The sequence below is a fragment of the Candoia aspera genome, chromosome 3, assembly GCF_035149785.1.
Source record: "Candoia aspera isolate rCanAsp1 chromosome 3, rCanAsp1.hap2, whole genome shotgun sequence".
NCBI lineage: Eukaryota > Metazoa > Chordata > Lepidosauria > Squamata > Boidae > Candoia > Candoia aspera.
Window position 1 is genome coordinate 26,771,123 of NC_086155.1, and position 1,153,433 is coordinate 27,924,555.

Below are 1,153,433 nucleotides of genomic sequence, written 5' to 3' on the forward strand. Positions count from 1 at the left end.
TGGGCTCTGCTGTAAAAAGGGTTTTTAACTGATCAAAGGCAGCCTGACAGGCAGGAGTCCAATTGAGCACGGCCCCCGGTTTTTTCACTTTGCGCGTCTCTCCTACCCCTTTGGTGCGCAACAAATCAGGGGCAGAGCAATTTCTGCGAACCCCTGGACAAAGGATCTGTAAAAGTTAGCAAACCCCAAAAAACTTTGAAGTTGGCGATGGGTGCGCGGGCTCTCCCAGTTGAGAACTGCCTGAACCTTTACAGGATCCATTTCAATGCCTTGGTCAGAAACCCTGTAGCCCAAGTAATCTAAGCAAAACTTATGGAATTCACATTTAGAAAGTTTAGCGTACAGCTTAGCTTTCCTGAGCTTGGTGAGAACCTGTGTAAGGAGCTTTTCGTGCTCCTTCTCAGTTTTGGTATAGATGAGAACATCATCCAAATAAACCAAAACCCCCTTAAACAAATGGTCATGTAACACCTCATTGATGAGCTGCATGAAAACCCCTGGGGCTCCTGCAAGGCCAAAACCTTATATTGAAACGAGCCCAAGGGGCAATTAAAAGCCGTTTTCCATTCATCCCCCTCCTGAATGCAAATGTGATAGTATGCTTCGCGAAGGTCAAGCTTGGAAAAAATTCTACCAGTGGACAAATGAGCTAACATGTCTTTTACAAGAGGCAGAGGGTACTTGTTCGAGAGGGAGGCGGAATTTAACCCACGATAGTCCGTGCACAGTCTTAGGGTGCCATCCTTTTTCTCATGGAATAAAACGGGAGCCCCAACCGGGGAGTTTGCCGGTTCAATGAAACCCCTAGCCAGGTTTTTATCAATGAACTCCCGTAATGCCTCCAGTTCTTTCTTGGTCATAGGATAAATCTTTGGCTTGGGCAAGGAAATGTCTGGAAGAAGTTCAATGGCACAGTCAGTCTTGCGATGGGGGGGTAACTGGTCAGCCTCCTCCTCCCCGAAGACATCAGCAAAATCTGAGTACCTTGCTGGCAGTCCCTCCATGGGGGGAGCGGGAGCTCGAGAGTTGACAATTTCAGCCCTCCCCGCAGCCAAAGTGAGGGATCTCCCCACAATGGGAGCTTGGTAGAAACCATCCTCAAATGTTAGAGTACGGGTTTTCCAATTAACGTACGGGTTGTGCCCGGTTAGCCAGGTGATCCCTAAAACAACCAAAGGATTGCCCACTGGGGTAACTATGAACTGGATCAGTTCGATGTGTGTGCCCATTCGCAATGTAACCTCCCCAGTAAACTGGGTGGCCGGACCCCCTCCCGCCGTGGAACCATCGAGCTGCTGAAAAATCAGTGGTTTAGGGAGAGGGAAGCAGGGCAAGTCCAAAGCAGCGACCAGGTCAGGATGGATTAAACATCTGGAACACCCTGAATCAACCAAAGCCCACACGTCGACGGTCTTGGATCGATAGGCCGACTGGATTTTTACAGCTAGAATGGGGCAATCAGCACTCATTCTCCACCACCTGCCCAGCGGCGCTGTTTAAGGCAGGTGGAAGGCATTTCCCACTGGCTGCTCCAGGGCGGCCAAAGTGTCTCCTATAACGTATACATCATCCTCTTCGTCCGCGGTTGCCAGCGCCCCCGCCAGCCAGTGAGGGGGGTTAGGTGTCTTTTGTGGTATCTTTTGGGTTGGTTTAGAGGGGCAATCTGCTGCCTTAGCTTTTTGACATTCCGCTGCGCGGTGACCTGGTTTGCCACACTTGATGCACTGGCCCCGGGCGAAACGGCGTTGACTTTCCTCAGCCCAGCTGGAGTTGGACTGCATCCTTGGCCCCTTCCCACTGGAGGGGGGCTTGTCTCCTTTCGTAGCTTGCATAAAGGTGTGCTGGGCATGCTCAGCCTTCCCGGCCAGACAGATCCAATCATGCAGGGAGTCTGGATCATCTCTGCACAGTGCCCATCGCAACACCTCCCGATTGAGGCCATCCTTAAATCTATCAATCAAGGTAGCCTCCGACCATTCGGGAACTTTCCCTGCCAAAACTTTGAATTCTAGGGCATAATCAGCAACCAACTTTTGTCCCTGAACCAGTTCCTTCAGAGCATCCTTAGCCCTTTCCTTAGCCAGGGGATCCTCAAAATACCGTTTCAAAGCAGCTAGAAAGGTATTAAAGGCCCCCAGCGCTGGGGCTCTTCATTTGCATAACTGGACATACCAGTCAGCAGCTCTGCCCTTCAGTTTTGTGGCAATAGCTGTGATTTTAGCCCCTTCTGAGGTAAAACAATGTCCTTATTGTTGCATATAATTCATCACATTGGTAAGGAAGAATGACAAGTTTGTGGGGTCACCATCAAACTTCACTGAAAAGTCCTGAGCTACCCCGCTGCTCGGAGGCGCACCAACTGGTGGACGAGCTGGGGTAGCTACCACCAGAGTGGAACCACGGAGAGCCAGGGAAAAGTCCCGTGGCCGGCCCCTTCCCCTCAGAGCCGGTGATGGCATTGGTGGGATGCTGGGACCCCCTGCTGTCCCCGGACCGGCAACAACCTTTACCAGGTCACTCACTGCGGTTGAAAGTGAGCGTAGCATGTACTCCATGGATTCGATCTTGGATTCAAGGACCCTGATCCTATCTGGTGTGGTAGAGTCCTCCAGCCCCAGCACTTCAGGTTGTTGACTCCCCGACACTTTTGTGGACTCTCTTTCAGGAGTCTGTGGGCATCGCAGTTTCCATGTGGTGCGAGACGTCCCTGGCCGGGGGTCTGCCAGGGCATCCCACAGGAACTGTTGGTGTTCGGTGAGCCCTTCGTCCGTCAGTTCTCTCTCCTCCGGGCTGGAGCTTGGATCTCTAGAATGGGGTGTGGGGTGGGATGGGAGGGGGCTCGAGTCCCTGCTCGGGAACGCCGTCTCCAAAAGCTGTCTGGTCACCTCCCCAAATCCCATTGACTCCTTCCCCAATTCTGCCATCGCTAACTTCTTCTCTCTCAAGAAAATTTCTTGGTAGAGACTAGCGAGGTTTGTTCATGGAATGATTCTGAGCTTTATCTACTCAAATAAACTGCTCAGACTCCAAATCTAAGTTTAAGGTCTGGTTTTATTTAGAATAAGGTGCAAACAGAGAGAAAGCTGAGAATGAGAAAAGCGCGCCTAAACTCAAACTAAATAGCTCCATTTCCAACAACGACCCACCCCCCTTTGCATACAGAACAATCCCACATTCCCAGGTGCTCCTAATGAGCTCTGCTGATCGACGGGCAAAAAGACCTTGCCATTTAAGAGATAACCCAAACACATTCCTTCCTGGCACAGCCCTACACATCTCCCCATACAAGGTTTATCAGCAGCACCCTCCCAGCCAGGAACACACATCAACACTCTGGCATGCGAACCATTACAATGGAGCGAACATCGCAACAGTGATCATGACAGTTTAGCTCATGGCATGTCATGTTCCCCGTTGCAAGGCATAAGTGCATCACAACGGGGAACATGGACATCAGGAAAGAGGAAGGGAGAACCATAATCCCTTAAACACACACATCATCCCTTAAGCACACAAACCCACAAGTAAATCACCAGGACAATAGAAGGGCACCTCAGACCAGACCTGGAGACCATCAGCAGATCGGAGGAACTCCCACCCATTACCCCGGGGGATGCACCTGCACCGGATGAAGGCAAGAAGACAAAGAGGATCATTGAAGATCGCCCGAATCACCCATCACCGAACCCATTACCACGCTAATCCCCCATCTGGACCTGGCTTGGGGGGACAATAGGGGGTGGAGGGGGACAAGGTCCGCCACCGGGGTATAAACAGGATGCCCTGCCACCCTTCACGCATTCCCGTCTTTTTCTCTGCATGCATTCCATTTCAATAAAGCCGGAAATCCTTAGACCCTCTAAGTGAGTCCGTGTTTTATTCGAGGTGAGGCTGCCCTGACAAAAAGACGGGAATTCAATTTTTTTTTTTCCCACTAGCACCTGTCCAGGTCCATTCTGTGAGGGAACCAAACTAGCATGGAAGACATCAGCTCATGGCAAGGCGACTACCCAACGACCGGCAGCGGAACTCCCATCCCAACAAACGGAAGGTGCCCGAGGCCCCGACGGCGTGAGGTCCAGGTGAGCTCGGGATCGAGTTTGGAGGGAGAAGCAATGGCGAATGCCACCGGTGAGTCCCGTGGCACGTGGGCCACCATTGATGAGACAGGGAGATCCTCGCCAGGATCGCCCAGAACCCCGGAGGAGCTGCGGGACGTCCCATCATCCATGGCGTCAGGAAACGAAGGCGAGCGGAGGGACGACCACACCAAGAGGAGCTCTCGAATGGCAGCAAGGCTGAGTGCAGTCAAGGAGAAGCTGGAGGCGATGCAGCAGCTGCTCCAGAGGTTAGCAGTGGCGTACGAGTCCCACAGCCGGGGCGCGGAGGGGCTGGACACCAGATGCCCGACACCTCTTACCCCCCCCTTGGAGACACACCAGCCGGAGAGACGGAGGAGAGGTCCAGAGGATGATGCAGCGCCAGGCAGAGTCCATTTCCAGGAACCCGCCAGATGGGCTGCACCCCACCCTTCCACCCTGACGGCATGACGACCGGAGCGAAGCGAGAGCTGGCAAGAGAGGGCACTAACACCACCTGATGCCCAACAGAGGGAATCCCCATGGCAAGACTACGGAGCCCCGACTGCTGGAAGCACAACTAGGCGCCCAGATGCGGCTTGGAGCCCGAGAGCAGCGATCAAGGACTTCAGCATTAAGTTCGATGGGGACCCCACAAAACTCTCCTTTTTTCTCACCAATGCGAGAAACTACATGGAGGAATGGGGTCCCTACTTCTGAACAGAGAAAGGCAAGGTAAATGCCTTGGCAATAAAATTAAAAGGACGGGCCGCCGACTGGTATGTCCAGTTATGCCAGGCAGGTGCCCCGGAACTTGAGGACTGCAATGAGTTCCTATGGGCAGTGGAACTGCACTTTAGGGATCCCCTGGAAAGGGAGAGGGCGAAAAGAGCCCTGAAAGCCCTAAAACAAGGACAGCACTCCGTGGCAGACTATGCCATGTAGTTCCAAGCCCTGGCCGGTAAGGTCGAAGTATGGTCTCAATCCACCCTCATTGAGAAGTTCAAAGGGGCTCAACCTGAATGTACTCAGGTGGGCACTCTGCAGAAACAACCCCAACACTCTGGTAGAGTGGATCTGGCTGGCAGGGGAAGCAGAGGATGCCCAGGACACTTTCCTCCAAGCGAAGAGGGAAGCGCAGCACGCAGAGGCGGTGAGAGGACCCCACACAGCTGCAGGACTGGCGAAGTCAAGACCCCAGCTGTGGAAGGAAGAAAGAGACCGACGGTTTGCAAAGGGCCAGTGCCTTAGGTGCGAGAAGGAAGATCACAAGGCGGTGGTCTGCCTGAAAGTGAAGGCGAGGGACAGCTCGTGGAAGACACCAACCAAGCCAACCCCAGCACCCAGGAAAATGCCAGTCGCGATGGGCAAAACCGCAGCAAAGGACTTCCCTTACCTCACCGAGGAAGAGGAAAGCGGAAATGACGAACCGGCGGGAAACGCCAGCCACCTGCCCTAAGAAGCGCCAGAGGACAGGTGGAAGGAAGCAAGAGGTGCGACAATGGGGGGGTGAGTGAAAATTGTCCCACCCTATATGTAAAAGTCTCCCTAACGAATGGTGGGAAGATGGAAAAAGTTTGGGCACTAATTGACTCTGGCTGCTCGAAGTGCCTTATGCACCCGGACCTGGTGGCCGTGCTAAACCTCCGCTGCTATCCACTTCAGCACCATTTGGTGTTTACACAGTTGGATGGATCAGCAGCGGGAGGGGACCTGGTCACCCAATACACGAAGTTGCGCTGTGGCTTGGCAGCCACAAAGACTGCCCTTCATCGTGGCACCAGTGGGGCAACCCCTAATCATCCTAGGGATCCCGTGGCTGGTGCAACACAACCCACAAATTAACTGGACAACCAGGGAAATCACGTTTTTGGACGGGCGCTATCAAGCACCCACAGGGGATTGGGTTCCCCGTGCTGCAATGGGGAGGGCGGCGTCGACCTCGATGCATCTGCAGGCAGCGACCATGGAGGACCTGCCAGCCAGATATGCAGAGTTTGCCAATGTGTTTGGCGAGAAGGAGGCTGACAAACTCCCACCCCATAGAAAAACAGACTGCACCATAGAACTGGTCCCTGGTGCAACCCTACCAAAACCCAAAATCTATGCGATGACCCAGAAGGAGCTGGCAGCATTAAGAGAATTCGTTGATAAGAATTTAGCGCGGGGGTTTATTGAGCCCACGAACTCACCAGTTGGAGCCCCAGTCCTCTTCCGAGAGAAAAAGGACGGGTCACTGAGGCTCTGCACCAATTACCGCAGCTTGAATGCCACATCCATTTCAAATAAATACCCCTTACCCATAATAAAGGACATCCTAGCCCACCTGGCAAAGGGCAAAATATTCTCAAAGCTGGACCTAAGGGAAGCCTACTTCTGAATACGAATAAAGGAGGGGGACGAATGGAAAACGGCTTTCAACTGCCCGCTGGGGTCCTTTCAATATAAAGTTCTACTATTTGGGCTGGCGGGGGCACTGGGAGTGTTTATGCAGTTAATTAATGAGGTCTTGCATGGCCACTTATTTAAGGGGGTGCTTGTCTATCTCGATGACGTTTTAATTTATTCAGAGACCGAAGAAGAGCACGAATGCCTAGTGAAGCAAGTGCTCAGGAAACTCCGCAAGGCAGAGCTATACGCCAAGCTCTCCAAGTGTGAGTTTCACAAAGACCAAATTGACTATCTGGGCTATAGAATCTCGGCAAGGGGAATCGAGATGGACCCAAGCAAGGTCCAAACCATACTGGCGTGGGAGTGCCCATGAACGAGGAGACAACTCCAAAGTTTCCTCAGGTTCACTAATTTCTACAGGGGTTTTATCCAGGGGCTAGCGGAGATTGTGCTGCCCCTGACCAACCTACTCCGGACAAAGGGCCTGGGGGACACACGTAAATCACGGAACCCAGGGGCGTAACTGAACTGGACAGCTGATTGTCAAACGGCTTTCGAACGCCTCAAAAGCCTATTCACAGCAGAGCCAGTACTGCAACACCCCGACCCCACCAGACCCTTTGTCATGCAAGTCGACGCATCCGAATTCTCCATCGGTGCACTCCTGCTTCAGCGGGATTTTGACAATCAGCTGAAGCCCTTCACGTACCTTTCCCGCAAGTTCTCCAAAATGGAACGGAGATGGCACGTGTGGGAAAAGGAGGCGTTCGCAGTCAAGGCAGCCCTAGAAACATGGAGGCACCTCCTGGAAGGGGCCTCCTGCCCCTTCAAGGTCTGGACTGACCACAAAAACCTAGAGGCTCTCAGCACTCTGAAATGCCTCAGCTCAAAGCAAGTACGCTGGGCACAATTCTTCAGCAGGTTTAACTTCAAATTAAAATTCATACCGGGGAGAAAGAACTTCCTTTGCAGATGCTCTTTCCCGACAGCCACAGGATGCCAGCCAGGCATCAGACATTGTAGGGACTGTGTGGACTGACACACAGCTGGGCTGCCCTGCTGTCACGCGCAGCCAGACAAGAACCCAATGCACCCCAGCGCAAACACCCGCGAATGGAGGGAGACACAGGTCAATGTCACCAAACTGGCAACAAAGACTCGTTCAAACCCTCAAGACAGATACATGGTTGCAAACCAACCAACACCATGTATCTTTTACGAACGGTCTAGCCTGGAGAGAAAAAAAACCTGTATGTGCCAGAGACATTGCGAGCGGAAGTTTTAAACCGCTCCCACAATGACAAGACAGCCGGACACTTTGGTTTCGTTAAAACACTACACTTAATCAGGCAACAATTCTGGTGGCCCACTCTCAGAAAGGACGTTAAAGAATATGTCGCTGCCTGCCCCACATGTGCCACATCAAAATGAAAGGTGGGGAAGCCTCAAGGACTGCTGCAGCAAGTAGCAAGCCCCTCCCGCCCCTGGGAGGAAATTTCCATGGACTTCATTGTAGACCTACCACCCAGCCAAAGAAAAACGGTCATCTGGGTGGTAAAAGACTACTTTTCCAAGCAGGCACACTTCATACCCTGCGCGTCCATTCCCTCCGCACAACAGCTGGCACGCCTATTCCTTAACCACATATATAAACTCCACGGCGCCCCCTCTCGTTTGGTGACTGATAGGGGCACACAATTTACTTCCAGGTTCTGGAAAGAATTCTTAAAACTCACTGGCAACAAGCAGGCACTGTCCACAGCTTGGCACCCCCACACAGATGGCTCTATGGAGATCCTCAACTCCACCCTGGAGCAATTCCTACGATCATTTATCAACTATCAACAGGACAATTGGGTGGACCTGCTACCTTTTGCAGAGGTAGCCTACAACAATGCAGTGCACCAAAGCACAGGTCACACCCCATTCAAAATAGTCTATGGCAGAGACTTCGTGCCAATCCCGGAACTGCCCCAACCAGACACCCCACCCTGCTCCCCAGACGACTGGGCGGCACAACTGGCCACGGTTTGGCCCGTCATCCAGCTGGCTCTGGCAGACCGCCAAGCCATATACAAAAAATTTGCAGACAACCACAGGGCGGCGCAACCGAACTACAAAGTGGGAGATAGGGTCTACCTCTCCACTAAGTTCATCAAATCCCCACAACCATCAAAGAAATTGGCACCCAAATTCATCGGACCATTCCAGATCATAGAAATTACCAACCCGGTCACCTTCAAGTTGGAGCTACCCCACAATTTGCGGTGCATACACGCAGTATTCCACTGTGCCCTACTGAAACCAGCCACCCCCCCACCCCCACCCATCATGATAGATGGGCAACAACATTTTGAAATTAAGGAGGTACTAGACTCCAGGAGGCTAAGGGGCACCCTACAGTACCTCGTCAAGTGGAGGCATTTCCCGCACCCAGAGTGGGTCCAAGCGCAAAATGTTTCAGCAAAACGGCTGGTCAAAAGCTTCCACAAAGCATACCCAGAAAAACCAGCACCTTAGACTTCTCTTAGGCGGGCAGCATGTCATGTTCCCCGTTGCAAGGCATAAGTGCATCACAATGGGGAACATGCACATCAGGAAAGAGGAAGGGAGTGTTGGCAGATGCTGGGAAAGCCTTTAGCCCAGGAGAGGTCAAAAAAGTCACACACCAAGCATTTCTATAAAAATAATTTATTTACAGAAAGCAAAAACAAAAGCAAAACATTTAAAGGACTTAGCTCCCTTTGGAGCAAACCTTGCTTGCTACATATCGGCAGAGAGAGAAAAAAGGAAGTGAGAACAAGTCCGGCAGGTTTCCTCCCCCCAGGCTATTTGCATGAAGCACGTGAGAGGAGACAATCACTTGCAACCTTTTCACCCGGCCAAAATGACTAGGCACAATAATCTATTAGTAGGAAAACCTCAACACTCCCCTTTTTATACTATAGATTAAGATGCATAACCAATCTTCTCTGACAACTTTATATGTCTTTCCATTCACATTACTTTACCATTATCTCCCCTTTGGTTTAACAGAAAGTTACCATCCTTGTCTCTGTGTTTTTCCAAACCTAGGTAATTGGTCACAACTCCAAGGCTTTTTAATATGAAATGGCTTTTCATGCAGGCTTCAAAATCAAGCCTTTGTTTTTCTGTTGATGTGAATAGCAGCAAATCATCAACATAAATGCACAGATACATACAGCCTTGTTTGTCCTTCTTCATATATACACAGGGATCTGCTTTTCCTTTTTCAAAACCAAAATTCTGCAGTTTTTCATCTACTTTTTGGTTCCTGGATCTAGCAGCTTGTTTTAACCCATAGATTGACTTCTGCAGTTCACAGACTAGATTCTCCCCTTTTTCATAGCCAGGGGGTTGCTGCATGTATAATCTGTGGTCTAAATCACCATAGAGAAATGCAGTTTGATGTCTTAGTGGTGAACTGACATTCCCTTGAGTGCAGCAACTTTTAACAGTAATCTAATTGATTCACCTTTAGTAACTGGTGCAAAAGTCTTGTCAAAGTCTAAATCTTTCCTTTGAGTGAACCCTTTTGCAACCAACCTTGCTTTATATTTTTGGATTTTGCCATCAGCATCCCTTTTCAGTTTGAAAACCCACCTACAACCCAGACAGCGTTCATTGGGAGGTAGATTTACCAGTTTCCATGTTTTATTTTCTTTCAAGGATGCTAATTCCTGTTGCATGGCAGAATGCCAATTTTGTGCAATCTCAGGTGGTAAAGCATTCACTTGTTCTAAAGACTCAGGTTCTGTGAATATGTGAAAAGCCTTTACTGTTTCAGCCTGAAAACGTGATGGAGGAACGCCTTTATTACTCCTCTGAGATCTGCAAGGTAATACAGGGCTTAAATTTTGATTCCTATCACTTTCCTGAGAAGCATCTATCTCATCAGACAGATCTTCAGTTTGCTTTTCTGGTTTAATGTCCTCATCAGGCAAAAGATCACCATCAGCAAGTCCTTGCTGTTCTCTTGTGGTGGTCAGTTCAACTGGAGAGCTAGAATTTAATCTCCCCCAGTTTTGTTCAGCAAAAGAAGCGCTTTTGCTAATTATTAATTTCTCTCCCATTATGAACCTGTAGCTCCTCCGGCTTTGTTCATAGCCAACAAAGATGGCTTTCTTTGTTGTGGGGCCTCCTTTCCTTCTCTGTTGTTTTGGAATGTGAACCCATGCAGTGCTACCAAACACTCTAAGATGGCTTACCTTTGGTTTCACACCATAAAACAAATGGAATGGAGTGTCCTGAATCATAGAGTTATACAACCTGTTCTGAACATAAGTGGCAGTCGATATTGCCTCTCCCCAGTACTTAAAACATAGTCGTGAATCTTTTAACATGCATTCCATCGCATTTTGCAAGGTTCTGCCCTTTCTTTCAGCAACACCATTTTGCTGAGGGGTGTACGGGTTAGAAAGAATTTGTTCTATCCCTTTTTCCACTAGGAACCTTCTGAATTTGTGAGAAAGGTACTCTCCTCCTCTATCACATTGGAGTGCAGATACAGGCCTAGGGAATTTTCCATTTGCCCATGTCACAAAACTTTTAAATTTCTCAAATGCCTCATCTTTATGTTTTAAGATGTAGATAAATGTGTATCTTGAGAAATCATCAATGATGGTCATTGCATACCTTGCTTGTCCAAGACTTGGAGCAAAAGGACCAATAATGTCAGAGTGTACAATTTCCAAAGGTCTAGTTGTAACTGTCACTGTGCTTACTCACAGGAGCTTTTAGTGTTTTGCATTCTTTGCAAACTACACTATTTATCACAGGGTTTTATCTTTAGGTCAGCACACAGCTGTGGCATTTGTGCTATATATTTGAAATTAGCATGACCAAATCTCCTGTGCATCAGGTGTACACATTGGTCATGATATGGCGTGTTGCCAACTGCAGCCTTGCAGCTTGGCTTCCTTGCATTTTGCACAATGTACAAGGAGTCTTTTAACATACCAGTAGCACACAATTTCCCATTTTTTCGTATCTCACAACCATTTTTCTTAATGTTATGATATACCCTGTTGCAGCCAATTGTGCCACAGATAAAAGGTTTGATTGTAAATTTGGCACATACAACACACCTTTTACAGTTTCTCCCAAGCAGGATAAATACAAGTCACCTTGTCCCATAATTTTGGTCACAGACCCATCAGCCAAAGATACACTTTGTCTTTCAGTTTTAGACAGTGACACAAAAGAGCTTTTACAATTACATAAATGACAACTGGCCCCAGAATCTAACACCCATACATCAGAATTACCCTTCTCAGCAACCTGTGCAATTTGGGTTGTCTGAAGAGCCTTCTTCTGTGTTGCCCTTGTGTTCTTCTGCTCTGTCTTTCTACTCTTGGGTCTCATGGCACAGTCTCTTTGCAAATGTCCAGCTGAACCACAAGTGAAGCATCGCTGGCTGGCTAGTGCTGTGGCCTCAGGTTCCTTTCCCTTCTTTTCCCTCATTTTCTGGTCTTGCAGCTTTCCAGAAGAGATGGGGGGGGATCTTTCCTCTCTCTTCTCCCATTCAGCGAGTAAGCGCTGTGTAACATACGATGGGGTGAGGTCTGCTTCAGGCATAGCCTCCAGGGTACAAATCAGCGTGTCCCACGTTTCATTTAGTGAGGACAGGAGGATATAGGATTTTGTGAGAGGTGTAAATTCCATTCCTCTCTCCTGCAACTCAACAAACAGCTGCTGAATATAATGCAGGTGCTCAGGAAGGCTATCTCCTTCTGCAAGGTAGGCTCTGTACAGCTTTTTCATCAGAGTAACTTTACTCCCTGCTGTTGCCTTTACATATAAGTCTCTCAAAGCGTCCCAAAGTTGCTTTGCAGACTGCATGCCTCGCACGTGGACTAGCTGATTGTCCTCAACTCCCAAGATAATGGTGGCTCTAGCCCACTCATCCTGTCTCAGCCATTCAGCCCTGGGATTTTGGGGGGTTTGCTCACCAATTGGCAGCCAAAGATCCTCTCTGCAAAGATACATTTCCATCTTCAGGGCCCAATTCAAATAGTTGGTCTCTGATAGGCGCTCCAGAGGCATCGCTGAGGGCTGGGAGGTAGCCATGGCTTCTTCCTTCTTTTGCAAGTCACCTCAGCTAGCTTCTAAGTCCTGCAGACCGGCAGTTGCTGGAAAATCTCCAGGTGGCTCCAAAGAAAATCTTCACAGGTCTTTGCTACCTGCCTTTAAATTGTGCATGAGGTGTGGAGTTGATCTCTCTTTTCTCTCTGGGTTTTACTGGGCTTACTGGGCCCATAACCTGTTGGCAGATGCTGGGAAAGCCTTTAGCCCAGGAGAGGTCAAAAAAGTCACACACCAAGCATTTCTATAAAAATAATTTATTTACAGAAAGCAAAAACAAAAGCAAAACATTTAAAGGACTTAGCTCCCTTTGGAGCAAGCCTTGCTTGCTACATATCAGCAGAGAGAAAAAAAAGGAAGTGAGAACAAGTCCGGCAGGTTTCCTCCCCCCAGGCTAATTTGCATGAAGCACGTGAGAGGAGACAATCACTTGCAACCTTTTCACCCAGCCAAAATGACTAGGCACAATAATCTATTAGTAGGAAAACCTCAACAGGGAGAACCATAATCCCTTAAACACACACATCATCCCTGAAGCACACAAACCCACAAGTAAATCACCAGGACAATAGAAGGGCACCTCAGACCGGACCTGGAGACCATCAGCAGATCAGAGGGACTCCCACCCATTACCCTGGGGGGACGCACCTGCACCGGACGAAGGCAAGAAGACAAAGAGGATTGTCGGAGATCGCCCGAATCACCCATCACCGAACCCATTACCACATCCGGACCTGGCTTGGGGGGACAATAGGGGGTGGAGGGGGGCAAGGTCCGCCACCGGGGTATAAACAGGATGCCCTGCCACCCTTCACGCATTCCCGTCTTTTTCTCTGCATGCATTCTGTTTCAATAAAGCCGGAAATCCTTAGACCCTCTAAGTGAGTCCATGTTTTATTTGAGGCGAGGCTGCCCTGACATGGCATCATTGAGGTGCTCAAGCTCCAGCACCACGACAAGGTAACGATCCTTTGCTGAAGTATACCATATGTGGTGGACCTGTAAAAATGTGAAAAAAATTTGGTCATCTATACATAATATAATTTGTAAAATGTTGGCAGTAAACATTGATAAATCACCAGAATTCTACTTATTGGGCTTTATGAACAAAGATTTGGAAAAAAACTATGGAAAACTTCTACTGTATTTGATTACTTCGGCCCAAATTACTTATGCTGCAAAGTGGAAAGAAGAATTAATCCCATCTGCGGAAGAATTGATACTTAAATCCCTAAACTTGGCACAAATGGCAAAACTAATGGACCAACTAAATGATAAAAATATGGAAGACTTTCAAAAGGACTGGACACCCTTTTTTAAATATGTGGAATGGACTCAAAAAGTTAATATGAACATATAGTATGTAAATAGCAAATTATTTTAATTATATAATCTCTTACTAGAATTAATGAAGGCAATTTAGAGAATTAAGGAAAAAAATAATACGCTAGGATATTAAGCTGTACTGTCTAGAAAGTTGGAAACCCAAATCTTTCTATTTATTTATTTTTCATTTTTTCATTTTTTAAAATTTTTTATATATATATACACACATATCATTTTCTCTTTTCTTTTTCTCCTTTTTTTTCTTCTGTCTTTTTCTCTTTTTTGTATTGTAAGATATTATTGTTTGTATGTAATTGTATGTTTATTTAAATAAATTAATAAAGATTCGAACAAAAAAAAGCTTGCTCTTGTGATAACATATGTGTTGTCTTCATGTTTTCATAGACTCATAGGATTGCAAGGGGACTTTGAGGTCTTCTAGTCCAACCCCTTGCCCAATGCTGGAATCCTCATAGCATCCTGAACAAATGGCTGTCCATTTTTTTCTTGAAAATTTCCCATGATGGAACATGAATGACTTCAGAAGGCAGGCTATTCCACTGCTTAATTGTCAGACCCACTAAGTAGACTAGACCGTGAAATCAACTGCACAGGATGTCTAGAACTACTTTTATTGAGACTGGCTATAAAAACTCCAGGATTTCTCAAAGATTTCAGTCAGTGGTTCTGAGCTGACATCCACCAGTTCTTTTAATACCCTGAGATGTAGTCATCTGGTATATGGCACTTGAATTCGTTCAGAGCAACTTGAATTCATTTTAATTTGAAGTTTAGCAATGATAAGACTAACAATCCTATGCATGTCTATCCAGCAATAGATCCCACTGAATTTAATGAGAACTTCCTGGTGTGAATGAATAGGATCCCTGGCTACCATGTCACAGCATCTCACCAATGCTTAGCATTTGAACTACTTAGTTCCTGCTGTTCCATTCCCTTATCTTCATGGCTGTGCACTTGATGGTATTTACTTTTATATGGAAGAAAACAAATTTTGGGTTAGTGTTGCCATTGCTTTTTGTTTCTTGTTTCCCATTTGTTAAAGTCACTTGAAATGAGCATCCAATCCCTAGAGTGGACAGAGCTCCTTTCAGTTTTGAATTATCCAGTCACTTCTGCTCCAGCAGCTTGGGGACTTCTGTGAGACAGACAGACATGCATTCATTGTTGGCAGAAGTCCTTCCCTATAGTTCATTACTTGCTCAGGTCAAAATGCCAGATATTGTAATTCCTCATTTAAAAGTTTTATTTAGTGCACAAGGCAAAAGCATTTAGCATTGAGTGTGGCTGGCTGCGTGCAACGGGTACAACAAGGTTCTATAATCAGGCATAAACTAGTCTGCGCATGTCTAATTCTAGAATTTTCAAGTTTTACTTTCCTAATAAGGAATAGTCTGATCATTCTCTGTTCTAATTGGCATATCTCATCTCTATTGCTATGAGCGTAACATCTGTCCTTACATTCCTTTTTAATCTGTGTGTGTGATTCTCCTACTTCTGTGTAATGGCAAAGTACTAACTTCCCTTCTAAAATGGAGTTGGTTTAGCTTTTTAATAACTACTTTCTAGTACTTACTGTATATAATTCACATGACTGACGTGTTTCTCTTCTGATATGCACACCTTTCTCCCCCCTTCCGTGCTTTGTTCATCCTCTCTCGCTGCCTCTCAAAAACTAAACTGTGAAAAAGTTTTGTTTCACCGGACCTTCATACGGGAGAAGGATGAAGTGGTGATGAGTTACTCTTAATGCAACAGTGGTCCCTACTGGCTACGCAGGGAATAAAGTTGCTCCCCTTTCTTCCGAGGTGTGTGTGACGAGAGAGGCTCGGTTCGTCCGCTCGGGGGTGGAGTGTGGGAATAAGGAAGAGTGGCAGGACAGGGCAGTCTAAATAACAGGGGTTAAAATATCGCTCCGAGAACTGCAAGCGCTTTTCACTCGAAAGCAAGCCAAGGTTTTCATGGAGAGCCACAGAAAAGCGTCCCCAAAGTTCCGAGAGGCCAGTAGAAGTGCAGCTTCCGCCACAGGCGGGTCGGCGGCTTATGACATTCGTTGGGCTTTATCAACCCACGACTTGAGGACTGTCCCTAGCAATCGAGATGCTGCGAGCGCTGGAGAAGTGGGTGGCGGCGGATGTGTGCGCGCCACTAACAGTCTGACAACAACTCCTTTGTAACTGTCACCCATAAAGTGGGACTGGCCATCCGCTGCGCCACTCGGGCACTTTACCAGCTCGCTTTCGCTCGCGCACCCCTCGGCACTCCGTTTAAAACCTGGGCGCGCGGCGTGTTGCCTCCCGATCTCCGAGAGCGCGTGCTGAGCGTAGGTATTTAAGCAGCCAGCTCGATCCGAAGTTAAGTGAATAATGATGAAAATTACTATTTTCAGCTGGAAATGTCTGTTAGCGCTTTTAGAAAATTTGATTTAATAATGGCCCCCCTGGAAACCTTGCATTTTTGAGACTTTCATGCTCATAGCAGGGGGTTCATTTCTCTCCGTTGCGCAGTTTAACTACAATCCTTATTATTCTCCGGCTGAGGAAGGGTGAAGATTGTTTTTCTCCCTTCTTTTTATTTCTCTCCTGCCCTGCCCCCGACCACACGTAACCAGCAGCGCCTTAGCGCACGAGAAACGACTACCTTGGCTTGCAGTTCTTGTGTTGCCTCTTCCCGGGCTCCCGCTGGAGCGGAGAGCAGCGCTTACACATCCTTCAGGCGGTGGAATACACACAGCGGCACGCGCGCTGAGGGGGGAAACAAACCAGTCGTTCAATTGATCTTGCTTTGAGAACGTTCCAATTCCCTCTCTACGCGAGCTGGGCGTCCGGGATAGAAACGTCTTGTTAATGACTCGCATTTCCCCGCCCTCCAATCGCCTAGTGCCAAAACAAAAAGGAACGCAGAATGGGCTTTTTTCGATAGCGAAGCAGACAGCAAGTGGCGACCGATGCGTGGTGCTTTCCCTTGTTTATTGCCCTCTGCTCGCAGCCGTTTGAGTGGGAGAGGGAGAAAAGGCGAGCGTTAGGACTCGGGGGAAATCTCCCGCTTTTCGCTTCTTCAATCAGCGTGTCCTGCTCCTCAGATCAAGGATAGCTGAGGTTTCAGCCGTGTTCGGGAGATCTGCTCCAGTCCCAACTCTCCGGGTTTATCAATGCAAGGGATGTTTGCAGGACGCACGGAGAACCGGGTCTGCTGCTGCTGCTATTGCCGTGGGAAGGGCATGTGAACTCCCTCAAAGAATGACTAGGATTGCTACGTTTGCCATTCTCTTGCAGCTGTTGCAAAGAACCCGGGGACAAGTCTTTGCAGGTAAGCGGCTCCCGGCTCTTGCGGGGAGCGCGAGTAGAGCTTTTTTTTGTGTCAGAGCAGTGCTTTGCTTTGAAGTAAACCAGCACTTCTAAGGCGACGGGGATTGCATTGCGATGTCTCGTGTATCTTCTGCCTTCCGCCTCTCTCTCTCTCTCTCTCTCAATAAAAACTGGATCATGTCGCCATTCTCCCCATGGTTAAGTTCCTGGAGGTCCTTGGGTTGTGTTACCTGGCTGTGGTGTCTTAGGTGTCAGAGAGTTTAATTGCTAAGGTCAAGATAAAACCTTACCAGGGGTAGTTTGCTGAAATACTTTCCATTTTCCTTATCTTAAACAAAGACATCAAAAGCATCTGTTCACTGCAACCCTATGCTCATTCACCTGGGTTGGGATTAATTTCCATGGTGCCCAGCTGGAAACAAAGGTATCTGAAGGCTTTTGTTCCACATTAGAATTGGAATAGCCAAGTAAGTGTGCCCTCTTTCCATGTGGCCTTGGTCTGTTTGTCTGTCTTCCCTAGGAACCTTATAGATGTGCCATTATTTTTAGCCACAGGAAGCTTAACTGTTGTGCCTTATATGATACTGAAGGCATCTTCTCTTTAGAGACAAGACACTCAAGTCCTTTTTATAGCAAGCAGTTGGTCTCCATCAAAGGAAAAGGAGAAGCACCAAGCATTTAAAAAATGTACATCAGGATCCTTTAACTCAAAACTTGACCAACAGAGTTAGACTTTATTGGGTGATTTGCCTCTATAGCCCTCTCCATTAATTGGCTAACCACTTGGGATCTAGAGAGTTGGAAAAACTTGCACTGGATGGCTGACAACTTCCAGTTTCCATTTTCAGTTGCCAAAGACTGTCACTTTAATCTGGAAGGCATTTGTGTTTCTGAGGGCATGGAGCTGAGGAAAAGAAAAGATTCTGATAGCCTTTTGGAGTCTGCTTCCCTTTGTTCAATTGGATCCTCTCTGATAATTTTTGCTCTAATGATCCACACACCCCATGTAGGCCAACTATATGTGAATCTTGATTTATCCTACTAAGGAATGTGTCAATGTGTGTATTTTAACCATCATAATTTTTGTTTGGTGGGATTCGTATTTTTGTAATTCAGGAAATCTATATTTATATTAGAATGTCTCTGTGGCTGAAATTCCTTTATGCACACTATAGGCAACATATAGCTGTTTGCATTTTACACATTTCCAAGGCTGGTTCCTCCTGGGACTTTCAAGTTTGAGCAGTTAAAAGAACAGGCTGTTCTTTCAATATTTCCAGCTTTTCTAAATATACTCATGTGAGGATCCTAAGTAAGCAGGGAGTTCACAGTTCAAGTGCCTGAAACAACACTTCGTATTTTAATAGAAGCTTTTTTATCAAATACTTTTACATGGAGAAGTAATGAGCATAAAAGTGGTCTTATTAAACTCTGTAAAACACAGAATGGTATGGATAATGTTCTCTTTAATGTAATGGCATCTAGGTAATGCCATGTAGGATGACAGGGAATGGAATCTGAGATTTCATTTTTTTTTTTACAAAAAGTGGGGAAAAGATAGTTGATAACCACTTCCTATGAGGGGGAAGTCACTTACAGTGCTACATATGTCTACTAGGAAATAAGTCCATCCCAGGTAAATTTGTATAAGATTGCAGATTAAATATCTTCTTCATTGTTAGCAAATAGTATTCAATGAGTAGAGCATTTTATAAATGTGTGAATTTGAAACAAATTGAGTTCCATATCAACTTGAAAGTCATTAATGTGATTTGGTTTGTTCATCATGCCAAGCCATAGCTTATTTAACTATGGTTTATTGAATAAATGACAATTGGCTGGTTTGTACAACTGGCAAAGCTATAACTAGTGGTTCATCAACCGCCAGCTGCTGGGTGTACAGAACACAACAATCACAAACTAAAACATGGCTTAGTGTAATATGTGAGAACTCAAACTATATACTTACGATTGTTATATGAAACCTAAACATGCATGAAAACCTTGACCATGGTAGATGTTAGTCTCTGATTCTCAGCTTAAATTCTTAAGAGAGGCTTTGCATGAAGATGAACATAACAGACCTTTACTTCTTACTGTTGCACTAGAATCAACAACACTTCTATAACACTTATGCATTGCCACCATGAGTCTGTCTAGATGTTCTGCAGAAGGTGCAAGTGACAGTGGTCTAGTTTGAATAAATAGTGTAAAAGAAAGGAAAAAAAAGAAAGAAGCAAGCCTTTTAGGTAGGGGAAAGGTGTCTATTCAGGTTTCACTTTTAAACAGTAGCACTGTGATTTGATGCTCAAAATAAATTTCCCAACAGTGTATGGACAGACAGGAAAAGACAGGTATTATTGCAATTTTTAATTATAAACTAAAAGTGGATTGGGCAACAAAAATTAGCAAGTGAGTTAGGATCTTTCATTGTTTCTATTTGTTAAGGAGGAAGATGATGCGATTCAGAATGTCAACTTTTACCACTTTTGGTACTTACTTTGCTGCTGAAAAAGATAAAGAATATAGAAATAAACATGGCTTGGTGTCTAGTTTTGTAAATGAGGTTATAGAGAATGTTGCTTCTTTTACCTTCAAGATTACACTTAACTGCTGAAGATTTAATGCCTTGCAACCAACTTGCATGGCTAATACTCAGGTAATGAAAGAAAAGACAACACTGCACCTCTGATGGATTTTAATGTTACAAGTGCATGAAAGCTTCTTTTGCAACCTGTGCACTTCAACTGTTGTCCATCAGATGGTGCTGCCTTCACAGCTGTTACAATGTCATTATAGAATGGCACAGGACTTTGCCATTTGTCTATGTTTTCAGGACCTTTATGTGGCCAGTGTTTTTTCAAAATTTCCAGGGTATCCATTTGGGTGCAAGCTAGCTATTAATTGTTAGTTTCTTAAATAATGACCCAAGTGGCACGAACACACACAAGAACCGTCCTCCCATCCCTACACCTAGGATATTATTTGACCAAACAAACAAACAAACAAACAAAAACCCCTGACTGACAACCCACATATAAATATAATGGCTAGGCTTTTACATAAAGTTGTTTGGTTTGGCTTTAGTACAGCATGTGTACCCAACCACTGTCATTTGTATAACATAGTTTTGCATTTTGTTTGAACTGTGGGCATCCATGGGGGAAGGGGACGGAATATAGTAAGTGATATCACATTTGCCATCATGCAAATAATGTGATGATGATATAATTGTAGCTTGGATTCCTATAGTATGAATTCAACTACTGTGGCTTTGTCACAAATAATGATTAAAACAACTATGATTTTTCATGTGGTGTGAACCAGTGAGGTTATATGTAGTCTTCACAGAGGCTTTCAAATATTCCTCCTAATAACCACCTTTTCCAAACAAGCTTGGTTTCTAAAAGACTCCTGTGTAGTACTGAATGTTTTTTGCCATGAGTTTCATCTGATTGATAGAGTTTTTTGAACCACATATTTCATGGGAAAGATTGGTATGGTACTGTTAAGCAAATTGCCTTCTCCACCATAACTGGTCTTCTGTCATTGAGAAAACTTGCAGAACTGCTAAGATCAGTTCGTATCGTATCATACCATACCATGCCATAACATACCCATCTAGCCTAGCATCTTTTTTTCCATAGTGATTTGTTTCACAAACTATGTTTAACCACAGCACAGTGAATAAACCAAAATTGGCTGGGTTCATGCAGTGTCCTAAGCTGTAGAATGTTTACAGACCACAGTGGCTGACTTCCCACAGCATGCTAAACTGAAAGCAAACAAACCACATTTTGGCTTAGTGTGTTACTTGAATCGAACTGGAGATGTTTCTGGGAATGTGAGGGAAGTAGCTGTGTGTCCCTCCAAAGTTTATTGTTACTGGTATTGCTTTTAATAATGAAAAAAAAACCAGGATCCATCCATCCATCCATCCAAAGTTTCCATTTCTGTTTTTCAGTGGTTATTTGCAGTGATATGTATCCTTCATTTGCCTTTTAAAACCACCTAAGACAGGCATTATTATACTAGTTTCTGATGGTAAATTACATAAATTATATATTATATTTTAAGAATATTGTTGTTTCTCCTGTATTTATATCCAATGTTGATTATAATCCTCAGTTCTAGCATTAGCAATTCCCTGAAATATAGTCTGAATTTTTTTTTACTTGACTGCTTACATAAGAGGCGAAAACAGAAGCTTGTTCATATACAACAATTAACATGTACTTGCATAATAAGCATACCTGTATCTGACAGAATATTTTGGAGTGATGTTAAACACTTTAATGCTGGACAAGATAATTCAAGGGACACTGATGCATTATGGAGACTTTTAAGCTACTCAGTAAAAAATATTTAATTGATTGTTATAGTTCTATTTATTATTTATTGTTATTGTTAGAGTTATATTAGATATATAATCTAATCTCTGTATTCTCCATATTATTTATCTATGATCAGAGATATGTGTGATACCTTGGGCATTTTGTTTTATGTTATGAGCTTTCATTGCAGTGCAAGTAACAAAATGAAAGGGAGCAATTCATGTGTTGTTTATGATGCAGCCTATAGACCTGAGCAAAGATGTGTGAACTGAATACTCTTGAGATGGATTCAGCCTTTGTCACCTAAAGATAGGAATGCTTTTTCTGTCTACCTGCAGGATTCTGATGCAGCAAAGCATTTTTGCTGCCAGAATGCATGGAAATAGATGTTTAGTCAGGTCTTTCACATGGTTTGGGCTCCCACTGCAAAAAAAAGAGAGTCTGTTTTAATGTCTGGGGAGATCCCTAGAACAGTAACACTGAGGGATTGGATTCAGCTTGGATACCTTCTTCTCCCTTTTTCCACTATGGGAACAATTGCTTAAGAAATGTTGCTCCTGGCAAGATGAATTGCCAAATTCAACCCTGTGTGCCTTTGTGTGTCTCTCTCTGTGTTTAAACAACAGTTCAAGTGCCTACTTACTCATGATGTGAAATTGCAAGTTAACTTTTATCAGTTGCAATAATGCTGCTGTTCTCATTGTCATGTGCAATTTTCATTCATAAATGAGGCAATAATGGCAACAACAAAATCCAGCTACAGTGTTTTTGTCATTTGACATCAGTAGTATGCTGGTCACTCAATGAGAATACCTTGAAATATTGTGGAGTTGAATCAATAGGGTTAGATAATTCAGTGGCTGGGTTCACATGCTACGCTAAGCCATGATTTGTTTTAGCCTTGGTTTGAATAAACTACAGTGGCTGGGTTCAGATATGGCATGAATGCAAGAGTGCAAAAGTGCAGCCTAGGGATTGCATGCAGCCACTTCCTAAAGGGTATGGTACAAAAATGTCTTTTTGTTGTTTGCAGGAAGCTAAAATCGGCCATGCTCTGCCCAATTTTAGAATGTGGCCCTCCAGCCAATGGAATTTCATGTTCTTGCATTAAGCTGTAACTATGATTTGTAAGAATGTTGAGATTACACAATACATTAATATCTGGAACTTCTCTGTGTATAATGAAAAGTATAAGATAGGTCTTATAAATAAATAAAACAGCCCAATCATATTATTGCTTAATGCAATTTGTTAATTCAATGCCTTGTTATCAATTACCATGGACATTTATCTAGGGAGAAATTTATATGCTTTGAGGCTCATCTGGTTTTCCCACTGTTTCTTTTTCTGACCCTTGCATTTCAGGAAATGAACAGACTTTGAATGCATGGAATTCTGTTATGTCAAACACTGTAGAGTAGGATGGCAAATCATTTATGAGGATATTAAGCATTACCCCAGGCAAAAAGGAGATGGGGAGAAATCTGGGATATACAGTCTTTTATTCCTTTTGCTTGGTCAATAGTTTCAGTATGCTGGTAGTGTGTAAAATAAATATCTATAGGTCCTTTGTAAAAGACTGTCCATAGGCAAGTTAACTCCATAACTACTTTTTCATTCCTCTGGGAAGCTGTTAGCTGTACATTTCAGTGTTGTTTTCCTTCTTAGCTCACTTGACTTTTCTTCTTTTGTGAAAGAATAATTAATGCTAAAAATGTGCTTGGAAAAATTACCCTTTTCCTGCAGCTGTGGGCAATTGGTCTGTCTGGGTGAAGGGAATTTTTTTTTTTGTGCATTTCCAATCTATATTACATCTTCTGTTCCAAGTTTACTCAGGTTCACAGAGCTGTTGTAGACCCCTGGTTCTCAATCTTGCCCATCTTAAGTCTTACCAAACACATCAAAGAACCTGGGTCCCACAAGAAGGCCACTTTTTTCCCAGAGAAGAATGATGTTTATGATGTTACATTCTCTCATTACATTAATTATTTATAGCAAGTTTTTAAAAAAGTTTCAGTGATTTACCCTGTGCCCCAGATAGATGACTAGTGAGCCCCAGCTGTGTTTTGTGTACAGTTGAGAACCACTCTATTAAGCCATTACAGAATTCTGAAGTAGCCTTCCTTTAAAATAAGAGATCTCTTTTGGTTACCATGGAAACTACTGTGCTGCTAAAAAGGTAGATACTGTAAGAGTTTTGTGGAACTCTTGAAACAAGAATTGGGGCAAAGGTTATTTTTTTTTTCTAGCATCTGCTATTTGTGATGTTATTTAGACCTTTTCCTGTTAATGGACTAAATAAGATAAATTGGTTTTGCTTATTACAGCTTGTAGCAATCTCTGAACACATGGATAGATCAGGGAGTTTGTTTTTCACTTTTAGAATCTTCTTGTTGCCTCAGACAACTTTTCCTAGCAAGGTTGCACTGAAGTAAAAAGAGTTACACCAGAGAAAAATGGCATGTGAGCTGTGCAAAAGGATGTGACATCTGTCTCTTTTACTCTTTTGTTTCTGAGAGGTCCAAGTAACTAAAGAAGACAATAAGGTGGTGGCTGTAGCTTTGGATGGAGAAAGATTACATCTGATATACATTTTACTCCTGGACTACAGAATTGAGGTACTTCTCTCCTGCTTGTAGATATTTGGACAAAGATGTAATTTGAGTCAGGATTTTTCCACAACTGTACACCAATTTGAAAATTTGCCTTAGTGTCTTCAAACACGAATGAAATGCTGAACAAAAATCATATAGCTACCCTTCTCTGAATCCTGGAAAATTCTGATCCTTTTATGGTTATATCATACCTCTATTTAGCTAATGTTTGAATTGTAGGACTAAAACACCAATCTGTTTCCGCATTTGAGACATTCTAAAGAAGACTGAGTTCTTGTGGATTGTTAATAGTTTATTATGTGTATCTGCTGAGGACTTGTTCCAGAATTTTCTTTTGACAAAGGTGCCTTCTTCTAGTTTGTGAACAAAATCAGCAGTATGGGAGAGGACATAATTCACTGATAGAACTATGCATAGGAACTGAGAGTTATTTTTTTGTATAGGCAAAAGTTTAGTCTCTCAAACTGTAAGCAGAAGTAAATCTATCCTGAAACAGACAACCACTCTGTATCAGGATAGATGTTCTACATTACAAGAACTCTGTATAAAGTAACTTCACACATCAAAGTTGGGCAGCTTTTCAATTGCTGAAGGCCATTTTTATAGTTGCTTTAAAAAAACAACAATAGTGTGATAACTTATTGTTACCAAATAAGGCAGAATTTGGGCTAGAATTTGCCCTTCTTTTGGAGGGTAGGGCAAAAAACCCCACTTTGTTTAAAATACTCATTTTTCTTTGTACACTGTTTTTCTTTTGTGAAGTGGCTGAAATCCCCTGCCACCAAATTTCAGCATTATGATTTTGATAGACTCTAGGAGCCCCACAAAACTGCTTAAGGAACACATGCAGCTACAAGTCATTCACACTTGCTTTAGGTGAAAGAAACAATAATTCTCATTACATATAATATGTGGAGTATCCAGTGTTTAGGATAATTGTTTTCCATCTTCCCTGCCAATAGCATTTCAGGAATAGGGCAGCTAAAATTGTTAATTTTCTATCTCATAGTCTTATACAGGTGCCAGCTGAAAGCTTAAGACAGAGAAACACACACACATATCAATAAAGGTTCAGATTGAATGATTTGGGTGTTCAGTATTTGCCACTACCTCTAGATACTAGGAGGATTTGACAGAGAAGGCTGAAGTAAAGAGGATTGCAACTGTTTCTCCTGCCATTTTCCCCTCAGTGCTGTCATCCAGCCTTCTTGGCTGCTGGTGTGGGGCATATCCTATTTCAGGAAGGTGGAAAGAGTAGGTAGATGAAGGGACCTATTGAAGAGGGCATATTGAGGGAAGCCATACCTTATCCTTGGTCTGATGTTGCATTTAAGCATACAGGTAGATTTTCTCCTTTGAATAGCACTACAGTACCTGCATGGCAAATGCTGAAGGAAAATTATGTGGTTTTCTAGTCTCTCGTTCCCTTGCATTAGGAATGGAGTATTATGTGACTGTGTTATATTCAACTTCATAAAAGGGCTTCAATGCTATTCTGATAATTGGATATTAATGTAGACCACTTGCCTCTCTGCACTGTGTGATCTTATATGCATTTCTCCCCATCTTTTCTGGAATGTTCTCAAAACAGCTTCTGCTTCTCATCATGGGGCATCGTTTAGAGTGCCACATTGCCTCCTACTCCACTGCCTATTTCAGTAATGGCTCTGCCTTTTTTCTTAGAAAATTGCCTTCTTGCATATGGACTCTGTTTTGCCACTGTAGGAAGGTCATCACCATTAAGCACAGTGGCACTCTTATACAAATGAGTAATACTTTCCATCTAAACAATTACTTTTTCATGAGTCAGAGCTCAGTAGTCTGGCCCCATTGCTGCAGAATCTCCTGCTGCTACTAATAGAAAAAAAACAAGATCATATTTCCTTCATGGGAGAAAGAAAATTGTTATATCTAATCTGAACTAAGCATATCACATGTACCTTTTAATCACGGCTTCTTCTTTCTTTTTTCTTTTCTAATAGCAGATAAGTGCATATAATCTTATTATGTAGTAATTCTGAAATGCCAAAAATGCTGAGAACTCAGATCCTAGTGCATTAAATAATACCAGATGAGAGATTGTGATGATTTAATTGATACATAATGTAGCCTTTTGCTATAAAGTATGCAATTACTTATTTATTATGTATCATTACACAGGGAAAGTGTGGAGATTAGTTAGATTTTAGTTTTCTGCAGAAAAGGCTTTGTAAATGGGGAGGCAGAGATTTGGAAGGAGGCATCTTTTGCTCTTTTTTCTTCTACTGAATCATGAGGTTGTGTTGAAATAAGCAAAACCAAGTGTGTATATAGGGGGTAGGAACCAGTGATTTGGTTTAACATCCACACCCAAGCATATGCAGTATTTAATACGAAGGGTTGATTTGCTTTGGTAAATGAGCCAATACACGTCATAAGCAGGATACAGAAAATTGCCTCATTCCGATTCAGATCTTTGATCCAGCTCATTCCGTATGTTGAGATAGGCTCCAATGGTTTCTCCCAGGTTTTAGGCACAATTTTTTCCTGCTTGGAAATGACAAGGTTTGAACCAGGGACCTTCTGAAAAGCAAGCTCTCTACCCCTCTATCGTGTCCTGGCAGTGCACCACTGAGAAGACTACCCCCTACCCCCAAATAAGGTATTTTCTACTTCAAGTGTATTTCCAGTACAACATTACAAAAATATAGGTCTTACAGAAGCCGAGGGATTGTACTTTAGTTGAGAGTCGTTCCAACTGTTTTTTTTAAAAGTACCTCATCACGCCAGACTAGATGGAGACTACAATTCCTTTATTATTGATTATATTTATATCACATCTTTATTCTGCCTAAGGTGGCATTTTATTTATTTATCAAATTTGTCACCGCCCATCTCCTCCCACCGGAGGGACTCTGAGTGGTTTACAACAACATACTCTCTAAAACAATAAATATGTAAAAATGCCTTAAAAAATTACATATCATTAATAAATATAAATAAAAGTAAAGTCCAGATGGCTGGGATATCGTTCAGTCTTTGTGTCGAGGGGGTACTTCAAGGCACTAGCCAACCCCAGACATGACTGTTCTCCTCACTGCCCCAGGCCAGGTGGCAGAGCCAGGTTTTCAAGTTCCTTCGAAAGGCCAGGAGCGATGGGGCTAACCTCACCTCCGGGGGCAGCATGTTCCAGAGGGCGGGTGTTACTGCAGAGAAGGTAGGCCCCTCATGTTATCCCCACAGCAAATATTCTGTAAAATAGATTGGACTGAGAGAAAGTGATTGGCTCATAGTCATCCACTGAGCTCTACAGTCAAGTGGGAACTTGCACTTCCTAGGCCATCATTATGACACTACACCACACTGGCTCTGATCTGCCATTCAGCCTGCTGCTAACCCATGACATTTGTTCTGATTTCATACTCAAGTGGTAACTAACTGGTCTATCAGAAGTAAGACTTCTCTTGTGCAACCTTTCTAAATGGCTACCATAGATAAGCAATGGGGTTTAGATACTGAAGCACCAAACCTTCCGTTTCGAGCAGCTCAGTGTAGGAACAGCAATTGTCCCTTCTTTATGCTTGATACTCTGAATGCTCTAACCTTACATCGTGAAATCTTGGTATGTGACTTTTGGTCAGCAATTCTCACCTATTGGTTGGATTTGTGTTCTTGACTTTGGGATCTATTTGTACCTTGTGCTGAGAATGTACCCTTCTTGCCATGGAATGGCTCAGACATTCACAGAAACTCCCTAATAATCTATGAGGGAAAAGTGGTTTTTGTCATGTCCTGGAGATACCTCAGCCTCTTCTACAAATAGAATAGGTTTGCTTTTTTAAGAACAAAGCATAATTAAACAGAGGAGAAGCTGGCAGAGAGGCTGGACAAATGTAGTTCATTATCTCTATTACTATCTGATAAAGTGGAGTCACCCCAGAAAGCAGAAGTATGTCTAGATATGTGAAACAGAGGAACTCTTGTTTTGGAAATTATTCTCTATAGAGATAGGTGAAAGACTAGTTTGGAAAGTGTGCTATTTTTTCTTGCTGTTTAAATGTAGAACTACGTCAATTATAATTTTCTTATTTCTCTGTACAATTGAGATATTGAGTATGTACCTCAGCCTTGTGGTCTGCTGGGAACATTGCATGTACTTTTGTAAATTTCTTTTAAAGAAAAATAGGTTTCATATATTTTTATTGTCATCTACTCTTCTTCCTCTCTGTCCTACTCCTCCTCTTCTAGTAAAGCTTGATTTTGTTTATCTGTTGTGAGATTGGTCTGGTCTCCCAAGGAGGGGCTGAAACTTGCAGTCCCATGCCTCTAAACTACAGAGCCAAAGAGGTTATATTATAGCAAATTGGATTTTTTCTCTTTTTTTTTCAATCCCCCCTTCCCCATTTTTAACTTTTAAGCATCAGTAAGTCAGTAAAGGTTGTGATAGCCTCTCTCTCTTACATACTGGGGTTGGGGAGGATGCTAGGTGAGGCATGACCCAGAAAATAGGAAGCCACTACTCTAAAGCAGGTCTATGCTGTGAAGACTTAGAGGACCTCTGGGAGAGAAGGTTTGAGATCTTTAGTTTTTCACTCTGTGGGCTTAGCTAATCCTGATACATTTGCTATGCTAATCTGCAGGGCTCTAAGTTATCTTGCCAGTGCAGAAGCAAGACATCTTGCATTCATTAGCTTTGCATATATTTGGAATACTAAAAATGTTGGGGAAATTAGTAATTATATACTCTATAATTTCTTTCTAAGAAGGAGATACTGTAGAAAGAAGCAGAATCTGAGTATTGCATATTTTATCCCTGGCCACATGAATCATCATTCCTATTCTTCACTGCTCAGATGTTCACCCAGAAAACAGAGAGCAGCCTTCCACCACCTACATGCAGTCTGGATATGTGGAGTTAAATTCCTTGAATTCTTCAGGTGGGATGGTCATTTTTGACAATTCCAGGAGATGAACCCACATATTTGGAGGGCATCCAAGCTTGGGGAAGGTTAGAATAGAGCTTGTCAGACAAAACTGTACACATATATGGTTCTCTGTAACAACAAATATATAACTGAGAAATTTGTTTTTCCATAGTTAGTTCCTGGAAAACAGAGACTTTACCATTACTATTGGCTGGGTATGCACAGATAGGAGACACAACCTGCTTATCAGGAGTGTAAAGTGAAAGATACCAACTTACATTGTTAAGCCAATATTTTTAAAAATTGTTAGGAATCTGGATGGTAGCATTAGTATTATGTAAAATTCTGCTGGAGATTTTATTCAGTTAGTCCTTTATTATGGTCAATGACCAGAGTTCTATTGAAGAGAAGGTAGAAATTAAAACTTACAAATAAAATAAGATAAAAATAAATAACAATACCTAAATACCTAAATACCTAGATATGATTGGTTACAGCAAGTTTTACAATCAGTAACATACAATTTGTCTACATTCAAAGAGACTGAATCATATTAGTCAGCTAATAACAACTGTACATAAAATAAATCCAAATGACCTGGACATTTAGTTAAAAAAGGGATATAAAATTTAGCTGTGCGTTTTTATAAAATGGCAGTGTAACAATACATGAATTGTATTTTCAACCGCCCTTTGTCACAAGGACAGAGTCTTAAAGAGTAAGGGATTTTTCCTAAACTTTCCTTCAAGAACAACTGTTGGAGATGTGTTAAAACATGCTAAAGTTACTGCTCAATTTTGGGATGGATATTTGGTTTAAATATTTTGCTGGTCTATAAAAGAGAAACTGGTTAATAATAATAAAAAAAATCTCTAGGGAGGGCCAAGAAATCCAATTGCCTTTCTATGTCTCTAGCACATTGTTTAAGACTTGACACTGCCTGTTTATAGGCTATCATCAGTAATATATCCCGTGAAAAGCCATAGCTGCAATTTCTGATAAATTAATATTCTCCCCATTAATTCAAAGTTATCAGCTAGGATCAAGGGACCTAGGTCTCTCAGGAAACAAACAAACAAACAGTGATTGCAAGCAGAATGAAATTATACATAGACATATGCTGGTTTCCACTCAAATCTCACCAGTTTCACTACGAAGGACCACATTAGGCATACCTCACAGAACTTCGAAAATAAACAAATTTATTAGAACTTAGACAGTACTTAGAAATTTAGATTGTTAATCTCTTTAAAAAATGACAGATTAAATGTTTTCCACATAAACAATTACTGAAATTCTAATAATTCAAATTTATGTTAATAATACTTCAGAAACAGGGCTGTTACAGTGATTTCCCATCTACTTTAGGCTTATGCTGGTTATATAATTGCCCCTGAGTTCTAGCACTGGCTTCATGTTGAATAATCTTTGATTTATTTATTTTAAAGTATGTGTCACCTGCTTATTATTAAAATAATATTTCAGTATTGTACAAGACAAAAATGGCATTCTTAAATTGTTTTAATAAAACAATTGCCAATAAAAAGATCTATAGCTTAAATATTAATAAAATCAATGGAACATTCCATAGAAAGGGAAGCAATGAGCAAAGGGAGAAGGCTTCACAGCTCTGTTTTCTATGTAGTGGGGAAAAGCATCCCAGAGGATGTGGGCAGTGGCTGAAAATATTTTTTGCTGGGTCACCACTGCATGGCAGTTGGCAACATCTGATGTTTCTTTGGGGAAAAAAAAACCTTAATGACAGAATGTTCTAAAAGTTTGATAAAAGGAAAGACATCTCCTTAAAACCCTATTTTGAGTTGCTTAAGGCTTTGTAGATATGATGTCAAGTCTCTTTTGAGTCAAATCAGAGCTCATGGACGCATCTGCCCCATTTTCTTGATTATCTCCTGTCTAACCTACAGGCCTTTGATTCCCTGATGGATTCCCAGCCAAGTGTTAATCACAATTCATCCTACTTAGCCTCCAAGCCTAGGCAAGTTTGCAGAGATGCTGTTCCCTGTTAAATTTTATATGGGCCCATCTTTAAAAAAACCCCATCCCATTGTTCTCAGTTAACATGCATTGTAAATTCTGTTCTAATGCTGTGTTGAAAATGAATTTGTATAGTACGGGATTGTTCAAAAACTTAAGAAATGAAATCTGTGGAGCTTTCACCAAAGAAGATTAGTCTAAAAACCTAAGCTTCCTCTATTGGCATATTCACAATGAATTTAGGTGATCCTCCCTTTTTAAATAGAAGACTAGCAGCCTTGCTGCATCGGAATAACTAAATGATCCCTGTATGGCAGTGGTATTTGCATTAAATGTATGTTTTATATGTGCCCATCTGTGAGGTGACCCTTGTGCACAGATAACCAAATGTTCTATCTGCAATCCAGATTACATCACAGAAGGCATTTCACAGGATCTTTATTTACTTTGTACATGCTCTTTGGAATGGCTCATTCCCTAACTTTTCTAATACCAGATGAAAACCTTGCTTATTTTCCCCTATTTTCTGGATGTTATTAAGTTTCTGTGAATGTATATTATGCTAGAATATTTCTAACATTGTTTTTACTGTGCTATTTGTGATTTTATCTCAATACTAGATTTCTGAACAGTTTGCAAGGGCATTTTTTTTCATTTGTATTTTATGCCAAAATAAAATGGGAACACGAGTGAGTGTCACCCACAAAGGGGTGACAAGCTCAGAAATAAGCTTTTTTTTTTTTTTTCCTGGCATAGAATCAACCCCAAAGGCTGCCAGTTACCAGAGCTCGAGAAATTAGAAGTCAGCAAACCGCCTCTGAATAATTAGTTGTCCTTATATGAACTTGCTAAGTAAATAGATCTTTGCATAAGAATATTTCTATGATAGAAACATACAGTATGTGTGGTTGTTTTTTCCCCCTTTATTTTCTATGTAGCAATGAAGTAGATATTTTTTTAACAATGGAGTGTTGTATGAATGCTAGAAGATAAATGTTTTAAATAAAATTGTTCACAAAATCTAAATAGAAACATGCAACTTTTCTTTATTAATTAAGCTTGATATTTGAAGCCAAATGAACATCATCCATTTTAAAAACACCATTTTTTACCACTATAAAGATACAGTCTGCCAAAGGGGAAGCATTTCTCATGAATGCTTTCAGTGCCGTAAATACATTCCTGTTCCTGTAATGTTCAGTTGGACATTGGACAAAAGTGCTTATCCACTAAAAATGAGATCAGCATGGTTTAAATGTTTGCCTTCTGTGCATAGCTATATTCAGTGAGTTTTTCAGGCAAAAGTAAAAGATGCCACCGCTGATAGAGTAGATTTGAAGGGGAAAAGGTGCTTTGGAGTGTGAACAGGTGCTCACAGAGCACCTGTCAGCAACTCCATAAATGAAATGCATATTTTCCCGGGACTGTGCCTGCAGCTGTGGATGGTGGCCATATGATCCTGGGAAAAAACAGCCAGCTACTTAGAGCATTAAATATTTCCAAATATTTAGGCATCCTGGAAGATGGAAGCCAAAAAGATTATTCAGAACAAGAATTTCTAATGATATAGAAGACTTAATAGTGACTTCTCCTGCTGCTACTTTTGGCTTGGGCAGAGCCAGGCGTCACATTATTCCAAAATGTGATACCCTTGGAAATACTTAATGCTCTATTTTTGCTGTTGCCTATTAATATTATTTATAATTAAGGACTGCTTTGAGAAACAATATTATTGAGAAGCAGTGTGCAAATGTTTTCTTGGATCAAGAGTAAATGTTATTGAAATCAGTGGAAATAATCATTTGATTAAGTGAAGTCCCAGTGATTTCAATGGAAATTAAGTGAAATTAATTATTCTGGAATAAATACCACTGAATTCAAGTTCCAAGTTGATATATATATGTTAATTTGGATCTAACCTGCCATAAAATGATTTTGAAAAGAAAGTTATAAAATCTTAATCAGGACTGATAGAAGAAGTATAAGAAACTGTTAGGAGAAGCATCATATTATTTTCTAAGAAAGTTAGAATTGCTTTGATGAAGGTCCTTAAGTCTGTGTAGTCCAGTGTGTTTGTCTCCAGCATTAATCTCCTGGGGCATTTGCAAACAGATCTCAGATGGTGGAAAGCCATAGTGATAGTAAGTTCCAATAGCTAAAAATTATATGATTACAGTTTCTAAAAACATAGCAAATAAAAATTAACATTTTTAAATTGAGTGATGACAAAAATGTTTTCTCAAATGTAGTAAAATACTGTGTATATTCTTGGAAATAATTCATCCTATTTTTCCAAAATTAAGGGTGATATTTGCATGACAATGAAGTATTGCAATTATGATTCAGTAAAAATGTACTATCTGTAATATGTGTAAATATGTAAAGATGCTTAAAAAGAAATATATTCTAAAATGTTGTTGTTGTTTATTCGTTTAGTCGCTTCCGACTCTTCGTGACTTCATGGACCAGCCCACGCCAGAGCTTCCTGTCGGTCGTCAACATCCCCAGCTCCCCCAGGGACGAGTCCGTCACCTCTAGAATATCATCCATCCATCTTGCCCTTGGTCGGCCCCTCTTCCTTTTGCCTTCCACTCTCCCTAGCATCAGCATCTTCTCCAGGGTGTCCTGTCTTCTCATTATGTGGCCAAAATATTTCAGTTTTGCCTTTAATATCATTCCCTCAAGTGAGCAGTCTGGCTTTATTTCCTGGAGGATGGACTGGTTTGATCTTCTTGCAGTCCAAGGCACTCTCAGAATTTTCCTCCAACACCACAGTTCCAAAGCATCGATCTTCCTTCGCTCAGCCTTCCTTATGGTCCAGCTCTCGCAGCCATATGTTACTACAGGGAACACCATTGCTTTAACTATGCGGGCCTTTGTTGTCAGTGTGATGTCTCTGCTCTTAACTATTTTATCGAGATTTGTCATTGCTCTTCTCCCAAGGATTAAGCGTCTTCTGATTTCCTGACTGCAGTCAGCATCTGCAGTAATCTTTGCACCTAGGAATACAAAGTCTTTCACTGCTTCTACATTTTCTCCCTCTATTTGCCAGTTATCAATCAAGCTGGTTGCCATAATCTTGGTTTTTTTGAGGTTTAGCTGCAAGCCAGCTTTTGCACTTTCTTCTTTCACCTTCATCATAAGGCTCCTCAGTTCCTCTTCACTTTCAGCCATCAAAGTGGTATCATCTGCATATCTGAGATTGTTAATGTTTCTTCCAGAGATTTTAACTCCAGCCTTGGATTCCTCAAGACCAGCTTGTCGCATGATGTGTTCTGCATACAAGTTGAATAGGTAGGGTGAGAGTATACAGCCCTGCCGTACTCCTTTCCCAATCTTAAACCAGTCCGTTGTTCCGTGGTCTGTTCTTACTGTTGCTACTTGGTCGTTATACAGATTCTTCAGGAGGCATACAAGATGACTTGGTATCCCCATACCACTAAGAACTTGCCACAATTTGTTATGGTCCACACAGTCAAAGGCTTTAGAATAGTCAATAAAACAGAAATAGATGTTTTTCTGAAACTCCCTGGCTTTTTCCATTATCCAGCGGATATTGGCAATTTGGTCTCTAGTTCCTCTGCCTTTTCTAAACCCAGCCTGTACATCTGGCAATTCTCGCTCCATGAACTGCTGAAGTCTACCTTGCAGGATCTTGAGCATTACCTTACTGGCATGTGAAATGAGTGCCACTGTTCGATAGTTTGAACATTCTTTAGTGTTTCCCTTTTTTGGTATGGGGATATAAGTTGATTTTTTCCAATCTGATGGCCATTCTTGTGTTTTCCAAATTTGCTGGCATATAGCATGCATTACCTTGACAGCATCATCTTGCAAGATTTTGAACAGTTCAGCTGGGATGCCGTCTTCTCCTGCTGCCTTGTTATTAGCAATGCTTCTTAAGGCCCACTCAACCTCACTCTTCAGGATGTCTGGCTCTAGCTCACTGACCACACCGTCAAAGCTATCCCCGATATTGTTATCCTTCCTATACAGGTCTTCTGTATATTCTTGCCACCTTTTCTTGATCTCTTCTTCTTCTGTTAGGTCCTTGCCATCTTTGTTTTTGATCATACTCATTTTTGCCTGGAATTTACCTCCAATGTTTCTAATTTTCTGGAAGAGGTCTCTTGTCCTTCCTATTCTATTGTCTTCTTCCACTTCCGCGCATTGCTTGTTTAAAAATAATTCCTTATCTCTTCTGGCTAACCTCTGGAATTTTGCATTTAATTGGGCATATCTCCCCCTATCGCTGTTGCCTTTTGCTTTCCTTCTTTCTTGGGCTACTTCTAGTGCCTCAGCAGACAGCCATTTTGCCTTCTTGGTTTTCTCTTTCTTTGGGATGTATTTTGTTGCCGCCTCCTGAACAATGCTGCCAACTTCTGTCCAGAGTTCTTCCGGGACCCTATCTACTAAGTCCAGTCCCTTAAATCTATTCTTCACCTCCACTGCATATTCCTGAGGAATATTCGTGAGCTCATATCTAGCTGATCTGTGGGTCTTCCCTAATCTCTTTAGTCTGATCCTAAATTGTGCAAGAAGAAGTTCATGGTCTGAACTACAGTCAGCTCCAGGCCTAGTTTTTACCGACTGTACAGATGTCCGCCACCTTTGGCTGCAAAGGATGTAATCAATCTGATTTCGGTGTTGTCCATCTGGTGAAGTCCATGTGTAAAGCCGTCTCTTAGGTTGTTGGAAGAGAGTGTTTGTTATGCAGAGTGAATTGTCTTGGCAAAATTCTATCAGCCTATGTCCTGCTTCGTTTTGTTCTCCCAGGCCATACTTACCTGTAATTCGAGGTGTCATTTGACTGCCCACCTTAGCATTCCAGTCTCCTGTGATGAAAATAACATCTCTTTTAGGCGTGTTGTCCAGTAGGTGCTGCAGATCCTCATAGAACTGCTCTACTTCAGCTTCTTCAGCATTTGTGGTTGGGGCGTATATTTGGATCACTGTGATGTTAGATGGCTTGCCCTGAATTCGAATTGAGATCATTCTGTCGTTTTTGGGGTTGTATCCAAGCACTGCTTTAGCCACTTTACTATTAATTATGAAGGCTACTCCATTTCTTCTGTGGTCCTCTTGTCCACAGTAGTAGATCTGGTGGTCATTTGATGTGAAGTGGCCCATTCCAGTCCATTTCAGTTCACTGACGCCCAGAATGTCTATCTTTAATCTTGACATCTCACCAATAACTACATCCAATTTGCCCTGGCTCATAGATCTTACATTCCAGGTTCCAATGGTGTGTTGATCCTTAGAACATCGGATTCGCCGTTCACCACCAGCACCGTCGGCCGCTAACCGTCCTTTCGGCTTTGAGCTAGCTGCGTCATCACGACTGGGGCTAGTTGAGCTCATCCTCTGTTCCTCCCCAGTAGCATTTTGACCATCTTCCGACCTGGGGGTCTCATCTTCCGATGGTATACCGACATATCTCTGGTTGTACTGATCCATTTAGTTTTCACGGCAAGAATACTGGGGTGGGTTGCCATTACCTTCCCCAGGGATCGCATTTAGTCTGACCTCTCTGTCATGACCTTCCCGTCTTGGGTGGCCCTTCACGGTTTAGCTCATGGCATCATTGAGGTGCTCAAGCTCCAGCACCACGACAAGGTAACGATCCTTTGCGGAGATTCTAAAATATATGAATGGAAAATATTGCCCTTTGCTTTTCTTTGCAGCATTGCGTAATATTTACCATTAAAAGTCTCAAGAAAGTTGACATGTTCTATTTTATTTCCCAAAGAGAATCAGCATGTTTCTTTAGCAAAACAGTTTAACATTGTCATCTAAGAAGTAAAAGTAAACTTATTTTTTCTTTCAACATGAAATTTGTCTTTTGAGTACATATCAAAATATACTCTATCCAATTAGGGAACTAGTGTACATGCACCTACAAATGCATCACAAGTAGCTCCTCATGTTTGTCTTTCGTTGTTGTACAAATAAAGAATTTCCAAGTTCCGTATCTCTGGCTTCCACCACAGGATTAGTATGACGAGATTAAGCATTAAATGTAGATATAGATGATGCCTACCTGACCTAAAGTGTTCAACACCTGGAGTGACCATGATGTCTGTCAAGGGGTGGGGTGGGAATCAAAAAAATCAAGATGGTGGCCAAAACAGTATGATCAAAGCCCCACCCCTTTCTATGTATGTGACACATAAACAAAATGGACAGGGCTTTGATCATGGTGCCTGAGAGCCATCTTGACTTCTTTTGTCCCGCCCCCTCCCCGGATGTCATTGTGGAGTGAGGTGTTGCTCTTCAGAAAATTGCTGGCCAAATCACTACATTTAAAGGTATTTTAAAGGTTTGAGTCTCAAGTTGTTTTCCTTAAGGAGAAACTTTTAAGAAGCACATAAACAAATCGGTTTGCTCCTGCCTTTTTCAGTTATGGTGAATGGGTTCTTTATACACTGGGATGCCTAGGATGCAACACAGCAATATTATCAATATTTTATAACTCTCTTGTTAAATAGCTTTGTTTGCCAGTACAGCTTGGTCTCGGTTAGTGTGGATAACGAATCACATGAAGTGGTTGCATTATTTGAATTCCCACTATTCAAAGTTATAATTTCATGTAAAATATGTAATTGGTTCCAGCTCAATGGAAATAGGCAATGAAAAATTTAGTAATGAGACTCTTCTTTTTAGCACTTGTAGTGTTTTTATCTGAAGGAATCTTCCTTTTGTCCATTTTGTAAAGGACACTTCTTAAAGCGATGAGAACAAATCAAGAAAATGGCAGGCAGCAGCACATGCGCATGCAAGGATAAACAAGTACAGACTGAAGTAGCAACATCTGAAACCCTAACGGTAACCCAGTAACCTCAACTGTGTATGTGCTAGCCTCACATTAACTGAATTTTGGTTCGCATTAAACATGACCTGGTATTGTTGTACAATTCACACTAAACTGAATATTGCATTATTCGAACCTGCATTAATTGCAACCTAGTGACATGATACATAAAAAACTTCTGGTATTTCAGAAATGGAGTGGCAAGCAAGTAAATAAAATAAATATTTTTTATGCGACAGTATTTTTGAAGAAGTTACCTCCTAAGAGCCAGATGTCTTCAACCCAAATGGCTGTGAGTGCCGCATGAGGTTAGTTCAGTGTTGTGGCTCTTAGACACCTTTTGTACATTAATTCACAAAGTCTCTAGTAAAAATAGAGTGTTACAGTATTGAATTTAAACATTAATGCGGTGGTGCTGCGGGTTAAACCGCTGAGCTGCCGATCGGAAGGTCGGCGGTTCGAAACCGCGCAGCGGGGTGAGCTCCCGTTGCTCGTCCCAGCTCCTGCTCACCTAGCAGTTCGAAAACATGCAAATGTGAGTAGATCAATAGGTACCGCTTCGGCGGGAAGGTAACGGCGTTCCGAGTCGTCATGCCGGCCACATGACCCGGAAGTGTCTATGACAACGCCGGCTCCAAGGCTTAGAAACGGAGATGAGCACCGCCCCCTAGAGTCGGACACGACTGGACTTTACGTCAAGGGAAACCTTTACCTTTACCTTTTAAATTAAAAAATGTTATTACAAAACAGTCGTTTCACTTTGGCTACTTAGTTGGCAGTGCTTTTCATTAATATTTGGTTTTATTACTGGGTTGATATGTACTACTTTTTCAAAATTGCATCTCGGATAATACAATCTAAGAAACCCATCCCAAACCTGCCCAAATCCTGTTTTTCTTTTCCTTTTCTCTGCTGAGCAGAGAGGCCTTTCTTTCATTTGATTGTTTTCCTCATTTGCTTTCCCTTCTGCCCTCCCGCCCTCCCTCCCTCTCTTCCTGTAGGAGGGAGATCTTGCATGCTGTCTTTCCCATTCCTTGCCCAGCAGAGAGATCCTTATGGACAGGGCTGCCTAATCTTTTCCTTGCAGTATCAGCTTCCTGGCACATCTTCATTGGCCAAGCCTCACCTCACGTCCTCAGTGCCCATGCCTGGAGAGCTCATCTCATCTCAGAAGCAGTGCCTGCCATAGAGCATGACAGCAGGTGGAGGTTCCCCATGGGTGGCACTGTTTTGGTGTGAGAGGCCTTGGAGCATTGACTAGATAGCCAGCCTGCCAGACCTGCTGTTGTCCAGTGAGTTACTTTGTTGGGCTGAGGTGAGCTGTTGGGCTACCTATTCTTAGCGTATTTCCTGTGCCCCAGCCTGTATGCCTCTGTCGCTTAGCATCCTGGCTTTGCTAGATAGCATCTTCAGGATCTTGTGGTCTATAGAAAATAATGTTGGAGGGCTGTGGGTTTTGAGACCCCTGCTTTACAGAGATGATGAAACTGATGCTCAATACTTTCAAATTTGGAAACCAAATAATATTGCTTTAGAGTAGCTATGTTTCTATTATTTCTAGTATCTGCAGTCAATAAAACAGATTTGGATTGATATGTATATTTGATGACATCACCTGTATAGACCAGGAAAAAAAGAGTTGAATGAAGAGATGACAGATTACTTAATGGCCGTTCTCTCATCTTTATCACTTATTTATGAGGAAGGGCACTGTTTCTAATGCTTTCCTATCAACCAATATTGCATGCTAGAACATGATTCTGGTACATTGGGAAAAATCTGAAAAAATTGCTCATGGGTTTACATTGCATATTATAACTTGTTCACAAGTTGAGAACAGTCAGCTATAGTATCTTTTTGTGCAATTAGATTTTAATTTCTTTATAGCACCCAAGCTGTTACTTCAGCAGTTGTTCCAGGCTAATAAATAAATACAACAATTGTGAACTATTAGTAGCTACTGTTTTCGTTAGATGGTTCCAGTGATTGATTGAGAAATATCCTCACTAGATATTTATTTATATCCCATCTTTTACTGTTTTATAAATAACTCAAGGCAGCAAACATACCTAATACTCCTTTGTCCTCCTCTTTTCCCCACAACAACCCTGTGAGGTGAGTTGGGCTGAGAGAGAGTGACTGGCCCAAGGTCACTCAGCCAGCTTTCATGTCTAAGGAGAGACTAGAACTCACAGTCTCCTGGTTTCTAGCCTGGTGCCTTAACCACTAGACCAAACTGGTAACTTCATGGATGTATCCTTGCAGTTTCCTTGGCCACAATATGGCAGTAATGTGCCACTGCCTTATTCTGGGATGTTTTTGGTTTCTCAGTCCAGCCTACAATCCCGTTATTCCCTGGTAGTCTCCCATCCAAGTGCTAACAAGGCCCTACCTTGCTTAGCTTCTGAGCCTATTCAGGTTAGCCAAGGGCAGTCATTTACTGAGGGATCTTCATTATTAGATGACATTTAAAAAGGCCTAGCATATGTCACACAAAGGGGACTACTGTCTTTTTCTTGATTTGCCATGCCAGCTATTTATGAAGAGTAAAAGTCTGCTTAGAGATTGTAGACATCAGACCTTGGAGTTGCTTCAGTGATAGTAATGTTCACAAGATCCCTCATAAGGCCAGTAAGCTTGGAAGAATTAAAAAAAAAACCTCTTCTATTACATCAGGAAATAACCAGCTGCTATAATCTCAGCAATTTATTTTAGGAGATGATATTCAGGAGGTCATAACCATCCAATCAACTAATGGCTGGTAAGGCTCTTTTTTATTAAGGTATTTATAGAAACTTTTTCCCCAAGCTTCACAGTGCCAACCATAAAACAATTTTTTTAAATGTACCAATTAAGTTGGTCCTACTTTTCTTTGTTGGGCTGATTGCTTGTTAACGGCAGACATGGATGTTGATATTTCTTCAGTGGGGGCTAATTGGAGATCTGGAGGTCTCTTTTGTTGGCCATCAGAGCAGACAGAAAGCAAAGATAAGAGAGACTGATGTAGCAGCTCTGCATGAGTAGAAGAATGTGGCAAATGTTTGTTTATAAGGTGCTTCTCTGAGGGGATCTGCTCTCTGGTTGAACTGCACAGCAAGTATCTAAGCCCTGTATATCTCCGTGACATCCTTTCCTACCTTTCAGGGAATCAGAACACCTACATCAATGCCATGTGAAAAGTCAAAGCAGCAGAGTGCTTAAAATATTAAGCAGCAAAAAGAATAAAACAGAATGGCTACCAGCTCAGTTAAAAATCAAATGAAATGAAAATTTCTCACATCTGACTCTTTAAGGAACCTCAACAGGGATGAGGCTGCCTTACCTCTTCAAGCAGAGCATTCTGGTGCCTGCAACAGGAATGAGGGCTTATGTTTCCAGCTGCGATCATCCTAATCAGCTGAATACCCAGCAGAGCCAGTTGGCAAAACCACACTGTAAAACAAGGATAGCATCATCAAACAGAGTCACAAATACAGGTAGTTCATGCCTGGGTAGAAGCATATCAGCAATCCTGTGGCTTTTCAGAATGCAGTGAGCATAACTATAAAATATCATACACATGAAAAATGCATGGAGACTTGCTGCTTCTTTTTCCTATGTAAGCAAAGTTATGAAAAGAGTATTTTACCAGATGTTGATTATACAGTGAAATAAAGCTGGTTTGGGGATGGAACTTTAGTGGTTATCTCTGATGTAAATAATGAGAGGGCTGTTACCTTCTGTGGCTGGGGAGGGGATCATTCCTGGACAAATACAATGCTGTCTGAGTGACCCTGCAGGGTTGTGGTTGAAGCCCTCTAAAATTCTTTGCACAGACGCTAGTTTCATTCTTCCAGGAATAGCTTTCCATCTCATGAAGGGTGATCCTATTTGGAATATATGATGCCTGCTAAATGCAATATGCTGATATACTAGCAATTTGTTGTATGGTAATGCAAAGGTGCATTTATTGCATAGCATTTAGCTCTTAATCATGTTAAGCTGCAGCTGCATTTTAGTCCTAATCAGTGTTTTCTCATGTGCTGATCCATTCAGTCTTAAGAACAAAGAATCCTTTGATTAAAAAGCCACGAGGATGAAGCATATACGTGGCAGAAGCTCATGGGCAGCGATTAGGGTTTTTTTTGTGTGTGCAAAAACTCCTGTCATAATGCATTTCTTAGCCTTTAAGATGGCATGCCACAACACTTCTAACTGATTATGAAGTAATAGACTAATATGACAATTTGGGAATCAATAAGTTTTCTTTATTATTTAATTTGAGTACATGGTGGCTTTAAGAATATTGTGACCTGCACAACATTTCATTTTCTTGAATAAAAAATGTGGGATATTCCTATGAATGGATAGGTATAATGGCTGTTCATAAAATTCATTGGCTATAGGTAGGTGTACCTTCCATTTGGCATCAGTGAGGAAGTTTTTAATTTCTTCTTTAATTGAGTATAAATGGGAAATTCAAAACAGTGAGATGGTCTGTGAGGGAGTAATAATTTCACAGGAGATGATGGAAAATGTTCATTCCATGACTAGAAAGCAGGTAGGGATTCAGGGAAACTAGAGCTCTCCATTGTTTGTAGCTTTTTCTATTCTTTCTTCTGGTAAGAAAAAGGTTGTAAAACATGCAATCTTTTAAGGACAGTGTGCCATTTATATCTCACAAGGCTGTGATAAATGATGTCTTGTTTTGTTCTGGCAAAGTACCTTGAATTCTGTATAGAGACTGAACACATCTAACTCACTGATAGCAGGTCTCCCCTCCATCTTCAGCAAGGATATCGCACAGGGTCCCTGAACGATATCGCACAGGGTCCCTGAACATGACTAGAACTCACTGATAGCAGGTCTCCCCTCCATCTTCAGCAAGGATATCCCACAGGGTCCCTGAACAATATCGCACAGGGTCCCTGAACATGACCTCCGTCACAGAGCAGGCATCTCCCACATGCTTTGGAGGCTTAAGCTGCCTGGTCCAAGACCATCTTCACTTAAAAGAAAGGCATTGGAAAGCTACTCTTCAACTCCACATTGAATCACACAATATTGATTTGCCCCCTTTTCCACTGCAATTAACAGCAGGAGTCCAACTCTTCTTTCTCAGAACTTATAAAAACTGGCTCTGGGGATGAAAAGGAAAGAGCATTTAACCAAAGGTTAACTGCTTAGCCACAGTGATTCAACCTGGCTAACTGTAAATAAAGATAGCCACTGGACCTCAGGTGTCTAAAATTAGAAGGAAATAACTTCTAGCACATTACTTTGTATATGTGATTTAGATTTTTTCAGTTTTCCATTGACTTACGTTAAATACCTGCCTCTTTTCTGAGGAATGTGGGAGATAGAGTGTGAATTATGTCATCTCTTTACCAAGAAAGTATCCTGGAACTGGAAATTTGCTGCTGTAAGTATTTAAAATATTTATGCTGATCTTATAAATGTTAACTTTTAAGTATATCTAAAACTGTTGTTTCTGAGAATGAAGGTGATAACTAAGTATAAAATAAAAACAATCAACTGCTGGGCTAATCTGCTATTTCTGCAAGCCAGCTGTTCACATGACTGTACAACTCAGCCTTTCCCAATTTGGTGCCCTTCAGATATGTTGGAGCTATAGTACTACTCCTAGCATAATGCAAGGATATTTCTTTGTGTTAAGCACATACTGCTACCACCCATGGCCTTTGTACCTGCATTTGCATGCCTTAAAATGGGTCTCATCTTTCATAAACATTCTGTCAAGTGACATAAATCCATCTACTTGTTCTAGTTTGCTGCCTTTGTGTAGGGTTTGCAATTGTTCACTCCATTTCTCTGTCAGACATAACCACCTTGGCCTTTGATAAGATTATTTTTCAGATCCATGATTCTTGTTGCATCATACAATCCAACATTTGCTGCAAATTATTGAGGTCCCTAGCCAACTAGGTAGCATTGTCTGCATATAAAGGTACACAAGTATTCCCATCTTTGACCAACATATCACAACAGTTATTGGTATAATGGTTAAGATATTGGTTTAAGACCAGGAAGATCTAGATTCATATCCATTCTCAGCCATAGAAATTCACTGGGTGACTTTGAGACAGTCATTCTTGGCTCAACTTTCCATATATGGTTGTTAAGGATAAAATGATGAGAGATTTCCATATAAGCAACCATAGGTTTCTGAGGAAAAGTAGGACAAGGTATAAACTTAATAAGTGGTAAAAGTATAAATAAATAGACTTCATCAGAAGCACTTGTTTATCTGAATGGCCTCTGGGGTTTTTCTTCCACCAGTGCAAAGGAGAGGGGGGAACAAAACAAGAGAACGTATAAAAGATTGCACCTTGTATGTTTCCATTCATGAAAAAAAGTTCTGTCTAGTTCAGATGGACTCACTCCTAGATAAATGAGTACAGAATTATATCATGAGATAATTCTGAGATCTACATCCAAGTGATACTTGTATTTAGAATGTTTGTTTGGTCCCTTGCCCACAACTTTATGTTCTCCAGATATGTTGGCTGGAAATTCTGAAAGCTATAATTCCAATGTGTAGACACCAGTGATGGAAGATTGGGCTGAGGGAAGGTTAATTTGCAACTAAAAATCCATACAGTCTTTGCTATATGACCTTGGTACAATTGTTCATGCTTAGCCTAACCTCCATTGCAAGACTGATATGAGAATAAGGATGAAGAAGAATCTTACATTGTCCCAAACTTCCTGGATGGAGATTGAGTAAGGATGTAGTCAATGGTTACATTAAAAGAAAAAGCTGAAGTCCCTTGCTTTTTAGTTTGAAAAAGAATTCCTAGTGATGCTTTTTCAACTCAACTGTCTGCCATTTGTCTTTACTTGCTTGGTCTACTACTTTGAAAGGTGGGCGAGACATGCATTCTGAGGAAGGCAATTTAGTGATGCTAAGGAGTATTGATACAAGTTGATTTAGACAAATCAACAGAGTGTCCTTTTAAGACTGTAACAGCAAATATTGAACGCTAGTAAATAGTGTAGCATTTTGAGAGTGCTGTATAAAGAATGTTTCATGTCTGATATCAGCTCGATACATAGATATATATTTTATTAAGTGTTGGGGAAAGGTTAATGTATTTCTTCTGAATGATGGGACCACTTAATGGATGGGATTGTTCTTCATCCTAAGTTTATGTACTTGAGTTTTTATTATGTACTTGACTTTATTCAGAAAAGCTTCCTACTCTATCTGCAGAAGAAACCAAATGTAAGATTTCTTGAAAGCCTTAAGATTTAAGGCTTTCAGATTTAAGAAAAATCTGATTTATCAATTTAAAACTTCTTTGAATGCATCTGTTAGGCTTCTCCAAGTCCAATACTTGAAGTAGAAAGCTTGTAGCCAGAAATTCAATGGCACAGTTGTAATAAGAAATGTTTACGGCAGACGCTTTCTTAAATAACAAAGGAAATCTGCTACTGCAAATTGTAAGTTCCAAATCTTGTATATAGTAGTCCTGAGGTTCAAATTGTACATCTTTCTCCTGCCCTTACTATGGACTGAGAGCCATTAGTATTTCTGCAGAAATGGTTGACACCTATGCACTATTACTGTTACAGACCAGAAGCCTTTAGCTTCTTACTTTGCTTTATCTTGCTGAATCAGCATCTAAAAGATGTAGCAGAATCTACTGTCTATAACTATAGGTACTTATTAATATCTAAGGTTTCTATGTTAGATTGTAGAAATGTGAGTTAGTGTTAGCTATTTGAGGTCTCTATTTTTACTAGTATTGAAATACAAGTTTGATGTTTGTGTTACAGTCTGTAGGTACATGCAATCTTGACATGGACTGGATTTTTATTAATTTTTTTACTAATTTTTACTAATCCACATACTTCTAGTGATAACATAATCTTGTTACCTGAACAAAGGTGAATATTTGTGTATGGGTTTTTATTTTATTGTACCCTATCCAGTACTTTCTTCTTCATGTAATTCTCTTTCTAGGCAGGCCTTTTTTAGTTAGTTGCTTGACTGTCATGTTAAGTTGCTTGAAAATGGTCTTCCTGCTTTGAAATTTTGGGGCTAGGCTATTAAGTATTAGTTCTGTGTTGATTTTTTCCCTTGCATGTTTTCCAATCATCCTCAGTCAATTTGTTAGAAAGGAAACTGATCTGGTTGTCTCTCTCACCTTCCAAAAAATATGGAAGGAAAAGTCCAGCGAGATTCCTGCAGGTGGAATGCAGAGTCCTTGGCATTATAAGGTGGATGAAGGTACCGCATGAGTATCTCATCTTTCATTCTGCAGTCTCTAAAGTATCCTACAAATAAGGTACAGAAGCAGAAACTTCTTTCATATGAGAACAAAAAATAAAGAATTTGGAAGGCAAATTTCAGCCTAGGTTTGATAAAGCCTTGAAGGTCTGGTTTCTAGAATTTTTATGGGAAAACAAGTCCCATATCTGCATAAAGAACTGTCATTGACATCTGAAAGGATATAATCTGTCACTGTCCTGACATTTTCTCTATTGACTTGGGGAGTCAAATTATTTTTTAGAAGTTTATCTCAATCTCTAGTGCTTAACCTGTTAGAGAAATAGGCTGTTCCTTGATTGTCTGGTCAGTTTTAAGGGAGGGGGAACCGTATGGGCTTCTAGGGTATTTTCACTTCTTTTTTTAGAATTAGCTTATCTCTTCACCAGAAGGAAGTAGTTGAAGGTAGTATGTCATAACTGTAAATGAATGTGCTGTAAGTGGATTTATTATTATTTTTAATCAGTAAATGCAGTTCCATTTAAGAGATGTGAACCATTAAGTGATGGTTCCAATTTGATTTCTTCTTATAGCTCCTTTTTATTGTTAGGGCTGTGCTAGCAGTAGAAGTTATTTGCTACACATAAGCAGGAAAAGAGGCTTCCTGAAGACTGCTGGAGTTTGCACTTTTAAAACTTAGCCTTTCATTTATTCGTGACCTAGAAACAGTGCAAGTTTGTCCTAATGGTGTAAAGGAAAGTGCACTTTTGAGCTGTGAGATTTGGCATGAAGAGCAGTCAGCATGGGATTTCATGCAGAAGTTTCTACATTTAATGTCCTGACATAGAAGTAAAAGGATTTCTGATAGTAAAGATGAGGCAAAAAGCAGCTACTTGAGATGCTAGAGAGCTGCTAGCAAGTAGAACAGATGGTATTTGTTCAGAAGGACAAATTGTTGCATATAGAATAGGTTCATATTATCAATGGCATCTGTCAGACTGCAGTCCTTGTATTGTATGCCTACCTCTATTGCTTTGCCTCCACAATACCAGTTTTGACTGCTATTTCTTAGGAGAAGTATTAGTTGGTTTGAATGAATTCTGACTGCAGAAATGAAGTGGTGTCATTTAAATTAGGAGTATGTGAAAATGCAGTTTAGAGATTTGAATTGAAGGCCATTAGATCAAATCTCCCTACCCGATCATCAGATTGAACTTGTTGCCTCTGAATTGATTTAGACAATCTGGATAACTTCTACATATGTGCAACTTTTTTTTTCCTGAATTGATTTTAGAACATTGAATTAATTTGTTAAATCAGTTTGGATGCCCAAAACAAATTAGATCAATTTTCCAAATTGAAAGGCTGAGATGAATTGGATTATACATCAGAGACAATTATTTGGATTCTACTTGACTGACAATCTGTGGATCAAATGAGGGCCTATTACCCCTTCTGAATAGCATTTTCAAAATTTCAACTTTTAGAAAGCTGTTTTCTTGGTTAGAGTAGCAAGAGGAATGAAGAAGAAAGTATTGGTCAGTTATTGTTATTAGGGGATGCCCCTGCAAGTCAGAACCTAATCAAGTGTGCAATTGAATCCCAGCCTCATGCAGAATGCAATTCTTTTTATCATAATTCATTATTCATGGCTGTGGTCATTTTTACTCACTAACACTTGTTCTTTGTTTTCAGCAGCCCTTGTTCATTTCATTGCCAGTCTAGTCACATCTTGGTAATAATGTCTGAACTTTTATGTAAAAGACAAAGAATCTCTTAAGTTGAGCTCAGTTTCTAGTGGCTACATGGACATATTCAATATGGTTGTCTTAGCGCAATATGGAAGTAACTTGCCATTGCTTTCTTACGGAATTTTTAAAAAAAACTTTCCAGTCTAATCTATAGTCCTAGGATTTCCTGATGGTCCCCCCAGTGAAGTACAAACTAGGTCTGATGCGGCTTAGCTTTTTGGAGCTCAGCTAGGATAGCTAGGTGTTGCCACCCACTGTAAGCAAGTCCCTGCATATCCTTTGGGCTCAGCTGCTTGCTGCAGGAATACCCAATTCACTCAACAATACTCACCCATTTAATATCTGTTCATTACATATCTTTGTGCCACTTTCCTGTACAGTTCTGTTCTACCATATTTCTCTTGGTAGAATTTGTTTGCTCATTGCCTCAAAGAAATTGTTTGGTTATTCATTTATATGTATTCAACCAGTGATAACTGCTGCACTGAGGAAGAGCATCAACATTAAGGACTATGCAAATCCTTTGAAAGTGGTGCTTTGGATTGAGTGGGAGTGCATCCAGAGGATTTATTTTCAAAGCTTTAAAGCAGCTGTGTCTTTTTCCAGCCTTGCACAACTGTTTCAGAAGCTGCTTTCTGTGTCTCTGCATGTATGTGAATGCAAAGCTATTTAACTTCACAGTCTTACAACAAAATGTATATATGCTTGCTCTAAAAATGGAAGGAAAATTATGATTTCCCCTCTCTTCTTCAGCTTCCTAAGTTGTTGTTAACTTAGCCTAAAGGAAAGTTTTTCTCCTGGACAATCTGGTTGCTGCTACAGTGGGATAAGAGGCAGTTGAGACAATTCTTTAGAAACCATCCAATTCTGTCCCCAAAGATATAGCTACTTGCTTTAAAGCTGACAGCAGGAAACAGCTCATATACTCAGTATTCCTGCAGCAAGCAGCTGAGCCCAAAGCTTAGAATTGCTTTTCTTTCCTTTTATGATATTTGGATCAGCTGTGTTGACTTCCCTGTTTTGCTCACCTCTATTTATGACATTTCTCTTTCAATCTCCAGGCTTTTGACCACAAAGCAAAGATTACAAATTAGCTAAATAAGAAATGCTAGGCATTTCATGTTTTGTAGTGGAATATATATATGTATGCATGTTTGTATGTAATGTATGTATAGCAAGGGTGATACTTGTCCTTGATGAACTTGAAAGCCTAGTCTTGTCCTGCACTATGGCTTAGCTGGTAGCAGTAAAGACAAGCTCATTAATTTTTAAAAAAGCAAATCTGTTGAGTTGCAATCAATTCCTAGAGTTGAGGAAAGTTAGAGCTACCATGTCTGAGCTGCAAATCTGGATAACCATTAGATAGTTGCAAAGTGCTTTCTGTTTGCTACCATATGGAAGCAGCATTGGTGGCACTTGCTAATGACATCTGTCAGAGCTGGGATGGGGATGATGTGTCCATCCTTATGTTTTTTTTATCTCTCAGTGGTTTTTGATACTGCTGATTGCAATGTTCTCCTGGACTAGTTGGAAGGTTTCGGAGTTCGGGGCACCATGCCATGGTCTCCTCCTTTCTGGTTACAGTTGGTGTTGGCAAGGGCAGAGATTGTACCTTTGACACCTCATTTGTGTGGTACTTCAGAGCTCAATGTTTCCCTCTTGTTTAATATTTACCTCAAACTGCCAGGTGACGTCATCCATCAGTTCAGGTGATACCCAGTTGTACATGGCCAGTTGATACTGTCAATGTTGTGTTCTTTGTGCTCTCTGAGCTTGGTTGTTTGCTTGCAGGCATTCATTACCCAACTAGGTAACATCCTCAGTGCAAGTGAATGTGGGGTTTGCTGCCTGTTTATGTGCAATTTGCTTAAGATGTTTTGGAGGGCTTAAGTTGCTTTGTGTGCTCCAGTGATGCTGTGTGATTGTATCAGTCTGTTGGTTGTTTCTGAGATGTTTTTGAGGTATGGGAGTTTTATCTTTTTCATAGGTTGTAGTGGTTGTGCTGTAGTGAGTTGTGCGGTCAGGCACTTTTTGATAAAGTTATGTGGGTATTCATTTTGTTGGAAGATCAAACAATGCCATTTGTTGGGACCCAGGAAGCATACCTTTTCTGTCATTGTAGAGGGCTGAGAGTCATGGTACCTGCTCTCTGGAATGACATCCCCCCACCCAAGCTCTGTGTAGTCCCCTCCCATGATGACATTCTGGAAGTCTTTAAGAACTTAGCTCTTCTCTCATATCTTGGGGTAGGGTGTTTGTGGAGCCTTGTTGGATGTTTTCTGCTTGTAGGAGTGTGTTGTCCAGATGCATGGAATTTTCTTTCTATTGTTCCTTTTTACTGTTTCCTGTTGTAATGATTGCCTATCCTAAAACACCATCAGACTCATGAACAGGTTCATAAAGATATCTGATTTATTAAAGAATAGTATGCAGGATCACAAAGAAAGCTGAGAATGGAAAAAGCATGCCAAATGCAAACTAAAAAACCCTCAGTACAAATGAGATCCCTCCCCCCATAGAATCTTCCCAGGCTCACAATCCCAGGTGCTCCTAACGGCTCCTGAAGGTCCGCGGGAAAAGTCCTTGAGTAGACCACATAACCCAAACACATTCCACAGATACAGAGCTTGGCACAATGTTTCACAGCAGCTCCATCCCACCATAAATGTGCGTCAGCACCATGGCATGTGAAACGTTGCGATGTACAGTGCACATTGAAACAGTGAACATGACATACCACCCCCTCAAAAGAAAGAAAACTCTAAGCGGCAGGCTTCAAAGGGTAAGCTAAGTGGAAACAATTAACTAAATCAGGAGCATTAACGTGGCAAGCAGGCACCCATTCAGGATGAGGAAAGTGTTTCCAATGGATCAGGTACTGGAGGGTGCCTCCAAGCTTGCGAGAATCAACAATCTCCTTGACTTCAAAGTGTTGCTGCCCGTCAATCATGATTGGAGCAGGAGGAGGAGGTTGGGGATGCCAGTGGGAAGAGTGATGGACAGGCTTGAGAAGGCTGCAATGGAAAACAGGGTGCAAACGTTTCAGATTGTGAGGCAAGTCCAACTTAACAGTTACTGGATTGACAATACCAACAACAGGGAAAGGACCAATGAACGTGGGAGCAAGCTTTTTCGAGGGCTGTGGGGACTTTATGAATTTGGTAGAAAGATAAATTTGATCCCCAATTTTGAAATCGTGTTGCACAGAACGGCGCTTATTGGCTTGGAATTTGTAAGCAGACTGGGCATCAGCCAAAGCCTGCTGAATCACCGGCCAGGAATCAGCCAGCTGAACAGCCCAGTCAGAGGCAGAACAGGACTGGGGAGGGGTTTGTGGTAGCTCAGGGATGGGAACAAAGTCATGACCAGAAACCACCCGAAAAGAGGTATGCCCAGTGCTCTGATGGACAACATTGTTGTAAGCCACCTCAGCAAAGGGCAACAAGTCAACCCAGTTGTCCTGATGGTAATTTATGTATGCCCTTAGGAATTGTTCAAGGGTAGAGTTCAAAACCTCCATAGATCCATCAGTCTCAGGATGCGGCGAGGTGGACAGGGCCTATTTGGTGCCAATCAATTTTAAAAATGATTTCCAAAACTGGGAAGTGAACTGTGTCCCACACTCGGTGACCAAACGGGAGGGGCTACCGTGGAGACGGTAGATGTGGATGAGAAAGAGGCAGGCCAATTGCAGGGCCGACGGGATGGACGCACATGGAATGAAATGGGCTTGTTTGGAGAAAAAATCCTTCACAACCAAAATGACAGTTTTCTTCTGACTGGGAGGCAGGTCCACAATAAAATCCATAGAAATCTCCTCCCAGAGATGGGATGGGCTGGCCACTGGCTGCAGAAGCCCCTGTGGTTTACCCCCTTTCCTCTTTGACATGGCACAAACAGGACAGGAAGCAACATAGTCTTTTACATCACGTCTTAAGGTGGGCCACCAAAATTGACGGCGAACCAAATGCAAGGTTTTGACAAAACCAAAGTGTCCAGCAAGTTTGTCATGGGAACGCTGCAAAACATCAGCCCTCAAAGTTTCAGGCACATAAAGGCGGTGTTCCACCCACCCCAGACCATTTTCAAAAGAAACTTTGTCTCTATTAGCTAGCAACCAAGGGTCAGTTTTCAGTGCCTGGAGAAAGTCTTTTTGTAACTGACAAGGAACTTGCATTTTTCACCTCCCAGACGGGGCTGGGGGCGGGGTTGCCTGTGCACGGGTCTGGCTCTGGGTGATGGCAACCAAGCCCAGTTGTGGTTCAGTGAGAACAGTCCCCACTATATCTGCCACATGATCAGAGTCCTGATGCAAATGTGACAAAGCATTGGCCAGAAAGTTTGTCTTTCCCGGAATAAATTTTAACTGGAAGTTAAAGCTACTGAAAAATTGAGCCCAGCGAATTTGTTTAGGACTGAGATGCCAGGGGGTGCAGAGGGCTTCCAAATTCCTGTGATCAGTCCAAACCTCGAAAGGGCATTTAGTGCCTTCCAGGAGGTGACGCCAGGCTTCCAAAGCGGCTTTTACAGCAAAAGTCTCTTTTTCCCAAACATGCCACCGGCGTTCAGGTTCAGAAAATTTTCTGGACAGATAAGTGCAGGGTTTAAGTGATCTTCAGAATCTTTCTGTAACAATATAGCCCCAACTGAGAAGTTAGAAGCATCAACTTGGACCACAAAGGGGCGATCAGGATCGGGGTGCTGTAAAATGGGCTCAGCAGTGAAAAGGGTTTTTAACTTTTTGAACGCTGCCTGGCATTCAGGTGTCCAATTCAGCACTGCCCCAGGATTTTTCACCTTGCGTGTTTCTCCCAAACCCCTGGTATGTAGCAAGTCAGTAAGGGGCAAAGCAATCTCAGCAAATCCCTAGATAAACTGCTGATAGTAATTACTGAACCCTAAGAAACTTTGTAATTGCCTCCGGGTGTGGGGGCATTCCCAACTTAAAATCGCCTGAATTTTTTCAGGGTCCATCTCAATGCCTTTGTCAGATACCCTATAGCCTAGATAGTCAAGTTGGGCATTGTGAAATTCACATTTGGAAAGGTTGGCATAGAGTTTGGCATCTCTAAGCTTGTTTAATACCTGTTTGAGAAGGCATTCGTGTTCCTCCTCGGTTTCAGTGTAAATGAGAACATCGTCTAAATAAACCAGGACCCCTTTAAACAAATGATCGTGTAACACTTCATTAATCAATTGCATGAAGACCCTGGGCACCCCTGCTAACCCAAAAGGGAGGACTTTGTACTGAAATGAACCCAATGGGCAATTAAAAGCAGTTTTCCATTCGTCTCCAGCTTGTATGCGGATGTGAAAAGAGGCTTCCCGAAGGTCAAGCTTGGAAAAAATCTTTGTTGTTGTTTATTCGTTTAGTCGCTTCCGACTCTTCGTGACTTCATGGACCAGCCCACGCCAGAGCTCCCTGTAGGTTGTCAACACCCTCAGCTCCCACAGGGACGAGTCCGTCACCTCTAGAATATCATCCATCCATCTTGCCCTTGGTCGGCCCCTCTTCCTTTTGCCTTCCACTCTCCCTAGCATCAGCATCTTCTCCAGGGTGTCCTGTCTTCTCATTATGTGGCCAAAGTATTTCAGTTTTGCCTTTAATATCATTCCCTCAAGTGAGCAGTCTGGCTTTCTTTCCTGGAGGATGGACTGGTTTGATCTTCTTGCAGTCCAAGGCACTCTCAGAATTTTCCTCCAACACCACAGTTCAAAAGCATCAATCTTCCTTCTCTCAGCCTTCCTTATGATCCAGCTCTTGCAGCCATATGTTACTACGGGGAACACCATTGCTTTAACTATGCAGACATTTGTTGCCAGTGTGATGTCTCTGCTCTTAACTATTTTATCAACATTGGTCATTGCTCTTCTCCCAAGGATTAAGCGTCTTCTGATTTCCTGACTGCAGTCAGCATCTGCAGTAATCTTTGCACCTAGAAGTACAAAGTCTTTCACTGCTTCTACATTTTCTCCCTCTATTTGCCAGTTATCAATCAAGCTGGTTGCCATAATCTTGGTTTTTTTGAGGTTTAGCTGCAAGCCAGCTTTTGCACTTTCTTCTTTCACCTTCATCATAAGGCTCCTCAGTTCCTCTTCGCTTTCAGCCATCAAAGTGGTATCATCTGCATATCTGAGATTGTTAATGTTTCTTCCAGCGATTTTAACTCCAGCCTTGGATTCCTCAAGCCCAGCTTGTCGCATGATGTGTTCTGCGTACAAGTTGAATAGGTAGGGTGGGAGTATACAGCCCTGCCGTACTCCTTTCCCAATCTTAAACCAGTCCGTTGTTCCGTGGTCTGTTCTTACTGTTGCTACTTGGTCGTTATACAGATTCTTCAGGAGGCAGACAAGATGACTTGGTATCCGCATACCGCTAAGAACTTGCCACAATTCGTTATGGTCCACACAATCAAAGGCTTTAGAATAGTCAATAAAACAGAAATAGATGTTTTTCTGAAACTCCCTGGCTTTTTCCATTATCCAGCGGATATTGGCAATTTGGTCCCTAGTTCCTCTGCCTTTTCTAAACCCAGCTTGTACATCTGGCAATTTTCCCTCCATAAATTGCTGAAGTCTACCTTGCAGGATCTTGAGCATTACCTTACTGGCATGTGAAATGAGTGCCACTGTTTGATAGTTTGAACATTCTTTAGTGTTCCCCTTTTTTGGTATGGGGATATAAATTGATTTTTTCCAATCTGATGGCCATTCTTGTGTTTTCCAAATTTGCTGGCATATAGCATGCATTACCTTGACAGCATCATCTTGCAAGATTTTGAACAGTTCAGCTGGGATGCCGTCGTCTCCTGCTGCCTTGTTATTAGCAATGCTTCTTAAGGCCCACTCAACCTCACTCTTCAGCTCTAGCTCACTGACCACACCATCAAAACTATCCCCAATATTGTTGTCCTTCCTATACAGGTCTTCTGTATATTCTTGCCACCTTTTCTTGATCTCTTCTTCTTCTGTTAGGTCCTTGCCATCTTTGTTTTTGATCATACCCATTTTTGCCTGGAATTTACCTCCAATGTTTCTAATTTTCTGGAAGAGGTCTCTTGTCCTTCCTATTCTATTGTCTTCTTCCCCTTCTGTGCATTGCTTGTTTAAAAATAATTCCTTATCTCTTCTGGCTAACCTCTGGAATTTTGCATTTAATTGGGCATATCTCCCCCTATCGCTGTTGCCTTTTGCTTTCCTTCTTTCTTGGGCTACTTCTAGTGTCTCAGCAGACAGCCATTTTGCCTTCTTGGTTTTCTCTTTCTTTGGGATGTATTTTGTTGCCGCCTCCTGAACAATGCTGCGAACTTCTGTCCAGAGTTCTTCCGGGACCCTATCTACTAAGTCCAGTCCCATAAATCTATTCTTCACCTCCACTGCATATTCCTTAGGGATATTAGTGAGCTCATATCTAGCTGATCTGTGGGTCTTCCCTAATCTCTTTAGCGTGATCCTAAATTGTGCAATAAGAAGTTCGTGATTGGAACTACAGTCAGTTCCAGGTCTTGTTTTTACCGACTGTATAGATATCCACCACCTTTGGCTGCAAAGGATGTAGTCCATCTGATTTCGGTGTTGTCCATCTGGTGAAGTCCATGTATAAAGCCGTCTCTTAGGTTGTTGGAAGAGAGTGTTTGTTATGCAGAGTGAGTTGTCTTGGCAGAATTCCAACAGCCTCTGTCCTGCTTCGTTTTGTTCTCCCAGGCCATGCTTACCTGTAATTCCAGGTGTCATTTGACTGCCCACCTTAGCATTCCAGGAAAAAATCTTACCCTTGGACAAATGGGCTAACATGTCTTTCATTAGAGGCAGAAGATATTTGTTGCAGACCGAGATGGAATTTAACCCCCGATAGTCCGCACAAAGTCTAAGCGTGCCATCTTTCTTTTCCCGGAAGAGCATCGGTGCCCCAACTGGGGAATTTGCAGGTTCAATAAACCCCCTTGACAGATTTTTGTCGATGAAGTCCCGCAATGCCTCAAGCTCTTTCTGAGTCATTGGATAAATTTTCGGCTTGGGCAATTGAGCATTGGGAACCAACTCTATTGCACAGTCAGTTTTTCGATGGGTGGGGGGTAGCTGATCTGCTTCCATTTCCCCAAAAACGTCTGCCAAGTCTTGGTATCGATCTGGCAAGCCTTCTACATGTGCCAAGCTAAGGCACGGTGTGGCAATTGCAGCCCTTCCAACCCCCACCCGTGAAGCTCTCTCTGCTGTAGGGGCTTGGTAAAACCCATCCTTAAAAGTCAGAGTTCTGTGTTCCCAGTTTATATATGGGTTTCCATAGGTCAACCAGGGAATCCACAGAATTACCAAGGGATTTCCAACAGGTGCCACTACAAATTTTAAAGACTCACGGTGGCTGCCCATTTGCATCATGGCAGTTCCAGTGAAATGGGTCGCTGCCCCCCCCCCCGCCGTTGAACCATCCAACTGTGTGAAGATCAAAGGCTGCTGGAGGGGAAAGCTAGGCAGGTCCAAAGCAGCAACCAGATCAGGGTGAATCATACACCTGGAACACCCAGAGTCCACTAACGCCCAGACTTCTGTAGTCTTAGTGTGGGAGCCCAATTTCACTTTTACTGCTAGAGTTGGACAGTCAGCACTCACCATAGCATCTTCGCGCCCATCCTCCTCCACCTGCCCGCAGGTGCTTTTCAAGGCAGGTCGCTGGCATTTCCCACCGGTTCCTTAGAGTCATCTTCAACCTCTCCCGAGAAGTAGGGTACTTCTTCAGCATTAGCCACCCCCTTGGCTGCCGTCATTCTCTGCAATGAGGGCAGCGATTTGGCCGGCAGTTTGCCCGCTCGGTCTCCAGCCTTGACTTTTGGGCAGTCAGCTGCTCGGTGTCCTTCCTTTCCGCATCGGAGACACTGACCCTTTGCATAGCGCCGATCTCTCTCCTCTTCCCAGGCTCTGTAGCCTGGCTGGGCAGCAGTTGCAGCACTTCGGGGTCCCCTCATGGTGGCTGGTGGCTTTTCAGGTCGTTTGGTTTGCATGTAGGTATGCTGGGCATGCTCAGCCTTGCCAGCCAGCCAGATCCATTTGTACAATGTCTCTGGGTTGTCTCTGCACAATGCCCACCGCAGGCCATCCCTATTGAGTCCCTCTTTAAATCATTCTATTAAGGTAGACTGGGACCAGTCAGTAATTTTCCCAGCTAAAGCCTTAAACTCCAGGGCATAATCAGCTACAGACAGTTGGCCCTGGCTAAGATCCTTCAGTGCCCTTTTGGCCCTTACTTTGGCTAGCGGATCTTCAAAGTGCAGCTTTAACACCCACATAAATTCCTCGATATCCTCAAGCTCAGGGGAGCTAGCCTCGCTTAATTGAACATACCAATCAGCCGCTCGTCCCTTCAGCTTGGTGGCAATGGCAGTTATTTCAGCCTCTTTGGAAGGGAAGCAGGGTCCAAACTGTTTCATATAATTTTTTGCATTAGTGAAGAAGAAAGACAACTTAGTTGGATCCCCATCAAACTTGACAGAAAAGTCTTTCACCCCCGCTCCTGTCGGAGCTGAATTAGTGGCTGCTTGAGTGGTTGGGCCCCTGGTTACAGTAGTTCTCCTGTCTTGGGGTGGGGACACTGATGGGCTCTGCAGGGTGGAGATTCATCCCGGCTTCGTCTCTGGCCCCGCTCCGCCGGTGGTCCGGGTGAGGGGATGGAGGATGATTGCGTGGAGCTGGAACCTCCTTCGTGCCTTGGCTGCCCCCCCCCCCCAATGACAGAGACAAGGCTCTTAGCATGTACTCCATCGATTCTAATTTGGCCTCTACCACTCTTAGCCTTTCAGGGGTTTGAGATTCCTCTCCCTCCGGGCTGGAACTCGAATGCTGCTGTGAAGCTGAAGGTTCTGGGGTGAAGCTCCGTTCTTCGCTCCTGACCATTGACTCGGGCATCAAGCTAGTCAGCTCCTCAAATCTCCCAGTCATGGCTTTGGCTTTGGCCATTGTTAACTGTTTTCCCTCACAAGAAACTAATCTTGGCAAGAGCTAATGGTACAACTTTGGTGATTCTCAGCTTTATGTAAAGATTTCCGATTCTAAAACACCATCAAACTCATGAACAGGTTCATAAAGATATCTGATTTATTAAAGAATAGTATGCAGGATCACAAAGAAAGCTGAGAATGGGAAAAGCGTGCCAAATGCAAACTAAAAAACCCTCGGTACAAAGGAGATCCCTCCCCCTGCAGAATCTTCCCAGGCTCACAATCCCAGGTGCTCCTAACAGCTCCTGATGGTCTGCGGGAAAAGTCCTTGAGTAAACCACATAACCCAAACACATTCCACAGATACAGAGCTTGGCACAATGTTTCACAGCAGCTCCCTCCCACCATAAACGCGCATCAGCACCATGGCATGTGAAACGTTGCGATGTACAGTGCACATTGAAACAGTGAACATGACAACTGTTGGCAGATTCAGGATAATTTCTTCTTGGGTTCCGGATCCCTTCAGATAAAGCAAAGATAAATTTCATGTCTTAAAAATACAGTAATCAGCAACAGGAAGGCTGAGGACTTCACTGAAGGAAATAGATGGAGGTAAAAGGCCTCATCTGAATCAAAGGTGACTACAGCTTCTGCAATTTGAATTCATTCCACTTGCTGGAACTCACTCCCATGTTTATAAGAGGTTAGGGATAGACAGTCATAATTATGTTTGCCTCAAACTTGGCTGGGTTTTCTGAGTATTTGAAATACACTTGAATGCTTGCCTCCTCTGAAAAAATAACTTTACCTCCTCAAAGCAATGGGAAAGGTAAAGGGGGTTGCTCGGTGAGTTCTGAGCTTAAAAGCTCAAAACCTGGGTGTCCTCCTCAATTCTGCTTTCTGGAATTCAGACAAGGGTCATCTGGACAACCCTGCTTTGAATTCTTGATACTGCTGTAAAAGTGTACATTTATGAGAGTGTTGAATATAAATTAAGCTTTATGTTGTCCTTTTTCCATAAAATTGTTATGAAAGCCTGGAACCAATTCTTGATGTACTACATAAGAGATTTCAAAGCTTCTTCTCTAGAGATTTATTGCTTTAAGCAGCACTTTTATAGGCATGAAAGAAAACCCCTTTGATTGTGAAAGGGAGAAATGCAATTCCTAGCTTTTCACTTTTGTCTAAATGAATTCTGAAAGCTTGTCCTGATTCTGTTTCCCATTTGCAAACCTTATGTGAGTGGAAGGATGGATGTTTTCCATGGAGATAAATGGGCTCACTGAATGCATTTATAAAGCAGGGAATCCTAAACATTTCATGACTGCAGATGTTGCAGGCTATAGGTGCAGGAAAGTACCAAGATGTATTAAATAAAGTGGAAAAATAGCCATAGTGCAGGAGGAGTAGTTAGGATTATTGGGGAATTAAATGATTAGTTTACAGCCTTATTAAACATTCCTTCTAATCGTTTTACTGCTTGTAAATAGTATATCTTGCTGAACAGACCAGTGGCTAGCCAGTTACTTCTGGGAAGCTTACTGTATAACACATCAAGAGTGAAGTGCTGAGTAGCCAAACATTTTGCACTTGAATATGAAGATTCCATTTACTTATTGTTGGATACCAACTAGGTTATTGTTCTCTGTGCTGCTTATAAATAAAAGAGGTGTTACTTCACCAATGTAACATATTAGGGATTATCTTATGGTGAAGGGCTGTGAAATGTCAATATTTCTGTCATTGTTTCTGCTGATAGCTGTCTAGCAGCCCTTTTAGGGTGACTCGCTCCCTGCTGAGTAGGGTTGGGCCACAGAATCATCTGCAGGGCTTCTTCATCATCCCAGCATTTTCCCACAGGTGAAAGGTCCACTTTTTGGATCAGTGAACACCATTTCATGTGATTGAAAGCAGCACCTGGGTCCAACTGGATGATTTTCATGTCTGCGTTAATTATGTCCTGCCACCTTTGCTTCAGTCTTCCACACGGGCAGTGGTAGGTGGTGCAGGTGATGGTGTGGGGTTTTGTCGTTGACCTGGATGGTGGAGGTGCTCAGGCTAGTCTCTAAATACTTAGTCTTCTTGATATTGAGGGACTAACTGAATTGGCTAAGATGGTCATTCCATGTCTGGACACAGTGCTATAGTTCTTCCCTGGTGGTAGCTGTGAGCAGGACATCGTTGGCATAGAGCAGTGCCCTGGGGCACTGTAATGCAGGTCTTGCATGATGGTATCCATGATGAGAATGAACAGCAATGGTGATAATGCCAAGCCTTGGTGCATACCAACTTTCACAGGAAAGCTGTGAAGAACCATCTACAGGGCCACTGTGAGGAATATGCTGGTTATTTGGCAAATAGAATTGCTCAGATCCATGTCAAAATGGACTCTGACTGGGCAGGTATGGCTGAGGGCACAGTCTGGTGGTGTGATCTGGGATGTATGAGTCAGTCTCCAGGAAGTAGACAGGGTTCTCTGTGCTGTTAAGTGGACCGAGGGCCCTTTTGAAGCATTAAAGCAGCCAGGAAGGTGACCTGTAGTTGAGTCCATGCCATGGTGTTGGCTTCCTCGATGTACAGGTTGTGTTGGCAGATGCTGGGAAAGCCTTTAGCCCAGGAGAGGTCAAAAAAGTCACACACCAAGCATTTCTATAAAAATAATTTATTTACAGAAAGCAAAAACAAAAGCAAAACACATTTAAAGGACTTAGCTCCCTTTGGAGCAAGCCTTGCTCGGCTACATTGCCGGCAGAGAAAAAAAGAGGAAGTAAGAACAAGTCCGGGCAGGTTTCCTCCCCCCAGGCTATTTTGCATGAAGCACGTGAGAGGAGACAATCTAATACAACCTTTTAACCTGGCCAAAATGATTAGGCACAATAGCAGTCTTAATCGTTAGTAGGAAAACCTCAACACTCCCCTTTTTATACTATAGATTAAGATGCAAACCAATCTTCTCTGACTTTATATGTCTTTCCATTCACATTACTTTACCATTATCTCCCCTTTGGTTTAACAGAAAGCTACCATTCTTCTTCCTGTGTTTTTCCAAACCTAGGTTGTTATAATTCCAAGGCTTTTTAATGTGAAATGCCTTTTCATGCAGGCTTCAAAATCAAGCCTTTGTTTTTCTGTAGATGTGAACAGCAGCAAATCATCAACATAAATGCACAGATACATACAGCCTTGTTTGTCCTTCTTCATATATACACAGGGATCTGCTTTTCCTTTTTTCAAAACCAAAATTCTGCAGTTTTTCATCTACTTTTTGGTTCCAGGATCTAGCAGCTTGTTTTAACCCATAGATTGACTTCTGCAGTTCACAGACTAGATTCTCCCCTTTTTCATAGCCAGGGGGTTGCTGCATGTATAATCTGTGGTCTAAATCACCATAGAGAAATGCAGTCTGAATGTCATAGTGGTGAACTGACATTCCTTTGAGTGCAGCAATTTTTAACAGTAATCTAATTGATTCACCTTTAGTAACTGGTGCAAAAGTCTTGTCAAAGTCTAAATCTTTCCTTTGAGTGAACCCTTTTGCAACCAACCTTGCTTTATATTTTTGGATTTTGCCATCAGCATCCCTTTTCAGTTTGAAAACCCACCTACAACCCAGACAGCGTTCATTGGTAGGTAGATTTACCAGTTTCCATGTTTTATTTTCTTTCAAGGATGCTAATTCCTGTTGCATGGCAGAATGCCAATTTTGTGCAATCTCAGGTGGTAAAGCATTCACTTGTTCTAAAGACTCAGGTTCTGTGAATATGTGAAAAGCCTTTACTGTTTCAGCCTGAAAACGTGATGGAGGAACGCCTTTATTACTCCTCTGAGATCTGCGAGGTAATACAGGGCTTAAATTTTGATTCCTATCACTTTCCTGAGAAGCATCTGCCTCATCAGACAGATCTTCAGTTTGCTTTTCTGGTTTAATGTCCTCATCAGGCAAAAGATCACCATCAGCAAGTCCTTGCTGTTCTCTTGTGGTGGTCAGTTCAACTGGAGAGCTAGAATTTAATCTCCCCCAGTTTTGTTCAGCAAAAGAAGCGCTTTTGCTAATTATTAATTTCTCTCCCATTATGAACCTGTAGCTCCTCTGGCTTTGTTCATAGCCAACAAAGATGGCTTTCTTTGTTGTGGGGCCTCCTTTCCTTCTCTGTTGTTTTGGAATGTGAACCCATGCAGTGCTACCAAACACTCTAAGATGGCTTACCTTTGGTTTCACACCATAAAACAAATGGAATGGAGTGTCCTGAATCATAGAGTTATACAACCTGTTCTGAACATAAGTGGCAGTCGATATTGCCTCTCCGCAGTACCTAAAACATAATCGTGAATCTTTTAACATGCATTCCATCGCATTTTGCAAGGTTCTGCCCTTTCTTTCAGCAACACCATTTTGCTGAGGGGTGTAAGGGTTAGAAAGAATTTGTTCTATCCCCTTTTCCACTAGGAACCTTCTGAATTTGTGAGAAAGGTATTCTTCTCCTCTATCACATTGGAGTGCAGATACAGACCTAGGGAATTTTCCATTTGCCCATGTCACAAAAACTTTTAAATTTCTCAAATGCCTCATCTTTATGTTTTAAGATGTAGATAAATGTGTATCTTGAGAAATCATCAGTGATGGTCATTGCATACCTTGCTTGTCCAAGACTTGGAGCAAAAGGACCAATAATGTCAGAGTGTACAATTTCCAAAGGTCTAGTTGTAACTCTGTCACTGTGCTTACTCACAGGAGCTTTTAGTGTTTTGCATTCTTTGCAAACTACACAGTCTAAGTATTTATCACAGGGTTTTATCTTTAGGTCAGCACACAGCTGTGGCATTTGTGCTATATACTTGAAATTAGCATGACCAAATCTCCTGTGCATCAGGTGTACACATTGGTCATGATATGGAGTGTTGCCAACTGCAGCCTTGCAGCTTGGCTTCCTTGCATTTTGCACAATGTACAAGGAGTCTTTTAACATACCAGTAGCACACAATTTCCCATTTTTACGTATCTCACAACCATTTTTCTTAATGTTATGATATACCCTGTTGCAGCCAATTGTGCCACAGATAAAAGGTTTGATTGTAAATTTGGCACATACAACATACCTTTTACAGTTTCTCCTAAGCAGGATAAATACAAGTCACCTTGTCCCATAATTTTGGTGACAGACCCATCAGCCAAAGATACACTTTGTTTTTCAGTTGTAGACAGTGACACAAAAGAGCTTTTACAATTACATAAATGACAACTGGCCCCAGAATCTAACACCCATACATCAGAATTACCCTTCTCAGCAACCTGTGCAATCTGGGTTGTCTGAAGAGCCTTCTTCTGTGTTGCCCTTGTGTTCTTCTGCTCTGTCTTTCTACTCTTGGGTCTCATGGCACAGTCTCTTTGCAAATGTCCAGCTGAACCACAAGTGAAACATCGCTGGCTTGCTAGCGCTGTGGCCTCAGGTTCCTTTCCCTTCTTTTCCCTCATTTTCTGGTCTTGCAGCTTTCCAGAAGAGATGGGGGGGGGGAATCTTTCCTCTCTCTTCTCCCATTCAGCGAGTAAGCGCTGTGTAACATACGATGGGGTGAGGTCTGCTTCAGGCATAGCCTCCAGGGTACAAATCAGTGTGTCCCACGTTGCATTTAGTGAGGACAGGAGGATATAGGATTTTGTGAGAGGTGTAAATTCCATTCCTCTCTCCTGCAACTCAACAAACAGCTGCTGAATATAATGCAGGTGCTCAGGAAGGCTATCTCCTTCTGCAAGGTAGGCTCTGTACAGCTTTTTCATCAGAGTAACTTTACTCTCTGCTGTTGCCTTTACATATAAGTCTCTCAAAGCGTCCCAAAGTTGCTTTGCAGACTGCATGCCTCGCACGTGGACTAGCTGATTGTCCTCAACTCCCAAGATAATGGTGGCTCTAGCCCACTCATCCTGTCTCAGCCATTCAGCCCTGGGATTTTGGGGGGTTTGCTCACCAATTGGCAGCCAAAGATCCTCTCTGCAAAGATACATTTCCATCTTCAGGGCCCAATTCAAATAGTTGGTCTCTGATAGGCGCTCCAGAGGCATCGCTGAGGGCTGGGAGGTAGCCATGGCTTCTTCCTTCTTTTGCAAGTCACCTCAGCTAGCTTCTAAGTCCTGCAGACCGGCAGTTGCTGGAAAATCTCCAGGTGGCTCCAAAGAAAATCTTCACAGGTCTTTGCTACCTGCCTTTAAATTGTGCATGAGGTGTGGAGTTGATCTCTCTTTTCTCTCTGGGTTTTACTGGGCTTACTGGGCCCATAACCTGTTGGCAGATGCTGGGAAAGCCTTTAGCCCAGGAGAGGTCAAAAAAGTCACACACCAAGCATTTCTATAAAAATAATTTATTTACAGAAAGCAAAAACAAAAGCAAAACACATTTAAAGGACTTAGCTCCCTTTGGAGCAAGCCTTGTTTGGCTACATTGCCGGCAGAGAAAAAAAGAGGAAGTAAGAACAAGTCCGGGCAGGTTTCCTCCCCCCAGGCTATTTTGCATGAAGCATGTGAGAGGAGACAATCTAATACAACCTTTTAACCCGGCCAAAATGATTAGGCACAATAGCAGTCTTAATCGTTAGTAGGAAAACCTCAACAGGTTGTTCTGGTGGTCTTGACGGAGGTGGTAGTATGTCCCCTCCTTAAAAGGTGGTTCCTGGACCCGACAATTTTAGACAATTGCCATCCCTTTTTAAGGAAGGTTGGAGACAGGATGGTAATTGTTTGAAATAGTTGGGACCAGGGATGGCCTCTTTCTAGGGAAGGTTGTTAAGAAAGCAGTTGGGCTGCAGTTGTGGAGGACCCTGGAGAAAGCAGATTATCTAGACCCTTTCAGTCAGGTTTGAGGCTGGGTTTAATATGGAGACAAACTTGGTCATGCTTGTTGATGACCTGTGGCAGAACCAGGATGGAGATGATGCATACGTTCTTGTGCTCCTAGATCTCTCAGTGGATTTTTATACCATCAACCATAGTATCCTTCTGGACTGGCTCCAGGGGTTGGGTATTGGGGCTATGTATTATGGTGGTTCTCTTCCTTCCTTTGGGGCCAGTTCCAGTTGGTGATGGAAAGGGTAGGGAGAGGGTGCTCCCTAGGCCCTTCCTTTGCAGTGTGCCACAGCGCATGAGTCTCTCTCCCCTCTTATTATACATCTACATGAAACTGCTAGGTGAGGGCATCTGCCAGTTTGAGGTCCAATACCTTCAGCATGCTCATGATATCTAATTATACCCCAGGATGGCCAAGCAAGGCTGTTGAAGCCCGACTCCAACTCAGTGTTACTAAGACTGAGTGGTTGTGATTGTTGGGACTGCCTAGATCTGAGGATTTTCCATCAGGTTTACTTCCCCATTCAAGAGTGGTATGTAATCTGGGTGTCCTGTTGGACTTATAGTTCCTGCTCAAAGAGCAGGTAGAAGCTGTGATCAAAAGAGCCTTTGAACAACTCCATCTGGTATGTCAGTTGTGCCCCTTCTTGGACCAGGTCCTTCAGAAATCCACCCACATTCTTCTCACCTCACAGTTCTACTATTGCATTGTGTCCTACATGGGGCTGCCCTTGAAGATGACTTGGAAGCTTCAGTTGGTGCAGAATGCAGTAGTAGACTTGCCTTAGAATGCCCACTTGACACCCTGCTTTCTGCATGGCACTGGTTGCCATTGTGCTTCCAGGTGCAATACAAGGTACTGGTTATCACTTAAAAAGCATAGGGCCAGGTTATTTGAGGGGCTGCCTATTTTCCATGGTTTCTGCCTGGATGGTACAAGCCAACAGGATTGATGTGTTCCAGGCCCCTTTGATTAAACAATGCCATCTACTGGGACCCAGGAAGTTCACCTTCTCTGGTGCCTGCCCTTTGGAATGAACTTTCCCTAAGATCATGTGGTTCCCATCTTGATGATGTTTCAGAAGGCCTTAAAGACCTGGCTCTTCTCCCAGGCCTTGGGCTAGGGAGGATGGGCCCCTTTGTTAGTTGTGTTTTGTATATGTTTTCTGGTTTGTTTGGCTGGATTTCCCATCTTCTTCATTATTTATTATTTATTATGTATAATATGTTGTATATTCCATGTAGAAATGGAAGCCCATAGAGAGATTGAAGGAACTTCCTTTCCAGTTACTTTAGAGCCACACAACTTGCAGCCTCAGAGACTCTACAGAAGTTACTACTTGCAGCTGTAATATTGAATGTGATTGTAAGGGGAAAATTATCAAAGGCATAGAAAGTAATTATGTCAACAGTATTTAATTAAATTAATACATTTTTAAATTAACTGAAATTGTCTTGGCTACACTTGATTTAAATCATGACCAAGCCTACTCTCTGAACTACAGTATGGTCCCTGGCAAGTCATTGAAATGCCAAATATGGTGTTCAGACTGAAAATTATCTATCTATCTATCTATCTATCTATCTATCTATCTATCTATCTATCTATCTATCTATCTATCTATCTATCTCACAAGATCACCTCTTATTGTATGGATGAAGGAATCTTTTCTTATCTAATGGGGATGCTAATTTAGTAAAAGTACTTGTTGGATATAACAAGATTAGATTCGATAAAGTCAAAACTCTCTTAATAGATATTTTATCCTGATCTTCTTGTGTTAAGAAAATGTACACATTTGTTTGTAAAATTATAAAAAGAAACTTGATATATCCAGTTGTCTAATTTATTTATTTATTTATTAAATTTATGTCACCACCCATCTCCCCCAATGGGGGACTCTGGGCGGTTGACAATAAAATGACACTAGAAACATAACCACCTAAATTACCATTAAAATATAAATAAAAATGAATGAAAAATCCAAGTGGAGATGGAACACAATCACTAAGAGGTGCAATAGCACCAGCCATCCCCAGGTGGTGCTATCGCTCTCCCCCTCCCAAGCAAGGTGGCAGAACCAGGTCTTCAGTTTCTTCTGGAAGTCCGAGAGCAAGGAGACCCGTCTCAACTCCAGGGGCAAGATATTCCAAATGGCAGGCGCCACTGCAGAGAAGGCTTGCCTCCTAGACCCCGCTGGATGAAATTCCTTTACTGATGGGGTCCATAGCATGCCCTCCCTGCCTGACTGGCTGGGGCGGGTCGATGTTACGGGGATGAGATGGTCCCTCAGGTACCCTGGTCCCATGCCATGTAGGGCTTTAAAGATGATAACCAACACCTTGAATTGGACCCAGAAGCAAACTGGTACCCAATGCAGCTCACGTAACTGTGGTGTCACATGGGCTGATTTTACAGCACCGGTAGCTGTCTGTGCAGCCGCATTCTGGACCAGCTGAAGCTTCCGAATACTCTTCAAGGGTAGTCCAGTGTAGAGCGCATTGCAATAGTCTATGTGGGAGATGACAAGGGCATGAGTGACTGTTCGGAGGGCATCTCGGTCCAGGAATGGGCGTTGCTGGTGCACCACCTGAAGATGTGCAAAGGCCCTCCTGGCCGCAGCTGCCACCTGCTCTTTGAGCAGGAGTCACGAGTCCAGGAGGACCCCCAGGTTCCGCACTGGTTCTGAGTGGGGAAGTCCCACCCCATCCAGAACCAAAGAAGACAACTTCCTGGAACCCGAGGGGCCATCAATCCACAGCCACTCTGTCTTACCAAGGTTCAGTTGAAGCCTGTTGTTCCCCATCCAGACCCCCACAGCCCCCAGGCACTTGGAAATTCAATAATTCAAGTCAAAGTGCTGGGTATGAGAGATGTTTCTGTTGAGGTTTTCCTACTAACGATTAAGACTGCTATTGTACCTCATCATTTTGGCCGGGTGAAGAGGTTGTATTTGATTGTCTCCTTTCACGTGCTTGATGCAAATCGCCTGGGGGGAGGAACCTGCCCGGACTTGTTTCTTCTTCCTCTTTTTTCTCTCTGCCGGCATGTAGCAAGCCAGGTAGCTCTCAATGAGAGCTAAGTCCTTTAAATATGTTTTGCTTTTGTTTTGCTTTCTGTAAATAAATTATTTTTATAGAAATGCTTGGTGTGTGACTTTTCTGATCTCTCCTGGGCTAAAGGCTTTCCTAGCATTCTGCCAACAGTTTCATCGATATACAGGTATACATTGTTCTTTTCCTATTTTGTTTCTGCAGATTGTTGTACTAGTATAAAACTCTAATGGACCTGCACATCTTCTGTTATAAACAGACACTATATCTGTGCATCTGCATTCTTAGCAGTCTTCTCTCTTTAGGAACCTGGAAGAAGAATTTCATCTTGTCCATCAAGAACTCTGCAGCACTGCTTAACCATGCATCCTGTTGAGATGGAAGCTGCAAATCTGCAAATACCTTCTGGGTTTAGTCCTCTACTTCCTTTCCTGCATTTGTCAGATCCCATCTGAAGCAATATGTCCAATGATTCTGTGATAGGAGATAGAATTCTTTGGGAAATGCATAATATATCCTCTGATCATTCCTAGCCTGAATTTCCTACCTAGATAATCCAAATATCTCTGGAAGGCACCAAGCATGGTTAACATTGATACAACAGATGTCAGAATTCTACTTTCCTGATCTCTAGCTTCAAAGTAATGGGTGTATTAGAATACGGTACAGTTCAGAATCCATAGCCTGCCCATATTCCCTAACAAGTTCAAAAATATGTCCGTCCCTCCCTCCCTTCCTGAGCAACGGCAAAGTGTAGTAGCTAACATATACAAATAAAATTAGTCCCAAGATAACGGTACTTTATGATAAATTATTTCTTCTATGCACATTGTATATCAGTATGGGTTAGCTACGTATTTTTTTCTTCTTTCAGGAGTGTTAGTATGTCGTCATCTTTGCACACAGCTGTTCCTGAAAAGTGTATTCCTTCCAAGTTTTCCTAAATAATCCTTTCTACCATCTCATAAACTAATAAACGGATTGTATTCTAAAAGAACCTAAAGTGGATTTAAAAAAAAAACCCGTCTGGTCATGAGGTGGAAAGGACTATTTGTCATGCATGCAATTTATACGGATTGAATTCAGATTGATTCATCCATGCCTTGTAAATAAGTGAATCCAAAGCAGTGGCAAACTAAAATGCTGAATAGCATGGACAAAATTTGTAAATAACTACAGTACATGCACATTTATAGTTCCTTAATATAGGTTGAGCAAAGGGACCAGTTATCTTTTAAGATGTTCTTGAGAGAATCTCCAGTTAATATTTTGCTAATTCTTTAAAGGCCATTTAACTAAATTCAGTGGCTAGATTTTTCAGTGTGTTTTTCATTATTAAAACTGAATTAAGACTGTCAAAGAGAGCAAATAGGTTTCAATCTGACATACAAGCTATTTAAAGTTAATGAGAGTTAATAACTTAATGATATTGTAGGATTACAGTCATTGGTGTCAGGATGCCATGTGGGTGACTGGTCTCAAGCATCAAGATTTTATTAATAATAGAACACAACAATGTAGTCAGCCTCTAATTTAGAAGAGAGAATAGTATTTGAGACAGAACCCAGGATTCTACTGGGTTTAGGGTTCAGTACTGAATATGATACACATTCTCCTTATGAAGCATATTAGTAGAAAACTGTGGGATGATGTTGGAGTCCAGTTTGATTGTTGAACCTGGAGTGACTTCACAAAACATGCTGAGATTAACCTGCCAGGACAGGAATGGCCTAGGACTTTATCATCTCCATGGTAGTCATAGATATCAAGAGATACATGGTGCTAGCTACTTTTTCCTTTTCAGTACCATAATCTCCATATTGTTCCCAATTTACCCAGGTTCTTAAGAGTATTTGGTAGGAAAAGTAATCTTTCAGCCTAGATTTAGTCCTGCAATTGTTCTACAGTTAATATTCTAGTTTCTATTTTACAATTTGTATTAATATCAGCACTTGACAGGCATTGTGATATTGTTTTATATTTGGAATATAAATTTTGGTGTTCTGCACATTAATATCACAACTTTACTCCAAGCAGCACATTCTGTGGGTAGGTTTAGTATTCTTCAGTAGGTGATTGGATCTATAAATGATGGTTGGATGTTGTGTTACAAAGCTCAACCTACTGATTCTGGGTTCTGAAGCAAGGGTAAACCCATAGCCTGTAGATTACACAGAGATAGGGCCCTTCCTCGCTTACAACTAACTGCTGACAAAGAAAAAGTAAGTAGTTGGCTGACAGATTAATAACAAGTGATGGGGCAGAGCAAGGCTCCTCAACTCCTACTTTCTTTTGTGTGATATAATGAAGATCTGGCTTTGGAAATGAGTAAGGAATGAACATATTGTTAAGTGGGGAGGGGGCTTTCAGAAAAGAGTACTCAATCCATAGAGCAAAGCATGAGAAAGAAACTCACCCTGAGAAAGAAAAGAAAGGAAAGGAAAGGAAAGGAAAGGATCCTTGATTTTGTTTGGGATAATATGGGGCACAGAGAAACTGACAGGCATTTAAAATTCTGTTATTCTTTCCTACAATAATAAAGAACATTCCTGGAAACTCTGCCGTGCTTATTTCTTGACCTTGCCTACTTCAAGGAGCTGACACCTTGGTCTTCTCCCCAGAAGGGAACTGTTTTCAAATGGACCTAACAAAATAATTAACTCAAAGAGTGAGTTAAGTAATGAGATGGTCAAGGAATACTTTGTGACCAGGAACAAATCTGAATCTTCAGAACCAGACCAATTATACCTAAGTTCCTCAAGAAACTTGTGGATATCCAACCCTTGCATTCTATTATTCTATGCTCTGGCAACCTCTTTTTCTGTTAAGCCTTCATAGGATCCTCAGCTCATACCTGATGCAGTCTTAATTTATCACTGTACCGGTGTTAAAGTACTGTTTTCCATCTCATTCTAACACATGTTTGCCATGGATATTTTCTGACATGCTTCACTGAAGATTTTGTTGGTAGCACAGTCAGGTAACCTCAAGCAATTGGGATCAGGCCAACAAGGTGGCTGTGGGAGGGCTTTACAGAGAGGTAAGAGGTACCCAGTTCATGCTCTTGTTACTTAATGCACAGGTTGCTTGTACTTGTCAGCTCTTGTTTGGACTGCATCTGAACACAGGCTTAGCACTCTTCTTGAACAGTGCTAAACTCATGTCCCAGAAGAGCCCGGATTTTAACTGAAAGCAAAACACTTCCATAAAACCAAAGCTAGTTTTGATAGATGACCAAACCCATCAGTCCAGCCAACTGTGAACACTCACCTCCCTTCCAGACCCATCCTACATTAATGAGAATGATTCCTGCTGGCTAGTAATGTTTAATGGGAGGAAAGGAAAAGGAAATCAGGGAATTTCCCAATCTTTGTCCTTAACTTGCCCTGTTGGCAGCAGATGTTATGCTTGTAGCAGTTTTCTGCTGGACAGCACTTTAACTCAGCCATGAGGAAACTAATATATAAATAGATAAATTGTATCTAGGTTCTGTTCAGAAAAGTAAATCAAAAAGCAGATATGGTCCCTAAATGCATTATAGATGTGTTTTGTCTGAATATCATTTGATATCCCTCTCTTTGTTTTTGTTGGCATTTCCTTGTTTTTTGCAAGGAGCAAGCCATTAAGTTACTATGGTAACAAATCACTGGCAGAGTCAGAAGGTCAAACTTAAGTATCCTTAGTTTTGGGTGTGAAAAGGCATGACCATATAAGATAAAGCTCCTGATTTGCCTGGAGGGCAGCTTGCCTGGGCTTGTTACTAGTTTCAGTTTCCTTTCTACACAGCCTTCCTCCCAGTCCTCTCTGAGCACGTGTGAATGCACAAGCTTGTAAATATGTTTTTGTGCTTTCTGTAAATACATTTATTTTTTAATAGAAATGCCTGGTGTGTGATTTTTCTGATCTCCTGGGCTAAACGTTTTCCAGCATTCTGCCACAGTTTTGACCCGCTATTTTGCATTTTCATTTTGACAACTTTGAAAAGTTTGAAACTGAAAACCCTCAAGGCTGTGTAATGACCAGTTTTGCTAGCTCATATGCTGGGGTTCAGCTTCCTGAATGCCTTCTACTTACATCACACTTTTACAGTCATATTATCCTGATATTAATATACAGTATGATATTCTGATCCCTCTCCTCTCATGTTGATTTGATTAAATGAGCCAAAGAATCTTTTTTCAAGCATTCAATTGATGTGAGAAGGCATTGACTTTGAAAATGGGTTCATTAGATAGAAAATAATCTAAAGTTTTATCATCATTTTGATATTCCATGAATATAAAAATTAGAGTGTATCATCAGTCAACAATTTTAGTCTTGTAAAGATATTACATTGGACCTAGAGAGCCTTACTTCCTAAACAGGTTAGTCTTGGCTTTACTTAGGTTACTCTAAGCTTTACTAGAACTACCCTGCAAAGGAATTCAGTGACCCTCTGATGAAACCCAATGAACTTATCTATATATTTTGTGAACATAGGAATCTTATTTGAGGTCTTGTTTTATAGATCACTACTTAAAGCAATGCTTGTAAACATATATAGAATTGAATATAATTAACCTAGCACTTTTATTCTATTTTGTTTTTGTTTTTCTATTGATTTTTCATGAATTTAAATAAGGGGAGTTCAATGAGAATATAATGAGGTTTAAGGAATATGTTGGTTATTGAGCAGATTGGAAGTATTATAAATAAAATGAAATGAAAATTAAAAAAACATGTAGAAAGAGAAAACATAGTCCCTGCTTGTACAAAGCTTTGAAGAATATTACAATCTGTGCAGGAACAGTCCTTTGGCATGTTTGTGAATTATTACACTTTGGCCCAAGGAATTCGTTTGTTTATATCTGTAATTCAAAGTATGGTTAGTGTAGAGGAGCATGGAGATAGCCTTGAAGAAAATATGTTGGCTTAGCTGGAAAGACAGGAGGGGGTGAGGAAGAAACTCAGGATTGGCCTCCTCTTGGGTATAAGAAAGAGGGAAGGAGAAACCTTGTCAGTTCTTAGTTATTATAACCTATATTAATTTAATTCTACTCTTCCCTGTGATGTCTGTTTCTTGACTTGGTTTACCTCAAAGGGCTACCTGCTAGGAACCTGCACCTCTCATTAGTTATTTCCTTGTTTCTTCATTTGTCCATGAATCTTTTCTTTTATCCATTCTTGAGGCACTGCATATCCACATGGGGTGAGGTATCATCAATATGTGGATGATTCCCAATTATACATCTCCATCCCAGGTGAAGTAAGTGATGCCATGTCTGAGGGCTGTGTGGGCCTGGATGGGGAAAAACAGACTTCTGTTGAACCCTGGTAAGATGGAGTGGCTGTGGATTAATGACTCCTCGGTTTCTGGGAAATTGCCATCTTTAATTCTGGAGGGGGTTGCACTGCCCCAGACAGATCTGGTGCAAAACTTGGGGGTCCTCCTGGACTCACGACTCCTGCTTGAAGAGCAGGTGGCAGTTGTGGCCAAGAGGGCCTTTGTGCAACTCTGTGTTGTGTGCCAGTTATGCCCTTTCCTGGAACGAGAGGCCCTTTAAACAGTCACTCATGCCCTGGTTATCTCCCACATAGGCTACTGCAGTGCACTTTACATGGGGCTATCCTTGAAGAGTATCCGGAAGCTTCAATTGGTCCAGAACGCAGCTGCGTGGGTAATTCTTGGTGCCCCAGGGGTGGCATGCATAACACCTTTACTGCACAAGCTGCACTGGGTTCCAGTTTGCTTCTGGGTCCAGTTCCAGGTGTTGGTTATGACCTTTAAAGGCCTACACGGCATGGGACCAGGTTACTTGAGGGACTGTCTCTTCCCCATCACATTGACCTGTCCCACCCAGTCATGTAGAGAGGGCATGCTACAGGCCCTGTCTGCTAGAGAGTTCCATCTGGTGGGGTCATGGAAGCAGGCCTTCTCTGCAGCAGCTCCTGCCCTTTGAAACATTCCCCCCCAGAGTTCAGACAGGCTCTATCGCTCCTGGACTTCTGCAAAAACTTAAAAACCTGGTTTTGTCATCATGCCTGGGGCGGGAAGGAGAACAGCTCCTCCTGGGGATGGCTAAAAGGTAAAGGTAAAGGTTTCCCTTGACGTAAAGTCCAGTCGTGTCCGACTCTAGGGGGCGGTGCTCATCTCCGTTTCTAAGCCTTAGAGCCGGCGTTGTCATAGACACTTCCGGGTCATGTGGCCAGCATGACGACACGGAACGCCATTACCTTCCCGCCGAAGCGGTACCTATTGATCTACTCACATTTGCATGTTTTCGAACTGCTAGGTGAGCAGGAGCTGGGACGAGCAATGGGAGCTCACCCCGCCACGCGGTTTCGAACCGCCGACCTTCCGATCGACAGCTCAGCGGTTTAACCTGCAGCGCCACTGCATCCCATTTGGGGATGGCTAGCTCCCTAGAATTGCCCTGTTTTGCTTATGGACTGAGAAAGAACTTTGCCATCTGGATTCTATTGCATTTTAGTATATTTATATTTTATATTTTATTGTTGATTTATATTATATTATTGTATAGTATTTATATTACACTGTGGTTGTTTTTTTACTCTAAACCGCCTGGAATCACTCCTTGAGGGGAAGATGGGCGGTGAGAAATTTGACAAATAAATAAATAAATCCTGCTTACCCACAAAGGTAAATAATTTGTTGTGGAACTTTCTCATTTAGACTATAGTCCAAACTGATGCAAAGGGAGTTTCTCTTTTTGTATTGTTGTTTGTTATTGAGTCTGCCACTTACTTCCAACTTCTCATGACTTGAATGACACCTTTTTGCCAAGACTGTCTATCAGCAATTGCTTCTTTGAGTTCTTGTATTCTTCTGCTTCTGTCATCAGTGATAGCATCTAGCTACCTGGTCTTCTGTCAGCCTCTTTTTCAATTGCCTTCTATTTCTCTATACATTTTTTGTATTAGAGAATACAGTTTGGCATAAAATACCTAGGAGGACTGCATAGAGGTCTTTGGGTTCCAGATCAAATAAACAGCATGGTATTCGAGGACTACTGTTCTGTGATGTATCAGTCCATTCGGTTTCAAAACAAACCAGATTAGACTGAAACGAGTACTGTTGTAGAAAACCGTGGCATGCTTACAATTCTAGTTAAGAGCTAATGTATAACTATGCTTATGAGTATGAATTGACAAGTCTTATAGGAAACTCATCACCCTTGTGTAGATTTCATTAGTTACCACTTTAAGCAATTATTACAGTAACTGAAAATACAATCCTGCATATGGTAGGAAAGACCCATAGGGTGGACACAAGATTGGAGTCAGTTTCCTCTCCATAACAGAGAGGTTGATAATTGCATCCCTTAAAGCAGGAATGGGCAAACATAGAAGCTTAATATAATTACTGCAGCACTGTTTACAAAGGAAACTGCAGAATCAGAGACTATGTAGAACAACAAAACAACAACAACAAAATGAGCAGTTTAGTAATGGTGAGTTGCATTTACGATTCAAGCAGCTGCATAACATGTGTACAGCAGCAAAAATTATGTTCAGTGTACATGTTCCAAATAACAAAATAATGTGATAAGTCCTACTTGTGCTCAAAAGAGAAACATTTAGTCAGGGGAAAAAAATTATGCATGCTCTGAAAGTTATAAAGCATAAAAATTGGAATTGGACCTGGACAAAATACACAGACTACAAAGAAGATGTTTAAACTCAGAATGTTCCTCATCAGTCCAAATATGATTATATTCTTGGTTATGGTTTGCAAGAGCCTGGAATAACAGGATGAATAGCATTTCCTTCTTCCCAGGTTAGATGTCAGATTCAGACTCTGCTGTTAACTAGGCTCTCTAAACTTTATAAGGTTTTGAAAGTCTATTGTGACAAACTAGAATATCTACCAAAGAGGTGACCTGTCTTTCAATGCAGCCTGGTGTGTATTGTTGTTTTGATACAGATGTAACCCAGTGGGAATATTTCCAGTGCAAGTTTCAGTGACATAAAAGGGACTTTCACAGGAGCCCTTGAAAGAAGTTGTAGCTATGAATTGTTTCTCATCCCTTTTGATGAATATGTACCTACAATTTCAGCTCAGGGCTGAGTTTCTTTTACTTCCTAGTATAGGAAACATCATTGGTCATTAAACTATTTCTTAATCTCTGTCAGGACATCTGATTGTTGTGTATTTCAGAGCAAACATTAGAATCATTTTTTCCCTGCTGAAATTTGGTAATGGTATCTGTAAAAAGACCATTTGATTTGATTACTGAAGTATGAATTTCATGTACCATCCATTTGAATTTGACGATGCCTATTATCCAGTTGAAAATGTATTTATTGTTGGGTTTCAGAGAATAATAGATATATACACATCAAAGCTGATTTATCAGTTTTGACATTTTGGTAGAGTGTCACCCATAATTGCTGTTTTTCAGTGAATATTACAAGTTAGCATGGGCGAGCAGCTGCATTGTAGATTGTTGTTTATTGTTGTTTGCTTTTTAGTAAGACACATTATAAACAAATGACTATTGCTAGGATTAGAGAAGCAAAAGAATTCAGAAGTGTTATTTTAAGCAGGCTCAGATTGGAAGTAGAAAAACGAAGGTCAAACAGTGTGCTACTTGAGGGCTGCAATTGTATCTTTTCTTTTTTAACATTAATGGTCCAAGTTTGTTTTGGTATCCCTGATATATGGAGGGGAGATTTAATCTGTCCATCTCCTGTTGCAATTTTATCAACTGTTCCACATGCTTAGATTAGTCTCAGTGGTTTTTAGCCATATTAATTGGTGCCACATTAAATGCTGCATGCACATTAATTGTGCATCAAAACTGTTGTGGATAGGAAAGATTAAACTATCTTTCCTAATTAGACGGGGGCTTCCCAACTCTTTATATTTATTTTTATATGATAATATTTGTTTGCATATAAAATAGATTAATAACCTCCTTTTTAGGTTAGAATAGCATCACAATCAAATTAAACATGCAAAATATATAATCCAACCCATAACCCAATATTTAGTGCATAAATAATTAAAATAGCAAATGAGATATAATTAATTGTACCAGAAAAATCATTGATACATACAACATGGTTATACTTGGTTGTGTTTTGTACCACTTGTACATTATTGTCTTTAAAGACAGCCTTATAGGTAGCAAATACAATAATCATATCAGTGTTATAGGAAAGGAACTTCATATCCAAAATTGTCACCAGGATAGTAATCGTAGCTACTTCCATTTGTCTCTTTTCTGGTTGCATTATTGTGTGTGGCATCTGAGTCAACCTGTTTTCCTTTTTCCTCTTAAGTGGAAAACTTCTTACTTCTGATACATTACATTTCATAATCCATAATCAACCTTAGTTCTAAGCAAAACATAAATATAACTTAAAATCATTGGATTTCAAGAGCTGTACTTGGTTTTCTAATAGGTACCCAACTTGTTCAATATGCTGTTGGAACTTTGTCCCTTTACCCATTAATATATATACTTGCATTTCATTATTTTGTCAGCAGGCTTGGTTTTGTCAGCAGGCTTGGAATGGGAGGGGGAATAGTTATACCTGGGGATGGCTAGCGCCCTAAGTGATTTTGAGGGGCCTGTTACACTCACGGACTGATTAAAATCTTTTGCCACTTAGATTTTATTATATTTTTATTTTATTGTATTGTTGTATTGAAATGGTTTTAAATTTTAACTGCATTTTATTGTAAACTGCCCAGAGTCCCCCATGTGGTGGAGATGGGTGGTGAATAAATTTATAAATAAAAAATAAATTATTAGAGATTTCTGTGACCCAATTCTTATTTTACACACCCTCCACAATAATGTCTGCACACCTTTACATACACCCTGCTTACTTGTATTTGAGAGGGCAAAAAAATAAGGCTTTTTCCAGTTTAACCAGAAGAATCTGGTAAACAAGGACTGATGGCAGCACAAACACCCTGAAAGGATCTTGGATTTGGTTTAGGATCTGCCAATATTTAGTTCATAGGAAAGTGGTAATATGTGTCACACTGCTCATTTTCTTATGTTTTTTGCCTATTGTAGTAGACAAAAATGAACTTCATAAAATCTTAACACATCTGGAAGACTTTAGGCTGTTGATAGAACAACAACAACCACATTACTTCATCTACTCTCAAAGTAATGCCACTTGCTATAACACTCAATTAATTACACTCAATATAATATGTATTGTGTATCAGCGTTGTTTATTTATTTGATTTGTATCCTGCTTTTATTTTATACAACTCAAGGCAGAGTGCACAATGTTCCTTCCTTCTATTTTCCCCACAATAGCAACCCTGTGAGGTGGGTTGGGCTGAGAGAGAGTGACGGGCCCCAGGCAGTGTTGTAACAGTCAGAAATCACGCTGAGACGAGGAGTAGGTCTCTAGTGCTTTTTATTGCTACATAAGACAGAATCCTAACAAACTGAAGAAGCGTGGGAAAAACCCAGACAGATAAACCCCAAAAGTTAAGGCAGGTCTGATCTGTGTCTCTTTGAATGGCTGCTTAATTCCTCAGTACTACGCATGCGTTTTCCTCCCTGGATAGAGGCCCCTTCTTGCTGGCCATCAGTACTTATAACAGGCAGGCCCACAACTAGGGTCTGTGTCACCCGGGGCAAACATGGATTCCACTGGCCATTTTGGCACCCCCCCAGTGCTCATTTTGGCACCCCCCCCCCAGCACGGCACCTGGGGCACATGGCCTGCTTGCTCCCCCCTAGTTGCAGCCCTTGCCCCAAGAATATACTTCTGCCTAGTTACATGAAAAGTATTTTCTGAATGATGTCTGTATGCACAATTCAAACTGAAAAAGAAAGTGGTTTCCTAGAAGACGATATGCATAACTGTAAATCAGAATGTTTACCTGATTGAGACAATGCAGGAAGGGCATAAGTGTATATGCAATATGTATGTGGCCAAATTAAAATTCAGGCAGGTTGCATCATTAGCCATTATATAAATAACTTATTAAGAAAGACACAGATATGTTTCTCTTAGCAAATTTAAAATAATCACTAGACTCTTTCAACAGATTGCTGTTAATTGGGTTGGGAATTAAACAGCTTTGTATGAGTGCAGTTAATTAATAGCTCATTACTTTTTTAATAAGGCAAATTCACTTGTAAGTAAGGAAGATGGAATTTATCACAGACTTGAAATTAGACTGGGATTTACCATCATTTTATCCACTGAGAGAGTTAATCTTACATCTTGAAAGATGTGGACCACATCTAGAAAGACTTACATTAGCTCCTCTCCACTCCCTGGACATTCAGTTTCAAGGGTTTTTAATGTTATCAAGTGAATCTATCAAAGACAAGACATTATTTTTCTTTTTGCTTGTACATTTAATCTATATGAGGAAAGAAGTAAGAAATAGGGAGTGAATGGTAAAACAGGCCTTTAGAGACAAGCTCTTTCCTTAAAGAAAGATACATAAGTCAATATAGGAGAATATATTTATTGTTAAGTACCCAAATAAATGGGGGAGGGGGGTTGTTAAGTATTTATTTATTTACTTACCTATTTACTAAAAGCCTCTCCATTGCCACTCTAGTCAAGGACACTGTGTGGCTTACATTCCCCTCAGCAGTAAGAAAAGTTGAAACAAGAAGTTGTAATAGCAATATAAACAATATCATAAACAATTATATTAGCTGCTTGAAGGAATGATATGTACATATATGATTTAATTCTTTTTGGTACAAGAGTGCTTTTCTACTAAGAACATTATTACCCACCAATTTATATGAGTGTATGGATGTAATGTTAAAAATTTCATAAGAATCCATTATACAGATCTACGATCAGCATTCCTCAAATGATGAAATGATATCCAAATGAAATGCAGCCAACTATTAAAACCATTTAATCAAAGAGTTAAAAATAGAATTGTATTCCAAGAATAACCATAAACAAGAATAATGGAAATATCAGGATGCTTCTATGAAGCTTCTATGCAGCCATCAAAACACATATACACAAGGGGCAGGCTTGCATCATGACAACATGACACTGTTTTTGTCATTGTCCCCTTCCTGTGAACACTGCTGGAATGAATACATTACTGTATTGTTGCTTTTGTTTTTAACAGTATTTTATCTGAAGGATAATGTGCTAAATAATGTACTCCTTCAGTATGCTGTAACAGTGTATCCATTTTTATTAAGCAAGCACTATCTTTATTTCTTCCTTCCATAGTCCATTGGAGTTGGGCGGCTAATAAATTCAAATAAATAAATAAATAAATTTCCACTCTTTGTAGAAACCCCAGTGCTCATATTTTTAACGGAACAAAACCTACAAAATTAATACTTCTGAAGATTTCAAACTTCCTTTTTGTCACATGTTGTAATCAGTTTGTTAAGTCTTTAAGGTGATGCAAAAGGTCTCTCTCAGAAGAGTTCTTATTTGTTTGATTACAAAACTGAGAACTGCTTACGGCAGGGTTCCTGAACCTTGGCAACTCTAAGCTGTGTGGACTTCAACTCCCAGAATTCCCTAGCAAAGCTGGCTGTGCGGAATTCTGGGAGTCGAAGTCTGCACAGCATAGAGTTGCCAAGGTTCAGGAACCCTGGTTTATAGAATTTGTCTGTCTGAATAAGTGGAAATCCATGTTTTGATATCTATTTTCATTTCTATTCATGCTATATTTTATATTTATATTGATTATTATTTAAATTTGTATTGTTTTCTTACATATTTATTTGTATTGTTAATACGGCTGTGTTGTCCTTCAGATTTAATCTCCAAAGAGTGCTTCAAAACATGCAGGAGTTTGAACATAGCACCTATCTGCAATACTGTGAAGCAGCTGTATCTTTTCCTGGATCGCCCAGTTGCTTTAACACAGATAGGTGGTATGTGTTTCTGTAGACTCAAACATCTTTTGGATACTGAAGGTGAAATGCTTTTCTCAGAAGTTGGGCTCTGGATTGAATAACCATCTGCTTTTCATTTTCCTGACTTCTTTCCTCCCCTCTGTGTCCCTTCAGTAAAATGCAGTAGAGTACAAAACTTGACAAAGTAAAATCTTTAATACAAACACTGTAACTGAAATTCTATTAGTTGCTTGAGAACCTGAGCTATAGAAAATTTTCTTAATTCCTTGACAAAAAGGAAATTACCCTTGTGACATCCTATCAGTGAGCATTTTAGCATTTCGACTTGAAGGGGCTTAATTCACAAGGTCAAATCAGCTGTTTGACTGTAACAGTGCTGTTTACAATTATGTGCTGGAAATCAAGAATGTGAACAACTGGGAGTCATGTTTCAGGGTTGCTAATTATATATGAGGTTTTGGTCACTATGTATTGAAAAACCCTCAAACAGCGACCATATCAGCACAGTCCACATTTCTTTACACATTTATTTCTCTAGATGGGACAGTTTTTTGCATCAGTGATGTAGTCAGAACTGATGCACAGAATCATAGAGTTGCAAATTTTTTTTTATTTTTTAATTATTATATAGGATGCCCAATGCCCAAATAACTCTGGATGGCTTATAACCAAAACCCAACATATAAAAATACAATTGAGCAGAACAGCAAAATACCAAAAACCAAAATAAAACAAAACAAAACAAGGCAAAAAAAAAAAAAGCAGGTGCCATGATCATCCTGTTTCCTAAGTCTGGGAGGGCAATAGTTTTCTAAATGATATAAGGATGGGAGCCACCCAAATTTCTGGTGGGAGTTGATTCCAAAGGGTAGGAATCACAACAGAGTAAGTGTGCCTTTTGGGTCCTGCAAGATGACACCACCACGTGCATATTACCACATGGACCCAACCACAGGTTACCTCCCAGGCAGCTTTAACAATTTTCCTTGAGAGTCACAGAATCAAATAACTACGTACGGTCTTGCCCCGGGTACTCAGCTGGGCCCATCCAGCCAGAGGTTAACACTGAGTGAATCCAAGCAGCTGTAATGATTGCCTAATCCCAAATACTCAGTCTCACAAGCTCGGGCTTAAAGATAACTGATTTATTAAAGGAATAGTATGCAAATACAGAGAAAGCTGAGAATGAGCAAAAGCGCGCCAAATACAAACTTAAAAGCCTTGCTTGTGAGCAGGTCCCGCCCCGTCGCCCGTCAGGACGCTCCCTCTCCCAGGTGCTAGAAGCCGTTAGACGCGCCTGGGAAAGTAACCTTGAACAGGAGCGCAAACCCAAACATGCATTCCAAGCCCTCAAAACAATGGAGGGCGAAGGAATGGAAAAACCCCGGGTGAAGGAACACGGAACAGAAAAAGACATGTGAAACGTTACAATGTTAACCAGACATTAGAACGAGAACATGACATATTGCCCCCCCAAAAGAAACTAGGGAGATGGTTTGTCAGGATAGGCAGAGTGAAATTGGGTTACGAGACGAGGAGAATGTACGTCTGGAGCAGCAACCCATTCAGGATGAGGGAAATGTTTCCAGCGGACGAGGTACTGTAAAGCGGAGCGCTGGCGTCTGGAGTCGAGGATAGATGCTACCTCGAAGTGTTGCTGGTTGTCAATCATGAGGGGAGGTGGAGGAATGGGTTGCGGATGCCAACGGTCCGACGACAGGCAGGGTTTGAGTAAACTACAATGGAAAACAGGATGTAAACGTTTAAGGTTGTGAGGCAAATCAAGTTTAAACGTAACAGGGTTGAGCTGAGCAACAATTGGAAAAGGACCCACAAATTTAGGACCAAGTTTCTTAGAGGGTTGTGGGGTCTTGATAAACTTAGTGGATAAGTAGACTTTATCCCCGACAGCAAAGGATGGTTCTGGGGAACGCTTCGCATCGGCATGGCGTTTATAGGTAGCCTGGGCATGGCGGAGAGCGAGTAGAATATTAGACCATGAGTCTTTGAGAGAGTCTGCCCAGTCAGCAAGGGTGGCTGGTAGCGGTTGAGGATGAGGAAGTTCAGGAATCGGAACAAATTCACGTCCAAAAACTGTTTTAAAAGGAACTTGACCAGTGGTTTGATGAATGGCATTGTTGTAAGCGACCTCAGCAAATGGGAGTAAATCGACCCAGTTGTCTTGTTGGTAGTTAACAAAAGCTCTGAGGTATTGTTCCAATGTAGAATTAACCGCCTCTGTAGATCCGTCCGTTTCCGGATGCCAGGAGGTGGAAAGCGACTGTTTTGTACCCAGAAGTTTTAAAAATGCCCGCCAAAATTGTGACGTAAATTGTGTGCCTCTGTCACTCACCAAACGGGCGGGGATACCGTGGAGGCGGTACACGTGGATGAGGAAGAGGCGTGCCAGCTGTTGTGCGGTGGGGATAGAAGCGCATGGGATAAAGTGGGCTTGTTTGGAGAAAAAGTCTTTGACGACCCAAATGACAGTTTTGCGTTGACTAGGGGGTAGATCAACGATAAAGTCCATGGAGATATCCTGCCAAGGGACAGATGGAGTGGCAACGGGTTGAAGGAGACCTTGGGGTTTGCCTGGTTTGCGCTTTATCGCCGCACATACAGGGCACGCAGTGACATACTCCTTCAAGTCTTTGAGTAAAGTTGGCCACCAGAATTGGCGGCGAACGAGGTGCAAAGTTTTTACGTAGCCAAAATGTCCAGCTAGCTTGTCATCGTGGCAGCGCTGGAGTATGGTTTTCCGCATTGCCTCGGGTACATAGAGACGATCGTTGCGCCAGGCAAGATCATCGGTGAAAGTTAAAATGTGTCTATTGGTTTGCAACCAAGTATCTGTTTTAAGGTGGGAAAGCAACTGTTGTTGCAAATCGGAGGGAATTGACAAGGGCGCTGGGCGGCTGGAAGGCAGAGCGGCTGGAGGCGGAGTTGATTGCGCTCGGGTCTGGCTGCGAGTCACTGCTGCCAAACTTAATTGTTTGTCGGTCCAGACGGTGCCTTGGACCGTTGGCCCTGGGCCAGCATCTTGGGGTCTGCGCGAGAGTGCATCAGCTAAAAAATTTTTCTTGCCTGGTATAAATTTAAGAGTGAAGTCAAAGCGGCTGAAAAACTCAGCCCAGCGCAGCTGTTTGGGACTGAGTTTCCGACTAGTGCTTAAAGCTTCCAGGTTTTTATGGTCAGTCCAGACTTCAAAAGGGTTTGAAGTGCCTTCCAATAGGTGTCGCCATGTCTCTAAAGCCGTTTTTACAGCAAAAGCCTCTTTTTCCCAAACATGCCATCTTCTCTCTGTTTCTGTGAACTTGCGAGAGAGGTAGGCACAGGGTTTTAAAGCGCCAGATTGGTCAGATTGTAATAGAATTGCTCCTATGGAAAAATCAGAAGCATCGACTTGTACAACGAAGGGTTTAGAGGGGTTTGGATGCTGTAAAATTGGTTCTGTGGTAAAGATTTGTTTGAGCGCTTCGAACGCTTGCTGACAGGCTGGAGTCCATTTAAGGAGTGCGCCTGGGTTCTTTGAACGTCGCGTATCCCCCTGTCCTTTAGTTTTTAACAGTTCAGTAAGGGGGAGGGCGATTTCTGCAAAATTTTGGGCGAATGCTCGATAGAAATTAGAGAATCCAAGGAAACTTTGTAATTGTCTCCTGGTACGGGGAGGTTCCCATGCCACGATAGCTTCTACTTTTGCAGGGTCCATTTCAATGCCCTGAGCTGAAATCCGGTACCCTAGGTAATCAATTTGTGACTGATGAAACGCACATTTTGACAGTTTTGCGTACAACTCTGCTTTTTTCAATTTAGCCAGTACCTGACGCACCAAGTGGATATGTTCTGACATGGTTTCAGTATAAATCAATACATCATCCAGATATACCAGTACCCCCTTGAATAGGTGGTCATGCAAGACCTCATTGATTAGTTGCATAAAAACCCCAGGTGCCCCAGATAAACCGAATGGTAAGACTTTATATTGGAAAGCCCCAAGAGGACAGTTGAACGCTGTTTTCCACTCATCCCCTTCCCTTATGCGAATGCGAAAGTAAGCCTCTCTCAAATCCAGTTTTGAGAAAATTTTGCCTCTGGCCAGATGTGATAACATATCTTTGATCAGGGGCAAAGGATATTTATTTAATATTGAGACCGCATTGAGCCCGCGGAAATCGGTACAAAGCCTTAATGACCCATCCTTTTTTGGCCTGAATAGGACAGGAGCTCCTACCGGAGAATTTGCCGGCTCAATGAAACCCCTAGCCAGATTTTTGTCAATGAACTCCCTTAGCGTGGTAAGCTCTTTGGGAGACATGGGGTATATTTTTGGGTGAGGCAATTTTACATTTGGTAAAAACTCAATGGCACAGTCCGTTTTTCGGTGGGGTGGCAAGCGATCCGCTTCCTTTTCCCCAAATACTTCAGCAAAATCTTGGTACTGATTGGGTAGTCCCTCAAGAGGTTGAAGCGTTTGCACAGTGGTATACGCTACCCCTCCACCCTCCATGTCCTCCAGTAGGTCCTTTTCGGGTACTTTGTAAAATCCATCTGCAAACGTCACAGTTCTATGCAGCCAGTTGATGAAAGGGTTTTGTTGCACAAACCAAGGCATCCCCAAGATTACCAGAGGACCCCCCACTGGAGCTACCACAAATGGCAGCTTTTCCTGATGGGAGCCCATCTGCAAGGCGACCAGTCCCGTGGAAAGATTGACTGCTTTCCCTCCCGCCATAGTTCCATCCAATTGGGTGAAAATCATGGATCTTGGCAAAGGGAACGTGGGCAGTTCCAGAGCCGCTACGACATCAGGGTGCATTAGGGAACGGGAGCAACCCGAGTCTAGCATGGCCCACACTTCCACCGTTTTGGTTTTTGAGCTCAGTTTAACTTTAACAGTCAGTGTGGGGAAGTTTCCACTCACCGAATCATGGTTACGCCTGGTTTCTTCCACCTGCCCTAGGGCGCCCTTCAGGGCAGGTGGTAGGCTTTTCCCGCCGGTTGCTCGAATTGCAACTCTTCCTCCTCTTCTCCGAAGGGAAGGTCTGGGGGGTCCAGTTCCGCGAGGGCTGCCTTCAGTTTTCGCGGTGGAGCAGGAGCAGGCGTCTTTACCGTGGGTTTAGTCTGTCGTTCCTCTGGACGGCGTCTCGGGCACGACGTGGCTCGATGCCCTTCTTTCCCACATCGGAGGCACTGACCCTTGGAGAACCGTTGCTCCCTCTCTTCTTCCCAGGTTTTCGGTTTGGGGCGGCTGGCAAGTCCAGATGTGCGCGCTCCTCTAGCGAGACGTGTTTGTCTAAGCTCTTTGGTATGGGCATAGGTTCGTAGGGCATTTTCTGCGCTTCCCGCCAACTGAATCCACCCATATAGCGTTTTAGGATCATCTCTGCCCAGAGCCCATCGAAGGATTTCGGGTTCAAGCCCCTGCTTGAACAATTCGATGATTGTTGGCTCAGACCAGTCTTCCACTTTTCCTGCCAAAGCTTTAAACTCCAACGCATATTTGGCAACTGAGAGGGACCCTTGGTAGAGTTTCCGCAGGTCATTTTTGGCCGTTTCTTGAGCTAGGGGGTCTTCGAAATGCTCTTTAAGTGCCCACAAAAAGTCATCGAAGTCCTCTAACTCAGTTGCCTCAGCTTGGCATAGTTGCACATACCAATCCGCTGCCCTTCCTCTCAGCTTGTTGGCAATGAAATTGACCTTGCCATGTTCAGACCGAAAGTTTCGACCCCAATCTTCTATATAATGCTTGGCATTAGTAATAAAGAAGGAGAGCGTTGTGGGATCCCCATCGAACTTCACTCCAAATGGTGGGAAGGTTCTTGCCGGCTCAGCTGGCTGTGGCGGTGCCGCGAATGTCAGCGTGCGCCGAGCCCCCATGGGTGGTCGATCCCTAGGAGGTCTTGCCTCTCGCTCCCCCCCTTGACGGGCTGATCGAGTCTTGCTTCTCCCCCGGGTCGACATGGTACTGTGCCTGGGGTACTGTGACGGCTCTTCTTCCCAATCCTCCGGGGTGGGCTCTGCCTCTCTGGGTAGATCCTCTCTGGGTAGATCCTTGAGGATCGTCACTATTAAATCCATCTTATCTTCTAATGCCCTCATACGAGCCGGAGTGACCGGCTCCTCCGGGGGTTGGTTGGTTACCACTACCCTCGGTGACAAGGGGACTTCGTGCTCCCAGGACAATTGTGGAGACCCCCTCCCCGGTGCTCTTTCCATAACAGTTCTATGTTCACTCCTGAGACTCTCCTGCATGGATATCAGCAGCTCGTCCAATTGGATATCTCGCAACTCCCGACGTGCTGCTCTTTGCGCTCTCGAGGTTAGCGCTGGCCGGCTTTTGGCCGCCTCCCGCTCCTCTTCGCTTCCCTCACTTGCGCGAAGTTGAGGTTCTGTCATCGCTAGCGTACCCTCTTATCCAATGATTGGATGGGGCTAGCGGAAAATGGATAAAATGATTCTCAGCTTTATGTAATGATTGCCTAATCCCAAATACTCAGTCTCACAAGCTTGGGCTTAAAGATAACTGATTTATTAAAGGAATAGTATGCAAATACAGAGAAAGCTGAGAATGAGCAAAAGCGCGCCAAATACAAACTTAAAAGCCTTGCTTGTGAGCAGGTCCCGCCCCGTCGCCCGTCAGGACGCTCCCTCTCCCAGGTGCTAGAAGCCGTTAGACGCGCCTGGGAAAGTAACCTTGAACAGGAGCGCAAACCCAAACATGCATTCCAAGCCCTCAAAACAATGGAGGGCGAAGGAATGGAAAAACCCCGGGTGAAGGAACACGGAACAGAAAAAGACATGTGAAACGTTACAATGTTAACCAGACATTAGAACGAGAACATGACAGCAGCTTTATCTGTCAAATAGCAAGAACATTTCTCACAGCAACCTTGCAGGTTGTTCTGTGGCTGGTCCCTCCCCAGCAGGGACTGGATCTCCCTCAAAAGGGCTGCTGTTCTGCTATTGGCAGATGCAATAAGGGTGGAGGAATAAGAACATTTTGCCAAATTTATTGCCACAATGTAATCCCTAATACGGGTTCTTACTCAGATTTGCTCTTCATTTTCTTCCAACAATGCTCAGGCATCTCCTCTTGCACTTCATTTCCCAGAGTTCACAGAAGAACCAAGATAATGTCCCAGGATCTACCCAGGGAGAGAGGCCACATAATGGCAATTCAGTCTAAGGCTGAAGTCATGGGCCCATTCTGGGCTGCAACTAGGGCCTCAGCTGTAGTGTCCATCAGAACCTTGGGGAAACCTCAAGGTCCCCCTGAAAACCAGTCACATCCTTTTGACAGGCCCTGTCCCCCTGCCATGTCATAGTGTTGAGCTGAAAAGCAATCAGACAGTGGTCCTACCATGATATTGAGACCAAAACCAGAACTAACGTGAAACTCCTAATGGGGGAGGAGGGGCTAGGCCCCTGATGACCTGAGAAAGACCCATGGTTACCTTGGGGGCCATGAGTTCCTGAGCTGCCCCAGAGTCAATGTTGCTGGGCAGCAATTGAAATCTCCAAGAACAATGAGGTTTGGATACCAGCCCAGTGATGGAATCCAGCAGTTCAGGTTGGGAAGATGCTGTGCAGCAGGGAGGAAAGTGCAATAGCAACAATTCCATCTATTCCCTAGAGCCCAGCTTCAACCAGAAAGTCTCACATCTGCACAACAAGGCCTCTGGAAGCTGTCCCACCTCCTCTCTCCCAGAGTCGTGGCTTGTGTCAGACCGAAAACCCAGGCGCGCACATCTTCAAGAGGGAAACTCCCTCCTCCTGGCCCATGCAGATCTCAAAGATAGAAGCCAGGTCAGCTGCCTCATTACTGTGGTGGAGGATAGCTTTGTTATAGGCTGACCTGGCATTCAACAGCAACATCTGGAGTCTGGTTCCCTAAAGATCCAGAGAAATCCTGTAGGCTGGACATTGGGATCATTCTCAAACAGTAAGCCCTGTGTTCCCAAGAGTAGCCCACTCCCAAGATCCCATCATATTTCCCTCTGCCTGTCATAATAATTTATTAAACTTGTATGCCACTTAACTCCCAATGACTCTGGGTGGCTCACAATAATCAAACAAAGAGATTACAATAAAATTAATAAAAGATAAAAGAAAAGAAGGCAAGCATGATAGATCAAACAGAATGGAGTCATGGTCCTGGTGTTCCAGCCTGTACTCTCGTGTCTCCCGGATCCCTCCCACTCCTCGCTCTCCTTTCCCAGGGCAAGACATTCGTTCACCCCACACACTGACACTCACCCCAAATATTCTCACCCACCATACTCACCCCATACTCTCACAGCAGCACAACATCTCTACCACAGGCCATACCTGCCCTAGGCACTTGACAGCCCAAGGAAGGAAGTCATGCTACTATATCAGCTCCCTCAGACACCCCATTCACCTCAGTATCACTTCCATGCCTGATTGATGATCCAGATGAAACTGGATAGAGGGCCAAGGAGAGTCCAAAAGAGGGAGCCAGTGGGATGATGCCCAGCCTCAGTCCGGAAGATGGTCCTACAAGGTTCTGTGGGGGTGGCAGAAATTTCCTGATGGTAAACACACCATCCCCAATCCAAATCCCTCTGGGTGCTCTTCAGAGCAGCTCCCAAAGTGTTTCTCCTCTTGGCAAAAGCACCCCAACTGAAATACCCAAAGCTCCAATTCCAGTCAATCGTTCTCCCCTCAGCCTGCGGGGAGGCAGTGCTAGATGGACTAAGCCCAAGGAGTCCGTTGTGAGTAGTCTGCTGGCCTCACCAGGCCAACCTGTAGTCAGACATCCTTGCTCGGTTCTTCCAACCACAGCTGGCATCAGGGATGGCCACCAGAGCAACTGAGCTGCCTCTAGCTCCCACATCTTTCAGGTAACCTGGTTGCATGCCATGCTTCAGATGGCCTCCAGTGTACTTCCATGGTTCCAGTCCAGATTCAGGCTACCCATGGACTACTAGTGACAGGGCAGCTCTATGGCATCTGAGGCAGCTCTATGGCCTCCTCCTTCATTGAAGCCATCTTTGCCAAAGCTGCAGGTCCCCAGCTCACCTGTACCTTTGTCACTGCCTCTGCCTCCAAGCCAGCCTCCAACCACAGCACTACTTTGCAAGGCCTCCAGGTGGCCAGTGATGAGAGGCTCCAAGATACTTCCTTGTGCATTTATTTTAATGTAAAAGATATATATTTTCCAAAGGAACTAGGTTGCAAAATGTGGAGTCTTTCTTTCTGTCCAGAGCAAAAGATTTCTGAAGGTGATGAATTAGTTGATGGAATTTTCAATTTCTGTACCCTCACTACTGCTTGCCATACACCTCCAGCTGCATATAAATCTAAGGATATTTTCCTTTCTAAGAACTGCTTCAAGGCAGCCCTCTTTCTTACAGCAACTTCATTATATTCAGAATTGAAAGACATACCATAAAATATTTAATACCAAAGGAAATATTTAAAACATACTGGAAATTTCTTTCAAAACATCCTGGTTTGTTCTCAGTTTTAAGAACAACCTCTCAGTTTTAAGAACAACCTTCTTGAAAGGAAAGATTGTGTGTTGTGCATCATAGAAATAAAGGATCTGCTGGAGAAGTTAAGTAACAGTTTAACTGTTATTGCTACAATCTTAAATAATTAAATTATAAGCATAATTCTAACCTCAGGGTGGGTTTTTTGGGGTCCTCTAGATGCTGCTGACCTAAACTACCCAATAGCTCCCACTTGCAATTATTGCATGGCCCTCTTGTAATTATCTTTTTTTGTAATTATTTTCATTATATTCCTATTTACTTATTGCATTTTTATGTTGCTCTTTATTCTGTGAGCTGTCAAGAGTTGGTTGGGTGGCATCAAATTATTACTATTATTATTATTATTATTATTATTTAGTCCATAGTCTCCCCTCTCTGCTTTAACCCCCCTCCCACTTTTGCTATCCTGGGTTTTAAAATGAAGAGGAAGCAGGGAAAATGAATCTAATTTAGAACAGGAAGGACTTTTTACCACTGTATAATTGGAAGTAGGTGTATGTGTAGTAGTGTTGTGATCTTTACCATGACAGTGGTTTATGACCATAATGGCATTTCCCATATCCTTTTCCCTCCCAGTCATTCAGTGGAATGCTTGTCATTTCATTTTGCTAATGCCACCAAACTTATCATTTCACAGCTGTTGGCCTTTGGTTGTGTGTAGGTTTTTCAAGCTTACTGGGGACATCCTCCCCACATAATATACACACAGTTTTACCTTCTCCCATTTGGAAAAGGGGCTGTCTTCCTATTGTCTCTCTGAAATAAAATTCCCCATGAGTGAGCATGTACGCACATTAATACCTATTTAGTGCCACTGCCAAGCTGGATAAGCTTGTGTTTGATGGAGCTCGGGTGCTTCCTCCAACAGCAGCTTCTTCTCAAATATAGCCCTTTAGGGAGTTTAAGCTGTCCTGCCTCTGCAGCTGGTACAGTTCTGTTGCCATTCAGATGTCAGATTGTCAAGGTTCTTTTCTTACAAATGGGATCTAAAGAACAAGGTCTCACAAAAGAGATGATTTTAAATAAGGAACGGCAGGGTGGCAGTGCAGTGTGACTTCTTTTTTTCCCTAATGTCAACCTGTTACAGAAATGAGCTGCATTCAGTTCTACATATGCTTGGATTCTATTATCTCATTATAAGGTAATGTTTTGTTTTATTTTATTATCAGTAGTACTTAGCTTTTTATACCAATCTCCAAAGAAAAATTCTTGTGAAGTTTAAAAAACAAGCTCTTGAATTTGCCTTCAACAATGAAGTATTCATCACAGGCTTCATCAACAATGAAGTATTCTCCTTGGCAGGCAGCATACTGTCTTACCAAAAGAAAAGGAACAGTACTTATATATATCTGTATGTTGGCATTTCCATAGTGGTAGAAATATTAGTGTGTCCAATTATGCTTCCCTGACACAAAATTTTAACACCATTCCTTTCCATTTTATTATCCTAGAAGCAATCCTGACTTTTTCGAAATGCTATTCTCCTTTTGCCCTTTTATGGACTCTTGTTTATGTTCTGTTTGTTTGTTTGTTTGATTGATTGATTATGTGCCATCAAGTCTTTTTGACTCCTAGCGACCACATAGATAGATCTTCTCCATAATGATCTGTCCCTAACTGGGTCTTTCAGGTCTTCTAACAGTGCACTCATTGCTACTGTAACTAAGTCTATCCACCTTGCTGCTGGTCATCCTCTTCTTCTCTTTCCTTCCAACTTTCCTAGCATTAGAGCCTTCTCCAGAGAGCTGGGTCTTCACATAATACGTCCAAAGTAGGATAATTTGAGCCTGGTCATTTGTGCCTCGAGCGAGAACTCTGGATTGATTTGTTCAATGTTCCATCTTGTTCTTCTTTGGAGTCTTCTCCAACAACAAAGTTCAGAAGCATCAATACTCTTCCTATCTTGCTTCTTCAAAGTCCAACTTTCATTTCCATAGAGTGTCATAGGGAATACCATGGTTTGCACAATTCTGGTCTTTGTAGGTCCACACATCAGGGCATTTGAATATCTTTTCCAAAGCCTTCATGGCTGCTTTACCAAGTGCTAGTCTGCAGTGTATTTCTTGGCTGTATATTCCTTTACTGCTTGTTCCTTTAGGATGGTTGATCCTAAAAGGCAGAACCTATCTACCACTTTCATATCTTCATTGTCAATTCTAAGGCTGATTGTTCTACCTGTTGTCATTAGTTTGGTCTTCTTTATATTTAATTTAAGTCCCATTTTTTTCACTGTGCTTATTATTACTAGAGCTTGCAGATCCTTTGCATTTTTGTCTATCAGGATAGTGTCATCAGCATAGTGCAGGTCACTGAGGTTTCTTCCTTCACTTTTAAAACTACATTCATCTTCTTCCAATCAAGCTTCCCTTAGTATATAGTCAGCATATGCTGTAGGCTGAATTAATAAGGGGTGAGTGTATGGTCTTTGCCTACCTGGAACCAGTCTGTTTCACCATGTTCTGTCTGTCCTGTGGCTTCCTGACATGTATATAAGTTTCTCATGAGGACAATGAGATGTTCTGGGATTCCCATTTTTCTAAGCACATTCCATAGTTTGACATGATTGACATAATCAGAGGCCTTTCTGTAATCAATGAAGCACATATTGACTACTTTTTTGGTATTCTTTGGCTTTCTCAATTATCTAGTATGGATCAGCAATAATGTCTAGTGCTAGTGTTCCTTGGCCTTTTCTAAAGCCAGCTTGGACACCTGGCATCTCTTTTTTCTCATAAAGGTTGCTAATCTGCATTGGATGATTGCTAGCATGTGAAATTAAGGATATTGTATGATAGTTTGCACACCCTATTATATCTCCTTTTTGTGGTACTGGAATGTAGATTGACATCTTCTTTTGGCCACTGTGTTGTTCTCCAGATTTGCTGGTATAGCTTGTTTAGAACCTTGACTGATTCTTCTTCTGTTGCTTGCCATATTTCAGTGGGTATTCCATCAGTTCCTGTAGCCTTCTGACTTGGTAATGAGTGGAGTACTGATTTAACTTCATTTTCTAGTACTAATGGTTTTTGAAAGTAGGGAATATCTTCTAAAATATCTTGGATTATGATATCTCTACTGTATAGTGTTTCAGGATACTCATTTCATCTTAGTTTGATCTCCTTTGAATCGGTTATTATCTGTATATTGGCATCACTTAGCATATCAATTCGAGTTTGGAACCTCCTTCTGAGTTCAGAGAACTTTTGAAAGACTTTCCTTGTTTTTTCATGTTTGTTTCCATCTTCAGTGTCTATTTACAAATATTGTTGTAATACCGCTTCTTGCTCTTCTAACAACTCTCTGAAACTCTTAAGTTCTTTTCTGAGATTTTTGTCTTTCTTGGCCTTAGCTTCTCTTCTTGGTAATTTCCATGGTTTGTTCTGATATCTATTTTGCTTCCTTCTCTTTCTTCATTTTTGTCCTTTTCACATTCATCCTTAATGGCTTCTTTAAGTTCATTCCATAATTCCTCTGGTTCTCTATCAATGAGGTTCAGGACTTCAAAGCGATTCCTGATGTTCTCCTTGAAAATGGTGGGTATATATTCAAGGTCATATTGTGGAAACTGACTGGCTTTCTTCTTCTGTTTTAGCTTAACTTGAACTTGCACATGAGCAGTTCATGATCTGTTCCACAGTCAGCACCTGGTCATGTCTTTGATGCTATAATTGAGCTCCTCCACTTCCTTTTAGCAATAATATAGTCAGTTTGATTTCTGTATAGTCCATCTGGTAATGTCCATGTATAGAGACATTGTTTTGGTTGTTTTAAGACAGTGTAGCTATGAAGAATTCATTAGTGTGACAGAAATTGATGGCAGTCTCCTGTTTCATTTTGGTTTTCTAAGCCATACAATTCAACTACATTTTCTTCTTCCATGTTTCCAACTTTGGCATTCCAGTTTCCAATCACAGGCAGCATTCTGATTTCAAATTGAACTTGATCATAAATGTAATCAACCTCTTCTTCTTCTGAATCAGTGCTTGGAGCATAAACTTGAATATTACAGGGTTGTCCACGAAGTCCAATATTATTTGGTCATTCATTGCATGGTAGCCAAGTACTGTTCTTGCTATACCCTTCCTAAGTATAAAAGCAGTGCTGTTTTTTCTTTATTTTTCACGTCCTGAGTAATAAACAGTGTGATCTTCTAACTGAAAGTGTTCAATCCCAGTCCATCTGAATTCGCTGATGCCTAAGTTGTAAATTTGTAGTTGTTTCATTTCATCTTTCACTGTGTTGAGCTTTCCCATGGTTCATGCTTCTTATGTTCCATGTTCCTACAGTAATTCTATCTGCAGTGTTGGATCTTCTTTTTCTGTATGGCAACATCAGCAACTAGGTGTTCAGAAGGCTTTAATCTAGCCATATCATAAACACCATTAATACTCTGAAAGATCATCAGGTCTTTCTGGTTAAGGTTCTGGGCTAGAAACCAGGTGTCTGTGAGTTCTACTCCTGCCTTAGGCATGAAAGCCAGCTGGGTGACCTTGGGCCGGTCCCTCTCTCTCAGCCCAACTCGGTGCAATGTAGACTAGCCTCCTCATGGTGTACCCCGGGCAACATGACCAGAGTCTACACATCTGGCTGCTGGATCTCACAAGGATTTCCCAGCAAGAAAAAGCAGCATGAACACCAAAATGCTATGCCATATGATTTTTTTTTTTTTTTAAAGCTCTTTCTCATACATCCAACCTAAGGGCCCCATCATCTGGCACTGTTATCGTCAGTCATTTTATATTTTCTATCTATGTGGTTTTCTTGGTAAAAATACAGGAGTGGTTTACCATTGCTTTCTCCCACACAGTATGGATTGATGCTTTTGTCATTGTCACTAAAGTGATAATCTGCTTACAGCATCTTCCTATATTGTTGCTGCCCACCTTAGGTGCATGCTTGCTTTAGCTGGGCAGCACGATGACCCTGATGGGAATATATACTCTTTGCATACACTCCCAATGTTCTTTGCTCATCCCCTGCCAGGACCACCCCCCACTCCCCATGATGAGGCAGCACAGCAGGACATTGGGAGGTTATGTTCTGTACCTGTATTATAATGTACATTTACGGAGAGACTTTGCAATTAAGGGTATGTATATTATTTTGCGCAAGTATTTGTGCACAGGTATATTATTCAGGTCCAAGGCACATGGTTTCATACTGATTCTTATTTGGAAACTAGCCTTGGCTTTCCTGTGTATTGCAGAGATTGATGCCTAAATTATTTCTATGTTTGGGGATTGTAAATTCCATCAGCTTTATTGGCTTTTGGTTTCCTTGGAATCATGATATTACCATTTTATTATGTTGATCTCATATCTCTTGTTTTCAGTGGCTTGTTACAGTGTGTTGTTCCCTTTTGGGTCTACATAGGAAAAAATAATGATGTGCTTAGATTTTTACATATCGCAAACTGAATCAGACTGTTTTGGACAGATTTCTGAATGCCTTTAGTGGAGTGGGATTCTTCTGAAGCTAACCATATTTTGCTGGCTTTAAAAAAAATAATACATTTTTTCTTAAGCTGTCCATATTATAAAAACTGGTGAAGAGTTAAGGAAAAGGTATATGGCAGAGTGATGGACAGATCAAGCTGTACTCACTCTGGTGCTGGTTCATTGACACACACAACTGGCTAAGTGGAGGGGGTAATGAGGGTGGAGGGTTTAGTCCTGAATGGAATTGGTCTTACATAGAATTAAACTAACTCTCCCAGTCAGCCATCTCATGGGAACTGATGGCATTTCTAATCTCTCCTAACATTGAGCTGCTTATTCTATAGAGACTCTGCAAAAAAACATGCTTCTCTGAGCATTCCATCTCTATGGTGTGGCAGTCCATACTCTTGCTTAGACTACCACAGTGTTTTTATATTTTTGGTTATCCTTAAAAACAGTATTGGAACTTAAAGCACTGCAAAATATTATAGAACAAATAATGATCAGAGCTAGGTATTGTGAAAATATGCCAATTTTATTTCAGTCTTCACTGATTCTTAGATCATTTCTAAGAATCCATCTCAGGGTGCTTGCATTAGCCTATACAAGTCTTTAATGATTTGGGACCATCTTATATGAAGGGATGCTTCTTCCTGTTATGTTGCTATTTATTTTGTAAGGTCATTTTCTGGTTTAGGAATTATGCTATGGTTAGGGAAGGGGAAAAGAACAAGCCTTTTTTATGGTGACCCCTGGTTCTAACAAGCTATTTCTGGTGAGATTTGTCTGCTCCTAACTTTATTGCCTTTTCAGTGCCATGCAAAGATGTTTTTATTTTTCCAAATTCTCCTAGATATTTTCTCCAAGTCAGCATTTTTATTTCATTCAATTTATATTGCTGCTTAGAAACTTTTAGCTTCTTGTGCTGTTGCTGTGAGAAAACTCAGTATGCATACAAGTTTTAAAAACAAAACAAGCAGAATAAAAATTGATTCCCTCTCCTGTCATCACACAGTATTTGTGCATGGGAGATAGAAGGAGAGAAAGCAAAAATTATAGAGGCAAGTGAGACTAGCCCCTGCCTCCTTAATCAGTTCACAGTTGCACTCATCCAGATATTCTACCACAGAATTTCCTTTTTATATTCTCCTGCAACTTGAAAAGGAAGAAAGAAATAGGCAACTGAGCAGGAAGTGAGAGCCTCTAAGCCTTGTATTATCATTGCAAGCATGGCTACTGCAGCACAGTATTTGGATGTCTGGCAGGAGGGAGTGCTGAACAAGCATTTTCAGCCAGGATTCCCCTCTGATGGAACAACTTGGCTCCTTCCCTCACAATCTTCCAGAAGCTTTTAAAAAACGGGTAGTTCTGAAGTTAGAAGTGTCTGTGTGAGATGTGGTACTATGAATGTTGTTGTTGCTTGAGGTTATTGCAATTGATTGTTTTATTGTTACTGTATTATCTGTTATCATGTCTGTTGTTGACCATACACTGCTTAATGTCAGTTATGACTGATGCAGTATAACATCTAAGAAACAAAGAAAGAGGACAGGAAATGCAAATTTAGTGGTTTATAGCAAATGATATCATTTTTTTAGCACCCTACTTAGGTTCTTTGCAGAAAACTTAATTTTTAGTTTTGAATCCAGTAACTTAGTCCTTGAACATGCTTTTTTAAATAAGTGATTACCCAATCATTTATAATGACAGCCTAAAAGAATCAGTTGTAACTGAAAATGGACCACTTGCTCTGGAAAATGAGAGTATTTGGGGATATAAAGATTTGGACTAGGCAAATTAGTCTAGAAATAGATTTCTATAAATCAAGTGCCACTACAGTGAAAGTAATTTCAACTGTTTGCCATCTGTCTGTCCTCAGGAGGCAAGGAAGAAAGGACTTGAAAATAAACCTGTCTGGTAATTAAGGATTGTGGGAATAGAAAGCTTTACAGAGTTTGAAAAGTTAAAAATAGTGCTTTTATTTGAATATGTTCCACAGTACAGACTTTGTTTTCCAACAAGTAATGTAAGGCTAAACTTACATAACCCAAGCACTTTGGAGTATTATTCCAGTAGTTTAGAAAAGTGACAGTAACGATTAAATAAATAATTGTCAAATTATTTATTTAATAACAAATATTCTCAACATTATTGCAGTAATCTCACTTTATCCAATAACAGCTGTTTCTTTTTCTTGTGCAATGTCTGAAATAAGTAACAGAAGCACATTTGTATATATTTCACATGCAGTCATGAGTAAAGGTGGAATGAATTTTGACTGATACCTTCTTCAGCAGCTAAAATAAAAGGTTGCAAACTCCAAATTGAAAATTACATCTTCTGGCAACATTCAGAGTAAAATGCATAAAAAAACTATTACACCTCAGCATGTTCCTTCAGATAATGGCAATGAAAGCACATTCTTTAGCAGTATGCTATACGACTCTGAAAACCTCTTTTATGTATTTCTGATAGTTGTCTGTAAGATTATAAGGATGGGTTTGCTTTACATATTCCTGTTCTAGAAAGTTTCACTGGAGAACTGAGTTCATCTACTCTGGGCTACCAAAACTCAGGCCTACAACAGGCATGCAGAACCTTCTTTGGAATCCTGATAGGAATAAATATGTGATTATGCTTTTGGCAGATCCTGGAAAGGATAGATGCCAATGAGTGCTAATTCTGATTAATATTATCTTTCCCCAGAAAATATCCATGGTGGGGATAGATGGGACTTCACTAATTTTAGAAGCTTTCTAGGAGGTTCCTTTTAGGTTTTCTTTCACTAACGTTTAAAAAACCTGGTGTGCTTTTAGCAATGCTAGGCTGTCTGAAGTGTACAATTTCTTGCCCAGGTCTTCCTGGAAGGCCATGTGTCCATGTAAAAGATTTTTAAGTGTTAAAAGAAGAAAGGAGAAACTTTGTCAACTACCATCTAAAATCTAACATAAATCCAATTCATGTCCAACCCTGGGTCTGATGGGGTAAATTTGTGCAGGTTTTTAGTTCTAAAAATTGGAGTGGAAATTTTTAAATGGAGAAATGTGTCCCTAAAAGCAAACTATAAATTGGAGGATGTTTACACTGATTTGCAAATCTCTTACAGTGGCCACAAGATTGGATTCAGATTCAAGTAAAACCTGATACCTGTCCTGTTGGAATCAGAACTTTCATGGCTATTGTGAGAAAGTGAATGTTGTTGCTTTTTTCTTAATGAGTTAATTGGATACTTCCCGTAAACACCTCTAGCGGCAAGACTTTAACTTTTGAACAATCTCAGTCTCTAGTATTTTCTACTGACTTTAAGATTTGGTTGTATTGGCTAATTTTAACCACCAGAGGGAACTAATTATGAATTCTAGGAGACCACCTTGTGGTTCTGATGATAGGGAGATGATGAGAAATATGATTGATGAAATTTCTAATATCTTTAAACAATCTTTTGATGTCTTTGAGAAGAAAATGGAAAATAAATATTTTGAGAAAAAGATGGAAAGTAAATATTCTGACTTTGAGAAAAAGATTGAACATCAAATGGAAAAAACTGCTGGAGAGGTGAAACAAGTAATGGATTAAGTGGAGGTCTTAGAAACTAAGATGGATAATACTGAGCAAGAAAGAGAAAAAGAGCTTGATAAAATGACTGTATTAGAACTTAGGGACATGGATTTTTGTCTGAGACTAAGAGGAGTTCCTGAGGTGAAAGGGGGGAATATTGTTGATAATTCCTTATATCATTTCTATGAAGGGATGAGACAGACTTGCAAACAGCAGCCAATGTAAATGAAGCTTGGCTAACCCGTGTTCACACTCTATGACCCCCAAGGACTTGAATGTGGCTCCATACATTCATTCCAAAGGTTGCCGCCTTTGGGGATTGAAGGTTTGTTGTTTCACTGGAAATGATCTAATGCATATCACACACACAGCAAAATCTATTTCTTTTATTTTATTTGAGCATAAATGAAATGAGAAGCATTTCTTTCAAAAGTGCAGATTTTTAAAGTCAAATGGTATTATCTAAAGCATTTTACAACCGTCTTTCCTGGACTCTTCCCACTCTCCTGCCTTCCTGCAGTCCTTCTGAAAAGTGGCAGTAAAACAGAGCTTTGATTTATGCCTGGTCAGATGTTACTAGGTTAACTCTTTCTATACTGCCAAAGCTTTATGCTTCTGGAAAAGTCTACCTTGCTATGAGTGTAGCTGTTTTTATAACTGTCCCCACTTAGAGTTAAGCAAGGCATTAATTATTCTGGCTAGCAGTCTCTCTCAAGATATCAGGACAGAGTCTTCTACTATTAGCCACCTCATTGGGGCCATCTGCTCTGAGAATATATGTCACTTATTACCCATCTTCCTTCTTTGATATCTTTTGGACCCCACCCAACCTGCTTCCTCATCAAAACTTTGTAGCCAAAGCTGCTTAGAATCCATTTGGGGTTACCAGAGATTATACTTCCTTCTTCTCTCAACCATTCTCTTTATGTTTTTCCAGCTCTCTCTGATCAGCCCGTCAGCTTCCTTTTTCTCTGAGAAAGATTCTGTCTGTGAGAAAGGTGTGTTATCCCTTCTCCCAACTTATATTAATCAGTTAAAAGAACAGCATGTATGTCCTAACCTTACTTACTGGATTCTATTACACCACCAAAATTTTGGGTGTCTTTTAATGTGATGAAAAGGGAAGTTATTAACTTTACAGAAAATAATAATAGTAATTACATTGGATATAAACCAAATTATTTTTTTCCTGGACCCACTTTTTTCTGTATCTCTGGCTTTGTAGTATGACTCCTGGTATACCTCTTAAAAGCCAGGAGTTACCCTCAGGCCTGTAAGATCCCTGGCATGAAAAATGGATTAGAATAGAATAGGACTGGGATTTTGGAATGATGATGGTTGGAAGAATTAGCTGTCTGAAAGGATAACAAATCAGGAATGTATATAAGCCTTAAGGTACTACCTTCATGTCTGTGTCTGCTTGATATCTTGCAGGGATAATATCCTATTTCTTCCCTCCCTGCATGCACAGAACATGCAGATTCTGCCTGGAGAAGCAAGTCCCCAAGGTACTCTTGAGCCAAGACAAATAGTTCTTTATAATGCAAACCCAAAACTTTGATTTGGACATGAAAACCTACTGGCAATCAATACAGCAACAACAGAATTGGTTTAATATTACAAAAGCAACTCTTACCTGCTAACATTCTGGCTGTTGCATTTCGTACCAACTGCAGATGCGGGGTTGTTTTCAAAAATGGCCCCATGTTGAACATGTTGCACTAGTCTAAGTATGTAGTTATGAGGGCTTGAGTCATTATTACTAGGACTTCACTATCCAGGTAGAGATGCATCTGGTGCAGAAGCCTTGGTTAGGCAAAGATCCCCACCCCATACCCCTCACCATGGGTTAAGGTGCTATTCCAACAGGAGTTGTGAGTCCAAGACTCCTAAGTTGTGGACCTGCTTCTTCAGAATTCTCATCATGATCTCCTTAGAGCTAGAATGTTTCTGGACAGACAACAACTTTGTCTTGCTGAGATTAAGTCTGAGCTTGTTTCTACACACCCAGTGCCTCATACTGTCCAGCCACTAAGTCAGGACTTCTGTAGCATCTGTTGCTATCATGGCCCTGGGCCATGACAGTTGCTCATCCTAGGGTGACCATGTACAGCTGGATATCATCAGTGAACTGGTGGTACCTCCTTTTAGACTGATGGTAGACCTCTTAGTAGCTTCATATAGCATCATGGAGAGAACCAAGCCCTGCAGCACCTCAGTTTTGAGCAACCATTAGTTCAGCTGCTTCTCCTTAACTGGAAATGCCCACTAAGGTAAGAACAGTACCATTCCAGAAGTTACACATTAACATATGGTGGCTTTTTGTGGTATGTGTTTTTGAACTGCAGAATGGTGTAGAGGTTTGATGGAATAAAATAACAGTTGAATGCATTTCCTACTGGATATAAATTGATCTAGATACCGTAGGTGGCTATATATAAATTGAGAATATATTTAGGATGTTGCTTATTTAGAGGGACAACATTGGAAGTACGCAGACCAAAATCTATTATAGACAACCCATTTTCAAGTGGTGAGTAGGACTTCTGCATTTGATAGCTGCCTATTAATCCTGTGCACATAGCAATACAGTGGAACTTTGCCCATGATCTTCTCATACCATACGATATATATATATATATATATAAATATATATTGTGACTGTAAAGACTGATAATCTTTTACTCTTAAATTGAAGTATTTTCTTTTAATGCTGCTTATCACAGAGTTAGTGTTAGCCCCCCAAAATGCTGTGCAAAAATAAAAGCTTATGTTTGAAATTAATGATACTACTTATCTTTTTCTCCATTTATTACAGTAGAGTAAATGAATAATATGAGGTTTATTGGCTGGCACTTGGAAAACATCAATAGTATTTCTTTCGGCAAGAAAAATGGTGGCAGGACTCCATGTACCTGTGTGCATTTGTATTATAGATTTCAAAAAGCTCGTACATCTCTCAGACTGTAAAACTCCAGTTTTCTTCAGGAGTAAAGAAATATTTATGCCCTAGGGTAGCCTTATTGCTAGGAAAATATATGTATCAGAGAGAAAGCCAGCCCTTCAAAGTGTTTTTTTTTAAATTTTAATAAAGAGCAGAGAAATGTGATTGACCATTGCTGGATTTTGACTTTCACTTAAGGCATCTATTTTTCTTTTCTTTTACTCTTAGGCAAACAGAGAGTTGTTAATTCTTCCCTGCCACATTCCTGACACTGATCTCAAGAAACATCTGAGCAATGCCAATTCCTTTGTTTTTCTTCAGCTGCAGAGCTCAGTAAATTGGAGGCACCTGTATTGCTCTCTTGTGTTCTGACAGAGCTGCTGCTACAGCTGGACAAAAGTATAACTATAGAAATCCTTACAAGGAAATGCCTGGGTGAAGGCAGCAGGAGGGCGGGGGATGGGGACAGCGACAACCCTGTTTTCCTTTCTGGCTTTTCTGTTTCTGCCGTCACCAACTTAAATCACAGCTTTGTTGTTGTTACCTTTGACATATGATTGAAGAAGCTAGGAGAACCTGGCCCCCCCAAAAAGATACAATTCCTTATTTCCTGTCTAATTCGGTGAATGGCATTTGTTTAGGTACTGATGCACTTCTTCAGAGCTTTAGCATCCTTATTTTCCACAAAGGAAATCAGTTCCTGCTTATTCCTACCTGCCCAGCTTACTGAGTAACTTATTCCTTATTTTCTCCTGGAGTAATCCTTTGTTATGGGGAAAACTATGAGATTTGTCTCTTACTTAGAGAGATAGGTGAGGGGAGAAAAATACCATTCCTTCTTCCCTACCTTCTAATACTGATAGGTCCATCAGCCCTATATTTCTCTTTAAAAAAAAGAAATTTCATTATAAGCATATAGTCACTTTACATTCTTCAAGCTGTTTGTGAGAATAAAGAGTATAGATACAGAAAAGTGAGATACTGAAACAAAGTAAAAATTAAAAACACCATTAAGGAGGAACTTCTGATGGAACATTTTTCCTGCCTTTTCCACTTTCCCTAGGCACAAAAACAGCCCCATATTTTCAAAAAGGAATAAGTGCAGAAGGAAATGGTGGACAACAGAGCGGAGCAGGGAACAAAAGTTAGGATGTATTTAATCAAGGAAGGAAAGAAAAGAAGCTCTGCACAGTTCAGCTAAAAACACAGTTTAAGAGTCTAAGCTAAAAGTTTAAAAAAAAGACATGGAGTCTAAAAATATTCTTCACCCAGTGATGAATGGCTACAGTTTTTTGGAGCTCTCTCTGTTACATTCTGGGCAGGGATACAGTTATTCGTCTAGAGCCTGTGATGCTGTTTGGCTTTGGATAACCTGTGTGTGGCCAGAAGACTATTCTTTTCCTCACAATCATTACAAATTTCTCATCAGAATCTTCCCACAACTCTGATTCTCTAGGAAAAAAAAAGTCAGGATTACACCTCCTGAGGGCTGAAAAAAATAGGTTCTTACTGAGATTTTCCACAGTGGGCTATGCTGTTTGGGTTGCACATCACTATATGTGGTTGCTAACTCACTAGAAAGCACACATGCGCACACATGTGCGTGCGCATATACATACTCAGGCCTGTGTGTTTTTATTTACAAGGAGAGGAATATGTGAAATAATAGCAGCTACTAATGTTAAGTGTTACTGGTTTATATAGGCATCACCATGAAGTGACTTTTGCTGCAAAGGGAATGTCCATAGGATTTTATGTTGGGACTACAGCTTTGAGAATTCCCAGCCAGTACATCTAAAGGGCACCAAGCTGGGGCAAAACTCTTCTGTGCAATAATTGTTGCATATCTGAGAGATATTAACATACAAATGAAATCATCCCTTAGTTAGCCCTTAGTTAGCCCTTACTTATCCATGGTAAACTTTAGCTATGATTTTGATATGTTTTGTTGTGATGGTAAATCTGAAAAGAGTAAAGGACAGCTTCTGGATACAAATATGACTCAAGTTTTTGGTGACTTGTTAATCATCAAAGAGACTGATGATTGGATGCCTTTTATCATTTGAACCTCCTTCTCTGTAGTCTGCTTTAAACAAGCTGTCTTTACTACTAAGCTAAAAGAGCCTTTCCTATTCCTTTCTGACTCTGTGTCCTAATTCATAGTTTAGGTTGTGTGGCCTCCATTTAATAGCTAAACTTAGGTTAGAGGGCTGCAAGCTCCAGACTCAGGGACTAATTACATTCCTGGACTTGAATTGCTTCACAAACTCCACTTAGAAGATTTGTCTAATTGACTGAGGAAAGAATTTGAAGTGGAAGAACATTTCTTTTCATTAGTGCTCAAATGAAGTGCAAATTATAGAACATCAAAGCCTCCATATTTCCTAATGATAAAATGTAAGTAGAAGTAAGAAACAGAGTTTTGTTTTCAGATTTGGAAGAAATATATTTTGTGGGTGGAATAACACTTATTTTTTGCATGGATTATGTGAAAGAAGTTGATTTTAGTAAACATAGGCATGATTTCATTTGTGATTATTCGTCTAAGTATAGATTTCAAATTAAAGCTTGGACTCCTTATTGTGAGGAAGGCTTCACCAGAGACCATTTAGCAAATGTTCTAGTGAAAAGATGGATTGCCCCTTTCTGTTAGATCTTTACTTTAGCTATGATTTTGATTTGTTGTGATGGTAAATCTGAAAAGAGTAAAGGACAGCTTCTGGATACAAATATGACTCATATTTGTTTTTGGTAAACTTGAGTTTATATATGATGCCTATGTTTACTAAAATCAAGTTTATATATGATGCCTATGTTTACTAAAATCAACTTTTTTCACATAATCCATTAAAAAAAAAAAGTGTTATTCCACCCACAAAATTTATCTGTTGGATCTTTACTCTTCTCATGTTTCAGGAGTATATGTAGGACACAATCTTAATAGATACTAGTACTTGGTGAGAAGTTGCATACAATTATCCAACAATGAATTTGGTTGGAACAATTTCATATGAATGCTGCTATGAAAAACCAGGGTTAAGGGCAATATTACCTGGACAGTCCTAAAACATTGGTAAGAGGAATTGACTGAATTTGGAGAGTAAACCCACGTTAAGCAGTTCCTCCTGGTGTGTCAGAATTCAAAATTAATTTGAGAGATCAAATGTGACAGACAGAACCCATGGAGATTTTCTGGAATGGTGGTTGAAATGATTGGATCTTGATCTTGATCTTGATCTTAAAAAAACATGAAAGGTGAGGTGGATCTCAAAGAAGGCTTCTTACACAAAGCCTTCCTGAGCAGATAAGTTCAGACTACCAGCACAATTCAGTGTTTGTGAAGGTTCCCTGAATGGTTGAGACTATTATAGCTTAAATACTGGTATATATATTTTAAAAGTTCATCAGTATTACAATGAGTGTAATAAAGTATTATTAATGTGACTTGTAGCTTAAAGATTATTTGTGAATAGTATCATGAGTAAGCAGCATATAATGCAGCTGTAGTAGTGGTAGAATTTGAATTGAGACTGCTGCTTTTGGAAAATGGTTGGTTTGTATGCTGCCTCTTTGTTTTTTGCTATATAACAAATATCAGCTTTGAGGTCTCAATTTGTATTAGAATAAATAATGTGTGTCTTGAAACTTCTCCCAAATCCTAGCCCTGATCTGAGTTGGTTCCCACCTCCCAATAACTCTTTAAAATTAACCAAGAAAACCATTTTTTTTCGCTAATTGTGTCTCATGATGGCTGTCTTGAAGTTACAGTATACCATAGCGTGGCTGTAGAGGGTAAAAAAGCTTTATCCTCTCAAATATTTACCCTGTAGTAGTAGCCTTTTGATTTATTGAGGCAGCTTTTCTAGATGCTGTTGTGAGCTGCTCATCCTTCAACAAAGGTACTCAATTGTTTTGTGTTTCTCTTATCCTTGCATTTGTTGTAAAGAAAGGAAGATGGCCTATAAGACTTTATAAGATTTTGAAGGTGTTCAGAAATAATGCTTGCCCAAACTTGATTATTTGTCTGGCACTTACATTTTTCCGTTAAAGAGGGGCATGAGTTATACATGAATGTCTGATCTTCTTATATACAGTATCTAGGTAGTTCAGTGATAGAAGAGATTACATTACAACGCTCTCCCTCATAAGCTGACTTTCGGCCATCTGTTGATTTATGGAAACTTTAACACTTGTTATTGCCACCTGCAATTTGAAATAATATAGTCCTGGGGGGTCTGTAACATAATTTATATTATGTGAGAAGCAGCCAGTAAATATTTTTGGCTGCAATCAAATGGGTTTTTTTTTTGCTATTACAATGATACACATTCATTTGCATTAATCCCAAAGGCATTTATTTATTTATTCTAAATAGTAGAATACATTAGAACGCATCTGCCCATCCCATCAGATCAGGCAGGAGGGGACCCAGGAGATGAGCCTTTTCTGTCATAGCACCTGCCCTTTGGAACATCATACCCCAGAGGTGAGATTAGCCCTGACCCTTTTGGCCTTCCAGAAATTTCTTAGGACATGGTTTTTCCAGCAGGCCTGGGACTCCCCTGGAAACAGGGAGCCTGCAAGATGGCTTTATTATGTATGAGATTTTAAACACTCTCCTCTGGTCTTATTTATTTGTATGTTTCCCTTGTTTTTTAATAGTTAAGATGTGTTTTTATTGTTTGTTTTATTGTACACCGCCCAGTCACATTCATGAGGTGGGCAGCTATATAATTCTGATAAATAAGTAAATAAAGACTTGGTCTAATATCTATAACTGTTTGGGGGCTATTTTGAAAAAAAAACCCAAAGTAAATTTTAAAAATACAGCTGCTACAAATCTACAATAAAAATAATTGGACTCTGTTGTAACAACAACTCTGCTTTATGTCCAACAACATCTTGGAGATAACTAGATTTGAATGTAGCTAGTTCAACAGTATTGTGCAAAATTGAAAGTCCAGCTTGTACTAATGATCTTTTCATATCCCTTTGCTCAACTTGGTGCCTTCCAGATATGGTTACAATTCCTCAGAGGCATTGCTCAAACAGGCTGGAAATTCTGAGTTGTAAACCTAATAGCTTCTAGCAGACATAGGACATAGAGAGGGCACTAGATTGAGGAAGGCAGTATCTGAATGTAGGCTTATTGCTTGGATGGATAATATAAGGGCTGGCAGTCCTTATTCTGTGAATATAACAACTTGCTACATAGAAACTTAACCAAGGCCTGTGAAAAGGATGTCAAAGCATGCAAAGGCCCTACTGAATGTCAGTAGTATGATTAGATGGAATTTAAGTTAGCAGGGCATAATAGTATACATTGTTCTTTTTAAAAAAATTTTTTATTGGATAAAGAGTTTAGACATAAGCTTACCTATAAACACAATTACACAATACAATACTAATAGTTATAGGGAGAAGAAAGAAAAAAAGAGAAAAGAGAAAGAAAAAAAAGTTTGAAAAACAGAATTTCCAACTATCTAAATGGTGGATCTTTATCTCTTAACATATTATCATCTTTTCTTAATCCCATAATATAACATCTCTATTTCTATCTAAATTATATAATTAATATAATTAATATTTACATTTTATATATCCATTAGTACTTTTTGTGTCAATTCGATATATTTGAAAAAAGGTTTCCAATCATTTTTAAAATCGTCTGTATTTTTGTCATTTAATTGATCAGTAAGTCTTGGCATCTGTGCTAAATCCAAAGATTTGATTGTCCATTCTTCGACTGATGGAACATATTCTTCTTTCCATTTTGAAGCATAAATGATTTGGGCTGCAGTGATCAAATATAATAAAAGTTTTCCATTTTTTCCCTTAATTCTTTGTCCATAAAGCCCAGTAAATATAACTCTGGTGTTTTGACAATATCTACTGCCAACATTTTGCTAATAATATTATGTATAGATATCCAGAATTTCTTGGCTTTTACACAAGTCTACCACATGTGATATAGAGTTCCTATTTCCTTTTTGCATTTCCAGCAAATATTTGATATGTTTTTAAACATTTTGGATAATTTATCTGGAGTTATATACCACCTAAACATCATTTTATAAAATTTTTCTTTCAAATTATAATTAAGTGTAAATTTTAATCCTTTAATCCACATCTTTTCCCAATAATCATATTCAATATCATATCCAAAATTTTTCTCCCATTTAATCATACAATCCTTAGTCTGTACATTTGTCATTCTCATTTGTAATAATGTTTTATAAGTTTTCGAGATTGTATGGTCATTATTGGCACAAACTTGATTATCCCACCGAGATGGTTCTTTTGTAAATGTATAATTCTTCATATCTAATTTAAATTGTTCTTTTAATTGAATGTACATAAACCAATGACATAGATATCCATCTTTTTCCAGTTCTTCTCTAGTTTTCATTATATACTTAGTCCCCTCAAACTTTAATAAATCTGAATATTTTAACCATTTATGATTTTCTATCTTTTCTTGCCTTGCAAAGGCTTCTTGAGGGGAAATCCATAGTGGTAGACTCGATGTTAATATGGGCTTGTATTTTTCCCAAATTCTAAAAATAGACCATCTGATGCTATGATTGTTAAATGATTTATTTGCTTTAAGTTTGTTATACCATAAAAACCCATGCCATCCAAATTTTAAATCATGTCCTTCTAAGTTTAACAGTTTATAATTTTTTAAAGTAATCCATTCCTTTAACCGTAATAAACCGCATGCTTCATAATATAACCTAAGATCAGGTAGATCCAAACCTCCTCTTTCTTTAGCATCCTGTAGCAATTTAAGTTTTATTCTTGGTTTTCTTCCTTGCCAGATAAACTTTGAAAGACCTTTTTGCCATGTTTTGAAGGTTTTATCTGTTAGTAATATTGGAATGGTTTGAAATAAAAATAGTATTCTAGGCAGGATATTCATTTTGATTGTAGAAATTCATCCCATAAGTGATAAACTTAAATTTTCCCATCTCAATAGATCTTGTTTGATTTCATTCCATATTTTCACGTAATTATTTCGCAATAGGTCGCTAGTCTTTGCTGTAATTTCTATCCCTAAGTATCTACCTTTTTTTAACATTATTAAATCCTGATTTATTTTCTAACATAATCTGATTATTTTGTGACATGTTTAGATTTATCATTTTTGTTTTCTGTTTATTTTAAAACTGGCTAATTCTCCATATTCTTGTAATTTCTTTAATAGATAATCGATTGATGTTTGCGGATTCTGCAAAATAATAACTAGGTCATCCGCAAAGGCTCTTAGTTTGTATGTTTCTTGTTTTATCTTTATTCCTTCTATTTGATGGTCTTTTCTAATATCTTCTGTTAATACTTCGAGTACTAATATGAATAATAGGGGGGATAGCGGACAGCCTTGTCTCGTTCCTTTTTCTATTAAGCATTCTTGTGTTGTATCTTCATTTACTATGATTCTAGCTTTTTGGAATGTATAAACTGATTTTACTACATTTATAAATGTATCACCAAAATCCATAATTTCTAAAGACTTGAACATAAAGTTCCAATTTAGGTTGTCAAAAGCTTTTTCGGCGTCCAGGAATAACAACATAATCTGTTTTTTATTATGAATTTGAGCATACTGTATTATATTCAAAACAGTTCTTATATTATCTTTTATATATCTTTGAGGTAAACAGCCATTTTGATCATGATTAATTATTTCTTGAAGTATAATTTTTAATCTCTCAGAATTAATGTTAAATATTTTATAATCATTATTTAATAGAGAAATAGGTCTATAGTTTTTACATAATGTTGGGTCTTGTTTTTCTTTTGGAATTAGTATAATATTTGCCTCAGTCCAGGACATAGGTATTATATTTCCTGTCAGAATCTAGTTTAATATGTCTATGAATGGTAGTAAAATTTGGTCTTGAAAGCATTTATAATCGCCTGCTGAGAATCTATCTGGTCCTGGTACTTTACCTGTTTTCAATTTTTTAATCACATCTATGATTTCTTGAGTTGTAATGGGGTTGTTAACTATTGCTTTTTGATCTTTGGATAATTTCTTTAAATTATGTTTTAACAGATAATTTTCAATTTTATCAATTGGAACTTCTTGTTTCTTATATAAATTTGTAAAGAAATTAAGAAACACCTTTTTAATTTTTTCGTTATCAACTAGTTCTATCTCATTTTCTTGAATTTTGGTAATATATTTTTTTTCTCTATCTTTTCTTAGTTTATATGCTAGCCATTTACCAGCTTTATTGGCATGTTCAAAATTTCTTTATTTAATATATCTCAAATTCCTTTCAATTTCATTTGTTGTATTTTTACTTCTTGTTGTAAAATTTTTATTTGATGATTTATGCCCTCATCTGATGGTTTTTCTTTTATCTTAATTTGATCGAGAACTGTTTGGAGTTTTTGTTGTGATATTCTTTTTAAGTGTCTGTTTAAGTACATAAAATAACCTCGCATTGCTGGTATCCCATACTGTTCCAATATTTACTTCATTATTTAAGTTCCATTCAAAAAATTCATTTAGTTTCTTTTTGCAATCCTCCAAAAATTCTTTTTTTCTCAGCAAAGTTTCATTTAGTCTTCATCTGTAGTTTTTTGGATGAAGTTTTATAGCTAATTGAACTGGATTATGGTCAGAGAAAGTTCTTGGGAGAATTGTTACATCTAGAATTTTGTTTGCCAAATTTATCGATAGCCATATCATGTTGATCCTGGAGAAAGATTTAAATCTATCTGAATAAAATGTATAATCTCTTGCAGTGCCATTTTTATTTCTCCAGGCATTTACAATGGCCAAATTTTCTGTAATATCAAAAAAAGATTGGGGTAATTTTCCCTGGTTATTTTAAATTTGTTGTTCTGATTTCCTATCAATAGTGGGTAAAGTAACCCCATTCCAGTCACCCATCATAATCCAGTTATTGTATGGCAATTCTGAAAGTTTATTTAATAAATTTTTATAAAATTTCTTCTGATAATCATTAGGGGCATATACTCTGACCAATATTACTTTAGAATTTTGTAATTCTATTTCTATTATTATATATCTCCCATTCTTATCGGCAGTTATTAATTTAGGATTTAGATAGGGCTTCGCATATATTACAATTCCATTTATTATTATTTTTTTCATTTGCGGCTATATATTCATTTCCTAATTTTTTATTTTTCATGTATTTTTATGTCGTTTTTCCTGATATGAGTTTCTTGAATACATATAATATCTTGTTTTAATTTATATAAATAATGATTTTTTTTTTCCCCTTTTGGCTGGAGTGTTAGCTCCATTTATATGCCAAGAGAGACATTTTAATTCATTCATTAGAAAGAAGAGCTACCAATTCTTTGGAACTTGAAGCTATTTCCTCTATACTATGTTCTTCTGTATTTAAAAATTTCCCTTTACTTTCTTTACTTTCTGACCTATCTCTTATATCTTTGTCTTGTTCTAAATCTTTCTTGTACTTGTTAAGGTATTCTTGAGCTTTATTAAGTTTATATCCGTGTTGCTGAAATATAACACTAACTCCCTCTAGTGTTTCCCATCTGAAGGGAATTTTATTTCTTTTTAAAACCTCTATAAGAAAGGAATATTCTTTTCTTTTTTTCAGAGTTGTCAATGGTATTTCCTTCAGTATCATAATGTCTTCTTCAATATTAATTTTTTTTTTGTAGGAAGCCTGTATTATCAATTCTTTTGCCTTTTTTCTAGAGAATTCAATTATCATATCTCTTGATTTCTGGTGAGTTTTAGCATATTTCGAATTAACTCTGAACATTTTTTCTATATCTTCATCGAGCCTCTCCTCTTCCCATTCAATTAAGTTTGCAAGCATTTGTACTACTGTTTCTTGAATTTCTACCTCTTTCTTTTCAGTTACTCCTCTAAGTCTGATACAATATTCTTTTTCTTTTAACTCTAACAAAGCTAACCAATCTAACTCATTATCTTTCTCTGTTTCTAATTTCTCAACTCTTTCTCTTACATCTTGAATTTCTGCTTTCATTCTTTTATCCATCATCTCTAGCTTTTGATACAATCTTTTTTCAAAACCAGCTATTTTCTCCGCCAATAATTGTGTTAGATTTTGAGTAATATTTTGCATTCTTTTTTTTGTAAAATCCTCAAACATGGGTCTCAGCCATTCTCGTTCAGCCTCTGAACCTCTCCTATTCTGTCTCCTTGTATTCATTTTTAATATTATATAGTTCCTTATTTGATTGGCCCTGAAACTACCCCCAGTACAATCTCTTGCAGTGCCATTTTTATGTCTCCAGGCATTTACAATGATCAAATTTTCTGTAATATCAAAAAAAGATTGGGGTAATTTTCCCTGGTATTGCATACTTTGATATATATACTATATATTGATATATATATATATATATATATATATATATACACTATATATCTCAATATATAGTATATATATATCAAAGTATACAATTCAGAATAATCTCATATATAACTTCAGTACAGTGCAATACAATATGGCGATAGGAAATAATTAATTAAATAAGTTCCTTTTTTCAGTGAAGACTTGCAATAGAAATTTTCTCTCCAGAAGTATAGAATTTTTTTCCTCCATTTAGTTGGAAGTTAGTATTTCTTTTAGTAGAAATGAAGGGGCAGCAGAGATGCCTAGAGCACTAGGGTACACATGTGGTCTCTACCGATTTTACCTACTGCCTTCTCGGCTGTTTTCTTGCTGTGGTGAGAGTGAAAGTAATAAAGATGAAAGTAAAGCTTTCGCCTGCCGTTCCAAAGCCTCCGGAGCTCTTTGCCGGCAGCGCTCTTTCTCAGCGTCGCCTCCATGGTCTGCCCATCACTCCAACTCAGCAGGACCACCAATCGCTCCACGTTGTAGTTATTAAATCTCTCGAGCTCCTACAATGCCCAACCTGCTGCCATTCCCCTTCACTGGAAATCCCCAGCATACATTCTTCTTTTTGTGGCAGAGATTCAAATCCTGTAGAACCCATTTCCTTTCTGTGTCTGTACATGGTACAAACTTAGCTTGTGATTTCATTAAATATATAAATATCCTGTCCTAGAATAGTATTCCATAACACTAAGCAGCTTGTGTTATGAAGTCTACATGTAGTGGGATGGGTCAAGAAATATATCTTCTATCCTCTGTCTTGCTATTTATTTTATAGTAGTTTACATGTTGAAATAAGAAACCATCTGTTGTCCATATTCTTGGACGGAATTTAGTTCTTTTTCCCTGAAATTAAAATACATGCTATTTTAATACATGCTGGAATACAAATCTGGAGAAAGCTAAATTGGCTATGGCATTATTGTTTCTAGAAAAATTAGGGAAAGTTTTTATACATTTATGTTCTGCAGAAAGTCAGAAAGTTTCTAAGATGACAATATAAATAAGATTTTAGGGGATTAGACATTTAGCATTTTTATTATTATTGGGAATATACACTAATATTTTAAAAGAGCCAGCATATTGTACATTGTTTTCATCAAATGCTTATACCTCACATTGTTACTTTTCTTTTCCTTGATAGCATGATATAGGTGGCCAAATAATTCTAGCATAGAAGCTCATAATGAGTGGATTAATGAACTAATTAATCCACTCATTATGAGCTTATAGTATTATAGTAATATGTTCCATTGGTTGCTAAACATTAGAATCTATGAGATAATAATATTGAAAGGGCTCCAAATTATGAGTAATGTGGTATGGCTTTAGAGTAACCTGAAGTTGTTCATAAGACATATTAGATGTTAATTTTATATGTTAAGGTCCTTGGTACATCAAGGGTCTAACAGAATTGAAGTCATATAATTTTGTGGTTGAATGTTGAGCAGCCCTCCTGTCAGAACCATGCAAAATGCTTCTTAGGAAAATTAAGATTAGCTTCACATTGCTGCAAATCAATATCAACACAGTTGTGAGCTTTAGTAATCAACTACGGAAAAGACTCCATCAGCCTGTGGCAGAGACAGAAGTTTATCTTAATGACATTTTGTTTGCCTAATAATGGCATTTTATTGTATTTGATTGCTACATACAGTATTTCATGATGGCGTTGATAGCTCCACATTAATAGGCTTGTAGTAGCATGTGATAATAAGGACATTGGAGGCAAACATACAGTAGACAGCTGTAAGGCAGTTAGATTTATTTATATATGTGTGAGTGGTGGGAAGGAGAGAACCATTTCTCTCAGCTCAATTAATCTTGCTAGTCAGTGTTGATGGATCTGTTTTTCTGAAGTGGTTAGACATGCCTCCTGGATTGTTTCTTCTCACACATATTGAACTGGTAAAGCTTAAAGAGACTTTAACTAAACAAATCCGACAAAGTGAAAATCAATATTAGAAAGGTAGGCAGTCCCCAAAGTTTTAGTTTGTTGATGAAGCTTTAATGGACAACATCATCTTTTCACATCAATAGCAGATGGTTTTAAATAGCTGAACCAGCATTCCTTTATATTCTACAGAGCAGTGATAACCTACATTTTCTCAGCATAAAAATGGATGAATGGAAACTCTGGACACCAGAGTCATAAAAGTATATCAAAAGATTTCAAAAGATCTGTTCATTCTTACTGTTAGTGTTTTGACTCCTTAACATATTATATGGATTTTGTTTGTATCAGTAACATTACTTGGGGTAATCCTTTTAAGTATGGCATAAATATGCCATAGCAGAGATAGCCTTTAAATTTCTTACCCACAGTTGAACACAAGTCAACACCAACTCAAGCAGTAAGAGCAGAGTTAGATATACCCCCCATACAAAGCCACTCGGTAACAAAAGTATTTAATTATTGGCTGAAGATCTGTCCATGGACTCAGACAGATTAGCCAAGCTTTGTTTTGAAGAGCAGATGCATAATATGCCTTCTTGTGCCTGGGTGGCCTGACTAACCAATACCATCTCGCAGTATGAATTTTAAATTCATTTTCCAGTCCAGTTAGATTTGAAGGCCAAGAAAAGTTTCAAACAAAGGGTTTGGGATGTGGCTGCCCAAGAGGATATAGCATCCCATAACCATGTCAAGTCCTTGAAGTGGTTGGCCCAACACAAATCAGTCTTTCAATCAGAAAAGTATTTAACATTTTTTTTTTGCCCCAATATCTCAGAAGAGCTTTTACTAGAGTTTGTTTTGACCAATTAGACTCTATGGTACGATTTGGGAGGTTCCAAGGAGTTCCATATGAAGAAAGATTATGTATTTGTGGCACCCCAGCTGTTGAAAATACTGCACATATCTTATTTGACTGCAAATTATACTCTGTAGATAGGACTGACCACTTAGATTTATATTTAAAAAACAAAAAATACTGGAGCAGCCAGCAGAAACTTCCTTATTTTTTACAGGGTAAGAACCAGCTCATTACCAGGAAGACTACACTCTTCATATCAAAAGCAGTCTTAAAGAGGACAGATTACTTAGATCAGATTGGAGTTGACTGTAGGGGTGACGGACTGATACGAATTTGTATTACAGTTGTATTTGTATCTACTCGTTTTTACGTGTATGTTTATAATGGCTTTTATTTTATTTTATTTTATTTTATTTTATTTCATATTTGATATAGTCAAAAGACTAAATCAGTAAAGCATCTATCCATCACAGTCGAACACAGGAAAAGAAGAATTTTGTTATGAAATAAGCCATTGCTTTGAATATAAATTTCATTTTAGTAGTCACTTGGAATAATTAGATTTTCTTCCTTCCTTCAAATAACTATTAGGCATGAGACAGAAATGTGTTCTATTTGCATGTTAAACATTGGGATGCCAGTTTTTTGGTACAGGTAGACCTTGCTTACCAACCAGTTGTTCAGCAACCATTTGAAGTTACAACGGCACTGAAAAAGGAGACTTATGGCCATTCCTCAAAGTTGCAGCTGTCACAGCATCCCCATGGTCATGTGATCACAATTTGGGCACTTGGCAACTGGTATACATTTATGATGGTCACAGCATCCTGCAGTCATATGATCACCATTTGTAACCTTCACAGCTGGCTTCTGACAAATAAAGTCAATGGGGAAGCCAGCAGGAAATCACAAGTTGTGGTTACATGACATCATGCTTAATAACCCATGGTGATTCGCTTAATGACCATGGCTGGAACTGACAAACTGATGTAAGTTGGGTGTGGTCATGTGACATTTCACTTTATGACTGCATTGCTTAGTGAAGGAGTTGCCAGTCTCAATTGCGGTTGGTAAGTGAGGACTACCTGTAATAATAGATGGGTGAGATGTGGCTTCTTTCAGATTGAGGATGAGGACCATCAATCCACTTGGTTTCTGACATGTTTGTACACTTGATCAGAATTTGAGAGCTAGCTGCTCATAGATAATTATTCCCCTTCATTAACTAATGTAGTCTCAGATTCTGTAACACAAGCTATGTGTCAATTTAATACTTTTGTGATATTCTCTACAATCATAACTCCCTGCATTGTTTCTGTATTAAATGTTTCTTTATTTGCTGTAGTAGAATAGTATTATAGTTTGATCAACCATTTATCTTTTGATTTTTCTACAGCCATAGTATATTACAACTGCTTCTGTATCTGTTAGATAAATAATGAACACTTATATAGTACATATGAAAAAAATTAATGAAAATACCCATCCTCAAAATTTCTAAAACAGGATTCATCTACCACAACAAACTTCAGTGTTATAAGTGCCTATAAAATATATAAAATGTTATTTGTTTATTAATTTATTTATTAAACAGATTTATAAGGCTGCCCAACTTACACATGGTGACTCTGGGTGGCTTACAGAATTAAAAGCCATAAATACACAATAGACACCCGCAGCGGCAGCAAACACATTTATATCAGCCACTTGATTGGCTCCAAAGCAGCCTGGGGTTCCCAGGCCCATTGACAGAACCACATCTTCAGGGCCTTTGGAAAAAGGAGCAAGGAGGGGGCCAATCTTATATCTGGAGGAATGATGTTCCAAAGGGAGGGAGCCACTACTGAGAAGGCCATTTTCCTTGGCTCCACTAATTGTACCTCCCTAACTGAAGGGACCCACAACATACTCTCCCTCCTCATTCTGGTGGGCCAGGTGGATGTAACTGGGGAAAGGCAATCCTGCAAATAACCTGGCCCCACTGCATTTTAAACCAACTGAAGCTTCTGGATACTTTTCAAGGGCAGCCCCCTGTAGAGCTCATTACAGTAGTCCAAACAGGAGGTGACTAGGGCATGGGTGACCGTGAGAAGGGCCTGTGAAGGATTTAATTCAGGTGAATTTCTTTTAATACAGTTATTTAAAAGATGACAGAGACTGTTTTAAAGTTTCAGACTTGGCATTCAAACTACATTGTGAAGATAGTAATGAGGAAATTTTACAAATCTATACATTCATCTGCTCTTCTATGTCTAAAATAGTCCATATGTCTGTATTTTGAACTGAATACCCCAATTCTCAAAGGAGTGGAATTAATGTACTTAGTTATTATTTGGTCTTTTGAAAATAGCTTCCATATAAATACCTCCCCCCTTTTTAATCTCCCATTCCCATTGTTATTGGGAGTAATTGTTTTATGAGTGATCTATGAGAACTATATTTAACATCTGCCTCCCCCTCCCCGCACCACAGTGTTTCCATTTGTCCTCCTCATTCATTTAAAAACTATACCCTTTGGACTAATTTTACATTTTCTCACCAGACAAGACATATTTCAATAACATGTTTTAGTTTAATAAAATTAGCACCCTCCCTTCTCCTCAGCTGCTGACACAGGAGGATTCAGTGGGGAATGTGCATTGCATTCCAGAGTTTTAGACACTTCTTTCCCTCTCATCTGTTCATACAGATTTCCTCTTGCCCAAAGTAGCTCTAAGAATAGCAATATGCTCTCATCTATACATGCATATTGTTGATTCAGTACTGAGTCAATTGTCAATACTCTCAACAACTTCAATAACTCCACATAATATGTCAACTAATTCAGTTTATGTGAATTCTTTGATGGTCTTTGTGTTTTTCATCATTGGTCCATTTTTATGAGGAGAAATCAGGGTACATTTTGTTCCAGCTATAAGGATCTCATCCAGTGCTACTTGTAAGGTTTTGGCCAACCTCTGACTCAGAAAATGAAACTCTTTCTGAGTCAGAAGGGGAAACAGAAACTTACCAGGCAGAAACTGGGAAAGCAAAGCCCAGAAGTGACTCAGCAGCGCGGGAAAAGTCACAGACGCTGATTGGCCAGTCTTTGGAGGAGGATTTGAATCCTCCAATCAGCATGCATGAATGATGTGCAGAAAAGCGCATGAAGGAAAAGACAGCCTGATTGTCTGCAGAAGGGTATAGGCATGCAAAGGATTGGCATAAAAGGCAGATGGGTGAAGAGCAAGCTGCTGGAGACAACCGATCCTTCGAGCTCGCAGTTCCAGCAGAAGAGTCCTTACCCACGTTGGAAACCTCGTCAGTAGCTGGAGGGGAGTCAGCACCAATGTTTCATATTGGAAAGGATTTGAATCCTGCACCCGCTGCCACAGAGGATCTTCTCCCTGCTGAACCCAGAAACCTCAGCCTTGCGTCCAGCTTCGGACCTCTTCGTCATCATTATGCGCATTCCAGACATGCTTCCAGCCTTGCTTCAAGCTTCCAGCCATGTCAGAATCTTCAGCCCAGCTGAAGTTTCCAGTCATCAGCCTTGCCCAGGATCTCCAGTTCAGCCTTGTCATGTTTTTAGCTCCCAGCCTTGTTCAACGTCTCCAGTACAGTTTCATCGTGCTTGCAACCTCCAGTCTTGCCTAGGATCTCCAGTCCAGTCTAGCCACTTCCTGGTTGCCCAATGTTGTTCAGGAACTTCAGATCTATCTTGTTGTGAATTGGGTTTTCAACCTAGTCTAGAACCTGTGGTCCAGTCCAGCCATGTTTCAAGCTCTTCGCCTAGTCAAGAACCTCCAGTCCAGCCTAGTCATGAACCAAGCTTCCAGCCCAGCCCAGAATCTCCAGCTTCGAGTTATCAGCCTTGTTCCGAGTCTCCAGCCCAGTGTACCCAGTCTAGCCTGAGTCACCCAGTTTGGTCTGGTCGTGCCTCTAGACCCAAGCCTTGCCCAGTGGTTCCAGTTTGGTCTCACCCAGTGCCAGCCTAGTTTGAGTGGTGTTTCAGATCGTGGATGATCATCTCCAGTTCCAGTGGTGCCACGTGCCCTAGCTCCTTCCAGTTTTCCAGCTCCCATCAGCGAATCCCACTCTGCTGTTTTACCATAGTCTCCTTCTGCAATTTTGCCAGTCCCTCCATTGTTACCTGGGTGGTCTTGATTGGAACCAGCCTACCTCTTGATCATAAGGACTTATTTATTGTAAACAGTTATTTAATGAAGAGTGGTTTTGATAATAAGCCTGCCTGGCCACCTCATAGTCTGAACTACTCACAATTGCCCTCACAATAGTGATGATTTACTGTATTGTCAGCCCCACAAGGGAGACCAGGCCTGGAAATCATCTTCACAGGAAGGCTAAAACTGTTGGCATGTGGTGTTTTCTGCCAGAAATTTTGGCTGCAGAGGAATTAAGTTACTATGGTAACAAATCACTCTGGCAGGGTGAGAAGGTCAGACTTAATTGTCCTCAGGTTGGGGTGTGAAAAGGATGACCATATAAGCTAAAGCTGCTGATTGCCTGGAGGAAATTTGCCTAGACTTGCTATAAGCAGTTTCAGTTTCCTTTTTGCAGCCTCTCGTTCCAGCAGCCTCTCTCCCAGCGCTGCGTGTGTGAATGCATGAGCTTGTAAATATGTTTATGTAAGAAGCTTTTGAGCCTATCCAGTTCTGGATATGGAAACTGTTTATGTTTTATACTTTCTGTAAATACCCTTATTTTTATAGAAATGCCTGGTGTGTGTTTTTTCTGATCTCTCAGGCCAAACGCTTTCCAGCGCTCTGAACAAAAGCTACTTTTACTAAGTTTGGCTATAATAGCAATATCTTGCAAGTCTGATTGTGCTATACCTCCTCCCCCTTCTTATACTCCAGTGAATCAGGACATCACCTTCCTGAGCCACTTCCGAATGTTATCTCATTTCTCTGGACTTAAACAAATGTTTCAGCCCCTTTTGCATAGGTAGCAGTTCTTGCATATTTCTGTCAAGGTCATCTTCCTTACTTTCTGCAAGTATATTGATATGTTTCATTAATGAATGTGATTACATTGGTTAACATATTCTAATAGGATCTCCTTTTATTTAAAGTTAGAGGCAGATTTATTACTGTTGTCAAGAGGAAGTAGTAAAAGGTCAACTAGAGAAACACTGAGGCAATAATGAATTACAAATAATGGACAAAGACTTTTGCTTACATCTAATAACATATACATTTATGGCCTGTTGGAAAGAATTTTGAACTAGCAAAAAGTACACTCTGTCTAATAGACCAGAACAAGAAAATCTGAACTGTGAATAATTTATGGATACAATGAAATATTCCTAATGCAAATTTAGCAAACTTGGCATCAATCTTATGCATGCTTATTTTGGGATAAGGACCATTGGACTTGATGATTTGGAATTTCATATTTATTCTTGCAATCAGAGTTTTAGAAGGTCACTTTCATAATGTACATATGAAAGTATTTTGCAAACATCAGAAATGTTTTTTGCAGGTACTCAGATTGTGTGTTGGGGAGTGGAGAGGGAAAGGTATTGTACTGTATATTTTTATTTTTATACAGGATGTGTGCTGCTTATTTAGCTGATTGAATTTAGATAATATTGTTTGTCTCAGTATCAGAGATTCCAGCATCATAATCTAGTATTGGATGAAATAGCTACCTACTGAGATGACATTTTCATGCTGCAATTCTATACTCACTTATTGAAGAGTAAGCGCTATTAAACTCAGTGGTGTTTACATCTGAGCAGACGTATATAGGATTAAAGCTGTTGGTTATGTGTCCCATGTGGACTTCTTGGATTGTTTTTGTAATGTAACTGCCAATTTATGTTCCATCAGAATATATGTGAAATCTGGTAGGTTGCTGCTATCAGCAAAGTTGGTGACCCGGCTGAATTCCATATTATATTTATGTACATAATTTGAATAGCACTGGTTACATAATTGAGCAACTGTACTGCATCCTATGCTACTTTGTGAAAGCTATGCATTTAGTCTTGCCTCTCTGTTCTTTTTCTAAATCAATTCAACCCTTATAGAAGTATACTTTTTCCTTCAATGCTAAATTTTCTTTTGAGTCATTGGGCACTGGGACTTTGAAAAATATATTGGAATAACTATCTTTCACATTTGCTGATACTCTCAAAGAATTTTAAATGATTCTTTTTTAAGATAACATGCTTACTAGGCATGCTTATTCTTTTATATATTTTAAAATGTCATTCTATCCCAATGCTATCAGTTTATCTGGGACGCTAGTTTAGTTGACAGAAATATAAATTGCTAGAGCCCCCTTTATATTCCTTTTTTTAAAATGTTACATTTCTACTTTCTAATATACTGCTAAAGAGACTTATTTAACATAAATTACATTATAAACTCAAAAATAAGAAATTGAATAAAAATCAATTCATTTTTCCAGTTTATGCTGCAGCTTTATTATCATTGTGAGCATTTTAACTAACATATTTTCCTGTGAAAAAAAAATTATTGTTCTTCTCAAGTAAAAGGTAGATGCTTTTGATCAGATTCTTTCACATTTCTCCAAATTTAATATCCTTCCCTGCCACCCTTATTCTAAATGATAATGCTGCTGTTGCTAATGCAGAAGTGAAATATCATGCTAGTATAAATGAAAGACTAATCTTGGATCCTTTCTGCCACTCCTAACTTCTCTGGTCAATATCTCTGACTCTGATGGAAAAGTTAAAAAAGATCAAATGAAATTTAACTTATTATTGATGCATCTACAGTACCAGGAAAATAGATATACAGTATGTCATTCAATGCAAATATTCAGTAATTCAACAAGTTATTTGGCCTCTGCATTATTACTGTTGTCTTTTCAAAAATTATTAAACTTTTTAAAATAAAGGCAGTAGTGGTATATCCATATTAGCTTGGCAATATGAATATTTAATGAGCCAGTTTGGTGTATTGGTTAAGGCACCAGGCTAGAAACCAAGAGACCATGAGTTCTAGTTCTGCCTTAGGCACAAAATCAGCTTGGGCCAGTCACTCCCTCTCAGCCCTAAGAAGGCGGCAATAGCAACCACTTCCAAAAACATTGCCAAGAAAACTGCAGAGACTTGTCCAGGTGGTTGCCAGGAGTCAACACTGATTCGAAAGTGCTCACCCCCCCCCCCGAATATTTAACTGAAAGCTAAGAATGTAGATTATTTAAAAATTGCTATGTTTTCGGAGTTTCCATCACTGTATTTTATGAGAATGCTTGTACATATATTTAAACTCTCTCATATTGTGAGAATAAGATTCTGACTAATGAGCAAATATGTGGAGGAATGTTATCACTGAAGTTCATAACAATAATCCAATTAGGGTATGAATGTGGTACACTGGTAATGAATGTTTAAGTTGCGGATTGGCTTCTGGATCAGATTTTAATACAAATTAGAGAATACGTTTCTCCCATTCTTACCACATGTGTACATGTTTCTAACAGCGAGGTTTATCTGTCTCTATTGCAACTGGAATATTGCTATAGGTTCATCTCAGGAATCTTAGGAAGTATATTATTTCCAGGGTGCTTGAATTCAGTCAGGTACTGCAAAAGCTAGATATCCAAAGATCCCTGGGATGCTGCTTACATGCTACTGCTATCAATCATAATCATTCCCAGGAATAATAATTGGGAAAGGGGTTGTGAGTTAGGATTAAGGGTATGAGGGATCATACAGAGACTCCTAAGTAGGAACTATAAAGGTTATAAGCTTTGTGGCAGAGTTCCTCAAACTCCATCATACTATAGAAGTGCAGTGAGATTTATATTTAGCTGGGATTAAGCCATAGTATTTGGGGCAGGGCTGGCTTGTTTAGCTTTGTTTGTCAAACACAAATGTGAATACAGCTAGAGAAAATCCATCAGTAGTTTGAATCCCGTATTTTGATGTTGGAATGAATCTAATCAAAAACTTAGTGTCATACATCTCAATTTCTATCATGGATTTATTATTTATTCCAAAAGTTTTTAAATCTACCCCCCTGCCTCAATACTCTGGTGGGTTGCAGCATAAATTAATATATATATATTTATATAGAGCAGCACGGTAAACCAAACACTTACAATATCAGCCCAGATTATCATTATCTTTCAAAGGTCTCCCTAATTAAAATGGTTTTGACAATCTTGTGGAAAGCCAACAAGCAGCCCAGGTGTACCCCTGGGGGCCACATATCCAAAGCATTGGGGTTACCATAGATAAAGCCTGCCACTGGTCCAAGTCCCATTATCTGAAGGGGAGGTTGAAGCAGTGCCTCTCAGTCACCTCACAGGAAGGGAAGAATCATTTTGGAGGAAGGGGATAATCCTTTAAATAATCTGACACCATGCCATATGAGGCTCTACAGGTAATAACATTTTGAATTGGACTCAGAAGCTTATAGGAAACCAGCATAGTGTCAGAGGAATATTTATTTATTTCCATTTTTATGGCCTCCCATCTTGCAATACTGGCTCTGGATGGCTAACACAGCTTAAAACACCAAATACAAATAATAAGAATCAAAAAGAAAACATACATGAAAGTGCATGAAATGGCAATTGAGGATAAACCAATCAGAATAAATTAACAAACACTTCATGGACTCAACTAACCTCCTGACCCTCACGCCTGGAAAGCAGCTTAGTCTTAAGAGCTTTCCAAAAGGACAGCAGAATTGGGGCCAACCAAATGTTGAGAGCTATGGTGTTCTGAGGTGCAGGTGCTGTGACAGAAAAAGCCCACTTTTGGGGCCTTCTAACTTGACATTCTTTAACTGATGGGACCTGGAGCGTGCTCGTCCTGTTGGATATGACAGAGTATATAGAAGTAACTTGAACAAGGCAGTCCCTCAAATAACCCATTCTCATGCCATGTAAAGTTTTATATGACAACTGGCACCTTGAATTGCATCTGGAAGTATATTGGAAGCTAGTGCAGCTTGTGGAGTAGAGATGTGCCATGATGCACCCATAACTGATTGCGCTGCTGCATTCTGGATGAGTTACAGCTTCTACGTGTTCTTCAAGGGCAGACCCAGATAGAGAGTGCATTGTAGTAATCCATCTGGGAGAAGTCCAAAGCATGAGTGAGCACTGCCTCCCAATGTAGATAGGGGTACAGTTGGCACACAAAATAAAGTTATGCAAAAGCCCTGTCCTGTTCAGAGTATGAAATGGCCAGGCAGAATTATTATCAAAACACTCTTTTATTAAATAACTATTTAAAATAAATAAGTCCTTATGGACAAGAGGTAGACTGTTTCTGATCAAGACCAACTGGGTAATAACAAGGAAACTGGCAAGGTTGCAGGAAGAGGCTGTAGTAGAACAGTAGAGCAGGATTCACTGATGGAGACTGGAAGACTGGAAGAAACTAGGGTGCTTGGCAATGCTGAAACTGGAGACAAACGTCCACAGTCCGGAACACCATTGGAACTAGGCTGGCACCGGGAAGCTGGACGAGACTGAACTGGACCCAATGGATGAGTCTTTGCTACAACAGCAGGACTGGACTGGGCATGGTGACTCAGGCTAGGCTGGAGACTCTGGACTGGAGACTCGAAACGAGGCGGGGAACTTGAAGCCAGGCTAAATTTGGCTAGAGATGCTGGACTAGACTGGGTATTCTGGGCTGGAGGCGCGGACCAAGGCTGAGAACTCAAAGCAAGGCTGGACTTGGCTGAAGATTCCAGGCTGGGCTGGAAGCTAGGCACCCAACAAGGCTGGACTGGAAGTTTGGGACTAGGCAAGGGACTCAAAACACAACCAGACTGGACCACAGGTTCTAGACAAGGTTGCAAACCTGGTTTACAACAAGCTAGGTGTGAAACTCCTGAACAATGTTGTGCAACTGGGGCGTCGCTAGACTGGGCTGGAGATCCAAGGCAAGGCTGGAGATTGAAGGCACAACAAAGCTGTACTGGAGACTTTGGACAAGGCTGGGAGCTAGAAGCATGGCAAGGCTGAACTGGAGACTCGAGGCAAGGCTGAGGACTTGAAGCATGACGAGACTGGACTAGAGACTCTGGACACAGCTGGAAACTCGAAGCAAGGCTGGAAGCATGCCTGGAATGCACACAAGGAGGACACAGAGGTCCAAAGCTGCACGTGAGACTGAGGTTGCTGGGTCTGGTGAGGAGAAGATCCTCGGTGGCAGCGGATGCAGGATCCAAGTCCTCTTTGATAGGAAACACTGGTGCTGATTCCTCTTTGGTTACAGATGCTGTTTCCAATGTGGGTAAGAACTGTTCTGCTGGAACTGTGAGCTTGAAGTATCGGTTGTCTCTGACAGCTTGCTCTTCATGTGTCTACCTTTTATGCCGATCTTTTGTGTGCCTATTCCCTTCTGCAGCCAATTGGGCTGCCTTCTGCTTTGCACACTTTTCTGCCCATCGTTGGTGTGCATTGATTGGAGGATTCAAATCCTCCTCCGAAGACTGACCAATCAGCATCTGTGACTCTTCCCATGCTGCTGACTCATCTCTGGGTTTTGCTTTCCTGGTTTCAGCCTGGTAAGTTTCTATTTCCCCCTCTGACTCAGAAAGAGTTTCATTTTCTGAATTAGAGGCTGGCTGGAATCTCACAAGCCCTCCTGGCCATGGCTGCCAGCTGATCTTTGAACAGGTGCTGCAAGTCCAGGAGGACCTCCAAATTGTGCAGTGGTATTGCCCCGCCCCATCCAGAACTAAAGATGGAGAATCCAGGAGGCTCTAAAATCCAGAGCCACTCAGTTTTCTTATGGTTGAGCTGAAGCCTGTTCTTCCCCATCTAGTTCCCCACAACTTCATTTGGTAAGTGTGGGCAGAGATGTATAGTTGAGTATTGTCAGCATACTGATGATACCTCACCCTGTGCCATTGGATGATTTAACCCAGCAGTTTCATGTAGATGTTAAATAAGAGTGAAGAGAACATTGAGCCCTGAGGAACCCCATACAGAAGAAGACATGGGGGTGGACCTCTCCCTCCCTGTCAACACCCATTGGATCAGATCCTGGAGTAAGGAGGAGAACCATTGCAGAACTGTGCCTCCACTCTTAGCCTCCAGAGATGGTCCAGAAGGATACCAAGATCAATGGTATTGAAAGCCACTGAAAGATCAAGAGAATAAGGATGGACATACCACTCCTATCCTGCTCCTACCAGAAATCAAGCAGAAGCACAATCAATGCCATTTCAGTCCCATATCTGAAAGTGAACTGAAAGGGGTCCAGATAATCTGCTTCCTCAAGCAACCACCTTCTTAACAAGCTTCCCTAAAAAAAAAAGAAAGGATGAAACTTATCCTCTATGGTGAGGTCTAACAATGGCTTCTTGAGGAGGGGTTGGACCACTACCTCCTTAAACTTTGGCAGAACTACCTGCCAAGGATGAGTTCACCACTGCAGGATCCCACCATACATGTCTCTTGGGAAGCCTTAGCTAACCTGGATAGACATGGATCTAATACACAAGTGGTCGAGCTCCCAGCTCTGAGAATCCTGTCCACTCCCTATTCATCCCAAATAACCCAACAAGACTGAGCTTCAGTCATTTCTATGGAACCTGCCTCATGACCAGAGTCCAGTTTGGAGCAAATCTGAGTGATTTTATTCTAGATGCCTAGCATATTTCTCACAGTGGCTCTATAGGTTAATCTCTGGCTGTGCCAAGAGCTACACATGAGGATATACAGTATATCTTAATGATTTTCTACCTTGTCAGTATGATTCTTAATGAAGTTAATAAAAATATTGTTCTCTAGATCAATATCACATAAGCAGTCACCTATTTAAAGATGTGATTATTATTTTTATATAAAATGTTTGATATTTAATGTTACAAAATTGCCTTGACATGTGTTCATCATGCTAGATTTGTGAGGACTCTGATACCATTAACCTGATTCACTCTGTACTCATAGCTGATGTTTACAGTACAGTTCCTTTGGGACCAGTATATTGCACATGCTTATGATACTTTTCTGGATATATTATATTATCAGCATTTCCGTTGTTTCTTGAATGAAAGAGGATTCCTTTAGGCCCAGCAAGAGTCTTAAAAACATTCACTTGTGAGTATAAGTAAAGCACCAAATGCAGCTGGTGAGCATGCCAGTAATAAAGGGAGCTTTGAGAAACCTGTTTTTAGTTTGCGCTGAATCCCTACAGTCTCTCAGCACCTAACACTGGCTCTGTTGTAAGGTTTGATTTTTTTTTTTCCTTTCTTAGAAGCAGGACAGTTTCTTGCTTAGCCAAAGCTTCATGATGACAGATGTGATATAAACATGACTCAAAAGTTGGAATGTTTAAAAATCTCTTCCCGGTTATTGTCGTCACTGTAGAGGAAAGTGAACACTGCTAGCACATTCTAATATAACTATTACAGTATTCCAGGGGGTGCCTGAGTTATGATGACATCTCATGTGGCTTAAAATAACAAAACATTGTTTTAAAAGTTATGTAGGATGACAGTGGAAAACTGGTGCACATGCAAACAGTGCTATCTATGTCTTTGTTGGACATAAATTTTGTAGTTCATGAATGGCATTCAGTTTATTTCCCTTTAGCAGAAACCTAAAAGAACCCAATAAATGGAGGGTGGACCACCTCTCCCCAATCTCATCTACCTCTCCCATTAGGTCTGGCAGAAAGGGCATGTTGCAGGTCCTGTCCATGAAGGAATGTCATTTCATGGGACCCAGGAGGACAGCTTTTCTGCCATGGCACTCGCCCTTTGGAATATCATTTCCCCTGAGGTCAGATTGGCCCTGACTTTGCTGGCCTTCCAGAAGGGCGTGAAGATATGACATTGCCATCTGGCCTGGGATCAGGTAGTGTGGGTATGGAGCCTGCAAAATGGCTTTATTGCTAGGGAAATTGAGTATACTTTTCTGCAGATTATGTTTTTTTTAATGTTTTTATTGTTTTTTTATTTTTTTAATGATTTTTCGTTATGCTTTTGGTTTTTTTTTTAACTATGTACACCACTCAGATCATATATATGTAATGGGCAGCTATATAAATATAACAAAATAAATAAGTAAATAAATAAATAAATGTAATAACTGGATGCCTGAAATTGGTTCCTCCCAGTTCCCCTTCAGTTGGAAGTTCCATGTTGAAGGAAAAATGCCACTGACATGATTTTTAAAAGTGGGTTTTGCTTAGAACATTTTTCCTTTTACTGGGAAAAGAGAATCCTGTTATATAGTCCAAAGATTATATGTTTTCTATAGCAGTGAACTAGATTCCTATAGGAAGTCCAAAAAGAAGACAATGATAGATTTTCCATTGGTACTCCAGCAAATGTCTTGTGCTGCCTGCTGCCCCTGAATATAGAAATTCTATATAGAATTTTTATCTTAACTAACTTCTTAACTAACATCCATTTAGAATTATAACCTTTATGAAGTAATATAATCCCTCTTTAAAGCCATCTAAATGAAGAATCGCTACTGAAATAGTTTTATCTGTCTGCTTACTTTACTCAGTATGACAGGTATTCAGTCAGAATGGGGACTTAATTTATAAATGTGAATCCTTTTCCTTCACTTCATATATTATAAAAATTGTTAATAATAAATATCAATAAATCCCTAGAATAGAGAATTGTAATGATTTCAAGAATAGATTTTATGAAATACTGTATTAACTCATTCTTGAGAAAAAAAACTTTATTGCCCCTAGTAACATGGTCTCCATAAAAGAAGATAAGCAAAAACAGACCTCACTTTCCTTATCTTCTTTTATTCCCCCCTTTTTATATATATTAGAAGATTAGTTTGTCTCCCTCGTCTTCCAGCAACTAGGATTATCTTATTTTGGAATGCAAATTTTATGGTATGATAAAATGGAAACAGTTTCTTAAGGATTATTAGAGCTTAAGCTCAAGTTATTAGATAACATTGTGGCCTGGGACTGAATTGGCCCTCTCCAATCTTGTAAGTAGGTCCTGAAGGAAAGGAGATGAAAAAAAAAAAATGTGTAGGTCTTGGCACAATCATCAGTTCAGCATGGAGATTATTTCATTTCCATTTTTGAAATTTCTTATTGAGGCAGTGAGGTTATCAAACATCATTAGTTGGACTTTGGGCCCATGACCCTGTCATCTTACTTTGCAGCAACAAATTAGATATGTGTGCCTGTATTGTGTTAAATATTTGTGGACTATCTGTAGGGACCTTCTAAATGCAATGATGGCATCAGTCTGAAATTGGCAGTGCCATTGCATGTTCCTGTGACATTATGGCACTTCCAGCAATCCTCACATGCTGAGCTGATTAATTTAAGAAGCTAATCAGCTCAGCGATTTCAGCTATAGTAGAAAGGCAGCAAAAACAGATTAGCAGGCTTTCTCTGTAGGTGTAAGGTGGGTGACAGCTTCCTCACCCTGGCTCCTGGTGTTTCTCACCTGGTTCTGAAGTGAAGGTGCCATAGCATCTTGTTGCCGTTTGCACATTGCTTTCTGTCTGCTTTGACATATAGTTTTGCCATGCTTCTTTGCAGGTGCCTGTTCTTGTTCCTGGTTATTTTTTCTCTCAACATAAAAAGCAAACACAGGATGGGAAGAATAAGAAAAAAAGTCTGGAGCTGGCTATTAGTGCTTTTTTTATGCACCCCTGTTGGCTAACTGAAGAGTGTGCTGGCTGGCTCATGAAGGGGACATTGAGGACATTCATAGAATACTGCCCAGTGATGCAAAAATGCTTTTGCTGGGTGGGAGGATGAAGCCGATGGCTGTGTGGGTAGTGTCTGAATCACATTAACACAAGGTGGGCTATTTGATGTGTTGTTTATTCATTTAGTCACTTCCGACTCTTCGTGACTTCATGGACCAGCCCACGCCAGAACTTCCTGTCGGTCATCAACACCCCCAGCTCCTCCAGAGATGAGTCCGTCACCTCTGGAATATCATCTATCCATCTTGCCCTTGGTCGGCCCCTCTTCCTTTTGCCCTCCACTCTCCCCAGCATCAGCATCTTCTCCAGGGTGTCCTGTCTTCTCATTATGTGGCCAAAGTATTTCAGTTTGGCCTTTAATATCATTCCCTCAAGTGAGCAGTCTGGCTTTATTTCCTGGAGTATGGACTGGTTTGATCTTCTTGCAGTCCAAGGCACTCTCAGAATTTTCCTCCAACACCACAGTTCAAAACCATCTATCTTCCTTCTCTCAGCCTTCCTTATGGTCCAGCTCTCACAGCCATATGTTGCTACGGGGAACACCATTGCTTTAACTATGCGGGCCTTTGTTGTCAGTGTGATGTCTCTGCTCTTAACTATTTTATTCAGATTTGTCATTGTTCTTCTCCCAAGGATTAAGCGTCTTCTGATTTCCTGACTGCAGTCAGCATCTGCAGTAATCTTTGCACCTAGGAATACAAAGTCTTTCGCTGCCTCTACGTTTTCTCCCTCTATTTGCCAGTTATCAATCAAGCTGGTTGCCATAATCTTGGTTTTTTTAAGGTTTTTTTTAGGTTTTTTGATACCCTCCAAGTATTTTGAATGGTTATTTTCCCAATTTCTTTAGGAAAAGGTTAAAGATTTCCTTTTTTATCCATTCCTTTTGCAATTATTCCATTGTACATAAATACAACTGTGAGGTCAACAGGAACATAAAACCAAGAATGCTATGGACCACCAAAAAAAGCTTTCACTGCATGGCACTCAGAGTGATGGACTGAGATTAAAACTGCAAGAGAGTTACAGTGCTTGGATGCGATGGCACATGTCTCTAATCTATGCAGCTAAGGTAATTCAGTAGGGAAACTCTGGGAAGGAACATAGTTCTTCCAGCACCATTTGTCATTTAACATCAGCACTTGACATTTTGTTCTGGAAGCAGTGGGACAAGTATAAAATTGGCCTTATGCAGGGCTGCAACTGGGGGGGGGGCAACTTGGGCATATGCCCCAGGTGCCGCGCTGGTGGGGCACCAAAATGAGTGCTGGGAGGGCACCAAAATGGGTGCAGAATCCATGTTTGCCCCAGGTGACACAGACCCTAGTTGCAGCGCTGGCCTTATGTCTGTATAATGTGTATGCTAGGATGGAATGACCAGGGCTGGATTATTGTATTACTGTAACTATTTCTAACTTCATTCTCCCTATCATTTTTCAGTATTCCACAGTATTGTTAAGCCTTTTTCTCAGGTGTGACAAAAGTGTAAAGACAAGTATGGATGTACCTGTTGTCCAAGAAAAAATAGTTACAAAAGTATTTCCTTGGCTTAAGGAGTATTTCTTTTTCTGTCCCTTCAATTGATTCCGATTCATGGAGGCTGCCTGGACAAGTCCCTGCAGTTTTCCTGGCAAGGTTTTTCAGAAGTGGTTTGCCATCGCCTCCTTTCTGCAGCTGAGAGAGAGGGACTGGCCCAAGGTCACCCAGCTGGCTTTGTGCTTCAGGTGGGACTAGAACTCACAGTCTCCCAGTTTCTAGCCTGATGCCTTAACCACTAGACCAAACTAGCTCTCAAGGAGTATATATCTTGCAACTAAAAATCCATAGCAGGTTCCAACTGAGGATTATAAAACATGAGTTGAACCTATACAACACTATCCAGTTCTGAACTGATACTCTTAAGCATTGTAAATAATCTTATGTATAAATCATTACATAGATTAAAGGTAATAACATAAAAATTGGATGGGAGGCATACAGATGGGGTAATTAAAATCATTGGGCTGCCCTTGAACAGAGCACCTTGGTTGCACTGTTGTAGCTGATCTTCACCATCTATTATTTAAAAGGCATCTCATTCTGCTAGGCAGTGTTCTCTTAATATTCCATTGAGCAGGCAGAACTGTAGGGTCAACAAACTTGGGCATTTGCTGGTCTTCTTTGTGACACCCAAAACTTTTCAGGATAGGAAGAGCTGTAAATATTGCCAGTGTCCCACTTTAACAATAACATAATCTTTCCAGAATCTTGTAGAAGTTGCTGATAGGTCCATTCTACTGTGACCAATTCAATAAAACAGCCCATTTGTTTTGCAAAAGGGAGAGGGAGAAAAAACTGGGAGGAAGCAATCTTATAGCTTTTGTGTGCTTATGTTTATGTAAAATCAAGAAAGGCAAGTTAATCACTTTAGAGCAAATAGAAACGTATCAGGATGGGTGAGTCAGTTGTTTTATTTTTTAGTGATATATGGAGGGGTTGGGGATTAGTGGGGCAAATAAAAGTAGGCAGATGACTTGATATTTAGAGAACTTCAATTGAAGGGGGTCAGTTAAAACCCTATTTTTAGGATTTGCAAAGTAGTGGAACACATTGAATGAGAATTCATTACTGCTACATTTTTTGCTGGTTTTCATGGCTTCTACCACAGTTGAAAAGGAGGAGCTACTGATGGGGGCAGTAGAAAGTTGAGAGGATTTAATGAAATGGACAAGCTTGAGCTCCCACTCATTCCATCTCATTTTAGTCAGGTTTTAGCCAAGATTTCTGTGCCCCATTATAATTTGGACATTGGGTTTTGTGTTGACTGGGGTAATGTGGGAGGTGTCTTCCTTTAAGACAGAGCCTTGCAAAGTGTTTTTGATTGCTGTACTACAGTCCTGAGCAACCTGAGTCAAGGTGTGCTTCTGCTGATGTAAAATGTTTTTACTTGGAAGTAAAGAAGGCTGCCTCCTGAGCTTTTGGTTTCCAGAGGGTCAGGGTCCAATTCACCTTTGCATGTTTCACTTAGTACAGTAATATACTCAGGTAGGCTAGGCAGAGGGGAGAAGTCTCCCTTGGAGCTTGTTCAGAATTCACTGCAGAACTTCATATCTAAGAAAAAGTAAATAATAAGAATTATAAAAGGGAAGTCAGTTGTATTTTTAAATAAACATTGCAAAAACTGCCAATATGCTAAGGGAGATACAATATACTGCAGTCACTGTAAACATGCAGCTTCTTAGAAAGTCAGATGTGAAATAAGTTGGAAGAAGAATTCTTATATATATTTTCAAAAATTATATATATGGAATGGAATCAGGACTGAGTATCTTGCTGAATTTTGATGACCTCTAGATGTGATGGGACTGTAAAGCTAATCCTGACTTAATACCCTGAAAGTTCTAGTCCTAACATATTTGTAGTTAAAGAAAGCAGGCCTGATTATCACATTCAACCCAAAAATTCTACTTGGAAAAGACATCCCACTCATTAACTTTGGGGTACAAAATCCTCATTAAAAGGAATGCATGCTGCTGATTGAAAAAGAGAGAGCTTGTTAACCAGAAGATGGCTCTGGTTTCCTGTTTTGTAGAGCAGGAAAAATGTTTGGAGACTATGGAAGGCTATTGCAGCTATTCCTAAATTTTCTTCTTTTTAGGACAGCCTTAGAATGTTAGAGCTGCTCTGTGTGTCTGTGCATGCATGTGTGTGTGTAAATTTATATAATCTGCAGTGTAGAATATGCTTGGTGGCTCAGAAATTTCAGTGTTTAAAACAGGATCCTTTTTTACATTCCGAGGACAGAAATGTTTTGGGCACTAAGCCTGCCTTGGCCCTTAGATATCATCCTGCTGAGCATTAGTTCAAGTTCACAACTCATTCATTATTGCTTAGTCTTCAATTTGCATTGAAACTGCAGGAAACGGGTGAACCATTGGAATGCTTGAAAAGCTCTCATTGCTGATTCTCCTCCACCCGTCTAAGCAATAGATGAATTAATTATAAGCCATAGTGATGGAAGAAAAAAAATAGAGAGCAAGAATAAAACCCTGGAGTGGGGAGAAAGCTTTCAGGGGAAAAATCCTTTTAAAGAAGTAGAGAGTTATGTAGCTATAGAGGCCTACATTTTCAAACTGGGCTTGTGTAAAATATCAGGTTGGAGATTTTATAGCTTGGATGGATTTGTGATAATTCCATCTGACTTAGAAAACATCTGTACTGTTAGTTCACAGAGGGACACCCTAGGGATAACGATCACAGAGGAGTTGTTGTGTCCTGGTAATCACAGCCTCACAGAGTTGGAAGGGATTTCAGATGTCCTCTAGCTCAACTTCCTGCTTGCTATAAGATGTATTAAAGCATTTTGGACAGATGGTTGCCTAACCTTTGTTTGAAGGGGAACATGTCACTTCAGTGGTTGCCAGTTCTTACTTTTGGGAAATTTGTCTTAAAATCTAATCTGAATATACTTTCTGATGGTTTCAATCCATTGATTCTGACCATGCCCTTCTGGCAACAGAGAGTAAATTAATTTTCTCCTCTACATGGTATCTGAAGTCTTCTTCGGATCAAATTTACCCAGTTCCTTCAAAGATTCCTTTTAGGACTTGGTTTGTTATATCCTCACCATCTTTACTACCTTTCTCTCAACTCACCCTAGTTGTTGATGCTCTTTTTAGATTGTGCTGCCCAGAACCATAGTATTCCAAGTGGGACCTTGTCAAAACAGACTAACATAGAACAGTTACTTCCCATGATCTTGGCTAGAACTATGTCTGTCCTGGTTCCTCTGGGCACCTGGGTGGAGTGTGTGTGGCTAGATTGGGAAGTAGTTAATGCTTCTTTGGGGGAGAGTGTGATGCCACAGGTCCTCAGGCAATGATATGCCCCCTTTCTCCATCCAGCTGAATTTGACACCTTTTACCCAGTTTCCAACCTTCCCTTTTAAGGAAGGTGGTGGGGCTTCTGCTCCAGACAATCCTGGAGAAAACAAATTATCTAAATCTCTTTCAGCTGGGGTTGGCCTCACAGTAATTCATGTGATTTATCTGCAAGGACTGGGAGTAGGAGGCAATGTTTTATGATGCTTCCACTCCTGAGTAGGCGGTTTGAGTCAGTGGGGGTGGGGGTGGTGATAGTGGTGGTGATGGAGTAACCAGTCAAGCAACTGAATGCTCTATTGTAGGCTAATACCTTCAGCAAAGGATCGTTACCTTGCCGTGGTGCTGGAGCTTGAGCACCTCAATGATGCCATGAGCTAAACCGTGAAGGGCCACCCAAGGTGGGAAGGTCATGACAGAGAGGTCAGACTAAATGCGATCCCTGGTGAAGGTAATGTCAACCCACCCCAGTATTCTTGCCATGAAAACTAAATGGATCAGTACAACCAGAGATATGTCAGTATACCATCGGAAGATGAGACCCCCAGGTCGGAAGATGGTCAAAATGCTACTGGGGAGGAACAGAGGATGAGTTCAACTAGCCTCAAACGCAGCTAGCTCAAAGCCGAAAGGACGGCTAGTGGCCGACGGTGCTGGGGATGAACGGTGAATCCGATGTTCTAAGGATCAACAAACAATTGGAACCTGGAATGTAAGATCTATGAGCCAGGGCAAATTGGATGTGGTTATAAGATCTATGAGCCAGGGCAAATTGGATGTGGTTATTGGTGAGATGTCAAGATTAAAGATAGACATTTCGGGCGTCAGTGAACTCAAATGGACTGGAATGGGCCACTTCACGTCAAATGACCACCAGATCTACTACTGTGGACAAGAAGACCACAGAAGAAATGGAGTAGCCTTCATAATTAATAGTAAAGTGGCTAAAGCAGTGCTTGGATACAATCCAAAAAACGACAGAATGATCTCAGTTCGAATTCAGGGCAAGCCATCTAACATCACAGTGATCCAAATATACACCCCAACCACAGATGCTGAAGAAGCTGAAGTAGAGCAGTTCTATGAGGATCTGCAGCACCTACTGGACAACATGCCTAAAAGAGATGTTATTTTCATTGCAGGAGACTGGAATGCTAAGGTGGGTAGTCAAATGACACCTGGAATTACAGGTAAGCATGGCCTGAGAGAACAAAATGAAGCAGGACATAGGCTGATAGAATTTTGCCAAGACAACTCACTCTGCAGAACAAACACTCTCTTCCAACAAACTAAGAGACGGCTTTATACATGGACTTCCCCAGATGGACAACACTGAAATCAGATTGACTACATCCTTTGCAGCCAAAGGTGGTGGACATCTATACAGTCGGTAAAAACAAGACCTGGAACTGACTGTAGTTCCGATCATGAACTTCTTATTGCACAATTTAGGATCACACTAAAGAGATTAGGGAAGACCCACAGATCAGCTAGATATGAGCTCACTAATATCCCTAAGGAATATGCAGTGGAGGCGAAGGATAGATTTAAGGGACTGGACTTAATAGATAGGGTCCTGGAAGAACTATGGACAGAAGTTTGCAACATTGTTCAGGAGGCGGCAACAAAATACATCCCAAAGAAAGAGAAAACCAAGAAGGCAAAATGGCTGTCTGCTGAGACACTAGAAGTAGCCCAAGAAAGAAGGAAAGCAAAAGGCAACAGTGATAGGGGGAGATATGCCCAATTAAATGCAAAATTCCAGAGGTTAGCCAGAAGAGATAAGGAATTATTTTTAAACAAGCAATGCGCGGAAGTGGAAGAAGACAATAGAATAGGAAGGACAAGAGACCTCTTCCAGAAAATTAGAAACACTGGAGGTAAATTCCGGGCAAAAATGGGCATGATCAAAAACAAGATGGCAAGGACCTAACAGAAGAAGAAGAGATCAAGATAAGGTGACAAGTATATACAGAAGACCTGTATAGGAAGGATAACAATATCAGGGATAGCTTTGACAGTGTGGTCAGTGAGCTAGAGCCAGACATCCTGAAGAGTGAGGTTGAGTGGGCCTTAAGAAGCATTGCTAATAACAAGGCAGCAGGAGACGACGGCATCCCAGCTGAACTGTTCAAAATCTTGCAAGATGATGCTGTCAAGGTAATGCATGCTATATGCCAGCAAATTTGGAAAACACAAGAATGGCCATCAGATTGGAAAAAATCAACTTATATCCCCATAGCAAAAAAGGGAAACACTAAAGAATGTTCAAACTATCGAACAGTGGCACTCATTTCACATGCCAGTAAGGTAATGCTCAAGATCCTGCAAGGTAGACTTCAGCAATTCATGGAGCGAGCATTGCCAGATGTACAAGCTGGGTTTAGAAAAGGCAGAGGAACTAGAGACCAAATTGCCAATATCCGCTGGATAATGGAAAAAGCCAGGGAGTTTCAGAAAAACATCTATTTCTGTTTTATTGACTATTCTAAAGCCTTTGACTGTGTGGACCATAACAAATTGTGGCAAGTTCTTAGCAGTATGGGGGTACCAAGTCATCTTGTATGCCTCCTGAAGAATCTGTATAACGACCAAGTAGCAACAGTAAGAACAGACCACGGAACAACAGACTGGTTTAAGATTGGGAAAGGAGTACGGCAGGGCTGTATACTCTCACCCTACCTATTCAACTTGTATGCAGAACACATCATGCGACATGCTGGGCTTGAGGAATCCAAGGCTGGAGTTAAAATCTCTGGAAGAAACATTAACAATCTCAGATATGCAGATGATACCACTTTGATGGCTGAAAGCAAAGAGGAACTGAGGAGCCTTATGATGAAGGTGAAAGAAGAAAGTGCAAAAGCTGGCTTGCAGCTAAACCTCAAAAAAAACAAGATTATGGCAACCAGCTTGATTGATAACTGGCAAATAGAGGGAGAAATTGTAGAAGCAGTGAAAGACTTTGTATTTCTAGATGTGAAGATGTTGACTGCAGTCAGGAAATCAGAAGACGCTTAATCCTTGGAAGAAGAGCAATGACAAATCTCGATAAAATAGTTAAGATCAGAGACATCACACTGAAAACAAAGGTCTGAATAGTTAAAGCAATGGTATTCCCAGTAGTAACATATGGCTGCGAGAGCTGGACCATAAGAGAGAAGGAAGATAGATGGTTTTGAACTGTGGTGTTGGAGGAAAATTCTGAGAGTGCCTTGGACTGTAAGAAGATCAAACCAGTCCATCCTCCAGGAAATAAAGCCAGACTGCTCACCTGAGGGAATGATATTAAAGGCAAAACTGAAATACTTTGGCCACATAATGAGAAGACAGGACACCCTGGGGAAGATGCTGATGCTAGGGAGAGTGGAGGGCAAAAGGAAGAGGGGCCGACCAAGGGCCAGGTGGATGGATGATATTCTAGAGGTGACGGACTCATCCCTGGGGGAGCTGGGGGTGTTCACGACCGACAGGAAGCTCTGGCGTGGGCTGGTCCATGAAGTCACGAAGAGTCGGAAGCAACTGAACGAATAAACAACAAGGCTAATAGAGGGCTTGATCCTTTCCCCTATGTTATTTAACATTTATATGAAGCTGCTGGGAGAGTAATCTATTTCCTTGACCAGGCCTGACTTGGAGTACTGTGTTCACTTCTGTGCACCACAGTTGTAAAATGACATTGATAAATTGGAGCAAGTCCAGAGAAAGGCTACCAAAATGGTAGAAGGACTGGAAATCAAGTCCTATAAGGAAAGGTTAAAAGACCTAGTTATATTTAGCTTGCAGAACAGAAGGTTGAGGAGGGACATAATAGCTGTCTTCAGATATCTGAAGGGCAGTCACATTGTAGAGGGTTCATATTTATTGTCACTTGTTCCAGATGGTAAGACTAGAACTAATGGGATGAAACTTCAAGGATGTAGATACATCAGGAAGAACTTCTTGACAGTAAGACCAGGTTGCGGCATGGAGTGGTTTATTCCCTTTCACTGGATATTTTAAGACAAAGGCTGGATAGTCATCTATCAGGGATGGTGTAGGAAATCCTGCAGTATGCACAAAATTGGACTTGACCACTTAGGTCCCTTCCAACTTGATGGTTCTATGATTCTTCTGCCTCCAGCATCTTTCTATATTGGTACTGCCCAATATGGGTGCCTGATGGGATTATATACTTTTGGTATACACTTCTGGCATTCTTTACTTATCCCTCCCAGGAACACCCTTGCCACAATGGGACAGCACAGCAGGACTTGTGGGGTGGTGGGTATATGATGATACACTGGGATTTATCAGGGACCAACTTAAGGAAGCATGATTTTGCCAGTCTGGTCTAAATATTGAAGGGAGGCCTATTAATACTCCCATGACCACATTAGGTAAGAAGGGGGTTGGACAGAAGGCAGGTCTTCTAGGAAATAGCAGCACAGAATGGAACATGTTGCCCCCAGAACAGTCCTTGGCTCTAATCTGCCATGCAGTTTGGAAAGCCTTTAAAATGATTTTCTTTCAGTGAGCCTTTGACTCATAAGGAAGTTGTGTACAGCCATCTGATTCTAGTACTGTATTATTCATTATTTTATTAATTGATGTAACCTGCCTGAAGTCTTCTTGGAGTAGTTTATAAATATTGTTAAAATAATAGATAGATTGATTAATATCCTGATGTGTCACGATTTCTGCTATAGATCCAGATGCTGAGTAGAAACAGATTTTTTTTAAACATAACTGCCACTAGGGATATGCAGCTCATTAAAAATCAGCTTCATTTTTGAAAAGACTTGTTCATGTTTACAGGAGCTAGGCCTTTTATTTTGCTTTTTATTTTTTTGCCTGAGAATTGTTCCTTCTGCAGTACATGGTCACATGACTAGCTCAGGAAGTTCCAAAAATGTGTGCAGAACATTTTCAAGGGTAAGGGAAAAATGAAGAGAATTGTCAACTACTTTGTACAGTTACTGTAGAGAGTGCTATCTTATCATTGTCCTCTAGAGAGGGTTTTTGTTTGTTTTAAGAATAACGAATATTAGCCAGACTTCTTTTTTGCTAGTGAGTGTTCCACTTCGGATTTTTCTGGAGCAAACTGCTCAGATTAATAAGAACATGAAGAGGGTAATGTTGACTGTGAAGAAAACAGACTGTACAAAAGCGTGACTAAACGTGGACCACGAGATCTAGATCTCTATAGATATTGTAGCCATTCCTTCCATGGTTGTGTATATACAACCTCTCTGGTTGCCTCCAATCTGCCTTTGTGTCTTGGGAAATGGAAGACCATAGAAGAGATGGCAATTGGGAGGATTCATTGGCTAGAGGTGTGCTGATAGATGGGGCCCTTTTAGCATGTAACAAGGAAAAAAGTAAGTTCCCCGTAGTGAAAAGGAATGTCTTTCTCTGTAGAGAGCTATGTTTACTTCCCAGTGATACAGGCTCCCTCTCTCAGCATGGAAACAGAGGAAGACTTTTTGTACATGTATACTTAGGTATGTGTGTGCATGTTTTAGCTCCACCTATTGCTGATATGTACACCCAAACTCATTTCTCTTCAGAAAATCTAAATCTTTGTGAAGTAGAGTTCCATATTCCATGTTTAAAATGAACTGACCCAGCCCTTTGATTCTTATCCCTTTACCCATTTATTTTTATTTTATTTATCAAATTTCATCACCCAAAAGAGGGACTCTGGGTGGTGATGAAACTTGATAAATAAATTTATCAAATTTATCAAATAAATACCCGTAACCATACTTGCCAGGTGCTTTTTCCTGATTTACTCCTTTCCCCCAGTTCTTCAGTCATTCTGTAACTCTAAGTGGGTAAAAACAAACAGCACCCAAAAAATGCCTTTTCCCTGAGTCTTGGGGACACATCTCCCTCCCAATTATCCTAAGGAACTTCAGAGCTGTCATATGAGTATTTCCTATGTATCTTTTTTCCATTTGCTAATGGTAATGCTGTTCCACCCCCCTCCCTCCTCCCCCCCGAAAAGGAAAAGGAAAAGGAAACAAATACTGTACATATTGCACAAAAACAAGTCGGTGAGTGCTATGGAGTGAGGCTGTGTGTGGGGGTGCTGCGGTGCTGCATAAATGCAGGCAGGTGAGGGAGGGGGTGCTGCTGTGTCATGCAAGTGTGGCCAGGCATGCTTGCATGTGCTACGGAGTGTGGGTGGGGGTTGTTGTGAGTGGGTGTGCGCTATGAAGTATGAGATCCCTCGTACTCCGTAGCGGGCTCCTTGGGAGAAAAAGTGGCAGGCACGACTTACAGGAGTGACTTGCGACCTTCCATGCTGGCTTCCCAGTTGACTTTGCTTGTGGGAAGCTGGCATGGAAGGTTGCAAATGGCAATCACGTGACACAGGACGCTGCAACCGTTGTGTGAACCAGTTGCCAAGCACCCAAATCGCAATTACTTGACCACAGGGGTGCTGCAGCGACCAGAACTTCGAGGACCACTTGTTCAGTGCCATTGCAACTTCAAATGGTCGCTGAACCGAGTGATCATTAACTGAGGAGTACCTGAAGGTAGCATGTAAAATGTTTTGAAACATTGAGAACTTTGTTATCTGTCACAGTTCATAAAGCTTAAATTTTACAGCAACTTTGTCTGCTCTCTAATGGCAATTGGGTCAGTGAGACAATAAGCCCTTAGATCAAATCTCTATTTCAGAGAATCTAATTATCTGATGCTTTGTTGTTGTTTAACCACTGGTGATGACAGCCATAAATCCAGCTGTTCTTTAAGTAATGTGTTTTATTTATTTATTGTTTCAAGGTATATGACTATCCATCTCAAATTCATGACTCTTTACAGCTTTATCTTACTTCACTGATAGGGTGCCTGGATTAAATTCTATATACTGGACAAACAGAGAGCTTCTTAGCTCATGCCTCCATGCCAGCTTGCTAATATCATTCAGGGCTCCAGGTTTTCACCAGTTTCCAGATATCTGTTCATTTGCCTTTTGTACCTCACTATCCAAATGATTCCAGGGCTGCATCTGTCTTGTTAAAGTGATGAGCATCTGAGAGTTAGCATGCAGAGTCTGCTTATACTTCTTGCCTTCTAAGATTGGCAAAAGTGGAGAAGGAGTGTTCTCTCTGTGTGTTCTTTTCCTTTTCCTGAAAAGAGCCTGTAGTGGCTGATGGGCGCTAAAGAGTGGAATTCTTTCTTCTTGGCAAGAAAGAAAAGGGGGAGATTTTCCAAGGAAGACATGTAGCTGTTGAGGAAAGGACAAAGGGGAAAAACATCAAGTCTGGTTGGGAGAAGGAGGTTTTCAACCATGAGTCAAGGAATGGAAAAAATAGCAGAAATAATTTTGGAGGGGCCATATAAAGACAAGCTGTTTTTCTTTTTCTTTTAAAGACAATTCAGTTTGATCTCTAAGAATGTATTTGTTGCATGGTTTTTACAGTATGTATTAAATAATTATTTGTGTATATTTCATTGAACTGCTCATTGAGGACTACCTTTTGACTGCTCTGAGGACTAGCCTATCACATTTTGATAACATTTCGGCCATTAGGATTTTCTCTTAAATGTCTAGTCCAAAAGCAAACATGCAAAGGGATTTTCTCCCCCTGCCCATACACAAAAACATATGGTGGCAGCTCATCTGCATGAAAGTGGCATCTTTTGGAAGGATAACTAAGGGGAAACGACGGAGAATGAACTGGAGAGAAAAGGTTGCCCACAGGCTATGAAAAAGTGGAGGCAGACAGGGAGTCTCTTCTTCACCTTCATTTTCCCTGATGCCCATTGTCTATCCTCCATCCTTCTCTTAAAACTAAATGGTAGATAGGAATAACTTCTTAGGCTCTTTATAGCAGGGGATAAGGCAGCTTTGATGATATTAATTAATATCATTAATATTGTATTAGCTCATTATTTTTAATATTAAGCCTAAAGTAATAGTTAATGATGCTGCAAAGTACACTAATAAAATTGCTTGTACTGAAGTAATTAAGGGGAAAGTAAGGAAAATCTCATGAGTATTTAGTCATGTACAGTTACAAATGAATCCAGCTTAGTTCACAACTTTGGACTGCATTTATTATCTTCCTGCAATTTCCCCATTTATTTTTATTATAGGTCCTGAGTCTTAATTATATATCAGAATGCTACTCAGATTTTTACATTACCTGGGGGAAAAGGACACAGACATGTGTCCTGACTGAAAACAATCTGGCATACATTTGCAGCAAAACAGTCCTTGGAGGAAAAAGTCAAAGGATCAGAGCAGTGAATGCTGAAGGACAAGGACTTAATGGTTCAAAGGGGAAAAAACAACAACTGATGATGGAAAGTGATGGTGGAAGAAATTCTGTAAATAGACAGTCAAACAGAGGAGAAAGCAGAATAGGTAAAAGCAACAACTGGAAACAAGATGTAGAATATATTCTGCATTGCTGAAAGTGGGAGTGCTGCTGAAATGGGGCCTCTTAAATTACTCAGAGAAAAATCAGACCATTGCCTTATAAAGTTCACTGCTTTCGTTGTCTATATATTAATGTTCAGCTTGAGCTGTTACTACAGAAAGGCAAATAGGATTTAATTGATGCCAAGGAGATTTTGTAGGATGACTTTCATGACTGTTCAAAGAGGCATAAAAAATAGAACAGGAGAAAGAGTTGCCCAGTATGTTAAAACCATCCATTCCTCCTTAGTAATACAAATCAAGTTACTTACTTGGTAATGATTTAAAGATCATCCTGGTTATGGAGGAAGAAGTAAAAGAAATACTGTTGGTGTCTATTATTTACCAAACTGAAGAGAAGATGTGGATAATGCTTTTCAAAAGAAAATGCACATGTTTCAAAAAGTGATGGGAGATTTTAATGACCCCAAAATCTGTTAGGAAACCAATCTGCCAAGCATGGTACTTTGAGCCCATTCCTGACTTGTCTTGCCGAAAAATTTCTCCTTCAGAGGATGGAGGAAGGCAGAAAAGGATCTGATCCTTAATTTGATATGTAAATGTTAAATACATATAATTTAGCTGAAGAAGTTGAAATAGCAGGAAAACTGGGGGAAGTGAACATGTAATGGTGGATTTCTTGCTCTGAAAAGAAACTAAAATTGAGCATAGTTAAATGCTTATCTCATACTTTAAAAGTATTGGATTTTAATGAACTCAGTACAATGATAAGTAGGATTTTATGCCAGGAGAAATTAATAGGAAAAATGCTCAAGATGGACAGGAGTTCCTAAAGAAGGAGATACTAATAACACAATTGCAAAGAGTTCCAGTGAAGGAGAAAAAAAGATGGAGGACAGCAGAAAAAGCCAGTGTAATTATACAAAAATATTAGTGGACATCTGAAAACAGGAAGTAGCCTCAAACTGTAAAGTTTGTATCAGGAAAGTTAAAGTTCAGAATCTGTTGAGGTTAGGAAGGGATGCTAAAAATAGCAAAAAGAACTAAAAAATTAAAAAAAAAGTATACTAGTTTATCAGTATGCCAGATGTTCAGAAAGTTGACAAACTGTTCACAAGTAACACTGTAAAGGTAGAACTACTGAACTCTCCCTTTGATTCAAACTTCTGTATCAGAAAAATAAGCATTTCAACCAGGAAATTGTGAACAGCAGGATAAAGGGGCAGGATTAAACTTTGAAATTGATAAAAGTATGGTCAGGGAATACTTTAGTTTGAATGAATTTAAACCTTCAGGACAAGACTAATTGCTTCCTAGAATACAGAAGGGACCAGCTAATGGTCTGGCTGAATGCTTGTATATTACTTTTGAGAAATGCTGGTGAAGTGCCAGATGACTGGAAGAAAGCAAACCTTTTTTCCTATATTGAAAAAGAAGGAAAAAAGAGATCCAGCAAAGTACAGGCCAGTCAGTCTAACACCTAGGAAGATTCTATAAATGGTTCTTTAAACACCATGAAAATAATGTCATTACTAGAAGACAACATTGATTTGTCAAAAACAAACCTTGCCAGATTAACTTTGTGTCATTTTTTAACTGGGTAAGTTTCTTAATAGTTTGGCAGAATGCAGTAGACACAATATACCTTAACTGCAACAACACATTGAACAGACTACTCCATTACTGCTGACTAACAAGCTAGTTAAGAATGGACTGGATGTCATGGCAATTAAGTGTTTATGTTGCTGTGTGGCATATTATCCCCAATAGAGAGACGGTGAATGACTGACCACTTGCAGGTGCAGGAAGGTCAAGGATGGAGGGAGGAAGATGACTGATTCACACTTAAAACTCATTATTTGATCTTTCCACCAAATACAGCTTCCATTTTTTGAAATTTCATAGTTTCCGATATCAATCGAAGCAAATATTTGTAGCTCAGGGTTGAACTGTGGAGCCCTTGGTGCTCTCTGTTTCATTGCTAGGCTAGGCAACATCTTCAGTGTGCCATTTCCCATATCAATTTCAATAAACAATACAAGCTGACACCTTTTATTTGCTGCTCTCTGACAGGCAAATCCTGAATGTTTAGGCAGTCCTACCTTCTTGTTGGCATTCCTTAGAGTGATTTAAGAAAGAGAAATCAAATTCATAGGTATAAGATAGGGAGTACCTGGCTTGGTTATAGTATTTGTGATACAGGTCTTAGAATAATTGCTTATTGAAAACTAAATATGGGGCAATATTATGATGGGGCTGCAAAGAAGGCAAGTATAGTTTTGTATATTTTCTGAATCATGGGAACTAATCATGCAGTTTATTTTGCTTTGATCAGACTTCACATCAAGTATAGAATCTAATTCTGAGCACCCCACTTTTGAAGGATTCAGGGATATTGGAACAAGTTTAGATGAGGGTGATAAGGATGATCAGGGGACTAGAAATTTAGTTCTTTGAGGAAAGATTGAAGTTGCTGGGGAAGTTTAATGCTGAGAAAAGACCATTGGAAAGAAAAGAAGCAGTACATGATAGCCTGAAAGGATAACTCTAAGAAGGTCAGAACCTGTTCTCATTCCAGAGTTCAGGATACAGAATAATGCATTTATGTTACAGGAAGGTAATTGTGACTGAAAGTTAGAAAAAAAATTCCTAGCAGTAAAGCCAATTCAACTATGGAACCAATTACCCAGTGAAGTGGTCTCATATTGCCAACTGTGATAGAAGAATTTCAGGATTCAGCATAGAATGGGTTTATGTAAAGTGGTTAATTTATACATTTTCAACCTTATACATCATCAGAGATTGAAAGGAGAGCCCAATAGAAATTCTCTTCTCTGTGAATTTTACCACTCAGTCTTCCTTCTCTCCAAATGTCTTCCATTTTATCAGGTGACATTAAAACATTGACATCCTACAGCATCTCTTCTGATAAATGCATTTTCATATTATTTATTAACCTCAATTTGTATTGTTCCATTCACTTCAGAACTCTGAAGTGCCTCCTCCTATTTTTCCCCATAGCAATCCTGTGAGGTAATTAGGCTGACAGAGAGAGATTGGCCCAAAGATAATCTGTTGAGCTCCTATGGCTAAGGATAGATGAGAACCTAGGTCTTTCAGTGCCTAGTCCAACACCTTAACCATTACACACAGTGGCTCTCTTATTTAAGCGTAGATATAGTTCTTATATAATAAGTTTTTTAATGTTCTACTAGAGATGTCAATATTCATGGAAAGGACTTCTCAGAGTAGCCAACTAGTAGATTGGTACCTTACTGCTTCAGTTCAAGCAGCTGCAATTTAGCCATTTATAGGTTTAGATACAAAAGTGTCTCTCCAGAGTGATATTCATTTCAAAAATGCTCCATCCTTGCCCTGTTTTATTTACTTTACTTGGAAATGGTGGAAATGCTTGCATTAGGGCCTCTCTGATGCCCTGAACATTTTTTTTGGAAGCATACTGGATGCTGGGATGTTTGGACAATCTTCAGTTCCACAGCAGAAAAGCCATTTCCTATTTTATAATTTTTTGTTGTAATAGTGACTTCAAGGATCTAGAGAGTTTAATGCATTGAATGGAGTTAAAAATGGATATCACTGAGAGAAACAGCATTTGCTGCTCCTGAATATTCAAATGTTGTTTTAAAGCTTTGTTTAAGAATCACTTCTTGGGGTTTTATAGATTCAGCAGATGTCAATGCTGGCTGCTTTATAAAGGCAGGTTTTTAGGTGAAGGGCATGTTGTGTAACTGAGAATTTAATATTAAACAGAGTGTGTTTCGTTAATAACGAGGGCACAAATTTTCTAATCAGGCTTCTGAAGTACAGGTAAATTTAAAGAAAAGAATTTCCTTTTTTCTTTATTTGCTTTAAACTAATAAATAAATAAATATGATAAATAAAAATAAATATAAATATAAATAAGCTATAATGCTCCCAACTCTACTTTTTTGAGAGCAATGCTCCCAGGTTTACCACTAGAGAGTAAAGGCCATTGGATTTGGTAGACATTAGTATTAATTGCAGTTTTATCCAACTTTTTAGACAATGATAAATAAATACTTAAAAGAAGGAGAGAGGTCCTACTGTCAACCTTTCTGCAAAATGAACGGGGAGTAGAACAGGAAAGTTTAAGAGTTGCAGACCTTGGAAGTATAGTCAGCCTAAAGTAAGAATGAAATACTACTTCCCAGAACCTATCAGGAGTATCTAGATAATTATTGGGTTTATTGTACATCTGATTGATTGCTAAAAGTGGGAAAAAACCCCCCCCCCATTTTTATGTAAGTTGTGGGGGATATCAAAGGTCATTTTTTTCTCTCTGTTGCAGTTATGGGAAAATAATTTTTCTGTGGGTATGTTAGGATTTTACTCTTTATTCTGGGTTTATTATCAATCTATAACCCACTTTTTCTGAATTCAAAAGAACCATTAATATTAATTCTTCAACTAGAGGGCATGCAGTATTCAATAAATTTTTAAATTTATTTCCCACAATCTCATCCCTTCTTTCCACTCCAAATGCAATATTATTCTAAGCAGGAAAAAATCCTGAAGATTTGGGTACATGTTTGTGCCTACCTGTACTCAGTACTGAATTGAATTATCCATTCAGTTGTATCCGACCCTTGGCGATTCCATAAGCCAGCTCTCTCCACGATTTCTAATCTTGTACAGCTTCTTTCAGTTGCTTTATATTTTGGCCTGTGTCTGCTTTGATTACATCCAACTGGCACGTTCTTTGGCATCCTTGTTGTCTTTTGCCATTGACTGTTCCAAGCATAACGTCTTTCTCCAATGATGTTGATCTCGTGACATGACCGAAGTAACTAAGTCTAAGTTTTATTTTTCCTTTTAGTGACATGACCAGCTTTATGCACTTCAACACTTCTTTATTTGTTATCTTTGCCATCCAAGGGATGCACAAGAGCCTCCTCCAACACCATAGTTCAAAAGAATCAATTTTCCTTCTATCCAACTTTTTCATCGTCCAACTTTCACAGCCATATGTAGTTATGGGGAACACAATAGTGCAGACTAGTCTACACTTAGTTGTCAAGCTGTCATCCTTGTTTTTCCAAATTTGATTCATACTCATCATTGCTGCGTGACCCAGCATGATTCGGCGTTTAATTTCTTGGCTGCATTCACCATTTTGATTGACCAGTGATCCTAAAAAGGTGAATTCTTCCACGCATTCCACCTCCTCTCCATCAATTACTATTTTGATGTTTCCATTCTTTGCAGTTGTCATGAGTTTGGTCTTTTTGATATTCAGAAAGAGGCCAAACTTCTCGCTTTCTTCTTTGAGTCTCATGATTAGGTACTTTAGGCCTTCCTGGGTTTCTAAGGGGATCGTTGTATCATCCACATATTGAAGGTTATTTATGTTTCCTCTGCCAACTTTTACCCCAATTTTTGATTCGTCTAGCTGCAGTTTCTTGATGATCACTTTGGTGTACAAGTTGAATAAGAAAGGTGACAGAATGCAACCTTGTCGCACACCTTTCTCGATCTTGAACCAATCAGTGTCTCCATATTGAGTTTGTACAGTGGCTTCTTGATTTACATACAGCGATTTCACCAACTTCACCAAATGTAGTGGCACCCCAAGGTCTGCTAGGGCTCTCCATAGTTTGTCATGGTCAACACAATCAAAAGCTTTCCTGTAGTGGATGAAGTACATATAAATGTTCTTTTGAAATTCATGACATTTTTCCATTATCCATCAAATGTTTGCAATGTGATCATGGGTTCCATGACCCTGTTGGAAACCAGCTTGGACATCTGGCAGTTCCCTTTTGATGATTGGAGCCAGGCATTGTTGTATGATTTTCAATAGAATTTTGGTAGCATGAGATATGAGAGCAACAGTGCAGTAGTTGGAGCACTCCTTTGAATCCCCCTTTTTTTGGCAATGGAATAAACACTGATTGTTTCCAGTTATGTGGCCATGTGTTGGTTTCCCAAATTTCCCAAATTTTCTGGCACAAAGCTCTGATAATTGCCTTAGCAATTCTGCAGGGATGTTGTCAACTCCTGGGGCCTTGTTGTTTGGCAGTTGGTTCATTGCCCACTTGACTTCTTCATCAAGGATGGCTGATTCTAGTTCTGTTTCCTTATCCTCCTTTCCTTGAAGTTGCTCCTCTATACTAGTAGCATACAGCTCTTCCACATATTCTCACCATCTATTCTTGACACTTTGTTGGTCAGACAATTCTTTCCTTTGCTTATCCTTGATGATACCTTTGCGAGCCTTGAACAGTGCCCAAATCTTTTTGATTTGTGCAAATGCATTCCTAGTGTGTTCTTTTGTACATTCTTCCTCTAATTGTTTGCAACGCTTCTCCCAGTAAACATCACTATCATTCCTTGCTGCCCTTTGGAAATCAGCATTCATCTTCATACTTCTTCATGATTGCCCATTTAACTTGTTATACTCGGTATATGTATTCCTTTTTATCAATTTTGCAACATAACTTTAGGAGAAGTGTGAATTTTAACAAGCATATATATTCTGCTCTTCCATCAATTTGGGAGGTTTGATTGTACTAAAGTCATATAAATAATCAGATGGAAAAATTTCCCATCTACATTTAGCTAATCCACTTCTATGTTTTCCAGTGGCTGGTAAGATATTGAGGGAACCTGGAGAAATAGAATGGACCAAAGAGGACCCATGTCCTCCCTCAGAGTCTACAGTCCTAAGTGGCAAGTTATTGTAATGCTCCCTTCCCTCAGAAGTTCTACCTGGATTAGAACAGAACAGAAATTAACAAAGCTTCTGGGTACTAGAGTATATTCTTTGGCACGGTATAGAATTCTACAACACTGACAAGACAGAAAGGCAGAAGTGAATTTGAAATAGTTATAATGGTAATTATATGATTATCTAACGGTAATGGTTGTATCTTAGAGGGCAGGAGTGGGCACTGTGAGAGTGGAAGGTGATCCAGCATGAATCAGGGTAGGATTACATTGTATCTTAAATTCCGTCCTACTCTGATATCAACATGGCTTATATCAACTTGGCAAGTCACTATGTGCCCATCAGTGCTAGAGGATTAGAGAGGGACAAATGTTTTCCTAACTTCCGAAAGGGGAATAAAGAGGCCCCAGTCAGATTGACGTTAATACTGGCCAAAAATCTGAAATGGATTATTAAGCAATCAATTATTAAGCATTTAGGAAATAATTCATTGTTTGACAGGATCCAGCAAAGGTTTATCAAGAACAAGTAACAATAAAGCAACCTGAATTGACTGATTAGCTTCTCTATTCCAGAGATCTCACTATATTATAATATTCAACCTCATTGACACCATCTAAATTTATTTCTTAGAATTTAAGAAAAGGTGGTTCTGTTAAATGCCATCTCTCACACAGCATTTTTCTTTTGCTTAAGCCATGTTCAGACATTAACAAAGTACAGATGGTCAAACTGAAATGAAAGTTCTAATCACTGTGCATCTGTTGGGTTAGTCAATCAAAGCATGGTCGTTCATACCTGTTTCATTTAAATGGATATGCCAAGTATTAAATTGGGACTTTCTGCATGCAGCACTTGTGCTACACCACCACTGTCAGCCTTCCCAAGTAGACCAGACAGGAAACATGAGCTAATTCTACTTTATTGTAAGGCTACATAACAGAATCTTGCAAGTCTGAAAGTACAAATCTGCCGTCTCTTTTAGGGCCTGATGAATTAAGGAGGTTCCTTTCTAAATTTCTTTTTCTTTCCATTATGCAGCTGGGGACTCGCCCACACCCCACACTTATCTGAGCATTCCCTAGGCAGCATTTCATCCACCCTTCCGTCTCCCAACATCATTCCCACATACCATTACAACCACTGATTAACCCCTGTTGTGTACTTTTCATGTGTTTATTGTACATGCTTTGAGAATAACTGAAGAGGCTGTTCTGTATAAAAGAAAGAGATCACATACATAGGACTGTGACTTGTGCTTCTGTATCTTAAGAATTATTTCATATGCTGAAAGATTGTTCTTTTAATGGAATTGATAGGCGAGTCATAGGGATGTACAATTGGCAATTGTTTGTACAGTTCTGGATTCTTTTCAGCTTGTAATTATTGAGGGTATGGATGGGGTCAGGGAATCAGAGGATGTAAGGATTGGAAAGGACCTTGGAGATCATCAAATCCAGCCTCCTGTCCAGTGCAGGAGCCCATTATTTGAACATACCTGACATATGGACATTCTGTTTAAAAATCTTCAGCAAAGGAGAATCCACCTCCCAAGGCAGTCAGTTCTATAAAAGCTCTTGCAATTAGGAGATTTTTCCTGATATCCAACCAAAACCAGCTTGTCAAGATGCTCCTAAAACTTGATACTGTTCTCTGAGGTGTACACTATTCTGTTCTTTGTATTATCTGCAAATTTGATAAAGTTATTTAACCTCTCACTCCATGTTAAATATATCCATATACCACATCCATATTTTATGCCTTTTAGTATTAGAGGGGAGAGCCAGTTTGGTGTAGTAGTTAAGGCATCAGGCTAGAAACAAGGAGACTGTGAGTTCCAGTCCCACCTCGGGCACAAAGCCAGCTGGGTGACCTTGGGCCAGTCACTTTCTCTCAGCCCTAGGAAAGAGGCAATAGAAAACCAATTCTGAAAAACCTGCCAAGAAAACTGCAAGGACTTATCTAGGCAGTCTCCAAGAATTGGACATGATTGAACAGATTTTTAAAAAAATGTGGATGCTGTGTCTTGCATTGTCTGTCCTGCAGTTTAATATTTTCTTTTCCTTTTTAAAATATTACATGTGCTACATGTATTGAATTCTTAGGTTTGTTAATAAAAATCTAATGGAGATTACCTTCTGAATCCGCAATTTGTATATAGTATATATTTACATAACTTATCAGCATTATGCAATGACTCTGAATGTATGACTGATACTGCTCTGTACCTAGCTTGTGCCTTATTATCAGCAATAATCAGAGAATCACTTCCTGCATAGTTGGCTGTTTCTGACTTGAGCTGTGGTAGATGAGTTCCCTGGGAATCTCTGTTCCACAACAGTGAAGAAAAAGAAACATGTTAAAAGTAGCTAAACTTGTTGTAGAAGAATATAAGACAACTGAATTCACCTCCATTTTGAGCTGTAACAACAGCAGAGTTCATGTGGCTCTGATTTATGGGGCAGAAGGATGAGTAGCTTAAATGTTGGTGACTAATTAAATGCAACAAACTTAGCCAATGTAGCAATCTGAAATGAAAACGAAGCCTTATGGAATGAAGAGGATATAGAGGGAAGGAAAATGGGAGGTTGAGAAGGAAATATGATAATGCAGAGCACAAACACACTTTGATCTAAGGGATAATTCAGAACAGCCTAGTCCCTCTGCTAGTGGCATCAGATGAAAGTGTCATATTCCCTGGATGGATTTTACTGGCACTGCAAAGTAATTAGCTTTTGCCTGTTTGTAAAACAAACATGAACAGGTACTGGGAAAAAGAATAAAATTTCCCTTCTGAATTGGTTAAAGGCATGTCTGCCAAAGGAAGCACCAGTATTGAAGGTTGGTGGTGGTGGCGGTTCTCCTCCTCCTCTTCCTTCTCCTTGTTCACTTTTTCATTCATTTTTCTTCATTGTTTTTTTTACTATTATTACAAAAATAATACTAAAAATGAGATAAATGTTAATAGGGGCAAAGATCAAAATGGTCAACAAGTCACTACCAGTCAGGCATTTTCATACTCAAACTGTGACCCATATTGATCATGAAACACCATTCATAGTTCAATCCCACATCTGTATCTTCAGAAGGAAGCCCTTTTGAGTGACTTACTTACTTACTTACTTACTTACTTACTTACTTACTTACTTATTTATTTATTTATTTATTTATTTATTTATTTATTTATTTATTTAAAAGTCTATAGACTGGAATTTTATTCCAAAGATGTTCTCTGACCCAAAGTGATTAGAAACCACACTTTTAAGCAGTCTAAAAACCTAGTATTGATGTGAGCCTGGGAATTGGCTTTTTTGTAAGTAGAAGCTGATTTTTAAAAAAATAATCTCTGAAGTTTTTGGGATGTGCTGATGCATGGTGTGATCAGGGAACTTCTGAAAACTTCAGAAAACCTCTGGTGTAACTGGTTGAGGATAAAGTTAAGGTAGTTTCTTGAAAATGTTGGTGAGAATCGCTGAATTAGCTTAAGTGAAGATTTGCTCTGATAGAAATATGTACCGATCTTACTGAACAGCTTCTTTCTCCTTACCGAACAATGACGTTTGCAGCATATATTTTAATTTTTTTAACCAATAATTTATCTGGCCTGCCTAAACCCCCATTTGCAGGTTGTGGTTCAAACTTTGGATGTACTGTCACTGTTCTTCCAAAAATCATATAAACATTTTTGATTAGATATTAGATTGGGAATTGATCACTGCCTGTATTTCAGTTTTTATTACCATTCCCCTTCTGTATAAGAAGCAGTCTTGCTAGCTGGTAATTCAAAGAGTGTGTTTCATGAAAATCAGGTTCAAAGATAAATATCAATCCAGTAGAGGCATTGGTACTTTGCACTGTTATTGTGACTTATGGATTAGAAGATTTACTGCATCAGGAGAAATTAGTCAATTCTCTGTTCTGTATGCAGTTTTTTGCACATCACGATACCTGTACTTCTATCATTTGTGAGTTGAGGATTATTTCACTTGCAAAGATAAGTAACTGAACTTATTTAAACCTACAGGTAGTCCTCACTTAACAACCTTTCATTAAGTGACTGTTTGAAGTTATGATGGCACTGAACCAATAGTAGTTATGGCCGGTCCTTGAAATTACAGCCTGTGGTCAGGTGATCAAAATTTGGGCACTTGGTAGCACACCTGCATTTATGAATGTAGGGTGCACTTCAACTCCCCCCCCCCTATTTCCCCCATTTCTGCCCTTTTGGCTGCCCTGCATGCCACTGCCACCTACTCCTGCCTACTCCCCCACTGACATTTGCCACCTTCTTCACCTGCTGCAGATGAGGCATGCCAAAAACTATTTGTTTCCCAAACTGCCCAAAATTATATTTTTCTAATGTTATTTACAGAGGCAAAGGATGTATGCTTAACTGACCTTGCAACTTGCATCTCCTATTCTTTTTTCCCCTGTGTTGTTTATTCATTTAGTCGCTTCCGACGCTTTGTGACTTCATGGACCAGCCCACGCCAGAGCTTCCTGTCGGTCGTGAACACCCCCAGCTCCCCCAGGGACAAGTCCGTCACCTCTAGAATATCATCCATCCACCTTGCCCTTGGTCGGCCCCTCTTCCTTTTGCCTTCCACTCTCCCTAGCATCAAAATCTTCTCCAGGCTGTCCTGTCTTCTCATTATGTGGCCAAAGTATTTCAGTTTGGCCTTTAATATCGTTCCCTCAAGTGAGCAGTCTGGCTTAATTTCCTGGAGGATGGACTGGTTTGATCTTCTTGCAGTCCAAGGCACTCTCAGAATTTTCCTCCAACACCACAGTTCAAAAGCATCGATCTTCCTTCTCTCAGCCTTCCTTATGGTCCAGCTCTCGCAGCCATATGTTACTATGGGGAACACCATTGCTATAACTATGTGGGCCAGTGTGATGTCTCTGCTCTTAACTATTTTATTGAGATTTGTCATTGCTCTTCTCCCAAGGATTAAGCGTCTTCTGATTTCCTGACTGCAGTCAGCATCTGCAGTAATCTTTGCACCTAGGAATACAAAGTTTTTCACCGCTTCTACATTTTCTCCCTCTATTTGCCAGTTATCAATCAAGCTGGTTGCCATAATCTTGGTTTTTTTGAGGTTTAGCTGCTAGCCAGCTTTTGCACTTTCTTCTTTCACCTTCATTATAAGGCTCCTCAGTTCCTCTTCACTTTCAGCCATCAAAGTGGTATCATCTGCATACCTGAGATTGTTAATGTTTCTTCCAGAGATTTTAACTCCAGCCTTGGATTCCTCAAGCCCAGCATGTCACATGGTGTGTTCTGCATACAAGTTGAATAGGTAGGGTGAGAGTATACAGCCCTGCCGTACTCCTTTCCCAATCTTAAACCAGTCCGTTGTTCTGTGGTCTGTTCTTACTGTCGCTACCTGGTCGTTATACAGATTCTTCAGGAGGCATACAAGATGACTTGGTATCCCCATACCGCTAAGAACTTGCCACAATTTGTTATGATCCACACAGTCAAAGGCTTTAGAATAGTCAATAAAACAGAAATAGATGTTTTTCTGAAACTCCCTGGCTTTTTCCATTATCCAGCAGATATTGGCAATTTGGTCTCTAGTTCCTCTGCCTTTTCTAAACCCAGCTTGTGCATCTGGCAGTTCTTGCTCCATGAACTGCTGAAGTCTACCTTGCAGGATCTTGAGCATTACCTTACTGGCATGTGAAATGAGTGCCACTGTTCGATAGTTTGAACATTCTTTAGTGTTCCCCTTTTTTGGTATGGGGATATAAGTTGATTTTTTCCAATCTGATGGCCATTCTTGTGTTTTCCAAATTTGCTGGCATATAGCATGCATTACCTTGACAGCATCATCTTGCAAGATTTTGAACAGTTCAGCTGGGATGCCGTCGTCTCCTGCTGCCTTGTTATTAGCAATGCTTCTTAAGGCCCACTCAACCTCACTCTTCAGGATGTCTGGCTCTAGCTCACTGACCACACCATCAAAGCTATCCCCGATATTGTTATCCTTCCTATACAGGACTTCTGTATATTCTTGCCACCTTTTCTTGATCTCTTCTTCTTCTGTTAGGTCCTTGCCATATTTGTTTTTGATCATACCCATTTTGGCCTGGAATTTACCTCCGATGTTTCTAATTTTCTGGAAGAGGTCTCTTGTCCTTCCTATTCTATTGTCTTCTTCCACTTCTGCGCATTGCTTGTTTAAAAATAATTCCTTATCTCTTCTGGCTAACCTCTGGAATTTTGCATTTAATTGGGCATATCTCCCCCTATCACTGTTGCTTTTTGCTTTCCTTCTTTCTTGGGCTACTTCTAGTGTCTCAGCAGACAGCCATTTTGCCTTCTTGGTTTTCTCTTTCTTTGGGATGTATTTTGTTGCCGCCTCCTGAACAATGTTGCAAACTTCTGTCCAGAGTTCTTCCGGGACCCTATCTACTAAGTCCAGTCCCTTAAATCTATTCTTCACCTCCACTGCATATTCCTTAGGAATATTAGTGAGCTCATATCTAGCTGATCTGTGGGTCTTCCCTAATCTCTTTAGTGTGATCCTAAATTGTGCAAGAAGAAGTTCGTGATCGGAACTACAGTCAGCTCCAGGTCTTGTTTTTACCAACTGTACAGATGTCTTCCACCTTTGGCTGCAAAGGATGTAGTCAATCTGATTTCGGTGTTGTCCATCTGGTGAAGTCCATGTATAAAGCCGTCTCTTAGGTTGTTGGAAGAGAGTGTTTGTTATGCAGAGTGAATTGTCTTGGCAAAATTCTATCAGCCTATGTCCTGCTTCGTTTTGTTCTCCCAGGCCATACTTACCTGTAATTCCAGGTGTCATTTGACTGCCCACCTTAGCATTCCACTTTTTTCCCCTAATAACTATTTAAAATAGAGTGATTGAAAAGCACCTCCTGAGAACCTTGAGACACTTATAGACTTAGCCAACTACCAATTAATATCTCGGATGACCAATTTTTGTCACTCATTGACATGTTTCAAATACAATAACAAAATACATCTAAAACGCATTTAATATATTGATGTTAATGCATTTTAATGAACTTCAACACAAAATTCAGAAGAATGAAAAAATTGAATAACACTGTTTAGCTTGCACGTAAGTCTGCAAAGTGCCAACTAGGTAACTTCATATTTAAATATCTGAATACTTTAAATTATCAACCACAGAAATCATTTATTATTTATTTATTTATCAAGTTTTGCCACCACCCATCTCCCCCTGAAGAGGGACTCTGGGCGGTTTACAATAAAGCTATTAAATTGTTATACAAAACATGACAGCAATAACCCTCTCTCATAGTTGTAACTCATATTCAGTAATACATTTATTTCAAAATATTGGGGTCCCATATAGCCATTGTGCTACTAATGCAAATATAGAGCTATGATATCTGGGATGCAAAGTTCTGCACAACTGCTAGATGGCAGCAAAGAGTTAATATTTTCTATATCTCTTTGCTACCATTTAGTGGTAATCTGGATTTTGCAACTCAGATGTGGTAACCCTTGGTGTCAGTAGGCTTATTGTTCATGAGTGTGTCATATGTCATTTTAAAGCAGTCTCAGCTACAGTTATATCAGTGAGTTTTGTGCTTCTTTTGTTTGTCTGCCACCAATCAATTTGATATTCAGTCCCTTGAGAAGAGGGGAAAAACATATTGACCAGAGGTGGTCAGTGCAAGGAGTGGGCCTTTTGCAGTCTATTAAGACAACCTCAGCCACATAACTATAACAAGCTATTTTGCAACAACTCACAATAGTATGTAGTTCTGTATTTTTATTGTGTGACTTGCAGTATTTCAGTTTCTCTCTTTGTCACAAAAAATATAGTCCTAGCATGGTGATTTCCATCATGTATAGAAAGTAGTAGCCTTTTTACATCAACTGGAGTTCTGTGCTACTGGAGAAGGAAAAAACCATCAGTTTTTGCAAGCTAGTTGGCTATTTGCCGCTTCATAGTGTAATTGTGCATGACTGTCCCTCATTAGACAGCAGTATTTACCTCTGGGAAATGGGGCTCTGCAGAACAAGATGAATTAAATTGAAACTTTGGCAAATGGTTGCTGCATTTGGCAGCTCTGAAATAAATCAGTGCCCTTCTTACAGTATTGGAGGGGAGGGTAGGAAAGAGCAAGCAACACCTGGGCTTTCTCTCATAGGCCCAAGGATATATGTTACTGTGGATCACTTGGGAAGTTCACAAGCAGAAATAAATAAAAATAAAGGATTTGATTAAAAGAGGATTAGGGCATTTAACTTGTCTTAGTTGCAGTATACTGGAGAGGTACTCAGAAGACTTCTGTTTATGTCACTTTGCCTATAGAGGAATAGTAGAGATTGTCACTGTGTTTTAGAGAATCACATCTGTGACTTAGACACGCACTAATAGTTTAAAATTAGAATATGACCTTTTAATTTGAATATATGCCAGCTGTATCTGTTCTTCTCCCTTAAAAGCTATTGTTGTCATCTAATGAAACTGGACTCCTGTTCTGTACTCAGAATGTTGAAGATTTGAATGCAAGGAAGGCACTGTCTTAGGGTGGAATAGATACCATACTGAGATTGGTCTTTTGATTTCTTTCTTTGCAAAACACGCTTCTGTTTTTCTTCCTGATTGGCAGGGTACTTTTGAATTTTGTTTGAGGATATAATTGAGCTTACCATAATACTGTAAGAATGTTTAAGTTACAGATCTCTCTATTACTCTGCATCTTCCCTGGCTGCTCATTCTGATCTAAAAAAAGAATTTTCTCCTGATTTTCTTTGGGATTTAACTGAAGCATGGAAAACCATGGGGATTACAGAATTGGTTGTACCATGAAAGTCAGGATACTCTCATCAACCTTAACCCCACATGTCCTCTTGAGTATTTATATTTTATGAAATTTTAAGTATTAAAATTGTTCCAAACTTTCTTCTCCTTTGAAAAAACTTTGAAAATGATTATATCCCATCATGTTGAATGAAAATAGTGAAAAAAATACAAAATAAATTTTAGATAGGATATTAGGTGAAAAAGATACGATGGTATGAAAATCCACAATCCCATATTTAGTTTTCCCCTCTTTGTCTATATCAACATTGCACTATAAAAATCTGTGACCTGTCATCCTCACCCTGGCTGGATTAATACTTTGTACTATACCATGTTTCGTTAAAGAACTGATTTGTAGTTTATTCAATTGTGCCAAATAAACCTCAGCTGTTTGGGTTCCTATAACATGCTAAACCAAAAATTATGCTTTATAACACACCTTGCAAGACAAAGCCAAACACATGATATTAACACAGCCATAATGTGTTTTCTAAAACCTTACTCCATGTAACAGATTTGTGCCAATAAAAGTCAACCAAACGTATTATTCTGCATCATATGCTTCTATATCTGTTACAGAGGAAAAAGACAAAAAACTCAGCAAAAAAAAGGTTGGTCATTTTAATGACAATCCCATTTTTATTTTCAAACATGTCTCATGCCCACATATATTTATGACAGATTTGGCAAGTATGTAACAACAATAACAACAACAACAACAGGCTTATAAGACACTAAAATCACCAAAAACTTTTGCATACTTAAAATATACAGTAAGACACAGTAATTAAAATGCTGAAAGTATAAAAGCAATAGCCTTAGTATTTATTGATTTATTTTTATCCCACCTTTATTATTTTAATAAACTCACTGGTTTTGCTTTTGCACTTTTTGACAATCAAGGGAAACTAGTGAGATTTAAATTGCTAACAGTAAATGCGCAAATTTTGCGAATTTATTAAAACTAATTTAAATTCACTTTCTATCAGACAGAGATCTTCACTGACAATTTGTCCCCCCCACTGATTGTCACCAAATCATTTTCCTATTTTCTACACTCATTGCTGTTTTTGAGGGTTTCCCAGTCCTCTGGGAAGAAACCAGCAAAATTCTCCTCTTTCCCTTTTGACATTAGGGGGCTCTGAGTCATGAATGTTGTTAAGTGTGAGATTGTATAGCTTAATTTTTTTCAGGCAAATACAGTGTTAGTTTGGTTGTTCTCAAGCTAAAATGCCAGTCGTGGAACTCTTCTGTAGAACAATAGATTTGTGTTTGGTATTGAGTCTGATATCAGCCCATGTAGTCCTTCTGCTTTTATGTTTCACCTAGATGCGTGGTTTGCATGAATGAAAAAGTTGCAATGTCCACAGGCCAGGTCTCACTTGTGGAACATACATACATACATATATATACATATGCACATACAAATACATATGTAAATAGAAATACACAATTATGTCACATGTATAGTTTTCTGCATGCCTCAAGTAGAAGGAATGGAAACATTTTGGACAACAGCCTAAACCATTCTTGAATTTTTGGAACTCTTATAAGTCAGGATGCAAGTGTAGGCTTGCATATCCTATCTAGAAGCCAAACCTTTAGGAAAGTCTGTACTTTGCTTATAGACAGACTGCTTATAGCTTAAACAACAAGAAGGAACATTTTATCATGTTTGGTGGACATGTAAACAAGCTAGAAAATTCTGGATTCAAATGCATACCCTGATCCAGAGTAAGTATGTTTTAAAGGTTAATATATAATTGAAACTAGAGATTTTTCTTATGTGTTTGATGGACAAACAGTTGGAAAAAAAGTCATGGAATTTTGTTTTTATACATGATAACTGCAGCAAGATTATTGTATGCACAAAGATGAAAAGACTTGGCACTACCCACAATAGAGGAATGGTTGGTGAAGATGATAGAACTTGCTGAGATGGCTAAATTGGTTTCTTTGATCAGAGAAGAGACAAAATCTACATTTATTGCTGACTGGAAACCACTTATGGACCATTTGGGGAAAACAGAAAAAAAAATAAACATATGATTTATGGTTTTGATGATTAGGCAGAATAGATTATAGAAAGAAGAGAGGTATGTTGTAACTATAGAGTAAGACATAAATTTATAATTGTACTTATAACTGCTGTAAAGAAGTTTGGAAGCTACTTCTTTGTATCTTTTCTTTCTTTTCTATTTTTCTTTTACTTTTTTTCTTCTCTCGTACTTTTAGCTTTCTCTTTGATTTCTTTATTCTTTTCTTTTTTCTCACTTTATATTAGTTTGTATTAGTTTTTATCTTCTTTTTTTTTAAAAAAAACCCTTTAATAAAAGTATACAAAAAAAAAAAAGTCTGCTTTTAGGTGGGTACCTTTATATACACTCTCTCTTTTCTTTTCCTCGCCTCCTACATCCTTTGGGCCCCAGCCACAGAATTTAGGGATGACAAGTTAATGAACCATTTGAGCTGCAGAAAATGACCATCTTCATTTACGCTGAATAATGTGGGCTGCAGCTGCTGTGTTCCTTCCGTCAGCCCTGACAGAGACAAGAAAATAAGGGAGGAGAAGTCCAGTTTTAACAGAAAGAAAACCAGAATGGCTTATTGTGAGAAGCTTTTTAAGTCTGATTGATTTATATACTAGAGTGTGACTTATGTTTCTTACGCTTCGAGCTACTTACTCTAAGCTGCTGCTTGTAACCATCATGGAAAGCGCAGGGACCATGTGCCAGAAGGGGAAGAAGAGAGGGATATGAAGCAGAATGAAATCTGTTCTGCAGATTTGCTCTAAGTCGTTATTTTTATATTCAGTGCAACCAAATACGGTTTATCGAACAATACAATATGGAAGATATTTGGAGAAGTAAATGAATAAACTAGCACTGTTGACATAGTTTGGACTTGGGGCTATGTGTGGGATAGGAAATTCAGTGAGGTAAGCAGGAGTTCAGATAACTGAAATGGCTGTAAGGAGATTTGTTCAGTTGTTTGAACTGAGTCCTTCATGTTATTGGAAGTGTCACAGGCAACATTCCTCTTATCTCCCATATTGACTAAGCACTGTACCACTTGTATATGGGAAGCGATAGCTTATTACACCAACAGGATGGGACTGGCAGCATTACTGCAATCTTAGTGTGAGCTAAGGAACTTTGATCTGGTTCACCCACGTCATTAAGCCATAGCTTTGTTTAATGATGATTCATTGAATAAACGAAAAAGTGGATTTACATAATGTATTAAGACATCCAAATGACATTGGAGGAGTTTCTTTTCACTTAGGTGGATGACTTTCTCCAATTGATCTTTGGCTGGGCAGTATTGGGGGAGATTGTCCTTTAAGTAGTTGGATACTTATGTTTGGGTACAGTAATGGATGCTGCTTCTTATTAGGAAAAGAATAATCTTACAGCATTGTCAAAAAGAGTCTGTTAGCACCATTAAGCCTAACAAATTTTATTATAAAATCTCAGGCCTTATAATAAAATTTGTTAGGCTTAAAAAGGTACTACCATACACTAACATGCCTGTCCTTCTACAAGGACTAAAGCATTGTAAAATTGTCATAAAACAATTCTGAAGCCAAATCAGAAAACAAACAAAGGAACCATTAAAGAACAAATGTTAGAGCAATGTTTATCAACCTTAGCAACTCCATGTTATATATATTCATATACCACATCCATATTTTATGCCTTTTAGCATTAGGGGAGAGAGCCAGTTTGGTCTAGTGGTTAAGGCAATGGGCTAGAAACCAGGAGACTGTGAGTTCTAGTCCTGCCTTAGGCATGAAAGCCGGCTGGGTGACCTTGGGCCAGTCACTCTCTCTCAGCCCAACTCACCTCACAGGGTTGTTGTGGGGAAAATAGGAGGAAGACGGAGCATTAGGTATGTTCTCCGCCTATAATAAAGGTGGGATAGAAAATTAAATAATAATAATAATGATTACTGCTGTGAAAATAGTCTAAAATGGAAAAAAAAAGACAAGCCGGACAATATTTTATTTTAAGGCTGTGCCTGTCAGACTGAGGACATGAGGACAAAAGAGGAGGACATGTCCTCCCTTTGCAGGACATTTGGTAACCCTATCCTCTCCAGATCTTTTCTTGAAACTGCTATAAAACTAATTTTTAATATAATTGATAAGGGAAGCTTGTTAAACACAGGGGGAATATGCATATTCACTTAAAATTGAACTAAATCAAAATACATGTGTATTTTGTGCCCATTATGTTTGGGGATTGGCCCTCCACTAAAGATTAAAGGACATTCTTGGATGGATAAAAATTATGTACTCTGCGATAGTGGCCAAACACATATTTTGCACATAGAAACTGTTTTCACCAGCAGGGCTGGAAAAATCTTTCTGAATCCCTGGAGAGCCTATCTGGATAGTTCACAACGCTATGCTAGTTGGACCAAAGATTTTGTTTAGTATAAGGCTGCTTGGTGCATGCATATATCTTGTTTTGTAGCTGAATATCGTAGTAGTAATTTAAATACAATCTGCTTTGTTTTTAAAATGAGGTTGCCCCCCCCCCTTTTTAAAAAAAGCCCAGGTTTGAGATACCGATTTATTAATATTCACAAGCACTGCTTAGTTAAGCCTGCTTTAGTTTCGCTGTACATATTGTAAACAGGAATTACAGAGATTTTTGAATTTTGCATGCAAGATTTCTCTGTAAACTCTATTTATGTTCATACAAAAATAAGTGTGATATGTTGAGAACCTGTCTACTTTACTCTGAAATGCAAGATACTCTTATTTTTCTTTCCCTACTCTACTAATACTAGAATACTTAATTCAATATTAGGAGCTGAGCTCCCAAGATGTTCAGTGTGATTTAGAATCCCAAAGGCTGCAGAGGTTTTTGATCTGTGAAGTAAGCATGTTTGGCAGACACAGCATAGCATTAATGCTAAGAGAAAGAAGCTTTCACAGTTTGGAAAGAAAAGCCAGTCTTGGAGGAAAACACTGCTGCTGTTGAAAGTTGCATTCAACGGTAACAGTTGTATGCATTAGTCTGAAACCCCAGTAACACTGGCCAAATGAGCTGGAAAGAGTAGCAGCCTCTTCTAATTATGTTCCACTGTTGGAGGTCGCCTTGTAATGAAACTTCTGTAATTTTAGCTGGTGGCTGGGTACAGATGAAAGTAAGCCTGATAAAAAGTTTATCTTTGATTGCTTTTTTAATATTTTTTTTTAGCAAGAATGGTGTTTATCAATGTGCCATATTAATAGCAGGTTTTAATTTGAAGCATGCCTCCTTCTTGTTAGTATCTGGTCTCTTTTGTATGCCTTGGTTCTTTCTTAAACATACGACAGAAAGTTGAGCGTGTGAACAGTGAATAGCCCTGTCACTAGGAAATTGTGGTTGCTAATCCTCATATTTTGAGTTAACTGGTCAGAAGTGGGGGACACACTTGAGCCTACAGTGAATATGAAATTTATCTTGAAGATAAGTTGTTTTTTTACCCTTTGGGAAAGGAATATAAAAGAGATAGCAATCATGACGTCTTCAGAAAACTTTGCCATACAGAGGGAGTTATTAATCACATTTCGGAAGTTGGAAAAGGGCTGAAGGCAGGAAAATGGTTTTATAAAGCACAAAACACATAGCTCTAATACATAACAATATACAACTACAATATAATCTTGTGAGATGATGCTGTCAAGGTAATGCATGCTATATGCCAGCAAATTTGGAAAACACAAGAATGGCCATCAGACTGGAAAAAATCAACTTATATCCCCATACCAAAAAAGGGAAACACTAAAGAATGTTCAAACTATCGAACAGTGGCACTCATTTCACATGCCAGTAAGGTAATGCTCAAGATCCTGCAAGGTAGACTTCAGCAATTCATGCAGCGAGAATTGCCAGATGTACAAGCTGGGTTTAGAAAAGGCAGAGGAACTCGGGACCAAATTGCCAATATCCGCTGGATAATGGAAAAAGCCAGGGAGTTTCAGAAAAACATCTATTTCTGTTTTATTGACTATTCTAAAGCCTTTGACTGTGTGGACCATAACAATTGTGGCAAGTTCTTAGTGGTATGGGGATAGCAAGTCATCTTGTCTGCTTCCTGAGGAATCTGTATAACGATCAAGTAGCAACAGTAAGAACAGATCACGGAACAACGGACTGGTTTAAGATTGGGAAAGGAGTATGGCAGGGCTGTATACTCTCACCCTGCCTATTCAACTTGTATGCAGAACACATCATGTGACATGCTGGGCTTGAGGAATCCAAGGCTGGAGTTAAAATCACTGGAAGAAACATTAACAATCTCAGATATGCAGATGATACCACTTTGATGGCTGAAAGCGAAGAGGAACTGAGGAGCCTTATGATGGTGAAAGAAGAAAGTGCAAAAGCTGGCTTGCAGCTAAACCTCAAAAAAACCAAGATTATGGCAACCAGCTTGATTGATAACTGGCAAATAGAGGGAGAAAATGTAGAAGCAGTGAAAGACTTTGTATTTCTAGGTGCGAAGATTACTGCAGATGCTGACTGCAGTCAGGAAATCAGAAGACGTTTAATTCTTGGGAGAAGAGCAATGACAAATCTGAATAAAATAGTTAAGAGCAGAGACATCACACTGACAACAAAGGTCTGCATAGTTAAAGCAATGGTGTTCCCCGTAGTAACATATGGCTGCGAAAGCTGGACCATAAGGAAGGCTGAGAGAAGGAAGATCAATGCTTTTGAACTGTGGTGTTGGAGGAAAATTCTGAGAGTGCCTTGGACTGCAAGAAGATCAAACCAGTCCATCCTCCAGGAAATCAAGCCAGACCGCTCACTTGAGGGAATGATATTAAAGGCAAAACTGAAATACTTTGGCCACATAATGAGAAGACAGGACACCCTGGAGAAGATGCTGATGCTAGGGAGAGTGGAGGGCAAAAGGAAGAGGGGCCAACCAAGGGCAAGGTGGATGGATGATATTCTAGAGGTGACGGACTCGTCCCTGGGGGAGCTGGGGGTGTTGACGGCCGACAGGAAGCTCTGGCGTGGGCTGGTCCATGAAGTCACAAAGAGTCAGAAGCGACTGAATGAATAAACAACAACAAAAATACGTCTGCAGCATCTTTTTACTCATAGCACACTCATTCTCAGTACTGACCCTTTTATAACTAAAATGGTATCTGACTTTCATATGTGAAACCACACTATCAGTGGACTTGATGCAACCACAAGATTCACAGAAGTACCGAAAACTAAACTAAAAGATCTTTAGGAAAAGAAAAGTGTCCTAGGAGGAGTTTAAACACACAAAAGAGAGTATGAGTATTATTCTGTAATATTAAAATAGGCATGTTGATGGAAGTGAGTATGACGGAAATGGCTGAGTAGAACCTGAGAAGCAACCCTCTTATTTTATTTTCATTTTGCAGTTCTTGCATGTTCTTAAGAAGAGGGATTGGGGCTGGTGAAAGCCATTTGGGCTCTAGATTATTGTAATTTGGGGATTATTATTGAAGTAGAACCACTGATATAAAGTTTAACATTCCCATGATCTGCGTGTTCAGTTCCTAATTTGTCTCAACGTTACAGCATAATCCACTCTCATTCCTAAAGATATATCTATATTTAAGAGTGCATTTACTACGGCTGTTCAAAACTTTTGAAGAGTGAGTGGGGGGGATATGCGGGAGTACATACAAAGCACCTCTTTTCAGATCAATAAAGCATCTGCATTTTTTCCAGGCTCACTCGGCTGCTTTGGAAACTGTCCGCTTATCTCTGCATGTCTGTGAGAAGTGACTTTGAAGTATTGGAAGTGAACTGGCTACGCAGACTTAGTATGTCTATTCCTGAGATTTTTATTAGAATGTGATACGCTAGAGTTAGGCAAGGGATTGAGCATTAATGATAGAACTGATTTCAAATAGAGAAGGATTCCTGACTCCAGCAATAGGTGAAACAAAGTGGCTGCTTCTCTGAAATAAAACGAGCTAGGAAGGAGGAGGAGAAATCAAGAATGGGTTTTTGTAAAGAAGGATGATAAATTCAATTTAGTTCTGGTAGTTAACAAGCTCTTCTTCCTCTTCTCCAGGGCTAAACCAGCAAACATTAAAATATATGTACCAGTTTAAAAAATTCATGTATATAAATTACATATAAGCCAAAAGTAGTTAAAGCTGTGAGGAAGGGACCAGCTAATTCCTATAAGCTAAAGTTACAGCTGGAGTTGTGATCCTGAGAGCTGCAGCAGCCTTTACTATTTACCTATAAAACCATTCTAGGATCATTCAAATTTTGGTTCAGCTAAAACTGGAAAGAACCAACATGTTCTCTTTTTTTTTCTGTACTAAATTGCAACCTATCCAGAATGGTTCAGGAGTGCATCTGGGACCCAATGCTTTTTCTAAGTTTGAAATAAATCACATTTCTATTTTGTGCACACTTCACACGTATATGGGCTTGCAGTCTGCAATTCAAAATTGCTTTAAAAATGATTTATTCAAATAGGTTAGCGTAAGTAACATTTTTTTCCTGGAATATTATACATTCATGACTCTGGTGTACAGTAAACATACTTATTTAATTTAATATACTTTCAAAGCTTCCATTCTTAAGAGCACTGTATTTTCTGTACAAATCTATTATTTCAAGATTTGTTTATTCCACATCTGTTCCATTTCATAAACATTTATATTAATTTGACACAGCAGCTTTGGTAAATAAGCCACTTTTAGGCTTAACATGAGATTTACCCAAAGCTTATTGGAATCCATGGATGCTCTCCCGCTCCCTCTGTCTCGAAATTCATCCAAAACTCAGTGGTGTAAAAGTGAGTTTTGTGCCAAATTCATCACTGAATTCCAGGGAGCAGCAGCTGTGAAGTTGAAATAACACTGTTTCATGAACTTTCCCTCAAGTGTTCTAATATCTTTTAACATCTGTGGTCCACTCCAGGTTGCCAAGATGTTAAAAGTCCACAATGAGAGCATGTGTACATGATGGATGTCCCAGTTTTACACTACATTGCAAAAATTGTATAATGAAGAGCTGACTACAGGCCTTTTGTTTAGAATGAACCTGTAAGATTTTTCCTCCCCACTCCCCACTATACTCTCACCTTTCTCTTCCCATTTCTCCTGTACATGTTTTATATTTCACTTTTTATATATTGAAATTTTGCTGAATGAAATTGCGTAAGTCCACACAGGATTCTGTTAATGGAAGTAATTGTTTGAAGGTGTTATCTTTCTGAGACAATTTTCTTTTCTCCCTAGTCCCCATTTGGAGGGGCAGTGACAGAAGGTTAGATCAAAAGGTCTTCATATATTTCTGCTTATGTACCTGATTTTTTAAATAAGAATTTTATCAAGCAAAGATAAAAGCTACAGAAAAACAAAAAAACTACAAAGAAAAAGAAAAAAAAAATGGAAAAAGTGTGGAAACCCAAGAGAGAATTTTCAAAATTACAAAAAGAAGAGACTTCCGACTTTTAACAGCAAGGATATACAACAAATTTCTATAATCAATCCCTTACTCTATATTAAACAAAAATCACATTATTTCTATAAATCATTCCACTGGCACATTATAGAAATCACTAAATACAGTTGTTCCCTCCCCTTATATTAAAAGAGAAAAAAGAGAAAAAAATAAACCTCCTAATCAACTTCGCCCCCAAAGATAACATTTATTTTCTTCCTACTACTATTCTGTACATTCCTGTCTACTATAATAAAGATCAAACTAAAAATATATATATAAATTGTCTGCCATTATACCTGATAATACAACAATTTTAATAATCTTAATCATATTAAACCCAAAACCAGACATTTATTATTTTTTATTATGGTTGGGGATGTCGTGGATGAAACTGAGGTATTTAACCAACAGAAATGTCTCTTCTAAGAGTGAGATTGTGACTTCTGTTGAAATGCTGGATGAAGATTGGATAGTCGAGTTAAAGAAATTAAAGGGAGAGATCAAGTTGCAAGCCATGAGTGAAACTGATCTTCCAATGGAATGCCATGGAAAAGAAGGGGTTACTATGTATGGGAGGTCTCCTGAAGAGAAGTTGGAGTTTTTGAGGGGGGCAGTTGGGCTGTTTGATTTTTTTTAAGAAAAAACCTCTGTGTGCATTGTGGGGATATGTAATAATCTTAATCCAAATCGTTAAAGATAAATGAAGTCAGCCAAACCCTAAAAGCAATCCAGGTAAATATTCTTAAACCCTTATCCCACTTCAAAATAAACCAGAGCAGTTACATATTTACATCAGTTCAGATTCCATCGGAAGATTAATTTCACTCATGGCTTGCAACTTGATCTCTAATTTCTTTAACTCGACTATCCGATCTTCATCCAGAAGTCACAATCTCACTCTTAGAAGAGACATTTCTGTTGGCTAAATACCTCAGTTTCATCCACAACATCCCCAACCAGATGACATATTTTAGACCTCATATTTTCCACAATGTCCGGAATGCCTTGCATAAAAACCTGGTAGGAATCAGAAATAATCTGTTAAAAATCTCAGTGAAAGTTGGAGAAAGTCTGTTTAAAATCCCCCATGTCTCAAGCAGTAGATTATGGCACCCCTAGGAGCTTAACCAGTGAAAGTGAAAGATATGAAAGAATTCCAGAATGTGTTTACATAAGCGAAAGTGAGATATGCAGACAGTTCCCCAGGGAAAGTAGAAGCAGAAAACTGAAAGTTCAAAACAGCCAATTCAACATGTAGGAAAATGCTAATATCTTCAAATTTAGTACAAAAATAATGACAGGGAGACAATAATTTACTCTCAATCCTCCTTAATATTTGGATGGAAAACAAAGTCCAAAATTTAAAAATAATTTTTAAAAAAATGATCCCAAAAATAATGATAAGCACCAAGAGAACCCACTTCTCCTTGCTGTAAAAAGCCTCTCTTAGGGTACGCGTACTTAAAAGAAATATAAATTTGGTGATTTAGAAATGGGGTGGCTGGTCTTAGTGTCCCTTTAGGACTACAGCGCGGCTTGGAAATGATGTCCAAGCCGCCTGACTCCTCTTACTAGTCGAGTGCGAACACTGTTTGCGATCTTCTGGCTGCAAGCAGCCATCCGGAGGACAGATGGGGTGATTTCAGGTGTTTTCCCTTTTCCAGAAAAACACTCCTGGGCTTCAGGAAAAACCTGCCTGAGCCCGAAAAACTGCTGTGTTGTCAGTTCTGCCCACTGACCCCATGGGCACAGCTGTTCAGTCCGCCATGTCCCCACTGGAAGTCCCTTATGTACCTGATTTTTAATGGTCTTACCTTTTCTATAAGAAGAAAGCAGATAGACTGATTCCAACTTTAAAAGCATCTATTTTCCTGAGATGTTGAAGCATAATCTTTTCCTCCTGAACCAGCTAATAGCTTCTCCAAGGGAAAAGACAGGTATGTGTACAAAGATCACCCAACTTTCTCTAGAATGCTGATTTGTCTTCAGATATGTGAAGGGATTTTCTTTCCTGGAGAAAGGAAAATCACCCTTGGGGGAAATAAGGTGAATTGCCATTGTCTTTTTCCTCTACAGTACTGTTTGAAAAGTGACTGAGAACTCTGTGTCTGTGTGTGTGTTTAATCCACATAAGGCATCTATTTACCTGGAGTCATGAGACATATTTCTGAGATTTCTGTTTATGCATGTTTAGGATTTGTTTGCTCATGGCATGCCCAATGCCAGCTGTTGAAGAAAAATGGCTGGAAATGATAGTTGTTAAGGTTAGCTAATGAGTATACCTCCTCTGCAGTAGTGCCTGCCCTCTGGAACATTCTCCCCCTGGAGTTGAGGCAGGTCCCCTTGCTCCTGGGCTTCCCCAAAATATTTAAACCTGGCTTCGCAATCATTCCTGGGGCAGGAAAGAGAATAGTTCCTCTTGGGGATGGCTAGCTCCTTAGAACTGCTGTTTTGCTTGTGAAAAGAGAGAGAATTTTAGCCATCTGGACTCTATTCCATTTTAATATATTTATATTTTATTGCTTATTGATATTATTATAAAGTGCAAAAGCTGGCTTGCAGCTAAACCTGAAAAAAACCAAGATTATGGCAACCAGCTTGATTGATAACTGGCAAATAGAGGGAGAAAATGTAGAAGCAGTGAAAGACTTTGTATTTCTAGCTGCGAAGATTACTGCGGATGCTGACTGCAGTCAGGAAATCAGAAGACGCTTAATCCTTGGGAGAAGAGCAATGACAAATCTCGATAAAATAGTTAAGAGCAGAGACATCACACTGACAGCAAAGGTCCACATAGTTAAAGCAACAGTGTTCCCTGTAGTAACATATGGCTGCGAGAGCTGGACCATAAGGAAGGCTGAGCGAAGGAAGATAGATGCTTTGGAACTGTGGTGTTGGAGGAAAATTCTGAGAGTGCCTTGGACTGCAAGAAGATCAAACCAGTCCATCCTCCAGGAAATAAAGCCAGACTGCTCACTTGAGGGAATGATATTAAAGGCAAAACTGAAATACTTTGGCCACATAATGAGAAGATAGGATACCCTGGAGAAGATGTTGATGCTAGGGAGAGTGGAAGGCAAAAGGAAGAGGGGCTGACCAAGGGCAAGGTGGATGGATGATATTCTAGAGGTGACGGACTCGTCCCTGGGGGAGCTGGGGGTGTTGACGACCGACAGGAAGCTCTGGCGTGGGCTGGTCCATGAAGTCACGAAGAGTCAGAAGCGACTAAACAAATAAACAAGAATATAGTCTTTATATTGTGGTTGAATGTTTTTATTGTGAACCTCCCAGAATCCCTCCTTGTGGGGGAGATGGGCGGTGATAAATTTGATAAATAAATAAATCAATAAGATAAATAAACACCATCCCTGCAGGATGATTTACATCATACTAATTTCATTACAATGTATTGCAGTTCACAAAAACTATAGTCTAAAAGTGATATAATTGGGGACCAGGAATTTAACACTGAAGTCAGAGTTGGGAATTCTGAATCACTGAGAAACAGGGACAATAGAGGTTGTCTCCAGACTGATCATGAAAATATTACAGACTTTTATAGTGAGAAGATCCAATACGCAGCCTGAGTCATCCCAAAACTGAGGACATACTGCAAGCTGCATTCTCCGAAGGCTCACCAGATTCTCACAGTGTTGTAGATTTCTGATTCAAATCTCATCCTCTAACCTTGTGTTCAGATGGACTGAATGGCATAGCTTGTATTGGAAGAAGCTGCAAAACACTATTTTTGAAGTGGAACAGGAAAATATGGGTGGGACTGCCTTTCTGGTGAAGAAGAGGTCAGTTGGGGATGATCTTGTATGTTCATATTCTCAACACCTAGTGGGGCATCTTCATACAATGTCAAGCAAGATGTGCTGATATGCTCTTAGCTGTTCACAAGTTTATTTTGGATACTTTCGTATAAAAAGCCACTGTGGGGTGATTAGAATAAAGAATGCCACTCAGTACCTTTTTCTAACAGAAGTTGAAAGCCCTTTCCACTTTTCCATTAAATACAATTTCTATGAAATATAGCATAGATTTTAAAACGTTTCTAGTTGCTAGATAGCAGCCTACAATGTGTTTTTAGTTGATGCTGCATTGTTCAGTGAGTCTATCCTTTGTTTATATTTCACCTGCCAGTCAAATTAACATTTTTAATCTACTTGCCTGTAAGAGGCAGAAAAGGAAATTGAATTGTGAATGTGTGGGTAGCATGGACTTGATTGGCACATAAAATAGTAACAGACAGGTGCCTGTTTTTCATTAAAGGCATTTTGCCAAGTCAATTCTGGGTATAACATAAAACATGGTAATTCCTTATTTCAAGGAAAATGGTAGTTCAGAGTTATTTCAGTCAGAAAAGGTAGGAAAAGCCAACAGAGAAGCTATTCTTTAAAAAGAAACTTATTTTTCTTCATCTGACTTTCCAAATGCCATCTTGAATCCAATATTTGCATTTATTTTTAGTTTTATTGTAAACTGCCCAGAGTCGCTTTGTGCGAGATGGGCAGTGATGAAATCTGGAAAATAAATAAATAAATAAATAAGTCTTGGTCCTCTTTTTCCAGTAGAGGAAAACTAACAGACTTTTTTCCCATGATGTTGTTCTGGTTAAGGTGCATTTGAAAAAAAAAGATTACTTACGCTTACAAAATTGTACGATGTTTCTTTCCAAAAACCTTTATAGTGTGTGTGTGTGTGTGTTAATGTATATCAGTTTCTCTTTCATTTGTATCATGTCAGCCCTTCAAGGTCGCCTAGATCAGGAAACAGACTGCTCCGGAAGACTAGAACTAAGCTTTATTGAGATAGGCTATATTAACAGAATCTTGCAAGTCTGCATGTGTTTTTCCTCCCAATGAGTCAGGGAGGAGCCAGCCTGAGCCTTTTTCTATCTCCTTTCCTGGGGCTCAAGGGACATTTCTATCCTTTTTGTTTTTGTAATGGCTTCTGAGTATTTCCCTCAAGGCCATCTACATGGCTTCCTGCACAACTTCATATGAGTTATTTTGAGTAGCTTATTTGGGATGCAGCTGAAATGAAGGAATGCTGGAAAGTGTATTTTAGAAACCTGTATAGGAATGATAATGATATGTTGAAGAGTGGAGTTGATATGACTACTATAAATGCTAGTATCCAAGGGCGGAAAAATGGTAAAAGTGAAAATGGTAAAAAAAATGGTAAGGCTGCAAGCGCAAACAATATAACTGGAGAAATGTTGAAATGTAAATCTGGTTTGCTTATGGAGTAGCTATGTATCTTGTTTAAGATGTCTCTGAAGACTGCAACTCTGTCTGACAATCAGATAATGCCCTTATTGCTCTCTTATACCAAGGAAAGTAGAAAGAGTGAATGTAAAAATTTTGTTGTTTAGTCTTGGGTGGCCCTTCATGGTTTAGCTTATGGCATCATTGAGGTACTCAAGCTCCAGCACCACAACAAGGTAACGATCCTTTGCTGAAGATGTAAAAATTACTGGAGGGTCAATTGGTTAAGTGTTCCTGGGAAGGTGAGTGTCAGAATTCTGGTTGGAAATATGTAAAATTTGGGAAGTGATGTGGCTTCATGTTGGGGAAAGGATGTGTAGAAAAGATTTTTATTCTTTAGCTGATCATTGAGAAATGTATGAATGTGGCAAAGATGTTCTTAATTGAGAGAAAGTATATGATAAAGGGAATACCTTGATTTGTACTATGTTTTACGCAATACAGAGTAGAAGATTTGTTGCTTAATGTGATGAGTAGTAGATGATGGAAGTAAAGCATGAGTGAAAATAAATGAAATAGTTAATGCTTAGTTCTTTATTAATGCTTTAATACTGAGCAGGAAGTGATATTCCCTGATTTTTTTGGTACATTTATTGATACATATATCAGGCATCCTTGTGGTGATGGCAGAGATGTGTTGGTTGGTGAAGTGTACTTATTTGCTGAGAAACTGAATTATCTGAAGGAAATATTAGACTGCATGATGCAATGAGAAGTATGAATCTGAAAATTAATACACCAAGGTAGTTGTGTTTGATAGGGATAATGAAATGAACAATGCAAGTCATACATAAATGGTGAAAACTAAAGGAAGTAGATTAATTTGTGTCCCTTGACAGAGTGCTTACTAAAGATGGGACAGTGTATGGAAAATTTTAAGACATACAAATGCTAGTAGAAAGATGGGGGTTAGTATGTGAGGTGTAATGAGGAATAAATGTCAAAAGAAGCAAAGTTCAACCCAATACCTTTCTGATTTGTCATTTTGTGCTTGCTGATGTGCCCCATTTTTCCTGTGTCTATTAATTGATTTTTCTCCTTTTAAAGGTAGTCTTTTGCAAAGTTTTCAAGGGAACACAGCTCTGTCCTTTTTTGTTGCCTAGATAATTATCCTTAAAAGTACCTTCAAGTGCCTCTCTTTCAGTCTGCTATTCAGGTTTCACCCATTAATGACAATAATCTGCTTTATAAGCCCATGGTAAATGTAGCAATCTTAAATTGCTCGATTGTGCATATAGTTTTAGAACTACCTGCCTCATGCAAGGTAGGTGATAGTTAAAGTACAGCAAAGGGGGAACAGAAGATAAATGACAACCATTGTATTTCAAATCTAGGAAAGTTGTGATATAAATATCACATGATTTCTTGTAGCTCTGAATATGGGTCAAAGTAAACTCTCAATTTACCCTAAATATCTATCAATTCACCTTATTATGTGCTTTATGCCTTCTGGATAGTGCCATGCCAAGGTAATATGTATTATAGTATTGTTGATTTAGAAAGGATATCTAATGCAGGATGCAGCTACAGCATCCTTGCAAGATGATTTCCATCCCTTGGATAAATATTTCCAGTGAAGTAGAGCCCATTATCTCCCAAGGAAGCATCTCTTAATGTGTAGCTGAAATCTGCTTTCCCGCAGTTCCTATCTGATAGTTCTAATCCTGCCTTCTAAAACAACAGAGAACAAATGCTATCTTCTCTGTGAAAGTCCACTAGTTAAAAACAGCTATCAAGTCTCCTCTTGACTGTTTTCTCCTCCAGGCTAAAATTACCCAACTCTTTCAGCTGTTCTTTTCAAAGCCCTTAACTACCGCAATTGCCTTTCTCTGGATTCATTCTAGTTTGTCAATGTAGTGTCAAAAGTCTGCATTTTTAAAATTGGGATTCAGTAATAGAAATAGAGGTAATTATTAATCATCTTTTGTTTTCCCAGGATTTTTATTCTGTCCTCTTTTACCATCCTTTCCTTAGAAAATTCTTATTTTGTGGTCTTTGCTATCTTTGTAACCATGCTTTCTAGGACCAGAGCAAAGAATGCTTTTAGAGTGATATTGAATAATATCAGATAATTAATTAGATGGATTGGTCACTGGGTGTAAGTCTTTGTCCACCAATCCTCTTATCAGGATAATAGTATTTGGATAGGGTAAAGAGTATATTGAGCTAAACCAGCCAAGCAAATTTTTGTTCCCTCCTTTTTTAGTATTTTATTCATTTAGTCTTAGGAACATTGCCATTGTTTAGTCAAGGTACCAGAAAAACAGTGTTATTTCTCTGCAATTTCCATAACACCGAAGCAAACACATTTTGTACATAGCTGAGTGCAATGTTTTGATTTATTTTTAAAGCACTTATTTGGCACAAACCAGCCATGGTAAAGGAAGCATTGGTACTATTTCATTTCTTTCCTAGGGGGAAAAATCCTATTGACATGCACAGAGAGCACCCACAGATAGCTAACCTAGAGGCTTAGGAGCTCTCAGTCACAGCAGGTCTATGAAACTCCCCAATGACTGTATCACACAGTCATCAAAAAATATTTTCCATCTTCTGGCTGGATTTTTGTCACTTAGTCTTTGAATCAAGGGACCAAGTAATGTCTTTCCAAGGTTGCATCTGAAATTATTCCTTCTCTTTGAGTTTAATCAGATGGGTTTAGTTCTCTTCCCAATATGGGATTTTGGGGAAAGAACCAAGTGGCCTCCAGATCACTCCCAGTTTAGGATATATATAATTTTACTATTTCAGAGATGGAATGGGTTTTGATTAAAAACAAAAACAAATAGCTTTATATGTAATGCTAATTAATTTATTGGTACTATTTATCATTACTGTTTTAAAACAAATAGCTTTATATGTCATGCTAATTAATTTATTGGTACTATTTACCATTACTGTTTTAAAACAAATACCTCTATAAGTCATGCTAATTAATTTATTGGTACTATCATTGATTAATGTATTGGTAGGTTTTACTTAAAGCCAATGAGATTATTTCCTCATTGGACAGTAACTGCATGCTATAGCTCTGGATGTTAACTACTGGATCTGTGAAAAATTGCCTCAGATCAGGTAAAGAGCAGTGTCACAATACAATACAATGGAGGCTTTAGATTGCTAGGAAATATCTGATTGCAGAGGCTCGTTCTTGACAGACAAAAAGTAATTTAATGTGGTTTTATGTTAATCCTATTGTCTTAATTGGGGTACTGAAAGTGCTATTTCTAAATGCTTTATATGACCAGAGAAAATACTAAACTACTTCTTGAATTTTAATTACATAAGAATTATTCTACTTCATCTCCAAGTTGGAGATGCACTTTCTTTTGAAAGGTGACAAATTTCAGAATGTGCATGCTTGTAAGGTAAAAAACTTGGCTCTTCCTCTCAAAAGCTGGGGTCAGAATACTAGGTGAGCCTGACCTTTGTGGCTGAATGAGATACATTGTTTCTTGTGGCCTTTCACATATTGTATACTGTGCAGATGGTTCTGCTATAATTTTTGGTTTTTGGTTTTTTAATTTTTTTTAATGTACTGTAAGTCACCCAAAATGATGCAAATAAACTGGGTGGCCATATAAGTTGTATGTATGTATGTATAAATAAATAAATGGCATCCAGCTCTGCATCTATGAGTCATTTCATCCCTGTGGATGTGTGTGTGCGCTGTAGGTAGCATTTTTATCCCACATTTCAGCCAAAAACATTTCCAGAACATCCCACATTAGAGAGAAAAAGACAGCCAGTTTAGAATCTGCAAAACATGATACAGAGAGAAAAGGAGATTGGGAGGGAAGAAAGAAAGAAAGAAAGAAAGAAAGAAAGAAAGAAAGAAAGAAAGAAAGAAAGAAAGACATGTGCTTCTTCATCATGATCCCAGGATAGCACACCTCTTATCCCCACAACAGCTCTGAGTTAGTTAGTCTAAATGAAGAAGAATGTTCTGAGTTACGATTCTTTGCAGATCTACTAAGTGATTATGTCTCAAACATAGTATAGATGTAGAAAAAATTAGCATAAGCAAGCTCAGCTGCTAGATACACTGTTTTCCTTTCTCCTTTTTGGTGCTTATTCAGAATATCTTTAGTATCTTGTGCTGATTTAGAGTAAGACTTTTGCTAAATCAGATCAAATGCCCAGCATTTTGTATCCTATAATGGCTGACCAGAAGGAACCAGGAAGCTTGCAGAAGAGGGTAAAAGCCTTCTTTAATTATAGCTCCCAGAAGCTGGGGTTTAAGGTAAGCTTGCTTATAGTTCAGAAGTGTAAAGGCATTAAGACTAGTAACAATTGATAGTTCTATTTTCTTTATTTTTCACTTTTCCCTTTAAAAGCTGCATAACTGGTGCTCATCACCAGATCTGATGGCAGCAAATCCCATAACTTAAGTTTGCTAACTGACATTCAGATTATTTTGTAATTATGGTCTTCTGAACTACCTAAGGGAGCTTCTTTTTATCTCTCACCCAATAAAGAACCCAGAACAGGACCCAAGCGAGGGACTCTGATTCTTTATGTTAAGTTTCCTAGGACTGTGCAGTAGTTTGGATTCAATTCCAAATAGTTGGTTCAGATCAAAAGTAGTGCCTATCACTGACTCTTTGAAGAAGTGACATCTTTTCCTAGGATTCTACAACTGTTGAAGGATTGATCCTGCAGAGGAGGAAAAATGACTTCTTTAAAGAGTTGCTGACCAGTGCCATGTTCATACCCCTATATGCTCTGAAGCACCTTTTGGAATGAAATCCAAAGCACTACACAGCCCTAACTGATTACTACTATTCTGCAATAGTCTTCCAGCCCCTTAAGACTAAAATGTTTAAGTTTGAAAAATTATGCAATTAGAAATCCATGCAGAAATCTTGAAAGATTGCTGAAAAACAACTAGAAAAATAATAATATTCTATTCTAAAGGTTTTGAATTTTAAGAAAAAAATGGATTACCTCACAGTCCATAAGTGTATGACTTTTGATAGACAGCTTGAGAGAGTTTTTTTTTTCTCCTTCTAAAGAAAGGATTTCTCTAATTATTCATCACTATTGAGAAGTAAATGACCTTTTAGGGGAATGACTTGAAATATCAGACATAGAAACAGATGCATAATACAAAGTCATAGGCAATCTTCAAATGAACAAAATAAATCAATAATGTATAACATAAATTATTAGTAATACTAATTCAAATGGAAAATGTAGTGACTGTGAATTGAGTTTCACAGGAAAGATTAAAACTTGGTATTTATTCCTTGACATATTTTTTTTTTAAATCTTCTGGCTGAATTAAAATCACTGTTCAGAAACATACAAATTACTAATAAAATCACTGTTCAGAGAAATACAAATTACTGATTTCCTCATGAGAAGAATTGGTCCTTTCTAAAAAAAAACCCTATTTTTATTTTAGCTTAGGTAAAGGTTTCCCTTGACGTAAAGTCCAGTCGTGTCCGACTCTAGGGGGCGGTGCTCATCTCCGTTTCAAAGCCTTGGAGCCGGTGTTGTCATAGACACTTCCGGGTCATGTGGCCAGCATTTTAGCTTAGATGAGTCTTTAATCCAACTCCTGTAAATCTAATGCCTACAGTTTATACCTAAACTAATTATCTCTTCAGGATTTTCCTGGATCCTTATGCATCACTCTTCCTCAGCTTTCACCACTTCAGCTTCTTGGGAGGTGCTTTCTGAACTTCTTTCCCAGTAGAGAACTATACATTTATTTTCACCCCTACTCCTTAATCATGAGGTTAAACTGATGTATCACTATGAATTTAGTAAACTTTCCACTAGCTTGTACATATTCGGTGCTTATTTCCTATTTCTAAATTTATTCAAATTGATTTCAAATTGATATAAATGAGATCCATATGGCTAGATGTCTTAATTTACCAGGTTAAATACGTGTATTCTTGTCTTTCTTAAGACAAACCAAAAATAGCACGCTAGCTGATACGTTTTGATTTCACCCATTCTAGGGAAACTGGAAAAACACTATGTGAGAACAAGGACTTGGTTATGATAAATCTGTTATTGTGCATTTCTGTCCTGAATTATTGGGAAAGAGAAATATGTAAACAGAAGCAAATCAGAAAACCATTAGCAGCCTTAAACCTATCTTGGAACTGTCCAGAGTGCTGAAGTATCCACTTACAATATAACTGTAGTAAGGAATTCAATGAGGTCTTAGCGCTGATGTTTCATTAAGAGCTATTTTGATATATCAATAAGAATGATTCTGCAGTATCAGAAATTAAAATTGTAAAGTTACATGAATGAATATTGTTGGAAGAACATCCATCTGGCTTCTAAAACTATGATTTGATTTGAACCATTCCGTTGTGTCCGGCTCTTGGTGACTTCATGGATAAGAGTTCTCCATGCAGCCCTATCAAGCACGGCTTCTTTTAATTGCTGGTTGTTCATCTTGGTATCTGTTTTGATGGTATCAAGCCAGCATATTCTTGGCCTGCCACTTCTTCTTGTTCTGCTAACAATTCCTAGCATCACCGACTTCTTTAGTTTTGCACGTATGACATGACCAAAGGAAGTCAGCCGTAGTCTTACAATTTTGGCTTCTAATGATGTATCTGGTTTTATATGGTCCAGCAGTTCTCTGTTGGTTACTCTAGCTGTCTATGGTAAACATAACAACCTACTTCAGCACCACAATTCAAATGCCTCAATTCTTCTAAAACCATATTAAGTCTTTGTGTAACTAGTCCATGGGCACAATCCACCAATAGAGATTTAAGCATATGATTACTTCTCCTGCTGAAATTATTGGGACATAAAACTGCATAATTGTCAATGAATTATGTCCCATGTTGTCACAGCATGACTGAGAGTTCTTTTATAGTTGCATCTTTAAAGAGAACAATTGCTTCACAGAGACAGTGGAGGCTTTTTTTTGGTTCTTTTACTATGTACAGGTATATTTTCAGGAATTAAGGGGAAAAACCAGAACTATTTACAGCAGAGAGTCCAATCTTCTCAGTCTCTAACTTTCTCTACCTCTCTCACAGATCTCTTTGCTAGCAACCACCCACTCTGTTGCTTAGCTACCAACTCACCCCACTTTCTCCTCCTTCATTCCCCTCAGCATTTCACTAAGAGGGAGAAACAGGAAGGAAATTGGCTGAGTTATTTTAGTGTTTGCTTAAAGCCTTTCTTCATGCTTTTCTGGACTTTCACAACTGTCCCTCTGTGTAGATGTTGTGGGATGCACCTCCCTCTGGACTTTCTCCCCTGCCCTTCCTGGTCTCGGGCTTTCCTGAAGGCTCCAGGTTTCTGTCTGGAGGCCAGCTACCTCCCTCTGTCCCCTGTCTGCCTTGGGCCTGTCTGGGTCTTCTCTTCTTTTCTCTCAAGGAAGGCTCCAGCCAACATCTTCACTCCCTTGTCCCTCTGGGGCCAAAAATTGGCAACTGCACATTCCAGTGGCCCAGAAACTGAGGAGGAGAGTTTCCTTCCCTGGCTTTAGACCCCAACAGCTATATAGTAGGTTTGGCTAATCAGCATACTGCCTCCATCTGCCCCACAACAGTTCTGGCTAGCAGCCAAGGCAGCTCATTTGCCATTATGACAGCATAGCTGCACTCCAAGATCATACTTGAGCCTCATTTGTATGGCAAAGGAAAAAAAAAATTGTATGGCAAAGAAAAAAACTAGAGTTAGAAGACCACAATCTGAGATTTGGATGGCATGGATATTTATGACATGATAAAGTTAAAATTAATGTGGATTTTAAAAATCATTTTATTAGATGTGTCATATTGCAAACATGGAATAGATATAAACCCAGGTTGTTTTTACCATCAGAAGGATATAGTTGTCAATGGTTTTCCCATTTACAGTTATCAGAAGGATTCAAAATGGATAAAAAGACTTATGGTATGGAGCAAAGTAAGACAGAATTTGAAGTACAATTGTGCACTGTGCATTGCTAAAATGTACAAGCTTTTGTTGAAATTTTAACAGAGGAAGAACAGGTTAAAGAATGTATGATAAATTGGACTAAGAATTTTGGTTATTATATACAGATGGATCAATGGGAAAATATGTGGTTAAAAGGGGTCAGATTTACATTATGTTATGCTCTTAAAAATATTTTTTATAAAATGTTGTATCATTGGTACATGATACCAGAGTAATTATCTAGAATGTATAAAAGCATTTCAAATGAATGTTGGAAATGTGAACAACATAAAGGGACATTTTATCATGCTTGGTGGACATGTAAAAAAGCTTTAAAAAATTGGATTCAAATGCATATTTTGATACAAAGGATTTTAAAGATTAATATTCAACTGAAGCCAGAACTTTTCCTTTTAGAATTGGTGTATAAACAGAGAAAAGCCATGGAAGATTATTTCAATATATGATTACTGCAGTAAGATTATTATCTGCACAAAGATGAAGATATTTGGTATTACCCACCATGGAGGAACAGTTGGTGAAATTGACAGAACACCTGACCAACTGTTTCTGAACTTGGAAGCTGAGCAGGGTTAGGTCAGGATAGTACTGAGATGGGAGTTTCCCAAGGAACTCCAGGGCTGTAGGCTAAATGGGGAAGTCAAGAATAAAAATTTTACTCCTATTTATATTTATTTATTAGATAATTTTATATTTGTATATTTTATTTTATTGTATGGGTGTTATTTTAATTGATTATTGTAAACTGCCCAGAGTTCCCTGATGGGAGGAGATGGGCAGGGACAAACTGAATAAATAAATAAATAAAAATCTGGAAGAAGAAAATATCACATCACTTCCATACTGCTGCTAAGAAAACTGTATGAACATGAGCTTGATTTAAGTTGAGCTTGACTCAAGGGTGACTTTATTTTTTAAGCAGTGTTGCATTTGGTTGCTGATTAATTTGCACAACTTTCTTGAGTCATGTCTTAATAAAGTCAAGTGATAAAATGCACTTACATTAATTGACTGATATGTTTCAGCCAACCTTTGATATAACAACCTCTGTAAGCACTGAAGACTTCATTTGACCTAATTTTTCGTTACCTGTAATTAGGATAATAGTGCCGTATCTCCATTTCACTTTCAGTGGCCTGATGATACCAAGTAGTCAAGGCTTGAAATGTAAGTGCAATGGTCTCTCCTAGATAAGTTAATACTCTTCCTAAAAAAAGAATAGGGAGTAGGCATGTGGAGACCAACAGCTTGATAGCCCAACTCAGTGTAGTAATTACTACTAAAAGCAATGAGCCATGTGAAAATCATTCACTGCTGAAGAATATTTTTAGCAAGCCTGACTTATAGTTAGTGGTCAGTCAGATGCATTTGTACAAATTTAAAGCAAGGCAGGTTTTGACGCGTTTTTTCCTTTTGGTGTTGACAGAAGCATCTCTTAAAGAAACTAATAGTCTTCGATTACTATTGCTCTTTCAATTCTCACAGTTCCTTTGGAGTTGATTAATTTTTTTTTCTTGCTTGAGTCTGAAATGTATGTTAAAAACTATTTGATGTGCTGATTTTTCTAATCTGTTTCTTACAGATAATGATGGTGATGATGATGGTGATGCAACCCAGTGGTTATAGAAAAGACTGGAAAGGTTAAAGTTATTAAGCTGCATATCTAAATTGCAAAATGCAGGAAAAAGGATTTGCAGAGATTTTAAGATGGAAGGCAAAAGGAGAATGGGATGAAACAGAGATCTCTTCCTGCCTGTGAGAAGTGCTGGTTTGGGGGGGGGGGGTTAGTTTAATTAGCAGCAGCCTAATCATGGGCAGGGGGATAGAATTGAGGAAAGGAAGCTAATTTGGGAGGTGGGAGAGAGAGTGCTCAAGCTAGTTCAGAAACTTATGTAACACTCTCCCCACCCCCACGTTCACCCCCTTCATGGTTAGAAAAAATACAAATCAGCATGAGGTAATGGAGATAAGTCTGGATATGCAAAGATATCCAGAACACCCTTTGGCAGAAATAGAAATAGGGAAAACAAAACAAAAAACTGAATCAGTCCTTTTGTAAAACACACCCACCCACACCCTTATAAAGCTTTGTGAATATATGGTGGTCTTTTCAGTTTCTTTTCCTAGGAATCTTATCCTGGGTATGCATACAGTACATCGCAAGTGGGAACATGTCTTTTTTGCCACATTTTCACTCTTCGATAACACATTTGTAGTTTTTTCTATAATTTCTTATATGGCATGTGTTTATGGAACAAATTTCAGTATAGTGTTCGCTCAGTTGAGTGGCATATGATCAACAACCTACCAAAAGTTCTGTTTAAATGTGGAAGTACTTCTTGCAACATTACCACCAAATTCTGAATATTTTTAAAGTTCTGCCTTTATCCAATCCCATTTCCTATCTTTTTTTTTTTTTTTACTGGATGTGGGAGAGTGCATTGGAGAATAAGGACAGAATGAATGTTAGTTCCAGGTGCTGATTTCTGGAATTGGGTGATACCTCTGTTCTTCATGGTGCTGTACTCCCCCTTAAGGAATATGTTTGCACTCTGGAGGTCCATCTGGATCTGGCATTGATGATATATAGACAAACTGGTAGCTCCCTCTCTGTGGAACATCATTTCCCCGGAGATTAGAGTAGCCCCCACATTGATACTTTTCCAAAAGTCCCTGAAGATGTGGTTCTGTCAGTGGGCCTGGGGAACCCAGTTTGAGATGGAGCTACTCATGTGGCTGATCTGATTGTGCTCATAGCCACTGTGGGGGGTTGGGGGTTATGGTTTTTTTGTATTGTGGATTTTAATTTTGTAAGCCACCTGGAGTCACTGTGTGTGAGTTGGGTGACCATATAAATTTATTAAACAAACAAACAAACAAGCCTATATACATTGGTGGCAAGGAGGATGCTGTTTATCAGTGTAGTCTGATAAGCTAACTGTTTCTCTTCCTGGAGGAGAAAATGCAGCATCAAGTGATGGTAATCTTAAATTCAGATATTGCAATGTGCCATTTGTGAAGTGGACTTCAAGACTCTGAAAATGCTAGTTTCTCAAAAGAAGCCATGATACTGCTGTGTTGAAACAGTTGGACTCATTGCTGGCTGCCTTCTGGGACCAGTTCAAGAAGCTCAACTTGATGTGCAAAGTCTTATATGGCTTAAGCCCCTTATTTGCACAACTGCCTGTATACTTGTACAATCTGCACTATACTCTGTAGACTTCACTGGGGACCTTTAGCAGATCTTGTCTCAAATAACACCACAAATCAACTGTAACTTCTGCTTTTTCCATAGTGGAGCCTTTATATGAGTTGAAGCAGTTCCTGTCTTACTCCGTAGAAGGCAGTTTAAAGTGTATTTATTTACTGAAGATCTTTAATTTCTTTTAAATCATATTTTTGTAAACTGCCCAGAACCATTCAAGGAGCACATAAATGTTCTAATGAACAATTTTTCCCCTTTTAGTTCCTGCTTTAGCAGACTGGCTTTTTCCCCCCGCATTATTGCATCTTATTCTCCTACAATCAATTGGGTTATTCAATCAGTTGGGGATCACATTGTGAACAGGATTATGCAAGGCAGTTATGCCACTTACATGACTGAAGTTGAGTAAAATCAATTCACAGTAAGGGGTGTGTGTGTGTCATGCATAGTAACACCTTTAAATCAATCACAAAATTATCACTGAAAGGAGAGTAATTTTTATCACTGCTAAAAATGTCTAGCCGTAATTTGGCTGAAAAAGTGTATGATTCCAGTGGGAAACAAGGATTGAAGTTTTGAAGAATTGATACGTGCAGCATGTTACTTGCCACGTATCATACTTAAATAGTACTTGTTCAACTGCTTTGGGAAAAGTTTAGATAAAATGACATTCACTGAATCTACAAATATCAAAATAATACTTTGGAGCCATGTCAATCAAGGCAAAATATATGACTTCAAAAATCTTCTATTGGATTTCCTGACATTTATTTTTTGAAGCAATTGCTTCATATTTTATCGGAATAGTCATCAGGGTAAAGATGCTAAACCCTTTATCTCTACACCAGTTTCCTGTTCTACCTCTCCCTTCCCCCAGCCTTCTATTAACCCATTAGTATCAGTTCCAGAAATGTTTTACTTCTGCGAGAATTCATATATGATTTGTGCATTCATCTGAATTTAACAGAAGTCATTGTTTGCTCTAAAAACATTACTCACTTGAGACCAAACCATCACATTCCCTGCAGTTTGTTTTAGAATCTGAAAAATGCAAATAAAAATGTTATTTAACTTAGAACATGTGATAGCAGAGCTCTCAGAACTACATCATTTGATGATAGTTATCTCTTCCTTTTTCTGATAATTATTTTAAACATGGATATTTTTATGTGATGATTCCTGGTTAATATTTATGACCCATAGGTATCTTTTTTTATGTTGTCTCCTAATTAATGTCCAGTACTTTTCTGGAGAAAAACAATCCCCATTTCATGGCATATAGAAAGGTCTAGGTGAAGGGGTATATATGTGTTAAATAGCAGGTTATCTGCCATATCTTTTTTTTTAACTGTTTTGATTTCCAAATGATTTTTAATTCCTCTCACTGATCTCACTGGAAGGACAATGCATTTTGCAGAATGAAGGAACCGTGGAAGAACAAGATCCAAGGCTCATTTCACCATGGAATGACAACCTACCAATGATGGAAAGATGATTGGTAGTAGATCTGCATTTGCAGTACCTTCCCTCTACATATTAGGTTGCCAGGAGGGATGAGCAGCCTCCCTGTGGAGCTTCCTTTCCCCACCATAGAGGCATTTCAATTTAACCTGCCTACCCAATAGGGCTGGGATTGCTGTATAACTGAGAAGCTGCCCTAATAGTCAATGCAGAGCCAGTTTGGTGTAGTAGTTAAGGCATCAGGCTAGAAAGTAGGAGACTGTGAATTCTAGTCCCACCTTGGGCACAAAGCCAGCTGGGTGACCTTGGGCCATTTGTTTTCTCTCAGCCCTAGGAAGGAGGCAATGGCAAACCACTTCTGAAAAACCTGGCAAAGAAAACTGCAAGGATTTGTCCAGGTAGTCAGCAAGAATCAGACATGATTGGATGGATTAAAAAAAAATAGTTGATGTATCCTGGCCAAATGATAGTTTACAGTATATTTCTGTTGCAGTTCTGTAAATAAAGTTTTATTAAATGTTTCATGAGCATTCTTCAGCAAAGGATCGTTACCTTGTCGTAGTGTTGGAGCTTGAGCACCTCAGTGATGCCATGAGCTAAGCCGTGAAGGGCCACCCAAGATGGGAAGGTAATGACAGAGAGGTCAGACTAAATGCGATCCCTGGGGAAGGTAATGGCAACCCACCCCAGTATTCTTGCCGTGAAAACTAAATGGAGCAGTACAACCAGAGATATGTCAGTATACCATCGGAAGATGAGACTCCCAGTTCGGAAAATGGTCAAAATTCTACTGGGGAGGAACAGAAGATGAGTTCAACTAGCCCCAGATGTGATGACACAGCTAGCTCAAAGTTGACAGGAAGGCTAGCGGCCGACGGTGCTGGTGGTGAACGGCGAATCCGATGTTCTAAGGATCAACACACCATTGGAACCTGGAATGTAAGATCTATGAGCCAGGGCAAATTGGATGTGGTTATTGGTGAGATGTCAAGATTAAAGATAGACATTTTGGGCATCAGTGAACTGAAATGGACTGGAATGGGCCACTTCACATCAGATGACCACCAGATCTACTACTGTGGACAAGAGGACCACAGAAGAAATGGAGTAGCCTTCATAATTAATAGTAAAGTGGCTAAAGCAGTGCTTGGATACAATCAAAAAAACGACAGAATGATCTCAGTTCGAATTCAGGGCAAGCCATCTAACATCACAGTGATCCAAATATACGCCCCAACCACAGATGCTGAAGAAGCTGAAGTAGAGCAGTTCTATGAGGATCTGCAGCACCTACTGGACAACACGCCTAAAAGAGATGTTATTTTCATCACGGGAGACTGGAATGCTAAGGTGGGCAGTCAGATGACACCTGGAATTACAGGTAAGCATGGCCTGAGAGAACAAAATGAAGCAGGACATAGGCTGATAGAATTTTGCCAAGACAACTCACTCTGCATAACAAACACTCTCTTCCAACAACCTAAGAGACGGCTTTATACATGGACTTCACCAGATGGACAACACCGAAATCAGATTGACTGCATCCTTTGCAGCCAAAGGTGGCGGACATCTATACAGTCAGTAAAAACAAGACCTGGAGCTGACTGTAGTTCTGATCACGAACTTCTTCTTGCACAATTTAGGATCAGACTAAAGAGATTAGGGAAGACCCACAGATCAGCTAGATATGAGCTCACTAATATCCCTAAGGAATATGCAGTGGAGGTGAGGAATAGATTTAAGGGACTGGACTTAGTAGATAGGGTCCCGGAAGAACTATGGGCAGAAGTTCACAACATTGTTCAGGAGGCGGCAACAAAATGCATTCCAAAGAAAGAGAAAACCATGAAGGCAAAATAGCTGTCTGCTGAGACACTAGAAGTAGCCCGAGAAAGAAGGAAAGCAAAAGGCAACAGTGATAGGGGGAGATATGCCCAGTTAAATGCAAAATTCCAGAGGTGAGCCAGAAGATACAAGGATTTATTTTTAAACAAGCAATGCGTGGAAGTGGAAGAAGACAATAGAATAGGAAGGACAAGAGACCTCTTCCAAAAAATTAGAAACATTGGATGTAAATTCCAGACAAAAATGGGTAGGATCAAACAGGACCTAACCGAAGAAGAAGAGATCAAGAAAAGGTGGCAAGAATATACGGAAGACCTGTATAGGAAGGATAACAATATCGGGGATAGCTTTGATGGGGTGGTCAGGGAGCTAGAGCCAGACATCCTGAAGAGTGAGGTTGAATGGGCCTTAAGAAGCATTGCTAACAACAAGGCAGCAGGAGATGACGGTATCCCAGCTTAATTGTTCAAAGTCTTGTGAGATGATGCTGTCAAGGTAATGCATGCTATATGCCAGCAAATTTGGAAAACACAAGAATGGCCATCAGATTGGAAAAAATCAACTTATATCCCCATACCAAAAAAGGGGAACACTAAAGAATGTTCAAACTATCGAACAGTGGCACTCATTTCATATGCCACTAAGGTAATGCTCAAGATCCTACAAGGTAGACTTCAGCAATTCATGGAGCGAGAATTGCCAGATGTACAAGCTGGGTTTAGAAAAGGCAGAGGAACTAGGGACCAAATTGCCAATATCCGATGGATAATGGAAAAAGCCAGGGAGTTTCAGAAAAACATCTATTTCTGCTTTATTGACTATTCTAAAGCCTTTGACTGTGTGGACCATAACAAATTGTGGCAAGTTCTTAGTGGTATGGGGATACCAAGTCATCTTGTCTGCCTCCTGAAGAATCTGTATAACGACCAAGTAGCAACAGTAAGAACAGACCACGGAACAACGGACTGGTTTAAGATTGGGCAAGGAGTACGGCAGGGCTGTATCCTCTCACCGTACCTATTCAACTTGTACGCAGAACACATCATGTGACATGCTGGGCTTGAGGAATCCAAGGCTGGAGTTAAAATCGCTGGAAGAAACATTAACAATCTCAGATATGCAGATGATACCACTTTGATGGCTGAAAGCGAAGAGGAACTGAGGAGCCTTATGATGAAGGTGAAAGAAGAAAGTGCAAAAGCTGGCTTGCAGCTAAACCTCAAAAAAACCAAGATTATGGCAACCAGCTTGATTGATAACTGGCAAATAGAGGGAGAAAATGTAGAAGCAGTGAAAGACTTTGTATTTCTAGGTGCAAAGATTACTGCAGATGCTGACTGCAGTCAGGAAATCAGAAGACGCTTAATTCTTGGGAGAAGAGCAATGACAAATCTGAATAAAATAGTTAAAAGCAGAGACATCGCACTGACAACAAAGGTCTGCATAGTTAAAGCAATGGTATTCCCAGTAGTAACATGTGGGTGCAAAAGCTGGACCATAAGGAAGGCTGAGAGAAGGAAGATAGATGCTTTGGAACTGTGGTGTTGGAGGAAAATTCTGAGAGTGCCTTGGACTGCAAGAAGATCAAAGCAGTCCATCCTCCAGGAAATAAAGCCAGACTGCTCACTTGAGGGAATGATATTAAAGGCAAAACTGAAATAATTTGGCCATATAATGAGAAGACAGGACACCCTGGAGAAGAAGATGATGCTAGGGAAAGTGGAGGGCAAAAGGAAGAGGGGCGGACCAAGGGCAAGATGGACGGGTGATATTCTAGATTTGATGGACTCGTCCCTGGGGGAGCTGGGGGTGTTGACGACTGACAGGAAGCTCTGGTGTGGGCTGGTCCATGAAGTGATGAAGAGTCAGAAGTGACTGAATGAATAAACAACAACATGAGCATTATTTTGAATAATGTACCATTTGAGAGTTTAGAATTTACTACTGTACGTATGATTGAAGAAAACAGGGAACTGTTGTAACCATGATCAGAATTCCCTGGGATTCCCTATGGATATATACAAAGGTATATGTTCAGCAAATAAATGGGATCAGGAACTTGATGGTTTTAATACTAAGTTAAGAGTCAAAAGGACAGATATTCTTTTCTTTCTTGGCAGAAATTCTTCATGCATTAGTGCATTATCATATGAGTTTGGAATATGAATTTATTTTTATTAGTTTTTATTATTCCTGGATATACTAATTCTGTGGAACTGGCAGAAGTGATGGGAATATTGGTAATATCGTAAGCTGTTAGTCTCAAGTGTAGTCACAGTGTCAGGCTCTGAAGTACTGTGTATATATTGTTTATATTAAGAATTGAGATAAGACAGTTTCTAGAACTCCTAATAGGAGGTTCCTGCACTGACCTTGCTGGTGAGCATTTTTTCTTAGGGTAAAGGAATTTACAGCTGACCTTGGGGAAGTTGTGAGTCATTAATTCGGGGAGAGGAAGAAATGAGCCATTAAGGAGGGGGGCACTTGGAGACAAGATTACACAGTCCTGTGATAGAGGGGGGCATTAGAAACAAACTCAAAATTATCCCACTTTGATTTTGTTTACTAGTGAAAGATGGGGCAGAAAAAAATGGAGAGGCTTTCAATATTCCGTTATTCTACCTCACTATAATAAAGAACAGTTTTGGAATCCCTGCCATGTCTGTTTTTTGATCTGGCTTACTGTGAAGGGCAGATACTAATGTTGTTAACCACCAAATGTTTATGGTATCTTAACAAAGGTGATAACTTTCATGTCACCTGCCTGTGCTGAGAAGCATCTCCTCAGATTCTAGACTGTTTGAGACCATAATATTATCAACAGTATTGGGCCCATATCTCCCTTTCTGTACCCAAGTGCTACACCATTCAGAATTTAAAAATCTGATCTTTTGGGAAACTGAGCCAATTGCCATCCACCGAAATTGATAACATGCTTTTTAAACCAACATAACTAATGCCAGCTATGCACTGCACTTAGAGATGACAAGCTGCTGAAATGATTGAATGAGGCTTCACCACTTAAACTTATTCTAGCACTGAAATCATCCACCAAAACTGGCAGCTTTGGAATATTCCAGCCTAAGGTCTTCTGTATTCTCTTCAAGTTTATCTCAGCTATTACATACGTGGCATAGTTACTGTTGTGGGTGGAAATAAGCATTGACACACTTCTATATACATTATCACTGTTGCTTAGTATGTTGCATGGGATAACCAGAATGCTTAAAATCTGATGCTTATTAGCAAGGACTTCAACACTCAGCCTTATCCTAAACTTAAATGTGGCTTTAAGTGAAAGCATCGTGTTTCCAGAAACTTCGGCTCCCATATCTCCTGTAAGTGAATAATATCACATTTACCAATTAAATTTAGGGGAGAAAAAGGCTCATCACATTTGAAAGCCAACTGGTAATGTTACTGAATATCAATGATCTCTTATACTTAGGCTCTCCTTGAAATGGTCTAAGAGTTGACACAGAGACAGAGCCAGGAATTAATTATTGGCACGGGATATGTTTCATCTAGCAACTATCCTCTTGCTTTGTAGGTAATGACTGACCAAAAAATTCTAGTCAAGACAAAAGCTTCACAATACATCGGACTGCCCTTGAAGACCACCCAGAAGCTGCAGCTGGTCCAGAATGCAGTGGTGTGGGCAGTTAGGCTTCCAGATGTAAGTGAAGGTGCTTTATACCACTTACAAAGCCCTTCATGACATGGGGCTGGGATACTTGTGGGATTGCCTGTCAAGAATAATATTTGTCGCTGAGGGCTGAACTGTGGAGTCCTTGGTGCTCTCTGAGCCTTGTTGTTTTCTTGCAGACATTTCATTGTCAGGCTATTGACTATCTCTAATTCAGGCTTTCTCAACCTTTTGACCCTGGAGGAACCCTTGAAATATTTTTCAGGCCTCAGGGAACCCCTGCACATTCAGGCTCAAATATAGGCCAGAAGTTACAAAATTATTCTATTCGTTTCATGGATAGGCCTGTATCTATGCATTAACAGTGTTCTTAAACTAAAGATAAAGAATGAAACTTACCTGTTTAATGTGAAGTTTCCTGAATTTGAAATAATTTTTTAAATAAATTGTGATCTCCCAGGGAATCCCTAGTGACCACTTGTGGAACCCTAGGGTTCCATGATCCTGATTGAGAAACCCTGCTCTAATTGAATCTATGTCTCTCACAGGTTCCAACAGGGTACGTATGCTCTGGGTCTCCTCCATAAGGCAGTGACATTTGGTGGGACCCAGAAATTTGGTGGGACCAAGGAAGTGTGCCTTCTTCATCACGGTATCTGCCTCTTACCCCCTTGAGATTACGGTGGCCCAACCCTGCTGGCCTTTCATAAGGATCTGAAAACCTGTCTATTTCTCTGGGAACAGGGACAGTGTGATGGATGAGCCTGGCTGAAATGTGGAATGATTATGGGTTAGCCTCAACTGTGTCATTTCTTTGTTCTGTATTTTGTTTTTCCATTCATTTTTATCCTATGTTAGTTGCCCAGAATCAGAATTTGCGAGTTGGATGGGCATATGCATTTATTAAATAAATAATATATAGGTGGAATTGACAAGTGTTCTTAAATAGTTTGCACAGGGAAAGGCTCATCTCAGTTACTTTTCCATCTGTTTGGTGGGGCAATATTTGTAGCAGGAGGTTTTGCTTTGCTAAAGCACTCATTTGCTGTGAATGGTATTCTTTCTTGTTGTTAAATGCTTATATTGTAGTTTATGAAACACTTTCCACAATTCTTAATATTCGGATGCCTGGATTAATTACAGTTCTGCTTGGTTAATCCTAAACCAAAGTAGTTAAAACAGCAGACCGTACAGTAAAATCCAACCATGGTCAACCAGGATGATGTCAGGACCAAGCTAAATAGATTGAGGTATTTAAGCCTGTAGGGACACAAATTAGCCCTTCTCCCTAAGCCTCCTGTATGATTTAAAGAAAATTATATTAAATCCTAATAGAAAGAAGATGGAAACACAAGTATATGGCTGGCAAGGATTAATTCAGATAATTAAAATTAAATTCAGTGGCTTTTTAGCAATTTGTTGCTGAGTCCTCCTGGAGAAGGCTTCCTAGTGTAGAAGGACCAGTCCAATCAACTATCTGGGAGAAATGTAATTGAACTCTTTTTTGGCAATGACTGTGTTGAATTGAATCAAGAATGCATCTCTGACTAGTCATCGGAATCTGAAAACAGTAAGCAGATTAATTCCATCAAACTACTGACAAACTAAAATTGATGGATAGGCCCCAGCTTCTGTGACTCTTGTGATTCTACTTTAGTGTCAAAGGCTCCTCCATTCAAATAGCTGAGAACTGGGGCCAGCCTATCACTGTGCTTTTTTTTTTTAAGGAGACATTTCTGACTCATTCAGCCATCAGCCAGTCAGTTTCCTGAGTTGATCAATAAACTATACTATGTAAACTATGTATATTGGAAATTACTAGGCTGGTTAGTACAGGGTAATATTCTGACTGAGGAGCAGGTGATGTTTAAAGAGGGGAGATTCACATCCATACCAGCATTTCCCAGGGAACTTGCCTTTGTCATCTTTGACTCATGAGTCAGCATCATTGGGACAGGCTATTGTTAAGTTAAAACAATCCTTCATGGACTTGAGATACTCCTAATTAAAATTCTTTATGTTGGTATCTGGCACTAGTTCTGGGAATGTGACAGCCAAGATAACCCATTATTCTAGTGGTTTATTTTTATTTTTTCACCCTAAAAGATTTTAGTTTGTTTTTCAGTTGAATTGTACAGCTTATATGTTATATTACAGGTGGAAAAAAATCTGAAGTGATTTATCTTGGTCTGATTTTTTTACATCTCAAAAACCTGGCATTTTAACAGGGGTGTGTTGTAGTCTTTTTATATCCACTGTAGGTCTCAAGAAATAACATGATACTGTTAGGTAAAGGTAAAGGTTTCCCTTGACATTAAGTCCAGTCATGTCCGACTCTAGGGGGCGGTGCTCATCTCCGTCTCAAAGCTGAACATTTGTCTGTAGACACTTCCATGGTCATGTGGCCGGCATGACTGAACGGAATGCCGTTACCTGCCCACCGAAGCGGTACCTATTAATCTACTCATATTTGCATGTTTTCGAACTGCTAGGTTGGCAGGAGCTGGGACTAGCAGTGGGAGCTTACCCCGTCACACGGATTCAAACTGCCAACCTTCCGATTGGCCAGTTCAGCAGTTTAACCTGCAGTGCCACTGCATCCCTATGATACTGTTAACTCTAAAGAAAATCTGATTGATTCCTGAAACTGAGTCACAAGATAAATAAAAGAGAAGCCAAGAAAGAAATGACCATATACATTTCTTGCCCAATAATCTCTTGGCAAAAAAAAATATGCTGCTGTTTTGTTTTGTTTTTAATCAGTCAGTATTGATGAATGAGAGGTGCATAAAAGGCAACTTTAACATGCATTTACTAGAACAGCAGCTTTGTTTCTTATCAGAAACTATGAACAAATAAGTACATCTGAATGAAAGCAATGCTCTCCCTGACCTTGTGAAAAATAATCTGTCATATTACCATGTTGTGTAAGATAAAGAGAACATGACAATAATAATTTGTAATTATCATCTCATTTTTGTACTGCTGTTTCTACTAAAACAGCAGGGCACAGCAGTGCATAGGAAAAGAACAACAAAATAATTAAATTGAATTATGAACAAATGTCCAAAAACAATTGGAAAAACAGTCTTTCATCCTCTATGGGCTTCAGAATCCTCAGCAGAATATTTTATGTTTTCTGCTTGGGTGCCCAAACTATCTGCCTAAGCTGTGACAAACACCATTCACACATCAAATCAATCACTAAATAAATAAATATCACAGACCAGTAGAGAAACAATAAAGAATAAAAAGTGTTACCTGCCAGTATTCAGGAAATTCCTACTTGGCATTCCTCCCCCACTCCCCCCTTTTGCATATGGGAAAGTTTCAAGGCAAGGCAAAGGTCTTATGAAAGGGTAGCAAGGTGCTACATAGCTGAGAACACTGGATGCCATTTGAAGGGCTGGTTATCACCTTTAAAGCCCTTCATGGCATAGAGCCTGGCTATCTGAGGGACCCCTTGTCTCCAATTGTTTCTGCTCATCTGATACGGTCAAGCAGAGTGGATGCACTCTGGGTCCTATCAAATAAACAGTGCCATCTCCAGGAACCAGGAAGCACAAATTCTCTGTTGCAGCGCCTGCACTCTGGAACGATCCCCCACCCCCCCTGAGATTTATGTGGCTCCCACCCTTGTGATGTTTGGGCAACAGTTAAAAACTTGTTTGTTTTCCCAGGCCTTGGGATAGAGTGGTTGGGGGTGGGGTGGTTTCATTTTGTTATGTTTGTTATGTCTGCTGAATGTATTGGTATGCTTGGTATTTTTTTTTTTTTTATTTGTATCTACCTATGTTACTTTTCTTTTTTATTTGTAAACTGCCCAGAGTTGTCAAGGGGTCATACAGCCTCTAAATTTGGGAATGAATGAATGAACGAACGAACGAACTAATCAACATGCTGTTCTACTGGCCTCATGTTCTATCATAGAGATACTGAAAGCTGAAACTGAGGATGGGACTTTATAGAAAACAGTGAAAACTGAAATGGCAGGAGTGAGAAAAACAGGATGAAGGTTTAGCTCCATACCATTCCAAATGAACTCATTTATTTTATCCTGTAAAAGTGAATTGTCAGTATTATTCCTTTCATAGTAAATTTAAAGTCTGTCTAGATAGTGAAACTGAAGTTAGCCACACCGAAGTTTATTACTTTCTCTTGTAGTAGAAACCTATTTGTAATTGAGTCCTGGCTATTTCAATGATGACTTTCAGTTATTCTGGAATGAACTGTCTGGCTGGGTTGCACAACTCACCCATGATTAACTTACATATAGTTTAGTTTATGCCATTTTTTATTGCATAAACATAACAGCATCTCAAGTTGAGCTGAACTTTGGTGACACGTGTTCTTGGCGGTGTCCATATGTTGACTCTGATATGTCAGTATGTTTTGTTTGTTATTGTATTGCTTTAACCCAACCCGGAATATATACCACTGAGAGCTGGTTTGTGATTTGAGTGCCTCTAAATGCCAATAAATAAATAAGGTTTTCTCAGCAGCAATACAGACATTGTTTGCCATTGCTTTATTTTGGGTTGCTTGATCCATAAATTAATGGCACAGGTTTGATTCCCATCACACCCTACACCAAAATTTGATTGAATTGTTAGCAGTACAGTGTGTCACGCAGACATAGACTGTGATTGTTTAAACAGCAGGTTAAGAACATTTTATTTTCCAAGGCTTTTAATAAAAGTGCAGCCTGGGGAAAACAGCATGTGAAATGGCTCTGAAACAGGAAAGGCCTGAGGCAAATGGCATTCATAAAGATAAGTAATTCCAAATTGATTATGCTTTACTCTGCTTTAACACTTCCTGCATTTGATTAATGTAACCTTTAACCTCATTCCAGCTGTTATTTTATGGGATTCTGAACTGCAATAACCTCAAAGTCCCTTCCCTGGTTGCTGCAGCATTTGTTGCCACACTATGTTCGTTAGTGTTACCTTTTTCCTCTGCTTTGCAACCTCTGCCTCATCTCTTCAGTCCAGATATCAGGCCTGTGCACTCCTGCTCCAGTCAAGCTGCTACCTTCTGTTTCCCAGGCTTCAGCTCAGACATTCCTTCGTACTCCAACTTCAAACTTCCCTTTAAGATAGATTCAGTGCTTCCAGTTTCTACCCCATCTCCCTGAACCTGTTTCCACTTTTAAATAGTTTCTTGTTTTTGTGCTCACCCACCAGAATTGCACGTGGTTTGCTTCAGCATTTCCTGTTGAGTACCATGTTACTTTTGGACTTTTCATACAGCTAGCTCAGTTGCCAGTTTTTCTGCAGAATGCTTAGTTGTCATTGTGGTATTGCTTTGTGTGTGTTTTTAAAAAAGATCTCAACTTTGGAAATTTCCCTACTTGAGCATGTTCTAGGACAGTGTTTTTCAAACCTGACAATGTGCTGGCTGGGGAAGTCTGGGAGTGGAAGTCCACACACCTTAAAGTTGCCAACATTGAAAAAACTTTATTGTAGAATCTAGGCAGATCAATTGAAACTGAGGTTGTAGAATTGTCCAACCATTGTTATGCCAAAATACAGCTAATGAGGACAGGCTTCCTAACATTTCAGTGATGGTGGGGTGATCTGAAGACATTGTAAGCCTATATTTGTACTTTCATTGGACTAAAAATATGTCTAAATTAGAATACACCACTTTTTAAATACACTTTAAATTGCAATGCAATTTATCACTTTAAATCACATGTAGCTTTAAATTTCTATTTGCTCTACATAGATTAAAAGATAAGATAAACCTTGATAGTAGGCTGAAAGGCTAAAAGTCCTAATTTCTAAAAGTCTATGTAGTCCCAGGGCAATTGTCTACATAAAGTAAACATGAAAAATAAATAATAACGTACTTTAGTAAGTCTGTCTGTCTGTCTGTCTGTCTGTCTATCTAATTTATATAGCTGCCCATCTCACAAGAAGTGACTCTGGGCAGCATGCAAGAAAGATGTAAAACAATAAAACATTTCAAAAAACCAATCATTATTAAAAAGTTAAAGAAGCATATGGCAATGGCACACAAGTTGCTCATAATATTTTGTCAGCTTTTCTTTGCTGATAGGCATTGTGAAACATTGAAGCTCTCAGAAATTGTATATGCCAGCAGTTGTAGAGTTTGCTAAGCGATTACCCTTTATGGGGATAGATTCTCTTTGAATTATACTTTTTGATTAGCATATTCACTGAATATAAGATAGAAAGAATAGGTTCACCTTATATCACAGAGACAACAAAAGAAGCTAACAATAAGACAGGAGGAGAAAGTGGTGGAATTGCAGGGCTCATGAATAGTAGATGGAAATGACAGAGCAGGAACCAAGTGAGTGAGTAGCTTGGAGCCTTGGGTGTAAGCCCTCAGATAAGCAGCCACCTGCCTCAACCAAAACAATCTACATTGACTGAATACAATATTTTGTCCTCATGTTATTACAACACTTTTGTTTCTATGGAAACCAAAGATTTACAGACAGATAAAATCTCCTAAAGGGAGATGGAGAGAGGTCAGAACAGAGATTCAGCACAGTACATACATTTTGCATCTAACATTGGACCTACGTAAACCTAAGAACACCTTTGCTGTATCGTTTGAAATTCAGTATATATTGGCCAACCCAATATTACTGTGAAATTAAAAAATGTGACATGAAGGTTTAGTCCTTGTCACTATTGGCCCCCCAGCAACAAGACATTTGTGACAATGTAAAACCTACATGCTGCCTCTTTGCATGCAGGCTTTACATTGTCACAAATATCAAAAGTTCATAGACCTGTCCTCCATGAATTAATGTGATCTAAGTGAAGGTGCTCCCAGATACTATGACTAATGACACATGTGGGAGCTTTCAAGAATGTGAAGAAGCAGCTGGAGACAACAGTTCTGAAAAAAATGATGTCCATCATGTCACAAAGTGACTGAATGGATGAATAAGCTTTAGTTTGGCTATACAACTGGATTGAGGAAATGAAAAGGATGTTAGAGTAGTCAATGTTTCTTCAGGCTTAATTAAACGATTAGAAACTACCTCTTTAGTTTAGAATGCCTGTGAAATTGGCAAGAAAGTAAGGTGGGTTTTTTTTAAAAAATAAATGGCTTAGAGAGTAAGAAAGAGAAAATCAGAAGAGAGATTTTAATGTGATAAATGACGTCTAAGGAACAAATCTTGGTAAATGTGGCAAGAGACAAAAGGCTATGATGTGAGTTGAAAATGAAGAGAATGGTTTACTTCTGCTAAAGAACAAGAGTTTTATAGAGCAATTTGGAGTGATTTCTATATTTATGGCAATCATAGGTTAATGAAGGGGAGCACCAAAGCTATATAAAACTATGTTAGGTGAATGTTGACTTATAACCATATAGTACTGGTACCTTGTGTGAGAGTACCCTATATTTCCTTAGTGACTGAGAATTTGAAGTATTCCAGTATTATGGTCATAGTCGTCTCCTCCTCCTCCTCCTTCTTCTTCTTCTTTGTTATAAACAATTATTTTTCTGCTTGTACAAACTAAATTGAGCTTTTCTGTGTTAAATCATATTGATTGTTCCATCCAAAGTTAAGCAAATCATTTTGATTTCACAAGAAAAGATTATATATACAGTATGTATGTATGTATATATAAACAAACTATAGTTGGTCACATTGGCTCACTTGATACATGTATTCTAATTAATTTCCAAAATGTAATTGAATTATGATCAGTTTTAAATCTGGCACAAAACGTTTTTTTTTTTTTTTAAATTGAAATGGTGAATCCATTGACTGGGGTATTGTTGGCAGAACTACAGTGAAACAGAATATGAAATAATTAAGTGTGATAAAAATTGATTTAAGAATTTGGGGGGTTTGGTTTTTGAAACAGGTGAGGATGGAGGCCTTCTTATTTTATTTTTTAAAATTTTTCACTTTCAAACTCTTTAAAAGTCAAGATAATCTTTGCCTTTTGCTTTTTGACCTTCTGCTTGAGAGCCTGCTTTCCTGCAGATTGAAAATGATATGCCTTGACTTAAATAATAATAATAATATAAAGGCAAAACTGAAATACTTTGGCCACATAATGAGAAGACAGGACACCCTGGAGAAGATGCTGATGCTAGGGAGAGTAGAGGGCAAACAGAAGAGGGGCCGACCAAGGGCAAGGTGGATGGATGATATTCTAGAGGTGACGGACTCGTCCCTGGGGGAGCTGGGGGTGTTGATGACCGACAGGAAGCTCTGGCATGGGCTGGTCCATGAAGTCACAAAGAGTCAGAAGTGACTAAATGAATAAACAATAATAATGATAAAGTGTCTACTGTCTATGTGACTATAAATAGCTAGTTTGAGAAACCTCCATCGACAAAAATTCTTGAACAATATTCAGTTGCTTCCCTTTGTGCAAAAAGTACAGTATCCCTTGCATTTCTTTTTCTTGGCCATCATCAAACTGTTTCCTTGGGGGATATTTTGTCACCTTAGTTTTTAGGTGAAAGGAGCTAGTTCAATTATATAGAATCAAAGAAGAAATATATGTTCCAGCAGAAGAAAGAAATTTCATTCTACAGTTCAAGAAAGCAAAACTGGCAACATTCTCTGGAATCCATTCACTCATTAACCTACTGTCAAGCTCAGTACTCGAGTAAGACGGTCATAAGTTCTATGGTCATGGCGTTACTGTGGTATTTTTTAATAACTACATAAATAATACATTCACCTAATCTTCCATGTTTCATAGGCCAAATGCCATTTGAAAATGTATTGACCAGATTTGTTATCCTTGAAGGAAAGTTCACAAACTGACTTTTTAAAAAAAGAATGTATAGAAAACATTGTGGAATAAACTCAGATTAAATCTCCTCTCTCCTGAAGGCCCTATATACAAAACAATTTCAGAAGATATGTGTAATGAGAGGATGCAGAATTCAATTAGCATATTATCTTGCTTTTGTTTGCCTTTATTTTTTCAGTTGATATATATCTCACCTTTCAAAGAATGATTGCATGACTTGGTGTTTGCACAGGGGACCTTTCACATCATATATCACATCACATCACATCACATACACAACACACACACACACATACGTACATACATGCACCCAAACCTCCACATCTCTACAACCAAGACAACACAACTAATCTAGCCAAGCAGATTTTAGTTGGCTAGCTAGGTACCTGTCTCGTCAAAGCTGTAGCTTCCTGTGTGTTTATTTTAAGTCGCATCCACTAAATATTTAATTTCCATTTTCCTTGGAGTGAGTAATGCAAACTGACCATATGTATGAAGCAATATGGAAATATTGTAGGAGAAATTTCTCTCACAAATAACCCCAAGAGGTCATTTGAAATGGGAACTACTCCACAATTCATGGGAACCACAATTCCCAAGAAGCATGAATTGTTTATTATGGTACCAGATGCAGCAAAAGCAAACCTAAAGAGGGAAGGAATGCTTTTTTTTAAGATGTCAGGTGCCTTCGATGAAGTAATGGGGTGGAATTATAAAAAACAAGCTGTTTATAAGCAACAGTATTCTACAAACATAGTTACTTTCTAAGGAGTTACCTTTATGGATTTGTTGTACATATATGCCTTGCTTCCCTAAGTTTATGTTCACCTCCTAATATCTTCTCCCAGCTTTATTGACATTCCTGACATTTTCTAAATGTTTTATGCTTGGGTGGATAGGATCCATTGTTTTCCAAGCCCCTGGTAAGCAATGGAGGAAGGAGATGTTTGCTTATTCTAACCAATACTACAATTCTCCTACAATAGTCTATTAATTCCAGCATATTTGTTGACATAATTCTGGAGACTTTGAAAAGTTGATTGAACCATACACATAATACTGTTGCCCATTTACATAGTTTCACTGAACTCATAGTGGCCTCTATATGCAAACGCCCAAGGGTACACATGCACAAACATTTTAGTAACTTGTTTACTAAAACCTATGCTACAAAGGTTAATTTGTTAGAAAAATTAGTTCAGAAAGTAATATTATGTTGATGTTCATGCGAATCATAAATGTCAGGAGCCTTTTAATTATGCAGGTTAATGTGGCTAAAATAATGGGTAAAGCTGGATATTTAAGAGTTGAGATTGAGAAAGCAGTCTTAAGGGGCCTAGGTTTATCTAGCTAACCCTTGCTTCACTGTATATCAATATGGAAAGAAAGAGGAAAATGCTATTTTAATACCAGAACCCATATGGGTAACCCTTCTGTGAATTGCTAGAAGTCTGCACTCTTAAGTGTTTGCTCATTAAAGACATAATGTGTTCAAAACTCTTTTCAACTTTTCCTTCTGGTACTTGTTTATTAACATTTTATGTGTTAGCATTTAACCTTAGATGGAGTTGCCTCCCATACTAGGCTAGGCTATATATTCAAGCAGAGAAGAATAAAAAAACAAACCAAGAAAGGCCTCCAGGTGGCAAGAATTATGTTGGCATCTTCAGCAGAGTTCATTCTTCATGGATAATCTTGAACAAACATTTTCAATCTGGAATCTGCAATCATGTGCAGATACAGAAATTCTTTGTTCCAAGGAAGACGTACATAAACAATTTTTATGTATCCAGAAGGTCTCTTTCATTCTGTTTCCTCTGTAATTGATGCGTTCATGCTTTTCTTCCCTGAACACTACTCAAGAAAGACCAAAGGCAACCACACTGCCATTCATTTTCACTCTTCAATTCCTCCAGTTCAAGCAGTTTGCAGCTGATTCCTTTCCTAGTAAGGAGAAGGGGAAACTAACAAAATTGTCAATTTCACTCCTGCTGGTTCTCTCTAGGTTACAGAGGGACAGTTTACAACCCATCAGGCTAATAACATTTCTCTTATAAGATCTGAAGCTCAGGAATCCAAGGGAAAGATGAGGAAAACCTTCTTTCTAATGTGTAAATGGAGCCACAGAATCTTAAAATGAACATCCCCCCTCCCTCTGAGCTGAATTTCAGCTGAATTGCAGCTGAGCCAATAATAAATCATATCAGTACACCAATTCATAGAACACAGAAGGGCAGAGGTGCTTTTAGATTGGCTCAGAATCCTTCCATGGAAGGGCCCACAGCATTAGTTCTTCAGGATCTTGACCTATTTTGTAATGTGCAAAGAATCCCCCTCCTGATTTAGAGACCAGGTGAAAACCATTGTTTTGTTTTCCATTTGGCCTTTGGAGGCTAGTTTAGTAGTGGCGGTGGCTGCTATCCATTGCCTGTAGAGCTTATGTTGAATTATGTTGATAAGAATTCATTGTGTATTTTTTATATTTTATGGTTTGGTGTATTTTTTTTTACTGCTATGAGCCATCCAGAGTCTCAGATTGGGATGGCATGCAATAGATATGTAAAATAAATAAAATAAGTTAAAATTATAAATTCTCTATATTGCCATCATTATCTAAAAAGTAAAATGTGCAATCCTGAAATATGGGAAATGATTGGAATTAATGAAAATTTGAATGTTAAATATATATTTTATGATATTTAGAACTTCTATATGAGGTAGCTGCATTAAATGAAAATTAGAAATACTAACAAGAAATCTCTTTTAGTGAGTCCACCATTTGAATAACCTCTAGGTATCATTGTTATTGGGCTGCATATAAATCTGTGAATGAATGGATGGATGGATGGATGGATAAGTTGGAGAAAAGTTAAATATGTAACCGCTGTAAATACTATCTTGTTGTGAGCTACAGCATCAACTGAATTAGGCTTCCCTAACTTTGTACTGGGCTAGTCAAGATGATAGCTCCCCAAATTGACAGCTAGAACAGCTAATAATCTATCTGGGGATTCTGGCTATTGTAGTCCCACCACATCTGAAGAAAACTAGTTTGGGTAAACCTAGAATAGATAGATGCACATTTTGTAATGAAAGAGACACAGCTAATTTATTGCTTTTTAAGCAAAATAGCAATATCATCTGGTGTGCTTCAAGTGTGAATTTAGCTTCTGCAGAAAACAAGTAAATCTGCCAAAAAAAGTAAGCATGTCCCTGTCATTTCCATACAAACCCACCAATTCCTAGGCTTTGTGTTCTCCCTGATTCTTTCTGGTTAGTATTTGGCGTTGCAGATGCTGGCTGTTCAGTATGCTTGCTTAGGAACAATACCAGTTAGGAAGAGTACCAATGAAATTTTTAGTACTGCTCTGCTTCTTCTCATCCTTTTATTACACAGAAGAAATCCATCGAGCCACCGTGATGACAACCATATCTGGTTTAAATTTTTTATCAGGTCTTTAGTAACTAAAAGTAAAAAAAAAATCTATTAGGTTCTCCACAAATGAAGTAGCGGCTGTTTTGATGTGTGGTAGCTTGGAAGGGAAGGGAGCAAAAGGTAAACAAGCTAACACTGGGAGAACTGACAAGGGGAATCCTCCATCAGAAATGGGTATGTAGCTCATTTGTGAGAAGCATTCTTCTGCTGCAAATTTAATCATCTGTTTTGGTGGTAGATATTTCCTTCAAGATTGGGAAGGATTGTAACTCACTGGTAGAGTACATGTTTTACATATAAACAGTCTCAGGTTTTATCACTGCCATCATCGGGTAGAGCTGGGAAAGATTCCTTCTGAAATCCCAGAAACATGCTGTTAATCACTGCAGACACTGCTAAGCTTTATGAGCTAATGTTCTGATTTAGTATATGACTTCTTCCTAGGTTCATATTTGCCTTACAGGCATCTCAAAAACAGTGGTGAAGTTTATGGTATATAAAGAATAGCTGTCCTGGCATTTGTAATGTGTACCAAACTAGAATATAGATAGATAGAAACTTGTTATGAAAGACATGTGATGTAAAAAGAAGCCCGCAAGATAATATTCTCAGGAATTACAATATGGCTCAGATGGCCAATATAATTGTCACTGAGGTTTCCTACAAAGTGTATTTACAAGATCCTCCTCAAATAAAGTATGTCAAGAAAATTGAAGGAAAGCTGAAATAAGTGGTGACATTTCTCAGGAGCTTCTGCATATCCCTGAAACCAATATGACAAGAAGATCAGGTGGGAGGTAAGACATCTATACTATGTTGCAGAATGCTGGGAAAGCCTTTAGCCCAGGAGAGATCAGAAAAGTCACACACACCAGGCATTTCTATAAAAATAATTTATTTACAGAAAGCAAACCAAAAGCAAAAACATATTTAAAGGACTTAGCTCTCATTGAGAGCTACCTGGCTTGCTACATGCCGGCAGAGAGAAAAAAAAAGGAAGTGAGAAGACAAGTCCGGGCAGGTCCTCCCCCCAGGCTATTTTGCATGAAGCACGTGAGAGGAGACAATCACTTGCAACCTTTTCACCCAGCCAAATGATTAGGTATAAAAGTAGCTTAATCTGTTAGTAGGGAAAACCTCAACACTCCCCTTTTTACACTATAGATTAAGTTTCAAACCAATCTTCTCTGACTTTATATGTCTTTCCATTCTCATTACCATTATCTCCCCTTTGGTTTAACAGAAAGTTACCATTTTTCTTCCTGTTTTTTTTTTTTCAAACCTAGGTAATTGGTCACAACTCCAAGGCTTTTTAATATGAAATGGCTTTTTATGCAGGCTTCAAAATCAAGCCTTTGTTTTTCTGTTGATGTGAATAGCAGCAAATCATCAACATAAATGCACAGATACATACAGCCTTGTTTGTCCTTCTTCATATATACACAGGGATCTGCTTTTCCTTTTTCAAAACCAAAATTCTGCAGTTTTTCATCTACTTTTTGGTTCCAGGATCTAGCAGCTTGTTTTAACCCATAGACTGACTTCTGCAGTTCACAGACTAGATTCTCCCCTTTTTCATAGCCAGGGGGTTGCTGCATGTATAATCTGTGGTCTAAATCACCATAAAGAAATGCAGTTTGAATGTCATAGTGGTGAACTGACATTCCCTTGAGTGCAGCAACTTTTAACAGTAATCTAATTGATTCACCTTTAGTAACTGGTGCAAAAGTCTTGTCAAAGTCTAAATCTTTCCTTTGAGTGAACCCTTTTGCAACCAACCTTGCTTTATATTTTTGGATTTTGCCATCAGCATCCCTTTTCAGTTTGAAAACCCACCTACAACCCAGACAGCGTTCATTGGGAGGTAGATTTACCAGTTTCCATGTTTTATTTTCTTTCAAGGATGCTAATTCCTGTTGCATGGCAGAATGCCAATTTTGTGCAATCTCAGGTGGTAAAGCATTCACTTGTTCTAAAGACTCAGGTTCTGTGAATATGTGAAAAGCCTTTACTGTTTCAGCCTGAAAACGTGATGGAGGAACGCCTTTATTACTCCTCTGAGATCTGCGAGGTAATACAGGGCTTAAATTTTGACTCCTATCACTTTCCTGAGAAGCATCTGTCTCATCAGACAGATCTTCAGTTTGCTTTTCTGGTTTAATGTCCTCATCAGGCAAAAGATCACCATCAGCAAGTCCTTGCTGTTCTCTTGTGGTCAGTTCAACTGGAGAGCTAGAATTTAATCTCCCCCAGTTTTGTTCAGCAAAAGCAGCGCTTTTGCTAATTATCAATTTCTCCCCCATTATGAACCTGTAGCTCCTCTGGCTTTGTTCATAGCCAACAAAGATGGCTTTCTTTGTTGTGGGGCCTCCTTTCCTTCTCTGCTGTTTTGGAATGTGAACCCATGCAGTGCTACCAAACACTCTAAGATGGCTTACCTTTGGTTTCACACCATAAAACAAATGGAATGGAGTGTCCTGAATCATAGAGTTATACAACCTGTTCTGAACATAACAAGCAGTCGATAAAGCTTCTCCCCAGAACTTAAAACATAATCGTGAATCTTTTAACATGCATTCCATCGCATTTTGCAAGGTTCTGCCCTTTCTTTCAGCAACACCATTTTGCTGTGGGGTGTACGGGTTAGAAAGAATTTGTTCTATCCCTTTTTCCACTAGGAACCTTCTGAATTTGTGAGAAAGGTATTCTCCTCCTCTATCACATTGGAGTGCAGATACAGGCCTAGGGAATTTTCCATTTGCCCATGTCACAAAACTTTTAAATTTCTCAAATGCCTCATCTTTATGTTTTAAGATGTAGATAAATGTGTATCTTGAGAAATCATCAATGATGGTCATTGCATACCTTGCTTGTCCAAGACTTGGAGCAAAAGGACCAATAATATCAGAGTGTACAATTTCCAAAGGTCTAGTTGTAACTCTGTCACTGTGCTTACTCACAGGAGCTTTTAGTGTTTTGCATTCTTTGCAAACTACACAATCTAAGTATTTATCACAGGGTTTTATCTTTAGGTCAGCACACAGCTGTGGCATTTGTGCTATATACTTGTAATTAGCATGACCAAGTCTCCTGTGCATCAGGTGTACACATTGGTCATGATATGGTGTGTTGCCAACTGCAGCCTTGCAGCTTGGCTTCCTTGCATTTTGCACAATGTACAAGGAGTCTTTTAACATACCAGTAGCACACAATTTCCCATTTTTACGTATCTCACAACCATTTTTCTTAAATGTTATGATATACCCTGTTGCAGCCAATTGTGCCACAGATAAAAGGTTTGATTGTAAATTTGGCACATACAACACACCTTTTACAGTTTCTCCTAAGCAGGATAAATACAAGTCACCTTGTCCCATAATTTTGGTGACAGACCCATCAGCCAAAGATACACTTTGTCTTTCAGTTTTAGACAGTGACACAAAAGAGCTTTTACAATTACATAAATGACAACTGGCCCCAGAATCTAACACCCATACATCAGAATTACCCTTCTCAGCAACCTGTGCAATTTGGGTTGTCTGAAGAGCCTTCTTCTGTGTTGCCCTTGTGTTCTTCTGCTCTGTCTTTCTACTCTTGGGTCTCATGGCACAGTCTCTTTGCAAATGTCCAGCTGAACCACAAGTGAAGCATCGCTGGCTGGCTAGTGCTGTGGCCTCAGGTTCCTTTCCCTTCTTTTCCCTCATTTTCTGGTCTTGCAGCTTTCCAGAAGAGATGGGGGGGGATCTTTCCTCTCTCTTCTCCCATTCAGCGAGTAAGCGCTGTGTAACATACGATGGGGTGAGGTCTGCTTCAGGCATAGCCTCCAGGGTACAGATCAGCGTGTCCCACGTTGCATTTAGTGAGGACAGGAGGATATAGGATTTTGTGAGAGGTGTAAATTCCATTCCTCTCTCCTGCAACTCAACAAACAGCTGCTGAATATAATGCAGGTGCTCAGGAAAGCTTTCTCCTTCTGCAAGGTAGGCTCTGTACAGCTTTTTCGTCAGAGTAACTTTACTCCCTGCTGTTGCCTTTACATGTAAGTCTCTCAAAGCGTCCCAAAGTTGCTTTGCAGACTGCATGCCTCGCACGTGGACTAGCTGATTGTCCTCAACTCCCAAGATAATGGTGGCTCTAGCCCGCTCATCCTGTCTCAGCCATTCAGCACTGGGATTTTGGGGGGTTTGCTCACCAATTGGCAGCCAAAGATCCTCTCTGCGAAGATACATTTCCATCTTCAGGGCCCAATTCAAATAGTTGGTCTCTGATAGGCGCTCCAGAGGCATCGCTGAGGGCTGGGAGGCAGCCATGGCTTCTTCCTTCTTTTGCAAGTCACCTCAGCTAGCTTCTTTGTCCTGCAGACCGGCAGTTGCTGGAAAATCTCCAGGTGGCTCCAAAGAAAATCTTCACAGGTCTTTGCTACCTGCCTTTAAATTGTGCACGAGGTGTGGAGCTGACCTCTCTTTTCTCTCTGGGTTTTACTGCGTTGTTTACTGGGCACATAACCTGTTGCAGAATGCTGGGAAAGCCTTTAGCCCAGGAGAGATCAGAAAAGTCACACACACCAGGCATTTCTATAAAAATAATTTATTTACAGAAAGCAAACCAAAAGCAAAAACATATTTAAAGGACTTAGCTCTCATTGAGAGCTACCTGGCTTGCTACATGCCGGCAGAGAGAAAAAAAAAGGAAGTGAGAAGACAAGTCCGGGCAGGTCCTCCCCCCAGGCTATTTTGCATGAAGCACGTGAGAGGAGACAATCACTTGCAACCTTTTCACCCAGCCAAATGATTAGGTATAAAAGTAGCTTAATCTGTTAGTAGGGAAAACCTCAACATACTATTTATATTTGTTTAGTGGCTATTGAATATATAGCTTGGAAGAGATAACAAAACATTCTACTCACATTCCTTGTTTCCACAAAATTTACCAATTTGCCAGTTTAATCCTAAGATAAAAAAAAAATCTTTAAAATCTTGCTCAGTACATCTGTAATAAAGAGTAGCACTAAGTGCCATTACTATACAAACCAATTGTCTAGATTATATTGAAGTTGTTTAATAAAAAAAATTCAACCACCTTTATCTTAAAAAAAATCAGTACACAAAGAACAACACTAAGAATCAATATGACAATAAATAGATAGAATGTGATAATAATAATAAGCCACAATGAAACTGTAAACCCTAATGGCTGGGTTCAGACATGTGAAACCAATTCTCTTGGTGTGATGTATGCACCCAGCAGGCATAAGGCAATTGTCAGTCCCATAGGGTAGATCAGACTAAGAAACCAATGCTGTATAGGTCTAAAACTACTCTTATTAGAACAGCTATAGTAACAGAATCTCGCAAGTGAATGTGCTTCCCTTCTCCCTCACTTTATCTTCGTGTGAAATACAGATGAGCCTGTCTGACCTATTTTCTCAAATTAGTTTCTTGGAATGGACTTAAGCTATGCTTGTCTGATTGTTACCTTGGTAATGGATCGTCCCACTGTCCTTCAAGGCCATTCCTTATGTTATCTGCAGCAAATTCCTATATTCCTAATAAGAAAACATTGGAAGTCTGTGATAGTGGAATGTTTAGCCTGGCCAGATGCTGTTCATATAGAACAGTAAGCAGTCTTTTTCAGAGTTAAAAATCACATGAATCTTCATCTTCAGTACTGCACATAATCCCTATCTTAGGCATTCATGATACAACATAACCTTCTACATGGAGGATATTCCATGTAAAAGGCTATATATGGAGACACACTCACAGGAATACAAATCCTGATACTGCATTTATAGCTTCTGAATATTTAGTTGTGCACGTAGAAGCCCTGGTCCCATAAATATTTACACTGCATGCACAGAAAGAATGTGCTGAAAGAGGGCAAACTTATATTAATATGTAAATGTTTATGATTAACTTACATGCTTTGCAGAATATTGGCTTTCAGAATTTCTGGAATAAAAAGGTGACATTAAATGTGTATTATTTATCTTGTTATATATCAATAAAGCATGTTTAAACAGTCATTTTTTGTAAAGAGAATCATAATTTAACTTTGATCAAATCTTCACAGAATGATACCTCTTGACCATATGAATTTGTGCCTTGGGCTCTGCAAAAACAAAATGTTAATAACATGGAAAATAGACTACAGAATTTCATTATTTTCAAGACAATCCTTTGGAGCTCTATTAGTAAGTACTTAGGTTAGGATTTTTCTTTTCCAGAGAAAAGAAACTGTTATTAACCATTTTAATACGAATACTAGACTAAATAGTATTATATAAGGCACAGAAAGAATCAAGAAGAAAAAGTTTAAATGGATCAGATCCTAAGTTACCTGATTCCTGAACAGTTTGCTATCCACTTTGCAATGCCAGTGATACCTGATCCTAGTAAATGATGCTGTTCCCCAAGGCCAGGTGTAAGGCACTATATGTGGAATTAGGCCAACTGTACAAGCTGGGAATGCTGTGGCTGTACTGTTCTCCCAACTGCACAGCAACATTCCTCCCTGAGCTGCTTGACTTCATCTTGGGATCTGTGGTTGATATGCCTAGGGTGGTGGTAGTATCACGAGCAACCTGCCATGCCTAAAGGTGGATTCTGAAGTTGCTTGGCATTTCATGGCTGCCATGACAATCATTGGCTTGTCCCAAGACATTGCTGGCCCAACATGCAGAGGTAACCACATATTAGACCTGGTTTATACCTCAGAGCAGATGGAACATGATCTGGTAGTGGGCAGGTCACTTTCTGGTGACAGTGGGGTTGACTGGTGCCATAGATCTCTGGAGGTCCATGCCAAATGCTTGATGAATCCAGTAGATTTCCAAACAGCAGAACTTGGGGAGAGTGGTTTTGTGGGGAGCATAATCAACCTTTGAAATACAGAAGCAAGAAGGGCTCTTGAGAGGATTGTTCTCAAGTGGACTCTGCCTGTACACTGAAACCAGGAATCCCCATGGTTTCGAAAGAACTCAGGGAGATCAAGCATTAGAAGAGGTACCTGCAGCATTGCCTGTGTAAGATGAACAGAAGAATCTGTTTGGACACAGGTGGATGACCAGATTGGATGTATACTTGATGATTAAGCCAGAAAAGTAAAATTACTTCTCCACCATTATTGCATCTGGAAAGAGCTATCCAGCAGCTCTTTTTAAGGTAATCTGGACCTTAATCAGGTAGTGGGCCATCAACTTCAAAGATTTCTGGAAGAAATGGATTAGCTGGACTCTCTTCAGTGAGGGTTCAGGCCTGAATGTGGGACAGAAATGGTCTTGGTTGCTCTTGTTGATGAACTATGGCAAGACTTAGATGGGGGAGTGAAACCTTACCAATCTTGCAAGAACTTTGGGTGGCCTTCGATACCATTGACCATGGTATCCTTCTGGATTGTCTATGAGGATTGGGAGTTGGGGGCACCATTCTTCAGTGGTTCAATTCCTTCCTAAGTGGCCAGTTCCAGTTGTTGTGGGAGGAGAGAGAGAAGATCATTAAAAGTTAGAATATTGAGAATTTATGTTAAGCGAAATCAAATTTCGAATGTGGTACAAGCCCATCTTTGGATTTATAACCCAGAAATGGTTTCCAAATTGAATTTAATTCTGTGTCAGGTTTATATTTGAAACACAAAGCGATTTTGGACATCAAGGTGTACTCCCACAACTTATTGAACCATTCTTCTCTATAAGGAACTACACATAAAGTATCCTTGCAGCAGTTACTATGTTCAAAGCTAATTTGGTATACTTTGTGGGGATTATTAAACCTTCTGTATACTAAGGTTTAGTAATAATTAATTTTTTAAAATATCACATTGGAAAGGAAAATCAGCTTTTAGAGTTAGTTTCATTCTATTATAAATAATTTTCCAAAATTTTTGAGATTTGTAACATAGCCTCCTTTCTTCACTGAACAGATTTCTTTGTGCTTCCTTCTTCATGAATATAAATTCTTAATAATGAGCAAGAGGTGATGTTAATCCTCAGTCTTTTACTGCACCATATAAAGTTTTTTACCAAAAAACCTGTAGAATTCTCAATAATTATGACCTCTACACAAGAGGGGTGTTAAAATATTACTCTTGTTTTTGTTTTTGCGGTGCTTTGTTAAAATGTGCTCAGTGTAAGTCACCAACATTTCCATTTTTTCAAAATTCAGCTCTCATCCTTTGGAAGATCATTCAATGGATTGCATCATCTCTAGAGCACAGCCACGGACATGAAGCATTCTATATTAAACACATGAACATTAAGGCACCATGCAGTGGACAGCTTACCATTTTACATAGCATAGCAACTGAAATATATTCTGAATTGTTGCTAGATGTAGGTTTATATAGGTTAATAGCAAGAATTCCCTTGGTTTTTGTTATATTCGTAGATATCAAGTCTTGTTGATGGAATGTTAAAGGAATGTTATGGCAGAAAAATTCCAAACAGAATTTACTTCAAATCTCAAGTCTTCTTCTGTGAGTTATGTAAGACTTTCAAGATAATTGAAGAGATTCCCTTGATTTTAAATGTAGTACTGTAGATATTCATCACTCTCCATATGTTATTGGCTGCCATAAAGCCAATGAAGGAAGAATGGAATCTGAATCACATGAAACTAAATTGGAATGTGTAACAAAATACATTTGGTGGTTCAGTAACTTGATTATTGATGGGAACAAAGTCCCTAATTCTGTAGAATACCATCCTTTATTGAACACATTTAACATTGTGCTTAAAAAAAGGATGAGTGAGAAAGGGAAGAAGAAAGAGATAAAAAGCTAAATATTATTTCAACTTTTCAAGCATTTAAAGAAAGTTATAAATATAGATTTGAAAAAGTAGATAATAATAAATGTCAGGAAAGAATTGTATCACCCTAGCAAATAGGAAGTCCAGTGCTCACTGGGTAATACTTATTGAACATTATTTGAATTCCTAATGATAGAAATCAAATTGTCTTTATTGAAAAGTATCAGAATAACTTTTCAGAATTGTTATGTCAAACCTCCATCCATTGTGCTCTTGCTTATACTGTTAGTTTCAGAATTCATGTTACATTTTTCTTCAAGTACATTGAAATATTTGAGAAGTGTTTTCACACTTAGAAGGTAACTCCATTCTGATTTATACTTTAATTTCGGAGATACCTTTGCAGAGACTTTGGAAACTGCTCTCAGGAGACTGTATCTCCATATCTTCCTAAGTCTAGCAGATCCTCTTTTCTTCCCAGCTATTTATTGGAAGAGAGAAGCTCATCCAAATAGCAAGCCTGTATTTTTCACTGTCAGCCTTCTTATTAAGTCTGACAATATGTTATGGTAGCTTGATGGATTCCAAACAGACTATAAATGTTACAAATTGTTTCAGGCTTTATTTGAAATTCATCAGTTAGCACTAAAATATGAACAAACAAATGTGTATAAACAAACAGATACAGTAATAATAAGAGAGCAATACAGAACAAAGAAATTATAATAAATGTAGTTCAAAGCAGCACCTGAAGCACTAAGACGACTGGTAGCATTATACCCATCTCCAATCCTACTGCAAAATTTTAGACTTCTGTTTCAAGGACCGAAATTTAAGCTTTTATTAATGTATATATTGCAGGCAAAATGTATTCTTTTGAGGGTAGGAATACTGTATGGGTAGGAATACTGTCACTGCAATTGGTCCAGAACACAGCCCTGAGAATGCTAGCAAATCCTCATAGAGAAGACCATATTATTCTTGCCTTTCAAAGACAACTTTGGCTACCAGTAAGTTATCAGAACCAATTTAGAATGTTGTTCATGACCTTTTAAACCTTATATATTTAGACACAGGTTAATTTGGGGATTATCTTCTTCCATATCAGCCTACCTGAACTTTTAGTTATAATGGAAAGTTCTCTTCCTGTGGCACAGATATTGTTGATGCGAAGAAGAAAGAGTCTTCTTAATGGTTGCACATAATTGTGGAATTCCCTGCCTTGGGAAGCTAACTGCTGAAGATCTGATTTTAGACGACATTTCTTCCACAGGGAATATAAATCTCACCTATTGTGTTTCATTTAAACTACTATGTATGCCTACATATGTTATGAAAATATATATGTGTGTGTGTATGAGTGATGAAGTTTATCTTGTGAGGATTCTGAATATTGTTAGTTGTCCTGAATGTCACACAAGTAATAGAACAGTATGATAGAAATGAATATATAAACAAAATGTACACATAGTATAAGCTTCCCAGTATTTCAGCTCCTAGTTCAGTGCAACACTGCCCTATTAACATTATGTGGCATTTTTAAAAGATGGGCATCTCACAGATTGTTAACACGGTTTGAATGTTATCTGGGGCTCATACGAAGTCTCAATCAAGCCAGAGCTTCCCCTTGACACCCCACACGAAGTTAAGAGGGGAAAAAAAGGGCCAGTTGCTATTGAAGTTATATGTGTTCTTTATTCTTTCACCTGAAAGCTGAGATTAATTCACTGACATGTTTGCCACTTAACTGAATCCAAAACAAGTTGGGTTACTGACTATTTCTTCAACAGCAGTTTTAATTTTGTTTCCTTTTGTTTTTGTACTCCTGTTCCCTTATTTGGGTTTGAGTTTCCTGTTTGTCATTGCTAAGGGCAATGGAATACACAATACTTTACTAGTGTATTGGACAGTTTCATTTTCAAACAACAGTAAGAATTAAGTTTATTTCAGGTAGTTGCCTACATTCAGTTAGACTTAGAATTTACTTATTAGCTTAGATTTCTTCTGGTCTTCACATTAAAAACTTGATGTAACACTTATTTTGGGGTTCCAATCATGTAATTAAAGCAGTTAATATTTGAATATATTCCAACATTTAGGATATTCATAAACGGGGAGGTTTAGGAGACATCCCATGTAAATATGAGTCATGGAAGTAAAATAATTCATACTCTTATTTTTATTATGTTAAAAAAATACATTCCTACATTGCTTTAAATGGACTGATTGGAAGAAAATGTGATCAGCTATTAGCTGAAGATATTCAGTGATGGTTGTGACACAGCTGGTCAGATGCCAATGCATAGGCATTATGTAATTATGTTAATACATAGGCATCACAGAATTATGCAATTTGTATCATTTTGTCTGCCATCCCCTCCCCCACCCCCCAGTGTTAATAGTCAAACACATTTGATCACTTCTTAGCCCATTTCTCTCCTCAACCCTTGATTTTGTGAAACTGGCGTGATGTATGGGACATTTTACCCAACATTTCTTTTAGGAAGGAGTCTTTTCTCCTTTCCCACATTTTAGAGATAGGGCTCTAAGCAGTTTTCTGTACTTTGAGAGGGAAAACATACTTAGAATTTTAAGTACCAAATGCTATTTAATTTTAATTCTCAGCTTGCTAACTCTTTTTAGATGTGCAATGCTTTATTAGTGCAATGTTGAATCTTGCCCCCAGTTTTGAAAACATATTTGTTCCCTGCACAAGAAGCATGTTTTTGAACATTCTTCCATGTTCTGAAAGTGAATTTTTTTTTCCAGAAAAACACTCCTGGGCTTCAGGAAAAACCTGCCACCACTTTTGAAAACCTCTTTGTTCCCTGCAAAAGAAGTTTCCAGAAAAACTTTCATTTTCAGTACATGGAAAATGTAGTTGAAAATTAAGGGGGGGAGGGGGGCAGAGAAGAAAGAGAGTTTGTCTCATTAAGTGCATGAGGTAGCTGACGGGGTTCTCTCTTTTATACAAAGGTAGGATTGGTGCTGCGGGTTAAACCGCTGAGCTGCCGATTGGAAGGTCGGCGGTTCGAAACCGCGCGGCGGGGTGAGCTCCCGTTGCTTGTCCCAGCTCCTGCTCACCTAGCAGTTCGAAAACATGCAAATGTGAGTAGATCAATAGGTACCGCTTTGGCGGGAAGGTAACGGCGTTCCGTGAGTCATGCTGGCCACATGACCACGGAGGAAGTGTCTTCGGACAAACGCCGGCTCTAAAGGCTTAGAAACGGAGATGAGCACCGCCCCCTAGAGTCGGACACGACTGGACTTTACGTCAAGGGAAACCTTTACCTTTACCTAGGATTCTTACCATTTTAAAATAAACATATCCAAGAGTTCTGCAGAAAAGCAAGCTCATGAACATCTTCCTGATTGACTTAAAGGATGGAATAGAAGGGAGTCTTAGCATATACGCAGATGACACAAAGCTAGGGGCTGGGCTAATACCTTAGAAGATAAAATCAGGAAATGGAACTTTGCATGAATGATAACCATGTTATTACAAAGATGTATACGATGTTGTCACAGATGAATATGGAAGATGAACACGTCAAGGTCTGTATGATTAAATGGGCTAAGAGTTTTGGATATAATACCATGCTGGACCAATGGGAAAATATGTGGACCTTCAAATAAGGTTTGAAATTTACACTGAATTATAATCTGAAAGAAAATTTTTATAAGATGATGTACCATTGGTATTTATTTAACTTCTGTTAAGTTATCAGAAATGTATAATGGTGTGACTAATGTTTGTTGGAAATGTTTACAGGGTGAAGGAAACTTCTATCATCTGTGAGAAGGCTAAAACATTCTGGGATCAAATATGTATTACTATTCAAAAGATTCTGAAAGTAAATATACACAAAAAAAAGAATTTTTTCATTTGGGGTTGATGGAAAAGGAGTTAGAGAAACAACATGGAGTTTTGCTGTTATACATGATTACAGCTGCAAGACTTTTATATGCACAGTGATGGAAAGATCCACAAACACCCATGGTTGAAGATTGGATTGTTAAATTAATGGACTTGGCTCAAATGGCTAAATTAACAGTATTAATAAGAGAACATTCTGTTTCTGGATTTATATCTACTTGGCAACCGCTTTTAGAGTACTTGCTTGTAATAGAAAAAAATGAAGTTTTGACTTTGGGTTTTAGTGATTAAATGGTTTGTTTTAATAATGTTGCTATAGTTTAATGATAAGAGACTAGATTTGTAAATTTATCTATATCTGTATTGGAGAAAGTTGGAAGTCACTTTCTGTTTCTTTCTATTGATACTTTTATAGTTTTTTTTTCTTTAGTTCTGTTTTCTATCTATTTTATACTTTCTTTTTTGTATCTTAATTATACTTTGAAAAATAATAAAGTTTTATTTAAAAAAAGAAGATAAAATCAGAATTCAAAATGATCCAACAAGCCAGTAGGATGGTGTTCAGTTGTGACAAGCATAAAATCCAGCATCTGAGTACGAAAAATCAAAGATACAGGTACAGGACTAGAGAGACCTGCTTGAAGGCAGTGCATGTGAGAAGGATCTTGGAGTACTAGCAGACCAGCAGCTAACTTGAACAAACAATGGGTTCAGTTAAAAACTCAATGCAATCTTGGGGCTGCATTAACAGAACTACTGCTTCCAGATCGTGGGAAATAATTGTCCCATATAATGCCAACTGTTGGCCATCTGGGAGTCAATAGGTTCTTCAGGATTCAGAAACAATAGTCTCAAACCACAGTGAAATGCCAAAAAGGATTTTATTGAGTACATGTTAAGAGAGTTAACAGAGATAGAAAGATATACCAATCAACATCCCTTCAGCTTACCAAGAATGGCAGTAGATATATCCCCCGGATCCAGTAGTTGCATAGCACTGGCTTTCGGTCTACACTGAGGTTCAAACTGTTTGGCAGCTTTTGCTACTTTTTTATACTAGGAAGGGCCAGGGAGTATAAATAATAGCACCTGGAGATGGCTTGGTAGTACATCTTAACAGGAACTTGATCATAACTTTAGACAGTGAAATCTGCCAAGTATATTTTTAGGGAAGGCAGGGTCTCTAGCAGATAGTACCTGGGGATGCTCTGATGACATATCTGGTCAATAACTTGGGAACCCTGATAAGTGATCCTTTGCTAAGAATATATTTGAGAGAACAGTGCTTTGGGTAGGCAGCAATTGTTTCCCCTCCCCTTAGGAAATGTTAGATCAGGGAGTTGGTGTTGTCCTCTTTATCTTAATTATTTCAAGTGGGAATATAGATAAGAAGCAAGCAAGAGCAATTAACTCTACAATGATGGAATCTGCAGAGCTTGCCAAGTAACTTCTAAGCACACATTTGGAGGAATTTGCAATACAAAGCTTGCTAAGTTACACTGGCAAAATAACCCTTTCTGCATAGGTATAATTTGTGCAGAAGGAAAAAAAAAAGTGTCCATACCACTATTTCCTCAACAATCTTCTGTAGTGCCAATACATCCTGTTTTACTCTGCACTGGTCAGACAACCTCTGAAGTACAGATAACTGAGCACCAGGCTTAAAAGGGGCATGGAAAACCTGGAATGGGTTCAGATGGAATTATCCATTTGATAAAGGACTGGGAACCAGCCACTTTGAAGAAGAGTTAAGAAGTTTAACATATAAAAGAGAAAACTAAAAGGAGATGTGAACACATTCTATAAATACCTGAATGCTGTTATTGCATGGGGGATATATTCCTTCTATGCTGAAACTTGGGAACAGGACAAGGACTAGTGGATTGAAGGTCCCTTCCAAGTCATACGTTCTATTTGATGAACAAAAACCTAGTTTTTACATTCAGATGTCCTTCACCACAGTATTATTTCTTGAATGATTTCTTTAATTCTTAAAAATATAAAATAAAAACCACCATTAAATGTTCATGTATATCAAGCTTACATACATCCACAAACCTTTGAAGTGGGTGGAATTATTATTGCTTAAATAAAAAGTTCCTAATCCCCCTCTCCAACATAGTTACTTATTACTTCTCACAACACACTTGTTTATAATATGATGTAGTGCTACAGATTAATCTACAGTGTCACACTTTGGGGGAAAATAAAACTGGAAAGGCAACATGTGGTTCATCTTTGAATTTGTAGCCGTAGCATATACTGCAAGAAAACTTTATTAAGAATGTGCATTGTTTTGAATTTGAAGGCAAAACATGCATTAGCAGATACAGAGGCACAAGCATAGTACCACTGCAATTCCTTAAAACCAAATTAATCTATTTTCAGGATCATGTGGGAGCTATGAAGAGTTGCTGTATAATCCTGGGGAAAAGGGCAACTGCTGTAAAGAATTACAGAGAGGTGTTGTGCTTGCCCCACCATGTGTTCTGAATCACCTTTGGATCTGAACCCTTCACCATCCTAATTTATTCAGCTACAATGTTTATTCTTTCTCACCCAATAGAACCTTGGAAAGAAATTTTGTAAAGGGGTTTGGGATTCTGTCCATCTGTTTGTCTGTCACCAGAACAATTCTTTTAAAAAAAATGAACAGAAGAGAAATAAATTTGATGTGGCAGTCAGGGAGCAGCCAGCAAAGCTAAATGGGAAAGGAATGGAACTATTATTAAGGGATTGGAAAGAATTCCATAAGCCATGATCCGGAAGCTTTCCCTACATTTTTTTTTAATTGGGTAACCACACCCAGATGAGTTGCTGCTTAAATGCAGATTCCACTACAATCTGGTGGATTAATTTTCCTAGATGAGTCCAATGAATTGCAGTTGCAGTTTTTGTTTCATTGCCAAGTCAATTAGTAATATGTATGTGTGTAAAATATGCACAGCTTTTAATACTGCCAAGAAAATTGCATCAATGCATCCATGAGAACTCAGTTGGAGGGCACTATTACCCTTTTATCTGTGAAAACACAAATTATAAATTTGAGTCAAAGCTCAACCTGGATTTTTTAAGAATTAAGGGGGATGTGGTGTGGTGATAGCACACTGAAAGAAGAGTCTGCTCCACTCCAGGGTGTCTTAATAAATTTGGATATCCTTCTTGGTAAAGATAAATTAAGAGTTGTTAGGCTAATTAAAATATGGCACAAATGTTCCTGTCACCAATATAAACCTACAAGGCTAGAAGCTGCCATTAAATGTTCAATTACGTTTAATTTAATCTAGTATTCTTAAGGGGAAACATTAATACGGGGTAACTGTGCTTGTATGTATGATTCTGTTGCTCTATTTTTAGAAGCTTAAAGTCCAGTGGTGATAGATCACAGGTTATATGCATTTGCAAACAATCTCCCATAGTTTGACATCTCACAACGTAACTAAATTGGAAGGAAAAGGTCTGTGAACTTTTTATCTTCTGTAATTCCTAATGATCCACCAACTTGTATTTGAAACTGCGGTGTTACATCTTGCATTCCTATATTGGAAATGAAGCACTTATAATTGGATTCTCACTACATATCCTTGTTACTACACTTTTGCTATTAAATCACTTTCAAAAAAGTGTTTCAGTTTTTGCTAGCTTAACATGGACTTGCATATGAAGTTACATGTGGGAGAAAATTCTTTGCTGTGCCATGAGAAAAGATGTGTTTTCGTATTGCTGAATTCAATTTCCCAATTAAATAAGCACTTCAGGCAAGGCTGTATAGTGCAGAACTACTTGGTAATGTACAAAGTTTCCCCCTTATTTCTGTAGATGGTTCCACTTTGTTGAAAAATGACACCACACATTTAGCATGAAGATTTTCAGAAGCTGATATGCTAATTTTTCCCAAAGATTTCATTTTCAGAATTGTTGGTTTGCATGTTACATCAAATTATTTGGTATTACTGTGTATTTCTGCTAATCTGGAGGTTACACAGATATTTATTTATTTATTCACATTTCTATCACCGCCCATTTCCCCCTAAAGATATGATTTAATTGCCTGTGGTCACTGCTTTGGAGGCAAGTGAGCATCATTTTAATCTATTTTAATGGGTTGCTATTATATTTAGTGATGATTGTTACTTATCTTGTTCTTCATTCAGTTGTCTTGTTACTTACCATGCAAACTATTTTGTTGTTTTGTAAGACTGAGAGATTAGCAAGAGGTTCATGTTTTCCTACCTTTCTATAAGGCACATTAGTTTACTACATGAAGGTTGTGGAACTCTTGATCAACAGGAAATCGTCAGGCATCTTCTTGGCTGAATTTTAATTGAGGATGTGCATTTGATTTATTTGAATCCAAATTCTGTGGAGGAGTCTGGATAATTTGGAAGAGTTTTTCATTTGCTCAGGCCAGAGTACAAGACACTAAAGACATATTTGTACTATCTGGTTGCCCTGTCACCAGAATGGGACAGCAGTCATTTTTAGAGGTCAGGAATGTATATTATTCTGTATTCATACCCCACCCAGAACAAATGCAGCCTCTGAGTACATTGTTCTGCCAGTTTTAAATTACTTCCCCTCCTTTTTTCACCTTGAACACTCCCAATGTTTTGGCTGGTGAGTTCATTATAGGCTAACTCAGTAGTTCATTGGTGACTTTGCAGAGGAAAGAAACCCTTTGCAGAGGAAAGAAACCTTTCCCTTAGTCAGTGATTATCATGGTACCAATGGTAGTACTAATGGTGAAAACTCTTGCCTTTAAAATAGATGAATAGCAGAAATAATTTTTAATTACTATTTTTCTTTCACTGAGCTAGTTGCTTTTCCCATTTCATTTTTCCAGTCACGGTAGAAGGTGGAAAGAGAATGAAACACTAGACTTTAAAAAAAAAAAAAGCCCTGGAAAAAGTAGAAAAATAATAATTAGAAAAATTTCTGCTTAGTTTTGAACCTGCAACCTTCTATTTGCAAGGCAAGTGCAATAACCATTGTGCTATTATAGTATAAATGTAATTCTAACAACTATTAGAGACCAAAAGAGAAGTAAAAAAAGGAGTTTTTATTTTAAAGCTGGTTATTGTGTCTACATGTGTGTTTGTTTTGATGCTTTAGCTTTGCATATATAAGCTCACCTTAACTTATATATGCAGCATGTGTATGTATGCATAAGCATATATGCATAAGCATAAGATCTGACCTCAGGAAGAAAAGCAACTGGCAATTGCTTTCCTAGAAGAGAGAGGTGGGAGGTCTTATCAGCAGGGGAATTTTCCAGTGGCAGCCTGCAATATCTTGCTGTCCAGACTGAATACCTTGTGAGCTGTTGCCAGAGTACCTGAGTCTGGTCAGGATGTTCTTGAGATTGCAGAGTGGATATGCTCTGAGGCTTCTTGGTTTGGATTCTGACTCGCTATGAAGTGATTTCATCGCCATCTGCAAAGAGTGTCATCAAGGTAGTGGCAGTAAAAGGGAGAAGGGAAAGTATATTCGTCTTCTACATGAAAGCCATAGTGGGGTGCGGAAAAGGACATTAGGTTCAGTGCCCCTTGAAAGTTGACCCACATTGGTCAGCCTCAATCACAGCATTTTGAAGGGTAGAAAGATCATTGGCATAAAAATATAATGAGAGATCTTTGTTTTACCATTCAGTCCATGATGTTGCTCTGCCGCATTGACACCTCCATTCCAAGCATTTTGGAGCTGTGTTTGCTAGTTGATCTTGTGATTGATTCATGTTATAGAGACCTTTTTGCTCCTCTTCTATGTTTCTGCTTCTGCCTCCATCAGTTCCATTGCAGCATCCTAAGTCCTTATGCCTACTTTCCTTTTATTTTTATTTATTTATTTATCAAATTTTTATCACCCCCCATCTCCCCCAGAGCATAAAAACCTTCAGTTGGGACAGATGTCCTCCATAGAAGGATTGCTACTTTTTATTTTTTAAAGATTATTGCAATACAATAAAGCAGTAGTTGTTAAAAAAATACTTAAAGAGTAGTAGCTTGAAAATCCTGGCACACTTCACATTTATGTAAAAGCTGTAGCTTATCTGCAGATTTTATCAATTTTTTCCATATATTTTTCATTTTAATATACAGCTGTTTTTTCTTTCCTATACAAGACTATGGAAGAATAAATGTAAACTGTCCCACAAAGCAACCTAGACCAGATCAGCTTACTTTTAGATACCAGATCAGACTCAGAACTAGACTGTGTCATCTCTGCACACCGATATTTTTATTGCTCTCATTTAAGATTTTTTTTCCTCAACAAACATTTGGAAACGGAGAAAAGAATCTTTCCAATCTATGTTCCATATGTCTTCAGTCAGAAGTCTGGCTCAGTTCTGTTTCCTGTGTATGAAAATGAGATTTAAGTAGAATACATTTTCTCAAAATAGATATTTTGAATGCATTTCCCCCCAAATATCCATTTTCATCTGCAGTTTTCATATTGTATGATTGCTTTTTTGCTTTGCTTTAGCTAAGAATTCATATAATTAAGACAAAGCTGTTATTTTGGAATTAAATTAGTTCTGATCCAGATTTTCATCACGGGAAGCAGAAGTTAGATTGATTCACTTAAAAATGGAAATTGAATGATATTTTGTCCATTTTGTTGTTTTCTGCCAGCATGTTGTTTGTTTTAGGATATCTTTCTGACCCAGTTTCAATTTATTTTCTGGCTTATATAATTGGCTAGCTTTGGGGGAGAAAAGTGGAAGAGAAATATCAATAAAAATAATTTTGTTTAGACATAAATTGATGTTTATGTTTTTAGTCTCATAGTGGCTTTATTTTGCAAGTGAATCAATGTTCATCCTTCTTACCTGCAATTCCTATTGTTCCTCCACAGAGCTGAGTTAGTCTTTGTCTGTTTTACTTTATTTTATTTGCTTTCTTTTCAGGGATTATATACTGTAGATTGGAATATTTCAGATACTCAGTTTTATAATTTAAGGGTCCTGCTGACAGAAAATCTGAATGGGATGGTGGAATCATTGCAGATATAGAGGCCTAGTTACTGTTCTAAACGCTTAAGAGCAAGAATTCTTCTGAACAATGCAGTTGCATTATGTAACACTGAAACATGACCAGAACTAATCCGATGATTCTGGCTTTGCATTACTTGCAATTTGTCAGCAGCTGCTTTTGGCTAGGGCAATTTTGAAGAAAAAGCTCAGCACAACAATCTCTTGTGATGGATGAGGAGCAAGTACCCATTCAAAATCTTTCTACTTGTAAGGTTAAAAGATGTTGTTGTAGAGAAAATTAGAAGCATGTATTGGAAAGGGACGGGGAAAAACAGCTAAAGTGGTGGATAGGAGCATGTTTCTACTATAAGAGAATATGAGCCATTGCTTCTTACTCTGGCTGTCAACACTTATAGGTGCTTCCAACAAAGTTGTTACTACTGTTTTTATTTTTGCTTCCACTGCTGCTCTCCTCCTCCTCCTCCTCCTCCTCCTCCTTTTAAATGCCTGTATTGAGAGACTGTGTTGTTGCTGTTGTTAGTGTTGTAAGTATACAGTATTAATTTTTCTTTGTTCCACCTGTTGGTCTTGCTTTTAATAGCCAGATTTGGAGAACAGAACAGTTGGGACTTGATCTGTATGCCATGGATCAGATATTTTAAATGTGAGATATCCTGCTGTGTATTTGTAAATAGAAGAGTTGAGTACTCAGGAGGAACCTCTGTGGATTAGGAAGACGCCTCATCAAATGAGAACTGTTTCAGTTGACTGTAGTTACTTTGTACAGGAAGTGCAATGTAGACTTAAAATATAGACAAGCCCATAGACAAGCCCAATCATGTATTATGAGCAAATGTTTCTGGTGATATCTGTGAGGAGATAGATGAGTTGCTAAGTGAGATCCAAGAAATGTTATAATTTGGTCTTCTCTTTGTATTACGTTAAGCAAGAAATCCACATGGCATGCTCTGGGTAGTTCCAGTGAATTGTGTAGATGATAATTTGCTGTTTTTATAATTATATTATGAAATCTGGCACCTAAGACTCTTTCTGAACAGTAAACAATGCAAATGCAGACTTGGCCTTTTGGCAAAGGGACATACTTTGTGTCATAATTCAAAACACCATAATAAAAAGGAAATGTTGAAAGACGAAAACTGTGCAGGCCAGGATTCAAACACCAAAATTCAGCAAACCAAAACCAAAACTCCCTTCAGCTCTCTCTCACACTTAAGAAAAACTGAAAAAGTACCATTAGAACAGTATTACAAGGCTTGAACCATGCTGTGTAATTTTAATAGCAAACAATGAAATCAAAATTTGACAGGATGATGAGAAGTGACTTCCATAATTGCACAAGAGAAACTGAAGAAGTTGTTTATTATTTGGCAAAGATTGAGCCTTCTTAAAATTATTTCTCTGTGCCCTATGAAGTAGACTTGTGCTCATATTCACCTCATACTAGCTTGATGGCTTTCCTGATGACAGAGATATTAATCTGAATATATTTGTTCATCCTTTGACCTACTCAAGTTGAAAAGGAATTTTAGGAGAGAATACCTCAGTTCCTTTTGGGGAATTACATAGTGATGTTAAACTTTAAAATTCAGGTTTATGAAAAGAACAAGTTGAAGCAAGAAAAATGTCAGTTGGAAGACTCTTTTGACTCCAAGGCCAATTTAAGAAGAAAGAACCAAAACAAGGCAGAACATGGCCCTTGAGGTTTCCCATAACATTAGTATTTGGACAGCAGACTTAAGGTAACAATTAAGTCCTCTATTCATTAAGTCCTAAGTCCTCATAAGTCTTCTTCCCAACTATAATAGAACACTGTGTTATATTTCTATGTAAACTATACTCATAGCTCTATTCCATTCTAAATTTGTCTACCATAGGAAGTAACCTCCACCCCAAAAAAACTAAAAATAAAATAAGGTCCTTCAGACAATAGACAATCCCACCCACCCATTCCCCCCTAAATAGAGAAGAATGTACTAGAAGTAACTTGTTACCAGACACTGCTTCTCTGAGAAATAGCATTAAGCTCATAATATACTGTATTCAGATTTTTGAATTGTCTAGTAAATTCTCGGTTCTAACAATTTGATAATTCCCCTCTGGAAGTATTGTGGTGGCTCTTTGGTCATAGATTTGAATAGCTAATCTTTAAAACAGAAACAGATTCCAAAACTGCAAGTATTATGCTCCCCAAGGCCATTTCTTGCAGTCCCGTGTAAATAAACTTGTCTCATAAGTTATTTACTTATTTATTTATCCCTTTTTTTAACTGTACTTTTTAATTAACACCACTGAAGAAGTATGTAATAAGCAGTCAGGCTGACACACACGCACACACATGCACATACATACACAGACACACATGTACACATATACACAGTTTAGGAAGCAATCTCAAACACTATGAACTAGATTTACAGCCCAGTATGATCATTCCAACATACACTTTGCCTTTTCAGGTCCCACCCTGCTATATACCTATGACCTACTGTTCTAAGTATACCTAGTAGCATTTACTACTCTCAGTGCCCAGTAAGCAGTCTTCCAGCACAATATAATTGATTTCCATAACATCAGATGTAAATTGGCCATTTATGATCTAAAAGTATTTATAGGCTATTAGTTTTATTAACAGAGGAAGGCAGTACAATGTGCAAATTCCCTCGTTTTCTTATTAACTCTGATGACACAAACGATTCTGAAAATACAACAGCTGGCAAAACATAATGAGTTTCTTTACTCACTGAAATACGATCATAATTTTCTTGAAGCCATAATAAAAATGTGCCTTTTGATTATAAGTCAGCCTTGCCCAAGCTGGGTAGCTTCCATATGTATCTGCCTTAAGTACCAGTGTTCTCGGAGATGTCAATGCTGGGTAGGGAATTCCTTGATGTGAAGGCCATGCATTTCTAGGGCACCAGGCTGAGATAGATTAATAGAATCTTTAGTAAATACAGATTTAATTGGATGCATTTGATAAACACAAATAAGGATTCATAAATCTTTATAGACCATTAATGAGTCTGTAAGAAATATATATACCAACTTGCAGTTATAAAAGAGGCTCATTCTCATTAAATATATCACATGTCACCTCCCACTGGGGTTACTGCTTGATAACTTCCATATTTAAAAGGGAAAGGATGCCTGAATCTTGCATTTAATGGTATGCCATTAAAAAAGAAGTGTCTGCAATAAGTATTTTTGTTGAACTTTAACAATGTGCAAGGATATAGTTGACATTTATGGAGATTAGTGCTGGCTGGTTCTAAAATATATGTGCATGTTAGAGCTAATTAATCAGAGATTCTGGAAACTATTAGAAGAGGAATCATTAAAATTTATCTTAAAAGAGTGAAAATCCAAGAATATGTGTCCCTCTAATAGGGATATAGTGCAGATCCTTCCTTTGCCTAATCCATATAGTTTTCACATAAGAGCCAAGTCTCCCAACTGTAAAAATGCAGTTTGTAGTAAAAAACAACCATCTTTTTGATACAGTACCTTCAGATACTATATGGAGAGAGTAAGGAAAACTGTTTGCTTTTGATGTTTGTGTTCTCTCTATAAAAGAACAAAAGGCAAAGAGCATAGTCAGCTACTTAAAACTGTATCAGGGAAATTGGATAATGATGAATGAATTCACCAAATATATGTACAGAAATGCACAATAACAAATGATTTATTTATTGTTGCAAACACTCTTTATGTTTGGCAGATTTTTTAAAAAAAATATGTATTTGGAGAAATGGACACACACAAACACACACACATATAGACAAATTTGCCTAAAAGTGTAAGGGAAGGAAATTGAAATTGACGTGTATACCAATCTCTGGTTTCTATCAGACATTTCACAATGTCTGATAGAAACCATCTGAGAATAAACGTATATGCCAAACATGTTATTGTCCTATAGCTACTTTATTTCTCAGCCAATATGTGCATTGCTGTCCAACACACCTGGAGAGTGTCTGGTTGAGGAAGTCAGCTCCAAGTCAAGCCACATGGTTTTGTACTTTTCTTCACACTTACTGTAATTTGCACATGTTCGGCAGGGCTAAGATAAAACTAATTTTTTAACTAAATTAATTTTAATTTTGTTAATATGATTAATCCCCACGTATTGAAGAACCTTCCTCTTCAAATACAATTACAATTAGAATTCAGTGTCTACTTTTGGAAGCACAGGAGACTGCACCCAAGGTTATATGCAACCTGGGAGAAAGGAGGACATCCTGTAGATATTCTGAAGAGTGCTGTTGCCTAGTTATGGTGCAGACACTTCCCATGCCAAAGGCCTTAGGTGCAGGACTTCACATCACTAGGTAAAACAATCAAGTAAAATATACAAACACAAATAGTTGAGACCCTGGGTGGTCATTGCTAATCAGGGTGAAGAGTTTGGGCTACAAGGACACACAATCTATTTTTTATAGGAAATGTTAATCGAAACCAATTTCCTGATGACTGAACCTCCATGACATATAATCTCCAGCAAAGGAAGAGTGTGAGTTTCAGATTAAGGAATTCTGTTACACAGTGACGTTTAGGAGAGTATTTTAAGAGAGTACCTAAAACCTTTATTTTTAAACAAGATTTTGATGCTGAAGCCTAATTAATTTGATGCTAATTAGTTTTGATACTTGATTTTTGGTTGATGGTCATTTTATTCATATCTGCTATGGGGTTGTTGGCTGGGATATCAGTTATTTGGTACAATTTGTATGTCTAATTTGTTGTACACTGCCCAGAGTCATGTTGTTGGGTTGGTATAAAAGTGCTCTTAAAATAAATAAGATCAGCATTTTTTTTTTAATTTCAGAAATTGGACTTCTCTGGAAAACTTTATTGTGATTATATGTCCTAATGTGAAAAGGATAAAATACAAATTACTCCAAATAAGATTGCATTTCTTAACACTAAAAATCTTTGTTCTATAGGAAATAACCAATAACTTTGCCAGCATACTATCTTAAAGTTGTCAAGGTTGAGAAATACTGCCATAGGGAAATGAAATTCTATTTGGCATGGTGTATATTAGAATCTAGGTGTAATCTAGCCAAGACAGAAGTTTTCCTGGTCAGGAAATGGACTGCTCTGGGTACATGATTTTGGAAAGGCTAGTATCCCCTAAAGATTAGGGGTTACTTCTAGATTCATCTTTGTTGTTTGAAAGCTCAGGTAACAGTTTAAGCTTGGCAACTGCATTAACTCCAGATCTTACTATGATAGATAATTTACATACGACTAAATTACATCATTGCAATGCATACTACTTCAGTCTTCAGAAGACTGCACTTGGTCCAGAATGCAGAATTCTATTGGGTGCTTTCAGGCAGGTCCATTCTACTGCAGATTTGAAAGGACTTCATTGGTTACAGTTTTTTTCCAGGCTCAGTTCAAGGTGTTGGCGATGGTCTTCAAAGTCAAAGGCCTTTTTTTAATGTACCAGCTGTGGTTGATCCATGAGTGGTGGGGATGAGAAAATTAGCCTAATCTGAGGAATTTATTGCCTCAGGAAGCTAGGCTAGTACCCTCTCTGATCATCTTTTATCAGTTAATAAACCTTCCTATTTCAGAAGGCATGGGAGTTTGAATATGTTATCTGCCTACTTTTGTTAAGTAAAATTTTAGTAATTTTGATCTTATTTTTGTTTTCTTTTGAATGGCTTTAATTTTGCACTGGTTTTGGTTGTGGTTAGCCAATGTAAGTCATACATAAGCAGTAGAGGAGTTGGATATAATTTTTTATAAAGAAATATATTTGAGTCATAATGGAGTCAGGTAGCTTATAAATTTAATAAAATAAAATAAATATAATGTATATTTTATAATATAATAAAAATATAATTTATTAAATGCATATCCATTTTTACATTAAAAATTATGCTCAGGGCAGCTAACAATAATACAGTTAAATACAATTAGAATTAAACATAAATGAAAAAATTGAGAATTGAAAGGTAATTGAGTACATAAACAACAAGAAATCAATTAAAACTTAACTTGGGAGATAAATCAGATTAAATGTGAAATGCCTGGCTGAAAAATATTTCAGAAGAATAGTTTCCACTGGCAGTGAGTTCCAAAGCTGGGAACTACTATTAAGATTTTTTTCTGTTTTTCCATCAAATGAGTCTTATGATGGTATTGAAATAGGAACTTTTTGCAAGATCTTAAAGCCTGGCAGACCTGCAGAGGAGCATGTGATGGTTCATATCTTCTGGCTCCAAATCATATATAGCTTAATAGATCATAATTGTCAGGGCCAGCCTCGCTTCGCAATAAGACACAGACTCACTTAATGGATATTAAGGATTTCTGGTTTATTGGAATGATAGCTGACAGAACGAAAAACGGGAACGGGGTAGGTAGTGTGGGGGTGCCCCTTTTATACCCTCCTGTATTGCCCCGGGCTTCCCCACCCCTCAATGCCCCGATCCCTCTTGATGGGACCCTTGATGGCTGCTTGGGCGTTTTCCCCGGTGTCCTCTTTGTCTCCCTGCAACGGTTGTGTCCTCCGGGGCACCATGTGCTTCTTATCTTCACTCCTCTGACGTCTCTCCTTTCAGTTGTTTATGGGATCATGGGTGTGGGTGTCTTTGGGTGCTTGTGTTAATCCCTGGTTTGATTATCTTCTTCCCCTTTTCCTTAATGATCATGATCCACGTTGTGAGGCTCTTTGTGCCTTGCAACGAGGTCATGACAATAATCAGAACTTTGATTATTCTTATTCTGCCTGGAAATAGAACAGATGGCAGCAAAGGTACTGTATTGCAATAATATAATCACAAGCTTCTATAGTTGCCTCTGATAATAGACAGACATGAAATTAAGTTTTTGGATAGTCCACACAGAATCTGTTATCCATTAGATTAGTAATGTTTGCCTGGCACAATACTAACCATTAACATATATAATATGAAATATTGAACAGGAATAATACAAATTATTATGTTACCTACAGTTTTGGGTGATCAAAAGAGAACATTCACAGACAATCTGAACTTTTAAAGTGGAATATATGGAAGAGCAACACTGAATGGATTGGTACCTTTGTATTACAAATTAATTTTAAAATATGCTTGGAAAAAAATGAAAAATTATAACTTCATAATATTAGACTCTTGGGATGTTTCATTTCCTTAAATCTCTATTTTTAATTATAAAGATGTCCATAGATTAAAAGTTAGCAATATGGGTAAAATGGGAAAGATTTGGAGCCCAGAATAAAACAGCTTTCATCAAAATGTTCTACTGGAACATTCCAGATTGGCTGTGTTCTGCTGGAAAATTCTGAATTGGCTGAGTTCTGTTTGAACAAACTCCTGAGTATTTTTTTACAATTAAAAAAAGAGACAACTCTTTCAAAATACATATGCTTGGTTTCAGTTTCAGAATATATAATCTGGATGCTGCCACACAAAGGTTCCAGAATTGTAGTATTAGGTTGAAACAAGATCGCCTGTCCTGTTCAGACTATGAGACAGCCAGGCAGGATTACAAAAGGGAAATCTTGATTTACAACCAACTATTTACAACAGAAAAGAGTTCTTATTAACAGGCAATATCATTCAATCAAGTCCACCCAGGCAATGGAGGAAGACAGGGCAAGGATGCCAGATCAAGAGTAGCAGGAGATTGTGGCAACACAGCAAGACAGAACTCGGCTAACTGTCTCAATAAATCAGCAAGACCGAGCATGGCTAGAGTGCATGGCAAGAAGGTAGTTTGAGGTTTGATTGCAGGATGCAGCATGGAGGCAAGGCGAGGCTTGACCATGGAGACTAGGAAAGTGCTGGAGCGACAAGACAAGGCTCAGATCTGGAGACAAGGCTGAACTCGGCTGGATTGGCAAGACAAGTCTTAGAACTGGAGAAAAGGCTGGACTTGGCTGGATCTACAAGACAAGGCTTGGAACTGGAAGCAAGGCTGGACCTAGCTAGAGCGACAAGACAAGGCTTGGAACTAGAGGCAAGGCTGGGCATGGCTAGATTGGCAAGATAAGACTCAGAACTAGAGCCAAGGCTGGACATAGCTGGAGCAGTAAGGTTTGGCTTGGAACTGAAAGCAAGACTGGGCTTGGCTGGAACGACGAAACGAGGCTTGGAACTAAAGGCAAGACTGGACTTGGCTGGAATGGCAAGATGAGGCTTGGTACTGGAGTCTCATCTTGCCGTTCTAGCCAAGCCCAGACTTGCCTTTTGTTCCAAGCCTCCTTCTGGATTCTGCCCAATCAGCACCTCTGAATTCTCCCACTCTGCTGAGTCATTACTGGTTTCTATTTCCCCAGATCTTTCCCGATAAGTTTCGTTTTCCCCTTCTGGCTCAAGATAAGTTTCATTTTCAGAGTCAAAACCTCACATAACCTCAGGAATGCAGTTGGAAGCAGAACCCAACAAATTACATTGTAATTTGTACATTAAGGTACAAGTGTTATGTATGAAGCTACAGTAGAAAAAATAGGAATGCAAACATCACTGCATTATTTCTATTGAAGCAGCAGAAACTCTTTGTTCCAATAATTACTGTTACCTTTGCTTCATAGGTGCACATTTTTTTAATCAGTCCAGCTTTCCTTACTTAATTTCTTCTTCAGTTTAGAATTCTTTACTCTTTAGTCTATGAGTTTTTGACATTGGATGACTTTATAAAACATTCCACTAATTGAATGTGTTAAAATAAATAAATCAAAAGCTAATTGGGATGTGCCCTTCCATTATTTTGCTTACTGAGTTAGATATAATGGTGTGAAGTCCTTTTTATCATATTTGTGAACTTATTCAAACACCCCTCTGGCACACAGTTCTGCAAATTCAATTATATATTCAAAGGAAGCACTCAATTTATGCCAGACCAGTTTACATTTAATGCAGGGGCAAGACTCAATAACCGGTGATAGGTCTGTTCAAAATTAATTAAGTTATTTCAAAGAAGCAGTAGCATTGGTACTAGCCTGCAATGTAAAACCGGTTATTCCAGTCTTTGTCATGATAAGTGAATATTGCATGCTTGCAATGGGCCTGTGAGCTTTTGTGTTTCTCTTCTAATTCTGAGAGATAAGTTGTTCATTTACTTTGCCTCTTGGGAGACCAGATGGTTTGTTTCTTGTCTTGCTTAAAATTATTACAACAGTGAAGTTCTTCTTAGTATAAAATAAAAGGCATAGCTGATATCAAAGTAAAACAAGAAACTGTCAGGATTTGTTCTAACAGATAATAACAAAGAGTTATTATTAACAGAACACTTCCCAAATGTTGGATTCTTTGTCGAGTTATGGAGCAGAAAAAGTAAACAAATGGTGGACTGGGAAACCTATACCATTGCTGCTGAACTACTCTGCCCAGCCTGTCTCATCATTGCCCATGCTGATTAGATTTCCTGAGACTTGGGTTAGTGATTTACATCAGCACAGAGAGAATCAGCACAGAGAAAAATGTAATAAATGGCACTGGGGCTGAAGTAGAGGCCCAGGGATGGTGGCGGCTGGCTGAGACTGCTGAAGGCCCCAGGCCTCAACTTCAGACCCAGCAGCAACGTCAAGAAGTGGTGCTCTGCAGAGTGGCCAAAAGGGCAGAGATGCAAGGGGCAGGGGAGATAGGTGGGCGAGTTGAAGAGGAGGCAGTCCCTTACAAGGCTCAGGACTGGGAGGGACCAAGTCAGGAATGGTTTGGATTAGGGTGGGTCCTTGCCTAATGACCAGTCGGATTCAGTTAATGATGGCAACAGGGTCTGCCAAGATTGCGGTTGCTAAGTGATGTGGTCATGTGATGTCATGCTTTATGACCACATCACTCAATGATGGAAATTCCAGTCCCAATTGCCATCATAACCCAAAGACTACCTGTATAAAGCCTGCATCTCTATTGGACATTTGGAAGAATGTCATTATTGTTCCCCTATATAAAGGGGGAAAAATAGGAGTATGTCACTGGTAAACCAAAGAAACAAGAACCACACAGATTTCAGAAAAGAATTTTTGATGCTAATCTGAGATAAAAACATAATCTTGAAAACTAAATTTCCAGCCCAATTTAGTTAATATATTAATATATAATTAATATTATATATTAATATATATAATATATTAGTGCGTGTGTGTGTGTGTATATATATAAATTTATATATGTATGTATGTCTGTTAATATATATAATATATAATTAATATACAGTCACCTTGAACTGCTTTCTTTCCACAGCTGTCACATCTGGACTGGCTTGCCTCTTCTAATCTAAACTGCATTCCAACCCTGCTTCCTCCCCAGAGTTTCCTACAAAAAGGGAATGTAAAAATTAAAAAGTTTATTAAGTGCATCTAGGATGGTGTTTTACAGGAGTTTGATCAACAGTGTAAAAGAGGTGACAGCAAACATAATTATGAGAAGTGGAGTGTGGTTTTATGTCAGGATGGGGTGTACAGGTCAGATTTTTTTCTCTTTGGCAGGTTTTTGAGAAATGTATAAATGTGAGAAATGAAGTTTATTATGCACTTGTTGAATTAAAGAAAGTGTATGATTAAATGAATAGCCTTGAATGATTGAATGTTTTGCATAAGTATAGAGTTGAAGATTGGTGGTTTGATGTGATAAAATATATGATGAAAATAAAGCATGAGTGAGAGTAAATGGTTTGGGTAGCAAATAGTCCAACATTCAGCAGGGAGTAGAACAAAGATGTGTGATGTCCTCTTGGTTGCTTAATGAATTTATGGATAAATGTATAAGGAATAATTTTGGTGATGATAGAGGTATGTTGTTTTTAGACATGAATGTGTTATCTGTTTGTATGAAGATGATGCTATGTTGTTGGCAGAGACCTCAAATAATATGCATGTTGCATTCAAATATATGGAGAATGATAGTGTTGGCATAAACTAGATTGAGCCAGTTTAATGTATCTAAGACTAGGGTAGTTGTTAGTTGAAAACATTCCATGCAAGGACTGTTCTGTGCATGGACTGTTCTGTGCACAGAGCATCAGGGCCAGCTGGTATGTGCCCAAATCAAATCATGCACCCACCCACCGCAGGACTGGGACATGTGTTTTCTGGGCAACCATATTCCAGCATGGGAAATGCTGGGAAGGAACCAAATCTGGTTGCAGTGTGGGAAAGGATAACAGAAAGGAAGATGAATCCTAGGTCAATCCGGGGAAGGAGTGGATGGGCTTGCTGGGCTATTCCACATTTGAATGAAGTGTGGCATCAGCAGCAGTGAAGGGAAAGGTTGTGTCAAGACAATCATAGGAAGTGGACAGACTTGAATTTAAGTTCAGGAAGTGAAAGGAAGTGTGAGGAAGATGGTAGTCCTGGGACAAACAGTGGAAGGAATGGTTGGGCATAGCAATTGGTTTATGCTATACTTGAATTCAAGTGAGGCAGAGGTCATAGTAAAGGGAAAGATGAAGACCAAGATGATGCTGGGGTGATTGCAGAATGGAGTGTGAAGTTGTGGGCTTTTGGATTTTTTGTGTTGGAATTCAGACATGGCAAAGGCAGCAGTAAAAGGATTGGGGTGGTGTAGGAACTGGAGCAATTGGAGGAAGAGTTGGGGTGGGTGTGGATCATTGGGTTATGCTGCATATACTTGTTTTCAGAGGTGGCAAAAAAAGAAGGGAGTGAGGCATGCAAATGCTGGTAAAGAGTTAGTGAGTGAGTAGTATGTGATCTGTTGGGGGGAGCCAAAGTATGTCAAAAGAAATGAAAATGGCTATGCATACAAGTGTGTTTTGCTCACTTTGTTATTGGGAGGTGAGAGTTGTATATGTCAGGAGAAACAAAAATTAAAAGCAGTGGGAATGGGTTATTTCAGAACTGTGTGTGGTAAACCAGAAGAGTTAGATCAAGAATGTGGATTCAATACAATAGCAAGTGACCAGTATAAATGAACTATGTTGTGGTCATTTGGTCATATAAAGACAATTTATGAGGGTAGAATCATAATAAAGATATAAAGGCAGAATGAATGGCTAAAGAGGAAGGGGAGATCCAGAAAGTCATGATTAGATAGAATAGATGAGATCCTAAAAAAGAGAGAGGTGAGATGTTTAAAGAGCAAAAGGTAGTAGATGAAACAGTGTGTAGATACAGTGGAAGCAAGAATGCTTTTCAAGGATGAAAACATATGGAGAGGTATAATAAATTGTATTGGTGTGAACTAGATTTAATTATATTTCCTTGTCTTAGCTCATACTTTTAATTCCCTTGCCTTACCATTTCTTACTCCCTTTCTGTCCTTTGCCTAGCATTGCTTGTCCTGAAAGGGAATAGTGTGATGGATATGTATGCATATATTGTTTTTGTTCAACTAAAATATGGAACCAGCCTCCATACCAAATAACTGGAGAGTAGATACCAGGTGAACATGCATATAGGAATAGTTGAAGCTATGAGCATCCCTCTGAAAGGCTTAGGAGTTTAAATTGCACATTGCAAAGTTGTTTTCTAAAACTGTTTTCATCTGGCACACATTGCCAAAAATTAAACAGTAGTAGAAGAGTTGTGGACTGCCCAGTCACTGTTGTTCAGTGATTAAAATATCTAGAGATGACATGGGGATAAAATTGGAAGCGAAAGTACTGTATATGTAATAGTACTATATATGCTACTATATGGATCTCAAGGAAAGATGGAAGATGAATCTTAATAAAATCTACCTGGTCAGTATTGGATGGTGGACATAGTAATATTTCCTGTGTTACAACAAGCCCCTTCTTATGTTCACTAAACTACATATTTATCTTGGTATTACCAAGCAAGAATAATTTCCTCTTTTTTTAAGGGAGGAAACCTCATAAAACTCATCTGCTTCTTCTTCCCAAAAAGAACACTCCAACTGCTTGTATTTCATATTTCATTTAAAGCATATACCCACAGAGGAAAAAATTAACATGCCAGACCTCTTAGTGGTGCAGTGAATGGAACTTCTGTGATTGCCAGAAAAACAAAACAAAACCAAAAGTTGGTCATAATTTTCTGAACAAAGAATGTTCAGTTGTTGAATAAAAGAAAAAAAGCCTTTCCTAAAAGTGACAATTTTCCTATAATGTTTTCAGTTTCTATAGGATAAGGAAAGTTTTCCTATATACTTGTGTACCTATACTCTGGTTCTTTATTTAATTCTTTTAAAATCTGTTAATCTTTTGATTGTCCATAAATGAGATACCAATGTCATTTCTGATTAGCTGATATTACAAAGTAAGAGTTCTTCATATCCTGAGCAGTTATCTACTTCATGAGATGATTATGTCATTGTATTCTTTTTTATTTACTTGGCTTACATTATGATATTGACAAGCAATTAAATTCTGACCTCATGTAGATACATTTAATTACACTGTTAAAGCAATCTACGCTCCAGGGAATTTAGCAAGAGATTTCAACCTTAGAGGGAATATGGAGGGTTGGACATTGGGTGCAGTGAGTACTTGGAATCCAAACAAGAAATAATGTTACTACTACAATAGTAGATCACAAGTAATTGGGCAATGTGTCTGTGTATTTATACAGAATACACGCTGAGATGACAACTTCCAGCCATTGTTTAGAGATAATTTCCATCTTGAGATCTGACTTTTTGGTCATTGTAATGACAATCTACTAATTTAAATCTTCTAATGGTATCTCCCTTTCATACATATCAGCTTTGTTGATGGCTTTGCCATTCCTGATACTGATCTGGTAAAATTTCACACAATCACCTTGTGGATTTATTTCCTATTAATAGGTAGGCATTTGTCTGAATGCTTTGCCCAGACGTTTAACTGCTAGAAGCAAGAAGCCATCTTCTTATCAAATAGTGATCTGCATCAGTTCTTCTAGCAGAAGAGCATGTTATCCAATATTATTTATACTAATGACATTTAGATGGAGTCCCCCTTTTGGGGGGAGATGGGCGGTAATAGAAATGTGAATAATAAATAAATAAATAAAATAGGTAGGGACAAATGTACCTGTACTATTCAAGGAAACTAGCCATAAGCAATTTGACTTAAAAAAAAAAAATTCCTGGAAATGTCAGCCAGAAATAGTTTTAGTTCCCCAGATAGAGAAAAAAATGGGATGTGCATCAAGGAATCACAGTTTGAATACATCATAGGTATGAGTGTATGCTTTTGTTTCCTTACAAAGCTAGAAAATAAAGCAGATGGTGAATGCTGAACAGAGAGACCTCGAAGGGCCCTTCTGCTGACGCTCTGTTGTTGTCCAATAACAATGCACTGCCACTCTAGGCTACTTACATTGTGCATTATCAAGCATGAGGCTCTCAGCAAGAAATAAGAGGTCAAATCACATCTCTATTCAGCCCTGTTTCTTGGCACTGAGCACAGCAGAGCAAGTCAGTGGTTTCTTTCAGCAATACTGATTTGCCCTATGCATTTTCTGAAATTTACAGAGTGAAAAGAGTTTTATATTGAGTATCTTTTGGGAAGAGGAAGCAAATTCTATTATAATTACCATGTCAGATGATTAAACCCATTTTTTAGGGGGGAAAAAAGGAATTGGGATGGTGGATTGGATGCATTCTATTATGATTTTTTCTTATACACTTTAGGCTTATACAACAAAGGCAAAGACTTTAGTGATTTCCCTAAGGTAGCTTGTGGAGGTAATTGGTTGTATCCAAGCCTTCCCCTGTTTATTAAGACAGAAGGACTTATATCTCCTGGCAAACACTGTATTTTTTTCTACCCTGTTCAGGGAGATCTGCAACAGAGTGTTCTGGGAGGTTGAAATGCTCTGATAGTACTTTGTTCTGGTGCTGAGTCCTGATGACAAACTTGTGTCCATTAATTCTTTTGCACAAAGTCTGTCCCATTTGTCCTACATAGAATCCATTTGTTCTGCATAGAATTGCAGATCTCAAAGTATTTGTTTTGGAAAAATGCAGCTTTAACAACACCAGTGAGCAAGAGATTGCTAAACTGAACATGCATCCCAAAGTTTCAGGCTGTCTCAAAAGGTCTCAGCAAAAAAAAAAAAAAAGTTGCTTTACACATTATTATTGATCATTGGTAAGCTAATCTGCCTCCCATATAACCTGCATCTACATAACCAACCTGTCTCCCCCTTTCCTCCTTTCTCATACCAATGTAAATCCTACATCAGTAGCCATTCCATGCATCTGAGGAAGTGACCTGTAGATTATGAAGCAAGCTTGCTTGCTTATTTATTTATTTACTGAATTTGTAGGCTGCCTGACTCCCAAAAACTCTGGCTATGCCTTTTAATAAAATTGTATTAGTCTGAAAAGGTGCTATCAGATTCCTTCAGCTCCTACTGTAGACAAAGATGGCTCTCCTCCTACAGTTGTGGTAAGTGATTATGGAGGGACACTACTGCATTCAGATCTACTATAAGTTTCCTGGACACATCTGGTAGATCACTGTGTAAAATAGGATCTGACCAAAAAGTCCTATCTGGTCCCACAGTGGCCAGCTATATGCCAATCAGAAACCAGCAAAGGTTTCTGTTCATCATATAAGTTATATTCCCTAACACATGTATGGGTTGTTCTTGCTTGTGAAAAGTTCTGAACACATATAACTAGGTAAAATATATCTCATTACTGGATATCTACCTAGACAATGGAAGCTTTTCTTTTCCCCTGTATCTTCACAAATTTGTAAACAATGTTGGAGTTCATCTGGAACAGTTTCTGATAGTGTAAAGGAGGCTTACTCCACCAGTAAAAATTATTTCCACAGGTAGAAGCATGTCACTGACTTCCACCTTATAAATACAGCAATCCATGCCTAAGATTGTCCACAGAAAGGTACATAAACCTGGAGCATTTTGTAACTTTTAACATTCCTTTCTTTGTGCTTACAAACTGAAATGAAAGTGGTAGAAGAGTGTCAAACTTTAATGTACTGCTTATCTGAAGATGAAGCTGTCTCCTTCCACTGTACATGATCCTTTATGAACATTAGGTTTTACTGCACAATGCCTGGAGGACAGTTAACTGAGATGTGAACACAAATCTTCAGATTAATGCTTGGCATATGACACCACTGTCTGGATTGTAACGATTTAATGCTGTGACTCAAAAAGTGATCTAAGGAAAAAAAAAAAAAATTTAAAAGAGGTTAGTCCATATGTTCCAAGTATCTAGAGATCTTTGCTTTATTCTCTTAAGGCAACTGCAAGAATTTAATGCAGTAGAAATTCATTTTATTTTTGTCTTGCAGGGTTTTTTATAACAGGCAGTGATTTAAATGGAGTAACATGATGGGGTAGAAATAATTATGGCAGAAGTATTTATTCATTTCTTTTTTCCTTAGGTGGTTGTTCCTTTGATGAACATTACAGTAACTGTGGTTATAGTGTGGCACTGGGGACCAATGGATTTACTTGGGAACAGATTAATACCTGGGAGAAACCAACAATGGATCCAGCTGTCCCAACTGGTAAGTACAAAGCATAGTGGACAAAAAGCCTTTAAGCATTTCTGAAATTTCTAATGTTAGAAAAATACTGGTTAATGAGATTGCAAAAAGATACTGTAAGTTTGTCATGCAATTGTACAGTAAGTTATGAAAATTAGTACATCATATTTAGAATAATTTGCATTGTATGACAGAGAATATATATTTTCAGTTATTTCTCATAATTTTTTTTCTGCAGTGTGTTGATGGTGATTTCCAACTTTTCTCCATTCATGTAAAAAATGTACTGCCCTAAGGGAGTAATTCAGATTCCATTATTTTTATTGGTGACATTGGTGTCCTTGTTTGTTTGTTTTTTAAGTTTCAAATGTGAATTAGATTCTCAAAGTCAATCTAATTCAACTGATTGTCTTTCTGTTTCTGGACATAGTTCAAATTTCTGATTATAGAATTCTAAATGGCTTTGGATGAGTGTGCCTTGTTGTTGAGATCTGCTAGAAGGATTATTATTATTATTATTATTATTATTATTATTATTATTATTATTATTATTATTTTGCTGGTTTTGCCAGTAACCTGGTTCAGTTCATGACCAGAAGAAAATTATATTTTCACTGCTTTGGAACTCTTTCTTTTGAGAAGTATGTTTAGGGAATTTTTTTTTCTTGAAGGTAAGCTTTTGTAATGATATTCTAGAGGTGACGGATTCGTCCCTGGGGGAGCTGGGGGTGTTGACGACCGACAGGAAGCTCTGGCGTGGGCTGGTCCATGAAGTCACAAAGAGTTGGAAGTGACTGAACGAATAAACAACAACAAAACTTTTGTAAAGTCAAAATGAATAGTTTTTTTTTCTTTTTGTTTAATTGTTTTAACCAGGACATAGTGGTTCTTTTAATGTTGGTTTGGATTTTGTTCACTCTTTATATGATTTATTAGATTTTTAATACCTAGAGTTAATTGGGAACCATTAAGAATTGCTTAATTTATGACGACTGGCCAAATATTCCTGTTTTTTTGTTGTTCATATTTGTTTTAGTTGCTTAAATGACAGCTGTGAGCTGCTTGAATGTTATATGTATTGAATAAATACATTTTATTATTTAACCTTAATCAATTAGGATATTATAAAATTCAGTTCAAATATTTGTATAAAACTGAAGTGTATTATTGTTGGTAATTACTGCAGAAGCATTATACAAACCTGACAGAATAAAACAAGATTAAAGGTGAATATAATTATCTGCATGGTTTCTAAAAAACTGTACCTCCATTTCTGAATCCCCAAAGCAAATTTTACGATTAAGGAACTAACAAGCCTGGAAAACAAGTAAGTGACTTAAGAAACATCAATTGTATTGTTTAATTGATTTTTAATAGTGAAAGACAAACTACAGCATCAACAGAAAAAAAAGTAGACTAATAATATAGTCAAGAAAAAAATCTAGACATTATGGTGATTAAAATACACTAAATATGGGAGAAAAAGAAAACTATTTAACAGAAAAAAGAAAAGATCCATAAAGTAACTATCAATAGCAATATAAAATGTATTCAGTGCTTATCATTATAAGTAGAGCATATACTATAGAAACACATGGGTTAATCTTCTCATTATTAAACAGCGAGATTTTTCAAACAGAGATAACGGGCTCATATCCTGGTTCCAGTTCTTATACTCAGGAGAGTATGTTTCTTTTATTTTACATAAAATTATCCTCTTTGCCATCCTCCAGGCTCAACAGAGCCATAGCTCTTCATGAGATGGCAAATTAAGAAACATCCACAGTACTAACCAAATCAGATGATCATTTTTCAGAATGTAACAATGAAAAATGTTTTCAAGGAAGTGAGAACCAAAGATAGTTTTCATGAAAATCAAATTGTATGATAATTATCTTTCTTGGTATCAAGAGGGTACAATTTTGCTTTCATTCATACATACATACATTTGAACATTTTGTCATATGTCTGTATACAACACAAACAGGGAACAGCTGTAGTGCAAACAGTGTGAGTCATATTTGCTAGTCCGATAAGAATTAGAATTAGTGTTTTGGGGGAAAGCAACGTATTTGGATACACACTTGCAAAGTTGTAAGGTTAAGTTTCCACAGTAATGAAAGGCATCTGTGTTTGCTTTTCTTTGTCCTAGAGTCTTGTTAATATCAGTGCTAGCTTTTGGAGAATACATTAGTTAATGTGTATAATTTTCATTTAAGGTGATTTTAACTGAAAATATAATAAATTATAACTCGTCCTCAGCTAGAGACAGGAAAATAGCCAAGTGTTCTCTCTTTAGTTTGACAGTTGGGATAAAGGAAGGCAGACAGAGTAGTGATCACTGTTCATATTGTTGTTTAATAATACATTATCTGATGTCCTTGGTAGACCATATCCAAAGCACATTTATGCTGATAACTGCAGGAAGTATGACAGATCAGGCAGAATAAAAATGTGCATTGACTGCTTCCTTTCAGTTCATGAATAATATTTCATGGCTAGTTATTTGTATTATAAGTGGTACAATATATTCACTTATTCTGCTGTGAAGTGGAACATGTATCCCGATGGTTCTGTACATAAAATAAAATAAAATAAAAAACTTGTACCGAATTCCATGATTTTCTTACTCAGGTTACTCTCCCAGGCTCACCCCCATGAATATCATATATTGGGCATGTCCTAATACTCTTTATGTCACTGCCCCAGAAATAATATACCTGGACTGGGTCAGGGTAGCTCACAATAATTTGTTGCTAATAATCTTCTTTCTTGGCCAAGAACTTGTTCCTTTATGGAACTTTAAAAACAATGCAGTATAATATTATTGGCAGTTGATATGCAAAGAATCATAATGCAATAAAGTAGACACAAATTTTTATTGTAATTTTTCTGAAATATTTATTTTGCAATGAAGCATTGCTTTTAGGAAGAGATACAATTTGGAAAAATGTAGAAAACTAGGTGGGTCATGGGAAATACGTGGGCCAGGGCAAAAAAGAGTTTGCATTTACATTTCATTACATTATCACAACTACAACCTATACATTTCATAATTTCCCATTCTGTAACATTAAAAAGTATAATTTAATGGCACCTTTTGGAGTGGCTCAAGGGGATTCAGCCAGCATTTTGGAAGGGTGCAGGTATCTCTGGGGTATCAGATTGTATATTTCTGTTTTAAGGTGATCTAGACAAGTGTTTGTTCTAAAGAGGGACAGGCAACCTAGAAAATCCCGGGCTCTTTTAAGCAGAGCCCAGTGCGCCCTCCAGGAGCACAAATCCCCCAAATCAATTATTTGCTTGCCTTCCATTTTGAGGTGGGAATCATATATATATATATATATAGTAAATTCTAAAATAGGTTTATTACAGTTTAATAAATGAAAACTAAATGAAGAAATCTTCAGCCTTAAAAATAATATGAAAATTCTGTTCCTGCCCATAAATGTGACTTGGAACATCCACTTTGCATCACCACCCCATCCGTTGCAGACTTGGCCTCCCCTCCAAAACATTAAGTGTGGCCCTCAAAGTTCCTCCACGATGTTCAGCTCTCTGGACTGGAATACCTGCTATTTTGTCTTCCAGCACAAATAAACTCTTTTCGTCTTCAGTTTGATTCTTATTGTTAATCTGCTTCTAGAAATTCTGTGTGTGCCAAGAATCTCCTTTCTTCTGTCCTTTACAGTAATTGTCAGTTTAGAAATGTATCTGCCTTCCTACTAGCCTATATGACATGGCTTGTATGTCCTTTTAGATATTCTGCTGGGTAGCTTGTGGGATTCACTTATCTATAAACAGCTGCTGCATGGCTCGGGGAACATCAAAATGACTTAGCCACTTGGATGGAGGATCAATTGCTAGACCTTCGTAGTGGAATGAATTCCTGCTGATAAGGGGCTCCTCATTCCTGAAAAAAGGTTGAAAGAGCACCTTGGCATCTAAAGTTCCAGTATTAAATGCAATGCTGAAAAATAATCCTACGTTTTCTTAGCTTACGAGGAATAATGCATTAACTTAACTGTGAATAATAGTCCATTAAATGTTGATAAATCGTATTTGTTTAAAGCATAACATTTGAAACCAATAGTGTTCAGTTCCACCCTTGTATTTTTAACTTTTTGTCCATGGAAAATTAAAAACTGAGAAACAGGCTATGCTGAAGTACTGAATGTCACACTAGTTTCCATGGTACAGGTTTGCCTCTTCTTATTCTGTGTATTCAATAATAATATAATAATACCCTTCCATTTAATGTGATGTTTCCAATTCCATGTACGCTTCTTTCCAAAATTGAAATATAAGATACAAACTTTATAATTTGTGCTACATAAGCTGCAAAAACCTTGCCCAGAAACTTGTACCGTCTTGTACGCTATGATGATTTTCCAAGTGGAGATCCATAACTATTCAAATCAAGTTATGATAAGGAAAGAATTATATCAGCTGGAAAGAACTATATCCAGATAGATATTTAACAGGTACAGTTTCTCAGATCATTTCATGGAGATGCCCTTGGAGAATGGGTACCTGCTGTACCTCTATAGTGCTTTCCCAAACTTCTAAATACTCTTATATCTTGCCAGGCAGACACTGAACAGGTCCACAATCCATCCACAACTTGTAAAGCCATCATTACACGTAAGACTAGTTTGTTTTAGCCACAAAGACAGTTCCCAGATGATTGAAAAAGTTGACTTGCTTACTTTGAGCTTCCTAATTAGAAAAAAATTCAGAAATCATTTTTTTTTTCATTTTTGATGGTTTATGAGCAACTGAACTGTTTTATATTACATGATGGCAAGGTCTTCTAAGGACAACAGAGAGAGAAGAATTGCATTGTGTACATACAGCAGGATGCATAGGTAGCAGTGTAACCTTAAAGTCAGTGGATGATAGGCTGGGCTGTAGACGATTAAACGACAGAGGAAATAGTATCCATCCTTGTCTTACTCCTGTCTGGGGAAGGAATTGCTTCTGACTGCTGAGCTTAGACATAAGTCTCAGAAAGGTACTGTAATATTCAACTTTCAGCATTCAGTATCTATTGAATAAGCAACCACAAGCACCTACAGTATCTATAAAGGACTGCTTCAGTTTCCTCCATAGCTTGTCTCTAGATATGAAATCAAAAATGTTTTTAAAATCAATCAGACTTGGATTTATTGTCCACCTGGTGAGGCAGTGTATTTTTCAGCAAAATTCAGTCATTGGTCAAGAGTGGACCATCCTAAAGCTTACATTTTCTTTTGCTAAGATGTTCTTCCTATCAAATCATTCTAACAATTTCCAGTTAAGATAATAAAATCATAGCATTCTAGAATTGGAAGGGACCTTAGAAATCATCCAGCCCAATCGTTGCCCAACATAGGAATCACTACTATAGTATCCCTACAGATGGCCATCCAACCTGTTTAAACATCTCCAGTGAAGGAGAGTCCATCACCTCATGAGGGTTGCATATAGTCATTGTCAAAACAGTGCTTGGAGATAATTATTGAAACCCAGGACCTTCCTAAATAATCTCTAGAGAGCAGATCCTATAAATGCTAAATTAATATGTGATTTTGTTCTGAAGTTGATTCTGAGGAATTAGAAGATCTTACAGAAGTGTACAATTCTGTCAACTTACACCATTGATGATAAAATCTAGATTGTTCACCATTTGTATGCACAGGCCCCCAGAATTGCAATGCGTGTTCTTGAATTGTTATGGTGAGAGATATTTATTCTTAGTTTTAGTATCTGTGCTGTTTGGTTAGGCCAGTATTTCTGAACCTCAGCAACTTTAAGATGTGTGAACTTCAACTCCCAGAATTCTCCAGCCAGCATGCTAGTCCAAAGTACCCTTCCAAAAAACACTGGTACGTACTATGCTGAAGAATGTGGCTTTATTTATTTGTTTGGTTATGAGTTATAAATGCTGAGCCAGAATTAACTCTACTGTAAATACATTTAATACAAACCTTTTTAAAGAGAAATCCTTGAGCAAAGCATGTCATCCAGCTACATATTTGTGGCATTTTTCAATTGCTCTGAGCATTCAATATAATGATACAACTATATCAATGCAATGTATTTTCCTTTGTCACAGGTTACCTGAAGGGCTTTTAATACATTCAATTCTTTTCTTTATTCATTAAATCACAGAAAACCAAGAACCGATTAAGCAGTTTCATTGTCACCCCCAAAGAACTTATGGGATAATTTGTTTTTGATCATTACAAGTAAATAGTTTTTATAATAGGTTCCTGAGGGTTAGAAACCAAAGAATGACTTAATTAGAGGATTAAGAAACAAATATTGATTTCCTTGCAACACTTACCTTCCTTTTCAATGAATTTTCTATTAATGTTTCCCCCCCCCCCAAAAAAAAAACTAGTTCTTGGGCAGTCAAATAGAATTTTAGTCTGTCTTCCCTTGCTTTGTTCTTGATTGACTCATGTCAGTGCTCTATCACTGCCCACTTTTAATTGTGAGATATTAATGAACTTAGCCTTAAGCACTGTTTTCAAATCTAACAAGCCACTTCCTTCAAGTATTTGTTTTTGCATTTGAACCTCATGCATTCTCTCTATAAGACCAAACTGTAAGGATTGCCTATCCTAAAACACCATCAGACTCATGAACAGGTTCATAAAGATATCTGATTTATTAAAGAATAGTATGCAGGATCACAAAGAAAGCTGAGAATGGAAAAAGCGCACCAAATGCAAACTAAAAAACCCTCCGTGCAAACAAGATCCCTCCCCCTGTAGAATCTTCCCAGGCTCACAATCCCAGGTGCTCCTAACAGCTTCTGCTGGTCCGCGGGAAAAGTCCTTGAGCAGAGCACATAACCTAAACACATTCCATTGAAATGAACATAGATACAGAGCTTGGCACAAGGTTTCACAGCAGCTCCCTCCCAACAGAAACGTGCGTCAGCACCATGGCATGTGAAACGTTATGATGTACATTGCACATTGAAACAGTGAACATGACACAAACCATTTCATTGTATTTCTTTTATACTGGTCACTCACATTTCTACATAGTCTAAAATCATTCAGCACTATTCGTTCTTGACTATGTCTTCCCCATTCCTACTGTATTCAGCTTGCTTTAGGGTTTTCCTGTCATGACCAATTTTTCTTCTGTATAACAAGTGGGCAAAAGCATATTCTTCTACACATTTTTTTCCCAACAGACATTCAATCCTTGTACTGACCCATCCTATCCACTTTGTACCAGTTTTTGCACATATTTTAATATATTTTCCCATATTTAGTAAGTGTTCTAAAATAGGATATAAATTCAGTCTATTTGCTGTAGTTCTGACCATTTATGTAACACTTGCAATTGTTCACTCAGAGTTCTGTGACAAATACAACTACCTTGATCTTTGATATATTAATTTTCAGAACCATACTCCACAGCGCATCATACTATCTTACATTCACTACAAATCATTTGGATTATCATCTGTCATCAACATTGCACTGTCTGCATAACAAAGTACTTGCACATACATATCTCAAACCACTTACCTCTAATGTCACCATAATCATTCCATACACATTTATCCATATATAAATTGAACATGGCTTTTTTTGTTTTTCTAAGATTTGCATCAGCCAGTTTTTCTCTTTTCCTTGATTTACAGAAATATTGATGTGTGCAGTCTTAAGGTCTGTCTGAGGGACCACATTTCTCCCATTGTTTCTGTCCATCCAGTAATATTTGACACATGAGGCATGCTCCAAGCATATCTGATGGGACCCAGGCAGCATGCCTTCTCCATCGTACCATAGTATCCCCATGATACTATCTCCATAGTATCCCCATGGAGGTTTGAGTTTCCCCAACCCTGCCATCCTTTAAATGGGCCTTGAAGACCTGATGTTTCCCTCAGGTGCTAGGTTAGGAAACACATGTTGCTGCTAGGAAAGTTCATTACTGTGTTTGGTATTTTCATCCCCCATTACCATTTTCTTTTTGCAACTGTTTTGCATTGCTTTTAACTCTAACTCATAATTGCTGTGAGTGGGCAACCTGTCATGAGCACTGATGGTGAGCAGGAGGGGGCCCCTATCCAGTGGGGAAAATGCATGCGTAGTACTGAGGAGTTAAGCAGCCATTGAAAGAGACACAGAACAGACCCGCCTTAGCTTTTGGGGTTTATCTGTCTGGGTTTTCCCACGCTTCTTCAGTTTGTTAGGATTTTCTGTCTTATGTAGCAGTAATAAATACTAGAGACCTATTCCTCGTCTCAGCGTGGTTCCTGACTGTTAGGACACAACCTCTACGTTTGATTTATTGATACAGATATATATATAAATCAATAAGATATTAAGAACTTTTCATTGGGAAGGACAAGATTTTCTTTTATGGCTGTCATATGATGAACAGGGTTTAACTTTTGTGGCTTTCAGTTTTGTCATTGGGTATATATTTTGACTTCAGCCATGTCACTAATTGTACTCCCTGCATTAAAGGCTGCATGGCAGGTAGGGCATTAGTACTTTAGATTAGCTTATTGTTAATCATGCTTTTTAATCATTTGAGTTATTGCAACAGTAATATTACTGTCTAAAATTGTGAAACTGTGGTGTATTCATATAGAACATTTCTTGATTTCACTATTTGGTCCAGAAGCATTAACAGCATTTAAAACTCCAAAATTATTATCAGCTTTGGAATGCGTTTTAACTGTTTTTAAGTCTCTAATTTTTTAAAAATAAAGAATATTGTTTTAATATTTATACTGGAATTGGGTATGTACGCCATTTAGAATTGATTATGATTGAAGTAGTATATAAACCTAAAGACAGAGAGATGTGACCCCTTCAACATCAATAAGGGGGATAAAATTACTTAGCTATGGGACTGGCAAGCTGACTATCAATCCATTTGATCTTTATCTTTTAATAATTTCAAAGGAGTGTGATAGGCTAAGAATGATTGAATAAAAACTGGCCACTCCCTCTCTATTTATTTAGACTTTTATTCATTTATTATTTTTGTTAACTGTCCCAGTTGTAAGACAGGCATACCCTGGGTGATGAAATAATACAGCAATAGTATAAAATAATACAAATATAAGGCCATAATCAATTAAAAATACAATAGAAATGTGCATGTACAGTTGCTCCACACAGATAGATTGATACACTGGCCTTGGGAATGTGCCTATAGCCCTGCTCCCCAAATCTTTTCAGTTCTTCTGCCTGCATAATTATGGTTGACTTGATCCACCTAAATTCTGAAGTGAAGTGGGAAGTCACACTCACTTTAGAATCCCCTGCCTAGAAGAGGATCTAACTTAGGAGTAGAGACTCCTTTCAGTGCACCCTTACCCTGAATGCTGTTCCTTCTTGCTCTCAGTGCAGGTTCACTTGCTTTGTCTAAACTTTCCAGCAAGTTATAAGGGTGAAGAGATAAAGCTACATCCTTTCCATGCTTTGCCTTCATTCTCTGAGCATTTGTATGAATTGGGCCTAGAAAGGAGAAGGTAAGTCAATAAGACAGAAGGGCAGAATAGGAAGTAGATTCTATCAACGAGAGGCATTCTAAAACATCTTGCCTCAAGAACCTACCAAAATCTGGACCTGGCGCTGAAATGTACACAGGCATACTTTGTCCAGTTTTGTGATTTTACAGATTTAGAGGAGAACATTTGGAATGAAAGGGAAGTATTGTTTCAGAAGATATTGAGGGTGGTTTTTTTAAGCTGTTCTGGGTTAAGAGCAAGCCCTAGGTTGGAATAGTTTCTGCTGTTTAAAAAATGAAGGAAAAAATGCCACAACTACAGTACTTCCCCTCCTGCAAATTATTGCTCCCATCTTACCTCACAACATTCTACCTGCATGACAATAACGTAGCAAGGCTGTTATTTTTATAACACTACTTTATTGAAAAAGACAAAATCAAGGAGAATACTGCCAAATCCATCATGGTAAGTGCCACCAATTCTCTTAAAGAGCTCAAAACACCTCTAACATATTTTGTTGGTGTTATTGTTGTTGAAATGACTATTAATTCATGTCTAAGTGGCAAATGTTGGAAGCCATTTCAGTTCTCTTCACACCAGCCATTTTGCACAAATGCAATTTATCTGAATGTGTTTTGGTGATTGTATATGTTTCTCTGTAAATAAAGGTTTCAGTGTTGGGCTACCAGCATTTAATAGCACAAGCTATGAGTCCAGTGGGCTTTGGACTAAAGTTGCAATGGAACAATATACTACAAAGCTTAGATCTGTATCTGTGCAACATGTGACACCTTATATAGGTTGGGAAAGTATAGATAAAGAAAACACAGAGGAGAAGAAGTTTGCCTTCAATAACTTTTCAGCCAGCCATCACTGTCCCATGTTTATTCAAATATTTGGACAGATATTATACAAAGATGTAAGATTCTTTGAAGTCTTCAAATGAATTTATACTCAGGCAGAGCAATAGCAATATGCATTCACTGGATATATACAAGATCTAAAGAGTCTCTTGGAAATAGTGCAAGTCAATGAATTCAGCTAAAAAGTATTAAAGAAAAATATAGAAAAACAGCAGAAAGAAAGGCAGGTAGGTGGATAAGGACCATGGAGAGTTGAAATAGGTATAAGGTAGCAGGAAAAGAAAGGAATAAGAAAGTGGGGATATCCAGATAACAACCAAGCAACCCAGGACTTAGCTCAATGTACTTGCACTCCATCTAAGAGAACTGATGATATGATTTCAGGGGAGATCAGCTTCATGTTGTAATTTGGGAGAACAGTACATTGTCTTCTTCCTCTACTCCAGTGTGTATCAAACTTGGCAACTTTAAGATATGTGGACTTCAGCTCCTAGAATTCTTGGACTTCAGCCAGAAGTTGAAATCCACACATCTTAAAGTTGCCAAGTTTGAAAAAAACTCTTCCACTCTGCAGCCTTCAATGATTCAACACAAGAGGTACTGGAGGATAGAAGAACATAACATTACCTGAGCCATGGTTGACCCAGTCACATTAGGATAACTCTGCTAAACATAAAAATATATGTTGCATACAGGATGAAAAATATGATAAATGTTGCATATTAAAGGGTAACTTGAAACAAAATCTAAGTACATTAGTATGTGTCTCCCAAGAGCTGGTTATTAATACTTTAAAAACTCTCACATCATTTACTAATGACGAAGAAATTGTATTTACTAATGAAGAAGAAATTGAACAATCGGGGTTTTTTTTTCCTGGCAACTCAGATATTCCCCCATAGATATTTTCTTACTGTGGGATAAAAAACCCCAAAACAGCAACAAGGACATTTCATATCCACTGTGCATGCCAGAAGCACTTTTCTTCTGAAATCATACATCACCCACAGAGCTTCAGAGACAGTTCATCAATTGCCTGCAGATACCATCCCCCTAAGTACATGGAGGGAGGGGAGAGAACTATGTTATGAAAGTGAGATTCTCAAGGAGGCTTTTAATGGCTCAAAATGAATGGTTCTCCTTAGGATCCATAAAATCACGACACCCTGGCTGTGTTAAATGGTAGGCCTGAACTATTTTGAGTCTGCTTTCCCCTTCCTCCTCAGCAAAAGCAATCAAGAAGTGAACACTTCTGGCTGTGAATGTTAGCACCTTCCTATTATCACAATTATCAGGATAGTATCCGCATCAAAAACTCCAGGATGTGTCCTGACAGAGAAGGGGAGATATAAAGGGAATAATATATCTGGGCCTGTATTTTGAGACGCCTGTGCCATTTTTAAAAATATCCCATTTTTGGCATGTTTAGAAGTAGCATATTGGGCTAACGTACTCCACCTTCCTACCATCCTGCAGATCTCTGTTCAGCAGTTGGAGATGGAGTATATGGCTGAAGACTCCTTGGGAATGCAGGAATATGTCCCGATCATTGACTTACATCAGTTTTTTTAAAACTCTCTCCCTTCAGAGAACTGTTTCTATGCTATTCCCAATGGGCAAAACTTTTGCTATTTTAAAAGCTCCACCCTTACCTACAATATTAAAATCTGGTTCCCTTATCTCCCAATTTATGCAAAATTTTATGCAGCCAAAATAGTTGACCACTAGCTTCCTTTTCTGCATCTAAGAGATCACATCTTAGCATGGAAGATAGACAAGAGAGTAGGGAAAAGTTTTAGAATATGTGAGAAAGATATGAAAAGTGCTGATTGTCTCTGAGGGGTGGGTGCAGGGAGGCGCAAGTGGAGGGAAAAACCCATACACAACTACTTTAGTATTCCAGGGTGGCTAATATTAAACATCAGTGACCTATTGCAGCATTTTCTCGGTTGTATTTTAAAAGCTAAATGAATATGCAGATGCCATCCAAACAGAATACACACATCTTGTAATAATACTGTCCTGTCAGCCCATCCCACCCAATCGTGCAGAGAGGGCATGTTGCGGACCCTGTCTGCAAGAGAACTCCATCTAGCGGGGTCCAGGAGGCAGGCCTTCTCTGCAACAGCCCCCGCCCTTCGGAACATCCTTCCCCCAGAAGTGAGGTTAGCCCCCTCCCTCCTGGACTTCAGAAAACAGCTGAAGACCTGGTTTTGTTGGCTTGCCTGGAATAGGGAGAGGAAGAGCCATTCTTGGAGCTGGCTGATTCCCTAGTTCTGCGGGGACTGGTTTGATTCCCTTATGGTTTGAATTAGATCCGCTGTGGCTTGGACTTTATTGCATTTTATGCTGACTGATTATTGGTAGTATTTATGATTTTATTGAAATTTTAAATTGTTTTTATTGTGAATCACCCAGGGTCCCCCGTGTGGGGGAGATGGGCAGTGATAAAAATTTGATAAATAAAATAAAATAAATGAATGAATAATCCCATGAGGGTTAAATTGTAATATTGTAAATTAGTTCTTGTTTTGCATCCTTGATGGGAAAAATAACTTTGTTTGTTAGAAAATGTTGGAAAACGAAGTAATCTTCTGCATTTTGAGGACTTTTCAAATAAACAGTATTGCTCAGTGAATTTCAATTGTCTAGAATTCCTGCTTATGCTTTTTAAATAGAATTCTCACTGAATTATGGGAACAGATGCAATTCATGATAAAAATGATATGAGGTATGGAATTCAAAGACAAGAAAGTTTTTTTTTTAAAGCATTTGAACATTGGGATTTGATATCTCCCCCTGTCCTTTTTCTGTATAAAAGACATGGGGAAAAAGAAAACCTTAGTAACAACAGTTGTTAATCACCTCTTCATGTTTAGTTAGGTCACTTGAACCAGTTCTGATCTCTTATCTTTAATTGTGAAAATATTTAGCATTGTTTAGGAACAACCAATTTTATACTTAATTTTAAAAACTTGAAAGTATTTGTATGAATGTGTAAGTAATACATATACTGGCAATATAGAATTACAGTAAAATTTTAGTAATGTCAAAATACTCTTTAATTTCACTGAATTGGAATACTAATTTTTTTAAAGATACCAACATAATTCTGAGGAGCAAAGTCAAAAATGAGTTTAGAAACCTCTTAAAGTGTAACTCAACATGGAAGAAGCTTCAAAATTCTTTACATCCATAGACCGAAAATTAGTGAAAGAATTCATGGCAGCAGTACTACACAACACACCCAACCAGCCAAATATACTGAGACTGAAATACCAAGAATCATGGACCTCTTCACCCTCTGCCTCACTACCTACTTTCAGTTTGATGGACAAATATACCAACAAACCAGAGGAAAACCCATGGGATCACCACTGTAGGACAGACAGGCAGAAGGCTAGCAGAACACATCCATGAATACCAATCAGCAGTCAGAAGACATGTCAAAAACTCCTTAATCTCACAACACATGGACAGACTGTACCATAGTTTTAACTGGCAAACTGTGAGCATCCTAGACCATGCTAAATCCAAAAATGCTAGAGAATTCCTGGAAGCTTGGCATTCAGGCATATCATCCATCAATAGACACATGGAGATAAACCACATTTAAACACCATTCAAAAGAGGCAATGAAAAAACTAAGAAGGAAACAAAAAACATCTTCTCCAGCAGCCTACACCCAGATAAGCAGGGATTATCACCAGACAACCAAGCAGAAAACAATACCCCAATCAAGGAACTACCAAGGAGAAAACTACACCCCGACCGACACTGGCAGGGCAAGCTACTGTATGTAAACAGGGATCAAACCCCACACTCACTAGCACTGATGGTGTTACCTGACTAGGTAATGAAACATCTGCAAGCAAACAATCAAGCTCAGAGAGCACCAGGGACTCCACAGTTCAACCCTGAGCTATATATATATTCTCTTCTATTGAAACAGAACATAATATTAGAAATTTCTACTTCCATCTCCAAAATCTTCCTCTTCCCCTCTTCCTGAACCTGCCAGGAAAATGTCACAGACTTTTGCACTGAACTGGTCTCATGCTAAAGGCATTCCTCTTAGTCTTCAACTCTTATACTGTATATTTGATTGAATGTGTATTCCTGGAGTCAGCCAGCTTCTTTTTATAACAGTTTGAATTCTATTGTGATGGAAATGAGAATGCAGAAGAGGCAGCAAAATAAGTAAAGAAAGAAACAGGGCCACTCCAGATGTGATTCTTGAGTTCAGGGAATAGAGGAAGTGTGAGAAGGAGACTGAGAGTAGCTCTGCCTTACTTACACTAGGTATAAGTTGTGTGGGGGAATTTTCTTGCCAGGTTTTAAAGATTCTACTACATTACCCTACTAGCAATTAAGATCTTTTCAGAAATCCAAGTGGTTTTCGCTTCCTGAGTTTGCCAGCCTTGCAAAGCTTGATATCTAAAAAGGAAAACATAGAAAAGGAAGCATTTTCCTCTTCACCAAAAAAAAAAAAAAACAAGGAAAGGAAGGGAAGGAAAGGGAAGAAAAAAATAAAAATGAAAAAGAAGAAAGAATGAGAGAGGGACAGTACATGTATATTTGGTCAGCTGCTGTTCTGAGCACACATGGAGCATGAAGGGTATAAGATAAGCTTTGTACTTTATACTTACCGTTCTTGTGGTACTTGTTAATGAGTGCTGTTGGAAGACCTTTGAAACATCTTGCTTCCAATTTTATTAATTAATGTTCTGTTTCTAAACTGGCAAAACATTTTTGGATTGAACTGTAACTCCAAGCTAATCAGAACAAAGGTACATGGTGCTTTGGTTGGTCCTGCTGTTGTGTTGCATGTCAGGTGGATTGTAGACAATTTTAACATTGGGAATGTGGCCACTAAGGCTTAATTTGTTTCATGGGAGACCAGATACCCCACAAATTTTCAATGCTAGGTCTTAGTTTTTGGAACTGAAAAATAGCAATACAGAAGTATGCTTCCCTTTGCTTGTAGAGTGCCTTTCTTTCATTTTTGAGTAACCACATTTGATCTTCCAACATACATAGGATGATGAGGAAAGTCTTCCAGGACTGAAACTTAGGCAGGCAGGGAGATATGAGCTTCCATTTTTTTTCAGTCCTTTAATTTTCAGTCCTATAATTGGTAAACTGTTCAAGTGTTATAATTATTTGATTTACAGCACATGTATTGCTTTTCAATGAGTCAGAATTCTCATCTATTTTACTCAGTAATGTCTAACTGTTAATAGTTAACCCAGATCTGAAGCTAATGTATAAAGTGCTTAGTCTTAACTCTGCAACAGAAAACAGCTTTGATGACCTCAACTGTCTTCAAAGCATCAAGTTCTCAGTAAATATTGATGCAGGATTACAATAATTAGAAGGGTTTAAATTCCTTTTTTTCTAAATATTTCTCAGTAAATTTGCTTATGTGAAGTCATCTACAAACAAGGAACAATTTTCCACTAGACCAGCACTAGTAAAGGGCCTGGGTTATGAGAAAAGGGTTTCTATGTAGCACTCTCTTAATTCTCCTTCACTTGAGACTTACTTATCAGGATTGTTTGAATCACAAAGATACTGATGACTAACGGAGGTTTGCTGTTATGTACAATGCCTTCTCCCCAAACTAATTGAAAGAATATTTTTAACAGGATAGTGTTCCAAAAGGTACCAAGGGCTAAGGATCAGAAGGTTAGGGTAAGTCTGCTCCATTTACAATCCATTTTTAAGGATAGGAATATTATTTGGCAATTATAGGTCCTATTTCTTTTAATTAAAAATTGTGCACATTCATCAGGCATGGAAAGAGTGTGTATTTGCTTTATATGTTTTACAAAATGTTTGAGAGTCTTTCTTTCTTTCTTTCTTTCTTTTTCTTTCTTTCAGAAGGCCTGGCACCTGACACAGACTCCTTAAAGCATAAAGTTTATTTTCCAGCTTTCCCTGAAATTAAGAAAAAATGTCTATATGTGGGGTGGGATGTCTTTGCAGAAATGTCATGAGTTTTCAGGATAGATCAGACAAAATATAGTGTGATTGATTGATTGATTGATTATGCACCATCAAGTCTTTTTTGACTCCTAGCAGCCACATAGATTTATATTTTCTATCCTTTTGGTTTTCTTGATAAAAATACAGGACTGGTTTACCATTGCCTTCTCCTGCACAGTATGAGTTGATGCCTTTACCATTGTCACTAAAGTGATGATCTGCTTCCAGTATCTTTCTATATCACTGCTGCCCAATATAGGTGCTTGCTTGCTTTAGCTGGGCACCTGGGATGACCTTCATGCCTGGGTGACCATGTGACATGTGGGTATGAATTTCCATCTGTGATAAGAAGTGGTACAAGACAGATCTGAGCCTCAGTAAGAATGAGGTCCAAAGTATGGGAGGCAGAGCCACTTCCAAAACTAGCAACTTTTAATAATTTTAGATCTATACAAGTCAACCATATATAACCCACTAGATTCAAGTAAACACAATTCAAACTACATTTTATTGTCTTTCTAGCATAATGGTAAACAAAATGGATTGGTATATCTCCATGGGAGTTGCAGTGATTTTTAACGACAACAAAAAATCACCATCACCATCACAAATATGGAAGCAAATAGAAAGAAACCAAGGAAATGCTATTTGTGTGAAAGGATTTGCAACACTGAAAATAAATTATTTGAATGAGATATATTGAGATATGCCTGACCTACAATTGTGTGTAAGGTCTGAGGAACCAATAAACTGGAAGATGTTTGTCTCCAAGTCCCACAATTCCTGTTCATTGGCCATACTGGCCTTACTGAAGAGAACTGGTGTGTAACATCCAGAGAACTATGTATGCCCATTATCTGTTACGAACATGTCTATGCTGTCTTTCCAAATCATTTTTTCTGCCTTTAGGTTTAGCTAATGGATCTTGGATTTTTCTTTGGGAGTGATAAAATATATCCACAAGCTTGTGGTTCGTCTTATGCTGGCCATTTATAATAGATGTGAAGTTATGTTTGTTTCATGCTACACAAAAATGTTGCAATAGTGGCAGTCAATCAGAATTATAGTATGAACCAAAGTTTTGTCAGGGAGTATAATTTAGAGGGAAACACCTTAAAACCTTATTTTAATTGGATTTTTCTCCCAGGTACTGTCATGTTCATTTAGCAAGAATAAGCAGTCAAAGGGTGAGGGAAGAAAAGAGGCTTAAGATTTCATCAACAGTTGCAAAAAAAGATAGTAGTTTATTAATTGCCTTTTTGTCAATTTCTGACAGTTTGTGTCACTTATCATTGAACACAATCTGTCTCAAGGTAATAACAGTCAAGCAAGGGGAAAATACTACAACAGATTCCTCAGGTAAAACCCAGCATTTCTTATACTGACAAAAAAAGAAAAGACAAAAAGAAGCTTAAAGCATTTGTTTGGACTACAATAAAGTATTTTATTCTTACTGCTCTGCAAATTAAAAAAAAATGTCTAAAGAGGTTAAAGGCAACAAGAAAAAGAATCCATGATAGGGCTTTTCTTTACATTGAAAATGGTCTTGCAGATACATAGGAAAGCAGTACAAACTGAGAAACAGGCAACCACAATTGCCAAATCTTCACCTACTTTTTCCAAGGTATTTTAAAACTGCCACTTCATTCCATTAGGTTTAAGCAGGTGGTTGAGAAATCTACTAGAGTTTGGTACTTTTCTAATAATCTGTGTTTCCACATACAGTATATGTGCACTCCAGCAATATTTGCATCAGGTGAACCTTTGTTCATGTATTCTTTCATGGCTTGCTAGTATCCTGTCAGTTCCTCTTCCTTTTTCTTCTGCACCAAATTATCCCCCACCCCTTTCCAGCTGCAATTTCTCTTTATTTGATAGATATTTATTTATTGTAGTAGATTTTTGAGACTGTCCACTCATCAATGATTCTGGGTAGCTTCTTAAAGGCGGTAAAACAATAAAAAAACTTGACCATTGAATAAGCAACCATTCTGGGAAGAACTGTTCAACATCATAGTTTACAGTAGAAAAAAGTTGTTATGGACACATTGCTACTTTTTTCTGTTTACTTTTATAGTAAATGTATGTATTGGGTTCTCTTTTCTTGAACTGTATAGTTTTTGTATTTTTTTTCCTACAGGATTGTCTTGTATGTATAACATATACATTTTACCTTGTTTTCCTTTGATGCAGGGTTGGGCAGTCTGGGTCTGAAGGTTTGAAATAGTCAAGCTACTATTTTAACTTGAAAAAAATGTCTTAGGTGTATCTGGTGAATTTAATTCTAATAGCTCAATGTTCAGCTGAGGGGTTATTTTCAAAGCAATTCTACCTTTATTACAGTGAATTTTGCACGCTTTCCTTCTCTGCAGTAAAAGTGAGCACATAGTTCTGCCCTGAAGAAATACAGTAGTGTAAATATACATTTGATGTTCTATCACTATCTCTCAAATTCTAAATTTACAAACAAATTTATAAACAGAATGCCAAAAAAGGTGTTCTAACCTCATTGGTTAATAATAATCGTATTATTAAGTGAACTTTGCCCTTAGCCAGTATTCAAACCCTGGGCTCAGAGAGTTTTACCAGTTCCTCTTCTTTGAGACTGGTTTGTTAAATAATTCCTTTCAAATTATTCTGGAAGTTGTTGAATTATTATCAAATTAGGTTTCTTGCTTTATATAGTCTTTAATTCATTTAAATGTATTAATTAAATTCATTTAATTAACATTGAACAAGCTGCAGCATGTGTAAACTGCTGTTCTCCAGAGAGTTCCCTCTCTGATGTATGTCATTAAGAACAGCAGATGATTTAAAGAGCTTTCCTTACCTTCTAGAATGCTAAAACATTTTAAAGCTGGTTTGATGTACTGAATGTATGAATTGGCCACAGTTTGTAAAAAACCTGAACAGCATATAAGTTACTTTGTATGGCTATTTCTCAAAGAATTCTGGTAGCATATATGATGCTGATATTTAGCATTTATATAGGGGTTTTGATCACAATGACCCGTAAGTTAGACAGGATCATTATGCCCAATAGAGAGCTGATTCTAAGTTACTGTAAGGTTATTTGGTGACATGTGAACATGGAGATATAGCAGAACCACCTTCTGAGATCTAAAAATCTTGTTCCAAAGCTGCTTTTGAATCATCTAGGCATCGAATTATTCAGACCTGAATCAGGGATGAGTAAGTAATGCAAAAAGATTCCAAGGACAGCTATTTCACAAGCTATCTCAGTGTATTATGCAGAGGACTAATCCTATTTGTACTTTGATTTGGTGACTCAGAAAACAGCAGAAATGCTGGGGATTTAGTGCTGTTGAATAGATGCATATTCCCCTATAAAGTTCGAATTAGGGCTGAATAATAGTGGAGGTCAGTTTTCTAGAACAATGTGATCCATATCCTTCTATGTGGATCAACTATGCCATCACACAGTTTTTCTCTTGACTTCTTCCTTGCTAATTTGCATTTTTGTTTGAGATAAGCAGGCCTTCACTTATACAACCCCTTGTGATTCTCTTCAGGCATTCTTATATCATGCAACCCTCTGCAATCGAGAAGGAAGAACAAGAATCAGCACCATAGCTCTGCCCCCTCTAAAGTAGAGTTAAAACATTTCCTTTTTATGAAATCGATGCAATTCAGGATTCAAATTAGAGGCCTATTTTGGACTGAATGTTTGGTTTGGAGTCAGTTCTGAATAAAGTTGGGTCCTCATTTGAATTGATTGCTGTACTTACACTTAAGTGAATGCTCTCTTTCAAGATTCCTTCTGAATATGTGGAAGCTGGAAAAAGGCAGGAGGGGGTGCCTGTGGACCTCCATTTTCTCCTCATGTTATGTTCTCTATACATTCAGCAAGCACCTGTGTCCCTCTGAATTTCTGTTTTATTAAGAAATTCTGATTGGGGAGTTTCAGATTCTGTGTTGTTTACATAGGAGCAGCCCTGGTTTGATCTGAATATGTCCACAAATGAATCAAATGAATCTGATTTGGTTCTGGATTTGAGATTTTCTTGAATCCAGTGCATACCTGTATATTAATTCCTAATTAGCACCAAACTATCTATGATGTGTATGTGTGTATGAATGAATGTGTGTATATGTGTGTGTATTCTTGATGATTGTTGATTATGTTCTGTCAATTTGTTTTCTGCTCTTAGTGACCACATAGATACATTTCTCCATGATAATCTGTCCCTGGCCTGGTTTTTCAGCTCTTCCAACAGTGCACTCATTGCTACTGTAACTGAGTCCATCCACCTTGCTGCTGGTCATCTTCTTCTTCTCTTTCCCAGCATTAGAACCTTCTTCAGAGAGCTGGGTCTTCACATAATGTGTCTGAAATAGGATAATTTGAGCCTGATGATTTGTGCCTTGAGTGGGTTGATTTTTCAATGATCCATTTGTTTTCTTGGCTGTCCACGGTATTCTCAGCAGGTCTTTCTTCTTAGAGTAACAGACTTAATATTGAATAGGTTTGAAGGGATAAATGTATTTGACTATTTGCTTCATTCTAATCTGGACTAGTCTTGCTGTTTACATTGCCAGTAGAATTATTGTTGTTTATTCATTTAGTCGCTTCCGACTCTTCGTGACTTCATGGACCAGCCCACGCCAGAGCTTCCTGTCGGTCGTCAACACCCCGAGCTCCCCCAGGGACGAGTCCGTCACCTCTAGAATATCATCCATCCATCTTGCCCTTGGTCGGCCCCTCTTCCTTTTGCCTTCCACTCTCCCTAGCATCAGCATCTTCTCCAGGGTGTCCTGTCTTCTCATTATGTGGCCAAAGTATTTCAGTTTTGCCTTTAATATCATTCCCTCAAGTGAGCAGTCTGGCTTTATTTCCTGGAGGATGGACTGCTTTGATCTTCTTGCAGTCCAAGGCACTCTCAGAATTTTCCTCCAACACCACAGTTCCAAAGCATCTATCTTCCTTCTCTCAGCCTTCCTTATGGTCCAGCTCTCACAGCCATATGTTACTACGGGGAACACCATTGCTTTAACTATGTGGACCTTTGTTGTCAGCGTGATGTCTCTGCTCTTAACTATTTTATCGAGATTTGTCATTGCTCTTCTCCCAAGGATTAAGCGTCTTCTGATTTCCTGACTGCAGTCAGCATCTGTAGTAATCTTTGCACCTAGAAATACAAAGTCTGTCACTGCCTCTGTGTTTTCTCCCTCTATTTGCCAGTTATCAAGCTGGTTGCCATAATCTTGGTTTTTTTGAGGTTTAGCTGCAAGCCAGCTTTTGCACTTTCTTCTTTCACCTTCGTCATAAGGCTCCTCAGTAGCTCTTCGCTTTCACCCCTCAAAGTGGTATCATCTGCATATCTGAGACTGTTAATGTTTCTTCCAGCGATTTTAACTCCAGCCTTGGATTCCTCAAGCCCAGCATGTCGCATGATGTGTTCTGCATACAAGTTGAATAGGTAGGGTGAGAGTATACAGCCCTGCCGTACTCCTTTCCCAATCTTAAACCAGTCTGTTGTTCCATGGTCTGTTCTTACTGTTGCTACTTGGTCATTATACAGATTCCTCAGAAGGCAGATAATATGAGTTGGTATCCCCATACTGCTAAGAACTTGCCACAATTTGATATGGTCCACATAGTCAAAGGCTTTAGAATAGTCAATAAAACAGAAACAGATGTTTTTCTGAAACTCCCTGGCTTTTTCCATTATCCAGCGGATATTGGCAATTTGGTCCCTAGTTCCTCTGCCTTTTCTAAACCCAGCTTGTACATCTGGCAATTCTCGCTCCATGAATTGCTGAAGTCTACCTTGCAGGATCTTGAGCATTACCTTACTGGCATGTGAAATGAGTGCCGTTGTTTGATAGTTTGAACATTCTTTAGTGTTCCCCTTTTTTGGTATGGGGATATAAGTTGATTTTTTCCAATCTGATGGCCATTCTTGTGTTTTCCAAATTTGCTGGCATATAGCATGCATTACCTTGACAGCATCATCTCGCAAGATTTTGAACAGTTCAGCTGGGATGCTGTCATCTCCTGCTGCCTTGTTATTAGCAATGCTTCTTAAGGCCCATTCAACCTCACTCTTCAGGATGTCTGGCTCTAGCTCACTGACCACACCATAAAAGCTATCCCCGATATTGTTATACTTCCTATACAGGTCTTCTGTATATTCTTGCCACCTTTTCTTGATCTCTTCTTCTTCTGTTAGGCCCTTGCTATCTTCGTTTTTGATCATACCCATTTTTGCCTGGAATTTACCTCCAATGTTTCTAATTTTCTGGAAGAGGTCTCTTGTCCTTCCTATTCTGTTGTCTTCTTCCACTTCCGCGCATTGCTTGTTTAAAAATAATTCCTTTTCTCTTCTGGCTAACCTCTGGAATTTTGCATTTAATTGGCCATATCTCTCCCTACCACTGTTGCCTTTTGCTTTCCTTCTTTCTTGGGCTACTTCTAGTGTCTCAGCAGACAGCCATTTTGCCTTCTTGGTTTTCTCTTTCTTTGCGATGTATTTTGTTGCCGCCTCCTGAACAATGTTGGGAACTTCTGTCCATAGTTCTTCTGGGACCCTATCTACTAAGTCCAGTCCCTTAAATCGATTCTTCACCTCCACTGCATATTCCTTAGGAATATTAGTGAGCTCATATCTAGCTGATCTGTGGGTCTTCCCTAATCTCTTTAGTCTGATCCTAAATTGGGCAGTAAGAAGTTTGTGATCGGAACTACAGTCAGCTCCAGGTCTTGTTTTTACCGACTGTATAGATGTCCACCACCTTTGGCTGCAATGGATGTAGTCAATCTGATTTTGGTGTTGTCCATCTGGTGAAGTCCATGTATAAAGCTGTCTCTTAGGTTGTTGGAAGAGGGTGTTTGTTATGCAGAGTGAGTTGTCTTGGCAAAATTCTATCAGCCTATGTCCTGCTTCATTTTGTTCTCCCAGGCCATGCTTACCTGTAATTCCAGGTGTCATTTGACTGCCCACCTTAGCATTCCAGTCTCCTGTGATGAAAACGTCTCTTTTAAGCGTATTGTCCAGTAAGTGCTGCAGATCCTCATAGAACTGATCTACTTCAGCTTGTTCAGCATCTGTGGTTGGGGCATGTATTTGGATCACTGTGATGTTAGATGGCTTGCCCTGAATTCAAATTGAGATCATTCTATCGTTTTTTGAATTGTATCCAAGCACTGCTTTAGCCACTTTACTATTGTCATGTTCACTGTTTCAATGTGCACTGTACATCGTAATGTTTCACATGCCATGGTGCTGATGTGCGTTTTTGTTGGGAGGGAGCTGCTGTGAAACCTTGTGCCAAGCTCTGTATCTATGTTCCTTTCAATGTAATGTGTTTGGGTTATGTGCTCTGCTCAAGGACTTTTCCCGCAGACTATCAGAAACCATTAGGAGCACCTGGGATTGTGAGCCTGGGAAGATTCTACAGGGGGAGGGATCTCGTTTGTACTGAGGGTTTTTAGTTTGCATTTGGCGCGCTTTTTCCATTCTCAGCTTTCTTTGTGATCCTGCATGCTATTCTTTAATAAATCAGATATCTTTGTGATCCTGGTTATGAGTCTGATGGTGTTTTAGAATAGGCAATCCTTACAACTATTAATTATGAAGGCTACGCCATTTCTTCTGTGGTCCTGTTGTCCACAGTAGTAGATCTGGTGGTCGTCTTCCAACCTGGGAGTCTCATCTTCCAATGGTATACCGACATATCTCTGGTTGTACTGATCAATTTAGTTTTCATGGCAAGGATACTGGGGTGGGTTGCCACTACCTTCCCCAGGGATCGCATTTAGTCTGACCTCTCTGTCATGACCTTCCCGTCTTGGGTGGCCCTTCACGGTTTAGCTCATGGCATCATTGAGGTGCTCAAGCGCCAGCACCATGACAAGGTAACAATCCTTTGCTGAAGCCAGTAGAATTACCCACTAAAATAAATCAGTGCTTCTATGGATGAAAGAAACCTCTCACTTCTACATATAATATTGATAAATATAGAATGTACAGACACATTAGAACCCCCGTATGGGCTCTTTGAATTATATGCAGAGATACAAAAGGTGTGACCTTGCATCTGCTGTGGTTCAAGTTTCCCCTTTCCCCAAAAAGACAAGCCGTGAAGCTGAATAAGGCATTGCTAATGCTTAGGGGTGAGGCCAGTCATGACATTTACTCTGTCTTCTCACAGAGAACTTCTTTGACACTCTCTCTCTTACTGGAAGTTGTTCCAGAAGACCATCTTTTCTAGAAACCTTTGGCATAGCTCAAATGTTTCTGGGCCCTGGGGCAACTGAACTGGAACAAGGCAAAAACCGGACCCCAAACTTCAGTACATTTTTTCCATACTACAATGCTTATACCTATTACAAACAGGTGACTTTGAGGACATTCTTGTAGCAAAAATAGAAACATATTTTTGTGCTTGTGTTTCTCTTATGCTACATCAGAGAAGTATATAGACTCAGAAATAAACTCCACATATTGTATATACTTATTATTGAACCCTGCTGTGCAAATAGAAGTGGACTAAAGGATTGAATGATGATTTTTTTTGGTGAGTATTGCAGTAGAAACTGAATCCTCAGTCCCATTTTTCAAGCCTACCAATGGATGGTCTCTATTAAAATACTTTAAGTAGGACAGTATTTGCATAACTTTAACTACCAGCCAGAGCTTTTGAGGGCTGAGCCTAGCATGTGGTATAGCCATTTACATGTATAGTTTCTCTTTTTCACAAATCTCTCTCTCTCTCCCTCTGTCTCACTCACACACAAACATGAAGAATCCCTTCTAACTGAGTAGACAGGAATCTTTTATGCTAGTATGTGGAAAATGCTTTCTCAGAACTTGAAATTTAAAAATATCTTGACTTAAGAAATGTAATATATGTGAAGCCTGTAAGTTCTCACCGTCAGAGGCTTTGATCTCTCTTTCCTTCCAACAGGAGAACATTTTCTCCCTGCACATCTAAAGATACTGGGTACTTTTTCATTTCTACAGTTCCCAGAGTTTAAATGAATTTAATTTTAAGATTCTGGAAAAAAGAAAATGGGTTACTCTTTATGGCAATTAAAATGTTATAAACCAGCTGTTAGGGAAAATGAATACTTAATTCCAGTAAGAGACATATTTTTGCTGTGTTCTGTTGAAGACAGTAAGGGGAAACATTCAAATGCCCCAGAATGTTCACAATCTTGCAACTATTCTACAATTTTGAGATCTTCTTAATGCTATCTGTCTATCAGTTACTCAGCAGACTGAGGTAGAGATTCAGCATTGGTTAGTCCCCAACTGAGCAGCTTAGTAGCTGGCTGTATTGCCCTCTCATTGAGCAACTCTGAGAATAAGTTTGCTTTTATAGCCCTTTTGTCACCATGCATGTTGTCTATTTGCATCCCTCTGTTCATGCATCTCTTCTAACTTTCCTGAAGCATGCTTGTAGGTGACAGAGTTACTATTCTATTATGTATAAAGGTAGCACTTTCAGAAACAAAATTCATGAACTTCCCAGATATATTTTCCAAAGCAATAGCAGATTAAAAAGAAGACTGCAAGAAGGTGATAATCCAAATTACTGTGGTTGAGTATTTGTTTATAATTCAGGTTCTCGGGTTGAGAAAAACAAAACAGAAATCAATCACAATGTTTTTGTCTGGACACAAAAGGGAAGGAACAAAGACTAGGCCATTCTGGGTGAAGGCATATAATGGAATAAGTTGATAGCATCAAACAAAGCCCCAGAACAAACAGGGAGTTCTATTCTCAATACTTGTACAGTAGGAAAGATTAATAGGGGCAGATGGTGAAACTGTTGCCTTCCAGCACAATGCTGAAAGGCATTACAGAAACCCATTACAAAAAGCAAATACTTCTGGAATTAATAAAACTGGCAACACTAAATTGGAGATCCCATTCTAGCTCCATATTAAAGGGCTAGGGAGGTCATGTTTCTTGGGAACCAATTTTCCTGTCATAGGAACTATATTATAAAAGTAGAGTTGTTGCAAAAATAGGAACAGGTTTGTCTTTAGTTTGTTACAAACAAACTTTGAGCCAATCTAGAACTTGCTTTGAACTGCCATTACCTCCTAAGAATCATTTGGAAGCTTTGTTTATAATGGCATGTACAGTACAAGGACTGTCATTGTAAAATGGATGTTGCCCAAGTATCTTCCTTGTTTAGTATAATTTTACTGCCTCTTTTCTTAGAGTTTGCAATCACTCATATTATACCAGTTCATGTGAAAAAATATGGCCTGAGGCAGTTGCATGTTGACAGCAAGCTATAGATAACGAACTGCAAGAATTCTCATAATAGTCAGTGAAAAGCAATAAGACATCTGACCACTAAAGAAACAAAAGGCAGATCAAAACAGGACAACCTGCTGAAAAGGTAGGGCCAAGCACCCTGTCATATAGGGTGTCATGCGCTGCCTGCCGCCGAGTAAAACACAGACACTGATTTCAGGAAAGAGCAGGTTCCGGTTTATTACAGCGTAGTGCTAGACGCGAAAAAAGCTGAGAGTGAAGGGAGCGCGCCGGTGCGGGGTTTAAATAGCCCGCGCCGGTCAGCGCCCCTCCTACGTCAGTTTGCGTCATCCCCCCTTTGTCCTGCATGCTTCCGTGCCGGTAGGTGAAGGGTTGCGGGGCCCCTGCTGGTGCCCCGGGCTTGCCCATGATCGGTTCCTTTCTCCGGCCGGTGATTGCTGTCAGCTGGGCGATCTCCGTTGTGCTATGCTGACAGCTTCAGGTGTGCCTTGTGACCCGCCCTGTCTTTTGTCTTTCCTTCCTCTTCTTTTGTGACTCGATGGCTGGGTCGTCTGGCCGGGGACCTTCCCTTCTCCTCGGGGTCTGTGTCTTTTGTTGTGCGTGCTTTGCTTATCCTAAATTCCTTCCCCTGCTTGATAGGTATTGTCATGTGTGCCGTTGTGCTGATGCCTTCAGCTCAATGGCACTCATGACATACTGCCCCCCATTCGAATAGTGCCCCCCCCCCAGGCATTCCGGCTTTTGCCGGGAGAGCTGTCAAAAAAAAATTTTTTTTTGAATCTCCCGCCGGAGTGTTTGCGCCCCTCCCCTTGCTCCGCCCTCTGCCTCATGTCCATCTTTGCGGTGTGTGTCGAGTGCGCATGCCCCACCCACACCCTGGGAGTGCGCATGCCTCGACCACACCCTGCTGGTTTGGGCTCAGTCCATCGTAGGTAGAGGCGTGGCTGGTCGGGTGCTTCTCAGCTCCAGGTAGGACCCTTATCTTTTTGTGTTTGAGTCTGGATTTGTCATGCGTGCATCCTGGGCGTTTGCCCCCCGGCGATGCACTTGTGACTAAGCGCCTCTCCCTAGTGGGCCCGGGGCGGGGGGAGGGTGAGTCCCGGGGGGGAGGAGGTCTACTCAAGTGGCGGGCTTGGGAGGCCCTTTCCCCTGGGGGCGTGGTGGGTGGGTGGGGGAGGCCTGAGGGGAGAGGGTGTTCAAGGGCCCGGTTCGGCTTGGCGCCCCTGTGGCTTGTCGGGGTATGACCTGTGGAATGCCCGGGTCAGGTCTGGCGCCTTGACATGTTGTGCCGCCACCCATTCTGGGTGGGGGAAGTGTTTCCACCTCACCAGGTAGTGTAGCGTTCCCCGTTGACGGCGCGAGTCGAGTATTTCTCTTACTTCGAAGTGTTGTTGGCCGTCGATCATCACCGGGGAGGGCCGCGGCGTGCTTGGGTGCCATCGAGAGGTGGTTGCAGGTTTCAGGAGGCTCGTGTGAAATACCGGGTGGAGTCTCCTTAGGTTGTGCGGCAGGTCCAGGCGTACCGCCACTGGGTTCACCATCTGTTACTCGAAGCGGCCCGATATACTTAGGCCCCAGTTTCTTCGAGGGTTGAGGTGATTTCAGGAATTTGGTGGATAGGTAGACCATATCCCCTGCCTGGAACGTCGGTTGCTGGCGCCGGTGCTTGTCGGCCTGCTCTTTGTAGGCCGCCTGTGCTTCCTTCAGCGCTGCCGTGATTATTGGCCACGATTCCGCTATCTTCCGTCCCCAGTCACTAGCGTCCACTTGGGGTCCCGGGGGTTGCGGTAGCTCCGGTATAGGTACGAAGTCGCGGCCGGAGACTACTTCGAACGGGGTTTTCCCCGTGCTCGTGTGGACGGCGTTATTGTATGCGACTTCTGCAAATGGGAGCAGGTCGACCCAGTCATCTTGATGGTAGTTGGTGTATGAGCGTATGAATTGTTCCAGAGTGGCATTGAGGATCTCTGTGGCTCCGTCCGTCTGGGGATGCCAGGCCGTGGATAGGGCTTGTTGGGTCCCAGTCAGTTTTAGGAAGGCCCGCCAGAATTTCGAGGTGAATTGTGTGCCCCTGTCGGTCACCATGTGTGCAGGACATCCGTTTAACCTGTACACGTGCATAAGGAAGAGTTTGGCCAGTTGCTGGGCGGACAGGACCGATGAGCAGGGGATGAAGTGGGCCTGTTTCGAAAAGTAGTCTTTCACCACCCAAATGGTCGTTTTCTTCTGGCTGGGTGGGAGATCTACTATAAAATCCATGGAGATTTCCTCCCATGGGCGGGAGGGCTCCACCACCATTTGTAGGAGTCCCTGAGGCTTGCCTGGTGCCCGTTTGGCCGTGGCGCATGTCGGGCAGGACGCTACGTAGGCCTTCACGTCCCGTCTCAGCGCGGGCCACCAGAATTGTCGCCGAGTTAAATGCAGGGTCTTTAGGAACCCGAAGTGTCCCGCTTGCTTGCTGTCATGCGATCTACGCAAGATCGCCTGGCGTTGCGAGTCCGGGACATATATTCTGCCTTCCCCCCATGCTAGGTCCTGTGCCATCATCACCTTGTCGGGGTTTGCTCGTAGCCAGGGGTCGGTTTTGAGGGCGGCGGTGAGGTCCGCACGTATATCTCCTGGCAGTTGCGGGTGGCGCCGTCTGGTCGCTGGTTGCCCCGCCGTCGGTTGCGACGTGGGGTTGGGCTGCTTCTGTGCGCCGCTCCGGGTGGTCACAGCCATCCCCAGCTGGGAGGCGGATAGGACCGTCCCGATCATGTCTGGGACGGGTTCTTCATCTTGGGGCAGTCGGGAGAGGGCGTCAGCCAGGAAGTTCTTTTTGCCCGGCAGGAACTTCAGCTGAAAGTTAAAGTGGCTGAAGAATTAGGCCCATCTGACCTGTTTTGGGCTGAGGCGTCTGGGCGTCCGGAGGGCCTCGAGGTTCCGGTGGTCTGTCCAGACCTCGAATAGTTGGGTGGCTCCTTCTAGTAGATGCCTCCATGTTTCTAGCGCCGATTTTACGGCGAAGGCTTCCTTCTCCCACACATGCCAGCGCCTTTCCGTCTCAGAGAATTTCCTCGACAGGTAGGCGCATGGCTTCAGGAGTCCTGTGGGGTCCTTTTGGAGTAGTATGGCCCCCAGGGAGAAGTCTGAGGCGTCGGCTTGGACCACGAACGGCCATTCTGGGTCCAGGTGCGCGAGGATTGGCTCCGTGGTGAACAGCGCTTTCAGCTTGTTGAATGCAGTTTGACACGCGGGAGTCCAATTTAGTACCATCCCTGGGTTCTTGGCGCGCCGTGTGTCCCCCACTCCTTTCGTTTTGAGGAGGTCTGTTAGGGGGAGGGCTATCTCCGCAAACCCCCGTGCGAATGACCTGTAAAAATTTGCGAAGCCAAGGAAACTTTGGAGTTGGCGTCTGTTACGTGGGCGTTCCCAGTTCACCACCGCCTTGACTTTTGCAGGGTCCATTTCCACGCCTTCCCTGGAGATTCGGTACCCCAGGTAGTCTAGGCGTGCTTTGTGGAATTCGCACTTTGAGGGTTTGGCATATAGTTTCGCCCTTTTTAGCTTCTCGAGGACTTGTCTGACTAGGGTGACGTGTTCCTCGTGCGTCTGGGTGTAGATGAGGACGTCATCTATGTAGACCAGGACCCCTTTGAACAGGTGTTCATGCAGTACCTCATTGATGAGCTGCATGAACACTCCCGGGGCCCCTGCTAGTCCAAATGGCAGCACTTTGTACTGAAAGGCGCCTAGGGGGCAGTTGAACGCAGTTTTCCATTCGTCCCCCTCTCTGATCCGGATTCTGTAGTACGCCTCGCGAAGGTCCAGCTTGGAAAATACTCTACCCGTGGCCAGGTGGGTGAGCATGTCCTTCACGAGGGGCAAGGGGTATTTGTTGGATAGGGATGCTGCGTTGAGACCCCGGTAGTCTGTGCAGAGCCGCAGGGTGCCGTCTTTTTTCTCCCGGAATAAGACGGGCGCTCCGACCGGTGAGCATGCCGGCTCTATGAAGCCCCTTTCCAGGTTTTTATCAATGAACTCCCGGAGGGTTGTCATCTCCTTCGGGGTCATCGAGTAAATCTTCGGCCTGGGTAAGGGGACATCGGGAAGCAGGTCGATCCTACAGTCCATCTTGCGGTGGGGGGGTAGTTGATCCGCCTCCGCTTCCTCGAAGACCTCTGAGAAGTCAGCGTATTGCTCGGGTAGGTCTTCTGGGGTAGTTGAGTTGTCCTGGGCTGCCACCTCTGCCCGTCCCACTGTGGGGTTGATCCTGCCCGCCGTAACTGGCGCCCGGTACGAGCCGTCGTCGAATTGGAAGGTGCGGGTCTTCCAGTCGATGCGGGGGTTGTTCGTTGCGAGCCATGGTATTCCCAAGACTACGATGGGCCGCCCTATGTGGGTCACCACAAACGATGTTCATTCGGTGTGGGTGCCCATTTGGAGGGTGACCAGCTCGGTCTGCCTCGTGGCTGGTTTCCCTCCCGCTGTTGAGCCGTCCAGCTGGTGGAATGCCAGCGGCGTGGGGAGGGGGCAGCAAGGTAGGTCGAGCTTGGCGACTATGTCAGGGTGGATCAGGTTCTTTGAGCACCCCGAGTCCACTAGTGCCGCGGCCGTGGTGGCTCTGTTGCCCACGGAGAGCCTGATTGCCCCCATTAGTATGGGGCTTTCATCGCTCTGTCTGTGTGTTTCACGCCCCGGTCCCACCACCTGCCTTTCGGCGCGTTTTAACGCAGGTGGGGGGCGTTTCCCGCCGGCTGGTCTGGGCCTTCGGCGTCCTCTCCCCCCAGGTAGGCGTCCCAACCTTCGTCCAGTGTCGCTGTGGCTCCGGTCATCCGGCGGTGAGGGGGCGGCGGTGGGTTGGTTGGTTTGAGGGTTGGTCTCAGTGCGGGTTTGGGAGCGCTAGCTAGTGTTTGGTTGGCGAAGCAATCCGCCGTTTGGTGCCCCATTTTTCCGCACTTCCCACAGGGCCGATTAAACCTCCGCTTTTGATACGTGGGACCGGCCGGCCCCAAGTGAGGCGCGGGTACCTTTGGGCTAGTGTGTGTTACGTCCGCTGTCGTCGCCATTAGAAAAGTGCGGTGCGCGTGTTCCGCTCTCCCCGCGAGGTGGATCCAGCCTTGCAGAGTCTCCGGGTCATCCCGGTAGAGTGCCCATTGGAGTACCTCGCGGTTGAGGCCCCTTTTGAACATTTCTAGCAGGGTGGTCTCAGACCAATCGTTGATCTTCCCTGCAAGGGCTTTATATTCGAGGGCATAGTCCGGGACAGTTCGTGCGCCCTGTTTGAGGCCTTGGAGTGCGCTTTTAACCCTTTCTTTGGCTAGCGGGTCCTCGAAGTAGTGCTTCATCTCTGTGATGAAGGCGTGGAAGTCGGAGAGGGCGGGGGAGTTGGACTTGTACGCACGGCTGCGATCTTGTCCGCTTCACAGTTAAAGAAGTGTCCGTGCCGCCCCATGAACTCCCTGGCGTTCGTGATGAAGAACGACAGTTTCGCGGGGTCTCCGTTAAAGAAAATGGGGAAGTCCTTTGGGGCCCGGGCGTTCGGTGAGTCCCCTCTTCTCGCTTCCCGGCCTGTGGCTTCATCTGCCTGGGGCGCTTGCTGGTTAGCATTTGGCCTATGGGGGTACGACGACCCGCTCGGGGTGTGGATCGGGGTGTGTACCTGCACGGGAACGTCGTTGTGAGGCGTGGGGGACATTAGCGATTGCAGCATGGTCCTGAGGTCCCTTAGCTGGGCCTCCATGGCCGCGAGCCTGGCTTGCGTTTCCCCGTCCGGGATTTGCGCTGCGGCTGGGGTCGGATCTGTCGGTGTTTCCGCAGGGTTGAGCCGCCGGTGGGGTTCGGGCGTTCCCGTCCGCTGGTCCGCTTCCTTGATTTGGGGGTGCGTTGGCTGGGTTGCCTCTTCGTCCTCCACCGTGCTTGCTGCGGTTGGGCTGACGCTCCATGCCAGTGGCTGGGGTGCGATGTGGGGCGGGGAGGTCTCCGCGGGTCTCGGGAGGTCTGTTGCTCTCTCCCGTGGCCGGGCCGCCTCCGCCTCCGCCTTCCTCTCGGGTTGGAGCTGAGGCTCGGGGTGGGCCGGGAGGGTGTCCGTGGCTCCTGGGGTCCGCGGTGCCTCTGGCCTCAATCGGTCCTCCTCTGCCCCTCGCCGTGCGGTTCGCCCGCCTTGGTCGCGATGCGTCGGCCCCATCGCTCGTGGTCCTCTCGCCGTCTATTCCTCCCGCGGACTCGTTGTTGTCCGGTGGGGCTTGGCGAGGCTGAGTTTGTGACTCTCAACTTTATGTCATGCGCTGCCTGCCGCCGAGTAAAACACAGACACTGATTTCAGGAAAGAGCAGGTTCCGGTTTATTACAGCGTAGTGCTAGACGCGAAAAAAGCTGAGAGTGAAGGGAGCACGCCGGTGCGGGGTTTAAATAGCCCGCGCCGGTCAGCGCCCCTCCTACGTCAGTTTGCGTCATCCCCCCTTTGTCCTGCATGCTTCCGTGCCGGTAGGTGAAGGGTTGCGGGGCCCCTGCTGGTGCCCCGGGTTTGCCCATGATCGGTTCCTTTCTCCGGCCGGTGATTGCTGTCAGCTGGGCGATCTCCGTTGCGCTATGCTGACAGCTTCAGGTGTGCCTTGTGACCCGCCCTGTCTTTTGTCTTTCCTTCCTCTTCTTTTGTGACTCGATGGCTGGGTCGTCCGGCCGGGGACCTTCCCTTCTCCTTGGGGTCTGTGTCTTTTGTTGTGCGTGCTTTGCTTATCCTAAATTCCTTCCCCTGCTTGTTAGGTATTGTCATGTGTGCCGTTGTGCTGATGCCTTCAGCTCAACGGCACTCATGACATAGGGCTAGAAGAAGAAGGAGATGCAAGAGAGTTTGAACATTATTTCTCTATATCAAGCTTCTTCAGCAAAGGATCGTTACCTTGTCATGGTGCTGGAGCTTGAGCACCTCAATGATGCCATGAGCTAAACCATGAAGGGCCACCCAAGACAGGAAGGTCATGACAGAGAGGTTAGACTAAATGCGATCCCTGGGGAAGGTAATGGCAACCCACCCCAGTATTCTTGCCGTGAAAACTAAATGGATCAGTACAACCAGAGATATGTCGGTATACCATCGGAAGATGAGACCCCCAGGTCGAAGATGGTCAACATGCTACTGGGGGGGAACAGAGGATGAGTTCAACTAGCCCCAGACGTGATGATGCAGCTAGCTCAAAGCCGGAAGGACGGCTAGCAGCCGATGGTGCTGGTGAACGGTGAATCTGATGTTCTAAGGATCAACACACCATTGGAACCTGGAAGGGGAGATCTATGAGCCAGGGCAAATTGTATGTGGTTATTGGTGAGATGTCAAGATTAAAGATAGACATCTTGGGCGTCAGTGAACTGAAATGGACTGGAATGGGCCACTTCACATTAGATGACCACCAGATCTACTACTGTGGACAAGAGGACCACAGATGAAATGGAGTAGCCTTCATAATTAATAGTAAAGTGGCTAAAGCAAAGCTGGGATACAATCCAAAAAACGATAGAATGATCTCAATTTGAATTCAGGGCAAGCCATCTAACATCACAGTGATCCAAATATACGCCCCAACCACAGATGCTGAAGAAGCTGAAGTAGAGCAGTTCTATGAGGATCTGCAGAACCTACTGGACAACATGCCTAAAAGAGATGTTATTTTCATCACAGGAGACTGGAATGCTAAGGTGGGCAGTCAAATGACACCTGGAATTACAGGTAAGCATGGCCTGGGAGAACAAAACAAAACAGGACATAGGCTGATAGAATTTTGCCAGGACAACTCACTCTGCATAACAAACACTCTCTTCCAACAACCTAAGAGATGGCTTTATACATGGACTTCCCCAGATGGACAACACCGAAATCAGATTGACTACGTCCTTTGCAGCCAAAGGTGGCAGACATCTATACAGTCGGTGAAAACAAGACCTGGAGCTGACTGTAGTTCCGATCACGAACTTCTTCTTGCACAATTTAGGATCAGACTAAAGAGATTAGGGAAGACCCACAGATCAGCTAGATATGAGCTCACTAATATTCCTAAGGAATATGCAGTGGAGGTGAAGAATCGATTTAAGGGACTGGACTTAGTAGATAGGGTCCCAGAAGAACTATGGACAGAAGTTCCCAACATTGTTCAGGAGGCGGCAACAAAATACATCGCAAAGAAAGAGAAAACCAAGAAGGCAAAATGGCTCTCTGCTGAGACACTAGAAGTAGCCCAAGAAAGAAGGAAAGCAAAAGGCAACAGTGATAGGGGGAGATATGCCCAATTAAATGCAAAATTCCAGAGGTTAGCCAGAAGAGATAAGGAATTATTTTTAAACAAGCAATGCGCGGAAGTGGAAGAAGACAACTGAATAGGAAGGACAAGAGGCCTCTTCCAGAAATTAGGAACATCAGAGGTAAATTCCAGGCCAAAATGGGTATGATCAAAAACAAAGATGGCAAGGGCCTAACAGAAGAAGAAGAGATCAAGAAAAGGTGGCAAGAATATACAGAAGACCTGTATAGGAAGGATAACAATATTGGGGATAGCTTTAAGGTGTGATCAGTGAGCTAGAGCCAGACATCCTGAAGAGTGAGGTTGAGTGGGCCTTAAGAAGCATTGCTAATAAGAAGGCAGCAGGAGATGATGGCATCCCAGCTGAACTGTTCAAAATCTTGCGAGATGATGCTGTCTAGGTAATGCATGCTATATGCCAGCAAATTTGGAAAACACAAGAATGGCCATCAGATTGGAAAAAATCAACTTATATCCCCATACCAAAAAAGGGAAATACTAAAGAATGTTCAAACTATCGAACAGCGGCACTCATTTCACATGCCAGTCAGGTAATGCTCAAGATCCTGCAAGGTAGACTTCAGCAATTCATGGAGCGAGAATTGCCAGATGTACAGGCTGGGTTTAGAAAAGGCAGAGGAACTAGGGACCAAATTGCCAATATCCGCTGGATAATGGAAAAAGCCAGGGAGTTTCAGAAAAACATCTGTTTCTGTTTTATTGACTATTCTAAAGCCTTTGACTGTGTGGACCATATCAAACTGTGGCAAGGTCTTAGCAGTATGGGGATACCAACTCATATTATCTGCCTTCTGAGGAATCTGTATAATGACCAAGTAGCAATGGTAAGAACAAATCACGGAACAACAGACTGGTTTAAGATTTGGAAAGGAGTACGGCAGGGCTGTATACTCTCACCCTACCTATTCAACTTGTACGCAGATCACATCATGCGACGTGCTGGGCTTGAGGAATCCGAGGCTGGAGTTAAAATCGCTGGAAGAAACATTAACAGTCTCAGATATGCAGATGATACCACTTTGATGGCTGAAAGCGAAGAGGAACTGAGGAGCCTTATGACAAAGGTGAAAGAAGAAAGTGCAAAAGCTGGCTTGCAGCTAAACCTCAAAAAAACCAAGGTTATGGCAACCAGCTTGATTGATAACTGGCAAACAGAGGGAGAAAATGTAGAGGCAGCGAAAGACTTTGTATTTCTAGATGCGAAGATTACTGCAGATGCCGACTGCAGTCAGGAAATCAGAAGACGCTTAATCCTTGGGAGAAGAGCAATGACAAATCTGAATAAAATAGTTAAGAGCAGAGACATCACAGTGACACCAAGGTCCACATAGTTAAAGCAATGGTGTTCCCCGTAGTAACATATGGCTGCGAGAACTGGACCATAAGGAAGGCTGAGAGAAGGAAGATCAATGCTTTGGAACTGTGGTGTTGGAGGAAAATTCTGAGAGTGCCTTGGACTGCAAGAAGATCAAACCAGTCCATACTTCAGGTAGTAAAGCCAGACTGCTCACTTGAGGGAATGATATTAAAGGCAAAACTGAAATAATTTGGCCACATAATGAGAAGACAGGACACCCTGGAGAAGATGCTGATGCTAGGGAGAGTGGAGGGCAAAAGGAAGAGGGGCCGACCAAGGGCAAGATGGATGGATGATATTCTAGAGGTGACGGACTCGTCCCTGGGGGAGCTGGGGGTGTTGACGACTGACAGGAAGTTTTGGCGTGGGCTGGTCCATGAAGTCACGAAGAGTTGGAAGCGACTAAAGAAATAAACAACATATCAAGCTTGTCCTTGAAATATTTTCACATTTACTGAACAGGCAGTATTGGATCCAACTTGGTTAGGAATTTCTTGTGAGTCTGCTTGTTGATTCCGGTGCTGCCTGTTGAGTGAAGACTCTGATGAACTTTATGAAATCTCCCCTTTAAAGATGTCTCATCTACAGCCGATCATGCTTTCCAAGATAATGTTTCATCAGTTGTTTTCATCAGTCATAATGCTTGGATAGCATATATTGTAATCTTGGAGTTGCATCCTCTCTCCACCCTTCACCGTACAGACAAAGGATGGATGGATGGATGAGCATGATATCACTTCCCCTATTAACCTTGCCTAGAAACAGCAGCACAAAGAATCTAGTGGATGAGCTTTCAACCCTACTGTATTCATAATGGGATAGTGTTCATTCCTATTTTCTAGTCTTCTAACATAATTAAGTGTATTGAAAAATCTGAGGACAGCCCAAAGACAGATGGTGTATTTTATTTTGAGCCAATTTAACATGCTCATACATGGACTGGAAATTAACATGTCCACATTGCTCATAATACAGATTTCTACCTACCTTATGCTTGAGAATCTTCCCCAGTCCAGCTGGAATTAATTCAAGTTATGGAAATTCCATATGTGCTCTGGGCAATCATTGCACAATTTAAGGGGCATCATGTGCAGAGAATTTTGTGAGAGTAAAGATAAACAGTATCTTGCTCAGGTTCATCTTTTTCCTGTTCATTACATCTAATTAGAACTATTTATTTGCCATATGCAAAAAGTATATATTTCAAAGTTCTTATGAATATGTGGAATATCTTGATTGTACTTTTGTTTTTCCCTAATGTGCCTAAAAATATGGATTTGGAAAGCATGTACAGTACAGTATCTTGTTACCAGGCTTTAGCACCCTTGCATCCAGATGGGATAAGCAACACCTTATTTATTTGGAGCAGCAATTGCTATAAATTGTTCTATTTGCATCAGACAGAAAGCCTGGCCCTAATAGAAATCTTAGCTATTTTAGCTCCCATTTCTATTTAGATGCAAGATGAAATACAAGTGCCATTCAGATAGCTTACAATATTTTGTAAAGGTTAATTTGCTTAAAGGGTTTTTCTCTGTTTAATATACTGAGATCCTGGTAATTCTACCTGTGTGCTTGGAAAAGAAAATGTTTCAGTGAGTACCTGCTGGTGACTTATGCTAGATAGAAGATGCTTCAGTTTATTTATGTACAGAGGAAGGATAGCAGTTCAATTCTACATCATAGGAGCAGACAATATTTTTAGCTGGGAGCTGTTCTTTTTGTTTATTTACCTCAGAGAGTTGCAGGGCATGTGGCAGTAACATAGTGTCATCTGAAGAAAGCATAGGGCCAACTTTTTTACCCAGCTTTTCCAGAAGAGTTGGAGTGTTTGCTTTTAAGAAAATAAAAGGTGGTAAGGGCTAAAGAAGCTTTCTAAACCACTGCGAGTCTTATTGAAATTGGCAGTATGAAAATACTTATGGGAAAACAAAGAAAATGCCTTCGTTCCTTCCCTAAGAGAAGAAGAATGCTTTGAAATGGAATGGTCATAGTAACCAATCAGATTGGTCCAGAAGCAGGCCCTGTAGTGGAAAATCTTTCACCATTGTTTCTCCCCAATAACTGTTACCGCAAGCCACCATGAATTATAACTTCTGCCATTATGGCAAAGAATAATTCTCAGGAATACACTTTGAACCCATCTGCGAACTTTTCTATATACTTAACATAGTTCATATGGGGCTGCTCTTGCAACCATTAAGAAACTTGAGTTTGAGCTGAATGCTAAAATATTAGATAAAGTGCTGTGGTTATGTGAGACCATTACCTTATCAGCTGCATGTGTTGCTGGTTAATTTCAGAGTTTAATTTAATATGCTGTTTATTACTTTTAAAATCCTGCTGACATTGTCCCCTTTAAGTTCATCTACTACATTTCTCCTACATGTGCCATTGCTTTGGAGGTTTGGTGATAAGGTTTTATTTTGTTTTTCCCCGGTAAACAGTTGTCAGTATACAGCTGCTCCAGGTACTTGGTAATCTTCTTTTATGTGTATACTCTGTGGAGGACTAAATACATTTCTTCATAAACATAATTTTTTTTTTGTTGCTTAAGCTTATTTAGCTCCTTTTGGATTTTTACATACATATAGTATGTACATATTTCTCTTCATCTTTCTTCTAATCAGGTAATCTTGCTATTTTTTTTAACTTTGTAAATACACTTTGTCATCTGTTTAGCTACTGTATTTTAAAAGGGGAAAGATATATAGCAAATACATTTAATATATCCAATGGCAAAATATATTGCAGACATTCACATATATTGGCATTCCCTTGTTTGAATAATTAAGTATGTAGAACAAGACTTAACAAAACTCCTCAATGTAAGAGTTAGAAAACATGCCAGGAACTTGGGTCTCTACCTAGTGCATAACTGAATTGAGAAAAAAAAAAACATCCATATGCCTTTATTGATTAAATTTGGAGAAACTTTCTCAGAGTTTGAATCATGATCTCCACATTTGGTTAAAGGTCAGGCAGCAAGGTGTACAAAAACATTTATGATCAACCAGAAATCAGCATATCTAGTCCCCTCGACTGTGAAATGACTTAATTAAGGAAAGCTTCCATCTCTGCCCAGATCACAGAAATTCATGGAAAAAAAGTGAATACATGAAGGAATTCCAAAATATGGTTTATTTGTTTTTTCGGTCTAAGGCCTTCTGTTTTGGGATAAAAAAAAATTCAGAAGCATTTTCCACACTCTAGTTTCAAGTTTATTTAGCTTCAGGATGCAAATATATTGTAAAATCTCTCTCTCTCTCTGTTTTGTAAATGAAAATACAAGAATAAAACTTTGTGCAAATGTTCATGATATATTTTACATTTGCTGTTCAAGCCAGAGTTCCATTCCTCTCACTCAGTTGACCAGAAAATAAATAGTGAGCGATCATAATGAGAAGTCATTGTTTCATATTCAAGAACTTTACTGGGAAAAGATGCAAACTACAGTGCATGTAACAGATTAAGTGATACTTCTCAGACATAGCATTTTATCATATGCTATGCAAATTGAAATGAGATTTAAGTTAATCCTTGAGAAAATTGGTGCTGCTAGTATAGCTGATTTTTTAAAATTCCGTTTGTCTTTTAAATTTAGGTTGACTGCTGGAACAATCACGTAATGTCTGTCTGTCTGTCTATCTTACTTTTTTCTTTGTATTGTTTGTATAGTTTTCTGGTATAGTCAAACAATCAATAAACTATTCAGTTTGTTTTTTGAATTTACTGTTACCAATGGTTGATCTATAATCTATATTCTCTCTATAGGGAATTTATGTATTAGATTTTGTAGACTTGCCCAAATTACATATACAGATTTGTGCATGCTTACTAAAGAAGGGTGGAGGAGTTTCATCAGGTCCATATTTTAAAATGAAATGACCTTGTGTACATATCTTTGGCTAATAGCTGCCCTTTGGATTGTGAATTTCTCCCAAAATCATAATACACTATATATATTTTCTATGTCCTGTGTATTTATGTAATTCCTAGCTAATGTGCAAAATGAATGGAGGAAAATTATGGATAAATATATGTGGAACTGAAACAAAATAGAAATAATTTGATTTGTCTATGAACCTTGGGGTTTATGTTTGTTGGTGAAATATTTTTTTATTTTTTTAACCTTAATGTCTAAATAACTAATCTGAAAACAGTTAATCTGACACTAAAAGAATGCATTTCATTATCTGGATTTCAGCTGTCTCTGTTGCATTAGCAAGTAAGAGTTCAGGAACATAAGTGAGTTTCATATTGAATATTTCAGAGGATCACTGTCCCAGTAGAAATAGTTTTTGCTGCTTTCAGGTTCAAAACTGTGGCAGATGCAACACTGTTCTTTACTTCTTTGGATTCAGCCCACAACACCCATTCAACCTATTGAAGCAAAACTGACAGAAGCTGAATTTTAATTCCAGTCACAGAGCAAACACTCTTTAGGGGATTTTGGTTTATTGCACATGAGTACAATAAATTTTGTTTTGCTTGGACTGGACTTAGATAGATCTAATTTAACTGTGTTGCCGCTGGGGCTTTCTTATGCTGGGCTGTGTGCATCATATATTTATTGGTAAAAATGAAGGCATTAAACTGAGGGATAGGCAGCTATGTAGACAACAGTACAATTATCTACATAGCTGCCTATCCCTCAATTTTATTCCTTCTTTTTTTTTTTAACCAATAAATATATGATGCACAATTAACACAAAGTTTTTATACTATTCAACATTCTGGGTTGCATCCCAGATTTACATATTGAATACTTTGGAGGAAGAGAGCCATGTTAGGTTATGATAACCAAAAATTAGACTGGTAGCACCTTTTCAGACTAACACATTTTATTAAAAGGCAAAGGCTTTCAACAGCTTACTTAATCAGATGCATGGAATGGCTAAAGTGCTATGGGAAATAAATTGGGTTAGGCAGAGGGGGAAAGGGAAAGGAAGGCAGGGTGGTTATACAGATGCAGGTTGCATCAGAGATAGGTTAAAGTATCTTATCAATTAGCAGTTGTAATATATTAAAGCCTGTTGCTTTTATTAATACCTGAGATAGCCTAAAACATTTGACAGATGTGAATTCAGGATTCTCTCACCCAATTGTGCTGATAAAGTTTCTTTTCTCTAAAACGGCTACTTTGAGATCTGTAATGGAGTGTCTTGGTTGAAATGCTTCTCTCTCTCTCTTTCACCTCTGTCTACTACACAATGAACATATGAACACCTATGGTTTACAGTTCAGGCCACCCAAACACATTATTAATAAGCTGCAGCCCAAACTGGACAATGACACTGTACTTTCTCAGGCACCAGGTGGTAGACCCATACTTGCATATAGACAACTATCCAACCTAAAACAGATTCTCGTAAGAATCAAGAAACAGCAGGACAGTGGGAACCAGACCCTGCAGCAAACCCAAATGTCTACTTTGCCCCCACAGTTACATCAACAGCACCATCACAGGCCTCAACAACCTCACACACAAGATTAGAGGCACCTTCACTTGCTCTTCCTTCAATGTGATACAGTAGATACCATCATCTGCCAGGAGTGCCCCACTTGATTCTAAATTGGACAAACAAGCCAAATGTGTGCAAAAGAATTAATGGACACAAGTTGACATAAGGACTCAAAACAAGGGGAAAGTGATATCAAAGCATTCCAACCTCCCAGCATACTGTATTGCAAACTGTGTAAAGTGGCCTTTTTGGGAAAATGAAATTTTACTAGCACTTTGAGCAAGAGAATCCTGAATTTAAAGAAGATCAAAAGGCTATCTCAGAAGGTTTCAACAACACAATGGGTTTTAAAACTTTTTTTTTTTTGGTGCCTTTGAGTCAGTGTTGACTCAAAGCACCTGGCTGGACAAGTTCATGAAGTTTTCTTGGCAAGATTTTAGAAGTGGTTTGCCATTGCCTCATTCTTCCTAGGTCTGAGAAAGGGATTGACTGGCCCAAGGCCACCCAGTTGGCTTTGTGCCTAAGGTGGAACTAGAACTCACGGTCTTCCGGTTTCTAGCCTGGTGCCTTAACCGCTACACCAAACTGGCTCCCCTTAACACATTACAACTGTTAATTGATGATGCACTTGTAATCTGTCTCACATGCAACCTAACTAGCCTGTCTTCCACTTCCTCCCCCTCTTGCTACATCCCAGTTTATATCTTACATTAATTTAGCCACTCCATGCACCTGTTGAATGGCCTATATCTCACAAAAGCTTGTGCCTTTTAATAGAATTTCTTAGTCTGAAAAGATGTAACCAGACTTTTTAAAATTTTTGGCTACACATTAAATATTGTTTCTAGGAATTTCCAAGCTAAACTACATTCATCTAATGCAATCAGTTTTTTTTTTAAGTAAAAAATGACAAGCTGTAGATATGTGATGATTCATATGCCTATATGGGTGAAGAGAAACAATGGGAAAGCTACTGATTTTGTTTGGCAAACTGCTTGATTTGAATTTTTTGTCTTGCTATAGTCATAAGAGTGAGTCACATTTTATATGTTTCTGTGTTTGTTCATTTTAATGATGCATTTTGTTTAATACATCAGCTCGGGCCATACTTCAACTGGATTGAGCGTTTCTCTGCCAGCTTTATTTCAAGTAGTGGCATCTCATGACATTTGTCTGATCAATGGTGGTTCAAAATGGGCAAAAGGATTGAGAGAGACCCGAAATCAGTGCATTTGTTAGAAAATGCTACTTTTGCAGAGGCAAATGAAAATGGAATGTGAACTGATTTGTAATGAGAGGATATAAAGGTACATATCTATGTACTCCCATACCCATTATTATATTGTATTTTATGGTAAACAGCATTATCCAAAGTGTAAAAAAGGAATAAAAGAAAATAATAAGCCAAAGAAATTCAAGATGTGAGATAAGAAAAACAGGAATCAGAGCATGGAGATCCTGTTGAGAGTGCTTTGTAAAAAACAGAATGAGAAAGAAACAAATGTGATATCATTGTGGGAGATAATTAGAGACACATAGAAGATAGGGAAGAGGCTTTTTGGTGTCAGATAACCAAACTCTCAATAATACAAGGCACAATTTGCAAACAATTTGAATTAGAAAGAAAAAATGGAGACATCTAAACAGACCAGTGTGGATACCCGGAGAGCTGTCTAAAATGATGGAAATGAAATTGGTCTGAAATGCCAAGCACTGAATCTGTAAAGAAGCGTATGAAACATATACCCTACCACTGTACATGAGTTGGTCCTAATATCACCTGAAGGGAACAGACTAGTTTTGGAGGTACTCGCAAGGTTCATGGCATCCTTTGTGCCATCTTGCAAAAGAAGGAATGGCTGGGGACCTGTCCCTGCTGCTTGATGCAGGAACTGTATTCTTCCTAATGGTAGAGCTGGCCCTGGGAGCATCTATGTTACAACCCAGCGAGGTTAATTAATGTCAGTTCCTGTGATTATATAATCAATGTCACCCATCTTGATATGTCCTTAATAATAACCCAAAGGTTTTCCAAGGCCATTCCAATACTCTCTTTCTCCTATCCAACCACTTTAGCCACTATTATTTTTTTAAAGGGGGAAAGGAAAAAAAAAAAGGAAATCAGCAAAAGTAAAAACAACACTGATGCCTTTCTCATGCTGAATATGTGTTTTACCACTGGAGTATGGGAACATCTAAAGCAAATGCTAATTAAATAATCAGAAAACATCTTTAGCTGATGCTTTTGCCTCTTAATAGTCTCTAGCTACTTTTTTACTCTCAGAAATGCAATTTAAGAGCATGAATAGATAATGAAGCAGGAAATCTGTGACAAACTTTTGTTAGACTACTTAAAGTGCCTGATCTTTGCTTGTTCCTCTATAAAAAGTCCTAATTCACATCTCTGAATTGTACAGATCAGCATACAGCTGCCCAATATATTTGGTACCTCTTTAAATGCTGCAGTGCGGTTATTTGCAGTTCAAGGTGAATGTTGCAGTTTTACCCGGGGATTTAACACAGATATGCAAGAGAAAAAAAATATGGGGAAAAATGTCAGAGAAAAGCTTGCAAAAGTAACCTAGGCTGGACACTGAGAATATTATAACTGCCCAGAGTCATGCTCGAGTGAGATGGGCAGTGATGAAATTTGAAAAATAAATAAATAAATAATAAAAAATTCCATTCTGAGAGGCTTATGAAACCTCTGGAGAAGGGACAAAATTGAGTTCATGGTACTTGGTAGAATCAGGCTTACTCTTTCTGCCTTTTCTTAAGCATAATTCTGACATTTTATTTCTTGTACTTTTCATCTCATCTGCCTCAATGTACTTTTTATTTTATTCTTTTTAAAAAGGCCTGTGTTTTGTTTTGTTGCATCAGTGTGTGATGGAATTTGTTTAGGGAACCAAAAGGGTCTACTAAAAAACAGCAAGTCCATACATGGCTATTAATATATTCCTTGGATTCCAGCTAACTTAATTAACAAATGAAATAATTCTTAGCAATATAAGTTTATAAGTTTAATGTGCAACATTAAATAAGGAGTTGGCATATTTTATGCATAAGCAGTTCTTTTGGATCAATTTTTCTCTCTGGAGATTTTTTTTTCCCCAATTAAGTGATTCTACATGGCAGTAATCATTACAGAAGATTTTGATTACAATGTCATAAAATAAAGCTGGTGTTGGGGACTTGTAAACGTTTAAAGCCTTCGTACAGCTTCTGAGGCGTTGGTCTCCTTTGGAACATATCAGAAGTTACACTTGCTTTTTCAAAGAGGCAATACATTTCCTTATGCAAAATTGGCTCCTCTGAGCAGCTCACATTGAAAATACCCTGAAATTTACCATGGGGGAAAACACTTCCTCCTCTTCTTTTGTAAAAGGTAAAGGTAAAGGTTTCCCTTGACATTAAGTCCAGTCGTGTCTGACTCTAGGGGGCGGTGCTCATCTCCGTTTCAAAGCCGAAGAGCCGGCGTTTGTCCATAGACAGTTCCGTCGTCATGTGGCTGGCATGACTACATGGAACTCCGTTACCTGCCCGCCCAAGCAGTACCTATTAATCTACTCACATTTGCATGTTTTCGAACTGCTAGGTTGGCAGGACCTGGGACTAGCAATGGGAGCTCACCCCGTCACGGGGATTTGAACCGCCGACCTTCCGATCGGCAAGCTCAGCAGCTCAGCGGTTTAACCCGCAGCACCACCACGTCCTTTAAAGTACAAATAAAACAGACCATTACTAGAACCAGCATTTAGAATAGCAGTTCATTCAGTCACATTTAACTAAGCACTAAAACTCTTATGCAAAATGGTAGCTCTCACATAATCAAAGATACCTGCATTTACATTGAATTTAGTATCAATTGCCCAGAATTTCTGAAGCTTACTTCACAAACTAAATAGCAGGTACAGTATACAAAGGCTATTTTTCAAGAACTTGGTAACAGTCAAAGAAGATACTCTTTTCAGATAGGACATGCATGCCTGACCTGTAAGAAGTGGTAATGTCCTTGATAAGATGAAATAAATGGCTGAAGTGTTTCTGTGACTCTTGACCAATGCTAATTAACATAGCAGTTAACTTCTAAACCTGCCACTGCATATTTAAACTGCAAATCCCTCTATTTTGATTTCTAGGGAAAAGAAGCATATAGGCTTCAAACCGGTTTTTATGTGATATTGTTTTTTTTTAAAATAATTTGAATATACTTTACAAATAGCATTACAAAAAGGTGGGCATTCCTGTCTGGTACCCATATTTATGTGTGGAGGGGAACCTCCATATTTGATCCATGGATACTAAGTGGTGTTTTTGCAGACAATATAAACACATGTTACATTTAATTGATTATGCTAGATATACCAAAACCTCAACAGCTTGCTTTATCCAGATGTATCTAAAACTTTAGGCAGAGTGGAACATAACTTTCTTTAAAAAATTACTGGAATAGGATTTGGAAATAAATTCATTCTATTGTTAATTATTTAGAATTGCAACTGCATATTTCATGAAGGGCCAAGGTCTGTCAAATGGATTTCTGATTTGTTTCATGTTTACCACAAGGGCAGTTAATTTGAGCCAAGTTGTCCTTTGTGAAAACTGGATGGCCTCTTAGCACAAAACTAAATATGCAACTTAGGTTTAAGGTCCTCCAGTTCTGGGTTTTGGTTTGGCTCCTTTCCATAACATTTTTACTGAAGGTATTTAACAGTGGCTCCAGGTCAAATTGCGGAAGTCTGTAACAAGATTTTATATTCTTACAACCTGATTATATCTATGAATTTGGAACATGGTTACATGCTGTCATATTGCAAATGCCCTCTACAGAATGAACCAGTTAAGGCATTACTAATTGCAGCCTCAAATGTTTGCAGAAAAAGGAAGAGTTATGTTTGACATTCTGAAACATTTTAATTCTATTCTCTTTAAAAAAATCATAGTTTCATTTCTGAAGGCTTTTAAAGCCATTTTTAATTTGTGAATATGTTGAGGATAAAGCAAATAAAGTTTAACCATATACGGTATAGTAAGCAGTACTATATATTATATAACAGAGCCAGTTTGGTCTAGTGGTTAAGGCTCCAGGCTAGAAACCAGGAGTCTGTGAGCTCTAGTCCCACCTTAAGCATGGAAGCCAGCTGGGTGACTTTGGGCCAGTGACTCTCCCTCAGTCCACGATGTCAGGCTTGAGTGACAAGCCAGTCACAACCAATGGATCAACATTTGGTTGGTCCTTCCCTGCAAAATGCTACGAAGAAAAAAAAGTACTATATGTTATACAATTATATAATTATATAATTATATACACTTCAAGAAAATATCTACTAGAAGTAGTACTCAAAGTCTGATATCATTCCAAAATAACTTATTGTTTTTCAGAAAAAAAATCTATTATGGATTACATACATTTTACATTGTAGAATAATGTATAATTACTTGCTTCTTAAAAAACAGATATATGGATATACAGTACAGTACTAGGATATACCTCTGGATGTGTTTGGAGACAATGCAAAAAGAATGAGGGAATGAATTCTTAACATTATGCTTCCACAACTTATTGCCCTCAGTCATACTGATTTGGAAGCTGAGAATTTTAATCCCAGAATATTTGCAAGACTAATTTATGGGATCTTAATGTGAAAATTTTGAATTGCATGCTGCAGCTTTCAAAGTATCTTGGGAAAGACTAAACAGCTCTTTCCCCCTTCCTTCCAATATAATTCTGGAGAAAAGAATGACAGGACACATTTGTTATCTTTATTTATTTGTTTTTCTTATATAATTCAGAGTAGAACCTACAAGAGAGTTAGTGACAGAGGATGGATACTATGGCAAACTTTTAATCTTCTGTCCACAAAGTTCTCCCCAAAATCCAATCTATTTTTTCACCCATCCATGCACTCACCCACCCAATATTTTTTATTTACCTCTTCATTTTTAAGGAGCAAAATCACTAAATATTTACAGGATTTCTGTCCATGAGCTACTTTAAATCAAGTTTTTGTCTGTAGCATTATTTAATCCTGTAGAATTCTCCAATATTGATTTCTTAATTTCCATAGTATTACCATAGTATTAATACATAGTGCAAGAAATCCTACTTTCATTTTTTTTTCTTTATGATATGTATGATGATTTTTGCCCTTCCTACTGCGATCCTATTTTCTATCCCTTTTTATTTTCACAACTTTAAAACAACCCACTGTATAGAGAGAATTGTTCCAATTGTCTCTAGTATCTACTAGTTATGAAAATTATTTTTAGATCATTGGCTTCCTAAAGAAGATCAGCGTTTAAATGGAGCACAGAGATTTGTTCTAGAGAAGCAATATTTTATGCTATATTCCATCAGTTTTAATAGAAGATAAAAAAAAATGTTAGATGGAAGTGTAGGGACATTAGTCTGTTTGCAAGAAGCTGTTGTTTAAATTCTTCTGAAATTGCCTTGGGACTGTATTTAGACAAGTATTTCCCATTTTCTGGTTGCAGTCACTTCTGTAATCACTATGTAGTGGGAATCACATGAAACCAGAGATTAGTTGTGCAATCACTGCAGTATCTTGTCAGCATTCATCTTAATCAGTTCTATTAAGTTATACATTTTTTTCTTCAGTGACCAAAAACTGGAAGGAAAACAGATATTCATGATTTATTAGTAATGTGCACAGATAATCAGCAGGCATATGACCAACAAACTATGAGCTTTTATTCCCACAAATAGTATTGTTTATGGGTTCAAACTACATGTCATAATCAATTGCTTTCCTACTTAGCCCAAATGGTGCATTATACCACAATAATTTTTGAATCAAGGCACCTAAAATCTGCTAACTTAAAGAATGAGTAAGAAATCTGGGACCCATTACTCCAGTGGAATTAAAATTTCCAGGATGTTCAGACAAGTTTTATTTGCAAAGTATGGCCGTTGCAGCACCCCTGTGGTCACATGATCTTGATTTCTGGTTGTCCCTGCCAGCTTCCTCAAGCAAAGTCAGTGGTGAGGTTGGCAGGAAGTTGGAAGTCACTCCTGCTCCCACTGCTTTTTTACCTGCCTATGATCATTCAGGAAAATTAATGTTCATTCTGGTCACTGCACTACCTTTCTCTCAAAGGATGACCAAATGGGTCACAGGGTTGTCTAGTAATCCTTATAAGTTTAGGAAGCTTTCTCCCTTGAAAGTAATGTATATTGAACAGTATTATAGTTTGTTAATACAGATGTCATACCTGTGTTTTACAGTCAAATGTTGCTTTGTTTTACACTATTACTATTTATATTAATTTTTGCTTTATATACTTCTGATAGTTCCTGCTTTTGTTTCACAGCAATAACCCTACTGTTGTGAATAATAATGTTTTGTTGTTTATTCGTTTAGTCACTTCCAATTCTTTGTGACTTCATGGACCAGCCCATGCCAGAGCTTCCTGTCGGTCGTCAACACCCCCAGCTCCCCCAGGGACGAGTCCGTCACCTCTAGAATATCATCCATCCACCTTGCCCTTGGTCGGCCCCTCTTCCTTTTGCCCTCCACTCTCCCTAGCATCAGCATCTTCTCCGGGGTGTCCTGTCTTCTCATTATGTGGCCAAAGTATTTCCGTTTTGCCTTTAATATCATTCCCTCAAGTGAGCAGTCTGGCTTTATTTCCTGGAGGATGGACTGGTTTGATCTTCTTGCAGTCCAAGGCACTCTCAGAATTTTCCTCCAACAGAAATTCTTCTCCCAGTTGCTGTCATCAGTCGAGGACTACCTCGACTTATGACAGCATAAGTTTAGGAGCTGGACCGGGGAAAAAAAATCATACAATAAACAAACAATTTCTACAGAAATTTAGGGGCCATTGTTAAAGTAAAGAAAACAGGTTAGAAACATTACAAAGAAATTCTAGTCCCAAACTCTTGACTAGCAGCTTCCTTTAGTTTTTGGTCCTTTTATAAATAGCTTTTGATAGACTGGAGTGAAAGGAAGCCAATATTCTGTGACCAGAGATTTAAAAACTTCCAGCAGAAACTGCTTTGTCATCCTCAAGGCTTCTGTTGTGCAGCAGTTTAGAGTTCTCTTGGGCAAATGAAACACAGTGTTGATTTTCCAGTTTTCATGTTGTAATATGAGGAGTCCTTGCTTTACTGAAGAGAGGGGTGTGATAAATGCAGGTGCTGCAACCCACAAGTGTTATAAAAGGAGAAATATGCATTTTAAAGTGAAATGCCAGTATCTTGGAAGAAATGGATTCTTCCACAAATTTAGAGTAAATTGTCATAAAAGAAACTGATGTAGATTTCTTCCCTCAGGAAGCTTGTATTATAACATTCCATATGCCAACAGTTATAAAAGGCATGAAGTTCTGAGTATTTGGGTTCCAGATTTTACTTTTACACTTCAGCCACAAAAGAGTAGTCAACCATCTTGATTAAACACCCTGACCAATCCTTTGAAATGCACCTGTGTTTAAAAGCTGTTGGAATAGCATCATCAAAAACCATTTTCAAAGGTTTTAACATTTTTCTTAACACTGTAAGCCAAAGCAGATTCTCAAGATCTGTAATTGTAGCCCTGTGACTCTTAGAAGTTACCATACGTTCACATCAATTGATCACCTCAAGTATAAAGCAATGCAGCGGGTATTTCACATCTTGGCATTGCAAAACTCAGTCATTGATATTTATTTCCCTCTTACTACATTGTTTAGTTTGAATGTTAGGAAGTCAAAATTCTAGGATCAGCAAACACAATGCACTGTTTATTTATTAATTAAAATTTGTAAGGCCACCCATCTCTCTGACAAGACTCTGTGTGGCAAACATACAATATAAACCTTAGAAATAAAACAACAACAAAAACCTAGGTTGAGACCCTCACATTAAAAACACAAAACACCTATGACATACATTTCAAACTGACAGCCTGGCCTCAGTGCCCAGGGAAGAGCCAGTTCTTCATGGGCTTCAGAAAGGCCAATAAAGCTGGGGTTACCTGTATCTCTGGGGTGGAGGCTGTTTCATAGCAAGGTGTCATCACAGAGAAGGCCAACTTCCAAGGCTCCACCAGGTAACATTGACTCACTGAGGGGACCAGGAGCGTGCCCACTCTGCCAGATCTGGTTCGATGGGTACAAATCATTGGGGAGAGGAAGTCCTGCAAGTAACCTGGCCCCATGCCCTGTGGGGCTTTAAAAATGACAACTAGCACCTTGAATGGCACCCACTGGGCATGATCCTGGTCCCCTCAGTGAGGTATCCCCCCAGAGATACAGGCAATCCCAGCTTTATTGGCCTTTCTGAAGCCCATGAAGATCTGGCTCTTCCCTGGGCACTGGGGCCAGGCTGTTTTTATTGTATGTTTGCCACACAGAGTCTTGTCAGAGAGATGGGTGGCCTTACAAATTTTAATTAATAAATAAACAAACAGTGCATTGTGTTTGCTGATCCTAGAATTTTGACTTCCTAACATTCTGGACCAAGTGAAGCTTCCAAATGCTTTTCAAGGGCAATCCCATTTAGAGCACATTGCAGTAATCCAGTTGGCTGTGCTTTAGGCATGAGTGACCATGAGCAGTGCCACCCAATCTAGGACTGGGCACAACTGGGCACAACTGGTACAAAATATGTTTTTGTGCAAAGTCTGTCTTGGCCACAGCTGCCACCTGCTCCTTGAGTAGGAGCTGTGAGTCCAGAAGGACCTGCAGATTGTACACCAACTCTACCTGGGGAAATGTAACTCCATTCACAGTTAAAATGGAAAATCACCAGAACCTAAACTCACAGTCACTCAGTCTTGTCAGGGTTGAATCAAAGCTGGTTCCCCCACTTCTAGACCTACACAGTCTCCAGGCACTGAGAAAGCTCTTCATCAGCATCACTTGGATGGCCCAGGTCAGAGATGTACAACTAAGTGTCATCAGCATACTGTACCAATGGATAACCTCACCTAGTGGTGTCATGTACATGTTAAATAAAAGTGGGGAAAGAGTCAATCCCTGTGACACCTCACATAGAAGGCCTAGGGCTAGACCTCTCCTCCTCACAAATACTGACTGGAACCAGCCATGGAGAAAGGAGGAGAACCTCTGAAGGACAGTGCCTTCCACTCAGAACCCACTCATGTGGCCCAGAATGATACCATGACTGATGGTACTGAAAACCACTTAGAGATCAAGAATGGTCAAGATGGATATCCTCCCCCCATCCTGAGCCTACCAGAGGTTATCTTCTACTTCCCAGTAGAAGGAATTCTATCTCCAAAATTTTCTGAAGTCAACCATATTTTTAAGAGGACACCCTCTTTCAGCATCTTAAGAAAAATCTGATAGCTGTTTTATAAAATGCTGCCCTTCTTCAAACACATCCTAAAGGTTACTCTGAATAAATATTTCTATCACTGAGGATGAAAAATAACAAAATTGTAGCTTGCTTATTTATGGATTTCTAATCACTTCAAGTGTGAAAGAGGGTTAGAAGTGTTTAAATGCACCCTGTGGTCATCTTTAATATCTACCCTATATGTCTAATTCTTTATTCTACCTTTAATGTTTCAATTTGTTTCTATACAACATGTTTTGAATTTTTAGTTTTTATTCCTGATTACACATTAACATGCTTCATTAAATAATCATTCTCTAATCATGAATCAAATGGATAATCTACTACAGATGGTCTGTAATTACTTTTAAAGTACCATCAATTTTCATAAAGAAATGGATAAGAAAAAAAGTTACACATAGATGAATAGAAAAGCAAGATAGGGGTATGAAGGGCAAAAGTGATTCGGAACATTTGTGGGTGGGCACATAACATCTAGCAGAACAGCTTAAATCAGTATTTCTCAAACTTGGCAACTTTCAGATGTGTGGATTTCAACTCCCAGAATTTCCCTGCCAGCCATGCTAGCTGGGGAATTCTGGGAGTTGAAGTCCACACATCTGAAAGTTGCCAAGTTTGAGAAACACTGGCTTAAATGAAAAATATGCATCCTGAAAGGTATTACATGAATGCTCACACGTGTTCTGAATCACTTTTTAGTCTTTGAAGCTTGCACAACTGTTCAAAATTTTATTATAATGGTGATGCATTCATACAATGAGATAATGGGAAAGGGCCATTTAGATCCTTGAATCCAGCCCTTGGTCAATGCAGAAATCCAAATTAAGTGTCCCAAACAGATGGCTGCCTAGCCTCCACTTAAACACCATCAATGAAAGGGAGTCAACCTCCTTCTAGATAATCAGTTCTACTGTTGAACTGCTCTTCGGTTAGAATAAGATTCCCAATACTCAGTCAGAATCTGTCTTCCTGTGACTTATGTCTACTATCCAGTATCTTGCACTCTGGAACTAGACAGAAGAGGTAGATATCTTCTATGAGATAACCTTTCAGGTATTTGAAGAATGCTATAATACCCTTCCCAACCTCTTTTCTCAGGGCTAAAAGTTCTAAAATCTCTTCATATGTCTTAAGTTCTAGGTTCCTGGTCACCTTTGTTGCCCTTCTCTGAAACTGTTCCAGTTACTCTGACTCCTCCTTAAGTGTGATGCCTAGAACTGGGCACATTACTTGAAGTGATAGCTGACCGAAGCAGAATAAAATGGAACCATTAGGTCCCATTATTAGGAAACTACACTTCTGTTGGTTTATCCTAAAATCACAGTATCTGTTTGCATTCATCTGTTATTCCAAGAACTTTTTTGCAAGTACTATTATTAAGGCAGGTATCCCCAACACCCCATACTTGCACATCTGATTTTTGTTTGCTGTTATATTTTTCTCTGTTACTTTTCAGCTCATTTCTCCAACCTATCAACATTATTTAACTTTATTCAAATGTTCTACAATTGTTGCTATCTCACACAATTTTGTATCATCTGTAAATAGGATCTCCCTCTACCTGTTCATCCAAATCATTAATGAAAATATTGAAGAGTAGAAAACTTAGGACTGATCCTTATGGCACCACATTTAATACTTGACTCCAACCTGATTAGGAATCAGTGCTGGATACTTATGGGGTATGATTTTTGAGCCAGCTAAATATTCACTAACTTGTCATGTTGTCTAGCCCACACTTAACTAGCTTGCTAATCAGCATGTCATGAGATACCTTGTCAAATGCTTTTTTGAAGTCAAAGTTCATTCCACAGTCTATTAAGTAAGTTACCGAATCAAGAAATGAAATAAGATAGTCTGGGAAAATGTGTTCTTGACAAATCCATGCTGACAAGTGGTAATCACTACATTGATTTCAAGGATCAATCTCTTTATGATTTGCTGTTTTTGTATTTTGTGGAGTATTCCTTTTTTCCCCTTTGTAAAGTAGGACATTTGCTCTTCTCCAATGCTCTGACAAAGTAGTTGTCCACAATTTCTCAAATATAATACATAAAATTTCTACCAGACTATCAGCTGGTCCCTTCAATACCCTAGGATGCAATCATCTGGACCGGGTAACTTAAATTTATTCAAAGTTGAGAGGTATTACCTGACTCTGTTTCTATCACTCTTAAGTTTCAATCTTACCCTGTCATTCTGCCTTTCACAATTTATTGGTGAAACATACTGTTTTTGTTGAAAAGGATTAAACCAAAATAAGAATTGAGTAGCTCTAATTTACTTTGTTATCAGTTTGCATATTTCCTTCTACACTGAGCATCTAAAATATTCTTTTCATTTTATTTTAAACAAGCAAACACTTTTTGTTATTCTTAGCATCCTTCTCTCACCCCAGCTCATTCTAAGAATACCATTTTGTAACACCAGTACTTCAGTTCCAGGCTGCTTGTACTGTTCCTTTATGACCTGACCCTCTTTCCATTTCTTGTCCTTTTTGGTTTCAAGTCTTCATTAATCTTTCTGTATAGTCATATTGGGTTCTTTTTTGTCCTCCATTTTTTTCCTACTCATCAGAATAATTTGCAATTGTGTTTTTAATATTGTTTTGTTTAGAATTTTCTGTGCATTCTGAGTTCCTTTTCCCATTAGCTTCTTGTCTCCTGGGAACCAATTTATCATTGTGCTTAGTTTATTAAAGTCCTTTGACTTTACTCAGTTGTACTTGACTACAATCAGTTTTAATTTCCCATAACTCTAGCATTACATGGTCATTTCCCCTCAATGTTCCTGCTGTGAAAATTTGCTAAGGTTTCCCTTTTAAACTCTGTGGATGAACTTCTGTTAGTTCCACCTTTCAATTCACTATGTGAATTCACTTCCTGGAATCAGCTTGCCTTATATTCTTTTTACAGTCTCCGTTTACTCAGCTGGAACCACTCACAGTGGGCAATCAGGAGATCTCATGATATACTCTTTGCAATCAGCAGCTATAACTGAGATTGTTTTTTCCATGCATCACAGATCAGCGTTTGGTTCCTCAGAATAGAAAGCTGTTTGAGTTACTTTTATTTTTCCTCCTTTCTGCTCATATATCAGGGTTCACACCAGGGCTCAGCAGTAAATTACAGATCTCCAAACACTTTTTGCTCATTCACTTCTTGATTAGACTTGACAGAAGTCCCCTAGACCTGACTCGTTAAGAATACAAACTGTGTGGCAGACAAGAATGTAAAGTCTAATCCAAAAGTTGATCACCTATTATAGAGCAAAATCTTCAGAGACCTATATGTATCTGTGCTCCAACATTTAACCTTTTGGGTACTCTCTCTGAAGTAGCCCTAACAATGATTAATGCCCCAGGAAGGAGGGAGGGAAACATCCCTTTACAGGAAACAGACCATAAAGCAGGTCAGAAAAATTCCAAGTTTAGTGCCAATACCAAAATGTTTAACCAGACTAATAAGGAGAATTTAGTTTAAAAACCCACAAATGTTAAAAATCACTAAGTAATTTGGAACAAATGGCAGAATGGATTTTAAAAAGCTGTACAAACTAATTGAAAGATCTGAAACTGAAAAGTTGAAGAGAAATAAGAAAACTGCTGTAAAGCATCTTAAGAAAGGCAGGAATAAAAGAAGTAACTTGCCACAACAACTCTGAGATGGAAGAGTGGGCAGTACTTAAAGAAGGTATAGCCAACGAGAGACCAACCAGTGGAGTGGGCACAGTGCATCCTGTGGGATGTCATGCCCTCAAGGTCAGATTCAGCCACAACACAGGCTGCTTCAGGCACTCACTTGGACCCTGTGGCAATTCCTCTAGGAATCTCTGCACCCCAGCAAAGTGTGAGACTTTTGAGCAAGCAGCAAGATGCTGAACTAACCAGCAAGACTTAATGAAAGATGGCAACAGCTGTGCACACTTGGGGGATTGACGCCTCTCAGAAACAGCCTTCAGTTGCTAGAGCAACTTAGGCATCAGCTTTGCATACCTTGGCTCTTGTTTGGAATCCAGTTATATATAGCCCTGGCTTGTTAATTGACTAAGACCTCCTCTCCCCCTTGGTGTGGTTTCAGAAATCCTTGGCTTGACTTTGGACTGCTTGACCTGGAATTTTGTCTTTGCGCAGATAAGTTCTTATCTGTGGTTAATTGCTGTTTTCCTTCTTTTGCCTTTTTGCTCTACCACTTTCTGCTGCCTTGCTGCTGGAACTTGCATAAACAGGTCTCCCCCTTAACACTGTGTGTGCCTATGAACTCTATTTGGCTCACAAAGGGGTGCTAAGAAAGCCAGGACATGAAAGATAATTTGACCCAGATACAGTTGTAATTCCCAGAATCCCGAAATTAAATAGGAAATAGTTTGATAGATCTTGGCATATTTGCTTCATTCCTTTTAAACTGACAGGTATAAATTGCCTCAGACTTGAGGGCCTTCTAACACAGGAGGAATAGCAACTGGATTGCTTCCAGCCTGCACTTCAATCCAAGATAACCAAGGAAGATATACCACCGCCTGACGAAATATTTCTTTCACCTCTGCAATAATCATCTCACAGGTATATGAATTTAAGTACTGGCTTAAAGAGAGTAGTATCCAGATAACGAGATACTTCAAAGAACAACACTTATCTAATGATTGGTATGAGGACATTTAAAAAAAAACCCAACCACCTAAACCATTTAAGAATATCTACTCCTATAGTAAATGTATAGCAACTCTCATATTACCACCCATCTCTGGCCATGATGAAAATTCTGCCACTCATCAAAAAATCCCAGGCAAAAAGTAGAACCTATTCTTTGGGTGTTCGATACTGTCTGGCCATGAGATACCTAGAGAATGAGGAACTGGGTGACAAGATGAAAATGCTTCCAGTTCCTGTTTCACCACCATTTGACATACATAGACAAATGTGGTCAGATTACAAGAGTTCCCTTCTCAATTAAGCAAACACAATAAACATAACTTTGAAGATAGTCAGTGCCTAAATGGTGAAAACCTAGCACACCCAAACTTGCCAGTTGAGCAGCAAACAGAAGTGTACATCAATATAAAGGATGACATTCACTGCAGCCATCCTACAAGGTTTTATCAATCCTGGTTTGGAACACTGCTAGATGGTAAACACAGATTACAAATGCAGATTTTTCTAAGCTATTATATGGCCTTGACATTTTATGTCTACAAGAGGCATGGATCCCTAAGACTTAATATATTTGCTGGTATTCAAAATCTGGTCTATTCCAGCAGTCAAGACAACCTGATTGCTAGTTGGCTTGTCCATTCTAATAAATTGGAAATGGAATCTGGAATCCACACACATTAAGTTACACTTCTCCACTCATCTTGTAGTGGTGAAGCTTTGGTTTGAGAGCAGGTTTTCTCTAATAATTGTTAACAAGAATCATGAGGCCTTCACCCCCTGACTGGTAGTGTGAGCTTGATGTACTATAAAGTAATTTCCCAACTTCTACCATCATTTTAGTAAGAGGCTTTAATGCAAATATTGGAGGTTACAAAATAAGCTCAAAAACCATATAAATATTGAACCAAGAGAATTATTACTAAATTTTCATTGGAATAGAGGCATGAGAAGGTGATTCCATCAGATTTCCTCTATAAATGAAACTCTTAAATTTTGAGTTGTGTGGAAGAGCATTACACCTCTTTTCCTCTAAATGAGCTAACTCTAATCAACTATGTGTGTGTGTGTGATCCTCTCAAGGGGCTGTAGTAATCACCGACCTCTGACATTCCAGTACTTAGCCTTAAACATAGTGATTTGCTAAGAGAGCACAATGGATATCAAGTAGATATTGAATTAACTAATAATATGATAATTAAGTCAGTTAAAATCAAGAGGAATCCATTCCACTTTGTACTCAAGTACACTAACAACATTCCATGAAAAATTGTACAGGCAGATCCTCTTTCTTCTGACATCTTTGGATAGCAGAATTCTTGTAACCAAGACTGACACAAAATTGCAGAAAATTGAGCCATTCTGAGGTCAGCAACCCCTGATTTGATGCAGAGTGCAGAACTGTCTGCTAATGCAAGGTGATGTGCATGAAAGGCCAAAGGAAATTATTCACCCAGAATGATACCAGAGCTAATAAAAATCAAGGAAGACTATAAAGTCCTAATGAAAAAAGAAATAATTCCACCAAGGCTGTTCTGGCATAACTCAGAGTCTGCTATAAATTTAAAGGACTTTGGAGAATAATAAATAGGGCCTATATGTAGACAAATCCCATCTGAATGCAAGGGTCAAACAGAGAACTGTATTTCCATCCCTTACATACTTCCTTTCTTGACTGTACTAATACCAATCCAATCTTAGAGCTTAATGACATAGAACCATGGCCACCAGTCACAATAAAGAAATTGAGTCACTGATAAAGGCCATTCCCTCTAACAAAGCTTCAGGGGGAGAATTTCCTATTTGTAACTTCCAGTACACAACAGTGGAAGCCTATCTTACTCAAGATCATTAATTTTATCAGTTTCACAGTCCATCTCTCAGAAAGCTGACATTCAAAGGACTGTTACTCTAATCTTTAAGAAGGGCATTCAAAACTGTCCAGTGAATTATGCACCAGCTAGTCTTATTGACATGGCCAAGCTCTATGCCAAGCATCTCCTGCACACATTGGAAGACTGGGTTGTTAACAGCAATATCCTTGTTGAGAAACAGGCTGGGTTTCAACCCAGTTACTCTACGATAGAGTAGAGTAGACCATTCCTTCTTATTTACCCAACCCATTTGATTAAAAAGTATGTTAATATCACAAAGAAAAAAATTAATGGGCATTTATGGACTTCCATTCAGCTTTTGATCCCATTGACGGAAACAAGTTATAACTCAAACTGAAAGCTCTAAACATTGATAGCAGACTGCTGACTTTAATAGATGAACACCCATATGCAGGTTAGGTTTTTCCCAAAATGCTCTCTGACAGATAACATCACTAGACATACTGTAGAGGGGTCAGACAGGGCTGTGTCCTAGTCCTACTTCCATTGTATCTTTTAATAAATGATCTAGTATTGATCTTGAAGGGAAAAAAAAACTTCTTTCTAATTAAAACTGGTGATAAGAAACTACCTGTCCTTCTCTACACTGATGACTTGATCCTAATTTCCAGTACAGAATTGGGTTTTTGCAGGCTGTTGTTTTTAGATCAATACTACTGTCATTGGCCATTAATCATGAAAAAACAAGTTATGATCTTTGGGCAGAATTATCCTAGTCATATACAGAGTGAGGACATCTGTCCCATTGACCAAGTAACTTCTTATTGCTACCTTGGTCTCCTATTTACAACATCAAGAAGCTGGTTGTCTGCCCCTGCCCCCCCCCCCCATTAAGATTGAACAACTAAATGGACCACTGAAATGAAAGTCATCAAATTCTCCTAGCATTACATGTCTTCAGAATGAAGCTTGCAGTCTTTTATTTTTGTTATCTTTATGGAGCTCCATCATATCTTGAATTTTTAAAAAATAAATTCTTAAGAACCTTTTTTGGAATCTCAAAGGTACCCCCATAAACTTTCTCAGTACAGAGACTGGCATCCAGCCTATTAAAATAAGTATATTTAGAGCCTTTATGCCTGATTACCCAAACATTGCCTATTGCAGCAATGACTAAATCCTTACCAGTTCATGACACTGAGGGGTATCATTTGCACATGTGGATAGTTACTAGATTTTTTTTTTCTTTCTGCATCTAGGAATAACTTAGCTCCACAGCTTTTAAATAGGACGTTATTTAATATCTCTGCACTTGTTAGGTTCAATCACTAACAACAACATTGCCCCCTGATATGTGTCAATAAAAGTTAATGTTGAATTCAAACAATATTTGAAATATTGTCTATGCCTTACAATCTATGCCTATATACAGTCTAAATAAGTCTGCCTTACAGTCAGCATGAACAAGATTACATTGCAACAAGTGGAACTGATTATATGTGGCAATCTAGAAGACATCCCCAATGATTTATTTTAATGCCCAATCTTCTGTGCCACATGTACCAAATACTTAGAACCTCTTCTGAAAAGGAAGTATACTAGTCAGATTTCTGTAAGATTGAATTTTTCTTGAAATACAGAAGACGCCTATTTTCTGGAGATTGGTAGTTTTGCTTCAGCAGCAGTTGAACAAAGAGGTACTTGCTTCGCAGTGTAATTAAATGGAGATTTGTAACATTTTTAATGGCTATTAATCCAATTTTATATAATTTTAAAGTTTATTAATTGCCTTTCATTATCTTACTGAATAATCAATAAATGTATATTAAATTATAACCTATGGGTTGCGACACTCAGCTATAATTGATTGACCAGTTGGATTGTTAATGAGAATTGTAGTGGGGTGGGACATTTTTTCTTTGTAATGTCACTTTCTAATTTTCCTTTATGGTTGTCCATTGTTATTTCTCATCACTTTAATTATGTTATTATGATTCTTTGTTTATTGTAGTTCCCTTGACAGGGAAGGGAAGGAATCATTTTGTAATATCTTGGGGTGTTATCCTCAAGATATCCAGCATGTGGATTCTGATTCCTACTTTCATCTTTTTAGTGAAAGGTATGAATAGCCTAGACTAGGGATTTCAAACTGTGATCTGCAGAACCCTTGGGGTTGTTGGGGCTCTGTGAAAAACTAAAGGGGGAAAAAATCACTTGAACACAACAGTTCTCTATCACTAGAGCTTTGCCTTTTGATCAGAGGTTCTGGGTATTTTTTATTTTATTTATTTTATTTTTTAAGTAACAGGTTCCAGGGCCTGAAAAAAATTTGACAACCCCTGGACTAGACCATACGTGGGGGTTTATAAAGGAGGATCCCATTTGTTCTTTCGGAGCCATCCCACTTAGATTTTGTAGAAGAAGCTGAAGAAGCTGTGGTTGGGACTGGAGGTTAGCAGGTTGAAACCGATCTTTTTCCATCATATATTTGCTAAACACTACATTAAAAAAACAAGTACGTGCTCACATACACAGCCCATTTTATTCATTTATTATTTATTTACTGAGTCTTATATGCTGTTCCAATCAAAAAAGAACTGAGTGGCTTACAACTCGAGCTACAATAAAAAAAAAGCTTTTAAAAAGAGAAATACAACACAGTAATAAACAACCAAATATGTCAGCCATACAATCAGCAGTCGCAGTACATAACCTTTTCTTGAACAAAATAAAATTCCAATGATCCCCCAGGGGCCCTTTGGAAGATCCAAGTTTTAATGGCCTTCAGAAACCATAGCAGTTAATGAATATTAATTGAACAATCATCTTAAAGGTTGATCATATAAACTATATATAATATGTTATATATTTATAGGGTATATAGAGTGTAAAAATAATTTTGTAACTTATACTAAAGCATAAGTTATGTGGTTTATCCATTCATTTTCATGGTTGTATGGTTAGAAGGCTTTTTTGCGGGGGGGAGGTGTCAGGTAGCAGTTAATGTACTTTTTTTTTTCTGTTTTCCTTGAGTTATAGCAACAGAGGACTTTCCCCCATATATAACTAATCATAATTCATTCCCCCAACACAGATTTCTGGAACAGTCAAGTCTTGAGGCTACAAAAAAGTATAAATTTTCATGGTTAGACCTGAATCTGGGAGGAGGCTTTGCAACATTACTTTGATGCACAGAAATAGCAACCACTTCTCCTGCTGACTGTCTGATCCTCAAATTTGATTTGTTACCCACTGAGTTCTTAGGCACTGAGGGATTACTGTTATAATGCTGCAACAACATTGACTATAGTTTGCAAGTTAGAAATCCCTGTCTCTAAGAAACTTAAACTTAAAAGAATAAGGAAGGAAAGATAAACAGGGAAGAAATGAACTGTTGCTTCAAATGTTTAGTTACAGGTTGATTAGAATAGAACACGAGAACTAAGTAGTGGTGATTGGTGCTCAGAGGGATTGTAGAGGTGAAGAGCAGGGTCACTATCACAGAGCCAGGAAGTCTTCCTCAGCAAAGTCCATACCTGGGAGTATTAAAAGGCTGATTGTGGTCATCACAATCTCCCTTCATCCCACTAACATTTTTTTTTCACGCTCTTAATCAACTGATTGGGCCCAAGATTGAAAGCATACCCCAAAATATCTGAAAAGGCACTTCAGTAGTTTACCCTGGTCAAACATTATGAATATAGAAATATTGTCCCTTTAGTTTATTATTCCTCTTTGAGGAGGAAAATGATAATGGGTTGAAGGAGAGGAGCCTACATAAAGCCCATCTGAGTTTAGACCTGGACTTAGAAAGAGGGGGCTTGGCCATCTTGCTGAATAATGTGTACCAGGAAAGAGACAGGAAAGTGCATCCTGCTTGGTACTCCTGAATGGTTTGGAGGCTTTTGATACTATTTAAGCCTCCAAGGGGTTGGAAACGTACCCTGTGTGATTCCACTGCTATCTCTTTGGGTTCAGCCAGAAAGTAATATTGGGAGACTTTTACCCAACCACTTGGCACTTGTTGGAGTGGAGGAGGGCTGTCCTGTACAAACCCATCTGTTCTTTCCTGTTATTTAATATTCATATGGAACAGCTGCAGCAAATCATTCACAGGACTGAAAATCATTGTCATCATTATGGTGATTATACTCAGCTATACTTCTTCTTTCATTTCAACGTGGGATTGGACATCAGGAGTTTTTACAACCTGGAGACCACATTCAGCATAGAATGGGGAATAATGCTTATATTGCCCTCATGTTGAAACTGGTGGCCAGTTGCCTTGGGCAGCTTAAACCCAAGCTATTTGCAGGACTGTCCATTTATATTCAATCTGCCTCAACCTCTTCAATCATAATGACTGGAATGCTCATGCACTCGTTCAATTATGATTCATAAAGTTTTGCTTAGAAATCTATTTTAATGGTGTGAAGCTTCCAATACAGAGAAAAAGTTGTGAATGAAATTTTCCACGTGTTTCTACAATTAAAAAATCTTAGTGAGTTCAAATTCCCCCCACCACTGCCCCCTTAGATATGCACCCCTCCTTCTCATGCCAGCAGTTGTCTGTAACGGTTTTCTATGGATGACCTTGGTGCTAGGAGGTAGTAGTCTAAACAGGATGATTCACACTCCAAGCATGTTCCCCCTCCCTGCTGGTCGACTCGCAAGCTGACACGAATTGCACCAAAATGGATGCGAGCACGATAAGATGTTCTGGGAATATTTGATTGAGGAGCATGACAAATAAATTGACGAGTTTGTTACTATGGGGCATTAGGAGAGACTGAAAACATACTGATTTTCTCAGATTTTTAAATAGCACTGTTTTTGCTTTCATGTTTCTTTCTCTCTTTTTTTGCTTCCTCTTCCTCTTTCATTTGATTAGTACTTTAATAGAAGTTGGTAGTATTTTTACTATACTTTGTAAGCCACCCAGATTTGCTAAAGAAGTGGATGACATACAGTACATAGATTTTTCTAAATAAGAAATAAATAAATGTGATTTCTGGTGCCTGTAAAAGAAAAAAAAAATAATGGGACATGGGTAAGATCAACTTTCTCTCTTTCTCCTACTCCCTGTGAAGAGAGTATTATCTTAAAGCTTCAGATCATATTGGCAGAGAAAAGATGTCAATGCTGGGACCTCTTTAGTGAATAAAAAGTTTAGGTTCCAGTTGGGCCCAGTACCACTGCCATTGCATCTTAATCCCATATCCTGTTTTGGGACCTGACAGTTGCTACAGTTACAGTCCAATGACAATAGTTTTACATCCACTCAAGATATCAGGAGGCATTTAGTGCTGTAATGAGAGCAATTCAGATGGAATATGAATTCAAACAAGTATATAAATAATTTTTCCTAGATCTCTGCTAGGTAGATGGGATACAAATGCTTTAGATAAGTGAATAAATGCTACTATATTTTTGTTTTTTGACAACATTATCCACCAACAGGATATTTTTTTAAAAGATACAGTGCTAATATATTATGTAATCATATACATGTCAATCTAACATTATATAAACGTTATCGTAATACTGTATAAATGGCGTAAATAGATAAATTTTAATGTAAAGTAAAAAGAAAAAAGTGCACCAAAGAGATCTTGGGAAACCTTATGTTTGAAATTAGGAATGGTTTCACTCTAATAAATTGTGGGTTTTGAGGATTTTTCATCTGCTTTTTCAGCTCCTTTTTTAAAAAAAAATAATTTTATTAAATTTCAGAAAAAGATAAAAGATACAGAAAAACAAAAAAAAATACAAAAAAAAGTTTAAAAAGTGTGAAAACACAAGAGAATTTTTTTTTTTTTAAATAGATTACAAAAAGAAGTGAATTCCGACTTTAAACATCTAGGATATATAGCAATTTCCCATAATCAATCCCTTTGTCATGAGTAAGGATGGCGAGCAGGGGGCTCCCATCCAGACTGTCAAGCGCATGCGTAGCACTGATGAATTGTTCAGCCATTCAAAGAGACACAGATTGGGACCGCCTTAACCCTTGGGGGTTATATGGCTGGGTTTTCCCCACGCTTCTTCAGTTTGTTAGGATTCCTGTTAAGTACTAGCAATAAATATTAGAGACCAGTTCCTTGTCTCAGTGTGTTTCCTGGTTGTTAGGACACCCTTACTCTATATTAAACCAAAATCACATTATTTCTATAAGTCAACCCCTTAGCACATTATAAAAATCATTAAATACCATTGCTCTCTCATATTAAAAGAAAAAAAAAAGTATAAATCACCTAATCAACTCCTCCCCAAAATAACAATTACTTAATTATTCCCTTCCTACTACTATTCTATACATTCCTGTCTACTATAATAAAATTCAAAAATAAAAAAGCATGTAAATTGTCTGCCATTATAATTAATAATACAAGAAACATGAATTAATATTAATTAAAAAAAACAAACCTTAATAATCATAATCCCAGTCATTAACAATAAGTAAAATCATCCAAAGCCAAAAGACCATCCAGATAAATATTTTCAGTCCATTAACCCACTTCAAAATAGACCCAAACATTTACATATCCCCATAATAAACACAGAGCTATTTGTGGAGTCCTTGGTGCTCTCTGAGCCTTGTTGTTTTCTTGCAGACGTTTCATTGCCAGACTAGGCAACATCTTCAGTGCAAAGACTAGCAGAACGCATCCACGAACACCAACTAGCAGTCAGAAGACATGATGAGAACTCCCTAATCTCACAACACATGGACAGACTCAACCATAGTTTCAACTGGGAAACTGTGAGCATCCTAAACCAAGCCAAATCCAAAAACGCCAGAGAATTCCTGGAAGCCTGGCACTCAGACCAAGCAGCCATCAACAGACACATAGAGGTAAACAACATCTACATACCATTCAAAAGAGACAATAGAAAAGCCAAAAGACCAGTGCACTCCCTTGCCAGCAATCAACACCCAGATATGCAAAAATCAACACTAGGATTAACACCAGATGAACCATCAGACAGCACAATACACCCGAATCAAGGAACTATTAACTCAGGCAATCAACCAAGCAGCAAACAACAGCCCAATCAAAGAACTCCCAAGGAGAGAACAACACCCCTACCAACACAAGCAGGGCAAGCCACTGGATATAAACTGAGAGCAAGGCCCACTCCCTCTTTGCACTGAAGATGTTGCCTAGTCTGGCAATGAAACGTCTGCAAGAAAACAACAAGGCTCAGAGAGCACCAAGGACTCCACAGTTCAACCCTGAGCTACAAATATTCGCTTTGATTGGTACAGAGCTATTTTCTTAAAGAAATCAAACAGCCCAACTGCTCCCCTCACAAACACAGACTTCTCTTCACAAAACCTCCTATACCTCCTATAATAACCCCTTCTTTTCCATAACATTCCATCAGAAAGTCAAATTCACTCATATCTTGCAACTCAATTTCTCTGTTTAAGTTCTTCAGTTCAGCATTGTCAGTTGCAGCTGGCATTTGAACAGAAGCCTGAATCTCACTCTTAGAAGAGACATTTCCATTGCTGTTAGATTCTTCAGTTTCATCTACAACATCCCCAACCAGATGTCACATTTTAGGCCACATATTTTCCACAATGCTCTGAATGTCTTGCATAATAACTTGGCAGGAATCAGAAAAAAATCTGCTTAATATCTGCTTTATTTTCCCCAGAGAAAGTAGCAGCAGGAAAGTAAAAGTTCAGAACCCCAGATTCAACATGTAGGAAAAATGCTAAAATCTTCAAAATTAGCACAAAAATAATAACAGGGAGATGATAATATACTCTCAACCCTCCTTAGTATTGGATGGAAAGCAAAATCCAAAGCTTTAAAAACATTTTTTTAAAAAGTTAATCACAAAAATAACCATAAGCACCAAGAGGGATAGTTTCTCCTTAATGTAGAAAGCCTCTTTTAGGGTTGTTGTTTATTCGTTTAGTCGCTTCCGACTCTTCGTGACTTCATGGACCAGCCCACGCCAGAGTTTCCTGTCGGTCGTCAACACCCCCAGCTCCCCCAGGGACGAGTCCGTCACCTCTAGAATATCATCCATCCATCTTGCCCTTGGTCGGCCCCTCTTCCTTTTGCCTTCCACTCTCCCCAGCATCAGCATCTTCTCCAGGGTGTCCTGTCTTCTCATTATGTGGCCAAAGTATTTCAGTTTTGCCTTTAATATCATTCCCTCAAGTGAGCAGTCTGGCTTAATTCCCTGGAGGATGGACTGGTTTGATCTTCTGGCAGTCCAAGGCACTCTCAGAATTTTCCTCCAACACCACAGTTCAAAAGCATCGATCTTCCTTCTCTCAGCCTTCCTTATGGTCCAGCTCTCACAGCCATATGTTACTACAGGGAACACCATTGCTTTAACTATGCGGGCCTTTGTTGTCAGTTCTTTTAGGGTAAAAATACTTTAAAAAAATGGTGCTTTAGAAATGAGGTGGCTGGACTTAGTGTCCCTTTAAGGCTGCAGCACGGCTTGGAAATGGTGACATCCCAGCCACCTGGCGAAGTCCTACCCATCGACCGCGAATGCTGTTTACTATCTCCTGGCTGCAATTTGCCATCCAGATGACAAATGGGTCAATTCCAAGCATTTTCCTTGGTCCAGAAAAACACTCCTGGGCTTCAAGAGAAACCAGGCTGAGTCCGAAAAAACTGCCATGATGCCAGTTCTGCCCACAGAGCTCACAAACACAGCTGTTCAGTCTGTCATGTCCCCACCGGAGGTCTGATTAATCTGCTTTTTCAGCTCCTTGAGCACCTAACAGTCCTTATGTAGTCCAATGGCTTGCCTGATGCTCCTTGCTAAGAAAAGATGCTCCATGCTCTCATTGCTTCAGTCCTCTGCTGGGTGAGGTTCTCTGCTATCTATTGTTCCATTCTTTGTTCCTCTAAGTTAGTACTGTAATGTTGATTGATACTCAGATTCAAAGCTAGTCCTAAATCACTTAAAGAGAAACATACATTTTTTGAAATCTGAAGTTAATGAGCAAGCAAGAACAAAGGTAATTGCTTAATTAACTCACATTTGCTGAGTTACATAGTTTGTTGTGTTCAAGACAGACTATTTGGAGAATGTATTCTTTTGTATCTGAACTCTTTGAAAGCATTTTTTTTAATGAAGGTCTGTTGCTAGGGAGTTTTTGTGCTTTGTTTTGTTTTGTGACCATTGGGAACATGATTGATTGGTAAAACTTCCATTCACATCTTGGAACTCAGATACTAGAAAACATAATAATGGAGAACATTCACATATATTTTTCTTGTACTGGAAAGTACTGTATGTACAGTTCACTATGCTATTAAAATTACTATAAATATTTAAAATATCTGTATTTTTTCCATTCCAGCAAAAATGGAAAATGATGTGATACAGGTTTATATCTCAAATAAAGCAACTGATTTCTGAACAGTTATTGTGGAAGTGTAGCATAAAGGGGAAAATGATGAGTTGTGTGCAGGAAAATGTATTTCATAGAGTGAGGAAAAATGCAATAGCTCAGACTGCACTTTTGAATGGGAATCAATATGTAATTAAGTCATAACTCCCAACCTTATACTCAGAACAAAGGACATGATACATATAGAGGCAAGGGCAACTGTGTGTTTGTGTGTGTAGTATAATATGCAGTATAAGGCTACTTCCAAAGTTTGAATGATCCATCAATTCTCCATATTTTTAGTTAATTGCAATTGCATTTCAAGCTAATGACACCTTCAGGGTCTTTATTTCTAATAGAGAAACCTCTCACAAGCTTCTATACTTCGACTGGAGCTTGTTAATATACCTTCCCCCATAATTTACATATTTTAGACTATATTAATTTTAAGAGGGAGAAACACAAAAAGCTGGCATGATGAAAGCAAGCTGTAAAAAAAGAACATTTTAGGTTTATTCCACAGAAGCAATATTAAAGTGATGCTATTCAGTGAAAGAGCTGATGCAAAAGTATGCCTGATCACAAAGTTTGGACCACACTGTGGGCCCTTATTCTGGCTTGGCAACAAAGCAGAATAGGAGACTGTCCACACTGAGAACCTGGAAGTGCAGAAAGACAGTATAGGGAATGCCTTCTTTGGTGCCAGTAACTGGCAGGAGAAGACCCATAGATGAGATAGGAGAACTGGCACCAAAAGAGCCATTTTCTGCCTCTCTCTCCCCTTCCACTTCCCTTGCCTTGGGTAGCCAGCAAAGCTGATGAGAAAAGGAGGAAGCAAGAGAGTTGGTGGGGAAGTGATTTTCCCATCTGTCCCTGCAGGGATGTAAGCTGCAGACCCACTTCCGATGCTTCCCTTCCCTCGTGTGGTGTTGCTTTCTCTGTGGCTTTGATGCTACAGTGCCAAAGCTGGGAGGTGCACAGATGGGTGTCCCTGAAAGGCTGTCACAGCTTCGACGCACTGTTCTGAAATCACAGATGGCAGTCTTGATATGTTTCTGCAAATTCACTGTGGGTACAATGCAGCCTTGGGAGTTGGGCAAATCTGCCTGGGGGGAAATGCTTCTATAGGTGGCACAGGGGTAGTGAAATGGACCTTCCATGGTAGAATCAGGTCTTTTTCAGGGTGCTGGAAAAAGTGGCACCAAAAAAGACCTTCCCCATCTTCTTTTCCTCCCACTAGTCTTGCACCTAGGAAAAGAGAAGGGAAGAATGGCTCCTTAACTACTGGTTCTCTGACACCACAGATATCAGACTATCCGGTTCCTTCTTCCTCTTTTCCCTCCTCTGGCTTATTGGGACAGTGGCCAGCTCTGACTGTCCTGCTGCCAAAAGGCAAATACCTCTTAAAGTCATAGTAATGAACCACAGGGGTAGATGTGCCTGTTATGGGCAATAGCAGCCCCCACTCCTCAATTTAGGATTTACAACAGAATGACCACTTGGGATGGCCTAAATGCAGCAAGAGTAGAACAATACTCCTGAAGTGAAGCATGAAAAGATAAGAAGAGACTGCCTTCACAGTGGGCTGGAGACAGGAATAGGACAGTATCCTCAATCAGTGGTTAATGGGATGTTTTTCTGTCAAGTAAGCACTCTTTGGGGCCTGTAGTCTTTAGATGCTATCATGTGAGATGCATTTGAACCTCATCTTGGATTGTTTTCTGGCAGATGTTCTCCACTTCTATGGGTCTGAACAACAGGAAGAACTTGTGCCTTTATTGTCACTCTGTAATTGTGGTTCAGCAGGATGATTTTAAATGTAGATCCACTTTCAATTTGCTGCTTTATTTGTCTATCCAACTCATTTAAGTTAATTTTATTTCATGATGAAACAATATTAAAGAACTCCTTTTTGCATTTTAATTGAATTCAGATTTTTCTCCAAATGCAGCTTGACAAAAAGCATTAGTAAAAGTTAATTATCTAGTAAATAACAGAGATTTTCTAACATAATGAGAAATGTAGAAATTAATTACTGATTAAGCATTTGGTGTGCAAGAACATGCTCTCTATATGTGTGCATGAAGGCATGGGAAGGGAGGAACTGCAGATTCCAGGAGATAGGTGCATGTGGAATAAATAGACACATCTGTCAAATTATTTTTGATTTACAGATTGTACATATTACAACTTTAATATATTGGTTCTTGAGTGTCTGAATCCATTGAGAGAAAGAACTGCAGAAGCAAGCAGCTGTTCAAGGACTTTTTCTACATTATACAGTTGAATAAGGGAGAGAAATATGCACCCACCATGGTTTAGTATACTACTGTACTGAACAATTACACTTTTGTACAAGTTTGCAAATTTTAAATAATTGTAACTGACAGAGACTGAACTTCTAACTTCTGTGGGAGGAAGGGGAACACTTTAAATCATTAGCAGATAAAACAAAGAAAAAAAATCCAAGCATGTTATGTCCCCTGATTCCAGAAACATTCTAGAAATATGGAAATGCAATATGCAGGACAGAAGCCAGTTTAGACCCACACAATCTGTATTGGATGATGGTTGTCGCTAGATTTTAAATTAAAATTTCTGTAATCTAGAAAATAGCCTCCCAGCAAAATACTTGGCAGAGTTCTTAAATTTGAAACAACTTTATTGAGCTACACTTAGGGAACAGTCAGCAGCATTCTAATATATTTTCATGCATTTTAGATGTTATACAGTGGCTATTTCAGATGGCATTATCTTTTCCTTTCAGATGACAATTTAACTGCCTTTTCAAGAAAGTAAGGGAGACTTTTAAGATCTTAAAAATCAGTGTACCAGTCATCATAGACTGCATTTGGCTGGACTGTTGTTTATCATCTTGTACACACTTTATACATTTCTTGTGAGAAATTGTTCTATTTCTGTTTCAGCCATACTATGACACTGAGTTAGGCTCATTAGATTGTGACCAAATCCATCTGCTAATTAAGCAATCATCATGTAGTGTTTATAGCTAGTTTCAAGCAAGCATTCACACTGAAGAGAAAACTTTTGATTATCTGCAGAAACTTCATTCTGCCAGGACCTGTCCTCCAACAGTTACTAGCATGGAAAGCTGTTTTAAAGGGAACTCACAGTAGTCAACTCTAGAACATTTCTCTGTAAAAGAAGGAGTCAAATACTAGCTGTCAGATCTGGAGAATATGAGATACACCAGTGTATTTTATGAAAGTTATGGGCTGTATAACTTTGGTCAATGTTATTTTTACCATTCCTTTGCCATTGGTTATGCTGACTGGAGATAATGGGAACTAAACTCCAGATACTATGTGTTATGCCTTCAAGGACATAACATTTAGAAGCAACAAACTTGTAAGAAAGCAGAAAAAGGAGAAGGAAAGAAGTAAAGATGGCTCCCCACCCTTGAGGGTGGCTTTCAACAATATTATGCTAAAGCTCAATTTTTTCTTCTATGTGCAACATTTTAATTTCTAACTTTTTTCTGTTCTCTTTTGTCTTTTAACATATTGTTTTGATGGTATGGTGTCCTGAAATGAAACCCATGGGAGAAGAGGGGAACTAATTGATGCTGAATTTCAGTGGTATGGCTACTTCTCATACAGTATATCCTCTTTCTAGATAAAAAGAGATTGTGGGTGGGTGGGTGGGTGGATGTGTGGGTGTTTTGCTTATTCAGCATGCTTGCTTACTGCTGCTTTGCTTTTCCCACTGTGCAAGCAGCCCTCCTCTCTATGAAAAGGCATCCATTCTATAATTCCATCATAAATTATCAGTTGGTTAGTAGAGGCTAGTGAAAGATGCTGATGATTTAATTACACCATTATTTAGCTGTCGGAAGCCTTTAAAACCAGCATCTAGCTTGATAATACCTATAATTGACTGGTGACCAGGCATGGGAAGCCATTAAAAATGTCTGAAATCATCTGTTGCTCAATCTGGGGCCTCTCCAGAGAACATCAATTGCAATTATGAAGCTCTGGGAAAGTTCAAATTTTGTAGCTCAGGTATTTTGTAAGTTCTAGAGAATAATAGTCTATGAAGCTATAGATCAAAGGAATGTTACTGAGTATGCAAACTGCTGCAAAGTCAAACAATTTTGTTATTTCTTTATACTGTAATCACAGTTTTCTATTTTTTTAAAAAATGTAATTCTTCACCTCAGTTGGTCTTACCATGATTATTTATTGTCCCTCCCCACCCTTTTCCTCCCTAAAGATTCTGGAAAGGTTTTTGTACACAAGAAATAACAACATTGGTCCCATAATGTCTAATCTGTAGGATCTTACGATTTTATTTCATCAGGAAATGAACAATTACTTGTTTTGCCCACTTTCTTTATTGTATCTGCCCTCAGTGAGGTCTGCAGGATTAGTTTTAGCTGGTACGTTTTCACCCCATTTTTCCTCATGAAGCTTGTGGCTGAAGTAGCACAGATGACTCTGGCTGGTAACAAGGATCACACATTGTTGTAAGCCAGATTGTGATTTTAGTTTTGATTTAATGCAGTTTGTAATGTCAAGCCACTGTGCTTATAAACCATGGCTTATCGCCTATCCTTATGGTTGACCCCAGACAATTGCATCTCATTCAATAAATCATGGTTTTAAAAACCTGTTATGTTTCAGCTCAGTCTTTCTGCATACCAGAAATAAACCTTCTGATTGGTCATTGGCCTTCTATGATTTTGTTTTGTATTTGTGTTCCATAGTTGGAGGTGCAAGTTGCTTCTTTTAGTTTATCTAAGTAACTTATTTTGTTTAATTTGCTTTTAAATTATTCAACTTGTTATATGACAAAATCATAGTGAATTTGAGCACCTACAGATATACAAAACTGCCTGGTTGAAAATATGAAGGAGTACACTTCCAAAGCTGGACCAGTTGTTAAATAGAACTGTTCTTTTCTGGCACCAAATTTATTGTATAGCTATTATCTGGGGCTCTGCAGTGCTTTGGATTCTGTTTGGAAGAGGTGCTTCAGATACTTGTGGGAGCATGAATGCAGCCTTTGTCTGCAACTCATGATAACAGCCATGGCTCTTTCCAGAATCACCACATGACTGCGTTAGACTCACAGAGAAGTGCTGCATTCATGCTTTTGTGTGATCCAAAGCACCTTGCCTGAACTGATTCCCAGGACTTATGGATTAGACCTTTTTTAATCAATAAATATTGATAGCAATTTCATGGCATACTCTGTAAGAAATTAGTATTTATGTATACACTTTCTAGCCCACCTATGTGCAGTAGGTAGCCAACTTTGGCTGAGCTCTACTAAGCAGAATTAGATTTGGTGAGCACTGGTTCTTCTTCCCATTAAAAAGTGTCTTAGTAAAGATACACACTGGAATAGTTGGGAAATGTTCCTGTTCTTATCACTATCCTCTATATCCTCACCACTATCTAATATATAGAGGTGGGATTCTGGCATTCAGCAATTTGGGGAGACTAGAAAATACCAAGGCTGTGAACTAGACAGGAAATGGGGGGTGGACAGCAATAAACCATTCTTGTATTGTTGCCAAGAAAACTGCAGGAACTGAGCTCAATTCGAAGACTATTTTTAATGTTAGTTTTGTTCTGTTTTTATTGAGTTGTTAGCCACATCAGTTGCTCTGCTTAGATACATCAAATGCCAATCTATTAACTTGTTACTAATATCCTTCTATCCTTGCATTATTAAAGAAATAATCAGGAAATACTGTATTCAGCTGTGCAGTGCTTCAGATTTAGTTCCCCTCAAAGTGCTCTAGAGCACTGCTTTCTTTAAAGACTTGTAGGCTCTCCCTAGCACCACTGGAACTGAATCCAAAGTGCTGCAAATCCATACTGTCTGCATGTCCATTTACATAATGAATGAATTTGATTGATTGATTATTTAATTGATTGATTGATTCATTCATTCATTCATGTTCCTTTTGGTATTTAGCATAAGGTATAACACACACAATACAGAATTAATCACACAATTGTTGGGTGTTTCTATTATATAAAGACAATCTATAGTATTGAATGTTAGTAAAATATCTTTACTCTAAAATACCCATAGGACTGAAATCTCTAAAGCTAAGAACTTTACTTAAATGAGACTATGGCCTATTGATGTCAAAAGGGCTTAAGTATCTATAGAATCATGCTATATATTCAAACTGCCATTCATAATTACCAACATCATGTTGACCAACCTTCATATATGTGTTCAGATAGGTAAACATTTATAATTCCTCTTTGAGTTATTATATTAATGCAATTTCCAGTGTGTGTATTGCCACTAAATGTACTGTATGGCCCATTTTTACCTCAGAGGGTTTGGGATTCAGTGAAATGCCAAAATTTGGTAGAGATTCAAAATCCCATTTTGCAATATTCCTTTTTTCTTAAATGCCAGGTTTCTGGATAATTTACAGTACAATCCTATGTTTATTTACTCAGATCCAGGAAATAAACTTGATCTCACTGAAGTCTGCACAACTATTTTACTTTTGCAGTTCAGTTCCCATTCCCATTAAAAAAAAGTCTTAGTAAAGACAGACTTTGGAGTAATTTTTTTCAGAGCTGTGGGAAATGTTCCTGTTCTTACCACTATCCACCACAGTATATTGAGGTGGGATCTTGGCATTCAGCAGTTTGGGGAGTGGACAATGTAAATAGGAAGACTTTTCCTCTCTTTGTAGCAGAATATTATGCTGCAGCCTGCTCCTCCTTTCAATTTCTTCTTCTAGATAAAATCTATTCTTTGGCCTTCGCTATAATGGTGTCTGTCCTAAAGACAAATCGGAGTGAAGTTTAAGTAAGAAACATTGCTTCCTGCCTTCACCCCAAGGTCTTCTGGATGATATATCCATCATCTCAAATTGATACATGTCTAATCATGTGACCTCAGGAAGCCGTTCTCCTCTATTCACTCCTCTTATACTCAACCACTAGACATCTCCTAATGGAACCTACTATTGAGACTCTTTACAGTAGGCTTTTTCACGTTGCCATCACTCCAAATTAACTACTGTTGAAGGGACATATTTCCTAATGTTTGTTTATTGCTTTCATTTCCCATTCTCCTTTAATGTATTCTAGGGGCATGCATTGGATTCAGGGAAATCTAGAAACAAAACAGACTAATATGGATCTGCCTGAGTTGAAACAAGGCTTCTTCTCAAGTGGTCAGTCCAAATCTGAACAATCCTGAGGCTTTGTTGCTGGAGGGGGAGAGAATGGCTGAATTTAGACAACTTGCAGAATCAAAGGAAAAGGTGAATGATAAAGTAAAATATACTGTAGCTAATTTACTTCTGGTCACATAAAGCTTGTTAACTAAGGTATGAAGCCTATTAACCAAGGCTTTGTTAATAAGTCATACACAATTGGGGTTGGGATTTGTCAATTAACCTTTTGCTTTGGTGCAGTGTGCTGTATAAACCCAGTAAAAGGCCTGAAAAATTTAAAAGATTTCTCCATTTTAGATATGGATCAGGATGAGAAGAACAGTGAGGGACAGGATGTGCTTTTGTTTTGGGACTTACTGCTCTGACACTTGTCAGGTGTGAATAGTGTTGCCAAGGGACACTGAAGTAATACATACAAGGAATATTCAAGTGAACAGAGTTCTTTTTCCTGTTCTTTCTTCCAGACCAGGAGTACTAAATGAGTTTTGATGTACAGTGTAGCATCTGGCGGGGGACAACTCTGAGTGCTTACTTACATAATGTTGGTTGATAGAAACTGCTCAGCTTTGTTGCTATATTGATATACAGATATTTAGAATAATAGAGTTGGAAGGGATTGTTCAGGGCATTGAATCTAACCCACTGCTCAGCGCAGGAATCCAAATTAAAATGGCTAACTGGCCTCCAACTAAACATATCCAGTCTGGGACTTTGTGAGGATTCTTTCTTTTCCAAGAACTGGACATACCACAGTATAGAAGATAACTGAACACAATGCTTTATTGTAGTGCACACCTTCCGCAACAATAGGCTGTTGCTCTGGGTTAACTCCAGCCTCCTAAGCCTTGCAAGTTGATGTAGCCACATAAATGCATCTTTAATGCTCATTCCATAGTTTGTGGTCCTGGCAGTTGACTATACTTTCTTTAAATGGCACCATTCCATCAAGGCCATCTCCATGGCTGTCCACAGAAGAACTACTGATGAACACTTTTTGAGTACAATATTTAAGCCAACTATGCATCCTCTTAATTGTCATGCTATCCAGCCTACACTTAAACTTCTCATAATCTAATAAAAAAGTTACCTGATCAAAAATTGTGGTAAAATTAGTCTTGTGAGGCTTGCTGTTGACAAATCTATACTTTCTTTAAATGGCACTATTCCACAAAGGCCAACAATCATATAATGTAAATAAATACTTTTTAAAATATTAGTTGAAGGTAGTAACTGTGTTTTCCTGACATGGATCCATGGATTTTATATATGCATCTGAAAGAGGAAAAAAAGAGCACAATGGTTATTTATCTCCATTAATATTTATCCACAATGTTAAGCTGATGTAGATCATGCATTTAATTCCAGAGTTATTTAGCATGTCATATCTTGAGTTTATCTTTGCTCATCTGGTGTCTGCAATAATTTAGCTTTAAACTTGAGTAGCATCTGAAAAGTGATGTTGAGGCAGCCTTAACTGAGCACATTCTGAGCTGGTCACAAGGGTTTCTTCTTGGTGGCTCATTTCTTCAGCTGTCATCTGTAGAAACATCGTCATGTAATCTTAATGAACAATGTGCAAAGCCATTAAAAACTCAATTATGGCTTTCTTTTTTCACTGTAGATGTGAGAAAATGCAATCATAAAGTGATGATGTGTAAACACAATAGACACCATCTGCTACCAAGTACGATTTCAGCTCTGAAAAGAGGATATATGTTGCAGATGCATCAATAATAGGAGGCTTATCAAGGCATCATTATGCACCAAAGAGGAGGGGAAATGAAATTTATGTGTATCTAGAGAGCACTTCATGGTTTAATTCCCCAGTTTTATTTGTACGCTCAGTGCAAGCACCATTTTATGCTCCTTATCATTTTCAACTTTTTTAAAAATAATTCTTCTCTCTCTGTATTTAATCTGGACTGATCTGAGCATATAACATACATTTTTTAATCTTTGGGAAACTGGCAGCAACAGCAAGATATTAATTATGTTAACCTGTTGATCAAAGCTCATTTAATACAGCTGACCTGATACCCAATCTGTTTGCAAAACCATATGTCCCAGTGTCTGTATTGTTGTTGTTGTTTATTCATTTAGTCGCTTCCGACTCTTCGTGACTTCATGGACCAGCCCATGCCAGAGCTTCCTGTCGGTCGTCAACACCCCCAGCTCCCCCAGGGACGAGTCCGTCACCTCTAGAATATCATCCATCCACCTTGCCCTTGGTTGGCCCCTCTTCCTTTTGCCCTCCACTCTCCCTAGCATCAGCATCTTCTCCGGGGTGTCCTGTCTTCTCATTATGTGGCCAAATTATCTCATTATCGTTCTCATTATCGTTCCCTCAAGTGAGCAGTCTGGCTTTATTTCCTGGAGGATGGACTGGTTTGATCTTCTTGCAGTCCAAGGCACTCTCAGAATTTTCCTCCAACACCACAGTTCAAAAGCATTGATCTTCCTTCTCTCAGCCTTCCTTATGGTCCAGCTCTCGCAGCCATATGTTACTACGGGGAACACCATTGCTTTAACTATGCGGGCCTTTGTTGTCAGTGTGATGTCTCTGCTCTTAACTATTTTATCGAGATTTGTCATTGCTCTTCTCCCAAGGATTAAGCGTCTTCTGATTTCCTGACTGCAGTCAGCATCTGCAGTAATCTTCGCACCTAGAAATACAAAGTCTTTCACTGCCTCTACATTTTCTTCCTCTATTTGCTAGTTATCAGTCAAGCTGGTTGCCATAATCTTGGTTTTTTTTAGGTTTAGCTGCAAACCAGCGTTTGCACTTTCTTCTTTCACCTTCATCATAAGGCTCCTCAGTTCCTCTTCGCTTTCAGCCATCAAAGTGGTATCATCTACATATCTGAGATTGTTAATGTTTCTTCCAGCGACTAACTCCAGCCTTGGATTCCTCAAGCCCAGCATGTCGCATGATGTGTTCTGCGTACAAGTTGAATAGGCAGGGTGAGAGGATACAGCCCTGCTGTACTCCTTTCCCAATCTTAAACCAGTCCGTTGTTCCGTGATCTGTTCTTACTGTTGCTACTTGGTCGTTATACAGATTCTTCAGGAGGCATACAAGATGACTTGGTATCCCCATACCACTAAGAACTTGCCACAATTTGTTATGGTCCACACAGTCAAAGGCTTTAGAATAGTCAATAAAACAGAAATAGATGTTTTTCTGAAACTCCCTGGCTTTTCCCATTATCCAGCAGATATTGGCAATTTGGTCCCTAGTTCCTCTGCCTTTTCTAAACCCAGCTTGTACATCTGGCAATTCTCGCTCCATGAATTGCTGAAGTCTACCTTGCAGGATCTTGAGCATTACCTTACTGGCATGTGAAATGAGTGCCACTGTTCGATAGTTTGAACATTCTTTAGTGTTTCCCTTTTTTGGTATGGGGATATAAGTTGATTTTTTCCAATCTGATGGCCATTCTTGTGTTTTCCAAATTTGCTGTCATATAGCATGCATTACCTTGACAGCATCATCTCGCAAGATTTTCAACAGTTCAGCTGGGATGTCATTGTCTCCTGCTGCCTTGTTATTAGCAATGCTTCTTAAGGCCCATTCAACCTCACTCTTCAGGATGTCTGGCTCTAGCTCACTGACCACACCATCAAAGCTATCCCTGATATTGTTATCCTTCCTATACAGGTCTTCTGTATATTCTTGCCACCTTTTCTTGATCTCTTCTTGTTCTGTTAGGCCCTTGCCATCTTCGTTTTTGATCATACCCTTTTTTGCCTGGAATTTACCTGCGATGTTTCTAATTTTCTGGAAGAGGTCTCTTGTCCTTCCTATTCTGTTGTCTTCTTCCACTTCCATGCATTGCTTGTTTAAAAATAATTCCTTATCTCTTCTGGCTAACCTCTGGAATTTTGCATTTAATTGGGCATATCTCCCCCTATCACTGTTGCCTTTTGCTTTCCTTCTTTCTTGGGCTACTTCTAGTGTCTCAGCAGACAGCCATTTTGCCTTCTTGGTTTTCTCTTTCTTTGGGATGTATTTTGTTGCCGCCTCCTGAACAATGTTACAAACTTCTGCCCATAGTTCTTCCAGGACCCTATCTACTAAGTCCAGTCCCTTAAATCGATTCTTCACCTCCACTGCATATTCCTTAGGAATATTAGTGAGCTCATATCTAGTTTATCTGTGCGTCTTCCCTAATCTCTTTAGTCTGATCCTAAATTGTGGAATAAGAAGTTTGTGATCAGAACTACAGTCAGCTCCAGGTCTTGTTTTTACCGACTGTATAGATGTCCGCCACCTTTGGCGCAAAGGATGTAGTCAATCTGATTTTGGTGTTGTCCATCTGGTGAAGTCCATGTATAAAGCCATCTCTTAGGTTGTTGGAAGAGAGTGTTTGTCATGCAGAGTGAGTTGCCTTGGCAAAATTCTATCAACCTATGTCCTGCTTTGTTTTGTTCTCCCAGGCCATGCTTACCTGTAATTCCAGGTGTCATTTGACTGCCCACCTTAGCATTCCAGTCTCCTGTACAAAACCCTCAGCATTTCACAGCATGCAAAATATTTTTTTTCCTCTAAGAGTATATTGCCTGTGGTCTGTTTTCAAATGAAAATAGCAAATGGCAGTATGGATGGATGAATGCTTAATTTAGAGGGAATAATGATAAAATAAAATTGACTTATCATAAGCTTGCCAGTGTTTTATAAAATTACTAGCACTGGAAATATTGAGGAGAAATCATTCGATAGCTATTCTTTCATTCTTTTTCTCAATTAGATAAAACAACAATTTGATTTGTCATAGAAATAAAGTACAGGAATGCTCATAAATGAGTCAGATTGCCCTAGATCTGCCACTACTGACTTTCCCTTAAGAAAAAGATGGTCCTCCAAGGCCAATTATTTTCATTTAGCTTAATTGGTGGCTGAATTTGCCTACTGGTCTCTACTATCAATATTTTTAGTACCTTTCTTCCATGCTGTTATCTCAAGAAACATTATTTTCCTATCCATCTACAAGTCTCAAAACTGTCTCTGGTTTTGGTTTTCTAATCCAGGGTGTCTGTGTTTGACATATCTAATTGGTAATACACACACACAAACACACACAGACTTCTCTCTGTGTGTGTACGGTATAAGGTACATGCGTGTATATATGTATGTGTGTGTGTGTACTGTATGTATGTGCATTACCAATTAGATATATACAGTGCATTCAGAAAGTATTCAGACCCCCTTCACTTTTTTCACTTTTGTTATGTTATAGCCTACAATCGTTCAAATTCATTTTTTTCTCATTAATCTACACTCAGTACCCCATAATGACAAACTGAAAACAGAATTTTCGAAATGTCTGTAAATTTATTAAAAAGGAAAAACTGAAATATCACATGTACGTAAGCATTCAGACCCTTTGCAACAACACTTGAAATTTAGCTCAGGTGCCTCCCATTTCTCTTGATAGTTGCTGAGCTGTTTCTACAACTTAAATGGAGTCCACCTGTGGTAAATTAAATTGATTGGACATGATTTGGAAAGGCACACACCTCTCTATAGAAGGCCTCACAGCTGACAATGTATACTGTATCAGAGCAAAAGCTATGAGGTCAGAGGAACTGCCTGCAGAGCTCAGAGACAGGATTATTGCAAGGCACAGATCTGGAGAAGGCTACAAAAAAATTTCTGCTGCACTGAAGGTTCCCAAGAGCACAGTGGCCTCCATAATTCTCAAATGGAAGAAGTTTGGCACAACCAGGACTCTTCCAAGAGCTGGTCACCTGGCCAAACTGAGCAATCGGCGGAGAAGAGCCTTAATAAGAGAGGTGACCAAGAACCCAATGGTCACTCTGACTGAGCTCCAGAGATCCTGTGTGGAGATGGGACAAAGTTCCAGAAGGACAATTATCACTGCAGCCCTCCACTGATCTGGGCTTTATGGCAGAGTGGCTAGACCGAAGCCCCTCCTCAGTGCAAAACACATGAAGGCCCACTTGGAGTTTGCAAAAAAGCACCTGAAGACTGTGAGGAATAAGATTCTCTCATCTGATGAAACGATTCAACTGTTTGGCCTCAATTCTAAACGTTATGTCTGGAGGACACCAAGCACTGCTCATCACCTACCCAGTACCATCCCAACAGTGAAGCATGGTGGTGGCAGCATTATGCTGTGGGGGTGTTTTTCAGCAGCAGAGGCTGGGAGACTGGTCAGGGTTGAGGGAAAGCTGAATGGAGCAAAGTACAGATATATCCTCAATGAAAACCTGTTCCACAGTGCTCAGGACCTCAGACTGGGCCGAAGGTTCACCTTCCAACATGACAACAATCCTGAGCGCACAGCCAAGACAACACAGGAATGGCTTAAGGACAACTCTGTGAATGTCCTAGAGTGGCCCAGTCAGAGCCCTGACTTGAACCCTATTGAACATCTCTGGAGAGACCTGAAAATGGCTGTCCACCAACAGTCCCCATCCAACCTGATTGAGCTTGAGAGGATTTGCAAAGAATGGCAGAAAATCCCCCAATCCAGGTGTGCAAAGCTTGTTGCGTCATACCAAAAAAGATTCGAGGCTCTAATTGCTGCCAAAGGTGCTTCAACAAAGTACTGAGTAAAGGGTCTGAATACTTATGTACATGTGATCTTTCAGTTTTTCCTTTTTAACAAATTTACAGACATTTCTAAAATTCTGTTTTCACTTTGTCATTATGGGGTATTGAGTGTAGATTAATGAGGAAAAAATGAATTTGAACAATTGTAGTATCAGGCTGCAACATAACAAAATTGAAAAAAGTAAAGGGGGTCTGAATACTTTTCGAACGCACTGTATGTGTATGTATGTATGTATGTGTATGTCTGTGTGTGTATGTATGTATATGTATGTATGTATGTATATATATTTCTTCCTAGCATTTTTCCCATGTGTGCCTAAGGTGGGTCTGGAACTCAGTCTCCTAGTTTCTAGCCTGGAGCCTTAACCATTAGTCTAAACTGGCTGTTTGTGTTACCAATTAGATATGCCAAATACAAATACTTAAATATGTAGTATAAGACTGTTCAGTAGCAGGAAAGTTATTTAGGAAAATGCTGCCAAAGTCTCCCCCTCTAAATATAATGCATATGGGTGCACACTGGGCAGAATTGATCAGAATGTTTATCTGGCTTGCATGGATGTCTGTTGCACTACAATAACACAGCACATAAATTGAAAAAAGGGAAAAACCAACAAGTTAAAAATAAGGCAAGGCTTTCCAAACCCAATCTTCTGTGAATTGCAAGAAGGCCAGCAGAGAAATATATTTGTAAAATGACTTGGCAGCAGCCTCAGAATGGAGAATGTCAAGAGGGGTTGCATTTGATTAAAAATTACTATGCGCGACTGCTAAAATGGATATTTCCTTTTTCTCCTTCTCTCGTTCCCTTCCCCACAATCTGTGATTACTTGTTGCTTGTTTTCCTGAAGGCATGTTTGCACACATCCCTAAAGCAGATTATTTAAAGAGAATAAAACTAATTCTCATTATTTTTAATGTGTACACCATTTATAATGTTGGTAGCAAAGGGCAATGGACAGCTAGAAAGGATTCTCTGCTGATAAGCTGGATAAGCTGCTATGGGTTCCAGTGGTTTAATTTTATTATTATTTAGATACATATTGTGTGGCATAATGGTATTACAGCCCCATCCCACTGGGGAAAATATGTATGAATATTTTTTGCAGGAATGCCAATGGGTCTAATTTTCTCTCTGGCCCCAATGGTACTTCTCTAAATTCATGCATCTATTGTTTTTATTGCCCCTAGGTCAAATGTTCCTTTAGACCTTTCTCCTTCAGAAAAGTGCTTTCTGAATAGACAAAAAACAGTTGTATTACTCAAGATATGTAATATATGTCTGAATTCTCTGTAATTGGGGATTAAGCTGCTTGTGAACCCTGGGTACTTTAATGAACTTCATGTGACCCTTGATCTAATTTCAAAAGCTCTTTATAAGTGGTAAATTCAGATCCTGGTCAGGCATGATCTGTTCCTTCCTCTATAGCTCCCAGGATGGGGAGTATGAGAAAAGAAAAATGGGAGTCAGAAAATGAAACAGAAAAAAGTGTGATAAAAAGGAAAGAAAATAGAATCAGTATCCCAGCAAGTTTAGCCTGCAGCCCCACCCAATGCTTGCTTCATCCTGGCACATCAATAGCATATGATATGACACTCAACAGGAATTATAAAGAGCTGGTCTACTTGCTGGAGGAGTTTGAATTGGTCAAACTGAGGAAGTAGACAGGGTGTTCTCATGTGTTCTGGACCTGTGCCTCTCTTGCCTAGTTAAGGCCTCCCAGGAGGTGTCATGTTTTCAGGTCCAAGGGGAGGGTATTAATGCCTTTTTCTGGGAGCAGTTGGTTTCACCTGCCTTGAACAAAGTGGTGGTACTCCCCCTTCTCAAGAGGCCCTTTTTAGACCTGATTGTGTCAGGAAGAGGTCTAGGCTGCAATGGGGACTGCCTCGGGGCTTGGGTATCTCACTGCCCCACTTTGGCATCTACCAGCTGAGGTCATTCAATGGCATGGGGTGTTGTATCATCAGTATGCTGATATACAGTTCCACCCCTGGCTGGGCAGGTGACACCATTTCAATGCTAACCCAGTGCCTGGAGACTGAGGGTCTGCACGGGGAGGAATCAGCTCTGACTCAACCCTAGCAAAATGGAATGGCTTTGGGTCCTTCAATGTTATCTTTAACTCTTGGAGAAGTAATACATCCCTAGACAGAGTTAGTATGTAACTCGGGGGTCCTCTTGAACTCATGGCTCCTATTCAAGGAGCAGGTGGCAGCTGTGGCTAGGGGGACCTTTGCACAGATACATCTTGTGCACCAGTTGTACCCATTCCTGGAACTGGAGGCCTTGCTCATGGTCACTCATGCTTTCATCACTTTCCAGTTGCACTATTGCAATGGGGCTGCCCTTGAAGACCACCCAGAAGTTACAACTGGTCCAGAATATGGCAGCCTGCACAGAGCTGGGTACCCTTTGGTTTGCCCATGCTACACCATTAGCCCATGAGCTGCACTGGCTCCCAGTTTATTTTTGGAAGCACTTCAAAGTGCTGGTTATTATCTTTAAAGCCCTACATGGCGCAGGCCCAGGTTATTTGTGGGACTGCCTCTCCTTAAGGATATCTGCCTGCCCCACTAGGCTAGGTAGGGTGGGCACATTCCAGGTTCCATCCCTTGAGTGTTGCCATCTGGTGGGACCTAGGAATCCATTGGATTGATTGATTGATTGTCTGACACTGGTGAGCCAGGTGCCTGGCCACCCAGAGTTGTATTTTACAAGATGGGCAGCCATATAAATCAAATAAAGTATGCTACCTGATTTAACACTGAATAGTTTGGAGTCTCTGGATTTATTGAGTCTTAGGAAGAACTTCTACTATCAAACTGTGGAACTCTTTTTTTTTTTCCTTCCCCAAGGATAATTTAGCAGTGAAGATCCGGGCAATTGCTTAGATTGCTAATCTCAGGGTTAGCTGGTTATTTATTGAACTATCCAGTCAGTAGCTAAAGCAAATAGCACAAAAAGTCCACGATGCCTTCCATGCAAGTGATTTATAGCATCACCCAGCCATTGCTTTGGCAATACAAACCCTGCTCATATTAGTGTGCTATCAGCATAGTAATGTTGCCAGATGACAGTTTATATCACTGGCATAGATTAACTCCATATGTGAAGTAGACATGTGATCAGAATAAATTGACCTTACAAATCATGGCTCAAACTTGTAAAATGGGTTATGATGTAATACAGATTAGGTGTTCTGAAGTTGAACAAATGGTGGGTAAATATGTATGTGGGTGTGGGCATTTGTTTATTTTGGTATAGTTTATTCTTTGCTTAGAGTATGTGCAAATGTGCAATGTGTGTGTAGATTGTATGCATATCTGGATTTTTGTTTTGTTCTTTGTTATGCTTTTTCTATGACCAGGTGTTGTATTTGTGTGTTTCTGTGAGAAACCTTTTGAATGTATTGTCAGTTTTAAAAGATAACAATTTTTCTTGAGTTTATCTCAGTTCTACTAACTACATGAATACATCCATGCACTTTTCTTGCTAATGGTACAGAGGTGATTTGCCTATGCATTTAGTTATTCTTTGCTGGAATAAATGTGTGAACTGGCTTTTGGAGCTGACCCACTCTGAGTCAGCCTCCGAGTCGTATCAGTTTCTCTCTCAAAAGCTGTTGAAGCAGAAAAATGAAGATTCCAAAGAGTGGTTATAAATTTTGGACTTTAGTGATCACCTTGTAGTTAGGCTCTTTAGTAAGTATGATTCTTCTTTATTACCAGTTTTCTGTCTTATAGATGAATGCTGTGTGAACGGCCATGCCATTAAGGCAGTTATTTTGAAATCTCTGCCTAACACAGTTCAGTGGTTCTTCCAAAATTTTGACCCCCCAAATTGTAGGACTCTTGAACTATTGTAATCTGTAAATTTAGACATGTTACGAAAGCAGACAGCTTAATAGTGATTGTGTATGCAATCAAGAGTCTGGTAGCTTAACTTCAGTAGAGTGAAAAAGGAATATTATATGCTCTTCATGTCTGAAGTCAATATTTTGCTGTCAGCCAGTTTGAAATCCAAGGTGGAAAATCTGAAAATAATAATAAATGGCCCTCTTTAACTGATGGTGCAGGCAGTGGATACAAATGCATTTGTCATTCTTGAAATTTTTATGTCTTTCTTTTTCACAGAAAAGTGCTGATAAAAAATAATAGATTTGAGTTTCTTGAAATGAACACCTGTTTTGGTTTCTGACTGTTGGCTGGATTATTTAGAATTATTGACTCTTTAATTGATTTAATTTAGTTGTAATATGAGGGAAAGAAACCACTGATCTTCTCTCTTCTCTTCTCTTCTCTTCAGGCTCCTTCATGATGGTGAATAGTTCTGGGAGGGCATCTGGCCAAAAAGCCCACTTGCTTTTACCAACACTGAAGGAAAATGACACCCACTGCATTGATTTCCATTACTACCTGTCCAGCCGAGACCGATCCAGCCCTGGATCCTTGAATGTTTATGTGAAAGTGAATGGTGGACCTCAAGGCAACCCTATCTGGAATGTCTCTGGGCTTGTTACAGAAGGTTGGGTGAAAGCAGAGCTTGCTATCAGTACTTTCTGGCCACACTTTTACCAGGTACATTTGATATTTCTCTTTTTTTACTATTGTGGTGGGCATCCTAAAGCCTTTGGGCCACTATAGCTTTTCGAAGTCCCTTGAGCTCATGAGACTAGCAAATTGCTCATTTTCTACAGCTTGGTTTTTAATTTTTTTATTTTGCAATTGGGGATGAAGAAGGAGTAAAATATTTTCTGTTAAATAAACCTCATCCTCCAACACTAAACAAATAAAGAAATATTTTAGCCCAATCTTCTTTGGTGATATTTCTGCATCACCAGCCTTGAGGGCCTTGGGGGAGGAGGAAAAGAATAGTAAGAATAATAAGAGAAAAATCAACTAAAACTACCACAATTCACAAATCAAATATATGAATGTGTCCTAACATCATGAGAGCTAAAATCTATTGATTTGTACAGTCCGGTTTTCCTTGCAATATAGAATATCCCAAATCCCAGACACTGTACACACTACATTAAATTGCAATGGGGATTTTTTTTTAATCTGTCCAATATGGTAAGTGGTAGATCTGACTGGTTGTGCTGAGTTCTTGTAACCTTGGATAGCTGAGCATATTCAATCACTTACAATAGATAATTCTTCTCTTACATCCAGCATACTTCTTGAAAATCATTTACCTTGAACAATTCATTCTTTTTCATGGGTAAGCACGGTCAGATGACTGAATGAGAATGAAGAGTGGCACAGAGGGAAATGGAGGGGTAGAAAGAGGTAGGGAGAGAAAGGGAGAATGGGATGCTACCCCATGTTTTGGCTGTGCCTACTATTGGAATGACTTTTGAAAGATTACCCTTAAAAGAATGAGGCACCTGATTTAAAACAAAATTCCCCAAAGAGCTTTAGGATTTTTTCTTTCTTTCTGAATCTGAGCATTGACCCCAAATTAGGTAATTGTGTCATGACTGAGCCATTTAGCCAATTGTTTGGGAGATGCCAAAATCAAAATGGCTAATACTGTCTTTTAAATAAACCATTTGGAACAACTGAATGCATGCATATATTCATTCATTCATTCATTCATTCATTCATTTTAACCATTCAGTCATGTCCAGCTCTTGGTGACTTTATGGACAAAAGCTCTCCATGCAGCCCTATCAAGCACAGCTTCTTTTAATTGCTGGATGTTCATCTTGGTATCTGTTTTGATGGTATCAAGCCAGCGTATTCTTGGCCTGCCTCTTCTTCTTGTTCCACTAACAATTCCTAGCATCACTGACTTCTCTAGTGAGCTTGCACGTATGACATGGCCAAAGGAAGTCAGCCGTAGTCTTACAATTTTGGCTTCCAATGATGTATCTGGTTTTATACAGTCCAGCACTTCTCTGTTGGTTACTCTGGCTGTCCATGGTAAACGTAACAATCTACGCCAGCACCACAATTCAAATGCATCAATTCTTCTTCACATGCAAATATAAATACATAAAAAGCCAGTTTGGTGTAGTAGTTAAGGCATCAGGCTAGAAACCTGGAGACCATGAGTTCTAGTCCCACCTTGGGCACAAAGCCAGCTGGGTGACCTTGGGCCAGTCACTTTCTCTCAAACCACTTCTGAAAAACCTTGCCAAGAAAACTTCAGGGACTTGTCCAGGCAGTCTTCAAGAATCAGACATGATTGAACACACACACACACACACATGAAACATCAAGAAAGTCATGGCTGGACAGAAATGCTGAGATCCACAAAAAGAGAGAACCAAGAAGTTTAAAACTCATATGAAGATCCACCATGTCTGTACATTGCTTCATATGTGTTTTAAACTTTTCACTTCTCTCTTTTTGTGGATCTCAGTATCTCTGTCCAACCATATCTTTCTTGATGTTTCCCTTCTTCTCAAACTATTCAGTCTTCCTTCATATGTCAGAAAGAGGCTTGCCCTCTGTTATAGAATTAGGACCATCCAACAACAACATCCAACAATTCCAGGGGACTACTGGTAGATTTTAAAAGCTTTATTCTAGCAACATAAGCATCTCACATCATTTAGATCTTACGTACCAAAGATGCTTCTTGTAGCCAGGCAACAAAATGGCATGGGAAATCCCCTTGGAGTGCTTTTCAAGATGAATCTTGATGGAATAGAAGATGGCGCTTCAGATTTCTCTTCCCTCCAGCTCTTTTTACAAGCAATGCTGGATTACCTCATCTTAATTGCTGGGTTACCTAAGCCTCACATATTTTGTCATTATCATTCATCAAACTCTGATAATTAACCATCACATCAAGATGTTGTTTCCTATGACCGTTTCATAACCACAGGGAGTTCAAGAATCTTATCAGAAAAAGGTTTTCAAGGATTCTATATCCCTTCATAACTTGGCTTGGAAAATCTTGATATGATCTTACACATGTGTACTTTACAGGTTTCTTCTGTGGTTCATTCCTTTTAACCATTTATCATTTATTAACTCATTCTATAACATACTGTATATATTTGCTTTGCAGTTCAATCCACTTGCATATGATCAAACTATCTGAACATCTCTCTTTCATAAGAGTAATTCATTCAGCATCCATACATTCTGAATCATATATTTTCTTGTTTTATCACCCACACAGAAGTACCCCATTCCCACGGCATACAAGTTCCTTCTGATATACACAATTCTCACTTCCATATACTGTAGGTGGGTACAGTCATTTTTGCTTTTTTCAACACACATTCACGCCTCATATCACCTCCTATCTTTTTACCAGTATTTGCACATCTTAATATTTCTCTCTCCATTACTCATCTTTCGTAAAGATTCTACCAAGTCAGACAAACAGCAGCATGCCTTATACAATTATCTCTAAATGTTATTAAATAATCAAGGAGACATGATTTAGCCTTGTCTTGCTCCTTGCTCAATGTTGAATATTTCAGTAAGCATTCCATTCCATCTTATATTATTCTGATACATTCAGCAACTAACCATAACTCCATATTAATTAAAAACTTTTCTTAATCCAAGCCTAGTCACTTTATTACATGCTCTCCCTAAATCAACAAATATACAATTAAAACTTTTACTCTGATAATTTCAACTTCACTCTTCAGCATGTCGCTATTATTTCTATACAGATCTCTAAAATATTCCATCTAGTACTCCTTCATTTCATTTGTATTTCAATTTTTTCATTATTTGAATATAAAGAAATATATTATGGAGGACCAGAGAATACTGCCACCACCTCCCTTAACTGGTTTCTACCCTCTCTTCTATAATTTGTAATGGACCCTAATAACCATAATCATACTTGTTGTTATTTTTATTATTATTATTATTATTAAATTGTTGATTAAATTTATATGCCACTCAACTCCCAACAATTATGAAGTTTCAGTTTGAAAACTATTCAATGGAACCATCCCTTTGGATCAATTTCCTGAACTGATGTGTTGCATCAAATCTAATTCAATGCTTTTGAACTGATTCAGCAATACAAATGTATATGCACTTTTTATTGAATTGAATCAGTAATCTGAATAACTATTTTATTCAACCCTTCAAATCAACAGTTTGAACTGGATCTTAGACTGTATTAGATCTGGGATTGAATTAATTTGCACACCTTTAATAACTGATGACACTCACAATATAGTCATAGAACTTCACATTACAGGTAGTCCTCAACTTGCGACCACAATTGGGACTGGAACTTCCATTCCTAAGTGAAGTGTTTGTTAAGTGAGTCATGCCTGATTTTACAAGCTTTTTTGCTGCGGTTGTTAAGCAAATCTGGCTTCCCCTATTGATTTTGCTTCTCAGAAGCTGTCTGGGAAGGTTGCAGATGATGATCATGTGACCCCAGAACACTGCAACCATTGAAAGTGCAAGCCAGTTGCCAAGCACCTAAATTTTGATCACATGACCGCAGAGATGCTGTGATGGTCATGAGGACTGGTCGTAAGTCACTTTTTTCAGTGCCTTCATAATTTCGAACAGTTGCTAAATGAACGGTTGTAAGTCAAGGACTACCTGTATGAATTTCCTCAACTCGTATAGTAGTAACTGATGTCAAAGAGACCAATACAAAGCAGCTCGGATAAGGAAGTGTTAAGAATTAACATGCTGGCCTGATTCTTACTGTATGCTAAGACAATAGTTGGGTTCACACAACAAATTACTTGATCCATTTTAGCCTAGCCTGGCATTTTCTGCAGCCTGTGGCTTTACTTTAGAAAAAAAATTGTTAGTAACATCCTCAAGTCTTCTGAAGTTACTGCCTCACCCACTTATTTACAGCGGTCATTCTTGCCATTCAGCGCCTGCATTCCCATATCCAAAGGTATATTTGTAGCAGCTGTCTTGAATTCATTCTGTCAGCTCCCTGGGATAAAAAACATAATTCTTTGATTTTCATCTAAAGTGCCTCTGTTGCAAATGTCATTTACTGTGCCAATGGAATCTAGTTACAGCAACAGTTAACTTCTCTTGATTATTGAAACCTTATATGAATGTGATTTTTTTTTTAACATCAGAGGTTTAACACTGCAGAAGAGGGTTTGTTTGTTTGTGTGACTTGTTCTAAACAATAAGTTTAAAAATTGGCAATTTCAGAGTAAACAAAAAAATCAGTCTCAATGAATAGCAAAAAATAAATATATATATTTCTTAATTTCAAAGAAAAGTTTTCAGCACCCAACTGGATCCAGGAACAGAAGCTTGAGAACAATCAAATATGTATAGGACACAAGTTCTTTGAAAAAACAGAGTCACAGCACAGCTCAATACTGCCCTCTTTCCAACCTCCATGCACTTAGCTGGAAGTTGAAAGAAAGGCGTGTATTCAGTATACCTCCTTGCATGAATAACTCCCAAAATAAGTAAAGCCTGTGGGAAACATTACTTGAGGTTAAACCAGCTTGAGCACTGTGCCCCTCCAGATTTCTGAATGAATGCATGGAAACTGAAGAGAGAAAGAGGTCGGTCAGCATGCATGGCCTGTTTGAAGCTCTCTTCACATTTATCTGAACTGGTTAATGCAAAGGTACAACAGTACCTTACTATTGTCTCATGAGGTCCTTAAAATGTTTGATGGTTCTTCTCTAGTTAAGCAGGTTATTTGGATGCCAAAGGCACCACTTCTAATTATTACTAAGGGTTGATTACGGTTTCCAAAATAATAGCCATTCTATGTTTGTGTGTCATGCTAAACCACAGATGAACCACTGGTTGTTGTTAAACTATGTGGGACAGGGATGAGGGAACATGGGCCCATTGAAACCTATGCCAATAACCTTGAATGTCTATTGTGGACTTTTCCCTAAATGCTCTGTTATGATTAGTGCATCATACCTGATATCCTAATTGTCTTCCTTAATCAATTTTCCAGTAGTTGGTAATGGTTTGGGATGCAGAAAATAATATGATTATGTCAGGAGGTTACTAAGTAGGTTGCATTACATGCCAGGAAAAAGAAGAAAAAGCATAATGGGTATCTCATATTTCCAGTTCTGATTTTTTCTTATAATTGCTTTCTGCCATCATAGTTCTGGGGCTTAATTAAAATAAAGCTGGCTACATGCTTATAATTATTGTTAATACCAACTTTTTTAATGCACAGTGTTGTACATACATACATGCATGTTTGCACTCTTTTTAGCAGAGGCACTTTGGAAGGGATTATATATAGCTAGATGAGCAATTTGGGGGCTGAGTGGGCTGCTCTGTGAAATACAGGTAGTCCTTGTTTAGCAATTGCCTTGTTTAGTGACCGTTAACAGTTACAATGGTGATAAAAAAGTAACTTTGTGATCAATCCTCACAGTTAGAACCTTTGCAGGCTTGTAAAGCAAAGGAAAGCTGAAGTACAATCATAAGCACAGTCGCGGTTTCATTTAGCGACTGCTTCGCTTAACAACTGAGTTACTGGTCCCAATTGTGGTCGCCAAATGAGGACTACCTGTAAAGCATCTATTACAGAATCTGACGTTTGAGTGCTTTGTACATAAGCTATGTTAGAGAGATGGTTTCTCTATAATTTTCAATTGTTTACTTATTAGCATGTTGTCCCCTATACATTTCAGGTCATATTTGAATCGGTTTCCTTGAAGGGACACCCTGGGTACATAGCTGTGGATGAAGTCAGAGTCCTTGCTCATCCATGCAGTAAGCATCTCTTTTCCCCCCTTTTCCTCCTAACCATAGCAATGCATTTCATGTTCAAATGAGTAATTTACCCAATTTAGTCAGTTCTGAAACATTTTCTTTTATCTATTTCAAATGCTTGCGGAGTGGAAGCAATCAACCCTGAATAAATACATAATTTCTCAAGTTGTACAACAAGGGAAGCTGCTTCGAATGTGCAGCAAGTGCCAAAATTTTAAACCATTATTAAAGGGAAATAAAGCCCTGATCATTAGGAGCATTGAAGGGAAAGAATTATAGGGTTTTAGTGATTCCCTATAGAATTAACTTAAAGAGAGAAAGTTGGGGTGGGGAGGAGAACCTTCATGTACACAACTAAGCAAATTAGTGCAACATTCACACTGGAAAAAAAAAAGGGGGCCTGGAGTGTTTTTCTTTAAAGAAATGTAAATCTTTGCAGTGCCTCTTTGAAAGAGTTTTTAAAAAAATATGTATCACTTTCAAAGCATGTGGCTCATACTGTGAAGTAGAGAAATAAGTCAAAGATTGTTTTGCTACATTTCCTAGGCTACTGTATTTTCTTTCAGCTGTTCTATTCAGATTTATTTTAAAAGCATTCAATTAGGAATCTGTATCAAATTGACATTAAAGATACCCAGTTTATAACAGTAAAAGAGCAAACCTGCACAGTATGAATTTGGATGTTAAGTTAGGCTGTTTTGTATGTTCATGGGAATTATCTGACTTCTTTATTTCTGTGAAGAGAAGAGAATAATTAATAATTAGGACAAAGTAGGCAGAATAAAGCACTTCAAGTCCCACCAACAGGAGGAAGTTAAGTATAGATTTTTAGATAAATTCCAGAAAATTTATGAGAGCCACCTTCCTGAGTAACTTTGGGCCATGCAATCTTCCTCCAACTTATCTTGCATAGGCATCTCTGAAGGGCTAAATGATGAAACGTGTGTGACATCATCATACAAATGCTTTGACTTACACATCTTGGGTCAGATGTTGAGATACCAGTACATAATAGTGGCATTTGTATGATGTTTTTGGCATCATCACAATTTGCTACAGATTCTGCTGTATGTCAGGGTTGTTGCTGAAAGGATGAAATGATGGAGAACCCTCATCTACAGTACCTTGTAAATAATGCAGATCAATGGTGGGTACATCTTTCACTCTTGCAAAATGAGCTAGAACTCTTTCAGATTGCCCATCTTCAAGGAATTACCAGAATATTCTTGGAAAATGAGTATTTTGGTGAATCATAGGTTTCAGCAAATCATTTAATGGCATGCCCATTTCAGAATCTTCTAGAAAATCTGTACTGAGAAAGTTGTGGCAGTCTGACTTCTCTGTTCCCAGGTGATAAATTAAAGCATCACTCTGGTCTTTATAGGAATGATGTGGATAACCTGGTAACTCAGTGTTTTATGAATGCTTACCAAACAACTGCAGCCTTTTATTTTCTTTCACAAACTTTGTCTCCATGCTTTCCTGATAATGTTTAAACTCAAAACTGTGATGACATGATAGAATTATTGCAAAAAGGAACATGACAACTAGTATTTTAAACATGAATTTTCAATGTGTGATTGGGGGTCCATACATACACTAAGTGCTGCATAAAAAGATTGGGAGGAGAACAATAGTACTGTCAGTCTGGTGAGTTCCTTCCATTCAAATTAGAGGAAATTAATCTTTCTCCATTGTTCCAAAATGGCTGTTCCTATTCCCCTTGCATCTTGTTATAGAAAAATCTGAAACTATTTCAAATGAGCCCTATCTCTGTATATCAGAAATCTGTAGAGTTCAGAATTCCATAGATTGAAAATTTTGACTTCAAAGTACTTATGTTCAGATAGAGGTACTTTTTATTTAAAGTAATAACCTGATCTTAATTCATACAGTTAAGGTTGCATAGCAACCTCTCATTCCCTTCCCTTCAACCCCTCTGCCTACCCTTCCCTGCAAAAAACTCTGTGCAGAAAGTTAGACTAAGTCACAGTGACTGGCCAAGTCATCCAATGTAAGTTTCATGAATAACTGGATGATTTTGAAAAGCCAAACAGGATCTGTTTTTGTTAATACATGAATAGGACATAACTAAAAAAATACTAGGGCTATAGGCAAGACTGAGAAGTTAAAAATTCTCTCACAAGAAATAGGTGGCAGATGATTTAACTTTTGTCAGTAAGAAAACTACATGGATTTGTCCATGAAATTATGAAAAGTGTCTTGAAGGAAAGTTTACTAACTTTCCAAGCTTAGCATAACACAATATAAACTATTTAAGAAACAAGACTGCAATCAGCAGGAGCATAAAATATATGGACGATTGAGCATCCACTAGGATCCTTTTGCAATGAGTTTGGATGCTATTTTCCCTAACTGTTCTTGTCTATTTGTGATTAAAGAATTGAATCAAAATGTTGAAAGAAATTAAAACCAGCAACCCCCCCCCCAAAAAAAAAATGGTAATTGCATGCTGCTTTACATTTCAGTTTGGGAAATGTAGATTAGTGTGGTTTATATTAACACGCAAACAATCAGATTTTGGCAGCTCTTATTAGTAAATGCTCCTTTTTGTTCTAATTCAGAAGTGCCAAAGGACTTAAAACAGTAGAATTATTGTCAATTAAATAGGTCCATACACTGAAGTTGGAGGGAATGGAAGGCATTAACTGTCAAAACTGTTTGCTGTAAATATTCTGCAGAAGCAGTACTGTTTTGTATCAAGGGCTCTCCATTCCAGATGACTGATCTATGACCCTGCCTCAGCCAAGAGCTTGTACATCAATACATTTTGACATGGATAAATTACTGACCGGCTAAAAGGGATGGCATAGCACTATTTAACTTGACTGACTGAATGTGGTTCTTCAGGAGTACAATACATGCTGTTAACAGATACTAGCTAGTTTTTCCCTTATCATGGATATTTTGCTATCTGGAGCAAATAGCAAGTTTGGAGAATGATTTTAATAAAAAATGTAGACGGCTGAAAAGATTAAAGTCTTTCTTTTCCAGCACTGTAGTCATGATTGGATTCTGTGATTGCTAAAATCTGAAGGATTTCCTGATCAGGGATCTCCCATTCAACTTCTAGTGCACTCTACAGTAAATAGTTAATGTAAAATGCTGTGGCTTAGCAAATCACAGATAATTTTTCTAAGATGGAACCTTTATAGAGTCAAATTGGGTGAACATCTTGAATTGTTTGCTTCTAGAATGCAGCCAAAGCATAGAACCAAACATATTTTAATAGTTGGCAACATCAATTAATAACATCCATGCATTGCATTTATACAATACATGGAAATGAGTGCAAAGCGAAATGGGTCCTGACACACAAAAAGCATTTGCTTTGGTTACACATTTGAAATGCTAGAGACATTATGAAAAAACAAGCAACCCAGTATTGGAGATACACTAGAAGCAGAGCTCCAACATGAAAGGTGGCCAGAGTGTTCCTTTTTATTCTGGACATGATGTAAAGTTGTGTATGGGGCCAATTAGAACTTTCCTCTGAAAATAACTGTGCCATCCAAGATCCAGATGGCCCCTACTCTGCTGTTGTTTAGAAGAGCTGTGAAGACCTGGCTGTTCATCCAGGTCTTTGGCGAGTGAAAGTGAGACTCCTTGCTTCATTGCACTTGCCATCTTTTATCTTTAGTATTTTTGTGTCATTTATTCTATTGTAATTTCTTTGTTTGTTGTAAGCCACCCAGAGTCATTGAAGTTGGGCAGCATAAAAGTTTAATATATTCTTATTCTTATTCTTATTATTTCCTAGTCAGCTAGAGCTTCAAGCTGTATAGCCCTGAGACATAGAGATGTGATTTCCTTGTGGCTGGGTTATTTTGTTGGGAAAAATAATTATGGTTTGTCTACAGTTTGTCCCTAAGATAACTGTGGTATAAACCATTTACTTCTATGTTGTATTGGACAAATTTTCTTTCTTCAAATTGTCACTTTACTGTTAATACACATATAAGTTTAGTTAATCAGAGAGGAGAGCTCATTCTACTGAAATGTTAGGCTAAATAAGAAGTAATGGAATAAATTTAAGTTTATACTGTAGGAATCAGGCTTTATCTGATACTCACTTACTTAGTTGCAACCCCCTTGATTGGATTTATCTATACCTTTACAGAATTGGATAGCATCAGTCTCCTCCTCCTTCTCATTTAGTGAGAAAGTTAGATGCCTCAGTTTGCAATAATGAATCTCTAGGGCTGGGGGCACTCCATCTTCCTATTGATATATACTATTATGTAACCCTGCCATTTCAAATTGGAACTCTCCTGTAGATTTCACAGGTAACCTTATTGATGAACCCAACCTTAATTTTGTTTGTCAAATTTATTTTATCTATTTGTCAAATTTAGAAAGTCACCCAACTCCCAAAATACTCTAGGTGCTGTACAACATTAAAAATAATAATAAACAAAGAAAAGAACAATGCACATCCAGAAGGGGAAACATTCAAGCTAACATCCTTGTTTACTTCCCTGGCTTAAAGTATATGCTTTTTAAAATTTTGATTTTATTGTAAACTGCCCAGAGTCCCCCTTGTTGGGAGAGATGGGCAGTAATAGAAATTTGAAAAATAAATAAATAAATAAATAAAGTCATTCCAGTTAAATCCTTTAGATGATGCCTCAGGCACCTTGACAGGACTTGCACAATCCAAGTACAACTCTGAACAATTCCAAGTGACTTTACCTGCCAGGTAGCTGGAATATTCCTCACAGCAGCCCTGCAGATGATCCTGTGGCTCATCCCTCCCAAGCAGGGATTGAGTCACCCTAAACAGGGCCACTGTGCAGCTATCTGTGGATACTGTAACAATAGAGAAGTAATTACCTTTTACCACTCTTATAACCTGAAATATGGGTTCTTACTTGTGCTTGGTTGGATTCATTCTTCATTTCTCCAAAAATACTCTAGGGGGGTCTCTTTTGAGGCTCCCAGTTTAAATCATGTCCCTCCTTGCTTGTAAAGGTTGCTGAGGAGGTGACATGTCCTTGTGTCCATGTGGTGACCAGAGTCCCTCAGAGAAAGGGTCAATACACATCAAGCTGCATAGGAACATTTGATCCAAGCCCCTATCACCTGCCCATTCCAGGTCACAACTAAGGCATTGGCCAAAGTGTGCACCACCACCCCCAATCTCCAGGGTAAACCCCAAGCTTTCTTTGGATCCCCCTCCCCTGAGTCTTTTAGTTGTTTGAGGAAGAAAGTTCTAACAGGGGAAGGACAGCTGTGTTAAGCAAAAAAACAGTAAGTGGAAAGGGCTGATAGAAATATTCTTCACCACCAGATCATGTTGCAACTGTCCCAAAACAAAACCCAGTATGTATTGGGCCTTCATGACCTGGGTCAGGCCCGTGGTTGCCCGAGCTGCCCCCAATTCTACATTGCTTGAGGACAAATTGAAATCTCCAACAACTAACAGGTTTGAGAATTCTATTGTTAATCCTGGGACAGAATCCAGCAGATCAGGCAGGGATGATGCTGTGCTGCAGGGAGGGTGGTGCAGCAGCAACAAACCAAATTGTTCTCTTGAGCCCAACTTCAGCCAAAGGATTTTGCATCTGGTTGTCTGCAGAGCGTAGACTCTAAAAGGCGTCAAAGCCTCTTGTATGATAATAGCCACAACACCTCACCTTGCCTTGGCTTGAGGCTGATGGCAAACATGAAATCCAGGTGGGCAAATCTCTGAGAAGGGAAGTCCCCTTCTGGACTCACCCAGGTTTCAGTTATGTATAGCAGGTTGGCTCCCTTATCCATAATTAGATTGTGTGTACTGCTATAACGCATGTACTCAAGCTGTTGCTGGACTCAAGCAAGCCTTTAGTCCTCCTACACATATTTACAAACTGTACATTTCAACCTACAAGCATGGATGAAGCTTTGGGAACACTTGGCTGCAAAAGTACAGTGCCATGTTGTCTTCACAGTCATCACAATTTGTAGTGGGAATTAAAATTCATAAAGACTTATGTCTTGAGGGCCAGGTGGCTTAGGGTTTTTTTTGGGTGTGTGTGTGGTGGAACAGCCAGGCAAGAATACACTTGTACTGAATATGAATACACACACACACACACAATGTATGTATGTATGTGTGTATGCATGCATGCATGGAAGAACATTTTATCCTATGTGGCGTGGGTCAGGGATGATAGGCTTTTTGTTACTCCAAGAACTACCATAAGGCAGGACACTAACTGAATGATGATTCCTGGGTTTACCTAGTAGACAACAGAAGGGATACAGACACTCATAGTTGGATACTTTCAGTAATTCAGAGATCAGTAGCACCTTAGAACACATTGAAAGGTTTGGGAAATAGAAAAGGTGCTTATGGAGGTACATTACACCAAACAATGGGTGAGCATAGTACCCAAGCACAATCAGTGGGCATAAGTGGGTGTAACAACTGAGGAAGAGTTTCAAGGCTTAGCAAAAATGCCTTTGCTTAGCTTTGTTTTACAAACTACTCATTGTAAAGGATTTACTCCTTGATTTCTCTCTTTTTTAAAAAACATTATTTACCCATCTTTCCACAGAGGGAATTTGCTTTTTGCTTCCAACAAACATTAATTGAAATATACTCTTGGGAAATGTTGGATCCTTTTGTTACAGAACAGTTATTTAAAGCACACAGTTTGTGCCAAGATGGTCACTATGTTTCTTTTCATCTTCTCAGCTAGAACAGCAAAGATAGTCTGCATTTAAAAAAGTAAACCAAAAGACAAGCTTAGCACTGCTTTGCTAGGTCATTTGTTCTGTGGGAAACTTGGCATCATTGCAAAACAAAAAAACAAAAGAAACTGATTCTCATTCTACCTCTGCTGTCATTATGCATTGTGATGCTCTATCCCAGTGATATTTTCTATTTTTGTTAGGAAAAGCTCCTCACTTCCTGCGGCTTCAGAACGTGGAGGTTAATGTCGGCCAGAATGCAACATTCCAATGCATTGCAGGAGGAAAGTGGTCTCAGCATGACAAATTGTGGCTACAGGTAAAAGGACAATGGGGCCTTCCTGTTCTTTGGAAGTTTCAAAGCATAGACTGAGCACCACATTTCTCACCTATGAGCAAATAGGTATTCTGAATCCTTTTTTAAAAATAATTTTATTAAATGTTTTGAATAGAACAATAAAGGACAATACAAATTAGAAGGAAGAAAAGCAAGAAAAAAAAGCAAAAATGTACAAAAAAGACCACCACCACCCCGTCCCATAAGAAAGTGACTTTCCACCCTCATCCTGGCAAGTATAAACAATTCCCTGATCTCTTCATCTCCTCTTAGCTAACAGATATAAAACTACTCATCCCGTAGCCCATTTCTTAACAATAGGCAAATGAAATAAGTAACATCTTCAGTCCAGTTACCAGCAAAAGATCCAAAAATGCTCTAAGATTTTAATATTAATTAATATATATAAACTCAACATTCCATATCTCAACTCTTAACTATAACAATCTCATTTAAAAGGCATAAAATGGTCCCAATATCCTAATGTAAACAAAATTTTAAAAAACCCCAAGTTTAACATGACAAAGAGATCATTTCTCCAATACACAACTTTCCAACTTATCCCGTTCAAATAAACATTCCCCATCTCCACTCTAAACTATAAGCACATCCACGTTTCACAAATACGAAGTAATCCCAGTATCCTAATATAAACAAAAGACTAAAATAACAAAGAGAAATAATTTTTCCTTTAAGAAGATAAGTTATCCAAACTTCCTTACTTTGAATAAATAGAAACAATTAAATACAAAGCCAATTTAAGTACTATAAAGTTAGGATTGCATAAAGTAACTATAAGTGAAAAGACTTTTACATCTATTAAATGTAAGCAAATCCAGTAAATCACATTTTTTCTATTTAAGGTATCAGTAAATCCAGAAAGAACCACCCAAAATAACATTTTGTAGTCTTTTTTTCTTCTCTACAGAGTAGTCTTTTTTCTGTAATCCATTCAGATGGTTGTTGACCCTTATTACAAATTTCTTTGGCACTTTAAACAGTCTCTTTTGTAAGTCCAACGAAAGGAAATTATTCCCATTGTTCTCTGGGATTATCATTTTTTATTTCCTTCTTGATTTTTAAAACCTCATCCCGTTTTCTCTCTATATCTGATGACAAATTCTCATTCAGAGTTTCGTTCATATTTTCCTCAAGTAAATTTTGCTGCATATCTCGTACTGTAACATCTTCATCTGGAGGCAAACTGTTCTCAGGAAGACACAACGTAGCTGATGGGATTAAATCAATTCATGATGCAGGTCCCTGCACGGTTCCTCAAAGATGTCTCTAAACGCCATTATAAATTGCTTGTCTTATTATAACTCCAATCTCAAAAACAATTTTCCTTTTCTACAAGCGTACATTTATTCTTTAAAAAATAATTTCAAAGTCGTAATATTCAAAGTCCCAAACTCCAAGGTTTTCAGAGCACTTAAAACTTTCTGTAGCTAAAACCTTGACTTGCATGTATTTATTTGTTTGTTTGTTTGTTTGTTTTCTATCCTGCCTTTATTATTTTTATAAATAACTCAAGGCGGCGAACATACCTAATACTCCTTCCTCCTCCTATTTTACCCACAACAACCCTGGGAGGTGAGTTGGGCTGAGACAGTGCCTGGCCCAAAGTCACCCAGCCGGCTTTCATGCCTAAGGTGGGACTAGAACTCACTGTCTCCTGGTTGCTAGCCCAGCACCTTAACCACTAGACCAAACTCTCTCTCTCTCTTTTTTTGCTGTTTATTTTATTTTTTTATTTAATGTTGCTGTTTATTTTAAGTTCTTAAAGATTATAAAAATAGATCTTCATGTTCTTATATTAAGAACTACAGGCACTGACCCAGTGTTTCCAGCCTTGTCACTCTGTAGTTGTCTGACTTCTTTGAAACAGTTAACAGGCAATTTCCAAAAATAGTTAGCAAGGGAAGTGCACAAACTTAGTGTCCTTTGAAAGGCTCCATTTGCAGCTGGAGAAAATATGGCAAATCCCCCCATCTCCTGGTTCCCCTCCCTTCAAGATCCCTGTTCGAGGTCTCTTCATCAGAAAGAGGAACAATCATAAGGAGAAACAATTTAGGTGATATCACATCTGTCTCTTTGATCCAGAGAGGATTGCAGGAGCCGATTACTTTGGCTCCATTGCAAAATGCTGCAAATGTCAGCTCTGCTTGTTGGAGGAGCTGTTTTCAGTCCTCCACCTTCCCCTGGAAGTCTAGCAAATAGATAATCTGAATCCTGTGGAGAATTTTCATGTATACATCCAGCATTTCCCTTTCTGTAAGAGAACATTTTAAAACATGTAAAGACAGGGTTTAAATTTGTGCCCTGAAAAATTATTCAGCTGAATATTCTTACTGTCTTAAAGAGCTAAATGCTTAACATTATAGGAAATATTATATAAATTTGTTCAATTATTTACTATATTTCTACCCTACTTTCTTATTATATACCTTTATATTGCATAAATGCACCAAATGTTTCTTATAATCCCATTGGAAAAATCAGAATTAGCAGAATTAGAGATCTGATTTCAAGGCTAAGAAGAAAAAGAAACAAGCAAGGCACTAAAAGCTGATCTTCAAAAGAGTGGAATGAGATCCATGTGAGGAAATTTCAGGATGCCTTACTTTATTTCCACTTGAAGTCTTTTTAATTACTTCATGATTTTATTTGCATACATAATTTATTCCAGTCATACTACTTTATTAATCTAGATTCAAGGATCTGATCCTAATCATTCTCAATCATACCTTTTGTTAGAAATTGTAAAGTATCTCAGCTAAATCTCAGCTACTATTTTCTCAAGGATAGTTGTGGTTGTTACTACTACTACTACAGTGTAGGATTGCCAGCTTTATGGTAAAGACTGTACTATTTTTTCAGCTGAATAGATCGCCTCTGACAAGCATTCTCTAAGCTCAGCACAAGTACATTCTGCCAATCATCTGAGTTATCTGTTCGTCCTTGAGAATAACAACTGATATACCTGTTTTTTTTTTAATTCACAGCTTGCATGTACATTGAAAAAGAAATCAGAATAAATAAGAGTTTTCAAAAAAAAAAAAACAACTCTGAAGACAGTTGTTACAATTCTTTCATCTGCTGTGAGGCCATACAAGGCCACAGTACGTGTTGAAATGGCTGGATTGTGCATCCTATATACTTTTATTACATCCAAGCCAATGAGTTTTTGATCTTGGCCTAATATCTGCAGAAGGGAGGCCTGAGTCACTTTATACTGTCAGGAAGAAAATGAAATCATACATCTTACCCACTAGCTGACCTTTGAAGCCCCATAAACTACACACATTTTGGAATTCTTACATTTGTACAAATCCAACCTTTTCTTATTTATAGCTTTTGTAATGCAACAATGCTGTGCTGCAATCTGTTATCAGCCTGACTCAATCCACTGCAGGATGAAGGTCTCTTCATTGAAGGTTATGAACCATAATCAACCAGGCTGGTCCAGTGTAGGTTGGTAGAGATAGTTTTTTTGACTTTCCACTCTAAGGCTGAGAGAGTGTGACTGGCCCAAAATCACCCAACTGGCTTCCATTCCCAAGGAAGGACTGCTCATGTAGTAGAGCAGGTAGTAAAATATATGGTAACTACTGCTCTTGACCTAAAAATGGAATTGAATTTTAGTAACAAACACTAAGTTTAAGTAATTTATTTGGGAGAACAAATGTCATGGTTTTGTAAGAATTACAAAGATGGAAAGTAACATGGGTTAAGAATACTGTTTTCATGAACATACTATACTTACTTTGATCTTTCTGCCTCTATTTGTGTGGCAGCAGTGGAATGGAAGAGACACAGCTTTAATGGTCACCAGAGTAGTCAACCATAGACGTTTTTCTGCTACGGTCAGCGTAGCTGATACATCCCAACGCAGTATCAGTAAATACCGATGTGTAATCCGTTCTGATGGTGGATCAGGAGTTTCAAACTATGCAGAATTAATAGTGAAAGGTAAGTGGCAAATAATAACAAATGTGGATTTTGTGGTTTGTCCATGGCCCAAATAGAATGGTATCTGAAGTACAAAATAATTTTTACAATAGACCAAAGAGTCTAAAATCTGGCTATTTGAACATGCTAGTTCTATTTTTGTCCATGAATTCCGGTCACTTGACTTGAAGTGGAATAAAGTAGTAAAGATGATTATTATGATTACTTACAGCAATTATTAATTTATTAAATATTAATAATGTATTATTAATGTTACTAACTTACTATATGAAAACTTTACAGTAGGAAATTGAAATGAAGTCAGAAACTATTAGGTACTGAAACTTGAAAATTCTGTTTGAATTTTTAAAAACTTGGTGTGGTTTTAAACACATAAACTGAAGTTGTACTTTATGTGATATTGTCCATAATTTGATAACAAAGACTTTTGAGATATCCTAAAGACTAACACATTGTATTCATAAAGCTTTCATGGGTCATATTTTATGAAATATATTCTTGTGACAGATGTACATCATACAACTTTTCTATTCATATAGCTACTCCTCTGGTAACTGTAATAATTCTTAAATCTATTGCAAAGTTAATTCTTGTTTCCAAAATTTCTGTCAGATTTCTACTGTCTGAGACAGTCACAAATGAGCTTGGAAGTTGCGTTAAATGGTATTCTAGAATTTGAAGTGAATTTAGTGAAATACTAGTTCAAGATTAAAATATACAGATTTTTTAAGAAGCACCAGATTCTGTTTATGCTATAAAAATTGGAATGCGACTACCAAACTTGGACTAGGAATCTCAGCTTTGGTCTGTGGGGTGGGGCAGGGGGATATTTTAATACTGTGACTTCCTTTATCTTGCCTGGAAGGACAAGGCAGCATCCAATGTATCCTTAAATTCTAATTTCTAATTCCTTAAAATTAGGATTTTGATTCTAATTTCATTGTTATTCCATAGTTTTCATGAACCTATAGGTAAAGGTAAAGGTTTCCCTTGACGTAAAGTCCAGTCGTGTCCGACTCTAGGGGGCGGTGCTCATTTCCGTTTCTAAGCCTTAGAGCCGGCGTTGTCATAGACTCGGAACGCTGTTACCTTCCCGCCGAAGCGGTACCTATTCATCTACTCACATTTGCATGTTTTCGAACTGCTAGGTGAGCAGGAGCTGGGATTAACAACGGGAGCTCACCCCGCCACGCGGTTTCGAACCGCCGACCTTCTGATCGGCAGCTCAGCGGTTTAACCTGCAGCGCCACCGCGTCCCTTCATGAACCTATAGCTATACTTTTTTATTCAAAAGGACAATTCTCCCCACCCCCATTTATCAAGTGCAAATTTTGTTCAGCCATTTTCCACAATGATTTACCCCACTTCCTAAAAAGTCTGTGCAAATAATGAGTTGCATTTTCATGTACGTTTCTAGTGTTCACATTTTAATTACCACACATTTCTCTAAGTTATTTTCCAGAATAAATTGTATTTTTAATTTGTTACATTCTGTAATATAGACATTTTAGTTACAGACTGTGTCAAAAAAATTGTAAAAATTGTATATTTTGGTATGGTTATGCATTCTAAGTTTTCATATACATTTAGGAGATTATAAACAAAGACTAAAAACCATACACATAGACACACAAAAAAGACTGAAATGGAAGCTATATAGTTAGGCCTATCATGTAATCACTTTTGAAGTGGGCACTGTGAGCTTACAAGTGCTCAAAACCACTCATAGAGAAAATATCAACCATGAGTGAAAGAAGAAAGGCCAACTTTCCGTTGCAAGGAATATGCTGAGCATCTGGCAGGTAAAGTTGCTCACATCCACTCTGCATTGAACTCCAGCCTTGATGCAGGGCCAGTAGGGGCCATGGGGACTGAGTCTTGCATGGTTATCTAGGAAGAGTTCAAGCCTGTTGAACCTGAGAAAGTGGACAGCATTCTTGTAGCTGTTGGTTTGGCCACTTCTGTGTTAGATCCGTGCCCTTCCTGGCTGGTCAAGGCTGCCCGGAAGAGGACATGTGATTGGGTCTTGGCAGTGGTTAATTCCTCTTTGAGGGAAGGGGTGGTTGTGCTGACTCTTAAGGAGGCAGTGGTGCACCCCCTCCTGAAGGGGCCATTGCTCGACCCAACCAATCTGGATAGTTTTCGTCCAGTCTCCAACCTCCCATTTCTAGGGAAAGTGGTTGAGGAAGTGGTCACACAGCAGCTTCAAAGGGCTCTGGATGAAGCGGATTATCTGGACCCCTTTCAGTCAGGATTCAGGCTGGGATATGGGACTGAGATGGCATTGATCACACTCTTGGATGACCTCTGGCAGGAGTGGGATGGGGGTAGTGCAACCATCCTTGCTCTTCTTGACCTCTTGGCAGCCTTCGATACCATTGATCATGGTATCCTTCTGGACCAGCTTCGGGAGTTGGGGGTGGATGGCACTGTGTTGTGCTGGTTCTCCTCCTTCCTCTGGGGTTGTTTCCAGTCAGTGTTGGTAGGAGGGGAGAGGTCCAGTCCACGGCCTCTACTGTGTGGGGTGCTGCAGGGCTCAGTTCTCTCACTCCTCTTATTTAACATCTACATGAGGCTGCTTGGTGAGGTAATCCAACAGTTTGGGGTGAGGTATCATCAGTATGCTAATAATACCCAGCTTTATATCTCCACCCCGGCTGTCTGAATGATGCTGTGGATGTCCTATCTAAGTGCCTGGAGGCTGTAGGAGCCTGGATGGGGCACAATGGGCTCTGGCTCAACCCAAGCAAGACTGAGTGGCTTTGGGTGTTTGGGCCTCCTGGTACCAAGGTTTTTCCATCTTTGGGGTGGCACTGCCCCAGATGGACATGGTGCACAATTTGGAGGTCCTCTTGGACTCACGGCTCTTGCTGGAAGAGCAGGTGGCAGCCGTGGCTAAGAGGGCCTTTGCGCACTTTTGAGTTGTGTACCAGTTGTGTCCATTCCTGGACCAGGAGGCACTACTCACTGTCACTCATGCCCTTGTGACCTCCCGTTTGGACTACTGCAACGCACTCTACATGGGCTGCCCTTGAAGAGCATTTGGAAGCTTCAGCTGGCACAAAATGCAGCTACCTGTGTAAGTGGTGTCAGCTACTCGGCACATATAACATGTCTGCTTCAGGAGCTGCATTGGTTGCCAGTGTGTTTCCGGGTGCAATTCAAGGTGCTGGTTGTCACCTTTAAAGCCCTTCATGGCTTGGGACAAGGTTATCTTAGAGACTATCCTTCCCCGTTAGCTCTGCCTGTCCAATCCGGTCCAGCAGGATGAGCATACTCCGGGTCCCATTAGCCAAGGAATGTCGGCTGGCAGTGCATTTTCTGCTGTAGCACCTGCCCTCTGGAACATCCTCCCTCCTGATATTAGGATGGTCCTGACCCTGTTGGCTTTCCGGAAGGCCTTGAAAACCTGGCTTTGTGCCCAGGCCTGGGGCCCTGAATGTGGGAAAGGCCCATTTCATGGTTATGTTAACACCATGGCTTTTAAGATTGCTTGGCTATATTTATATTTATGTTTAATTTTTGTTATTGTTTTTATTGTTTTATATTATGACTGTTTTTATTTTTGTTAGCTGCCCAGAGTCACTAGTTTGAGATGGGCAGCAATATAAATTGAATGAATAAATAAATAAACTTTTCCAAATAGCAAAAGAAATCCATAGCAGGATAAATAAAACATTAAAAAATTACCGTGGCTGCCATGTTGTAAATAAAGCTGTAAGCACTGATGAGTGGCCCACAATAGACAAGACACTGATGTATTCAATGTTGGAAATACAGAGATGGTGAGATAATGAAGGTAAGTTTTAGTTTGTTAAGACCTATTCTTTGTTTCTCTCCAGTTGATAAGATAAATTTATGAGTGCTTCTTATGAGGTTAATTTAATGCTGATGTCCTTTTGGAGTTATATGGAAAAGTGCTTCTCAAATTCTGCATAATTTGGTCAGATAATATCAAATCTGCAGCATTGTCCAGCAGCTAAACTGAAAGCAATTTGGAAAACTTCATCCCAAAGTGCTGTTTATTGAATTGGACATATTTGGATATGCATTTACATTCATCTGCACCAGAAACCTAGCTCAGTTGACTAGTTAATTGCTAAGCCTAGATGAAGACAAACCTAAAACTGAATTCAGATACGTAGATGGAATTGAAGATGTGCCTTCTCTTCTGCCAGACTGAGACAAAAATCCCATTTCAGATAGCATCCCAGAGGGTGAACCTATCTGATTGAGGGAAAAAGTTATGCAGGATGAATGTAGATGGCTCATATGTTCCAGGAGGGAAAATATTGACAACACTCCAAGTGTAAAGAACTGAAGCCATAATAATTTCTTAAATGAGGATCATAAATCCATTAAACACATGTTAATTGATTAATTGAGTTTTATTTGATTTAATTGGTTTATTACATTTGCATCATGTGCTAAAAATATCATTTATGAAAGAAGTATATGCTGCCAGATGAAGACTGAAAAGAAAGGCAAAACAATTTCCCAAAGCGTTAGTACATGACTTTGTTATGGTAAAAGACAATAAAGAGTAAAAGAGCACCAAATGATTCAGTATCAGTGTTTGTGCACTAGTGTCTATTGCCTCAGATTAGCAGAACACTCATTGTTTCATCTTACCACGTTAATGTCCCATTCTGAGTGGAAGCCTGCTGATGTAGCATCAAAACAGAGCCGTGTTATGATGCTCCCAGAACACTCAAAGCAACAATAAGTCAATGCTTAATGGGTCAGTGGGTCAGTTTGTGAGGTTTCCAGCTCAGAATGTTTTGATAGGACACATTTGCATACCTCTGATGTAGAGAGATGTAGAAGACACAGAGAGACAGACAGAGACCTATGTATCCATATGTTAGAAAAGTCACATAATCTAAAACAGCCAAAGGTTATATGCTTTTCACACTAGAATAAATTCAGTCAAATCTCTGTGATAAATATATGCATTTCGCTGATTGGTGAAGCAACAAAACATTGCAGAATATTAATCTGAAATATATTAATCTATATACTTAGTAGATAAACTATGAATCCTTCATATATGAGAGAACAAAGAGGAAGATAAAAACAGCTATGCAGTTAGCAAGATTCAATTAACTATACATCCAGACATGTTTCATACTTACCTGCCTATCTATAATTTAGGAAAATACATCGTGGAACTAATGAAGTGAACTAGCGCAATGAATGAGTTCATTCGTAAGGAGACACAATACTCTTCTAGTTTTTATTTTTATTTGCATTTGTATATCATTCTTGTTCTTTTAATTGTTGTGAGCTGCCCAGAGTCACATATATAAGATGGGTGGCTATACAAATTGAATATATATATAAATATAAATATATAAATAAATACATGACTCAGACAATTATTGGGAAAGTCATTTGAAGGATCATGTAATTGTGAAATATATTACAATGTAATATCACTCAGTTAATCTGTTCTTATAAATTGTAAAATAGCAATGATAAAGATAAGAGTTTTTGTTTTAACTGTTCTTGGAATAGCCATTTTAAAACCTTCACATTGTTACCCACAGAAGTTGCTCCAATAAAAATCTCTACTCTGTGCTTCATTGGCCATATAAAATACATGGTACAGAAGATTGTTATGAACTCTGAGAAACTTCCTTGACCTAGCATTGATTTTGCAATAAGGCTATGTCCAAGTCTCACTGCCAAGCTTGTTTCACTTTGGGTCCATTTTCTTTGTTCCTTCTCTGTATGGTTCAGCACAAGAATACTGAAATGAAGTCTTGAATGAGAAGAATTTTAACTTTGCTTCTATTTAATGTTACATACAAATGAAATAAAATTGATAATGCAGGTGTTTGAATTCTGAATGGTTGACATAAAATAAATCACAGGATAAATTCAGATTTGCTAATCTCAGCAATTCTGATGATCATTGTATTTTTAATACCACTTCCTAAAATATATTCCTATAAGGAATGTCTGAAATTTTATTCAAATTTTATTCAAACCTGTTATTTCATTCAATTTGAAATAGTACAAATGTGCCCCAAACTGAAAAGATAATGCTGGATGGATTTAGCCATTTTTACCAGCATGTATTTCCATCCCATCTAAATAATGAGAGTTTCTCCCCCGGGGTGGACAGCTATAGCACTATTTTATTTATTTATTATTCAAATTTTGTTACTGACCATCTCCCCTAAAAGAGGGACTCTGGGTGCCTATATTGAGAAACATTCAGTAAGTGGAATTTAAATGTATTGTATGACAAGTTGGCCATCGTTTTGATGTGCTATGTAATGAAGTGTCTTCATCCCACCTCTGTATGCTATATGGATGTAATCTGTGTGTGTGTGTGTGTGTGTGTTTCTGTGTACAATGTGTCCATAAATGCTAGATTATTCCTAATGTTGTTCACATAGTTAAGAAAGACACTTTTGCTACTATCTGACTCAATAGGGGAGGAGGGAACTTACATCATTTTCCCCTGCTCTGATTCTGTCATGGTAAAGAAGTGGTATAAACCAGAGCTGGCACTGTCCTTGAATTAATAGAGGAAAGAGAGAGTTGTTAGAAGGAGAAGATCATATTTTTAACTTACTCAATCACGTCAATTTTTATCATGCTATATTCTGAAGAATTAAGGCAGTGATGGCGAACCTATAACCCACATGTCAAAGGTGACATGCCACAATGTTTTGGGTGACATGCCAGTGTTCACCAACATCCAACAACTATTCTCCGTTTGAGTTACCAAAGAAACTGAACAAACAAAAGGCACTGCAACTCCCCCTACCCACCTATCTCTGCTCCATCTCTACCCTTTTGGCTGCCCAAAATTGGATTGTATTGTTTTTAAATAAATGAATATGTAAAGAATTGTTTCTCTTTTGTTCAGGGTGTGTGTATGTGTGACACACCAGCAGATTCAGGTTAGGCATTTTCCAAATTTTTGACACACCGAACCCAAAAGGTTCACCACTGGATTAAGGTATAGCAATAAATGGAAATAACTTGATTATTACTGATTATCAAATGTCAGTATGACTCCTCTCTCTGTGTGGGGGGGGGAACTGGGCAAACTTTTGAATTTGGAGTGATTTGCAATTACGCATCCATTCCCCATGTTGTTGTTTTATTTATTTATTGTTTCATTCATATTCATATTCATAGATTCATAAATAATCAGTATTAAGGAACAGGCAAAGGCAAGGAGAGTCATATCTAATGGTAGTAATCATTGTTCCTGTCAGTAGTCTCCTGTTCACATAATCTGAAGTAGTACAGATGTTTCAAAAGAAAGTTGTTATATTCTGAAATCTAGAAAATATATTTGCTTGATGATTATAAGGAAGAGAAGCTGGCTCTGTTTCTGTTACATCTTTTGAATATTGCATGCATTTCCTTCTTTTTCTTTAAAGTACTATGTACTCTGAGTACATATAGAGAATACTGTATTCTACTGGGACTGTTAGTTTTTTAAAGAGACTCTTGTGATTTTTTTTTTTTAAATCTTGTCTCCATTAACTGCAGCAATCAACATTTTTAGTTTTATTTTCAGTAGCATTAGAATTCTGGGGTGGAATTCAGTATAGTACATTGAAAAAGATTTGTTACTGTGCCTATACTTCTGTAGCTACATCTGGCAGCCAGATACATTAGATAGTTCCCTCTGGTAGTATATATTCCATTTACACTGCATTATCATTTAATTATGAGTTGCAAATGGGGACCAACCTAATTTCATTTAACATATCTGTAGTGCAGGGATGGGAGGCTCCATGTTAATAGGTAAAGTTTGATATAAAACCAGCAAAACTAGAAGCATGTTTGTGGTAGGATGAGTCCTGTGGAACCCATCTCTGCAAATAAAGCAAGCAAAGAAAGTGAATACATTTTCTTACAGATTTTGTAAATTTCTTTGAAGAATATCTTTTATAGGCAATGTGATTAAAGAAAATTTAAGGGTTTGGTTGGGCAAGATAGGAAGAACATAGATGGCTGCTTTGTATTGTGTCTGATCATTAATCCATCTAGCTCATTCTTTTCTGCACTGAGTTGTACTAGATGTTTGTTCTTTATAAAATGTCATTAACATCTTTATAAGGCCATTAACTGAACAACAGTAACTTAGTTTTTTGAGAACAATAAAATGTGTAAACCTTTTAAAATCTTTATTCTGATTTTCCTAGTAGAAACCTCACTTAACTTCTGCTTTTCTTCTTTCTGAGGTTTTACTTTCAATTGTTGCTTGTTCCCCTGTCTACTGGCTAGGATCACATTTCACTGCACTGGATCTTCAGAGTTTCAGGTTGACTTCTTCATTCCCAGACCTACCTGGAGATGACAGTAATTGAATCTAGAATCTTTAACATAGAAAAGAAATGCCTTTTTACTGAATTATGGCCCAGTCCAATGTAGAAGTCTAACTGAACATTTTGAAACCTGGAACCTGCTATATGCAAAAAAATATTGCTCAACCACTAAAGTATCATGGTCTCCAAAGAGAGAGGTGCTAAACAGACAATTTCAGGGAGATGTGTCATTGTTCTTGTGGACTTTCTCAATAGAAATTGCATTGATTGATTTAATGGGCAAGACACGGGTGATGAGTAAAGTTCAGCATTTCCAAAATGAGGTTTGACTATTGATCCAAAAAAGATGTGAGTCAATTGCACAGATATTTCAGACAAAACTAATTGCTCAGAGTTAAAATATCTAGCAGTTTTATCTTTGCTGAAAATGTTCAACAGTGCAAGTAGAATGGAGCTTGATTATATTCAATTGTAGTTTTTATTCCAACTGTGCTATTCACCCCAAGCCAATTTTCTCTTCCCCACTCCTTTAATTCTGCAAATGAGGTTATACAGGCTTGTTAAAAGTGTAGAGCTATTTTTATGGACTTCTTTTTTGGGGGAAGTTAATCTATTAGTTATAGCTGCCATTCATTACTGTCATTGTCACTTTATTTTCTTTTCAAGATATTATTGATGCTTTTATGCTTTTTAAAACAATCAAGAATCAAAGCATTTCTTACACTACTTTTGAAATGCACAACTATGTTCTCTTAAGTTATACTTAATTAGAAGGATACACACACACACGCACGCACACACATTAAGCAAGATTATTTTATCTAATATATAATTAATGTGCAACCTATTGGCAAAATGAAGCCCTAAGACTGATATTTGCAGTATCTGGAACCCTACAAGGTTCCATTGTAAAATTAAAATTACTTTCTTTTTATGGTGAATGAAAATGTTAATGAAATAATGGTCAAGTGATAGCTAATCCCCACATCTATGTATTTTCATTCCCATAAAACTATTTCCCCACCTTTTTACTTTTAAGTGTTTCGTTATTTTTACACACATGCACACACACATGCTAGTTCAACCATTTATGCTGATTTAGTCAAAAAAAGAGAAATCATATGAAAATGTATAAACAACAGTGAAATGCTTGCTGGAAATATTCATATGTTTTGGTTTGAGTTAATTCATGATAGGCTGCTGATATTGGGGTATTAATGGAATCAGTGTAGCTCAGTGGCTAAGAACATGATTGTTTGGGAATAATACATTGCTTAAAACCACTGGGATTCTATTCCAGTTAATATATTTTGGAACTAAGGTATGGATGATTGCCCTCCTTACTCTATTTTAAAAGCATTTTTAAAATAGTCCCTCCTAGCAGGCTTCAAGGAGTTGCTAGGCAGAGCTGGAAAAGCTCCTGCCTGAATCTCCAGAAAGCTATTAGCTGTCAGTCAGTGGACCATTAAGCTAGATGGACCAGTGATGTAAATCAGCAAAGGCAGCTTCCTATGTTGCCTCTCTTGCCACATCTGAAATGTAACAAAGGAAAAACAGCTACTAACCTTGAGCCTGATCTTCTGTTCCTTTTTTCTACAGCTACATTTTCTATAGTTCATTTCCAACACTTTTCATTAGCTTTTTTGCATATGACATGGATGAATGCCTATTTTGATGAACGTTACAGGGGGAAATATAAGAGGACAGAAATGTATGCTGCAAAAAGAGAGTTTTAAGCCAGATATTCATTTAGATAGATTTACTGTAAAGTTATCAAAAAGTGCTACTAGGGGAGTATTCTCAGTTTTATGGTCTGTGAATGTTTCAGGCATGTTGGTTCCTCTTTCTCTCTCCTCAGATCTAAACTCAGTTGTGGCATAAGCATGGATCAAGAATTCAGACTGGAGATATGAGATTCAGAGTTGGTAAACTACTTGTTCAAACTTTCAAACTTCCAATGCAAGCCTCAAAGGCAAACCAGTGCTTCTTTTAGGGCACAGGTAGTAATGATTGGGAAAGAATACAACAGGCTCCAAAATGTCTATTCTGTAGAGAACTTGGTTGAACCAATGCAAAAATGTTGCACTTTGATTATATAATACAAACATTTTCTTTTAATGAAGTCTTTCCTTTCCACTTGTTTTTCTGGGCTTCTAGGCTTGGAATAACATGGAAGAATGACTGCATACTTGATCTTATGTGGTGGCATAGCTTAGCTGCCTTTGATCACTGGGATTTTTGGGGTGCTAAGAGAATTTGTGTAACTTGTTGGCAAGCATGGCCCTTCCTGGAAAGGACCCCTGCTATCACAAAGGTTGTGACAGCACTGTAGTTTGTTGGCAGTATTCTATGTTAGTTAGCTAAAAGCGGCAGCAGAAGCAGGGTGACAGTGAAATATAATGTCATAAAATAAATCACAGAAGAAGTGGCTTTTGTAGCAGTGTCACCCTCACCCCTGTATTTGAAGCAGGAAAAGTTCAGGCTGTCTCTCACAGGTGTAAGTCTAGCAGCCATTCACTCATTTGTCAAGAGACTTAAATTTGCCCCAATCATACAGAATTTAAAAGCATGATCAGCACTGAGCCCGTATTCAGAATGCTGAGAGCTAAGCTGAACTCCCAGTTCAGTTAGTACGGCCAACTCAGATGTATAACTTTCCATCAGCAAAGGAGAGAGCACAGTTAAAGTGTGTGGCTGGTCACATTAAAGAAGTTGAAAGCTAAGAAAGTGAATGAAGCCCAATGTAATTAGTCTTGGCACCTTAATAAGCAAAGAATTTAATGAGGCATTAAACTGATTGGCTGGCTACTAATCTCAATGTCAGAGAGCCTATGCTACTACTTAACTCTTCCCCAAAATTACAACAATGACAACTATTTATGACAATCCTAAAAGCAATTGAAAAGAGATCAATTTGAAAGGCTGCAAAATCTTTAAAAAGCTATAGAGTATCTCAAAGCCTCCAAATCTGATTTCCTGTTTTGAAGCAGGCCCTGAGTTTCAGTCTGCAGATTTGCTTCAACTGGATTATTTGGCTGAAGCTTCATCAAATCAAAACAGTTCTTTAGAGTTCTACACAGTCCTAGGATATGCTACCAATTGGTGTGCATATGCCCTCAGACACACATGATAAAAATGCTGTGGTGAGCTTTTAGCAGTTCTTGAACCATTAAAAAGCCTTGTCAAATAATTTTTGTCAGAGACTATGTCAAAGAAATGGCAAATCATTAAAAACTTACTACTGTTTAGTTCAACTTGCCACAATGACAAACCAAATTTGGGAAGTACACAAAGTCAGACTGGAGGCCAATCCAGTCCTACTTTGTGTACTTCCCAAATTTGTGGAGGCCAATCCACAATGGAGGCCTTTTCCATTGCAGTTCCCCTGATGATTTTACCAGAAGACTGGTAAGAAAATGGATAGAGGTTTCTATCTTGGATGCATGTTACATAGAACTTTAAACTTCTATGTAATAGTTCAGTATATAATACAGAATTAAGCAAGCATTTAATCTAGTCATTAAAGGGCTATATTTGGGTTATACTTTAAACAAAAATATAAAGGAGTATAAACAAATACTCCTTAACCTGGATGGTCTCATTTTTGGCAGAACTAGACAAAGCATTCAAAGCACAAGATAGAATGAACTTATCCTTGGCAAACTCAAGTGACATGAGACTGTTGAAAAGAAGTGTGAGTAGTAATGATTCAGAACCTATATAAGCTATCAACCCCCCCCCCCCATGGGATGGAACTTAGATGCAGACCTATCTGGGAGGGTGCTGCATATTTGCTGGTGTTGAAGGGGTCTACCCACCATAATTTCTTTGGGATTCCCTAAAAAATAGAAGGGATGTAAGGTCTTTTTTTCTCTTCCCATCTTCTTAAATAGTCCTTTTATTGGTGTCTCATGATATGCTATGATGTTATTTTCTTATATTACCTTGGAATAAAGCCTAAAGTCCTGATACTGGTGTGGTCATTGCTTCTGAATCCTGCTAAGCTGAAGACAGAGCAATATAACCCCTTCCCCCAGTTTATATTTACGTTATGCTGCCTGTGAAAATTCTGGATCACCACCATGACCAGTAGGCATTGATAGCCTTATCGATGCATTTGTTGAACTGGTAGCTGTCAGAATCTCTCTCATGACAGTACATTCCATAGTTTAAATAAATGTTGAATGAAGAAATGCTTCCTTTTATTGGTTTTGAAACTTCCTGTGTTGAATGTCAGTGAGTTTTGATCCTGAGTTCTAAAGATTGTGTGAAAGAGGGAGAACAGTTTCTCTCTGCCCATATTTTCCACCTGATGCATAATTTTATGGATTTCTATGATCCTTTCTCTTACCTGCCTTCATTCTAGGCTAAAAAGCCCCAGTGATGTAGGCTTTCTTTGTAAGGGTGCTCCTCTCTCCCTGTAATCATTTTGGATATCATGTTCTGCACCTTTTACAATACAATACTTGCCAGAAAAATGCTAAATATTTATAATATGATGCCTAAAATTTATGCTCCAAGGCAAAAGTATCAGTTGTCAGGAAAGTAGAAGCAAGATAATAGTTTTGGACAAGTTTTTGGTCTGTACATGCAAAACCTAAAAAGTGATGGGGGTGGGAATGTGTATGTCTCACCCACAACAGTCCCAATTTTCTGGCTCATTTGTAAATCTTTAAACATGTATTGTTTAATTCCACTAGATTTGGCTGAATGTGTTAATATATTGTTTTCTACTACAGGTTAAGGTTACTATGGTAACTAATCATTTTGGCCGGGTGCAGAGGTTGAATTCAACTGTCCCCTTTTCGAATGTTAATTTTTGCACTTGCAGGGAAGGGAAGAACTTGCCAGGACTTGTTTTAGTTTCTGTTTCCCTTTTGTGCAGGCATGTAGAGAGTCAAGCTGCTCTCACTGAGAGCCAAGACTTTTAAATATGTTTTGCTTTCGTTTTGCTTTCTGTAAATAAAATTATTTTTATAGAAATGCCTGGTGTGTGACTTTTCTGATCTCTCCTGGGCCAAAGGCTTTCCCAGCAATCTGCCAATATGGGCCCAGTAAACAGGCCAGTAAGCCCAGTAAAACCCAGAGAGAAAAGAGAGATCAGCTCCACACCTCATGCACAATTTAAAGGCAGGTAGCAAAGACCTGTGAAGATTTTCTTTGGAGCCACCTGGAGATTTTCCAGCAGCTGCTGGTCTACAGGACAAAGAAGCCAGCTGAAGTGACTTGCAAAAGAAGGAAGAAGCCATGGCTACCTCCCAGCCCTCAGCGATGCTTCTGGAGCACCTATCAGAGACCAACTATTTGAATTGGGCCCTGAAGATGGAGATGTATCTTTGCAGAGAGAATCTTTGGCTGCCCATTGGTGAGCAAACCCCCCAAAATCCCAGTGCTGAATGGCTGAGACAGGATGAGCAGGCTAGAGCCACCATTATCCTGGGAGTTGAGGACAATCAGCTAGTCCACGTGCGAGGTATGCAGTCTGCAAAGCAACTTTGGGATGCTTTAAGAGACTTGTATATAAAGGCAACAGCAGGGAGTAAAGTTACCCTGACAAAAAAGCTGTACAAAGCCTACCTTGCAGAAGGAGATAGCCTTCCTGAGCACCTGCATTATATTCAGCAGCTGTTTGTTGAGTTGCAGGAGAGAGGAATGGAATTTACACCTCTCACAAAATCATATATCCTCCTGTCCTCACTGAATGAAATGTGGGACATGCTGATTTGTACCCTGGAGGCTATGCCTGAAGCAGACCTCACCCCATCGTATGTTACACAGTGCTTACTTGCTGAATGGGAGAAGAGAGAGGAAAGATCCCCCCCCCATCTCTTCTGGAAAGCTGCAATACCAGAAAACAAGGGAAAAGGGAAAGGAACCTGAGGCCACAGCACTAGCCAGCCAGCGATGCTTCACTTGTGGTTCAGCTGGACATTTGCAGAAAGACTGTGCCTTGAGACCCAAGAGTAGAAAGACAGAGAAGAAGAACACAAGGGCAACACAGAAGAAGGCTCTTCAGACAACCCAAATTGCACAGGTTGCTGAGAAGGGTGATTCTGATGTATGGGTGTTAGATTCTGGGGCCAATTGTCATTTATGTACTTGTAAAAGCTCTTTTGTGTCACTGTCTAAAACTGAAAGACAAAGTGTATCTTTGGCTGATGGGTCTGTGACCAAAATTATGGAACAAGGTGACTTGTATTTATCCTGCTTGGGAGAAGCTGTAAAAGGTGTGTTGTATGTGCCAAATTTACAATCAAACCTTTTATCTGTGGCACAATTGGCTGCAACAGGGTATATCATAACATTTAAGAAAAATGGTTGTGAGATATGTAAAAATGGGAAATTGTGTGCTACTGGTATATTAAAAGACTCCTTGTACATGGTGCAAAATGCAAGGAAGCCAAGCTGCAAGGCTGCAGTGGGCAACACACCATATCATGACCAATGTGTACACCTGATGCACAGGAGATTTGGTCATGCTAATTTCAAGTATATAGCAGAAATGCCACAGCTGTGTGCTGACCTAAAGATAAAACCCTGTGATACTTAGACTGTGTAGTTTGCAAAGAATGCAAAACACTAAAAGCTCCTGTGAGTAAGCACAGTGACAGAGTTACAACTAGACCTTTGGAAATTGTACACTCTGACATTATTGGTCCTTTTGCTCCAAGTCTTGGACAAGCAAGGTATGCAATGACCATCATTGATGATTTCTCAAGTTACACATTTATCTACATCTTAAAACACAAAGATGAGGCATTTGAGAAATTTAAAGGTTTTGTGACATGGGCAAATAGAAAATTCCCTAGGCCTGTATCTGCACTCCAATGTGATAGAGGAGGAGAGTACCTTTCTCACAAATTCAAAAGTTTCCTAGTGAAAAAGGGGATAGAACAAATTCTAACCCTTACACCCCTCAGCAAAATGGTGTTGCTGAAAGAAAGGGCAGAACCTTGCAAAATGCGATGGAATGCATGCTTAAAGATTCACATTTATCTTTTAAGTATTGGGGAGAGGCAATATCTACTGCCTGTTATGTACAAAACAGATTGTATAACTGTGATTCAGGACACTCCATTCCATTTGTTTATGGTGTGAAACCAAAGGTAAACCATCTTAGAGTGTTTGGTAGCACTGCTTGGGTTCATATTCCAAAACAACAGAGAAGGAAAGGAGGCCCCACAACAAAGAAAGCCATCTTTGTTGGCTATGAACAAAGCCAGAGGAGCTACAGGTTCATAATGGGAGAGAAATTAATAATTAGCAAAAGTGCTTCTTTTGCTGAACAAAACTGGGGGAGATTAAACTCTAGCTCTCCAGTTGATCTGACCACCACAAGAGAACAGCAAGGACATGCTGATGGTGATCTTTTGCCTGATGAGGACATTAAACCAGAAAAGCAAACTGAAGATCTGTCTTATGAGACAGATGCTTCTCAGGAAAGTGATAGGAGTCAAAATGTAAGCCCTGTATTACCTCGCAGATCTCAGAGGAGTAATAAAGGCATTCCTCCATGTTTTCAGGCTGAAACAGTAAAGGCTTTTCACATATTCACAGAATCTGAGTCTTTAGAACAAGTGAATGCTTTACCACCTGAGATTGCACAAAATTGGCATTCTGCTATGCAACAGGAGTAAGGTAAAGGTTTCCCTTGACATTAAGTCCAGTCGTGTCTGACTCTAGGGGGTGGTGCTCATCTCCGTTTCAAAGCCGAAGAGGCGGTGTTTGTCCGTAGACACGTCCATGGTCATGTGGCCAGCATGACTACATGGAACGCCGTTACCTGCTCGCCGAAGCGGTACCTATTAATCTTCTCACATTTGCATGTTTTCGAACTGCTAGGTTGGCAGGAGCTGGGACTAGCAATGGGAGCTCACCCTGTCATGCGGATCTGAACCGCCGACCTTCTGATTGGCAAGGTCAGCAGCTCAGTCAGCAGCTCAGCGGTTTAACCCGCAGCGCCACAGGAGTTAGCATCCTTGAAAGAAAATAAAACATGGAAACTGATAAATCTACCTCCCAATGAATGCTGTCTAGGTTGTAGGTGGGTTTTCAAACTGAAAAGGGATGCTGATGGCAAAATCCAAAAATATAAAGCAAGGTTAGTTGCAAAAGGGTTCGCTCAAAGGAAAAATTTAGACTTTGACAAGACTTTTGCACCAGTTAAATTCAATTAGATGAATCAATTAGATTACTGTTAAAAATTGCTGCACTCAAAGGAATGTCAGTTCACCACTATGACATTCAAGCTGCTTTTCTCTATGGTGATTTAGACCACAAATTATACATGCAGCAACCCCCTGGCTATGAAAAAGGGGAGAATCTAGTCTGTGAACTGCAGAAGTCAATCTATGGGTTAAAACAAGCTGCTACATCCTGGAACCAAAAAGTAGATGAAAAACTGCTGAATGTTGGTTTTGAAAAAGGAAAAGCAGATCCATGTGTATATATGAAGAAAGACAAACAAGGCTGTATGTATCTCTGCATTTATGTTGATGATTTGCTGCTGTTCGCACCAACAGAAAAACAAAGGCTTGATTTTGAAGCCTGCATGAAAAGCCATTTCACATTAAAAAGCCTTGGAATTATAACAACCTAGGTTTAGAAATACACAGGAAGAAGGATGGTAGCTTTCTGTTAAACCAAAGGGAAGATAATGTTCAAATAATGTGAATGGAAAGACATACAGAGTTGTCAAAATTGGTTGGCATCTTATTCTGTAGTATAAAAAGGGGAGTGTTAATATATTGTTTTCTACTACAGATTAAGGTTACTATGGTAACTAATCATTTTGCCCCAGTGAAGAAGTTGAATGGGGGCACGGCATTACGGCAGAAATCAGCAACCAGAGGGTGGATCCCGGCTGCTGAAATCTATCCAGATCGTGAGATTGCCCACATGTACTCCGGACAGCCAGGGCCGCAACTAGGGGGGCAATGTGAATCCTTGAAGAGCATATAGCCATTGCTTTGACTAATGAGAAAAATGGTCCAGGAAACATTCATGGCTCTGTCATTATTTTACCAATTCCCAGCAATTAGCAATCAGTTTTATGGTCTGCCAACTACAGTCACATATGTGAGATGGGTGGCTATATAAATTTAATAAACAAATAAACAAATGCAAATCAGGAGACATGAGAGCCTGTTTGCCACTCTTAGTTACCAAACTGCCTAATGTCAGCCTTGTGTCCCTTTACTATCATTTCTCTTCCCCATTGTTATAGGAATTATTATACAGAAGGGGTTATTGAAGGAATTTTCTTCAGAATGGAGCCCTTTACCTGCCTACCAACTTGTTCTGGTACATAAAGTTATTCGTATTTACTGTAGAAGGGAACTGATTCTATAGTATCTGTTTCACTGTGTTTTGGACCTATATGTTTTACTTCATTGTTAATATAAACATGAAATCAAATTGAGGGCATAATTTAGAGCAGGGGGCAGGGGACAAATCAAGTAACACTCTGCTTTGGCCACTTTGGGGAAAGGTAAGGGTTGACCAAAGCCATTCCTTCAGCTCTGTGTTCACTGATTCCCTCATTATTATTTTGTAGTGAACCATATCATCCCAATGGAGAATGTGAAGATGAACCAGGATTTCCTGATAAAGCCTGAGTTATTATTGACAGACACAAATAACTCCCAGAAGTGTTGCCTTTGCTCAGAAAGCACTGTATTGTTTTTAAACCAAGATCAGAAGGGGGAAGGTGGGTGTAGGGAGGCAAGAATAAATGTGTTAATCCAGAGATGTGTGTAGGTTACCCACTTGTGATTCTGGAAGCTGCTTGGAATAGCAAACTTGCATTATGTTTTGTGAGGCTCTGAAAAGAAAATTTGGATATTTGAAGAAGAGCTTCCTTTTGTTACCTACAAACAGTGAAGTATTAGACACTGAGAGTAAAAAAGAAGCAAGTTTATTTCTAAAGAGGTGGACTATTCCTGTTATATAAACCATCCTTATCTTGCTTTTCTCATTGAGGTTATAAAAGCTATCATTTTCAAGGTCTTGTTTCCATAGTTGGGCTTTTGAATATATAGCTGTGTAAACCATACATCAGAATGGACTGTCCATCTTATGGGGTAAGAAAGAAGTGTTTTATGTTTACATCATATATTGAAAACTTGAGTCAGTTATGCCCTCTCACCACATGCCCAGTATATAAGATTAATATAATGTGAGTCTAATAGCCAAAAATATACAAGATCATATGAAGAGATGACTTTCAGGTAGGAGTTTCATTAAGAAGTATAGTCCTTTTGGGAAAGAAAATGTCTGTGTACATCATGTGGAGAAATGTCAGCCAGGCTGGGTTAAATTAACTTAATTGAAGGTAGTTTTCTCCTGTGATTCATAAGTTTTCTGTACTTTTTATCTCTCATAGTTAAAAGCAAGAAGATTCTTAAACTGCCTCCAAACTCAGTATATCACTTTTGACCAATTAGCATTTCACTCAAGATTTTCAGACATGATTGCAAGTTTACTTAATCAAAAAATGCTTCCCACGTTTCTTATAGAAAGCCTTAGGGAAAGTTATTTCATTTAGGTTAAAATTAGATTCCATGCATGTTTTTAATAAGGTCAGCTTGAATATTATAATAGTGCATTTTAATGCAAGACACTTTCCTATAAACTGATAAATGAAAGCACTAAACACCTCATTAAAATTATATTAACTTCATGAAACATTTTGGTGGCAGTAGTGAGGAGGAGAGGGGAAAATGTATTTATTTATTCAATTTATATAGCTGCCCATCTCAAACCATTGATTCTGGGCAGCTAACAAGCATAAAAAAAACCTAGTCAAACAATTAAGGCAATACAAAAAATTAAATATAAATAGAGCAGAGATATTAAGATCCATCAGTGTCAGCAGAACCATGAAATGGGGCCCATTTTAATATTTAATATTTAAGATATACATTTAATAATATGGGCATCTATCCCCCTTTGTTTTCTATCTTTCACATGTGAAATAAACATACAATACAAGAACTTGAGCAGTAATAAAAATATGTTGTGGTCTTTTGAACTTTTTTTGGTTACTTGATTGCATAATTGATTATATATTTTGTTTCAAAATATTTTTATGTTATATATATTTATAGTTTTATACTAAAGAAAACATTTTGAAAGCAGTTGCTTGATTTGTTAATGTAGAGGTCTAAGGGTATCAAATACTTATTGTCCTCTAGGAATCTTTATGGTAATAACTCTTTCAGTACCGAAAATAAATTTGTTTGCTAGCAGATAACTCTTTAGGTGGAAATTCATGAAAACTTTAAACATGTATGAACTCTCTTTCATAGGTCTTGACTCCCATGGCAGGAAGATTAGAAACAACCATCCTTGAACTAGTTGAAACATGGAGACAAGTTTAATGATCATGATAGCCTTAAATGTTTCTTCGGACTGGCATGTACAAGTGGATGATTTATATATTACAAAAAATGCTGATTTTCTGGGGGTGCCTTCCATGAAAAATTTATGGAAGAATTTAAGAATTTCTTCTACCTGCCCTCAAAAGTATAACAGTGGGGAGGCACTTTCTGTATCACTCTAATTTTTAAGGAAGTAAATATTTAAATATACTATATGCTGCTTGACTGATGGAATTTTATAGATGCATAAATGGGAAAACAGGGAAAACACTGTTTATGCCTCTAATTTCGTTCTTCATTGATGACATGATATAATCTATGCATTGACTGAGTACAGATATTGTAAAGATGTGGGCAATACAAATTAAAGCTGAAGAATATCCTCCATTATGTTTCATTATTTTGCCATGAATTGACTTTGTTCTTCTTTCCTCCAGATAATGTCTAAAACTCATTCCAGAGTTAATGTATCTACAGTGTACTATAAGTCTTGGCTCCAGCTATTTAGATGTAGTGCTGCTGGAAAATTAGTCATTAAAAAGTGCATAGATTGCATCAGTATTCCTTTTTGCACTGTGCTTTGTCAATGCAGAAGAGCATATGCACAACCTGGAAAAGGGAAAAAATGGAAAAGGGATGTAAATAAATAGCACAGTGATTCTCAAACTGTGTCTCTTGACCACCAGTACTCTATGGATGTCCAGGAGGTGGTCCACCAGAGCCTCCCCACTTACATTGTTATTCAGTGGCCAGAGCCTGTTTACCTCCACAGTTTGTCTCCCCATGTTTACCACCAGTCAGTTGGCCAGATTGTGATTCCTCAAATGCTGTGGTATGATTGAGATGAATAGGAAGTATGAATAGGAAATGCAATGATGACTCTCTTAAAATGACATTCCATTGGGCTGGAGAACCTCAAATCCTTAGCGCCTACTACTCAGACATTTTAGCTGAAATTAAGAGTTGTTAATATGGGGTATATAAAATAATTCAAGTAGTAAGTATTTATTTTGAATTAATTGTTAATGGTTAACTGTTTTTGTAGTTTGCTGAAAAGTTAACCACAATTTGACCACAAAGACTAGTTTAAAGAGACCTTGAAAAATTGACCAAAGTATATGCAAAATTCCATAATAAATCTTGAGGTGAGAGGTGAAAGGTCCCCTGTGCAAGCACCGAGTCATGTCTGACCCTTTGGAGGGACGCCGCTTCTGCAACGTTTTCTTGGCAGACTATAGTGGGGTGGTTTGCCATTGCCTTCCCCAGTTGTTACCTTCCCCAGCAAGCTGGGTACTCATTTTACCGACCTTGGAAGGATGGAAGGCTGAGTTGGCCTGAGCCGGCTGCCCGAGAATCCAGGTTACACTGGGATTGAACTCAGGTCGTGAGGAGAGTTTTGGTTGCAATACTGCCACCTACCACTCTGCACCACACAAGGCTGTATAAATAAATCTCATTTGAAGAAAAATATGAAGTCTGGTGCTGTTAGAGGGATAAACATAGGGAAGGAATGTTTGTTTAATTGGTGGTTTCCTACATTTCCTGAATATGCATTTAGTGGCCACGGCTGCAGGTTTGAGAAACACTAGAACATAATGTCTATGCACAATGTTCTGTATAATGTTCAGTAGCTAGAAGGAAGAGGAGGATAGCAGTTTGCTGACATATCAGTACCGTTCTGTAAAATTTGGATCCCCAAATCTCTGTGGAAAGTTGGATGCTGAGAATTTTATTAGCATCCCTTCTTCTACATGGGCTCTTGCGAAGCATTGTCATGAACATTACTAGTAATGCTTCAGCAGATAAACAGATAGATTGTGAGAATCTATATGCTTTTCTGTAACAGTAGAGTAAGTTTAATTATATTTAATTTTCTGGGCCATTGCATCATTTCTGAGAAAGTCACCTATATGTGATAACAAAAAGGCAAAGTATTACATTTCTAAACAAAGAAACAAATACTGAGTTTAACTGTGGACTAATGAACTATTAGGGACGCGGTGGTGCTACGGGTTAAACCGCTGAGCTGCCGATCGGAAGGTCGGCGGTTCGAAACCGCGTGGCGGGGTGAGCTCCCGTTGCTAGTCCCAGCTCCTGCTCACCTAGCAGTTCAAAAACATGCAAATGTGAGTAGATCAATAGGTACCGCTTCGGCGGGAAGGTAACGGCGTTCCGAGTCGTCATGCTGGCCACATGACCCGGAAGTGTCTACGGACAACGCCGGCTCTAAGGCTTAGAAACGGAGATGAGCACCGCCCCCTAGAGTCGGACACGACTGGACTTTACGTCAAGGGAAACCTTTACCTTTACCTAATGAACTATTGCTTTTGAATTACTGCCCCTTGCTCACATACCTTTTAGCTTCCTGATCTGACCTAGAGACACATATAATGCAGTATCTTTTCTTTTTCTTTTGGTAAGGGGATTACTAATCTGTTCGATATTTAGCAGTTGTTATATCAAAATATTTATTTGAAGTCAGTTAAGAATTTTGGAAAGATCAGCATCAGTCTAAGATGATGATGATGATGATGAAATTCATATATTACAATATCTTTAAGTATCCTAGATCCTTGAGAAGGACCTGATAGCTAAAAGTACCAAGCCCAGTCAGAACTATCTAGTAGATTGTGTGTAAATAATATTAATATTAATAATAATAATAATAATAATAATAATTATAATACCACCTTTAATATTATTAAAGAACAACATCTTCCTATCCCTTGGGTAGGTTCTTGGGAAGGAATCGATAGGTAGACAAAAATGCCAAATCCAGTCTAAACATCTGGCTGACTGTGCAATCAACCATAAAGTAAAACAAGCAATGGGTACAACTTTGAGATGTTTCTGGTTTTACAATTGCCAAAAGTTTAGATTCATGAAAGCCATATTTGTTTTTCCAAAACAGATCAAAGATATTCATGGTCTGGATGGAATTTCATTCTACTATTAAAAATAGATGGAGCCTTGAGAAAGCTTCTAGGCTTGCATTGTTTCTGAATCTCCAGTAGCAACACTGCCAAGAGTACCTATTGCTGATATTCCGGTTCCTAGAAGATAAGAGACTTCACAAAAGTACTACCAGTACCTTCCTAAGTATAATTCAAAGTGCTGTTTTTGACCTTTAGAGTGCTGTTTATGACCTTGTAAAGCAAGAATTTGGTTCAGATTGTAGCTGAAGCTGGCCTTTTCCATTGTGACCTCGTGCTTCAGAATGCCATCTCATGGAAAGGTTGCATGGCATTTTTCAAAGGAATGTCAAAGTCCCTGAAAAAAGTTTGAGTTGACCAGTTGCTTAATGTCGCCACTACTAGCTTCCGTATGATGATTCTTAGTTGTTTGAATTGGTATTACATATGGTTACAAAATATTTTTAGTAAATAAATAACACTATAGGCAGAATACATTTGAATCTGCTTTAATATAACATCACTTCTTTTGCACATTATGTAGCAGATAGGAAAGCCAGAACAGAAGAAGAGGAAGGATTTCACACATTTCATTCTGTCAGCTTACTATTTATTGCGTACAAAACTGTGTAGTTGCACTCAGTACTGTTCACATCACAAGCAAAGATATTAATAAATCACTGAATGCTTGGTTTAAATCAGACTGGAGACAGAATATTATTCTGAATATGACTAGAATTTCAAAATGTTTAAATTGTATTTTGAAAAGCCTTTTAGGGAGCTTAGATCACTCACTGAAGACTGTATCCTTAACTGGGTTTGAAAGCCCTCAGATCACTGTGAAATCATTTGAATGTAGCCAGTAAAGCCAGTGACAGTTTCATGAGGGGTACTCCAAGTGTAGGAAATGCAGGAAGCCAATTAAAAGTGTCACCCTAATAATATTGCATAGTATGTACAGTATGTTGTACCAAATAAAATCTAAGGCGTGTTAGGTTTTAAGGAGCTGGCTGTTGGATTTCTAATTGTCAAAAGCAACTTCTGCTACAAAGCATTGCACTGCACTATTGTTTTCCTCAAAAAGGAAACTCCATTTTGTGCAGGTTCACTTGTGATCCACAGATTGGTTTCACACACAACATGCTTATCTAGGTCAGTGAAAAATCTAGCAGCTGCATTCACACAGCATGCTAGGTTTTATTAGTTTAAATCTTGGTTTGTTCTGGTGTTGCTAAGCATGTTGTGGAGACCAGCCTCTGGTTAATTTATAGTACAATATATTGTGCAAATCCTGGAATGGGTCAATTTGGTAAACAGATGGAAGGTGTTCTATGAGCCTTTCAGTGCAAAATTGAGCTCAGTGGAGCTTATAGGTAACTGGGTATGGTACTATAATCTTTTTTTAAAAATATACTTTTTATTAAGAATTTTAATTACAGTAGTAAAAACTAATGCAAAATAAACTTAGAAAGAGAAGAGAATGGAGAGAAAGAATAAAATGCAGGAAAAAAGAAGGAAAGAAGAAAAAGAAAAGAGAGAAGATAATAAAGAAAGAGAAAAGAAATATATAAAGAAGTGACTTCCAACCTTCATCACAAGAAATACAAATTTAATAACTCTTCACCCCCTATACAGTTGAACAGATATCTTTTCATCCCATAGCCCATCCTTTATCTATAAGCAAATCCATAAAACATCGACTTTTCCATCTTGGTGTCAGCAAAATATCCATAAAGGGTAGCCAGAACATGGCCAAAAAAAAAAAAAAAGTCTTATTCTAACCCTGATCAAATAAACCAACTTTATATTCCTTCCTTTTACTTGTAGCAGTCTCAATCTTTAATTCAATCGGATATTGTTGCAGAATTTGATTTCTCTTCAATTTTTATTTATCCCATTGCCCAGATTTCTTCAAGGCTTAAACAAGCCTCTTTCGTAGATCCATTTATGTATTTATTTAATTCATTACATATTTTGACATCTCATTTTCCAGATGCAGAGGGGGAACCAGAGCTGCCCACAAAGCAAAAAGAGAACTAGAGATAATAAAAAATGATAAAACATTAAAAGATACAATTACATCCCAGAAACTTTAGGTCCAGTCAAAAATTGAAATCATGACTGAAAAAATAAGCTGATTTTTACCCAGTGTCCAAAGGAGCCAGTGTGAGATTAGCCTCCATGAAGGACATTACTGAAACAAGGTGCCTTGACTGAAAAGAGATATGTGGGAATGCTCCCCGACTAACATACATCTGATCACCTCCAACTTTATTTCCACTGGCGAAATAACATGGAAAATAGCCTCAGAATCCGTTTCCAAACTCCAGGAAGGCTATTGCTGATGATCATAGAGGGTAAGAGTGAAAGAAATAAAAGTTGAGCAAGTGGTCAAATAGCAAGAAAAAGTAATGTGATGATGGGGCTGTATAATGAGAGTTGTTTCTGGAATGCCCTGGCTGACATTCAGGGCAAATGCTATGGAAGCTGCCACTCTAACTGGAGGCTGTATAGCAATATTTAAAGGGAAAAAAGCATAAATTCTGAATGAGGTTAATGGATTTAAACTAATGTGGGAAGGATTCCCATGTGAGAGTTAGAGTACTTGAAAATAAATGTGTGATTTTGGCTTATTGTTATTACCTGGCTTACAATATGCCCTCTAGGGAGAGGCATTTATTATAACATCTTTAAATAAATACGTTCCTGGGAATTGTGCAGAAATGCACTTAATTATTCTGGGTTTTAGATGCCTTGAGTACAGCAGAGAAAGAAAGAATAGGCTCAGCTCAGAGGAAAAATGGGGAAATGGGATTCTTTAACATCAAAACAAGAAATCCCAGGTAGGTAGCATCTGAGTGCCATAGTAGCATTTCTTGGTGCCAGAAATGTTATATTAATTGTCAGTTTTTAACTGTAATTATATATTGCATGTTTCTTATTGTATATTATTGTACTTTGCTGTCATTACTGTAATGCTGGCTGCAGCTGTAGCCTTTCATTACCATTTAGAATTGGTCACTTTGACTGAAGCAGTTTATAAATCCAGTAAATAAATACATTAAATAAATACATGTTTCTATAACAACAATGCCACAGTCCTTGGGATGCATTGGGTATGTCCAACCCTTTAGAATACTGTAGGCCTACAGGCCAGCGGGCATGGTGGCTCAGTGATTAAGACATCAGGCTTGTCGACTGGAAGGTTGCAAGTTCAGTGGTTTGAGACCCGAGCACCATGTGACAGAGTGAGCTCCTGCACTCGTCCCAGCTCTTGCCAACCTAGCAATTCGAAAGTATGCATATGCAAATAGATAAATAGGTACTGCTTTGGTGGGAAGGTAACAGCATTCCATGACTGTCATGCTGGCCACATGACCACGGAAGTGCCTTTGGACAATGCTGGCTCTTCAGCCATGAAATGGAGATGAGTATTGCCCCCTAGTGTCAGACACGATTAAACGGGAAACTTTACCTTACCTTTACTGGCATGCTAGGTTCCAGACTAGGCCTACAATCTAGTAAGCAATAGATCTGTTCAAGAGATGTTTCCACAATAACAGGAATATGTAGCAAATGGCTTTATACAGAGATAAAATTCGGTCAACCAATTGGGTGTCTTTTTATAAGTTTCCCCTAGTGTATTATTGTGTTATGTTATAGTAATTTGAATTTGCATTTCTTGGTATTCCAGAATTTTTAATAGAAGATCATTTTAGTTTCCTCAAAATAATAGAGACCCCTTATGTGTTTATTGGAAAATATGCTAAATTGGGATTAGTTTTGGATAGTCCATGCTGGCATGTAGTCTTAATTGGTCCTTAATTAGCCCTAATACACCTGCAAAGTGCCTAGATTAATGGCTGGTAATTGGCAATCATTGCTGTATATGTACAGCTGAATTATGCAAACATGAAAACTCTTGTGAAAGTATAAATAGGGGGGAATTCTAGTATTTAATATTAGTGGCTCTGGAATTTAAGCAGCACAATTTGACAATAAAGTTCTTCTAAAAAGAAGAACAGAATGAAGACATATATAATCAATTTCAACTACAGGTAGAAGATATTTTTTTTCCACCATTGGTTGAAGTTTGTTACACTCTTAGACTTTAACCTTAAAATGGCAGTGAGAATTTGTCAGCCCTCCCAGGTAAACCAGGCAGGAAACACAAGTTGATGAGCTAATTCTACTATATTGTAAGGCTACAATAACAGAATCTTGCAAGTCTGAAAGTACAAACCTCCCGCCCTCTCTATTTACTGCCTAATTAGTTAGAGTGGGTCCTGCCTAAGTTTCTTTCTCTGGCCATTATTCTGTTCCTCTTTTATCTGATCATTCCCTAGGTGGTATCTCTTCCCCCAATCTTCCGGGGTCACCCTCACATTCCATCTCAGAATTATACTTCCATCCTAGACTTTGTATTACTGGTGCTCCATTCCGTTTAATTTTATACAAATGAAATAGGGATGGTGGAACAAACTGTTTAGTGAAAACCAGGGAGGAAATTTTGTTCTAGCTAAAAATACATATCCACTGCCAGTGGACCATGTATCATGTCCCCAAGGCTTCTCAGCAGCACTTGATGCTCCCTCAAGCATTGCTGATGAACTCTATGAGATCATCCATTTTCTGGGACAGCAAAATGCTCTACTGCACTTCAACCCCAGCCTTAGAGACTAGTGGCTGTCATTCTGAGCATCTTGTCATCACACATATTTTAATACATGCCAGTTACTCCATTGTTCTAAGAATCTGGCTATCAGTTTCTATGCTCAGAAGAGTGTCCAGACCCAGAGAATTAGTACACAAGTATAGAAGCCTTCACCACATAGTATATCCTCCAGAGGTTAAAAAAAGGTCATCAACATTTTTAACAGACCCTACCCTTTCTCTGCCTTTAATAGTTGAACTATAAATACTAAGAAGGCAGTTGGTGCCATGTCATGACAAGTTCGACTTTCTTCTAGAGACAGAAACCAGCATTTTTGAATAAAGAAATAAATTTCTGGAATATTGAGTAGTGATGTTCAAGAGAGACAGAAAGTCTGAATAACATGTTTTGGAAACCTCTTCTCCTAATTTTGGCAGTGCTTCCCTCTAACACCTGTTCCTTTCAGAGCATAAAAATGTGCTTACATTAAAAGTCTGAGAGTCCTACATAGAATCTATAGTTAGGTCCTGGAATGAACAACTGAACTTAATCCTTAAGAATACAGAAAAGATTGATAGACCAAAATCCTATCAACCAGCATTCTCTTCTCTGCAGTGGCCTACTAAATATTTCAAGGGCGTTCAAAGGCGAGATTTGAGGAAAATATAATCTCTTCTGTTATTCCTTAGCATACTCCTCTGATCCTGTAGACAGCTATCAGCTTATCATCCATGGTTTTTTTAAATATCCTTTAAAACTAATTTATATTTATAGCTAATGCCAAATGTTATAGTAGCAGACTGTATTGTTGCATTGTGATTTATGTGAAAAAATACTTCCTTTTGGTTTCATCTTCTGTTGTTGGATAATTATTTATTTACTTATGGTTTCCATTGCACACTTGATTGAGTTACCTAGAATGATTTGGTCTCTTGGTATTTTTCTGTTGTGCAAAACTTTTCTGGAGCAGAACATCTCTATAAAAATATTAATGTAAGGAAATGAATGAAATTACAATGTGTTCCACTCTGCATCAATTCTATAGGTCACAATATAATAGGATCATTTTATTTACAGTGGAAAATTCTGTTCTGTTTTCTGTTCTGAGATTTGCATTGTGAAATGTATCTTGTATAGATTAACATTGTATGGGCTTATTAGATGGTTTCAAGGTACTGAGTTGGACTAAATATCCAATTAGCATTTCCCAACTTAATGAGCTTAATTTCAACTTTATTTTCAAATAACTTTCTAAAGTAATAGTGGATTCTGAAACTGAAGATTTTGTTTGCTTACTCAGAATGTTTGATTATAGACTTATCCCTTTATTTCATCTACCTGAGTGGTAATGAACGGCTACCCAGAAAACTATCCTCCAGGTTATAATGCTGGCTGTTATATGAAGTATTCATAATATAGGATTGTCTTCTAGATGATAATTCAAAGATATTTTTAAATGATTATTTAAAAAAAGAATAATAGAATGTAAGGTTTGGAAGGGAACTTGGAGATCATCTAGCCTCTGTTTAAATAACTCCAATGAAGGGGAGTCTACCTCCTCCCAGGGTATCAATTCTGCTATTGAACAACTCTTACTGTGTTTTGTTTTTCCTTTTTTCTGATGTCCATCTGAAACTTACTGCCTTATAATTTATCCTTTCTTCTGGAACAACTCTGAACCATTGTGCCCCATCTTCTGCATGGCAGCCCTTCAATTATGTGAAGACATACTGTATTTTCCTAAAACCTTATCTTCTCCAGCATCATCAATAGATTCTTCTAAGGCTTTTTTTTTTCCCCTTCCAGGCCCCTTTTAATTTTGGTTTCTCTTCTCTGGATATGTTCCACTTTGCCAATGTCCTTCCTAAAATGTAGTCCCAAATATTTAGATCAATGATCTTTTTCCTCTTGCATAAAGTATCTATATTGCATATTATTTTGGTACACAGATGTATTTAAAGACAGGAGAAGTAGAATTAATGCTCCCCCCACCCCAGTTATTATACTCAAGGTGCAATTATTAACTGCCCAGAGTCCCTGTCTTGGGGGAGATGGGCGGTAACAAAATTTGAATAATAAATAAATAAAAATGAATAAATTATTACATTTTCCCAGGGTGACTTTCTCCCTCTAAAGTGAAAGTTGCTATTGGAGCTTAACTTAGACAACTTTTCATTCTCTTCTTACTAACACAGTTCCTAAGAAAACTAGATAGCTTTTGTGATTTGTTTTCTCTCTCAGAAGTTGTAGGGAAATGATTACTGGAAAGCAATACTTAAACTCTGTCCTTTGTGGAGTAAACCAAATTCATATTGACCTAATTGTAGTCTTCTATAGAATGTCACCATGACACAGTTTATTGTCTCCAGGTGATCTGGCAACTCTTTTCACTTTCCACCCTGTACTGTGGTGATATAAACGTTGAATGTTGCGGCACAGTAAGGATCAATGGTATATATAATGTAGGGAGAATCAATGAAAAATTAAAATGTGTTTTATTAAGGTTAAAGAAATATATAAATATTCACTGTTGGTCAGTTTTTCTTTTAAATGACTGTGGGTTCTACTGGACCTGGATCTGTCCATCTCTGAAACTAGCAGAAAAGGTTTACACATTTTTAAGCCCAGTTTTCCTACCCTTAGCATCCAAACTTTCTGCAAGCATTTTTATGTTATGTTTCCCCAATGTGTTCTTTTTTTCTTTTTGCACATTTTTCTTTTACATATTCTTTACATACAAAACTTCAAACTGAATTAATTTCTCTTTCATCCCTATGCCTTTTGCACAAACTACTTTCCCTCTATTGAGGCTGTATTGTCTATTCTGACAGCGGCAACTCTCCAAGGACCCAGGTATTTTAACTGGAAATATCTGGAATTAATCCTGGGGCTTTGTGCATATCAATCATATATTTAGTATGCTGCAATCCATATTAATACCTTGGGTGAATCTCTCTTCTGACTTGCCATACAAAAAGAGCTGAAATGAAATAAAATGTGGTTCACTAGTACACTGTTCAGAAATGAGAGCTAAATAAGAAGGGTTCATTGCATTCATGAATAAGGTCTGTTCTCATGTTTTGCTTTCTGATTGCATTGAGCACTGAGAAAGAGAAGCACAAGATGAGTACAAACCCTTCAGTGCAGTGATCAGATAGAACAATTGGAGTTAACATCTAAAGAAACAGTCATTTATATCTCCTTAATATGGCTTCCAGCTTCATTCTTAATAATTGTTGTGAGCATATCCTAATTTTTTTTTCCTTTTTCAATCCTATTCTGTCTTACATTTATTGTGGGGGGGTTCTTCCATTTGCCTTTTTTAAACCCAGATGCGGTTCCAGACATTCTGCATCACAGATTATTTCAACTGATGATAGTGAAACTATTTCTGAAAAAGAGAATTCAGATTTGTTGTTCAAATTAAGAAAGCATCAAAATGTAACAATTTCAATACTTCACTATTTATGTTAATTGATTGCCATACCTGATTATGCCAATTTTAATGTGTTTTCAAAATCCAAAATAAATATATTGATTGTTACTTGAATGTTGCCAGCCAAATCCAAGGATGAATAAATTAATTTTGAAGACAAAGATTTATTTCTGCAATGCAATGACTTTTGCCTATTTAACTCAGTTTGTCCCATGCCACTTTTAGCCCAATTATCCCAAAAGCTAAAAACACAGAGCATGAACTAAAATAATTAGCACAATGCGACCTATCAATAAACAGTATCCTATTGGTAAAATTGAGAATGAACAACATTGGCAAGAGAAAAATCAATTTTTTTAAAAAGACCCCCCCAAAAAAAGAGTGGTGATTACCATGCATAATGTCTTGACAGAAACTGGAAACCCTGAGTGCCATCATCAAGAAGCATTGTCCTGCATGTACCAGTATGTTTTAATGGTATTTGACTTCATTTGATACATTCAGTTATGGTTCTGATTTATCTTCATTTTTAATATTGAGCTAGGGCTGTGAAGAGACAGTCCATCTCTTTTTTTCATGGAATCCTAGGCTCTGAAGCCATTTTGCCTTTTATTTTTTTATTTTTTTGTTGGGGGTAGTCAATTTTGGCTCATCCCTGATTCCAGAATGTGAGTTGGCATTGTTAGCATAAAAATGTTTTTAAAACTGTTATCCCTATCACCTTCAGCAGTGTGTGCTTCTTTCTTTCCTGTATGGTTTAGCTAGAAAGAACAAAAGACAGAAGTACACAGAGCTACATTAATTACAGAGTAAAAGAAAACAAAACCAATAGATTAATTTCAGAAGGGATGGATGAATGTGGGAGAGATATAATAATATATAGTATGAAAGGAATAGAGAAAGGAAAAGGGTTGGAAAGGAGAAGGATGAAATAAAAGATAGAGTGGAAGCAAGTTAAATGAAAGCAGATCAGGCAGACATGGGCAAAAGAAGCATGGGATTAAGAATGATGAAAAATAAATTAGTTGAAAAATAAATCATTTTGTTCATAAGAAAGAACATTATCCAAGAGACAACAGCCTGGGCATCTATGAGGTATGATTGTAAGCAAAAGGAAATACACATTTCTCTCTATAACCACTTCTCCAAAGATCTACATTTTAATCATGGAGGTCACTCTGCTTTGAGGACAGAATGATTAATCACTGAAGCCATGCTCCCTTCCCTTCTCTGTCTTATCAAGGCATTTTGAGTAAACAAGAATGTTTAAAATACATATCATTTTACATTCCACTTCCTTTTTTGGTGTGGCACTGATAATACCTTCAGTTGCAAGATAGTAGAGAACCAAGGAACATATAAAGAGGGAGACCTTCACTGAGGGTTTTGAATCAGAACACGCTAGTTTAATATGTCCATTCTGCCTCAGATGCACTAAAAACTATCCCCAGTTTTTGCATGCTACACTTGGCATCTCCCCAAATTGAAGCACAGCCCTGATAAAAAACATCAGAAAAACCCTCTGGATTAAGTCCATCTAGCTCAGCATTTTCTTATAATGAAGAACTGGATAGTCAAGCCATGACAAGAAGATGACATTCCCATTCCACCACTGCCCTTTCCATTAGTGCTCCCTAGCAGCTGGTGTTCAAGATATGGAGCCTGAAATTTAGGAGATCTTAGGCAGATTCAGATGAAAACCCATTGACAGCTCTATCCTCAATTTATGTAGCCCCCCTTTAAAATCATTTGAATTATTGGCCAGCAAAACATCAAAACAATGAGGAGATATATAAGATAATTGCCATATTTTATCAAAACTTATTAAATTTCAATGGATGGCTCCAAATTCTATCACTATGAGAAAGGGATACAAATTGTCAGTTGCTGTGAAATTACTCTTAGGCTATTTTGCTGTCCTTTACAAGGTAGTGTGACAGGACAACAATAGAAATATAAATGAACTGGGTGACATCATCTTGTTCTGCCTTTTGAGTCTTCATATTATTTCTTGTATGTGTCATTTTAAAAGAGCTAATAAATAGTGTGAATTATCTCCTCCCTGCTTGGTCTGGGTAGAGCCAATTAAGTTTAATATGTATAGTTGCCTAAAAAATATAGAATTTAGCTAAGTGCTCTCTGTAACTTAGAGAAACAAACTGAACTGAAAGCTTACTAATTTAAGCTAATGTTGCTTTGAACACCGTTGTTGTTTTTCGATATAACTGATGCATTTATTTTGATGGAATATGTCAGCAGATAAGTAACGTTTGACATGCTGGGTTGGTTATCTTGCTGCTGACGTACAATAACTTGGTTTCAATAGATGAATTCCAATTCAAATATGTTTAAAGCCTCTCTCTTTTGATATACTCTCTTCCTTTCTTGTTTCTTCCTAAATTTGGCCCTGGAAGTTTAGCATCATAGGTTTTCTTATAAGGTTTTCTGAGTAAGAGAGGACACTGAAATTCAGTGAGAAGTTCATCTAAAAGAAAATAATAACTTCTGTTAGGTAGAATTTCATGCAACAACCCTTATATTTGTGTGACTATTTCTTTTCATCTAATTATGTAGGACTCTTGAGATGTATTGATCTGAAGAGCTTCCTTACAGTACTTTTACTAAGCATGGAGATGGCCCATAGATATCAAAAAGGAGTAGGTCAATGCGTTTGACAAGAGAGCTACTTTAAAGGTACATTCTGAAGTTGTCAAGGTCAAGTTTATCAATCAGAATTTTAAATTATGGAATGCACTTTGACCAAAGAAGACTACTTGGGATTTTAGCTGGAAATGAGGAACCATACTCAAGATTTACATCAGATAGTCAATGAACGTATATTTATGCATTTGTTTTGAGAGTGCTGGAATTCCTATGGAATGATTACAAAATAGATCCCAGCCCAGGATCAGCAGAGTTCTTAGTGTTTGTGCTTCATAAAAATGCATTTGGCAAATTGTTATTAATTATCCCCCCCCACCCCAACAACACACACACTTTTTGTCAGACAAGCCAGCTCCTTGCTCAAAAGGAAGCTACAGCAGCTAATGAAAAGTACTTATTTCCTTCCCTTCACTCATTTATAGATGCACAAAGTGGTAAAATATAGAGTTTAGGAATGAAAATACAGAGTTTGGCAGAAAAGATTGGAAAAGGGAGAAATTTCCAAAAGCTTATCCTTTCATTTCAGAAATACAGTACATAATCCCAGTTTTCCCTTTTTTCTTCCTTCTGTAAGTTTCTATAACTTTCCATTCTTCCTCTTTTCCATCATTCCCTTCCTAACTTATTTGTTTAAAGACAATGATTTATTTGTTGTACTAGTTTTCACTGTACTAGTCTTCATCTCTTTGATAAATCACTAATTAGCTTCTATTTTTTTTCTTTGAAAATGAGACTGTAAGTAATACAGTCATAGACAGTATATGTTTTTTCTTTCTTTCTAACTTTTGTCCTTTTGTGTGGTTCCCAATCGCAATTCAATAGAGCCTGTTATTATTAGGACAGTGGAGAAACTGAGGATGGGCAGTATCAACTTGCAAGTGATGAGTCTTAGTCCAACTGCCCTAACAAATATTTCTGGAAACTTTGAGACTGTTATGGAAGTAGTCTGAGCAAGCAGTTGCTATTTTAAAAAATAATGGAACTGGAGAAGCCCTGCATTGGTTTCTGGGAAAGTTGGCATACTTGTCCTCTCCCAACTGTCTAGTTTTCCTTAAAATTGCATTGTGTTCAGAAAAAAATGTTTTCAAATACTACCACCACCAATTGCTATGGATGCTTTAATAAAGTATCTTTATTGCCTTGTTTTTTTATGAAAATGTTCTAATTTTCTGGCAAATTTCATCCCATTCTTGGTAAAACCAAACAATTTTAGATTTATATTATACAATGAGAAAGCAGAGATCCATGTTCCTGAATCACATCCCACTTCTGGAAATGAGGTAGGTGGGGCAGCATGAGATACCTGGGGCAGCATGAGAGGGAATGCAAAGACAAAAGTGGTTTTAAAAAAAATGAAAATAAAACAGCCCCCCCCCCCCAAAGTATAAAACAGACACAGTGTCTAAGCTGGAGCATACAGAACTATTTTTGGAACCCAAAGCTTTTGTTTTCCAAAGACCATTTTACAGAAAGCAATAATGATAATGCCAGAGCTGGGGACTTATTCCCAAATACCAAACTATCACTTCCCAAAAAGGCAGACAGTAGTCATAGAGACATAGAAGCAAACCATCATTCCATATCAGACCAAAACCCACCCTCTCCCATCCCACCTCATCATGCTGCACCCCCCCCCCCCAAAAAAAGGCAAATTAAAGCATTCAGTCCAAAGTGCACATATGACTGCTGGTTGAATATATAATCCAAGGGACCCACAACATTCCTTCAGTGACAGTGGCCCTGAGGTCAGCTCCATTAGGTAGACCAGACCAAGAAATCATCTCCCTGGAAAGCTAAAACTACTTTTTTAGGAATTGACTATAATAAGAGAATCTTGCAAGTCTGATTGCACTGTATCTCCTCTCCCTTCTTATACTTCAGTGAACCTGTCTGAGCCTCTTCTGCAGATTTTCTGCTTGTTGTGGACTTAAAATATGTTCTTCCTCTTGTTGCTTTGGTAACAAATCTCACCTATCCCTATTATCTTCCTTTTTCTCTACAGTTGTGAACTTAAAACATTTTTCACCCCTCATTGCCCTAGCAATAGATCTTGCATATCACTGTCAAGGTCATCTTCCTTACTCTCTACACCTGGGGAGTGGTGCTTTCCTTTATAGGGGAAAATCACCTAAAATAATCTGGAAGGGTCAGATGTGTGAATGCAAATAAAGTGGTACCATGAATCCTAATATATTTTGAGATCCCGATCAGAATATAAGGTAAAAAAAGTAATCTAAAAAAATGAATGCATGGTAATCAGACAAAACTAAATTGTTGCAATGTAGAAAAATGTATGCTTGGGTAGAAGAGTATGCTCCAGTATGATCTTTCAAATGCTACAATAGTGATCAGAGATATGAGAATTGTAGTGTTGCTCCTACATTATATAAAAATATCCATATTTGTATCAGAATTGTTGGAAGGTTTGTGAATTCATCCCAAGTTTAATAGCTGTGTGACAGTGACCTCTGTGTTTACTGCTAAGACCAGTGATGAATAGCGGGAATTCCTGACCCTTGTGATACATTTTCTTGGACACTAGTTTTGGAGATAATTTTTAGCTAGCATCCATCACACTGTTCTTTGTCTGCCTGAATTATCTTGAATTTGGCATGCTTTTTGTCCTACCCAGAGTGACTGCCCAGTTCAGCCCTTATACTGCTTTTGAAAGTGCAAAAAGGTTTATTGTAGTGTATAAGTCACCACTGTATGTGCCCTTTTAAGCCCCTAGAGCTTTTTTTTCTAGGCTGGGCACTGTACTTAATCTTTGGCTACATTCCAAAAATTAATAGGTAAGACCAGAACAAAAATTAAATTTGACTTCATTTCATTTACATTTAATATTAAATTAAAAATAAGCACAATAGGATTACTTGGCAATCATGTAGTCACTAATTTTTCCATTCTGTCATATTAATATTTACAATTTTGTAGCAACTTCTATGGGCTGCCTCCACTACTTTTGTAGGCCATGTGTAGCCTTGGCATCTCAGGTTGTGAAACCATCAAATCTGTCCTGGAGGAGAAGCAGAATATCAGATGATGAAGATGACGATAATAATAACACATATTATAACTAACTTTTTCAAGACTGTTTTGAAATTTTGATTTATAAAATTCCACATGAAAAATTCTTTGGGAAGCAGCTGTTTTTTAACATAATATGTTTTGTACACAGTTTTACTGTTCTTTCATATAAGCACTTTTATGTACTTTGTTTGAATTCCAAATTCTGAAAAGTGTAGATTTTAGGACTGAAATATGTTCTGCTTCTCATTTGTACTTGAGCAATATTTTATTCATTTATTTATGAATCCAATTTATATGGCCACATAGGGCAAGGGCAGCCATAGAAAACTCCAAGGCTAACAGGGAGTGATCTTCTCATGATGAAAGACTGATGACACCATCCCCCAACTCCCATCACCACTGTCCTGAAATAAAAACCAGATCTAACATGTGACCCCAGGGTGCACTGTCAATGCTTGCCATGGTGGCCACAGTGGCCACAACTCCCAAGCCATCTCTGACCCCAGGCCAGGTAAAGGATGGTTGAAGTCACCCAGACCATAAGCCTAGGAAACTCTACTTCCAGTCCAGCCACAAAGTTAAGCAGAGAAGCTGCCACACAGCAGGGGAGTGGGTACACAAGTAGTAGTCACATCTAATCCCTACAACCCAACTTTACAAATAGGGTTTCACATCTGCTTATCTTTGGAGCAGCAGCCCTGGAAGCCTCCAGAGTCTTCCAGATGACAATGGCCACACCCCCATCCCTACCCCAGAGTCTCAGTTGGTGCCACACCTGAAACCCAGTTGGGCACATTTCTGAGAGGGAATATCCCCACCCCAACTCCCCAACCCCAGCTGGGTCATAGTGATGCATGCCAGGTTGGCTCTCTCATCCACTGTTACATTATGGGTGAGGGAGGCCTTATTGCAAACCGACCTAGCATTCAGCAGCAGCAGGCAAAACCCAGGCCCACTGAAGCTCCAATAATCAGGCCTTGAGGTGGAGTACAAGGGGCTGTAATGTGGCACCATCACTAAACACCAAGGCTACCTTCCCCAAGAGCAGCCTGCCATACCTCCCCATGTCCATCACCACCGTGATATCTACAACCTACAGAGCTCATCACCCCCACCCTCACCCAGGCCAAAGAACCCCATGTCACAACACCATATCTTGGCAGAATGGCTGCCATCTGGAACTTCTGATCAGCACTTAGTTCCCTGGTACCTGGCTAGTCTCACTATCCACATCCCCTCTCATACACTCAAACTCACATCCCCCGATACCCCCACCCCACCTGCTCTCACCAAGTGGATGAAGGAAAATACACTATCATACACATTGGAAAGTTGTTATTCATTTGGTCCTGACTTTTCATTACCCAATGGACATTATTCTCCTGAAACTGTCAATTACTGCTTCTTTGAGTCCTTGTAAGCTCTTGCTCGTGTCATCAGTGATTGCATGTACTCTCCTTATCTTCCACCAGCTTATTATTCAACTGCCTTTCATTTTTCCAAGCTTCAGCATATTCTCTAATGATTCTAGTCTTCACGTTATATGTCCAAAATATTTAAGCTTTGGTTTTGTTATTACTACTTCCAGTGGTGCACCCATATTTTTAAGGGCTATCTACAATTTGTCCTGGTCTACACAGTTACAAACCAAAATTTAATGCCATTTTGGGACTCCCTTGCCTTTTCCATTATCCATCAGATGTTAGCAATTTGATCAAATTAGATAAGTCAACATTTCTCCATCAAGTCTAATTTGATGAATTTTTCCATAGCTCTAATTTTATTTTTATAGCTCTTGCCAAATTTATTTTTTTATAAATAAGCCAAACAGAGATTTATTTATTTATTTATTTGATTTCTATAGCCACCCATCTCAGCAAGTGACATTTTAAAGTGTTTAATTGTGTAGCTTTTATTAAGTATAAATAGATGAGCATTTGTCAGTTTTCTTCATATTGCCCAAATAGGAAATGCCAGTTCTAAACAGCAGTTACTGAACGACATGCCAGGCTTGTGATTCTTAATTCTTATCTTGGCTTGTTTGCTAAGTTATAGCAGCAGTGTAGATGTTCAGAGTAATATTAATCTTTTTGCAAAATATTGGGGAATGTGATACTGAGGATTAGTGAGTAACTGGGCCCTTGTAATGTGTCAGGCAATCTGAAATCCTTGGCAATCTTTGCTGTTGCTTGGGAACAGATGCAAAGATCTGCCATTAGGTCTAAAATAGCTTCCAAATTCTGGAAGTGAAGCTGAGTAATGGAAAGAGTGTTCCATCCACTGAGCTCAAATATCAGGGAAAGAGGTAAAAGGGAGGGAACTTTCTTGTAAGATGTAGTTGCAAGGACCCCTTCTACTTCTCCCACTTAAACAATTATCTCTAGTTATCTTTGAGTAATTGGTAAAGAAAGATAGAACGTATCAAAATCCCAGTGGTTAATCTGACATTTTGCTATTGTGGCCACTATAATATAAATAAATGATACAGTCATGCTTAGTTGTACAAAACAGGGCATGAAATTATCTGCTAACTTTTATTGTTCTTGTCAATAGGAAATGGCCAACTAGCAAATATTTGACAGACTTCATAATGTGCAATATAAATGGAAGAAATGCCCTACACTGTGAAGAACTAAGTACCAGCAGAGCACAATAATTCTGGTGGTTTTTACTTTTTGTTGTTTATTCGTTTAGTCGCTTCCGACTCTTCGTGACTTCATGGACCAGCCCACGCCAGAGCTTCCTGTCGGTCGTCAACACCCCCAGCTCCCCCAGGGACGAGTCCGTCACCTCTAGAATATCATCCATCCATCTTGCCCTTAGTCGGCCCCTCTTCCTTTTGCCCTCCACTCTTCCTAGCATCAGCATCTTCTCCAGGGTGTCCTGTCTTCTCATTATGTGCCCAAAGTATTTCAGTTTGGCCTTTAATATCATTCCCTCAAGTGAGCAGTCTGGCTTTATTTCCTGGAGGATGGACTGGTTTGATCTTCTTGCAGTCCAAGGCACTCTCAGAATTTTCCTCCAACACCACAGTTCAAAAGCATCGATCTTCCTTCTCTCAGCCTTCCTTATGGTCCAGCTCTCGCAGCCATATGTTACTACAGGGAACACCATTGCTTTAACTATGCGGGCCTTTGTTGTCAGTGTGATGTCTCTGCTCTTAACTATTTTATCGAGATTTGTCATTGCTCTTCTTCCAAGGATTAAGCGTCTTCTGATTTCCTGACTGCAGTCAGCATCTGCAGTAATCTTTGCACCTAGGAATACAAAGTCTTTCACTGCTTCTACATTTTCTCCCTCTATTTGCCAGTTATCAATCAAGCTGGTTGCCATAATCTTGGTTTTTTTGAGGTTTAGCTGCAAACCAGCTTTTGCACTTTCTTCTTTCACCTTCATCATAAGGCTCCTCAGTTCCTCTTCACTTTCAGCCATCAAAGTGGTATCATCTGCATATCTGAGATTGTTAATGTTTCTTCCAGAGATTTTAACTCCAGCCTTGGATTCCTCAAGGCCAGCTTGTCGCATGATGTGTTCTGCATACAAGTTGAATAGGTAGGGTGAGAGGATACAGCCCTGCCGTACTCCTTTCCCAATCTTAAACCAGTCTGTTGTTCCGTGGTCTGTTCTTACTGTTGCTACTTGGTCGTTATACAGATTCTTCAGGAGGCATACAAGATGACTTGGTATCCCCATACCACTAAGAACTTGCCACAATTTGTTATGGTCCACACAGTCAAAGGCTTTAGAATAGTCAATAAAACAGAAATAGATGTTTTTCTGAAACTCCCTGGCTTTTTCCATTATCCAGCGGATATTGGCAATTTGGTCTCTAGTTCCTCTGCCTTTTCTAAACCCAGCTTGTACGTCTGGCAATTCTCGCTCCATGAACTGCTGAAGTCTACCTTGCAGGATCTTGAGCATTACCTTACTGGCATGTGAAATGAGTGCCACTGTTCGATAGTTTGAACATTCTTTAGTGTTTCCCTTTTTTGGTATGGGGATATAAGTTGATTTTTTCCAGTCTGATGGCCATTCTTGTGTTTTCCAAATTTGCTGGCATATAGCATGCATTACCTTGACAGCATCATCTTGCAAGATTTTGAACAGTTCAGCTGGGATGCCGTCGTCTCCTGTTGTGTTGTTATTAGCAATGCTTCTTAAGGCCCACTCAACCTCACTCTTCAGGATGTCTGGCTCTAGCTCACCGACCACACTGTCAAAGCTATCCCCGATATTGTTATCCTTCCTATACAGGTTTTCTGTATATTCTTGCCACCTTTTCTTGATCTCTTCTTCTTCTGTTAGGTCCTTGCCATCTTTGTTTTTGATCATACCCATTTTTGCCTGGAATTTACCTCCAATGTTTCTAATTTTCTGGAAGAGGTCTCTTGTCCTTCCTATTCTATTGTCTTCTTCCACTTCCGCGCATTGCTTGTTTAAAAATAATTCCTTATCTCTTCTGGCTAACCTCTGGAATTTTGCATTTAATTGGGCATATCTCCCCCTATCACTGTTGCCTTTTGCTTTCCTTCTTTCTTGGGCTACTTCTAGTGTCTCAGCAGACAGCCATTTTGCCTTCTTGGTTTTCTCTTTCTTTGGGATGTATTTTGTTGCCGCCTCCTGAACAATGCTGCCAACTTCTGTCCAGAGTTCTTCCGGGACCCTATCTACTAAGTCCAGTCCCTTAAATCTATTCTTCACCTCCACTGCATATTCCTTGGGAATATTAGTGAGCTCATATCTAGCTGATCTGTGGGTCTTCCCTAATCTCTTTAGTCTGATCCTAAATTGTGCAAGAAGAAGTTCGTGATCTGAACTACAGTCAGCTCCAGGCCTTGTTTTTACCGACTGTACAGATGTCCGCCACCTTTGGCTGCAAAGGATGTAATCAATCTGATTTCGGTGTTGTCCATCTGGTGAAGTCCATGTATAAAGCCGTCTCTTAGGTTGTTGGAAGAGAGTGTTAGTTATGCAGAGTGAATTGTCTTGGCAAAATTCTATCAGCCTGTGTCCTGCTTCGTTTTGTTCTCCCAGGCCATACTTACCTGTAATTCCAGGTGTCATTTGACTGCCCACCTTAGCATTCCAGTCTCCTGTGATGAAAATAACATCTCTTTTAGGCGTGTTGTCCAGTAGGTGCTGCAGATCCTCATAGAACTGCTCTACTTCAGCTTCTTCAGCATTTGTGGTTGGGGCGTATATTTGGATCACTGTGATGTTAGATGGCTTGCCCTGAATTCGAATTGAGATCATTCTATCATTTTTTGGGTTGTATCCAAGCACTGCTTTAGCCACTTTACTATTAATTATGAAGGCTACTCCATTTCTTCTGTGGTCCTCTTGTCCGCAGTAGTAGATCTGGTGGTCATTTGATGTGAAGTGGCCCATTCCAGTCCATTTCAGTTCACTGACGCCCAGAATGTCTATCTTTAATCTTGACATCTCACCAATAACCACATCCAATTTGCCCTGGCTCATAGATCTTACATTCCAGGTTCCAATGGTGTGTTGATCCTTAGAACATCGGATTCGCCGTTCACCACCAGCACCGTCAGCCGCTAGCCGTCCTTTCGGCTTTGAGCTAGCTGCGTCATCACGTCTGGGGCTAGTTGAGCTCATCCTCTGTTCCTCCCCAGTAGCATTTTCACCATCTTCCGACCTGGGGGTCTCATCTTCCGATGGTATACCGACATATCTCTGGTTGTACTGATCCATTTAGTTTTCACGGCAAGAATACTGAGGTAGGTTGCCATTACCTTCCCCAGGGATCGCATTTAGTCTGACCTCTCTGTCATGACCTTCCTGTCTTGGGTGGCCCTTCACGGTTTAGCTCATGGCATCATTGAGGTGCTCAAGCTCCAGCACCACGACAAGGTAACGATCCTTTGCTGAAGGGTTTTTACTTTAAATATCCAAATATATCAGAAGATGGTAAATTTTAGGATTATTATTATTATCATCATCATCATCATCATCATCATCATCATCAGAGTTTGGATGAGCTATAAGCTTTCTGCTTTTTTCTTTAAACTACTGTAAGTCAAAACTATCCATTTTCTTCACTTTTAATCTGGCAACTGTCAGGAAATTGTAGTCTTGCAATCTGGCAATTCGTTGCTGAATTTGGTGGCTCAATGTCCGGGAATTACACAACGACAAAAAAAAAAAAGAGTTGAAGCCCTCAGGCCACAAGCTGTGCCTCCATGATTAACAGTGTAAACTTGATTTATTGTGAACATAAGGATACAATATACTGGGTTGAGTGGTGGTGCTATAACTCCTTGTGTAATGATTGCCTATCCTGATATACTCAGACTCACAAGCAGGTACTTAATGATATCTGATTTATTAAAAGAATAGTATGCAAATACAGAGAAAGCTGAGAATGAGCAAAAGCGCACCAAATACAAACTAAAAACCCTCGGCTCCAAACGTAATCCCTCCCCTCACCCGGCCATAGCAACCACCCCCTCCCAGGTGCTGTTAGCCGTTGTTCACACATCCTGGGAAAGCAACCTTGAACACATAAGATAACCCAAACACATTCCAACCCAGCATCCAACAGATAACAACTCCCCGAAGAGGAATCTTCCTCCCTCCTGAGATCAAACGTGTATCAGGGAAATGACATGCGAAACGTTATGATGTACCAGGAACATTGGAACAGTGAACATGACACCTTGCTTTTCTATAGCATGTGCAATATATGTAGATACCTTTTTTCAAATGGCAATTTTAAGAATATCTTTTTAATAGGGTACATTTGTTCTTTTGATTGCCTTGCATGTTCCTCTAGCTTCAGTCTTATACACAGCTCCATAGGGGTATGTCCTAGTTAACAAAGCAGAAGTAAGGACATAAATATCAATGAGACTCAACTGTTAAATAAAGTTTCACTTGTACTTTACAGCTGGAACAAAACCTATGAATTGTTTTTAAGTCTTCAGTGGAATTTTGCTGTGACTCACTAAGCCAATTTCAGCTCTGAGAACCTCTGAATTACCAGTGGTAAAGGAAAAGGGAACCCTTCTCAAAGAGAAGTAATTGGGTGATCTAGTAAAATATTCCCAAAATTCTCCTTATTTGCTGCGTTGAATAGCCACCAAAATATATATTAAAAGAAGTATGCATCTAGAGAATTTTGGTGAAAAAAAGAATTGTTAAATCAATCTACACACAGATACTATAAAAATATTAATTCTAAGATTATTGTATTTGTAGTTTGTAACACAAGCATGTGCCAGTGCACTTCATGTACTCCTGGTTGAGGGGATGTGGACAACAATATGTTGGCTTGAATAGTGATCTCTAAATTAGAGAACTTGGTTTGTATAGAATGGTGTGAACATGCCTGAAGTAAAACTAGGTTTTGGTTGCACTTTTGGCACACTGGCCAAAAAGTGCTAAAACTGATTAGTATTGTCCTTACCATTAGCAGAGAATGTTACATATAGAATGAGTGTCTTTATCTTCTCTGTCTTACTAAATCAACAACAATTATGTGAAAGCATCAATTAACCAAAGCTATGATGAGCAGCAGAGATAAATATTTGTAGGCCTATCTGAGACAATCAACAATATGAAAGATTATGATTTCTGTGACAATCTGAATGAATGCAATCTAGGGGGGAAATGTTCTTTTAATGACATTAATTGATGGCTGAGAACAAGACAGAAGAGTACAGAAGACCCAAGAATGAATTAGAATGGTGACTATTGAGTATCTGCTTAGAAAAAGTTCCCTCCCTCCCTCCCTCCCTCCCTCCCTCCCTCCCTTCCTTCCTAAAAAGGGATTTAAGTGTAAGTTTATTCATACATACACATGGCAAATTCATATATGCCCATCATTATTCATAATTATTTGTAATGACAGATTTAGAGAATTTGTGAAAGAAAATATTTATTACAGAGTACCATGTGAAAATATGTGAAGTTAATGCTATTGAGAAATGAGAGGGAAAAAAAAGCCTGCTGGAATGATGAAGTGAATGAGGCCATAGATGTGAAAAATAAATATAAATGAGTGAGCAAAATGGGGGAAGCATGCTGTGAATTTATGCAGACCAGATTGTTGTTCTTCAGAAGGTCATTGAGAAACACATGAATATGAAAAAGAAGGTTAACTGTACATTTGTTGATTTAGAAAAAAGTATATGATAAAGTGGATATGTACAGAATAGTATGGAGATGGCCTTGAAGAAAACATAAAGCAACTGTTATGAAAAGATGAATTTGCTAGGAAAAGAGAAAAATCACGAGAAAGAAACTTAAGATTGTTTCACCTTCACCCTTAGGTAAAAGAGGGAAGAAAAGGCTTTCAAAACTGTGTTATTATACCCTGTGCCAATAAAGCAGAATTCTGGTATTTCTTGTGTTTGTTTCCTGACCTGGTTCACCTTGAAGAGCTGCTAATGCATGTGAATTATTTCCTACTTTGTGTCAATTTTGTGTTTAAAAGTGTTTGCAATAAAAGAATATGATGGAAGGAAAAGTATGCTTGAGAACAAGTTAGTGATTGGTTCAGTGCTAAGCAGAAAGATAGGTAATTTTCCTTATTTTTATATTGAGTTGATGCCATGTTTTTGGAAAAAAAACCAAATGATTTCCAGAGAATGATGGATAGATTATATGATGTAATATGGAGCATGGATCTGAAAATTCATGTATCAAAGATCATGATGGCTGTGTTTAACAAGAAAAATGGAATGGATGATTATATATAGTGGCACAAACAATAAACTCTAGAGCAAATACATTAATTTATGTATCTTGGTAGAATATTTACTAAAGATGAGAAAATGGATGGATCAATTTTCAAATGTGCAAATACCTGTAGAAATTTATTATTTCATACTCTTTCTCTGTGCTTTGCATAATGCTGCTTACCCCAGAAGGAAATAATGTGATAGGTATATATGTAAGTATGAATCTATTGTTTAAAAGGCAAATCTCATTTCAGGATATTTATCTCATGTAGTAGATTGGTTGATAATTTATTCCATAATTTCCTTGGATATTTTGAAATAATTAGCTTTAACACAATATTAAAATTATTTAAATTTTGATTTGCCTGTAGTGAATCATAATAGTTCACTACATTGCTCAAACCAATGCCAGTAAAGCTTTGATAAAGTATAGCTATCAAATGGGACTGACAGAAAAAGAAATGTAATAAAACACATTCCTTGTAGAAATTCATAGTTTATCTTGTTTGGAAAAAGATAGTTGTTTTTCTTTGTGTTCCAAATATGTATATTTTCACTCAATTATAGGAAATTCAAGTGACTCTTCTTTAATGATCTTTTTTATCTGTTTGCACCAGTACAATATTTGATACCACATTTTTCTCTCATTTTTTCAGTGTTTCTATTTGTTGAACATGACGGTTCAACATGCAATCTGGAACATATGGATTAGTGAAATTTAAAAAGCGACTCCTAATAACTAATTGATCCTTCCCCGTGCCTAACAGCAGGAAGATTTTCTGTATATCATGAACTATGTTCTAGCCATTTCTAACAGTCATAGCAACAGGGGCCAAGAATGGCGGTATAAAGGCTGCAAGCCCATTGCCATTGTTAAATACAGGGGTTAATCCCAGTGTCCAGTCACTGAGTTTCTAAGCTCAGTGGTGGGCTAATAAAGACAGAAGTTTGTTTGTCTGTTTGTTTATTTATTAAACAGATTTATAAGGCCGCCCAACTCACACATGGTGACTCTGGGTGGCTTACAGAATTAAAAACCATAAAAGCACAATAGACACTCAGGATTATTATGTTGTATCTACAAATAAAATATCCTACCAGGAAGATTTTGGATATGATTTTCATCCTGAGCTAAAAACCTATAACTAGGTCCTCATATATATATATGTATATATATTTAATCCTTGAGGCTGCCTGCTGGATGTTCACAAGGCTTCAAGTTCTCAGTAGACGATCTCATGGTCCTTCAGTTACTGTGTGTCTTTCTAAGGCTAACAGCTCTATCTGATTGCATTATCATTCTCAACATCTCCATTCAGGCATCATAAAGTCTCCAGCCAAGTTCCCTTTGTATAGCTGAATGTCAGCTAGAATGGTCCTCTGACTGGGGTCTGTCTTCATCTGGTTTGTCTTTTTTTCCTCCCTATAGGCATGGCTGAAAGCCTAATCTCAGAATTGCTCTGTATACCCTCTGCAGTTTGTGACCACTCCAAGCAACTGATACATTTCTGAGAATAATGGTCCTCCCAAGCTGAAGCTGTCACATCTGCTTTCTGCACTTACTTTCCCCTGAAAATTGTGTGGACTTTCTACCACTAATGGTTTCCAGTAATTAGTTTTCTTTATTAGCAAAGAGACAGATTACATTCTGTGATCTATATAGTTTTGCCATTTTAAATAGCATAGTTTCAGATGTGGTCTTAAATGCTGACATCAAAATTCTAAAACTTCAGTGCAAATTCAAAAAAATTCCCAACACTGTGAAAGGGGGGAAAAAGGATTTAATGGTAAACTCTGCCTTCAGGGATAAAACTAAACAGAAGAGAGGTTTGGGGCCTGATTGCTCAATAGATGACTGGAGCATTAATGTCAACGTTATTTGAATATTCATGCAAAGTGCCTTTTTACCTCGATATTTCAGTCCTCCTTAAAAGCCATATACCATGATAGAGGCATTATTATAAGCTCTGATAACTTTTGGAGGGTTTATATTTTAGACAGGATATTCCCATTCTAATGGCAACCCATGAGTTGCTCCTCACAGTCCTTCTGGTTTATTAATCCAGTGAGTTACTACGTGCGTATAGTAAATAACTAATCAATAAAACCAAACCTGAATTTGATCCCTAAACTGTGAAAACAAACATAACTTGAAATTAATGTAATTCAGCTAATCTTCATTTTTAATTTTAATTTTATTCATTTATATTTGATAATTTTTTATCCTGGTTTTCAAATATTTTCACTGATGGTATTAAAGGCAGCCACAGACAGTTAAATATAGAGTAAGGTACACAATAATCAACAGTTTTTAAAAAGCCAGGTGAAATAAATAATAAAATAAAATAAAATAAATCACCAATTAAATAAATATGAACTATTTACATGTATGCATATATTTTTACATACATCTCTCTTCTAAATTGTCACATACCACTTTTTTAAAAAAAACTGAAGATAGGGATTGGTTTCTGAAGGCCATGTGCCATGCAAAATAAAATCTATGAGCTGCACAGAATGTAGAAAACTAGTATATTTTGTACAAAAGATGTTCAACTCTGTGATACATGTTTTCAAATATTAAAGGGTTTATCCAGTTTTGATGGACACGTATCTTCCACAAACATGTGGTTGCTTGCATTTGGGTTCATGTCCTATCTCTCCATCAATTACTAAGCTGTTTCCTAGGCTGAGCAAAAAAAAAAAAACACTGTTGTAGAGAAGACAATGTTGGATGGACAGAGAAAAGCTTCATCAATAGCTGGCAGGCAGCAAGAGATGTGAAGTCTTTCTGAGTTCTTGGCTGGCATTTCTCAGGAATGATTTTCTTCCTTGTGGTCTCTTCATATCATACATGCAGGTTGCCTGTGAATATATCTTTGGAACATCATGGAGCAGAGTTGCATTTTGGCAGGCCCCCAAAGCCTGGCACATGTCTGAAGATATTATTGATTTTCACCTCAGTTCCTTTGATCACCATTAAGTCATCATCCAGGACCATCCTCTCTGTTTCTTGCTCTTCTTCCATGAGATTATTGTAGCCATTGGGCTCTTTTTATGGTGTTCCTATGTTTATTGTTTACATCTCTGGTTTGGATTCTTGGGAAAAAAAATAGAAAAGTTTAGATTGCATTTTTATGTCATTGTGCATCTTTTGATTCTTTATATCATTAAGAAGCGTTAAAGTTGATTAATACTACTAAAATGTGGAAGTAAACTTCCATGCTCTGACAGATAGCTTTGTGCCACTTGTGGTTGAGTGAAGGACATTTAGTGGATTTTTGCCATCACTGTCAAAGTTTCCCTATGCAGACATGACATAATAATTCCTCATGCCTCAGGGCATTACTGTAGAAACTGTTTGTTTGTGTAGGCAATTAGTTCAACAGTTTCTGGAATATCTAAGGGCACTCAAGCATAACCAGAGGTTGAGAAGCTTTCTTTACCTGTTGCATCTGCATAATGGATATCTTTATTTTATTTATTTTTATTTATTAAATTTCTCTGCTGCCCATCTCATGCACAGCAACTCTGGGCAGCTTACAAATAATAAAAATGGTAGCAATTCAATATAAATACATAAAATTATAAATACAAGTGCAAAATATAAAATATAAAATTAAAGATGGAAGATCTTAACCTTGGCATCCTCATGGGGCCAACTACCCCCATGAGAGCTGTTCCCCCTCTCTGTCTTCCTTTCCATCTCCTCCTGGTGTCATTAGAACTAATTAAGTTCTAAACAACCAAACACATAAGAGTTATAGGGCTATCTTACACTTTATCTATTGCTGAAAAATATCAGTTTTGCTAACTCTCCTTCAGGACAACATAATTTCTCATAGAACCAATGAAAATCTGAACCAAGTGTCCTCCCAGAATGGGAATTAGTAACTACTGATTGTTATGCTCTTCACATAGTGAGTCAAAATAATGGAGTTATTTGCCTTGCAGTTCAGTGGGCCATGTTTCCTGACATGTTTTCATGGAATTTCATCTTCTGTTACTTTATAAACATACTCGTTTGATGAGGGAATAATCATAGCAAAGGGTAAGGTTTTACTTGTCTTGCTTTATAATTCCAAAATGGTTTCAGTGAAGCAAAAATGGTAACAGTATCGTTAATGGATCTGGTCCCCTCTTTCATAAATTGGAGTTCCAGTTTGACACAGGGTTTAACTCTAATCAGAGAGCCAGTTTGGTGTAGTGGTTAAGGCACCAGGTTAGAAGCTAGGAGACCATGAGTTCTAGTCCCACTTTAGGCATGAAGCCAGTTGGGTGACCTTGGGCCAGTCACTCTCTCTCAGCCCTAGGAAGGAGGCAGTGGCAAAACACTTCCAAAATCTTGCCAAGAAAACTGCAGGAATTTGTCCAGGTAGTCACCAGGAGTCCACACTGACTTGAAGGCACAAATAAATAAAATAAATTGTCTCTAACCAAGCCTTGAATAAAATGATATTAAAAAGGAACTAAGATACCTTCTAAACTAAGGTTATTCATCTTTTCAGCCTTATCATTTGCATGGCTAATTATTATATTCGTAACAAGACAGTGACAGATTTAGCAGATGGTATTAGAAATGTCTGACCATTCTTTTGATGGTTAAATAAACAAATACCCACATTCTCTGACTATCCTTTGATCATGCTCTGAGGAAAAGTGATTAACCAACCAGACACTGATCTGTTACTTATTATGTATATTATGTATATTTCCACATCTTTTTAATGAATGCTTTTCTTCATTAATCACTGTTTCATACTAGAATCTATTTCTAAATTCAGCCTTTATTTATCCTTCCTGTATTTCCTATCTGATTCTTTTGGGGTTACATCCTATCTTCCTTTAAAAATCATCCTTTTTATCCTTCTTTACAGCAAGAAAACTTAAAAGGATTAGGACCTGAGGCAATATTAGACTCAATCATATTTCAGCTCAAGTAGGAAAAGCTTTTGATCTTGCTGAAATAAACTTCTTGGCTGCAGCCTGACTTTCTCCATTGCAGTTTACCCAACTGTGGTAATATTTGGCCATAAAGCTGATTATAGGAGAAGGTGGGAGACCTTTGATCTGCTGGATTGGCAGTAAAGGGAATTGCCAGAAAGGTTTCTCACATGTTGGGGCAAAGGCTCCATTCCAGCTTGGCAGAACCACTGGAGATGTTTTTCCATTATTAAAACTCTGGCACAATGCTCCTAAGACATACATGAACTTCTGCAAGCACGTACAGCCCCTGTGAGCACTCTGAATGTTACCCATCCTCTGAGTAACACTTAGAAAATTGCAGATATCACTTAAACGGCAGGAGCCATAGAAGTAATTACCATGTGAGATCCTTGGAGATTTGAACTTCCTGTTTAAGACAGAAAGGAAGGTTGTGCATATAATTATACACAGAGACAACTCTGTGAACGAAACAAACTAAATCTTGAGGCACTGTATAATTGGTAATTCCAGTGTTCAAGTTCACCATGTCCTGCTGTTGCTGATCACTTTAGCAAGGCCCTTTGTTTAGGATTAGGGTATCCTATCTTCCACTAATCATTATGCCAAATAATTTCCTCCCCTTTCTCTCCTCCTTTCAATCCAGGAAAGAAAAGGTTTTCTTTCCCCTGTCAGACACCTTAGATTTCCCAAGTCCTGAAATGATTTTTTTAATGGTTGAATTCCTTGAGGAAAGCATAAAAATGGCCCTCAAACATTCAGAAAAGAGAAAAGTAGTTATTCCTGCTTTAACTCAATTTTCTCCCCCTTCCCTTCCCTTCCCTTCTATCCAAAGAAGCTGAGCATCTTCCATCATATCCACCCACTGCAAAGGAACAGTAATCATTTTTCTCTGTGTTTCTCCTTCTCCTAAACCAGAAATCCTTCTCCTGTTTTCTTTCTTCCCCTGCCAAAGTGGCAACCTCTCTTTTCATCCCCTAGTTAAGCTCAGTTCTGCAATGTGCTCAAGAGCCCCCCCCACCTTAGCACATGTCTGTATGTGTGTATTAACGTTAAACCTTAAATCTCCTTTATTTGTGTAACAAGAAGTCTTAGACCTTATCTCCATCTTTATGTAGTAAGAAGTTTAATGTTACAAACTCATTTTGTTCAGCATATTAATATCAGATTGTGGCATGTCAACTGCAATTTTGCAAGACATTCCAAATCCTGACATTTGTCGACCAAACCTCTGGTCCACCTTTATTCAACATTACCTTTTGGACTCCAGAGCCAGGTCTAATGCCAGGTTGAGTCATGTGGTACTGTCATCATTATTGCATTAACTGGACAGCCCCACCTTCAAACCAGTGTAGTTTGCTAGTCACTAATACATGTGAAACACGTGACCATAGTGAAGAACAGCTTGCTTACCTGTAACTGTTTTTGAATGATTATCTGCATTCATATGACTTTCCCGCCATTCCTGCAAAGGTGTCTAAATCCATGTGGTGATTCTTCTGGTAATGTAAAAAAAAAAAAATGAGGTGAATAATCCTCAGTCCTTCAGGCAAGGTCAATTTTTTAGGCAGGCACAGTGGGTATTCTAGACTTACTGAAATTCTTTGGAATACTCTAAAATGTTCTGATAACATGAAACCTACATGTGTAAATGCACAGATGATTGCTTGAAAAATCAGTTATAGGTAAAGAACTGTTCTTTCTGATAAATTTTCTGAAAATGTTATTGTGGGGAGTACCCCTCAGTGGTTAGAGAATATCCTGGATAGTCAGTAAATTGTCACCAGAGTTCTTCATCAACAAACAGAGGTATGAACTTGAGAATGCTTTCTTTGCTTAGACCTTCTATTGTTCTTTTGGAAATTGTGAAGCTAGATGAGAGGAAATATCTTGATTTGCAGCTTTTGAGAGACTGTTCTTTGGGTTTTGAGATTTACTTTGAAAGAAATGTGAAAGCTGGCATTATGTATCTACAGAACTTGTCTCATCAGCTATACCAAATACTAAATATGTACAGCTTGCTGTTGTATATAGAATTGATGGCCTAATTCAGAAAATATACACAAATGAGAGATTATTTGGTTTGTGTAGGGGTTTTTTTTTTGTAGTTTTTATTGTTTCTTTATTGTTTATTCTTATTAAAAAAGATTTTTATTAAGTTTGAAAGAAACAATAAAAACTACAAAAAACCCTACAAAAAAAGAGAAAAAACTAAAAAGGATGCGAAACACAAGGGGAAAAAAAAGAATTTTAGCGATTACATAAAGTGACTTCTGACTTTTAACAGCAAGAATATACAGCAATTTCCATATTCAAACCCTTTCTCTATATCAAACCCAGCTCACATTATTTCTATAAATCTTTCCATTAGCACATATACAAATCACTAATACAATTGCTCTTTCCCCTTATAGAAAAAAACAGAAATAATATATAAATCTATAAATCAATTTCCCTCCCTCCCCAAAAATTTTTAATTATTTCCTTCCTATCATATTTCTGTCCACTATAACAAAAATCAATTTATAAAAACATATAAATTGTCTACTTTTATCATTAATAATACTACAGCACTTAACCCTATTAAACCTAAAAAAACAATTATTATTCTACCTTATAGGTGTCTTATAACTCTTAATAATCAAACAAACCTTTGAAAAATCCAGTCTAATCATTAAAGAAAAATAAAGTCATATAAGCCTTAATATCAGACCAAATATATATTCTTAATTTTTTTATCCCACATCAAAATAAACCAGAACATATACTTGTCTCCATGTTACACATAAGGCATTTTTCATAAAAACATCAAACAGCCCAACAGCCCCCCTTTAAAAGTCAAACTCTTGAGTAGAAATCCTCCCACAAAGCAAAACCATTTCATTCCCAAAACAATCCCCTAGAGAATAATAATAATTAAAAAATCAGTATCTTGCAAGTCAGACTGTAACTCCATCACCAAAGTGTATTAATCGCCTGTCATTTCTTCAAAGAGTTCACTGTCTCACTCTTGACAGAACTCTTCCTCTCCCTCCAGAGCATCCATAAGCAATTGACACATTTTAGAGCATATATTTTCTAAAATATCCCGAGTATCTTGCAGAATAACTTGAAGGGTATCATGGAAAGTCTCTTTGAGATAACAATGAAACCCAGAATGAAGCTCTGAGAAAATTCCCTTAAGGTCATCCATCTGTCAGGCAGTAGATTGTGGTGCCCCCTGGATACTTGGCTAGCACAGATCTGAACTAGTGGGTTAATGAAAGACTTCTGAAAGTTATTGAGTGATATTGAGTGATAGTGACAAAAGAGAAAGTATTCTAACCCCAGCTGTGGCACCCAAAGAAAGTGGATAGAAAAATTGAAGACTCAAAACACCAAAGTCAATGTGTAGGAAATTATTAAATCCTTCAAATTAACTACAAAAATAGTGATATTTTTGCTGAGCTCACGAGCAAAACTGTTCAGTCAGCCATATTCCCACCGGAAGTCCTATTTAGTTTGTGTTCAACTGTCCTGCCCTGATATAAGAACGACACACATCAGACTTTAGCAGGTTGTCAGAATCAGGTTATCATCCCCCACCAATTGCTGGTGGGGGTTGATAACCTGATTTGCAACCTTACCCTTCTCTTCCTTCCCCCCCTCGCTTGACCCTTTCTTCTGTTTCTCCTTCCTACAAAATTCTTTCTACTAAATCCTCCTCTTCCACCCTACCTTCTTTCAGTCTTACCCCTCTCTGCCCACTAATTGTTTTACCAAATCATTTTCTGGAAGAGCTATATTGTTTAATGGGCACAGGACTGATGCTTAGACCCATGCTACTCCTGTCACTCTAAGTTATCTAAGCTCTGATACTAGACAATTAATTCCAATACTAGACAATTAGTGTTGGGTAATTCAAGATGCCTTTCACCTGGACAGAGTAGAGCAGTGACTCACCTTCAGTTCAGAAGCATAGTTGCCCTATCTGTGGAACAGATATCACCAGAAATGAGCTGTGCCCAGGACGCTCAGCAGTCTGTCAGCCTTTTGCAGTGGTCAAACCATGGCCAACACTGATGGGAATTTGCTGTGTGGTACATTTGTATCCATATGAATTTCTTCTCTACAGGATAGTAAAGATAATGAATCTGATCCAATGGAACTGGTGTTTTACCGAGTGCCTAAATGGATGTAAGCTTTCTGTTGTATGGAATTGTTTAAAAAGAAAAGCATGCAAGAATCTAGAGTCATCACATTCAAAACAATGGAAAGAACAGCTTTAGGAATCCACCTGTCCAGGATCTTAATCTGAGTCACTGTGTTTAGCACAAAGTCAAGGCATGCATTGCTCTCTACTTGCAAATACATGTTTAAAAAATGTTAATCCCACATCAGAATGCAAAAAGGAAATGTTACTTTTTAGCTAGATTTGCTAATCTGATTTAAGATGACTCAGATGAGGTAACATGTTTACATTTTCATATAAATGACCGAGTTTGCACTCCCCAGACTAATATGCAATTATCCTTCAATTTCTGGCATTTCTCCAAAGTTTTGAGATACAATTCTCTCATCAAAATGCATACAAAAAGGTGTGTATTATGGACAACTGCATTAAAATATGTGCATTATGGAAAATTGTACAGAACAATAATCATATATGGAAAAGTCCTTGCAAAAAGTATACCTAAGTGAAAATTTAAAGGAAAATATAAATTGTTTTTTAATGGTTTGAAAAAAGGATGGAATGAATATGTACTTGTAAAAATTATTCAAAGTTTATAAGGGAATTAAATAGAAAAAAAAAATTGTCCAGCAGTACAAGTAACACATGCTGCATGTAATTGTTTTCAGAAAGAAACTAAATGCTTGAAAACTGCATTTGGATGTTTTTCAGTTGAGCAGACTGAATATTTGATTTAAATATCCATTTCCAAAATTGGCTGAGAGACTTTCTCAGTGTTGAGCACTTGGTCCCAATGTGCCCAATGGGACTGTCAAGAAATTAATCTTGTTTTCATATATTGGAGATATCTACTTTTAGAAAGACTGCAGCAGTCAACCAGCTGATGTTTGGCTCAGCTTAATCATTTTGGAAGCCAAGGAAGGGTTTTCACAGCCACTGCAGGCCTGTCAAGCAGTTTTAAGAGGTTGCACTTCAGAGGCTGCAGGCCTGTTCAAAGTAGATTCAGGCAAATTGGAATCGTCAAGAGAACATTCTCTGTAAAATGCCTCTTTAGGCTGGCACATGGTCAAGGCTAAAAAGGTTCACTCTCAAGTATTTTATAAAACAGACCAAGCAGCAGAAACAGTGGAAAACTTTGGTTCCCCTCCCCCTACCCAACTTCCTTGGGGGAGTTATCAAACAGTGTTTAATAGCACACGTTCTGTCAGGATCAAGTGGCCTGTTATGTATTCTTTTCCATTTGGTGCACAGAATTCATTCATCAAAAAAGACTAAGTGTTTGGCAATGTGCATTCTAACAGAATTGTTTTCTGTAACTGGATATTAGAAAAAGCTAAAACTTTTTTTCAGCCCTTACTCTACATCAGATCATGGAGCCATCTAGTCCTGTGGTGTTGTACTGAGTGGCAACAGGGCTCCAGGATTTTGAATCTCTGGGATCTTTTGCACATAATGAAGAGGTGCATAAGCTCAGGCCCAGGACTACAGGTTCCCAGAGCCTTTACAGATGTTGCCACCAAAATATACTTTAGAATGTGTTTGAAAGGGAAAATTCTTACATATGTGGCAATTTCTTTTCTTTTCTTTTTTTTCTTTTCTTTTCTTTTCTTTGGTGCATTCAAGTCAGTGTTTACTCCTGGCAACTGCCTGTACAAGTCCTTGCAGTTTTCTTGGGAAGATTACAGAAGTGGTTTGCCCTTGCCTTCTTCTTCCTAGGGCTGAGAGAGAGTGACTGGCCTAAGGTGACCCAGCTGGCCTGTATCTAAGGGAGGGTTAGAACATGGGTTTCCCTGTTCTTAGTCCAGTACCTTAACCACTGTTGTTGTTTATTCATTCAGTCACTTCCAACTCTTCGTGACTTCATGGACCATCCCATGCCAGAGCTTCCTGTCGGTCGTCAACACCCCCATCTCCCCCAGGGATGAGTCCGTCACCTCTAGAATATCATCCATCCACCTTGCCCTTGGTTGGCCCCTCTTCCTTTTGCCCTCCACTCTTCCTAGCATCAGCATCTTCTCCAGGGTGTCCTGTCTTCTCATTGTGTGGCCAAAGTATTTCAGTTTTGCCTTTAATATCATTCCCTCAAGTGAGCAGTCTGGCTTTATTTCCTGGAGGATGGTGTCATGAGTAAGGATGGCAAGCAGGGGGCTCCCATCCAGACTGTAAAGCGCATGCGTAGCACTGATGAATTGTTCAGCCATTCAAAGAGACACAGATCGGGACCGCCTTAACCCTTGGGGGTTATATGTCTGGGTTTTTCCCACGCTTCTTCAGTTTGTTAGGATTCCTGTTAAGTACTAGCAATAAATATTAGAGACCAGTTCATTGTCTCAGTGTGTTTCCTGGTTGTTAGGACAGATGGACTGGTTTGATCTTCTGGCAGTCCAAGGCACTCTCAGAATTTTCCTCCAACACCACAGTTCAAAAGCATCGATCTTCCTTCTCTCAGCCTTCCTTATGGTCCAGCTCTCGCAGCCATATGTTACTACAGGGAACACCATTGCTTTAACAATGCGGACCTTTGTTGTCAGTGTGATGTCTCTGCTCTTAACTATTTTATCGAGATTTGTCATTGCTCTTCTCCCAAGGATTAAGTGTCTTCTGATTTCCTGACTGCAGTCAGCATCTGCAGTAATCTTCGCACCTAGAAATACAAAGTCTTTCACTGCTTCTACATTTTCTCCCTCTATTTGCCAGTTATCGATCAAGCTGGTTGCCATAATCTTGGTTTTTTTGAGGTTTAGTTGCAAGCCAGCTTTTGCACTTACTTCTTTCACCTTCATCATAAGGCTCCTCAGTTCCTCTTCGCTTTCAGCCATCAAAGTGGTATCATCTGCATATCTGAGATTGTTAATGTTTCTTCCACCGATTTTAACTGCGGGTTAAACCGCTGAGCTGTCGATCGGAAGGTCGGCGGTTCGAAACCGCGCGGCGGGGTGAGCTCCCGTTGCTCGTCCCAGCTCCTGCACACCAAGCAGTTCGAAAACATGCAAATGTGAGTAGATTAATTGGTACCGCTTCGGCGGGAAGGTAACGGCGTTCCGTGAGTCATGCTGGCCACATGACCCGGAAGTGTCCTATGGACAACGCCGGCTCCAAGGCTTTGAAACGGAGATGAGCACCGCCCCCTAGAGTCAGACACGACTGGACTTTACGTCAAGGGAAACCTTTACCTTTACCTACTGGATTCCTCAAGCCCAGCTTGTCGCATGATGTGTTCTGCATACAAGTTGAATAGGTAGGGTGAGAGTATACAGCCCTGCCATACTCCTTTCCCAATCTTAAACCAGTCCGTTGTTCCGTGGTCTGTTCTTACTGTTGCTACTTGGTCGTTATACAGATTCTTCAGGAGGCAGACAAGATGACTTGGTATCCCCATACTGCTAAGAACTTGCCACAATTTGTTATGGTCCACACAGTCAAAGGCTTTAGAATAGTCAATAAAACAGAAATAGATGTTTTTCTGAAACTCCCTGGCTTTTTCCATTATCCAGCGGATATTGGCAATTTGGTCCCTAGTTCCTCTGCCTTTTCTAAACCCAGCTTGTACATCTGGCAATTCTTGCTCCATGAATTGCTGAAGTCTACCTTGCAGGACCTTGAGCATTACCTTACTGGCATGTGAAATGAGTGCCACTGTTCGATAGTTTGAACATTCTTTAGTGTTTCCCTTTTTTGGTATGGGGATGTAAGTTGATTTTTTCCAATCTGATGGCCATTCCTGTGTTTTCCAAATTTGCTGGCATATAGCATGCATTACTTTGACAGCATCATCTTGCAAGAACCTTAACCACTACACCATTCTAACTCTTAGTCTCCCCTTCTCATAATTTTGACATACTATATATGGGCATGAGAGGTGCAGGATCTATATGTCTACATCTTTCTTTTCCTGAAATTAAATGAAGTGTTCTGCCAGATTTATACTTCCCAATGGATTAACCTGTCTAATCAGTCTGGACAAACTCTTTATGAAGCTCTTAATATAAATATCTCCACTCACTTGTTCTTTCAGAGGTTAAAGACTAACATCCTTTCATGCTGTACATAGGGATATGTCACATAGCAAAACACACATCTGAATTGGTACCATTGGTACCAATTTCAAAACCTCGCTCTCTTAATAATATTCCTTTTAGGATATTATTATAGGACAAGTGGCATAGCAACTGATGAAGCTGCTTGAACTCTTTTTTTTTTTTTAATCCATTGAATCATGTCCAAATCTTGGAGACTGCCTGGACAAGTCCCTGCAGTTTTCTTGGCAAGGTTTGCCATTGCCTTCTTCCTAGGGCTGAGAGAAAGTGACTGGCCCAAGGCGAGACTAGAACTCATGGTCTCCTGGTTTCTAGCCTGATGCCTTCACCATTACACCAAATTGGCTCTCATATGCTTGAACTTCATTGACCCAAAATCACATGTTTCACAGTCTGTATTGCTCTGTCTTCTCTCTGCCAACATTTATCACCTCTGTTTTCTGCGTGGTGTAGATTGCTAGTGCCAATGGGAGATTAGCTGCTTACCCATACAGAAAGTTGAAATGGATTTAATAACATATGATAGATCAACCAGAGCAGGGCATAGAGTTAAGAATATGAGCTATAACTGAAGCTAGGCCAAAACACTTACTAGTGCGAGAAGCATTCTTTTGAAAAGAAGCTAATGCCATATGGGATTATATTAATCCACACTAGAAGAAGCCTGGCAGATTTGCCAAGGGCCACTTATATATCCTTGGTTAGCCAGCTATCATGATTCAAAAAATCCTTAGTAAGTATACCATTGAACAGAGTGTGACTGCCTTATTTTCTACAGGGTAAATGAAAATATAGATAAAGCCATACAGTTGGCAGGGGAATTTGAAAATCATCTAGTCCAACCCACCTCCAAAGCAGGAGATCTCTTTCTCTATTATCACTGAGAGGTACATAAGCAGAATCAGATTAAAAATAGGAATTATCCACAGTTGCCACTGAAGCCAGGAAATGCTGAATTTATCAGAAATCTTATTCAGAAATTATCCTGGGTTGTTGAAGTTTACTATCTATCTTTCCTCTTCGAAAATTTGAGAAATAAAACATCTTTCAAAAATAAATCATCTAACCAGACAGTTTAGATGATATTTTCTTAGATCCAATTATCAAATTGTCTGGTAGATGATTTATTGTAGACTCTTATAATGCCTTACGGTACTGCTTCTTTTACTTTATATTTTTATCAAAAGATTCGCAGTTGTTAATCCATGATTAGATTCATGGATTTGTTCACATTGTACACCTTCCTTAACTATAATGCTACCAATATTTCCTTTCCAATTGGTCTATTCTAGATACACTGCTGTCCAGATATTTGTAATGTTAATCACCTGTGACATTCAGATGGTGAGGTTGTGTTCACTGGGAGTCCAAATATTTGGAGGGCACAAACTTAAGAATCTTTTTTTTTTTCCATTCTGAATATATGATACCCTTCAGTCCCTTGTACCAGTCATGAGTTTCATCCCACTATATTTCAATAATGCCTTATTAAGTTAGATTTGTTATCTTATTTTAAAATGTCAAGTTTGTTCTGCTTATTTCTCATACTCTGTCCTATCTCAGTTTCTTTCCTGCTGTTTCTGGTCCTTAGTATTATGCTCTCTTATGCCTTCCCTAAAATGGTTTAACCTGCACTTCCTCATCAGATTTTCAAGAAGCCTGCCAAATGTACTTCCCTAGTGTTTGTGAAATAAAACTCATTTCCTTCTTGAAGACCTTCATCACAGAATCAAATTTTTTCCTCTTAACATCTGTCTGCATTGCTAATCATTCACTTACAGTATTCTTATATCTATTCCTAAGCTTTAAATAGGAAGTGTGATGAAAACACCATCTGTCATTCACCTTCCCATCCAGAGCCTCATAGTCAAGTTGTAATAAATTGAAAGCTGTGCCTGGCAATATTGTTTGTTTCTATATGAATCAGCAGGGTAGGATAATAGTCAATGGGCTTGATGATTCCTGAATAGATTTTTGCCACATCTTTGATATGCACATCAGGATAATAAAACATTTCCTGCAATTATTTGTCACGGCAGCCTCCATCCCTCTCAATAGGTAGTCACAAATGAGCAACATGGTTTCCCCCTCATAGCTGCAGCAAAGTTCTTTCCATCTGTAGAAGCTTATAAATATCACTTTATTTTCTATGGAATCAAGCTATTCTTGTTCTTTTTGGCCAAGTTCATTTGTCAAGTTCTGGAAATGACTACACAGCTACAAAGGTACAACATGACTTGTGATTGTCTTTCTCTGGAATGTGGCATTCTTCCATGTGTTTGCCTCAATATTCCATTTGTTCCTGGTTTCTAGCCTGATGCCTTAACCACTACACCAGGCTGGCTGTCCAGTTCCCAAAGGAGCAGCTATGTTAGGCTTTTACAGTAAAATCTTGTGCCACTTTAAATACAAGCCATGAGAAAGCTGACAGAAACATTAAGGAGAATGGGAAAGAAAATAAAATCCTTTGGTATCCTGTACACGGAAGGCCATGGGATGAAATGGAAATTATCCAGCAGAATGGAAATTATCCAGCAGAAGATTTTTATACCAACCATCACAAAAGGAATGGACCAAATATAATGCTATATCTTAAGCACAGAACAGATAATTGATACAGATACTTCATCTCAGATGGTATTTTTCTTAATCAACTTCCTAGAGAATCAGTCCCCGTCCCAGTATGTTAAGTATTCAGCCATGGAATTAAAATAGTCATAAGGGGTAGTGCCATCTAGTTTTTCATTACTGTTTCTATTATTATCCACTATTATTCAAGATAGTTATCAGAACTTATGTGAATAACTTTAAAGAAAATATTTCGAATTACATTTCTAATGATGCTGAGGCAGACTTGGGGAGGATAACACTAGAATAGTAGTTTTATATCTGTGGACAAAATAAAATAGAAGATCTGATTCTGGACAGAGATTTATAACCTCTTGTTAACATGAGGGTGTCTGAAAAACTATATTAGTGTTATTAGGTGAAATCCCTAAGAAGAACATGGCGGCCGCAAGTGAACGCCGAGCAAGCGCTCTGGGGTGTGGGCTCTAATTTTGAATTTTAGATTTCACCCCGGCCCACTGGTCTGCCTGTTGAGGTTGGGGAGTTCATAACCCCTTACCTTGTGGGCTGGTGTGGGACTGGGGGAGCCCCCTGGACGGAGCGACGGCAGAGGCTGGTGGGTCCTGGTGGGGCGCAGAGCGCGGAGCTGGGACGACCCAGGACCGGAGTGGGAGCTGGAGTGGAGCAGAGAGTTGTGGAGGCTGGAGCGGCTGGAGCCGGAGTCGTTCGCAGCTGGAACTGCTGCTGGGGCTGCTGCTGCTAGGGCCCCCCTGAGCGAGGGGGGAGTGCCTTGCTGGGCCGTGCTGGGCCTTGGTGGCACTGGGACCTGGTGGATGCGGACGCTGGCAGCGTGGTGGACTTGGCAGTGACTGGACCCGGGGGATATCCGCAGTGCAACAGGCCTCGTGTGGGCATTAGAGGTGCGGCTGGAGCTATGGCAGGGAAGCGTGATGAAGCCCCCCAAATGAATTGGGGGGGCAGCAATTGTGGAGAGTGGTGGATGCTGCAAATACCAGCAGCTCTGCGGGCCTTGGGTGAGTTGTCAATAGAAGGAACCACCTGGCCGCGAAAAACTGCTCCCAGGGCCTTGGCCAGGGCTCTCCAGATAATATGGAGGGCATTGGCCCAACTCAACCAGTGTGAACATCAATGGCGCAGCGGGCAGGGTGAGCAGCAACATCGGGGCAGCCCCTGGATAAATGGATTGAGTGGGGGTCCAGCAACCCATAGAAGAACTAGACTCCCCACTGGAAGAACTGGTCTGCGGGTGTTGATTTTTGTTTTAAGAGTTGAGACCTCAGGACTTATTGTGGATCACCCACCATTCTTTTAGTTATCAACAGCCTGTCAGTTCTGTTGAGATTCCTCCAAGTTGAATGGGGTACTCCCTCCTATGTGTGAGAGGCGGGAAGGGAGTACAGGTTATTGATTGGGAAGGACTGTATGGGAATACTCGCCTCCTGAGTGAGAGACAGGGGGCGAGGAGTAGTGATTGTGTGCCCCCCCCAACTAATGAGAGAAGCCAAGGGGGGCACAGTGAATGAGTGGGTAGGCAATAGTGAGGCCTTGACAATGCCGAGAGCCTGGACTGGTGCATTTGAAGGGCCCGCCATTGCCTTGTGATTGAGTGAGTGTATGAGGGGGTGACTGATTGTATGCTTGGATGGAGGAATCTCTATTTTTAACCAGGGGTCTTTGGAGTCCAGGATTGGGGGTGAATGGATTATAAGCCTCGGGGGATTGTAGGGCGGGACAGAGGATCGAGGTGGTGACGGGCCAGGGATGTTATGACGGGAGCCGGAGGGCGGGCCATCTACGGGGAAGATGCCCCCGATTTTTACTACCAGTGGCATGTTCTGGCCCTCCGTGCTCAAACCCAGACCCTGGTCAGCAGACCCATGGAGGCCCTGATCTACGGCTGCTGCTTTATAATGCCAGGTCTGTTAACAGCAAGGCCCCCCTCATTTGCGACTTGATCACAGACGGGGGGGCGGATCTGGCATGCATTACTGAAACCTGGCTGGGCCCGGAGGGAGGCGTCCCTCTTTTAGAGATGTGCCCAGCCAGGTTTCGAGTATGGCATCAGCCGAGATCTCGGGGCAGGGGAGGTGGGGTGGCTGTTGTCATCCGGGAATCTCTTGTGGCCTTCAGGGGCCATGCTCCACAAGTGACTGGGTGTGAGACCCTGTTTTCAAGTTGGGTTCTTGGGAACAGTTGGGGGTGTTGCTAGTGTACCAGCCTTCCTGCTGCATAGCAACCTCCCTGCCTGAGCTGCTGGAGGCCATTTTGGGGTTGGCGGTGGAGTTTCCCAAGCTTATGGTTTTGAGGGACTTCAATCTGCCATCCCTGGGACAGACCTCGGAGGCAGCTCAGGAGTTCATGACCACCATGGCAGCCATGGACCTGATTCAGATCATTCGAGACCCAACTTGGGACAGTGGCCTCACCCCAGATTTAGTTTTCTTGTTGGAGCAGTGGCAACGTGATCTGAGGGGAGAGTTGGATCTATCCCCACTGTCATGGTCAGATCACACCATGGTGAACCTGAGATTCTCCTATGTTGCCCCCCTCCACAGGGAGGCAGGACCTATTCGATTGGTCTGCCCCCGGCGACTAATGGACCCAGCAGGGTTTCAGAGGGAGCTGGGGGTTATACCCAGGGATCTGCTGCATGGTCCAGTGGAGGCCCTGGCTGCCGCCTGGAATAGGGAGGCAGCCGGGGCCTTGGACAGGATCGTGCCTGTGCGGCCTCTCTTATCCTATTGAACCTGTCGCTCCCTGTGGTTCACAGAGGAGCTGAGGGTTCTGAAGAGGACTAAGATGCCTAGAGCGCTGCTGGAGGAAGACAAAGACCGAATCTGACCAAACACAAGCTAGAGCGGCTATTAAGGCCTACCTTGTGGCAGTAAGAGTGGCGAAACGCCAGTATTTCTCTGCTCTTATTGCATCTGCAGAATGCTGCCCAGCGGCCCTGTTCAAGATTACCTGATCCCTTCTGGGGAAAGGGGACCTAGAGATCCATCTTCAGGGCCGAGCTGAGGAGTTTTCCAGGCATCTGCAGGATAAAATCGCTCAGATCTGCTCAAAGTTGGACTCTGGGCATGAGGCAGTATCTGAGGAGATACCCGGGGAACGTTCTTGCCTTGTTATCTGGGAGCAGTTTGATCCCGTTGGGCCCAAGGAAGTGGACAGGATCCTCTGGACTGTAAACACCACCACTTGCCAATTAGATCCATGCCCCTCCTGGCTGGTGAAGGCAGCTCGGGAGGGGACATGTGGTTGGGTCCAGGCAATGATAAATGCATCCTTGAGAGAGGGGGTATTTCTGGTAGCCTTCAAGGAGGCGCTGATGCGCCTCCTCCTCAAGAAACCATCGCTGGACCCCAGCATACTGGATAATTTTCGCCCAGTCTCCCACCTCCCCTTTTTGGGGAAAGTGGTTGAGAAAGTGGTGGCATTGCAGCTCCAGAGGATCCTGGATGAAACAGATTATCTAGACCCCTTTCAGTCAGGTTTCAGACCCGGTTATGGGACAGAAACGGCATTGGTCGCACTTATGGATGATCTCTGGTGGGAGCAGGATGGAGGCAGTGCATCCATCCTGGCTCTTCTTGACCTCTCAGCGGCTTTCGATACCATCGACCATGGTATCCTTTTGGGTCGGCTCAGGGAGTTCTGGGTGGGGGGCGTAGTCTTGTGCTGGTTTGCTTCCTTCCTCCAGGGCCGGTCCCAGTTGGTGTTGATAGGGGAGGAGAGTTCACTTTTTGGGGTGCCACAGGGATCAGTACTCTCCCCTCTCCTTTTTAACACCTACATGAAACCGCTGGGTGAGATCATTCCTCACCATGGGATGAGGTATCATCAGTATGCTGATGATACTCAATTGTACATCTCCATCCTGGGTGAAGTAAGTGACGCCATGACCACCCTTTCCAAGTGTCTGGGGGCTGTGGGGGCCTGGATGGGGAACAACAGGCTTTGACTGAACCCTAGTAAGACGGAGTGGCTGTGGATTAATGGCACCTCATGTCCCAGGAATTTGTCATCTTTAGTGCTGGATGGGGTCGCACTGCCCCAGACAGATCCGGTGTGTAACTTGGGGGTCCTCTTGGACTCATGACTCCTGCTCGAAGAGCAGGTGGCAGTCGTGGCTAGGAGGGCCTTTGAGCAACTTCATGTTGTGCGCCAGTTACGCCCTTTCCTGGACCGAGAGGCCCTCCGAACAGTCACTCATGCCCTGGTTATCTCCCATATAGATTACTGTAATGCGCTCTACATGGGGCTACCCTTGAAAAATACCCAGAAGCTACAGCTGGTCCAGAATGCGGCCGTGCAGACAATCTTGGGTGCTCCAAGATTTGCACACATAACACCTTTGTTGCGTGAGCTGCACTGGGTCCCAGTTTGCTTCTGGGTCCAATTCAAGGTGTTGGTTATCACCTTTAAAGCCCTACATGGCATGGGACCAGGATAACTGAGGGACCGTCTCATCCCTATTACATCGACCCACCCCATCCGGTCATGCAGGGAGGGCATGTTACGGGCCCCATCTATAAAAGAATTCCATCTAGCGGGGTCTCAGAAGTGTGACTTCTCTGTAGCTCCCGCCCTTTGGAACATCCTTCCCCCAGAGGTGAGACAGGCCCCCTCGCTCCTGGACTTCCGCAAAAGATTAAAGACCTGGTTTTGTAGGCAGGCTTGGAATGGGAGGGCAAATAATTATACCTGGGGATGGCTAGCACCATGAAGTGATTCTGAAGGGCCTACTACACTCAAGGTCTGATTAAGTTCTCTTCACCATGCGGATTTTATTATATTTATATTTTTATTGTATTTTTAATTGTAATGGTTTTATATTTTAATTTTGTTTTATTGTAAGCCTCCCAGAGTCCCCCTGTTGGGGAGAGATGGGTGGTGAATAAATTTATAAATAAATAAATAAATATTAGTGTTATTTGTTTTCTTCTGGAAGATATTAACATATGTGCTAAACACATAATGCAACCTTTTTTGTGTTAGCAGCCAGGAAGATCAGAGGATGTTAAATGACATGAATGTAAACCAGATTCAGGATCCATAGTTTTAAGATTTTATTCGATAAGAATAGATAGATAGATAGATAGATAGATAGATAGATAGATAGATAGATAGATAGATGATTGATAGATAGCAAATGGAAGATGGTTAAAATGACAAGGAATAATATAAAAATTACATCCATTTATACAATGACTCTTTGCTGACTTTCATAGAAATTTCATTAGAAAAGGACAGCATGCAAAAGGAAAATATGTGAAAAATTAACAGACAAGAACAGAATAAGCAAGAGAAAAAAATTAAATATAGTTAAGTGTAATAATGACTTATGCTAGTATATCAAATAAATATAATGAAAACAAGTTTACTTAGTAATAACAAAATTCTATGAACTGTAGAACTGCCTATGCACATGACTGGAGGAGATACAAGAAAGAGCTCAAACCTTACAAAAAGAGTTAATTATTTCAAAGATTATTTGTCATTAATAATCCTTTAATCATGAATTAATTAAAAAAACCCAATTCTATTATTGGTTATAGGTAGAAATGCTGGCTAAGTTATCTTATGCCAAGCTCAGACAGGAACTTTGAGGGTTTTCAAAAGCTTCTCCCAAACTTTTGGTGAACTGTTAAAGCTTCAGAATTCTTCGCAAACTCAGATTAAAATGTGGGGGAAGCCTTCCTTGCTCTTCCTAGCAATCTGGTATCTTTATTTTTTTTTTCCTGGACTGATAATCTGTTCCGCTGGATAGGCTTTCAACATGTCCTAGTGTAGGAGATGAAGCCATATTTTTTTTCTGCAGAAACACTCAGGATTGGAAGTTCTTCTTTTCAAGGTCCATATTTTCCCTTGATTCGTACATTTATGTGAATTGTTAACATTTTTCAAAATAGTGTATTTTACCTATTGTTCAGGTAGGAGAGAGCTGTTCAATTATTGTGTAAGGTTACAATCTATTTTGGCTTGGGTACATATCATCCTTTTAAAAACCAGATCCATTGTGGGTGTGCGTATGAAAATCATCACTAGCAGTGGTACGGGGTGCCTTTTTTCATCATCAACCATGACATAACTATAGAAAGATGACTTCGCTACAGTCCTTTATGTCTGACTTCCTCCAGATTAGGCTGCAGTGATGTGTCCAGCATAGGATTCTTTTGAAAAAAATCTGGAAACTGCAACTAGGAAAAAAAATTATCAGAGTAAGGTCAGGAAAACAGGAAAACAGGAAAAGCTAAGGCAAGTAGGATATTTGTTTGATGCATATTGGTTTCAACTTTTGGCAAAGTGCAGAAGAACATACCAATAACTTTTTGTCAACAATATGTCTTAGAAACTGTATATATATTTAAATGTATATAACCTAACTAATTAGATTGTCTATGCATTCTTAAAAAAATTGAAATATCTTTGTATCTTAATGATAACCTTTCAATGTTCTAAATATTTTTTAGTTTATTGCTTCGCTGTGCTATATAACCTCTTCATTTATATAAGCCATTATCCTATTTTCTAAATCTATTATTTCCTTTTTGACTTCAGAATATTTTACTTCCCAATTTATTTGAACTCTCCAGAAAACTAAATTCCTTAGAAAAAAGTCCTATTACTGCTTTAATAACCATGCTATCTTCTCTTTTCTTGAATCATTACTATATTTGTCTTTCTTCCCTTCTAAAAGTCATAAAACTTTATTTTTTTATCCATTGGTTCTATGTTTTAATTTGAAAATCAATTACCCAATAGTTATTTGATTAAATTTAATTCTTAAATGCAAAAGCCTATTTAATTTCTTCAATGCAGAACAAGTTAATCAGCTTCCACCATCATTACTTTAAAAGAAGTTGAAGCTTTGGCATGCTTATAATTTTTCATATCAATTCATTCAATTTATTGTATTTTACTAATTAACATACAGTACTTGTTTAGCTTTTATAATATAACTTATGAATTTTATTACTTGAATGATCACCATGCAATAATTTACATTGATCAATATTCCCCATTATGGCAACAACCAATTCTGTTAGAAGAAAGAAGTGAATAATGATTGCCTAAGTATTAATTCTCTACTACATAGTCATTCCAAAAATTCTTTATTACCACAAATACATTATATGGCTTAAAACAATTAGTTGATTAACTGTCATTTATAATAGATACATTGACAGATTAATTAGTATTAAATCATAAAAATACCATTGTAGAACTAAACTGATGTGAATGATTTTGCATGCAATCAACCAACCTAATATCTTTAAGATATTCAAAGTACAGTTCAGTGTTTCTAATGCATTTATTAATTTAAATGATTTATAGAGCTGCCCATCTCACATCAGTGACTCTGGGTGGCATACAAAGATTAAAATAATCATAACAGTATAAACTCATGATTAAGCAATAGCCCTCAGAACAAAACCACATCACTATAGAGCTCACGTAACCACCTGGTCCAAAAGCCTGGAGGAACAGCTAGGTCTTCAGTGCCTTACAAAAGGCTAACAAGATCAGGGCCATCCAGATCTCTGGGGGGATGCTATTCCACAGGGAGGCACAGTCACACAAAAGGCACAACTCTGGGGTCCAACAAGATGGCATTGTTTGATGGAGGGGACCCGAACATGCCCTCCCTGCTAAATCTAGTGGGACAGGCAAAAATAACTGGGACAGGTTGTCCCGCAGACAGCCTGGTCCTATGCCATGTTGGGCTTTATAGGTGGTAACCAGCACCTTGAATTGAATTTGAAAGCCTACTTGGAGTCATTGCAGCTCATGGAGCAGCAGCGTTATATGAGTGTATCAGGAGTTGCCAAAAGTTGAAGTATGCTATAGAAACTACCACAATGGTATGCTATGCAATAAATAAAATGGGAACATTAACACAAGTTTAAATACTTTTTAAATGTATTTAAATTATCTGCCTATTTTTACTGTGGCTTTTTATTGTTCCTCTGCTACTCCCCCAAGTGTGTGTGTGTGTGTGTGAGCATGCATAAACAAACTCCTCTGTTAGAATAATATTTCTGATCTTAGGATCATCCAATACTGTCCCAGACTATTTGAAAAAGGAAGACAATGATGTGCACAAAAATAGCATGTTTTAAAAGTTAGCAGACTGTTGGATAGATGAATAATTAGCTAGGAATAATCCTAGGAAAAACTATAACTTAACCCTTTTACCATTTAGTGTATTATCATGAAAGACATCAGAACCAGAACAGGCAAACTCTATTCCACTTTTTCCCATTTAGTTGCCGACATGTCACAGATAAGATTTTGCAATGGAAGTTGACCCATTTTCTATTACAACATTGACTGAATGACTGAATGACTGAATGACTGAATTGACTGAATTGACTGACTGACTGACTGACTGACTGAGTACATGCCACCAAGTCGTTTTCAACTCCTAGTGACCACATAGATAGATTTTCTCCATGACAATCTATCCCTAATCTGCTCTTTCAGGTCTTCTAATGGTGCAGTCATCACCACTGTAGCTGAGTCCATCCTCACTGCTTGTCATCCTCTTTCCTTCTACTTTTCCCATCATTAGAGCCTTTTCCAGAGAACTGGGTCTTCTCATTATGTGTCCGAAGTGGGATAATTTGAGCCTGGACATTTGTTCCTTGAGTGAGAACCCTGAGTTGATTAAATCTGATCCTGATTAAGATCCCCTGAAGGCCTGCTAATGGGTATAGATGTAGAAGAAGTGGTATTGTACTAGAGAAGGAAAAGAGCCATCTTCAGATTGCAATTTATTTGTGGAGTCTCTCTAAAGGTACCATTAGCTATAGGTCCTAAGTGGACAATTCATAGTCATGTTGATTGTCTGCAGTACACAGAATCCAAAGCTTCTTCAGGATGAGACCCAATTTTAAGTTAACCTTGGATCTACCTAGTTGTTTTGGCTCTCAATCATTAGAGTAGAAAGCCTAAGGAACAAAGCTCTGTCACCTCCTTGGCACTGTAATACAATCTCTAGGATTCTGTATAGGTTTAATGGATAAACTTACTTCTTGCCTAATATTTAATTCTTCCATTAATTGAACAATTCAATTATTTTTGATTATTTAAACTTTTAAAATCTTAGTCTCATGAACATTAGTCTAGAAGGCTTGAATATGCCTTAAAGAGCAAACTCAGATTCATAGCCTCATGTAAATTCTTGACATTCTCCAATTGTTTATTTCCTCCAGCTACTCATAAATATAACTGTTGATGATATGTGAGTACTGGAGATATTTTTGTTACCATCAGATTTATGGTTCACTGTGCAGCAGTTGGGATAAAGAAGAGACTTGTATTTTAAATGTATTTGTGTGTAGGGAAGGGGAGACAGAGATGTGAAGCAAAATATAATAGATGCTATTGTTTCCTGATTTTCTAAAACTACTACACATATTTGTATTTGTGTGTACATATGTGTGTGTGTATGTGTATGAGTGCAATTGTGTGTTTGTATCACATCTGATTCACTTGCTGGATTTCCTTATCTTTTTCTTTTTTTCTTCATTCTTTTTCTTCATCATCCTAGCTATAAAATAGCTATACTGATTGAGTAGGCTTGCCATTTGTCAAAATGACAGGCAAAGACAAGGCTTTGTGAAATACTGCTACTTCCCTCTCCAAGACAGACCCAGAAATGTTGAAGTATTCCATAACATTAGTGCTAAAGATGTTACGGAAAACTTTTGTTCAAACAAAACTCATCCTCCTTTAATACCAACCACTTCTTTTGCCCCATTCTTCCCCTTGCCCCAGTAATTATCTATAGCTGCTCCTTAAATATTGTAGGTAGCTATTTTTAACTCAGAGAAATGACTGAGAAGATGAGGGAGAGTAGATCTAGCATTTTTCTTTTGGCTTCTTAAAAATACAAGGGCCCCATAGGCATTTCTGGGAAGTGTATTTTTACTCCTGAACTATTAGAGGTGGCAAAAGCTTTGCCTTTCACGTAGAACAAAACAAAACTAAGTGTTGTTTTTACTCAAAAGCAGACACACAAGTTAATAATGCAAATGTATATGTATCTAAACATACTACCGTCAATGTGGTTCAGAAAAGCAACACTGGAAAAAGGCTGCTTCACAAAAACTTTCCTCCCTCAAACTAGTGAATCAATTTCATATTTTAGGGTGGATGAAATCATTGTTCTTTCTATTCCTACCTCCTGATAAAAGTAACTTTGTAAGTATTTGTTTTATCAACACTGGCTAAAAGATGGGTCTTGGTTTTTTTTCCCCTCCTTAAAATGTGCCTTAAAATATAGATTGCAAAAGGAGCATTTTATTCCAGCTTTGGCAACATCTCTGATGACCTCAAGAATTGAGCAACTTCCATCTAATTCACTTAATTTACACTAGGAATGAGAAACAATCCCACTCAATCCTGTGTTTTTTTCAGTGAATGAAAGCATCTCACTGAGATTTGGAGATAATATGCTGTAAAAGGGAAAAAGAAAAAGCTACGAAAGTCTCATGAAATAGAATGGCTTGATAATTTACCCTCTCATTATTCTCTGTTCTCCAATTTTAACCTTCTACTCTGTAAGAGAGGGCAAAGCTCTCTTTTGTTGTGGGGCAACAGAGATGTTTCTCTGAGCTACATATATTCTTTTATATTAGAAAATGTTTCCTTTTATAAAGCAGCTGGGCCTTAAAAACATTGTGATGCTTATGGCAGTAATCTATACTTCTCTATGATAATCCTGGGCCTTTAGATGACTTTTGTTGATATCTCTGAAACATTCCAGCATGTTCCATTGCATGTTTATGATGGTTTGGAAAAAAAAATAAAAGGACAGTTGAGCTGGGAGACAGGAAAAGTTGAAATGGTTTTTGGATATCCTAATGAACTATGAGCTACAGTCCATTTGCTAATAATGCTTTAAAAAATCAACCATTTAAGTTTTCAAGTACCTGGGATTTAAGATGTTCCAGTTTTCTCATTTGAAGACAGTGCCTTAAAACTATTGTATAAGCAATCATTTGGAATTGTTTTTTCAAGATTATTATGTAAGCAAGCTATCTCACATCCACTAGCATAAGAAAGAGCAAATCAGATGAAGAATGAGCAGCAGAATAAAGCTGAAACTCTCTTCCTCTGCTTTTGCTCTAAACAAACCTTCCTAAACATTAATTCTAGAAGAGCGGAAAGTAAAGACACAGCAGCAGTCTTCCAGGCCCTCTGCTTAAGCAAGTTTGCAGAAGTAATCTCTCTAAAGTGGTCAGGAGTCAACTGGTTTGACTGAATGGCTTGAACTTTGAAGATTAATCACAATTTAAAGCTTCATATAGTCTTAATCACATAATGGTTGGACTCTCACAATATAGTAAGCTATGATTTACACATCCCAATGGCTGGATTCATACAATAACTGAAGCCAAAAGTAAACAAACTACATCATGGTTTAGTTTGTAATATGATCCAAACCACTATTGACTTTTTCAGAAGTACGTATGCTTCTCCTACACTGAGCAAAACAAGCTAGGCAGGGTCTTCAGATTCATTTCCTCTTTATACACATTTTATTAAGATTGTCATTTGCCCTATCCTTCTTTGAAAGGAATGCCAGCCCAATACTTGTTTAAGTGGTTAAGCTGTATTTGGCTGGCTCAGTTATGGTACAGGCAGTGTGTGACTTAGGTCCACACAATTGTGAATCCTGAGCTTGAAATAAGATGTCTTCCAGCCCTTTCCTGGTTTTTATATTGAGACAATCCTCCACTGAAAGTTGCAATAAAAATTGCTGAGTCTTTTAATGTCTAAAATAAAATAAAAGAATTGGAAGCTCCAGGAGATAGCTAGCAACACTGTGTTTACAGTGCATACCACAGAAATGTCTTGTTGGAATGATGAACATAAATACTACAATACTGAATTCAGGCTACTGATTATTAAAGTGTTTTTAAGAAAAGCCAATAACCAATAAAGTCTAGGGACAATAAATTAAATTGAATGCTCAGATGAGAATGTGAAACATTAATGGCAGGTAATAGTCATAAAACCAAGCTGATAAAGCAGCAAGCGAAAGAGTAGTGACATTTCCTTCCCTCTGAAACAAATAACTAGGAGCCTCCAATGTTCCCATTTTTTCCCAGAAAAAGCTCCCTGACATTTCAAACCTAAATGGAAGAAGTCCATCATGTGTTATGGCCGCTTTTATCTTGTTATTCACCCTAAAGTTATTGAGAAGCTGTTGGCAGAAACTTGTTTGGATAATATTTACTGTTACTTCCTTCGGGCTTATTCACACAGTAAATTGCCAGAGAAAGAGAATTACTTTTGTCTCAATGCAGAAAGAACAGAATCTTCCTTGCCCATTTTTGTTAAATACATACTATATAATGGGGGATGTGGGGGGGGGGGTTCAGGGTGGGTTTTTTTTTTTTTTTTTTGGTATGATGCCTCAAAAAATACTATATGAAGTTGGAACCATTTTTCTATAAGCACAGCCAACTCAAAAAGCATGTTAATTATTATTTCCTATTATAAGCAGTTATTTCAGGCAGTATTAATGTGTCCAAGAGGATCTCACTGATATCAAGGTATTATTATTGTTTATGTTGTTTTGCGACATATGTTCTTAGTTAAACCCCCCAACCTCATCTGCCTTTTTAATAGATCCACACATTTTTGTGAAACCGAATGTTAAACACAATATTCTTTACTGGGTAATTGTTTATTTTTAGCAGTAAAACATAACCGTACAAACATTTTCAGTTTTGAGGAATGTGGATATTGCAATTGTCAGCATTAAAGTGTAGTCCAAAGTAAGAATGGGCTGATCTTTTCCTCAAGGCCACCCATATGCAAGAATGTTTTCATCTTCTGGTGACAATTGTAGAACTGTATATTACAATTCTTTGGAACACTGGGGACAAGTGTGTGTGCATGCACATGCAATTTTCTATATATACGTATTGGAATTTGGAACTGCTATAAAGTTGTTCCTCCTAGCTAGAGACCATTCATTCCAATTTCAGTTCTGTTCATAGTAGAAATGGCTGAGGCAAAATCAAAGTGCCTGTTCTCCAGTGGTAGATGATGGATTGTGGTTGGCATTTTACCTTTTTGGGATATCAGTGATAAACCTTTATTAATGGTGGAACAAACCTACCTGCTTGCCATGGTGTGATGACACCACAATAACCATGTTTTGAGGACATTAATGGATAGCATCTTGGCTCAACATTATGAAATCTGTTCTGAATATTTCACTGTTCATTTTTTCCATTTTAGACCAAGGATATCAGGACTGAGTTCTCAGATTTGGAGACAGAGTTTTAGCTTATGAAATGTAAATTATTTTGAGTAAAATATATGATTTATTTAATCTATAATTCATACATTCGTTATAGTATGAGGCCAAATAGGTCAGTCTTCTTCAGATTTCACCTCCAGACATGTTGGAACTCTGACTTCTCAAACCATAATACATTCAGTTTTTAATTCAGCAAGTAACAGCCATCCCTAAATCAAAGTTATTGATTCAGCTCCCTCAGGCTGAGTTAATTATGTGCAATGTGATCTAGAATTGGGGATATTACCATCAGTTCCTTGTCACTCCCTGATGACCCTGGAGTTTACCATAGCATCCCAGCCGGGTTTCAGAGGAACTTGGGGTGGTCTCTGCGGCCTTGATTGCTGCTTGGAATGAGGCAACAATCGCTTTAGATTGGATCATGCCTATGCGGACTGTCACTGTGTACAGATCCTGGTGTGTTTCTCTGGTTTACAGAGGACCTTCAGAGGGTGAAGTAATAGAAGACATGCCTAGAGTATCACTAGGGGAAAACTAGAGCAACCTCAACCAGGCACAGGTAAAAGTTGTCATTAGGACCTACTTTGTAGTGATAAGAGTAGTGAACCTTGTCTATTTCTCCACATTTCTATTTCTCTTGTGTCCTCTGGGTGTTGGTCAGTGGCCCTGATAAGGGTGACTCAATCCCTCCTGCAGCTGCCCTTGAAGACTATCTGGAAGCTTCAATTGGTCCAATGGCATGTACATACCTCATTATTCCCACTTAACATTTCTATTCTGTAAGCTCAATATAAGCTTCTGGGTACAAATCAAAGTTCTTGTTATCACCTACAAAGCCCTGCATGGCATAAAACTGGGTTGTGGGACCACCTTCTCCCAAGCTTATCTGCTTATCCTACACAGTCCAATAGGGAGGCAGCACTCTGTGTTCCTTTGCTGAAACCATGTCACCTTGTGGGACCCAGGAGGTATCCTACCCTTTGGAAGATTCTCACTACCCCTCCCAAGATATGATTGGCCTATAGGCCTTTAGAAAGGCAATTAAGACCTGGCTCTTTCCTTGGGTTCTTTGGTCAGGACCAATAGCATTCCCAGTTGGAGAGAGAGAGTATATTTTAGTCCTGATGAGTGTTTAATTGTTTTAGTTTGCTTTTGCAGCATGCATTATTTTTCTTTTGTATTTTTGATTAATGGTTGTGAATGCCACCCAAAGCCAACATTTGAGTTGGGCAGCCATATAAATGTTTTAAATAAATACATGCACTTAGGTTATTAAAGTTACAGGCAAAAGTGTAGAGGCCAAGATAACAACAACAACAACTTTCCTACCAGAAGTATCCACAAGGGGGGATCAAAGACAGGCAAATGACAAAAGCATTGCATTATGTGGTGCAAACTCCACCCTTTTGTACATGCATCTTGATGTAACATGCATATATGAAAGGAAGTGGAGCTTGCATCACAACAGTGTGATGCTGCCTTTCTTGTTTTGATCCTGTGGTCATCTCTGATTCCTACCTCTTATACTTCATGAAGGAAGATAGCATTTAGAGTCAAACATTTTAAAAAAAGCTTTCTGGGAGGAGCTTAAACATAGGACGTTCTCATCTTCTGCCTAAGCACAGATGGCTCTGGTTGCCAGCACTACATAATCTCTGATTTGTCACATGGAGGAGGCAGCACTTCCTTGGGTTGGATAGCTGAGCATCCATTTCTAGGTCTGAATTACAAAGCCTCTCATTAGGAGTGGTGGGTTCTGATCCCTTCTTGTCACTTGTTAGGGCTGGAACTTCCAGTGTTGATTACCCTGTCTTGGTGGTCCCCCTTATCTGAGGATGGTTCTTTGGCCAGGGAAATGATGTAATATGGTTTGCTACACAGCAGTGCTCACAAAACTTTCTGGACTGCAGGCCAGTCAAACAGATTTATGGAGGAGAAACCTAAGGAAAGAAAACTATACACATCAATTGTTTGGGATGGTGAAATCATGATGAACAATTCAATGGGTAAAATTAATACTGTATTAAAACATGATCCTTTATTTCTTACTTGTTCCTCTATTTTTCTTTCTTAATTTTCTTAACATTAAAATTTGGTTTCAGATTAGTTTGGTTGAGATTTATGTCTACTGTATTACAAAAAAAGGCTGACTGTGCCCTTGAAATGACTGGCAGAAACTCACATATGTTGGACATGTGAGGTTAGCAGATGATGAATTAGGAAAAATAATACTTGTCAGTGATGAGAAAAGTAGAAGGGGAAGACATTAGATAACTTGGATGGATGGGATGAAAGGGGATACTGGAATGTCTTTGAAAAAGTTACTGGGACAGGTTGGGGTAATGAATATTTGTCCATGCCAACCCACAGCTGAATTTGACTCAATGGCATCAAATTAACTAATTGTTGCTGTGAAATAGTGGATGGGATTGTTCCAGGGAGTCCTTGTTTAGCAACCCCAATAGAGACCGGAAACTTGGTCATTAAGTGAATTGGTCACTAAGTGAAAATCATGTGACTGCAACTGTGCTTACAATTTTACTTCACCTTTACAATGCTTCTTGCTACTCCCTTCAGCTGAATTGGGGTTCTTTCTTTTTGAGGACATCTTGTTATAAGGTAAGTAAGCAAGTGAAAATAAGAGCAGAGAGACACTGAGAAGGTTGTAAATGTGAGGACTGGTCACTAAGATGTTTTTAGCACCGTCGTGACTTTGAATGGTCACTGACAAGGCAGTCACTAAGTGAGGACTACCTGTACTCAACTGTTTGTTCTTTTGCATCCTTCCCAGCTTTTCCCATCTGGAAAACCTCCCCTGGACAATTTTGCTTAGAACTGGGTACAAAAATGACTTTCAAAGTTCTTGACCAATTTGTGAGCAGTGAAAAATGAGTGACAATTTTTTCCAGTGGAAGGAGTGGTACTCCAACAATTTCTGAAGACTAGGGCTTCTCCTTGATAATAATGGTGCCACTGGGAGGAATCCCCTTTTAGTGCCTTGCCTTAAGTCCTTAAAGTGTGGGAATCCAGGGAGACTGCAAACTGCTGGAGAGGTGAAGGTACCGTGAATCATATCCCTTGGCCACCTTATATGTGAAAAAACCTCAGACCTGAGAGTTTGTGAGTTTACCTTTCATCAGACTAATGAGAATTAGTATGGGGGAAATGCACAATAATTTCCTAAAGAGCAGAATGGATAAAATATATTAATGAAAATTGGAAAACAAACTTGCTTGGGTAAAAATCTTTCTTCTGAAAAAGAGACCTGAAGGGGAAGGATTAACATTCTCCCTCACCCTAATATGGATTAGACTACTTTGACTTATTTCTTTTTGATAAGCCAAGTGGAGTTTTACAAGAGATATGGTATGTAAAAGCAGTTTTATCTTCACATGCACACTGTTTAGTGCACCCCTGCAAATTTCACTATTTTTCTTTTTCTTTTTTTTAAATAAATACCTCATAAAATCTATTTCTTTTCCATCAAATAAAAACAAAGGTAAAAAATACAGAAGAGATCAGCATTAGCTAAAATACAGGAGCTAGGATGAATGCTGAATCTTACCTTTCTAACTTGGTTCCCAATTTTGAAATTACTGATGGTAGACTTGGAACTGCAGTGGGCTTTCTTGTGCCAATTCATATAGTTCTGCCTTTTGTTGTAGCCTGTTCATTTCTGATGATACCACTGCAGCTGTTTCCAGGGAAAGGAATAAACAAAACATATACTTTTGCAAGTTTTCTTTTATGTTCTCCTTATTTTTTAAGATTATGAGTGTTCTACCAAGTGTCCAAGCAGTGATCAGGTGCTCAGGCAATTGGTTCTTTTAGATCCAGAGACAATAAGCACACCAGTGGATAAAGAGAGTTTAAGCTTGATTATAAACTTAAGCAAACAGAGTTAAACAGAAACACAGTTCAAACAGAAACACAGTTTAGGCAGATTATACAAAAGCGTATAAAAAGCATAGCATAAAGAAAGAGAAATCATACATACCAAAGCAAGGTGATGCCTTTATTCCCTTTTTGCTACCAGGAACCTCCTAACCAAGATAGCAGGGACCCCGCAAAAGGCTGGGTCTTTGTTCTGCAGCACCCCAGCGCTTAAGAGTCTGCATAGAAGTTCCCAAACTATGCAAAATTCTAAGGGTTTTATCCAAGTCTGTCCCTCAAACCTTGTGACCATGTTTCCATGGTTGCAGACTAGAGACCTGACCTTGACTAGGAAGCTTCCAAGGCCCAAAAACATCTGTCTATGACATCATCCAAGAGCCTGGGAAGATAAGCTAGTGCTTAACAAAACAATCTGGGGGTTTTCTCTTATCTCTCCCCCCACTCCAAACAAAAATATGTTCTGGTGGGCTGTTGGAGGATTGGACTTACAAACTTTCAGTCTTGTGGTTTTACCCCGCCCCCATGCCAAACAGAAATAAAAACAAGCCAATTAAATATCAGCATAACTCAAAATAAGCTCTAGTTTGTGTGAGGGAGAAAATCAACATATGTCACTTAACTCCTCGAAATAGCAATGGTCTTGCATGTTGCCACTACAGTGAGTCACTATGAAAGCCATCTCAGTGATTATACTGAAGATTCTACCTGAATGCATATACAGTAGTGGATTCAAATGCCAATTTGTAAAGTTTACAGTAGATTTCTAAAATAAGGGGTTTTAAGAGAAATTATTTTATTATGGTGACCTGACCTATTGAATTTGAATCCCTCCACTGGGATCTAGTTTTAACATCTAGTTAGAATTTTAGAAAATAACAATATATATCATATTTAAAATTCCTTTTCTAGGAACAAATATTCTGAATGTACTTACTGCAAGATGAAGGATTTGTTTTAATTTATTCAATTTGTATGGTTATCTATGTCACCATGGTGGTGACTTTGGATGGCAAACAACAATTAAAAAACAAACATAACATAAAATACAAGACTGGCAGCCAAGGTAAAAACCAATCAACAACAATTAACATAACCATCTCAAAGGCTTTGTCCCACAATCCAATCCCCATTTCTTCAGAGTTTCACAAAGGCTGGCAGAGTGGGACCTATCTAATATCTGGAGGGAAGATCCAAAAGGCAGGTGACACAATACAAAGGGCTTGTTTTCTGAGTCCTGCAAGATGGCATTCCGTAATTGACATTATACATAACATACCTCTCCTGCTGGATCTAATGGGACAGGTAGAAGTCATCGGGGAGAGTTGATCCCTCAAATTACTGGCCCCATGCTGTGAAGGGCTTTATAGGTGATCACCAGCACCTTGAATTGCATCCAAAAGCATACTGATAGCCAATGCAGCTTGCAGAACAGAGATGTGAGTTCCCTGAGAAGCACTCATAACTGCCTGCACTGCTGCATTTTGAAACAACTGCAGCTTCCAGATGCTTTTCATGGACAGCCCCAAGTATAGCATATTGCTAAATTCACCTGTAAATGACTAAGGCATGAGTGGCTGTGAGCAGAGCCTCTCAGTCCAGCAAAGGGTGCAGTTGGTGCACAACATGAAATTGTAAAAAAGCTCTCCTGCTCCTTGAACAGGAGCCATGATTCCAGAAGACCCCCAAATTACTGGTTTTGTTTGGGGTAGTGCAGAACCATACAGAACAAGAGATAAAGTCCCTGGAACCAGGGCCCCTAAAACCCAAAGCCAATCACCCTTGCTAGGGTTGAGTTGAAGTCTATTCTTCCCAATGGCATCCAGACACTGAGACAGAGCCTCCACAGCATCACTTGGCTGGCCCAGGGTAGAGAAGTAAAACTGAGTATCATCAGCATACTGATAATATCTCATCCTGTGCTCTCAGATGACCTTACCCAGTGGCTTCATGTAGATATCAGCAGTGGGGAGAATGTTGAGCCCTGAGGCATGCCAAAAAGCAGGGGCTGTGGGCTAGACCTATCCCACCCACGCCCATCAACACTGACTGGAACCAGTCCTGGAGGAAGGAAAAGAACCAGTGCAATACAGTGCCACCCACTCCTAAGCCCCAAAGCCAGTCCAGAAAGATATCATGATCAGTGGTATCATAAGCCACTGAGAGATCAAGGAGAGGCAGGTTAGATGCACCACCTCATCCTGCTCCCACCAGAGGTCATCCACAAGTGCAAATAAACATGCCATTTCTGTCCTGTACCCAGGTCTGAAAACTGAATGAAAGTGGTCCATATAAACCTTCCTCCAAAAAAGGGAAGGTTGGAAACAGGACACAAATTGCCCAGCCCAGTCAGATCTACCAATGGTTTCTTGAGAAGGGAGTGAACCACTGCTTCCTTAAGTGTTGGTGGGAGCAACCCCTCTGTCAAAGAAAAATTCACCATTGCCAGAACCCAACTGCATATCATCTCCCAGGAAGCCGTAGCCAACCAGGAGAGACATGGTTCTAATATACAGGTGGCTGAAGAATGCTTCCACTTCAGCAGGGCTAACAGGTTAGATAAGCTATGTAACATTTTTGTAAACATTGTCACCATCCATTTCTCTTCCTTTTACCAATTCCTTTATGAACAAATCAGTAAAATTTCTGTGCCCTTTCATCTATGGGATGGAAGAAAAAGTGAGGTTGGAGATTTCACACAGGAAGAAAAAAATCATGCCATAGAGTATAATTTAGCAGAGCACCAGTTTATACCTGGATGTATTCATCAGTCGAGGGTGGAGCACTGTTTGTATTTTGTTTAGGTTGCTAGTTCTTGAAATCAAACTTATTCAGACACGTGGAAGAAATGTGGTTTTGGGAGGTGTAAGTCATATCATTGCAAACTCATGTTTTATCAAGCATGTCATAAGAAGTTACAAATGCTAGTGTGTGATAATTTATTTTACAGAACCTCTGAAGAAGAATTTGTGCTTGAGAGTTGCGTTTATATAGCACATTAAAATAGCATATCTCTTTTAATTGATCTCATTTCCCCAGATCAGTGTACAAAAATGCACAGTGCATGTATATCCACAAAATATGACAAGCAAATTATTATTTAGGAGAAAGTGAGAAAAACCAGCCTTTTCTATTTTAAGTTTCTAAAGTAGCCAGAAAATTAGCAGCAGAGACAACAACACCAGAACTGTTTTGTTTTATCCATTTTTACTTTCTTTTATTCTGGTGGAATAAAAGTAACCTTATTTTCCAGTTAAGTGTAGGACTCTATTATTATCAATTTCATGCTTTAGTTTCAGTATTTATTCATTATCTGTGTGTGGCTCTAGGAAGATGTAAACTTATGAAAATACACTTTTTATTTCTAAACTGATTATCTAACCACGTATATAGTTCACTCAGAATGTGTATTTTACCCATGTTCTCTAGATGTTTTAATTTGTTAATATATGCTTTAAGCTTCACACATATACACATGAACTTCTTTCTATGTAGTTACTGTGGCTTTGGTAACCAAATGTAAAGCAAGCATAAATAATTCAGCAGAATAGCCAGAACTTGGGCTTTTAAAATGCCAGCTCCACTGAATGATGCCGTTATTCTAGTTAGAATGATCACATTTAAAACAGAACAGAACACTGTCCTCTGTAACATAGGACACATAGTCACCTTCCTAAGTGCCTTTATAGAGTCAGCTTATAGATGTGTTTTTCCTGAAAATTATCTAAGGGCCACAAAGTAATCCTGGCTCTCAAAATACTATAAGAGTGATTTGGGGACTTTCCCAAAACATCTTGAAGTCTGTGTGCTCCCTTCTACTAAAGTGGTTACTCTTAAAAATAATTTCCCTTTACATTAAGAGAAACAGTACTTTTCACTAATATGCTGAATAAGTAACCCAACCATGCAGTGATGCATTTTTGAAAGGGTAAAAGTGATTTAGAGCCTGTGTAGGCATATACGTCACACCTGTCAGCTGCCCCTTAAGGAAGCTACATCTTTTCCTGAGCCTGTAATCACAGAAAGGCATGTTTGATTTAAGGAGGTCCTGACAAGTGTGACAAGCATGTCCACAAACACTGAAAATAACTCCCCTTTGAATCCAGATTGCTGCACAGCTGTAGATATCTTTTCTGTATGAACCATTACTGTGGTCAATAAGAGATTTAATCTGTGAATTAAGAACAAGTTATTTGTCATTAAAACAGTCTCAGGATTAGTAGAATAAACCCAACAAGGTATGCAGATTTTTGTCCAATGGTCATAGACATGGATTATCATATAAGTATTGCTGCTTTATATATAGCGTGTTTCTGTTAATTTCATCTTATTCAGAAGTATGTTCCAGGGGATCAGATCTAGATTGCGAATCAAGGCATGGGTGGAAGAAGTCTTTAATATTTATCACATGCTGTAGCCCCAGTCCAGATTAGGCTGTATGCAACTACAGTTTACATTGCCAGAAGGAGAATCATTTGTTAGTATTCATGGATCTGGTTTGGGGCAATGCAAGTTTCAGGCATGCTAAAATGTTGATGATGATTCATTTGGGACAAAAGATAAAAGACTCCTATGTTTTTGGAAGGAACCTAGGCTGAATGCAAATGTCTTGTGTGATTACACTTGGAACACTATGTCTACCCACAGTTCTGCTATGCCCATCCTATAAACGTTTATCAGCATTCTCATTTTTCTTACAAAATCTCATTCCATCTTCCAGGAATGGGAAAAGTTGCCAGTTAATGTGCTAATTGTGACACTCATATAATTATATGGCATAACAATGTTTTCTTGGAATTAGGTAAACTAATATTTTTTTCATTCCCAATGAATGCGCATAAGTGTTACATGGTTAGAGAATGTCAGGATTATTTCTTTGGCAACTGGATTTTAATAAAAAATAGATGAAGCAAGTCCTTTATGCCCAGATTTGGTATTGATAAATAGGGGCATTTAGCTTAGATCTGAAGTTTTGTTTAGAATGATGGTTTATGACCAAGATGATTGAGTTTTCAAGAAACAGAGTAGAATTACAATGTGAATTAAAGTATGTACTCATAAAGTTTATCTGTTAGAGGAGGGGAAACAAATTATGCCCACTCAAATCAGTCCTCAGTCTACAAGCATTTATAATTGTTTACAAGCAGAGACTACTTATTAGTGAAATTATGGATTTGTAGGGTTTTCTGGACTAATCTGTCAAAGCCTGTTTGAAAACAGCAGCTTTTCCCAACTTAGTGTTTTCAGATTTGTTAGGACTGCACGTCCCAGAATATATAAACAGCAAGAGCAACAACTGGAGGTTTTGGAAACTGAAGTCCCAATACATGTAAAGATTGCTAGATTGGGAATTACTGGCATAGAATTGCCATGAAAGTTCAGTTCAACGTTTGTGCTGAAAGTTAATGAAGTCACTGCAATTCCATTCTTATACTGTGTCACCTGAACAGAACTACAAAACTATTTCATGTGTGATTATTTAAAAGGTATGATTTATCAAAGGAATTACTACTTCTTCTACATAAATGGTTTCTTGAAAATAAAACAGTATTTAATCCAATGCTAAAGTTTGGATGAGTATTTTAATCTATAAATTGTCTCTCTAGGTAATGCTTGAAAATGACCTATTGTTTCTTTCATTTTGCACAATACCTTCTCAAACAAAGTGAGGAAACAAAAAACCTGAGTGTTTACAGATCTGTTTTTGTCATTGCTTCTTTCAGAACCACCCACTCCTATTGCTCCTCCAGAACTTCTAGCAGTTGGAGCCACATACCTATGGATCAAGCCAAATGCCAACTCCATCATTGGAGATGGGCCTATCATCCTGAAAGAGGTAGAATACCGTACAACCAATGGGAATTGGGCTGAAACCCACATTGTTGATTCTCCCAATTACAAATTATGGCATCTTGACCCTGATGTGGAATATGAGATCAGAGTACTTCTTACCCGTCCTGGAGAAGGAGGAACTGGACCTCCTGGGCCTCCACTCACAACAAGAACAAAATGTGCTGGTAAGCTACCATCCTTTATGAATGCTATACAAGACATAGGAGCTATTTGGAGGGAGGGACAGAGATAGATTGATATCCTGTCTTTGTTTTTCTACTTCTTTTTCTTTAATTGTCCAGTTATTGTCCACTTGTGCACAATTTTCCAGTTATTTGGGGAATATGGGTTTCATTTTCTCTATTATGCCATAGGCTATATTGTATTCTTTAAGTTTTGGGTAGTTCATAATACAAAGGAAAAGCAATATTTTAGATGAAGGCTCTTTTGATTTGTTCTGTTTATTTTATCTTTCTAAAGCACTCTTTTGAAAAAGAAAAAAGGAAAGAAGTGTGAATTTGTTACTGAAAACAGCCTGGTCTGTTCTGCCTTACACATACTAATTTAAGTCTTAAGCAGTTGCATTTCTAAAAGATTTAATTTTCTCAGTGCAAAATTAATATTAATAAATCCACTTTAATAATAGTAGACTGAAAACATGCATCCTCTCTCTGTTTAGCTGTGTTGACTGCTTAACTAAGTAATGTTTCATATTTGCTGATTAAAATCCTTGCACTCAGTGAGCTGTTTTAGGCAACTAAGTGCGTTCAAAACACTTTATGATACACTAAAAGGATTAGAGTTTCTTTCAGTCAGCTAAAATAGCATATGCACTTGAAAGAAAAGATACAGTGGTTATATATAGTCCTGGTAATCACCCTGCATCTGACCCAGGTGAATCTGATAATAGAAAACACTTCTAGTTAGTAAAAAGTTTGAGAAGTTGAGCATGCCTCAAGTGTGAGATCCATTACGTGCACTTTATGCACTGATTTTTAGTTATATGAACGGGGAAAGCCCCTGCCAATGGCTGCATCTACTACTTTTTCTCCTCCTGACAAAAATGTCCATTCATTCAAGGTTTAAGCTTTTAATTGGTATATAAAGCCCTAAACTTCTTTAGACTAGGAGACCTATCACTGTCATGAGTAAGGATGGCGAGCAGGGGGCTCCCACCCAGACTGTCAAGCGCATGCGTAGCACTGAGGAACTGTTCAGCCATTCAAAGAGACACAGATCGGGACCGCCTTAACCTTTGGGGTTTATATGGCTGGGTTTTCCCACGCTTCCTCAGTTTGTTAGGATTCTTGTTAAGTACTACTAATAAATATTAGAGACCAAGTCATTGTCTCAGTGTGTTTCCTGGTAATCAGGACATCAATCCTAACAAACTGAGGAAGCGTGGGAAAACCCAGCCATATAAACCCCAAAGGTTAAGGCGGTCCCGATCTGTGTCTCTTTGAATGGCTGAACAGTTCCTCAGTGCTACGCATGCGCTTGACAGTCTGGGTGGGAGCCCCCTGCTCGCCATCCTTACTCATGACAATCACCTTCCTATTACAAGCGTGTAGGCAGCCACACTTTGGACCTCATATTTCTCTTGGAGCAGATGTGTAGTGATGTGGATATGGAGGGAATTCCCACCTGCTCATTGCCCTGGCCAGATCACTTCCTGGTCTGGATGAGATTGACAGTGACAATAAATTCTTGTAGGGTGAACAGGCTGATTAAGATGGTCCGCCCCAGATACTTTATGGATGCAAATCATTTCCGGTGGGTGCTTAAAGGGGTTGATGAGATTGCTTGAGGTTCTTTTTGACTATGGAACCTGAGGAAGTGGATAGTGTGATTTCCTGGCTGTCCCTGTTAATATATTTTCTACTACAGATTAAGGTTACTATGGTAACTAATCATTTTGGCCAGGTGAAGAGGTTGAATTCAACTGTCCCCTTTTCGGATGTTAATTTTTGCACCTGAGGGGAAGAACTTGCCTGGACTTGTTTTAGTTTCAGTTTCCCTTCTGTGTAGGCATGTAGAGAGTTAAGCAGCTCTCACTGAGAGCCTGTAAGAATGCAGAAGCTTTTAAATATGTTCTGCTTCCTGTAAATAAAATTATTTTTATAGAAATGCCTGGTGTGTGACTTTTCTGATCTCTCCTGGGCCAAAGGCTTTCCTAGCAATCTACCAACAGTCCCTGGCAACCTGTAGGCTTGATCCACACACTTCCTGGCTCCCTAAGGGGTCTGATGGGGCTGTGACAAACTGGATCTGGGAAATGTTTAATGCCTCTTTCTGGAAAGGGGTAAGGCCAACAGCCTGCCTTCCCGGGAGCTATGTGTTTTTGACATCTATCATCTGGTTTCTAATCTTCCATTCCAGGAGAAGGCTATTGAAACTGAGCTCAATGTACAGCTACAAAGCACCCTAGAGGAAGCAGATTGCCTAGCCTCTGTCCAGTCAGGGTTCAGACTTGGCATGGATGGAGATGTTCTTGGTTGTTCTTGTGGATGACCTGTGTGGGTAGTGTACCCCTCTTAGAGGAGGGTAGTGTACCCCTCTTAGTCCTTTTAGGCTTCTCTATACCCTTTGAAACCATTGGCCATGGTATCCTTCCAGACTGCCTGTAGGAGCTGGAATTAGAAGCATTGTTCTGCTCCTTCTTCAGTAGATGGTTCTTATTTGGGGGGCAGGGTTAGGGATAGGGCGAGACTGGCCAAGTAGCTGCTTTCTTGTGGACTATCATAGGGTTAGGTCATTTCTCACCTGCTCTCTAACATCTACACAAAGCCATTGGAGGATGTCATACATTGGTTAGATTACAGTATTAGCAGTACACTGATGATAATTTGATTGTACATTGCTACCCTAGGCTATACAAGAGAGGCTGTCAATGTCTTATCCCTGTGTCTAGAAGCTGTGAGAGTCTTGACAGGAAAAAAAACCACAGGCTGAAGTTGAAGCCAAGTGAGACGGATTTGCTTTTTATAGATTCTCTGATGTATCCAGTGTTGTCTGTTGACAGGATGGCATTGCCTCTGAAAGAGCAAGTCTGTGACTTGGGGGTCCTCCTGGAGACATAGCTACTGCTAGATAGGCAGATAGAGGCCATAGCCAGCTTGCATTTGTCCAGTTTCATTTGGTACTTCAGTTGTGACCCTCCCAGAGTCCAAGGACCTTGCAATTCCTGCTTCATGCTCTCTGCACAACCATCTGGTCTACCACAGTGCATTCTGCATGAGGTTGCCTTTGAGAACCACCCAGAAGCTTCCATTAACTTCCATGTAATGCCCTAAGTGCTGGCTGGAAGACACCAGCATGAGCACATAACATCTTTGCTGCAGGCCCTGTACCAGCTCCCTATTTGCTTCTAAGTGCAAGTCAAATTAATGTTTTTATGGGCTTGGCAGTGAGTTACTTGGAAGGATCACCTTCTCCAACTGATCTCGACTTGCCCAACACCATCCCAGGAGAATTGGTTTGGTATTCCATGAATGTTGATTGTCTTCTTATGGTCACTTGGGGTCATGCCTCTCTTTGGAAGACCAATTCTTGGGGGTTATGCCTGCTCTTTGGAAAGCTCTCTCCTCAATAATTGAGGAACACCTATGATACATTGTTCATATTTTCAACTACATCTTTCCTGTGTGAGTAGTAGAGACAGGTTTTTATTTCTTATCCATTTTTAATGTACCAATATTACAGCAACTGTTTTAATTTAATGTTGTTTTATTCTTGTTTTTGAATTTGATTGCAAGCTCCTTCGAGATATTTTATGGGAGGCAGTACATAAATGTTTTAATATCTGTAAATAAAAATCAGCTGATAAGGAAAGCTTCCTCCGGTATGAAGCTTTATTACTGCATGGAAAAGGGCAGTGAAAGAATGTTTTGTAGATAAATAAATATAAGTCTGCCCCATTTACAGACAAGAATATTTTAGGGAGCCTACCCCCCCAACCCCTGCTCCAAAAGTTCCAGTACAGATGAGGAAATGGATTTGGATTAAAGCTGTCATTATCTCTTACAATTGGCCAGGTTGACTGGGGCAGGTAGGTAGGTGGGTCTCTGAATTGTTAATCTCTGTTGTAATGACATAATGGGAAGGAGGAATGAGAAGGAGGAACGGAGCCAGCAATCAGTGAAAAGGGAGGCAAGTGGGTAAAAGCTAATTATTCAGTTCCCCTTGCTACTGATCTTGCAAGCTCTGATTCTCTTTTAAGGGCTGAAAAATATCCTCTGAAATGGCCCCCAAATGGCACCAAAACATCTTTCATACACTCAATTGTGTCATGTTGGTGGCCTTGAAATAATGTTCTGGGCTTCCCTTTTTTTCCTCCCATCTTGTTAAATTGATGTATTATTTAAAAAAAACAAAACTGTACCCTCCTCAGCAATCATAAGATAACTTTTGAAAGATGAAAGAGTTGCTCTAGTTGCTACAGGTGGCATAAGCAGTGAGAAATATGGATACTGACATCCCAACCAGCTCCTTATCGGTGATCATCATGCCTGTCCCAACTCCTGTTTAACCTTTAAAAACCCATGCCTCTGCAATATACTACCAAAATTGGCTTGGTAAATAATTGTTTTAAGTAACTCCACTTGTAAAATCAGATGTTTATGAAAAATCAAAATTTCTGATAAGTATGGGTTGTTTGTTATAATAAGAGATACTTGGGGTTCAGTCTTGGTTTTCAGCTACAGCTCAGAGTTTTTAATACAGACCTCAGTACTCATGAGAGGTTGCCATGTAACCAAAGAATTCTTTAATATGATGTTCTACATCTGCTGTGCTCCATGCAACTTCCATATTAGTGTCTGCCCCTTTTCTTTGTAGATGTTAATGTAGACTTGGGGCTATAAAAGAAAGTTTTTTCCAGCATTTAAATTGTGCCTAGTTCCAACTAAGAAGGAAATCTATGATTGAACATCTGTTTTACTGTGAAGGGAAGTATTTATGAGAACATTAACCACAGAAAAATTACATGGATTTCAAGTTGCATGCTGACTCTTCACTAAATAAAAAGTGAAGTTGCACATTTATACTTGCTGTGTTTCCTGATTACTGTGGCATCCATCTAGATTTTAGCTCTTTGGGCTAATCTGTTTTCCCTACCACACTCTTCAAGTCAAAAAGATATAAGAAGAATTTCAGGAGATTGTTTTTAATAGGACTGCTTCTACAATTTGGCACCTTGAAGCAGCAGAGTTTGAATGTCACAAAAGAGTAATAAATTGTTAGCTGCTTACTATATACCTTGGCATGAATAGATAGACAGTGTCACTTTCTATTCTGCTTCAGGTACCAAAATACTTTGACCTGGTTCTGAACTTTTAGCATCCCATTTTTCTATAAGTTTTATTCCTGTTCCTTGACATGGTGGGGAAGATATAATGAAATATAAACATTGCAACATGTTTTTACTTTCCCTATAAGTTCCAACTTTCTTCATATCCAAGTAGTTGCATGATCAGGAATAGCTGAATGTGAGTTAGAGAAATTGTGACATAACAATTTGTGATGGCTGGAATACTTGATCATAAAGTGGATGCATTCTTTCAGAACTCTACAAAAGCTTTGCTTTATTAATGGGAGTAAGAGTTCAGAGTGAATATTATGAAAAGTATTTTACATAAAACAGGATAGCAGTGTGGATTTTTATTTATTTAGATTTTTTTAAATCCCAACTTTATTATTTTTATAAATAACTCAAGGTGGGAAACATACCTAGTACTCCTTCCACCTCCTATTTTTCCTCACAACAACAACCCTGTGAGGTGAGTTGGGCCGAGAGAGTGTGACTGGTCCAAAGCCACCCAGCCGGCTTTCTTCCCTAAGGCAGGACTAGAACTCACTGTCTCCTGGTTTCTAGCCTGGTGCCTTATCCACTAGACCAAACTGGCATATTTCCACTAGTCTCCTTTCCATTATTTTTGATTAGATTAGATTAGATTAGATAGTAGTATTTCCATTAGTCTCCTTTCCAGTTGCATAATTGTGTGTGGCACCTGAGTCAACCTGTTTTCCTTTTTCCTCTTAAAGGGAAAGCTTCTTACATTACATTAAATAATGCATAATCAACTTTAGTTCTAAGCAAAACATAAATATAACTTAGAATCATTGGATTTCAAGAGCTGTACTTGGTTTTCTAATAGGTACCCAAACTGGTTCAATTGGCTGTTGGGACTTTGCTCCTTTACCCATTAATAAATACACTCTCATTTCATTATTAGAGATTGTATTAGTGATATATTAGTAATAATGTTTTGGCAAGGCACACTCTTCTGGGTCCTTTGATGTTCACAAATTGTAGTCAAAGAAAGCCTGCTATTTGTTTATTGTGAAAATTGCATTCTTGCTAGCAAAAAACATTTGTGAGATTGAAAACAATGTTGTCATTGGCATGGCAGATTGAAGAATGCCCTTTGTGAGGCAGGCAGGCAGGCAGGAAAAGGAAAGGAAAGGAAAGTTAATCAAATTGGACATTGTATCAAGAGTATACTCTAGCTAATTTATATAGGTTGGCAATTAGTACCAGTGTGCCATATTTTATTTGCATGTTTGAAATATAGCCTATCTAAGGGCACAGAAAGATATACTTAAACATTTGTGTGCTATTTTAAATGTCATTAAAATGTCATTAAAAATCGCAAAGTGACTTAAAATAAAACAATAAATGTAGTACTGTAAAGCAACAAAAATAGTATTCTCCCCCCCACCACCACAAATGCCAAGGATTTAAATCTGTTTTGTTTTGTTTTGAAGTGCAGAACTGTTCTTTGGGTAAAGGCAAAAAATCTCCTGTGCCATCAGGAAGGAACAGTCAGTCGGTGTTAGCTTTTGTCTCTAACTTACAGAGCAAGTTTATGTTTATGGTGCCTGACTGTGGAAAGATACACCAAACCCAGTCCTTTGGTTATAAATGTACAGTATGTGATATTTTGCATGGTCTTCTGTTTTCTCCTTGGAAATAATAATTCTGAAGAAACACAAGATATCCACTTTATTATTCTTTACTACCCAAAGTTATGTTTTTGGGTAGAATATGTCATTTTACAAGTGGCAAATTTGAAGGCAGGAGATGGCAGATCATGAGTCTTAGGAAGAGAGAACAAGCCATATCCTATCAGCAGAAAATGAATTTCATGACCTACTTGAAAGAAGAAGTTGAACTAAAACATCTGGATGACTGGGTGACTGAAGGTCACCCTATGTTTTGTTTCATCTATATTGTGGTTTTTGACCAATTGTTATGAGAAGAACAGTCATTCCATCTGACAGAGAATGATCATCCTGTGGCTAGGTGTCATGTCCCCCATTGCGATATATACATACATCACAACGGGGAACATGCCTTTCTGGTGAAGGGGAGAGGGGAGGAAAGAATCAGTGCTAATCCCATAAGCACTGAAAGACAATACAGATAAAGGACAAAGGAGCATACTTTTGCCCTGACCCGAGAAGCCATCATCCTATCTCCCTCACATCTCTGCATTACCACCTGCTCCGGACACAGGAAGAGGACAAAGGTAATCAGTGCTAATCCCCCTGATCGTCCATCGAGACTCCAGAATAGCCCCCTGATCGCCCATCGAGACTCTGGGTTCACCGTCGGTCAGGACTTCGGGACAATGAGGGGTGGGGTAGGATCAGGTCTGCACCGCGGGTATTTACCAGCTACCTCGCACGCCATGTGCTCATTCCTGTCTTTCTACATGTCTGCATTCTATTCTTAATAAACCAGATATCCTTAGCCCTGGCTGGTGAGTCTGTTTTTTTCGAATAAGGCAACCATCACACTAGGGCTCAATGAAAGTTGGTCTGAAATCTGAATATTACTTAGTTTCAGCTGAATGGAGATCAAGGTGGTGGCCAAAGTGATTCTGTGATAGGTTGATAGGTTTTCTTCTGGACTGGACTAAATAAGGCTAACATACTGTTTTAAATGGAACAAATAAAAAAATTGTGCAGGAATGCTAAATAAGTTTTGTTGCTTAACAGGAAGGACTGAGAGAAGAACTTCATAAAGGAAAATCACTTTTCAGATGCTTTATTGATTAGGAAGAGGTGGTTGTTGAACATATCCTTTTGTTATTTCTAAACTGCAGGTAGAGCACAATACCTGAAACACTTTTGTTTTTCTGCTTCAGTTAGTAAATTTGGGAGATGTTTTTATTATTTTAATAAATGGTAACACAGAAGTGCTCAAGTAATCTTCATCAATCTTTACTCATTGTTGCAATGTATCTATGAGGTTTCCTTAACTGTCCATAGCCACTTCTTTCCCATGTCTCCAACGCCACTAGGCTTCTTGATTCATTCCAACTGCTTTTCGTTGTTATATTTGTGTCCCACACAGCATGTTGTTGGGATATAATAAATTTTTATAATGTAGTTCAATAATAACATTAAGCAGATCATTGCTAACAAAGACCTAGTCAAGAGCAGATTGTGTATCATGAACTTTCTTGTCTGTGTCCAAAAATGACTGTATTTTTTCTTCTTCTTCTTCTTAAGAGGAAGTATTAACAACCTTTTAGCAGGTCGATTGATTATGTGCTATCAAGTCAGTGTTGACTCTTAGTCATTACAAAAGTATCCTCCAGGATGATCCATCTCCAGCCTTGTCCTTCAGATACAACAGCGCACCCATTGCCAATGTCATTGAGTCTCTTCACCTTCCTTCTGATCATCCTCTTTTGTCTCTTTTCTTCCCAGCATTATTATACACTTCTCAAGAGGTCTTAACATAAAGTGTCCAAAATATCATCATTTGAGCCTGGTCATTTGTACCTCAAGTGAAAACTCTGGATTGATTGGTTCTATCATCCATTTGTTTTCTTGGCTGTCCATGATATTCTCAGGAGTCTTCTCCAACATCAAAATCAAAATCAAAATCAAAATCAAAAGCATCAGTACTCTGTTCTGTTTCTTCAAAGTCCAGCTTTCACTTCCATAGAATGTCATAGGGAGAACCATTGCTTGCACATTTCTGATCTTTATAGGTATAGATACAGCCCAGCATCTTAATATCTTTTCCAAGCTTTTCATTGCTATGCTACCGAGTGCTAGTCTATGGCATATTTCTCAACTGCTGGTTCCTTTACTGCTGATAGTTGGTACTAAAAGATGGGAGCTATCCATCACTTCACTATCTTCACTGTCATTCATAAGGCTTGTCGTATCTGTTTTCATTATTGTGGTCTTCTTCGTATTTAATCTTAGTACTTTTTTTTTTCAGTTGCTCCTTGTCTTTCATTACCAGAGCTTGCAGATCATGTGCAATTTCAGCTATCAGAATAATGTCATTAACATAGTTTAGGTTATTGTCCTCTTCCAGGCCAAGCATGCCCAAACACACAGAGAGGTGGTTGCAAACTTTACTGATAAATTTGTGAAATAAATAAACAAGCAGCAAAGGAAATGTGAGTGCAACTGCACATGTGCACACAGCAGAGAAACAAGTTCCCCAAAGTCCAGTGAGCTTGCCTTAAGAGAGTTCCACTCCAAACCAGCAGGCACAAGAGTGGTCAAGTGAAGTCCAAGGGTCCAAATATTGTAGAAGGTTCATCAGACAGTCCAGGTCCAGAGTAAAAGTCACAAGGTTTCAAGTCGGGAGTCAAGGCCTACAGAGTCTGGGTAAATGAACAGTTGTTGCCAACAGAGAGACTTGAGCTTGCTGCTCTTCTTAAATAGAAGCAACCCTGGTGTTGCTCATTTGGAAGGGCAAGACTCCTTTCTTGTGAGGAGCCATGAAGATTGTCTTTGCTCTGCTCTGCTCTGCTCTCCGCACAGTGAGCCTTTGCACTGCAGGTGGGGGATGGCAGCTCAGATTCCTCATCTTCAGAGACCAGTGGCAGCTGTGCTTGCAGGTTACCAGACATCCCCACCTCCTCTGCCTGCAGCTCCTCAGGCAGTGGTTGGTCTGGCAACTCTGGAACTGGCTGCTCATTGTCAGGCTTCTCATCTGAGTCTGAGCTTGCCATGACATCTTCTAATCCAGCTTCCCTCAATATGTGTTCCCCAAAGGTCGAATAAATAAGGCAGAGTATACATCCTTGTTTCACTCCTTTGCCAACCTGGAGTCAGGCTGTTTTGCCATGCTCCATCCATCCTATGGCTTCCAGACCTGTGTATAGGTTTCTGGGATTCCCATTTTCCTAAGCACAATACTCAGCCTGGGATGGTTAATACTGTCAGAGGCTGTTCTATGATATGTTTGGTGATCTTTTGGAAGACTTTCCTTATTTTTCTGCCTTTACAGGTGTTGTTGTAATACTGCTTCTCGTCTCTTCTAACAGCTTTGTCTTCTAACAATTCGTTCCTAAGATTTTTGTCTTTCTTGCCTTTGGCGTCTCTTGGTAATATCCATTGTTTGTTCTGATTTCCATTTGTTTTCTTCTCTTTCTTGGTCTTTGGCAGTCGCTTTTCACATTCAACATTGTTTTTCCCCTCACAGTTCCTCTGGTTCCCTATCTCTGAGATTTAGGACCAAAGTGATTCCTGATGTTCTCCTGGAAAATATGTGTACACTCAAGTTCATATCATAGAAGCTGGTCGGCTTTCTTCCTCCACTTTAGCTTGACTTGGAACTTGACCTGGAACTTGTTTACGATCTGTTCTATAGCCAGGCCCAGCCACATCTTTGCTGTTATAACTGAGCTCTTCCACCTCCTTGTACCAATAATATAATCAGTCTGATTTCTGTGCACTCCATCTGGTGATGTCCATATATATAGGCATCATTTTGATTGTTAAAACACTGTGATAGGAATGAAGAAAGCTGGGTGACCTTGGGCCAGTCACTTTCTCTCAGCCCTAGGAAGGAGGCAATGGCAAATCACTTCTGAAAAAGCCTTGCCAAGAAAACTGCATGGACTTGTCCAGGCAGTCTCTGAGAATCAGACATGATTGAATGGAGAAAAAAAAATAGGCATCATTTTGACTGTTAGAACACTGTGATAGGAATGAAGAAATCATTGGTTTGGCAGCAATTGGTAAGTCATTCTTCTACTTCATTTGTATTCTGTAAGCCATACAGTCCAACTACATTTCTTCCTTAATATCTCCAACTTTGGCATTCCAGACTCCAACACAAGCAGTGCATTTTGCTTGCAAGTTGTGTCAATTCCAGAGTGAACTTGACCTTATTTATTTATTTATTTATTATATCTCTTCACCATCCATCTTGTATTCTGACAACTCTGGGCAGTTTACAAATGAATAAAAGAATAAAAGGTTCATTATAAAATCTAAATATACATAAATATAAAATATAAAATCCAAGATGGTCTTAATAAAATTTTCTGGGGCCACATCAAGGAACCAGCCACCCCCATGATTGACTATCCCACCTCTCGCCCCAAGGGGGGTGACATAGCTAGGTCTTAACTCCCTTTCTGAAGGCTGGGAGAGTGGGGGCCTGCTTCACCTCTGGGGGTAAATTATTCCAAAGGGCAGGGGCCATGGCAAAGAAGGCCCTCTTCCTGGACCCTGCCAATTGACAACCTGTCATGGACAGGGTCTGTAATATGCCTCCTCTGCCTGACCTGTTGGGACAGGTTGATGTAATGGGGGTGAGGCAGTCTCTCAGGTAACCTGGACCCATGCCATGTAGGGCTTTAAAGGTGATAACCAACACCTTGAATTGGACCTGGAAGCAGACTGGCACCCAATGCAGCTTGTGCAGCAAAGGTATTATATTTGCCCTCTTTGGGGCTCCTAAAATTGTTCACGTGGCCGCATTCTGAACCAGCTGTAGCTCCCAGATACGCTTCAAGGGTAGCCCCAGCATGTTGCATTAGTCTATGTGGGAGATGACTAGTCACCCAGGATGGAGATGTATAATTGAGTATCATCAACTTATTGATGATACCTCACCCCGTGGCGATGGATGATCTCACCCAGCGGTTTCATGTACATGTTAAAAAGGAGCGGAGAGAGTACTGAACTCTGTGGCACCCCACAAAGGAGGAGTCACGGGCCAGATCTCTCGCTCCCTATCAACACCGATTGGGACCGGCCTGGGAGGAAGGAGGTGAACCAGCACAAGACTGTGCCACACATCCCCAACTCCCTGAGCCAACCCAAAAGGATACCATGGTCGATGGTATTGAAAGCTGCTGAGAGGTCAAGAAGAGCCAAGATGGATGCACTGCTCCCATACTGCTTCTGCCAGAGATAATCCAAAAGTGCAACCAAACCTCTTTCTGTCCCCTATCCAGGCCTGAAACCTGACTGAAAGGGTTCTAGATAATCTGTTTCATCCTGGATCCTCTGGAGCTGCAGCACCACCACTTTCTCAATCACCTTCCCTAAAAAGGGAAGGTGGGAGACGGGATGAAAATTGTCCAGCATGGTGGGATCCAGTGACAGTTTCTTGAGGAGGGGATGCAGCCTCAAGAATACTATGTTTTTTAAGGTTTTGCACAGTTAGTGAGACATTTTGCACATACCATGAAATTATGGCGATCCTTATGACAAAGGACATGGTTTGTATTTATCAAGAGCAATATATGTCTTAGCTTTGAATTTAAATATATATCTTTTACTATATTTTTACATCTATAGTAAAAGATACTACATTAGCAGTCCAGAGACAACCATTTTAGGATGAACAAGAATTTTGTTCATATCCTGCATCTTTTCTCAGATAATTCTACTTGTAACTGGTGATACAATCCCATGGCTAAAAATGGTATTTGGCAGGTAATATAATTGGTGCCTTGGTGTACTTTCTACTACATGATCATTTCATTGTTTTTGTTTGTTTGGTAGCCTATGGGAAGCAGAAAGCAAAACAAAATCTCATAAAGTTACATTCCTTATCTTATTTATTCAAGTATTTAACAAATTTATATAGCTGCCCATCTGCCAGCAGAACTCTGGATGGCAAACAAAAGGTAAAACATAATACACAATAAATTAATCGGTACTGTCCTGACTATTGAAGCAAAGAGAAATCAGGTTCTTTTAGGATTTGCATGGTTACAGAAGGGGAAGGAGAACATTTAATATGGAAATGACTTACCTGAGAAAGGTGATTTTTCCTTAATTGCTACAAGTTCTGGAGCAAATCTTCATGGGCATATTCAGAATTGTGCTATGTGGCCCAATACCCATTTCTTCATTTTGCTACTTCCTTTGACATTGTTCAGCTCATAAAATTCACATAAACTAACATGTCAAAGCAAAACAGAAACACTTCTGACATTTATAGCCTGTGAAAGAGTGAGCTATGGCCAGAATTTGAATTTTTTTTTATTAAAAACAAAATACAAACAACCTTTTACAATGAAAAGGATTTAATTCCCTACCCTGTAGAAGCATATTTCAGTTAATACCTATCTTTATGGTTGTTCTTAGTTCTGAAATATTTTAAAATTGAGTTCTTTGTTTTGCATCTCCCTTCTCAGTAAACACAATTCAGCGATGAGTGCCATTATCCATTCCAGTAGTTCAAGAAAGTTTGTCAGACATAATACTATAAATCATCACTGCTGCTTGATATAAATTTCATCACCAAGCATTCATTTATGCAATAAACAAAGAGCAGATGGAGGAGAAAGGATAGGAACAGCAACATATCAAGTTGGCTTGAAAACAGACTATCACATTGGCTTCAAATATTTGCCATCGAGTAGACAGGGGACTCACTGGAAAAGGCAGTTATGTTTAGGATGCTCAGCAGTAAAAGGAAACGAGGCCAAAAAACACAGTGGCTAGACACCATCAAAGCCAACACCAGTCAGAGCATAAAAAAGCTAGAAGAAGCTGTACAAGATTGGAAAATGTGGTCCATAGAATCACCGAGAATCAGACACAATTGAACGGATAGCATCATCAGACAGGGGCACTCTAATATTGCTGATAACCCAACCTCTCTCAAGGTAAACTGCCCAAATTACTTCCCATGGCAGAACTTCGCAACCATCAGTTTGAAGGTATGGTTGGTTGCTAATATAAAATGTTAATCCAAGTCACTGAATGTTCTTTTCCCTTTTTCCATATGAGTGGGTGAGGAGTTTGCCCGCTGTCCAAACACTAGTTCTGACAATATGAATAGCCAAGCCACATAATCAGTTCTATGAACAAATCAGTATACAAACCCATCAATCATTTTGTTATAACCAGTGGAAGTCAAATATCCAAACTGTCATTTATCATTCTGGTGATCTGGTAAAATTTCTTTTTGAGACAGACAGACAGACATTCCAACTCATAGTTGTATGGGCAAGACATTTATTTATACACACACACACACATACATACATATATATGTATATATATATATATATATATATATGTGTGTGTGTGTGTGTCTTTAGATAGATAGATAGATGATAGATGATTGATAGATGATTGATAGATGATGATAGATAGATAGATAGATAGATAGATAGATAGATAGATAGAAAGTCCCACCCCATAAGATCCTATGGGACTTCCAGATCCAGATTGAACAGGCCAATCAACCAGACATTATGGTAGTAGAGAAGGACCAGAAGACAGCCGTGGTGATAGATGTAGCGGTGCCAAGTGACAGCAATATCAGGAAGAAGGAGTATGAGAAACTGGAGAAGTACCAGGGCTTGAAAAAGGAACTAGAATGTGGAAAGTGAAGGCCAAAGTAGACTGAGTGGTGGTAGGAGCACTAAGGGCTGTGACTCCTAAGCTGGAAGATGGCTCCAGCAGATCCCAGGAACAACATCAGAGCTTTCTGTCCAGAAGAGTGCAGTGCTAGGAACAGCTAAGATACTGCACCGAACCCTCAAACTCCCAGGCCTCTGGTAGAAGAGCTGAAATTGAGGAAGACACATACCACCCATAGGGTGTTTTTTTCTTTTATTGTAGCCATTGCTTTATTCCGGGATTCCCCCCCACCTAGTCTAGCCTTTGTACTCCCTGGAGACCTCCCATGCAAATACTAAGTAGCTTCAAACAGATAGTCCCTTCTCTCCTCCTCAACAGTGCAGGCTTGGATCACCCTTCAAGGTGTCAATTAAATTCTCTCTCTCACAACTAATGCTGTCCATGCCATTCTCTCATACTCTTCCCCTGCCATTTTATATGCAAGAGATACTGCAAAAAATATTCAAGAAATAATAATAATAAAAAAACAAAATACTCAGAAATCTATCTATCTATCAATCTATCATATCTATCTATCATATCTATCGTATCTATCAATCTATATCTATCTAAATCAGGATTCTAATCTGAAATGTATAATTCCAAAAAAGGATGAATAAAGAACATTTTATATTAATGTATTTGTGTTGAAATTCTGTTGGTCTCTATTAAAATAAGTTTAGCTTTCCATTTTTATACAGTACTTATTTTTGCTGTAATTAGTAAATTTAATTTTCAAATTGCAGATCTGTGAATTCCACAATTTCTTTAAATAATACATTAGAATGACTTTAGAATTCAGTGGTATTATATTTGTAATACATATATTTCTACAAGTTTTTATTTAGCTCAAGAATCTTATCCCTATCTGATCTAAGAAGTAACTTTGATACAAAGGACATAGCATTTCAATGTACAGATAATACCAATTCTGATGCTAACTAAAAAAATTAATTAGTGAAGAGGTAGATGTATATAGGGATAAGGAAAAAAGAAAAAGAAAAGTTACAAAACATTCATATAATAGCAAAGTGTTGCTATGTACAGGGATGGTTTAATATGTTTTGATTATTTTGTTTTCATAGAGGATTTGATGAATACTCAAAAGGTAGGGTATGTGATTATGTGAATATTAAATATCTGTTATACATACCTTAAGTACAAATAACAGAGTTGATTTTATTTATTTATTTAACAAATTTCATCACCGCCCATCTCCCTCAAAAGAGGGACTCTGGACAGTTTACAGTAAAGCTAAAAAGGGATTCAAACACAATAAAAACAAGATATCTTAAATATCAATCTGAATATCTGAATATCTGAATATCAATATAAAATAGCATCCAGGATGGCAATGTTAAAGGTTCTGATTCAGATTCATAAGTACACGGGGTCCACTTTAAGGTGCTAGCCACCCCCAGGACTGACTACCCCGCTTCCTGCCCCAAGTGAGATGGCAGAGCCAGGTCTTCACCTCTTTCAGGAAGGCCAGGAGAGTGGGGGCCTGCCTCACCTCTGGGGGAAGAGTGTTCCACAGGGCAGGTGCCACGGCAGAGAAGGCTCACTTCCTGGGCCCGGCCAATTGACAATCTCTCCCTGACAATGTAATTGGTACTATCCTGTTCAAGACCATAGCACACAAGGTTTCAGTCACAATTCATATAATACATTGAAAAAGAAATAGCAGTATTACAAGTTCTTGGAAATAGCTTTTTCCTGTCACTTGTTTTTTCAGGATACTAGGGATTGAGTTCAGGACCTCCAGCATGTAAAGCAAAAGTTCTGCCACTGTGTTATGGTTGATTCCACAAGAATGAGGCATTGTTTGGCATGGCTCCATAATACAAAAGTAGCAATGACGAAGGGGGGATCTGGCCTTGGAAGAGAAGCAAGAATGAAGGAAAAAGTCAGAAATGCAATAAATCAAAATCAAAGTCTTTACTTGAAGGATAGTTATTGTGATTTCAGAAATTGAAACTAATTAGATCACACTTTTTAAAACTGTTTCTTCTGAGTAGTGCATTACATTTGTCAGAGGCAGATGTCTGTATAGTATCAAGTTCAGTAGGTAGGACACAGGTGGATAATAAAGCTTTTATGTGCATCATGGGGAATGGAAAAGGAATGAAGTCTAACCAATTTGCTAGTGCAATGTGAAAAGAAACCATATAAATTTACTGAGGCATATTGGTCATCAATCGAATTTAGGAACAGAAGAGACCGACAATTGAAAAATAAGATCTGGAGTTTAGTGATGCTTAGTAAGATCTGACCAATTCTTCTTGGAATAGGGTGTATTATCAGTTTAATGCTTCTGTGGGGAAAGTTATATCCAGAAAGATAGTGTTGTGCGCTTAATTGTGTATTGCTTTGTCCTGTGAAGCATGTCAGCATTGATCCCCTGGAGATGACTCTTAACTGCTTACTTCAAGAAGACTAAATCATTGGCTGGGAAAGGTCTGAAAGCCATTCTTGTGATGACAACAAAGCAAATTTGTTGGCAAGAGGCGCTTCCCAATGCAGAGCTCCCAACACTACCAATCAAAAAGTTTAGGCAACTATTCAGCTACTTTTTTTCTTCATTAACAAATTTTTTTGGTCAAAGTCAGGCGGGAGTCAAAGAAGGAATGGGACAAAAGGAAGATGACATCATTTGGACTCCCCATGAAGGAAGCAGTTTCCTCTGTAAAGACAGGTATTGCACATAATAGTTAAGCCACCATACGGCTTACTTGGTATTTGGCTTAGCTTACTGAGTTAACCTGCACATTACAGTTTACAAATCATGTAGCTTCTTCAATTAAGTATGAATAAAAAAATGATGGATTGTTGTGTTGTATGAATCAAGCAAAGCACTGTTGTGCTTGTTAAAATGATAATAGAAATGGTTGCAGGTGTTATCAGTATTTGCAGGATAAACAGCTAAACACTACAAAAAGAGTTCAGTCAATGCACACCTAATCCAGCATTCTGTTTTCAAAAGTGATTAGAGAAGATGCTGCTGGGAGTTTAATAAGCAAAGCCAGAAGGCAACAGCATTTCTCCCCTTGTTTGCATGCAGCATCTAGCATTCACAATTATAAACATAGAGGTTTCATTTACCTGAAACACTTTCTTGACAGCACAATCCTCAGGTTAATTATGCATCATCTCTGAATGTAAGTAAATAACATTAACTTAAATTTCTACAGTACCTTAGTTTGGAAATGGCTCATGGGTTCAGGAGAATCCGTAACATCCAAATCAACTGACAGGTTTTCAAAATAGTCCCTTTTATACCATTCCATTATCTGCAAATCCTCTTGCTATGAATATAGAAGTCAAAAGGATGGTAGGAAAGTTATATATGTGTTGTCTGATATTTTCTTGGATCTGGTCTTGCTTATAGTACAACCAAACTGCCATTGCTTGTTTTTTTCAAGATTACCCCATGTAGTTAGCTTATTAATATAAAAGTACCTTTGAATACCTCTGGGGACCTACCTTCCTGGTGCCCAGGTTGTCTGATTTCACCATGAAAATTAAGCAGGGCTTAAATGGGCTGTTCTGACTATTTATAGTTACTAGGATGCTATTGAGAGCCGGTTTGGTGCAATGGTTAAGGCTCCTGGCTAGAAACTAGGAGACTGTGAGTTCTAGTCCCACCTTAGGGATGAAAGCCGGCTGGGTGACTTTGGGCCAGTCATTCCAATTCTGATTTCCAGCTGCTAGTCTGGAATAAAGGGAGCTGGCAAGACGGAGTAAGCCAGTCATCCTCTGTCATGTTCATCGTTTCGATGTGTCTGTACATCGTAACGGTTCGCATGCCAGAGTGCTGACGCGCGTTCCTAGCTGGGAGGGAGCTGCTGATAAACCTTGCACCAAGTGCTATATCTCTTTGTGCTAAGCAGGAATGTGTTTGGGTTATCTTTTTGTGTCAAGGTCTTTTTACTCGTTGATCAGCAGAACTCGTTAGGAGCACCTGGGAATGTGAATTTGAGATGATTGAAGGGGGGGTGGGACTTTGTTTGTAACGGGGCTATTTAGTTTGATTTTAGGTGTGCTTTTCTCATTCTCAGCTTTCTTTGTATTTGCACCTATTCCTAAATAAAATCAGAACTTAAACTTAGTTTTTGAGTCTGTGCAATTTATTGGGAAAGGCATTCCTTACATCCTCTCCAATAACCATCAAGACTGTCCTATGTATTCAGTATTGTTGCTTCTGAAGCTACACTATTGCCTAAAAACAGATGTAGTTCAGCAGGAAGGAAGCACTGGAGGTGTTGTTTTTATGTCAACTGCTGATTATATATGAGTTGTTGTTGCTTTATTATTATATGTCTTTATAGCAAACAGTTACATTTTTAACTGTTGTTAACTGCCCAGAGTTATGAATTTGAGATGGGCAGCCATATAAATTGAATGAATTGAATGAACAATTGAATGAATGAATAGGCCAGTTTGTTCTAGTGGTTAAGGCAACGGGCTAGAAACCAGGAGACTGTGAGTTCTAGTCCCGCCTCAGGCATGAAAGCCGGCTGGGTGACCTTGGGCCAGTCACTCCCTCTCAGCCCAACTCACTTCACAGGGTTGTTGTTGTGGGGAAAATAGGAGGAGGAAGGAGTATTAGGTATGCTTGACGCCTTGAGTTTTTTATAAAAAATAACTAGGTATTGCCACCTTGAGTTATTTATTAAAAAATAAATAAAGGCGGGATAGAAAATAAATAAATAAATAAATGCATCCAGTGACAGAGTGAGGTGATCAGTGGACTCAGCTGAATTAATGTAGAAACTGTACCTCTGCTTGGAAGAGCCGCATGTCACATATAACAACTACTGTATTTTTATAAATATCCACTATCAAGGTAGTTTCAATATTTCTGTCTTCTCCTTTTATTTTTCTTCTTCTTTCTCCCCCAGCGCTCGTTCTCTCTCTCTCTCTCCTCACCTCTCTGTGCATCCTCTAAAGAGGAGTATGATCCACAAAGCCCCCTTTCATCATAATAAGTGTCTCAGTTCTTAAGGTGCCACAAGTCTTTTTGTTACTTTTGCTGCAACAGCGCAACACACATAGCCCAATGGAAACTTTATACACATGAGCATTGCCCTCTAAAATGTAATTAAGCAGCAGTCATCCTCAGAGCATTTGGACCTGCTTCCCCTGCTCCCCAGATATGTTTTGTCAAAAGTGGGTTGGGATTACTTTAAAGATTTTTTTCCTCCCCGCACCTTTGTCTCTGAGCGTGCCTGTGTGTAAAACACAGAAATAAGCATTCATTTCCCACATTTTGGTTTGTGTTCAGCTATTTATTTCCACATCAAGCTGTGCTTCTATAAACTCTTTTTGGTGTTTCAATTTCTGACTTCTTTCTAGCTGTGTGTGAACTTAACATTCTGTTCTGAGCAGCTGGAAGGATGACAATTAACAGGCTACCTCCAAGGAAGGTACAGGGTCCTGCGTGAACCTTATGTTTTTGTCAAAATAGACAAATGCTCCAAGGTAGACTGTCTCTTGCTTGCTACATATTAGAGTTGGCCATAAGCACCTCTTTCCATGTCATTCCTGTCTGGGATTTATGTATTTATTTAGTTGTATGCAACAGCCATAAAGGTTTTATTTTCTCTTAATCATAAAGAGGATCTTAAGCTAGAAAAAAAGATGAGTTTTAATAAGATACGGTTTAGGCTGAAGCTTACTTTGATTGGCAGGGTTCCTTCTTGGAGAATACGTGAAGTTATAATAAAATATGACTGAACATGTTATTTAACTTTTGCTTTATGTCTAAGTAACCTTAAGGGTTTGAAATTAAGGAAAAGGATTTCAGTTATTTGAGAGGGAAACATCATAATATGGCTGTAGGGAGGTAGAGGCAGATAGTCTAATCTTTGGATAAGAATCCAAAGAATCAGAGGCTAATGATGATTTGTGCTAATCAAAAGTTAAGCAATGGCTTCCATATTCCCTAAACTTATATAATCAGCTTAAGAAAAATGACTATTTGGAGAGACGTCATATAAATGCAATAGTCCAAGTGCATCTCATCCCCCAAGATCCTCCACCAGCTCGCACAAAACTCTGATGAACCTCAACTGAGGCTGCCAAAATAATATATACATAGCGTTACATACCTATTCGACTATTCTCTTTCAGGATAAAACATAAAGGAAGTGAGAAATAATAGCCAAACAAATATAATCCATAGACAAGGAAAAAGAAAAAGAAAGGAGACATAGCTAAATCTCATTTACACCAGCACTGTTCACTACACCTTTCCATGTCATTCTATCCTAGCAAACCATCCTCATTTCTACTACATCCATACATTATTTCTACATTGCTTTTTTGTTCTTGAAACTTCTCATCTTTTTCTTTCTGATGAGTTCATCAAATCCATTCAACAAGAACTTTCTCCCCTTCCTCTCGATCCATTCATTCTTCCTTCTCTCAGTACACCCAACCCCACCCCCCAGTTTTTTTTCCATACTGGTTACACATTTTTAGATTCATTCCAAATTCATTCAGCACCCATTCATTCTTTACCCCATCTTTTTTTGTTTTACCATAAATCTTTAGTACTCTATTTCCATTGCATTCAACTTATTTTTATGCTTCTCCTGACATGTCCAACTCTCACTTCCATATAACAAAGGGAGAAGTAGCACATTCTCCTTCACATACATTTTCACTTATATTGACAAATGCTCATTCCTTACAATAGATCATGAACTACTCACAATCTTTCTTCCAACATTTGCTTGTCTTCATCCATTTTACCATATTTAGTAAACATACTAGCAAGGCAGACATGTTCATTTATTTGCTCTAATGTTTTAGCTACAATATATGTAACTTGCTAGTGTTCACTCCATTATCTTTGCCAAACATACTGTCTTGGACTTTGATACATTAATTTTCAGATCCATATTTCTCCTTGCATCATATCATCTATCCAATGTTTTCTGCTAATTATTCAGCCAGCAGCATGGCACTTTTTGCATACCCATACATATATACTCAGTGGTGTGCTGGAGTTGGCTCATACTGCCTCACAAGAGCCCATTATTATGTTTTCTGGGATTTTGCAAGCTAGTTGAGAGCAGAGCTGAGCCATGATAGCTGGAGCACCAACCAGCTGTTTAGCAGCTAGCAGCATAACATGGCAGCAACAATGGAGCCAGCAGTATTGAGGCCTGGAGGCATTGGAATTTTTTTTCGTTTTGGAGACAGATGTTAAACATTTACCAGCACACCATAGTATGTATGTATGTATGTATATATGTATGTAGCCATTCAACTTGTTGTGTAGTGGTTAAGGCATCAGGCTATAAACCGAGAGACTGTCAGTTCTAGTCCCGCCTTAGGCACAAAGCCAGCTGGGTGACCTTGGCCTGTCACTCTTTCTCAGCCCTAGGAAGGAGGCAATGGCAAACCACTTCTGAAAACCTGCCAAGAAAGCTGCAAGGACTTGTTCAGGCAGTCTCTGAGAATCGGACACAACTGAATGGATTAAAAAAAAAAGTTAAACATTTAGCAGTACACCACAGTATACATTGATGACCAGACCTGCATACCTATAACATCACCACAAGTATTCTTTGCACATTTATCCATAAATACATCAAACAATGAAGGAGATATCAAACATCTTTTTCTTACTCACTGATTAACTATTTGCTAAGCATTCCATTTATTTTCATGCACGCTTTACTTATATTGCATACTCTTACTGTATTCAGCAACAAACCTTTCAATTCCATATTCAGGCAAAATATTTTATAATATTTTAAGCCTATTCACTTATCATATACATTTCCCCACCCCCACCCCCATTCATACATTATTCACTGACCTGGTGAAGAGCAAAAACCTGGTTCCCTCCTTTCTGAAGCTACACTGAACTTTCAGCTGTTGCTCACTGTTGCTTTTCAAACTCTTCCTGTCAGAATTCTGCCAGACGCCTTCACGAGAATTCTTAGAAGCTCAATCCCCTTATAATTTTTGCATTTGGGCTTGGCACTTTTCCTGTTCTACAGGGGGACAATAGCAACATTCCTCCAATTGTTAGGCACAGATGCAGACTTCACGCATATATTTAATGAATTGGACAGCCACTCAGTTTCTCCAGATACACCACATACACCTGCAAGCTTACCATTTCTGAATATTGTCTCAGAATTTATTCCTTGCATTTTATCAGCTCTTTCTTGGAGACTAAAATTTACAACGTTTGAATCACTTTCCCTTTTCAGTGTATCTCTACCACTCCCACACAGTTCTCCCAAATACTTCAAGCATCCCCTTAATTCAGTTTAATCCCAAATAAAATGAGCTGGGAGCTATATCTAGCCCTCCTCACACACTTTCAAAACATTTTTAAAGATTCCATCAAAATTGCTCTGTGTATACTCTGCTTTTTAAAATTTTATCTGTGCCTTGTTATCTTGGACTACATTCTTGGCAACTATCTTTTTCTTTCTATACAAATAACTTTATCTCACCGTCATTTTTTGCAGCAGTCATTCTTTTATATTATTTTTTTTTATCACCCACTGACTCTTTTACTTTTCATTCCACCAGGTATCCTTTTTCAAACCTCCCATTAGCACCATTCAGTTTGGTGGTGCTCTGTAACATAATTCTCTTTACTTGGCTCCAGTTTCCAAACTCTTTCTTTACGTCTTCTTCCCATTTATTTTGTTCAGAGATTAATCTACTTACTAAAACAGGATTCATATTTTCTTTTCCTACTTTCTTTAACTTCTTTTCTTCCATGTCCATATTGCTAATATCCACTCTTGACACTACCAAAAATGAATTGGTACTGTATTCAGAACCTTTCATCAACTTTGTATCCTTCACTAATTCTCTCAATTCATCATCAAAATGATCAGATTAATTGTGTTTTAGATTTATGGCCAATCCTTTGCCATCAGAATGTAGGAATAAATTTAGACTTAAACTACATACTGTATATGAAACAAACAGACCTGTTTTCTAAACATATGCTGACTAAATTGTGACCATTCTCATTCATTCTTAGGTATCTGAATGGCCCAATTATGTTTTCTGTACTCTCTTGTCTTATCCCTACTGCTTCATTCATATCATCTAACAGAATAATTATTTCCCCTGTATTATATTCACTCAGAACAAGGCACAATTTTCCCCAACATTTGTATCTGTGCTTCCATTATCATCAATTATTGGAGCATAACATACAGCTTCAGCTGGTTTATGAATTCCTACTTTCATACACACATTAGTCTAGATGACACCAATTCCTAGTTTCTGGCATATATTTTAATACTTTCTTTCATAATTAATCATACATTTTCATTTATCAATTTCACACAGAAGATCAAAAGATTTTACAAGATTTGGAAATTCTTGCAACAGATTTAGTGGAATTTCAGTAATTTTTAGTTTGCCAGGAAGATTGGGGTTTCAGTTTTAAGCAATCTAGTGCTACTGTATCACTGGTTATTACAGAGAATGATGCTATGCAGCAGAAATCAGATTAGAAGTTTCTTGCATCTGAAAACATACTTTATGGTTCTGGTACCTTGCAATATTGTTTCTGCTTTAGAAATATAGGATACATCCTGACTTAGTAATGACTAATTGTGCCATTTATTTCAGTGTGGGTTCTATAAGAATGACTATAAAGAAGATATGAAAGTTTTCACTTATTGCATACCACAAATGGCATATATTATTTTTGTAAATAATCTGTGCAGAGCGATACAAAAAAAGCTCTCTTTATTCTTTTATTTAAAAAAAGAGGAAGAAAGAGTAAAACAGAAATCAGCAAGTCTTCCTCCACCACAGCATATATAATAAGAACATTTGTAAACAAGAAAGAGTAACTCTATTAATATTTGGGAGTTCTTGTGAACTGATGTATTTACTAGCCAGTGCATGTTTTATATGTAAATAGTAAATTACATTATATAATTTCTGAAAAATATCTCAATCTTTTCCAGTTCTCTTTTAATAACAACTAACAGTAAAATGCCTTGCCATTACAGGCCAAATGCTAAATAAATGAAAATAAATACCATTACACTGAGAGTTTTAAGTTTTATCAGCTGAAAGCTCTAAAGAAAAATGAAAAGAAAATCTCTTTTCAGTTATTACACAATCTGCTGCTAAGAACATTTTGCTCACATTGCATGGTGCCTTCTATTGCTTAAATGACATCTTCCATAAACAGATGATCTTTTCTTGCCATTGTGTTTTGGTGCAGTGACAGATAAGATTAGAATTCTTGATGCTTGAAATCTTGTAGTAGTAATCCAGAAAGCAGATAACATTAGCTAAATTAAACTTTACCCTAGATGCTCTGAATGCACCATCAGATCCCTTGTATGATATTTCCCATCTTGTGGCTTGTTGCTACAGATTCAGGACTTTCTGCTATTCTACATTTCATAGATTCTTTCTTACTTCCTTTAAGAGTTCACAGAGGAGGTCACAAAACTGACTGTTAGTAAAGAGGGTAAGTTGGATAAATGGGGCAGAAATTAGTATTTGTCTCAGCTGATAGCAGCTCCTGCTTGAAATTGTCTGGGCTCAGTAGCTTAGCAGGGTTGGGCTTGGTTAGCTTTTGAATAGGAGACCTCCAGGGAATAGCAAGGCTGTAGATTTGACCGGAAAGTCAAAAATCCAGCAAAGAAGAAGGCAATGGTAGACTCTTAGTAAATTGTTGCCATGACAACTATATGGACATATCCATGAACTCCCCAGAGATCAACACAAAGAAGACTATTTTATTTATATGAAACTACATCTGGGAAAAGAATTGTTGTGCCTTAGTTTAACACACACAGATGATACTTTTCCTCATCTGGGAGACTCTAAATCTGCTTCACCCTGAAATGGTATTATTCTAAGAATAATTTTATCTCTTATGACTTCAAATCAGGAAGAAACTTTTGTTACTACTTGGGGCAAGAAAATATTGTGAGTTTTGATTTAGAAGGCATTTTGAAAATGGATGGCAGTTTAAAGAAAGAAGTGGTGAAGTAGAAAACTGGAGTTTTGGTACTGATTGGGTTATAAGAACAGCCCAGGTGAAAATGGCTCAAATGAGGATTCAGTCCAAATTACAAGGATGAAATATGAAAATAAATTGTCTCCCTGGACACTTTGAAAGCCTTTGATGAAGGACCTGTTTCAAAAAATAAAATTCTGGGAGAATAAATGAGCAGAAATCAAACCAGGAAAAATGTGGATATGCAGAGAAGGGTGAAAAGTAAGGAAGCAACCAGACCAACTACCAGACATAAGATTTGCCATAACACTGGTCACCAGGAAGCAACCATCAAGATCAGACAAGGTCCAGAGTGACAGCTGCTAAAGATAAGAACTCCATGCAGCAAGTTGTGCGACGATCAATGAAAGGCTGAGGTGATATGTATGACTGAAGGTATATACTCTTCTGCCCAAGACAATGTGGTATTAAGCCTCAGCCACTCCTATCTAACCTAGATAGATTAGGTATATTGCAAGGGAGATAACCTGCATCTGTGTCTCAGCAGGGACTTTGAAGTGGGAAAAAATAAATGAACAATAAACAGAGGAATTTTGTAGTATTTTGGTGGAAAATCTGGGGATAGTAATTGAAAGGCTCTTGGTTCACATAGTAACTGGAATCATGATGAAACTTTGGAGGAAAATATGTAGGGATGACCAAGGTCATGAAAATTTTGGAGGTTCTGTAGAAGTCTCACAAGGATGAGACTTTGGAAAGGTCCTGGAGCTCAGGACTTGATTTTCAACCAAACCAGGTCTCCACACCTAGGGATCCTTTGTTTCAGAACTCATGAAAAAAGTCATGGAATGAACAGGGATCAGGTAGGAAATGCTTTAGCCCTGGTTGGCTGGTGTTTAAAAACTCCTGATTAGGCATGAACAAAGACTGAGGATATCTGAACCTCTGCTAACGTAAAACAAAGGGATAAAAGTAGGAGTTCTCAGCCAAGACATACATGAATTTTATATGAGATATCTGCATTCCTATGTTAAACGAGGTTACAGTGAGTCAGCTAACTTCTTTGTTTACTTAATTAGTACAGGTTGCTTGCTTGCTTCTGTTAGCATGGAGAAATGCATAAAAGCATATCCTCATAAAGACAGCAATTATTCTAGTTTCCAAAGCAGGAGGGATTTTGTAATAAGAAAGAACAGCAGGATGGATTTTTAAAAGAGGAAGAAAGGCAGGAAAGAAGGAAATCCTACAAAAGTTGTGTACAAAGGTCATGTCAATTTTAACTTTGGTTGATGGCATTTTGGTGATAAAAAACTGGAGCTTTTAAAAGGAAAACTATATTTGTTTGGATGAAATTTATTTAAGAAATATCTTTGCAGGATGCAAAAGTTCAACTGCCTCTCTATGGGAATTATATTACTCTTGTGGAGATGAGTTGGTCAAGCAGCAAAGATCCATTAGTTGCTAGCCTTTAAGATTTTAATAAGAAGTTGATAAAACAAATGAAACTCAAGGACAGACTTAAAAACCTGCTCCTCTTTAGCTCAACTTCTCAAACATACAAATGAAGAGAATTCTTAAAGAGTGCAGAACTAAGTAGATGTATAATGTCGTACTAAAATTAAAAAAAAAATTAAAAACACACCCACCCACTCTATCAAGATGCTAGAAGTGCAAGTTAAAGATATGAATTTAAAGTATTTATTATGAGGGACAAAGATTATGGCTATGTTTGTCCCTCCCCGCCCCCCCAACATGAACTCCAGGAGACTAGAGTAACTGAGATGGGGGGAGGTGGAGAAGGGAGATGCTCTTCCTGTTATATAGTGTTGCAGCCCTTACAAATCAGGGAAATTGATGGCATGCTTCCACCTCCACATTCAGGGGCCGTGTATGTGTGGGTCTGCTGAACTTCTGGGTAGCACACAGCATCATATTCTCTTCTACTGAGTATTTCTTGACAAGGAACACACAGATGCTTGGTCCATCAATTTTTCCCACAGATGTGGAAAGACCAAATACTTTTCTAGCAGCTGAAAATCATTCATTTTAATTGGAGAATCATTCTTTGAAATAAGTATGGTTGACTTCAATTTTCTGCCTTCACTTTTCTCACCTTGTTTTGGCCCATTTCTGCATCAGTTTCTAAATATGTGCATCAAAGATCTGCACAGAATAATTGTATGCCTTTCTGTGAATGTTGATGCTAATATACACATATTACTGCACACTTTGCCAATCATATATACAAGTAATTTATCCTACTGTAATATCTTGTGTACACTTTTGCTTAATGTTAATTTTTCTTTACTATAAATAATTTTTGTACTTTTTAAAAGTTGTAAACTATATTGGATAATTCTGAAAGATGCAGAGCTTGGCATGCAAGTGTATTCCGATTTGCTTGTAGGTTTCTGGACTGCAAACTGAGTAAATATGCACTGAAATGCAATATGAGCAAAACATTCAACTGCCTCTCTAGTATGAATTACTTTGTACCTCTGGCATGAGTTGTTAACATTGTGAATGCTTTGGTTTCCAAAGCAAAAAGTTGCTTTGGTTTCCAAAGCAAAAATTTGCTTTGGAACACAGGGGGACATACATATACCATGTGTCTTCTTCTCCTTCAAATGTAAATTGAAGACAACTTTCCAGGGATTAAACTGCGGCTGTGGAAGGCAGTCACATAGTCCAGGAAAAGAGATAGCTCCTGTAAAAAGTTGCAGTCAGGTGCTGCATGACTGCCTCTGCATGCTCTGAAGTACCATTTTTGTCTTCCAGTCTGAAGTGCTGCACAGCTCTCCAACTCATATAAGTGATTCTCAGAAAATTAAGGATCAGAGTGAACATTACAGCATTCTAATGAATTATACTTGGTTATACCTAGAAATCTCTGAGGGAAATAAATTGATTGTTGGAACACATGCTTCCTGCTTTATTCTTATTAAATTAGGTGTTCCCAACCAAAGAGGCATCCCAGCCAATGAGAAATCAAATGGCATGCACAACAACAAGAAGTCAAACCAATATTAATCCCAGGGCATTTTTCATTGTACACCAATTCCAAGTATTTCTTCATTGAATCTGGCCAATATGACATAATGTTCTTTCTCTTTCAGTTATTTTTCTGACTGGAACATGTTTGATTCCAAACAACTATAATTTGCTTGCTTTCTTAGAAAGTCATAAAATAAAACTCCACCACCCTCCATTCAAATTCTCAAAGTGCAGGAAACATAACTTCAGCCCTCTTCTCAGTGTAAGAAAAAAATAATACAATATTGTTTGTTCTACTCTAAAGAACATCTATTTTTACATGATTACTTGTATTTTATCATGTAAAAATAGATGCTCTAAGCTGCCCAAATCTTAAAACAGTGTTTTTTAGTCAACATACAATAGGATAGTTGATCTTCAATTTCCAATTCCATGCTCAGACAGCATGAAGGCTAAATGATGCTTTTATTTTTTTTTTCTCTAAATGTACTTTTAATGTGTACAACTCTGTATTAAAAAGCACTCAACTAATAACCAGCATTTTGGTTTACACACTTAAAGTGCCCATTTTTTGACATTACTGGGGATGAAGTGCACTTTAACTGGCTTTTTGGAAGCTTAAATGTATAATAAGGTGAAGAAATGGCTAGATTTAAAAGGACCCTTTAAATATATTTCATAGAATTATGCCTTTAACTTAGATGGGTAAGTATTTTTGTCTTTGAATGTTGAATTGATTTTCATTGTACCAGAGATTGATATTGCATTATTCCCCTAGCTCCTACCCCAGGAATTAAGGGTTGGAATAAACATGGTGCTCTGTATAATCTCCCATCTCTAAATTATTACCATGGTCTCAGTAGCATCAACGTTTCTGGCCTTTTCTTTTTCTTTTTTAATACTGATATATAGCCAGCAGGGAAATGCAAAGAGAATGAAACAGGCAATCATCCATGTAGGCCTGAGATAAAACTCTGTGTCTTATATTTTTCTCACAGCACTGATTTGATATCCCATTTTCTTTGTGACACTGCTATGTTTCAAAAGCACATTGGATTTCATTTTTTGGAAGTTATCAGAAATCTGTGACATTGCTTCCCAGTTGCAAAAGTCTTTCTCACACCAAACATTTTGCCATTTATAACACAGAAGAAACTGTTTTACATCTCATCCAGTAAGGTTAGATCAGAATATTCATGCCCAATTTTATGAAATTTAAATGTTTGTGATAGTCTGCTGTCCAGAGATATTTATCTGTCACCCTCCTACTTCTGCAAAGAGAGCTGAAGGGCAAATCACCCATTCTAAACATGATGCTTTTTCTTGAAGATGCTCATGGTGATACATTTCCAGGTAGTTTTCCATGGAGGCATTAGGCTTCCCTAATTGTAGTAGGGTTGCTCCATCCCATGAATCTGATATACTTCTTCCAAATAAATCAAATGACTCCTCTATACTTCCCAGCTCCATAATATGTTTGCCACCTCCTGATTGCCAACCCTTCAGTTAATGGTAACATTAACAAGTATGAGATTTCACCCAAGACAAGGCTCTAAATGAACAAACAAACAAACAAACAGGAAAGAAGAAAAAACTAATATTCCTAAATTTTACTAACCATTACAAGCCAGAAATTGGTGACCTTATCATTGTCATATCTACTTCACAATTATCCAAAAAGAACATTGTTGTGAAGTACTTCATGCAAGGGAGAGAATCCAAATTTCCAGTAACTCCAAGTATTTCTCTGCTAGCCTTTAATCAACTTTTAATATCATATTTAACTTTGAAATTCAATATTTTCTTATACTTCACAAGAAATACTGCTAATAATTAGGGCATCTGTTCTGGTCAAAGGTCAGGTCATAAAATGGATGGTGTTATTATGGGACAGACTTTCATTTACTCAGACTAGACTGGAAACAGATTTCTACAGATCAGGCAATGATTGATCACAAATATCTTGGGTATAGTAGTGGGAAATGCATGTTTGTGTAGTGGCTTTGAGAGACCATTTAATTTTACTATAATTTTTTTCCAATCTTATTCAGAATGCTTCTGTGTGTCTTTTCTGAGCTGTATTAGTTAGCTGACTTGATGTACCAATATATTTATTTTATGGAAAAGACCACCAAGTTTACCCCCCAGACTTCAGCAGTCAATCCTGAAAAATCCACTGAATTCTGGAAGATATATCATTTCTACTTATGGATGACATGTGACTTTTCAAAAATCCTCTTTGACTTGTTTCTACAAATTGACAGTTTTCAGTACCCCTGCACTGTAGAGGCTATACATTCACTGTTGCAGATTTTATCACATTCTGCCTGTTCCATACAAAGTTATGGGCTCTTTTAAAACATAATTACTATAATATACTATATTTAAAAGAAATATCATTCAAGAACTCTTCAAATCTATGAAATTAGGTACATTTTACCCCTTCTTAATTGTTTACTTTGTCTGAAAATATCCCATTTTTATTTTATTTTTTTAAAGATGTTACAGCGACTTGTGTTTTTGCAATTATAGTGAATATGTGTAGTTCAGGGTTGTCATGTTGCATTCTTAAAAAGTTAGCAACCCAGAAACCAACTCGGAGACAACAATAAAACATTTGTATTTTCCTCATAATAGATTATGTATTCCTTTTTTGAATACATTCTGAATCTGAGTATCAAGACTACCACTAGAATGAGCATGACCAGACCATTTTGGAGTTTCAGACTGAACTAGATAGTTTCTTCACATTTCTGTTAGGAATAATGTGAAAGTTTGAGTGGCTGCAATTCCAGCAGAAACCAGCAAGCATGACCTACCTTCAGATGTACAGACATTTATGAACTGTTAATTTAGCAGTATCTTTTGATGATTGCTGAACAGTATTTTATACCAGCTGAGAAGAACAGCTCCCTTTTCTTTGAGCCATTTTTGACATATTCTGGCTGCATAAAGTATGACATATTGGGCCGATATACACACTTTTCAACTGCAATAAAAGAAGACTACAAAGCAGGATTCAGCTTTGTTTTTAAACTATCTGGCACAACAGGATAAATATTTACCTAATTCCACATTGAAATAAATTCTACACTAAGCGAAGATCTAGGATGTAATTAGGTGCTTCTTATCTTCTCAGTATTTTGTACAGAAATTGATTAAAGGTTTTCTCTCTCTTTTGGTTTATTTTCTTTAGCTCATCAGATGTAAGACATTCATGTATCTGGACCCAGCCAGCTTCCTAAACACTAACCTCCCCTAACTGATTAATGGAGGCTCATTTTGGTATAAATAATTGTTTCCCTATCTTTACTTGTGCAAACCTAAAGCCAGAAAGATATCCTCAGTTGTACTAAGGGATAATCTCCAAATCAGATCATGAAGGCCCAGGTTGAAGAGAATATTGTTTTAGTAAATTACACTTTTTCTTCAGGAAATGCACCTGCATCCAGAAGCTACAGTTATTATTTTATTTCCTGATTTTTGCCTTGATTTGCCAAATGGCACAAGACTTCAGTCCAGAAAGCAGCAGTGGTTAATTTTGAAACAGAAGGGGTGGGGTGGGGGGGATTTGGAAGCTCCCTCTTCTGCCCTAGAGACAGTTAAATAAAATCCAACATGTTGGGACTGTTTGCGATTATTCAGTTTTGCATGGAAGGCAGTGTGCAGGTTATTACAAGCCCTGATGGATGTAGCTGAAATATCAGAGAATAATCACTGTGTTATAAACACTGTTACTAGTATTATGGTTCAGGGGTAATAAATGGGGTGGGGGGAATAATCACAAGATTACCAAATTTCTCAAGATTTTTCCTTCTAAATATGTAAGAAAAGAGGAAAAGGGTAAGGATGAAAGTCACCATCAAGATGTCCCTATCTCCATTCTGAACAGAATTTGCTCTGCCTTTCAGTTTGCTTCACTTTGATGTTACACTCTTTTTTATATATAAATGGGGACAAAATTGAAATGGAATCATTGTTTGGCATAGCAATACTTTACATATCTACAGATTCCTCCTTATTCAAAGAACAAACTATTGCGGAAAATGAAAGGTGAGTGGGAAACTTTTTCACACTTAGTTCTATTCTGGCAGAAACCAAGCTCCTGGCTATCAAATGGATTTTTTCATTAGATTAAAGTTTAAATAATGTTGGCTTGAAGACTGAATTCTGGAATTCTATTTTACAGAAATTGGGGATCAGTAGAGAGAAGATTAGAACTTTTGTTGTTTAGGGTGGTCTTAATGATTTCTAAGTGCATAAAAATGATAATATTTACTTGCAAAATAAAAGAGAGGATTCTACTGTAGGTTTTAGGGTGGAGTTTAATGTAATTTCTTGCAAACAGCCCTAAAATGTCAGAACTAATATATAAATGATTGAAGTTGAATTTAAGCATTTACCTTAAAAGCTAGTGATTCCCATCTTTATTTCCCATCCCCTACTTACTAATTACGTTGCTTTATATTTTCTATAATAATATTATCTTTATGAAAGGTATATTTCAAACAATTTTATTTATTTTTTTATTTATTTAAATTTATTGGCTGCCCAACTCCATTGGACTCTGCGCAGCATACAGAACTAGAAAAACCCCCTATAAAAACAGCTAAAGAGCACTAAATCAGACAGGCAGCCCAGACTAAAATGATCTAATAAACATTAGAATCAACAAAACAAAAGAAAAAATTGTGATGGAATTAATGAAATACTTCACAGGTGGGATGCTGTACACACACACACACACACACACACACACCCATCCAGAGTCATTGAGAGTTGGGAAACATACAAGTTTTACAAATTATTATTAATATACAGAACCATTCCTGTCTGTTGAAGTGTAACATTATTGAGTTGGTAATACTTGCAAATATATTTCTCCAAGTTATAGATGATTTTCTAAATGTGAAATATTACTCAGATTGTGTTGACAGTAGAGGATGACCTTGATGGAGAGAGGGCAGATCCATTGCCAAGGCAATGAGCAGATAAACTGCCCAGAGTCATTGGGAGTCCAGCGGCATGTAAATTTAAATAATGATAATGATAATAAAATCATTGTAGAAGCCTGGATGAGGAGGGAGGGGCCCAGAAGCATCTCAGAGAGACACCCTCCTACCCCCCACCAAATTCACATGAAGATGAAAGAAAAGAGAAAAAGCACATTCAGACTTTTAAGATTCTGTTACTATAGCCAACGTTAAAAGTATTTTGCGGGGCATGCTTGGCCTCTGTTTCTTGGTCTGGTCTACTTCATAGGGCTGGGAGATTGCAACAAGCAAAGGAGTTGTGTCATACTTCATACTATTGTGTTATAAATTAGAGGTCTTAATGTCCTCTCCCCATAGAAATCTATACTGTTCACATACTAGTCAAAAGATACTTAAGAAATCTTCATTTTTTGAAACAATTTATTTATGCAATAACAACTAGAAACAAAACTTGACATTTATCTTGACTTAGGTGGAGAAATATAAGTGTGGCCTTAAATTCATGTAATTGCATTTGTTTCTAAATAGAGAGGTGGGATCTTTTTTTTTTTTTTGAGTATTATCTGATTTGCTACATTTACGCTGTGGCAGATAGATGGCTAAAGTAAATCTAATTTTTCTAGTAGCATATTTATTATAGTATACTGTATATATTCAGTCAAGTGATATAATATTAAATGTTCTGGGTGAGTAATTTAATACAGAATGTGTTTATCAGGAGCTGTTTAGCTGGCAGTTTCTCCAGCTTTTTGAACTAACATGTTATTTTAGATTTTTATGGCTCAGCAATATCTCAGGAGCCAGTCTGCATGTCCCATTTGCCTTCACCATGAAATGAAACCCACTATTTCAATCAGTTTTAAAGTTATTTATTAAACAAAACAAGAATATCAACATAAAACACAACTGAAAATAAGGCAATACAAATCATGTCTTTGTTCATCTTCAAGCTAATGCAAGTTCCACACAGGATAACATTGGCCTATGAATTCCCTCTGAGATCCAAGATGCCAAACAAGGGATCTAGAACATAAGGATCAGGAAGGAAGGAAGGAAGGAAGGAAGGAAGGAAGGAAGGAAGGAAGGAAGGAAGGAAGGAAGGAAGGAAGGAAGGAAGGAAGGAAGGAAGGAAGGAAGGAAGGAAGGAAGGAAGGAAGGAAGGAAGGAAGGAAGGAAGGAAGGAAGGAAGGAAGGAAGGAAGGAAGGAAGGAAGGAAGGAAAAGAAAGATGGCATATATTCTATTGTAAGCAAATTTGAGTATCCTGCTCCCTTGGACATCAAAGGCCACTAGCATTTTTTTAACTACCCTGAAAATTGCATGCAAACATGGGTAATCACATTTAAGAGAGTTTACACTTCTGGAATTTGTCCTTAAAATGCCATTATCAAGGAAATCTCATCAAAGATATTTGATGTTTTCTATTAAGAATGGTCCTTGTTACAGTAACAGTTTAATGAATTAGGGGAAGATGCATGAAAATCCTCTGTGTAGTCCATGATGTTGCAAACATGATTACAAAACTACCTACATAAAAAAAAAATAGTAATAAATATGTTTTTTTAAAAAACAAGCAAACACAGTGGTATAAAGAATATGAAAGGGGCCTGTGATAGTATTATTTGCTTGGTGAAGGCAAATGGGACATGCAGACTGACTCCTGAGATATTCCTCTGCATAATGTGTTTGAAGCAGTGGTTGTCCTGGACAGTAGATAAGGCAATTAGCTCTTCTTCCTCCTGCTTTCCAAATTATTATTAATAATAGTTGTGGGAATAAAGCTGAAGCAGAAGTAATATTACCAGATCCTTTTTCTACTAACTTACCTAACTCCTGTATATTTACAAGGCAGCAGGGTGGTAGTGGGAATTCTATACAATGTAGAGGCCATAAAAGAATTTATTGTGCTGTCATGCATACCTGAATACTATGTAAATCACAGCACAGTTGGAAACTCAGGTTTCCTTGAAAATAACTAACTTGGAGCAAGCAGCTTTCTGGAAACTAACAGCCACTTGGTAGCAGTCATTTATTTGATCCTCGCTCTCCAGATCAAAAAGACCCCTTACTTTTTAGTGAGAAGAGCCTGATGAATACAACATTGGTATTTTCCTGTGAGGTGTTTATGTGTGTGAATGTAAGATATTCCTTCTTTTGAATTATACCATTATTTGAAATGCACAAACCATCAGGGCCTGGACATGAAGCAAAATGAAGCAAATGCTTTAAGCAATAGATTGGGAGAAGTAGTGAATTAGGAAAACCTTGCCCAGAGAAACCATTCCATAGTGTCTAACCCCAATGGTTCTTCAGAGCTTGCCATTTGCCAGCTATTCTGCTATTGAGCTTCTCCATCGTCTCCTTCCACAAACATAATCAATTTGATTTCTGTGTAATCCATCTGGCGAGGTCTTTGTATACAGTCATCGACTGAGTTGTTGGAAAAAAGTATTGCAAATAAATACATCATTGGTCTTACAGAATTCTATCATGTGATCTCCAGCATCATTTCTGTCACAAGGCCATATTTTCCAACTATTGATACTTCTTCTTTGTTTCCAACTTTTGCGTTCCAGTTGCCAATAATTAACAAAGCATCTTGATTGCATGTTCAATCAATTTCAAATTGCAGCATTTTGTAAAAGTTTTCAATTTCTTCATCTTCAGCAATACTAATAGCTCAATACTATCAGTTAAGACAAAGCCAGGAGCTGACTGAGGGACAGATCATCAATTGCTCATGTGCAAGTTCAAGCTGAAGCTGAAGAAAATTAAAGCAAGTTCAAGAGTGCCAAAGTGTGAACTAGAAAACATCCCACCTGAATTTAGATATCACCTCAAAAATAGATTCAATGCACTAAACACTGATGACCAAAGACGAAAAGAGTTGTGGGAAGACATTAAAAACATAATATGCGAAGAAAGTGAAAGATCACTAAAAAGGCAGGATAGAAAGAAAAGATCCAAATGGATGTCAGATGAGACTCTGGAACTTGCTTTTAAATGCAAAGTAGCTAAAGCTAATGGAAGAAAGAATGAAGTAAGTGAGCTAGGGCAGCTTGAAAAGATAAGGAAAAATATTATGATGAAATATACAAAGACCTAGAGTTAGAAAATCAAAGAGGAAGAACATGATCAGCATTTCTCAAGCTGAAAGACCTAAAGAGAAAATTCAAGCCCCGAGTTGCTATCCTTAAAGATTCTATGGGCATTACATTAAATGACGCGGGTAGTATTAAGAAAAGATGGAAGGAATATACAGAATCACTGTATAAAAAAGAACTAGTTGATGTTCAGCTATTTCAGGAGGTAGAATATGATCAAGAACCATCAGTACTGAAGGAAGAAGTTCAAGCTGCACTGAAGGCATTGGAAAAAAGCAAGGCTCCAGGAATTGATGGATTACCAATTGAGATATTTCAACAATCAGGTGCAGCAGTGGAAGCACTTACTCTTCTATGTCAAGAAGTTTGGAAAACAATGATCTGGCCAACTGACTGGAAGAGGTCAGTATTCATACCCCTTCCAAGGAAAGGAGATAAAAAAGAATGTGGAAATTATCGAACAATTTCATTAATTTCACATGCTAGCAAAATTTTGCTGAAAATAATTCAACAACGTTTGCAGCTTTACATCGATAGAGAACTACCAGAAGTCCAGGCTGGATTTAGAAGAGGACGCAGTACGAGAGATATCACTGCTGATGTCAGATGGATCTTGGCTGAATGTAAAGAATACCAGAAAGATGTTTACCTCTGTTTCATTGATTACACAAAAGTGTTTGACTGTGTGGACCATAACAAGTTATGGCTAATATTACGAAGAATGGGAATTCCACAGCACTTAATTGTACTCATGTGGAACCTGTACATGGATCAAGAGGCAGTCATTAGAACAGAAAATGGTGATACTAAGTGGTTCAAAATTGGAAAAGCTGTGCGGCAAGGTTGTATACCTTCATCCTACTTATTCAATATTTACGTTGAACAAATAATTTGAGATGCAGGAATGTATGAAGAAGAAAGGGGTATCAGAATTGGTGGAAGACTCATTAACAACCTGCGATATGCAGATGATACAACTTAGTTTGCTGGAAATGAAGAAGACTTGAAGTACTTGCTGATGAAGATCAAAGACTGTTGTCAGCAATACGGACTACACCTGAATGGGAAGAAGATGAAGATACTCACAAATGGATCAATAAACAATATCACAATAAATGGAGAAGAAATTGAAGTCATTAACAATTTCAGTCTATTCGAATCAACAATCAATGCCAAGGGAAGTAGTAATCAAGAAATCAAACGACATATCGCACTGGGAAAATCTGCCATCAAAGACCTATCTAAAGTTTTCAGAAGCAAAGATGTCAGTTTAAAAACAAAGGTGCATCTGACTCATGCCATGGTCTTCCCAATTGTCACATATGCCTGTGAAAGTTGGACATTAAAAAAGGAAGATAGAAGAATTGATGCATTCGAATTGTGGTGTTGGCGAAGATTATTGAAAATACCATGGACTGCCAGAAGAACAAACAAATCAGTTTTAGAAGAAATACAATCAGAATGTTCCCTAGAGATGAAGATAACTAGGTTTAGACTCTCATACTTTAGGCACATTGCCAGGAGAGACCGATCGCTTGAAAAACATCATGTTTGGTAAAGTTGAGGGCCAGCGGAAAAGAGGAAGACCTTCAATGGGATGGATTGATACAATCACAGTAACAATGGATGCAAACATTGGAACAGTCAGGCATATGGCGCAAGACTGAACAGCATTTTGTTCTGTTAATCATAGGGTCACCATGTTGTAAATGACTCAACAGCAACTAACAACAACTACTGCTGCTGTTATTCTGTGGAGGTCCAAATCACAGCTATAAGGTGACCAGCTGGCTGCCAGCTAGAATGTAAGTAGTGGTGTTGGTGCTACTTAGGAAATGGAGTATGGAAAAAAGGGAGCAGTGGGCAGAGCAGGGGTCTTCCTTTAACATCAAATAGTCTTTCTACAATCTCAGGTGGAGATTTGGTCTTGTGCTGTCACTTGTGTAGTTGACCATAGCTTTCTCCATCTGTAACCTTGGTCTTGCATCAGAGTAGGTCAGGGCTGTTACCTTCACAACATCATGTGGCTCTTTTTCTTTTTTAAGCTCATCCTTATTAGGTTCTCTTAAAAAAAAAGGCAGAGAGCCGTGCACTGATTTCCAGATAAGCAATGGAGAATTCTAGTTGCATGCTTGTATAAAGCAACAGGATTAATGCCAAGAAATAGTTTTCCAACTTAAAATGCTCTGTGGTAATTTGGATGTTTCATAATATAAGTGGTACTCCTTTATACCTTTCATTACATGTGTGGGCTTCGTAAACTTCAAATAAATGCCAAATGTTCTTTTATTTCCTGTTTGTCTTCTTTAAACATTCATTTATTATTATTGCTCCTTGTGGCTGCTGGACCTGTCTTCCTCTTGTTTCTGTAAAGGAAAAATACATATTTTTAAAATCCACATGGAATGCTGGCTGGGCTCAGCAGCTGGATGCGGCTCACTTTTAAAAAGTGGTTAGAATGCCTAGCATCATTCCCAGGCTCATTTTGAAGGGGGGAAAATGACGCCTCTCCACCCAAGAGCCCTCTGGGATTCACATTACATGATTATCATATTGTGGCATTCCCAGAGGTATTCTGGCTAGATTTTAAACTAGTGAGCAGCTGGCTGATCTGTACAACTTTTTCATTAACAACTTCTTTTGGGAGGGAGGGAGGGAGGGAGGAGAGATCATGCTAAGGGCAGTGCCTTGCAGTTTCTTACTGTTCTGGAATTTGAGCCAGGTGATGTCAGATGGACCTAACAATAGTTCATTGATTATTCCCATTTGGGGTGAGAATACAATATTTTGGGGTTAGAAAGAGAGTCACACTACACAAAATGTAGGTGGAATTCCAGGTACTGTTGACATCTATAAAGCTTTCCATGTAAGGGGACTAAGTTATTTGTGGGACAGCCCCTCCCCAGCTGTTTCTATCCATCCCACTAGGTCCAACAGGAGGGGCAAGCTCTGGGTCCCCTCAATTAAAGAATGTCATCTTATGGAACCTTAGAAGCATGCCTTTCCTGTTGCAGTATCTGCCCTCTGGAACACTATACCCACTCCTTCACACACACACACCAGAGATCAGATTGGCCCTGACCCTACTGGCCTTCCATAAAACAGTAAAGGCCTGGTTGTGCTCTTGGGCCTAGGGTGGGAAGGTTAGATGGCCCTTTGAGAGGTCTATGCCAAATGTTTTGTTTGGGTTTATTCCTGGTGATCATTGTGGGTTTTCATTCTTTGCTACATTAGTCATGTCTGCAAACATATGAATCATTTTGTCATTATTATTAGCCATGTATAAATATGTTCTCCACATGTTTCTTTTTTCTCCAAAATAGATGCTTTTGGGTTAAGTTCTATGTGTCCTTCTATATTTTATCTCATGACAGTCTAGGTACCATCCCAACAGAGGGTTCCAAAGGGAGCTTGGGGTTTTCCCTGACTTTCTGTCCAGCACGTCAACTGAGGCCTTGGTCGCAGCCTGGAATCAGGCAAGCGACTGAGGCACTGGACCAGATTGCTCCTATGCAGTCTCTCTCTGTGTGTCAATCCCATGGTGTTCCTTATTTCTTCAAGGAACTTCAAGAAGTGCCAGAAATGACATCTGGAGCACCTTTGGAGAAAGACAAAGAGTGAATGCAATTGAATACAAGTGACAGCCCATATTTGGGTGCACATCATGGCAATAAGGGTAGCAAAATATTATTTCTCCATGCTCTTATTGCATCCACCAATTGCCACCCAGTGGGCATGTTTAGAGTGACCTACTCCCTGTTAGGAGGGCTGGACAGCAGGTTCATTTACAGGGCCATGGTGAGTAATATTCATGTTATCTTCTGAATAAAGTCACTCAGATTCAGTTGGAGTTGGACTCAGATTGGGCAATTCCATGTGAGTTACCCAGGGCACAGTCTTGTGAGATTATCTGGAATGACTTTGATTCTGTGATGCCCCAGGAAATGGACAAGGTCCTCCTGTCTGTTAGTTTAGCCACCTGTTTATTAGATACTGGTCCCTCCCAACCTGTTAAGGCAGCCTGGGAGGTGACCAAGGGATGGATCCATGTGGTGGTATCAGCCTCTTGAGAGAGAGGATGATCCTGCCAGCCTTGAAAGAGGCAGTGGTACGCCCCCTCCTCAAGATGTATTTGCTGGACCCTTTCATTCTGGGCAATTGTCATCCAGTCTCCAATCTTCTCATTGTTGAAAAAGTGATTGGACAGCATTTACCAAGGATCTTGGAGGAAATGGGCTATCTCGACCTGTTTCAGTCAGGTTTCAGGTTGGAGTATAGTACAGAGACTGTTGGTTGCACTTGTTATTGATGAGATGATGGAATCTGGATGGGGTGGAGCAAGACTTGCAAGATTGATGTCAGCTCCACTATGTAGACCAAACCAAGAAATCAACCCCACAGGTAGGCTAAAACTATTTTTATTAATATTGGTTATAGTAACAGAATCTTGCAAATCTGACTGTGCTTTACTCCCTCCCCTCACCTTATATTCATGTGAATTAGGGAGGTGTCTGCCTGAGTTGGTTTCATGTAACTTCTGCTTGTTTTGGACTTAAGCCATGTTTTCCCCCCTTGTCGCTTTGATAATGGCCGATCTCTGTCAAGGTCATCTTTCTTACTCTCAACACATATGGATCAATTCCCCTTTCTTGCATGGTCTCCTGGAAGCTTGTGAAGACCTGGCCATTTCTGTAGGTCTTTGGACATTAGATTATTGTTTTCAAAGAGATTTGGAACTATGAATGTTGTATTAAGCTATATTTATTGTTAAGCGGTTTATTGAAATGTTTGTCAACCTTGGCAACTTTAAGATGTGTAGACTTCAACTCCCAGAATTTTCTAGCTAGCAAGGCTGGCTGGGGAATTCTGGAAGTTGAAGTCCACACATCTTAAAGTTGCCAAGATTAAGAAACACTGGTTTATTGTATCACTGTTTTACTAAGTATATGCTCACAATATGCTATTTAGAGTTGCCTAAGATTGCAGTATAAAAGTGACATATATATGCTGTAAAAGTTAAGAAGATAAAGGGACAATATGCAACCTTAATTCTGTCTTCTGAACCATCTGTTTCAGATGTTCTGGTACACTCATTGACCTTTATGTCTTTCACATTCTGGCATGATCAAGATACTCAGAGGCTGTAATCAATGAAACAAAGATAAACCTCCTCCTTGCTTTCTCCATTATCAGTCTGATCTTGTGTTTCTGCCTTTTCCAAAACCTCCCTGTCCATTTAACATTTCTTTCTCCATTTGGCTCTATTCCTTTTTGTAAGAACTTAAGCAAACATTTTCTTACATAAGGAGCTAATGCAATGGTACAGTTATTTGCATCTTCTCTTGCCTCTCCCTTCTAGTTACAGATATTTTTCAATCTCTAGATCACACTGTCTTGTTCCATATTTGTTGTTATAGAGCTGATGATATTTTCACTATTTCTTCTACTATAGATTTAAATAATTCAAAGGTATTTTGTCATCTATATTTGATGCCTTGTTATCTGACTACTGCTCTATTGCCTGTCATACCTCACTTTCTAATGGAATCATTTCATGAATATATTCTTTCTCTACAAATATTTCTGTCATTCTCTAATCCTGTTTGTAAAGAATCTAAGTATGCACTTTCAATCTTCTTTTAACTGGATTTGCCTTTATTAGATCTCTTCCATGATTACTCTCAAGTATGCTACCCTAGCTGTAAATTCTCTTGCCATTTTTTCTGATCCTCTAAAAAACATCTCCCATTTTCTGATTCTGGTTATTTTCCTCTATTTGTTAACATTCTTGATTGAGATATCTCTCCTTGACCTTTCTTGCTTAACACTGAACGTCTTGCATTCACTCAGTGTATGTCTCTCTTGTTGCCCAAGGCTTTCATCCTCCATCTTTCTTTGACTGTCACAATAGCTGGTTTTTAATGTCACTGGAATAATTTCCTCTTTGAAATGTTGGAAGTTTTATTCTTCTTTGGTTTTCACAATGTCTGTTATTTCTTCCCACAGTTCCTCAGGTTTTGTTTTGCATAAGATAAGTTTATTGAATCTGTTCCTTACAATAATCTTGTATTCTGACTGAATACCTTCCAGGTTAAATCTTGCTGGCACAGCAATTCTTAATTTTCAAGTATCTCTCATATATTCGACACCAATAATTAATGGTTCACCTGGAAGTTACCTGGGAGACTGGATTGTTCTTCACCATATAATGTTTCCTATTTCATAGCTAATTTGATTTCATTGTTGTCCATCCAGTGATATCTAGTTATAGAGTCAGTATTTATATTGTCTGAAGTAGGTGTGGTCAATTTAAGAAAGAATTTTAACATTAAACTCTATTCATTCACATCTTGCATTATTGCATTTTCCAATCCAATTCTTTTTGCAATTTCAATTACATTCCCATTTCTCCAACTCTGACATTCAAATCACTTATTAACCCTTTTATGTCCTCACTAGATTTTGCACTTAACACTTCTTGCATTTTGTCATAAAATTATCTTTCCATCCATTCCCTTTATGGTAGAGGCATAGACTTAGCAGTGTACAGTCAAGTACTTAGCAGTGACCTTTTGAATAACATTGCCATTCCATTCTTTGTATGATTTTATGCCCAGAATTCTTACTGTCAACTTCCATTCTGATTTCTGCATAATCTTAATTGACTGTAAAATGAAAGCACTTCCATATCTTGCGATCTTGTGTATTCATTCTTTTCTATTTATGTTGTATTTGGTTAGTCATTTGTTTGAAGAAGGGGGAAAAAGTGCAATTGAATATTTGATTAGAATAATATGTTTAACAACTGGCTTTATAAAGGAAACTGAAGGATAAAGGGGCCTGTTCTTTTGCAGAGAAATGGTTTGACACTGGAGGCTTCTAAACTCAGTCCCTATCTCAAGTGATACCAGTTGACCCTCCCCAATTTCCAACAAAGAAGCCAAAGAACTTTGGGGAAAATAGTAATGGTATTGCTAACACATAGGGGTGATGGCATTCCATCAGATTTCTCCTAGACAAAATGTTCCTTCAAAATGACTAGATTTTACTGAGATTTTACATTTTCTGTTTAGTACTCTTGGTATCATAACTGTGTACTAAACCTGTTTCCCTCCTGAAGTTATGTCCCAAATGGGGGGGAAAAAAAAGACTTTTATGAGTTTGGGATAGCAAATCTTCTTCTAATGGAGATGTTTTAGAATATATTCTATATCACATTTAAAAATGGCAATTATTCCTTTGAGCTTTATATCACCATAGTGATTGTGCATTTAATCACATTTAATACTGGATTATGATCTGGCCTGATAAGAGAGCATTATAATGACTCTAAAGAAGTCACTAACCCTGTTTGATTAATGGATTATGCATATGTGAAGTGTAAAACTTTCTGAGGTTCCTAATGTAGCTAATTTTCATCAAGGTGATATTATTCTTCCATCACCACAAGGAAAAAACTTTACCTATTTTTCCATTCCTCTTAATACATCTGATGTCCATTTCCTTGAATGAAACACTGGTACAATCATATTTCTCCCTTTTTCACCTTTGGTAATATTGAAGTGAAGGCATGATATTTTCAGGTGGTGGATGGAAGGAGTTTTGCTAGGGGCGTGAAAGCTTTGTCCTGTTTCAAGTTTTTATTGAGTTTTGTGCAATATAAAAGACATCAGCTGAAGGGCTTTTGACCTTTGGCAGCTTAAGTCTGATGGGTAGTTTGTGGTGCTGTTTGTAGCTGAGGGTTGTTGTGAGCTTTCTGTGCAGCAGCTGCTGCTAAAAACTGAACAGTGATTATTCATCTTATGTGCCCAGATTTTCAGTTTCTAGTATTTAGAGTCTATTAAATAAAATAAGACTTGATTTGCAGATTATGTGTTTCTAACAGGAAAACCTTTTTTTTTCATATAGAAAATAGAAAGTAACCTATATAGAGATTATTATGTGTGATTATTACTCTCACATAGCATTTCTTAATAATCATACTGTATGTTGGAAAGGTATGTTTTTGCATCCATGCAAATATGTAGCTAGTATATATCACAAAATGCAAATAATAGTGTGATTGCCACATAAGATGATATTTATGAATGTATCATGCTTTCTTAATGGTCCTGCCTTGCACATCAAATATTTGCTTAAATGCTGTGAAGATAGATTTTCAGCTTTTCCTCTGGAGCTGCAGGATGGGCAGTTTTTCTTAATAAAAAGTCTGGCCTTATCCCACTACTTGGCTCCTGGGGTTTACTCTCTTGAAGCAAGGAGTCATGGTCCTTGGCTCTTTGTCCCCATTGCTTTCTGACTGCTCCAAGGAATACATAAATTGTGCTTACAATTAAGAGAGTGAAGCCAGCAGTCATGTGGAAGAAGATGCCTTCCAGTTTCAACTTGTCAATTCTTTAATTCTGCCTGCCTGCATCTATTAGCATATAATTCCAAATTACATTGTTTCACAATTGTATTGCTACTTAAGGCATACTCTTTTGCAAATCACTGTTTGTGAGAAAATCAAGTCCCAATGGATGTTAGTACTGGGACATGCTTCTCATATTGTCTGACCAAACTTTTTAGAGTGATCTTGAGGTGTAAAATTGAATCCTTGGCCTTTAAAATAAAGAGCAATTTGAATTATTTGCTTAAGGACTGGATAAGTACAGTACAGGTTCTGTTCACACACGAAGTTTCTAATCGATGTATGTAAAACTCTGCAGGCTGATTTGTTCTCAAATCCAAAATAAATTGTCTCACACTTTTTGGCAGTGTTTCTAGCTCACAGGGTCTGACACATAGACATACATGCATGCATACTCTCTCTCTCTCTCTCTCTCTCTATATATATATATATATAAGATAAAAACTAATATAAAGTAATATAAAATAAGAAAAAGAAAAGAAAAAAAGAAATCAAAGAGAAAGCTAAAAGTGCAAGGGAAAAAAGTAAAAGAAAAATAGAATAGATAAAGGATAAAAGATAAAAGATAAAAGATAAAAGAAGTAGTTTCCAAACTTTATAGCAGTTATAAGTACAAATACAAATTTACCTCTTACTATATGATTACAACATAGCTCTCTTCTTTCTATAGTCTATCCTGTCTAATCATCAAAACCATAAATCATAAATTCATTTTTTTCTGTATTACTCAAAAAGTCCATAAGGGGTTTCCAGTCAGCAATAAATGTAGATATTGTTTTTTCTCTGATCAAAGAATTTAGCCATCTCAGCCAAGTTCCATCATTTTCACTAACCATTCCTCCATTGTGGGTAGTGACCAATCTTTCCAGAGGGCAATCTCACAATTCCTGCTTTTTCTGGAGAGACTGTGCTGGCCAGAATTCACTGTCTGGCCACCAATTGTCATGAGCACTGATGGCGAGCAGGAGGGGGCCCCTATCCAGGGGGGAAAACGCATGCGTAGTACTGAGGAGTTAAGCAGCCATTCAAAGAGACACAGATCAGACCCGCCTTAACTTTTGGGGTTTATCTGTCTGGGTTTTTCCCACGCTTCTTCAGTTTGTTAGGATTTTCTGTCTAATGTGGCAGTAATAAAACACTAGAGACCTATTCCTTGTCTCAGCATGGTTCCTGGCTGTTAGGACATCAATCCTAACAAACTCACTTCTCCCATTGAAAGAGGGAGGAACAAAAAAAAAAAAGGAAGAGACATTTGGGAAAATGTCTTCGGAAAACCAGGAAATTCGGCAAGCCATCCAACAACTGGCAGCAGCATTGCAACAACATCAACAACAAGTAGATCTCCAGATCAACACATTACAAGCAGCCATGCTACAGCAGTTACAACAACCAGCTCCGATTAACCCACAACCGGTACCAGAAGCAGCCGCAGCAGCTCCGCCAGTAGTCCTGAGATCCCAGGGCAGTCTACCAGAGAAGTTTGGAGGAGAAGCAGGACAGTTGAGAACCTTTCTCACACAGTGCACAATGTTTTTTGACAGCAGACTGGCAGAATTTCCCACAGACAGAACCAGACTCACATTCATTTTAAGTCTGCTAAAGGGCCCAGCAGCCAAATGGGCTATTCCCATGGTGGAGAACAACAACCCAATTCTCAAGGACTACCAGAATTTTCTGGCAGGGTTCCAAGCACACTTTGACAACCTGATCAGAGAGGTCACTGCCAGCTGGGAAATTCGGAAGCTCAAGCAAGGCAACAAGAGGGTGGGAATTTACATTGCTGATTTCAAGCTGTTAGCAGGAGATCTGGACTGGAATGAGAGTGCCTTGAAAGACCAATTCAAACAAGGGCTGGATGAAGAAATTAAAAATGAATTAGTGCGCCAGGGAACACCAGCTACCCTAGAAGGTTTATATCAACTGTCTGTGGTCATAGACACCAGGCTAGAAGAGCTCAGACAGATGCAGTCGGGGAGAAACAGAGGCCTCAGAGCACTTCCAGGATTTCCAGCTCTCTCTGCAGCATCTCTCTACTCAGGACCAGAGGAGCCAATGCAGATTGGGGTGAGCAGGAGGCTTATTTCCAAGGCTGAGAGACAGAGAAGGAGAGAGAGAGCCCTCTGTTTCTACTGCAGAGCCCAGGGACACATGGTGAGAGTTTGCCCAGCAAGAAGCCAAGCAAATTCTGTAAGAGCCCCAGGGCAAGCAGCAGAACCAAGAGCCACCTCCACCTCGACTTCCAACCAGGGAAACTCCATCGGTCTCCCTCCACAGAGCTCAGCAGGGAGACCATCAATCAATTAAGAAGGGCTCATTCCGAGGATTCCAGGCAATCCTTTTACTACTTACCAGTCATAATGCACGTAAACCCAGAGCACCAGGTCAAGCTAGAGGCCCTCGTGGATTCCGGAGCTTCCACCAATTTTATTGATGTACAGACTGTACAAGACCTCAACATCCTGACCATAGAATTGCCACGTCCCATAGAAGTTGAGACCATTGACAGCCAGCCCCTCAAGGCAGGGCCGATTAGGAATTTCACAGAACCTTTGCAACTAACAACGGGAGACCACACTGAGTGGATCCAACTTTATGTTACTGCATCACTTAATGTGCCTATAGTCCTGGAAACATCTTGGCTGAAGATCCACAACCCATTGTTGAACTGGACTATGGGAACAATCTCCTTCCCAGCTAAGGAATGCCAGCACCACAAGATTCAAGCCACTCGTCTCTCTCCAGCAACCAACACAGTCACGGAAGCAGGGGAGTCCAGTTGCCAGCCAAGTATGCAGATTTCACAGATGTTTTCAGTGAACAAGAGCCACAGCACTACCCCCCCCCCCATAGGGACTGTGATTGCACCATTGAGTTGATACCAGGAGCCAAGATTCCAGCAAAGAAACAATATCCCATGTCCCCTAAGGAACTAGCTACCTTAAAGGATTACTTGGATTCTAATCTCCAAAAGGGTTTCATCTGGCCATCTACTTCCCCAGCGTCTGCTCCTACCTTCTTTGTACCAAAGAAGCCTGACCCGTTGGCACCGGCAAACCAGGAGGCACCCGTGAGAGCGGTGCATGATTTCAGTTCCCTCAATAAAGTCATGGTCAAGGAAAATTACCCACTCCCCCTGATATCTGATCTGCTGGATCGCTTACAGAAAGCACGCATTTTTACTAGGTTGGACATCAGGAATGCATACAATCTGATCCGGATGAAAGAGGGGCATGAATATCTGACTGCCTTCGATACCAGGTTTGGTAAATTTGAGTACCTTGTTTTGCCCTTTGGCTTGTCTAATGCAGGAGCCATATTTTCCCGATTTATGAATCAAATTTTCTCTGATTTACTAGATAAGTATCTGGTCATTTATCTAGATGACATATTAATATTCTCTGAGGATGCTACAACTCATGTAACCCATGTATGTAATGTCTTACAAAGACTGAGAGAGAACAAGCTGTTCGCCAAGCTAGAGAAGTGTGCCTTCGATTTAACTGAATTACATTTCCTGGGCTATAAAATATCAACAGAAGGCATATCCATGGATCCTTCTAAGGTCCAGGCAATTCTCTCTCTTGGCAACCCCCCCCCCCGAAATGTGAAAGAGGTACAAAGATTTCTAGGGTTCTCCAATTTTTACAGGAGGTTCATAAATAAATTTAGTGACAGGGCTAAACCCCTCACACAGCTTTGGAAGAAAGGATCAAAATTCATTTGGGGGGAGAGGGAGCAAGCAGCCTTCCAAGAATTTAAGCAACTTTTTGCATCCCAGCCACTTTTGAAGTATCCTGATCCCACAAAGCAATTCATACTGCATTCAGATGCTTCAGATTTTGCAATTGCTGTGGTTTTATTGCAATATACTAACAAAACAGAGAATACATTGCTACCTTGTGCATTTTTCTCCCGCATGCTCTCACCAGCAGAGAGAAACTATGATGTTTTTAACAAGGAGTTGCTGGCAATTAAAGCAGCATTTCAAGAGTGGAGGCACTGGCTAGAAGGTGCAACCTTTCCTGTGAAAGTTTGCACCAATCACAAGCATTTACAGCTTCTACAAAACACCAGATCCCTCACCCCACGCCAAATCAGATGGAGCCAGTTTTTCTCCTGTTTCAATTTTGTTATTTGTTATGTTCCCGGGCTGCAGAACTGTTTGGCAGATGCCCTGTCTCAATCCATTCAGGCAACCCCCACTACTCACCAGGAGGTACAGGCTACTATATTACAACCTCACAACTTTCAGCAGTCTATGAGGGGGAACCAGACAGAGATTTTAGCAGCAGGCAGACAAGCAGAGGACCTATTTACAAGAGTCAGAGCTCAGCAGCAACAGGACCCATATGCCAGGGCCAGGATGGATGACCTCCAGAGGGACCCGCAAGACACTGCCTCCCCATTTAATGTGGAGGCAGGAATTCTCTGGGATAGCAGGTGATTTTACATTCCCCCCTCATTGAGGGAAGAAGTACTGAGACTTTGCCATGACCATCAAATGGCAGGCCACATAGGTGTTTTCAAAACTCTCCATAGAGCTCTGAGAGACTACTGGTGGCCTAAGATGACTGCAGACATAAAGGATTATGTTGCTTCTTGTCATACCTGTAGACGAGCCAAGCCTCTCCCAGGGAAGCCCACAGGACTCTTGCAACCCCTACCCACCCCCAGTAGGCCTTGGGATACAATTGCCATGGATTTCATCACTGATTTACCCCCGGTCCTGGGGCTGACTTCCGTACTAGTGGTGGTGGACCTTTTCACTAAAATGGCACATTTTATTCCTTGCAAGGGCCTCCCATCTCCACAAGCCACAGCACAGTTGTTTATGGACCATGTTTTTAGGTATAGAGGCATGATAAATCACTTGGTGAGTGACAGAGGCCCTCAATTCACTTCCAGGTTCTGGAGGGCCCTTTTCCAGTCATTAGGGGTCCAGATCCACCTATCATCATCGCATCATCTGGCTAGTAACGGGCAAGCTGAGAAAATTAACCAATGGTTACAGCAGTATCTCAGGTGTTACTCCACTTATCAGCAAGACAATTGGCCAGCCCTGCTCCCCATGGCAGAATTTACTTATAACAACTCTGTGCAATCCTCTACCAAGATGTCTCCTTTCCAAGCACTCTACGGGGTTAACCCTCGGTTGTTGCCCACCTCCTCCCAGCAGGGAACCGTCCCAGCTGTGGCTGATTTTCTTAAAGAGCAACAAGCCACACAGGAGTTGTTAAAGGAGCAGCTGAACAGGGCAAAGAGTGCTTACAAGAGAGCTGCAGATGCTCACAGACAGGTGGGGCCAGCAATTAAGTGTGGCTCTCTACTAAGTTTTTCACCTCTACCGGGCCCTCCAAGATGTTGGACTCTACATTTGTGGGCCCTTTCACTGTGGTACAGCAGATAAATCCAGTGGCTTATCGCTTAAAGCTGCCAGCAGCCATGAAAATCCATCCAGTCTTTCACAGAGCCTTTCTAGCCAAAGACCCTCCCCCAAGTACCTTACGATCGCAAATGCCCCCCCCTCCAGTAATTGTGGAGGGGGAGGAGGAATACGAAGTCGAGGAAATTCTGGACTCTAGGAGGAGGGGAGGGGGCATCCAATATTTAATACACTGGAAAGGGTACCCTGAGGAAGAGCGCACGTGGGAAAATGCCAAAGACATGCATGCACCAACGCTGGTTCATCGATTCCATCAGCTTTTCCCTCACAAACCCAAGCCTCGCACTCTAGAAGAGATTCTTCACTTGACTGAGCAAGCTGAGGAATCCCAAGCAGAGGAGTTCGTAAGTTGGCAACCTCCACCCCTGCCTGAGGCTCTGAGGCCAGAGACAGAGGAGGAGCAAGAGCCGCAGCCCTCCACCTCGGGCTTGCATTTCCCAAGGGGGAGGGGGGAAGAATCTTCTAATTATCTAGCTATTTTCCACCAGCAGCCACCTGGGCCAGAAGCATTATCAGACCTGGAGAGCAGCACTGATTCGTCCTTGGAGGAGTTTTCCTTTGAAGAATTTCCAACCTTGCCGAGTTCCCATGGGAGCTTGGAGGGGGAGATGGACTCTCATGAGACCTCTGGAAGGGAGGGGGCTGAAATGGAATGTGAATCTGGAGGGGAGGGTGATGTCATGAGTACTGATGGTGAGCAGGAGGGGGGCCCTATCCAGGGTGGAAAACGCATGCGTAGTACTGAGGAGTTAAGCAGCCATTCAAAGAGACACAGATCAGACCCGCCTTAACTTTTGGGGTTTATCTGTCTGGGTTTTTCCCACGCTTCTTCAGTTTGTTAGGATTCTGTTTAATGTAGCAGTAATAAACACTAGAGACCTATTCCTTGTCTCAGCGTGGTTCCTGGCTGTTAGGACACCAATCTCCACTGCAATGCCATCCCTGCTCTTTCAGGGATGTGTAGTTCACCATGAATCCTCACCGGAAGCCTAGATAGTTGTGATCTAGATACTTATAGTTAACTGCAATTAACTGCTGATCAACTACCAAGTGATGGAATATTCTCAGAATGTCAGTAGGCAACAGTGGTCAGTATAAGATAAACAGGATGAAGCTGTGTGCCTGCCAGCAACTAGAAGGGCTGTGATCTGAACAACCACAGCTACAACATATGGAGTACTAAGATCCCAAAAGAAACAATTAAGAGACAAATGTGAAGAGAAATAATAAAGTGTGATGTTTACCTATTTGTCTGGTCCTTATGACTTATTACATTTAGGACAAAAGAGATGTTTACTTGGACCCAGAAGATTATAAAATGCTTCTTATGAGAAGCAATGGTCCTAGCCTCATTAATGGAAGCCATAAAGAGACCACTACTGGGAGGGGAACACATCATTGGTCCCAAAATATATGAACAACATTAAGTCTCTGGTTGACTTCTATTTTTATTGAGCAAATAGTGGCTGATCAGTTCCAGACACTCTTCGGTGAAACTGATCTCCTAGATTCATTTCACTCAAGGTTTACACCTACTTTGGCACTGAAACTACCTTGATTATCTTGTAGGATGATTCTTGCCAAACACAAAATAGGGGGAATGCAACTTGATTTGAGTTTTCCTGGATTTCTCAGCAGCTCTTAATGACATAAACTATGATTTCCCTTTTGCAAAGTTTGTCCAAGACAAGAACAGGTAGAAATGTCCTTAGTATACTGATGGTATGCAACTCTGCCTCTTCTTTCTATCAGGTCCAGGCAAGGTAGGGGACATGCTTAATCAGTGCCTGGCAGCAACCATAGAAAGGATGAGAGCTAACAAAGTGAGGTTCAGTACAGACAAGATAAAATATTATTAGATAGTGGTTGGCTAATCTGTCCAAGTGAGTGGTATTTAACTGGGCCTACCTAAAGGATCCGGTCATAACTTGGGGCTACTTCACACACACACACACACACACACACACACACCATTAGCAGCCCAACCTTTGATTTAGTTTAGTGCAATGTGTTTATATATCTGAGATGGACGGGGAATAAATTTGATATATAAATAATAAATAAATAATAAAATATATGGAGCTTCCCTTGAAGACAGTCCAGAAACTTTGCTTAGTTCAAATGCTGGTTGCAGTAAAAATACTGGCAGAAAGTATACATTATTAATATATGATGCCAATTTAGGCAGTCTTCAAGGAATCCAAATCCCTTTTCCGATCCAATGGAGAGTGCTGTATGAAGACCTTAGGATCACAGTATCTCAAAGAACATTTCTTTCCATATGTTTCAAATGCCTTCAGAGGTCCTGTTCTGGGAGCCCTCTCAATGCTCGGATGCAGTGAAAGGCAACTTTTGGGGGGAGATGGGCAGTGATAGAAATGTGAAGAATGAATGAATGAATGAATGAATGAATGAATAAATAAATAAACAAAACTTCTTCCATCCTAGTACCCCTTCCCCTGGATTCTGCAATGATGTCTTCAATGAGCTGTGCCTAGCATTAATTTTATTGTCTTTTTTGGCAGTAGGCAGTCTTTGTTTTTGAGAGAGAGAGAGCCAGTTTGGTGTAGTGGTTAAGGCATCAGGCCAGAAACTGGGAGCCTATGAGTTCTAGTCCTGCCTTAAGCACAAAGCCAGATGGGTGACCTTGGGCCAGTCACTCTCTCTCAGCCCTAGGAAGGAGGCAATGGCAAACCACTTCTGAAAAACCTGCCAAAAAAACTGCAGGGATTTGTCCAGGCAGTCCCTGAGGATCGGACATGATAGAACAGACTATATATATATATATATAGTTAATTTTTTATATTAAATGGTTAACTTTAAATTTATATTGTTTATTTTTGGCATTTCTGCCTTTACTTTATTGTGTATCTTTATTATTAATCACACATTTAGTGTGATTTTAAGATATTATAAACCATCCCGGGAAAACCCAGGTTTGAAGGGCAGCATACTAATTTCTAAAATAATTGTTTTTTTCCCCTTTAAATTATTACTATTCTAAAAATAAAAGATGAAACTATACAAACATATCCACCCTTCAATTATCTTCCACTAGGTACTTGGTGGGGATAGGTCTCATCTCTGCATGTTATATGATCTTCTCTGCACCAAGGAAGGCAGTGCATTTAATTTAACTAGTCTACTGCAGCTCCCATGTTAACTAAAGAGTCACAGCTTCATTTAATTAGTTCATCTCTTCTCTGCCTTTATTCTGGGGTTATAGAAAAACTGTATGAAAATAGGTAGTCTGCTGATTAAGGGTACATAATGTTCTTAAGCACTTCTTTTGTGGTCTTCTAATTATAGTGATTTCTGTGTGAGTTTGCAAACGGATTTCCTCAATATATATTTCAGTGTAATAATAATTTGCCAGTAATAAATACTATCGAGTTAAACATGTCTTAAGAGTTATATTTTAAAGCTTTGCTTATTTGAATGGAATATCTTTGAGCTGATGACTTCATGTAGAACCACACCTTTTCTATCATGGCACCTGCCCTCTGGAATGATATCTCCCCAGAGATCTGAATGGGTCCCACCCCAATGATGTTCAAGAAGCTGTTGAAGATCTGGCTATTCTCCCAGGCCTTGGAGTAGGTGGATACCGGGTTGGATGGGGTTTTATGTCTGCCTCCTGGCTGCTTTTGATTTTTTTCTTTTCTTTTACAGTATATTGTTCTTGCTTTTTTAACAGTAAACTGCTTAGAGTCATCAGGAGTCAGGCAGCTTCCAAACTGCATAAATAAATAAATGTCTATGTCTACATAATTTTCTTGGCAATAAAATTGAACTGTTTTACCATTACCTTTGTATCATTCCCAGTCTAACCACTGTCATTTAATATCCCAGCCTAGCCTATAACCCTGGGATTATAGGCTAGGCTGGGATATTGATCTCCCATCCAAATACTAACCAGGTCTGACCTGCTTAGCTTTCTGAGATCAGCCATTAAAGTTAGCTTAGTGTTGCCTATTGCTGTGATGAAGAGTTAACCATGTGCTTAAATATTTCCTAATCTGTCAGAGATGTAAATGTCCTTGCATTTGGATCTGTGGTGTGTTATGTATTTGATTTTGCTGAACATAACATTTTCAAGTTTCTAGTGTTTTGTCATTATGGACATACTGTAGCATGTCCAATTTCAATTTGAAGTTTCTCCTATGTATGTTCCTTTTCCTTCCTTCTACTTAGTATCTTTAAAAGCAAAAGTTAGAAGAAGGTAAAGTTCCAGCACACTGTGACCTTGATGTCTTTCAGTGAAACTTTCAAATGAGCATAGCTTTAAAAAAATATCAAGAATTGATGCCATCCTGAAACTACAATACCCTGAGTAGTTAAATTAGGAACAAAATCTGAAATGCACATATGAGCTTTGCTGCCTAGGGCTCTGGAGTGTGCTCTGAGTAGAAGAGGCTGTCAGCAAACAGTACAGCATGTTCCAAGAGAACAGTAAAAGCAATTATCTTCCTTGGCACCCTTGCTTTGAAAAACAACAGTGTTGTAGGGCAGGGAGCTAATTGTTCCATCTGTTGCTTTGGGTCTGTGATGACAAAAGTGCTGTTTTGCTTTATTGTCTCATGCCTGCAGTAGCTGGTATGAAAAAAACCTTTCAGACTAGAGTGGTGGATGAGATAAAATAAAATTTAACAAGTATGGAAAACATGCTGAGCAAGGTTTCTGCAGTTCTTTCCAATCCCTTCCTAATAGCTCCATTCTGGGCCAGGAAGGAGCAAGAGGGGCTTAGAATAAAAGAGTCAGCAACATTCCAGGCCACCGCCCAATTGCCTCTATCACAGTGTTTCTCAACCTTGGCAACTTGAAGATCTGTGGACGTCAATTCCCAGAATTCCCTAGCCAGCCTTGTCCACAGATCTTCAAGCTGCCAAGGCTGAGAAATACTGCTCTATCATAAGGACAAATTGGAGGAATTATTCTGGATATTTTTCTCCATAACCTCTGTCCATATCTGGGCCTTTCCAAATTCAATATTTCTTTTGCCAGGTTCTCCAATACACTAAATTGGGTCCTGTTCTGTTCAGATTTTGAAGTGTTATAGTGCTGGACAGACAAATGTAAGACCTTTACATACTTACTTTCCAAACTCCTGTTTGGAAGCGTGTGGAGTATGGCTTCTGGAATTCTTTCCGATCTGTTTACCACCAATAGCCACATGAGCCATCTATATTTTCTTCTCCATATGTATGTTCATGCTATTGTCTCTTGTTATATTTATGCACTGGGAAGTAGAGGATAGGGTACGTGCACTCCTTTCTAGGTCAACCAGGACAAAGGAGGGGTGGGGGCTTGGAATGGAATAGTTGCCAACCTTCTGAGCCACTGCCCAAATATCTTTCCCTTAAAGGATGCATCAGGGGGTGGGGGCAGGGGAAGAGATTTTTCTCATTTTTTTTCTCTGCAGCCTCCAGTCATACCCAGAGCATTTTCAAATTCATTTTTTCTTTTGCTTTCATTTACTTATCTTCCCATGGTTCTGTGGGGAGAGTTCTGTTCTGTTCAGTTTTTATAGTTATCAGCAATCTCCAGATAAAATTAAAATCAGATAGGGAAGGAAGCACAGCAGGCATCAGGCATGGGGTGGGGCATTATTGCTTGTACATTGGTGCCTGCATCTACTACGTATCAGCTCCTGGAATGAAAGTATATTCTAACTTGTTATTTTTTTAGAGAAATATGCATATTAATATGATTAAATATCAGAATAATATACTGTAATTTTCTTGTGTGTGTGTGTGTGTGTTTGTATGAATGAATGAATGAAATGGAACCTTATGCCTAATTTTGTTTTGTCAGTGTTGGTGGCTAATATTATGAGTGCCTGGATATTTAGTCAGTATTCTCATCATCATCTGAAGTTTTGCAGTTGCAGTGAACATTTAACATTATCTCTTAGTTCATATCTTCAGCAAAGGATTGTTACCTTGTTGTGGTGCTGGAGCTTGAGCACCTCAATGATGCCATGAACTAAACCGTGAAGGGCCACCCAAGACGAGAAGGTCATGACAGAGAGGTCAGACTAAATGCGATCCCTGGGGAAGGTAATGGCAACCCACCCCAGTATTCTTGCCGTGAAAACTAAATGGATCAGTACAACCAGAGATATGTCGGTATACCATCGGAAGATGAGACCCCCAGGTTGGAAGATGGTCAAAATGCTACTGGGGAGGAACAGAGGACGAGTTCAACTAGCCCCAGACATGATGACGCAGCTAGCTCAAAGCCGAAAGGACGGCTAGCGGCCGACGGTGCTGGTGGTGAATGGCGAATCCGATGTTCTAAGGATAAACACACCATTGGAACCTGGAATGTAAGATCTGTGAGCCAGGGCAAATTGGATGTGGTTATTGGTGAGATGTCAAGATTAAAGATAGACATTTTGGACATCAGTGAACTGAAATGGACTGGAATGGGCGACTTCACATCAGATGACCACCAGATCTACTACTGTGGACAAGAGGACCACAGAAGAAATGGAGTAGCCTTCATAATTAATAGTAAAGTGGCTAAAGCAGTGCTTGGATACAATCCAAAAAACAACAGAATGATCTCAATTCAAATTCAGGGCAAGCCATCTAACATCACAGTGATCCAAATATACGCCCCAACCACAGATGCTGAAGAAGCTGAAGTAGAGCAGTTCTATGAGGATCTGCAGCACCTACTGGACAACACACCTAAAAGAGATGTTATTTTCATCACGGGAGACTGGAATGCTAAGGTGGGCAGTCAAATGACACCTGGAATTACAGGTGTGCATGGCCTGGGAGAACAAAATGAAGCAGGACATAGGCTGATAGAGTTTTGCCAAGACAACTCACTCTGCATAACAAACACTCTCCTCCAACAACCTAAGAGACAGCTTTATACATGGACTTCACCAGATGGACAACACTGAAATCAGATTGACTACATCCTTTGCAGCCAAAGGTGGCGGACATCTATACAGTCGGTAAAAACAAGACCTGGAGCTGACTGTAGTTCTGATCACGAACTTCTTATTGCACAATTTAGGATCAGACTAAAGAGATTAGGGAAGACCACAGATCAGCTAGATATGAGCTCACTAATATTCCTAAGGAATATGCAGTGGAGGTGAAGAACAGATTTAAGGGACTGGACTTAGTAAATAGGGTCCTGGAAGAACTATGGACAGAAGTTCGCAGCATTGTTCAGGAGGCGGCAACAAAATACATCCCAAAGAAAGAGAAAACCAAGAAGGCAAAATGGCTGTCTGCTGAGACACTAGAAGTAGCCCAAGAAAGAAGGAAAGCAAAAGGCAACAGTGATAGGGGGAGATATGCCCAATTAAATGCAAAATTCCAGAGGTTAGTCAGAAGAGATAAGGAATTATTTTTAAACAAGCAATGTGCGGAAGTGGAAGAAGACAATAGAATAGGAAGGACAAGAGACCTCTTCCAGAAAATTAGAAACATCGGAGGTAAATTCCAGGCCAAAATGGGTATGATCAAAAACAAAGATGGCAAGGACCTAACAGAAGAAGAAGAGATCAAGAAAAGGTGGCAAGAATATACAGAAAACCTGTATAGGAAGGATAACAATATTGGGGATAGCTTTGATGGTGTGGTCAGTGAGCTAGAGCCAGACATCCTGAAGAGTGAGGTTGAATGGGCCTTAAGAAGCATTGCTAATAACAAGGCAGCAGGAGATGATGGCATCCCAGCTGAACTGTTCAAAATCTTGCGAGATGATGCTGTCAAGGTAATGCATGTTATATGCCAGCAAATTTGGAAAACACAGGAATGGCCATCAGATTGGAAAAAATCAACTTATATCCCCATACCAAAAAAGGGGAACACTAAAGAATGTTCAAACTATCGAACAGTGGCACTCATTTTACATGCCAGTAAGGTAATGCTCTAGATCCTGCAAGGTAGACTTCAGCAATTCATGGAGCGAGAATTGCCAGATGTACAAGCTGGGTTTAGAAAAGGCAGAGGAACTAGGGACCGAATTGCCAATATCCGCTGGATAATGGAAAAAGCCAGGGAGTTTCAGAAAAACATCTATTTCTGTTTTATTGACTATTCTAAAGCCTTTGACTGTGTGGACCATAACAAATTGTGGCAAGTTCTCAGTGGTATGGGGATACCAAGTCATCTTGTCTGCCTCCTGAAGAATCTGTATAACGACCAAGTAGCAACAGTAAGAACAGACCACGGAACGGACTGGTTTAAGATTGGGAAAGGAGTATGGCAGGGCTGTATACTCTCACCCTACCTATTCAACTTGTACGCAGAACACATCATGCGACATGCTGGGCTTGAGGAATCCAAGGCTGGAGTTAAAATCGCTGGAAGAAACATTAACAATCTCAGATATGCAGATGATTCCACTTTGATGGCTGAAAGCGAAGAGGAACTGAGGAGCCTTATGATGAAGGTGGAAGAAGAAAGTGCAAAAGCTGGCTTGCAGCTAAACCTCAAAAAAACCAAGATTATGGCAACCAGCTTGATTGATAACTGGCAAATAGAGGGAGAAAATGCAGAGGCAGTGAATGACTTTGTATTCCTAGGTGCAAAGATTACTGCAGATGCTGACTGCAGTCAGGAAATCAGAAGACGCTTAATCCTTGGAAGAAGAGCAATGACAAATCTCGATAAAATAGTTAAGAGCAGAGACATCACACTGACAACAAAGGTCTGCATAGTTAAAGCAATGGTGTTCCCCATAGTAACATATGGCTGTGAGAGCTGAACCATAAGGAAGGCTGAGAGAAGGAAGATCGATGCTTTTGAACTGTGGTGTTGGAGGAAAATTCTGAGAGTGCCTTGGACTGCCAGAAGATCAAACCAGTCCATCCTCCAGGAAATAAAGCCAGACCGCTCACTTGAGGGAATGATATTAAAGGCAAAACTGAAATACTTTGGCCACATAATGAGAAGACGGGACACCCTGGAGAAGATGCTGATGCTAGGAAGAGTGGAGGGCAAAAGGAAGAGGGGCTGACCAAGGGCAAGATGGATGGATGATATTCTAGAGGTGACGGACTCGTCCCTGGGGGAGCTGGGGGTGATGACGACCGACAGGAAGCTCTGGCGTGGGCTGGTCCATGAAGTCATGAAGAGTCAGAAGTGACTAAATGAATAAACAACAAAACTTAGTTCATATGCAGAGGCAGCTTGAAGGTGGCATTAACTGACAGACAAATTTCAGGCAATAAATCCTGTGTTGAATTTATTCTTTTAAGAAAACTCAATCAAATTTTCAAGTACTGATTGGAGTCTGAAATTTGAATAAGATTTTAAAAAATTAGCTCCTTAAATTAAAAAAGTGATTTTTAGATTAGTTAGCTTGTGAAATGTTATGAAACTTTAGTTCAGATTTTTGGGAGGTTGGTGGCTGCGGTTAGTGGATGGGATACTGAAGTGAGGAGTTGCTGCCTAGCCCTCTGTTTGTTAACATTTTGGAAGCTTTTAAAAACAGAGTTGTCCCTTCTCCTGATTTTATTAAGCCATCTCTATTTTCTGTTTTTATTGTTTGCAGTTTTCTGTTTGTGTGTGTTGTTTTTCTGTTTCATAACTGCTTTAATGTGGGATGTTTTAGCTGGTTTTATACTTTAAGTAAGCCACCAAGGGTCTCTAGATCGTGACAAAGTAGAAATGTGGAAAATAAATAAAGACAGGGGGAAAAAAAGAATCCCTCTTTTTATTATGCAAAATCCTCTAGAGAAATTTGTCAACCCACAGAAGCTCATCCCAAATGTCCTTGGATGTTTTACTCAAGCTGGCCTAACAGGAGTTCTGTAGATTCTTTGTGTGAAGAATCTACAGATTCTTATATAACAATAAGCTATATGCATGGAAAATAAATATTTGAAATGTGAATTTGTCATGAGTCAAATAACAATAGGAGAATACTAAGATATTGTTTGCCAACTGGTCTCTTGTGGTGTTGTATAGCAGGCTAGCAAAGTAAGTATGACAACTGTCTTAAAATAGGACTTGCAAGAGTACTATGTGTCTTTCAATAATGCAAGCAAGCATCCAATTCCTCTCATTTTCTCTAACTTATATACTGTATATAGACATTGTATAAAATGAATAGCATTTTACCTTAACATGCTTAAATATAAACAAGCTAAAGCTATGCTAATTAAGTATATTTAGTACCTTAATATGAAGTGAGGAGTTGCTGCCTAGCCCTCTGTTTGTTAACATTTTGGAAGCTTTTAAAAACAGAGTTGTCCTTCTCCTGATTAAACTAAGGATGTGATGTGCATCAGATCTGAAGCTGAGAAGGTACTTCAGTATAGGCCAAAGCTGTCTTCCTTACATTTCATCTTTTCTTGAACTTGTACCAAAACTACAAGATCCCAGGAAAATGCATGTTTGAGTTAAGCAGGTGCCAACAGGTTGCAACAAGGTGCCTCAGAATGGGGGTGGACTCACTGTCAGTGTCTCCTTAATTCAAATCCATATGTTGCTGGAATTCAGCAGCTACCATGCAAGCCAAGGAAAAGACACAACTTCTTTAACAGGTGTGTGCATGTGAATACTTGCTCTAATTTACCTTTTTGGCTCTGGATCTGAAGCACAGTCATCTTCCAAAGACAAATATTTTAATCCGATTCCCACACAGACCGTCATTTTGGAATTGTACCATAGTTCCAACCAGTCCCTGTTGTAGAGTTAGCCTAGAAGATCTCCATTTTCTGATACCACTGAATGGGACAATTGGTCTTTGATAACAGAAGTAAAGCAGCTTGAATGTAGGCTTCTGGAGAGGAAATGAAGAGGTAATTGTCCCTTTTTGTTTTCTTCTTTTAGCATCCTTTCTTTGCAAATAATATCTCCCATTCCTGCTGTGGAGAACAGCCTTAAAATTAGGAACAGAAGGGAATTAGAATAGAAATATTTCCCTGTAGCTATACAGTTGTGTTTTTATTTCATGATGGCACTTTGCTCTCCCTGCCAATATTAGGAGCAAAGGCAGCATGCCTCTTAATATCAGTTCTCAGATTATCACAGTAGGAGAAATTTCCTCAATTTTCTGCTTCTGCTCTATTAGTACAAGGTAGTTTCTTGGCTTCTGTGGAAATAAAATATTGGTCTAGATAACTAGCTGACCTTGATTGATATTGAAAAAACTAAGTAGTACTGGATCTGGTTAGTTTTAGAATGGGAAACCATGTGGAAACCACAGGGCCATAGGCTAGGTTAGGAAGTTCCTCCCCCCACTGTTGCTAATCTTATGGAGATTTCTGTGAAATCAGCAAGAGCTGAGCATCACTTGAAGGAGATTTTACTTTCCTCTAGATACCTTTTTGCTCTTATCTAGAAAAGAGAGCTGCTTTTATTACCCAATTGCTTCCTTGAAAGTGCTTTTCATCTGATTAGCTCAAAATATGCTGACTGAGCAGTGTGACGCTCTGGTTAATGAGTTTGAGGTTTTGAAAATCTGGTTAACAAGTCTGATAGCACAATGTGTCAGGTGGAGTGGCCTTTAGACAGCTGTTGAGGGCCCCTCCACCTGGCATCTGCCCATCACTTCAGAGGAAACTCAGACCTGCTTGTTCATATGACATCAGTAGATTTTGAGAGCTGAGTTGAATTTTTTTTTTTGCTTCATGCTGGTTTATTTGAAATCGGAGCAATGCTGGGCCTGTTAATTGATTACTTCAATGCTCTGTCTTGTAGGTTTGTAATTGTATTTACAACATTTGTATACCACCTATTTCTTGCAATTCTAGGTGACTTAAAATAAACACAATAAAATTTAGATGGAAGTTTTGTCCTGTCTGTTACTAGGTTTTGCCTTTTATTCTTCCTCAGGGAACTATTGGCTACTATTGTTTGTTATTATTTTGCAGTGGCATTTGTGATTTGTTTTTTATTGTCTCTTTTTTAAATCCTAATATGTAAACCATCTAGAATTGCCTTTGTGATTGATGTGGCATAACAAGCTTATGAAACAAATAAACAAACAAACAATGAAATACTCATAAAACCAAACCCATTAAAAATCCATAAATGAATACTATTAATAGTTGGTTGTCCACTTATCTGTCTGATTATAACAAGTTTTCTGTTTATTAGAGGTGCTTCTGCTCCATCATGACTCTCAGCTCCTAGATGTAAATAAGATGCTGTTCATCATTTGCTGCAGCCTAAGTAGGCAAAGTATGGAGAATGATAAGAGAACAAGGAGAGCAAGCAGATCATTTGACTGATGGAGGTAAAGTGTCAGCTGTAGCAGTAGCAGCCCTGAATAAGTGCCACCCCATCTCGCTGCATTTCAGGGGCAATCAAACATGACAGGCCTCTTCCTCATCTTCCCCCTTTGACACTGAAATCATGGAAGTCTTATTGCAGCACACCCCTGCTCCACAGAGGGATCCCCCAAGGTGCAGCTTTATGGCTCGGGAAGTGTGGAAGCTCCATGACTACATTTGAGATGGAAAACCTTCCTACCCCTACCCCTGCCACTAACCCAACTCTGTTGATAAACATCTAGTTACAAGATTCAGTAGTTCATCTCTATAGTTTCCAGTAAGGCTTTATGTACAGGTGAAGTGACAGCATGACACCTAGGTGGCTTCCACTCTTATTAAATGACCAAAAGCACATATGTAAAGTTAAAATTAAAGATGTGAATAAGTGTGGGGGGAGGGGTAAATTATGTTCTGCACATCTCTCCTCTACTTGTCATTTTGCCACACAGCTCTCAATGGGACTTTAAACATAGGAGTGAAAACATTACATTCCTGAGCTTTGTGTCATACCAGATGGCTGGACAAATGTACACATGTATGAAAAACATGACATTGAGAGAGGGATAGTAACAATGCAATCATTTTTATTTGTTGTGGGATTTTGGCAAGGGATTCTTGTTTCAGCAGAAGCTGTCATAGCTCAGGAGGCAGAACTAAAACGTCCTTTTATGCTCTCCTTTTGGTTAGCTGGAAGAGAATGTTGACTGACTGCTGATGAACTGAGCTTGTTGGCTGTGTTTTGAGAACAGCAACAGTCAAGGCAATTGCACAGCCAGATTTCAAACAGTTTGGACTGGAGTATGGAAATGAAGTAAGAACAGTGCCATTTGGACAAGTCTCAAGTGGCACAGTACAGTAGTAACATTAGGGTGAAATAACAATCCCACTGGAATTGACTTAGCAATTAGAGGTATATTTCAAGATTACCAAGAGGAGTGGGGTCATTATCTTCATTCATTCATTCATTCATTCATTCATTCATTCATTCATTCATTCTAAGGTAATTTGTATTGTCCAAAATATTTCCAATTCTAAGTAAGTTTTTTGGATCTTGCCAGAACTGTTCCAGTGCCATTTCAACCATTCCTACCCCAGAAGTATTCTGAGCTCAAAATAGGCTCAAAACCCTTTCAGCTTGATTGGAATAGTTGTTCCAAACTCAAAACAGGGCATAGAGTTTTTTCCTTCTTCTTCCCAATGCTTCTGGAGTTTTTATAACTTTACAATTAAAAAAAAATCCTCAATGAATTTAATGTTTGTTTTTCTTTGCAACCCTAGAAACCTGATAAACGACAATTAGTAGGCCAAATTATCATTTTATTTTTGTATGCTTTCTATAGGCAGAATTACAAAGAATACAAGCAGAATGTAAGCCACATAAGCTTTATTCTATGTAACAATTGTCTAAATATATGTAAAGTGAATTACTTTAAAGTGGTCACTTGGGCCTTTATATTATATTGAGACAATTGCATAAGACACGAATGGCTCATCGTTAGAAAATGAATATGTTGCAAACATATTATACCTTCCATTTTTCCTTCGGTTTTGAGGAGGGGAAAGGCAGAGCAGCTTTAGTCTTGTTCACATTGTGCACAGCTCTTCAAAATATCCCAGTTCCCCAAAGTGTATTTATTTAATGGGTTTTCTTCATTTTTTCATGTAGAATAAAGTTGTAAATGTATATTTAATACTGGCAGCCTTTGGGAAATTGTCTGCCAAACAGTTTCACTAAACATAATAACAAAACAAACTTATTTTTTTTTCTGCTTTCCTTCCACCTGCTTTTGCAGCTGCTGGGTGCCACACGTCTCATTAAATCTGCATATGCACACACAGAGAACCACACAACCCTTACATTTGGCATCCCATATTTTTTAGTAACCAACTAACTGTTATGCAGACTAAGTGAAGTCATTTTTACTCAATTCCATCCTTCCCCATGAAAAGTGTATTGATTTCTTGCCCACTGGCTGTATTAGAGGAGTGTTCCCCATTTCATTTTTGCAAACTAAGGAAAAGCTGGTATCTCCTGGCCCATACTGCAGTCAGGTTTCTTAAAGCTCTATTTGCTGGGGGAATGATATTGAGGATAGGGTGGACTAGTCCTCTGTTACCTTAAACTGTTGTTGTTAGGGCTCCATTAGTGGCAACAGAAGGGAATTGCCTGGAAAGGAAAACAGGAATACAGAGAATGTAAACATTCAGCTGCCTTCAAATAAAAAAGGGTCATGAGGGGACTTTCTGTATAGGGGAAATATTGGGAAAGAGTGTGTAGGATTTGAAGTATGCTGTGTATACATTATACATTATTTACCGTCTCTCTTGCCCCTCAGAGACTTTTTAGTTGTCTGTTATGGTTGCCATTCCAGAATTAAAATAAAAATTAGGTCCTAGCTATGTTCATCCAAGCTTCTGGGGAGTTACAGCCCAATTCATCCCTGTGTTGGAGGAACCTGAAAGTCAATCTTCTGGAAAGATATCCTCCCTCTCACAAATAAGCACTGTAAAATAATATCTACTGTGTGGAGAATATTTTCATTCTATACATAACCTGATGTGAGAAAAACAGATGTCTACATGCATTTGAATAGTAATTTCCCATCATGCTCATTCCCTGGTTTCCCTGCTTTGCTCATGTCTCACTGTCTCCATGTATAGTCTCCTCACCCACCTCTCTTCCCATTTCTCTCACACTTGCCTGTACTTCAGGAGAAATAAACCTGACATATATGTGCAAGGAGGAAATGAAAATGATCAAAGACAATAAAGGACATTTATTCATAGTAATCAGCAACCAATTAGTTATATGTGCCTTTGAGGAGGTTGCATTTGAAATGCCTTGCCCTTCTGCATATCTTTGATCCCTGGAACCTTAGCTTAATGAGTGACCCTATTTTGCTTGCAAAGCCAACAGCCAGAAAGCCAACTCCATTGGGTGAATTTAAAAATAATCCTGATACTGCTTCAACTTTTGTATTACAGACAGAGAAGAAAAGGGGGTTATCGTAAAGCCCACATATGGGTAGTGATAAATTAAGGACAGGCAACTTTAGAATATAATTCCCTTAAAGTTAGCTAATATGCCAATAGTCGGGGATTATGGAAGCAGTAGCCCAAAACTTTAACCATAAATAGAAAATGAACAGGGACTAAAGAAGTTAAGATGCAGTTTAAGATTTCTGTGTAGATGGCAGCTGTGAACAGAGATATATTTGGCATCCTTGCAGCAAATATTTGTTTATAGCAACAATATTATTTCACATTAACAGATTTTGAAGAAACAAACATCATTTTGGTCAAAAAGAAACACATTTTTTTCAGCATAAAAACATTTTTTCCTTAAAATATTCCTTATAACAAAGCTCTCTTGTTCCACTATTACATCCTTTAAAAAAAATTGACAATTCCAGTTGGGATTTTCAAAATTTGAGCATTGTTTTGCCAAAGACTTTGTGCTTTAAGCTTTGTGCTTTATAGTCTGAACTATTTTTAAAGCATCTTTCATTATCAAAGTGATGAAGGTTCTTATTTCTTCAGAATTCATTGAAGTAATCTTGAGTCAATCTGCTAGCTGCAGAAGGGCACTTTCTTATTTTTAAAATCATTGTTTTAAAAAGGAAAGATTCACCAGTACTGGCGCGTATTACTGAGACCTGGCTGGGCCCAGAAGGTGGGGTAGCCCTTTCAGAAATGTGCCCAGCTGGATTTCAGGTGTGGCACCAGCTGAGATGCCGGGGCAGGGGAGGAGGGGTAGCAGTTGTGATCTGAGAATCTCTAGTGGCCTTCAGGGGTGCTGCTCCACAAGTGGCTGGTTGTGAGACCCTGTTCTTCAAGTTGGGTGCCCGAGAACAGTTGGTAGTGTTGCTGCTGTACCAGTCTCCCTGCTGTGTGGCAACCTCCCTGACTGAGCTGCTGGAGGCTGTCTTGGGGCTGGCGGTGGAGTACCCTAGGTTTATGGTTCTGGGGGACTTCAATCTGCCATCCCTGGGGTGTGCCTCTGAGGCAGCTTGGGAATTCATGGCCACCATGGCAGCCATGGGCCTGTCCCAGATTATTTGGGACCCGACTTGAGACAGTGGCCTCACCTCAGACTTGGTTTTCTTGTCAGAGCAGTGGCAATGTGATCTGAGGAGAGAGTTGGATCTGTCCCCATTGTCATGGTCAGATCATGTCCTAGTGGCTTTGAGATTCTTTGGTGCTGCCCCACTCTGCAGGGAGGCAGGATCCATTTGATTGGTCCACCCCCAGCGACTGATGGACCCAGCAGGGTTTCAGAGGGAGCTGGGGGTTATACCCGAGGATCTACTGCACAGTCCAGCAGAGGCCCTAGCCGTGGCCTGGAATAGGGAGGCTGCAGGGGCCTTGGACAGGATCGTGCCTGTGCAACCTCTCTTGCCTCATCCAACCCAGCACTCCCCTTGGTTTATGGAGGAGCTGTGGGTTCTGAAGAGGATTAAGAGATGCCTAGAGAGCTGCTGGAGAAAGACAAGGAGCGAATCTGACCAAACACAAGCTAGAGCTGCCATTAAGGCCTACCTTGTGGCTGTAAGAGTGGTGAAATGCCAATATTTCTCCACACTTATTGCATCTGCAGAATGCCATCTGGCAGCCCTGTTTAGGATTACCTGATCCCTCTTGGGTAAGGGGGATTCAGTGATCCATTTACAGGGCCGTGCGAAAGAGCTTTTTGAGCATCTGCAGGATAAAATAGTTCAGATTCGTTCTAAGTTGGACTCTAAATGTGAGGCACAGTCTAGGGAGATGCCGAGGGGATGTACTTACCCTGTTATCTGGGAACAGTTTGATCCTGTTGGGCCTGAGGAAGTGGACAGGATCCTCTGGACTGCAAATGCAACCACATGCCATCTTGCCCCTTGCCCCTCCTGGCTGGTAAAATTGGCCCAGGAGGTGATTTGTGGTAGGGTTCAGGTGATGGTTCATACATCCTTGAGGGAGGGGGAGTTTCCGTCTGCCTTCAAGGAGGCGCTGGTATACCCCCTCCTCAAGAAGCCATCCCTGGACCCTATTATACTGGGCAATTTTCGCACTGTCTCCCACCTTCCCTTTTTGGGGAAGGTGGTTGAGAAAGCGGTTGTGTTGCAGCTCCAGAGGATTCTGGAGGAAACGGATTATCTGGACCCCTTTCAGTCAGGTTTCAGGCCAAGATATGGGACAGAGACTGCATTGGTCACATTTATGGATGATCTCTGCGAGAGCGGAATGGAGGGAGTGCATCCATCCTGGCTCTTCTTGACCTCTCAGCGACTTTCGATACCATCGACCATGGTATCCTTTTGGGTCGGCTCAGGGAGTTGGGGGTGGGTGGCGTAGTTTTGCGGTGGTTCACCTCCTTCCTCCAGGGCCATTCCCAATCGGTGGTGATAGGAGAGGAGAGACCTGCCCCTCAACCCCTCCATTGCGGGGTGCCACAGGGTTTGGTTCTTTCTCTCAACATCTATATGAAACTGCTGGGCAAGATCATCCATCACCATGGGATGAGGTATCATCAATATGCCGATGATACTCAGTTATATATCTCCATCCCAGGTGAGGTAAGTGATGCGGTAGCTGCCCTCTCCAAGTGCCTGGGGGCTGTCGGGGGCTGGATGGGGAACAACAGGCTTCAACTGAACAATGGTAAGATGGAGTGGCTGTGGGTTGATGGTTCCTCTGTATCCGGGAAGTTATCATCTTTAGTTCTGGATGGGGTTGCACTGCTCCATTCAGACCCAGTGCATAATCTTGGTGTCCTCCTGGACTCAGGACTCCTGCTTAATGAGCAGGTGGCAGTCATGGCCAGAAGGGCCTTTGCCCAACTTTGTGTTGTGCCCCAGTTATGCCCTTTCCTGGATCAAGAGGCCCTCCAAACAGTCAATCATGCCCTGGTCATCTTCTACATAGACTATTGCAATGTGGTCTACATGGGGCTACCCTTGAAAAGTATCTGGAAGCTTCAACTGGTCCAGAATGCAGCCGTGAGAGCAGTTATTGGTGCCCCAAGATTGGCACATGTGACACCACTGCTGCGCGAGCTGCACTGGCTAGCAGTTTGCTTCCTGGTCCAGTTCAAGGTGTTGGTTATCACCTTTAAAGCCCTACATGGCATGGGGCCAGTTTACTTGAGGGACTGCCTCATCCCCATAACATTGACCCGCCCCACCTGGTCATGCAGAGAGGGCATGCTACGAACCCCACTGGTAAAGGAATTCCACCTGGTGGGGTCCAGGAGGTGGGCCTTCTCTGCAGTGGCACCTGCCCTCTGGAACATTCTGCCCCCGAAGCTGAGACAGGCCCATTCGCTCCCAGACTTCCAGAAGAACCTAAAAACCTGGTTCTGCCACCTCGCTTGGGGTGGGAGGGGCACCAGTTCATCTTGGGGGTGGCTATTATAGATCTCTCCCCAACAAACAAGATCTACGCTGCTGGATTTTATATGTTTTACTCTATATTTATTTTATTTTTATAGAGTATTTATATTGTAATTTATGTGTTTTAATTTTGATTACAAACCGCCCAGAGTCCCCTTTTCAGGGGAGATGGGCGGTGATGGAAATTTGAAATATAAATAAATAAACAAACAAACAAACAAACAAATAAATAAATAAATAAATGTATTAAGAAAGTGCAATTTTGGTGATTAAGGCTTCCTTCCAAAATTTTATTTTGAACTTTGCTCAGATGGATCAAAATATCCAGATTTGAGATTAATTTGAACGAAGGTAAGACGTTTTAACAATTAATTGTTAAACTTCATATTTTCTATTATTATTATTTAAAATTTACTAGCTGCCCAACTCCAATGGACAATACACACACACACACACACACACACACACACACACTTTTAATAAAATTTATATCCTGCCGCAATCATAGAAGACTCTCAGTGGCTCACAATAATAAATGAAACACAATAATTAAACAAATATCTTGTGAATGCATTAAAACATTCGAAAACAATACCTGGCCTCAGTCCTCCAGGCTCCTCCAGGTGTATCTGTCTGTCTTCCTCTACTTGTTTAAAATTCAGCATATGGGATGGGATCCTTAAACTGTGGTGGTTTTTTGTTTTGTTTTGTTACGTTTTTTGCATTTTGGCAGGCAGTTCCTTGAACTACAAGAGAAGAGAAAATTATGTTTAAGCAAGTGAGTGGCAATGGAGAAGTCCTCATGCTCAGGTGCAGGGGTATGAACCATGCACCAATATGCCCATCCATTTCAGCAGGGTCATGTTGGGATTAACATATGACAGTTTGGAATACAAATTTCCTCCTTTAGATTAGAGATGCATAAAAACCTTAGTGATTTTATTTGCTCATTAAAGGGGAGGGGATATTTATTTATTTATTTAAATTTGTTATAGCCACCCAACTCCAAAGGCCTCTGGACAATGTACAAAACCAAAAATAATAAAAAAAATTAAAAACATAAAACAATACAGACAGCCCAGACTGAAACAATCATGACAGCAATAAGAAACCACAACAGCATCCCCCCAAAATCATTAACTCAGACCTGGGACCAAAGCCAGGTTTTAAGAGCTTTCCAGAACTCCAGAAGAGAGAGGGCACTGTCCATACAGTATTTCTGAGGGGATGCTGTTCCAGAGGGCAGGGGCCACAACAAAGAAGGCACACTTCTTTGGTCCTACAAGATGACCACATGTAATAAGGGGACCTGGAGCACACCCACTCTGCCAGAACATAGTGGGAGGACAGAAACAAATGGAGACAGGCAGTCCCTCAGAATGCTGTTAATGCATAAATACAGGCCTACACATGAAACAAATAGAATAATTTTGTAACTTCTGGTCTATATTTGAGCCTGAATGTGCAGGGGTTCCCCCAGCCTGAAAAATATTTCAGAGGTTTCCTCCAGTGTCAAAAGGTTGAGAAAGGCTGAACTAGAGACTGGGACACAGTTACACTGAATTATTATTATTATTATTATTGTTGTTGTTGTTGTTGTTGTTGTTGTTGTTATTTCCCACTCCCAGTAACTCTGGAAGGATGCAAAAGGCAGGCCTAAAGAGCAGAGGGGTGCAGTTCCTCTTTTTAAGCACATTAGAATATACATGCAATTTGGATATAACAGCAAGGTATTTGGGTATAGGGCATCATGTATCTAGCGAGCTTAGTGTTTTAATTAATATGTAAATATGAGGTAAGGTAGACAAGACTACAAAGATGGTATTTCATGAACATAGTTTCTATCTAGGAGATGATTTTTCTTTTGCTTGTTTCCCGGTACCTTTTCCCAGCCTATCAGCTTTCCTTGGCCTTCTAGATGTTTTATGGCTGAGCTGACAGTTTAGTTTCCCCAGGAAAGTGTATTTTGGGAGGGACAGATTTTACTTGCCTAGTTTGATTCTTGAGTGTTTGCTACATGCTTTTGATTTAGAGTTGAGTTAGGGCTTTTGTTTTCTCTGGGAAGAGGTATTTGGGTTAGGGGCTTTTATTTATTTATTTTTCAAATTTTATCACTGCCTATCTCCCCTGAAAAGAGGGACCTTTTAAAGCTGGACCTTCAAAATTCTCCTTCAACTAAAATCTGCCTCTCAATTCCTCAAAAGTTTTCTTCCACTATGAAAGAGGCTTCTGTTTTTGTGCCTCATTGCAGTGCATAAGATCCCCCCTCCCCCGATTTGTGGGGATGTAATGTTATTGCGGGAAATGGCAGACGGAATTATTTATTTATTTATTTTCTATCCCACCTTTATTATTGTTATAAATAACTCAAGGTTTATGATATAAAAAACTCAAGGTTATAAATAACTCAAGGTTATTATTGTTATAAATAACTCAAGGGGAATGCACCTATTACTCCTTCCTCCTCCTATTTTCCCCACAACAACCACCCTGTCATGTATGTAGGGCTGAGAGAGAGTGACTGGCCCAAGGTCACCCAGCCGGCTTAATGCTGCTGCTGCTGCTGTTTTCTGTTACAGTTTTTTCATGCGCTCTGAAGGCATCTTGGCTGCCCATAAATGTTGAAAATAAATTTATTTTTCATCATACTGAACTGGTAGAAAAAATACAGGGAAAAAAATCTGGGCAGCACCACTCTGTACACAAGAATACCGCTTCAGAGACTGAAAGATGGAGGGACAAATAGATGAAAAGACCAGTGTCTCTGTTCTACACGAAGCTTAAACGGATCATACATTGTGCTTGCAAATAATTTCAGAAAATGTTACAAGTATTTTTAGAGAATAATATTTGGGTTGACCTACAGAAAGTGATTAACCATGCTGACACCAGGCATAATAAAGACAACTTTAAATTCTATTTCTCTTCATCATAAAGAAAATGCAGATTTACAATTTAAAGATCCTCAACTTTAATGTTAGCTATTAATATTTGTTTGAAATAATCTTATCTGGTAAGGAAATTGGGGACATTATGTAAATTCAGAGTGAAAGCAAATATATCTCAAATTAGGCTCTAATAAGGTCAGGTTCCCACTGCCTTTTTTTTTAATGCAAATTTGCATAGTTGGATCTGCATAGCCTTTTTAGTCATGTCCTCAGCACAGACTATGGTTTAACTTTACATGATTGCAAAATTTAGAGTTGAGAAAAAATAATTTAAAAACAATTTTGGGTATAATTTTCGGTATAATGGGTTTTTTTTTAAAAAAACATGTATTTATTTATTTTTATATTTCAAAGTTCCATCACCGCCCATCTCCCACAAGAAGAAACTTCTGGTTTCTAGGAACCCTAGAAAAATAGAACTTTTTAGAGCTGTAGAGTTTTCTTTGAATATTTTTCTGGCTGCTATTTCCCTCCCTGACATAATGCTCCAGGCAATACCTGACACAGGGGTCATTGCAGAGGATGCAGAAATGTTGTCTAGGTTATTAAAACAGGCACTGCCACTTTCAGCAACAGTAGCTATAAAACAAATAAAATAAACTCTTTGGGGGAAAAAAAGGTGAGCTCTTGCCACTACTAATGGTGAGCTACTGCTCATGAAAGTGATGGGTAGTTTATCTAACCTTCTGCCAAATGTGGTTGAAATAATTACCCCAGTTTCTCAGCTCATCCACAGGATGGATAATTTTGAGTTGCCATTTTCAGCTCTGCAAAAAATTGTTACTGGATGTGTCAGAAAGAATCAGCTCAAGAACAGCAGAATGGCACACACTCAGTCTGTAGATGCCCTTCTGGTAACAAAAATAGCTAATTTAATTTCTCTGGTTTGGCCTGGTGATGTTTAGCCAAAGTTTTGGGATGGGTTCATATTGCACTGAAGCATGATGTAGTTTGATTTTGTTGTTTATTCATTCAGTCGCTTCCGACTCTTCGTGACTTCATGGACCAGCCCACGCCAGAGCTTCCTGTCGGTTGTCAACACCCCCAGCTCCCCCAGGGACGAGTCCGTCACCTCTAGAATATCATCCATCCACCTTGCCCTTGGTCGGCCCCTCTTCCTTTTGCCATCCACTCTTCCTAGCATCAGCATCTTCTCCAGGGTGTCCTGTCTTCTCATTGTGTGGCCAAAGTATTTCAGTTTTGCCTTGAATATCATTCCCTCAAGTGAGCAGTCTGGCTTTATTTCCTGGAGGAAGGACTGGTTTGATCTTCTGGCAGTCCAAGGCACTCTCAGAATTTTCCTCCAACACCACAGTTCAAAAGCATCGATCTTCCTTCTCTCAGCCTTCCTTATGGTCCAGCTCTCGCAGCCATATGTTACTATGGGGAACACCATTGCTTTAACAATGTGGACCTTTGTTGTCAGTGTGATGTCTCTGCTCTTGACTATTTTATCGAGATTTGTCATTGCTCTTCTCCCAAGGATTAAACGTCTTCTGATTTCCTGACTGCAGTCAGCATCTGCAGTAATCTTCGCACCTAGAAATACAAAGTCTTTCACTGCTTCTACATTTTCTCCCTCTATTTGCCAGTTATCGATCAAGCTGGTTGCCATAATCTTGTTTTTTTTGAGGTTTAGTTGCAAGCCAGCTTTTGCACTTTCTTCTTTCACCTTCATCATAAGGCTATTCAGTTCCCCTTCGCTTTCAGCCATCAAAGTGGTATCATCTGCATATCTGAGATTGTTAATGTTTCTTCCAGCGATTTTAACTCCAGCCTTGGATTCCTCAAGCCCAGCATGTCGCATGATGTGTTCTGCATACAAGTTGAATAGGTAGGGTGAGAGTATACAGCCCTGCCATACTCCTTTCCCAATCTTAAACCAGTCCGTTGTTCCGTGGTCTGTTCTTACTGTTGCTACTTGGTCGTTATACAGATTCTTCAGGAGGCATACAAGATGACTTGGTATTCCCATACCGCTAAGAACTTGCCACAATTTGTTATGGTCCACACAGTCAAAGGCTTTAGAAAACTCAGCTATGTTTTTACGTTTTATTTATCTTCATCTGATAATCTGCAGCCTTTGACAGATTCATTCAACTCAAACTTCTACCAGTGAACATTTTAGGTTTATTTTAAATTTTTGGATAATGACCATTGAAGATTCCTGAAATAGTGGACTTTATTCCTACAGATTTTCAGTTTAATGGATTGGCTGCATATGTTGCATTACTGACACTGTGATACTATTCCTGATGGGGAAACATCACATAGAACAATGAAAATGGAGGATCTTAAAATGCTAATAAATGTTCTGCCATCCTAATTAGGAAATCCTGAATATCCTGAATTCCACTATTAACTGCAGTATATATTATCACAGTACTGAAATAGTTTGGCAGGAATGTAACTAACGTTTTTTAATCTATTAGCTCATTCAGTTATAATGGGTAAAGAATAGGAAGATATTGTGGGTGTTTTTCATCCCCCCCTTTTTTTTTTCTTAAAACAAATAAACAATTTTGAAGGAAAATGCAGTGGGGAAAAAGTCTTATTTATAGCTATGGCTCTTGGCAAGCAGAGTGTTGTGTGCTATAAATTCTGCTTGTAATTGTGGGATCTTCCATGTGGTAGCAGTGTGAAATAAGAAAGGATATATATTATGCTATAAAACCCAAGTATAAACAAAGCACAGTGGGGGGTTTTTTACTCCAAAAGTATCAGGGAAACATAAAACGGAAAGCAGAGGTCTAGAAAGCAAGATCTTGTAACGGAAAACCTAGCAAGATTAATGTTTTGGATAGTAGTATTTGGCTGTTCTAGGTCCTGACTTTCAATTCCAGGAGAGTTTACATGATTTTTTTCCCCCTTCTTGCCCTTTCTCATCCAGCTTTCTCAGGTATTGTGCAGGGTATTTTGAAATGTTGCACAAAGCTATTTCAAAATACAATAACACTTTCATATGCATTCAAAAGAGGATGAAAGCTGGGAATAACAATATTCTTAAAACATGCCATAAAGAATATCCTTTGTTTTCATGTCATCCTTAAGATACCTAAAAATGGACCAGTCTGTCCATTGTCTCCTCCCTCTCCCCCTGCCCCAGTACTCTTCATGACATTGTTGACTTTCATTCATTACCTGGATTAGTGGTTTAATCAAAATTTCTTGAAATCTCTCGCAGTATATCTCCAGTGTGCCATCAGGGCCTGGAGCTTTTCATTTTTGTTTTTACTGCTGTAGTTTCATTTTCTTTGCCCATTTTGTATAGTTTTATCCAAGTACCTCTTCCTAATTTTGTTATAACTTTTACTTAGACCTTTTCTTGTATTTGTTTTTTTTTTCTGTTTTACTACAACATCTATATATTATCTGTCCAGAATGTCTATGTATACCCAAACTTTCCACTTTCTGTATACTGAATAAAATTGGATAGAATATAAAGCCAAAATGTAATCTATCACTGCACCTTAAGGCAGCTAAAATTATGGGCAGATGCACAGGCCACACCTTTGGATATTACCCACAGATTTCCTTAAATGCTACCTTTACAATGCCACATTAAATCTACTATTCTTGAAGTTTGTCCAGGATATGATATGTGTAAATTTCTTTTTATTCTTATCCATTTATGCAATACCTGTGAAATAAATGAACAACCTCTGTCAATTGAAAGGTCCCAGATCTACTAACTAATTATGAAGTATCATTATTACATTTCTCAGCTGTAAGCTGAGTTCTATTGTTCCATGCTGGAAATCTTTCTGTGCACCTTGAAAACGTATTTATTATGGCCAAAAAATAAGAACAATACTGTGAATTTGGTAACCCTTCTGTTCAATTCATCTGTAATCTCCTAGTCTTGATATGTTGTGTGACATCCGTAGTTGTGACTTTGGACCTCAATTCTACAATGAACAATGCAGACACTTTTCTACTGACCTTTGCACCATTTATTTCTGTTTGGGCTATTGATTTATATACCCCTTTCTTTTCTTAAGATTTCCCCCACCCCTTGGTGTGCCAAAGAACACATGTCCCAAATTAATTGTTCCTGTTTTTTAAGCAACTATATTGCTACCTCTTTTATTTGTTCTTTTACTGATTAATCCACCTATTTATTAAGCAAAGTGGGGATGTTTGTTCTCCAGTATGCGGTTTAGCCTACTTACCCAGCACTTTCCCATTCTTCTTTTCTTGTTTGCTGTATAATATCCTGCTTCTGTAATGTGTCAGTGATTTGCCTTGGCTGTAGCTACCCATTTGAGCCCAAACTTGCATATGCTAATTTACTCTATTTAGCACATACTATTTGTTACAATGTATACTTCTTATTCCATCAATCCTCTTTCCTCTAAGGGAACTTCTTACCAACCACATACTTCTGCATCTTGGGCTAAATAGCACCCTCTCAGGGAACCACATTTTTTTTATTATTATTTCCAGAGAAATGCCCTCCTTTGCCATTCTTTTTACTTTCACCATCAGTAAAATAACCCCATTTTTTGTCAGCCATTGTTTCTCTAACTCCTTTTCTCATTATTGTGCCTGCTATATTGTCTCTATTCACAGTTGTATTACCTGTTCTGGCAAGGCTGCACTTAACAAATCTGTCCCCTGCCCCAACGTTTCCACCTGTGTTCCTCTTTGATTAGAATCCCTAGGGACTAATATTACACTCCTTACATGGGACATTTTCATTCTAGGCAATATATATTTAAAAGGAAAATTATTAGTCTGGAAAATATTTCTTGCTCCAATATATAATACAAATGTTTCTAGCTCCCATACCGCAGGTATGAAAAATTGTACCTTTTTCAGGTTCAATGTCCTTTGACTATCATAAGCTTGGGTATTAATTTCCATGTCATTTTTTAAATAACAGCTCCTGCACCCAGAGCACTCATATGGTAACTAGTTCTGATATAAAATGTTTGAGTTGGATCAGGACACTGCAGTGCAGATCTCTTACTAACTACAGGCTTTAAGTCCCCAAAAGCCTGTTCTTGAGACTCCCCTCAGTCCCATTCTTTTTCCCAATAATTTCTACAGTGTTTTGCTTACTTGAAGAAAAGTGGAATGTATATATCTTCCCCAAGTAGCTTCAACAGTCTCCATAACTTACTCCTTAGTTCTCTGTCTCCTCCTTGTTTGCAATTCCCCTGCTGCCCTCTTTCCTCTTTGGAACTTTTCTCTTCCTAAAAATCCTGCATGTTTTGTTAACCCTTTGAACTTTCTATGCAGGCTTTCCCTTTTATAACCTTTCTTCTCTACCTAGCCCTGCTTGGAGATTTACCAGATATATCTACTTGTTTGTTTGTTTTTTAATTCCCAGTCAGTTGGCTGCCCATCTGCCCCAATCCTCAATATTCTCAATATACTGGGGTAAATTCTGTGGCCATTACTCTGAGGGATCCCATGTTTCATCCTATCCCTGCAATATGTGGGTCTGTTGAGATTAAAAGCATGCTTAAATCTGTTTATCCATCCAATCTATCATATCTTTATGAGGTTTCATGCTTATAATCATATCTGATGCCCCCTTTTTCTTTACTGGCACTGGTTGAGAAACAATTGCACATAACATCTCTAACACAAACTAGATTTACTGTGTTATATAAGAGCTTCTCCATCCTTGCTGTGGTATAAGGAATTGCTATTCTTACTTCCCGAAAGTCCAAGATGATTCTTTGGGCTGTTGTCAGTATCTTCCAAACCCCTACTAGAAAATTTATCAGGACTTAAAGCACACTGTTTTAGCCATTACCTAAGCTTCATTTGGTGGCAGTCTAACAGCAGCAGTTGTGAAATGCCTCCAAGGATGCCCATCTGGTGATTTCTCTATTGATAATCAGATCTTTCACAGAAATCAAAAACTCCCAACACATAAAGAGGCTTTTATCAGCTGATTCTGTAATTGCTGCATCACTGGAGAGCAGACACAGGCTTCTTTGAAGCTGGTGTTGACTCAATTCCTTTCCCAGTTCTTTTAAAAGAATAATTTTCTTTTCTCCATCATCCCATTTGCCTAGCTTTTTCAACAGCTCCTGATTTTGTTTTTGCAGTTCTTTAATTGCTGTTTGTTTGTTCTCTAAGGAATCTGGTGCCCGCTGTGGTTTCTGAAGTAATTGTTCAGCTTCCTACACTAGCTTCTCCATCTCTGCTTCAGCACATTCCCTCTTCTTTTTTCTCTTGCTCATATTTCATATCTCTCCCTCCTGAGCAGCTTGCAAACAAAAAATGTAACATAACTACCTGTTTCTCCTTCAAGGCTGGTTTATGTGTTTCTCAGTACCGTTTTCCCCAAACAATTGTTCTACTTCTTTTAGGCTGGCTCTCTCTGGCTCTTTGCAGCTGCTTAGACCAAATGTGATTCTTTTCCTGGCACAAACCTCACAGGGTTCTCTTTAGCAAGATTTACTGAGATGGATGGAATGGGGTTACAAGAATTCCAGAAGCTAACTATTTTCAATTTAGAACCAATATATCCTATTATTTAAAATGAAGATTTTCTGATGCTCCTTCTAACTGCCTTCTGATGAACTAGCAAAGAGGTAGGTCTCTTCACTGTTAATGGGGAAGTTTGCAGGGTAGTTTTTACCTAATAATAATCTCGATCAGTCTAGGAAACAATGTGTACACTGATAATGCTATTCTTTGTAATGCCCCTAATTTCCCAGGTAGAAATTAGCAATACCTGTATCCCACTGTAAGGTTTTCATCTTCACAGTGACCTTTAAAATATTTGTTTGATCTGTCCCACAGTCTTGCTCAGTCTCTTGCTCTCAGGGATGTTGATTTATTACGTGCCATCAAGTCGTTTTCGACTCCTAGCAACCACATAGATAGATTTATCGTCAATAAATTTGTATTTCCTATCTATGTGATTTTCTTGGTAAAAATACAGGAGTGGATTACTATCGCCTTTTCCCGCACAGTATGAACTGATGCCTTTGCCATTGTCACTAAAGCGATCATCTGCTTCCAGTATCTTCCTATAACTATGCTGCTCAGTATTGCTTTAGCTGAGCAGCTGGAATGGCCTCCACACCTTGGGTGACCCTGTGGGAATATAGACCCTTGGCATGCACTCCGGGCATTCTTTGCTCATCCCTCCCAGGAACACCCCTCCACCACAATGAGGTACCACAGCAGGAGGGGGGGGGGTTGCAGGGATATGCCAGGACCCTGTTACCTTCTGAAACATAAACATTCTTAATTTATTCTAATGGATCCTGCCAACTGTGCTGATTATATCACACTGAGGGCCAGAAAACACCTTAAAAATTACTTGAAACATTACACAGAAAGAAATCCAGGTTTACAACTTTTATTATTCACTTCCTGGACTGAAAGCTTTACACTTATATTTATATTTATATTTATATTTGTGTGTGTGTGTGTGTGTGTGTGTAAAGCTTTCAGTCCAGGAAGTGAATAATAAAAGTTGTAAACCTGGATTTCTTTCTATGTAATACATATGTAGTGCCTTTGGGTCAGGGTTGACTCCTGGTGACTGCCTGGACAATCCCTGCAGTTGTCTTGGCAAGGTTTTTCAGAAGTGGTTTGCCATTGCCTGCTTCCGAGAGCTGAGAGAAAATGACTGGCCCAAGGTCACCCAGCTGGCTTTGTACCTAAGGCAGGACTAGAACTCATGGTCTCCTGGTTTCTAGTCTGGTGCCTTAACCACTACACCAAACTGTCATTTATTCATACATACACACATACATACATACAATTCATACAATTCATATATTTACCCTCATGCATACCTACTCAACTCAGTGTCTAGCTGGCTAGGCTAGGTATTAGCTCCAAAATAATTAAGGAGGTTTACCCACCATGTACAGTACCTCATTCTGTGTGATGGTTCCATAGACAGTGATCATGACCTCTGCTGGTATTGGGTAGGCTTAAAGATTATCTTCCCTTTGGAATTATGGCTGGGAAAATAAAATGCCCAATTCCCATGCCTGGCTTTGCAATATCAAGTTCATTTTACCTCATGCTGTAATATTTACAGATTATTACGTTATCTGTAATGATCTGTGGAAAGAGTTCAAGAATATAAAAATTAAATGGAAATAAAATGGAACGTTTTTGGAGGAAGAGGTATATGAAGAAGTCTGCGGTGCTGTAGTAGTAGAACAAAGTGCTCAATTAAAAAATACAGCAGCTACCACCGCCCTTTTTATATGAAATAGACATTTCCATTTATTTTCCTGTCGTCCTACCCTAGAGCTGCTCTGTTCATTTAACACCTTTAATGGAATTCAGAAAATGTGCTAAATGGAAAACAGTTTATTTCTTTGCTGTTCTTGAAATGTAGGAAGATGGGCCCATTATTCTGATCTCTTTTTTATTTTTTTGCTGTTTAATTGTATGCATGTATTTTTTGAAGAAAAGTTTCTTTGAACACCTCCACATCTCCCCTAAGACTTTTCTTTTTTATTCCTTAAAGCTGACTTTGCTTCCCTTCTGGAATAAAACTTGACTATAAACTACTTTTATTCCAAGGGATAATGGATGGTAGAGAATTGCTGTCTAAATAATTGGAAAATATAATTGAAATTATATATAAGGTGTATCACTATTGGTATCCCACCCCATGTCTTGAGTTTTGCATCATTTCATAATACTTCTTCTTCTCTGCTCATTCTTACCAGCCTTATTTGTATGTTTTCTGGCTTACTTCTAAAAGAGCAAGTTGATGAATTACCTGATTACCAATTGGTGACATGGCAGGTGTATCATTAAAATCTAGTGTCTTCCTCCAAGCACTGTGGTCCATGCTGTACTTAGTCTTAATTACCAGTGCTTTAATAACTCACAGAGCTGTGTGAGATCTGTTCAAAATAGTATAATTCCTAAATGGCTGTTTTGGACTTACCAAAGTTAGTGTTTTTAGTGGTTTGCAAAGATGCCATTAGTGTTATTAGTGGAACTTGTTGAGAAGATAATAGCATTCCTTCCAACCCACCCAATCAGGCAGAGAGGGCATGTTGTGGACCTTGTCCTTGAGAGAGTGTTGATTGGCAGAGTCCAGGAGGAGGGCCTTCTCTGCCATAGCTCCCACCCTCTGGAATAAGCTACTCCCAGAGAAGGCAAGCCCCTATTCTCCCGGCCTTCCGGAAGGGGCTTAAGATGTGGCTGTGCCACCTCGCTTGGGGTGGAAGAAGGCATAGTTCATCGTGGGGGTGGCTGGTGCCATAATATGGGCCCAGAGAATTTGAACATCTTCCATCTTGGGTTTTAGCTTTTTACCTTATATATTTTATAATACTTCATAGTTTTTGAGCTTTTATATTGTATATTTATATTTTATAATGTTTTTTAATTGATATGAACCACTGTTGTTTTAACAGTGTATTATAAGCCACCCAGAGTTGTGTTTGAGATGGGTGGTGGAAAAATGTGCCAAATAAATAGATAAATTTTTACTATTCATTTCTACTGGGGAACACTGACGAGTACTAACATATTCTCACCTGACAAAATTTGGCCTAGAGATGCTGGTGGAAGTTTTTTTGGGGGGGTGGTTGATACCCATAGTATGGCCTGGATCCTTGGATGCTTGGTGACGTGGAGGCTCTTGGAAGCTTGGAGGCGTGGTGGAGTGGTTTCAGGGTACAGCAGGCCAACAGCGCAGCAAGCCAGTGGACTTGCCTCGGAGGGCCAGCCAGGTGGATCAGCTTAGTGGCACAGCAGACCATTAATGTGTCAGACCAGCAGTCTGGCTTCGGGGGACCAGCCTGGAGGCACGGGGAATGGTTTGGCGGTGCTGCAGATCAGTGGTGTGGTGGACCAGCAGAACAGCCTTGGAAGGCAGGCCTGGCAGAGCAGTTTGGCAGGACAGCAGATCAGTGGCCATGGCAAAATGGTGGACCAGCCTGAGAGGACCAGCCAGGCAAATGCGACAGGCCTGGGGGTGCCCAGCATGATGGATTTGGGTGAAGAAGTGATGAGCCAGAGCCCTTGGACAAAGCAGTGGCAGCAAGTAATTTCAGCAGTGCCACAGACTGTAACAACACAGGCCACCCAGTTGGTACAGTGGACCTCGGTGTGACAGGCCTTAGCAGTGAGGAGCAGTGGGTCAGAAATTGAGAACTTGGTCATCCCCTTCCAACCTGCCTAGAGACAGTGGAGAGCTGCTGGGGCCCCTCCTGTGTGAATGAGGGACTCTCTCCTGGGAGAGATGAGGGAAGAGTCCAGGAGTATATGAAGTGAGGGTGGACACTCACCTCCTGAGTGAGAGACAGGAGGTGAGAGGGAGTGAATGTGATGCACCACTGCCGAATAGTCAGAGGGGTCAAGTGGGGGGCAGAGTGAATGAGTTGGTGATGGCTAGGTCCTGATGGCACCGAGAGTGTGAGCTGGTATGCTGGGGGACCTGCCATTGCCTTGTGGGTAATTGTGTATGTATGAAGATGTATAAGTAGATAGAGGGACCCCTCTTTTCAACCAAGGACTCCAGAGATCCAGGATTGGGGGCAAATGGATTTGGAGTCTTTGGGGGCTGTAGGGTGGGCTACATCATTAAGGTGGTGACGGTATGCTATGGTAGGAGCCAGAGGGTGGGCCATCTTCAGGGAAGATGCCCCCGGTGTTTGTTACTGGTGGCGTGTTCTGGCTCTCCGGGTCCAGACCCAGGCCCTGAACAGCAGATCCTTGAGGGCCCTGGTCTCCAACTGCTGCTGTTTAACAACAGGTCAGTTAACAACAAAGCCCCCCTCATATGTGATTTGATCACTGAGGAGGGGGCAGACCTGGCGTGTATCACCAAGACCTGGCTGGGCCCTGAAGGGGGGGTGCCCCTTTCAGAAATGTGCCCAGCCAGGTTTATAGTATGGCACCAGCCAAGATGCCAGGGCAGGGGAAGAGGGATGGTGGTTGTCATCCAAGAGTCTCTAGTGGCCTTCAGGGTCTCTGCTCCACAAGTGACCAGCTATGACTTTCTCAACCATCTTACTCACGAATGGAATATTGGAAACTGACCTAAAATTCAGAGACCAAAAATACATACCATAAACAAATGATGATCTATCTTTATTTTTGGAAACCAGAGGATACCCACACGCTTAAATCAGGGAGCCAAGCTATATACAGCTGAGAATGTGGTATAAAATAACAATATTTTTCTCCTTCATACTGAATCTTCTTAGTCTTCTGAGCAATCTTAGTGCAAAAGAGAGGTCAAAGCTTATGTCATAGGGCTGGGCAGAGCTTTGAAGGAGGGCTTCAGTTTGACAAAGCTTCAACCAAATCACCTGTTCAAAGCAGGTTTTGCTAGTTGAAGTGGGAATCTCTTTCAAAGCAGCAAATCGAATCAGGTGACTGAAGCACTTTGTAGTTTTTCAAAGCACTTTTGTGATTTGATGCCTTTTCTGTTGTTTCTGGAGTTGATAGAGACAATATATAGTGTGGCAACTTCAAATAACAATATTTATTTTCTAAGTGATAGAAAATGACAGTTTATGAAAGTTCAGTTTCTAAAATTCATTTTGTGTTGTAAAGTGTATATTTATAGAATGAATGAAATTGGTTTTTTTCCTCTTCATTATTCATTGTGAGATTTTATCCCCTACACATACACATACACACATATCAAACCTGTGAATACAATGCATCTGACAAACATTGTGGGCTATGAACTTGGCCCCTATGGAAGCATTTCTGTTTGTTGTAGAATATGGGATTGTCTAACCAGAATAGGTAGGTGAAGGCACAAATTGTTGGTCTTGGGATCCTGCTGTTACACATAGCCAAATTGGTGGTGGTGGTGGTGGTGGTGGTGAAGGAGGAGGAGGAGGAGGAGGAGAAGAAGGAGGAGGAATGTATTTCAGTTAAAGAAGTATGAGGAGAAGGGAGTATAGAACAGAAGAGTCTTGAGGGAGTCAGAGGCCAGGGTGTGGAAAGAAATAGAAGAACAGTCCAATAGGACAAAGAGAAAAAAAAAAATAAAGCCTCCTAAAAGCTACCACAAAATGAACTCCGACACAGAATAAGCAGGTTTAAAGTCAGATTTTCTTTGGATCTTATATATGCACTCCTGTCCCCCATTGAGGAGTTGAAATCCTTAAATGTCTTTTAATTTCTCTTTCTCTAAGGCAATCCTATTTTTGTAAAGGAAGCTCAGTAGTTTTTTATTCATTGTTGTTCTTGCATCATTTTTATATTTATACTGAATATACAATCCTCCCTCTCCCCAAACCTCATGGGTGGGTGGTAGGGGGGGAGAAAATCACACTAGAGGCATCATAGAAGGATAATTTCATTGTGTGGGCAGGAAAAATAAAATAAAAAGATCAGTGAGATGGCAGCACCTACTTTACCTTGACTGAATGCCAAACAGGTAGCCCTAGTTAGAACCTGGATGGAAGATCATCTGAGAAGTCCAGGTCTATAGGAGTAAACAAAAAAGTTTTTTAAAAAAGCAACATTCAGAAAACCATCCTGGAAGGAGACATTGGCAAATGTATCGTGCTAAGAAACTGTGAACGTTAAGTATACATGTTAAGTCACCAACAAATGGGTTTGATTTGAAGGTGACTTTAATTGATTTTAGCTTGATTCGTCATTATCTGGATTAGCACATGTCCTAGAATAATGATAATGCTGATCAGCTAGATGGCTCCCTGAAGATATGTTTATCACAGCAAGTTATTCAGCAACACATAAGTATTCAGTTAAGTTTGATTCATTCTTTCCTTTCCCCTACATCCATTTTTTAAAAAGAAAATTAGAAATTAAGATTAGAAGTTGAGACTTTATGCAAATCACTTTCTTGAAGTCCTAGGGTTCAGTCAGAGTGATCTTTTCACCTTTTGTTTGCCCTTTCCAGAATCAGGATTAAAATTATTACCATTTAAATGCTAACCTAACCTGTCAGGCTGAAATTTTGTTCATGTCCATAATATAAACTTCAGAAAAGGGGCATTTTGCAAAAAAGCAAAGGAAGACTAGGAGTCCTCATTACTTTTTCAATGAATATGTTATTTCATTTATTCTTTAATAAGTGTTTTAGTAAGATGAGTAAAGTTAAATTTTAATGCTCTGAAGCACATTTCAGTAATAGGAAGCAAAATGCAATCGAGAAAACAGTATGATAAATATGGAGCCACTATAATGTTTAGAAATATCTATGTTTCTGATTAAATACCTAATTAAATATGGGCACCTCACCTTGATAATTAAAAAATAAAACATATCAGACAATGCCGTTACTGTAGATGATTATAGTCTTCCTTGAGTGATGCTATAAGTTATAAGGTTGAAGATTAATGTCTTTTAACCAACTGAGAAATTAATTAGTTTCCTTGATATTTTCTCTTTGAAGTTTTTATTTTTGGGTTGCATTTGCAAAATGGGCTGTAAATAAGCAGTCATCTGCCTTGTTTTAGGTAATTTGTCCAGGATACCTCTGAAAGTTGCCATAGACATTTAGCACATAGGTGAATGTCTATGAATGTCTTCACCATTCATGAAGTTTTCATTCCTAAAAACTTTCATTGTCTTTACTGTATAGTCCTGATATTCATTTCTCTTTACTGCATGGCCTCTTCTTCACAGATAAGACTGAAGGGATAAACCATAAATATGTAACTGGCTTGACAGCTAGTAAAGCTATGATTTGGACCAGCTTTTTTTGGAAACCTCTTCTACATTCCATGCTATCCTTTTGACACATTACTCAGTTACTCACCATTCCAGATGTCCATGCTAGGTTTCAAGCACCTAGGAAGATTTGGGAATTCAGAATATCAAGAGAATTCAAACAACTAAGGAACACTGCTTTTCCCTGCATCTCTGCAGAGTTCACAGTGCCAGGGAGGAAGATAACAGATTATTTAAATTCTGTGCTGAGAAAAGAAGAAATGCTATTTCATTTGTAATGCACTGAAAACTTAGTTCTACCATACCACTGTTGGCTCCATGCCCAAATCATCCAAAAATAATCTTGATGCCTTGCCTTGCCTTGCCTTGCCTTGCCTTGCCTTGCCTTGCCTTGCCTTGCCTTGCCTTGCCTTGCCTTGCCTTGCCTTGCCTTGCCGCCTCCTCCTCCTCCTCCTCATAATGTCTGTCAGCAATCCTTATTTCAGGTATAGAAAAGTATAAAATATGGAGAATTACGATCATTCAGAGAATAAAAATGTATGGCTTACCATATTAATAATATTATAGGGATTACAAACATAGAATTATAAACATTTGTAGCACTAACATCTAACTATAAGAACTGTACTTATCATTGCTACTGAAAGTATAAAGACTAAAATATGGTGATACAATATAAACAAAAACAATAGGAAAAACATAAATGAAATAAAACGAAAAATGATTAAAATAGTAGCAGGTAAAAAATCAAGTCTACGCTGTGATATTTTCATAGATTTCATGATATAAGAAATTTGCTGGTACCATAAATGGGCTGTATGAACTCCACCACCTTGCACCTTAGAATAAAATAGTATTAGGTTATTTCTTAGCTAGTAAAGGAACAGTATATGCCCTTTTAGGTTCTGACTGTTGTATGTATATGTCTGATAAAATGGAAGACATCAAGCCAAGAGTACTTGCTTTACAAAATGTGCCTTACATCTCACATGTTTTTCCAAGGACTGGTAACTCGGACTGGTCTGGGTCAACCTTTTGGCTCCTTGATCAAAGAACATGGGAAAAAGAATTATTTAAATAATTCTTGTTTTATTTGTTGCAGTAATTAGTCTTTTTTTTTTCTTTATTTGTTTTATTCAACTATTGTCATAGTTATTCTATCTATGGAGCACCTCAGTGAAAAGCTCCATAAAAGCAGCATCTACAGCAAATGTGTCCATGACCATCATCACTACCTCTTTGCACAGGCACAAGCCAGGACTTTTTAAGTTCTACTCCTGAGGAAGTAGAAGTAGTGTGATATAGGAAACCAAGGTAATGAATCAGGATGCATGTCAGCACATTTGAGGAGGGGGAAGTGACGAGTCAGCATTTTAAAATACCATATTGAGAACAAAGGGACTTTATATGTGCAAAACTGTAACGTTTAACCATATAAGGAAACACATATATCAAACCAGTGAGAAATGGGCACATTGTGCTATGCTTGTTTATAAGTACTGTATTCATCCCAATGCTGGTATTTGCTCCTGAGAAACAGATCCAGCAATCATTACTGAATAAAATATTATCTTTACCTGTTGTCCTCATTGGGTGCAGACTCATCGTTCCAGATCACTTCCCATCATAGTTCTGCATACGTGACTCAAGCCCTAGTTTCAATTTATAATTTTTGCTGTTAATGGTTCTTAGCTGCTCAGAGACAAAAATTACAGTTTCTGTAGTGAGATGGTTGTGTCTGGGCAGCAAGGCTAGATTAGAGTTTAAAGGGAGGGGGCAGAATGCCCTTCAGCAGGAATTTCTTGTATCAGACTTGATGAAAGCAGGGGGGACAATTAATTAATTAATTAAGCTGAAATTTTGTCTCAAGAGAAATTTGATAACTACCACTTTGCAGGTGTGGCCTATGTCCTCATCCAGACAGAAAATTAAGTTATCAGTCTTCATAGGAAACACTTGAAGCAGTCAGGTTTTATTTTGTCCAGGACTAAGTGGTTAATCTGTCTTGCAGTCTATGAATCTATTTATTTCTTTATTTAATATGGCCAGCCTTATTTTCTTACATGACTATCTTGACAACTCCATCCAAATAATAATTTGAGGTGGCTGTCTTCTGTCTCTCAATGTTTCTCATTGTCCAACTTGCAGATATATATATTATCAATGGGAAAAAAGCTCATAATTGTTTTAGTATTCTGATCTTTATTGTGGCCTTGTTCTTCATGATTTTGTTTATGTTTGTAATAATATTCCTTCATAGGATTAATCTCCTGTTTATTTACTCAACACACTGTTCATCTTTATCTATTATTGAGCACAAGGAAAAGAAATCTATCTACCACTCCCATTTCTTTGCCATCAACATTTGAGGTCTTTAAGCATGCTTATTGACATTACCTTTGTTATCTGTAAATTCCAATTAATCCAGATTTTTTTCACTTTCCATTTTACCTTTATAATGGTCTCTTCTAAGTCTTCTTTACTTACAGCTAACAAGGTAGTATTCTCTGCATATGTCAAATTGTTCACAAATTGACCTCCCGTTTTTATTCTAATTGTCATCTCTTCCAATTCAGCAATACACATGCTTTATGAATTAGGCAAAGAAACAATATGCAAACTTATCTCACTCCCTTCCCTATTCTGAACTTCTCTTTCTCCTGACTCGATTTTAACAATAGCTTCTTGTTTCTTGTAATTGTTCCTCAAAAGTATGGCATCACCATACGTATTAATATAATCCATTAATATATTCCTCCATTAGACCCTCTTGAGCAGTGCAGCACCTTAGTTGAAAAAATGTCATTTGATTTTTCTTTTATTAAAAGTATTTCTCATTTCCTTGTTTTGTCATTTTCTCATTTTGCTGGTATTCTTCGCTGAGATAATATTTTCTTGTCCTTTCTTGTTTGACTTAGGAAAACTGCATTCAGATGTCATACATCTTCTTTTCTGCCCAAGACTTTCATCCTTCATCTTTCCCTGACCCTAACATGATTGATTTATTGATTATGTACCAAGTCAATGGTGACTCTTAGCAACTACATAGATAGATTTTCTCCATGACAATTTGTCCCTAACCTGGTCCTTCCAACAGTGCACCCATCACCACTGGATGGATGGACCTTGCTGCTGGTCATCCTCTTCTTCTCTTTCCTTCTACCTTTCCTAGCATTAGAGCCTTCTTCAGAGAGCTAGGTCTTTGCATAATGTGCCCACAGTATAATCATATGAGCCTAGTTGTTTGTGTCTTGAATGAAAATTCTGGGTTGATTTGTTTGATGATCCATTTGTTTGTTTTCTTGGCTGTCCATGGTATTCTCAGCAGTCTTCTCCAACACCAAAGTTGAACTGCCCCAATATTGCACCAAAGTTCAACTGCAATGTTGTAATTGTGAGCAGGTTGCCAAGCACTTGAACCACCATCATGTGATTGCAGGAATGCTGCGACAGCCACAACTATGAGGACCCATCATAAGCTCCACTCATTCAGCACTATCGTAACTTTGAACGATCACTGAATGAGTGGTCATTTCAACGAGGACTACCTGCAAGTGTTGGCAATGTGCAAAGAAGTCTTATCACTAAACTCTATTAACTTAATTCTTATGCTATTGTATTTTCCATTCCAAATGTTTCTGTAAGTCTAAATTCCTTCAATTATCCAAGTATGGCATTCAGATCACTCATTAACAGTACTATACCCTAGATGTTTCATTTAGCCTTCTTGCAATTTGCCATAGAATTCCTCTCCCATTGATTCCCTGTGTAATAAATTCATAATCCTATATAATACTGATGTTCACAGGAAATCCACTGATTCTAATAATCATATTGTTTATTGGTTTATAGCCAAAATACTTAACAATGTACTTGCCAAAACTACTTCTCTTTTTTGAATATAATTCCCATTTGATTTCTTTATATGATTTTATGCCATCAATAATATATCACATAATCATTTGATTTAAACCTGTCCATTCTGGTCTATCTTATGTTCATTTATTGCTAAAACATCTAATTAAGTATACTTAATTTTTACTTTTATCATTTTATGTTTACCTTGGTTCATTTATCTCATATTCCATATTCCAATAGTATATATCTTTGTAAAATGAAGAGCTATCTTCAGTTACAGTTTTCCTTTTGGCTATGTCCTTGTCTCCAGACTTGCTTGTGAAAGTCTGAGATTTGCCACAGTAGCTAGAGGTATCAGTTTCTATAAGAAGAAATGATGATGTCAAGATGACATATGCATTAGGATTTTACCATGTAATGGCACACAGCATTTATTTATTTTCTGGGCTTATAGGCCACTACAGGCACTAATTACTGTGATGTCTCATCATTTCCTCCCCCTTTTTGGATGATCATAGTTAGAAGAACACCTTCCAGACTTGTCAGAATGGTGCAGAATCATAATTACAGAAGCAAATCTTTGAAACTCTGCAGAGAAAAGGGGGCTCCAGGAACATTTCTATTAAGACTGTGGAAAACTTCAGATTCAAGCATTAAAAAAAGCTTCGGAAAGTCTTTAGAGAACAATGTCTTTTCCCATTTGGTAGGTAAAAGTGCCAACTATTCTTTCAATCATTGTGGGGTCACCTATTCCCTATGAGAAATAAAATGGAACATAACTGACTTATTTAAAATGAATAAAATATTTTCTCTAAATACAAGGTACCTCAGTAACTTTTCCTTCTTCTTGCTGCTCCAAACATCTATCCATATAAATTCCCCATCTTCCCAAGAAGACTCATCATTAAAAAAAAACCAAGCACATTTATAAAGATGTCCCTTGATTAGCCAGTCTGGTAAGATTTGGGGCAGGGTGGAAAGAGGGAAAGAGAAAGAGGGAGAAAGAGAAGATAGAATGAAAATCAAATGAAAATCTATGAATCATTACCAAAGAAAATGGGCCCCATCTGTTAATCTTCTCCAGATCTAGGAGAAAAAAATCTTTGTTGACCAATATTGATTTTACTACCTATTCTCAAAATATAGTAGTTAACCCCAGGAAACACCAGCTTTCTTTATAGCAGTTGAAAATCTTGTTAGTACAGAATTTCAATATTCTGTGGTATTGTGTACTAGCTCAAGTGGGCTCTCTTTTAATAATTCTATCACTATTTTTCCATTTTTATTGTTCTGCTTCCACTGTATTGTAACAGATGGTAAGCCATTATTTTAAATTGCACCACATCTGAAATATTTAGATATTATATATTTAATGCGATCCCTGGGGAAGGTAATGGCAACCCACCTCAGTATTCTTGCCGTGAAAACTAAATGGATCAGTACAACCAGAGATATGTCGGTATACCATCGGAAGATGAGACCCCCAGGTCGGAAGATGGTGAAAATGCTACTGGGGAGGAACAGAGGATGAGCTCAACTAGCCCCAGACGTGATGACGCAGCTAGCTCAAAGCCGAAAGGACGGCTAGCGGCCGACGGTGCTGGTGGTGAACGGCGAATCCGATGTTCTAAGGATCAACACACCATCGGAACCTGGAATGTAAGATCTATGAGCCAGGGCAAATTGGATGTGGTTATTGGTGAGATGTCAAGATTAAAGATAGACATTCTGGGCGTCAGTGAACTGAAATGGACTGGAATGGGCCACTTCACATCAAATGACCACCAGATCTACTACTGCGGACAAGAGGACCACAGAAGAAATGGAGTAGCCTTCATAATTAATAGTAAAGTAGCTAAAGCAGTGCTTGGATACAACCCAAAAAACGACAGAATGATCTCAATTCGAATTCAGGGCAAGCCATCTAACATCACAGTGATCCAAATATACGCCCCAACCACAAATGCTGAAGAAGCTGAAGTAGAGCAGTTCTATGAGGATCTGCAGCACCTACTGGACAACACGCCTAAAAGAGATGTTATTTTCATCACGGGAGACTGGAATGCTAAGGTGGGCAGTCAAATGACACCTCGAATTACAGGTAAGTATGGCCTGGGAGAACAAAACGAAGCAGGACACAGGCTGATAGAATTTTGCCAAGACAATTCACTCTGCATAACAAACACTCTCTTCCAACAACCTAAGAGACGGCTTTATACATGGACTTCACCAGATGGACAACACCGAAATCAGATTGATTACATCCTTTGCAGCCAAAGGTGGCGGACATCTGTACAGTCGGTAAAAACAAGGCCTGGAGCTGACTGTAGTTCAGATCACGAACTTCTTCTTGCACAATTTAGGATCAGACTAAAGAGATTAGGGAAGACCCACAGATCAGCTAGATATGAGCTCACTAATATTCCTAAGGAATATGCAGTGGAGGTGAAGAATAGATTTAAGGGACTGGACTTAGTAGATAGGGTCCCGGAAGAACTCTGGACAGAAGTTGGCAGCATTGTTCAGGAGGCGGCAACAAAATACATCCCAAAGAAAGAGAAAACCAAGAAGGCAAAATGGCTGTCTGCTGAGACACTAGAAGTAGCCCAAGAAAGAAGGAAAGCAAAAGGCAACAGTGATAGGGGGAGATATGCCCAATTAAATGCAAAATTCCAGAGGTTAGCCAGAAGAGATAAGGAATTATTTTTAAACAAGCAATGCGCGGAAGTGGAAGAAGACAATAGAATAGGAAGGACAAGAGACCTCTTCCAGAAAATTAGAAACATTGGAGGTAAATTCCAGGCAAAAATGGGTATGATCAAAAACAAAGATGGCAAGGACCTAACAGAAGAAGAAGAGATCAAGAAAAGGTGGCAAGAATATACAGAAGACCTGTATAGGAAGGATAACAATATCGGGGATAGCTTTGACAGTGTGGTCGGTGAGCTAGAGCCAGACATCCTGAAGAGTGAGGTTGAGTGGGCCTTAAGAAGCATTGCTAATAACAAGGCAACAGGAGACGACGGCATCCCAGCTGAACTGTTCAAAATCTTGCAAGATGATGCTGTCAAGGTAATGCATGCTATATGCCAGCAAATTTGGAAAACACAAGAATGGCCATCCGACTGGAAAAAATCAACTTATATCCCCATACCAAAAAAGGGAAACACTAAAGAATGTTCAAACTATCGAACAGTGGCACTCATTTCACATGCCAGTAAGGTAATGCTCAAGATCCTGCAAGGTAGACTTCAGCAGTTCATGGAGCGAGAATTGCCAGATGTACAAGCTGGGTTTAGAAAAGGCAGAGGAACTAGAGACCAAATTGCCAATATCCGCTGGATAATGGAAAAAGCCAGGGAGTTTCAGAAAAACATCTATTTCTGTTTTATTGACTATTCTAAAGCTTTTGACTGTGTGGACCATAACAAATTGTGGCAAGTTCTTAGTGGTATGGGGATACCAAGTCATCTTGTCTGCCTCCTGAAGAATCTGTATAACGACCAAGTAGCAACAGTAAGAACAGACCACGGAACAACAGACTGGTTTAAGATTGGGAAAGGAGTACGGCAGGGCTGTATACTCTCACCCTACCTATTCAACTTGTATGCAGAACACATCATGCGACAAGCTGGCCTTGAGGAATCCAAGGCTGGAGTTAAAATCTCTGGAAGAAACATTAACAATCTCAGATATGCAGATGATACCACTTTGATGGCTGAAAGTGAAGAGGAACTGAGGAGCCTTATGATGAAGGTGAAAGAAGAAAGTGCAAAAGCTGGTTTGCAGCTAAACCTCAAAAAAACCAAGATTATGGCAACCAGCTTGATTGATAACTGGCAAATAGAGGGAGAAAATGTAGAAGCAGTGAAAGACTTTGTATTCCTAGGCGCAAAGATTACTGCAGATGCTGACTGCAGTCAGGAAATCAGAAGACGCTTAATCCTTGGAAGAAGAGCAATGACAAATCTCGATAAAATAGTTAAGAGCAGAGACATCACACTGACAACAAAGGCCCGCATAGTTAAAGCAATGGTGTTCCCTGTAGTAACATATGGCTGCGAGAGCTGGACCATAAGGAAGGCTGAGCGAAGGAAGATCGATGCTTTTGAACTGTGGTGTTGGAGGAAAATTCTGAGAGTGCCTTGGACTGCAAGAAGATCCAACCAGTCCATCCTCCAGGAAATAAAGCCAGACTGCTCACTTGAGGGAATGATATTAAAGGCAAAACTGAAATACTTTGGCCACATAATGAGAAGACAGGACACCCTGGAGAAGATGCTGATGCTAGGGAGAGTGGAAGGCAAAAGGAAGAGGGGCCGACCAAGGGCAAGATGGATGGATGATATTCTAGAGGTGACGGACTCGTCCCTGGGGGAGCTGGGGGTGTTGACGACCGACAGGAAGCTCTGGCGTGGGCTGGTCCATGAAGTCACGAAGAGTCGGAAGCGACTAAACGAATAAACAACAAACAATATTTAATAAACAAATGAACCATATGATGATGTCAGATCTGAAATTTCTTGCAGTATATTAGTGAAGACGGCACAGAATAGGGAATTTATGACCATTGGAAAAATGAAATCTAAGAGTAGATAGGCCTGATAAGGATTTTGATTTTTCTGTAAATTAAGTTATTTATAGTTTTTTTCCCCTCTGTCTCTTCCACAAATGGTTGATTGCAGTGTAGTGTGGTTGCTTTTTAAAAAGGAGTCACTTTTTAAAAATCATAGTGGGTTGTTGGTGTAATTATTGGAATTTAACAACTAAAGTTGAACTGACTTTTCAAGGCATCTCAACATTTCTCAGTGTTTGGATTTTGATATGGGGTATAGGCATCTGGGGTAAATATATTTCACATGACTGCTGTATTTGCTTTTACTTTAAAGAAAATTGTTCATCATGCAGCTATAACCTGAATCCCACTGTTGATAGTATAATAAAAGGAATCAGAGCTACTAAGAATTAAAAGTTTTCCTTAAAAGTTGAAGGAACAGGGACATTTATTTTATGAGAGGTGGAATTTCCCAACTAGCTAGCAGCACCTAGCCAACATTGGCTGATCTAAAAAATTAAATAGGGCCAGACCTAATTAATACTTTATGGGAGTCAACAGAAGATCCCAGAGTGGTATGTCAGACTTGGAATTTGAAAGGAAAATATCATGAATAAGATGTTAGGCAACCACATCCATATTTTTGCCAAGAAAACTGCATTGACATGTCCATGAAGCTACCAGGAATTGAAGTTAACTCAAAGAAGGCTTAACATAGAGGGGAAGATTATAAGGAACAATCCTCCATGCTTGGTAGGAAAAGTTTGGTAATGAAAATTTCCAAAACTTCACAAATAATAGTCACAATCAGTACAGTATGATTTTTCCAGTGAGATGGGATACTTCTGTGAGAGCAGACAGGTATAAGGAAACAGAGAGAAGCTTCAGATCAAGCCAGAGTATTACAGTATTCTCAGATTTTCCTAAACTGCCCCTGAAATGCAAGAGCCAATAGCTTGTTAGATTTAGGTTCTGTTTTTTTTTTTTTTTAATGGAATAGTTTTATGTTTGTTGCCTCAATCCCAACTATCATATCTAGACATCAGAACAAGGAACTTTCTTTCCCAATTCCTGTTTTTTCCTGCAGTTTACTATGCATTTTCATAGTGTTTCAGGGATACTCTGGTAGGTAAGGGAATGCAGCAAGAAGGAAGAATATGGTGAGGGTAATTGTCCTTCCATCTTCTTTTCATGCTAAATCCAAGGCATTCTTTATTTTTAAGAAGAGAGATTCAGTCCTTATTTTTTCAGCATTTCCTGGAGAATAGGAGCAAAAAGAAAAGTCCCTGCATATTGCAATGGATGAATTAAGTTCTATGTTATGATACAGCAACTTGTTCATGCAGTATGCTAAGCCATAAAATGATCTGTTTGGTTTGGGTTAGCATGCCCTATGAATCCAGCCACTGTAGTTTATAAAGCATGGTTTATGGTTTGTGCTTTGTGTGAACCCATTCAGTTGTGGTTTATTTGGCAACTGTAGTTAAGCAAATCATGGCTTAGTGGAGAGTTTGTCCTCAGCATCATACTGGCCTGGATCTTCTGTCCAATAAAGTACTATCAAGAAATTAGTACAAATGTGTTTTCAAATAAAAAGGGGGGAAATGTTTTAGCATCATCTCATTAATTGTTTTTATTGCTTTTTTTCCCCCTTGGATTTTGTAAGTCACCCAGAGTCTAATAAAGTGGCTGGCTATAACAAATTTATTAAATTAAATTAAATTAAGGAAAGTCCTGCTTCTGAGAAATTCTTCTGCTCTCCTAGAACAGATGAATACGCCCATTCATTTTCTTAGGAGATGACTGGTCCTAGAAAAACTTAGCTCAAAACTATTCAATAACTGTTTTAAGTAGGCATTTTAGAGAGTTGATTGCAAGAGTGTTGTGGATTTAAACTAATTTTAGAATTTTTCATTTTAGTGTTCTTGTCCACTATACTGCTTTTAATTTTTAAAATAGTTTTATTACATTGGTCTTTTGTGTGCCTCTACAAATAAAGGAAGATCAGAACTGTTATGGCTGATAATAAATAAATCTTCCACATCTTCTCTTTCCCCATCTCCCAAGCTGTATATTTCATATACTCCCTTTTACTATCTCTGATCCCCTTCCTAGATCTGAGATTTTGTAACACAAAATGCTTCTTGCTACATTGTGAAGTTGATGAAGATTCACAAGTTCCTGGTTGGAATCAGATCCTGCTTGGGATGATCAGTTTTTGCTATTAAAATGCATTCCTTCATAATATCTCCTCCCTGTTCAGTTGCTGCTTTCCATAAACAAACCTGCCCCAGTTACAGACGGTGTTTCATCTTGTCATTTCAAATATGATGCCTGTCATCTGTATATTCTTGGTGGATGAAATATAATTGCTCCTGTGGTTGACACTGATGAATGGTGTTGACTGGAATGCATTTCTCTGATTGCTTCAATGAATGATGCATGCACCATGCTGATTTCTGACTGACATTACACACACAAACACACACACACACACAGACAAAAACTTGGATAAGCATAACAATTAACCTATAAACAATGGAGATAGTATTGGGACACAACCACCTTAGTAAAATGTCAGCTTATCTTCATATAAATGCTGTTGTTAATGTTTGTATAGAAGTTAAAGCTGGATTTTCATATCCACTTAACAGGAAGTAAGTTCAAGTGAATTCAGGAGTATATATTTCTATGTAAAACAATATAGGATTGCTCTGAGTAAACTGCTGGTAGCATTATGTGTGGATAAGTACAGTGACTCTGAGATCTCATACAGTTATAATAAAGGCTCTTTTAAATATTGGAGTAAATCATGAATGCAAGATTACTTCTCCCCACCCCATCCCAATCTTCCAGTGATGCCACCACATAGACAGTCATACCAGGTCCTGGCTTTCTTCTGTTTCATGTGGTTTGGGGCATTTTTGCTTGAAACTATGCAACTGAAGCAAGAGGAATTTGAAAACTGCTGGGTTCACATACACCAAGTCATGGTACTGTGGGACGAAGGCCTTTATATAAGCCAATATCCTGAGGTTGAGGAAGAAATATATCTAAATACAATCAATCAACAGATGGGAGATCTCATTACAGCCTTATCAAATAAGCAGCTTTAGTCCATCATGGAAACGTTCTGGAAAAAAGAAGTTCAAAAGTTTCAAGACACCACCTTAATGAACTTACTGATAAAGGAGAGTTGGAATCTTCCTATATCAGTTCTCAATGTTTTTTACTCTAGTCCTTTAATTTTTTGCATTTAAGCTCATTAAAAAACCTGTGTGTATCATAGTTCCTTAACTGTGTTCTACAGTTAAGGAGTTTAATAGGCTGCTGATAAAAGCTGTAAAGTCCCATTAAAATATCTAGGTTATTCTATGCAGTTGCTATCAAAGTTTACCAATTATTCTATATAAACATTCTATACCTCTAAGAAAATGGCATATCACAAAAATTCAAAACATTTTTTTAGGTTGAGCATTAACTTCATGCTTTAGTTCTAGTCTTAAACTATAAAACTATGAAGCCTACAGTTCTTCATTACTGTGCCTTTTGTCCAAATCATTGACTTGCAAGGCGGGCAACCGAGGTGAAACCAGGAATAATAAAGGGATATAGATTTGTTGTCAAGAAAATATTCCAAAGAGAATCTGCTGCAGCATAAATGGGCAAATAAGTCACTTAGTCCATGAGTTTCCACCACCTCAAAATTTTGCAGGCTCAAAAGCTACATAACAAAATGCATACATTTCAGAATGCTATGTAACATAAAGTGAGAGAGAGATGTATAGAATATATGTGTGTTTTTTATATATGTATATGTATAGATGGAAAGAGAGAGAGAGAACATTTTGAGAAGGATGCTTAAAAATGCATATGTTGGGAATAGTTACATGCAACCGTGGACTTTATTTATTTATTTAGTTTTCTATCCCACCTTTATTATTGTCCTAACAGCCAGGAACCACGCTGAGACAAGGAATAGGTCTCTAGTGCTTTATTACTGCTACATTAGACAGAAAATCCTAACAAACTGAAGAAGCGTGGGAAAAACCCATACAGATAAATCCCAAGAGTTAAGGCGGGTCTGATCTGTGTCTCTTTGAATGGCTGCTCAACTCCTCAGTACTACGCATGCATTTTCCCCCCTGGATAGAGGCCCCTCCTGTTCACCATCAGTACTCATGACATCACCCTCCCCTCCAGATTCACATTGCATTTCAGCCCCCTCCCTTCCAGAGGTCTCATAAGAATCCACTCCCCCTCTAAGCTCCCATGGGAACTGGACAAGGATGGAAATTCTTCAAAGGAAAACTCCTCCAAGGACGAATCAGTGCTGCTCTCCAGGTCTGATAACGCTTCTGGCCCAGGTGGCTGTTGCTGAAAAATAGCTAGATAATTAGAAGATTCATTCCCCCTCCCCCTTGGGAAATGCAAGCCGGAGGTGGAGGGCTGCGGCTCTCCCTCCTCCTCTGTCTCTGGCCTCAGAGCCTCAGGTGGGGGTGGAGGTTGCCAACTTACAAACTCCTCTGCTTGGGATTCCTCTGCTTGCTCAGCCAAGTGAGGAATCTCTGGTAGAGTGCGAGGCTTGGGTTTGTGAGGGAAAAGCTGATGGAATCGATGAACCAGCGTTGGTGCATGCACATCTCTGGCATTTTCCCACGTGCGCTCTTCCTCAGGGTACCCTTTCCAGTGTATTAAATATTGGATGCCCCTTCCCCTCCTCCTAGAGTCCAGAATTTCCTCAATTTTGTATTCCTCCTCCCCCTCCACAATTACTGGAGGGGGGTGGCATTTGCGATCATAAGGTACTTAGGGGAGGGTCTTTGGCTAGCAAGGCTCTGTGAAAGACTGGATGGATTTTCATGGACGCTGGCAGCTTTAAGCGATAAGCCACTGGATTTATCTGCTGTACCACAATGAAAGGGCCCACAAACGTAGAGTCCAACTTCTTGGAGGGCCTGGTAGAGGTCAAAAACTTGGTAGAGAGCCACACTTTGTCTCCTACTGCAATCACTGGCCCCTCTTGTCTGTGAGCATCTGCAGCTCTCTTGTAAGCACTCTTTGCCCTGTTCAGCTGCTCCTTTAACAACTCCTATGTGGCTTGTTGCTCTTTAAGAAAATCAGCCGCAGCTGGAACAGTTCCCTGCTGGGAGGAGGTGGGCAACACCCAAGGGTTAACCCCGTAGAGTGCTTGGAAAGGAGACATTTTGGTAGAGGATTGCACAGAGTTGTTATAAGTAAATTCTGCCATGGGGAGCAGGGCTGGCCAATTGTCTTGCTGATAAGTGGTGTAACACCTGAGATACTGCTGTAACCATTGGTTAATTTTCTCAGCTTGCCTGTTACTAGCCAGATGATGCAATGATGATAGGTGGATCTGGACCCCTAATGACTGGAAAAGGGCCCTCCAGAACCTGGAAGTGAACTGAGGGCCTCTCTCACTCACCAAGTGATTTATCATGCCTCTATACCTAAAAACATGGTCCATGAACAACTGTGCTGTGGCTTGCGCAGATAGGAGGCCTTTGCAAGGAATAAAATGTGCCATTTTAGTGAAAAGGTCAACCATCACTAGTATGGAAGTAAGCCCCTGGACCGGGGGTAAATCAGTGATGAAATCCATGGAGATTGTATCCCAAGGCCTACTGGGGGTGGGTAGGGGTTGCAAGAGTCCTGTGGGCTTCCCTGGGAGAGGCTTGGCTCGTCTACAGGTATGACAAGAAGCCACGTAGCCCTTTATGTCCGCAGTCATCCTGGGCCACCAGTAGTCTCTCAGAGCTCTATGGAGAGTTTTGAAAACACCTACGTGTCCTGCCATTTGATGGTCATGGCAAAGTCTCAGTACTTCTTCCCTCAATGAGGGGGGAATGTATAATCGCCCGCTATGCCAGAGGATTCCTGCCTCCACATTAAAGGGGGAGGCGGTGTCTTGTGGGTCCCTCTGGAGGTCATCCATCCTGGCCCTGACATATGGGTCCTGTTGCTGATGAGCTCTGACTCTTGTAAATAGGTCCTCTGCTTGTCTGCCTGCTGCTAAAATCTCTGTCTGGTTCCCCCTCATAGACTGCTGAAAGTTGTGAGGTTGTAATATAGTAGCCTGTACCTCCTGGTGAGTAGTGGGGGTTGCCTGAATGGATTGAGACAGGGCACCTGCCAAATGGTTCTGCACCCCGGGAACATAAGAAATAACAAAATTGAAATAGGAGAAAAACTGGCTCCATCTGATTTGGCGTGGGGTGAGGGATCTGGTGTTTTGTAGAAGCTGTAAATGCTTGTGATTGGTGCAAACTTTCACAGGAAAGGTTGCACCTTCTAGCCAGTGCCTCCACTCTTGAAATGCTGCTTTAATTGCCAGCAACTCCTTGTTAAAAACATCATAGTTTCTCTCTGCTGGTGAGAGCATGCCGGAAAAAATGCACAAGGAAGCAATGTATTGTCGGTTTTGTTTGTATATTGCAATAAAACCGCACCAATGGCAATATCTGAAGCATCTGAATGCATTATGAATTGCTTCGTGGGATCAGGGTGCTTTAAAAGCAGCTGGGTTGCAAAGAGTTGCTTAAATTCTTGGAAGGCTGCTTGCTCCCTCTCCCCCCAAATGAATTTTGATCCTTTCTTCCAAAGCTGTGTGAGGGGTTTAGCCCTGTCACTAAATTTATTTATGAATCTCCTGTAAAAATTGCAGAATCCTAGAAATCTTTGTACCTCTTTCACATTTCGGGGGGGGGGGGTTGCCAAGAGAGAGAATTGCCTGGACCTTAGAAGGATCCATGGATATGCCTTCTGTTGATATTTTATAGCCCAGGAAATGTAATTCAGTTAAATCGAAGGCACACTTCTCTAGCTTGGCGAACAGCTTGTTCTCTCTCAGTCTTTGTAAGACATTACGTACATGGGTTACATGAGTTGTAGCATCCTCAGAGAATATTAATATGTCATCTAGATAAATGACCAGATACTTATCTAGTAAATCAGAGAAAATTTGATTCATAAATCGGGAAAATATGGCTCCTGCATTAGACAAGCCAAAGGGCAAAACAAGGTACTCAAATTTACCAAACCTGGCATCGAAGGCAGTCAGATATCCATGCCCCTCTTTCATCTGGATCAGATTGTACGCATTCCTGAGGTCCAACCTAGTAAAAATGCGTGCTTTCTGTAAGCGATCCAGCAGATCAGATATTAGGGGGAGTGGGTAATTTTACTTGACTGTGACTTTATTGAGGGAACTGAAATCATGCACCACTCTCATGGGTGCCTCCTGGTTTGCTGGTGCCAACGGGTCAGGCTTCTTTGGTACGAAGAAGGTAGGAGCAGACACTGGGGAAGTAGATGGCCAGATGAAACCCTTTTGGAGATTAGAATCCAAGTAATCCTTTAAGGTGGTTAGTTCCTTGGGGGACATGGGATATTGTTTCCTTGCTGGAATCTTGGCTTCTGGTATCAACTCAATGGTGCAATCACAGTCCCTATGGGGGAGTAGTGCTGTGGCCTCTTGTTCACTGAAAAGTCTGTGAAATCTGCATACTTGGCTGGGAACTGGAGCCCCCCTGCTTCCATGGCTGCATTGGTTGCTGGAGAGAGGGGAGAGGCTTGAATCTTGTGGTGCTGGCATTCCTTAGCTGGGAAGGAGATTGCTCCCGTAGTCCAGTTCAACAATGGGTTGTGGATCTTCAGCCAAGGTGTGCCCAGGACTATAGGCACATTAAGTGATGCAGTAACATAAAGTTGGATCCACTCAGTTTGGTCTCCCATTGTTAGTTGCAAAGGTTCTGTGAAACTTCTAATCGGCTCTGCCTCGAGGGGCTGGCCGTCAATGGTCTCAACTTCTATGGGATGTGGCAATTCTATGGTTGGGATGTTGAGGTCTTGTACAGTCTGTACATCAATAAAATTGGTGGAAGCTCCGGAATCCACGAGGGCCTCTAGCTTGACCTGGTGCTCTGGGTTTATGTGCATTATGACTGGTAAGTAGTAAAAGGATTGCCTGGAATCCTCAGAATGAGCCCTTCTTAATTGATTGATGGTCTCCCTGCTGAGCTCTGTGAAGGGAGACTGACGGAGTTTCCCTGGTTGGAAGTCGAGTTGGAGGTGGCTCTTGGTTCTGCTGCTTGCCCTGGGGCTCTTACGGAATTTGCTTGGCTTCTTGCTGGGCAAGCTCTCACCATGTGCCCCTGGGCTCCACACTAGAAACAGAGGGCTCTCTCTCTCCTTCTCTGTCTCTCAGCCTTGGAAATAAGCCTCCTGCTCACCCCGATCTGCATTGGCTCCTCTGGTCCTGAGTAAGGAGATGCTGCGGAGAAAGCTGGAAATCCTGGAAGCGCCCTGAGGCCCCTGTTTCTCCCCAGCTGCATCTGTCTGAGCTCTTCTAGCCTGGCGTCCACAGACCGGTCTAGCCTATGACCACAGGTCTAGCCTATGACCACAGACAGTTGATATAAACCTTCTAGGGTAGCTGGTGTTCCCTGGTGCACTAATTCATTTTTAATTTCTTCATCCAGCCCTTGTTTGAATTGGTCTTTCAAGGCACTCTCATTCCAGTCCAGATCTCCTGCTTACAGCTTGAAATCAGCAATGTAGATTCCCACTCTCTTGTTGCCTTGCTCGAGCTTCTGAATTTCCCAGCTGGCAGTGACCTCTCTGATCGGGTTGTCAAAGTGTGCTCGGAACCCTGCCAGAAAATTCTGGTAGTCCTTGAGAATTGGGTTGTTGTTCTCCACCATGGGAATAGCCCATTTGGCTGCTGGGCCCTTTAGCAGACTTAAAATGAAGGTGACTCTGGTTCTGTGGGAAACTCTGCCAGTCTGCTGTCGAAAAACATTGTGCACTGTGTGAGAAAGGTTCTTACCTGTCCTGCTTCTCCAAACTTCTCTGGTAGACTGCCCTGGGATCTCAAGACTACTGGTGGAGCTGCTGCTGCTGCTGGTACTGGTTGTGGGTTAATTGGAGCTGGTTGTTGTAACTGCTGTAGCATGGCTGCTTGTAATGTGTTGATCTGGAGATCTACTTGCTGTTGATGTTGTTGCAATGCTGCTGCCAGTTGTTGGATGGCCTGCCGAATTTCCTGGTTTTCCAAAGACATTTCCCCAAATGTCTCTTCCTTTTTTTTTTGTTCCTCCCTCCTTCAATGGGAGTAGTGAGATTATTAGGATTGATGTCCTAACAGCCAGGAACCATGCTGAGACAAGGAATAGGTCTCTAGTGCTTTATTACTGCCACATTAGACAGAAAATCCTAACAAACTGAAGAAGTTTGGGAAAAACCCAGACAGATAAACCCCAAAAGTTAAGGTGGGTCTGATCTGTGTCTCTTTGAATGGCTGCTTAACTCCTCAGTACTACGCATGCGTTTCCCTCCCTGGATAGAGGCCCCCTCCTGCTCACCATCAGTACTCATGACAATTATTGTTATAAAAACGTCAAGGCGTCAAGCATACCTAATACTCCTTCCTCCTCCTATTTTCCCAACAACAACAACCCTGTGAGGTGAGTTGGGCTGAGATAAAGTGACTGGCCCAAGGTCACCCAGCTGGCTGTCATGCCTAAGGCAGGACTAGAACTCTCAGTCTCCTGGTTTCTAGCCCATTGCCTTAACCACTAGAGCAAACTGGCTTCTTTTATGTATTGTATTTTTTAATGATAGAATCAGTGATTACTTAAATCACTTGATTCCATTCACTCCAAGATGGAATTCAACTTTTCATGCACTGGCTTTTTGTGCCTACAAACCACCAAGGGCAATAGATGTAGAGACAGTAGAAGAAGTATGCATTTTTATCTCCTGCTGTACATACCTGTCCTAACAGTCAGGAATCACGCTGAGATGAGGAGTAGGTCTCTAGTGTTTATTACTGCTACATAAGACAGAATCCTAACAAACTGAAGAAGCATGGGAAAACCCAGGCAGATAAACCCCAAAGGTTAAGGCGGGTCTGATCTGTGTCTCTTTGAATGGCTGATTAACTCCTCAGTACTACGCATGCATTTCCCCCCCCTGGATAGAGGCTCCCTCCTGCTCGCCATCAGTACTCATGACAATACCTCTTATTGGCTAGACTAATATTCTCAGGGCTTTCATCACTTCCTTCCTCTCTTAGTTCAGTTTCTTTTTCTGACTCTGACCTTTGCAGTGCAGTTACTTTCTTGAGTCACTGTCTTTCCATAATGGAGGAAAGCATACTATAGGCTCTTAGCTGTAGATAGTCCTAAGTAACTCAGGTTGTCCTATTACCATGTTATTTCCTAAATAAAAATATATTTATATTTCTTTTACAGAAGCATTAGCCTCAGGAATGCTTTCTCATCAAAATTATACTCTGAACTTTACTGTTTCTGTGACTACACTTTCCACTATATGGAGCTATATGCTGTCCAATGTATACTGATGTGGACCAAGTTTAAATCAATCTGAAATAGTGGAAAATAACTGTTACTGAAGGTTAAATTGTTGGATTCTTGATTTCCTCTGAGGTTGCTTTTCTTCTTGCAGATGTTTCATTACCAGGCTAGGTAACATTATCAGTGCATAGGAGAGTGACATTTTATGGCAACTTCACTTCCCCATGGGCTGATGATGTTACTTAGCCTAGTAATGAAACATCTTCAAGAAAAAGAGCAAGCTCAGAGAACACCAAACTCCCCCACCTTGGGCACAAAGCCAGCTGGATGACCTTGAGCCAGTCACCCTCTCTCAGCCTTAGGAAATCACTTCCAAAAAACCTTGTCAAAAGAAGTTCAGGGACAAGTCCAGGCAATTGCCAGGAGTAAAAAAAAAAAATGACTTAAAGGTACCAAAAAAAAAACCCCCCTATAACATATTATTTAGCAATGGTAAATGAATAAAAGCTATATGTTCTTTAACTGAGCATCTTTATAACTTGACTTGGAGGGCAATTTTGCTGTTTCCTTCTTTTACTTAGCTTCAGTCTCATGCTTTTTATCATGTGTATTCTGCAGTACTATATTAAGACGCTTTGATGTTAGCAAGGTTGTAAGTTATATTTATTTCCATACTAAAATGATTCTTTCTTCATGAACTCTATTTCTCTGTAGTATATTGTACATACAGGATTCTATTATTTGAAAGCAATAATAATAATAAAAAATCCTCTGAGAAGCACATGTGAATTGTTTCCAATTTATATTCATATACAAAAGGGAGGTATTGAAATACAAGATAAACACTATATATACAAATATGCATGCAAACAAACTTAATTGTATTCATACTTAGCAAGGGAAATTTCATAGATTGCTTTATGATATCTACCTGCCAGGACAATTATATAATAACTAACAGCTCACCAAAACATATTCATTATGTGATCTTATGTATGTAATTGAAAAGCCAGCTAGTTTTTCTTCAGTTTATGTTGTTGTTTATTCGTTTAGTCGCTTCTGACTCTTCGTGACTTCATGGACCAGCCCACACCAGAGCTTCCTGTTGGTCGTAAACACCCCCAGCTCCCCCAGGGACGAGTCCGTCACCTCTAGAATATCATCCATCCACCTTGCCCTTCGTCGGCCCCTCTTCCTTTTGCCTTCCACTCTCCCCAGCATCAGCATCTTCTCCAGGGTGTCCCATCTTCTCATTATGTGGCCAAAGTATTTCAGTTTTGCCTTTAATATCATTCCCTCAAGTGAGCAGTCTGGCTTTATTTCCTGGAGGATGGACTGGTTTGATCTTCTTGCAGTCCAAGGCACTCTCAGAATTTTCCTCCAACACCACAGTTCAAAAGCATCTATCTTCCTTCGCTCAGCCTTCCTTATGGTCCAGCTCTCGCAGCCATATGTTACTACAGGGAACACCATTGCTTTAACTATGCAGACCTTTGTTGTCAGTGTGATGTCTCTGCTCTTGACTATTTTATTGAGATTTGTCATTGCTCTTCTCCCAAGGATTAAGCGTCTTCTGATTTCCTGACTGCAGTCAGCATCTGCAGTAATCTTTGCACCTAGAAATACAAAGTCTTTCACTGCTTCTACATTTCTCCCTCTATTTGCCAGTTATCAATCAAGCTGGTTGCCATAATCCTGGGTTTTTTGAGGTTTAGCTGCAAGCCAGCTTTTGCACTTTCTTCTTTCACCTTCATCATAAGGCTATTCAGTTCCTCTTCGCTTTCAGCCATCAAAGTGGTATCATCTGCATATCTGAGATTGTTAATGTTTCTTCCAGTGATTTTAACTCCAGCCTTGGATTCCTCAAGCCCAGCATGTCGCATGATGTGTTCTGCATACAAGTTGAATAGGTAGGGTGAGAGTATACAGCCCTGCCGTACTCCTTTCCCAATCTTAAACCAGTCCGTTGTTCCGTGGTCTGTTCTTACTGTTGCTACTTGGTCGTTATACAGATTCTTCAGGAGGCATACAAGATGACTTGGTATCCCCATACCACTAAGAACTTGCCACAGTTTGTTATGGTCCACACAGTCAAAGGCTTTAGAATAGTCAATAAAACAGAAATAGATGTTTTCCTGAAACTCCCTGGCTTTTTCCATTATCCAGCGGATATTGGCAATTTGGTCCCTAGTTCCTCTGCCTTTTCTAAACCCAGCTTGTGCATCTGGCAATTCTCGCTCCATGAATTGCTGAAGTCTACCTTGCAGGATCTTGAGCATTACCTTACTGGCATGTGAAATGAGTGCCACTGTTCGATAGTTTGAACATTCTTTAGTGTTTCCCTTTTTTGGTATGGGGATATAAGTTGATTTTTTTCCAATCTGATGGCCATTCTTGTGTTTTCCAAATTTGCTGGTATATAGCATGCATTACCGTGACAGAATCATCTTGCAAGATTTTGAACAGTTCAGTTGGGATGCCATCATGTCCTGCTGCCTTGTTATTAGCAATAGTTCTTAAGGCCCATTCAACCTCACTCTTCAGGATGTCTGGCTCTAGCTCACTGACCACACCATCAAAGCTATCCCCAATATTGTTATCCTTCCTATACAGGTCTTCCGTATATTCTTGCCACCTTTGCTTGATCTCTTCTTCTTCTGTTGGGTCCTTGCCATCTTTGTTTTTGATCATACCCATTTTGTCCTGGAATTTACCTCCGATGTTTCTAATTTTCTGGAAGAGGTCTCTTGTCCTTCCTATTCTATTGTCTTCTTCCACTTCCACGCATTGCTTGTTTAAAAATAATTCCTTATCTCTTCTGGCTAACCTCTGGAATTTTGCATTTAATTGGGCATATCTCCCCCTATCACTGTTGCCTTTTGCTTTCCTTCTTTCTTGGGCTACTTCTAGTGTCTCAGCAGACAGCCACTTTGCCTTCTTGTTTTTCTCTTTCTTTGGGATGTATTGTGTTGCTGCCTCCTGAATAATGTTGCGGACTTCTGTCCATAGTTCTTCCGGGACCGTATCTACTAAGTCCAGTCCCTTTAATCGATTCTTCACCTCCACTGCATATTTCTTAGGAATATTAGTGAGCTCATATCTAGCTGATCTGTGGGTCTTCCCTAATCTCTTTAGTCTGATCCTAAATTGTGCAAGAAGAAGTTCATGATCGGAACTACAGTCAGCTCCAGGTCTTGTTTTTACCGACTGTATAGATGTCCGCCACCTTTGGCTGCAAAGGATGTAGTCAATCTGATTTCGGTGTTCCCATCTGGGGAGGTCCATGTATAAAGCCGCCTCTTAGGTTGTTGGAAGAGAGTGTTTGTTATGCAGAGTGAGTTGTCTTGGCAAAATTCTATCAGCCTATGCCCTGCTTCATTTTGTTCTCCCAGGCCATGCTTACCTGTAATTCCAGGTGTCATTTGACTGCCCACCTTAGCATTCCAGTCTCCCGTGATGAAAATAACATCTCTTTTAGGCGTGTTGTCCAGTAGGTGCTGCAGATCCTCATAGAACTGCTCTACTTCAGTTCCTTCAGCATCTGTGGTTGGGGCGTATATTTGGATCACTGTGTTGTTAGATGGCTTGCCCTGAATTCAAATTGAGATCATTCTATCGTTTTTTGGATTGTATCCAAGCACTGCTTTAGCCACTTTACTCTTAATTATGAAGGCTACTCCATTTCTTCTGTGGTCCTCTTGTCCACAGTAGTAGATCTGGTGGCCATTTGATGTGAAGTGGCCCATTCCAGTCCATTTCAGTTTACTGATGCCCAAAATGTCTGTCTTTAATCTTGAGATCTCACCAATAACCACATCCAATTTGTGCTGGCTCATAGATCTTACATTCCAGGTTCCAGTGGTGTGTTGAACCTTAGAACATCAGATTCGCCATTCACCACCAGCACCGTCGGCTGCTAGCTGTCCTTTTGGCTTTGAGCTAGCTGCGTCGTCACATCTGGGGCTAATTGAACTCATCCTCTGTTCCTCCTCAGTAGCATTTTGACCATCTTCCGACCTGGGGGTCTCATCTTCCGATGGTATACCGACATATCTCTGGTTGTACTGATCCATTTAGTTTTCATGGCAAGAATACTGGGGTGGGTTGCCATTACCTTCCCCAGGGATCGCATTTAGTCTGACCTCTCTGTCATGACCTTCCCGTCTTGGGTGGCCCTTCACGGTTTAGCTCATGGCATCATTGAGGTGCTCAAGCTCCAGCACCACGACAAGGTAATGATCCTTTGCTGAATCCTTTATACACAGTTGTTACGATCCTTTATACACAGATGTAAATAAGCCACTACTACAAATTATAAGAGCATCTACTGTGATGTTTACAAACTCAAAATAACAGATTATATCCAAGATAACCTCAGAAAAAGAACAACAGAAATTCACTAAAATATGCATTTGTAGCGTCATGTAGAGAATCTGCTATCCCCATGGTGGTAATAAGGGTGTTTTTTTACCATGGATGGTATAATATGAAATCATAACATATATTGGTTTCAGGCATAAGTAATTAACTGATAAGTTCTAATCTCCTTTCCCATAGCCAGTTTCCTTAAATCAGCTACTGATCTGGTATTGTTGTTGATGGTTACTTCAGGTTATGCTAATTACGCCATTTTAAATCATACTTTTAGGTCATTTCATTATAAAGAAATTGAAGTTTGGTTTAAGGGTACCCTGTATTTATTTCTCTTTTATAGAGTCAGAAGTTATTATAATTGCAATCAAGGAGAAAAATATTAGACCAAAATGTATAGAAATCCATTCACTTCATACCTCCTGATACCAGAATACACTTGTACACTGAAACATGCTTTTCAAAATGTTATAATGTTGTAGACATTTTAGAATCATAGAACTGGAAGTGGATATTTAGGCCATGAAGTCCAACACCCTGTTAGTGCAGGAATCAAATGAAAGCTTCCAAGGCAGATGGCTGTCTAGCCTCTGCTTGATCTTTTCTAGTGATGTTACCATTTCTCTGGGTACTTGATTCCACTGTGGAATGACTCTCGAATGATCTAGAACTACATGATCCATGACTACAGAGTCACTTCTGGAAAGGAAAGCTATATAGAATCCTGCATTGTTTTGAGTAAGCAGACATTTTCACTATGAAAAAACAACAACACCAAGCTACCTTGTAAATTTCAGAAATGAATTGTGTTTTTTTTTTTTTTAAATATCTCCCCTCTACTCCGCATCCCACCAAAGAATAATGCTGGCCAGATTTTGTTCATACCAACCTTGTATTTCTCTATGGATTAACTAGGAATAATAAATCCAGGACTGTTCCCAGCTCGATCCAGGGCAGAATTATTTACTTTCTGTACTTCAAACTTTCTCCTTCCCCCTGCATGCATTTAATGCCCTTTTGTTAATGATACAGTAGCTGAGTATGGAGCCAACCATAACTTCTATGTTCAAATTCAAAGTTAACATTTTTTGGCAATAAGCTCTGGGAAAAGCTAAGAAAGGGTTGACTGAAAAATACTTTTTCAAGTGTCAGGAATAGTGTCATCTGGTTCATTTGTCTGAATAAAGCAACGTTTCTTAACCTTGGCAGCTTTCAAATGTGTGGACTTCGACCCCCAGAATTCCTCATCCAGCCATGGCTGGCTGGGGAATTCTGGGAGTTGAAGTTCACACATTTGAAAGCTGCCAAGGTTGAGAAACAGTGAAATAAAGGGTAATGCTCGTCAGTTTATGTTAGAGATTCCAAGTATTTAATTGTTCACCCTATCCTACCTTCTGTCAAGTTTTTCTGATAGCCATTAAGATGTGAAATTTCTAGCTCAATGAAGAATGCCTTCTTCCCTATGCTTAATATATTCAAGGTATAATGTGTGTAGTATAATGCTGTCATTCATATTCCTATCATGCTGAGTTTAAGAATTGTTGTGCTGCCATTTTCTACTTACTTTTTCTCCTCCCTTTTTTCTATCTTTATCAAAATCATAAAGAATTGAGTGTATAAAAATGTGAATATAGCTAATGCAGAAACCTTTCTCAGAAGCTAATACATGCAGCCCCTGTGCCCAATTGCACCTTGCTATGCCCATATTTATAAGAGTCTTATAATTTAAAGCCTTGAATTCAAGGCATCCAAGACCCTTTTGCATTGGATCAAGTTTGACTACCTTCCTAGGTAAGCATCCATAATTGACATGCTTACAAATCATGTTCCTTGCCCTCCCTCTAGGTTGAATATGGGGACAAATGCAGAACAGAGTTTTCAACAGAATGGTACCCCATGGTGTCATTATTTCTTAATGCAAATTGCAGGCTGTACCAGTTTGGCTCTTTCTTCTCTTCATAAGCAATTAGCAGATCTGGATTTACTGACTGTATAGCCTTCACTCACTCATTGCATTTGAAATATCAATTTGAAAATGCCAAAATGGATTCTCATCTACAGGCTGGTATTTCAGCTGATGGGCTCAGTAAAGTTGATTTATGGTTAATTCGACTTAATATGAATTTTCTTTAGAAGGGAGGCAGCTACATACATTCACTGACATTTGCTCCCATGTGCAGTGTTCACTTTTCAGAATTGTGTCTTCAGAAGCATAGTTTGTCACATCTCTGATAGGGGAATTGCCTTCAGCAAGATATCTGCCCTGTAATTAATGATGTAATGAATTCTATTAGCTCTTCTCCCATTTCTTCCAACTCTGAAGCTGCAGGCAAAATAAGACATTCATTGTCTGATTTCTACACATCAAACCTATGTCCCTTTAGAAGTAAGAGGAAAAGCTTATTTATCTTTATTATTAGGTTGGCAGATTTACATGTTCTGTTACCATTTTCAGTGCTGACAACATAACAAATATTTTTGCAGGAAGCCTTTCCTATTTTGTAGGCTGTTCACAGGTTCTGAAAGCAAATTGTTGCTCTGTGTCAATATCTGTCTTAACACATTTAGTTGGGTATACATTGATTAATCTATAACTACAATTGAAATGTTTAATGCAAACCTCAGCCGGGTTTTTTTTTTTCCTGTTTTGGCAATAAGAGTATTTAGCACCATTATTTCTCATCTAATCAAAGACAGAAATGTCCAGATGCTTATCACTAGCCATTTGAGTATTACTATTTAGTTCATTCTAAGAAATGTGCATGATTCTCTCCAGACCATATTATCTTCTTTGAAATAGATGAGCCTCAAAGATAAAGACTTTCCCAAGGGCATCCAGTGAGCTTCATAGGTAAGTAGGTGTTTGAATGTTGGTCTCCTTAGCCTTCATCTAGTGCTTTTATTACCATATACCACAATGGGCCTTGGTATTATTTTGTCATGGGATTTATGCAGCTTTTAGCCAAACTTGACTAATCTTGAAAAGGCTAAGCAGGGTCAGATCAAGTTAATACACTGAGAAAATATGAGCAGGAGGTTGATCTGGAGTCATGAGGCACTTCTTCTTTCATATCCAGATCAACCTTAAGCTGCCAATAAGATGCCAACTTTTGGCTTTGTCATTGGCCAAAAACAAGTCATTTTCAGTGCATACTATTGGTAATAATTGGCAGGTCAGCAGGTGGGCCAAATGTTGTATCTCTCCACATTCACAGAGCGTATTATTATCTGTCAGCAACCCCCATTTCAGCATATTAGTCATGTGGCACTGCAGTTGAATCCATCCATCCATCCATCCATCCATCCCAGACAAGATTGGGAGACAAGATTAGGAAGTGAAAACATTTCTGAATGGCAAACCATTTCCATGTTGTTTCCAATAAAACTACATGGACATGTGCATGTATCACCAGTAGATAAATATGATTTATTTAATGTATTTGTGTATAACTTTCCTTACCATGAGCCCACACTGGTAAAGAGACCTGGATTAGTTTGCAATCTATGCCTAGTTTATCAATACAACATGGCTAGTATTCAATGGATGTAAACTTCCAAGAAATAGATCTCCAAAGTTAACAATTTCAGCATCCTTTTGTGCCCAAGAATTATATTAAGGGACATAGGAGACATGCTGGTGATATGGTGAGGTCACAATTGGAAGTGGATTAGAATTTTCCATTTTTTTTTTTTGCTTGTTGGAATCTTAAAGAAATGGATGATTTAAGCATATTGGAAGATAAGAATACCTATTTTGCCTTTTTTCTTTAAGTAAAAAAAATGCACCATGAATTTGGTGCCTCTAAATCCACATTTAAAGAGAGTGACTCTGAAGGACTCCCTGGGCTGCAGAAAAGGACTGTAGATCACATGAAGACAACGGGCATAGGCATCACATATGATGTGAATTGTCTGACCCCAGTGTGGCTTAATGATATGCAGATAGGTGCAGTAATATTCTAATAGATAGATGATAGATAGATAGATAGATAGATAGATAGATAGATAGATAGATAGAGGAAAAAATATTTTTATGGCAAGGTAAATGCACACTAGTTTTTTTTACATTTTCAAAGAATCCTTTATCTTATAGATGTTTTTTTTAAAAAAAACTGGCATCAGATATAAAAAACCGTGATGTGGATAAATGTGGGACAATCTCATACATTAGCTTTAAATGTGAAAGTATAAGCAACTTATTTTACCATAACACCTAATGGACTTCACTGCATTATCTTTCCAATCCATTAGCTTCCATCCTCAGTGGCATAAGACTGCTTAAAAAGCTGTCAGCGGTTGCCTCTGGCTCTGAACACTGATAGTATCAAATTAGACTTCTTTCACAGTATAGACTCCAGAGGGAAACATTGTGAAATATTGATGGGAATGTAGATGGAGGTGAAGTTGCAGGATTGGTACAATAAGAAAGCTCGTCTTTAAAGCTGGAGTTTACATGAGCCCATTCCTATGAACAGTTTAATCTGATGGCTAAGTGAGAATTGAGTAGTGTTCTATTATGTTTCTATTACCATTTAGTGGGAGTGTACAAATCCTTCTATGTAGTCATGAAGAGTTGATAATAACATTATGGCACATCACCAATCACTTTAGCAATGGACAACATTTATAACCAGAAATCCCCCTTCAAAATAGTGGGCATGTTCATAGCATCTCAAGGAGTTTGGAGAAAAGACTTAAAACAAAAACAAAAAACAAAAATGGACAAAAATACTAAATTCATCTTATTTGCAGAAATTTACATCATTCATGCTCATTTATGACATTTATGTAGTAATGTCATTACAAATTACATTTGTTTATGTCATTTGCATAATGATGTTATTACACAAATGAAGTAAATAGGTGCAAATCATGTTCTTTCATACTAAGTGGACCGCCCATATTGTATATAGTCTGTAGTATATATCTTCCTTTAGTGGCAAGGAACAATAGTCAGAAGTATATACACACACACACACACACACACACACTACATTTGATAGTTGAAAGGCCAAGAAGCCTAACCTAATCTTTACTAAAGACATATCATTTTCAGTTAGAACAATATTAGAATTCAATTATATATCAGATAGAATTCCATGGTTATATAAGAGTTATATTGATTCCTAATGGAGAACATTTTTGAAAGTCAATGAGACTGAATAATTTTTCTCTAAATTCAAAGTATCCTGAGTGCATGTCAGTAGATTGTACCTCCAACTTGGCAGGGAGTGGAGAACAGTTACATGGCTTGCAAAATAATCTCTATATTAGAGGTTTTAGCTTGCATGGAATTGCTTGACCATGCCCTGGGCTTTGATTGCACTTGTGGTTTGTGCCAAATCTCACTGGTGCTTGCCTTATGATTACTAGAACAGGCAGTATGCAGAATAGGTATGACTAAGACTGGTAACTTAGTCTATGATTTTTCTATCATGCTGCAAAGCAGTATCTGAAAGCCTCGATGACCAAAGCCATGATGGGTGGCCAAGGCCAATATCTATGGATCTATCGGGTAATGACCATGGAATGGAAAATTGGGACTAGGAATGTGTGAACAAATAATAAGAGGGGTAATTCAGGGCATTATTTCAAAAAAGGAAAGAAATACAGGTATGTTTGTGGAACCCATTTTTCCTCTTCTGCAAATCACCAAGAAATATATGAATGTGAGAAAGTTTATTATATGTATCTGTTGATGTACAGAAAGTGGATGATGAATTGAACTATCTTGAATTATGGACTATTTTGCAAGAATATGGAGTTGAAAATTGGTTACTTATCATAAAAAAAGCCCTACAGAATGGAAGAAAAACATATGTGAGAATAAATGGAATGCTTAGCAGGTGGTTCAACACTGAAAAGGGAGTAAGTCAAGGATGTATGATGTTGCTTTTATTAAATAAAGTATTTATGGCTAAGGAATGCTTGACTTGATTTTAGAGCTGTGTTGACTGGAGACATGAATGCATATATATTGTTGTATGCAGAAGGTATGCTGTTGGCTGAAAACCTGCAATTTTTGCAACAAATGTTAGTTAAATGGTATGCATCTGAAAGTTAATGTATCAGAGATCAAGGAACAATATGTGAGTGGTTGCAAGATATACATCAATGGCAAAAAAGAACATATAGATGAATTTATGCATCTTGGTACACTGCTAACTAAAGACGGGGAAATGGATGGAGAAAATGTTAAGAAATGGAAATGCTGGTAGAAAGATAGTGGAAATCATCTGTTGGAAAGAATGAATGTTTGTCAAAAGAAGCAAACATTGCTGTGTTTCTGCCCACTTGGCAATAGAGAAGTGAAAGTTGTCTATGTCAGGAGAAACATATAGTAAAAGTAAGCTGAATGCATTAGGAATGGGGTAAGAAACATTAGTAAATATGTATAGCAAAACAAGAAGAGTGTTAGTATGAAAGGGTGCTGAATAAATATGGGTTGTATATAAAAGTGAGTAACCAGTACAAAAGGAGTACATTTGGACATCTAGAGAGAATAAATGATGATCAAACCACAATACAGGTATGTGAAGGAAAAGTAATTGTGTCAAGAGGAAGGAGAAGAATGACAAAGTTGGTGACTGGATAGAATGGAAGAGAATCTGAAGAAAACAGTGAGAAATTTAAATAACAAAAGGTAATATATGAATTGGTGGTAGAACCAAAGGATAGTTTATAAGGATAGAAATGTATGGAGAGATATAGTTTTTGATATTGATGGAAACTATTTTTAGCTACATTTCCTTTTTTTATCTCATGTCTTTACTTTCTTTGGCAAACAATTTCTTATTCCTTTCATTTGCACAATGTTGCTTACCCCAAAAGGCAACTGTCATGACCTCGTTGCAAGGCACAAAGAGCCTCACAACGTAGATCATGATCATCAAGGAACAGAGGAAGAAGATAATTAAAACAGGGATTAAAACAAGCACCCAAAGCACCCACACCCATGGACCCATATGCAGCTGAAAAGAAGGACATCGGATGAGCAGAGATAAGCCGCACCTGGTGCCCTGGAGGACACACCAGAATCGAGAAGACAAGAGATGACACCGGGAAAACGCCCATGCAGCAATCAAGGGTCCCATCAAGAGGGATTGGGACAATAGAGGGTGGAGGAGCCCGGGGTCATACAAGAGGGTATAAAATGGGCACCTCCACACCACACCCCCATTCCCGTTTTTCGTTCTGTCAGCTACCATTCCAATAAACCGGAAATCCTTAATAACCATTAAGTGAGTCCGTGTCTTATTGCAAAGCGAGTCTGACCCTGACAGCAACAGTGTGATGGGTATGCACGGATGCTAAATTTTAACTCAAATGAATTGCAAAAGGAATTTGATGCTTCCTGTATGGGCAAAACATCCAAATAATTTCAAGCAAAGCAAGTATAAGTTTAACACTGTTAGTGACATTTTTAGTTATCCATATGTCCAGCTTTAAGATATCCTGAAGGTGAGCAGTAAGGGCAAAACAAGGAAACCAACTATTTCTCCACAGAGTGTAAGTACTTGAGGTCATCCCAGTGATAAGCAACCAACCCAAGATAAATCAGAATTATGCACTTCCTTATAAAATATGCAGCCTCTGTGCAATTTTAAGTATCTTTGAAAATATTAAATGAGCACATTTGTTTATTCACTTCTCTATCATCCTATATTTAATAGCATCTAATAAGGCTGTGTTTAAAAACAGAAAATAGTTCTGAAGTCTTGAGCACTATCATCCATAGCAAAATAGTACATGACACAGCAGATGCTGTACTTTACATTAGTCACTGTTCATATTAGAAAAATGATTTATCATAATACTAAAAGTCAGTGGGCGCTTACCTCATCATATGTGCCATGTGAACTCTTTGGTAACTGTCAATGTTGGAATGTAAACAAGCTGAAATATTAGTCTATTCTGGCATATTAAAGTTTGTGCAACTTTTCCTAGCCTTGTTCTTTGTTTTTCAGAAATACAGAATGTGTAGGACAGCTTTATGGTAAATGAGAATTGTGGGTTTGATCTTCGCCAATTTTAGAGTTTAGTTAGCAGCCTCAATTTCATTCCTTGGGTAAAGTCTTTTTTTGCTTCTTTTTATATTAACACTTCTGAAATCTGTTCAGCTAAGCATACCATGAAAAGCATTCAGCATGAAATGTGTGCTTCTATCCAAATGCAGCTTCCTCAAAAGGTGTGGGAAATGAAGGGAATGTGGGAGATGAGGTTTGCAAGGCATGGCATTCTGAATTTTCTTTATGAACCTGAGAAAATAAAAACATACTTCACCTCCAAGGAAAGCAGTAGGTGTATAATGGACCATGAAAACAAGTTCAAATAACAACGCACTGCATATTTCAACATGTGCATTCACAGATCAACACAGAACTGTGACGAGGCTTAGAGGTAGTGTACGCAATATTAGCTTTGCATCATTGCATCTTTATTTATACTTTTGTATTTTCTACCATGAGAGGTTTTTTTAAATTTTCTCTTATTCAATGTTGCATAGGTTTGGACTTTGTTAAGAGTATTTACATCTTGCTAGCGTTCAGCTACCTTCTTAGACAGGTAATGTACATTGTGAGAGAAAAGCATTGTATCTCATATTTGTAGTAAGGATGTGCAGAGAACACTTGCCCCAATGACACAGCTTGATCTCAGCTGTGTCAGTCTGTGGGTACTCCAATACAATTTGGTGCCCAGTTCAAACAGACTGAGCCCACTTCAGGCACTGTGAATGTGTGAGGGCCAGGATTCTGAGAGAAACATCAGCCATGCTCCCATGGTGCTTTTGGAATCCAAAATTCCAGCCAAGTTCCTGCATTCTGATGTGCCTCCTTAATCTATTTCAGACTGATCCCTCTCCATAAAATATACTACTGTTTTCAAAATTTTGGAACCCTTTGTTGTAAACTACCCAGAGCCCCCCTTTTGGGGGGGAGATGGGCGGTGGCTAAATTTAATAAATAAATAAATATTCTGCCTGTTGATTTGGTGAGTGTTTTAAATGTCGAATACCAGTATTTTCTCTAACAGAGTATTATACACATAAAATTGGGTGGATTCTATCTTATCCTCTATTTTTCTTCTCTTCTCTCATTTATGTCAATTAAAACAGTTCAGTTAATTTATTACAGAAATGTGGCTGTCAGTCTTAAACCACAGCATTTATGAATGGATTGCTAATGGTATTCAAAAGGGCCATATTTCTTGTATGAAGATCTTTTCCCCCTTCTTTTTAAACTAAGAAGAAGCATTGCGCTGGTTAAAAAAGGAACGCTTTGTCTCTGTGTTGATTGCTATTCTCCTATGGAATTTCTAGTTGGATTACATTCAATCCTTTTACATTTTTTCATTATAAAACATACAAACATAGAGTGTAAGGATTGAAAGGGGCCTCGGGAATCACCTAGTTTAACTGCCTGCCCAATGCAGGAATCTACTATACAGCCTTCCTGGCACATGGCCATTCACCCACTGTTTAAATACCTTCAACAAAGAACAGTCACTGCTTCCAGAGATAGTTTGTTCCATTGTTGAACAGCTCTTCTCATGAGGGTTTTTTTAAGTCCAACTAAAATCTTCATCCTTGTAACTTAAGCTCATTGTTCTTCATTCTGCCTTCTGGAAGAGTCTTGAATGAATATGTCTGGTATTCAACATGACAGCCCTTCAGGTACTTGAAGATATGTATCATATCTCCACACAAATTTCTCTTCTGCACACTCAACAAATCCAACATCTCTAACCATTTTCATAGGTTTTTCCTTCCAGGCCCCTTATCATCTTTATTGCTCTCCTCTAAATATGCTCCAGTTTGTCAATGTCTTTCCTAAAACCTGGGAGTCAGAACAGGATGCAGTATTCCAGGTCTGGCCTGGTTAACAGAGAATACAGACAAATAATTACTGACCTTCAATTTGATGCTATGCTTTTGTTGACGTAGTCCACTATTGCATTTAGTTTATTTGTTTGTTTTTCTTGTTGTTTTGCACCTGCATCATACTATGGACTCATTTTCATTTTGTAACAAGACTCTGAAATCTTTTTCATATTCACTAGTGCCCAGGATAGTCCTTCCATCTATGTTGTTTACTCGTTTAGTCGCTTCCGACTCTTCGTGACTTCATGGACCAGCCCACGCCAGAGCTTTCTGTCGGTCGTCAATACCCCCAGCTCCCCCAGGGACGAGTCCGTCACCTCTAGAATATCATCCATCCACCTTGCCCTTGGTCGGCCCCTCTTTCTTTTGCCTTCCCCTCTCCCTAGCATCAGCATTTTCTCCAGGGTGTCCTGTCTTCTCATTATGTGGCCAAAGTATTTCAGTTTTGCCTTTAATATCATTCCCTCAAGTGAGCAGTCTGGCTTTATTTCCTGGAGGATGGACTGGTTTGATCTTCTTGCAGTCCAAGGCACTCTCAGAATTTTCCTCCAACACCACAGTTCAAAAGCATCGATCTTCCTTCTCTCAGCCTTCCTTATGGTCCAGCTCTCGCAGCCATATGTTACTATGGGGAACACCATTGCTTTAACTATGCGGGCCTTTGTTGTCAGTGTGATGTCTCTGCTCTTGACTATTTTATTGAGATTTGTCATTGCTCTTCTCCCAAGGAATAAATGTCTTCTGATTTCCTGACTGCAGTCAGCATCTGCAGTAATCTTCGCACCTAGAAATACAAAGTCTTTCACTGCTTCTACATTTTCTCCCTCTATTTGCCAGTTATCGATCAAGCTGGTTGCCATAATCTTGGTTTTTTTTGAGGTTTAGCTGAAAGCCAGCTTTTGCACTTTCTTCTTTCACCTTCATCATAAGACTCCTCAGTTCCTCTTTGCTTTCAGCCATCAAAGTGGCTGCCCATCTTCTGCCCTTCCATCTATAGCCATGCCTTTAATTTTTCCTACCCAGATATGGGACTTTGCATTTGACCCTGTTGAAATTCATCTTGCTGGTTTCTGCCCATTGTTCCAGCTTGTTGAGATTTCCCTGAATCTTAAAAGTGTTTGCTATCCCCTTTATCTTTGTGTTATCCAAAAAAATGACACTCATATTTTAGAACCCTTCATACAAGTCATTTTAAGAATATATTAATCAGTTCAAGGCCTAGAACAGAAGCTGGCAGTACATTATTTTCTTTTGAAATAATCCAGTAAACCTCTGGCATTATAAAGATGGTCACTAACATAATAAGCTCTAGGGGGAAAAAAATCATAAACAGGATAGGACTACCAAGTCGGAAATGGACCTCACCACCAAACTGAAGATCATTTTCTCCTGGAACAGCCTACAACAATGGCCTATGATAATATATAATAAATGATCCTCTAAACATAATATTATTATTACCAGTTTGTTTACCTCTCATTTTTAGGAATTTGTCCTCTATTATTATAATATTTTGTAAGTCTTGGCTATTTATTTATTCATTCTTTTAAACTTGCTCAATCAATTGACTCCTGGCAGTAAAACATGAAATAACAAACTATAGTGAAACTCAGCACCCTCAGACCAAAATAACATAGTTAAAAACAGCTGTTAGGTCACCACAACTCAGATCCAATACCCATCTGAAATTAGTAAATCTCAAGGGCTTTCTGGAGTCCCAAGTTTAAGGGGCCAGCCTTATGTCTGGGAGTGGCATGTTTCACAGTGTTGCAACAACCACAGAGATGGGCTGCCTTCTGACCTATATCCCTTTCACCTTTCTCAGTGATGGGACTTTAAGTCCTTTCTCAAGGTTCTTACAGGGTAGACTGAATATGTATAAGAGAGTCCCTAGCAATGGTGGATTGGCTTTCTTAAATTACAACTGAAAGCAAGTCCCAAGTCATGGAACTACTGTAGCAAATAAAAGGACATCAGACAAGTCAAATCCTTTAAATTCTTAGGGGTGATTTTCCTTTTTTTTGCAGGGGGGGTATATGCAGTAATTTTATTTATTTCACTCATTTCACATCTATTTCTGTTTTATTGACTATTCTAAAGCCTTTGACTATGTGGACCATAACAAACTGTGGTGGTATGGGGATACCAAGTCATCTTGTATGCCTCCTGAGGAATCTGTATAACGACCAAGTAGCAACAGTAAGAACAGATCACGGAACAACAGACTGGTTTAAGATTGGGAAAGGAGTACGGCAGGGTTGTATACTCCCACCCTACCTATTCAACTTGTACGCAGAACACATCATGCATTTCTAGGTGCAAAGATTACTGCAGATGCTGACTGCAGTCAGGAAATCAGAAGATGTTTAATCCTTGGGAGAAGAGCAATGACAAATCTCAATAAAATAGTTAAGAGCAGAGACATCACACTGACAACAAAGGTCTGCATAGTTAAAGCAATGGTATTCCCCGTAGTAACATATGGCTGTGAGAGCTGGACCATAAGGAAGGCTGAGGGAAGGAAGATAGATGCTTTGGAACTGTGGTGTTGGAGGAAAATTCTGAGAGTGCCTTGGACTGCCAGAAGATCAAACCAGTCCATACTGTTAATATATCCTTTTCTACTGCAGATTAAGGTTGCTATAGTAATTAATCATTTTGGCCAAGTGAAGAGGTTGAATTTAATTGTCTCCTTTTCACGTGTTAATGGTTGCATCACCTGGACTTGTTTTAGTTTTCTGTTTCCCTTTCTGTGCAGACATGTAGAGAGTCAAGCTGCTCTCACTGAGAGCCCAAGACTTTTAAATATGTTTTGCTTTCGTTTTGCTTTCTGTAAATAAATTATTTTTATAGAAATGCCTGGTGTGTGTGACTTTTCTGATCTCTCCTGGGCCAAAGGCTTTCCCAGCAATCTGCCAACACATACTCCAGGTAATAAAGCCAGACTGCTCACTTGAGGGAATGATATTAAAGGCAAATACTTTGCCTTTAAATACTTTGGCCACATAATGAGAAGACAGGACACCCTGGAGAAGATGCTGATGCTAGGGAGAGGGGAAGGCAAAAGGAAGAGGTGCTGACCAAGGGCAAGATGGATGGATGATATTGTAGAGGTGATGGACTTGTCCCTGGGGAGCTGGGGGTGTTGATGACTGACAGGAAGCTCTGGCGTGGGCTGGTCCATGAAGTCACGAAGAGTTGGAAGTGACTGAACGAATAAACAACAAGTAATGTTATTAAAGATTATATTATACAGATAAAACTAATACACTCTATACAGAGTAAAAATATATTTAAAAGATGTTTTCTTTCTTTTTATATATATATTACTCTATGTAGAGTGTATTAGTTTTATTTCTCTTTTATATATTTTTATTCTATGTAGGGGTGATTTTCCAAATCTCTGGAGTCTGAAATAGTCCCCCGATGGGAGGAGATGGGTGGGGACAAATTGGATAAATAAATGAATAAATAAATATGTATTCCAAAAATCACAGAGATAAGCCTCAGCTGTACAAACCTTTTATTTTAATTGAGACACACAGTTCATTCCAGCTGTTGTTGAGTTATTTAAAACTAAGAGTCATGCCCAGTTATTAAGTGGGACTCAGTTAGGGCCATATAGCAAGACAGTAACATTAGAGAGTCTCAACTGAATTCTTGAGAAATATTTTCCAGGTTCCTCACTGTGTCCCAAATTACAGTGCTTTGGCAAGAAACAGGGATCTTTAGAGTTTAATTTGGCCTTTGTATTATTAACTTTTGGCTGGATTGGCCCCTTTCATTAAAGTAGACGATATAGACTCCACTTGGAAAAAGCCATTTCCATGAAATTATATTTCTGTGCCTTTTCCTGGGATGCTTCTTTGCCATTGGGATTAAAGGAAGCCAATTCAGTTCTGAAACAAAGGATTGTAGATGTAAAAAGCCAACAGTATTAAACAGCTTGTCCCCATGATGCATTCATTAACAACCAGTTTACAAAAAACAGGTTGGCCAGTTATGTGAAGAAGATCACTGTTTTGAAATTCAGAAGAGCTTTATCCTTGGCTTATTTTAACATTCTCCCACAGCAGTGTTGCTAAATGATGGTGCCCCTGTGATGCAGACTCAACACAAACTATGGCCCATGTTTTGTTATACTGCCAGAGAGATTTGCCTTGTCTTGCCTGGTCTGATGTTATTATAAGTCAGTGTCCATATCCTCAATGTTTATTTGAGGTCAGTGTTGGCCTTTCTGCATGGATGGGAAGGGCAAAAGTAGCAGAATGTCTGAGCACCAACCCAGCCCTGTTGCCAACCCACTGCAACCTGGATTCAAATTTTTAAGGTTGGCTTCAGGAACAGCCAAAAGTAGTTTAGAAGACAAGCAACTTAGGCTGCCTTGCAGAAAAGCCCTCTGTGTCCGGAGCCTAAGAGGGAAATCATTAACCAAAGATAAGCAGACCCTGAAGCGTAAAGAAAACTATCTCTAGTCCTTCCTTGACACTTGCACATCCAATAAATTATCTGTTTTTTTTTCCCTTTAGACAACAAGGGGAGAAAATGAAATTTCTGAAAGTATAAGCATCTGAACAGTTAAGGGGAAATGACTGACACTTTGCAACCCAAACCTGTGTCATTTCTCTTTTAAGAAGAGTTTCAAATAAATGCTGCTTTTTCTTATCGTTGCATTCTGCACAGTGAGACATCAGTATTAAATTGGTGGGCAACAGCGGATTACTCTGAATGTGTTTCTGCAATAGGAATTTGCAGCCAATAGCTGTTTCTACTCTCTCACCGGGCTTGGCGGTTTCCCCTGGACAGCTTTAGTTTTTGTACTTGGGGCTCAGAGCTTCACTTAAAGCAGTGAGGAGGAAAACTAATCTTTTCTGGTTGCCTTTCTTTAGCAGCCCTGCTTAGAGACAGATCCTAATGGGGTGGAAATGAGCTCAGGTGCCTAATTCTATTAGAAACTCAGATGGTTAGGTGCAATGGATGGTCCTAGGCTTGCCTGCAGCCTTGTTACTATAAGGCCACAGCAAAATAGAAGCCTGTCCCTTTTTGAGGCAATCCGTGACATTGAAGTGGCTTAAAAACATGCCTTAAAGGCCCAGTGTTCAATTTCTTACAAGCTGAATGCTGGTCTGATAGAAATTATGGATATCATTTTTGGTTCTCCCTCCCCCCCAGTTTTTCATTTTCTTGTCCATATGCTTGTTTTAGCTTATTTTCCCATGAGATTTCAGTTGTGACAACTGACAAAGGGTTTTGCTAGAATCTAAACTCTTTCTGATTTTTCTTAATATAAGTTTTTTGGGCATATTTTCTTCTAATGCACTCATCTTCCCCTTCTACAGTACTTCCCACAATGTTGCCAAATACTACTATATTAAGAAAAGTCACCTGCAAAGAGTTTGGATTCTCTTATTAATTTTTTCTAGTCCATCATCCACTTAAATCCCATGTTCAAACTCTTCTGCTTGTTAATTGTTATCTCAAGGAAACAATCAGGCTTTATTTTGTCCAGGACTGAATGATTCCTACAGTCCATGTAATTGTTTCCAGATCTACAACTGGAAAATGTCTTTTTCTCTCACTCTTTCTCCTATCCCAGCTTTTACCACCATATATTTGCTCTGGAAAACTATTGATTTATGTATTCTGATAAGTGCTGTTACAGAAATATAGTTATGCTTTATAATCTTGTCTTCCAGGATTAACTACTCCAGTACTCTCTCCTTCTTTATCTGTGGCTGAGCCCTTTAAAGCAAAGTTATCTACCACTTTCTTTGCTGTTAAGCATGAGATCTGTAATTGTGTTTGTTGACATTACCTTTGCTATAGTATTTAACATTAACACTGGTTTTTTACTTTCCATTTTACTTCTATCATGAAAATAATAAAATGGTATCCTCAGCCTATCTGACAAATTCCCTATTCTGAACCACTTCTTCAAACTCTTACACTTGTTTCTTGTTCTCTATAGAGGTTTGTCAGAATAATCAAATGTTTTAGCAAAAGCATAAACCTCAATATATTTCCCAATCTGGTATGATCTATAAAATCAATGGCCCTGCCTCATATTAAATGAGAGAAAGGTAAGCTATCTCTTAGTGTCATTAACTGCCTTCTGTTAGCTGTCTGAACTTGTGTCCCTCTGCCTTGTCTGAAACCTTCCATTTCATTTGGCATTGTCTCTCTCATATATGCTCTAGTTTAATTTGTAAGATGGTTAAGTAAAGCTTTGCTTGCATGAGGAATGACTGTAGTTTACCACTGCTTTCTTCCAGCCTTGATTTTTGAATTTGTTCTCCTAGATGGTTGGCTTTCTTCAGGCCTGCAGAGGCCAATCAACCTTCACATCCACTGTTACTTAACCTTATTTTCATCTAACCTCCTTTGAACATACTAGCAAGAATGGGCCCCATCAGGAACTCATTCTCCCACTGACATTGTTCTCTGTGTTATTGAAACTATGAATCCTCCCACCATGTCAATCTGGTAATCCCTTTGGAACATAAATGTCCTTAAATTTTCAGTACACCTTGAGTGAAGATTGTTTGGTTAATTTTAAAGGCTGGGATCTCCTAATATGTTAACACATAATGTAGTTTGTTTCATTTTTGCTTAGTTTGTTCAGTGGGTTGTAAACCTTGATATATCATTTAGAATTATGTGTGAAACCAGCTAAGCTAATGGCTTAGTCAGCAATCCATGGCCAAACAAACCATGTCTTAGCATGCTGTGTGTACCTTATCATATCCTGAGAGGTACTTTGTTCTTTATTACCATTTTTCATCTTATATTGCCAAAACAAATTACTAATAAAGGGTTTAAAGGCTGTGAAGACTGAACCCTATAAGCATCCTTAAAGGACAATACACTGCATCGATTTTTTCTTCCCACTGTTACTATTAGCAATTAAAGCCTTGCCTGGGTTTGTTACCTGGGCAATGCAGATTTCATTTGCTATTATCTTTGTACTCTTGTGGGGTGTACAACAATTATTTTCCTTTTCCAAGATGTATAAGACTTGCAACTCCTGGTACAGATAGCACACAAATCTGTACTTCCTGCAAGGTGAATGTTGCACTGTAAACTAATGAAGAGCATGCTCTGGTAATAGAAACATTCAATAATGCATTTCTTGTCACTTGACTGTTGAAAGATTTACAGGCTTTAAAGGCATTTAGAATCACATACAATGAAATTCTGGGGAGGCAGTTAATTGACTGTGGTTTTCTTAAAAGTGCCAAAGATTTTTGTTTGTTTGTTTGTTTGTTTTAAACTACAGACAGGCTTTAAAGAATAAGTTCAAATGGATTTTGTCAGGATGATGGTAATCTCTACACTGTGATCCTCACAGAGCTTCTTGTTAGATCGTATTAGGAATATAGACTGGAAACTAGTTAATTCTTCAAATGGCTCAGTAATTACTCAAAAAGAGAAAAAAATCCTTTGGTTTACAATCATCCTTTTTTATTGGAATAAAGGAAGGGATCTGTATGTATATATAAGTACTTCGGCTTGTAACCATTAATTTAGTTCTCATGCTTTTGAAAGTTTGCTCTGGAACAACAAAAATAAATGAATTAAATCTGAATCCTATCAAGATAAGATTTCCTGGCAGTGAAGTGATTGATTGATTGATTCATTCATTCATTCTGTGCCATTGAGTAATTGTTGACTTTTAGCAACATTGCTACTATAACTGAATTCACCCATCTTGTTACTTGTCCTTTTCTTCTCTTTTCTTCTATCTTTCCCAGCATTATAGATTTCTCAATGGAGCTGGACACATAATGTGTCCAACATATGATAATTTGAGTCTGGTCATTTGTGCCCCAAATCAGAATTCTGGATTAATTTGTTATTTGATCCATTTGTTTACTTTCTTGGCTATCTGTAATATTCTCAGGAGTCTTCTCCAACACCAAAATTCAAAAGTGTTAATACTCTTTTTATCTCACTTCTTTAAAGTCCACCTTTTGCTTCCATAGAGTGTCACAGGGAAAACTATTGCCTGCATGATTCTGATCATATAGGTATAGGCATGTCATTAGCATCTGAATATATTTTCCAAGGCCTTCAATGCAACCCTATCAAGTGCTAGTTTACAGGGCATTTCATAATTGCTGGTTCCTTATTGCTGATAGTTGGTGCTAAAAGGCAGAAGCTGTCCACCATTTCAGTTGGGACCTTTACTGAAACAAAAGGCAATCATTATGGGGATCCTCTTGTGCTTAGCCTGTTAGCACAAAATGCTGTAGGAACACTATTTCATTGAGTATTTAACCTCTTCTATATAATGTCATGGCTGAAAGAACTGCATTGCCTAGTTATCTGCTACCAGGTCAGTTTAAAGATTCTGGTATTAAGTCTCAAATAACTGGGACAAAGTATAGATCTACCCAGCGACTACAATCATCACTGAAGGAGCATTTGGTATCAAACAGAAAAAGAGGGCAACCAACTTCTGGAATATCTGCACCTGGAATTAAAGTATGCGACAATACTGTTACAATTCATGCTCATGTTGAAAACATATCTATTCACTTTAGCATTTGGTACACCATTAACAGCACCTGACAGTGGTGTTAATATTTTATGATTCACATTTGATTGTTCTTTAAATATTGGGTAATGTTTTACTGAATTATTAATGTTGTACACCACCTGGTGATGCTTTGCATGGCAGATGATTTATAAGTATTTATGATTTTAAATACAATATATAAGTATTTATGATTTTAAATACAATTTAAAAAGACCCAGATTAATCCACAGAAGTATTTTGAGGAAGTGGATCAGGGCTGGTTCTTTTCTTTCACATTAAATTCTTCAATATTCAGTAATGTAATTATTTATGAAATAAGCTTTTGCATTCATTGTGGATGTATAGTGTTTCAAATGGATCTACACATATTTCATTTCCACACATCATATCTTTATACACAAACAGGTGGTACTACCAGATTTTTCTATTGATCCACTCAATATAGAAATGCATTGTCAGGTTCTCTGATTTGAACTTGGCAGAAACTATTCGAACATTTCACACTGGCACAGTTGGATAAAAATCTTTATAGCGTATTAGGATGAAGCTTGGAGGAATAAACATCAATAACCTGCATTATGCTGATGACATTACCCTGATATCAAAAAATGTAAAGGATTTGTAAGCTCTAGTAATAAAACTCAAGGAACACAGTGAAAAAAAAAATGGAACTAAATTTAAAGAAGACCAAACTAATAACAACAGGTAGAACAACTAACCTTAGAATTGACAATGAGGAAGGGAAGTACCCCCAACTTAAATCTGAAAAAAATGAGGCACTGAGCAATATTAAAATTGATATATTTCCTCATCCTTATTAGCCTCAATACTTCTTTCACCCCTGTGTGCAATATAGGGATAATAATATATTCTGGCTGTGCTAAAGTTTTATAAAGCAGTCTTCCTCTGTCCAGTGCCCTCCAGATAGGTTGGATTCCAATAATTCCCAGCTAGCATGACCACTGGTCGAACTGGCTATGAGTTATGGGCCTTAAAGTCCAGCACACCAGGAAGTCACTGGTTTTGAAACAGTTGCTATAAATTATTACTGTGATAAGCTTGTGATATACTTTGAAGACTCAAGAAAAAGTGCTATAGAAACACAGCATGGAAAAAATAATGTAGAAAAGCATTAGCATAAATATAAATTATGTTTCAAAATAATGTATAAGTTACATTGGGAAGAAGTACCCTCCACAGAGGAATAACCTTTTGTAGTAAGTAGTTCAATACCATCATGACCTATTTGTTAATTAATTAACAGTGTAATAATTGGCTTTGTTCTTTCGTTGGAAGTGTTCATATTTCTGATAAAGGGCTCTCATAAGTAATACATATAAGCCATTTTTTCTTATTAATATTAGCTATTTGACATAATTTTATTTATTTATTTGTTATTTTTTCTATCCCGCCCTTTTTATTTTTATAAATAACTTAAGGTGGCAAATATACTGTACCTAATACTCCTTCCTCCTCCTGTTTTCCCCACAACAACCCTGTGAGGTGAGTTGGGCTGAGAGAGTGACTGGCCCAAGGTTACCCAGCCGGCTTTCATGTCTCAGGCAGGACTAGAACTCACAGTCTCCTGGTTTCTAGCCCAGCGCCTTAACCACTAGACCCAACTAGACCAAAATGTTATGGATCATAACATTTTCTCCAGGATTGTGGTATTTTTGGTCCTTGCAAGCTATCACTGTGCCAGTATTCATCAGTGGAAAACCACTGATATAATAATGACAAACAGATTCTTGTCCTCAGCTTCCATAAATGGAAATTAAGAAGAAAGAAATAATATGAACATACATCCCTTGCTTAATTCTTATTAGTAATGACCCGTATGATTCTTTTTAATTAGTTGATAAGCATTAAAGTTTAGGATGCAGAACTGTGTTCTGGATCACTGCATTCTTGTAAGTATTCATATAGGTCCTTAAAAAACACTAGTTGTGTACATTTGTTTTATATGAATATGTAGTAATAGATTTCATGAAAATTAAGAAATCAATCTGTTCCAGTTAAAGCGGACTCAGTAGAGTGAAAGATGACTGAAGCTCCAGAAGTATAGACACGGCAAGCATAAATTTTCTCCTTCTGATCCCAATATGTGTCTTGATTGTGGAGTGCTAGCTTGTACACTCTAGGTGGTCATAATATTTGTTTGCCTCCTTTTGTTTTTGCAAGGACCAATTCACTGCTAATGTACACCTACATTTTAAATATATACTACAAACAGAAATCTAGGAATGCAATCCATACCATATTCCAATGCCATATTTTAGGCACCCAGAATAGATAGTTGTTTTTTGTTGTTGCTGTTGAATGTAATATACATTTGTTAGCTAAGCCAGATTTCCTGCCATATCATATGTGAAAATAGCAAAATAAAATATTGCAAATATTGAACAAAGGGCCCATTCCCCAAAATTACTGTAGCTGGTACTCCTTTGATCAGCTTCATTGTGGATGAATTTGGCAATGAGAAAGAAACTGTCTTTTCAGCCATGACAACACTGATCAAGCTACATCTGCAGCACTGTCCTGGCAGGAATTGGAGGGGAAAGTACTTTATTTTAATTTGTGTTTACTGTGAATTAGACTGACAGAAAAGCCAGCATTTTGTCCATGCATATTGCACAACAGAGAACAAAAATGTTAACTGTGAAAGAGAAATGCTTATCAACTGAAGCAATCCTTTGCCTTTTTGTTGTTTTTTCCCCTGTATAATTCAAGACAATAGCAATTATGAAAGAGCGTCTCTACTTAAGCAAATGTTTCTACAGCCTTCGTTCCAAGGCCTAATTATGTACTTGCATGACAGAGGGAGGGATTTCATTTTTTCACAGTCTAGAGATTAGATCTGGATTACATCAAATCTACTGACTGCACCCATCTGAGTTTTGAAAAAGGGTCTTTTAAAGAGGTAGGCTAATAACATCTCTTCCTTTTCCTTTGTAAATATGGAGTCTTGTCGTAGCTCTATTTCCACTCACTTATTTTTCACTCCTTTATAATTAATTCTTAGAATAATTAATAATGCATGCTTCATTCTTAATGTTGACATAATTTTGCAAATGCATGATGGATACTTTTAATAATTGTCTTTTATTGTTGCTGCTTTATTTTTAATGATGCTTTTTGTTCAGTGTTAGATATCATAAAGATGGACTATTGACTATTTTAAAACTTTTACATAATAAGACTATAATTGGTCGAAATATATTTACATGGATTGCACCCATTAAGGATTTTGGGCGTGTGTTTGCCCTATGTAGAGCAATATACAACCAGAATTGTAAAAAAGCAGTCTCAGGAAAAAGCCAGAAGATTTGGCATTGTTTGCTCAGCATCATTAGTCCTGGATACCAGGCTTTTATGGGACATCAGAACAGTTGGATAGGATGGATGAACAGTACTCTCTCAAGCTAATATGTGGAAAGCTCTCAGTTCAGCTCTTCCAGTGACAGAACCAGATGATCAAAGACAAGAAATGTTCTGCATAAATTTCTGGTTCTGCTCTTGTTCTTCATGAAGAAAACCACAGGTTTTCTAGGGAGAGGGTTGCATTTCTATGTTTTACTCAGAAGTACAGACAGCCCCCAAAATAGGGATTTTGTAGTTTATGGCATAATGGAAGGAAGTAGTTAGTCATTAGAATTAAGGAAGAAACATTGTTCCTAGCTTTTTATTTTTTCCTTCCTACCAAGGGAAGAATTAAAATATGATTTGCCCTTTTGAGAGATTATAACTTAACCTGGGAAGCTTGGCTGAGTTACCCTTTTAAGTTCTTCTAAAAGTTTGCTTGTCTGGGTATCCTTGTTTATCCTATTTAATTTCATTCTTCTGTATTGGCTGGCATAGCCATTCTTAATCAAGAACACACAGTAGATGTATACATGGATGGACATTTTAGGACTGTTGGACTATGGTCTGGGTGTATGTGTGTGTACATGTTCAGTTTTTGAGACTTCACTTCCATATTACCTCTTTGTTCTGGATGTGCTGAACTAAGGCCATTATTTTATAGGACCATTCATTCAAAATGTTTCATTACTTTTAGTCATTTTTTTAAACAAACATCTTTAACTGAATTAAAAAAGCTTATATTTTACAGATTATTCATTTCCATACTATAATTTACACAGAAGAAGGATGTCAATCAGCTCAAATCCAATTTAACTCGTTGAAATGATTCAGGTTATCTCTTTGATAAGGAAAATGGATTCAACTCATCAAATTATCATTTCAGTTCAGTGATTTAAAATAATTGTCTTCTATCTAATTTCCGAAAGTCTGTCATAGCCCTATTAGATTAGATTAGCACTCAGGCCAATGGGACAGTACTACTAAAATAGATGCTGATTCTAACACAAAATGGGAAAGTTTTTTGGCCCTAGACACCATGTACAGTGCAACAAGTTCAGAGACTGCATGGGGTGCCTGCAAGAAAGGAGAAAAACAGAAAAGAAAAAAGAAAAGGGCAGAACTACTCTAGTCCTATTTTAACTCGGTCTTCTCTGAGAAGGTAGCAGGTGTTCCTTCAGGAAACTGTGAAGAGTGGGATGCAGCAGGAGAACTGAAACTTGAGATTCATAGAAGTGTGATAAGGGACTACCTATTTACTTTGAGTTCAAATCTCCAGGCTCAGATCAAAAGCATCCAAATACATACACATCATGTATAACTCTGCATTTGCAGTCCTATGTACCTTCATCCAAGATATCAGAAGGAAATCCTTTACTTAGATGCAATTCCTATGGCAGTTGTAACTTATACTCCAGCCTTAAACTAACATGCAATAAGCAAAGAAGTGAAAATTAAAAAAGAAACATTGACTTGGGAGAGGCTATTTAGGCTTCAAAGTCTAATCCCCTGGTCAGTGCAGGAATCTGAAAAGCATTCCCAAGATGGCTATTTATGGCAAGTAGAATGTTCTGCTTGAACATTGACTAAACAGAAGCCCACAGTTATAGCTATTATTTATATCAGCATTGCCCGACTCATCAGTTGTGTCGCAATACAATTCCCAGAATTTCTAGCAAATACCAATTCCGTGCTGGAAATTCTGGAACTTACAGACTGAACATATGCAGAGGACATCAGGATGGGGAAGACTGGTTTAAATGATGCTGCAAGCAAATGACTTCATCCATATATAATAAATGAATAACCAACATTTCTGGTCAAGTTGAACTGCTGAGGAAAATAATTTTCTGATTTGAAATGTAGCAACTATAAATTATAGAGAAGGTAGCACTGCAGACCCTGGCTATGTAAAATCCTTTCAGGTGAAAACAGAAAAGTATTAGAACTGAAATATGTTTGTGAAAAGGGGCCTTTGAATAACTATAGTTCACAATGGAAAGGATTTTTCTGCCTGCCTGAATTCTATGTTAACTCAAAATTCACATAACTGGAGCAGCAGAAGGTATTTCTGTATATATTTTGTGTTATTATATTGTTACATGGCAACAATTGTCTATGAAAAAAAATAGAAATTATACTGTGCTCAAAAAGAATTTCTGGCCAATTTTGTCCCACTTCTTAAATTCATAAAGGAGGACTGAAAATCATGTAATAAACTAGTGTGAATAGTGGAAGCTTTAAAATATTGGGGTTTCATTGTTCTTTTTTCTGTCCCAAGGTTCAGTTTCTGTATGACCATTTTTCTAAATAGTTTTTGTTCCTTTTAGCAGAAGTCAGATTTCTTTTAAGCACAAACCATTTAAACATGTTTTATAGTCTCACTTTGAAATAAGAGCAGAGCTGCGATCTTAGTCTCTTCTTTGTTCAATTCTTTCAGCACTTTTGAGAATCTTAAAAGTCAGTTCTACTCTGCTTTCATTACCAGGGAGTTTATAGTTCTCAGATTTGATAGAATATATTATACAACTTCAGTTCACTGATTCCCTTATGAAAATGAGTTATTTTCTCAAAAAAACAAGCAGAGAATGGGCAAAAGAAAAATGTGTTCAAATTTTTAGTTTTAATTTAATTTTAGTTCTTTCAAAACAAGGTGTTTACATAGTTACATAGATAGGTTCTTCTTTGTATTCCATATTATTTTTTCATTCACTTAAATCATTCCATCTGACTTCTCCTTTACTTTGCAAATTAACCACATGGAAATCAGCATTTCTATGTCTTATAATTTTCCTTTGTGAAGCATTAAAAAGTGTGATGTGTTGCAAACTTTGGGAGGATTTGCAGGCCACATCCAAGATTTGGGGAGTTACATGAGGCTCTGGAATATGCTGTTCAGCTCTAGAACTGTGGAAAGAAGTTATCAGCATGGGGAGATGTTAGAAAATAGATCTGAGTAGTTTCCAAAGTACCATCCCCCTTCTTACTTAGATTTTGCAGGTAGCTGCAAAAATGTGATAAATTACAGTCACCATCATTTTGTTGGACAATATAGGAAGCTGTACTATTAAGGGATTATATTTGTAAACAGTGATATGTTATAGTTAAATAAATAGTTATCAAGCCTTTGAGGTTCTTGTTCCAAAATCAAAATGTCAGATATTTTCAAAGAATTGCAATGAAGCCACAAGTAAGAAAGCCAGCATTTTTTGGTTTAAGATTGTCTTAATTTATTTAAAGATTAATTATAAGGCAGTTAGGAGGCACAATTAGAAGCTACACTGTGGAAGAAAAATCTGCTAATTCTACAGATAATGTGCTGCTACAAAACCATGCCAATTGTTAACATGCAAATTAGCCCAGCATTATTTTATGCAGTGTGACACTACCACTGCGATATTTAAATTTCAGGTTCTTTGTCTGTTTCAGCTGTCTTCTGAGCATTTGACATCATGTATAAATAATTCACTGACATCAAAAATGTTTATCCTGTCTGTGATGCAAAATAGCCCTGACCTACTTGAGTATTTTATATGGAAACAACAATGATTTTTTTTTTGAAGTCTAAAAGTCTAAAAGTTTAAGAGTCCCCCATATGAGGGAGATAGGCAGTGATAAAAATATGATAAATAAATAAATTAAATAAATAAAAGAATTTTATTAAGTTTGAAACTAAGATAAAAACTACAGAAAACTAAAAAACTGCAAAAAGAAAAAAAAGAAAAACCAAAAACGGTGTGAAACACAAGAAAAAGAATGTTGAAGATGACATAAAGAAGTGACTGCCAACTTTCAACAGCAAGAGTATACAGGAATTTCCATAATCAATCCCTTACTCTGTATCAAACCAAGATCACATTATTTCTATAAACCCTTCCATTAGCACAGAAACAAATCACAATGCAATTGCTTCTTTCCCTTATATAAAAAAGAAAATATATATATAAATATCTAAATCAACTTCCCTCCCCCATAAAACAATATTTAATGATTTCCTTCCTACCACTATTCTATATATTTATGTCCACTATAATAAAAATCAAATTATAAAAACATATAAATTGTCTACTTTTACAATTAATAATACTACAGCAATCTTAACCCTATAAACCCTAAAAACCAAGCAATTATTATTATACCATATAGATACCTTATAAATCTTACAAATCAAACAAACCTTAAAAAAGTCCAGTAAATCTTAATCCAAATCATTAAATAGAAATGAAATCATAATAGCCTTATTATCAATCCAACTACACATTCTTAAAATTTTACCCCACTTGAAAATATACTAAGACATTTACATATTTCCCTATTACACCCAAGGCATTTTTCTTGCAAAAATCAAACAGCCCAACTGGCCCCATTTAAAAACTCAAACTTCTCAGCAAAAAAAAAAAAAAAAACAAGCTCCCACAAAGCAGATTCTCTTCTCTCCGATAACATTCCTCAGAAAAAAACAGCTCTCCTTGTAATATGCAGCTCAGACTGTCACTTTGACCCCTTCAGCACCGAAAGGTAGTCTTCATCTGGCATTACTTCAGTCTCACTGTCAGTGGAAAGATCTCCATCCTTGTCAAAATCTTCATCCTCTTCTATAACAACGTCAGCCAGATGACACACTTTAGAAATAGTACCTTCCCCAATGTCCCAAATTTTCTGCAGGAAAGCCTGACAGCAATCTGAAAAGATCTCTTTGAAGGTCTGCTTAAGCTCACAACGGAGCTCTGAAAGAGCCTCCTTGAAATCTTCCATGTTTCAGGCAGTAGATTATGGCACTCCCTGGATACTTGACTCATAGAGATAGGAGTTAATGAGTTAATAAAAAACTTCCGAGTGAAATCGAAACAGGAGAAAGTGTGCTAGCAAGCAGCTCTCAGGGAAAGTGAACATAGAGCTAGAGATTCAAAACAGCAAATTCAACTTGTAGGAAAATATTAAATCCTTCAAATTCAGTGCAAAAATAATAGCAGGGCAGCTCAGTTCTCCTTAGTTTTTGAATGGGAAAACAAGCCAAAACTTAAAAAGATTTTAAAATTTAATCCAGAAATACCGATAAGCACCAAGAGAGCCCACTTCTTCTTACTGTAGAAAGCCTCTGGGAATTCAGTCCAGTACATATCAATATGTCATATAGTCACACATAGAAAGAAATTTCTGTAAAATACCTAGAGCCTACCAGGACTGAAGCAGGCATGCATAAATAAATAATGCAGTTGTTTCATATATATTGGCATACATACCAAATTTACCCTAAAGGAAGATGCTGAATTTAAGATAACACTTCCAGGGGAGAGGAGGTGGGGACGGAGAAAGATTAGACCACAAAAAGGTTATTAAACACACGCACACACACACACGTCCTCTACATTGCCCAATTGTCAGAAAAAGAAATTGAATTGATAACATTACTTACATGTATAAGGAATTAAATTCCCATCTGTGTATGCACGTAAACAATTCTCTCACACTCGAACCACTTTTTCAGGCACATACACCAACACAAGTCATTCACACAGAAAGGGACTGCAGAAATTTGGGGTCATGTAAGTGTGCTTACTCCATAGCATGTTCCACTGAAATCAGTGGCTCCCAGGTAACTATGCTTAGAGCCTGTGCTACTCCCTAGTTAGTGAGTTAGCCCTATATTCTCATTGCCCTCCATATACAGAGAGTGACTGTCTGCAGTGGAGAGCTGTTTCACCAATGGGGACAGAGTGACTCCACCAAAGATACTAGCTGCCTATATGTTGATGGTGACAGGAAGAGGGCAAGGCTAACATCCTTTGAAGAAACAGCCACAATTTCTCTTTCTCTCCTGCTTCTTTTGCAGACGCTTGGTGTAGGCCTTCACAGCCAGTATCTGTCAGGCAGTGTTGTCAGGGCCAGCCCAAGAACAACCAAGAATCAGTCCATTCAGACTTCAATTCTTTATTTGCTCACACCGTATAGACAGGATCTTGCCAGACTAAATCTACTCTACCTGACCTAAGGGGAAATAACCTGGGAGAACTCCGGGGCGGGGGGGGCGCTATTCTGAACCCCTTAGTTTTCCTACCATTGCTTCCTGGACTGTGCCTCCCGTTTTGTCTTCCACCTTCTTGGAATGTGCTCCCTCTTTCCTGAGAACCAGCGGCACCACCGAAATCCACCACAGTGTTGAGTTTCAGGGTTTAGTGACCATGGTCCTGGCTTCTGAGGATGCCAGCCACAGTGGCCAGCAAAACATCCGGAAATCTGCTCTCTAAGCCCTGAAGCTCAACACTGTCCAACCTGCTTGTACTATTGGGACTTCCCACTGATTCCCTTGCTTTTTCAATTGTGTCTTGTATTATCTATTTATTTATTTATTTATTTATTTATTCATTCATTCATTCATTCATTCATTCTTCAAATTTTTATCACCACCCATCTCTCCCAAAAAGGGGCCTATGTATTCTCAGCAAAAAAGTACAGGATTCTTCCCCCAAGTGGCTGCTGCTTCTTCTTTCCTGCCTTCATTTCAGCCATTTGCTGTCATGAGGGGTTGGGGGCACCTTCTGCCCATGAATTCACTTTCAACAGTGTCTTCCTTTATTAAGATATTCTCAGCAAATGTAAAACAATCCCCACCCTCTGTTCGTAGATATTATTTTGGGAAAGTACATTATCTTCATTTTAGGGAAGTATGATATATTTTTGTGATAACTTTTTGCACCAAAAATATTGGTTCAAGAAATATTAAAGTGAACACTAACCAATTGTAGACACAGGTCAAACTCCATTTGGCAGATCACATTAGTCTGATTGAGAGAAAAAGAAAATCACTGACAGATTCTTTTCCTGCTCCTAGTGGGCAGAATAATTAGGCAGAATTAATTGTACATCAAATTTTGTCAATCTGACTTGGAATTCTAAGAGTTTCAACCTCAATGTCTGTTGAGAGTGACAGACTGAGGAAGTCTCAGCTATACTATTTATTGGGGAAAAAGTGGTATGGTGAAGAAAATTACAGGTAGCCCTCGTTTAACATCCACTCGTTCAGCAACCACTCAAAGTTACAATGGTGCTGAACAAGGGGTATTTATGACTTGCCCTCATAGCAGTGGCCATCACAGTGTCCCTGTGGTCATGTGATCATGATTTGGGCATTCAGCAATTGGCTCACAATTATGATATGCAGCATCCCATGGTCATGTGACCACCATTTGTGACTTTGACAAGCTAAGTCAATAGGGAAGCCAGCAGAAGGCGATCACATGATTGCGGGATGCTGTGACTGTGCAGAATTCACCTAACAACAGCAACTGAGACTGCCAGAACTGCCGTGGTAAGACGGTGTCATCATGTGATGTTGTACCTTACAACCGCATTGCTTAGCGACAGAGTTCCCAGTCCCAGTTACCTTTGGTAAGTGAGGACTGCCTGTGATGAGGGCTGATTAATATAAATAGTGATTTTTGATTTTTTTCATGCATGCAAACTTTTTTTCACGCATGCAAACTTTTAAAGAGATGGGCAAAGTCGGCTCCTGATGTTGTTGAACTCCTGCGTTAGTCCTATAAATCTGAGCCAACATACCCAAAATTGAGAGATGATGGGAGCTGTGGTCCAACAATATTTGAGGGTCAAAGACTGTCTCTTCCTGCTATAAAGATAAATTAGCTGAGAAACTGATTCCCAACAGAGATCAGGGAAGCAACAGCTTAGCTTCAATTTAGAATCCTTGGAGATTTCCTCATATATATAGATAGAGTTGCATTGGAAGGCCACAATTTCTTTTTGTATCCAGAACCTTACTTTCTCACAGAAATATGCTGTGTCAGTCTCCTACAGCAAGAGCATCTCATTTTGTATTACTCCATTTTTTTCTGCCGTTTCTTTTTGACTGGCAATTTTCTTTACCCTTCTATGATTGCTGGCTTATAGGAAGCTATGTGATTGAGAATTTTGATTGAGGTTCTTGTTAGTAAGAGTTATCTGCCTCCCACTGTCAGGTAAGCAGATAGGGAGGGAAGAGACAGCTTCTATCGAACTGCTGGATTTGAAATAGGAGGCTTCAACTGAGCATGAAAGCTAAGTAGAAACAATCAGGTATGGCCCTTTAGGTTAACTACTTGCTGCAAGGGCCTAATTGCAAGAAACTATTCCTGTCACTAATGAAACGTCTCTGGCTAAAAGATGGGCATATTGCTTTGAGTCCCCCAAAGCCCATTTTCTGTGACCCTATTGATGGCCCAGATGCACACACAATTAAATTCAGTCCCACCAGTCAGTTACACAATCATTGTTATGAAAGAACGAAAACAGCTTTTATGAAGATTATTTTTCAATCTTTCATCTCTTAGATCAATGTACAATATTTTTAAAAGAAGAAATATGGTTTATCCGCCTTGTTAGGTTGAAACGTAGAGTGTCTTGACATATAGATATAGATATTTTGCCAGTCATGTGAACTCAGGATGTTAAACGAAAGTGTTCCATGGCCTCAGAGGGTTTCATATGATTTTATAGCTTAAGGAGGTATGCTTGCATCTGCACACACAGCATTAGTGCAGCCAATCTTAGCTCTGGAATTTGCAACATTATTCTTTTAACAAGTATTGTATTGCCTAATTCAGACTACTCATAGTCATGGAACCTCAAGATGTTTTTTTCCCCTCCATGTCCCCATTTCACCCCAATAAGGTAGAGTTAAAAAAAGAAATAGTCATGTGATGGCTGCCTTATAAACTTGGTCAGACACATCCTGTATCATGTGGGGAAGTTGTTTTTATGGAATGGTTCATACATAGAATTGTTAATTCTTAATTAATTAGTCTTCAATTAATTTAATCCAGGACCACATTCTCCCATTGGAATTGGCCTTGCCAGTTAAATCTCCCCAGGAAAAACTTTAAGCATATCCCACTTTTAGGGAAGTATGAGGGCTTTGGAATGGTTTCTTGGGGACATATGGTTGGTTCCCACCCCGTCTTTCAGAAACTGGTCAAAACAGAGCTCTTCCAGAAGGTATTTGGGCCTTGATCCTATCTTGATTTGGTTATAGTTTGGTTAATTTAATTTATTCTAGGTTGTCCTTGTTTTGTACAGGAAGGTGAATGTACATAAGTGTGAGCTGTCAGTGTTGAGGAATGTTGTTGTTATGGATATTGTTGTATATTTTTTAACCATATTACAGTTCTTAGTAAGAGATCCAGAGTCAAGTATGATTACAGTGATACATAAGTCAATTAAATAAATATCAGACTAAGTGATGGGTAACTCACACTGCACATGACAACACCTACCAAATCTTGGCTGATCCTGGAAGCTAAGTAGGATTGGCCTAGTTAGTACTTGAAACAGGAGACCACCAGAAAATCTGCAGGTAGGAAAGTAAAACAAAAAACAAAAAAAGTCCAGAAGAAGGCAATGGCAAGCTTCTGCATTATTGCCAAAAAATTACATGTATCCATGTAGCCACCAAGAGTCAAGTGTGAGCTGAGGGAGTTGGGAGTTTTTACCTTTATGCCATAGCTCAGGCTTGTACAGTAAATATTTTGTGGTATCAGTGATGGAGGGAAAACACCAGCCTCCTTTTGAGTCAATCACACTAACAGGATAAGTGTGTTTACAGACTCTGTGCCTGCTGAGCATAAAGGCTGCTCCGACGAAGGAGCAGTAAGGGGTTTGGAGAAGAAGCTTGAGGGAGATGGTGGATGCAGAGGACAACAAAGAGAAGCCTGCAGAGAAAGCACCTGGTGGGTTACACTTATCAGGCCTTGATGTAACTCATTGTCCAGGCAGAGAAGGGAGCTGGTTCCTCAAGCTGGAAAGCCTTTCTCAGAGGGAAAAAGGGACCAGAGACTCCATTAGTAAGGAGTTGCTTATATGCTCACAGCTGGAAGGCTCATTGAGACTGTTGACGTGAGAGCAGGAGAACAAGACTCAAACTACCACTGCCAGAATAATTTATTTCCTTGGTGAGTCATTTTATTTTGAATGTTACTTTGAGTTCTTGATTTGGAGTGCTGAGGCTCCAAAGAGTCTCCTTTTGTTTCCAACCTGAATGCCCAAGGGATCGGGGAGAAGAAACTTCAGTAGGTTCTCTACATCTCTGTAGAGTCCAAGGTTTACTTTCTGTTACTCACTAGTCAGCTCCCCACCTACAAGGGTCTAAAGGGTCATTGCCACAGTATCTGGAAGCAAAAAAATCAATGCAAATTTGTGGAGTTCCTGGTGGGCCTATTCACATAGTTAAAAGACTACACTGGTTCCAGACAGTTATACATTAGAAATGCCATGGTACTAAGCATACTTTATCCAGATGACCTAGGCATAGTGGTTGAATCCTGTTCTAAGAGAGTGACATAGACTATTTAAACTGTCCCCTTGGGCTATCACATTGATATCTCACTGAGGGGTGAAATAGGTTTTTCTGTCCCTGTTCTTTGTTCTTCAGTATGTTATTCTTATACAGAAAAAAAATATACTTTTAATTTCCTGTTACTTGCCAAAATATTTATTGTTCATATTCTGTAAATCCATGTAACATCAGAAATAAATAAAAGGATGAGATAGGATGCATCTTATAATGTCAGCTGGGAGAAAAAGATTGATCTTTGCATTCACCCTTTTATTTCCAGAAGTTTCATCCTAAGAATCCCTCATTGATTTATTGCTTTACATGCTTATGCACTTATGCTTTCTGCAGTATTATGGGAATCATGGGGTTGGAAAAGCTATCCATCTCTGCATGAGGAAACTGTACTAGTTTAACTGAAGCATGTGGATTTAATATTATTTAGTTACATTTGAACAGATAACTCAGAGTGAAACTTTGAAAATGTTGAACCTTATTTCAAACAAATCAGGATCTTAATTCCTAAGGCTTGGGTGCATGGATAAACCCGTTTCAGTGATGAAGGATGATTCATTGCAGGTGGCAGTTTTTCAAAATGTGCTATTCTGGCTGAAGGCCCTCTAACAATCACATAACAAGCTTAGAAAAGATACTAAGCCACTCTACATAGTGGTTAATGCACTATTTCTCTGCTGTCCTATATAACTCTAAAGGTTAAGGCTACCTATAACACATATTGCAAGTGGACTTGGAATAGTCGCCATTTCAATGAGAAATCAATTACTAGCCCTCATTTTATACTCTGATTGCTAACTAGTATCTGGTAATTTGGTACTAGTACTGTAATTGGTTTGATTTGGGCACAATGCATTTTGTGAAGTTATGGAGTGTAAACTTTAGTTTATGGCATAGCATGTGTAACAAAACAATTGTGGTTTATTCAGTAAACCATGGTCTGGTAAGCCACAGATTAATGCAAGATGCAAATCTAGTCAGAATGAAACTTTAAGGGTCCTTGCTGTGTATCTTAAAATCAAGAGTAACATCCTTATTTCTTTAAATGGGCACACCAACACAAACTGCTTTCCCATCCGTGTGAGAAATACTGATTTTACATGTTTAGACTGTTGAAACGTTTTTTGTTAAAAAAATAACACATTTAAAATCATCAGTTCTATAGATAGAAACAGGGCAGCAGTTGTTCAACAGATCTATTCCTTATTTATGTGCAAAAGGAACAAAATAGATTTCGTTCTGTTTCCTGAACGTATGTCAGTACACTGCACGTACCTCCTGTTTGGTGGGATGCCAGCAACAGTATATTGGCTTTTAAGATGGTTGCTGAATTAGAGATGCTTGGGGTAAAACTGGGTTATTCTTGCATACCAGACAAGCTGTGCCAAAACTGACCTGGACTGTCCTTACCATCAGAGGGGAACACAGTATGTGGCATGGGTAGAACTAAGATTGCTAACCTAGGCCACTTTTTTTTTCTGTCTTACTAAAAAGAAAATGTACACACTTTGACTAGTACTGTGATGGGCAGCAGCGGTCTGTATCTATGGGTTTATCAGTTTTCAGCAGTGATATATGGAATGTAAATGGTAAAGACATGAATTAATGGGTGAAATGAAAGGAATGCAGCTATGTTGGGTGAAATAGGGAGAAAGAATGAAGTGATCTAATCTTGTGGAATGGAGTTGATGAATACCTGCATGGAAATAAAAGTGTTGGTTTAATTATGAATGAAAGAGGTGAAATACGTGTCAAAAATATGAATTGGTATGATCATAGGTTGTTGTGGATGCACATTAATCTGTAAGTTAGTGATAGCTGAAGTGCTGATGTTCAATAATTAATATGATCTGGGGAAATTTATCTGTTAGATGGCATGGATGGATGGGTGGAAATGAGACATAAGATTTTTTTTTTTTTTAAGTGATTAGATCATTTGGACCTCCAGGCATGAATGGGAATAGTGAATAATGATCATTTGAGTAGAATATTCATTTTGAATACCTGGTTTAAGCAAAACTGTATTCCTGAAAAAAGGAAAAGGACTGAATGAAGAAGCATAATGTTTTTATTGAAGGATGCAAGGGTGGTGAAAGTTTCTGAATTTAGGACAGGCTACTATTTGATAATGTCAAGAATGGATCTTGGAGGAAAAATGTAAATAGAAATAGCAACAAATAGCATAAAGCCAAAGTCTACCAATGAATGAATGTATTTTCCCTTGTGCAGAAGTTCATTTCATATACAGCTTTGCATGTGGGAAGGACTGTGGATGCTGGCTTTGTTTTTATATGTGAGATGTAGCCCACCCAGGGGTGTGGCTTAATGATTTTCTTTTCAGGTCACTCCTAGTGGTGATACCTGTTCCTTAGGTCCCTCAGGGAAGGGACATACAGATCAAATGAAATTATTTGCTTGAATTTTACACAACAGTTGCAGCCACTGTACCTGGTTAATGCACTGCTATGTTTTCTGCTGTCCTATATTACTCTGAAGTATAAGGCTATCTATAACACATGTTACAAGTGAACTTGGAATAAGGACCATTTCTGGTTAGCACAGAATGAGAACTCAATTACCAGGTCTCATTTTATACTCTGATTACTAACTGATATCTGGAAATTTGGTACTAGTACTGTAATTTGTTTGATTTGGGCACAATGCTGAATCAATTTAAAATGCAAATATTTGTTTATTTTAAAAATGTTATATTCCAGACATGACTGCTAGTGCTTTACATATAGGAAATGCATTGTTTTAATCTTGCAAGCCTCCCGGAGTCACTTGTGTGAGATGAGTAGCTATATAAATCTCCTCTCTCTCTCTCTCTCTCTCTCTCTCTCTCTCTCTCTCTATATATATATATATATATATATATATATATATATATATATATATGTTTTGCTAATTAGCTGCTTTGTTTTACAATCACAAACATAAATTAGACAATTAGTAACCTCCACTGACACCCAATCCCAATGTCAACAAATTAAATATCAAATGCTTTGCCGAACAATACCATTTTCATGGTCTTTCAAAAAGTCGTCAAAAGGGGCACCAACCAAAACTGGGAGTTAGGGGGAGGCTATTCCTAAGGAAAGGAGCTACAGTGAAGAAACACTGCCTCTGCTCTCCTCAACCTCTAAGGAGGTACCTTAATTATCCTTTCCCACAATGAGAACATACTAAGTTCCGTTTGAAACAGAAAATACCTGGGATCCACAGCATGAAGAGCTTAAAAAACAGCATTTTGGATTGTACTCAGAAATCTATCAGCAGCCAATGCAGTGCCTGCTAATGTGTTGTTATAAGGCTGTAATTGCTCTTAAATATCAGCAAATGGACTTTTACGTTCTGTATCTAATGCAGTTCCCTACCAGCCCTGTGTAAAGTACTTTATAGAGTTGAGGTGTTAAGGGTGTGAATTCTATCATCAAAACCATTTGTTCCAGGTAGATGTACCAGCTGAAGCTGACAGGTTTCTCTGTCCACAGTTCTACATGCAAATCCAGCAGTTGCTTTGAATTTCATTTATCATTAACTAAAGCAACATGTATTTTTGCTCCACAGATCCAGTCCATGGTCCCCAGAATGTAGAGGTTGTAGACATCCGATCACGGCAGTTGACTTTGCAATGGGAACCCTTTGGTTATGCTGTGACTCGTTGCCACAGTTATAACTTGACAGTTCATTACCAGTATATATTCAACCAGCAGAAATATGAAGCAGAGGAACTAATTCAGACATCATCACATTACACGTTGCGTGGATTGCGACCCTTCATGACTATCCGATTGAGGTTGGCTCTTTCAAATCCAGAGGGCAAGATGGAGAGTGAAGAATTGGTGGTGCAAACTGAAGAGGATGGTAAGAAATGAAGTTGTCACTATTTAAATTGTTTTCGGAGAAAAAGGAATTAAATAAGGCTTGAAGTCAGATTTTACTGATAGATAAAAACTCAACCAATATGTTTCACAGTTCATTCCAAAAATAGAGTACAATTTAATACTGGGAAAGCAAATATCCAAAAATTGTTGCAGACTAAAATTATAGTTAATACTAAAAACGATGAAGCTTTCCATTTTGCTTTTTGAAGAATTAGTTCTGATTACATCTTAGCAAAATCAATCATGTGTGGGGAGATTTTGGTTGTCTTTCTTCTCCAGATATGACTCAAAATGTTTCAGGTGGATTTCAATCAACTGTAATCCATGTTTTTAAAGTGTGCTTAAGAATTAATTATGTTCAAGGGCACATCAAAGTTGATGTTTTACTGCATTTTTTTTAAAAAACCCTCAAATTAATAGACAATGTGCTAACCAGGAATCTGAATGGAACAAGTTATTCCTTACTGCTATTAGCTGAAGTGATGAATCTCTTCTACTACACTCTAAGGAGGCTAACAGTTCATATTTCCAGGAGGCTAACAGTTCACAAGAAGCAAAGGAATTAATGATCTATATGTTGATTAAACACATCCCTTTACTGAAGTCAATAGCCTAGCTAATGGAACACAGAGCAAAATCAAAGTACTGCAGTTCTAGCTAATCTGAGATTTTGTTTCCACACAAAGCAACTTTACTTTCTTGAACATAAAAGCAGTTGGTCATTTCAAAATTTGTGGTATAGCAATAGTAGCAATACAGTAACTATCTTATTTGAAAACTGAGATCAATTACCCAATGACTCTGCACTTCCGATTCCTCTTAAAATTCCTCTTAGAATTGCAAGGAAAAAAAATCTAACTCAGTTCTGCAAATGCAATCCTTTGGTGCCTATTGCAGAAAGTCATGGGGTAGGATGTTGCGATCTGTGTTCCCCCTAAGATGTGTGCATATGCATGTGCACAGTATCATCAAACCCATGCACATGGTAAAGAATTGAGCGGACACAAATTAACTTAGGCACCATAATATTCCAGGCTGTCCAGCAGTCCTGCACAAGCTTGCCACCTTGGAAAGCCTCAGCTTAACAGTAGCAGTGAGGGTTGTTTAGTGCCACTGGAGGCCTGGGGGAGGTGTCTTTTGCCCCAGACAGCAGGCAGGCAGGTGTTTCCAACTTTGCAGCCAACCTGCTCCAGATCAGGCCCAGCTAGAGACATGCTGGGTGCAAGTCCAGAGCTTCCTGGGCTCAACAGAGCTGTGCCACCCCCCCGTTCTTTACTGAGAAGTGGCTTCTGACAGGCCCTCCTTCCTCCAAAAAAGGTTTAATTTATATTTAGTTTATATTATAATATGTAAGCACATTCATGTGAGGCCAGTTTAGCATAGTAGTTAAGTCATCCGGCTAGAAACCAGGAGATTGTGAGTTCTAGTCCTGCCTTAGGTCTAAAGGCAGCAGGTTGACTTTGGGCCGGTCCCCCTCTCTCAGCTATGGAAAGAAGGAAATAACAAACTATTTCTGAAAAAGTTGCCAAAAAACCTGCAGCAGGCAGTTATCAGGAGTCAAAAATGACTTGAAGGTATATGATAATATATATATATATATTAAGCATGTATACAACATATTATTATACTTTTTAGTTTCTGTGCTTAAAATAACACTGTTTTAATGTTTTTTACTGATTTTTGTACATTTTAATCTATTTTATTAATCTTTGGCCACTTTTGTGCAGGTTTTATCTTACTTGTTATGACCTGTGATCAAAACAATAAATAAATTGATTGATTGATTGATTGATTGTGATGTAATGTGATGTTAGGTTAGGTTATAGGGGAAAAATGAAACATGATTTACAAAGTTTTCATTTTCTTCTTAGTTCCTGGAACTGTTCCCCTTGAATCTATTCAGGGAGGACCCTTTGAAGAGAAGATCTATGTTCAGTGGAAGCCACCAAATGAAACCAATGGAATAATTACTCTCTATGAGGTAAGACAGAAAGCATGCCTCAAGCTGTACTTCTTCTATCTCAATCCAAGATGGATTTTATAGATACCTTTGGGGCTGTTATTATTGTAATATGTCATCACTTGGCAAAAAGGACTGTAGTGACTGGTGAACAAGTTCTGCATCTGTTTGTTCACCTGTGAAGAATATTGTAGACTAGGGATTTGAATTACTGGTGTCTTACAACTTCTTAACTCAAATACCCTGATGCTTGTACCAAACAGAATTCATGTGTTTTACTTTCACTTGTAATTGATGGTATACTGTAGTGATAGATACCATATAAAGCAAAACCTGAAATGATATGAGAAAGCTTTATAGTGGTATATCAATGCAAACATACCTACAGTAGAGCTGAGGAGAGATTAATGTCACAAATCTTAAGAGCAAATATTGCCTTAAACTGGTATGAGTCTTCACAAATTTGTGGTTGAAATGGAATTCCTGCATACATAATGAAGTCCACTGCATACCTCGTCTGTGCTGGATATAGTTTTTACTCTGCCTGCATTACCAGATATGACTGTCCCACTGATCAGATATAGGAGATGTTTATTGTAGTAGATGTTCTGGAGAATGGAGGACAGACATTACACATCCGTTGTATCAGTTGGGATGAATTATTTCAAGGTTAGGAAACCCTGAGTCCCGAGTTCCTAAAAAGGCTAGACTATGATTTAGCATTATGAGAACAAAATAGTATTTATCTGGGTTTGTGCAGTTTCTCTTTGCTTTTCTCTGTGGAATGTAGCCACATGGGGATGCAACACTTCCATTTTAGATTGATTGCCACAATTAATTGCAATTAGTGATATTAATCAGGAAGCCAAAATGAAGACTAGAATTTCTTGCATGTTACTCATGGTATAATTCCTATGTTCTGGCAATAAGAGATTAAATGTGAATGGTAAAATTCTACCTTATTTCCTACCTGCAGTTTTCTTGAAAGGTTCACTTTCAAGAACGGCAAAATGAAAGACACTTGATATGGAATGTGATCTTGTCCATTCTGTTGCATTTTAGTCTCTCATATGACTACAGCAGTTCTGTTGAAATGCCTCTGCTGTAAACCAGATGGCAGAAGGTTGGGGGTTTGCAGCAAGGTTAATGTGCTGAGCCTTTCACATCTGGAAACATGATTTTCCAAAGTGGTTTGGGTCAAAGGAAGAAATTGAGTTGAATGCTTTCAGCTGAGTCTCTGGCAGATCTTTGTGCATGCCACTGAAAAGCTTCTGCAGTTTGCTGCAACTAGTGATCTGTGCAGCAGAAATTCTCCATTGTGTTTTGTACGTTGCAGGCCAAAGTATTTTAGGTTACAAGTTGAAGAATGCAGTAGATCTGTAGATCTTGAAAATAAATTCAGACAGTATTATTACTTCTAGGATAACAGTCCTTAAATAGCATGTCACATCCCTACAAAAGATGTCCAATTAAAACAAAAACAAAAACAAACAAAAAGCTTTGTACCAATTACTTCAATGTAATTATTTCCAGTGGGAATTTGGATGATCTGGTGTTATAAAAATTACAAGGGAAAACACACTTTAGACTTTTTGAAAAGGTACTTCCATATTCCTGTCAAGAAAACTAATGAACATGTTCATGAAGTCAAGCTTGGAAAAACATGAGACTTCACTTACTTTTTTCTTTCCGTATGTCCATATGGAAGAGAGAGAAACTCAGTTGTCTGTAACAGCATTTCCAAAATGGATGAGAGCAGTGTAGGAATGCCAAGTGAGCACTTCTAGTTCTGACTGCTGCTGGAGGTGTTAGGAACTATAACTGTACATTTTGGTTATGCTTCTTATGCATTAGAGACTCTAGAAAAGCATTTCCAACATATGCAGAAAGCCCTGCTCACATGCATTTATAAATGTTCTTTTCTTGGGAATATAGATTGGTATATTGATTAACCATCATTCAGGTATTTCAGTTAAACAACAGCCCTTTAAAAATAAGCAGTTTATAAATTTGCAAATGAAAATATAAATCAAAGCAGTTATATATATAGGCAGTCCACAGGAACTCTTCTCCACAGGCATTCCAGGAACCTTTGTGTAAGCTGATTCTCATGCATGTCAAGTTGCATGCTGCATGCATGGGTCAAAGATAGCCATCCTTTTTGTAGCCCTTGCATAATATAGGAATTACATAAACCAGAAGCTACAACCAGAACCATACTTAATCTGCAATTTTGCATGTATTGTCCATTTTGTGGGGGTGGAATAAGGGCAGAAGACCTAGACTAGAAACACTTTTGACCATCTTAGTCTTCTATGCCAACTATTTCCCCAGTTGTATAGTGAGAACATCACTTTAGTAAACTATTCCCCAATAACTTCTCATTTAGACTACTACAGAGCATTATAAATGGATTTTCACATACTGATGAGGCTCTGACAGAGAATAAACAGAGGAATCACAAATTTGCTAGTCAACAATCCCTTATTTGTTCATAAAACCATGAATCAGAACAGCGTCTTTCTTCAAAGATATAGTGGGGCAAGCAGTTACTGTATCCAGGATTTCAGCAAGCAGTCAACAGCCAATATCAGGTTAAGGGGGCGAGATTGAAGCAAATGTCAGGTGTAATCCTAACATCAAGGAATCACATAGGCAGACATAAGACTCACAGTTCCAAGATAAGGCTCTCATCAAAATTGTTCCATCATGGAATTTAGATGCTGAAGCAGTCTTTAAAGCCCAAGTCTTCTGATTTCCCTGTCTGGGAGCAAGAAAAGCAAAGCAGCCTTGATTTTGCTAGGATACAATCCTGAAAAGGATCAGCTTTCATCAAAAGCCTTCCCATCTTGACAGCCACATCATTGCTTGGCTAAATTTGGAGTCACTATCTGTTGTCCCAGAATTTTCAGAGGACATAGGTGGTCTCAGAAAGCAAGGGGGCAAGTAATGAAATGTGCATCATGATGACATGTTACAAACCCCACATCTTACATACTTGCATCTGATATTAGGATCCAGTTATGTAACAGTAGGGTAAGCATTGTAATATCATTGTGCACAAGTCATCATGTTTCCATCATCAGAGTTAGCTGTGGATGCATATAAGGAGACTGAAAGGAATTGACTCAAGTTGTAAAAGAAAGTCAAGATGACAGCCACAATAATGCAATCGACACTTCCTGTTTTACATGCACATGCACAAAAAAGGTGAAGCTTCAATCACACTGTTGTGGCTGCCACCTTGACTTTTTTGACCACACCCTGCAAACATCCCTGAGTCTACGTCCACTGTACCAGAGTTGAGAGCATTAGGATCTGCATTGGGTCTTTCAGTGATGAAAGCAGCTTGGCTCCTCCACCTCTGAAATGCCAGATTTCCCATGTTGTTCCCCTTCTGAGGAAGATGACATGTCCCAAAAACAGACAGCATAGAAACCTCAGTAGAAACCAAGGCAGCCAGATTATTGAATGGACATTAATATTTGACTATTTTAGACCAGTGTGCATAATTGCAATTGTGTTATAGTTTTTTTTCCTGTCCTAATGTAAATTATTGGTATTAATTTTTAATTCTCTACATGGCTTAGTACTCTGATATCTGCTGAAATGCTTTTTCCCATAAGTTCCTAGCCATAAACTCAGACCAATATTGATGCTGAGGAGTGGGTCTCTCACTGGTGGCCCCCTGGCTCAGGATTCTCCCCCCAGTGATCTAAGCCTTACCTTACGCCTTTCAGGGGCCGGGCAGACATGCTGCTATTCTTTGAGGCCTTTTAATAAATGATTACTCTGCAATGGACTTTCAAAATTCAATATATTTCTGTTATCTTTGTTTGTACTGTTTGTTTTGCTTGAGAGATTTTTAAATTGAAATTTGAGAATGTTATATGCCATCCTAAGAAAGCCTGTCTTGAAAGGTAGCATACACATATTTTAAAATTAGAAATAAATAATTCACCCCTTCTCAAGGTTATATTCATCCCAGATAGAGTCTAAGTATAATGTCCATCCTCACAGTCACTAGTAAATTCAACTTTTATGACCAGTAAACCCAACCTGCAAAAATTGGAGTACAAGTTTTTGTCCAGCCAGCTGACCCCCAGGGCATCATACAGGCAAATATAGAGCTTTATACATCTCTGAGGTATAAGAAAAAATGAATGCATTTATTAACATAAAATAACATATATATAACATAATTCATATATCAAATTACTTTTAAAAGGGAAATTAGAGTGTCTAAAATTATACTGACTACCTGAAAGTTTTGGAAGACTTTTGGAAATGATGTAGAAGTCCTAAAGAGCCTCAACATTTTCCTCTTGGCTCAGTGTTTGATGTTTAACCTATATATAATTCCTGAAAGGTGACGACGTGCGGAATACATCAAACACACAGCTTTGTTTTTAAACTTCGAATTTACTTTTGTTGGTGATTCAATCAATTCAGGAAGAGAGGGATGACAAAATACCACATCCATGTGCATGCATATGTATGCGCATGTACGTGTGCGCGTGCACACACACACACACGGGTTGTAAAATCTGTATGCAGGCAGAATCATTTCCAGAGTGGCAGGTAACTGCTAGTCAAGTGATTGAAGATGTGATGGAAAGAGGGTGTTGATAAGATAAAGTCATAGGTTACCAGTAAAAAGGGAAACCAGCAGAAAATGTTTCAGAAGTAGACAGGGAAACAAGATGACAAGTGGCAGATCTAAAATAGAGATACTTGATTTAATTATATGGTGTTACCATGGGGAGGTCTATTCAAATGTTAACACTGTAAGGCAAAAACAGAGTGTAAGATTTAGAATGAAGTAAGTGGACTGCTGAGATATGAATGGATCCTCAGTCTCATTCTTAAAATATTTCCAGAAAACTATATGGATTTGAGTGGGTTTGTTCTGAACCATGCTAATATTAGACAACAAACCCAAGAACTCATTAGTGGTGTATTAGAATAGACATTTATATATTTATATTGAGGCTGTTGTTACTGCCCAAGGCAGGCTAAATTTCCCGGTCATGCCCATTTGTGCATTTCACATACAGAATCCAATTGTGTGTGAATTCTTGGCAACATCTGTCATCACACCTGAGGGCAGCAGACTAGCTTAATAGGCACAGGACAGGTAGTTTAGTAGAGTCAGGTAAGATGGCTAGGACCTGCCTACCAGTACCACACCACTTTGGTTTCTACTGTTTGAAATAATCCTCCTGTTTTGCCTGATAGTAGAGTTGGCCCTGAAAATGCTCCATAAAACCTATCTTCTGGCCAGTTAGGAATGACAGAACCTAGTTGTTAAAGATTTGAATTCAGCACCAGCACTTGTTAGAGGATGTGCTCCTGAACATAAGCAGAGTGCTGAAAGTAAACTGAGTAATTAAGATGGAGAATGTCATATAATTGTCTTGGATGCAGAATATGGGTTTAACTCAGCTGTCAGTCAGTCATTATACTTGAAGTAAAAAGTAGATTTATTAAGAAATACATGAGGATAGAATAGCCACATTTCTACTTAACCTACTTCTTAAAGAGAGGGAAGCATGAGAGAGGGAGAGAGGGTGGGGAAGAGGAAGAAGAAGAAGAGGAAGAGGAAGAAGATCCTGTTTCCTCTTAAACACAGAGTCTCATTTAACTAAGTATAGGGAAGATGAGAAGCAGACAAGGGCAGCTGTGAGGACTCTTCCATTAGGTATCGCTCATCGTTTGTCCCATGTGTACATTTGTACAACTCAAAGGGACAAAGAGGTGATGCAGCCTCCAACACCAACTCACCAATTAAGGGTTTCTTAATTTTTCTTCAAAGTTAAAACCTCTCTACTTGTTGTAATTACACAGATCCAGTACAATGTAATATCACCAGAAATATTTACAATGTGAGAGGGAAATTTTCATTAGTTATTTTCTTTCTCTAAGAGAGTCAGTGCGGTGGTGTGGTTAGTGCATCAGGCTAGAAACTCATGGGAGACCATGAGTTCTAGTCCTGCCTTGAGCACAAAACCATCTGGGTGACCTTGGGCCAGTCCCTTTCTCTCAGCCCTAGGAAGAAGGCAATGGCAAACCAGTTCTGAAATTTCATCAAAAAACACTGCAGGGACTTGTCCAGGCAGTCACCAGGAGTCAACACTGATTCAAGGGCACCAAAATAATAATAATAAAAAGGAGTTGCTAGTGATATCTCTGTTATTTAGCATTTAGATACCACTTCTGGAACACTCTGGGGAATACTTGATCCATATTAGTTAGGAAGAATCTCCATTTCTAGGTTCTGAATTGTTCTTTGGGCTTGATGAACTGTGCTTGATTTCTTCCTTTTTCTTATACATTAATGACTTTTCTTCTCAATGCAGAAGAATGGATTCTTACAGTTTTATAACCTTCCTAAGGGATGCTTTGAATGCAAATGTTGGATAATATAAACAATGCTATTTTAAAATGTGAATAAAATACAATTCTGTTTTAAAATTGGAGGCTTACAAACATGGTACTGTTTCCTCAGTTCTTCCCCTATTTTTCCTCCAGAATTTGAACAAATCATTGCATTTAAAAGAAAATGGCAATTCAGCAATTAATGTAATTAATTGTGCTTGAGAAAAAAATGACAGTAATATTAAGATTATATTTTAATAGCTATTTGAAATAATGTATTCTTATAATGAAAACTGAAGAGTTCACTGTGTCAGAGACACGTTCCCTTGGAATGGGATTACACGCTATATGAGGTTTATTGTAGCAAGTGAAAACACAGCAAAGCAATAAACAAATTATTTCCTTATTTTTTGCTAAGATGGCTAGTCAGGATGTGATGAAGCTTGGAACTGGAAGACAATCCTGTCATTTGTTACTACCTTGACAGTACTCTGGCAGTTTTACAAGGCATAAAGTTTCAATAGCCACCATGTCCCTGTCTGGATGGAAAACTCAGATTGGGTACAGAATGAGTTGTGTAGAGTTGGAAGGGATAATTAAGGACACTGAGTCCAGCAAGCTGCTCAGTGCAGGAATCCAAGCACAAGTGTCCATGACAGATAGCTCTCCAGCCACTATTTGAATAGAACCAGTGAAGGGAAGCATACCACTTTTCCAGTTAGATAATCTAGTTTATCACATCAGTGATACTTGTAAGAACAAGGTTTCAGTATCTATTTACAGACTCATCACTAGTGCTGTTTCCTATTAATTAGAACAAGAGGAATCCAGAATGGCATATGTAGCAACAAAATTAACATAATCCCTAAGCCACCATAACAAATGAATGTATTCAGCTTTCATGGTCCAGATCTGATGTTGTTGTATGCACAATGTTTACCAGAGCATGCAGAATACAAATGTACACCAAGCCAATAAAATAAATATATTCTTTCAGGGTGTGGGGGACTCACTTCTCACAATTTAATTAAATGAGACTGAATTCCACTTCAGTTGCTTCACAGTGAATTTTTGTTTGACTCTTGGTAGCAGTACAGTGATTTTAGGATATATTACAGAATGTCTTCAGAGAACTAATGGTTTTGTTATGTCATTATTTTGGATCAGTAGTAGCTGGTACCCACTGGAATTGGTAGATCAGAGAAAATGATAGTAATACTAAACTCAAATCATTTTTTTCTCCCTTCTGCTTCTCTTGCTATGATCCTAAGAAGGTTGGAACACTGTAGTATAATTCTTTAAGTCATGAAACTAGATATACCATACTGTGGTATCTCCTCAGCAGTTTTCTACCATCCTTATCTTCTATTTAGGACACTGTTCCAGGTTGAAAAAAGGCTTAGACATAGGCAGTATCAGATGTATCTGCTTAGTTCATAGAGAGCAGAATGTGAAATTCCCATCCTGCATATGTAGTCATCTTGTGGGCAAGTGGATGGCCTGTTCTCTTTCCAATGTCTTAGCATTTTGGAATGACGGTTTCCTTGTTTGGTTCTAGTAAGTTGGTGGCACTGAATAATTGCTGGGCTAGCCTTCTTCTCATGTCTCTCTGAGAAGGAAGAAGCACAAAGCCTGAAACAAAGGCTTGTGCCATGTTCCAGTCAGGAAATAGGGACAAGCGTTGGCCTACTATAGGCTTATTATCATGAGAGGAAAACTAAAAATAAAAATTTAAGACAATGCTTGTGGATTGTCTGAAAATTTATAGTTATGTATTTGTGTCATTTAAATCTTGTGAGATTCTCTAGAGTCCAACATAAATGCTTTTGGAGCACATTACTGGTCCAAAACTGAAATTCCAGGAGAGGAACTGGCTTTTATTCTCCTGCTAGTAATGACTCCTACAGAGAACATTCAGATATACCTTTTCTTTCTCTCATATGCTCATATATGCATACATACTACAACATGAAAGATAAAAAATTACAGCAAGATAGCCCAACCTTGCTCCTGTATTTCACTTTCTAAAAATGAAACACTCTTTCCCAGCTCCCTTGAAAATTTAAAATCTGTGTGTATTGCTCCCTATTTAATACAAACTCAACATTTCCAGTAAAATACAACAATTAAAACAATGAATTAATAGTGAATAAAAACATAACATTAAGCATTAAGAACATAATGTTTCTCTCAAAACAATCTCTTCCAAATAACATGTTGTTCTTTTTAACCTGTCTTCTATAATAAATAAAGGACCATTCAAACAAGCAGCTTTCACTTTGCCTGCACCTCTAAAGTCCATGATAAAACCACTGAACTCTATGCTACAATAGAATCATAGAACTGAATGGGTTCATTGAGACCACTGAGTTCAACCCACATTATTCAAGATTCAAGCATCCCAGTGAGAAGGCTGTTTGGCCTCTTTCTGAACTGATCCAATCATGGAGAAGCAAGAAGCTCTAATATTCTTCTCCTGTTACTACATATATGCAAGCTGCAAGCTGCAGAAATCATTCTGATTTAGCAGAAATGTTTGGGAAAGGGCAATGGGAACCTAGGGCGTTGGCAGTGGCATACAGCATTCAAAGAGAAGTAGGAAAAAGAAAACACTAGGAAGATTGAGAGTTTGGGGTGCTGGTTGTATATGCTACTCTTGAAGCCACATTAGATGTTGCCATTGTCTTTGGTTCAAGCGTGATATGTCCAAACAGGCCTACCCACCCTTTGATCTTCCCAGCTCTTCCTTTACTTTACCTTCCCTTTACCAACACCTCAGTGTATTTATGGTAGGGAAAGGAAAGTCCTAAGAAACTTGAGATGGCAGGCCAGACAGTTGGATATGCCATGCCTGAAATCAAGGAGTGCCTTGTCAAAAGTTTTGCTGAAGTCAAAATATGGTATGCCTACAGCTGAAATTGTGTTAAGTTACTTGATCAAAAAGTGACAGAAAGTTAGCCTGGAAAGGTTGGTTCTTAACTATCCATGAATGCATTGTTTTCAAGATGCTTCAGATCAATCTCTTTATGATCTGTTCTAGAATCTTCCATGATATCAGTGTCAGACTGATTGGTTTACTTTATAGTTCCCTGGAACTTCCTTTTTTCCTCTTTCTAAAGATAGGAACAACTTTTGCCATCCTCTAGTCATCTGGCACCTCACCAGTTCTCCAGGATTTTGGTAAACATAATACATGGTTTGGCCCAGGCCATCAGACTGTTCCTTCAGTATCCCAGCATATACTCCAATCCAGCCTTGGAGATTAAACTGCTTCAATCCTGCTCTTTCATTTTGCTCTTCATAATTCCCTGTCTGTGTCTGTGTTTGTGAATGTATATACTATACGTCTGTATGTATTTGTATTTATTGTTAGAGAAGTCTGAACCAAAATAGTAGTTCTTAAAGTTACACATTTGACTATGCTTATTTTTCCTTAGGCCTTAGTTAAGGATGTGAAAGTAGCAAGGAATATTGAGGGAAAGTGACTGTGCAATGCTGGAAATAATTGCTTTTCACAATCATTTCCTTCAATATTCCTTGCTACTTTCACGTCCTTAACTAAGGCGATTTCTCTTGTAATGACCCCTTAGTGCTTTTAAGCGTCATCCAGCCATAGCTGAAGCAATGTAAAATCTGTCCTCATTAACATTATTTTAACACAGCAATGATTATAGGACTCTAGAAGATACTACTGATTACTAGTGAGAAATGGCCTAAGTCTTCCACTTTCTTGCTTAAGTCTTCTGTGCTCTCTCTGCATCCTCATAAAAAAGTATCTGCCACAAAATTCTTCCAAATGGAAGCTGTTTTTCATACAGGAATGAACTCAAAATTAAAACAGCAACTATTAAAAATAGGTATTCAACAGTTTACCCCAATATGGAGTCTATGCCAAATCATTTATGTACCTAAAACAGGCACCAGGATAAGAGTTCAGTGGGTTTGAAGGCTGAGGACTCCCCCCCCCCCTGCCCTTATGAGCCTCTGATTGGTCAAGATCATCAGAAATCTATTAATTAGGCCTGTCAGTCTTTCCTTCTCTCCTTCTTTGTACCTTCTCTCATTACTTTATCATGGGAAAATGGGGTTGGGGAGGGGGAAGAATTTGTACCTGTGAATATTGTACCAAGGATTCACCTTGCTTGGTTTCATTAACACAGGACTGAGAGATTGACTAAAGAGGAACCCCTATAGCTGCTACTGAGAATTGGATCAGTTATAAATAAGAGGAAGAGAGAAAGGGGCAGAGGCATTTGATAGGGCACTGATCCTCTTGCCTTTGTGGATTGATCTATACTGTTTTGAATATCTGATTTGTCATATAGATTGCTGGATTCTCATTGAAAATGTTCTATATTTATCAATTGATTTTTGTTAGCATTCATTTGTTTCTTCCCCTTGTTTGCTTTAAATTTTAGTTGTAAAATTTTTAATTTGTGCTTGTATAAATAATCAGATACAAATGAGAAATTACTGACAGCTTCGTATTTGAAAATGTAAAGCTTCTGGGAGGGCAGAGGATACATAAAAGCCAGCTGGTTCACTTGAACCTATCTTCACAACCTTAAGGTAAGAGTAAGTAATAAATGAATTTTAATGTACAGATATCCAGCCAAAGTTGTACCGCTGAAATCAGAATATAGATATTTAATTATGCCATTTAGTTCCATGTCATTCACTAATAATTAGCAGTATACATATTCCACATCATATTACATACATACAGTAGTGTTTTTTCAATTGTTGGTGTTCAATTCATTGTTGAATTGTTGGTGTTTTCTGAACTAGATTCCTTTATCCTACTAGGTAACATTGTCAGCACCTGTCCTAACAGTCAGAAATCACGCTGAGATGAGGAGTAGGTCTCTAATGTTTATTACTGCTACATTAACAGAATCCTAACAAACTGAAGAAGCGTGGGAAAAACCCAGACATATAAACCCCAAAGGCTAAGGCGGGTCTAATCTGTGTCTCTTTGAATGGCTGCTTAATTCCTCAGTACTACACATGCGTTTTCCACCCTGGATCGAGGCCCCCTCCTGCTCGCCATCATTACTCATGACAGCACCTGATCATTCGAGCATTCACACATACACAGTCAGGAGGCTGGGATTCCTTTAACTGTTTTAATGAAGCGTAATGAACGGTATAGAAGGCAAGCTGCGAATAAAGATTTCCTGCTCAAATCTAATTTAAAACTACATCCCCTTAGTTAGTCCCTTTTCCCACGAAGCATGTCACTCCCCCTCCTATCCAGATGGTATTCCTGGCGTATCTCAACCCCGTGTCCTTGATGTGCCCCATAGCCATAATAAACCACTTTACACTCCAATGTCACACACCCCTCCCATCTGGCAACATGAGAAAATGAAATGATGGGAGATGCCCTGATAAGGGTTTCTGTGAAAACTTTGATCGGAGGATCTGACAAACATCATCAGTACAGGGGTATTGGAGAAGCAAGATATGTTGGGAGGCAGGAGTTATATATCCTATCTTGGCTGCTTTGCACCTGCTTAGTTGGGGTGATCCTGTGGGCAGATGTCATTTCACAGCTGACCAATGCCTTCTTGGGAGATTATTTATTTGGCCAATAAGTGGGTGGTTCTGTCTCATGTGAGTTACATGATTTGGGGTGGTGTTTGCTCTGTGATGGGATGGCCCATTGGCAGGGTGCTGATCTTTCCATATTTATTTATCTATTTATTTATGATTATGATTATTGAATTGCATATTTTGCAATTTGTGTCTATTTAAAAGTAAGCATAAAGGACTCTAATCAAGATCAGATCACTGTCAACAGGTTGGAGAGGCTAAATGTTTTGTGTGCCACTTTCCTGGGGAGATAAATTGTCATGAGCTCATGGAGCAAATAGGTGCTCATTTTGTATGTGTGTGTTCATTCTGACTGGATTATTTTTGCCATTTGTGTTTTTGGCACTGAGGGGTTTGGAGTGGCAAGAGAGAGAGGTGGTTCTAGAAAGGATTAAATTTTCCCCTGCCATTCATCAGGAGCCTTATTTGGATTGTCCCCAAATGTGCTCACTCTTAAGTAAAACAAAACAGAAAAATGAATTGAGTTGCATATTATGCATTTTATATAATATGTAGTTTGACCCCATATGTTATTAAATTAAACATTAACTATACAGTATTAGGTTTTTTATGTCCTAGTGTAGATGGCAGAGGGACTAACCCCTAGAATTGTGAAAATCTGATTATGTTTGCATGTTTAAATGTCCTATTTTATGTGTATTGATACACTTGTTCAGTTGTTAAGTCGTGTCTGTCCCTTCGTGAACCCATGGGCCATAGCATGCCAGGCCTTTCTGTCCTCCACTGTCTCCCAGAGTTTACTCAAATTCATGTTCATTGCATTGGTGATGCTATCTATCCATCTAATCCTCTGCCGTCCCCTTCTCCTTTTGCCTTCAGTCTTTCCTAGCATCAGGGTCTTTTCCAGTGAGTCCTCTCTTCTCATTAGGTGGCCAAAGTATTTGAGCTTCAGCTTTAGTATTTATTTATTATTCAAATTTCTATTACCACCCATCTCCCCCCAAAAAGGGGGACTCTGGGTGGTTTACAATAAAATTATCCTCTAAAAACCTCAGCACATAAAATTACAGTATCTGTCCTTCCAATGAGCAGTCAGGGTTGATTTCCTTTAGGATTGACTGATTTGACCTCCTTGCAGTCCAAGGGACTTTTAAGAGTCTCCTCCAGCACCACAGTTCAAAAGCATCAATTCTTTGGTGCTCAGCCTTCCTTATGGTCCAACTCTCACAGCCATACATCACTACTGGGAAAACCATAGCTTTGATCATACAGATCTTTGTCGGCAAGGTGATGTCTCTGCTTTTTAATATGCTGTCTAGGTTTGCCATAGCTTTCCTCCCAAGGAGCAGGAGCCTTTTAATTTCATGGCTGCAGTCACCGTCTGTGGTGATCTTGGAGCCCAAGAAAATAAAATCTGTCACTGCTTCCATTTCTTCCCCTTCTATTTGCCAGGAAGTGATGGGACCAGATGCCATGATCTTAGTTTTTTTTTTAATGTTGAGTTTCAAGCCAGATTTTGCACTCTCCTCTTTCACCCTCATGAAGAGGCTCTTTAGTTCCTCTTCACTTTCTGCCATTGATACACTACCATAAAACAATTTCTAAGATGAGTTATTTGCTTTGCTATTATAAGGAAGCTTTGGAAGAATTAATAAACCTTGAACAGCTGGCACAGCAAATTCTGTGTGTAGCAAAATATTCAAGCCTGAAGGTACAATACAGGAGACTGAACAACCCCTCAGTGCTTTAATCCTATCAAAGCAATTTCTATATGTGTCATTTTATGTGCTATTAAACTGAGCAATACTGTTCACCAATAAAATCATTTTAAAAAAACCGGCTCATTAAAACTGTTCTTCTAATATATAGCTAATTAATGTCAGTAGGTTACAGAGCTTGGAAAATGGAATAACAGAATTGCCTACAATGTTTAAAAAGTATTCTGTGTGTGCATGTTTGTGTGTGTGTGTGCGTGCGTGTGTATCTGTGTATGTATGTATGTATGTATGTAATGACATTTTAATGAAATCCTTAATGGTCTGTATTCATCACAGTGGGGCTAACAGTTGCTTTGTTATCTATCCATTTCTACATTTCTATGTCACTTCATTTAGTTTTATTTATAGGCAGTGAAAATCATATCATTTTAGGAAAGTGTGTATACGATAATAACAATAAGAGCACAAAAATGCAGTGGCTTCTGTGCAATGGAGTATTTTACAGATCTAGTTTTGGAGGAATGCAAATATTAACTATTGTTGAGAAGTAAACATTATCAGCAGCCTTAATTAGCACTTGCCCACATTTTTTTCCCAATAAGAAACCAACCATACAGATATGATTCTACCAACCTCTCTCTCAGCAGACATTGATTGACTGCTTAGGGGCACCTACTGCTCATATGCAAGAAGGAAATCCATATTAATCACAAGTGTAATAAGGTGTCTAATGTTTAAAGCAACTCCTTCCATTTTTATTTTGTTTTGTTTTGTTTTTGCAAGGTGCCTCATCCAACTTTTGATTATCTGTCCTTCCTTTCAGGTTATAACGTATCTCAGGCCTTGCTCTTTGGCAGAATGGCCCTCCAAACTTGCTAAAAGGGCATTGTGGCCTCAGGGATTTGCATGAAAAACCAGCGGCAAAACAATATTTGATTAACATTAAACATTACATTTTTAAACACTCATGCCATTTTATTACATTATGGGAAAATATCGTAAGACACAATTATACTAAGGTAGAGTATAAAGTAAAAGCATGAAAATCCTAAACATAAAAATAAGTAAGGTATGCTTAATGCTGAAAAGATCAGTGCAATTTCTTTACTGGTTGATCAGGAAGACTTATAACAATTTCAGGAAATTCGACTTTCTTTTGAAGTCTCCTCAGCCCCATCAGTCCTCCACAGGATGAAGTCCTCTTTATTGAAGCCTACGCTTAGTAATCTACCATGCTGTCCAGGGCAGAGCAGTAGAAAGATATTTTTCAACTTCTCAGTCTAGGGCTGAGAGAGAGAATGACAGCTGACTTCTGTGCCTGAGGGAGGACACAAACCTGGGTCTCCCCACACCTAGACCAGCACTTTAATCACCACACCACAATGTCTCTGTGAGATAGGCAGACAGACAGACAGACTGACAGACTTTACAATACTGTACATGATTACTTTAAATCTTGTTCAGTTGTAGTTTTGTATGATTGTACTCTGAAGCTTGGATATATTTTGATAGGTTTATCAACAGAGGACTTAGGTTCCAAGAAAGTTAAATGTAGCTTTTAATACAGTAATCAAAACATATTTTCCTAAGTGCAATAGACAGCTCTTTACTTAGATCCATTTATTTCAAGAGGAGAATGAAAATTAAATTAGAGTGGATGAAAACATTGTGTAAAACTTTTCCATATTGCTCTTATCCTAAGATATCTTCCTACAGTATACTTTTGTCCAGAGAAACACTATGATTTGGATGATGAGTAGTAATTTGTAGACACAGATTAGGGGTAATCTGATTTACAGTAAGATCAGGATGTGTTGAATTGCTGAGCCCTTCCATCATTAAACTTGGATAATGGTATCTTAATTCTGCACAGCTTACATTATATGGTCATAATGTAACCATCATGAAATATCTCTGAAAATATAACTGATCTTACTATATACAACATAATTGGCCTATTTGAAGACACTTTATGGTGCGGTTGCTCAGATGGCTGCGTAGATAAGAAGCCACAAACACTATTTGTGTATTACAAAATGCTTTATTTGTGCAAACTTTATTTGTGCATTACAAAATTACACATAAAACAGGCTGTCTCTAAAGGTTGCTGTTCAAAATGTTCATCTATCATCCATCCATCCATCCTCCTCTCTGGATTTTTTCTGAGCTTCAGTTTGACCAAACATTTGGTGTTAATCTATTTACCATATATTAACATTCTGTGTGCAAATGTCCTCACTTAGGAGATATTTGCTTCCTTAATCCCCATGACAATAACTCCCTTGCTTACTGCACCATCATAGTGATGGAAAGGGAATCAGGGACACCACCGCACAACTAATACATAATGTTCTAACGACCTTGACTAGGTAGTAATAATGAGACACAGCCTCAGGCTATAAATCACATTGATTTGGGAATTGTAGGAACTCTTCTGTTTTGCCTGAGGCAAAGGTCTGCTCTGCTGTCAGCAGTGTTTCGTAAAGTCTCATGGATTCCTCTGTCATGGTAATCAAGTGCCAAGAAGGCTGCTTATAAAACTGCATTTTTCTTACTAAATCCCCAATTACTCACTACTACTTTAGCTCATGTAATCCCAGTAGTAAGATGAATGTGACACTGATGAAGATTCTATTGAGAAAATTAAATGAATAAGATATAATGGAATACAGTGTGTGTATATATATATGTATACACACAGAGAGAAATCCCATATGCACATTGGAAGTATAGAAGAATTTTCTGTAGCAAGTGGTGGTGGGGCACTTTGTAATTCTCAGATGAAGTGTATCTTTCATAGGAAGCAAAAAGTTGGATCTTCATTTGCTTTCTGGATTCTTTTCTTTAAAACACACAAAGAGCTTTCGTTAACAAAAACAACCACGCAATACTGACATTTTGAAGTGTATATCAAGAAAAGTGTTGCACTGCTGTAAACCAAAACATTACATAGAAGGGCTGGAGATGCATTGGAAATGGTATGCTAGTTTTACAAGTATTTCTTATGTCTCCAGAGGAAACTGGAAGACTAAGAAGGCAGCAGCTTTATTAAATATCAATTTCTAGCAATTTGAAGCATTCATGTGCATCAGGCAGAGCCCCAGGAGTATTTTCCTCAGCAACCCCTTGGCATGAAGGTCAGGAATGTAAAATAGAAGATGAATGGTTCTGGGCAAAGAGGTGTGGCTTTTATCTGTTCAGCTTGTAAGACTGTTCTACAGAAAACAAGATACCCAAAGATGTTACTAAAAGTACTGTATGGAGTTGAGTGAAATAATCCCCTAGTTAGGACCAAACTGGATGTCATACAGCAGTTCTCATTCATTTCTTTCTTTTTAAAATGAAAAATAATGAAGGGGAGTGGTGATTAAGAGTAGAAGAATGAACAACACTGAAGCTGCTTAAACTTTCCCCTCAGTCTGTGGCTGTTATTGTTATTTCTTTCTGAATAATTAGTCTCAAAGCTGGTTTTCCATATTTAATCTCTCTCTCTTTCAAAAAAAAAAAGTATTTTTCCTCATCTTGGTAGAACAGCAGGTTGAGCACAGTGGAGCATTTGGATTTGTAAAAGATAGCAGAGAGCAAAAAGTTAACCTTTCCTGATAAACAATATTTTTGTGAGTAGTCATTGTAATCCAATATTTCATAACCTCCCTTGCCAAATGGATGATATTGACATTGTGCAAAAGAAGACACATTGGGATATAAAAGAGATGGAGTAGTAAAGATTACATGCTTCAATGAGAAAGGACGTAAAAAAGAAAAGATTAGAAAATTAGTAGAAAAAGATGATTAAATTTAATGACAAATTGACAAGAATGTTATCATTTACCCTGATTACCCCTAGAAAATCCAGATAGTTTGCAGGACAGACAAAAAATAGTGTATTGACATTTCATTTATAAAGATTTGCATTTTAGCCAACACAGTAGAGTCATGTTCAATATTGCATTTCACAACATATCATTTGCTGAAATAATTACTTATAAATACTTCAGATTATAAAACTTATCACTTATAAATATAGCCAGAAGCAAAACACATTTCAGTCTGGTATAAACCTACTCTGTTTTGCCAGCCTCTTGAAAAGTATTTTTTATTACAGGAAGTTAACATCAAATCTGGCAGAACTTTTCTTTAAGGTCGCAATTGTTTTAATCACTAATGTTATCCGGGTAATTTTTGATGAAAGGATTAAAGCTTTGCTGCCCACAAAGGGCCCTGGAGAGAACTATGCTTTTATTGCAGTATACCAAACACTTAGCAGTGTGAAATAAAGAGTGCTGCAGCCTTAAATGATTCCTATTATAAAATGAGGTATTGACAACCAAGACATGCCAGTCAATTGAGATGTTTTTTATCCATGCATTGTTCTGAAAACAGCACTTGATTTCTGATTAATTCAATATTCTTGAATTCTGATGAGAACATACTTGAGATACACTTCCTAATCCAACTGTGGATCAAAACATAATTATCCTTTGGATTTCACATTTTTCTGAATTCATGACCTCTCTTGAGATTAAGCAATTTATTTATTAGTTTTACATCCCATTTTTATTTTGTACCCTTCTTCCTCCTCCTCCTGCAACAACAACCCTCTGAGGTGGGTTGGGCTGAGAGTGACTGGCCCAAGTCACCCAGCTGGCTTCTGCACCTAAGGGTGGTCTAGAATTCATGGTCTCCTGGTTTCTAGGCCAACATTTTAATCATTACACTAAACTGACCTACTGTATATGCACCAAAATGTATTTTGAGAAGTATTTTATTCAATCAAATCTGCTTTGAATTGCATATTTTGTGAGAAATCACTTTCAATCATTCATATTTAATTGTGTATTTATACATTTCATGGGGTGCAGAGGATAAACTGTCATGCTGTAGACATAAACAGACTGCCGTATCCATAAAATATAGTTTATATTTTGGGCTTATGCACATTGGACTTCAGTTGGTTTTTTAGATTATTTTCATGCAAAGCTTCCTAAATTCTAAAATAAAAGTAATTATTTAAGAAAATTAGAATGAGAATATAACCTAAAAGGCCAGTCCTTGTATGTATCAAGAGACACAGTGGCATCAAGGCTGATTTATTTACATTTATCTATAGAGTAACTAGAAAGGACAACAACTCATGTATTCATGAAATCAGGTTAAAAACAGACATTTCTGGTTTGCCTATAAAATATAGTGTATCATTTACAGCATAGTCTTATATTCCACCCCACCAACTCTAATCCCATTTATTTTCTGAAATTCTAATAACCAGGAAGAATAATCCAATACTAAATTAATACTAGATTAAAAAAGAAAACCAGGGAGACAGCCTCCTTGACCTGTACCACAACAAAATCTAATTAAGAGGAAGACACACCACCTAATAATCTATTATTATCAGAACTGTCATGGCTCCATTGAAATCCAGACGGTATTGAATGCACAGTCATCAGAAGAACAACTGTAAAGTGCAAGATGACAGCTAACATCTTGATACCCACATTTCTCAGACAAATAGATCTGTAATTGGAAAACATAGTACAATTCTTGCCTATTGTGGGAAGGACTATCATGGCCCCCACCCCCTGAAACTGGGCCTAGAAGTCTATTTTAAAAAACTTCAGCATGTAACTCCAACAAAATGGGAGATATTATTGTATCACTCAGGTGGAAAACTACTAGGGTTCCTTCTACAGAAGCCTTCCATAGCTTCTTATATTTATTGCAGACAACATTGTTTGAAGAAAAAGGGTGAAGTGAGGTTAATAATCTTGTGTGACAGCTGTGGAAGTCCCATTTTCAGAAGAAAATAAACTATCCCTGGTCTGTTAGTGAAAGCCTAAACTGTACACTTCCTTGTTGTGTTTTAAGGTTGATTAATCTGGAATTTGTGCATCCCTTCTTATAATGTGTCATGAATAAGAGATACAGTAATATGTTGCTTTATTTAAATTTAAAAGCCAGTAGTTTATTACACTTCTCTCCCCTTTCTCAATAAAAATTTCCTGATAAAGCACAATAAAAAACTGTGTTTCAGAAGCATCTTGCTTTAGGTCCTTCAGGAATGGTACAGTCATGGCAAGGCACTTGCAGCTTTCACTAGGAAGGAATGTTTTATCACACAGTTATATTCAACTTAAATGGTCCTCATTGAAGCAAGGATGTGGATTCTTATTAGTTATATATCTAACTTCATATCTCTATAACACTGGGGCTTTGTTCTTCTCTGCCATATTATCGTTTATCTTACTCTACTCGTGTATTCTTTCATATAGACATATATAGAAACTTAGCAACTTAGCTTTTCCTGAGTATTTATTTCCTTATTCTGAATTTTATTGTACATCATTTATTCTTATATCGTATAAAGCTATGCACTATTTCTAAATGTCTATTCTTCATTCTGATTTCTCCATTATTATAACTTTGTCTAGTCATCCTCAAACCGTTAGCCTTTCCTTCTCCTCTCTTGTTCTCCTCACCATATTTATCTGTCCATCAGAGGGACCTTTCCCTTCTATATTATCACTTCTCCTCCCTTAACCTTTCTGGTAATTCATTCTGAAACTTTATTTATGATCTCTTCTCCTCCTCCCTCCCTTGTGACAGCCAGAAACTTCTTCTAAATGTCTGGGTACCTGAGTCTGTAGCCACTGATTCCTCTCAGTTTCTTTTTGGAGTTTATTGTGACTCTGTCTCCTTCCAGGATAGGTGTCATCTATCTTCTCTCCTTGAAGCAATACTATCTCTTCCTTTTAGCCTTCCTACTTCCCCTGAATGCTTCTGTGGGAATTCTCCTCCTCTGTCTCTGGTACATGCTACATATCTGCCAGCACTTTTCAGCACAGTCCAAGTGGGAGTGTGCAATCCTCTTGGTGGCTCTGTCCTCCTTTCCCAGCAATCATGGATTTTGCTCAGGTACTTTCTGGCCCCTCTGTGGCCCACCAGCAACTGTTCCCACTCTTGATTCACCTCATATGTCTCATGATGAGCTAGCCATGAACTAGGACACCCCTCACAACCATACCATGTCCCTTCTAAAACATCTCACATTCTAAAATGGTAATTGTTTGTGTGCATCTGGACATGCTCTTCTGGTTAGTTACAGGTGGTAAAGTCCTTTGTGAGAGACAGGCAGAAGCTATTCTCTCACAGGTAAGTACTTTAAAGTAGTTACTTATTAGAAACTAGAGATACAGATACAAATCACTCAGGAAATAGGTATAAGAGTTATTCCATTCTCCTCTAGCAATTTAACTTTAAGTAATGGCATTTATTTATTTATTTATTTAAGCTTTGCAGTAGCTTCTTGAATAAAAAGTAGTCATCCATGATCACTGATTTCATCAAGTTTTTCAATGAGAATTCTTTTTCTGTTACCAACACTTGCTTCAAGCAACATCACTGCAAACTCTTCAGCTGAACATCATCAGAAAGATGTCAGAATCAAATAGATTACATGACTGTAAGCAGAAAATGAATAAGAATAATCTACAATCAGACAGATTATGGAAAAAAACATAAATTATTGGTTCAGATATAAAGGTTACATTTGGAAGATTTTGTTGGCAGAGTGCTAGAAAGTATTTGGCCCAGGAGAGATCAGAAAAGTCACACACCAGGCATTTCTATAAAAATAAATTTATTTACAGAAAGCACAAAAACATATTTACAGGCTTGTGCATTTTCACAAGCTCTCAGGAGAGATTTCTCTCAGCTGTATACTCTCTGCAAGCCTAAAAAGAAGGAACTAAGTAACAAGCAAACTGCCCTTGCTTCAGGCTATGCAACTATTAACACCTAAGAAGAGGACAATTAAATTCAACCTCTTCACCCAGCCAAATGATTAGTTAGCATAGTAACCTTAATCTGTAGCAGAAAACAATATACCAAACAGATTTAAAGTAATAGTTTGTTGGCAAGATTTGATTTGGAGGGTATGTGGTCGAAATGTAAAACCAGTCTAACGAATGGATTCAGCTTAATTTATGTGAAAGGGAACTTGAGGACTTATGGGAAGAGAAAAGAGGAATGTTGAAAACTGAAGCAGAAAACAAACCCTGATTCAAAACTGTAAACACAACTGGAATGTATTTAGCTGTAGTAATTGAAATTGTCATATGTTTGAGTTTACAAAAACAGAGTCCCCCTCTTTGGGGGGAGCTGGGTGGTAATAGAAATTTGAATAACAAATAAATAAATAAATAAACAGCATTAAGTGTCCTGCCCCTGAGCTGCCATGGCTCCTATGGTATAAAACATTTACCATCCCTCCCACTCCACCCAACAGAAAAAGAAAATATATTCCAGCTGCCTCAGTCCCTCCACATTTTCAGTATTATGTTATATGCATTTCTCTGACCATTTACAGCTTGCTTACTTATTGGTTTATTACAGCAGGAAGCCACCCTTCCGTGAAGACACTAATTCTTGTGTTTGTATGGAATAGCTTCTGTTAGGTGTGGTGGTGCAAAAAGGACAAAATCTAGGGTAATCCACTGGTTAAGATGTTGAACTGGCCCCAGGAAGAGTCAGGTTCAGGTTCACCCTCAGCCACGGAAGCTCACTGGGTAGCCATGACCCAGTTTCTCTCTCTCTCAGCCCAAGCTACCTCACAGAATTGTTATGGGGGAAATGGAAGGGGGGAGCTCTATTGTTCACCATCCTGAGCTTCTGAAGGAAAGGCAGAATATGGATCTAGCTTGTAAACAAATAATGCAAAGGTTATTTTTGCCAATGCTGCTTTTCACAAGAGTTTTAACCATGATTATAGTTAGTAATATGCTGTACAGTCCCTTTGTATATGCTTGGGGAGAGAGGGAGACTTGCAAGTAATGACTCCAAATCCTGGAGTCAGGACGAGGCAAGCATTTGGCAGGCACTGCAGCGCTTATATAAGCCAGAAAAAATCAGGACAAGCAGCTGTGGTTTTTAGGGGATTGTAAAACAGACTAGAGACTGGCTACAATAATTACAATCTGGTTTACTGGTGAAGTTTCCTATATTCTTCCTCTAGCACAGTTAGACTGTGGTACACATTGAGCAAGAGCTTGATTGTGCCTTGAGGCTGGGAGGCATGCTCAATGCCAGTAAAAAACTGATTCCTCCCAAATTCCAACAGTGGAGGAAAAGCTCTACCTCTCCTTCAGTTTCAGACAAACCATTGGGGACACAAAAAAATAGCAATTGAGCCCTCAGAATAGATTGCCATCATGGAGGCAAGCCTGAAGCCAATCCAAGAGTAGTGAAAAGGCCCATGGAGCTTTCTTCCAAAATCTGAGAATACAGCTCCTGTTTTTTTGACTGGGGAAAGACCAGTTGCATATATTTGAAGATGATGAACATATGGCCACCAGGAATAAAACCAACATGCATAGTATCATTTTCTCCCTTCATGTGTTCAATAGACTCTGTTTCTTCATCCACATGCACATATGAATTTACATTTATGAAGACACAATAGGAGAAACAAATGAATATTTTTTTCCTCGATTAAATAAGGAAAAGTACTTTTTTTTTTCCAAATGAGGATAAGTAGTATGAGTAGATCATACAGAACAATTAGTATTAGAAGATCTCAGATTTTAATAAAAAAAGAGACATGTTGGATTAAACACAAGGGTTATTTTGTCTAATTTTCTTGCCTATATTTGCTAACTAAATAAGCTTAAATCACAAAATACAGAAATATTTTTGCCACATTTATTACCATTGTCGACAAAGAAAGGGATTTAGAACAGTTTTCATTTTTTTATAGCAATCCCAGGTAGCCAATATAATATGGAAGAATTATCATAGTTATAGTGATATCAATATTCAAAGACAGTTGGTAGGTGCATCCTTGAAACTGATTACAAATTTAAGTACCAATAAATGTGTTAGTCTCAAATGTTATTTTGTATAAGAAGTTTCAAGGATAAAGTTATTTTAACTTCTTATATAAGCTGATACTGCAAATACAAGCCAGACACTCTAGCAAGTCTTTGAAGCCTTATCACTCCTACTCCTTCCCAGAAATAAGCTTTCCTTGACAGATATTTATAAATGCATGCATTGTTTCCACAAGCTTTCAGTTTAAAATGGAACTGCAATAAAAATGTTAGAGAAAAAAGCCATTTCAGTATAAGTGAACTTTTATGTAGCTCTAATTTAGTTTTGTACAGTAAATTGATGGTTGTAGATTTGGGGCCATCTTTTTATTCTTATGCTTGAAGTCATAGGAATTTTATCTATTAATAGTACTTCAGTATTCTATCCTAATGTAGCTGAAATGCCCAGTTAGATGATAGAATCTATCCAACCTTGGCTGGTCTTGAAAAACTAAGCAGAGTCAATACTTGGGTGGGACCACCAGAAGAAGCAGTGATAAACCACTTCTGTATTATTTCCTAGGGAAGTACATGGAGCAGTCTATGAAGTCACCAGAAACTGAGCTTGACTCAAGAGATTTTTCCTTTATAGATGGAATATATTGATTTAGGGTTTCCATTAATGGGAAAAGTATTCCAAGTGGGACAATCTACTATAGGCCATTGTTTGGTGCTTCAGCACCTGGCAGACAAATATACAAATCACCCTGGTCTGAATCTATACACAGCCTTTATCAATTTCAAGGCAGCTTTTGATAACATCTCAAGGGTCAGACTCTGGGACATTCTGAGCAGATCCTCTATAGATAAAAGACTCCTGCTCCTATGACAAAACCTTATGCTCATATGACAAAACTCAGAGTAAGATATAACCGGGGAGGGGACCTTTCTGATTTTATACAAACTGTTAAAAGGGTGAAACAAGGATGCATTTTAGCACCATTGCTTTTTAACATTTATATCAACTCTCTGATTAAAACTCTAGAAAGTTAATATCCTTGCACCTAAATTGGCTGATAGACATCTCCCAATTTACTCTATGCAGATGACGCAGTTCTTCTCTCCTTGTCTTCTATAGGCATGAAGCCGGCACTAAGAACCCTGGCATCCTACTGTAATGAGGAACAATTAATAATCAATTATGACAAATCTAAAGCCCTAGTTTTTTATAATAAAAGACAAAGGCAAAAGTGGACAATTGACTCCCATGAATTTGAACAAGTTAAGTGTTTTAAATACCTGGGTGTAGTATTTCAGGCTTCCAGGAAATTAACAGCCCAGGTAAATTATGCCACTTCTACTGCCCAAAAATGTTCATAGGCAATAATAAAATGTTACAGGCAACAGGGGGCAAATTATATTGCAGCAGCAATTAAACTGTTCATGGCCAAAACAGTTGCCCAGCTACTTTATGGGATACAACTTGGCCCATACACAAACCCAAGAGTTTATGAAACCATCCAATCGAATTTCCTTATGTCTTTGTCTGGTATCCCAAAATGCACCCCCAATGCAGTTTTGAGGCTTGAAGCTAAGGTGCCAAGTATTAAGGCTCAGACTGGATCAGAATTCTAACTTTAGGACTCAGAATCATATTTGACCCTACAGGCCTGATACTTCTGCTGTTGTCGGACAGCTACCAATCTCATTGGTACCATACCTGTACAAAAGAACTTCGCAGACTTGACCTCTCTCCTGAATATTTAGGCCAGTTAATCCCGGAGAAGGCCAAATCCATAGTAAAAGAAAGACGTTGATCGCCAGAATGATATTACCAGTGCTCCTGAATTCTATCGTCAAATTCTAGAAAGCCTCAAACCCTCATGGGACTTCTTATTCACAGAGACTTTGCCCTTGTGGATCCAGGGAAGTAGAAACTCTTGCCCATGTCCTCAAACAGTGTCCTTTTTATGATGCCCCATTATGTGCTCTGATCTCCCCAATCATTTCTAAATTCGAGGGTCGTACTGATAGATTTTACTTTTATTTCTTTTTAAGGGATGCTGACTCTACATTCACACACCAGGTGGCCAAATATTTTTATCAAATTATACAATTATGCAAAACTTTTAATTAGATATATTATTTCACTTTTTTATTTTATTTCCTTTTTCCTGACAACAAATCGTTAGGTTAAACTATTTTCTTTTATTATAACGGCTGGTCAAAGACCGTAATAAAGATATTCATTCATTCATTCATTCATTCATTCATTCATTCATTCATTCATTCATTCTTTATATGTAATGGCTGTGATTTGGTGTGCTGTATGATGCATGGAAAAAATACAATTCAAGGTGCTGGAAGTAACCTACAAAGCTTATAGGACTTGGGTCCAGGGTAATTTCTGGACAGCCTCCCCCAAATTGACTCTGACTAGCCTAATCTGGGGTGGGGGGGGGGAGTTAGGGTCTGGAAGAAGTGTTTCTCCATTGCTGTTCCATAACTATTGTTGACTAAACTCACCCCTGAAGTTAAATTCAGGGGACCACTGATATAAGATATGGCAATTGTTATTGCCTTTATAAGAGAGTAGCCAAGAGTATGGCTGGGAAAAATGTAGGATTACCTGCTATAACCTAATAGTATTTTTATGTAAATTCAATAATGTAATATCATATTCTTGCAGTTGTTGAATCTTGTCACCCAGTCATTCTAAAAGCATGAATAGATAAATTAATATTATTTGCCTTGCAGTGAAAACAGCTTCAGTTGGTAGGTGCAAAAATTCCCATTGTTTAGCTAGTTTTATGGTTTTAAAATAGTGACTTGTTTATTTAGGTCAATCAACTGTATATCAGTGAAGAATCAAAGTGTGCAAAGAGCAATATACAGTATATGTGTAAAATATCAAAGGAAGCTTCAATTGTTGTCCCTTAAACAGTGGCTTTAAAGCAAACAATTATTTTCTAATAAATTACATTTAATTTGAATTTAATAAAAAGCTTTTCTTTTCTTTTCACAAATTCACTGATGGAACATAAGATCTTTCTGCTTTTTTGTTTTTTCAAGTGAAATTGATAAGAGTTCTTCCAGTTCCCCCTTCCAGCCCAAGTGACAGGGATAATGATAAAATTGTAATGTTTTCTTCCCTTTATTTCCTGGTCATTTGGGATAAAAAGGAGGGGAGGTTTTCAAAGAAGTGAGATCAACAGATTTGGACTCATAATAAAATGATTATCAATGGATTATCAATATTTTCTGCTATTCCAGCATGGGTGGGAGGAGTTAAGAAGCAGGGAATCTACCAGTCAGGAGTTGTGGTAAGCATTGTTTTGACAGAACAGAACATTGCTCAGGCCATCACTGAGGTCAGAGTGGAGGAAGGATTTGAAATATGGAAAGGAATTTTTTAGACAACCCTCATGTCCAGCCAGTTTTATATATGGGCATCAAGCAAATTAAGGTTGCAGTATGGAAAAGCCCCTCCTCCTCCTCCTCCTCCAGAATTATCACCCCTTTAAGATAGATCAGATCAGGAAACAGACTCCACAGGAAGACTAGATGCTAAGCTTTATTGAGATAGGATATAATAACAGAACCTTGGAAGTCTGTCCATGTCTTTCCTTTATTCCCCCTTATGCCCCAGGGAGTAAGGGGTTGGAAGGTGGGGAGCAGCCTAGTCTGAGTCTCTTCATATCACTCTCCCACCTTTGTAACACTGGTCCACCTCTCTGGACTTAAGACATGTTTCTTCTGCACATGTCTGTTTCCCTGATGGCCTCTGAATTCCTTCTCCAATGTTATCTCCCTGGCTCTCTACAAAACCTGAGCAGTGGAGAGGATCCAGACGTGGTCCCTTTATTGACAAACAGAGGTGGGGAAGTGATTTTCAACAGGAAAATGATACTGAAGTAAGATTGAAATCCCCTTTCTTTATGCATCATTGTCCCACACAAATGCACCAAGTCATGTCTGACCCTTGGGGGGATGACGCTTTCGCGATGTTTTCTTGGCAGACTATAGCCGTGTGGTTTGCCATTGCCTTCCCCAGTTGTCACCTTCCCCAGCAATCTGAGTACTCATTTCACCGACCTCGGAAGGATGGAAGGCTGAGTTGGCCTGAGCCGGCTACCCAAGAATCCAGCTTCCGCTGGGATCGAACCCAGGTCATGGGGAGAGTTTCGGTTGCAATACTGCTGCCTACCACTCTGCGCCACAAGGGGCTCTTATACAGTATATACAGTTGTTATTAAAAAAAACTGGAATAGGCTAATATACAGTATATTCCATCCAAAGTTTAGGGTACAAAATGGAAGTGACAAAAAAATTGAGAGAGATGTCTGCTAATGATAGCCTTTCCTATGCATGGAAGTAAAAGAATTCCACACAGATTTCCTCCCAATTCTCCCACTGTTGCTAACTGAGCAATAGATAGAATAGGAATACCAGTAAGAACTAGCAGAACTGAATCCGTAGAGAATGTGGGCATTACAGCAAATACTTCCAAGCCAAGAAAAATAGTTTCTTTTTCAGGAGGAAAATTGTTCAAAAGTCTCCTTCCCCAATTTTCTAATTTTCTTTTGCTACAGAAGCCTAATGAGGTATAACTTTTAAAGAGCTACCAGATCCTAACAGGATCAGCTTAGTTTTGAGACTCCCAGCATGAAGTTTAAGCTTACATCCTTGACAATTAACCTTGCTTACCTCCACTCGTAATTTTCAAATGGCTGGACTTCTTCTGTGGGCTGTTGAGTGAGGTACAACACTTGGCAGCTTTCTCTGTTTAAACAAAGGTATTTGTGTGGCAGAGAGCCAGTTTGATGTAGTGGTTAAAGCACCAGACTAAAAACCAGGAGACCCTGAGTTCTAGTCCTGCCTTAGATAGAAAGCCAGCTGGGTGACCTTGGGCCAATCACTTCTTCTCAGCCCTGGGAAGGAGGCAAGGGCAAGCCACTTCTGAAAAACCTTGCCAAAAAAACTGCAGGGACTTGTCCAAGTAGTCTCCAAGAACTGGACATGATTGGACAGATTTTTTTTTTTTTAAATGTGGCAGGACTCTTGAAACTGGGGCTGTAGACATCCTCCCATACAACAGTGAGCAAAACACTTGCCTTTCTTCTTGAATGTGACCAAGCAATTAACTTGGGGAATTTCCTCAAAAAGTGAGGGCAAGAGAGAAGTATGATAATTCTTGATAGTGCCAAAACTTTAAACGTGAATGAAATACTCGCTTTTATGACTGAGCACATGTAAATTGTCATTCTGAAAGTGACTGGCTTCAAAAAGAGAGAGCCTTTGAATCTCATCTGGCCTCTTGGAGGTGAATTTTACAGTTAATTAGTGAAAGGACAAAAGGGTGAATTTCCTGCCTAGGTTTTTTTGTTTGTTGAGGCATACATTAATGTTTAACCTAATCTTTACTGTTTTGTTCCCTGGTTATTGTGACTATTTCAGGTTGTATAAATCGGAAGATTGGGCTGGATTAAACTAGGATAATTATAGTTTCAGAGATCTCAGAGGGGACCAGAACATGCCATCCCTGCTAGATCTAGAGGGGAAACAAATATATTTCTGAAATAATTATTTTAAAGTGATGTTCTTAACCTTCATTATGAAGATCATAGGAGCCTCAATGAAGATTTCTACCTGTTTCTGATTAATTTTGATCTGGATAGATGTTTTATTTCTCAAACTCTGTATGACCAGACTAGGAAATTATTCCAGGTGAACAGTGTATAGGTATTAATTTAAAAAAAAATAGAAAAAAATAATGTTAGGAGATTGTACAGACAATTATTTCCTTTTGTCCTTGCATTGAGACAGCTTCCTTTCCACCTTTCTTGGTGAGCTGTAACTCCATCTCAGGCAACTTGACAGTGCAGCTTGAAAACCCATTTATACAAATAGCAATCAGAGTCATTGTTTCAGACAGACAATGACAGGAAATGATCGTGCCTTTTACTTGCATGCTTTTTTGTCACTTCACCATCTTGGGGCAAAGCCAGTGGTAAACTACAGTAGTAAATGAAATTATTCTTTTCAACTAGCAAAGCTTTTTGAATGGTTTAATCTTGGTTTTTGATAGCACATTTCAGTCAAGAATCCCTCCTGTCTAAAAGACTAACATTTTTCAGTCTCTGAACATTTAGAAAAATATTGTTTTGTGAATTTCAGTGATATCAGACTGGTATCTTTGTATGAGAAAGTATGAGGCAAAAAATATGCATAAGAGTAATTTGATATGGACTATTCTGTTATTGAGTAGAAAACTGAAATTAATCTACTCTCCCATGTCCCTATTCCAACACTGCCATTGAAATATAGATTGTTAAGTCCTTCTTGATATTACTACTTGACTAAAAGTTATTGGACTGGCAAAATTTCTGCAAACTGTCTCTTACCAGTGGTCTTCTATAGTGCCTTACATTATTGCAACATGCATTATTTTACGTAAGCGTATTTTCTTGCTCACTAAAGTGTGAACCCTGTGTGATTTTTGTCCAACTTTTGGGAGTCTACTTGACTGTTAATTCTATCTCTTCTTATCTATATTTGTGAGTTCCCTTGTTGGGGGGCCATAGTACTCCTACTGAAAATGCTTCACCTGTATCTAATAGGCTCTCAAAAGCTTTTGCCTGATCTTTGGAGGTACTGAAATAAAGCAACCTACACTGATGGCTCTCCTGATAGAATACTGGGAAATCTCAGTATTTTGAAAAATGAAAAATAAACGTAACTTAAGAAGCCTGTATAAAAACTTGAAGTTATAGGAGTTTTTTCTTTGCTAAATGGAACAAAATAATGAAGATTTCAGATAAAGTCATTTCAGGTCAGAAAGTTTACAATTTTCTTTCTTTCTTTCTTTCTTTCTTTCTTTTTCTTTCTTTCTTTCTTTCTTTCTTTCTTTCTTTCTTTCTTTCTTTCTTTCTTTCTTTCCCTTCGAGTCAGTGTTGACTCCTGGTGACTGCAGTTTTCTTAGCAAGATTTTTCTGAAGTGGTTTGCCATTCTCTCCTTCCTAGGACTGAGAGGGAGTGACTGGCCCAAGGTCATCCAGTTGGCTTCATGCCTAAGGCAGGACTAGAATTCATGGTCTCCTGGTTTCTAGCCTGGTACCTTAAACTACTACACCAATGTGACTCTTTTTATTGTTTATATTATATTATATTATATTATTAAAATTATATAATGCAATACAGCTCATGCATAACCTGACACTTTTCGATTTATTTGTATTTCTCCCCAAAACAAAATAGAAGAGTGGAAAATGGGATTGGTTGTAGATGGGGATTAAAAAAAATGAGAAATCATTGGTTCAAGACAAGTATTGCTAAAGCTGTGAGTTTTGAGGGGGGGAAATTGAACTAATTGAATGGTTTGTGAGTATGAGTTGAAATTCTTGGGATAGAGTACTAAAAATGAAGGCACGACAGCCAAAGAGAACACAAGGGAGCAAAATTATCTAAGATGATCTTAGTGTCGTTGTATATAGTTTTGTTCCTCAGTCAAGGGCAACTTAAATTTCAGGAGACAATTGTCATGAGTACTGATGGTGAGCAGGAGGGGGCCTCTTCAGGGGGGGAAATGCATGCGTAGTTTAGAGGCTTTGAACTTTCCTTCAAAGAAACTCAGAGCAGACCCACCTTGAGTTTTGTGTTTATTTGTGTGGGTTTCTCACGCTTTTTCAGTTTGGCAGGATTTTCTATCTACTAGAGCATTCAATAAACACTAGAAACCAACTCACTGTCTCAGTGTGGTACTTTGCTCTAAGTGAGGATAACAATTCTCTCTTATGTATTTCTTTGCCCAACTAAATTGCCTCCACTATAACTAAAACCCAGAAATATACCTCACGTAGAAATTAGTGATAACATCAAAATAAATGAATCTAAAATGAATCTAAAATATAACTTTATTTAGCTTGTCTTGCTTATATTCAAAAGAAAGCACTTGTCCAGAAATTCTTCCAAATGCTAAAATGCTTACATTGGGATTTGTTTCAGATGATGTGCTATTTTGTGCCTATACGTTCCATTTGTCCTTACTTGGATGACTTAGATGTTGGGTACTCAGAATTGAAGAGGTAGACATTATCGTTTATTTGTTCAGTCGCTTCCGACTCCTCATGACTTCATGGACCAGCCCACGCCAGAGCTTCCTGTCAGTCATCAACACCCCCAGCTCCCCCAAGGTTGAGTCCATCACCTCTAGAATATCCTCCATCCTCTTGCCCTTGGTTGGCCCCTCTTCCTTTTGCCTTCAGCTTTCCCTAGCATCAGCATCTTCTCCAGGGTATCCTGTCTTCTCATTATGTGGCCAGAGTATTTCAGTTTTGCCTTTAAAATCATTCCCTCAAGTGAGCAGTCTGGCTTTATTTCCTGGAGTATGGACTGGTCTGATCTTCTTGCAGTCCAAGGCACTCTCAGAATTTTCCTCCAACACCACAGTTCAAGAGCATCTATCTTCCTTTGCTCAGCCTTCCCTATGGTCCAGCTCTCGCAGCCATATGTTACTTTGGGGAACACCATTGCTTTAACTATGTGGACCTTTGTTGTCAGTGTGATGTCTCTGCTCTTAACTATTTTATCGAGATTTGTCATTGCTCTCCTCCCAAGAATTAAATATCTTCTGATTTCCTGGCTGCAGTCAGCATCTACAGTAATCTTTACGCCTAGAAATACAAAGTCTGTCACTGCCTCTATGTTTTCCCCCTCTATTTGCCAGTTATCAGTCAAGCTGGTTGCCATAATCTTGTTTTTTTTGAGGTTTAGCTGCAAGCCAGCTTTTGCACTTTCTTCTTTCACCTTCGTCATAAGGCTCCTCAGTTCCTCCTTGTTTTCAGCCATCAAAGTGGTATCATCTGCATATCTGAGATTGTTAATGTTTCTTCCAGCGATTTTAACTCCAGCCTTGGATTCCTCAAGCCCAGCACATCACATGATGTTTTCTGAGTACAAGTTGAATAGGTAGGGTGAGAGTATACAACCCTACCGTACTCCTTTCCCAATCTTAAACCAGTCCATTGTAGTTGGGTAGGCATACCCAAAGCTAAACAACATATCAATAAGAAGTTAAAAGCATTTTACAGATTTGTGAAAATAGATAGAAAACATACAATAGAAACAACTGCTGGATAAGAACACAATAGAGATTAAGTGCATTTATATATATTTTGCAGAATCTCTTTTTCATATAAAGTTTTATTTTTCCTTTTCCCTTGCTTTCCTGCTACTTTTTTCCTTTCTTTTGTTTTTGTTTTCTTCCTACCATAAGAATTGGAGTTACATAATTATATAGAGATTAGAGAAAGGGGAAGATGTAGAAATTGGGGTAAGTCATATCTATAACAAGCCATAATGACTTCAAAATGATAGCATATGCTCCATGAAGTCATTGCGTCAATTATGTGATTAAGTAATGCCATAATGATGCTTGACCCAAGTACTTAATTCATGTTATTTAATGACATCAACAAACACATTATTATTTGCCTTGATCTTACCCCACAGTAGACACCCATGATTGAAATTGGATGGTTTGTAAAGGTGCTATCAAAATAGTTGTATGCATGTACCTATATTCCATTGAAATGAATATTTGTTACATTTATTGTGAAGTATTCAAAATAATTTATATATTCCTGAGATTCTCAGGATAGGGCCCTTAATAATGAAGAACAGGGAGATGGAAAAAATGTGAAATCTTATTTCACTGTGATTTTTAATTTGGTTTTATTTTCAAGATCATTTCATATCGGTTACTTAACTCATAGATTATCCTATTTAATGCAGATATGTGGTGAGAAATTAATCCATGATAGTGAGGGATCTGTTTTACTGATTTTTTCCCCCAAAGTATGTATTTCCAAATATAAATTCTCAAAAATGCATTTTAAATATATTTTGATATAGTCTTTCAATGGAGAATCTGTTGGCACTTAACAGAACTGTGCAAAATGATGGATAATTCAATTCAGATCCATATGGCATTTTCAGATGTAAGCAATGAAGGAAGGGCATACAGTAGCAGGGGTGCTTATGCCCCCTTTTTTCCAGTAGCTTTAAAGAAAAATGGTCTTGGCTAGGAAGATTTGTGGTGGTATAAGAAAAATAAAGAGTTTGACTGGAAGAACAGAGAAAGGGGACTCAGACGAAAAGAGCTGAAGTCCCAGAGATGCTGCAGAAGACAATCTGAAGAGTTGGTACCTAGTAGCAGATCCAAAAGTCATGTTGGGTGGTAATGGCTGGGATAGCAGCCTTGGAAGATTATGTGAGATTAGGATGGAATTTAGATAAATAAACACACTTTTATATTTCTTTTATTTCAGTTAGAGGCAGTTAACATCTAGGTTGATATCAGTATTTTTTTTCCTAAATGCTTAATTCTGGCTGGATCATGTTCCCTGCTTTCCTTTTTCCAATGGTATTTCAGAAGTAAATATTGTTCTACACTGATTATTTGTAGAATATTTTCTGATTAAACAATGTGATTTCTGGGAAACAGAATACACCATATTTGTGATTTTTCCCCATGCTTATGTTTCTCAAACATATTATTCAGACAAATTGGATTGTGGCTATTATATTTTTTTCTGGTTTTGTTTAGTTGGATGTTTGACAAGCAATTTTTTTCCCCTCTAGTATAAAAACAGAGTTTTCATTTCCTCCCTACCCCAAAGGCTTTCTCATACACCTATGAATTTGATTTCTGTGAAGCATTTCATAAAAAATTGAGGATGTGTGAATATTAACATACATTGATTTATTCACAACGTTACCCTGCACATAAGTGAGGATCCTTGTAATATCAGGAAAGGTTAAGGGAGCAGCCAAACACAGTATATTTTATTGACAACTCTGCTGAAGTTGAGCCACCTTTAGATTGAATATAGAACTCAGTAAAGAAATTGGTTGGTAAATAAGTCATGAGTTTTACCTCTGAATATAGCTGTATAATTTTCACAGTTGCCATTAATAAGCATAATAATGGAAATCAGACAGAATTTCAAAGGTGTGCTTTGATATACAGTGTACTAAAAGTGTGTCAGTATTGCAGCAATGTATGTTGTGATGAATATTTGCAGGAAGTTTTAATGGTTGAGGAAAATATTGAGTGACAAATGTAGGGGAATTAAAGAGAAAAGAATAGGTGACCTCTGGCTTAATGCTGTGAAAGGTGAAAGGTTTCTTTCAGACAGGTGCAAGCGGTCCCACTATTGACAAACAGAGGTGGGGAAGTGATTTTCAATAGGAAAATGATATTGAAGTAAGATTGAAATCCCCTTTCTTTATGCATCACTGTCCCATACAAATTATATATACACATACAGTATATGAAGGTGAAAGGGAAAGGTCTCCTGTGCAAGCACCGAGTCATGTCTGACCCTTTGGGGGGGGATACCACTTTTGTGACATTTTCTTGGCAAACTATAGCGGGGTGGTTTGCCATTGCCTTCCCCAGTCATCACCTTCCCCAGCAAGCTGGGTACTCATTTTACCAACCTCAGAAGGATGGAAGGCTGAGTCGACATGAGCCGGCTACCCGAGAATCCAGCTTCCACTGGGGTTGAACTCGGGTCATGGGGAGGGTTTTGGTTGCAATACTGCCACCTACCACTCTGCACCATATGAGGCTCTCCTGGCTTCAAGCTACATATGTGATACGTCTAGTGCAAGATTAGCTGGTTTCACAACCAATATCCTGTTCTGTGTGCACTTAATACAATGCCTCACCAAAGTGCTTTGTCCATTGCTTTGATTTTAGCTTGATTCAAATCCAGTCTACAGTGAGCTAAATCAGTTTCAATTTGCCATATCCGGGTTTTCCTTGATACTGTGCATTGTACTTTCTATCCATTGTGTCATGCTCTCCAGAGTAGCTTATATGGGTAGCAAACTGGATCCATTCTGCAAATGGGCCCAAACCATCTCAGTTGCCAGTTTTGGATTTCATTGTTGACTGGTTGATGTATTTCTGACATATGATTTTATTTCTTATGCAATTGTTCAGTGTGATGCATGGATCCTTTAATGTGAATGCTGCTGATTGAGGTATCATGAGTGTGTGGTAGGAACCACATAATCTAAGTTCACATTTTCTCAGTGGCAAGTGCTTTCCAAAGGATGGGTTAAAGCTGTCAAAGGCAGCTAAAAATCAATTAATACTATACTAAGTCATTTGCTTCATTAGATTATTTTTTCCATGACCTGCTGTGGTGTAAGTATCTACTCACAGCAACTCCGGTTTGTATAGAAACCAGCCTACTCTTTGTGGGACTCTTATGTTCTTTATTTTTGTATTCAGAATTGGATTATCTGCATGATTAGTTTGCTGACCATGGAAAGTAGATTGATTCCATGGTAGTTTTTACATTTGTGGCTGTTTTTTTTTTTTTTTTTTACAAAGATGGTGTCTATGATGGCTTGTTTCCATGTACTTGGTATTTTTAAAGGAAATGTTTATATCCAGATCAACTGAATTAGTGAGTGCAATCATCTTTGTAAAGGGTCATCTTCTATGTTGTGGCCAAAACCTGGCTCACTTAAAGCAACCAATTCACTTTAAAGGTATAACATAATTTTATTAGCATGCAATCAGTAAACAGTATATGTGTGTGTGTGTGTGTGTGTGTGTATACACACTTATTTATTTTATTTATTTACAGTATGTTTCAAATTTAGTCACCGCCCATCTCACTCAGATGTCTCACACACTTAAAGCATGCATTTGAAATGTGCAGTCTTTTATAAGCAGATAGTCACTAGTCATCATTCTTATCCATTCTTAGGACTGCAATTGGCCCAATTACTTTTCTGTAATTTCTCATGTTGTTCTAACCTGAAGAATTAATTTTGCAAGCTAATATACAACAGCTAAGCAAAATTTGTTTCTCTCAAACACCCAGTTCTCCAAATTAAGAATTGCAGTCAAAGTACTATGTGGCTGAATTGACTGCTTGTTATAACATACAGTCATAGTGGCAGAAGATTTTCACATTATTCCCAAACAGAAACCTGAAGGTCATACTGTATTGTATACATTCTTACAACCTAATTCCCTAACAATCAAAACTACTTTGTAAGCAATGAAAGGGAAATCCATTGCTTGTGTCCTGTTCAGACTATGCAACAAGGCAGATTAATATCAAAAAGACTCTTTATTAAATAACTATTTACAATAAATAAGTCCTTGAAGTATGAAACTCTGAGTTCAATGAGCTGGCTGGATCACTGCAGACAGTGGAAGGCTGGAAGTCACTGAAATACAAGGTACTGGAAACAACAGTTCTCAATAGTGGGGTCTCAAGGCAGGACCACAAACTGGACACGAGGCTGGAATTGACTAGGAACTCTGGACTAGAGTGAGGCTCGAGACAGAACTGGAAATCAGAGCAAGGCTGGACTTGACTAGGAACTCTGGACTAGGCTGGATACTCTGGACTGGAACTTGGAGCAAGGCTGGAACTTGGAACAAGACTGGACTCAGCTGGAAGCCCCAGACTAGGCTGGATTTTCTGGACTGGAGACCCAGAGCAAGACTTGGAACTTGGAACAAGGCTGGACTTGGCTGGAAGCCCCAGACTAGGCTGGATTTTCTGGACTGGAGACCCAGAGCAAGACTTGGAACTTGGAACAAGGCTGGACTCAGCTGGAAGCCCCAGACTGGACTGGAACACAGATCCTGAGCAAGATAGATGTGAATTTCCCAAACATGGCTGAGTGTATGAACCGTGGTTGCACAGGACTGAGGACGAAGGCGGTGCTAGAGTTTCAAGGCAAGACTATGCTGCTGGTGGCAGCAGAAGCAGGTTTCAATCCCTCCTTGGAGTGGAGTAAAAGCGCTGATTCCTCTTCGGCAACAGATGCTGTCTCCGATGCAGGTAAGGACTCTTCTTCTGAAGCTGCAGGCTTGGGGATCAGTTGTCTCCAGCAGCTCGCTCTTTGCGTGTCTGCCTTTTATGCCAACCTTTGGTGTGCTTGGACCCTTCTGTAGCCAATTGGGCTGCTTTCTCCACACACTTTTCAGCTCATCGTTGGCGCGCACTGATTGGAGGATTCAAATCCTCCTCCGAATCTTGGCCAATCAGCACCCTGTGTTCTTCCCGCACTGCTGATTCATCCTGGAGTTTCATTTTCCCGGTTTCAGGCTGGTAAGTTTCCAATTCCTCCTCTGACTCAGAAAGGGTTTCACTTTCCAAGTCAGAGGCAGGCTTGGTTCTGACAGCTTGCTTTGCTTTGCTTTTATTACATTTTCCTTGTTTCTTATTTCTTTGTGTGTTACCTAAGGAAAGGTGCTTCCATAAAATACTTCTCCTAGTGCAGGGGGTGGGCACATGTCACCTTCCAAATATTGTGAGATTGCTACTTTTGTCATCTCTCCATTCCAGTGTAATAGGACCTTTCAGAGATCCAATGGAAATTAAAATAAACAACTGAAGAACTGTGAACTGCCCAACTGTTTTGTGGTGCTCTAGGTGAGGTGAGCTCTCTCTTTCCATTGGGAAGGCAAAGAAAATACAATGAAGCATTAGAATAGTATGGAAAATAAATACAAATGAAATAGCCAAAATAATAAGGTAAAGGTAAAGGTTTCCCTTGACGTAAAGTCCAGTCGTGTCCGACTCTAGGGGGCGGTGCTCATCTCCGTTTCTAAGCCTTGGAGCCGGCGTTGTCCGTAGACACTTCCGGGTCATGTGGCCAGCATGACGACACGGGATGCCGTTACCTTCCCGCCGAAGCGGTACCTATTGATCTACTCACATTTTGCATGTTTCGAACTGCTAGGTGAGCAGGAGCTGGGACTAGCAACAGGAGCTCACCCCGCCACGCGGTTTCGAACCGCCGACCTTCCGATCGGCAGCTCAGGATGATAAATATTAAAAAAATAATTCAGTCCTTTCTCCCTGAGATACTTCGATTGCAGACATGGCCAGATCTCCTCCACTGTTGCTAAACAGATTTTAGAGGAAAGAAATAGGGATTTCGTACAAAAGCACAGTATATAAAGCAAAGATGGATTGCCTTTTATTTTTAGTTTGGTTTAGGAACATTCCAGAGGGTATGATACTGGTACTTTCAACCCTGCTCGGGTTATATTTTTTTACACTGTCTCTTTTCTTTCAAGAATTAATAAACCTTAGAGCTTAAGAGATCAAAAAGAAACAAGCAAAAATTATTTCACCAAAAATCACATTTTTTTCCTGCCAAGTTTTGATGGTATGAATTAAGGGGTCTCCAGGAGTCACCAAAAACAGGAGCGGGTTTTTTTGTGGCAGGGGGACCAAATTTTCACCATGTTTTATTAAATCTGCCAATGCTTAACATTCAGCTAATTTGGCTTGTAGAGTTTTCTCAAGAGTAGCCAAGCTCACTTCTGATTTATGAAGTTTCTGTAAATTCAAAGGATTGAGACTTTTCCTGAATGGTGCCATCATCAGTAGTTACAGATTAAATGCTGGCTTTGGACTTGTTTATTTATTTATTTTATTAATTTTTCAAATTTCTATCACTTTTTCTTTTGGTAAAACAAAAGAAAAAAGGGAAAAAAAGAAAGAGAAAACATTTTGAGAGGCAACTGAAAAAAAACAACAACCTCTTATTGTACAGGTGCAGAATCTTTTTTCATATTCCTGGTCAGATTAAACCATCTAAGCAAAATGACCTTGCTATATCATCATGAACTGAATAATTTTGACAAGATCCCAAATCACCAGAAATAAATATGTCTTGGATATAATACTTATTGATACTTAATACTTATTGATATTATTAACATACAAATGTCTTGGATATATACTTATTAACTAGTAGATGCTGCCTTTTTATCAGCTTATCATGATAATGAAGATGCAGTTTAACCAAAGGCTTTTGGTGAATCTTAAGACATAATAAATGACAGCTTTTTTTGACATTTTCCATTCTGACATTTTACTGGGATTATAAAATTCCAGTAAATATCAATGGTATTCTGACATTTACACTAACAGCGATCCCTGACTGTTTCTTTTGCTCAGGTACTACATTTAATATTTTTAGGACTGTTCATAAATGAAAGCATACCATGAAGGTGCCTGTAGGCACTGTCTCACATGGGAACCCCGAGATGGCATCAATTGATCCCAAAATTAAATTATATAATTTAATAAATTAGTAGATATAATTGTTATGGATAATCTGGACCTGTTTCAGTCTGGCTTCAGGCCAGGACAGACCCAGCGTTAGTCATGCTGACTGATGACTTTGGCAGAGCTGGGATGGGGGTGGTGCATCCACCCTAGTGCTCCTTGATCTCTGTGGCTTTTGGTACTGTCAGCCACAGTATCCTTCAGGACTGGCTGCAGGGTTAGGAGTGGAAGGCACTATGCTCTAGTGGTTTGCCTTCTTCCTCAGCTATCAGTTCCAGTCAGTGTGACAGGGGAGGAGAGATTGAGTCCACAGCCCCTCTTGTGTGGGGTGCCTCAGGGCTTGATGCTTTCCCCTCAGCTGTTCAACATCTACATGAGCGCAGTGGGTGAGGTCATCCACCAGTTCGGGGTATGGTATCATCAGTATGCTGATGATACCCAACTTTACATCTCCATCCCAAGTGGCACAGGTGAAACTGTCAATGTATTGACCCAGTGCATGGAGTCTGTTTGAGTCTGGATGGGGCAGAAGAGACTTTGGTGCTGTTCTAACAAGACTGAGTGGCTGTGGCAGTTTGGACCTGCTGGGTCAGAGATGTCCCCATCTTTGGTCTTGGATGGGGCTGTGCTTCCCCAGTCAAGACTGGTGTGCAACTTGGAGGTCCTTCTGGACTCACAGATACTGCTTGTGTGTGCTTGTGTGCCAGTTGTGTCCTTTCCTCAATCTGGAAGCCCTTTGGACAGTCACTCATGCCCTGGTCACCTCACAATTGGATTATTGCAATGCGTTCTATGTGGGGCTGCCCTTGAAGACCACATGGAAGCTATAGCTGGTTCAGAATGCAACAGAACGAGTAGTAATGGGCTCCTCTCAGTGTACCCATGTGTCACCACTGCTAGACAAGCTGCATTGGCTGCCAGTTGGCTTCTGAGTGCAATTCAAGGTGCTGGTTATTACTTATAAAGCCCTGTATGGCTTAGGGCCTGGATAACTTGAGAAACTGCTTATCTCCAGCTGTTTCTGCCCACCCAGTACATTCCAGCAGAGTGGGTGCACTCCAGGTCCCCTCCATTAAATATTGCTGTCTTGTGGGACCTAGGAAGCATGCCTTCTCTGTTGAGGCCCCCACTCTCTGCAACATTATCCTCCCAGAAATAAGGACAGCACCCTCTCTCCTGGGGTTCCAGAAAGCTTTGAAAACCTGGCTTTGGTCACAGGCCTGGGGTTTAAGGCCCCTGTTTCATTTTGTTGTTTTTGCTGACTATTTAGATTTTTTCAGTATGGGCTGTCTATGTGATTCAATGTTTTTAGCTGTTTTTATCTTTTCCCTAGTTTTGTACACCACCCAGAGGCCACTGGAATTGGATGGCCAATAAATTTTAACTAAATAACTAATAGTTTAATGGCCAAAGTTGTTGTATTTGGTGACCCCATAAGATATCAACCATTTAAGAACAATTGAATAATAGTTGTTGTTATTTACATAATTGCAAAATCTTGCAAGATCTGGTGATTGCACAAGATTATGACCATTTAAAAATATTTTGAGTGCATTTGCATATATGTGTGATTGCACTATTGAATATAACTAATCTAAGTGTTTCAAGCATCCATAGCTATTGAATAAAACTGTATTACTGAGATGTGGCTGGGTAAGAATGAAGATGTAACCTTGCTGGGTATGAGAGGCTGTGAGAAAATAAGGGGTAAAGTATTTGAAAATTTGTCTTGGAAAATGCAACTCAGTTCAGATGTGAGAGGTATCAGAGAAAAATCATTCCAGAACAACACGATCTTAATAAACTCACTTGAGTGGAACTGGGAATTTACTCTTAATATTTTTCAAGATTCTGAAATTACCTCAGACTAACATTAAAATTGTCTTCCTGAATTTCATGTCACTCTTGATTTCTGGGTCTTACCAACTACAAGGGTCTTGCCACCAGAGGTTTGTCTTCTTGGGTTTCAGGTCCTCTAGCAACCAAGATGGAAAGGGCCAAAGTTGGGTGTCTACAATCATTTCTAATACTCTGTGATAACCAGATGTGCTAATCCATGGGTCTTGGGTTGTGCCTGAGTTGTAGGGACTGAGACTGGGCTGTAGGGAGAAGAGTGGTGGTAGAAAACAAAGAGCAGATCTGATGAATCACAGGTATGTTTCCTTGCTTGAGTGAAGCATACCTACTTTTTTACTCTTATTGCATTGTCATTAAGCATCCCTCATTAGGATAATCCATTCATTGTTGGAAGATTCTTTGCAGGGAAAATAGTTTATATTTGTTCAGAGACTGATACCACTCAGATAGAGTTGAACAAGATGACTGAATATTTGGTTTCTTTGATCTTCTGGAAACTGAGGAAACAGATTCCCTGTAGTATGGGGCCTCCCACCTATGGGCTGGGTTCGTGTTCTTCCTGGCTGCTTTGGGATCTGGCAGAGGCATTGTGTAGTTGGAGTTTGGAGGTACTTGAAAGAGGCAGATGTGCCTTTTCTTAGAGAAATCCTCTTGATCTGGCCATTTACTTTGTTACCAATCCTTCCTTTCTGGGGAAGTGCTGGAGAAGATAGGATGGAATCAGCTACAGAGGATCCTAGATGACGTGGATTATCTAAATTCTTTCCTGGATCTGGGCATGGGACAGAAACAGCTCCGGCTGCTCTAGAGGTTAACCTACCTCAGGGTCTGGAGTATGGGAATGTGTCCCTCCTGGTCTTTTAGACCTTTCAGCTGCTTTTGATTCCACTGGCTATCTTATATTGCTGGATTATCCATGGGGGTTTGGAATCAAGGGAACATTTACATAAATGCATTGTCATGCTCTTACCTTAGTGGGCAGTTCCAGACTGTAGTATGGGGAAAAGAGCAGTCAAGCTCATGGCTCCTGCAATATATGGGATCACACCATTTGGTTGTCTCTGTTGCTATAGAAAGCTGCAGAAAGAGGCCATCCATCAAGTTGAGATGAGCAATGTATCATCAGTCTGATTATTTTTAATCCTATATTATACACTGCCCAGAGTCTCAGGAGTTGGGCAGTATATAAAGATGTGTGTGTGTGTGTGTGTGTGTACAAACACATATACATACATACATACATACATACATACATAGGAATAGTAGCATTTAACAGAAATCAGCTGTAGTTGCTATATGTTGCTTCAGTTATTCTAACTGAATTTAGATCTGTGTAGATGTAAATATAGAGGGAATTAATTATACATTGAGATCATACAAGAATTTTGATTTTTATTTCATTCATTTCAGATTACCTACAAGGCTGTTGGATCTCTAGATCCTACTGCTGACTTGTTGAACCAGAGAGGAAAAGTCTTCAAACTAAGGAATGAAACTCACCACCTCTTTGTAGGGTTATACCCGGGAACTACCTATTCATTCACCATTAAAGCCAGCACAGTAAAAGGTTTTGGACCACCCATCACCACACGGATTGCAACTAAAATTTCAGGTACTACTATTAAAGGAAAAAAGGCATGCTGAGAAAGTTCAGTTTTGACTTTGAATTTGGTAGACAGAGGTAAAACAATTAGCATTCTGTCAAACCTAAAGCAATTAGCATCCTGGGCTACATTTTTTAAAAATGTTCCTATGGGGAAAATAACTTGTCAGATTCCTCATGAAACAGTAATACAACCCAATCATTTAATATTGTGCACTCTAATAAGTAACAAGAGTCAAGAATAGGATTTATGGACATAGTGGGTGGGCCCTTTTGTTTTGTTTTGTTTCCAGTTAAGCGTTGCTTTCTGGAGCCATTTAATTTTACATAGAAATTAATCTAGAATGATGCAAAATGTTCTATCCACCACTGAGCTTTGTCCAATCCAACTTTTAATCTGCAGATGCATCTAGCAACAAAAATCTCTATAATTGGTATCTGAGTTATGCTCTGTTGTGCATTTATTCAAACAATTTCATATTTATATATAAGAAATTATAGTACTGCTATGATGCAACACATTACTTTTTTTGCTTTAGTATAGTAAAGGGGTCAATATTTATTCATTTAGATTTTGGAATTCTAAATTCCTTTTGTCGACTTCAGACTTTGTGTTAAACCATAATATGATTTGTTTATTTTGGGCTTAGGGCAATGCATGAATGGGGTCCGCTCACATGGACTGATGCATTTCCTTGGTAACAGCTTCTTGCAGAAGACAGCTGTAAGTCAAGATCTGAAATTGGAAAGGGAGCAGAATATAAACATTTCCTTTAAAAATGGTATAAAGGAAACTTATTAGAATTCATCAAATCATATCATTGTCTATGTACTATGAAACAAAAGCAGATATCCTCATATGTACTTTAAACTAGAATAAGAAGGTTGAGACCAAGAGATATTCAATCAAACCTAAAGAAACATTGGGACAAAATAGCAAGAAAATCAGTTCTTCCTAATTGGGTTAAAATTTCAACCAAAATTTCAAAGAACAAAAAGCATCAAAAAGCATCTTGTATTTGAGCCCCTTCTACCTTTTGATTTCCAGAAACATAAATCTTTCTGTTGCTTCACAGCCCCATCAATGCCAGAATATGATGCTGACTCCCCTCTGAATGAAACAGAGACCACCATTACAGTCATGCTGAAGCCTGCACAGTCTCGTGGTGCACCGGTCAGGTAATGTTCTTTTTTCCTTGTTTAATCTCTCTCCTTCTTTTCAAAGATGCCATGACACAGGTTATTCCATATTTCTCAATTATGAAAAAGAAGAATTATAACAAATTAATAAAATAAGGAAAGCTACAATAACACCACTACCTCAATGAACCATTGTAGCAGAAAAAGTTACAGAACAAGTATCTCTAAAAAAATGCTGAAATTGATGGTGATTGCAATGTGTTTGATCCAAAAGGCTCAAAATTCTATGATCTCTGGGGCATAAAAATGTGAAAGAATTCTCCATGGGTTCCTCTGAGAGCTAATTTAGTCATTCTGCTCTCTCTGGACTTCACAGCAGAATGAATGCTAGCATGAAACGATAGCATTCATCTTTCCCCATCAAAAAGTTCCACACAGACAAAAAAATACATCTGGAAAAAAAAAGGTGCTATTGAAAGTTGTGGGCAGACAGCTGTGGTTTAGCTGTGCTAATCTTTGAAGTGGCACTTAACTTTGATTGAAGCTTCGTTGAACTGATCCTTCAAAGCATGGATATGAAGTTGTACCTTAATTTTAAAGGTTGGAGTTGAGCAGCTACCCTTCTAGGCTTCGAGCAAATAAAACTATACAGAGTTAGTTGACCAGAGACTTTGTCCCTAAATGGGGGGGAGGGGCAAATGAACCTATGTGGTGCCACTGTAAAGACTATTTAAGGCATCCATCAGATACAGCCACTCAGGTGTGTTCTGAGTTAGACTCCAGTTGTACAGGTCCTTTGGAACTGAAGGAGCACAATCTATCTTGGTGATCAAGGAATCCTATCAGTCTCATTTAGGCAAGGTTGTTGACAAGGTTTGCAGCTACAGAAGGCCGTGGAAGAAACAGATTATCTGGACTGTTTTCAGATTGGTTTCATACTGGGATATAGGATTGAGATAGTATTGATCACCCTTATAGATGACCTTGGTAGGACTACTGGGATGGGGGTGATATATCTATCCCGTCCCTCTCTGCCCTCTCAGTGGCCTTCAATACGCCGTATCCTTCTGGAGTGGCTTTGAGGGTTAGGAGTGGGGCACATGATGTTCTAGTGGTTCTGTCCTTCATCCAGAGCCAGTTCCACATGGTGTTGGTAGAGGGGGAAGGTCTAGCTCTAGACAATTGCTTTGCACTGTTCCTCAGGGTTCCACACTCTCTACATTCCTATTTAATATCTACATGAAGACTCTGGATGAGGCCAACTGCCATCATGGGATTAAATATTATCAGTACACTAATGATCCTCAGTTATACATTTCTACCCTGGCTGACCAAGTGATGGCATCAAGATTCTTTCCCAGTGTCTAGAGCTGTGGAGAAGAACAGGATTTGACTTAACCAAAGCAAGACTGCATGCCTGTAAGTTTGGGAGCCCTTGGTTCTGGAAACCTTCCATATTTAGTTCTTTATGGGTACATTTCCTTAGACAGAGCTGGTGTACAAAGAGACTCTTGGCTCCTGCTTGAAAAGCCAAACGGTCCTTTGCATAAATATATTTTGTGCACCAATTGTACCCATTTCTGGATCAGGAGGCCCTGCTTGTGGCTGTTCATGCCTTGGTCACTACCCACTTAGACTATTGCAACATGGTCTATTTGGGGCTTCCCTTGAAGACCATCTGGAAGCTACAATTAGTTCAGAATGCAGTGGCTTGGATAGTTGTGAGTGCACCATAGTATATCCATGTAATGCCACTAGTTCACAAGCTGCATAGACTTGCTGTAGGCTTCTGTACAATTCAAAATGCCTGTTGCCATCTATAAAGCCCTTCATGGCACAGGACTGGTTTATTTGTGGGACTGTGCCTATCTCTGTTTCTATCTCATCCCACAAGATCCAACAGAGTAGACATGTTTTGGGTTTCGCTCTATGAAACAATAGAGAGCAGATCACCTAGCAAGACCCCAGAAATGTGCCTTCTCTGTTGTAGCTTCTATCATTTGGAACAGCATATCCCACAAGATTTGGATGGCCCTGATTCTGTTGGTCTCCGTATGTCCTTGAAAACCTGGTTTTTCATCCAACCATTGGGACAGAACACTGAATGAGCCTTCCCTGAAACTATTTGGGAAATGTTCGCTTGATTACTTGCAGTTTGGCCTCAGTTGTGTTTTCTGTAGTTTTTATATTTATCAGTTATTTAGTTTTGTGCTTTTAATCCTATGTCAACCACACAGGGTCAAAATTTGTGAGTTAGACAGCCTTATATGTAGGATGGGTGGGTGGGTGGGTGGATGGCATTTTTTCCCATCAGCTGGTGACACTCTGAAGAAGGAAGGCAGCAATGTTGGAGGACTCAGTCTCTTGCCTAACATATTTTCCACATGCAGAATCAGAGCATTACCATTCACTGGTGATTTAGAATGGATGCAACAGAGGGAAGTAGGAAGCAGCAAGGAATAACAAATGTCATGCCAGTGTAGAGTTTTGCAGACTAAAGGTTGGGTGGAAAGCACTTTAAGTGAGTAGTGCAATTTTTATCTATTCTAACACCAGGTTATAAAATGTAATGATGTAGCTGCTACAATAAGTGTTTCTAGTTTCCTGATTGACCTAGTACAAAATATGCACCCATCAATAAGTAATAAAGCTCTTGCCTTGCTTGACTAATGACAGATATACTAATACTCCAGTTGTTGGCTATAACTGAATTAACATAGTGTATGTTTTGCATCTAAGATACTGGTACCAGATTGCATCTAAAAACCTGTCCTTCAAATTTCATCTGTCAATATATGCATGTTTAGGTTTGGTAAATATTGGGACACCTGTTCTATGACAATAGTCCAAATATTTACACAATTTAAATACATATATTTTGCATCATATATTTTCAGTTTCACAGTAATATTATGCATTGATTGAAATCAATATTTCACTTTCAAAGTGAAAATGAGGGAATATACTTGTTTGAGATAAGAGGAAGAGGAGAAATGAACAAGCTTGCTGGTTGCTCCCAAATGATTTGCTCTGTATCAGTCTGTAAGAATTCATGTCAATCATCAGAATAAGATGACGATAATTGTAATCAGCTTATCACACTTGGGAAGATACTCAGTAACATTTAAGCATTTCAGATTCTTAATATTAAGGAGGATATTTAATCAAGTGATTATCACTTTCCCAGTGAAATTAACAAATCTAGTGTGGATGGTTTAACTTTGCCTAGATTTTGCCCCATGTAAAACCCACAGGACTTAAACCTTTAGAGTGAAGTATTTATAATAGAAATATGTTTGGATTTCAGTGATACGTGCGGGCTCCAAAACTAACTGGTTTACTTCGTCTCATATTTCTTCAAAGCAAAAGCCTTTCCTGCTTCTGGCTTTTTCATGAATAAATGACCAAGTGCTGACTGAGATGATGGAAAATAAGCAATCATTTTTGTCTTATTTTGGAATATGAAGAAAGCTGAACTTATCACTCAACTCTGTCAGTTCTATTAAAACTAACACCAATTTTTGTTTGTATTGTGTTTGTGTTTGACCATTAGCAGACTATATAGAGTGATTATTATATGCTGTTGGAGACCAGAATATATTATGTTATATATGATAGATCTTTTTTTCTAATTCTGTTTTATCTCCTCCTGAGTTAAGTTTTGCTGTTTTCTTTTTTTATTGAACAGTCTTAAAAACAAAACAAAACAAAAACAAATTAAGCTCCCCCCTGCAAATCAATAAACATCTATCACAAACTGAGTCTGTTGTAAGAATCTTTCTGAAAACATTGTTCCTTTATAGTATCTTCTGTAGAAATAATTGAAATGTCATATGCAAATATCCTCATACAAATATATACAAACATACTGTGTCCAATATGTGATAAGCCTATTACAATGACTGTTTTTTTTCCCAGACAGATCTCAATTGCAGAGTCAACATGGGTCTTTCCTTTTCCTTGATTTCCCACCAAATTAGTTTCCACATGCATTACACCCACTTTCCATTCATTCTATTAGGAGATCTGTTGATCCGCTAATACTTTTTTTATACAGGATTCATACTTTCTCTTCCTGCAGCCTTCCCTCCCTTCCTCCCTCCCTCCCTTCATGTTGGTTGTAGACAATAATGGAGTGCTAACCATTCAGAACTCTCCCAGTTTTTCATCATAAAAGCTCAAAGCTTGGCCATGTTTTGCACTCATTGCTTTCCCATGTGTACATATGAAGTGACTTAAACCAAATTTAAAAAAAATGTTTTTCCCCTAAGTGGATGCTGATCAAAAAGTCAACAAATGTATTCATTTTTAGGTCTCAAAATAGCTCTTGTCTCATTTCCACTCATCTATTCACCTCACCTAATGATTAATATTTTTCTCCTAGGTTGTCTTCATTCAGAATGTTGTACATTTTGTTTCCAAAACACATTCTGTCATTTGGTTTTTCAACTATCATTATTCACTGGAGTATATCACGCAACTATCACCAAAGTATGCATTCCTATTTTTCAAATATACCCACAACAATTCAGACACCAATTCATACTTTCTGCCACATATTTTAGCCCTTTTAGCATGTATTCATCAACATCATTCCACAAGATCAAGCTATTTTCATTTAGATTATTACATCTTCCACTTTCTTTTACTTTCCAGACATAAATGTACATACAGTAAACTTTATTTTTGTTCACTCATTCATGTTCATTACCATTTACTCCTCTTATATTCCAAGTCAAAATCTTCCACATGCTGAAGATCTGCTGAAAGACTTTTACCTTAGCTGCTGATCATGGCCTTTGTCTATTGAAATTTGATAAAAAACATTTTACTAAGAAAGAAAGGTGTTCCTTACATTACCAATCTTATTCTTACCCTTGCCACATGCAGCATTTGCTGCTTACAGTAATGACAGCACTGTTTACAACCAAAATTCAGTTTTGCTGTTGCTCACATCCCACCCACTAGGAAGTATATGCAGTGCACTGACCCACACTCAGGATGCACATATCAAATGAATGTAAAAACGAATTACCATGCTTGTTTTTAATAAGAATAATACAAAACAGGATAGGATGTTAATAAGTCTACTAGAATCTACTAGAGTAGAGTATATTTTATAGCTGAAGACAGATGCAAACTCTACCCTCTGGTCCTGGTGTGCAGTGAGCAATAATTGTCATGGCATCATGGATCAAGCTCTAGAAACCTATTTCCTGTTCATAGCAGGATCCCTGGACATACATGTGAGAACGTTTTCCCTCAAAGTGGAACTTTTCTACCACCTCGGGGAACAGCATAGCAGGCAGTTTAGAGTAAATTTTATACTGCTTTACCATGGGCATCATGCTGGTCTGCTGAAATGCCACTGTTGGAGGGTGGGTCAGCAGCTGATGCACACCCACCCACAGCCAGTAGTTAAACAAATGAGGGATTTTTATTCTGGACACTGTGATACCTATGCTAATAAAGTAGTGTGGTCTAATATTATATGCAAGTGAAAATACTGTTTACAAAACCAGTATGTGTTTCTACGTACAGTATATACAGTATAGTATAAGAAATATAATATAAAAAATTGAGTTTTAACGTACCATATATACTCACAGATAAACCAAGAATTTCAGCTGCCAAAATACAACTAAAATTTGGGTTTGGCTTATCCATGGATGGGCTTATCTGCAAGTATGTACAGTAGTATTTTTTTTCCCTCAGCTTTTGTAGAGTGCCGATATACCCTGTATACGCTTGTGTAAAAGCCTAGCCATGGATAAGCAGACCCTCAAATTTTTAACCCAAATACCATGAAAAATGCACCACCCACAGATAAGCCAATTGTGAAAATTAAAATATACAAAAAATTTGAGGGTTGGTTTATCTGCAGGTGGCACATTTTTCATGGTATTTGAGTTAAAAATTCAAGGGCCAGCTTATCCATGGATGGGCTTATACACGAGTACATACGTTGCTTAATTTTCCTCCCTTTCAAGTCTCTCTTCCTCATTTTCTACTTCTCCTCCTCTTTATCTCAATTACTGATAGTGGAATGTCTGTGAGTTTTCTCCCAGCTGTCTTGCTGTCAAACAAAGCTTTAAATCACAAAGTTGCACTGTCCAACATGTGAATCTCTGTACACACAACACAGTCCACCCTCCTGGGTTTTCCACACACTCACAAGCTGTTCCAGGTTTTGCCTCCCAAGGCTGGAGTCTCTGTACTTGGCAGGCCGGGTTGTTCCTTCACTCCACTCCATGTTAACCAGGTGATATCCTCTCCATCAACATGTTCTGCAGCATCTAAAATCCCCCCTCCCGTTCTCTGCTTTTTCTTACCCTTTTTATGTTCTATGTCCAATGCATGTACATGCCACTTTACAGGTGCATTCTAGCATTTTATCCTTTTCTGCCTGTGTGTTTTTGATCTTGTGCTGAATCATCTGCCTTCCCTAAAAAAAATCCATGACCTTGGCACAAACCCAACCACTTCTCTCTAGCCAGGCACTTCACCCTGCCACAGTCACTGCTATAGGACAAGCCATAGCAGCAACAGATTAAGAATAAGTTATGGACCAGACTCAAACTTCAAACAGTCTAAGGCAGTGTTTCTCAACTTTAGCAACTTTAAGATACGTGGACTTCAACTCCCAGAATTACCCAGCCAGCTAGCTTGGGAATTCTGGGAGTTGAAGTCCACGTATCTTAAAGTTGCTAAGGTTGAGAAACACTGGTCTAAGGCCTAGTCCACTAAGAACTGTGTGCAATAATGCATTCCGAACTATGACTGGAAACTGCTTCAATGGAGTTCATTGACCTTGTCTTGGCCAATATTTTATAACAAGAATTTCACTAATAGAAAGCTGTGGATCAAGTTTGCCCTCTAAAACCAGCTCACAAATTGCTGTTCTACATATATGATAGTGACATCAATATCTTCTGAATAAATAATATAGTAGAAGATGTGGATAACTAGTATACAATATTTTGGGGACAATCATCCTACTTCCACTGGAATAACATTAGTGTTATATGTTCATTTTATGAACACAGCTGAAGATCAATTTAAGAATCTGTTGCTGGGATTTTTGTATAAACTGAAATTGACATTGACTACTAATGAAGCATACAGGAAAATGCTTAGTGCAGGAACATTTTATTGTACAACTCTCCATTAATATTGAATACCAGTTTTAGTCTGTGTTTGTCTTCAGTGGGGGAAAAAGTATATTTACTCTGTAAGCATTAAACAAACATAGTCAATATGCATTTATAGGTATACTGAAATGGCAACATAAATGAACACACAGACATAGACTTACTGTCTGCCTTGCTGGGTAGATTTCTGGTTTGGAAAATTTATATCCAGATTGTTAATAACACACACACACACACATTTGCTGGTTGATTTAGGGAAAGAAATGAATTATCTTTATTTATAAAAATGAGCAATGTGCTTAAGGCTTTTTTGTTATTTGCAGCTTGGTCTAGAGTGACCATGTGATGTTGCATGATTATATGGATATTCTTGAAGGTGTCTCAAAACAGTCTCTGAAGGGAGGTGCCATCCAAGATAGGCAAGATGGGTGGCAAAAACTCTCTACTCATTCTTCAGCATCCACTGCCCATTTGCTAGTCCACATAGCTAGGAATAATGGTCCCAAACTGTCTCTGTAGGGACTTCCTAGTGTCAGTTTTCTTGGTGGGGAAGAATAAAATCTCACTGTTAAATCATGCTGAATATCTCTGTATTTCACCATTCCATCTACCACAGAAGCCATCTCTGAAGATGGTTAGAAGAAGGAAGAGATGATACTTCCTCCATAATAAATAATATTTAGGCCCCTATTTTTTACAATTTCAGTAGGTTTAGAAATTGTCACTCAAAACAAAGAAAACAATTTTAAAAGACCAGTTGCTCAGATCCCATTAATATTAATATATGGAGAGTTGGAGGATTTGTCTCATGTACCTTACAACAATTTCATTTCTATTCTCTCAAATATTTGGAGATCATTTAATCACTTCATTTTTTTAGATCTTTTTATCATTCTACAGATTACTTGAGTTCACCATCCTGAATAGTATGATGTTATTTGTAAACCTCTTTGTCTTACTGATCTCTCCTGGCTCTAACAGTAATTAATAAATGAATTTGAATATCACTTGTGGAGCCTCAATATAGATTACTTAGATCTAGTTGGTAGCCAAGTCTCTTATCAGACAAAAATCTGGTACTCTGCATCTTTTCATTCCTTATACCAAGCCACCTGGAACAAATGCATTTTATGTTTTGGACCTAAACACAAAGAAATAACTAAGCTTCACTTTTGTCTGTATATGACTGAGGCGTTTCAAGACTTAATTATATCACAGGTATATAAATTATGGAAACATGTTAATGCTCCCATGATTAAAATTATAGAGGGCCTAATTGAAAAAGCATAAACTGAAATGAAGAATTCCTAATTATAGTTTGCTTTGAGATAATAATTTTCCTCTATAACGAATGCATAATTCTTGAAACAAGAAAAAGGGACTATTGCGTTAATGTGTTAGCTGAAGATGGAATCAAGGAATTGTCATAAATGCATACTGAAGATACAAAAGAAACGAATTAGAGTGTTTCACCAAGTGTTCTTTTGTCTATAGGAACTAGCTAACTAAAAACAAAGAATTAAATTTACAGAAAGTTTATGTGGATTCTTGTGAACTTTTGGAGACAGAAATGAAAATGTGCAGAGTATTTCATAAGTACATCTCATGAGCTAATTGCACCCATTCCTGGACCAAGCGGCCTTGCTCATGTTCATTCATGCCTTGGCCACTTCCCAGTTGGACTACTGCAGTGTATACTACATGGGGATGACCTTGAAGACCATCCAGAAGTTACAACTGGTCCAAAATGTCAGAGTGTCTGCTGTTGGGTGCCCCTTAGTTTGCCTATAACACACTGCTGTTGTGCAAGCTGTACTGGCTCCCAGTTTTGTTCTGGTTGCAATTCAAGGTACTGGTTATTACCTTTAAAGCCCTACATGTCCCGAGGCCAGGTTATTTGTGGGACCATCTCTTCCATCAGGCTAGATAGCGTGGGCACGCTCCAGGCCACTTCCCTTAAATGCCACCGTCTAGTGAAACCTAGGAAGCTCCCTTTTCCATAGCAAATCTGCCCTGTGGAATATTCATCCCCTAGCAGGCCCCCAACCTTTTAATCTTCCAGAAAACCATAAAAGCTTGGCTTTTCCACCCAGTGCTAGAATAAGTTGAGGTTGGAGCCTGGAGATTGTACTGCTCAGTGGATTTGATACTGCTGGTTAAGACACCAGGTTTTGCATATTGGCTTTTTATTATTGTTGTGAACCAGCCAGAGTTATATTTCATAAGATGGGAGGCCATATAAATCAAATAAATAAATAAATAACAGTGCCTGTTTTTAGGCCAGTATTTAAAAAAAAGGATTATAACCATTATTTATTCCTGTCATGTTCGCCGTTCCAATGTCTCTGAGACATCGTAACGTTTCTCATGTCATTAATTGGATACGTGTTTCATCTTTCATGGGAGGATGGGTGTACTTATCTCTTGGCTTGGCTTTGGAATGTTTTCCTCTTATCTGTTATGTTCAAGGTTAGTTTCTCAGGCTAGCAGGTCTGACGTTTGCTAGCACCTGGACCGGGCAGGGCTGCTGCAACGGGGGCGGGACACGCACGCACTGGAGGAGTCTTAAGTTTGTATTTGGCGTGCTTTTGCTCATTCTCAGCTTTCTCTGTATTTGTGCTAAGTTCCCTAATAAATCAGATTTCATTTAAGCACCTCTTGTGAGTCTGAGTATTTGGGCTGGGCAATCATTACAATTCCTTTGATTCTGAATGATCTTTTGCAATAAATATTTGAATTATTTCCAATAATTTCCAATAATTCTCCATGAAAGAGGATCACCCCTTGGTGTATTGCACAGAATGTAGTTTTGAGTTCAGTGATTCCCAGGGTCTTAGTAAGCTGGATCTGTCCCTGTCCCCCCTGTCTTTCTTCCCCTTGATGTGTTTCAATGTTTCCTTGCATTGTTCATACTATACTGATTTATTTGGGAGGCAAGAAATTTGCTGCTTTTTAAATCTCCTTAGCTAAATGTTACAGCAAAATCTGCCTGTTCCACTTCCAAAGTTAATGGTAGAACCTTTGCTAGAAACCAGATTTCAATTACTTTGTTGTTCTTGTGATCCAAAATATTCTTTTCCAGAAGCAATATTCAGAGGCAACAAAGTTTCTTCATTCAGCTTTTCTGATGGTCCAGCTTTCACGGCTATATGTTACGGCTGTTGTCACTATTATATCTCTGCAATTTAACATTTTATCTAGATCTATTGTTATTTTCCCCTCAAATAGCAGCCATCTCTTTAAGTCATGGCCACAGTCGCCATCCCTATGAATTTTTGAGTTTAGGAAAATAAAGTCTGTTACCTCTTCAACTATTTGCATTGTGTCTGCATTGCCCATTAACATAATTGCTTGGCAAGTGGTTGGCCATATAAATTGAATAATTAAATAATTGTTTTTAATATTGAGCAGCATACTGGCTTTGGCCCTCTCTTCTTTCATCTTCAGCAAGAGATGTCTTCCTTATTTCCATCCATCAAAAGTGATATCATCAAGATATCTGAAATTGTTAATATTTCTCCCAGCAATTTTCATTCCAACGTCTATTTCTTTTAATCCAGGATTTCTTTTGATATATTCTGTATATAAGTTAAATATATAAGGTGATGGTATACAACCTTGGCACATTCAGTTGTTACATACTCCATTTTAAAAACCATACAAGACAGTTTAAGTAGAATTTTCACTATCTTGAGCACAATCTCTAACAGAATTTGGTTCATTGAAGTGTGTAGGCTCAATATTCATTAGTAGGGCGAGGATTTCTATGACATGTCATATTCTTTCTGGAACCTTTATTTGAATTTATAAGTAAGTTAAAACATGTTTTAGAGTAATATGGTGAGAATTAGATGCTTTTTATTTTGCCTGAAAAGTCATATTTTGACTTTTTAAAGGTGTTATGTCATATTTCTGCTTAATTTTGTAACAACCATCATATTTTGGTCATTGGCAACCCTCCTGATAAGCCAGCAAGCTCAAACCAGCAAAGAAAGTGAGAATTTGCCTGTTTTTTCTTTCTTTTTCTTATTCGCTCCCCAACTCAGGGAGGGGTGTGTGTGTCTTGTAAGAGAGAGAGAGAGAGGTGGGAACAAAGGTTTCTCCCCTGACCAGGCCTAAAAAAAAAAGTGAGAATTTGCCTGTTTTTTCTTATTTGCTCCCCAGCTCAGGGCTGTGTGTGTGTGTGTGTGTAAGAGAGGGAGAGCAACCTTTTTAAAAATAACTAAAGCAGGCAGAGGCTTCTCCCCTGACCAGGCCTGAAAAAAAGAGTGAGAATTTGCCTTTTTTTTCTCTCTCTCATTCGCTCCCCAACTCAGGTGTCTGTGTGTTTGAGGTGGTGGAGTCATGTGAGAGCTGCAGTCTGATTTCAACATGCCTAAAGGTAGATGTTCAGCAAGTGTGAAATTACGGCATCTTGTTCAAAAATTTGGGGAGCAGATTTTCAGTAGCGATGGTGATATTTTGTATTGTAAATTGTGTGAAGTTAAGGTATCAGCCCAAAAGCGTTATAATATTCAACAACATTGTGACACCACAAAACACAAGAGTTGTTTAGCAAGATTTACCTTCACTGAGAACAGGCAACATCTCCTTTTCAAGAGAGCTCCTTCTTCAACTGCAGGTTGAAGTCAGGGTAATGCAATGAGTATTCATATCCCTAGTACTTAACATTTACATCTGGGCTGCAAAAATCTGAATAACCACCAGATGAGAGAGGCTGTCCAGATTCTTGCAGCCTAGATCTGGTAGACTTACTAGTGAAAAGCTGGATAGAATGGTTAGAATTTTTGAATGTTGTTTCTTGCTTTATTGTCCATCTCCTTGTTTCCTAACCCTAATGTTGGTGGGGCATTCCTGGATATACTTTGGACTTATGTTTTTGACACGACATGCTTCTGAAAACAGCTAAAACAATGTGTTACTGTCAGTTCCCTCCTAGGTCTTCTATCAACCTCCCTTGTATAAAAGGAAAAAATAATAATCCAGACAGACTGTAGGCAGTCTATATGAATGTCCTGATGAGAAGTGAAGTAACTTGCAGTGATACCATTCTCTCTGTAATATGATTAAGACTCATTCTTAAAATGTGCCTCTACCACATCACTACCAATTACTGAGAGTTTTATGACACGTAGAACAAGGCAGTTTATATCTGAATGTGATACAGTATCTTCTGAAAAGTAAAATGCTAAGTGTTGAGATTCCAGTACTATAGCTGGCCATTGATATCAGTGAAATTAGAAAAAAACATTGAGATTAAACAACGTTGCCCATAATTAGCATAATTATCATTGTTTGTGAATCCCAATAAAAAGTACCATTGACTTATTATTAATCTTCAGAATCATCATTCTAGCTTCTCCCTTCTCCTGTTCCTCAGCTCTCACTATGTGGTATAGGAGTTGTTGCCCATCTTTCTTCAACCCTTCATAATCTATCCTGTTTCTATAGTTTTATTTATTTAATTTAATTTTTATCCCACCTTTACATTATTATACACTCAGCTCAAAACAAAACCCTGTTCCCAAACATACTATTGTATGTCTGATGATTGTTATTCCTAGTGGCCTTAAAAGTTTTTAATGCTCTAAGTCAATCTTCCGCCCCTCACCTGAGAACTAAAGGTATGTGGAATTTCAAGGGGGCATATCACCTTGATGAAGCTTAGCTGGAAGTATTCTCTTGAAGAAGTGGTTCCCCATGTCCTAAACAATGGAATGGCCACCCTCTTCACTTTGCTTGTAAAATTGCCTTCTGCAGAAGATGGGATATTTGTTTCCACCAATCAAAGTGAGGCATTGAGGTAGAATGCATTGCCTCTTGTGTATCTGCTCTGGGTATCCTCCAAATTCTTGGCAATGGTCCCATTGTCTGGGGAATTCTGGGAGATGAAATCCACATATCCATCTAGGTAGGGAAGGCTAACCTAGCAGCAACACCTAGAAGAAATCCAGTAGTGTTCTACTTCAAGGGTTTTGTCTTGAATTCTGTAATTAGAGTTGCCTGATTAGATCTCTCTTGTCTGTTTTACAATAGCTGAACAACTTCTTTTACCCTATATCAGAGATGGGAAATCTTCTGCAGCTGTGGTTTGAGCTTACCTTTCCTGTGAGCATCATAGGGACATGACTGGTGATGTGATGAGATGAGATCAGTACAGTGGTTTAATGCACTTGTTATGCCCCTTATTTTTACAAGAACATGGGAAAATCCCGTTTCACTGATATGTTCTGGTGAGTGGACTGCAAAATGAGTGCTTGTGATAGGCTGCAAGAGCCCACAGACAATAGCCCACCCCTTCTAAACTCAGACAAAAAAAACCCCTTATATAATGTATTTAAAATTGGGAGGTTGACATAGTTTTGCTGAAAGTATATAGTGGATATTAAAAAGGGGCAGATTGATTGATTATTTATTTATTTATTTACTCAATTTATACAGTGGCCCATCTCAAAAACATGACTGTTATACCACAGCCAAGATAAAAGACACAGCAATTAACACAGCCATGATATGGACTTAACGACATCCGGGCTACAGGCTTGGTAACAAAACCAAGTCTTCAAGGCCTTAAAAAAGACTAGCGGGGTTGGAGCAAGTCTAATCTCTAGGGAAATTATGTTCCAGAGATAGAGTGCCATGACAGAAAAGGTCCCACCAGATGAAACTCCCTAAAGCCTCTCCTGTCAAATCTGACAGGTTTGGTACATACAACTGGGAAGACATGGTCCCACAAGTAACCTGCCTCCAAGTCATGAAGGACTTTTAAAGGTAACAGCACCTTGATTTGAACCTGGGAGCATACCGGTGACCAATGCAGCTTGTGCCAAACAAAGAACTGCTTGCACCACTGCATTTTTTTATCAGCTGAAGCTTCTGAATGCTCTTCAAGAGCAGTCCTAAGTAAAGCACATTGCAGTAGTCAGTAGTCCCAATCCAGAAACAGATGCAATTACCATACAACATGTAGGTGTGCAAAGTTCCTCCTAGTCATGTCTGCCTAGTCATGTCACCCTTTTCTTTAAGCAGGAGCTGTGAGTCCAGGAGACACCCAAATTGCACACAGGTTCTGTCTGGGGTAGTGCAACTTTATCCAGAACTAAATATGGAAAGTCCCTGGAACCAGGGGGCCACTCGGTCTTGCTAGAGTTGAGTTGAAGTTTGTTGCTCCCCATCCAGATTCCTACAGGACCAAGACAGGATCTCCATGTCATCACTTGAATGACCCAAGGTGGAGATATAAATCTGGGCATCATCAGTGTACTAATGATACCTCACCCAGAACCATCAGATGACCTCATGCAGCAGAGTCATCCAGGGGAGGAGAGAGTACTGAATCCTGCAGCATCGACAAAATTGGGGATGTGAACTAGAGCTCTGTCCTGCTATCAACACTCATTGGAACCAACCCTGGAGGAAGGAAGAGAACAAGCACAACATAGTGCTGCCCATGCCCAATCCCCAATCCCCCATCCTGCTCCCACCAGAGGTTATCTAGAAGTGTGATCAATGCTGCCTTAGTCTCATACCCAGATATGAATCCAGACTAAAAAGGGTCAGATAATCCACATCTGCAAAGTTCTTCCCATACACAGACCAGGAGAAGCCAAACCAAGACTTTCCTGAGTGAACAGGAGGGTTAAACAGCAGCTGCAGGCCCCAGGCCAATGCCAGCACCCCATCCCACTCCTGCTTCTGTGCCATCAACCACTGCTGCTCAAGCAACACAGTCTCCACCCAGGTATCACTACCCCCATCTGTTCTGAATTATCTTAGCTTCAGGGTTGTTCTGCCTCCCAGTAAACACAATTTTTATATCAAAATGCCTTGTGACCTTCATGGCATCATCCCTATAACCTCCAGGGTCTCCTTCAAATTCAATGGAGCCCTAATTGAGTCAGAATATTTTGAATTATCCCTGTACCCATCAGTGGATGTGTGCAGGGTTTCAAGCTATTTTTTCCTGAGGATGAGGAAAATTAGGACACATGCTGATTATAAATTTATTGCTCATAAAATCAATAACTTTTTCACATTAGAAAGGAAAGAGTTTCTATGTTCTTGTTTTTGTGATGCAACTGTAAAAATAATTTGACTGGCATATATATGACCCTTGCTGTAACACAGAAGCTGGCCCTGAATTCAAGGAGCCAATTCCCCATGAGATCATCCCAACAGGATCCCATTGAGCTCATTTAGAATTGTAAACAAACCTGTTGCCAAATGTTTCAGCTAGTGGGGCTCGAAGGGGCAATATTGCTCCCTTCTGGGGCATTCAATGAGAAAAAAAATCCCACCTTTCTTATGAACTTTTTACAGCTGTTACTTGCATCATTAGGAAAGAACATATGCAAACACTTGGACATTAAAACACAGGTACAATAATTTTAAGCAGCACAGTACTATTGGATCAATGGGATTAATCTTCCAGTGTCCTGGAAGAAGGCTTGCTCAGAACTAACAAGCTGTCTTCTCTCACACACAATAGACAGAATAGTTCCCTCAGAGGTACAGTACATTTCAAAAGCACAGTATTTAAACAAAATGTTCTTCTTCCATCTCTTGGCAAAAATGCTCATTGCAAAAGAAAAAAAAAAAAAAACACCCTCATAGAGATATTGTTCTCCCACTCTCTTCTTGGCTGCTTGATCCCTCTTCTTGGATCAAGTCTCCAATCTGCTTCTCTTCTTAGTTTGTTCCTGGATGCTCAAACTTTGATTCTCCCCCAGGCAATTCCCCCTGCAATTTCTTTGCTGATGAAACCACCAGCTACCCTGCCTTCCTCTGCATATTGAATTACACGCCAAGTGATTCTCCTGAATCCTTTGTATCCACAAGCTGTCCCTCTCTCCTTGTTAGAAGCAGAAGATGGAATTCCAGATAGCAAAGCACTGCAGGGAAAAAAAGCCTTATACTCTCTCCTTTTTTAACCTCTTATTCACAAGTAGTGTTTTTCTCTCCCTGAACTTAAAACTTTGTCTCTTATCCCCTTTATCTTCTTAGGTTGACTCTTCCCAAATAACTCCTACCCCTTCCTTTTCCTCCCTTTCTTAAATATTGGAATTGCACTCCACAGCTTTTTATACAGGTAGTCCTCACTTAATGACACAATTGGCACTGGTGATTCCATTGTCATTAAGTAAGGCATTATGTGACCATGATGGACTTATGACCCCACTTCCATTGTGGTCATTAAGCGAGATATCATGTGAGCATGACTTTCAGCTTCACTGCTGTCTTCTCCATTGACTCTGGTTCTTGGAAACTGACTGTGAAACACGCAAATGGCAATTGCATGACTGCAGGATGCTGTGATGGTCGTAAATGCCCATCACTTGTGAAGTGCCCAAATCTCAATCACGTGAATTAGGGATGCTACAACTGTCATAAGTGTGAAGACTGGTAGTAAAGTTACTTTTTCAGCACCATCATAATTTCAAATGGTCACCAAACAGGACAGTCATTAAGCAAGGACTACCTGTACTTTTTCTAACTCTTACATTCAATTTCTTGCCACTCTGCTTTTGAGGACAGATCCCTCCCATACTATCTAATCTTAGGGCTAATTAAACTGTAATGGTGGGCACCAGAAGGTATAACAGAAAGGCATCCTGATTATAATTCTGATAATCCTTCACTTTGCTTAACACTTTAAAACACCTTTTCCTAACTTGGACCAACTTTGCTTCTCAACACATCTGCAACCATTCAACCTATTGCAATCATAGTAGCTCAATTAAAGGTCTCAACCTAATTTCACAGGGGTATACAGTTCATGCAGGGCTATGCATTTGGCTGCAACTCCAAAATTTTTATTTGTACTAGTGCTGGCCCTTCCACTTAGTGATGTTCATTCAACAACTGAAGGAGGATTCAGTTGAATGTGCTTATAAGCCTTCCAGAATTTAACAAAACTTCACTGTTCTTTTTTTCTTTCTGTTATTCATTCCAATTTATTTGGCTCATCTTTTGGACGTAAGGTACGGAAACCAGTTGGCAGGAGCATCTGAAAGAGGAGTAAAACATGTCTTCACACCCCCAGCTCACACTGTGGGCCTCACATTTGATCTGGTTTTTACCTCAGAGCAAGTAGTATGTGAGCTGAAGATGGAAGACATCAACTTCAGTCATTTGTCATGGTCCGATCACTATCTGGTCACCTTGGGACTCACAGCCACCACTGACCTTCTTAGAGGGTATGGGGCTACTAAGATAACTTCTCCCAGGTATCTTATAGATCCAATTACTTTCTGTCATACACTTGGGGAGATTTCTCAGTGATCTAGTAGACAGCTGTGTGAGTTGCTTGGTTGAGTTCTGTAACAGGGAGACAGCAAAAGTGCTCAATAGGAGTACTGCCAAGTGCCAGTCCAGCTTCAGGCCTACATCACAGCAGTAAGGGTGTGCTAATACTTCTCTGCACTTATTACATTTGTGGAATGCTGGTCAGCAGTGCTAAAAACCTCATGGGATTTTTCTAGAATAAATAGAGACACTTGGACTATCTACCTGATGTCCTATTTTTTTCTATTGCCAATGCTCTCCTGAATTGGGGATCGTTTTTAATAACTTCTTTATTTTTTCCTTCTTAAATTGTTTGTTCTTCTTATCCTGTTAAATCTGCCTGATCTTTTTTTTTTCAGTGTCTATCAGCTTGTTGTGAAAGAAGAACGGCCACAGAAATCACGAAGAGCTGCAGACATCGTTGAATGTTTCTCTGTTCCAGTGAGCTACAAAAATGCTTCAAGTCTTGACTCCCCCCATTACTTTGCAGCTGAGTTGAAACCAGTCAGTCTTCCAGTTACACAGCCTTTCACAGTGGGAGACAATAAAACATACAATGGCTATTGGAATGCTCCACTTTCACCCTTGAAAAGCTACAGCATTTATTTTCAGGCTCTTAGTAAAGCAAATGGGGTAAGTGCCTTATGAACAAAATTCACCCAATTAAACAATAAATGCCCTAGATCCTTAAAAAACCCATGCCAACATTTCTCTGGAATTATTTTAAGATTTGAAAGTAAACATGTATTATGACAAGTGTACCTGAAGTGTATAGAGGTAGTCCTCAACTTACAACCATAATTTGCTGTTAAGAGATGCAGTCATTAAGTGAGGCATCACGTGACCACCCACAATTTTATGACCTTTCTTGCCACAGTCGTTAAGTGAATCACCAGCAGTCATTAAATGAGACATCACATGACCACAGCTTGCAACCTCCTGCCAGCTTCCCCACTGATTTTGCTTATGAGAAGCCAGCTGGGAAGGTAGCAAATGGTGATCATGTGACTGCAGGATACTGCAACTGTGATAAATGTGAGCTGGTTGCCAAGCACCCAGATTGCAATCACATGACCACAGGGATGATGCAACTGTTGTAAGTGTGAGGACCAGTGAATTATATTTGATGTTGGTAGAAGTTAAGTGATTGTAACTGTTCATTGCAACATATTTATGAACTTACTTGCAGTATGAAACCAGTGAACTTGACCAGGATTGCTTTGATGTAAGGAAAAAGAGTCCTCCCACTCCACCTGCTCAAAATCTCTGTAAGGGAGAGGAACAACATTTTCTGTCTCTCGATGAGCAGCAGGATAAACCAGCAATGTGCAAGTTGGGATTGCTCAGGTGTACATTCGTTGGGGGAAGGTGCAAAGCCACTCAGGTTTTCTGTAAAGGATATGGGAGAATGAAGGATGAACATTGTGGTTGTGGTTTGTACTCTTATTTGAAAATCTGCATCCCACAACTCATAAAAAATGACACCCCAAGAGCTGAAATAATCCCAGATCATGCAGATATATAGAAAAACATGTTTGGGCTTCATTCTGTAATTATTTAATGAGAGGTACCAGCCTCTTATAGTCTCCCAACTGCTTTCAGTTATCCCTTTTCCTCCCATCAAATTCACTTGATGAGCATGGCTTGTCATGGAAATGGTGCATCAAAAAAAAAACCCTCTTTATTTGATTGCACTGTTAATCTAGGATTCTTTCCTAGTAAGTAGCATCTCCTATTTTCAGCACAATTTCAGATTAGCCTCTTTTAATGAGATTTGTAATATACAGAATATATGAGTCTATGTAGTATATATATTATATACTGTATATATATATATATATATTACATATATGTGTGTGTGTGTGATGTGTGTGTGTGTATATATATTACAATATATATATATATGAGCCTCATGTGGCGCAGAGTGGTAGGCAGCAGTATTGCAACTGAAACTCTCCCCACGACCTGAGTTCGATCCCAGCAGAAGCTGGATTCTCGGGTAGCTGGCTCAGGTTGACTCAGCCTTCCATCCTTCCGAGGTCAGTAAAATGAGTACCCAGCTTGCTGGGGAAGGTGACAACTGTGGAAGGCAATGGCAAACCACCCCGCTATAGTCTGCCAAGAAAATGTCGTGAAACCAGCTTCCTCCCAAAGGGTCAGACAAGATTCAGTGCTTGCACAGGGGACCTTTCTCTTTCACATATCTCTATCTATCTATCTATCTATCTATCTATCTATCTATCTATCTATCTATCTATCTATCTATCTATCTATCTATCTATCTATCTATCTATCATCTATGCCTAGCTGGTCCCTCTTCACATGGCATTTTAATTAAATATGAATTGGTCACAGAAAAGATGAAATTTTGATGTTGATTTTGTCTTCAACAGAAGCATTTAAATCAAGTAATATAAACAAAATGGTTTAATTGGATAGAAATTGTAACCTCACTTCTGTCTTCATTTCTAATTATTGCTTTCTGTCCTTGATAACGTTCTTGGATTTTCTTCTGAGGTTAGCAGTGCAGCATCCAGAATAGTTAAGGCACCCTCAGCAACCATAGATAGCATTCTCAGAACAAAGTTAAATGGAACTGTATGAGGAAAGATATAAATGTTTAATGTTTTAAATAAGTCAATCAGAATTAAATGAACACATTAATAATTGCTGAAACCTTGTAAGATTACCAAATCTTTTGAGATTTTGGTGTTTACATCTAAGATTTTATGAATAAAAGCTGAGCTTTTGAGAAATGCTAATGGTGATATTGTCAAAAACTTCAGGGATCTTGTGAGACTAAAAAAAATAATGTTGGGCATCCAAAAATCCTAAAGTTAGTTTTGACTTTGTACTTCAACTTTGTGTCCTGTCTGGAGGCCATAGAGGCCATCACCTGTGATATGGTGATGTCACTGGCTGAATTTTTTGAGCATTTTTTTTATTGTATGAATTTTTTGAGAGTAGAAGGGGCAGCATTGATACCTTAAATGTTGCAGAGGCTTAAGACACTCATTTTGCTCCTACCCAGCCTCCCAACAGAAAAATCATCTTGATGGTTTAGAAGGGTTCTTTTTAAAGGATGCTATATTATAAATCTCTATAAGATTTAAAACATCCATTCTACTGCTTAAATACTCTACTTTGTCCAAAAATTGTGGGGAGGAAGGGAGAAGGATTGAACCTTTCAGCTCCACCCACTTGAGAGGGGTTCTGTAATCTTAAATGAGGTGCTGGGGGCTGCAAATTTCTAGTCTGTCAGCATTCCTGTGCACTGTTGTATGATCTCATTGAATTGAGAACCAGTTCTATTTTCTCTGTACAAATCTTGCCTTTTGTTTTGTTGTTTTTCCTTTACACCCAACTCTGACATATTTCATTTAAGCATCTGGCTTTTGACAAGTCCATAGAGTGAAAATCACACCATTCAGTAAACAGGTGGTTTGTATAGCAAAATGAAAGAATATTCAGTTTCACACATGTTCCATTTAGACTATCCTTGGGTGATCTAGAAAATTCAGCTCCTCTATGACAGCCCAAAGACTAGAACACAAAATTCTGTCTATGCACTTACACATATTACACCAAATAAGGCACATTGTGCAACAAAAGGCAGAGAGAGAGATGATCTAAGTTGGTTACAATTTAACTTATGTGATATCTAAATATCTATTGTTTCAATAGTCCTAGCTAACGAGGAGAGACTGAAAGGCTACAGCAGAGCTTACTTGGCTACAAACTGGAGCTGTAACATGCAAAAAATGTGTGTGTGTGTGTGTATTTGTGTCTGTGTGTATGTGTATGTATATATATAGTTTGGTCTAGTGGTTAAGGTACTGGGCTAGAAACCAGGAGACTGAGTTCTAGTCCTGCCTTAGGCATGAAAGCTGGCTGGGTGACCTTGGGCCAGTCCCTCTCTCTCAGCCCAACTCACCTCACAGGGTTGCTGTTGTGGGGAAAATAGGAGGAGGAAGGAGTAATAGGTAAATTCCTCACCTTGAGTTATTTATTATAATAAGAAAGGTGGGATAAAAATTATATATATGTGTGTGTTTGTGTGTGTGTGTGTACACATATACTGTATATACATATATACATATATACTGTACTTATATAAAGAGTAACTTTTCCACTTTGTGTAGTAAAATTTATTCCAAAGGGAATGTTAGTGAAGTTTTAGAACAAAATATACATTGACATCTAGAAGAAAACATCCATGTTTTTTTAGAAATAATGGGAAATTAAAAGTAGATTTGTTGTTGTTTATTCATTTAGTCGCTTCTGACTCTTCGTGACTTCATGGACCAGCCCACGCCAGAGCTTCCTGTCGGTTGTCAACACCCCCAGCTCCCCCAGGGACAAGTCTGTCACTTCTACAATATCATCCATCCATCTTGCCCTTGGTCGGCCCCTCTTCCTTTTGCCTTCCACTCTCCCTAGCATCAGCATCTTCTCCAGGGTGTCCTGTCTTCTCATTATGTGGCCAAAGTATTTCAGTTTTGCCTTTAATATCATTCCCTCAAGTGAGCAGTCTGGCTTTATTTCCTGGAGGATGGACTGGTTGGATCTTCTTGCAGTCCAAGGCACTCTCAGAATTTTCCTCCAACACCACAGTTCAAAAGCATTGATCTTCCTTCGCTCAGCTTTCCTTATGGTCCAGCTCTCACAGCCATATGTTACTATGGGGAACACCATTGCTTTAACTATGCGGACCTTTGTTGTCAGTGTGATGTCTCTGCTCTTAACTATTTTATTCAGATTTGTCATTGCTCTTCTCCCAAGGATTAAACATCTTCTGATTTCCTGACTGCAGTCAGCATCTGCAGTAATCTTTGCACCTAGAAATACAAAGTCTTTCACTGCTTCTACATTTTCTCCCTCTATTTGCCAGTTATCAATCAAGCTGGTTGCCATAATCTTGGTTTTTTTGAGGTTTAGCTGCAAGCCAGCTTTTGCACTTTCTTCTTTCACCTTCATCATAAGGCTCCTCAGTTCCTCTTCGCTTTCAGCCATCAAAGTGGTATCATCTGCATATCTGAGATTGTTAATGTTTCTTCCAGCGATTTTAACTCCAGCCTTGGATTCCTCAAGCCCAGCATGTCGCATGATGTGTTCTGCATACAAGTTGAATAGATAGGGTGAGAGGATACAGCCCTGCCATACTCCTTTTCCAATCTTAAACCAGTCTGTTGTTCCGTGGTCTGTTCTTACTGTTGCTACTTGGTCGTTATACAGATTCTTCAGGAGGCATACAAGATGACTTGGTATCCCCATACCACTAAGAACTTGCCACAATTTGTTATGGTCCACACAGTCAAAGGCTTTAGAATAGTCAATAAAACAGAAATAGATGTTTTTCTGAAACTCCCTGGCTTTTTCCATTATCCATCGGATATTGGCAATTTGGTCCCTAGTTCCTCTGCCTTTTCTAAACCCAGCTTGTACATCTTGTTGGCAGATTGCTGGGAAAGCCTTTGGCCCAGGAGAGATCAGAAAAGTCACACACCAGGCATTTCTATAAAAATAATTTTATTTACAGAAAGCAAAATGAAAGCAAAACATATTTAAAAGTCTTGGCTCTCAGTGAGAGCAGCTTGGCTCTCTACATGCCTACATAAAAGGGAAACAGAAACTAAAACAAGTCCTGGCAAGTTCTTCCCTTCCCCCCAAGTGCAAAAATTAACATTCAAAAAGGGGACAGTTGAATTCAACCTCTGCACCTGGCCAAAATGATTAGTTACCATAGTAACCTTAACCTGTAGTAGAAAACAATATATTAACACTCCCCTTTTTATACTACAGATTAAGATGTCAGCCAATTTTCTTTGACAACTCTGTATGTCTTTCCATTCACATTATTTTAACATTATCTCCCCTTTGGTTTAACAGAAAGCTACCATCCTTCTCCCTGTTGTTTTGTTTTTTTTTCAAACCTAGGTTATTTGTTATATTTCCAAGGCTTTTTAACGTGAAATGGCTTTTCATGCAGGCTTCAAAATCAAGCCTTTGTTTTTCTGTTGATGTGAACAGCAGCAAATCATCAACATAAATGCACAGATACATACAGCCTTGTTTGTCTTTCTTCATATATACACATGGATCTGCTTTTCCTTCTTCAAAACCAAAATTCTTCAGTTTTTCATCTAATTTTTGGTTCCAGGATTTAGCAGCTTGTTTTAACCCATAGATTGACTTCTGCAGTTCACAGACTAGATTCTCCCCTTTTTCATAGCCAGGGGGTTGCTGCATGTATAATTTGTGGTCTAAATCACCATAGAGAAATGCAGTTTGAATGTCATAGTGGTGAACTGACATTCCTTTCAGTGCAGCAATTTTTAACAGTAATCTAATTGATTCACCTTTAGTAACTGGTGCAAAAGTCTTGTCAAAGTCTAAATCTTTCCTTTGAGTGAACCCTTTTGCAACCAACCTTGCTTTATATTTTTGGATTTTGCCATCAGCATCCCTTTTCAGTTTGAAAACCCACCTACAACCCAGACAGCGTTCATTGGGAGGTAGATTTACCAGTTTCCATGTTTTATTTTCTTTCAAGGATGCTAATTCCTGTTGCATGGCAGAATGCCAATTTTGTGAAATCTCAGGTGGTAAAGCATTCACTTGTTCTAAAGACTCAGGTTCTGTAAATATGTGAAAAGCCTTTACTGTTTCAGCCTGAAAATGTGATGGAGGAATGCCTTTATTACTCCTCTGAGATCTGCGAGGTAATACAGGGCTTAAATTTTGACTCCTATCACTTTCCTGAGAAGCATCTATCTCATCAGACAGATCTTCAGTTTGCTTTTCTGTTTTAATGTCCTCATCAGGCAAAAGATCACCATCAGCAAGTCCTTGTTGTTCTCTTGTGGTGGTCAGATCAACTGGAGAGCTAGAGTTTAATCTCCCCCAGTTTTGTTCAGCAAAAGAAGCGCTTTTGCTAATTATTAATTTCTCTCCCATTATGAACCTGTAGCTCCTCTGGCTTTGTTCATAGCCAACAAAGATGGCTTTCTTTTTTGTGGGGCCTCCTTTCCTTCTCTGTTGTTTTGGAATATGAACCCAAGCAGTGCTACCAAACACTCTAAGATGGTTTACCTTTGGTTTCACACCATAAACAAATGGAATGGAGTGTCCTGAATCACAGAGTTATACAATCTGTTTTGTACATAACAGGCAGTAGATATTGCCTCTCCCCAATACTTAAATGATAAATGTGAATCTTTAAGCATGCATTCCATCGCATTTTGCAAGGTTCTGCCCTTTCTTTCAGCAACACCATTTTGCTGAGGGGTGTAAGGGTTAGAATTTGTTCTATCCCCTTTTTCACTAGGAAACTTTTGAATTTGTGAGAAAGGTACTCTCCTCCTCTATCACACTGGAGTGCAGATACAGGCCTAGGGAATTTTCTATTTGCCCATGTCACAAAACCTTTAAATTTCTCAAATGCCTCATCTTTGTGTTTTAAGATGTAGATAAATGTGTGTCTTGAGAAATCATCAGTGATGGTCATTGCATACCTTGCTTGTCCAAGACTTGGAGCAAAAGGACCAATAATGTCAGAGTGTACAATTTCCAAAGGTCTAGTTGTAACTCTGTCACTGTGCTTACTCACAGGAGCTTTTAGTGTTTTGCATTCTTTTCAAACTACACAGTCTAAGTATTTATCACAGGGTTTTATCTTTAGATCAGCACACAGCTGTGGCATTTGTGCTATATACTGGAAATTAGCATGACCAAATCTCCTGTGCATCAGGTGTACACATTGGTCATGATATGGTGTGTTGCCAACTGCAGCCTTGCAGCTTGGCTTCCTTGCATTTTGCACAATGTACAAGGAGTCTTTTAACATACCAGTAGCACACAATTTCCCATTTTTACGTATCTCACAACCATTTTTCTTAAATGTTATGATATACCCTGTTGCAGCCAATTGTGCCACAGATAAAAGCTTTAAATTTGGCACATACAACACACCTTTTACAGTTTCTCCCAAGCAGGATAAATACAAGTCACCTTGTTCCATAATTTTGGTCACAGACCCATCAGCCAAAGATACACTTTGTCTTTCAGTTTTAGACAGTGACACAAAAGAGCTTTTACAATTACATAAATGACAATTGGCCCCAGAATCTAACACCCATACATCAGAATTACCCTTCTCAGCAACCTGTGCAATTTGGGTTGTCTGAAGAGCCTTCTTCTGTGTTGCCCTTGTGTTCTTCTTCTCTGTCTTTCTACTCTTGGGTCTCAAGGCACAGTCTTTCTGCAAATGTCCAGCTGAACTACAGGTGAAGCATCGCTGGCTGGCTAGCGCTGTGGCCTCAGCTTCCTTTCCCTTCTTTTCCCTTGTTTTCTGGTATTGCAGCTTTCCAGAAGAGATGGGGGGTGGATCGTTCCTCTCTCTTCTCCCATTCAGCGAGTAAGCACTGTGTAACATACGATGGGGTGAGGTCTGCTTCAGGCATAGCCTCCAGGGTACAAATCAGTGTGTCCCACATTTCATTCAGTGAGGACAGGAGGATATAGGATTTTGTGAAAGGTGTAAAGTCCATTCCTCTCTCCTGCAATTCAACAAACAGCTGCTGAATAAAATGCAGGTGCTCAGGAAGGTTTCTCCTTCTGCAAGGTAGGCTCTATACAGCTTTTTCGTCAGAGCAACTTTACTCCCTGCTGTTGCCTTTACATATAAATCTCTCAAAGCATCCCAAAGTTGCTTTGCAGACTGCATGCCTCGCACATGGACTAGCTGATTGTCCTCAACTCCCAGGATAATGGTGGCTCTAGCCCGCTCATCCTGTCTCAGCCATTTAGCACTGGGATTTTGGGGGGTTTGCTCACCAATTGGCAGCCAAAGATTCTCTCTGGCTATCTCCATCTTCAGGGCCCAATTCAAATAGTTGGTCTTTGATAGGCGCTCCAGAGGCATCGCTGAGGGCTGGGAGGTAGCCATGGCTTCTTCCTTCTTTTGCAAGTCACCTCAGCTGGCTTCTTTGTCCTGTAGACCGGCAGTTGCTGGAAAATCTCCAGGTGGCTCCAAAGAAAATCTTCACAGGTCTTTGCTACCTGCCTTTAAATTGTGCATGAGGTGTGGAGCTGATCTCTCTTTTCTCTCTGGGTTTTACTGGGCTTACTGGCCTGTTTACTGGGCACATAACCTGTTGGCAGATTGCTGGGAAAGCCTTTGGCCCAGGAGAGATCAGAAAAGTCACACACCAGGCATTTCTATAAAAATAATTTTATTTACAGAAAGCAAAATGAAAGCAAAACATATTTAAAAGTCTTGGCTCTCAGTGAGAGCAGCTTGACCCTCTACATGCCTGCACAAAAGGGAAACCGAAACTAAAACAAGTCCTGGCAAGTTCTTCCCTTCCCCCCAAGTGCAAAAATTAACATTCGAAAAGGGGACAGTTGAATTCAACCTCTGCACCTGGCCAAAATGATTAGTTACCATAGTAACCTTAACCTGTAGTAGAAAACAATATATTAACACATCTGGCAATTCTCGCTCCATGAACTGCTGAAGTCTACCTTGCAGGATCTTGAGCATTACCTTACTGGCATGTGAAATGAGTGCCACTGTTCGATAGTTTGAACATTCTTTAGTGTTCCCCTTTTTTGGTATGGGGATATAAGTTGATTTTTTCCAATCTGATGGCCATTCTTGTGTTTTCCAAATTTGCTGGCATATAGCATGCATTACCTTGACAGCATCATCTTGCAAGATTTTGAACAGTTCAGCTGGGATGCTGTCATCTCCTGCTACCTTGTTATTAGCAATGCTTCTTAAGGCCCATTCAACCTCACTCTTCAGGATGTCTGGCTCTAGGTCACTGACCACACTGTCAAAGCTATCCCCAATATTGTTATCCTGTTGTCCAGTAGGTGCTGCAGATCCTCATAGAACTGCTTCTTCAGCATCTGTGGTTGGGGCATATATTTGGATCACTGTGATGCTAGATGGCTTGCCCTGAATTCGAATTGAGATCATTCATTCATTTTTTGGATTGTATCCAAGCACTCTTTAGCCACTTTACTATTAATTATGAAGGCTACTCCATTTCTTCTGTGGTCCTCTTGTCCACAGTAGTAGATCTGGTGGACATTTGATGTGAAGTGGCCCATTCCAGTCCATTTCAGTTCACTGACGCCCAGAATGTCTATCTTTAATCTTGACATCTCACCAATAACCACATCCAATTTGCCCCGGCTCATAGATCTTACATTCCAGGTTCCAGTGGTGTGTTGATCCTTAGAACATCGGATTCGCTGTTCACCACCAGCACCGTCGGCTGCTAGCTGTCCTTTCGGCTTTTAGCTAGCTCGTCATCACGTCTGGGGCTAGTTGAACTCCTACTCTGTTCCTCCCCAGTAGCATCTTCCGACCTGGGGGTCTCATCTTCCGATGGTTGTACTGATCCATTTAGTTTTCACAGCAAGAATACTGGGGTGGGTTGCCATTATGTTCCCCAGAGTTTGCATTTAGTCTGACGTCTCTGTCATGACCTTCCCATCTTGGGTGGCCCTTCATGGTTTAGCTCATGGCATCATTGAGGTGCTCAAGCTCCAGCACCACGACAAGGTAACGATCCTTTGCTGAAGTAAAAGTAGATACCTCATTATTATCCAACCCTACCCTATAGTAGAAGGATATTGGATGTCAAGAAGTCATACCCCCATTAGCTGTACTGTAGAATTTAATACCAACTGAGACATAATAATTATCCCAGATTGGCACTGCAGAGTGTTCAGATTTCAGACTTTGACCTATCCCTGTTCTTTATTGTATGTATTACAAGCCAATACAAATATGCCCACAGAGTGTTATACTAAGCACTAGCATTGTTATGGGCCTCAGATATCAATCCCAAAACTCAAAGCTGAGATGTCATTTTGTTCTAAGAAGCAGGGGAGGTGATATGGAACAAACTACATTTTTCCCACGCAAAATCTGCACCACAACTGATAATTAAATGTGGCAATGTGTATTGTCCTTAGCAGGATGGCATGTCCGTCTTGTGCAACCATTTTTTTTTTTTTTACTAGACATAAATTAAGGATGAGGGGACTCTGTGCAAAGCCATATATTCAACGTGTGAGGAATGAAAAGCAACTCTTCTCAATTGCCAAATGTGTCCAGAAACCAATCTCAATTCAGTGACAGTTGAGTTGGGGACTTATGCAGAGCACTCCTGTGATGAACTCTAGAACTTTAACACCTGGACAGAGCTTATGTGTCTCCAAAATTTAGTGTAATTTGAAGCAAAAGAAAATAAATAAAAAAGTAAAGCTCTGATAAAGTCATTCCATAACTGGAAGCTAGAATTGTCAATCAGAAAACCTCTGCCTGTGCCTCTGCCCACCCATCTGTCTGATCTTTTTGTTTGATGGAGGCTTTGATAAGTTTGTAGGATGTTCAAAAATATGGGGTTAAAATATGTTTCTTAAGTACCCTCCTAAAGTCTCTGGATCAGCCAGTTTCCTCTTAGACTTCTTCAGATCAAAGTTGGTTCAGATCTGGAGGTATTCTGGATACTTCTGAAGGGGGGGATAGTACCTTTTTAAAAGTTAATTTGGTACAGCTGCCCTCTTATATTGGTCAACTAGTAGAAATATTAGCATTAGGACAGGCTGCTTAAAGAAGTATTGTGGAAGCAAGACATAATCAATGTATGGGTGCCAGAGGATGTAGAGTCATGTTTTTAGCTTATCCAACCAGAAAATGTATTTGCTATAATGAAGTATTGCTCCAATTTTTTAGAATTATTATTATTATTAAAATACAATAAGGTGAAAATCTTAAATATTTGAGATTATAGTGCTATTTTAATGCTTGCAAAATGTGCACAAAAAAGCCATATTAATGGAGCCCTATGATATACAATAATTTATAAAATGTTTGTTACCTGGAGACACATTTTTTACAGTGTAAAAAAGAGGAAGAAAGCAACATCTGTAGTTTATTAGCACCCAATAAATATATTTTTCAGAGCTATAAAGACAAATTACAAGGTCCAACCTGATTATGTGTATGAAGTGTGTGTTCTTAAATTATGCATAAAGATTATTCTGAATGAGAGATATACAAATGAGTCTAAATAAAATCTGTATGGTTTCCAAGGTTTTCCTATATTTTTATATTCTATCAGTTTTCTGCAAAAAAGAAATCATTTGTAACTATCTCTAATACTCTTCTGTACAGAGGTTTGTAAACATTTTTTTTTCAAGTTTTACATTCTTATGCTAGGCATATTTTTCTCAAACATATATTTCCTTATATATATTGAAAGTGTTTGACTAGAGCATGATGGATATTAGAGGACTCTATTTATGCCTGTGTATGTTTGTCCTTTTTGGCAGACAGTACCATTTCCCTTACACTGATGTGCATACTGAATTTGTTTTATATCCCCACTCTATTCCCTGACAGTAGCACTTGGGCTTTATTCACAGCGGTATCAATTTGCATTTAGTAGGGCTGAATACTCTTCAAAAATGATTTGGGTGAAGTGCTTCAAGTCTCATGCAAAAATAGCATTTCTCAGCTGTTCATTAAAGCAACCTGATCTTTTTCAGGTTTCCATATAAGCATGAAAAAAAATTGGTATCCTATAAGGAATTCATCATCAAAGTTATGGTGACTCTTAAAGCAGTGGGAATCTGAAAAAGATAATGTTCCTTTAAATGAATAGTAGATGAGAGGTGTATGCTTGCATTCATGTCAGGTCCAAAGCACTTCTAAACCATTCTCATTGTGTGCTCAGTGCTAGATTTATTGTGCTAGGCATAGATATTCCAGAAATACTCTTTATGTATGACTCTAGCTGAAGAATATTGTCCCTCCTTAAATGTTTCATAAAGAAACAATCTGATGTTCTTTCGTATTCTGTCATTTTCAGGAGACCAAAATAAATTGTGTCCGGCTGGCCACCAAAGGTATGTTGAAGATCTCTTTCCCCTTTCCTTAATCATAGAAACAAATTCCTGCAGTGATGTAACGTACAAGCACCAAATGATCTTTAAGATGCCCCTAGATGTTTCTTGCTTTTGTTACCACAGAATAACAAGGCTGGTTTTCTAAAAAATAGTTATTGTCATTTAAACTATACCTAACAAATACATTGGGAATGAGGCGGGTGCCTCAAAATGGAATATCCATATGTTGATTTAACCAGAAAAGGCAATATTGCTGTTGTTTTTAAAAAGATCTCTTTTCTCTCTCTACTTTCTTTCAAATAGTTTTTATGCTTTTAAGAGTGCAATGCTCTAGGCAGAGCTTTCAGTTTTGATAATGATGTGGAAGTGATAATCAAGCTGGTAAACAGAATTCAAAAGAGAGCACATGCCTTGATTTCCAATGAGACTGTTTTCACAATGTCTAAAAGTTCAGTCTTGATTTGATCCTGGCTTTGTACAAGTTTCACTGATGTATCTCCAGGGACCTTGACAAGAATTACTTAAGATTAATGCTAATTCAAGGTGAGAAATGAAACCATTGGCCACACACTAGTGTTTAGCTTAATCTAAACAGAATAGCAGTGCTTTGTTAAAATAAATTTGTCACACCTCAATCTAAATGACAAAGATGTGATTCCCGTGGAAAGGCATGATAGGTACCCTAGTATATTTTTGATTATTGTCATTCTTATGAACCTCTGGAGAATATAAAAGAATCAGACAGGTAGCTTTGCAAGCAAAGGTGCCAATAAAGCAATTTATTTGTAACAAGAAATAAAGAGGGAGAATTCCTGTCAGCCAGATCTCTAGCCTCAGTAAACATGTCCTTGAACACAGTTACAGAGATGGGAAAAATACATATATTTAAAAACTGCCTTACAGTTAGTTTAATGTAGATAAAATTTTCTCCAAATTTCACATTGGTATCAAGCTGAATAACAGAATTACTATGTTCAATTTATTTCAATGCCCATTTTCTCATGTTATGGTTTTATTTTTCCTGTAGCTTTCATTCTTGTAGTTTTATACTTTGATCATTGTCAAGATATAAAATTCACTGGGTATTAACACAATATTTAAATATCTGGGGAAACCTCCTCCTAATGTATAACAATTAAGGAGTAAGACAAGTAGCTATATACACATTGTAAATGCTCCTAATCGTCTTTTACACTGTATCTTCTGCCTTGTTTAGTGATTTAAAACAACATTCCAGAAATAAGAAAAACTAGTATCAATGGAGTCATGGATATCTTCATTGGTCTCTTATTTTAGTAGAAATAACTAGAGCATTTTAAGCAAATAAAGAACTTCATCATTACATTTAAACTTCATGTATAGAATATTCTTTTCCTCCACAATATATCTTCCATACTGACAATAAATTCCTCTTTATAGGCCTTTCTTCATTAGCTATATTTATAGCATCAAAGGAATGGCTTGGCAACCCCAGTTCTATTCTCTGTTTCAATGAACCTGACCTTGTCCTGTCTTTACACCATGATTTATACAGCCTTATCCTTCTGTTTTCCATATCACAGAATACCAACCAGCCACAAAATAATACTGAAAAGAGTCAGGACAATTCATCATTACACTGGCAGCTGTTTCCATCAGCAAAAGCGGTGTTCTGCTAAAGTTCACAGCTATGAAAAGGCTCTGTGATATGAAGCAAGACATAATGTCATGTGCTTAGTTCTAGCTTAATACAGTGGGATTTGTAAGATCAGGTTTGTGGCTTAGCATTATGTGTGAACCCAGCCATCATAGCTCATTCAGCAAAACTTGGCTAAAAAAAAAAAATGGCTAAGGTATGTGAAGATCCCAGAATTCAACTCATTGAATCACATCTGAATGTACTGTATTATTTCTTCTCCTTAAAATGGAAGGGAATTGATTGAAAATCTTGAAACACTGATGCAGAAATACCTATCAGAAAACCATATTGTAGTAACAGGAATGCAAGGGAATTCTTCTGCAACTGTCTCGAGATGAAACCTCAGGCTCACAAAAATCACATTAAAATGACATCAAAAATCCTTTTAAAAAGTGACTCAGGTTAAATTGGAGCCTTCAGACTTGTCATCCAAAAGTCTTCCCTACTAGTTCTCCAAAAACATTCATCCCACCACTTCCATTTTGCTTTCTTCCAAATCAGGGGAGAGAAGCAGCGGAAACATGCACATAGAAATGAAAGAACAGCCTTTTCAGGGAACAAACCTTGCTAGTTAAGAACTCCATGTCCCATCAACCACTGGCTTTCTCTATTTGATATGCTATTTATCACTGTTCCAGAAGGAGGTGTTAGAGGGGAAGAAACTACTCCCATTCTCCTGCTGTTTTTCCCACTATAATTCTTAGTTGGAAAGAAAGCTAAGGGAAGTGAAAGAAGGAAGGTGTTTGCAGGGCTGATGGAGTTTTAAAGTCTGAAAGCTCTGACTGGAACATGGATTAGCATTTTTCTCAGCTTCTCTCCTGAGCTTTGAAAAAAAAAGTCTACATCCTTATTTTACAAAAAACCCCAAAACCATGGGATCTCAGACTGTGGGTTGCAGCCCCCTGGGATGTCCTGAACAACTTTGAAGGAGGCCATAAAAGTTATTTATAGCTGATCAGGCTTGCATGGGCAAAGTGGGAGTACTCTATTAAAACTTGCTTCCAGTTTGCTAAGGAAAAGTAAGGAACAAAAGCCCAGAGCAAGGTTTGAGAGATGGCTCAACCTATGGTCATTGACAGATGGTTTCCTACCAGCAGGTAACTTCCAGTGTGGCAGGCAGCCATGTATCCATAGCCTTTGCTGTGTTTGTAAAAGTGTATGAATTGGGGAAATTCAGTATTTTTATCCTGTCTATCTTTTTTTTTTTTTAATTTCTTGGTTTCAAATTGGAAAAAAAAAACTATTTTAATTTAATGTTATTTATTGCACAGTAAAAGATAAAATATGCTGAGGGAGGGGGCAGGGAGGCCAAAGAAAAGAAAAGAGAAACATACTGTAGATAACCACGAGTTATAGGGAAAAAAATGGAAAAGCTAATGATGACCAGTCAAACTGTAGTGCTAAGCCTAACTCCAGAAAGTATGGTAAGAGCTGTACATTCATTTATCATTCATTTATTATTTTAGGTGGTTATAGTATGGTGAAGTTTGAGAACCCCAAAAGTTAATTTCTGAATTGTTTTCTTCATGCCAAGAAATTTGGACTCCCTACTTTCTCTTTAATGCTGGGAAGTAGATTCTTAATTAACCCTTTTCCAAAATAACATAGAAAAAGCACTTTTCATGTTGTTTTATTAGAAATTCTTCTTTTAAAAAAATCTCAGTTTTTTTAGCAATGGGGTGTGAAAGATGAAATGTAGGTGTAAGAAGGAAACATCTGCACTCTTAGGCATCTATCAAAAGAGAGTAGGCATTTCATTTATTCATTTCATTTATCTTCATCTTGAAATAGTTTTATAGTAGAAACATGTAAGCATTTGAGGCATACGGCAAATTAGGATATATATATGTGGTCTGTTACTTTGGACAAAGAAGGAGCTTCAGAAATAACACTAGTGTGTGACTCGAAAAGAAAGTAACTTTGGCTGAAAAATTGTAATAATAATGGCCTTCAAAAGAGAGGCAAGCAAGAACAACTATTTGTTCTTTACAACTGTTATACAGCCTTTTTTTTTTTTGGTCTTTTCTGACTTAGAAATGCTTATAAATTATTTGAGATATAGGAAGGCTATGGAGCGTATTGGAATGGGCAGCTATAATAAATTCATCACCATCAGCAGCAGCAGCAGCAGCAGCAGCCCTTAAAGTCCTATTCAGACATACCGTATTTTAAAGAATAATCTTAAAAATATATAGAGGGAATGTTTCTATCCTTTTGGACCAGCTGCAGTGTCTGAGAGTGAGAGGCATGGCATTTACACTCTCAAAGGGTTTCTTTTCTCTGTGGCTGGTTCCAGTTGATGTTGATGTGTGGGAGAGATCCAACCTGAAGCCACTGGTTTGCAGGCATCTCAGGGCTCAATGCTCTTGCCTCTCCTGTTTAACATCTAAATGAACCTGTTGGACAATATCCTTTGTTGACGGGTTAGGTACTATCAGGATGCTGATGATACTCAGCTATATGTCTCAACCCCTGCTCAAGCAAGTGATGCTGTCAAGATCATGTCTCAGTGACTGGAAGCTGTTCAGGTCTGATGGGGAGGAACAGACTCAGACTTGAACCTGAAAAGTCCAAGTGGCTATAGGTATATTGATCTTACAGTCCTGGTGATTTTCAATCCTTTGTTCTGAATGGGATTATGCTTCTCCATTCAGAGCTGGTGCACAATTTGGGGTTGTCCAAGCCTCACAGCTCCTGCTTGATGAAGAGATAGCAGCTGTGGCCAGGAAGGACTTAATACATATTCATCTGTGCACCAGTTGTCCTCTTGCCTGAATCAGGGGTCCATTCTCATGATCACTGATATCTTGTCGACTACTTCAATGTGCTGTACATGAGGCTGCCATTGAAGCCTACTCAGAAGGTACAACTGGTCCAGAATGCAGCAGCATAAGCAGTTATGGACATACCTCAGTACTCCCATGTAATACTTTTGCTAAGTGATCTGAACTGATTACCACAGAGCTTCCATGTGCAGTTCAAGGTGCTTGTTACCATCTATAAAGCTCTTCATGGCATAGGCTCAGACTATCTAAAGGACCATCTCTTTCCCATCATTTCTGCTTGCCCCATAAGACCTGATGGAGTGAGTGCATTTTGTGTCCCATCTGTTAATCAGTGTTATCTAATGGGACCTAGGAAGTATGCCTTCTCTGTTGTAGCACCTGCCCTTTAGAATAGTATCCCCCCAGAGATTTGGACTGCGCTGATCGTTCAAGCCTTCGACAATGAGCAAGAAACCAGGAGACTGTGAGTTCTAGTCCCACCTTAGGAGGACCTATCACTCTCTCTCAGCCCAACTCACCTCACAGGGTTATTGTGGTGAAAATAGGAGGAGGAAGGAGTAATAGGTATGTTCCCTGCCTTGAGAAATTTATAAAGATAATAAAGGCAGGATAGAAAATAAATAAATAAATAAATACAAGTTGGCTTTCCCCCAAGCTCTGAATTGTTTGATATGTGTTTCCCTCTGTTATGTGAAGTTTCTTTTTGTTTTTTCTCTCTTTTTTTAAGGTGTTATTATGGCTTTTAATTGTATGTTGCTCAGAGTTTTGAGTTATGGTGGCCAATAAATAGATAAGCAAGCACCTAGTAATGTAGTGTCTTCCTGTCTACTCTCAAGTACACTTCTTAGAGAACTAGAGCAATTGGTAGCTGTTATCTGATTCTGGGCCTTCTGCTAATGTTGTTGAAATGATGTCTTCTCCCACAAACAGATGTGCCATAGGTTTAATATATCAACCTAAAGGAGAAACACCTTTGTATATACAGTATAACTGTATACTCTTTGACTTCCATATAAACCATGACCCTTTTAATGCAGGCTCCTGGCTTGTGTGAAAGTCAGTGAGCTACAGCTGTACATGTGAAGGCTTTCAACCTATAGGTAATTATGCTAAACATGTAATAGGAATCTCTTGAGTTATATCTGTGGAGGTGGAGCTTACCCGGAATAGAACACCTGAATAGAGATTATGACAAAACTGTGTTATGTCTGAGAGAACTCTTGGTTCCTGATAAAGGTCATTATTATATTAATACTCTTTGGATGAGTAAACAGGTACAACTCAAATATTGTGGAAAGACTGCTATATTTTATATTATAGTGGTCTTTCTTTTATTTCACCTGCAAGTGTGTATGAATGTAAACCTACATGTGGGTGTGTATATAGACAATTTAATTTTAATGAAAAAAACTCTGTAACCCTAACCTATATTTATGAATTTTGTTCATGTGTGACTTGCCTTTTCTAATTACTTTATTTCTCCTCAAACTATACAGGAAAGAGTAGTCAAAAAGATAATCCATCATTTACAGTTTGATTAGCTTGCTATTTGTTACCATATGCTGGCAAAACACATTTTTTAAAATTGTTCCTCATTTGACTTAAATAATAATTGACTTAAATTGACTTAAATTGTTTTCCTCATTCTAAAATCTCTGAAATTTGGTTTGTGTGTGTGTGTGTGTTTTTAAAAGAGAGGAAAAAGAAATTTGTGTTATCAGAACTGAAAAAGTCAAGTCTTTATCATGGTTGTGATAAAGAAGTTCCCCACTAGATTAGGCTTCCTTAACCAATTTAAATTAAGAAGGATAATCCTGAACATCACTATTCTTCCTTTTTTCCCCCTCAGGGCAAGAACACGAATCCATATAGCATGGGTGAACAACATCCCTCAAGCTAGCTTCTTGGTGGCTGCTAAAGCTGCCTGTAACCATTAATGCTTAGAATTATTGACACAATTTCTCATCATTTTGGCGGAGGTAATACACAATAGCCTCTCTTACAATAGGCTTATAATAGAGTTTTAAAAATTAAGAACTCTACATATCTTTTTCCAAGACTAATGGGGAAAAAAACAGCTCCTTGATTTAGCTTCATAATCCCACCAACGGTGGTCCTCAGGGTCCCCCCAAAATTTAAGTGTGGCTCCTAGTCACCTGTCTCACCCTAGGAAGGAGGCAGTGGAAAACCACTTCCAAATTTTTGCCAAGAAAACTGCAACGACTTGTCCAGGCAGTCACCAGGAGTCAATACTGACTTGAAGGCACACACACCTAGTCACCAAAGGCCATACAGCATGCATGGAGAAAGAGCATCATGGTGATCCAATCCTTTAAGAAAAACATACATGTAAACATGTATGTTTGTTTCCCCCAAAGAAGGAATGGTTTATTCTTCATTGGCTGTTCACCTTCATGTTGTTTACTGTATGTCATAGAGTTACTTTCTGCATGTTCTGCTCTCTTCTGAGATAGTGAAGGACCAGTAACTTCTTCCCCTTTGCAATGCGCTTGGCCCAGAACTGTTTCTCCAAAGTTGCTCTACTCTTTCCCTGATTTCTTTCTGCCTTTGTTCTAGTGTTCCTGAATAAACTGGGAAACTGTCTGTTCTCTTGTTTGATTCCACAGTCTTACTGTGGAGTATCATGGTCTTCCAGCATGGGATAGCATTTCTGCATTTCCAATTGTAATAAACAGTAATTACCAGTGCCTCCAAAATGAAGTATTAGAAGCTGGTGTAAAATGTCAAAACAGATTATGTTACACTTAGTAACAAGAGTATCTGACGTAAAACCCCATGACAATTGCTAAAGAATGTAGAAACTAAGTCAAACTTAATTCTTTTTCATTTCAGGAGTTTGGGTGAATGGTGATTTATAAAATGAAATATGAAATTCCCTGACATGGAACTAAATGAGGTGGGCTGGACTGAAAAAAAAATTAGAGAGGGGGGAAAAAAACAGGAAGGGGATATTTAATATCAGCACCTAGGAGGTAGCTTCTTCCATTTCTACTCATTTTTTTCCTCCTATCGTATATTTGTCCTCTTTTAAAGTGATGTCAAAGTTACCAACTTCATTTATGTCAATCCAGCAGTCCTTCTATGGTAATCAAATAGTCTTCAGGCAACATCAATTCATTCTGAAAAATAAGAAAGCATGCACATTGGTTTCCCTTTGTAGGATGAAAGTCCTGTTTAATTAAGGGGTGGGGGAGTGGATACCAGATCTTTCTGCCATTTCTGTGCCTTTTGAACTTTAAAAATAATGAAAAAGAATAAAACATTGATAAAGAAATTAATCCTTTTCTCCATAATCATTTGGAAATCAACTCATGACTCCTTCATCCCAAAGCCAACTATTCACCTAATTAAAATATGGGGGACAGATATTTTGGTTAGTCCTTGAACGAAGCAAGAATTGTCTTCCTAAATCAGCTCAAAAGTCAATCAGTTTAGTCCTTGTTTAGCAACCATAATTGGGACCAGCAACTTAGTTGTTAAGTGAAGCAGTTGCTAAGTGAAATTGTGGCTGTGCTTATGATCTTACTTCAGCTTTCCTTTGCTTAACAGACCTGTGAAGGTTGTCAATGCAAGGATTGGTTGTAAAGTTACTTTTTCATCACTGTCATAACTGCAAGTGGTTGCTAAATGAGGCAGTTGCTAAATGAGGAATGCCTGTATTTTTGTGTATATGTGTGTACTTATAAATTTAACAAAGATGCAAATAATTTTCCTTTCAGTTAGGTCAACTGAAAAGAAAAGACTAAATATATATCTCTGTTATTTATATATAATATATCCTGTTTTATTCCAAATTGTGAATTTCCTAAATTTATTAAAAATGTTCAGTATATTCAAATTTACATCTTAGCATTAAATATGATTGATGTACTCATCTGCAGCTACTCTACATTTCATTTGCATATCCCTCAAATGGAATATAAAACTATTATCTTCCTTTTTTTCTTTATTAATAGTATAGTCTGTTTAGTGACTTTAGTCTTTTTCATTCTTTAACTTGTATCCATGAAAAACTAGTTATGTATAAATGAGAAAGAGGTGGGACTCTATCCAGGATAAAATAAAAAATAAATGAACATGTTTATCAACCTGAATGTGCATCATTAGTGAACCAAGCATTCCTTTCAAATAAGATGATAATTAAACCTCAATTTACTTGTTCTCTGCCACAGAATTTTAATTGAAAAAAAAATCTGTTATTGAACCCTTAGTTCTTTAATGACATATATATTTATATTCTTTAATTTGAGCTGGGTTTCTTTTTTTCTTGTGAACTGATATTTTTCTTTCTCCCGAAACAATATCTGTTAGTACTGACACTTTATTTGTGAAAATTACATTATCTTGTGAAAGGTAAACAACTGATTCATGTAATGCAGAACATGTTTCATTAATTCTAATTGAAACAAAGGCAGAGGACTCATAAATGGTTCTTTATCTTATATATATATATATATATATATATATATATATACTGTATATATATACATACATACAGTATATAAAAAAAATTCTGAGTGCAGATTCTTAGAATTAAAATACAGTTTTCTGAAGTGGCACATTTTTATTTTTATTTCCCTTTTTCTTTTCTCTCTCATGCATGCTGCCTGGAAACTGTTTTTCTTGTTCTTAGCAGTAATAAGTAGGCAACAGGTGACCACTTGCAGCCCACCCAGCCTCATGAGCACAGGTGATTATCAGTTCAGGAAAAGAACTGTCATAAAAATGCAAACATTTTGACAGTTACTGGATTGTTTTGTCATATTTTGTCTACATGTTGAAACAACTATGCTCTCATTTCTCATTCTGATTTGTTTAATTGAATTCTTAATAATTTTGCACTTGGCCATCATAAGTTCAGTTTGAATATCTGCAGGTAGCAGTTAAATAATACCTTCATCCTGAATGACTACACCAAGAATGATACTCCATTGCCAAACTAGCCTTGAAACTTCAGATATAATGCTGGGAGGTAGTGATCTTTGGATTGTTTGCAATTCTGGATATTTTCCTGGTAAACAATTAGAAGAAATTGCTAATGGTACTTCTTTAAAAAAAAAAAAATACTGAAAATCAAAAAGGGATATAAAAAAAGTCAAGGCAGAAGTAAAAAAAATAGAGTATGAGATATCTTTTCAGAATGGTTGACATGTTGGAAAATATGACACTAGTCAGTTTATATATACGGCATGATTAATTTGGCTTCTCCATGAATTTTGCCAAAATCTCATCCAATCCATGCACACACACGATAAGATATAGATGCAGAGTTTTTCCACAAAATGGAAACCAAGAAAGAGTTCTAAAATTACATAAATATAGTAGCTGATCAAACATGGCTTTGTTTTAGAATTCTGCTTTCAGATATAAAGCCTACATTCTCTTCAGAGGAGAAAAGAAAGATGAGCTTTATTCACTTACATAAATGTAGTCAGCTTAAGCTTGCTGTCTTTAAAATGGTTCCAGGCATCAATATCTTTTTAGAGTCCAGTTTGAAACCAGGACAGAAAGTCATGTTAGCATTCTTTTTTTCCAAGTAGAAGGATATAAAAGATCTGTACTATATACCCATTTCTGACATATTCAAGAGTGTAATGATTGCCTACTCTAATAGACTCAGACTCACAAGCAGGGACTTAATGATATCTGATTTATTAAAGAATAGTATGCAAATACAGAGAAAGCTGAGAATGAGCAAAAGCACACCAAATACAAACGAAAAACCCTCGGCTCAAACGTAATCCCTCCCCTCGCCCTGCCGTTGCAAACTCCCCCCCCCCCCCAGGTGCTGGTAACCGTTTCTGCTGATTTCCTGGGAAAGGAACTTTGAACACACAAGATAACCCAAACGCATTCCAATCCAGCTACTAACATATAACAATCCCACGAGATGGAATCCTCCTCCCCTCCCAGACGAAACACGCATCAGCCAAATGACATGTGAAACGTTACGATGTAATGGCAACATTGGAATGGTGAACATGACATACCGCCCCCCCAAAAATACTAAGGAGCAGGTTTCATAGGATAAGCTAGATGAAAGCGTCTAACTAAAACAGGAGAGTGAACATCATGGGCAGACACCCACTCAGGGTGGGGAAAGTGTTTCCACCGAATGAGGTACTGCAGGGTGCCACGAAGTCTGCGAGAATCAAGGACCTCCTTCACCTCAAAATGTTGCTGTCCGTCAATCATGATCAGAGCAGGAGGTGGGGGTCGTGGATGCCAATGATCAGAGTGGTTGACAGGTTTGAGCAAGCTGCAATGAAAAACAGGATGTAAACGTTTCAGATTGTATGGCAAATCGAGTCTAAACGTGACAGGGTTAACAACTCCCACAATGGGAAAAGGTCCAACAAACTTAGGAGCCAATTTCTTCGAGGGCTGAGGGGACTTAATGAACTTAGTGGAAAGGTAGACCTTATCACCAACTTTAAAAGGTTGAAGGGCTTGTCGCTTATCGGCGTGCAGTTTATAGGCAGATTGGGCATCAGCCAACACCTGTTGAATCAACAAATCAGCCAGTTGAGCAGCCCAATCAGAAGCAGAGCAGGGCTGTGTGGAGGGTTGAGGCAACTCAGGAATGGGAACAAAGTCCTGGCCAAACACAGTATGGAAAGGGGTGTGCCCCGTGCTCTGATGGACGGCGTTGTTATAAGCCACCTCAGCAAAAGGTAGCAGATCAACCCAATTGTCCTGCTGATAGTTGACAAATGCCTGCAAAAATTGCTCCAGGATCGAATTAAGAGCCTCTGTAGATCCGTCAGTCTCCGGATGTGATGCAGTGGACAACGCCTGCTTGGTACCCACCAGCTTTAAAAATGCCCTCCAAAATTGGGAAGTGAACTGTGTTCCGTGGTCTGTGATCAAGCGGGAGGGGCTCCCGTGAATCCAGTAGATGTGGATTAGAAAAAGGTGGGCCAACTGCTGCACAGACGGAATGGAAGCACATGGAATGAAATGGGCTTGCTTAGAAAAGTAGTCCTTTACTACCCAAATCACAGTCTTTCTCTGACTAGGAGGCAAATCCACAATGAAATCCATGGAAACCTCCTCCCAAGGACGGGAGGGGCTAGCCACCGGCTGCAGCAGCCCTTGCGGTTTGCCCCCCTTCCATTTAGACATGGCACAGACAGGACAAGAAGCAATATAACTTTTTACATCACGTCTCAATGTGGGCCACCAGAATTGGCGGCGCACCAGATGCAAGGTTTTGGCAAAACCAAAATGACCAGCCACTTTATCATCATGAGACCTAATCAAAATTTCCCTTCGCAAACTGTCAGGGACATAGAGGTGGTTTTGCTTCCAAGCGAAGCCTCTGTCAAATGTAACATTGTCTCTATTCGCTTGCAACCAAGTGTCAGATTTCAGCTCTAGCAGAAACTGTTGTTGCAATTGCGAGGGAATCGGCGTTCTTCCCCCAGCCGGTGAAATGGAAGCTGGGGGCAGCTGTGCATGAGTTTGACTGTGTGTGACAGCTTGCAACCCCAATTGGGGTGCTGTCCACACTGTATCCACAACGTCAGGTGCGTGGACCGAATCCTGTGGCAGGCGGGAAAGCGCATCAGCCAGGAAGTTTTTCTTGCCTGGAATGAACTTCAACTTAAAGTCAAAGCGACTGACAAATTGAGCCCAACGGATCTGCTTAGGACTGAGCTTACAGGGCGTGCTGAGCGCTTCCAAATTTTTATGGTCAGTCCAAACTTCAAAAGGACATTTAGCCCCCTCTAAGAGGTGGCGCCATGCCTCCAAAGCAGCCTTGACTGCAAAAGCTTCTTTTTCCCAAACATGCCATCACCTTTCCATCTCGGAAAATTTCCAGGACAGATACGCACAGGGCTTCAGGCGGCCACCAGCATCCGCTTTCAGCAAGAGCGCTCCAATTGAGAAATCGGAAGCATCCACTTGAACCACAAAGGGTTTAGTGGGATCAGGGTGTTGAAGAATGGGTTCAGCGGTGAACAGGCTTTTGAGTGTGTCGAAAGCCAACTGGCATTCAGGTGTCCAACTGAGCAATGCCCCTGGGTTCTTCACCTTGCGTGCGTCCCTCAACCCCTTCGTACGTAACAAATCAGTGAGAGGCAATGCAATTTCGGCGAACCCCTGGATGAATTGGCGATAATAGTTGGAAAATCCAAGAAAACTTTGGAGCTGCCTGCGGGTACGCAGGCGCTGCCACCCCAAAGTGGCTTGAATCTTCGCAGGATCCATTTCAATGCCCTTGTCAGAGATCCTGTACCCCAGGTAGTCAAGCTGAGTCTGATGAAATTCACACTTAGAAAGTTTAGCATAAAGCTCAGCCTTTCTCAGTTTGCTAAGCACCTGTTTCACCAAGCGCTCATGTTCCTCCTCCATTTCAGTATAAATCAAAACCTCATCGAAATAGACCAGTACACCCTTGAACAAATGTTCATGTAACACTTCATTGATCAATTGCATGAACACCCCTGGTGCCCCTGCCAACCCAAAAGGCAAAACCTTGTACTGAAAAGAACCCAGAGGACAATTGAAAGCAGTCTTCCATTCATCCCCCTCCCGTATGTGGATGCGGAAATAGGCTTCCCGCAAATCCAGCTTAGAGAAGATTTTCCCCTTAGCCAGATGTGCTAACATGTCTTTTATTATTGGCAGAGGATATTTGCTTAATATCGAGACCTCATTTAATCCGCGGTAATCTGTACAAAGTCTCAGTGTCCCATCCTTCGCTCGAAACAAGACGGGGGCGCCCACTGGCGAATTTGCTGGTTCAATAAAACCCCTGGCCAAGTTTTTGTCCACAAACTCCCGCTACGCAGCCAGTTCCTTTTGCGTCATGACATAGATTTTTGGTTTGGGCAGTTGCGCGTTGGGGACCAACTCTATCGCACAGTCAGTTTTTCGATGAGGTGGAAGTTGGTCCGCTTCCTTCTCACCAAACACATCCGCAAAGCTTTGGTATTGCTCCGGCAAGCCCTCCAGTGGGGTGACAGTGAAATGCGGGGTTGCTGCCGCCGCCCTCCCCACTGCAGCCTCCAGAGCGTCATCCTCCCCAGGGGCTTGATAGAAACCATCCCCAAAAGTCAAAGTTCTGTGTACCCGATTTATATAGGGGTTTTGTTGGACCAACCAAGGAATCCCCAGAATGACTAATGGATCCCCCACAGGTGCTACCACAAACAGCAGCCCCTCACAGTGGCTGCCCATTTGCAATGCCACCATGCCTGTGAAATGGGTGACTGGCTTCCCTCCCCACCGTAGAACCATCCAGCTGGGTGAAAATCATGGGACATTGTAGTGGAAAGCTGGGCAACTCCAAAGCAGCCACCACGTCAGGGTGCATCAAGCACCGTGAACACCCTGAATCGATCAATGCCCAAACTTCAACGGTTCTTGTGCGGGAGCCTAACTTCACTTTAACGGTCAGTGTGGGATAGTTGCCACTCATCGAAATATGTTCACGCCCCTCCTCCACCACCTGCCCAGAGGCGCTCTTTAAAGCAGGTGGTTGGCGTTTCCCGCCGGCTGGAGTAGATTGGGCTTCCCCTCGCCCCTGAAGTAAGGAATCTCCTCCACTTCAGTTTCAGCCATGGCTGCCTTCGTTTTCCTGAGTAGAGAGGGAGATTTCCCCAACGGCTTCCCCAGACGATCATCGGTCTTTCCCTTCGGGCACGCCGCCGCTCGGTGACCTTCCTTCCCACATCAGAGGCATTGCCCTTTCACATAGCAGCACTCCCTCTCCTCTTCCCAGGCACATTGACCAGACTTTCCAGCGGGCACATCAGTGCAGGAAACTTGCTGAGCCCAGCATATCTCATCACCTTCCTGTGAGCGAAGGTCTCATGGGCATGCTCAGCCTTCCCTGCCAGCTGTATCCATTCATACAGGGTATCTGGGTCATCCCTGCTGAGCGACCACCTCAGACCATCCTTAAAAAGTTCTATTAATGTGGATTGGGACCAATCCTCAACCATCCCAGACAGAGCCTTAAATTCCAGAGTGTAGTCTGCCACTGATCGTGGCCCCTGGCACAGCTCCCTCAGTGCCTGCCTTGCTCTTTCTTTAGCTAACGGGTCTTCAAAGTGTAGTTTCAACACCCACAGGAATTCTTTGAACTCCTCCAGCTCAGAGGCATCCGATTGACATAACTGCACATACCAATCAGCTGCCCGCCCCTTGAGCCTAGTGGCAATGGCATTAATCTTGGCTCTTTCTGAACGGAAAAACTGCTCCCACTCATCCATATAACTCCTTGCATTAGTAAGGAAGAATGATAGCTTAGTTGGATCTCCATCAAATTTAACGGTAAAGTCCTTAACCCCCACTCCAGGTGGTCCCTTCACCACAGCTGGGCGGTCGAGCTTTCTTGTAGCTCCCAGGGATCTCCGCTTTCGAGGAGGGGACCTTGAAATCCTCACCCTCGGCACTCTTGCTTCCTCCCTGTGCTGGGTCCTACTCCTTTCCTCCGGGGAAGTTGGGGGCAAAGAAGGAGTCGAATGCCTAGTACTAGACTCCTCTCTCCTCCTCCCCCGGGGACCCCAGTCCATGGACATCTTTTGAAACATAAATTCTAGTGACTCCAATTTGGCCTCCACCAGTCTTATACGGTCAGGGGTTTGGGAATCCTCCTTTCCCTCTTGCCTCACCACAGTTGGGGAACTTGGGTAACGCTGCTTCCGAGACGTTTTGGACATCCCTGGTAGGGATCCCATGTGGTCAGCTTGTCTGGTGACTCACCGGTCAGTTCAGGGGCTCTTTTACCTCCAACCTCCTCTTCTTTTAGGCTGGAACTCAACCCCTCTCGAACTTCTGAAAGCTCTCGAGGAGGGACCCTCTCCGTTCTTATCACTGTGGAGTCGGGTTCCCCCTCACTTGATTCCTCGCTTTCTGTGGTTTGGGGATTTGGTTTGCTCATCGCTAGCACTTCTCCCTCACAAAATAAATCTGGAAAGGGGCTAACGGTAAATTTTTTGATTCTCAGCTTTATGTAATGATTGCCTACTCTAATAGACTCAGACTCACAAGCAGGGACTTAATGATATCTGATTTATTAAAGAATAGTATGCAAATACAGAGAAAGCTGAGAATGAGTAAAAGCGCACCAAATACAAACTAAAAACCCTCGGCTCAAACGTAATCCCTCCCCTCGCCCTGCCGTTGCACCCCCCCCCCCCCAGGTGCTGGTAACCATTTCTGCTGATGTCCTGGGAAAGGAACCTTGAACATACGAGATAACCCAAACACATTCCAATCCAGCTACTAACATATAACAATCCCACGAGATGGAATCCTCCTCCCCTCCCAGACGAAACACGCATCAGCCAAATGACATGCGAAACATTACGATGTACCGGTAACATTGGAACGGTGAACATGACAAGAGTCAACACTCAGTTTCACCTTGTAAGAACTTCTTCTTTGATTCCCCTCATAATACAAGTAATTATGTTTTCTATTGATGAATTTTCTATTAATTCCTCTTTCAGAATAAACAATGCATAACACAAATTCAAGAAAGGGTTATAGTATATTGGCCATTTATTCATGTTAAGGAGAATACTTTGGTTGGTCAATTTGCAAATCATGGGAAACTTCTTTAACAAGTTTTCCCAGTATGTTAAACCTCTGAGCAATTGCATGCACAGTGGACTAGATCCACTGAATTCCAGGGACAAGCTAATAAAACTAATATATAATAATCCAATAAAAACAGGCTGTATGGGCAAAATTTGTCATTCTGTTTTTCCTCAATGCCAAGCTATTCAGTGTAACATGATTAGGATTGTAGTACTTGTAGTAATATCAGAACATTATTTGTAGTTATATCAAAATGAGAGCTGGTTTGGTGCAGTGATTAAAGGCACTGGACTAGAAACTGGGAGACTGTGAGTTCTAGTCCTGCCTTAGACACAAAGCCAGCTGGGTGACCTTGGAACAGTTACTCTCTCTCAGCCCCAGGAAGGAGGCAAAGGCAAAGCACTTCCAAATATGTTGCCAAGAAAACCATAGGGATTTGTCTAGGCAGTTTCCAGGAGTAAAGACTGACTTGAAGACATCATTATCTTCTTCATAATCAAAACCAGAAATAAACTGTCAGGTTGGAATATGAGAGAAAAAGAGTTATTTTTTCCCCCTGGAAGCCTGGAAAAACATAGTTCCTGATGGTGATTACTAAATAGCAGTCGAAATTTGGGTTTGGAAGGCAATACACTACCATGCTACTTGACCTTAGGCAAGTTTTTAATGTTTCTTCTTGCTATGCTCATGCAAGCATTTGTTGTAAAGCAGAAAAAACCCCCCAGTAAAATATGACATCTATGAATCTCTCTGAGTGCACATTGAAGTAAAGCTGTGACAAAAATCAGCATAACTTGCAGTGTGATAATGGCAATATGTATAAAAAATAATTGCCTGCAAAACAAAAAGAAAGGCAGATTTACCCGCTCCTCAATATATGAATAGCTCTGTAACATCAGAAGTCTGTTCTTTTGAATGATTTTTCATTTACTAGGACTTGTTCTTTTGGATTATTAGAGTAACTCCATTGTTTGCAAAATATTCTTCTTTCATCTAGTTCAAATCTATTATTTGCTATTTGTCTTTTCATACACTCGAACACTATTCATTTGACAAGTTTCTTTCTCTCTTGTGTTCTATTCCAAACAGTTTCAGTGCATTTCTTCCTAGTAGCTTGGACTGATGAATATTGTCTTTGAATGATTTAATCATTCCCAAATATATACCAAAATGTATGTTCATTTGATGATTCTAATTATTATAAATTTAGATAATTTTACAAGCAAAGTCAATGGCATTAAGCCTAATTTTATGTGGACAATTGCTTTTCTGTTCCTATAATATGCCTAGTCATACATACTGTACATACATATATAGAATGGGAGTAATTCATTCATAATCACTGAACTGAAAGTTTTCTTAATATTAACTTTCAGTTACACATATTAAAGCAACATTTGAAACAATCACCAGAATTTGGTTTGTGTTTCCACTCCACAATAGCACAGAAATCTGTGTAGTAAACTTTTTTGATCTTTCACTAAAGCTTTTCTCTTTCTTTCTTAGAAATTTCTCTGTCCTCTTAACAGGATTTGGGGAGGATCAGGTAGCATTTCATTTTGCTGTACACTTTCAAAGTCCATCTCTTCATTGTACATTTATTAGATTATTTATGATACAGAATCTGAAAAAGAAATATTTGCATTTGAGTTGGAAGTGTCCTGATCAGACTTAGGGGCAGCCAGACAGATTAAATATCAAAAATACTCTTTATTAAATAAGTATTTACAGTAAATAAGTCCTTAGAAACAAGAAGGAACTGGTTTCAGTCAGGACCAACTGGGCAGCAACAAGGAAACAGGCAAGATTACAGGAGGAGACAGCAGCAAGGCAGCGGAGCAGGATTCTCTGACGGAGGCTGGAAGGCTGAGAGGAGCTAGAGCACATGGCGCTACTGGAACTGGACTTGATTGACCTCAAACTGGAACACCCCTTGAACTAGGCTGGCACTGGAACGCTGGGCGAGGCTGGGCAGAACTCTCTGGATACTTCTGGGTTCTAGTGACTGGGCTGGACTGGATTCGATGACTTGGGCTGGACTGGAGACTCGGAACTGGAGACTCAGAACAAGGCTGAGAACTCAAAGCAAGGCTAGACTCAGCTGGAGGCACTGGACTAGGCTGAATACTCTGGACTAGAAACTTGGAGCAAGGCTGAGAACTCGGGGCAAGGCTAGACTTGGCTGGAGGCTCTGGGCTAGGCTGAATACTCTGGATCAGGAACTCGGAGCAAGGCTGAGAACTCAGAGCAAGAGTGGACTCAGCTGGAGGCTTTGAACTAGGCTGAAGGCTTGGTACAAGACAAGACTGGACTGGAAATACTGGACTAAGCAAGAAACTCGAGGCACGGCAGGACTGGACCACAGATTCTAGACAAGGTTGCAAATCCGGTTCACGAGATAGGCATGAAACTCCTGAACAATGTTGAGCACCCGAAGCACAGCTAAACTGGACCAGAGATCCGTGGCAAGACTGGAGGCCAAGGGCTCCCTGAATCTGTACTGGAGACCTGGAACTGAGCTGTGAGCTAGAAAAGTTGCAAGGCTGCACTGAAGGCTCAGGGCGAGGCTGCAGACATGAGGTACAATGAGACTGGACTAGAGACTCTGGACATGGCTGGAACCTCGAAATGGGATGGAAAGTGCACCTGGAACATGCACAAGAGGTCCGAGGCTGGACGCAAGACTGGGATTGCTGGGCTCAGCGTGGAGGAGATCCTTGGTAGCAGCAGATGCAGGATTCAAGTCCTCTTTGGTAACAGACACTGCCTCTAATGCTGGTGATGACTTTTCTGCAAAAGCTGCAGACTTATAGGATCGGTTGTCTCCGGCAGTCTGCCTTTTATGCCAATCCTTCATGCTCCTATTCCCTTCTGCAGCCAATCGGTCTACCTTCTCCTTCGCGCTCTTTTCTGCACGTCATTGGCACACACTGATTGGAGGATTCAAATCCTCCTCCAAAGATTGGCCAATCAGCGCCTGTGATTCTTCCCGTGCTGCTGACTCATCTCTGGGTTTCACTTTCCTGGTTTCAGCCTGATAAGTTTCTATTTCCTCCTCTGACTCAGAAAGAGTTTTGTTTTCTGAGTCAGAGGCTGGCTGGATTCTCACAGGTAGAGTGGAATGTGTTTCTGTGCAAGTCAGATGTTTTAGAGAGGAGATGGTTTCCTTTTGACTCTGGAAATGATATTTTCATCCAGATAGACTAGATCTGGATTATCTCCAATAATTTACCATAACATAAATTATATGTCATTACATCATGAAATCATAGAGTTGGTCCTACTGTTAAATTGTTCTTCATATTAAGCAGTTTTCCTAATAGACAAATGGAATCTGACTGGTTGTAACTTAAGCCCATTTTCCCATGGTCTGATTTTGGAAATGATGCAGAATAGGTCAGGTCTTGACCATCTTTGCAGTGAAATATTTGAAGAATGCTGTCACATCAAGGCTAAACATAACCGATTCCTTTAATCTCATAATAAAATGTTGCTCCCATACTCAAGGTGGCATCTGATGAACACCTAATGGAGTAGACTAATCATTTCCCATGACCTAGAAAATATAATTCTGTTGCTGCAGTTTAGAATTGTGTTTGCCTTTTTTGTAGCCCTATCATATTGCTGACTTATCTTCCTTTTGCATTCTACTACTATTCCAGTATCTTTTTGCACAAATATTATTACCAAGCCAGGAATACTTCATTTTATACCTGTGAATTTGATCTCTTTTCACTAAGTGAAGAATATCACATCTGTATTAAATTGTTCTTTTCAAGCAATTTCTTAAACTTACTGAAATCATTTTAATGAAATTTCTGTTTTTAGCATATTAGTTATCCCTCCCAATATCTCATTTCAGTTTGATGAGGAAACTCTTCCTGTCTATAATTTTTTAAACCAATTAATATCAGCTAATTCTTAGCATCCCATAAGCATTCTTATACATTTTCTTGTTCACAATATAATTAAATAACTTCAGTGTTAGCCAGTACAAGAGAAGGTAGTTAGTGATAATAAATCCAATTGGTATCAAATACATTTTTGGTGCAAAAGAAGCAGGGATCAATATAGAAAGTTTTCTCCCAGTTGATTGGTTATCTAGCACGATTGTATACTCTGCCTGGCAGCAGCAATGGGTGGTTTCATTCTCAAGTGTGGAGACTCCTCATCTGGGCATAGTTGATGGGGCTTAGAATTGGGAACCTTTGCATAGAAGGGAAATGTACAGCAACTGAGTGATAGTCCATCCCTTCTGTTCGTATTGTTTTTAATTTGACATTTTTCAGCTATAATGTTTGATTTGATAATTACCAGCTTCCAAGAACTAAATATTAATTGAAACAATTCAATCAAAATAAATAAACAAATTTACGCAGTGCACTTCCATGGCAGAGAGTAAACTTGAGCTTGCGTCTCCCCAGTTCCAGTCTGACAATTTAAGCACTAAGCCATATTGGCTCTTCCATTTTAAATGATTAATTTATAATCCATATCACTTCATTATATTTTTGTTTGAAGATACATATACACATGTACAGTATACAGATAAACGCGCACACACACACATACATTCTAGAGGTGAAATGGTATAGTATCTCAGGATGAAAAAAGGTACAAACAAGATTGAAGATCCCTTATTATTGCCAAAAACTAGGAGGATGGATTAAAACCGGTGTCCTCAACCTTTTTGAACTGGGGTACACATTTGGAATGCTGGGCACACGCTGTAGGTGCTTTTACAAAACAGTTATGGGGGGAGCTTGGTCATTTACAAAATGGCTGCCATAGGGGATATGATGAATTACAAAGCATTGATTAAGAGAATGCTACTTGCCATCCTCCCTAGGGCCCCTTCTGCAGGATGTTCACTACTATCCTTGATAAATTATACTTTTTCTGGATGGGGGAGCATGTTTCCAAGAAAAGAATTTGGTTGCAGTTATTTCTGAATATAGATATTTAGAAATAAATATAAGGCTTGAGGCTTGCCCTTTGTTTTGCAGCATGTAGTCCCTACAGATACTTTTTAATTACAAGTATGTTTTAAATATGGGAAAACTCATATAGGAAAATGATAGGCACTAAGGATATATCTATGGGGACATAAAATCAGGGATTGCAGGGGCAGAAACATGCACATAAGGAACCCAAATTGGAGAGGATCATGCACTGAATTAGCAGCAGAGAACAAATGTATAGTCAAATATATAATTTTTTAGAAGATACAATTTGAAGCCTTGATTGCTTCAGACTTGAGGTCTGAGGAAGTCTAAGAAACTGAAAGTGTAAGAATCATCTCCCTCTGCTCAATTTTCTCACCACAGGATTCTTTCACTGAAAAGAGAACTCTACTCCTGAAGAAATCTGTGGTTGGAGAATGTCAACAGAAAGCAATATTCTGACAAAGTCCTCTACAATCAAAGTTATTGAAAAGGAAAAGGGATTAGATTACCAAAATCTTGACAACTGGATGCTTTCACTTTAGCTTTCAGTTTATCTCTAAATTCATTAGGGCAGGCACTTTTATTTCTCTTCATTAAAAACAGTCTGATGAACAGGAAAGTGGCTAACCATTTTCCTTATAAAGGAGGAACTATACAGGTACTGACTCAGTAATTCTATTTTATTTTTTTGCAAACCATTATTCACTTTCTCAGGTCCTGAGAAGCCTGAATCTTGCTTTCCCTGTAAGATGCTTTTAGTGACAAAGTCGACAGTTGTTCACTGCTGAAAAGTTTAGTTCCCTCAGAATCAATTAACCCCTAATCTTTAAATGATGAAATTGCACACACATACACATACACATTCACACCCATACACATTCACACCCATACACATTCACACACACACAGACATGTACCCCCACACATTCTTTGCATGTAATTAATCTGCTTTCTCTATGAAAAAGCTTTATTGCACAAGAAGCAATGAATATCTTCTCAAAAAGTTAAGTTAAATGAAGCTAAAGTACTGGAAAAATCATTTTACATTTTTGTAGCTTAATGTTATTGAACAGCCAGTTGTGTTTATGTCCTGAAAAGACAGACAGACAGACAGACAGAGAGAGAGAGAGAGAAAGTATTAGAAAGGTTGAAAGCTCCAGAGAGGTGTGAAACCTAGCATCTTGACACAACCCAATGAAAATATGTTTTGTAAGACTCACTTGTTAACTTTGTATATTAGATTGATGTGTTTTGAGATTTTATGGATATTAGTTATTGTTATCTATGGTTAGAAATCCTGTCTCCCTGAGACATGACTTTGCTGGGCCAATACAATTAGTGGCATGAGGGAGGGGGTACTTCTAGATTTCAGATCAATGTTCCATGTTATAACAAAACATCATACTATATTGTACATTAAGGCTGTGTAATACTTTTGGTTTGCAGGGAAAAGGGTACTTTGAAATGTGTCTTTTCTCCGGACTGTTCTGCAGCTGTAAAGGGGAGCTGCGTGAACTTGGGAAAAGATGGTGCTTCCCTAAGCCATTGCTGACATGGCTATGTGATCAGCTCTGCATGCTCTGAAACACCTTTTTCTCTTTGCCTCTAAAGTGGTACACAGCTGTACAATAGATGAGGGGTTCAAAGCTAAGGAAAAAAATAGAATCCAAATGAAATTAGTAAGTTATAGATGTATTTTTTTAAAAAAAAATACTGGAAAACCTATGATAAATTGCTCCAATACAAACAGTTTTAAAATTGCATATTCTGTTGACATCATGATGCAGATTTTTGTGTGCAATTCATAAAATGCTGTAGACAAGCACAATATTTTTTCAATCTTAAATGCTGTAGCTGTTGATACATTATGGCATCTTCCATGGTAAACAACTTCTCCTGATGACAGGAGAACTTGAAGTAGCACCTATACTCAAAACTTGTTACTTCTTAGATAAATTATCTGTGGCAGTAGCCACTGGAGACCTCAGCTAATGGAGAATTAATTTTCTTATAAATTATTACAGACTATTTGTAATGTACTCTGCACTCCAGTCCTTACCTTACCCTTCCCTGACAGTTTGGAAGGTGAGTCATTAGGAAAGGCATATGAAAGCCTATCTAAGTTCCTCAGCCTCACCAATCTACTTTGTTTATGTTTCTATTTATTATGTACCATCAAGTTGGTGTCAACTCTTAGATAGATTTTCTCTATGGTGATCTGATCCTAACCTGGTCCTTCAAGTCTTCCAACGTGTACGCATCACCACTGTAATTGGGTCCATGCACCTTGCTGCTGGTCATCCTCTTCTTCTTTTTCTATTTTATACCTACCCTAAAATATTACAGTATAGCAAATTAGTCTTCAATTAATTAAAAGAGCTGAAGAATTCCATTAATATGGAGGAGATTTGACTGTTGCTATGAACTTGACTTTCCCCATCTAACGCTTTGCAGAATAAATAAATGATTGGCTAAGAAGTCCAAGGCAATGGCGTTATATCATGGATATTTTATTCCTGAGATTGTAATTCATTGAGAGTCTCTTGATTGTAGTGGCAAATAAATAAATAAATAAATAAATAACATAGTTGATAATTTATTTTGTTCATGCACATCAAATTACTTTAATCAAAACTGATTTTTTTATTAATCAAGACAGAGAAAAATACTGTAGATTGAGGACATTCCTTCTGTTTTATTCTTCAGTATTCTCTACCTCTTTGATTTCCAATTCATGTTTGGCTTTTATTTTCAGAATTCTATCCTAATACCTCTTGTCCTTCTGTTGAAGCAATTAGTTATTGCCAACATATTGCTCATATATATATACACATACCTCCACAAACACAAGCAGTGAAAAACATGTAGAAGTTTACTGTGCTTTGAGATTAAATGTACAATCTATCTTGCACTAACTGTTAATGTAGTAGTCACATAGATTCAACTCCTTAGGGTATTTATTCAACCAATTTCTTTATATAGAGACTCTGTGTATCTTGCAATAAGGAATGTAGCCTCATGTATATACTGTACAGTGTTCTCTATACATACTGTTTAGTGTTCTTCCACTATAACTAGATAGTTGAAAACTTCATATTTTTTGCTGGTATTCAGTATATCATCTTAGCAGATCATATTCTCCAAATGCAGCCAGCTTCACTTGATTTTGTTTGAGTGCCTCCAGAGATTGAAGATCCAATTTTACCAATTTCATCTGAGTGTTTCCTGGTTTATAGGAAGCCCTTAAGGGCATAAGAAACACTACTGCTATTACAATATGTTTCTGGACAATTGCAGCAGTTGGATGACATAGATCCCATTCAGATGCTTCCTTCATTGCCACAGGCTGGAGGTGGTAGTCCATAAAAGATAAGCTCTTAAAATGCAGTTCTACTACTCAGTGGGGATACTGGACAAAGCACAACAGTTGTTGAAATTTCTGGCAGGGAGTCACAGCGAGGCATAATATCCTTGTTTGCTTCGTATAGTACATTAAGCAAAAATATTTTGCTGACTGAAAGTGAGGGATGCATATTTAGGATAGCTATTAGTGTTGTAAAAGATGAGCAGAGCTATATTCTCACTTTGAGATCTTCCCACTTTTCAGCTATTAAGTTTTGGCAATTAAAATGATATTTTGCTATTGGTGATGTAGCCATGATGACATATGTCAATAGTCAAAGCTCCAGGAATATGAGATGAGGAGTCTTCTCAATTAATCCTAATAGTCCTATAGGTAGGAGCTGAAGCAAGCCTTCTTATAAAGAGTATATTAAATTCATAATTGAATTAATGGTTACCCATTTATTTTCACTTGACAGAGTTTTCCCAGGTCTGATATCTACATTAGCAATAGAGAGAGGAATCCAAAATTACAATATGTGGTAATGCATGATAAAGAAATACTAAAAGTAACCACCCAGAGTCCCTCCCGGGGGGTGGGGGAGATGGGCGATGATAAAAATCAAATGAATGAATGAATAAATGGTTTAAAACCATCAGATTGTTTTATCAAACTATCTGAAATGTTTGCTGTTTATATCAGTAAGTCATTACATACTGTTGGAGGGGGAAAAATATTTTTTCTCATATTTGGGGGCAGAGGTACCTCTTTTTTTCTGTTATGCCCAAGTGTAGGTTTGGCCTTTTGAAATAACGTTCATTTGTTGCATTTAAACAGAAATTTGATTTGCTTTGGATTTTTCAACAATGCTTTTATTTTCTCCTTTCCTACAACTTCTTAAGGAGCTTCTACACAGAATTCTAATGTGGTGGAGCCAGAAAAACAGGTTGATAATACTGTGAAAATGGCTGGAGTTATAGCTGGTCTTCTGATGTTTGTAATTATCCTTTTGGGAGCAATGCTTACAATCAAAAGAAGGTAAGTTTCTAAGATCTCTAAATTGCCTTGATTTGGGAATGTTTATTATTGCTGTTATCTTTTATTTAAATATTTAGCATTTTATTGGTGCATATTTTAAGCTCATTTGGGGAAGGAGAGAGTGAGGCAGTTTAGAAGTCCCCCGCCCCCCTTTTAATGGAATTTTAGATACATGGCTAAAAGCAAAAACTCTTTTCTGCATGGGGATTACTTATTTTGATTTTGTGTTGTGTGGCTGTAATTTTTGTATATTTTTCTTCAGCCATTTGATGGAATAATGATGTGTGATTTTCTTACTACTGGCTTGGTGAGTGTGGGAAATATGCAGACATTTTTTGAAATTTATTTACCAGGGGGATGAATATATGAGTGTTTAAATATATTTTTTAAAAATTGGAAGTCCTGAGTTCTCAATACGTTTTGTCATATCCATAGTATAGTTTTATGCTGTTTATAAACTCATTATTTCTCCAGAAAAGTCTGGGATTTGTAACTCTGCCAGTGTGGGAAAGGAAGAGTAATCTATAACAGAATGTTCAAACTCTCACCAAATTAAACGTCCCAGGATTCTTTGTTTGAAGACATGATTATTAAAGTATTACTCCAATTAAAAAAACAACATTATAAGTTTGTGGTTTATATAGGGCCAACTTGTATTACCTGAGCAAGTCATTTCACTTACCTACAAAAAGGAAATTAGTTTCTCATAGGTTGACTATCAAACACTTCCACTCCCTCAGATGATCAGTGGTGTATACATATGTACACAGTTTTATTAAAATTAAATGATTGTTTTTTCAAACTGGAATAATGCATTAGGAGAGCATTATATTCTAACTGTGTGTGTTGGTCATATACTGTATGTTTGTGTGTGTGCACTTGAAGACAGATAAAAATGCAGTTTATATATTATGGTGTTGCTTGTCTGCTATTGTTGTTACAAGCTGTGAAATGTGTGGGATGCTTCCAAAAACTCCCTTTCTATTCTTTTTTGAAGGAGCGGTGCAGTAGATCCAAGGTGATTATTAACCTGCTAAGTGTGGCTTGACTGTGCATGCTCAATGACAGCCATTTCCTCTGGACCATCTACTCAGATGGACAAAATTATTAAGATTTGCTTGAGAAAGAAGGGCTGTATGAGGATTTGTTTCAGTTCATATGACCACCACTTTACAAAGTTGTTGCTGGCATGTATTAGAAAAAAGTTTTGAAGTAGTCCATCTTTTTTTGCATCTGTATATGCTTTCTATGTGAACCACTGGCTATCACACTTTGAACCAGCATGGCATATTGAGTTTCCTTGCTCTCATTTTATGACCACCATGCCTACTACATACTGTGAATTAGTCATTCAGTTAACTTGGCAGTTTCTAGCATCAAGGAAGCATTTCTGTATTGGTTTTATGCAAAATCTACTTATATTTCAAGTATAGTTAAACATACTTGAAATATAAGTAGAACATAGTATGCCAATCTGAGCACTATGATAGTCATGGGAATATGCACATACAAATAGATTCATTTTTCTTTTTTAGTTGTGTTTAACTGAACTCCTTTAATGCTTGCTATATTTGTGCTGTAATTATAGATTAACATAAAATACTGTTCTAGGATAAATAGGATCAGGGAAAAAAAACCCACCCAGTTTAATACTTTTTTCCTGTTTCTTAAAAAATATTTTCTTATAGTTGAATCTGAAGTATAGCAAAGGCAATCAGTCCATCAAAAAGCATGCATAAAATAAATTCTACTACACTAAACTTAACACCAGCTCCCATTTGTCTCTATAAATCCTGAGGATGCTTACAAGCAGCAATCTACAAATATCCCTATATACAAGCATTGGAGCTCTACTGAAAAATATCCTGCATGCATTTTCTTGCAGTTTTATTTAAATTCAGTCCAATGAATTGAATATATTACACTTTTCCATCTCTTTTGCAATTTTTCTTACTGGAACTCAGGGTGGCAGTGGGGGATAGCCCTCTATAGGGATGTGTAAAATGTTTGAATTTGAACCCTTTCAAATTTTGAACCATTTTAGTTTTTGAATTCAAACACCCATATAATGTGTGAACCAGCTGTTTGACCACAAAACAGGCTGTTTGATTATTTTGGAAGTGTTTTAAACTTGACATAGAGTGGTTTGCACACAAAGCTCTTGAAATAGCCCATTTTTCATTCAAAATGAGGTACTTGCTCTTGGACTGGACATTTTGGATTGAAAACAGTTTGAACTTAAATCATGCTGTATGTCTTTAGCCTCCTGCATTAAAAGGAAATTTTACACAATTAAACTAAATTTCCGGGCATTTACTCATAGGCCTGCTTCCACTCTCCACTAATTCCAATCAAATATCATTGAAGCAGTAACTGGAATAAAAATAATACATTTCTTTTATAAAGGAATCGTTTTATACGGAATGGCATTTGACCTTTAATGACTTATGAGTAACCATTGTGTTTGAATGTTAATTACATTGTGCTCCACAGAAGGTTGTGGAGAATGACAGGGCTAAGATCCTGTGGGACTTCCAGATCCAGACAGACAGGCAGGTACTGGCCAATCAACCAGACATTGTGGTAGTAGACAAGGACCAGAAGGCAGTGGTGGTGATAGATGTAGCGGTGCCAAATGATAGCAACATCAGGAAGAAGGAGTATGAGAAGCTGGAGAAGTACCAGGGTCTGAAGGAGGAACTAGAGAGGATGTGGAAAGTGAAGGCCAAAGTGGTCCCAGTGGTAGTAGGGGCACTCAGGGCTGTGACTCCCAAGCTGGGAGAGTGGCTCCAACAGATCCCAGGAACAACATCAGAGCTCTCTGTCCAGAAGAGTGCAGTGCTAGGAACAGCTAAGGTACTGCACAGAACCCTCAAACTCCCAGGCCTCTGGTAGAGGACCCAAGGTTGAGGAAGACACATACCACCCATAGGGGGAGAAGGGAATTTTTTAAATATAAATTTTATATATATTAAAAATTTCTTGTTTAAACTAATGCTTATACAAATATGGCAAATAAAATAATATTGATATAGAGGTAGTTAATATTATCACAGAAATGCTGAAACCTGTAATTATTTACTTCATGTTGATACATATTCCCTAGTAAGCTTAATAACATGTCAAACTATCAAAAATCTTGGGGACTGCAAAGATAAATTTGCATATAAATTGATCAGTATTGTGTCCAGTTCTGGATGCCACATTGGAAGAAGGATTTAGAGAAATTGGGAGTGTTTCCAGGAAGAACAATGAGGATAATCCTGTTGTACACTACCCAGAGTCGTTTTGTGTGAGATGGGCAGCCATATAAATGCAAGCAATAAATAAATAAAAAAATCAGGGGACTAGGAACTGAATTCTATAAATGAGTGTGAAGGACTTAGCTATGTTTTACCAGAGGGATATGGGGGATATGATAGCACTGTTCAAATATTTGAACAAGTGTCATGTAGAAGGTAAAAAAACAGTTTTCTTTCATTTCAGAGTGCAAGACAGAGAATAATGGATTTAAGTTAATAGAAGACAGATTCCCCTGGAATGATTGTGGGGGGTGGGGAGAACTTTCCCCAAAGTAAGGGCAATGATCCTGAGGATAGAAGCACTGAAAATAATTGTGATGGAAATTTCTGTTTGCTTGGCTGGTTTGGCTTGACTGGTTTCCATCTGTAAATCACTATGGGGAAAACAGAGTCCTGATAGAAAAAAATAGTCCAATCCTGGGGCATTAGGACTCAATTAGTAAAACTAGAGTAAGTTTATGGTGTGCATGGCCCTTTTCTGTCTAGATGGAAACCATTTGTGTACCAACACATTTTGGGGGAGGTTTATAATCTTGCACACAGTCAACTTCAAGGCAACAATTAAGAAAACAGCAATAGGAGCCCATCAGCTTTAATGAAGAGGATTTTGGTTAATTTTCTTCTGTCAGTTAAAAAATAGAAGCAAACATGGAAATAGACATTAAACAGGACTGTGTCTTCAACAAAATCTGTTGGTGCCCTGAAGTTACTTTTATGCCTTCATCTAATCAAGTAGGTCAGAAGTTGTACAATAATTGGATCACAGTGGAAAGTATTGTCATAGTGAGAGACATATGGTTTGCAAAAATCTATCATGCTTTGGAATTCATACAAATTAGAGACACTATAAAATGAGAAGCAATTGAAAAACCTTGATAAGCTGGAATAACTGGGGAATAAATGGATCGAGTCCTTAAAAACCCAGTACTCATAAATAAATAAATAAATAATAAGACAGAGATCACAAAAACAAGTTTTATGTATCCTAGCCACTCTGAATTCAGCTTTCAAGAAAATTAGTAGTCTCTTAGCCCACAGAGAAACTAGGACCAGTTTCTCTTGTCTTTCAAGGCAATGAGGCAGAAAAATAGTAATCTAATTAGAAAAAACTTGAGGCATTACCTTCAGATATTAGAGTGACATCTGCTCATGGCCTAAGGCATTATGGCTGATCAGCAACAGATACAATTCATTTAATTTTCTTGAATGCATTTTGCTGAACTAATGGGGGAATGATAGCAGTGCAGAACTATGCAAGGAGAAAACATTTTGGAATTAAACAACAACAGCATTGCCAGAAGAAGTAAATATAACTGAAATTAGAGATGAGTGAGTAGTCAAAGATTTCATCTGACTAACCTAAACACACATGCAAACTGAGATGCTTCTAGGAAGTTTAATTACTTCAGGAAATTAAAGTGATTCCTTGTTGAATATAAGCACCTCAGATCCATGTGACTATACTCAGGCCTTGCATTATTAGTAGCTTGCTGTTGTATATGCTTCAATGAAATAGCCATTAGCACTGAATACACCTTAGCACTGAATACAGAAGATCTACCAATATGTTTAAAAAGGTCCTCCCCCCTCTATTTATCTATTGATTTCAGGGTCAAAAGGTGGAAACATGCTGCCTCTTACACATTCTTCCATCATCAAAATATTTGGGAAAGAAATACTAGTGCTACATTATTTCTACTCAAATAGTGTGTTTCTCAGTTCATGAATAGAGGAGGCTGCAGCCATGGCACCTAGTGATAAATAGACCAAATTAATCCTGTTCTGTTTAGTGGTCTACTTTTAAAGACAGTTTTTCAATCTGACAATTATTGTTCTAATTTTTAATTAAGAGTACATGGAAAAATCAATAGATTGGACCTAGGAGCAAATGAAGACAGGACTTTAAAAACTTGAGGTTTCTTCTCTATCTCTGTATGTACAATTTACCCAGCTCCATCCTACTAAAACAAAACAAACTAACTAAAAAAGCTTGATGTGGTTCCAGCAGTGCTGGGCTCTGAAAACTAGAGGCTTCTTTCCTAGAGCTTCTTGGACTGGCCATGCAGCCACATAGTGTTGTCTGGTCACATGGCCTGTCACAGAAGTACTAGGAACAAAAGTTCTTTCTTTTGTCTATTCAAACTTAAGAAGCATTTTTGCTTTTTAAATTGAACGTTAGTTGCACAGAAAGGTTGAAAAGTAGAAAGTAGTATGGAAGCTTTTAGCTCCTCTATAAACTCCTTTCAATGGGGATAATCACCCTTTCACTTTAAATAGTAATGAATGAATGTACTTTTGAATAAATCCACAAATTACCTTAATCCATTAAGATAAATGCTAGAACCTTTAAGAATGGCTTAGTTTCACTTGCAGATAGGACTGAGACAACATTTGCAAATGGTAAGAATTTGTCACTAGACATGTATCAGAGAAGGGAGATTTGGAATCCAACAAAACATGTTTTACATTTTAATAACAATACTAAAAATGTCTTCCTTGTAATAGCTCAGATACCCATTCCATGTATTTCTCTTTCTGTTGCTCCACTGATCAAACCAGATTATGTTCATACCTAACTCTTCTATTGCAAGAAGGTATCACTAAAATCTATATATGTCATTGCTAGGAGTTGAAAACTAATCATCATAATCAATCACTAAAATAGGATCAATGCAAGGTGCATATCATTACACCCCTTTAGGACATCAAGCAAATAATGTTGTAAAGGACATGTCTATTTTCCAATGATTCAGAATCAGTATCGGATGATTTTTCTTTACTTGGAATATTTTGCCCTACTTCCATAGTGGCTTTATACAATTCCCATGCATCCCATGGAAGACTCTTCTGATGGTCCCATTCTATTTTGTGAACCTCAGAGAAAAAAGGAAAAAAGCTTCCATTTGTAGATAAACAGTGGAGAAAATTATTTGATACTAAAGGATAAATGACCTGTGGTGCCATTGCTACTTTTGCTCCCATTGTTTTACGTTGCACTTAGTTATTTTGTCAGGATCATAGATTGTCTGACCTTGTATCTATCAGTAAGGTGGAACTAGAAACTACTCTCCAAATTTTGATTTTGAATCTGTGATAAGAGTAGTCCCCTGGCAATCTTTAGAAAGTTCATCTTTTTTTTTTTTTCTGTGTGTGGAATTTGGATTAAATCCTACTAAAACGTATTTACATAACATGGAAGTGGCAGTGAGCACATGGACAGAAAGTTGATAACTTTATGCAGGGTACACAGCACTCTTTTGATTTTTGTGGCCATGGGAGAAGCAAAAAGAGAAAGATGTTGGGGACATTATCCTCAATATGCATTTCTATTTAATATCCATTCTTTTTGTTTGCTTGTTTGCTTTTCCAAAAGAAAATGGCTCCATTGGGATGGGGAGCTGCTCATTATCAGAACCGTGGGAAGATGGAGTAAAGAAGTTAGTATTACAGAAAAGCTTTTCTAGCCAAACTGTCATTAAGAGACTTTTTTAAAAGAGTGAGAAGGTAATAGGAAAGATATTTACTTGTTCTTTTTATGTATGTATGTATGTGCAAAGGGAAAAAAAAGGAAATATCCTTTCTTCCTTGTTTATCTTATCTAGCATCTTATCTTTCTTTCAGAAAAACAAAGATGGGCTTCTCCATCTTTTTCTCTTTTTAAAAGCATTTAGTGGGTACTAAAACTTTAAACATTGTGGACATTTGGATGGGAGGGCTGCTTATTTTTTTAATAACATAACAATTTCATGCCTTATGTGCCTGCCTTGTTCCCTTTAGAGTTCATGATCAAATAACCTAAAATGAAGCTCAGTTAAAACTCCTTATCACCTCATTAATTGTCAAAATATATAGTTGTACTTGATAGGAAACCAATCAGGATTTCACAGACTCCCAGAGAAATTTCAAATTCAGGGCTTTGTTTGTAAACAGACCTGAAATCTGACAAACTGTGAACAGCTTTTACATTTCTGTAGTGAGACACATGTCCACCAAGGAAGAACTCTTGCTCAGCAGCAAACAATATTTTCCAGAAAAAATGTAGCAGGTCATAAAATCAAAAAAATTAAGAAGCAGTCATAATTATTCAACCAGTGTTTACAAAAATTACCAATATGTGCAGTAATTCAAATGCATGCAAAAATGAAAAGATATCTAATGATTGAAGGAACATATGGAGAGGGACCTGTATACTTAAGAGAGGATAGAAGCAGAATGACAAGAATCTGGGTACAAAGGATGACTAAAACCCCAATAATCACAGAGGAAGTTTGGAAATTGAGGTCTTAGAAGAAGGGGAGGAAGAAGAAAAAGACTTTTTTTCTTTCATCAGTGCTTTGCAAAGTGCTGGAATGGCCCTGAGAACACTTTCAGCCTGGTGTATTCTAGGCAAGCCTCCTTTTGCAATAGCAGATGTAGGAGACCCTTAGTCAAAGGTTGTAGTTCCCAGGACACCACATACAGAGGAATTGTTCCTTCAAGTAGGTGAACAAGATTTATATGTAGATTTGTATGTAGTAACAAGCACTTCGAATTTAACACAGTGATCTGCTGGGAGCCAATGCAATTTAGCCAGGAAAGTGTCATAGGCTGCTATTTGGAAGCATGGAGCAATGAATAAAATTCATAGAATGGAAATTCACTTCAAAAGTTAATATGAATTCAGCAATGGGATATTTTGTTTGATAGAATAGTGACAGAGACATTTTTTGATCTTTAAATTTATTATTAAGGAAATAATTAATGCATGTCCGTGTGTCGATGTGTTGTACCTGACTATTCTACATCCTTTTCCAAGACATTTTTTCCCAATTTCTCCAGCATTATGTAGAGATTACGTAATGTATTGGAAGCTGTTTCATTTTTTGTAGAAGCCAAGTGGGAAAATGAACTAATTTTTATTATCATCACTTCAAGTTGATTCTACTCTTAAAATCTCCCATTGAAAAAATTGGATCTAAGTTAGTTATAATCAGTCCCGTTGATCTAAATGGAACTAATCAGTAGGATGAAATTTGGAATCAACCCATTAAATAGAATGAAATACAGTAGGCAACGATGTACCAAATGTACTTGAAATTAAATTCCATATATAAGTAATTACAACATTCAAGCTATTCATTCCATATATTGTTATAATCTAATGTACATGGGACTGGAGCTTTTCAAGGATTCAGTGGGCTGTGAATGGAAAAAGAAGTCATGCTATTCCATGAGTTCTTGTACAAGTTAGTATAGATCCTTAGTGTATGTGAGCCATGGTACACTAAGCTTTCATTTCTTTGCTTACTTTTGTGGAGTCAAATGCAGTTGTAGCTGTGCTAGCTAGAACCTCATTGTAGGGAGGTGGCTAGTAAGTAAGCAATGCCTAAAGCTGCAGTGCAGGCTATATATGTATAAAGGCTTTGAAAAGAGTTAATATGTAAGTAATTTATTATCTCTGTCCATAGAATACTTGCTTTTGGAAGTTAAGAATTACCTTTGTGCTCAGTTCCCATTTGAATGCTCCAATTTGTTGGAGACTGAGAAAATGATGTGGTTCATTGGAAACATATACTGCAGTCTGAGCCATGTATTCTTTGCTGGACCTGATATATTCTTAGTAGGAAATCAAGACTGTTGGCAAACTTGGATCATCTCTTCTGGCTTGGAGCAGGGAGGCATGGGGTGGTCATCACTTTTGACTAGAAGACTAGCATCCAAAATAAATGAGTTTTGGAGTCTGCTTGATCACTACACATTACTAGAATATGATCTGGGGAAAGATTTCTACAATATTTGTACATGAAAACACTGAAATGATATTCTTTGAACAAATTGACATTAATAATTAACAAATTGCTTTTGAGTTGTACTACATTTTATATATAATAGTTTACATTTTGAAAATTTGAAAAAATTCAAAATACATGTTGAAAATGTATTAATTTTTGGTCAAATGCAGTCAACTGCTACTTACAATAAGAAGCTCATCACTTTTTTATTTAGTAATATTTAATATCTATTTGAAAAGGAAGGTAATGCTTTAATTTCATTTTTCTTACAAAACTAATAGCGTTGTCTCAGAATTAGGGTATGAGGGTTTTTTTAGGGGTTTTGGGGTTTTTTTTTAAAGTGTTGTAAGAGTTCTAATTTTTATGATAAAATCTAAGTAAAGAACATTAAACTTGCAGTACATTAAAGCATGTTCCACAGTGACAGCTATAGACTTTGGACCAATAATAATCACCTCTTGCAGTCCGAATGATCAGTACAGATATAGAAACATTTTGTTTTTCATTTCCAATATCCAGGGAGTAGAGATGTTCTGTTCAGGAAGATGGGATGGAAATTTATGTACATTCTAAGTGATTCTTACTTGCAAGAGATTTTGGAAAGAAGAGAAGGAACACTTGTCTCTAGTCCTGGAATGGCTCAGCCACTGCAAAACAGACAAGAGATAAAAAGACAGCAACAAAATTGATTTCTACTCCAAACCATAGGCATGAGAAATACATCCTTATCCCTTGTCTGGTACCCATAAATAATTTAATTTGGATCAGTCAATTTTTACTTTTAAAGAGTAAAAGATTTGGAATTCCAAATTATTTAATTATATATTGAAAATGGAACCAGCTTATTCAGGTATTTCTCATTGTCCCATGACTTATTTCATAATTAAAACAAAAACAAAAACTAGATCATTGAGTACATAACATTTGTTTTGTCTTTCAGTGCCTTCAGTTCATTTATATCATTGCTCCATTTTATTTTCATATGAACATTTTTAAAGAATTAACAAGGAGTTTCACATGTGTAATTGTTTGTGTACATTGTTAAAACATAATTAACATGGTCATTTCCAAAGTTTTTAACCACTGGACATGTGCATGCTGATAACCCAGAGAAGAGAAAGGATGCAAAGGAACCAGACTGTAGTAAACTCTGCCTGTTTTAATTCCTTCTAGACTTAGCTTTACAAATTGTCTTAGTTAACTTAGAATTCAGGAGGATGGAATAGAGAGCAGAGATTCAGGAGAATGGAATGGAGAGCAGAGATAAATTAATCAATCTGCTAGGAAATCCCATCCCTTGTTTAACTGAAAAATCCTATAAGGCTCTTTTCTGACTTTAAAGCAGTGGTTGATTAGTTGCAAAGATGTTTTAAGTACCAATTGCTGATATTCAAGAATCACCAATGATCATCCCTCTTGAAACTGTAGTAATATTTTCAATGTGTTAAAATATTAAGTTTAGTACATCATATTTCATTGTATAGTTTTTGCTTTTGTCTGTTGCCTGTAACAGTATGTGGCACATTTGTCAAGAGAGAACAACTTGTACCTTGTTTTACAAGGTGACTTTGAGGTGTAACATTCCAATATTAATGGATGAACTTCAAGAGGTTAATGAGTAAGTGGAGAGAACATGATATATCATCAACAGGGGAAGAAATTGAATGCTAGGAGTATTTGAGAGATATTATTTCTAAAGCAGATAATATAGCATGCACTGTGTTCATTGGTTGTACTTGTGTGCAGTTCCAAAGTGCTTATGCAGAGTTGCCAGCCCTATTCATGTACAGCTGAAATAAAATTCACTGCAGAGAGGAATGGGGATACAAATCATGTCTCCCAAATTCATTCCTGGTATGACCACCAATTTACTAATTTAAGCTATGCATGTGCATTTTATCAGTTTGCCAAAACCCAAGTTCTATAGCTGCTTTGTATGTCTCATAGATGGTTTGAGAGACACATAAGAACTGATATTTTAATGCTCAAAGGAGCCAATGTACCAGTGGGATATTCCGTGCTATTATACAAGATGTGTTTGCATGTATGTTCATAATGCATGACAATTCAGGTTTAATTGTGAATCCTAGATTTACAAGTGCCCAGATTAAATATGTATGTGTATATAGCTGGTTAAAAGTGTGTTTGACATTGTCTGAATCTTTGCCAAGCCAATACTCTTCCCAGCAAATCATTCTACATCAGCTTACTCATAGGGGTGGCATTTATGTCTAGAACACGTAATTATGAGTTATGAAGTACAGAGCTTATTTATTACATTTTCATATGCAAAACCAATTCCATTATTGGAATACATAAGAAATGAAATGAATTATCAACTAGTACTTAGTAGGGCTCAGCCAAAACATATGTTACTTCATCTTGCTGTTTTCACATTGCTCCTTTACTTGATTATTTTTGGGACAGCCTTGCAAACTGTTCATTCATGTGTAAGTCTGTTCTTATTTATGATTGTTCTCCATTCTGCTTATGGTCACTGTCCCCTCCCCTCCCCTCCCACCATCCCTTGCTTTCTTTCTTCATCTAAGTGAGAATATAGAACTTTGCTCTTCCACTGATTTGGCTTCCAATGATGTCATGTGGTCAAATGGGATTGGCTTCTCTGTAGTGTGATTTGGTCTGCATTTAAAGAGACTCAAACTATATATAATATTTCCTGACTATTCTAGAAACTTGCAAGTAAAAATTAGATGGGAAAAAGTGTGCATACTGATGTATAGAGCAACCATTGCTGCTGCCAGGATCATGAATAGCCACTTCTTCAATCCTATAAAACTTGCTAAAGAACTTTCAGTCTTAACTTTAGACCTTAGTTACCTCTAAACTTGTGTTCTTCTTTATGCCTAAACAGGCTTAAAACTGCTCTACAATGATTGGTAGAGATCATTATTGTTTGGTAAGGAACTCAAAGCATTGTGAAGTGACTTGCCCAGGACTATACAGAACATTATTAGCAGTTGTATGTGCAAACATTCCTGTTTGAGGAAATTAGCAAGCAGATCTTAGAGCAGTATTCAAAAACTATAGGAGATCAAAGCAAATTTAGTAGAAAGAGACAGCTCTGCAATACTATGTACAGTTCAAACTTAAAATCCTTGATATGAAGTCTAATTATGCTTTTTTCCTTCTTCCCCACTTTTGGACATTTCCTTCATCTGACTGCATATTTAGAAGAAATGCATATTCCTACTCCTATTACTTGTAAGTACCTAGCTGGATATAACCATTTCCTTAAGCATGCACAGCAGAGTAGCAGGATTTTGTTTCTTTGTTTATAAAATATTTTTCTTGGTTTTTTTTTTAATTTGATTTTTGGTAATACTTCATATTTTTAAACTATATCATCTATCCAACGCCCACACCATTAATATCTCCAACCACGTATTTAAAGGGGGGAAAGGCAGGGGAATATCTGTGTGTGCAGATATAATCCATACCCTTCTCACTCCATTTATCCTCCACTTGTAGTCTTTGACTGTCACCTCTGTCTGTTTAGGCTCAAAGGAAATGAATACAGTAATAGGCAGGACTCTCATTACTGTCCCTCACCTTTCTGAAAATCAATACTGTGTGTTTGGAGATCTTCACTGGAAACTTTCAATAGTTTTGATTCTTGCTTCTTTCAGTATAATCTGCTATTTAGGTGCCCCTTGCTGAGACTGTAGATTGTGGGAAAGTGTCCAAAGGAGAAGTTTGAACACTTGTGTATTCACTGTTCTAATCAAGATAGAAGCAATGGGGGACCAGAAGTAAGATCCTTAAAAATAAGAGCGTTAAAAATATCTGCATCCATGGGCTTCAGGAGGGATCAGATTAGAACCGTGGTTCATGCCAGCACCTTAATTAAATATTGCTCCATCAGTCTTATTGTTTGGGGGAAATAACCAACTATTAATCATATTATTCCTTAGCATCTCAAACTCAGTCTGGCCTGCAGCTATTTAAAAGGAAGCAAAAACTGAACATTTTAAACAGAGGTCATGTCATTAGATCTAAGAAAGTTCTTAGTTCAGGTTCTTGAACTAAATGCCTTTTAGCGTTTCATTGTGTTTAGGTTACCTTTTCATAGAATTCAGATAGAGGATGTGCATGCTTCTTGTATAGCTCAGTTTCTGAGTCTCCCATTAAAAGTGCTTATCATACTATTACTTTAATAAATTTTGATTTCCAAAATTTTAAAACATACCCTAGTATTTGAGTTCAATTATTTTGGGCCCTGCTCGTCCTTGAATTATGCAGGAAGAGTATCTCTGATTCCTCTTTTGGCTGGCTTCCATTTTCAAATGTTTATTTTTTTAAAAAAGAGTCCAATGTGACTTAGCTAAAATGAACCATACATATATTTGTTTAAGTTCATTTTATTTCCAATTATTCATATCTCTAAGAGCTATAATCTTATTTTAGAATATCTTTTGCACTTAACAGGGAATTGCTATAATATTTTATATATATTAGATTTTTTTTCTCAAAAGAGAATTCATAGAAGCCTTATGTTTTTCCCAATTAATAAAAGGCAAGACCATTTATTCCCCTTTCCTCTTTTTCTTGCTCATTAACTTAATTCTTTTGCTTCCTGAAATGTGATTATCCTTGTGGTTTGGCCTTAGTATATTTATAACATTAGGTTAATATTACCCTAATGAATGGATTAATATTACCCTATTAATAGGATAATATTAACTTTTGTCTCCTATTCATATTCTGGGGAGAAGGACAGAATATATGAATATCATTTTGTATAAAATAACCATAGATTTGATCTTCCTGTTCTCTTTAAAGAATTCAACAGTGCCTTTCCAGCAAATATATTCTCTAGCTCAAGGGTGCAAAAAGTGAAGCCCATCAACACCTGTTTTCTAGTCCCTGATTTAGATTCTTTAGATTTGTTTATAAAAATACATAGTCATTCAACTATTAGGCCTAACTACAGTAAGCATCACAATTTCAGAAGGTGATCAGAGGTGGAAAGTATAATTTCCAATTCAAAGTTCCCAAAATGAGTCACTCAAGCTGGTGGAAGAGGGAGTGGGAAGAAGCATAAAGCTAAGCTTGGTTGGGTTAAATTCAGGCTTAACTGTACAAAGTTCCAACTGGATTCAGTGGAGCTTAAATTGAATCACAACCTGGTTAGTTTTTAACTTACGTTTTCATTCACTGAATACTCATAGTAGCTAGTATTTTTTAAAGAAAATACTTTTTAAAGATAAAAACAAAACAATTAAAAGATGTTAAAATATATACAAATGCTAAATTCATCAACACTTAATCTACACCGTCCGTTGCTTTCCATGGAGCCTAAATGTGATTTAACATCATCTAGAAAGAACCCACTACCTTTGCTTTGCTTACAAACGGCCTCTAAGTTAACATTTTAACTCTTGTATCCTTCCTTTCTAATATTGTGGAACTTAAAGTGAAATTAATAGTTGTATTTATTTATTTGATTTTTATCCCACCTTTATTATTTTTATAAATAACTCAAGGCAGCGAACATACCTAATACTCCTTCCTCCTCCTGTTTTCTGTGAGGTGAGTTGGGCTGAGAGAGGGTGAATTGCCCAAGATCCTAGATGTTGTCCATCATCTAAGCAGTGACTAGTTGTAGACTGGCTTAAGTTTATATTGTTATACCTTCAGGTTGTTCTTTATGCTACTCTAGAAACTTCACATTGTTTGCTAAATGGGTGACTTCCATTGTTTTCCTGAGGAAAACATTTACTATACCAGTGCTTCTCAACCTCAACAACTTTAAGATGTGTGGACTTCAACATGCTGGCTGGGGAATTCTGGGAGTTGATGTCCACACATCTTAAAGGTTGAGAAACACTGTACTAGACTATAGGCTAGGTTTTAGGTTTCTGTTCTAGATTTTATATCTCTGAGAGAATATTGTTGAACATTTTTTGAAACTTTCACAAGTGCAAAATGAGAACCCAGGGAACATATGCAACCCTCTGCATGCTTAGTATCTACTGCAGAGCTTTCATTTTATTTCTACTGCAATCTCATACATACAGTAATAGAGCTGTTAAAAGAAGTGATTCAAGGAGAATCATTTGGATAAATCTGTACCAACTATTCTGTGAAATGACACCATTTACATGCTAAATCTGTCAAATATAGAAAATAAATAAAACATCAATTCTCCTTGCATTTTAACAATATAATCCAGCAAGCATTGCTGTTATAGCATTCTTTATACGTTTTAAAGGTGCAAATAGATTTCTTAAGTCAAATTTCTTTGAAATGAATGAAAAGAAGACTGAACAATTGCAGTAATTTTAGAAGCCTTGCATTTGGACAAAACTTACCATTATACAAGCTCCTTACCATTAAATCGCAACAAGGTCTCCTATTGCCTATCATTTGCTCTAGTAACATTTTAGCACACAGAGTTGGATCTGCTGCCTTTGTGACTTTGGGAACCTAGTATTGCCCAGAGGAACACAGCCGTATTTGTAACACTCTCTTCTACTTGCTTTAATCATGTAAATTTAGAATGTTCAGCAGGAACTGTTTTGAGTCTTTTTAAGCATTTAAATCTGATCTGGGTTTCTCTGTGAATACTTGTTCTTTTTCATAATTTATGCATTTATTCATTTTGCTGCCATCCTTCCTTTCCTCCAAAGAATTTTACATGGGCTTTTCCTTTACTCATTACAGCCCCGTCAAATAGATAGAGCCAGGTCTAGATGACTGATCTAGATTTATTTTCAGCTTTAAACTGCCCTCTGAAGGATTTCAAGTCCTGTCTCCCTGGTCAAAGTCTGACATGGTACTCACTATCTGATTCAAAGGTGGAATCAAAGTAGAGATTTGAACAGAATTTAAGGGTTTATCTCAGATGTTATATAATTGTCTGTAGTCATTGCATAGCCTAATTGAAAAATCCAGTGCTTATTAGGTACTAATCAGGTTCCAGAGAGGCTTTTTTCCTTATTGCCTAAAAATCATTTTAATAAACTACATTCTTGTGTTCTTGTTTTACTCTTGGGCGAATGAATGCAACACATGCATGAAATCAGTTAATATAAGCATTTTTCTGTGTCACTTATCTCTGCGCACACTGGTTACATTCTTCTCTGACATAGCCATCTGGAAATTCTTTCTTCATACAATTTGTCATTTGTGTAATGAACAAAATATAGGTAGACTCACACAGTGTCTGATAACATTTCATAAGCCTGTGATCTGTAAAGGACTGACACTAATGTGATGAAAGCCACTTTTTCTAGATGCTTCAGTTGTGTTTATGGGAAGCTGGTCAAGGAAGGGAACAGGAAGTATTACTGATATAGCTTATCATGACTTTAGAAATAGCATTTGAATTGCCTTCTTTGTGAAAGGTAAGCATTTCAGATAAATGTTTCTGTCACTCAAAAGACAGCTCAGCACACCAACAGGTCAGAACTCATGTTCAAGGCTTTATTTTATTTTTTCTTGACACTTCTCCCAAAGGAGGAATGTAACTAGGGGGTCCTCCAGGGTTCTGTCCTAGGACAAGTGCTTTTTAACATATTTATATATGGTCTAGAATTGGGCATAACTAGTGAAAACGCCAAGTTTGCTGAGGATACCAAATTGTTCAGAGTAGTAAAAACAATAAAAGACTGTGAAGAGCTCCAAAGGTATCTCTGTACATTAGAGGAGTGGGTGTCAAAATGCCAGATGTCATTCAATGTGAGCAAGTATAAAGTGATGCATGTTAGTACCAAAAATCCTAACTACTCATATAAGCTAATGGGATCACAGCTAGCAGTGATTGATGAGGAAAGAGATTATACCAACATCATAACGCCCTTATATCAATCAGCGGTGTACCTGAAATACTGTGTGCAGTTCTGGTCGCCGCAAAAAGGGTATAATGGAACTAGAGAAGATAGTCTAAGATTAGATAACTAACATTATTATTAGATTAGATAAATTAGATTATTTTAACTAACATACAAGGGGTAGAGCAGTTTTCATATAAGAAAAGATTGTGATATTTGTGAATTTTTAGTCTAAAAGGAGACAAAAGAGAGGGGCAAATGATTAAGGTGTACAAAATTATGCACAGTGTTGATAAACTGGACAAGGAAAAGCTGTCTTTCCCTTCCCAAAATACTATGCAATTGAATCCTGGAAGAATGAGGACAAAGGAATGCTTTTTTATATACAATGTATAATTAAATTTCGTAACTGTGGAATTGGTTGGACCAATTTATGGAAGCCATGGGGATCAATGGCTATTAGCCTTGATGGCAATGTGACTGCCTCTGAAGGCCATCTGCAAGACTAGCAGGCTTCCTTGTTAAGTGGTTGGTTGACTGTGAGAACAGATTGCTGATCTAGATGGGCCAGGGGTCTGATCCAACAAGGTACTGCTTATGTTCTTAAGCTGATGTTTATAAATAGAAATAAGAAGCAAAATAAGCCTCCAATAGGCTGAACACTTATTTTATTTTAAATCCCCGCTAGGCGTCCACAAATGTGATAAAAAGGTCATTTTGGTCCTCTCAGTAGGCTTCCAAGTGCCATTAAGGTGTTAGTTATCATCTTTAAAGCCCTACATGGAGTGGGACAGGTTACTTGCAGACAACCTCACTCTGATGGTTTCTTCCTGTACCACTAGATGTGGCAGGGTGGGTTTGCTCTGGGTCCTGTCAGTGAAGCAGTGTCACCTGGTGGGTCCTAGGAAGCATGCCTTCTTTGTCATGGCACCTACCCTATACAGTAGTCTCCCCCCAGAGGTATGGACAGTCCCAACTCTACTGGCCTTTCAGAAGACTGTGAAGACCCAGCCCTTCTTCTATGCTTCAAGGCCAGGATTTTAGTTACTGGAATTCTAGTGTGGGTGCATGAGATAGTTGGGATCTGAGGTTTTAATAGTGGCTTCTACTTGGTTTCTTTTTGGTTCTAATGGATTATTGTATTTTCATTTTGTGTACCACCCAGAGTCTGAGTGGACAGATGAGCAGCCATATAAATTGAATTATAAATAAATCCTTTAAAGAAACTGAACTATTAGGGCATCTAGGCATTTAATGCAAGGTATCACTTAAATTTATTTTAATGAGCAATATTCATCTTTGTTTACAGCCCTTAATAGTGTATCAGTATTGGCTAACCCCAGCAGCTTAAAATATTCATTATGATAGGCTCATAACTTCAGATTAGCATTTCCACTGAGAAATCTGATGAATTCATAATATTAAGCCATTCATATAGCTGTATTCTATTAACAATCTAGAATACTACTTCTGCATAAGCTGGATAATTACTTAGCTAGTTCCTACAGTATATTGCTGAATCTATTATTGGTTACATGTTATGATATGTTTTTCCCCTTTCTTTATGATATTTATTGTACTCCCATCTTAATGCTTTGCATTTACTTTGAACTGCATAAAGTGGTAGAAAATATCTTATTTTTATCACCCAGTGCAAAAGTGGTACCTGCCAGATAAATTAGTTCTATAGGGTCCCCTAGCTATAATTTATTGTACAATTTTTAGTTTACAGTACAGTAAACACAGGAAATTGGGTTATTTCCAAAAGCCGTAGGTAAGTTAACCATTGGGGAAATGTGATGTGTGAATACAGCCTCTTATCTTTTCAGAGAAGGCATGCCTCTGCACATGAGTTCACTCCAGTGTCAATATTAATGATATCTCCCCAGCAGACTGTGAAACCCATTTACTAGTACTTATATGGTGAAAGATTAATTGTAGCCCATCTCATACCTGCATTGTCATGAAATGGATCATGTTGTGCCTGTCATTAATCACTGCAGAGTAATGAAGCTATAACAAAATGCACACATTTTTGTTATTTAAAAGCCACTTCCCACATTAGAACAAAGTAAGCAGGAATTCTATATCATATGGTGGCATAGGATCAAGCATACCTGTTTTGAACCTGGTAGATGACAAAAGTGGATGTGCTCTAGCTAGGAGATCCATAGGATTATTTGGCTGCCTCGTATATGAGAGACCATTTAGCCACTCCCCAAAGTCTTAGGAAGCTCAGGGGACACCACGTGGAGGCAGTCTATCAATTGTCCCCAATTTGCTGACAGGCAAACTGTTAAACACATTATACAAGAATGTAAGGCTAGAGCCTACGACGGGAACTTTGCTGATTTCCTGATGGCAACTGATGCTGCAAAAGACTATATTTGTAATCTTAATGTTTGTTTTTAGTTATAATTGCCCTATGACCAATGTATATTTTCTATATACCTTTTTATATTCCCATTTTTTAAATATAATATATTTGTAATATGTATGATGTGCTGCCATACGATAAATAAATTCCTGGTAGATATTCGATCAGAACGTAATGTGTGTGCATACAGATTTCTTAATCATGCCAGTCTGGTACTTCTTTTCTATAAATCCTTTGGAAATTCTCCTTTTCCAAATTTATCCTTGGGAGTTCTGAATTAATTGTTCCTGTTTCTGAACTGGAACTGGTGCTCTGTCATTTGCTTATTTATTTCTAAAATTTGCAAAACACTATACAAATGCATAACATGCCACAGTTTAATGTTCCATCAGTTAATTTCTATCTGCCCCTCCATCATGAACAGTATTACAGCAGGATATATAGATCAGTCTATATGAGGTCCATATCAGTATTGCAGATATTCATTCATTAGGCGTTTTGTTCACTTTCTGCATCATTCTGCATATTTAAAAAGAGAAAAAAATCCTAATATAATGCAATATCTAATTCTTCTTTAAAAGTAACATCTGACAGGACATTGCAAATATTTAAATTGCGTAATGACTGCTTCAGAAGGTGGGTGTGAGCTGACTTGTCTCTTTTCATCAGCCCAATTCCCCAGTGCCCAATTATACCACTATCAAGATATAATGGCAAGGGAAACAAAGGCATTCCTCTTCCTTTTTCTTGTCCCTGCTTCCATCTTTGGACACATCAGGCAGTAGCCAATACCAGTGTAGAAAAGAAGTAATGGAACCAGGCATCTTTAGGGGCTCACAGGTGTTTCTTTGCTGGGGCATGTGATTCATCACGTTTCCAGTAATTCCTGCTCCATATGCCAGTCTCAACCCTCCTTCATTCAAAAGAGTATGGCCATGCCATTTTTATCTTCATAATGCAGAATCCAAATTATAATTTTTATTGATGTGAAATAAGCAATTTTGATACACAGGAAACATTCAAGGCCTCAGCAGAAGTTCCTTTGATGGTTCAACGTTAGGGGCTACAAAGGGAAGTAAAGAGTGGATTGGCAGGATGAAATTACAGGTAGAAGTTGTGTCTCCCTTCTTACTGTTGTCAGTACTGGTGCTACACTTTGTCAGTGCTTCAAGCAAAGCACCCTTTCCAACAGTTTCATGGAGTGGTGCAGTCCCTGCTTCTTAAAAGATAAAGTTGCATCATTGCTTCATTTTTCATTGCTCCGACAGCCTCCTCTGACACATCCAGTGTGCAGAAGAACCCTTCGGACTAGAGGAAATGCCCAAGGAATTCACAGTAACTTTTCTGAATGAGAGGCAGACAGTGTTCTTACAGGATCAAAAACAGCTATAGTTTCAAATTTGCATGGCTTTCTTGTCTGTAGTATTAAATAACCAGAGCTGATAAATCATTGAATGGAAAAGATGGATTTCCTTTGTAAGGATCACTTTAATTTTGGCTTAAAGAGAAAGGCATTATTTAGGCTTTTTGTTCCTATGAACAAATCAATTTATTTTACAGGAAGCAGAAAACTGCTAACATATTTTTATTCAGATTTTATTACTGAATACAGTACTGTACAAAGAATGACCATAATGTCCCCAGTTACATTCTCTTTCTCCCTCTCTCTCTTTCTCTCTTTCTCTCTCTCTCATTTTCTTATCAACGGAGATCATGTGATGTTCTATAAACATCAGAAATCCATTTTTAAACAGTTATCCATTTTAAACAGAAATGAAAACTAGAGTGGTTAAATGTCAACAGAAGCTGAGCCATTCAGTCATCTCCATGATCATACTGTTGGCAACCAGAAGAAAAATGGGGATCTTTTACTGGTGGGTGGGAGAAGAAGATACCGGATTTTGTTTTGTTACCATTTGTGGTTAACCCATGCTCAAAACAGATAAACTTCGGATGGCTGTGTAAATAAAAAATGGCCTCTTTCCTTCCTTTATAGGTGCAGCAATATATTACAATACGTATCTTCCAATCTGTTTAAGGAAACCTAGGACTTGGGGTGGGTAGCGAACTTCTGGATTTTTTTCCTACTCATTTTCATTCAGTTCGATGAAATAGAATTTGCTTCTGAAATTATTCCAGCAAGGAATTTCAGAGAAATTCTCAGGAGAAGAGTATGGTCCTCTTTATCCTATTTAGCCATAGCATAACAAATGCATGTATCATTGTGATTCTATGAAATCCTCTTTCCAGTGGTCTGGGACATTCCTGGCTTTCCACAATTAAATTCCAAGTGAAATCTTCAAGGAAGAATACCTCCCATGGGACTTTTTCACTAGCAGTCTTATTGTCGTTCCAGAGAACGAATTCTAACCTTGAGAAATGGTTGAAGAATATCTTGTTCTGGATAAATTATCCACTGAGTTTCTCCATCCCAAAATATGATACAGAATATTTAAAAAGCCATTTGTTTCCACTTTTAAAAACAAGTATAAATGTACTCCTGCAGACTCTACCTGTGAGTGTTTGCAGCATGATGAAAGGCATAGACATAGTATGGGTACTGCATACTATTATGAGAGAAAAAATATCTCATAAGTAGATATGCCTCTTCAGTTATTTAAAGTAATCATACAGGAAGTATTCACATCACCAATATTTCTTCTCTTCAGCTGTGTTAAGAAGAAGAAAGCTCCATGCAAACAAGAACATGTTTGTATGACTTATCTTTCTCAAAGTTTAATATGAATAGAAGACAGCAGCCATAAGGCGATTGTTCTCTATCATCTGTTCTTTGGGATGAACTTCCATGAGCAAACAGTTGATACTTAACAGTTATGAGAACTGAGCATTTTTCCTTTCTCCTCAGGCTTGCATCAAAATGACTCAGATAATAATCGAGGGAAAACTCTCATCTCAGAAAGGAGATGGTAACTCTGAACCTACTCAGCTCCCCTGTCCATCCCCAGTGAAACCAAGAAGGTCCTCTCTTTTCCTTTAAGTCAAGCATGCCACATTTTCTGGACTAAGGCTGCACTTGGCTTTTAGAACATCAAGTCCAAAATATGGGTGGGATCTGGACAAGAAATAAATTTGGGTACATTAATTGAAATTACATCAAATTAGTTAAATGCAACTAGTCTTTATGCCTCGTGTATTTAATGTATTCCCCCTTCTGTTGCATTAAAATTTACAATTTGCTGGCAACTTTTGGGAGGCTCTGAAGGCTACACCTAAGGGCTGCTCCTTCACTCCCCCACTCTGGCACCTTGCAAGCCCAGACTTATGCTCCAGTCCAGCAGGCCTCCTTAAAGTCTTCAACATGTGTTGCTTTCTGCTCTTGGCTTTGTATGTTCTCAAGATATTAGGAAGTTTGGTAGAGTGATGTTCTGCAGTTTTCTGAACCTATCAAGTAGAATGCAAGGAATCCAGTCCTTACTTCCCTTCTCACAGAAACGTACCTTGGGATAGAAAAGGAGACAGTAGCAATAGAAGAAGTGGGTTCCCTATGGTGCTATTTTGGCTAGTTCTGCTTCAAGTTAGTTTCTAGATCTTTATGGATGCAATATATGAGATGTTTCAACAGCAGCATTTTGCAGGTGTTTGCATTTCAGAGTCACAAATAGCAGTTTTTCTTGGAATACTCACAAAGGCTTGATTATAATGGCTTGTCCTCATAGAAACTGACTACAAAAATGATTTTTATCTTTCGTGGAAACTTAATTTGTGGTATCTTCCAGTAGATGAGAAACAGGCTTCTAAGTGGTTAGAAATTGCACAGATGTAAGAAAAACATATTTTGATTATACTTTATAGGGGGCATTGGAAGACTGTAAGTGACCGAGGCTGTTAGACCAAGGGTGGGGTTTTAGATTTTTTAAATTGTATATAATGTTTAAAATAAATTTAAATACACTTTTATTTAAAAGTTATTCAGGGTAAACTTTGTATTTAATTGTCACTCAATTATGGAAAATAAAAATACAGCTGTTTAAGTCTCATATCAATGCCTCATGATTATTACAATTTTTCTGTTTGAGACTAACCTTTGGCAAGAGATGAGGGGATCAAGGTCTTACACAAGCACATTTTACTCAGCAGATTACTTTTCTAGTTGGAATAGAGGCTGACAGCATTTCTAAGGGGAAGTATACTTGGCCAGGGACCAAATTATCAAAGACGCTTTCATGATTAGGTTAATATAATTGCCTGATATGATCCCATTGCTGTCCCATTTGGTTGTGCTCTTTTTTTCCTTGACCCAACTTTTGATTGCTGTTAATTTCCATGGTCCTCCATTGCTACCTTTCATATGCACTCTCCATTGCTAAGTCTTGCAGATTGAGATGTATCCAAAATGCATCCTCATATTTGCAACAAGCCTGCATGTTGTGTCAAGCTATATATATGTATATGTATAAGTACAGTATATGTATATGTACATGTACACATATATGTACTCTGTGTGTGTGTGTGTGTATTTGACTTTATTTCAGTTTCTTTTCATTTAATTCATGAAGGAAACTAACTCTGATTCCTTCCCTCTTCAAAACACCTTGAAGGAAACTAGCCAAGAAGCAGAAAGAGACCCAAAGCAGCAGTCAACGAGAAATGGGGCCTGTTGCTGCTTCAGACAAGACTGCTACAAAACTCAGTGCTGCTCACAATGAAGACACTTTCACTTCAGGCTGCCAAGATGTTAATGGATTCAGTAAGTTTCACTTGTTCCTGTTCATCCTTAGGAATGCTCATGCTATGCTCATGCTTAGGAAGGTTTTGGTAATTAAATGACTTGCATCCCACTGAAGCAAGCAAGCAAGCAAACAAAAAGTTAAAGTTCTGAAATGAAGCATTAAGGAAAAAACCTCAATATTATTTCTGTCCTTCTGCTCTAATTCTTGGAAGCAGGAAGAGGCCTCTCTGACTTTTGTAATCCCATTTCAAAGCAGATATGGGCAACCTACAATGTCAGGGCTACCTGAAACCCCAAAACTCTTTTATAGCTCTCCCTGGAACCTCCATTTTGACTTTTTGTCAAAAGCCAGTGCAGTATGTCTCCTACATTTTGAGATTAGAAACACATACAAATCCATATGCCCTAATTAAGCTTAGCACAGTTAATAATAGAAGGAGAGAAACAAAATTATACCCCCAACTCAATATCAAGCTGAAAAATGTAAGTGTGTAATGTTTTGCATCATTACACTGCCCAGTACAAATCCTTGTCCATCACTATATACTGTAAGAAACGTGTGAATTTTATTTAAGTTTAGCTTGAGTATTCTGAACAGGATCCACAGTGTGAATGTGGTTTGTAGTCTCCATCCTGAATACACAACAGTCTTATGACTCCTTAAGCAGTTGGTTTTGCATCTGGTGAGAGCAGTAACAGCAGTTCCATACCAGATACTGCGTGCCAAAAACAACCATTGCCAGATAAGCTGCTGCTTCTGACATCAATGCTGGAAGGGAAACCACATTCTTGAAGTGAAGAACTAAGGAGTCTTCCAACAGGTTTTACATTTTCTCAGTGGAAAACACGATTATTGTCATGAATGGACAGTTAATGAAAAGCACAGAAAACAGAACCTTGTGTTCTTGTTTTAATTGTCTGTGCTGCCTCTCAGTTTTAACTTCTGAAATCTCATTCTTCAGGATAATGTATGGTTGAGTTATTAATCAGTACTCTCTAAAACCACGTTGAGCAATTGAACAGGAATATGCACTCTAGCATGCAAAACTATGAAACCAGGTGCCAGTGTAAAGCCCCCTGCAATTACATATAAACACACTTTCACATACTGCTGCTTTCTGTTGAGCTGGTCCTTGACTTGGCTGATATGAAGAACAATGAACAGCATTAGGTAGTATTTATATAGTGATAGTCATAACTAGTAAGGAGATGCATTTTTCCCCTCATTACTTTTTTCTGTTGTGGTGATCAGAGACATTCTAAAGAAATGGGTCTCGCCTTCTTTGGGAAACATCCATAAATATGTTGAGTACTACTTTGCTTAAAAGGGGAGATATCACTCCTGCTTCTATGTCAGATTCCTCTCCCAGGGAAAATAAAATAAATGATTATATTAATGGTTTGCTAACTTGAAGGAATACATTTTGTGAATGAAGGTTTAGAAACTTTATTTCTCCTCCTCCACTGAACCCTATGAACGATAGAAAACAAACAAAATAAATAAAGCTATCTCTGGTGAAACTGTGTAGAAGCAAGCTTGAAAGGCAGAGGGAAATGGGGACTTCTGGGGGGGCATTGATGAACTGAAGATAGCTCTGCGAAAGTGGAGCCAACGACCTCACAAAGACCAAGGAACTGCTGAGTAGACCCGTTCCTTGGAACCTCTCCAGATAAGGAGAGGATGGGAGATCACCCACATGTGCTCCAGGCAACTGATCCTTGTGAGGAGACCACAGGACAGTGGTTTTCTGTGGGTTTGAGCACCAGGAGACAACGGGATCAGCCATCTTGCTCACAACCATGGCGGAGCCTTTTAAAGGACACTAAGTTCACAAACCTCACTTTCTAGTTACTTTCAGAAATTGCCTATTAACTATCTTAAAGCTATTAGAGACCTTCAGAATAACAGGTTTGAAAAGTCTTCATCAGGTGAGTTTATCTTCAACTCTGAACCAAAGAAAAAAAAATTACAAGCTTAAGAACTTAAGCAATTTGAAATAAACAGCAAAAAGCTAAATAAGATTTTGATCTAAGAAAGTTGTAAACAGATTAAGGGTCCAGATAAATTTGTAATATTGACTTTTACTGTAAGATTTTAGAATCAACTATGAAAAATAAATAACTTCTCAAGGAAAACAGGCTATTTTGGCTATCTTGGCAATTACAAGTCATAGCAAAAGATAAGTGATGATTTTAGAAACTCAACACTAGAAAGGACTAAAGATTTTAAGCATTAGAGAAGCCTGATGCCAGTTAATACTGGGACTTACAAAATGATACAAAATGTTATAACATTGAAAATATTAAAGGAGAACTTCAAAGAATGGAGCCAGAAGTTAGTAACTACAATATCAACACTGTCAGTAATGATGTCTGCTTCTATGGATAGACTATGTCCAAAAGATGTTAATGAAGGAATGACAGATGCGGAAGAAATTTTATCTGACAAGATAGAGAAAGTACAGAATGTAGAACTACAAATGACAGGCCAAGAGAATGATTTGGAAAAGGATACTTTACTGGATATACAAAAGAAACTGGCTGAAGTTTTAAAAATTAAAAGGGAAATACAAATGATAAACCAAGAGAATGACCTGGAAAATATTTTCTTATTGGATCTACAAAAGAAGCTTGTTAAACCCTTGAAGGCTATGCGATGGAATAAAGAAGAATTGAAGAGAAATCAAATCCTACAACAGTATTTGATTGAATTAAAGATTAAGACTATTAGAACTAAAAGGAAGGAATATAAAGTTGGTTCATTTGATCGAGGTTAAAATAAGACTTTCTTTTTTTTTTTCTTTCTTTGCAATGTTCTGGCAACTCTTCAGGGACTTTTTACTGACACCAGGGTTGAAAAGTTGGTTTTATGGAATTGCTTATAGATACAGGATGGGCTCTTCAGCAAAGGATCGTTACCTTGTTGTGGTGCTGGAGCTTGAGCACCTCAATGATGCCATGAGCTAAACCGTGAAGGGCCACCCAAGACGGGAAGGTCATGACAGAGAGGTCAGACTAAATGCGATCCCTGGGGAAGGTAATGGCAACCCACCTCAGTATTCTTGCCGTGAAAACTAAATGGATCAGTACAACCAGAGATATGTCGGTATACCATCGGAAGATGAGACCCCCAAGTCGGAAGATGGTCAAAATGCTACTGGGGAGGAACAAAGGATCAGCTCAACTAGCCCCAGACGTGATGACGCAGCTAGCTCAAAGCCGAAAGGACGGCTAGCGGCCGACGGTGCTGGTGGTGAACGGCGAATCCGATGTTCTAAGGATCAACACACCATTGGAACCTGGAATGTAAGATCTATGAGCCAGGGCAAATTGGATGTGGTTATTGGTGAGATGTCAAGATTAAAGATAGACATTCTGGGCGTCAGTGAACTGAAATGGACTGGAATGGGCCACTTCACATCAAATGACCACCAGATCTTCTACTGCGGACAAGAGGACCACAGAAGAAATGGAGTAGCCTTCATAATTAATAGTAAAGTGGCTAAAGCAGTGCTTGGATACAACCCAAAAAACGACAGAATGATCTCAATTCGAATTCAGGGCAAGCCATCTAACATCACAGTGATCCAAATATACGCCCCAACCACAAATGCTGAAGAAGCTGAAGTAGAGCAGTTCTATGAGGATCTGCAGCACCTACTGGACAACACGCTTAAAAGAGATGTTATTTTCATCACAGGAGACTGGAATGCTAAGGTGGGCAGTCAAATGACACCTCGAATTACAGGTAAGTATGGCCTGGGAGAACAAAACGAAGCAGGACACAGGCTGATAAAATTTTGCCAAGACAATTCACTCTGCATAACAAACACTCTCTTCCAACAACCTAAGAGACGGCTTTATACATGGACTTCACCAGATGGACAACACCGAAATCAGATTGATTACATCCTTTGCAGCCAAAGGTGGCGGACATCTGTACAGTCGGTAAAAACAAGGCCTGGAGCTGACTGTAGTTCAGATCACGAACTTCTTCTTGCACAATTTAGGATCAGACTAAAGAGATTAGGGAAGACCCACAGATCAGCTAGATATGAGCTCACTAATATTCCCAAGGAATATTCAGTGGAGGTGAAGAATAGATTTAAAGGACTGGACTTAGTAGATAGGGTCCCGGAAGAACTCTGGACAGAAGTTGGCAGCATTGTTCAGGAGGCGGCAACAAAATACATCCCAAAGAAAGAGAAAACCAAGAAGGCAAAATGGCTGTCTGCTGAGACACTAGAAGTAGCCCAAGAAAGAAGGAAAGCAAAAGGCAACAGTGATAGGGGGAGATATGCCCAATTAAATGCAAAATTCCAGAGGTTAGCCAGAAGAGATAAGGAATTATTTTTAAACAAGCAATGTGCGGAAGTGGAAGAAGACAATAGAATAGGAAGGACAAGAGACCTCTTCCAGAAAATTAGAAACATTGGAGGTAAATTCCAGGCAAAAATGGGTATGATCAAAAACAAAGATGGCAAGGACCTAACAGAAGAAGAAGAGATCAAGAAAAGGTGGCAAGAATATACAGAAGACCTGTATAGGAAGGATAACAATATCGGGGATAGCTTTGACAGTGTGGTTGGTGAGCTAGCGCCAGACATCCTGAAGAGTGAGGTTGAGTGGGCCTTAAGAAGCATTGCTAATAACAAGGCAACAGGAGACGACGGCATCCCAGCTGAACTGTTCAAAATCCTGCAAGATGATGCTGTCAAGGTAATGCATGCTATATGCCAGCAAATTTGGAAAACACAAGAATGGCCATCAGACTGGAAAAAATCAACTTATATCCCCATAGCAAAAAAGGGAAACACTAAAGAATGTTCATACTATCGAACAGTGGCACTCATTTCACATGCCAGTAAGGTAATGCTCAAGATCCTGCAAGGTAGACTTCAGCAGTTCATGGAGCGAGAATTGCCAGATGTACAAGCTGGGTTTAGAAAAGGCAGAGGAACTAGAGACCAAATTGCCAATATCCGCTGGATAATGGAAAAAGCCAGGGAGCTTCAGAAAAACATCTATTTCTGTTTTATTGACTATTCTAAAGCCTTTGACTGTGTGGACCATAACAAATTGTGGCAAGTTCTTAGTGTTATGGGGATACCAAGTCATCTTGTATGCCTCCTGAAGAATCTGTATAACGACCAAGTAGCAACAGTAAGAACAGACCACGGAACAACAGACTGGTTTAAGATTGGCAAAGGAGTACGGCAGGGCTGTATACTCTCACCCTACCTATTCAACTTGTATGCAGAACACATCATGCGACAAGCTGGCCTTGAGGAATCCAAGGCTGGAGTTAAAATCTCTGGAAGAAACATTAACAATCTCAGATATGCAGATGATACCACTTTGATGGCTGAAAGTGAAGAGGAACTGAGGAGCCTTATGATGAAGGTGAAAGAAGAAAGTGCAAAAGCTGGTTTGCAGCTAAACCTCAAAAAAACCAAGATTATGGCAACCAGCTTAATTGATAACTGGCAAATAGAGGGAGAAAATGTAGAAGCAGTGAAAGACTTTGTATTCCTAGGTGCAAAGATTACTGCAGATGCTGACTGCAGTCAGGAAATCAGAAGACGCTTAATCCTTGGGAGAAGAGCAATGACAAATCTCGATAAAATAGTTAAGAGCAGAGTCATCAGACTGACAACAAAGGCCCGCATAGTTAAAGCAATGGTGTTCCCTGTAGTAACATATGGCTGCGAGAGCTGGACCATAAGGAAGGCTGAGCGAAGGAAGATCAATGCTTTTGAACTGTGGTGTTGGAGGAAAATTCTGAGAGTGCCTTGGAGTGCAAGAAGATCAAACCAGTCCATCCTCCAGGAAATCAAGCCAGACTGCTCACTTGAGGGAATGATATTCAAGGCAAAACTGAAATACTTTGGCCACATCATGAGAAGACAGGACACCCTGGAGAAGATGCTGATGGTAGGGAGAGTGGAAGGCAAAAGGAAGAGGGGCCGACCAAGGGCAAGGTGGATGGATGATATTCTAGAGGTGACGGACTTGTCCCTGGGGGAGCTGGGGGTGTTGACGACCGACAGGAAGCTCTGGCGTGGGCTGGTCCATGAAGTCACGAAAAGTCGGAAGCGACTGAACGAATAAACAACAAAAACAGGATGGGCTTTGGGATGAAGAGATATCTGTTTAACCTTATACAGGGTGAAGAGTTATTAAATCTGTTTATACTTGTGATGAAGGTTGGAAGTCACTTCTTTATATATTTTTATTTATTTATTTATTATATTCTTTATTTTCTTTTTCTCCTGCACTTTTTATTCTTCCTATCCATTCTCTTCTCTTTCTCTGACTGTAGTGTATTAGTTTTTACTATTGTAATTAAGATTCTTCATCAAAAATATATTTTAGAAAAGAAGGAAGGCAGAGGGAAATGGCTGTTCATAGGTACATATAACCTTCTCCATTTTTTTCTGTTTTTAACGTTGTAGTGAAAAGAAACAAGCCTAGACCATTTCATTCTTCTCTTGATGACAAGAACGAAAAACACAAGCTTTAAATTACAATTCAAAGAACTCAGTTTTTTGCAAAACAACTTTTTAATTTATTCTGGAAAAAAAAAAATCACTGTACATCCAGATGATGAGTGATGATCAGGTTAAAGCCAAAGCAGAACTACTGAGAAATAAGAGGGGAAAGTTGGCATTTTCAGAATCTGCATAAATAAAAACATAAATACATTTTTTAAAAATCTAATGGAAGGACCCTGTCCCACCAAAAATACTGTCCAGTTTCATAGTCTTAAATAAGCAACAAAAAATTGGATGAGCAAAATCAATAAAATTCAGGCTCTTAGAAATGCAAGAGAAGAGCCAGTTTTGGAGCCAGGGGTTGAGAAGCAAAGAAAGACAAAAGAAGGCAAGCTTATCAAGCCAATGAATTGCATGAGGAAATATCCATATCAGTCAAGGGTCATGGTAGGAATGTTCATGGTGCAAAACAGGAGGGCCAAGGCATTGGCTGTCTACAAAGTTATGACACTGTATAGAAACTGTACATATGCTGAAATTAAAGGAGTCTTCTTGCTAGCCAAGTTGTCAGTAATCTAGAAATCCCTGGTCGTGCAAAGTCTCTATTTCAAATGGGTACTGCATCTTGGACAGTGCACTTTCAGGAGCCCTCCCTTTTTTTAATCTGTCCAAGGGTGACCTTATTCATCAAGATCAGCTAATGTATAATCTGCCACACTTATTTAGACAATTATTCCCTTCCACTAGATGATTCAAGTCTACAGATTTCTCCTGAACATGATCCTCTGTATCTTCTTTGGACAACAAGTCCTCCAAGAGAGGTGTGACATCACCAACTCAAGGGCATTATGTTTAGAAACCTCAAAATATGACAAAAAGACATCTGTAAATGAAGCAAATGTGTGGGTGGGAGTTCCTTGCTTGGAAGAAACAGAATAGTATTGTTCATAGTAGGAGAGAAGGACATACTGTAGTGGGCCTCACTTTTTTTAAAATTGTCCTTCAAGAAGTATACAAGCACTTCTACTGCTATTTTATCTACAAGTATAGGTAACATACCCATAGGCATCCATGCATTTATAGCAAGAAAAATCACATAAGTATCACATAAGTTGAATACCAATAAGTTGGTATTACCTGAAGGGACTATGATTTTACCAAGTGCCTTGTAGAACAAATGGATACTGGTATCAGATCCGTAAAGAAAAGTGGAGACATAAAAAAAAAGTCCTTAATTGTGTCCAAGTCAGCACATATTCTGCAGGCTTCTTACAAAGCAAGCTCACCTAGCTGGCATCCTATGAGCAATGATACAATAATGACACATCCAGCATGGAGGCATTTCTCCGCTGATACCCTCCTGATGGGCTGTCATGCAGGACTAAAGAAAGTGTGACAGAACTAAGCCATAGGACATTGTGGATACACCAGATTCACAGTTAAGAGAATAGTAAAAGAAAAAAACTATTGTCAGTATGCTGAAATATCAAGTTAAAGGAAAGCTAAGCAGTTTTCAGGAACGTCAAGTTGCTTGTTCAGATATATCCAGCTGGGAAGAAAATAAACAGTTTTACTTTGAAAAGAAAGGGCACCAAAAATAAAAAAAATTCTGAAACAGTCTATTCCATGGAAAGACATTATGTTAGGATGGAGGAACATGGATTTTTGATTGAACATTCAAAGCCATGCTGTCATGAAGCATTATAAATTTAGCAGTGCCTCCTGGCACCTTTATAGGTAGAAGCAATCAGGGCAAAAATGATCTGTCACAAGAGATGAGTGCATAAGATCTTGCTGTTGGGGCAGTAGTTTTCCACATTGCTGGGTATGTGGGGAAGACTCCCAAGCCAAAGAAGGTCTGAAGATTTTCTAAAATCCAATGTGCATTCTTGATTTGTGAGGAGGGACTTGTTTCCAACAATACATGTATTAAAGGAATATGTACAGTATATGTTAAGTAGTACATGACATCTTTTTATGGGGGGAAAGGCAATTATTTTGAATAACTTTCCTATTGAATATTATCAGAGCTTCATTATAGCATTTTCTGCTTACTCAGACTCCCTTTATATATCAGCAGGACCCACATGTAGCTATGATAACACTCTGTGGCAAAGATATGCAAAAATTCAGAAAATTTGAAAGAGGATCAATACTTTTTCAATAGAAAAGTCATATTTTGTCGTTTTTCTAATTTATTATGGATCTCAAAGGGAAGACTGTTCCACAGCCTCAGGATAATTGAATAATTCTCTCCTCTTCACTACAATAGTCCTGATTTATGTGGACCTGAATCTTGGAGTGGGACCAGAAAAGTAGACGTAAGTGGGCTTGGGAGACAATATAAAGACAAACACACTTTATCCCTCGTTAGGCATTCAGTACCACACACATACTCTTAATAATGCATACGTGAGGAACAGATTCAATTAAAGGACTCAGTTCAGACTGTTTCAAGATTTAATTTTGAATTTGATAAAATATGCAACAGTAGGATATAATTGGCAAGCATCCAAGTAGCTGTAGCTGTTTTGTTTGTGGATTTTTGTTTTGCAGAATGCAATGAAAATTGCAGAGAAAATAGAGGTCTGTAAAGTTTTGGAAGATAGTTTCAAGGGTTTCATTGAAATGCATTTTTGAACTATTTTCCTGGCATCTCTTTTGAGGTAGAGATATGTAGCAGGAACAAGGCAGCCTCCAAATTGTCCTGCAAAAACCACAGCGTGAAGCTATGTTCCTTCAACTTAAAAAATGTGTAAGTTCTCACTAAAGATCCAAAAGTTCCCTGGCCACTTGTTTGTCTGGGCTGGTAGACTTGTTGGCCAGGTTCAGTGGCAAGGTTAGCTTCTTTGGAATCCCTGCCTTTTGTAACCTGTGCAATATTTAAAAGCCGGCTATTGCACATGTATGATGTGATGTTTTAAAGAAAGAGTCTATACTACATGTAATAGTCCTACAGCAAATGTTCTGGCTCAGCCCCGGTGGCGCAGTGTTTCTCAACCTTGGCAATGTTAAGATGAGGTCTGCTGGCTGGAGAATTCTAGGAGTTGAAGTCCACCCATCTTAACATTGCCAAGGTTGAGAAACACTGCTCTGGTCCAATAAATAAAGTGATACTCTCCCTCTCTCCCTCTATCAAAAGGAAGCTGCCCAGATAAAGACTAGCAGAGGAGTGAGAAACACAAATAGAGCTGAAGGCCCCCAAGTGCTCTGATAGGTAGAGTTTGCAAAGTAATAAAATTCCACTGGAGAGCTCCTGACACCATTTATCTCCCTTCACTTTGTCCTTGTATGAAAGGAAAGCTACAGCAAAAGTTTAAACATTTGCAAAGCCAGAAAGTCAATGAAACTTTTGTGACAGTCCCAGTACCAGGATTGTAACCTAAGAAATTTTCCAGACAATCCATTAGGAAGCTTAAGGAATTCATTTATTTAAAATCTGATTACACAGGACAGTTCCAGACAGTTCCAACTCTGAATAGCATTTTGGCGCCAAAGCACTCAAAGTAATTCATTCCCTCTGACATCATCCCTCCTCCCTGTCTTACAAACAAGCTCTTTCTCTCTCCTGATCTCCCCCTCCCAGCTCTTTATTATTTATTTATTTATCAAATTTATACTACTGCCCATCTCCCCCCAAAGAGGGACTCTGAGCGATTTAGACTTAATTAGAGTCCAGGTGTCTTATCAGTCTGTCCTTGGGTCTAAAGGCTAGTGAAGGAATGTGCTGAAGCATTTTCTCTGTGAAGCTGCAAAGCTAACATGGGTTTGTTCTCCCTCGGCTGATGCATGTAGCAGGCTGATACATGTAGCAGTGCTTTATGGCAGGCATGCAAAGGGAGCCTGACACTTTAGAGTCACTTTCAGATCTCTTCAAAACTGTTTGAAGGCACCTGATTTGATCTACATATCAAATTTATTTTTTTATTTATTTATTTTTATCCCACCTTTACTTTTGGTCAGCTCAAGATGGTGTACATAGCAATCCCTTCTCCAATTTTCCCCACAACAATCGCCTTGTGAGGTGGGTTGAGCTGATAGAAAGTGACTGGCCCAAAGTCACCCATCTGGCTTTCATGCCTAAGAGAGGACTTGAACTCATGGTCCCCCCATTCTAGCCCAGCACCTTAGCCACTGCACCAAACTGGCTCTCCAACAACTTGATTAAGACATTCAATCTGAAGGGAATGAATCCCTTATGGGGATATGATCAAATCTCATTTGAACTGAATCACTCCTTTGAAGCTTTGCTGAGCTGTACTAAGTACTACTGCTCTGACTCTCTCCTCTCCAGTTTGAAGACATGATCCATCTAGAACATAGACATACCAATTGGATAAACTGGAGAGTAACAGGAAACATATAGCAGTGACGAAGGGAGTATGTACAATTACAAAAGGAATCAGGAGGCAGCTGAGAAGCATGTAGGAAGGACAGAGATGGTTTAAGAAGGACTTGTATTTAGAAGAAATTTTTATAGCACTAGAGAGCATCACTGTAGTCTGTACTTACAGAATTTGTCTCCAAATTGTCCTGTATTATAAAATTACTCCCATGGAATTATATGTGCTTGGGACCCAGGTTCTCCTTTATCTGATCTACTTGCAGCCCAAGACTTTCTGTTGAGTCTATGGGATCAGAAAGGCATAATATTGGAAAATACTGGTTGCTTCTGCTCTTCTGCTTCTGCCACTCTGTCCTCTCTGTCTATCATCCTTCCCTAAACTTTTGCATACTTTCTGTGGCCTGGACTCCATCTGAGCTGATAATACAAATAATAATAATAATAATGCCTTAAATATGATGAAGTATACTCAGCCTTTTTGCTAAGAGAGCATTTAATTCATCATAATTCACTTGCCCCTCCCTGTAGCCTTATAGAATATCAGGGATTTGTCTATGGCATCTTCCATTTTCATACATTTTTTTTTTAAAAAAAAAGGTGGGGACTGGGCGCAGAGGCAGAAGGAAATCACTCCTCTTTAGACTATAATTTCTCTTCCACCAGAACACTGTATCTATCCTCTTGAATTTTTGCAGGTTTCTTAGCAAGGGACACTCTGTACTAAATATCATTTCCATGACAATTACTCACAGAAAATAAGCATACTTTGCAGAAAGCCTCAAGTGGCAAAGGCTGCTCTTGAATCAAAAATACTGATATGGCATAGTGTAGTGCAGTATTTCTCAACCTTGGTGAGTTTAAGATGGGTGGACTTTAATTCCCAGAATTCTCCAGCCAGCTCTGTTGGCTGGAGAATTCTGGGAGTTGAAGTCCACCAATTTTAAACTCGCCAAGGTTGAGAAACACTGGTGTAGTGGTTAAGGAGTTTGTCTAAGACTGGGGAGGCTCAAGTTTAAGATCAGCCTCTGCTTTGGAAACTCACCAGATGACTTGGGGATAGCCACACTCTCAGCCCAGCGTGGTTGAGAGTGCAGATAAACTGACTATCCCATGGAAGTCCTCTTGAACACCTGGAGAAAGGTGGGAGGAGGAGGAGGGGGAGGAGGATAGATTAGCATTTAGATCTAGCCTCCTAGTTGAATTAAATGACCACCAAATTGGACAGAAATAAAGAGACTATGGTTTTAGAGATGCTGGACATTTGCATGAAACAATCTTCTGCCTCACTATTGTTCTTTTTCCTATACCAACATCTTTAAAGCTATCTAAAGAAAGAGTCTTCTCTGCTGAAAAGAGGAATGAGTCTAGCATCATAACTGACAATTCAGAACCCACATCTAACACCCCTTAATACCTCCAGCACTTATATACACATATATTATAGTGATCAATATGCTCGGAACACCTATTTTGATACAATACACTTAAGATAATCATGTTCTTATTAGATCATGGGATTTTTAATCTTACACAGCTGAAGGGGAACAGTTTGGGGTAAATGATCATGGAAGAAGTAATGAGTATATATTGTCTTGCTTTTCTTTGCTGTGAATTAATAAGACTAAAGTTTCTGGGATATACTTTTGGGAATTTATTCTCTTTGTAGAATAAAAAAAACATTGATATAACTAGAATATGCTTGCTTCATTAATTATGCTAGTCCAGTTTATTCAGAACTATCCTATTTTCTGAGGAGTTTCTCTCCCTTTCTATTATATCAGGTTACTTTTCTAAAGTCTTTTCCTTTTATCTTTCCTACTTAGCACCATCCTCTCCATGTTCATTTTCTGTCCAAAGCAAAACCCTTCAGATCAAATCATTGTTGAATTCCTACTACTCAGGTACATATGTCAGACTTTATTCTTAATTGTGATTTCTGTTGTTCATTCCCTATAGTCAGATATGGTAGTAAATATATTTTGCCAATATTTAAAACAGCTAACATTTTTTTATTTTATTTTCCACATTATTTTCTTCCTGTTGACCTGTCGGGTTCCTTTGATCCTGTTCTGTGCACAATTGGAATTTCATCTCAAAGTATCCTCAGACACTGTTCCACCGACCACACTGTTAGGTAAGAGAATTGTTACGATGCACAAGCAGCTATTAATTAGAAAATACATTAATTCTATCTGAAAAGAGTAAAAAGGCCATTGGCAGATATAGTCCCAAATGCTATTTGCTATAGTTGAACCTTCTGTCAGGAGTGTCCATGGGTGGCAGGTTAAAAAAAAAAAAGCAAGATGGTACTTGTAGTGTGATGGAAGCCACAGTTTCTTTGTACATGTGTCAGTGTTACATGCATGCACAAAGGGGCAGGGCTCTGATCATGCAGTTGTGCCCATCATCTTGACTTTTTGACACCCACACCCCCTTCCCTGGACATTTGCTGCCTTCTATCGTATGGTAAAACTTATCCTTCATCACTTGAAAAACCTAAGAGTAGAAAGTGTTACTGACTTGTTTTACCATATGCATAGAGCTGAACCATGTTATCTTATCAAATATCTTCCTTAAAAGTTTGACTGAAAAGATATAGCCTTAGACACAAAAGAAAACTTTATTACAGACTTCAGTTTTTTTTACAATGTAAGGAGTTAAGACCAACTCTCCTCTCATAATAAAAATTGATTTGAGAAGTTTGGACATGGAAATAGGAAGAAAACACTTAAGTTTTACCCACTTCCCTTTGGAAATAAATCAGGTGGTATCTGCTGTTACAGTGCGCAGATGCTTCATATCTGGTGATTAGCTGTAGCATTCCTGATTTCTATAAACAGATCACTATATTTTTAAGAAACTCAGCCATAGGCCTTAGTGTTGAATGTTTCTATGTGCAGACAAGCACAAATATTTCCCCATTAAAACTTGAATAAGCCAACTTTTTAAGTTTATAAGAAATACCCAGTGAAAAAGGAAGAAATGAGAATTTGCAAATATATAATCCCCAGTGTGGGATTATACATTTGTGAGTATATAATAGTTGTTGGAAAGAAAGATACCTGAGCTGCTTCTTCACAACAGATTCTTAATAATTACACATGATTTTTCTACCAAGTTTAGTGAAAGCACATACACACACTTCTATATCATACACCCAATTTCATATATCCATATAACTAATGGAGTTATCCTGTTAGAGGTTTCAAGAACTAATGGTGGGAAACATTGAAAATTTCTTTTTCATATTGTTTTCCTTGACATTTCGCCCTTCCTTCCCATTTCCCCCTTCTACAATCATTTCCTCCTCCTCTTCCTCCTCCTCCTTCTTCACAGGACTTCACATAACATTTACTTGTTTTTGAGATGCTTCTCCCACAATTTTGCTTTGGTAATAATTTGGCAAACATGCAATGGGAAAACTCTTCTGTGCAGAAAGGATCCACTAAATCTTTTAATACCATGTATGTCTGGGGAAAAGGGTGGAATTAATTGTTAGTGAACTGTAACATATGTCCTAATAACTATATCCAAATCTATATCCAAAGTATGAAAAATTTAGAAAAAGCTAGTCCTTCTGATTTGATTAAAAAAAACATTTTTCTGTGACAAAGGGAATTTAGCTTTTCATATTGTAATAGTATTTTACAGTTCTTGCAGTGAGCATCTAGCCGAATAATAAATTATGTTAAAAACAGCCAATTTAGACAAAAAACAGAGTTAACATTTGTACTCTTAAAGTTGTTTATGAAACTACAAGAACACAAATGTGAAACCATGCAAGTTAAGCCAGTAATTATCTGTGTAGCAATCATTGTTCATTACAGACAAAACTTCAAGAATTAGCAATTGTGCCCTAATTGTATGTGATATTGCATTGCCATGCTCTATATCCATACATTTTGGGAAGTAATCTAAGTTTAATATGATTTGGTTATTTCATTTTTTGGATAAACATTATGTCATAGCTTATAATCATTGCAAGATTTTAGAAAGGAAATCAGGCCTAGTTTTTAAGGGTAAAGTTTTGTACCATGATGCAATAAGAAGCAGATGCTATAGAAGCAGAAACACAACAGAAAGATGATTAACTGGGAAAAAGGTCACTTGTTTTACTATACATACGTACATACATACATACATGCATACATATAATTTATTATCTAACAGCTGATAATTGTAGAATCTGACTGGGGTTCTTTTTTGTTTGTTTATTTATTTGCCTTTCATTTGGGGACTTAGTCCAAATGATTTGCATCATAATTCTTAACTTAAGTGCTCAGGATGGCAAATCATCTTGTACTTTGATGGTCCCAGGGCCTGAGAGCAATCCTGTCATCCAAGTCTTCTTTTTAACTCAGGATGCCAAGAGCTTAACCTGTCAATTCTTCTGGACAGGTTGTTCAATCCCTGAGTAATAGCTTTTTCCTCCTCAGGTAATAATGATGAGGTTCATGTTGAAATTTGATTCTTCAGTCTGGGAAAACCTCTAAGATTTTTTTTTTTTGTGCCTTCAAGTCAGTGTTGACTCTGAGCAACACCCTGGACAAGTCCCTGCAGTTTTCTTGGGAATGTTTTTTCAGAAGTGGTTTGCCATTGCCTCCCTCCTAGGGCTGAGAGAAAGTGACTGGTCTCTCTGTAACAATATAGCCCCAACCCCTGGATAAATTGGCGATAGTAATTACTGAACCCAAGGAAACTTTGCAATTGCCTCCGGGTGCGGGGATATTCCCAACTTAAAATTGCCTGAATTTTTGCAGTGTCCATTTCAATGCCCTTGTCAGACACCCTATAGCCCAGATAGTCAAGTTGGGTTTTGTGAAACTCACATTTGGAAAGTTTGGCATAGAGTTTGGCATCTCTAAGCTTGCTTAACACCTGTTTGAGGAGGCGTTCGTGTTCCTCCTCAGTTTCAGTGTAAATGAGAACATCATCTAAATAAACCAGGACCCCTTTAAACAAATGATCATGTAATACTTCATTAATCAATTGCATGAAGACTCCGGGCACCCCTGCCAACCCAAAAGGGAGGACTTTGTACTGAAATGAACCCAGTGGGCAATTAAAAGTGGTTTTCCACTCATCTCCAGCTCGTATGTGGATGCGGAAATAGGCTTCACGAAGATCGAGCTTGGAGAAAATCTTGCCCTTAGACAAGTGAGCTAACATGTCCTTCATGAGTGGAAGAGGGTACTTGTTGCAAATTGAGATGGAATTTAACCCCTGATAGTCTGTACAGAGTCGAAGCGTGCCATCTTTGTTTTCCTGGAATAGCACAGGGGCCCCAACTGGGGAATTTGCAGGTTCAATAAACCCCCTTGACAGATCTTTGTCAATAAAGTCCTTTAATGCCTCAAGCTCCTTCTGAGTCATTGGATAAATTTTTGGCTTGGGCAATTGAGCGTTGGGAACCAACTCTATTGCACAGTCGGTTTTCCGATGGGGGGAGTAGCTGATCTGCTTCCATTTCCCCAAAAACATCTGCAAAGTCTTGGTATCGATCAGGCAAGCCTTCTAAATGTGCCAAGCTAGGGCGCGGCGTGGCGATTGCAGCCCTTCCAACCCCCACACATGAAGCTCCCTCTGCTGTAGGAGCTTGGTAAAACCCATCCTTAAAAGTCACAGTTCTGTGTTCCCAGTTTATATATGGGCTTCGATAGGTCAACCAGAGGATCCCCAGAATTACCAAGGGATTGCCAACAGGTGCTACTACGAATTTTAAAGTCTCATGGCGGCTGCCCATTTGCATTGCGACAGTTCCAGTGAAATGGGTCGCTCCCCCCCCCCACTGTTGAACCATCCAACTGTGTGAAGATCAAAGGCTGCTGGAGGGGGAAGCTAGGCAGGTCCAAAGCAGCAACCAGATCAGGGTGAATCAGACACCTGGAACACCCAGAGTCAGCTAAAGCCCAGACTTTGTAGTCTTTGTGCTGAAGCCCAATTTCACTTTTACTGCTAAAGTGGGACAGTCAGCACTCACCATAGCATCCTCGCGCCCATCCTCCTCCACCTGCCTGCAGGCGCTCTTCATGGCAGGTGGCTGGCATTTCCTGCCGGCTCCTTAGAGTCATCTTCAGCCTCTCCCGGGAAGTAGAATACTTCCTCAGAGTTGGCTGCGCCCTTGGCTGCTGTCATCTGCTGTGAGGGGGGGGGGGTGATTTGGCCGGCAGCTTGCCCGTTCAATCTCCAGCCTTGGCTTTTGGGCAATCAGCTGCTCGATGCCCTTCCTTTCCGCATTGGAGACACTGTCCCCTCGTTTAGCACCGATTTCTCTCCTCTTCCCAGGCTCTATAGCCTGGCCGGGCAGCAGTTACAGCACTTCAGGGTCCCCTCATGGTGGCTGGTGGTTTTTCAGGTCGTCTGGTTTGCATGAAGGTATGCTGGGCATGCTCAGCCTTGCCGGCTAGACAGATCCATTTGTACAATGACTCTGGGTCATCTCTACACAACACCCACCGTAGGACGTCCCAGCTGAGTCCCTCTTTAAACTGTTCTATTAAGGTTGACTGAGACCAGTCGGGGATTTTCCCAGCTAAAGCCTTAAACTCCAGGGCATAGTCAGCTACAGACAGTTGGCCCTGGGTAAGATCCTTCAGCTCCTTCTTAGCTCTTGCCTTGGCCAGAGGATCCTCAAAATGCAGCTTTAACGCCCACATGAAGTCCTCGAAATACTCAAGTTCAGGGGAGTCAGCATCACTTAAGTGAACATACCAGTCAGCCGCTCAGCCCTTCAACTTGGTGGCAATGGCAATTATCTTAGCCTCTTCGGAAGGGAAGTATGTTCCAAACTGCCTCATGTAACTTTTAGCATTGGTCAGAAAGAAAGATAACTTGGTTGGATCCCCATCAAACTTGACAGAAAAGTCTCTCACCCCCACTCCTGTTGGAGCAGAATCGGCGGCTGCTTGAGTGGTTGGGCCCCAGGTTACAGTAGTTCTCCCTCTTCGGGGTGGGGACACTGGTGGTCGAGCTCTGTGGGGTGGAGATTCATCCCGGAGCCATCTCCGGCCCCGCTCCACCAGCGGTCTGGGTGGGAGGATGGGGGATGGTTGCGTGAAGCTGGGATCTCCTTTGCACCTCCCCTGCCCCCCCAATGATAGAGACAGGCTTCTTAACATGTACTCCATCGATTCTATTTTGGCCTCCACCACTCTTAGCCTTTCAGGGGTTTGAGATTCCTCCCTCCCTCGTGTGTTAGGCTGTCTCTCTGTTGATACCGTGGTAGATTCTACGTCTGGGGTCAGCGGGAACCGATACTTCCAGGATGCCTGGGACGTCCCTGGCTCAGGTTCTCCCATTTCATCCCAGGTGATCAACTCTGTGGGCGATTTGCTGGGTGCCAGTTGCTCTGGTTCTCCCCCAGCGTCAGATTCCTCCACCTCAGGGCTGGAACTCGAATCCTGCTGGAAATCTGAAGGTTCTGGGGTGAGGCTCAGTTCTCCACTCTTGACCGTCGACTCGGGCATGAAGCTAGACAGTTCCTCAAGTCCCTCGGTTGTGAGCTTGGACTCGGCCATCGTTAACTATTTTCCCTCACAAGAAACTAATCTTGGTAGGTGCTAACGGTACAACTTTGGTGATTCTCAGCTTTATGTAATGATTGCCTATTCTAAAACACTCTCAGACTCATGAGCAGGAATTCAAAGATATCTGATTTATTAAAGAATAGTATGCAGGATCACAAAGAAAGCTGAGAATGATAAAAGCGCGCCAAATGCAAACTAAAAACCCTCGGTGCAAATGAGATCCCTCCCCCCATAGAATCTTCCCAGGCTCACAATCCCAGGTGCTCCTAACGGCTTCTGATGGTCCGCGGGAAAAGTCCTTGAGCAGAGCACATAACCCAAACACATTCCATTGAAATGAACATAGTACAGAGCTTGGTACAAGGTTTCACAGCAGCTCCCTCTCAAAGAGAAACACGTGTCAGCGCCATGGCATGTGAAATGTTATGATGTACAGTGCACATTGAAACAGTGAACATGACACAATCAACATTGAAGAGGTATAATCCAAAGCACCAGAGTGAACTACATGTTTTTCATCCTTTATAGTGAGTATGTGGAAAGTCATTTGGCCTTACACAAAGAAAGGTGGACAGGGACATCTTTGTTTGATTGACCTATTAAATAATACTTAAATAATCAAGCACTTACTTAAAAAAACACAGAGACCAAAAAAACCCCATTCCTCTAAAAAAAATCTCCTTTTCTTCAAAAAAGCCCTAGGGTCATTTACTTGGAAAACAACATTTTTTTCTGATACTTTGCACTCCCTGATATTTTCTTTCCATTATTATTATTACCTATCCAGTGTTAGAATCAGCAGATGAAGTCTTTTTATCCCTCCATGTATCATACACAGCAAATAACAAATATCAATAAAAGTTTATATAGGATTGAGATGACTCTTCTTCTCCTTCTTGTCATGGCAAACATTGGGATTTGTCACTTTCCAATGGGTTACTGCAATGGAAGGTAGATATAAGATCTACAATTCTTTCCTCCAGCTGAATGTTCAGACAGTACAACACAGTGATGGAAGAAGAGGGGAGAGGGAATAGAGGTCTTTCTGTTTTTTTACCCCAGATATATAAAGAGCAGTATAAGAGATTGAAGAGAATAAGCCACACCTTCTTCTCTGCAATGGATATCTCCTTTGAAATGGGCATTAATGAGCCCCCAAATCTTTTCTGAGACTAATTTGAAACTTCATTGGCATTTCTGTTCACAAATTCAAATTTGAGTTTGTTTCTTCTTCTAATGAATAAACACATAAATGAAAGGCAATCCTAAGTTGGTCTATACAGTCAAGTATATTGTACTTCCTGGGAATTTTGCTTTCTTGCCATGTGTATCTTGTTGTTGTTTATTCGTTTAGTCGCTTCCGACTCTTCATGACTTCATGGACCAGCCCACGCCAGAGCTTCCTGTCAGTCATCAACACCCCCAGCTCCCCCAGGAATGAATCCATCACCTCTAGAATATCATCTATCCATCTTGCCCTTGGTCAGCCCCTCTTTCTTTTGCCTTCCACTTTCCCTAGCATCAGCATCTTCTCCAGGGTGTCCTGTCTTCTCATTATGTGGCCAAAGTATTTCAGTTTTGCCTTTAATATTCCCTCAAGTGAGCAGTCTGGCTTTATTTCCTGGAGTATGGACTGGTTTGACCTTCTTGCAGTCCAAGGCACTCTCAGAATTTTCCTCCAACACCACAGTACCATGTGTATCTAGAGAGATTTTTTTTTAAAAAAGTTACTGATGGTACGTAATAGCTGTCTTTCAGCACATTAACCTGAATTGAAGTTTGGATTATTTCTATTGTTTGGGAAAGGGAGGTTGTTTCTTTTTTAAAGTGAAAGTTTAAAACCTTAGGACTCAATCCATGATAAATTAACTGCCACCTTGTGGTTTATTCCAGAGTTGCTACAGGGACAGGATCCAGAGATTTGTCTGTAAAACAGTGCAAAACTGAAGTATAAAATTATATGATTGATAAGCATTGATAAGCAATGTGATTGATAACCATCCAACTGGTCCTTTATTGGCTATGAAGACAAGATGGGATGGGATGGGATGGGATGATAAAATCAGAACAGATTATTAACTAAGCCATAGTGCATTTGATATAAGGTCTAAAAGGAAAGTCATGAAGGATAATAAAATAAGTTCCCTATTTTATTTTAAATAAAAAGAGCATTCTACCTATAGAATACCAATATACATAAAATGAGTCCAGAAACTGACAAACTAAATGATAAATCCAGCAATTAAACATGTTGTTGTTGTTTATTTGTTTAGTCGCTTCCGACTCTTCGTGACTTCATGGACCAGCCCACGCCAGAGCTCCCTGTAGGTTGTCAACACCCCCAGCTCCCCCAGGGACGAGTCCGTCACCTCTAGAATATCATCCATCCATCTTGCCCTTGGTCGACCCCTCTTCCTCTTGCCTTCCACTCTCCCTAGCATCAGCATCTTCTCCAGGGTGTCCTGTCTTCTCATTATGTGGCCAAAGTATTTCAGTTTTGCCTTGAATATCATTCCCTCAAGTGAGCAGTCTGGCTTTATTTCCTGGAGGATGGACTGGTTGGATCTTCTTGCACTCCAAGGCACTCTCAGAATTTTCCTCCAACACCACAGTTCAAAAGCATCGATCTTCCTTCGCTCAGCCTTCCTTATGGTCCAGCTCTCACAGCCATATGTTACTACAGGGAACACCATTGCTTTAACTATGCGGGCCTTTGTTGTCAGTGTGATGTCTCTGCTCTTAACTATTTTATCGAGATTTGTCATTGCTCTTCTCCCAAGGATTAAGTGTCTTCTGATTTCCTGACTGCAGTCAGCATCTGCAGTAATCTTTGCACCTAGGAATACAAAGTATTTCACTGCTTCTACATTTTCTCCCTTTATTTGCCAGTTATCAATCAAGCTGGTTGCCATAATCTTGGTTTTTTTGAGGTTTAGCTGCAAACCAGCTTTTGCACTTTCTTCTTTCACCTTCATCATAAGGCTCCTCAGTTCCTCTTCACTTTCAGCCATCAAAGTGGTATCATCTGCATATCTGAGATTGTTAATGTTTCTTCCAGAGATTTTAACTCCAGCCTTGGATTCCTCAAGGCCAGCTTGTCGCATGATGTGTTCTGCATACAAGTTGAATAGGTAGGGTGAGAGTATACAGCCCTGCCATACTCCTTTCCCAATCTTAAACCAGTCTGTTGTTCCGTGGTCTGTTCTTACTGTTGCTACTTGGTCGTTATACAGATTCTTCAGGAGGCATACAAGATGACTTGGTATCCCCATAACACTAAGAACTTTCCACAATTTGTTATGGTCCACACAGTCAAAGGCTTTAGAATAGTCAATAAAACAGAAATAGATGTTTTTCTGAAACTCCCTGGCTTTTTCCATTATCCAGCGGATATTGGCAATTTGGTCTCTAGTTCCTCTGCCTTTTCTAAACCCAGCTTGTACATCTGGCAATTCTCGCTCCATGAACTGCTGAAGTCTACCTTGCAGGATCTTGAGCATTACCTTACTGGCATGTGAAATGAGTGCCACTGTTCGATAGTTTGAACATTCTTTAGTGTTCCCCTTTTTTGGTATGGGGATATAAGTTGATTTTTTCCAGTCTGATGGCCATTCTTGTGTTTTCCAAATTTGCTGGCATATAGCATGCATTACCTTGACAGCATCATCTTGCAAGATTTTGAACAGTTCAGCTGGGATGCCGTCGTCTCCTGTTGCCTTGTTATTAGCAATGCTTCTTAAGGCCCACTCAACCTCACTCTTCAGGATGTCTGGCTCTAGCTCACCGACCACACCGTCAAAGCTATCCCCGATATTGTTATCCTTCCTATACAGGTTTTCTGTATATTCTTGCCACCTTTTCTTGATCTCTTCTTCTTCTGTTAGGTCCTTGCCATCTTTGTTTTTGATCATACCCATTTTTGCCTGGAATTTACCTCCGATGTTTCTAATTTTCTGGAAGAGGTCTCTTGTCCTTCCTATTCTATTGTCTTCTTCCACTTCCGCGCATTGCTTGTTTAAAAATAATTCCTTATCTCTTCTGGCTAACCTCTGGAATTTTGCATTTAATTGGGCATATCTCCCCCTATCACTGTTGCCTTTTGCTTTCCTTCTTTCTTGGGCTACTTCTAGTGTCTACTTCCTGCTATATTAAACATATAGCAGGAAGCAAACTGCAGAATAAAATAAGTTTGCAAAAGATTTTGCAAAATTCAGATTTTTCAGCATAAAATTACCTGATAGTATCATGTTACTTTCTCATTGATTTTGACAGTTGTGGTGAGGTCCAGATGCCAGAGGCATAGCATTTTGGGAACTAGGATGACAAGCAAAGTACATTACACTTCCAGACTAAAGGTGGGCCAATTGCTGAGTAGTAGATTGGAAGCCAGGAAACATAGAAAGCAGGACGGTAGTTTCCACAGAAACAAATTGTTCATATAGGGGTGAGCAAAAACTGAAGTTCTGCTTTATTTCCTTTATATGGATCTTTAGTTCTAGATTGGCCCCTATTCATCCCCTGCCTCAGAAAGCGAACTCCTACTAGTTTGAGCTCTTAACTGCTTAACTATCAATATATTTTTTTTGTAAAAGAAACAAACAAAATCCTGTGTTATATTAAATCAATAGTGTGATAGCTGATCTCCCCTCTCCCTTTGGCAAGGGGAGATTATGTTAGATTAGCATATTACCTTGAAGTAAACAATTTGTCATGTAATAGCCAAGTCAAACATGAAAAGAAAGAAAATCTGTAACCCAATTTTATAAGTATTTCCTTTACAGCTATGATAACATAGAAAGCAATATTAGATATTCTGGAACTTTGCTTAGGAAATGTCAAATAAATGACAACCTTTTATTTCAGGAGAGTGAGTTTGGACATGTGTGTAATTAAATCCATTGTAAACATCACTTCGAAAATAATTTATTTTGTGCAAAGGATGTCATCTCATGTTACACACTTGCCAAGACTAACAGAATAAAAATATAAATGGGTATGATAGGCTTATCACACGAAATTCAGAATGAGCTGTAGCGATTAATAGAGCAGTTTTGAAACATAACTTTCCTTTTTATATTCAAGACACACTTTGTTGGGGCAGAACTTAAATTGTTTGAACAGACCTTAGCCTTACTGTTGTCACATTTGTGCACTCTACACACGCTTCTCATTTCACCAGATTTATATTATGGTGTGAAGAATGAAGAATTTGGGTTCCTTTTATTCTTTTTTTAACTTTATAATTTATTGTAGCCTGTGATTTAAATATATAATATCAGAGAACAGTGGGCTGTTATGGCAAAACCAATTATTTTAATTGTTCATACCATATTTCCTGTAGATTATATATATGCATTTCAATGAGTCTTCATATGATTATTTCTACCAGAATGTATACATTGTAAATGGAAGTGGGCCATGGGGCAATGGATGGTGTTTGGATTAAGACAGGTATGTACAAACCAGATGAACTTCAACTGCCAGTAGCTTCAACCAGCATGATTGGTGTTGGGGGATATTGGTAGTTGTAGTTCAGCAAAATCTGGATTGCCAAACCTTAGTTCTAGGAGTTGGTTCCCCAATGCATAGACTGAATACAAAATCCTTGATGTTGCATTAGGGCATTGAACCTGCACAATAAAATGCACTGCATGAAGTATTAGAATGAGAGAATGAAGGCACCAAGTAGAATCAACACACACACTGACTGAAGCATCAAAATTTTCAGCAACATTGTAAATATAAAGGCATGAGTGTTTTATTTATAATATTCACCAAATATAGGCAGACATATTATTATATGTTTTAGCAGCAGCATTCAGGACAAGATAGAAAATCAGTTTACAAAGAGTAAATCCAGTGACTGCTAAGCATAAAAATTAAGCATGCTAGAAGAGGAACCCTATTAATTTATTTTTTCAATTAACTTATTTTTAAAATTCTATATAGCAATACAGCAAATAACTCTAAACAATTTTAATATATTTTACCTCTGTTTATGTAGAAGTCTACATGGTGGAGAGAATAGAAAAAAAAATTAAACCCTGGGTATCTTCAGAAAATTCCTCCTATTGATTAGAAACAATAATTTATTGCTCCTACTAGGGCATATTAATTTGTTCTGGGATTGCAAGCAATACTTCCTAAGAGATTGCAAAAACCATTTCCAGAATATCTCATGAATGTAACTTAGTTACATTCATGCCTAGACATCCTAGAAATATTGAATATAACATTATGTATTACTTGCAGAAACTCTGAGTACTGGTCTTGTTTTGAATGCAGAGATTATGTGTGAGAAAAAACTACTGTATATGCTTTACTGCTTTCTGTTGCTGTTTATTTTACAAAACAGAGAATCAGCTTTTGCTTGTAATATCAGAAATTGACCATTTAGAGCTGGTGTGAAAAATTTGGTTGAGACTGAAAGATTCAAGTTCAGATTTTCTCTGCGAAGAATCCAGACTCTCAAATTCTTCTCCACTTCACTGGAAAAGAATTTAGGAACTTCATTACATTTTACAATTTGTGACTGTAGCTTGTGACAAAGTCCTTTGTGTTAGTTGGAAGTAGTACTTACAACTTTGCAGGACATATCATCACATTCAGTAGCACAAGTTAAAATAGCAGAACATTGGAAAAGGAGTTTTTGTTTTGTTTTGTTTTTACATTTGTCAATACCATTGAGTTCAAGCAGAAGCAGTAACTCACTGGCTGTAAGACCCATATGTCATTGTAGTGCCATTTATATTAGATTGTTTATATTATAAATGTTTATATTAGATTGTTAATGGCTAACCCTGATTATGTCATCATCTATTTCTTTTTTCTTTCTTCAGATGTTGCTAAAAATACTGCTGCATGAGCAGCTGGTTGGCCACTGATATTCTAGAGCAGTATTTTTCAAACTTGGCAACCTTAAGATATGTGGACTTCAATTCCCAGAATTCCGCAGCCAGCATAATATTTGTATTATAAAACTGAAAAAAAAAATGGCAGAGAGCATTTAATCTAGGCATGGGAAATAGTAATTACTTTTGAACATGCTGAACTGAGTAATTTTGAATAATGACGTATCCAGTGGCTTTGAATATGCTTTAGTAAGTCTACATATTACTTTTGATAGTTCCCTCTTGTAATGGAAGCTTGCAGTGCTTTTAATTGAGATTCATAAAAATGTGCAGACCATGGAGAAGCCAGTTGTAAAACTGGGGTGGAATTCAGTGTAATGGTGGAAAATTAAGGATAGTAAGTCCATTGGGAATAGCATATTTATAAAAATATCTCCTTCTCTATTAAAGGGAGTTAATGGGAAATAGGATAAGGAAAGATGAATTGAGAAAGTAAATCCAGCCTGGAGAACTAATAAGCCTTGAAAATCCCCTCTGTTCAAAGTCATTATCATTAGCAATGACGTTAGACTTGTTAATTGAATAAATAAGTGCTTAGTCTGCTACTCCTCTGTTAGGTCTTCACCCATAATAATGGCTGTATGTAAGGCAAGAAATGTTTGCTGATGGAATTCTGAAAACCGCACTGACACACCTTTGATGTTTTTGGCCATGACTTTCTTCTTCAGAGGATGTTTTCTGTCCTCTAATTATCCAGCTTAATTTTACAGTTGACAATAGTGGCTGGAGAAAAATATATTCAGGAGTATAAGTAGCAGTTTCCCTTCTATGGCTGCTGTAGAAAACTAAAAGAGAAAGAGAGAAAACATCACAAGCATTCTACATATTTCTTCCATATCTCATATAGCTTAACTCTCAGGCCTTGCTGTCTTTTTTTTTATAATTTATATTTTCTCATTCTTTCCAACCTATCATCCTTTACTAATTCAGGACAGATAAAACTGAATAGAAATGTTAGAAATGTGGATTAATATTGTAGTATATAGCTTTAAGAATAACTTTCACATACAGTACATATTTCTCAGACACAAGATTGCCTGGAGATTTTCAGTGAAGAATTATGGTCCTACAAAACAACTTCATCTTCTCTTAGTGCTCCAAAACATAAAAAACACAATGGTTTCTATTTTTTGTAACGTGTAAAGGATCTGTGAGACCTCACCTAAACTGATTCAATTTAAGAAGAAAAAAATTTGAGAATTCAATCCCATATATGATGAGTATTAGATGCAGAATAAAGCACGTTCAAGAAACATCTAATGTTTGATTTCCTAACATCTCCATATAAGTTAGCTGATCTGAGAAAATAGAAAAAAGATAATTTGTACATATTAGTTATCTGTCCTGACAGTCAGGAACCATGCTGAGACAAGGAATAGGTCTCTAGTGTTTTATTACTGCTACATTAGACAGAAAATCCTAACAAACTGAAGAAGCATGGGAAAAACCCAGACAGATAAACCCCAAAAGTCAAGGCGGGTCTGATCTGTGTCTCTTTGAATGGCTGCTTAACTCCTCAGTACTACGCGTGCGTTTTCCCCCCTGGATAGGGGCCCCCTCCTGCTCACCATCAGTACTCATGACATTATCTCATTGAAATTCTTTTAGAGTGCCAGAGAAAAAGTCAGAACTCCATTTCTTTAATGTTTTGAAGATGCATTGACATAAAGCAGTAAAACCTTTAAGGTTCTCCAGCCTTAATACTGATGCTTAGAACGGTCACATTCTATATTGTGGTCCTCTGTTTGAAGGAACATTCACAATGAGGACCTTTCCCCACTTCTGAACTGAAGTGCTGTTCACATATCCTTGAGTTGGGAGAAACTTGCCCTGGCATGAAATTTGCTGTTTCCATTGCCAAACCCTATTCTGTATTGATTGCCTCAGTTCCCAATCACTGCCAGTCACGTGCTTTCCTTCCACAATAATGAGTAAGTGAACAATAATGAGTAAGTGAACCGAGCAGATTTACTTGAGACTGCCCTTGAACAGTGTCAGAATAAAGGGTAAAGTAGAAAAATAAATATTGCCAGGTCATGCTCTAAGGGTACAAGTTGGAAAAGATCTTTAAAATCATTCAAGAATTAAAAACCAACAGAAGGAGAGCAGGCCCCCTGAAGATGACATCAAGAATTAATACTAGCAAACAGAATAAGCAGCAGATCATGTAGTCCCCACTCTTATGAGATATATTGCCTTCTTATTTAAATCACAACAATATTTGAAAAAAACATATGTAAATCTGTGTCTCCTTTGCTGATATGTATCTTCAATTAGACAAAGCATAAATTGCCAATCTATCGGAGCTCTTGTTCATCCATCCAGTTCCCCCACAGGCTGTAAAACAGCACTGGCACCCTACTTGCTTCTGCTGGCAAAAAATAAAGACAGGAGAAATAACTGGGGAAAGTATATATCACTTCTCTGTGTTATGTTTCTTCCCTTCAGCTCAGAAAGCAGCAGGCAGAACAGGGCAGGGTGGGTGACTACTTAGTGTGACTAGACAGCATGAAAAGGATGCTTCAGTTCTGATGTAAAGTGCATCAAAATGTCATATTCTTCCTGCTGTTGATAGAACTGTTTCATGACTTTGTTGCTTCTGTGTCTTCTTCCTTCCTTTTACTAGGTGGCACTGGGCATAGATGGTTTCTCTACAGTCTGTTATTTCATCCATGGGGAGAAATTAATTCCTGGGGGAAAGAAAACAAATGCACACGTAACAGCTAGGTGAAAGTTTGTTTTGCCTCCCTATCTTTAAAACAGACAATAGCCATGGGGAGATGACTCAACCGACACTGACAATCCAGACCCATCCCTATCGAAGCTGTGACCCAGTGGAAATGTCCTATCCCAGGGGACAGTTCCAGCCAGCAATCCGAGTGGCCGACTTGTTGCAGCACATCACTCAGATGAAACGGGGACAGGGCTATGGATTTAAAGAGGAGTATGAGGTGAGATGAACATTCACTCACATGAATGATGAGAAAAAGAATTAGATTAAAGCTACGGGAAAATCAGAATAAGTCCTGATTTCATGGAGAAGTGTCTCAATAGTTAAGAGACTTATTTTTATATGCTACTGGTCATGGTGCTCCTCTCCCTTTCTTCCTGAATCCTTGTTGGAGTCCTCTTTCTGTTGCAGACACCCCTGTTGTTCATGCATCAGCAAATTCAAAAATGGTGTTTATGAGAGGCTGACATTGGGTCTGTTTCAGAAACAGCAGCTAGTTCAGATACAGCAGCTAGGGGTGCTTATGATGCAGCTATTACATTTGTGCTGAAAGATCTGCACTGGCTACCTGTCTACTACTGGGCCACCTTCAAGGTGTTGAAGTTAGTATGCATGATGTTAGTATCCTGAACTGCCTTCAACAGTTCAGGACCAGGTTAACTTAAAGAATGTCCCTTTGTACTAGCCCCCAATGGCCTAGTATCGCTGTTGTTCATCTATGGCTTGTGGAAACATCACTCAGTAAGAACACGAGGTGCGAATACTCTGCAGTGGCACTTGTCCTGTGGAATAATCTTCCCTCTGGAATACATCAGGACTCAGTACTGACAAGTATAGATCATTTCATGTTGGTCACCATCATCCCTTGCTCTCCTTATATCTATTTTCAATGGATTAATTTTACCTTGCAAAGTAATGTTTATTTGTTTCACTAACTTAAACTAAACAGACACATTATTATTATTATTATTATTATTATTATTATTATTATTATTATTAATTCTGAGAACTAAAGGTATTTAAGCTAAATGTTTTCCAAGAAGTCCATACATGCAGCAGAATGTGATGAATTTCCCCCTTTCATTCAGATGCAAAACATATAAAATTACTAGACAACCATGACCTGTTGGGTCATTGTTTCAGATATTTCCTTTGAGATTCCTCAGTGCCTTCAACAATGGTAGAGCTTCTAATGTACTGCCTTCACTGGAAAAGTTCTTAAAAATTCAGAGAGATATTCAGAGATGTATCTGCTTTGAAAATAGCCCATGTCATTCATATTGAACTGTATATAGCACAGTCAAACATCAGGAGCTGACCACAGGAAATGTTTTATGACATTTTGTATTATGTCATAAAATGTTTTATGATAATTTTGTATCATAAATGTTTTATACAATTTGCCAAATCTGAATTCCACAGGAGTCATGGGTCCTGGATTTTGGATGCATTCTGTAAGTTAGCTCATTTGAGGTACCTTGGTTCAAAAATTGTTGGCCTACAATGCATGGTTTCACCTAGTTAAAGGTTACAAACAAACATGAGAATTTTAGTAGTATATAGATTACAATAGTTTAAGAGCTGGTTTAAAGAGCAGACTCATTAAAAAAAAAAAAAAAACCTTGACAGGCTTCTGAGTGTTTATAACAGCTAGCAGATCTTCTGACTGCAGTGTGTCACCTATGAAGTGTCAAGCCTGATACTCATCTGTTATTTTGGTGTGAGGCTGTTCTGTGAATGAGCCTTAAATTATTGGAATAATTTTGTTTATTTTTTGAAAAATGTATTTGAAATTACAGTGTATTGGGAGGACTGGAAAGTGGAATAACACTTCTAGATTTGAATGTCATACCAAGCATTTTATCCAGGGACGTTGGATGCTAGAGTGATGTTCTGTTCTGGGGATTATTTTCATCATTTCTTGCTCAATCCAGTAGTTAAAGGTTTATGAGTTTAGGATGAAATTTGTTGGTAGTATAATTAATGAACAATTACCTGCACTGATGATCTTCTGTCCACAAGGTTGGTATATTTTTAAAATTTTGTGATAATATTATTTTTAATAATCATTTTATCTTTTTATCATTGTTTTTTATTTATTCACTGTTTTTATCTCATTGTACGCTGCCCAGAGTCGCCTTATGTGAGATGGGTGGCCATATAAATGTGAGCAATGAATGAATGAATGAATGAATGAATAAATAAATAAATAAATAAATCAGGCACCATAGTTGGGCATCTGCTGCACTTGAGCACCCAAGTGGGATCTAGTTGTTGCAGATTCCTGGCCTTATGTTTAATTAATGGTGACAGACATTTTAATTTGTCATGAGGTCTCCAATAAAATATCTCTCTGGATATTCCCATACCATGAGAAAGGAAAATGGTTGCTGATTATTGCTACTACTAAGTAATAGGACCCACCTTGGTGGAGATTCATCATATGTCACTTTGCTGAACTTGAGACTGGCCCTGGGTACCTATTATTTTCACCATTCTCAGTGGATGAGATTTCATCCTAGTGACCCTAAGGCAGCCTTTCTCAACCGTTTGACCCTGGAGGAACCCTTGAAATATTCTTCAGGCCTCGGGGAACCCCTGCACATTCAGGCTCAAGTATAGGCCAGAAGTTACAAAATTATTATATTCATTTCATGTGTTCTTAAACTACAAATAAAGAATGAAACTTACCTCTTTAATGTGAAGTCGCCCAAATTTGAAATAAATAAATAAATAAATAAACCAGAATCCTGGTTGAGAAACCATGCCCTAAGGTATAAGGCTGAAAGGTTAGCTATTTGGTGCATATCACTTTCAAAGTTATACATAACTAACTTTGAAAGTGATATGCTCCAAATACTTTCAAAGTCCTATTAAAGCAATTCAGTAGTATATTACATCATGGATTCACTCATCACTGATATCTGGAATATAGCAGTTATGATACGGTGTTGGGCAGGGAGGTAACTTGGAACATGTTCCTGTAACTGCCTTTGTCCTTTAGTTAATTGTATCCCCACTGAGTTGGTAAGATTTTTTTGCTGAAATGAAACTTAGACCTGAGGTCTTTGTAGAAGCAGTAGGCAAGGACACTCAAGATCCAGTAACTGGACACAGATACAAAATAATGGCTGATGGGGGGGAAAAGCCTCATGAGAGTAGAGCTTACTCCTGCACAGCAGGAGCTATATACTGAAATGACCTAAATGTATAAATAGAAGCCTATATCTGAATTACTATAGATAAGCACAAAACTAAGACTGGATGAATGAACTGCATAAAGACAAATTAACACTTCTATTTTACAAGGGAGGAACATGAAGGGTAACTTAAAAACATTGGCCGTTCTGTAAATGATCAAGAGATTTGTCAATAGAGGCAAATCTACTTTCTCCCCAACTGCATCTTATAGTGGTTTAAATGTACCAGGTTTGGACAAATCCAGTTTTCAAGACTTGTGAAGAGCATCTGCTGTTTTATTGAAAGAAAAATTCAAAGCTGACCTTGGAAAATTTAAGGCAGGTTAAACACATGTGGGGAAACCTCCTTTTTGCCTCTTTTCGAGGCTCCAGAAATTGCCGCTGAATTTAGGAACAAACTGCCAAGTAATAAAAGATGGGGAAAAAAATCATGGGTATGCTAGCCCTTAAAAAAAGGCTTTAATATACAGGAAAAAAAGGGGAAAAAAAGAGGGGGGAGAGAAAACCAGAAAATCATCATAAAGAAAAGAGTCACTTCGCCCATTTCTAAAACACATCATTAAACTTTGACACCACAAAGTAATATTGATCAGTCTTTTCAGTACACCAAAGGACAGCTACGGTATTTCATAGACAGAAAGTGAACCCATATCACCATAGAAATCCCAGCCCTATTGAAACTGATTCTGGCAACATGCTGTCCAGGCATATACCTCTCAAAAATATAATTTTGAGTTTCTGTCTTCCTTCTTCCCCCTCTACCGCCATGTTTGTAGTGGCAATGCGGAAACCATTGTTATTTCGAGGAGTTAAGTGACATATGTTGATATTCTCCCTCACACAAAGAAGATTAGAGTTTATTATGAGTTACGCTAATGTTTAATTGGCTTGTTTTTATTTCTGTTTGGCGTGGAGGGGGGGATATGAGTCTCTCCTTGAGTGGGAGATGGGTGGTGATAAAAATTTGATAAATACATAAAATAAAACCACAAGATTGAAAGTTTGTAAGTCCACTCCTCCAACAGCTCTTCGGAACATATCTTTGTTCGGAGTGGGAGAGAGATAAGAGAAAACCCCCAGATTGTTTTGTTAAGATCTGTAAGACTTCCCAGGTTCTTGGATGATATCATAGACTGGTGTTTTTGGGCCTTGGGAAGCTTCCTAGTCAAGGTCAGGTTTTGTAGCCTGCCACCATGGAAACATGGTCACGAGGTTTAAGGGCCAGACTTTGATAAAAACTCCTGGAATTGGTTGGAATTTTGGGAGCTTCTGTGCAGACTCTTAAGCACTGGGGTGCTGCAGAACAAAGAAAGCCAGCCTTTTGGGGATCCCTGTTGCCTTGGTCCAGAGGCTCCTGGCAACATAAAAGGGAATAAAGGCATCACCTTGCTTTGGTATGTATGATTTCTTTCTTTATGCTATGCTTTTTATGCTTTTGTTTAATCTGCCTAAACTGTGTTTCTGGTTTAAACTGTGTTTCTGTTTAACTCTGTTGGCTTAAGTTTATAATAAAGCTTAACGTTTCTTTATCCCCTGGCGTGCTTATTGTCTCTGGATCTAAAAGAACCAATTGCCTGAGCACCTGATCACTGCTTGGACACTTGGCAGCACAATGTTGAAAGATTACCCTTCCCTTATAGAAGTCCTCACTTCTTTCCAAGTGAAATAAATGCACTGGATTGGTGGGAAATTAAAAAGCACCTTAGTATATTTCTTAAAATACAGTTCTTCACATAGCATAATTAAATATGGATTGAGATGCCTTCAGAATAGCTTAGAAGTTGGATAAATGCACATATTTTTATTTGATAATTTTAACATAATATAATAAATTCTCCTTTAAAAACTGACATGCAAATTGCTGACTTACAAAACAGTTAATTATTCTCTTTTCCATCTCCATATAATTTTGTTTTGTTCTTACGGATAAAATGGTTGTTACTGTGGTACTGGGTGACCACGACAGTATAAGAGATTAATGAAGCATGCCCAGTTCTGTTGAAGAATTATTTATTTATTTATTCAAATTTCTATCACTGCCCATCTCCCCCAAACAGGGGGAAAGGAATAAAGAGGAAATTTTCTTTTGTGAATCTAGTTTCCTTTCTGTATGTGATTTTTGAATTATGAAAAGAAAATAGACTGTCTCATTGTTGATGCAATTGCTGCAATAATACCATACAACATAATCCATCTGAAAAGCTGAAATACCAGTTGAAATGTTTATTTTTTTTTTATTAATTGAAATATTTTTCTTTTGGGATATTATTAGCAATAAAATTGTTAAATTAAAAATAGAATTTTGGCACTGAAAAAGGAAATACAAAGAAAATTAAATCTAAATCTTGTTTATACCAATATCATTCAACCATTTGTGATTCTACTATGACCATAACCTGTTCATGCATTGCTTTCTGTTGTTTAAACTTCTGGCCTCTTTTTTTGAGAGCCCCATTTCCATCAGCTCTATCCAGCCACAAATTTCAGGGTCTTCCATGTCCACTCCAGCCATTCCGTTCACTTTTACTTCATATATGTTGGGGCATTGGCAATGCCCCAACATATATGGGAAAGAAGGCTGAGGGTGCAGAGATGTTACAGATTGGGGTGGGTAAGTGGAGGGGATGAGAAACCAAAAGCTAGATTTGGATTGGCTAGAAGAAAATGGAGAACATGGAACTTACCAATTTTCTGAAGTGAACACTAATCTGCTTGCAATAAAATTAATCTCTAGGCAGTGTTCCATGATTCAATGAGAGGGCAGAAATCACTGAATTTCTCAGTTGGTGGTCTGGAAATGTATTTGTTTTATGATTCCATCCACATTCATTTTCTCTGTGTGGCCAAACCATGTCAACATGCTACTTTTTTCCTGGTCACTCATACCCACATTCATTAAATTATCCATTCATTGTTGACTCTCTCTCCTTTGTTATTCCACAAACTTCTTAAGTACCCTATTTCTGCTGTATTCAACTTACCTCATGTTCTCCTGACATACCTAGTCTTCATTTCTATATAATGAACTAAGCAGAAGCCTAGATCAATTGTTGTGACAAACATTCCTCACAACAGACCACCTACTTTCTTTCTACCAGCAAATCTTCGGGGCTTTTAGTCAATAACAAGGTACTATTTAAAGGTAAATACAAACGTATCTGTCCAAACAAAAGATGATCTCACTATTCATTTCTAACTAGAAACCAGTACCAGATCTCCCTAAAAATACACTTGAGTTTTAAAGCTGAAAACTCACTTTGACCAAAGGCAAAAAGGCAAAAGCATGTGAGATGGCTTGGAATGATGAACACACTGTGCAATAATGATTCAGTTTACCCCAAGTATTGCAAGCTCCCTTTGCAGGAGAAAGACGTTTAGGAAGATATAATCCAAGCTGGCTGACTGTGTTCCACCTCATTGTAAACAATATTTTGTAAATGATGTGACATTCAGCCATTTGCTTTTCCCTGCCCAATAGTTGGAATGCCTACGTGGGAGCACAGCTTTTTGGCTCTATTATTTAAAGATACTGTTCAGACATTTTACTGTCATGAGCTGTATCTAATATCTTAGCTGATGTTAGAGCATCTTTGTGTTACTTATTCTTGCATATTATGATCTACTGTATGTTCGTAAAAGCTACTTGACACAAATAGGCGTGAAAAGTATTCTTAGTGTCTCCTTTCTATTGGCAAGTCAGATGGAAATTGTACTACCAAAGTCTGTATTACAGGCAGATTTGAAATACTTGAAAAGCACAAGCTTAGTTTTCTCATAATCTACAGTTTCTCCTGTTGTTGTTTTTTTAATCGTATGGCATAGCAGCTCGGTATTCATGCTGCTTTTTCTTGCTGGGAAATCCTTGTGAGGTCCAGCAGCCAGATGTGTAGACTATTTAGCTGTGACAAGTCACATTGCCCAGGGTGCACCATAAGGAGGCTAGTCTACATCACACCAAGCTGGGCTGAGATAAAGTGACTGACCCAAGGTCACCCAGCCGGCTTTCATGCCTAAGGCGGGACTAGAACTCTCAGTCTCCTGGTTTCTAGCCCAGAACCTTAACCACTAGACCAAACTGGCTCTCATAAACACAGCTTCTCCTGTGTTTAACAGCCTTTTAAAAATCTGATGAATTTCACAGCTGGAATAATGCAACAACACTGCTCTCCTAGAGATGAAATCATTTTTTCTTAAGGACAAGGGGTAGAACTTCTGGCCTCCCTTCCAGGGCCTAAAGTAAGGGAAGAGCCCAGGCTCCCTTTCCTGGATTGGGAGGCCCTTCGAACAGTCATTCATGCCCTTGTTATCTCCCATATAGACTACTGCAATGCCCTCTACATGGGGCTACCCTTGAAGATTATCCAGAAGCTTCAGCTGGCCCAGAATGTGGCTGCGCAGGCTATTTTGGGCGTCCCTAGAAGGGCGCACATAACACCTTTGCTACGTGAGCTGCATTGGATACCAGTCTGCTTCCGGGTCCAATTCAAGGTGTTGGTTATCACCTATAAAGCCCTACATGGCATGGGACCAGGTTACCTAAGGGACCGCCTCTTCCCCATTTCATCAGCCCGTGTCATTTTTCCCCTTTTCAATGTTCTGTTAACATTGTAACGTTTCACATGTCAGGTCATTTCCGTGTATCCGCGCTGGGTTCGTTCGGGGTTTTTCCATTCCTGCGCTCTCCTTTGTTTTGGGTCTTTGGAATGTATGTTTGGGTTTGCTATCCTCTTCAGGTTACTTTCCCAGGTGCGTCTAACGGTTTCTAACACCTGGGAGGGGGTGCGTGCTGACGAGCGCTTGGGGCGGGACTGGAGCTGGAAGGCAAGGCTTTTAAGTTTGTATTTGGCGTGCTTTTGCTCATTCTCAGCTTTCTCTGTATTTGCATACTATTCCTTTAATAAATCAGTTATCTGTAAGCCTGAGCTTGTGAGACTGAGTATTTGGGTTTAGGCAACCATTACAGCCCGCCCCACCCGATCATGCACAGAGGGCATGCTACGGACCCCGTCAATAAGAGAATTCCATCTGGCGAGGTCCAGGAGACGGGCCTTCTCTGCAGTAGCACCCACCCTCTGGAACATCTTGCCCCCGGAGGTGAGATTAGCTCCATTGCTCCTAGCCTTCCGGAGGAAGTTGAAGACCTGGCTCTGCCACCGGGTTTGGGGCAGGGAGGAGAATAGTCATACTTGGGGCTGGCTAGTGCCTTGAAGTGCCCCTCCTATACAATGATGGAATGAGACCATAGCCATCTGGATTTTATTATATTTGGTAGCTCTGTGAAATTGTTTTATAGTGTGTTTTATATTGAAATTTTATTATATATTTATTGTTTTATATTGTACACTGCCCAGAGTTCCTCCACTCGGAGACGATGGGCAGTGACAAATTTGATAAATACAATACAAAATAAATAAATAAAATAAAGAATCATACAAGGAAAATGCAGAGAGTATTCTGGCAACAGTAGGTCACAGAATGGTAGTTTAATATAAGAGAGAGAAAGATAGAGAAAGGAGGGAAAGAGGAAGATCTACTTTCTAAGTTTTATAGGAAAGAATGCATACAGGTACCTTTGCATTTCATGCTTCCAGGTCTCAATGAAATCTTATTCCATCCTCATCACTAATGTTGTATCTCTTGAACATTGTCCCAAAAGGGTGCCAAAGCCAGAGAGGTATTGCAACAAACTGTATTAATACCAAAAAAGATCCAGCCCTTTCTGCCTTGCATTATGTTGGTTCTTACTTCTGGTTCCAGGCCTCCTTGCTTGGGTTAGTTCCAAAATCTAGTCTGGCTCACTTCTCCAAACATGTGTCCTGATAAGGATTAGGAAATGGCTCATAATAGAAGCTGCTATCTATCTTTTTCCCTAAACAAACCAAAGGACCAAACAATAGGCAATGGATTACAATGGAAAATTACAGTGTTCCTGCCCATTTATCATTTCGGTTACTCTTCCATCTCTGCTATATGCAACTTAAACTAACAGGGCAAGAACATTTCTGGGTTTCAGGGTTTCCCTTCAAAGGTAGGACCTAAGTACACTTTCTTTGTGAGTGTAGTGCACAACCTTGTTGAATGGGTACTTGATATCTTAATAGGCTTTTTTGCTTGTGAGGTCTAATTATCTCCCTCTCCCTCTCTCCCTCTCTGTCTGTCTCCGTCTGTCCGTCCATCCATCCATCCATCCATCCATCCATCCATCCATCCATCCATCCATCTATCTATCTATCTATCTATCTATCTATCTATCTATCTATCTATCTATCTATCTATCTATCTTCTTTCAGTGTGAGCACAGCATTGCAGGAACATGTGTGACATATTTGAGCATGGTTTGAGAAAAGTATATACCACATGTATACTTGTGGATAAGGCCATCTGCAGATAAGCCATCCCTCAAATTTTTAACCAAAATACCATGAAAAATGTGCCACCCATGGATAAGCCAACCTGCATTTTTCATGGCACTTTGGTTAAAAATTTGAGGGATGGCTTATCAGCGGATGGGTTTATCCATGAGTGTATACAGGATATATGGGTACTTTAAAAAAGCTGAGGGAAAACCTACCATATATACTCATAGATAACCCCATCCCCAGATAAGCTGGGAGTGCATTTTGAGGGTGCATTTTGGTGCCTAAAATTCTGGGCTTATCTGCAAGTATTTACAGTATATAAAAAAGAATGTAGCCTTTGTAGTTAATAAATATGGCCTCCTGCAGACATTATGGCCCTTTATGACATGTGCTAAGCAGCTTTGTAAAGTATAGATAAGATGCCTTATGGAGTGTTAATGGGCTGTGAAGAGCTGAATTACTCTTACCCTGATAACCTCAGATAAAGTTGCTGAAATGCTTAATGTAAGTGAGAGCCAGGTTTAATTTTCAGCTTCAGTTTCTGGCAGTTGTATCACATTCAAAATTATATCTCCACTAATCTTAGCACTTTGACACAATTTTACATGCAAGGTCATATTTTGTTTCTTGTTATTTTAAAGGCTGCAAACCTAAACAAATATCAATGAAACCATTACTCCATATTCAGTTTCTTTCCATGTTAATAAGTTTGCCACCAGGGACATTTCAACATCCCTCTTTTCTTTCACTTTTGAAAGCTAGGAAATCTACCCTGGCTATTTTATTACACCCTGTATCAATCACACTTAATTATATCCTGCCTTTCAGGACAGAAATCTTTTAAAGACAAGCAGCAACAAGATCATTAGTAAAATGACATTGAACAAAAATTTAAAAGCTCTTTCTCACAGGGTAGGTAGTCTTTTGCTGCCTTGGGGCTATTCTTTATTTTTGTGGATGGCAAAAATAAAATTAGGATTTTCTGACTTTTTGCCTTGTTTTTGTTTTAGGAGGAGGGGAAGGGAAATTTATTTCTTACACAAACTTACATATTGTGCTATACTCTGGAAATTGGAGGGTCTCTTTTTTATAATTTTTTTAGGGCTTAAAATACATTTATCGATTGGTTTTCCAGCTCTAAATTGAAAAAAAAAAGCCACTTTTTTTTTTTTTGGGTGATCAGAGGTGGCTCAAGGGCTGCAAAGAAAGTTTTAGGGGACTGCTGGTCTGGACAGTTTGCCCACTGTCAGGGTAGATGTGGGCAGATGGCTTCTTAAAGGGAGGCATAGTCTAGGTGGTACAGGCTCTGAGTGATCTTTTCTTGCATCCCTTCCTCTTCCTTGGGTGAATTATTGCAAAATACAATTTTCTTCTTTCATCTATCTGGTCCATTAAATTACATCGTCTATAGCTGTAATCCTCAATACTCTTCCAATGTGATTAGAGAGGTTTAGACTGAAAATACCCTTGAAGGAAATAAAATGAAATGATCAAGTCAAGAGGTGGTATAGTCAGCAATTCAGCAACACTTCAAATAAGATTTTTTTTTTTTTTTAAAAGTACTCCTCACTCTAGAAGGCTATCTGTAGAAATAATACTGACTCTGCTAATTTTCTTATATAAAAGGGTGTTTTATTGCAGGGATGAATATTCAAAGCTTTTGGCACCTTCTGACTGTGATTCTTTGAACACTGGTACACTTAGGGGGAAAGAGCACATGAATAACTGCTACAATTTTAAACAGTTGTGGGCCAATTTCTATGGTGCAGAGTGCTGAAAATTTCTTGAATGGCATTTTTGGTATGTATGCATGGGGGATGGGAATTGGACAAAACTGAAACAAATCAGATTTGAATAGCTACAGTGTGTCTATTCTTTTTCCCTTGATTGCATTTTCTGGCTTTTTTTAAGCTGCTGGTATAACAATTTTCCTTTTTTTTCTTTTGAATCTATTGAAAGGAGTTTTACAGTTCTGGGCTGTCTGTATTCTTCCTTCATCTTTGGCTCTGCATTTGTACCTTTCTAATATCTTTTTTTCATTCTTGGACCATTTCCCTAATTTATGAAGTCTGTTTTTAATTTTATTTCTGTCTTCTAGGTATTAGCTATCCTGCTCAATTTTGTATCATCTCCTTATACATTAATTCAAATGTTGAAGAACCAGAGACCAGGCCTGAGCCTTCTGACACCTTGCTTGATGCCTGCATTCAGTTTATTTATTTATTTAAATTATTTATATGGTCACCCATCTCACAATTTTTAGGGCTTAAAATACATTTATCGATTGGTTTTCCAGCTCTAAATTGAAGAGAAAAAAAAAACCACTTTTTTTTGATGATCAGAGGTGGCTCAAGGGCTGCAAAGAAAGTTTTAGGGGACTGCTGGTCTGGGACTCTGATAAGGAAACATAACATTTTCAAGCCACTTATATATCCACATAATTGTCATCATGTAGCCCACAATTAACTTCCTAATAAGAATGTCAAATGCAATGCTGAAATCAAGATATACTTTGTCTAGAGTATTCCCACAATGTACTAAAAAGAATACCTAATGAAAAATGTGATAAACCTAGTGCATTAGTTTATAAATCATAATATGGCAAGCAGTTCCATATATCAAAAAATCCAGTTTTGGTTATAAAATCAGAAAGAGTTATCAGTTTTCCCCAGTATTTCCTATGTACAGATTAAATTCATACCTTTTAAAACAAAAAGGCATTGGATAAGGGATTATATTTATTTTGGAAAGATCAAATTTACCATCCTACATACATGAATAGTATGGCAAGGTGTTGTTTTTTGTTTTTGTTTTTGCTTTGGTAGCACATGATGGAACCAAATTACTATTATGTTTTTCTGGACAATTTATTGAAACAAGATACAAATGTACAGATAACACATCTTTGTCTTTGATGAAGAAAAGGACCTTCTTTCAATTACTTATCGCCTATATTTTCCCCACTCAGAACATTAGCCACTATTAGGTAGCACTTTCTTTGTACAACAGAATGGAAGTGTGATCAAAGTTCTTCCCATTTGCTGAAATATTAGACATAGAGATTGAGCTAGCTCTAACTTCTAACCCATTTTACCAAGAAACACAACCATAGTGCATCCTAGAATTACTGCTTCACAGGACTTTTATAAACTACAGTCTGGCAAGCTCTGTCTTTTTTAATAACACAATTACAATGTCACACCAGCATATCCCACAACATCACACCAAAGAAGCTAGCATTATTACCAGTTGTGGGTTTCAACAGATTCCCTGTTAGTTAGCTATAGTAAATGGTGAATGTTTGTAATTATGGGTTTCACATAACATTTTTGGGTACCATTCTGACATTTCATATGGGCATGAGAGAGATAACCCCCAACAACAATACCCTCCCAGACTCCATTGGAGTTGGGGAGATGATTATGTTGCTGCTGCTGCTGCTGATGATGATGATAATACAACATAGGTAGAAGCAAAATCCTTTCAATTGTTTTGTTTCCAATTACATTAGTAAAGCTACTGTAAGTTAGCATAAGCCATAGGATACTAATGATCTCTTCATTATTGTTCATCATTTTCTTGAGAAAACAGTTGTCTTGGCAGAGTGCTAAATTATATACTGCCTCTCTCTTGCCCTCTACTTCATTACATTAAAAAAACTTGAAGGCCTTGACTATTTTATAAACATTTCACTGTTTAATTTGCAGGCTTTACCCGAAGGGCAGACAGCATCTTGGGACACCGCCAAAGAAGATGAAAACCGCAATAAGAATAGATATGGCAACATCATCTCCTGTAGGTGCAAATTCAAACTGAACTGAACTTCCTGTGTGTATCTGTAAGCATCTTATATGTATAAGAGCACAACTGTAACAAAGAATAAGAGCTTAACTTCCTAGTCTTTGGAACATTTCTACTTGATAACAGCTTCTGTGTTAACGTTCTCCCCTCTCCCAATTTTTTCATTGATTTATTGTTCTTTTGTACCTCAGATGATACATTTGACTGGACTCAAATGATAAAATTCTGCTTTTTTTGGGGGGGGGGGCTTTTCATATATTGAAGGAGATACTGGTAGGGGAACAGCAATTTCATGATATCAAGCTCTTCTCCCAGCTCAGCATATGGCTTTTTTTTTGGCCAGGAACCTATTTTCCCCTATTTCTGCCAGGGCAAAATGCATGCAGAGCCCTTGGTGCACTTTGCTATTTGGGGCATGGTGTTTTCTCCACATGTTCTAAAGAACATACAGAAATTGGGTCAGGAGACTTCCTTCCTGTCACTGTTTCAGTTGTGCAGGCTGATAGGGCTTCAGCAGAGAGATTAAAGAGTGATAAACCTCTGATGTGGTTCAGATTATAGGTAAAAGATAAAGAGTAAACCTTCATATCTCCTTAAAAAGGAGTTGCATGTAATGTTAGGGTACACACCCTTGTCACACCCTCTTGATGCTCCTTAATTCAACATGTATTTTTCTGGGACTGTGTGGCTTCTAGGTGAGCCCAGGAAGTGGCATTTTCTTTAAGGAAGTGCCAACTGATGCAACAGATGATCATGTTCCAAAACACCTTTTCCACTTCAGTCAGAATAGCTGCATGATAACAGTGAAAAATGCTTTGCTCATGTAAAGTATTTTGATGATGCAAATGTAACTTAGTTGTCTCTGCCTTAGACTATAAAGCAGCTTCTAGTTCACATAGATTGAAATAAACTGAATCTAGGATGTATAAGCAAAGTTGTATAACAGCACAAAGGAGGAATGATAATTTGTTTACTATGTTTATGGGGAATAGAACATTGTGTACAAGGTAGGTACCTAGGAAAGTGCCAAGAAAGCAATATCAAACTGATCAAAAGGATGTTACCCTTTAGGAAAATGTTTACAAAGTTGAATCATTGTTCAAGAAAAGGAGAAGTTAACCATTGCTATAAATATATACCTAATACTGTAGGAATAACAAGAGAAAAAGGATGAGTATGAGGAAAGAAATGTAATGGGCATAAAACATCACCATACAAGTTTAACTCAGTGAAGGTAATGATAGAATACAGAGAGACTGCTAAAACGAAGACATATGATTAAAAAAATGCATATGAAACTATGAATATAAAGTCGTGGAAAATAAATAACAAGATAATGACTTTTTTCTCCTGGAATAATTGCTGACTTGAATTAAGAAAGCAATTAATGGGGGTTCTTAGAAATAGTAGGAATAATATATATTTTTTAAAATGTGGTAATTAGGAGTGACACAAAGTGGAGGGCTTTGTTTGAAACAGTGTTCTATCCAAAGTCAGATTAGTACCAAATCTGCTGGCATTTAGGAAAGTCACTAAAACTGGTCATGAGAGACTGAGAATGCTTTGGGGTTTGGAATTGTGATGGCTGCCTACCTGGCAGGAAATGATTGAGAGTGATTTTCCTCAGTGTGACAATGAGTAGGAAGATTTATTATTATTATTATTATTATTATTATTATTATTATTATTATTATTTGTGGTTTCTCACTCCCCACTCCAGTAGACTCTGGGTGGCTTACAAAATCCAAAATGCACAGTTAAAACAATTTAAAAAACATAAAAGAAAACAGACAGCTCAGACTAAAAACAGCCATAACAATAATGATTGTAACAATAACAATAAAATACAAGAAGGGCCTCACAACCACATTAACCCCAGTTCTGGGAACAAAGCCAGGTCTAAAAGGCCTTCTAGAATCCCAGATGAGTGGGCACTATCCATGCTGTTCCCGAGGTGGGAGGGGCTGCGACACAGAAGGCATGTTTCCTTGGTTCTGCAAAATGAAGGCATTTAATAGAGAGAACCTGGGGCATACCAACTCTGCTGGAACATACCAGGTGGGCAGAAGCAACTGGTGATAGGCAATCCTCAGATAACCAGACCCTAAGCCATGAAGGGCTGTATAAATGATGACCAGTATCTTGAATTGCACCCAGAAACATAGTGGTATTGACACAGGGGGATAACAAAAAGTGCCTGTTACTGCTCATTCCACTGCATTTATGTTGTAATTTTTATGTTGTTGCTTTATTGTAGTTTTTGTACTATTTGTAAGCCACTGGAAGCTTTGGGGATGGGGGGAATTGAGCAGCTTATTAATTTCAGTAAATAAATAAATAACAATGGGAAGTAAGAGGCTATTCTCACGACATTACTGAGTCAAAAGTAAGCTATTTCAAATTTGATGCCCAAAGGTATCTTCAATAAAATTTCTGTACTGGGATTTTTGCTACTTTTTGATTGATTATGATTATGATTTTATTCATTCATTTATTTAAATTTATTATAGCTGCCCACTCCCATAGACTCTGGGCAGCTGTATTGTATGTATTTTATATTGTATGTACTTGAAAATCAGTCCACTAGATTTCAATCCTTTCCAAGAAATTAAGATTGGAGTTATATTTATTATTTAATAATTGCACATCATTTACTAATTCACAGTATTTTCTTGCATGGGAGTCTCTCATATGTTGCCAACTGATTCAGACCCAGAGACATAGATATAGCAGCCAAATTTTCCATAGTCACTTGTAGGTACAGAGAGAGAAAAAGTGTGGCTGTGGAGTCCTTGGTGTTCCCTGAGCATGGTTGTATTCTTGCAGACATTTTGTTACCTCACTAGGTAACATCTTCAGAGCTAGAAGGGAGTGGAGTTTTCTCTCTGTTTATATACAGTAGCTTGCCCTGTCAGTGTTGTCCTGTCAGTTTGTCACTATAACAAATAAGCCTTAAAATTGGCTGTTGCCCATGTTCAATTGAAGTTGACTCATGTTTTGTCTACCTAACTTGTATTGTCATAAATGTTCCTTAAAACAAAAAGCCTGAGCTCTGTGCAAGAGCAGATGGTGCTTAAAAATAATAGCATAAATTGGCTGGGTTACCTCCTTTGGGTCTCCTGGTTCCTTGAGGGCCATGTCTTTAAATAACATGAGCAGATAGTCAGACTAAAAACTGCATGTTGATTCCTAGCTGATTCCCTTTCAGTTAATTTTAAGATAAACAGATACTGAAGATATCATCTGAACACAGATCATCCATGCTATTTATACTGTATTTATATTGTATTAAGTATGCATCTTGGCAATTTACAATGGAAAGATAAAAACATAAAATAGAGTCAAATCCTCAAATATTACTAAAACCTTAAGTCTTTCTTCATCTTATTTAAAAAAATGACGATGTTCTAGCACTTAGATGATTTGTATGGTTTAATTTATCTTGTGCAATGATTCATCTGTTATCCAGCAAATGCCATGGTACAAAAGCTGTACCAAGTTCAGACTGTATTAAGTTTAAGCAGGGTGTTAATAAATCAGTATTTACAGTAAAGTACACAATGAACATATTTCTGAATATTTTAGTCACGGTACTTGGAGCTGATGTTATGTACGTTTAAATGGAAGCATAAGCATGAAAAGAAAACCATCTTCCTAGTTTTCTCCATTTTTATACATTTTTGCATTCCTAATTGTTTTGGTTTATATGTTCATTTATTTAACATTAACACTTTCCCCCAATTATTTACAGATGATCACTCCAGGGTAAGACTGCAGTTGCTAGATGGAGATCCCCATTCAGATTACATTAATGCAAACTATATTGATGTAAGTGTTATAAAAAGATCTTTGCACAGAATAGTGCCTGTTTGGAGAGTCCCTAAGCAAATTGTCTTCTGGTGTGATCCATACTTAGTGGGCTACATTAGACTTCAATAACTATATTGTGGTGGGAGACAACAGCAGTACTCTAGCCAGTACCTTCTATGAACATCTACTCGACCTTTAAATTTCCCTAGAAGAAATTAGATCAGAGCATCATGGTAAATTAAAGTGGAGCTAGATCCAACTACCTGGTATTTCAGGTCAGGAAAAAGAAGTCAACTGAGATTTTGCAGGTTTAAGTGATGCATTTGCCAAGGACTGGTGCCATCCTTACTAACAAAATAAATTAAGTAAGGGGATGGAAATGATTGTTACTGGATCATATCCATGCCATAGAATAGAGTCCATATTTTTAAGAATCAGAGGCATTTCTTCAAATAAAACTTTGTAAAACACACACACACAGAGACACACGTAGGAAGAACTTGCAATCAAAATTTATATCCTAGGGCCAATTTGGATCAAAGTCTACATCCCAGGGCCAATGCAAATTAATGACTCTCTAATTAATTAACTAATAGAATAAGAATGGCCCATGGTGGGATGCAGAATTATACAATTCAGTTATGTTTTATATTGTTTGTTTTATGAGCATAGGAAAGTCCCTTATTCTGTATCAGATTATTTGCTCATCTTTCCTGGGTATTGCTCATTATTTGCTTAATACTGTCTATTATACTGACTGGCAATCACCCTCCACAATCTTAGAATTTTTTGTTGTTTAACATCAACTCTTCATCTAAAAAAAAGAAGAATGACCATAGACAGCTTAGCGGTAGAATATATGACAGAAGATTACAATAGCCAGTGATATAAAACAGGTACATGTAGAAAAGATGGACATACCACTGCCTGAAAAGCTATAGAGCTGTTGCCAGTTGTATTAACAATACTGGGCTAGATAGCATAACTCAACCTCCTGGTTTCTTTGGGACTGAGCCCAGGGATCTTCATGTAAAGCATAATTTTTTGTAACTAAGCCAGTAGCATCTGTGGGTGGTCAGAGAGGGTAAGACAGTGGATATGGCATTGTGATCCCAGCCTCTTTCCTGTGTGTGTCCATGTACCTAAGAAAGGAGAGGGGTGATTGCAAGCCATGTTTGTTATCTTGCCTGTTTTTTGTTTTTTTTGTCTTTAATGCCCTCTTTGGATACTACTCAGCTACACCATGGAAATTCCTTTTACAGAAGAGATAAAGCAATTAGCTCTGTGTATCTTAAAGAATACATAGTCTAATTGTAAGTTCAGTGGAATTTATTGCTAAGTAAACACAAAAAGGAATGAAGTCCCTTCAGTATAAATACTTAAATAGCCTTCAGATTTTGGCAAAATAATATATTGGAGGAGTGGATACAGATATTTTTCTTCTTCCCACTATCCCAACTTCCCCATGTTGTCAGACAATTCGAAGTGTAACTATGTTTGATCAATGTGGTGACCGTTGCAAAAGGGTCAGGAACTTGAAATGCATACAGTTTATTGTAAATCTGTATATAAAGTATCCTGAAAAGGTCTTGTGAAATCAAAGAATAAGGGCTAACAGAAAGAAGGATGCGATTAACAAATTAAATATATTCATCTGACTAATAAAAAATTGAATTTTGAAGAAAATTAAGTCTCTAACTTCTAGCAAAGTACTTAACATCCTCTTTCCTCATGTAAGTCTCTTTAATTGTTAATTAAATCACAAAGTTTTTAAAAGATCCTCCAATTAAGAAAAGGGGAAACATTTAATATTGTATATCCTACACATTTTTCTTTAAACACACACACACACACATGCTAATGCCTTATTCTGTTTTGACAAGAAACAGATGTGTGTGTTGCAGATCAGGGGACACAGATTTCTCCATGTTCATTCTGTTAGCACAGAAGTTAAGCTTCCTAAAGTGAATGTGGCTTAGGCAGACAATACAAAAGTAATGTCTGACTTTTATCCTTGCCTAGTCATAAATCTCCTTTCTTATTAATACATAACTGGTTTCTGAAGAATTTTTAGAACTATAAGGAAATCTGAGGCAGTTTCTACCATGAATAATTCAAGCGAATATCCCCTTGATGCAATGCTTCCTTTTCACTAAGGATAGTATTATATGGTAAAGGTAACACAGTTATGTAACTAACAAGTGGTCTTTGGGAAGCTCTCTATATCCCAGCTCAGATGTGATCTTTGGAGGTCTGCAATGGTCACCTTGAGAGAGCCTCATTTGTTTTCCAGCTGAGATGTAAAATACTGTCTCGAGATTTTACCTGTCTCTTCGTCCATCCCCAGCATCCAAATATTGGCTCCCCCTACCCATCACTGCTCTCCCTCTAACTCACACTCTAATAATTGAATCAGTGATTCAGTGGCAACTAGAGGATTTTCTGCCTCTGATACCTGAAGATATATGGGAAATGCAATTTTCATATACCATTTTCCTACTCTAGATGCATAGTGCTTTTTCAAGACAGCTTTGTTTTTTGTGAGCTTAAGCAAACTTCTAACATATCAAATGCATATCTGAAGACCCCCTGAAACTGAAACTCATGGGTTTCCCTGCCTTATCTTCTTTTTAGGGATACCATCGGCCTCACCATTACATTGCAACTCAAGGTAAGCACCGTAAAATCAAAGTGTGTCCCAAATACATGATCCCAAAGTTTTATTTAATTAATTAATTTATTTATCACACTTCTTCACCACCCATCTCGACAAATGGCTCTGGGTGGTGAAGAAATGCAATAAATAAATAAAAGATATAATATTTATTCATATAATAAATAAAAGATACAGAGAAACAGGCAGTGCAATTAATTTAGAAGAGAAATCGTAGGTGCTTTTGGGCATGGTACAATAGAGATGTACTTAGTTTATTATTCATCCTTGTCACTTTCACATGGGTTCACTTAAAAGTCCCTTTTCAAACTAATTCTGATTTCTTTACTGTATGAACACTTGCATTTAAGTATTTCTTTTTGGACATATTATCTTAGAATCTGTGTTTCTAAAAATAAAAATAAGAGTTTAATTTAATTCTGATACAGTTTTGACATAAGTGTTGTGTTTAGGACAGCTCAATATACAACTGATTTTGCGGGGGGGGTACATACTAAATGAAATCTCACATGTCCTGGCCTCGGTTTCATAGGGGCCATCTTGTAATCCCTTAGATTCCTTATTTCTGTTTGTAATTAATTAAACATGTGTTCCATCCTTTCTATTTAATATTTTTCAAAATGACATTTTCTTTCACCCATGTTTACAATACTGTTTTTTTTAAAGTGATAAAAAAGTTGATCAGAAATATGAAAAACAATATCTAGCACCAAATTCTCAAAGGGGATGAAAAGATTTCTGTTAAAAATCACACTTTCATTTTATAATTAAGATGTGACCCAGGAGTATTATCACCTAACATCTCACCATATAATTGAGGGTACATTTAGAATTCTAGGTGCCACTTATACTTAGTAAGTATTCTTCCCAGGCCTAACATTGTATTCCAGTATAAATTGATATTCTATATTTATCTCATGTGTTACTCCAAAGTAAGCTTCAATTGGTGTATTTATATCTGTTTGCAATACTTACTGAAAGTTTAGCATGCCATTTTAAATCCTAGTTACCTGCATGATTCAAGAGATGTATCACTCAGCAGACCTCACCTAAGAAAATAAGCAGGCACATTCTGGAGACTTTGTGTTTCAGTAGTAGAAGGGCAGCTTGCAGAAAGCCAAGTAAATTGAAATGTTTGTGCTGAAGTAATCTTTGCGGTGGGGGGGGGGGCTTCTGTTATATTTATTCTGCCCTCAGGGCCAATGCAAGAGACAGTGAAGGATTTTTGGAGGATGACCTGGCAGGAGAATTCTGCAAGTGTTGTCATGGTCACCAACCTGGTGGAAGTTGGCAGGGTAAGATGTTAATTTCCCAAAGTTATCAGTCATATGTTGTGGCTCATGTCATTCTTACATGTGCTCATTTTGAAGGCTGCTATACCCCATTGATGGATTAAGTGGCAATATATTCAAAATCCACTCCAAATTTGCATTTCAATACACATTTAAAAATGCATTTTGGTATTGTCACAATAATATGGATTTCTAAATGAATTTGCTATCTAACTGTGCATTTCTAAACCTACAAAACATGTATTTAAATAAATGTTTGAGCTAAGAACTCAAAAGTCTGAAGGATAATTACATTTTAATCTGCACATTAGGAGAAAATCAGAATAAGCTTGTATCACATTGCACACAGATCAAACTTTTCAGGCAATCTTACTCTGCAGTAACTTACATTATTATTTCTACTCTATACTACTATTATTTCCTTTTAAAGCATTTGTACAAATAGGATACTTGCCCTCTGATATGGCTTAAAAGTAAACAGACTAACTCCAGGTCAGCAAAGGAGTGAGACAAAGCTGAATACTTCTTATTTATTCAATCTATATGCTGAATACATATTAAGGGAGGCTGATTTCAAGAAGATGAATGCCACTTTAAATCCAGAGGAAAACCTGAACTATGCTGATGACATTATTCTGATAGCTGAAAATGCAAATGACTTGCATGCTCTAGTAAAGAAAGTCATGGAACACAGTGAAAAAAATGGGTCTAAGGTTAAATATAAAGACCAAACTAATAACTAGTACTACAACTAACTTTAGAATTAACAGTGAAGACATTGAAATGGTAGACAACTTCTGCCTTTTAGGATCAATTATTAACAGTAAAGGAACCAACAGTCAAGAAATATACCACAGCCTAGCACTTGGTAGAGTAGGAATGAAAGCCATGGAATTGATATTTATATGCTCTAATGTGTCTATGCCTATAAAGATCAGAATCATGCAGGCAATGGTTTTCCTATGACACTCTATGGATGTCAAAGTTGGACTTTGAAAAAGCAGGATAAAAAGAATATTGATGTTTTATGGTGTTGGAGAAGATTCTCAAGAATACCATAAATAGCCAGGAAAACAGACAAATGGATCCCAGAACAAATCAACCGAGAATTTTCATTTGAGGCACAAATGACCAGGTTCAAACTACCATAATTTGGATACATTATGCAAAGACCAGCTCCCTTGAGAATTCCATAATGCTGGGAAAGATAGAAGGAAAAAGAAGAAAAGAATGACGAGGAACAAGGTGGATGGACTCAATTACAGCAGCCAGAGGTACACCATCGGGAGATTTGAAGAGCCAGGTTGGTGACAGATCATCCTGCAGAAGGTCTGTCCAGATCATTCCAGAGAAGGGTGAATATATGCTAAGAGTTGACACTGACTTGATGGCGCATAACCTATCAATAATAAAAAAAAGCTCTTTATCTAGCTAGAGCTTATAAAAGCAGCAATTTTATACAATTACCATGTGTTAGTTGTCCATTTCCTTCCCCCACCTTCTTTCTTTTTCACCCAACTTTTCTGATGTTATCTTTTCCCCCACATTGTTTGAATTTCATTGTGTACAGAACTCAGATCTGACAAGTTTAGATTCCTTAGATTCCTTCTATCTTTCCTGACTTTACCTACAGTAAAAATCAGAACTAATTATTCAGTGAATGAACAGTATTTTATGCTATCATTTTCTCAATTCTAATATAGATCATAAATGAATGATAAATACTGTTAGGATAGTAACTTTGGCTGTTTGCAAATTGGTTGACAAATACTACTGCAATCATAATGTTATATGTTCCTATAACAATATTCATATATGTATCATTATGTTTCCATATAAGTACATTGCTAGTCTAATTCAAAGTGTAGTACTGCAAATGTGGGCTGAAAAAAAAAATCCCATAAACAGATGGGTTTCCTATGTCAAACACATATACCAAAACAACTAAGTTACATCAATGCTTATTGTTCTACATCCAAGTTCCTGATAACTGATGAAGAAAGCCATGTACATGAGAGGTCCTATGCAATTCAGTGTCCTTTTTATTTCTTCTTTAGCAGGAATGTTCATTTTAGGCTCTTTTGTAGACCTGCTGAACAAAGACTTGCAGTTAAATATCATACTGTACATTAATTTTCACTTTTGTGATTTTCCCCCCCATAGGTGAAGTGTGTCAGATACTGGCCTGATGACACAGAAGTCTATGGAGATATCAAAGTGACCTTAATTGAGACAGAACCATTGGCAGAATATGTCATACGTACTTTTACAGTCCAAAAAGTAAGGATATATTGGCCTCCCTTCCTCATCAGCTAATTTGTTTTCCAGTATGTCCATTTCTTTCCATGTTTCATTAAGAAATATGATGGTCAAAATGGAATCATCAGTATACGCTTTAGCATAGTATATTAGACAGAGACATGGAGGATAAAACTATATGGCTATGTATTATCTCCAAAATCAAGACAACACCTCTGATACTGTTCTGCCAAATGTCCAGTGAATGATCAGGTGCCCAGACAATTGGTTCTTTTAGCTGCAGAGACAATAAGCACACTAGTGAATAAAGAGTTTTTAAGCTTTATTATTAACTCAAGCAGATTTAAACAGAAACACAATTTATGGAGATTAAACAGAAACATAGAAAGCATAGCACAAGGAAAAATCCTAACATACCAAGCAAGGTGATACCCGATCTCCCATCGACTGTCAGGAGCCCCTTAATAACGACAGCGGAGATACTCCAGGACAGTTCAATTTCCACAGCACCCAGCCCTAAGTCTGTGCAGAAGCTTCTCAAGCCAGTTTTGCACACAGCAGCCGGTACCAGGGTCTGTGGCCAAGCTCCAAACTCAAGAGGCAATCCTAAGGTTTTTATCAAAGTCTGGCCCTAAAACCTTGTGACCCTGTTTCCATGATACTGAGACTGCAGGATCTGACCTTGACTGGATAGGTCCCACGGTCTGGGACACCTGTTTATGACATAATCCAAGAGCCTGGGGAGCTATACAGATAAGCTAGTGCCAACATAAACAATCTTGGGGTTTTCTCTTCTCCCCCCTTTTCAAGCAAGAGTGAAAAACAAGCAGGTTAAACATAGCTCAGAATGAACTCTAAACTTCTTAATATGAAGAAGAAACTAAAAGATGTGACATAAAATCCTCGAAATACAATGGTCTTCTGCATTGCCACTACAGATACAAAACAACAACTTTCATGTATAGCTTAATGACTTCCCATAGACTAGAAAGACAAGGAATTCATGCCAGTGGTAAGTAGAATCATAGACCTCAAAGAGGCTGCCAAATTCCTGTCCAATATTTCCTTGACCTTATCTAGCGTAGACAAGCCCACAAGTCCCTTAGGACTTCTATTTTTGAAGTAAGTGGGATACTTCTACTTTTTAAAAAACTAGTTTGCTGCTGCTTAGTGCTAAGATACAGTATTTATCCATCATATACTGCAAGTTTTATTATAATTCTGTATGTGACAAACATTCAAGCCCTTCATCACTTTGCCAGCTTTAATGAGGCAAAGTTATGATTGTTTACTGATGCACAGGTTCTTCTGCAACCTTTGTTCAAGGAATGATAGAAGATAATTGCATGGCACTTTCTTGAAATGAATTCATGATACTTGAAATCTGTTCTTTCATTAGAATCATCCAACTTGTGTATGAACATGAGAGAGAGAGAGAGAGAGAGAGAGAGAGAGAATAAATATATACCTTTTAACTCTGCATTTTCAGGAAAGAAAAAAGTATACATGAAATATTTGGAGATGCAACTAGATATTTATCTGAAGGAAATATGTATTTTTTTCCAAACAGTTTATCTTCAAAATTGCATGATTGTTTTAGGTTCCCCATGAATATGATAATAAAAGCAGGTTTTTTTTCTGGGGAAGGTGGGATTTTACATTTAGACTGATTTTATTCTGGGTAAATCTAGCATCAACATAAGGAAGTTGTAAAATGGCTGGAGAATGACAAACAACTAATAATTAAGTAGTAGTAATTGTTATGAAAGAGAATAGATTTTTTTATTATATATCCTTCTCAGAAAGGCTACCATGAGATTCGAGAGATTCGTCAGTTCCACTTCACTAGCTGGCCAGACCATGGGGTTCCTTGTTATGCTACAGGTCTCTTGGGCTTTGTTCGACAAGTGAAGTTTCTCAACCCACCAGATGCAGGGCCTATTGTTGTGCATTGCAGGTACAAACTTTGTTTCCATCTGTCATGTCCTTTCATCCATTTCCTCCAGTGCTGCTTATTTCCCTTAAGCTTAACAGGCATTCCACTATCCTAGATAGAATGAATGTTGTATCATCCAAAACCTTGCCATACAACAAATCCTCTATATATATCAACTGCATTTGTTTCTCTTATTAGCTCCATTGCCGATTAATCTGTTTCACAAAAATGTAGTTTCTCCCAAGCAAATGGAAGAATAATTGTTTCATGGTTCCGTCGTAAACATAGGTATACAGTTTTTGGTAGGTACATAACATTTGACTGCTATGCAGTAGACTAGATTGGGTATAGCTCAGTGTCTTCCTGAGTGGGGTATTGTAACTACTGTGTTTCAGGTAAGTTCTAAGCAGTAATTACTTTCAATTGCCAGTTCAGTATCATGTTCAAAGTGCAAATCTGATCAAAGCATTTTCTATTGTAGCAAAGCATTTAAAGCATATTATGTATTACAAATACTTTTCTAAAAGCAGGTAGACAACTAAATCCTGATCCCAATGAATGTTCTGAATAAACCTGAAGTTGTTTGCTCTTAATTTCAAATGACCAAATGACAATGCCTAACCTTATTTATAAGTGTTTAAATACCAGCTCATAGTATCAAATCGAATTATCCATTCAGTCGTATCCGACCCTTGGTGATTCCATAAGCCAGCTCTCTCCATGATTTCTGATCTTGTACAGCTTCTTTCAGTTGCTTTATATTTTGGGCTGTGTCTGCCTTGATTACATCCAACCAACGCATTCTTTGACATCCTCGTCTCTTGCCACTGACCGTTCCAAGCATAACGTCTTTCTTCAACAATGTAAATCTCAAGATATGACTGAAATAACTTAGTCTAAGTTTTATTATTTTTCCTTCTAGTGACATGACCTGTTTTAACAGCTCATAGTAGTGATGGCTAAATTCTCCCTAAATGCTTCCCTGGGTAATTAGGGCTACCAGGTCAGGGCTGCAAAAATTCAGGATGTCATCTATAGATCATCAGATTATTTTCATCTCAAATTTTTAGGGAAATGCCATACATTCATTAGGTAGATACCAATAATCCCTTCCTAGCTCTAGTTTAATCTGGTTGGTAATTCATAGTCCATTTACATCTCCTGGATTTTGCAGTGTTTCTTTTAGCTGCACTTTCATCAAACCCTGGAAAGGACATTGTATGTTCTTCCATCTTTGCAGAATGGTATTTCAGAGTGGAAGAAAAGAGACATGGAAGATTATTTGTATTTAGAGGGAAATCACATTTTTTCTGTCCCACCTGAACAACTGTGCATAGCAGAAATAGAATGTGAAATAATAGAAATAGCCTCGTTCTAAATGTTGAAAAAATCAAGGAGATTATTATTGACTTCAGAAAGAACCGGCCTAGCCATACACCACTCTTTATTAATGACATAGCTGTGGAGTCCGTTAGTAGCATCAGGTATCTGGGGGTTCAGATAATGAATAGTTTGACTTGGTCTCTTAATACTGCATCTTTGGTAAAATGAGCATAGCAGCATTTGTATTTTTTGCACCGGATGAGGAAAGCACATTTTCCACCTCCCATCCTTCTTACTTTCTATAGAGACACTATAGAGAGTGTATTGACCAACTGTATTTCTGTCTGGTTTGGAGGCTGTAGTGCCTCGGATGAGAAGTCTGTGCAGAGGGTGGTGAGGGCAGCAGAGAAGATAATTGGGATTTCACTTCCTCTCATTCAGGATATAGCACATACATGCTGTCTATCCAGAGCCCGAAATATTGTCAGTAACCCCTTCTACCCCCATCAAGGCTTGTTCTCCTTGTTACCCTCTGGGAAAAGGTTCTGCTGCATTCAATGTAGAATGGCTAGATTAGGCAACAGTTTTGTCCCCTGGACTATTAGACTCCTGAAATCTTAATAATCCCTTCTCATTCCATGGGTACACATACTGTGTGTAGGACTGATATTTATTAGGGATAAAGATTAGAAGAGGGGAATCAGTAAAGAATATATATAACATATTTAGTAATTATGGTATTCTTATTTTATTGCTTGAGCCAATTGCAATGAAATTTCATTTTAATGTACACTTGGTGTATAGTGAAATGACAATAAAAGTTTATTCTACTCTACTCTACTCTAAATGATTTTCTAGTGGGACTCCCTGGCTGCCATTGTGAGTCAATCAGGGGGGATGTAAGGATTGCCTATTCAAAATCACTATCAGACTCACACAAGGCTTTCATGGATATCTGATTTAATAATGAATAGTATGCAGGATCACACGCGAAGTTGAGATCAGTAAAAGTGCAGGATTTCACTCAATAAAAGCCTAGGCAGTTCCCAGTCCCTCCCCCCAGAGTCAGTACAAGTCCATTCCTTGCAGGTGCTCCTAACGGTTCCTGCCGGTCTTCGGGAAAATGTCCTTGACCAGGCAAGATAACCCAAACACACATTCCTGACTCCTCGCATCAGCGCCTGGTATAAAGAACGGAGGCAGCCCCCTCCCATACAGCAACATGTGTCAGCACCAGCATGGCATGGGAACATGTTATGATGTTTGCAGGAACATTGGAACAGGAACCATGACAGGTGAAAGTTCTGGTAGAAGCAGTGGAAATACTTAGTCTCATGCAAAGATGCAATTTGAGAAGATTAATTTTCTGTGGTACAGACTGCTGACCTTAACTTGGAGGACTTGAAGGTCAGCAAACATTCATATGCACAGTGATGACTGAATTGCCCCTTTATTGGAAATGCAGGAATTCTCCTTTCTTCTGTCATCAATTGTCCCATAACAGCAGTCAATGGATACTTGTAATCTGCTTCAGCACCTACCGGTGATGTATCGGTAGATCCCAGCTAATCCCAGTACCATGTCCCATGTATCAGTCCTTGAATAGGGGATTTCATATTAAATAGGGCAATTTTTAAAATGGCCAAAGTGTTAATTTGGGTTTTATTCATGGAATAATTTATTGTCACCCTGAGTTACAGTATTTTTAGGAATACAACAATTTAAGCAATAAAATATATGCAGAATTCCTACTTTATGTCCCCAAGAATCAAACTACACCATTAGTAACTTTGCAGCATTGACCTCTTGCATCCCTTTGGATTGTGGGATTTTAAATTACCAACACAATTATCTGCAGTTTTTTGTCTGGCACTTAAATTCAAATATGCTTTAAATGAACTCTGGTTGAGTTAATGTGATTTTGATAAATTCAAAGTTGATTGTGTGAACAAAAATTATTTGTGGAAGATGTAGTATATAAATAAAAAAACTTGAATTACAAAATTAGGACATCAGGGGAAAAGTTCTAGCCCAGCCTCGTCCTTCACACATTATTTTCAGGTTTGCAGAAGAGTCCTTTCTCTGCCCTCCCTTCTTATTTGCTAGCACAACATTCAGTGTGCGAATTGGATTCCCTGTATGCCAGATAAAGTTGGTCTCAGGGAATTCTGGGAGTTGAAGTCCACATGTCTTTATTTGCCAAGGTTGAGAAACCCTGGTTGGTCCAGTACTTCTGCAGAAGACCCATTCCTGAAAGAGTATGACACTCAGAAGAACTGCAAATGCCCTGGTCATCTTTACAGAATTGAGACTACTGTGGGTAACACGTGCATAGTTTATAGGGGAGAAATTTTAATATCTAGATTTTCAGAATGGTGAGAAGCTTGCATTGAAACATTTTGAGATCAGGCTTTAATTTACCTTCCACCCAGATGATCTGCCTAATCTTCATGGACCAAAGTGCAGGAGGAAATACGCAGATATTTTTAGACGTATCCCTTCTGAAGAAACAAGAAATTTGCTTAAAACAAAGTGAAAGGAGGACTCTTTCTATGTCTTCCAAAAGATGGAGCTCATCTCTCTTTCCTCCTGCCTAAAAAAAACCAAAACCAAAACTGAGTTATGTATTTATTGTTCATTGGCCTGGAGATATATACCTGTGTCACTTTTCATTTAAGAGAAAGCCTAGTCCCAAGGCTGGTATTTTTATTTTCTGTCTTGTCTCTTGCTCTCAGTACCTCCCTTACTTCCTTTTTTCTTGATTTTGTAGCTTTGCCATTCCCAAAGAGAAGCTGAAATAGGCAGTAAGGCTCAGACCTTTGTGGCAAAGAGGGACTAACGAAAGAAGACAGCTGCATTTTCACCCCTCCCCACACACAAACACATACTGAATGCTATGTCTTTCCATGGTCCACTGACTAGATCCTTGTTCTGGTTTCCTTCTCTCTTTCAGTGCTGGTGCCGGGAGGACAGGGTGCTTTATTGCCATTGACATCATGCTTGACATGGCAGAGAACGAAGGTGTGGTGGATATATTTAATTGTGTGCGGGAGTTGCGATCCCAGAGGGTTAACTTGGTGCAGACAGAGGTATCCTTTTTTTTTCTTCCCCCAGCCTATTCCCAAGCAAAAGCTCAGCACTTCCAGATGGATGCAAATTATTTAATGGAATAAAAGACAAACTTGTGAAGATATGGGATATTGCAAAATATTGTCTGCACAGTAGCTTAATTTTAGTAAGTTATGTTAGCTTACTTAGAGATACACAAAACATTATTTTTACTACAAGTACTTACAGAAACAGTGGTGGCTAGTACTTTATGGAAAAGTTATCTTTTCCAAATGCCACTTATAAAAAGGCATGATTCATACAGGAATAAAACCTATATTCACCACCAGATTTAAAAAGCATGATTTATAATGACTGGTGTCATATTCATAGTCTATTCTCAGTTGAAATAGTTAGCCCACATCAGTTTCCATGAGCTGAAATACAACCAGCACCATAGGCAACTTCCTTCGATTTCTCTAGCAACCCTTAGATTCCAGTAAATTCTATAACTCAGTTGGTTAAGAGGTTATTTTATGAGATTGAGTGGTTGAAGGTAATCTTTAGAATCAACTTTAGAATTTTAAATTATGTTGATTCTTTCAACCTGTGAAACTGTCCAAAGTCCTTTTGGAGTTGGGCAGCCTAGAAATACAATCAATCATCCAGTCAATCAATAAATAAAGAGTACTTATGATCTTCTAGTACAGGTTCATTCAGAGATATTTATTGATCAGGGAACTGTGATTGCCTTCATTTTCCTGCTGGCAAATGATTGATTACATTAATGAGTAAACTAACCCAGTCCACTTAACAAACAATAAAACTAGACAGAGTATTTTATGGTTAGAATATTTCATGGAATCAAAGTCTATGTTCATTTAAAATATTGAGGATTTGGACCTAGCATTTATTCTAGCATGTAAACAGTGTTAAATGGCATGAAGGTAGATGGCTCTGTAGACTAGACACAATCAATTATGATGATAAAATGGGTTAATATCTAAGCAAAATAAGCTCATCTTCAACAGTTTTTATCTACTGAAATGCTGATACTTCTTATAATATATGCATCATCCATACAGTAACATATGCTTGCTCTGGATTTAATTTGTCCAGGGAGAAAAAAACTTTCCTTCTTTTCCATGTACATCCAATGGTAAAATGTAAGCATGTCTCACATTGTACACTTTTGTTTTCTTTTGACCTGAATACTCTAAGTTCTTGGAAGTTTCATTAAAGTGAGAAGCATTACAGTTGCTTCTGAAGACCCTGACAGTGATGAGTAATTAACTTTTTTGATATGTAGGAGCAGTATGTCTTTGTTCATGATGCCATTCTGGAAGCGTGCCTTTGTGGCAACACCGCCATTCCTGTTTGTGAATTCAGATCTATATACTACAACATCAGCAGACTGGATCCACAGACAAATTCCAGCCAGATAAAAGATGAATTTCAGGTAAGGGAATGGATCAATAATGCTCCTTATATTTTCTGTCATAGAAAATTCTGGCTACCATATCTGTGTTCAAGTAGATTTTATAAGGATTATAAAGGATTTTTAAGGATTATTAAGGATTTTCTCAAGGAAGAAGTCAGCACTATAAACTCCAAAATCCTTTTCAGGTTAAAATCCACCCAGGAAAGTCCAGCCAAGTCTTTTCCCACCTACATGAAATTGACAAAGACATCCAGGAGTCCAGCAGCCTTTGATAGATGCAACTAGAAAAAATACTCAGGTTAACTCAGGACCCTCTTGGCCCAAAGGGTGTTTGTGGACAAGAGCCTCCCTTCTTCCAATAATTTTCCTTGGAACATTCTATGTACCTCTTAGAGAAAGTCTCTCCTCTGTACACAGAGGTGTCATTTGTAATGCTGCCTACATGGCACTGTCCTTGAAAACCACTTGGAAGCTACTGCTGGTTCAGAATGCAGTGGCATGTGCAGTGACAGATGTGTTGTGCTATATGCACGTGTCCCCACTGCTTTGTGAGCTGCCCTGATTTCCAGTTGGTTTCTGAGTGCAAATCAAGGTGCTGGTTATCACCTGTAAAGCTCTGCATGCTGTAGGGCCTGGTTACTTGAGGGACCACCTGTCTCCATGTTTCCACTAGTTCAGGTGACATCAATTAAACAATGTCATCTTATGGGATCTAGGAAGCATGGTGATGGCTCTCCATGATGGGCCCTGCTCTGTAGAATGATATCTCCCCAGATATTCATACTTTGCCCGCCTTTCTGACTTTCCACAAACTGCTTAAGACCTGGTTGTTCTCCCAGGTTGGTTACTGGCTGATTGGCTTTTGGGGTCTCTGGTAATCTTTTTCTTCTTCTTCTTGATATGTTTTGGATTTTTTAAAATTTCTATCTGTAAGCTGCCCAGAGGTGCTATGGCAACCTCAAAATTAAAATACATACATACATACATACATACATACATACATACGTTATACCTAGGGATTTGATAAGTAGAGATTTCATAGATAAATGCAAATATACAGGTAGGCCTTTTTCATTTCCTATCTCTCCAGAAGATGATTGCAAAAGGCCTGGCTAGGAAAGCTTATGTCTGGAAGGATGTGATCTTTGACTGTCAAATAGTTGGCATGTCCAGCTATCCAATTCACTTTGTTTGGAAAAGAAAGGAGCCAAAGGAAATAGATCAAGCTATTTCCGAGTTAATTCTGTGTGAGCCTTAAGTGTCTCATCCATCTTTAGCATAGACATGCCTGCTTTAGTTTGTGTGGGTAAAGCTTCCTCCTTGTTTAAAATATATGATTTGAAATACTGAAAAAGGAAGAGGAAGTGGAGACCAGAGATTGAGAAACTAAGTTTGAGATGATGTTTTCTAGTCACAGGACTAACATGGCAAAACTCAGTCCTGAAATATAGATAGGAAATTTGCTTCTGAACATGCATGACAGATTTTCCATCATTATTACAAAACCACAAACCATACTTAGAGTTACACTTTTGAAAAGTGTTCATCCCAGAGTGTTATAAATTAACCACTGAGATTAGTTATATCTTGATTTGCAGTTCTGGTTTGTGTCAAGTGTATTCTCTGATTAATGTTCTGAGTGATGCTCATATTACATTATTTTCATACTGCATTACTTTACAAGAGTGCTGAAAAGTTACAATTCTGACTCAGAGAAAATGCAGTTAAAAGTACCCCACCTACTCCAAATTTATAGTACTTGTCAGTACTTGCCAGGGCTTGATGGTAAATCACAGCTTTTCCCACACTTAACCCCTTGGCTTCACTTGGCAGAAGACTCTCAGACATGACTCAGCAAGATCGAATCTTTACTGCAGACAAGATGGAAGACTTAAAAACAACAATTGATTGCATATTGCAGTACAAAAATGTTAGAGCCTATACATATACAAACACATATCTACTCGAGAGTTTAGACTTTTTCCTCCTGCCCTAAGTTGAAAAGGTTGGTCTTTTTATGGCCTTGGGAAGCATCTGAAAGATGTTTACATAATGCTTATTTCTAGCCTAGGAATCTCTGGTTCCCACCTTGCATCACCTTTTGGTATGTTTTCATTCAGCTGCACCATTCTGCAGGTGTCAGGTGTTTCTCCCTATTCCTCCTCCTAATTGTGGACGGATGGAGGCAATGGTGTTCCTCCTTCCATTGCCATTAATTCTTTGACTGAAGCTAATAATATTCCCTCCCTTTCATGCTTCTCTGCTCCTCCATTCTTCTAACACTGGATAGTAGGAAGGAATTAAGAACGTGAGAGAATTAAAATGGGAAAAATATTGGGCTTACCTGTAAGCAGTTTGTATTACAAATTCTTGTAGTCAGAACAGATTTCTGTTGGGTTTTCCATATCTTTATGGAGCCAATTCTGCAAAGCTTCCTTGATGGCCAAAAGACTCTTGTAAAAGCACTGTAGTTCCTTTTGGCTGGAAGAAGTTGCCCAGAAGAGAATGTCCAAGGAAGAGGTTGTCCTCAAATTCTGGAGCAGACTATAGAAGCACAGCTTCCAGTTTGGAATCAGAAGCATCAGCCTGTACAATTAGGCGATGATGGATCTGTACAAGGGAGCATGGGCTGCAGGGTGAATGGTTTTTTTTTGCTGAAGAAAGCTTTATTGGACATTGAAATCTCACTTAAAGGGAAACTTCTTGATAATAAGATTCAGTGATGTGGACATGGCAACAAATTTAGGAATAAATGTATTGTAAAAATTGGCAAAGATCCCAAAGCTGCTGTATGACCCAGATGTTCTTGTAATGTTTGTTATGGTCAAAGGCCCAGATGTATAACCCAGACACTTGGATGTGGGGCCTCCAAGAAAGAATGGATTCTATCATAGCTGGATCCATCTGAATTCCTTTCAAAGAAATATGGTAGCCCAAAACAGCACAGTTTAACCTAGATGCACAGAATAAATCAGCTAGATATAGAGTCAAAAATAAAAATTCATGGACAATATGATTCCTCCTTTTGAAGAACATACATCTTCTCATACTGGCTGCTGTCAAGAGAGTGAGCACATGCAGGCTGCTTCTCCTTCACAAAAGAAGCATGCTTCCAGCCCTCACAGAAGAAGCAGAAAGAAGTGGACAAGAACTGCCACTCTCAATTGCTTCTATATGGTCTCATTTGAAAGTAAGGTACTCACTGGAATTTGTATTTAATCTTCCTTCTAACACACCATATAAATCAGAGCAATTAGATTCTTGCTCCTTGAATTAACTGTTTCCAATTCAGATTGTGGGTGGGAGATGGAAGGAGGAATCTGATAGGCTATTACCCAGTCTGTAGGGCCTAACTTTATAATCAGACTTCCCATAACAAGAATCAAAGGCAGTTATGAAAATCAGATTGTGAGAGGTCTAGTTTGGTAAAAAGGTGTGTCTTCTGTAGCATTATAAGAGTTCATAATGCAGTCTATAATAGTTGCAGAGTTTAAGAGCCAGTAATCATGGACTTCACATCTTTCTTGTTGGGAAAAAAAAAGTAGGCACATTGCCTTTCTGCAAGTTCTCACTGATAAATTCCTTTAGACAAGCTAGCTTTGTATTTTACTGAGTTGTGGTGTTTTGTGAGAATTTATATTCAAGGACTAAGACTGAGCATGCAATGGTTTTGTTACTGCCTGTTTTGGGCAGGCAAGGTACAAGGGCACTGTTTCTTGGCTATATTAACATCCATGCAGTGTTTACTTGGTGACCATATATGTTTATTTTGTACTTCTAATTGTTTTTTTTATTATTTTAACTGCTTAATGGTTTTTATGATTGTAAGCCACCCAGAGTCACTTGTTGAGATGGGTGGCTATAGAAATTAAATAAATAAAGGTATACATGCTGATTGTTGAAATATCTCAATTGGTAACCCATCAATTCCTGGAGCCTTGTTTTTTGCCAATGCCTTCAGTGCAGCTTGAACTCCTTCCTTCAGTACTGATGGTTCTTGATCATATTCTACCTCCTGAAATAGCTGAACATCGACTAATTCTTTTTTATACAGTGATTCTTTATATTCCTTCCATCTTCTCTCGCCATGAGTCGTAAACGACTCGACATCAACTAACAACAACAACATACATGCTGAAGGAGGGTGAGTGTAGATGGTTGAGGCCATGTAGCTGTAAGTTTTGCATACAACTGCATGCAAGTGTCTTAGCAGGGAATTCAGTATGTAAATTCAGCAGGTTCTCCACAATACAGACATAGGCCTTTTGTGCATGAGCACAACCTGTCTTGGGCAGATAGTGGGACCTTGCTAATTCCCAGATGAATTGGTTCAGCTTCTAAAATCTTACATGTATGGTGAGGAGGAGTCAAAGAGAATAGTGGTGACTTTCCTTCCTGACTATTCTATAGCATTTCATCACATCTTCAACTGATGCCCAAGCAAACGTAGATTAATGCTGTCATATTCTCTGCAGTGCATTGACAAATAGGTTTGTCCCATATTCTGACAGTCCCTCCCTGAATTGGTCAGTTAAGCCTCTTTCATTCCAGCCCACATGCTGAACTAACAGGTGAAACTTAGCAGCATAGTCTTGGACTGAATGCTCATTCTGTTACAAGAGATGGGTTTCACAGCAGTCATTTGTTTGAGTGAATTGTCAGAGTTAACTCTTGACCATGCTATTAAATCAGTGTAGTTGTCCAAGTCTGTGTTCTTCTAAATCAGAAGTATGTGTGTGTGTTTTACATCTCTCACAGTTATTAGGTTAATTATTGTAGAAGGAGAGCTGTGTTAATCTATGGTAGCCAAAAATCAGCAAGAATCTGTTAGCATTTCTTCAGACTAACACATTTTATTAAAAAGATAAGCTTTGGTGAACTGTAGCTGATCAGATGCATAGAGTGGTTAAACTAATGTAGGATTTAAATTGCAATGAGGTAAGGTGGCGGCAAGAAAGGATAGTTATGCAGGTTACATGTAAAACAGATTACAACTGGCAATTGTAATATATTTTTAAAAATACATTGTGTTTGTTGACTTTTTGGGATAACCTGAAATTTTTTGATGTATGTAAAGCAGTCTCTCATTCTATAGTACTGATGTAGTTTTGTTGTTCCAAAACAGCTACTTTGAGATCTATAATCAGATATCCTGGGAAATTAAAATGCGTTGATATTATTCTGTACTTGTTTTGACTCCTGATGTTAAACTTATGTCCATTAATTGTTTTGTACAAATTCTGGCCCAGTTGTCAATGTGGAGTCCAGAGGAGCATTGCTGGGAGATGATGGCATGTATCTAATTAAAGGAAGAGCATATGAAAGTGTTGCTAATCTTGTGTATAAAGCTGTGGAGTTTGTGTAGGGGTAAGGTAGACATCTGGGTTTGTGGCAAGGTCTGATCTCCATTGTTAGTGTCATTATTTGTTGCTTGTGAGAATCTGTTTCAGGTTGGATGTCTGTAAGTAAGTATGGATCAACCACCCAGTGCCTAAGAAAGGTATTGTGGGCAGTGGCTGCCACAGCTAAGATCCCAAAGAAAGAATGCCAGATGCCAGAATGGTAGTATATGACAAAGCTTTATTGATAGAAGTAATATCAATAAAAGCAATATGCTTACTAAGGGGAGCTCTTGTTCAGTTAGATGGACCAACAGCAGGAAGGTTACTCGTAATCACTTGTGTCTCTGCATAGGGGTCTTTTAGTACATGTCTTTGTAGCCCTGGGCTCCCCCCTCCTATCTGGCATGAAGAAATGGTGCCAGAGTGATTGATCACCAAGTTGGTATTTCAGCACTCATATCAGTAAAAATGTATGTGGGAACAAGTATTATTTCCTGCTCCCTAAGCTGAATGTGGGAAATTGATCAATGGGAATGAGAAGCCAGTTATGTGGCTAGCAAAAGCAAAGGGTTAACTGCCTTGTTAGTTAGAACAGTCAGGTCAATTACTTTGTTAGTAGGAGAGAGGTTACACCATTAGGGAGTAGAAAGGGTAAGAAGGGAAACCTGCAAGCTCATTATTTCTGCTTTGCAGTGTAGAGAGGCAGTGTGTGGCTTCCTCTGGAGAAAAGAAGACAATGGCAAGGAGAAGATAACTTGACCAAGTCAAGGTGCCCACATTGATCAGCTGTGCAGAATAATTTTTATATCAAAATGGCAATACCATTGTCCAGTAGGGGTTATAGCTTATTAATATATTTTAGTGACTAACAGTTGGCTAAATCCTATGTGAATTTGGTTGACAGAAAAGCCACCTCAGGGACATACTGTTCATATTGTATGAGAAAGGCAATAAATTGGATTCCCATTGTATGTGTCATGCAAGTAGGCTGACACTTGATATCAAGATGATTTTATCTCCTCCAACAATGGCTGCAAAGACTTGCGCTGGTGCAGAGATCACCAGCTGTGAGAGATTCTAGGACACCAACCTAATTGAGTCTACATGGTGTCCTTTGTTTTGTTCTGGTTGATTGTTGTTGTTGGTTTTTGGGGGGGCAGAATTGTTTCTGAGACTGAAGTGAGCATAGGTGACTCGGGGCCTTGAATGATAGTTAACAAGTTTGTTAGAGAGTCAGTAACCCCAATTAAATTCTTGGGGTTTAGGCAAAGGCTGTCCTCCTATAGAGTAGGAATAGGTTTGGTGGTTTGGCTTTACACCAGGTCTCAGCAGTACATTACAGCTGTTCACACTCTTAACTCCTTAGTCTACCTTGGCAGAATACTTTTATGGCAGTGGTACTGAGGCAACATTTAGGTTTTGTGTACTCTTACAATCTATTCAGGTTCTGTACCAAAAATACAACACTATCACTTACGGCAGTAAGCAAAATATACAGTTTCCGTCACCAAATTGTTTGGATTTTGCTTATATTACTAAATTAATCATTTGTAAATTTATGGCTCTGCCATCTTGTGTGAGGAGGTGGTTAGCACCTTGGGGTGGTTAGCACCTTGAAGATGCTCCCATGAATTAAATTAAGAACTTTTTAACATCTCTATCTTGGATTGTATATTTTTTATTTAAGAATATTGTTTTAATTGTATTTTAATCTTTATTTTATCTTTATTGTAAACCGCCCAGAGTTGCTCTTTGAGTGAAATGGGCAGTGACTAAATCTGAAATATTAATAAATAAAATAAGTAAAAATTAATAACAATGAATGTTTAGAAAGAGTTTGACTTGCTAAACAGAGTTCCAGACTGAGTTCAGTGGAAGTCACCCATCACTACTCTCAAACCATCTGGAGATCAGTTAAGAGTTTTGAACTATTCTAAACTTTGTCATCTTTTTAAACATATATTTTGCATTAACTATCTTCATTGTGCATTCCATTCTCTTTCTGTAATGTATATGCTATATTTGTGTCTGCTGTCCTTATAAAACCGTGCAGTTTGGCATAGATTCTGTTTGATTGCTTTTATGTAGAATCAGGACCTTAGTCTGCTAAACTGTCTAAAAGATTTAGATTCTGCTCCCTTGAAGAAACAATGTGCACATTAAGTGAATGGCTACAAACACTGAGAGAAAGAGACTTAAAGTAGCATTAATAGGCATAGGTTTGTTTGTATTTATAGCTAACTGAACAATCTAGGACTGCAGGCATGTTGAGTGTTGATTTGTCGGATTAGCGAGAAAGAGACATTGATGAATCACTAAGAGGCCAAAAGTCTACGCATTTTCATGATGTAGCTTATCATGTGCATCCTGGCAAAGGAATGATAATTACAAGGGATTTTAGGTTGCACATTTTGCCAGATTGCTGCCTGATGGGGCTCCATCAAAGGGATTTAATGGTATGTATTCTAGCATAAAAGCTTTTGAGGGCAGGGGAGAAAACTTAAATCTAGTTATAACAAGCATCAATTCTTGCTGAGATCAAAGATTTAAATATCACATATGTTTTGTCAATGTGAAGTCTCTTTCTGGTTTCAACATTTGAATTCATTTGTCTATATAAAAGAGTAAATGAATGTTACTCAGTATAGTGCTAGACTGATAAATTTCATGATATGTGGAGAACATTAAGCTATTAATGGCTATATACTTTCATAGATGAAAGATTATATGACAAGTTAAAAATTATTGAAGGCACCAAATACACTCATTTTTCAGCTGAAACAGATATAGGGCCTTCTGCCAGTTGTATCTAACCACTGCACAAAGATCCTGTGGCAACATCTTTTTCTACCATGTTCCCATGAAGTTCATCTTCTCCCCAGCCCATGGTGAGACAGGCTTAAGTTGTCCTTAACTGTACTCACGATAAAAGTAGTGTTTTTCCCCCTAAAGGCAGTAGCAACAGGTGGCACTTGCATGGTGTAAAAAAATCTGATACACTTCACTGCTCATACCGGGTGACCTGTAGAGTTTGGATTCAGCTGGACACATATTAGGATCCTCTAATTCCCAAACTCCCATCTCAATCACTATTCTGTTCCTTGACATTCCAGAAACATAGGAAATGGCTCTCCCACTTCTGCAAAGTGGTGGGGGCTACCTTCTGTCTGATTGTTCAGTCATGTGGTTTTACTTGGGTTCAGAAACAGCAGTGGGAGCTTCTACTGCTTCTGCAAGACTGATGTGGGGCTGTTGCCATATAAAGTGGACTTGTGCAGTTATACAACAGTGATAAAGCCAAGCTCATTTACCATACTTTTATATGCTTGTGTGTGTGTGACTTTGTGAACCTGTTCTCTTCTCAGTTCCCTTCTTTATCAGAGAAAAGGCTCAGGAGCTCACAGTCATGAGATGCTACCCTCTTGACACATTGCATTATGATTGGTGAATATTTTCTTGTGAGGTGTAGAAAGTTACAGAGATGGCCTTGGAGAAACTATGTGGAAACAGTTACAAGCCATGTTTTAAGCCTGGGAAATGAAGAAAACACTAGAAAACTCAGAGAGGGAAGTGAAAGCACAGTCAAGCTTTCAAGATTTTGTTGTTATAGCCTGTATCAATAAAGTAGAGTTCCTATCATTCTTGAGGAGTCTGTTTCCAGACCTGGTCTTCCTTAAAGGGTTGACATCAGCCAATTTCAGAGGGGAGAAAGCAAGCAAACCTGGAGAAAACAACCAATCATTTTACTTAACATGCCCTCCAGAGGTGTAATAGGTCACCACCTGAAGCAACAGAACCAGGATAAGGACCTGAATAGAACTAGCAAATATTATTACTATATGGTTTTCTGCTGACATAAGGGTGAATGGCTACTACTTCATCTCAGCTGTAGAGAAAGGCCCATAGTCAGGATCTACAATCTCTTTTGGCGTGCGTTCCTCCAAGCATCACATTAATGGGCCAATAGGATGTAAAATATCATAGTCACACACTTATTCATTAAAAGACTTTGCTTTAGCCCAGGCCATAGTGATAAATTAAAAATAATTGCAGGCCAGAAAGAATAGCTGGTGCACTGATCGGCTGTTTGGTGGCTAGTGGCACAGTGACAGCAATGGAGCTGGCAGCATCAATAGGGTCTGGATGTGTTAGAAGTGCTTGGTGGACATCTTTTGAGTGTAATGGAGTGATGATATTGATCTACCCCTGAAATTGAAAGGAAAGCCACTGCTTAATCCTTGAAATACCCCATTAATAATTAGTAAGACCTATAGTATGTAATGAGAAGAGCTAATGGGTATAATTTTCTATACCAGATAGGCTGTTTAATATTTTGAACTGTTCTGGAGAGGCAAAGGAATGAGGGGCTACGTAAGCTTCAAAGATAGCTACTTTTCTTCAAATAACAAACAACCTTCACTAATCACAATTTTGTCCCCTTTTGGAAAAGAGGAGCAAAACCTGTATTCTCCAATGCAATCTAATAAAACAATGTGGTTTCTTTAGATTTCCTAGGAAAATTTAACAAGACACCAAATGTCTGGTGGATCACAAAACAAGACATTTTTTCTATCTGTTCCCACTCCAGTGTTTTCAGAGCTTTGCAGAATTTGCAAAATTAGCTGAGAAAGACACACCCTCTTTGAAACTTATATGGACAAGTAGTTTGGATGTTTTATCAAAATACAGAATTCTGTATGGGCTTTTAATCCACCTGAGCCCCAAGCTATCAGATCAGTCCTGTTCATGTGAACTGATTTTTATTTTTTTAATCTAAGAATTTATACAGTTTGGGGTAAGCTCAGGTCTGTCGATCTCTTCCCACACAGGATTGAGTAACTTGCTTCCATCCAAGGGGAATTCCTCATCCCTGGGAATTATTATGGAAGCTTGCTTGCTGGGCTTGGATTACCAAAGGCACAGCAAAGCCAAATTGGACACTTGGCTGCAGTTTGCAAAGAAAAGGCTGATCCAGTTATCTCCATGAGCTGTCCTGGTACATTTCACCCACTGGGGGATGAATCAAGCTGAAATGAAAGAACAAGCATAGGAGAATGGATTGATCATGAGGGGGATGCAATGTCTGATGTCCAGGTCTACAAAATAAACTTTCTAGATGAAATTCTTTATAGGCATATCAACCCCACCCCACCACTCCAATCATGATCCTTTACCATTCAGCCTGGGAGAAGTATGAATCACTACTGAAAATATGGTGTTTGCTTTTCATACTTGTACCCACGTGCTCCCAGAAAAGTCAGCCTGATGCAATATACAACACTGGCAATAAAACTATTATTTAGCACAAACAAAATAAATAACAATAAAACCTTATGTCACAGTATTAAAACAACCATTAATGCCTGACATTAAGTGTAGTTCAGGAAGGAAATGCTAGCTTATAAAAATAAGCTTCCAAATTATGTTTAAAGGTGTTCAGAGAGGGTAAAGATCATCTATCAAAGGGGAGGAAATTCCATCACACTGGGGCCACTAGAAGGAAGGCTCTAGACCTAGTTGATTTCAACCAGGCCTCCTTGCTGGGCAGCATTTTCAGCAGACACTTAGTTGATAAGTGGACAAGATAAGACGGGGCATAAAGCCACAGCTTTAGCATGTTTAATAGTAATCAGTCCCTGGTTTTGCCCCCAATACAGACCCTTAATATTGTTACTCCTCGAGTACGTCCAGAAGATTGCAGCATTGGACTTTTGCCAAGGAATCATGACAAGAATCGTTGCATGGATGTACTTCCTTTGGATCGGTGCCTCCCCTTCCTTATCTCTGTTGATGGAGAATCAAGCAACTATATTAATGCTGCACTCATGGATGTAAGTAAAACTCTGTGTGTGTGTAAAACTGAATAATGTGGGACACTATTGTCTTTCCATCACATTGTATCCCCTGCTTCTTCCAAAGAACTGAGAAAGGTATAAATACATTGCATCTATTTTTTATCCTATTGGATCATTTGGGATGAAAAAGAGATTGCCATGGCTGGGAGGGAATTTGAACCCAGGTTATCCTGCTCTGAGTCCTGCACATTATCCATATATGGAGCAAAGGGGATGATCCTGAGTGAAAGATTCAGAAGCTATTACAAAAACAAAACTTGCATAAGCATGCCTTGAGCCTTGGGAAAGGAGAAAGCCCTGGGAAAGGAGAAAGCATGAGACTCAGGCTGGCTCCCTCCTGACTCTCTGAAGTATAAGAAGGAGAAGGTACAACTCAATGAGACTTGCAAGATTCTGTTAATATAAAGCTTAGTTCTAGTCTTCTTGTGGACAGCCTTGATGGGCTGATAACCTACTGGCTGTGGCAAAGCATGAGAATTTAAATGCAATAGGGTAGGATTACAAAATATTCCATATGGTCTTTTTCTTTACCTTTTTATGTAATTTAAGGCTAAATCTTTCTTGGCTTTTTATTCATGAAAATGTATAGCTAAATGTAACATGTCACCTCCCCAACCTCACCCTGAGAATAGTTAATGGATTAAGAATGGATGATACATGCTCAGTTTCAATAATGCCTGAAAACAGCTTCTGTGAAAGTATTCTGATTCCTCCTCTTTCCTCAGACAGAGACAGAGAGGTAACCTAGCTTTTCACACTAAAGATGGCTCACATGATGCACTAGTCCCTAATTAAGAACAGTTCCAACTTCCATCAGTCTCAGTCCTCTCCTTTTTAGGAAATGTTAAGGTGGTAGATAATCAAGTACCGACAATCCTAGAGGAAACAGATTAGCTGGATTCCTAATCAGTATTCAGGCCCAGAGGCAGGATAGAAACAGCATTAATCACTTTGGTAGTTTTGGATCATTTTCCTCAATAAACAAATGGACAAGTGTAATGCTTTTGACTCATTTGTTTAATTGTGTTTCCTTTAGTTTTAGGACTTGCGTGGAAAACAGATCACATTTTAGGTCATACTTAGGCAATACTTGAATATTGACAATTCAGAAGGGTTCACAAACTTTTAAGTACCACTATAGAACAGAATGTAACAGTCAGCTGGGGTCCATGTAGATCTCTAGCAGGTCCCAGCATTGCAGAATAACATCTATTTATGGTCCCTGCACTGGTTCCCAGTAAGTTTCTGGGCCTAACTCAAAGTAAGTGTCCTTACTTTTAAAGCCCTGCATAGCACAGCAGAGGGATTGCCTTATCCATACAAAGTCCTCCCATCCTGTTAGAGTGAAGTGAGGGGAATGTGAGCCAGGTCTAAGAAGTCATGGCCCCAACTCTATAGAACATGCTACTCTGGAAAGACACTGGACACCTTTGCTCCTGGATTTTGAAAACCTTCCTTTTTGGTGACCCAAGGCTTAGTGGGAAAGGAAATCACTGTCTTTTATCTATTCCTGATTGTTTTTTTAATTATACAAAAATCTACACAGCAATTTTATTATTCTCCAGTGTTGTGAAATTGGGATGGTGTAAAAATTATATTGATAAAGAAATAGTGAAGGAATCAAGAGTGCTAATGGTTATAGGTTATAATATAAGTATTTTAATAATAGTTTTGGCCTGTTGAAACACACCATGGTGCACATGTTATAAAAATAAGCAATTGACATACAGTAATGTGTATTTTACAAATGTGTAAAAATTAATATAATTTTAGGATATGTAAGAATTATCAAGCCTTATTTAAGTGAAAATTTAGGCAGAAATTGGATAAGGACTAGCTTTATGACTGAACACATATAGACATGAACCCAAAGGAAAATAATCAGATTCTATCTACTTTAGCTAAAAATGGCCTAATACAGCATAATATTCCTTTCATCCTATGAATGATCACTTTTAAGAGCATGAAACGGGAAGGATGTCTACCATAGGTTAATTGGAAAGTGGCATGTCATAAGGGGAAGTGGGGGGTGGGGTGGGAGGAACCCTGATGTGTATCCTCCTGTACAGTACATATTTATTATAGATCCAGAGTCTTATATTCAGCTGTTTGGGGTACAGTTGTTATAAATCCTTGAATCTAGCTTTGACAGAAAAAAAAATCCAAAATGTAGTCCCATATTGTTCCTTCCTTCTCTTCTGTGTTATTTAACATACAGTACCTTCTTCTGTTGGAAAGTCTGGTCCAAGACCACAATAAAGGAGGAGGAAGGAGTATTCAGTATGTTCGCCGCCTTGAGTTATTTATAAAAATAATAAAGGCAGGATAAAAGTTAAATAAATAAATAAAGATTTTGGACTGGATTGGATGCACTCTGTTACAATTATCAGTGAGCCCCCTTGCTACAAAATCGGAGGTTTGCACGTTTCACTAGGTAGGTAGGTAGGTAGGTAGGTAGGTAGGTAGGTAGGTAGGTAGGTGAATAAATAAGTAAGTAAGTAAGTACCTTCAGCTGCAGTATGTGATCATGTCAGAGTGACTCACAGGCATTGTGATAGCAAGTATGCATCTGTTATCTAACAGTTGAGTGCACAGGGCCTTTACTGCTTCACTAAGCAAAAGATGTTTTTTTACACAAACCTTCTGTGTCTAACTTTGAGCAGCTGCCAGCAATAAAACTGTTGGAGTATTTTTGTTTTTGTTTCAGTTATCTTTACAAGATTCCACATAGAGACAAATTCCACCCTAAACAGTGAAGGGATTCTCATACCTCATAGCTTCTTTCTGACCTACCTACCCTACCTTGATTTCAGATGTGGCTTGCACTGAGTTAGGGGATAATGTTACAATAAGTGCCTAACTCTATAGTCATATATGTTGTACCATATATTCAGGAGATACTAACATGATGATTTCTTTGCTATAGAATCTCTAACTATAAAAAAAAAACTTCTAAAAAATAATCAATCATACATTGCAGTATCTCCAGCTGCTATTCTGTCCCTTAAGTATACAAAAATATTATTTTTGTTTTAATTATTTAAAAACATAGCCCGCTTTTAATTTAAAATCATCCCTAGTCAGGATAAATACTATTACATATGAAAACTGAAGAAATAAACGCTAGTTCTTTGCCTATCTGGGAGGGACACTTTTGGCAGTTGCTGGGTGAGTAGAAAGGGAATGTCAGGTCCACCTCTTGGAGCACATGGCTACATCTTGGCATCCCTCTGGTGATGACTTGTTTCCTTGGCTCACTAGTACGATGCCAATGTTCTCTAGGAGGCAGGAATTTCAGAGAGGATTTCAAAGAGGAATCTTCTGCTGATGTACATCTAAGTCTTAACGGAGCGAACTAGCTCAGGGTTTGGACTGTATTATTTCTGATATCTCCATCTACTTTAGTCATAAATAATTGTTGCCTTGATGTAAATTAAGGAAAATTCCTGGGTAATCTGGAATTCTCTTATATGCTGATTGATCTCTGGTATAGTTGGATGCCTTTTTCTTCATAGCAATTCTTACCTTATTTGTTTTTAACATGGTTTTATATTCTGTCCAAGCTTTGCTTTACAGGTGCTTGATGTAGGATAAGAAGAGTTTAGATTTCCTGTTCCACACTGTAAGATTCTCATAAGAACTGGCTGGCACTACCTTGGCATGGGTCCTGATTTGTTTGGGTCTCAGAACTGTTTTAAGCACCTCTCAAATGTGCTAGCTAACTGCTTTAAGGAGATGAATATCTCCTTTTCAGGCTTACCCCAAATCCTAATCCATGTATATTCTACAGATGTTCAGAAGGGATCGCTTATACATTTAAACAGTAAGCTGCAGGCAAAATGCAATAATACTTTAGATATGTAATCTCCTTTTTATGCCAGCATTTTCTTATACTCTAAAGCACAGACATAACTTGGAATTTTTAAATCTGAGGGACGCTGATGGCACTGTAAATTGTAGGATCTGGCCTCCTTAGTCAAATGTTTTTCACTAGATTAATGAAAATCAGTAGTGGACTTCTGTAATCTTAACTGTTGTATAGAAGTAGGAAAGTTGGCAAAAGCAATTTTTCAATCATAATGTTTCAGAATTAGATAAATTACATTAACCAAGTTCTTCTCTGCAGTTATCAAATGCAAAATCTATCCAAAATCTTCAGAAAGTTATATATATTTCTGTTTTTTAAAAAAATAAAAATAAAATCTAGTTATTAAATCTGTGGTTAAAAGATGAAAGGATGAAGATAACACCTTTGGTAATCTGCAATTTTACTACAAAGCATCAGCACTCTCTTTCAAGCACATAAATACACACATACATATATACCACACTCAGTCCACACTACATAGATTATTTTTTTTACCCACTGTTATTGCCAGCTTTGGTGGAAATGCACGGAGTTCTCTTCCACTTGTGGGAAATAAAGAAGACTGCTACAATTGCCAGCACAGAGAAGGCAGTGAATTGTAAGGGAAGGGGATTGTCTCTTATTTGGAAGGGTTGGTATGCTCCATCAGTATCTAATACTGGGACCAGAAATATACAGTCAGACAGTCTTGCTTTGCTAATTATGCCAGCTAGAAAAAGAGTTTTTGTTAAGCTAGTTGGTTCCTCCATATTTCTATAGACATCCTAAGGCTTGTTAGCCAACTTGATTATCACATCACATAATTATTTGGTTGTGTTTAGAGGTTAGACTAAAAATATCCTTCCTTTTTCTGTCTCTGCATAAGGGAATTATACACCCATACACTGCTCTTGTATTTCATGTACCTCAGCTAGCAATGGAAATCTGAAAACTCACTTCAGAATGAGTTAGAACAGGCAGTGATTCTCCTCTGGGCCGACGAAAAAAATTGCAAGAAAGTTTCAGCCAGCTACATCAAATGCCCTACAAGTCTACTGTGTGGGTAAAGGCAATGACTTCTAACATTAATCCCATAATTACTTTTGTTATGGTTTAAAACCAAAGGATATCAGTGAAACATTATATATTGTATTTACTCAAAGGAAGAAGGTTTTTTTTTTAAAAAAATAATGACCTTTGATTTTGCAGGAGAGAAAGGTGATTTACATTAGCTGAAATACCATAGCAGAAGAAGATGTTATTGAGAGTGAACAAATGGGCTGGAGGATCAAATAATCTTATATGCGACTTCTGTGTACATTTCTTTGTGCTTGTAGCACAGGACAAAGCCTCTGTTAGCCCATTGCTTGGACACAGTATTATTCATGCAAGAGAACACTGCCAGCTGCGGGGCCCACCAATTAATGTATATTTTTTTCTAAGATTTTCTGTCTAAGGGATAGTATTATCTGAAATTCAGACTCATCTTCCTTTGGGATAAATGTGCTGCTTCTATCAATCACTAATGCAAGTCATTGGATTAAATGTAAATATGCCCTTGAGTTGATCTCAACTCTTGGTGAGTGTATCCATTCAGTTTTCTTGGCAATGTTGCAGAAGTAGTTTTCCACTGCCTTCTTCTGTTTCTTGTTTTTGTTTTACTTCCCAGTCTAGCCAGCAGCCCTGGAGTTCCCAGGTGGGTTCCCCATCTAAGTATTAACATCTCCCTAAGATAAATGATGCTCAGGGAAAATATGTTAGAAACGTAATTGATACATCCCAACTGCTTTTAGATTTAAGAGGAGGTCTAAAGGCAATTTCTTTTGTAATATGGGGCTAAACTGTTAAATGAAAAAGAAAGAAATACTTGTTTAGGTTGAGGGCAGCAGAGACTTGTTCTGTCAACTTAATCTATCAGATTCCAGCCTCCCCATTATTGATTTCCTTAGGAAAAGTCTTGCTTCCAGCTGGCATGTTGAATCATTTATTCTAATTGTTATGCAAAAGGGATAATTCTTGTTCCTAGGCTTCTTTCCTAATGAAATGAAACCCTATTATATGGCTGTATGCATTCAATGTGTGGCAAAAGCAGAGTATGAGGTGTGATTTGTATAATCTGGTTATGTTAATCTGTTTGCCTGTCCATAGGCTCCCCAGTGTAATATACTTCTCAATAAATAGTGACAGATTTTTGTCACTAACATGAATTGTTTCCCCCATTGTTTTTTCTTCCTCTAGAGCCACAAGCAACCTGCTGCCTTTATAGTTACTCAGCATCCATTGCCCAACACTGTAGCTGATTTCTGGAGGCTAGTGTTTGATTACAACTGTTCTTCTGTTGTGATGCTGAATGAAATGGATGCTGCCCAAGTAGGTGGATTTTTGAGGACATAAGTATGTATGGATCGAGCATTTTTAGTTACTATTTGACTCATGTTAAATTCATTGGATAAATGCATTGATCTGATTCCTTTAATAAGTGGTTTGGTGAGCTCTGATAATAATTTCCCTCGTTAATCAAGGGAAATTTGGACTAGTGAGATGTCAAGATGAACAATTCTTTGCTAATCTGGGGCTGAAGATCAAGGGAATGAATTCTTTTGTATTTGTCATTAACATTTTAATGTTATATACACAGTGTGTTCAAGGTTTCCTTAATATAAATTAACACTCTAAGACTTTGTGTGAAGGTTGGTGTTTTGCATTTCTCCTTTTCTCCTCTTGATTTGTGTTTGTTTTCCTTTCACTATGATCAGCTTTGTATGCAGTACTGGCCAGAGAAGACATCTTGTTGTTATGGGCCAATCCAAGTGGAATTTGTTTCTGCTGACATAGATGAGGATATTATTAATCGGATATTCCGGATCTGCAACATGGCAAGGGTAAGTAGAAGTCAGATCATTTTCTATCAATATTCTATGTGGCAGACCTCTATTTCTAGATGACAATTGCAAAAGCATGGCCAGTCTCCACTTTGAAGCAGGAAAAGTGTTTCCTTAATTCTTCTGATATAACTGAAGAATGTTCCAATTTGTATGTTCATTAAAGGACCAGCTGGAATAAATGCTTCTGAAAATATCCTCCAGCTCCTGCAACCAAAATGAATATGGAATCTTCCTTCACAGTTCTTAGGATCCAACACATGGTCTTCTGAGGGTGTATAGAAGCTTCCATATATTCCTTTTCATGATTCAATTAATCTGCATTCTTTTTCTCTAGCCGCAAGATGGGTACCGTATTGTTCAGCACTTGCAGTATATTGGCTGGCCAGCATATAGGGACACTCCTCCTTCCAAGCGCTCTCTCCTGAAGGTGGTCAGGCGGTTGGAAAAGTGGCAGGAGCAGTATGATGGGCGAGATGGACGGACTGTGGTCCATTGCCTGTAAGTACCTCTGCATCCTTGTTTTCTGTACTAAATAAGGATTGCCTGTCTGAAAAGAAGGAGAAACATAGCAAAGTTGGTTACTTTGGTGGATTACCCTGCACTGTTTGGTACCTGGAATTAAAGAAGTCCTAGAGATCTAAATGTCTGCTCAATACAGCATTATAGTATTGTAGAGCTAGAAATCAGTACCTTGTTGGTTGGTTGGTTTGTTTATCATTAAGCCCAACTCCCAATGATTCTGGTTCAGGGTCATTCTAGACTTCTCCCCTTCTCTATTCATGAGTCCTAGAATATTTATCTTGTGGTGGCAGTATTAGCATGTCAGATTGCTGGGTCTAGCGTTTTCCTCAATATTCCAGATCACTGTGAGAAATTTGAATGGTGGCTAAATCCAGCATGTATGCATGCTGCTTGGAATGTACAGCTGGAAAAAGAAAGTGAAAGTTCTAGCTATCCAAAGATGTCAAATACTGGTGTTGGCCTGCTCTTATTAATTGCGTGGTCCAGAAGTATGAGATATGATACAATATGACGGTATGGCATGATATGAAACAATAGAACTTACTTTATTGTTTGGAATTGTGTATCCCAACAAGAAAAATTAGAATGCTACTATGTCTGCTGTTTCGGTTCCGAATCTCAATGTCATTTAACTATTTGTTTGCAAAATGTTCAGGGAAGTAAATTGTATATATGGCTGTTACACATAATTGGAATTCTTGCATTTGAGTTGATCTCTTAGACCCCTTTGAAGTACTCTTCTGTTATGAACAGGTGTAATTTCCTAAACCAACTCTTATTTTTCGTGCTAGGAATGGCGGTGGCCGCAGTGGCACCTTCTGTGCCATATGTAGTGTGTGTGAAATGATCCAGCAGCAAAATATCATTGATGTATTTCACATAGTGAAAACCTTACGGAACAACAAGTCCAACATGGTGGAGACATTGGTAAGCATAAGAGGCTGATAGCTTCCTGTTACTTGAAATAAAATATTCATAGTCCTTTTTTGGTTTCTGAACATCAATTCTGGATTTGATATATTATTCAGATAATAGCAGAAGCTGCAGCTATGTGCTTAAAAACCTGCTACTGTTTTCTTTTAAAGTACCTCTGCATCCTTGTTAAAGTACATTACAATATTTTTGTTTTGAAAGACAAACAACATCTATCCATAGTGAATAAAGCCTATTCAAATAAAATCCTTTGCAATTCAGCATTTAGAAAACCTTTAAACAAGGTGGGGCTTTGCACACTTCAAGAATGATTCAGAAGAAGGCTTTTTTACTTTGAACAAGCAGAGCACTTCTCTGCAATTCAATAAAGCTTTTCAATACAGCTTTCATTCAAACCTGAATGAAAGGTGTGGCTGCTTTAAGAGCTGCTTTGAAAGATTCCTAGTCTATTTACACAAAGGTGCGAAGCCCTATTCAGAATGGTTTTCAAACTCTGTGTGCAATCCTAAAAGAGAGACCTTCAGAGTTCTAGATGTGTCCTTTGATGTTATCTCTCCAGTAATGATGAGAGGATGATGTGAGATAAGTTGTGTCTATGGCCATATACACACACAGCAGACACTGCCCCCACGATACATACATCTTTGAGGGTGGTGTTTATGTTTTTTGAGAGAAAGATTAAATAATATATTCTACAGTCTGAGAGAAGACTGTGTCCAGTTGTAAATCATGGGCTGTATTTATTTAATTAATAACCTTAATACTGCCTAGCTGTCCATTCAAGGGGAAAAAACAAAGCAAAACTAGAAATATGAAAACAAAACAGCCAGTTTTAACCATATTGAAAGAATAACATAATAATTACTTAAATAATATCATATAACTTTAAAATAATATAAAAATGGTGTTGATATGATGTATACCTTTTCTAAAAGGACAGTTGTAGTTCTGGGGAAGAAATATATTCCCTTATTTGAGAATGAAATAAGAAAAAGACCTTTTCTGTATGCCAGAGAAGCAGGTTTCTACAAGTGTTGATTTTTCAAATTAACCCCTATAGCAAATCATAAAACTGAATAGATTTATAAAGAGTTAAGGGGCTTTACATAGGGAAACCATAAGTAACTCAGAGTAAATAGTTCAAAAGAGCAGGGAAGGTACAGGTTTTTATGGTAGGCCCATATATATTTATCTTTTTTTAAAAAAAAATATTTTATCTATTTTTTAAGACAGTGAATTTATCTGATGTGAGCGGTCTAAGAAATTTCAAGTGGGTTGTGCCATAATCTAAAGCACTACTTTTAATATTGTCCATATTCTTCTAGCTTAGCAATTTAATGAAAGAGAACAGTAATATCCCAGGGGTCACATGGAGCACTGAGTGCAAATTTGGAACCCTTAAATGTATGCATGTATGTATGTATGGGATTTTGGGAGGCTTGGGAGTCTAAACCTGCATGTTGAAGTAGAGCGGATTGAAAGAATGAGTCACTTGAATATTATCTTGATTGATCATTGTGTTCTTTTTCTATTTCTTTCAGGAACAATATAAATTTGTATATGAGGTTGCACTGGAATACTTAAGTTCATTTTAGCTCATCAGGGCAGGGAGCTAAAAGATTCCTAAAGCCTTGATGTTTAAAGGACACTGGCTCCCCACTTTCCTTCAGAGGAGTACTGGGCTAAAGGATATAAAGCTCTTCATCCTTGAATGAGAAACCAGGTCAGAGCTCAGTGCCGGAGGAGAGAACTGCTGCCATCTGTTTTTAGAACATTCTTGCCTTTTAAGCAACCTACTATGGCAAAAGCAAGAGGCAGGCTGGAATACTCTGCTTTCTAATCCCTTCTGACTGCTTCTCCCTATCATTTTGGATGTGTCTTTTTTTCTCCCTTGACGCAAACAGGAGTGTGTGTGTGTGTCTGTGTGTATGTGTATACACACATATACAGTCTACCAGCTCCACTTTCTGTGTTTCCACAAATTCTCACTTTGTATTTTTAATTTCCTATATAAGCCATTTTGCATTAAAAGGAAACTTCATTAAACACATGTTTGGCTTTCAGCAGAGTAAACCATTGTGTTAAGTTTTTCAGACGAAAAAGCTACCACTATAAACCTGTGATTTTTTGTCTGCTCCTATTCTCTTAGAAGCAGGCAATGGAAGGAAGAAGCTGCCAGTTAATTTTCTGCCTTGGTTAATACACAATGCTACTAGATTTCCAATGTTCTGCATGGGTTGGTTAAATCTTAATGGTTCATATCAGCTGCAGTGCTGGTGAAGCAACTCTGTAAAATTGCACCTCCTAGCAAAGTAAATTGAGGTCACCCTGAAATTATCTTCATGTTTCAAACTATTATTGTTCCTTTGCTTGGTAATGAAGTTAGTTTCATTTTATCATATGTATTTGGTTGTGTGCAGTGTATATTTACAAAGTGGAGGAAATTGAAGAATGGCCTTAAAATATATACCTTGGAGATTATTCTACCACCTACACAGTCAAGATCTGTTATGTTATAGGAAATGGTATAGTTGGTGGACCCATTACATGCCTAATTAACTGATGTGGTAGAAAGCAGAGATCTAAAATATCCTGATCATGTAGGAATGGGTGATTGCAACTTCATACCTTCTGATGAACTGCATTTTTATGAAAGATGTGTAATGCATATGAGTTTACAAATTAGACTGGCCTACATTTACAAGTTAGACTGGCCAATCACATTCCCCAAACAAGGGATATAATGACAGACTTGTGTATTTCATTATGAGATGAGAGAAGAGGTATGAATAGTCTTCATTAACCAATGTGTTAGCTGTCTTTTCTGTAAACAGTACTGTTCTTTATGGTACACAGTAAACTTACTCATGCCTAATGCCTCACAAAAACTATTGCAGCAAAAGGAACTTTAAAATTACTTTTGTAAAAGGAACTAGCCAACAGTTTTATGTCCTCATTTCCAGAACCAGAACTGCCTTGTCTTTGAGAGGAAATATTTGGGGTGCATTATGGGAAAGGGGTTCAAACTTTTCTGTTAAATCTTAAGAAACAATTTTTGGAAATGAATGCAAGACCATTCTGTTCTTTGCCTCAAGTCAATAATTATATTTTGAAATGGTAGAACTATGTAGGAACTGGATAATATGAAATTGCCAGATTTTGTTTTATTGTGAAACTGTCACTTGTTGAAATGATGTAGCAGTTATACTCTGGTATTTTTAAACATTTAGCTATCCTTAATTTAGTCATTCCATTTAAAAGAAAAAAGAGCCTCAAGCATGGAATTAATGCAGCAATATACTTCTCCGGATAAGGAGAGTCTATGGAGAGTGTGATGGTTTAAACTTGGCATGTGACAAGTAAAATTAGCTCGTACAGCTATTTTTAACTGTAACAACTCTCAGTAACTTTCTTAAACGTGTTCATGCCATGCCCAATTTGGGGATCCAACTAAATATTATATTGTATACATAGTATACAGCTGATTCTTGTGCCCTTAGACTAATGCAAAAGAATGAAGGGTCAGCTAAACCCCACCCAAAAAAGGAATTTAACACTTTGATCACCATCACAGATTCCTTTCCTTACAAATGCTTACATCACATATTTAGAACACTTATCTTCAGAAATGGAAGTGTGATATTTCTCACAGACATCTACATTACAATTACTCATTAAGCTGGTGTTACAAGGCTACCCACACTTACGATTTTTAATGTCATATAGCAGCGCATAGCTGATCGATTCTGAAAGGTTAAACAAGGTCAGACGTGGTTAGTATTTATGTGAGTCCATCAGGAAATTTTAGGGCTGTAGTCTAGAATAGGAATTTTTTTAAAAAATCCTACAAGAAGGCAATGACAAACCACTTTGATATTACTGCCAGGGAAACTATGCAGATGTATCCATGCAGCTGCCAAAGATTGAGTTCAATTGAATGCAATATTTGTCTTTTTTACAGTTACAGGCAGACTATAAATCATTAGTGCAGGTAGCCTCTTAGTCTCATTCTTCATCTGAGAGTGGAGAAATGTCTTTGATTATATTCTCAGTTCCCAAATACACTTGGAAGGTAGGAAAGGGAGAGGAGGGTCCATTTCATGTGGGGAAAACTAAACATCTCAAACAAAGAAGCTAGAACAATGAGTGGGCTACTTCTTGGTGCAAGATACAAAAAATGCTAATGCAAATAGAAGTTAAAGTTTGACTGAAAAACAGAAAAAAGGATGTACATATACTGGGTTTAACCCTCCTGCCTCCCATTAGCTAATAAAAACTATTCCCTCAAGCCTATTATTTGGTCTCCATATATGCATATGCATATGCATATGTATGTGTGTCTGTCTGTATAAACATACACACTCATAAACATTTATAAGAAAAAGTGACATCAGGGAGTAGAATTTAAAATACCTTCCATATGTCTTGGGTTTCCTGTGGCTGCTATCTGTAGACATTTAAAGTACTCATTTTGACCCTAAATCTTGTTATGTTAAAAAAAAAAGTTCAAATACCTAGCAAAAAAATGTTCCTGTTTTGTTTGACTTATTTTCTTTGGGTTAATAGGAAGGGTGCCTTTCCTTAAACACTGTGTACATATTTTTGCTGATGTGATTCTACCCTCTGGTCATTTCATTAATAACCAAGCAATCAGGTGTTACATGTATTGATTTTTGACATTTGAAATACAGTGTTAATTTCCACTTAAAAAAAAATAAAATAAAAGGGCAAAGCAGCAGTAGCTACAAAACATTGTAATTTAGTAGGCACCTTTAATTAGTAATCTTTTTTGCTCTCAAGACATATTTTTTGCAAATTTCCCAGCAGAATAAAACTATTAAATCCTGGTGAAACAATTTGTGCCCTAAATGTGCAAATAAATAACTAAGAATTAGCTATAGAAGTGGTAATATCTGAGCTACACATGAAGTTTTCAAGAAAATGCTGAATGCTTCATTAACAAAGGGTGTTTAACTTCAAGCAGGACTGCTATTTGTGGGTGACAGCATTTTCATTTCAGATCATCTTGATTACTGGGGAATCTTCATTGCTACTTTCTTTGGGAATGAATGTGCAGTTAATGCAAACTGTGCGTCTAGGATCCGTGCAATTCATATATCAGGCTTTTTGGTTTCAGGGCAGCAGAAGTGCTCTTGGGCTTTTGCAGAGGTGCCTTCTATCATAACAGAGTTCCCATATGACAAGTGTCCATTTGGGGACATGTAATAATCTAGGTTAAATCTTGCTTGAATGTAGCGAAACTATTCTTATGAAAAAGGTTAAGGCTTGTTCAATAGCAAAGACATTGCACCACGACAATGCTGTGATTAGATACTGGGATCAGGGGAAATGTTAGGTAAAATCTCCAGAGGTGAAGATTATATTTAAATAAATTTAAAAGATATGGAAGAAAAGCTGGTACAAAGAACGTAATGGAAGAAGATGAAAATGGTACTCTGTTATGCATGAGCTACCTTTTCCTGTTTAATTTAACTTCATCTGTTAACCCTGTGGCCTCCATGTGTGCGATACATGCACATGAAGGGTGGAAGGATCCCCATCGGCTGAATCTTTGGAGTGGGGATGCGCACATGCGCAAGGGGGAATCTGATGCACTGAATCAGTGCACCAGTCCACAGAAGAACAGCTTCCTGGATGGAGATGTATGTATGGTTACATATAGAGTGTAAAAGAAAAAGTAGGGAAGTAGAGAAGAAGAGAGAGGTGATTTAACATGTTGGAAACATAGATGTTTTGAACTCTTTTATTTTCAGTACTATATATGAGAGTAAAAAGAAGAATGTGTGGGAGTAAAGAACATCATTATTATCTGTTACGTTTTGTCATAGATTTTCTTATATTGCACCAGGAAGATTTGTTTATTGTTAATTTTAAAACTATTCTAGCTCACGTCTCATCTGACTCAAGGTGGTTGAAGCCTATTTGAATGAACGAACAAACTTCTAAAAACATAACCCAATTAATGTCTCATCATAAAAAGAGTAGCTATAATACAGCTTAATTCAGAACCTATTAAAACAGAACAGTAATCAGCAGCTGATACAAAATCCCACAAAATAGCACCAAAGGATCCACTCAGCAGGGATGGAGAACAGATAATAGCCCTGACAAAAATCGTAACAACTACATGAAAGCAGCAGGAATATCAGGATGTACCTATTTCATTTATTGTCATAGTTAAGCTATTTTTGTGCATTTATATCCTACCTTAGTGCTCTCTTCATATGAAGATGTGCAAAAATTTCAGAAGGCAAGTGCTTATAGTTCAGCAGCAATATTCACACAGCAAGGTTATCTGAGAAGCTGTGCAATGCAATTCTGTACATGTTTACTTAGAAGTAAGCCCCACTTGTAATTAGATCTGGAGATGGCAGAGTTCTTTAAAAATATTAGTTGATTTTAATGAGGGCAACAAGAAAAAAAAAATAGATTCACATGGACATCCATCACTCATTCAGTTAGTTTTACATATACAGTATGTCCCTATTATATTTTTCAGTTAATTTTATATATATATATAAAATTGGTTGAGCTAAAAGAAAAAGAAATAGAAGATTAAACTTACAATGTAGTATAAGCTGACAGGTAGCAGAGCCCTTGATAGGAAAACTATACTTCCAAAAGCCCCTTTGTAGAAGCCAAGTTGGAAGAGATGCATTTGTTTTGATGTGGATATGAGGACAGAATTGTGTTGTAATTTGCTAAAGTAATGCCGACAAACTGTCTCTGATGTGAGATTATATGTGAATGACAAATTATGTTGACCATTAACTGTGCATTAAAAAGCCAAAGTGCTTTGCTTGATGTGTTCCTTGAAACTTGGACATCAGTAGTTGTGTTGAGTAATTATTAACGGGTATTGTAGTTTAGTATTCTGCAAACTCAGTAGCTGAGAATCTTAGTTCAACCTCTCAGTTTGCTTACAGAGACCAACATTTTAAAGTTTGCTGCCTTTCACAAAAGGCCATCTCCAGAAAATTGATTTTCCCAGGTTTTGGGCTCAATTTAGTGTGCAGAAAACCCTACCTATGCATCATGGTACATGTACATAAACTCAAGTATCAGCCTTTCAATATAGGGCCATGTTGTTTCATTCCTACAGGCACACTAAAGATTGAACATAGTGAGGTAAGGGATATCTAACCATTAATATAACTCTAAACTGTAAAGATGAAAAAGATTTAAGTTTCTTAAAATTGAGAAGAGGGTTTCTATCAATGCTGGATTCAAACTCAAAAAATGAGTTCCACTTATTTTTTGTTGGTGAAGGCCAAAAAAAAAAAATCACTTGTGGGAGAGGGAAGCAGTTTGAAACTAGCAATGGTATGATTGCAGAAATAATATTTCATTGTACTCACATTCCAACATTTGCATTTGAGAAAGAGAAAAACAGGACAGTGCTCCAGTTTCCATATCATAGTGGTAATTAACTTCTCATGATATCAATATCTTCATGCTCCTAGGTATGTAGAAAATGCATATAAATTTTCTATTCTCAGATTCAAGGTAAGAAAGGTTTACTGTCAGATGCATCTGGAATGTTCAGGGGGGAAAAAAAATCTTCTACTGTTTACTTGTACAATTTCTGCAGCTCTCATCAAACCATGTTTATCCTACTTTCTCTATTCAAGGCTCTAAAGCTCATTCAGTGATGCCTTTGAATAAAGTATTAATTCTGCATTGTTGAACATTATCTTAAGCTAGAGAAGTCTTCTATTTCCTCAGACTCTTCCCCACAAATAAACCTGACTGGGTGAAATTAAATATTGTGCAGTAGTCTATGAACAAAGCATAGACTACTGGTGTAGCTTGAAAAGTTTCTCACTGTAGAATGCACAATATTTAATTTCACCCAGTCAGGTTTATTTGTGGGGAAGAGTCTGAGGAAATAGAAGACTTCTCTAGCTTAAGATAATGTTCAACAATGCAGAATTAATACTTTATTCAAAGGCATCACTGAATGAGCTTTAGAGCCTTGAATAGAGAAAGTAGGATAAACATGGTTTGATGAGATTTGATAAACAGACTTTGAATAGATTTGAAGCATATTTAGCTTTCCTGAAATAATCTTTCTTGTAGAATTGGATTATTTTTTTAAAAAGAAAGAAATTGCCCAAATATTAATCATTTAAAAATGATGTGATACTGGAATGTATTAAGTAACTTCATTATTTCCACTCACCTGTACAGTATGTCAGTAATAAAACAGCAAAAATTAACATTCTTCGTTGAGATGGAGCATTTCACATACGCACATACAAACACCAAGAAATGTAGAACTAGATTTTGAATACAGTCAGTACGTGCATTTCTTTACTGAACAACTGGCTACCTTTTTTTTTTTTTTGCAGGGGGTCTAATGACTAATGTCTAATGTCTAGAAAATATTAAAACAACAACAACAAAACCCAGCTAATCTGTTTAAGGGAATAAAATGGCAGCTAGACTCAACATAAGCATAATAACGATAAATCTCTCTCAAATTTCTTTGCACTGAAAGCAATCAGACTGCCCTTTTCAAAAGAGATCATTTTTCTTCAACTTGTTCAAAAAGCTGTCAGTCTAATAAATTCTTTTCTGTGTCTTGGCCACCAGAACAACTATTGCTCCATGATGAAGAAATATCTGAGAAAAGTCCAGTATTTGTAAGTTTTCAGGCAACAGACATGTTTGAAAACTTGTCCTTATTTCATGCCTTTTTAATCTGTTTGGTTACCCAAATATATGATAACTTTTTGCTGTTATTCTGCTATTTATTCTGGTTTTTTTTTTTTCTCAATAGCATTATATTTAAGTGTTCATACTGTCTGGCACCAAGAAGAAATGAAATGCCATTGATGGGCAGATCATGGTCACTGTGACTTGAGGGAATGAATGAAATTACTGAGGTTTCCCTCATGGAGTTCCTTTTGCTAAATTTGGTGGGCACATGGATCCCCACAAAACAGGGTCAGGTTACTGCTTACAACTCCAACAGAAAAGCTAACATAGTACATCATTTTAATTTCTTCTAGCAGGATTTTGCCAAGTCAGTTACTGTGAAAAGAAATGCATATGGCTGAATTACCATGTCAGCATTTGCAGAATACAAGTTATTTTATCAACCATCCTTTTTAATATATGTACTAGGATCCAACTGGCAGGATTATTTTGATTGGGAAATCTCACCACAAGATGATTCTCAGTGTTCTCATTGTAAAATCATCTTGTAAATTGTTAAGGCACTATAAGAACGCAGCTTGCCATGTCCTGAAAAAAATACATTTGTTTTCTGAAATATGTTGTTAGTTGCATGAATGTGCATATCTAAGACCACTTAGCAATGCTAAAGAAGGAGAGAAAAAAATCAAATTTTGATGACATTTTCCAAAAGTCTTTTTTTGTGACTTTTTCCAAAAGACTTTATTTTTCCAGACTGTTTGTTTTCCCTTTTCTCTCCTCCTCCCTACTGAAACCATGATATAGGAGTCAGCAATTTGAGCTGGCAGACCTTTGTTATATTAGCATATGGTATACAGCTCACATACTGTAGTGACATGGCCAGCCACAGAATAAACCAGTTGGGGTAGAGAGATGGGTGTTTGCCAAGGGAAGGATGCATGGGCACATGATGAGCAGAGCACCATGCTGGGGACTCAGATATACTGTCATCCTGTAAAGGTATAGTGGCTGCAGATCTGTAATTTTCTCCCCATAAGCTTGGGGATGTGGTCCTTATAGTGTCCCAAGCTAGCAATAAATTTGTGTTCAGATCCTTTTATCCAACTCTATGCTAGCTGTAAGGGATTGTTACCTGAGAGCTGAATTTATTTTCTTTTACAGTATTCCATGGATACCTAAGGTGGTTACCAGTTAAGCTCTCTTGTACAAGTTGGCTGTTTGATAGATAAAGCATGTATTTAACACACACACACACACACACACACACACACACACACATATATATATATATATATATATATATATATATATATATATAATCAGCACTGTGCTTTCAGAGTTTCTTTTCTTTCTAGTTTACAAGAAGGGAAGGTAAATAATGTCAAGTCAATGAATATCAGATATATTTTTTGACTGTACATTACAGTGAAGTGTAACCTTTTTTTTTATAACTGCAAGTCCATCTTATTTATTCTTGTAAATGTTTCCCAGACAATGTTTGTAATATGGGCTGTGTTGCAAAATCCATACAATAAACCTGTGATCCAAGATTAATGTTTTACTACAAAATTCTTGCACTAGTGGTTTTTTTGTTCTTTTTTTGTTCTGGAATTCATTGTCGTCAGAAAGAAAATTATGATGTTTAACATGGTGGCCAAGAAGAGTCAAAATATGCATCACATATTTGTTGCATCACATATTTGTTGCAAACAAACACAAAAAATCATCACTGTAAGCCTCTATAGCTTCTAAAAATGGCATAATAATGTTAAGGCATAGCTTATTTAATTTATTTGATGCCATTTTCAATTTGGTAAAAGTTGGTAAGATGAAGTCAATTAAAAAGTTTTGAAAATTAACAGTTACATTTTATACTCCAATATTATCAAAAGTCATCCCATCTGTTTACTGGAAATTACTAGTTCATTATACAGGTTCCTCAAGGAGGGGCAACACTTCAAAAGACTGATACAATTCTGAGTGATGGATCAAAAATAATTAAGAGTTTCCCAACCTCATAATGGCTGCAGCAGCAACTGCTGGCAAAGCTAATCAGTTCAATTCTTTTCAGTGAGATCAGAGAACAATGTTCAGCAATTGGTCTATTGATCAATCTTACCAGGGTTGCCCTGTGAGTTTGACAGGCTGTAACTTCCAAAGAGAAAAAGGAAGTACTCATTCAGACACAGTATGATTACTAAAAGGATGTGCTAAGAAATAGTTGGGCGTCTAAGCAGATGGGAGCTCTGGGATGATAAACTGTGTTAGGCCAGGTTGCTCTTTGGATGGGAGGCCAACACAGCCCTGTTGGCCTATACCTAAGACTGGAGAGTTGAAAAACATCATCAACAAAGGCAATGGCAACCACCTCTACTGTGGCCAAATAAACTGTCTGGTTGTATTCATATAGTCATCATGTGTTGAGTGTGACTCCAGGGCACCTTTGTCTTTAACTAACTGACTAGAAATAAATTTCAGAGTACCTCCCATTTACCCATAAAATCTGGTCTAAAAAATTAGAAGATCCTCCACAAAAGAGTTTTGAGGAATATGGCAGTCAACATGGGGGATGAGAGATGGAAAATCTGCTTGTTCAGCTTTAGGATTATCAGTTTCTATGGGCCTTTTAACCCTAAAATTCTGTCCAGAGCGATACTCAAGGTTGTGGTGGTCTAAGAACAGTGTAACTGACATTTACAACATGTTATTTATTTCCTATTGTATGTAAAACTCACCTTGTTGACTGTTTTTGAAGATTTTGACTCATGAATTGATTTTTGCAGTTCATTTGTCATTTCTCATCTATGATTCTAAATAATAGATTTTAGATTCTGCTCAATTTTTAAATGAGCTGTGTCCATTAAGATGACCATAATTTGAAAAAAATCTTTTTATGTTTCTCAGCAAAGAACATTAGTATTTCATTATCATATTGCATTACAAGTATATTTCTAGGCCTTTGTTGAAAGCAAATCCTCATCCAGTGGTTTACACACAATATAATTTAAAAAATAAGAAGGCATGAACAAATACTACAAACAGCAATAGTTATATGTGCATAAGGAGGTTGCAAGTACCGGTAGTCCTCACTTAACGACCACTTGCGGTGACCATTCCAAGTTACTATGGCAGTGAACTAGGAGACTTACAACTGGTCCTTTTAGTTGCGGCTGTCACAACATCCCTGCAGTCACGTTATTGTGATTCAAGCATTTGGCAACTAGCTCACAATTATGATGGTCACAGCATCCCATGGTCAAGTGGTTGCCATTTGCAATCTTCACTGTTGACTTCTGACAAGCAAAGTCAATGGGGAAGCTGGCAGGAGGTTGCAAATGGCAATCACATGACATTGCGCTTAATGACAGCATGGGACTCACTTAACAGCACTGCCATCATAAGTTGGCGTGGACATTGCTTTACGCCATGTCACTTAGTGATGGAGTTGACAGTCCCAATTACCATTATTAAGCAAAGACTGCTTCTCAGTGATTCCAACTATACTGAAACTGTCTCATGAAGGCATGGTTTGAGTTGCAGTGACATAAGAAATCATCTGCACCATTAACTCAAGTATTCTTGGGGCTTCTAGCCTGTGTTTCCTTACAGCTGCAATCTTTATAAACTATTCTTTTGGGAGTCTCCTTTTGGGAGAGATGGGCAGTGATAGATATTTGAGGAATAAATAAATTCTAAGCCAATACACTCTAAATTAAAGCATTTAAAATCAACACTATTTTCTTCTCATTAATCAACTTAAGGCTAGGGTACAAGTTCTTCTCAGACTCAACTGAACCCTGCCAGTTTTTATTTCCTTTTATTTTCTCAATTGCTAATTGATTTGCAGAGTTTGTAATAGAGAAACACAATAAGCAAACAAACAAATGAACAAAGAACTACCTAAATCCATGAATTAAAATATAGGTTTTTGTGCATCAGATTTGAATGTGTCTACAAGCACTTAGGGGAGAAGCAGGTAAAGATCAAGATAAGCAAGGACCCCTAGGTTTCCTACACTTGCACAAAAAAGAGCAGAGGGTCAGGAAAACAAAAATAAATTCCTATCCAAACATAACCCCAAATGACCTCAAAGAGACAACAGCCCATGCATATTTCCTTTGTACCATCGAAGAAGAGAATAGTCTTGCTGAAGAGCTGGCATCAGCCCATAGCATGACTGAGCCCATACTATCATTCTCTTCTTCCTTTAATTTTATTTTTAAGAAGCTCTTGATTGTGAGAAAAGAGCTGGGCCAAATGGCTGCAACTGCCTCATCTTTAATAGACCCAATGGGTCTCTGCCTCATAGAATTTTCTGCAATGCTATTGTGGGCCCTGTAGGTATTCTGGGGAAATAAGAATAATGGCAGCAGAACTGATCTTTCAAATGGTAAAAGGAGGAAGTTCCAGGCAACTGGAACTGTACCTGCTTTCAGCAACATCTGTGACTTACATCACTGCCAGTTTAAGGCCATTTCCTCCCTTCCTGTCACTATTCACTTTTACTGTCCTCATCATGTAGTAGGTTTATTTGGCCAGGTGGATGATCCCCAACCAGTGTTAGTGTAGACCCTGTATTTGGGGTATAAGGGTGAATTTTTTGTCAATATTTCAAATGTGCATACAAGGAAGGGGAACACACTGTTTGGGATGCATTGTTTTGTTATACTGGGCCCTGTTCTCCACTTCAACATGATGATGATGATGATGATGATGATGATGATGATGATGATGATGATGATGATGATTTAAATTTATATGCCACCCGTAGTTACCTTGCCAAAGAAGTAGATCAGACTTACCTAAAATGACCTGTTTTTGACATAACTATGCTGAGCCCTACTAACCATGGCATTGTCTTCAAGATGCTTCCAAATGACCTGCTTTATTATCTGCTCTAACATTTTTTCCAGGTACTGATGTTATGTTATACTGAGATTCCCTTTTTTCTCCTTTCTTGAAGAGAGTGCATTTGCTCTTTTTCAGTTCTCTGGCCCCTCCTCAGTTCTCTAGAATTCCTCAAAAATAGATAGAAGTCCTGAAAGCTGCTCAATCAGTTTCTTCTGTATTCTAGGATATACGTTGTGAGGCTCTGGGAATTTGAAGGTATTCAGATTAACTAGAAGATCCTTTACCTGATGCTTCCTGCTCTGAACCCTCCCTTTTGTTCCCAATCTCTGCTACTCAGATCACCATTTCCTTTGAGTGTAGAGACAAAGGCAAAACAACAACAGAGTTCTTCTGCTTTTTTTGGTCATCTGTTAAGATTTTCCCCCCCTAAGCAGTGTAAGCAGTGAGCTCATCACCACCTTTACCTTCCTTTTGCTGTTGATGTATTAGAAAAAAAACTGTCTTGCTGGATTTTGCCTCTCGATAGCCTTAGCTCTTTTTCTGCTTTTGCCTTCCTGACCTCATTCCTTCATTTCTGAGCTGAAGCTTTATAGATTTCCTCAGTAATTATCCTTTCCTTCCAATTCCAGTTAATATTCTTTAGTCTTAACTTCTTTGCAAGCTGTTCATTCAACCACACTGGCTTATTTAGATGTCTCCTAGTTTTCTTCCTTACTGTTATTGTTTGAGACTTCACAATCCTTAATTTCCTTTTCAAGAAAGCCTAGACAATGTCAACACTTTTTCCTTTAACGTCCTTTTCTCATGTCATCCTTCTTACAATTTACCTTAGCTTACTGAAATTGGCTTTTCTAAAATCCATGGTTTGTATTTGACTGGAATGGGAGTGGAAGTTCACTTGATCTTCACCAACCTTTTTGTTAAAATCAAGAACTCTAGCAGCACATGGTCACTTGTATCCATGTCCTTATCACCTTAACATCTTCAATCAACTCCTCCTTTTCAGTATGACCTTTGGGCCTCATGACATCCAACTTACCTTACATTAATCTAGATTAGTCTACATTAGTGTAGAAGAATTTAAAATAATGGGTTATTCCCTATGTTCAGTCTCCTTTTTATTTTTGTATTTTCTTTGTTAAACTAGTAACTTCCAATACAATTTTGTTTTGCTGCTGTATTTAATCCATTACTTGCCAATTTATAACTCACCAATGGTCTTACAAATCCTACCCCCCTGTATTCTAGTTTAAAGCACTCCTGCCCAAGTTAACCAACCATCATCTAAAGATGTAGCTTCTTTCTTTTAGTGAGATGAATGCCATTACTGCAAAACAGATCCTCATCCTTGAAATTTGTACTCTTGCTGAAAAACCCAACTACTTGCACCAATTTTACAACCAGGAGTTCACTTGAAAACGTTTCATTTCTCTTTTGCTGAAATGTTGTCTTAAATGGGAAATATTGAGACCACTACCTGGGTGAAAGCTTCTTCACCTTTCTCCTCAAAGCCATGAAATCACTCTTGATATGTTGGAGGTCATACCTCAGGGTATCATTTCTGCCCACAAGGATGAGGAGGAAAGGTCTATGATAAGCTTTTTCAATCTTTCTGTCAGATCTCAGATTTGGGAGACAGCATAAATGTCAAGATGAAAGAACTAGATGACAAATGGGAGCTTCTGTGCCTTTCAAGAGGGAGTCACCTACAATCGTAATCTTTCTTTTCTACTTCTTGGTGATTGGAATGAATAATTTTCATTTGGAACTAGTGACAGAGCTTCAATTGTGGGGGTCTTCATCTTGATGAATGAGCTAGAGAGATGATACTCTGGCCTCCAGCTCACTAATCTTTGCTTTCATAGCTTCTGCTGCAGTCCACTTTGAAGGGCAAACATGCACAACCTCATCTCTGCTGTGATATCTCCTCTATACTGTAGAGATAAAACTAGGAATAATAATAAAAAAAAAAGAGCAAGTAGAATTGTTAGATTTTGCATGCCATAAGAATGCACCAGGAATATGAAAATGATCCCCTTGGGTGCCTGATCCTTTCCCATACCGTTTTCAGATTCTCTTAGTATTTGAATCCTGCCCTTTCTCAGGTTTACTCTCTTTCTGAGCTTTGAATCATCTACTGAATGTATATGTGTATGCATTCATTTTGTGTCATGAGAAATGGAGACACAATCAGGAGGTGTATGAGCACCAAAAAGAGAAAAAGTCCACATTTAAATTTCTCTCTCTCTCTCTATATATATATATGTATATACAGTGTGTGTGTATGTGTGTATATATATATACTGTGTGTGTATATATATACACAATGTATATATATATATACACATACACAGTATATATATACACAGTATGTATGTATGTATGTGTGAGTGTATATATATATATATATATATACACATACATACACACACACATACATAGTCAAAATGAATATTTGTAGCTCAGGGTTGAACTGTGGAGTCCTTGGTGCTCTCTGAGCCTTGTTGTTTTCTTGCAGTCGTTTCATTGCCAGACTAGGCAACATCTTCAGTGCAAAGAGGGAGTGGGCCTTGCTCTCAGTTCATATAACGTGGCTTGCCCTGCTTGTGTTGGTAGGGGTGTTGTTCTCTCCTTGGGGGAACTCAATATAAATAATATAAAGTAATATAAATAAATATTAAATTAAATATTAAATTTATATTATTAATATAAAGTAAGAAGAAAAGAGAAAGAAAGAAATCAGAAAGAAAGCTAAAAGTGCAAGATAGGAAAAAAGTAACAGAAAAATTTAAAAAAGAGAAAGAAGTCTGATCTTTTTTACAGCAGTTATAAGTGCATTTATAAATTTACCTCCTACTCTAAAGTTACAACATGACTCTCTTCTTTCTATAATCTATCCTGTCTAATCATCAAAACCATAAATCATAAGTTCATTTTTTTTCTTTTTTACACAAAAAGTCCATAAGGGGTTTTCAGTCAGCAATAAGCGTAGATATTGCCTCTTCTCTAATCAAACAGGTCAATTTGGCCATCTCAGCAAGTTCCACCATCTTCACCAACCATTCCTCCATGGCAGGTAATGCCAAGTGTTCCCATCTTTGTGCTCTAAATCTCAAACAAAATTCCTTCTCTCTTCATTCCAATTGAGCCAAATTATCTAGTTCTCTTTCCAGCTCTCTGTCTATAACTTCTGTCTTACTCTCCAAAATTTTCACTTTGTCATTAATTTGTTTTATATCTCCAGACACTTGTTTTACAGAGCTTTCCATCTCCTTAACTTCTTATTTCCTCCTTCATCTTTACAAATTTTTGATCCATTCTTTTTTTCAAAAAGTTGTCAATTTAGGATCAAGTGATTCAGGTAATACTTATTATTATTAGGCGATCATTCCTCAAACATTCTCTGAAGCAAATCTGGTGTAATTCCTCTTTCTGCAGGTCGCTCTAGCAATTCTCTCCTCCCCACTGCTGTTTTTGCTGCTTTTCTGGTGGTTGCCATTGTAATTTTGTAATCCAAAAGTGAAAGTGTTGCACTCTTTAATAGCAAACAAAAAACATTCCCATGAAGGTCCCATTCATTTGCCTATTTTAATTCCAGTTTGTTCAAAAGCACTTTCACAAAAAAACCCCTTTCAAAATAGCTATCCCATCTATCCATTTTAAACTTTCTTACATCCACTCCTTGTTAGGCTTTTTGCCAAAAGTTTTAAAATCTTTAACCCCCCCCCCCCCCACTGTGTTTTCCCTTGTAATCCAGAAAGAATGTTGACTCACCAAGTGGGATTCTCTTATCCTGCCACTCAGAAAATCTCTCTTTAGCTGTAAATTAATTACATCTGAAAGTATTTAAGAAACAAGGCTTGTGTGAACCTTGTGGCCATATAGGCTGTATTATGGCTGTAAACTTGATTGAAATCCACCTACTCCCAGCTGCTCAACTCACAAGCTAATTGCAAAAAACCTCTGTTCCTGCAGTCTATTCCTGAGGAACAGCTGTTGACAGTGCAAGTGGGTGATCTTGTGATCTCTACTTTATCCAGAAAGACTGTGCTGGCCAGAATTCACTGTCTAGCCACTGATCTCCATCGCAGTGCCATCCCTCTCCTTCAGAGACATGTAGTCTGCCATAAATCCTCACTGGAAGTCACATTTAAATTTTTGAAGACCTTTAGAAACTTGCTCAAATCTCTGTGCTCTTTAGATAAGAAGTGTGGTCATATGAACTGCCATTTCTGACATGAACATTTGGCAAAGCTTTGAAGCTCTGAATGGTAAAAGTATCCATTTGGAATGGTAACTGAAAGAATATGTTTCTTCCTATTTGTTCCTTTTTTCCCCCCAACACTTGCAAACAGAGAAAATTCAAGATGTGATAAAAAGCAACAAGAAACCTAGGAAAATCCTGATAACCATGCCTAAAGAAATGGTTATTATCAAGTGTCATTATTTCTTGCTTTTCAAATCTGTCAGAGGGTTTCTTTGTTTGTTTTTTGGCAGCATTTCTTTGTGGGAATTCCAAGTTACAATGACCTTTCTATATCAACCTGAGAACAAAAATTTACATGAAAAGGAAAGCTGCTTTTTTATTATTATTCAAAGAACATTCCCTCCCTGCTTGATGTGATAAAATGTCAGCAAGGAGCCTGAGGTTCTTACCAAATATTTACACATTCCACATTGCCAGATGTAATTAACAATGAACCTACCTAGCTACAGAGGGGGAAACATGGAAAGGATGGAAACAAGATACACACATTCAACAGAAATCTTTACAACTGGTTTATTGTCAAGGAGAGAGGTCTTCAGATCTCAGAAAGATCAGCCACACACATCTATCTTCAGATGGAAAGAGTAAGTAATGAAAGAGTAGATAATGGCTTCAAAAGCTTCAGTTGATTATACTGCTTTAAACAATATTATAAAACAAAAGAAAAAATATTTATCTTGGTTAAATTATATTTGATATATAATACACCCATGCATATATATATATACACTAGTGTTAGGCAGTCCTGCATTCCTGATTTTGGAGGTGTGGGGGGGGGTCATTCAATTGGCAGAAAGAGAAATTGTTTTAGCTTCCACACATCCCACTCCAAATGAGGAAAAAGTTTAGAGAAATTATCATTGGTGGAATATGATGTTCTTAATCTTATTTAGCTACAAGGTGAACAAGGGCTGTGTAGTAATATCTCCCCAGCGGTCTGCAGATTTCCTTGGCACCTGTGAACTTCCAGCAGAAGACACCATGAAATAACAGCTTCATTGTGGCTTTTTCAGTAGCAATTTTATGGACACCATGGGAGAGGGGGGCATGTTCTGCCCTTGAGTATTTGTTGAATAATTTCTTCTTTTCCTGGAGATATTTGCAGAAAATATCCAACCACTTTCTTTGCCCACAATTTTAGTAGAAAATCAAAAGGCCATTTCTGCTCAGCTCCAACCCACAATAGGAGTTGTACCTTAAATGCCTTCATGTACAGTTAAGGATGGTGTTCAAACCCCCTAATTATACTGGTTGTCCTCTTCAGTGATTTTTTTTCCAATTCTATATATCCTTTATCAAATCACAGTAACTGGAACTGTGCACAATATTCCACATGTGGACATATCTGGTTATATAAAAGTTACTAGTTTTATTTTCACTACCTTTCCATATGAGTCCTAGCATTGAATTTGCTGCCACATTCTGAGTTGATATCTTCATTGAACTATCCACAATCACCACAAGATTTTTTCCCTCTGGTGAGTTATAGCAGCTCACTATGAACATCTTGGGGAGGCTTTTTTGTACATCATTTTGCACTTACTTAAACTGAACTGCATTTGCCATATGAATTGTCTATTCACCCAGTTTGAAGAAATCCTTCTAGAGTTCTTCACAGTAATTTTGAATTGCACCACCCAGAGCACATTGAAATTATCCATAAGATTGGCCAGCTTTATAGCTCTCACTCCATGGCAGATGAAGTGATGGGAGCTCAATTAATTTTCTAAGTGGCTGCCTTTGCCATTTGAAACAACCTCCAGCCTCCTTGTTTCTAAGAAGACCTTATTTTTTGTATTCCACTAGGTGTCCATCATGCCTGTGAAGATATTCCAAGGCCCATAATATGCTTCAGATCTCATCCTTCATGGGTAGAAAACGACATCTGCAGCATTGGTCCTCTGCTGATGAGCAGCATAGAGCTTTGCTGCTGTGGTTGCCCTACTGTATGTGCCCTACGGGCACTAAAATCATAGATTGGAGATGGTTTTGGATCCCCCTTGGATGCCCTTTGGAAGAGGAAAAGTGAACAACCCTGGAGGTGGCAAAGTTACTTTCACATCCATTTGAATCAAGTCTGTGTGGGTTCACTGCTGCCTCTATAAATGAATATTTCACAGAATAATATTTGTACAAATAACAGATTTTTAAAAATTACATTTTCAAACACTGAATATCTGGATAGGAACAGACTTCCTTCTGATAGCAGCCCAATTTCCACTATCCTTTCATCAGTTTGATGCTGTCATACCACATTAAGAACTGGTCCTATGAGTGATTTATACAATACAGTCTCCTCTCATGCAACTGCTAAGCCCCTGGCAGATGTGGCCCAGCTGTTGTTATAACAGGCATCATCCCCTGGCACTGTTAGAACAAGAAGCGTGAATGGCAGTTATAACCACTTTGCACAGAAAGCAGTTTTTACAAATGTTTCCAGAGGATGGCTTTAATTTCCCATGGAAAGAAGCAAGACTAGTTCTCTTCTGTAGGTTCAAAAGAATACATAATCCTTGGTGAGTATTTAAAGTGTCTGTTTTCTTACAGGGAAGAAAAAAAAAACCCTTCTATCTTCCTCACACATGACACAACATGAGATGATGGAGAAATCTACAGTGTATCATAGAAGAAGATTGAGGAGGCATTGGAATAATTTGTAATCTTTATCAGCAAAGAATCAAAAATATTCTGGAATGAAATTGGGATCCAAGTTCAGATCGAAGCAGCCTGAATATATGAACTAATTTAGGCAAACATCTATAAATATTTCCAGAAGACTGATGCTGACAAGTCAGAAGAAGAAGAACGGGGTTCTTTCACCTAATTAGAAAGTCAACTTAAAAAAAACAAAACCAAAATTTCTGCTTCTCTCTTTTTATTCTATTAGTGTTTTGTTGTTTGTTTGTTTGTTTTGAAAAACAGTGTCATCCCTTAAATTTGGATGAATCATGGGATTCTTTACTCTTCTTTTTCCTCCATCAGGTGCTGTCCATCTTTTAAATTTATGAAATTTTTGTGTATGAGTGTGTGTATTATATGTTATATATATTATACATATATGTATGTATGTGTATATGTTTGTATCATCATCTTTCATTTTCTTTGTATATCCCTTTTAACTCTTAGCTCAGTCAAAAGCTCCTTGTGCATCCACAACTATTTCTTCAGCTGCTGCCCCCTTTATCTCATTGAAATGATGTGAGATTGTACTCCAGTATTTTATTTTTATATATACATATGTATGAAATGGAAATATATAAATATATATAAAAATAAAACACTGGAGTACTATGCTCCCTTTAATATGAGAATTTTTGTTCAAAGGATCCCACCTAATATTTCTCCAATTCTGCTGAAAATGGTGGTTCTGCAATCTAATCTGCAAGTACGGTTAGGGATAGGGTTAATTTCCCTATTTGTACTATCAAGGAATTCAAAATGGCTTTGCCGCTTCCTTCTAAGGTTCCCATTGCCTTTATTTCTTCCACCAGCTCTATCTATTGGTTACAACCAGATTATTTGTTTGCTTAGTTTATTTATTTTATTCAATTTTGGCACTACCCAACTCCTGACCAACTCTGGGCAACAATATAACAAAACAAGATAAAAAATACAACACATAATAAATAATGAACAAGATGGAAAATATGAATAACACAGGAAAATATACATAAAACACAACAAGGGGCCTCATCTACCCTGGTCCAAGGCCTGGGAGATCTAGGATAGCTGACCCCTTCTGTCTTCTTTAACCTTCCGGAAAATGAAACAATTATCAAGACCACTGAAGGATTTTTGGCACCTTGAAGTCTTGGAGGAATTGGTTTTCCAACAAATGTCTGGGTAGTTGAAGTCTTTCTTCCTTGAAAACTCTGTAATCTGGTTCAGAAGGATTCTATCCTATTCTTCTGCCTTACTTCACTGTATATAGCACACCTCCACAATAATACATTTGTTGCTTCCCTTTTCTTGTAATGTTGCCCACATGTTCTTGATTGGGCTTTGTGTTCACATTCCTGGATTTCAATATATGTGTGCACTTTCTTCATGTATAATGCTAGTGTCAGGTATGATGCTAGTGACCAGGAATCAACTCCACAGAAAGGCTAAAACTACTTTTTATTGAGAATGGCTATAATAAGAGAAACCTGCCAGTATGATTGTACTGTACTTCCTTCCCCTTCCTATACTCATGTGAATTAGGGAGGTGTCTGTCTGAGCCTTTTCTACATATTTTCTATTTATTGTGGACTTAAGACATTTTTCCCCATTGTTTTAGTAACAGAACTTGCATATCTTCATCAAGCTCATCTTCCTTACTCTCTACAGCTATTCCTCTTCCCCAAATGTAAAAAGTTAGGTAAGACAAAAATCTACCTGAGGACACATTGTTACACCTATGTGCCACACTGGATACCCCAGAGATGGTCCACAGCAAAGCAGCCTTTTACCAAAAACTGAATGATACCCCATGCTACTCAATCTATTATGGATATGCTGAAACAGCACACCATGCCTGCTTTGAAGCACTTTCTCATGCACTGTCAGTGCCTCCTTACCTTAAACAAACATTTTCTTGGAATTGCATAGCTATTACTTGAGTGCAGAAAAACATACAGCTTCTTTAAAGAGGCAATGACAGTTATAGCCTGCATGCCCACACCCATTCCAAAACACCCTTTCAGTTTTGGATCCAAAACTGAAAAGGTGTTTTGGAATGCGTGTGGGCATGCAGGCCATAACTATCATTGCCTCTTTAAAGAAGCTGCATCTTTTTTCTGGATTCATGTACACAATCCTACAGTCTATTTCCAAGCTCTCTAACATAGTGTTGTGTTTCTAGATAGGTAGGCACATTCTAGTCATAGCATTAGATTGCAACTATCACACATATTTAAAGAATGCTAGAAATTGGCACATTGCTTTGTCACACACTAGCTTCCCCTACCCAGCTTTTTAAAACTACAATATATTTTAAACACTGAGGCAGGTAGGCTGATGGCTTATAAGTAGGAGCCTTGTAGGCAGATTGGTATATGTGCACACTATGTGGCCCATCCTTGAATTAGACATTATAAAGGGAGATGTGAGTACTCTGCAATGGGATTGCCAATTTTTTGTCAGCACATAGACTGCAACAGGGTGGAAAACTGAAGACTGTAGTAAGAATTCTAGGCTATCATGCTTTGCTATAAACCCTATTGTTACTGATTGACTTAGCCTTTTCCACTTACTGTGAACATTTTCATGTTCCTCACTGTTAGCTGTGATTAAACATTGTTTTATACAGTCCAAATTGTTCTACAAGGCCATAAATTGAGATCTAATATTCATGATGGTGAGATCCATATTTTATAACTTCTGAGTATAATGGCCCAGGACCGTCACTGTGCCCAGGGAAAGACAAGCATAAAACAGAGTGGAGTGGAAACTCTGTAAATGACAAGGGGCCAATAAATATGCAATCAGCTGGAGGTTTGCATAAATGTTGCTTGGGTATTGTGAAGAATGGCTGTCTCTCATAATGTAAATAATTAAATGGAAAATGTATATCAACCAAATATAAAAGAGCAACAAGGCATTTGGCGGTATGCTTTTTCCACAAAGAAATGTTAACTAGAGTTCTTGAAAATGGATGAAAAATTCAAATATACCAATCTGTAGAGCTTGGGACCAACAGGGATAACAAAAGGAATCAACCAAACATGAATTGCAACCTGACAGGTGCTTAATAGTACTGTGTGAATGCCCACTGGCACAAATGGGACTGGAAGTGTCAATAACTGCCTGCCATTTGTCAATATTAGGCATAAGGAAGGCTCTATACAATCAACAAACAGTTGGCACTGCCTGCTCTCTTGGCCTCCAAAGTCACATAGCTCCTTCTAGCCAATCTCTAATGTTTGTGCATTTCAGCTGTTGGGGATGCTAACATCCATAGGTGTTCCTCCTGCAAATATTTATAGTATAGAAATTCAGGGCAAGATCACAAGAAAGGTCTATAGCCTAAAGTATAGACATTCAGGACAAGATCACAAGAAAGCACTTAACTGCAGAAGCAAGCCATAATGCCATGGAGCCCTTCTTCATATGTACAATATAGGAAAAGGCCTAAGATCAAACACTTGAGGCAGGTATTGTAAGTTTCATAAACACACCCTGATAGTACAGAATATGCCTGACTCTCTTAGCGACCTTCCCCAGCCTTTTTGATGGTTGACAGTTATAATTCCCAGACCCCCATCCAGCATGGACCAAAAAGTGCTATAACAGTCCATCTCCACACTGATATTATATGGCATTATATTTTTTGCCTTAGGTTGCCTCTTAAATGTTCTGCTAATTGGTGTCCCCTCTTCTCTTCCTTAGTAAAGTTGCAATCAAATTTTCTGCAAACTATCAGGCATAATTAGTAAGCTGTGTTCAACTTAGAAGAACATAGGATGTGCAGGCTTGAAATGTCCACTGGGTCAATAGGATTTGCATATTGTGCAGATCATGTTATATTCTCAACCAGATGTCAAGAGATTGAGGGTGATAAACAGATGTAAGGAAGAAGCCATGTGATTTGCCTTCTCCAGGAAGTGGTGAACTTCTGAGTGCTGCACCAGTAGTACGGGAAGTACTCATTGGTAATGTCTCTCTTACAATTCTTTATTATCTAAGTTTTTAGCTGCATAACCATAGAATAGCAGACTTAAATCTTTGGTCTCAGTTTGAAGAATTTATTAAACGTAAGAGAAATCCTTGTTATAGAAAGGAACTCTGAAACAGTGTAATGATTGCCTATTCCAATAAAAGGAGTCTCATCAGTAGTTACTAGAGAAAACTAATTTATTGAATGAATAGTATGCAAAGTACGAAGAAAGCTGAGAATGAGCAAAAGCGCGCCAAATGCAAACTTAAAAAGCCTTGCTCCCATTGCGAACCCTCCCCTCAGGCTAGCATAGCAACCACCCCCCCAGATGCTAGCAACCGTTAGAATCGGCCTGAGAAAGTAACCTTGAACAGCAGAGATAACCCAAACATACATTCCAGAAGATTACAAGTCAGCACAAAGGAAATTTACCAGCGTGGCCAGGCAGGCACACAACTGCAGATATGACATGTGAAACGTTACGAGGAACCATAAACATCGGAACGGGAACATGACATACTGCCCCCCCCACCAAGAAAAAAAAACTTAATTGTTAAGGCGCAGGTTTATCAGGGTAAGCAGCGTGAAACTGAGCAACCAAGTGGGGAGAGCGCACATGTTGTGCAGGGACCCACTCTGGATGAGAGAAATGCTTCCAGCGAATCAGATATTGCAGAGTGGAATGGAAACGTCTAGAGTCTAGTATTTCCTTGACTTCGAAATGTTGTTGACCATCAATCATTATGGGGGGAAGTGCAGCCGGCTCAGGATGCCAATGGGTAGACTCCACGAATGGTTTAAGCAAACTGCAATGAAAAACAGGGTGTAAGCACTTGAGATTGTGAGGTAAATCCAACTTAAAGGTAACAGGATTAATCTGAGCAAGGCTGGAGTTAAATCTAATCTACTAGCCTGAGAAATATGATGTTTACAATCTAGAGCAAAGCAAAATTTCTTTTCAGTATTGATGGCTTCTTTTTTTCTTCTAGTTTGTTACTATTTAGACATACATTAACTCAATCCCATTCCTGAAGTTGCAGTGGTGGTAGGAATTTGCACTGGAGACAGATTAGAAATGGACAAAATATATTCTTGTACCACCTGAGCACTGTACAGATACTTTCATTACTAATTTCATTTAAAAAAAATGAAAGAGGTAAAATTCTCAGCAATTTCAGTTAGTATTCTGGAGAATTAATTTAGGTCAAAATGTATCTCTGAAACTAATAAACATAATAATTGCTTATTACTTCACATCCCATTGTATGGAAACCTTAGAATTCATTTTACTCAATCTCTTGGCCTTGTATACCACACAAACGTAAGTATACACACATGCTAATCTACACAAATCTAAAAACTGGATTGCACACATGTGCAATCTTCTGAATTCCAGAAGACATTCTGTTTGAAGATAAACCAAATATATACAGCATAGGTCCATGCCAGCCAAGGATTGAACTTGCCTTATGTTTCAAAAGGAAGGTAGGACTGTATTTCAATGGTCAAGTACATTTCGTATGTAGAAGGTTGCAGAATCAATTTATAGGGCTTGGGAAAATTCATCTGAAATTCAGGACTCTGGAAGGCACTCTTGGTTGTTGTTTATTTGTTTAGTCGCTTCCGACTCTTCGTGACTTCATGGACCAGCCCATGCCAGAGCTTCCTGTCGGTCGTCAACACCCCCAGCACCCCCAGGGATGAGTCCTTCACCTCTAGATATCATCCATCCACCTTGCCCTTGGTCGGTCCCTCTTCCTTTTGCCCTCCACTCTCCCTAGCATCAGCATCTTCTCCAGGGTGTCCTGTCTTCTCATTATCTGGCCAAAGTATTTCAGTTTTGCCTTTAATATCATTCCCTCAAGTGAGCAGTCTGGCTTTATTTCCTGGAGGATGGACTGGTTTGATCTTCTTGCAATCCAAGGCACTCTCAGAATTTTCCTCCAACACCACAGTTCCAAAGCATCTATCTTCCTTCGCTCAGCCTTCCTTATGGTCCAGCTCTTGCAACCATATGTTACTACGGGGAACACCATTGCTTTAACTATGCGGACCTTTGTTGTCAGTGTGATGTCTCTGCTCTTAACTATTTTATCGAGATTTGTCATTGCTCTTCTCCCAAGGATTAAGTGTCTTCTGATTTCCTGACTGCAGTCAGCATCTGCAGTAATCTTCGCACCTAGGAATACAAAGTCTTTCACTGTTTCTACATTTTCTCCCTCTATGTGCCAGTTATCAATCAAGCTGGTTGCCATAATCTTGGTTTTTTTGAGGTTTAGCTGCAAGCCAGCTTTTGCACTTTCTTCTTTCACCTTCATCATAAGGCTCCTCAGTTCCTCTTCACTTTCAGCCATCAAAGTGGTATCATCTGCAATTTCAGGACTCTGGAAGGCACTCTTGGTACCCATATGCATATCAATAAGCTGTGCTTCACTGATGGCATTACTCTGATAGGTGAAAATGCAAATGATCTGCACACTCTAGGTACAGATGAAAGTCAAGGAACACAGTGAAAAATGTGTCTAGGATTAAATATAAAGAAGACCAAACTAATGACAGTAGTTCAACAACCAGCTTTAGAACTGATAATGAAGATATTTTAGTTTTGGATATCCTCTGTCTTTTAGGATTGACCATCAGTAATAAAGGAACCAGCAGTCAAGAAATATGACATTTCACTGCACTTGGAGGTTAGCAATGAAAGCCACGGAAAAGATATTCAGATGCTGTGATGGGTCTACATCTACAAAGATCAGAATCATGCAGGCAATAGTTTTCCTTGCAATCGTCTATGAATGTTGGTTGGACCTTGAAGATGCAAGATAAAAAAAGTATTAACTTTTTTTTTAAACTTTGGTGTTGGAGAAGACTCCTGAGAATACACAGCCAAGAAAACAAACAATTTGATAATAAATCAAATCAATCAAGAGTTCTTGCTTGAGGCACAAATGACCAGGCTCATCTCAAATTATCATACTTCGGACACATTATGTGAAGACCTGGCTGTCTAAGAACTCTATAATGCTGGGAAAAATCGCAGGAAAGAGAAGCAAAGGACAACCAGCAACAAGGTGGATGGACTTGATTAAAGCAGAAATGAGTACAAATTGAAAGATCTGAAGAGCTAGGTTAGGGATAGTTCATCCTGCAGAGGTTCTATGAATGTAGTTGCTAAGAGTCAACACCATCTTGGTGGTACATAATCAAACAACCAATCAATCCTGAAGTTACTGAAACATGAATTTCTATTGGGAAGGTTCCTGTGGTAATTTTGGCCCCTGGATTTTGTATCAACTGTATTTTCCTGGTTATTTTCAAAGGCATATAGAGTGAGATCATGATCTAGAGCACTTTGGCCATTCACTGCAAGACCCATTATCACTGCCATCACCATATCAGACCACTGATTAAAGCTTCTTCTTCATCATTATTATATTAAATCTATAGTAATCTTTAGTATGGATTTAATCCAAAACTGTGTCTATTTTTTTTTAATCATATGGCATAGCAGTTCGGTGTTCATGCTTCTATTTTTCTTGCTGGGAAATCCTTGTGAGGTCTGGCAGCCAGATGTGTAGACTAGTTAGCTGTGACAAGTCCTGTTGCCCAGGGTGGACCACGAGGAGGAGAGTCTACATTGCACCGAGTTGGGCTGAGAGAAAGTGACTGGCCCAAGGTCACCCAGCTGGCTTTCATCCCTAAGGCAGGACTAGAACTCACAGACTCCTGGTTTCTAGCCCAGAACCTTAACCACTAGACCAAACTGGCTCCCACTATGTCTATTAAAAGTTTCTTTTAACAATCTGATATATTAGCCACCAAACCCTCAGTAATCTTTCTGATTTGATGTACTTGCATTTTAATTTTTCTCTCACCCAAGTTTCAGCAATATATATTTTTTCTTCTATTTGCTACTTTTCTGAGATATTCATTCTCTTTTTGAAACTCTGGATTCTTTCAGCTTCATTCCAGTGTTAATTTTTGTACTAAAATAACCCATTATTATGCTAATCCTTCTCTCTTTCTTTGGTTTGATACTTGGTTGACTTCCAGCATTCACCCATTGACTTTTCATTGCCTGAGCTAAATTATGACCAACTAGATTAATTCCAGCATTGTGTGTCAGGCTTTGTGGCACAGGAATCAGTGACTAAGATAGAAATTTTATTCTTTGTCTATAATGTGTTGGTGCCCATTATATGAATGATGTCTGGGTGAATCTGAGTCATTTGCCAACTATATCTATTAAACTAATTGGATTACCCATTTCTGTTTTTACTGCCCTACTATCTTTCCCAAGATTCCTGATTTAGGGCTCTTCCTCACAGTGGCATTAATGCTTTCTTCCAGTCTGCAGAAAAGCAAGCTAGCACAAATTGCTTTGCCCTGATGGCCAAACACTATTCTGCCTCAGTGATGAAGCTGACAACTGGTGCTGTCCTTAGAGATTTAATGCTGGACACGTTAAGGAAAGTTAATGAAAGTATGTAATCGATGGATTTCCTGCAACAGGGGAAAACATCCATCACCTGTTTTCCCTAATGGGGGTGGGACCAGAGCTGGAGAGAAGAGGTGAGTTCTGAGGGAACCTATCCATAGGGCTTCTCCTCCTGCTTTATGGGAAAGTCCCATCAACTCTACAGATTCTCCTGTCCCTCTTCCCAGTAGGCCAGTATGTCTGGGAGGGATGACTGGAGAAGCAGGGAATCAGCCTGCCAGCACCCATCAGCCAGCCTGAGAAGCAGCACCTATCAATTATTGCATGGAGGTGAGGAGGCTACTTTTAAACAAATTGCATATTCAGAAGAGTACCACACATTGTAGAAATAGTTCTGCAAACAGCTGATGGGGGATGATTGCAAGCCATAGTGCAAAAGCTTTTTCCCACTTTAATTCACTCCCAGCACCTCCCTGTGCTGCCAGCTCCTTTTAAAGCTATTTTTAAACACAGTTTACTCTTCTGGAAGAACAGTATAAATCATATTTAAAAGGAGCCCCTCCAAATATTTGATACATGCTGTGGAGTCTATGCAGTGAAGCAGAATCTCTCCTGCTTTACTACGTCACCCCAGAAGTGTTTTTTGAATGGCAGACAGGCTCTGGGTGAAGGGAACTGACCCTTTATCCACAAGCTCTGTGATTGCACAGTTCAGTTCTGTGGGACTGTAGATTTGGAGGATGAACAGTTTGCTCCCCTTGCTTCCATTGCCACTCTATCCCTAGGATGGGATGTGCACCTGCTTGTCTTATAATCCCAAAGAATAGTTCCATATGATTAGAAATCTGGTAGAGAAAAAACTGGTTCCCTCACATGTTTCTCTTGCCTTTCTCCATAGCTTTGGCAGCCTGAAGATCACCTGCTAGGTCAGGGAGGGGTGGCTGGGAAACCATAAAGACCTTAGCGCCTACAGGAGAAAAGTTTGGTTTCAATGAATCAGCCCCCGCTGAGAGGTCAGAATCAGCTCCTGCAGCAGCCTCAAGTGCTCAGTGGGAGCTGGGCAGCATTGCTTCTTCATCAGCACTGTTGATGAAGTGATAATTGTGTGCATGGCAAAAATTGCATTAGAAGAAGAGGGGACACACCCCTTTAAAACTTGACTCCTTTAACATAACTTAAAGCTGCTTCTATAACAAGCTGAGGATGAGATGAAGGCAGCATCCTGAGGATATGTCACTTAAGAACAGTTAGCAGGGAATCATCATCCTGTGATTATAGTAATATGAGGGCTGAGGCTTCATAGAACAAAGCTGTTTCATATTTCTTTGCCAGATTTCTTTATGCTGGTAGTAAAATCAGAGAAGTGGTCATTGCTCCTCCAACTTCTTAAATATGGAAATTTTAGATTGAAGTCTTTGTTTTTGGCTTATGTATCTTAGATCTAATCACCAGTTTATGGCCAGAAATATAGATTTAATGGGAATTACAGAGTTACAGTATCAGTACTAACAACAATAGTGATCTTAGTCTTAAGAACTATAGTATTTGCCTTATTCTGTTATTTGGTGGAACTCATATTCAAAACCAGCATTTCTGGTTTTGGCTATTTTTTTTCCTATCCAAATGGTTGGGTTGATTGTGCAAAGCTATGCTGGTCAGTGATTGAAATAAAGATTAGGTTTGATATTTCTTTGCCAATTTTACGCACTGTTAGTCTGTTTTTATATTTCATTAGAAGATTGTTCATATGTTGAAGTCAATTCTTGATTCTAAAAGTGGAACAAAATATCCTTAGCACTGATTTTTTGTTATTGTTTTATTTATGTATTTGTCAAATTTCTCTGCAGCCCATCTTGTACACAACGACTCTGGGCGGCTTACAAATAAATGCTTATGCATAGCCTAATAGTTACTTATTTATTTCACAACATTTATCAAAACTACCCATTCCAACAGACTCTGATATTGCTATTTTTATGGATATGAATAGTTGTCCTGTGATTGACCTGCATTTTTAATTAACATTAGGAAAAGATGCTGCTTAGGCAAACTAGCTCTTTCTATTAGCTTCGCAAACTGGCACGTTGCTTTGCTTTATGCACACTGTGAGATGACATATTCCTCACTCTGATCCTAGTTAGGTAATTATTTCCTACTTTTGCCTTAAGTAGACACCCAATATTTGCTAGACACTTAACTATGTAGCTAATCTGTAACCTTGCCTTGCTGATTCCCAGATGAAGCAACTTGCGGGGAGGGCAGGCAAGAGAGAGAGGTTGAAGAGACTGCCCCCCCCCCCCCGAAAGCAATCCCTTTTGTGAGCATAAACTATGGCATTCACTTCTTGCTGCTGCTCATGCTTACCCTGGCTGATCGGGGATGAGGAGAATCTCTCTGAAGCAGGAAGTATCTGGACTTAATAAATATTTATTAATCGCAATTGTCCTGGTGTCTTCTGCTGTGTATTCATTCCTTTTTCAGTATCCAACCCACAAATGCCTAAAGCTGGGTATTTTTATTAATACATTTCCTTTTTGAGTATCGTATTATTGTTACTCTTGTTATTGCTTATTGTACTTTTATATTGTCCACATCCGTGTTTTTCAAATTTAGCAACTTTAAGATGTGTGGACTTTCAGAATTCACAGCTGGCAGATCAAATCCCATTCATTTCATATAATTTGGAAATGAATCTGTGATCCTTTAAAAAATGCTTACTATTACTATATCATTTCAACTATACAGACTAAACTTTTGTGCTGATAAAGGGAGGACAAATTGGTTTAAAGCAGTGTTTTCTCAACCTTGGCAACTTTAAGATGTGTGGACTTCAACTCCCAGAATTCCCTGGCCAGCCATTCCCCATGCTAGCTGGGGAATTCTGGGAGTTGAAGTCCACACATCTTAAAGTTGCTAAGGTTGAGAAACACTGCCCTAACCACTTTAAAGTCCATTCCAAGACTCTTAGTGACTTAATAACTGTTGCAATACAGTTATTTTCTCTTTCATTTTATTTATGGAATACGTAGCAAATCCTTTTAATGTTTTATCTTTCTTACATATCTTATTTTCATCATATGGAAGAAGTTATTCTTTACCCCCTCCCAGAAGACTTTCATGAGTTTAATTATAAACAGATGAAGGATAAAATAAAAAAAAACCTCTTGATTCTGCAATAAAAAGTCCCCCAGGGAATGAATGAATGAATGAAAATATAAATATAAATATATATATATAAATATAAAAAATCATTATGGCAAAGTTATGAGAAAGGTGTCTATAAGCAGAAAACTAATTGCACTTATTTATATGCTTAGTTTTGGCCTTGGCACATCTTGTTTTGTCTACATCAATTTCGACCAGGAATTATGTCTTGCTAATCAGACTCCTTTTGTAAAACTTGTAATTGAGGTTGCTTGTAATGATAAAAAGACAGGACAGAAACATTATAAATAATAAACAAATGAGCAGCTGTGATTTCCAGTTTATAAAACTGTCTTACTTTGAAATTCAAGTCCCTAGAAACCCCAGTGCCAACTACATTTTAATACTGGGAACTCCACTTCAGAACTGAAGTACCAGAAAACAATACAGGTAGTCCTCACTTAACAACATTAAGTGACCCGGTCATAAAGCATGACATCACATGACCACACCATTTAGTGATGGCAGTTCCAGCAGTTCTGGCAGTCCCAGTTGCCATCATTAAGTGAGGCCTGTGTGGGTCATTAAGGAAGGACCTCACATGACCACAACTTGCGACTTCCTACCAGCTTCCCCATTGCCTTTGCTTGTTGGAAGCTGGCAGGGAAGGTTGCAAATCACAGTGTGACCATGGGGATGTGGCAGTGGCTGTAAGTATAAGGACCTGTCATAACTACCACTTGTTCAGTGCTATTGTAAGTTTGAATGGTTGCTGAACGAGTGGTCATTAAACAAGGACCACCTGCATAAGTGAAAAGATCTAGTACCTCTGTCAGTGGTATGGAGGCAGATCTATTTTGAATCCTTCACCCACTGTATTTCACTGGATAATGCCAGGGGATTGGCTTAATAAGTCCTGCCCCCTTACATCATCTACAGTACTTCTCCGTGGAGATATATGCAAGGAACAATCTTTCTTCATGTCCCCTGCACTAAGCAAAAGGCTGTGTAAGTTGAAATGGGAATAATACTCCCAGTCTTGCCTTATGTTAAGGACTTTTTCTAACATGTCTTCTCCATCAGCTAAGAGATGCCACAAAAGAATTACCAACACCCACCAAGATGGGTTCTGGGACGATGCTTTGCCTGCAACCTGCCTCTCCTTCTAAAAGAGAAGCAGGTAGAGATGATCCTGCCAGTTTTTTTTCCTACACACCACCTTTCCCTCAAAGGGGAAGGCATAACTGCGGCAAAGAGAAAGCAAGCACTGCTGTAAATTTCAGCTGGGTGTGAGACCTCCAGGGAAGACTATGCTGGAGTAGGCCTGTGCGTGGGAGCTTCCTTTTCTATACTATAGTGTTCTTGCAGTGACTTGTACTCCTTTTGCCATCTTCAACAACTTACAGGTTGTCCTCATTTAGCAACCACAATTGGGATTGTCAACTCAGTCGTTAAGTAAAGCAGCCTCTAACTGGGCTTATGATCTTATTTCATCTTTCCTTTGGCTTTACACACCTGCAAAGGTTGAATATGCAAGGATTGATCATAAAGTTACTTTTTCATCACTGTCATAATTGAGAACAGTCACTAAAGGAGGACTACCTGTACTAGATGAAAAAAGTAGGGAGAGTTTTATTCCATAAAATGTATTGGTTCTGATATTTGTCTGTGATGCTCTTACCATGACAGAGAAATTATGGTTAATAATTTTTAGGTGTCCAGAGGGCATATGAGAAATGTATCCAGGTCCTCTGAATTAATCACTGAGTGAATTTGAGTAGCTTGGGCCTTAACTGTGCATTGTTAGTGATGAAGTGTTCATAGAGTTTCAAAGGCAACCTATACGTCACAGGTTTGAAAAGCTGATTTTTTTTAAGAAAAGAAGAATACAACATCATGAAAGAAAGGTCAAGGAGGGACTGATTTTTAAGAAAAGTACCCATGCGCAATTTTAAATTGTAAACCTGGTTGAGAGATGTAAATTAACTCCCCATTAAGACACTAAACTAGTATGATAAACAAATTTATTCCAATACGAATGACAATAAGTTGATACCAAGCAGCAAACTACGGCTGCTGCTACTTTCAGTGTCTGAATCCAATATTCTCTGTGTAAAATCAGAAGAGTTCCTTGGGGTTTAATGAAGTAAATTTATAGGTAGTCAATATGAATTCTAATTACATGCAGAGAATGGGTGGATTGATAGTGAGAGAAGAACTAAGGCAGCCTGTTTATACTGGGTGGCCATAATTAGTTGTCACTTGGCTCTCACTGTAAATCATTTATAAACATATTCCAAATGTTATGGCCTATCAATAGTGCATCCAGCAGTTAATGAGATACCTTCTCAGGTCACAAATTGAATGTCATACGCCCCAGTATGTTTTTCACAGTCTTTTAGTTCTTGCTTTCTTCTTTGTGCAAATACCCCTGTATCCATCAGAGTAACTTATTGATGGTTATTTCTTCCAAGAAGGGCAGCCTTATTTGAAAGTAAGGTTTCATTTCTTCATTTTGACATCTTCCATTGTCTATTCTTAGAGCACATCTTAAAAATGAAACATGCAAGTGTGGTTTAAGTAGCTAAGGGGTTAGATTGGGCCAAGGGACAGCTGACTAAGACCCATTCAATTATTGAGCTTACTATCTCAGTCTGGCCTACCTCACAGATTTATTATTGTGAGGACTACATGAGGAGTCTTCCATGTCTACCAACTTTAACTTCCAGAAAATAGAAGCATCAACAGCAGCCCTAGCTGGAATTCTGGGTCCTACGTGCTAACAAAATATCCTACTGCTAATATCACACTGGGAAGACTTATGAGTACTAGTTTCTGGGACAGAAAAGGACAAGAAACTAAGGCAGACAATTCCACACATGCTCCTGAAGCTCCAATTCCTCTCCCATCTCTTCAAATGCTTGTTTATAGATTTTCTGTTGAATGAATTTATATGCTGCTTTTCTACAGTGATCTGGGTCTGTGGAGGTTCTTTGCTTTCCGAGGACTGGACGCACCACAGTGTAGCAAATCTGTATAAAATGCTTTATTGCAGCACGCACCTTCCCCAAGAACAGACTATTGCTCTCCACTCATCTAGGACTTGCAAGGTGATGTTGCCATGTAACTATGTCTTTAATATTCAGTCCTTTAATATTTAGTTTAAGCAAAAGTCTCAAAGTCTGTAACATGGCATACAACCTTTGCCTCCTTCCAAAGGTTCTTACACTAGTTGTGTTGAGATGCTGTCTCAGTGTGGTTGTTCCTTTTCTGGTTGCTACCAAGCTCCTGGCAAAGCTCCAAGCTCCAGGCAGGGCTCCCACCAGGATAAGCTGCTCACCATAACTTGTGGTCCTGGCAGTTGAATGATAGTCCTCTTGCCTGCTTGTAATAGCTGCCAATCTCCAGATATCACCTCCACTTCCCCATCTGTATGCCATTTGCTTATCAGCTTTCCTCCTACATACCCCTACACACTCTGTCTTAGCATTTGATTTTGTAAGCTAAGAGCCTGGGTGGGATAAGGCTACCTCTGGATGCCAGCACATCCTTGAAAATGCCAGGGTGTGTCTCAATTATCACAGGCAGCTGGAGCCTGTGAGTAAAATTGTGAGTTAATGAATGAATGTATGCTGGAAATGGAGTGAGAAATGTTTCTGCATGGCTGCAGCAACTTTTCCCAACTTCACTCCTTCACAGTGTCCCAAGTGGCATAATAAATATCAGTGGGTCAAAATACTGATATATTAAAAAAAACAAAAAACTATTGGTTTTTCATGTTTGAAGAAAAAAAATCTCAAATTCAAAATCTGGTGGAAAAATTTGTCCAGCATTAGAAAGATCAGGAGAATAGGCATTTACTATTTATAACAAACTTCACCAATTCTGTAAGGTCACTGTGCCTGCCAAAGCTATACAGATCTTCCTGGGCAGCTTTTTTTGCCACAACTCACATCCTTCAACTATATTGCCACCTGGCCACCAGTCTCTCATCTGGAAATTGTTAAATTAATTAATCAGTTAAAAAAAGGAAGGCCCCTGGTTGCAATCTAATTTTCCCCAAACTTCTGAAAAGTAATGTTAATTGGTGGGTGTCCCTCTGGCCTCCCTTTTTAAACACATTAATAATGTACTCCAAATGCCTAAAGACTAGAATTGTCTGTCCCTCTTCTTAAGAAAGGCAACAACACAGTCACTTCCAATTATCACCCAATTACTCTCCTAAGCATTCCTAGCTAAGTAGATGTACTTTTTCTGTACATGTACTTCTGGACTGGCTAGAGCAGGAGAAATTTCAGTAAGTTTTAAGGAGGACTATATACCAATCTTATAGTTCTTAGTAGAAAAATACACAGAAACAAATATACTGTTTTCATTATATGTTACACTGTTGTTTCAGTCATCCATAGATCTGAGATTACTTCAATTAATTAGGATGTTGCAAAAAAACCCCACAATTACACAAGATAGAAGTGGTAGGGACAGCTATCTTTTACTGACATTTCAGTTCAGAAAGGAATGAAACCAGGCTGTTTCTGGTCCCCTTTGTCTTCAGTATTTATATGAACTCAATTGTCACCATCTTGGCAATGGTGGTATAATACCACCCTCCTAAATTCAACAATAAACAGCTGTGCTTCTTTATGCTGACACCACTGATATTCTTTAACTCAGGCCTGCCTTAGGGGGGGGGGAACTTTGTACCCTAGTGGACAACTCAAGGGAAGCTAGGCTTATAATACACCAAAATCATATTTTTTAAAAAAAATAAATCTGTTCCTGATAAGACAAGCAAGAAACCATACTGAGGGGTTTTTTTTCCACATTGAAGATACTAAGTACATACCTGCTGCCATAAAAGTCTTTAAAACCAAATCCATCTCTCAGATATTATAGAGCATCTAAGTATGTGCATAAGGCCTGCGAGAGGATGACTATAAAGGAAAAAAATGCCCTGACATTTCCTCTCGCTTCTGTTCACTTGAAAGCTGAAGAACTGTTTCCTGTAAAAGGAATGCAGCTGCTTAAAATAGGAGGTTGCTTGTTGGTCTCAAGGGCTGGATTTCAAAGTTTCAGAAGTCAGAAAAAGAAAAGTTAAAGAGCTGAAGAAGACAAGGAAGGGAAATACTGAAAAGTACTGGAAAATCAACTCCACAGGAAAGCTAAGACTACTTTTACTGAGATTAGCTTCAATCGCAAAATCTTGCAAGTCTGATTGTCCTATACTTCCTCCCTTCTTATACTCATGTGAATTAGGGAGGTGTCTAAGATGCTTTCACATATCTTCTGCTTGTTTAAAACTTCAAATCTGTTTTTCCTCTCATTGCTTTGACAAGGTCATCTTCCTTACTCCCTATATTACCTGAGTCTTTGGGCCAGCTGTACCTTCTGAATGCTCTTCAAGGGAACCCCCTTGCAATAGTCCATTCAGTTGACTAAGGCATGAATGACAGTAAGTCAAGCCTGCCATTGCAGGAAAGTTCATAGTGGGAACTATGGAAAGCCTCATGACCACAACTGCCACTTGCTCCTCAAGCAGGAGCTATGAGTCCATGAGAAGCCCCAAATTATAAACCAGCTCTGCCCAGGGGAGTGTAACTCCTTTCAGAATTAACAATGAAGAGCATGCCTTTGAGCTCAGAGCCACAACATCTTGCTGGGAGTGAATTTTAGACGCTACATTATACTTCATTTAAGGGCTTAGGGCTTGATCTCTTCCCCTCCCCCCAACTGGAACGGCCCATTTAGGAAGGAGGAAAACCACTGTAATGCAGTGCTCCCTACTTCTAACCCTCAGAGATGGCTCAGAAAGTTACCATGACTGATGGTATTGCAAACCACTGAGATATCAAACAGGACCAGGAAGGATGTACTACCACTAGCCCTGGTGTCTGCATGCTGAAGCTAGGCCTGAAAGTAGGCAGAAATTGGTCTATATAATCTGTTTCCCCCAGGACTCTCAGCCCAACCACTTTTCCATAATTTCTCCAGGGAAATTACATTGAAGGAAGTAGGCAAGAAGGCTGAAACATTCCTTAAGTCCTAGGAAGCAAGATAATATTCGGAAGAGACTCAGGAAGGCTCCTCTCTGGTTCACTGGGATATACAGTAAGAGGGAGGGGAAGTAAAGCACAATCAGACTTGCAAGATTCTGTTACTATAACTCAATAAAGTATAGTTCTAATCTTCATATGCAGTCAGTTTCCTGATCTAGTCTACCTGGTAGGACTGACAATAACCTTCCTCCAAAAGGGAGGAAGGTAAAAAACTTTCTAATATATCCAGGTAAAATGATGGTTGCGGAAGGGGCACCCTCTGGGCCAGTGGACTGGGAGAGGCAATTCATGGACAATTTTATCCAGGAATGCTTCTGCCACCCTATTCCAGCAGGCAGTTAAGGCATTGATGGAACTACTCACCATCAACTTGTGAAGGTCCCCAAGTGCCCTGTGAAAGCCAAGTGGTTCCATTAAATACTGGGGGCAGAGAATACGTCCATCCTCCCACAGGCTTGTGACACTAGAGGACTCCTTAGCAACAAGGGAGTTATCCAACTATGAAAAGAGGCAGATGCCCTGAGGCAAGCCTCCAGCATGTGTTAGGCCCTGGAAGACCTGGGACAGATCCTCATGGTTGCCATGAACTCCTGGGCCACCTCTGACTCCTCTCCCAAGGAAGGCAGGTGGAAGTCCCTGAAAACAATCAGCCTCAGGAACTCTTACCTCCAACCTGGCAGTGAGGTCCAGCAGATCAGGCATGAAAACTGCCCTGGCAGGGAGGACAGTACATGATTAATAGTCCAAGTACCTAGCTTTATCAAGCCTCACATCCAGGTATCTGCAAAACCGTGCTCAATGCCATCAGTCTCCCAGAGGACAACTGCCACTACACCAACTCTTAGTTTATAGCTGGTGCAAGACTCAAAACCCAGAAAGGCACATTTCCAAGGAGACCCCTTTGCCCTTACCAGGTTTTAGTAATACACACTAGGTCTGCCCTCTTAACCACAATAAGATTATGAACAAGGCAAGATTTATCAAAGGCAGACCTGGCAATTAGCAACAATAGCCAAAAGTCACAGACTCAGAATCTAGTAATGTGGTCTTTGGGTTGAGAGTAGGAGGCCAGAAATAGGAATTGGCTTCAAATAGCCCTGTCTATCAAAGCTGCCAGTGTTATCCCCTCCCACAATGAGTCATTGTCTACTCCCCTCCAGCCATGTTAATAATGATGGTTGCCACATTATCTAGGAGTATTACAGTTACTGAAGATATAGCTCAACCAGACAGTGCATTAACACCAGCTGCTGTTCAGTTTTCACTGTCTCACTCCCAGGGCTGATTTATTCCACAAGGAATCAAGCTCTATTGACTCAAGATAAGACTGCATCTCTTTCTTGGCAAGCTATAGAAATCAGTTTCCCAACCATATTGCTTTCTCTTTCTTCTCCAGATTTTCAAACACCTTCAGGTTAGGTAGCCTTCTCTCAAATATCATCTTGTCTCCTTGACATCAGCAACCCGTTCCAACAACTTTAAAAGATGCCATTGGAAAGCCCAAGCAACTCACAATCCAAACCTTACATTCTTCAATTTGTTCACTCCAACTACATCTACATTCCAATACTTTGTGAGAATAACCACCATTTAACACCTTTCCAGGAAAGTAGCCACATTGCAGAGATTTTATTATTTTATGTATGACACTAGCTTTCTATAAAATAGATTACTGCATAGAACAATACATTCCTGATCTTTTCAAAACCTGACCCTCCATAAGACCATTTGTAAAATTGATGGAATTTATATTTAATCTCCTGACATTCATTCCCACTCTTTTTCTTACAATCCTTTTCCATAAGCGCTTCAACTCTTCTTCCACTATGACCCTCCCAAATTTACCTTGATATATATCTGCTGATTCAATCCATTATTGAAGGTCTTTTTCTTATGACATAATGTAGTCTAGTCTGTCTTTTTTCTTCATGTACTTTTAAAAACCTTGTTGTTTAGAGGTTTGTCTTGGAGATATTGAAAATCTGTGTAGAAAGATGACCTTCAACAAATCTTTCCTCCATCTCATTTAAATTATGAGGAATAAAGGGTAATCAATCCTTCAGAAGAATTTCCTGCCAGTACAGATTGAAGTTTACATATGGCTTAACAATTCTTTTAAAAAATCACCGGCTCTTTCTTCTCTGGGGAATTGATTTTATTATGCTTTTAATCATCATTTACAGAGAAGCATAATGATTATAATAAAAATAAACAACATTGGGTCAATATTGGTTAAGCCATGGCTGCAAGGTTCCAAAATGGATCACAGTGAGTCATTCTGCTTATAAACATCACTGCCAAGACACAGATAGCAGATTTACTTCAGTCATTAACCAGCATGGCAGCAGAAAAGGCTCAGTTTTTCAGATTTGTTCCAAATGAGATATTGTAGACCTTATTTTTTATGCATCTTTTGGTGTTAGAGTTATTTACTTCCAGAATGTCTAATGGTGAAACTTAACTTGGTACTCTAAGTTTTAAGATGCTCAGGCATACTTCTGTGATGTAGTTTTCTCAAGTCAAAAGAACAATATGCAATACTGCAGTTGCCTCTTTCTAGGATTCATTTTTAAACTTCCCAAGCTAACCTATAGTCCTGGAATTCCCAAGAATTATCCAGGTGTAATCCTCCTTAGCTTTTTCAAGATCAGCAAAGGTTGGCTGGGTGGTGCCAGCTGCTGTGATTATTCTCCTTCAGAACCCCTAAACATGTGAAAATAAAATAAGAATAAAACAGGTGCTCTATAAGAGGACCTGCTCACTACAAATATAAAAAGAGGTCTTCCCCCCAAATAGAAGAGCCATCGTAATAAATTCTCCGCAACCTGTGATAGAGATTTCTGTGGTTATGCCTGCTTTTCCCTCAAAGAAGTGGAACTGGACATAAGATGTTTGTGGTGAATTAGGGACACACAGCATGCTTTACAGCACTGTAAAGGGCACATGCAGCATTCTTCACCCTTTACTTCCCAATTTATCCTCATATATAGGTAAAAAATACACCAGGCAAAGAATTGCTACAGTATATTCTCTCTATGTGGAAATAATGCCCCCTTTACATCCTGTAAATGATGCTGTGTACTTTTTAAAAAAGGACTTGATATGCATATTTCCAAACTATTGCTTCAAAAAGCAAACTGTACATTCACAACATATTTATTTATTTATTTAATCAAATTTGTCACCGCCCATCTCCTTCGAACGGAGGGACTCTGGGCAGTTTACAGCATAAAACAATAACTATACAATAAAATTCCAATATCAAATATTGACTAAAACAATTTTAAAAACTACCAAATATAATAAAAACCTGATGGCTATGGTCTCATTCAATCCTTGTGTAGGAGGGGCACTTCAAGGCACTAGCCAACCCCAAGTATGATTATTCTCCTCCCTGCCCCAAGCCTGATGGCAGAGCCAGGTCTTCAATTCCCTCCGGAAGGCCAGGAGCGATGGGGCCAGTCTTACCTCCGGGGGCAAGAAGTTCCAAAGGGCGGGTGCCACTGCTGAGAAGGCCCGCCTCCTGGACCCCACCAGATGGAATTCTCTTGCGGATGAGGTCCGCAGCATGCCCTCTCTGCATGACCGGGTGGGATGGGCTGATGAAGCATGGAAGAGGCGGTCCCTCAGGTAACCCGGTCCCATGCCATGTAGGGCTTTAAAGGTGATAACTAACACCTTGAATTGGACCTGGAAGCAAACTGGTATCCAGTGCAGCTCGCGAAGCAAAGGTGTTACATGTGCCCTTCTGGGGGCACCAAAAATAGCCCATGTGGCCACATTCTGGACCAGCTGAAGCTTCCAGATACTCTTCAAGGGTAGCCCCATGTAGAGCGCATTGCAATAGTCTATATGGGAGATAACAAGGGCATGAGTGACTGTCCAAAGGGCCTCCCGATCCAGGAAAGGGCGTAACTGGTGCACAACACGCAGCTGTGCAAAGGCCCTTCTGGCCATGGCTTCCACCTGCTCTTCAAGCAGGAGCCATGAGTCCACAAGGACCCCCAGGTTATGCACTGGGTCTGTCTGGGGCAGTGCAACCCCATCCAGAACCAAAGATGACAAAGTCCCAGATACAGCAGAGCCCTTAACCCACAGCCACTCTGTCTTACCAGGGTTCAGCCAAAGCCTGTTGTTCCCCATCCAGACCCCCACAGCCCACAGGCACTCAGAGAGGGTGGTCACAGCATCACTTACTTCACCCGGGATGGAGATATATTGAGTATCGTCAGCATACTGATGATACCTCATCCCACGGTGACAGATGATCTCACCCAGCGGTTTCATGTAGATGTTAAATGGGAGAGGAGAGAGAACCAAACCCTGCAGCACCCCACAAAGGAGGGTTCGAGGGTCAGATCTCTCACCCCCTATCACCACCGATTGGGACCGGTCCTGGAGGAAGGAGGTGAACCAGCGCAAAACTACGCCACCCACCCTCAACTCCCTGAGCCGACCCAAAAGGATACAATGGTCAATGGTATCGAAAGCTACTGAGAGGTCAAGTAGAGTAAGGATGGATGCACTACCCCCATCCCACTCCAGCCAAAGATCATCCATAAGTGTGACCAATGCCATTTCCATCCCACATCTGGGCCTGAAACCTAACTGAAAGGGGTCTAGATAATCTGTTTCCTCCAGAACCCTCTGGAGCTGTAATGCCACCACTTTCTCAACCACATTCCCCAAAAAGGGGAGGTGGGAGACTGGACGAAAATTATCCAGTACAGTAGGGTCCAGCAATGGTTTCTTGAGAAGGGGTTGTACCAGCACCTCCTTAAAGGCAGTTGGGAAAACCCCTCCCTCAAGGATGTATTAACTATCGCCTGGACCCAGCCACAAGTCACCTCCCGAGCTGCCTTCACCATCCAGGAGGGACATGGGTCTAGATAACAAGTGGTGGCATTTACTGTCCTGAGGATCCTGTCCACTTTCTCGGGTCCAACAGGATCAAACTGTTCCCAGATAACATGGTAAGTATGCTCCCTTGGTATCTCCACAGCCCATGTGTCATGCTTGGAGTCTAATGTAGAGAGGATCCGAGCGATTTTGTCTTGCAGATGGTCCAAAAACTCCTCTGCATGGCCCTTTAGGTGGGTCACTGCACCCACCTTTCCCAAAAGAGATTGAGTAATTTTAAACAGGCCTTCTGCAGATGCAATAAGGGGAGAGAAGTATTGGTGCTTCGCCACTCTTATCACCACCAGGTAGGCCTTAATAGTGGCTCTAACCAGTGTTCGGTTGGATTGGGTCTTTGTCTTCCTCCAGCAGCGCTCTAGACATCTCTTAGTCCTCTTCAAAACCCTCAGCTCCTCCGTTAACCACGGGGAGTTTACATGTATGTTTTTCCAACAAATAAACCTGAGCTGCTTCTATAACTTAGAACTAAGAATTTTCAAACAGGTTTTGCCAGACAGTTGGCTGAGCTCTTTATTTCCTGATTTTCTTTGTAAGGCAACTTTCTTAACTTCTTTTTAGAGCTTCAAGAAAACAAGCTGAAATAAAATTTCAACCACCTACTATTCAACTTTATACAGCATGAGCACAACCTCCATGAATTTATCTTGTGACATATTTCTGCTTTTAGCATGCTTTTACAAACATGATTCTCAAAATGCAAATGCAAATTATACTTCCTGGTTTCCTGCCTTATAGTAATGAGGAAATTTTTTAAGGTCTCAGCATAAGAGATGAGCATTAGGTTACATTTCTCTTTGATTTGAAAAAAAGGATCATGTTTGGGAATCCCATGGTTTGCAGCTATGTCTTGAGAATGTGTTTTTGAGATAAACACAAAGTAGCATGAGATATCCATTTAAACCCAGGAACTCCAATTCCAAGGAAAAAGCTCTTTTGAGAGACTTGAGTGAGTAAATTGTGCAATTCAGCCAGTAGATGCCCCTTACCTGCACCTAGCTATCACAAAGCCTCATTCACCATTTTAAGCCTGATCTGACTGAAAGAAAAGCTCTCTACAAGTTCCTAAATTTCCTCTGGGAAGTCTGTTGCACCAATTCATCAGCTCTATTACTGCTATCTGTTTTATTTCATATACAGCACTCATTCAGGGAAAACAAGTCCTTTCAAAGGAGTTGTTCTTGTCTGTCTTTGTATTTTGATCTGACTATCCAAAGATGACAAAAAGTGTTGAGGAAATGGATGCAAGCTTTCTTTATAGAAAAGACAAGGACATAACAAGATTCTATGAGTATTCCTCTTTTGGATGTATATATCTATGTGTATAGACAAAGCACATACAATAAAAGCCAGCGTGGTGTAGAGGTTGAGGAGCCGGATTAGTGCTCCCTTAGGTAGAAAAGCCAGCTGAGTGACTTTAGCCTAGTTAGTCTGTCTGTCTGTCTGTCTGTCTGTCTTTCTTTTTCAAATTTTGTCACTGCCCATCTCCCCCACACAAGAGGGACTCTGGGCGGTTCACAATAAAAACAATCAATTAAAACAATAACCATAAAATATAAATACACATACATAAAATACAAATACAATTACCAAATATAAATATGAGAATAAGAATAAAATTTATCTCTCAGCCCTAGACTGGGAGGTTGAAAAACATCTGTCTACCAATCTGCACCAGACAGTGTGGTAAATTACTGACCATACCATTCAGAGAAGAGGCCTTCATCCTGCAGTGGACTGATTCATGATGATGATGACAACATCAAGTAATATACACTGTACATAACAATATTTATTTGATTTGCTTTCTATCCCATGCAAACGAATCCAACTCTTGGAGACCCACAAATAAGATAAAACAATCCCTCAAAAGCAAGAACAGCAAAAGATAACCAAAAAACATAAACATCTAAACCCAAACAATCTGACATCACTCTCCTGCCCCATATCTGTCAGGAACTAGGCCAAGAACCACGCTGAGCCGATATCTCCAACTCTACAGTAGTTCTTTATTGTTCTCGCCATATAGACAGAATCTTGCCAGACTAAAGCTACTCAGCTAACCTAAGGGGAAATAACCCAGAAGGGATCTGGGGTGGAGCTACCTTGGACCTCTTAACCTTCCCAGCAACAGTGTCCAGGCTGTGAAGCCTCTTATCTGTCTGGAATGCGTTCTCACCCTGGGAACCAGTGACAGCGCCGGAATCCACCACGTCACCCCCTCCTTCAGGAACACATTCCATCACAATACCCTCCAGAAGAGCTCTGTCTTCAGCTTCTTTCAGAAAATAGACAAGTAGCAGCTAATCTGATCTCAGTTAGAAGGCCATTCCAGGGGGTCAGCTCTGCCCCTGAAAAACAATACCTCTGGGCATTGGCCTCATTAACCTCCCAGAAATATGGAACAATTAACTGCTTATCCTGACACAAGAACAGTGGTTGGGCAGATTCGAGGGGAGATGTGGTCCTGTAGGTAACATGGCCATCCTTGGGAGGGAGATGGGCAGTGATAAAGTTTGACAAATAAATAAATAAATAAATAAACATGGAGCTAAGCCATAAAGGATTTTATAGGCTAATACCAGCACTTTAAGTTACACTCAGACGTTTTAATAGGCAACCAATGCAGGACCTGCAATGGAGATATAATATGATCCCAGCAGCAGCTGCTGGTGAGCAACTGCAATGCTGCATTTTGTACCAGTTGAAGCATCTGGCTATGTCTTGTAGTATATACATTTCTTTTGGGGAAACACTCCTACCAGCCAGTCTTCTGAGAAAGAAAAATACCCTTACCTTTCCCATCTTACCCCATCCCTTTCTTTTGAACTGATATGCTCCAAGCCTATAAAACTTAGTTGATGTTGAACTTATTAGGGCCAAGGGCAGCTTTTGTGTGGCAAAGAGAGAGAGGTATCTGTCATCAATAAGTGCACCAACCTGTTACACCCCTCTCAAGAATCTCTATTTTCATATTCTCTCTACCTGATTTCAGGCTGGGGTTATTCCAAGAAGTACAGTATAACAGTTTCACCCAGAGTCCTTGAATGGGGAGATGCCCCATCTGTATCTGCAATCTGAAGGGGCAAAACAGAAAATCCCCCTTTCCTAGGAATCAGATTTTCAATGAATCACTTTGGTTTTCCTTTTTTATCCAGGGTTGCCAAGCCCAAGCTGTTTTGGGAGTTCATGATACTCCAAAATGAACACTTGAAGAATCAAGAAAAGGATTGTTATTTGAATGAAGGCAAGAAAGTAGGAATTTGAGAGTTCAACTGCAACTATGTGGAATTTAGATCTGCACTCCAAAGGCAGTTCTCAGTCGTCTGTAAATGATCTGAGGGCTGTTCTGCATGGCAGACTAAAGTGCTACTATTCATTGTAGGAGCTGGGAGAAATCTGATAGCTTAAGGCAGTGCTGACCACTTTTTCAGTGCCTTGACAAGGAAACAGAATAGGGTTCTTCCACACCAGAAGTGGGGAGGAGATGGGTAGAATGGGGAATCTCTCCTTTGGTGCCAGTTACTGGAAGCAGAAGACCTGCCAATGTTCTTGTATCAGTTCTCCAATCCCCTGGAATATTCACTCTTGGGAGCAGAGAACTAGCAACAAATGAGCCCGTATCCCCCACTTCTTCATAAAATGCTGGAGGGAGAGAAAGAAGGGGAACATGTCCATTCCAGCTGCCCCAAAACAAAAAGGCTCACTTGCCTCTAGAGCAGCCTTTCTCAAACTTTTGACCCTGGAAAAACCCTTGAAATATTTTTCGGGCCTCGGGGAATGCCTGCACATTCAGGCTCAAATTTTGTACTCAGAAGGTACAAAATTATTACATGCATTTCATGGGTAAGCCTGCATATATGCATTAACAGTGTTCTTAAACTAAACATAAATAAGAAACTTACCTCTTTAATGTGAAGTTGCCCAAATTTGAAATATTTTTTTTTAAAATAAATCATGATCTCCTAGGGAGGGAGGGAGGGAGCGAGGAAGGAAGGAAGGAAAGTTTCTGATGCTCCCTGCCAGCTTCTAACAAGGAAAGTCAATGGGGAGGCTGGCAGGAAGTCAAAAGTTGCTCCTGCTCCCACTGCTTTTTTGCCCACACTTGGTCATTCTGTTTCTCTATTTAGGTAAGGAAATAACTCTGAAATGATGACCCAATGGGTCACGGATTGTCTAGTAAACTATTCTGATTAGATTTTTAGTGGAAAGAGGAGGACCATGTAAAGTTGTGCAGGACTTTGGAAGCAATTTGAAAGAGGTACCTCAGAGTACATGTGTATAAGGATGGAAACATAGCAATTGCCTTCAACTCCTTAAGCAGCTACATCTTTTCCCAAGATCACATGGCAACTGTAGAGCATTTGGCTACTTTAAAGAATGCAAAGCCAAAGTACCATGTTTAATCAGGATGCTGGCCGTGAAATGATAGCCATATAGCAATCAACAACAGCTTTTAACATTCTCCCTCTCTAAATACCTATTGTTTAAACAGGCATGTTTTCTTTTCCTATGCTTCTGCATTCTGGACCAGCTGTCATTTCCAGAAGATCTTCAAGGGCAGTCCCAAGTAGTTCCATCGCAGCAATCTAAATGGGAAGTGAGCAACACATGAGTGACCATGAGCAAATCCTCCCAGTCCAGGAATGGCTGCAATTGCACCCCACCCCCCCAGCCAAGGATGATACCTGCTCTTTGAGCAGGAGCCGTAAGAGCAGGAGAACCTTCAAACTGACTTTATGGTATCAAGAGTCAAAGATGATGCCTCTCCAGATCCTGGGTGGCCAAACCCCAAAGTCTTTCTAGGGTTAGGTCAGAGCCAGTTCCTCCCCATTCAGATCTGCACATTCTCTAAGCACTGGATCACCACATGAATGGCATCACCTGCTCATCCAGGGGTAGAGATGTATAGCTGGGTACACCACACTCCATGTTGGCAAATGATATCTCCCAGTGGCTTCATGTAGATATTTCAGAGGAGCATTGAGAGGCTTGAGTCTTGAGGCACCCCACACTGTAGTGGCCTAGTGCTGGATCTCTCCCCCCACAACATAAAATAATCTAAATAAAGATGTTGAGATACATTGTTTTAATTGATACTTATTTACAAAATTGATTTATTGGCTGTCCATCTTGCAGATGCATCTCTGGGCAGTTCACAATACATTAAAACCATAAAAAGAACAATATCAATAAAACATAAAGAGCCTACAATAGGCACTGAGAATGAAGCCAGAACAATCAGCTGGACAATGACAATGCATAGGCCACTTAACCTCCTGACCACTATGTTCTGGAGCACATCTAAGTCTTCAATGCTTTGCAAAAGGCTGGCAGGGCCAAGGGTGATCTAAGGGCCAATGGGGTACGATGTTCCAGGGTTCAGGCACTGTGACCAAAAAAAGGTCCTATTTCTAGATCCCTTTAGATGACATTCTTTATCTGAGGGGACCTAGAGTGAATTTCTCTTGTTGAACCTAATGGGATGGGGAACATATGGTCCCACATCCCTCAGCGTGATGCCATGAAGGGCTTTATAGGTGACAATCAGCACCTTTAATTTCACCCAGAAAGATGCTGGGAGCCTGTGCAGTTCACATTCTGCAGCTTCTGGATGGTCTTCAAGGGAAACCCTATACAGAGTGCATTTTAGCAATTCATTTGAGAGATGTCTAAGGTATGACTGACCATGAGCAGTGCCTCCCAGCCAGGAAGAGACACAACTGGTGCATAAAACAAAGTTGTGAAAAGCACTCCTGGCCATGGCTGGCACCTGTTTTTTGAACAGGAGCTATGAATCCAGTGGAATGCCCAAATTGTGCACCGGTGCTGTTTAGTGTAGTGCAACCCCATCCAGAACCAAATATGGAAAAGCACTAGATCCAGGGGGCCCTAAAATTCACAGTTACTCAGTCTTGCCAGGATTGATCTGAAGCCTGTTGTTCCCCATCCAGACTCAGAAATAGAACCTCCATGGCATCTCTTGGTTGTCCTGGGATGGAGATGTAGAACTGGGTATAATCATCATAGTGATGATACCTCAAACCATTCCATCAGATGGCATCTCCCAGTGGCTTGTAGATGTTAAATAGGAGTGGGAAGAACACCAAACCCTGAGGGACACCACAGAGAAAGAGCTGTGAGCTGGATCCCTCTCCCATCAATACAACTGGAACCAGCCCAGAGAAAGGAGGAGAACCAGTGCAAACCCCTGGAGCTGGTCCAGAAGGATCAATGATAGAGATCAAGGAGAACCAGGACACCATCCTGCTCCTGCCAGAGGTCATCCACAGATGTGATCAATGCCATTTTGGTCCCATACCTAGGTCTGAAACCCAACTAAAAGGGGCTAGATAATCCATTTTCTTCAGGATTCTCTGAAGCACAGCCACCTTCTCAACAGCCTTCCCTAAGAAGGAAAGATTGGAAATGGGACAAAAATTATTCATAATGATCAGATTCAGTGATGACTTATTTAGGAAGGGATAGACTCAGACTTTTTAAGCAACATCAGGACCACACCCATTCTCAAGGATGAATCCACCACCACCAGGATCCAACCACTTGTTTCCTGGGAAGACTTAGGTAAAAGGCAGGACATGGGTCCAACACACAGGTGGCTGAGCTAACAGTGCCAAGAACCATTTCAGTTTGTCAGGATCAACAGGATGAAAGTCATCCAAAATGACCAGGCCAGACTGGTTCTCAGTCACCTCCATGGGATCTGCTTCAAGGCCAAGGTCCAACTTAGAACTAATCTGATTGACTTTATCTGACAGATTCCTTGAGTATTCCTCACAGAGGCCCTGAAGAAAAACCCCTGGCTTGATCCTCCTCAGGAGGAGCTGTGTCACTCTAAACAGAGCTGCCACGTGGCTATCTGTGAATGCAATAAGGATGGAAAAATATTGATGTTTTGCCACCCTTACTACATGAGATAGAGCTTAACAGCAGCTCTAACTTGTGCTCAGCTGGGTTCACTCTTTGTTGTCCTCAAGTGGTGCTCCAGGCATCTCTTCTTGCACTTCTTCATCCTCAGGCGAACCCCAGGATCCTCATGAGGACAAAGACTCCATAGGTGCAATCTGATCCAAAGTCCCAGTTGCCCTCTCATTCCAAGCAATAACTAAGGCTAAGTCAGACACTCAGGAAAAAAAATTAAGCTCCCTTTGAAACCCAATGGGGTGGACCAGTTGAATAGGTGCAGGAAGCAGCACCAAGGCATCCAGGGCAATCAGCACATGATCTGATCATGACAGGGGAGTGATGTCAATCTCACCCAAATCCATATCATGCTGCAACTGCCCTGAGAAGAAAACTAGATCAGACAAAAGACCACCAGTATGAGTTGGGCTCTTGATGATCTGAGGGCCATCATGGTGGCCATGAACTCCTGAGCTACCTCAGATTTTATCCCCAGAGAAGAGAAGTTCCCAAGACCGTAAGACTAGAGAACTCCACTGCCAGCCCAGCCATGGAGTGGAATTGCTCAAGCAGGGAGGTTGCAACCCAGCAGGAAAGCTGGTACAGGAGCAAAAATTCCAACTGATCCCTAGACCCCAACTTAATAAACAGAGTATTGCAAACAATTATCTTGGGACAGCTTCTCTGAAAGCCACCAGAGTATCCCAGATGACCATAGCCACTCTTTCACTTCTCCTCTGGGCTCTCGGCTGATGACACACCTGAAACCTGAGTGGGCACATTTTGGAGAGGTGGACATCCCTGTCTGTGCTCCAGCAGGTCTTAGTGATACATAGGAGCCCTTTCACCCATGATTAAATCACAGATGAGGGGCCTTATTTCAGGCTGACCTGGTATTCAGCAGCAGCAGCCAAAAGCCTGGGTTTCTGAAAGTCCAATGGTTGGGAAATGGGGTTCATGGTGCTCAATGCAACACTGGTACCAAACACTGAAGGTGCATTCCCTGAATATTGCCCACCCGCTACACCCTGCCATATCTCCCCCTACCTATCATCACAGCAATGTTCCTGCCTTCCTTCAACCCCCCCAAAAAACTCTCAGCCTCCCCAATCCCATGCCAGCCTGATTTCAGACCAAGGGATCTTATCCATATTCAACTCCAGTATCATCTCATCTAAAAAAAAAAAAAGGGGGGGGGGTGACCCAGCTCACAGGGGCACTTTTGAACCAAGTACCCAGAGTTCCAGGTCAGCAAACCCTCACCCAACCCACATCCACATTCACTCATATAAAAGCATCCCAAAATCCACCCACTCTTACTAGGCTACTTGGTGTACACACTCCCATAACCTCTCTAAAAGTAGTTACAGGCTACTGTCCCCCCCACCTTCCCCAGCTCCTACCTAGAGAGAGGCTCAAGTGACACCACAGCTGGAATAAACTACCTTCCACAATCCAAACAAATCCACTTCCTGGTGGAAAGTCCAAGTCCAAAAAAATCACAAGCCATAGTCCAGGGGAAGAGGAAAAGTTCATGAAAGCAGATCAACAGCCCAGCACTTCATTAGTTGTGCAGGGGGGTCAGCCTGCAGCTGGAGGACCCAGGTCAGTCTAACACCAGTGTCAGACAGGTAGGAAGGCAGTCACCAAGTACTTTTGTTCTCTGATCACTTAAAGGCCCAGAAGGAGACGCAATCTGTACCAACCAGATTGGGGCTTGATCCTGTGCTCCTGGGTCCAGTCCACTACAACCATCACAACTCTACAGACTCTCTCCAACATATTAAAAAATGCAATCTGCAATCACCAGATATAACAGACCTCAGGGCCAAATGTTTTATTAAAAATAAAAATCCCTGGACAATCTACTAAAAAGAATACTAGCTATTTCCCACATCATTCATTTATTTATATTGTATATTTTATAAGCATTATTATTTTAAACCAGTCCTTTATTTATATGAATCACATTTGCAGGCCACCCACTCAGAACATCTCTGGGCAGCCTACAAAAGTGTGTGTGTGTGAGAGAGAGAGAGAGAGAGAGATGATGAAGATGAAGACAGAGATAGATGATAGATAGATAGATAGATAGATAGATAGATAGATAGATAGATAGATAGATAGATAGATAGATAGATAATACTGGGGATTGATAGTTTCTATCACACACCCACAACATGGGATACCTGAACAAATTTCTGAATAATTTTCTCAATTTCTGAACTTTCTCATAGTTTTCTTTTCTACTGTTCTGTTTTGCATTATTCTCTCTATGTCATTGGGCCTTGATAACCTCATTGATATACACTGGCAGCTTCCTCTTGTTCATCATTTTTTCAAATGCAGAATTGTGCACTCACTCATTCCATTGCTCCATAGACAGTTTAAGATTTACTTCTGGATTTATTTATTTTTACACTCATCTCAGACAGAGCTGACACCAGGAATAACAGATTCTTTGAAATGAAGTGCTATTGTATAATGCAACAGGTATATCAAGTTGTCCCTCATCTGTATCCTTTCTGTTTGAGCATTCTGAGTGCAAAATGTCAAGTGGAGAATAAAGGGATCATGAGGTGTACTAATCATGCATACATTTTGCTTTGAAGTACAATAGAGAGGCAGGAGTTGTTTTGTTTATATTCTTCTTTCATAGCTATGCTGAATTTGTTTTTCTCTGTACAAAGTAGGAATAACTCCAGAGAAACATTAGCCAGTTCTACAATAAAAGAACTATGGTTCAGAGTTAAAGCATATGTTTTGGTCATGGCTGAAATAATATTTTTTTCTTTTCTTTCCAGGTAGCCAACCAACCTCCCTCCCTCCCTATGCTGCTCAATTCGCAAAGGATCTGAGTGGCTTATATCCCCCAATAAACATAAAGTTAAAACAAACAATAAGCATACTGAACGAAAAGGCCACTTCATCCACTGATATTGAATTCTTCAAAATGTCCAACTCAATGAATGCTAGTTCAATTCAGCAAATTTTAGGAATCATTACCTTAATTTCAGCAGGATTAGATTAGACATTTTGTCATGCTTTATCAGCAGGATGAACCTGTATGCTGAGAACAATGTGTTTCCCTGTATTTCCCAGGTGTGTGTTGGAGATGATCTTGAAGATCTGGCAATTGCACAAGTTAATAAGATACTATTAAGTGGTAATAAGAAAGAGTTCAATGCTAAAATGCTGGACTTGGGTAACATCAATAGGGAGATGTCTGTTATGGTTAAATCTTAAATAAGAAACTTCCCTTCAGTGCACTGCAATTGTTTTCATCACAGGAACTGGAAAAAACTGGGTAACCATGTGCATGACTATCACTGAAAATGATAAAAGCTACTCAAACCCTTAATTTTTTTCTCTTTGATCAGAGCAGCGTAGGATATTTGCCAACAGCTACTGAATTGTAGTAGAGTTCAGGTAACCCTGAAAGATCCCCCCCACCCCCCAGACTGGTGATATTTTATGAACAGACCATAATTGTCTCCTAGACCTGTCTGTGTTTGGGGGTAGAGATAATGCAAATATATTTAGTATTATGCAAATTGGTCTAAAAGCAAAGCCAGGGTGCCTTTTTAAATGCAATAGCAATGACAGCAGCAAAAGATGCTGACAAATATAATTAACCAACTGAAGAGCAACCAAATTTTGCTTTCAAAGCTAGAATTTAAAGAAGTTGAAGCAATTACAGAACATAAAAGGAAATCCAGGGAACAGCAAAGAAGAACCATTGAGATCGCTGTTACCAACTTTATTTATTTATTTATTTATTTATTTATTTATTTATTTATTTATTTGATTTTTATCCTGCCTTTATTATTTTTATAATAATAATAATAATAATAAAGTTATTTTATAAATAACTCAAGGCAGTGAACATACTTAAAGGGAGTCCTTTTAGCTAAAACCTGTAATTTTTAAAAATGTTACCATAAGATCATATGATATAGACCTCCTTCTTCAATAAAAATATGCTTTTTAAAAATCTCTGCTACCTTCCACATCCAGGATTCTTTCTCATGGCCATGCTAATGTGCATTCTTCCAGTCCTTGAGTCAGCAGAAAGGTATGCCTGCATAATTTGCCCTGCCGAGTGGCCAAGCTGTAATCTTCCTCAGTAGTGATACTTGTGAGCGGCCTTGTGGAACAATTTAAGAGTAGTTATTAGAGGATTCCCCTAATTTTATTTCCCCTCACATTTAGTATCAGTAGCCAAAAGGAAAAACCACTATTAATTGTTCTGTGGAGTGTGGTGGCCTTGAAAGAGTGTGAGGAAGTGCTCTGTATTGGTAACCTGTCACTTGGGTCTTTTATGCAAATGGGCTGACAGATCTTCTGGAACACCAGTAGCACCATGTCCAGAAATAGACTAGCTCACAGGATGATGTGGAGGAAGAGGGTGTGGAAAAGTGGGAGGATCTTCACAAGGCACATCCAGAAAACTCCCTCCTGCTTTATCCTGGGCTTATCCTTTACCCCACTGATCTATCAGCCATGGTTCATGTCAGTAACCTGCCACAAACCCCCTTGTCAGCAGAAACAGCAGAAAACCTATAATGCACTCATTTGGAACAGAACCAGTGACATATTTCTTTCCCAGTTTACATGTTGGTCAAAGACCATTATAAAGGTTTACCTACCTACCTACCTACCCATCCTTCTCAGTTTAAATTGGTCAACAGCCCATTTAATCACAAAAGACCCTTGGCAGCTCCCAAAATAAACACAGTAACAGTACAACAGACCATTTTATAAATACAATTAACCACCTCAACCAAACAATATGTCATGTTAGGCCCCAAAAGCCTTCCGGAAACAATCTGTCTTCAGCTTTTTACAGAAGGCAGATAATGTTGGAGACAGACAAACCTCCAATGAGATCTCATTCTTAAGGGCTGTCCCCATTACCAAAAAAAGTTTGGTAGCTTCATCCCCATGACTACCTAGATATGGGGGTCAATCACCTGCTTCTCCCAGCATGGTCAATGTGGTCGGGCCAGCTCTAGTGGGGAGATGCAATGAAATTCAATTAAAATGAAATATCACTTTTTAATTTAGGAATGTGGTTGCATTTATCAAGTTTATTCTTGGGTTTTGTGTCATTTGTAGAAAGCACAAAGTAGAAAGAATGGCAACATTATCCAATAATCTGCTGAAAACCCTTGAAAATCATAAACATGTTTACTTAGGATCCACATTTAGTGGTGTCTCTTCCATTTATGTGTGCAGGCAATATTTTTTGCTTTTATAATTTCACCTTCTGTTTTCCACTTGATCTCATTTCCTTCAAGGTACTAAAAATGAATATTTCACTGTAAGAAAAAATGAACAGTTACTGATATGCTCCTCTAACAAGGAGAGGGCCATAGAATGCCAGATGCTTTCAAACAGTAATCTACTTACATGTGGGCATTGCATCAATAGTGACATTTTAATTTATTGAGAGAGGGGTGACAGCTCTTTGACTGAGTGGGCTTGCATCTGCCAGGAGGGCTGAGAAAACAGAGGTTCCTGCAATTATGAGATGTATGGCATGCATAGAGCAGGATGACATTTTGTTAAATAAGTACATAAGGCTGGGTCTTGGGGAGCAAAAGGTTAGGTAACAACATGACCAGCGCAGAAGAACATTGTGCTTATATAAATATGCAAGGATATGCCTTTGCAGCTAAACACTGACCAATCTGAGAGGTTATTAAGATATCTCCAGGCTCATTCACTGTAGCCATTAATTAAACATCTGCTCTAGAAAAAGAAGAAGTGAAAGCACAGGTGTCAATCACACAAAGACCATGGCATATACTTTTCTGGGGCATAATTCCATGCAGCTGTAGTTTACATCTGGACGATGGTAACAACACTGTTTCAAAGAAACTTTCACTGCACTAAAAGCAGACAGAAAAGAATTGTGTTCAGTGCTAACAAAAACAGTATAAGAACAAACTTAACAATAAGAACAAATGGGAAATTAAACAGAATTTCTAGTCCAAATTCCTAAATAATACTATAATTGGCAAATATACAGAAATAAGTAGACCATTGTATAACTGAGGCAAAATTAGTATCTTCCAATCTTATACTACCAGGTTTTTTTTTTTTGCAATACCCATTTCCATTGTCATCAAATTAGTATATAATTCATGGTATATAATTGAAAAGAACATGGATATCTACACAAAGCAGTGAGTCTTCCAGTGCAAAATAAATATGCGAAAGAACTCACTATAGCATATGATCACTTCATTTGAAATAACTATAATGTCCTATATCTACAACAGCTAGTTGAACCAATTGGTTTCTTCCAAAAAGAAATACAGACTTGAAATATATTTGTGTTAAAGTAATTTTGACTTTAAAGCTACAGAAATGTGACTTATAAATGCCCAATCATCTTCTATTAATGTTCATGCTCTAGACATTCTGACTTCTTAATCCATGTCTCCCAATTCTCCTTCAGTTAGATGTAATCAGTGCTATGTGTCAATGAACCTGTGTAATACAAATAGTTAGTGCTAACTTAACAGAAGGATGTAGCATCTTAGGTGAAGAACTTTCATTTAAATCTGGATCAGGAATTTCATTAAAATCTTCCACAATTATTAAAAAGCTGCAGGTAATGAGGTCAAGGCAGTGAGTCTTAGGCAGTGATAAAATACACCCACTGTATCTAACTTAGAAACATAAATATCTTCATAGTATCACTGTAGCACAAAAAAGCCAACAAAGGCCCTCCAAAACATCTTAAGCAAATCTAAAGACCCAGTAACCAAAGAAGAAAAAACTGGATATATATCATATGTATATGTCATCTACAACATATATTGTAAGGACTGTAACATCCATCATGTAGGATAGTCAGGTAGAAGATTGGCAGAATGTATCCACAAACATCAATTGGCACTTAGAAGACATGATGAAATTTCCTTAAACTCTCAATACAGAGACAAGTTCAACCACAATTTCAATTGGAAAACTGTTGACTTGATCAAATCAAATCAAAGCCGAATAAAAACATTCTAGGGAATTCCTGAAAGCTTGGCATTCAGACAAATCAGCCATATAAAGATAAACCCCTCAACATACCATTTAAAAAAGGATAGAACCAAATGTCAAGGAAATAAGCAAACAGCTCAGAGTGTATCGGCCCTAGCAGCCAACACCCAGATAAGCAGGGAACATTACCAGATAAACAGTCAAAGAAGAAACAATACCCTAATCCAGGAACCATGAAGGGAAAAAAAAACATACCCCAACCAAGACAGGGCAACTACTATATATAAACAACCAGCCAAATAGTTGACTCTTATCAGGACCCAACATGAGCCTTCCCTTCTCTTGAGGTGATCAAGTTATTTCTTCCTTAGTTGTAAATCTCAACATGTTAACAATAAACAGCCATGAATAGCTATTCTGATTAGCTTTCTCTGTGTGAGGTTGTTTGTTTGTTTATTAAACAGATTTATAAGGCCACCCAACTCACACACGGTTACTCCTGGAGGCTTACAAAATTAAAAACCATAAAAACACAAAAGACACCCCCCGGTGGCAGCAAACACATTCATATCAGCCATTTGATTGGCTCAGGGTCCCCAGGACCGTTGACAGATCCATATCCTCAGGGCCTTCTGGAACAGGAGCAAGGAGGGGGCCAATCTTATATCTGGGGGAATGATGTTCCAAAGGGAGGGAGCCACTACAAAGAAGGCCCTTTTCCTTGGCCCCACTAGATGTACCTCCCTAACTGAAGGGACCCACAACTTGCCCTGCCTCTCTGCTCCAGTGGGCTGGGTGGATGTCACTGTCATGGGGGGCTCGGAGTCTGAGTTGGAGGATGAGGAAGGGCAGTCGGGCCTGGGGCAGCCTTGGAGGGTGAGCAGGTGGGGGTGCCAGACAAACAGCCACCTGGGCAGGCAGAGGAGGCGGGGCTGGCTAGCAAGCAGTGGGTGCCACTGCTTAGCAAGGATGAGGATGCAAAGTTGCCACCCCCGCCCAGCCCAAGAGCAAGGAGAGCAGAAAGGAGAGAGGAGAAGCGGAGGTCAGTGAGGCTAGTCATGAGAAAGCAGCCCCACCCTCCTAAATGAGCTCCACCAGGGTCTGCTCTTATTTAAAGGGAATCTTCAGAATTCTACATTTTATTCCCTTTGAAGGCATCTTAAACTGTTTCCCAGCTACACCAACAAAGGCAATAGGAACAGAGCCACAACTGGAAATTTCTGATGGAGAACAAATTGCATATTGCTGTTGACTATAACAATTTGATCTAATCATGGCAGCTAGTCTGGATAGAGGGATTCTCCTGCATAGATTTTGATTCAATGTGATGAAACAGAATTTGCTGAGGATATTTTTCTAAAATAGAAGAGAAATATCAGGGATATTTTCATGGGTGAAAATGTGGCATTTGTGCACTAATTTAGTTATTAAGTGGCCAAATGGTCCATGTGAATGTCTTTTTTCATTGTACAATTATCTCTCTAGTAGTTGGCATCCCCCCACCTGTGCTGTGTGAAAAACAACAACTCCTTTTTATTCCTTCTGAATGTTCAAACCATGTTTCAGAGCATGACTATGCCACATGTGATTTTATAAACCTCTTATGCCCTCCTTTATTACCTTTTTTAAAACTAACAGCCCCAAGCACCATTAATTTAACTTTGTGACAGACTGTTTTTAACATTCTGGGTGCTTTTTCCTAGAATTTCCTTTCAGTTGCAGTAACCAGAATTGTGCATGTTCCATGTGTGATCACCTATAGATTTGTGTGACAGCATTATGTTATTGAAAAGTTGTCTTCATATTCACCCATATCCTAAGAAAAACCTAGGATGGGTGACAGCTCTGAAAAACTGTCTCCATGCCAAAGGAATTCTATATAAAGATAGGCAATAACAACATCAACAACAAAAATCTGGGGAAAGCAATTTTTAAATGATATTTCTGTTGAAAGAAGCTCCATTTTTAAAAATAATGTTGTCCTGTTGAACTTATGGACTGTATTTCCCCATTTGCAAGAACTCCTGTCTCACTATGCCTCCCAGCTTTCAGATTTTTTCAAGAGAAAAGGTGCCTTGATTATTTTTCAACATTCTTCATAGGAATAAATGAAACTTTTTAAAATTTACATATGATCAGAAAAAATGCACTTAGCATGAAGACAGGATATGGATACTTGTCTGCATATTCATGAGTATGCATAAGAAAGGATCTGAATTTGTGTGTGTTCATGTGTGTGCAAGCAATTTATTTTATTTACTTTTTTCATGGTGTAGGAATGAGGGGAGTTGTGTAACTTCAGGACCTATGCCACCCTGGAGTGGAGGGGTAACTTTTCTTTCTTGTTTTTGCAATTACAAGTTCATTCTCAGACTGCTTTTGTAGCTGTAGGGGACAGCTGCAGATAAGGCTGGAGTTTCCTAATCGGCTTTTTCAGATGCCTTCTGGGTTTATATTGTGGTCCTACCTGTGTTTATACTGTGGTCCTGCACACTGAGGCAGCAGCTTAGTATTTCCCTCTGCCACTACCTATCTTCCAAGAGGCACTTCACTTGGCATCTTCCCCCACCTTGGTTTATGAGAGAGATAAAGCTTTCACACTCTGTGCTGCCTTTCCAGTGACTAAAGGGTAAAATCACGAGAGAGAAAGAAAAAGAGAAAGAGAAAGAGAGAGAGAGAGAGAAGAAAGGTAAAGGAAATAAAAGAAAAGAAATAATTTCAATAGTGTCACCTCTTGGCTATGTATGATAAATATGTAGTTGCTAAAGAATTCAGCCCTTCCTTCCTCTTTTGGGAGATAAAACAACCCCATAAGAGACAAAAAAAAATCAAACTTTATAAAAAAATAAAGAAATAAAAAGTAACATTAAATGTGAAAGTGGAAACATTCAAAGTTGAAGAAGATCAATTACAAAGCTGCCCCATGTGAGAGACTGTGAAAAAGCAGGGATTGAGATATTTCAATGTGTATCTCAATACAGGCAGCTCAGTCCAGACACTGAGAGATGTGGAAAAAAGTATTTCAGAGTTTCCACCTCAAGTTAACTTATGATAACTCTAACTGGGAAATTACTGTTAGATTTTCAAGATTCTGTATTTATCCCAGACTAGCATAAAAGATACCTTCCTGAAACCCATGTCATTCAGCATCTGAAAGTGAAAAATCCCAAAGAAAATTTAATGCTTTGGACAGAGCATGATATGCCACCAAACTGTTCCAAAGGAACTTTCTCTCCTCAAATCTCAGAAAAGAATGGGCAGCTTTCAAATTAATCTTGCAGACTACAAGAGGATTCTATAGAAATGCTTTAATTTAATGAAAACAGCCTGAAGGATATATGATGGCTGAAACTGAAACACCTAATTTTATAACTTGCATAGAGATAAAGAAAATGAGATTTTAGCACAGCACAACACAGAAATTCGAATTGAATTATCCATTCAGTCATATCCGACCCTTGGCGATTCCATTAGCCAGCTCTCTCCATGATTTCCGATCTTGTACAGCTTCTTTCAGTTGCTTTGTATTTTGGGCTGTGTCTGCCTTGATTACATCCAACCAGCACGTTCTGTGGCGTCCTTGTTGTCTTTTGCCACTGACCGTTCCAAGCATAACGTCTTTCTCCAACGAGGTTGATCTCATGACATGACCGAAGTAACTTAGTCTAAGTTCTGTTATTTTATCTTCTAGTGACATGTCTGGTTTTATGTGCTTCAGCACTTTTTTATTTGTTATCTTTGCAGTCCAAGGGATGTGCAAGAGCCTCCTCCAACACCATAGTTCAAACAAATAATTTTTTCTTCTGTCCGACTTTTTCATCGTCCAACTTTCACAGCCATATGTAGTTATGGGGAACACAATAGTGCGGACTAGTCTGCATTTAATTGTTGAGCTGACATCCTTGTTTTTCCAAATTTGATTCATACTCATCATTGCTGTGTGACCCAGCATGATTCAGCATTTAATTTCTTGGCTGCATTCACCATTTTGATTGACCAGTGATCCTAAAAAGATGATTTCTTCCACACATTCCACCTCCTCTCCACCAATTACTATTCTGATGTTTCCATTCCTTGCAGTTGTCATGTTTGGTCTTTTTGATATTCAGAAAGAGGCCAAACTTCTCGCTTTCTTATTTGAGTCTCATGATTAGGTGCTTTGGGCCTTCCTGGGTCTCTGAGAGGAGGGTTGTATCATCTACATATCAAAGGTTATATATGTTTCCTCTGCCAATTTTTACCCCAATTTTTGATTTGTCTAGCTCCAGTTTCATGATGGTCACTTTGGCATACAAGTTGAATTAGAAGGGTGACAGAATGCACAGAAATTAAACTAGTACAAATTCCTGGTGAAGTGTTTTACCTAATTCAACAGAAATAGCAATTGTCTGAAGCAGAAATTCCTCTGCTTCATTAACCTGGACTTCCCTTTTCCCTGGGATTCCAAACTTTAATCAGAGGCTGCAGGGAACAATGGTTGAACTTTGCTTTTCCCGGTCTTGCTCCACAGAGATCAGTGGAGTTCTTCCCCGGAGTTCAGCCTTTTGCTTTAAAACAAGCAAAACATTTCTATCAATAGCAGAGGAAGGGCCTGGGATCTCTCACTTGATACAGGACCCCCACAGCCTCTCTCCTTCATGTGGAGTATGGCTTGAAAGTCTGGCATGAGGAGCTGGCATAGGGATTGGGGAGTAGAAGCAGTGGTGGTGAAAAAGTGCCCACTGGCTTTTTTTAAAAAAGCTGGATCATCTACACCCTGATTTTGTGCTAGTACTTTTTTCCTGTTTTGTTTATCCACTCTACCTCTCCTGGATTCTTTGTGATTCTAAAGTTTTTGGAAAATGGAGGAAATCTCTCCTTTTCCTTATGTTGAAACCAATTAAAATGCCTTCTGCTATTCATCAAAAAAGTCCATTTTTTTTCAAACTTCCATGTGACCCTGAAAAACAGATGCTGCTGCTTATTTGTCCATTATTTTGGAGGTGTATCTGGATGGGAATCTGGTCTATTGCATCCAAAATCTGCTAAATGGGGCTTCATTAAATCAAGGTTTTAATGTATTTGGAAATAAAAAGGAAAATTACTTTTAGCAGTTCTTCAAAGTTATGTCATGGAAGTGTAGATTACTGCAATTTCTCCTGGGGTATGCTTATCTATTGTGAAACCAATGGCTATTTCAATAATTAGTAGATTTTTTTAAAAATGCAACATCTTCCTGATAGTTGTTTATAATTATGAATGTAAACTTTTGGCTGTAAATCAGTTTCTCCTAGGCTAGCCTTTGTTTCAAAATTTATTTTATTTCCTGCAGGTGACAGGGTTAGAAATAATGTGAGATCACTGCAGTATTCAATGACAGCATTATCACTGTGGTATATATCATAGATGTCTTGGTAGTACAAAATAATTGATTTGCAAATAAAACCACAGAGTTCAGCATTCTGCTATGATTCACTGGGTCACATAATTTACTATAAAAAAGTAGAAAGGCAATAGAAAAGCTGTTCGCATCAACATGCTTTTAAAACTAAAACTTTCATGGTTTTCAGCATGAATTAATTTCATTCAAAAAAACTCACTCTCAGAAATGTGATTTTTATTTATTTCATTATTATTATTAGACTAGATATATGTGCAAAACACATGCTGAATTTTTGAATATGGACTTAAATAGGATTCATGCAAGCAATTAAAAACAGTATAGTGTCAAGAAGCAAAAAGCCGGCAGTTTTCTTTGAATGAAGCAGCTTGTTTGTGACTTACAGAGCACCAGTAATGAAAAGGTCAACAGAACAAATAAGCAACCAAAAAATGATGCTACAGGGTAAAAAAAAAACACTTGTTAGCAATACATGTAATCATGAAGAGTTGTAATAAATTTGCTAATTTCATATCAGTTAAATTATGAATAGTATTTGTAGCACATAGTTGTTGTTGTTGTTTATTCGTTTAGTCACTTCCGACTCTTCGTGACTTCATGGACCAGCCCACGCCAGAGCTTCCTGTCGGTCGTCAACACCCCGAGCTCCCCCAGGGACGAAACCGTCACCTCTAGAATATCATCCATCCAACTTGCCCTTGGTTGGCCCCTCTTCCTTTTGCCCTCCACTCTCCCTAGCATCAGCATCTTCTCCAGGGTGTCCTGTCTTCTCACTATGTGGCCAAAGTATTTCAGTTTTGCCTTTAATATTATTCCCTCAAGGGAGCAGTCTGGCTTTATTTCCTGGAGGATGGACTGGTTTGATCTTCTTGCAGTCCAAGGCACTCTCAGAATTTTCCTCCAACACCACAGTTCAAAAGCATCGATCTTCCTTCGCTCAGCCTTCCTTATGGTCCAGCTCTCGCAGCCATATGTTACTATGGGGAACACCATTGCTTTAACTATGCGGACCTTTGTTGTCAGTGTGATGTCTCTGCTCTTAACTATTTTATCGAGATTGGTCATTGCTCTTCTCCCAAGGATTAAGGGTCTTCTGATTTCCTGACTGCAGTCAGCATCTGCAGTAATCTTCGCACCTAGAAATACAAAGTCTTTCACTGCTTCTACATTTTCTCCCTCTATTTGCCAGTTATCAATCAAGCTTGGTTGCCATAATCTTGGTTTTTTTGAGGTTTAGCTGCAGGCCAGCTTTTGCACTTTCTTCTTTCACCTTCATCATAAGGCTCCTCAGTTCCTCTTCACTTTCAGCCATCAAAGTGGTATCATCTGCATATCTGAGATTGTTAATGTTTCTTCCAGTGATTTTAACTCCAGCCTTGGATTCCTCAAGCCCAGCATGTCGCATGATGTGTTCTGCATACAAGTTGAATAGGTAGGGTGAGAGTATACAGCCCTGCTGTACTCCTTTCCCAATCTTAAACCAGTCCGTTGTTCCGTGGTCTGTTCTTACTGTTGCTACTTGATCGTTATACAGATTCCTCACGAGGCAGACAAGATGAGTTGGTATCCCCATACCACTAAGAACTTGGCACAATTTCTTATGGTCCACACAGTCAAAGGCTTTAGAATAGTCAATAAAACAGAAACAGACGTTTTTCTGAAACTCCCTGGCTTTTTCCATTATCCAGCGGATATAAGCAATTTGGTCCCTAGTTCCTCTGCCTTTTCTAAACCCAGCTTGTACATCTGGCAATTCTCGCTCCATGAGTTGCTGAAGTCTACCTTTCAGGATCTTGAGCATTACCTTACTGGCATGTGAAATGACTGCCACTGTTCGATAGTTTGAACATTCTTTAGTGTTCCCCTTTTTTGGTATGGGGATATAAGTTGATTTTTTCCAATCTGATGGCCATTCTTGTGTTTTCCAAATTTGCTGGCATATAGCATGCATTACCTTGACAGCATCATCTTGCAAGATTTTGAACAGTTCAGCTGGGATGCCATCATCTCCTGCTGCCTTGTTATTAGCAATGCTTCTTAAGGCCCATTCAACCTCACTCTTCAGGATGTCTGGCTCTAGCTCACTGACCACACCATCAAAGCTATCCCCAATATTGTTATCCTTCCTATACAGGTCTTCTGTATATTCTTGCCACCTTTTCTTGATCTCTTCTTCTTCTGTTAGGTCCTTGCCATCTTTGTTTTTGGTCATACCCATTTTTGCCTGGAATTTACCTCCAATGTTTCTAATTTTCTGGAAGAGGTCTCTTGTCCTTCCTATTCTATTGTCTTCTTCCACTTCCATGCATTGCTTGTTTAAAAATAATTCCTTATCTCTTCTGGCTAACCTCTGGAATTTTGCATTTAATTGGGCATATCTCCCCCTATCACTGTTGCCTTTTGCTTTCCTTCTTTCTTGGGCTACTTCTAGTGTCTCAGCAGACAGCCATTTTGCCTTCTTGGTTTTTTCTTTCTTTGGGATGTATTTTGTTGCCGCCTCTTGAACTATGTTGTGGACTTTTGTCCATAGTTCTTCTGGGACCCTATCTACTAAGTCCAGTCCCTTAAATCTGTTATTTACCTCCACTGCATATTCCTTAGGAATATTAGTGAGCTCATATCTAGCTGATCTGTGGGTCTTCCCTAATCTCTTTAGTCTGATCCTAAATTGTGCAAGAAGAAGTTCGTGATCGGAACTACAGTCAGCTCCAGGTCTTGTTTTTACCGACTGTATAGATGTCCGCCACCTTTGGCTGCAAAGGATGTAGTCAATCTGGTTTCGGTGTTGTCCATCTGGGGAAGTGCATGTATAAAGCTGTCTCTTAGGTTGTTGGAACAGAGTGTTTGTTATGCAGAGTGAGTTGTCTTGGCAAAATTCTGTCAGCCTATGTCCTGCTTCATTTTGTTCACCCAGGCCATGCTTACCTGTAATTCCAGGTGTCATTTGACTGCCCACCTTTGCATTCCAGTCTCCCGTGATGAAAATAACATATCTTTTAGGCGTATTGTCGAGTAGGTGCTGCAGATCCTCATAGAACTGCTCTACTTCAGCTTCTTCAGCATCTGTGGTTGGGGCATATATTTGGATCACTGTGATGTTAGATGGCTTGCCCTGAATTCGAATTGAGATCATTCTATTGTTTTTTGGATTGTATCCAAGCACTGCTTTAGCCACTTTACTATTAATTATGAAGGCTACTCCATTTCTTCTGTGGTCCTCTTGTCCACAGTAGTAGTTCTGGTGGTCATTTGATGTGAAGTGGCCCATTCCAGTCCATTTCAGTTCACTGATGCCCAAAATGTCTATCTTTAATCTTGACATCTCACCAATAACCACATCCAATTTGCCCTGGCTCATAGATCTTACATTCCAGGTTCCAATGGTGTGTTGATCCTTAGAACATTGGATTCGCCGTTCACCACCAGCACCGTCGGCCGCTAGCCATCCTTCCGGCTTTGAGCTTGCTGCGTCATCACGTCTGGGGCTAGTTGAGCTCATCCTCTGTTCCTCCCCAGTAGCATTTTGACCATCTTCCGACCTGGGGGTCTCATCTTCCGATGGTATACCGATATATTTCTGGTTGTACTGATCCATTTAGTTTTCACGGCAAGAATACTGGGGTGGGTTGCCATTACCTTCCCCAGGGATCGCATTTAGTCTGACCTCTCTGTCATGACCTTCCTGTCTTGGGTGGCCCTTCACGATTTAGCTCATGGCATCATTGAGGTGCTCAAGCTCCAGCACCACGACAAGGTAACGATCCTTTGCTGAAGAGCACATAGTTATGGATCTTTATAGGGAATTTTCAGATGATAAATGCAAGGCTCAGTATAAGCCTATTCAAGTTTATATTTTGTTACCATGTTATCAAAACTCTCCTCTTCATCAATTTACATCACATGAATATAAATTGTAATTCTGGCTTTACTTCAGGGATCAGTTAAGTCTAAGATAGAATGATTGATTGACTGATTGTTACATTGTAAGCATTATTCTTCAAAACCAGTTTCCCAAGGTAGAAAGACTGAAATCATGCAAAATTCCAGAACAATAAAATGACATAATAAAAGACATAAAAGTTGATAAGGTTGGTGCCAAGTTACCTTTCTAGGGAGGGCATTCCAGAGAAGGGGAGTGCCACCTGAAAGTCCTGTTGCATGCATGGGGGGACACCTAGAGTTGGGTTTCTGAAGTCAATCTCAGGAAATATATAGGAACATATGGGAAGAAGCTTCCCTTCAAGTATTGTGGTCCCAAGCGTTTACTAGATTAATCCTGGAAACCCTAGAAGCTAATAAATATTATGTAACTCTAGCATATTGTATTTGTAATACCCAGTTCTAATCAATACCCTTGTTGCAGTATTTTGTACTAATCCAAGTAGTATAATCACCTTCATGGGTAGCCCCACATACACTATATAGCACACTGTTGCATCCATAAGTATCCTCATAATATTGGAAAGATCTTCCAAAGTAATCAACTTCTCCAAATGAAATGCTGAAAATGCTGATGATATCAAATCATGATCTTTATACATGAATTGTATCACTCAACCCTCTTTGGAAGCAATACCCAAAAACGTACTGAAAATCATAAGAATCTATTTGATGCCAACAGTAAAGAAGTCTCAGCATAGATGAAAAGCTGGAATCTGGGACAGCCAGACAAATTAGTGCTTGGCAAACAGCCTTTTTTTTAAATTTGGAATTGGATTAGTGTTTATGAGCTTAGCTCAGGAAAAGAAAATCAGTTTTTCCCCTAGGAATTCTTACCTAAGTTGAAATGTTGGCACATGCATGTTTATAGAGTTAGAACTATATTTAGAGTAGGCCCACTAAAATTAATAGTCATGAGTACTTTAAATGCCATTAATTTCCAGGAGTCCATTGAAAGTGCAACCTAATATGAATCCAACACATGGCATCATGTGCCTATGCCATACAGACTCCTAGAGATTATATCTTGGTTGCAATGTACCTTATTATGATGGAATGCTTTCAGGATTCCACTCCCCCTAAAAGAAATCCATTTTGATGTAAGATAAAACATTTGATTTTGATAAAAGCGTAGTAATCACATAAAATGCTGGTGAGGAACATTAGAGAGCCTATGGCTTGAAGACTACCTGATCAAATGGTATAGTCATGCAGGGCAAAGAAACTTACAGTAAGCAATTATCATTAAATAATTTCTAACTGTGGGTATATATATTAAGCTGATTATGTTATACTTTATGTAGCATCATAGTAATCAATGAAAAGTTAATGAAGAGGAAGAGCTTGATGTTAAATAACTTCTGTGCATATGTCTATAAAGTTGCTGACTTTGGCCACCTGCTCTTTTAATGCTGACCGTGTGTGGTCAGCATCTTAATTAATATTACATGCAAGAGGAGAATGTTCAGTGAGAATGAAACTTGATTTTTAATACAGCTGAACATTATGAGCTGAACTAATATTTGTATACTGAAGCATGTAATTATGAATTCTGGAATTATGAATTATGAGTCAGTAGTGCAAATCACATTGACAAGGTGCAAAGTTAAGCAACAGCAGCAAGCTTTCAAAAGCAATAACAAGTTTGGTATTGTTATACAGCAATTCAGCATTAAAATAGGAAATTTTAGAATAGAATACTAAAATCAAAAACCAATGTTTCAGTTACTCTACCATAGAAAATATAAAGAATTGAAGCTGATATAACCTTGGTGAGACTGATGGCTGAAAACAGAAAAAGCAATACTGCATTGATGTTTTCTAGAATCAAGACAAATGGTCAGTAGAGATAAGAGTGTGGATGGAATTTTATGGAATATTGTACAGCTTCACAAAGAAAACCACAGAGTCATTCAAATTTGTGAAAATGTGTTCTTATTAAGTGGAACTAGAAGTAAGCAACCATCATTTTTGTGGACCCCACAACAAAGCTTCACCAAATGGCTTAGATTAGTTCCCTGTAATTGCATCTCCGAGCTACCTAACAACTTCAGTTCATTTCCATTAAATCTCAGGAGAGTCTGATCATTTAGCAACTCACAACTCTATTCCCTTTCTCACAAGCCCCATCCTGTAAATCATGCAATTAGGTGTTCATCATCATCTGAGTCTAGAAACCCAGACAGAAGAAAAAGCAATGACAGCAACATTGTGCTGTGTGATTATATCAAGGAGCAGCAGAAACGGGAGCATTCGTAAACTGGTAACTAGTACAGCTCTCCAGTAAATCTTCTGCCAAATTTGCATTGATTGGTTTTATTATTTTAAAAAGGCTTTTATCTTCTTTTCAGCATTTCATCACCAACCTTGCAGTGAGCACTGAAAATGGATAGGCTTCTTTTCAGTAGCAAAAATAGATTCTATTCAATTTTAACCATTTCCAAAATAAGTTTAAATTTTCCTTGCATTTTAAATATAGATGAATATATCTGAAAAGTTCAGTTTCAACCAATTTCTTATTTTTCCAGTCCAAGATTTGTATCATGTCATTTATGTCTCAGTTCTTTTTTAAAGCCAGCATAAAGGTTTGTACAGAATTTTGTGTACATGTTCCAATGAATTCCCAGTACATGAATGTTCTTTTTAGAATATGCACGTCTCTGCAATATATTTCCCCTAATATAATGCCTTCTGTACATAACTACCCCAAATATATTCAGTTTATTTCAGTTCTGAATTGGTTGGAAATTAAAAAGCAATACAGATTTCATCAAGAATAAGAAATGCAAATGTTTCATTTTCTTTGCTGTTGCAAGCATATTACTACTGGTACTACCTTTGCTTTCTTTTGCCACAGTCGTCCTACTTCTATTTGCTGGTCTTTATGTTTTGTGATTTTCTCCAGTTCTTTCTCTTCTATTCTGCTGTCTTCAGGTATTGCAGTGTCTTCTATCCAGAGCACTTTGGCTTCTTCATTTTCTATTACTTTGTCTAGTTTGTGGTCCCACCAATTCTTGCTTGCAGGCAAGTGGTATTTCTTGCAGATATTCCAATGCACCATTGTTGCTATTTTGTCATGCTGTTGTTTGTAATCAGTTTGTGCGATCTTCTTGCAGCAGCTAACTAGGTAGTCTACTGTTTCTTCAGCTTCTTTGCAGAGATGGCATTTGTTTTCTGCTGCCATCTTCTTAATTCTGGCATTTATCATCATCATCATCATCATCATCATCATCATCATCATCATCATCATCAGGCTGCTCCAGAAAGGAGGAAAATAGGCCCTTAGAGTCCTTATCCCCACCCTGTAGGTGGAAGTTATGGCAGCAGGATTGTTTAAAATAAATTAAGAGGGATCTGAAAAGAATTTGTGCTTGGGAGATCCCTGAAGAAATTACCTCCTTGAACTCAGGAACAGCTTCTGTGTTACAGAAGGGGCAATAGCTATGTGGACACTTATCCAGCTTTACCAGCCCCCTAGGACTATTAAGCCAGATGCAAGATCTAGGCAAATGTGCTGGGAATGAAGTTAAAATGCTTTTAGCATCTGCTGGATTCTTACTTGTACTTTGTGACATAGGAGAGAGGCCACCAGTTTTATTTTCTAATCCACTTCAGTAAGGCAATTTTCTTTGAACATCTAGTTGGCCATTTAACATCATACACCAAGCCCTTGTAATCACAGTTTGAATTACTGGATTGTATTCTGAGCTCACATTGCAAAGATAGCCCTTGTATAGTTCAGCTGCCAAAACTTACTTTAAAAGCATAACATCATTTTTATTCCTCATCATTCCTATACCTCAAAATATGATGGATTTTTGTTTTCTATATCATGAAGAACCATACAGCATACTCCCATTGCTTTCTTTGACATCTGATTGTACACAATATACATGCAAAGGCTAGGATAGATTTATTGAAGAGAAGGCCTGGGGTCTTCTGATAGGCAATAAAATAATAAGGTGAACAGTACTGTGGACAATTGTTTGCCTGTTTACTTTCCTGGAATCATAGAACGAAAAATGTGTTGTTTTTTGCAGTAGTGCATGTCAGATTCCTTGTTATCAGGTAGTTTCCCCCACATCACTGCAGTACTGTATACCATTAATCTCCTGTTTGTTCCATATTTTTCAAAGTTCAGTAGTGACATGGAAATAGTAACGTAAGAGACTTGCTGCATCAGGCCAAAAGGCCATCTTGCATTCTTTGTCACACAGTGGTCAATGGATAGAAAGATGATACAGTAGCTGCTTTCAGTTTTGCTTCCTAGAAGCTGGCCTTTAGTACGCTGCCTGTGCAATGTTAACAATCTGACAGCAGCATTAAGGAAAACAGAAGAACAGCTACCCCTTATTTTGCTTTGTATTTGTTCCCGGTAGGCATACAAATAAAACTATTTAAACATTTTTAGTTTCCTGAGCAATTTGTATCAGCATTCTGGGGTGTAATATGCCATCCTTTGATGATCCAGTTCTAGTAAATTGGAACATAATTTAATTTGCTACCTTTCCAGGAGTGACCTGTAAACTTTTTCCTGTTTTTTTACGTTGTTTGATTATGATTTACATTTGTCCATGAAGCCTCATGAAAAGTTTTTTAAAAAGCAATTTATCCTCTACTGGTCACATTCTGCGCCCCTTCAAGTTAACCATAAATTAAAGCATGATTTATTGTATTTTGCATTTATAGATTTTATTCTGTTTTTATTCTTTGTAGGTTACCGACCCAAAGAAGATTTCTTATTGGACTGATTTAAAGTACAATAAAAGAATTAACAGCAAATAAATGTTCCCAGTTTGGCTAGTCTTTTGTATGTGTGTGTGTTTGTGTGTCTGTGTGTTCCATTTCTAACAAACAGTTTATTGTTTATTAGGAGGTAGTACTATCCTGGCTATCCTGGAGTATTATTTCTCATGATTTCAATATACTGTAAGTCATACAGGGGCTCCATCACTGACTAGGATGACTGAGGTTCCCTGCCCTGGGGTTGTAATACTGCCATTATTCAGAGGCTTGCATAAGTTAATAGTATCAGATAGCCCTATAGAATCTATTTCTACAATTACCTAGAGCTCAAACTGATCACCACAATCAACGTGTGATAGCATCTGGTAAATGCACAATCCATCCTTCAGGTGTCAGGTTCACCGTTTCAATGTTGCCGTACATCATAACGGTTCGCATGCCAGAGTGTTGACACGCGTTCCTGGCTGGGAGGGTGCTGCTGATAAACCTTGTACGGAGAGTTGTGTCTGCCTGTGCCAGGGAAGAATGTGTTTGGGTTATCTCTTTAATGTCAAGGTCTTTTTGCCCATTGATCAGCAGAGCTTGTTAGGAGCACCTGGGAATGTGGGATTGTAATGAATGAAGGGGTGGGTGGGATGCTGTTTGAAGTGGGGCTATTTAGTTTGACTTTAGACGCGCTTTTCTGATTCTCAACTTTCTTTCTGTTTGCACTCTATTCTAAATAAAATCAGAACCTAAACTTTGATTTTGAGTCTGAGCATTTTATTTGGGTTCAGGCAATCATTACATAAAGCTGAGAATCATTTCACGAAAAAACCTCGCTAGTCTCTACCAAGAATTTTTTCTTGCGAAAGAAGAAGTTAGCGATGGCAGAATCGAGGAAAGAGTCCACGGGATTTGGCGAAGAGACCAGACAGTTCCTGGAGTCAGCATTTCCAAGCAGGGACCCGAGCCCCCTCCCATCCCACCTCGCACCCTATTCCAGAGAGTCCAGCTCCAGCCCGGAGTTGGGGGATCCAATGGAAAGGGGGGAGCCGGAACAGCCTGTAACAACTGGTACCCCTCCCCCGGAGATGATGTGGGATACCATGGGAGACCCCCGGCCGGGGACGTCTCACACCTCATGGAGGCTACGTTACCCTCTGACTCCCGAGAGGGAATCCACCACGGTGTCGGCAAGCCGGCAGCCTGAGGCACCAGGGCTGGAGGACTTGGTCACACCTCACAGGATCAGAGTCATCGAAGCAAAGATCGAGTCTATGGAACATATGCTACGATCCATTTCAGCTGCAGTGGGGGACCTGGTGAAGGTTGTTGGTAGTCCAGGTGCCACGATGGGACCCACCATCCCCCCTCCTCTGTCGCCAGCACCGAGAGGGCAGGGGCAGCCATGGGATTCTTCCCCGGGTCTCCGGGGTCCCACTCCGGTGTCAGGAGGGACCCTGGCTCGTCCACTGGTTGGGGCTGCACCAGTTGGCAGGGTTGCTAAGGACTTTCCCATAAAGTTTGATGGGGACCCCACAAATTTGTCATTTTTCCTTACCAACGCTGCAAACTATATGCAGCAATATGGACATTGCTTCACCTCAGAAGGGGCAAAAATCACAGTGGTTGCCACAAAGCTGAAAGGCAGAGCTGCATATGTACAGTTATCTGAGGCAAAAGCCCCAGCGCTTGGTGCCTTTGATGCTTTTTGGGCCGCCTTGAGACGGTACTTTGAGGATCCCCTGGCTAAGGCGAGGGCTAAAGAAGCTCTAAAGGAACTTGTTCAGGGGCAGAAGTTAGTTGCTGATTATGCCCTGGAATTCAAGGTATTGGCAGGTAAAGTTCCTGAGTGGTCTGAAGCTACCCTGATAGACAGATTTAAGGATGGGCTGAATCGAGAGGTATTGAGATGGGCACTGTGCAGGGACGATCCAGACTCACTTCATGATTGGATCTGTCTCGCCGGGAAGGCTGAACATGCCCAGCGTACCTATATGCAAGCCACTAAGGGGGACAAACCTCCCTCCAGTGGAAAGGGCCCGAGACAGCCGTCTGCCACAGGGTGGAATGACAAGAAACAGCGACGTTTTGCCCGAGGGTAATGCATCAAGTGTGGCAAGGCAGGTCACCACGCTGCGGAATGTCACAAGACTAAGACTGTGGATCACCCGTCTAAACCTCCGCAGAAGACACCTAACCCTCCCCGTCAGCTGGCGGGGGCAAAAGCATATGCGGAGGAGGAGGATGATGTCTACCTTGCGGGAGATGCTTTTACTGCCCTTGAACAGCCAGTGGGAAACGACTTCCACCTGTCTTAAACAGCACCGCTGGACAGGTGGTGGGGAATGGGCACGATACCAACATGGTGAGTGCTGACTGCCCCATCCTAGCTGTAAAGATCAAGTCGGGCTCCCGCTCCAAGACCGTCGAAGTCTGGGCTTTGGTCGACTCAGGGTGCTCCAGATGTTTGATCCACCCTGACTTAGTCGCTGCATTGGAGCTGCCTTGCTTTCCCCTTCCAAAACCACTAATTTTTCAGCAATTAGATGGTTCCATGGCAGGGGGGGGACCGGCCACCCAGTTTACTGGGGAGGTGACGTTACAGATGGGAACACACATGGAGCTGATCAAATTCATTGTTACTCCAGTGGGAAACCCTCTGGTGGTCTTGGGGATTCCCTGACTAACTGTCCTAACTACCAGGAAACACACTGAGACAATGACTTGGTCTCTAATATTTATTACTAGTACTTAACAAGAATCCTAACAAACTGAGGAAGCGTGGGAAAAACCCAGCCATATAAACCCCAAAGGTTAAGGCGGTCCCGATCTGTGTCTCTTTGAATGGCTGAACAGTTCCTCAGTGCTACGCATGCGCTTGACAGTCTGGGTTGGAGCCCCCTGCTCTCCATCCTTACTCATGACACTAACTAGCCATAATCCATACATCAATTGGAAGTACTGTACTATTACGTTTGATGGTGGATTCTACCAGGCTTCTCTTGTAGGGAAGTCCATCACTGTGGGGGCGGGGGAGGACTGAAATTGTCGACCCTCAAGCCCCCGCTCTACCCATGGAAGGGCTGCCTGCCAAGTACCGTGACTTTGCTGATGTCTTCGGGGAGGAGGAGGCAGACCACTTACCCCCCCATCGCAAAACTGACTGTGCCATTGAGCTTCTTCCGGACGTCCCCTTACCCAAGCTGAAGATCTATGCTATGACTAAGAAGGAACTGGGGGCATTGCAGGAGTTCATTGACAAAAACCTTACTAGAGGTTTCATTGAACCAGCAAACTCGCCGGTTGGGGCTCCCGTGTCGTTCCGCGAAAAGAAGGATGGTACCCTTAGACTGTGCACAGACTATCATGGGTTAAATTCAGCCTCACTTTCGAACAAATACCCTCTGCCTCTCGTAAAAGATATGTTAGCACATTTGTGTACTGGTAAAGTCTTTTCCAAGCTTGACCTTCACGAAGCATACTATCGCATTTGCATTCAGGAGGGGGATGAGTGGAAAACAGCTTTTAACTGCCCCTTGGGTTCCTTTCAGTATAAGGTCCTTCCTTTTGGTCTAGCAGGGGCCCCAGGGGTTTTCATGCAACTGATCAATGAGGTGTTACATGACCATTTGTTTAAGGGGGGGTTGGTTTATTTGGATGATGTTCTCATCTACACTAAGACTGAAAAGGAACACGAGAAGCTTGTCAAACAAGTTCTCACCAAACTCAGAAAAGCTAAGCTTTATGCTAAGCTTCCTAAATGTGAATTCCATAAGTCTCGCTTGGATTACTTGGGCTACAGAGTTTCTGATAGGGGTATTGAAATGGATCCTGAAAAGGTTCAGGCAGTTCTCAACTGGGAGCGCCCGCGAACCCGGCGTCAACTTCAAAGTTTTCTGGGGTTTGCCAATTTTTACAGATCCTTTGTCCAGGGGTTCGCGGAGATTGCTCTGCCCCTGACTGATTTATTGTGCACCAAGGGGGTCGGGGAGACACGCAAGGTGAAGAACTCGGGGGCCATGCTCAATTGGACTCCCACCTGTCAGGCTGCCTTTGATCAGTTGAAGGCTCTTTTCACAGCTGAACCAATTTTATCCCACCCTGACCCTGAATGGCCTTTTGTTGTTCAGGTTGATGCATCTGATTTTTCTATTGGAGCTATTTTGTTGCAAAAGGATTCTGCCGGGCTCTTAAAGCCTTGCACCTATCTCTCCCATAAGTTTTCAGAAACGGAGCGGCGCTGGCATGTTTGGGAAAAGGAAGCTTTTGCGGTTAAGGCTGCATTGGAGGCTTGGCGTCACCTTTTGGAGGGGGCGACTTGCCCTTTTGAGGTTTGGATGGATCATCGCAACCTTGAGGCACTCCGAATGCCCAGGCGTCTCAGCCCAAAGCAGATCCGCTGGGCTCAATTTTTTAGCTGTTTTAATTTCCAACTTAAATTTATCCCAGGCAAGAAGAATTTTTTGGCTGATGCCCTTTCCCGTTTGCCCCAAGACGCAGAGCCAATCTCCGATGTCATTGGGACTGTGCTCATGGAGCCTCAATTGGGATCGGTCGCGGTCACCCAGAGCCACACTCGGGGGCAGCCTCCTTCCCCCTTGCAAATGGTTCCGGCACAGCACTCTCGGAGCCGCAAGCAACCTCAAATGCCTGGTCGGTTGCATGCTGAGTTTGTCTCCGCTTTGAAATCTGATCCCTGGTTCCTCGTTAACCCTGACAAGGTTTCTCTTGAGCACGACCTGGCTTGGGTGGGTGGGCGTTTGTATGTCCCTGAATCTCAACGGTCTGCAATATTAGCCCGTTCCCATGACAGTAAGCAAGCTGGTCATTTTGGTTTTCTCAAGTCCCTCCATTTAATCCGGCGGCAGTTTTGGTGGCCCTCCTTACGGAGGGACGTGAAGGATTATGTCGCTTCATGACCTTTCTGCGCTATGTCTAAACGGCAGTCAGGTAAGCCCCAGGAGCTTCTGCAGCCAGTGGCTGACCCTTCTCACCCTTGGGATGAGATTTCTATGGATTTTATTGTGGACTTACCCCCCAGTCAAAAGAAAACTGTCATTTGGGTGGTCACGGATTATTTTTCTAAGCAGGCTCACTTTGTTCCTTGTGCCTCTATTCCTTCAGCACAGCAGCTAGCCAGGCTCTTTTTGGTACACGACTACCACCCACACAGATGCCCCTCTCGTTTGGTGACCGATAGGGGCACACAATTTACCTCATGGTTTTGGCGGGCTTTTTTGAAACTGATTGGCACTGAACAAGCATTGTCAACCTCTTCGCATCCCCAGACTGATGGATCTACTGAGGTCCTTAATGCCACACTGGAGCAGTTTCTCCGGTCTTATATTAATTACCACCAAGATGACTGGGTTGATTTGCTCCCTTTCGCTGAGGTCGCTTATAACAATGCTGTGCACCAAAGCACTGGTCAGACCCCCTTTTGGGTCGTTTCGGGGTGGGATTTTGTTCCCATTCCTGAGTTTCCCCAGCCTCCTACCCCTGCTGTGGCTGCCTGTGATTGGGGATCTTGACTCGCTGATTCCTGGCCAATCAGTAGGAATGCTCTCACTGAGGTGCAAGCTTCCTATAAGCTTCACACTGACAGGCACCGGAGAAAGCAACCTGTTTTTCAGATCGGAGACCTGGTCTATCTCTCTACCAAATTTATCAAGTCTCCTCAGCCGTCCAAGAAGCTTGCTCCTAAGTTCATTGGCCCCTTTTCTGTTATTGGAATTATAAATCCTGTCACTGTACGTTTGGATCTGCCTCATAATTTGAAGCGTTTGCACCCTGTTTTTCATTGCAGTTTGCTTAAGCCTGCCCATGACTCCTCTTGTTGGCATCCACGACCTCCCCCCCCTGCACCTGTCATGATTGATAGACAGCAGCACTTCAAGGTTAAGGAGGTTCTTGACTGTCGCAAGCTTCGAGGCACTCTGCAATACTTAGTTCGCTGGAAGCATTTTCCTCATCCTGAGTGGGTCGCTGGTCGCGACATGGTAGCTCCTGATTTAGTTCGCAATTTTCATATTGCATATACTTCCAAGCCAGCTGTTTGATTTTTTTTTTGGGGGGGGGCAATATGTCAGGTTCACCATTTCAATGTTGCTGTACATCGTAACGGTTCACATGCCAGAGTGTTGGCGCGTGTTCCTGGCTGGGAGGGTGCTGCTGATAAACCTTGTACGGAGAGTTGTGTCTGCCTGTGCCAAGGAGGAATGTGTTTGGGTTATCTCTTTAATGTCAAGGTCTTTTTGCCCGTTAATCAGCAGAGCTCGTTAGGAGCACCTGGAAATGTGGGATTGTAATGAATTAAGGGGGGGGGGATGCTGTTTGAAGCGGGGCTATTTAGTTTGACTTTAGATGCACTTTTCTCATTCTCAGCTTTCTTTCTGTTTGCACTCTATTCTAAATAAAATCAGAACCTAAACTTTGATTTTGAGTCTGAGCATTTTATTTGGGCTCAGGCAATCATTACATCAGGTCCCTTCAAAATACCATTAGCAAATGTAACACATGGGCCCCTTTCTTTGGTGAGGCAAAATGTCTTGACATGTCAAGACAAAGCACTGTATCCAGGTGAATCATCAACTTGATGCAGAATGATGTTGTTTGAACATCTTTTTTTTTGCTGTTGTTCCTGTCCCATGGCAACTGTCAACTGTCAATCAGCAAAAATTGGTATAGTATAGCCTTCCTCAACTATCATTTGGTTAATTTGACATGCTAGCAAAGAATTATGGGAGCTGAAATCCAGCTTCTCCTGAGAGTAGCAGGCTGGAAGAATCTAGAAGTAGCATTCATACATACATTATCCTTGAATAGTTTTGACATTATACCAGTCACACTGTACTTTGATCCCATTTGAAGAAGGGAACTAAATCTGCATCTCCTCCTATCAATTTGTTCTATGGAATGCAATTATTAGGAGAATGAAGCATGATGCCTGTGACTCAATATCAGCACTACTGTGACCCAATTCCCTTAGATCCCTTTCATCAGAACCTTCCCAAACCTAATGTTTCTTGTTATAGCAGGTGTGCTCCCACAGGGTGTGGGCCAAACATGACCAATGAGTAGCTACCACTTTCCCCATACTCCACAGCAGCAATGCTATCACAGCATGGCGCATCTGGTAATGGAGAAGGCTTTGGGCTGCTTGGAAGCTAGATGGGTTCCTTCCAGTTCCTCATGGAAGTGGGAGACAACATTATTCCTAATATCACATGCAGTATATGATAGGGAAGAATTATGCTTTCTGCTGCCCAGTCTTTCTGGGCCTGCAAGTCCTGTCTGTGTATTCTGGAACCAGGGGTGAATTTTAGTTCTCCAGGCCTGTTCCTCATGTTCTATACTCTTCTTGCTGGTTGTTCTGACACCTTACTTCTCCCCTGGGACTTATTGTGCTTGGGAACAGCTGTCTTCTTCACTCCTGCTGTTTCTTCTCTAAAAAGGAACATTGAGGTAACCTAGATGAAGGAAAAGGGAGAAAATGACAATTCACTCCTGGGAAAGCAAAAGTGTGAGAAAGAAACACAAAAGAACCCCACCTTGATTGTTTGGTAATAGAGAGGGCAGAGAAAGAATCTGGCAGACTTTCAAGATTGATGTGGGCTTTCTGAGGTAACTCAGGACATCAGGAAACAGTTATTTAAAGAATTACAGAAATGCTGTTTTATTGTTATAGGATACAATAACAGAATCTATTATGTGGGAACTTCCACCTCTCTCAAAGAGTCCAACACCACTGCATGGACCCAACCATCCTCTATGGTCTCCACTCAGTACCTTGCTGTCTGGGCCAAGCCACTTATGGGACCCAACTGAGGAAGCCGAACCCACTAACTACCAGTCCACTGGGAAGACCCCACAGGCCAATACTTTACTCCAGAGCTCTCTCCAAGTCCAGAAAAGTAAGTCACTCTGTGGCAGCTTCTACTCTGATGCCACCTCCATCCAACTTTACTACTGCCGATTCCTCCAAACTTGCTACCCTCACTACCATTGCCAGTTGCTTGCTTTAGGACTGGCAATCTTGGTGAATAGGATTTTTCTCTGAAAAAATGTGTGTTTGGCTGCCTCTGTCTTATTTTAAGCCTACTGTTGTGCATATTCAATAACAGAATGTATATAGCAGAGGGTGCCGTTATACAGGGAAAGAAGCAAATAAAATTGGTACATAAGAAATATATCTCAAAGTAGAATAAATGAAAACAAGCAAATGAGCAGGTAATTACCATACTCAAGTTACCATATTATAATAATATAAAGGGGAGCTGTATTTTGGGAGGGAAATGGAATATTTCCTATTGTAAGAAAGGTGATTAGAAGATGGACTAGGAACCATTTCTGTATCAAATGACCACAAGCTGCGTATTTTGAACTTTCAAGTCAGTCTCTCTCCCCCCCCCCTCTCTCTTTACAAAATTATTTTGAAATTTAGGGAGAGCTTCTACTGTACCATAAGACTGAAAACAGGAGTTTTGGTGGCATCTATATCACTTGGGCTTTTTAGAAGTTGACACATATTTGCATATGCAGCTGCATCTTTGATCCATGTCTTGGCACTGACAGACCACAAGAGTTAAATCTCTAACAAAATGGAGCCATGGCTTTCTCCTGTCATCAAATCAAATTCTGTCACCCTTTTCAATCCTTTCAAACTTCAAACAGGAATGTCTAATGTTAAATTTCCCTGCATGTGAAGGATCAAATGCTGTCAGGTATCAACATGAGATATAAAATATTGAAATCAAGCACAGTTTAATATCAACTATTTAGCAAGGCTTTCAGAATGGTTCTTTTGAGAATTTTTATATCCAATATTCAGTGAATATTGGATATAAACTTTCCCAATGGATACTTCTGGGAAGTTTTAGATAAGCAAATTCATTGGAGTTCCATACAATGTAATAATGCCTCCTTCAGTCTGTTTTCATATCCTTTGCATGGGCTTTCAATACCAATAAACTTTTAAAATGTGTGTTCCATGGAAGCACCAAATAAAAAGCTAATGCATTCTGCATCCCTAGACCACAACTTCATTATCCCATTGATCTTTCCATAAAGGAAGCCTTGGCAGATAACAGAAAGGTATTTACCTTCTTATTTATATACATACTCTAGACAAGGTCTCATTTTTGAACCATAAATTCTTCTTGTTCCCATAAATAAAGAATAATTTGACAAAGGGAGACACAAACAGTCAGAGTGGGTATAACTGAGTAATGGGCTCTCAGTTATTCTGTAAATTAGGAATGCCTGGTTTGACATCCAACAAGTTGTCTCCATCAATTTCTTTTTTTAATGCCACACTAGTACTTCCTAATAAAGTTTCCTATCTGTTTCAGATCTAATCATGCATAACATAAATCCCACATAAGAAAGACTGCTTGCTGAGCTCATAAGATCACCAAGGTTATTTGCATGAAGATGTGAAAATGGCAAAGTAAATTCTTTTTCCTCGCCTTTTTAATATTCTTAGTCCGCCATAGCCACATTACAGATACCCAGATAGTCTGGGGAAAGAATGGCTTAAATCTAATGTTCTACAACTAGTATTCTACTTATTCAACAAGACTTTCAAATCTTTTCTTCTCCCATATATCTCCCCACTTCTCTATTTGTCCCTGACAGCTTCCTGAAATATTTGGGGCTGCAGGTTCAGGTAGAAACTAGATCTATACTCCTGGCAGGATGCCATTGGAAAAAATATCCAGTATGTTGTAATCAGCTGGATTCTGTTCTTTTCCCAAAACACTCAGGGTGGATAACAATGGCTCAGAAACCAAAATATACTTTTACTAGTACAAGCCCATTCATTTTGACTTAGCGGAAGAACATCACAAGTGTTTATCTGTTTACCCAAGGCTTTTCTTGAGACTTTTCAGGAACTCATTAAAGTTTATATGCTATCTACTTCAACCATGTTTCTTATATTTAGGGAAATAGAGCATGGATGCCTGTCTCCAACTGTTTCTGCCCACCTTGTACGTTCTGGTGGCATGGGGATGCTCCCTTCTATTAATGTCATCTTATGGGACAGATGAAACATGCCTTCTCTGTCATGGCCCCTACCCTCTGAGAGATGGACAGCACTTAAGATCTGGCATTGGTCTCGGGCCTGGGGATGATGTGTATGGCGGGGCACCTGGTTTTTATTTGATTTGTTTCTGGTTATTTTAGTGTGAGCTGTAAATACTGTATATTGTACTTGCCATATTGTGATATGATGAAATGTGAGCACTGCACAAAAAGGAATATGTGTTCCATTTCACAAGTGTTCTAGAATGGCCAAGCTCTTTCCAGATGTGTCTATGTGGTTATAGTTGTTATACATCTGGCTAGCAGGCAATGGAAACATGAAGTTTAACCTTGAAACTTAGAGAAAAAAAAAATACAGTTTCAGCTATGGCAGCTTATTCAGCCACACCCTCAATGAAATCATTTATAAATATGCTGAACAGCACAGAGGCTAGAACAAAACCCTGTAGTATTCCATTTCACATTTCCCTCCAGCCTGATGAAAAGCCGCTGATAGGTACTAGCTGGGTATATGTCAACTAGTCCTGTATCCATCTAATGATCCAGCCCATATTTTGCCAATTTCTTAGCTAGAATCCCATGGGACTCTCTTATCTTCACAGCATGAATAAGTCTATACTTGTGGTTTTCCTGATGCAAACCAATATTTATTTATTTATTTAAAACATTTATATAGCCACCTATCTTGTACCAAACTTAGGTGTCACATAACCAAAAGATAAAATGACATCTCTTTACAATAAAAAAATTAAAACTACAAGTATTAAAACCAACCCCCCCCCCAAAAAAATCCCTGGCACCATAGCTAAACTTTCACATGTAGCCCACAAGAAGTTCATCTTATCAATCTCACCCTAGCTCAATATGCAAAAAAAAGATTATAATTTACTATGCAAATTATCACTTAAAGCTTTTTGTTTGCAGTCATGTTTAGCATAGGAAAGATAGCGGGGAGTGGGGAAAGGAAGTAGGAGAGGAGAGGAAAGCAGCTATGGTGCCCTCCATGCAAAACCTCTTGTGCAGTACCTGGGCAAAGAATTTAAGCTTCCAATGACTTTATTGGTCTGACTGTACATCACTGCTGCTGCAGAGTAGCTAATAATTTTAGGAATGAATGAATGGATATTTTCCAAGCAGATGATCCACCATAGTATCATAGCACTTGAACTCTGTCTGTCTGTCTGTCTGTCTCTCTCTCTCTCTCTCTATATATATATATATATATAAACAAACAAACATGAAATGTGACTGCCTCTTGAATGTACCATGGAGCTTGATCCTGAGAGATGTTATGCAAAGCTCTTGCTTGACAGGGGATACCGAAACCTGAACCCAAAGCATTCATTTTACTATTCTAGGGAAAGCTTTGTTTGTTGAATTTTACTTGCTTTCCAACTGTTAAATGAACAGAATGTGACTTATAAAAAAGAAGCATGCCTATCTTTTATGACCATTCCAATCTGCATGATTTGTCAACTAAGAATAGTATGTCTGTTAGTAGAACTTTGTCTTCTAATTAACTTTTCTGTAATCTCTAAGTAGCATCACTCCTGGATGAAAGAAATATGCATTTTTTGGAAGTCTGTATTTTAGTTTGGGTTTATGTTTACTTTTTAAAACAGTTTCTCATTTGAGCCTTACTTGCTCCCCTTAATCCCTAACTAGAGTAATCTCAACAGGGGTTACAAATAGGAAATGTTCCTAGTTTCACACAAAGTGAACACAGCCCTTGATGCCTAACTATGGTTGTTCAAGTGGAACTATGGAAGTCTAAATGAAACTTCACCTTGGGAACTAAATGAAATCAGACAAATTTCCCCAGGCAGATGGTAAATGTTTTGTGGCTGACATGTTTAGAAAACTGATTGCTTCTTTAATCCCATTGAGTCCAACATTAACTCCAGAACACACGGTTAGTAAAGAGATGGGAACAGCTGTAAGTATCTTTTAATGGTTGGGGATGGGGGGGACATAGAGACAAATAGAAAGGAAGCAGAATACAGTATATTCAACAAATTACATTTGATTGAGGTCTGTTCACTGAAGACTCCTTATTTCAATCTATGTGACTGAAATTATTAGGTGGCTACCATTAGTTTTCAGCTACCCGATACAAGGTACTATATCTGGTCAAAATCCAGACAACCCTTAGATGGCAGCTTTAATGAATTAGAGCTTTCTATGTTTTTCTGCTCACACCTAGTGCTTCTCAAGTTTTTTTTTCCCACTCAGACATGGTAACTCTAGATATCACTATAGGGATTGTGTGTGTTGGAAGTTTAAAGCCAAACCATTTGTGCAATAAACTTGTCAGTTGACCAGGGGAAAAAATTGCTGGCTTGTTTTTATAGATGTAAAAGCATACAAATGTCTAGAAGTGAACAGGAGAAACTGGATAATTATCCCTAGAGGTGATTCTAATAGGTCTCCTGCCCATGTTCTTTTTTCTATGTTACAGTTCAAATGGGAGCAATGCTAGACTTCTTTGCATCTTATCACCATGCCCACACACTCTTACTACTATTTTAAAGACTTAAAATAGATCAGGTTTCCTCCCTAGATTTGGGAAGGAATATATATTTCTTCCATATATTTAATCCTACTGCAAATATATTCACCCAAATCAATATGCTGGTATGCAAATTGCCATTATGCAAGTTATTGAAATACATAAATGTGGATGTTTTTTTTTTTTCTTTTGGAATAAAGAAAGCAACTACAATTTCTTTGCTGAATCAACAGAAGTAAAATAAATCCACTTTATCTTGCTTTGATCAGACCATCTGGAGTACCGTGTCTTGTTCTGGGCACCACACTTGAAGGATTTGTGCAATTGGAACAGGTTAAGGATGATCAGGAAAAACAGAAGCTATGTAGAGAGATTAAAGACGTGGGCCTGTTCAGCTATAAGAAGACTGAGAGGGGATATGACAGCACTTTTTCAAATACATGAAAGAATCTCACACAGAAGAAAGTCAAGGCCACTTCTCTGTTTTTCCAAAGTGCAGGACACGAATGAATACATTTAAATTACTAGAAGACAGATGCCAATGCATGTTAGGGGAAAAAAAACCCACCTTCCTTACAATAAGGACAATTTCACAGAACCAGTTATACAGGGTGGTGATGGGCTTCTGCTCACTGGATGTGTTCAGACAGTGGCTGGAAGGCTGTTTGCTGGGAAAACTTTAATTTGATTTTTGCACTGAACAGAGGGTTGGACATGATGACCTCAACAGCCCTGCCGAATCCTATGATGCAATTCTATTGGTGAAGTATATTTAGCTACATGTGCATATTTAGGTTACTTAATGTACAGTATAATTATTTATTTTAAAGCTATTATACATTTTCTTTGGCTCCAATAAAAGTTTATAGTGTATTTAATGTCCTGCATTATTCTGCCAAGAGAGAATAAAATAAGGTAGCAATACAAATAAAACCGATCACCCAATAAATTATCAGGGGATATAGTAACTTTCGCTTCCCTTCTCAGGTATGTTGTGGGTGTGTATTTGTGGGTCATGCTGTGGATAATGACAAGAAGCCAGCCTCTGTTCTTCTATCTCTGCACTTTGGGGGAGGCATATTTCACAGAAAAGGCTGTTTGTTGCAGGATTTGATGTGTCTGCCAGAGAGCACTAAAAGAAAATGAACGATGAGAACGATGAGAAGAGTCTGAAAAGGCTGCTTCAAAGGAAAAGAATTGAGAAGCAAGCAGAGCTATTTTTATTCTAGTAGAGGCTATCTATGGTAGTTCAAGGTAGGACTTAGTTCTGCTTTTAATCTTTAAAGACCTAAATGTTTAAATCCTAACTATCCGAGAGACCACCTATCCTGTGGGAAGGGAGCCGCAGCTCACAAAAGCTTCTGCCTTTTAATAAAAATTGTTAGTTAAAAAAGGTGCTATTAGACTCCTCATAATTTTTTCCCCACCAAGCTCTCCTCTTACAACACTCTTCCTCTTATGAACGGGTCAGACTTCGAAATCTGCAAGACAGTCACTTCTGAATCTGATGTCCCTCTTCTTAGAGGTATGTTTATCTGACAAACAGAAGAAGGCTTCTCCTGCATTGCTACTAGGCCTGCTACATCTCTTATGCCAGGCTTTTGACAGTCTATAATTTGATTATTCATACTTTATTTACTCGCATTCTTTATGTTTAAATTTATTTCCATTTTTTTCTCTTTTGTCCTCTGCATGTACAGTATATATTTAAAACTATAATCACCTTGAGCATCCATTTTAAACAGAAAAGCAAAATATAAACCAAGTGAATAGATACAGTAAATCTCTCAGTTAGAAGCTCTTAGATCCAAAATATCCTGGCTAACTCGAATGAACCTAAACAGATTAGTCAACCGTGATTCCATAGACCAAGGGCTGACCACACACAGAGCTTTCATAATGTCTTTGAATGCAACAACAAATCTACAAATTAAATACAGATTAAAAATGCCTGAAAACTTCTGACAGTACCAAATCATGCAATATTTCACTGTTCTCACATGAGCTGTCATGAGACCTTATCCAAGAAAGGTGAAAATTCAGGAGGGCTCATTTGGGAATGACCAAATCTTACAAGATTTTGGCATTTTCACATGAGATTTGGGGGTAATTTTTAAAGAAGTTATCTTGTGAGATTTCACATAACTGTAGCTATTGTGCAATTGTATGCAATAGTGTCCCCATGAAAAGATTGCTGGCCCCTTACGTATTTGATGAAGGACAGGATATTTCACCTGCTTTGAGTGTCATTCAGTATGATAACAAAAGTTGAGCAAGAATTACAACACCAGCTTCCCCTTTTCTTACTGATGGACATATCAACAGAAGCTTGTTCACAGTAATAGTGATAATAATTCTGCAACCAACTCCAGCTATGAATCCAGACTGCAAATAAACTAGATAACCCCTTTTCCTTAACAGGTCATGGAGATACAATACCACTGATTTCTCCCTTGCTTAACTAACAATACTGAATCCTAGTCTAGAATTGTTTTTAAGCATGGATCTCACCTTTGCCTCTTTCAAAGCAGCAGGAAATTCTGCCTCCTGCAGTGAGGAGTTAATAATGTCATTGGTAGGATGGAGTTTATGGTTAAACTTATAAGCCAAGCTGGAGAGAGTCTTGTCTCATGTTATCATTGCTTGAAGACCCACATTCCTGAAGCTAGGCAGCCCTCTGTTGATCATATACAGGGCTCTCTGCTGAGCATATACAGATGAGTAAACACAGTCTGGTGATCTGCTGAGATTGCAAGCCAGAAATTCAGTCCCATACTTATTTCCCAATTAATATTTAAAACAAGAGAAATTGAACTTTTCCCCCACAACAAATAGGACATGGATTCTGTGGCAAGATGAGATGTCAGTTATTAGATTAGATGGTCAGACAATTAAATACTGAGAACAAAGAGCTGTTATACTGAAGAGTGACTTTTTCTTAATTCATTCAAATATAATTGAAAAGAAATTGGTTCTATGAAAGCCACAGATGAAAGAGCAGAGAGCCTCTGTTAATCATTAGCCTAGATTTCCATATCCTTCAACTTTTCACAGGTAGGAATAGGGGCATGGTTGTAATGTTCCTGCATTAAAATCAAAAGTAGTTACCAGAATAAAGTATATTATACATTGCAGGGAACTCTAACTAGCTGCTGCATCCTGTATTTGTTTACTTTGCCATAATCTATCATTTTTTAAGAAACAAGTGATATATTGGAAAAATGTGTCCCACCATATGCTGTTCAAAGGTCAAAATATATGTTAGAAACTGCACTGTGTGAACTGATGCTCTGTAAGTTTATTAATAATTATGCATGACTTTGCTGTGGATGGATACCACAGTGCATTCATTTTCCAGTCACATTCAACTTCTGTAATAAGTAGTTTTCCATGACTATTAATGTGTGGTTTAAGAAATGTAGGCTTCTATCAGAAATTCATCCAGATTTTGAGGTTCCGCTAGAAATACAACTTATTGTTTTCGGTTACCTTGCTTAGTACTTTTTCCAATAATAAATGTTAAATAGTAAAGACATCCCCAATACATAAACAATTGTAGATAGATAGGGATAGGAGAGAATTTTTCTCTATTCATGTCTTGGCTAGGGACCTCCCATATTTGTGCTTCCTGAATCAGAATACAAACAAGAACTTCATTAGATGAATATTGGATAACTAAATTAGATAAATGATAAATGATAAATAGAAAAAAATTGAAATATATAAGTTTCTCTACCACATGGATGGGTGAACCATATGTCTCTAGTCTCTCTTATCCTTTAATCATTTACTTTTGGAATAAAATGTAATTAAATGTGTTTGTCATGTTCATTTGAGGAACTATAGGATTTGGGAAGGATTTATGTTATAAATCATTATTGGCACTATCGGCCATCTGTAATGAGCAAAAGGAAATAATTTCAGTTTAGATGCTATTCATACCTAAAAGAATTCTGGGTGTGCATGTCCATGCCACTGTTTTAGAAAAGACCTTTGGAATAATTTTTTAAATAGTTCAGTAGTAGTTATTTATTTAGAAAATCCTGCTTAATCCACAGACTTCTATTAATTGCTAATTACACTGATAATTTTTGCTTTGCTTCAATTCTTCAGCTTCTGAGGACAAATGGTATATTTAAACATTTAGTTGCATTTTGTCAACATCAAAAAAGTGGGTGGGGGGCATGATGGATGGCAGCAATTATGGAAGGCACAGTTGCATTACCACACCATTTTGTCCAGGTATAAAGTCTTCCTCTCTGAGGACTCTCTTAATAACAAGATTTCAGAAGGAATATTAAGGAACAGTTTACAGTGATTATGCTTAATCACTCGTTTGCACTTCTCTGTAAAATTGTCCTGTTCAGACTATGCAACCAGGCAGAGTAATATCAAAAATACTATTTATTAAATAACTATTTACAGTAAGTAAGTCCTTGAAGTACAAAGAGCTGGGTTCAAACAAGCCCAACTGGGCCACAACAATACAGCAGAACAGGACTCCCCAACATGAACTGGAAGGCTGGGAGAGACTGGAACACAAGGTGCTGCTGAAGCTGAAGACACAGGTCTCAAACTGGAACAGTACTTAAGTTGGTCTGGCACTGGAACACTGAGTGGGGCTGATGACCCACGCCAGATTGGAAGTTGGTAACTGGAGTCTCAATGCAAGGCTACGAACTGGAAACAAGGTTGGACTCGACTAGAAACTCTGGACTAGGTTGGAGACTTGGAGCAAGACTGGAACTCAGAGCAAGGCTAGACTTGGCTAGAAACCCTGGACTAGGCTGGATCCTCTGGACTGGAGACTTGGAGCAAGGCTCGGGACTTGAAGCAAGGCTGGATTCAGCTAGAAACCCTAGACTAGGCTGGATTCTCTGGACTGAAGACTTGAAGCAAGGCTAGAAACTCGGGGCAAGACCAAACTGGGATACGGGTTCACAACAACATAAGTGTGAAGCTCCTGAGCAATGCTGAGCACCCGAAGCATGGTTGCACTGCACTGAAGGCAAGCTGTGGGGCGGAGGATCAGAGGGACAAAGAAACTGCATGGAGGATCACGGAGTTTCAAGGCTGGATGTAAGGCTGAGATTGTTGGGCATGGCAAGATACAGAATCCTCGATGGCAGCTGAGGTAGGATTCAAGTCCTCTTCAGAGTGGAGCAAAGGTGCTGATTCCGGCAACAGATGCTTTCTCTGATGTAGGTAGGCTTGTGGAACCAGTTCTTTCTGACAGCTTGCTCTTCTCGCATCTGCCTTTTATCCCGATCCTTCGTGCACCTAGACCCTTCTGCAGCCAATTGGGCTGCCTTCTCTTTCCTGTGCTTTTCTGCCCATCATTGGCATGCACTGATTGGAGGATTCAAATCCTCCCCCAAATCCTGGCCAATCAGTGCCTCGGACTCTTCCCGCGCTGCTGGCTCATCTTCAAGTTTCATCTTCCCAGTTTCAGCCCGGGAAGTTTCTATTTCCTCCTGTGACTCAGGAGGAGTTTTGCTTTCTGAGTCAGAGGCAGGCTTGACTCTGACACAAATCTCTGTAGCTGGAAATGATAGTTCTAATGTTGAGATCTCAAGTATAGTACAAACACTGTATATGAACTTCACATATTCAGTTGAATATGTCCATGAAAAACATTTTAAGTTCCTTATTGCCTGTTGTGAAGGAAGGGTTTTTATCAGGGATTCTTCCTATCCAGGATGGAACATATTAATGGTGCAACATGGCAGCTTTCCCTCCCACAAACAATACTATTTTGTGATGCACACTCTGGACTGATTCAAATGTTTCCATTATCAAGTGAAGGCCTTTGGAAAAAAAAGTGTATAAACATATGAGTATTCCATGCTGGTGTGTGCAGGGGGAGGGAGGTATAATTTTTGAAATTTGTGAATATTCCCTATAACTATCTGAATTTGAATTTATCTCCACATTGTGAGTTTCAAGTTGTATTATCTTGAAATAAATGCTTGTGCTACTGACCATTGTATAATGTACATAGATGGCTTACTGCATCTTTTAGTTCCTTCATTTCAATCATGAATTTTCCCTCTAAGTAGCTGATGCATAGTCACTAAAACCTTGAAAAATACTAATGTTATACTAATCATCCTTAGTGTTGCATTCTGTTAATTTTTGTTTACAGTCTTATTGTTCTACATTAACTCATGCACGTTAGTGATACTCCACAGAGTCACTGCCATGAGATGGCCAGCCATATAAATCATATGTATGTATGTATGTATGTATGTATAAATAAATGATTGTCCTTGTATATTTGATATCTCTCTTGGTCTGAGCAGGGGGCTGTGTTATTAATTTGTAAGTGAGCATTTGCAAATCAGTCAAACACTACATAGAAATAACTTTTATCCAGCTACTTGCAGAGTCACATCAAGATTTTTTGAAATGCTTTATCAGTGTTTAAATCCATATTTGTAAAGTGGTGGTTGTAGAAGAAAAAAAAAGCCTGAAGGAATTCAAAAAATAGCACATGCTACAATCCAGAATTTATTTATTAATGTATATACCACAGAAATCCTAACAGACTCTTGCCAGTTCACCATAAAAAAGATAATAGGAATATCATAAATATACAAGAAAATATATGAAAACCCAACAATATAATACCTGTTGTCATGCCCCAAAAGCTCTCTGGAAAAGTTCAATTTCCAACTTTTTCCAACAGGAGGTCATTCAAGAGGTCAGCTCCATCAAGGAAAAATAACATTTCTGGGCTTCAGCACCCCCTGACCTCCCCAAAATTTGGGACAACCAGCTGATTATTTCAGCACAATCAAAAAGGTTGGGCTCACTCTAGTGAGGAGATGTGATTCTGTACATAATCCAGAACCAAGCCACCTAGGTTAAAACCAGCACTTAAAATTGTACCCAGAATCTAATAGGAAGCCAGGACCCGCAAAATAGGTGTAAGGTGTGCCTACTGGCAAGCTCCTGTGACCACCTGGGCATTTTGTATCAACTGAAGCTTACAGGTGGCCTTTAAAAGCAGCCTCATGTAGAGCACATTGCAGTAGTCTAATCTGGTGATGATGAGGCCATGAGCCACTGAGCCAGGTTCTCATGTCTCAAGTAACTTTGTAATTGGTTCACCAGCTGAACTGGGGCAAAGGCTTCCTGGACATGGCCTCCACCTGCTGATTGAAATTGAATTGAAATTGAAATGTTTCTACTTAAACCAGAATTTTGGGATTCTGATTGCTTTAAGAGTAGGTGAATAGTTTAGTAGAATCAAAAAGTTGGCTGCAAACTAGTAGTTTGCAAGGAGGAAGCAATGAAGTTAAATCTTGTTACAAAGAGCTGTAACCAGAACCTGCCATGAAGTTGCTATTTATTCTTAAGAATCAGAGGAAATAAGATGTTTTCCTGAAGCCTAATGCAGCTGCCTACAGGGCTTTCCAAGATTGCCTGCATAGGTTCCACACTTCCACTGGAACTGATGCCAAAATGAAGCAAATGTCTGAATCTTTATATAGCTGTAATAAATAAGTGTGTATGTATTTGAATGACACCCCCTCCTCCCCTCCGTTCTTCTGATAGAGCAGGTTCTTCTAAACTTTCATGGTGAAATCTTTGCCCATTCTCCTTCTTGGAGGGATGTGGTTATGTGGGTTAACCTGATGACCATTAAATTGTTATCACTGGTACTTTTTAAAGAATACTAACTACAAACTACAATATAAAAGCCCTGATGACCATCATCTAGGCATGCTTCCTTGAAGCCATTCTGTGAGGCTGGTGTATCATATTTTCTAGAGGTGTTTCATACGGAGCAGCCCCTGCTATGGTGAGTTATTGCAGTATTGTCATAACAATCTGTACATCATGGAAGTCATGAAACTGTGCTGCCACACTGCAACATTTTTAGTGATCTTAGGACTGCTGTAGAATCTGAACTAACTTGCATTGCAGGTAGTCAATTATACATAAGGAGTTGCAATGTTTTTTTTTTACAGTGGTATAAGTTAGAAAAGCAATAAAGTGAGAAATGCTGCCACATTTTTCTGCCCGTAGAATTTATTGAGAAATTTCCCATTCTGATAATAATTTATACTAAATTTGGCTTACTTCTAATGTGTCTGCAAACAACATCCCATACTGGTGAAAAAAGGGGAGATTTGAAGCGTTTCTCTCCCATGCTAGAGTAGGGTTACTCAGTTCCCCTAAACCTCACTCTGGATCAAGGTATCGTACTGAATCAAATTGTCTGTACAATAAGCCATACTGGGTTAGGCTATTTCTGTAGAGTCAGAACAAGCCCCAGACTAGGTTAGGTGGTCTCTCCATACTCATAGTATCAATGCTGGAATTGAAATTTACAGAGACTAGCAACTTTACAAAGCTCCATTAACACCAGTTTCAATTTTATATGCAATTATTTAAGAATAAGTGTCTGTGAACTTAGTGAATGAAATCCAATTTAGCCTTGCTAAGAGTAATCAATGAAATCAATGAACAAATTAGTCATGATTAATCCTAAATCTAGAATTGATCTCAATGGGTTTGCACTAAATATCTTAAGATCTAGATTCAGCCCAAAGAGCTAAACTGAGTAGACATTACGGCATCCTGCTGAAGCTCTTGAATCATTTTAAGATTCTGTACATTCTTGCTGGAGAAACAATCATTGCTGTTTGATACATAAACTTATTATTTGCAAAAATATTGTAGAAAACATAACAAAATAGCGGACTACATTTTATGTTTTATATGGGGCCATGGGTATCTTAAAGCATTGCAAACTTTCACCATATTAAAAAGAGGAGAAACTAATCTGCAATAAGCAGAAATGCAAAATAATGTTCCCAAACTATTACTTTGGATATATGTCAGTTCTTTCACTGGCAAACAAAGGTTGCTGTGGGCAATTTTAATCAGTTGGTGCAGCTCTCTAACTCAATTCTGTATTTCATGCGCTACATCAATGAAACATACAGTAGCCTCCTTAAAAAGTAATTAAAGCCAGACCACACAATATATCTGCCCAGCATTGCCACCCATTAATGGGCATGATGGATGTTCCACATTAATCTTGGCCGCAGTTACACTTCTTTGTCCAATGTGAGAGAAGCAATGTGATTCAGTAAAGTCACCTCCTGCAAATTGTGTGCATATTTCACCCAATAGCAGAAATCATGTCTGGATGAACTAATCCTCATTTAACTGAGCTGAGCTAATCTAATGGTACCAAGAGTTGAGATACAGTAACATTTTTGCCAATAGCAAAATGGTAAGCCCTATCTTAGACTCTATTTTTGACACACAGTCAGCACAGGTGACTTTAGCACTGAGCAAAAATTATCAAAGAAAAATAAAGGCTAAGTTATGAATAAATTCCATTCCGCTCTGATGTCCCTCAACTTTAACCACAATGTGTAACCTGATTGCTGTCCAAAACAACAGTGGGAGGGGCCTTCACAAAACAAATGGCACTCCACTACCTTCTGGTCCTCCTCTTTATTCAAGCACTTATTATGGGTCATTGCTGAAACAGTAAAATCCATTTTCTAATTTCTTGAAAGCTATCTCCTCCTACAAGGAAGACTTCTGTTTCCATCACTCATTCTCAGAATGCTTTAGCATGTCTTTTGGTGGTATTTGTCAGCTTACCTGCTTTTTGTGACAAGGCAGAGGAGCTTTTCCTCTGTTACATCTCTCTCTATCATTTCCAACTTACAAAGGAAATGAAAAGAATTACATTTCATTTCTGCTAGCGAGAAAAAACATCTTAGGGGGATTTTGAGCAGAGAAATGTGGGCGGCTGATGGGCTGTGCAGCCCGTCTGTTGGATAGCTCCTTATGCTGCATCTCCCCAATGAGGCAAACAGTTCAATAAAATTGGTATTTTGTAATGTATATTGCAATCAAACTTTAATGATGTTTATTATTGTTTAAGTGAAAGAGATGCATGACATCACAATTCAGTGGGAAAAAAACTGTGGCCCAGGTAACTGAGTGCATTTTGCTCAGTCTGCTCTCCCAAGTGCTAACTGTGGATGGATGGTTTCAAGAGTCTTGCTTTCACTTGCTATCATTTTTCATCCTTAACACTGAAATGTACTGGGACCAGACAGGCAAGAATTCATTTATTAGGCTTTCAGATTCCTTTGTTCTTTTTGCTGCAAAAGATTAACATGGCTTACATGCTATATATTACTAGACAGTAGTATATTCTTGCTGGTAAGACACATGCTTTGCATAGAAAAGACTGCAATCTTCTTATCTCCAGGTATGGCTGAAAAGCCTCCTGCATAAAACCAGAGAGAGCCACTGCCAGTCAGTGATAATCTAATGGAAAAACATGCATCAATAGTCTGACTTTGTATAGGGCAGTTCCTGTGTTCCTAATGATGTTGCAGTGTTAATATAATTGGTTCAAGTCAAAGTCTACAGCATAACTCAAGGAATGAAAGTAGATACGTGTGTGTGTGTGTGTGTTCATACCACATCCTGAGAATCAGCAGGCTTCACCTGCCCAGTACATGCAGGTATGTTACAGATAACTTGATGAGAACAACATGGCTTATTTTGACATGAAATTCCATCTTTCATTCCTGGCTCATCTGACCAAGTTAAATTTATTTTCCCTTTCTAATACCTCTCTGGTCTCCGTGATCAAGACTGATGCTGCACCCTTAATAAGCATTGTGTTGATTACAGGATAGAATTGTCATCTTCCTGGGAAGGCAATCAAAGAATGGAGAGAGGAAACTTGCTAGTACTTGTCAATGGTCCTTGATTAAAAAGGGGAGCACTTAACTATCCTAAGCAGGAGAAAGAATTGAGCTAGCATGGTAATAAAGCATGTATTAACCCTCCTGTCCCAGTATTGATGGCTCTCATGTGTTCAGGTTTGATTCATCATGCAATAGCCACCATACATATTCTTTTCATCCAGCTTCATATTAATGATACAATAGGATAAATTATATCAATGTTACAGGAAAAATATATTTTATCTTTATGATGATAGAGTACTAAAACTATCTTATTTAATAAATAGAGCCCTTCCTGCCGCTTGATAATATATTCTAACTCTCAAATATGACATTATTTATCATGACTTTCTGATTTACTTTGAACATGAAATATGATCACAGCAATCACCCTGGCCATTAGCAGGGTGAGGTTCTCTATATGGGAAGATTTTCAACTGTATACCTTCTCTTTTTATTCTTTCCATATGATAAGTGAAAAGCATTATTTTCTGTTTTTTGACATGAGGGCTGCCACCTTTTAAAGTTTGAATTTTATTAGCATCATACTAAGGATTCTTTTTGTTTTACGCAAGAGCTGAGAAATAACAAAAACAAACAAACAAATAGCCACCCTTTTGCATGTTTCCAAAATGAATTAATCATGGAGTTACTTCCTACTAATTATCAATTCTGTCATATCCTAATTTCAAAATATGTGTTTGTGTGTGTAGACATATGCCCGTGCTTTCATGTGTTAATAGATGGGTTTAGGTTTGCTTAAACATAATTTTTGATTTTGTTTTTTTAAACAAAATACAATTTCTATTTCCAAATGTAATCCAGTGCTATTCTTTCCAGTGGAAAGTTTAATGTGATTTACTCCCAATTATGCCAACATTATATAATGATAAGGCCAATTGGTAAATTGTTGTCCTTCTACTTTTGGGTTTTACCTAACTTAGCACTAAATGAATTATAAACTTCTACCCATTTCTATATGTCAAAATACATGATTTTGTCATCATTTATGATCTCTTACCAGATTAGCATAAGAACAATTGAAAATAATAGTATGGATTGCTTGGATGCTGGAATAATTACTTCTCTCTGTAAAAACCTCTGATAAGGGTTTTTTTTTCCCCCCTAAAATTGTTTAATATATTTTCATTAAGAAACATACCCCAACAACATATCTTTCATCCCAAAATCTAAAGACACAAAACTTGCACTGTGTGATAGAGAAGTTCAAAGAAATGGCTTCATTATATATTCACCATTCACTGCTTATAATTATAGTCAAAGCAGATTGCAGCTGCCTAGTTATCAAAATTTGCCAACATTTTCAAAAGTGAGTCAGTTAAGTGTTATATGGCAGGAAGAACTGGTGTTTGTGATTTAGCTGATACTGAATCCTCCAGAGAATTTCTTTACTGAGAATTCAACTTTTCAGAGTCCTCACTCTGCTTCCCTTCATTACTAGAGAAGGTGAAAGCCTGATACAATCAGTAAACTGATTTAAATGGATAACTCAGATCAGACCTGGGCCCTGGACAGCAGACCCATCAAGGCCCTGGCTTTCAGCTGCTGCTTTTGAATGCCAGTTAAATCAACAACAAGGGCCCTCTTATATGTGAGTTTATCATCGAGGAGGGGGCAGACCTGGCATGTATCACTGAGACCTGGCTGGGCCCTGAAGTGGGGGTGCCCCTTTTGGAAATGTGCCTGGCTGGGTTTACGGTATGGCACCAGCTGAGACCCCAGGGCAGGGGAGGAGGGGTAGCAGTTGTCATTCAGGAGTTTCTCATGGCCTTCATGGGTACTGCTGTACAGGTGGCTGGTTGTGAGACCCTGTTCTTCAAGTTGGGCTCCTGAGAATAGTTGGGAGTGTCGCTACTGTACCAGCCTTTCTGCTGCATAGCAACCTCCCTGCCTGAGATGCTGGAGGCCATCTCGGGGTTGGCAGTGGAGTTTCCCAGACTTATGGTTCTGGGGAACTTCAACCTGCCATCCCTGGGGCGGGCTTCGAAAGCAGCTCGGAAGTTCATGGCCACCATGGCGGCCATGGGCCTGTCCCAGATTATTTGGGACCCGACTCAAGACACACTGGACTTGGTTTTCCTGTCAGAGCAGTGGCAAGGTGATCTGAAGGGAGAGTTACAGCTGTCCCCTCTGTCCTGGTCAGATAATGCCCTGGTGACCTATGCCATCACACCCCCCGCAGGGAGGCAGGACCCATTCGATTGGTCTGCCCCTGGCAACTGATGGACCCGGTAGGGTTTCAGAGGAAGCTGGGGGTCATACCCAGGAATCTGCTGCATGGTCCGTCAGAGGTCCTGGCTGCTGCCTGGAATAGGGAGGCTGCAGGGGCCTTGGACAGATTGCACCTGTGCGACCTCTCTTGTCCAATCGAACCTGATACTCCCCGTGATTTCTGGAGGAGCCAAGGGTTCTGAAGAGGATTAAGAGACATTGAGAGCATTGCTGGAGGAAGAGAAAGACCAAATCTAACCGAACATAAGCTAAAGCCACTGTTAAAGCCTACCATGTGGCGGTAAGAGCAGCAAAACATCAATACTTCTCTACTCTTATTACATCTGCAGAATGCCACCTGACAGACATGTTTAAGATCACCCAATCTTTTTTGGGGAAGGTGGATTCAGAAACCCACCTACAGGGCCATGCTGAGGAGTTTTCTGGGCATCTGGAAGATAAAATAGCTCAGATCCTTTCCAAGTTGGATGCCAAGAATGTAGGAGGGTCTGGGGAGATGCCTGGGGAGCATCCTTACCTGGTTATCTGGGAATAGTTTGATCCTGTTGGGCCTGAGGAAGTGGACAGGGTTCTCTGGACTGTAAATGCCACCACTTGCCAACTAGATCCCTGTCCCTCCTGGCTGGGGAAGGCAGCTCGGGAGCTGGTGTATGGGTAGGTCCAGGTGATGGTGAATTCATCCTTGAGGGAGGGAGTGTTTCCAGCAGCCTTTAAAGAGGTGCTGGTGCACCCCCACCTCAAGAAACCATCACTGGATCCCACTCTGTGTTGATAGGGAATGAGAGATCGTCCCATGGCCCCTCCTTTGTGGGGTGCCACAGGGTTCGGTACTCTCTCTGCTCCTTTTTAACATCTACATGAAACCGCTGGGTGAGATCATCCGTTGTCACAGGATGAGGTATCATTAATATGCTGATGACACTCAATTATACATCTCCATCCCAGGTGACTTAAGTGAAGCTGGACCACCCTCTCTCCCTGCCTGGAGGCTGTAGGTGTCTGGATGGGGAACAACAGGTTTCAGCTGAACCCTGGTAAGACTGAGTGGCTGTGGGTTGGGGGCTCCCAGGTATCCAGGAATTTACCATCTTTGGCTCTGGATGGGGTTGCACTGCCCCAGACAGATCCGGTGCAGAATCTGGGGTTTTTCCTGGACTCACGACTTCTGCTCGAACAGCAGGTGGCAACTGTGGCCAGGGGAGCCTTTGCACAACTTTGTGTTGTGTGCCAGCTATGCCCCTTCCTGTATCGGGCGTCACTCATGCCCTGGTCATCTCCCACATAGACTACTGCAATGTGCTCTACATGGGGCTACCCTTGAAGAGTATTTGAAAGCTACAGTTGGTTCAGAATGCGGCCGAGAAAGCAGTTTTAGGAGCCCCAAACAGGGCACATATAACACCATTGCTGCGCAAGCTGCACTGGGTGCCAGTTTGCTTCCAGGTCCAATTCAAGGTGTTGGTTATCACCTTTAAAGCCCTACATGGCATGGGGCCAGGTTACCTGAGGAACCGCCTCACCCCTATTACATTGACGTGTCCCTCCCCATCAGGCAGAGGGGGCATGTTATGGACTCTGTCCATGAGAGATTGTCAATTTGCAGGGTCCAGGAGGAGGGCCTTCTCTGCCATGGCCCCTGCCCTTTGGAATAACTTAAAGGTAATATAGGCCCCCACTCTCCGGAATTCTGGAAGGGGGTTAAAACTTGGTTATGCTGCCTTGCTTGGGATGGGAGGGGGGATAGCCATTCATGGGGGTGGTTGGCACTGTGATGGTGCCAAGAATAAGATCTTCACTAGCCATCTTGAATTTTATATTTTATATTTTGTATTTTTATATTTGTATCCGTGTTTATCTGTATTTATATTTTATATTTATACGGTACTGTTTTTTAGCAATTTATGAATTTTATTATCTGTAAGCCACCCAGAGTCGTTGTATGCGGGTATGGGCAGTAGAGAAATATGATAAATAAATAAATAAATGTTTTTTTGACTCGGCTATTTTACAGCAATTCAAGGAAAGAAGAGAAAGAAACCACTTTTGGAAACTGGTGGGGCAGGAGAAAATCTGTAAACTTTTCCTGGAGTGGAGAATTTGGTTTACCCAGCTGGAACAGCAGTGAAGTTATATGTGTGGGTGTGTGGATGGGTGACTCCTGGCAGCTATATGGACAAGTCCATGCAATTTTCTAGGCAGCATTTTTGGAAGTGTTTTGCCATTGCCTTCTTTCTAGGGCTGAGAGAGAATGACTGGCCAAAGTCACCTAGTTTGCTTTGATGCATAGGGCAGGACTAGAACTCGGGTTTTCCCACTCCTAGTCCAACACCTTAATCACTAGACCAAACTGGCTCTTTATGTATGCCATATGTGAGTTAATTTTTGTTTCCACCTTTTAGTCTGTCATTGACTGCCCATCTATTCACCTTTGGTGTCATAATAGAGAAGATATCATTTGCAAAGAAGGAACTGTTATCTTTCTTTGTTGCTAATCTGTCTGAAATATATGGATGTCTGGCACTTGTGAAGAAGTGTAATTCAGACAGCTATTCATCAACACTTGAAAAATAGTGTCACATGGGAGTAAGATAGGCAAATAGTTTTGTTGCAGATTACAACTATGTAAAATTGTGATCAGTTGGTGGCCCTGGTAAACTCAGTAAAATCTGCCTATTCTAAAATGTGAGGAGCAAATTCAGTAATTTAATGTATTAATCAGAGCTCAAATTCTTACATTTCCCCTACTGGGACTGTGAGCAAGAGGGTTGGGCCCATCAGTGTATGCACAGAACAAAAAAGGCTAGTGTATGGGCAGAACTGGTCTACAGACAAACTCTGGAAACAATGGAATTGTCCATTATTTCAGGAGAGAAGTCCAGTGAAAACTTAGTCCATTATACCTGAAGCCCATTAATTGGGTGTCCATACATTGAGGTTTCAATACATTCACTTCCTTTGCTGAAATCTTGTATTCAGATATGTACCTACCAAATACTTCAACACCTTCCAACTTCTGTCATTTGTCCAGCTCAGATTTTAATTGAAGTCAGACTTCAACTTAGACTAATTTGATTGATTTGACTAGACTGTTTAAAACTGAAGTAAATGAACTCAAAAGAATATTGTCATTAAAATTCAGACTAAGTATATATAGACAGACACTCGTTTGAATGATTCTTCCAGCTATACAGTAAAGTCAGTGGTTTTACTGAAGTATCCTTAACTTTTTTGGACACATTGATGGAGAGCATAATGATTCTGTGACTGAAAGGTATAAATAAAAAATTACAGCTGAGTGAAATAAGTGACACACAGATATAAATTTAGCATAAAAAATTCCAAGTGTGGTGAAAAAAACCCTAAACTTGCATTTCTCCAGTATTAAACTGTGCATATGAAGGAAAATAATTCTAAAATTGAATCAAAGTATGGAAAAGGTTTGCAAATAATGGACACACTATGGAACAAAGTGCATACGAGACAGTATAGAAGAAGAAATACCCATGAAAATACATACAACTTTTTGTGGATTTTTTTTCTAATCTCTAATGCAGGCAATCTTTAGGAAAATGGGAATCCCCAAACACCTTACTGTCTGCATGCAAAATCTATACCTAGGATAGGAAGCCACAGTCCAGGTGGAACATGGCAAAGCAGACTGGCTCCAGGTTGGCAAAGAAGTGAGACAAGGCTGCATATTCTCTCCTAATTTACTCAACCCATATCAGGAGTTGGCAACCTTCTTCCACATGGGGACAAGAGACCATGTCTGTGAGTGGGCAACATTCATCACTATAGCTAAAATTGAAGGTAGTAATATTAAAACATAATAAACTATGAATAATGTTTATTTTATTTATTATTTTATTTACTTGAGGGACTACCAGTCTCCCATAACATCAGCTTAGCTGATTCGATCCTGCAGAATTGATGGACTCCAGGTTCCTTCAATTAAACTATGTCATCTATTAGGATCCTGGAAGCATATCTTTGCTGTTGCAGTGTCTGCCCTTTGGAATGAGGTTCTCCCCAAGATGTGGATGGCCCCCACTCTGCTGTTGTTTAGAAGAGCCATGAAGACCTGACTCTTCACCCAGGCCTTTGGCTAGGGAGAGGGAGACCCCCCCCCTCTTTTTTTAAATAATAACTTTATTAAGTTTTAAAACAAAGAGATAAAATCTTACAGAAACTGATAAAAAAGAGAAAGAGAACAGAAGTGCAGAAAAATAAGAAAACAGAAATAGAAAAAGGAATAACACCTGATTCCTTTTAAAACAGATATAAGTAAAATTCACATTAAACTCTTACTCTAAGGTTACAAGATAACATTAATTTTTCCTATTGTCAACTAATATTATTAATCATCAAATCCATATATCATAATTTCATTCTTTTCTGTTTCACACAAAAAGTCCAAAAGGGGCTTCCAGTTTGCCATACAATTAGTCAATGTCTTTTCTCTAATCAAAGCTGTCAATTTTGCAATCTCAGCCAACTCTATCAACTTTACCATCTATTCTTCCATTATAGGTAATATTGAGTCTTTCCACCTTTGAGCATATAAAAGTCTTGCTGCAATTATCATATATAAAAACAAAGTCCCATATGATTTTTCCAATTGTTTATCCATCTGTCCCAAAATGGTTTCTGGTTTCAGTTGTATATTCATCTTTTAAATCTTCTGGATTAATATAGGTTTTTAGGGAGACCCCTTTCTTCATCGTGCTTGCCATTTTTTAACCTTCATCTTTTATGTTTCATTGATTTTATTGCAATTTCTTTGATTGTTGGAAGCTGCCCAGAGTCACTGAGAGTCAGGTGGCATACAAATTTAATAAATTATTATTATTATTATTATTATTATTCACACAGCATGAAATCACAGCTGCCAGATCTTTAGCTGGTGTTGACCTTCATTCGCATCAAGATCTTCCGAAGAACCTAGGATGTTATAATGTATCAACGTAGTATATGTGTGAGTCCACATAGTGTGGCCTTTTGTAATTGGCAGATGGAAATTTTGTCAATGTGCAGATTTTCTAAGTTCTCTCTGCCCCAAATGGACAGCTGCTCTTTTCCTCTCTCCCTTGGGTGGCCTGGGTGATTTCTTTTTGGGACTACGGACCAGTCACTCTCTCTCAGCCCAACTCACCTCACATGGTTGTTGTGGAGAAAATAGGAGGAAGGAGTAATAGGTATGTTCCCTGCCTTGAGTTATTTATAAAAATAATAAAAGTGGGATAGAAAATAAATAAATCACAAATTAGAGATGATTTTGGGTGGCAGGCCCTATCTGGTCTGCAGGCAGTAGCTTGCCAACCTCTGACTTTGATGCTGAATATATATTGAGGGAAGCTGGTTTGGGAGAAGATGAGCATGGTTTTAAAATGAAAGAAATATAAACAGCCTGTGCTGTGCTGATGACACAACTCTGATAGCTGAAAGTGCAAATGATCTGGAAGCTCTAGTAAGGAAAGTCAAAGAACCCAGTGAAAAAATGGGACTAAGGTTAAATATAAAGAAGAACAAACTAATGACAATAAGTACAACAACCAGTCTTAGAATTGACAATTAGGATATTGAAGTGGTGGATAGCCTCTGTATTTTAGGATCAACTGACACCAGTAAGGGAACTATGAGTCAAGAAATATACCTCAGACTAGCACTTGGTAGGGTAGCAATGAAGGCCTTGGAAGTAAGATGCCATGATGTGTCTGTACCTCCAAAGATCAAAATCAATGCAGGCAATGACATTCTATGTAATGAAAGAAGAAGCAAGATAGAGAAAAAAAAATGATACTTTTAAAATTTGGTAAGCTCGTCAGTCAATTCCTGTAGCAACCAACAGATCAACATTCGGTTGATCTGAAAAAGTAGACCATGCACCACCCATGGGAAAAATGCTAGGAAGAAAAAAAATAGAGAAAACTCCTGAGGATACCACAGATAGCCAAGAAAAATGGATCACAGAACAATCAATCAAGAGTTCTCACTTGAGGCACAATAACCAGGCTCAAATTAGCATATTTTGGACACATGATGTGGAGACCCATCTGCCTTGAAAAGTCCATAACACTCAGAAAGGAAAGAGAAGAAGACAACCAGCAGCAAGGTGGATGGACTCAGTTACAGTAGCGAATGGGTGCAACATCTTTTCTGGAAGTCCCTAAAGACATGGTTTTGTTAGTGGGCCTGGGAACCCCAGGTTGCTATGGAGCCAATCAAGTGGTTAATTTGAGTGTGTCTGTTGCTGCCGTGGGCGGTGTTTTGTTTTATGGATTTTAATCTTGTAAGCTACCCAGAGTCACTGTGTGTGAGTTGGGTGGCCATATAAATTTGTTTAAATAAATAAACAAACATCAGAAGTCCTGAAGGACCAGCTTGGGGACAAATTGTCTTACAGAAAGTATATTTATGTGGTCACTAAGAGACACCGAACTGATGGCACATAATCAATCAAAATACAGGCAAAGGGTGAACTGAATTTGAAACTGGAAAAATGAGAACTGGAGAGAAGCTATAAGTGGCATAGTTTCCACCTTAAAGACAAAATTACAATAAGGCCTTTGGGAAAGTTTGGCACAACCTCTCTGAGTGGCGTTTTTTTTCCCCCCTTACCTTCCCCATTATTAGATGACTAGATAATTCTGTTTCCATTCTACTTATTCAGCTTCAGCCTAAAACTGAATGTCAAACAGCAGATTATTCAGTGAGAAAGTCAGATTTTTTTCACTCTGGCCACATTCAGTAGAACCACATGTTTAAATGACAGTGTTCAGGCTTATTTCTAGTACAGTAAAAATGGTCACAATACTTGGAACTCTTCAGCCTGCTTTGAGTACAGCACTTCACTTTCCTAGAATCCCATTAGATTTAGTCCAGCAACTTTGCTGTCACCCTGACTGAGCTAAAGAATCAAAGTGATTTCTTGACATATAATGAGCAGCTCTGCTGAGACATAGACTGCTATGTCAGCGCACTCTTCACCACACCAGTGGAAAAGAGTTTGGCTTCTGAACACAAGGAGCTGTTGTCTGCCATCAAGGATCCAAAATTTAGAAAGCTAAAAGGAAACTAAAAAGCTTTTTCCTCTCAGTAGTAATGGTCCGCTGAGGTCTGAAGTCTTCTCAGAAAGATTGCAGAAGTGTGTAATAGCATTGTGCTAGCAGTTCTGAAGTATTGTCACAAAGAACACCCACCTGTCATTGCATAAATACAAGACATAATGCTGGGTTGTGCTTCCATTGTCTTGCCAGGTTATACCTCATTATGCAAATATTGCAAAGTTTTGTTTTAAGAGGAGTTGACATAAAAGCTTTTTTTCCCTCTCTGTCTCTGTCTCTGTCTCTTGCTCTCTTCTTAATGTATATTAATGAACAAAGATCATTCTTTATGCTAGAATAACAGTGTATTTATATGCTTGGGACTCAGGTATTTAAAGCAATACTCTGCTGCAAATTTATTTGCATTTTCCCTTGTGAAATAAGCTTCCATTTCTCAACTTCATTCTTAGAATACTTTAGAAGGTATTCTCATTTCATCACCCCACTATTATAAGTGTGTAGAGGCAGATGCTGCTGTTATTGTTTCTCTGTTGCACAATTCTCCATTATTCTGCTGTACTCTCCTTGGTTTTCTGTTTCTGTTTTCTCTTCTTCCTGTTCTGAAGAGTCATGATAACTTCCTAAGGGCTTAAAACATGGGGATCCAGAGAGATGATCATACAGTGAAAGACAGGACATCCAGCCACACAGATTATAGGACTGTACTAACTATCCAAAGGAGCATTGCTTGTTGTGTTGAGATGATTAAATCCATTGAAGATTCAACAACTCAGGAGTGTGCATGTCCTTGCAAGAAAATATTTCCACTAATATTTATTCAGAAGAGAAGGGACAGCTGTTTTACTAGTAATCCCAACAGAAATATTTATATTTATGCATGTGCATGATCAGACATTCAGGAAAGAGCATCAAGATGGGTGCACAGAAGCTTGAAGAGATTTGGGCACCTTGACACTCTGAGCATCAGATTAGGAAGGGTCTGTGATTCATTTCACAAAGCCACTGTCCAGATGATTTGTACAGCCCTAATGTATCCACCGGGACGCGGTGGCGCTGCGGGTTAAACCGCTGAGCTGTCGATCGGAAGGTTGGCGGTTCGAAACCGCGCGGCGGGGTGAGCTCCCGTTGCTAGTCCCAGCTCCTGCACACCAAGCAGTTCGAAAACATGCAAATGTGAGTAGATTAATTGGTACCGCTTCGGCGGGAAGGTAACGGCGTTCCGTGAGTCATGCTGGCCACATGACCCAGAAGTGTCTATGACAACGCCGGCTCTAAGGCTTAGAAACGGAGATGAGCACCGTCCCCTAGAGTCGGACACGACTGGACTTTACGTCAAGGGAAACCTTTTAAATGTATCCACCACCTTGTAAGTACAAGCAACTTGTATATTACAGCTGAGGTTTTCACTCCTTGGAGGGAAAATGCTCTCCATATCTTTCTCAATCAAATTAAATGAGAATGCTAAAATCAGAGAACATCTAAACATCACGCCCTTTCCAACTCTCTTTTGTTCCCCATTTTCCCCAAGTTGGATTAAATGGACTGGCAATACATTTGCCTCAGGGCAGAAATTGCCTATAAAAGGAAGAGGAAAAGCCCACCTCTCTACCTTTTCCTTTCTACTGCATTCATAGCTGAAGTCACTCAAGAGAATTGTAAAGAGGGACAGTTAGTTTTTAGTGTTTTTCCCTGATTGCCAGCCTTTTGCTTATCCCAGAGAAAAACTTATTTGAACCACCTGAAGCCAGATATCCTTCATGGATTGGACCCAAGCTAAGCAAGTGTAGCCTTCAGGCAGGCAGAGGCCTTTCAAGGGCCTTCACCCAGAGAAGTACAGCCTGAAGGTGGCTTTGGGGCCTGACTGAAGCTGAACTGAACCCCTCCAGTATATTGCCTTTGATAGCAGAGTCTCCTTGTGTCCCTAAAGCAACTCTGCTAAGTTGGGTTTCACAAGCTGGAAGAGCTGGCCAGCTTCACCTGATGAGCTGGATCCAGAATCAGACAAACAAGCCATATACCATTACTTACTTCTGAACTGGTCTGAGTCCCCAGCTTCAGAGCAACAGTGGCTTCATGAAGCCAAGGAGTACTCTGAGCAGACTGACCAAAAAGCCCTAGCAGATAGCTACTGAGGAGAACCCCCATCTTCCTACCTCTTCACATTTAGAGGATATGATTTTCAAAAACCAGAACTATGTGCACAAGTTGCAAAGAAGTGATTCTCTCTCATTCCTCTTTCTCTCCCTTGTCAATCCAGAAACTATTTTCTATTTTATTCTGCATTCCCAAGTGAAGTAGTGCCTGTGTGAGAAGTGCCACCCCCACTCCCTTTAGCACATACTGTAAATATATGTGCACAATATTTCTCCATCCTTTCTATCACAAGAAGCCTTCCAAATTCTGACTTTCTTAGTTGAAGCAAGAGTCTGTTTTTCTCTTTCTCCCTTCTTCTTCTATAGCAGAATACCATGCAAGGTGAATCAGTTCTTGATCCTCTCCTATTTTACCAGTCTCTCTCTGAAAGTCTACTTCATCTTTCTCTCACTGAATTAAATGTACTGACCTAGTAGCCCCTTACCTTTCTCTTACTGAATTTAATTAATCAATTATTTATTTTTTGCTCTTTAGTCTCAAGTATTATTTAATAAACTGTGTACAGTAGATTAGTTATAAGTTGGTTCTATTTTGGGACTTCTGGAATTCTCTTTAACAACCTATAGTGTCAATATCCCAACAAAATTGGCACTGAGGCAGGCCCCATTCCATAAAAGGCCACCCAGAGTCACTTGCTGAAATGGGCGGCTGTAGTAATCAAATAAATAAATAAAATAAAATAAAAAGGGCTGGCATAGAAAATTAATATTTAGAAACAACTGCACATCCATGCATATCAATAGAGAATAGGCCTAATATTGAATAGAGAAGAGATGTACAACCTGAAATCCCAGAACTGCCAAACCCTTAAGGACTTCTGAGAGTAGTAACTATACTGCAATTTTATGGAGATAATTTTGGAAGGGAAAAAGGATTACATGACTGGAAAATAATCATATTAAGTGTATTTAATGTAAATTGGAAACAAATTTAGTTCTTGTCCTGATCCCACAAATTCTTTTTGGAATGCTTTTAAAAGCTTAAGCTTGGCTCTTGGCCAAGAACAAGCTGAACCCTCTCTGGAACAGAAGCACCTTTTTAAAATTCTTCAGTAGGGCATTTTTATTTGTTTGTTTTATGTAGAGCTGTCTTTTTTTTTTAATCTTGCTTAACTGAGCGTAAGAAGCAATATATAGGAAGAAAGCAGAAATGGTGTGTGAAAGGGAGAGAAAAGATCAGCAAAACTCAGATCTGTTTTGCACAGTTGTCCATTACTTTTCACAACCAAGCCTTTTCTCGTAATTTGTACATGCAGGTAACAGCCACCGGAAGATCTGTCCAGTTCTTAAAATTTGGTTACTAAAAGTGGATAAGCAAGTACAGTTTCATAATATTTGCTTCTACGGATTGAGGGCTCTTCTGCATTCCAACACTAAGGGGCTGTTTTCTAGTGTAGAAGCTGGCCCCAAAGTATGCCAGCTCAGAGAAGTGCTGAATACATTCCAGCCCCATTTTGCCTCAGCAACAAAGCAGAATATGGGTTCTTTCTGCATTCAGAGCCTAGAGAATAAGATGGAGGGGGGGAAACTTCACTGCTAGTGCTAGTTACTGGCAGCAGAAATCCCAGCTTTTCTGCAGTCAGTTCTGCAGTCAGTTCTCTGATCACCAGTAAGATTGGAGAACTGGCACTTAAAGAGTCATTCTCTGCTTCTTCTCTCCCTCCAGCTTCTCCTAACCCACATAGCAAGAGAAGTGGGGCTGAGAAAAGGCCCAGTTCTCCTTCCCTCCCTTCCTTGTTTTTTGCCATGGATGGCAAGTGAAGCAGAAGAAAGGAGGACACACAGGTATCTTCTCTTGTTTTCCTGCAAGAGCATGGTTGCAAAGCTGCTTGATCTAGCTTCCCTTCCCATAGAGGAAGGGAAATAGGGGAAGAGACACTATGGACTGTATCCTCCTCCACAGTAGTTTCAATTCGATAAATTTCAGATCTGATGGGGATGGACAGAGGTTATATTTTATATAAAGCTGTGAAAATGTCCCTTCGTCTTCTGTTCTTCCTCCATTAAAAAGCCCAGTGCATGTATATCATTGCAGGCTTTTTAAAGAATAAAGCTTTCTGACACTTCTTGGACTGACCTTGTAACTATGCATCACTCTGTGGTTCCATGGGCAGTTCCAGAAATGCCAAGAAAGAGGACTCTGTTATTCAATGAATCCAAACTTCTTAGAAGTTACAAAAAAGGAAGGAAAGAAAATTATTTTTATCACTTCATAAAGCTTTCAAAATAAGTGAACCCAGAATTACTTTAGTGAAATTTCCAAATTCTCTCCTACCAGGGTCCATGCTAGAGTTAAAAAAAAAATAAGATTTATTAAACTCCCACGTATAAAATCTTAGAGCACCTGGATCTTTTGGATATCCCATCTCCCAGTTTGCTTATTGTCATCAGATTAGTACTGCTTAGTTCTGAAAATGTTGTTCAGTTGCCCTGACTCAGCAATGAGAAAGTTAATGTGCTCTTACTTATTCCTTTGCCCTAGATATCTATGGTTCTTCAATACCCCCACACAGTGAGAGAACAAAAAATGTGTAGTTCATTCTCTGTGTTTAACACATTAAAACAACCTCTATTGTTTTAGTTAACTGAAGCATTTTCCAGACAAGTTCACTTGCACAAATGTTCTGTCTAATTACCATTTTCCTTTTACAATATGTTATGTCACACAGTTTGAGAGTATGCACATAGTGAGAAAGAGCACCAGGATGGCAAAGGAGATATGCCACAGCTATTAGACAGTTTAGTGAAGCATTGATTTTTATGTCATTACGTAAGGATGGATGAAATAGTTTAGAAAGAACTACTCTAACTGGTGAGAAGGAAAAAAGTAGACTCTAACCTTTTTTAAAATAAAAAGACGTATTCATAAATTACAAAGGTCTTTTGTCATTTGTAATGTTTTCATTCTATCAATATTTATACATCTATATAGCTATGCCATCAATGGTGGCAATGTTTTAGTATCTGAATTTATATAGCCACTTTATTGAGATTACTGTTGAGTTACTCATTTGGGTGCACAAGACTTCTAAGCACGTCAAGAACCTGTTACTAGCTGAAAATAAAGGCAAAAGTCTTTAATGGGGCTTACTGTTAGGTAAAATATGTATAGAGTTACAGTATATCTTAAACGTCTAGCTTTACCCATGTAAACTTTGCATGCAAATTTCAGCTCTTAATTTTTGCAGAGTTGCATGTACATAAACTTAAAATCATTTGCTGTACTGGTTATCTTAGGCAATCTTATATATTTGAGAAACAGTAACGGACTAGAAGATTGGTCCCACCTTGTCTTCAGGTAGGGGCAGCATGAAACCCATATGTACTGTACTGAGATAGGAATGTTCCTGCTTTCCTCCCCTCACCTCCCTTGGGTCAAGACAATTGAGCCTTAAGGTATTTTGCAAGCTGAGTAGGCATAAGAAGTGAGAAGACATAACAAGCAACTATAGCAAAAGCTATGGTTCAGATACATATTGTGTTGAACTTTTTTTTTAATCCATTCAGTTGTGTCTGATTCTCGGAGACTGCCTGAACAAATCCTTGCAGTTTCTTGACAAGATTTTTCAGAAGTGGTTTGCCACTGCCTCCTTCCTAGGGCTGAGAGAGAGTGTGACTGGCCCAAGGTCACCCAGCTGGCTTTGTGCCTAAGGCAGGACTAGAACTCATGGTCTTCTATTTCTGGCCTGATGCCTTAACCACTAAACCAAACTGGCTCTGTGTGTTGAAATTAGTAATGCAATATTTTTTTTTTTCCTACCAAAATTTCAGGAAGCTCTAATATCTCTGCGCTGGAATACTGCAATATCAGATGATACAGTATATCTTGCTTTCCGACATAGTCTCTATGTCTTAAAAGAATGATCACAGATCTAGAATCCTTATATTAACCAATATTTAATATTATGATTTTTCTTCCTCCAGCTCCAGTTCACTACAATAAAAATAATAAAAAATAAACAGGGAAATTGTGTATTAATGACATGGGAACCAGATGCTTAGTAAGAAAGAGCATTTTGTTCAATTACAGTTGTCAATAAAATTGAGGAGGGAAAAATCAAATATTTTTCCTCATGTTCATTAGGATGATATTTTGGCATTCTTTTTTAGATTCTTTCCTGTTTGGGGAAACATATCAAGGTTGCATTTTAGATTTTAAGAAGTCATTTTTTTAAAAAAAATCTCTTTTATATTCTCAATTTTTCATTAAAATGAATTCAGGGCTGACTAGTTATTTGGCAAAGGGTTGAGGGTTTGAGTTTTCATTATGACATTTAAAATAGAATTCACATTTGATGGCATAAAAACAATGCATTACATCAATGTAAGTCTATAAAGATTTCTTAAATGCTGTCATATCCTTTACAACTGCCTTAATACGTACCAAGAGAGGGTTTTGAATCAAAAATATCACTGTAAATATACATCACTGTAGGGTTGCATACACTGTATGCACACACACACATATATATATATATAATGTTAAAATTTGAGTAAATTTGTTTTACTTGAATATAATAGGTTGAATCCAAGCAAAGTTGAACACAGATACTTCCCACTGAAATCAAGAGAGAGGGCAAGAGAATTTAACCATGACTTAAATTTAGCCATGATAGAGTTGGGGCCTGGCTTTCAATATGACATTGTTGGAGAGAAGGTGGAATAAAGCTAGCAGGATAAAGGATGTAGTGGGTAGGAGCTCTATTTACTCAAGAAGTTACAATTTCTCCATCTTTTTATGAATAGTTGAAAATACACGCTTACACACACACTCACACTGTGCTTTTCATCCTTAATACATCCCCAATACATGAGAAATTGAAAAAAAAAACTACCAAAGGAAATTAATTTCAAAATACTTTACTTTTTAAATAAGAATTATGGACAATAAGGCAGATGGAATCTGAAGTAGAAATAAATAAATCTATCTATCAGTTTCATTACTCTTCATTTCTCATTTTGTCCATTTTTATTTCACTTCATCCTATTCCAGTAGCAGTCTGAGATATTTTTAAAAACTGCATGAGAATTTATATCCATTTTCATGCCTGTTTCTCCTGATACATGCATTTTTTTGTCCTTACTTTAACCCCTATAAGTGTTAGTGGTGATATTTTATCTTTAAGAAGGACCATAGCACAAGGTAGAAGACCTACTTTGCATGCCAAATTATTCCAAATCCAATCCATAAGACTTCCAGTGGCTGATGGTGGCCTGAGACCAAACAGACCATTTATCTTCATCTATCCTGCTCCTTCCCTATGTCCCTCTCTTCTCTCTCTCTCTCTCCTCATCCCCTCCTCTCCCCTCCCCTCCCATCCATCATCTCAGATTCTGAAATTATAGTTAAGTAACAATCTCATGGATACTACTTCCAAATATATGAAGTAAAGGTTAATAGATGCTGATAAAGGAGTAACTGATGCTGTCAGAAAGGGATTAAACTATAGAATAATTTTCCACCTGGAGCTGTCACGCTGCAGCTTGATGTACCAGTCAAAGGAGATGTTCTCCATTCTTGATGAGTAAATGACAGAGAAGTTTTAAATTAAGTCTGTGTCTCAGACGCATTTCTAAAACATTCAGAAGCTTCCTCTGCTTTCCTGCTGTTCTTTAACTGATGCTGACCTATTATTAACACATTTATAGGTTCAGTTTACAAGTGAATTATTATGGACTAGTAGCAGGTAGCCATCAATGCAGACATGTCTATTGTTCTGGATATGACAGTTACTTGCTTTTATATATAATTTCATGATGGGAAAGGCAAGAAAGTTGAGATTCATAACCCAGGAGTGATTGGCAGTTTGACTAAGCATCTAGAAAATGTGGACATCTTGACATACAACATTTTATTATATAAATTACGTTGTTTGAAACATTTGTATTCAGTTATCGGTAAAAAAAACACCACTGTTGGTCTGATACTTTGAATAATGTTGTTGTTATTGACTAGGGGTTAAAAGAAAATGGCATAATGTTTTCATTAATTACATTGTTCATTTGCATATGAACAGTATTTGGGAAAGTTGAGAACAAAAAGATGTGTATTAGTGTCAGTAGCATATACAGGTAGTCCTCGGTTAATGACAGCAATTGGGACTGGAATTTCCATTGCTAAGCCACAGGGTCATAAAGTGCAATCATGTGACTGCACCACTTAGTGACAGCAGTTCCAGCAGTTCCAGTTGCCACTGTTAAGCAAATCCCACTCCATCATTAAGCGCAACATCATGTGGTCGCCATTTGCACCCTCCTGCCTGGTTCCCCATTGATTTTGCTTGTCAGAAGCTGGCAGTGAAGGTTGCAAATGGCAATTACGTGACCATGGATGCTGTGATGTCTTAATTGCAAGCCAATGTCATGTTCACCGTTCCAATCTTACCGTTACATCGTAATGTTTCGCATGTCATTTGGCTGATGTGTGTTTCGTCTGGGAGGGGATGAGGATTCCATCTTGTGGGATTGTTATATGTTAGCAGCTGGATTGGAATGTGTTTGGGTTATCTCGTGTGTTCAAGGTTCCTTTCCCAGGACATCAGCAGAAACGGTTACCAGCACCTGGGGGGGGGGGGGGAGTTTGCAATGGCAGGGCGAGGGGAGGGATTACGTTTGAGTTGAGGGTTTTTAGTTTGTATTTGGCGCGTTTTTGCTCATTCTCAGCTTTCTCTGTATTTGCATACTATTCTTTAATAAATCAGATATCATTAAGTTCCTGCTTGTGAGTCTGAGTCTATTAAGGTAGGCAATCTTACATAAAGCTGAGAATCTTAAAAAAATTTCCATTAGTCCCTTTCCAGATTTATTTGTGAGGGAGAAGTGCTAGCGATGAGCAAATCAAATCCCCAAACCACAGAAAGCGAGGAATCGAGCGAGGGGGAACCCGACTCCACGGTGATAAGAACAGAGAGGGTCCCTACGCGGGAGCTCTCAGAAATTCGGGAGGTGTTGAGCTCCAGCCTGGGAGAAGAGGAGGCTGGAGGTAAAAGAGCCCCTGAACCGACCGGCGAGTCGCCAGGTGAACTGGTCACCTGGGATGAATCACAGGGACCCCTACCAGGGACATCCAAAACGTCTTGGAAACAGCGGTACCCGAGTTCCCCAACTGTGGTGAGACAGGAGGGAAAGGAGGATTCCCAAACCCCTGACCATATAAGACTGGTGGAGGCCAAATTGGAGTCACTAGAATTTATGTTTCAGAAAATGTCAAGGGACTGGGGTCCCCGGGAGAGGAGGAGAGAGGAGTCTAGTAATAGGCATTCATCTCCTTCTTTGCCCCCACTTTCTTCGGAGGAAAGGAGTAGGACCCAGCTCAGAGAGGAGGCAAGGGCTCCGAGAGTGAGAATTTCAAGGTCCCCCCCTCGAGAGCGGAGATCCCTGGGAGCTAAAAGAAAGTCAGATCGCCCAGCTGTGGTGAAGGGACTGCCCAGAGTGGGGGTTAAGGACTTTACAGTCAAATTTGATGGAGATCCAACTAAGCTATCATTCTTCCTTACTAATGCAAGGAGTTATATGGATGAATGGGAACCGTATTTTCGTTCAGAAAGAGCCAAGATTAATGCCATTGCCACTAAGCTCAAGGGGCAGGCTGCCGATTGGTATGTGCAGTTATGTCAAACGGATGCCCCTGAGCTGGAGGAGTTCGAAGAATTCCTGTGGGCATTGAAACTACACTTTGAAGACCTGTTAGCTAAAGAAAGGGCAAAATGGGTGCTGAGGAAGCTTAGCCAGGGGCCACGATCGGTGGCAGACTATGCTCTGGAATTTAAGGCGCTGGCTGGGAAGGTTGAGGATTGGTCCCAATCTACCTTAATAGAACTTTTTAAGGATGGTCTGAACACGGAGGTCCTGAGGTGGTCACTCAGTAGGGATGACCCAGATACCCTGTATGAATGGATACAGTTGGCAGGGAAGGCTGAGCATGCCCATGAAATCTTTGCTCACAGGAAGGGGATGAGATATTGTGGGCTCAGCAAGGGTTCCCGCCCTGTGGCGCCTACTGGAAAGTCCGGTCAACGTGCCTGGGAGGAGGAGAGGGAGTGCCGCTATGCGAAAGGGCAGTGCCTCCGATGTGGAAAGGAAGGTCACCAAGCGGCGGCATGCCCGAAGGGCAAGACCGATGATCATTCAGGAAAGCCAATGGGGAAATCTCCCTCCCTACCCAGGAAAATGAAGGCAGCCATGGCTGAAACTGAAGTGGAGGAGGTTCCTTACTTTGGGGGCGAGGGTGAGCCTGAGCTACACCAGCCGGCGGGAAATGCCAGCCACCTGCTCTAAGGAGTGCCTGTGGGCAGGTGGTGGAGGATGGGCATGAACATGTTTCAGTGAGTGCCAACTATCCCACACTGAACGTGAAAGTGAAGTTAGGCTCCCGCACAAGAACCATTGAAGTTTGGGCATTGATTGATTCGGGGTGTTCACATTGCTTGATGCACCCTGATGTGGTGGCTGCTTTGGAGTTGCCCAGCTTTCCACTGCAACGTCCCATGATTTTCACCCAGCTGGATGGTTCTACGGCAGGGGGGAAACCGGTCACCCACTACACAGGCATGGTGGCATTGCAAATGGGGCTGCCGTTTGTGGTGGTGTCTGTGGGGCATCCTTTAATCATTCTGGGGATTCCTTGGTTGGTCCAGCAAAACCCCTATATAATTTGGGTACACAGGACTTTGACTTTTGGGGATGGTTTCTGTCAAGCCCCTGGAGAGGATGACACTCCGAAGGCTGCAGTGGGGAGGGTGGCGGCAGCAACCCCGCATTTCACTGTCACCTCACTGGAGGGCTTGCGGAGCAATACCAGGGCTTTGAGGATGTGTTTGGTGAAAAAGAAGCAGACCAACTCCCACCCCATCGAAAAACTGACTGTGTGATAGAGTTGGTCCCCGACGCTCAACTGCCCAAACCAAAGATTTATGCCATGACTCAAAAGGAACTGGCAGCGTTGAGGGAGTTTGTGGACAAAAACTTGGCCAGGGGTTTTATTGAACCAGCAAATTCGCCAGTGGGCGCCCCCGTCTTGTTTCAAGCAAAGAAGAATGGGACATTGAGACTTTGTACAGATTACCATGGATTAAATGCGGTCTCAATATTGAACAAATATCCTCTGCCATTAATAAAAGATATGTTAGCACATCTGGCTAAGGGGAAAATCTTCTCTAAGCTGGATTTGCAGGAAGCCTATTTCCACATCCGCATACAGGAGGGGGATGAATGGAAGACTGCTTTCAATTGTCCACTGGGTTCTTTTCAGTATAAAGTTTTGCCTTTTGGGTTGGCGGGGGTACCAGGGGTGTTCATGCAATTGATCAATGAAGTGGTACATGAACATTTGTTCAAGGGTGTACTGGTCTATTTGGATGAAGTTTTGATTTATACTGAAACGGAAGAGGAACATGAGCGCTTGGTGAAACAGGTGCTTAGCAAATTGCGAAAGGCTGAGCTCTATGCTAAGCTTTCTAAGTGTGAATTTCATCAGACTCAGCTTGACTACCTGGGGTACAGGATCTCTGACAAGGGCATTGAGATGGATCCTGTGAAGATTCAAGCCATTTTGGGGTGGGAGCGCCCACGCACCCGCAGGCAGCTCCAAAGTTTTCTGGGATTTTCCAACTATTACCGCCAATTCATCCAGGGGTTCGCCGAAATTGCGTTGCCTCTCACTGACTTGTTACGTACAAAGGGGTTGGGGGACACACGTAAGGTAAAGAACCCGGGGGCATTGCTCAATTGGACACCTGAATGCCAGTTGGCTTTCGACAAACTCAAAAGCCTGTTCACTGCTGAACCCATTCTTCAGCACCCTGATCCCACTAAACCCTTTGTGGTTCAAGTGGATGCTTCCAATTTCTCAACTGGAGTGCTCTTACTGCAAGCAGATGCTGACAACCGCCTGAAGCCGTGTGTGTATCTGTCCTGGAAATTTTCCGAGACAGAAAGGTGATGGCATGTTCGGGAGTAAGAAGCTTTTGCAGTCAAGGCTGCTTTGGAGGCATGGCACCACCTCTTAGAGGGGGCCAAATGTCCTTTTGAGGTTTGGACTGACCATAAAAAATTGGAAATGCTCAGCATGCCCTGTAAGCTCAGTCATAAGCAGATCCGCTGGGCTCAATTTTTCAGTTGCTTTGACTTTAAGTTGAAATTCATTCCAGGCAAGAAAAACTTCCTAGCTGATGTGCTTTCCCGCCTGCCCCAAGATTCGGTCCAGGCACCTGACATTGTGGGTACGGTGTGGACAGAACCCCAATTGGGTTTGCAAGCTGTCACAAGCAGTCAAACTCATGCGCAGCTGCCCCCAGCTTCAGTTTCACCGGCTGGGGGAAGGACACCAATTCCCTCGCAATTGCAACAACAGTTTCTGCTAGAGGTGAAATCTGATACTTGGTTGCAAGCGAATAGAGACAATGTTACATTTGACAGAGGCTTAGCTTGGAAACAAAACCGCCTCTATGGCTCTGACAGTTTGCGAAGGGAAATTTTGATTAGGTCTCATGATGATAAACTGGCTGGTCATTTTGGGTTTGTCAAAACCTTGCATCTGGTACACTGCCAATTTTGGTGGCCCACATTGAGACGTGATGTAAAAAGTTATGTTGCTTCTTGTCCTGTCTGTGCCATGTCAAAACAGAAGGGGGGTAAACCGCAAGGGCTGCTGCAGCCGGTGGCCAGCCCCTCCCATCCCTGGGAGGAGGTCTCTATGGACTTCATTGTGGATTTGCCTCCTAGTCAGAGAAAGACTGTGATTTGGGTGGTAAAGGACTACTTTTCCAAGCAAGCCCATTTCATTCCATGTGCTTCTATTCCGTCTGCTCAGCAATTGGCCCACCTTTTTCTAATCCACATCTACCGGATTCACGGTAGCCCCTCCCGCTTGATCACGGACTGTGGGACACAGTTCACTTCCCAATTTTGGAAGGCATTTTTGAAGCTGGTGGGCACCAAGCAGGCGTTGTCCACTGTGTCGCATCCGGAGACTGACGGATCTACGGAGGTTCTTAATTCAACCCTGGAACAATTTTTGAGGGCATTTGTCAACTATCAGCAGGATAATTGGGTTGATCTGCTACTTTTTGGTGAGGTGGCTTATAACAGCGCTGTCCATCAGAGCACGGGGCACACCCCTTTCCATATTGTTTTTGGCCGGGATTTTGTTCTCATTCCTGAGTTGCCTCAACCCCCCACACAGCCCTGCTCTGCTTCTGATTGGGCTGCTCAACTGGCTGATTCGTGGCCAGTGATTCAGCAGGCATTGGCTGATGCCCAATCTGCCTATAAACTGCACGCTGATAAGCGACGAGCCCTTCAACCTGCTTTTAAAGTTGGTGATAAGGTCTACCTTTCCACCAAGTTCATTAAGTCCCCTCAGCCCTCGAAGAAGTTGGCTCCTAAGTTTGTTGGTCCTTTTCCCATTGTGGGAGTTGTGAACCCTGTCACGTTTAAACTGGATTTGCCATACAATCTGAAACGTTTACATCCTGTTTTTCATTGCAGCTTGCTCAAACCTGTCAACCACTCTGATCATTGGCATCCACGACCCCCACCTCCTGCTCCGATCATGATTGATGGACAGCAACATTTTGAGGTGAAGGAGCTCCTTGATTCTCGCCGACTTCGTGGCACCCTGCAGTACCTCATTCGGTGGAAACACTTTCCCCACCCTGAGTGGGTGTCTGCCCGTGATGTTCAATCTCCTGTTTTAGTTCGACGGTTTCATCTGGCTTATCCTCTGAAACCTGCTCCTTAGTGTTTTGGGGGGGGCGGTATGTCATGTTCACCATTCCAATGTTACCGTTACATCGTAACATTTCGCATGTCATTTGGCTGATGCGTGTTTCGTCTGGGTGGGTAGGAGGATTCCATCTCGTGGGATTGTTATATGTTAGCAGCTGGATTGGAATGTGTTTGGGTTATCTCGTGTGTTAAAGGTTCCTTTCCCAGGACATCAGCAGAAACAGTTACCAGCACCTGGGGGGGGGGGAGTTTGCAATGGCAGGGCGAGGGGAGGGATTACATTTGAGTCGAGGGTTTTTAGTTTGTATTTGGCGCGTTTTTGCTCATTCTCAGCTTTCTCTGTATTTGCATACTATTCTTTAATAAATCAGATATCATTAAGTTCCTGCTTATGCATCTGAGTCTATTAAGGTAGGCAATCCTTACAGCCAAATGCAAAGTGCCTGGATCATGATCATGTGACTGCAGGGACACTGTGACAGCTGGAACTTCAAGACCAGTTGTAAGTACCACTTATTCAGTGCTGATGGTTGTTAAGCAAGGGCCACCTGTAGTAGTGAAAGTAGCATATATATAATTGCATATAATCTCCACCACCCCAACCCCCAAGTATAGTTTGGGGTGGGGTGCCTTTGAGTCAGTCTTGGCTCCTTACAATTGCCTGAATTAGTCCCTGCAGTCCCTGCAGTTTTTCTAGCAAGATTTTAGGAGTGGTTTTGCCATTGCCTCCTTCCTAGGGCTGAGAGAGAGTGCCTAGCCCAAGGTCACCTAGCTAAGGTAGGATTAGAATTCACGGTCTCCTAGTTTCTAGCCTGATGCCTTAACTACTACACCAAACTGGCTCTCCCCTAAGTGCATAAATAATTGCATTATTTTATTTTATTTTATTTTATTTTATTTTATTTTATTTATGTTATTTTATTATTTTATTTATCATATTTCTTCACCACCCATCTTGTATAGCAACTATTCTGGGTGGTTTACAAGTGAATAAAAAGAATAAAAGATTCATTATAAAATATAAATACACATAAATATAAGAAATACAAAATATAAAGTCCAAGAAAGTAAATTTTTTCAGGGCCACATCAAGGTACCAACCACCCCCATGATCGATTATCCCCCCTCTCACCCCATGTGAGGTGGCATAGCCAAGTCTTAACTGCCTTTCTGAAGGCTGGGAGAGTGGGGCCTGCCTCATTTCTGGGGGTAAGTTATTCCAAAGGGCGGGGGCCATGGCAGAGAAGGCCCTCCTCCTGGACCCTACCAATTGACAATCTCTCATGGACAGAGTCCATAACATGCCCTCTCTGCCTGACTGGAGGGACAGGTCAGTGTAATGGGGTTGAGGCAGTTCCTCAGGTAACCTGGACCCATGCCATGTAGGGCTTTAAAGGTAATAACCAACACCTTGAATTGGACCCAGAAGCAAACTGGCACCCAGAGCAGCTTGTGCAGCAATGGTGTTATATGTGCCCTGTTTGGGGCTCCTAAAACTGCTCACGCAGCCACATTCTCAACCAGCTGTAGCTTCCAAATACTCTTCAAGGGTAGCCCCATGTAGAGCACATTGGAGTAGTCTATGTGGGAGATGACCAGGGCATGAGTGACTGATCAGAGGGCCTCCTGATCCAGGAAGGGGCGTAGCTGGCACACAACACAAAGTTGTGCAAAGGCTCCCCTGGCCATGGCTGCCACCTGCTCTTTGAGCAGGATTCATGAGTCCAGGAGAACCCTCAGGTTCCACACCGGATCTGTCTGGGGCAGTGCAACCCCATCCAGAGCCAAAGATGGTAAATTCCTGGATACCTGGGAGCCCCCAACCCACAGCCACTCAGTCTTACCAGGGTTCAGCTAAAGCCTGTTGTTCCCCATTCAGACCCCTACAGCGTCCAGGCACAGGGAGAGGGTGGTCACAGCTTCACTTAAGTCACCTGGGATGGAGATGTATAATTGAGTATGATGATGATACCTCATCCCATGGCAACGGATGATCTCACCTAGCGGTTTCATGTAGATGTTAAAAAGGAGCAGAGAGAGTACTGAACCCTGTGGCACCCCACAAAGGAGGGGCCACGGGCCGGATCTCTCGCTCCCTATCAACACTGATTGGGACAGGCCTGGAGGAAGGAGGTGAACCAGCACAAAACTGCGCAACCCACCCCCAAATTCCTGAGCCGACCCAAAAGGATATCATGGTTGATGGTTTTGAAAGCTGCTGAGAGGTCAAGAAGAGCCAGGATTGTCCAGCATGGTGGGATCCAGTGATGGTTTCTTGAGGAGGGGGTACACCAGCACCTATTTAAAGGCAGCTGGAAACACTCCCTCCCTCAAGGATGAATTTACCATCACCTGGACCCACCCACACATCACCTCCCGAGCTGCCTTCACCAGCAAGGAGGGGTAAGGATCTAATTGACAGGTAGTGGTGTTTATAGTCTGGAGAACCCTGTCCACTTCCTCAGGCCCAACAGGATGAAACTGTTCCCAGAAAACTGGGTAAGCACGCTCCCAGGCAGGGCCTTTCCACAGACCTTGCCACACGCTTGGCATTCAACTTGGAATGGATCTGAGTGATTTTATCCTCCAGATGCTTGGAAAATTCCTCTGCATGGCCCTGTAGATGAGTTACTAGATCCACCTTCCCCAGAAGGGATCAGGTGATCTTAAACAGGGCCATTGGATTGCATTCTGCAGATGCAATAAGAGCAGAGAAATAGCTTGTGTTTGGTCAGATTCAGTCCTTGTCTTCCTCCAGCAGCAATCTAGACCTCTCTTGATCCTCTTCAGAACCCTCAACTCCTCCATAAATCATGGGGAGTGTCGGGTTCGATGGTAGAAGAGAGGTCGCACAGGCACAATCCTGTCAAAGGCCCCTGCCATCTCCCTATTCTAGGAAGCAGCTAGAGTGTCCACTGGACTGTGCAGCAGATCCTCAGGTAGAACCCCCAGCTCCCTCTGAAACTGCATTGGATCCATCAGTCGCCGGGTTGGACCAATCAAAGGGTCCTGTCTCCCTGAGGTGGGGGGCAGTAAAGGAGAATCTCAAAGGGGAAGAGGAAACTAATCCTTCACTCATAGAACAACTGGATTTTGTGGTGAATTCAGTTAATTCATTGAAAAAAAAGTATTGCAGAGAATAACATATGAGAACATGTTGCATTGATATAGACCAGATTTACAAATGTTCATCTTATTTCTGTTCTTCACCTAAATCTTCTAAATTCTGTGCTAAAGACTGAATGAACATTTAATCCTAATGAAGCCAATACAACCTAAGTGAGTTCTTTTTCTCTCTCTTTCCAAATTAATTGTTATACTATGTAATACAAATAATACATTGCAAAATACAAATAAAAACTAAATAAAGTGGTGTTTTAAGTAAGTTCTGACTAACTCATTTCACTGAGTATATTTTCTATCTAGATCTTCATCTAACGTAACGTTAATTAGTGGAAATTAATGTGATTTCTTTCTTTCTTTTTACTTTTTATACATGGAATAAAAGGATACATTTTTATACATTTTTTTCTAGGTGATGGCTTAATTTAAACTGCTGAGCTGCTGAGCTTGCCGATCGGAAGGTAGGCAGTTCGAATCCACGTGACGGGGTGAGCTCCCGTTGCTAGTCCCAGCTCCTGCCAACCTAGCAGTTCGAAAACATGCAAATGTGAGTAGATTGATAGGTACCGCTTCGGCGGGCAGGTAACAGCGTTCCGTTTAGTTATGCCAGTCACATGACCATGGAAGTGTCTACGGACAAACGCTGGCTCTTTGGCTTTGAAACGGAGATGAGCACCGCCCCCTAGAGTCAGACACGACTGGACTTAATGTCAAGGGAAACCTTTACCTTTACCTTAGGCACCTCTATTGCCATGTGGGACAGCAGCCTGGAAGCTGATTACTGTTTTTCATTTTGTTGATCACAGAAGTTTAAAATTAAGTTTACAAAATAAATGTGTTCTGAACAGGTCTGCCTCTTCTGCAATATATCGAATCCCACATCCCTGTGAGGGATTCTGTGATTTTTTTGGTATCAAAGTTATATTGTTTCACTATTCTAACATTACCAGGCCACACAGCGCTTTCCTCCTGATCAAGAATGAGAGCATCACTATCTTGTTAACCACAGTGCAGTAGCCCAACAGATATGTTTATATTATTGTTTTATAGTAAAATATAGTATAATTGATCTTAATCAAAAGGCCAAGTACTGATGGAAAAAAGAAAAAGAAAAGAAAAGAAACAGCCACAATCCAGCAAATTCCAACAGATTTGCAAATGGTGTATTTGTTGGCCTAGACTTGACCATAGTATGGATTTAATTCCGTTTGACTCAACCTAAACTGTTTACAGTACATTAAGTTGAAACAAAAGACATTGCTTGACCAAAGTAACTCATCTTCTCTAATCCTCCAGAGCATGGAGGATGACTCAGTGCTGCTTTGTCCTTAGCCTTTCTTAGCCTCTAATTTATATATGCATTTGCTCTTTTCTTTGTTTGAATCAGTAATATTTCAGACTAAGGAGATCATTCAGAGCAACTCTCAACTCAAGCCATTTTTCTCTAATTTCTTTGTTGTTTATTCGTTCAGTCGTTTCCGACTCTTTGTGACTTCATGGACCAGCCCATGCCAGAGCTTCCTGTTGGTCGTCAACACCCCCAGCTCCCACAGGGACGGGTCCGTCACCTCTAGAATATCATCCATCCATCTTGCCCTTGGTCGGCCCCTCTTCCTTTTGCCCTCCACTCTCCCTAGCATCAGCACCTTCTCCAGGGTGTCCTGTCTTCTCATTATGTGGCCAAAGTATTTCAGTTTTGCCTTTAATATCATTCCCTCAAGTGAGCAGTCTGGCTTTATTTCCTGGAGGATGGACTGGTTGGATCTTCTTGCAGTCCAAGGCACTCTCAGAATTTTCCTCCAACACCACAGTTCCAAAGCATCGATCTTCCTTCTCTTAGCCTTCCTTATGGTCCAGCTCTCGCAGCCATATGTTACTATGGGGAACACCATTGCTTTAACTATGCGGACCTTTGTTGTCAGTGTGATGTCTCTGCTCTTAACTATTTTATTGAGATTTGTCATTGCTCTTCTCCCAAGGATTAAGCATCTTCTGATTTCCTGACTGCAGTCAGCATCTGCAGTAATCTTCGCACCTAGAAATACAAAGTCTTTCACTGCTTCTACATTTTCTCCCTCTATTTGCCAGTTATCAATCAAGCTGGTTGCCATAATCTTGGTTTTTTTGAGGTTTAGCTGCAGGCCAGCTTTTGCACTTTCTTCTTTCACCTTCATCATAAGGCTCCTCAGTTCCTCTTCGCTTTCAGCCATCAAAGTGGTATCATCTGCATATCTGAGATTGTTAATGTTTCTTCCAGCGATTTTAACTCCAGCCTTGGATTCCTCAAGCCCAGCATGTCACATGATGTGTTCTGCATACAAGTTGAATAGGTAGGGTGAGAGTATACAGCCCTGCTGTACTCCTTTCCCAATCTTAAACCAGTCCGTTGTTCCATGGTCTGTTCTTACTGTTGCTACTTGGTCGTTATACAGATTCTTCAGGAGGCAGACAAGATGACTTGGTATCCCCATACCACTAAGAACTTGCCACAATTTGTTATGGTCCACACAGTCAAAGGCTTTAGAATAGTCAATAAAACAGAAATAGATGTTTTTTCTGAAACTCCCTGGCCTTTTCCATTATCCAGCGGATATTGGCAATTTGGTCCCTAGTTCCTCTGCCTTTTCTAAACCCAGCCTGTACATCTGGCAATTCTCGCTCCATGAATTGCTGAAGTCTACCTTGCAGGATCTTGAGCATTACCTTACTGGCATGTGAAATGAGTGCCACTGTTTGATAGTATGAACATTCTTTAGTGTTTCCCTTTTTTGGTATGGGGATATAAGTTGATTTTTTCCAATCTGATGGCCATTCTTGTGTTTTCCAAATTTGCTGGCATATAGCATGCATTACCTTGACCGCATCATCTCGCAAGATTTTGAACAGTTCAGCCGGGATGCCGTCGTCTCCTGCTGCCTTGTTATTAGCAATGCTTCTTAAGGCCCATTCAACCTCACTCTTCAGGATGTCTGGCTCTAGCTCACTGACCACAGCATCAAAGCTATCCCCGATATTGTTATCCTTCCTATACAGGTCTTCTGTATATTCTTGCCACCTTTTCCTGATCTCTTCTTCTTCTGTTAGGTCCTCGCCATCTTTGTTTTTGATCATACCCATTTTGGCCTGGAATTTACCTCCAATGTTTCTAATTTTCTGGAAGAGGTCTCTTGTCCTTCCTATTCTATTGTCTTCTTCCACTTCCACGCATTGCTTGTTTAAAAATAATTCCTTATCTCTTCTGGCTAACCTCTGGAATTTTGCATTTAATTGGGCATATCTCCCCCTATCACTGTTGCCTTTTGCTCTCCTTCTTTCTTGGGCTACTTCTAGTGTCTCAGCAGACAGCCATTTTGCCTTCTTGGTTTTCGCTTTCTTTGGGATGTATTTTGTTACCACCTCTTGAACAATGTTGCGAACTTCGGTCCATAGTTCTTCCGGGACCCTATCTACTAAGTCCAATCCCTTAAATCTATTCTTCACCTCCACTGCATATTCCTTAGGAATATTAGTGAGCTCATATCTAGCTGATCTGTGGGTCTTCCCTAATCTCTTTAGTCTGATCCTAAATTGTGCAAGAAGAAGTTCGTGATCGGAACTACAGTCAGCTCCAGGTCTTGTTTTTACCGACTGTATAGATATCCGCCACCTTTGGCTGCAAAGGCTGTAGTCAATCTGATTTCGGTGTTGTCCATCTGGTGAAGTCCATGTATAAAGCCATCTCTTAGGTTGCTGGAAGAGGGTGTTTGTTATGCACATTGAGTTGTCTTGGCAAAATTCTATCAGCCTATGTCCTGCTTCGTTTTGTTCATCCAGGCCAGGCTTACCTGTAATTCCAGGTGTCATTTGACTGCCCACCTTAGCATTCCAGTCTCCCGTGATGAAAATAACATCTCTTTTAGGCATGTCATCCAGTAGGTGCTGCAGATCCTCATAGAACTGCTCTACTTCAGCTTCTTCAGCATCTGTGGTTGGGGCATATATTTGGATCACTGTGATGTTAGATGGCTTGCCCTGAATTCAAATTGAGATCATTCTATCGTTTTTTGGATTGTATCCGAGCACTGTTTTAGCCACTTTACTATTAATTATGAAGGCTACTCCATTTCTTCTGTGGTCCTCTTGTCCACAGTAGTAGATCTGGTGGCCATTTGATGTGAAGTGGCCCATTCCAGTCCATTTCAGTTCACTGATGCCCAGAATGTCTATCTTTAATCTTGACATCTCACCAAGAACCACATCCAATTTTCCCTGGCTCATAGATCTTACATTCCAGGTTCCAATGGTGTGTTGATCCTTAGAACATCGGATTCGCCGTTCACCACCAGCACCGTCGGCCGCTAGCCGTCCTTTCAGCTTTGAGCTAGCTGCATCATCACGTCTGGGGCTAGTTGAGCTCATCCTCTGTTCCTCCCCAGTAGCATTTTGACCATCTTCCGACCTGGGGGTCTCATCTTCCAATGGTATACCGACATATCTCTGGTTGTACTGATCCATTGAGTTTTCATGGCAAGAATACTGGGGTGGGTTGCCATTACCTTCCCCAGGGATCGCATTTAGTCTGACCTCTCTGTCATGACCTTCCCGTCTTGGGTGTCCCTTCACGGTTTAGCTCATGGCATCATTGAGGTGCTCAAGCTCCAGCACCACGACAAGGTAACGATCCTTTGCTGAAGCTCTAATTTCTATCCATCCAAAAATAAGAAAGTATTTTATGCACACTGAGATTCAGCAATCTCTGTAATTATTGTTAGTACTGCTCAAGCAGAGCCATTTTCCCCCAAAGTCTTAGAAATCTCCTATTTTTACTCCTGTAATCTGATTAGTTCCTCAGTAGAAATTGTTTGTAACATACACAAACACAGAAAGAAAATACAGAATTTTAGTAACTCCTGGCAACTGGTGGATGCCATTTTCCTTTTTATCTGCAAGGATTTAGAATGTAGGCAGGAAGCATGGCTTTCACTCTGGATTCAATTATTGCACTAAGTGATGGTTTTCTAATAGCCAGTTATGAATAAAATATAGTTGTTTGGAATTAGGTTGGAATTAAACATAACCATCGGACAATATGTTAAGCAAACCATTGATTGAAAACCACAATGTCTGAATTGACCCCAAACACTAAGCCAATATTAAACAACGCATATTATTGCTTTTTGTGTTAGATATACCTAGTTCACTGGTTGCTTCATGATAATATTTCATGCCAATTCAATGTAATGAATAAAGTCAGGTCAAAGGGAATGCAGGGCTGTTTTTCTTTCTTTCTTTTTTAACAAATGGACCTTCACCAGCAGTGAAGCATGCTCCTAAAATACAGCCATAAGCAGGTAGTCATAAAAGTGAACAGATGTCAGGTCTGTGAAGCTTTGTCTATGTTACACCAAAGCCTCTGTTTTGAACTGAACAATTCTGAAAAAGTTTTTTTTTGGGGGGGGGTTCTAGTATAAACTGTGGATTTCTTGCAAAATGCTTTAATTATTAGTTTGGCAAGGCCTCCACTTCTGTGTATTTTATTACAATTACTTTTACACTTCCCAGTCAGTTTTAAGAAAATAGGGCTGTATGTATCATCATATTCTTCACCTTGGTAATACCTCATTAAATTTGAGAATATTTTCTTTTTTCTTTTTCTTCCTTGAAGCAGGTCCTAAATATATTGCTGTTAAAATAAGGAGTTACCATTTTCCTATGAGCATGCCCCAAAGATACATTGTTCAAGTAGCATTAAAAAACTTTCACCTTAAAAAACTGCTTGTTTTCACAGTTGCATTCTCTGTATGAGATAAAGAAAAATAAATTGTAGCCTAGCAGATCTTCTTAGATCCTGTGCTGAAGAAGCTCATCCTGTTCAATAGAAAAGATGAAATGGAGAAAACTTACTAAGACATCTTTTGTCACCTAGGTCCTCCAGATGATGGTATAGTCCTGGTGTTCATGCAAAGTGATTCTCCAGTTAATCACATGATGATGTAACTTGGCAGCTGTAATTGTGGAGAATCTTTAAGCATCCCTGTTTGGTTTTATATCTGTGTCTGGAAAATTGCTGCCTTATATTCAAAAGGGTATGCTTTATGTTCTTAATGCCAGGAATTCATGGTTTGTCAAACCTGCCTCCTGAGATTCTGCCATAGTATCAGGCTGATATGATTTGATAAAAAAACTCAAATGCAAAACTTTCAGTGCAGCGACATTTTGAAGGCAATGGAAACATGTCACTACGGCAAACACAGATACAGAGGAAATACTAGCAATTTATTCTTTTATTTTTATGAAGAGGGGAAAAAAATGACCTGGGGATAGGATAAGGCAGTTGGTTACTGACTAGCAAACAAGCATTGATTGGCTCACAGTTCTCTGTCCTTAGCTATTGGCCAGAAAAGCTAAACACTGATTGGCTGGCTTTTCTCTGCAAGCTCCAATAGACTTGCAGATCTGTAGACATTCCTGTGTTCAAAACATCCTGATGTCAGAATAGATCTGATGATTATGAAAACAGCCTCAATCTGTCTTGGGTGCATATTAAACTGGATTCAGGATTTGCAGATTAGAAAAGTAGTATCTTACTCATCAACTTGGCACTCAGCAACTTTTACCATTAAATGTTGTAGCTGTGGAGTAATGTACTACGTCTTGACACAATTACCACCTTATAACCACTGTAAACTCAGGTATTCTTTGGCCCAGACTCATGGTTCTGATAGTTCAGATTGATATCCTCTAGATACGGCATAGTTTAGACCACACAAGAACTCTCTCATGGCACTGGGGGAGGGGTGCATTTTCCTTCAGAAGAGTGCTACCTAGGAATTGCATTCACCTTTCAGGAGACTGAATTCACATGTAACAAAATAAATATAGAAAGGGAAAGGGAGAAAGAGGAGGGTTTTTTTCTTATTTATATAAGAGCCAGTTTGGACTAGTGGTTAAGGCAATGGGCTAGAAACCAGGAGACTGAGAGCTTTAGTCCTGCCTTAGGCATGAAAGCCGGCTGGGTGACCTTGGGCCAGTCACTCTCTCTCAGCCCAACTCACCTTGCAGCGTTGTTGTGGGGAAAATAGGAGGAGGAAGGAGTAATAGGTAAATTCCTCACCTTCAGTTATTTATTAAAATAATAAAGGCAGGATAACTACCTTCCTTCCTTCCTTCCTTCCTTCCTTCCTTCCTTCCTTCCTTCCTTCCTTCCTTCCTTCCTTCCTTCCTTCCTTCCCCAAGTCTCTTCTGTAGCTGAGGTTATGCTTCAATGTGAGGGTGCTCCATTTATTTCTGTGGAATAACCAAGTCCCTGCAAAAAAAAAAAAAAGACCTTGTCTGGAGCAGGAGAGGTAGGGAACAATTGATCCTTCCTTTATTGTTGCATATTTTCTCCAGAGGCTGAAGCATGGATTTGCAGCTTCAGTCACCTCAGTTATTGACCAGACTTCGCTTTAATAAACACCCAGAGGGAATTCAGTCCTGTCTTTCAGCCTAAAGGGCCCACTTCTGGAGAGATTCAGGGTTTCACCCCTTCTTTCCCAGGAACAGGCCTGCTTGTTACATTTAATCTTTCTGTGACATTAAGGCAGAAACAGAGTTTGTGTTTCACCAGTCTGAGGGTACAACTTCCAACATTCTTTTTTCAAGGTTTGTAATGTTTTGTTAATAACCAGCTTTTGGGTTTGTGGTTTTTAATTTATTTATAAAAACTAACCAATATAAAAAAATAAATACACAATTATATTCTTTTGATAAGAGGAATCCTACCTAAGCAGCCTTCGATGGTGTGGGAGCAGCCTTCCATATTTTCATCAGAAGTAAAAAGCTCAAACATGCTCCACTGAACAAACTGGGTTAATTTTAGGTGCATGCTGACTATGTGGCAAATCCAAAGGTAAGCAGTCCTGGGATTCAGAAACATTAATATTAGCACATTTCTATTTCTTCTCTGTTAGGTTTTTGTTTGTTTGTTTGTTTTGCAGCCCACATTTACTAAGGAGGGTATTCCCACTCCTTTAATATCTCTGACTATATTTTCTCAAGGCAATACTTAGCTGTGTTATTTCCTTGGCGTCCCTCAACTGTGTCATCCATCATCTTCTCAATTATCTCTTTGATGTTTCATGATTGGTCTCACTGTATTTCATTGCATGTTATGCATACCAGCAAGCTTGTTCCTCAGAATCCTGACCTAACAGTACAACTGGATGTTTTATTCCATCTTTCCTTCTCCAGATCAGCAGATCAGGCAAGTACATTTCTTAATGGTGCTGCAACTGAACTGAATGAGAATCCGATACTGTCCTGGAAGCAAGGATCTGAAATTCATGCCTACATTTAACCCAAAGGGTTTTGGCAGCTTTGAGAGATGAAGCTTCACAAATATTAAGTGGAGTGATTTTTAATAACTTAAAATCAAAGTAAAGGTGGGGGTGGGGAAGAAAAGCAAAGCTGGAGGAGAATCAGAAAGAGAAGTGAATTCACAGCAATCATTAACTGGTAGACTCTATTTGACATGCAGGTCTTACAGACTGTGCTTATTGAAAGTTTAGTGGTGCAGAAAGTACACCTAATGGGATCTCAGGGGATCCATTCTCTTGCCCATGGATAATACAGTGAAGAGACAAAGCTGTCAGCTTGCTCTGATTTATTCTTCCTATTGCAGTGAAAAGAGACACAAGTTCACATATCTCCTAGCTAACCAGGCAAGTGGTTCCTAGGCAGCTAGCCTTATATTTGAATGGGAGAAAAGGAACATGTCAGTATTGATCAGATATGAGAATATGAGTCTTACATGGGAGGGAAGGAAGGAAGGAAGGGCAAGATAATTTAACTTACTCATTCAGAAGAGTAACATCTGGAAGAAAAGAAACTTTCCAGATTAGTGAGAAAGGATGGTATACTAAGTCACAGACTATTTTTTAAGGTGGAAGAAAACACCACAGAATGATTCACAGATGAACACACACTAGTCTGCATATTGAAAACAATTATTGACAAAGAATTATAAAATTGAAAGGGGACATTTAGGCCATTGAGTCCAATTCTCTGCTCAGTGCAGGAAACCAAATTAAAGCATCCTGGACTCAGGAAAGCTGATTTTTGACTAGGGAAGAATTGTCCTGCAGAAATATTCTTTGTACCATTAAAAGCAATGGATTGAAACTAGAAATATATTTTGATTAGTCCTACCAATGTAATAAGGTTTAAATTCATTCTATAGATTTCAGTGATCTCCTCAACTTACTTTCTTTCTTTCTTTCTTTCTTTCTTTCTTTCTTTCTTTCTTTCTTTCTTTCTTCCTTCCTTCCTTCCTTCCTTCCTTCCTTCATTCATTCATTCATTCATTCATTCATTCAATATATATTGCTGCCCATCTCAAACTAGTGACTCTGGGTGGCTAACAACAATAAAAACAGTCATATATAAAACAATAAAAACAATAACAAAAATTAAAAATAAATATAAATACAGCCGAGCGATCTAAAAGTTGTGTTAAAATAACCATGAAATGGGGCCCTTCCCACACTCGGGGCCCCAGGCCCAGGCAGAAAGCCAGGTCTTCAAGGCCTTCTGGAAAGCCAACAGGGTCTGGGCCATCCTAATATCAGGAGGGAGGATGTTCCAGAGGGCAGGTGCCACAGCAGAAAAGGCATGCTTCCTGGTCCCTGCCAGCTGACATTCCTTGACTGACAGAACATGGAATATGCCCATCCTGCTGGACCAGATTGGATGGGCAGAACTAACTGGGAAAAGATGGTCCCTAAGGCAACCCAGTCCCAAGCCATGAAGGGCTTTAAAGGTGACAACCAACACCCTGAATTGCATCTGGAAACACATCGGCAACCAATGCAGCTCCTGAAGCAGACACTATTTACAATCTGGGCAGCTGCATTTTGTACCAGCTGAAGCTTCCGAATGCTCTTCAAGGGCAGCCCCATGTAGAGTGTGTTGCAGTAGTCCAAGCAGGAGGTCACGAGGGCATGAGTGACAGTGAGTAGTTAACTTTAAAGTAGTTAAAGTAATTAACTTTAGTATGTTGGGCCATTTTTTTCTGGAGCTGATCCTGTCATATGGCAGGGGAAATTAATATGTGCATTACATTTGAGATTCTGCTGAATGTTACAGTAATGTTTGTATGATGTAATCATTCCTTGCTTTAGAATGTAGTGCTCTGTTTGTGAGTTGGAGTAAAATTTTGCAATAACAACACATCAGAATAATCTTTTAGAAGTTAGAAGCAACTTTTCTCCAAGTTAGCATAATATCAGGGTGTTTATTTGTTGTGCATGCCTCATAGCTTTGGGTAAATCTTTGTTCTGTGTCTGATCATACCTGTATATCTAACTTCAAGTATCCATAGAAACAAGGTAAGCCCAAGATCTGGTACCATAAGATTTCAATTAAGGAAATATAAACTGATGGGATGCATGAAATGTGGCAAGGGGAATTTCAAAGCAGTGGAAACTACTCTATATAATGGCAAAATACAGGCTAAAAATAAAATAAACTTTCATAGAATTTAAGGGGTTTTAAGCTAATTTCTTCCCCAGATAAGATTTCCTAAACATCAAAACTGGGAAAGATTTGACTGGTGCTACATGGATATGCTTTGCTTTTGTGTCAATGGCCAGTCACTAGAATGTAATTTAAGTGTGGACTCCTAAATAGTAATGTTGGAAATTGCCCAAGTTTGCAAATGGTTCACAAATCTATGACTTCCTATTAGGCATCATTATTTATTGCTTCCTTTCAACACCATTTTTAATTCTTATTTCTTGCCATTTGTTTTCTGCATATTAGCCATTATAGCATTACAATAGCTCCTCATGTCTGAATAATAGAAGTTAATTAGGTATACTGCCTCTATAGAATTAAATAGGAACATGCAAACAAGCAAGTATGATAAAAATTATGGAAAAACACAATACACTGAATAAATCGAAGCACTGAGTTGTAAAGCCATTAAGAGAAAAAGAGGGGAGAAGGAGAGAGAGAAATTACAAACCATAGTCAAGGAAGAAAAGATTTGTTGAAATGAAGAAACGAAGAAGAATGAAAAAGTGATGCAATCTGATTCAAAGAACAGGGTAATCTCTGCTTAAATCATATTTCTAATTAACCCCATGATGATGATATAATGAATCTGTCATTGTTCTATCCCCACCCAGTCTTTCTGTAGTATAGAACTACATTATCAACATTGAAATGGTACAAGGTCAGTCGTATACATGTTTAAAAATGCCTCATAGGGAGGCATTATAGGGAGAAGTTTCAGAAAATATTCTGAAAAGTTTCTTCAGTTAGCATGCAAATTTTTGTTTGAGGTTGTTCTAGAGGTTTTGCATTATTGAGACCAAGAGAAGATGTAAACTGAGAGAAAAAGTCTGTGCCATTTAAGAGCTTTCTTTGTATCTCTCCCACACCATTATGGTATCTTGTTGTTGTTTATTCGTTTAGTCGCTTCCGACTCTTCGTGACTTCATGGACCAGCCCACGCCAGAGCTTCCTGTCGGTCGTCAACACCCCCAGCTCCCCCAGGGACGAGTCCGTCACCTCTAGAATATCATCCATCCATCTTGCCCTTGGTCGGCCCCTCTTCCTTTTGCCTTCCACTCTCCCTAGCATCAGCATCTTCTCCAGGGTGTCCTGTCTTCTCATTATGTGGCCAAAGTATTTCAGTTTTGCCTTTAATATCATTCCCTCAAGTGAGCAGTCTGGCTTTATTTCCTGGAGGATGGACTGGTTGGATCTTCTTGCAGTCCAAGGCACTCTCAGAATTTTCCTCCAACACCACAGTTCAAAAGCATCGATCTTCCTTCGCTCAGCCTTCCTTATGGTCCAGCTCTCGCAGCCATATGTTACTACAGGGGACACCATTGCTTTAACTATGCGGGCCTTTGTTGTCAGTGTGATGTCTCTGCTCTTAACTATTTTATCGAGATTTGTCATTGCTCTTCTTCCAAGGATTAAGCGCCTTCTGATTTCCTGACTGCAGTCAGCATCTGCAGTAATCTTTGCGCCTAGGAATACAAAGTCTTTCACTGCTTCTACATTTTCTCCCTCTATTTGCCAGTTATCAATCAAGCTGGTTGCCATAATCTTGGTTTTTTTGAGGTTTAGCTGCAAACCAGCTTTTGCACTTTCTTCTTTCACCTTCATCATAAGGCTCCTCAGTTCCTCTTCACTTTCAGCCATCAAAGTGGTATCATCTGCATATCTGAGATTGTTAATGTTTCTTCCAGAGATTTTAACTCCAGCCTTGGATTCCTCAAGGCCAGCTTGTCGCATGATGTGTTCTGCATACAAGTTGAATAGGTACGGTGAGAGTATACAGCCCTGCCGTACTCCTTTCCCAATCTTAAACCAGTCCGTTGTTCCGTGGTCTGTTCTTACTGTTGCTACTTGGTCGTTATACAGATTCTTCAGGAGGCATACAAGATGACTTGGTATCCCCATACCACTAAGGACTTGCCACAATTTGTTATGGTCCACACAGTCAAAGGCTTTAGAATAGTCAATAAAACAGAAATAGATGTTTTTCTGAAACTCCCTGGCTTTTTCCATTATCCAGCGGATATTGGCAATTTGGTCTCTAGTTCCTCTGCCTTTTCTAAACCCAGCTTGTACATCTGGCAATTCTCGCTCCATGAACTGCTGAAGTCTACCTTGCAGGATCTTGAGCATTACCTTACTGGCATGTGAAATGAGTGCCACTGTTCGATAGTTTGAACATTCTTTAGTGTTTCCCTTTTTTGGTATGGGGATATAAGTTGATTTTTTCCAGTCTGATGGCCATTCTTGTGTTTTCCAAATTTGCTGGCATATAGCATGCATTACCTTGACAGCATCATCATCGACAGCATTATGGTATCTAAAGCTACTCAAATTGAGAGTCTGCTGAAGCACATCAGAATTCAGAGAACTATGGAAAAGTCTGATAGAAAATAATGTCCATATGGGAGGTGCAGGAAACAGTTCAGGAGTTCCTGGTTTCCTCCTGTTCCCTCCCCACACCAACTCAAATCTAAAAGCATCCTATTATAACTTCCAGGCCATGTATCACAGTCATTGCCTCTTATCTATATTTAATTTTCCATGTTAAAGGGATAAGACCTTGGTGAACAGAAATGACTGGCAAAATGTGGTGTAACTCAAATTACTACTCAGTATGACTCTGCTGGTAAATAGGCTGCTGCTGTTGGGCCGCTAGAACTGCCCCAGACTAACAGTTAACCAAAATCATTGACCGAGTATGGGTGATGTTTTCATAGTTTGGAACTATAGGGGGAACTCAGGGAATTTCTGGTACATCAGGGGAGTTACAGAATTCAGTGGGAATAGCTTTGGTGAACAATTCCCAGTTCCATAAAATAAACCTAATTATCCCATGCTTCTAGATTTGGATAGATGGGAATCACTTAAATTGAGTATCTTGAGTAAAATCAATACTTTAAGAATGAATGTTCTGCCATAAGTAGAACAAGATGGTGTCACTTGTCCAGACTCTTTCTTTTCGGGTTATATACATTTTTGTTTTATTGTTTTATTCTATAAGCTGCTCAGAGTAGTGATAGATTGTAGCAGCATATAAATTCCATACATTTCATAAACAAACCAACAAACAATAAACCCTGATGTAACATTCATTTATATATCCCTCAAATGTATTTTCAGAAATTGAATGCACTGTTTTGGATGATTATTTCTGGAAACATCCCCCTACCTTTCCCAGGAGAAAACTTCAACTGTCAGTTTGAGACGAAGTTTTATTTCCAGATTTATGTTTATACTATAATTCTCTCTCTCTCTCTCTCTCTCTCTCTCTCTCTCTCTCTCTCTCTCTCTCATGAAATTTGCTCTCATCTTGGAACTGGCATCATTGATAACCTCTACCAACAGGAGAATGTTTGGGTCCAATGTCATGGAAATTTCCCATCTAACATATAAGGCTCCTCAGGAATGGTGGTATGCAGTAGCACACCAGTTCCAATTTAATTCTGATAATCCTACTAAATTAACATTATGAGGAAATTCAGAGTTGAAAATAGCAAAGCAGTCTTTTGTTGGAAGCTGGGTGTAGTGCGGAGTGCATAGCTTCATGCAGTTAATAGATGGTGAGGATGATGATTGTGCTATTATCTGAAGAACTGCAATACAAGTATAATTTACCGAAAAGTTCAGAGTAATAACATGTCAGTAAATCTTTTTTTGATACCTAGATATGGGCCAATCAGCTTAAGTGCTTTAGAATTTCCATTATAAGATTTAATAAGTTTTTTACAAAATAAAATAGGGTATAACAGCTATTTCTAAACTGTTGTCAGAATGCACTAAACTAGATGTTTAGGAGTTCAGGGATGCTAGACCTAAGAAATTGAAATGTCCAATTACATGAATGTCAAGCGAATACCATTTTGGCATCTATGTGTCACATTTCTATAGATTTAAAATTACAATTAATTCAACAAAAATATTACTTTACCTATACATCTTTTTGGTAACAAGTTGATCAGTTCAGCTAACTGTTCAAGATGTGACACTCAAAATTTATTTATTTATTTATTTAACAAATTGATATAGCCCCCATCTACCAGTGGAACTCTGGGTGGTGAATGAAAGATTGAACATAATTTAAAAATCAGATCAATTAAAAAGACCAAGTAGAGACTACTGTAAAGAAACATCTTACCAACATACCCCCCCCCACCACAGACATTAGGCCTCCATTGACATCCTAGGCCCAGTGTCTGGCAGGTCTTCACAGCCTTCTGAAAGTTCAACAAGGTGAAGACTATACAAATATCTGGGTATTGCAGGTGACATGACAGAGACTGAACATTTACTAGGACTCACCAAGTAATAGTGCTTCACCAGGGAGACCTACAGCATGTTCACCCTGTCAGATCTAGTGGGATCAGTAGAAATCATCAGGGTTTGGTGGTTCCACAAATAATCTGGCCAATGCACTGGGAGCCAGTACAGCTCATATAGAGCAGTGTTAAATGGACTGTATCATGGTACACCCAGTAGTACTCATGCTGCTGCATTCTGGACCAGCTGAAACTTTCACATGCTCTTCAAGGTCAGATCCATATAGAGTGCATTGCAATAGTACAATGATGAGGTCATTAGCAAACACATGAACATTGATTCATATTACATGGTTATGTGCTGTACTATCTCTCTTTTGGACAGAAGATTCTTTCACATATGACCTTTGCCCTTGAAGGCTCACCAGCTCTTATAGAAGCCTATCATTCTTTTGAACGAAATATCAATGGTTTGGGAAATAACATGAGGACGATAGAAATAGATACTGCATGGATTAATGGTGGAAAATGCCTCTTCCTCATTACATCAGCCCAACCCACCTGACTGTGCAGAGAGGGCATGCTGCAGACCCCGTCTGCAAAAGAATTCCATCTGGTGGGTCCAGAAAGCGGGCCTTCTCTGCTGTAGCTCCTGCCCTGTGGAACATGCTGCCCCCAGAGGTGAGACTGGCCCCACCGCTCCAGGCCTTTAGGAGGAGTCTGAAGACCTGGCTCTGCCGCCTCGCCTGGGGTGGAGAGGGGGATAGTTCTACAGGGGGATGGCTGCTTTAGACCACTCCTCCCACTTATTTATTAGAATAATTTATATTTGCATATTTTATTGTGTGGGTGTTGTTTTAATTGATTATTGTAAACGGCCCAGAATCCCCGATGGGAGGAGATGGGCAGGGACAAACTGAATGAATGAATGAATGAATGAATAAATAAATAAATAAATAAAAGTGGATCCTATGCAGTTAACAGGATACCAGTGCCCTGTCAATTATACCACAGATTGAAGAACTCATCTCTCTTTCTCAAGCTAAGAACTATTTTATCACTAGGAGTCCCAATTGTAGGATTGTTAATAAATCTGATTTCCATATAATAGTTTTAAACTTGTTTTATGACTTCTGATCTAATGTTACAAAAGCTAACTTAAATGTTAATAATATATTATGAATATATAACTTATGTGAGAATAGTTTTATTTAATACAAGGTATCTCTACTTCTGGATTTTCTTTTTTGTTTTGAGGATTTCCTGAGACCAATTAAAAAAAAATCAAAGAAAGATTAATGAAGTTCAGAATATAAAAAGGAAGTTATAAGAAGTCCAATGCTCTCCAAACATATTGGATGCCCATCCATAAGTGGTCATTTTGGCTAAGTGCAAAGTGCTTGCCTGGGAAAGCCTCTTGTAGAGCTAATCTTGAAGTGTGATGATTGGGCTTAAAAAAAAACTGAAGAGTCATCCATCATGTCCTGATTGTAAGCAGCATTAGATGTGGACAAATGGACTATTTGCAGTTGTAATAATAAACTGATTGATGACCAGGACTGGAGAATTATAGCCATCATGTTTCTGGCATGTGAATAGGTGTGTTAAGCAGGATGTCACTGTTGCAGTAGCAATATTTAGAAGCCTACATTTACCATCTAATATAGTGAAAGGATGAGTTTCATTCAAAGGAAATGATTTAAAATGTTGTAAGGAATATTGCTGAGCCATGTTGGATTAAGTCCTTGAAGACTTTTTGCAAAAACCAAATCAAATACCAAACATCCTTTGGTTTATTCACTAACTCAGTACTTCAGTATTATTTGATGAGTCATGAAATGCTACTTGACAACACAATATTCTCTCTCTTTCAGTAAAATGACATGTAATCTCCTACTCTCAAAATCCCATTGGATCATGCCAATGAAGGCAAAGGTGGAGAGTCATTTTTATTCTTTCCAGTCTAACAGAATATTGGAAATAAATTATGTAAAAGGGGTCAAGACCCTATCTGTCCATTGGCAGGATAACTCTATGAAAGCTAAACAGAACAGGAATGAATTTGGTGTGTTGAGAGAAACTGGAAAAAGAAAGGTCATGTTTAAAAAATGGACTGGAACAGGCTGGGGGCTGCAGAGGCAAGAAATCCAGGAAAAAAAAAAACCTCCCCAATTCATTCCTATGGAGAGACAGCTGGATAGTGCCTTGGGATGCTGCTGAGTACTCCATCCTAAGCCTTCCTCTTTCCAAATCACATGACCTAAGGCAGAGTTGTTATGAACAGGTTGGAAAGAATTCCCAATCTATTTTCTGCCAGCTTTCTCTACCTTGTTTCCTCTTCATTCTCCCATTAATTAATTGTCTTATGAAATTAACTCTGCAGCACCAAACTGGTACTGAGGAACCTGAGTTTGGATCCTTCCAGGTGAATGAAAGATATTTAGATCTAGGAAACTGAAGATTCCGATGCCATCTCCACCTCTATCAAATACACAGCAACTAATAAAACAAGTTTATAAATCAAATCAAATCAAATCAGATCAGATTAGGCAAGAAGGTGTGGCTCAAATAGCTTCCTTTCAAAAGTTATTTTCCAAAAAGCTCTTCACAATGGTAATTATTAGTCAAATCAATTGCTACTATTTGCTGTGGCTTGTTGAGGGGGGAGAATAGGAGAATTCCCTCTCTTCCAAATACAATAGTAGTAGATAGCAGAAGTTGTCCACCTAATAAAGAATTGTAACTGCTGAAATGCTCCTTGCCTCCACTAGTCATATCTATCCATTTCTGATAAGGACAGGAATATGACTTTCTGATGCTCACTTCACACTGAGTGTGATTTATTGGTTTATTGGTCACAGCAATCAGTTATTTCTATAACAAAACATTTTCAGTGACTGATGCTATGCCAGGCTCCTGGTGATAAGCAATGAGCTAACTTAATGGGAAATCATATTCCATAACTCTCAAGATTCCAGAACTTTAGAAGCCCAGCTTGAAAATAACACACATCAAGAAAATAGCTTGAGTAACATCTAGCTGAAGTTTTTAATACTCTGGCAAGAACATGCAAGTTATTCTGCTCCAAAACTACATCTTAAAGGATCAACCCTAGGCATGAGCTCACATTCAAAGAATACAAAGGGAATTCATCAAGAGATGATTGCATTGGTTCATCCCTTAATGAACTAGTATAGCAGGCTAGTCATTTATATGTCAAATACTTTATTAGATAGCATACCTAAATACTAAGTGGTGTGTGATCTCACCCTGCATCTCCAAATTAATCCGATTATATATACATCAGCACATCCATTTCAGCTAAATCAAATATTATATTTTGCTTTCCTCAGAACCACCATTGTTTGCAAGCATCTGGTAAGGGCACTCACTCCTGTATCTATATAAAATAAGAGAAAAATGGAAGCTGGGACAAAAAACTTTTAACATAATTTAAAAATGTATGCAGTTTTTCTTTCCTTTTTCAAAAATAAACTGTTATATAGAAGGTTTTTTTTTAATCTGTTCAACATTTTAAAAATAGAATCAAAGGATTCAGTGCTTTAGGTTGTGCATAAGTGATGTGTGATAATAGATGATTGCATAAGAAGCCAGATATAGCAAATGCCCTATTTTTTAATTGGTTCTCTTTTTCTTTCTTTTCATTTTCTCCCTTTCTTCTTCTGATAAAACAATAATTTCTATGGATAATGACAGTATCTGTATTTATGTTAAATATGTAAGTAAAAATGAGCCACTGGTATCCATCCTTATATAAAAGTTATACTATAAACCAATGTTTAGTAATCATGGACAGTGCAAGGAAAAGAACTCCCACAACAGCATTGTTTCAGAATGTATCACTAACATGCATATTTATTTCCCATGCTGTAGATCTTGCCTTATTCATATATTTTGCTGCCCTGAGTGTTTATATAAGTAAAAAGATACGCTAAGAATAAAATCAATCAGTCAATCAATCAATCAGACGCTATTTGGAGGCTAAATAGGTTTATATAGCAAATGTTTGTGCATAGTCCACAAAATATGTATTTGCATACTCTTTGCATCAGACAGTATCCAACAGCATATACATTTTGCCTACAGCAATGCCAATCTATATGGAGAGAATGCATCTTCTGTTTGTGAACTGAGCTTCAATATTGTCCGTTATCAGATATAAACACTTTAAAAACCCCGTTCTGATGATGCAAATCACTTAAGACAATACATCTACTTTGTAGCATAGCAGACTATTTTTTTAAGTTTCCTGCCTCAAAATAGCAAGAAATAATGATGTTGATTTCCAAGAATAGCTGTTTGGAGGGCTTTCCAGAAAGGAGGTTTAGTCTTGCATGCAGCTTCAATTCAGTGGTCACCCACCTTGCTGTAATAAACACATTCTGCTACTTCCAGGATATGAACACTACAAAGGACCTATTATATCTAAACAATACAGTAAGCCTTAATGATGGAGGACTGGCATATCCTATCTTCTGATCTCCATTTGAAATCATTGAGTTACAAAATGTTGGAGTTTCAGAAGAATCTCAGCACAATCTTGACCTTTTTTTTCTTCCTTTTATAAGCCTTCCACTAAATATACTTATTTCCTATGGGTCTCACCTCTGTCGAAATTACCAGTTGGCTTGTTCATTGTTTCAACAAATTCTTGGTACTGTCAATCTCACCAGGCCCTGAGGTTCTCAAGCAATAGGTCATTTCCTTTCTTGGAGAATGTTTCCTAGTTAGGATGCTTCCATAACATATATTTTATTCAGACAATACTTAGAATTAAATTGTTGTTAGATGGGTAAAATATCAAGCTTTTTCTTACAACCCCAAGGAACAGAGTGCAGAAAAGGAGTAAAAATAGTAAGTCAAAGAAATTAAAGGCAAGATGTAAGAAAAGGATATGTAGCTAAAACTACTTTACTCCAGCTCATAATATCTCTCCATAACTTTCTGTCCTAATAAACCATCCTTGCTTTCATCATATCTACATACCATATATTGACTTTAAAAAAAAATCTCACATCTCTCTTTTTCAGGAACTCATCAACTTCATCCAGCCATTTTCTTAGTTTTCCTCTTCTTCTTGGTGCATTCATTATTCTAATATATATTTGCTTTTCAATTCAATACCTAATTATTTTTTCCATGTGACCAAACCATCTCAGTGTGGTGGCTGTTCTTGTTCAACCCTTACATACTGGTCATTTACATAGGTACTCAAACCACATACATTCTTGACCCTATATTTCCTGTAATTTCACACATACTTCTTAAGTGCCCCATTCTCACTGTAATCAATTTACTTTTATGTTTCTCCTGACATACAAAACTCTCATTTCTATATAATGAAGATGGAAGAACCATACATAGCCATTTTTCTTCATAATTCCATTCACTCTGCTGGAGGCTCCTTGTCTAGTTGTCTTCACCTACTTCAGGTGGCAGCTGCAGCCAAGAAAGACTTTGCACGGCTTCATCTGTGCAGCAATTGCACCTTTTACTAGATTAGGAGGCCCTTCAGACAGGCACTCATGCCCTGGTCACCTCATGGCTTGGCTACTGCAATGTGGTCTACACAGGACTCCCCTTAACAACCACCCAAATGTTCCAGATTGCAGCAGTGTGGGCAGTGATGGGCATGCCTTGGTATGCAGCTGTGACAAGCTGCACTGGTTGCCAATTTGCATCTGGGTGCAATTCAAAGTGCTAGTTGTTACCTATAAAGTCCTATGTGGCATAGGATCTGGTTACCGGAGGGACTGCCTATCTCCCACAGTATCTGCCTGGCCAATTCAATCCAGCCCAGTTTTCTACAATTAATGCCATCTATTGGGACCCAGAAGTGCACTTTCTCTGTAACAGTGCCTGCCCTCTGGAATGAAGTTTCCCCTGAGATCCAGATGGGCCTGCACCCTACAAGTGTTTTGAAGGGCCTTGAAGTCCTGGGTCTTTGCCCAGGCCTTTGGTGAGGGTGATCAAAGTCAACTTTTGGTTCTGTGGGTCTATTTTTTGCTCCTGTCTGGCTTTTGCCAACTTGCCATCTTTTATTCTTATTTTTGTTCATTGTTGTATTGTTTTTTAATTTTTGTTTTACTTGTCAACTGCCTAGAGTCTTTGGAAGCCAGGCAGTATATACATTTAAATAATAACAGTAATAATAACTAATTATATAATAACAACAAAAATAACTCGCAAAACAGGTTTTTCCTGCAAATTGCTATCCATTTTCTCTGCCATTACCTGTGTCCAGTTCTGTATCACTGTGCATACAAACTTTTTTTACCTTCAGAATGATTTATAAGCAATTAATTAGTGTTTTTAGCAAGATTCTAAGATAAAGCTCATCATAATTTTATAGTATATTTGGGAAATCAAGAGAATCTATGAGTTGGAAATGCTTTTCACATTTATTTGTAAAGAAAACAATTTCTGATTAATATGCACAAGCCTGAAATGACAGTTAAATAACAGAGAGATAGAGATAGAGAGATGATGAAAGATAGATATATAGGTAGGTAGGTAGAAAGATAGATGATAGAGACAGACAGACAGACAGACAGACAGAAAGAGTATATAAAGAGACTTTAGACTGATTGGCTTACTGAAGGCTATGAAATAGTTACACTAATTCCATGCCTCTTGGTCATGGCAGTCTAATAAACATACAATACATTCTTTGCAAATTGATAAGAACTCCCTCCTCTTATAGCCCTGAAAGGAATGGATAAAGTATCTAGATATGTTTAACATAGAAAAAAGATGATTGAAGGAAGATATGATAGCAATCTTCAAATATCTGTAGGGAGGTCATACAGAAGAAGGAGTAGACTCTGCAATTGCCCCATAAGACAAGATCAGAACTAATGGGTTAAAATTATAAGGAAAGAGGTTCAGGCTGGACATCAGGAGGAACATCCTGACTGTGTAGCTGTCAGCCAATGGAACAGGCTATCACATAAGTCACATAAAGTGATAATTCTCCTTCACTAGAAGTCTCCATACAGAGTTTAGATGGTCGTCTATCAGAGATGCTCTAGGGGAGCACTAAGCAGGGCATTGGACTAGATGAAGGTCCCTTCCAATTCTATCATGCCAAACTTAAATAAATGTAATGCAAAATTTGGGAATTCTTGTTTTTCTAATGCCTAAATTTTGGAATGCATTAGGTTAAAGTAGTATTAGGTTTATTTGTCTGTTTATATTGCAGTCTGATTTCAAAATGATTCTGGGCAGCTCACAATATCAATCAGATAACAACATAAAAGCACAATACAATAAATAAAATAAAATAATAAATAAACAAGATGGCATCAGGCCACTCAATACATACATGTACAAAGACAAGGGGGGCCTTGCATATGTTTTAAATATATAAAACAAATTAATAATGTTTGATACAATAACTGAAGGATGTCAAAGGCTGGTTTTGGAGAGCAATTATGGTTACCCATGCTTTCTGAAGTCCAGAAATTATGGTTACAGTAGTTATTCAACAGCAAGTAACAAAGCCTCCCAAAACAGATATTAGGTGCCAACAGGCAAGAAGGGAGCAGCTGATAAATGGATGCCCTTGAAATAAAACACAATCATCAGACCATTAGCAATTTTTCTGATAAGGTCATGGCTAGCAGCAGGAGCAGCAGAAAAAAGGATCCTTGATATCCAAAAAAAGTTTTCCCTTACAACTTCTGCCAGTTTGGGAAGTCTGAACCTTCTATCATTCAGACTAGCCATAGGCATTAATTCTCTCATTTAGACTGCCTTGAGGAATCATCTATCTAAATGTCAGTTCCTGAGTGAAGACAGATAAGTCAGAAACAAAAGGCTTGTGGCATAGGACTCTCGTATGTATGGGATTGGAGCATTCTACGTCTATATGAAAGCAGTAGCTGAAAGCAGGGCACATCTCTGAGATCATTCCAGTGCAGTAGAAGATGAAACTCTTACATTCCTCTCCCATCTGGGTGTTGCTAATCATCTCCATCTTAGATGATTGATAATTGATCAGGAAGCACCTGGGAGGAAAACTGCACCTAGTGTGCCATCTACAAGATCAGAAGGCATTAGAAAGGAGTTCAAGCCAAATGGAAAAATCAAATGTCTTGTCACTCAAACCAGCTCCTAATGCCAGTGCTTGAGATGTGTTGTGCATCAAATCTTGCTGATGAATAAAATTGTTAACATGGAGCCTCAAAAGCACCATGGTGGTTGAGCTTCAGTCTGTTCATTTATTCCCCATGTAGAACTGAGTTCAGTATTGTCCTTTGTACTTCACAGTAGTTAGATGCCTGAGCAACTATAATTATACATCATAAGAATAATGATTTCATTAAGATTTATTGGATGGATTAAGTCATGTACAAGCTAGGATGTTGCAAGATGCCACGAAACAGTTTATTTTTCTTCTGTAATTGGAGTTGCAAGAGCACCAAAAGGTAATTCCAGTTCCAGCAAGTCTCTCCCCATTTCCCTCCAGACTCAAATTATTATATTTCTTCTCTGAATCAGATGTCATCCTCCATTCTCAAACTGCTTTAAGCGCAAAGCTATTAAGAGCAAACTCTAATCCTCGTGCCCGGCACTGGAGCCATCTTTCTTTCTAAATACAGCTGATAGCGGGAGGATGTTAATTCAGGTAACACAGAGTCATAGAAAAGCATCTAGAGCTAAAGCATAAGCCTGGCAAATCTTTTTCAAATCTAACAATAGGAAACTTTGGCCTACTGTGATCCAGGATGCTGCTGTACAAATGGCTGAGGCAGAAATCATTAACAGAAGGAAAAACCTAGGCTCCAGATGGGGGAGCAAACGTTTCAGGACCAAAGTGCTACTGTGTCATTGTTGCATGGTGGCATGTCTGCAAAATCATTCACCATCATCACCACTACCACCACCATTACCGCCACCATGACGTAGCTAAGATTTCAAAACACCAGAGTTTTGCAATATATTTTTAACCTCACCCCTGAGTCTCACAAGTTCTTAGCTGAAATTATGCAAGATGTCTCTATTTCTATCTCTTTCCCTTACCCCTTTTGTAGTCTGTGATTAAGCCATAATAATTGTTTAATTGTTGAGATACAATTGTGTTTTTATGCCACAGACAACACTACTATCAGTCTGCTAATTACTTAGATTCCCCCAAGATGACTATTTAGAAACAGAATCAGAATTAATCAGGGTGAGAAAAAAATATATGCTAAAGAACTAGCAGAAATGTAAAAAAAATGACAAAAAAGGAGGAGAAAAACACATTATAATATATTTTCTATGGAATTTACCCTCTTCCCCCCACCACACACATGCACACAAACTCATACATACTTACATTTCTGAATGCATTGTTTTCAACCATAATGTTTAAAATTTGAGACATTCAGGGCAGCCATAAAATAGCCACGAACAAACACAATGCTTAATTTCTCCATAAAATAATTCCTATCACAGCCCTTTTACTGACATTTTTACCTTTACATAGTTAAAGATCATGGCTCAGCCTTGATCTTTCAAAATGATCTTCAAAACTTTCATTGATAAGAAACTTCCAGCAGGCAATAAGAGGTAAGTAGTGAACACTAAGCCACTCAGAAATAGAGCAGCATATTAGAAAATATATTTGATGCAGACTTTCCAACAAGGGGTAGGGGGAAATGCTCACATTCAATAAAGGACAGTTTATTCATTCATTAAAGGACATGATGTGGATCGAAAGAGCCATCTTTCAATACAGCTTCAATTTAGCCACTTGAGCAGTTAGAGTTCAGTTGTTCATCTCTCTTGTTTCAAAGCTGAGATTTGTCAAGTTAATTCAAGGTGTAGCTTGAACATTTGATGATCAATCCATCTTTGTAGAGATGATCATACCAGTATCACAGTTTTCAATGAAGACATATTAAATTTCCCTAGGTGAAATTTAACCTATGCCTTGTAGTGGGATTTAGGTCACCCTATATCCAATATATATCCTATATTAGGGGCGCGGTGGCACTGCGGGTTAAACCGCTGAGCTGCTGAGCTTGCCGATCAGAAGGTCAGCGGTTCTAATCCACATGATGGGGTGAGCTCCTGTTGCTAGTCCCAGCTCCTGCCAACCTAGCAGTTCGAAAACATGCAAATGTGAGTAGATTGATAGGTACCGCTTCGGCGGGCAGGTAACAGCGTTCCGTTTAGTTATGCCAGTCACATGACCATGGAAGTGTCTACGGACAAACGCTGGCTCTTTGGCTTTGAAACGGAGATGAGCACCGCCCCCTAGAGTCAGACACGACTGGACTTAATGTCAAGGGAAACCTTTACCTTTATCTTTATATCCAACACATGTTTTAAGTAAATCACATTTTCCATGCATAGTACATGATTGAGGGTTTTTCTCTTTTGTTTTCCTTTTAATTTTTTATTGTAAACTGCCCAGAGTCCCTCCTTTGGGAGGGAGATGGGCAGTGATAAAGTTTGAATGAATGAATGAATGAATGAATGAATGAATGAATGAATAAATAAATAAATAAATAAAAGTTACAACTGATTACAGGAATTATTGAGATATTAAAAATGAACATGGCTACATTAATGACAAAACAAAAGCTTGTTTACTTTCCAATTACGAAAAGTTGTTTTTTAAAATTAACAGCATTAGTTAAAACAATAATATTCTCTGAAAAGTATATCTTACTACTTACCAAAAGATATCACAAAAAATGTCTGGAAGGTTATATTCAATATTTGGGGATTATTCTCTATCTGTGCAGAAATCTTTGCAGAAATACAAATATTGTATTTAATTATATGATTAAGCTATGAGGATCATGTGATGGAAAACTCACCAAAAGAGCACCAACAACTGGAAGGGACTCAACAATTCTTTTATTTCATTTTCAAGCTAACAGATTACAGTGAATCTTTGGTCTCTTGCCCCCAAAAGGGTAAAGAGCAAGAGTCCTAAATTCACATAGGGGTTATTTAGAAAGTTGATCAAACATAATTTGAGCATGTGCATCTACAGATGATGATAAAGAGAGTTGCTTTACAATAAATCAGGTTGCAAAATAAGTAAAAGGGAGACATGGGGTATCTTTCAAAGTGGGAAGTCTTTTTTTTAAAGAAATGTAACCTAGCAGCTTAGCTATATGAGAGGTGCTAAACCCCAACTGTCATTTTAATAGGCTGTCTGTACTTTACTGTGGAAGGAAAAAGCTAAGCGGTAAGGTAAGATATCCTTAATTCTGCTGCTCTTCTCAAGGCATAAATTCTAATTAGCATTTAAATCATTAGCAGCACATTGGCACAACTAGAAATTTTTCCACTGAGAAGTTTATCTACAGAAATGTTACTAAACAAATGCACAATAACATGAATAATGGTATATGCATACAAATGAAGCTACAGAGGACTTCCAGTGGGCACATGCCAACTGAACAGCTGTGCCCATGGACTTCGTGGACAGAACTGACAACGTGGCATTTTTTGGGGCTCAGGCAGGCTTTTTCCTGAAGCCCCAAAGTGTCTTCATGAAAAAAGAAAACACTCAGAATCATCCCATCTGCCCTCCAGAATGGCGACTTGCAGCCAGAGAATCACAAGCAGCATTTGTGCTAATCCGGTAAGAGCTGCCAGAAGGCTGGGACGTCAGCATTTCCAAACTGTGCTGTAGCCTTAAAGAGACACTCAGTCAAGCCACCCCATTTCTAAATCACCCAATTTATATATTTTTTAAAGTTTACATACCCTAAGAGAGGCTTTTTACAGCAAGGAGAAGTGATCTCTCTTGGTGCTTATCATTATTTTGGGGATTAATTTTTTTAAAAATCTTTTAAAGTTTTGGTTTGTTTCCCATTTAAATACTAAGGAGGATTGAGAATAAATAATTGCCTCCCTGTAATTATTTTTGTATTGAATTTGAAGAATTTAATATTTTCCTACAAGTTGAATCTGCTGTTTTGAATCTTCAGCTTCCTGTTGCCACTTTCCCTGGGAGCTGCCTGTTAGCATACTTTCACTTGTGTCAACGTCTTTCAGAAATGTTCCATTAACTCATTAACTCCTACTTTCTCCAGTCAAGTGTCTAGGGGGCACCATAATCTACCGCCTGAAACATGGAAAACTTCAAGCAGACTTTCTTAGAATTCTGTTGTGAGCTTAAATAGTTCTTTAAACAGATATTTTTTCCATTCCTATCAAGCTATTTTGCAAGATATTCATGACATTGCAGAAAATAGCAGCTTTAAAATGTGTCATCTGACTGGGGATGTCATGGAAGACATTGAGAACCTAACAATGATAGAAATGTTTCTACTGGTAGGGAGATCAAGGCTTTTGTTGATGATGACCAGATTGTGGAACTGAAGGAATTGAATGGATAAATTGAATTGCAAATCTTAAATGGAATTGTCTTTCTGATGGAAAGTTATGGGAAAGAAGGGGTTTTTCCTATGGGAGGTTTTTTTGCTGAGAAGTCAGAGTTTTTAAGGAGGGCAGTTGGGCTTTTTGATCTTAATGTTTCAGTATTATTAATTATAAGAGCAGACAATTTATATGTTTTTTAGCTGGATTTTTATTATAGTAGACAGAAATGTATAGAATAGTGGTAGGAAGGAAACAAATCTTCTTCTTAGCGTTTTTCCTGTGCTATGGCAGGGTCCGCTTGTTGGCATATCCATCTCCATTTGGCTCGATCCAAGGCATCTTCAGGGGTGACATTCATGCATTCCATGCCCTCCTTAATGCAGTCCATCCACTGTTTCTTGGGCCTACCACAGGGCCAGGTGCATGGCTGTTCTCATCACCGAGTCTTCTTTGCCACGTATGATGTGTCCATACCATCCAAAGGTAGGAAGGAAACAAATAAATGTTTTTTGGGGGGAAGTTGATTAGGTGGTTTATACATTTCTTTTTCTTTTAATATAAGGGGAAGGAGCAATTGCATTTAGTGATTTTGTATAAGTGCTAATGGAATGATTTATAGAAATAATGTGATTTTGGTCTGATATAGAGTAAGGGATTATGGAAATTGCTGCATATTCTTGTTGTTAAAAGTCGGAAGTCACCTCTTTATGTAATCTTTAAAATTCTTTTTTTCTTGTGTTTGCACACCTTTTTAGTTTTCTCTTTTTTCTTTTTGTAGGTTTTTTTTGCTTTTCCATAGTTTTTATCTTTGTTTTAAATCTAATAAAATCTTATACAAAAACAAACAAACAAATGAAGCTACAGAATAGACAAACGAATCCTTCCAAAAATCGTATTCCAGGTCTCTGCAATCATATGCAAAATGGAGATGGGAATGAATAAAGGCTATTCATTAATTATGAATGGTTAGAAGATTCTGCACCATATAGGTAGTCCTCAGTTAACGAGTGGCCTGTTAAGCGACTGTTCAAACTTACAACAGAGCTGAAAAAGTAGCTTTATGGCCAGTCCTTGAACTTACAATTATTGCAGTGTCCCCATGGTCATGTGATCACCATTTGGGCACTTCACAACCAGCATGCATTTGACAGTCACAGTATCCTGTGGTCATGTGATCACCATTTGTGAGCTTCACAGTCGGCTTCTGACAAGCAAAGTCAATAGGGAAGCCAGCAGGTAGTTGCAAGTTGCCGTCATGTGACATTGTGCTTAATGACTGTGGGTGATTTGCAGAACTGACATTCTAAGTCTGGTGCAGTCACATGATGTTTCACTTAACGACCACATTGCTTAATAATGGAGTTGTGGGTCCCAATTGCGGTCATTAACCGGTATGTCCTTCTTCTGATTACAGACAGGGTTTATTTTGGCCCCATTTTTTGTTTAATTTTTATGTCAGTTCTCTAATTTGAACCTTACATGGAGCTGACATCCATTCCCCAAAGACTGCCTGTAAACCAATCTCAGCTCTGCTATATGTGGATGACACTGTGATTCTTTCTTTTACTGAAATTGCCTTGCATAGAATTCTTAAGTTTGCACTATTCTGCCAGGAAGAAGACCTTGAATTAATTAAAAACCAAAAATAGTTATTTAAAAACCAAAATTCTGGTCTTCCAAAGTTATTATAAGGAATATAATTGGCAAATTAATGGGTAACAAATAAAGCAGACAAAGCTTTACAAATATGTGGGTGTTGTCTTTTAATATAATGGCTCCTGGAGATCCTATCTAACCCATAAAACATATGAAGCCCAGAAGAGCATGAGAGTGCTCCTTAATTTTTTTAGTATAGTGGTGGTTATATTCCAGCAGCTGTTGAAAAGTTCAAGGGGAAAGTAATCATCCAGCTATTATATGGGACACAACTCTATAACCCCAAAGATTATCATCCTCTGGAACAAATTCAAACTCAGTTCTCGCATGCTATTTTGGGATCCCCTATGGCACTCATTTCACATGCCAGTAAGGTAATGCTCAAGATCCTGCAAGGTAGACTTCAGCAGTTCATGGAGCGAGAATTGCCAGATGTACAAGCTGGCTTTAGAAAAGGCAGAGGAACTAGAGACCAAATTGCCAATATCCGCTGGATAATGGAAAAAGCCAGGGAGTTTCAGAAAAACATCTATTTCTGTTTTGTTGACTGTTCTAAAGCCTTTGACTGTGTGGACCATAACAAATTGTGGCAAGTTCTTAATGGTATGGGAATACCAAGTCATCTTGTATGCCTCCTGAAGAATCTGTATAACGACCAAGTAGCAACAGTAAGAACAGACCACGGAACAACGGACTGGTTTAAGATTGGGAAAGGAGTACGGCAGGGCTGTATACTCTCACCCTACCTATTCAACTTGTATGCAGAACACATCATGCGACAAGCTGGGCTTGAGGAATCCAAGGCTGGAGTTAAAATCTCTGGAAGAAACATTAACAATCTCAGATATGCAGATGATACCACTTTGATGGCTGAAAGCGAAGAGGAACTGAGGAGCCTTATGATGAAGGTGAAAGAAGAAAGTGCAAAAGCTGGTTTGCAGCTAAACCTCAAAAAAACCAAGATTATGGCAACCAGCTTGATTGATAACTGGCAAATAGAGGGAGAAAATGTAGAAGCAGTGAAAGACTTTGTATTCCTAGGTGCAAAGATTACTGCAGATGCTGACTGCAGTCAGGAAATCAGAAGATGCTTAATCCTTGGGAGAAGAGCAATGACAAATCTCGATAAAATAGTTAAGAGCAGAGACATCACACTGACAACAAAGGCCCGCATAGTTAAAGCAATGGTGTTCCCCGTAGTAACATATGGCTGTGAGAGCTGGACCATAAGGACGGCTGAGCGAAGGAAGATCGATGCTTTTGAACTGTGGTGTTGGAGGAAAATTCTGAGAGTGCCTTGGACTGCAAGAAGATCAAACCAGTCCATCCTCCAGGAAATAAAGCCAGACTGCTCACTTGAGGGAATGATATTAAAGGCAAAACTGAAATACTTTGGCCACATAATGAGAAGACAGGACACCTTGGAGAAGATGCTGATGCTAGGGAGAGTGGAAGGCAAAAGGAAGAGGGGCCGACCAAGGGCAAGGTGGATGGATGATATTCTAGAGGTGACGGACTCGTCCCTGGGGGAGCTGGGGGTGTTGACGACTGACAGGAAGCTCTGGCGTGGGCTGGTCCATGAAGTCACAAAGAGTCGGAAGCGACTAAATGAATAAACAACAACAACAATGGTACCCCAAATGCTACTTTAAGAGTGGAACTAGGACTGGTAATTCTGGAGACCCAGGCTTGGTTAGTGAAAATTACACACGTTTTGGCTTTTTCTCTCTGATTCTCCATGATAAACCCTCAAATTGGATATATAAAGTGGAGCAGAAAGTTGTTAAGCATAGGCCTATATTCATCAACCTTAACTATCATCAGACTTCCCAAAGGAAGGAAAATTGTTAAGCAGCACCTATGGGATGTTGCTGTCCAAAATGGTTCAGTGCTGATAAAAATGTCATTAATCATTGGTAAGAGTCTCTATAAGTTGGCAAACTATATGAACGTGCTCAGGCCAACCTGAGGAGGGCATTTACATTAGTGTATTTTGATGCAATGCCCTCAGCAGTTTTATAGCGCTGCTATGTGGGCATTCCTTTCTCCAAACAGCATTGTTCATCTGGCTTCAGAGAGATGGAATCAGTTGGCCATGTTCTAATATATTACCAATATATAAAGGGAAGCATGTTTATTACTTGTTACACTGATTCTTGTATATTATCCAAGCAGATCTGCTTTCTTTTATGTTTGTTACTGGCTGATACAAACCATAAAATCACACTTGCAAAATGTTACTATCTTGCTTATTGTCTATGCGGTGATCGAGTGAACTGACAATTATCCCCTGCTGTTAATGTATGTGACAAGCAATACTGCAGAATACAAATGTGTCACCATGGATTTTAAAATCTTAGAACAAAGCTCAAAATCCTGGTGGCTCATGTAGCATTTTTGTCCATCCTTCCAATTCATGAAAGAGGATGGAAATGGAAAGAAAAATAATGCAAATCAATGATTGGCTACACAAATGATTGCCAATAGAAGAGATTTAGTTATGGGGCCACAGTTAGAACTTGTTTTCTATGTTCAGCACTAGGACTGAATCTATCTGTCTGTCTGTCTGTATTTCATCTTATATTGGTGTACCAAAATGCAAGCCCCATAGGTCAATCAAAATATGTTTTATTAATTTTATTAATTATCATTTTTTCCAAAGAAAATGTTACTGTACTTAGCAATGTTCAAAGGTCATGCATCAAATGAGTGAGGAAGTATTTAGAATATATATGTGTGTGTGTGTGTGTGTGTGTTTATACACACACACACACACACACATGCATACTGTCTATATTCTGTCCTATATATACTGTATCCTTTATCTTATCTCCAATAAAACCATTTATCTAGGTGTGTTAAGTCTATGACACTTTGGCTGTAAACAAGTTTCTGAATATGGGATCAGTGGCTGGAGAGTTATTGCACAGCCTGGAGTAAAGCCTGGCAGCTGACAATTTTCTTACTCAGAAAGTAGAGGAAGTCATAACAGGATCAGCTACTCTTGACTTAATACTAATCATTGGAGAAGACTTAGAAGATGAAGAAGTAACAATTGGGGGGGAGAATAATTATATAATGTTAGATTTCTTAACTATTTAAGGAATAGTTTCAAAGGAATCCCACTGTTTCTTTTGGAATCATACAGTTTGCCTAAATTTGCCCTGTTTAATTTAGGATTCAGCTAAATCCAATGCCTGTCCTTTTGAATACCCAGTTTTTTAATTAAACAAATTGAAAATTTTATTTTTACAAATAAAAATAAAGTACAAAATCAAATCAGCCCAATTAAAAACAACACAGCTCCACAGAAACACAAAGGAATAAAATGTAATGAAATTGCCTGGCCCTTAAAATAATGTGAGAGTTCCTGTCTCACAGGGGGAGCATTCCAGAGAAAGGTTACCTTCATTAACTTATGAAGGCAAAGCACAGATAAGAACTTCAAAAGCTTACCTTAACATATGGGTAAATTCATACTGGAGTAAATGCAACTTCAGAATATAAGCATAGGAAGCTTTAAAGTTAAGCAGCAGCACTTCGAATGGTTTTTGAGAACAGATCAGCAGTCATTCAGCTAGTCCTGGTCAATAATCTATCAGCTGTAAATTTGAGCAGCTGCATTTTCTGAGAATAGTTCAAAAGCAGCTCCAAGTATAATGCTTCTCAAATCTGGATATTAATAATGCATAGGTAATAGAGCTGTGCAACAATTCTGTTTGGAGATTCACTTGGAAGGTGATTCCATCTATTCTTGACCTTCCAAACCTAAATGATGCTTTAGAACAAATCATCAAAGAAGTCAATTTCTCTTCAGATTTATCTGAACATTCAGTAGCCTTTCTCCTCCTAATCAATTTGATTTCCTCCTCCTGGATCAACATGGTTCAATGACTGATTTAGAAATCTGAATCAAATTGATTTGGAAATCCAGATCAAACTGATTATTTGAACTGGATCACTTGATTGTTCTAAATCAAAGCAACAATTCAAACTGGATTTGACCCATTTTCCATGCTACTACTGGATGAGGGTTTGCCTTAGCAATTGAATACCGCTTCATACTGTATCTAACTAAAGCTATTATAAAACTATAGACCTGGCTAGGATATATCTGGCTTCTTACAACATGCATTATGGAAGGAGTATAGTGCACCATAATCTTTCTGACCTGTGGAAGAACAATTGCATTTCTAGATTTTGATATTTAGAGGTCAATAGTTCTGAAAAGGCATCTCCCTATCAAGCATGGCAACGGAAAATCAAATGGTGAGTTGTCCACCTTTCATGGCCTGATGCACCATTAAGCTTTCCAATGCACACAGTGTGAGCCTGGCAAAATTGCTTCCTGTTTCCTTAAGGCTCCCACAATGGCATAAAATATGTAAGGTACTGAAGTTTTTTTGTTAAAAAAAAAAAAGTCTTGCTAAAGCAACACTGCCTTGACAACACTCACTACCGAAAACATCACTTAACTTGACAAAGAAACCTGTAATAGCTCAAGTGAAAATACAGGGTTAGACAGGTACAGAGATAATGTATGAAGAACATGCTGAGCAAATAACAGCCTTTTGAGAATCAACATTAGCATAATTGCTAAACATGGATAATTGCTGAAATAGCATTTGCTGGCATCATTTGTATTTCCAAATGCAACATTTTCTCCTTCACTAGAAGCAGGAATCCAGCTTTCACAGAGAATCAAGAGGGAATTGGCAACATCCAAAAGCCGGGGGCAATGACAAGGATAGATTTGTTAAACAAGTTGGAGTCCAACCATCCTTTTAGTCCCAGGTTGTCATTTTCCACATTGTATGTTTTGTTGTTGTTGTTTTAAATCCATATGTAGCACCATCTTCTCTGTTAATACTTGACCGGGCTAGACATTTTTGAATCAATTCTTATTGATTTCCTTCTACTGAAACAGGATAAGAAGGTCGCAGATACAATGAGCATTTAGTAGAGCATATTGAACTAGTCCAAAAGCTGGCAGAAACTTGGCTATAAAACAAGAGAAATAAATGTAAAAACATGCAGAGGAAGCTTTGGCTACAATGGCCTTAATATACTAAGCTTTTTTGGTTCTTTTTAAACATCATTTGACCATCGTAGCAATAATAGCCAATCAGGCAAGACAGTGAAATTGAAAAGACAAGCTACCAATATCTAAGTATTTCTACAGAGAGCTGGAAATGAAAAACTGTGGGTCTCTGACAACAAAAATATAGAACTACACTCTTTCCAGTTTTATAGTAAGGACAAAATCCCAGTATTCTCATTCATGTTTGAAGCTCTGGGACAGAATGGCAAATATGCCATCAGTCATCACTGTAGCTAGTGGTCCATCCTGCATTCAGCACTGTAAACTGGCAGCACTGCATTTGCCTCTCACTGAAGTATAAGCTTGCATTAAGCAATGAATGATTCAACTGAGAAAGGGTTACTCAGAACAAATTCATTCTGCCTGGATGGTGCCTGGACATTTTTCTGATGGAAATCATGAATTTGGATGCAAGTGCAGAAGTGGACAGCTTGTGCATGCAACATAGGCAGTTGCAACAACAATGCACTCTTAAGCCACCATCTAGCCATGCAATAAAAAATAAGGTTCTTTTACTGTAACTAATGACAGTGTAAAGTGATCCATTTTTAAAGACCCATCTGCCATAGCTGGCCATAGAATTTCTATTCGCAGGCAAGGATATAACATAAGTGAGCTAGTAATGCCTATGGGGAAATGTTCTGTGGGATTAAAAAGTTGTGCTATGTTTCCTGTTCTATTAATGTATATATACTATAATTTGTAGTCTTTTAGTTCATCTGAGTCCTTGAATAATTAGAGCTACCATATCTCTGGACTGCAACAATCTGGATGACCCCAAGAGCAGCAAAGAGTTGGATTTTTTTGTATCTCTTTGTTGCAATCTAGATTTTTCCAGCTAAGATACTGTAAAGTAGCGTAATAAAGGCTCCAGATGCTTAATACTACAGTATTCGTTTGCCCATGAATTAATTGTTGCCTATAATAGAATTTTAAGAAAGCTAGTCAAATGCAGGAATTTTCACCTAGTATTGCAGAGTTAAGAAAATGATTTTGAAATATTTTAAGAAGGGAGGCTAAAGACCTTGAGTAGAGGGGAAACTATACAGGCAGCTGCAGAAGAGCAACAATCAAGAAGGACAAGGTAGCTTCCCTAATTACTCAAGGCCTATTGAAGAAAATACCCTGTTCCTGGACATGTGTTCATATTCAGAACTGGAAAATTTCTGGAATAAGCAAGAAAGATGGCCCCCCAAACATGGTACAACCTACTCCTGGAAAGCAAATGAGACAATCAGAGATAAGAAGTTTCATGCAGACAAAACAGGAATGCTATTTGCCTAATGAAAAATAAATATTTGGAAAGATTCTAGAAAGAGGTGTAATGAATGTATTAAAACTATCACCCTACAGAATAAAACAACTACCACTTATTTATTGTATTTACATAGTTACTTCTGTACAGCCTCATTTGTGATTATAGGCAGTTTACATCTCATAAAACCATAAACATAACATCCAATCAGCCACACAGTATAGCTAGTCCACTAAGTCATATTTTCAGTTCCACCTCATGCTACTTTCAATTCAGTCACCTTGAGTGTAGTAACTTCAATATAACTAACTAAGTCCTTATATACAAAAAAACACACACACACACACACACCTTGATCACCTTGAATGACCAGGCTGTTGCCGGACAGAGTCCTGCTGGTCCAACTCACTTTCCATTTGTCTCAAATCCTGGCTTTTCTTCTCCAGGTTCAGCCAAAGTCCTTGACTGTTGGATCTTCCCATCTTTTTGGAGGTCGGCTGATAGGTCTTTTTACTCCTCTTGGATACCATTCAGCAACTGCTGTTGTCCAACGGCCATCCAACATGCGCACAACTTGTCCTGCCCAGCATAGATTCCGTTTTCAATATTTGACAATCACATCATTTATTCCACTTTGTGTTCTAATCTGGCTGCTTGGAATGTGGTCTCAGAGAGAAACTTTCAGCATGAATCTTTCCATAGCCCTTACTACTCTTGAAAGCTCTTCCTCTTCTGCCTTTGTTAGCGACCATGTTTCACTTCCATATAGCACCACCGATAAGACAGTCAAATTAAAAAGATTAGCACACAGTTTTCCTTTGATCTTCTCATTCTGTAAGTCTTCCCTAATGGAGTTGTATCTAGCCTATCCATCTTTCTTTCTTCTGACCAGTTCTTCTCTTTGATGTTCATTTTGATTAGCCATCCCAGGTAGACATAGTGGTCATCCTCTTCTATAAGTTCACTCTGAAGCTTCATTTGGAATTTTGGAAGGTTCCCTGTCTTCATATATTTTGTTTTAGTGTGATTCATCTTTAGACCCACCTTTCTGCTTTCGGCATCAAGTTGTCAAAGCATTTTTTGCAGTTTTCGAGCATCCTTTGCGATCAGTACAACATCGTCCACAAATCTGAGATGGTTTATCTTCTCTCTGTTTACATCAATTCCATCTTCCCATTTCATTTTGCACATGATATTTTCCAAGCAAGCATTGAAAAGTTTAGGTGAGATTGTATCGCCTTGCTTTACACCTTTCTCCACTGGTATTCGTATTTCAGTTTCAAAGAGAGTAATATTTGTAAAGCAATTGGTAGTTGCTTCTTTGAGCAGCGCTATGTAGTCGGAGTTGATTCCCTGTTCACTGATCACTTGCATTACTGCATTGACTTCAACACTGTCAAATGCTTTTTCATAGTCTACAAATGTGATCGCAAGTGGAAATTTATATTCTCTTGACCGTTCGATGAGCTGAGTAAGAGTGAATATATAATCAGTAGCACTGTACTTGCTTCAAAAGCCAGCCTGCTCTTGTAGCTGTTGCTCATCTAAAGTTCTTGTAAGATGGTTTGTAATCACTTTCATGAATAGCTTATAGACAGTCGATAATAAGCAAATCGGCCTATAATTGTTGAGATCTTTGCAATCTCCCTTCTTGTACAGTAGGACTGTAGTAGACTCTATCCAGCAGTCAGGAATTTTTTGCATCTCTACGTACCTGGTGAAGCGCTTCGCCAGTGCTTTCCATAGTTTGTGACCTCCAGCCCTCAGTATTTCTGTTGTTATACCACCTTTTCCTGGAGATTTCCCCAGTATCTTCTGATGGATGGCATGCCGAACTTCACTTATTAGAACGAGCGGTATATGCTCAGTCGTGGCAGTCAATGGCAGCATTGGAATGTCCAAATGGGATGCAAACAAGTCCATGTAGAATTTTTTGCAGATTTGCTTGACTTCTTGCTTTCCTGTCTTTTTTTTCCTGTTTTTATCTTTTAATGCTGCTATTGTTGTTTTACACAGTGCTATTTCCCATTTGCACTTTCTTATGCTGCTTCGCTTATTTGCTGCCTCAAGAAGTTTCTGTTCTTGGAATTTCTCCAGATCTTTTTTCAGTTTCTTTTTTTTAATCTGTTAACTTTATTAATTTATTTAAATAAACATAAAATTACATACAAACAATAATATCTTACAATACAAAAAAGAGAAGAAGAGAGAAGAAGAAGAAAAAAAGAGAAGACAGAGGAGAAAAAAAGAAAAAAATGAAAAATAAATAAATAAAATTAAAGGGGAGGTGAAATGAAAAATAAATAAATAAATAGAAAGATTAGGGTTTCCAACTTTCTAGATGGTACAGCTTAGTATCCTAGCGTGTTATTTTTTTTCCTTAATTCTCTAAATTGCCTTCATTAATTCTAATAAAAGATTAAACAATTAAAGCAGTTTGCTATTGACATACTATATATTCATATTAACTTTTTGAGTCCATTCCACATATTTAAAAAAGGGTGTCCAGTCGATCTGAAAATCTTCCATATTTTTATCGTTTAATTGGTCCGTTAGTTTTACCATTTGTGCCAAGTTTAGGGATTTAAATATCCATTCTTCCACAGATGGGATTAATTCTTCTTTCCACTTTGCAGCATAGATAATTTGGGCCGAAGTAATCAAATACAGTAGAAGTTTTCCATAGTTTTTTTTTCCAAATCTTTGTTCATAAAGCCCAATAAGTAGAGTTCCGGTGATTTATCAATGTTAACTGCCAACATTTTACAAATTATATTATGTATAGATGACCAATTTTTTTTTGCTTTTTTACAGGTCCACCACATATGGTATAAAGTTCCAATTTCTTTTTTACATTTCCAACAAACATTTGACATATTTCGAAACATTTTCGATAATTTTTCAGGGGTAGTATAGCACACGTACATCATTTTATAAAAAAATTATTTTAAGTTATAATTAAATGTAAATTTTAATCCCTTAGTCCACATTCTTTCCCAAACATTGTATTCAATATTATATCCAAAATTTTTCTCCCATTTGTTCATATGTTGCTTAATTTGGACATTTAGTATTCTCATTTGTAATAACATTTTATATATTTTAGAGATCATGTGGTCATTATTAGCATAGATTTGTTCATCCCACCAAGATAGATTTTTGTAAATTTGTAACTTTTGGCATCTATTTTAAATTGTTCTTTTAATTGAATATATGTAAACCATTGACATGAATATCCTTCATTTTCCAGTTCTTCTCTTGTTTTCATTGTAAATTTGGTCCCTTCAAATTTAATTAAATCCGAATATTTTAGCCACTTATGGTTTCCTATTGTTTCTTGCCTTACAAAAGCTTCTTGTGGGGAAATCCATAGTGGTATTGTCGATGTTAAAATAGATTTATATTTTTCCCAAATTTTAAGAATATTCGGTCTAATACAATGATTGTTAAATGTTTTATTTTCTTTCAATTTGTTATACCATAAAAAGCCATGCCATCCAAATTTTAAATCATGCCCTTCTAAATTTAGTAATTTATGATCTTGTAGGGTGATCCATCCTTTTAACCATAATAGACCACATGCCTCATAATATAGTCTGAAATCAGGAAGACCCAAGCCTCCTCTTTCCTTATCTTCTTGTAGTAATTTAAATTTAATTCTTGGTCTTTTCCCTTGCCAAATAAATTTTAAAATATCTTTTTGCCATAATTTAAAAAATTTATCAGTTATAAATATTGGAATAGTTTGAAATAAAAATAGCATCTTCGTCAGAATATTCATCTTAATTGCAGAGATTCATCCCATAAGTGATAAATTTAATTTTTCCCACCTCAATAAAACTTGTTTAATTTCCTTCCATATTTTAACATAATTATTTTGGAATAAATCACTAGTATTGGCTGAAATCTCTATCCCTAGATATCTAACATTTTTAACACTATTAAATCCTGATTTAATTTCTAATACATTCTGATTATTTTGTGGCATATTTAAATTTATCACCTTCGTTTTTTGATTATTTTAAAACCAGCTAATTCTCCATATTCTTGTAGTGTCTTTAATAAGTAATCAATTGATATTAACGGGTTTTGTAAAGTGATAACTAAATCATCTGCAAAGGCTCCTAATTTATATCTTTCTTGTTTAATCTTTATCCCTTCAATTTGATGATCCTTTCTGATAGCTTCTGTTAGAACCTCCAATACCAATATAAATAATAAAGGAGATAGCGGACAGCCTTGCCTTGTTCCTTTTTCTATTTGACATTCTTGTGTTATCTCTTCATTGATCACAATTCTGGCATTTTGAAATGTATAAATTGATTGTATTGCTTTTATAAATATATCGCCAAAATCCATCAGTTCTAAAGTCTTAAGCATAAAATTCCAATTTAGGTTGTCAAAAGCTTTTTCAGCATCTAAAAATAACAACATAATCTGTTTTTCATTATGAAATTGAGCATACTCTATTATATTTAAAACCTTCTTTATATTGTTTTTTATGTATCTTTGGGGTAAAAAACCAATTTGATCATAATTAATTATTTCTTGAAGTATTGTTTTTAGTCTTTCAGTTAAAATTAAAGTAAATATTTTATAGTCATTGTTTAATAATGAAATAGGTCTATAATTTTTGCATAGTGATGGGTCTTGTTTTTCTTTTGGGATTAGTATATTTGCCTCTAACCAAGATTTTGGTATTGGATTTCCTAACAGAATCACATTCATTAAATCTTTAAGTGGTAACAAAATTTGATCTTGAAAATATTTATAATAACCTGCTGAAAATCCATCTGGACCTGGAACTTTGGCTGTTTTCAATTTTATAATTGCCTCTAAAATTTCCTGGGTTGTGATGGGATTATTAATTAATGCTTTTTGGTCTTGAGTTAATTTCTTTAAATTTTGTTTTAATAAATAGTTCTCAATTTTATCAATTGAAATTTCTTGTTTCTTATATAGATTTGTAAGGAAATTATGAAATGCCTTTTTAATTTTTTCATTGTCAACTAATTCTTTCCCATTTTCTCAAATTTTAGTAATATTTTTTTTCCTTTTCTTTTCTTAATTTGTATGCTAGCCATTTTCCAGCTTTATTAGCATATTCAAAATTTCTTTAATATATCTCAATTTTCTTTCAATTTCATCTGTTGTATTTTTAATTGCTGCTGTAAAATTTTTATTTGATGGGTTATACCCTCATCTGATGGTCTTATTTGAAGATTTTTTTCTTTTATCTTAATTTGATCAAGAACTGTTTGAATTTTTTGTTGTGTTTTCCTCTTTAAGCAACTATTTAAATACATAAAATATCCTCTCATATATGCCTTGCTAGTATCCCATACTGTCCCAATACTCACTTCATTATTTAAATTCCATTCAAAGAATTCTTTTAATTTCTTTTGGCAATCTTCTACAAGTTCTTTATTTCTCAACAAAGTTTCATTTAATCTCCACCTATAACTTTTTGGGTGGTGTTTTATAGCCAATTGAACTGGATTATGGTCTGAGAAGGATCGGGGGAGAATTGATACATTTAAAAGTTTATTTGCCAAATTTTTAGATACCCATATCATATTGATCTTGGAGAATGATTTGAATCTGTCTGAATAAAATGTATAATCTGTTGGCAGATTGCTGGGAAAGCCTTTGGCCCAGGAGAGATCAGAAAAGTCACACACACCAGGCATTTCTATAAAAAATATTTATTTACAGAAAGCAAAACAAAAGCAAAACATATTTAAAAGTCTTGGCTCTCAGTGAGAGCAGCTTGACTCTCTACATGTCTGTACAGGGAGGAAACAGAAACAGAAAGAAGTCCAAGGAAGTTCCTTCTCCTCAGGTGATGCAACCATTTAACACGTGAAAAGGAGACAATTAAATTCAACCTCTTCACCCGGGCAAAATGATTAGTTACCGTAGCAACCTTAATCTGTAGTAGGAAACATTAACACTCCCCTTTTTATACTACAGATTAAGATGCCAACCAATCTTCTTTGACAACTCTGTATGTCTTTCCATTCACATTATTTTAACATTATCTCCCTTTTGGTTTGACAGAAAGCTGCCATCCTCCTCCCTGTGTTTTTTCAAACCTAGGTTATTTGTTATAATTCCAAGGCTTTTTTAATGTGAAATGGCTTTTCATGCAGGCTTCAAAATCAAGCCTTTGTTTTTCTGTTGATGTGAACAGCAGCAAATCATCAACATAAATGCACAGATACATACAGCCTTGTGTGTCCTTCTTCATATATACACATGGATCTGCTTTTCCTTTTTCAAAACTAAAATTCTGCAGTTTTTCCATCTACTTTTTGGTTCCAGGATCTAGCAGCTTGTTTTAACCCATAGATTGACTTCTGCAGTTCACAGACTTGATTCTCCCTTTTTTCATAGCCAGGGGGTTGCTGCATGTATAATCTGTAGTCTAAATCACCATAGAGAAATGCAGTCTGAATGTCATAGTGGTGAATTGACATTCCTTTCAGTGCAGCAACTTTTAACAGTAATCTAATTGATTCACCTTTAGTAACTGGTGCAAAAGTCTTGTCAAAGTCTAAATCTTTCCTTTGAGTGAACCCTTTTGCAACTAAGCTTGCTTTATATTTTTGGATTTTGCCATCAGCATCCCTTTTCAGTTTGAAAACCCACCTACAACCCAGACAGCATTCATTGGGAGGTAGATTTACCAGTTTCCATGTTTTATTTTCTTTTAAGGATGCTAATTCCTGTTGCATGGCAGAATGCCAATTTTGTGCAATCTCAGGTGGTAAAGCATTCACTTGTTCTAAAGACTCAGGTTCTGTGAATATGTGAAAAGCCTTTACTGTTTCAGCCTGAAACCGTGATGGAGGAATGCCTTTATTACTTCTCTGAGATCTGTGAGGTAATACAGGGCTTAAATTTTGACTCCTATCACTTTCCTGAGAAGCATCTGTCTCATCAGACAGATCTTCAGTTTGCTTGTCTGGTTTAATGTCCTCATCAGGCAAAAGATCACCATCAGCAAGTCCTTGCTGTTCTCTTGTGGTGGTCAGATCAACTGGAGAGCTAGAGTTTAATCTCCCCCAGTTTTGTTCAGCAAAAGAAGCGCTTTTGCTAATTATTAATTTCTCTCCCATTATGAACCTGTAGCTCCTTTGGCTTTGTTCATAGCCAACAAAGATGGCTTTCTTTGTTGTGGGGCCTCCTTTCCTTCTCTGCTGTTTTGGAATGTGAACCCATTGTAATGATTGCCCAGCCCAAATACTCAGACTCACAAGAGGTTGCTAAATGAAATCTGATTTATTCAGGTGCCTAAGACAAATACAGAGAAAGCTGAGAATGAGCAAAAGCGCACCAAATACAAACTTAAAACCCTCGGTGCAAACATACCCCGCCTCCCTACCAGCAGCACCACCCGTCCCAGGTGCTGGCAACCGTCAGAACTGCTAGCCTGGGAAAGTAACCTTGAACATACAAGATAACCCAAATACATTCCAAAAGCAGAGCCAAGAGATAAACCCCTCTCATCCTCCCGTGAAAGATGAAACACGCATCCAGCTAATGACATGCGAAACGTTACGATGTATCACAGACATTGAAATGGCGAACATGACATACCGCCTCCCCAAAAACAAACCTAGGGCCCTGGTTTAGCGGGGTAAGCAGAATGAAAACGGGCAACAAGGACAGGAGAAGCCACATCAGAGGCAGTGACCCATTCTGGATGAGGGAAATGCTTCCAACGAACTAAATACTGCAGAGTATTGCGTAGGCGTCTAGAATCTAAAATTTCTTTAACTTCAAAGTGTTGTTGACCGTCAATCATGATGGGGGTTGGAGGTGGAGGTTGATCATGCCAGCAGTCAGAACGAATACTTGGTTTGAGCAAGCTGCAATGAAAAACAGGATGCAAGCGTTTAAGATTATGTGGCAAGTCAAGTTTAAAAGTTACAGGGTTAATTTGAGCGGTAATGGGGAAAGGACCCACAAACTTAGGTGCCAATTTCTTGGAAGGTTGTGAGGACTTAATAAACTTAGTCGAGAGATAGACAAGGTCACCAACTTGATAGGCAGGATGAGGGGCACGTTTCTGATCAGCATAATGTTTGTAATCCAATTGGGCATCAGCCAATGCTTTTTGAATTACTGGCCAAGAGTCTGCGAGTTGCGTCGACCAATCCCCTGGCGAGGTCGACCCACCCGAAGGTTGCGGCAGATCCGGGATGGGTACAAAGTCCCTGCCCTGTGCGACACGAAATGGGGTTTGACCGGTGCTTTGATGAACCGCATTGTTGTAGGCAACTTCCGCAAAAGGGAGGAGTTCCACCCAGTTGTCTTGCTGGTAATTCACAAAAGCCCGAAGGTATTGCTCTAGTGTAGAATTTAAAGCCTCAGTGGCTCCGTCCGTCTGTGGATGCCACGCCGTGGACAGGGCTTGCTTCGTTCCCAGAAGTTTGAGGAACGCCCGCCAGAATTGTGAAGTGAATTGTGTGCCCCTGTCTGAAATCAAGCGAGAGGGACATCCGTGTAGCCTGTACACGTGTACTAAGAACAGGCGGGCCAATTGACGTGCCGAAGGAATTGACACGCATGGGATGAAATGGGCTTGTTTAGAGAAATAGTCTTTGACCACCCAAATTACAGTTTTGCGCTGACTGGGTGGTAACTCAACAATAAAGTCCATGGAAATTTCATCCCAAGGGCAAGCTGGGGTAGCCACAGGCTGCAGCAGCCCCTGAGGTTTACCCGCCTTACGCTTTGACATAGCGCAGACAGAACAGGAGGCGATATACTCCTTGACATCCTTGCATAGGGTGGGCCACCAGAACTGCCTCCGAACCAGGTGCAACGTTTTCACAAACCCAAAATGTCCCGCTACCTTGTCATCGTGTGCACGTAGCAACACGTCTTTTCTTAAATTCTCAGGGACGTAGAGACGGTTAGATTTCCAAGCAAAACCCCGGTCAAAAGTAACATTGTCTTTATTTGCGAGCAACCAAGTATCAGTTTTCAACTCTTTTAGAAACTTTTGTTGCAACTGGGAAGGAATTGACAGAGCAGTCGGCTGTCCAGGGCCCGCGGCGGTTGGCTGTTGCGCTCGCGTTTGGCTGCGTGTCACAGCCTGCATACCCAATTGGGGCGCCGTCCACAGGGTGCTGACCACTTCTGGCGCTGCACTGGAGTCCTGGGGTTGTCGTGACAACGCATCAGCCAGGAAATTCTTTTTCCCCGGAATAAACTTCAATTGAAAATTAAATTGATTGAAGAATTGAGCCCAACGGACTTGTTTTGGGCTCAATTTCCGAGGAGTACTGAGAGCTTCCAAGTTCTTATGGTCCGTCCACACCTCGAAAGGGTGATTGGCCCCCTCTAACAAATGCCGCCAAGCTTCTAATGCTGCTTTCACTGCGAATGCCTCCTTCTCCCACACATGCCAACGCCTTTCAGTCTCAGAGAACTTGCGGGACAGGTAGGCACATGGCTTGAGGCATCCTGCCCCATCAGCTTGCATTAACAATGCCCCAATGGAAAAATCGGAGGCATCAGCCTGAACCACAAAAGGTTTAGAGGGGTCAGGGTGTTGTAAAATTGGCTCTTTGGTAAAAGCCGCTTTGAGCTGCTCGAACGCCGCTTGACAAGCTGGCATCCACCGCAGCAGCGCCCCTGGATTCTTTACTCTTCGAGTATCCCCCAGTCCTTTGGTTCGAAGTAATTCGGTTAGTGGCAAGGCAATTTCAGCGAACCCCCTTATGAATAATCTGTAGTAATTACTGAACCCCAGGAAACTTTGAAGTTGCCTGCGGGTGCGGGGGCTTTCCCAATCCACGATAGCCTGTACCTTGGCAGGGTCCATTTCAATGCCCTTATCTGAAATTCTATACCCCAAATAGTCAATTTGCGTCTGGTGAAAGGCACATTTGGACAGTTTGGCATACAATTCTGCTTTCCTGAGCTTGCTAAGCACCCTTTTCACCAGAGAGACATGTTCCTCCATAGTTTCCGTATAAATCAATACATCATCCAAATACACCAATACCCCTTTAAACAGATGCTCGTGGAGTACCTCATTGATCAATTGCATAAACACCCCAGGGGCCCCAGCCAGACCAAAAGGTAACACCTTATATTGGAATGCACCCAAGGGGCAATTGAATGCCATTTTCCACTCATCGCCCTCCTTGATTCGGACACGGTAACAGGCTTCTCTTAGATCAAGCTTGGAGAAGATTTTTCCCTTGGCCAGATGTGACAACATGTCTTTGATCAAAGGCAAAGGATATTTATTGGAAATTGAGACTGCATTTAACCCACGGAAATCGGTACAGAGTCTTAATGTCCCATCCTTCTTCGGGCGGAAGAGGACCGGTGCCCCCACCGGTGAATTTGCTGGCTCAATAAACCCCCGAGCCAAGTTTTTGTCCACAAAGTCCCTAAGCAAAGTTAATTCTTTTTGCGTCATGGAGTAGATTTTTGGCTTAGGCAATTGGGTGTTGGGCACCAGCTCAATGGCACAATCTGTTTTCCGATGAGGGGGCAGTTGATCTGCTTCCTTTTCTCCAAATACATCAGCAAACATCTGGTAATCAACCGGCAGGCCTTCCAGAGGAGAGGCCAGGCAATGCGGAGTCACAGCTGCCGCTACCCCTACCACCTCCTCAGGGGTACCCCTCCCTTCTGGTGCTTGATAAAATCCATCCTTAAAAGTGATAGTCCGATAAACCCAGTTTATCTGAGGATTCTGCTGAACCAACCAGGGCACTCCTAAAACCACCAAGGGACCCCCCACCGGAGCCACCACAAAGGATAACCCTTCCCAATGGCTGCCCAGCTGCCAAGCCACTCGTCCCGTGAAATGGGTAACCGGTTTGCCACCTGCCATGGACCCATCCAACTGTGTAAAGGCGATGGGTCGTTGCAAGGGGAATGTGGGTAGCTCCAGAGCCGCTACCACATCGGGGTGCATCAAACACCTGGAACACCCCGAATCAATCATAGCCCATACTTCTATGGTCTTGGATCGGGAGCCCAACTTTAACTTCACCGTGAGAATACGGTAACTGCCACTCACCGAGGTAGGCTCATGCCCTTCTTCCACCACCTGCCCTGCGGCGCCCTTTAAAGCAGGTAGCTGCCGTTTCCCACCAGCTGCAGTAGTTCTGGCTCCCCCTCGTCTTCGTAGAACGGCACACTGTCTCCCTCACTTTCGGCCACCGCGGCTTTCTGTTTCCTCGGCAGGGAAGGGGACTTCGCTGTCGGCTTCCCCGGTCGTTCTTCCACCTTCGCCTTCGGGCACGCCACTACTCGATGGCCCTCCTTACCACATCGCAGGCACTGTCCCTTCGCATACCGCTTCTCTCGCTCCTCTTCCCAGGATCTTTGTCCGGGTCGTCCCCCGGTGCTCGGCGACTGGGTTTCAGCTCTCGCCCCGATTTCGCTCTCCTCCGCTGGGCGAACACCTCATGGGCGTGTTCAGCCCGTCCCGCAAGCTGGATCCACTCGTACAAAGTATACGGGTCGTCCCGCCCCAAGGACCAGTGCAGCACCTCTGTATTTAAGCCATCCTTGAACAGCTCGATGGTGGCTTGGGACCAGTCATCCACCTTTCCGGACAGCGCCTTAAACTCCAATGCGTAATCTGCCACAGATCTTGATCCCTGCTTTAGTTCCTTCAAGGCACGCTTCACCCTCTTTCGCCAAGGGATCCTCAAAGTGCTGCCTTAGAGCCCAAAGGAACTCATTGAATTTCTCCAGCTCGGGCGCTTCTGACTGGCACATCTGGACCTAGCAGTCTGCCGCCCTCCCTTTCAGTTTGGTAGCAATGGTGATGATCTTAGCTTTTTCCGATCGAAAAAGCGATCCCCATTCCTCCATGTATGCCTTAGCATTAGTCAGGAAAAATGAGAGTTTTGTCGGATCCCCATCGAACTTGACAGGGAAGTCTCTCATCCCGCCCACCGACGGGCTGCGCCCCGCCATCGAGGGCTCGGTGGGTTCCACTTCCCTGGCCGACCGCCTCTCAGGAGCTGGTGGCGGCCGTATGGGCGGCGACGCTAATTCTACTCGGACAGCCTGTTCCTCCTCCCGCAGACGTGCCGCCCTTCTCCTCTCCGGGGACTGCCCATGGGACGAAGGGGTCGAATGCCGTTGGCTTGACCCTTCCCGGGTTTCCTTCAACGAACTCAGGTCCAGACTCATCTGTTTCAGGATCATTTCTAACGAGTCCATTTTCGACTCTAAGACCCGAATACGGTCCGGGGTGGGAGAACCCTCCTTCGGCTGCACCTGGATCACTGTAGGGGACAGCGGGTACCTCTGTCTCCAGGATGGGCCCCCCACGACAGAGACATCCCCCTGGGTTTCATCCCAGGTAACCAGCTCACCCGGGGTGGTCACGGTAGTTTCCGGCGCGGTTTTCATGCCTCCGGCTTCACCCTCCGACCCAGACCTCGCCTCTTCCAGGATCGCTGAGAGCTCACCCATTTGGGGAGGTCTGTCGGGGCGCATCACAGTCGAGTCTGGTTCCCCTTCACTCGACTCCCCACTTTCCATCAGTACGATATCAGGTTCTGTCATTGCTGGCTCTCTCCCTCACAGGGTTGGACAAACTTGCCTTCTCCTGGAAAGGGGCCAGCGGAGTTTGGATCTTAAGATTCTCAGCTTTATGTAATGATTGCCCAGCCCAAATACTCAGACTCACAAGAGGTTGCTAAATGAAATCTGATTTATTCAGGTGCTTAAGACAAATACAGAGAAAGCTGAGAATGAGCAAAAGCGCACCAAATACAAACTTAAAACCCTCGGTGTAAACGTACCCCACCTCCCTACCAGCAGCACCGCCCGTCCCAGGTGCTGGCAACCGTCAGAACTGCTAGCCTGGGAAAGTAACCTTGAACATACAAGATAACCCAAATACATTCCAAAAGCAGAGCCAAGAGATAAACCCCTCTCATCCTCCCGTGAAAGATGAAACACGCATCCAGCTAATGACATGCGAAACGTTACGATGTATCACAGACATTGAAACGGCGAACATGACACCCATGCAGTGCTACCAAACACTCTAAGATGGTTTACCTTTGGTTTCACACCATAAAACAAATGGAATGGAGTGTTCTGAATCACAGAGTTATACAATCTGTTTTGTACATAAGAGACAGTAGATATGGCCTCTCCCCAATACTTAAAAGATAAATGTGAATCTTTTAGCATACATTCCATTGCATTTTGCAAGGTTCTGCCCTTTCTTTCAGCAACACCATTTTGCTGAGGGGTGTAAGGGTTAGAAAGAATTTGTTCTATCCCCTTTTCCACTAGGAACCTTTTGAATTTGTGAGAAAGGTATTCTCCTCCTCTATCACATTGGAGTGCAGATACAGGCCTAGGGAATTTTTCATTTGCCCATGTCACAAAACTTTAAATTTCTCAAATGCCTCATCTTTGTGTTTTAAGATGTAGATAAATGTGTATCTTGAGAAATCATCAATGATGGTCATTGCATACCCTGCTTGTCCAAGACTTGGAGCAAAAGGACCAATAATGTCAGAGTGTACAATTTCCAAAGGTCTAGTTGTAACTCTGTCACTGTGCTTACTCACAGGAGCTTTTAGTGTTTTGCATTCTTTGCAAACTACACAGTCTAAGTATTTGTGACAGGGTTTTATCTTTAGGTCAGCACACAGCTGTGGCATTTGTGCTATATACTTGAAATTAGCATGACCAAATCTCCTGTGCATCAGGTGTACACATTGGTCATGATATGGCGTGTTGCCAACTGCAGCCTTGCAGCTTGGCTTCCTTGCATTTTGCACAATGTACAAGGAGTCTTTTAACATACCAGTAGCACACAATTTCCCATTTTTACGTATCTCACAACCATTTTTCTTAAATGTTATGACATACCCTGTTGCAGCCAATTGTGCCACAGATAAAAGGTTTGATTGTAAATTTGGCACATACAACACACCTTTTACAGTTTCTCCTAAGCAGGATAAATACAAGTCACCTTGTCCCATAATTTTGGTCACAGACCCATCAGCCAAAGATACACTTTGTCTTTCAGTTTTAGACAGTGACACAAAAGAGCTTTTACAATTACATAAATGACAATTGGCCCCAGAATCTAACACCCATACATCAGAATTACCCTTCTCAGCAACCTGTGCAATTTGGGTTGTCTGAAGAGCCTTCTTCTGTGTTGCCCTTGTGTTCTTCTTCTCTGTCTTTCTACTCTTGGGTCTCAAGGCACAGTCTTTCTGCAAATGTCCAGCTGAACCACAAGTGAAGCATTGCTGGCTGGCTAGCACTGTGGCCTCAGCTTCCTTTCCCTTCTTTTCTGGTATTGCAGCTTTCCAGAAGAGATGGGGGGGGGATTTTTCCTCTCTCTTCTCCCATTCAGTGAGTAAGCGCTGTGTAACATACGATGGGGTGAGGTCTGCTTCAGGCATAGCCTCCAGGGTACAAATCAGTGTGTCCCACGTTTCATTTAGTGAGGACAGGAGGATATATGATTTTGTGAGAGGTGTAAATTCCATTCCTCTCTCCTGCAACTCAACAAACAGCTGCTGAATATAATGCAGGTGCTCAGGAAGGCTACTTTCTTCTGCAAGGTAGGCGTTGTACAGCTTTTTTGTCAGGGTAACTTTACTCCCTGCTGTTGCCTTTACATATAAGTATCTCAAAGCGTCCCAAAGTTGCTTTGCAGACTGCATGCCTCGCACGTGGACTAGCTGATTGTCCTCAGCTCCCAAGATAATGGTGGCTCTAGCCCACTCATCCTGTCTCAGCCATTCAGCACTGGGATTTTGGGGGGTTTGCTCACCAATTGGCAGCCAAAGATTCTCTCTGCAAAGATACATCTCCATCTTCAGGGCCCAATTCAAATAGTTGGTCTCTGATAGGTGCTCCAGAGGCATTGCTGAGGGCTGAGAGGTAGCCATGGCTTCTTCCTTCTTTTGCAAGTCACCTCAGCTGGCTTCTTTGTCCTGTAGACCGGCAGTTGCTGGAAAATCTCCAGGTGGCTCCAAAGAAAATCTTCACAGGTCTTTGCTACCTGCCTTTAAATTGTGCATGGGGTGTGGAGCTGATCTCTCTTTTCTCTCTGGGTTTTACTGGGCTGTTTACTGGGCCCATAACCTGTTGGTAGATTGCTGGGAAAGCCTTTGGCCCAGGAGAGATCAGAAAAGTCACACACACCAGGCATTTCTATAAAAATAATTTATTTACAGAAAGCAAAACATATTTAAAAGTCTTGGCTCTCAGTGAGATGGGAGAGCCATATCTCCCATTTTTATCAACACTTATTAATTTAGGATTTAGATGGGGCTTTACATATATTGCAATTCCATTTATTTTTTTTTTCATTCGATGCTATCAATTAATTTCCTAATTTGTTATTTACCAGATATTTATTATCTTTTTTTACTAACTGAGTTTCTTGAAGACATATTATATCTTGTTTTAATTTGTATAAATAGTGAAAAACTTTTTTTCCTTTTAGCTGGGGTATTGGCTCCATTTATATTCCAGGAAAGGCATTTTAATTCACTCATTGGAAAGGAGTATTGCAAATTCTTTAGAACTTGAAGCTAGTTCCTCTGCACTTTGTTCCTCTAAATTTAAACGTTTCACTTTACTTTCTGGCCTTTCTGGCCTTTCCCTTCTATCTGTGTCTGATTCTAAATCTTTCTTATATATTCTGAGAAATTCCTGAGCCTTAAAAATAGTATTCAATTTATATCTTTGTTGTTGGAATGTGACATTCACTCCTACCAATACTTCCCACCTAAAGGGGATTTTATTCCATTTAAGGACTTCAGTTAGAAAGAAATAATCTCTTCTGTTTTTTAATATTCTCAGTGGTATGTCTTTCAATATCATAATCTCCTCTCCTTCGATATTAATTTTTTCCCCCAGGAGGCCTGTATTATCAATTCTTTGGTCTTCTTCCTCGCAAATTCAATTATTATATCTCTTGGTTTCCGGTTAATTTTTGCATATTTCGAATTAACTCTGAATATCTTTTCTATATCTTCTTCTAGCCTTTCTTCCTCCCATTCAATTAAACTTGCAAGCATTTGAACCACTATTTCTCTTATTTCTGCCTCTTTTTTTTCAGGTATACCTCTAAGTCCAACACAATGTTCTTTTTATTTTAACTCTAACACAGTTAATCGGTCTAATTCTATATCGTTTTCTACTTCTAATTTCTCCACTCTTTCTCTTACCTCTTGAATGTCTGCTTTTATTCTTTTGTCCATTGTCTCTAACTTATGATCTAACCTTTTTTCAAAGCCATCTATTTTCTCCTCTAAAAGTTGCGTTAAATTTTGAGTAATATTTTGAATTGTTTTTTGCGTAAAATCTTCAAACATGGCTTTCAGCCATTCTCCTTCCCTGGCTTCTGAGCCTCTCCTATTCTGTCTCCTTGTGTTCATTTTGTTCTTATAAAAATCTTTATTTACCTATCTTAATCACTACACCTAATGTTATATTTATCTATATAAAACAATGTATAATATTTATATCAAAATATACAGAGCATACAATTCAAAATAATCTTATAAACATCTGCAATATAGTCCACTATGGCGTTAGTAATTAATTAATTAATTCAGTTCCTTTTAAGTGAGGACTGTCAGTAAAGTTTTTTTGTCTCCAAAGTATAGAAAAGGTTTTTTTTCCCCCTCCACTTAGAAAGTTTCTTCTTTTTCACTTTTGTAGTCAAAAGTTATTTCTTTTACTAGAGATGAAGGGGGCTGCAGAATTGCCTAGATAGCTAGTCTACTCATGAGGGTTCTACAGATGTGCCTCCAGGCTTCCTGGCTGCTTTGTTGTTGCGGCGAAAGTGAAGTATTGAAATAGAAAGCAAAGCTTTTGCCTGCTGCTCCGAAGCCGCTGGAGTCTTTCGCCGGCAGCGCTCCTTTTCTAGCGCTGCCTACGAGGTCTGCCCATCTCTCTCCAACTCCGCAGAACTCTCAACCTCCGCATGGTAGATATTAATTTTTCCGAGCTGTTACAAGGCTCGACCAGCCGCCATACTCCTTCACCGGAAACCCCCAGATCTTTTTTCAGTTTCCTCCATATTAATTCGCAGAGGAGACAGTACTTGACTTTATCCCAAGCAGTTCTTTCACTTTTGAAGAAGCATTTTGGTCTCTTCCAAAATTCTTCCTTTTGTCTCCTTTGGCTTCGTCATTCTTGCTTCTTTAGTACATTGCATCAGCTTCTCAATATTTCCATTGTTATACCATCTTGTTATACTTATTATAGTCAAGTCGCTAGAGTCTTCTTTATGATTTTCTACCATGTTCCAATTCATCTTTGAAATGCTTTCCTTCAGGACATTTTCGTCAAGAGATTTTGGCAACCGCTTTTGATTTGCAAATCATAGGATTTTCTTCTCAATCTTTTCATCAAAAATTAGTCTTGCCCTTAGCATCCGGTGGTCACTGCTTGTATTAAATGAAGGCACTACAGAGACATCTTTCAGCAATCTTCTTTTGTCAATCAGAATGTAGTCGATTTCATTCTTCTTCCTTGCATTTGGAGAGATACAGGTCCATCGTCTTTTAATATTCTTCTTAAACCAATTAATACTGTAAGTATATTTAAGCCTCTTAAGTTTATGTTGTGATGGATGGACAGACAGGGAATTAGAATTGCAATAAGCTTAGTATCAACTATTTCCTTTACTTATGCTTTTACTTAACTGCTACATAAAAGGTGACTAGGTATAAATCAGTGATCTGGATCCAATTGCATCTGTAAGGAGGGTCAAAAAATTCAAGATAGTGGTTGCAACTGCATCACTGAAGGGTCACCATGTGTGTAGGTATGTTGACATTGCATGCATATACAAAAGGATGGGGCTTCAATCATGCAAAGATCATATCATGGAAAATTGAGGTGTAGATGTTTGCATCTGGTATCTATGTATAGACTTTTACAGAGGGGAATACTGTTAGTTGGAATTTGGAATTCTTGTCTTACATGCAACTTACATGGAAGAGCAATTGCATGTAACTATTGATTATTAAAGTCTGGATGTATATCTGCCCTTAATGTATATCTTTTGAATAGTGAACTATTTGCTATTGATATATTACTACTGTATATTTGATCTCCATAAATTTGCTTTCAATATCTTAGGTGACTTTGTTTTGAGCATTCCAATTGTTAGGAATGTGCTTTGTTTACTATATTACTATTAATGTAAAGTCAAATACTGCTATTAATGTAAAAACCAAACACTGAGAAGAGAAAGCCTGTGTCCTGTATCTGTGGGAAATTATGCTATATTTGCTAGAAAATAGAATTAGCTGCCTCTCTTCTCCTTGACCCTTCTCTCCTATCGTACAAATTAACTCTGTCAGATGAATACAGTGCAAATGGAGGGAACTGAAACTCAGCATTTTTTTTTCAAGAAAAATTATGTCTGAAGACTTGGAAGCAATAAAGAGAATGCCATTGGAGGCACATAACATGAGGGGTGGACTCTTGCTATGATATCTACCCCAGTTGTTGGAATTCAGGCTATTTGCTGAGAGTGGGCACCTCTAGATGAACCAATCCCTGTTTAATGTTTAATGGCTGTCAGAGAAAAACCACTCTGGAGTGAAGAGACATCAACAACAATCTGAAGTTTCTGAAAATAAAAGATTTGAACTTTAAGCCTTGAGCCAGAAGCATTCTTCTTTCTAAAGCTCCAGATGTACATCCACCCGTTCACTGCACTCTAGCTTTTCTACTTCTCAGAACCATCAGTTGTATTACTCTGTTTCTTGATGGGTAATAGTTGACTGGGAATCTGATAATAATCTTAATAATCTTGGGAATCTGATCATGAGCATTTTGTGTGATTCCTGTTTTACTCTCTTCTCACTTTTTCCCTGATGCCTTTATTTCTACCTTTTGCTCCATACCATAATGTTATAGAGGGGGTTTTGTTGTTGTTCTGTACTATTGCATTCCTGTATTTTGCTTGTGAATTCATTGCCTTTCCTTGCCACACTGCTATAATAGAGAAATTAGCGAAGAATGAGAAATACTCTTCACTGCCAAGAAAATTTGGCTATATACATGGGTGTGTGGGGTGTGTAGGTGTGGGGAAGTAAGTTAGGAGTGAGTACAGGAGCCTTGATGCATAGGAGTAAGGTACTGAACTATTGGACATAATATGCCAAATTGGGTTGAAAGCTAATATTCTGGGTTTTGGCTGGGTCCTACTGTAAGTGAGCATTGTGAGTAGCCCTTGTTTCATAGAGTTCACAGCAGTTCAGGAGTAAGGGCCAATATCATGGCCTAGCCTACGTTGTGACAAATTATGTTTTGTATAAGCACTGTTAGAGAGATGATTAAGGTAGGCTTCCCACTAAATGTGTTCTCAAGGGGGTTAAAAACAGCAAAGTGTGTGAATGAATTAGCGTGGAGGAGAAATTTCCTGAGTCTTAACACAATTAAACAGCTTGGAAATCTAGCTTGCTAACATGAATACTTGAAAGGTGTGATTGCATTGCAACTTGGATAATGAAAAGAAGGAAGAAAAAGCTGAAAAGGCCCAACCTATTTATGTGTGAATAAATATCACTGACCGTGGTCAACTGAATTATACCAGCAGTTGCAACACTCTTGGATCATACAGCAGTATACTGTCATGCACTGCCTACCGCAGAGTAAAACACTGATGCTGATTCATGTGAGAGCAGGTTCCGGTTTATTTCGTACGTAGTGTCAGTTGCGAAAAAAGCTGAGAGTGAGAGGAGCGCACCGGTGCGGGGTTTAAATACCCCGCGCCGGTCAGCGCCCCCTCACCCTGGGTTACGTCATCCCCCCTTTGTCCTGCATGCTGTCTTGCCGGTAGGTGAGGGGTTGCGAGGCCCCAGCTGGTGCCCCGGGATCGCCCATCATCGGTTTCCTCCTTCAGCCGGTGATTGCTGTCAGCTGGGCGATCTCCGTTGCGCTTGTGCTAACAGCTTGGGTGTACCTCGCGATCCGCTTAGCCTTTGTCTTTTCTTCTTTCTCCTTTGTGAGCTGATGGCTGCTTCCTCCGGCTAGAGTCTGTGGCTGTTGTTGTGCGTGCTATGCTTATCTTGAGCCCCTTCCTCTGCTTCCTCGTTATTGTCATGTGTGCCGTTGTGCTGATGTCTTCAGCTCGACGGCACCCATGACATATACTGTAGACCATCTGTATGACCCAACTTCATGTTCCTGGTTCACAGCACTCAGCTCAAGTAGGAAAAACATGTCCCCAGAACTTCTTTTCATGCTCAAATTAAAATCTGAGTTGAATACAAACTTAATTTCTATTTCTCTCCCACCCAGTGCCACCCCTTCTCATCACCTTGTTTCTTTGGTAATTAGCAGTAAAATGATGGAAAGATTAGAATAGTTGCGGGGGGGGGGGCATTCTTCTGTCAGCCTGGCATCTGGTATCTTGATTTGCCTATGAGCAAAACTTCAGGAGCACTGGAGATACAACACTATTAACCTGAAAAGAATAATTTTTAAAAATGGAAGTTAATTAACAAGTCATGGGGGTTCTGTTTAATGGTGGAAAGCCTATATTTCTAAGAAGTAATATCAGTGCAGTCTTTGTACAGACTTTCATTGCAAAGTCTTGAATGGGAAAAGGGTCTTTTAATTTTATATATGTTCTTCGTAGCTTCCCCCTAGCCCCCTCTTCTTTCACAAGTGGGTAAAGTTGTGAAAAGGAAGAAAAAAGAACAGAAAAGGCTAATGCATTATGAGCCGAACTGTAGTTCTGGAACAACTACTGAAATGAATACTCCTCAATTTATTTCTGAAACATCCAATTCCTCAGTTCTCCTTTAGCAGTTCTGATTTTCAATTTCTGCTAAAGTACTTTGTTCAAAGAAATAAACATCCTCAACTTATTAATAAAAAATATGTCATTCAAGCCATGATGGAGCCTTTGAAAACAATTATCACAACGTGTTTTGACTTACTCGTCTCCTAAATTCATGCTCTCAAGCAAGATCATGCTAGAATTAAAAACAAATGACAATGTGATTTTACAGGAATGTTTTGGGGAAGGAGAGATCAAGTAGCTTTAGCCAGGATCATGGAACCAGTAAGGGATACCCACCCCATGCTTCCTATCTAATCCAACTGGACTGTAACAGAACCATCTCATCCTGTGCTTCCTGCCTGAAAACTCATGTACCTAAAACCAAATGTATCAATGTACAAATGCCACATGTGACAAAGAACACATACCTCTTGTTCTTTTTCTCTTCCCTGAAGTACTTCCCATGTATAAAAACAGAATATTTATAGCAGCCCCACTCTGATCCTGTAAATAATTAGGCTTCTTCAGCAAAATTGGCCTTGCTGTTGTATTTGCTGCTATTTCTACAATTCAGCCTAAATGAGACAACAGCCCATTAATAATGGAGCAAGGGTGGCAATTACTGTTCCATATAAAACAGGAATGGAGCACTAATAGCATTAATGATTGCTCTTTAGTTTTGCTTCTCCCTAGGGCCTGTTTGGCAAAATAATATCTTCTTGAAACATCTCTGGAAAATAAAATAGTACATGCTGTTAGGGACAACCGGGGTTCTGCCCTAGAATAATTTACGAAAATGGAATAAGATGAAATTTTACAATGAGAATGCTGCTAAGTTTAGATGACCAAAGATCATATATGAAAAAGGGTAAACATGTGAAACATTTCCGAAATGTTTTTGTGGGGGAATTTGTCATTATATATCACAGAAGACAAAAAGAGAAGCAGGAAAAAGAGGAACTTATTTTTCATCTCTTTCCCTCCACTCTCTATTTTTATTCTGGTCTAACCATTTGATCTAATCACTTGATCAAATAATGTACTGACAGGTGCAGCTAAGTGTGCATGCTATCTATGAAGACCCAGATATCCTGTTAAAAGCAACACATTGTGAAAGGTCAGAAATGAGATACCTGCTTCTGTATAGCAATATTGTTATTTTATTTTTAATGCCAAGCTCCCTGAAGTCAACCCTGATTAAGCAGATGACCCATGATACTGTAGTTTTCTTGCAGACATTATAAGAAGCAATACCTTGTGTTTTCTTCCTGGTCTGATATGCATATTGATCATTGTTCCTTGGGACTGTTTATGGAAGGCATTCAAAAGGTGACAACAACTGTCCACTGAAGAGTTTTCTGTTTACTAGACAAACAGCTATTTTGTTACATATTATCTAAATTTCAGTGAGCTGAATTAACAATTAGAAATCTCAGAGCAAGGGGTGGGGAAGGATATGGGAAAGAGGTAAATAAAAGGATTGATAAATTGCTGATTGAAATTTTCAGTCCCTTCCCCAGACTTAAATTCTTGTAATGGAGAATTGTGTAATCCAAGCCTCAAACCTATATATTTTTATGTGAACTTTCTAAAATATAGTTATACAGAATTACAGCACATATAAATTCTATTTTGCTTCAGATACCTATGAGAACATATTTATGGTGTCAGGGGTATTATGAGCAAAGTTATAGGAACAGTTATAAGTATAGTTACTGGGAAAGGAACTACCTGATGCCACCATTTTCTTCATGCAATCCAAAGGAACCATTCCTTATTTGGGGGTATCAGCATGATGGGATCTTGGAAACGTATATTCTCCATATATTAAAGAGATGGGAATCAGTGGTGTAAGATTCTGATTATTAGTGCAACCTTGGCACATTTGTGGTTTGAACAGCCAGTTTCCCCCAGTTTCATATCAGGCAAATAAGGTCATCAGCAGACTCTGTAAAATTAGAGCATTCCAGTTGTTTGTCCATTGTGAAGTTTTTATCATCCCTCCCTTGGAACCACGAAGGCCTAGCTCTGAAGCTTGGTACTTTCGGCCAGCGTGCTGTGCCACTGAGTGGAGAGGAACAATTTTTTTCTAGGTTGAAGGCCTTTATGTAGTATGCTGGAACAAAAACTAAATTTGAATTTATTTCATTTATATTGAAAGTTAAATATTTTAATGGATTATTCTCCAATCATATATTTAATAATTTTCCTCTTCTGTTGAATAAGGAATTCGAGTTTGATATCAGCATTTGGAAGTCTCACATGGCCCTGCAACCCCAAGCTGCACATCTGTTATTTTTGTGCTGTCTGAGGAGACTGTCATGAGTGAGGATGGCGAGCAGGGGGCTCCCATCCAGGCTGTAAAGCGCATGCGTAGTACTGAGGAGTTAAGCAGCCATTCAAAGAGACACAGATCGGGCCCACCTTAGCCTTTGGGGTTTATCTGTCTGGGTTTTTCCCACGCTTCTTCAGTTTGTTAGGATTTTCTGTCATGTAGCAGTAATAAAACACTAGAGACCTATTCTTGACTCAGCGTGGTTCCTGGCTGTTAGCACAGAGACTCTGGGTAAAGTTCCTCCTCTATTGCCTTTTTTATTCCCTGGGTTCTCCTTCTTTTCCACATTGGCTTTTTCCTGCCCTGACTTTTCTCTAATTCCTACCCCTCACCCCAAAGAGCTTTTTAAAGGTGTTCTTTCCAAACCAGACTCCACTGTTCCTCCATGACAAGACACAAGTGTGATTTGTGTAAATGGCCACAAACCATACTGCCTTTCCTTGTGGAGTTGTATTGGAATACTGTTGTTGGTGATTGCTCTCTGTTAAATATATATATACTCTGTGTGTGTGTGTGTGTGTATTTGAAGAACCTCAACTTTTTTTCTTTTTGATACCAGTCTCCTGATATTTTATGTACTTGCCTGACTCCATTTTGTGGTTTTAAATGTGCAACCTTTATCTTTAAATCATTTTCTAATGCACTTTACTGAAACAAAATTCTGTTATATATTAACACAAGCAAAAATTGTATCAAAAAATTATAGTTAGTTCAGCATGCATAGCATCCACACAATATCTAGCATATTTCTACATCCAAGCGTAGCAGAACCATAAACAGGAAAGAACTAAATTCCCATTTTATACACTTTTTCATCTAATATCTAATATTAGATATCTCATCTAATATCTAATATTACTGAAGTATTCATATCTTATGTTTAATAAATATTTGTAATAAAAGATCTGAGATAACACCATATTCTTTTCAAAATTGTTCAGTATTTTAGCAAAGGTGTCTGCAGGATTGGAGGCTGTGGAAGGATGAGCTGCCAGGCTAGAAAACACTGTTCTTTTTTTCAGCATTCTGAAGGGAAAGGTTTTGGGGTTTTGTTTTTGGTAGTTTGATAGCCAGGCTAAAGATACTTTTTTTTTTTATCCATTCAATCATGTCCAGTTCTTGGAGACTGCCTGGACAAGTCCCTGCAGTTTTCTTGGCAAGGTCTTTCAGAAGTGGGTTGCCATTGCCTCATTCCTAGGGCTGAGAGAAAGTGACTGGCCCAAGGTCACCCAGCTGACTTTGTGCCTAAGGGAGGACTAGAACTCCCAGTCTCCCAGTTTCTAGCCTGATGCCTTAACCACAACATACAAACTAGCTCTCAAGGCACATAGGCAGTTAGAAAAAATCCTAAACCTTGAAGTACCAGCAAACTGGTACATATGCTTCTGGGATACAAAGTATATAAGAACATGAGTAGGAAGGCAAGGAAAAAAAGGACTTTTTTCTTCCAGGATCTGTACAAAATGCTTCCAGTGAGAGAAGCGATTGGACAAGGAGACAATCAAGAAGGGGGGGGAGGGCAGCCACCAGACAGGTGGAGACCCTCTATGAGCCATGGCTACAAAATGGAGGAGGTCTGGGAGGACATCTGTGGCAGGCTGAAGAGGATTCTAAGAAGCAGCAACTGGGAGACACTGTCTGAAAAGGAACCAAATCAGCTCTGTAAAGGATAACCACAAGACAACCCTAGACTGAATACCATTGCAGATCAACACCAAGGTGCTGCTGGGAGAGTTTCATGGGAATTTGGGTTCAAGGAGAAGCATTTTTTTCTCCAACAGAAGCAGAAGCAAATCTAGTTAAGGAGAAAACTAGTCTTCCAAATTAAGGTGATTAAGATAAGCAGCTGTGGTAGAAGGAAGGAGGCAAAAGTGGTGTGCATTTGGAAGTTAAGGAACTTTAAGGAACTTTTGGACAGAGACTTTTAAATACATATGTTATTGTTATCTTAAGCTTATCCCTAGATCTTCACTTTGGATTCACTTGTACACACATACATTGCACCAATTCCTTATTGTAATCGCTGGTAAAAAGTAACAAATGTCACTTTGATTAACCTCTCAGCTCGGTGCATGTCTGGATCAGTTCCTATCTTTACTCATCCTCTGACAGAGGCATCTGTCAAAATAACAAAAGCAGGACCACACCCTTGCAATGCAAGCTCCACCCCTTCAATAAGTACATGTGACATAATATAAAAGGGGCAGAGCTTGCATCACAACCACACAATCCTGCAACATGCCCCCCCATGGATGCCTCTGTATGTTTGTGTCAACCATTTTATCAATATGTATTTTCCTAAGATAAACTTAATACAAGTAAAATATTAATCTCAATACCTGAGATATCTATACAGTGTCTTCTTTAGTGACATTTCAGTCATTTCCAAAGGTCTGCCTAAGAAACAAGGAATTGGTAACACAGTACTCCTCATTTTGTGGTCCCTCCAGGTTCTGAGTTCTTCTACTGATATTTTGTCACTAGATACCAAGTCAGAATTGGAGTATAGTATTCAGGATGCATTCAGTTAAATCAGCTATCAACTTCTTCCTCGAGTCCTATTTGTTCCATTGGCTGTTCATCAATGCTTTTTCTCTTGGATTTTCTGTATATAATTCACTAACATTTTCATCACAAGTAAATTGTGCAGATGGTGCTTCCTGTGTCATACTGCTGTTGTCCCACAATCTGGTTGGCTCCTGGCTGCCACAGAGTGGTATATTCAGTGCAGCCATTCTTCATGATAGCATAAATACATTAAGAGCAAGAGCTAAGTGAGAACTCAGTGCCCATTTATCTTCAAAATATGAAATCATCATCCAGCTTTACAAAACAAAGTGAGGAAGAGGAAAATAATAACAGTAAAATGGGGTCATCTTTCCCTTTACAGGCAGCAGGAAATATCAATAACACACCAGATAAGTGTAATTTGTCAGTAATGTTAAGATTATTCTGAACAGAAAATAATTGTAGCAGAAGGAGAATGATATTGGATAAACATTTTGGAAGGATTTTGGTCATGGGAATGGGCACCTCATTGAAATACTTCTACGTTAGTTCTACATTCACAAAAGTAAATAAATTCTTCATTCTTGTGGAAAAATGAAGTCTTGGTAATGCTAAACCTTTCTATATGGAAAGAACCATCTTATAACCAAGTAACATATAATTTTCCTTTCCATTAAAATAAACTTTGTTAAAAGTAACATCTTTCAAAATAGGTTTAAAAATAATAAAAGATTATGTCTTTATCCCTTTGCCTTCATCCTTTAAAATAACCAATACAACAAAATTGCAGATCTTTAGCATACTTATTGCCTTCTATCTCACAGACTTCAAAAACAAGGGGAGGAACAAAAATCCCCCACACACAGACAAAAGCCAAGTTGGTCTGAGAGTTTAGTTCTGAAGCCAAAGGCGAGAGAATGAGAAAATAGCCATTGCCAAGTGATAATTTATAGACAGAGGAAGATGACATAATGAGAGAACTGTTCAATATTTGGAGTTTAGTCATTAAATGGCTCAGAAGATGACTTGATGAGGATAAACAACTCATATTGGTAACTCTAATGACAAAGCTCTGAATGGAATATTGATAACAGCAAGTAATAGAAAGAGGACAAAAGGCTAATAGAGATCAATTCTGTTCTAATGCCAATTGTAAAGCCCCACCATGGCTCTTCCTAAGCTGCCTAAATAAAGTAATATAACAAAGCACATATTTTTCATAGGTGGGATTTGGCTTATATGATAGTCTCTCTGTGTGGGAGGATGGGCTGTACCCTGATTGAAGGCAGCTGGGATTGCGTTCCTCCCCTTTACTCCTAAATCACCTCAGCTGTAGGATGGCAGGGAGATTGTTAAAAAGCCCTGCATGTGGAACAGCTGTGTGGTGGGGATCGGGATCAGACGACAGGAGAAAGCAACAATAAAGTTTTGTAGAAATGCCAGGAGCAAGGGAGATTTTGTCCTTTTAAAGGAGCATTGTATCCTGGAGATAGTAATGTTTAATAGTTATAGTACCGATCATGCAGGCAGGGTGTGCTGTGGACCCTGTCTCTAAGACAACTTCAGTCGGGGTCCAGGAAGCGGGCCTTCTCTGCAGTGGTGCCTGCCCTGTGGAACATGCTGCCCCCAGAGGTGAGATTGGCCCCATTGCTCCTGGTCTTTCGGAGGAGTCTGAAGACCTGGTTCTGCCACCTCGCTTGGGGCGGAGACGGGAATAGATCTACATGGGGATGGCTGCTCTAGACCACTCCTCCTACACTTGGACTGCTTTAGATTCTTTTGCCACTTGGACTTTTTTATTTTTTACTCTTATTTATATTATTTATTACTGTAATTTTATATTGTGTATTTTATTCATTGTATGATTGTTGTTTTAATTGATTACTGTAAACCGCCCAGAGTCCCCCGAAGGGAGGAGATGGGTGGGGACAAATTGGATAAATAAATAAATAAAATAAATAGTAATAGAATAGTATAGTATAGTGACAGTCATAGCTTAGTAACCTACATGTATTAGTTAGAATAGACATAGTTTACAGTAGTAATAGTGATAGAAATATAGGTTACTTGGAAATTGTATTAGTTGGTCACCTGGGTAGAACGAGCACTTTTATACTGTAACTAGTGGTTTTCTAAGTAAAATAACCCCCAACAGAAAAGGGGAGAACAAAAGGTCTTCGTGTGCAGTGTCTCATTGGGGAATGTCTTGGCGGTCTGTGTAAACAATCCTTGGGAATCAAACAAACCTGTGACACTTTGCCTCTGTCATTTCCTGGCAGACAACCATTAACCAAGTTAACTAAATGTCTTTACATATTTATAAAATGAAGTGTGGATGGATTACTTATTTTATTAAAGTTTAAAGACTTATTAAACTCTTAGAAAACTTTTATATTATGTGTATATACATAACTGGTTCTAAAACGAACTGGTATAAAGAAATTGTTGATTTTTTTGCAAAATCAGAGAAAGTATCTTTCAACTGGGCAGGTAGAAGCTCATGACTTATTAGATTATTTTAAACAGAAGTTGCACAGTTTTCATATCCATCAATATGTTGACTGTTGCACTGTCAGGAACATGAAGCTTGCTTTAATCTATCTTCCCAGTGCTATTTTCTCCTAAAAAAACCCTTGATTGTTTTTTATAATGGCCCTTTTGAGCAGATGTGGCTTTTTAAGGGCTGCTGAGTACAACAGACTTGAAAGCTATACTATTACAAGTTTCACTTGTGTGACAGTGCTGGGGAAAGTGCATGCTGGTTCTATAAACAGGAGAAATCAAGCATGGTACTTTTATACACATTGCAAAATTGACTATGAGGAATGCAAATTGATTAGAAGATCAGCTTATGAAATCATTCAACAACAGAATAACTCACCAAGAGGAAGAAGACATCTAGATCTCTGCTTCTCCCAAAGAGTGTCCCCTTTTTGGGAGAGATGGGCAGTGATAGAAATTTGAAAAATAATTTTTTTTTTAAATGTGGAGAAGAGGATCAAAAGGGATTAATTTTTAAAATATTGCTATTAAATGCACAAATTGAAGGAATTATGGTTTATATCTCAGTAAGGTTGCAGACAGAAAGCTGGACTAAAACAAGTAACACACATGGTTGTAACTGATGCCAAAAACTGTTGGTTGCCAAAACACATGTTCTCCCTAGTATTGCCAATGCTGTTCTGTCTGTGATGTACCTACTGAGTAATGTGTGCTTTAAAAAAACTGCAGGCACCATGTCTCACATAAGGAAGGGGCTTTAGTGTAAATCCTGCTATTGCTGTTTGCTAATGTTATCATTGGTCATATTCCCTTTCTCACTGAAAGGTAGCCCTGTAAAAATCCTCAAATATTCTTAGGAAACCTGAAGCTATGAAATTTACTTCAGTCCTTTAATTGTTTATTAGTAACTGAGTATTTCCAATGGTCTCTGAATACTAGATATACTCCAAGCCATTTGAAGGGCTGTAGAAGACTTACATTTAGCTTTAGTTTCTTCCTCCTCTTTGCCAAGACTCTGAAGAAATAACCTATCTTAGATTAAGAGTTGCAATTGGAACTGGAGTCTGTATGCCTCCCCTGGCTGCTCATGATCCATATGGGTCCCTTCATGTAAAAAGTAAGGAAGATTCCTCGATAGAGATATGCAGAAACCATTATCTAGGCAAAATGGGCTGAAACATTTTTTAAGTCCAGAAAAAGAGAACATTCAGAAGCAACAGACAGATACCTCCTTAATTCACAGGAGGAGGAGGAACAGCACAATCAGACTTGCAAGATTCTGTATTATACACAATTTCAATAAAAGTAATTTCAGCCTTTCTGTGGAGTTGATTTCCTGGCCTGGTCTATCTAGTGGGGCTGACACCTCACATGCTTTCCAATCCTCCTAAGCAATCTCAAGTAAAGGATGATTCTTCCCTATCAGACTTGGAACTCCTTGCTCTTCTAGCAATGAGGATAAATCAGTGGGAGGGAACTCCAAGAGATGTCCATGAGTCCAGGTGGAGAGGTGTACTGTCCAGGTTGGAATAATAGAGTTCAAAGCTCTGATGGAATGGTGGATTCCTTTTGCTTGCTGGCAGCGCTGGAGTTTATTGGGATAGGATTACTAATCTCCCACCATTAATCTCCTACTACTAATCTCCCGCTATGAGAAGACTAGGCAGAACTAAATCTTGATACTGTTTTAGCAGAATGATAACAATAAATGAAGAACACATGGGCCAGGTAAGGAATTGGCAATGGATACTTTTTTAAAAAATGCAGTTAGTGGTTATACTTCCCAATTTAGATTTAATTAACACTTTAATTAAAAAAATAGAAATCATTATCAGAGTGCTGATTTACTTTCTGTAATAAGTTTTGTTTTATGTCACTGCAGTAATTTTGTACTGATTCTCATTTTGATAAAATACGTTCTAACATTTTCCCCCTCAGTTTGATATGACAGAGATCAATTACAAAACCATTAAACATCAATTAGTGTATTTGGAACTATATACAAAATGATTGTGCAACAGCTACCTTGTTATATGCCATTTGTACATAGAAATGCTGGTTAAATGTTTAAAGAACATGTGGGGAAAGTAATTAGCAATTGTTTTGCACATACCAAATACAGTTTTTGTTTACAGAATGCTAAAGCAGAAAGGCTAGGAATTTAAATCCTGAGTGACAGTGGTGGCCAGTTATTTTAAAAAGGAAATTTATTTAGATATGGTATCCTTCTATCTGAATTGATAACCTCCACCTATGTTGTCCTGTGAATATTATGAACCGGATTAGGAAGTTTTTGGGGGAAATGGGTTTCCCAAATATGAAACCAGTTCTGAATATCCACAGTGTAATTCTAGAGGGAAAAAAAAAAAATCTAACAGCTTGGGAGACAAGGTGAGGCAACAGCAAAAAAAGTGGTTCCCAGTTTCTGAATATAGTAGTAGTAGTACTTCTTGACCAGCTCAAAACAAACAGAAGAAAAAGAAAAATTATGAGACAGAAAACAACAATAAAACCCAATAATTATAATACTGGAGTGGTTGACATATGGCATATTTTACAAATAGCAAAACAAAACTTAGCCACATTAAAAGAAATGAAATCATAATAATCAGATAACAACTGTAAATAAAAGAGGTCTAGGTGACCTGGAAATCTGACTAGGGGCATTATTAGCTGCAACTGGGCATCTTTATGATGAAAGCAATATAACAAAACATGGGTTAATGTTTCAGGAACACTTTCATCATAGGGGCTTTGTTTAAATGGGATACCCCATAATTTCTCAAGAACAGCTGTTGGGAAGGCATTAAATCTTGCCAGGGTTAGGGCTTTCCTAAATTTGAAAGCCATCATTTTGCTGAGATATCTAGCTTGAAATATCATTAGGCTTTCAACTCCTTGGCATGTTGCTTAAGAACTGCCACTGAATGCTCATATCCTATTGTCAGGGTTTCATTAAGCAAGAAACCATAGAACTTCAATTTCTCCTGCAAGGTCCTATGCCAAAATGGAACAAAGTCATCACTTAAAATCAGAGATGTCAAGCTGATGGGGGGGAAAAAGTGACTTTAACTGATATGAGAAGATACATGTCCAAATATGAGTTTCAATTTTGGTCGCACCAGCCTCATGGTGTAAGACCATGTTTGGAACACTTTATGTGACCTGAAATATGTTCCTTGGAAATTTAGATTGCACCCTGTCCAAGGGGTGTGAATATAAGAATTTCACATAGTCTGTCACATCTTTCTCACCCAGAAGCCCTCAAATACTACCATCAGTAATAAAATATAATCAGCATCAATACTGTATAAGCTGGTAATTAATACATCAAAATAATAATCAGTAATTAAACACTGAGGCCAGATTAGGAACCAAAGTCAGATGAGATGGGAAAGAAGAAAGAAAGTAGTGCTTCCTTGGGAGGTGGGGAGATGCAGGAGGAAGGAAAGGTAGGTAGAGAGGGGGATGTGAGTTTATATGTAAGGATCACGGTTAGCTAATCAGATTGTCATGTTCACTGTTTTGATGTAGTTTATACATCGTAATGTTTCACATGCCACGGCACTGACGTGCATTTCTGTATGGGAGGGAGCTGCTGTAAAACCTTGTACCAAGCTCTGTATGTGAAATCAGGACAATGGAATGTGTTTGGGTTATGTTATGTGTTCAAGGCCTTTTCCCACAGACCATCAGAAACCGTTAGGAGCACCTGGGATTGTGGACTTGAAAAGATTCTACGGGGGGGAGGGATTTTGTTTGCACTGAGGGTTTTTAGTTTGAATTTGCCACACTTTCATCATTCTCAGCTTTCTTTGCGATCCTGCATACTATTCTTCAATAAATCAGATATCTTTGAGACCCTGCTTATGAGTCTGATGTACATTAGAATAGGCAATCCTTACACAGATATTCAGAACTGATGGTGGAGTGAAATCTGGTCATTTATGTATTTTTTGGTAAAGTTCTAACAATTCCTTAGGTCTAAAATTAGTTGGATTTAACTCTGATGATTCCTTGCTAACCCTTAGCTATACTTTTCAGAAATAACCAGAGTTCAACTTCCATACAACTAGTGGGCCCCAAGTTAGTGAAGTCTATTGGCTTCTCTATCCATGGAACCCAGTTTAAAGCAAGTTATTCCCTGGTGGACTTTGCTTTGGGCTTCAGCTATAACTGTTTCATGTTTCACTTTGTATATTTGCATTTTTCCCAGAAATGAGCCAATATCTCTGTGTTCCTAGGATCCCTGACCTGCTATTTATTATGTATAGTTTACAAATACACCCTCTTCTTGTTTAGTGACCAAAATCCATTCCAGTGACTTTGTTGTTAAGCAAAATGGTCACTAAGTGAACAACAGAGAGAGAGACGCTGCAAAGATCATTGGTTGCTGCCATCTCATTTAGATAGTTCCTTGGACAGTGTCCTGTGCTTGACCCATTTTTTTTCCTTTTTTTGCCCTCTCACAGGGAGGAGAGATTACTTAAACTAAAAATCAATCTTGTAAACTTCCCTAAGAAGTGCTAATGGCAAGTTAACAAGCTCAGCTCTGCGACCTTAATTAATTGATTAGAACTGGCCCCAGCTGGCACTGCTGCCTGAAACTGACCAGACCTTAATCAGTTTCATGCTGAAGGCTTTTGTTCTCAGGCACATGAAATTTGGTCATATATGAGTGCATTTATGATCAGAAAATGAATGTTTTATTCCAGTTTCTTACTGCATATTTGTGAATGGTCACTAACCGAGACTGTAAATTTTACAAATAATTACTGTAATTAAATAGAAATACAAGCTAACCAGATAACCCACCTAACTGTTGAAGAACAACTTAACATTCCAGCTTTTATTTCTTGAGGTTCTTTATTTGTAAATGAAAATTAGACCAATCCATATGACAACTGCTTGACTTCTTAGTGTACTCAGCTATGTGCTGTGAGCCTTTCCTGATCAATGCTAAATGTTACATCTACTGGCCACAAATTAACAGTATGTATTGGGTTGAGATAGGAAGTGAACTGATGTAATTTAATTATTAAAAACGTTGGGAGGGTGAATTTCTGTCACTGATTAGGGCGATAAACCACACTTTCAAATTCAACAGGTCTCAGCAATCTATGTGATATGAATTAAAATATGCATATTTGTCAGAGGAAATAATACTCAAGTCTGATTTGTGAATTTGAACAGCACGATTAATTTCTGCTGTGAACTTCTAGTGTGAAGTTTCCTGAATAGGTATGAAAGAAATCTGAATTAGGGAATTAATCACAATTATATAGCTGAAAATTGCCTAGCAAAATGTCATAAGCACCCATCTCTTGCACCGATGAACAACTTCAGTGGTTGCCTCTGAAGGAGGAGGGCAGGATAATAGGCATTCTGATAAAATGGATAAGAAAAGCAACAATAAATGGCCACAAACTGATTATTAACAAATTAAAGCTGGAAATCAAAAGAAGCAATAGTTCCAGAGACAATTCAGTGACTTTTTTAAAAAAGTACATTCTGATATATGTTTACTCAGAAGCAAGTCTATGTTGGTTTGGGCCCAAGCCACTGTTGCTAGCCTTGCATACCTTAGTTCAGTGTTCCCCATGCTGCCTGGGGAATCCTGGGAGTGGAAGTCTACACAGCTTGAACTCGCCAAGGTTGAGAAACACTGCCTTAGTTTACCATAAACTTAGCATGTAACTTCCAATAAGTCCTTCATTTTTTTTCCCTCCTATAACAATAGCATGCCCTGTGATTCATGCCTGAGTAATGTCAAAATTGCACTCAGAGTGAGGCTGGTCCTAGAGAAATTCACACTAGTAGTGCATACTGCAATGGATCAAATACCAAAATGAATACCCCAGTGTGCACATACTATATCTATGAGCAAAGACCAGCACTAGCAGGCAGGTTCAAACTATTATTATTAGTATGCAAGTATCCATTTCTATTAGCTTCCTCAAGCTTTAGTTACATTCAGGAGAAGCCCTTTTGGCTGGCTGTTTATTAGGTTTGATATCTTACTGACTGTCTAAGCCTCTCAATAGTTTACACTAAAAAAAATAGAAAATCCATTTAAAACTGAGAATATTAAATATGAATTTAAAAGATTGACATATAGCAGAAGAAAGACATTGATTTGCCAAATACATATTTTACCAATACCAATCCTGCACTCTGAGGCTGGGTTCCATCATGTTTGTAGTAGCCAACAGATTTTGTAACCCAAGTATGTTGTTCCTCTACACCAACACTCATGCTATATATATGGATATCAACTAACTTCCCATGTTTATTCCCTGTACAAGTTTATGGACATTCTAGAAAGAGGGAGACGATTAATGCACTTACTCTGATAAGAGTTTGCTTTTTGCTTAATGTGTAGGAGAGTGTTAAATCTCAGCTCACCTATGATAGGTAGATAGACAGACAGACAGACAGATGATAGAGATAGATAGATAGATAGATAGATAGATAGATAGATAGATAGATAGATAGATAGATAGATAGATAGATAGATAGATAGATAGATAGATAGATGATAGAGATAAAAATTCCCTTCTTATCCCTATAGGTGGTATGTGTCTTCCTCAATCTTGAGTACTCTACCAGAGGCCTGGGAGTTTGAGGGTTCTGCTCAATATCTTAGCTGTTCCTAGCATTGCATTCTTCTGGACAGAGAGCTCTGATGTGGTTCCTGGGATCTGTTGGAGCCACTCTCCCAGCTTAGGAGTCACAGTCCTGAGTGCTCCTACCACCACTGGGACCACTTTGGCCTTTATATTCCACATCCTCTCTAGTTCTTCCTTCAGGCTCTGGTACTTCTCCAGCTTCTCATACTCCTTCCTGATGTTGCTGTCACTTTGCACCATTATATCTATCACTACTGCTGTCTTCTGGTCCTTGCCTACTATCACAATGTCTAGCTTATTGGCCAGTACCTGCCTGTCCATCTGGATCTGAAAGTCCACAGGATCTTAGCCCTGTGGAATCTCCCATCTGGACTCAGGAGGGTCTAGCCCATACACTGTGCAGATGTCCCTATACACAATGTCAGCTATTTGGTTGTGCCATTCAGTGTATGCTGTTCCTGCATGCATCTTACGCCCTGCCACTGTGTGTTGGACTGTCTCTAAGGTCTCTCTGCATAGTCTACACCTTGGGTTCTGTCTACATCACATCACTCACACAAAGACACAAACACACAAACACACACAGGTAGTAAAAGGTACCTTCCCATACATATGTAAGCTGCATTCACTACCAAACCTATGAGATGCCCTCACCCCCAATACATATGAACTGCTTAAAATGCCCTTGTAAGAAGACATTTACAGCAAGCTGAATTGACCCTGAGTGGTAACAGGGAGAAGACTCGGTCAGGAACCTGTGGACCAGTAAACCAAATTGTTTCTATTCACTGACCGTAACTATGGCTAACATGCTGACCTAGTAGAAAGGGATAAATAATAAGGTCACAAACATGGTTTTATCTAAAACATTCCAACATCATGCTGTAATTTCCTCTGTGTCTGCCTTTTTCTTTGTCTTGCCTTTGCATTGTAGTAGGCCAAAGGTATACAAGCTCTGGTTCTGCTTTTGATCAGGGCTGCACTACACTGTTTATTTTATTTATTTTCTATCCGTCCTTTATTATTTTTATAAATAACTCAAGGTGGCGAACATACCTAATACTCCTTTCTCCTCCTATTTTGCCCACAACAACAACCCTGTGAGGTGAGTTGGGCTGAGAGAGAGTGACTGGCCCAAGGTCACCCAGCTGGTTTCATGCCTAAGGCAGGACTAGAACTCTCAGTCTCCTGGTTTCTAGCCCACTACCTTAACCACTAGACCAAACTGGCTCACTGTATGCATGCAATAAAATTATATTGTATCTTCAAAGTGATTTGGTTGCCTTAGGTGAGCCACATTTTGGCCACAACAATACACACACAGTTTTTTGTTCAATGATGACCACCTTAAAATCAGAAACAGTATCCTGGGAAGCCAAAGTGTTCCTCTGTAAGATGGCATGGGAGTTCAGGATGGCTAAATTGTTTAGCAAGAGCTTCTCTACGTGTTCTAAATACTTATCAATATTGCTCTCAAAGCTCAACTCACATGTAGGATGTGGCCTCCCACTAGGTACCAAAAATTTGATAATGGAGGCCTAGAGTTAGAAGGCAGAGGCAGAGGAAAGGTATGGGACCCCTTCCTACCCTAGAGATGCCACCATAACCCAATAAGCTTCTGCTCCAAAACTGGCTTAACAGTCGGCCAAAAAACTTCACACTTTCCCCCTTCATAATCCTCTGATTTTTGCTCTATCTTACTAATGAATCCAGGTGTGGGGGTGGGAAATAGAACAATTAATTATCACTGTTACCCAAGCTATTATTTAATAAGGCTCTAGCCTTAGTTTAAAGCCATTTCAGTCTCTTGTGTCTCTCCTCAGGTCCCAGGAGCAAATGAGTAAGTTTTAAGCAGTCTAAGTTTAAATATGAGAAAGAAAAGGAGAATGACTACGGCACCAGAGAGTGTGTATCTGCCGAACAAACAGGCTGATTACATCAAGAGACAAGAAGAGCAGCACTTGGAAATCAATACAGATGAGGCTTTGAAAAGGTTGACTGAATGCACTGGATTAGCTATTGATTTTTGTCATTTTCACAGCTAAAGCTGTGCTCTCCACCCACCAAGGCCATTAAACACGGAGACCTTAAGCCTCTAATCCCTTGCTAATAACAAACAAGATAATGACCTGAAAACTAAAGATCTAACAGAATGTCCAATTGCTTCACTCCATATTGAGTGTGGAATGCTATCTTGAGAAAGCCCAAGGATTCTGACTGGAAACAAAATGCAGTCTAGATACTGACATGGATCATTGAGCTAAAAATTGGAGCTTAGGTTTTTAGCGTAACCAGGGTGGTCTGTTTCCCATCTAAGTACTTTTGAGAAGGTGGGATATTTCCTTTTGTTACATGCAATCTGAGTGATAGCATCTGAAATAAATGCATTTTGGGCTTTGGGTGACTTCTAAGGAAGGATCCTTCGATAGTAATGGAGCCCATAATGGTTTGGGACAGGAAAAATGAAGTCCAGCGGCGTTTACAGTATTGAGGAAGTTAAGGATAGAACAGAACAGTTTCTGAAATTCCTAAAGCTAAAGACTTATTGTTATGATTGAGCTATGAGCTAACACAGTTCACCCAAGATCTCTAACTAAAAAGCATCTGTAAAACCTAAAAACCAAAAATAAAGTGTTTTGCTTCTTCCATTGCCCTTAAACAATATTGTCAGACCACCTTATTTTTTTATTAATCTGATTATATAGGCTATCAAGGGTCAATAATTATATTTTTAGCAGGACATTATTCATACACACGCACACGGGGGGTCCACAAAGCATGGTAAAAAATGTCAAGATGGCCACAATGGTGTGATTGAAACTCAGCCTGGTTTTTATTTGTGTCACATCTTTTTTGTGCAGCACACCTTAAAAAATGGGTGGAAATTTGATTACACTGTCATAGCCACTATCTTGCCTTTTTTCTGCATACCCGGCAGACACTCCTGTACACACATACAACTTAAGGCAAAATATACTATGGCAGTGTTTCTTGACTTCAGCAACTTTAAGATGTGTGGACTTCAGCTCCCAGAATTCCCCAGCCAGCATGCTTTCCTCCTTCCATGAGGTGGAATGAAAGTATGTCACTTCCAAAACAGCAACTCTTTTATCACACATCTGCAATGAGGCTGGTAAAATTGCTGCCCGCACAGAAAGTAGCAACATTTGCTCCTACTGAAGGCTCCCCACCATGCCTTTCCTTCTCTGTTTAAACTCAGTCATTGCAGTGGGAGAGAACACCCTGGGGTTTCAAATTCTTGCCTCCATGCCTGCCATTCCTCCCGAATACCTTACCAGAGAGTAAAAATACACAAACGAAAAATAGCTTTCTAGAATTGATATTCACAATATTGTCTAACCAGAAGCTTTGGATAACTTTGTCATTTTCAAGATTTTTTCCCCCAAATGTCAGGTCTATTTTTCATCTCAGATCATCTCTCTGAAGAAGCTGACTTACAATCAAACAAAGCCATGGGTCCATATTGACGGCGGGAAAGTCAATGGTATTAGAACATTGATGTCATGAGTACTGATGGTGAGCAGGAGGGGGCCTCGATCCAGGGTGGAAAACGCATGCGTAGTACTGAGGAATTAAGCAGCCATTCAAAGAGTCACAGATCAGACCCGCCTTAGCCTTTGGGGTTTATATGTCTGGGTTTTTCCCACGCTTCTTCAGTTTGTTAGGATTCTGTTAATGTAGCAGTAATAAACACTAGAGACCTACTCCTCGTCTCAGCGTGATTTCTGACTGTTAGGACAATTGATGTTTGAACCCTTCAGAGGTTATTCTCATTCTTTATATAGTAATTTTATTAAAAGTTACAAATTAAAAAGATAAAAACTAATACAGACTAAAAATATAAAAAGAAAAGAAAAAAGAAAAAGATAGAAAATGCAGAAATGAACAAATAGAAAAATAGAAAAGGAAGAACAAATAAGAATATAGTAAAGAAAAAGAAAAGAAGTACATAAAGAGATGCCTTCCCCCTTTATCACAGCAACTATAAAGGGGGGGGGGAATTTATCACCTTCTCTTGAAATGCAACAGATGATCTCTTTTTCCCATATCCCATCCCTTATCTATAAGCAAATCTTTAAAGCTTCATTGTTCAGTCCTGGTCAGCAAAAGTCCATTAAGGTTACCAGAGATAACAATATATCTATCTTAACCTTGATCAAATAAGATAACTTTATATTCCTTGATCTTTAATCTTGTCAAATACTGTCCTAGAACTTGATTTGTTTTCATTTTTTCTTTGTCCCTTCTCACAAAATCCTTCAAAACTTTAATAAGACCCTTTTGTAGATCCAATATAGGAAAGTTATCCAGGTCACTCTTTTGGTTTGTTATTTGTATATCCCTCTTAATTATTAAGACATCAGCTGGTTTCATGTGTATATCTAGTAGAGCATGTTTTTCCATATCATTCTTGTCACCTGTCATTTCTAAATCCACTTTCAAATCAGTCTCAGTTTTGTTCAGTAAAACTTGTTCTTCTTCCATAACAGCTTTAAAGCAGTCTATCAATAGAGGCAGACACTCTTAAAATTAACTTCTGGGTCCATTGTTAACAAATATCCTTCAATACCTCCAGTATTAAAACATTTTGCTCCATTTTGTATTACTAAATCAGTTTGTAAGTTTCTGCAGTCTATTCATGAGGAGCAGCTGTCTGGAGAGTTAGAAGTCCTGGCAAATCCAGCATGCCTCATTAGCATATGGATGGTTTCTCTAGGATGCAAACTCTCCATGCTATCGAGGAAGCTGTTTGTCACCACTCCTACTTCCTTTCTCTCTCTTCCTCCTTCACCATTGGAGAAGAAGCATACTTTGCTTCTCTCTCCATCTTGGGCCTAAAGCCATGTAGCTGCCACTTTCTTCCATGCAGCCAGAGCGGGTGGCTGGGGAAATTTCAGAATGGGAACAAAATCCCTACCAGAAACAATGCGAAAAGGTGTTTGCCCAGTGCTTTGGTGAACGGCATTATTGTAAGCAACCTCAGCAAAAGGGAGCAAGTCAACCCAATCATCCTGATGGTAGTTTATGTAAGAGTGAAGAAATTGCTCCAATGTGGCATTAAGGACCTCAGTAGATCCATCCGTCTGGGGATGCCAAGAGGTCAACAACGCCTGCTCAGTGCCAATGAGCTTCAAAAAAGCCCACCAAAACTTCGAGGTAAATTGTGTGCCCCTATCGGTCACCAAACGAGAGGGCCAGCCGTGCGGACGGTACACGTGTACCAAGAAAAGTTTAGCCAGCTGTTGCACCGAGGGAATGGAAGCGCAGGGAATAAAATGAGTCTGCTTAGAAAAATAGTCCTTGACCACCCAAATGACAGTTTTCTTTTGACTGGGGGTAGGTCCACAATAAAATCCATGGAGATCACATCCCAAGGGTGAGAAGGGTCAGCCACAGGCTGTAGGAGCCCCTGCGGTTTACCAGCAGAACACTTGGACATAGCGCAGACAGGGAAGGAAGCCACATAGGCTTTGACATCCTTTCAGAGGGTGGGCCACCAGAATTGTCTCCGGACCAAATAGAGGGACTTGAGAAAACCAAAGTGACCAGCCTGCTTACTGTCATGAGAACGGGCTAGTATAGCAGGACGTTGAGAGTCAGGCACATACAAACGTCCCCCAACCCAGGCGAGGTCATGCTCAATGGACACTTTGTCAGGATTAGCAAGAAGCCAGGGGTCAGACTGCAGTGCAGAAACAAAAGCAGAGTGCAATCCACCCGACAATGGAGGTGGCTTGCGAACTGGAGGGTGGAGCAGAGGAACCAGAGATGAAGGAGACGACGGCTGGCCCTGAGTGCTGCTATGCGTGACAGCCACTAGACCCCATTGCGGCCCTGAGAGGACAGTGCCAATTACATTGGAAACCAGGCCCTCGTCTTGCGGCAATCTGGAAAGGGCATCAGCCAAAAAGTTCTTTTTCCCTGGGATAAATTTAAGTTGGAAATTAAAACGGCTGAAAAATTGAGCCCAACGAATTTGCTTCGGGCTGAGGCGTCTGGGCGTATGGAGCACTTCGAGGTTGCGGTGATCCATCCAAACCTCAAAAGGGGAAGAAGCCCCTTCCAACAGGTGCCTCCAAGCCTCCAAGGCAGCTTTAACAGCAAAAGCCTCCTTCTCCCAAACATGCCAGTGCCTCTCCATTTCAGAAAACGTTCAAGAAAGATAGGCACAAGGCTTTAAAAGCCCAGCAGAATCCTTTTGTAACAAAATAGCTCCAATAGAAAAATCAGAGGCATCAAGCTGAATGACGAATGGAAGGTCCGGGTCAGGGTGGGAGAGGATGGGCTCCTCAGTAAAAAGAGCCTTCAGCTGATCAAAAGCAGCCTGACATGCAGGAGTCCAATTGAGCACGGCCCCCGGGTTCTTAACCTTGCGGGTCTCCCCCACCCCCTTAGTCCGTAACAAATCAGTTAGGGGCAGGGCAATTTCAGCGAACCCCCTGACAAAGGATCTGTAAAAATTGGCGAACCCCAGGAAACTTTGAAGTTGGCGCCGGGTTCTGGGTCGCTCCCAAGTAAGCACTGCTTGAACCTTAACAGGATCCATTTCAATGCCCTTATCCAAAATCCTGTAACCAAGGTAATCCAAGCGAGACTTATGGAACTCACATTTAGAAAGCTTAGCATAAAGCTTGGCATTCCTAAGCTTGGTGAGAACTTGTTTAAGAAGTCGTTCGTGTTCCGCCAAAGACTTAGTATAAATGAGGACATCATCCAAATACACCAAAATCCCTTTAAACAAGTGGTCATGTAGAACTTCATTGATCAGTTGCATAAACACACCCGGAGCCCCTGCCAAACCAAAAGGGAGAACCTTATACTGGAAAGAACCCAATGGGCAATTAAAAGCCGTCTTCCATTCATCCCCCTCCCGAATGCGAATGCGGTAGTAGGCTTCGTGGAGATCCAACTTTGAGAAAACTCTGCCAGTGGACAAATGTGTGAGCATGTCTTTGACGAGAGGCAGAGGGTACTTGTTGGAGAGGGAGGTGGAATTTAACCCACGGTAGTCTGTGCAAAGTCTGAGGCTGCCATCCTTCTTCTCCCAGAACAAGACGGGAGCCCCAACCAGCGAGTTTGCTGGCTCAATGAAGCCACGAGCTAGGTTTTTGTCAATGAACTCCCGCAAGGCGGTAAGTTCTTTCTTAGTCATGGGGTAAATCTTCGGCTTCGGCAAGGGGACGTCCGGAAGAAGTTCAATGGAACAGTCCATCTTGCAATGGGGGGGGGGTAATTGGTCGGCCTCCTCTTCTCCAAAAACATCAGCAAAGTCTGAGTACATGGCCAGTAGACCCTCTAAGGGGGATGGGGAAGCTAGAGAATCAACAATCTCTGCTCGCCCCGCCGTCATAGGCATGGAACGTCCCAGAAGAGGAGCTTGATAGAAGCCATCCTCAAAGGTAATGGAGCAGGACCTCCAATTGATGTAGGGATTATGAGAGGTGAACCATGGAATCCCTAACACAACTAAAGGATTTCCCACCGGGGTGACGATGAAGTGAATGAGTTTGAAGTGGGACCCCATACGCAAAGCGACTTCCCCAGTAAACTGGGTGGCAGCCCCCCCCCCCCCCCGCCATGGAGCCATCAAGCTGCTGAAAAAGCAGCGGCTTTGGAAGAGGGAAGCAGGGCAAATCCAATCCCTTGACTAAATCAGGATGGATTAAACATCTGGAACAGCCCGAGTCTAGTAAAGCCCAGACCTCGACGGACTTGGATTGAAATCCCAATTCAATTTTGACAGCGAGGATAGGGCAATCAGCACTCACCATGTTGGAATTGTGCCCGAATTCCACCACCTGCCCCGCGGCGCCGGTTAAGGCAGGTGGAAAGCATTTTCCGCTGGCTGTTCCAGAGCAGCCAAAGCGTCTTCCAGAGTGTAGACATCATCATCGTCTGCAGTCGCCAGTGCCCCCGTCAACCTATGAGGAGGGTTGAGTGGTTTCTTGGGTGTCTTCTGTGGCACTTTGGACGGACGATCCGGTGCCTTAGCCTTGGGGCAGTCGATGGCGCGGTGGCCCGGTTTTCCACATGTGATGCACTGTCCCCGGACAAAGCGGCATTGTTTCTCTGCATCCCATCTAGAGGTTGACGATAGGAACGGTGCCCGGGTAGTGGTGGTAGGCTTGTCTTCTTTGGTGGCCATCATAAAAGTGCGCTGGGCATGTTCAGCTTTACCAGCGAGGCAAATCCAGTCATGTAAAGAGTTCGGATCATCTCGCCCAAGCACCCAGTGCAAGACTTCGCAATTGAGGCCATCCTTAAATTGATCAATCAAGGTGGCCTCGGACCATTCAGGAACTTTACCTGCCAAAACTTTGAATTCAAGAGCATAGTCAGCAACAGGCTTCTGCCCTTGAACTAGTTCTTTAAGAGCATCCTTAGCCCTCTCTTTAGCCAAGGGATCCTCAAAGTAGCACTTCAGCGCAGCCAAAAAGGCATCGAACGTGGCCAGGGCTGGCGCTTCAATCTCCGACAGCTGGACATACCAGTCAGCAGCCCTGCCCTTCAATTTCGTGGCCACCGCCAAGATCTTCTCTTCTTCCAAAGCAAAGAGGTGGCCATGCCGTCTCATGTAACTGGCAGCATTGGTGAGAAAGAAGGATAGGTTAGTGGGGTCACCATCAAACTTCACCGGGAAGTCCCGGGGAGATCCTCCAACCTGTGGGACCCCACCTGAGGGACGACTAGGGGCCACCCCTATGGGAGTGGATCCCTGCGGACCTGATGGAAAGTCTCGTGGTTGGCTTCTTCTTTCAGCAGTCTGTGATGGGGAAGGTGGGAGGCTAGGCGGCCCGATTGCTCCGGGACCTCGGACGATTTTCACGAGGTCCCCAAAGGCAGCCGACATAGAGCACAAGACGTGTTCCATAGATTCGATCTTGGATTCTAGGACCCTGATTCTGTCCGGTGTGGCAGAGTCCTCTAGCCCCGGCCCCTCAGGTGGCGGGCTCCCCGACATGTCTGGGCACACCCCCCTCGGAGTGTTGGGCCAGCGGAGCTTCCACGTGGAGCGGGACGTGCCGGGCCGGGGGTCCATCAGGGCATCCCACAGAAATTGTTCCTGTCCCATCACGTCGTCCGTTGGGGGTTTCTTCGATCCCGTGGTAGAGTTGGAGTCCCCTGACTGAGGTGTAGGGTGGGTTGGGACGGGGCTCGGGTCCCTGCTCAGGAACGTCAACTCTGGAAGTTGTCCCATCTCCTCCTCGAACTCCGTACGATCCTTTCCCCCTTCTGCCATCGCTAGTTCCCCTTTCGCAAGAAAATTTTCTGGTAAAGAGTAGCGAGGTTGGTTTAAACAATGATTCTCAGCTTTATGTGATGATTGCCTTAATCCAAATAAAACTCTCAGACTCAAAATCAGAATTCAGGTTCTGGGTTTATTTAGAAAAGAGTGCAAACAGGTAAAAAGCTGAGAATGAGAAAAGCGCGCCTAAACTCAAACTAAATAGCATCGTTACAAACATCCACCTCCTTCGCATACAGTACACCCCACATTCCCAGGTGCTCCTAACGAGCTCTGCTGATCAATGGGTAAAAAGACCTTGACATTTAAGAGATAGCCAAAACACATTCCTCCCTGGCACAGTCCAGCACATCTCCTGTACAAGGCTCTCAGCAGCACCCTCCCAGCCAGCACACGTATCAGCACTTTGGCAAGTGAACCGTTACGATGCAGAAACACTGCAATGGTGAACATGACATCTTAGCAGCTATAGGGCTAAGAGATCACTAAATATAGATAAAGAACAGAAGAAACAAAGAACATCATTTTCCACCAAAGATGAATGTAACTGGACCAAAGAATAAAGTCAGTAAAACTCTTTTTTACTTTATTTTGAACCTACTCTGTCTAAACATGTGATTTTTTATGCTTGGGAGGGCTGAATGTGTAAGATCAGTAACCTATGTTTCTCTGACATGTTCATTAAAGCTATCCAAGATAATATTCTTTTTCTGTGCACAGCTCCTCTGCTGTGTTAAACTCTGCTCCATTAGGTGGTTCTATCAGGCCACTAATGGCTTCATGGAGTACATGTGGGCAATCTCACAATCTCTCATTTTTCTGGAGAGATTTTGCCATCGATCTCTTCTGTTGATCACTGCCACAACGCCGTCCCCACTCTTACAGGGATGTCTAGTTCACCATGAATCCTCATTGGAAGTCCCTCAATGGTTTTCTATTATGGAACAAATAAATATGCATTGAATTAACTGCCCTCCTACTCTTGCATAGGCCAGATGATATATTGAGACAATCCATGGTTGTTATTGTATCCCACCTCTCTTATGATCATTGTTATCATTGTCGTCTCTAAGCGCATGTGTGGCATTGAGATGGCCACATCTGCCAGGGCATGAAGCCCCCTTGAGAAGCACCTCTTTTAATACACTCTGCTTGGTACACTTTGGCAAGATTTTCTCTTCACTTCTGAAGAACTGGCATTCTTACCTGTCCAGAACTTCTTGTGCGCAAAGCTGCTAAAGCCACAAGGTAAGAGAAACAGGCAACTTGCTATTTATTTCACAGGAGGTGGAACACATTTTTTGTTTGTTTGTTTTATCTCTTTCCAGACAGTTAGCTTGCTTCAAGCTTTCAGCTTGTGCATAATTCTTCTTCAAATTAAATTCTCTTAGAAGCCAAACGTAATACACACCAGGTTGTCAGCTCATTACTTTTACATCCTTTCTTGTTCAGTTTATGTGAGCAGAAGTTTAATTAACAATAATCTATTGTGGAGGCAATGGGAAGAAGTCTACCTGAAGGTGTGCATTTGTGTTCTATTATTATGTTTTTTAAAGTTCTTTCTTACAGTGAAGTAATTTGCTTCTCCAAATGAGTAACTTTATCCCTATATAAACAGTGGCATGGAAACCTATATTTTTTTTTCCTTAAAAAGCCATCTGTGAGTTAAACTGTATGTTCTTAATACAGCTTTGGGATGGGCCTAAAGCTACCATCAGTAATGGTGATGTCTTATCTGTAATTTGAATATCATCATACGATTACTAGAGTTTGAGTCAAAATCAGCAATTTTGTCAGGACAAACCAGAAAATTCCACACATTTAAGAAATCAGAAATCTTCATCTTCAGGGCAAAATAAAATAATGTATTCATTCATGAAGGCAGAATGGAGCTTTCAGGTTAAAAAAAAAACATGCTAAACCATAAATCACAGTTTACAGAGCAGAGTAATTTGCTTCACATAGTACAAGCCACCAACAAACAACACACATCAGAGATCAGAGGGGTACTTGGGATTTTTTTGTCTTCCTTCCATTGACCAAGGCAAACCTTAGGCAAAACTCTGTCTTGTCTAATTAGTCCTTTGGTCTGATGCTCATGGTGTTTATCTGGAAATAAGAATGTTTCTATATTCAGGGGCTTAGTAATAGTTATACCTGCAGGTGCTAGAATCCTGACAGTTTATAACTGCATGATCCAAAGTTCTGCAAAATACCCTTTTATAAGAGTCAACGTATGAATTTCTTTCTTTCCCAGATGAAGGAAACTATTTATCCTGCCTAGAATCCACTGACTTGATGTCTCACTACAGATGACACAAACTGAATGTTGTACTTCAGGCAATAGATGCTTAGCATAACACAATATTAGCCCATAAATTCCAATCCATTGTGTTATTTGAAAAGGAAGACATTATGGGATATGAATTACTGAGGTTCCTTCATTTCTTGTGAGTTATGAAGTATAAGGCTAAGGGCTGAAAAATACCTTCAGCACAACAAGTACTTATTTAATAAGCCATAATTTAAGAACTGGAGTGTCTGATTGTAGCACTGAAACATTATGTAGTGTGGTTTTGTGTATGTGGGTGTGTTTAAAGTAGTCATATATGTCAATTAAGAAAGTGGTAGATTTGGAGTAGTAAATTATTTTGTGTTACTTTCATTGCCAGTACTTCTCATTAGCTAGTGAATTTCTCCAGTTTGTTCCGTAGTGCAGTTTTATAGTCTATTCATCGTCTCTGCACAATGAAGTATGGATTTGAACCCCTGGTTTACATTTCTTGGGGAAAAGTGTAGGGTGCAAGGTTGTCATAAAAATGTCCCACCCATACTATCTGCCTGATTAGGTTGAATGTCTCTCATTTCTGTTAGGACATAAAAATATATATTCTGGTTTTGAAGTGAAACATTATAGTTTGTTATTGCTGTCTGAATTTTACTCAGAGACTTCACCCTAAATTCGTGTGATTAGTAAGACTGTCATCTAGAGTTTTGTGGAGTCATCTCAGAGGCCAAACTGTGGTCACAACTAAGTTAACACATGACTAACAATAATGTTTCTTTCTCTTTTACTTAAGAGTGAGATGTGTTTGAATAACCCATTCATCTCTCCCCACCCAGTATCTTCTTCCCTTAGTTTTGTCCCCATCTGTCTGATGCATTCTTTCTACATTGAAGGGCTTATTCAAGGGTGTTGGATGTATGCACAGAAAAGGAGAACTTGCTGATTCCTGCTCTTCCTTTTGAAATATTGTAGAAAGGGTGGAAAAATTTCTATGCCTCCTGAACTGAATTCCTCTCATTGGGTCTTTTCAGTACTAGACATCTATCATCTTTAAGTCCTGCCCTTCATAAGTTGTTTGAGAATTTTTCCTTCCTCTGAAAGAAATGTGGAGAGTTCATCTATCCAATTTCTTTGGCCATGGATTTGATAGAGAATTTCAAAAGGCCATTTGTAGACAGCTCTGATGAGAAGGGATACTGAATGACACTTTATTAACAGAGGAGGAAGCCCACTGGTGGGAGTTATGGTACATCACCATAGGCTTCTGATTATGATGCCACTGAAAAATGCAAGGGCATAGATGTTTTCAACCATAATGGGACATATTGATGGTACTTCATAATCTACAGATCAAATAACTTTCAATTAACTGAAGTATTCCATAAAGGAGCCCTCAACCATACAAGCTGTGCAGTTGTATATTTATTTATTTATCAATCAAATTTATATGGCTGCCCATCTCACAAAAAGTCACTCTGGGTGGCTTACAACAATTAGTTAAAACAAATACATTATTAAAATAAAAAACCACAAGGCACAAGAGAGAGTTAATGTCAACCACAGTGATGGAGCCATCTCAAGATTTCACCATTCACCTGGGACACCCAGCCCTGATGACTTAGCCACATCTTGAGGGACTTCCAGAACATTAACAGGAATGGAGCTAACCTCACTTCCTAGGGTGGGGATAGAGAATGTTCCATAAGGCATGAGCGGCAGCAAAGATGTCCTGTCTCCTGGGATCCGGCAGGTGTAGTTCCCTAGCAGACAGGACCCGCAGCATGCCTTCTCTACCAGATCTGATGGGATCGGAATATACAGTGCGGGAGAGGCGGTCCCTCAGATATCCCAGCCCCATGTCATGAATGGTTTTAAAGGTTTAAACCAGCACCTTAAATTGGACCCAGAAGCAAACTGGCAGCCAATGCAGCTCATGGAGCAGAAGTGTAACATGTGCTGTTCTAGGAGCACCATAACTGCCCACGCCACTACATTCTGCACCAGCTAAAGCTTCTGGATAGTCTTCAAGGGCAGCCCCATGTAGAGCACATTGAAGTAGTCCAATCAGGAGGTGACTAGGGCATGAGTGTCTATGAGCAGAGCCCCCTGATTTAGGAACGGGTGCAACTGATGTACAACACAAAGCTGTGCAACAAACCTCCTAGCCACAACTGCCACCTGTTTCTTGAGCAGGAGTCATGAGTCCAGGAGGACTCCCAGATTATGCACCAGGTCTGTCTGGGGCAGAGCAACCCCATCCAGCACCAAAGATGGCATAGTCCTAGAACTGGCAGGCCCCAAAACCCAAAGCCACTCAGTTTTCCCAGGGTCCAAGTGAAGCCTCCTGTTCCCCATCCAGACCCTCACAGCCTCCAGGCACTGGGATAAGAAGTTCATGGCATTGCTTAATTTGCCAAGGTCATAGATATATAATTGGGTTCATCACTGTACTGATATCTCACCCCATGGTGATGGATGAGCTCACCCAGTGGCCTCATGTAGGTGTTAAATAGGAGAGGAGAGAGCAACAAACTCTGAAGCGCCTCACATAGTAGGGGCTTCTTCTCCCAATCACCACTAACTGGAATTGACCCCAGAGAAAGAAGACAAACCAGCACAACCCCGATATGCCCTCTCCAAATCCTCTGAACTCATCCAGAAGGATACCATGGTTGATGGTATTGAAAGCTGCAGAGAGGTCAAGTAGGGCAAGGATGGATGCACAACCCCCATCCCACCCATGCAAGAGACCATCCAAAAGCACAACCAACACCGATTCTGTCCCATACCCAGGTCTGAAACCCGACTGAAAAGGATCCAGATAATCTGCTTCTTCCAGGGTCTTCTGAGGCTGCTGCACAACCACCCTCTCAACCACCTTCCCCAAAAAGGGGAGGTTAGATACTGGACAAAAATTGTTCAGTATTGTGGATCTAGTGATGGCTTCTTGAGGAGACGGTGAAACAAGTCCTCTTTAAGAGGTAAAGGAGCAACCTCCTCACTCAAGGATTAACCACTGCTAGAACCCACTCACACAACATCCCCCAGGCTGCTTTAACAAGCCAGGAGGGACATGGATCTAAGTAACAGGTGGTTAAGCTCCCAATCCTAAGGACCCTGTCTACTTCCTCAGACCCAACAGGCTCAAACCATTCCCAGATAACTGGGCAAAACTCCTCCCCAGGCATCTCCTCTGGACTTGCAATAAGGCTGGCATTGAACTCTGAGCAAATCTGAGTGACTTTCTCTGACAAATGCTGAACAAATTCCTCCACATACCCCTGCAAGAGGTTCTCTGAGCCTCCCTACCCAAGAGGGCTTGTGTCACCTGAAACAGGCCCACAGGACAGCTATCTGCAGATACAATAAGGGCAGAGAAGTACTGACACTGCCCTTACTGCCACAAGGTAGGCCTTAATAGTGGCTCTAACCCATGTTTGGGTGATTTTGTCCTTTGTTGAGTTCCAGAGACAACTTTTCTCTCATTTCATCTCCCTCACCTCCTCAATAAACCATAGGGATTGAGGAGGTCCCTGAGCAGGGAGACGTCACATGGTCATGATCCAGTCCAGAGCCTCAGCTGCCCCTTTATTCCAAGCAGTGACCAAGGATTCGAATGGACCAGGCAGCAGACCAGCAGGAACAGCCCTAAGCTCCCTCTGAAATCCATCCGGGCCCATTAGTCACCAGGGCAGACCAGTATAATGGGCCTAGCCTCTCTGCAGTAGATAGCGGTGCTAGAAAACCCCAAGGTAATCAAAGTGTGACCTGACCATCTGACCAGATACCAAGAACTCCCCCAGTTTCAGATCACATTGTCACTGCTCTGACAGGAACGGCAGATCTGGTGTATGACCACTGTCCCATGTTGGGCTCTGGATGATCTGGGAAAGGCCCCTGGCCATCATGGTCGCCATGAATTCCTGAGCCCATGAACTCCCTCCTCAGGCAGGGAGGTTGCTGTGCAGCAGGGAGGCTGATACAACAGCAACAATCCCAGTTGATCCCTAGTGCAGCACCCCTGAAAGATGTAAGGGATTCCCAGATGACAATCTCATCCCCACCCCTGCCCCAGAGTTTTGGCTGATGCCATACCCAAAACCCATCTGGTCTTATCTCTGAAAGAGCTACCCACTCCCCTTTCCAGACACAGCCAGGTCTTGGTAATAAATGCCAGGTCAGTCCTCTCATCAATGTTTAATGAGGGAGGCCTTATTACAGACTGACCTGGCATTTTGTAGGAGTAGCTGAAAGCCAGGGCCCTTGGTTAAACCCCAGTTAAACCCCTCCCTCTGATTATAATGGAGGAGAAGGAAAACACATTCTGCCCAGCAACAAGAGTCATTGCAACATAAGATGGGCAGTAAAGAAATATGGTAAATAAATAAATTGATTAACAAACAAGTGGCATAGAAAATAATGATAATTCCATAACTTGATCTCCCATCTCCACTACCATAAGCCTGAATAATGATGACTTTTGGTACATGTAAAGACTCCCTTGAGCCCAACTTCTGGTGATCATATTAACATCTATATAGTTTTCTTGGCAACAATATGGTAATATTCTCTTATTTTCAAGAAGTTTATTCAGTTTCCTAGACCTATCTACAGACCTGGGATTTAAGGTGATCTCCCATCCTACTACTAACAAGTACAACTCTGCTTAGTTTTTTTATGATCAGCCAAGGTTAGTTAAGTACTGCTACCTGCTGTGACATGTGGTTTATGACAGTGTCCCAAAATTTTGATGAATGTCTCAGCCATTACTACTACTATCCTGAAAAAAAAAAAAAATTAAAACTATTAAGATTCTATAGTTTCTTGAAAAACTGAATTCATCTTTTTCTTCTTCCTCCCTCCAAAAAACCCTAGTAAGTACTGCATGTGCCCTCTGCATAATCTGACTTTTTAAGAGTGAATTCTGTGCAAGAAACACATAATTGTGTATTTTTTGTTTCTGTCATAGAAATTATGCATACATCATAAAACTATGCCATGTAAAAAAACATAAAGAGGAGGTACCTGAAGATTGCTACCTTATCTTATCATTGAGAACAATCTAAGAATGAAATCACCATGGAACAGCCATGGAAAATAAAACAATGGTGAATGTCAGTTACCTTCATTGTTGCAGGAACATGACCAATGCTATATAGAAATACAGCTGAATTCAAAATGAACTAGAAATATGTATGTGATGCTGTTTAAGTTATTTAGGCATTTAGTTCTGAAGACAAGCAAATTATTACAAATAAATCTAATTCCTTTAATAATCCAACAATCACATTTATTCCATTTGCTTGGCAGCACCATGTGACTGATCATCCTACTTGGTTAATTATTGCCTTTTAGACAAGTAAAAATTATCTCCTCACTGCATATGAAACAGAATTTTGAAATGCATTATCTTCTCTTGCAGAAAAGTGAACATGAAATACATTTTGGGACCCATAAATGCAGTATTTTAGTGGAATGTATTCTTTTCAAGATATTTAACAGGTACTAGCAATGCTGCAAATTACAGCAAAAGCAAGTAACACTTTTCAGACCTGTGAATCAAACATTAATCTTGGTTTCTTGAATTTCTATTTGATTCCAAAAAAGGATAAGGAGAGAAAGAAAGGAAATTTTTGATCACTGTAAATCTGCTTGAAAACTCATAAACTCTTACTGGAAATACTGGGAAGTCTGTGAATAATTTTCAAGTCTTCATTTGTTTTGGTTTAGGTTTTAAACAGTGCTTTTTCCTATCTAATTTTAAGTTTGGCTTAAACAGTTCAATCTTCTGTTTTTAACTTTTACAAGTTTTCCCTCTCTCTTTCTCTCTCTCTTTCTCTGCCAAAGGGTACCTGTTGAAAAAAGAAAGGCAGAATTATTACAGTGCACCTTTTGACTGGAAACACTTGAATGGTCCATCTGAAAGAACTTTAATGCAGGTAATTGATCACATAGCATCACATGCAGAGCTTTGAGAAGACACTTCAACTTGACAAGGTTTGAGCAAAGTACTCAAAGCTGCTTCATGAAACAACACAGCCTTGCTGCTTCTACAAATGAAGTAAGATGACTCATTGCTTCCCTCCACTCTCCTTGGCAACCTCTTCTGACACTTCTGGTCAACTGCTTTCTGTACCGCTAGTACAGAAGCCTCTTCTGGTCTTTTCAAATTTCAGAGATGGCTAAGATGAATCAGCAAAGTGAGCAGAAGTACCTTGTTGAAGCAAATTGCTCTGCCTCTTTGCCTCAACAAATTGCACTGTGTTACCTTCACAGCACAAGCACCCCAACAAGATAAATCAAAGCCACTTCATACAGGCCTACACCTTAATGTCCAGTGGATAAATTGTGCTAATACTTATTATTGATATTGTTATCTGAAGGATAAAGAAGAAATGCACAGCAGTTTTGTAATAGTCATTTTGTTCACAAGCATACAAGTGGAGCATCACTGAAGATCAGTTTTTCCCCTAAGGTTGAAGGCTTAGCTTTAGCTAATTTTGTCTTCAAACTTTTACCCCTTTCTCTGTCTTGAAAACATTAATCAGTATGTATTTAATTGATTATAGAAAGGCCGTTAATTGTGTCAATCACGTCAAGCTGTGGAATATGCTCAGAAAAATGGGAATTCCAGAACATCTCATTGTCCTCATGAGAAACTTATATACAGGTCAGGAATCCACAGTATGGACAGAACATGATGAAACAGACTGGTTCCAGGTCAGGAAAAGTGGGAGTCAAGGCTGCATATTCTTGTCTTATTTATTCAATCTATATGCAGAATATATACTGAGGAAAGCTTGATTGGAAGAAGATGAATCTGCTTTTGAAATTGGAGGAAAACAACATCAATAACCTGTGCTATGCTGATGACTCTACTCTGATAGCCAAAAAGGATCTGCAAGGTCGAGTAATAAAAGCCAAGAGCATAGAGAAAAATGGGTCTAAAATTAAATATAAAGAAGATCAAACTAATGACAACAAGTATAACAACCAGCTTTAGACTTGGCAGTGAAGATATCAAAGTGGTGGATAGATTCTGCCTTTTAGGATGAACCATTAATAGTAAAAGAACAAGCAGTCAAGAAAAACACTGCAGATTAGCACTTGGCAGAGCAGCCATGAAGACTGTGAAAAAGATATTCAGATGCCATGATGTGTCTATACCTACAAAGATCAAAACAGTGCAAGTAATGTTATTCCTTGTGACACTCACTGAAAGCAACAAATGGATGTGGAAGAAGCAGGATAGAAAGTGTTTTGAACTTTTGAACTTTGGTATTGGAGAAGACTCCTGAGAATACTGTGGACAGCCAAAAAAAACAAACAAATCGGTTATTGAAGAAATCAAATCAGAGTTCTTACTTGAGGCACAAATAACCAGACTTAAATTATCATACTTTGAACATGTTATGCAAAGAACTAGTTCCTTGGAGAAATGTGTCATGCTTGGAAAGGTTGAAAGAAAGAAGAAGAGAATGACCAGAAGCAAGATAGATGGCCTCAATTACAGCAGCAATAGGTGCACTGTTAGTGTAGGAGTTTTGGCTTAAATCAAAATAGACCTGAAGGACCAGGTTGGGACCTATCTTCTTAAAGAAAACAAGATGTGCTTATTTTCTAATGTGCTCACTAAGAGTTGACATCAATTTGACGGCACATAATTGATCAGTTAATCAATATACTAGTTCAGGAGTCAGCAAACTTTTTCTGTAAAGGGCCAAATAGCAAATATTTTAGGCTTTGGGAGGCAAGAGGTAAAATTAAGGATACTATATAGATACCAAGAGAGACAACAAATTTCCACAATTGTTTTTATGTATTTACAAAATTCCTTCCTTCCATCCCTCCCACACACCAAAGCAGTGGCTCACGTGGTGCAGAGGGAGCGAAGGCGAGATTGGAGACTTCAGGAGTTCCACCTGTCTTCTGCCTCCGTGGTGCAACTGGCAGGTCTCCAGGCCTAGAAGTGCAACATTCATTGGACAGTGCCAGCCTGCTGGCAAGGAGGTGGCTGATGGGCCACCACCACCCAGGATGCCCCAGCCCTGGTGCTGGGCCTGGCCCTTGCCTTGGGACCTTGGCTGAAGCTTGGGCATGGTGATCTGCTGCCCGCCCGCCTCTCCATTCTTAGGTCATGGGCCATACAAAAACAGGCAGCAGGCTGGATTTGGCCCATGAGCCATAGTCTGCTGACCTCTGTACTAGATTATACACTTAAGTAATAAAATAGATAACAGTGCATGAATACTGTATATATCTAGTTCTTTGTTTAGTATAAGTTGTGAATGTTTTTGCAGTTTATTTCTATTTTTGTATATAATACTATTTAAGAAAATGGAATTAACAAAGTGATAACTATACTACCACTGAACAAGCTTCAAACAAGAAAGTTTGTAGATGCTTTGGCAAAAACTAAATCTTGCCCCCTTAGATTAAAAGTGGCTACAAGGAGCAGTGCTCTAAATAGTGAAATATTCATATCTACCAGTTAATAGCCTGCACTTTAACTAGATATCCCAATAGATCAAAGCAGGACTAGTAAAGTTGTCACATCAATAATCTAGTAGAGAAAGTAATGGGTATCTGACATCTTCTTTCCATCAGACTAGTAAAAGTTGCAGATTCTGAAATTGGAAACTAAAGTTGTAGAAAGTAAAGTTCCAGATAAGGGCAGGCAGCAGCACTGGCAGCAAGCCATGATGACACAAAAATGACAACACATCTACAGTGATGTCATTCTAGTGTCCTGATGTCTGATGCAAGTACCAACTTGCATGTTTTATCCTTTGCTCCTCTGCAGGGAAGGGGTCTACAAATGCAAATAAATATTTCTGTTGTTGTTGTATATGCTATCAAATCATTCTTGACTCAAAATGACTTACAGGAAGGATAATAAAATATCCACAGTAAAATTAAATCACACATCCAAACAACATAACAGACAATATAAAATTCATAGAAAAAAAATTGTAAAAAAAACCCAATAGATGACAAAACCCCTAACCTTAAAAAAGCCAATATATCATAGTTACAATACACAGTGTGTATATCACACCATTTTCAGTCATCTGCATTGCTGTTCCATAACTGGCTACTGTGGCATACTCCTAGACAATATATTGTATGTTTCAAGCATGAAACTAGTTTCCAGTAATTAACAGTGACTGTTTTGTAGAGCAATGGATTACTATTATTTCATAGTCTGGCATGAAAAAGTGCTGGGTTTGGAAAGGAAGGGCCAAGCAAGGAGCTCAGCTTCCCCTTGCTTAAATCTATTATGAGTTCAGAGCCAGGAGATTATGGATTTTAAGGGAATTAACTCTCAAGTGTTTCTGGACATTGCTTTCAAGGACAGCTCCATTCACTGGTTATCTAAAATGCAGAAACATAGGATGTTTTCTTCCCATCTATAACTGACATTGGTTGTTCTTTCCCATAGAAAGAGAAGTTCCTATTTTCTCATATATAATTTTACCTTCACAGATTGCATTAATCAGTTTTCTTGCTAATTTGGTGAGAAGGAGAAGAAGTACTGAAACAATATTCCTCAACTTTGGAAAATCTTGGTGCTAGGTGCTATGACGCTTTATATGTGTGTGACACTGTGTCCATATGCAACTATAGAGCTCATGGATGCCTAAAATGGCAACTGAATGCCACATTAAAAGTGTGAAGAAAAAAGTGGAGGAAAAGATTAACTTTTTAAAACTATATTAATTGATGTGGTATGGTTATTCTTGGGGAAAATATAGTTTTCGTTACATTTGGCAAACATATGGACACTTCCATGAAATAGTTTCCATGGTGAATATGGTGTCAATTATCAAAGGGCAAACTAGAGATATTACTCTCCAGTATCTTCTCTGGCACCTCCGAGTAGTCTTCATTATTCCAGCTTTTCTTTATCAAATTTATGGTGTAAGCACACAGATTTTAAAAAAAAAAGGTGGGGGAGGCTACACTCTTCTGGCATTTTTATTTTATTTCCTCAGAAAACCAGATAGTTCTTATAGAACTCAGAGGTGTTTCATTGGAAACAAGAGGTGATGATGCATGCTTTGAAATATGTTAACTTCCATTTCTTTACTCAAAAGTATTTACTGAAATGTAAAAGCATTTTGTAAAAAGACAATCAAATCAGGGGGTCTATCAAGGGAAGTGTCTTAGTGTCTACAGACATGATATTGACAACACATGGGATCTGTCAGAGAACTAAAGGAATAGGCATTGTAAACTACCATTTACTTATTGCTTACCCTGCACTGGTAGAAAAATTTTAGCTGTTTTAATACCAGTCTCATATGCCTACCTCCTATGCCAGTGGATCAGAAAAACACACAAATTGATTTCTGTGGAATCCATGTGTCTAAGTATAAATTCTAAGATCAGGCATGTTATTTCCTGTCAAAGTTCTTCTCAGTGCTAATTTTCTGAATCCTACGCAGCTAGTTCTGATGAATATTTATAGTTTGATTCCTTTCTTCTAAAGCACTAGAAAATCTGTCTGGGTGCCCAAGCTTTCATTTTCTTTTGCTTTCAGGGAGACAAAGCATGAACAATGTTATAAATTTGTGCATGTATTCTAAGAGATGACCTGGCTGGCTGCATTACAACCTGAAAACTCGGCACCTGGATGACAAATGGGCCTGCTGCCATAGCTAATTTCTTTTCCTGTCTCTTATACAGATTCAATGAGAACTTTTTCTCTGTGGTCAAAGTGTTATCATATCAGAGTCAAGGAGGTGGGGGAAAACATCTTTAACTTGAAAACACACAAATAGGGTTTTTCCACTGCTTGAACCAAATTCTTGTTTTCATCCTTCTATTTGAACATTGGATTTAAATCTTTTCCCTAAAGATCTTATCCATTTGGGGGGGGGGGGGATGTTATTACTTGCTTTGAAATAACTTTCTTTAAATTATTGTGGAACATCTTGTGACCATAAAAACAAAGGCACACAAATAGATACAGATACTGATGAAATAAAAAATACAGCTCTATTTTAAACAAGTGGGATTAGGGGTATCTGTAAGGAGGAGGTCAAAAAAGTCAGTACTAGTCCAGAAGCATGTAATCAAAGCTGCACCCTTTTTTATGTGTTGCTGTTCATCTCATCTTTATAGATGTTGATTTTTCTACATGAAATCAAATATGTAGTTATAGAACAGGCATTGGTGGCTGAGCAATAGTACATGTGGAAGAATGATGGAATTGAAACTGATCACAACTGACTATAAATCAGCAGTGTGATATGACTACAATAAAGAAAATGCAATTTTAAGTATGCCAGACCATATTGACAGTATGGTTTCCGAATTACAAGAAATAATAATTCCACTCTATTCTGCCTTGGTTAGACAACCCCCCTCCTATCCCCCAAATACTGCATTCATTTCTGTGATCCATACCTTAAGAAGGATTTGGACTAGCTGAGATGGGATTCTGAGAAGGGCAAAGGATGATCAAGGGACTGAAAGTTCGGTAAGGAAAGGTTAAGAGACAGTTTATGTTTACCTTTAAGAAGGTAAGACAGAAGAGGAACATGATAGCCTCTTCAGGTGATAGAATGTGGCACACAGAAGGCCAAGACTTGCTCTCTCTCATGGCAGAGTGCAGGATATGGAACAATGGCATTAAGTTACAGGAAGGCACATTCTGTTTGAGTGATAGGAAAGCCTTCCTTGCAGTGATAGCAGTGTAATCAGTTGCATAGATTATTTATTTTTTCTATTTAAATCTCAGTATTGATGTATTGCCAAATTATGAAAACTCAAGGTGATTCACAGACATCACAGATTAAGACCTAATGAAAATCACCTTATATAATCAAAATAAAGATTAAAATTAAAATCAAATCTAAAATGCAATTAAAGTGACAACACAAAGACCAAGATGATCAGTCTCCAAAAGTTTGCTGGAAAAGCCAAATCATACCTTTCTAAGAGATGGTAAGGGTGGGAACCATCTGGAATTTGGAGAAGAGTTTATTCCAGAGGGCTGGGATGGCCACTAAGAAGCTTTACATCCAGATTCTTGCCCCCTCCATCATCTAGTCTGAGGGTCCTACATTTCCTCCCAAGCAAAAGAGTAAACTAGCTACACAAAATCTATTTGGAGAAGACAGTCCTACATAGGGCTTTATAGGTTAATACTAACATTTCAGACATCTACTGAAAACCAATGCAGTACTTACAGTGTAGGTATTATACTTCTGAACTGGCTTTCACCCATCAGCATGTAGACTGCTTTGTTCTCTACCAATTGCATCTTCCTGTTCTTCAGGTGTGCCCCCAGGTACATCTTATTATAATAATCCAACTGAGACATAATACAGGTAGTCCTCGCTTAACAACCACAATTGGGACCAGAATTTCAGTTGCTAAGTGAGGTGGTCATTAAGCAAATCTGACCTGATTATACGACCTTTTTTGTCACTGTTGTTAAGTGAAACATCATGGGTCTTAAGCAGATTGTGTGGTCATTAAGCAAATCACGTGGTTCCCCATTGATTTTGCTTGCTGGAAGCCAGCTGGGAAGGTTGAAAATGGTGATCATGTGTCCATGGGACACTGCAATGGTCGTAAATGTGAACCAGTTGCCAAGAACCTGAATTGGGATTATGTGACTGTGAGGATGCTGCAATGGCCACAAGTGCAAGGACCAGTCATAAGTCAGTTTCTTCAGCACCATCGTAAGTCCAAGCCATCACTAAAGAAATGGTTGTTAAGTGAGGACTACCTGTATGAGTGCAAGATATGGTTGCCAAAGCTTCCCATTCCAAAAAAGTCCACAATGGATAACCAGCTATACTGGGGCTAAGGTGGCCCTGGCTAAGGTGGCCCTCATCTATTAATCTAGATGGAGCCATGAATCCAGGACTGGCAGCTTATGGTCCTGCTTTTTGGGAACAGTGCAACCTCCTTGAGAACTAATGAGGGGAAAAAGCCTACCACCACATGGTTGTTGCAGAAACAGCCATTTTGTCTTGCTGGGATTTGATTTCACCTTGGTTCCCTTTCATTAGGTATCTTCAATCAAAAAGTTGAATAGTGAACCTCATTTGAGTTTTTACAGCAGGCAGAAGTTGGAATTGATGCCTCTTCCAATTCCATAATTCTATTTCAGGTGGAGAAAGTTTTTAAAATCTTGTGTTATAAGAGAAAAAATTGTAAGCCCTCTCCTTACATTTCTGGGTTGCTTGAAGCACTTGAAAAGTGTTCTCAGACTGACTTTGATGGCAAAGAACGATGGAAATTACTGATGCTCAGTTTTCTAGCCTATCCCATATTTCAAAGAAATTAGATATTTCAAAGAAATTCCTCTTTTCTGTTCTCCTTCCTGTTCCAAACATGCAAGAGGTAAGAAATATCCTCACATAATGTTCTGCCCCATATATTTCCATTGATTAGGAATCAGATACAAGATGTGTTGGCATTTCCTTGTTTTTTGCAAGGAACAAGCCATTAAGTTACTATGGTAACAAATGACTCTGGCAGAGTCAGAAGGTCAAACTTAAGTATCCCTAGTTTGTGGGGGGGGGTGAAAAGGCATGACCATATAAGGTAAAGCTTTTAATTGCCCTGGAAAGGTATTTTGCCTGGGCTTGTTAGTTTCAGTTTTCCTTTCTATCTGCCTTCCTCCCAGTCCTCTCAGCAATGTGTGTGAATGCATGAGTTTGTAAATACGTTTTTGTGCTTTCTGTAAATAAATTTATTTTTATAGAAATGCCTGGTGTGTGATTTTTCTGATCTCTCGGGCTAAACACTTTCCAGCACTCTGCCACAAGATGCACTGCATTTGATTTTCTGATCCACAGAAAGAGAATACATCCCTTTATATTAGATGGTTTATTTTATTTACCATTTTTCTGGCACTAATTAAAGGCCATCTCCCACCTGATAATATTCTCCACTGCTTAGTATACAGAAGATGGTTCTATCACTAGCAGGTAACAGCTGGACTCTAATGCCATCAGATAGTTTAGGAACAGTTCTGAGATACCAGCAGGGCTCTGTTTTTAAGCCCTGAAATTGGACCAGAATGGTCTTTTATCATGCTAAAATAGAAAAGTAAATGATAGCTGTTACAAAAGGCTTGATAGAAAGGGAAAAACCTGGAAAAGGGTCAGGGAAAGAGAGATCTCTCTCCTATTTTTCCTTCTTTTTGAATCATAATAATCCTATTATTTAAAATGCAATCGCTAGCATTTGAAAATTTTCTGTCCCTGGAGTACTGACAATAACATATGACAACTAATACCAAGTCACTATGGTTTAAGTGACTGTAAGGGCTGGCTGCCTGTTTTGTTGTAACTGGAAATCAGACATTCATGGATAACTGAACTGAGAGATATTATAATAAGTACCATCAACTAGCTTCAAAAACAATGCGTGATTACAGGTATTCCCAGAATAATATTCCAATTCAGCCATGAATCCCACTAGATAGCCTTGGAATACTGTATATCTTTTTTCTTTCAATCTAGCTTGCAGCAAGAAGGATAAAATAGAGGATAAAAGAGTCAGTTTGGTCTAGTGGTTAAGACACCAGGCTAGAAACCAGGAGACTGAGAGTTCTAGTCCCGCCTTAGGCCTGAAAGCCGGCTGGGTGACCTTGGGCCAGTCCCTCTCTCAGCCCAACTCACCTCACAGGGTTGTTGTTGTGGGGAAAATAGGAGGAGGAAGGAGTATTGGGTATGTTTGCCACCTTGAGTGATGTATAAAAATAATAAAGGCGGTATAGAAAATAAAAAAATAAATTAAATTAAAGAAAAAAGAAAAAATAGGCTAGCTAGGAATACTCACTTTCTTGGGGGAAAGGATGGAATTTAAAGTTGGTACATTTTTAATCATCTCCTTTGTGGAAATGAACAAAACAACTTGACATTTCAGAATCAATATGTATTTGCAGTTTTAAATCTATATATCTGTATATGTGATACCTGTATATATCATTCTTATATAAAAAAGAGCAAATTACAGTTCACTTGCCATTCTCTTTTCCTAAACTGTTCTTGCTTCTCTTATTCTATCAGATATTATCAGTTCCCCGCTCTCATCATAGCTATATCCTGAAAGATTTTCATCTCGGAAAAGTATAGACTGTTAATGAACATACATCAAGTGTTGCACTTTAACAAAGAAAACTGAACAACATTGTGGCATATTAGGTAATATATAAATTATAAAGTGATCCTCAAATTGTTTAACCAGAATGATTTGATTTTGGAGCATCACATATCTTCTCTTTTCTTTAAGAAATACAACATTTTTAATGAATATAGATTTATCCCTAGTCTTTCTCTTTTGTCCTTTCATTACTTGATCATATTCTGTGACTCAGGTGATCTTGTTAAGGCATAATTATTTCTCTGATGGAATAATGCTGCTATATAGGGTTGTTCTCTATAAGGGTTGTTTTTCATTAGAAATAATTGAGAGGGAAAATTGTATATGTGCACACATATTGTAATGGTTTGGGCTGAGATTTATTGGTAGTATCTTGACTAAAGATTTCCTGCTGAACTGGCTAGGCAGTATGGGCCCTGAAGTCCAACATAATAGACAGCAAAAGATTAAGGAAGGCAGTGATGTATGGAAATGTAAGGAAGGTTGGGAGGATCTGTTGGTACAATTGTTATGTAGAATTGGCATTCACTATAATTTATAATTCCCTAGATGTTCTATCCTGTTTTGTTATGTGCATGGGAGAATGGGCTTACATGTGACAGAAAATAGGATCAATTCTTCTTTAACCAAAGGATGACCTGACAAACAAATGCAAACTGATTGCACTATCCTCCTGTAATCTCAAAAAGCTAAGCAGGATTGGGATTGGTTAATGTGTAGATGGGAGACCACTAGGAAATATCAGATTTGGAAAATAAATTAAGAAGTCCACAAATTAAACAAAACACAAAAATCTCACAAGACAACAGTGGTAAACCACTTCCGTAATGCTTCCAAGAAAACAACATAGACATGTCCATGAAGTTACCAGGAGCTGAGCTTGACTTAGGGGAATCTTTATCTTTTTATATATTTCCAAAAAGAGTCTTGCTTGAGTGCTCATTGAATTCACTTGAAATGTATAAACTGTTGCAGGACAAGGTCCCCAGGTGTCATCAGAATCAATGCTTCAAGTTGTGGTATCACATTCCTTCCCCAATAAACAGGCTGCAGAGGTCTCTGCAGTTCTTCTCCAGTGCTCTGCACATCACACCCTGACAGTGTTGCCACCTCTCAGCTGGGGAGCAGACAGGCACTCTGATCCACCAACTGCATCAAGCAATGCTCCAAACCCCCAAGCCAGGGGCCACCACACACTTCACCCATTAACAAATGCTAAAAAACATTTTATGACCACACTTCCCCCAAATGCTCCATGATAGGGGAAAAAAATTGTGGCATGCAATTGGCCATCATTGTGACATGGGATTAGATCACCTGCCTAAATGCAGACCAACAATATCTGAGGAGGAAGAAATAGGGGAAAAATAATCTTTTCCTAACAACAGTTTCCAGTGTCTGTTGCACTGAACATTTGGTGCTACTTTCCAGTTAAAATACAGTGGTTCCCAGGGATAATATTGCTTCTGTTACCACCTTACCTAGTGCTGTGGTGGATGGAGATGATTATGCTCCATGAAGTGTGACATTAATCATCTCATCATGCGCAACAGATTATGAGGGTACCAGAGGCACATTGAATATCATTCTACTTTCTCAACTCTCCGGACCATCAGGGAGTCACTGCTCCTCTCTTCCTTTCCAGTACTCTCCCAAATAAATTATGGGGCACAGCTGATTAAAAGACAACCAATCTGGTAGTGAAAAACAGGGCTGGTTTTGTCAGCAGCTTAAAGAAATTTGCTCACTCTCTCCCTTGGTTTTCTCCAAGTTCTTTGTGTAATCCTTATACAGCATCTCACTAATAATTCCACTCTCAGTCTTGGAAAAGACATTTCCATCACTCTTAAAATCTTCAATTTTATCCATTGCATCCCCAACCTGAAGGCACATTTTAGATCTCACAGTGTCCTGGATATCTTGCATAAAAGCACAATAAAAATCAGAGGAAATCTACTTGAAGTCCTGGTGAAGTTCAGAAATTTTGTTTGAAATCCTCCATGTCTCACAAAGAAGATTCCCCTAGAAGCTTAACCAGTGAAAATCAAAAATCAGAGGCTTGTTTACATGGAGAGTGAAATACCAGATGTTCTCAAGGGAAAGTGAACAGGAAACTGAAGGTTCAGATCAGCTGATTCAATGTGTAGGAAAATGCTGATATCTTCAAATTTAACACAAACATACTAACAGGAAGGCATTTTTTTAGTCTCAATCTTAGTTTACTTTAGAAGGAAAACAAATTCCAAAACTTTAAAAAAAAATTATTAAGGAGTAATCCCAGAAATAATGTTAAGCACCAAGAAAGCCAGCTTCTCACTGTAGAAAGTGTCTCTTGGGGTACATATGCATATATATGTATATGTATACACACACACACATACACACACACACATATGTACACACACATACATACATACACTGTGTGTGTATATATACATATTTTGTTGTTTATTCGTTTAGTCGCTTCCGACTCTTCGTGACTTCATGGACCAGCCCACGCCAGAGCTTCCTGTCGGTCGTCAACACCCCCAGCTCCCCCAGGGACGAGTCCGTCACCTCTAGAATATCATCCATCCATCTTGCCCTTGGTCGGCCCCTCTTCCTTTTGCCTTCCACTCTCCCTAGCATCAGCATCTTCTCCAGGGTGTCCTGTCTTCTCATTATGTGGCCAAAGTATTTCAGTTTTGCCTTTAATATCATTCCCTCAAGTGAGCAGTCTGGCTTTATTTCCTGGAGGATGGACTGGTTGGATCTTCTTGCAGTCCAAGGCACTCTCAGAATTTTCCTCCAACACCACAGTTCAAAAGCATCGATCTTCCTTCGCTCAGCCTTCCTTATGGTCCAGCTCTCGCAGCCATATGTTACTACAGGGAACACCATTGCTTTAACTATGCGGGCCTTTGTTGTCAGTGTGATGTCTCTGCTCTTAACTATTTTATCGAGATTTGTCATTGCTCTTCTTCCAAGGATTAAGCGTCTTCTGATTTCCTGACTGCAGTCAGCATCTGCAGTAATCTTTGCACCTAGGAATACAAAGTCTTTCACTGCTTCTACATTTTCTCCCTATATTTGCCAGTTATCAATCAAGCTGGTTGCCATAATCTTGGTTTTTTTGAGGTTTAGCTGCAAACCAGCTTTTGCACTTTCTTCTTTCACCTTCATCATAAGGCTCCTCAGTTCCTCTTCACTTTCAGCCATCAAGGTGGTATCATCTGCATATCTGAGATTGTTAATGTTTCTTCCAGAGATTTTAACTCCAGCCTTGGATTCCTCAAGCCCAGCTTGTCGCATGATGTGTTCTGCATACAAGTTGAATAGGTAGGGTGAGAGTATACAGCCCTGCCGTACTCCTTTCCCAATCTTAAACCAGTCTGTTGTTCCGTGGTCTGTTCTTACTGTTGCTACTTGGTCGTTATACAGATTCTTCAGGAGGCATACAAGATGACTTGGTATCCCCATAGCACTAAGAACTTGCCACAATTTGTTATGGTCCACACAGTCAAAGGCTTTAGAATAGTCAATAAAACAGAAATAGATGTTTTTCTGAAACTCCCTGGCTTTTTCCATTATCCAGCGGATATTGGCAATTTGGTCTCTAGTTCCTCTGCCTTTTCTAAACCCAGCTTGTACATCTGGCAATTCTCGCTCCATGAACTGCTGAAGTCTACCTTGCAGGATCTTGAGCATTACCTTACTGGCATGTGAAATGAGTGCCACTGTTCGATAGTTTGAACATTCTTTAGTGTTTCCCTTTTTTGGTATGGGGATATAAGTTGATTTTTTCCAGTCTGATGGCCATTCTTGTGTTTTCCAAATTTGCTGGCATATAGCATGCATTACCTTGACAGCATCATCTTGCAAGATTTTGAACAGTTCAGCTGGGATGCCGTCGTCTCCTGTTGCCTTGTTATTAGCAATGCTTCTTAAGGCCCACTCAACCTCACTCTTCAGGATGTCTGGCTCTAGCTCACCGACCACACCGTCAAAGTTATCCCCGATATTGTTATCCTTCCTATACAGGTTTTCTGTATATTCTTGCCACCTTTTCTTGATCTCTTCTTCTTCTGTTAGGTCCTTGCCATCTTTGTTTTTGATCATACCCATTTTGGCCTGGAATTTACCTCCAATGTTTCTAATTTTCTGGAAGAGGTCTCTTGTCCTTCCTATTCTATTGTCTTCTTCCACTTCCGCGCATTGCTTGTTTAAAAATAATTCCTTATCTCTTCTGGCTAACCTCTGGAATTTTGCATTTAATTGGGCATATCTGCCCCTATCACTGTTGCCTTTTGCTTTCCTTCTTTCTTGGGCTACTTCTAGTGTCTCAGCAGACAGCCATTTTGCCTTCTTGGTTTTCTCTTTCTTTGGGATGTATTTTGTTGCCGCCTCCTGAACAATGCTGCCAACTTCTGTCCAGAGTTCTTCCGGGACCCTATCTACTAAGTCCAGTCCCTTAAATCTATTCTTCACCTCCACTGCATATTCCTTAGGAATATTAGTGAGCTCATATCTAGCTGATCTGTGGGTCTTCCCTAATCTCTTTAGTCTGATCCTAAATTGTGCAAGAAGAAGTTCGTGATCTGAACTACAGTCAGCTCCAGGCCTTGTTTTTACCAACTGTACAGATGTCCGCCACCTTTGGCTGCAAAGGATGTAATCAATCTGATTTCGGTGTTGTCCATCTGGTGAAGTCCATGTATAAAGCCTTCTCTTAGGTTGTTGGAAGAGAGTGTTTGTTATGCAGAGTGAATTGTCTTGGCAAAATTCTATCAGCCTGTGTCCTGCTTCGTTTTGTTCTCCCAGGCCATACTTACCTGTAATTCGAGGTGTCATTTGACTGCCCACCTTAGCATTCCAGTCTCCTGTGATGAAAATAACATCTCTTTTAGGCGTGTTGTCCAGTAGGTGCTGCAGATCCTCATAGAACTGCTCTACTTCAGCTTCTTCAGCATTTGTGGTTGGGGCGTATATTTGGATCACTGTGATGTTAGATGGCTTGCCCTGAATTCGAATTGAGATCATTCTGTCGTTTTTTGGGTTGTATCCAAGCACTGCTTTAGCCACTTTACTATTAATTATGAAGGCTACTCCATTTCTTCTGTGGTCCTCTTGTCCGCAGTAGTAGATCTGGTGGTCATTTGATGTGAAGTGGCCCATTCCAGTCCATTTCAGTTCACTGATGCCCAGAATGTCTATCTTTAATCTTGACATCTCACCAATAACCACATCCAATTTGCCCTGGCTCATAGATCTTACATTCCAGGTTCCGATGGTGTGTTGATCCTTAGAACATCGGATTCGCCGTTCACCACCAGCACCGTCGGCCGCTAGCCGTCCTTTCGGCTTTGAGCTAGCTGCGTCATCACGTCTGGGGCTAGTTGAGCTCATCCTCTGTTCCTCCCCAGTAGCATTTTGACCATCTTCCGACCTGGGGGTCTCATCTTCCGATGGTATACCAACATATCTCTGGTTGTAGTGATCCATTTAGTTTTCACGGCAAGAATACTGGGGTGGGTTGCCATTACCTTCCCCAGGGATCGCATTTAGTCTGACCTCTCTGTCATGACCTTCCCGTCTTGGGTGGCCCTTCACGGTTTAGCTCATGGCATCATTGAGGTGCTCAAGCTCCAGCACCACGACAAGGTAACGATCCTTTGCTGAAGATATATACATATACATACATACATACATACACACACACACACACACATTGGTGATTAAGAAGTGACATGGCTGGGCTTAGTGTCCCTTTAAGGCTACAGCACAGCTTGGAAAATGGTGAAATCTGGCACCTCCCAGCTTATTTTACCAGGCGAATGTGAAGCTCAGTTTGCAATCTTCTGGCTACAATCAGCCTTTCAGAGGACAGATGGGGTGATTCCTGGAATTCTCCTTGATCTGGAGAACGTTTTTGGGTTTTAGGAAGACCTGCCTAAGGCCCAAAAAACTGCTGCATTGTCAGTTTCACCTGCTGAACCAGTGGGCACAGCCGTTCAGTCAGCCATTCCCACCGGAAGCCCCACCTGCTATTCATCTCTAAGATGCAATGAAGATAAAATGTCCTCCCCTTATTATTCTACTATTAGTTTTTAACACTTCAATTTCTCTGAATGCTATGCCTCAGACAACCCTAAAGAATAGCCATGTGGGCAATTGTTTTGATCCAATTCATGGTACCAAATCTCTTAGATCCAATCCAGACTGCAGGTGGCAGAAAGTTGATGCTTTCTGATGCAGCCCTGATAAGTGATGCTGTCAGGATTTCTCCTCTGATAAATTTAGAGATATAGACATAATATCACACTGTTTGAGTTGGGTGGCCTTATGTATCTAGTAAATAAGTAAATAATAGAATGTTTTAAATTCTCATTTCCATATATGCTTCTTAATTATTCAAATCCCCATCTTTGAGAGACATACAGTATTAAGATTTCATTTATGCAGGTATACCCTGATTTGCTAGAATAATATGGCTACCATATCTGGCTAGGGACGCGGTGGCGCTGTGGGTTAAACCGCTGAGCTGTCGATCGGAAGGTCGGCGGTTCGAAACCGTGCGGTGGGGTGAGCTCCCGCTGTTAATCCCAGCTCCTGCTCACCTAGCAGTTCGAAAACATGCAAATGTGAGTAGATCAATAGGTACCGCTTCAGCGGGAAGGTAACGGCGTTCCGAATCATCATGCTGGCCACATGACCCGGAAGTGTCTATGACAACGCCGGCTCCAAGGCTTAGAAACGGAGATGAGCACCGCCCCCTAGAGTCGGATTCGACTGGACTTTACGTCAAGGGAAACCTTTACCTTTACTATATCTGGCTAAAAAAAAAAGGCCAATTCCTGGATTCTAATTTTTTCAGACCAGATATGGGAGCCATATTGAAGAACCACATACCTTTCCAAAATTATCAAATTGATAAATGATCCTTAAAGATGAAGAAGCTGTTAAACAATTCTTGCCTTAAAGAAATGGGGTTATAGTTATGCAAAATTCATTTTTCTAAATTCAGATGGATTGTCCCAATTACCAGGAAACACACTGAGACAATGACTTGGTCTCTAATATTTATTACTAGCACTTAACAAGAATCCTAACAAACTGAGGAAGCGTGGGAAAACCCAGCCATATAAACCCCAAAGGTTAAGGCGGTCCCGATCTGTGTCTCTTTGAATGGCTGAACAGTTCCTCAGTGCTACGCATGCGCTTGACAGTCTGGGTGGGAGCCCCCTGCTCGCCATCCTTACTCATGACATGGATGGATGGATGGATAGGATGTAGATAGACAGACAGACAGACGAGACGAGAGAGGGAGAAAGAGAGAGAGAACTAGAGGAGTACATTCATTCCAAGGTCTGAAAAATTCAGGATGATGTTTCCAATAGGGACGAATGAATGACACCAGAGTGTCTATAAGTGGAACTGAAGGGCATCACGAAGAAAAAAATTAGACATAGGTACATTGCATTGGCAAGCAGAAAGGACAAAGATGGGAAGCTTTGGAGCAGTCTAAGGTTTAGACCTTAAGACATTATTTCTTTCCAGAGCTTCTTTTCACTGGCACCGTCTAGCCCTTTCCTAACAAGAAGTTCTAGAATATGAGTCGATCAAACATCTGAAGAGGCTAATTGGGGGGTGGGGAGGGGTTCTTCCTATTGTCAACAGTTAGTTAGTTAGTTCATGCACCTACCTTTGGTTCCCAAAGGGTCTATAAAAAAAGTCAGGTCTTTATGATAAGGTATGGAGCCAGTTGATAAGGAAAAAAAGAAAACTACACTTGATCTTAACCAAAAGACTGAGAAGTGAGACACACAAAAACACCTTTTTCATGAGACTTCATGCTGCAAATTTTCATGGTGAAAACAGTATCAGATTTAGCCTGTTTGGCATATTATCATGGAGAGGTCATATGCAACAGAGAGGTCAGTGTGGATAGGAAGAAAATTAAGCTATGGAAACACTGATGAACATCTTGAGATATCATTAGCATGGATGTAATTTATTCAATCACTCTTAACAGCCACTAGGGGAATTTGAAGAGGGGTTCCCAGGGTAGAACGGGGGTAACTGTGCAGCTTTTGTAAGTAAGTAGGCAAAGAAAAGCAGATATAATTTGTTACATTGCTGCTTGGAATCAGGCTATAATTGCCAATCAGGAACCAGGACATCAAGACTCTTGATGCACAACAAATAGAAGTTTAGCCATCTTCTTCCTTCCCACAAAGTAATTCCCAAGTAGCATTGCACTACTTTCCATGCACCAAAAATTCAGGACAAATTAGAACTCCTACAAAAAAACTCTTTCCCCCCTCAATCATTCATGGCAAAAGCTTTGATTAATATTCACAAAATGTTTTGGGTGGGAGCTGGAAGGTAGTCACAGAAACATCACTTCAAATAAAATGGCAGATAAAAGGACAGATGCATCAGCCTGATGAGAAGTGAATGCTACGTACTTAAAAAACAAAAGATTCATCCTTTGCATATCTTTCAGCGTGTCCAAATAAGATGAAAGCCCCAGTAAGAATTTATAATCAGTTACTAATTTAGCTGAGAATGAGAGTGGAAAAAAACCCTTCCAGACACATTTCTTGTTGGGAATTGATATGCTGGATTTGTACAAATTGTAAGTAGTAATCATGTTAACATTTCTTTTTAAAAGCTTACTCTTCACAAGCTTTATAGCTAAATGATTCATCTACTAGATAAGTACAACTACTTCAAGTTATTTTCTGTAAGTCCAGAAATTTAATTTTAAGATGAAAATCTGAACTCATCTAATTTCCACAAACCAACTATACTATTATGCTAATAAAAATGGAATACAAAATCCACAGAAATAATTGGAAGTGCTATAAGAGTAAATAATCATAGTACATTGTGTCAGTGAACCCAAACCTGGCATAGCAGAGTCCACAGGTGAGGGTCAAAACTGTATTATACTGGCACGGTATCATGCTGGTTTTCCTCCTTTCTGCAGGGTCGATACCAGTCAGTGGTGATTGTCAGGGAGAGATCCCGCCCATGGCCCCTACTATGTGGGGCACCACAGGGTTTGGTGCTCCCTCCACTCCTGTTTACTAGATACATGAAGCTCCTGGGTGAGCTACTCCAACGCCATGGGGTGAGGTATCATCAGTATGCTGATGATACCTAATTATATATCCCTGATGAATTAAGCAATGCTACTGATGTCCTATCCTGGAGGCTGTGGGAATCTGGATGGGAACAACAGGCTTCGACTGAACCCTGGCAAAACTGAGTAGCTCTAAGTTTTGGGGCCTTCTGGTTCTGGGGCTATGCCATATTTGGTACTGGATGGGGTTGCATTGCCCCAAACAGACCCAGTGTGCAACTTGGGAGTCCTCCTAGACTCATGCCTCCTGCTCAAAGAGCAGGTGGCAGTCATGGCTAGGAGGGCCTTTGCACAGCTTCATGTTGTGTGCCAGTTGCACCCATTCCTGGATCAGGAGGCTTTGCTTACAGTCACTCATGACCTGGTCACCTCCCAGGTGGTTTACTGTAATGCTTTCTACATGAGACTGCCCTAGAAGAGTATCTGGAAGCTTCAGCTGGTACAGAATGTGGCAGCAAGGGCAGTTATGCATGCCCCTAGAACAACATCATTACACCTCTGCTCTGCAAGCTGCATTGGCTGCCAGTTTGCTTCTGGGTCCAATTCAAGGTGCTGCTTTTGTCCTTTAAAGCCCTCCATAGCATGGGGCTGAGTTGGAGTCATGGTGTCTACAGAGAGAATTCAAAAAGTCAAGATGGTGGTTACATATGGCATCCATTCTCCTGGGGTTTCTGGAAGGCCCTTAAGACCTGGCTCTGTTCCCAAGCCTGGAGTTAGTATATTTATTGAGCATGTGTCATGGTATTATTATTATTATTATTATTATTATTATTATTATTATTATTATGGCTGTGGTTGCTTTTTAGTCTGGGTTGTTATGTTTTGTTGCCATGTTTTTAACTGTTTTAATTGTATATTTTGGTCTTGTAAGCCTCTTTGGGGTGGGTGGCCATTTGATTGATTATGTGCCATCAAGTCATTGTCCACTCTTAGAGACCACAAAGATAGATTTTCTCCATGGTCTTCCAATGGTGCACTCATCACCACTCTAATGGAATCCATTCAGCTTGCTACTAGTCATCCTCTTCTTTTTCCTTCCTTTTTCCTTCCACTTTTCCCAGCATCAGAGCCTTCTCCAGAGAAGGGGGTCTTTCCATAATGTGTCCAAAGTAAGATAATTTGAACCTGGTCATTTGTGCCTCGTGAGAACTGTGGGTTGATTTGTTTGATGATCCATTTTCTTTGTTTTCTTGGCTGTCCATGGTATTCTCAGAAGTCTTCTCCAACACCAAAGTTTAAAAGCATCAGTACTCCTCTATTCTGATTCTTCAAAGTCCAACTTTCATTTCCATAGAGTGTCACAGAGAATACCATTCCCTGCGCTATTCTGAACTTGGGTGATGACAACAACAGCAATCATCATCATCATCATCATCATCATCATCATCATCATCATCATCATCCCCTCCAAAGGAACAGTACTTTGTTGTGGTGGAAGGGCTTGTGTGATCCAGTGATGCTAAGGGCTATGCTGAATAGGTGTAACCATATCAGACAGGCCTTAGCTGAAGTGACAAGCCAAATCTGTTTGAAAAACCTATTTAATAGGGTGAGAATATGCAATTCCAATTTTATGCTGGATTGACTGTCACCCAGATGAACAACAATCACATTGGATGTTGTGATTCCTGGACATTCATCAAAAATGGTGTTACAAGGCTCAGATCCCTCTGCTAGGCAACCAGGGCATGGAGCTGACAGACTACTGGAAAGCACTCAAAAGTGAAAAATTTGGTCAAAGAAAGAAAATTACTCAATCATGGAATGTTTCTACCAATCGGAACCATCAAAACACAGATTTCAGAAGCAAATGTACTGCTTTGGAGAGACAGATATGTGGACTCAGAGGTTAATGAGCAGAAGCTTATGGATCAAAGGTGCATAATTAATTTTGAAATATAAGTGTTTCACCAATGCTGAATTGGAAGCAATTATAGTAATACCATTCAAGTATACCATTCAAAAGAGACAATAGAAAAGCCAAAAGACCAGAACACCTCCTCACCAGCAATCAACACCCAGATATGCAAAGATTAACACTAGGATTAACACCAGATGAACAATCAAACAGTACATTATACCTTAATCAATGAACTATTAACTCAGGCAATCAATCAAGCAGCAAACAACAGTCCAATCAAGGAACTCCCAACGAGAGAGCAACACCTCCACCAATACAAGCTGGACAAACTACGGTATATAAACAGAGAGCAAGGCCCACTCCCTTTTCACACTGAAGATGTTGCCTAGCCTGGCAATGAAATGTCTGCAAGAAAACAACAAGGCTCAGAGAGCACCAAAGACACCACAAAAACAAGTAACTCAAAATTCGGGTTCATCCAGAACTAACAAAAATAATATCAATTTTCAGAGTGAGCAACAAACAGTAGAATGTGAAGAGACTATTGATTTTAATGGAGAACAACAAGGAGGAAAATGAAGTTGCTGAAGAGCTGCAGGCACCATTAGTTAATGAAGAACTAGTTGGGAAAATCAAAGATCGAATGAAAGAAATTGAAACAATGTGTTTGCCAAAATTGATTCAAATTAACAAGAAGACTTTGGCTATAACAGTGAAGAATATTAACAAAGCTGTTAAAATTATTCCAACTGAAACATCAACTCAAATGAACCAGTTGATGTATGCCACAGCTTATGTAACCACTGAAGAACTGGGGCTTAAAATACAAAGGAAAAAAGTCACTAAGAAAGGAAAAACTAAATGGAAAATGCACTTGGAATTGAAGATAAAGAAAATGTTCATAGATTAGAGCAATTTGAAGAATTTGAGGCAAGGAAACTTGAGGAATAAGAAAATAAAAACTAGTCTGTGAGTAAAGTACAACCTGGAGAGTAAAGGAATTGCAGAGGCTGTAGAACAATTGAATCAAAGAGTCATGGCTATTGCAGAGAAGAATAAGTGTTATGGCAATTGAATAATTCACCTCCAGCAGAATTCGCAGTTTAGGGCTAATCAGCATCAACTGCAAATATAGCAAATATATGGAGTCCTTGGTGCTCTCTGAGCCTTGTTGTTTTCTTGCAGATGTTTCATTGCCAGACTAGGCAACATCTTCAGAACAAAGAGGGAGTGGGCCTTGCTCTGTTTATATACTGTGGCTTGCCCTGCTTGTGTTGGTGGGGGTGTTGTTCTCTCCCTGGGAGTTGTTTGATTGGGCTGTTGTTTGCTGCCTGGTTGATTGCCTGCATTAATAGTTCCTTGATTAGGGTGTATTGTGCTGTCTGATGGTTCATCTGGTGTTAATCCTAGTGTTGATTTTTGCATAACTGGGTGTTGATTGCTGGCAAGGGAGTGTACTGGTCTTTTCACTTTTCTATTGTCTCTTTTAAGTGGTATGTAGATGTTGCTTACCTCTATGTCTCTGTTGATGGCAGCTTGGTCTGAGTGCCAGGCTTCCAGGAATTCTCTGGCGTTTTTGGATTTGGCTTGGTTTAGGACGTGTTCTCTGCCATTGAAGCAACAAATCTCAAGCTCTGGATGGATAGTTGTTGAGAGTGAGAAGAAATCCAAGGTCATACCAGCCAGCCAGGAGTGGAATGCTGGATTATTAAGGGAAAAGGGGGTGGGGGGGAGTGTGGAGGAGGTTTTGACGTGCCTATGTGTCTTTTATCAGGTAGCTGTGTGAGAAGTTTTCTAGTCGTGGCTTTTTGCTTAACATCTGTACACATCATCAATAAATCTGAAATCTGCATTTCATCTGGATGCATGAGTCAGAATTTTATTGAGTCAGGTATGTCAGAACTTTACAGCCATACTGCTTTGCCAATCTTAAACCAGTCCGTTGTTCCATGGTCTGTTCTTACTGTTGCTACTTGGTCATTATACAGATTCTTCAGGAGGCATACAAGATGACTTGGTATCCCCATACCACTAAGAACTTGCCACAATTTGTTATGGTCCACACAGTCAAAGGCTTTAGAATAGTCAATGAAACAGAAATAGATGTTTTTCTGAAACTCCCTGGCTTTTTCCATTATCTAGCGGATATTGGCAATTTGGTTCCTAGTTCCTCTGCCTTTTCTAAACCCAGCTTGTACATCTGGCAATTCTCGCTCCATGAGTTGCTGAAGTCTACCTTGCAGGATCTTGAGCATTACCTTACTGGCATGTGCAATAAGTGCCACTGTTCGATAGTTTGAACATTCTTTAATGTTTCCCTTTTTTGGTATGGGGATGTAAGTTGATTTTTTCCAATCTGATGGCCATTCTTGTGTTTCCCAAATTTGCTGGGATATGGCATGCATCACCTTGACATATATATGGTCAGCATATATTGCTGACCATATAGCAATAGAATTGCTTGCCCATCGCATTCCCTTTGTAGTCAATAATGCTATCAAAGGTTTATGGTCTGTACATAATTTAAATATATTACTCCACTAAGAAGTTATTCATTTTATAAAAGCCCAAACACATGCAAGAGCTTCTTGTTCAATAACACTTTGTTTTCAGTAATACTAAATGTTCTTGATTCAACTGTTTTCTCTACAATCTCTTTATGTAATAACTTAAATACAGTTCCCAATCCATAATCTGAAGCATCTGCTAAGTCAGGATCAGACAATATCAAATCAGGATTAACTGCCAAGTTTTTCACATTCTCAGGGCAGTCACTGTTCACTTCCAAATTGTAATTCCACTTAATAACTCACAAAGGAGCTCTACTTTATTTTGAAATTCATTTTTCATACCAAGAGGTGAAACCATAAAAGAGACTATAGATATAACTGAATTAATTTATGGCCAGAAACCAAAAAAAAGTATACAAGAAGAAGCAGGTTACAGAAGTAGATTGGTGGCATTACTCTAATCCAGGGTTTCTGAACCAGGGTTCTGTGGAACCCTAGGGTTCCACAAGAGGTCACTAGGGGTTTCCTGGGAGATCGCAATTTATTTAAAAAAATATTTCAAATTTGGGCAACTTCACATTAAAGAGGTAAGTTTCATTCTTTATTTTTAGTTTAAGAACACTGTTAATATATATTTATAGGGCCTACACATGAAACAAATATATTAATTTTGTAACTTCTGCCCTATATTTGAGCCTGAATATGCAGGGGTTCCCTGAGGCCTGAAAAATATTTCAAGGGTTCCTCCATGGTCAAAAGGTTGAGAAAGGCTGCTCTAACATCCTGGATAGATCTATATATATCTATATCTACACCTACACGTATGCCTAAACCTACACCTACACTAGGCTGATCATAGTTCCTTGAGACAAAAATGGAACATGGGGATGGCAAAACAGGATGGGGTTAAATTTATGTAATATTCCATATTTGTGAAAAGGTAAGACGATAAAAAAAAGTTTAAAAGAGTTTTTAAGATCCATTTGCTGGTCCTTAAACAGATTACTCTTCAGCAAAGGATTGTTACCTTGCCGTGTTGGAGCTTGAGCGCCTCAATGATGCCATGAGCTAAACCGTGAAGGGCCACCCAAGACGGGAAGGTCATGACAGAGAGGTCAGACTAAATGCGATCCCTGGGGAAGGTAATGGCAACTCACCCCAGTATTCTTGCCGTGAAAACTAAATGGATCAGTACAACCAGAGATATGTTGGTATACCATCGGAAGATGATACCCCCAGGTCGGAAGATGGTCAAAATGCTACTGGGGAGGAACAGAGGATGAGTTCAACTAGCCCCAGACGTGATGACGCAGCAAGCTCAAAGCCGAAGGACGGCTAGCAGCCGACAGTGCTGGTGGTGAATGGCAAATCCGATGTTCTAAGGATCAACACACCATTGGAACCTGGAATGTAAGATCTATGAGCCAGGGCAAATTGGATGTGGTTCTTGGTGAGATGTCAAGTTTAAAGATAGACATTTTGGGCATCAGTGAACTGAAATGGACTGGAATGGGCCACTTCACATCAAATGACCACCAGATCTACTACTGCGGACAAGAGGACCACAGAAGAAATGGAGTAGCCTTCATAATTAATAGTAAAGTGGCTAAAGCAGTGCTTGGATACAATCCAAAAAAAAAAATGATACAATGATCTCAATTCAAATTCAGGGCAAGCCATCTAACATCACAGTGATCCAAATATACGCCCCAACCACAGATGCTGAAGAAGCTGAAGTAGAGCAGTTCTATGAGGATCTGCAGCACCTACTCAACAACACATCGAAAAGAGACATTATTTTCATCAAGGGAGACTGGAATGCTAAGGTGGGCAGTCAAATGACACCTGGAATTACAGGAGTGCATGGCCTGGGAGAACAAAATGAAGCAGGACATAGGCTGATAGAATTTTGCCAAGACAACTGACTCTGCATAACAAACACTCTGTTCCAACAACCTAAGAGAAGGCTTTATACATGGACTTCACCAGATGGACAACACCGAAATCAGATGGACTACATCCTTTGCAGCCAAAGGATATATGGCAGACATCTATACAGTCAGTAAAAACAAGACCTGGAGCTGACTGTAGTTCAGATCACGAACTTCTTATTGCACAATTTAGGATCAGACTAAAGAGATTAGGGAAGACCCACAGATCAGCTAGATATGAGCTCACTAATATTCCTAAGGAATATGCAGTGGAGGTGAAGAATAGATTTGAGGGACTGGACTTAGTAGATAGGGTCCCGGAACAACTATGGACAGAACCTCGCAACATTGTTCAGGAAGCGGCAACAAAATACATCCCAAAGAAAGAGAAAACCAAGAAGGCAAAATGGCTGTCTGCTGAGACATTAGAAGTAGCCCAAGAAAGAAAGAAAGCAAAAGGCAACAGCGATAGGGGGAGATATGCCCAATTTAATGCAAAATTCCAGAGGTTAGCCAGAAAAGATAAGGAATTATTTTTAAACAAGCAATGCATGGAAGTGGAAGAAGACAATAGAATAGGAAGGACAAGAGACCTCTTCCAGAAAATTAGAAACATTGGAGGTAAATTCCAGGCAAAAATGGATATGATCAAAGACAAAGATGGCAAGGACCCAACAGAAGAAGAAGAGATCAAGAAAAGGTGGCAAGAATATACAGAAGACCTGTATAGGAAGGATAACAATATTGGGGATAGCTTTGACGGTGTGGTCAGTGATCTAGAGCCAGACATCCTGAAGAGTGAGGTTGAATGGGCCTTAAGAAGCATTCCTAATAACAAGGCAGCAGGAGACGACAGCATCCCAGCTGAACTGTTCAAAATCTTGCAAGATGATGCTGTAATGCATGCTATATGCCAGCAAATTTGGAAAACACAAGAATGCCCATCAGACTGGAAAATATCAACTTATACCCCCATACCAAAAAAGGGAAACACTAAAGAATGTTCAAACTATCGAACAGTGGCACTCATTTCACATGCCAGTCAGGTAATGCTCAAGATCCTGCAAGGTAGACTTCAGCAATTCATGGAGCGAGAATTGCCAGATGTACAAGCTGGGTTTAGAAAAGGCAGAGGAACTAGGGATGAAATTGCCAATATCCACTGGATAATGGAAAAAGCCAGGGAGTTTCAGAAAAACATCTATTTCTGTTTTATTGATTATTCTAAAGCCTTTGACTGTGTCGACCATAAAAAATTGTGGCAAGTTCTTGGCGGTAAGGGGATACCAAGTCATCTTGTATGCCTCCTGAAGAATCCGTATAACGACCAAGTAGCAACAGTAAGAACAGACCACGGAACAATGGACTGGTTTAAGATTGGGAAAGGAGTACAGCAGGGCTGTATACTCTCACCCTACCTATTCAACTTGTATGCAGAACACATCATGCGACATGCTGGGCTTGATGAATCCAAGGCTGGAGTTAAAATCACTGGAGGAAACATTAACAATCTCAGATATGCAGATGATACCACTTTGATGGCTGCAAGTGAGGAGGAACTGAGGAGCCTTATGACAAAGGCGAAAGAAGAAAGTCCAAAAGCTGGCTTGCAGCTAAACCTCAAAAAAACCAAGATTATGGCAACCAGCTTGATTGATAACTGGCAAATATAGGGAGAAAATGTAGAAGCAGTGAAAGACTTTGTATTTCTAGGTGTGAAGATTACTGCAGATGCTGACTGCAGTCAGGAAATCAGAAGACGCTTAATCCTTGGGAGAAGAGCAATGACAAATCTCGATAAAATAGTTAAGAGCAGAGACATCACACTGACAACAAAGGTCCGCATAGTTAAAGCAATGGTGTTCCCTGTAGTAACATATGGCTGCGAGAGCTGGACCATAAGGAAGGCTGAGCGAAGGAAGATTGATGCTTTTGAACTGTGGTGTTGGAGGAAAATTCTGAGAGTGCCTTGGACTGCAAGAAGATCAAACCAGCCCATACTCCTGGAAATAAAGCCAGACTGCTCACTTGAGGGAATGATATTAAAGGCCAAACTGAAATACTTTGGCCACATAATGAGAAGACAGGACATCCTGGAGAAGATGCTGATGCTAGGGAGAGTGGAAGGGAAAAGGAAGAGGGGCCAACCCAGGGCAAGATGGATGGATGATATTCTAGAGGTGACGGACTCATCCCTGGGGGAGCTAGGGGTGTTGACGACCGACAGGAAGCTCTGGCGTGGGCTGGTCCATGAAGTCACAAAGAGTCGGAAGCGACTAAACGAATAAACAACAACAAACAGATTACTGTATATATAAAAAGATTTTTGTTTTCATTAGAATGAAAAAGTTTTAATACATGAACATATTGAGCTAACAATTATTCTTCTGTGACAGAACTGATACAAAAATTTAGGTAGACGTAGGGGGACTGTATTTCACTATGATCGTACCATGAATATTTCTCTGATGAAGTAATCTTAGGCAGCAAATTTCAGTCTTTCAAGACCTTATAAAACTTCTCATACTCCATTGCACAATTTTGTTTTACAACTAACATAGCCCTCGTTGTCTCAACACTTAATCTAGATTTCTCCTTTGACCACATACTGTTCATAACAGAAAATATTTTCTCGACAGGTGCTGTACTTCCTGGAAGACAAAGAATAAACTCTACAACATTACAAAAATCTTGAAAGTCTAGGTGTTTTTCGTTCATTTCAGAAAAAATATTTACCCATCTATCAGATACAGAATTTTTTTCTTTTTTCCATGTATCCAACTGCCTCACAATTTTAGATTTTATGAGTGTCCACTAATCAAATACATGAGTTTCTTCTGTTTCTATGCATGTGCTGAGTTCCTTGTTCAGGCTGTCCTGTATTTCTTTCCATTCAGGTGTCTTCCTTAGTAGAACCCACCTGAACTTCTCAGTGTTTCCTATACTGCATTTCCACTTGTTGATATATTCGAAGCTGGTTTCATAGAAATTCTCGACTACCTCAAGAAACTTTCAAATTTTTAAGTAATGTTTTTTTTAAAAAATGGGACAAAATTGACATTTATATTAAAATGACAGGATGGTTGGGAAATGTGAAAAAAAAGTACTGTCCCATTTAAAATGGTACATATGGTCAGCCTAACCTACACCTACATCTACTGTACATCTATATCTACATCGACTTTAGGAATGGGGCAGAGAAGCCACACCAGGATCAATTATTATGAATGGTCTTCTTCCAAGTAGAAATAAGCTCACCTGCAAAGTAAGCAGTTTTTCAAAAATTTAGACCAAGAAAGAGACATAATGTCTAAGCTATTCCATGGAGGAAGGACACCTGCAACTACATGTTCAGGATTAGGCTTCAACTCCTATATTGAAATTGATGTCCCAAAGTGAAAGTTCTGTTTGCCTCCAGCTGCATTTTTCCCAGTTAAGCCATAAATGTCCTGCCTTAATATAATTGCAAACTATCCTCAAATTATATTCATGTTTTTTCTGCCATTCTCCCAAACATGGCTATATCATCAAAATAACACTGTACCCACCTTTTGATTTTTCAGAATGAAAATCAACCTTTGAGAAGCACTGTTGATACAAGCCCAGAGGAAACACATATAAAATAAAAGAGATGTGTAATACATTATGTAAGAGCTCTATCTCCACTACTGTTTTTCTTCCTTTTTACTATAGCAAAAACTCATTCAGTTGACCTAACCTCTTCAATTACATACTTTGCCACCAACCTCTTAAGTTCCACTGACAGGGCCTCTCTAAGTATAAATAGTAGTTGTCACAGCTTTTGTTGTATATGTATCACATTCTATTTTAAGTTAATGAGTGTGAGATAGTAGCACTACCTACTATTCTCTTTATTCAACTACGCTCTTCTTCCTTTATAGCTGTAGATGATTGTTTCTATCACAATGGTTCTTGACTGGGGTCAGAATACCCATCCATCCACTATCCCCACTTTTAAAGCAACAAATATATTTTTTTCCAAGAATAGGGATACCAATGGGTACAATATAATACAATATAAAATACTGCTGCTGTTCTACGTAACCAAAAAAGTTACTTCCACAGTTAAACATCCTTTCACTGGAATTTGATTTTTCAATTAGCTTACCAACCGTAGTCTGGGCTTGATAAATAGTACTCTGTCAATATAGAAATTGTTGATCCAGTATCCAACATAAATTCCATCTCTTTGAATACTTCCTCCCCTTCCCCCTTCCCATAACTTTTATCTTGCATAGAATTTTCTCTGCAAGGGGAATAAAAATAGTCACTTTTGGTACAGAAACTACATGTACCTGCTGGTTAAATTGATTGCTATGACATACTTTATCAAAGTGTCTGATCTTTTTACATTGGGTGATCCTGGTCAGGCATCTTTTACAATTTGCCACATGCTGAAATGACCCACAATGGAACAAGCTCTTCCCACTTCTTAAGAGTTTGTTAAACCAATACATTTCTTCTTTCTTCCCAATTTACATATGATTTCAAGATAGCATGCCCATGTATAGAATCCACAGCTTATACTTCATTCTCTTTATCCAGTCTCTTAATCTTGGCTTTCATCACAGTTGTGCTGCAATTACAACAGGCTTCTCCAAAGTAAGGTCTGTCTCTAACTACATGCAGTCCTGAATGGGGATGTATAGTAGATGTTTCCTCAATCAAGTGATCTCGAATCATTTCTACTATTATTCCAAAGTGAAATGGTCCCATCAAATTTCCCAAGGCAGTAACATATTGTAGTGTGTGTGTGTGTGTGTACATGTGTGTGTGTGTGTGTGTATGTATGTGCATGTGTGTGTGTGTGTATGCATGTGTGTGTGTGTGTGTGTGTATGTGTGTGTGTATGTGTGTGTGTGTGTGTGTATTTCCCTTTCTGTTCTTCCTGGGAGAATTTATAACAATTGGTGGCCAAATTATTTGTGGTACCCCCCTAAAAACCCTTTAAGTAAGACTGCTAATGAAGTGTCATATTTACCATCCATGAAGGACAAGGTATAAAATATATACTGTCCTTCTGTTCCCAAACAATAAAGCAGTACAGTAATGCACATTTTCTTGCTTCTGAAATCTCTATCATTAACTTCCAGTAAGTAGTTCTCAAACATCTAAACCCAAACTAAAAATGGTTGAAATTGCCACTTGCAGAAGGAGTCCATTTCTAGCTGTGTTCAACAGGAATTAGAGCAACATAATTTTATTTAGCAGGTTTCTTGTACAAGAATGTGACTTCCCTTGGCAAAGCTTTACAGGAGGAACCCAGATAAATTGTTAACATTGCTTTTGATAGGATTACAGAATACTCATTACTGTTCAATAGTTATACTATGAGCACAGTTTCTTAACTGTGGATTGCTTGGAGAATCCAGGGAACTAAGACCAGTCTGACATAAATAGCAGGGAAGATCCTAGAACAGATTTTTTAAAAAGAGTTTGGTAAGCAGCTAAATGACAAAATGGTGATTACCAAAGTCAGCATGGATTTGTCAAGAACAAGCTTTGCTAGACTAAACTTATCTCATGTAACTTCCCTGAGAAGGTGTAGGAATGCTGTAGATGTCATTTATCCTGACTTCAGTAAAGTACTTGACAAACTATCCGAGGACAATGTGCTTAACAAATGAGTTAAATGTGGGCTAGTGACATGACAATCAGACGGATACATAGCTGGCTTAAAAATTATATTCAAACAGTACACTTCAACAATTATTTATCTAACTGGATGGATAATTATATAGACTGCCAATAGGTTCAGTCTCTATATTCTTCAACATTTTTATTAATGACTTAGATATGGAAGTGGAGGAAATGCTTATCACATTTGTTAATGACACAAAATTGGGTGCATTATCTAAAACCTTAGAAGACAAAAATAAAAGTCAAAGCAATGCTGATAGGTATATAGAAATGGGCTGATTATCGCAGAATGAAACTTAACAAATCAAAGTTGCAAGTATAGGATATAGACTATCTGGCTTGGCACTAGTCCTGAACTAGTTGTAAAAAGATCTTAAAATGCTAGTTGGTTATAAACTAGTATTGTGATATAACTACAAAAAGACAACTACAATTTTAAGCTGCACCAATAGAAGCATTTTTTAAAAAATCATGGGAAGTAATTGTTCCTTTTTATTCTACATTAATATGACCTGACCTTGAGTATATGTCTAATTCTAGGCACGACATTATAGTTGCAATAATTTGAAGAAGGGGAATAGAAAATATCCAATGAATACCTGAAAAGATATCACACAAAATTGCTCCAAGATCTAATATCTATCATTTCAGAGTGCAGGACATATAATAATGGATTTAAGTAATGGGAAACCAGATTCCCATGGAAGTTTAGGGGGGAAAAAACTCCTAAACAGAACCATTCAACCAAGGAAACAGAGAGGTAAAAGACTCCTCTTTGCCAGTAACTGTTAAACACTTAAGGGTTTGGATTTAAAGAATCATGCCTGTGATTAAAATGAATAATTTGATTTATGTTCCAGGGAACTCCTTATTCAGCTCCTACAAATTTTTACCTAGTAAAAATAATTATACTCCAGAATGTACATGTTGGCAGTATCAGTTATCTACCAGCTGCCTTTCTTAAATTAACTTGCTTGGCTAGATCTCCAAATAAAGCCATTTTCTGTGGGCAATGTACTATAAAGAACCATTTGTTTCCTTAGAATTCTGTACAAGCATAGAGATAATTGCTTATTTTCAAATGGCAGCTACCAGTAGGATGAGTAACATGAAACTTAGCATATTTTTCTACCCCCACTTCAACTGAACACATTACATTGAGATGAAAAGTATTTGTCAGACATTTTTCAATATTCTATTTCTCCATTACCTAGAGAATTGTCCAAAAATGTATTTCATTTTCCTCAGTTCTCTTTCATTAATTCACCATTCACTTTTTACATGGACAAGCACAGTCTCACCTACCCTAGATATATTTTCTCTTCTATGACAACATTTTTCCAGAAATGGCATTGCCAGTACTATATGTCACAAGGATAGAGATGAGAACCCTGATTAAAATGAAAACCCCAGATGCAATTTTAAAAGGTGAAAGCCAATGGCATTTCCAAGAAGCCCCACACTTCTGTGAGTTACATAAGCAAATTTATAGCAACTTTATGACAAGAAAATGGAAGATCCTTTGGTCACTTTATTTTTTTTTAAAAAGTCTATCTCCCATGGCCCAATGTAGAATTTTATCAGAGAAGATAAACACTACTATTTATCTCATTACTATTCTGAAAGCAAGCCACTGAATTCAATCCCAAAAGAATATGCGGTGGGATTCTTAAGACCTATTCCTATATGCCCATTGGCTAAAATAAAGAGAAGCACATCAGTCTTGCAACACTAGCTACTGACACCCATGACAGCTGGAAAAATAGCATCTAATACTGAGTAGTATATCATATATTGAAATAGGGGCTTTGATATTATGTGGTCTAATGTGGATGTTTTGTCCTGTGTTGGTCTGAAGGACAGCTGGGGATCATCACTGACAATGTGTGAGTGGCTTGTACACTGAAAACTGAGCATCTTAAATGAATGTGTCCAAGCCCTGAGGGGGAAATAATGACATGAATGTTGATGGTCCTTAAAAATAGGCCCAAACTATCGACCTTGTAATTGTGCAGCACTGTTAGAAACAAAATTGCAGGGCATAATTGCTTTCTTAAAATCAGCAGCCTATGGGTTGACTATTCCTAAAAGTGTATGTAATTGTATGCATTATTCTTGGTAATAAAATTATACAAAGAACATTTTTTTAATGCCACTATAATGTTAAACTCGTTGATCTTCATGCCGCAGTGAATATGACATGCTGATTACTTTTAACATAAAAAAAAGATTTTTTTGCTTTTATGAAAATTCCCCAGCCATTGATGTACTGGGATGATGTTCTAAAGCTTTTATTTCAGCCTTCTCCAACTTGAGGCCCCACAAGATCAGTTTGACTTACAACCTACAGAGTTCTTTAGCTATAACTGCTCTAATGTCAATTTATTATTAAAAAGAGAAACATCTTTTGGACTCTTTAGGAAGAAGAACAGTATAACAAATAATAATAATAATAATAATAATAATAATAATAATAATAATAACAACAACAACAACAGGAGGAGAAGGAGGGGGAAGATAGGAAGAGTACTGACACTTTTGAACTTTGGTGTTAGAGACGACCCCAGAGAATACATGGACAGCTGGACAACCAAGAAAACCAATGGATCATTGAACAAATCAACCTGGAGTTCTCACTCAAGCACAGATGACCAGGCTCAAATTATCCTACTTCTGACACATTATGTGAAGACCTAGCTCTCTGGAGAAGGCTTTAATGCTGGAAAAAGTGGAAGGAAAAAGAAGAGGACAACCAGCAGCATGGTGGATGGACTCAGTGCACCACTGGAAGACCTGAAAGATGACATTAGGGACAGATCATGGAGAAAATCTTTCTATGTGATCGCTAAGAGTCAAAAACCACTTGATGGTACATAATCAATCAAGTGCATGCTAAAAGAAAGCACTAACACACTTGAGCTAAGCTGCATAAGAAAACAGTTAATTATGAGAAGCAACTGTGCAGTGTGGGTAGTACAGAGGCTTTTAAAAATCTAAGCTCCCATGTGGTCATTCTATACACAAGAATACAAAAGAGAAACTTTTGTATACAGGAAAGCATACAGAAAAATGGAATACACTACCAGTACCTCCTCACCGTTACAACAACCTTCTGCAAGAGCACTGCAGTTTGAGAAGACTCTTGTTTCTATATCTTTCTGAGATTGTCTGAGGAAGTTTTCCTGCAGTTGGTACAAGCTCATCTGACAGCAATTTGGGGTTGAACCTTCTCTGTTGCCACATGCAGAGGTAATAATGAAGAGTTGAGCCCTAACATAGTTATTAGCTTTCAAAATTGCCTTTCAAATATATCTTTTTGAACAAGCTTGTAAACGTAAATGAATTGTTAATTTTACATTTTAATTTTTTTTTACTCATTATTGGTTTTAATAGCCATTTTAACTGTTTTAACAATTTGATTTTAAATGTGTTTTCACTGCAAACTGCTGAGAGACTTGGATAGTTAGTAACCTACCATGCTGATTAAATAAAGAAGTAAATAAATAAATATTTTTTAAAATATTTTTCCCAACATGGTTTTTGGTTATGGTTGCTGTCATTTACAAAACTGCTGATAAACCAGCTCCTAGTGAAATAACAATCTTATTGGATTACAAAATATTGCCATGCTGAACATAAGATGTTATGCTGTAGCATGAAGTCATGCCTGGGTGCTTTAGAAGAATAAGATTTGTGGCTTGCTGAGGACCACAGCATGACAGTTTTACAGACATTTAACTCTGTGGATACTGCATATGTAGTTAATAAGTTTTGGAACTGCATTTTCTGTTGGGGGATGTTGGACTGCTCTAGTTACAGCAGCTACTATGTGAGATCCAAGTAAGTTATGCATTCATAATAGCACTGTTCGGTTGGCACTCAACACTGAGTACATCCAGAGCATAAGTGCTGTCATAAATGTAAAGAACCTTAATTACAGGAAAACACTAAAATAATGGCTATGGACAAACTGTAAAGAAACGAATAGGTAGGCTAGTTGAGAACAAGGAAGACACATGTTATTGCCATCTTTACTGAAAATCATCTCAATCATAGCAAGATGGTTATTTATGTGGTTAACTCTCTTACTATTTCTTCATATTATTTTTGCCCAAGAACATTAATCTAAAGGCTGCAAGCTTTATTTTGTTTATATTTTAAGGCACTTCGAATAATTTTACACTGCTATAATAATTTTCCTAATAAAATTGTAGAAAAAAAGAAAACTCATTTTATCAGTGAGATTGATAAAACATTAAACATCTGAACCATCAACCAAACAATCACATATTTAAAAGAATGTGGCACAAGCTGTTGGAAATAATGATTATCATTCAATATTTTTTTCACTGAATCTGGAGTCCACAATAAGTGACCTTTGAGTTGGACCTAGTATCATAATGCCAAATATAAATGTTGAACTTAACTAGCAAATTTAATAATGGTACCTAGAACATGCTAGGCAACATGGCTTAGCTCTTCAAAATTTCAACTGGCTATTTTAGAAAGTAAATTCCTAGTCTACATGGTTGCAAAATTCTACCCAAAAACTAAACTGGGAAACCTAGTATTCATGTGGATATAGGGTTTTTTTCTCTCTGCCTGTCTGCACGATTTGCTTTGTGACTTCCATGGATTTTCTCCTAATCTTAGATTTCTGATCATTCTAAATGAAAATAAGCATGTTAACATATAGTGACTGGCATATATCATTTTCTGAATACAACATTTGAATATAGTTTTCAAATATGTTTCAGATCTGGATTGCATATGACCAGTTTTTCTTAAACGTTGATAAAAAAAAATTAATGGGAAAGGGAAAACCATGTGGACAACATTAACTTCCAAATTTGCTTTTCCAAATAACTAAACAGTGAAATCAGTGTTTAATTTCAAGGAATGCTTTATGTATAACCCAACTGATTGGATCAGGCTATCCCTTCATCAAGAGTTTGCATGTCTTTGTTATTTCTCCCAGTAAAGTTTACCTGAAGTAGGTTCAGATGAGAGACAGATGAAATTACCTAGTTATTTGGGGGGGGGGAGGAGTGCAGAAATGGGACAGGTACTTGGGCAGGTGTTGTATGTGCTGTTTACATTAGGGTTAGCAGGGCTAACACAGATACCTGTCCTGTATAAACAGGACAAGGGGTCAGAAGGGAAAGAGAGAAAAGGTGAGTTTGCAGTGTAGGATCTGACTCTCTCATATGCACATGCACATATACAGACAGAGAGAGAAAGAGAGAGATACTCTGAAGATCAAATATAAAATAGGGAACTACCCATTTTTCTGATTGCAAAATCATTTTACCTCATTTTCACATCAAAATATAAATTCAATCAAAAAGAAATCTGTAGCGAAATTCTTACTTTGTTGGTACTTTACATGTACCTTAGCCACCTTTTTTATGTGGCTAAGACCTGGGCAACTAGATTGACAGCACCAGCAGATACAACACTTAGGACTGAGTCAGAAGCAAGGTCAGTTCCTTACTTTACTATTATTTGCTACCTGTTGCTCTAGGGGCCCAGGCATGATTGAGGGAAACATCATAGGAGTGTCTACCATTTTTAAAAAAATATTATTCAATTCTGTTCTGTTTCATGAGGAAAAGAAAGAACCTCCCCACAGTACACACACAGCCCAAGATCCTCTGACACAATGTGTTAATTACTAGCTCCAGCTTGACTTTCCTGTACAGTGAGTTACTGATAAAATAGAAAATTCTCAATTCAGGTGAATGCCTTTGTGTTCTATGTGGGTCATCTCAAATCTTTGCCTTGTACCCATAATTTTAAATTTACTTTGCATTGTTTGGCATGTGGGGGAGATGGGTGGTGATAAAGTTTGATAAATAAATAAAATAACATTTCTCTGCAATGGTTTTCTATTATTGAACAGATAAATATGGATTTCTGCCCTTCTACTCTTGCATAGGCCAGGTGATATACTGAGACAATCCATGATTGATATTGTGACCATTAACCTCCAAACTAATGATCGTAATAGGAAATAATATGAATATTTCCCAATGTTATGCCAGAAGTCACTTCAACCAATCAGGCAGTGATAACTGATAAAGTAATGGGAACCCAGCAAAATCAAAAACCTGTTTCTCTGGCCCAGAAAAAAGTGTGTTCAACGTCCTTCAAACCCATGTCTCCAAAATCGATTCCTTCCATTTTTTTTAGAAAACTGGACAAAATGTTCAATAAGCTTTTGGAGTTTTAATTTTTTTTCAATTAACTAATGCTTTACAAAAATTTAGATATATGTAGAAAGTCTCCTGTCACTAGTGCTAATTAACAAAACTATGCTTGTAATTAACAATAGTAAATAATGTTAGATCCTCAGATTTTTTTTAAAAAAGCATATTTAGCAAAGAAATTTTCCTCTATTACTAGTTTAATAAAAGAGCTTTTGCCACTTTTTTCTATGGAAAACATTTTTAAAGCACATGCATACATACCCATGGAAAACAATTTGAAGCTTATGTAGATTATTTCTATGACAGGTGTGATGATCTGTGCTGGTAAAACACAAACAAAAAAATATAAACTTCAGCTATTGAAGTCTGCAGATAAATATTCTAAGCACAATCCTTGAGTTGAAGTTCAAGAAATTATTAAAGAGTTGCTAGCAATGAAAGCCACTTCACATATTTACCCTATTTGTGCATACTATTATTATGCTGCTGATAAAACATCCAGCCCACTCTGAAAGCCCCAAACTCTTAATGTAACTATCAGCAAATATGCTCTTTTCATCAGATATGACCTGATCCAACTAGGAGTCATGTATCCATAGAAGCAGGGTGAAAGAATATCCTAACAACCCCCTGAAAAACTGGATCTGATTGTGTCTTCTTTGCCTGATCCAGCTGTTGGTACCACTAGGGCAAACCAAGCTGAGTCTCATTTACTTAGAGCAATCATTTGCTCTGAAGGAGTCTTAAATATTTCATTTCCTGAAGCTCTGCTTGGTGGTTTCTGTTGTTTCCTACTGCAAGACATAAAAAGGAAGGAGTATGACACAGCTCTGTGAACTATTTTGCTCTCTAAAGTAAAGTAATAAATGGCACCCCATTCCCACAAACCAGGTTTCAACTCAGAGTACTAAAGTCTAACAAAGTTATTTTGACATTTTGGGAGAAAATCTGCAGATACCTACTTCTTTCTGGTAAAAAAAAATTAATAAATGCATAAATAACTATTTGTTGTTATTTTATAGGAGTTAGGCCAACGATGAATAAACTACTGAAAGAGATTGTGTCTTTTCAATTAAAAAGAAAACTAAGCCTTCTTTGGATAAGTCTGGACTTGGTAGCTTAATTTAAATTTTAGCAACAAAGCAATGGCAACAAATCTTTTCAGTTGTGACATGAAGATGGCAGCTTTTATCTAATGAACAAGATCTTTCTTCTTTTATGAATAGGAGAAATTCTTGCTTTTAAATTAATGCTTGGCATTGCACAACAATTTCAATACTCCATATTCCACCCATTTGTTGTGATTCTGTTATCTCTGTCAGAATCACAGCTTGGAAATTAGACATAAACATATCAAATGAATCAGCCTGATGCATGTAAGTTTTCAGTTCTGAACTGAAGTGAGCAATGGAGCTTCTTCAATGAAGATCTCCTATGGATTGCATATGAAGGACACCTATTGTTAGGAACATTAGTGCTGGCTGCCACTTTTGGTGAAATTCTTCAGATTAGTAGGGTTGCATTTCAGGCCTCTCCACCACAGCAGAATGTGTGGGTGTTGATAATAGAATATAGTGTTTTGTTGTACCAAATAATTTCAGGTGGCTTTACAGCTTTCATTTTGCACTACTCCCACTCTGTGCCCTTCTATGCAGCTCAATCACTTTAAACATCATTAACAGACTAAATAAACAGATGGGTATATTAATGCAATGCAGTAGGAGAAAAGCCCAGGTAACCATTTACCTTCAAATATATATTTTTATTAAAGAATTACTGCTTCTTTTCCCCCAACTGTGGCCTTATATAGGAAGAAACTCCTATCCTTGTAAAAAAAAAAAAAAGGATCTTGGGAAATCTCATTTAAATTTTGAGGACCTCTTACGGGATAGTTGCTAATGGTTATGCTAATTGGCATAGGGTCTGAGTGACAGTTATGTCAGGGAATGATTTGCAAATCACATTTTCTTGGAGCTTATTAGCAGACTCATTAACTGTACAACAGTACATTACTTCCAGAAAGTCAGATCTAAGCAGAAAATTAAAATTATTTGCTAAATGACCTAATAAAATTGGATAAAATGTGCTGAGAAAATGAAAACAAAAGTAGATCAAGACTCCAAATCTAATGGCTTAAAAAAGGAAGAAAAAGAAAAATCAAGTTGAGCTCTGCTGGTCAGCATCTGCAGTCCAGATGGATATTATTAAAAAACCATTTAACAGTGAAACAATAAGAGTCCTTTCTCGCCAATCTCTTTGTCACCTGGTAAAGGTGATGCATTTAGGCTATTGCCCTTTCTCCCTACTCTATTGGCTCTGTTCCTAGAACACTCATAATAGGGTTAAAGGGGTGGGATGGGGTGTGTTAGTGTGTTTTGAGATTACTAAACAAGAGTAAATTGATACAATCAACTATCTCCAAATAGTTTGGCCCAAACAGATGAGTGAGTATTCCCAATCATGTCTTACTATGTTGATGAGTCCACCCAGTTCGTGTCACACTATGTCCCACTACCCAGTCATGTCCCACATACAGGCAAGTTAACTTCTCCTTCTAATGTCTGTGATCAAGGAAAAACCCTAGAGAGGGCTGTGGAAATAAGGCTTCTCTAGGCACTCCATTGTTTTGTTTTGTTTTCATTTTTTTACCCCATCTATGGCCAAAAGGAGATACTGAAACATATTTTACCACTACGATATCCCCCACCACTTATTGTTGAAGGGCTGACACTTCTGGGGAAAAGAAAAATAGAACAAGCAAGAAGTGGGAAAGGAAGTGATAGCTTCCCCATTTCCTTTGTGAGAGAATGAAAATTAAGGGCTGCCATATGACTGAGTCATCAAGGATCATATGCTGCCAGCACAGTAAGGTGATCAGTTAACTGGGAGATGGGCTCAGTAAATGTGTTAAAAAAAAAAGTCTGCATTTTCCAAACTTGGCTCATGTGAGATAGCATAGCATCTGTCCCCATTAATTAATTATTTAATTGATTTATATGTAGTTGAGCACTGCAGGAAACATTCCCAGAATTCAGTGAGCTTTAAAATCTAAATTTTACAGGCAGAAGGAGCATGGAAGAAATTCAGGAGAGCCCCTATTCACTGAAGTATGTTTTGCACACAATACAACTACAGACTCTGCTGGAACACCTCTTCCAGGGTACATCACCTGAGGATGTCTTCCACTGTCAAAGACCTCTTGCTGTTGGGAAGTACTCATAATGCTGGTTGAAATCTGTTTCCCTGAAATTTCAACTTTCTTGTTCGAGTCTTCCTCTCAAAACATCAAGAAACAAATTTGCTCCATCATCTGTATGGTAGTTATTGAGACATTTGAAGACAATTATAACTTGTCCTATAAGTTTAAAGGATGTAGTCTTTTGTGATTTCAGCCTCACAGATTTATTGGTTCTATGAGTTTACTGATGCAAGAATATAGTTCATCTAACAGATTCCCTCCTTCCTTTTCCCTAATTTCTGAACTACCTTCTTTCTCCATATTTTCAATAATAAATACAGAAAAAGGTTACCTTTTTTAAAAAAAGAAGTTCCAATAAACATTAAGAAAAAATATGTTTCTGATTAGTTAAACTTTGGGAAATATTTTTAGTGGGGGGAGAGAGAGAAAGAGAGAGAGACTCACATCTAACTAAGTGATGAGGCATGTACTTTGGTTAATCCATGAAGCAACTTTACTAAATATAATGTGCCTCCTGAAGAAACTGTATAACAACCAAGTAGCAACAGTAAGAACAGACTACGGAACAACGGACTGGTTTAAGATTGGAAAAGGAGTACAGCAGGGCTGTATACTCTCACCCTACCTATTCAACTTGTATGCAGAACACATCATGTGACATGCTGGGCTTGACAAATCCAAGGCTGGAGTTAAAATTGCTGGAGGAAACATTAACAATCTCAGATATGCAGATGATACCACTTTGATGGCTGAAAACGAAGAGGAACTGAGGAGCCTTATGATGAAGGTGAAAGAAGAAAGTGCAAAAGCTGGCTTGCAGCTAAACCTAAAAAAAACCAAGATTATGGCAACCAGCTTGACTGATAACTGGCAAATAGAGGGAGAAAATGTAGAAGCAGTGAAAGACTTTGTATTTCTAGGTGTGAAGATTACTGCGGATGCTGACTGCAGTCAGGAAATCAGAAGATGCTTAATCCTTGGGAGAAGAGCAATGACAAATCTCAATAAAATAGTTAAGAGCAGAGACATCACACTGACAACAAAGGCCCGCATAGTTAAAGCAATGGTGTTCCCTGTAGTAACATATGGCTGGGAGAGCTGGACCATAAGGAAGGCTGAGAGAAGGAAGATAGATGCTTTTGAACTGTGGTGTTGGAGGAAAATTCGGAGAGTGCCTTGTACTGCAAGAAGATCAAACCAGTCCATCCTCCAGGAAAGAAAGCCAGATTGCTCACTTGAGGGAATGATATTAAAGGCCAAACTGAAATACTTTGGCCACATAATGAGAAGACAGGACACCCTGGAGAAGATGCTGATGCTAGGGAGAGTGGAAGGCAAAAGGAAGAGGGGCCGACCAAGGGCAAGATGGATGGATGATATTCTAGAGGTGATAGACTCATCCCTGGGGGAGCTGGGGGTGTTGACAACTAACAGGAAGCTCTGGCGTGGGCTGGTCCATGAAGTCACGAAGAGATGGAAACTACTGAACGAATAAACAACAATTTTATGATATATAATATTGGAGATCTATAGGTACCAGCTAAGAGAAGAGCTGCACTGTAAATTCCTTATCTACTTAACTGAGAATGAGCATCTGATTGAAGAACCAGCAGCAGTGATCTATATACTTCAGTCTAAGGTGGCCACAGCTAAGAAATCACTGCTGATAACATTACATCCCATACATGGATCACAAATCCAGCTCTCTGAGTTGGTATATATTTATTCACTTTATGTTGTTATTCCTTCTCAAGAAACACAAAATGGAGTTCAAGACCATAACTGTAATCATATGTGGGAATGACTGTGGGAGACAGGAGGAAGAGCTGCAGCCTAGACAACGGTCCAGTAAACTAAATCTGAGCCCAAATCAGGAGGGGTGGAGAAAGCATCTCAGAAGGGACCTTCCCTAGATTTAGGGAGAGTAAAAACAAGGGACAAGAAGGATACTTTCAGACTTGCAAGATTCTTTTAATGCAACCTTACAATAAAGACAAAACTTAGGAATCATACTTGTGCTTCTTGTCTGGACTGCCCAGAAGGACCAACAATAACAGTTAAGTAATGTACAGTAAAAAGCAGTCAAAACGTACAACTGTACAACAGTTTAAAACTTTCCAGCTGCATTTATTGGAAAAATATTGCAATTGAAAAGCCAGTCTTTCTGATGCTAGAAAAAGACATGTGGGCCTAAGTACCTTTTTTTTCTTTGCAGTTGTAAATTTTGTCATCGATGGCAAGAAAATTAAACAGTTAGTGTGTCCTTTCCCCCCATTTGTCCTCCTTTCTGACTGTGTGTCCTCCTTTGTCAGTTCACTTATTGGGTAACCGTATCTATGTCACATGACAGTTGTTATAATATGCTCCCCTCCTTATATCAGAAGAAGGAAAGGAATGTGGATATGAACACCTGTGTCATTAAAAAAAAGTATATATATTTTTTTAATTTTGATAAAATGTAGATAAACTAACCATCTCATTATTTGTTGTGAAAAGCCAATCCAAAGCAAAGAGTCTTCCCATTGAGAAGCCAGGTTCCCACTACTTTTTATTTTCATGTCTGAATGTTTATTTTCTGTCTGTCTGTCTCCTCATGCCCTTCCCTGATGCAAAGATGTTTGTAATGAAGTGAGATTAATGAACACTTCATCCTGAATATAAACATGATTCAGAATGTGAGCCTAACAACACTAAAGTGAATTGAATTATTGTATACTGAATTGTAGCTTGTCTGTGTAACAAATGGAGTGCTGGTAATAATCATGCTTGTACCAATCACACTTGAATCAAAATTGATGCAAATGAGGCAGTGGATGGAAAATTAGTAACTGATTGAGCACTTAAGTGGCAGATCATAGATGATTCAGCTACACAGATACTTGTACTCTGTGTCTGTTCTTTAACTGTTTGGGTTTTTTTTAGTAAATTGGGTGGAAGGATGACAAAGTTACCTTCATGAGAATCATCTGTAGGAGGAGTGCACACCTTTTTTTGGCCTCTGAATTGCATCTGACTTTTGAGTAACATGTCAAGATCTACAGTCCACAAATTAAGGAGAGGCAGAGCAAAATCTAAACTTGATTTCATTTCATTTAAATCAAATTAATTAAATGTAATTATTATGATTATTTAATAAATATTTCCTTTCAGGGAGGTCTGTGGGCAGATAAAAGCTCAAGATGGCAGCTTTGACTATATGATCAAAGCCCCATCCCCTTTTGCATGTAATGATTGCGTGGTTGCAGCCACCATCTTGACTTTTTTTATTCCCCTCCCGCCCAATCCCTTTCCTTACATCAGGAATCACAATTCAGAGGTACCAAGGACTACATGGAGCTCTGTAGCTTCAGGTTCTGTATGTGGACTGTACCCCAATCTATAGATAAAACTACTGCCAGCCCCAAATCCACCTTGCTTTGTATTTTCTACTAGTTCTCTTTCAAGTTGATGGAAGAGAATTTTTTTTAGAAATTTATTTCCAAAAGAGTTTTAATAAAGACACCAAGAGATGTCTGTGTGAATATCCAGTTCTCATTGTTAAATCCTCTGTCAGTTGGTCTGAAGCCTCCCGAGCTTTCTAGACTCCAGCTAAGTCTCAAGAGCCATGGGCCTTTTTAGTCTGGGAAACATGGGCAGCAGAAAAGCCTCCGAGTGATGGAAAGATGGGTAACAGAAACCACCACCAGTAACCTTGCCATATCTAACAATTGCTTAAGTTCACAGATAGCACCAGGAGAAATTAGGAAGAAATTCTCAAATTACTTGAGCGTAACTTTAAAAAACAGAAGCTACTTTTGCACAGAAAGAAAACTGCAAAATTTCAAGGCAGATTTCAGCACTGAATTTGACACCATATCAGCTTTAACAAAAATACAAAATAGATCACAAATCCCAGAAAGTCAATTAATGTGGATGTTCAAAATCTTTGACGTGCAAAGTAGTCACACAGTATCTCTCACATGCAACATTCCAGATTATATAAGCTTAATAAATAAAGTTGAACAAACATTCATGCATATACATATCACATAGCCATATAATACTCTAAAACCTTCTCAGGTATTCAGGTAAAGAAGGATAATATGTGGAAATATAAATGATACTGTGTAGAAATTCCTTTGGGGACTTAGGCAAAGTGGCCTGGCTCTGATCTTTGAACCATTTCGTATTTCAGTATCATTTCTAGAGGATGTTACATTGATTGATTGATTATGTGCCATCAAGTCATTGTTGTCTCTTAGCAATCACAAAAGATAGCTTTTCTCCATGACAGTCTGTCCCTAACCTGGTCTTTCAGGTCTTCTAACTGTCTAATCACCACTGCAACTGAGTCCATCCACTTTGCTGCTGGTTCTCCTCTTCTTCTCTTTCCTTCTACCTTTCCCAGCGTTAGAGCCTTCTCCAGAGAGCTGAGTCTTTGCATAATGTGTCCGAAGTAAGATAATTTGAGCCTGCTAATTTGTGCCTCAAGTGAGAACTCTGGGTTCATTTCTTTAATGATCCATTTGTTTGTCACATACTACTGTATACATACATGTGAAAGGTGAAAGGTCCCCTGTGCAAGCACCAAGTCATGTCTGACCCTTTGGGTGGATGCCACTTTCATGACGTTTTCTTGGCAGACTGTATCAGGGTGGTTTTCCATTGCCTTCCCCAGTCATCACCTTCCCCAGCAAGCTGGGTACTCATTTTACTGACCTCAGAAGCATGCATGTATGCATGCATACATACATACATACATACATACTGTACATACATACATACATACACAGTATTCACTATATACAGTTTTTATCCAGCAGAGTAAGAATTCATGTATATATTAAATGTATGTATTTGAATCACAAAATTATGTAATTGGAAGGTAATCTGAAAATTAGTTAGTCCATAACTCTGACAGATGACCATCCAGCCTTTGTTTGAAGACTTCCATGGAAAGAAAATTCATGTGGCAGCCTATTCCACTGGCTGTCCAGTCACACCATAAGGAAGTTCTGCCGCTTGTCTAGCCAGAATCTGCTTCTTTATAGTTGTTAACTTGTTGGTTCTGGCCCTGCCCTCTGGGCCAATAAAGAATAAGACACTTCCTCTTCTGTGATATCTGAAGGGCTGCTATCATGCCCTTTTTGAATTGTGGCACCCATAACTGGATACAAAATTGGAAATAGGGTCTGAAATAGGCAGGGTGAAGTGGAACAAATTACTTCTCATGGTCTGGAATCTGTGCTTCTCTTTATGCATTTTAAGATGGCATTGAAAGAATATACAGTACAAACACCTGAATGAATGGGAGCTGGGGTCAGAGTTTCTGAAGCAACCCTGATGGTCACTTCAGCTTATTTATTTTGAAAGTCTAAACAGGGTGCAAGCTTTAAAAGGTGCCTTTTGCTAACTGACTGAAAGTTTTTTTTTTTCCCTCTTTCCAGGTGTTTCTCTCTCCTCTGGTGCAGAATTGGGCTGAAAAGTCATTTGGGCTTTAAATGTATATTTGCCATTGTTAAAAGTACTACCTTACATCCTCTAGTTCACAAAGTACAAACAAATTTAAGTGTTCCCTCCACCCCTTTTTTTTTAAGAAAGAAACTTTAGATTAATGAATTTAAACAATAGAACCACTCTGAGGGAGGAAACAAAAATAATTGCTATATTTTATTTGGCTGTACTCCTGAGATTGCTAAATAGGTTGTAATATTGTATAGTGGCTTGTGTCAAGGTATATTAACCTTTCTTCCCCCCTCCAACCTATGCCACACTACATTAATTTGCATAGGAGTTTAAAATGTGATACGAGTGAAATAAAAAAATTAGAAAAAAGTTTTCAGTACAATCTTTTGCTGCAGAACCATTCTGAGATGTGTTCCCTCTATGACTTTTTTCTTTTTTCTTTCTTTTCTTTATCTGGTGAATCATTCCAGAGATACCTATTTGTCAAGACTGATAGAATGAAACTTCACAAACTGAAGGACAATGAGTTTGCTAAAGAACTACATTGACATTTTCTACTCAATACGCTTGGTTTACTTTTGTTTGGCATTCTCCATAGAGATTGGTGAGATAGCATTCTTCTAAAGGAGATCAGGGTGTGTGCATTTGTGTGACTTGGCCTTCCTTGTATAATTAGCAATGGCAGCTCCTTTTAGACTTTTTAAACTTTGTCACTGCAACAAATTGCTATATCCACAAGAGTTTCTTTCTCCATGTTCCAGCCACCATTTTCTTTTCTTGCAAAGTTCTCATCCTATGGTGGAACACTCCCCCTTTTGGGGGAGATGGGCAGTAGCAAAATTTGAATAATAAATAAATAAATAGAACCACTGTCAACCATCTTTGTGTGTGTGTGTGTGAGAGAGAGACAGAGAGACAGAGAGAAAGAGAGAGAGAAGAGGGAATTGCCATTTTATCCCTACAGTGTCCTAAAATGAAGCCACATCCAAAGCTTTGAAAGAAAATAACATTGTGAGTCTCTGAGAAGGGAATGCTGCTTTGGGATGACCCAATAAAACTTCACAAGGATTTTTAAAGACCCTCAATTGTCCTGTTCAGACTATGAGGCGGCCAGACAGAATTATTACCAAAACTCTTTATTTAAAATGACTATTTACAGTAATAGAGTCCTGGTGATTAATAAGGTAAGGTAGTTCTACTCAAGACCACCCAGGAAATGACGGATGAAAAGGTATGGCTGCAGGGTCAGACTGTGGCAGAACAGCAAGGCAGAATTCAGCTAATTCTCTGATTGACACTGTCAGACTAGGTGAAGCTAGAGTGCATGGCGAAGCAGAAGCTGGAGGCAAGGATCTGTGAGCTGGCATGCAGATAGGACCGGACTGACACATGGAGGCTAGGTGAGACTGGACTGGAACCACTGGACAAGGCTTGACTCTGGAGGCTAGACTGGGCTTGCCTGGATATTCTAGGCAAGGCTGAGAACTGGAAGCAAGGCTGGACTGGACTGGAGACTCGAGGCAAGACTGCAGGCTTGAAGCAAGGCTGGACTGGACTGGAGATCCTGGGCAAGGCTGGAGCTTGGAAGCAGGACTGGACTGGACTGAAGATCCTAGGCAAGGCTGTGGGCTTGAAACGAGACTGGGCTGGACTGGAGATCCTAGGCAAGACTGAGACTTGGAAGCAAGATAGGACTGGACTGGAGATCCCAGGCAAGACTGAGACTTGGAAGCAAGATAGGACCAGACTAGAGATCCTAGGCAAGACTGGAACTTGGAAGCAGGACTGGACCAAACTGGAGTTCCCAGGCACGGCTGAGGGCTAGGAGCAGGGCTGGGTGCACACCTGATTTGTGCTGAAACCCGGCGACGTGATCCTGAGCTAGATGCGAGACTTTGCTCAGCCGGGATGGCAGGAGGAGGATCCTCTGAAGCGGCTTGTGCAGAAGGTAGGTAGAAGATGCTGGTGCTGATTCCAATCTGGCTACAGGTGAGGCTTTTGATGCAGGTAAGGACTCTTCTGCAAGGGCTGTGAGCTCAAAGGATCGGTTGTCTCCGGCAGCTTGCTCTTCATGCATCAGCCTTTTATGCCAATCCCTTCCACACCTTTTATCTCCAGCAGCCAATTGGGCTGCTTTCTGGTTCGTGCACTTCTCAGCTCTCCTGTCTTGTGCACTGATTGGAGAGTTCAAATCCCCCAATGGAGCTTGTCCAATCCCCATTTGCCATTTCTCCCACTCTGCTGAGTCTGTTCTAGTTCTGTTTTTTCAAGCCTCTCCTGAGCATTTTCGGTTTCCCCTTCTGACTCCAAATAACTTTTGTTTTCAGAGTCAGACACGGGCTGAAACCTCACATCAATCAGGAATGTTTGTTTTCCATTAATTTATAGCCCAGGAAACCAGATCTCTATTGACCATCCAGCCTCCATACTTGTAAATGAACTTGGGCTGTATTTCATAAGTGAAGGACAGAAACAAAACAAAAGTAAACAAAAGAAAAGATATCAGGCAGTCCTGAACACATGGCTCATGGGACATTTTAATCCAGGGCTTTTGATCCAAGTTCAACTCATTCAGGATGACTGCTGTTTCCCAACTGGCTAAAAATGTAAAAATCTCCAACTTCCCATTTCAGAATACCAAACAAGCATCATATTCAGTCAGCTGAATCATACTTAACATTGCTTATCTCCTGATGACTGTGTGCTTTCAGCTATGCTTTCTAAAATTGATGCAACTATGGTCATGAACCTACTAGATTCTATCCCATTCTCTATGTTTTTACTTCACTTGCCTGGAGCATATTCTCACAGAAGCACAGGGCACTGAGTTCAGTCTTCCTACAAGTTACGTAAAAACCAGCCCTGCTGAACTGATTGGCCTGGAAGGGTGTTTTTTTCTTTTCTCAAAAGGCGGGAGTGACTCCTGGTGATCTTTATTTTTTTGCCAAATTAGAATACTTTGTTCATTGTGTGCAAAGGTTAACCAGACCCAGGAGAAAGATCAAGGCAGGGATGGACAGATATATATTGACAAGTGGACTGCATGGTGCTGTAAATCTACACATATTAGACAGAAATGTTTTGATTGGTCAGTGAGCATTGGAAGGAGGTAGAAAAGGCCTTCACAGACACAGCAGACTTTATTTATTTATTTATCTATCTATTTATTTATTTATTTAGCACATTTTTCCACTGCCCATCTCAAACACAACTTTAGTTCAGTTGCTTCAGTCACCTCATCTCAATCTACTTCTTCTGCAGGGACCTTCCCTGCAGAAGATATACATACATTAATGTGTATCACACTTCAGAATCAGTTGGTGTCATACTCTAATCAGGCTAATATGAATTCATTTGTGAGAGTTTAGCAAACCTTAGAATAAATGCTATGCATTTTGCATTTAAAAGATTGTTTCCCGTCACCAAATGTGCTGTTTCATATAATTTAATAAGGGGAAAGGCTTGGGTGAAGAATCAGGTTTTCAGGGCCCTTCAAAACACCATCAGGCTGGACTGTACTAATCTCAGGGAGAACCTCATTCCAGAGGGCAGGCACTGCTACAGAGAAGGCGCATTTCAGAGTCCTGATAGATGGCATTGTTTAATCAAAGGAACCCAGAGTGCACCAGCCCAACCAGGTTGAATCAGCAGGGCAGATATTATTGGAGACCGGAGTCCCTCAAGAAACAAGGCCTGATACCTTATCTGTATAAGATAAATACATACAAACATAGACAAAGTTTATGATTAAGGATAGTAGGACAAGCATGACAGAGTAACATGTTCAGCCTTATTTGAGATGTAGCTGCATAAGATAATCTTTAAATAAGAACATTTCACCTACAATATGATACAAGATATGTTTTTCTTTCAGTCTCTTTTTTCTTGGACCTCTTGTTCCTCTAAGTACAAGAAAGATGCTATTTTAATTGGAAGGTATTTTCCCTCTTTAATGTTATTCACATTTCTTCAGCTTGTCAAGTGAGAACTCAAGATTCCAGATGAGAGGAAAAGACCCTTTTCCCTCAAAGGCACCAATAGGAGATAGAAGCAGTTCAAAGAAACACTGCAGATGGAGATGAGAGATGTTTATTTATTTATCTAATTTGTCCCCACCCATCTCCTCCCATCGGGGGACTCTGGGTGGTTTACAACAATCGATTAAAAACAACAACCATAAAATACACAGTATAAAATACAATAATAAATAATATAAATAAAGGTAAAAATAAATGTTGCTGTGGTTGTTTCTTTCTCTCCATGTCACTACTTGGAAGTAATAAGAAAACACTAAAGTATTGTTAATAAAAGCCATTTGCATGTAGAGGACTGCCTTCTCGTGGTAAGGCTGCGAACCAGTAAAATGAAGAGCATGAAGAGAATTTTCTCAAAGTCATATTTATGGAAAAATATCTTTCTCTGTCAACAACTTTGAGAAAGGAAGGCTGTTTTGTAGATTCCCCCCCCCCCCAATGTTTTGTTTTGCTTTGTTTTGGGCAGCTATCATTGTCACATGTAAAATGCTGGATAGCCTGACAATGCTGGTGGGGAGGGAGGGGGAAGGGAGGGAATGAGTCAAAGAAAGAAAGAAGAGACAGTAGTATAAAAGAAGCTATACTGTTTTAATTCTTTTTTTCTTTCACTTCTATTTTCCATTTTATTGTTCAAAGCTCAAATAAGCATTGTGGATGATAGAAATACAGGCATACCTCATTTTATTGCACTTCACTTTATTGCACTTTGCAGATATTGTGTTTTTTTACAAATTGAAGGTCTGTGGAAAGCCTGCATCAGGCAAATCTATCAGCACCATTTATCCAACAGCATTCGCCCACTTTGTGTCCCTGTGTCACATTTTGGTAATTCTCACAGTATTTAAAACTTTTTCATTATCATTAATCACAATAAGCATTTTTTAGCAATAAAGGTTTAATTAAGGTATGTACATTGTGGTTTTTAGACATAAAGCTATTGCACACTTAATAGACTACGGTACAGTATAAGCATAACTTTTATACGCACTGGGAAATCAAACAATTTGTGTGACTCGTTTTATTGTGATATTTGCTTTATTGCAGTGGTCCGGAACCAAACCCACAATATCTCCAAAGTATGCCTCAGGTACATGTAGTGAAATGTGAGTGGATAAACAAATCTGAAATATCATAAAATGAATATTTGCCAGTGCATCAATGGAAGCCTATGATATTACAAGGTATTTCATATCCATTTTTCTAACCAAAAGCCATGTATCCTTGTTGCACTTTAACCTAAAACTGCTTAGTTAACACAGTTCAAATCACTGAAAGCAAACCCTGTAGACAGTAAATAATATATTAAATCAATACTGTAAATTATATTTCAAATTAAGATATGAACTCTAAAACTCAGATTTTACATATGATATGATTCCACAGATAAGATTGTTGTCCAGGAATGGTTTCTAGTTAGAATTATATTCTATATAGGAATTACTTCTTAAACACAAAATTATACTAGATATTAATGCAAACTGCCATAATTTGGCTAACCACTATTTTAATTCTTTATATTTACATAATCCTTTAATGTAAAGGATTCTTTACAGTACAATGAATCCTTCCTCTAAAAAAACTGGTAAACAATCTCTCCCCCAGGAGAACTTCTGTGATAAGTTTACCTTTGCTCTCTCTGCCTGTAAATAGATGATGTTCAAGAAGCCATTTGATTAGAGCTCTAAGATGTACCATCTCCTTCCTTGAAACTGTAACATTATTGCATTATACAGTAATAATATACAGTTGAGACTGCACCCAGGATAACAGCTCCAGGGTCAAGCTATGCATTACATTAAATGAGTAGGGATCAATTGACCCTCTCCTTGATTTTTAAGGCTATTGTTTAATAAATATGTAGAGCCACTATCCAGATTAGGAGACTATTGTGTGTGTGTGTGGGGGGGGGGAGTCAAACTTCCTCTATCAGTTGTTTGCACTTGTAAATCTATTTAGTATTTATTTAGATTGCAGTCCTGCCCTGTTTGATGTACTTCAGATACTAAAAGGATAGGACAATTGTTCTCCCACCTCCAATACCAGAGAGACACAAGTGGGTGACTGTGGCTAACATTTGAAAGATCTGATTATGTGAATGTTATATGTGGGTAAATTTTGCAATGAAAAACTAGGACAGAAGTAATGCTTAAAAAGTTCAGCCCAAAAGTATACTAGTCTTTGTTCATTACACTGGATGTACCCATGAGCAATTCTTGAGATGCCCATGGATGGACAAATTGTATAAATCATATCAGGATAAGACCAACTACTATTCCCATAAACATGGTGGCAATTTTCCACCTGTTATGATCATGTCAGCAATGAAGAGTCTCTAAAAAACTACTTTTCTTGGACAAACACTCAGGAGAGAAAAACAAATTCACAACCTACCATGATTTATGTTGACAATTTTTGCTAATGCTCAGAGTAAATGCAAACAGTAACTCATGGATAATATGAAATACATTTTGCAGGCATCTCTATAACATCATATTTTTCTAGTCCTCATGCATTTCCAGAATGATTAATGTTATTGCATCTTTTTACTTTATTCCTTGATAGATAAAAAGCTTGCTAATACTGGTGGAGATCAGGGATTTACAAACTATCAAAGCAAAGCCTCTTTAGTTCAAGAGATATTCCTCTGAGACTCCTTGAATGTAAGCCAAAATATAGATATCATATTCTTTATTATGAGTAAAATTAAAAATAGATCTGTGAGCTGAACATTGTTTTTTTATTATTTCCTAGTAGAAATTGTAAATAGAAGCGTAATTTTGTCAAATAAATCTATGCGGATTGGATGTACGTAGGAGTTGTGCTCTTTATTCCAAGGAGAATTAGAGACATTTGCACTATTTGTCAATACCAAGGGTGTTTTTCTAGTTGTTGTTTTTTTAATCATTATTATTTTCTTTCTTTTCAAAATCAGTGGTATCCAGTAAATTTAAAAATTCCCTATATTTGGCAAAGCCCTTTGGCATGGTTTCAGGAGTTTGTGTATTTATTTAAAAGATGTATATAGCCACACATCTTACGCAACGTAAGCCAGGGTGGCTCACAAACAACAATAAAAAAATAAAAAAGGAAAAACATAACAAGCCAACACAACATAAAATTCCACAAGAATTTGCCCTGCCCCACACATTTTCTAAGGCTTCTCCAGGAGTGTGGTTCTTTTGGTTTTGTTAACAGTAAAGCCAAATCTTTTACATAAATTCCAGTGCACAACTTTTGCAACTATAATGTAGTGTTCCTTTAGGCAATTTTATTATAGCTACTAATGAGGTGATACAGTTTCAATTCTGATGTTACATGGTTGGTTTTGCTATCATTTGGAATATGTTCAGCTTTGGCTTTGATGATACTCATTTGCATAGCCTGTTGTGTTCTTGTGGTGCTATGATTCTTCCTTCAGTTGCTTTTTCAAGAATCCCAATTTATAGCCACTGTCAGGCCAAATTTTGAACTGATTTTCCTTAAGTATCATGGAATTATTGACCATGAAGATGTTTAAATTCCCAGGCATTAGTCTGACTCTCAGTTGCTTCCTTTTCATAATCCTCTTTTGATTTTGTAGTCTTCAGTAGTTTTCTTTTACAAACTTCCACCAGTAGTGGTTCATTACTGTGCCAATTAAAACACTCTAGCTGTTTCTCTTCTTCCATCATTTGCATTACTTGGAGTAATCCCCTCCCAATTCTACATCTGGCAAAATAGAGCCTCCAACAATGCTTTCTTGGAAAGAAGCAATGGTCATTAATTTTCTTAATTTCCTCTTGATGATGATGATCTTTGCATTTTTTTTGTCAATGCAGACTTTTTCTCCTTCTTCTCATTCTGCTGAGTCAGGTAATACTTTTAATATAATGCTCAACTGGAGCCACAAAGAATCTTAAATTCAGATCCTGCACAGCTATCAAGCTTATTGGCCCTCTTGAGACAGTTACCCTCTCTCCGCTTAATTCACATTAGAAAAGCATAATAAGGATAAAGCAGTTGGGGCAGGTCTGTAATCATGTAATCAGGTCTGCTTCAGTAAGAATTTCACCCTGGGATATGTGGGGGAACCCATGTGAAAACAAAGACTTTATGCCACAGAAGACAAAGCACTGTCTTCTACATCTTCAGTGCCAAAAATAACATCCAAGGAATTACAGTACAAGAGCTGATCCCATTCCCAAGTTATACAATCTATTTTATAGTCTATATGATGCTGCCCAAGGAAAAGGATATGGCTGATTGTACAAGTATGGAACTTCATTATTTTATTATATCAATCTGCTATAGTTAGGTGAATGATCATTATCCTAGCTGCTAGTAGATTTTAGTAAAAGCCAACCATATCCTATCTCTCACCTGATGTCTGATTCCTGCTTTTAGCTATTCTGAATCCTGGTTGTTGAACAAGCATCTTGCTTCCTTTGATGTATCTAAAATAAATTGACTAGTAAAGTCCAGTATAATTCTGTGGTCTATATGTCATAGGTTAGATCTGGTTAACCATGTTGCCTATATATAGATTCATATTGTTAGTGTATCAGGGAATATGAGTATATTAACTTTCCTACAGATGCAGAACCTATCTTGGGACACTGTAAGCTCTATTAGGTAGAACAGACTAAAAAAACAACTCCACAGGAAAACTAAAACTACTTTTATTGAGATTGGCTATAATAACAGAATCTTGTAAATCTGTTGTGAACTTAAAACATGTTTCACACCCTAACACATCCCATCACCCTGGCAATAGATCTTGAATATCTCCATCAAGGGAATCTTCTTTACTCTCTACAGACACAGAACTTGCAGCCTTCAAGGTATCTCAAAACATCGCCAAATTATAATTGTAACATGACCAAAGGGGACATATTTATTAAATACAGCATGCTAATTATATTAACTACATTTGTTTAATTTTATTTTGATTAATTTAATATAAATGAATTTTAATACAACTTAGTTCCATTTAATATTTGTCCTGGCTTCAATTTATTTGCCCTTGTCCCAATTGCTTCTTGGTTGGGAGTGCAGCCTCCAGCATGTCTCTCAATAGTTAGTCGTGAATCTTAGACTGAAGAAAGTTTGCTTTATCTTTCTTATCTTTTACTGCCCAAAGTAGACTGCTGGAAGGATACTAAGAGAATGTCTGAAACTCTGGACAATTGTGTTCTACTCAGATAGACCTTGAAGACTTGTCCACAGTGGAAAATCAAGTTCACCTTAGTCATAACAATTTGATCTAGACATGTCTGTCTGGATGATGCAGCAAGACAGTTGTAGAACTCAGCACAGACTACCCCTACTTCCAATACCTGGTTGGTTGTAGCTGTCAGGAATGCTGATGATTGCTAGTTATACACAAATGATGAAAAAGGACTTCTGGTGGGAATATGGTGGACTGAGCAGCTGTGCCTGCAAGCTCCACAGGCAGAACTGGCATCATGGCAGTTTTTCTGGGCTCAATCTGGTTTCTCCTGTAGCCCAGAGCTTTTTTCCAGATTAAGGAAAAAGCTTGGAATTGACCCAATTGTCCTCCGGATGGCGACTTGCAGCTAGGAGATCATGGACAGCATGCACGATCAATGGGTAAGACTTTGCTGGGAGGTTGGGACATCACCATTTCCAAGCCACGCTGCAGCCCTTAAAGGGACAGTAAGTCCAGCCACCCCATTTCTAAAACACTTTATGTATGTATGTATATAGTTTTCTACCCTAAGAGAGGCTTTCTACAGTAAGAAGTGGAATCTCTTGGTGCTTATCATTATTTCTGGATTAAATTTTTAAAATTTTATAAAGTTTTGGCTTGTTTTCCCATTTAAAGATTAAGGAGGACTGAAAATATATAATTGCCTTCCCATTACTATTTTTGTGCTGAATTTGAAGGATTGAATATTTTCCTACATGTTGGATTTGTCATTTTAAATCTTCCGTTTTCTGTTCACTTTCCCTGGGACCTGCTTCTCAGTACATTGTTTCCTGTTTCAATTTCATCTGGAAGTTTTGCATTAACTCATTAACTCCTGCCTATGCTAGTCAAATATCTAGGGGGCACTATAATCTACTGCCTGAAACATGGAAGATTTCAAAGAGAATTTTTTAGAGTTCCATTGTGAGTGTAAGCAGTCCTTCAAAGAGATATTTTCAGAGTGCTGTCAAGCTATTCTGTGAAATATTTAGGACATTGGGGAAGAGATTATTTCTAAAGTGTGTCATCTAGCTGAAGATGTTATGAAGGAATATGAAGGTTTTGGCAAAGATGGAGGTGTTCCTCCTGTCAGTGAGACTGAAGTAATGCCAGGTAAAGACTACATGTTAGTGCAGAAGGGGTTAAAGTAACAGTCTGAGCTGCAGATTAGAGTTGTTTTTCTGGGGAAATGTTATGGTTTTATGAGGGATTGTTATGGGAGAAAAGAAAATATGTTTCATGGGAGTTTTTTGCTGAGAAATTTGAGTTTTTAAGGTGGGCAATTGGGCTGTTTGATTTTTGTAAGAAAAATGTGTTATGTGTAATAAGGAGATATGTAAATGCCCTGGAATATTTTGAAGGGGGGTAAAAAATTAAGAATGTGGAACTGGATTGATAATGAGGCTATGATGATTTCATTTTTTTTGATAACTTGGATACTGGATTTTTTAAAGATTTGATTGATTTGTAAGATTTATAAGGTATCTATAAGATCTAATAATAATTCTTTGGTTTTTAGGTTTAATAGGGTTAAGATGTTGTAGCATTATTAATTATAAAAGCAGACAATTTATATGTTTTTATAATTTGATTTTTATTATAGTGGACAGAAATATATAGAATAGTGGTAAGAAGGAAATAATTAAATGGATGTTGTCTTATGGGGGAGGAAAATTGATTTAGGAAAAAAAAATATACACACACACACAGACACACACACAGTATACATACACACACACAGTGTGTATGTATATTTCTTTTTTATATAAGGGGAAAGAGCAATTGCATTAGTGATTGGTATATCTGCTAATGGAAGGATTTATAGAAATAAAGTGATCTTGGTTTGATATATCCTACTTTGTTGGACAATTTTCATCCTGTCTCCCACCTCCCCTTCTTGGGGAAGGTGGTTGAGAAAGTGGTGGTGTTATAACTCCAGAAGATTCTGGATGAAACAGATTATCTTGACCCCTTCCAGTCAGGTTTCAGGCCAAGTTATGGGACAGAGACTGCATTGGGGATGATCTCTGGTGGGAATGGGATGGTGGCAGTGCATCCATCCTGGCTCTGCTTGACCTCTCAGTGGCTTTTGATACCAGTGACCATGGTATCCTTTTGGGGTGGCTCAGGGAGTTGGGGGTGGGCAGCGTGGTTTTGTGCTGGTTCACTTCCTTTCTCCAGGGCTGGTCCCAATAGGTGGTGATAGGGAGTGAGAGATCTGACCATCAACCCCTCTTATGTGGGGTGCCTCAGGGGTTGGTTCTCTCTCCTCTCCTATTTAACATCTACATGAAACCACTGGGTGAGATCATCCATCACCATGGGGTGAGGTATCATCAATATGCTGATGCTACTCAATTGTACATCTCTATCCAGGTGAGGTAAGTGATGCTGTGACCATCCTCTCTTGGTGCCTGGGGGCTGTAGGGGTCTAGATGGGGAACAACAGGCTTCACCTGTGGATTGATGGCTCTTCCATATCTGGGACTTTGTCATCTTTGGTTCTGGATGGGGTTGCACTGCTCCATTCAGACCTGGTGCAGAACTTGGGGGTCCTCCTGGACTCACAACTCCTGCTCGAAGAGCAGGTGGCAGTCATGGCCAGGGGGCATGTTGTGCACCAGTTACGCCCCTTCCTGGATCGAGATGCCCTCCGAACAGTCACTCATGCCCTCATCATCTCCCATATAGACTACTGCAATGCACTGTACATGGGGCTACTCTTGAAGAGTATCCAGAAGCTTCAGCTGGTCCAGAATGCGGCCACACAGGCAGTTATGGGTGCCTCAAGATCTGCACATGTGACACCACTGCTGTGCGACCTGCACTGGGTGCCAGTTTGCTTCCGGGTCCAATTCAAGGTGTAGGTTCTGACCTTTAAAGCCCTACATGGCATGGGGCCAGGTTACCTGAGGAACTGTCTCATCCCCATAACATCGACCTATCCCACCTGGTCATGCAGAGACCATGCTATGGACCCCGTTGGTGAGGGAATTTCACTTGGCGGGTTCCAGGAGGTGGGCCTTCTCTGCAGTGGCACCTGCCCTTTGGAACATTCTGCCCCCAGAGGTGAGGCAGGCCCCTTCGCTCCCAGTCTTCCGGAGGGATTTGAAAACTTGGTTCTGCCGCCTTGCCTGGGATGGGAAGGGCAATAGCTCTTCCTGGGGGTGGCTAGTGCCATAGAGGCCTCTCTACTGAATATCATCTTTGCCACTTGGATTTTATATTTAGTTATATTTATTTATTTTATCATGTTAGTTGTCTGTTTCAACAAATTATGTTTTGATGGTTTTAAATGGTTGATTTTATTGTAAACCACCCAGTCCCCCTGTTGGGGGGGAGATGGGTGATGATAGAAATTTGAATAATAAATAAAATAAATAAAGAATAAGGGATTGATTATGGAAATTGCTAAATATTGTTGCTGTCGAAAGTTGGAAGTAACCTCTGTATGTAATTTTTAAAATTATTTTTTCTTGTGTTTCACACTTTTGTAGTTTTTTTTTCTTTTTGTAGTTTTTTTTTTGTAGTTTTTATCTTTGTTTCAAACTTAATAAAATTCTTATAAAAATACACAAATGATGAAAAAGTAATGCAAGGAAATACTAGATGTTTTGATTGAATTACCATGATATTAATATGGAAAAAATAAATTTGTATAAATTTGTATTCAGTTTGATTGGTAAATTTGTATAATTTGACAGAATGCTCACCAAAGGTGAAAAAAATGGATGGAGATATGTTAAGACATGCAGATAGAAGGTAGTACGTGAAATGTAGTATGGTGAAGCAGCTTCAGATGCCCAGGAACAAGAATCTTCCCTGAAAATTATATGTCACTTCCCTCTATTTTCATAAAAAAGTGATTTAAATCTATATATAATCAACAAATTATGAGTCTTAAGTCATGTATTCAGAGCTTTGCAATTCAGTTTAATAGTTGATTTTTCTTGGGACAGATATTCAGAATTTGACATTTTAATAGATGGTGTATATTCTTCATGGATATCTGCCCCCAAACTAGCTTCGTTAGGATTGTTTCACAGGCAAAGCAATTAGAAAGTACACATGAATGACCTGAGGTTCTTCTCCTGCTTCCTGATTTCATATGACCTTAATTTTTTTTTTTTCCTTTGCATGAGACTTGGAGGAAGGAGGACAGAAAGTATTGCTCATTCATGTTCAACACTGTCATTGTTTTCATCAAATTTCAGAAGACACATAAAACAATACATATCCATTATGTATTGTAACATTATGCTTTAGTGCTGGGGAAGCTATGGAGTACATAAAATCTTTAGATATCTATTTCTAGTTATTCCCTATAAGACCAACATTTTCCTTCTGTACCACTCTTTCACAGGTTTAGTGATCCTTATTTCTTAGAATGTGATTAAGAAATTCATCTTATTATATGAATCCGTCTAAGTGCCAAGCAAGATACTTATACCCTATAGTCATACCTTGCTAAGTACTTCACAGAGAGATTTAAGAGATAGTGAGAGATAGTGTTTAAGGAGTCAGACTGGACCTGGGTAAACTTACTGTATGTACAACATCTTAAGTTTCTTAAGATGGTATGCATACAGTCTTAAAGGATTGTTGACTATAATTATATCTTAAAGGATATAACTATAGTCAATAAAGAATACAAAATTAGATTTCTAGACTATGGAATTGTTTGTTTTAAAGCTCACTCCTGTAAACAGCTTTTAAGCAGGCATTTTTCTAATGCTCAGAAAAAGACCTGTCACTAGGGTGACATGTATTTAAAATTATATTCATAGCTGTCTGCTTCTGAAAGTTGAGTTAATTAATAGGTGAAATTAGTCAACTGCTCTTAACAGCATAATGGTAAGTAATTTCCGGAGGAGTTGCACACTTTCTCTAGCAAACACAAAAGATGAGCTAATGAGAATCTGGCAACCTCTGCCAAAGTGACACACATGATTATGGTCTATTATTTTGGAATTTTCAAATTTTAGAGACATCAACATTTGCACAAAGAAATAGATAGAGAGACTTGTTTGACAGCCTTCCATTCCTCCAATGTCTTCTGCAGTTTATGTTATTTTCAGTCCCTCTTCTTTTTCTTTGCCACATGACTAGGACAGACCTGGTGGAAAGAAAGCAATATTGGAGTCTGACAGAGCTAAAAATAAATAGGAAAATGAGTGGAGGAAATATAATGTTTAATTATTAAAACACAGCTGAAAAGCTCTAATGCTACAAAACTGAAATCAAATATATACCTTGCTCAGAAAGCTGGTTGCTGGTATTATTCTAGCCATGCCAATTTCTACTTTTGCAGCCACTGGGGATATCCCTGTTATCAGACCAATTACAGCCTCACCCCAAAGAAAATATGCTCCAGTACTTTCCTCAGTATCTGAAATCTAGACTAGTTAAAGCAATTGGGACTGTGACTACTATGTGCTGTGTAGTGAAAGATCTGCCCCCAGATGTTTGTTTGGGGAAAAAAATCACATTTTTAAAACAGAGGTTTTTTAAAAATCCCTCAATTTATGACAGGAGTGGGGAGCTGATTCTTTACAGGTATCTGATCCCACAGACACACACACAACCCCCACCCCCACAAACACCCACAAACACATACATCCACCCATGAAGAGGAGATATTGTGGGAGAAAAGGATAGGAAGAATACGGAAGAAATTTGATTCAGCGGGAGACATATACACATGCACACTTATATCAACAGGGTAGTAAATCTGTGTTATTCAGAGCCTGAATAACACCCAGCTTTGGGAAACACCAGTCAGTGGGCAGGCTTCTGTAGAAGCCAAGAGTCTGGTCTCTCTTGTACCTCAAACCAAAATAGGCATGATGGACATTGTCCAGTGACTGAAGAGGTATAGGCATGCCTACAGTGCCTGAAGTGAGCAATAGCAGCTGAGCAGAATCCAGTCCTAACCAGATAATCACCAGTATCACAGATGAAATTTTGTAGATGGAATCCACAGCACTTATATGGGGAGAAGAGGAAAACTACCATTTAAAATGGGAACAGCTAAAGATGAATTTGAGCTCCCTCTGTGGCCAGTTGGAGATTAGATGAAGATGTCCTATGTGCTAAGGCTGAAGTGGTCTGCCTGTGCATCTGAGCATTCCTGAGAGTGGGAAATGATTAGATTAGATTAGATTAGATTAGATTAGATTAGATTAGAGGATTGGATTGGATTGGATTGGATTGGATTGGATTGGATTGGATTGGATTGGATTGAATTGGATTGGATTACCACTCTCAGGAATGCTTACCTGCACCCACAGAACACTTCAAACTTCAGTAGGGTTATCAGCTCCAATAAGTGAAATAAATATGAAAAAGAGAAAAGGTAGGTTTTTTGAGCAACTAAAAGAAACATTGGAGAAGAAAGCGGACCAGGTTTCAGAAATGGAGTCAGGAAAGTTTCAGCCTGTAGAGAAGATGGAAGGACTAGAATTTTCCCTATGGTCCATCAAGATGAATATGCTCCTGAAGTCTCAAAGAATTGCCTTTGTGCTAGATGAAAAGGAACCCCACAGAAGCAGAGAAGGAGCAAAGAGCCTGGGACACTGCAAACAACAGAGCAGCTGGGATGAAATGAGGAGTGACTCCAGTATTGTGCATTTAAGGGATTTAGAGCAAGCATTTGGGAAGCCCTCTGAGGCTTATATGAGAAAAAGACCCACAGTCTCCAACATGCATTTTTCCAGAAACCTATGCAACCAAGCTTCTGGAGGAGGGGTGGGGGGACACCTAAAATGGCATATACTGTAAATCAAATAAAAGAGTTGGCAAGTCAACTTAAAAGGCAAAACATATCTATAAAGGAAGAAAAACTAGTTGCCTTCATTTTAAATTTTAAATCACCCAGAAGTTACTAAGCTGTAGTACATGCAATAGAATTGAAAGAGGAAGCAGATTTTACTTTACTGATAAATAATTTACAAGATTTTAATCTGATTAACTCAACTCACCTCAGCCAATATAAGATAATGCCAGGAAAGAGCTAGAACAATGAATATGAGAGCTAATGGGCAAGCAGATAATATCTATTTTGATTCTGCAGCAACTTCTAATTTTATTAGAGACAGAAAGTTTGACAGAACTCAGTGAATATAAATCTACCATTTAGTTGGCAAATGGACAAAGGATCACATCAGCCATGAGAAACATTTTAGATTCTGTTCTGCATTAGGCAAAGGAACAGTGCTCAAATTATATATTATTATTATTATTATTATTATTATTATTATTATTATATGGGTAATCTACAAATAGATTCACAGTCAAAAGCTGGTGAAAATTTAATAATTCAAGTCATTCTCTGGTTAGCATGATGAGATGCAAAATGCAATACTTGCAGATAAATACTGAAGAGGAACCGTTAACTACTTGCAGAAGAGACTCACAACCAAAGCTACAGATTTAACTCTGGCACCAAAGAAGCCCAGCTTTGGGCACATAAAAGTATTTGATTCTAAAGAATATACATACATTCCAGGAGAAAAGAGAACTGAGCTAAACTGCAGATGAGGGGAAGGATTGATGGTTATATATTCAAAATACTGGAAGAGATGCAGAATCCTAGATCTGGTGACAGAAACAATTGAAGTATGCAGCATTGCTTATTTTGATGAAAGAGAAAAAGAGAATAACTATGAGGTCCAAGATTTTGTTCCCCATGTTCAGGCAGACAGTGGCCAGAGATGACAAGGATTGAAGGAAGTCATCACTGAATTCCCAGAAGTTATTTGTTTGTTCGTTTGTCATATTTCTTTACTGCCCATCTCGTAATAATGACTCTGCATGGCAGACCCAAGTAGGACAAATTGAAGCAGTGCTACCCAAATTTCCAAGAGGACCAAAAAAGGAGTTCCACTGAGAAAGCTTTCCTACATTGCCAAGACAGAACAAGGGGAAGAACCCCATAAATGGAAGAACATTGAAAGGATGTCATCTACTGAAAAAGAAAAGTTGAGAATGATTGAAGAAGAGCCTTTCTTGCTCCCCAAGAATAATACTTGGAAACGTATTATTGACCCGAATCAAATGACCCACAGAGAAGAAAAATGTGGAATGTAGGTTGGTTTTCAAGGGGAATGAAGGGGGTGTCTAATGGCATAAAAGAAGATTGGTGGCAAAAGGGTACACTTAGAAGTATGATGAGGACTACAATTGCATACTTCTTTTAAGATATTGCTCAGAAGTGCCACAGCAAGACACATGCAAACAAATCAGCTTGATGTAAAAATAGAGAAATTGTGGAAGATATATACCTACAGTAGCCACCAGAATCTGGGAGACCAGAAAGAAAGAACTACTGTGCAAGCTCCAGAAAAAGAATCATGGCTGGAATCAAGCAGCTAGAATCAAAATGAGAAGCTGAACCAGATGCTTGCCAAGCCAGCCTTTACAGAGGTGAAGCTGATCCTTGCCATTGCTCCAGATTCTGAAATCACAGATGGATATATGTTCTCACCTAGGTGGATGATTCAGTCATCTGTTCTCAAGATAAGATAAGAGATTGTAAAGAACCTTAACAAGGAAATAGAAGTGAAACATCTGGGAAGCATATCTCACCACCTTAGCATTCAGACAGAAAGAGAATAGAAGTTACCTCTTCACCAAAGACAGAAGTTAAGATATCTTGAATTCCTTAAGCTAACTGAAGCCAAGAAAGCCAAAGTATCTATGGAAAATGATTTCCTAAAACAGCAAACAATGAGATCAGACCATTACAGCAGTTGGAATACTGTGTAGGAATGCAACTGCACCAACCAAAGGACCAGTTTGGTGTCCAGAAGATACTTAAAGGGCATTTCACACTTAGATCTTGGACTGCTAGCCAGCAACACTCTCACAGTACACAGACACAAACAGGACAAATTGCAATTCCACAAGTAGACAGTTGTTTCTGTATGGGGATGGAGTGATCAGTCAGGCAAACAAAAATCAGTCAGTTGTTCCTCTGTCATCTACCAAAGCATAGTATGTATCTGGAGAAATGCGCCAAGAGGGTGGCTACATAAACATAATGGATTTTGGGATAGAGGCAAAGTCAGTAGTCCTGTTTGTGGACAAAGATATCATCAATGGAGAAAACTCCATCCGGAACAAAGCACATAGCCACTAATAGTACTGCATGCAAGGTGCTTGAGAAGAAGGACTCACTGAATGAAAATACTGCCCCTCAGAAGAGATACTCTCAGATGCACTTAGTAAGCCTTAACCAGAGATCAACACAATATACTTTGAGAGATTATGGGTGTTGTGGATAAGCAGATCAGCCACTGAGAAGAGATATTGGAATTGAAACTCATGTGGCATTGATTCTTCAGCACCTCATGACCTGGGGGCAGTAAAAAAAAAAAAATTGTTAAGAATTTACTGTTTCTTCTCTTTGCTTGTTCTTCATCTAAGAGATCATTAATCTCAAATGATTTCCTTCTGTCTTTCTTCCCAGGCACACATGAACAGAGCATATTTTCTACCTGTCAGCCCTTTGAGGTAGGCCAGTTCAGGAAACAGGCACCACAAGAAATACTAGAACTCTACTATATTGATATAGGGTATAACAACAGAAACTTGAAAGCCTCATAGCATTTCTCTTACTGTTCTTCTTATACCAAAGAGAATCAAGTGTGGTGGATTTCAGAAATGCTGCTGGTCTTCAGGAAGGAGGGAGCACATTCCAAGGAGGAGGGTGAGATAAAAGGAGACATAGTTCGGGATTGGAATGTGGGCAAACCAAGAGATTCAGAATAGCCCCGCCCTAGAGCCTTCCCAGGTTATTTCCCCTTAGGTTAGGAAGAATAGCTTTAGTCTAGCAAGATTCTGTCTATATGGTGTGAGCAAATAAAGAACTGAAGTTTGGCTGAACTGATTCTCTGAAGTTCTTGGGCTGGGCTTGATATCAAGGTGGGGCAGTCTTGAGTTTCTTTCTCCCACTTTCCTGTTTTCCTGGGCTAAGCTCATGTTTTACTAATGGTCATCACATAGTTTCTCCAAGGTCATCCTTGTACTCCTCTACAGAGTTTCTCTGAATTTGTCAACACCTCTCCCTTATAATTCCTTCGTTTTTTCATTAAATACAAATTGTATTTCTGAGTATTAGAATACTGTATGTGTTCTTTAGTGCATAAGGTTGTCTCAATCAAATCTTTATTACCGTTGTAGACCAGCATATAAGGTTGTCTCAGTTTTCAAAGTGGCTTGCCAGTTTGATACCAGGGACTGCTTTTCAAGGAAAATGATTGAGAAGGTCCCTTGGGAACCCAAAGCTAGGTTACAGTGTGGCCCACGGTGTACTTTCTTAGTTCCAACTGCTTATGAAATGTAATGCAAATATACTTGGAGTAAGCCACATTGAATCCAGAACCATTCATTTCCAAATAACAACATTTAGGATTGCGCTGTAAATATGTACAAAATGGTAGCCCATTTTGAAAGAGTCTGTAGCTGGTCTGCCAAATCTGTTGACCCAAATCTCATCTCCCAAACTAGATGAGTTGGAACTATAACCTTCAGTATGGAGAACTGAGTCACTGTTTTCATGGAAGGCACTAATCTGAGGAAGTCTGGTCTATACATTAGGAAAATATAGAATGCATAACATTATCTACACTTTTCTACATAGAAGGGAATCTCTCTTACTTTGACATTTTCCTGATAAAATCATGAGGATGAGTTTTCAAGGGTTAAGTATTATATGGAAATTGTATTTCAAAGAATAATAATGAAGGCATGTGTGACTGTCCTTGTTCCTTCTATACAATGAATCAGCCACAGGATAATTACAGAGTGGTTATATTTATAGGAATAGGATACTTCAGAACTGTTGTTTCCATGTGGACCAGTATTCTATAAATAACTATAATTGGGAATAATCAGTACTGGAATAATTCACTAGAATTTCTAAAATATGAAAAGGTCAGTCTGATTGCTATTCAGTGAAAATTGTAATAGCGTGTGCAAACGGGGAGAGAGAAATAGCCAACAATTAGCCACAAGAGGGATGCTGGAATTCTAAATGTTGGTCAAAACTTAGAAATTTTAGGGAAAAGAAACATTGGACTACAGTTAGTAATATAACTATTTGCATTTTACTGTGTAAGCCAACATGGACTAGGAAACATAGTTTATTTTTTTTAGACCACTGGATTTTTAGCAGAATTTTGGTTCTATTATTTAAAAGCTCTAGGCTCTTTGTAGCAATTAATTTACTTAGTCGAATACATACCAAAACTCTCCTTACCTTGCTCTATTTATTCCAGCCAAAGTAGTAAATGAAATTAAACAAAGTCAAATAAGAAAGTTTCATGCATAGCACACCATTCTGGAAACTTTTAATGAAACTTTTAATGAAAAGGTTAACACTTTGACAGGTAGGGTACAGTTAAATAGCACGTAACAGTAAATGCAGAATAAGCAGCAGGCTCTTCCTTTATGCTAGATTTAAAAACCTGGAATCAAAACCACTATTGTGCATATAGGCTACGTGGGACTGCAGATCAAGGACTCACAATATATGAGTGTGAATGAGTGATGTCATAGCACACCCGTTTGAGGAGACCTTAGTGCTTCTCATGAGTGAGAAGTACTAAGGTCTCCTCAAACGGATGTGCTATGACAATGCAACTGATGCTCTGCCAGGTTTTTATGTACATCGCACAAATGAAGCGCATAAAAAATGGGTGGATCCTTGATCACTGTTGCATCTGCCATACTGACTTTTTTGACCACACCCTGCAGAGACCTCTGGTCTCCTCTGAGTCAGAGGCTGAAGACGCAACTGACAATCAGATACCTGTGGCAGCTACAGAAGAGAGCTCCAACAGGTAAGACCAGATACTGAAAGTCCACATTCTGCCAGGGCCAAGAACATGCTGGCAGCTGTAAAGGGCAGAGCAAAGGGGATCAGCACTTTTCCTTGACTCAGAACTCCAGTCAACTCCAGACCTATGTTCCTGTTGCTCTTTGTTTTTGTCTTGCATTTAGACTCATTCATGTAATTCTCTGCTGCCAATTCTCTTAGTCTGTCATGGACAACACTATTATTTCTGCCCTTGTTTTTCTCTGCTGACAACTTACAGTATCTTTCAAGGCAAGTCCTAGTGTTCTCTGGCTAATTACCCCTTGCTACTCAGAAAGTTTATGACATGGGAATAAAACCTTTCAACATGAATTTTCATGGCTTCCTTTTTGAAATTCCTTTTGAACCTGCATCAGCTGGCATGGGGCAAGAGTGGTTCTTAGTAATCACATGTACAGAGTCAGATAGCCCAGCCTCTGCTGGATGTAGAAAAGGCTGTGACTTTCTAAAACAAGGAAGAAGAGGCTGAGTGTCCTGCTCTGATGAAAGTGCTAAATTTCTCACAGCATTATGCATGCTGATTCTGATCTGGATCAGAGCTCCAAGTGCTTACTAAGAACACGTTCTCTAAGAACAAGTCCTTATATCCTGGAGGATATTCATTTTATCTTTTTCTTTTATAAAACTCCTGCCATTCCTGATAAAACAATGATTTGCCTCTTTATTTCTTGAGCAAATTAATGTTGTTAGGCTTTCACTATAGTAAATAGTATATTCCATCTATAAACATTTGAGGCAGCTGGGGCATGAAGTACATCTAGACCACTGTATTTTTTATTGCCATATGGCTCAAGAGGATGAAAGAAGAGATATACTTTTATAGGGAGCCATGGAAATGACTTTGGAGAAGGCAACCAAAAGCCATTAGGACAACAACAGGTGCAGGAGAAGCATGTGTAAAGCCCAGGGGTGCAGGAAAGTATTAGAGACACAGACTGGCTGAAAACTTTAGACTACTGTAGTCTTCTTGTCCACTGGGCACTAACCACTGTAGATCAACTGCTTCTTCCTCAGCCAAATTTCATGATGGATAGGGGATAAAAATTGCAGATGGGCTTAAGGATGAGCTGGTACTTAAAGCCAAGGTGAGAGCAACCAACCACAGAGCAGAAGGTATTCGCAGAAGTCTTCTAGGGCTAAATGATACCCTGATGCATTCTTTCTTTATTTTCCATTTCATAATCTTAAAAAAAAAATTAATTAACCTAAAGAATTGTGTTCATTTCAGTAGGGGTCAATCACTGTTTCCATTCCATTAGTAGAATTACTGCCAGGGAGAGAGAGAAAGAGACAGAGAGAGAGAGGCATAACAGATCTCTCTCTGTCTCTGTCTCTGTCTCTGTCTCTGTCTCTGTCTCTGTCTCTGTCTCTATCATTGAGAGAAAGAGAGAGAGACTTCTTAAATAATGCAGTACTGTTTGGACAAGTGACATAAAGGTCCCTCCTTGTGTGGGAGATGGGCAGTGATAAATTTAATAAACAAATAAAATATTTTACATAAAGTATAAGACTGTGGAGGCATGTCATTACTGAGATATAGTACAAAGAAAGGGTTCATTCAGTGAGACATCTTTATAACTTTTTCATTTTATGATAGCTGACATTTTAAAGTCACTTTGCTGAGTTCTGCTGCATGGCCTAATCTGTTCATATGCATGTCAGCACCATTCACTCCTGCAGAGTTGGCCAAATGCACACTACAAGCTTAGCTCATTGCAGTACTGAAACTCAGCACTACCTGCTGAAATGATGGGATTGCCAATGGCTAAGAGGTTTGGCAGTATAGTCACTAAACTGCAAGAAGTAACGTTTTCTAAATATTCAAGTTAGCAAATCTTTTAGGATGGTGAAATTCATAGTCTAAATATAAATTCAAAACAGCCTAATTTTATCCTTCTGTGGCTTTGGGAATTCCTGAAAACAGCCTAGGGTAATTGGGTGTCATACTTGATCTTCAAAATGAAATTGGTATCCACAGGACAAATTTGTTAACAAGCTTTGCTGACACCTTCAGTTATTATTTGATGATTTTACAAAGGTTAGTTGAAAGCTTCAGGGCCTTCCCCATCCCCATTTAGCAGCCAGACAACGTGTCAATCCTGTTAATTTACCAAACCTAAACAGGGCCTTGACATATGTGAATGGACAGTTGTAGACCTTCACTACCACTCAACAGTCTCAAGAAAAAGGTAATAGTCCAATGCTGTTCCTCATTTTTTGAGTCCTTCACAACTATTAAATGAGCTAGAAATCCAAACTGAATACAAAAAGGCTATAGAACACTATTGGCAAACTCTGCTGGGTGTCTACTATTTAAAATTTGGATTTGTTGAGCAAAGAGCTAGGCTAAAATCAGTCAAAAAGATAATCTGATCCAGGCTGAAAGATGGATAACAGTAAAATAAAATAAAATTTGAATGAAGTAACAACTAAAATAAAATCATTAGGAATATGTAGTGTGTGTGTGTGCGCGCGCGTGTGTGCTTGTTTTAAACTTAATTTGGAGAAATGGTCTAAATGTAGAAACCTTTTTTTAAAAAAATCCTCTCCCTGCCTATTTGATTTTATACACACACCCATTGCAGAGAACTTTACAGGGTAAAAATAATTTTAACAATGTACAGCTAGCTGCCCACATTCCCTTTTTTCATTCGTGACATTTCTTCATCCTAGCTGCCAGGTATGATGACAGAAAATGCCTGTCCTTGTATCTCACCTAATATGTACTTTTTCACCTGTGGAACTTCTGATTATTCTGATTGCTTCTTTCTTTCTGTTTTATTTTCAGGAGCTTTCGTATCTCCTGGCATGAAATATGCATGTTTCGATGTTGCTGATTTTCTTAAGAATGGAACATTTGTATGCAGGCACTTGAAAACTTTTATGCAGAATGACATTTTCAGTCCTGCAGTTCCCGCTTTGACATTAGAACTCCATAGGTAACCATCTGTCTAATCAGAATTTCAGCTAGTTGCATTCATCCATGCTGTTACCCGTAATTGCTCACTTTAGTTAAAGATTCAAGTGTTCTTGGAAATATATGTATATGGATTTTGAATCCTGTACTGAAAATTTAATGCACTAATCTTTCACACTCTAAAGGGAAAGTGATGGGCTAGAGAAACAACGTCTCATAATAAGGGAGGGAAAGCATTTGAGTTTGTGAGAGCATATTGAAGCCTTATGTGAGTAGTAGTTAAAGGTATCACAAATTCCAGTGTCAAAATTATATTGATCAAAATGATCTCAGTCATACACATGTGATTCAGAGTCATCACACTACAGCATGGTTTATATAGTCCCTGTGATTATTTATGTATGCAGCCATTTGTCATTATTACTCTCCTAATTTTTTCCTGTTGTTCTTTCATAATTTGCATTGGGGAGAGAAGGGGACGTAGTGGCGCAGAGTCTTAATGACACTGGAGTTTGCCAGCCAGAAATGGTCAACACTCCAATGGTTTGAGCCCAGCTCTACATGACAGAAGTGAGCTTCTGTCATTTCATCCCTAGCTCTTGCCCACCTAACAGTTCGAAAGCATGCCATCTGTGAGTAGATAAATAGGTACCCCCATTTCAGTGGGGGGAAATGCTGGTGGCACTCTGTGCAGGAGCAGGAACCGGCACTGGATCTGCCTGGACATGATCGGCGGAGGATTGGTGGAGAAAAAGCCCCGGATGAGCCGACTTCCCTAGGATCTCTGCTGGCCAGCTTGTGCGAAGCTAGCTCGCTGTCTTGTGGTGCACCGGTGCAACAAAGAACTAGCAACTATTGGCACCAGAACATCTACTGTGTGTAAAAACATTGTAGACTCCCTGACATTGTATGCCATACGCTAAAGAAATAACAGTAATTGGGGAGAGAGGGAGTTATATATTTACAGGTGAATAGATTGAATGACAACCATACCTTGTCTGCAATTATTATACTTGCTAGTGAAACTGATATGGAGAACGAACCGAAGCATTGAAACACTGAAAAAATAAATACTGAAAGAAGTGAAGTTGTGCACCTGCTGGTACTGTATGTCATGAATGTGCTGGAATGTCAGGTGGATAAAACTAGATGCTTTTTCCTAAGCATGCTAATGCTGGCTATCTGTTACTGGCAGAACAGCTAGCTAGAGTTTATTCAAAAATCCTCAGAATGCTAGAAACTAATTGCTGATATGATAGGAAAGGCTAGGTTGTGATGAAGCAAAATGAGAAAAAACTGAGTGTGCTAGTGGGACATGCTTCACATTTCACCTTTATATGTAGTACTAAGCTAACATTAGTTGAAAATTCTTATTCAGTTTTAAATAACTTGTAACTCTTTTTAGTAAATTTCTGTTTCTTTTCTGTCCCTTTATTTATTTTTCCTCCTTTTACTTGTTTGCGCTTAGAAGTATCTAATAAAGTAAAATAAAATGTTTTACATACTTCTGCATAATGAAGAGGCATAATAAGTCAAGAGGCCTTAATCACAATCATGCATGTGCAGCTTTATTTGTTTCTCAAGAGCTTGCCAATGAAATGGTTTTGCTGCACATATAAATATTCATTTCTCACTCGTGAGAAAACTGTCACTGGACAAAACTGAAATGAGAAAACAGGTACCTTTTCTGTTTCAAGTTTCAGCCACGAGCAATGGGGTGAAACACACCAGCGCAGGCTGAAAGACCAATGACAGTTCATTTTATTCTTATCAGGAAAGCAATATCTTGTTCACTTACATGTGAAAAGAGATTTACTGAATCGCATTGCTAAGAGAAAAAATAGAAGTTTGAACAAAGAGTTGACAAAAGGAAAGATCTACTGATGTGAACCAGACCTGATGGCACTATAGTAATCATATAGAAGACAACTCTCAAGGGGTTTGCAGTTTCATGCGAAAGTCATCAGATTTAAATGATTTGGCATCACAAGATTGATAGCTAGACAGCAGCTGAGCTTCCAGTCACTTGCTATTGTTTTTCTTGTAAAAGCGGCTAAAGAAAGAAGTAGGCCAAAATAGGAGAACTTTGGCTAGGCAATCACTTCCTTAATTAGGCTGTAGAATTCAAAACTTCATAGCAATTTTCAGGTATGCCAGGAAGTTGATATGTACAATCCCTTGTATCAAATGTAAATAAGTAAATAAATAACAACCAAGATTCACTTAACTTTAGGCTAGAAGTTGTCTTTCACCAGTGCCATTTTCACAATATTGTCATGCAATTGTCTGAACAATACCAAAAGTATATTAATGAAGTAAACATATATTAAGGAAAAAGCTTTTAATATACATTTTTGGGGGAAATGGGTATGAAGGAAAAGGCACACAAAACACACAGACATTTTTATGCTGACTTTTGTTAAAAGTTGCAAAGTGATATAGAAATGGAATGCAATGAATCAATGATGAAAAATAAGATGCTGATGTTGCAGAACACAAACTAAACAATAATCCTTTTTTCAAATCTTTGGCAAACTTTATTGCTACTTTTTTGCCAGTAATTAGAAAACCACATTCAGTTATGAATCTTTGGAAACCATTAGTTCAGGAATGGAAAGTAATTAATTGAATAATGTATATGTTCCAGTGGATGTCAAGTTATCAATTTAGTTGTCAATTTCAAGATTTGCATTAGAATATAATGCAAACCCCTGAGAGCTGGACTTGTCCTTAACTGAATAAGCAAGCTGGGTTTCTTGTTTTTGGACTATGTTGGAGTAGAGCAAAGTCAACAGCTGGGAACTGTGTGGTATAAATATAATGCAAACCAGCTTATATTCCACTCAGTAAAAGTGGAATAAAAATATTATATCAATATACAAACAGGAACAATGCATAATATTGTATGAATAGAATGTTACTATCTCTTGTCTCAATATCTGGGAATCTATGTATTTATTTATTTATCAGATTTATATGGCTGCCCATCTCACACAAGGTGCCTCTGGGGAGCGTACAATAAAACCAACAATCAAAACATATTATAAATCCAGTTTAAATTAAATATAAATAAGAACAAGATCACAAGAGGGTTAACATCAGAATGTTATACATGGTGCAGGCAATGCACAGGTTCCCTGCTGCCAGGGGATCCCCAGGCCTGATGAAAAAAAAACAAAATCCATCTTGAGGGCTTTCCAGAAGGCCATAAGGGTTGGGGCCAATCTCACCTCAGGAGGGATGATGTTCCAAAGGGCAGGTATCCCAACAGAAAAGGCTTATCTCCAAGGTTCTGTCAGATGGAACTCCTTAGCAGACAGGACCCACAACATGCCTCTCCTGCCAGATCTGATGGGATGGGTAGATGTAACTGGGGAGAGGTGGTCCCTCAAATAACCTGGCCCCATGCCATGTAGGGCTTTAAAGGTCAAAACCAGCACCTTGAATTGGATCCAGAAGCAAACTAGTAACCAATGCAGCTCATGGAGCAGAGGTGTAACATGCATCTTCCTAGGGGCACACATAGCTGCCCATGCAGTTGCATTTTGCACCAGCTGAAGCTTCCAGGTACCTTTCAAGGGCAGCCCCATGTACAGCACATTACAGTAGTCCATTTGGGACATGACCAGGGTGTGAGTAACTGTGAGTACAATCCAGGAACAGGTACAACTGGCGCACAACTCGAAGTTGCAGAAAGGCCTTCCTAGCACAACTCAAGTATTGCACTGTCCAAATAATTGCCCTACCTCTCAACAAAAGAGTCAGATACATACAAACCACAAGCTGTTATCTGTTTCTTTTAAGAGTCTTTAAACATACTTTGTAGTTCCATCAAAGATAAGCTACTTCTAATGTAAATTATCCTGCAGGTCCACAGGTTTGAAGTCGATCAGTTTAAAGTTATGTCTTGTCTCATTGTATATCTGATGCTCTGATGTAAAGGACAATCCCACTGAACATAACAAAACAAAAACAGTCCCAAACAAGAAGCCCTTTTAACAGCTAGCAGCAGTTAGCAAATCTAGACTGATAGCACTGGTGATGGAAACCATATTTCTCTGTTGAACAGGTGGAAGAGATAACCTTTGTTTATTCTTCCTTCACTTTCCAGCTCCTGCTGTGATTTCCAGCCTTTATCTAAGGAGAACATGCTTTGTGTGTGTTTAAACCAAAATGTTAACTATGGCAGGAGAGGAATTTTAGGATGGATTAGGTACAATACATTCCAGTGTATAGAATTTGGGCATCTGCATCATGATATTGTGACATACACTCCACCCCTTATATAAGTGTGTGTGACATCACAATATACAGACAAAAAGGTTGAAACCTATGTTGCAATGTTGTGATAGCCATTTTTTCATTTGCCCCTCCCCACAGATGTCCATGTTGTTATGTATCTGTATTAAACACCTGAGACACAATTAAAATAAAACAAGTTATATTTATTAATGAAAACCCATAATATACCCCACAAAAATCTAGGTTCAGTGGAGCAAACAAGTATTTTGGGTCCAATAATTAGGTTCATGAATGCTTTAAAACTCTCTTGAATGCTTTCTTAATTATAAAGAAAAAATGAGGTTACTAGATGTGACATAATTGATCTACCCCCCCCCCAAAAAAAATCTCCCCAAAACAAACCAACCAAAAAATAAATAGTTGTGATGCTGGGCAAATCCAAAGAGAATCAAGGTGCTTGGGACAGGACTTTATATGAAACATATTCTGATACTACTCCTTTTAGAATCATAGAATATATTACTTAGAAGGGACCCTAGCAAGTCATCCAGTCCATCCCCTTGCTCAGTGGAGAAATCCACAAAAACATTCCAATAGATGGCCATCCAGCTCTTCTTAAAAAAACCCAGTTTTGGCAGACTACCATTGTTCTAGATAGACTTTTCCATTATGTGACATCAAGAAATTCCTACTAATACTCAGCTGAAATCTCATTACTTCTCATTTCCATGCACTGACCTTGTCTTGTCCCTTGTTTCAACAGGCCTGTCCCATTCCCGTCTTTCACATGACAGTTATTATATTTATTTTTTATTTTTATTTTATTTTTATCCTGCCTTTATTATTTTTATAAATTACTCAAGGCAGCGAACATACCTAACACTCCTTCCCCCTCCTATTTTCCCCACAACAACAACCCTGTGAGGTGAGTTGGGCTGAGAGAGAGGGACTGGCCCGAGGTCACCCAGCTGGCTTTCATGCCTAAGGCGGGACTAGAACTCACTGTCTCCTGGTTTCTAGCCCAGCACCTTAACCACTAGACCAAACTGGCTCTCTATATCTGCCATTAATCATCTATGCCCAGCTCCAAAATATTTCTCACAGAGCATGATTTTGAGACCCCTTATGATCCTAGGAGCTCTCTCTGAACCTGTCCCAGTTTATTCATGCCCTCTTTAAGTATAGTGCCAGAACTGGATGCAGTACTCCAGGGACAGTCTAGCCATTGCAATGTTCAATGAAACTATTACCTTCCATGATCAGGACTCAATACTTCTGTTAATGCAGCCTAAATTTGCACTGGTGTTTAACTGTTGCATTACACTGCTTATTCATGTTCAGCTGGTAAACTATTAGGACTCCTAGATCCTTCTATCACCCTCACTGCCACCAAGAAAGTTCTCCCCAATCCTGTACTATGCAATGGGTTTCTTACTAAAATACAGGACCTTATATTTGTCATTGATTTACTAAGAGATGTTTTAATAGAAAGATGTCACAAAGCAAACTGTGGTGGCTCAGGGCAGAAGAACTTGTGCAGTTAATGGCAAAGAATATTTTCCAAGCCTGAGGAGCAGCAGCAGGACAATACCAAGGGGCCAGTGCTTCAAGGCTTGGGTATCTGCAGAACTTCTTTCTTCTAGTGAGATCTGTCCACCTGATAAGTTCTAACAAGGTGGGCTCTTTACATGTGCCCTTGATTAGCCATTGCCATTTCAGGGACTACAGAAACATGTCCTTTCAGTTGTCACTCCCCTCCTCTGGAATAACTCACCCTAGATATTCAAACAGCTTCCTCCCTTGTAAACTTTAGAAAATTGGTAAAATCCAATGCTTAACCACAGGAGCTAGTTTGTTATGATTTTCCCCCAGATAATAGGGGTTTTTTAGCTGCACTGTATGTGATTTCCAGTTTTTATATGAAATTACACTATACAGTTTGTTTTAAATCTGATTGCTTACTTATATGTTTTTAATCCCAAATTATGTTTTTCACAGCTTGTACACTGCTCAGAATCAGTTAGTTGGAATGGCCTATAAGCTCTATAATAAATAAATAAAAATAAATCAGAGGTGAACAAATAGCTCAAATAGCAGACTCACTGTCTGTTTTATTTGCCTGTACTTTGGTGAAATATTAACCAAGAAGCAAAATGCAGAAACACTATTGTTATTCCAAGAGATGGTATGTTTTAGGTATCCTGCTTGAGAAAACCCATTAGTTGTATGTCCCTTGTTTTATCATGGTGTCAAAAGATGGCAAATTTGAACACGCGTATACCAAATAGTTATGGGACATGTAAAGAGCCCACCTTGTTAGATCTTATCAGGTGGATAGATCTCACTAGGAGAAAGCAGTTCTGCAGATACCCAAGCCTTGAAGCACTGGCCCCTTGGTTCTTGTCCTTCTGCTAATAGTTATTTGGTATACTAGTGTTCAAATTCGCCATCTTTTAACAGTTTAACAGTTTATTTGTTTTAACAGTTTAAGGTAGTCATGGGCATATAGAAATATCATAATGAAGCACATCTGACATATAAATACACCCACACATATCCATTTTGTACAGAAATATTTTAATATAACAGTTTCTGTTCTTTCATTCTCTTTACTGCGTAGAGTCTGCTTAAAGCTCTTTTTGATCCTTACAATCTCCTTTACCATTTGAAAAGCCAATAGATTTACATTTTCAGGGGGGGTTTGGTTTGAATACCAATTTCATTGGACAGAAAAGGCAAAATTCACACAACTTGCAAATCCCAGTTCAGCTGCAAAAACAAAGCTGTATTTTAAGAATATTTATTGCAATCTTTTCCTTTAAGAATTCAAAATAAATTTAGCAATGGTTTTTTTTTAAGCTAAAGGGATTTATGTCATATACCAGCCCTTTCTGTAATATAAATAAGAGAATTCCCAGATACATGAGGCAAAATCCTGAAGCTCATCACAAAGAAATTGTTACCTTCATTTCAACATGGGTTGTAATCAGATATGGATTATGCCCAAAAAGCAAATGCTCATTTTACTGATTCAATTTTTATACCATTAAAACTCTTTCAGTCTAACCTGAATTTTATCCCTGCAATCAGAACAGCATTCTGAAATTTAGAAAAAGAAAAAAAAAAAACATAAATTTGCAGGGGGTGAGGGGAATGCCATAAATCTCAGCTACTTCTTTGCACTCAAAAAAGGTTTGTTATATGCTTTGGGAGGAACTGCTCCAAAGTACAGCTTAATGGTCCAGCAAAATGCCTTATGAATAGCTACTCGAACTAGTACACACAACCATGTAATTTTTTGAAAAAATCTGGCATTGCCTTGATGGACATCTGAATGGAATATTATAATTAATAACCATGTCTTTATGAATGGTTCAGCCTAAATCAAAGGATCATTGTGGTTGAGGGAAGAAAGCAAATTAGGAAAGTGGTGCTGCTATGATCACCTTTAAAAAAAAAGTTTTCAATTATTATTTTGTAAGTATAAAGCCCAGAGCCTGAAAGGCTGAAATACTTTATTCAAGGTAAACTACTATGCAGTTGGAGCTGAAGATTATCAAAGTCCTGCTGAGCTTTCAAATATGACTCCAGAACATTATAATAGGTTATGTAAAGTTTCAACAGAATGCTCTCCTTCAGTGACAGTTTCTGCAAATCACCTTTCAAAGCTACTTTGTGAAGCCATGCCTCCTCTCCCACTTCTAAAAGGAACCATGCTGTTTTACTTTGTGATGCTCTAAAGATGTCGTCCATCAGTTTTAGTAACTAGATGGGGCTTCTGCTCATGCACTGCACATGAACTGAATTGCAATCTGACTCTTCCAGTTAGCTTCTATAAGTGCCAGAAGAGGCTTCTTTTCATAAGCCATGCATGCCTCTTTCAGCTATCAGAACCACCAGACAGGTCTTTAAAAGGATTTCACTTCCCTGACCATGGATTGATTTACCTACAAGAAGGAATACTGGCAAGAGATGGACTGCATCTTACAAGGACAGGGAAGGATATGTTCGGCAAGCAGCTTGCCATGCTCATCAAGACAAGTTTAAACTAGTTCAAAGGGGAGAGGGTAGTAAAACACTGGAGTTGAGTAAAACACCAGAGTTGAGTATACAGCTGAGAAGTGAGGATGGGGAAAATTGTCATACAGCCAGAAACAGAAGGAGAGGACATAGGGAAAGAAATGGACAAAAAGATACAAGAGTCACACCAGTGAGGAATGCAAACTACAGACCAAGGTGCCTTTATACCAATGCACAAAGTATGGGAAACAAACAAGAGCTGGAAATCCTAGCACAGGAACATAAATATGATGTCACAGCCATTACTGAAATGCAGTTACATGATACGCATGAGGGGAACATAGTGCTGGAAAGCCACAACTTTATTTTATATAGGGGCAATAAAAAGGGAAAAACTGTTGCTTTGTACGTGAGGAAAATGGAAGAATCTTCAGAAACCCAGGTTTTGGAGCATGGGGATGCTGATGAAAGTGTCTGGGTAAGAATAAAAGGAAAGAGAAATAAAAGGAACACAGTTGTGGGAGTTTATTATAGGCCTCTGGGACAAGCTGAAGAGAAGGATGAAATCTATCTGCCCCAAATGATCTAACTATTAAGGAAGCAGGAGATAGTCACTGTGGGGGATTTTAACTATCTAGATATTTGTTGGAAATCTTATTCTTAAGTGTCAACTTACATGTCTGAGAAATTCTTGTCCTTTCTTGCAGACAACTTTATTTGTCAAAAGGTAGAAAAGGAAACAAGGGGGTCTGCTACCCTGGACCTGATTCTCACCAACATGGAGAAAATGGTTGAAGTAGTAAAGGTAACTAGGACCCTGGGAGTCAATAACCATGCTATTTTGGAATTTTAGATAGCACATGAAGGAGAAATTGCAAACAGTAAGACTTCAATATTAGACTTCAGAAGAGATTACTTTGATGGACTCAGAAGGGTAGTAGGAAGGATTCAATGGCTTGATATCCTAAAGGAAAAAAAAATATCCCAGAAGGCTGGGAACTGCTGAAAAATGAGATACTAAAGGCACAAACAATTCCTACAAGAAGGAAGAATGAGAAACACCCAAAGAGATCAAACTGGATCCACACAGAACTTTATAAACTGCTTAAGAGAAAAAAGGAAACATACAAGAAATGGAAAGAGGGGAATATATCCAAAGAAGAATACAGAGCAGTTTGCAAAAACCACAGGTATAGCGTGAGAAAAGCTGAAGCCCTATATGAGGCTAGGCTAACAATGGCTGCCAAAAACAACAAAAGGGTTTTTTTCAGGTATGTCAGAAGCAACAGGAAACTCAGAGACAATAGGTCTTCTGCAGGGAGAGGATGGTGAAATGGTTAAAGAGAAGGATGAGAAGGCAGAATTTCTCAACTCCCACTTTGCATCTGTTTTCTCTCAGAAGGTGAATGAACCTTTGGTTGGCCCTCATTATGCCCAGGGGGTGGGGGGAAAGTGAACTGAAGCTCAAGCAAACAGCAAGTGAGGAAATTCTTGGCTAATCTAAATGAATTAAAGTCTCCAGGGCCAGATGAATTACATCCTAGGGTATTGAAGGAACTAGCAAAGATAATTGCAGAACCATTCTCTATAAACTTTGAGAAGTCCTGGAGAACAGCTGAGGTTCCAGAAGACTGGTGGATGGCTAATTTTGTTTCTATTTTTAAAAAGAGGAAGTAGCAGGATCCAGGGAACCAAAGGCCTGTAGGTTTGAGATCAGTACTGGGCAAAGTCCTTGAGCAGATTATAAAACAGCATGTCTGTAAGCACTTAGAAGGAATTCATTAATTAACAGGTGCAACCAGGGATTTATGCTGAACAAGTTACAGTATGCCAAACTAACTTCATCTCCTTTTATGATAGAGTTATAGGCTGGTTGAACAGGGAAATGCCATAGATATAGAATATATTGACTTTAGCAAGACCTTTGGCAAAGTCTCTCATGGCATCCTGATTAACAAAATGGTCAAATATTGGTTTGACAACTCAACCATTAGATGGATCCACAACTGGCTCAAGGATCGTACTCAAAAGGTAGTTATAAATGACACTAAGTCTACCTGGAGAGACATCTCAAGTAGGATGTGACAGGGCCCTGTGGTGTTCACAGTTTTTATAAATAATATGAACTGAGGAAATGCTTACCAAATTTACTATAGAAAGCTAGGAGGTGTGGCTAATCCATGGGTGCAGAGGGGGAAAAAAATCAAAAAGACTTAGGCTGGAATAGTGCATGGAAACAAATAAAATGAAATGTAACAGGGATAAACATAAAGTCATGCATCTGGGTAAGAAAAATGAAACATGTACAGAATGGAGAAAATCTAGTCCAAAAGCAGCACATGTTAGAAGGATGGGTATACTAGTGGATCACAAGCTCAATATGTCCCAACAATGTAAAGCAGCTGCAGAGAAGGTCAATGATCTTGAGGAACATCAAGAGGACTGCAGAGTTCAGATTGCAGGAAGTAATTATCCCACTCGACCCTGCCTTGGTCAGGCCTCATTTGGAGTACTGTGTTCAGTTCTACGCACCTCAATTTTAAAAAGACATTGATAAACTGGAGCAAATCCAGAGAAGGGCTACCAAAATGGTTAAAAAACTGGAAACCAAGTTCTACAAGTGACAGTTAAAAGACTTAGGTATGTTTAGCTTGCAGAAGAGAAGGTTGAGACCCTCCTGATATCTGAAGGCCAGTCAAATTGTAGAGGGTTCAGACTTACTTTCACTTGCTCCAGAGTATAAGATTAAAACTAATGGGATAACATTTAAAATATGAAAATACAGATTAGACATTAAGAAGAACTTGGCAGTAAGAGCTGTCAGTGGAATAGGATACCAAATGGAGTAGTTTCTTACCCTTCTCTGGAGGTTTTCAAACAGTGGCTGGATACTCATCTATCGGGGATTATTATTATTATTATTATTATTATTATTATTATTATTATTATTTATTGCTTTTTTTTTATATAACTCAAGGTGATGAACATACCTAATACTCCTTCCTCCTATTTTCCCCACAACAACAACTCAGTGAGGTGGATTAGGGCTGAGAGAGAGTGACTGGTCAAAAGTCACCCAGCTGGCTTTCATGCCTAAGGGAGGCCTAGAACTCACAGTCTCCTGATCTTTAGGCCAGCACCTTAACCACTACACCAAAGTGGCTCTCTATCTATTATCTATGCTGTGCATGACTTTATATGTACTTCAATCATGCCTCCCCTTACCCTCCTTCAGTCCAAGCTAAGGAGCCCTTGGCTGTGGTGGTCTTTCCCATATGGGAGCTGCTCCAGCAAGGTAGTCACATTGGTTGCCCTTTGTTGCATCTCTTTGAGCTATAATACCTTGTTGTATAGAACTATACACACCACCTCAAGTGTCACCACAGTTTTATCAAAGATTTGTATTGCATTATTATATCACCTGCTCTATTTTTAATTCCATTCTTAAGGATTTTGTCTTTTTTACAGAAGCTGCACACCAGATTGATATTTTCATTAAGTAGCCATGACCACAAGTTTCTTTTCCTACTCAGCCTCTGCCAGTTCATATTCTATCAGTGGAGCTTTGGATTATTTACACTGAACAGTATTTGCCGTTCTGAATCCCATTTACCCAATCTGGAAAGAACCATACATTTTGAAGCTCCATACATTCTGACTGATGCTATAGCTGGGTTGGCAATGGAGCTCCCCAGACTTATATTGAGGGCTTTAATCTGCCTTCCCTAGATATTGGTTTGGATGCAGATTGGGAGTTAATGGCCACCATAGCAACCTTGACTTGATCCAGATGTTTAATGGCATTGGTCACATGTTAGACCTGGTTTTGTCCCAGGGCCCTGATGGACCCTGTTGGGTTTCAGAGAATTTGGGTTGTTCCTAAGGCTCTGTTGTAGGGTTTGAAAGATGCTTGGGGAGAAAAGGGGCAATCAGAGTGAGCTCCTCCCAGTGAATCCTTCTAGTTTTACTTGGAATTCCCAAGCAATGCTGGAGTTTTCTTGTGCTTGAAATTTCTCTTTACTGAAAATTTATCAAGATCCTTACAGTAGAGCCATCCTATGAGTTGCTGCCTGGAACGGAGGGGGGCGGGTGCTGACAGTCTTGGGTTGGATCACACCTATGTGGACTTGGGGAGATAAAATGGCAGAAGAGACATCTAGAACATTTCTGGAGGAAAATGAAAAGTGAATCTGATCAAGCATGGGTATCAGCCTTTATTAAGGAATACCTTATGGCAATAACAGAAACAAAAGGTAATCATTTTTTTCATTATCATGTACTCAGATGGTTGGCAATCCTATTCAAAATGACCCAATCCCTTTTGACCAAGGAACAGTTGCAAGTCTCCTGGAAAGACTATTCAAGGGATGTCTTGTATAAAGTCACACAGATCTGCTCTAAGTCAGACTACGACTGTGCAGGTCCTTTGGACTGAAGCATGGTCTACCATGGTTGCCTAGGAAATGTTCAGGCCAGTCGGTCCAAAGGAATTGGAGAGTGTCCTCAGAGCTGTAGTTATAGCCACCTCTACATGAGATCCAAGTTCCCCATGATTGATCAAGGCCTCCCAGGAGACAATGTGTGGTTGGATCCAGGCAGTGGTTAATACATCCTTAAGGGAAGGGGCTTCAGCAAAGGATAGTTACCTTGTCATGATGCTGGAGCTTGAGCACCTCAATGATGCCATGAGCTAAACCCTGAAGGGCCACCCAAGATGGAAAGGTCATGACAGAGAGGTCAGACTAAATGTGATCCCTGGGGAAGGTAATGGCAACCCACCCCAGTATTCTTGCCATGAAAACTAAATGGATCAGTACAACCAGAGATATCTCAGTATACCATCGGAAGATGGGACTCCCAGGTCAGAAGATGGTCAAAATGCTACTGGGGAGGAACAGAGGATGAGTTCAACTAGCCCCAGACGTGATGACGCAGCTAGGTCAAATCTGAAACGACAGCTAGCGGCCGACGGTGCTGGTGGTGAACGGCAAATCTGATGTTCTAAGGATCAACACACCATTGGAACCTGGAATGTAAGATCTATGAGCCAGGGCAAATTGGATGTGGTTATTGGTGAGATGTCAAGATTAAAGATAGACATTTTGGGCATCAGTGAACTGAAATGGACTGGAATGGGCCACTTCACATCAAATGACCACCAGATCTACTACTGTGGACAAGAGGACCACAGAAGAAATGGAATAGCCTTCATAATTAATAGTAAAGTGGCTAAAGCAGTGCTTGGATACAATCCAAAAAATGATAGAATGATCTCAATTCTAATTCAGGGCAAGCCATCTAACATCACAGTGATCCAAATATACGCCCCAACCACAGATGCTGAAGAAGCTGAAGTAGAGCAGTTCTATGAGGATCTGCAGCACCTACTGGACAACACACCTAAAAGAGACGTTATTTCATCACAGGAGACTAGAATGCTAAGGTGGGCAGTCAGATGACACCTGGAATTACAGGTGTGCATGGCCTGGGAGAACAAAATGAAGCAGGACATAGGCTGATAGAATTTTGCCAAGACAACTCACTCTGCATAACAAACACTCTCTTCCAACAACCTAAGAGATGGCTTTATACATGGACTTCACCAGATGGACAACACCGAAATCAGATGGACTACATCCTTTGCAGCCAAAGGTGGCGGACATCTATACAGTCAGTAAAAACAAGACCTGGAGCTGACTGTAGTTCTGATCACGAACTTCTTCTTGCACAATTTAGGATCAGACTAAAGAGATTAGAGAAGACCCACAGATCAGCTAGATATGAGCTCACTAATATTTCTAAGGAATATGCAGTGGAGGTGAAGAATAGATTTGAGGAACTGGACTTAGTAGATAGGGTCCCGGAACAACTATGGACAGAAGTTCGCAACATTGTTCAGGATGTGGCAACAAAATACATCCCAAAGAAAGAGAAAACCAAGAAGGCAAAATGACTGTCTGCTGAGACACTAGAAGTAGCCCAAGAAAGAAGGAAAGCAAAAGGCAACAGTGATAGGGGGAGATATGCCCAATTAAATGCAAAATTCCAGAGGTTAGCCAGAAGAGATAAGGAATTATTTTTAAACAAGCAATTCGCGGAAGTGGAAGAAGACAATAGAATAGGAAGGACAAGAGACCTCTTCCATAAAATTAGAAACCTTGGAGGTAAATTTCAAGCAAAAATGGGTATGATCAAAAACAAAGATGGCAAGGACCTAACAGAAGAAGAAGAGATCAAGAAAAGGTGGCAAGAATATACAGAAGACCTGTATAGGAAGGATAACAATATCGGGGATAGCTTTGACGGTGTGGTCAGTGAGCTAGAGCCAAACATCCTGAAGAGTGAGGTAGAATGGGCCTTAAGAAGCATTGCTAACAAAAAGGCAGCAGGAGACAATGGTATCCCAGCTGAATTGTTCAAAATCTTGCGAGATGATGCTGTCAAGGTAATGCATGCTATATGCCAGCAAATTTGGAAAACACAAGAATGGCCATCAGATTGGAAAAAATGAACTTATATCCCCATACCAAAAAAGGGTAACTCTAAAGAAAGTTCAAACTATCGAACAGTGGCACTTACTTCACATGCCAGTAAGGTAATGCTCAAGATCCTGCAAGGTAGACTTCAGCAATTCATGGAGGGAGAATTGCCAGATGTACAAGCTGGGTTTAGAAAAGGCAGAGGAACTAGGGACCAAACTGCCAATATCCGCTGGATAATGGAAAAAGCCAGGGAGATTCAGAAAAACATCTATTTCTGTTTTATTGACTATGCTAAAGCCTTTGACTGTGTGGACCATAACAAATTATGGCAAGTTCTTAGCGGTATGGGGATACCAACTCATCTTGTCAGCCTCCTGAGGAATCTGTATAATGACCAAGTAGCAACAGTAAGAACAGACCACGGAACAACAGACTGGTTTAAGATTGGGAAAGGAGTATGGCAGGGCTGTATACTCTCATCCTACCTATTCAACTTGTATGCAGAACACATCATGTGACATGCTGGGCTTGAGGAATCCAAGGCTGGAGTTAAAATCGCTGGAAGAAACATTAACAATCTCAGATATGCAGATGATACCACTTTGATGGCTGAAAGCGAAGAGGAACTGAGGAGCCTTATGATGAAGGTGAAAGAAGAAAGTGCAAAAGCTGGCTTGCAGCTAAACCTCAAAAAAACCAAGATTATGGCAACCAGCTTGATTGATAACTGGCAAATAGAGGGAGAAAATGTAGAAGCAGTGAAAGACTTTGTATTTCTAGGTGCGAAGATTACTGCAGATGCTGACTGCAGTCAGGAAATCAGAAGACGCTTAATCCTTGGGAGAAGAGCAATGACAAACCTCGATAAAATAGTTAAGAGCAGAGACATCACCCTGACAACAAATGTCCGCATAGTTAAAGCAATGGTGTTCCCCGTAGTAACATATGGCTGCGAGAGCTGGACCATAAGGAAGGCTGAGTGAAGGAAGATCGATGCTTTTGAACTGTGGTGTTGGAGGAAAATTCTGAGAGTGCCTTGGACTGCAAGAAGATCAAACCAGCCCATCCTCCAGGAAATAAAGCCAGACTGCTCACTTGAGGGAATGATATTAAAGGCAAAACTGAAATACTTTGGCCACATAATGAGAAGACAGGACATCCTGGAGAAGATGATGATGCTAGGGAGAGTTGAGAGCAAAAGGAAGAGGGGCCGACCAAGGGCAAGATGGATGGATGATATTCTAGAGGTGACGGACTCGTCCCTGGGGGAGCTGGGGGTGTTGACAACTGACAGGAAGGCTCTGCCGTGGGCTGGTCCATGAAGTCACGAAGAGTCGGAAGCAACTGAATGAATAAACAACAACAAAACAAGGGAAGGGGTGATTCTGCCAGCTCTTAAAGAGGCAGGGGTCCATCCCTTCCTCAAGAAACAACCCCTGGATCCTGTTGAGGTTTTCCTACTAACAGATTAAGACTGCTATATGTGCCTAATCATTCTGGCCGGGTTAAAAGGTTGTATTAGATTGTCTCCTCTCACATGCTTCATGCAAATTGCATGGGGGGAGGAAACCTGCCGGATTGTTTCTTACTTCCTCTTTTTCTCTCTGCCGGCAATGTAGGCAAGCAAGGCTTGCTCCAAGGGAGCTAAGTCCTTTAAATATGTTTTGCTTTTGTTTTGTTTTCTGTAAATAAATTATTTTTATAGAAATGCTTGGTGTGTGACTTTTTTGACCTCTCCTGGGCTAAAGGCTTTCCCAGCATCTGCCAACAGATCCAATGGTCCTTGGTAAATTATGAAACTTCTTATGTGAATTGTCTACCAGTTTTGAAATGACTGACTTGTACATATATAAAATATATGTTGTATTATGTGCTATACAAATTTTATTTCTGCCTCAGATTTCAGTCTACATCTGAAATCATATTAGTTTCATAATAAATAGAACTGTTTGCTAATTTGGGGGGAAAGAGAGGAATAGTTCTCCTAAAGTCAATCTGATTCAAGTAGTTTTTTGTACAATCATTCATTCACTTATTTCATTTACATCTAAGAGTTCAAGCTGTCCTTTCATTTTATCCCCCAAACAACTCCAAAAGTAATCTGAGAGATAGGTTAGTTGAGATAGAGACTGGTTCAAAGTTGCCAAGTAAGCTTTCATTTGAGGAATGGGCTTGAACTTTATCCAATAGTTTAATCATGATTCTATCTTGGATAGACAAGATTATTACTATCTAAATAGCCATTAAGTAAGAGGTTCCTAAACTAACTGGTTGATTGCTGATAACACACCATTCTAACCTTTAACTTTAACTTTAACCCTTTAACTTCTGTTCTACTTCATGCCCATTGAAAGCAAAAGTCCCTCTCCTAAACTAAAGTGAATGAAAAACTTCCGATCCTCTGGAATAATGATTTCAATCTAATTCATAGCAGGAATGGCAAAGAAAAAAGACAGTTGCTTTGCTGTAGACAAGGGAGCAGCTCAAGAGTATGTTGACATTCAAAAACTATATCTCCCGCACTTCCTTTCTCCCCATGAACTGCTGCTTTCAGAGCCTTGAGTTCATTATTTGACTGCTAGAGTTCACATTGCTAGATTCACTTGGGAAGAAGAACTTGAAAAGATTTGTAACCAGAGGATGAGTAAAAGGTGCCATGAAAATCATCTTTGGGAAGAAAATGGACAGAGGAAACAAAAGTTACCTTTATATTTGAACAGAAGTTTTAAAGCCACATACTACAAAAGTGCCTCCTGTAAGCCTATTGCAATAGCCTACATACTTAAATTAAGAGTTCAGATCAAACTGTTTTCACTGTAAGCAGAGCAATAAATTTACTATGCAGTTCTATAGATTCCTGCTCAAAAGCCCCTCTAAATTTATTAACACTTATTCCCAGATAAGTGTGTATTACAAAGTAGCCTTAATTATTCTAAATATTTCTTAGAAAATTCTAATCCAATGTATTTTACTTTCTTTAAGAATTTATGGACACCTTTGTAGCCAAAATACTTATAATAAATTTGACTTAGAGTAATATAAGCCACAAATCTAAAGCAAGATAACACTGAAACTTAAAATTCACAAATAAGCTGCGAAGTTTTTGAGAGCTCAGTCATATTACACCATGAACTCTTCATCACCCAAAGTCCCCTGAGTAATATTGAGCAGATACAATGGTGATAAAGAAATAGAATTTCTTTCCATCTCCAACATTATCAGAGATCAAGCCTGATCATCAGAAGTCTTTTTTCCATCTGTTGTCAACCAAATTGTTTCATTACCTGCAACTCCATGGAATTCACCCACTCCGCATTTAGTGACTACCTTGGTTAGGACCATTGGCAAAAACAAAGGTAATAAATTGTAATAAAAATTCATTTTCTGACCGATGTGTGCATTTATGACCAAATTTCATGTGCCTGACAACAACACACACTGGAGCAAGAGTAATGCTAGCATAGCTGTACAAGAGAACTTTATCTGAATGAGATGGCAGCAAGCAGTGATCTTCACAGCATCTCTGTCTCTCTCTCTCTGTATCATGTGTTCACTTAGTGACCATTTCACTTATCAACCTGGTCGCTGGAACAGAACTCCATTGCTAAATGAGGAGTGGGTGTAATAAGGAATGCCATGGTTGGTCTAGTTTTTTCCTGAAAATCAATCTTACATGATGGGTACATTCAGATTCCATAATTCTTTGTTAAATGTGAGAATGGGACATAATAGCCAGAAAAAAGATAAGAGAGGAAGTATGCTTCAAATGGAAGGAGAATGTTGGAAACAACAGGGCATTGTCAACCAAGGATTTCCCCCCACCCCTTTTGACTTGGCCAAGTCTGTTGACTAATATCAAAGTGTACGCTGGAAGTGAAAATAAGAAAATTCACAATACTGTACATCTGTCATTAAAGGTATAGACCTTTGGGCATCATGGCTTAATATTCCTTTCTCAAAATGCAAGAATAGAAAAATATTTTTTTTATCTTATTGGATTATTTGTGACTTTTAGAGTCAGCCATTGTAACGAAGCAAACCTTCACATGACTATATGAATGTGTGCATTTTGGAAAATCAGGTCAAAGGAGAATGTAGTCCTTAAAATGAACACATAGAGATGGGCATTCTGGAAAAATGTGAGTTGAGGGCACACTCAACTCAAATGTCATGTAAGCCAAATGAAACCGAGGCTAGTTCTACTAGGGACTATCAACGCAATAAGAATCAAGATAACGTCTGGCTATAGCCAGAGAGGTGTTGTTGTTGTTGCTGCTCCTACTGTTGTTTTATCCTATATATATCCTCCATTATTAAGTAAAGTGAGATGCGAGACCATAGGATGGCTCTACTGTAAAGATCTTGATAAATTTTCCAGTAAAGAGACATTCCAAGCACATGGTCAAGAAAACCCAGCATCACTTGTGAGAATAGAAGAGATTTACAGGAAGGAGCTCACTCTGATTGCCCCTTCTCTCCCCAGGCATCATGCCTGGACTTGGCTGTGAAAGATCGTGCTAAGCATCATTTTTCTACATGCATTCTAAAGAGACATATTTTCAGTCTCTTCTTACTGTCTTCCAATTTTCTCTGCATTCAATAGAGATTTTTCCTTTCTAACAGAAATTCTACATCTCTAACTCTTTTCATCCATACTCAAAGACTTCTGGGTGCCCAACTTTGAAACCTAATTACATGATTAACTAATTGCATGATATTTCTGAAATATTTAACTGTTTTATTGCTCACTGAATGTTGATTGAATAAGCTTGATCCCTTTCTCTGGTATTATATGTCCATAGAGTAAATACTAGCACTAAAAATGTAGTAATACAGTGACCAACCAACATAAACCTGTTGAACTTACTTCATAAATCATTCTTGATATATAGATAACTAGGAGTTGCCATAGTTCATAAGTAAATTATCCATTGTCATTAAGGACACTTCACCATAAGCAATATGAATATCTCTGTAGGAGATTCACTGAACATTGTAGTTATTCTACATACTTAATAGGAGAATAATCTGTTATTGCTTTGTTCACCTGTTCTGAAATAAAAGGGAAAATCTTCTGCATGGTGTAATCAAGAATATTAGCTAATGACTGAGGAAAGTGGTTCTTGACAAACAAACAACGATTAGAAAAAAAAGGTTATTTGAACCCGCTCATTCTTTTTGTGTGTGTTTTTTCATTTCCTGACCTTTCCCCTTTTCCTTTTCTCCACATGATTCAGCCACTGAGCAACTTTCATGACCAGCTTATATAACATATTAGGTAATCATTTCACATTATACCATGCAATGTAATGCAATCACCCACACAGTCCTCTGGGTATTCAAAACTGATTGTTTCATAATTTCTTTAATATCTTCCCACATATCCAAATCATACCCACTGCTGTGTTATTCCCTGGCTTGCAATTATTCACCTATAAAATAAAAATAAACAAGTCCCACTTTGGTGCTCTCCAATCTGTTCGAATCTACAAAATATACATAAGAATAATGGTATTATATTTATATTACACTTCCCCTTTGGAAAGCCATGAACAGTTTTTAATGTAACCCACCGGTCTCCAAATCCATTGACTCAGTACCTGCTTAGCAGCAGCAATAAAACAACATTGCACAGAAGGTGTCTTTGCCATAAACTGAATAAGCTAATTTACTCATTGCCAAATTACATGACTGGATGTAATTCTAATACTTTATGGTGGGAATTTATTATTGAGTTGGGAAGAGTGAAAGATTGGGAGTTCCACTGTCACCTTAACATAACCACCATAATGCAATATCCCTTACCTTGACTACTATTACCTATATAGATAAAACATAGGGACCCTAATGTTACATTCTAGGAGCAAGAGATAGTAACTCATCTGGCTAAACTAGAGTGAAATTGCTGCACTTCGTTGTTGTTGTTGTTGTTCAGTCATTAAGTCATGTCCAACTCTTCATGACCCCATGGACCATAGCACACCAGGCCTTCCTGTCCCACTGTCTCCTGGAGTTTGCTCAAATTCGTGCTCGGTGATGCTATCTAGACATCTCATCCTCTGCCATCCCTTTCTCCTTTTGCCTTCAGTCTTTCCCAGCATCAGGGTCTTTTCCAGTGAGTCCTCTTTTCGCATTAGGTGTCCAAAGTATTTGAGCTTCAGCTTCAGTATCTCTCCTTCCAATGAGCAGTCAGGGTTGATTTCCTTTAGGATTGACTGATTTGACCTCCTTGCAGTCCAAGGGACTTTTAAGAGTCTCCTCCAGCACCACAGTTCAAAAGCATCAATTCTTTGGTGCTCAGCCTTCCTTATGGTCCAACTCTCACAGCCATACATCACTACTGGGAAAACCATAGCTTTGATTATACAGATCTTTGTCAGCAAGGTGATGTCTCTGCTTTTTAATATGCTGTCTAGGTTTGCCATAGCTTTCCTCCCAAGGAGCAGGAGCCTTTTAATTTCATGGCTGCAGTCACCGTCTGTGGTGATCTTGGAGCCCAAGAAAATAAAATCTGTCACTGCTTCCATTTCTTCCCCTTCTATTTGCCAGGAAGTGATGGGACCAGATGCCATGATCTTAGGTTTTTTAATGTTGAGTTTCAAGCCAGATTTTGCACTCTCCTCTTTCACCCTCATCAAGAGACTCTTTAGTTCCTCTTCACTTTCTGCAATTAGGGTGGTGTTGTCTTCATATCTGAGGTTGTTAATATTTCTCCCGGCAATCTTAATTCCAGCTTGTGATTCCTCCAGCCTGGCATTTCTCATGATGTACTCTGCATATAAGTTAAATAAGCAGGGTGACAATATACAGCCTTGTTGTACTCCTTTCCCAACTTTGAACCAATCAGTAGTTCCACATCCGGTTCTAACTGTTGCTTCTTGACCTGCATACAGGTTTCTCAGGAGACAGGTAAGGTGGCCTGGTACTCCCATCTCTTTAAGAATTTGCCACAGTTTGTTGTGATCCCCACAATCAAAGGCTTTAGGGTAGTCAATGAAGCAGAAGTAGATGTTTTTCTGGAATTCTTTTTGCTTTCTCCATGATCCAGCGAATGTTGGCAATTTGATCTCTAGTTCCTCTGCCTCTTTGAAACCCAGCTTGTACTTCTGGTAGTTCTCAGTTCACATACTGCTGAAGCCTAGCTTGCAGGATTTTGAGCGTAACCTTGCTAGCATGTGAATTGAGTGAAATTGTATGGTAGTTTGAACATTCTTTGGCACTGCCCTTCTTTGGAATTGGAACGTAAACTGACCTTTTCCAATCCTGTGGCCACTGTTGAGTTTTCCAAATTTGTTGGGATATTGAGTGCAACACTTTAACAGCATCATCTTTTAGGATTTTAAATAGCTCATCTGGAATACTGTCATCTAGCTTTGTTGTTAGTAATGCTTCCTAAGGCCTACTAGACTTCACTCTCTAGGATGTCCAGCTCAAGGTCAGTGACCACACCATTGTGGTTATCAGGGACATTAAGATCTTTCTTGTATAATTCTTCTGTGTATTCTTGCTGCCTCTTCTCCATCTCTTCTGCTTCTGTTAGGTCCCTGCCATTTTTGTCCTTTATCATGCCCATCTTTGCACAAAATGTTCCCTTGATATCTCCAATTTTCTTGAAGAGGTCTCTAGTCTTTCCCATTCTATTGTTTTCCTCAATTTCTTTGCACTGTTCATTTAAGAAGGCCTTTTTATCTCTCCTTGCTATTCTCTGGAAATCTGCATTCAGTTGGTTATATCTTTCCCTTTCTCCCTTGCTTTTCATTGTCCTTCTTTCCTCAGCTATTTGTAAAGCCTCATCAGACAGCCACTTTGCTTTCTTGCATTTCTTTTTCTTTGGGATGGTTTTAGCTGCCACCTCTTGTACAGTGTTATGAACCTCCGCCCATAGTTCTTCAGGCACTCTGTCTACCAGATCTAATCCCTGAAACCTATTCATCACCTCCACTGTATATTCATAAGAGATATGAGTTAGGTCACACCTGAATGGTCTAGTGGTTTTCCCTACATTCTTCAATTTAAGCCAAAATTTTGCAATAAGAAGTTTGTGATCTGAGCTACAGTCAGCTCCAGGTCTTGTTTTTACTGACTGTATAGAGCTTCTCCATCTTTGGCTGCAAAGTACATAATCAATCTGATTCCGGTATTGACCATCTGGTGATGTCCATCTGTAGAGTTTTCTCTTGTGTTGTTGGAAAAGAGTGTTTGCTATGACCAGCATATTCTCTTGACAAAACTCCATTAGCCTTTGCCCTGCTTCATTTTGTACTCCAAGGCCAAACTTGCCTGTTATTCCAGTTATTTGTTGACTTCCTACTTTAGCATTCCAATCCCCTATGATGAAAAGGACATCTTTTTTTGGTATTAGTTCTAGAAGGTGTTGTAGGTCTTCATAGAACCAGTCAGTTTCAGCTTCTTTGGCATCAGTGGTTGGGGCATAGACTTGGATTACTGTGATGTTGAATGGTTTGCTTTGGATTCGAACTGAGATCATTCTGTCATTTTTGAGGTTGTACCCCCGTACTGCTTTTCCCACTCTTTTATTGACTATGAGGGCTACTCCATTTCTTCTAAGGGATTCTTGCAGTAGTAGATATAATGGTCGTTTGTTGTTTATTCGTTTAGTCGCTTCCGACTCTTCGTGACTTCATGGACCAGCCCACGCCAGAGCTTCCTGTCGGTCGTCAACACCCCCAGCTCCCCCAGGGACAAGTCCGTCACCTCTAGAATATCATCCATCCACCTTGCCCTTGGTCGGCCCCTCTTCCTGATGATATAATGGTCACCTGAATTAAATTCGCTCATTCCTGTCCATTGTAGTTCACTGATTCCCAAGATGTCGATGTTCAATCTTGCCATCTCATGTCTGACCACATTGCTGCACTTTAGATCACCCCAGTTTTCTTTAACTAGATAGATGCACTTTATTTCCTGTCAGTTCTAAGAGAATTTGCTGTATAAATTCTTTCAAAGAAGAGAATCTATTTCTCTATTTCTCTAATCTAATTCTAATGAATGAAGCATGGTTATCTTACTACCTACTTAGTTACAAAGTGACTTAGAGGAATGCAAAAGTCCTGTCTTTCATTGTATAATAACCCCTCCAGTGGCATGTGATCTCTATCACTTTTCATGTTTCTATTAAATGTGTCTTTCTTATGGACCAAGCAGCTAACCCAGCTCATCCTTTTATTCAGACAGCTTTGTTTCATGTCTTTCTTAGGACAGGTGACAATTATGTATTTTTTAAAAGAAATTCATGCCAAAATGAATCTCACCTCCAGAGAATCTCATCTCTCTCAATTAAGGATAATTGAACCTTCACCTATATTTGAAATACATTCAACTTTGTTTGCCTAGACTGATTATCCTTCCTTTTGCTTTATTTTCTTTTTAATTAAAAAATACAAACCCTGCGTAAATATACCTAGATCTGACATCTTATTTCAATTTTACCTTTTAAATATTTCCCCACCTGTCTATCCTCTCTCATGCTGAGAATTTAAGCATGGCACATTGCCAGTGTCATGCTACTTAACAAGTCTTTCTCACTCTATGTTCATAGCCTGGAGGATGCTTCATTTTTTGTGGGTGGGTGTGGGGTGTTATAGTGAGCACAAAATGGGAAAGCCACTGATAATCATCTCACACTACCCCAATGGTACAGAATAATATGCACAATATTAGAAAATGTACTCAAGTCCTCAGCAACCATCACTAATAAAGTTTAAGCTGGCATTTCGGCCTCACAGTTATAGAAGCAAGACAGTGGGATGTCTGTGAACAATCATCAGGGAAGGGCATCCAGACACCAGCAAGTATCTCAAGATGTGCATGTATGTTTGCATTCCATTCTGATAAGACTCAGATGTGACTCAAAAATAACTTAGATATGATCTCATTTCCAGTGTTTTCTTTCAACAAACAGATATCAAGATATCAACAGTCCTATATATGATGAGGACTGAATAAAGAAAATCTATACTTTGCAGGTTACCTTATAAAGAAAACATAAACTAGGCAGGCAGGCTAGTAATAGTTTTTCTCTTTCCAATCAAAAGAACACATCATTTGCTGATGTCCTGTTTTGGGGTATTTTATTAAACACATTTGGTTTTGTATTCTTGGAGTCTGTGTGAAAAGATGCATCAGCAGGACACTGGTGCATGTCAGGACATGAGCTATAAAGCATCGCTTCATTTCACTCTTGAGTGTTTTGGGTTCAAATTATAGGCCAGTACACACAAAAGAGACAGCATTATAATTAGGACCAGGATTCCTGAGTGGTGAATCACAACACATTTTAATATATAACAGAACCATGAATAAACTAAGGAGCCATGGATACTTGGTGAAGGAGAGAGAAATAACATCAATTATATAGATTATTTCAGACTTCCATGTGGCTGCTCCATCTTGATTTTTGTTGATGTGTTTTGAAGTGATATCACTTATTAATCCCCACTATGGAAATTTATTCTCCATGGTGTCTGATACAATCCAATTTGCTGTCAGAGAATGTTGCTACCATTTCAGACCCAGCAACTATCCCTGACAGATATGACAAGTCTCTGCCTTTCACCTCTACTTTCCTTCACAATCATTCACCCAGTGTACCTACTGAATGTTGTAAAGCTGATGGTGTTTCAGAGACAATGGCCACATAACTTTATGATATTGCTAGTGCAAGCATATTGATTAATTACTGTATGTGCCATCAAGTTGGTTCGGCCCATAGCAACCACATAGATAGACCTGCAAACATATTATAGGGGATGAATTAAGGAAAAGAAAAGCTTGTCTATTCAAAACATTATTCCAGAATTTACTCTCCCTAAATTTACAAAAATCCCAATAGCCTTCTATATGAAATAGGCTAACCACAATTTAAAGCAAAACAAACTTATACACAGACTAACAAAAGACTTAAGTGCTAAGCAAGGCATTCAAGGCATGTTGTGCTTGCTGTTTGCTTCTGGAGCCTTCCAAGGTCATCTCTGTATGATGCTTTTTCCATATTATATTTTTCATCTCAACTAGTGTTTGGTATAGATCAGGCACAAAATATGATTTGAGCTACTGTTACTAGGTGGTATGTTGATTTTAATCTTTGTATGCTGCCCTTGGTCACTGTTGTGAGATGGGTGGCCATGTGCACATAAATAAATAAATAAAGAAAGAAATTCAGAAACCTATTTTTTCCTCTTTAGGTTAGTTTAGATTAGTCTTCCCTGACAAGTAAGCCTGTATTATTAGTCTAGTCCTATAGCATCCCTGGCTTCCCATCCTTCCATTAATTCCCAAGGAAAGACATACAGGTAGTCCTCAACTTACAACCATATGTTAAGTGACCATTTGAAGTTCCGATGGTGCTGAAAAAGGTGACTTACGATTGGTCCTTGCACTTACGACCATAGCAGTGTCCCTGTAGTCACATGATCAAAATTCAAGCACTTGGCAACTGGCATGTATTTACAATAGTTGCAATGTCCTGGGGACATGCGATTGCCATTTGCAACCTTCCCAGCTGGCTTCTGACAAGCAAAAGCAATGAGGGAAGCTGGATTCACTTAATGACCATGATGATTCACTTAATGAACATGGCAAAACAAGTTGTGAAATTGGGCATGATGCACTTAACAGCTGCCTCACTTAGTGATGGAAGTTCCAGTCCCAATTGTGGTTGTAAATTGAGGGCTACCTGTAATGAAAGAAACACTGGTCTGATATGCTTTTTTGTTTATTCCTGCACCATTTTAGTTTTTCCTGTTTCTTTTTTAGACTTGTACTCTATCGGTCTTATATTCTGTATTATGTGTTTTAATTATATCTTGAAAAATTAACTTAAAAAAAAAAAGAACACCTGCACTGGGTCAGTAGTAATGCTACAGTCACTATCAAGGTAACTTCCTGTGCTTGATAGAATTAGAGAACCTCTCCTTCCCTTGGAGGAATTTTGAGCAACCATTCACCACATTTCCATGCAACAAATTTGGTGAAGAATTTGTGCTCAGGTTTAACTAAAACTTTGGTAGATATGGCAAAGGGAAAGAAGTAAAATGCTTACTATACAAGTCCTTGTTTTCTTTTGCCCATTCATTTTCATCTTTCAAGTGATTTTGCACTATCTACAGTACATAAATGAGGCAGCCTTGGACATGGCAATAGGGAAGTAGAATAAAACAACCTCAACACAGGGAACAAGCATAATAGGAAAACAAATGTCCTTTATAAAAGTCTTCAGGAACAATTGTTTAATGAAATAAGGCACTTCGGTAACAATAGCGTTATTATGGAAACCTTGATCCATTTTAATATAGTAGCATTATTTAAAAAAAAGTGTTCAGATGTAATTAAAATATTGGACTAAACAAGAAGTTCCACGTTACCTAGAAACATATTTTAAAGGAATGGGCACAATTAGTTCCTTAAGTTGAAAGCCAAGTACTGCAGAAATTCATCCATTATGAAATAACCTTGATGCTTAGATGCCAAGAGTCTTTGTGAGATTTCACACTATTGCTATTCCCACCCACCCAAATTATTCTGACTTTTTTTTTCAATTCTTATTTAATTTGAAAGAAAGCTAGCTTTTTTTTTCCAAAAGTGAAGACAATTTCAGCAACATCCTTATGTGAAAGAGGACTATGTTGTTTATTCGTTTAGTCGCTTCTGACTCTTCGTGACTTCATGGACCAGCCCACGCCAGAGCTTCTGTCGGTCATCAACACCCCCAGCTCCCCCAGGGATGAGTCCGTCACCTCTAGAATGTCATCCATCCACCTTGCCCTTGGTCAGCCCCTCTTCCTTTTGCCTTCCGCTCTCCCTAGCATCAACATCTTCTCCAGGATGTCCTCTCTTCTCATTATGTGGCCAAAGTATTTCAGTTTTGCCTTTAATATCATTCCCTTAAGTGAGCAGTCTGGCTTTATTTCCTGGAGGATGGACTGGTTTGATCTTCTTGCAGTACAAGGCACTCTCAGAATTTTCCTCCAACACCACAGTTCAAAAGCATCGATCTTCCTTCTCTCAGACTTCCTTATGGTCCAGCTCTCGCAGCCATATGTTACTACGGGGAACACCATTGCTTTAACTATGCGGACATTTGTTGTCAGTGTGATGTCTCTGCTCTTAACTATTTTATCGAGGTTTGTCATTGCTCTTCTCCCAAGGATTAAGCGTCTTCTGATTTCCTGACTGCAGTCAGCATCTGCAGTAATCTTCGCACCTAGAAATACAAAGTCTTTCACTGCTTCTACATTTTCTCCCTCTATTTGCCAGTTATCAATCAAGCTGGTTGCCATAATCTTGGTTTTTTTGAGGTTTAGCTGCAACCCAGCTTTTGCACTTTCTTCTTTCAACTTCATCATAAGGCTCCTCAGTTCCTCTTCACTTTCAGCCATCGAAGTGGTATCATCTGCATATCTGAGATTGTTAATGTTTCCTCCAGCGATTTTAACTCCAGCCTTGGATTCCTCAAGCCCAGCATGTCGCATGATGTGTTCTGTGTACAAGTTGAATAGGTAGGGTGAGAGTATACAGCCCTGCCATACTCCTTTCCCAATCTTAAACCAGTCCTTTGTTCCATGGTCTTTTCTTACTGTTGCTACTTGGTCATTATACAGATTCCTCAGGAGGTGGACAAGATGACTTGGTATCCTCATACCGCTAAGAACTTGCTACAATTTCTTATGGTCCACACAGTCAAAGGCTTTAGAATAGTCAATAAAACAGAAATAGATGTTTTTCTGAATCTCCCTGGCTTTTTCCATTATCCAGTGGATATTGGCAATTTGATCCCTAGTTCCTCTGCCTTTTCTAAACCCAGCTTGTACATCTGGCAATTCTCCCTCCATGAATTGCTGAAGTCTACCTTGCAGGATCTTGAGCATTACCTTACTGGCATGTGAAGTAAGTGCCACTGTTCGATAGTTTGAACTTTCTTTAGAGTTACCCTTTTTTGGTATGGGGATATAAGTTCATTTTTTCCAATCTGATGGCCATTCTTGTGTTTTCCAAATTTGCTGGCATATAGCATGCATTACCTTGACAGCATCATCTCGCAAGATTTTGAACAATTCAGCTGGGATACCATTGTCTCCTGCTGCCTTTTTGTTAGCAATGCTTCTTAAGGCCCATTCTACCTCACTCTTCAGGATATCTGGCTCTAGATCACTGACCACACCATCAAAGCTATCCCCGATATTGTTATCCTTCCTATACAGGTCTTCTGTATATTCTTGCCACCTTTTCTTGATCTCTTCTGCTTCTGTTAGGTCCTTGCCATCTTTGTTTTTGATCATACCCATTTTTGCCTGGAATTTACCTCCAATGTTTCTAATTTTCTGGAAGAGGTCTCTTGTCCTTCCTATTCTATCGTCTTCTTCCACTTCCGCGCATTGCTTGTTTAAAAATAATTCCTTATCTCTTCTGGCTAACCTCTGGAATTTTGCATTTAATTGGGCATATCTCCCCCTATCACTGTTGCCTTTTGCTTTCCTTCTTTCTTGGGCTACTTCTAGTGTCTCAGCAGACAGCCATTTTGCCTTCTTGGTTTTCTCTTTCTTTGGGATGTATTTTGTTGCCGCCTCCTGAACAATGCTGCGAACTTCTGTCCATAGTTGTTCCGGGACCCTATCTACTAAGTCCAGTCCCTCAAATCTATTCTTCACCTCCATTGCATATTGCTTAGGAATATTAGTGAGCTCATATCTAGCTGATCTGTGGGTCTTCTCTAATCTCTTTAGTCTGATCCTAAATTGTGCAAGAAGTTCGTGATCAGAACTACAGTCAGCTCCAGGTCTTGTTTTTACTGACTGTATAGATGTCCGCCACCTTTGGCTGCAAAGGATGTAGTCCATCTGATTTCGGTGTTGTCCATCTGGTGAAGTCCATGTATAAAGCCATCTCTTAGGTTGTTGGAAGAGAGTGTTTGTTATGCAGAGTGAGTTGTCTTGGCAAAATTCTATCAGCCTATGTCCTGCTTCATTTTGTTCTCCCAGGCCATGCACACCTGTAATTCCAGGTGTCATTTGACTGCCCACCTTAGCATTCCAGTCTCCTGTGATGAAAATAACATCTCTTTTAGGTGTGTTGTCCAGTAGGTGCTGCAGTTCCTCATAGAACTGCTCTACTTCAGCTTCTTCAGCATCTGTGGTTGGGGCGTATATTTGGATCACTGTGATGTTAGATGGCTTGCCCTGAATTAGAATTGATATCATTCTATCATTTTTTGGATTGTATCCAAGCACTGCTTTAGCCACTTTACTATTAATTATGAAGGCTACTCCATTTCTTCTGTGGTCCTCTTGTCCACAGTAGTAGATCTGGTGGTCATTTGATGTGAAGTGGCCCATTCCATTCCATTTCAGTTCACTGATGCCCAAAATGTCTATCTTTAATCTTGACATCTCACCAATAACCACATCCAATTTGCCCTGGCTCATAGATCTTACATTCCAGGTTCCAATGGTGTGTTGATCCTTAGAACATCGGATTTGCCATTCACCACCAGCACCGTCGGCCGCTAGCCGTCCTTTCGGCTTTGAGCTAGCTGCGTCATCACGTCTGGGGCTAGTTGAACTCATCCTCTGTTCCTCCCCAGTAGCATTTTGACCATCTTCCGACCTGGGGGTCTCATCTTCCGATGGTATACCAACATATCTCTGGTTGTAGTGATCCATTTAGTTTTCACGGCAAGAATACTGGGGTGGGTTGCCATTACCTTCCCCAGGGATCGCATTTAGTCTGATCTCTCTGTCATGACCTTCCTGTCTTGGGTGGCCCTTCATGTTTTAGCTCATGGCATCATTGAGGTGCTCAAGCCCCAGCACCATGACAAGGTAATGATCTTTTGCTGAAGGAAAGAGGACTAAGGGGACTATTAATGTCCTGTCTTTTATTGTAAAATTCTCTCTCCAGAGGTTTATAGTCTGCCTGTTTGTTTGTTTATCTATCTATGTTTAGCTATCTATCTATCTATCTATCTATCTATCTATCTATCTATCTATCTATCTATCTATCTATATGGCTGCCCAACTCTCCAAAAGTGTGATTCTAGACAGTGTGCAACAATAAGAACAGAATTACAAAAGACACAAAGCATCTAAAATATACAACAAGCAGATACATGTTTGGGGCACACCAACATATACATACCTCGCAAGCTGAGCTTATCTAACACCGTGGCCACAATTCTTGAGGGAAGAACCATGTCTTCAAATGGTTGGGGCCATCTCAGGAGGGAGATCATTCCACAAAGCAGGTGCCATCACAGAGAAGGCAGATACAAAAGGAATGCAGCTAGAAAGGCTGTGGTATATCAGGCAGATGTGTAGCTGGAGACAGAGACAGGGATAAATATGGATATACACACACACACCCAACAATGTTTGCTACTTGAAACAATAGACAACGTTTGTTTTAAAAAAATTGCTAAAAGAAATCCAAAAGAAATCCAAAAGGAGCTAATAAGGAGCTAGAAAAACAGAAGTCTCTTTTGCAGGAAATTGTGTAACTGATATTGGATCAATACTATTTTCCAATAACCAATAATTTTTTTGTTAGGGTTTTTTTCCTTCAAATCCAGGCAATGCTTTTTATTTCTGCATTTGAATTCTTACTAAATATGATGCTAAAGCAAGAAGAGTCCTGGTATGAGACTTTTCTAGACAGCAGAGAAATGTGGTTTTTAATTTCAATGCTTTGTAAGAAGTGGGGGGAGGGGGGAGCTCATATATAACCTTAAAATGCCTAGCTCAGCTAAGCTGTCTTCATGGGCCAAGGCTTTCTAACCAAAGTTTACAAGTCAATTACTCACTTCGTTGAAGGATTGATCAACTCCACCAACGGAATTGAGATAGAGTGCTCTAAATCAGTGAGAATATGCAATATAATCTGAAGCCTGAACGATATGCATTAAATTCCATTCGAAGTGGACTTTTCACTTCATTTATTAACTGTTTCAATTGTACAGTTCATTTGCTTTTTGGGAGAGGTGTTTGACAAAGTTATTGGCAAAGGGAACACACAAGAATATGATAAAGTCTTAAAATGTTAGTTTGTAAGTTGACAAACATTGAAAATTGCAGCTGAACTTCATGGATTCCAACACAAAGGGACATAACCAATTTCTCTTAGATTACTATTACTAATAGTAACACTAACATTTGTATAGCACTTTGAAACACAATGATCACTCATTTGATGTGCAACTTCCCATTGGGCTTTTTCAGACTGGGAAATGTAAGCAATCAGGGAGGCTTCAGACTGATGGGAAGATGTGTAATATTTCCTCCTGTGAAGTGCCCTTCCACCACCCATAAGTACCTATCCTGTCTCCTAGAATTTAGGAAGCTTTTAAAAACATAACTTTTTAAATGTATGTTTGGGACTGGGGACCAACTAGATGTATTTGAGTTGGGATAAATCTGGCTGCTTTGATATTAGAAGATGTTATGGTTTTAATGTTGATATAGGACTATGTTGCATCTACTTTGATAGCATTTATTATTATTAATAACATTTGATCACACTGATTTTTTTAAAAAATATTGTAATATATTGTATGTTTCACTGTATGTCATGTAGACCTGTATGACTAAAGCAGTATAGATGCTTTCTTTTTTTTTTTGGGGTGCCTCTGAGTCAGTCTTGACTCCTGGCAACTGCTTGGACTAGTCCCTGCAGTTTTCTTGGCAAGGTTTTTTGTAAATGGTTTGCCATTGCCTTCTTCCTAGGGCTGAGAAAGAGTGACTGGCCCAAGGTCACGCAGCTGGCTTCGTGCCTAAGGTGGGACTAGAACTCACAGTTTCCTGGTTTCTAGCCTGGTGCCTTAACCACAACACCAGATTGGCTGTCATTAGTAATAACATAAATAAATAACAGTGTTGTTATTAGCATCCTCTACCACCTCCTCTAATAAAACTCAAAAACATTGTCAAGAGATTTTCAAAGACATTCTCCAGGATTTTGAACATAAGATAGAAAAATAGATGAATTATCCAGAGTAGAGTTTTGGTAAGAGAAAACTCTTAATCCTCAAGGCTGAAGTATTCTCATCCTGTGAGAGAGCAACTTTTTAAATATTATCTTTTGTTTTACAGTCCTCTATATATGACTTTGCAGTGTTCAAATTAGCAAGTTTTTGCTCAATCAAGCAAACAAGAACTTTCATTTCACTGTCCAGACCTGTTAGTGATCCTTTCATAATGCCCTAAAGTCTTTTTCTTTTTTTCTTTTCTTTTCCTTTCTCCCCCGACCCCCTTTTCTGGTTGGTTGGTTGGTTGTTTTTGCTACTTTTAGTCTGTAAATTACCCTTGAGTTTGGACAACTGGTTTCTTTCTATTTTGCTTGGGCACCCATCCGGTTTGTGGACTTCCTCAGAATGCTGTTTGCTTACCTTTGAAATCATTCCATGTAATCCTTTCCGAATATTAAGCTCATTCTTATTTAGCACCTACAGTAGTCCATGTTTTAATGGCCAAATCGACTTTTTTCTTTCTCCAAGTCGCTGTCTGCCTTGTTCTGTGCCCTGCACAACCAGGCAGGAAGTTTTGATTAAGCACCTGTTGCATCTGAAAGCTGACTCCATACTCAGCATGGCAGGCCTATAGCTTCTCAGATTCCTTGTATGGTGTCTCATGGTGACTTGCACATGTCATGTAAGTTGCTGGCTCTGAACCCAAAGGTACTTTAAGGAATGTGTAAGAATGTTAATTATTCCTTCAGTTAGAGGTGTTTCCTGAAATGATTACATGAGGTTTATTTAGTACTACAGTAGTGAAGTAATTAATATTACTAAAGAATGTATTTCATTTGTAAAATATTGGGGGGGACACATAGATGACCTCCAAACATTTTGTTTACAACTCATAAGTAGTTGTTATAAATCAGGAATGATATCAATAAGTTCTGACTTTTACCGGCTCTGCTTAGTGCCAGTAGCAGAACAATGTACAATAATTTAGGAGACAGACTCATCCCTGATTTCACCCAAAGCAGACATTTATGGACCTCTTTTTTATATAATGGTTTATGCAAAAGTTGAAGGCTTTTCTGCCTATGGAATATTAGGAAGTCAGTGATCTATAGAATTTGGGATTTTGGAAAGCTGTCTGATTTGCCTCAGATAAATTCAGAGCTCATCTGCTTCACCTCAGGGGCTGGATCTAAAAATATGCTCTTAAGAAAAGATGAAGCTTGGAAGATATCACATACATGCCAAAATTGTGCTAGGTGATTTTATATTATGATTATTTTAAAGAACTTCCCATAACTTGTCTTTTCTTTTTTTATTATTACTGTTATTATTAAAAAAAAGCTGAGTTGAAATCGATCTGTAGATTTGCCATTTCTGGGAGGAATTGTCTTGTGAGAGAAAAGGCCTGCCAATTTCATATGCATTGGGAGGTCTATTTTTGGCAAGAACAGCCTTTATAATTCCAAAGTTTTTTTTTTCCTTTTTGTTTTTTACAAAAATGCTGTATCCCCTATGATAGCTGTGTTGTAGACTTGATGGTAAATAATTATGAAAATGGCACATGGCATTGAAGTTGCATTAGCTATGACATTTCAAAAAACAGGTGAAGGACTAATGGATTATGATAGATGTAAAACAGTTTAAAGCTTTTTGGCTTTTAGCTCAATTGGCACTGAAGTCATAGAAAATGCACTAGGACACGGGTGGATGAGAAATGTGGAACCAACAGTGGCAAAGGCAAAAAGATTTTAGCCAGCATGTTCTAAACATTCAGTGCTATATCCTGCCAGGTCTCACACATGTCATCAAACTTTTCTTTCTGAACATTGTACAGTCCTATGATGCAGTACTTCAACATCCTGTTCCCCAAAGTATTATGATTTATTTGGTTAGTTTTATATTCCACCTTTACTCCAGGAGCTTAAAATAGCTTACATATAATTCCATTCCTCCAGTTTGACCCACAACAAGAACCTTGTGATGTTGACTGAGATGGAGTGAAAGGCCCAAAGTCACCTACAAGCTTACATAATTGAGGATGGACTTAAACTTGAATATATACTCCAACATCTTAACCACTATGCCAGACTAGCTGTGCAAACAGTGACCTTTCCTAGTGATTAATAAGCTTTCCTGAAATCATTCATTGCTAAAATCATTCACTCTGATCAAAAAATAGACTGTCATTCAGGAAATGACAGCCTTTCTCTCTTCTCTCTTTCCACCCTAGTATTCTCCTTGAGGAGAAATAGATCAATTTCTTCACACACTCTATCTCTGTGGTGTTCTGAATCTCTGACTCATTAATACATTTGTCCTACTCTGGAAGATCCCCATTGTGATTCTGATTCTGTTCAGTCTAATATAGGAATCAGGAGATGGCCAAATTTGATATATGGTTAAAGTGTTTTCTAGGACTGTAAAGACTCATTAGGAATCTTGGAACTTTCTCTTTCTCAACCCAGTTTATCTCAAAGGGTTATTGTTGTGGGATTTAAATTAAAGGAGATCCTCAAGTAAGATGCCTGTAGTAAGGATGCCTATAGAAAAGGCAGGATATAAATCTAATACTCAATCAGTCAATCAATAATGCACACCCTAGTTCTTCCTTAGTTCATCGAATTTAGCCTGATGAGGTAGGGCAGAGGTTTTTTTAAAGCCCTTTTCTTTTGAAGTTCTTTAACTTGGGAACTAAATATACATTGTTATGTACACATGAAAAATGAAAACTATGCCCTCAAAACTGTTTTTTCTGAATGCTTGCAGTACACTGAACTTTTTTCAGACCACCCAGTAGATTCAATCACTCTGAATCTCTCAATCTTGTTCTAGAATTTAAACTGTTTAGCGATATATACCCACTGCCCCTTTACTGATCCCTACCACAAATTTTGCAGTAGTTCTATATCACCAATGAAGGCAAGATTTTCGAAGGAACAGCTACCACTTGTTTTCACTGTGCTATCAGTTAGATATGTTGCTGCCACATAAAAACCTAAGCTTCTGAACTGTGTACAAATACAGCATGAGGCCTCCAGCTCCAGAGTCTTTAATTAATTCATTTTACTATTTTCCTCAGGAACAAAGCAAACCATATTGAAATTCAGTCTATGCAGGACTGGCTAAACTTTTTTGAACATTCTAATATGTGCAAATTGTATTCCCCTTTTGAATGTACTCTGCCTGTAGCATAGAATTTTCTTGTCTATATATGCAGATGCATACAATTGCATATTTCAGTTACAAAAGTTCCTGCTTCTTAAGCTCAGGTGATTTTGTTCTCTTCGCAGAAATGCTGACAGTGAACAAGCTGGGAGGTGATTGTGTTTTATAATGTCTTGTTCCTTTATTCAATAGTGCTGATTAGGTGCCATGATCAAATAAGTTGGATGCAGGGCCAGTAGTATTCATGGGCAGCCCAGTTGGAAGGCTGATGCAATCAATTCAAGCATCCAAGAACAATGTGCATTTAGGCACTGGGCAGTTTCTGTTCTCAGAAGGAATGTTTATTGTCTGCATGAACTGTTCAGAAAGCAGAGGAGGAAAATGTCCATACTGATTGCCCCATTAGTATAATCTGGAAACAGAAAACCCTTGTGACAGAGGTAGCAGTTGGTGACATTTATTTTATTCTATTTTTATTTAAGAACTCACAAAAATCTGCAGTTGATTTCATAAGAAAAATCCCAGAAGAACACTAGATAAGGAAAAAAAAAGAATAATGCCAGAGAAAGCAAACCTAACAAATCCATCCCTCCATCCATCCCTCCAAAGCTCTGAATGCTTAGCTTTGAATTCCTATGTAACTTTGCATGTATATAGTGCTATCAGCATGGGTGAAAGCAATTCCTCCTTGCAGAGGGTGAGTTCTGAAACTAGAGTTCTGTTCTTCTCTGACCTCATGAGTAGATCTGTTCTTTGGACAAAAAAATATATCATGGGGTTCAAACCAAACTCTGGCTTGGCTGAACGTTGATTCCAATGTTTGACTCCAGAAAAGGATCCTCTTCAGCCTGAAACTGCACTTCCTGAGCAGTGGGCTATTATATTCCTTTTAATATTCCTTCTGTCAAAAAAAGCTCAACACAGCTTAAACGGATACTTTGAACGTCACTAAACTTCAGCATAATTCCAGAAGCTGTTGTGCTTCTGTCTGCAGATAAGTACTTGCTGGTAATCTTTTCTTTGTTCTTTATATTTTCTCTGTGCACTTTGCTAAGTCTTCTTGTTCGCTTATCTACTGATGTTCACTTGCTCCTATATTGATAGGTTGGCCTCCATTTTAGAACTTTGTAAGGTTTGTAGCATATAACATGGTTCATCTTAATTTACTGTTGTGATTCCTCTAGAGAAGTGACTCTTTGTTAGCTGTTTGGATTGTCTATAGATCACCTTTTATAGTTGTTATGCTTTTTTTCCCATATGAAGTAGATTTATTTGTAGGATCCTAAGATTGCATGATGAAGTAAACTGGAAATGACTTTGCTGATTTCTCCCTCCTCCAATTAAATGAGCCCTTTGGGAAGAAAAAGGATTGGCATTAGGGGAGAAAAATGCTTTAAATTGCTTTGAGCCAATAAGATGGATTTAAATCTATTAAATAGATCTATTTATTTATCTATCAAATGTGTATAATCACAGAGATTCCCAGTGGTTAATGATATGAGTATAAAAATATGGGTATAAATAGCATCAGACAAGAACAACAACAACAACAACAACAAGCTAGGGGCATTGCTGAAAAATGCTGCTTCCAGGCCACTTCTCCCCTCACCTTCTGAAAATGAGGAACAATTAATAGTTTTTCCCATGAGGAATGTATTCGACAAATCAATTCCACTTGAAATAGACCATCCTTAAGATATCTGGAAGCCAAGCCATACAGGGCTTTATAGGTTAAAACCAGCACTTTGAATTGCATCTGGAAACCTTCAGAAGTCAATATAGGACCTTCAGCACAGGTGTAAGGTGCCTGTGGCAGCTCTTACTCACCAACAAGTGGGCTGCTGGATTTTGCTTCAACTGCAGCTTCCAGATAGTCCTCAAAGGCAGTATGCATATAGTCCTGCTTTAGAACTTCCAGAATTAGTAGATTGACCAATATTTACAATCTGTCTTCATCATGATCCATATTCCTAAATAATTAGCATTGTCCTAAATAAATAAATCTATTTGCAATTAAAACATGCCCCAGTATGTCCTATTTCATCTAAAATGAAGGTCCACAGGGTGTTTGGGATAAACCTGCAGCTAAATAGCAGCCAGGGGCAGGAAGCAAATTGGCAGCAAAAAGGAGGTAGCTGAAAGCTAATTTCAGGAGACAGGAGGTAACTGACAGTCAGTTGGAGACAGCAGGCTGCATTCTGTTTCTGCAAGACCTGGAACAGTTCCCAGGAGTAGATAAAGTTGATCTAGTGTGATCAAAACTTCAAGTCCATCCTTATATGCACCAGTAAATAGGATGACTGCCAGAATCTTGCCTTTCAGAGAACATTAATAGCTTATTGGCTTGGATCTATGTGCAACAGATCCATTTAACAATTTCAGCGTAAAGCATCTTTCCCATTGAGGACCAGGACTGTGCCCTCTGATTTGCCCTTAATTTCCCAGTTGCTGAAGAAAATATTAGAAGACCAGACAGCCATCTGTAAAACATATCTTCATGCGGATTTCTTAAATGAGTATGGATTGAATTTAATAATCTGAATGGTTCCTTCCAAGTCTGTGATTCTGTGATTCTAAGACTATTGTCCTCATGCCTTAAAATCAACAAATCAGCCTATTTTAGGGCAGCTAGGACTTTGCACCTATTCTCCCATGTCTGATTCATCCACTTTCCAAGTCAACTTTGATTTGTAAATATTTAAAGATATATTTTAAAATATATTTTATATATACAATTCTAAAAATATATTTTCCTCTGATATATATTTTAAACAAATTACGGTTTTTAATATTATCCTGCCCACAGGGCAGTGCCATATGCTAAATCCATATATTCTGAACTGCACTTAAATCTTTGCAGTGCTAATCAGCTCAACTGATATCACTATTTTGTGTATTTGCAAATTCTGCTCAGTCATGTTTGAAGATATAACTGTGTTCAGTTGAATCATAGTAACATAGAATTATAGAGTTGGAAGGAACCACAAGAATCATATAATCCAACCCACTGCAATGTGCAAGAAAAACAATTAAATCCTCCTAGTTGTCTAGCCTCTTCATAGAAACCTAATTTCCAGGAAACTTCAGGAATTGTTTTCCTTATATTTAAGGGAAATCTGGGTAGGTGCAACTTGTACCCATCATTTCTGATCCTAATTTCCATGGCCATGGAAAATAGTTATAGAGAATCTTCCCTGTAGCTTCCCTTTATGTGTCTGAGCATGGCTATTACTGTATGTATTGCCTCCATTGTCTTTTCTCCAGATTGAATCTCCCAAGTTCCTTCAGCTTATCCTCACAGGGCATGTCCTCAAGTTCCTGTAACTTCTTTGTCATCCCTGAACCTGTTCCAACCTTTCAGGATTTTTCTAGGAATGCAGTGCCCAGAATTGTACAGTATTTCAGATGTGGTGTCAAAATGGATCAGAACTTCACATATCTTCAGTACAATGCTCCTTCCAATGCAGCCCAGAACTGTGTTAGACTTTTCACACTACTGGCTCAAGATTATTGTCAGTGACTACATCCAGATCCTTCTCCAATGTATTGCATCCAAGCCATGAATCCTGATCTTGTATATATGTTTCATATTCTTCCTCCCTAAATGTAATATTTTATATTTCTCCTTGTTGCTCATCTTGTTCTTCTCAGCCCAGTCTTCCAACTTGCTGAGATTAGAATTGGAATTGAAACTGGAATTTCATTCTATCAGCAAATTCTATCATCCTGGATATTGACCAGACTTCCTAATTTTGTGTCATCAACAAATTTGATAAGCCACCCATCAACCCTGTTATCCTAGTCATTAATAACAATATTGAATAATACTGGCCTCAAGACAGTTCCCTGTGATATGTACTGATAAATGCTGTAGATCCATTAATGCTGGCTCTCTGAGTGTGGTTAGCCAGCCATTATGGAATGTGTTAACTGTTTTCTTTCAGGCTTTTCCCATCAATACAGAGAGCAATATCAGTAGGCATTTCTATGCATTTCATCTATCATTTTTGCACTGTTTGAATTGAGAGAATGTGTATATAATAATGCCATTATGACAAAAAGAATAATGGAAGAGTTACTATTAAGTAATATTATCTACTGCAAAGTTGTAAGGAGTCATATTGGAGCACCTTACAATTCTTTTCTGGGCTTGGAAGCTTTAGGCTTGCCAGAGATTTAGGCTAGACTTGCATGTCAAAACAAACAAACAAACAGAAAAGGCAGTACAAGACACTTATATATTCTTAAGAAAACTGCATGAACATGTACATGAGGTCACCAGAAGTCAAGCTCAACTTGGAGGAAACTTATATATGTGCTTGTTAATTCCTAAGAAGCTGATGTAAAAAGCAACAACCATTTTTTTAAATAAGGATTTTTATCACAGTTATGGGATGTTGGTTAGAGCTATTGCACCAGGATTTTGAATTCATGGGTTTGATACATTAATTATTTCCCCAACAGGCATGAATGAGATCTGATCCTTTTAAGACTGTTGAATATAATTATATCATTAGAATCACAGGATCTGACAGCATTTGCAGCTATTCCCTGGGTTATAGCACTCCTATCAGACTTAATTATCTACACAGAGAGATGGCTTTGTTATGGCCCTTGAGGAAGGGTACCAGATGTACTACCTAATGTCACATCCTTAGAATCACCTTTCTTACTGGATGGAGGTAAAAAACATCTCTCCAAAGCAAATTCAGAGGAAATCCTAGGTTAAATAATAGTGTTCCACTATGAAAGGACAAAGTAATCAGGCACAAACATAGTTTCCATTCTTCCAACCAGAGACACTAATGTTTCATCTTGTAGACATTCCCCTAGCAAAAATCTGATCCTAGTCTTTGACTGGAAGAGCTATTTGCCAGCAAGGTTTTCCTTTTGAGCAGACCAGCTAGTCTCAGGGAATTCTTCCTTGTAGCCTAGAGCTTATTTGTGTGTCAGTTCTTTGACTTTGCACCTTTAATATCTGAGTTCCCAAGGACTCAGAGGAGCCATATCTCTATGTTGGAGTTGGGAACACCCACCCTGGTTCCTGCAAAGTTGATTTCAGTGGCCTTTCCCTTTACAAATCTGGGATTTGGAGCTTGAGTTTCTGTTTGATTTTGAGAGGATGATTCATCTACAAAACCCATAACACCACAGGAGTTGGATCTTCTGTAGGGGCTATGTTTACAAGAAGGAAAGTAGGGTGCCTTTGAAGTCATTATTTAGAAAAAAACGTATTTAGTCTTGCAATATCATTTATGTAGTGTTAACTAAGATCATTATTTTTTCTATAAGTTAACATTTTATTTATTTATTTATTTCTCTAATTTGTCCCTGCCCATTTCCTCCCATTGGGGGACTCTGGGCAGTTTACAGTAATCAATTAAAACAACAATAATAAAATCCACAATATAAAATTACAATAATAAATAATATAAATAAGAATAATAAATAAATAAACAAATAAATAAATATTTTGTATAAATCTCCCATTTCAGTTTAGTATATGTTCTTTCACGCCCTCTTACATTTGGGGTCTGTCCTTAGACACACCTATTAACACTACCCTAGAATGAACATAGACATTCCTAAGTAGATAATACTCTGTAGTGCTTCTTCTCATTCAAAAAGTCTCTATCTGGACTGTACCAGTTCAGACTGTAAATAATGCATGCCTTGGTGCTTCTCCATATTAAAAAAAATTCCTGTACAAAGAAAATCAGGTTTCAAGGAGAAAAGTTCTCACCTAAGGTTCTTCTTGCCATACCCAATCTTCCACATCCAATGATTTAATTTGTGAGAAACATTCAGTTATGAGCTTATGTCAGAAAGGGTACCATCCAAATAAAAGTATATCAACAATGAAAATTAGGCTACAGTTGCTATGTCTCCCAATTTAATCTGATACACATTTGTTCAGAAATAAATTGTCCTAATTTCAGTGGACCTTCTTCCCTGATAAATATGAACAGGATTGCACCCTCAAACCTCAAGGAATGACAGCTAAATAGATTTCTTCTGTAAGATGAGTCACAAGTATGCAATTTCAACTCCTCTCTTTATGAGAATTCTATTACGGTGTTGCAGAAAGGAAGATTATGAAAAAGACAGAGCCAGAAGCATGCCTTGCTTTATGGTGGGTGGAAAAACCCACACATACACAATTTATTTTTCATTGCTCTATGATGAATATGAATTCAATTACACATGGAAGAGAACTGTGTGGCAGTCCATCAGTATTATGCTCAGTTACTAGTGAATATAATGGTTTTTACCAAGGAGAGCTTATCATTCAGTTTCAGACAAGCTTGAATCCATGTTGCAGCAGATGAACCCATGAAAAGAGATGGTGCCAATCAATGCAAAAGGATTAATGTGGCTTTTTATAGCCCAGAAAAAAAAGGAATGAAAGGAAAATATGAATGGAGAACTATATCCTCTGTAAATGTGGATATCCTCTGAATATCCTCTGTAGAGCCAGTTTAGTCTAGTGGTTAAGGCAACAGGCTAGAAACCAGGAGCCTGTGAGTTCATGAAAGCTGTCTGGGTATGCAAAATCTGGCCCTGCCTGGTTCCTAGACCAGGGTAACCCACTAAAATATCTATCTTAAACTTTATAATATGGCCTTTCTAACCACCTAATACTAACCTTTGTTAAGTACAGCAGTCCAAAGCTGAGGCATCTTCAAAACATTTCACCCCAACCTCTTTCTGAATTCCTCCAGCAAGGGACAGCCCACCAGCCTTCTAGGTTATTTGTTTCTTTGTCAAACTCCTCTTGTCATCAACAAAGATACATTCTATTGCTTGAGCCCATTGGATTTAATCCTGACCTGGAGTTGATGATCTTTGTCTTTTTCTTTGTTACTGTCCTCAGGTATTTTAAGATGAGCAACTTGGGCTGGAATGTTATAGCTGTGCAAATAGCTGTGCAGGATCTGTATTAATGTCAGAATTAATACAGAAATCTCCCTTGCAATTTCTGAGAAATGTTCTTCCCCCAGAAATGGGGATTTAAAAAAAAAAAAAACTCAGTATGTATAAGAAAGTTGTTTTTGATGATATTATCATCATCATCATCATCATTTGGAGGTAGTAGAGGATTCCACACTATTGTTTTCTGTTCTACATTTTCCCATCACTTTCTAATCTGAAGAAGCCTCATGGAAGGATGTCTACCTCTCAGATTTAATGGAAGTGTGAGAAACTCTAGCTGATTGTACAATGTATAATGAAACTCAGGAACAAGCATGAGAATGTAATATTTCATCCATAAGAGTTTTCATCAATATTTCCTTCTGTAAAAGAAATTTCAAAAGGAAGTTTTCTTTCATCATCAGATCTTGTAGGGGGGGGGGAAAGCAAAATATGTTTTCTGCACAGCACAAATTTGAACAATATATATGGCCAGATTTAGCAGCAGGCAACCCAGGCAGCCCCCTGAGACTTTGAATTTGATGAAGCATCTCTCTGAAAGATAAGCTCTCTACTCAACTGAAACAAACAGGAGCATGAATAAATAAAAATTACAAATTCTATGATTGGGATTCTATCATTTTATCAAGCAGAATTAAATCATGCATGTAAACAATGTGTCCACATCTGAATTTGGCTAGAAATATAATTAAAAATGGCATTCAAAGGTTGAACAAAAGGAAAGCAGTAAAGATAGGAAGCCATTTGGTTTCAGGCCAACCTTGAAAGCATTCAAAATCAACATCTGAACAATACAGCAATAGGTACATCCAAGTTTTATTCTAGCAATAAGTGTCCTCATTATTTCAAGTGTGTTTTTTTCCTAGACTGCAAGTTTTTTAATGTTTTGCTACTCTGTTTAAGTATTCAATACATAGTATTGCATTCCACTTGAAATGCCAGTATGCAGATTAGTCCAAACTTGGAGATTCAGGTGTCTGCTTAAGGACTGGATGTGAGGGAGATGAATAATGTGATGATGTATATGTTCTTATTTGCTTTGATTTATACATTGCATTTTTGTTCAAAATGAGTAAGGCTTACAGTATAAATTCATATCATGCAGATACACACACCAAAACCTAGCATACAAAAAATTTAAAACAAGTAAATTAGCATATGAATACTAAAATAACTGATCTATTAAAGCCCTAGCTAAGGAGTTGGTTACATTGAGCCTGTTGTAGGTTCAGAATGGTACAGATTTCAAGCAGAATATACGCCTATTAGTTCCATTTGGAAAATAAATGTTTATTTATTTTCTATCCCACCTTTATTATTTTTATAAATAACTCAAGGCAGTGAACATACCTAATACTCCTTCCTCCTCCTATTTTCCCCACAACAACAACCCTGTGAGGTGAGTTGGGCTGAGAGAGAGTGACTAGCCCAAGGTCTCCCAGCCAGCTTTCATGCCTAAGGCAGGACTAGAACTCTCAGTCTCCTGGTTTCTAGCCCGTTGCCTTAACCACTAGACCAAACTGGACCTCAAATTGTTTTTTTCATTACAAAAGAGAGATTATCTATCTCTTTCTCATTTACAATCAAAGTCTCTCTCCTATATTTTCGTCTTCTAAACTCTATTCTATTCTCTTTATATGTATTCTAACTTCTATTTCACTATTCTTCCTAAGCCTTAACTATTTGTCTTCTATCCTTTACTATCTATGCTAGCTTCAGCTCTATGTTTATATATCCTGGTCTCCCAGTCCTACACACCACCAGTCACCCCTCCCCAGTTATCCCCATTGCTGGGCTAGTCTTTGCTGTCAGCTGACTCAGCTGTACTTGACCCTTGTGTTTTGCCACTGCTGTGGCTGCCAATTGTATCAACACTAGGGCCATAACTTGTAGTGATGGCTCTTGCTTCATCTGGCTGTCACTCTGGCTCTGAGGTGATAGCCCTGTGGCATTAGCTCTTCTGGTTTTGCCTCTCTTGGTCACTTGGTACATCTGGTCTATTCTGAGTTGTACTTTTCTTTGGCTCTCTCTAGCTTGGTGCTCTCTTCTGCCTGTTGTGACTTAACCTTTTCTTTGAACCTGTTGGTGTTGCAGCAAATTGTACTGGTTGCTACTACTAATACACTTCCTGGATTCCTGAAGCTGTTTCCAGCTGCTGCCACCCAACTTTTTCAGGCCTTACAAGACCTCTCCCACCACATCTTCTTGGCCCTTCTGCTTCTCTCTCACAGCTGCGGGAGTAGCTGGTATCTGCAAGCATGGCTGGCTGTAAGCTGTGATTGACCCTGGTAGCAGTATCATTAGCCCAGCCTTTCAGACACCTCTTGATGCTCTTCTGCTAAGCCTCTGCATTTCCCTTACACAGGCCCAATACTTGTGCACACATACTTATGCACTGCAGGTTCCTACAGCAACTCTGTGTGTGCTTGCGTGCTCGCTCGCTCCAACCTTCCAGTTCTAGCTTTTCTTCTTCTGCACTTTGCAAGTAGAGCAAGCACCACCCCTCAAACAAACACACAAACAGCTGAATTCCTTTTAAGGGGAGCAGTTCCCTTTTCTCCTGGGCGGGGCCTTGCGTAAGCTTTCAAGGGAACAGAAGAGATTAAAAAAGCACAGCATTTTTCCTTCAGAAGGAGTTTTATGATGTTCTTAATGCCTTTTAATCACACCATGAAGGTTTTAACTTTTTTATATTATGTATTATGTAAGTCACCAAGGATTGTCAGATTTATAATAAACTTATACTAAGATCAGACCTTACAGTCCAATTATTTTGGATGGAATTCCTCCTCATTGTCTATTGCAAAGAGATATGATGTACAATAGTTTCATCCTTATGGTCGTGTTAAAAAAGCAATATATTTTTGTTGTAGTTGGAGAAAGTTAATGTAATATGGAGTATCAGATATTACACAATGATTATTTTGTCATAACATAAACATGCTTCTAAAAAGGTTGAATGACAATGTTTTCTGTTTAAAGTGTTCTGAAGTCTAGATATGGGTCTGAAGCCCTCAATACTTCAGAACCTCTTTTATTTATAAAGGATCTAACCAGTTCTACAGAAGAATAACCCTAGAGCTATTATTTATAAGTAGCTGTTAAATTATGCTAAGATAAATATTCAAGAGTCTAGGGAGGCAAGGATCAGGGAACTGGACTGGTTAATACATGTATACCAGTGGAACACTGTTTTGGCCTTCATCAGTTATGTTTCTGTAGATTTAAACTTAGTATTAATTCAGCCAAAAATACTGGGCAACTATGTATCTTTTCAGGAAGAAACAGAAGGATTCAGCTAATTGCTGGAGGAATGGTTCTTAAAATATAGCAGTGATTCGTATGATGTTGTGTTGTGCCAAATAGCTCTCTTTTGGCTTGAATGTATCTCATGTATTAATTTTTTTTCCCAAAGAATCACTCATTTTTGCAGAGACTCATGCTGTTTTGAAATCGATACCAATGGTCTGGAAGTTAATAACAAGAAAGAGTCACTAAGGTGAGATTGGCAGTCAAATAAATGAATGAATAAGAATGGACATTGCACACTCCTATGATTGCAAAAGGATGGAAGGATAACCATCCTCCATTAGTTATACAGTGGCCTGAAGAATGAAACTCCTTTCCATATTTGAATCAGCTGGGAATTTAAGAATCTGGTCTGCATATGTAGTTTATATGTTTCATTGTCATTTGTGCATACCTCTTTTAAATTTGGATAAACTGATTATTTAATTGATATGAGATATTCTGGTAGCTGAAAATGAAAATGAGCTGGAATCTCTAGTAATGAAAGTCAAGGATTCCAGGGAGAAATGGGACTAATATTAAATATAAAGAAGATCAGACTCATGACAACAGGCATAGCAACTAGCCTTAGATTTGACAATAAAGATACTGAAGTATACTTCTGCCTTTTAAGATGAACTATCAACAGTAAATGACTAGCAGTCAGAAAATAGGCTGTAGACTAACACAATTAAGCTAGTAGCTTAATTAAGGCCTTGGAAAAGATACTTTAATGCCATTACATGTCTATACCTACAGAGATCAGAATCATGCAGTCAGTGGTTCTCCCAGTAACACTCTATGGAAGCAAAAGTTGGACTTTGATTAAGGAGGATAGAAAGAATGTTGAAACTTTTGATCTTTGGTGCTGAAAAAAACTGAGAATATCCTGATAGCCAAGAAAACAAACAAATATGTCATTAAATCAATCCATAATTCTCACCCAAGGTACAAATTACCAAGCTTATCATATTTTGGATGCATTATGTGAAGACCTAGCTCTCTTGAAGTCTATAATGCTGACAAAAGTGAAAAGAAAGAGAAGCGGATAACTGGCAGCAAGATGAATGGACTTAATTATAGCAGCAGTGGCTGCACCATTGGAATTGCTGCAGGGCTAGGTTGGAGACAGGTCATTTTGGAGAAGGTCTAACTCTGTGGTCACTAAGAGTCAGCACCAACTTAATGGCACATAATCATAATCAATGATATAAGCATATTGGTTGATTAGTAATTGATTAGGTTTGATTTGATTTATACCCCAACCTTCTGCTCTGATATGCACATATCTAAGTCTGCTGTAATAATAAATAAATGAATAAAAATATTTTTTAAAAAGAAGTGGAGGCTCTATGCCTACCTTAGTTTGCATAATAATTCTAACCCTAACCCTAACCCTAACCCAATTATTATTGGTACTTATGCCATTACTTAACTTTTCTTTCTCTAACGTATTTATTGACCAAATAAGTTTTGGGACAAGGTTCAGTACTGATTGGGAAGAAACACTGAGTGAATCTTGAATTTAGTAAATTAAGTCACTCATGGAATAGGCTATATATTTGTCAGGAGTACTTTATGGAAAACAGATAAAGATTTCCAGTTCTTCTCTGATTTATTCCATCTCAAGAAGTAAGATTATAACCTGTTTTGACTTCAGCACAATTGTTGTAAGAGTAATAGTTCTCAAAAGCATCATGGTGAGATTGTTTAGTTGTGCAAATAACTTATTGCTCAAGTTTCATAATTATCTGCTATAATGTAAATATTCCTGCATGATCAAATCATTTCAAGGCCCTTTCTGATCCACACTCCCTATACATTCCTCCATCAATATTAATTTCTTTGTCTTTAGCATTCAAGTATAAGCTGTAGTTTTAAGGCATATTCATCTGTGAAATCAGTGTTTCTAATTTAGATATTCTGTATAAGCTCTACAACTAACCCTTACATCTGTACTTTTCTAGAAATACTTTAAGAGATCGAGTTGTGAGCATGCCTCAGAACACTAGTTAGATAGGAACAACCATGAGAAGATTCCATTTTACTTGTGTCCTGTTTACAGGTTGCCTAAAGATTCAGGGAGTTGACCACTGTGGGAAACAGGTTGCTGAATTATATATATCTTTGGTCTGATCCAGCAGAGTTTGGTTAAATATAAGACCTTTGGCCAGGAAGATGCAGTTTGTGTTCGTGTATAGTGGTGATGAACATATAGTTGGAAAACCCGAAGTACTTGGTTGGGGACAGATCATCCTGGAGAACTATATGGTTGCTAAAAGTAGACACTGACTTGATGGCACATAACCATCACATCAGTTTTACTGTGATCAGCAACAAAGAAATACATGTCCACAAAGTATAATTTCACAGTTTATGTACCTCAAAATCTATTGAAATGTGTTTCTACATAGTATGCCAACAAATGCCACTGAATGATATTAAGTTCAGGTTATATAACATGATTTGAAAGTTTCTGTTGCTGCATTTGATTGACAACTTAAGCCATGCACACATCAGACCTGTAGACATCATCTGATGATCACTGATGTGTGAAGCAACCCCAAGTGAGTTGCATAGAGCCTGTATAATCTTTAACAATTGTTCTTTTAAGAAATACTTGTCTAATAAGAATTCCACTTTGGAGACAACTACACTTTGAATGAACGAAGGGCATTTCTAAATAACTTCCTATTTGGGAATATTTAATAAATGTTGAATTTCCCCCCCTAACTATCTCAATAATAACTTATTTGATAACATTCAGACATTATTCAGTAATCTCAGTAAATGAGCAAGGATGGATTTTTAAGTCTCCATCATTTTGGTTTTTTGTTCCTTACACCAGTTAAATTTATTTTTAACTTTTCTTCCATAGATATCAAAAACTGAGAGGAAAAATCATAAAATAGCAGAGTTTCCTATACTGGATATTCAGCTACGATCTTTTGATTTCCACTACTGTAAGCTGAAGAGTTGGCTCAAATATTTTCTTTCCAAGTAATAATTTTGTTTTCATCTTTCTTTCCAATCCTTCAATTCCTTTTTGGCAAAAAGACTATCAACAAAAAAGGAATTGTGTCCCCCGCCCACCCAAAAAACCAAGAAAAAGAAAATCTCTGCACAGATATGAGGGGAGGCGCATGTAGCATTTATGTTAATTTTCTTGTTACTGATATCCCATGTATGGAAAATGTGTTATATTCAGAAATGATCTTGAATTCTAATTGCTGAAGTCCACCTACACAATAAACCCTGAGGGATAAATTGCTGTCTTCTTTATTTGCATCTGAATCCACAGTTCCTCCCTTTTAACACTGTTCCATTGTCAGCCTATTATTCAAAACTCTTCTAATGTTTTCTGCAGCAAATCATTTTAATAAATTCCTACTACAAAAGGAACAGTATAAGGAAGAACATTTTTGCCAACAGTTCTAAGCAAAGCAAAATGTGGTTAATTAGCAAGCTTCCACTGCTGAATCTGTATCTTTATGTGCATCCATCAGAATATCAATTTAACCTAGTGCAGGGGTTGGCAAAAGTAGATTAGGATCTACTTTTAAATCCCTGGGTAGTATTATTTTGTAATACCAAATAACCCTCACCCAAGCCTTAAACCTAATCATCTATAACCTATTGCACAAAGCAATTAATCCAACACATTTTGGGGCTCTTTTAAAACCTCTCTTGCTAGATTCAGATCTACTCTAAGTAAATATCTCAGGCAGCTTCCTTCTCAGTAACGAACAGTTAATTCTGTCTGTTTCATTCTCACAAACAAAATATGGAACAGATGGAATCAGATTCAGATGGCACTCCTCTTCATTCTCCATAGCTTTTTGAGGATCAGCAGACCATATACAACAAACCACTACCACTCCCTCCAAAGGTGTCCACAGGTAGTCACAATCACAGAAAAATGACAATGTATGCACAGTGACATCACTGTGCAAATTCTGCCCTTACATACTTCAGCCCTGACATTGGACACAAGTACATAAGCCACAGAGATTACATTGGGATATCATGATGAACATTTCATCACTTGTCCTCCCACCTATGGCCCCCGTCCCCCATTATTCTTTTGTATTTTCAGTATTTATTTACTGGGGCTTAAGTGCTGCTCCAATCCACTGGGACTCTAAGTAAAACTAACTCATGAAATCATTTAAGTAAGACTCACACATTCTAACTTAAATGGAAAAAAATAGACAATTGTAACAAATCACAGATGACAGATGCTCCATTCAGTCCCCTTTGGCTATCAGCACTGGCAGCTTCAGAGCTGTTGCAAAGTATTAACATGCTGCACGTAAAGATTTAGCTTTGGGAAATCCCAACTGTCTGTTCTCATTTACTCTTCTGTAACTATCTCAATTTCTTTTCAAGCTTGCCTTTTGACCCTTCACTTGTCCAACAAACAAAACAACGTAAGAAAACAAAAAACTTTACACTACACCCCTGGTCTTCTTTCCTTTAGCTTAATTTGGCCAGTTTTGGCTGGTTCTCTTTGGACAGTGTGATTTTAAGTCTTTGGACTTCTCCACAATTGATAGACATCACAAAACAATAACCTTATTAGCATTTGCATTGCAATGTATACAACTATGTATTTATCAACCTTTATGGATTATTGAAATTTCTGAATTAGATCACACACATTTCCTTGGGCCGTGCTTGCGCTCACAGTTGTCATCTGTCTATGGAAACAGTGCAACAACATATGCCTGTCTGACATCTCATGGATGTCAGCAAGAGCAGGTCTTCAAAGCTGTATTTCAGAAAGCATGGAAGTTGCTTCAGTGAAGATCTTTGTTTTGATGCAACCAGGCTTATAGGAACAGTACCACCTAGAGTCACTTTTCTGTGAGCTGGGCAGCTGTATAAATATGATAGATATAGATAGATAGATAGATAGATAGATAGATAGATAGATAGATAGATAGATAGATAGACAGACAGACAGACAGACAGACAGACAGACAGACAGACAGACTCCAGCAAATGTGAAAAGTGATCACAGGTGCAAATGCTGCAGCAAATTATTAAGACATAAAACATTCATTAATTGTCCTGAGTTTTTCATATGCTTACCTTATCACTTTAATTTTTGTTTTTGATCAGAGGAATGAAACAAGTAACCGAGCAAGACTGACAAACATTCAGGCAGCTTTCCCTTTAATAGAGGTCAAGCTATAGTTTTTGGTTTTCCTTTTCTTTCTCATCCTTTTCCATAGCATGAGAGTGAGAAGTATTTTGAAAACCACAGATGTTTTTTAGGGTCTTTCTGTTTAATAACTTAGATCCTGCTTTTATTAACAAGTTGAATTTGTCAATGGTTAATAACAAAGCAACATGCAAATGGCGGGGAAGGTTCATGTTGCAGAACTTGACTCACAAGGGAGCTGGGAAAAATCTTATAGCCCTTTTCCCTACTCCCCTGCCCTTTGGAATCCTCACCTTGGCCCTGGGATAACTAGCAAGGGGAAATTAATGTTTATATTTACATTCATTGAAGAGGAAGAGATTACAAGAAAATAAGCAAGTATACAATGGGGGAATTCACACTGAAGGAAATAACAGCATACACAATGAGGGGAACACACATTGAAAGGAATGCCTTGGCGCCAGCGGCTTGCTTAGCATGCTGACAGCTGCAAGCCCAAAGCCACTTAAGAAAGCCTTTAGGGTGAAACTGATTAGGGTAGTTGTCAATTTCAGATACAGCACAAGCTGACCAACCTTGCTAATTAACCTGTGGCTAGCACCTCTTAGTGAAGCGCTGCCCTGAAAAGCAGTTCAGGAAGAGATAGCTTGTTTAGGCAATCCTTCCCTTCTGCAAGGGGGAAAAGGGGAAAAATACAAAGAATAAAAGGCAGTCGGCACAGGACAAATACTTAAAATACTTAATAGTTATTCTTTCAGTCCAGTCATTGCTAATCTGTTGTGCAGCCTTGAATGGCTGCATCCTTTTGCCTTCTTTTTTGTCCTATTGCATTGGAGTAACACTTCTATTTCTCCAGACAAAATTCAATTTTTGAGTATTTGGAAACAGTCTGAGATAACCTGCTGTTCCTCTCTTATTTCATCTTTTTCAGGGTACTTTTTGTTTTATGATGCTATTCTTCTCAATGTCAGTGCCTGGTACAAGGAGCTCCAGGCTAGTCTACCATTCTTTGATAGCAATGTCACCATTATACCAATTATTGGATCTTTTAAACAAAAACTAAACAGGTGGAATGGATGGGAGATAAGGGCATTGGAGAATAATTTCTGGGACTACTGGGAAAGAAATGGCGAAATGAAGACAGCTCTGCTAAAAGCAGAGCCGATGACCGCAGTGGAATGAAGAAGTAATGAGTAGACCAGCTCTTTGTAATCCCTCTCTGGACAAAGAGAAGGCTTGAGATCTCCCACAAGTGCTCCAGACAGTTTCTTCTTGCGAGGAGATCACAAGACATCAGTCTCTGGTGGGTTTACAGCTCTGGGAGATGAGGGAATAGACATCTTCTTGCTCAAACCAAGGTTGGCATCTTCAAAAGGACACTGGGTTTGCTTACTTTTGGAAATTGCTTGTTAACTGCTTTCTGGCTATTAGGAACTTTTCGGTCGATATGTTTTACAGTGCCACGTGAGTTTTCTTCAATCCTTAGCAAAAGTTTTAAATGCAAGTTTAAGGACTTAAAAAAAAAATTGGGAATAAACAGCAAAAGGATGATTAGAACTTTGATTTGGAAAGTTACAAATGGACTAAGGGTCCAGATGGATTTGAAATAAGATTTTGGAATTAATTATAAGAATCCTTCCCATGGAAAATGCTTTTGTTTTGAATTCTCTTTAAAAAAAAAACATGATAGGATGAGACTTTGAAGGTTGGACACTAGAGGGAACCAGAAAGAACTAAAGATTATAATTAAAGGAGAAGAACACTGGAATTTGATTTACTAATACAGAATGAAGAAAATATTTTAACATTGGACATACTGAAAGATATTTTTGAACAATGGACCCAGAAATTAATTTTAAGCGTGTCTGCCTCTATAGATAGATCAAGGTTAAAATAGATATCTCTGTTATCTCTGGTAACCTTTAATGGACTTTTGCTGATCAGGACTCAAACAATGAGGCTTTTAGGATTTGTTTATAGATAAGAGATGTGATATGGGGAGAAAAGATCATTTGTTGTATTTTAAGAGAAGGTGATAAGTTACTAAAATTGTTATACTTGTAATGAAGGGGGAGGTCATTTCTTTATATATTTCTTTTCTGTTTCTTTACTATATTCTTATTTTTTCTTTCTTTTCTATTTTTCTATTTTTTCATTTCTGAACTTTCTATTTTTTCTTTTTTAGTTTGTATTAGTTTTTACCTTTTTTAATTTTAACTTTTAATAAAATTACTATATAAAGAATAATTTCCAAAAGGTTCAAACATCAATGTTCTAATAACATTGAGTTTCCTGCCATCAATATGGACCCATGGCTTTGTTTGATTGTAAGTCAGCTTCTTCAGAGAGGAGATCTGAGATGAAAAATACACCTGACTTTTGAAGGTAAAAAAGCACCATCTTGAAAATGGCAAAGTTATTCAAAGGTTCTGGTTAGAATTTATGGTATCAGTTCTAGAAAGCTATTTTAAGGCTTCCCAATTAGGAAATACCTATGTGGTTAAGGTGATGAAGAATTTTTTCCCAAGGGTATTAGCATTTGTCATTCCCAAGGATATTAGCATTTCTTAACTATGGTTGATTTGATGTCAGCACCCTTGACCTCTCATTTTGGATCCTTTGGACACAAAAGAATAATGGAAAAGGAGTTCAACCAGAATTGAAATGGACATTGTCTTTCAAATCCAACATGGAAGCATCAACAAGCAGTTCTTCCTTCTGCTAGTCACATTGGTGATATAATTAAGTTATAGTTTTCATGCTTACCAAATAATTGTCAGGAGCAGAATCTTCATATATATGCAAATGCTTCCGCATGAGCTACAATACTTCACTATCACAGGCCCAGTTCACATGGAACCCATCCCATGCAGCAATCACCCTATATGTGTGGAAACATATTAGACTGAACATGCCAAAGTAACACCTGAACAAAGCTGCTGCTATTTTATGGTTGTAGTCCTTTTTCATGGATTCAAAACTAGGGACCAAGAATGGTTCCTTTCCTGATGTCTATCTCCAATAGCTCCAGTTGCTAATGGAAAAAGTATATTGAGAATGGAAGCATAAGTCTCAATCTCCATTGCTTTCTCCTGCTCCATGTTAAAATAGTGGGCTCTTGGCTACGGGAAAAGAACAGCAAGAGATGCAAGAGGTAGAGATTATTTTTACATGTTCTAGTAAATGAGAAATGCTGTATCTGTACTATGGATTGCCTATTAGAAGAAGGAAAAGAAAGATGGCTTCAGCTAAGCTCTGCTCGACTCAAAGACAGAAATATTTTATGTGGTTGGCAAATTCCAGCTGATAGTGTTTGCCTACACATGCAAATGGCACCTTGTGTCTGCCAAATGGAAGCAAGGCCTTAAACAACAACATGGTTTTCTTTGTACCCTTGGTGTTGCAATAAACCTTCAGTTTAATGAATTAATGGGGGAAGGGTGTCTGTAAAAGCAGAATGCCTGTTAAATCTGGATGGGATTTTATGCATACATAAAGTGGTGAATGTGATATGACACATCCATATTTTACGTATTTTGCACATTTTATGCATGTATAAATTATGAAAGGGAGTTCACATATCCATATTTAATATATTTTATGCATATATAAAATAGCAAATGGGATTTGATGCATGCACAGAAGCATGAACAGATTTTATCTGTTGCATCCAAAGTCTACTAAACTGAGATTTGTTACATAGAAGCTATAGTGGATTTGTAAAATACTTTTTTGCATGCATCAAGTGATTCCACATGATTTTTGTTCAGTTGGCAGCAAGCTTGTGGCAAACTAAGCCACATGGTTATTTCTCATGAGCCACTGCTCACTATCATACTTCAATATCTTTAAATGCATATATAATTAAAATTGCTTATTTGCTAAAATAAAGCTTGAACTGAAACTAGAAGAAATAACATTTATAGGCCCTGGTTTGTTTCAATGAGTGTCCAGTAGACACACTTCTTATTTTGGGATGATGCTTTGGCAGCTTTCACTTACATAGATAATTGTTGTTGTTCTTGTTCTTGTTGTTGAATTTCTTTCTTTTCTTTCTTTTCATTATTGCTTTATTTTTTTTCTGTGTTCTAGTTTATTAAATAAAGGCAAAAAAAAAAAAGGCTGCTTTCACAAAATAACTGACATGAGAAGTAATGCCTGTTCACTCAATAGCTGTCATGGAGGCTGTGACCAGTCGTACAAACTCCCGTCTTCTTTATGGCACATTTCTATTGTTCCTGGTGCCTAGAATGTTCTTCATCATTTCAACTTAGCTTTGTCTCTTTCTGAACAGATGGTGTTATGGGCATTGCTGATGAAGGAGAGGGGGGGCCTCTCCAGGGGAAAAGCACATGCACAGTACTGATGCTCTTTGCCTCCCAATCAAGAGATCCAGAAAGGAACCGCCTTAGCTTTCTGAGCTTTTCTAGTAGGATTTGCAAGTGCCTTCTCCATTTAGCAGGGTTTTGCATTGTAGAGTAGAACAATAAACACTAGAGCTCAATCTTCTGATCTCAGCGTGGTTCTTCACTCTATATCCTGACAGATGGGCATATTTCCGAACTAAGTCTAAACTCAAATATCCACTATTTTTATTTCTAATAACACCTATGGGTCCAGTGGTATCCTCTGGGAAAGGAAGGTCAAAACAGATGGCGCTTGCAGCCACGTGATTGAAGTTCCACCCTTTTTTTACATGTCCCATTTGCATGTTAGAAAGGAACAGGGCTTCAGTTGCCTGGCTGAGTCCACCACTTTGATTTTTTGCCCCGTCTCCCAGCAGATGTTCCTCTATTGACCTCTCTATCCCCAGAAGCAGCCTTGTGATATTATAGTGATAATGATAGTACTGGATGCTGGTAAGTTGAAGCATGTTGGTTTGTTTAAAAAAATTTACAAAAGTATTTTGGCTTTGCCCTCATAATCCTGGTTGTGGGATAGGTGAGGGCAGCAAAAACCAGGTGAAGGCAATGACTGCTGCATTACTCCAGGTTGTCCCTGATTGGGTCTGACTGACTCAGTGGCAGCAAGAGTCTTATGCATGGCTATCAACAGCACAGTCTTCAATTAAAACTGAGACATAGCAAAAGGGTACCCTTTGCATGCCACATGGCATGACCAAATGAGGCTAATGGTCAGGAAAGTAAAAAACAAGCAAACTATAGCAAACATTTGGACTAGAAGCTATGACTCTATACACAAAACGAACTTTATTTCCAACTACCAAATGACCAAAATCCAATTAAACAAGTTAAATCTTATGTAATAAAAGAAATAGATTCAAACACTGATGCAAAATCAACTCAGAACACAAAATTAATTTTAAATTTTAAAAAATAAGCTATACACAAATTCAGACAAAAATAAGTACTCTCTGCATATACATATTTATTCAAGCCATCCAATAAATAAAGCATTATCTTCTCTGTTGACTTACTCTTCAGATTTTCCAGTATCAAAGTGTGTAATCTCTCTTTTATACAATGAATTATGGAAAAACATGGATTAAAATCTTCTGCACCATTTGAATTAAAGTGCGTACATGCTCAAGGCATTGTATATTATCATGTTTACCTGCAAACCCCACCAGTGGCATTTTTTTCAATCTATTTAGTAGAAGTCTTCCTATTCTTATCACAATATTAGGAAATACCTTAGCAAATTAAAGGACACCCAGAGAAATTTCCTACCATATCCAATAAATTAACATAAGAGCACTTTACAACTACAAACTACTCAAAATAAAAACAACCCCCTTTAATGTTTTTTATCACAAGTCCCATGAAAACAGTCAAGTTCTGACCACATCTTGGCATTCCTTAGTGATGTAATAAGTATATAAAATGACAAGATACTTCAAATCTCCAGACAGCCTCTCGCAGTAGCTCTGAGAAGGGGATTCCCGGGGATGTTGCACAGAAGAAAGATGGTTGACCTCAGAGGCAGGATCTAACACTTAACAAAAAGCTTCTAGAATAGAATCTTGCTCTGGACCATAATAGTAAGATTTTCAAAGTGTAACCTCATGGTGATTAGAATATAAAGTACTCACCCATATTTACCTGAAAAAAAGATGATTCTGAATCTAAAACAACCCCCATGCCTTATGAGTTCTCTGTCAAAGGAAGATTAGGCAGACAATCATCCCCCACAAGCTCCATATTCTCAGCAAATCTAAGCATACTTTGCTTTGTAACAGTCAATTCAGAAGCAGGTCCAGACCAACATCTACTTGATTATCTGAGTGAACTGTTTATTTGGAACCAAAACAAAGCTGCTCCCCCACCATTGCCCAGCCTGGTAACACTGCAGATCTGCAGAGCTTGTGGGGGTCCAGACTCCCATTGGAGAGAACTCACTTCAGCTCACCTGTTTGCTCCAGGATTCAAAGTAACTATTACATTTTCTCTCTACTTCCACCCAGAGCTCCATCATTCTATTGTTTTTTCTGCAAACATTATTTAGTACTGTATGTATCCATAGACATCCAGTACAAGTGCATAAATTGCACGGTTTGTGTTGCAACACTTTGGGATATTTTTGTCTTTGTCCTTCTTGCCCCTGTCATGGATACCTATGGATGCATCTTCCCCTTTCTCCTACTACAGCTATTGCAGCAACATTTATCCATGTTTATAGCTATTGGACAAAGTACCTGACGGTAGCACTTGCTATCATTTTGCAATAATCAAATCTACAGCCATTTACTTAAATGGCACTGTTCCAAAAGGAAGGATAGAGCATATACCTGGACTTCAAATACACTTCAAACGTAGAAGCATTGCCATCCTTTCTTCCTAGCTTCTCATCTTCTCCTTGCTAGATACATCATCCCCATTAATCAAATTGTCTCAAATCGGTATAGAATAGAGAAGGGATCACTTGGTGTCTTACTTTCGATCTCTATTCTGCTGCTCTTATGTACATAAAAGATTAAAGACGGAACAACCGACGCCCCCTTCCCTTTGGGACTGTCAATGCTAATTACCCACAATATTGTTTCCAGTGGCTCTGGAAAGTGCTGTGCCTTTTGATATATAGCTAGAGATGTATAGATAATGTGAATTCTTGTCTCTTTCTCTCCCCATTTTTACCTGCCCTTTATCTCTGTTTTTTATATTTGCTGATCAAGTTATGTTTTTGCTTGCTGAACTGGGTTGTGTGCATGCTTGCTCTGATCTGGGAGTGTGCTGGGTGCAAACTAAACAGGAAATTACCCCCAGGATTTTTCCAACATTCCTGCTGTCCCACCTGCACCATGCAGAGATTACCAACAGTCCTTGGAGAAACATGTAATATCCTCTGTATTCTGTTCACTTACATGGTGCTAAGAGATGTTGGGAACAGGAGTGGTCCTGACAGTGACAAATGACTCCGAGCAGCCTGGCATTAATAAAACACATTGCAAGATGTGGCAGCTACTGGTAAAAGTATCTGCCTGCATGTTTAATATAAAGTGCTCTAAATCTCAATATGTTGCTAACACGGTGTGTTGCTAGCCAGCTAATGATAGCTAATGACTAATACAAGAGGAAAAAAGGTGAAAAATGTATTTTGCTTCAGCTCAGGAAGTGCTTTTTAGGAAATATCAAGTCAGTTGCCCAACAGAGAACATCAGAAGAGAGAAAAGTGTGAAAACAAGTCATAGACTGTTAATCAGCTTTAGGATCTCAGGTTTATAAACAAAACAAGAAAATGGAGTTCAGGTAATATTTGAGGAAGGAGTGGGGATTAGTGCTTTGCGGAGAAATTCTCCTACACTATTTCCACAGTTCTCATTCAGCATGATGAAAGACAAGCTGCTTTTGAATATTATTTCAAAGAAGAGGATAATTCTGGTGCAATTTTCATGGATGGACTATGGCATTCCTACCCTGTGTTAGCTATGACGTGGCCAAAGGATGTGTTTGAATGCCATGTTTTTCAATGTGCAATCCTCTCTCCACTGGTATATAGCCTCCTTGCTTCAACTAAGTCTGAAGGAAGGCATCATGAGGGAAATCCTCCCATCGAGGTTTTTCAGATTAGGAAATAGGGTGGGAGACTTTGGGGTACAAGTATGTCATGGGATTCTGATTAGTAAACCAGTTAAACATAGTCTCGAAGGCACGGCAACTAAGTCAATACATAACTGGTTGAAAAATCATATTTAGAGAGTGCTTAAGAATGGTTCCTCATCAAACTAGAGTAACAGTCAACCTAGAAGCCATAATTTATGAATAACTTAGATTAAATGATGGAAGGGATTGCTTATCAGCTTTTCAGATGATCCTAGAAGAAAGAAATAAAAAATGCCAAGCAATCTTGATAGGTTAAGGAAGTGGCCTAAAAAATAACAAAATGAAATTTAATGGAGACAAATGTAAAATTTGTCACTTAGGAAACAGAAGTCAAATGTACCGGGAGAGAATGGGGATAACTGCATTGGTAATAGGATTTGTGAAAAAATATCTTAGACTAGTAATTGCTGAATATGAGTGAGTGATATCATATGACTTCAGGAAAAGGCAAATGCAAGATAAGTCACAGGAAGCAAATGTTCCATCTCTTTTTGTGTTAATGAGACCCTACCTCAAGAATTATGTTTTGTTCCAGGCACTACCCATTAAGAAGAGTTCACATAAAGCATAATAGGTTCAGTGAATGTCAATGAAAGAAATAAGACTAGGTCCTACGAAGAGAAATGGAAGGAACTAAGAATATTTAGCCTTGAGAAGTTGAAGAGGAATATGATAATTTTCTTCAAATATTTGAAAGACTATCCCACAGACGAAAATCTAAAACTAAAACAGAGGGGGGTTTTCTTCCTTTTTTGTCCTAAAATCATGTGGCCAGAAATGAGGAGGGAAAATTAAGAACAAAGACACTGGAACAGGCTTAAAGGCTAGTGACCCGAATTGGTTAAAAATTCTGCCCATGATTCCAGAAATATTTTGATACCTGCCCAGTTGAAAGAAAGAAAGAATCAACAGAGTTAATCTAAAACTGTCTAAAACAGTTTAAACACTGTCTAAAACACAGTCTTTAAACACAGTCTAAAACTGTCTAAAACAGACAGGCAGAAGACTAGCAGAGCACATCCATGAATACCAACTGGCAGTCAGAAGATACGATGAAGACTTAATCTCACAACACATGGACAGACTCAACTATAGTTTCAACTGGGAAACTGTTAGCATCCTAAACCAAGCCAAATCCAAAAATGCTAGAGAATTCCTAGAAGCCTGGCACTCAGACAAAGCAGCCATCAACAGACACATAGAGGTAAACAACATTTACATACTGTTCAAAAGAGACAATAGAAAAGCCAAAAGACCAGAACACCTCCTCGCCAGCAATCAACGCCCAGATATGCAATGACTAACACTAGGATTAACACCAGATGAATACTCAAACAGCAGAATATACCCTAATCAAGGAACTATTAACTCAGTCAGTCAACCAAGCAGCAAACAACAGCCCAATCAAGGAACTCCCAAGAAGAGAACAACACCTCCACCAACACAAGCTGGACAAACCATGGTATATAAACAGAGAGCAAGGCCCACTCCCTCTTTGCACTGAAGATGTTGCCTAGTCTGGCAATGAAATGTCTGCAAGAAAATAACAAGGCTCAGAGAGCACCAAGGACTCCACATAATCTAAAACTGTTTTCTATAACCTGATGCTTTCCATAACTCTCATCACCCACAGCCATCACTGCTAACCCCATCTGGGCAGGCATACAGATCTGTGAAAAAATATTCACTTCTTTGGATTTTCTGAACTTTTGCATATCTTTGCCACAGTGTGTTATCAGAGCTTCATGAGGGCCTTAGGGGTATGCTGAGAGGGATTCTGAATGAACAAATAATACCAACTTTCATAAACACAGTCATTCAGCATGCAGTGTTTCATATTAAAGAACAATTTCCTGTAGTTCATTTCCATTAAAGGAATAATTAGGGTCAGTTGTGTGAGTACTGTAAGGGCTGTTTGGATTAGCCCAACCCTATATAAATCTCACAAATTCTGGCTCCCCTCATCATCATAAACTACTCACCAAAGAGATTCTAGAGACACATGCTTAGCTCAAAAGTATTTTCTGAAGATGTCCATAAAAAGTCATAGATGTCTATCAGTCTGGAAAAGGTTATACAACGATATTTAAAGTTTTGGGGATGTACAGTATCAATCCACAAATAGAGACAAGTTCTTGAAAAAATTATCTGGAACAATAGTGGATCTTTCCAAGAGTGTCTATCATCTCAAAATCACTCCAAGAGTACAGCATACAATCACCCTGCAAGTTACAATGGAAATGCTATCAACTGTAGATATTTTGAAATGCCAAATCAAAGTCAAGATCTAAAGACTACAGAAATATTTCAGCAGGATTCAGATTAAGGTTAGAAAATACTGAATTATTACTGAGTTGAGGTAGTATATCATGGAGGAATGGACAAAAATTCTTAACAGTGGTAGTTACACTGATGATTAAGCACAGGAATGTTTGACTGTAATTACTGCAGCTAAAGGTGTTACTGAAATTAACAGTGCAATTCCTTTTTCAGAGGGCCACACCACATGTTGGAAGACTCTTATTTCTAAAACAAGGACTAAATATTGTTGTTTGTTCCAACAGTCCAGCTGGATTGAAGAAGTGCATACATTTCATTTTTTTTTGTTAATTCATTCATAACAATTCATATGGCTGTCCATGCACGTATAACTCTGGGCAGCTCACATTCATTAAAAACAACCCCCCACACACACACACATGGAAAGATTTTAAAAGAATAAATGTATCACACCTGAGTAATTATAATTTAACACAAGATATATAAGGTGGACTCACACAACATCCTGGCCCAGTTTCCAGGGGAGCACCCAGTTCTTCACTGTTCTACAAAAAGCTAGTAAGGACCATCCCAATATCTTGGAGTACACTGTTCCATAAAGCAGGCACAGTGATAGAGAAGGCATGCTTTCTGGGTCCCATAATATGACACTGTTTAATTGAAGGGACCCAGAGTAGGCCCATCCTGTTGGGTCTCATGGGTGGATAAAAATAATTGGAGACAGGCAGTCCCACAACTAATCTGGTCCTGTGCTGTGAAGGGCATTCTAGGTGGTAACCAGTACTTTGAATTGCACCTAGAACTCACTGTGAGCCAGTGAGCTTGCAAGTAGAGGTATTACATAGGTGTACCAAGATAAACCCATAACTACCTGCATTTATGCAATGTATTCACTGCCTCAATCCAAGTGGATTCTAGGACTCACATGAAACTCTGATAACATTCAATAGCAAAGAATAAAAAACCAGACGCAGGAGAAATACATTTTCATGGAACTATATGTAAGAACATGAGATAGTCTCTATGTATATGTCAAAGCTAATGAATACACACAGAGACAACAGTACAATATATTTATTTTATGGCTTCATTTGGGCTCAATAAAATGACTTGGACTTTATTTACCTTTGCTGTGTTGGCCTATCAGGCATAGATATCTCTACAGCTACAGCATCACAAGCCAATTAAACAACTTATCATTGCAATTTTTCACAATTTCCTTCGTTTCTGTATCCATCTATTCTAATTGCAGGAACTTTTTATCTTCCCCATGCTCTACTATATGAAGGCACATCCTTCGATAAGTACAAGTGCAAGCTAAGATTAATGTTTTTCAAAATAACTTTTTTCAGATCAAATGGAACTAGAATGCCGTGGGTTCAGTTAAAAAAGGGGGCCTCAAAGAGCATGGGGGCACCTGACTGAAACTCTTTAAAGTGTGGGAGAGAATGCAGCTGCTTTTCTTGAACCTGGAGCACTTCAGAGCTCTATTGAAAAGTGTTCCCACACCATGGTCCCTTTCATCTTTTCTACTGCTGCCATCTAAACATGAGGTCCTGGTGGCAATAATATTCCCTGTTGCTGTTGGATGCTATTTTTTTCTGATGTTTCACAACATCAATAACATCAGAAGAAGGAAGCCATATCTTATGGTTCTCTTGATGTAGGAAGAAAGGAACCATGGACACTTAGACCTTCTCTTTATACTATCTTCTCAAAACATCAAATGATATTTGGCAATTTTTCTGCCTGTAACTAAGGTGGCAAAGTTCAATGGGAAGAACACTTTACTTTATAGCTCAGTTATAAATTTGATAAATTTATTTATTTTATTTATTAAAATGTTTAAATACATGTTAAGATCAGAACACAGTGATACCCTTATCTTAGTCTAACTAGGAATGGGTACAGTAGAGCAACCAAGGTTATTTTTATGCCATTTTTTTTAAGTGAACCATACTACCAATAACAACAACAGTAATAATAATGTATTAAAATTATATGCCATTTAACTCCCAGAGTTTCTGGGAGGTGGCATATAAATTTAATATGTTATGGTTGATCACACAGTCAGCCAGATGTTTAGACTGGATTTGGCATTTTTGTCCACTTATCAAGTCCTTCCCAAGGACCTGGATAGGCAGATGTTGTTGTTTAATAATATTAAAGGTATCGTTGCAGGACATAAGTGTTCCAAGTAAAGCTGCCTTTTGCATTGACTGGTGGTGATTTTGCCAATGCCGATAACGTTCAAGTGGTCCTCCAGATGTTTTGGAATTGAACCCAAGGTGCCTATTACTATTGGTACTACCTTTGCTTTCTTTTGCCACAGTCATTCTACTTCTATTTGAAGGTCTCTGTATTTTATGATTTTCTCCAGTTCTCTCTCTTCTATCCTGCAGTCTCTAGGTATTGCAATATCCACTATCCAGACATTTTTGTCCTTCTTATCAACAATTGTTAAGTCTGGGTTGTTGTTGTTGTTGTTGTTCCTCTGTGATAGAGGCTTTATTTTTCTACCTTATTTTCAAGTATTTGAGAATTTATTATTAATTTCTCTTGGTGCTTAGCTTTTTGTTGGAGGTGGTGAAGAACATTACTGCTGGTATGGCTGTTTTGTTTTATCCATCTTTCTATTACTCTGAAGCTTCTCTGACATCCCAATCTGAATAGTGTCCATGGGAGGAGTTCCATCATTATATTGTCCCTTGCCTATCCTATAATAAAATAAATGCAAGAACAGCACATTCCACCCATAAGAATAATTCACTCTTAAAAGATAATCCAAAAGCAAGTTTCTTCCTCATATTGAGAATCAGTAAGAAAACATGCAGGATTATTTTTCTACATACTGTACGAGTACTACTCCAAGAAGCCTGGAGCAGAGAGAACATTCATTTGTAGATATATTGGGTTTTGTCTACTGAAATCAGTGTCCCAAGGAATATGAATGTGTGTGAAATCCCAAAATTCTGAAATAGGTTTGAAATCATTTAATTGATTAAATTTCTTGTTTTGAATGAAACTATTGTTCCATTAGGTCATCTTAAAAATACTGAATCACATTTTAGATAGGTTCCTCTCCATGTGTGGAGCCTGGAACAACCTCTGCACATTGCTCCCACTATAAAGCAGAAGTAGTTCACCCTAATGAAAACATTATCATGAGTTAGATTAATTAATAAGGATCTCAAGAAAACAATCCATTCTAAAATAATTTTTATTTTAGAGTAGAATAACTTTTATAGGTAGATGGACAGCGTATAAATTTAACAACAACAACAATAAAAATGAGTGGGCAACTTTCATATTATGCCCTCACTTGGATCATCTCCCCAGTGGTTGTATGTCAATATTAAAGGCCACTCAAAACTCAAACAATACAACATGTATTTTCAACACATTTCATTCCTTAATAAACCACACAATGAATTCTGTGTATATACCAGAAGGAGGCCTTTTCTAAAAATTCTCTGACTATATTGTGGTGGATCAAAAATCAAGAAAAGATCAAGTTCTTCCCTCTTTCTCTCTAGGCTGGTGTTACTCTTTTTTATTTAAGCATTCATTTTATTTTGTCCATCTTGTTTCTTTCACAGTTCATAACCTGATATGATGTTGATATCTTGAATAATCCAGCCTGTGCTTCCTAAAACAAGTTAAGCATCAGGCAACATTCTTTTCTGATATCATTTCTAGTATTTTCTAGAAGATGTCGGGGGAAGGAGATGGGCAACTGAGAGTAATCATTGTTACAAGGCTTCAATAAATTTCAACTTTTCGTTAGCCCCTGCAATCCCTTGACTTTTTGTCTTGATTAAAGATTACAGCAAGCAATAGAATTCACATTATTGTGATACTAATCTTCTTTTGGTTATTCCAGAATTGATCATCTAGCTGCTAGACACACAAGCACAGACATCCTTAGGGCTACCAATTAGTGGCACCAGCTGCTAGTCTAGATTCTAGGCCAGGAACTATTACACACAGGCCATTAGCTTTGAAAGGCATTTGGAAGTTCTGACTATGCTGGATATTCTGAACATCGTGTAACAACATACTGCATGGCCATATGCATCTCAGCTGGCCTCCCTTTAAACCATTTCACAGCCCAAAGTCTGTTGTTTCACAGTCTAGTGATGCAGGAGGAATATTCATATAGATCAGACAGTTACCATCCCAGGGAGAGATTTTCTTTCTTTTGGACTATTCAGTTATTGTCATCTGTTTAAATGGATACTTAAGAGAGCAACTCTGGTGTAGTGGTTAAGGTGTTGGACTAGGACCCAGGAGACATGTGTTCAAGTCCTCTCTCAGCCATGGAAATTTGTCAGGTTTCTTTGGGCTAATCCTATTTTCTTAGCCCGACCTACTTCACAGGGTTGCTGTTGTAGGAATAAAATGAAGGGAGATGCCCATGTAAGCTTTCCTGAGCTCCTGAAGAAAAGGTAGGAAATAAAATGAACCACATCTAAACTACAACAACAAGACAGACAAACATGTACATCATTCTATTCTCTTTTTGGATATGCAATGTTATACAGAGTGCAGAAACAGTAAGAAGCAAAAGAAAGGAAATAGGAGAATAAGAGAAAATTGATGATGCACGTTCATGATGCAGTTCTAGGTACAATCTTCCAGTTATTCAAGAAGCCTAGAGGCAAGGCTTGGAGGACGGGTAGGTGGCTGGGGAATGGGTGAAGAAAGAGATTTCTTCACCTTGTAGTCCAATCATATAAGGATTTGCTTTCAGCATTTTCCCATGGCAAATATTGCAAAGTCCTTCTATGGTGAAAGAATTTATCCTTGTAATTCTAGTCATGTCATTATCAATATATTCCCAAGAATTACTATTAAATTCCTGGGTAGATCTAATGAACTGCACAAGTCTTTATTATTATTAGATTGATATTGATAGCACTGAGAAAAGAGTAAAATTTATTTTTGCTAGTATAGCTTAGGGCTGTGCAAAGTATTTGAAAGGGGTGCATTGCAGTGTGTGTTTACAGATTCAAAATAACACAAAGCTGACTGTGGCAGGTACAAATCAATCATAAAGTACTTAGAAGAAAGAGAGATAAATACTTTCAAATAGCGGTCACAGTCCCCAGACTTCAGTATTATTGAAAATCTCTGGTTTGATCTCAAGCAGACAATGTATGCCAGGAGGGCTAAGAATATTTTGAAGCTAGAAGACTTCTGAAAGGAAGAGTAGGTAAACTTTCCAAAAACAAGAACAGAAAGACTAATACATAGTTGCAATAAATGTTTATAAGTGGTTATTTCTGCCAACAGAGGATTGACTAAAAGAATATCCAGAATTTTGCACCTGCCATAGTCACTTGCCATAATCAGGTTGACTTTTGTTTTGAATATGTCAACAAGTACCCATAAACAGTATGTATCCATTCAAATATGTAGAAAGGTGTTTGGTTCGACTATGTAACATCTAGGAGTTGCATCAGATTCTGTTTACTAGGAATTAATTGAAATATGCAGGGATACCTAAAGTTTTGTGAACTACTGTACTAACTAGATCAATATACTTTTCAAAGGAATGATGGAACCTGAGTAATCTGAAATGAACTTGGCACTAGTGGTTAAGGCAATGGGCTAGAAACCAGGAGACTGAGAGTTCTAGTCCAGCCTTAGGCATGATAGCCGGCTGGGTGTCCTTGGGCCAGTCACTCTCCCTCAGCCCAACTCACTTCACAGGTTGTTGTTGTGGAGAAAATAGGAGGAGGAAGGAGTATTTGGTACATTTGCCACCTTGAGTTATTTAAAAATAATAAAGGTGGGATATAAAATAAATAAAATAAAATAAATATCTTCCATCTATAATTAAGTCTAATTATATAAAATCCTGTATTTTCCCATTCCTTGTATTGAACATATTTATTCCTATATTTAAAAAGGGAATATTCCAGTAATTGAGAAAAGGAATAAGATAAGGAACAAAAAATTGTTTCTCTTTTTTCCAAATTTCTAAAGTAATTTGAAATATAGACTTGAAATAGCAGGCATTAATTTCTTACTATCAAAGAAGAATACTAGTAGTCTAAATGATAGCAAAATTCAGTTCTAACTCAATAAACTAGTGTAAGTGAAACAAAAATATTTCAACTTTCTGGAATGTCTTTGGTAATTTTGCCATAAAAATGCATACAATATTAGGCATTGATGGAAAACTTCATTAGCTAAATTTCTTTGCATCCTTGGCTGTAGCCCTCCAGGAAAGAAAACAAGAAAACCTTCTTGCAACAAATAACTTTGAAGGATATTGCAATAGTTTACAGAAGTTTGCTCTACCATCATAGTCTTTCTGTGATAAAAAAATAAACCTTACCTTAACATTTATGCCTACCATTTCATTCAAAATGACTGATATTTTTTATAAGCCATGAAATGAATTTGCTTCCAAATCTTTATTCATTATCTTTGGGGAATTCTCTGAAAATAAAGGAATTTTCAGAGATAATCTGTGTATTCTTCAAACATTCTCCAAATATTTGATATCCATCCATTCAATTTTACCTAATGTTGATGTTTCTCATTTGACAGTCAATTTTTCTTAAGAACTGGTATTTGTATGGTGAGAGCCAGTTTGGTGTAGTGGGTAAGGCAACAGGCTAGAAACTGGGAGACCAGGAGTTCTAGTCCCACCTTATACAACAGCCCCAATGGAAGGTTACTATATCAGTTACATGAAGTAATCTCATGCAGTTAGACAGACAGTCCACTGGATATCTCAACATCTACTGTATAAAAAACAGCATTTAAGTCACTATGAAGACCAGAGATTTTATCTTTACAGCAGCTCAAAATACAGCAGATCTTTAGGGATATAGCTTTGGGTATTCCAGGTTATATGACATTAAACTCTTGATCATTAGGGGCTCTGCTGGATGGCTACTTGAGGTTTCAATGGAGGCTATAAAATAAGCCTTTTTGCAGACTTTACTGCCGTGTAATAAGTATGACAGCACATAATTCATTTCAGGTTAAGTATATAGCTGGGTTATCCATCACTTGGGATCTAGCTATTTTCTGTCCTTTTTCATCCCCCAGAGCACTCAGCAGGACATTTAGGGAGATTCATATAACTGGTCTGTTCTGCTTCTCCATTTCATATGTTAACAAGGCCTCAAGAGGATCAAAAGCCCTGACCCTAAGACGTAAGTACAATATAGCGCTGCCATCTTAGTCCAGCAATTTGTTTCTCACAGTGACCAACTGGATGCCTCTGAGATACTGAGAAGCAGAGGATGGTGACATACTCTTCTCCCTCTGTTATATTCCTGCAATTGGAATTTGGAGCCACGTTGCCTCCAAGCCAGAGCCAACAAGGAGCCTTCAGGGGTGATAACTCTTGATAGACTTGTCCTCCATTAATTTATCCAATCCCTCTTTATCTGATTACCCTTAGATTTCTGTAAATTCCCCTAGGACATTTAAGAATCTATCTCATTCCGTAGGTTTTCAAAGAGCAGTTGTTCTTAATGGATCCTCCATCACTGGAGGGGATAAACAGCATGAGACCAGATTTCACCAGTCTGATCATAACAGCTAGATAATTGTAACAGTCTGATCATAACAGCTAGATAATTATAACACCCTCAGTCCAGTCCATCCCTTCTCAACCCAAAGTAAAGACTAAACTGAGTGGGTGCTTGCCCTCCGCATTGAAAGATACAAATAAGAAGCCTGCCAAATGTCTTCCATTTCTATTCTTAATATTCCTCTCACTGATGTATTAGACTTTCTCCCTCCCATTATTGCCTCTTGGTTTTCTTAAACTGTGCCAAGCCACACTATGATTTAAATGTTGACTATAAGGATATCTTAAAGTAGAAAGTTTTTATTTTCATATTCAGACAGCTGACATTATAATTTAATCCAAAATTTGTCAAGACTGAATATCTTAGTTTCATACATATACCTAAAAGATCCCTGCCAGCCAAATTAGGTCCACAGCACACACCATAAACTGTAATAAAATTCTGATAATATACTTGGGCTTCAGCAAACCCATCCCTGAATGACACTGTCAGGGGACAGGACAAAGCCTAGCACTGCAATAACTCTACTTTTTCCCCCTTGGTCCCTTAGCAAGACAGCAAGGCATCCTGTGTTGTTAACAGAGAGGCAATGTTCCTTCCCAATGCCTCTGACTGCTAAAAAGCTTCCTGCACATACATTTGTTGTCTCCTTCGTGCTTAAGGCCAGGAACATATAAAGCTTTCAATGTAAATATGTCATTTCTCATTACAGAGATCACCAGGCACATGCTGTGTCCATGCCTGTGCAATTTCTAGGAGTTTTCTCAGGGCAGTGCATTCAAAGGACATGCTGATTCTTACAGGCTGTTAAAGAGCAGTCTCTCAGATCATTCTCTCCAGTTTCATTTGTTATGATGGTTACCCCATGCGGCAGAGGAGGATTGTGGATTTCTGTATGAAAGATATAGAAGCATGGCTGACTTTTAAACTGTGCCCTTTTCCTGTAAAATTAACTACATTGGACACCCTTTTTGAGGAAAACTTTTCTCAAAAATTACAAGTGGAGCTAAAATGCAACTATTTTTTAAAATAATTTATTTTTTTAGTTTACATACCATTATAGACCAGGCAAGTTGAGCTAAATCCAGCAACCTTTATATGATAATATGGGTATGAGTGTGAGTGACTGAGTGTGTGTGTGTGTGGTGTATGTATGTGTCTGTGCATATACAGTATACAGAAAGAGAGAGGATGCTCCCATTTACACAACACAATTCAGCAAGCTTTTATTTGATGAGCATTTTTATTACGTAGAGTCCAGTAACATTGGAATCAAAAATAGTAAATTATCCACAAACATTCTACACAAATCAAATTCTGAAGCAAATGTTTCATATATCCACCTTTATACTGTACTTTGCATATATTTTAAAAATATGCTAAGCAGAATCTTATTATTTATTCATAGGCATCTGTGGGAGGGCAAAACTTATGTTATGACATGATGTAAAAATTCATTCATGTTTGCCTCAGATATTGAGACACATATATATAAAGGGTGGAGTTTGCATCATGACATTGCTGTGTGTGTCTGCCGTCAGTCTGGTGCTGTAACAATCTCTGCTTGTAACAGACCTGCATGGATTCATTCTTGCATTTTTAAATATTTTACTAGTAAGTACCCAAAGCTATTTCTTATTCCTTGATCAAAAGAGCCTGACATATATTTTCTTCCTCTTATTTGACTGTAACAGCTATTCTAACTGGGTAATGCTACCTGGCTGCAAGGAAAGAAAGTGAATGGGCAGGAAGGCTAACCAGAGAGACTAACATTCATACCTATCCCTAATCCCAGTCTGGGAGATCACACAGCACAACGAAGGCTCCATAAGAAGTGCTTATATGCATGTGCACATAAACAGACCATACAGAAAGCTGAGCCTAATGCTAGCACCACTGATGACCTGTCATGCTCTTTGCTCTTAATAGCAGCACAACCTCATTACTGTTGGATTCGAAGTATTGAAAAAATATTTTTAGAATAATAAAGGGATGGGGTGTCATCTTCAAAAAGAATCAGAAATGTTACTAGCTGCCCCCTAGTAAGTTGACTTATTTTACTTAGAGAAGGGGCCAGTCTTCCAGCCCACCTCTGCTGTGTGTGTCTGTCACCCATACAACGTGCCTACCTCAACCATGAAAGGGCACAGTTATCATTTAAGAGGAAGCTTGGAGCAGGAGTTGTTGAAAACTGAATTGGAGAGCTTTTATTGTCCCGGAGGCACCCTTCAAAAGCTGCTATTTATAAAATTGTGGCTGCTGTTGTTTTGCTGCTTGGTGCTAGAGCTGATTGCCAGAGAGGAACTGAAGTGCTTGCACTTTGATGAACAGAAAGAACTTGGACTGTCTGACAACAGAGTTGTCAAGCAAACAAGAATTGCATGTTTCTTTTTTGGGCTAGGAGGAATTCTTTTCTACATTGTTGTGTGGGAGTTTGAGGGGGGTGCTAAAAAGACTTCAGTTCTTTTGTTGTGTATATATGTGGTTTTAACTCAAGATGTTTTGTTCAGTTTAATTGTTGCAAGCTGTATTTCCATCAAGCCTATTGGCAGAGAGGTTAACCTGCCTTAAAGAGAATAAGCACTGCTGTTGTGACCCTGCAACAATTTGGGAGATCTTCATCTTTTCTTTAATGGTGAAGTTGTCAGCAGAAAGCTGGAGAGAGTAGAGGAATGTGGAAGGGAAGACCAATCATAGATAACAGCACTCTACTTAGTGCTTTAATTGACTAGAGAAGGCAATGTGGCATGTGACACACCACTAATGACCTTATTGTCTATTGTAGATCATGAGGTCATTGGTGGCTTATCGTGCAGGGCATTGAACTCTCCATTCTGCTGTGGTATGAGGATAGGGTACTGGAAGCCACATCTGGTTTTGATTAAACTATACATTCAAATCAAGTATGTAGGAAGGAGAACTGCAGAATTTGCAACAGGATAGGTGTCTGCATGGGAGGACAGAGGGGGCAAGTGACAAAATGTATGTTGTGATGATTCAATGCAAACTCTGCCTCTTGCATATTTGCATGCAATGTCATAAGTATGAAAGGGCAGAGCTTGCATTTTGATGTCATAATGCATTTTTCATCATTTTCATATCATAGTGGTTAGGAACAACCACTATGATATGAAAATGATGAAACAAGCAACGTGCAGCAGGTATGATGCAGGTGAACAGCTATAGCTTATGGGAAAATGCTGAATCAATGAATTAACTGCCTTCAGCCCTAATCTAATTTCTGTTGGAACACAAGCAGGATGCCATGCCAAGGTAATAAGCAAAGATAAGAAGATAAGAATGCAGCCTACAGTATGCACCATCAATTCAGGAGAACTATCATCATATTTACTTTAGGTGTTGTGCAGGTCCTATGATAACCACAGTAGCTGAAATAAATAGACCTCTGTTCCTGCAGGGGATTTTGTATAAGCAGGTGTAACACCAATGAAATCTATGGTGCAATATTTGGCCTTGAATTATTCTTGGCCTGACATCTAGTTCTGTGAAAGAATAGAATGGGAATAGATATAGATTTTTTGTAATCAGTTGGCAAACAAGGTGGCTGCATGCCAGTTCTTCCAATTTCACAAGTGTCTTCTTGTTTATTGCAGAGAGAACTTGAAAATGGTTCTGTGCCAGTAGCATGCCATTGTGTTGTTCTCCTGGCCTCAGAAGTTGTTGCTATCAATGGCCATAACATGACAGTATTATCTGTATGCTCCCCAAGAGGAAGCCATGTTCCACAAGAGCCAGAGAGGATGAGAGAGAGATGTAAATTTGTGTCTATCTAAAGCCTTGTCACTAAAAATCATTTCAGCTTTGACATGTCTTGAAAGTAATTATTAGCAATTTGCTTGACTGTTTAATCTAAAACAGACCAACTTTTGCTTATAGGGTAGCCCTGCACTATATTCAGATAACAAGATTCATGGTTGCCTCATATAAGGGTTTTTCCCAGGGATTAATTCACAAGGTAATAAATGTATATTTTTTTTATTCCCCAAATTTGTTGCAATGAGTCTATGTGGGCTTTTTTTTTTTAATCAAATATTTGCTTCCCTGGTCATCATAACTGCATTCATCAGTGTTGGGACTGCTTTGTGAAAAGAGCTATTCTGAAGTGTTTCATATACTCTTTCAGTGCCCTCCTACATTTTTTATTCAAATTCAAGGAATACGTGTGCATGATACCATTACTGAAGTATATCCCTATTCATGTTTAATTAGAAAATTAGAAATTGTTTAATTAGAAACAAGTTTCACTGAGTTCTGTGGCTGGGTACTTCCTTTCAACTGATGCTTTGATAAAGCACCCTTTCAACGTGGCTCCACTAAGCAAGATCTAGCTGTTATATTGCAGCTGCTGCACTCTATTGATATGACAGGTTCAGTGGCCTTTTGGCTCCAGTCTTTAGCACACCTATGGAAGATGCTTCTGCCAAAGTGAAGTACCTGGGCAAACTGAAGTATAGTGCTTTGGACTGGGGGTGTGGAGACAAAGCACCTCACTATTTCATGTTGAGGTGCCATTTCAAAACAGGTCTGTAATGGTTGCCTAATCCCAAATACTCAGTCTCACAAGCTCGGGCTTAAAGATAACTGATTTATTAAAGGAATAGTATGCAAATACAGAGAAAGCTGAGAATGAGCAAAAGCACGCCAAATACAAACTTAAAAGCCTTGCCTTCAATCCAGTCCCGCCCTCAGCACCCGTCAGCACGCACCCCCTCCCAGGTGCTAGCAACCGTTACACGTGCCTGGGAAAGTAACCTTGAGTAGGATTGCAAACCCAAACATACATTCCAAAGTTCCAAAACAAAGCAGAGCGCCCGAATGGAAAATACCAGCAATGAGCAAGCCGGGAATACACGGGAAAACTGTTTGACATGTGAAACGTTACGATGTTAACAGAACATTGAAACGGGGAACATGACAAGGTCATTCCAACAATTAGTTCAACATCCTCATGCATAATAAAGGCACCCTGTCCAGTGATTTTACAATAGTGAGTTTTTATTCTTTTGTTTGTTTTATTTAAGGCATTGTTTGTACTCTGAACTTATATCTATGTTAGCACTTATGTAAGAGCCTGCCCACAAATGATGGATCATAGTTTGATTTCCTTAATTAAACATTGAAAGCTGAGAGCAGACTACAGTGATTGAACAAAATAACTAAACATTTTTTTTATTATTTTCTGGATACTTGGTTTCTACAAGAGCTAGAAATGTCCTTCTTTTACTTTGTATTTGGAAGCTAAGAATTTGATCTAGCGATGGACCCCCTGTAAAATGTTTATTCCACAGATCCCACTGGGAATTAAAATAGGAATTTTGTTTCCAATAGCTCTATGGTAGGACAAACAATACCAGAACAAATTCTGTCTAGTATTCATCTTTTGCTTTAAAATTTGATTTAATTTTTCAAATATGCAAGGTGGCAGGGGAACTTTTGCAGTTCTTTCACCATAAAATGTTTTGTATGCTTTTAGCAATATGGGATTTTTCAGCTAATGCAGCGTTTTTCAAATTTGGCAATTTTAAGATACTGTATGTAGACTTCAATTCCCAGAATTCCCCAGTCAGCATCCTAGGAGTTGAAGTCCACACATCTTAAAGTTGCCAGGTTTGAAAAACACTGCTCTAGTGACTATTTCTCTTACAAGGTTTTCTCTTTAGTCCAATGATTAATCTACGGCTGAACTCCAGTATTTTTTTTTCCTTTAATAACCATTCACTACTATGCTTAATTTCTGCTTCTTATTTTAGGTTGTATGAATAGATTAATCATTGCCCCTGTTGTGACTGAAGCTATAATACATTCCCATAGTAATATTGGTCAGCTCATGGTATTTTTAAAAATCCTGGAAATTTTATTCCTATCATTTAGTTTGCTTGCTTACTGATTAGTGGGCTGGTTGGTTGATTGTATACTGCACAGACTCTGGATACAAAATTATTACAGCATACTATATATATATATATATATATATATATATATATATATATATATATATAAAACAAAGTTTATGAGTAAAGAGCTATCAGAAAGTATTCTCAAAGTTCACCTTATTTCTTTTGTCTAGTCTACACTTATTTCTCAAATATATGTGTTCACAAAGGTTACTGTATCTATTGGATTGACTTTTTTATTCCTTTAAAAACAGATTTGTATGTCAACCTTTCTTTTTTGTGAGCAGAAAGACTGCAGAGTTTTGTTTTTGGAAAAAAACACTTTTTTAGGAAAAAACAAAACAAAATAATAGGTTCTCCAGAGGAAATCAGTTTTATCTGAACTTCCCCAAATGAGAACATTCTTCAAAAAGTCAAAGACCAAATGTCAGTTTGCATCCTCTGCAGTAATCTTTAAAGTTGGAAATGCATTTCTCTTCATGTCCTCCCTCTGTTTCCCTAACAATAATGTTTCAAATGGCACAAACACTTGATGATTACACGGGCTTTTTAAAACCTAACTGAGCTTCTGCACACACCATCCAACAATTTGCTCTAGAGCTATTCATACACTTTCTACTGAATTGCTTCCAATCTGGATGGGAAGGAGAAAGTTCACCTTCTATTCACAGCTTGTTCCCTAGGAAACTCAACTAGAGAAATGTCTGTGCATGTGTTTATATAAAGAAACTGAAGTTCTCACTTCTCTAACTTTCTTTTCCTTCGTATTTCACTCCTAACATTGAAACAATTCACTAAGACTGCAGTGGACAAGAAAGGCAAGTCCCTAATGCTAGGTGCCAGATTGTATGATGAACAGAAATTTAGTCTACAAAGCATTTGGTGGCAGCTATCTTCCAAGTTTAATCCTATTGCAGAACTGTTATACACAATAGCATTCCAAATATTTTTTTAGATTTTTTTTATCCTGCCTTTCTTATTTTTATAGATAACTCAAGGTGGGGAACATACCTAATACTCTTTCCTCATCTATTAAAGATTCAACGTGCCCTCTATTATTAATTATTATAAGGTTTGGGGAAGTAACAGTCTTACAGTAGCCTCTTCCTTGCTCATCTGAACTACCAAACACAAGCATATTTCCCAGTGTAAATTCTCTATTTCCCCAAGGGTCACCCAACAGCACGGAACAGAGTTCAATTATAACATCTGTTGATCTAGCTGCTCTAACGTAGAAAAGAAAAACTCTGTGTTTTTCGTAGCTTCTGTGAATTCTGTTTAAACTTGACTGCCATGAGTCTACACAGGGGTCTTAAAAGCATTTGGAAGTTGTAGTTCAAGCCAAATGCAGCAGCAAAGTTGCTAAACAGTAGCAGAAACAAGGATCATGTGGTACATGCACTGAAAGATCTCCACTGGTTGCCAATTGCTTAGGACCTGACTACTGAAGGGATCACCTCCCCTGTTACAAACCTGCCTGACTGTTAAGATCTACAGGTGAGACTCTTCGGAACCCCAGACTTCTGAGAACAGGGATATTTTCAAAAGGGCCTCTCCTGCAGTCTTAGAGTATTTTATTTATTTTATTTATCAAATTTGTCACCGCCCATCTCCTTCCACCAGAGGGACTCTGGGCAGTTTACAACAATAAAGGGACCATTCCTAAGGATGGCAGTCTTTTTTTTTTTTTTTTTTGGTAGTAAATTTTATTAAGTTTGAAGAAAAGAATAAAAACTACAAAAAAAAATCCGCACAAAAAACTACAAAGAAAGAAAAAAACTTTTAAAAGTGCGAAAACACAAAAGAAAAATGTTTAAGTTTTACAGTAAAGTTGTGGCTTCTGACTTTAAACAGCAAGGATATACGAAAATTTCCATAATCAATCTCTTACTCTATATTAAAGCAAAATACCACATTATTTCTATAAGTCATTCCATTTTAACACGTAATAAAAATCACTAAGTACAGTCACACCTCCCCCATATATTAAAATAAAGAAAAAAAGTTCATATAAACCTCCTAAAACTCTTCCTCCCCTCCAAAAGATAAAACATATTTAATTATTCCTTTCCTACCACTATTCTATGCATTTCTGTTTACTATAATAAGAATCAAATTAAAAGCACATAAGTTGTCTGCTATTACACTTAATACAACAATTTGAACAATTCCAATCTTAATAAACCCAAAGGATGGCAGTCTTTACAGAACTAAATCTATAAACTGTCATTGTGTTTATCTGTTTGTCTGTTTGTACCCTCAAGTTAGCCCAAAAGGTGCATTATACCACAACAGTTTTTGAATCAAGGTACCTAAAATCTGCTAACTTAAAGAATCCGTGGAATTGAAATTTCCACGATGTTCAAACCAATTTTATTTGCAAAGTTGTGGCCTTTGCAGCATTCCTGCTGTCACATGATCATGATTTCTGATGCTCTCTGCCAGCTTCCCACAAGCAAAGTCAGTGGGGAACCAGCAGGAAGTCAGAAGTCGCTCCCACTCCCACTGCTTTTTTGCCCGCCTGTGGTCATTCTGTTTAACTGTTTAGGTAAGTAAATATTGACTTATTAATGAAATTCATTTGCCACTACAATTATTTTTCTGTTTATGATATATACTCTTCTTAGATGAACATGGGACCATCCAGCATTGGGGTAAAAAAAAAATGATCAGCCTAAAATTAAATGTTCATTCTGGTCACATCTGATTGTACTACCTTACTGTTAAAAGATGACCCAGTGGGTCACATGGTTGTCTAGTCTTATGCTAAAATGTTCCATATGATCCTCATATTTCTTATGACAGTCCTTTCATTATGTGGAAATAAATTCTATTTATGAAGCTTTTCCTGCTGTATTCATCAAATAGTGCCAGGATCTCTTCCATTCAAGAACTTTTCTGTTGTTTGAGAAATGTAAAATACCCTAAAGCTCCAGCAGTGATTTGTATAATAGGAATTATGAAAAAAAATGCAATTCAAATTCCTAATCAACGCTCCATTGTTTTCAGAATATTACAGGAACGGACTAAACAATTCTTTGTTTTCCAGTAAGTTTAATGATTTTATAGTTTAAAAAAAGATGAAGTAGAAAGGACAGTGTCCTTACATTTTAGCAAGAAGAATGATAGCTCGAGGCACAAACATTTTTGAGCCAATAAGGGGTGACAGCAGTATACTGTACAGAGGACTGCATGCCTTCTATCCTCCTCCTGGATCTTGCTATACATTAGAAAAGTTGTTGAGGTTAGTACAGGGATTCAAACAAAGAAAAATTACTTTCATTCATTATGACCATCTTTGTGCTGACATCTAAGGGGACCCAGCACTATTTTATTGGGTGGAAGAAATATAGTTACGACAACAGCACAGGGTTTTATAATATATTTCTAAGTAACGGTGCTCAGAAGGAAAAATCATATGAGTCTACAAGTATTTAAACATAACACACAAAACCTATGGGGGGAGATGGGCGGTGGTAAAATTTAATAAATAATAGCTGGAGAGATCAAACTTGAGTGGTTATCAGAAGAGTGGTTGGAAGGCCCCTTTACTCCCAGCCTTCCGGAAGAATTTGAAGACCTGGTTCTGCCGCCTCGCCTGGGGTGGGAAGGGCAACAGCTCTTCCTGGGAGTGGCTGGCACTGTAGAGCCCTCCCCAGCGAATAAGATCTTTCGCCACTTGGATTTTATATCTATTTTATTCTCTATTTTTATTGTAATTTGTGTATTTTATGGTTTTAATTGTTGAGTTGATAGTAAAACGCCCAGAGTCCCCCTTTTTGGAGGGGATAGGTGGTGATAGAAATCTAAATAAATAAATAAATAAATAAATAAATAAATAAATAAATAAATAAATAAATAAATAAATAAATAAATAAATAAGGCCAGGTTTTGAGTTGGATATTAGGCTTTTCACCAGCCCTTCATGATTTGGTTGAGTAATTGTGAACAGTCCATATATCTTGACACAAAGTGCTGTGGAATTCTGGAAGGTGAACGCCACACCTCTTAAAGTTGCTGAGGTTGGAAAACACTGATTTAGAGGGTGTATGGTCAACCTAGACCACTCTAACCAGGCACCTATAAAGGGAGGAAGAGAGATAGGGGACTACTATCTAAAAATTTATTTTCCCCTCCCAATGTTAAATTTTATTATTTAAAGTTTAAAGTTTATTATATTATATTAAGTTTAAGTGAAGGTAAAGGTTTCCCTTGACATTAAGTCCAGTCATGTCCAACTCTAGGGGCAGTGCTCATCTCCATTTCAAAGCCGAAGAGCCGGCATTTGTCCATAGACACTTCCGTGGTCATGTGGCTGGCTTGACTAAATGGAATGCCATTTCCTGCCCACCGAAGCGGTACCTATTAATCTACTCGCATTTGCATGTTTTTGAACTGCTAGGTTGGCAGGAGCTGGGACTAGCAACAGGAGCTCACCCTGTCACGCGGATTCGAACCGCCAACCTTCTGATCGGCAAGCTCAGCAGCTCAGCGGTTTAACCCACAGCGCCACCACATCCCTACATATTAAGTTTAAATAAGTTTAAAAACAAAGTAAATCTTTAAAGTAATTTGAAAATCTTAGAAAGATTAAATAAACTTTCTACTACTCTACCCCACCCCACAATTTTTAAGCCAGCTACAGACCTGTATGTTGGTGATGCAACTGTGAAAACTAATGCCCTTTAAAAATACACACATACAAAAACTCTCAACCATCCTGATAACACAGAACAGAAAATCTCACCTCCCCTCTATGTATGACACAACTTTGCCCAGTTTGAATTACCTCTATCACTGCAGGCTTTGGCCTCTGACAAATCTTAAGCATAGCCCCCAACCACCAAAAAGTTGCACACCCCACCTTGAAGCATGATCTGCATAAACTAAGGAATTAGGAAATTGCAATGGGATCACATACTAAAGCTTGGTGAAAGATATTATATACATAGAGTGAAGGAGGCTATGAAATGAAAGTAACAGAGCTGAACTTTGTAGGAATTAGTTTTAAAAAATGGATTTTCAGTGAAAACTGTTGGCATTATTTTCTGATGGACTTTTTGCATGGGAGTACAACCCCCTCCTGGCACCGAATGAATGAAAAGCAGTTTGCAAGGCTACATGGGCTAGATGCCCACTTTGCCACTACTGTCACCAGATTCACCCAATGACTGTCTGTTTCACATTTGTTGACCAGAGTTCTCTGCATGTATAAAGACACTCTGCCTGTATAATGTGCATTTATGGAGAACTCATGAGCCCGAATTAGCTTTCATCTCACATGGACTTGATCAGATGTAGAGCTAGTCTCCGAACTACAACAGCCTTGATGTAATTCTTTTCATTTGGCTCACCAGAGTATCTAGGAAGGGACGAAACTGCAACTACTTCTCCGTTATTGGATTGAAGACAATTCCTGAACAGAATGTCAGTTGGATTTTTTATGGTGAAAAGTGTTGCCTATGCTACTTCTGGCAAAACACTGCATGGATGGAATTCTGTGTCATATCACTGCCTATAGTAGTGTGTTCAAATAACGAGTGCTGCTGACAGAATCAGAGCAAAAATGGATCACTGAAAAAGAAAAGTAGGGCTACGATACCTGGGTGCAAAAGTCCAGATGACCCCTAGATGGCAGCAAGGAACTTTCTGCTTCCATCTAGTGGTCATCTAGATTTTTGCAGCCCAGATATCACAGCCCTAGAAAAGGGAAACCTTCAGAGCTATAAACATTAAAAACAACTAAAGAAAACAAAAACAAGAAGGTTCAGAAGTTAAAAAAAAATCCAGCCCCATGCTCAATGTATCCATAAAATGTTGAAATACCAATTGAGCACAAATCTCAGCAAAAGGGAGAGAAAAGGATGAAATGGAGTGTTAATTGTATGGCCAGTTAGCAACCTAAAGAAGAGTCCTTGTATTAAGAGGTGAAGAAATCCTATGAGCCTTTCCTGACATACTTATCCAGGGTTAGGATTAACAATCTTTTGATTTAATGTCTTCATGGTCTTGCCTTCATCTCATTCCCAACCCATACCAAGACAGTTGAAAGATATCCTAATTTTTCTGATGTTTTACTAGAGATTTTCCCCTTAAATAGGCAACTAGCTGCAGCAGTTTTGCAATGGGTACAATGTGACAAATTGAAATTCACTGACAATTTGCAGCAATCAAGTGGCACCTGGGAGGATCAATCTGGAGCTAATTAGCCATTTTAGCCTGGTGCAGGCCTGCCCCCCCCCCCCCATGGTTCGGAGGCTGCCAAGGTCCTCCAAGGACAACCCAAAAGTCTGTTTTTTTCAAGCTTCTTGCTTCATACTTGCCACATGTCTGAACCAATCTCCAACTTGAAGACCTGAATAAGCATGAATAGCAGCTGAGCATCAGTGGTAGTGATGGGGATACACAGTGAAGCAGGAGAGAGAGAAAGATTCAGTTCTCTTACTATTGCTTCATGATACAATTCTCCTTGGGCTTGTCTCTTGTTGTTCAAGCTCCTTTTAGACACTAGTTTAGTGCTCTTCTAAAATATCCCCAGCCCCACCCCACATTAAGGAAAGTGATTGGTGGATATTCCCATGAGTTAGTGTTCTTTGGAGAAAGTAAGCTGGGGGAATCTGCCAATCCCTCTCCTTAATGTACCCTGTACACATTAAATAAGGTCAGTGACATTTGCGGGCATTGTGCCTTTGACAGGATAGAAATTGCCCATGGGAGAAAGCAGATTATATGCTGTTAATAGATTTATAGACACTCAAGGATTGGTGAGGTGCATTTTAACTCACATGTGAGGAAGAGTCCTACCACTTTTGTAACAAATTGGAAGTTGCTATAAAAATATGAGAATATGGAAAAGGAAGGGGAAAGATGCCATACAGTGGTTCTAGAAGCTGAATTGCAAACTCAGGAGATCCTCAATTTAAATCTAGCCTCTGTGAACTCATTATGTAGCCTTAAGCAAACCCTTTTCTTCCAGTTTCAGATTCCTTCCTCTCTTCTGTCACAGGAGGTACTTAAGAAATATGGAAGTTGGGGGATACTCCCCCAATTTTATCAAAAAGTGCCTGGCCACTCAACCCACTACAATCCAACCAGCAGAAGCTATGAAAAGGATAACTCTGCCATATATCAGAAACATCTCAGAAACTACCAACAGACCGTTACAACCACACAGCATCACTGTAGCACATAAACCAACTAAAACTCTTCAAAACATATTAAGCAACCCAAAAGACCCAGTAGACCAAGAAGAAAAAACAGGAGTTATCTACAACATACAGTGTAAGGACTGTAGCAGCCACTATGTAGGACAGGCAGGCAGAAGACTAGCAGAGCGCATCCACGAACACCAACTAGTAGTCAGAAGACATGATGTAAACTCCTTAATCTCACAACACATGGACAGACTCAACCATACTTTCAACTGGGAAATGGTGAGCATCCTAAACCAAGCCAAATCCAAAAACACCAGAGAATTCCTGGAAGCCTGGCACCCAGAGAAAGCAGCCATCAACAGACACATAGAGGTAAACAGCATTTACATACCATTCAAAAGAAACAATAGAAAAGCCAAAAGACCAGAACACCTTCCCTCCAGCAATCAACACCCAGATATGCAAAGATTAACACTAGGATTAACACCAGATGAATACTCAGTACAATATACCCTAATCAAGGAACTATTAACTCAGGCAATCAACCAAGCAGCAAACAACAGCCCAATCAAGGAACTCCCAAGGAGAGAACAACACCCCCACCAATACAAGCTGGACAAACCACGGTATATAAACAGAGAGCAAGGCTCTCTCCCACTTTGCACTGAAGATAATGCATAGTCTGGCAATGAAATGTTTGCAAGAAAACAACAAGGCTCAGAGAGCACCAAGGACTCCACAGTTCAACCCTGAGCTACAAATATTCACTTCAATTGGTATTTATTTATTTGTCAAATTTGTCACCGCCCATCTCCACCGATCGGAGGAACTCTGGGCAGTTTACAATATAAAACAATAAATACACAATAAAATTTCAATATAAAACACATTATAAAACAATTTTGCAGAGCTACCAAATATAATAAAATCCAGATGGCTATGGTCTCATTCAGTCATTGTATAGGAGGGGCACTTCAAGGTACTAGCCAGCCCCAAGTATGACTATTCTCCTCCCTGCCCCAAGCCCGGTGGCAGAGCCAGGTCTTCAACTTCCTCTGGAAGGCTAGGAGGTATACATAAGAAAGTCAGTGTAATTTACATAATTGATGTAAGGGTTACAACTACATAATGCAGGTGAACATTTTGTTTGACAACACCAAAAAGAAACTATAATTTGACTAAACATTAAATTGAGAAAATTAAATTAAGAAAAGAATGGAAGTAATAGAAAACTCAGGGTCATACACATTCCATGAATGTGAATGCGGCTTATTCATCATCCTTGCAGTTTGAGCTCTTCTGCATTTCTTTTTGCATTCCTTCCTATCACCAGTGACTTTTTTTTAATAAAGTAAGATTGCCATTTCAGCTGTTTTATGTTCACCTATGCCCTGATAAGAATCAGTTCACTTTATGACAATGTTTATTGAGTGTCCAAATATTTGCCAGCTCAGTATGCAAGTTTGCATAAGCTATACAATGAACCTGCATAGCAGAAAGTCATATTTGAAGAAATTTTTAAGATGACTGGTAACAAAATCAAAAGCTATGCTATCATAAGACTAGTCCGCACAGGCTTTTTCTTGCATATATCTTCAGAAAATTTAAGTGTGCATTTCTATGGTGAATATAATACCAACAAAATATAGACTCCTGTGGATGGCCTTTTTACAAACATTCCATCATGCATCTGTCCCTGAATCAGATGTATGAGAAATGTTCCATAGCAGGATAAAACAGACACGCTGTGTACAGAACCAACTACTACTGCGACATTTGTGTTCACAGAGGGAATCATATTGCCTTAAAAACTCAAAGCCCAACTCAGCATGGTGATGCTACAGATGTTCTGTCTCCTAGAGAGAACAGCAGATAGAAGCTATCATCCAAAGCTTGTTCAAGTTAGCAGAATCCTGTGAACCCCATTTCTGTGGAGTGGGTAAGGAGAGAGTGTCATTTACTTGAACACTTCTAGATTATTGTTATTCTCTGAATTAATTTCAATTAATCTTAAAAGCTCAGTTGTTTAGAGCAATTCATTTCCCAGCTGGCACTGAGCTGTGAGAAATAATTATCCTGCTTGTTGCAAAACTCTGTTGGAGTCCAAAATTTTGCATTTAGACAATTAAGATCATTTTTATCATTTTCTTGGGTTTTGAAGGACGTATGCAAAGTAAGGTACTATTTTCCCCATCCAAGTGTATGGAAGTACTGTATATGACAAATGCTAAGTAACTTAAAAGCAGGGGACGAAAACAATAATGGAAAATATATCTATGACTACTGGATAACACACATAAAGAGAAAGGTGAGTGTAGATTGAATGTCTATCAAAATAAGAAACAAGGCCATGGATTATCTGGTTCCTGGCTGTCTTAGCTGCTGCTTCCTCTGCTCCACATCCTAACCGCTCTGGTCTCTCATTCGAGCAGCATCTCCTCCCAAACCTAGAAGGACCCCCCCCCTTTTTTTTTCTTACTACCTGCTCTGGCTGTATACTTCCTTCTTTCAAGACTAAGTGCCACCTTGCAGGTGATTCTAAGGAGTTTAGACTTTTTTTTTTTCCTTTTTCTCTGTAGCTATCCATTTGCTTAAGCTATGCACCTGATAGTCTGAAACAAAAATCCAAACAAGGCTGGTAGGAAAAATTACCAGATATGAACAGCCAGCAAACTTCATTCCCCCATACACTGATGTTAACTAGCCTGTCATTGAAATGTCTGCAGAAAATCTTTCCCTTTCCTGTCATCTAGTGGTCAACTGGAATTTTGCAGCCCTGGTTCAACCCATTCCATGTTTTGTATCATTCCAGGTGTACGAGGGCAAAACAAGAATTAAGGGGAATTTGATTCATCTGTTTTAGCAATCTATTCTAGAGAATGAATACAAGTGATCCAATTAAATGCTTTGTTTTGTTTTAAAATTGCAGCCATTTTAAAATTAGTTCCATGACTGCAGAAATTCTAACTTTTAATTTTGTTTGGGGATGGGTGGAGGAATTATGATGCAGCTGACAGAAAACTGTTGCACTCACAATTTATGTCACGATCAAAAAACTCATTGGTATTCTGTACACATGACAGTGTTACAGTGCTGCATGAAACTAAATAGATGTGTGACAATACACAACTGCCACCTGGTTATTTCTAATTAGTGCTGTCAACCAAGTATAGGCTGTTTTTGTTGCTGATTAGGTGTGTTGTTCTTAATTCAAATGAATGTTTTAGATGAGATCCTCTGAATCTTGATAAAGGAATAAACCTTAAATGATATCCCTGTATGTGAACTTCATAGTTGTGGTGGACAACCCAAGGGCTGGATGCTAAGTTTGGACTGAATGTAAAACATAGCTTCACAATAGGAAGCAAAGGAGAATGGAATTGAGAGTACCTAATTTCCACAGAATTTAGATTTGCTTGTCTAAGACACAAAAGGCTAGTGTGTTCCAGTATGAGAAAAGGATATGCCTTGAATCACCAAAGCTTTCTGTACTGATATAAGCTCAGTAACAATCCTCAGTTTTCTGGGTACTCAAAATTGTGAGTCCCTGTGTTTGTGTGTGTCTCTGTCTGTGGTGTTCATACAATGCTCTGCTCTAGACATCTGTCAGAAATTAAGGCTTAGATTAATAGCCCATCTTCCCTCCAGGAACACAAGACAGTGTGCAGTATAATTCCTCCTTGACTTTTTCCCACCATAATAACCCCAAGAGTCAGGATGGACTGAGAGACAGAATGATTGGCTCTCTTAGGGAGCTTCCATTCCACTCAGGGAAGTGGGCATGATCCTAGATCTCTCTCCTGGTTTGAATCCCACATTTAGCACAGATTACAAATTCCATTTTCCAAAAGCGGAAAATGACAGAGGATTTAGATGGCAATGTGCACATTAGTTATCTGGACTTTTTGACTTACTATGTGCACTAGCTGCAAACACAGTTATCATTTCCAGGTTCAGGAATCAAGAATTCCAACTTTTTAAGCCTGATAGTTCATAGCCTAATACAAGATTTACTTGAAGGTAATTGAATTTGTCCAATTACTAGGATCAACAGGAGAGGTTCTTTTTGTGATGTTCCTATTGCCCGAAGTTAAACTATCAGGTGCATGGGAAAATGTCTTCTTCTGTGTAGCTACTAGGCTATGGAATACACTCTTTAAGGAGATGCATTTAACTCCTACTTACCTAGCATTAGGGTTTTGTTTTTTTTTCAGGCTGTAGCATATTTTTTTCAGGCTGTAGAAGCTATAATAAAATTGCTACTCATGAACAGCATCTTACTCCTGAATCAATTTTACTCATAAGCAGTCCTGTTTTTTACTCCTTATTTTTACTGCTACCTTATTTTTATTTATTATTGAATTTATATCCCACCTTTCTGTTTATTTCATCATTCAAAGTGGTTTACAACAATACACTTTTATACTTTGTAAAGAAAAAATACAGTTAAAACCAATAAGTTAAACTTGATCATTAAAATAATGAACACTAAAAAGCCTGGGGAAAAAAGAATCCTAACATTAGATAAGTAGGAGTTAAATGCATCTCATTAAAGAGTGCATTCCATAGTCTAGTAGCCACACAGAAGACATTTTCCCATGCACCTGATAATTTAGCTTCCAGCAATAGAAGTATCACGAAAAGAACCTCTCCTGTTGATCCTAGTAATTGGACAAGTTCGTAGCAGGAAGAGGCAATTCTGCAGAAAATCAGGCCTAAAGCCATTCAGGGTTTTAAAGGGCAACACTGACAATTTAAATTGTGTCCAGTAGGCAGTTGGTAGCCAGTGCAAATCCTTCAGTACATCATCTTATGTTCCCTATATTTTGTACCAGTTGGCAGCTTGTCTGCCACATTTTCTACCAACTGCAATTCCAGACACTTTTTCAAGGATCTCATGGAGAGCACATTGCAGCAGTCAAGACAGGTTATAAGTAAAGCATGAACAATTGTCTGTAGGTCTGAACAATTCAGGAAGTGTTGCAGCTGGTGCACTATAATTGTGCAAATGCATTCCATGATGCAGCCACCACCTACAAATGCAGTGAGAGATGGAGATCAAGGAGCATTCTCAAACTGCAAGCCTGCTCTCTCTAGTAGAATTCAGCCCTATCTAGAACAAGCATCACATCACTGCAAAAACAGTATCTCTCCACCAGATGGCCCAGAAGGATACCATGGTTGATGACAATGAAAGCTGCTGAAAATTCAAAGAGAACTAGTAGGGTCACACTCACTGCTTATAGCTTCTGTCATAAAACATTTACTAAAAAATCCAAAGCTGTCTGGGTACCATTTCCTGAGTGCAACCTGATTAAAATGGGATCAGAAAATTACTTTTACCCAGGTGTATATGGATCTGCAAGGATACTCTTTTTCAATCACTATACTTAAGAATGGGATATTTGAGACTATCTATAATTAGAAAGATCTTCTGGGTGATTATTAGCTTTCCTCATAATGGTGTTCTATTTGCCTCCTTTAAGCAGGCAAGGACACATCCCACATTAAGGAAGCAGTAATCAACTTCCTTAACCTTGGCATCATTCCTGGCCTGACCAATTTAATCTGCCAGGAAGAGGAAAGGTTGAGCATACCTGCACATTCCCTATGCAACCCTTGACATCTACTGGATGAAAACAATCCATATGAAACTGACAAGAGCCAAGATTACCTCTCTATGAATTGCACATACACTGCAATCCAAATGGAGGCAAATCTGATCATCTTTCCGCAAAGAATTATGAAAGTTCACAGCAAGATACCAACTATTTTTCAAACAACATTATGGAGGACATAAAGTATGGAAAACCATGGCCAACCTGTTCTGTGCAGGGGCAGAAAAATAAGCCCTTTTTGCTGCAACCAGAGCAAAGAAGCAGGATTTCAAATGGGCCTGAACAAGGCCCCACTTCAATTTCAGTCCAGTTCATTGCACAAGTTCCTCCATACATGTTCTAATTCTGTATCTGTCTGCTTCATTGTTCTCAGCTCTACAGTAAACCAAGGTGTCAGCTGAGGTGCTTAGGAGTGATAGTGTCAACTGCCCATATCATCTTCATGTTACACAGAACAGCCAGAACATTATCACCTATGGATAGGCAGAGGTTTCTCAAATGCATCTAGATTCATCAGGAGCCAGTAGAAACCTTTTAACTGGTCCTCCATTACAGAAAGCTCTTCCTTTTTCAAATCACTAGCACCAGTCAAACAGAGTAACGTATGCTCTGCTGCATACATGGAGCCAGATACCAGTTGGGGCAGATCTGTGGTGATCAGGATGGATCTGAAATCCAGGGCAACTCATGAACAATCTCAACATGGACACTGAAGTCCTCAAAACCAAGGATAACTCTAAGTCCATAAAACCAAGGATAAGTCCAGTACCATGCCAGAGATCACCCCAGGTATTACAGGAACAGAATCTGTGAATGGTATATTCATCCATAGTATATCTATGCTATTATATACCCAGATTTCCAAACATCAGTAAACATTCAATCCTGCCAAATTGTCAGATGGAGTTTCTGGCCAATTAATGGAGTTCCTGTAGACTACAGCCATACTACCTCTCCACTCTCAAGCCCTAGCCTGCATCACAGAGGATCCTGCAGACAGAACTGGGAGAAGTTAACTCCCCCTGCCCTCTTCTCTCAGTCAAGTCTCTATATTTTATGTCAAGTCAGCACTTTCAATGAGGAATAAATCCTAGATAGTAGATGTTTTGTGAATTTAAAAAGCAGGATCTTTAGATCTGAGAAAAGAGCCAGATCTTTAGATTGGAGAGTCTACCATCTTTTATCTACTCTTTCTTGGTAAACTGCAACCTGAAAAGAGGGGAGGCTCAGGAACAGATCTAGTGACACAAGTTAAGCTGTAAGGCGGTTTGGTTGATTGTTGAAGTCTCTCACCTTATCTCACCTACTTGTTACTACTTTAATGTTTGTTCCCAGGCCTTATTCCCTTTTCTCTCACCATCTCCCTAAAATATCCTCTACATCTAAAGAGGTGTATCTGAGAATGACTCCACTGCAGAACCAAAATCTTTGTGGTCATCCTTAACCTTCTCAGGAGCATATTGTCTCCTTAGCAGGTTCTAGGGACCCTGCCAGAAAATACTGGAGGCATGTTCCTTAAGCTCTCTAAACTTTAATCTGAATTTGAACCTAAAAGCAAAAACACTGCCAGTGAAGATAAAAAAAAGCAGAGAGAAATAAGTCCAGTGTAATCATCTTATGACCACCTTTTTGATTAATTGAAGTTTATACACACTATTTTCAAGGGCAGCCCCTGACAGAGGAAGTAAAATAATTCATTAGCTCATGGTGGGGCTGGGAATTTAGTTCACTCACATCCTATGTCTCTGAGGTTCTGCTATTAGGATCTCTTTTTTTCCCTAGGCATTTTCTTTGTACAAATATGATGGCTGTATGCTATCTTGTTTCTTATTTTGGTAGACATTCAATCTATACAAGGCAAGTGGAGAAAGAAAGGCTACTGACATAAAAGATTGGGAAAATGTAACAGCATGTGCCTCTTTGCTGATGTTTTCCCCTCCTCTTCTCTGCAGGCTTCCTTATTTGACTCCCCTGAGAAGGTTGGGAATAAGTATGAATGTCAACTGATTTTTCCCCCCTCCCTCTCTGCTCCTGTTTCACTACCTCAATAAATTAAGCTGAACAACAATAGAGATGAAAAGAAGCAGGACAATGTGGTAAATGTAGCAGAAAAAAAATTGAATTGTAATGAGGAGAGCTAATCAGGAAAAGAATGGACTATGTAGAAAACACTAATGAGTTTCTAAATAAATTCAAAAGGTTAATTTTGCTCTAACAGATATGATGAGAATCCTAATGTGGAAAAAGGAGGCTTTGCTATGTTGTTTCTATGGCTATATGCTGTTCTTCTGTATCATATGGCATCTCACATCTCCACTCTCTTCAGTATCAGCACTGCTCTAGTGAGGAGTCTGTATCCCAGTCCTATTGTCAAAGATAATTTCATTTCACTTCTCTCTTTTCCAGAAATAATCTTCCTATATTTTACACACACACAGAGAGAGAGAGAGAGAGAGAGGTTTCTCCTTCTTGGAATTGCATACTTCTCTCCCCATGCTAATAAATGGTGAATTTGTACAGCTGCTCTTATGCTTCCTTCTTTTGCTGATTACAATCTCTGCCACTTAGATACTCCTATGCAGTTGCAATGGCACCAGGACATGGCCTGGCACATGACAGGGAGTTAGAGGTATGGTCCAGTAAAACCGGACCACATCTAATAACAGTGTTGAAATCATAGCTTATTGTGTTGAACCTAGTTCCTGAGGGGACAGAAAGCAGTGAAAGCCTCATTGGAATCTATTTGAACAGAGTTCGATAGGGTTGATAAGAATGTCACATTAAATTATCATAATTATATAGTCTTTATAAAATGCTCCCCTATATTACACACTAACTTGTGTTTCAGCTCATGTTAAATCTCAATTTTGCTTACAAAGTTATTGGATCTACCACAAATCTTTTAGAGTCACAGAGAATTCTTCAAAACATCCTTTGTTTACATGTATGGCCAGGGCCACAACTGGGAGGGGGCAAGCGGGGCATGTGCCCTGGGCGCAGCACTGGGGGGCACCAAAATGAGCTCTGGGGGGCACCAAAATGAGCTCTGGGGGGCACCAAAATATGCTCTGGGGAGCACCAAAATGGGCACATAACCCATGTTTGCCCTGGGTGACACAGACCCTAGTTGCGGACCTGTGTATGGCTATTAAATAGTGTGATAAAGGGGATAATACATCAATAGCTACTCCTTCATTACGATACATGTTCCTCAAGGAAGCCGACTAGAATAAATGTCAATGAGTTTCACAAACCTTTTTAAAAATCTGGCATTTGTCAATACTCTTGCTGATGGTTGTTTTTTTCTACTGTTGCCAATAATGTGTTCTTTGTTCTATAGCTTTCACTGTTAGACTCCCCTTGGTATTTCTATCTATGTAGTGCAGCCCTACTTAAATTTACAGACAGGATATCTACCTTTTTGTCTACCATGACGATTGAAGTTCTGGAACATGCACCCAAGTTTGAGAACTTTACCATTATGCCATCTTTATATACAATGTTCATTCTTCAGAATGGAGTCAGCATGATTATTGAGTTACACTATTGATGAATTTGAGCTTGAAATCTGCAACTCTGATCAGAATTGTTGCTGGCTCACTTCTATGTACAACTCACAATTGCAGAAAGGAAATTACCTGTACTCCCAGTACAGCAATGACAGTTTTGATGTTAAGTTTACACTCAGACTTGCCAATTTACATTTGTCAGTTGTGCTGGTCTCACTCCTGATATATACATTGTAATGATTGCCCTAGCCCCAAATACTCAGACTCACAAGAGGCTGCTAAATGAAATCTGATTTATTAGAGTACTAAAGACAAATACAGAGAAAGCTGAGAATGAGCAAAAGCGCGCCAAATACAAACTTAAACCCTTGGTGCAAACGTATCCCGCCTCCCTCGTAACAGCCCCGCCCGACACAGGTGCTAGCAAACGTCAGAGTTGCTAGCCTGGGAAAGTAACCTTGAGCGCAGTAGATAATACAAATACATTCCAAAGCAAAGCCAAAAGATAACCGTTCCCATCCTCCCCAGAAAGATGAAACACGCATCCAATTAATGACATGCGAAACGTTACGATGCATCAAAGACATTGAAACGGCGAACATGACATATCGCCTCCCTAAAAATACACTTAGGGACCCGGTTTTGTGGGATAAGCCGAGTGGAAGCGGGCCACCAAAACAGGGGAAGCTACATCTGGTGCAGCGACCCACTCTGGATGAGGGAAATGTTTCCAACGAACTAAATATTGCAAAATATTGCGAAGGCGTCTAGAGTCCAGAATTTCTTTAACTTCGAAGTGTTGCTGACCATCAATCATGATGGGGGTGGGAGGTGGAGGTTGACGATGCCAGCGGTCAGAAGGAATAGTCGGTTTGAGTAAGCTGCAATGAAAAACAGGGTGTAAGCGTTTAAGGTTATGAGGCAAGTCAAGTTTAAAAGTCACAGGGTTAATCTGAGCGATAATCGGGAAAGGACCCACAAACTTAGGCGCAAGTTTCTTTGAAGGCTGTGATGACTTGATAAACTTGGTAGAAAGGTACACCGAGTCCCCAACTTGGAATGCAGGTTGGGGGGCCCGCTTCCGATCAGCATACAATTTATAATCCGCTTGAGCATCAGCCAATGCCTTTTGAATCATTGGCCAGGAGTCAGCCAGTTGTGTTGTCCAATCATCTGGAGTGACTGTAGCTGTTGGAGGTTGTGGTAGATCAGAGATAGGTACAAAGTCTTTACCCTGAGCTACCCGAAATGGGGTTTGGCCAGTGCTTTGATGCACTGCATTGTTGTAAGCCACTTCAGCAAACGGTAGGAGGTCTACCCAATTGTCCTGCTGATAATTCACAAAAGCTCGAAGGTACTGCTCTAAAGTAGAGTTAACCGCCTCAGTGGCCCCGTCCGTCTGAGGATGCCAAGCCGTGGACAGGGCTTGCTTCGTGCCTAACAGCTTGAGAAACGCCCGCCAAAATTGCGAGGTAAATTGTGGACCTCTGTCCGAAATCAAGCGGGAGGGACATCCGTGTAACCTGTACACGTGTACAAGGAATAAGCGAGGCAATTGACGTGCCGACGGAATGGACACGCAAGGGATGAAGTGAGCCTGTTTGGAGAAATAGTCTTTGACCACCCAAATGACCGTTTTGCGTTGGCTGGGCGGTAGCTCGACAATAAAGTCCATGGAGATTTCCTCCCAAGGGGAAGAAGGGGCTGCCACTGGTTGCAGCAGTCCTTGGGGCTTGCCCGCCTTGCGCTTGGACATTGCACAAACAGTGCAGGAGGCAATGTAGTCTTTAACATCTTTACGTAATGTGGGCCACCAGAATTGCCTCCGAACGAGGTGCAAGGTTTTTACAAACCCGAAATGACCTGCGAGTTTGTCATCGTGTGAACGTAGTAACACATCTTTTCTGAGGCTTTCAGGAACGTAGAGCCGGTCGGATTTCCAAGCGAAGCCTCTGTCAAAAGTAACATTGTCTTTATTCGCAAGCAACCAAGTATCCGTTTTTAGTTCTTTGAGAAACTTTTGTTGCAACTGGGAGGGAATTGACAAAGCACTTGGCTGAACAGCGCTTGTGGTGGGCGGCTGCTGCGCACGCGTTTGGCTTCGCGTCACAGCCTGCATGCCCAATTGGGGCGCCGTCCATAGGGTGCTTACCACATCTGGCGCTGCCCCAGAGTCCTGAGGTTGCCTTGACAAGGCATCAGCCAAGAAGTTCTTTTTCCCTGGAATAAATTTGAACTGAAAATTGAATCGATTGAAAAATTGAGCCCAACGAACCTGTTTGGGGCTCAGTTTTCGAGGGGTACTAAGAGCCTCCAAGTTTTTATGGTCAGTCCATACTTCAAAGGGATGATTTGCCCCTTCCAACAGATGCCGCCAAGCTTCCAATGCAGCTTTTACGGCAAATGCCTCCTTCTCCCAGACATGCCAACGCCTCTCAGTCTCGGAAAATTTGCGGGATAAGTAGGCACAGGGCTTGAGGCATCCTGCCTCGTCCTTTTGCATCAACAATGCCCCAATAGAATAATCGGAGGCATCTGCCTGTACAACAAACGGCTTTGAGGGATCAGGGTGCTGTAAAATGGGCTCCTTGACGAAAGCTGCTTTCAGCTGCTCAAACGCCGTCTGACAAGCAGGCGTCCACCTCAACAGCGCTCCGGGATTCTTGACTCTCCTAGTATCTCCCACCCCTTTGGTTCGCAGCAGCTCAGTTAGGGGCAAGGCAATCTCAGCGAACCCCCTTATGAACAATCTGTAGTAGTTGCTGAACCCCAGGAAACTTTGAAGTTGCCTGCGGGTGCGGGGACTCTCCCAGTCCATGATAGCCTGCACCTTGGCAGGGTCCATTTCTATGCCTTTAGCTGAAATCCTATACCCCAAGTAGTCAATTTGGGTTTGATGAAAGGCACATTTCGACAGCTTGGCATACAATTCAGCAGATCTGAGTTTACACAATACTTGCTTTACCAGAGCTACATGCTCTTTCATGGTTTCAGTATAAATCAACACATCATCCAAATACACTAGTACACCTTTGAACAGATGTTCATGCAAAACTTCATTGATTAATTGCATAAATACCCCAGGGGCCCCAGCCAACCCAAACGGCAACACCTTATACTGGAAAGCTCCCAACGGGCAATTGAATGCAGTTTTCCACTCATCCCCCTCCTTGATTCGTACACGATAGTAGGCTTCTCTTAAATCAAGCTTAGAGAAGATCTTGCCCTTGGCCAGATGTGACAACATGTCCTTTATCAATGGCAAGGGATATTTGTTGGAAATTGAGACGGCATTTAATCCGCGGAAATCCGTACAAAGTCTCAATGTCCCGTCCTTTTTTGGGCGAAAAAGAACCGGCGCCCCCATGGGTGAATTCGCCGGCTCAATAAATCCGCGCGCCAGATTTTTGTCCACAAATTCCCTCAACAGAGTCAGTTCCTTCTGCGTCATGGAATAAATTTTTGGTTTAGGCAATTGGGTGTTGGGCAACAGTTCTATGGCACAGTCCGTCTTTCGATGGGGGGGCAACTGATCGGCTTCCTTTTCACCGAATACATCAGCAAACATCCAGTACTCGGCCGGCAAGCCTTCCAGAGGAGAGGCCGGGTAAGGCGGAGTCGCAGCTGCCGCAACCCCCACCATCTCCTCTGGGGCACCCTTCCCCTCTGCCGCTTGATAAAACCCATCCCTAAACGTGATAGTTCGGTAGACCCAGTTTATTTGGGGGTTTTGCTGCACCAACCAGGGTACCCCCAACACCACCAATGGCCCCCCAACAGGAGCCACGACAAAAGACAACCCTTCCTGGTGACTGCCCAGTTGCAAGGCTACACGCCCTGTAAAATGGGTGACCGGTTTGCCCCCTGCCACGGACCCATCCAATTGAGTAAAAGCGATGGGTCGCTGTAAAGGGAACGTGGGGAGCTCCAAAGCCGCCACCACGTCGGGGTGCATAAGACACCGGGAACACCCGGAATCAATCATGGCCCAGACTTCCACAGTCTTGGATTGGGAGCCCAATTTCAATTTCACCATGAGTATGCGGTAAGTGCCACTCACCGATGGAGGCTCGCGCCCGTCCTCTACCACCTGCCCAGCGGCGCCCTTTAGAGCAGGTGGCTGGCGTTTCCCGCCGGCTGCGGGATTTCGGTCTCCCCCTCAATTTCGAAGAACATCACATCGTCTCCCTCGGTTTCAGCCACCGCAGCTTTCTGTTTCCTCGGCAATGCAGGGGACTTTGCTGGCGGTTTTCCGGGCCGTTCCTCTACCTTCGCCTTCGGGCATGCTGCCACTCGATGCCCCTCCTTACCACATCTCAGACACAAGCCTTTTGCGTATCGCTTCTCCCGCTCCTCGTCCCAGGGTCGTTGTCCTGGTTTCCCCCCGGTGGTCGATGGGCGGCTGGGCTTCACCTCCCGCCCCGACTTGGCGGTCTTCCGCTGGGCAAAGATCTCCTGGGCATGTTCAGCCCTCCCCGCCAGCAGGATCCACTCATACAGCGTGTATGGGTCGTCCCTCCCCAGGGACCAGCGTAGCACTTCTGTATTCAAGCCATCCTTGAAGAGCTCGATAATGGTTGCTTGGGACCAGTCATCCACCTTCCCAGCTAGCGCTTTAAACTCCAAAGCATAATCGGCCACTGATCTGAACCCCTGCTTGAGTTCCTTCAGGGCTCGCTTTGCTCTCTCCTTTGCTAAGGGGTCCTCGAAGTGTTGCTTCAACGCCCCGAGGAACTCCTTGAGACTTTCCAGTTCAGGCGCCTCCGACTGGCACATCTGGACATACCAGTCTGCCGCCCTCCCCTTCAGTTTGGTGGCAATGGTGATGATCCTTGCCTTTTCCGATTGGAAAAACGCCCCCCATTCTTCCATATAGGCTTTCGCGTTCGTCAGGAAGAACGAGAGTTTGGTCGGGTCCCCATCAAACTTGACAGGGAAGTCTCGCATGCCGCCTCCCGCCGCGCTGCGCCCCACCACCGGTGCTGCCGCGGCTTGTGTTTCCCTGGCTCGGGGCGGCACGGGGCCCCGGGGCGATCGCCCTGGCGATGCTGCGATTTCCATCTGGACCGACTGGTCCCCTTCGCGCCTCCGCACCACCCGTCGCCGTTCCGGGGACAGCCCCTGGGAAGAGGGGGTTGAATGCCTTTGGCTTGATTCTTCCCGGACCTCTCGCAACGAGGTCACATCCAAGCTCAGCTGTTTCAATATAGCCTCCAATGAATCCATTTTGGACTCCAACACTCGGATCCGATCCGGAGTGGGTGAGCCCTCCGTTGGCTGCACCTGCACCACGTTGGGGGATAATGGGTATCTCTGCCTCCAGGAGGGACCCCCCGCTGCCGTGGCATCTCCTTGGGTCTCATCCCAGGTGAGCAGCTCGCCCGGAGAATTTACGGTGGTCTCTGGGGCCGTTTTCAGCCCCCCGGCTTCACTCTCCGACTCGGAGCTCGCCTCCTCTCGGATGGCTGACAGCTCCCCACCTTGGGACGGTCGGCCGGACTGCCTCACGGTCGAGTCCGGTTCCCCTTCCTCCATCATCATGATGTCGGGTTCAGTCATCGCGGGCTCTCTCCCTCACAGGGTTAGACGCTTGTCTTTCCTGGACAGGGGCCAGCGGAGTTAGGAACTTAGATTCTCAGCTTTATGTAATGATTGCCCTAGCCCCAAATACTCAGACTCACAAGAGGCTGCTAAATGAAATCTGATTTATTAGAGTACTAAAGACAAATACAGAGAAAGCTGAGAATGAGCAAAAGCGCGCCAAATACAAACTTAAACCCTTGGTGCAAACGTATCCCGCCTCCCTCGTAACAGCCCCGCCCGACACAGGTGCTAGCAAACGTCAGAGTTGCTAGCCTGGGAAAGTAACCTTGAGCGCAGTAGATAATACAAATACATTCCAAAGCAAAGCCAAAAGATAACCGTTCCCATCCTCCCCAGAAAGATGAAACACGCATCCAATTAATGACATGCGAAACGTTACGATGCATCAAAGACATTGAAACGGCGAACATGACATACATGGTCAGCAAATGTGAGCAGGCTGCCCAGAGCTTTGATCACTGTCATCTACTGCAGCCCCTGATAATTGATGCTATAGATATCAACTGGGCCAGTGAAGGTGGCAACAGTAGACTAGGCCTGTATATACAGTATAACTTGGAGGTGATTGTGCTGATGAAAGGAGAATTTAAACAGTAATTCACTTCATTTATATAAAATTGTATATCCCTCCTTTCTAATGGATATGTGCCACTCAGCACAACCAACAGCAATTAAAGGTAGCACATTTTAAACACAGTTTTTAAAATAAAAAATGAAACGGCAAACAATTACAAAAAGATGATTGAATAAAAGTGAGTATTATTATTATTCAATAAGGGGCCAAAGTGGTGTTCCAATGATCCTGATATATGATTCCTGTCCTTATTTTTAGGATGGCCAGATAAATAATTGATATGGTTTAGATATATCCCTAAAATGTCATTGGTTTATATATTCCACGTTCACTGCTGGGTTTTTTTTTGAGAGGGGAAGTAAAAGAAGAAAAAGTGGAATTGCTAACTGTGAATAAACAAATAGTTGTGCTGCTTACCATATCCCTAATGAGCCTCTTTAAATCATACAGGGCTGTCACCTAGATCTATTGGCTACATTAGAAGACTGCCGAGCACAGGAAATGCACAGACAATGATTTTAAAGGAAGCCTGGAGCTTATTGAGGACTCATCTAACCAACTGTAAAGCAGATGGTGAAATATGAAACATATGCTAATCTTTTGGCAGCAGATGTAAATAGCTATAGATGTATATAGATGTATATAGAACTACACACACATATACTGTATACACACACACACATACACACACATGCACATAGACATGAAATATGTATGTGTTATATATCTAACTCTATTCAGCTGGTCCAGAATGCAGTGGCACAGGCAGTAATGGGTATGTCTCAGTATGCCCATGTAACACCTCTGCTTCATGAGCTGCACTAATTGCCAGTTTGCTTCTGGGTGTGATTCAAGGTGCTACCTATAAAACCCTACATGGCATATGGCCTAGTTACATGAGGGACCACCTGTCTCCCATAGTATCTGTCTGGCCAGTTCAATCTGGCAGGGTTGTCATGCTCCGGGTTCCATCAATTAAACAATGCCATCTATCAGGAGCCTGGCCTGGAAGTGTGCCTTCTCTGTAGCAGCAACTGCCCTCTGGAATGAGGTTCGTCCCAAGATTCAAAAAGTGCCCACCCTACTGGTATTTCAAAGGGCCCTGAAAACTCTTCACCCAGGCCTTTAGCGAGGATGGTTGATGCCCCTTTTCCTCATTTTTCTTGTTCCCATCTGGGTTTGTCTTCTTTACCATCTTGTTTCTTTGTTTTGTGTTTTTTGTATTGTTGTTTTTAAATATTCTTAACAATTGTAAAGTGCCCAGAGTCACTAGGAGTTGGATGGCATATTATTATTATTATTATTATTATTATTATTATTATTATTATTATTATTATTATTCACAACAACATGAAATCACAGCTGCCATTTCTTTAGCTGGTGTTGACCTTCAGTCACATCGAGTTCTTCCCAAGAACATAGGATGTCATAATGTAACGACATAGTATATGTGCGGATCCAAACAGGCCTTTTGTAATTGACAGATGGAAATTTTGTCAATGCACAGATTTTCTAAGTGCTGCCCAAGGTTTTTTGGAATGGCACCCAGTGTGCCAATAACCACTGGGACCATCACTGCCAGTTTATGCTATAATCTTTCAATTTAGATTTTCAGATTTTGATACTTTGCAATCTTCTCCAATTCTTTGTCTTCTATTCTACTATCCTTTGGTATTGCCACATCAATTATCCGTCCTTTCATCTTTTCAACCACACTTAAATCTAGTGTGTTATGTGCCAGAACTTTATCAGTTTGTGTTTGGAAATCCCACAATATTTTAACCGGCTCATTTTCAACTACATTTTCAACTATATGTTGTTGTTGTTGCTGTTGTTGTTATATAGATATAAATATCCTTTGTTTAGCACACCCAACAAATTTAACAACTATATTTCAGGAAGCTCCAGTTTCATTCTGTTTTATAGATTTAGCAGGATTTCAGATTGGTAGAGCCAATGCTACCATAAAGCAGTTACACCATAGGCAGCACATTTGTGTAATAAATTGCTGAAAAGGCAACAAAATGTTGATCTGTTAAGAAAAAAGGAGATAAATCACTATGTATAATATATCTGTATCTATTTCTATATCTATATCTACAGTATATCAAACGCCCAGAGTCCCCTTTTCGGGAGAGATGGGCGGTGATAGAAATTTGAAAAATAAATAAATAATAAATAAATATCTATATCTATATGTCTATATCTATATCTACTGTATATCTATATCTATATTATCTATATCTACACATAGACTTGATGAGCCTTGTTAATATGTAATTTCCAACATATAATTGAACACAATTCATGTTCTGATGTACACTTTTGGGTGTGGCAGTGGTGTATCCTTGCAGTTTTACACAACAAGTCACACCTACATCAGCTGCTTTAAAATCATGAACTTGAGCAGCAAACCTCCAAGGCTGCATGGATTTTTTTTTATCAAAAGACCCTGGAATAACAACTGATTTGTTTACCTCCCCTTAAAATTCATATCTGGGAGTATAAGCTTAATTTGTTGTTAGTATCATGAGTCAGCTCATACTTTTGGTATTTATTTCTCTACTTTCTTCCAACACAGTGTTTGAGGGACAAACTGTGTAGAGTGTGTGTGTGTATTTTTTTTTTTTTTAGTTTTTTTAGCTTTGATAACTGGCAAATAGAGGGAGAAAATGTAGAAGCAGTGAAAGACTTTGTATTTCTAGGTGCGAAGATTACTGCAGATGCTGACTGCAGTCAGGAAATCAGAAGACGCTTAATCCTTGGGAGAAGAGCAATGACAAATCTCGATAAAATAGTCAAGAGCAGAGACATCACACTGACAGCAAAGGTCCGCATAGTTAAAGCAATGGTGTTC

The 1,153,433-nt window shown here is 39.2% G+C and overlaps 1 protein-coding gene across 1 annotated transcript; it reads left to right on the plus strand.

The window, feature by feature from the left end:
* The first annotated feature begins 16,623 nt into the window (after nt 1-16,623).
* On the plus strand, nt 16,624-777,819 carry PTPRT (protein tyrosine phosphatase receptor type T). Its single transcript, XM_063297181.1, has 34 exons — nt 16,624-17,231; nt 239,432-239,557; nt 325,481-325,752; nt 331,767-331,848; nt 338,748-338,863; nt 342,679-342,853; nt 426,576-426,869; nt 571,230-571,526; nt 573,418-573,527; nt 616,356-616,557; nt 617,625-617,727; nt 635,483-635,756; nt 648,017-648,053; nt 673,286-673,421; nt 674,419-674,439; nt 685,687-685,716; nt 697,224-697,372; nt 710,017-710,094; nt 710,292-710,327; nt 725,394-725,581; nt 738,628-738,715; nt 742,473-742,549; nt 745,166-745,202; nt 746,403-746,500; nt 748,661-748,777; nt 750,559-750,713; nt 754,969-755,104; nt 756,373-756,522; nt 767,504-767,677; nt 773,787-773,918; nt 774,305-774,430; nt 774,768-774,931; nt 775,747-775,882; nt 777,430-777,819. Exons 1-34 carry the CDS (start codon nt 17,162-17,164, stop codon nt 777,481-777,483), a joined length of 4,440 nt encoding a protein of 1,479 aa, XP_063153251.1. The 5' UTR covers nt 16,624-17,161; the 3' UTR covers nt 777,484-777,819.
* Nucleotides 777,820-1,153,433: the final 375,614 nt, after the last annotated feature.

What these genes read in the sequence shown, in the direction of transcription:
- PTPRT (XM_063297181.1), top strand. Translation starts at nt 17,162, where the DNA reads ATGACTAGGATTGCTACGTTTGCCATTCTCTTGCAGCTGTTGCAAAGA. An exon ending in TCTGGCCACACTTTTACCAG is followed by an intron (nt 325,753 to 331,766) that starts GTACATTTGATA and finishes TATACATTTCAG; the next exon opens with GTCATATTTGAATCGGTTTC. An exon ending in ACCTGGTGGAAGTTGGCAGG is followed by an intron (nt 746,501 to 748,660) that starts GTAAGATGTTAA and finishes TCCCCCCCATAG; the next exon opens with GTGAAGTGTGTCAGATACTG.